The 1,153,433-nt window shown below is 42.9% G+C and overlaps 1 protein-coding gene across 3 annotated transcripts; it reads left to right on the top strand.

Moving 5' to 3' along the window:
• Positions 1 to 580,879: 580,879 nt before the first annotated feature.
• Positions 580,880 to 1,143,393, top strand: LOC146835070 (vitamin D3 hydroxylase-associated protein-like). Of its 3 annotated transcripts, XM_085602732.1 has the most exons (15): positions 580,881 to 581,168; positions 687,643 to 687,756; positions 783,267 to 783,410; positions 796,636 to 796,769; positions 801,892 to 802,098; positions 840,610 to 840,650; positions 878,453 to 878,577; positions 950,972 to 951,097; positions 964,459 to 964,559; positions 991,820 to 991,919; positions 1,019,112 to 1,019,155; positions 1,022,208 to 1,022,247; positions 1,034,555 to 1,034,663; positions 1,066,823 to 1,066,968; positions 1,143,042 to 1,143,391. In XM_085602732.1, the coding sequence occupies exons 1-15, from the start codon at positions 580,959 to 580,961 to the stop codon at positions 1,143,165 to 1,143,167; spliced, it is 1,767 nt and encodes a 588-aa protein (XP_085458858.1). In that variant the 5' UTR covers positions 580,881 to 580,958; the 3' UTR covers positions 1,143,168 to 1,143,391. The 3 variants fall into 3 exon arrangements, with proteins under 3 accessions (XP_085458859.1, XP_085458860.1, XP_085458858.1); XM_085602733.1 differs by lacking the exon at positions 950,972 to 951,097 and having other exon boundaries at positions 580,880 to 581,168; positions 1,143,042 to 1,143,393; XM_085602734.1 differs by lacking the exons at positions 950,972 to 951,097; positions 964,459 to 964,559; positions 991,820 to 991,919 and having other exon boundaries at positions 580,880 to 581,168; positions 1,143,042 to 1,143,393.
• The last annotated feature ends 10,040 nt before the right edge of the window (positions 1,143,394 to 1,153,433 follow it).

Genomic DNA, 1,153,433 nt, shown 5'->3' with positions numbered 1-1,153,433 from the left:
CTTTCTGTACCCTTCTTGTCTCTTTCAGCACCTCTGTTGCTTCTTTCTGCACTTCTCCTACCCTTTTCTGCACCTCTCTTGCTTCTTTCTGCTCCCCTCTTGCCTCTTTGTGCATTTCTCTTGCCTGTTTCTGCACTTCCCTTGCCTCTTTCTGTACCTCTCTTGCCTCTTTCTGCACCTCACTCTCTTACGTCTGTACCCCTCTTGCCTCTTTCTGCATTTCTCAAGCCTCTTTCTCCACTTCTCTTGCCTCTTTCTACCCTTATCTTGCATTTTTCTACACCTCTCTGGCTTCTTTCTGTTCCCCTCTTCCCTCTTTGAGCATTTCTCTGCCTGTTTCTGCACTTCCCTTGCCTCTTTCTGCACCTCACTCTCTTCCTTCTGCACATCTCTTGACTCTTTCTTCACTTCTCTTGCCTCTTTCTGCACTTTTCAAGCCTCTTTCTGTACCTCTCTTGCCTCTTTCTACACCTCAAGTGCCTCTTTCTGCACTTTTCTTGCCTCTTTCTACACTTATCTTGCCTTTTCCATACCTCTCTTGCATCTTTCTGCACCTCACTTGCCACTTTCTGCTCTTCTCTTTCCTCTTTATGAAAATCACTCTTCTTTCTGCACTTCTCTTGCCTCTTTCTGCACTTCTTGAGCCTCTTTCTGTACCTTTCTTGCCTTTTTCTACACCTCAAGAGCCTCTTTCTGCACTTCTCTTGCTTCTTTCTGCTCCCCTCTTGCCTCTTTCTGCTCCCCTCTTGCCTCTTTGTGCATTTCTCTTGCCTGTTTCTGCATTTCTTTTGCCTCTTTCTGCACCTCACTCTCTTCCTTCTGCACTTCTCTTGCCTCTTTCTGCACTTCTCGAGCCTCTTTCTGTACCTCTCTTGCATCGATCTACACCTCAAGTGCCTCTTTGTGCACTTCTCTTGCTTCTTTCTACACCTCTCTTGCCTCTTTCTGTACTTCTTGCCCCTTTCTGCACCTCACTTGCCTCCTTTTGTACCTCACTCTCTTCCTTCTGCACCTCTCTTGCCTCTTTCTATACCGCTCTTGCCTCCTTCTACACCTCAAGTGCCTCTTTCTGCACTTCTCTTGCCTCTTTCTATACTCATTTTGCCTTTTTCTATACCTCTCTTGCCTCTTTCTGCTCCCCTCCTGTCTCTTTGTGAATGAATGAATGAGTGAAAGAGCATTTGTAAAGCGCATGGCTACCCAGGAGTGTCCCAGCGCTATAAACCAACACAGAAGAGGACGGACTAGGGAAACAGCAGAGTCTTGAGTTGTTTGCGGAAGGTCAGATGATTGGAAACCAAACGTAGGTGGAGTGGCAAGGAATTCCAGAGCTTGGAGGCATTGTAGGAGAAGAGCCGTCCGCCGCTTCTGGCCCTTCTTATTCTGGGGACCTCGGCCAGATGCAATTCATCCGACCAAAGTTTTGTGTTTGCTTTATAGGGGAGGATCAAGGCTGAGTTAATGGAAGGGCCTGTTCCTGACAATGTTTTATGAGCAATACACAGTGTTTTAAATCTGATGCGTTCTTGCACGGGGAGCCTGTGGAGGGAGCGTATTGACGGTTTAGCTGATTGCCTATTGGGTGATCCCCTCAATAGTCTGGCTGCGCTGTTCTGGACTAGCTGGAGTTTGGAAATTACTGAGGAAGGGGAGCCTAGGTATAATGCATTCCCATAATCCAGCCTAGAAAGTATAAGGGATTGTATCAATACCTTTCTTGCTGGTGGGGGAAGAAGAGGGAGGATTTTTCGTGCCGTTCTAAGCAGGCCGAAACAGGTAGCTGCTGTCTTCCTGGCCTGTGTCCAGCCATATGCCCAGACTCTTAATCTCAGTCTTGGGGGTAGGTGGAGGACCCATGCGCAGAGGCCACATCAGATTGGAGTTGAAACTGCAGGGGTTACCCAACACCATGATCTCCGTTTTTCCACCGTTGAGCTTGAGCTGGGATGTGTCCATCCACTTTGAAATGTCTTCTAGGCAGGTATGGAGACTGTTGGTTTTATGGTCCGCCTGGTTGAATGCAACCACCAGTTGTGTGTCGTCCGCATAGGTCACTATGCGGACTCCTGAGGGGGCTACAATGGCTGCCAGGGGGGCCATATACATGTTAAAAAGGGTCAGGCTAAGCGAGCAACCCTGCGGGACCCTGCTTGTTAAGGGAGCTGGTTCGGATAGGACATTCTCCTCAAAAACCTGAAAGGTTCTTCCCTCCAAGAAGGAGCGCAGCCATTGAAGCACGGTGCCTGTGACTCCTATAATCCTCAGACGATGAATTAGGGTCTTGTGGTTCAACGTATCAAACGCTGCGCTTAGGTCGAGGAGAATGATGGCTGTGGAACCTCCTGAATCAAGGATTTTTCTGCTTTCCTCTACTACTGCCAGCAGGTCCGTTTCGCTACTCTGATGAGGTCGAAACCCTGTTTGGGAGGAATGAAGCAGATTGTGGGTTTCGAGAAATCCCGAGAGGATTTGATTAACATACTTTTCTGCCAATTTACTTATTCCTGGTTGAAGAGATATTGGGTGGAAATTTCCCAGTTCTGCTGGATCTAGGTTAGGTTTCTTAAGTAAAGCCTTGACCGTGGCATTTTTCCAGCTAGAGGGGACCATTCCTGTATCTAATGGTGTGTTAATCAGGTTCAGTATGGTAGGAACTAAGGTGGCCACTGCTTGTTTCAGGATATTAAGTGGCACTGGGTCCCTAGGAGACCCGCTCTTGATGGAGGACAGCAAGGTGAGCAGAGTTTCCGGGGACGGGGGGGGGGGGAAGGTCTCAAGAGTGAATTCGGTGTTACGTGGGTCTGGGTTGATCTGAATTTCCATATCTTCATCCCTCTGTGGTAGGGATTTGAGGATTGATTGTACCTTGTTGTTGAAAAAGTTTGCTGATTTATTGCACCGTTGGCCTGAGGGGCCAGGGGCAGTGCGGGGGGCAGGTGATTTAAGTAATTTTTTAATAATGGTTAAGGTTTCTCTGGGTGAGTTATGGGCTGATAGGATCTTATCCTCGTAGTAAGACGCTTGGGCTTTTTTAGTTTCTGCCTTATATAAACGGATAGCAGCTCTGTATTCAGATTTTTTTGAGGGGAGGAATTCTTTCCTCCATTGCCTTTCCTTATTTTTACATTGTTGTTTAAGTGCACGCAAATCAAATGAAGAACCAGGCTGCGTTGTGAAACTCGTCAGACTTTTTTATTCTGGTGTTTAAGGAGGACCGAGTCAAGTGATTGTTCTATCCAGTTTGAGAAATCTTCATTTGCTATGGCTGGGCAAGGGTTAGGTCTAGGTTTGGTTCTTTCTAATTCTTGAATCCATTTCTCTAAGGGAAGCTTAGACCAGAGGCGGCCGAGGGTACAGGTAGGTTGAGAGGGAGGTTTTATATATTAAGGGGACTAGGAGAGGGAGATCAAAAAGTGGTCTGTCCATAGGAGGGGGTAGGGTCAGACCCTTGAAGGTCCTCTGGACTTGAGAACACCTGGTCTAGGAGGTGACCTTGTATAATTTTTTGCATCAATTGAAGCGCTGAAAGGTCCCTTGTCAACTCATTTGCATTAGTTGGTAGTTTGTCGTCAAAATGGAGATTGAAGTCTCCGAGGAGAGTGAAATTAGGCGCTGAGCTTGCTAAATTGGCTGCAGCCTCCACTAGTGATTGGTTGAAGGAGCCAATTGCTCCGGAAGGGGCGATAGATAAGGATGCCTGTAAATGATAGGAGGGCCGAAAATTCTATGTTAAAGTGGGCGTTCTCGCAGACGGCAGGTGAATTGATACTTGTGGATAACAGCAATCCCACCCTCTCTGCCTGTTGAGCGATCTACCCTCTGCACTACAAAGCCTTGGGGGAGTGCATTTCTCTTGCCTGTTTCTGCACTTCCCTTGCCTCTTTCCATACCTCACTTGCCTCTTTCTGCACCTCACTTGCCTCTTTCTTCACCTCACTTTCTTGCTTCTGCCTCTCTTGCCTCTTTCTGTACTTCTCAAGCCTCTTTCTGCAACCTCACTTGCCACTTTCTGCACTTCTCTTGCCTCTTTCTGAACTTCACTCTCTTCTTTCTGCACCTCTCTTGACTCTTTCTACAACTCTGTTGCTTTTTTCTGCCCTTCTCTTGCCTCTTTCTGTACCCTTCTTGTCTCTTTCAGCATCGCTGTTGCTTCTTTCTGCACGTCTCTTGCCTCTTTCTGCATGTTTCTTGTCTCTTTCAGCACCCCTGTTGCTTCTTTCTTCACTTCTCCTACCTTTTTCTGCACCCCTCTTTCCTCTTTTTGCACGTCTGTTGGTTCTCTCTGCATGGCTCTTGCTTCTTTCTGCACTTACTTGCCTCTTTATGCATTTCTCTTGCTTCTTTCTCTGTTGCTTCTTTCAGAAATTCTCTTGCCTCTTTCTGCACTTCTCTTCTTTCTTTCTGTACCCCTCCTGCCTCTTTCTGTACCTTCACTGCCTCTTTCTGTACCTTTTCTACCTCTTTCTGCACCCTCTTGCCTCTTTTTACACCTCTGTTGGTTCTTTCTGCACCCCTTTTGCCTGTTTCTGCAACTCTCTTGCCTCTTTCTGCAGTTCTCTTGCCTCCTTCTGCACCTCACTTGCATCTTTCTGCACACTTCTATTGCCTCTTTCTGCACCCTTTTGCCTGTTTCTGCAACTCTTGCCTCTCTGCAGTTCTCTTGCCTCCTTCTGCACCTCACTTGCCTCGTTCGGCACTTCTGTTGCCTCATTCGGCACCTCTGTTGCTTTTTTCTGCATCCCTGCTGTCTCTTTCTGCATCCCTCTTGCCTCTTTCTGCTGTTCTCTTACCATTTTCTGCACCTCTCTTGCTTCTTTCTGCACTTCTCTTGCTTCTTTACACACCCTGTTGCTTCTTTCAGCAATTCTCTTGCCTCTTTCTGTACTTCTCTTGCTTGTTTTTGCATCTCTCTTGCGTCTTTCTGCACCTCTGTTCCCTCTTTCTGCACCTTTCCTGCCTGTTTCTGCACCTTTCTAGCTTCTTTCTGTACCTCTGCTGCTTCTTTCAGCACTTATCATGCTCTTCCTGTACCCTTTGCGCCTCTTTAAGCACCTGTTGCCTCTTTCTGCACTTCTCTTGCCTCTTTGTGCTCCTCTCTTACCTTTTTCTGCACCCCTCTTGCCTCTTTTTGCACCTCTGTTTGTTCTTTCTGCACTGCTCTTGCTTCCTTCTGTACCTCACTGCCTCTTTTTGCACTTCTCTTGCTTCTTTCTACACCTCTGTTGCTTCTTTCAGCAATCCTCTTCCCTCTTTCTGCGCCTCTCTTGCATCTTTTTGCACCCTTGTTCCCTCTTTTTGCCCATTTCCTGCCTGTTTCTGCACCTCTGTTGCTTCTTTCTGTACCTCTGTTGCTTCTTTCTACACTTCTCTTGCCTCTTTCTGCACCCTTAGTGCCTATTTCAGCACCTCTGTTGCTTCTTTCTGCACTTCTCTTCCTTCTTTCTGCACCCTTCCTGCCTCTTTCTGTACCTCTCTTGCCAATTTGTGCATCTCTCCTACCACTTTCTGTACCCGTCTTGCCTCTTTTTGCAGCACCCCTCTTGCCTCTTTTTGCACCTCTGTTAGTTCTTTCTGCACTGTTCTTGCATCTTTCTGCACCTCTTTTGCAAATTTCGACATCCCTCATACCTGTTTCTGCACCCCCTCGTCCCTATTTCTCCACCTTTCTTGCTTCTTTCTGCACTTCTCTTGCTTCTTTCTGCACTGCCCTTGCTTCTTTCTGCACATCTCTTGCAAATTTCCGTATCACTCTTGCCTCTTTCCGCACCCGTTACCTCTTTATGTACATTTCTTGCCTGTTTCTGCATCTGTCTTGCCTCTTTCGGAACCTCTGTTGCCTCTTTCTGCACTGCTCTTGCCTCTTTCTGCACCCCTCTTGCCTCTTTAGGCACCTCTGTTGCTTCTTTCTGCACTTCTCTTGCTTCTTTCTGCACCTCTTAATTAGAGGTAGTTTTAATCCCCCTGCCCTCTTATGTACTAGGGCCTTACAAGGGAGGTCATGACAATCACAGGAGCACCCCAACACATAGTGTACCCTAGTGTATGTAGGTCTTTTCACTGTATTCTAAGTGTCTTTTAGCATAGCACTAGCTCCAGGCCTGTTTAGTCAGAGTCAGTTACCACTAGTAGCCGTCAGCAAAAAGTTGGGGGCACAGGACGACTTTGCAACAAGGCCTCTTTCTGCACCTCTGTTGGTTCCTTTTGGATATCTCTTGCTTCTTTCTGCACATTTATTTATCTTTCTGGACTTCTGTTGCCTCTTTTTGCATTTCTCTTGCTTCTTTCTGCACCTTTCTTCATATGTCCTACCTCTACTGGCATAGTTAGAAATTAGCTTTTAAAAAACCTTTGAAATTCACTGAAAAAAAACATAGGTTTCAGGGACGTTATATTTCGAAATTAGCATTTAAAAAACCTTTGAAATTCACTGAAAAAAACATAGGTTTCAGGGACATTATAGTTAGAAATTAGCATTTAAAAAACCTTAGAAATTCACTGAAAAAAAAAACAGGTTTCAGGGATGTTATAGTTAGTTGGACATTTCACTCATACAAAACAAGAGAAATTCAGCCGTTCTAGCTAGTTGAGGTAACTATAACTCACGCCCCTGCAATGCACTGCTGATGACATCACATATTACATCACTCATGACATGGTCAGTGACATCACTGATGACATCTCAAATTACATCACTGATGACATCACTGATTACATCATCCATGTGATAATCTGTTGCACCTCCTCACACCCTAATATAACCTTTGATACACCCACTCTAAAATGCAGACTACCATTTTCAAAACCAAAGTCACACCAATACCAGTTACTACATACCCACTCACTGATTCCTAGGTCTACACACACATTGTGAGAAGTTGGCCTGGTATATGCTGGTCACTAGTTAAAGTGGCCACCTTGCTCTAGTACAATTCAACTCTTATGGTAGTAGGTTTAAGACAACCTTTAAAGAAAGCTATCCTAGTGGTAGCTGTGGAGAGCAGCCTTCAGGCTAAGTCTTTAGAGGAATGTAAAGCAGCTTGTTTTACCTTATAATCTCTTGAATTACTAAATGAAAGGACACCACACAGGTATATATATCAAATATATATGTTAATTAATTAATTAATCTTTATTCGGATTAAAAAATGTATCCATAAAAGCACAGGTCAAAATAAATCAATATTAAAATACATAAAATCGGTATAATAACAGCATCGTACAAAACAGTGCACATAATAGTCCAATAAATACAAAATGGCATTACAATATAGCTATAAAGTGCAGTTGGTTACATTTGTTCATTACAAAATGCCTCAATTTCATGTGATCCTAAAGGGGAAATAACATATGCAGTGAGCGCCTAAAGAAAATGGACCTTCATTAAGTACTCATAGAGGTGCGTGAGCGGACTGCCGCTTTCAAGAAGGAACCTACACGGAAAACCAAAGCATCCTCTTCTAATTTAAGAATTTCTGTGTAGGCTGCTTTATAATCAATAATGGCGGTTTCCTTAAAAAAAAGGAATCAAAAACAATTTTGTATACATTTGATAGAAATTACAGAAAAATAGAAAATGTGGCATTGTTTGTTTACTAAGGTTATCACATGGGCATAACATTTGATCTAGCTTAGCATTAAACCCTAGAGGGAAACAGAGCATATATTTCATAGTACCCGCTCTTAGTCGAAACAACAACCCTCTTTCCCAACGGCTAATATTCTTCAGAAGGTAACTGGATGGCAGATAAGATGGCGGCAGTCGTACATGTTCTAAGGACATATACCTTGCTACTGAAGATTTCAGAAGCTCTTCATCATGTCTAGCCCTGCTATACTTATCATATAACACCTCCTGAAGAGATTTTTTACTTACACCGTCCATATTAGTTGGGTTTAAGAAGATATGTTCGAGGTTTACACTGATTAGACTTTCCCGTACGGCAGAAAGCCACAGCATGTCTATCCCCTTTTCACATTTCAAGCAGTCAGAAATTATATTTATTGTAACTATTGCTGCCGAATTCTGCCAAATTTTAAGCCAAAATATACTAAGTCGCGCCCTAATAAAGTCCTCAATATATGGCAATTTTAACTCTCCATGGCAAATATACTGTGATGCGGAGATTGGGGCCCCCAGCAATTTCCTACAGAATCTGTTTTCCTCACCCTGAATGCCACTACAACCAGTGAAGCCCCAAACCTCCGCCCCATAGGTTGCAACAGGGATGCTCTGCAATTTAAACATTTTGGTAATAGGTAGTACCACCTCAGCTTTTTTCGGTTGGGGTAGTGACAATACCGAATTAATTGATTTAGCGAATTTTCCCCTGCCGTGTGCCACATGAGTAGTCCAGGAACCGTTGGCTGCAAATATCAGCCCCAGATAAGGAAAAGTGGGGGTGCTCAGTAAACGTTCGTTGCCTATGGGGATTGAATTAACAAGGTGCTTTTTTGGGCCACATGCCATTATAAAAGATTTGTTAAAATTTGTACGAAGATCTAAAACTGCCATAAAATCAACGAAACCCTGTATTAAAGTGTGTAGTGCATTTGGTGTGCATCATCCGCATATAATAAGGCAGGTAGGATATTACCATTAATGATGGGAACATCATTAGTGAGCTTAGACAGGGAGTCATGCAAATCATTAATATATATAATGAATAAAAGAGGGGCCAATAAGCACCCTTGCCTGACCCCTCTGCCAATAGTGATATCCTGTGTGACCTCACCGCCTTTACCAATCCGCACCCGGACCTTTAAGTCCCTATATATGTATTTATTACTAGACACACTCTACTAATCTCTTTATAAGATTAGAAGTCAAGAACATATGCACAAATCAACATTTCACAACAAGTTAAGCACAAACATGGCTGGGGCCCTAGGGGCGTACCAGACCATATACTAAAAAAGGGACTTAAAAACAACGACTTGAGAAGGGACAAGGCCTAGGGCCTTCAGAAGCGCTGGGGCCTCACTAATCCACCCAAGGCAGGTAAGTAAAGGACCCACGGGAGACGCATGCAGTGTGAGAACACAGCCGCGGATCCCAATTGACTTCAATTGAGCAAGTCGCGGTTGGAATTTTAGAGTTTTAGGATACTTCTGGAGAGTCTGCAAGCAAGTCACTTACAGGGTAAGTAGTTCTAGAGCCAACACACACAGGAGCACCGTAATGCTGGAGTTACCTCACCCAGGGAAGCCGGGTGCATAGGTGTCTTTTGGTGTCGGGTCGGGTCGCGACGTTGGTTTCAATGGGAGCCAAAGAAGACTTGCTGCTTATGAAGACCGGATAAGTGTCCGGTGGAATCCAAGGCTGGATTCAGAAGAAAGAAGACCTGAAAGCAGAAGGGACAGTGTTCAAAGTCACTTGGCAGTGACCCGGGGCAAGGAAGCTGGATGCCCACAGTCGTCGGGTGATTTCAGTTGATCACAGGTGTCTTGACTCTTCAGCCACGAGGTCCAGGAGGCGTCGATGACAACCAGGAGCTGGATTCAGCGTGTCTTACGAAGTTTGCAGCTTACTGCGGTGTCAGCAACCAGATTGGAGCCAACAAGCCTTGGCAACAGCAAGTCTTGTGGAAAGTGTAAAAGGTCAGCGGTGCAGACCAGCAAGGTCTGAGGGACTCACCCAGTGAGGGTAAGTCAGGGCAGGCCAGGAAAAACCAGGGGAGCCCTTTGGAATTGTAGAAAAGTTTTCAGGGGACCCACAGGCCAACCGGCAAGGGCTCACGAAGACGCCTCAAGAGGATTCACTCACCAGGAACCCACGGTCACTCGGGATGAGGTAGGCCTCTGATCTTCGGAGGAAATCCTGCTGGAAGCTTGGACCACATGTGGTCCAATGCACAAGTTCGTAGAACATCGTGAAGGGGTTGCACTCGAAAATAGTGCCAGGTACCCAGGTATTGCGGTTCCTCGTTACTCGTGGGGTCCACTTGCCTCAGCGTCGCTGGGGACTCATGATGGCCTTGGAGAAGTCAGGGAATCCACTTCCGGGGCTGCAGGGACTTCGGACTCCGGCAGGAGCGGGAAAGTTTGCGACTGTTGATTCAAAGTTTTGGTGCCTGCCAAGCAGGGGAGTCACCCCTTGACTCCAAGGGAGATTCTTCCATCTTCCACAGGTAGTGGAATGTCGAAGGTCCAGGATTCTTCTTCAGAGCTTCGTCCAGGGATATCTAGTTTGCAATGGCAAGGGTTCCCTAACTTATACTAGAAGGAAGGGAGGGACTAGCTCTATGACCCCACCTATGGGAGGGTCAGGGGAGTGGGTGGCTACACCCACTTCCCTTTGTCCAGTTTCGTGCCAGAGCAGGGGCAGGTAGCCCCTGAACCGGTTTGAGCTGCCATATGCACAGAGGAGCCTACTGCTCCCCCAGTGCAGGACTTCAAAGCACTCTAGGAGTGCACCCACCCAGCCCCAATACACTAACTCCTGTCTGGGAGGTGGTTACACCTCCCTGTGACAGGATGCCTATTGTTGGGCCTCCTCCACTGCAAGTTTCGGTCAGCAGCAGGAGGGCAGCCCAGTGTCTGTGAATGGTGGCATCCATTTTGTGATGCCAGGGCTCTTCAGGATTCTACCGTGTTTCCACAGTGGGTACATGTCTATCCCTCTAGACGGGTGGGATCATACTTCCACACCAGTTACTGGTGTGGGGGTATGATTCCAAAGCGTTTGACACCAAACACAACATGTTTTAATGCAGCCATCCCAGAGTTAGCATTTACCGCGAGGTTATAATGCACTTAAAAGTATATGGTTTAACCGCATTCACAAACCGCCACAGAGAATGGACTCTGAGAGATGCAGAGGGGCCCTGCTCAGGCAGAGGCACACCCTCACATGGAAACCAAGCACTCTGCCCTCAGGATTGATAGGGCCTGCCTTAGGGGTGACTGGTAGGTTTATGTGTGTGTGTAGGTGAGGAGTGCTAGCACCACCCCACCCAGGCTGCAGTAGCAGGCCTGTGGTGTCAGATTTAGTCTGCTTCCCAGGGGGGCAAAATACATGCTTCAGCCCCTGGTAGGCCTGTGAAGTACCTGTACCCTTGGTACCTAAGGTACCATATACTAGGGGCTCATAAGGTACCACAGTATCCAATCACTAGTGCATCTAATATGCACTCCATGTTGTTTATAGAGAACAGAGAGGCTGGGGCCCTGATTAGCAGGGTCCCAGCCAGACTATAGCCAGAAACCAGTGTAAACATCAGAAAAAAAGTGGGGGCAACATAAGGTGCAGATCCTACTCTCCTACACACATCTACTAATTCACCCATACAGTCACTCATCAATACAGCACTATCATATGCCCTCATACACCTATACTGAAACTCACACACTGCTACTCACCCCTAGTTACTCACACACATAGTCAGTCATGCAAAGAATCAATCACACTCCCATTTACTCACCAACACAATATACACACAATATACACACACCACCCCACTTATTCATACAGATACTAACACATACTTACTTTGTTATATAATCACTGACACAAGCACACCCTCATCCACACAGATAGTGTCACAATCACTCACTCTCACATATAGTCCTTTATATAGTCCAACACTCACATATACTGTGTTTCACATATGTAGTTACTCACACATGTACCACTGAGCCATCTAAACACTCACTGACACACCCATACACACACTCACCCACCTATACAGCCCTTCACAGATGCTTGAACCCATACACCCAGTGAATTACCCACTCACACATCTATGCACACAGTCACACAGTCACACCCCCCCACCCACACAGACACTCAGGCACCCATATAGATACTCAGACAACCAATCAACAACCCATATAGACACTCATTTAGCTACTCACCAACCCATGCAGCTTCTTACACACCAACTGACAGACTGATACAGATATTCACAGTTTAGTCACTAACTCATGCATTCAGTAAGACATGTTTAATCACTCACTTATACAGTCAGTCAAGCAACTACTAAATAATCCATACAGACACTCATACACCCACTCATTCTTCAATAAACCTTGGCATATATATATATATATGTGTGTATATATATATATATATATATATATATATATATATATTATTTTTTTTCACCACGTTTCCCCGTCAGCTTCCTGCTCTCAGCACAGCGGGTGCCCCGGCCGCGAGGACGAAAACTCGCGAATTCACGCCAGCCACAGTTTAAAGATTGCTGCGCACTCCAACCAGTATTCAAATTGTTTTTATTTAATTCGTTGCAAACATGATCAATAAAGTTACTGACAAACGCGTTTCAGCCTCCTGGCCTTCGTCAATGTCAGTGATTCCCTGCTCACCCCTCCTATTTAAACAAGTCATTTCATTGGTTAACAGGGATTCCAATCAAAAAAAAAAATGTGCAGTGATGAAAATAAAAATAGAAAACGGTCTTGCAGAGACCGGATACTGCATTGGGGAATTGTCAGCCATATTGACACTATGCTCTCTACTATTAGACAGAATGACAATGTCACATTATACTCCACGTTCTCACAAGATAATCAGTGAAAAGCATCAAATCAATTCATTAAATTGAATTTATCACAGTATAGCATTGGCCTATCTAAATTAGCTCTTCACTGATCATTTGATTAGTAACAGTGTGCCCCAATGCGTTTATCTGATAATACGGACCCCTAAATAGAGTGGGCATGTAGCCAACGTGGTTAGATTGTCATGATCCAATCAAATCAAAATAAAGCTCTGGATGAGCAAACTCGAATTGCTGCTGTCTGTTCTATTTTAAGTAGTTATTCATGGTTCTTGCTTTTCCCCATTAGTTCCAGCTCTAAAGGTACAGCGCATTGTTCATGTTACTATTCTACTTATCCAATAAATGACCACAGTTCCTCCTCTTGGTTCAACCCTCCCGGGATCCTGGTACGTAGTTCCACTATGAGTTTGGCCTCCAATTGCCTAAGTGTTCTGACTCTATCTCCCCCTCTTTCTGCCGGTTGAATCTGGTCTAGGCAAAAGTATGTTAACTTATCACTCCTCGCCTCGTGCATGTTGGCAAAGTGCCTCGCCACTGGATATGTTCTGTCTCTGTTGGTTATGGCTCGTTTGTGCTCCAATACACGTTTCTTTGCTGGGTGTATTGTGCTCCCGATATACTGCAACCCGCAAGGGCAGGTTAGACAGTATACCACAAAGCTGGAGTTACAGTTCAATAGTTTATCAATGGGCCTTTTATCTTTCTTCCCAGGTATCGAATAGTCTTTAACCTTTTTGCAATTCTTGCAGGCCTTGCAATTCATGCATGGAAAAAAGCCCGTAATCAATGGTTTGATCCGGGATTTATCCTCAAAGTGGCTGCGTACCAAGATATCTTTCAAGGAAGCACTCTTCCTATAGGTGACATCAGGACCAGACGGGATCAATTTCCCAAGGACCCCATCAGTTTGTAGGATATTCCAATTTTTCTGGATGAGACCCCTTATTTTTTGTGCTTCAAATGAGTAGGTCATGATTAACCTAACTTTACCTTGCTCTTCTTCCGTTTCCTTCTTATCTGTTTGCTTTTGGGTTAGTAATTCTAGCCTGCTTCTGCTGCTTGCCTTAACTGTCGCTTCCTGCAAAACTTTATTAGTGTAGCCCCTATCCCTGAATCTATCTAGGGATTCGTTGGCGGCTTCTTGGAAGTCGTCTGGTCGGGAGCAGTTTCTCTTAAGTCTCAGAAGCTCCCCGTATGGTATACTGTTGATTAAATTACGGGGATGTTGGCTCCAAGAGTGCAAAACAGTGTTCCCTGCTGTGGGTTTGCGGTATAGTTTAGTACACAACTTATTGTCTGCCACAAAGACTAGGAGATCTAAAAATGCTACCTCCTTTTCACTAATGTTACTAGTGAATTGTAAATTGAACTCGTTGTTGTTCAAGGATCTTACATAATCTTCTGCCTCTGTGCGTGTACCTCTCCATACTATGAAGAGGTCATCGATGTACCTTGTCCATAGGGCTATCTTGTCTAGCCAGATTTCATTTCTGCCCGCCCAGGCCACGTGCTTCTCCCACCAGCCTACGAATAAATTCGCATAGCTGGGGGCGAAGCACGTGCCCATCGCGGTACCTTGTATCTGCAGGTATAGTTCCCCTGCAAATAAAAAAATGTTGTGTAGACAAAATGATGCTATTTCTAATAACATCTTGTTGTGTTCCTGAAACTTCAGGGCTCGGGTCTTTAGAAAAAACTCAAGAGCTGCTAATCCTTGCGAGTGTCTGATGCTGGTATATAGACTGGTTATGTCTAATGTGATTAGCAATAATTCATTGTCCCAAATGATGTTTTGAATCTGGTTGGAGTGCGCAGCAATCTTTAAACTGTGGCTGGCATATATATATATATATATATATATATATATATATATATATATATATATATATTGTTCCACAAGTTGCCCCTAGAGCAAGGATGCACTCGAACAGCAGCTTGCTTGTGAAAGCCTTTATTTCAACAAAAACTGCAACCTGCATTCCAATTAAAGTTCCAGCCTGACGCATTTTAGAGCTCCTTGCTCCTTTCTCAAAGGCTCAACACTGAGGTTCACAAGCTGACACACCTTTGAATGATTAGTTACCCGCCCTCTAATGAGCATTGCCTCCTGGGATCTGTAGTGTGTGCCAAACAATACTTGCCCAAATGGGTGCTGTGTCTCTCAGGATGTTGCAGATTTTCAGCCCTCCAATGGGCCTCAGAGTGCAAGTTCGTTTTTCAATTTAAAATACTGCTGTTCCACTTTTAGGTTCTGTCATGACTCCAACCTCGTGGCCCCGTTAATGTCAGGGTGGTGCAATCCACCACGGCTGGGCTATGTATATAAACATATTTAAACTTTACAGAAACACACAGCCACTGGATGATGTCATCAGTGATGTCATTTGAGGTGTCATCAGTGATGTCACTAACCATGTCATGAGTGATGTAATATGTGATGTCAGAAGCAGTGCATTGTGGGGGCGCGAGTTATAGTTTCCTCAACTAACTATAAAGGCCGAATTTCTCTGGTTTTGTACGAGTGAATAATATATATACCCTGCTACAGAGACTGCACCACCCCTGGTGGGGGCCACGAGGTTAGGAAATCGCCGAGCCTTAATGTGGGGACCCAGCCAAGGATTGAGGAGACTGCACTCTCGCCGAGGCTCATTCAGAGCTGTGTGAACTTTCAGACAGTAATCGTGCAATCCATTTGAGGAGTGATATCATTTTGGCACTACATCGCCCAGAATGCCCTGTCTCATTTGAGCAGCCAATTAAGGGCGGGCAATCAAATTAAATTGGGAGAGCGTGTCAAGCACAAACCAGCTTCCGCCAGCCTCTGAAGAAGTGAATACGAAACGCGTCAGGCTAGAAGCGGCTGTCATATTGATCGGAGAGAATGCTGTTTCCATACCTGAAATAAAGCGTGTAGCGAAAAAAGCTGTCTCTCGAGTGCGTCTCACCCGGATGGGTAACCTTGAGCCTAAATATGTGTGTAGCCACCCTGCTACAGAGACTGCACCACCCCTGGTGGGGGCCACGAGGTTAGGAAATCGCCGAGCCTTAATGTGGGGACACAGCCAAGGATTGAGGACACTGCACTCTCGCCGAGGCTCATTCAGAGCTGTGTGAACTTTCAGACAGTAATCGTGCAATCCATTTGAGGAGTGATATCGTTTTGGCACTACATCGCCCAGAATGCCCTGTCTCATTTGAGCAGCCAATTAAGGGCGGGCAATCAAATTAAATTGGGAGAGCGTGTCAAGCACAAACCAGCTTCCGCCAGCCTCTGAAGAAGTGAATACGAAAAGCGTCAGGCTAGAAGCGGCTGTCATATTGATCGGAGAGAATGCTGTTTCCATACCTGAAATAAAGCGTGTAGCGAAAAAAGCTGTCTCTCGAGTGCGTCTCACCCGGATGGGTAACTTTGAGCCTAAATATATATATATATATATATATATATATATATATGTGTATGTATGTATGTATGTATGTATGTATGTATGTATGTATATATATATATATATATATATATATATCTTCCCAATGTGTCCTTCACAGAAAACTTTCCACACGCACTCACTGGTAATTGATTTTATCAATATGATGTTTATTCAGGCAATGGCATTTCCTGACAGGTTCGCAACCCTACGCGTTTCAGTCTGTCCACAGACCTTGTTCACGGGTAGTAACGCAATACAAACAGTTTCCACATTTAAATTCAATCACATGATGTTACCTCACATCCTGGTTGTGCTCGCTTTGCATTATGGTCAATGTAGTTTGTCCTGTTCAATTCATCATATCTCCTTTTTGATCCTTCTTATACAGGAATAAATATTCAAATGATGATATCAAAATAGTACATTCGTAATTTAAATAAACAAACACTCTGGTTTTGTTATAATCAGCAGAAACCTTGATTTCTTGCATTTCTAATCCAATGTTTTCGTTGATTACGTTTATAATTACCTCATTGTACATAATTTCTTTTTTTGTTTTTGAAAACTCTTTTCATTAACTTTGCTCACAGTCACCAACAAAATACAGCCATCGTTACAATGCATAGTGACTAATTGCCGTGCATGATACCATACAAGTCTGCAGAATAAATCAAGGACATGCCCCCTTCCAACCCCCCGAGCTCCCCGAAACCTCTTCCATGGACCCCACACCCTTTGCCACTTTTTTGCGCAACCCCTGGCCTTGTATATGGTTTCTTCCGCCCTCTGACACCAATCCAAGTCCCTGAGCCACTGATCCCATTGCGGCGGCTCCTGCGCCCCCCAACAACTGGCAATGTTACGTTTCGCTACACCGGCCGCCAATGCAAGCCAAATTTCGTGGTATCTGGACCAATCTGTGGGACCTTTTATCATGAGAAGAAGCCATTTGGGCTCCACCGGGACTCATTGTACATAATTTCAATTATTATTTCATTCAATATGTTTCAATTTCATCCTGGAAGGAAATTAAAGTGCAAGTGCAAAAGGTTCATTAGACCTTGATTCGAAGAGTTCCCTTGGCAAGTGGCAGTTTCATATAGTGCAATTCTTGGCAATAAAGTGCTTGTGCTTTAGTGCAAATCAATCAGTTCCCCTGACTGAAATTTATACAGTCATCAGTAGAACTTGAATTCTTCCTAAAGTGCAAATGCTTTATAAATATATTATTTCATAACCCTCCCAGGAAATAAAAAAACTTTAATATATTTAAAAACAATTATATTGCACATGAGGAAATGAGAATATTATAAAAATTAAACTATATTTCTATTGATTAATATCATCAAAAACAATTGGCGCCTAAACAGGGGCTTCAAGCCTGGGCTAAAGTGCTAGTGCTTTAGTAAACCAGATATAATTCAAATCTTTGCCTTTTTCTCCATCCTTGAATACTTAGATACAGTACAAGGATTATTAAAAGTGCAAGTGCTATTTAACCCTGGGTGTAGTTTGCGTAGTAGCACTACACGTAGCTACGCAAAGTGCATAGCTATTAGCACTGTATGCTTGTCTGCTCTGAGCAATAATTGCAACCAGCATCTTGCACAGTGAAAGTTATGATAAAATAAGTATCTGTCTTTATATGATAAAATGCATATAGTCATTTCACAAAAGTGAAAATGCTAAATTAGCAAGCAGTGAGAGAGGTGATGATTTTGGGATCCTCTCTAACATAGGGAGAGAACCAAGCAGATGCCTTGAAAACAAAAAGCACATCTTCTTGACCGATTCGTTGGTGGTCCCATCCTCTTAGGACCACCCAAGCACAGTTATTGGCAAAAATACAATCCCAACCAAAGGCCCTACAAAGCATTATGGTACGAGATTAGCAGTGGGCAGTGAATATTTTAGTATCCAATATCAAAATAATTCTAAAAAGAGCTACAGTTCAACTAGTCGTTACTAGATGTCCCTCAAGAGTCAAATGCAAAAGCATTGAAATTATTATTACATCAAGCTGCAGTTCCACTAGTCGTGACTAGATGTCCCTCACGAGTCAAATGCAAAAGCTTCATGAAACGGTTTCAATGCTTTTGCATTTGACTCATGAGGGACATCTAGTAACGACTAGTGGAACTGCAGCTTGACATAATAATAATTTAAGTGCTTTCGCATTTGACTCCATAGTGATATCTAGTAACGACTAGTTGAACTGCAGCTCTTTGTAGAATTCTTTTTGATATTGGACACTATAATGTTCACTGCCCACTGCAAATCTCGTCCCATAATGCTTTGCAGGGCCTTTGGTTGGGATTGTATTTTTGCCCATAACTGTGCTTGGGTGGTCCTAGGAGGAAGGGACCACCACTGAATTGTTCACCAGCATGATATGCTCTTTGTGTTCAAGGCATCTGCTTGGTCCTCCCTCTAGGTTAGGGGAGACCCCAAAATCATCACCTCTCTCATTGCCTAATATTTTCATTCACAGTTCACTTTTGTGAATTGGTTATATGATTTTTAGCATGTAAAATTACTTTATAAAAGCATTTGTGGGTATTGTTGATATTGCTGCTACACTTGCACTGTGCTACGTGCATTGTGCGTACAAATTAGCATGCTCCTGCTCCATGAGCGAAGCGTAGTACTACGCCCAGGTTTAGTGCTATAATGGTATATTATCTTTTATATATATATCTATATATATATATATATATATATATATATATATATATATATATATATATATGGCAGGCGAGGAGGAATAAAATACTTTTGAATCTACACAAGGAGGTCTGCGTTCGTTCTTTTTCCTTGGAGAAACTTGTGAGCGAAGAGAGCTCATATATATATATATGTATATATATATATATATATTCCACACAGGAGTCTCTGGTCAGAGACCAACTCGCTCGCACTCAGAAATGAACACAGCCAGTTCTTTGTTCTTCAGTGATGTTACGATTTAATTCAACATTTCCAGCATTTCAGTAAAGTATCCTCTACGCGTTTCAATCTTTACAAAGATCTTGTTCACGAGGGTCAATCATTACACTCTTGAGAGGTTTTTTTCTCTTTTTCAACCTATTTCCTCATTTCATGTGACATCATTTCCTGTTTGTAATGTGCAATGCATTCTGGTTCATGTGGTTTTAATTATTTTTTAATTTTATTTTATTTATACTAATCTACTATTAAACTTATATTTATAATGTGCATCTATTATTATCACCCCAGTGCGTATTTATTATCAATCAATTTTATTTTGCCTCACGTATTATATCTATCAATCACAGATTTTATTTAGATCTTTTCTTAGTGCAATTCTCAGCTTCCTTATGGTTTATCTCTTATATTAATTATAAGCAAGGTCTAATTTTCAGACTAGTTCTCTTTATCCACTACTCTATGGACTTTGTATTAGACAAATACTGCTGATGCTCTTACTACCCTCTAGTGGGTTGAGATTCACATTAATTGTACGTTATTATTATCCTTAATGTTTGTTTACTTTTCTTGCGTGATAATAGGACGTGAGGCCTTTTAAATTCTATGTTCGTGCAGTTATTACTTTTGTGCCTAAACATCATTGAAACAACTAATTCTATTTGTTAAAAACATTCTTCAAATTATATACAAATTTACAATTGTGAGGTACAGAGAGTTCAAGCAGGTTGCTAATTTTACAGGTGCGAATACATCTCTTCGTCCTGGTTCAGTCCGTTCGGGGTCAGAGTTCGAAAGTTCAGGATGTGCCGTGATTCCTTTTGACGAAGAATTTTTTCTCTGTTGCCACCTCTGATATGTTTGTCTACTGATTCTACTGCGTAGAATGATAGCTTTTTCCAGTCTCCTCCATGTTTTTGTTCCATGTGCTTTGCTACTGCATTGCTTCGATCGTTGTTCACTGTAGCTCGCACATGTTCTAAAATGCGTTTCTTGAGCTCACATTTCGTGCTTCCAACATATTTTAGTGGACATGGGCATTCAATAATATATATCACATATTGACTCTTGCAATTGATAAGTTGTTGTATTTTCCATTTTTTATTATCAGCTGTTTTGATTTCTTTCATATTTTTGGCAATGGTGCACACTTTGCAGTTAGAGCATTTGAAGAACCCTTTTGGTTTGAGCCATGAATCCTGCTTCTTCATTGGAAAAAAATGACTATGAGTCAGCTGGTCTTTCAAATTTTTTGTCCTTCTATATGTGATGTTAGGGTGGTCTCCTATTATGCTGGCCACTGTTGTATCCAGATGTAAAATGTGCCAATTTTTCTTCATTATCTTCGTTATTTGTTTATTTTCAGTGGAATGTGTTGTTATTAGGCGAATCTCTTGATCTTTTTTCTCTTTTTCCTGTATTTGTGGGAGTTTTTCTTTCAAAAGTTCCACTCTTGATATTTTTGTTGTTCTTTCTAATGCTGATGCCACAATTTTTGGATTATATTTTCTCTTTTTGAATCTTTGTCCTGCTTTTTGACAGTTCACATTCCATTCCTCTTCTTGTGAACAAATTCTCTTTATCCTGAGAAATTCTCCGTATGGAATGTTGTTAATCAGGCTTGTTTGGTGAAAACTTTCGGCATGGAGCACCGCATTGGTTGCTGTGCTTTTTCGATGAAGTGTGGTTTGAACTGTGTCTTTGTCGATGTAAATTTCAGTGTCCAAAAATACCACTCTACTTTTACTGATGTTGTATGTAAATTTAAGACCTGTTTCTGTATTGTTCAGTATTTCAAAGTATTCTTTAAATTCATCATTTGTACCATCCCAAATCAGCAGCAAATCATCTATGTACCGTAGCCATAGTACAGTTTTATTTACATAACATTCATTTTCAGTTGACCAGGCAAATGTGTTTTCCCACCATCCCATGGTAAGGCAGGCAAAACTGGGACTAAATGAAAAGCCCATCGCTGTACCTTTTACTTGGCGATATAGTTCTTCTCCAAATAAGAATGCATTTTGTTCCAGACACATGTTGATCATTTGAAGCAGCATCCTGTTATGATCTCCATATTGAATATTTCTATCTTGTAGAAAGTGTTTGCAGGCTTTCAGCCCTATATCATTTCTTATGTTTGTATACAATGATATTACGTCCATAGTTATTAGTTGGTATGTGTCTGCCCATGGGATTTCTTGTATGTGTCTTAACAGATCTCCTGTATCTTGTAAATATGAAGTTAACTTCTTGACGTATGGTATTAAGTATACGTCTATGTAATTTGCCATATTTTCCAATAATGCTCCCTTAGCTGATATTATCGGTCTTCCTGGTGGTCTAGTTGGATGCTTATGAATTTTAGGGAGAAAGTATATTGTGGCCATCCTTGGGTAGTCATTTTTCAGATACTTTACTTCATCTTCATCTAAAAGATTCTCCTTCTGCCAGCTTATCAGTTTCACATCAAGTTCTTCTTTCCATTTTTTAGTTGGATTTTCTTTTAATTTCTCATAGTATTCCTTATTTCTTAACTGGGAATGTGCTTCCCGCATGTAGGCATCTTTGTCCATAATGATGATGTTGCCCCCTTTATCGGCTCTTTTTATTTCGATTGTGTTATCTTTTTTTAGACTCAATAATGCCTCTTTTTCATTTGTTGTGAGGTTTTGTTTTCCTTTAGTGTAGCTCAATTTGTATAAGTCTTTTGTCACTGCTTCTTGGAAGAGGTCCACTTTGTTTCCTTGTGGTAATTGAGGGTAGAATTTTGATTTTGGCTTTTTGCCACTCGTCCCTGCTCCTAGTTGTGGGCAATATACATTTATTGGATTGGTTTCAAAGTCTGGTTCTTTATCCATTTCCATCAATGTTATAAAGCCATCTGACTCTTTTACTGTCAACTCCATTGTAGGTTTCTCAATTTTTTTGGTATATTCCGACATTTTGGAATTTTCAGCAAAGATTTTTGCCAATTTTATTTTGCGAGTGTATTTATAAAGATCTATACGCATTTGAGCTAAGTCCAAGTTGTTAGTAGGACAGAAATTTAGGCCTCTTTTCAGAATTTTTTCTTCTGTTTCTGTCAATGTTTTTTTCGAGAGGTTGATAACCTCTAGCTCTTCTGTGATTTCCTCTGGGCTTTCTCCTATGTCCATTTCTGTCTCATACTTCTGGTTGTTGCTCCAGCTCGTCTTAGACTTGTTGGTGCGTTTCCCTCTTCTCGTTGGTTTGATCTTGTGTGTCCTCGTCCTCTTCCTCTTCCGCGAGTGGCATTTGGTGGGGTCTCCATATTTTTCTCCCAGTTCTTCTGTTGTAACGCCAATCGCATTTCTCCTAAAAAAGAGCATTTTGGACGTGTATCCGTTTGTTCACTTTCTCCTTCACTTAGATCTGTTGAAGTGAGTGATGATGTACTTCCTGTTGCGCCTGTGGGGAGATTGGGTTGATCCTGTTGTTTAAATTGGTCGTATTTTCTTGCATACGTAAAAATACGTCCGTTTAAATAATCATCTTTATCCCTTTGGAATTTTGTTTGTTTTCTTGTTTTCACTACCTCTTCGTGCTTTTCAATGTAGTGCTCTAATTCTTCTTTAAATTTCGTTTGTTCCACATTGAGCTCAGTTTCAATTAATTCTTTCTCCAACTCTTTCAGTTGTTTCGTTGTATTCTCTAATGCTTTTTCAATGTGTTTGATCAATATTTCCATTAATCCAAGGGATGACTTGAGTATGAATTCTCCCCATTCATTCAGTAATTCATTACTCGTTTCTTGATGATTAGGCAGCAAGTGTATGCGCAAACCACGTGGTACACGTTTCACTTCTAGGTATTTCCTGAGTGTGGCAACCTCCCACCATTTGTTGATTTCTTTTTTTGAAAGTTTCTCCCACGTACGTAATTTACTCTTTATATCCGAATTTCTTGAACCACTTGTTGCGCCTGGCTCTTTATTTGTCACGTTTTCTTGTTCAAAGAAAGTTTCAATTTCTGCTACTCTCTGTGCCTCTCTTTTTTCCATAACTTAGTACTGGAATTCGTCAGTGAATTGTGTTTTATTCTATTTTAGGCTTATTTATCATTTCTCCAGAGACAATATGATAGTTCTGTAATTATATAAAGAAAACAGTTTCTCGAGTTTTTTATACTCGTAGCTTTTCAGATTTACATATGTCTCAAATGGTCTCAACCGGCATTCAAATAGTTTGACAAGCAGAATATGTGACACACAATTTTGAGTTCGCTCACCCTTTCCGTGAGTTTTCCGCGTCCTGTGCTCCCCTCCGGTTTCACTTTTCAACGGTTCACTCGTGGTCTTTGATGAGACGAACTTGCAATGATTGTGGTCTGTAGTGCCGCCGGCGTTCACCCGTGTCAATCCGTTACTTCCTTTCAGCTGCAGCCCAATTTTTGACACATGGGCGCTCTTGCAGGTGCGTGCGCGATACGACGGAGCCAAGTCGTTACGAATTCCACACAGGAGTCTCTGGTCAGAGACCAACTCGCTCGCACTCAGAAATGAACACAGCCAGTTCTTTGTTCTTCAGTGATGTTACGATTTAATTCAACATTTCCAGCATTTCAGTAAAGTATCCTCTACGCGTTTCAATCTTTACAAAGATCTTGTTCACGAGGGTCAATCATTACACTCTTGAGAGGTTTTTTTCTCTTTTTCAACCTATTTCCTCATTTCATGGCTCCGTCGTATCGCGCACGCACCTGCAAGAGCGCCCATGTGTAACGGATTGACACGGGTGAACGCCGGCGGCACTACAGACCACAATCATTGCAAGTTCGTCTCATCAAAGACCACGAGTGAACCGTTGAAAAGTGAAACCGGAGGGGAGCACAGGACGCGGAAAACTCACGGAAAGGGTGAGCGAACTCAAAATTGTGTGTCACATATTCTGCTTGTCAAACTATTTGAATGCCGGTTGAGACCATTTGAGACATATGTAAATCTGAAAAGCTACGAGTATAAAAAACTCGAGAAACTGTTTTCTTTATATAATTACAGAACTATCATATTGTCTCTGGAGAAATGATAAATAAGCCTAAAATAGAATAAAACACAATTCACTGACGAATTCCAGTACTAAGTTATGGAAAAAAGAGAGGCACAGAGAGTAGCAGAAATTGAAACTTTCTTTGAACAAGAAAACGTGACAAATAAAGAGCCAGGCGCAACAAGTGGTTCAAGAAATTCGGATATAAAGAGTAAATTACGTACGTGGGAGAAACTTTCAAAAAAAGAAATCAACAAATGGTGGGAGGTTGCCACACTCAGGAAATACCTAGAAGTGAAACGTGTACCACGTGGTTTGCGCATACACTTGCTGCCTAATCATCAAGAAACGAGTAATGAATTACTGAATGAATGGGGAGAATTCATACTCAAGTCATCCCTTGGATTAATGGAAATATTGATCAAACACATTGAAAAAGCATTAGAGAATACAACGAAACAACTGAAAGAGTTGGAGAAAGAATTAATTGAAACTGAGCTCAATGTGGAACAAACGAAATTTAAAGAAGAATTAGAGCACTACATTGAAAAGCACGAAGAGGTAGTGAAAACAAGAAAACAAACAAAATTCCAAAGGGATAAAGATGATTATTTAAACGGACGTATTTTTACGTATGCAAGAAAATACGACCAATTTAAACAACAGGATCAACCCAATCTCCCCACAGGCGCAACAGGAAGTACATCATCACTCACTTCAACAGATCTAAGTGAAGGAGAAAGTGAACAAACGGATACACGTCCAAAATGCTCTTTTTTAGGAGAAATGCGATTGGCGTTACAACAGAAGAACTGGGAGAAAAATATGGAGACCCCACCAAATGCCACTCGCGGAAGAGGAAGAGGACGAGGACACACAAGATCAAACCAACGAGAAGAGGGAAACGCACCAACAAGTCTAAGACGAGCTGGAGCAACAACCAGAAGTATGAGACAGAAATGGACATAGGAGAAAGCCCAGAGGAAATCACAGAAGAGCTAGAGGTTATCAACCTCTCGAAAAAAACATTGACAGAAACAGAAGAAAAAATTCTGAAAAGAGGCCTAAATTTCTGTCCTACTAACAACTTGGACTTAGCTCAAATGCGTATAGATCTTTATAAATACACTCGCAAAATAAAATTGGCAAAAATCTTTGCTGAAAATTCCAAAATGTCGGAATATACCAAAAAAATTGAGAAACCTACAATGGAGTTGACAGTAAAAGAGTCAGATGGCTTTATAACATTGATGGAAATGGATAAAGAACCAGACTTTGAAACCAATCCAATAAATGTATATTGCCCACAACTAGGAGCAGGGACGAGTGGCAAAAAGCCAAAATCAAAATTCTACCCTCAATTACCACAAGGAAACAAAGTGGACCTCTTCCAAGAAGCAGTGACAAAAGACTTATACAAATTGAGCTACACTAAAGGAAAACAAAACCTCACAACAAATGAAAAAGAGGCATTATTGAGTCTAAAAAAAGATAACACAATCGAAATAAAAAGAGCCGATAAAGGGGGCAACATCATCATTATGGACAAAGATGCCTACATGCGGGAAGCACATTCCCAGTTAAGAAATAAGGAATACTATGAGAAATTAAAAGAAAATCCAACTAAAAAATGGAAAGAAGAACTTGATGTGAAACTGATAAGCTGGCAGAAGGAGAATCTTTTAGATGAAGATGAAGTAAAGTATCTGAAAAATGACTACCCAAGGATGGCCACAATATACTTTCTCCCTAAAATTCATAAGCATCCAACTAGACCACCAGGAAGACCGATAATATCAGCTAAGGGAGCATTATTGGAAAATATGGCAAATTACATAGACGTATACTTAATACCATACGTCAAGAAGTTAACTTCATATTTACAAGATACAGGAGATCTGTTAAGACACATACAAGAAATCCCATGGGCAGACACATACCAACTAATAACTATGGACGTCATATCATTGTATACAAACATAAGAAATGATATAGGGCTGAAAGCCTGCAAACACTTTCTACAAGATAGAAATATTCAATATGGAGATCATAACAGGATGCTGCTTCAAATGATCAACATGTGTCTGGAACAAAATGCATTCTTATTTGGAGAAGAACTATATCGCCAAGTAAAAGGTACAGCGATGGGCTTTTCATTTAGTCCCAGTTTTGCCTGCCTTACCATGGGATGGTGGGAAAACACATTTGCCTGGTCAACTGAAAATGAATGTTATGTAAATAAAACTGTACTATGGCTACGGTACATAGATGATTTGCTGCTGATTTGGGATGGTACAAATGATGAATTTAAAGAATACTTTGAAATACTGAACAATACAGAAACAGGTCTTAAATTTACATACAACATCAGTAAAAGTAGAGTGGTATTTTTGGACACTGAAATTTACATCGACAAAGACACAGTTCAAACCACACTTCATCGAAAAAGCACAGCAACCAATGCGGTGCTCCATGCCGAAAGTTTTCACCAAACAAGCCTGATTAACAACATTCCATACGGAGAATTTCTCAGGATAAAGAGAATTTGTTCACAAGAAGAGGAATGGAATGTGAACTGTCAAAAAGCAGGACAAAGATTCAAAAAGAGAAAATATAATCCAAAAATTGTGGCATCAGCATTAGAAAGAACAACAAAAATATCAAGAGTGGAACTTTTGAAAGAAAAACTCCCACAAATACAGGAAAAAGAGAAAAAAGATCAAGAGATTCGCCTAATAACAACACATTCCACTGAAAATAAACAAATAACGAAGATAATGAAGAAAAATTGGCACATTTTACATCTGGATACAACAGTGGCCAGCATAATAGGAGACCGCCCTAACATCACATATAGAAGGACAAAAAATTTGAAAGACCAGCTGACTCATAGTCATTTTTTTCCAATGAAGAAGCAGGATTCATGGCTCAAACCAAAAGGGTTCTTCAAATGCTCTAACTGCAAAGTGTGCACCATTGCCAAAAATATGAAAGAAATCAAAACAGCTGATAATAAAAAATGGAAAATACAACAACTTATCAATTGCAAGAGTCAATATGTGATATATATTATTGAATGCCCATGTCCACTAAAATATGTTGGAAGCACGAAATGTGAGCTCAAGAAACGCATTTTAGAACATGTGCGAGCTACAGTGAACAACGATCGAAGCAATGCAGTAGCAAAGCACATGGAACAAAAACATGGAGGAGACTGGAAAAAGCTATCATTCTACGCAGTAGAATCAGTAGACAAACATATCAGAGGTGGCAACAGAGAAAAAATTCTTCGTCAAAAGGAATCACGGCACATCCTGAACTTTCGAACTCTGACCCCGAACGGACTGAACCAGGACGAAGAGATGTATTCGCACCTGTAAAATTAGCAACCTGCTTGAACTCTCTGTACCTCACAATTGTAAATTTGTATATAATTTGAAGAATGTTTTTAACAAATAGAATTAGTTGTTTCAATTATGTTTAGGCACAAAAGTAATAACTGCACGAACATAGAATTTAAAAGGCCTCACGTCCTATTATCACGCAAGAAAAGTAAACAAACATTAAGGATAATAATAACGTACAATTAATGTGAATCTCAACCCACTAGAGGGTAGTAAGAGCATCAGCAGTATTTGTCTAATACAAAGTCCATAGAGTAGTGGATAAAGAGAACTAGTCTGAAAATTAGACCTTGCTTATAATTAATATAAGAGATAAACCATAAGGAAGCTGAGAATTGCACTAAGAAAAGATCTAAATAAAATCTGTGATTGATAGATATAATACGTGAGGCAAAATAAAATTGATTGATAATAAATACGCACTGGGGTGATAATAATAGATGCACATTATAAATATAAGTTTAATAGTAGATTAGTATAAATAAAATAAAATTAAAAAATAATTAAAACCACATGAACCAGAATGCATTGCACATTACAAACAGGAAATGATGTCACATGAAATGAGGAAATAGGTTGAAAAAGAGAAAAAAACCTCTCAAGAGTGTAATGATTGACCCTCGTGAACAAGATCTTTGTAAAGATTGAAACGCGTAGAGGATACTTTACTGAAATGCTGGAAATGTTGAATTAAATCGTAACATCACTGAAGAACAAAGAACTGGCTGTGTTCATTTCTGAGTGCGAGCGAGTTGGTCTCTGACCAGAGACTCCTGTGTGGAATTCGTAACGACTTGGCTCCGTCGTATCGCGCACGCACCTGCAAGAGCGCCCATGTGTCAAAAATTGGGCTGCAGCTGAAAGGATATATATATATATATATATATATATATATATATATATTGTCCCCAGAGATTCACTTCGCAGTGAAACAAGTAGCACGCACTCACAGTCTGTTGAGTTTCCCAATTACTTTATTTTCAGTTTTAGTATTTCTCCAGTCTCCAAATTAACCAACGCGTTTCGCCATCCACCGATGGCTTGGTCACGGTTAGCACAGTACATTACATTTGCCCAATAAAAACATTTGTTGTTAGTCATGTGGGTGTTGATGTCACACCTTCCTTGGAAGCATGGAATTCTGGTATATGCAGTTTTTTAGTTTTTTTGTTTTTTAACCAACCATCATTTACACAGTGTTAATAACTTCAACTCATTATCAATAATTGGCTCCCTTACCATGAATGAATTTGGTTTGTGACAGAGAACCGGTTCTCAATGGGGTTCGCCAGGAACCCATTTTTTTGGGATTAGCATTTCACTAATTTATATACACAGTCACCATTTGATGTTGGTTGATTCTCCCAATGTAACTGTGAGGTACATTTGTTTACCTCCCCTCTAGTGGGGATCGACTCTCACTGGTCTCATGTATGATCATTCTTACCAACTGTGAAAATGTATCTGTATAATTATTGACGTTTCATTAGTTATGTGCATAGTCACCAGTTGAGTTAGTCTGATGTCTTTCAGTGAGTTAATCCTCCCTATGTCAATCTAAAGATACATTTATTTGTCTCCCCTCTAGTGGGGCACGACTCTCATCGGTTTCATACATGGTGGTTCTTTGTTCACTGGAATAATATCTATGTTGTGTCTACCAGGGGTGATTCTAATGTGTATTATTTACATGTGTATTTTTTGTTAGCTATCAGGTGTGTGGGTTATGTGTGACTATATGAGTGTGACTAACAAAAGATTTTTTTTAAAAACTTTACAGAAAAAAACTTTTGTGCTTGAAAGCGGCTTTCTCTCCTGTTCACAGGTATCTCACTCATTGAGATGGCATAGTGAGTCAATGTTTCTACAAGTGGACGTACAGTTCCTCACTTTGATTGAGGCCCCATGGCGTAAAGGTCCTGAAATTGAGAATCTGGTATGATTCTCTCCGTCTTAGAGTCTTTTCCCGGTCACCCCCTCTTTCATGTAGGGGTATAGTCTCCAGGGCATAAAAACAAAGGGATTTCCAATCTCCTCCATGGTTGATCTCCATATGTTTCGCCACAGCATTGCTCCTGTCTTTATTGACTGTGGCTCTGACGTGTTCCAAGATTATTTTTTTGAGTTCGCATTTCGTACTTCCTATATACTTCAGCGAGCATGGACACTCGATAAACAAATGTACCTCACAGTTACATTGGGAGAATCAACCAACATCAAATGGTGACTGTGTATATAAATTAGTGAAATGCTAATCCCAAAAAAATGGGTTCCTGGCGAACCCCATTGAGAACCGGTTCTCTGTCACAAACCAAATTCATTCATGGTAAGGGAGCCAATTATTGATAATGAGTTGAAGTTATTAACACTGTGTAAATGATGGTTGGTTAAAAAACAAAAAAACTAAAAAACTGCATATACCAGAATTCCATGCTTCCAAGGAAGGTGTGACATCAACACCCACATGACTAACAACAAATGTTTTTATTGGGCAAATGTAATGTACTGTGCTAACCGTGACCAAGCCATCGGTGGATGGCGAAACGCGTTGGTTAATTTGGAGACTGGAGAAATACTAAAACTGAAAATAAAGTAATTGGGAAACTCAACAGACTGTGAGTGCGTGCTACTTGTTTCACTGCGAAGTGAATCTCTGGGGACAATACCAAACGGCAGGGCTCTGCCTTAGCACAGCACCGGATCAAGACGCGCCAGGGGTCCTACGAACGGAGCCGAATTGGGTCGATATATATATATATATATATATATATATATATATATATTCAAAGAACGATGACGCCGTGTGTCGTGTGTGGATTTTAAGCATTTATTCTTCTGCCGCCACCAAACGCGTTTCGACTGCCAAGCAGTCTTGCTCACTGGTACAAGTTTAAAAAAATGCGGCCATTTTTTAAAGTGCAACACGTGCAAATCATTACTACAACTCTAAATGACATAAAAAACAGACTCGTAGTTTTTGAAAACATACTCGTACCTAATATTTTTACATAACATTTTCTAAGACATCGTCCTTAGTTGTACAATGAAATATCATTTGTTTTTCATGGGCAATGTATTTCATATATTTACAATCTTATTGCAGTAGCGTTTTTTGATGCGTTTTTTTGATGCGTTTTTTTGATTCAAGCTCAGGTGAACTTTATCAATATCGCGTGTACAACAACAAATATCGTCATTCTACTGGGGAAAGCATATATCAATTTCTTTATGCCATCTCGAATACATGAATTCACATATTAGTGCTTCATCTATATAGCTCAAGTGAGCCTAACTGACACCAGCACATTATTTTACCATATACTCAAGTGAGATTATATGTGATCTAATGGATCTCGACTCCACATATTGAATACACGCAATACTTTTATTTGCCCAACAATCACGCCCAAGTGGGATAACATCATATCCAAATAGTCATGCCCCAGTGGGCTCAATCTAACTTGTAACTACTACTTCATCTGTTCAAATCAAGTTGTTAATCTGAGTCTGTTGTATTGCTATACCTTATTCCTGATTAAAAAACATATCTCTGAGACAACGCTTGACTATTAACAACTATAAATGAGTATGTAAATCTTCTTCCATGTTTAGGCCTTCTGGCTGTTTGGAATTCAACTCTATAATGTATCGAGACTCAAGTCTACGCAGTTTCTTGACTCTATTGCCTCTCCTTACATCTGCTCTAACCGAGTCAATCACAAAGTAAGTTAGTCCCTTGGTGTCTTTGTTATGTACTTGCTCGAAGTGCCGGGCTACCGGGTATAACCTGTCCCCATTTTTAATTGCCCTTAAATGCTGCAATACCCGTTTATGCACTTCCAGAATTGTGCTGCCCAGGTAGCGCAGGCCACAAGAGCACTGCAGTACGTAGACTGCATGATCTGTTTTGCATGTATATCGGCCTTTGATCTTCCTCATCTCTTTTGTAAGGCCTACTCTGTATTGTGACGTGTTTGTTCCATGTAAACACGCCTTGCATTTGGTGCACTTTATGAAACCTTGCTTACTGCTTAGCCAGGTTGTCTTGGCTGGTTGCTTTTTCATTACATTACTTACTAGTGATTGTTTAAAAGATTTGGCCTTTCGAAAAGTAATCTGCGGTCTCCTAGCAACTATTTTCCCAAGCAGTGAATCATTTTTTATTATGTGCCAATGTTTATTCAAGATTTGTCTAACATCATCATTTTGCCTACTAAAAGTAGTGATGAATCTGCATTGATTTTCATCACTATTTTTTGTCCTCTTGTTCGCATCAAACAGGATTTCCTCTCTTTTCTTTTTCAATGATTTGTTTACCCCATTGTCTATCCAAGTATCTGGATAGCCCCTACTTTTGAATCTCTTGGTTAACGTATCCAACTCCCTCCTGCACTCTTCTGGTGCACTGCAAATACGCCTCACTCTTAGGCTCTCTCCATAAGGAATACTTTTCTTTAAGTTTACTGGATGGAAACTATGAGCGTGCAACAGAGTGTTACCGGAGGTAGGTTTTCTGAACAGTTTTGTTTCAACTTTTCCATCTGAAGTATAAACTGTTAAATCCAGGAAATTTACACTTACTTTGCTGATTTCACTTGTTAATTTCAAATTGAGTTAATTACTTTGAATTTGAGCTAGAAACAGTTTAATTTCTTCCTCAGAACCCCTCCACACCAAAAAAAGGTCGTCAATGAATCAACTCCAATGCATTATGTGGTTGTCCCATTCATTGTGATACTGTACTCGGATCACCTGCTCCTCCCACCAGCCCATATGCAAATTCGCATAGCTGGGGGCGAAGCAGGTGCCCATCGCAGTACCGCATGTTTGGTGGAAGAGTTGCCCTTCAAATAGAAAAAAGTTACTGTTCAGACATTTTTCGACCATCCTAATTAACATCTGGGTATGAGCCCAGTGTTTGATTGATCTAGTATCAAGAAAATGCCCCACTGCTCTCAGGCCATCTACATGCCTGATGCTTGTATATAGTGTTGACACGTCTATAGTTACTAGTAAATAATCATCTTCCCAAGGAAGGTCATAGATCCTCCTCAGGAAATCTCCTGTATCCTGTATGTACAAAGGGAGTGTTCTGGCCAAGGGGTTAAGAAATGAGTCTACAAACTTAGATGTATTCTCTAATGCACTGCCCATAGCTGAAATTATTGGGCGGCCCGGAGGGTTCTCCAAATCTTTGTGCACTTTCGGGATTAAATAAAGTACCGGAGTGACTGGATGATCTATTTTTAAAAACATAAATTCATCATGATTTAGGAGGGTTTGATCGTACCAATTTTTTAGCTCATCGTTAAATTGATTGTTGCTTAACAACATGACTTGCTCATCGACCCTCACATAGCAATTTTTGTTATTCAACTGCTTGTATGCCTCTGTGAGGTATTGCTTTTTTCCCTATAGGACAATATTGCCTCCTTTATCTGCATTCCGTACTATACAATTATCACATGCAGACAATTTCTTAATTAATGCATGATAAGCTTTCTGTTTTTTGTTGTTTGATTTACTGACACTCTGATATGAATGCTTGCCTAGTTTTTTTAATTCATTCAAAACCAAATCACTATGCACATCGGTCACATCTCTTGGAGTCATCGGAGTGAATTTTGAACTCCTTTTAAATCCCGTTGGTGCATCCTTGTAAATATCAATGTTCTCTTCCTGTGCTATTTCTGCAGCACTGCGCATAGCTTGCTCACTGGTACAAGTTTAAAAAAACGCGGCCATTTTTTAAAGTGCAACACGTGCAAATCATTACTACAACTCTAAATGACATAAAAAACAGACTCGTAGTTTTTGGGGACAGGTTATACCAGGTAGCCCGGCACTTCGAGCAAGTACATAACAAAGACACCAAGGGACTAACTTACTTTGTGATTGACTCGGTTAGAGCAGATGTAAGGAGAGGCAATAGAGTCAAGAAACTGCGTAGACTTGAGTCTCGATACATTATAGAGTTGAATTCCAAACAGCCAGAAGGCCTAAACATGGAAGAAGATTTACATACTCATTTATAGTTGTTAATAGTCAAGCGTTGTCTCAGAGATATGTTTTTTAATCAGGAATAAGGTATAGCAATACAACAGACTCAGATTAACAACTTGATTTGAACAGATGAAGTAGTAGTTACAAGTTAGATTGAGCCCACTGGGGCATGACTATTTGGATATGATGTTAGCCCACTTGGGCGTGATTGTTGGGCAAATAAAAGCATTGCGTGAATTCAATATGTGGAGTCGAGATCCATTAGATCACATATAATCTCACTTGAGTATATGATAAAATAATGTGCTGGTGTCAGTTAGGCTCACTTGAGCTATATAGATGAAGCACTAATATGTGAATTGATGTATTCGAGATGGCATAAAGAAATTGATATATGCTTTCCCCAGTAGAATGACGATATTTGTTGTTGTACACGCGATATTGATAAAGTTCACCTGAGCTTGAATCAAAAAAACGCATTAAAAAAACGCATCAAAAAACGCTACTGCAATAAGATTGTAAATATATGAAATACATTGCCCATGAAAAACAAATGATATTTCATTGTACAACTAAGGACGATGTCTTAGAAAATGTTATGTAAAAATATTAGGTACGAGTATGTTTTCAAAAACTACGAGTCTGTTTTTTATGTCATTTAGAGTTGTAGTAATGATTTGCACGTGTTGCACTTTAAAAAATGGCCGCGTTTTTTAAAACTTGTACCAGTGAGCAAGACTGCTTGGCAGTCGAAACGCGTTTGGTGGCGGCAGAAGAATAAATGCTTAAAATCCACACACGGCGTCGTCATCGTTCTTTGAAATATTTACATGACTCGTCCCGAGGAGTCACAAATCGACGACGCAGCTCTTGTTCTGGAGTGGCAGAAAATACTCGAGGAAAACGAGGGAATATATATATATATATATATATATATATATATATATATATATATATATATATATACATTTTACGTGTATCTGCAAGCACGAGCCACACCGATCTAAGTTTTTTCCAATATGTATATTTTAAACAGTGTTATAAAATGTATACAACATGATGTATACATGTACATCATTTTTTCCAATATGTGTATGACACAGTACCATGACAAAATATATTCATTACTAGTACTAATCTGTAGACATTTATAATACAAATATTTAATGAATGTTCACTAAAATTTTAAATGTATTTGTTAAAAAGCTATTATTTAAACATATGTGAATAAACATCAAATGACCATATCAAATAACATAACAGTGTTAAGTGGGAACTCAATAGCAAAACACATTAAAAAAATAAATGCAAACGTATAAATGTCATTAAAAGTGCACTTATAATCAAAGGCTATGTGTAAAACAAATCTGTATAAAGTTTCAGAAATATGTGTGAATAACATCTAAGTTAAAGAATCAGAGTGTATATATATTTTTGAAAAACATACAAACACTACACGCCTCCCAATTAATTAAAAACGTACACTTATTTAATAAATATTATTTATTATACCCATTTACAGTACATTTTTGAAGGTGTTGGACATTGAAGGGGTTTAATTTACTTTTCCCACTCCAATATACCTGACTGTGGGGAAAGCATTGGGCATGAAAGTGATTGAATTTACTATTCTCACCCCAATCTTCACTGTATTGTGGAATGTGTTGGACTTAAGAGGGGTTACATGTACTATTCCGACTCCAACTTACACTATACTGGGGAAGATGTTAGACATTAAAGTTGTTTAATTACTATTCCCACTCCAATGATCGCTTTATTGGGGAAACTGATGAACATTAAAGGGCTTATATTTAGTATTGCCACTCCTAAATAAACTACTTTGGTGGAAGTGTAGGACATTAAAGGAGATAGTTTTACTATTCCCACTCCAATCAATGAAAATTGGGGACATTGTGGGACATTAAAGGGGTTAGATTTACTATTTGCATTCCAACCTAAGCTACATTAGGGAAGGTGTTCGACATTAAGGGGTTTAGATTGACTATTCCCACTGCAATCTATGCTACACTGGGAAGGTATTGAACATTAAAGGTCTTACATTTACTATTCCTACTACAATCTAAACTAATTCGGCAAAAGTGCTGGATATTAAAGGGGTAAGGCATACTAGTTCCACTCCAATCTACGCTACACTGGAGAGAGAGTTTTACATTAAAGGGTTAAATTGAGTCACATGCATTCTGTTGTCATCTCTTCTATTCATTCTGTTATGTCAATGGAGGTTTGAGCGCAGTCCCTGCTGCTGACATCAATCCTTATCTGTTTATAAGGTATCGCTTAACTGAAAGTCCAAACTGGGGTTATTTCATCATAAGTCTTGCCATTGCATAACTGTGTGGTGAGTGGCGCAAGAATAACTGGCTGATGGAATCAATTGCAGAATTTCTCTGGGCTTTTTGACTTTGGTGGAATAGAGCAACAGCTTGCGATAAGGCAATATCTCATTTGCGAGGAGCTCAATGGATTTGGGGGGGCACCAGATATGCTAGTACTTCCAACTACCTCTTTTGGAGTGTGGCGGCTATGAGCCATTCAGTGTACTGGAGTTTGTGTTACTGGTGCTGATCTCCTTGTGCCATCTACATGTCAGTGTCTGCAACAAGTAGAAACTTTAATCCTATGGTGTTGCTCTGTGTTGGTTATTGCTTGTCACCATGGGCCTCAGAAGCTCTTCCAGTGGTTTCATCAGGGAATATATGTTTCTGCAATAGGCTACTGGTATTATATTGTGTGCATTCTATTTTCTTCTGTTTGATCTCCTTGATATTCTGCATATTCCATATTCTTCGTTGTGCTGTCCTTGAGTCACTTGCACATTTGTTAAATAGTAGGTAGTCTTTCTAAAGGCAGTGCATTAGGTGCTTCGCATTGATTGATTGTGTATGGTGGCATATGTGTCAGTTGAGGTGCATAAAATTAGCCGGTGCAAACTTCAGGCGGATATATTTTCATGGTGTTATGAGCTGCAGTTTTCTCCTTTTGTACAACAGATTTATTAGGGTTATCTTTACAGCCAGAGAGAGGCAGAGACCGGGTCTGTGTGTGCTTGTGTGCATTTGTGTGTCAGTGGGTATGGCACGTGCTTTTGGATAGATCCTGTGCCCACAGCAACATGCATGGAACTGCAGTTCCGCACAGAGTAAGGGCATTGCCCTACTCTATATTTACAAGGCCAAAAAAGCCACCCAGGGCGGCTTTCCGTGGCCTTGCAAATATGGACCGGCACACTGCACCTCAGGAGCATCACAAAAGTCACGCTTCGGAGGCATAATAATACTGCACGAGCATTGTACATATATTCCCAAGATTTGAATATGATCAAAACAAATCGAGGCACTTTATCTGGTGATGTACAAATGATACATATTCACTGAAACTCTGTTTCCACATATTGTCATTTGTGTGCAATGCAGGTTTATCAATAAAACTGTATGCCTGTGCAAATCTAGTGCCCATTTCAACATAAAAATCTGCAATAGATAGTGCGTTACCACACCATGCTTTAGTTAAACTAAAAACATAGTCCATCTCATGTCTATTAAAGTTAGAGAGGTTGAAAAAGTTTGTTCTAAAAACTGGGCCGTGGTTCTAAAATGTTTAGTATGCACTGGTGGGAGGAGTGCTTTTGCTTGAATATCTATTTATTTAATCATCTGGAAATTTCTTAAATAGACGAATTTTCAATTTGCGACTTCAAACTGACAAGATCATTTTACCAGACGTATAGTCGCATCTATTGCAATTTACAAATTAATCAATTAGATTTTTACTTTCAAAAAACAACTTAGAAGCAAATTGATTCAGCTTACTAAGAGCCTAATTACAAGTCCAAGGACCGCCAGACTCATGGGGGTGCGGCGGTGGCGGTCCAGCCACCGCCGCACCGGTGATCCAACCAACTACAACTTTGGCACTCGGACCACCATTGCACCACCGCAACCAACAGAGTACCGCCATTCCCTGGCAGTGGCATGGCAGTCATGGGCTCAGCAAAATGCTAGTGCTACTGTGATACCGCCATGCATATTACGAAGTTCAGGACCGCCAGCAGTGTCTTGAAGTTCTTTACTCCATGAAAAGGCTGGCGGTCCTGAAACAAAGGAGGCCCTAACATAACATGACATGTGTATTTGTAAAGCACACATTCGCCTGTGGGAATCTTAGTGCAGGATGACAGATATTTATTGTTACCCAACTCAATGGTACTCACTTTATCAACCTAAGAAGGATGAAAGGCTGAGTTAACCTGCCAGGATTTGAACCTGTGACCATGAGGTCAAACACAGGCTTCTAAAGTGGAGGTATTAGTCCAATATGCCATCAACCCTTCCGGCCCCCTGTTGCATATATGCATGGAGATTCATGCAGGGGGGCACAACATGTGCCCCCATGTGTTTATGCACCACAGTTCCTGCACGGCATGTACTTTACAGTCCATGCCATGCAGGAACTGTTTTTGGCATTCCCATTGCGGTCTCTATTTTTTAGAGGCACTGCCTTGGCACTGCCAAAAAGAGCCCACCAGACACGAGGGAACTCGGAATCAGGCAGGTGGTGGGCACACAGGATTGGCAGTGCGGGAGTGGGCTGCCAGCATGGCAGTGTGCTCCCACAAGGCCAAACTCGTAATCAGGCCCTAAAGATTTGTCAGGAGATGGCAGTCGCCTCTAACATTTATGTTTAGTGCATACAACCTTGTGCAACATATTAGGTTAATAATACTCTTTTAGTTTTTTAAAATATGTGACTTTACCAATGTACAAAGGGGAATGTGCATTTCACGTCACACGTATCGTTTGATCAAGGATTTACAAGAGATTTATTAACTGGAGAAAAAAACCTCTAAATGTCTAGGTGAAGTTCACAAATCCTGTCGCTCTAACTCTATGCTCCTAAAAAGACTGCTGCGTCTTCAAAGGTGGCCTTTCCCCCCCATGGGACCATTTACTTATACTGCTGTCTCAAATTCTGCATGGGTATGTCCAGGGAATGGGGGTTTTCATGGACTATGATTATAAAAGTCACACATTGACAGCTTGGTGAGCTCTTTTTCTGGATCTGCGTCACATGATCTTAATACAAATTGATCCCAATCCGAATAGTAGCAAATGGATACCTCAACAGTCCTCAATTTTATAATCTAGGGGTTTCATTGGCAGTTGCCCTTTATATCTTGCGGTAATACCCCAGCTGTTAAAATAGTAACACTGCGGGATGTGGCATTACCTCACTCATCTTTCTGAGCTCCACACCGTGCTTCAAACCCAGAATATACAGGTATTTCACAGGTTTTTACGTGGAAATATCTGTGTGAGTACAAGAGTTGTATTCAGGGGTTTGAAACATTCATGTAATTGCCGTTCCCTTAATGGTGCAAAATGTTTTTTTTTTTAAAAGAGAACATTTTATATAATTCCATTAAATGCACACAAAAATGACAGTCATTTTTGCTGCAGAAAAAAAAATGCAAAACAGCATGACGAGGGACATAGGCAAGGTCCTTAGAACAGGCAGTGGCACTCTGCCTTTATATAAATATATATATGTGTATATATATATATATATATATATATATATACACACACACCAACTCAAATACACTAAAAAAACAAAAGTTAAAGTGATGTTATAGTTGTCTTGTAATAGTATAAAAACCAAACATTTAAAAACAAGCAAACCACTGAAATTCACCAGTTACACTTTACTGACCTAACTATATTTTGCACCCCCACCATGCATTACTTATGACCACATACATCTCTCATGACATGTTAATGACATCATTGATGAACTCAATTCTGTGACACACACAACTTCTTCTCACTTGGTACACATACCGTTCTCCGTGGAAACCGTTTATAAAAAGAACACCATTTCACTGTCCAGGAGCAGCCCTCGTGTAAGGCCTACATCAACTAATGCACACTCTTCCTACTCTGAGATTTTAATCACCACTAGGGCCATATTATCAAGAACGACAATAACTTTATCGCCACAGCTAGCAGCATCCCTGCCACTGGGTAGCTGCCGCTAAAGCGGCGATAAGGGGCTTGATAATATGCCCTTGAGAATTCCAATAGAAGCCCAGGTTCTGGTGTGAAGGACATCAAACGCATCAAGGGCATATTATCAAGCCCCTTATTGCCGCGTTAGCGGCAGCTACCCAGTGGCAGGGGCTGTGGCGTGTGTGTGTTTGTACGTTAATGTTTGCCTGAATTTTACTATGCACCCATTTTTTTAAATTGCACTTGCACTTTGTAACTTAAGAATTTTTAAAATTGTACATCATACATGGTATTAGAAACCCCAGCCACGGTCCGACGCGGCAAGTGCCGTTGAGCGGAGGTCTTCTGGGAGCAGCAACCACTTCCGGTTTCGGGTCAGCACGCTAGTCTTTCACGCCACCACTAGTATCTAGCTTCTTGCTCATGCACACGCGCAGCGGATGCAGCAGATACCCAGTGGCAGGGATGCTGCTAGCTGTGGCGTGGGTGTGATTGTACATTAATGTTTGCCTGAATTTTACTGTGCACCCATTTTTAAAAATTGCACTTGCACTTTGAAACTTATGAATTTTTAAAATTGTACCTCGTACTTGCCATTAGAAACCTACCTCTACTTCTCTCCCCAGCCCCGGTCCGACGTGGCAAGCGCCGTTGCGTGGAGGGCTTTTGAGAGCAGCAACCACTTCCGGTTTTGGGTCAGCGCGCTAGTCTTTCGCGCCCCCACTAGTATTTAGCTTCTTACTCATGCACACGTGCAGCGGACGCGCGAAGTGGGCCCGCCGACGGCGGGCCAAAGGTGTGCCGAAGGCAAGCCAGTCTGTGCCTGTCCGAGCCCGGCCGGGACCAGGGGCCACGACCCCTGGCAGTTTTAAAAAAAACAACTTTATCTGCAGTGCCCAGACACTGCTCAATATGAGAGGAGTTACGGGCACTAATTGCTTACACTCGCTGATCCTCGCCAACAGTCCCTCCAGTTGCCCCCACTGTAATTTTAATCTTCAACCTTACAGTAAGGATTTACCAGACACTGGCCCCCCACTAAAATTCTTCCTTCTAAATTGTCGTTCTCTCCCCACTCAGTCAAACTAGCACTCCTTATAGATGATCTTAAACCTGATGCTTTGTTCCTGACAGAGAACTGGTTACTGGATGAAGCTGATCCAACTGTCACCCAGACCCTGCCTCCGGGGTATTTAATACACAGAGCGGACCGCAAGACTGGAAGGTCTAGCTATCATTTTTAAAGATCATTTTTGCTGCCAGTCCTCCGTTGAGGGGCTACCTGACTGTGAAAGTATGAACTTCTCTTTGGAATTTTCACCTACTAGTACTCTCTATGGTTTGCTACTCCACCGCCCCCCAGGACCCATAGGTCAATTCCTTAATATACTTCCGACCTTTGTGGCCAATTTAGCATTAACCCCAGCTAATTTTACAGTACTAGGGGATCTTCATATCCACCTGGATGACCCCTCTGATCACCTGGCCAAAGAGCTACTAACAAGCCTCTCAGCACTTCAATTCAAGCAGAAAGGCTTTGCCCCTACGCATGTCAAGGGTCATCTTCTTGATCCAGTGTTTAGTAATGGTTAGAATCTTTCAGTAGGGTCCCCCATCCCGCTCCCCTGGACTGATCATTTACTAATTCCTCTGGTCTGGGAGACCGTAGTGTCCTCTCCCTCTCAGAGTGTAACTCTGATGTTGGAAAGGAAATGGTCAAATCTCTCCGTCAGCCATTGGTCCTTAGGCCTGGAATGCCACCACACCCCCTCCTGTTCTTGATCCTGAGAGGGCTAATAACAACTTTAACCTCTGGATCCAAAACTCTTTGGACACTCTACTTCCAATAAAGCCTTCCTACAAGAGATCCAAACCGGTACCATGGTTTCCCCCCAAATTAAGGGAACTTAAACAAAGCTGTAGGAAACTGGAGATGGAGACAGAACTTAGTAGAAGAGAGGAAAAATGTCTCTAAAGAGGCAATTAGAAATTATAAGGCAGAAATCAATATTGTCCGATCCTCATTTTAGGAGGAGAGGATTAGTGCAGCTGCTAACTCTCCCAAAGAGATTTTCCATATCGCTTAATCTCTCACCACCATACCCCATAAACCCCCCAACACAGAGGATGCACTAGCTCGCTGTAACAACTTAGCGGAATATTTTCACCAAAAAATTCCTCTCATATGTCAATCCTTCCCTTCCCACCAAAAGTGAGCCTACAGCGCCCAGTACTGAAAGTTCCCTTCCCATATCAGTGTTCTTTAGCGGCGTTTCCCTTGATAGACGAGGTCTCCTTGAATACACTTATTTCTACAGTAACCTCGGGCTCTCCTATGGGCCCCGCTCCTACGCAGTATCTCACTCTAGTTGCTGATGTCATTCGCTCAGTAATCTTGAACACTCTAAATGCCTCCATCACTTCGAGCACGGTACCCCCTGATTGGAAATGTGCTCAGGTTAGATCCCTTTTGAAAAAAACAAACTTAGACACCTCCAACATGGCCAACTATCGACCTATCTCTCTCCTTCCCTGGCTGAGCAAGCTGACTAAGAGACATATAAACTCTACTATCTGGAGTCTAACAATCTGCTCCATGATTCCCAGACAGGATTTCGTCCCAGGCTTGGGACAGACGGCCCTTCTGGCAGTAACAGAGGAAGCAAGGAGACTTTTGGATCAGGGTGGCTCAGTAGCAATTATTTTGCTAGACCTCAGTGCCGCCTTCGACACTGTTGATCATAACATCCTGCTGGAGCGATTAAAACAATCTTGGAGTAACACACCGGGCTCTCACATGGATCTAGTCCTTCTTAAAGGACCGACTCTTTCAGGTCTTTGAGGGTACTTTTACATCTAACCGATGGCCTCTTAGCTGTGGGTTTCCCCAGGGTTCCTCCCTGAACCCCACGCTTTTTAACACCTATATGGCGACTTTGGCTGAGATAGTATGTCCATTCTGCATAAAACTTATCACCTACGCAGATGATGCCCGACTGGTTGTGGCATTAAAGCACTCGGAGGGTTCATCTTGAGCTCTGGGCATTTGCCTAGAGGCGGTAACCGAATGGATGGAACTATCTCACCTCAAGCTAAATGGGGACAAAACTGAATTGATGTTCCTGGGCAAAGCTCCATCACCCTCCTCGACATTCTCATGGCCGATTTCTTTAGGCACTATGCCTGCCCCAAAGCACCAGATTAAGAGCCTAGGCATGTGGCTCGACAGCTCCTTAAGTTTCAATCATCAAGCCACTAAGCTCTCAGCTACATGTTTTGGCATGATGAGAATGTTAAGGAAAATTCTTACTTTACTCCCCTTCCAGGTGCGAAGGATTATGGTGCAAGCCCTCATCTTGTCCCGCCTGGATTACGGGAACGCCTTGTATCTGGGCGCCCGTCAGGCCACTACAAAAAAATTACAAGTGATCCAGAATTGTGCGGCTCGCCTACTCCTCCGATCAGCAAAACCTGCAATGAGAAAACTTCACTGGCTCCCAATGAAGTCCCGAATACGATTTAAGGCCATGTGCCTGGCCCACAGAGCCATCTGGAAAACTGGCCCTGCCATTATCCATCCCCTGGTCACTCCTTGCCAACCTTCAAGAAGTCTTCCTTCCAGCTCTGCTTTCCTTGCTACTACAATCAAAGTACGCAGATCCAGATGGGGCGGACGTTCCTCTTCCCTGAATGCTGCTAATCTCTTGAATTCTCTTCCCTCTACTCTTCGCATGGAACCTAACTTACAGACCTTCCGTAAACTCCTTAAAACGTATCTTTTTAGTACTACTCGCTAACTTGCCGTGATTCTGCCTATCCTGTCCTAAGCGCTACGAGGCCTCAGGGTAGTAACGCGCTATAGAAATTTAATTTCAATTCAATAATTTCAATTCAGTTTCCTGCCACTAAAGCGGCGATAATGTTATCGCCGTTATTGATAATATGGCCCCAAGGGTGTCTTGGTGAATTCCTTCTTAAGTACAACACACGCAGAGCGACCTAAAAGCAAGTTATAAGAGTTCATGTAACCTCACTGGATGATTCATTACAGTTGGATACGTGTGAACATGGTCTCTATATATTTCGCCAGACTTGTTTCCAATTGAATTGTTTAATACTTGAAAACAGGGTGTGTTTTATTTCAGACACAGGCTGTTAAACAAGAGATTTAGGACCTCACCTGTTATGTTTGTGACAAAGTAACCCGTCCTCCGAACTCTAAATCAGTCAATTTGTCAGTATTGACAAATTCAGATGTGGTGTGTAAGATTGATTTTACATCAGAGGTCATTTGATATTTGAATGCAGAGATAATTGTAGGAGAGTGTACCCCCTCTAGAAAGAGCATGTCACTGTCGGGGTACATCTTTTGTATTCCTATATATGCTCCATTTATAGATCAGAAATGCATGCCAAGGGCCTTCTGCATTCTGACAGATATCTGAATACAACAGATCCATATCAAAGTCTGAATCTAGGCTCCTTCTGCAATAAATGAAAATAAACCTCTCTTAGACTGCTGTGTGGAGTTACCCTCAATACAAAATGAATTTGGGGACAGATTTCTTGAGTGAAAGTAAAAAGTATATAAAATGTCTCTGTCCAGATGTGCTGCTGGCAGGTCTGAAGTCAGAACAGACAGAAGATGTGAGCTGGTGCCCAAGTGGTTGCCTTGCACCTGAGTGATGAAGGTTTGTGACCTGCGCATGAAATCAAAACATAGAGCCTGACGAAATACATGATTGCATATACAAATTCAATGTATTCTTCAATCTTGTGCCTTTTTAGTGAAATCTGTGCTGGAAACTTCAGAGTCAGTGGCCACTGACAGCGAGACCAGTGCTGCATCAACAGAAGTACAGGCTTGTCATTGGAACAGAGTGGGCCTGATTAGTAAAGATAAACTTGTGTGAGTTTAGTATTTTTTTTCAAATTCACAAACTACGAGTTATTAGTAAGTTTACGAGTATGAAGACACTCCAGCTGGGGAGGAAAACTCAGCACATAAAAAGATAGGACAGCTAACATACATGAACTGTTATTCATTGTTGCACTCTTGCATCCATTGACTCGTCCTTCCACCCTCTCTCTGACACAACAGAAATAAAAATACATACAAACTCAAAAACTTATGGAAGCTCAACTAAAAGAATAGAAGTGGAAAAAAGAAAACAGGCTCCCTTCTAACCACGACGTGCATATATTTGCAATAACAAAACTAAGCATAGCAGTGGGTGTCTGTCTTGCAAAGGTGTTAGTCTAGCATTGTTTTAAAGTTCAAGCAAGGCTCCCACATTTAAAACTAATGTGTTGGCAATCTTGAAATGGTAAAATAATGATGCACTATGGACAACAGCATTCCATAATGATCTCCTACTTAAGAGAAATGAACCCGTAGAAGTGGTGCAGTGAAATCTCATAGATTTCACTGCACTACTTCTACAAGCCCTTTTTTACGGACACAGGCATGATGTATTGCAGGGTTTACAAAGGGACGCATCTGTCTAGATGCGTCACTTTGTAAATATGGCACAGTGTGGCGCATTGGTTATGGCACCGAAGCGTCCCAAAAAATGACACAATGGTGGTGTAAGGCCTCATAAATAAGGCCCTAATTTTTCAGGTGGGTGTTCACATGCACGCACATGATCAGAAAATGCCATCATTCACAGGGCCAGAGTGCCAATGACTGATGCATACCTAACCATTACCCCATTCATTTCACTGTAATGCATGTAAACAGAGTGTGAATGGCAGAACAAGGTGCATCCAAACACCCTGTGTTTATCTATATAAATATATATATCTATTCACTGAAAAAACCAAAGGTTCCAGGGATGCTATAGTTAGGCTGACATTTCACTCATACAAAACCAGAGAAATTCAGCAGTTATAGTTAGATGAGCTAGCTATTACTCGTACCCCCACAATTCACTGCTTATGACCTCACATATTATATCACTCATGACATGGTCAGTGACATCACTCATGACATCTCAAATGACATCATCATCCAGTGATTGGAAGTGTTTTTAAAATGTATATGAGTGTTAAATATATATACACAAAGGCGTATTGATGAATCAGTGAGTGTTTAAGTACCTGTATGGATAATTCAGTGGGAGCATGACTGATTGTATAAGTGAGTGATTAGGTGTCTCAGTGAATGTATAGGTGAGTGACTAGGTTGTTTAAACGTAGGCATCAGTCTGTCAGTTGGTGTCTAAGTGGCTGTGAGGGTACATGAATGTCTGTATGGGTGATTCATTGGTTGTCTGAGTTCCTGAATGGGTGTATAAATGTCTGTGAAAGGGGTGTGTGACTGCCTGCATGAATGAGTCAGTGGGTCAGTCAGTGGCTGTATGGGTTAGTGAGTGAATCTGTGAGGAGGTGTATGGATGACTGAGTCTGTATATGGCTGTATTGGATAGTGAATGGATGTGTCAGTGGTATATGGGTGAGTAATCACAAGGAAATGATAGACGGAGCACTGAAACATTTCAGACACTCACCCCCAGTCACAGATCTGGGTTGAATCCATCGTCATTCTTTAGCTCACTTCGCCACCCCAGTTCAGATCCAGATATATGCAAATCAGTCTTGACCCTGTGCCTCATGGTAACAGTCCACTCCAAACTGCCAAGCCAGGTTTTCCCTGGATCAGAAACAAGCATCCTAGGACCGCTTTCAGGGTAACACCCTTGCTTGAATTCAGTGGCAAAGTGAGCAAGGGACCCACTTCTGGGCATACCCTGTCAAATTAGGGCGAACAAAGCACACACAAGGAGATGATGGACAGAGCGCTGAAACTTTCCAGACACTCACCCTCCGTTACAGATCTGGGTTGAATCCATCATCGTTCTTTAGCTCACTTTGCCACCCTAGTTCTGACTCAGCTGGTGCGTGTCTGAAAAGTTTCAGCGACCCGTCCATTATCTCTTTGTGTTTGCTTTGGATTTCTTTATTTTTTACTTTTTTTCTGGGACTTGGCTTCATGCCGAGTCCCATGATGGCTGCCATCACTTCCCAGTTGAAGTGTTGGCAGCCAATCAGAGCAGTGCATTTCCCTGCACAAGCTCATCTTTGTTCACCTAAACTTCACGGCCAGAGATATCACTATAATTTTAAACTTACATTTCTCAAGCACTACTGAATGGATAAGCAAAAAGCACTTTCTTGAACCAACATCTACCTCCCTGCCAAATTTGGCGTAAGTCTGTTCAGCGGTTCGGGCAATAGATATGGCTAAAGGTTCCAATGGGAATTAATATTACAAGCGCACCCTTATTTTGCGCCACAATCTCTCGGTCCCCACTGCACGGGTCACCACCAAACTTTCCATGACACCCAAAACCTTTTTATGGAAAATTTCATGAAGATTGGTCAGATAACGCCAAAGTTATAGGCAAGTCAAAAAATGCTTTTCCTATGGAAACTAGGTCGTAACTACATTACAGCCCAGCGATATTTTTATTTTTATTACCAGTGCATTTTGGGAACTGCAGGAACACTCCAAGTCATGTGATTATGTGAATTATAAAAGTTGAACACCTGCCCTATCATCTGGCTCACCTGTGAAATGCGTCCGGAAATGCTGCCACATTACTCAATAAACATCAGTGGTTTTAGAGAGTTAAGCTTCGTCTTCATAGACGTTTGTTTTGTGCGGTGATTGAATTTCACAGGCTGCTCCTTGCCTGTAAATGAAGCAGCCCTGCAGAGTTGGAGGCTCCCAAAATGGAGCTTGTTGCTGTTCTAAATGGATTTGGCGAGGATGACTCACTCGCTGTTCATGCATAATTATGGATTACTAATTATTCATGGCATGAAGGTGAGAAAGGGAGACAGGAGGAGAAGTGTCTACTCTGGTCGACTCTAAATCACTGTTGTTTGTAAGTATGGATTTGCGAGTAGCAGCAAGTAAGTTGAGCAAGTACGGCATTAGAGATAAAAAGTGCACCAAATATTTACTTTGAAAATACACGTGACAATTGAATTTTGGACATTGTGCACTTGGGTGAAAAGATTATTAAAGACTGAACTTTGATGCTAATATGCATGACACCTTTAAATTACACTCCAGCGATATTTTCATTTTCATTACCAGTGCATTTTGGGAACTATAGGAACATTCCAAGTCCGCGATTATGTGAATTATAAAAGCTGAACACCTGCCCTATCTTCTGACTCACCTGTGATCAAGGCTGATGTTACAGCCGACACGTGTCAGGAAATGCTGCCACATTACTTATTAAACGTCAGTGTGTTCATGGAGTTGGGCTTCGTGGACTTTTGTTTTGTTCTGGAGCTGCTTTCCACCTAAACTTGAGAACTACCCAGAGTTCTCTGCTTCTTTGTTTGCATAATTTATGCGTCATTCTATGACTGAAAGGGATTTGTTTTGACTTATACTGGATGCTCCATTGTGCCTCGACTAAGCTATACCTCTCTGAAGAGCTCTAATGACAGCACAAAACATGTCAGAGGTTGCTTTGATTAATTTCAGGCTTTGGCCAATTTACAACATTCCGCTACTATCTATGAGATATTCCAGTGAAAGGCACACCTAGCTTAAACATGTCCTACTTGTTCCTGTCTCTGTCTCTGTCCCCTTCTGACTCATCCTGTATACATGCCAAGTGGATCCTTAATAATGCCTTCCGTGAATGACTACCTGAAGCTTAAGAAAACATGTCCTTTCATGCACCTTCAGTACAATCACCATTCTAAAGCCAACTCTTTCCAGTCTGTGGGAATGCAAGTTGGGGGTGTCTGAGACTGCTTTTCAAGGTCCAAACTTCTCAAACTGAGTGAGGATATCTACCTTTGAAACTAAGGCTAACATGCTGGGGAAGACTGCCTAAGTTCCTTCAAGAGAACTTCATAAACTGCTAAAGAGTTTACATTTTTTCCACACAGGATGCTAAATGACAATGAAGCTTATGTTCCATCACTGTTATGTGGAGTGTGGTGACTGTAGTGCACTTGTCATATGATGAACAGAACACCAACCACATTCTGACGGCAGAGGTGTCAAGCAGGTCCATGATTTCCTTACGTAGAGAAAAACAAGTTATACAGCTGCTTGGCTTTTGAAGTAGTGGCCCATGGAAGGTATGTATCCATGCACAGCCATTGAAAGGTATGTTATGGGGTCTTCACCTCAATAAATTTTTTAAAACTTCACGTTTGCATGGTACATCATGAAGCAAGTAGGGAAATATAGGGCTGGCTCTGATAAGCACAGTGGACAGTAACAAAGAGCCTCCTGCCTCTTTCCCTGTTGAGTCTTTCCAGCTGTTGCAAGAATGCAGTCCGCAAAGTGTGGATCCTGCCGCCTTATTACGAGGAGGCTGCTGCTTCTTTAGCTGAAAGACTTTCAATGACTGTCAATTGAAAGTTAAGGGAAGACATGGGTCTTCCAGCTTTGGTCTGACAATAAAAAACATATGCATTGTATGTTGTCATCTATATCAGGTTAGCATGCAGCTTCTTACACCAAGTGTGAGTTTTATGATTCAAGTTGTATGGCTGGAAAATCTAGTCATTCTTATTCATTAAGCCCATGTACTTGTTGTAATCAAGTAGACAGGTAGGTTTATGAACTTCAGCCAACTGACCTCAAACCGTGACAGGGGGAAGTGCTCTCATCTTAAATTGTAGCGAGCATGTACACGTCATGCCTATCAGAGAACTTGACTGCAAGCAGTTCGTTGGAACTCACTGCTGTGATCTGGCGTTTTTGGAGCTTCTTACAAGCAAGCTCCTACAGGAATCCTTTGTGGAGACATTAACTGTACCGCATGCCACAGTGTCCACTTTGTACAGGGAATTGAACAGCTCTACTCCCACATAGAAGTTGTCCACATAAAGGTTATAACATTTATGAAGGAGTAGCTGGACAAGTTCCCATACAGTCTATTCCATAACACCTAATGTGGGAGAGCAACCTATAGGATTTAGAGTGGAGCCCTTTCCTGTATACACTCTCAATCTGTATACATTGCCAGTAGATCTCTGACACAGCATGTACGACGTCATGCCATAATAAGGTCTTTTGTTCAGTATGTATTGTCTGAACAGCAGCCGCTTTTTGTACAGGACTCATCAATGGATATATTCTTTCAATTAGTATGAATCTCTGGCAACCTGGCAGACAAATATTCAACGACAGGCCAAAGTTTTAACAACCTGTCATGGTCAGGATAGTCCTTTGGCAATGCAGCATAATTATCACTGAAATACAGCATCTGCTGCAATTGCAAAAAACAATCTCTGCTCATATACAGTGCGAAGATGGGTGTTATCCAAACCATGTGAGTAGACCAGTAGCACTGCAAGCTTTGTGCAGTATCCCGCTAAGTGGGAGTCCCAAAAATGTCTTCAACTCTTCAGGTGACATGTGAGTCCACTGGTGTTCCCTAGAATGAGGCCCAAATTTGCTTCCATGCTCCCTTACAAATTGTTCTGCACAGCTGCGGCCCGTGCAGGTAAGAACGGTGGGGCTGGTTTCGGGGAGATTTCAACAGACGACCACGAGGAGAATTAATTAATTATTTAATTTTCCCTCACCGTCGTCTGTCGAATCCGCCCCAACCCGGCCCCACCCCTCCACTGCTCTTTCCTGCATGGGCTATGGCTGGTTCTGCATGTACACTAGATTGCTGCACAATTTCCTCAAGGAAGTCAACATCCAATAAGAGATAGTTGTAGGCAAGTGGCAAAAATGCTGCTGTATCGTCTTTACATTCAGCATCTCCAGTGAATGGGGTAATGTAGGGGGCTGCACTAAATTGGCGTTCTGCCAAGATAGCATGTCATCTGTGCTTGACGCTACACATGCCAGCTCTCTATGGTTGGTCTACTCTGCTACAATCGCTCTGCTGCACAGATGGTGCTTACTAAGGGACATCACGACTACCATGGACATGTTCCTCAGAATCGCTGGATGACAAGTCAACGGATGGGCCTCTGCCTACTGGAAAATCACTTCAAGATTCTACTCCATTTCTGTCTTCCTAAGATTCTGTCTCAGTATCTGATCCCTCAGAGCTGCCCTCCATAAATCAAGATAGGGGCTGAGCAGCAGTCTTCCACCAAGACGTTGTGTCTGCTGAATGGCTATAACCTTCCATCCAGAACACTGTCCTACATGGAAGGCAGGAAGAAGTTGGGGGGGGGGGCTGTGTGTGTGTGTGTGTGTGTGTGTGCGTGTGTGTGTGTGTGTGCGTGTATGTGTGCGTGCGTGTGTGTTTGTTTGTTTGTTTGTTTGTTTTCCTGTCCTTGTGAGGACTTGGGTGTGCTAACACACTCACGCTGAGTTGACCTGGACCCAGATCCCCACAAGGCAATGTCTTCTAAATCATAAAAAAAGTGGCTTCAGGAACATCTGTGTAAAAAATTGCCTTGTGGGGACCTGTGTTTCATCAAGTGTGTTTATAGTTTTGCTCCGCACTTTGTTCACCAGAATCTCATGCTAGCAGCAGAAAGGACAGACATTTCAAAGGGAAAGCTGCATAATTCTGTATTGATACAAATATTTTCATGAAATTAACCTTTTCACTATTTATTAAAATAAGTTTTATTTACATGAAGCTATTTAATTTAGACTTTTTCTGTCTGAAAATTGTTTGTGATTTTATAAATATTGCTAAAAGCAAGTAGAGTCATTCTCTAAACCCAGTATACTTCACTATTGCCTTTTTATCCTTATCAAAGAGATAGGATATAATGCACTGTACTGAGATAGGATATAAACTGATTTGATAGTTTTTTGCAAATTACCTTGAGACATCAATGCCTATTATTGCATTGTAATGCTTGTATCAGGAATTTAGAGTTTTTTTTGTTGCTTTGGCTTTGTTCACATACTGATATGCACTATGAAATATTTTCTTTTAGATAATGACTAGATGAGCGAGTGACTAGCGCCTCATTGTGCTAAGGGCTATTTCGGCCTTGCAAACAGTGCCCACAGCATGGGTAAGTATAATTTTAGCAGAAGAGGGATGCTCTCATAAAATAAGGGAACTTCTTAGAAGATATATTGAAATATCATGATACTATTTCTTTTGACTGATTTAAAGAGCGGAATAATATGCAGAGAAAAGAGTGTGCACCAAAAATCTTGATGAGGGATAGTTTGGGAGGTGCGATTTGCCACTGTGCCAAGTAGTTTGATACCTTTGCAGTAAGTAGGTCAGCGCACCCAAACATCTTTCTTTATGACTATAGAGTTAAAGAGAATCTTTGAATTTCTGCCTTTACATGTGTATGTTAGGATTGTAAAAACTGAGTTTCTTTTGTAGAAACTGTTTTGATTCCATGCAAAATAGGATTAGAAGATGTTGATTGGCTGAGTAACTAAGTTACTGTTTGCACAGCGACCAAAACTGGCACACAATCGGGCTGCCTACAGTCAGACACATGCTACCATAGTGCAAAGTTGCCTGTGTCATGTCTAGCATGGGTTTTTTACTGGAAGGCTACCCTTCCAGTACAAAATACTTTGCCTAGGCAAACTTTAAAACTTTTCCTACTTTAGATGTGTGCTTCACTGTAAAGGTTTGGAGAGAAAAAACCATTCCCCTTTTTCACACCTTCCTCGAAATTGCAATATGTTTGGGTGCAAAACCCTGTCTACTACTGTTAGCAGATAGGGTTTTACATAAAAAACCATGGGTGGTTGCATGTGAATGTTCATGTACTGCCCATGGCAAGCTCCCTAGATGCAAAGTGATGCAAAACACTGCTTTGCGTTACTTTTAGGCAACGTTCCAGCGCAAATCATATCTTGAGCTAGATAGTAAATTAAAAATAAACATTTTGCACTGGGTTGCATCACTTTTGTGAAGCAATTCCAGTGCAAAATGTTGGTACATATGCCTATGTCTTTAAAAAGCAGCACAGTCCATTTATTTAATAAAAATCCTAACCAGACGTAATAAAATTAGAAGAAATAATAAGGACAAAATTCCCCTTCAGATGATATATTTTTCAAGTTGCAAATTACAGTCAAAAACAGGAAGTACCTAACCATGTCAGAATAAATGTAAATAGCAATGCTTTAGAAATCGAGTTTTTACAAGATTTTTATATATTTATCAGCCACTTATGTCGTTGGCTTCTTACTCCTACACATGTATAGGTTACCTTTACAAATGCATTTGTTTCATATCATTCAGAATAACCTAAAATATCAAAACAAAACAGCATTTCAAAAAAATGCCGTCTTTGCAGTGCACTCCACCTGTCATTTAAAAGATGGTTAAATTGATCCCTGATTTCCCCCAACAGAAGAATGCTGTTTCTTACAAATTGCAATATTGTATTCCCTCTTAGGCAATAAAGTACACAGGTAGTTTAGCACAGATGATTGTACTAGGAAAAAATCACTGCAAAACTCAAATGATTGCGGTAATTAGTAGACTACTTCGAGAACATCTGTCCTTTCCTTTAGTCGATTTCACAAACCATTCATAGCTGCACTTTCACCTTTTCTAAGAGGAGTTTGTTTAAATTAACATATCAAAAGACTTCCCATCTTTGAGAGGGGGTGAAGGGAAGGGATCAGGTTTTCTTGTACTAAACAGTGCTCAGATTCAACAGGTTAATTTAACATGATATAATATGCTTGGATTTATAAGAAAGCGATACCAAAGGAGATGATGGACGGAGCGTTTGAGCAAATCAAACACTCACCTCCAGTCAACTGATCTGGGTTTAATCCATCATTCTTTAGCTCACTCCACCACCCCAGTTCAGACATGGCCATATGCAAATCAGTCTGACCCTGTGCCTCATGGGAACAGTCAAGCCCGAACTGCCAAGCCATATCTTCCCTGGACTGGAAACAAGCATCCTGGGACCGATTTCGGGTTCATAACCCTCATCAGCTAGGCTATCTTGAAACCAGTGGCAAAGTGAGCAAAGGACCCACGTCTGGGCATACACTGCCAACTTAGGGCAAACAAAGCAATACAAAAGGGGATGATGGACGGAGCGTTTTGAGCAAATCAAACACTCGCCCCCAGTCAACTGATCTGGGTTTAATCCATCATCATTCTTTAGCTCACTCCACCACCCCAGTTCAGACATGGCCATATGCAAATCAGTCTGACCCTGTGCCTCATGGGAACAGTCCAGCCCGAACTGCCAAGCCATGTCTTCCCTGGACCGGAAACCAGCATCTTGGGACCGATTTCAGGTTCATAACCCTCCTCAGCCAGGCTATCTTGAATCCAGTGGCAAAGTGAGCAAGGAACCCACGTCTGGGCATACCCTGCCAACTTAGGGCAAACAAAGCGATACCAAAGGGAATGATGGACGGAGGGTTTGAGCAAATCAAACACTCACCCCAATCAACTGATCTGGGTTTAATCCATCATCATTCTTTAGCTCACTCCACCACCCCAGTTCAGACATGGCCATATGCAAATCAATCTGACCCTGTGCCTCATGGGAACAGTCCAGCCCGAACTGCCAAGCCATGTCTTCCCTGGACCGGAAACAAGCATCCTGGGACCGATTTCGGGTTCATAACCCTCATCAGCCAGGCTATCTTGAATCCAGTGACAAAGTTCGCAAGGGACCCACGTCTGGGCATACCCTGCCAACTTAGGGCAAACAAAGCGATACCAAAGGGGATGAAGAGGGGTGAAACCCCAAAACCGGTCCTAGGATGCTTGTTTCAGTCCAGGGAGGACCTGGCTTGGCGAATCGGGCTGGACTGTACCCATGAGACACAGGGTCAAGACTGATTTGCATATGGCTAGGTTCAAACTGGAATGGCATGGTGAGCAAAAAAACGATGGATTTAGGCCCAGATCTCTGTACTGGGGTGAATGTATGACATTGTTCTGCATTCTGTCCATCAACTGTTGTTTTTGCATGGATTTATAAGAAGAGATCTCAAACCTGCTAAGTTTAGCACTACTATTTATTTCTACATTACTTTTTTTTTTTTTTTTTTTTTTAAAAACCTTTATTTACATCAACATGGTACACAGCTATTCAGCCGACATCCCGGAGGTCCGGCAGCACGATGAGAACAATACGCAAGAAGGTCCATAGCTATAGATCAGGAGTAACAAAGGTTTAGTTTTAATGTAAACCAAAAATAAAAAACACAAGCAAGGCAGAGCATATAATAAGCGTGCGCTAGTTCTCAGCTGGGGCGAGGTCCCACTCACCTCAGCGGAGCAGTACACCATGCCAACTAAGTGAGGGGAAAGCAGAGGTACGGACTCCAGGTTATGAACAGTTTTACGTCCAAAGTTGGAAGTAGAGCTAGGGGGAAAGTTGCACATCGATCATCTCAGTAACCGGGGGCACACAAATATCTCCCCTATAATGGTTCCATTGCCCCCATATCTTATGCCATTTCTTAGGGCGACCTCAGGCACTGTACACCGTTTTCTCCCGGAACATGCCCCAGTCCATATTTTCCATCCATGTTACCAGGGTGGTAGGTCTCTGGGATCCCCACAGCTGCGCAATATCTCGCTTCGCCACCATATTCCCCAGGGTCACCCACTGGGTCTGAGCGGCATCATAGTCGGTGGGACCCCAGACATTCAATAGGCATCGTCTTGCCTCGGGAAGAGTGCGATACCCGTGACCTCTTTCATCACGTCATGAATTTGTTTCCAGAACTCTACGATCTCCCCACACTCCCAAATAATGTGTAGAAAGGTGCCCAACATCCCACAGCCTCTCTTACATAAGCCATCATCAGAGAAACCCATGTGAATCAGGCGGGCCCCGTGACGTAAACCCTGTGAAGTATCTTAAGCTGCACCAGCCGCAGTCTCGCCGGGATCGCAACATCCTTCGGAGAGGAGATGGCATATTGCCAGTCCTCATCATCCAGCTCGAGACCATCCCTAGTCCATTGGTCTCGCACATCAAGGAGGAGGTCGGTCCGAACATTTACGAGCTTCTTGTAAATCAAGGAGATTGTACTCTCCGGCATATGACCATCCAGAATCCGATCCTCCAAAGGGGAAGACTCAGGCACCACCTCCCCCTCGGCAAAGACAGATAGCAGAGCATGACGCACCTGGGCATATCGAAAGTATTCAGTACCCCCTAATTCATACTCCGTCTGCAGCGTCTCAAACGATTTCACCTTACCCTTAGCCAGCATATCCCCAACTCTAGAGATCCCAATTAGGTCCCACTTCTCAAACCCTTTCGTGTGCCATAATTTCCCCAATATATCGGACTCGAAAAGCGGAGTAGCCTGGGTAAGTCTGTCCTTCCAGCCCAACGAATTTGTAACCGCCTTCTACACGTGCATATTGCCAGTCCTCATCATCCAGCTCGAGACCATCCCTAGTCCATTGGTCTCGCACATCAAGGAGGAGGTCGGTCCGAACATTTACAAGCTTCTTGTAAATCAAGGAGATTGTACTCTCCGGCATATGACCATCCAGAATCCGATCCTCTAAAGGGGAAGACTCAGGCACGACCTCCCCCTCGGCAAAGACAGATAGCAGAGCATGACGCACCTGGGCATATCGAAAGTATTCAGTACCCCCTAATTCATACTCCGTCTGCAGCGTCTCAAACAATTTCACCTTCCCCTTAGCCAGCATATCCCCAACTCTAGAGATCCCAATTAGGTCCCACTTCTCAAACCCTTTCGTGTGCCATAATTTCCCCAATATATCGGACTCGAAAAGCGGAGTAGCCTGGGTAAGTCTGTCCTTCCAGCCCAACGAATTTGTAACCGCCTTCCACACGTGCACTGCCGTCTTGGTTGGTCCCGTGAGGGACCCGTCCAGTGATTTGGAATACAGCGCCCTAAGATAATTACCCCCACGCACCAACCACCGATCCATAGCAAACCCAGGGTTCAACGCCGGACCATAAACACCGTGGTTAATCGCTCCCAACTGGGTGGCCCAATAATATCTTCTGATGTCAGGGAGTGCAATCCCCCCGTCATACCATGGAAGGGTCAACTTTGCAATAGCTATACGCGGTCGACCGTCCCATAACAGCGAGCGCTGGAGACTCTCCACCTCACGAAAATAACAGGCTGGAACTAGCTCTAGGGTGTTCTGTAGGGCATAGAGAAATCGGGGAAGAGACATCATTAAACAATGCGGCGCGGCCTAGGAGGGAGAGCGTCAGCCGCCTCCAACCCGCAACGTCCCGTCTCAAACGTGACAACGGAGGGAGTAGGTTCTTCTCGTAGCGGACAGAGGGATCGGTGGAAATATATCTCCCCAAGTACAGAAAGCCCTGCTGCGCGATCTGGATGGAGCAATTCCGTGGGACGATAGGGGTGTCTCCACTTAGAACGTATAGATGTGACTTTCCCCAGTTAATGGCGAGACCCGAGTTTCTACCAAAAGAATTCAAGACGTCAGACCACTATGAGAGACTTCCTAGGTGAGGGCAAGTATAACAAAATGTCGTCTGCATACAAAGAAATGTGGTCCTCGTGGTCTGGTGACCATCGGATCCCTTTTATGTCTGGCTGCCATCTAATCCATGCCGCCAGTGGCTCAAGGGCGAGGGCGAACAATAGTGGCGACAGAGGACAACCCTGCCGGGTGCCCCTCCCAAGCTCGAACGGAGCGGACGCCCTACCGTTCACCGCGATTTTAGCCTCTACATCACTTTTTAACTGTTGCAAAACATGGAACACATGAATTTTACAGTATGAATGTATGGGACAGAAGAAAACAAGATGCTCAAATATTACTTAAATGATTTTTAATCGGACAAACACAAAGAAAACCATACTTTGCTCCATGTGTTTATATGCACTGTAATGAGGCAAAAGCATTCTTTTTTTGTAACTTTCTTTATTGAAAGAAACATGAATTACACAAGCTGTAAGCACGTAGTAACTGCATGCATAAGACCATAAGACACGACCGGAAATAACAATGTAAAGCGAAACGTCACTATAACTTTGGGGAACCAATGGGTCCAGGTGGGGGGGGTGGAGTCCAGCTAGAGAGACCTGTGTCAATGTCAGGGCGGTCCTTTGGGATCCAGGAAGAAGATAGGAAAGGACCCGCCTGATCCTGGAACAATCAGAGTGGGGAAGTAGGCAGCAGGGGGAGGAGGAGGGCTCCCCTGGGAATGGAACGGGAAGGGGAGAATAGGAGGAAGCAAGGTGGGGGTACAGAAAAGGTGGTCTGTCGGTGGTTTTTAAATTCCAAATAAGGCTTTGTGTTAACCTGCATCTCAATGCTTGATGCATGGGCGACTCAAAGGCTTAGTACATCTAGGCCCTAAGGGAGCAATTTGGTGAAATGTAATGTTACAGGTGCATATATCAAAGGATATTCTGCTTGCTCAATATTTGCACCTGGTTTCTTTTGATGCTAGGATGCTAAGCAAATCTAGACCATGCTAGTTTACAAGGTGTGAATTTGGGTGGATTCCAAGGAGTATTTGAGCAGTTCCCATCCTGAAACAGATTAGCAGAGGTTTGGCACTACACAAAGGAAAGCTGGCACTCACATTAAATAGTAGAGCTAAAAACATGTGCATGAAGTTTGATTGGTACTGCCATTTGTGGTGCTTTGCATCGCGTACACCTACTAAGCTCCACACAAGCACTGCTACCAGTCAATCAGGTCCTCAGGGGCTGAGTTTTCACATCTTGTTAGTTTCTTGTAAGAGTCTAGCAGTCTGATTTAGAGGAAGGCAGTTAGGAAATATACTGCAAAATTCTGTAAATGTACTTACAACCTATAGAGGTATGTCAGCGTTTTTCCGCCACATCAGTTCGGTCCCAGCCATATGTAAATTAGTCTAGACCCTGCTTCAATGGGAACAGCTGCGTAGTCCAAACCCTGACTAGGTCCTCTCTGAACCAGAACACAAGCAACCTAGGACCAGTTTTATCCTCAATAGGCCTCATCAGCCAGGTATAGCTTGGTTCCAGTGGCACAGTGAGCAAGGGATCCATGTCTGGGCATGCCCGGCACTCTTAGGGAGTCAACTGCAACAACAACAAGGTGATGGATGGCATGCATTAATTAATCTCAGCCACTGGCAATTGCTCGGGCCCCATCACAGTTCAATGTTCTTTACCCACCATGCGACCTCAGTTTGGACTCAGCCTTATGCAGATCACTCCAATTGGAACAGTCCAGCCTGAACTATCAGGCCAGACTAGGCCAGGTCCACCATCTGCTCTTCAAATTGTGGCTGGCCAGCCACCTAATCTAGAGTTGATTACTTACTATAGTGTTTGGCAGAGTTACCTTGTGAAAAATCCGCAAGAAGAGTGGCAGTCTTTCAAAAAAAGATAAGTATAGTGTATGTAATATGCTCAGGAACATCCCAATCATATGATATGTGGACACTGGCCATGGGCACCCATAGTGGGGGTATAATTTCAGTGCTCACATTTGGTGATGAAAATTCCACCATCTGGTACAGATTCTGGCAGATTTTATCCAAAAATGTCCCCTTAAAAATCTCCCATACTGTGCTCATCTCCCTCAGACATACTTCACTTTTACCAGTGGTGGTGCAAGCCACTGTACCTCGTCATAAAAGCCTGGGAATTTCAGATTGGAGTATCCAAGTGTGAAGTAAGCACAATTTAAGTGCATTAAGGCCATTCCACAGCGCATAAATAGAGTACACATTCTAAGCTATATATTTATGTGAATTCTGTGAAGTAACAAGACACAAATTTCACTAACTTATTTCACAGCCTGGGTGCTTGCACAGGTCCCTCTCTGTGTCTCTGGGCATGGGTGGTGTTTTAGTGACCCAAAAGCTACAGTGCTTTACCTGGAATGTTAACTGCTTGGTACTCCAGGACCCGGCTTGAACAGCATTATTCAAATGAGATGTTTCAAGGCTTTGACAGAAAACAAAGTTTGGAGAACTAACAACAGGGTTCTCTGGTGGTTTGGTCATGGGGCATCTCTGGGAGGCTCCTCTCCTTTTTGTATTTTGCATAAAGGACATCTCAGTACTATGAGCTGTCACCCATCTCTAACTGACTTTTTAAAGTTGCACCCTACAGATGTTTCTCCCAGTGATTTTACAGAGTAGAGAACAGTGTTTATCACTTTACTAGTGTTTCACCAGAAATAGGTTTCATCCATGCCTGCATCACACCGCAGCCAAGACAAGTTCAGAGGGGAAAATAGATCTCAAGCGAACCCAAGGAACATCAATCACAGAATGATTCAAACGTGTTACCTAGTGTTAGTATTTTGAACTTTCGGTTCTTTTGTTTTTTCAAAATAATGTTTTATAAACAAGCATTGGCATACCCAATACCTTTTCGCTCACCTTGTAAAGGCGAGACCTACTGGCTGTGCCACTCTGTTTTTTAAGTTCTTCGCACTGTGGTCAATATGGCCATAACTCATGTGCACTGGGCCAATTTTCAGCTGCAAGCACCTTAACGTAATTTTCTTTCACCGTACAGGCTCTTCATAAAATAATTTACAAATGGCTTATAACTTTAGGTGCTGTTATTATTCACTCACTTTGGCTAATATTCTTGTATTCCTAATTAGTGAAATTATTTAATTGGAGCCATAGGAACCTTTTTTTTGTGTAACCAGATATTTAATTATTGGTTATTTGACATCCATGGTTGGCCCTTGTTTGTGCATTAAGTTTAGTGCTATTTCAAAACCAACTCCCATTGGCAAAGCTAATAGTGATTAATGGCAGGAGAGGGCCAACAAGGAGCGAACGAAAGGTGGGGGAGGGCAGATAGAAAGTACAGCACTGAGCCGCACAGTGGTTAGTGTTAGATGTACAATTATGACGGTAGGGAGGAGTGTGGGGGGCGTGGAGGGGTAGAAGAAGGGAGGAGTACAATGCACTCCCGTGGAGTACTAAATCAAATATGATGGGGAGGAAAAAAAGAAAGAAAATTGTCCCGGTTGGCAGCCGTGAAAGGGTATGCTGAACCAATCAAAAACAAGGGTGAAGCCTAAATATTCCAAAGGTGAGAAAAACAAAAGCATAGCAAAGCCACTAAATCAGAAGCAACATGCTGAAGTAGGCAAATAAGCCAACCAATTGTGAGAAAAAATTAAGCCCACTCTAAGAAGTATACAAGTAACTATTACAATGTGGTCTTTGACAGAGACCCTTCATTTTTATTATACAGTGTTTTATGCCTCTCAGATGTTCTTGCTGAAGGTATTTCTTCCTGTACTTTTTGTATTCACTCGATAATTCAGTTGCATTGTATTTAACATTAACATTCACAATGAATTTACTTTGATGCTTCTATAAAGAATGACCTGCCTCTAGAATCCAGTTCTGATACCTGCTTTTCACACACTCCTTTTTATGCATGCTTTTATCACCATTCTACCAGATTTTAAATCTCTTGCCACACATGTAACGGAACACTAAATACTATAAGAAAGAAAACTGTTAATGGGGATGAGAAGACTTGCGCAAAACAAAAACATGCAGAGATCCCTTACAGCAGTTATGTGACTGTATCACAGTCATAAAAACAAACAATCTGATAACAAAAACAGATATATTTGGGGACAACCATCACGTTTACAATGCGAGATCCAGGTGTATAGCGGGTTAGGATAATCGCAGTACAAAGAACCACACAGAGTACGAGGTTTGGCACCAGTTTATTTAATTGCTTTTGTGGTGGTAATGTTGCTTCAGCCGTTTCCAAATCTGAACGCACCTCACTATTGCTGGACGTCAGGGCTTCAGTTAGTGGCCCACAGAAGACTTCAACCAAAACGCTTTATTTTACTGAAAACAGATTCTGTGTATTGCTGATAGGATTTGCCATTTGCCATGAGGATGTCTATGTTAAATTTGGAGGGATTGTGACAACATAGGCATTACCCCTTTATTTTAAATATACTAGAACCTTAATCATTACGCTGCTAGCATTACACTTTATATTATTCTCGGGTCTCTGCAGTTTCCTGTGCAAGTTTTGAAGTCGCAGCCCAAAACATGTTGCTGGGGGAAGGGCGAGGTGTTCCTTTCATTCAGACAGGGAAGGCCTCCTCTTTTGACTTTGACCTCCGTTTCCTGCCTCGGAAAGGAAACAAAGGCATTGATTTACCGACATTAACACCTATTCAGGTGGTCGGCCAAAAAACATTGTTTTGCTAATACAGTGCTGCCGTCTCTTCTTTTCTGAAAAGGATAGAAGTTTACCTTTCTAAATGTTTAAAAACCTCTGCTTTGCAGGGCACTCTTTCCTCACAATACAAAGTGCACTCCTTTAACATCTTTGTTGTGGGGAGCAGAGACAATGCGAGCAGCTGTCTGTTTTCGGCGTGTTGTGCTTTTTGATAGGCAGAGTGCGGGAAGAGCGCAAAGAATTACCGAGTCGTTTAACCTTTCAGAAATCCACACCTTATGTAGTAAACTAGTTCTCCTCCCAACATGGCCACTACACCTGTCTCTATGTTTCCACCTACTAAGCCTCCCAGAATGCTTGTGTACATTCCTTGTCAGTTGGGGTCTGGTCAGCTGGCGAGGTGTGTTGCTCTGCTGTAACTGAATAAACTTAACATGTAACTATTAAGAAGTGTCCTGCTGTCTACTTGAACCTATTTACAACACCTTACAGCAACAATTGGAAAAGTGTGCGCTTTTAACTTTTATGCCCCTTTTTAAAATATACCTGCTTAATCCACGCAGAGAGGTGCGAGTGCTCGGCCATAGTTCTGGCCTTCGAGCCCTGGTGAGCCCTTTTTCAGCATGATGTACTTATAACAGGTACACCCAGCTCCAAATCCGAGGTACACTGCAGAAGAACACTGTTTTAGGGGACATGCATTTATTGTGTGGAATAGTAAGAATCGGAGTGTCTGGTCACTGGAGTAATGGTGCATGTAAGTATAAGTTAGCAGTAACCTCGTAACAAAACCACCGTAAATATCCGCTCTCATTTTTGAGAATATTTTCTTGTGATCATACTTAAGCTCCTCGCATTACATTACCATCAACCTTTAGTTGGAAGAGCATAGTGACACACATACATATCAAGGAAATATCTCTTAAGTGACCCTTATTCTAAAGATCTAGCCAGCATTTCACACTAGTTCTCTCCTTAAAGACTTATTTTATATTTCTTCCTACTATTGACTTTGGGTAAGCTGTATTTTGATCTTTCTTGTATTTCTCAGAATGATGGACTACATACATGATCCATCGCCCTGCAGTGTTTTTATTCTCTGTAATTGCATCATATATCCGAGCATTGCAAGAAAGATGGCTACACTGCCTATGTGCCCTGTATGGCTATTCTGACGTTACGCCATACTGTCCTAGGAAAAGGCTGGATTATTGTGTTATGAGTGAGGAATGCCTTGCAAGCCTGTAATGCAAGAGCTGTACATGAGATAGCTCTACTGTAATGCATCTGAATTAACCATCTTTGGGATCGTTCATCTGTAATGCACTAATATCAAGACATGTGTATTTGTAAAGCCCACATGCATGCAAAGATAACAGATGTTTATTGTTACCCTACTGAATGATATTCACTTTATCAACCTCAGAAGGATAAAAGGCTGAGTGGACACACTGAGATTTGAACCTGTGACCATGAGGTCAAACACAGGCTCCTACAGTAAGCACATTAGTCCACTAAGCCACCAGACACTATTGTCAGCAGTACATTTGAGCACATGAATGTTAAACAACAAATCTTAAAGTTAACACTTTCCTGTACCAGTCCTATGTGAAGGCTTTTAAGCAAGGGGATAAGGTAACTGTCATAAGACTTTTTAGCACAGACATTATGACTTTTGACCTATTGAAAACCCTTCAGCTGGTAAGCTGGTGTGTTCCCTAGCTCTGCATAGTTGTTATAGTTTGGGATGTGTACACAAGAGAAAAGTGAGTGTTGAGACATTCATAAAGGATGACTGCGTATGGCTTTGTGGATTGGCAGAATATCTGCCTGGTCTTCATTCCCTCAGACTAACCTCCTAGCTCTCTGCTCTAGGGGCTGCAGGCCTACAGGGAGCCCTCTGTGTTTGAGAGACCTTTAAGGGATGGGCTAAAGAGTCACTGCCCAGAGCCTCCTCCTTCCAGGGGCACTGTGGTATGTGATTAGGACAGTCCCACAGTAGCAGTTTTCTATTTAATAGTTGTGTGACATGTGGTTTTCAAACATTGTGGTTTAGTAAAAAAGCAATTAAAACAAAATAATGTCACTGAGCCTCACAGCCTGAGGTATGCTTTGTTGCAGGGGTTAACAGATCTAAATTGGAATGGGCAGACACACTCTGCTTCTCTTAAGTGAGAAAGACATGTGCCACTGCATTTCAGTCCTGAACTACAGGACAGAAGATAAATGTGCATGTGCATGTGCATGGTCAGGTACTGAATACATCCTCAGTCTCTCCTGTGACTTCAGGTAAATCATACACTTCTGGTTTTCCTGCCAAAACCCTGAGGTAGTTTAGGAAGCTGGCTCAGTATATACTATACCAAAGTGAGGTAAAGTGTGCACAGAGTCCAGTGGAACCCCAAAGGTAGGCAGAGGTAAAGTTAGATTGCACCTCACTCTCTATTTGTGGTAGTGTGGGTGAGCAGTAAGGCAGCATCAGAGGACAATGTTAAGCATTTGTTGTACACACTCTGTCAGCAAATGAATTCATACACTCAAAAGATGAACTTCAGACCAATTGTTTTTGTTTAAAAATATTTTTTGAGTTATTTCATTTCCTAGAACCAAGCAAGCCTGGCACAGGTAAGGGATAAATACTTTGCAGTGAATATACAGTTGTAATAAAGCTTGGATTGGTAATTGTATATGAACTTTGTTTTGACTTACAGTATTGTTTAAGAGAAATGCAATGCTTTGTAAATACAGTACATAGACTTGAATGGGCTTTTCAGTAAAATACCAGGTAAGTTACTTTTTGGAGTACTTTTCTTACTCAGAGTAGTATACCTGGATACTACCCTGGGACATTCCCTGCAAACAAGTAAGTAAAATTACTTTTGTAAAATAGCACAATGTTAAAGAATTTATTTAGGTTTTCAAACTCCACACTTAGAAACGTTTCCAAGAAAAACAGTCAATGTTATCCTATGGAGTAAAATAGCGTTATCGGTTTAAAGGTAAGTATTTGGCAGTGGGAGATGAGGTTCTGGGGGTAGACTCAGGGGTACCCCATGGTCAGTGATGAACACTTGTTACACCCTCAGCGGCAATAGGGCGGCCGGGTGCCTTCGGTTGGTGGCTGCTGACGAGCAGGCCACTTAGTTGTGGAAGCCAAGCTCCTGGTGTTAGGCTCAGGGCAAAGGGGGATCCGGTTTAGCACACAAAGTGCACCTGCAGCAGCGCAGGGGCAGCTGGGTGAAGGGTGCTGTTTTGGCATTGGGTGCCCTGTTGTTTTCAATAGGGATTTTCGTTTTTGATTTTTAGCTGCAAGCTTGGTCCAGGAAGACTTCCCGGAGGAACCAACAGCTGGGCAGGTAAGTTGGAGGGCTCGGGGACATAGGTGCACCTTTTATCCAGGGCGCAGAGCGGCTGGAGGCAGTGGTGTCTTTTGAGGTCGGATTTCACCTTACTGGGCCACTCGCTGTTGGGGGTGGGGGGTCTCCGTGCAGAGGCGGCAGGCAACATCGGGAAGTCCTGGAGGGGTCAGCCCACAGTGGACTTAGACTCTGGAGCGCTGGGGGACCTCGCTGTGGCCAATGGGCCACTCTGAATCGGCCCGTGTGCATTGGGTGCAGTGATGGTTCCGGGCGTGTTTTTGTTTTGTCCAAGTCAGGCTCATAGTCTATTTTCTGAGTTTCTTTTGAACAGGGCTGCTGTTCACAGGAGATCTGGTCTTTGTTGAAGGCAGTCAGTCCTCCCATGGGTTCTGGAGGTCACTGGCTGCAGGACAAGACGATTTATGACGCAGGCTCTCTGGTAACTGCAGATGGGCCGGTAGGGCTGGGGCCAAATCAGTTGTTCTCTGCAGTCTCCTCTGCTGGGCGTCTTCTTTCGTCCTTTTTCTTCATAGGTTGCGGGAATCTGCTTTCCTGGTTCAGGGCTGTCCCCTAAATACTGTATTTAGGGGGCGTTTAGGGGTCTTGGGGTCAATAGCCAATGGGCTACTGACCTTAGGGTGACTACACCCTTGGTGTGCTCCCCCATGTGGGGGAATGAATACAATCCCTAATCCTGATTGGGGAGTGCCTGACATCTGCAAGATGGCTGGCACTGAAGAGTGGGCTTCACCTCACCCACCTGAGTGGTGTAGTTGGCAAAGGTGGGTACACCTTTTGGGCTGGTTAGTTTTTCCCGCCTGTCTTCCTGCCGAAAAGGAGGGGAGACAGGAAAGGGGCCTGCTCCTGATAGCAGGAGAGGCTGGGGTCACATTACAAAGGCTGCCAGGCCTTTGAAGCTCCCCTACCACAGATGTCTCTTCCTGGCCTGGGGAGGTGTGAACACCTCTGCCCAGAAAAAAGCTTTGTTTCTGGGCTCAGGGAGCGAAGGCTCCCACACTAGGGGTCCAGAAACATGTCTTGTGGTAGCAGGCTGGTATGGACCAGTCAGGGAAACCCACCAGAGGCATCTCTAAGATGCCCTCTGTGTTAAAGTTTCATTAGTCCCACACTGGCATCAGTGTGGGTTTAATGTGCTGAGAAGTTTGATACTAAACTTCTCAGTTGTCAGTGTAGCCATACCGGTGCTGTGGAGTTCGTAATGACAAGCTCCCAGCACCATATACTCTTAATGGTAGCACTGCACTTACAATGTCTAAGAATGGACTTAGACACTGTAGCGGTACAGGGCTCATGCATCTGTACCTTTACCACTGGTATAGTGCACCCAGCTAGAGGGGTGGCTGACCTATGCCATGGCAGTGGGATGTAGGCATGGCACACAGGGATGTGCACCATGTTGAATATTCACTTTGTTCTGCACCAAAACAGGCAACCTGCAAAGGCAGTGTGTGTGTGTGTAAAGGTACAGGGCCTCTAAGGTGGCACAATAAGTGCTGCAGGCCTTAGAGGTCTTACCTGGTCATAGTGCCCTGGGTACCTGTGGTACTATTTACCAGGGGCTGACCTGTGGCTAGAGATGCCAATTGGGTTACTTTTGGGGAAAGAACACAGGGCCTGGGAACCTGATTGGCAGGGACCCAGGGCACATCAAGTCAAAGTGCATCAGTAGTCTGGCAATAAGTGGGGTTGTTACTGCAACATAAACCCACTTTCCTACAGGTAGGCAGCAGGGTCAGGCTGATAGGTATGGGCTGCGGGTCTCAGCTCAACTTACTGTACTAGCTTGAGATAGGGCCACAACTGACATCTCTTAATTCTTTCTCCCTGTCTTCCTTTAAATCGCCAATTGGCAGAGCCTTGCATTCAAAGTGTTCTGGTGTCTCTGCACACCCTCCACATTCTCAGTTTCTTTAAGGGTCAGATTTGTGGGACTTAGTTTTAATCATTGTGATCCAAAGCAGTGCTTCAATAGAAATGCAGATGTGCAGGTACTCACTATTTAGAGTGCCTGTTTGCGCTTGATAAATGTTGGCACCCTCCAATTAAATGCTTTACAGAAGAGCTGCAAGTGCAGGTATTCTACCTTACAAATTAAAGTAGTGGAAGTACTCAAGACCGGACAGACAGTAACTGCCCAATTAAAGCACTGATCTAAAGATAATGAAGCATGCAGGGAGCATGGAGCCTATGAGAGATGGGTGGAATTTTGTCTTTTGGAGAGTATCTAAAGAATTATGTGGAGGAGATATCAGAGAGGCTAGACAGACTTCTTTTTTAAGTCTGTAACACTTAACTCTCTAGCAATTGAGTAAGCTCCCAAGCTTCCACTCTGTATTGATATTTATTCCTAGACTCCTTCCCCAAAGCTTTCTCCACAACCTTTTATTCCAGTCCTCTGTATCCTTTCAAAGGATGAAATCTGGACTGGGTGAAATCATATGCTGAAAGTTGTTTGTTGTCAAGGAAGGTGAAAATGTGGATCAGATGGGAACCAAAACTGGGGGTCAACTGTCATTGTGCTTTGCCTCTGCACAGACAGCAGGACATGAGCCACGACTGCAGGACGAACCTGCACAATGCTTGTCAGGCCACCCTAAGCATGATGACTATTATTTTAGATAGAGCACTGCTAACAATGGAAGCCTAAATGTATCAACACTGTATGCAACTAACAAGAAAATATAAATCACAATCAATGGAAAACATTGGATATTAAATACTACATGTCGGAAGACCAATAAGAAGAAATGAATTTCATCTCGGGGAAATAAGGGACACCACAGGTTCTGAGCATTTTCCCCACTTGAATCCGAGTTTGTAAACTCAGAATGAAGCTGTACTTGCACTCAGGTATTTTGTATGTTTTGCCACTTTTGACTCTTCCCCCATATGCAGTTTGTCCTGTTTCCTGCCAAAATATGCCTGGTGAAAACCACTAAGGTATATGACAGTTGCTCAAAATTGTAGTCACAAGGTAAACGGAAACTCTCATTTCAGCCCATATCAGGATTTTGGCAAACATGTCAGGAGGGTTTAACTGATGAATTTTACCCAACTCCAATTGTCCTTCCACTGTCAGATGCATGTTTTTGAAGGTAGGCCACTGAATTGATATGGAATGTTTGCCAGATCGAGAGTTAACATAGTTTGAGAAAAATGCAATTTCACTTATAATTATCTCTCAGTCACTTATACTGAAACCTTTACTTTAAACAGGGTTTACTTTTAATCAGTTGCATTTTATTCTTACTTGTTTAAAAAAATGTAAACTGAATTATGTTATTCACCAGAATGATTGATCACAATTAAGAGTGTGCAGGAGTATTTTTGCAACGTTGGCAAAATTCTATGAACAGCCGTACAACTCTTTGTGAAGGTTTCAGCTTTGCCACAACATTATTGATGTTAAAATCCGGGTCTCTCTCCTGTGTCAGAAAGAGATGCTGGCTTGCGCTAGGATATGGAATGTTGCCATCAGTACATATTTACATAGAACTTTCCATACCAAATTTCAGGAGCTAAAGTTCTTTACATTTTAAAAAGTCTTCAAATGTCTAATTTTGAGTTTGCAGTAAATACAGTATGGAGACTTATTTTAAAAGTTCCGTCTCAGTGGTAGGGCAGATCATACTGACAGTCTTGATTGAGGTGTTTTGTAAGAGCTCTACAGATATCTAATTCTGGGATTGCACTGAACACAGCACTAAAGTACAACTTTGTATTGTGAAAGTTCTAGGGATGTCTCCTTATATGAATCAGTGATGTAGCAGAGGCACCAAGGTACTTAATGCAATCAAGGAAAGTGGGCCCCTCTCGCTTAGTGGTAAAGGTCAGCTATGATTGGGATGAAACAGAAGACTCACAATGATGAGTCTGAGTGCCACTGCACCTGCTGCACTAATGCTATCTGTGTTCCTGGACTGCAATACAGGTTACTGCAGGTCTGGATTGACCCCTTTGACGGGACCTCTGTTGATGTCTTCAGACGTTCTAGAGCAGGACTATTTTGTGCTTGATTGTTAAGTACAGTAAGGTGTGACATTCTCATGAGAAGAAAGATCCCTTGTGGTCACCAAGGTGCATTTCAAAAGGGTGAACTTCTCTACTTTAGCATTGTCCAGGAGTGTTCTGGACATTTGTCAGGATGTGATGTGAACTTTATTACACATGCTCAACAGCTGCCTGCCTTGATTCTGACTTCTGCAATGATGGTCTGTCATTTTGCTGGGTCTTTACTGGGAGACTTAATGGAGTGATAACTTCTTTAGACCCACATTCTTGGAGGTACTGCTTTGGTGCTTGTCAGAAGGTGACAAATGTGTGAATAGAAGAACCCACCAGAAGAACAAATGTCTTACCTTCGTTAACAATCTTTCTAATGGATACTTTAGCTACCTGCAGATTTTTCAATGACTTGCATACATCCCTGTTCTGAGGAGTGGTCTTGTTGGTTTTGGTGAAAGGGTCATGTCAGGAGAGTGATGTATTAAATGGGGTGATTATGTGACCTCGCCGTGTAATACAGTCACTAACATCTTTTAGACTACACATTAAATGGAATGAAGAATGTACAATGTTTAATTTTTGGGAAAGACACAGAAAAAAAGACAATAGTCTAAAAAAAAAAAGAAAAAATTGCCATTTAGGTATTGCATAGAATGACATGCTGCATACGATTCCCCTTTTTGCTCTCAAAGAATTGTTTCTTATTATATGAACGGCTGCCATCATTATGTCCACTTGGGTGTTTTCAAAGTTCCATTGGTTAAAACAAGACTGTCAAGACAAAACGTGTTACTTTGTCTGCCACAAGTAACCAGCTTTTGTGTGACAAGAAGTTCTATCTATCTATCTATCTATCTATCTATCTATCTATCTATCTATCTATCTATCTATCTATCTATCTATCTATCTATCTATCTATCTATCTATCTATCTATCTATCTATCTATCTATCTATCTATCTATCTATCTATCTATCTATCTATCTATCTATCTATCTATCTATCTATCTATCTATCTATCTATCTATCTATCTATCTATCTATCTATCTATCTATCTATCTATCTATCTATCTCCCATGTGGATTGGCTGCCAGGGAGTTAGCTGGCATGAAGGAGTGACACCACTGTGGAAACTCTTCCTTTTTAGTCAGTAGACAAGTCGAAATTATGTGATAATGGTTACTTTAACCTTATAATTTCAGTTGACACTTCAGTGAGTGCAACTAATCCTTACCATAAGGATAAGTCACAAGAAGGACAGCAGAGTTAGGCTATACCATTGAGTGATGAGTAAGGGGTACTTTACCGACTCATAGCACTACATGTGTCATGCCCTGTTGATCAGTCTGAAGATGGATGGAGCACAAGCAGCCACTCAGGTAAATTCTGAGTAGAGCTGCGATAGTTAGTATATGGCTGGAGAGAATCAGTTTGATGCAACAAGGTTATACATGGGTAATGCAGTCCCTGAATACCATAAGCAACTGCTTCAGATAAGTGAAGAGATCAGTTGAGGCTCATAATTAGGCTCAAAAGACCCAAATTTTTGTTTAATACAATGGTGTGTTTATAGTTGTACAAAATATCGCTTTTTATATATACATAAAATGAAATAATAAATATTAAATAAAATAATATTTATTTAAAAAAGTAGATTTAATATACATTCTAACAAATATAACAGATCAACTTGCTTAAAAAAATTAAACCATATACATTTTTTTTATATATATAAATATATATATATATATATATATACACATATATATATATATGTGTATATATATATATATATATATATATATACACACATATATTTCGGAGTAATTCCTTCATTAGACGCCCATTGAAAAACAAACAGTGTTGTCCATGTTCGATGTTTAAAAGGTGCTTGCTTCACTTCGATTGGGAGAGACCAGGAGGTGGGCGTGGCAGAGATACCGGCACCAGGTAAGTACCTTTACTCCCATGTGGGTGGCGCTCTCGAACGTTCAGCATCACCAGTTGGCCCAAGCACCGCACTACCGGCCCCACAAGCCCTTCATCCTGCCGCTTTCCATCTCCCTCAGGAAGTCCTGGACTGGAGTCTCGGACCGAAGTCAGTCCCAACGAGTGTTGCTTCGATGTTAAATTCAGCGGCGGTGCAGCAGTTTTTCAAGTTCATTGAAAGTCACTAAGTTTGCCACTCTACCTGCCGCATGCTTAAGGATGGGGCGCCCAAGGTGCTTAGTGGCCACGCACCAATTCATCACAACCAATGACTCCCCATCACAAGAAGAGTCGGACGCACACACAGGCTTGCAGGAACCAGCAATTTATTGAACTGGGCATTACGCGTTTCGGAGTAATTCCTTCATTAGACGCCCATTAAAAAACAAACAGTGTTGTCCATGTTCGATGTTTAAAAGGTGCTTGCTTCACTTCGATTGGCAGAGACCAGGAGGTGGGCGTGGCAGAGATACTGGCACCAGGTAAGTACCTTTACTCCCATGTGGGTGGCGCTCTCGAACCTGTCAGCATCACCAGTTGGCCCAAGCACCGCACTACCGGCTCCACAAGCCCTTCATCCTGCCGCTTTCCATCTCCCTCAGGAAGTCCTAGACTGGAGTCTCGGACCGAAGTCAGTCCCAACGAGTGTTGCTTCGATGTTAACTTCAGCGACGGTGCGGCAGTTTTTCAAGTTCATTGAAAGTCACCAAGTTTGCCACTCTACCTGCCGCATGCTTAAGGATTGGGCGCCCAAGGTGCTTAGTGGCCACGCACCAATTCATCACAACCAATGACTCCCCATCACAAGAAGAGTTGGGCGCACACACGGGCTTGCAGGAACCAGCAATTTATGGAACTGGGCATTACGCATTTCGGAGTAATTCCTTCATTAGACGCCCATTAAAAAACAAACAGTGTTGTCTATGTTCGATGTTTAAAAGGTGCTTGCTTCACTTCGATTGGCAGAGACCAGGAGGAGGGTGTGGCAGAGATACCGGCACCAGGTAAGTACCTTTACTCCCATGTGAGTGGCGCTCTCGAACCTGTCAGCATCACCAGTTGGCCCAAGCACCGCACTACCGGCCCCACAAGCCCTTCATCCTGCCGCTTTCCATCTCCCTCAGGAAGTCCTGGACTGAAGTCTCGGACCGAAGTCAGTCCCAACGAGTGTTTCTTCGATGTTAACTTCAGCGGTGGTGCGGCATTTTTTCAAGATCATTGAAAGTCACCAAGTTTGCCACTCTACCTGCCGCACGCTTAAGGATGGGGCACCCAAGGTGCTTAGTGGCCACGCACCAATTCATCACAACCAATGACTCCCCATCACAAGAAGAGTCGGGCGCACACACGGGCTTGCAGGAACCAGCAATTTATTGAACTGGGCATTACGCATTTCGGAGTAATTCCTTCATTAGACACCCATTAACAAACAGTATATATATATATATATTCACTTTAAAACAATTAATAAACTATTAACTTAAATGTATTTTATAATTTTGATATTATCTGAAAATGTAATAATATATATCCATGCAAATGCTGATCCCTCTATCACAAAGCAGCATGCCGTAGACTCAAATAGTTGCAAAGTGGTAGTTTATTTAGGCTTTTGACAAACTCAACGCGTTTTGGGGAGAACCCCTTGCGATATATATATAATATATATATATCTCAAGGGGTTCTCCCCAAAACGCGTTGAGTTAGTCAGAAACCAAAATAAACTACCACTTTGCTACTATTTGAGTCTACAGCATGCTGCTTTGTGATAGAGGGATCAGCATTTGCACAGATATATATATGTGTATATATTACCTACTGGCAGTCGACAGTAGGTAGTTATAGTTAGGACCTATTTTCCATAGGAAATCCTCAACATTCTATTCTCAATAATTTTGGCGCCGGTTGACGAATCGTCGTGAAATTTTCAAAACGTTTGGCCAGCTCTGGTCCGCTCCTATCCTGAATGTTTGAGGGTGATTCGTAAAGCAGGGGCTGAGAAAAAAGGGGGTCCAAAACGTGTTTTCCCCATGCAATTTTCCATAGGAACCTTTAGTCGTAGCTACAGCCCGAACTGCTGTACGGAATTACACCAAATTTGGCAAAGAGGTAGCCCTTGTTTCAGACTCGTTCCTTTTTGTTAAATGGTGTAAATCTGTTCAGTAGTTTTTTAGATATTAAAGGAAAAAAATACATATGTATCGGGGCGGAGCCTAACCACACATCTCATCGTGAGATCTGATTGGCTGTCAGCACTTCATCCAAGAAGTGTTGGCAGCCATCTTGGGACCAATATACATGATAGCACCTCATTAAAAAGCATTGCAGTTAATAGAAGGTTTTAAGACTTTAGTTACATTATAAATCAATTGTTGATGGTACTATACTCATTTTAGGAACTGTGGTGTGTTTTAAGGTGATTTTACCATGTGATAAAGCCTTCTGCTGGGATATCATGAATCATGTTTGAGAGAAAACTATTTTCTCATGCTTTTCCCACAGAGGTTTGGAAGGTGATCTATAAGCTAAACTGAGAGCATATTTTCTGTAAATTCACATTATCTTTCTCAGTCATGTGAGAATGAAGTCTGACATACTCAGTAAAACATGTACATCCAACAAGGGCAGAGACTGTCAGTTGATTCTTTTGTGTTCTACTGCAGCTTCCCAGAGTGTTCTAAAGAACAACTAGAGCGCTAACAGTCCTACTTATGACAAACGTATGGCACACCTGAAGCCACCTTGATTGGAATAAAGTAGTAACTCTTAAAACATTTAATTTAAAAAGGAACACAATAAGAGGGTTCATTTTGCCATAGAAAGTGTGATTAGTGCTGCAGAAAGAAAAATTAGGTCACATTTTGAGTGACTTCTCAAATCCTCTTCTATTGCATTAAAGAATTCTGACATGCAGACTGAAACATGCACTTTCAATACCAGCAGCAGACTTCCGTGGTGAGCAGTAGCTTTACTACTTTGATCTAATGAGCAACTACAGTGCTATCATTCTAAATGTGTGACAAATCTGAATGCCTTCTTGATGGAATCAAAGTAAAAAACTGAAAGTATTTCCTACTGAGGAGACTGTAGTATATTAGGAAACTTCATAACAAATAAGTCTCCCAAGATGGCCACCAGACACAAAAGAACACAAATGTAGCACAAATATCACCCAGATGTAGCCCAAGTATAGCCCAATGACAGAATGTCCCAGAGTGTTCTAAAGAACAACTAGAGCGCTAACAGTCTTATTTATTTATTTATTTATTTTTTTGTCTTCATCTTACCTATAAACAACTTGAAGATCTTATCCGGCCATTATTTTTTGTCTGGGCACCCTCCGGCCGCCTGCACTTGTTTAGGTTATCCGACCAATCCCCTTTTTTATCCGGGATTTAGGTGTTAATCATAGGACCAGGTTCCTTATCAACATTGTGTTTCAGAATATTCTCAGCTCTCTACCCATTTTTATAAATGGTAACCAATGATTGGGGGAGCTTGTACTGATTCCAATTGTTTCGAATCGGGCAATTGCAAGTGCAGATTTTAACCAGTCTTCGGTTTTCGTGGGGTAGGGGTCTTTCCATTTAAGACATATTTCCCTACGTGCCAGCAATATCAGACACAGCAGTAAACCTCTTTGAGGCTGTTCCAAACATGCAGTGGACAACCGATCATTAGCAAAAAAGACTAAAGATGTATTCAAAGCAATATCAGTTTCAAAGGTCTTACATAGATACTAACACACCCCTGTCCAATATACTTCCAATTTAGAACACTCATAGAAGATGTGTATATCGTTGGCGTTAGGGATCGAACACCTGGGGTATTTCGGTTCAGGAGTAGGTGCAAATTTCGAGATTTTCTCCGGGGTGTAGTAAATTCAATTGGTAACAAAAATGTGATTTTTCTTCAAGCTGGCTGATTTAGTATACTTATAAATCAGATTTAAAGAGGTTTCCAAAAGATACTTTATATCGGCTTCAAAGGCGGAGTCATTCCATACTGACGCCTGCTGTGGAATATCCGCATCATCTGCATTTATCAAAAACCTGTACCAAATTGAAATTTCCTTCTTCAGCTGTTGAGTGGTTTTAAGCATGGCCTCCACCTCCCCGTTACCACTGAAATTTTCCTTTTCCGCTTCAAACCAGGATTTTAATTGTATAAACTTAAATTTTGATAGCCCCAAGCCTATTCTTACTTTTAATAACTCCCAGGAATGTATGCCATTTTCATCCCCCAAATCCGACCATATTGAGACTCCCGCTCTTTTTATAGGGACAGCCAAACTATCCTGAAGACAGAGTGGAGTCCCAGGGGAATCCCATATCGGAGCCTGATGGGAATAATAGCCTATCCCACATCTGGTACGGATGTTATACCAAACTTCCAGAGCGTTTTTAAGGACCTTTAGCCTCACTCTTTAAAAAAACTTTGGTGAACCAAACTTCTAGAGAAACCCGGCCACACCCACCCCACTCCTTCGGTAGTGACCAACTCCCCTGGCAGTTTACCCCAAGCACTTGCTGTCGGTTCGATTAGAAGCATCCTGATAGCTTTAAATTGAAAAGCAGGCAAATTCCAACGAATATCGGGAAGGGCCAATCCCCCTTTGGCTAAACGGCGCCTCAGTTTTTTCCACGATAGCCTCACACCCTTCTCCCCCCAAATAAAGCTCCCTATTTTGCTTTGAGCCTTGGAAATAGAATGCTGGGGGAACCTCAGAGGAACCACATTAAACAAGTATGTTAACTTCGGGAGAATGATCATTTTTACTAGATTCACCTTCCCAAAGATGGTTAAGGGAAGGTTCCTCCACCTTACAAAAAGCTGGTCTATTTCCTTTATAGATTTTTCAAAATTAATCAGTGGAATTTTTTCAAGATCTTTCACTATTATGATACCCAAATATTGAAACTTTTTGCTGGTAGTCCCCCCCCCCACTGATCAATATTCCAACACATAACCTCAGTCTTGGTGGAGTTGGCCAAACAACCAGAAATTAAACCAAACTCCTCCAATAAGAGCCCAACCTTTGACATTGTTATCTCAGGGTTATTTGTGTATATAATTATATCATCCGCATATAATGGAATTTTGGACTGATATTGCTGAGTTTTAAAGGGAGGGATGGACTCATCTAACCTTATAGCCTGAGCCAAAGGCTCAATATACAAATCAAACAGCAGGGGTGAAATAGGGCAACCCTGCCTAGTCCCTCTTTGGATTTCAAAACTGGAAGTGAGTGAGCCGTTTATAAGAATTTTTGTTGATGCTCCCTGGTAACATCCTCTCAGGGTGTGAATAAAGATTGGGCCGAAACCCATTTCCTCCAATACTTCCCAAAGATAGGTCCAACACACCCTGTCGAAAGCCTTGGCAGCGTCTAACGCGACCACTGCCAAGGGTTCCGACCGTGCAGTTGCCAGGTTGATATTTCCGATAAGCAGCTGTGTCTGTTCCTGGATATATTTCCCATTAATAAACCCTTTCTGGTCTGTATTGACATGTCCCAAAGCCAATTTGCCCAGTCTCCCTGCCAGAATGCCCATGAAGATCTTATAATCTGCATTCAGCAGGGAGATCGGGCGGTAAGAATCCACTTTTGCTGGATCCTTCCCGGGCTTGAGAATTAACACAATGGTTGCCTCACTCCAGGAACTTGGAATTTGACCTGTTAGATTATAGATTGAATAGAACAGGGATCCCAAAACTGGGGTTACTTCCTCTAACAGGAGCTTGTAGACTTCATTTGGCAGGGCATCCGTACCAGAGGCTTTGTTGTTTTTAGAGATCTTTATTTGGGTTCTTATAAAACAGTCTTACTTATGACAAAAGTATGGCACCCTGAAGCCATCTTGATTGGAATAAAGTGGTAACACTTAAAACATTTAATTTGCAAAGGAACAAAATGAGGGGGTTTATTTTGCCATAGAAATTATGATTAGTGCTGCAGAAAGAAAAATTAGGGCACATTTTGACTTCTCAAATCCTCTTCTATTTCATTAAAAAATTCTGACATGCAGACTGAAACATGCACTTTGAATATCAGCAGCAGACTTCCCTGGTGAGCAGTAGCTTTACTACAGAGATCTAATAAGCAACTAGAGTGCTAACATTCAGAATTTATGGAAAATGTGTGACACATCTAAATGCCTTCTTGATGGAACCAAAGTAAACCAGCATTGAAAATGCAATAGGTCTTGCCCTCATTTAAGTTAAATCAATTCTGTTTGTAATAAGGTGGCTTTTTAGCTTTGCTTTTATTGGTGCTTTTCAAATTTCCATGTACATAACATGCATATGTATGCATATATGTATATGTATCCAACAAACTCCTTCCTGAAAGAGATCAGAGGCCACACAGGGGAAGAACCTTTGGAAGCACTTTATTGCGATCTTTGATGGCGAATGCATTTCGGCTTTTCATTTAGCCTTCGTCAGCGCCCAAGTGTCCAGGAGGTCTGCAGCAAGAAGTTAGTAAGTCCTGCCTCCTTTTAAGTTGATTTAAACTCGCTCCGCCCCCAGATGGTCCGCTCACCTGTTCGAGTTCACGATGCTTAATTGAACTCCAACACCCAGAATCCATTGTCGTGGATGCAGGTAGGTAGTGCATGGGGGTAAAGTTAACACCATGTGGCTATGCGGGGGTGCAGGGTACATTGCATACAATTCAAATCCCAATTTCCTGCTTGTAAATCAAACAAAGCGCCTCCTCCGGTCCCCTTACCGTTTCAGCCCCAAAGTCAGGATTAATGTCGGCGGGGGCAGCAGTGCCAATGTACTCCGCCCAGCATGAGGTTAATAACCTCACTACCGCTTAATTGCTTCCCAACATACGAGGCGTGCCTGGACCTTCCAATACCTTGGACCACAAAAAGAGAACTGCCGCAGCAGAGCCAGTGACATCCAGGCCATCTTACGAAACGGGTGCCTCTGTTTCGCGTCTCTGGCTGACGCGACAACATATCCAACAAACTCCTTCCTGAAAGAGATCAGAGGCCACACAGGGGAAGAACCTTTGGAAGCACTTTATTGCGATCTTTGATGGCGAATGCATTTCGGCTTTTCATTTAGCCTTCGTCAGCGCCCAAGTGTCCAGGAGGTCTGCAGCAAGAAGTTAGTAAGTCCTGCCTCCTTTTAAGTTGATTTAAACTCGCTCCGCCCCCAGATGGTCCGCTCACCTGTTCGAGTTCACGATGCTTAATTGAACTCCAACACCCAGAATCCATTGTGGTGGATCCAGGTAGGTAGTGCATGGGGGTAAAGTTAACACCATGTGGCTATGCGGGGGTGCAGGGTACATTGCATACAGTTCAAATCCCAATTTCCTGCTTGTAAATCAAACAAAGCGCCTCCTCCGGTCCCCTTACCGTTTCAGCCCCAAAGTCAGGATTAATGTCGGCGGGGGCAGCAGTGCCAATGTACTCCGCCCAGCATGAGGTTAATAACCTCACTACCGCTTAATTGCTTCCCAACATACGAGGCGTGCCTGGACCTTCCAATACCTTGGACCACAAAAAGAGAACTGCCGCAGCAGAGCCAGTGACATCCAGGCCATCTTACGAAACGGGTGCCTCTGTTTCGCGTCTCTGGCTGACGCGACAACATATCCAACAAACTCCTTCCTGAAAGAGATCAGAGGCCACACAGGGGAAGAACCTTTGGAAGCACTTTATTGCGATCTTTGATGGCGAATGCATTTCGGCTTTTCATTTAGCCTTCGTCAGCGCCCAAGTGTCCAGGAGTTCTGCAGCAAGAAGTTAGTAAGTCCTGCCTCCTTTTAAGTTTATTTAAACTCGCTCCGCCCCCAGATGGTCCGCTCACCTGTTCGAGTTCACGATGCTTAATTGAACTCCAACACCCAGAATCCATTGTGGTGGATCCAGGTAGGTAGTGCATGGGGGTAAAGTTAACACCATGTGGCTATGCGGGGGTGCAGGGTACATTGCATACAGTTCAAATCCCAATTTCCTGCTTGTAAATCAAACAAAGCGCCTCTTCCGGTCCCCTTACCGTTTCAGCCCCAAAGTCAGGATTAATGTCGGCGGGGGCAGCAGTGCCAATGTACTCCGCCCAGCATGAGGTTAATAACCTCACTACCGCTTAATTGCTTCCCAACATACGAGGCGTGCCTGGACCTTCCAATACCTTGGACCACAAAAAGAGAACTGCCGCAGCAGAGCCAGTGACATCCAGGCCATCTTACGAAACGGGTGCCTCTGTTTCGCGTCTCTGGCTGACGCGACAACATATCCAACAAACTCCTTCCTGAAAGAGATCAGAGGCCACACAGGGGAAGAACCTTTGGAAGCACTTTATTGCGATCTTTGATGGCAAATGCATTTCGGCTTTTCATTTAGCCTTCGTCAGCGCCCAAGTGTCCAGGAGGTCTGCAGCAAGAAGTTAGTAAGTCCTGCCTCCTTTTAAGTTGATTTAAACTCGCTCCGCCCCCAGATGGTCCGCTCACCTGTTCGAGTTCACGATGCTTAATTGAACTCCAACACCCAGAATCCATTGTGGTGGATCCAGGTAGGTAGTGCATGGGGGTAAAGTTAACACCATGTGGCTATGCGGGGGTGCAGGGTACATTGCATACAGTTCAAATCCCAATTTCCTGCTTGTAAATCAAACAAAGCGCCTCCTCCGGTCCCCTTACCGTTTCAGCCCCAAAGTCAGGATTAATGTCGGCGGGGGCAGCAGTGCCAATGTACTCCGCCCAGCATGAGGTTAATAACCTCACTACCGCTTAATTGCTTCCCAACATACGAGGCGTGCCTGGACCTTCCAATACCTTGGACCACAAAAAGAGAACTGCCGCAGCAGAGCCAGTGACATCCAGGCCATCTTACGAAACGGGTGCCTCTGTTTCGCGTCTCTGGCTGACGCGACAACATATCCAACAAACTCCTTCCTGAAAGAGATCAGAGGCCACACAGGGGAAGAACCTTTGGAAGCACTTTATTGCGATCTTTGATGGCGAATGCATTTCGGCTTTTCATTTAGCCTTCGTCAGCGCCCAAGTGTCCAGGAGGTCTGCAGCAAGAAGTTAGTAAGTCCTGCCTCCTTTTAAGTTGATTTAAACTCGCTCCGCCCCCAGATGGTCCGCTCACCTGTTCGAGTTCACGATGCTTAATTGAACTCCAACACCCAGAATCCATTGTGGTGGATCCAGGTAGGTAGTGCATGGGGGTAAAGTTAACACCATGTGGCTATGCGGGGGTGCAGGGTACATTGCATACAGTTCAAATCCCAATTTCCTGCTTGTAAATCAAACAAAGCGCCTCCTCCGGTCCCCTTACCGTTTCAGCCCCAAAGTCAGGATTAATGTCGGCGGGGGCAGCAGTGCCAATGTACTCCGCCCAGCATGAGGTTAATAACCTCACTACCGCTTAATTGCTTCCCAACATACGAGGCGTGCCTGGACCTTCCAATACCTTGGACCACAAAAAGAGAACTGCCGCAGCAGAGCCAGTGACATCCAGGCCATCTTACGAAACGGGTGCCTCTGTTTCGCGTCTCTGGCTGACGCGACAACATATCCAACAAACTCCTTCCTGAAAGAGATCAGAGGCCACACAGGGGAAGAACCTTTGGAAGCACTTTATTGCGATCTTTGATGGCGAATGCATTTCGGCTTTTCATTTAGCCTTCGTCAGCGCCCAAGTGTCCAGGAGGTCTGCAGCAAGAAGTTAGTAAGTCCTGCCTCCTTTTAAGTTGATTTAAACTCGCTCCGCCCCCAGATGGTCCGCTCACCTGTTCGAGTTCACGATGCTTAATTGAACTCCAACACCCAGAATCCATTGTGGTGGATCCAGGTAGGTAGTGCATGGGGGTAAAGTTAACACCATGTGGCTATGCGGGGGTGCAGGGTACATTGCATACAGTTCAAATCCCAATTTCCTGCTTGTAAATCAAACAAAGCGCCTCCTCCGGTCCCCTTACCGTTTCAGCCCCAAAGTCAGGATTAATGTCGGCGGGGGCAGCAGTGCCAATGTACTCCGCCCAGCATGAGGTTAATAACCTCACTACCGCTTAATTGCTTCCCAACATACGAGGCGTGCCTGGACCTTCCAATACCTTGGACCACAAAAAGAGAACTGCCGCAGCAGAGGCAGTGACATCCAGGCCATCTTACGAAACGGGTGCCTCTGTTTCGCGTCTCTGGCTGACGCGACAACATATCCAACAAACTCCTTCCTGAAAGAGATCAGAGGCCACACAGGGGAAGAACCTTTGGAAGCACTTTATTGCGATCTTTGATGGCGAATGCATTTCGGCTTTTCATTTAGCCTTCGTCAGCGCCCAAGTGTCCAGGAGGTCTGCAGCAAGAAGTTAGTAAGTCCTGCCTCCTTTTAAGTTGATTTAAACTCGCTCCGCCCCCAGATGGTCCGCTCACCTGTTCGAGTTCACGATGCTTAATTGAACTCCAACACCCAGAATCCATTGTGGTGGATCCAGGTAGGTAGTGCATGGGGGTAAAGTTAACACCATGTGGCTATGCGGGGGTGCAGGGTACATTGCATACAGTTCAAATCCCAATTTCCTGCTTGTAAATCAAACAAAGCGCCTCCTCCGGTCCCCTTACCGTTTCAGCCCCAAAGTCAGGATTAATGTCGGCGGGGGCAGCAGTGCCAATGTACTCCGCCCAGCATGAGGTTAATAACCTCACTACCGCTTAATTGCTTCCCAACATACGAGGCGTGCCTGGACCTTCCAATACCTTGGACCACAAAAAGAGAACTGCCGCAGCAGAGCCAGTGACATCCAGGCCATCTTACGAAACGGGTGCCTCTGTTTCGCGTCTCTGGCTGACGCGACAACATATCCAACAAACTCCTTCCTGAAAGAGATCAGAGGCCACACAGGGGAAGAACCTTTGGAAGCACTTTATTGCGATCTTTGATGGCGAATGCATTTCGGCTTTTCATTTAGCCTTCATCAGCGCCCAAGTGTCCAGGAGGTCTGCAGCAAGAAGTTAGTAAGTCCTGCCTCCTTTTAAGTTGATTTAAACTCGCTCCGCCCCCAGATGGTCCGCTCACCTGTTCGAGTTCACGATGCTTAATTGAACTCCAACACCCAGAATCCATTGTGGTGGATCCAGGTAGGTAGTGCATGGGGGTAAAGTTAACACCATGTGGCTATGCGGGGGTGCAGGGTACATTGCATACAGTTCAAATCCCAATTTCCTGCTTGTAAATCAAACAAAGCGCCTCCTCCGGTCCCCTTACCGTTTCAGCCCCAAAGTCAGGATTAATGTCGGCGGGGGCAGCAGTGCCAATGTACTCCGCCCAGCATGAGGTTAATAACCTCACTACCGCTTAATTGCTTCCCAACATACGAGGCGTGCCTGGACCTTCCAATACCTTGGACCACAAAAAAAGAACTGCCGCAGCAGAGCCAGTGACATCCAGGCCATCTTACGAAACGGGTGCCTCTGTTTCGCGTATCTGGCTGACGCGACAACATATCCAACAAACTCCTTCCTGAAAGAGATCAGAGGCCACACAGGGGAAGAACCTTTGGAAGCACTTTATTGCGATCTTTGATGGCGAATGCATTTCGGCTTTTCATTTAGCCTTCGTCAGCGCCCAAGTGTCCAGGAGGTCTGCAGCAAGAAGTTAGTAAGTCCTGCCTCCTTTTAAGTTGATTTAAACTCGCTCCGCCCCCAGATGGTCCGCTCACCTGTTCGAGTTCACGATGCTTAATTGAACTCCAACACCCAGAATCCATTGTGGTGGATCCAGGTAGGTAGTGCATGGGGGTAAAGTTAACACCATGTGGCTATGCGGGGGTGCAGGGTACATTGCATACAGTTCAAATCCCAATTTCCTGCTTGTAAATCAAACAAAGCGCCTCCTCCGGTCCCCTTACCGTTTCAGCCCCAAAGTCAGGATTAATGTCGGCGGGGGCAGCAGTGCCAATGTACTCCGCCCAGCATGAGGTTAATAACCTCACTACCGCTTAATTGCTTCCCAACATACGAGGCGTGCCTGGACCTTCCAATACCTTGGACCACAAAAAGAGAACTGCCGCAGCAGAGCCAGTGACATCCAGGCCATCTTACGAAACGGGTGCCTCTGTTTCGCGTCTCTGGCTGACGCGACAACATATCCAACAAACTCCTTCCTGAAAGAGATCAGAGGCCACACAGGGGAAGAACCTTTGGAAGCACTTTATTGCGATCTTTGATGGCGAATGCATTTCGGCTTTTCATTTAGCCTTCGTCAGCGCCCAAGTGTCCAGGAGGTCTGCAGCAAGAAGTTAGTAAGTCCTGCCTCCTTTTAAGTTGATTTAAACTCGCTCCGCCCCCAGATGGTCCGCTCACCTGTTCGAGTTCACGATGCTTAATTGAACTCCAACACCCAGAATCCATTGTGGTGGATCCAGGTAGGTAGTGCATGGGGGTAAAGTTAACACCATGTGGCTATGCGGGGGTGCAGGGTACATTGCATCAGTTCAAATCCCAATTTCCTGCTTGTAAATCAAACAAAGCGCCTCCTCCGGTCCCCTTACCCTTTCAGCCCCAAAGTCAGGATTAATGTCGGCGGGGGCAGCAGTGCCAATGTACTCCGCCCAGCATGAGGTTAATAACCTCACTACCGCTTAATTGCTTCCCAACATACGAGGCGTGCCTGGACCTTCCAATACCTTGGACCACAAAAAGAGAACTGCCGCAGCAGAGGCAGTGACATCCAGGCCATCTTACGAAACGGGTGCCTCTGTTTCGCGTCTCTGGCTGACGCGACAACATATCCAACAAACTCCTTCCTGAAAGAGATCAGAGGCCACACAGGGGAAGAACCTTTGGAAGCACTTTATTGCGATCTTTGATGGCGAATGCATTTCGGCTTTTCATTTAGCCTTCGTCAGCGCCCAAGTGTCCAGGAGGTCTGCAGCAAGAAGTTAGTAAGTCCTGCCTCCTTTTAAGTTGATTTAAACTCGCTCCGCCCCCAGATGGTCCGCTCACCTGTTCGAGTTCACGATGCTTAATTGAACTCCAACACCCAGAATCCATTGTGGTGGATCCAGGTAGGTAGTGCATGGGGGTAAAGTTAACACCATGTGGCTATGCGGGGGTGCAGGGTACATTGCATACAGTTCAAATCCCAATTTCCTGCTTGTAAATCAAACAAAGCGCCTCCTCCGGTCCCCTTACCGTTTCAGCCCCAAAGTCAGGATTAATGTCGGCGGGGGCAGCAGTGCCAATGTACTCCGCCCAGCATGAGGTTAATAACCTCACTACCGCTTAATTGCTTCCCAACATACGAGGCGTGCCTGGACCTTCCAATACCTTGGACCACAAAAAGAGAACTGCCGCAGCAGAGCCAGTGACATCCAGGCCATCTTACGAAACGGGTGCCTCTGTTTCGCATCTCTGGCTGACGCGACAACATATCCAACAAACTCCTTCCTGAAAGAGATCAGAGGCCACACAGGGGAAGAACCTTTGGAAGCACTTTATTGCGATCTTTGATGGCGAATGCATTTCGGCTTTTCATTTATCCTTCGTCAGCGCCCAAGTGTCCAGGAGGTCTGCAGCAAGAAGTATATGTATGCATGCATTTATATTTGTATTTATATAGATATGCAGATTATATATATATATATATGTTTATATATGTATGTGTATATATATATACACACATACATATATTTAAATGGATATGCATATATATATATATATAGATATATATAAATATGCATATGTGTGCGTGTAGAGAGAGGTAGAGAGGTCGAGGTGTAGAGATAGAGGTGTAGAGGTGTAGAGGTAGAGGTGTAGAGTAGAGAGGTAGAGAGTAGAGAGTGAGTAATAGAGAGTAGAGAGTGAGTAGGAGAGAGTAGCAGAGAGTGAGTAGTAGAGAGTAATAGAGTGAGTAGTAGAGAGTAGTAGAGAGAGAGTAGTAGAGAGTGAGTAGGTTCGTGAGTAGGTGAGTGAGTAGTAGAGAGTAGTAGAGAGTGAGTAGTAGAGAGTGAGTAGTAGAGTGTGAGTAGTGGAGAGTAGTGGAGTAGTAGAGAGTGAGTAGTAGAGTCAGTAGTAGAGAGTAGTAGAGAGCGAGTAGTAGAGAGCAAGTGGTAGAGAGTGTGTAGTAGAGAGTGAGTAGTAGAGAGTAGTCAGTCAGTGTCAGTCAGTCAGTGTCAGTCAGTCAGTGTCAATCAATCAGTGTCAGTCAGTGTCAGTCAATCAGTGTCAGTCAGTCAGTGTCAGTCAGTCAGTCAGTGTCAGTCAGTCAGTGTCAGTCAGTCAGTGTCAGTCAGTCAGTGTCAGTCAGTCAGTGTCAGTCAGTCAGTGTCAGTCAATCAGTGTCAGTGTCAGTCAGTGTCAGTCAATCAGTGTCAATCAGTCAGTGTCAGTCAGTGTTAGTCAGTCAGTGTCAGCTAGAGCAGCTCTGCTGACCTGGTTCTCTGGCTTTAAAGCAGCTCTGCTGACCTGGTTCTCTGGCTCTAAAGCAGCTCTGCTGACCTGGTTCTCTGGCTCTAAAGCAGCTCTGCTGACATGGTTTCTCTGGCTCCACAGCAGGTCTGCTGACTTGGTTCTCTGGCTCTAGAGCAGCTCTGCTGACCTAATTCTTAGGCTACAGAGCAGCTCTGCTGATCTGGTTCTCTGGCTCTACAACAGCTCTGGTGACCTGGTTCTCTGACTCTAAAGCAGCTCTGCTGACCCGGTTCTATGGCTCTAAAGCAGTTCTGCTGACATGGTTCTCTGGCTCTAGAGCAGCTCTGCTGACCTGGTTCTCTCCCTCTAGAGCAGCTCGGATCACTGACGAAATATCGAGAAGGAGAATATCGAATTGCCAAAATATCGAAGTGAAAATATAGAATGCCAAAATATCGAAGCCCTATCTCCAAACAGGTAAGTACAAAAATATAGAATCCAACATATCGTTGTAAATAATATAGTTATCAAAATATCGAATTTTTTAAATGTCTTAAAATTAATTTAAAATTAATGAAATAAAACATATAATTAACTGAAACATACTTAAAAATACTTAAATAACTTTAAAATTATTAAATAGTTAATGTAAGTAAAAAAACAAAATAATACATATATATTAACGTAATATTAATTAAAAAGAAGGAATATTTTTTTGCGTAGGATAGCGGCCGGATAAAATTTACTATTACCACTCCAGTAAGTGTAATAGTAGGGAAAGCGTTGGATAGCGGGAGGGTAAAAATTACAATTCCCACTCCAGAAAGTGCAACAGTAGGGAAAGTGTTGGATAGCTGGAGGGTAAAAATTAGTATTCCCACTCCAGACAGTGCAATAATAGGGAAAGCATTGGATAGCGTAGGGGTAAAAAATAATATTCACACTCCAGAGAGTGCAACAGTAGGTAAAGCGTTGGATAGCGGGAGGGTAAAATTTACTATTCTCACTCCAGTGAGTGCAACAGTAGGGAAAGCGTTGGATAGCGTAGGGGTAAAAATTACTATTCCCACTCCAAAGATTGCAACAGTAGGGAAAGCATTGGATAGAGTAGGGCTAAAAATTACTATTCCCACTCCAGAGAGTGCAACAGTACGGAAAGCGTTGGATAGTGTAGGGGTAAAAATTACTATTCCCACTCCAGAGAGTGCAACAGTAGGGAAAGCGTTGGATAGGGTAGGGGTAAAAATTACTATTCCCACTCCAGAGAGTGCAACAGTAGGGAAAGCGTTGGATAGCGGGAGGGCAAAATGTACTATTCCCACTCCAGTGACTGCAACAGTAGGATAAACGTCAGATGGCGTAGGGGTAAAAATTACTATTCCCACTCCAAAGAGTGCAACAGTAGGGAAAGCGTTGGATAGCGGGAGGGTAAAATTTACTATTTCCACTCCAGTGAGTGCAACTGTAGGGTAAGCGTTGGATAACGTAGGGGTAAAAATTGTTATTCCCACTCCAGTGAGTGCAATAGTAGGGAAAGCGTTGGATAGCGTAGGGGTAAAAATTACTATTCCCACTCCAGTGAGTGCAATAGTAGGGAGAATAATAATTTAATGTTTTATTAAAAATAAATAAATTATTAATACCAAAAAATGTATTAAAATGAATTACCAATCACAGAATATATAATAATTAATTATTATAAATACCAATATTTTTTTGTATTAATTACCTATTAATAATTAATTAACAACCAATTAATTTTCAATACCAAAAATTAATAAATACAATTAATACCAATTAATAATTAATTAAGAATAAATTAATTAGCAATATACAAAAATTCTTTCAATAATTAATTATTTACAATTAATTTAATTCCCACCATATTCCCCTATAAACCCACAACCCGCTACAAATAATAAATGAATACAATTAACATAATTATCAATTAAACAATTAATACAAATTAATTACCAATTAATACAAATTATTTACCAATTAATAATTAATCAACAACCAATTAATTTTCAATACCAATTAATAATTACCTAATAACAATTAAATTACTTCCCACCCTATTCCCCTATAAACCCACAACCCGCAAGTAAAACACAAAATTAAATTATAAATAATTAATAATTCCTAAAAATTATTATTTAATGTACTATAATTCAATTACTTCCCACCCTAATCCCCTATAAACCCACAACCCGCTACGGAATTAAATTACACAAAAATTAAATAACATAAAATTCATTACTTTAAAAATATTCAAGCATACATTCCAAAATTAATACATACTTTTAACACATATACTAACACTTAAAACACTATTAAAAAATTCGATATTTTTAACAACTATATTATGACTGTCGATATTACTTACTTCTATATTATTTAAATCGATATTTCTTACCTGATTTTCGATATTCTTCACCACTATATTTTGGCAATTCGATATTCTGTCCATTCTATATTAAAAACTCGATATTCTGTCATGGCGATATTTTTTATTCGATATTATGTCTGTTTACCGAGCAGCTCTGCTGCCCTGTTTCTCTCCCTCTAAAGCAGCTCTACTGACCTGGTTTCTCTGGCCCTACAGTAGCTCTGCTGACCTGGTTCTCTAGCTCTAGAGCAGCTCTGCTGACCTGGTTCTTAGGCTCTAGAGCAGCTCTGCTGACCTGGTTCTCTGGCTCTAAAGCAGCTCTGCTGACCTGGTTCTCTCCCAGCCTCCCTGCCAGAATGCCCATGAAGATCTTATAATCTGCATTCAGAAGGGAGATCGGGCGGTAAGAATCTGCTTTTGCAGGATCCTTCCCGGGCTTGAGAATCAACACAATGGTTGCCTCCCTCCAGGAACTTGGAATTTGACCTGTTAGATTATAGATTGAACAGAACAGGGATCCCAAAACTGGGGTTACTTCCTCTAACAGGAGCTTGTAGACTTCATTTGGCAGGGCATCCGTACCAGAGGCTTTGTGGTTTTTAGAGATCTTTATTTGGGTTCTTATAAAACAGTCTTACTTATGACAAAAGTATGGCACACCTGAAGCCATCTTGATTGGAATAAAGTGGTAACACTTAAAACATTTAATTTGCAAAGGAACAAAATGAGGGGGTTTATTTTGCCATAGAAATTATGATTAGTGCTGCAGAAAAAAAATTAGGGCACATTTTAACTTCTCAAATCCTCTTCTATTTCATAAAAAAATTCTGACATGCAGACTGAAACATGCACTTTGAATATCAGCAGCAGACTTCCCTGGTGAGCAGTAGCTTTACTACAGTGATCTAATGAGCAACTAGAGTGCTAACATTCAGAATTTATGGCAAATGTGTGACACATCTGAATGCCTTCTTGATGGAACCAAAGTAAACCAGCATTGAAAATGCAATAGGTCTTGCCCTCATTTAAGTTAAATCAATTCTGTTTGTAATTAGGTGGCTTTTTAGCTTTGCTTTTATTAGTGCTTTTCAAACTTTCATGTACATAACATGCATATGTATGCATATATGTATATGTATGCATGCATTTATATTTGTATTTATATAGATATGCAGATTATATATATATATGTTTATATATGTATGTGTATATATATATACACATACATATATATAAATGGATATGCATATATATATATATATATATATATATATATTCACTTAAAAAACCATAGGTTTCACACAAGTTATAGTTAGCTGTACATTTCACTCGTAAAAAAACCAATGAAATTCCACGTTATAGTTAGATCAGGTAACTATAACTTGCGCACCCACAATAAACTGCTGATGACGTCACATATTACATCACTTATGACATGGTCAGTGACATCACTCATGACATCAATGATGACATCTGAAATGACACATTGTGCATTGCGGTCGCGCAAGTTATAGTTACCTGATCTAACTATAACTTGGAATTTCATTGGTTTTTTACGAGTGAAATGTACAGCTAACTATAACTTGTGTGAAACCTATGGTTTTTTAAGTGAATTTGCAAGGTTTTTTAAATGCTAATTCCTAACTATAACGTGTGTGAAACCTATGGTTTTTTCAGTGAATTTGTACGGTTTTTTAAATGCTAAGTTATGTATTTATTTTTAATTTTTGCGCGCACCGAGCGCCCACGTTGCGCATTTCGTACCGTGCACACCTCGCCATTTTTTACAAAATATCAATTGTTTTTTTCTCCCTTGGGGGTCCTTAGATTTATATATTAAATGTGATTGTTAATTCTTTTTTTTTTTTTTTTTTTTTTACCGTACGCGTACGGTAAGCTTACCGTACGCGCACTCCGCGATTTTTTTTTAAAATTATTAAATTTATTTTTCATACTTTTTGGTCCTTCGTGAACCCCCTGACGAACGCTAGGGGGTCTGCAACTCTCTTCGTTGCCCCCTTTTCATGTTATCAACCTTTGTTTTTCAGTGCGAGAGACAGAAAATGGCGGCCGATACTTTCTGATTTCGACCGATTCGAATGTTTACAGTCATGTAACCACCAATCAGAATTGAGCTCGCGCACGGCACCGTACGCGTACGGTAAGCTTACCGTAAGCGCACGGAGCGCGCTTACAGATATATATATTGATTTAAATACTATTTTCTCAGGACCTACTGAACAGATTTACACCAGACCTGCAAAAGGCACATCCCTGACCTGAGGACTACCTCTCTGCCCAATTTCAAGTAATTCTGTTCAGCCGTTCGGGCTGTAGCTCGGACTAAAGGTCCTATGGGAAAATGCATGGGGAAAACGCGTTTTGGGACCCCCCTTTTTTCTCAGCCCCCGCTTGACGAATCCCCCCGAGACTTTCAGGGTAGGAGCGGAGCGTAGCGCCCCACCTATTTTGAAAAATTTGCGAGGATTCGTCGACCGGCGCCAAAGTTATTCAAAATAGAATGTTGCGGATTTCCTATGGAAACGTGGTCCTAACTATAACTACCTACTGGCGACCGCCAGTAGGTAATATATATATATGCATATGTGTGCATGTAGAGAGATCTAGAGAGAGGTGTAGAGATAGAGGTGTAGAGGTGTAGAGGTGTAGAGTTAGAGGTAGAGGTGTAGAGTAGAGAGGTAGAGAGAGGTAGAGAGGTAGAGAGTACAGAGTGAGTAATAGAGAGTAGAGAGTGAGTAGTAGAGAGTAGCAGAGAGTGAGTAGTAGAGAGTAATAGAGTGAGTAGTAGAGAGTAGTAGAGAGTGAGTAGGTGAGTGAGTAGGTGAGTGAGTAGTAGAGAGTAGTAGAGAGTAGTAGAGAGTAGTAGAGAGTGAGTAGTAGAGAGTGAGTAGTAGAGAGTGAGTAGTAGAGAGTGAGTAGTAGAGAGTGAGTAGTAGAGAGTGAGTAGTAGAGTGTGAGTAGTGGAGAGTAGTGGAGTAGTAGAGAGTGAGTAGTAGAGTCAGTAGTAGAGAGTAGTAGAGAGCGAGTAGTAGAGAGCAAGTGGTAGAGAGTGTGTAGTAGAGAGTGAGTAGTAGAGAGTAGTCAGTCAGTGTCAGTCAGTCAGTGTCAGTCAGTCAGTGTCAGTCAGTCAGTGTCTATCAATCAGTGTCAGTCAATCAGTGTCAGTCAGTCAGTGTCAGTCAGTCAGTCAGTCAGTGTCAGTCAGTCAGTGTCAGTCAGTCAGTCAGTGTCAGTCAGTCAGTGTCAGTCAGTCAGTGTCAGTCAGTGTCAGTGTCAATCAGTGTCAGTGTCAGTCAGTGTCAGTGTCAGTCAGTGTCAGTCAATCAGTGTCAGTCAGTGTCAATCAGTCAGTGTTAGTCAGTCAGTGTCAGCTAGAGCAGCTCTGCTGACCTGGTTCTCTGGCTTTAAAGCAGCTCTGTTGATCTGGTTCTCTGGCTCTAAAGCAGCTCTGCGGACCTGGTTCTCTGGCTCTAAAGCAGCTCTGCTGACCTGGTTTCTCTGGCTCCAGAGCATGTCTGCTGACTTGGTTCTCTGGCTCTAGAGCAGCTGTGCTAACCCAATTCTTAGGCTACAGAGCAGCTCTGCTGATCTGGTTCTCTGGCTCTACAACAGCTCTGCTGACCTGGTTCTCTGACTCTAAAGCAACTCTGCTGACCCGGTTCTATGGCTCTAAAGCAGTTCTGCTGACATGGTTCTCTGGCTCTAGAGCAGCTCTGCTGACCTGGTTCTCTCCCTCTAGAGCAGCTCTGCTGCCCTGGTTCTCTCCCTCTAAAGCAGCTCTACTGACCTGGTTTCTCTGGCCCTACAGTAGCTCTGCTGACGTGGTTCTCTGGCTCTAGAGCAGCTCTGCTGACCTTGTTCTTAGGCTCTAGAGCAGCTCTGCTGACCTGGTTCTCTGGCTTTAAAGCAGCTCTGCTGACCTGGTTCTCTGGCTCTAAAGCAGTTCTGCTGACCTGGTTCTCTCCCTCTAAAGCAGCTCTGCTGACCTGGTTTCTCTGGCTCTACAGCAGCTCTGCTGACCTGGTTCTCGGCCTCTAGAACAGCTCTGCTGACCTGGGTCTCTGGCTCTAGAGCAGCTCTGCAGACCTGGGTCTCTGGCTCTAGAGCAGCTCTGCTGACCTGGGTCTCTGGTTCTAGAGCAGCTCTGCTGACCTGCTTCTTAGGCTTTAGAGCAGCTCAGCTGACCTGGTTCTCTGCGCTCACGATGCACGCACCCGACATCGTGAAAATATATTTAAAAATAATATAAGTTTATTATAAGTACAAATATATTATTTTTATGAATATCTTAGATAATCTCTTGCCCTAATACGTATATTAAAGACACATACATATAATTTTGGAACATACATTTTTTTGCGGGAGTCGCGCACCCAGCGCGCCCCAGCACGTATATGACGTCACGCGGGACCTTCCACCACGCAAGCATCTCGTACCGTAATGTGCATGTGTCGTGAATGTGCGGGAGCAGAAGTCGCGGACTGGTCGCATACCAATCCTGCACATTACATAATAATAAATGTATATGATGTAACTGAAAATCATGCAGCCATCGTACACCGTAAGTGAACCCTTCTCAACTTTTCTAAAATGGCGGCTAGAATCCGCGCACTCACCATGATGTGTACGATTTGAGTGCGCGACTCCAAATTTTTTTTTACATTAAAAAAAAAAATACAATAATATACATATATTACAATAAAAAATCTAAACAAAAAAATTAATCAATATTTCGGTTTGAATTTTTTTTTTTTGTAAATTGTGCAATTTTCAGAAATATATATAATATTATTTAATGAATAAAATATATGTAAATAAACATTTTAAAAAACTGTAGAAAATCAGTACAAAAAATAGGTCTAACTACTATCACACTTAAAAATTAGCATTTAAAAAACCTTTGAAATTCACTGAAAAACCCCATAGGTTTCAGAGACATTATAGTTAGAAATTAGCATTTAAAAAAGTTTTGAAATTCACTGAAAAAAACATAGGTTTCAGAGACGTTATAGTTAGAAATTAGCATTTAAAAAACCTTAGAAATTCACAGAAAAAAACATAGGTTTCAGGGGTGTTATAGTTAGCTCGCTATTTCACTCATTCAAAACCATAGAAATTCCTCCGTTATATTTAGTTCTGCTAACTATAACTCGCGCGCCCGCAATGCACTGCTGATGATGTCACATATTGTATCATTGCATCATTCATGACATGGTCAGTGACATCACTGATGACATCACTGATGACATCTCAAATGACATCACTGATGACATCAATGATGACATCATCCACGTGACAATCTGATACACCTCATCATACACTAGTATAACCTTTCATCACTCACTGTAAAATACAGAGTACCATATTTGAAACCATTGACACACCAATACCAGTTACTACATACCCACTCACTGATTCCTAAGTCTACACACACAACTGCCCATTCAACAACAGAATCATTTATACATGCAGTCACCAATTAATAGAACACTATCAAATGCACTTATACACATATATAGACATTGACACATCAGCTGTCATCTTAGTCGGTTATGCAGCCATCCTACTCACTCATGAAAAAAATGAATCACACTTACATTTACTCACTTACACAATTATTCAACACCTCATTTATTCAAAACCATAGTAACTGATAGTTAATATGTTAGAAAATCACCATTACAATTATACACTCATTCATATAGTTACTCTCACAATCACTGACTCTTACACATACTGATTTATATACACCAACTCTCACATACAATGCCTTTTTTTTTTTACTTTGTTGACTAAAACATATACTCGCTCACCAACACACAAATAAATACACTCAGTCACCCAAACAACTGTTTCCACCTGCACTCTTAAAACTATACACCTAGTCAATCAACGATTCACACATCTATTCATAGTTACACACACCCCATCCAAACACACACAAACTCCGTATCCCATACAAATGCTCACCCAACTAATCAATAACTAATATACACACTCATGTAGTTAGTGACGAACTGACGCAGCATGTTATACAACAACAGAGACAGTGATGCACACATTCACATAGTTTAGTTACTAATCCATGTATTAAGTGAGACACTTTTAATTACTCACTTAAACATACAGTCAGACAGCTACTAAATCCTCCATCCAGACGGTTATATATCCACTTAATCTTCAATACAGATTGGTATATATATAATACATATTTAAATTTCAAACTAAACCACATTCACTGGATGATGTCATCAGTGATGTCATTTGAGATGTCATCAGTGATGTCATCAGTGATGTCACTGACCATGTCATGAATGATGTAATATGTGACATCATCAGCAGTGCATTGCGGGCACGTGAGTTATAGTTAGCAGAACTAACTATAACGGAGGAATTTCTATGGTTTTGTACGAGTGAAATAGCCAGCTAACTATAACACCCCTGAAACCTATGTTTTTTTCTGTGAATATATATATATATATATATCAGCTCCAGTTCCCCTCCCGTCCTTGGATACCAACAAGAGGACTCCGGTTTCAATTAAAAGAGATTCTCTTTATTTCTTTTCAGTTTTGGTTATATATATATACCAATTATTAAAAAACATTCTATTATAAATTAAAACATTAAACAATTTAAAACCTTTAAACTAAAATTTCCCACTCCAGTCAGTGCAACAGTAAGGTGCCGATTCCGATCCGGTAAAAAAAATTACCGTACGACTCGCATCCGTATTTTTTTACGTACGAGTCGCACAAGTACCCTACAAACTGGCAAGTACGATTGGGACGTGAAAAATAACTACAAATAGTGTTGGGAAAAGTCTACGAGCGTGCGTCGGAAAGTGACCACGTCCGAATATCGTCTGGAAAAGTGTACGAAAGTGATCCGGACAGTTCTACTTACAAATCGTAAAACACAAGTCCGAGCGCGCAAGTACGATCCCGACCGCCCGTCCGAAAACCCAATCGCATGGAAAAAGGCCCGTACGGAGCCAACGCTGAAGCACACAAGTACACGGGTAAACCCATGCCCGTGTACGAGCCGCACAGCTCCCCCCCAATACGTCTGCACCGTACACCACCCTGTCCGCACTGTACCCCCAGCCCCCCCACCGCATTTACTTGCCGCACACCCACACCGAACCCCAGCACCCTCACACACCATCGCGAATATACGGCTCCTACCTACGCGAAGAATACACATACAGAACCAGGAAAGTGGAAAACAGCACAAGGAAGTCCAAAGTGACTCGCACAAACACACAAAACACGTTCACACGAAAAAATACAACTCAATGACTGACCTGCCACATCCAAACTGGCCAACAGAGGCCCCAAACACAACCACCTCTTATAACACACCCACCATAATTCAAACACAGCCACACCCAAAAATGGACCAATAAAAAGGGCCCACACACACAAACCATGAGCCCTTGCAACAGACCTACCGCGGACAGAGCTCACACACAAACCACCCCACAGAACTCATACCTTTGCAACCCCGCCACTCACACACCTTCACACAACCTCCCCCACAAACATCCCCCTCTTCACAGTCACACACACACATTCACACCCACACACCCACAACCGCCCACACGCCACACCCCACACCATGCCCACAGACAAGAATCCAAAGTTCACTACGGCGGAGCTGGAGCTCCTCGTCGACGAAGTCATCAGAGTCGAGCCACAGCTGTTTGGAACAATGGTCAGACAGACCAGCATATCCGAAAAATCTGCAATGTGGTAGAGGATCGTCGACAAGGAGAATGCTGTTGCGCCCGTTCGAAGGACCAGGCATGAATGCCAAGCCAGGTGGTACGATCTGCGCAGGGCGGTCAAGAGGAAGATGAATGAAGAACATGCCCAGACCAACATCACTGGAGGCGGGCCGCCCCACAGACACGTACAGTACCATCCCTGGGAGGAGAAGGTGATGGCCATGCTACCGCCGGTGGGACTACACGGAGTGGACGGAGTCGTAGAGCCTGGTAAGTGCACAAACAACTCATGTAACTTGGGGGAATGGCATCCACACCCCAACCACCAGAGGCGCAACTAGAGCAAAATTTCGGGGGAGGCTAAGAAAAATTTCCGTGGGGGGATGAATCTTGTAAGCCATAGGCAGAGTGGAGCTGCAGGGGCTGTCAAAGGGGTGAAACAACAGCGAGGCCTCATTAACATGCAAATGGCCTGTGAAAGACCTGTGAAGTGTTCGGGTGCGGCTGTGAGTGCGCCGGGAAGCTGTCTCATCCCGAGCTGCCACACACGACGCGGGTGGGGCTGAAGCCCTGTGAGTCCAATGGGTGTTGCGCGCCTGCCAACCACAACAAATGCACGCGCCGACCCCCAAGCACTCACCGCACACAACCACACTCAATAACCATGCCCATGCCACGAACGTCACCATTCACCCTTCACAAATCAAGGCAAGGCTATGTCCAAGGCCACAACAACCACAAACACAAGACAGGATGTCCGGGAGGCTGGGAGGGTGGGCCCCACACAACACATCGTGAAAATGAGACGCAGACACCAATGTCCCAGCCCATATGGCATAGGGACATACCCATGCACAATGCACAGGGACTGGCAAACTAATAACAAGGTCGCTGACACTGGGCCCTGCTGTATGCAGCACAAGGCCCTCCTGGGACCACTGTACACTCAAACACCAAATCCACAAGCACAGGCTTCCAGCACAGGAACCCACACACACTGTCATGCCAGCATACACCATGAGGGGACACACACATCACCTGGGAGACCCAATGACGACTCACACAACACACCACAGCACGCCAGGTCACCCCCCCCAAGCACACCCCCCCCGGGTCGGGCAACGGATACACCCACTCCCACAATGGACATGTGACACAACAAGACCAATCCGGAGCCAAGTAAGCATCAGAGCCAGGCGGGCAACTACAGCCAACTTCCGGGGGGGCAGTAAAAGATTGGGGGGGAGGGCTAAATCAACCAGCCCTAGGCAGAGTGGCTGTAAGAATGGGTGAAAACACAACAAAAGCCGAATTTACGAGTAAATGGTCTACCATACACCTGTGAAGTGCTCGGGTCCGGATGCAATTAGACGGACGCCATCCCGCGAGGCTGTCTCTGCCGGGCTGACACACATGACGGGGGGGGGGAAGAAGCCCGGTTAGCCCAATGGGTGTTGCGCGCCTGATCAGAGCCAACTATCTACAGGCCACACACTCAGGATAACATCCCAATCTGTCCCCCGCAACATACCCATCCCCAAGTGGACACTGAGAGGAATGCCTGGGACATCCAACTACCTGGGGGAACTGTGTCAACTTGAATATGTATGAAACATGGATGTGGCATGAAACAGCATTAACATTGTCTCCCTCTCACACACAGGGTGACGTCGACGATCTCCCCCCAACACTGGGGGGGAAGATTCACAGTCCCAGGCACCGAGTGACGACGATCCCACCAGCAGCGACGACTCTCACCACTCCATGGATGACCCCGACCAACCTGGCCCCTCTGGTGTACAAGCACCTGCAGCACCTGCGTCAGGTACATCTGTGCCAACCCCCACCCTCATTCCGGCCACATCCCAGGACACACCCAGGATCCCTGCTCGCACTGAACAACACAGCCAGTCTGACCAGGAGGGACCACGTTCTGCGGGCACCCAGGAGGAGGCAGACAACCCTGCCGATGCCATCCCTCAGGGGTCTCGTAGACCCGATGTGCCCACAACGGCAGGCCAGTCTCGTGTGGGCAGGGGTGGTGGGAGTGGAGGGAGGCGGAGGCGCGAACCTGACCAGCCAGCTCAGGACCCCGGTATGGCCCACATACGCAACATCCTGGACTCATACCGGCGTGACACCAGAGGCATCGAAAAGGTCGTGGCCAGACTTTCCGGGATGCAGGGGACCCTCGATGAGATCAAGAACCTGCAGGTCGAGCATCATGCCAGTCACCAACAACAACAAGGACGGATGGAGGCAAGACTGGCTGAGCTCCTGGCGGTGCACAGGGACATGAGCCAATCACTCCGTCAGATCGCCCAAAGTCTGGCAAACCCTCCCTGTGCCACTAGGCGTAGACCAGCACCAGACACAGGGAGGGAGGAGGATTCATCTGACGGAGCGTCCCTACCATCGTCAAGGCCTGGATCTGAGGGTCCCCGTAGGAAAGTGGGTCGTCCACGTAAAAGACCGTGAGAGTCAGCGGACCATCCCCATCTCCCAGGTCACCTGGCCTGGCACCTGGCCCTCGGGCGCAACAGCAGCACCTCACCCAATGACATTCTCTACCACATGGACTTGCTGGTCCCAGTCTGACCAATGATGACCAACACTGTGGTCTGGACTCTGATGACTTCCAATGCCAAGGATGCCATCTCCCCCAGTGAACTTTGGATTCTATTCCCCCGGTAGTGCACCTTAGCACATCTACCCAAAGACTCACCCCACCAAAAATAAAGTCACATTGTTCTGCACATGAGATGTTGCTGTCATTTTGCATTATTCTACGACATATGTGTGTGGAAATGTCTAACTATGCGTGAGTGTTGAACCAACTCCAGCCATCCATCCCCTGGGAACAGAGTCTGGTACAGGACACACATGGGTCACAAGTATCAGTCAATGTAGGCATGGAGCACAACCCTCACCTGTGATGGCCTCTGGCTGCTGAGGGGGGTCTTGCTAAACTGTGCGGACAGACCTATTTGGGAGATCATCATCAAGGCGTAGAGGCCATGGCCCATGTGGAGGTATCCGGGGAGGGAGTCCCAGGGATTTGTGGCCAGGTGGGAGAACTATGTCCTGTATGCTGGAGTACGGTGGATGAGAAGAACGGGGGCCAGGGAAAGGTTGGATGCATGGAGATGGACCAACGGGATCTAGGATGACAGACGTACAAGGTTGGTGTGGGGTTGGGTTTGTGGACTGCCTCCTGACTGTGGGTGGGGTGTGCAGAGGACATCCTGCAGCAGACAGTGATCCATTGCAGCCAGCTATGGTGGACGGTGAGGTGGCTGGGGCGCAGGGTGTAGAAGCTGAGGTGTGCAGATGCCCCCTGGAAGTGGACCAGTGTCCTTGAAGTGTGGATGTACTTGCTCCGTAGAGGCCAGGGCAGTATATGAGATGGATGTCGTCATGGACCTGGGGGATGGTCTGTCGTAACTTGGAGTGGATCTATCTGTGGATCATGTGCATGATGCAGAGTGCGTTGCAGCATGGGGTACAGATGCTGTGGACTAGCATGGCAAATGTGAGCGAGCAAAACATGATGCACAACATCTTGTGAGTGTGGCCACTGTGTGCCTGTGCAGGGCCTGCAGCAGCAGGCGCCATCTCCCTGCCAAATGGCCCATCTTGCACACAAACACTAGGATGTCAGAAGGACAACTGCAACAGGCGCGTGTGTAAAGTGAGGAGTGTCCAGTGTCACATGGCACACCCAGAGACAATGCATGCCCAATCCCCAAAGAACAGGATCAGGAAATTGAAGGTCGACCTGCGCACTGGAGACACACCCTCAGCAACTGGTGATGGCCCATAGTGTGGTTGACCTCGCTAAAAAATATACGCAACCATGTACTACATGCCCAATAGGGAGCCAAATACATGAACAACTGCATGCATGTCGCTAAACTACACAAGGACTCCTATGCATTATCTACAGCAAGTATGCCAGAGATGCCGCATGCCAAGTGGCAAGAGACCAGCATTGACAGAGACGAGGCACCTTGGAGTATGACGAACACCTTTATTACTCAGCCTCACACTAATGGAGTTGCATCCATTGGAACAGAATCACAGGTCATTCGGCTGAACATGTGTGACCCACACTGGACACCCCCTGCAACACACAGATGTGGTAAATCCTACTGAGCCGGCACACAAGTGAAGGGGTTGACCTCACACCCCTTGCTGCACACGGCGAGTCTACAATTCAACATTGAGCCTCATATGGGGATGTACCACACCATGTCCAGCATGACCATCCCGTATGTTCCTGAGGGACGTTAGACACGCATTGATGCCTTCATCAGAATCCACAATCCATGACAGATGACTGTCAGGAAGGTTGACTATCAATTAATGGGAGCCATGCAACACGTCACGTGGCCCATGGTGAGTCGACATGTATGCATGGTAACACAACATGCACAGGAGCAGTGCCCACATATCACAAACACGTACCACCCACAAAACACCTTGCTGCACTCCTTACCAAAAAAGACTTCTCACCATCTCTGTGCATGTAACTCTGATCCAGCACACGTTGGAAAAATCATGAGGAATAGCAGGAGTGCAATGATGACATGAGCAGACGACAGCCGCAGGAACCTGGGGAGGACAGACACACAAGTCAGCGAGGAGCTAGTAATCCGCAGACATGTACATGCACCCAACAGTATTGATGTTGTCACCATGGGAATTATGATTTTTGTGTTCCTGCACAAATATGGGGAATGACATTTGCACTTGTATGACACATCAGAACACACCTCCAAGTCACTTGGCACACAGTCAGCTCGACACACACATTGCAACACATGCCACACAAGGCACTGGGCATGCACACTAAGACATCGGAACTCACCATTATGAGAAGAAGTTGCGGATCAGCTGACTCCGGATGTCCTCATCCTCATCCTCATCCTTACTTGCCCCGTGCCCAAGCCCTTCATCCTCCACGGGTGGAGGATCTTGCTCATCAGGATCCAGGATGAGTGGCACGGCCTTCTCCACTACCATGTTGTGCAGCATGCAGCACACAAGGAAGATTTTGCAGACCTTCACCGGGGCATATGGGAGGGCGCCGCCGGTCTTGTGGAGGCACCGGAATCTGCTCTTCAGGAGTCCAAACGTCCTCTCAATCACGCGCCTCGTCTGCCCATGGGTGTCGTTGTACCGGTTTTCTGCGGCTTTTCTGGGGTTGCGGAGAGGCGTCATCAGCCATGGCATGTTGGGATAGCCAGCGTCCCCTACATGGACACATCATGGACAGAAGTGGGTCAGGAGAAGCAGCAAGATATGAAGAAACGGCTAAATACAGGACTAACCGATTATACCCACCAATAAGACATGCACGTTCGTTGCGCAGCTGCAGCATGATTTCAGGCACCCTGCTACGCCTCATGATGTAGGCATCGTGTGCTGACCCTGGAAAACGTGAACAGACATGGGATATCATCATGTTGGCAAGACATACCACAAGGGCATTGATGGAGTGGTAATGCTTGCGGTTACGGAAGGCTACCTCCTGTGCGTGTGGTGGCACCAAAGCCACATGTGTCCCATCAATGGCCCCAATGACATGGGGCATCCCTCCCAGGGCATAGAACTCACCCTTGGCACCTGTCAACTGCTCACGAGTTGGAAAGGCAATGAATTCATCAAGGTGTACCAACATGGCCTCTAACACATCATGCAGGACACGGCTGAACATGGTCTGGGACATGCCACCTACATCAGCTATAGTCAATTGAAACGTACCGGTGGCAAAGAAATGTAGGGCTGCCATCACCTTCATCTTGGGTGTCAGTGCAGTAGGATACCTGTGTAGCGGTTGGAGCTGTGGCTCGAGCCTTGTGGTCAAGTCGTCAATCAACGGTTGGGTGAAGCGGTAGCGGCGTATACAGTCACGTTCCCTCATGGCAGCCAAGTCTGGCATTGGTCGGGGGAGAGGCGGTGCCCTGCAGAAATTTGGAAGGAATAACGAAGATTGAGTACAGCAATACACCACTGTCAATGAACTGAGCACATGTTCAACAGCTAATACACATATGCTACATACAGAGTCTGTACTGTGCAATGCATCCAGGACACGTATGCCAGCCAGGTAACACCCCTAACAACAGTCAGCTACACATGTGGGTGTGCAAGGTCAACATGACATGACATGGAACTAGCTGTGGGCCAGTGTAAGTGAAGAGGCTGATGCATTACAGGAGTGACAGACATCCACATATGTGCATAAGAAGGATGTATTATCACACAGACCGGTTGTGGGACACTAGAGGCACAGGTCGCATGTCCTTGAAACAGGACAGTCCACACACCTTGGCAGGAAGGGGGACATGTCAGGTATGATGACACATACATTGAGACTACGCAGATATGTCCTTGTCTCGCAAGTGCATGTGCGATGCACACATACACCCGTTACGTCTGATTCCACATGTGGCCTGGTGTGCGTAATAGTGTGCCATGGCCATCGACACGCACACACATGTTGGATGCAGCAAATGCAGATGCATGTCACGGAACTAATACAGCTAGCTCATGGGATCACATGACACTCACATGACATAGTCACAACGTGCAACGCCGGTAGTTACATTTGAGGTGTCATTAACCGTGTCCCTGGCATCGGGGGACAGTTGTGGGTGTAGGTGACTCTGCCATGCCAGTGATGCAGTGCTCGACTGTCCCCAGTGAGTAGCTCCTCTGTATCGATTTTGGACAAGTAAATTTCTGTTGTGTCATGCTCCCCATTGTTTCCCAGTGGCATGGTGGGTAAACCAACTGTGTGGTACAGGGCCTACTTATGTTTGTAGTATTGTAGATGTCACTCATGTTGGCGTTAATGTTATGCGCTGTGTCCTATGTAGATTGGACTCATGTGTCATATGTAGACAGGTGTCTGGTCATTTCCTGTCTCTTCACCTTGGCCACAGCATCGTCGGGGGAAACAGAGGGAGACACTGGCACGGATGTGGGGGAGGTAGCCAGCACCGGGGCCACCAGTGCTGGGGAGTCTGGCGCAGCATGTGGCACGGAGGCCGAGGGGAGTCGGGCGGAGGACCTGTCCAGTCCCAACACCGACTATGACGCTGACGGGTCCGAGGCTGAGCTCCCAGATGGGGCGGAGGCTGCCCCCAGTGCTGAAAGCAGCGCTCCATCCCTCGCCGCAACCTCCATTCTCATCACCGCCCCCCCAGTTGCTCGGGTCCCTTGTGTCCGTGCTAGGCGACAACAGGTGCGTGAGAGATGGCAAGGAGTGTAGGCACATTCAATTGCATGGTGCTTGTTACATGCACGCTCATGATGTAGCTTGTATACTGAAGTGGATTCGTGTGCCAGTCATGACCCCGTCTTGTGCGCTGCTTGCTAACGGCAATTATGTGCTATTCAATGCAGAAGCTTGCTGTGGGATGCTTCCGGCAATTCCTGAGATCGTGACTGTATCACTACGAGTGGTTTTCTGTCATTTCGGACTTTTCCCACCCCCGCATGGCCGGCTAGATGTATCCATCTGGCCTCCCATTGCAACCTTGAAAGCGGAGTTCAACAAGATGAGCAGTATAAGGGCTCCATAAGGGCTCCATTGTCTCAAACACAAGTCGTGTTGACTTCTTCCCGAGAAACATTTGGCCTTCACGTAGATCACACGCGCACAGAGGTGCAAGCGCTTTTTAACACTGATCTCCCACTACATATTTGGGACTCGGATTCAGACTATCTTTCATGCCTCGTCAACAGGTGGCCTGGCTGTTTTTTTCTACATTGTGGTCTCCGGCCTCGTGACCTCCTTCCAAACTCTGTTTGGTGTGATCCCCGCATTTCATCATTCGATTTTGTCTACCGTCTTCGGAGGTGTGCCTTTGCTTTGCTTCTCGCCCTCGTAGCTGGGGTGCCATAATAGATCAGCGTACTACGCTGTGGCTTCACCTCTTGCGTTACAAGACAGCATGCACCGGCTGCTCCATCTTCGGAACATGATGCTTGAATTATACGGCACTCTGCCGCTGGCGACCTTAAGCAGTGCCTATGGATTGTCCTTCCGGTTTCCCTTCTTTACCTGCGTGCAACCTGTCTTTCATTGCCTAGACTGTCCATTCGAATGGGCTCTGGATTTGTGCCTGTGTAACTCGGTGCCTCCTGACCCGGATTTGGATGGACTGATGTGCCCCTTAGTGGCTCATGAGTTGGACTGTTCTGGCGTCAGTGTCATGGCCTGTGCTGCTGCACATGGAGTCCCAGGGAATTGGGACATCCGAACAGCAGCAAATGATTTCTTAACCAGAAGTTATCTTGATGTCCCCACCTGTTGTCCACAAGTTGTGCTGGATGGCCCGATTGTGGAGGAACACGTGTGTTCTTTCCCCCTGCTGAACTGGATGGCAGACAATTTTTCGGAACGTGCAGATGATTTCCTCTTGGAAGCTGTTGCAACTTATAGTGCCTATGCCTTGATGGATTAACTTTAGCCCTGCTCATTTCATGGTGCATCCGTCGATGTGATATTTTCCTCCCCTTTTACATGGTTGATTTCCCTGCAACATCGTTCATGTTTGACATTTATTTTCTGACTTTTTCGCTTCCCTTTCTATGGACTTCCAGTTCATGCCCTTGGTTCCGTTCTATCAAACTTGAACTCTGCGTTCTCGAATTAGCGCCCCTAATGGATGGAGGACTTTTGCAGGGTATGGGACTAGATGATCCTGTGATGTGATACCACTGAGCTGATCTGTGCGGTGGGGGGTCCCCCTTCTAGCTTAGGGACCTGCTATTAGTCCAATGATTCTACTATTAGTTTACTGCCGACAGGAAGGTTGCTGTTTCCACTGTCAGTTTCTTATGATTGCTCCTTTCAATGTCTATGATATTGCAACAATGCTGATGTTTCTGGCCTTAACCATTTGTCTGCTTATGTTGGCCACAGTCCTGCATCTTAGGACGCGAGGTTCATTGAATGTACTCATTAAACTTTACCTTGTCTGTGTCTATTCTGTTGTGGACTGATCTGTGAATCATGACGCACAGCTATGTCTGATTCCCACCATTCCTGGGGATGTTGTAAGTCGCTTGTTCTGGCTTGTCTATACATTGGGACTGCTGGGCCCAACCTCGGATATCGAATGGGACACTTAGCTAGTCGGATGTGGGGTTCTGGGTTCTGAGGGGAGTTTGTGGTACGCCAAACATGTCTCCTTTGTGCCAGGCACCGCACCCCCTGTGGTGGGGTCGTCCGTCCCTGCAGCCACGACACCTACCCGTGCCCCTCCTGTCCCTGTGGTGCCTGGTTCTTCCCCCCACATTATACCCCCACTTCTGTGGATAATATGGTACAGTGTACTGTGCAGGCGAGCCTGGGGAGACACGTCCCTCATGTCCCCCCCCGGTACTTCGCATCTGGTGTGGCCTATGGGCTTGTGGAATGGTGTACTGTGGCTACTTTTCTTCGAGATGCTGCATGTGGTTGTTATTTTCTCATTTGCACACTATTTCTATTCTGCTGTTGCTGCTGCTCCCTGAGTTGGGGTGGTGATGATGTGTTGGGTGTCTGGTAAATTTGTTGTGTCCTGCTCATGGGGTGGACCCTGGTATCTGCATGCCGTCACATGGTGTCTGCATATATTCGTAGGTCATGTTAGCTCTTACTGCATGGTGACATTGCCCCAAGGTGTGTTCCTTCCTCTGTGGCACCTGTCATCTTCCCTGCATGGTGTTTCCCAATTGTTGTGCTGAGCTGTGTCAACATTGCCTCGGTGTGTGACACATCCCTTCGACTTTGGCCATGCATGCTCTGCAATGTCTCCACCTGCATCGTTTGTGGGATCCTTGCTGGTCACTGTACTTGTGTATGGCGTATATTGACATGACTTCATGTGGACATTTTCCCTTTTCCAGACTTTGCATGTGTGTACTCCCTGCCTCACACACATGTGTTGCGTGTTCTGCAGGGTATTTGGGCACCTGCCTGACAAATGTGGGCATTGTATCTGTGTGTACTCCACCCTTTTACTTCCATGGGGGGAAACTACTTGTTGGCTGCCCCGGCACCTGTGCATTCCTCTCATTCGTGGACTGTGCGTGACAGTGTGTGTTCCCTTTGGCTTGCATTGTTTAGTGGTGTTTGACATGAGGGTGCAGTCTTGTGGAAAAATCTCAGTGTGTGTATCTTGCTGCCTCCGCCAGGGGTGGGTATGCATGTGTAATTTGCCCTCACACCCACATGTGGTGTGTCATGCAGTGGGGGTAGGCCGACCATCCTCCTGGGAGTGGGACACTGCTGTCAGTGATGTGTTGTTATGGTACTATCGTCATTGTCCTGAGTTAGGGATACGTACATTCACCCATGGAGCTGTGGTCATCTGATAATGGTGTTGGCCCCCCCATGTCTCTGTCCACTGCTGGGGGTCCTCGGCACCCACCCCTCATATGTCTGGGCACTGCTGGGAGTGATGGGCACCCACCCCTCATATGTCTGGCCACTGCTGGGAGTGATGGGCACCCACCCCTCATATGTCTGGGCACTGCTGGGAGTGATAGGCACACACCCCTATGTATCTGTCCACTGTCGTGGTATGTGCCGTAACCACGCGCTGATGGCCTGGGTGGGGCCCGTGCCCCTAGGGCACCCCAACTTTGGGGGTGCGGCCCGTACCCATGCCTTTGGGATGTGGGTGCGGCCGTACCGGCGTAGCTGGTGTGACGTAGGGGTGGGCGTGGTATGTGCCGTAACAACGCGCTGATGGCCTGGGTGGGGCCCGTGCCCCTAGGGCACCCCAACTTTGGGGGTGCGGCCCGTGCCCATGCCTTTGGGACGTGGGTGCAGCCGTACCGGCGTAGTTGGTGTGACGTAGGGGTGGGCGTGGTATGTGCCGTACCACCATTGTGGTGGTGACGGGTACGCGTCCACGTCCACTTCCGTTGTGGCGGGACATGGGATTGGTGGACACGCCCCCCGAAGTGACCAGTCCATGGTGGCAATTGCTGTGCATGATGTTGTAGTTATTTGTGGGGTGTGGGTTATGATTCCTGGCCCTTGCACACACACACCCCCCCCTTTGCCCCTGGGTGTTGTTCTGACCTTCTGCGGCGTCTGCGTCGGTTTCTGTATACGAGGTGGTAGGCTAAGAGGGCCGGGATGACGCGTAGGTTGGGGTCCATCGCTGTCCCTGGCGTGCCGGGGCTCCTTGTTCGCGGCGTCCTCACTTTCCCAGCAGTTTTTGGCTCCCGTAAAACCTGCAGCGTGCGGTGTGACGTTGGCACGAATCATATTTGCTGGTCCGTGAAACGCTGCCTGACTCCGTCCGGACGTCGCATGTGCGCCGTCCCGGCAGTGATTCGTATGTAAAAAGTTTGCCGGTCGGTGTTTTATCCGACTCAGGTGGTGATGGTATTTCTGTGCAAATCGTACTTGCGAGTTTGTAAGGTGTTTTTCCCGGGTACCAGTCGAACGGAAAAAACGATCCGTCCGACCATTCGTGCCCGGGTTTTACAGGATCGGAATCGACACCTAGGGAAAGTGTTGGATAGCAGAGGGGTAAAAATTATTATTTCAACTCCAGTGAGTGCAACAGGAGGGAAAGTGTTTGATAGTGGAGGAATAAAATGTACTGTTCCCACTCCAGTCAATAGAACAATAGGAGAAGTGTTGGATAACGGACGGGTACAAATTACTATTCCTACTTCAATAAGTGCAACTGTAGGTAAAGTGTTGGATAGCTGAGGGGTAAAAATTACTATTCCCACTCCAATGAGTGCAACAATAGGAAAAGTGTTGTATAGCAGAGGGGTAAAAATTACTATTACCCATCCAGTGAGTGCAACAATAGGGAAAGTGTTGGATAGCGGAGGGATAAAATTCACTATTTCCACTCCAGTCAATGCAATAGTAGGGAAAGTGTTGGATAGCGGAGGGGCAAAAATTACTATCCCACTCCAATGAGTGCAACAGTAGGGAAAGTTTTGGATAGCGTCTTTTAACCTAATTTAGATATTAACATACCCATGTAAAAACACGTTTTATTTATTTATACTGTACAGTAAATTTAGAAATTAAACCATTTTAACTTGTACCTAGAGCATTTTTATAACTTAACAAATGTCCAAAAATGATTTCAAAACAGTGTGCATAAATTTCGAACTAATATAGTGCATATAGAAAAACAGTTATAGTTTTTTTTCATATAAACATTGCTAAACCCAAAATATTAAAAAACATAAACAAGAGTATTAAATAATATTTTAAAACACTCTAAGCAACAGTAAGTAAAGTGTTGGACTTCTGAGTGTTTAGATTTACTACTCCAACAGTAGGCAAAGCTTTGGTTTTTGGAGGGTTTAGAGAAGTGCCAGACTGGTCGTAGCAGACACTGGGCGTTTCCCCAGTGGGCTTCCTGGTTGGGGGCCAGTTTTGGGCCCTTGGAGAGCCGTGTTTGTTGACGGGCCGGTTTAGAAGCATAGCTACAATATCGGCCCCCTGCAACAAAATCTGCCAAAACCAGCCATGGCAAACAGCTCGGTCGCACCCCCCCCCCCCCGGGGGGTGCTGGCCGAGCAGTTTGCCAGAGCTGGTTTTGGTTCCCAGTCTGGCCGTGGGTTAGAGTCGTTATTCCCACTACAGTCTAAGCAACAGTCGGAAAGGTTTTGGACTCTTGAGGGGTTAGATTTACTTTTCCCGCTCCAGCCTAAGCAACATTAGGGAAAGTGTTAAACTTCTGAAGGGATGGATTCACTATTCCACTCTAGTGTAAGTAACTGTAGGGAAAGAGTTGGACTTCAGAGGGGTTAGGTATACTAGTTCAACTATGGTCAATAAAACAGCAGACTTTGAAAGGAATATATATAAGATTACAAGGCCTACTTATTTACTAAAAAACATATCAATACCTGTTAAAAAGTAATACATTGTTGTTGATAGAAAAATAATTACTCTATTATTTGATAAACATATGAAACAATTGTGAAATGTAAAATGAAAAGAAATTGTTACTCGTAATATTATTTTCTTGTTTAATTTCAACCAAATTGCAAAATAAGATAAATACCAAATTATTTATTTTAAATTAACATCACAAAATGGATAAAATGTAAAAGCAAAAATCATTACACTGACAAAATTTCCAAAACACTTACAATTAAATTCATTATAAATTCAAATAAAACACAATGATAACAATGATAACAATCCAAATTACAGCAGTAAAAGTATACATAATCAATTATTAATACATTACGTATAAAAGCAAATCGTAAGCAAAATATTCAATGCAACAGTAGGGAAAGTGTTGGATAGCGGAGGGGTAAAAATTACTATTTTCACCCCAGTGAGTGCAACACTAGGGAAAGTGTAGGATGGCGGAGGGATACATTTACTATTCCCACTCCAGCCAATGCAATAGTAGGGAAAGTGTTGTATAGCGGAGAGGTGAACATTTTTATTCCCACTCCAATGAGTGCAACAGTAGGGAAAGTGTTGGATAGCGGAGAGGAAACAAATTATTGTTACCACTCCAGTGAGTGCAACAGTAGGGAAATTTTGGTATAACGGAGGGGCATTTAACCTAATTTCGATATTAAAATACCCATATAAAAACACGTTTTATTTAGTTATACTGTACAATAAATTTAGAAATAAAACCATTTACTTATAGTTATAGCATTTTAATAATTTAACAAATGTCCAAAAATAATTTTAAAAACTGTATGCATAAATTTCGAAGTAATATAGTGCATATAGAAAAACAGTTATAAAAACATTTTTAATATAAACATTGCTAAACTCAAAATATTAAAAACATAAACAAAAGTAATAAACATATTTGCAAATAATCTAAGCAACAGTAAGGGAAGTGTTGAACTTCTGGGTGTTTAGATTTACTATTCCCATTTCAGTCTCAGCAACAGTAGGGAAAGCATTGGTTTTTGAAGGGGTTAGAGCAGGGCCGGACTGGCCGTAGCAGGCAGAGGGCAATTGCTCTGTGGGCCGCCAGGTCGGGTTCTATTTTTGGGCATCTGCAGGGTCGTTTTAGTCCACTCACTTGAGTGGGAATAGTAATTTTTACCCCTCCGCTATCCAGCACTTTCCCTACTGTTGCACTTATTGCAGTGGCAATAGTAATTTTTACCCCTCCGCTATCCAACACTTTCCCTACTGTTGCATTGACTGGAGTGGGAGGAGTACATTTTATCCAACACTTTTTCTACCGTTGCACTCATTGAAGGGGCTTCTCTTTTTATAGCCTGCATGACTAGAGCGCTGCTGGCCAAGATTGCGTCCCCACTCCACCCTACGGGAGCTCAGAGAACTGAAAATGACAGTGTGAGTCTGGAAAGAGAGCCACAAGCCTCAATCACAGGCAAGACCCACCCCCTCCCCCCCCGGCAGTCTCCCGGTAAACAGAATGCTCTTAGTTTGCACACAATGTCAAATTCAATATTAAGGAAAGCATAGGAATTGGATGGACTAGATTTACTGTTCCCACTTCAATTTAAGCAACAATAGGGAAAGTGTTGGACTTCAGAAAGGTTACATATATAATTCCAATACAGTCATTTAAAAAAATATATATATATTTAAATACCTAAAAACATAAAATGATTGTATGAATTCAAATAAAAGGCACACTTTATTATAAATATAAAAACAAAAGTATATTTAAATGAAATATTTAAATAAACCTATGTAGAATTCACTTCTCTCGCTACTACTGAAAAAACTACAAACACCAAGAAGGTAAATGAAAAAATAAATAAAACGATAATAAAATTAAAATAAATGAAACATAAAAAAAATATATATATTATACACTTGCTGATATATATTACTAATTATTTATTGCATAGCCTAAATAAAACTATTTTTTCATTATAAATATTCAAGGAAAGAATGATGACTTATGATGACTTATGAATTAAATATTTAAATAACAAATAATTAATAAAGAAAACTATTTTCATTGAAGTAATTTCTCACCCTATTCACCTACAAACTGACACACTGCTAAATTAGCTGTAACTATTTATACTATATAAAATATAAATTAACAATCTGAAATTAAACCCAAATAAATGAAAGAACAACTAAAAAATGTATATATTGATTTACCTTACATAACTTAACATTAAAAAATAATTTGTTGAAATGTAATTAACCTCCCACCATATTCCCCCAAAAACCCAATATCCCGCTACTAAATTATAAACTACTTAACATAGGTATTTGTAGATCTCACATTAACTCTTCGGAATCTTGACACTAACAGATGTTTTTTGTTACCCAACAGTATTCCTTTTATCGACCTCAGATGGTTGAAATCCTGAGTGGACCAGCCGGGATTTGAACCTATGGCCATGAGATTGAACACAGGGCCCTGCAGTGGAGACATTAGTCCATGGAGCCACCAGACCCATCTAATTGCCTTTTAAAAATTCAATTACACATTTAAAATTGTAAACCATATTTATAATATAAATATATATATCTTTTTATGTTTGCTTAGTGCACCCCCCCCCTGCTTTCCGTGTCACGTGACACGTGATAGTAAACAGGGAAACATACTTTCACTAGTTCTCTAGCATGTATTCCATTAGCAACATTATTGAAATCTTTACATTTTTTGACATCACAATAATCAACAGCACGAAGACATTATAACTCATAACAGATGCAAATAAATATTTTAAAATACTTGCAACAGTATATAAATGTATAAATACACAAATCTAAAAAATTGCCATTACGAATAAATAAGGTATATACATATATTAAAACCCTATTGTAAACATTTCTTATTTAATATCTTCTTTATTGATTTATTTGCATAAATGCCGGATTAAATCTTTTTGCTCAAATGCCTTTACTTGCTATGTTGTACTCCCTTGGTATCTCTTCAACAGATCACCCATTGTTGTTTTTGTTTTTTTTACTCCTCTACTGGGCTGTGAAGTCTATCCGTATAAATACATCATATTATTTTCATATTGTTTATTCCCTGTTGATCATATTTTGTTTATTTTAAAGTGCGTAGGTGCTTAGCAGCAAAACTAAGGGGTCTATTATAATGTCAGGCGGATCGCCACCGCCCGCATGGTGGTGGCGATCCGCCCGACATTATCCACCGCCCACCTCCCATTTACCCCACGCCATATTATGATGGCGGGTGTACCGTGGCAGACAGGAAGATCGTCCGCCGCTTTTTCGCCCTGTCGACAAGTCGACCGGGAGGAAAAGGGTTGAATATGGTGTCTTACAATGTCTGCAGGAAGCAGCCTTTCCGTGGTGGGGTTCCTGCCACGAAAAGGCATGTGCGGGCCCACAGGATGTTAGGGGGGGGAGGGGCACATGGGGGTTACCTATGGTACCACCCTGCATTTGCATGCATGACTTGGCAGGCACCGCGCGGTGCCTGCCACGTTGTGCATGCAAATGCACAAATGTCTTTTTTTGCATTGCGGCGGGTGCTGCTGAAATTTCCGCCCGCCGCAATGCAAAAAATGCGGAATGCACCCACCAGTGTGGCAGGCGCATCCTAATTGTACATGTGGGACCGCCGCACACATAGCAGGCGGTCCCATTTCCCGGGGCGATGGCCATCATTATAGACCCCTTAATGTGCAAAAAAGTGCAAAAAGGTTCTTATTCATAGTGCCCAATGTTGTATGTGCAAAGTTCTATCATATTATTAACAGTAATAAGTTAATTTCAGTTAATACTATTTAAAAACATCTTAAAAGAATTTCCAAAAATGATGCTAAAATTTACCACATTGCAAAGTTAAGGCAGCAATTAGAACACTTAAAATCATTGCTTCATGATTAAAAGGTCTCTGCCCGTTGCATCCATATATATCTTGATTTCTTAGATTCTTTTTAACTATTTCGTTTGATGAGCTTTTATGATATCATTAATTGACAGTATTTTCAAAGAAAATTGTGCATATCCTCAGTGTTGTTGAGACCGTTAGGTATTTTACTATCAAACTCCGGGATCAACCGGGTCTCCAACTGGCTTAATTGACGTTCTCTATTTCCACCCTTCCAGGATTTGAGAATGGCGTAAATTACATAGTATGTAAGACAGTTTACTTCATTATTGTGTGTCATCTTAAAGTGCCTTGCGACTGGGTATGCGGGATCACTATTAATAATGGCTCTGAGATGTTGTAAAATTCTGACATGCACCTACAGCTTCGTACACCCGATGTAATTAAGGCCGAAGGTGCATGTCAGAACATACACTGCATACTCAATTCTGCTGTTAAAGCTGCCTCTGATTGCGATCTCTTTCTCACAGAATGGAGTAACATAATGAGTTTTGTTAGTTCCAAATTTACAGGCTCTGCAAGATGAACTTTCTGAAGCCTTGTCCGGGTTTTAGCCAAGTCCCTGTTTGACTTAGTTCTGGACTACTTTTAATCAATCTTGATCCCATGGTTTTGGATTTCCTGAAAGTGATGGTAGGTGTTTCAGGTAATCTATTCCCTAACACACTGTCGGTGAGTACTAATGGCCAGTTCTTTTTTTATTATCGACCTTATTTTCCTTTCTTCATTGCTGTAAGTGGTAATTAAACGAGGGCCTTCAGTATCTCTCAGTGAATTCTCAGTCTCTCTAGATAGATCTTTTATTTCTTCAGTCACTTCTAACAAAGAGACTTGTTCTTGATCTTGCTTAGCTTTAGTTATCGCCTCTTTTAGAATGCTCTCTCTGTACCCTCGTTTCCTCAGTCTATCCATGGTATCTTCCACACAGATATTAAAATCAGATTCTAGTTTTAGCCTTAACACTTCCCCTTAACACTTCCCCGTAGGGTATGCTCTTTAGCAAGTGTTTCAGGTGGGCACTGCATGCGTGTAGCGTAGCATTGTCTGCTATCAGATTTCTAAATAGGGTAGTCTCAACCTTGCCATTTTTGATGTAGGTTTTTTCATCGCAAAAAACTCAATAGTAGTTTTACTCATATGTGATGTAAAATTAAGATTGATAGGATTGATGTTGATGGCCTCGATTAATTGTTTCACTTTTATATCATCTCCCTTCCACAAAATAAAAACATCTATGTATCTGAGCCAATACAATACATGCTTATCAAATGTTTCACGATGTACCTCCCTCAGAACCTTTTCCTCCCACCAGCCAACGTGAAGACACGCATAGCTGGGGGAGAAACAGGCCCCTATTGCTACTCCTCGTAACTGTTTAAAAACATCTTTACCAAACATAAAATAGTTGTTTGTTAAGACACCAGGAAATAAGATCTAGTATCACTTTGTTGTGTTCATAGAATTCACAGGGTCTTTCATCTAAAAAGTGTTTAACTGCCCGTAAACCCATTTGATGGTCAACACTCGTATAGAGAGGCTCTATATCTAGTGTAATTAGAAGTAGATCCTCTGTCCATACAATATCTTTGGTTTTCATTAGGAAGTTCCCTGTGTCTTTTACATAACTGGGTAGTTCTTTCACCATGTCTTGTAGGAAATAGTCGATGTATTGTCCGACTTGCTCTCCCATGCTGTTAATAGCTGAAATTATTGGCATTCCAGGTATGGGTACTATGTTTTTGTGGACTTTCGGGATTAAATATAGTATCGGGAGGACTGTAAATTCCTTGTGCATGAATTTGTATTCTGTTGAAATTAATCCTTCCTGTTTCCATTGTGCTAAATGTTTTGATTTATTGTAGTCCTTTATTGTTGTTTTTTCATAGCATTCTCCATTATCAAGTTGTATTTTTGCTTCCTGGATATAATCTTTTTTTGGCCATAACACGATGTTGCCACCCAAGCACTGGGATGCCCTCGGGTAGCCATGCGCTATACAAGTCTGTATACATTCATTCATTCATTTGTCCGATATATATATTTTTTTTATAATTTTTTTTTTATTATGATTTCCTGATTTTCGCCCAGCTTTTTCATCAGTATGACATATTCTTGTTTTTTGTATTGTTTTCTCTTTTTGTTATGTTTTACTTGATGGTAAAGTTTTTTGAGGTCTTCAGTCACTCTTTCATGGAAAATGTCCACAGCATCTTTTGGCATAAGAGGAAATAAGCTTGATTTTGGCTTGAATGGACTGCTTCCAGCCCCTTTCTGAACCATAATAATTTTTTGAAGTCTCGTCTGTGTTAGATCTTCTGACTCATATGTTGAAGATTGAGTTTCAGTTTCATTATTCAAATTGTGCATAGTCAGCAGAGTGGGAATGTCAGACACCTTGAGTGTTTGTCCTTCGTCAGCACCTATGTGCGTTGCCATTTTTGATTTTCCCAGACCCGTTTTGATTGTGCAAAACTTTTTAAGTTTTAGTTTTCTGAAGAAACAGAATACATCGATTCTGGTACTTGCATAATCGAAGCTACTTTCTGGGCAGTAGTTCAGTCCCAGTGCCAAAAGTTGTTCCGCGACCTTTGTTAGTGGAATCGGAGATAGATTGATTATTGTATTGTCATTTTTCACTGTCTCCTGTGCCATGGCGGCTTTTTCTTTTGCTTTGTGTTTCAGCCTTTTTCTCCTGTCACGCCGTCTTGTGTTTTTTCTTTTTCAACTGGTTTCCTTTGTTGTCTTGGCCTCAGAGTTTGTAATCGCTCTTCGACTAAAAAATCTGGCTCTTCACCCACGCTCAATTTTGTTTTAGTTACCACCATACTTTGAAATTCGGAGCCAGATTTGCTTATCATTGATTCCATGTCAGCACTAGAGTGTTCCTCATTGGGAACCACTTTTTGTATCTCTCTGTTAACATTGCTTTTCATTTTGTCACTGTACTGCTGTCTTCTGGCATTGTCGAATTTGCGCGCGAATGTGACTATTTGCCCATTATCATCTGCTTGATCACGCGCAAATTTGTGGGCTTTTCGGATTTTGATTTTCTCTTCATGCTTTCTTAGCCTTTCTTTAATTTCATCTCCCGATTTCTTTATGTATTCTGTAATTTCTAATTTATTGAGGTCCTCCAGAATGCTTTTACGGTCTATCTCGGCATATTTAATTAAAATGTTCACTAGATTCATAGAGACTGCGAGAATACTTTCTCCCTACTCCCTGAGCATATTTGGCTTATCGAAACTCAGGGCGACCCAAAGTTCAATAACTTGTGCTCTCAGAATCCAGTGTAAGGGTAGTTTATTAGCTCAAGGTTACGCGTTTCGGAAGAAACTTCCTTGATCACACAATAAGTCGGGTGAAAAGCAGTGCAATATATATATTTATATTTATTAAAAAAACTATGTTTATTACAAGTATACTCAAGTACACAATATTAATTACAACAATTGTCCTAATTACCATATTGTATACCATAAAACCTGCATTTTTAATTGTGATATTCTGTTCCGCTATATTTTTGCAGTGGTGATATTTTTGACAACATATTTATGTCACATGATATTTTGGAATCAATATTTGTTTAATTCACCATATTTAACATGTACCCATTTTGAAAATGTCCCTTTTCTCATGAAACGTGTAGTTACAGAACTATTAGTCATTTTCTCTACTCCGGCACAAAGGGAACACAAACCTAGTTGCAAAATGAGGAGCTTATGGGTGAGCCTCTTGTTCCACTTTTGCTACGCCGTTGCGTCACTTTCTGTGAGGCTGCAGCGGCATAAATAATGCGCCATGTTACACCATATTTACAAAGTGATGCATCAGGTATAATGTATGTAAGGTGGGTGTTCCCCCGCAAAAAGCCCTGTAGAAGTGGCACAGTGAAATCTATCAGATTTCACTGTGCCACTTCTAGGACACTACTGCGTCACAACCTTACGCCTGCCTCATAGCAGGCATAAGGGTGATGCAGTGCAATGGGAATAGGCTTCCCCCATGCATTGATGGAGTTACATCATGCTTATGACACAACTCCAGCAATGCATGGGATTCACGCTGACAGATACGTCAGGATTCTTGACATATCTGCCATTCCTTGCGACATGGTGCGACGTACAATAAATGCGGCACATCCATCATGTCACAAGGAGGGCACACTGAAAAGTGTTGCATCGCTGCTTTCATGCAGCGATGCAACACTTTACATAAATGAGGCCCAAAGTGTTTAAGAATGTATGTATAAAATTTCCACTGCCAAAAACACGTTCTTCAACTTTGTGAAGGACTCCTACCTTTAACATGGGCACCTTTTAAGGTTTCTTTTCTCACAAAAACAGCTAGTGCATGACTATCAAATTGTCCTTCTCTATTCCTGAACAAATGATTCACCAGCTCCTTTTAGGAAGCCTAGTTTTATACCCCACACACACCGAAATACAACATTTGGGCTCATTCCTCAAAAAAAAATTGTTAACATTGTGAAAGATTCCTATAATTAAATTGGGCACATTCTGAGGGTTTTATTCCCATGAAAAAGACAGCTGTATGTTAGCCAAAGTGACTTTGTCTACTCTTACATTATGAGCATACCAGCTCAGAAAAGGAATACAATTTGTAAGACTCTTGTATATGATTTGTCCTTCAAATAACAAGACCATCAACACTGTGAAAGTCTTTTGTAGCTGACATGGGCACTTGTGAGAATGTTTAAGCCTTGTTTAAGAATTTCTATTTTACATTCCAAATATAAAAGGCTGAACAAACAGATGTTTCAACTTTGTGAAAGTTTCCCATGTTTCACCTGGGCACATTTTGAGAATGTGTCTTCCCATAAAAAGGCGGATATACCACTGCCAACTTGATTTTTTTCTACTCTTGCACAAAGGACTGCTAGCCCCATTCTGGAAATCCGCTTACAGAATTTGTGCTCCGCAACACATAGTAAATGTTTAAAGTTTGTTAAACAAGGTTTATGTGTGTGTGTGTATGTATATGTATGTATATATATATATATATATATATATATATATATATATATATATATATATATATATTCACTGAAAAAACCATAGGTTTCAGGCACATTATAGTTCGGAATTAGCATTTAAAAAACCTTGGAAATTCACTGAAAAAACCATCAGTTTCAGGGGCGTTATAGTTAGCTGGACTTTTCACTCATACAAAACCATTGAAATTCCCATAACATGCGCGCCCGCAATGCACTGCTGATGACGTCACATATTACATCACTCATGACATGGTCAGTGACATCACTCATGACATCACTAATGACATCTCAAATGACATCACTGATGACATCACTGATGATATCATCCAGTGAATGTGTGTTTTTCTGAAAATTACATATGTTTTATATATGTATATCTCAAGGTCGATGGAAGAATAAATGGGTATATAAGTGTCTAAATGGATTATTTGATTTTGAAAAATTGATTGTATAACTGACTGATTACGTGTATTTTAGTGAATACATGGCTTAGTGAGTAATGTTTAAATATGTAAATATCTGTATCAGTCTCTCACTTTGTGTATAAGTGGCTGCATGGGTTGGTGAGTAGCTACATGAGTGTCTATATAGGTTATTAGTTGGTTTTTTGAGTATCAGTATGAGTGTCTGAGTGTCTGTATGGTTCGATGAAGGGTATTACGTAGTGCATAGGTGCATGAATGAGTGACTCACTGTTTGTATGTGTTGAAGACAGCATGTGTGCAGGACTGTATGGGTGGATGAGTGTGTGCATGCTTGTGTTAGTTTGTGAATGACTGTCTCAATAGTGTCTTTATGAGTAACTACATATGTTTTAAACTAGTATATGTGACTATTGCTGTATATAAGTGAGTATATGTGAGAGTGAGAGATTGAAAGAGTTCCTGTATGAATAAGTATGTGTTTCTATAAGTGATTGTTTAAAAGACTAAGTATGTGTAAGTTTCCGTAGAAGTAAGTGTGGTGGTGTGTGCATAACTGTATATGCAAGTAAATGGATGTTTGATTCTTTATTAGCATGAGTGACTATGTGTGTGAGTAACTCTATGGATGAGTGGCGTTGTGTAACAGGATGTATAGGTATATGAGTACATATGATGAGTGAGTACATGTATGAGTGACTGTATAGGACTGTTGGTGAATGAGTGGATGTGTATGTGGATTTTAGGATTACTGAATAGGTTGTTGTAACTGATATTGGTATGTCCATTGTTTTGAAAATTTTAGTTTCTATTTTTGAATGTGTGTATCAAAGGTTATATTAGGGGGAGAGGAGGTCTGCCACTCTATCACAAGGATGATGTCATCAGTGATGTCATTTGAGATGTCATCAGTGATGTCATGAGTGATGTCACTGACCATGTCATGAGTGATGTAATATGTGACGTCATCAGCAGTGCATTGCGGGCGCGCGAGTTATAGTTAGCTGAACTAACTGTAACGGGGGAATTTCAATGGTTTTGTACGAGTGAACAGTCCGGCTAACTACAACGCCCCTGAAACCAATGTTTTTTTCAGTGAATTTCTAAGGTTTTTTAAATGCTAATTCCTAACTATAACGTGCCTGAAACCTATGGTTTTTTCAGTGAATTTCAAAGGTTTTTAAATGCTAATTTCTAACTATGCCTACAGAGATAGGACATGTGAAGAAAGAAGAAAAAACGCACAGAAAGAAAAAAAAGAAATGCAGAAAGAAGCAACAGAAGTCCTCAAAGAGGAAGAAAAGTGCAGGAAGAAGGATAACGTGCAGAAAGAACAAACAGAAGAGCAGAAAAAAGCCTTGTTGCATAATCATCCTGTACCCTCAACTTTTTCAGACAGATACTGGTGGTAACTGAGTCTGACTAACCAGTCCTAGAGCCAGTGTTATGTTAAAAGACCCTCAGAATACAGTGAAAACACCTACATACACAAGGGAACACTGTGATTAGCATGACCTCCTCTGTAAGCCCCTAGTATATAATAGGGCAAGGGATTAAAACTACCTCTTAAAACGCGCCACAGGGAGTGTTTGCACACGCCACCTCAGGCCCCGTCCCCTCCCTTCCCCACTGTGTAAACACGCTCTGTGGCCATTTTAAGTTGACCACTAGGTACCTCCAGTAAGCGCCACAGAGCTGCGTTGTAGAGAGATGTAAAAAGGGACACAGCCTAGACCACCTCTCTGCAACGCAGCGCTGTGGCGCTTACTGGAATCACCTGGTGGGCTAGTTGGCCCCCAGGGCCCCTCAGGATTGAAGGGGAATTATTTCCTGAACTTAAAACGTGCCATAGGGCGTGTTTGCACACGTCACCTCAGGCCCCATCCCCTCCCTTCCCCACTGTGTAAACACGCCCTGTGGGCTTTTTTTAAGTTGGGAGATTAAGTCCCCTTGAATCCTGAGGGTCCATAGGGGCAAAATAGCCCACTAGGTACGTCCAGTAAGCGCCATTGCAGAGAGGTGTAAAAAGGGTCACGGCCTGCACCACCTCTCTGCAACGCAGAGCAGTGGCGCTTACTGGAAGCACCTGGTGGGCTAGTTGGCCCCCAGGGTCCCTCAGGATTGAAAGGGAATTATTTTCCCAACTTAAAATGTGCCACAGGGTGTGTTTGCACATGTCACCTCAGGCCCTGTCCCCTCCCTTCACCACTGTGTAAATGCGCCCTGTGGACGTTCTAAGTTGAGAGATTAAGTCCCCTTGAATCCTAAGGGTCTCTAGGGTCAAACTAGCCCACTAGGTACCTCCAATAAGCGCCACAGAGCTGCGTTGCATAGAGGTGTAAAAGGGGGCATGGCCTCAGAACACCTGTCTGCAATGCAGCTCCCTGGCGCATACTGGAGATACCGGTTGGGCTAGTTGGCCCTCAGTGACCCTCAGTATTGAAGGGGAATGAATTCCCCAACTTACAACTGGCCAGGGGGCACGTTTGCAGAGTGCTGCAAGGAGGGGTCGTGGTCTCCGGCACGATGTCGGTCTTTTATTTATTTTCTTTTTTTAAGAAGGAGGGCTGTGTGGCCCCCCTTCTTTTTCTAATTTATTGGCCCTGGGGACCCCATCCTCCAGGGCCTGCACCCTAATTTTTTTGTTGAAAAAAAATTAATTTGGCCCTCCCAAGGCCTTAATCAGCCCCGGGGACCCCAACCCCCGGGTCATGGCCTTTTTTTTTTTTTTAATTATTTAGGAGGGGGGCTGTGTTGCCCCCCTCCTCAGGCCACTTATGGCCCCGGGGACCCCATCCCCCAGGGCCGACCTTTAATTTTTATTATTTAAAAATAATATATATATTTATAGAAACGCCTAGGACATGCTGGACAAACCGTATGTACCTATCACCATGACGATTTGCGTGATATTCATTAAAAGGCGACTATGCATACAATGAATCCACGTGGAATGTATTTACACCACTAGTGAAGCTCTGACGTGTCTGACGCCCTACCGTGCCTAATCCCGGCACCGCCGCTGGTGGGTACTCTCCAAGTAGACACCCTTGTTGTTTATTTATACAAACATGGGTAGCTATTGACGGGCACATTTAATGCACACCAAGCCATTCAAAGGGGATTCAACAAAAATTCGACCAAACTATGCAAGAAACCCCCCTCACGGTTAATAAAACACACATCCACCACCGGATGTGTAATACTTTTTATTTTACTCTCTGGAAAGGAGACAAACCTCACTTGAGAGTCACAGCGTGCTCCTGGCTGAGCCCAATGCTGTGTTACAACCACCTGTGCCCACCAAGTGCCACACACCTCTGTGTTGTATTCCACCAGCTAGTGCGTATGCTATGACACTCTCTAGCCCATGTGCACTGTGACACCACCCCGTGAATATGTCATGCCACACTTGCCTTCGCACGGGTTATATTGCTCCATCTAACGTGCCTTCCTCGATGCCTATGTTTTAATGCACAGTGCTATGCCATACATATTACAATCTGGGATCCATATCTTTGTCACAGTGCATATGCAACGTTACACTCCCCAGCACATATTTTATATTACAACTTTAGAGACTAGTTAGGTTACACAACACTGCCCTGTGCATATTACACTCCAAGGCGCATATCTCATAGCACGCGCTAGTGCCTGTGCTATCTCATACTCTCCAATGAATCTGTCATTGCGCACAATGTATTGCATATTATATTTCACGCCCGGTTCATCTTATATCACACTTTTTGGTGCATAGTTTATACCATATACTATATCTAGTATTCATTTTCAATCGTGCTCTCAGGACTATGTTCTATATAACACTGCGTCCACCTACCCTTTTCACGGGCATTACATTTTGCGATGGGGGGTGGAGGGTCAGGGGGTGTTTCTGCCAAGTGAGCCCGGAGTCACAGTCACAAACGTCCGCTTCTTCCTGAATAAAAGTGAGATTATGCTGCATACTTGTTCATATTTTAAGTAGTTCTCTCAGACACACATTTTAAAAACAATAAAGTTCCTAATACCCACCTTCTCTGAACAGTTAGCTTGCTGCCCCATCCACCTCCTCCCTATCCTCTGTTGTCTTAATCCATGGACTAGCCTCCTCCCTCCTGCCATGCATGGTCTGATGTGCTGCCACTGCCCTCCATTTAGCATGATGTACCAGTCCAGTCCTCCTGCCCTCCATTGCCCAATTATATGGCCCATCATTGACCTCCTGCTTAGCCTCTGTCCTTAGCTTGCTGCCCCTATTCTCCTTCCCCCTGCCCTCCGATGTATTTGTGCATGCCCCTGCTCCATCCTTTTTGCCCACCATGTTCCATGGACCTGCCACTCCTATCTACTCTGAGTGTTCTGTTGAGCTGCCACTCCCCTCCCACCTGCCTAGCCTTGTAAGATGACTGTAACCTGTCCCTGCCACCTCCACCCTGCCTGCCCACATGCCATGCCCCTATCCCCTTCCTCCTGTACTCCATGGTCCATTTTACTGCCACACCCTTCTGCCCTCCGTGGTCTGTTGTGCTGCAACTGCTCCTCCTGCCTGCCCCGGTTGGTCTGTTGTGAGGCCCCTTCCCCTGAACTCTCTTGTCTGTGCCCAGGTCCTGACACTCCCTTCTATCCTCAATTGTCCTTTGTGCATGCCCCTGCACCCTCCTTCTTGCATATCATAGCCATTGTGCTGCCACTAACCCTCCCGCATGCCATGCATGGTCTTCTGTACTGCCATGGCCCCTCCCACCTTCCCTGTGTGGTCAGCTAGCTGCCCCGACCCCCTCCCACCTTCCCTCCATGGTCTGTGTGTATGCCATCATAGTCTCACTGTTGCTCTCCATGGTGTGTCTTGTTTCTAGTGCCCATCCTGCCTGACCTCCATGGTCATCTTGCTGCTCCTGCCCTGCCCCCTTGCCCCCAGCCCTTTGTTTCCATGTGCAGACCCCTATTCCCTCCCTCCTGGCTTGTCTGTTCCATTGTAATGCCCCTGATCCGTCCCTCCTGCCCTTTATGGTCTGTTATGCTGCAGCTTTCTCTCCTGTCTGTCCATTATGGTCAGCTAGCTATCATTGCCTCTTTACCCTCTGTTCTCTGTTGTCCATGTGCATGGTCCTGTCCCCTCCCTTTTGCTTTCTATGGATTGTTGTGCTGCACTCCTGTCCCGCATGCCCTGTGTGGTGTATTGTGCTGCTGCAAACCCTGATGCCTGCCCTGTAGGGTCAGTTTGGTGCACCTTTCCATGTCCCTCCTGTCCTCTGTTATCCGAGTCCATGTCCCTACCCCAATTCCTCCTGCCTACCATGATCCAATGTACCATAATTACGAACATTTTGAACTTGGTAAGAGGGAGATTTTGAAAAAAAACTGGGGTATTGATATTGAGACAGATCAAATAAAGCCCATTTAAGCTTAAAAACATTGGACGTTTCCTGGCTGAAACGGGTCTGTTGGCATGTATGGTTGTACTACCACTGCCTCTTCCTTCTGCCCACAATGGTCTATTATATTGCCACAGCCTCTCTTGCCAGTCCTGTATTGTTGGTTTGCTGCTACCCCCTTTCCACTGCCCTCCAAACTCTGTTGTGCTGCCACTGCACTTCCTGCCTGCCCAGTGTGGTCAAATTGTTGCCTCTGCACTCTCCAACCTGCCTTCAATTTTCAGAGTCCGTGCCCCTGGCCTCTGCCTTTCAACAGTATCCCAATGAACAACTAGATTGCTAACATTCTATATTTATTACAAAAGTGTGGAACGCCTGACGTCATCTTGATGTAATCAAAACTGTAATACCTAGAGCATTTCCTTAAGAAATTACATATATGAGAGGGTCTTATTTGCATCAAAATAATGGTTAGTGCTCTAAAAAACTAAAATGAGGACATATTTTCTCAGTTTTCAAAAAGTGACAAAGAACTTTTTATTTATTTGTAATCTTTATGTTTTTTTTATCCAGTTGACCACTTGATTAAATGTTGCACCTAGGGGAGAGGATGTGGTGTTACTTCCAGAGCTGCAACTAAATAAAGAACAACTCCTCTCAGATCTATATTACTTTTACCTAGAAATATATCTACGCATGGGTTGAGCACTACTTATACCACATACATGGTTTGCACAATTAAATACATCAGTACATAGTCTTTTTGTTTTTTATAAAAACGTTCTTTTTATTTTGTTTGTTAATTTCCAATTAATATCATTATATAACTGGTATAAATCAGTCTCCATTATTTTATAAAACAGTACAAATCATATCATATTCAAAAAACACATTTTTTTTGTAGAAAAGGTTTTTTATATCTAATATACACAAATCGCAACACCCTACTCATGAACGCAATCAATTCTCAGACACATTCACAACCCTAACTCATTCTCAATCACACAAAACACTTATACTCAATGGGTTCAAGGAGCATCTAGATGTAAAGACATCTCCAATGTTTGGGTTAAATGACAACAACCTAAACAGGTCAGGGCGCACATGGTCTACGCGCGTTTCGGTGGAATAACACAACTATGGACCACCTTCATCAGGACCTCGCCCAACTAGGGTATAGTGTCATCGAAATTGTACAAAGTAGGGGTACTATTTAGGTTTGAATGAAATACTCGTGATCCAACTGTTAATACGATGAATTAAGCACGCTGATTCTTTTTCGTCAAGAACAAATGTAAATTCTAATAGCGCAAAATAATTAATTGCACTTCCGTGGCGCTAATTCAAAGGAAGGACAATTTTCTGTACATCAATGCGAGAGTTATTTATATATGATGCAGGTCAAAGTTTATAGAAATTTGTACATGGCAGATAATGGTATGGATTGTTACTTGCCCTCCGGGTCGAAGCCTCCTGGGCTCTCGAGATGCACGTCACCGGCGCGCTGGCGGTGCTGCTCCTCCTGCTGGAAGAAGGGTGTTTAAGTGAGTACCCCTACACCTAGGACCACAGCTCCTTCGCTTCACTGGCCTGCTTTTATTACAAAAGTGTGGAACGCCTGACACCATCTTGATGTAATCAAACTGTAATACCTAGAGCATTTCCTTTAGTAATTACATATATGAGAGGGTCTTATTTGCATCAAAATTATGGTTAGTGCTCTAAAAAACTAAAATGAGGACATATTTTCTGAGTTTTCAAAAAGCGACAAATAACTTTTTATTTATTTGTAATCTTTATGTTTTTTTATCCAGTTGACCACTTGATTAAATGTTGCACCTAAGGGAGAGGATGTGGTGTTACTTCCAGAGCTGCAGACTTTGCAACTGGGGAACCAGGTTGGAGTTTCTGTTTCAGCTCAACATTATGTGATTCTGGTCAAATCACTTAATCTCCCCATGCCTACAACCAAAATGAATTTGATCTTGTGTGATGTAAACAATGCTCATGTAAAGCACTTCAATACCTGACAAGCCTGCACTATATAAAACTTCAAATACAAAAAAATAAGTGTTTTGCACACTTCTGTCATTGGGCTACATGTGGGCTACATCTGGGTGATATTTGTGCTGCATTTGGGCTCTTTTGTCTCTGGTGGCCATCTTGGGAGATATATTTGTTATGAAGTTTCCTAATTTCCTCATTTACTGCAGTCTCCTCAGTAGGAAATACTTTCAGTTTTTTACTTTGATTCCATCAAGAAGGTATTCAGATATGTCACACATTTGCCATAAATTCTGAATGTTAGCACTCTAGTTGCTCATTAGATCACTGTAATAAAGCTACTGCTCACCACGGAAGTCTGCTGCTGGTATTAAAAGTGCATGTTTCAGTAGGCATATCAGAATTTTTTAATGGAATAGAAGAGGATTTGAGAAGTCACTCAAAATGCATCCTAATTTTTCTTTCTTCAGCACTAATCATAATTTCTATGGCAAAATGAACCCCCTCATTGTGTTCCTTTTTAAATTAAATGTTTTAAGTGTTACCAGTTTATTCCAATCAAGATGGCTTCAGGTGTGCCATACTTTTGTCATAAGTAAGACAGTAAGCGCTCTAGTTGTTCTTAAGAACACTCTGGGATATTCTGTCATTGGGCTATACTTGTGCTACATCTGGGTGATATTTGGGCTACATTTGGGCTCTTTTGTCTCTGGTGGCCATCTTGGGAGATGTATTTGTTATGAAGTTTCCTAATTTCCTCATTTACTGCAGTCTCCTCAGTAGGAAATACTTTCAGTTTTTTACTTTGGTTCCATCAAAAAGGCATTCAGATGTGTTACACATTTGCCATAATTCTGAATGTTAGCACTCTAGTTGATCATTAGATCACTGTAGTAAAGCTACTGCTCACCAGGGAAGTCTACTGCTGGTATTCAAAGTGCATGCTTCAGTCTGCATGTCAGAATTTTGTTTATGAAATAGAAGAGGATTTGAGAAGTCAAAATGTGCCCTAATTTTTCTTTCTGCAGCACTAATCCTAATTTCTATGGCAAAATGAACCCCCTCATTTTGTTCCTTTATAAATTAAATGTTTTAAGTGTTACCACTTTATTCCAATAAAGATGGCTTCAGGTGTGCCATACTTTTGTCATAAGTAATACTGTTAGCGCTCTAGTTGTTCATTAGAACACTCTGGGACATTCTGTCATTGGGCTATACTTGGGCTACATCTGGGTGATATTTGGGCTACATTTGGGGTCTTTTGTCTCTGATGGCCATCTTGGGAGTTTTATTTGTTATGCAGTTTCCTAATTTCCTCCTTTACTGCAGTCTCCTCAGTAGGAAATACTTTCACTTTTTTACTTTGGTTCCATCAAGAAGGCATTCAGATGTGTCACACATTTGCCATAAATTCTGAATGTTAGCACTCTAGTTGCTTATTAGATCACTGTAGTAAAGCTACTGCTCACCAGGGAAGTCTGCTGCTGGTATTGAAAGTGCATGTCTCAGTCTGCATGTCAGAATTTTTTAATGAAATAGAAGAGGATTTGAGAAGTCACTCAAAATGTGCCCTAATTTTTCTTTCTGCACACTAATCATACTTTTTGTGGCAAAATGAACCCCCTCATTTTCTTCCTTTTTAAATTAAATGTTTTAAGAGTTACCACTTTATTCCAATCAAGATGGCTTCAGGTGTGCAATACGTTTGTCATAAGTAGGACTGTTCGCGCTCTAGTTGTTCTTTAGAACACTCTGGGAAGCTGCAGTAGAACACAAAGGATTCAACTGACAGTTTTACTGAGAATGTCAGACTTCATTCTCACAAGACCGAGAAAGATAATGTGAATTTACAGAGAATATGCTCTCAGTATAGCTTATAGATCACCTTCCAAGCCTCTGTGGGAAAAGCATGAGAAAATAGTTTTCTATCAAACATGATTCATGATATCACAGCAGAAGGCTTTTTCACATGGTAAAATCACCTTAGAACACACCACAATTCCTAAAATGAGTATGGTACCATCAACAAATGATTTCTAATGTAACTAAAGTCTTAAAACCTTCTATTAACTGCAATGCTTTTTAATGAGGTGCTATCATGTATATTGGTCCCAAGATGGCTGCCAACACTTATTGGATGAAGTACTGACAGCCAATCAGATCTCACGATGAGATGTGTGGTTAGTCTCCGCCCAGATATATCTATCTTTTTAACTCTAATTTTTTCCGAAACTACTGAATGGATTTACATCATTTAAGCAAAAGGCACGAGTCTGAACTGAGGACTACCTCTTTGCCAAATTTAGTGTGATTCCGTTCAGCAGTTAGGGCTGTAGCTGCGTCAACAGGTCCTATGAGAAAATGCATGGAAAAAACGCGTTTTGGGACACCCCTTTTTTCTTGGCCCCCACTTGTTGAATCACCGTGGAATTTTCAGGATAGGAGCGGACCGGAGCTGGCCAAAAGTTTTGAAAATTTCGTGAAGATTCGTCACTTGGTGCCAACGTTATTCCAAATATAATGTTGTGGATTTCCTATGGAAAATAGGTCCTAACTATAACTACCTACTGGCGACTGCCAGTAGGTAATATATATATATATATATATATATATATATATATATATATATATATATATATATATATATATATATTCACTTAAAAAACCATAGGTTTCACACATGTTATAGTTAGCTGGGCATTTCCCTCGTAAAAAACCAATGAAATTCCCCCGTTATAGTTAGTGCAGGCAACTATAACTCACGCGACCGCAATCCTCTGCTGATGACGTCAGATATTACATCACTGTATTTGGACACTTATTTACCCATGTCTTCTTCCATTCATCTTTAGCTATACATATATTACATTTTTTTTTTTCAGAAAGACACATATGTCATCAGTGATGTAATATCTGACGTCATCAGCAGAGGATTGCGGTCGCGTGAGTTATAGTTGCCTGCACTAACTATAACGGGGGAATTTCATTGGTTTTTTACGAGGGAAATGCCCAGCTAACTATAACATGTGTGAAACCTATGGTTTATTAAGTGAATTTGCAAGGTTTTTTAAATGCTAATTCCTAACTATAACGTGTGTGAAACCTATGGTTTTTTCAGTGAATTTGTACGTTTTTTTAAATGCTAAGTTATGTATTTATTAATATATATTTTTAAACAAAACTTTTTCACGGCGCACGCACGGTGCGCTTCGCGCACGTTGCGCGCGCGGTGGGCAAGCGGTGCGCTTTGCGCACCGCGCGCCCATTTTACGCAGTTCGTGCCGTGCACGCATGGAGCGCTTCGCGCACCGTGCGCGCGCGGTGGGCACACGGTGCGCTTTGCGCACCGCCCGGCCACTTTACAAAGTTCGTGCCGTGCGCGCACGGAGCGCTTCGCCCCCAAGGGCCAAATACATTTTTTTTTTTCGATAAATTGCGGAGTGCGCGCACGCTGCGCGAACTTCGCAGAATTTTTCGGCGATTTTTCGAAAAAATAAATAAATTGTTTTTTGGCCCTTGGGGGTCCTTCTGGGACCCCCTGACCACGGCTAGGGGGTCAGGAACTGTCCACCCTGCCCCCTTTTCACGTTCTCCACATTTGTTTTTCACCCCCTCAGAGTGCGAGAGACAAAATGGCGGCCGACACTTCCTGGTTTCGACCGATTCGAATGTTTACTAAGATCTAACAACCAATCAGAATTGCGCTCGCGCACGGCAAGGTGCGCGCACCCAGCGCGCACGCTGCACGCGTACAGATATATATATTGATTTAAATGCTATTTTCTCTGGAAATACTGAACAGATTTACACCAAACCTGCAAAAGGCACTTCATGGACCTTATGGCTACCTATCTGCCAAATTTCACGTAATTCTGTTCAGCCGTTTGGGCTGTAGCTGCGACTAAAGTCCCTATGGAAAAATCCATGGGGAAAACGTGTTTTGGAACCCCCCCTTTTTCTCGGCCCCCGCTTTACGAAGCACCCCGAGACTTTCAGGGTAGGAGCGGAGCGGAGCGCGCCATTAGTTTTGAAAATTTCGCGAGGATTCGTCAATCGGCGCCAAAGTTATTCAAAATAGAATTTTGAGATTTCCTATGGAAACTCGGTCCTAACTATAACTATCTACTGGCGACCGCCAGTAGATAATATATATATATATATATATATTTGTGGATTCCGGAATGCTTCTTAATCGCCAGTGGTGCTGGTTTGAGACGATGCCACATCACGCCTCTAATAATCGAAAAATTCCACTTCTCACATGAAGAATGGACCAAAACTCAAATCTCTGGAATTATCCAATTTAATTCAAAGGCAGCATTCGTGAGGGTATATATATACATATATATATATATATATATATATATATATATATATATATATTCAAAGCACAGCTTTCCGAAAGTCACGAAAAGAAATCCAGGACACCCAGGAATGCTGTTCACCAAGTATTTAATCCAGGCAAGTGATAGCCTTCACCAGTGGTGAAGGCTATCACTTGCCTGGATTAAATACTTGGTGAACAGCATTCCTGGGTGTCCTGGATTTCTTTTCATGACTTTCGGAAAGCTGTGCTTTGAATGTTTGGGGCCACCCGAGCCCATCCAGGACCGCCGTAACTGAAGCTCCGCACTTCCGGGATCCGTGTTTGTGATATATATATATGTATATTCAAATATTTATAGATTGTGAGCCTGGTTAGCTAAAAAGAGCCCCAAGAGCAGGTATAAGGAATACTTTGAGAGAAAGAAGAGCTTTGTGAGAAGAGGACCATTTCATTCTTGAATTATAGAGACAAAAATTATAAAGATGTGCCAGTTCTTAAATCAATTTCTCTATGGTAATAATCCTAAAGTGTCAGAGTGAATCAGTATGGGGAGTTTATTGCAATCAGAAATACAATTTTATCCCCTTAAAGGAGACTTGAATCGATAAATGGGGGCTAGAAAAGAAAATGAGAATTCTGATACTTGGATTTTTGAGGAAGTGTAAACCTTCCCGGATGAACACAGTTTACATCAGTTAATGCTGCTTTTGAAGTGGGATTCATAGATATGGGACAATTCCAATCTATCTCTAGTGGTGACTTGAGTACCACTATAATCACATCATATCATCTCATGTGCATATATAAAGTGCACATGCACACCTGAGGGTATCTTGTTGTTGAATACCATATGTTTTTTGCTATCCAAGTAAATAATACTTATTGTATAGACCTTGGAAGGAATAAAGGCTGAGTGGTAGCACCAGGATTCAAACATGTGAGAGAGTGGTCAAACACATAACCCTCAAGTGGATTAATTCATTTAATAAGCCAAAGTACTAATACGATCTGTATGGGTTCTTCAACATACCTATCATTACAAACATCATTGTGGTAACTTGAATATCACTGTAATCACACATCACTGTGGAGACTTAAACATCACTATAATTGCACAATATCTCTGTGAGGACTTGTACACGACTATAATCACGCATTATAACTGTGTGCTATCACACGTTCTCTCTGTGGGGACCTGGGCACGTCTATAATCAGACACTATCTCTGTGAGGACCTGGGCATGTCTTTAATCATACTCTATCTCTGTGGGGACCTGGGCATGTCTGTAATGACACACATTCTCTTTGTCAACCATGGTAATACTATAGTCACACACCATCTCTGTGGGGACCTCGACATCTTTATAATCACACACTATCTCTATGGGGACCTCGACATGTCCATAATCACACACTATCTCTGTGGGGACCTGGACATCTCTATAATCACACACTATCTCTATGGGGACCTCGACATGTCTATAATCACACACTATCTCTGTGGGGACCTCGAAATGTCTATAATCACACACTTTCTCTGTGGGGACCTGGGCATGTCTATAATCACACACTATCTCTGTGGGGACCTGGGCATGTCTATAATCACACACTATCTCTGTGGGGACCTGGGCATGTCTATAATCACACACATTCTCTTTGGCAACCATGGTAATACTATAGTCACACACCATCTCTGTGGGGACTTGAGCATTCCTGTAATAACACATAAGCTCTGTTTTGGCTTGAGCATCATCAGCTTCACATTCTCTGTATGGGGCTATGTGAATACTGATAAGTAGTTAGACTTTTGTTCTAAGTTTACATTGTTGATACTGAAAAGTAGAAAAGTCAGATTTTTTTGTCTAAGTTTACGATTTTAAATCGGGCCCTATTTTAATGAGGACTTGAACACAATCATCTTCATGCACTATATCTGGGGGACTTAAACATCGCTATAATAACACACTATATTTGTGGGGGATTGAAAAAAACTATAATAAAACACTATCTGTGTGTGGACTTGAATATCACTATAAAAACATATAATCTCTGTGGGGACTTAGGCATTCCTGTATTTAAACGTAAGCTCTGTTTCCACTTGAAGCACCAGGGCTGCCATGAGGCACAGGGTTAAGACTAATTTGCATATAGCTGGGTCTGAACTGGGGTGGCAAAGTGAGCTAAAGAACAATGATGGATTCAACCCAGATCTGTGACTGGGGGTGAGTGGCTGAAAAGTTTCAACACTCCATTTATAATCTCCTTGTGTTTGCTTTGTTCGCCCTAAATTGGCTGGGTATGCCCAGACGTGGGTCCCTTGCTCACTTTGCCACTGGATTCAAGCTAGCCTGGCTGATGAGGGGGTGTTACCTGAAACCTGTCCCAGGATGCTTGTTTCCAGTCCAGGCAAAACCTGGCTTCTCAGTTCGGGCTGGACTGTTCCCATGAGGCACAGAGTCCAGACTGATTTGCGAATAGCTGGGTCTGAACTGGGGTGGCCAAGTGAGCTAAAGAATGATGATGATTCAACCCAGATCTGTGACTGGGGGTGAGTGATGGAAAGTTTCAGCACTCCGTGCATCATCTCCTTGTGTTTGCTTTGACTTGAACTTCATCAGCTACACATTTTCTGTATGGGGCTTTGTGAATATTGAAAAGTAGTAAACTTAGACTTTTTGTCTAAGTTTACCTTTGTGAATCGGGCCATATTTTAATGAGGACTTAAACACATTCACCTTCATGCACTATCTCTGTGGGGACTTAAACATCGCTATAATAACACACTATCTTTGTGGAGACTTGAACAACACTGTAGTAACACACTATCTTTGTGGGGACTTGAACATCACTATAATAATAATAATAATAATAATATGAAATTTGTAATGCGCTCAGCTTACCCAGGGGCGTCCCGGCGCAACAGACCAGAAGGGGAGACTCAGCTAGTCACTACTGTGGAAACAGGTAGGTCTTAAGAAGTTTCCTAAATGGTAGGATCTTGGGCTCTGAGCGAATCCTGATGGGCAGAGAGTTCCAAAGAGAAGCCACCTGCACCGAGAAACGCCTACCCCCAGAACGAGCTTTTCTTACTCTGGCTGACTGCAGAAGGTGTTTTTGGTCCGAGCGCAGCAGACGTGGAGGTTTATAGGGACGGGCCATATGCGCAAGGATAGGGGGGCCTTTGCCATGTAGAATTTTGTGGGCAGTACATAGCGCCTTAAATTTCACCCGCTCCTTCACGGGGAGCCAGTGAAGCGCTCTGAGAGCAGGAGCAGCAGACTGCCTTCTGGAAACATCCATAAGGATTCTCGCAGCTGCGTTTTGCACCTGTTGGAGAGTTTTAAAGGTCGCTTCGGGGGCACCGAGAAACAGCGCATTCCCATAATCGAGCCTCTATAGGATTAGGCCACGTATCAACAGCTTCCTTGCTGGATCAGGAAGCAAAGGTAGCACCTTTCGGGCTGATTTCAGTAAGCCAAAGCAAACCCCTGCGGTCTTCCTGGCATGAGTCCGGAAGGACAGATCTTCTTCCAACCATACTCCCAAGGACTTGATCTCCTTCTTGGGGGATGGTGGGTCACCAAGAGACCGGGGCCAACAGGTCGCAATAATGGAGGGACTGGGATTGCCCAGGAGCATCAGCTCGGTTTTACCTCCATTGAGCTTTAAGGCAGAGATGGACATCCAACGATAAACATTGGCGAGGCAGTCGTGTAAAACCTCAGGTTGTTCCGCCAGCTGAGTGAGGCCGACCACCAGCTGAGTATCATCAGCATAGCTGATGATCTTCACCCCCGAGGGGGCGACCACTCTTTCAAGTGGAGTCATATATATATTAAATAAAGTAGGGCTCAGCGATGAGCCCTGCGGGACTCCACATTGAAGAGGGATTAGGGCAGATTGCTCTGACCCCTCCCAGACTTGGTAGAAACGGTCAGATAAAAAAGATCCCAACCATTTCAGGGCCGACCCTGAGACACCTACCTCTGACAGACGTTGGAGGAGCACTTGATGACTCACAGTGTCAAAGGCAGCACTCAAGTCCAGGAGGATCACTGCCACTGACCCTCCTGTATCTAGAGTGCTCCTTGCCTCCTCCACTACTGCCAGCAAGGCAGTGTCTGTTCCATGGCCGGGACGGAAACCAGTCTGGGAGTCTCCTAGCAGGTGGTTAGACTCAAGATGGTGAGAGAGCTGACGGTTAACCAGCTTCTCTGCAATTTTTGAGAAACCAGGCAGAAGTGAAATTGGCCTAAAGTTGGTCAAGTTGGATGAGTCCATTCCTGGCTTTTTCAATAAGGCCTTCACCACGGCCTTTTTCCATCTCTGGGGGGACACACCATCTCTGTGGGGACTTGAACATCTCTATGATAACACACTATCTCTGTGAGGACTTAAACATCGCTATAATAACATACCATCTCTGTGGGGACTTGAGCATTCCTAGAATTACACACAACCTCTGTGTGGACTTGAACATCATTACTTTCACACTCTTTATAATGGGATTTAATTTTTGATTGTACACACTAATTCTATGGATACGTAAACACAATGATCTTCACCCACTATCTATGTGGGGACTTGAATATCTATTTTGGCAAAAATGTAAGCAGCTAAGCAAGCTCTGGGTTCCACTTGACCAAATTCCTTGGTTCCATATATTAGTTTCTTTATGTGTTAGTTCCCCTATCTCCTGAGTTTAAGCACTAATGAATAGGTTAAATACAGCTTTAAGTCTCTTTCTTAAGCATGATATGATAATTTCTGGCACATTAACATAATCTGTCTTTAATGTATACCCCTAGTATATATGCAGCAATTCATATATGAATAGATTATAATGTTGTTTGTGTATATTGTTGATAAAATAAACATTTAGCCATGTGCCTTCGACTGTATTCAATCACATATAGTGTTACGGACTAGGTCCCCACAAGGATGGTAGCACATGTTCAAGTCCCCACAATGATGGTGCTGTGCGTGTGATTAAATAACAATATTTTTGCAAATTTGAAGCTGGATCCTGTATTATTAATTTTTTCTTAACATTTTTCTGTTATTAGTGTGTTGTATAAACATTGGGAAAGGTTAGTCCCCACAAGGCAGGTATTCACACATAGTCCCCACAAGGATGGTTGTGTGTGTGTTGTGCATCAGTAAATCAATATTTTGTTTAATCTCTTTAGACTAGTCAATTTGTTGCGGAACCTAGAACTAATTGCAATACAATTTCTGTGAGTGGATTGTTATTTAATTTTTTCCGTACAAAACGATGGTGAAAAGTCTACCACTTTATCATGACGCGTTAATCCAATATGGCAGATTTTTCAAAATGGCTGCCCATTATTTGAGATATAGGGTATAACTGTTTATATGCCCATGTGTGGTATCATTTTATATGTTTTTAGGGACGGGAAAGTCAAAAATAACATCAAAAATTGTTTGTGATGACCATAATATCAAATAATCGTAGAATATGTCAGATAGACAAAGTTTGTATAATTTTTTCGTTGACTTATATGACAGTGTGAAGGAACGTAAATATTAAAATTAACTTTTGAAATAAAAAGTTTGCTATTGTTTGTGTTTTGTAACTTTGTTGTTATTGTTTGTTTTTTTGTTAATCAAAAATGTTTCATTTATGTGTTACAGGTTCTTGCGAGTTGCTGTGAGATACAGTGAAAATGGACGGAGAAAAGTGTTTCATTTGTGATGTGGTGTTTCAAGAAGATGACAATGTATCTGTACTCACTGAAAGAGGAGTGACTGGAATTCAAAAAACATGCAAGGAGAGAAAAATATCTAAGTTTCACGATTGTGTTGGGCAGAAAGTTCACAAGAAATGTAGAGCGCGTTTTGTTAACTTGAAAACTCTGTTCCAGGAGAAAGAATCAGATCCCACAACTTTTCGTGTTCTACGGTCGTGTGAAACGTCGTTTGATTTTAGAAAAAATTGTTTTTTCTGTGGTACTGAGTTAAGTTTATACTTCAGGGAGAGGAAAAGAAATGCGTGGTTTAATGCACGAACAGTTGAATTCAAATCATCAGTTTTACAAAAATGTAACGAACGCAATGATGAATGGGCAGACAAAGTTAAGAGACGTATCCAAAATGTGTCTGATTTACATGCTGTAGATGCATGCTACCACAAACAGTGTTACGTCAATTTTTATACTGGAAAATGCTTTCCCGGGCAGCTCAATGATAACCCTCCAATATCTTCAGGTCGACCAGAGGATTAAGTTCACCAGGAAACTTTTCTTCAAGTAGTTAAATACATTGAGGCAAATGATGAAGAACAAACTACTGTTAAAGAACTTGTTAATAAAATGCGAGAATTACTGCCAGAAGATAGCGAACCATACAGTTCGAAGTATATGAAACAAAAACTCAGAGCATTTTGAAGATGAAATCTTCATAGGAACAGTTGCAGGGACTGCTGATGTTGTTACTTTTAAAAATACAGCTGCTCATGTATTGCAAGAGTACCACAGTCATAGCCATGAAGATGTTGAAAAGGATTGAAACAATCTCCTAATGGCAGCTGCTGAAATAATAAGAAATGATATTAAAGACATCCCTGTAGAACCAGAAACATATCCACCCATTGAAAACATGAGTAGTGTTGACTATAATGTGAGCAATATACCTGATTCGTTAAGGCTCTTATTATCAGTTTTTGTTACTGATAAAACCAACAGAGAGAGAAAAGTAGCTTCTATAGGACAGGCAATTATGCAAGCTGTGCGCCCATGAGTCTTAGTTGCACCATTGCAGTTAGGGCTGGCAGTTCAATTACATGACAACACAAGCTCAAGATTTGTAGTTGAAGCAGTAAATCATATGGGATTCTGCAGCTCCTATTCAGAAGTTCTTCGTTTTGATCGTTCAGCTGCAGCAGAAAGAGGAAATACTATACCTGTCCTTGTTGAACCTTCTGAAAGCCCTCCAAAATTCGTTCAATATGCAGCTGATAATATTGATCACAATATTGTTACAATAGATGGCCGTATTAGGATGTGATACCACCTCCAAACCATTTGGATTAGGAAAACGTGACTCCATAAAGTTGCTAAGAAAATCAGGCAGCTTCAAAGAAAGTGCTGCCGTATTCCAAACTTCACAAAAATCAACAGAAGAAATTGAAAATGCTGGTCTTAATGCTATTATAGAGTTGTATGGAGGAATAACAGGAGACAGCACATTACATAATATGAGACTTCGAACTTTCACTTCAAAGGCAACACAATCAACAATACATGTGAAACCGGAAGTCTGGCCTCCTACAGAGAATGCCTGCAAATTTCATTCACTCAGAGTATATCATCAGGTGCAGCAGTGGATGGGTATTCATATGGATCCATTACAGTGGGGATTTGAAGTGAAAGATGGAAGATTGGCTCCCATTAGAATGAGTCAAGCACCAGCACCCGATCATTTCTTAAAATTTGTGAAATGTGGCTGTAGCAAGAGTCAATGTGCGACTCTGCAATGTATATGCAAAAGACAGGGAATAGTGTGCACAGATGCGTGCACAAATTGTCGAGGAATAAGCTGTTGCAATTCCATGGAAGTGGACATGGACGGTGATTGAAATCATACTATTCTTATACTGAGGAGTGCTGTTTGAATTTATCTCACAATTTTCATTTGTCAGTGTCATATTGAGAAGTGCTATATTATCTAGTTGAAATTTGTTTATCCTTTTCAGATGATGTTAAAAAAATGTAAATAAAAAATAATGTCAAAACTATGTTTGGCATATTAACATATAATTATCGTTGTTTATTGTATTAATCCCAATTTGATATTATGGTCATCAGAAACAATTTTTGATGTTATTTTTGACTTTCCCGTCCCTAAAAACATATAAAATGATACCACACATGGGCATATAAACAGTTATACCCTATATCTCAAATAATGGGCAGCCATTTTGAAAAATCTGCCATATTGGATTGACGCATCATGATAGAGTGGTAGACTTTTCACCATCGTTTTCTACGGAAAAATTTCAATAACAATCCACTCACAGAAATTGTATTGCAATTAGTTCTAGGTTAGCCCATTATTTGAACTAATTTGACTAGACTATTTGCGATGTAGCTGCAGGTTCTCCAAAGGCACTAAAAGAAGAGAAAGAAGACACAGTATTACTTCACCTTGCCATATACTCAAAACTACAGCACACTTTGTGATGGCATATTCAAAACGTTATTGTTTGGGGAGCTGCTGACCCATTGCCAGTTTAGAAGTAATTTCCGGAAACCAGAACTCTACCTTTGATGTCAAGAAGCACACATTCACATACTAACCCCTGCATCTTTGTACGCAGGCATGCTCATTGTGAAAACTCACAGTGCTATCGCCAGGGTCACTGAAAAAATGCAGAATTATGAGGCAGTAGAGCACCAAATTGTGCAACAGGGTCGACTAAATTATGCTGCAAGAAAAGGCAAATTATGTTGTTTACTGCAGCAAATTGCTTTAGTAGTATTACTTCATTATTTTGTGATGTGTAAACATGATAATCCTGCCTTAAAATATATTTCACATAATTAGTTCCAGTTTAGCAACTGAATACAGAAATAAGCAACTCAAAGAATACCATATTGTCCCTAAAGGGGGTCGACCCATATGCGACCTCCTACCTACATTTCTCTGTTTTTTTTCACATGTATGGTTGCCCTTGGAACCATTGATCGCTACACAGGGGAAAACACACATTTCTAAAAAGAATTTTGAGCCAACTTGCCAATAACAATTTACAAATCTGTCCAGAGGATTTAAAACATAGATGTAGTGCTTCTGAGTCTAGTCTTTCAACTGAAACTGAAAACCAAAGGTGCTATAACATTAAACTACATCAAAGAATGTACTGGGTTCCACCTCCGTGGTTCGCGGCCGTAACAACTTTTCTGTTGATTTCCAATTCACAATTTCAATAGCTTTTCAAGGTTTCAGGTTACGGCCGCGAACCACGGAGGTGGAACCCAGAACGTGGCGAGTGTCAGGCGTCGGCACTGATGAGCGTTGACGAGCCTCGTGGGTGGAGCTGAGCTGAGCGGTGTGAGCGGTTGTGAGCAATTGTGGCTGTCGGCTAGAGACCGCGAGAGATCGCGAGTAGTGACCGCAGAGACCCTGTAGATCTTGTAGATCTTGTGGGCGAGACCGGCAGCGGCAGCGGGCGGACAGGCAGTGACAGGCAGTGTCTGCTGTGACTGCCGTGAAGGCAGGTGTTCTTGGCGGAGCAAATATTCAAGTAAGTCGACCTGGGGAGTGTTGGGGAGTGTTGGCCATAACTGCCCTAAGCCAACGAGAGCCTTGAGGCCCAAGGTAATTGGGACTGCGGTCCCCTGGCATTGATCCCTGGCTCGGGCTAGTGGCAAAAGGCACAGATCTGGCATAGATCTGGTACCGCAATTGCGTAATAGCTACATAAAAGCTCACTCACCCACTCGTCGCATTGTGCTCCCGGCCATCCACGCCCCTTTGCCCTTGCCCCGGCCCCCGCTCTCGGTCTATTCCCGCTCTTGGTCCACTCCTGCTGGTTGCCGCTGGCTCTGGTCTCTCTGATCTCTCTGGTTTCTCATCCTGCCTTCGCCCCGGTCGGCCTCGGCCTTTTAGATCTCGCTTTCGCCGCTCCAGGTCCCTGCTCAGCTCCCCTCTCCTCTTGGCCAGTCAGCCAGTCAGTCAGTCGCCCAGGTCGCCTAGTTGCTCACCAGTCAGTTAGCTCTGCCAGCCCTGGTTCCGCTCCCCCTGCACCCTCCAACCCCCCCAGCTCGTCGCCACCATCTCGTCGCCACCATCGCTGGCCCTACTGCCCAGAAGGAATCTGGCCCGTTTCTGCTGGCCCAGTCCCCCTCCCCACGCCGCAGTGCTGCGACTCTACCGGCGATTCTAACTGGTCTCTGCCTGCCGGACAGTTGTGGACGCGGCGTCTTGATGGGGGGGGGTTGGGAACTGGGAGTCTAGCAGGGGTCTTAGGTTTCAGGGTTTTCTCCTTGGTGCAGTTAAGGATCAGCTGATGGGAGGCCGCGGGTAGGGAAAAACAAGCGGTTGTGTAGGCACTAAGAATGCGGGGGTGCCCTTCCGTATGCCTTTGCATACTGCTACAGTCAGCTGAGTCTGTTCCTTTCGTCTAGGACAAGGTCGGACAAGCCCAGCAAGCCTGACCTGGAGGCAACTTGGTCTTTTACGCCTCCTCTTGTTCCTGCAAACACATCCTAGCTTGGTTGGCACAGCTGGCAATTAAGGGTGTGTCTGACAAAGGGCTCGAGTGAGCCAGTCTATTAATTTACAGATTTTAATAGTCTCGCACAACAACAGAAGCGATGATATCCGGGAACATGAGAAAAGCACCTCCCGCTTTAAAACGAAAGAAATCAAAACGGTTGGCTGCAGTCGCGGAGTCTGCTCTAGCCAACCGGGCGAACCCACTGTATCCCTTGGTTTCACCGATGGCCCCCAACCTGCCACCAAAGGGACGGCAACATATGAACAACAGCAACATGCTACCTTCTTATATATCTTCTGTGAGCACCTCAAAATCCTTTTCGCTTCTGGACTATTTTAAAAAAGCCCCCGAGGCAATTTAGTCTTGCGATCTTAATCAAGTCACTGAGCCAAATAAGCAATTGCCTCATTTGTTTCCAAAACCATCTAACACCCCGGTTCATACTCCGGACGTTTTCATTTTTGGGTCAGTACCCGACGTTCGGAAAACTGTTTCAGAATGCTCAGTGATTGCAACTCAAACACCGGTTCTAAGCCACCACCAACCCTCACCAAGTCAGTCTTCTCCTCTTCATGACACCGTCAATCAAGAGTTCTGTCCTAATCAGCAACCTTTCGTGAGTTCGACTTATAACGTAAGTCTCCAAGCCCCGCATGTATCTCAATCAGAGAATCTTTTGGTTATGTCATTACATAACCCCCAGGAGTTTGAGGTGGCCCCCATTGCGCCTCACTCTCATTTAACTTTTCCACAAACTCATGGCCAAAAATACTTGGTCTCTATCTTTGATATACTCAGTCCTTGTCCACCACATGTCTCAAGTTTCCTGGATGGGAGCCCAGAGCTAATCAAGCCTCAACAGTGCCCATTCCCATCCCCAGCAGCAATAACAGCTTTTCCAAAGGTTTTACAAAAAACAGAATCAAAAGACCAACGGCTAGTGGATCTGTCTCTTTCCTTTATGAACTCTCATAATTCACTCAAAAACCCACCTAATTCTAGATCTAAAACGGAGCTACACCATGACGCCTCTACAATCACGAGCATCTGGCCTCAATTACTTCAGACTTTTCAATCTACAGTCACGGCCCTAAACTATCACTCCGACAAATTAGACATCCAGGTGGATTTATTGAACACTTTAGCATTGTTTACAGCAGGGATCGATAGTAAGCTGTATAAATTGAACAATCTAATAACGAGTGCGCAAGCATCTTCAAAGCTAGTTCAGTCAGTCTGTTGCTGCTCGCCTATTATCGATTCCCTTTCCTCGCTCCCAGATTTTCTAACTAGCGTCCTAAATGAAGTAAAGTTGCTGAAGGGTGGTGGCGTACCGTCACGTCCTGATCAACTCTCTCGAACACTCCCAATTCACAAATCAGAATTGGTGAATATCCTGTTACCAACGACCACTGGGTTACAGACGAGAGGGGAACGAAAACCTTCTATGACACAGACCGACCACCAAGATGACTCATCAAGTCCAAGGTACTTCATGTCTGGCGGCACCGTTTGTACAAGCAGTTACAAGCCCTCAGACAACAAACGGGCTTCCCAATTTCATCGATAACAATGTGGCAGGGACAAGTGTCAATCCAGCTGCCGTTGCCCCAACCATCTCTGAAACACACCATCCTCCCTCGCTACCTTGCAGTAAGAGAGAGCGCAAACGTCAGCGAAAACAAAGGAATAAATTAAGACTTAATACAAAAGTCGACCTTCCTAAATTATTCCCGTTGTTTTTAATCGCCACCAACAAAAATACCCTAAGCGCTCTACAATCTCCAGCAACGCCAATAAGTTCTTCTCGAAGCCCCCACATGGCAGACTTAACCACAACTGCCAATCAAGAGATCCTTGCGAGCAGTCTTGAGTGAAGTACCTTACCAGCGGAAAACGGGGTATTAGAGTCTCAGCCGGACATAAATAAACCAAGAGGCAAATCCAATGAGTTAACTACAATGAGGACATCAGTCACAACTCTCCAACCCCAATCAGTAGTGCCGCTAAGTCCATCTCGGCATAGATCCAATTTTCATAATACAATCTTCAACAATACATCAATTTTATTGAAAGATTCTCGGATACCCAGGCAAGGCACACGGGACCTTCCTCAACCCCAACAGAGAGCACACTTAGACTCCCTAATTGCCAAAACCACACAGCCCAATTTAAGCCGGAACACCGATATCGCTAAATGCGACCCACAGCATTAAAAAATTCTTCTTGCCCCCGAATATAAATCAAAAGGTCGGCAGGACATTGTCAATAGATCAAATATAATTAAATTAGTAAATGGTGTTCCGGGTTTTGAGGCTTTGACTTCGGACGATATCGAGTCTATTGAATTTCTACCTCCAAGGGGTAACCAACCCTCAGAGGTAACCCTCGTGTCTTTTAAGTCCACCACTTGGGTACGAGTATTCTTAGATCAAAAGGACACATTTCGGAAATGGGGCATCAATATCTACCCCCACTCCATTCCAGGCTACCCTACAGTGCTATCACAACAGTCCCCCACCTCGCTAAGATCTGATAGCTTTAGGTCTGGAGGGAAAAATAGGCCATACTCAATCCTAAAAAACGCCTTGGGATCAATACAATCGACTGAAGATGGACGGACTAATCTCCTGAATTCTGATAAAAATCCTGACTGGGGTTGGCTACCAGCCGCCCTGTCTCGTACATCAGATTGACCATGTGACGAACACCGTGCAGATCAAATCCGTAAGGCCCAGGTCCAATCAAGATGCCACCTATCTCCTCTCATAACTACCCCGATCCCTCAGTCACAGTCTTTGCTCACCCTATGTTCATGGAATATTAGTGGTCTCTCTCAGAAAATCACCAACTTGGAGATGCATTCCTTTATTTTTGGTCATGATTTAATAGCCCTTCAGGAAACCTGGGCCTCCCAAATCAGTCCAGTCATTGGTTTCATCGAATTCTGGAAACCGGCAATGTGGTCTGTCGATCTATGTTTCAAATAATTTAAAAGGCCCGATTGAGTTACTGAACTTTGACGAAGACTGGTTACTCGGAGTCAAAATTAGCGCATGGAACAAACAGCGATCTCTTTTACTCCTGAATGGGTACATTAATCCGAGCACTCGCTCAAAAAAGGCCCATCTAACACGTTTAATGAAAATCGTGTGTGACCTGCCTGTGGATTATCCCCATTCAGATTACATTATTACCGGAGACTTTAATACTAACCTCTTCCAGGGTAATCCTATTGATTATGAAGGGCTTTTTGCATTCACAACCACGGAAGTCAAGGCACAGTCCAAACCCCCAAACCAAGTGTACTGTGGCCTTGGCGAGCTTTGTGTGCTGCAATTTTACAGCATAGGTTTTCTGGTAATGAACGGCAGATCTATGAATGATACTCCTCCTAACTAGTCCTGGACAAATGGCCGTAAATGCTCCTACTTAGACTATACCATCTGTATTTCAGCGCTGTTCCACCACTTGGGTAATTATAGCATTCTTCCCCGATCAGAAAGTGATCATCGTCCACAAGTGGTTACCCTCAATATACAGCCAGAGTACCATAAACTTGCTTCAACAACATGCCCAGGAATCTACACAGAAAACCTAAAACGGTTAAGATGGAATGACGACATCAGCTCAAACATCATGAAAGCATGCTTGGTATTTATAACAGAAAGCACGGATGCAGTGGTTTTCTCCACTGGCCCGTGGTCGTCCTTCTGCTCCCAATTGATAAGCCGTTTTCCATCTAAACAACATGTACACAAGGCTCATTTTAGCCGCCAGTTCTCAATCTCTAGTCAAACAAGGGTATTGGAGAAATCTAGAGACAAAGCTCTGTGGATTCTCAAGTCATCCCCAGGAAACAACGAGTTCTTGAATGGGTATAAAACCAACCAAAAATTACTCAGGGAGGCTATACAAATTGACAAACGGCGCCATCTAGGCCAATTTTGGTGTAAACTTTTATGGGAGAGAAAAAACTGCAACTCTAGAAGATTCTGGGCCTTAATCAATCGCCAAAACTCCAGCTCATCTAGATTTGGGACAGCAAACATTGCAGAAGCCGACTGGTCTGCCTATTTGACAGTCCATTTTAGGGCCTCAGAGGTCTCACCGTCTATAGTTTCATGTGCTTCTAACCCATTGACAACAAATTCATATTTGAACTGGAGCAGGTCCATGGATAGTTTAGACCCACGAAGTGAAGACCTACAGGTCACCCAAGAAATGGTCACTAAAGTATTATTAAAAGCAAGACCAGATGGCGCTCCGGGTCCAAATGGCCTACCACAGACCTTGTTTAAAACTAATATTGACCTATGGTCAAGATACCTAACCAATCTCTTTAACTTCACATTGACAAGCTCAACTATACTGGATTCATGGAGAGGGGCAATAATCCACCCGATCTACAAGTCAGGCTCTCATGCCTCGCCAAACAACTATAGATTAATTGCCCTATTAGACATTGAGGCCAAGTTTTACGCAGGAACCCTACTGGAGGAGCTGAGATCCTGGGCCGAGCAAAACAACTTGATTCCAATGAATCAAACTGGCTTCACCACTGTGACCAACTTACTGACATTGTCTATAATTGTCGATAAAGCATTAGTTACATCTAGGGTGGTTTTTTGCTGTTTTGTAGATTTTAAAGCCGCATTCGATCGGGTACCAAGGGCTGCTCTATGGGAGAAGTTAAAAAAATGGGGGATCCCAGCCAAACTCCTGGATGCGATCATCCAACTGCACTCGGGCACATGGGTACAAGTGAAGTTGGGGACTGGCACACATCTCTCTCGCAAAATCATGACAACCAGAGGGGTCAAACAAGGATGTGTACTGGCCCCCCTCCTTTTTAATTTGTTCATACCGGACCTGCCATCCTCCCTTGAAGAAATAAATAGCCACCCGCCCAAGATGGGAGGTGTATTAATAAGTAATCTTTTATATGCCGATGACCTGGTCCTTTTTAGTCTGACACGGGTAGGGCTGCAAAGGCTACTAAATAAACTAGAAATTTACACCACCATGAATAGATTAGAGGTTAATTTAAAGAAAACCCAAGTGGTTATTTTCGGTAGAAAACGTTACCGTGGTGGAGGATGGCTGTATAACAACATGAGTCTTACAATAGGAAATGCATATAAATATCTAGGGGTCAATTTTGACTCCAGGGGCAACTTCAATAAACAGCGTAAGGACATTTCAGTAAAAGCTATGAATCTCCAGGTGAACCTCTGCAAGCTTTCAAGAAATCTGTCTGGCCCAAGTCTATCCCCATTATTGGAAGTTATGAGAGCAAAAATTGGGCCGACATTGACATACAGCGCTGAGATTTTAGGGGGAAACTAAACTCCATCTTTAACCAACATGTGACCAAACTCTACAAAAAAATTCTCCATTTGCCCAAAACTGCCTCTGCTGCTCAAATTAGACTTGAATTGGGCTTATTAAATTATGAAATTTCTGGCACTGGAATGTATTTAAATCTGTGCCATAAACTGAGACAAGCAAACACAGGCTCATTGGAGTCTTTAATTTGGCTAGATATCTCCCAGAAAAACCCATGCGGCTCTTATAGTCGTTTTTTTAAGGATTCGATCCAAGAAATGTCTGCGGGTGCATTATGGGACCTCAACCCTAGTAAGTCAGTATTTAAAACTAGCATTCAGAAATACATTCGAATGAGGTCCCTGATTATTGATAAAGCTAATTTTGCCAAACGCAGACATGCATGGGCAACAATGATCTCGTATGGTCGGTTATCCCCCGCATCCTACCTATCCTGTACTTACTCCTTGCACCTAAAACTCAGTTTTATGGCTGTCAGACTGGGCGATTGGCAATTCCTAAAAGAAATGCCCATCTGGCGCCGTCTGTCAGAGGATGTAACGTGCAGAGGGTGCGCCATGACTCCTGAAACCCTGGAGCACATAGTATGCCTTTGTCCCTCTTTTATGTCACAATGTAGACGTAAACTGAAAACTGAGTGGAATAGGCTGGGAATCCGGACGTGTAGACAAGCAATTATTGCAGCTTTAATGCCAGAAAACACAGCTCTAAATATTGCTTTTACAACCTTTATACGACATGCATACCGCACTTTTAGGCAGTAACGGGAATGGTATGTCATTGTGCCCTTTTTTAAGAGCTATTCCATTCCATTCTGCAATCTATTTAATGCTGCTAAAATTGCTCTTACTTGACTGCTGCTTTGTACAATATGCTGTTATTTTACGAAATATTGGATTGCATTTATGGCTGACTGTTAAACACCTGAAATCGAATGCATTTTAAACGTCATGTTGTCATTGCCATTTTGCATACTAAGTTCCTTTACCATTTACACACCAGTGAAGCTTTTAATGCAATTTGAAGTTTTTAACAACCACTGCTCTTATGCTATGGTTTTTTGTCTTTTTTAATAATGTGTATTGCTGTTGTAACTTTGAGGTGTTCTTTTAAGGATATTTTTATACCCAAATAAAGTATATATATACATCAAAGAATGTAAATATTTTGTTATGTCTGGAGAGAAGTCTAACAGCCAGGGGTTTTCATGAGCTCATATCAGGGTGGTTGGTATTTGCACAGAATACCTTAGCTACAGTTAAGAGGTCTTTGTGTAATTTTGTGTGATTGGAATCTCATTTTGAATGGATCCTAGGTCGATCCTGTCTTGTGAGTTTATGGGCTCTTCGCTTGGGTTGTATATAATATTCCCTCTAATTATTTTCCTCAGCGTGCAGCAACAATATGTTTGCGGCCACAATTTTCTGGACTGTGTGCAGGATGAAGTGTGATGACCCACCAATTATTGGGGCGAGTGAGCAGTCCCGTCTGAGAGGTGGGGAGCTGAGGAAGTCCAGCCAAAATGATTAGCAAAACATAATGAGCAGAAGAGAAGAAAGTTTGTCCTCAAGTTGCATCTAAAGGGGCACGTTTCTACATCTTCACACTGGGACCGATTCACAAATGTTTGACATGCAACCTTCTGGAAGAGATCCTATCCAGTCAGCTTCAGAGAATATAATGTGTAGTTACAGAAATAATTAATGGTTGGGAATAATTGATATCATCTTTCATGGAGAGTTTATTTTGAAAAAAAATTAAGAGAAAGTTTATAATTCAAAGCTGACAGTACATCGATTGTCACAGGTGCCAGAGTGATTGCGTTAATTGACTATTCACCTGTATAGTTTTGTGTGTATTATCCCTGCTCATGGGTGTGAATTCCCATTAATCACTACCTGTTTACAGCTGTGTAATAAAATACAGAATCAGTGTTAGGCATCTGCCAATGTCTCAGATGCTCAGGTTACTCTTACATAAACAACCCAATGATTCTGTATTCATAACCACAATATCCACACCAGACTGTCCCTGATTGAGGAAGCCTCACCCACGTGGCATGCTTCATTATAGGCAACCTCGCCCTAGCCTGATTATATAGTATTAGCAGGGAGGATTTAACCTCTAAATAAGGGTGTTTCTTATAAAACCTACTGGAGTAGATCCCTAAAATGACTGCAGGGTAAGCCAAGAATAATTCCTTTGATTTACGAGTACCAAGGATTAAGGATACAATGAGAGATGTGCAAAGAGTGTTTGGAATCAGACATTCTGGTGACTGCTGATGTGTTTCAGCCTGTACCAATGCCCAAAGGGTCAAGAGTCTCAGGGCTGTGAAGGATCCCTAACTAAAAAAAGAATGTATTAACTCACACATGGTACTTTTGCTCATATTGTCGCCTATCTATTTGATGGTAGAAATATAGGACCTATAGAGATATAAAATGCCATGTATTAAATTATATGTGTATGCCTACAGCATAAACATGCACGATTTATGTGATGCTCAGAAGAAAAGGTGCTGTGGGATTTTGTGTGAAAAAGTTGACCACACTAACTTTCAAATGTTTTCACCTGACTTGGGAAGTCTAAATCTACATGGTCATGGCGAAAGGATACCCTCTATAGTCACACATTTTTTAGATGCAAGTGTGTTCTGATTTCAGATCATAACAAATCAAAGGCTTGGGCCTGATTCACTAAGGTATACTTACACTACTGTGCCCTGAGATCCCAGAGGAGACCAAGACTTACCTGCTCGCCTATTTGCGCAAGGTGCATCTGTGGTCATCTGGACTTTGCTGTAGCCCCAGCTACGTTCTTTTCTGCAGCAGCAAATCCTGTTCAGCTGCTCATCCCTCGAAGGGTAGCAGGTCTCCTGGAGCCCTTGTTGTATATAGGATGCAGCTTTGTTCTGTTTTGAGTTCCAAAAAAGAGACTTAGAGGCTTATTTAAAAGTTCTGTGCACTGCCAAAACGTCACTTTTTTGTGAGGTTCCGGTGGTGCACAGGCTTAGCCATATCTACAATGTAGATACCACGTAAAGTTACCCTGCTTGGCTTTTCATGGCCTTCTAGATATGGAGTGAGGCAATACAGTGCAAGTTGCTGCTTTGCCTCACACTGCGTTAGTGACACGTGCCAAGGGCATTGCAGTGGGTGTTTGCAAGAAACACTAATAGGTTTTGACACATTCCCAGATTTATAACATGGCATGAATCTGGGAATGTGGTAAAACCGTGCACCTCCCCAGGGGTGGCATAACTATGAGAAATGTTTTCATTTCATCTCATTCCATCCTCTTTCCATGTGTGCTACATTTTGCAGAAACAAATAGAAAGAGAAAAACACCTCTAATGATTGTTTAAGTGCAGGCAGGTGTCCCTTCCTGCACAAAAACGATCATGGCAACAACACAGATACCCTTGCACCATGGAGCAAGGGTACCTGTGTTGGCGCACAGCTGTGAATTGTGCACTAGTGATGGCTGAATGGACATGAATGCACTGCATCTTGTAAATAAGGTGCATGCCTGCCCTTTTGAATTGGCGCAGGGCAGCACAGCAAAATTACTTGCATTGCTGCTCTATGCCAATTCTTTGTAAATATGCCCCATAGGATGATATTTAGAAGGAGTTTGCGCCGCCGTTACATTATTTTTTTTGATGCAGTGGCAGCACTCTGTTAGCTTCATACTAACAATGCGACGCCCTCGGCCAAATGGGTCTTCCTTTTGGGGCCTGCGTCACAAAAAACCTGCACGGAATTCTGCTGCGTGACGGAGAAATGAATGCATGCAGAATGGGCGTTCCATCAGAAAAATTAACTTGCTATTGATGCAGTTAGATTTACAAGATTTTCCTCGCTTGATGCATCTGTCAGATGCATCTCCGGAAGCCTGCAATTCATCAGAATTCCTACACCTCATAAACCCAGGCGTAGGGACTGACACAATGGCTTTCAACAGGAATCTGACCATTTAAGGTCACTTCACACCCTGGAGGATGTCAGTAAATCGCATTCCCACTAGTTGTAGTCGGTCTACACATGTGCCAATCATATAGCTGAAACTCTTGACCAACCTGGGACTATGGCACTAATGACTTTGTCATCCTATGCAGTAAGGCTATGAGATGTTGTGTATTGTTTGCAAGGGACAGGCCAGGATTTTCAATTCTCCATGGAGGAAGGGATATCCAAGTCTAGGTCTGTGTTCTCCAAAGTACAACAGGTAAATACAAGCATAAGGTAGGTAATACAAGTATTTCCACATTACAATACACCATATACTTGTATTCACTCACATTACACAGTCACTCACTGTGTTAAATATACTCAGGTCTCTACATACACATACGTAGAGTATGCCCACTGTAAAGTGACACATAGCCATACTACTTAGACTACATCCAGGCCAACTTCAGGAATGCACCACTTTTGGGGCTAATTCGTTACTGCAAAGTTCCCACAGATGCATCAAAATTTCTGATGCTCCGTGCATCCTTGCGCCATGGCACCCTGTAAATATGGTGCATCCATGGCGTCGTAACAGATTTCTGCACATCTTAACTGTTTTTGATGCATCGCTGCCACAATGCAGCAATGAGTCATTTCTTATAAGTATGCCCCTAAGTACAAACGAAGGCATCTCCACCACAACTTCGTCCATTGGCTCCCCAACGTCAATGTCTCCTCCTTGGACACCGGCCGCTGCCTTGCCCCGCTGAACTTTAACTTTTCCTTGACAGTTCTTCTAATCCAATTTGTGTACCGAAACCCCGCTCCATCACGGTTGGCCAAAATGTTCGACTGTGACGTGCAACTAGATGTCCATGGTTGGTGCATCCATCTTTTAGGTGCTAGATTTGACCAAAAACGTAAAAAATTCATAACTCCAAATTTTCTGATTGGATGTTATGTTATGTTATGTTAAACCTTTATTTCTATAGCGCACGGCTACTCCAAGGAGTGTTTGCCATTTTGGTGTCAAATAATTTATAAACATTGCCTATGTTTTTCTAAATTGGTGTAGGATTTTTCTTGTATTGTTTTTTCAGGTTATTACTGTTTGAATGCTGCAGAAATACTTTACACATGGCCTCTAAGTTAAACCTGACTGCTTTTCTGACAAGTTACAAGAGGTTTAAGCTCAGGGTAATTTTGTGACTTTTGTGGTTCACCCTGACAAGGATTGTGGCTGTTGCTTGGGAAGGGCCCACATCTCCTTAAATCAACAACCCAATTTCTAACAAGAGTAGACATCTTTTTGTGATGCTTTAGACTTAGGGGCAGATTTACAAGCCCCTTGCGACACTTTTATGCCGCCGTTGCGTCACTTTTGTGATTCAGCGGCGGCGTAAACCATGCGCCACGTTGAGACTTATTTACAACGTGACGCATCTAGGCAGATGCGTCACGTTGTAAAGCCCTGTGCCACATGAAACCTGCGTCAGGTTTCATGTGGGAGTTCTGTCGCAGGGTGGGCGTTCCCTTGCAGGAAAGCCCCGTAAAACTGACGCAGTGAAATCTACAAGATTTCACTGAGTCAGTTTTACGACGCTGCTGCGTCAAATCCTTACGCCTGCCTGAAGTAGGCGTAAGGAGTGACACACCACGTTAAGTATGGGCGGCCTCTGTGCTTGCGACATGACTCCAGCAATGCGCCACCTGTACGCCACAAGATGCGTCATGCATCTTTTCCCCTCCTTGCACCATGGTAAATGCGACGCATCCGTGGTGGCGCAAGGGGGGGATTACGTGACACATTTGTTCTGGTGCATCCCTGCTGATTTGCAGAGATGCACCAAAAGTTGTAAATCTGCCCCTCAATGCGCATGGAAGAATGCTCTTAGGCAGTGGCTCTTAACCTGTGGTCTGGGGACCCGTGGGGGTCCGGGAAGCCAACTCGGAATCCCCACCAGCTTAGAAAATTAAATATTATGAACAGAATAACAAGGTGTATATGGATAATAAAGCAAAATGTAAAACTAAAAATTGTAAAACAAATTGTAAATTTGAATGAATTTGAAACTGTAGGCTAAAAATCAAGTTAGTATCCTCATAGATATTAGTGAGACAGTGCAAGTGAATCAAATAAAATATAGTATGGACAATGGGCTACCTTAATTGAATTTCGAAAATCTCCAACCTTCCCATTAAATTAAAATTGTGATTAGATTATATTTGTTTGTGAATTAAATACAATATTTCAGCCTTTTGCATTGTTTTGTGATTCAAAACATCAAAATTGCTTAGGCCGGGGTCCCTAGCTTCCAGTAATGGCTCGGTGGAAGACCCCAGATTCCAATAATTATTCAGTGGCGATCCACGGATTCCAATAATGAGCCAAAGGTTTGAGAACCACTGTTCCAGGGAATTAGGGGTTGGTGTGCCTGTTTGACTCTCCAGGAATAGATGTGGACATAAAGGCTTAATGGAGATGAGAAGCTGTGACATCGGTGTCACAGGCCCTAATGCGAGGAACCAACTTGAGATCACTTCTCCTGGTAGGGTAGAAAAAGAATACTGTAATTGAAGTGTACTAGGCCCACTGTCAGTACACCAGTTGTACTATCGATTACTACGTAGCTGGTCAGGACATCAGTCTCCAGGAGGATAATTTGTATGGGAGAAAGATGAAGAGTGCAGTTTGCACTCTGTACCATGCATGTGATCTGGCTTCAGTTTAATGTCAAGCACTACATTTTGAGACATTGTTAAGAGATATGTGCTCTGGTCAGTAGTAAATGATTGTAATGAATTATTAAGTCAGTAATATCACTTATCATCATGTCAATCATGATTATGGGTGGTTCAGGCATTATTAGGGGCATTCGTCTTTGTGCTAGTGTTCTTGTGAAGTTGATTGGGTCCTACAGGTTAACTAATCAAGGCTGGCAGTATCAAGGAGTGGTGGTGATTACAAGGAGAGGTGTGAACTTGGTCCTTGACACTATTTCTGCTTGTCTATGACTAGCTATGATCTACGTTTGTTCAGTCATTATTCTGTCTGATTTTATTCCTCAACATGTGTAGGGATGATAATAGGGAGATTTGTGAGTGAAGGAGGACAAGCTAGTGGTGTCATAGTCAGTAGTGGTGTAGGCATGTATTATAAAATTACTGTCTTTTGTTTGGTGTGCCCCCAGATGTTTGCCTTGGCTGTTTTTGCTGGCTGTAGAACTCTCTGGACTTTACCCCTGCTAACCAGGAGTAAAGTACCCGTGCTCCTCCTTTCAACGTGATGAAATTGGCATCCCCTAACTTCATATTTACCTTACCTACAAGTCCTTAGTATATTGTACAAAAGAGTACCTATGGCCTCCAAGTTAAATTTAACTGATGCCTACAACTTATCTTACCTTGAGGTATAGCTTTGGAAACTCCTCAGAACAAACTGTACAGCAGGTAGTCCCCCGTATCTATCAAGAATTGGCTATACCATGATTCTGGTCATTGTCTTTATCAGGACTCAGGTCTACCTCCAGGACTGGTCTGAGCGAACAATCCTCCATACCAGTGGTGGATCTGAAGAGAATGCGCTGGTTCTGACCCACGCAGCCATGGTAATGTGTTGGTGTAGAGTCTTGCAGCTGCGATGAGGCGCTGGTCCTGACAGACAACAGGGGCAATGTGTTGGCAGTGATGCTTAGGTTCAACAGAGGATGATACGTCCGTGCTGCTGGAAGAAGCACCTTAGGCACACTTCCAAGGAAGGATCCAGGACTGGGGAGGCACCATTTGGCGGAGAACACACACAGATGGCAAAGTCCAAGTGCAGAAGTCTTTTATGTCCCTGAGACTTCTGATCAGGAGGCTAGCCAACTAGCCCTTGGAGTCACACTGGGTTATGGGCTCAAGTGATGGAGGTCCAGTCCTTCTTACTCATGCAAGATGGCAGCAGGCCAGCACATCAAAGAAGTAGTTCAGCAGAGTAACAGTCTAGCAGAGTAGCAGTCCGTTCAGCAGCACATCAGTCCTTCTTCCTGGCAGAGTATCCACAGGTTCAGAAGTGTACTGTAGTGGTGAGGTCTGAGGTCCACTTCTTATACCCAGTGGTGCCTTTGAAGTGGGGGAGACTTCAAAAACAGGCCTTTAATGGGCACAGATGTCCTTCCTTCCTTCCCTGGCTCCAAACTCATTACAGTGGAGTATGCAGTCATTTGTGTGTGTATAGGACGCAGTATATTCTGGTATAAGTGAGGAAGTGCCCAGCTCTTCCTTCCCAACTTGCCAGGATGGCACATCAAGTCATATCAAGCACTAGTTGAGACACAGTAGTTTGTAGCTCTAGTTCAGAGAACAACCATGAGTCAGAGAAGGCACATTTGGGACAGAGCAGTGGATAAGATCAATGCTGTGTCTAACTGCAAGCTCTCACAGGGGGATATTAGTAAGGGCTGGAATGATCTGCAGAGAGAGGGTGTGTTCCATTGCTTCCAGGGTACACAGATATGCCCTGACAACTGGTGATGGTTTTCCCAGGCCCATCAATATCATTCCCTGAGAGGGGAAGGTGCTGTCCATACTCCACACTGAAGGAATTATAGGAATTTCAGGCGGAGTGGAGAGTGAAGAGATTAATAGTTGGGTATATATTGTCTATAGTAATAGAGTCTCTATCTTTGAAACATTGTTTGATAACCTGAATGCTCCAGAAGCTTCTACAATTGCTAGGGATGTCAATACTAATTTTGTCTTCCACAGCTCCAAATATCTCCTCAAGAGGGTACTGGGATGCCACATAAAAGCCCTGTTCCATCCTGTGGATGGGTATAACTTCCTGCCACTGCATAACCAATGGTGTAGTGTAGTTCCTATTTCCCTAATAGGCTCTGCGCATTGGAATAATATACCCTATAGATTTGGCATAGTACTGAGGTCAGTATGCTCCTATCAAGTATATTAAACCTAATTAATTTGTACCAGCTAACTCAGAGGCAACTAGAAACTCCTTGTAAACAAGAAGGGAGTAGTTTCTGGCAACCGCATAAACATGACAACTTTGTTTCCCTTTAGAATCAGAACACTCTCAGAATCGTGGAAACAACAGATAACAGTTTCACTCAGTTAATCGTGCATGCTTAGTTTCTTCACAGTTACACAGAAAGAATAGACGGGCATTTCAATAAAAGGATTTATTAAATAGTCTTGTTTCTCATGTAAAAGATATGAGCTGTCATAATAACAAGACAGTATGCAAGATAAATTATGTACAGCATAAGCAGTAGAAAGAAATAATACTGCGCTAGCATTATCTTTTAGCTATGACACATATATTCATATACATAAATAACATAGGCTAAAATTACGAGTACTCATAAGATGCTTCTCTAACTAGTTCTACCCCAGTGTACCTAACCTAAGTGTAGTACAATGTAAGAAGTAGGTGCTGTATTCTATAGTATGTTATTCTATAGTTTAGTATAGTATGCCAAGTCTGGTATGCCAGGAGTCTCTCTAGGTCATGGGTACTCACAAACCTTCAGTGGGGGAGGGGGCGGGGCTAGACCAACACAAAAAAAAGACAATGAGGTTGAACACAGGCCCCTGCAGCGGACGCCTTCGTCCACTGATCCACCAGGCCCGGCATACACACATTATCTATCTATCTATCTATCTATCTATCTATCTATCTATCTATCTATCTATCTATCTATCTATCTATCTATCTATCTATCTATCTATCTATCTATCTATCTATCTATCTATCTATCTATCTATCTATCTATCTATCTATCTATCTATCTCTCTTTCTGTCTCACTCACTCTGTTTGTCTCCCTCCCTCTCTCTCTCCGTCCCTCTCTGTCTCCCTTCCTCTGTCTGTCTCCATCCCTCTGTCACCCTCCTCCCTCTGTCTGTATCCCTCTGTCTGTCGCCAACCTCCCTCTGTCTCTTTCCCTCTCTCTCTCTCTGTCTCCCTCCCTCTTTCTCACTGTCTCCCTCCCTCTCTCTCTGTCTCCCTCCCTCTGTCTCTCTCTGTCTCCCTCTCTCTGTCTCCCCCTCTCTCTCCCTCCCTCTCTCTCCCTCCCTCTGTCTGTCTCTGTCCGTCTCCCTCTGTCTGTTTCTCTCCCTCTGTCTCCCTCTATCTGTCTCCCTCCCTCTGTCTGTCTCCCTCTCTCTATCTCCCTCTCTCTGTTTCCCTCCCTCTGTCTCCCTCCCTCTGTCTCCCTCTCTCTGTCTCCCTCCCTCTCGCTGTCTCACTCCCTCTCGCTGTCTCCCTCTTGCTGTCTCCCTCTTGCTGTCTCCCTCTCGCTGTCTCCCTCCCTCTGTCTCCCTCCCTCTGTCTGTCTCCCTCCCTCCCCCTCCCTCTGTCTCCCTCCCTCTCTCTCTGTCTCCCTCCCTCTGTCACCCTCTGTCTCCCTCCCTCCTTCTCCCTCCCTTACCCTCTCTCTCCCTCATCTCCCTCTCCATCTCTCTGCCTCTCTGTCTCTGTCCGTCCCTGTCTCCGTCTGTCCCTGTCTCCCTCTCCGTCTCTCTGTCTCTGCCTCTATCTGTCTGCCCCTGTCCCTGTCTCTTCCTCTATCTGTCTCTGTCCTTGTCTCTGTCTGTCTCTATCTCTGCCTCTATCTGTCCCTGCCTCCATCTGTCCCTGCCTCTATCTCTGTCTCTCTCTCTGTCTCTCTCTCTTTCTCTCTGTGTCTCGCTCTCTGTCTCTTTCGCTGTCTGTCTCTACCTCTATCTGTCTCTGCCTCTATCTGTCTCTGCCTTTGTCAGTCTGTCCATGTCTCTGCCTCTATCTACCTCTATCTATCTCTGCCTCTATCTGGCTCTGTCAGTATTTCCCTGTCTCTGTCTTTCTCTGTCTCTATCTCGATCTGTCTCTGTCTTGCCTTTAAATAACTTTTCAACAAATGGTGCTCTTTCATGCTAAGTATACAAGTGTTCCTTCAAGCTCCAAAACACATATGGGCTGATGGGCAATAGCCTGCATAGAGGTCACTTCATCAGAAGCAAAAATAGTGCCTTTCAAGTAGCATATATTATTATATCAACAACTATGCTTTCAATTGTGTTCTGAATTGCTGTCCTCTGTCACCCTCTGTCACCTCACCCCGCGTGTGTGTCACCTCGGGCTGAGACAGCTTCCCGGGAGCACACACAGCCGAAGCGAGTACTTCACAGGTCTTTAAATGACCATTCACTTGTTAATGAGGCTTTGTTTTATTTCACCTCTTCTTAGCGTCCCTGCATCTCCACTCAGTCAGAGTGGAGATGCAGGGGCGCCAAGAAGAGGTGAAATACAACAAAGCCTCATTAACAAGTGAATGGTCTTTAAAAGAATCGCCTGGCCCCCATAGAGCAGAGTCTGCGCTGCTGCAACCAACGGTGTTTGGCACTCTTAAAAAAAAAAAACACAGGCACGATGTCTGCAAGGTCCGCGGGCCGCCAAGAAAGGCTTGCTGGGCTGCTGGTGGCCCGCGGGCTGTAGTATGAGTACCTGTGATCTAGGTTCTAGTCAACTCCATACCTTGAGAATGAGAGATGGGAATCTCTTTCCGGGTTTCGAACTCTAACACCCCGCAAAGGGAGTCAGAACACTGGAAGCTGGATTCTCTGCGAGCAGGGATGACAGCGTCAGGGACACGGGCTCCACTAAAGTCGAGGTCTCCTCCTACTTGCTTGGGTAAGGAAATGTATATTTATACCTGGTCGGTGCCTTTGAATGTTAGCATTGATGTAAAGTCAGGCATAGGAAGACATCAGGAATGAACCCTTAAGGAATAGTGGTTCATGCATAATAAATGAGTTCTTGGAGAAATCAATAATCCTGTGCTAGAGGAAACTCCAAAGAGCTTAAGGGTCTGGTTTCTAAGAACTCGTTTTGACGTTGGGGTGGACGGATGTAGGTGACAATGCCTGTATTTGGATAGCATGGCTAATGCCTAAATAAGGACTGGGATCTTATGCCTATTTAAGGGCAATGCGAATTGTGCCTATTTAAGGACTGGTGTCAGGAAAACCTATATACGGACACCTAAAGTGGAATACAACAATGGGATAGCATCTCCTAAGGGTGACCCTATTCACTTTAGGGAAGAAACCAAAATATTGTTCCTTCAATTGTCTTTGATTTGACTTATTGTTTTTTTATTGTTTTAACCCAGCTTGTACATTCTGGTATATCACACCTGTGTATATTGTTTTTAGTAATTTTTCATGGAATAAATAACTAATCATTTTTCTTTAAGTCAATGCATTTTTTCCATGCATATGTTTTGTAAACAATGTTTTTAGAGGTACATGGTGTACATTGACAGACATAATGACAAAAGACAAGGCTTGTGCTTAGCAAAACTTACATGACAACACTTCTTAAATACATGTAAACGATTAATAAAGAGAATAATTTGTATAAAACTAAAATGTCACCATATCTTAAATACATTTAAAGAATTCATTTACAAGCATACAACTGAACTTATGAGGTTGACCCACTGGTGTCCTACAATGTATTTTCTTAGGGGCCTTTACCACTTCAGTCTTCTTGTATGCAGTGCTAGACACTACTACTAGGCCCTATTTAGGTTTGGGGTCAGGGTTTGAGATAGTGCCAGGAAACGGTCCTGGAATCCCTCTCTCATGATACACAGCTTGTGTGCACAGAATAAACCAAGTTATGGTTGCTCTTGGCCCTGTATTGTGTCTACGCCGACATGTTTCGCCCTTCAAAGGTAGGCCTGGGGCATGTTTCAAAGAAGGACTTCTTCAGGGCTGTTGACTTAGTGGACACTGTGGATACTAAGGAAAAGAATTACTAACTTTTTTGTGTCAAGAAATTAAACCTTGTGGACTAAGTGCCACATGTCTATCTGACTTAATCAGAGGACGTACCGTTGGGCCAGCATTTTTTGTGAGCGTCTCATTGGCAGCACCTGCTGATTTCTCATTTGAAACTCCAGTTTTGGCGAGGGGTCCTAATTGGAGGTTGCACCTGAAACAGGCGTGGGAATTATGTTATAGAATGTAGAAACCCCTGATCTTGTGGGTTGCAATACATAGGGAGGGGGATCCTACCTTGGTGTGTTTAGCTGGGACCATCCATCTGTTATGGTCCGGGTTCCTGCTGGGGAGCAAAAGGTATCATGTAATTTCCTTTGGTCAATGCACCTGGCCAAAGGTGTTAGGGTGGAACACAGTGTGCCCCTTTACATTGTTCCACCAGCATTTGCATGTGCTGGCCCTGTTCTTGGTCTGTGAATTATATGATTGCATGGGTCATGTGTGCAGCCTAGCTGTGCGTGGGTGATAGTGTTTTTTTTTATATTATTAACCATAAATAGGTACCTCACCTTGTTATTATTGCTGGTAGTGACTTTGTGCCCAAAAGCATGCATTATTTATGTGGTGGATGAAAAGTGTCTTCCTATTGTGGTAGGAAGTCATGGCATGCTGTTTGCTTCACCAGTGTGTGGCACAAGACGATTGCTGTCTGCATGGCAGAACATGTTTCCTTAAGGCAAGGCACTTGATGGCCTTGGTTGTCTCGTTGGAATGAATGTCTGGTTGAGGTGAGTGGTGGGCCGTTATTCCACATTGTTCTATTGTTACTGTGAGTGATGCACATGCATTACTGCTAGGACAAATGTGAGGCTGGCTTAAGTGTGAGCAGCATCTGCCAGTCACAGAGTTTGGCTTCCTTCGAAGCTCAGGAATACGCTGGGAACAGCTCCACCAGGCCACCATGATCAGAAAGAAAAATATCTCCTTACAGGCAAGACTTTTTTCTACTGTCTACTGTCTGGGAGCAATACACATCTCACCACAGGTGAGTAATTAACAGTCAGACTATACTGAGCATTGGCAGAAAGGCACATTTGGCTCAGGCAGAAAACTTAGAACTTTCTTAAAGTGCTATTTTCAAAATAATGATATAAAATCCGACTTGACCATTAAGTTGGACTTTGAGTTGCTATTAAAAGGAGTTATTGAATGATTTTTCTAGCTATTCCCAAACTGATGTTTTACCTTATAAGATGCCATAATGTAACATAGTGCTTTTCTACAGGAGAGCTAGCCTTACCACAGTGAAAAACAACTTTGGAGGTTTTTCACAGCCAGGGCATCTAAATCATAAGCACACATGCCCTACTTTTTAGGTAAGATGCACCCTGCTCCATGGGTATGAAGGTTTAAGCCTAGCAAAAGGTTTATTTTGCCAAATCCAATTTCCAGTTTTAAAACTGCCTACCTAGGCTGGAGGGGCAAGCCTGGAGACATGCTTTGCATTGTCATTTTAGTAGTAGCACAACATATGCTACAGTCCACGAGCGGCATTAAACTTAGATGCCCTGGATACATTCTTGTGCCATATACCTAGGACTACGTTATATAACACAATCAAGTGTGTAACCAATTTCTACTTCTTTTAGGGGTCAGAACTCATGCACTGGGGCCTGGTTAGCAGTGCCCCAGTGTGCAGAGTGAAACAAACAACCGCATTAGTACAGGAAAAATGTGGGTGACCATACAGAAAGAGACAATTTCTTACAGCTGCTCATCTAGTCCAACGGAGGACAAAACCTATGTAACTACCACCAAGAGGGTTGGGAGTAGATCATGATTAATTCCACATTACTTATAAGGAATACAATGTGGTTTACTGATTCAATTATTCCTATGTTTTACATTGTGAACATACACTCCTTTGCCGGAGCACATTGTTACATCTTAAAGCATTAATAGGCACACATCACAAATGTTTCTTTTAAATGATTATTATTTTTATTATTAATTTAGTGAAAATGTGTGTGTGCCCTTTTAAGGAGACTTTTGCATATCCTCCTTTAAACAAGGGAACTTATTAGTATAGAATAGATGCAGAAAGACCCCCCAGTGTGTATACAATGTTTGTGAAAAAAGTTTAAAAGGGCATATACGCAAAAACAAATACTCATGAGTGTACATTTCTGCAATGGCTCCTCCTAATACACGTGTTACCTGAATTGGAGCCTTCACACATACTTTTAGCCTGTCCTTAACTTCGATAGGGAGATGATTTTCAAACAATATGAATAAATACATACCTTAACTCAAATTCATTAAACAAATGAAAGGACTAGTACTTATGTTTGATATACAAAATACTTGTCAGAAATCTTAGTAGAACCTTCACAACATTTTCACCAATACATGACAATAAGCAAATTAAATAATAACATAGGCCACTCTTACATGAGACATTATACTCTGTTGAGTGCTACACCTTCACGTTTATAATCAGGGAAGGAGGCCCCCAGAATAAAATTGATTCCCAGCTGGCACTTTCAACCCTGTTTTATATCACTTATTCACATCTACACCACCCAGGCCCCCACACCCGCATTTTACCATACGGCAGTTGGATTGAAGATCTCCGATAAAGTGCCCCTTATTAAGGGAGCCCGTTAGGCATTGCACCGCCGGCCCGACGAGGAGCAGCCAATATGATGAAGCATGACACCTGAAAGGGTGTGTGAGGGTATTATTATCCAACAAATGGATTACCAACTCTAAACACACACCGTATGTAGTTGGATCCAGCCTTTCCTTTGACTCTTCTTCTTCCGCTTTTTTGTATATTGAGGAACAGCAGGAATACCCTTTCTTGGTAATAAGCAAATGAAGAAATGTAATCAGTTCACACACTCCAAGAATGATGACTCAACTTGCAAACTACCTCTATTCTTCATCAGGTTGATTGTAATAGTTCCATGTATCCACCAATGACTTGCTAGCGCTTCAGCAAATGACACAAACTAGAAAATAAAGAGAGTCATTGTAATATTATTACACATATAGAATTTTTCAAGATTCTTTTTGGAATATCCTTAAAATGTTAGAATGCAACAACATGTACATCAATACCATATACTAAGTCACATACTCAGTAGTATATTTTAACATCTTGATATGTCAAACTAACAAAATGTGATTATTTTATTTTACCTTTTTGCAGCGGTCTATTGCAATTACTTTTTCCTAATCATGATTGTATTGTTTATTGCTTTTTTATAAAACCTTTGAAATATAAGGCAGAAACTAGTGAGTAGCATAAGGCTAATTTTTTTTACTACATTTAAAAAAATGCTTACCATCTGGAAAATATGTTCCTATTTAGTTCATGCCTAAGTTCATAGTCATAATTTTCATTCCTATTATCTTGCTTATGCAGCTCTACAACATGACCTTGGGATTGACCTTAATTATCTTCATCAAGTATCTTCATCAGGTATAAAGGGGAAGAGGGATTTTCTTCTGCAGGGCAATTTTGTTCAGCATACAACCCAAAACAACAATTTTGCAGTCCTTCTCAAGAGTGTAGAAGAGGACCCCAACAGATGTATCCATATAATATATAGAAGAAGACCTAGATATTTTTACTGAGGGGGCCCTAACTGTATGATCAAACAGATAGTCAGGTAAGGTGTGGAGCTTAAATTGAGTTCTACTTTACTTATTATCATTATTTTGAAAAAGTAGTGGTTTTATTAGGAAACGTTGGATATACTAATCATCTACTAAATGTTAAAAAAATGTTGAAGCCATAACTTGAACAGATGCCAATACAATGCATGTTGTCATAAATGCGGAGGTTTAACTCTCTAATAATTACACAATGTCATTGTTATTATTTCTTATCTAAACAAGTCCAGGTAGTAATGTGTCAGGAATGTATGCTAAAGCTCAACAATATTATTCAATTTATATGTCAATGTATCTGAATATATATTTTTCCAATTTTATCCTTCAAATGAAGTGCAATGTTTGATAGTAAAATGCCTCTCTTCGTCAAAATGTATTGTATAAATTGTAGGGTTTTTAAAAGAAAAGAAAAATGCCAAAGTATTTTAAATCAAGAACTATTAATTTTTCAGTGATGTTGGAAACTAGAAAAAGACAGAAATGTTCTATCTTGTAATTTGAGTTGAGATTTGCTTATGTGCCGATTAATGCATGATTTCATTGTGATTTTTAATTACACTACCAACAAAATTGATGCATGTTTACTATTATTGGTATGATGTTAAAATGAGTTTTGTAAGGCACATACTGCATATAGGATCCTAGGTTTTTAGGATCTTATTTATTACGTTTTTTCCCATAATTAAGTTTTGTGCTCTTGAGCAAAAAAGAGTGCAAATGTTTTATTCTTAAAAAAATGAAAAGAAACAAAATAGTTATGATTAATTTTGTAAGATTATTGTAAAATTACTATAAACTATATTCTATAAATACTGTAATTGGATTTCTAAACATAAACAGTTTGCCTCCATCCTAAAATGTAGCCAAAATATTGTGAAAGCATGTAAACATAATGTAAAAGATGTATACTACCTTTCATATTATATGACCGGTTCATCCATTCTACTATATCCAAGTAACAGAGTGGCCATTGTTTTAAGAAAACATATTTAACTTACATGAGTATCACATAAATTCCTATCTTTTGTAAAGAAGGAATTTTGTAAGATTCTAACATGCACTGGTGTGTTGTAAAGCTGATCAGTAAATAAATATACATTATAAAAATAATTCTTCATTATTCAATAAAAAATGGGTGTTATTATTTAAAGTGATAAAACATTTTATATTAAAATATTTGATTTTCTCCTTCTCAATAGGCCAGCCCACATAAAAAGTTAAAGATCTGGAGGCCATTGTCTCACATTCATGCCAGGTGGGGGACACTGCCACAAGAGGTGGGAGGGCTTTTGCAGCGAACAACGCTACGAACACTTGGAAAATCCTCCCCAAAAAACTGTGTGTGGCACTCTATAACCACCATGATGCTGTTTGTTCAGATGCTGCCTAGCATACTATCAAGACTTGGCAAGGGATCTGAAGGCCATGATGCAGCAACAAGATTTAAGTTGAAAGTTTGATGTGAAAAAATAAAAGCTTTTATGTGTTGATATTTTTTACATATAGCTAGTACCTTTACAGGAGGTGTACAAGTTTTCTTATTATAGTGTTTATAGTTTTGCATTGTTTCTTACTAGGTTAAAAAATATTTTTTCAAATATCTCAAACATATTTGATTATATTGTATTAAAAATAATGATATATATTTCATTACATGTGTCAGAATGAACCATTCCTAGGGGCCTATTAGGATGGCGGGCGGCCTTACGTCCATCCGCGGACCTGGGACCGTCTGCCATAGCTGCGCCGGTCCAGCCCGCCATATTAGGATGCGCCCGCCACACTGGCAGGCGCATCTTGGTAGTTTAACATTGTGGACGGTGCTGCTGGCTGCAGCACCATACGCAATGTTAAACAACCATGTTTTGCATTGCAATGCACAACATGGCAGGCATGGCGCAGTGCCTGCCACCTTGAGCATGGCATGGGCTGTCCGAATCGGGTCCAAAAGGCATTCATAAAGGTCGAGCCTTCCAGAGCTGATTCGTATAGTTCTATGGACACAGTTTCCGAGCGAGCGATTACTATGACAGATTAGGACAGCTGCTCTGATTCGGTTTGCCACGAATGAAACGGCTGTCAGAATCTGTATTTGGGGGCCTGTAGCAGATCCCCCTTCACCCGGGGCCTTCCGTATTGGGCCCCGTGGGGTTACCCAAGGGACCCCCCCTTTCAGGCAATGCACAGTGTGGCAGGCACCATGGGGTGCCCGCCACAGAGTGCAAGGTTTCCCCCAGCCACCCCTTTCTTTAATGGGAGCCTGTGTTCTAGTGCATGGCTCAGGCTCCTTCTGAAGTCAATGGGAGTCCGACCGAATCATATCCGGAAGCATCCGTATGCATTCAAATTGCTCGGTCGGTGTCCCTCCATCTGAGTCGTCCGGAAAGCATTCGGAACCAATTCGGTCAGATTGCTTTCTGGACGAGATCGTAATCGGCCGCAAATTATTGAATTTATAGATTGCTGACACTGATCTACATATATGTAATCTGAATGTAACTGAATTAAAACCACTAAAAACAGCTTTTCTAAAATGTACAAAAAACTCTACCATTTTCTCTGGTTAATAATCCATATTACACATTTTGTTTAATGTTATGCTAACCATTCATTTTTTAGAAATCATAATGCAGATTAAATATATATATACTGTATAAAGTTGCATCTCAAGTCCATTCTTTCTAATTTACAAAATTAATCATGTTTAACTTCCCATAATTATAATTGAACTCTAAAGTATTCAACCAAAACAATCTTACGCTTTGAAATTTTATCAGTAACATTTTATTTTCTGCCTGTTTTATACATCCTTATAATATTTGTCAGTATAAAGGCCTGATTATTGATTATGAGTTTAGCGGTCCAACCACCACCGTGGATTCGGATTCACCGATTCAGACCAGGTAGTCTGTCCGCCATATTATGAGGCATGCAGTTATTTAGAAGAATGATTGCTGCGGTCCCGCTGCAACCGCCAGCAAATCCTGACCATGGCGGCAGCAAGATAGGCCAAAGTGCCTGTCGGAGGCTGAACCACCAGTGTAACCGCCGGCCCTATTATGAGGTGCCTTACAGATGGTCTGAATGTGAAATTCCACCCACCACATCTGAGCAAGCGGGAAGGCAGGGACATAAGGCTCAACCTCACCTGTACTCACCTGTACAGGTCCTGTGCCGCTTTGTAGCCAATCGTCCATGTCCTGACTCTGCTGTACCTGCTAGATGACCTCTAAAACCAACACCGTCATGGACGCAACCAACGGTAAGTGGTACTCTTACCTGTGTACACAGACTTCTCAGCAAATTGATGCCCTGCCTTGGACCTAGCAAGTGGGTTGGGGTCCCTGGGCCAAACATATTTTGTGGGACCCTGTTTGAAAGTGTTTTTAAATGTATAAGACAAATACTGCTCTATGATGCCCTATTTGGCCAGGTCACTGACGCTGCATCGGCACACTCTACACAAAGAGACAAGTTTACCTCTCATAGTCAGTGATAGTGATGTGTGCATTAAATTGTGTCATACAACAGCATGTCCTCATCAATATCTCAACTAATATTCTCTGTGACACCCTCACAATGCACACATCCTAGGTCCTGTTGTGAGATCAAATTTAACATCTGTAAGGATGTATCATGAAACTCAAACACATCTTCCCTGTTACAACTCTGTATCAAGAAATTGGATTACAAATAACCAGTGTGAGAAACATTGAAAGGGCACCATATATACAGTCTCTGCATAATGGGTATGCCGCTACAAAGGTAAGCGAGTACAGCTGGAGCCCTGCTTCACAGTCCATTTTGTGCATGGCTTAAAACCAATATGTGCACAGGATCTGTGGATTAAAGTCTATCAGGGACACCCAATAGCATAACCAAGTGTCAAGCATGTGTAGGAAATGTGTAAGCACAAGTCATAAACGCAAGCACAGCACTAACAGCATTTATCACACATCTAGATAATGCAGGTGCAAGGTACACTCAAGAAAATGGAGACATGTCCATACAAATGTCCACGAAGGTGTGACAATTTAACACCATCCATGTGTGGATAACCAAATATCTAACTTGAACACATAAAACACATATCCAAACTATATCAAGGGGAGAGGTGAAACCTAAATGATGTTGACATTGACCAGGCCAAGCTAAAATACTTACCAAATAATATAACACCCAATTCAATGTCAGCCCCAATTGGATCTCATCCCACATAGACATCCATTCAACATTCCCCATTGTCCTCCTGTGTAACTCACGTCCTGGGTCCAAGGTCAGATCATAATAACCACATGAAATGATTCCGCAATCAGGAATGAAACAAGCACAACTGTACTCACACACTTACTATAAAATAACATTGAATAAGTAAAAAAGTGATGGCAGGACTAATATCTTCCAAACTATCAAACTGTTTAATCATAGCCGGCACCTTGAAGGTGGTAGTTGGAATGGGTGGGTTTGTTTTCTTAGACTTCTCATGAGTATGACTGGGTTTAGAGAGATGAGTTTTTCAGGGGTGGTTTGGGATGTCGAAGGGATAGGTTTGGTTTTGGGAGGTTTTTTTTTTTTTTTTACTTCTCAGTGGTATGGCTGAGTTAAGGGGGCATAGGGATTAGGTTTTTCAGGGGTGGATTTGCATGTGGAAGGAATGGGTTGGGGTTTGGAGGGGTCTTCTTGATCTGCTTAGGGGTATGGCTGGGTTTACTGGGGTGGGAACCAGGTTTCATAAGGATGGATTGGGATGTGGAAGGGATGGTATGGTGTTTTGAAGATGTTGTTTTCACTTTGGGAGGGGGTTGTTGTGGAGGGGTCTGTGTCTTTTGGTGTGGTGTCTGGGATATGTTGGTGATGGCGAGGGTTGTGAGTGTCTGGTGAGTGGTTGCATTCCTGTGTTTTTATGCGCTTTGTCTGATGAAGTGTATGTGTGCTGATCTGTGCATGTGCTTGGGACAGGTATAGAAATTGGATGGGGAAGAGGCAGGAGGTGGGGTGGAAGTTTGGGATGGGTGGAGGCTGCCATGAGTGAGGGGCAAGATCGTGAAGGACCTCCGTAGATAAGACATAGCACAGTGAATAACCTTCCAGGTAGGCCATCATCTGCATCAGCTGGCTGCCTTGCATCTGGTTGGCATTCAGGATTGCTTTCCGACCCACAGCGATGTTTCTCATGAGGTCAATAGCCTCCTCACTTAGGACAGCGGGGTAACGGGCACCAGGGCTGAGGTGCCTGCAGCAAAGGAGATGGCACCCCTCTTAGGGAAGAGGGCCTGCCAAATGGTTGGTAGACAACAGGGAGGGTGGCGATGGAACTGGGAGTGACAGACAAGGATGAAGGTGGAACTAATCCTGTGGGGTCTGCCACCACTCGGGAGTATCCACTGGAGGAACAATCTGAGGAAGATGAACTTGATCTTGTGTCCTCCATGGCACTCTCCACACCCTACTGGTCACTTGGCCCCTCCGTCTCTGTGATGTCAAATCCGGAGCCGCTGTGACCAGCTGTGTCTACACTGACGTTGGCCCCTTCTCCTTTGCTTGCCCTGGATAAATCTGAAATGACATATAAATTAGGTTTATTGCAACTGTGTTTCCACAACTGTCCATCATATATCAACAGAAACCATTTTTTGAGTGCACATTTTACACCAGCTTCATGGTTCACCATATAGGCTTCACCATTAGCATGAGCACATGCATGCATGCTACATAACCTGCAAACAGTTGGTTCCACTTATGTCATAACCCCAGACAGTTCCAAATGCATTGTTGGACTTGTCTATTCTCCATCCTTATGGCAATACGAGGATAGTAATCACCTTGCATGCTTTGACACTTGTAGTATACCAAAATAAATGATGTTATCAAATAAGATGCATAATATTTTAACATGTAAACAATGTTCACACAAGGCACAGATTAAAACAATGATACATTTTTCTTAACACAAACATGATATCTTTAAGGTCAAGTTAAATGCCAATGAACCATCAATATGTGCTGTAGCACACATCATGTCACATGCAAATTTTCATTGCACACTGATACCACTTGAAACTTCATCATATGTCCACTACCTAGTCTAATGAAATCTTGATTGAAGTACTTTACATACGTCTCCCATGTAGCATAGTAAAGTAGCCTAGAGACAATGAATGACAAATGTTCTGGGAGATAGATACTCCAAATGCTCACAGCATAATACTTCTCATAGCCAAATTAACATCCCCAATCCTTCTTGGTACAGGCGATAACCCCATTCACAAATGTCATTCCTACAGGTCAATACACCTTTGAATGTTGTTGTGTGTCTGTGAATATCTATGGCATGAATAGTATAATCCTACTAGGATGTCACATCACAGCATCATTTGGGAAAGCAAACACAAATTGGCTTGTAAGAGTAGAGACTCACAGACATCTCACTCCAGGATGCATGTCACCAGTCAGTGAATGAATCTTCAAACACTATTACAGATGAAGTAACAACAGGGAAATGAACACTGGGCAACATGTAGCTGCTAGTGGTGATGGCACCAGTGATGTTTGCACACTCATGTCACTGTTGAATCCCAACTTATTAATGGGAAGTGTTATCCAGTCACTGCATAAAGGGAGCACTGTATACCATGTCACATGCAGTAGGGCCACCATCACATGAGAGACAGTAGCGGGGAACAGCACTCCTTACATAAGACAAGTGTTCTGTTTAGTGCCACCCAGAACATCAAAGAGCATGAGCAGATTTTTTACTTCACTCACCCATATTTCTGCTCAAAACTGGTAGTGGACTGAACTCAGCTGTGTTCCTGCTCATAATGACAATAGGCACGGCATATCAACATGCACCTAAAACCTGACGAACACAAACTGTAACTCCTCTTGTGTGGTACACATGGGTCACTCCCAATAATGATAGGAAAATGCCTGCCTGTAACACATAAAGTTGGCAATGTTTCCAGGCTCAGGCAGGGCTCGTGGAGTGTTACTCTGTGGAATCCTGCAGAGCTACCCAAAATCTCAGCCAAATTCAGAGGAGTTCCGTGAATGGGCGGAGTGTTGCTCAGCCATCTCACATATGAAGATTTAATGTTATTTAGTGCATTTCTCTTTATTTAGCGGGAGGTAATCTCTGAGACCGAGATGCTGGAAGCTTTCAGAACATAGGGGGCAAGATCGCAGCGCTGAGGTCATTGGCTCCACTTCCAGAACTTCTTAAGTACAGGCGGCATTGTAAAGTTACAACACAGGTGAAGAAAGTTGGGAGGGGAAAAAAGCAACTATTTCTATTTTTGGGAAAGTAACGTGTGCCGACACTAAACAGTGAGATTACCAGCAGCAAAATCCTGAAAGATTGGTGGATTTGGAGCGAGAGGGGGTGATTCAAGGGGTGGCAAAAAAAGCAGGAGCACACAGGGATATGTACACAGAACCTATGAAACATGGACTGCAGTGACATCTCTCACCCCTGCCACAGCAGCTTGGCAAGCCCAGTATCCAGCCCAGAGGGGGGGTGGTTATGAATGGGAGTATTATTTCACCAGAAGAAATTCCATATGCACCTTCAGTTTTAAATGTAGGCGGTTTAAAAGACAGGAAGTGCACAAAAATAAACAACAAGAGATATAGCTACTCAAAATAAAAAGGTGAATGTTATTGTGACAGTCGCACCTCTTCCAAATGTGTCCAACAACTGTAATGAAGCGCTTTCACACATCACTGATACAGCCCGCTATGAGCAGTCAATTGGCATTATTAATCACTTGCACAGCGATACCTAAAAGCAGGTACTAAATCACGGCCGAAAACCTATTATTCTGTTCACATTAATTAAAGCATCTCACTCTCACCTGACGGCTTTAATGAGCTGCACAGCACATAATCACACGTTTCTTAAGTGCTACTACTCACCCGTGAGGGTCTCAAGGCGCTGGGGGAGCGGGGTTTCGCAGGTTACAGTCCATCAAGGAGGGGGTCTGTCGAAGAGCCAGGTTTTGAGGTTTCTTGTGAAGATGGGGAGAGATGTTGTCTGTCTGAGGTGGAGAGGGAGGGTGTTCCAGGCTCTGGCCACGAGGAAGGAGAAGGATCGGCTGCCTGATCTGGTCTTTCTGGTGCGGAGGACCACGTACGGCGTAGGAGAACTGGGCTGATCGTAGGGTCCTTTGGGGTGCGTGGAATTTGAGTCGGCTGTTCAGGTATGCTGGTCGAGTGTCGTGGAGGGCCTTGTGAGCGTGGGTGAGCATCTTGAAGGTGACTCTAGCTTCGATGGGGAGCCAATGGAGTGTGCGCAGGTGCTGGAAGATGTGGCAGTGTCTTGTCAGGTTGAGGACCAGTCTTGCGGCGGCGTTCTGGATGTTCTGTAGCTTGCGTGTGAGGTTTTTGTTTATTACGGCATAGAGTGCATTGCCGTAGTCGAGTCTGCTGGTGACCATGGCGTTAGTGACGGTCTTTCTGTGTTCAAGGGGGATCCATTTGAAGGCCTTGCATAGGAGGCGGAGGCTGTGGAAGCAGGAGGACGATGGCGTTGATCTGGCGGTCCATTTTGAGTTCGGAGTCCAGGATAATTCCCAGGTTGCGTGCGTGGTCCGTGGGGGTAGGCGGACTTCCAAGGGCGGGGGGCCACCAGGTGTCATTCCAGGTGTCGGGGTGTGGGTCCATGAGGAGTACTTCTGTTTTGTTGGTGTTTAGTTGAAGGCAGCTGTTTTTCATCCATTTTGTGACGGCTTCCATGCCTTCTCGTAAATTGTATCTGGTGGTGTTGGGTTCGTTAGATAGGGAGAGGATGAGTTATAATACTCTACAAAAAAGACAGTGACCCGAAATTACAATATTTTTCACTGTTTGCATTCCAAATCCATAAAGTGGCTTCACTAGAACTAGAAGGTGTTTGGACCAATTTCAAAATAATTTCACCATTTCTACAATAGATCGCATCCTTACAACCATTGCACTTAGACCCATAATGCCTAAAGTAAAGAAAAGTGAAGTCATCATTGACTCAATTGCATAATGTATCCACACACACACACGCACACACACACACACACACACGCACACGCACACACCCACACACACACACACACACACACACACACACACACAATGAACCATGTCTAAAAAATGAGGTTCATTTTCTTGTTCACAGGCACAAGGGGCAAATTGCAACAATTTTACAATACAACATGCATGTAATACTAGAAATTAAAAAATTGAACATACAAAAGAAATTCTCTTGCCCCCTGCGATGAAAGTACTAACGTATTTCATCTTTACCCAAGATAACCAATATCATAAACAAGAAGTACATTTCCAACATCTACACCTGAAAGTATTTTCCACTTGACTAAAACCATTGCAATAAGGTGCTTTAAACAATTGATATCAAGTACAGAAGGGTTGGAGCAAGATAGAAAACAGTGGGTAACAGAAGTAGGTTACCTTCTGTTTACATTGCTTAAAGTGCCTGCACTACCTTCCCCCACCAACCCTCCCACTTCCCCATTGGGGTATAGCAGAGTCTACCTTAGCCATAAACAGCTTCCCTCCCTTTCCTTTCACAATGGCTCAGATCAGGTGCTGCTCCTCAATCTGCATGGGGTTTCTGCCCCCACACCCTTCTCTCTGGCTTCCTGGACAGATATACACAGAAGAGAGAGAGAGGGAGGGAGACGTCTTTCTCTTTCCTCCTGCCCTGCATGAGAGGCCCCAGGTCCCAACTGGCTTTCAAAGCGAGACTGCAAGGAATTTACCCAGGCATCTTCCCCAAGCTCAAGAAACATGTGCCGGGGCAGAGCCTTTCCCGCTCCCCCTCTCTTCACCACCAACCTTAAAAACTACTTAAGCACTTGTAAACCCAGTGAAAAGCACCCAAATTCTGACGAAAGGGGGATAGCACGAGGAGGATGCACTGACTGAGATCTACCTCGCACCCAGCAAAATACACACTTGCATAATAAAACAAATAACACAGAAGTGGCAACCACTGAAAGCAGCAACCCTTTATCAAGTTTGCCATGCCGTCTGCAGCTTCCAATCCTCTGTGCAATTCCAGTCTTCGGCAGCGCAGATACAAACCAAGCAATCCAAGCAAACACAAGGTAACAATAAAACACCTTAAAAAAACTGTCACTGGGCACGGGTAAACCGCACCCTGTCTCCTAGAGTGCACCAGCCTATGCTTTCCTGCCCTACTATCACAACCTGAAACTGGCAGAAGAGAGGAAGGAAGGCGAGGAAGCCCAGCTGTACAGTGCACAACACGCTGCTTCGCCCCCAGGTTTTCTGTGTAGCCTATCTCTCTGTCCTGAAGTGCACTGCAGCCACATCCTGCCTTCTCCTCTGCTCTTCCTTCACCAGCCTCACACAAGGCTGAGCAGCACCAAGGCAGGCTGCAGAGGAAGGGAGGCAAGCTTACTGGATGAGAAAATGGTAAACTTACCGTAAGAGCGCTCCAGGTACCTCAGCAAGGCTCACAATCCAAGGGGGCCTCCTCCGCGCTACCAGGGGGTGCGGCCGGGTAGTGCGATCTGTTATTCCCATCAGTCAACCCCCTTTTTCCTTATCCCCACCCAAAACAGACAGGGAAAAGGAGCTCAGCCTTAGTAGGTGACTGAGGGAATCACCTGACTGGGAGCAGAGCATATTAAAGTGTGCACACGCTTGCCAAATTCTGCATGCTCTAAGCGGAGAGCGGAGTAGCAGTTTGCCGCCCACCCTTAAATGTAGCATGTATAACTCTGGTCAGGACTCACACCCTTGTCACTGCTGTTGGGCCCTCAACTGCCCATCAAGCTCCGGGTAGGCCACCACCAGTATGCAGGCCAGTAGGGGGGTACAGCACGCACCCCATCCACGTTGGGAGGACAGCCCCAGCTGGACCTTTACAATCTTCCTGGTCCAGCGCCTCAGGTCCACCCACCTCTTACAACTATGGATGCTGCATCGGCAAAAGATTCCCTGGGTCTGCACCTCCTGTGCAATGGCTTTCCAAGTGGACTTCTTCTGATGGGCGTTGACCTGTATGGATACAATAGATTAATACACAGATTATTACTGCAAGTCTTAGGTTATCTGTTGGTTTGACACTCATTTTGTATACACCTAGCAGAAACATTAATCAATAGTTAACACACTACATGTGTCATTCTCACATGCTAAGCACTACAAAGACATGAATACCCAATGTTGTACTTATCTGCTGACTATCATCAAGCCTGGTCAAACACAAGCCTGGTCATGACCTACACTGACTAAGCCAGCCCACAAACATCATGTACACCGGGGCCTACCTACATGTACTGTGATTTGAGATACTATGAAGTGACCTCAACGTAGTGTGTCACTCTTAAGACATCTGTGAGGTATAGGTAGATCCCAGACAACAGTTTGGTGAGCCCTAATCTGGGCTGAGTGAATTCTGTGACTGAACACATAACTCACATCATCCTCATCTGCTTCTTACAGTGTACATACACAGCTCATGTAGTAAACCCAATATATTTAGATGCACATATATCATGATCTGATTAGCGGATATATCATAGGTACCATGCAAAGTATAGATTCATAGATATGTGAATGCTCCACATGTAGAATCTAGGGCTTAACACACAACGCACATCACAATGGTGATGCTAAGTACACAAAGTACAGTAGATACACAATTCATTACATGATTGTCTTATGCAGGCTTCCAAATATTAGCAACAGTAATCATATTTCGCTCTGGGACTTTGAGGCACATTGCTTCCTGTGGGATTGGCAAGGATGGAGGTGAACAGAGTAAAATATGTATGTGAGTTAGTTACCTGCTCCTCTGGTGAGCCATTGAGCTGGCCATATAGGGAAGGGCCTCTTCTACAAGTTTCTCCACATCCTCTGGAGAGAAGGCAGTGGCCCTTTCACCTGCTCGTCCTGGCATGATTTCTCTCAGAGGAGGCAAACAGCAGCTAAAATGGAGGAGGGGTTGATAGCAGCAGTGTCAGGAGGCAAGTGAGTAATTTTTCACACTGCTGCGTACATGCACACCACGTCTGCTGTCATCACCGTAGCTGTACACAGCCACACAGCCATTGGGCTGCGACCGTCATAATCACCAACATTAGCCTATGGCTGTGTCTGCCGTGGATGAAAAGCGCAGTTGACTTCTGCCAGTGGCAGTAGCTCAAAATATCCTATATGTAAGGTCAGGCATCCGCCATTTTAGCGGTTTGAACTACAGTATTGGTGACTCTTAAGTGCGTCACTGCAGTGATGAGGTCCGTAGCCAGGATGTCGTTTTAGATAGATTTATGGAGACCAGTTACAAGTAGATAAGTAGTAGAGATACAGACCCACCAGGAGCAGTCTTCCTGCTGCTCAGCCCATACTCCAACTGACACACTCAAGCATCCAGGCACCCAAACATTCCATTCAAGACTCTCACAGCAACATTCCATGCATCACATTCACACTGGCTGAGCAGCTAGGGAGTAAGTAACCAGATAAATATAACACAGGTTACTACAGTCACCATCACTACAAATGAGTGCTCACCTGGTTAAATTTGAAATGCGTCATTCCCATGCAATTGACGGTAAACACATCATCTGTATAGTGCATTACTGTGCAAAAAGGCAAAATTTGCGGAATGCACTATACACCCCTGTTGACTTTTTTTACCTTAAATTTCAGGAAATCGTCATTATTGTGTAAATTAAAAATTTCTGAATGGATGATGTGCTTATTTATGTTACATACACTTGTAAAGGCCACTATGGGGATTATTAGTGTATGTTGAACAGTAGACAATGATCATGTGAAACATATGTACTGCTTTCTGAAGCAGTTATGTTTTGTCATATGACTTTTGGCTTTTGACGAGCTGAAACGCGTCATGGCGAAGAAGGAGTAAAAGATATTTGAGCACTTACTTTGGGTCTGTGTCCTACTTTGTTCGGCGGATTATTCACACCGGATTTGGAATCCAAGTAATGTAACTGACCGTTTTGGTTCTACACGGTCATACACGGACCCCTCCACCGGTGTTTGGACGACGCGTGCAGTAGAACACTACTTCCGGGTTCGTCCGGGAATTACTTCGGTCCGAGAAAGGAATCTACGCGTCTGACCCCCCAGAACCCACTATTCCCAAGAATCCTGCACAGTCGGTGAAACGCCAGTCAGAGGACTAGGATTATCACGAACTCAGTCAGGTAGGACGTCGGGTATTCTGGGGTGGTGGAGTGTGCATCACATGCTAAGCAAGCTGTATTTTACGTGCAGCCTTTGCGCTAAGTGATATCCAATCTTCACATCAGCTCCTTCACAATGTCGGTTGACACAATGCGGGAAAGAGAAGCTGCCGCAATGGAAATGTTCTCGGACGCTCCAACGGCTTCCCGCAGTGCCGTTACTCATGAAAACATAGACAGTAATGAATCTAATTCAGCAAAACAAAAATTTAAAATACTTGAAAAAAGATGCGTTTGGAGCAAAGCAAATGGTGGGAGTCAAGATCTCTTCAAAGATATATCGATGTTGAACGTATCCCCCGTGGCCTCCGAATATTAACTGCCCCTACATATGAAGACCCTAACCCTGATCTCATGCGGGAGTGGGCGGAATGTAACCTGGAATCTTCACGCAAACTGGTCCTCATTTTGATCGAATATGCTGATATTGATCGGGCACGGCTTTTGAAAGAAATAGATGAACTCAGCGAAGAAATTGATAAACTTGGCGAAACTGAGGAGATTATCAAACTACGTAAAGAAATGACATCCAGACTCAAAAAAGAGGAGGAAAAAATAAAAGAACGCAAAGCGTTTAAATTTCTCAGAGACAAAACTGATTATGACCTCGGACAGATTTTTATGTTTGCGAAAAAATATGATTCACTTCGGGCATCTAAATTCAAAAAATCTCTGAGTACACATAACACTGTACCAAACCCAACAAAAAAAGTGGGAATTAATAATGACAATACATACTCAGATCTCAGCTCAACTGGAGGAAGTGGATCAGAATCCGATATGCGGCAACCTCAGGGACAACAACAAAAGGATAAACCATCACCTGGCGAAGAGTTAAATTTTTTATGCGAAGAGAGAAGACAAACTCTTCGCCCGAGGCCGCAAAGAGAGCATGCCGCACAATCGCAAACTATAGGAGAAGGCAGAGACGGAAAGCAGGGAAACGCCACCTTCAACAACAAAAAAAGAGGTCGGGGATACTGGAAGAAACGTAAACCCAGTAACCCCCAACAACAACACAGTGATCAATCTTTCTCAGTTGGAACTAACTCCAGAAGAAATCCGCATTTTGAGTCTGGGCCTATCCTTTTGTCCAAGCAATGATTTCAATTATTCATCCACCAGGATGGACATCTATAAAGGGGTCAGAAAACTGAAATTAAAAAAATATTTTTTACTGCAAAGTTATAACCTCAGGAATAAATGTAACAACTTAGAGGTCGACGGTAATACACAATCCACGCTCACACAATCAGATCTCCCATTATTCAATGAACTAACCGACCTATGGGATGGTAACATCACACAAGAACTTGCAAACATCCCATCTACCAAAGCAATTTCACAACGAGTAAATTTGAAAATCCGGACCCCTTTCAAACCAACCTCTAATTTCAACCCCATTGCCCCACAAGATGCCATTGATGTATTTCACGAAACAGTTATCATGAATATCAAAAAATTTAATAAATCAGTATTGACGACCAAGAGAAAATACAACAAACAGGACCAGCAGTATTCCAGGTTGATGCAAAAATTACTAAAAAACAAAAATATAGTCATACGTACCAGTGACAAAGGTGGCAACATTGTACTATGGCCGCAGGAGGAATACAAAAAAGAGGCATTTAGTCAATTGAATGATCGACTATGTTATAGTCGCAGCAACACAGCACTTCTTAAAGACACATATCTTAAGTTTTACAAACAACTGGCAACTTGGAAAGGTAAAGATCTTATCAGTGAAGATGAATATAGATTTCTCAAAAAAGATAATCCTACGACCCCATCAATATATTTTATCCCTAAAATCCACAAAGACAGAGATAAACCGCCAGGTCGTCCGATTATTACAGCCAAGGAGGGATTGCTGGAAAACACATCTATTTATGTAGACTATTTTTTACAAGACCATGTCAAGAACTTAGAATCATATGTGCGGGACACAGGTGACTTTATTCGAAAGATTAAAGATGTTCAATGGCAACAAGATTATCTACTCATGACTTTAGATGTATCTTCACTTTATACCAGCATCCAACATTCCGATGGTATTAATGCAGTACAATATTATTTGGCAAAAAAACCCATATATGACCAACAGCACAGTGAGATGATCATTGCTATGATTGAATATTGTTTGTATAATAACATCTTTCTGTTTAACAATTTATTGTACCAGCAAATTCGGGGCGTGGCGATGGGTGCCAGCTTCTCCCCCAGCTATGCGTGTTTGCACATGGGCTGGTGGGAGGAGCTGGTCCTCAAAACTGAACATCAACAGATAGTTGAAAACCACATTATCAAATGGCTCCGATATATCGATGATCTTTTAATAATCTGGCAGGGCACAAAAGAACAAGCACTTAACTTTGTAACGGCCATTAATCTTAATTCTTTGAATTTGAATTTTACTGCTACGATTAGTGAAACTGCGGTTAACTTTTTAGATACACAAATCTATATTCACAACAATTTGTTGGAGACACGTCTCCATAGAAAGGAGACAGCTGGCAATTCCACGTTGCATGCTCAGAGCTCTCACCCTAAGCATCTGATTAATAGCATACCTTACGGTGAGATGCTCCGTCTGAGACGGATCTGCAGCAACGAAGTGGATATACATAAAGCCCAATCTGAGAGCCAAAAGAGATTTCTCGAACGAGGGTATGCCCCTAACATCATTTCACAGGCCATCATTAAATCCATGAGTAGCTCTCGTGACAGTCTCCTCAAAGACAAACAGATACAGACAGCTTCCCTTTCCTCTGCCGCCACCAGCCCTACAGCCAACGAATTTTGTTTAATTTTGGGCTATAGTCGCCAACTTAAAGCCATACAAAAAATTGTACAGAATAATTGGCCGTTGGTACTTAACGATCCAGTAATAGGACCCCTGCTCCCGCAGCGTGTGTCCATTACTTATAGTAAAGCACCCTATATGAGGGATAGCCTAGTCACCACTAATCCAGAAATCATTGAAAGCACAACTTGGCTGCAGACTCACAAGGGCTTCTTCAAATGCAAAACATGCAAAGCATGCACTCACGGTAGAAACACCAATACATATACCACCCCGTTTTGCGATAGAGAGTATAAAATCCAAAAATTACTCACTTGTAAAACTGAATATGCCATTTATGTTCTAACGTGCCCTTGTGATCTCAAATATATAGGCAGTACCAAACTCCAGGTCCACAAAAGAGTTTTACAACATCTACGAGCCATAACTCATCAAGATAACACATATCCTGTAGCTCGTCACTTCAAAGAATTCCATCAATCTGACACCAAATATTTGAGTTACTATGTGATTGATGCTATACCCCCTAGCAGACGTGGTGGAGATAGGGACCACAAACTGAGACAACTGGAGACTAGGTATATCATCCAATTGGATACCAAGTCACCAGGTGGCCTCAACGCCACAGAAGATCTTTATACATGTTTATGAATGATGATTATGACTACTAAACACAGTACTTTTAAATAAGTTCTAGTGTCTGACCACAATTTATACTATGGTGCTACGATATAGGCAATGTGAATATGAAAAAATGAATTTATTCATTGTATAGTTCAAAAATACTTAGGATTTTCTGTAAGGAAAAACATATTGGGAATGTGTCTTTTATGTATTTATGTATTTATTCATATTTATGATTATTTATTATGATATATATATTTATTGACAAATGGAATATTGTTGATAATATGCTTTTATGCACATATATATATATTTGATACATATATTTTATACATATTTTATCTTTGCTAACATTTGCACTTCCCTTATTCCTTACCTTTCAAATTGAAATTTCCTAAGAGTTACTCTCTCTTTTTTGCGCTATGCACTTTATCAATATCATTCGATATTTCATATCTATATTTCTATTTTTCTATTTGAGGGAATTTTCTATGTTGCTGCTATGATCTTGACTATTATATGGACAGGAGGTATATCCTCTTGTCATTTTATTTTTATCCCAGAAATTGTATATCTCTATGGATTTCTATTCATGAGTTCGATATGTAGACTTTGCACTTTACTATTTGCACCCTGGCGCTCTTTTCCATTGATATGGTAGTGCGGCGGCACTATTCATGGCAAATTAGGTGATTTATTAATATTGAGTGTCCATCCCATATTTAAATGTACAATATGCTTGCTTGACTCTATAACATATGAGTTTTATTTTCATATGTTAATTGTTCAAACGAACAGAGTCAAGGTGGAGCATAATCAATTTGGTAATTCTTGTTTGCCCAATTCTAGTAATTAGATTCACATTTCTTTTAAATTGTGTGTAATTTTTCTGTTTTGAGGCACTTTTCACAATATGTTAGCACGTCCACCCTCAATTTCATTTGCTGAATTTTTGCAATACAAACCTGTATTCAGACCAACATATTTCATTTTATATCTTTGGAACTATCAGTATTTTACAGATTAATTTTATGTGCATCCTCTTTATATGGATGTAAATACAATGTGGATAAACACACTTGACACACTCATAACAATTTTGTCAATCTCTCTCTTGTTATATATAAAATGTATTTTACATTTATTCATTACTAACAGAGCTGTTGGCACATATTTGATAGCAACGCATTTATACATCGTATGTTGGTTCCGATGCTATTTTCGGGTTTGTAATTTTGTCTATGTCCATGGACGTGAGATCATATGACGTAGCTACGTTTTGTATTTGCACTTTAAAAATGTCTGTTGATTGGCTCCGACATGTCATGTGAACAAGGCTTTTGACGAGCTGAAACGCGTCATGGCGAAGAAGGAGTAAAAGATATTTGAGCACTTACTTTGGGTCTGTGTCCTACTTTGTTCGGCGGATTATTCACACCGGATTTGGAATCCAAGTAATATATATATATATATATATATATATATATATATATATATATATATATATATATATATATATATATATATATATATGTGTGTGTGTGTGTTACTCTGGACACTATAACCAATGTTTTAAATTGTTTTCACTCCTCACATAGGTACCCTGGGAGAGGGAGAAGATGACAGCCTCCAGTGTAATACTAATTTCTAAAATGGCATATATTCAAGACGTTTTGTTTAAACAGGCAAACAATAAAGGATTTATGTCATCAGTTGTAGACTGATCTACTTCATCAAATCACTTATCCTAGATGTATTCCACCTATAGTGAGACTTATGGCAGTATTACAATTTCTGGCCACAGGTTCCTTCTAGAACACTGTGGCTATATCCAGTGGTAAGTCACAACCAATTTCAGTGGTGTACTCAAAGACGTGCTTTCTGCAATGATGAAAGGCATTGACAGATACATATCATTCCCCAGAAGAGAGGATTTAGCCCATGTGAAGAGGGATTTCTATGGATTTGGTCATCTCCCACATTTGGTTGGAGCCATTGATGGAACCCATATTGCTTTAGTGCCACTGCAAGCCAGGGAAAAGTGTACCATAACTGGGAGCACTTTCATTCTATCAACGTGCAAGTTATCTGTTTATGGAATTTGTACATCTCAAACATCTGTGTCTGGTTCCCAGGATCAGCCCATGATTCCTTTGTACTATAGAACAGCACCATACCCCATCTGATGTCACAGTTGCTACCGGAGAAGGCCTGGCTTGTTGGTAAGTTTGATCTGTCCTAACTTTCTATGGGTAATGTCAGGTAGTATAATCAGAAAGCTTGTAACCTATTGTTGTATTTCTGTCTGTCTTTCATCTCGGAGACTCAGCGTATCCCAACCGTCCATAGTTGGCACTGCTGATTAATCCAACAACACCTGTGGAAGTCCACTTCAAAGAGGCCCATGGAAGAACACGGCAGCCAGTGGAGCGTGCTTTTGGGCTCCTGAAGGCCAGATTCAATGTCTGGTCAAGACTGGGGGAGCCCTCCTCTACTCACCTAGGAAGGTGTGCCATATCACTATGGCCTGCTTCATGCTCCACAACATCGCCCTGCGATCGAACATCCCTTATATCGCAGGGGACGGAGACAATGAGGAGCCACTGGGTGAGGAACCAGAAATGCCTACTGATGATGATAGTAGTGAAGATAGGATTTGACTGCATCAAGATTTCATCGACAGCTTCTCACGAGTGTAAGTATGTTGTGAGATGTCATGACTGAAAATTAGAGCAACTATTGTTGTGATGATGTGAGGAGTATGTTTTAGGAAAATAGTAAGAAAGACAAAAGCTATTGTAAATCAGGTAAAAGGTGTTTCTTTTGTTAGTGTTGCTCATTTAGCTTAGACTTTTGTCTTGGACGGTGTTCTCTAGAAGTTGACTATGTGAATTGTGTCATATGTATGTTTTATAGCTAACCTCTTTGTTTTGGTCAATTTTAGATACCTTCACCATGGCATCTTCATTTGGCGATTTCAGTGTTGTGACATTAACAGGTATATGATGCTGTTCTGACGAAATGAACATGGATTATTACTGGGAATGTCTGTCAAAGACTTTGGGTGTACAAAGCCTGTACCAAGACAGCTTGTACAGTGATAGGATGGAAGGTAAGAGGGTTCCATTGGACTTGTTCCTTGTGCTGTGGTTGTCCTAATGCAAGATATGTGCCATCAACTGGTCCAACACACTGTTGTGTTCAGCCCAAATCATGGTATTTGCCCTCACATTGACTAAATTCTTATTGTGTACTGTATGTAGCTGTCCTCATTGTATACCACAGTGCTTGTGGCACATCACTGACATTTGTTTGTGACATTCCCCCAGATACAGCAACAACGGATTGGAATTACCGTGTGATCAGAAACTGTTGTACTGCCATGCGTCTGTGGCTTAAATGATGAGGGATTCCTTTTGTGAGGTAGGTCATTGCTCCAACTGATAATGTTGACCTAATTTTATGTTGCCTATTGCATAGGAAATTGTCAGCTGTATCCCCTCCTTCCATGTTGTTAAGGACTGCAGCGTAAAATGTAATCACTGACACAGTATATTAGAGCGATGTCTGATGTGCTATGTTTCTGACATCATGTCAGCCTATGATTTGAACAATGGAATAAAGAGTTTATAAGACCAGACACTTGAATGTATGAGTTGGTGTGACATGGTTGTGATCCTGAGCTAGTCATTGTTGACATTCAACATATCCATGCCTACAGAAGTAGCTTGTTTTGACATTTTAAATTTAACATGAAAGTATACATACATTGCTAAATGTGAGAGGTACTACAGGAGGTAATGGCTTTGTGGCTAGTGTATTTATTGCAGTGAACAAGGTTAAAATAAATATTTTGCTAAACTAAACAGGGAAAACCAAAAGTGAAGAAGTCTGTCATGGGGGATGAAAACATAATTGTAGATGCAAAATTATCTGGAGTCCAAAGTCCAAAATACAACTCCCATCAGAAATGAAAATGTTTCCTGGAATAGTCCACAAAGTAAATGTGTTGCACACTCACACTAATGACTTTTTTGAATAAAGGACTGTTTGCCTAACTTCAGGTGGTCCAAAGTATGGTGGCACAGCTTGCCTGTCACTGTCCACCTCGGTCGCCCTCGGAACCCATTCTCAGAAGCCTCCACTGGCTGCCCATGAAAAGCGATCACTGTTTAAACTTCTTAGTTTGGTCCACAAATCTCTTTATGGGTATGGACCACAAAACATACTGAAAAAGCTTAATTGGTATGCCCCAACAGGGAGTCTTAGGTCTAGCGGTAAACGTTTGCTACGTCCTCGCCGCATTCGTGCCACTAGAAATGAGGGCAGATCTTTCTCGTACCTGGCTTCTCAACAATGGAACCAGCTTCCAATACACATTCAAGTCTGCACTGACATTACACATTTTCAAAAATCTCCTAAAACATTGTTGTATTAGTCCATTATTCAGTTAATAATTTAGAAGACTAGAATCTATTGTCTCCTAACCTGATGGATATGTAGCAGCACCTAGAGACCCAGTCAGGGTGATTTGTTGCACTTAATAAGTAATAACAACACAGGAGGAAATTAGGTGTGAAGTTTCTTACTGGCAGTGGCGGGTGTGTTGCTATTCACGCCTCTTAGATATTGGGGTGGACATCCCCTCTTTATGGTGAGTGGGGATCACCTGCTGCTGTGACAGGGGTGTTGCGGGTATGTCATTCAGGACCTTCCTTTCCGTGGCTGCTGCAGATGTCAATTGGCTGGATGTAGGTTGACCACAGGATGGGGTAGATGGTGATGGAAAATCACTTCAGTGGGTAGTGTTAATGTCCTGCAGCACCCCAACGAGCAAGCCCATGTTGGTGTTGATGCGGGCCACCTCATATTATATGTCACTCTGCAGCTGCTTCATCTCCTGGATTTCCATTAGTACCTGGCTGACCATACCTTGGGAGTCCTGATTGGCTCCTAAGACTTGGTGGATGGTGGCCTGGGTGTGAGTGGCCTCAGTGGGTTCGCACAGTGGGCCCTAGTTACCCTCCCATGACCCTTAACCCCACTGACCTGTGCCCTTGACCCAGGCTTCACCCTCCCACTAGGTCCTGGTGTAGTATAGTTCCTATAGTACCCCTGCAGGACCTGCGCTTTTGGATAACATACACTGTGGGTCGTGTGGTAGACTGACTCTGTGCACCCCCACCGAGTATGCTAGCCGTAGTTTACATTAGCTAACTCACAGTGCCAATAGAATCTCCTTCTATCAGAGCGATTTGTTTTTGGCAACCTCAGAACACAACAAACCCTGATTCCTCAGGTTCGTGGAAACAATATACTACTTTTCACCCAGTCACTCGTGCTTGCTCATTTTGTCTCAGAGAGATACACAGAAGAAACTGTCGAGCATGTTAACAATAAGAATTTATTGTACTGCTGTACTTCTAGTGTAAAATATATGCGCTGCTACAACTGTTACACAGTAGCAGAGATATAGGATCAGCAGTACAGTGAATAAAAAGGAATAGTACAGTTCTACCATTTTGCAATAGTCATGAACATATACAAGAATATAAAATGCATGGGTGGGAGGCGTTGTTGTGGGCACAGTGAAACCCACTATTGCCGTCTGCCCAGGCTGACCAGATGTGCCAGGAAGGTCATCCACATCTACAGGAGTGTTGTCATCACTGAAGGCTTGATCCTGGGCTGGAGTGGGAGTCTGCTCAGTGCCAAGCTCTTGCCAGGTGCTCTGCCAGATAAACCTATCGAGAAATAGTGAACATTGTTATAGGTAAGAATGTGGTATGTACATCCACTTCGTTTGTGTCACAGTAAGTAGAGACCTAGGAAGAAACAAAAAAGAGGTTACTACTGTGATCTATTATAGTGGTATTGAACTTGTTAACAAGACTTTTGGAGACATTCAAACACAAACATGTAGTAGAATTGAGCAGCTCATTAGATGTGCTGATGTGCCTAACTGCCAGGGGGTCGACCTCGAAGCTGAGGAAACAGGTTTGAGTATCGGCAGGGATGCTCAACATCCTTTGATTCTGGGCAAATCACTTAATCTCCCTGTGCCTAACAAAATGAATGTGTCCATCTGTAACGCAACTGGTGCTTATGTAAAGCACTATGATATCTTCAGGTTGAGTATCCCTATATAAATTACCCCCAAAAATATATGAAATCTCCAGAACATTTAAGCCAACAGATTTTAGATGTAACATGTGCATTTGACCATTCCAAAGCCTAGTTGTGTAGAATACAGGCAAACACACAACTTAGTTGTATATCGTGCATTAGTCATCATGTGAGCAGTGCAAAGTCAAGTTACCTTAATGCCTTACGTATATTTGAGGTGCACACTTGGTATTGTGTCACTCATGCCATCAAAAGTTTAGTTTCAGTTGAGGAGACCAGGACACCATGTAGCAAAGTAGTCAGCCATGTCTCTGATTAGAGCATTGTATGTACAATCCCCAGTCCAGAGTGGTGAACATCAGTTGTAACAGGGCAGACTAGTGAGAATGGGCAAGATCACTATTGCATCTTGTTTAGAGTTACAGTAACAGGGCCTCATGGTAGTTGTAGTCATTTCAATCGTGACTTCCCAACACTTGAAAATGGATGGTGTAACGTACCTGTTGGCAACATGCATTTGGGATGGACCACACATTTGCAGATTAACACATATCATGCATCCTGGGATGATATTTCTATATTTATACACTTAGAGATAGCATTCCAACATGTGGCATATAATAGAGCGTGATACATATGATCTTATCTTCAACAATAAACATTTACACTGACAATCCAACATCTCTGATACTTGGACGATTGACTGTTAAGAAAGTAAGTAGGCAACACCATAGCACAAGCAGAGTTGAGAGCAAACAGGACATTGAGGTACGGCAGCTGTAAGTGAAGTGTAACTTACCAGACGCCACTCCCCCAGATATTCTTGTCAAGCCCTCAGAACGCAGAATGGCCAAGACCTTCTCCTCCCAGGGAAAAAGTTGTAATGGGGACAGGAATGACCACACTAGTCCTCTGGGCCTTCAGGTGCTGCTTGGAGGCCCGGGAACACACCTTGAACTTGAGGTCGTTCCACCTCTTCCTAATTTCCAGCAGTGTGCGCAGAGTGGTACCAATAGCATTCCCTTTGTCGTCTACCCTTTCCCACATTTACATTCTCCCAATGAGGGAGTATGTTGGACTTGGGCGCCAAACAACTGTGGCTCTACTCATGACTACAAAATAAAGTAAGTGACAATGAAAAAAAAAACAATGGATATTAGAGAAAAAAACCTGAAACAAAAAACAGAGAATTAAACCCATTAAACAAAAAACAGGTGTGCAGAGTGCAAAATGGGATGAGGAAAAAAAGGGCTACCTTATCTCAAAAATACAAAAGAGTGGTGGCTGTCTTGTGAGCTGCAGTTGAATAGCAAAGGATCATGGTCAGTGATGGGGTGTGTTTTATAATGTGATTTGCAGGTGTGCCCACTTGGCCAATGGGCATCAGCTGCATAGATTTGGAATCCACCCAATAGGCACTCTTGTGGTGCTTTGCTTCAAGTATACTGCGGTGGTCGACCGCCATTGGGAACCGCCGCAAATGGACTGCCAGTCCAACTGTGTTGTCCTAATAGGCTTGGCGGGAAGCCGCAGCCCTGACAGCGACGGAGTATGCATTGTCAACATTGCAGACTGTTGTGGCGCAGGGGTGAACCAAGCATTCAACACGGTTGGCATTTCAGGTTGCATGCCTCGTAATACAGTGGGTGGAAGACCACCAGCGCAACTGTCCTCTAGGTAATGCTGCTGCGGTGGTACTGTGGTTGGACTGGCAAACCCATAATCGGGCCTTAAATTTTATCAGCTTAAAATAAATAGCATATAAATTAATAATTTAACATATGTCTTGTTATCAGCAAACACAACCTTTAAATAGTTTCCTTGATAAAATGACATGATTTACAAATAATAATTCACAATTGTTTTTATGTACTGTAATTATAGGATGTATTTTAATAACATGGTATATTACATAGGTATCATCACATTTTAAAAGAGATGGCCCCTCTCTTTACAGGGATGGATGCATTTTATAAATTTACAGTTAACAAATGCCTTGATTTAAATTTGTGTTGTGTCAGATTCTAAAAATATTTTAAGTTGCTTGATAAAAGTAATTAGAAAATGGTGTCCTACTTTAGATTTTGCTTGAGGGGTTGCTTCACTTTAAACATGATTGAAACACTATCCCCATTATTAAAGGTACATACCATCCTTAGCCACTTGTACTTAGGCATAGAGAATGTTGCGGGGATTCTGCTCATGCACAGAACTATGCGCAGGAAACCAGGACCTCAGTGAATTGTGGTGTACCAAAAAACTCACCTTAGTACCCAGAACCCCTATTCGACTAGCATCAGTGTCTCATTCGTTCACCTTACTACAGCGAAGCTACCAATGATTAGACAACCCAGAACAAGCGACTTAGGTTACTCTCAGGAATGGTGGGAATCAAGAACATATTTTCGTTGTTATTCTCATATCAGTCCACAACGTGAGTAATCAGAGACACGGAAAAGTTTAAAATGTTTTTTTTTTACTACTTGCTCTAAGATGCAGTATTTTGGCTAACATAGGCAAACAAATGATTAGAAATTAAACCATCTTCATTGTTACAATTCCATAAAACACAAAGGGAGGAATCATATTATAATGATAGTGGAAACAGGTCCTATAATACCTTGTGTACCACCCTCCCCTGGCTATAAGCTAGTTTTATAATAATAATAGAAGGTCTCTAGGTTTGAATGGGGGACCCCATACCTCCAAGATTAGCTTAGGTGAATCACATCACAGGATCAGCACTGTTCTCTGTGTCTGGGAAGGTTTTCTCCAAGAGTGCTAGCACGATGCATGCAATGCAATATTAAAGGCACTCGAATTTCAGATATTTGCAGCTGTGTGCTTGTTGTGTCTAGAGCGTGGGCCGATCAACCTGAATTCAACTGCATACATTGTTATTTGGCCTTGACGGTTTCTGCACACATTGTTCAGACTAAGGTCGCGGTGCAAGTCTAGGGATGTGAAAAACAGACCGTTCTTAAGTGAAGGAAAAGCAAGCAAGCAGTTTTACTTATAATATCAGCTACCTGTAGTGTTGTGTGCAAAAGCAGCAAAGTGGGAAGATGGCGTTAACATCTAAAACGCTTATGCTAACATAGCAATGTGTGCAGGCAAAACCCTGTCTTCACTACACCCTCCCTTCATCGGACCACAAACAAAATAGGGAAGCAATGTAGGAATGCAGAGTTCAAGTTCGAACAAGCCAAAACCAAGTTCATATGTTGCCAATCCGTATAATTGGTAGTGAAAAGTTCAAAATTGTGTGTTGGGAAAATAAGGAAAAAACAAAAAGATCATTCTGGAGCAAGAAAATAAAAAGTAAAAAAAAATAACGTTTGTACGTGTGGAAGATGGACGGCTGTCAACTTAATCCATCAACATATATGCACAGTATGTCGCAACAGCCTCCAAGAGGAAGTAATTGTAATCTTCAGTAAATGATTCAACCATCCAATCTAATAAAGTAAACAAACATACATGTTCTTCGACAACCGGAGCCTCTAGCACCATCAGAGGACAACTTGCGTGTTCTTCGAGATAACTTTGCGCCAGGAAGTCATGGGCTGCTGCATATATATTCCAATTTCCTAGGACTCCGTGCGCAGCTGCACAGGCCATAATCCTTATACCAGAACAGTCCAACTCATGAGCCACCAAGGGACTCATCAGTCAATCATAACCTGGGGCAGGAGACGCCATGTTTGAGAGGCACAAATCCAGGGCCCATTCAAATGAACAATCTAGGCAATGGAAAACAGGATGCACGCAAGTAAAGTATGAGAACCGGAAGGACAATCCATAGGCTACACTCAAAGTGGCCAGAGGTAGTGCTCCATAGTATTCAAGCATCCGGTTGCGAAGTTGAAGCACCCGGTGCAGGCTGTCGTGTGACAAAGATCGTGCAGCCATTGTGGAGCAAACAAATCAATAGCAGCACACCAGCAGTCAAGGCGAGGATTAACGGAAGCCCGCCGAAGACGCTGCAAAAATAGAATGAAAAACTGCCGGTATCACACCAATATTGTTTGGAAGGAGGTCACAAGGCCAGAGCCCACAACTTTGAAAAAATGCGCCAAGCCAGTTGTTGACGAGGCATTGAATATAGTGTGAATCAGAGCACCGAAATGAAGTGGGACATCAGTATTTAAAAGCGCATGCACCTCGGTGCCGGTGTTAGCTACGTGAAGAACAAATGTTTCACGAGAGGAAGTTAGGGCGACTTCTTTTTAAAACAATAGAGCTCTTATTCTGCTCATCTTGTTGAACTCTGCTTTCAAGGTTGGTATGGAAGGCCAGATGGATACATCGAGTCTTCCATGCGGGGGTGGGAAAAACATTCTTACAACAGAATACTCGTTGGGAGACAGTTACAATGTATGGAATCCCTGGTAGCATCCCGCAATATGCCTCATTATTTAAAAGCAAATAGCTACCTTTAGCTAATAACGTGAAAGTCGGTGTAATTGCTAGCACAGGATTTCCCTTCAAAATGCAAGCTAAATTCGGTGTATGAACGTTGCAAGCACCATGCAATTGGATGTTCCTACAAAATACTGAGTGATCAGGTGTGGAAGTGCACTCCTCTCCTTTTAAATAAACCTCTTTACCCTCTCTCAGGCACCTGTATGTAAATGGGAGTGACCAAACGTCATGTAGGAAAGCGGTACCTAGTGGTTCATATCTGCCTAAGGCATAGTGTTTCATACATGAACTGAACTTAAACAATGGAAAAGGTAGTGTGATTAACCCATGGATAAGCCACGGCCACAGAGAATGGTAAAGGTTCCAACTTTTCAATATGCAATAGTGAATATGTTGCATCCTTCATGGACGTGAACTGTTGTTGATCAGTCAGAATGAACGGTAAAAACAAATATGACGTATTCATGTAGTCCCAGGGAACTTTCCCAGCCTTCAATGTTTGTAAAGTCCATGCAAACTGCATTATAGAACGCAATTGATTTTGACCATGGTATAAAACAGACATGTCATCCTGTACAATATGCACATCAGATGAAACAATATTATCTAATGTGTAAATCCTGAAAGAAAGAGTGTTAATGCTATTATGAATGACAGCAAGCACTTTTTCTACATTTTCTTGAACAATATCTCTCAATCTAGAAGCAGCCTCAATTGGAGATAATTTCCAAACTTCGTTGTAAATAGCATATACCCATCTTTTGTACCTGCCACCCACAGGGCCCTTCACAAAATCATTCAAATCTACATCATCAGTTAATTAGGACAAATTAAGTTAAACTGACGCCAAGGTGGAATGTTGAAGCCTGTTTTGACATCATTTTCCTACTGAATAGGTAGTAACAGAATGGGAGGTTTCAAACCAGGGATCAACGCTAACCTGTGTGTAGCCTGATCTCAGCCCCAGAAAAAAATGATGACATGAGTCTGAAGTTTTTTGCCATAATAACCATCCATGGGGATCTAAGTTGGAAATAATGAAGGCTGTACTAGTAATTAGTGACTGCAATTTATCAAGGGCCAGATCTGTGTGATTGTCCCAGGAAGGATAAGCACCCAGATCAGAAATGGTAGGGGCGTTCATTTTTTTTGAAGTCGCCAATCCAAAGCAAGTGGTGTGAAAAACAGTAGAGTTCAAAAACAAAATGAGGTTCGGGATAAGGCATGCACGATGCAAAGCTTCCATGCCCTGAACTTGCCAGGCTTTAGAACCCCAAACCGATATAAGTTCAATGGTATTTTTCCACAGCTCATAGCCCCCTATAGCTAATTCATCCATAAAGGACTTCGAATGCAGTAATTTAGTGTGTGTAAGTCTAACTTTGGAAGCTGATTTAGCAGACATTTTAAAATAAAAGGCTTCAGGTTTTGATACACTGAAATCAGTAAAATTTGTACATTTTTCATTAGAGTTTGGGAACTGCCTTCAATCGGAGACGGACAATTTTCCCATTGTGTCTAATTAACGACATTTCTAAATGTATTCGCTTTATGCAGGAAATGATTGCCATAGTGTTGGTATCAAAATAACTCTTCATAATTTGCTGAGTCTAAATACAAATCTTCAGCATCAAAATCAGCATAATATTTCAAATCAGAAAACAGAGCCTCAACGGCTTGGACATCTCAATCATCAGAGTGTATATTTTGTTTCACAACATTGCCCATGGAAACACGAAGTACATTGGGGACATTAATCACCTCTGTAGGGCCATGAATTTGAAATTTTACAGCATCTCACACAATCCCATCTAGCACAGGCCAGGCAGTAATATTAACAAAAGTATGGTCCCTCTTCATGATGTGCGATCAGGAGTGGGGTGCCAAGGATCCATCAATTAATCTAATTGCAGATCTTTCTGTAAGATAATGTCCATTTACTAGACAAAAAAAGACAACTACAAATCCAGTCGACATGAACAAAAAAATAGATATGAGCACCAGCCAAACGTAAGTCCAAGGGGGAATTACAACATGTCTTTTAAACCAAACAGCAAAAATAGAAATTTTCCATGGGGCACTCGATGTTGTAGAGTCAGTGTCAAAAGAATAACGTGACTGGTCAACTGCACTTGTTTGCACACCAGGCAATGACACATCTGTGGGATATGTATACTCAGTTTCTTCATGGGGACCACTAGCCGGTGGAGTCAATAAAGGATTAGTAACTGTATGCATCTCGATGGCAATGTCAGGCCTGGTCGTATTTGTCGGAGCCAAAACAGAATTTCTCAGCATTGCTGGACAAGAGCCCGCTGGAGTCATACTAAGAAGAATCGGCCACTCGTTGTAGTTTGACATTGTCAATGGAGATGTACCTGTTATCCTTGCGACCAGGAAGTGGAGGTAAAATGACTGTTCTTGTACCCTGCACGCCAAGCACTGGAACAGGTGCACGATAAGAGGGGCCGAACTCCTTCTTGTTCTCCACCTTCTCACGGACCAGGTCACCAACTCGAGTTAGCCAGCCAACTACCGGAATCTGAAGTGCAGCATCAGTTGTGGAGGGCAAGTGTTCCTTTGCAAGACTGTCTCGAGCCTCTTGTAGATTCTGTAACACAGCAGAATGATCTTTTACGTCAAAGGGTGCGGCCGACGCCGCCATGTCTAGACCATCAAGGTCCGGGACAACATTTTTATGCCAAAGAGCATTTTGTATGGGGTCCGCCCACCCAGAGACCTTCTAGGGAGATTATTAAGTGCACGTTGAACGCTATACAAATGGGCCAACCAGTTCCTGCCAGTACCTAAAACCCTAGCTGTCAAGGATTGCTTTAAGTCACGGTTCATTCGCTCCACAACAGAATTGCCCTCAGGCCGGTATGGAGATGAAAATTTGACTTGGACCCACAAAGACCTCATGGCATCCTTGTACGCCTTAGAGGCGAACGCCGGACCTTGGTCCGAATGGAGGGCAACACATGCAAAAATTCCCACAAAGACACGCAAATCCCTGATGACAGTTCGAGCATCAGCACTCCTTTGCGGCCAGACCCATAGAAAACGTGTGCACGAATCCACTGCAACTAAGATGAACTTATACGCAGTATCAGAGGAGAAAGGACCGCAGTGATCTAAATAAACACACCCAATTGGTTTATTAAATATGTACAACTGTGTTTGAGGTGGACGCGCAGTAGTCGAAGGTTTAATCTGATGACAAATGTCAAAAGTAAGGACATAATCACGAATCTGTTTATACAATCCGCGCCACTAGTAACATTGTTGTAAGATAGTGACAGTCACTGAGACGCCTGCATGGGCTGAGGCCATACCTTTGTAAGCGACTGTTATCAAGGAAAGTCTGCGGGCCGCGTTGGGAATCATCCTGTCACCAACGTCATTAATTATCACATAGGGAACTTTATCAGGACTTAAATGATAAGAGTAGTTAGAAGGGAATCCTCGAGGGTAATTATCACCCTTCTCTGTTGCGGCAATGGCTGCCAAGATGTCATCATCAATCTTACTTTTGGATCTTGTAACTGCTGCTACTAGATATGTTGTCACTGCTGTTTACGCTGCTTCATCAGCTAAACTGTTGCCAACAGCGTGTACCCCTATGCACTGGTGACCAAGAGTATGAATTACATTCACGAGCGGCAGATGTTGTTTAAGATCTGCGACTCGAACCCAAAGCATTTTATGTTTGATAGTGCTGCCTTTGGAATCACGATATTAATTTTGAGACCAAAAGAATAAATTGTTGTTGAAAGACTGAACACAGTAGTATGAGTCACTTACAATAAGAGTAGTCACACGAAGATCAGCAAACTCCAGTGCAAGTACCAGACCACGTAGCTCCGCCAATGGGGTGGTACAGTCTCCCAATGTCTGCGTATGCACGACATCAGACTTGAATTCTCCATTCACAAAAGTACCAGCCAATATTGCGCAGGCCGCTGAATAAGCATGCTTAGATTCCATCGCCGGTTGCGCCGAGCCGTCAATGTAAATGATACAATGGTAATCCTCAAGCGGGCGCAAGGACAGAGGAGCTGGATGAACAAATTCATACTGCAAATACTCCTGAGTCTGTAATGAGGCATCAAAGATGAATGTGACATCTGGTGATGCCAAAGAAGTGGCCCGTTGTATCCAACGCGGATGCAAAGCTTTAGAATTCGGTACACTGGCCTTCGTCACTGCCTCAAGGGCAGGATACATTGTGACAACCAACATGCGTTTCCCTTGCGATAGCGCTCTCTCTTTCAGAATCGCCATCTGTACTGCAGTTAATACTTTTTCGACTGTGGAAAAGCGCATTTCAGCTGAAGTGTGCAAGTGTGACTTGTAAGCAATAGGGACCGTGTCCCCCTCATTAAATGTCAAGTACGTGAAACCCACTGCACCAGGCACAATTCTGATTACGAGGTTTGTGTGGTTATCACGCGTCAATAAAAATTTAGAAGCAAGAAAATCAGCCTGCAAAGAGTCCAGAATGGCTGAATGTTCTGACAGCCAGCAAGATTTGGTAAAAGTATGTTGTACCAAGGCATATAGCGGCTTGATACGCTGGGCATAATCGGGAATGTAAGTACGCCCGAAATGTAAAAAACCCAGCAAAGATTGTAGTTTTTTCAGAGTTGTCAGAGCGCGCAAATATGCGCATTTCTCCAGGAAGTGAGGTGCTAAACCTCGTCTTTTGTTGTTGAGTTCATAGCCCAAAAACAACACTGTATACTCCGCAATGTGTGATTTTGCAAAGTTAAACCATAACCGAAGTCCGGGAACATGACAATGATGCGGTCAACGCGACACAGATGCGGCCATAATTCGTCGTCTGTGAGATAAATATCATCAACATACGAGTACGCATCAGGGTCAAAGGTCTCAAACAGAGAAACAACACATGCGGCAAAGATGCCTGGACTGTTTTTATAGCCCATTGCTAACCTTTTAAACTGTTTTTGTTTGCCGCCAGAAGTAAAAGCTGTCCATTGACTACTAATAGAGTACAGGTTATGACTGTAAAAGCCATTCGAAATGTCAAGTGTGGTTTTAAACCATTTTCTCACGAGGCTATCAACGAGGGCAGAACTATGGGTATTCTGTACTGCACATGTCCTACAATGAGAGTTCAAATGCCGATAATCCAAAACTAGGCAGTACAACCCATCAGGTTTGGTTACAGTGAAAAGAGGATCATTCATCGGTGGCACACATGTTTCAATTACACCTTGATATTGCAATTGTTCAAGGATTTGTGCGACGTGAGATCTAGCTTCTCGGCGCATGGTATATTGGGGTTGTGGCTGTGGCATAGACCGAAACGGAATCTCATGGCTTGGCGATAATTTATCCCACCCAACCTGAGTACGGTACAACGCCGGTGCAAGCACCTGAGCCTATTCTTCTGCAAAGTTCTGAGCTTGCGCCTTCGGCACTGTGTGCACGAAAGATGGGAGGGTTACCTCCTCCCCTCTTGGAGTGGCCAAAATGAAAGCTGGGGGCCAGTCCGCCTCTGCTAACAAAATGTCATATGTAGAGGTCAGATTTCCCCCAAAAATCCCTTTTATTGTACGTTTTAGGTCACTCTCAATTAAAAGGACTATGTCATATAGTCTGTCACGGGGAGCCACCCTAGTGTCAGCAGTTTCTACAGTAATGAATGTGTCAGTTGCTGTCGCCTTCAGATATGGACGCAGTGTTTGCCGCACTAGTGTAACCTCCGCTGCGTTGTCTAGCAGCGTTAGTGCCCATGTCAGGTTCCAAAGCTGTGTTCTCACAATCTGTGGCAAACCTCACTCTTAGTGCAGCAACTTTCTTTTTCTGAAACTGTGGTCGGTGACGTGAAAAGTTGTCCTGCTTGCCTTTACCATCAGCCAGGCGGGCTGCTCACGTCCTTGAGGGGCACGCCGACCTCTGCTGCGTTCACCTACACCGGCTTGCGACACCGATGTTTCCCCTGAAGAACGAGGAGTACGTTGATCAGGAACCTGAAATCTATCAGGAGACCTAATTCTTGTGCGATCGCGCAATTCATATGTGTGCTTAGTAGTTACTGGTATTGGTGATGCAGGACGTGACCCCTGTTTCTGTTACTGCTTCCCCTGTTTTTTACCTTTCCACTTTTGTTTAGGAAAAACAGGACGGTCGTCTTTTGTAGACTTAACCGTCTGAGTTTGCGGTTGCGTTGCCATTTTAGCAAAAGGCTTAACACCCAAACTATTGCGGCCAATGGTCTTATATGCCGCCACAATAATTCTTGGTAACTGTCGGGGTTTATCGACGTCGGCGACGAGGCACAGCTCATTCGACACTTGAAAGTTAACTGCATCTCCCTTGACGTTAGCAAGGATGAGATCAGCAACTACGTCGAACACACCGACAATCCTCATTCCCAACTCGACCGCCGCCTCCGGACCGTGCTCATCCTGAACACGCTTAATCACGGAGAGAAATACAGTCATAGACGGTGTGCTGAAGCACTTCGCCTAGACCGCTGCAAATACTTTACCCCAGGTCTCACAATCTGTTACCTCAGGGACGAAGTCTTTCTGCAAACTAATTGTAAGGATCCTGTGTTTCTCCACAGCAGTTGAATTAGGAAATACGGCTTCCAGCTGGTCAAATTTCTCAGCAAGCCAATAAGGCATATCATCCTTATTCTGGGGGCGCTTGCCCATTACCGAATTAACCATGATGGGACTAATAGTGATCCCGGCTGGTCCAACTGGTTGCATCGCAACCCCAGGTGCCCCCACCTGGAGATTCCGCAAGACGTATTGCACCAAAGCCCTATGCGCCACAATCAAGGCGGTATGTAGTTGACGTAAGTCATCCACCGGGGCTTGCAAATATCGTGGATGAGGTGTGAACCCGGCCAAGACTGGCCAAGTGACCCCAGGAATGGACAAGGGACCTAACTGAACCGGAGTTACGGTGTGGGGAGGGCGCCATTGAACCAAATACGATGCTGCCAAGCGGAAATTGGAATTTCCTGCATCCTGTACGGCGTGTAATTCGCTGGAACTGCCGTAGGAGTGTATGGGTGGAACGACTTATCATCCGCATTCACCTCCGGAAAAGTAACCCATGAGTAAAAAAGCTCATAGGGGAATGATGCATCGGCACTCACTACAAAGATAATTGACATTCCATCGTCTGGCACGCCGAACTGTGTCAAATGACGCCGGAGAGGTGCACGACTATGTGCTGCAATAGCAACTTCAGCCATAAGGACGCAGAAAAGAAAAACAATCTATATTAAACCGTAGCACAAAAAGGGTAAGTAATTCAAAATGAAACCTTTTTAAATGTCAAGCTTGAATGAACCTATAAGTCAACTATATAGGTAGGTTTAAACCGTCACTCCCGTCAACCGGAAACCAGAGTGAGGGTGACAAATGTAAGCACTACTAAGGCGTCTCAAACATAAGACCAAAACGTTAGGTGCGCCATGTTGCGGGGATTCTGCTCATGCACAGAACTAAGCGCAGGAAACCAGGACCTTAGTGAATTGTGGTGTACCAAAAAACTCACCTTAGTACCCAGAACCCCTATCCGACTAGCATCAGTGTCTCATTCGTTCTCCGTACTACAGCGAAGCTACCAATAATTAGACAGCCCAGAACAAGCGACGTAGGCTACTCTCAGGAATGGTAGGAATCAAGAACCTCTTTTCGCTGTTATTCTCATATCAGTCCACAACATGAGTAATCAGAGACACGGAAAAGTTTAAAATGTTTATTTGTAACTACGTGCTCTAAGATGCAGTATTTTGGCTAACATAAGCAAACAAATGGTTAGAAATAAAACCATCAGCATTGTTACAATTCCATAAAACACAAAGGGAGAAATCATATTATAATGATAGTGGAAACAGGTCCTATAAAACCTTGTGTACCACCCTCCCCTGGCTATAAGCTAGTTTACAATAATTATAGAAGGTCTCTAGATTTGAATGGGGAACCCCACACCTCCAAAATCAACTTAGGTGAATCACATCACAGGATCAGCACTGCTCTCTGTGTCTGGGAAGGGTTTCTCCAAGCGTGCCAGCATCATGCATGCAATGCAATATTAAAGGCACCCGAATTTCAGATATTTGCAGCTAGGTGCTTGTTGTGTCTTTAGCGTGGACCGATCAACCTGAATTCAACAGCATACATTGTTATTTGACCTTGACAGTTTCTGCACACAGTGTTTAGATTACATGTGAAGAAAAAGAAAGCAAGCAGTTTTACTTATAATAACAGCTACCTGTAGTGACGTGTGCAAAAGAAGCGAAGTGGCAAGATGGAGTTAACATCTAAAACGCTTATGCTAACATAGCAATGTATGCAGGCAAAACCCTGTCTTCACTACAAGAATACCCATCATGTTTGTCACAGAGTATCCCTCATCTAAAATATTTTTAACATCCCTAAATTTATTTAGAATTTTTATAATATATGAATTAATGACAGTTTATTTATTAATGTGATGGTACGCAATGAACTGACATTACTTTAAAGAAAAATAATTGTTCAATCAGGGTTTACTCGCAAGTAAATCGTACTATTATTAATATTTTAAACAAAATGTGTGTGGTTTGTGACTCATATGAGTGGGATTTGCCCAATGTTGATATGCTGTTATGTTATGTTATGTTATGTTATGTTATTGAATTTTGTAAAGCGCGGCAATTACCCGGAGGTGTCCTGGCGCTGTCTTGAAAACCTGCTAGTACTTGTTCGAGAACATAAGTAAATGGATGACCGGGATTATTCATTGCGGAACAACCAGGTCTTAAGTTCCCTTCTGAATGACAGGAGATCCGTCGCGGTCCTGAGATACAGAGGGAGTTTGTTCCAGGCTTTAGCAGCCCCGTAGATAAAGCTCCTGCCTCCCCAGCGCGCTTTCCTAATGCGTGGGACCTGAGCCAGGTTGGCTGCTTTTGAACGAAGGTTTCTCCCTGGCACATACCAATGTAATCTGTTCTTTAGAAATTCTGGGCCTAAGCCGTGCAGAGCCTTAAAGGTCATGGTCAGGGCCTTAAACCGAATTTGTCTCTTGACCGGGAGCCAGTGCAAGGTTTTTCTTCCCTGGGACGCCGAGGCAAATCTGGAGTTGCCCATAAGAAGGCGGACTGCGGCATTCTGCAAAATCTGAAGTTTACTCAGTGCCCTGCATTGAGCATTTAGATAAAGTCCATTACAATAATCCAGTCTAGCAAGTACCAACCCCCTGACCACAATGTGTCTGCTGTCCTGAGGCAGCAGGGGTAGCACTTTCCTCAGCATCCTAATGATGTACATGGTTTTGGATGTAACCTCCTTAATGTGGAAATCCAAAGTCAGTCTATCGTCCAGGATTATACCGAGGTTTTTGGCTTTTGCGACCGGGACTGGTAGCGTGCCCAAAGAATCTGGCCAGCAGGCTGGTGTCCAGAAATTAGAGCTGTTTCCGAAAAGAATGACCTCTGTTTTGTCTGAATTTAATTTAAGGCAGTTCTTAGCCATCCAGCTCCCAACCGCTAACATACACTCCCGCAGACGCTCTTCCAAGTTAGTCTCCCCCCCTGGGGTCAGAGAGACCACAATTTGAGTGTCGTCTGCGTACGAAGTGATTCCGAATCCATAGCCACTGATAATAGGTGCCAATGCGCTCACATAAATGTTAAAGAGGGTGGGGATGAGTGATGACCCCTGCGGGACACCACAGGGAGTGGAGAAGGACTTAATTTCCCCTAAGGTAACCACTTGTTTCCTATCAGTGAGAAAGGATTTAATAAGGTCCCATGCTCTTCCGCCAATACCACATGTTTTTAGGCGGTTCAGAAGTAACGAATGGTGGACCGTATCGAAAGCCGCCGATAGGTCGAGCAGGATCAGTGCTGCTTTCCCTCCCTGATCCACTGCCTCTCTGATTTCTTCTGTGGCTTTAATCAAGGCGGACTCCGTGCTGTGACCTGGCCTAAAGCCGTATTGCGTGGGGTCAAATGCTTGGGTATCGGCCAAAAAGAGACTAAGTTGCCTATTCATGAATTTTTCGACCAGTTTGGCCAGAAGAGGAAGTCTGGCGATCGGGCAAAAGCTATTGGGATCGTCAGTTGGCAGATTGGACTTTTTTAGAAGTGGTAGGATCGAAGCAAGTTTCCACTGTCTGGGGAAAAGGCCAGATTTGAACATAAGACTGAATATGCTCGTGAGCATAGTTCCTATCGGGCCAGAAGCCAGTTTGGCCACCCTGCATGGGCAGGGATCGAAAGGGGAGCCTGACTTTGCTTCTATCCGGCCCTTTTGTGTGTCTGAGATAGAGATAGACCGAAATTGATCAAAGGTAAGGCCAGTGGCCTCCTCTGACCTTGGGTCTTCCCTCCACACATCTGGAGAGCTGGCACATTCCTTACTAAAAACCTCAAAAATGCGTTCTACCTTGGTCAGGAAGAAATTGGCCAAATCTTCACATAGCTGTTGACTTGGTTGAACCGGACTTGGCTTTGGCGATGCCAACATTGTCACTGTCTTAAACAGTTCTTTTGCCGTATTTTTGGATTCTGAGATCTGGGCTGCAAAATATGTTTGTTTTGCTGATGCAATGACATGTTTGTAAGTTTGTAAGCTAGCTTTATAGGCTAAACGCTCAGCCTCATTGTAATTGCTCCTCCAAGCGCGTTCAAGTTTCTTACAATAGATCTTTTGAGTTCTAAGTTCCTCAGAGTACCATGGGGCGGAAGGCTGTGCTCTCTTAGGTCTTAGTAGTTTAGTCGGAGCTAGATTGTCAGACGCCCGCTGCAACCAACTCGTATATTGTTGACAAGCGCTTTCCGCATTATCCACCATACCGTCTGTTGGAGAGGATAGGATCCTGTTAAGAGAGACTTCCTCCACCTTATTCCAAGCTCGGATTTTTATATTGTTCTTTCTGCTATCCCTTTCCTTGGCAAGAAAGTCAAGCCGTATCTTGAACTGAACTGCTGCATGATCAGACCAGGCCAATGGGAGAAGGCCCTGGAAAAGGAGATTACTAAGGTTTGAAAAAATCCCATCCAAGGTATGCCCTCCCCTGTGCGTAGGCCCTTCAACCCGTTGCCTGAGATCTGCTGACATCATAAGATCATGCAGAGCAATGGTGTCCCTATCTTCTCTTGCTTCAAGGTAGAAATTAAAATCTCCCAGGACTGTGAAGGCTTGGGAGAGCAACCCCTCCTCCAATAATGTCCTGACGGAGGCCAGGAACGAGTTCCGGATCCCCGGTGGTCTATACACTAGGCAACCCTTAAAAGATTGGTGATGGGTAAGCGAGAAGTTAAAAAATAATGCTTCACAGGTATCACTAGGAATAGGTTGGAATGATGCTTTGATGGAATGGTGATATATTACCGCCAAACCTCCACCTCTCCTCAAAGGTCTATCCATATTGTAGGAGAGGAAGTCCGGGGGGGGTTGCCTTCACCATATCTGGCCCTGCAGATGGATCCATCCAGGATTCCGTTATGAAGGCTACTTTAATCTGCAAATCTTCCAAAAGTCTAGCACACTCGAGGCTGTGTTTGACTAGAGACCTAGCATTTATCGAAATGCAAGCTAAGGAACTATCCTTCTTCATCGCAGCCTCACCCATCGTCCTATTTATAATGTGGATGGGAGAGTTAAGGATCTCCGGAATATAAGTGGCACAACCTGAACAGTAATTAGGAGGGGATAAGGGCAATTCCTTTGGTGCCAGACAGAGGCAAGTTGGGGTAGTCCCCTTTCTCAGGTTTAGTAAAGAGCGAGCATCATATCTGAGGAATGACTGATACCCCTGGTCAAAACTGACAGGGTTCCTGGCGCTGGACGCTGAGCTGGCGCGGACGGGCGCAGACGGGCTTGCCATAGGCGCGCCTTTGGCGCGCCAGCGGCGCATCCGCTGCGCGCTCACGCCAGGGCGTCTTTTATACGCAGTCAGGGGACTAGCCCGCTGACCTGCGTACGCCTAAGATGGCGGCTGCAATCGGGAGGCCCACCTCATAAATCAGACGTGCCCCTGAGTAACAAACCACAACGATTCCCACACCAGGTAAAACAATAGCAGCAGTTATCTGGTTAAAATATTTAAAATCTCTAGGATGTGCAAAAGTGCAAAATCACTCACGAGTCTCAAGTGAAGCTCCCGGCTCAAGCCTCAGGAGTTCAAGACGCTGCGCGCTCGCGCCAGAGCGTCTTTTATACGCAGTCAGGGGACTAGCCCGCTGACCTGCGTACGCCTAAGATGGCGGCTGCAATCGGGAGGCCCGCCTCGTAAATCAGACGTGCCCCTGAGTGACAAACCACAACGATTCCCACACCAGGTAAAACAATAGCAGCAGTTATCTGGTTAAAATATTTAAAATCACTAAGATGTGCAAAAGTGCAAAATCACTCACGAGTCTCAAGTGAAGCTCCCGGCTCAAGCCTCAGGAGTTCAAGACTTGAACACATGTTTAATTTTAAGTATAAAAAAACAATGTCAACTTCTTTAGAGTATGGCAATATTAATATGGTCATGAATGGCATAGAAATTAAGCCTGGGCAAAGCACTATGCTACGCTTGCGTAGTTTGCGAAGTTTGCGCTACTTCGCACTACGCGAATTGCACGTAGCACAGTGCAAACACGCGGAGCGGAGCGTTGCCTAGTGCAGCGGTCATTTTTTCTTGCTCGCGGTCCTCAACATGAAGTTGGCGACCTCGAGCAAGCAAAATGACATCCCGGTGAGACTTTTTCCTCGTTCGCGATCAGCAACATCAAATTGGCGATCGCGAGCGTGGAAAATAATCCTCCCGACGAGATTCTCAATGATGGGAGGTTAGTTTTCTCATTGTGAGTGGTCGCGTATGCTCGCGACGCTCGTGATGAGAAACTACCAGTCCGCGTTGAGAAAGCTACCGCTCGAGTAAAAATCTACTCGAGCGGCAGAAAACTACAGCTTGCACTGTGCAAGATGCCGTTTTCAATGATTGCACAGTGCCGGATGCTTGTCCGCACTGTGCAATAATTGAAAACAACATCTTGCACAGTGCGAACAGGGTACTACGCAGTTCGCGAAGTGCAAACATGCCCTGTGGTGCGTTTTAAGTTGGGGAATTAATTCCTCTTCAATCCTGAGGTCCCCTGGGGGCCAACTAGCCCACCAGGTACCTCCAATAAGCGCCACAGAGCTGCGTTGCAGAGTGTTGTAAACAGGGGCGTGGCCTCTGAACACCTCTCTACAACACAGCTGCCTGGCACATACTGGAGGTACCTGGTGGGCTAGTTGGCCCCCAGGGACCCTCAGGATTGAAGAGGAATTAGTTCCCCAACTTAAAACAAGCCACAGGGCGTGTTTGTACACATGTTACCTCAGGCCCTGCCCCCTTTGTTCACCACTGTGCAAACGCACCCCCTGACGAGTTGTAAGTTGGGGAATTAATTCCCCTTCAATACTGAGGGTCACTGGGGGCCAACTAGCCCACCAGGTACCTCCAGTATGCGCCAGGGAGCTGCGTTGCAGAGATGTTTTCAGAGGCCACACCCCTTTTTACACCTCTCTGCAACGCTGCTCTGTGGTGCGTACTGGAGGTACCTAGTGGGCTAGTTGGACCCTAGGGATCCTCAGGATTTAAGAGGACTTAATTTTCCAACTTAAAATGGCCACAGGGCGTATTTACACAGTGGTGAAGGGAGGGGGCAGGGCCTGAGGTGACGTGTGCAAACACGCCCTGTGGCACATTTTAAGTTGGGGAAATAATTCCCCTTCAATCCTGTGGGCCCCTGGGGGCCAACTAGCCCACCAGGGGCTTCCAGTAAGCGCCACTGCGCTGCAGAGAGGTGGTCCAGGACGTGCCCCTTTTTACACCTCTCTGCAACGGCGCTTACTGGAGGTACCTAGTGGGCTAGTTTGACCCTAGAGACCCTCAGGATTCAAGGGGACTTAATCTCCCAACTTAAAACAGCCACAGGGCGTGTTTACATAGTGGTGAAGGGAGGGGGCGGGGCCTGAGGTGACGAGTGCAAACACGCCCTGTGGTGCGTTTTAAGTTGGGGAAATAATTCCCCTTCAATCCTGAGGGCCCCTGGGGGCTAACTAGCCCACCAGGTGTTTCCAGTAAGCGCCACATCGCTGCGTTGCAGAGAGGTGGTCCAGGACGTGCCCTTTTTTACACCTCTCTGCAACGCAGCTCTGTGGTGCTTACTGGAGGTACCTAGTAGGCTAGTTGGACCCTAGGGACCCTCAGGAATCAAGGGGACTTAATCTCCCAACTTAAAACAGCCACAGGGCACGTTTACACAGTGGTGAAGGGAGGGGTTGGGCCCGAGATGACGTGTGCAAACACGCCCTGTGGCACGTTTTAAGTTGGGGAAATAATTCCCCTTCAATCCTGAGGGCCCCTGGGGGCCAACTAGCCCACCAGGTGCTTCCAGTAAGCACCACTGCACTGCGTTGCAGAGAGGTGGTCCAGAACGTGCCACTTTTTACACCTCTCTGCAACGCAGCTCTGTGGCGCTAACTAGAGATACCTGGTGGGGTAGTTGGACCCAAGGGACACTCAGAATTCAAGGGGACTTCATCCCCCAAATGAAAACGGCCACAGGGCTTGTTTGCACACGTCAACTCAGCCCCCCCTCCCTTCACCAGTGTGCAAATGCGCCCTGTGGTGCGTTTTAAGAGGTAGTTTAAATCCCCCTGCCCTATTATGTACTAGGTTCTTACAGAGGAGGCCATGGTAATCTCAGGGGTACCCCAACGCATTGTGTTCCCTAGTGTATGTAGGTGTTTTAACTGTATTTTAAGTGTCTTTTAGCAAAACACTGGCTCTAGGACTTGTTAGTCAGATACAGTTACCACCAGTACCCTTCTGAAAAAGGTGAGGGTACAGGATGATTTTGCAACAAGGCCTCTTTCTGCTCCTCTGTTTATTCTTTCTGCACGTCTTCCTTCTTCCTGCACTTTTCTTTATCTTTGAGGACTTCTATTGCTTCTTTCTGCATTTCTTTTTCTTCTTTCTGAGTGCTTTTTCTTCTTTCTTCACATGTCCTACCTCTGTAGGCATAGTTAGAAACTAGCATTTAAAAAACCTTTGAAATTAACTGAAAAAACCATAGGTTTCAGGCTCGTTATAGTTACAAATTAGCATTTAAAAAACCTTTGAAATTCACTGAAAAAAACATAGGTTTCAGGGGCGTTATAGTTAGTTGGACATTTCACTCATACAAAACCATAGAAATTCCGCCGTTCTAGTTAGTTCAGCTAACTATAACTCGCACCCTCGCAATGCACTGCTGATGACGTCACATATTACATCATTCATGACATGGTCAGTGACGTCACTGATGACATCACTGATGACATCTCAAATGACATAACTGATGACATCATCCACATGACAATCTTATGCACCTCCTCACACACTAATATAACCTTTGATACACCCCCTGTAAAATACAGACTACCATTTTCAAAACCATCGACACACCAATACCAGTTACTACCAACGCACTCACTAATTGCTAGGTCTACAGACACATGCACTCGTTCATCCATACAACCATTCATACATGAAGTCACTGATCAATACAACACTATCATATGCACTCATACACCTCTACAGACACTCACACACCACTACTCATCCTAGTCAGTCATGCAAAGAATCAATCAGTTACATTTACTCACCTACACAGTTACACACACACCACCTCATTTATTCATACAGATACTAATGCATACTTACTCTCGTATATAATCACTAATACAAGTATACACTCATCCATACAGCCACTCCTACAATCACTGACTCTCACAAATAGTCATTTATATATTCCAACTCTCACATACACTGCCTTTTACTTTTGTGCTTACTTGAACATCTACCACTGAGACATCCAGTCACTCACCAACACATCCATACACACAGTCACTCACCCATAGAACTGTTTCCACATGTACTCTTAAAGTCATACACCCAGTCAATCAACCACTCACACATCTATGCACAGAGTCACACACCCCCACCTAACCACACACACACTCAGTCTCCCATACAATTACTCAGGCACCTAATCAATATCCCTAATAGACAACCGTGGAGCTACTGACCAACTGATGCAGCAGGTTATACAGACACTCTGATACAGACATTCACACAGTTTAGTCACTAACCCATGTATTCAGTAAGACACATTTAATCCCTACCTTAAACAGTGAGTAACACACCTACCAAATCCTCCATCCAGACACTTATACATCCACTCATTCTTCAATACAGCTTGGTATATATATAATACCTATTTACATTTTAAAGAAAAACACATTCACTGGATGATGTCATCAGTGATGTCATCAGTGATGTCATTTGAGATGTCATCACTTGGAGAATAGTGCAAAGAAGATTGCCAGCAATGCCTCAGCCAACTTGAAGAGCGGGTCCTCTCTTCGCGCCACTGGCCAGCGCGATAAATATACAACAGAAAGCCACTTGATTAGCAAGAACTTGAGAGGACACAACGGGGATTCAGGAAATCCAATTTAATAAACAGCTTATGACATTACGCGTTTCGGCGGAGTTTGCCTTCCTCAGATGCAGCTGTCATCGGTCTACCGCCAAATTGATCCTTTTGAACTTGCTGCCATGTTTCCATTGGTGGAAAGTCAGCTGGTCTTTATTAGTTGTTGTCGGGTAACACTGTAGTCGTTGATGGCATGACTACAGTTCCCAGCATGCATCCTCTCTGGGATCAGATTCCTGACCGGACCACATTACGCCCTTGGTGAGCTTGGATGTTCCTGCAAAGGAGGGCTTGATAGAGATGGTAGGTCCCGATAATTTGAGATATTCAGGACCCTCCTTGGGTCCCCAGATGTCCCAGCCGCAATAATATCAGTCAGTCGGGCCGTGCGACACAGGTTCAATGACCTTGCCACCCCGTGCAGTCACGGACTGTATTTGAACAGCGGCCCATTACTTGCAGATGCTTCCGTGGCGGGCCGAGGTTTTCCAATAACTTGGAGAATAGTGTAAAGAAGATTGCCAGCAATGCCTCGGCCAACTTGTAGAGCGGGTCCTCGCTTCGCACCACTGGCCAGCGCGATAAATATACAACAGAAAGCCACTTGATTAGCAAGAACTTGAGAGGACAAAACGGGGATTCAGCTTAAGTCCAATTTAATAAACAGCTAATGACATTATGCGTTTCGGCGGAGTTTGTACATATATATCTATATATCTATTCAGTCAAAAAAACATAGGTTTCAGGGACGTTATAGTTAGTTGGACATTTTACTCATACAAAACCATAGAAATTCCGCTGTTATAGTTAGTTGAGCTAACTATAACTCGCGCCCCCGCAATGCACTGCTGATGACGTCACATATTACATCACTCATGACATGGTCAATGACATCACTGATGACATCTCAAATGTATTAACCACGCCCAATCAGTTACGTCACTAGATTACTGAGTCTGCCATTGAAATGAAACGTTCAGTAGGGAACTTACAGTGGCAATGTCACAGATGTATCTTGTGCAGTAGCTGGCCATACCAGGAAAAGAACGCAACATGGTCACATCTTGTGGAGGAGAGGTGGATGAAAAAGCCTGAACTTTGGCTGGTTGTGGAGGCATCCCCCTACAGAGAAAATGTGCTCAAAGTATTTTAATCTTGTGTTGTGAAAATCACACTTTTTGGTATTCAAAGTAAGACCTGCATCAACAAGTAGACGTCATTCTTGTGTAAGGGCTCTATCATGTTCCTTTTGGGTGGCTCCAAGTACTAGTATATCACCACTGTAATTGAAAGCATGCATTGTAGGCTGTATAATGCGATGAATGACATCTTGGAAACGTTCGGCAGCTGAGGACACTCCGAAACTAAGGGCCATATGTAGGTAATTTCTATCTACCGATTCCTAAACACCGAATTTTACCGATTCGGTATTTAAGAATCGGTAAATAGAATGTAGGTAAAAAATCGGTAAATTTTACCGATTTGGGAATATTTGTTATTACCGATTCGGTATTTACCGAATCGGTAATAAGGCATACCTTCCCATTCATTACTATGGGCCTGTAGGCCCATAGGAATGAATGGAAAGCCATTTACTATTACCGATTCGGTAAATACTGAATTAGTAATAGGGGGAGCATATTCAAGGGTGGCAGGGTGTCACATTGACACCCTGTTGCACCCCTGAATCGTGCATGTGTGCAAATGTGGCGCACATACATGCCCTAAGGGCATGTATGTCTGCCACATGGCACTTTTAAAAAAGCACAAAATTGCTTTTGAAAAGGTATTCGGTATTTACCATCAACTTGTAGTTGGTGGTAAATAACGAATTCTTAAACCAAAAATGCACTCATTGAGTGCTCCCTACATAGGATTTAAGGATTCGGTAATTTACCGATACGGTATTTTACCGATTTCTTAAAATACCGATTCGGTAAATTACCGACTCCTTAAAACCTGCCTCCTACATTAGAAAGGGCTAAATACCGGTTGGTAACGGGAAAATTACCGATTTTCGGCCGCTACCAACTGGTATTCAGCTATCTACATATGGCCCTTAATCTTTTGTACCTGAACAAACCAACATGAGTTGAAAAGGTAGTAATGTTCCTACAATTTTCTTCCAAGTCAAGCTGATGATATACTTTGTTCAGATCAAGGAGCAAAAAGACTTTGGCATTGTTCAACTAGGTAATCATATCAGCAATGTGCTGACCAAAACGTCGTTCTCGTTTGATTGCCTTGTTTACTTGACACATGCCCACAAATATTTGTACAGACCCTCCACTCTCCTTTTTAGGTATCACTACTGTAGCAACACACATGGCGTTGGACCAGTAGAACGCTGACTTATATCATGTTTCAGCAAAATCTCAGTTTCTTTTATAACAGCTTCTTGTGGATGAAATGCAATGCGACAATAGTTGTAGCATCCTTCCCAGCCTGGTAGCATGCACAAGAATCATGCCACACACAGAGCTCGGTATTACACATGATTATTCCTCAGAGTGTAATCATTAACTGAAAAGTACTACTTCATAAAATGTATTAACCACACCCTATCACTTACTTCACTAGATTACGGAGTCTGCTAGGGACCAGAGGGGTCCTGCACTATATAATACACAACACACTACTGTCATGTGAGAATAATGTCTAACATTCTAAGTAGAACATGTACTTCCATTAGGTGCAGCCTGTCAGTTGATTTCCCTGTGTTCAACTGCAGCCTCCCAGAGTGTTCTAAAGAAAAACTAGAGTGCTAACAGCCTTACTTATGAAAAAGTGTGGCACACCTGAAGCCATCTTGTTTGAATTAAACAGGTAAAACTCAAAACTTTTTATTTAGAAAGGAGCAAACTGAGGGGGTTCATTTTGTCATAGAAAGTATGGTAAGTGCTGTACAAAACAAAACTAGGACTCAAATATCTTCCTCTTCTGTTGTATTATAACATTCTGACATGCAGACTGAAACATGCACTTTCTTTTATTTCATTTCAGAAGAATTTTATTGAGCAATTTTTCATAAATACATGAACGGGGAGAAAAAGACAATCAGAGAATACAAGGGTGCAGTTTAAGATATATGGATCAGATGCGTAGAGTCCAGAAGGGTTGATCATTACCTGAGGGTCTTGATTATAGAGAAAAATCCAGGTAACTGGTGGTAAGTGAGATCAAACAAGATATGGAGAATAGATAAGCCCATAGGACGTGTGATATGGCGTTAAATTAAGTGGTAGTGCTGGAGCAGAGTTTTCTGTTAGAAAATTCTGGGGTTTTTGAAGCTCTGGCATGTCTATGCGTCATACTAATTATTAATAATTAACAATTAATTATTTGTCTTGTGCAAGTGTGTCTTATTAACCAACCTGTTTGTTCTAACACAAGGGAGGGTTACACATGGGTTAGCATGTATGTGCTGTATTTGTATTCATCATAACGTGCAAGTTTTCCATGTTTAAATGTTGCTGTGTGCTATTTATTTTGAGCACAAAACGCTGTCTGAATTAATGCTCTGTATGTTGCAAAGCTAGATAAATGCATACACATAAGGGTATTAGTGGGGTTAACACTGTCTAATCATTATGCTGTAGTAATCTTTATTTTGTCTCTTTAATTGAAGATGGTCTATTGTGGCCTATGGAGGCCTTTATGAAAATAATCGAGAATAATTTGAAGCCTGGCTGAGATGTGGTACAGGCGTAGAAAACTTTGGTGTATCAAGAGAGACCCCTGCTGGTGCTCGGCTAACAGAAAATTGTCGGCAGTCCTTATAAGGAAATTTCCGGGAGGACATCAGCAAGCTTGGAGGATTTCCAAAAGAAATGCTCGTCCTTGGAAGACAATGGGTCTCAGAGAACTCTGTGTAAAAACTGGCTTGTCGGAGGAAATGAATATGAACAGTTGCAATTCTCCGAGGATTTTATAGTTAAGACTTTTCTTGAGCGGAGATTCTCAGGATGTAGTCAAGATACATCTCATCCTTCGTGTCCTGCTTAGTGAAACAATTTTGCTTGTTAATTTTATGTGGGTTTTCATTGTATTTTTCATTATAAATGTTAGCTTAGGGAGGGCTCTCCCCGCACTTCTTTTCCGTTGCCTTGCTGCGTGAACTTGCGTTGCAGATGACCAATGCTGAGGACTTTATCCTGAGAAGACTTTTCAAGAGACTGGTCCTGACCCGTTCTGACACTAGTTAGAATAGGTAACTATGAGAAATGATTTATTCTGATTTACTCTGACTAATTTTAGATAAAGCAATATAACTTTTGAACATGGTGTTGACTGTTTCTTTCCTTGTCATTTATTGAACTATTATTGATTATTGTTTATAGATTGTTTATATTATGTTGGACAGCCACTAAAACTGGTCCTATCGCCTAGATATAGATGCAGGGTGTTTAGGAGTTTTCTTTCCACAGGTTTGCTGCTGATAGAGTATCGGAGCATATGTAAGTGAAATGGGCCCTAGTGTATGATGAATGTATGTGCGTGTAACTGTAGAGATTACTCTATCTGTGGTAGCGGGTATATTTTTATCACCCTGATCTGTATCAATTTCTCTGGTAGCAGAGGATGGTTTTAGATGGTTGTCTTGATCTGATAAGATAAGATAAGATTGCTTGTAAACTAGCTTATTGATTGTTGATTTATTTTTGATGTTTTTGATATATGTACTAATACTAAATGTTGGAGTCGTCATGTTGAGTTAAATGTAGTGCTTCTGGAATTTGGAAGCTGGAAGCAGTTCCGTAGAAGGGCAGAGGAAGGTGTATATGCTGCTCTCGGGAAAGACGGAATTGTAAGGAATTACGTGTGACAATAGAAGTTGCGCGTTCACATTGTCTGGGTTCGGAATCAGTGACATTGTATGTTACTATTAGAATTTTCTGGTATATAAGGAGTGTGTATCGTAGTGAAGGTTATCTGTGAAACTCTGGTCTTAAGTCCCAGGGATCCGTAAGGATTGCCGTTAAAGCTTATTGCGGGAGGAGTAATAGGTATTCTCTGAGCTTGTTTGCAGAACTGAGCAGAGGTAAGCTGCTTAGTTATTGTGAGTTGTAATTCTGTGTAGAGGCAGATTGTCCGCTGTTCTCAAGAAGCAGGATTCTGTGTGTATGTACTATTTTTTCCTTTCATATGATTGTGCGTGAATGCATATATATTTATTAATTGTAAGACTCTTTTGGATACGTCCTAGAGGAAACAGTTATGAGATGTATGTAAAATTGTTGACTCTTGAGAAATAGACTCTCTTTTACTATTCTGTGGTTAGCGAAGCAGACAATGGAGATGTTTTCATGTAGTGACTAACAGATTTTGTAGAAGTTTTGACACACGAAGTCTACTGAGAGTTTTTGTAAAGGAGGGGTAGACGAGTGACAGAGACAGGAGACAGAGACTGCAGCGGCTGCTGACGTCAAGAGGTTCACGTACTGATTGGCTGCTGACGTCAAGAGGTTCGCGTACTGATTGGATATTGACTCAGAGAAGGGTTCGCGCTAGGATTGGTGCGTTAGTGTGAGTCGCGCAGGGATTGGAAGAGCTGCTTAGTGACGTAGATGTCCCAGGACTGGTGCGTTAACAAAAATTAAGTTTGCAAACCTTTAAAGTAGAGAATTTTAATAAGAATTAGCTAAGATGTATTATCAAGAGGAGAAAAAGAAAAAGACGTTCTTTGGAAAGGTTAAGAAATGGTTTAGTAAGGATAAAGAGGTTAAAACAAGAGAGGGTGAGTTGCTACCTCCAGCGAAAACACCTGCATCCTTCATGGTTGCGAAATATGGATTACATACCTGTGTATGGTTACAGAATTGGGTAAGGTATACTAAAGAAGATGGTGTTCTAGCATTTCCAGAACATGGTTCATTTAATCTGGCCGTGTTGAGAAATTTACGGGAAAAGATGGTACATCTGGACCCGAAGCCGAGACCTACACAGTTCGAGGCTTTAGTTGAATGGGAGGAGGAAGTTCATGACCGAGAAAAGCAAAGGTCTGGAGGGTATTACAGGTATATGTTTGGGAGGAGACATGATCGTGAGACACATCATGATCGAATGAAAAGATGGCGGGATGCTAATATGTCAGAAGGATTATATCCTATGAGGACAGTTGAAGCTTCGGCTCCTTTAGAAGAAAGGGTTTCTGAGACAGAAAGGAGAAGGTATGGAGAGTATGAAGATGAGGTTTTAAATGACATGATGTACAAGAGACCACCTCCATATAGATCAGAATCAGAAGACAGTACACCAGTTGTTTCTCCAATAAGAGATACAGTTGAGAAAGGAAAAATGACACCTGAATCAAGAAATAATGATTCTTTAAGAGAGGAAAATGCCAGAAATGCCAGACAATTAGCAAAGACGACAACAGAACTGACTGAAAAGATTAGAGAGTTAACGATGAACATGGAAGCTGTGACAGTACCAGTTACTATAGGTCCGATAATTCCTATGATTGACGGACAAAAAGCAGGTGAAAATGGGCTGGTAATTCCATATTTTTCAGGTAATACAGCTGGTCCTTCAGGAGATTCAGGTAAAAGAACAGGGAAAAATGACCTGAGACAAACAAGACATGACACAGATAGTGAATTAATGGATGTTAGTGATTCTAATAGTTCAGGAATGCCGATTTTAGAACCACAGAAAAAAGGGGTTCCGGTGAGAAAGACAGCAGAAATAACAGTTGATGATCTAAACGACTGGATGAAAGTTCTTCAGAAAAAAGACAAAAATGAATCAGTTATTGATGTGAGTAAATTACGAATAGAATTAGAAGAGTTAGTGACAGGAACAATCCCGACAGAAATTTTGAAAAGTCACCATGATGGTGAATTATTATTTATGTGTAAGAACATAACATGGAGAGCCAGAAATACACATGATAGACTGAGAGCGATAGCAAATGAGCAAGGAGTTGACATTGATAAGGTGAAAGCTTTGCAGAAAACGTACAGGATGGATTTCACAGAGAAGGATATAGAGAATTTGAATAATTCTGGTAGAACAGGACAAATTAAGGAAATGGTGGCATTATTGCGTAGATGGGGTGATGTAGAAAAGTGGAAGGATAGGTGGTATAAAAAGAGAGAGGAATCTGAAGATAGAACAACTTATTCAGCATTTCCAGTGAGAGAAAAAGAGAAACCAGTGGAACAATTTCCCATGAGAGAAATACCTGGAGGAGGGTATGTACATGTGCCATGGACCAGACAGGATATTTTATCATTTACGAATGATTTCCCTCGATTGAGAGAAAAGCCCGTCGAGTGGTATAGGCAGGTAGACAGGTTTGTGAAATTGTCAAAAGTGCTGTGGGTTGACCTGAATAGTCTGTTTGATATAATTGTTCCAGGAGACTTGTGGACTGAGTGTAAAATAGTTGTGAGTTGGCCTAGTGAAGAATACCCAAGAGATCCAAGAACAGGGGCACCAGATCCAGAAGTGATGAGGAAATATGATCAGGTGATGGTATACCTGAAGAGTAAAGTTCCCCCAAAAGAGACGGACTGGGTTAAGATAGATCGAACACAACAGGAACCAAAAGAATCAGTTCATGGGTTTTACGAAAGGCTGATACTGGCTTTTAAACAATTCAGTGGAGATGAACACCTGGGTGACAAAGATTTGAGTCATTTTGTATACAGATTTGTATATGGCCTGAGACCTGAAATTGGTGAGAAAATTCGTGAGAACACAGTGGATTGGCAGAGTAAGAAAGTGGATGAGATTCTGAGACATGCAAAATATTTCAGTGATGAAATTGAAGCAAAACAAAGAAAGCTGAAAGAAAAAGCAATGTGGGCACAGGTGAAAGTTGCAGAGAGACAGGAAGCACAGTTAGTGGATCAGGCAAATAATCCAGGAAATAATGCAGGGAATAGACCAAGATTTACAGGAAAGGGAAGGGGAAGTCTTGAGGAAGCAAAGAAGAAGTTCCCATGTCACAACTGTGGCCAACTGGGACATTGGAGGTCTGAATGTCCTAATCCACCATTAAATGATGGTAAATCATTGAATCAACAGGTGCAGAATGAAGGGAATAATCAGCAGCAACAACAACAACAGCAGAAAGTTGTGAGACAGCAGCAGAGTCAAGAGCCAAAACCACCTTTACCGCAGAATAGAGGGGTACAAAAGTACAGTCAGGATTCTGGATTTTTCAATGATGAGCAGGTAAACAAACCAAGACGTACTAACAAGGTACAACAGTACCTGTTAAAGAGTGAAGGGAGTGAATCTGAGGGTGATTACTGACGGTGCCGAGGAGAGGAAGAAGAGTGCATACTTGGTGCAACTCTAGAAATAGACCAGGCAGGACCATTTGTGGATGGGAAAATAAATGAAGAAGGTGTTACTTTTTTAGTAGACACAGGTGCGACAAGATCAACTGTCAGGTCAACAGATGTAAGAAATCTTCCTCTCTCGGATGAAGCAATCCAAGTAGTTGGTGTAGCCAATACACAGATCAGAACACGTCTTACTGAACCAGTGAAAGTACAGATAGGGAAATTCTCAGATATGCACAGATTTATAGTCTGTGACACGAGTCCAGTGAACCTGTTAGGTAGGGACCTATTGTGCAAGATGAACTGCACGATTTTCTGTACACCAGATGGAATAGCTTTTGAGACATCAGATGATGATGCTTTCTATCGAATGACTTTAGAAACCAGAGAAAGTGAGTTAATTGGTACATTTCCAGTGTTCAATCCGGAGGATTTACCTCAAGTGCTGAGAGACACAGTGAAAAGAGCAGTTTGGGATTTTACAGGAGAGGATGTGGGATTGATGAATAATGTAGATCCAGTAAAAATTGCAGTGAAAGAGGGAATTGCATATCCTAACATTCCTCAGTACAAAATGACGCCAGAAATAATTGAAGGGATAACTCCAATAATTGAGAAAATGATTCAGCAAGGAGTTCTGAGAGAACTATTGAGTAGTCCGTGTAATTCACCGATAATGGGACTGAAAAAGCCTAATGGCAAGTTCAGAATAGTACAGGACCTGAGAAAAGTTAATCAGATTGTGGTGGCATGTTGTCCCATCGTGCCAAATCCATCAGTGATTCTGTATCAAATTCCGCATGATGCTGAGTGGTACACAGTGATTGATTTATGTCATGCATTCTTTTCAATTCCATTGCATCATGACAGCCAGCCAATTTTTGCATTTAGGTTTGGCCAGCGCATTTTAGCATGGTGTCGTATCCCACAGGGGTATACTGAGAGTCCTTCGATATTCAATCAGTTATTGAAAAGATCGTTGGAAAGTTTGATCATGCCTGAAAGCTCAGTGCTAGTGCAATACATTGATGACCTGCTTGTGGCATCAAAGACACGTGAAGCTTGTGAGGTGGATACCATAGCTTTACTGAATCATCTGGCAGATGGAGGGTTAAAGGTATCCCCAGCTAAATTGCAGTTTTGTAAAAAAGAGGTGCATTATCTTGGACATAATATTGGAAAAGGTCTGAGAAAAGTGACTACTGACAGGATTAAAATAATCAGAGAAATGAAAGCTCCAAAAACCCAGAGAGAAGTGAGAATGTTCCTGGGTATGGTGGGATATTGTCGTCAGTGGATAATTAATTTTTCCCTGATAGCAAAGCCATTGATTAAATTGACAAAATGTGACATGACAGATCCATTGGATTTGGATGCAGAACAATTGGCAGCATTTGAAGAGCTTAAAACAAAAATGTGTGAAGCTCCAGCTCTGGGTATGCCAGACTATGAAAAAGAGTTTGAATTGTACTGCAGTGAGAGAAATGGATGTGCACTTTCAGTGTTGATCCAGAAACATGGGCAATTGAGAAGGCCTATTGCGTACTTCTCATCGACACTTGACCCTGTAGCTGTGGGTTTACCAGGTTGTCTAAAATCTGTGGCTGCAACATGCAGAAGCCTGGAACAGAGTGAGGGAATCATAATGGGATATCCTGTAAGGGTATTCGTACCTCACAATGTGGCAATTCTTTTGACAAGAAGCAGAACTCAGCATATGTCAAACAGTAGGTTGACTAAGTATGAGAAAGTAATTCTGGGAGCATCGAATGTGACTCTTGAAAGATGTACAAATGTGAATCCAGCGACACTTTTGCCCGACATTGAAAATGTGGGTATAAGAATGGAAGATGATCATGATTGTTTGGATGTGCTGGAATACTGTACAAAACCAAGACCAGACATCAAGGATGTTCCGTTGCCTGAGAATGATCATGTGCTGTTTGTGGATGGATCATGCCTGAGAAATGAAAATGGTGTGTTATGTGCAGCATATGCAGTGTGCAAAGTTTCAGAGGTTATGGAAGCATCACCGTTGAAAGGAGTGAAATCTGCACAAGTTGCTGAATTAGTGGCATTGACAAGAGCTTGTGAGATTGGGAAGGATTTGAGAACAACTGTGTTGACTGATAGTCAGTATGGGTTTGGAGTGGTGCATGATTTTGGCCAGTTATGGTTACAAAGAGGTTTCTTGACATCGGGAGGAACTCCGATAAAGAATGCTGAGCTGATTGGAAAATTGCTTGAGGCGATACAGCTGCCTAAGGAGTTAGCAGTTGTAAAATGTGCGGCACATGTTTCAGGAGAAGATTTTATCACTGTTGGCAACAGGTATGCCAACGATGTGGCGCAATATTGTGCTAAAATGAATCTATCAATTAACAGGGACAGGATGGAGGAAATGTCTTTTCTTTCTGTGATGTTTACTAATGTCCTAGAAACATGGGATGAAGTGAAACAGTTACAAGATGAGGCAGGAGAGGAAGAAAAACAAGATTGGGTTAAGGCAGGATGTGCTCCAAGAGAAACAGACCATGTTTGGGTCTACAGAGATGGCAGACCAGTGATGCCAAACTCAATTTTGTCGTCAATGGCAAGGATGTATCATGGCCAGGGACATCTGGGGAGGGACGCGATGATTAGGTCCTTCAAACAAACCTGGTATAATGCAAAGTTTAGGGCAATTGCGGAGAGCATCTGTCAGAGGTGTTTAATTTGTCAGCAGTTTAACACCGGGAGAAAGACAGTGGTGAGTCTAGGGACAATTGGCAGAGAAGGAGGTCCTTTCACAAGAATGCAAATTGATTTTATTGAAATGCCCCAGGTGAACAGACTAAGGTATGTCCTAGTGGTAGTCTGTTTGTTTTCAAGGTGGGTGGAGGCCTACCCGACGAGAAGGAATGATGGATTAACAGTGGCAAAATTACTGTTGAGGGAGTTGATTCCTAGGTTTGGGTTTCCAGTCACAGTAGAATCTGACAGAGGTAGTCATTTTCAAAATGAACTCATTAGTTTAATTTGTGAAGCATTAAAAATACAACAGAAGCTACATTGTGCATACCGACCAGAGGCTTCTGGTGTGGTTGAGCAGATTAATGGCACGATCAAGAACAGAATTGGGAAGATGTGCTTAGCCACTGGCATGAAATGGCCAGACGTTCTTCCTCTAGTCTTGATGACTATGAGATCTACTCCGGACAGAACTACAGGTTTGAGCCCGCATGAAATTATCATGGGACGTGCTATGCGCCATGCATTTGTGCCTGTGAATAAATTGATGGCAATAACTGATGACATGATTTTGGATTACTGTAAAGGCCTGGCTGACGCAGTTCATTCTGTGTTTCACCAGGTTGGAGAAGAAGCTACCACACTTGAGAAGAAGCAAGCCCATGATCTAAGTCCAGGTGACTGGGTGAGGATTAAGGTACACAGAAGAAGAAATTGCTTGGTTCCAAGGTGGGGAAGGCCAAGACAAGTTATTCTGACTACAACGACTGCAGTAAAGTGTGCTGGAGTGAGACACTGGGTTCATGCAAGTCATACTCTGAGAATTCCAAGCCCGAGATGGGGAACTGGTGAAGAGTATTATGAAGAGTCAGATTCCAGTGATGGTGAAGATCCTGAAGATACAGAATCAGTGAGAAAAGAAGCAGAGAGAGCTTCAAGAGATTCACTGCGAGTATCTGAGAGGAGATCAGAAGATACAGAATCAGTGAGAAAAGAAGCAGAGAGAGCTTCAAGAGATTCACTGCGAGTATCAGAAGGAAGATCAGATTCTGATTCTGTGAAAGAGCCTGAAGTTTCGAGTAGCAGTGGTGAAAAAAGAAAAGAAAAGAGAAAGCACATAGAAACTACTCCTGAATCAGAAGAGGAGGAAGAGATTGAAGAACCACTTGAGATTATTCTTGAAGAAACAGGGTCAGAAGAAGATAGAGAGGGACAGATTGCGGAAGACCCCCGAGGAGGTGTAGGGTGCATTCATGAGGAGCTAGGTAAAGGGACAACTAGACAGCAAGAAGATTGCGTGTCGGAAACCCGAGGAGGGACAGAAATAGGGAAGTCTCAAACAGTGGTGAAAGAATCTGTGCAAGTAAAGAAAACTGCTAAGAAACGAAAGCAAAAGGCAATTGAAGCAGAATCGGATGATGAAAATGAACAAACAGAAGGACGAGTTCTGAGGAAAAGAACTTCGATTGGAGAGAAAAGTGTTAAAGAAGTGAAGCCTAAAAAGGTTGTAAAAGGAGATCGTTGGCCTAACAACAGAGTGAAAAGACTGAGATACAGGATAATAAGAGCAAATACATCGGAAGCTGAACAAGTGAATGAAGTATCCAGTCAAACTTCAAAGGCTGAAGAAGAAGAATTAAAAAGAACAAGAGAACCAGTGGAAATAAAAAGAGTTAAAAGACCCAACCAAAAGTACAGATCACCGGAATGGTCTTATGTGACACTGTCTGAAGAAGGGAAAGAAGAAACAGTGACTCGAGATAATCCGGAAGTGGTCTTGAGAAAAGTGGTTGAGGAAGAAACTGGTGAAATTCTGAAAATACTTTTGACTGACATCAGAGAAGAATCAGATACTGAAGAATCAAGTGTTGAAGATCTGATACAATTTGATGTTGAAGAAACTGGAGTGAAAGATGATGAGTATCCAAACTGAGTGAAAGAAGAATTCACTTGGATTGAGTGAACAGAAAGATCTTTGAAAAGCTGAAGAGTTTGGAACAAGACATTGGAGATTTGAAAAGACTAATCACTGTAGTGGAGTAGAAGTTAAAGCAGAATGGCTAACATAGAGAATAACCCAAATGGATGTGCCTTCCTGAAAAGGTGGTGCAGGATGTGTTTCTGTTGTACTGGAATGTTAATGCTTCTATGGGGTGTTTTAATTTTATTAGTTACTTTTAAGGTAGAATTTGGGATGGACACAGAAATAGAGAGGAATTCACAAAAGGTAGTTCCTATTAGAAGTGGTAGTTACATACACAAAGATAGGTCAATTAACAATTTTTCTAGTAATGTTTTTTCAAAACTGTTATATGAGTATGTGAAAACAATGGAAGTGAGGGATTGCTATGTGTGCATGCAATTACCTGCATCTGTTTCAGAGGGTGTTACTTATCATCATTTACCAGCTACATATGGTATTTCTTGTAGTATTTTAAGTAGTGTATTTTATTTGTTAGGGAAAGTAGATTATAAGATGTCTAACAGAGATAGTATTTTTGGGCACTTGCCAATGAACAAAGAGCTGAATCCAGCTAAAGAAGCTAACACTTTTGGTGAGATTTTTATTGAAGAAAAAGGACTAACATTAGATTATATTTTTAAGAATAATTTAACTTGCAGTTTGAAAGAAGAGGAGAAAGCTTTCCTGGATATGGTAGAGGAAAGGAGAGTGAACATGCATAAGAAAGCGGGAAAATATGAAGTGAGTGAGACAATTTGGGACATTGAGATGGGAAAAGAGTTGAAGAATGGGGTTAGTCCAACTTTAGCTTTGGATGCACCGCAGAAAGGTAAACTATGCATTACCAGAAGGAAATCCCAATATGACACATATTTTGTGGGAACTAGTGAGTGCCATGATACATACTTCGTTGCGACTGGTTGGGGTTTCAGAGGTGGTGAAGATACTATTTTTCCAGGAGTGTACTATGTGTGTGGGAACAAGGCTTATTACAGGTTGCCTGACCATTGGTATGGTACATGTTATGTGGGTTTAGTTTTTCCTAAGATTTTTCATACAGATAAAATAGAAGATGTAGAAGATATTAACATACTAAAACGTTTTAAGAGAGAAACTTGGTCTGAAATTGTGGGTGACATTTTTGGGGTTTTGATTCCAGCAGTGGGAATTTCTTTAAATGCTTATGGAATTCGGAAATTGTCCACAGTGGTTGATCGTTTATCGACAAATACCGCAGGAGGATTTCGTTTGGTAGATACGGAGTTAAGTGCCGTACGTGCCATGTCAATGCAAAATCGACTTGCCCTTGATATTCTTTTGGCTAAGGAGGGTGGAGTTTGTGGAATTTTGAAAGTTCAACATTGTTGCACTTACATTCCTGATGAAAGCAGAGACCTGAAAGTCTATATCAAAAATATTACTGATTTGCATGAAGATTTAGTACCACTTGAAACTGGGAGCTTATGGACTAAAATAGCTAATAAGATGATAGCTGTTAAGGATTTTATTACTAAAATAGGTAGTACTATTGTAGGTAGGGTACTGTTTCCTTTGTCTTGTATAATTGTTGCTTTATTGATACTGAAATTAGTGTGTGTGTGTTGTAAAAACAGAAGAGGGAAAAAGGAAAATGAAAAGGAAAAGAAGAATTTGAAAAAGAAAATTTACACGAAAAGAGAACGAGAACCAGAAGAAATTGAATTAGAAGAATTAAGGGAGAGTGTTTATTTAGAGACTAAGAGAGATGATGAAAGAGTGACTGGTGTTTAATGTTGTGTAAGGGGAAAAGACATTTCTGATTTCTCCTAAAATGGGACTAAATTTTCACTAATTTTTTTTTTTTTTTGGGTTTATTTGGTGATAAAATCACCAAAGGGGGGATTGCTGGAGCAGAGTTTTCTGTTAGAAAATTCTGGGGTTTTTGAAGCTCTGGCATGTCTATGCGTCATACTAATTATTAATAATTAACAATTAATTATTTGTCTTGTGCAAGTGTGTCTTATTAACCAACCTGTTTGTTCTAACACAAGGGAGGGTTACACATGGGTTAGCATGTATGTGCTGTATTTGTATTCATCATAACGTGCAAGTTTTCCATGTTTAAATGTTGCTGTGTGCTATTTATTTTGAGCACAAAACGCTGTCTGAATTAATGCTCTGTATGTTGCAAAGCTAGATAAATGCATACACATAAGGGTATTAGTGGGGTTAACACTGTCTAATCATTATGCTGTAGTAATCTTTATTTTGTCTCTTTAATTGAAGATGGTCTATTGTGGCCTATGGAGGCCTTTATGAAAATAATCGAGAATAATTTGAAGCCTGGCTGAGATGTGGTACAGGCGTAGAAAACTTTGGTGTATCAAGAGAGACCCCTGCTGGTGCTCGGCTAACAGAAAATTGTCGGCAGTCCTTATAAGGAAATTTCCGGGAGGACATCAGCAAGCTTGGAGGATTTCCAAAAGAAATGCTCGTCCTTGGAAGACAATGGGTCTCAGAGAACTCTGTGTAAAAACTGGCTTGTCGGAGGAAATGAATATGAACAGTTGCAATTCTCCGAGGATTTTATAGTTAAGACTTTTCTTGAGCGGAGATTCTCAGGATGTAGTCAAGATACATCTCATCCTTCGTGTCCTGCTTAGTGAAACAATTTTGCTTGTTAATTTTATGTGGGTTTTCATTGTATTTTTCATTATAAATGTTAGCTTAGGGAGGGCTCTCCCCGCACTTCTTTTCCGTTGCCTTGCTGCGTGAACTTGCGTTGCAGATGACCAATGCTGAGGACTTTATCCTGAGAAGACTTTTCAAGAGACTGGTCCTGACCCGTTCTGACACTAGTTAGAATAGGTAACTATGAGAAATGATTTATTCTGATTTACTCTGACTAATTTTAGATAAAGCAATATAACTTTTGAACATGGTGTTGACTGTTTCTTTCCTTGTCATTTATTGAACTATTATTGATTATTGTTTATAGATTGTTTATATTATGTTGGACAGCCACTAAAACTGGTCCTATCGCCTAGATATAGATGCAGGGTGTTTAGGAGTTTTCTTTCCACAGGTTTGCTGCTGATAGAGTATCGGAGCATATGTAAGTGAAATGGGCCCTAGTGTATGATGAATGTATGTGCGTGTAACTGTAGAGATTACTCTATCTGTGGTAGCGGGTATATTTTTATCACCCTGATCTGTATCAGTAGAAGTAAATTAAAAGGAGTAAGATAAAGAAGGAAAGAAGGGGCACTAGTAAGTATAGAGACAACAAACATGTATCAGTGTTTAAAATCCAAGGAGATCTTAGAGTATATAAGTGCAGGTGCATTCCAGATCGTATGCTCCACTCAATCCAAGAGTTCAGCCAGGGTTTTGGAAGGTGGTGTTATCAGTTCTAAATAGCTCTCATATTTGTACCCATGTGAGAGAAGTAGGGTGTACAAGAGTATAGGGGTTGGAAAATAGAGAATCATGGTGATTTAGAAATGGTGAAATAGTTATCAAGGGAGTTCCAGATAGATGTATTGCAAATAATCCACGGGGAGTTTCGCAATGAGGAGTTATCTGCCCCTCTCAGAAAGGAGATCCAGTTTAGCCAGGGTCATTACAGTTCCAGGAAGTTGGAGTCTCTATTAGGTAGAGTTTGTGGAGGTGTGCAGGGGTCCAGAAGATCATGTGTAATAACCTGAATTTAGTCTGTGCAAGGGAGGGGGATATTTTATATGAGACCACTGACCTCCATATCTGATGCCAAGATTGTGGTATAATCGTTTCATTGGGATCTCATATAGTTTGGAGTCTAGAGGAGAGCTTGGAGGCCTGTTGGCTGGATTTATTAAAGGATAGGATGATCCTGATGAGGGAAGGGTCGTTGTTTGAAAGCTTTAGTTTTGATAGAGCAACCTTAAGATTCAAAAAATCGTAAAAATCTATGCTTTTAGGTTGAAGAGCTTTTTCAATTCTCTACAGGATAGCGGATTTTGGGAGGACCCTAGGTCTTTCAGGAAGTGAATGCCCTTAGAAACCTAGGGGTATATTAGCAAGGGCTTTATCTCCACTTTTTTGGCTTTAAAAGCCAAACAAGCGGAGATAAAAATATCGCCCTATCAACAACAGGGTGCTAACATGCAAAATCGCATGTTAGCACCCTTTTTCACCACGCTTCCCTTTGCGTGGGCGTTTCAGAGCAAAGTAATAGGAGAAATGTCGCTAAGCGACATTTCTCCTATTATCAAGCTTCACGCTAACCCTGTTAGAGACAAAAAAGCAGCGCTAACCAGGGTTAACGCTGCTTTTTTATGTCTGCTAATTTTCAGACTTAAAAAGAACACTAAGGGGAATGCCCAAATGACCCTCCTATACCTGGGCATAGAAACATCTAGAATATATAAACTGATGGTATAGAGGGATAGATCATTCTTTTGTTTTTTGCACAAGAGTTTATTAATTACCGTGGCAAAAGCCTATTTCTTATGGCAAATTTGATAATCATTTTTTACAGGCACAAATATTCATCGGTGAGCATCAAAACGAATGGTACACAAAACTAAACACATTCGTTACATAAATACAAAAATAAGTTACAAAACAATACATGTATACATACTTATGTATAGAGAAACTCAATCCAAAATCTTTTCCCCTAAAAATATTTCATAAAAATGTACACTTCTCGGTCCTAGTCATACATTCGAAGGTCGTCATATTGGCAAAACAAGGGTATTAGCACTCTATCTTAATTTGTCATGCAGTTTCATATAGCGTACACTTGTCCCAAAGGTATTGGAATGTTTTACATGAGCATCAGTTACATTACTCAAGGACACAATCATTTTGGTTTTAGGCATGGGAAGATTAAATGGTCTGCCCACAATCACAGGATGTTGAGTAGACGTCGAAACTCGAACCTGGTTGTCCAGTCGTAGTCGGCAGGTCTGGCGGTAATGCCACATCCTCTCCCCTAAGTGCAATAAATAAACGAAGGATCAACTGAATAAGAAGAATTCCTATAGCAAATAATTTGAAAGTGCTTTGTTGCTATTTAAGAACTCAGAAAATATGCCCTTCTTTTTAGTTTTTTAGAGCGCTAACCATACTTTCTATGGTAAAAAAAACACCTTGTTTTAAAAATGTCTAAATGAGATGCTTTAGTTATTACAATTTTGATTACATCAATATGACTTCAGGCGTGCACACTTTTGTAATAAATATAGAATGTTAGCAATGTAATTATTCATTAGACTACTGTGGTAGAGCTGCATCCCATACTCATAAATGCTTTGGACCAATAGTTATTTCTTTGGAGCATGAGATGTAAAGAGAAAACATCTTTTGAAATATCTTGAATTTAAATTCCCACGCTTCCAGTAAAAATCTAGGTTGACAACTAAATTCAGGTTAGTTCGTTTCATTCAAATTTTGAAGCAGATTAATATACACCAATCAAAGCATTATGGTGCAAAAATACAAAGTAAACAGAATGAAACTAAACCTCCAAAACTGATTAAGGTGGTACAGCAAAAAGAAAACAATCAACTCGGTCACTGCAACATGAGTTATCAAAAGTCGAAAATTAACTTTGGATTGCATCAAGTTTCAAGTAAATGCCCTACAAATCCCTAACCATCCCTACCCTTCCTTAAATCGGAACCCTAGTCTAGGGCAGGTTTAGCAAAGGAAAGCAATAAGGTGTCAGCTGATAAAGCCTTCCCAAGAAGTAACTCCAGCAAGGGCCAAGTAGCATGAAGCAACAAAGTCAAAGGCGAGGTCTGTATCTCAAGGTGTCCTAAAGCTGAGTGGCAGCTTTTCCTAACTACATTATAGCATTCAATAAATTAAGGCACCTCCCATCGTGGCACTGGTAAATGTTCATCTCCACCGGTCTCTGGCTTCCATTTCCTGCCTCCATGTTCATACGCAGAAATATTTCATATGTACTTGGTGCCACCTCCTTCTCCCACGAGAACACGTCCTCCATCTCTTATTGCTTTTCTCCTTCTCAGGCCTCTTTATCTACTAGAAACAACAATCCTGCCTCTCAACTAATTAAGCCTTGTCCACCTGTAGTGGGAACCCAAGATCCATGCAACATGCCACAATGCAAGTAAAATGCGAATTCAATCGTTTGCTGAAAATTACATTAGAGATCCATTTCAGGCCTACAGTAGGCTAAATTACCAACACACAGGTTACATTATGTATATATTTTCTAGAAACAACTAAGGAGTACTTGCAGCACTTTTAAACAATTATGAGTGGCGAATCTTGCTACACTAAAGGTTATGAATAAAATATTAAAGAAGTTGATAACCACATGTACGTTGTTATCCCTTCCTTCACACAGCTTTAATTCACCTCCTAAACAGTATATTTCTAAAATACACATGAAAGTCTAATTAACCATGAGTACATGTAATCATCTTGTAATCCTTTTTCTTCTCTTTATATATTAGTCACAGAGAGTATATGTGAGAGCAAACTAACCATGATTATAATGTTACTTAAACAAGGAAAAAACTCTCCTCCAACTGTGGTTAGGCAGAAGTAAGAGGCATGGATTCAGACAATTGAAGACAGGGAGGAAGGGGCAGAGGAAGCAAGTTGACCGGCAGGCAGAGGAGCAGTGGTGGCACAACAGACCATTGAGTGAAGGGGAAAGGGGGCAAAGGCAGCAAACCAACCATGCAGGACAGTCAGGAGAGACTGTGGCAATACAACAGACCTTTGATGGCAGAAGGGAGAGGCAGTGGGAGTACAATCATACATGCCAACAGACCTGATTTAGGCGGGAGACTCCTGATGTTTTTAAGCCCAAAAGGGCTTTAGTTTAGCCATCTCCCACCTAGCATCTACTCTTTTTCAATTTAAGTCATTGAGGAATATCAATTCCCCTTTTTTTCAAAATCGCCAATTTACCAAGTTCAAAATGTTGGAATGTTTGGTGCATTGGACTACGGAGGACAGGGGGAATGGAGTAGGGACCTGGACTTGTACAATAGAGGGAAGGAGGGAGGTGGGCAGGGGCACCAAACTGACAGGGCAGGTGCCAAGGTTTGCAGCAGCACAATACACCATACAGGGCAAGCAGGAGGACAGTTCAGCACAACAGACCATGGGAGGCAATAGGGTGGTGTACAGCGACATGCACATCTCATGGCAGACTTCTGAACATCCTGGGCAGGTGGGAGGGACAGCTCAACAGAACACTCAGAGTAGAGAGGAGGGGCAATGGCAGGTCCATGGAACATGGTGAGCAAAAGGGAGGGAGAAGTGGCCTGCACACAGATATGGTAGGGCAGGGGAAGGAGGGTAGAGTGGCAAGCTAAGCACGGCGGTTAAGCAGGAGGGCAATGATAGGGGATTAGCCTCAGGCAATGAAGTGCAGGAACATCAAGCTAACAATAGGACAGTGGCGGCACATCCGACCATGCAGGGCAGGAGGAAGGGGGCCTTGGTCTTGGACAACATAGGGCAGGAAGGAGGTAGGTAGAGGCAGCAAGCTAACTGTGCAGAACAGGCAGGAAGGGCAATGGCAGAACAATGGCCAGACAGGGCTGGACGAGGGGGAAGAGGTATGAACGTGGACAATGGAAGGCAAGGAGAAGGAGTGGCAAGGGCAGCAAGCTTGGATGGAGGCAGCACAATGGACAATGCCAGGCCAGACTCTGTACCCAGTCCCCCTGCTATGCATTACGATGGACATCTTACTTTACATTAAAAACCCTAGAAATTCACTGACAAAAACTAAGGTTAAGGTGATGCTATAGTTAGGAATTGTCAGAATATCTAACTTTACATAAAAAACCCTTAGAAATTCACTAAAAAATTAAAGGGTAAAGGAATGTTATAGTTAAGCGAGATTGTCACATTTGAAACTAACAAAACCACTGAAATTCACCAGTTAAAGGTATCTCAAATAACTATAACTCGTGCCCTAAATTAACTATAACTTGAACCCTCACCATGCACTGCTTTTTCCCTAGCATTTTTAAATCACTCATGACATATTTATTGACTACATTTACAACATTCCTAATCCCATCTGAAATGCCATCATTGTTGATAATACTGTGCATGGCGTGGGTGCGAGTTACAGCTACTTTACAGTACGACTTATAGATAGGCTTGAGAGAGTCTTGCGAGACCAACAATTTAAAAATGAAGCATTATTTTTGGGCCAGGTATCTTTTTTCTCCTTTGGCCAATTTGTTCCGCGAAAGTTGGCTGGAGCGAGCTCTCTGATTGGCTGCCAGCAACATCAGAATAATATTGCTGGCAGCCATTACAGGACTCAGGGACATAGGAGGTAATTAGGATGGTAGAAGGACCACCACCGCTGGTCCGGCAGTGGTGATCCTTCCGCCATCACAGTAAATTCCCACCGCCGAATTAGGATGGCGGTGGGAATCTCAATCTGTCCCCGGCCGACGGAAAGTCCGTCCGCCACGGTCCCGCAAGCCGGTCCTTTTCTACCCGCCTTGCAGAACCAAAACACAGTCCAGCATTGCGGTGGTGCCTTGCAGGCACTGCAGTAGGGATTAGGATATCCCTTTCCGCCTGTCTTTTCATGGCGGTCATCCCACTGCAAAAACACAGACGGAGGCTGGATTCAGGGGCCCGTTTCGGGCCCACTCAGTGTTGCAGGGGGTGCATTGGGGGGGTACCATTTCTCTGCACTGCATGGCAGGCACCGCGTGGTGACTGCCATGTAGTGCAGGGAAATGCACAGCATGGAATTTTGGCATTGCGTACGGTGATGCAGCCAGCAGCACCGTCTGCAATGGTAATTGCCCTGGATGCGCCTGTGTCCCAGACACCACAACGATGGCGGGCGGACTGAGTCTGCCCACCATCGTAATGAGCCCCTTAGTCCCTTGTCCTGAACTTTAGAAAAAATTGATATAAGGGGGCAAGGTAGGGATAGCCTACACCCCATAGGCCCCATGGGGGGACCCAAAATGATGCCCCCGTGAGCAATTTTTTTTAAAACAGCAATTTATGCTGCAATCCCTTGAAACTACCACATGATAAAAAAAAGCAAGCAAAAAGGGCAGCCCAGCACCACATCCCTTAATTAAGGGGAGGGGCCATGAGGCCCGCTGAGCTGTTTTTGAACCAGGGTGGTCCCCTACCCCTACCGCCCAATTTATTGATATGTGGAGGGGGGGATGCAGCTCCCCTCCCATTCCCATTAAACTAAAAAAATGGCCCTGGGGGATGGGGTTGTCAGAGTCAAACATGTCTCAAGGAGGGGGCTGCGCAGCTCCCCTCTCCTTCATTTTAAGATGTGGCCCAGTGGGATGGATTCCCCAGGGCCTGATAAGGCTCGGGGAGAGGGGCCATGTGTTCCCCCTCCCTTTTAATTAAACAAAAATGGCCTGGGGGATGGGATCCCCAGGGCCTAATAAAGCTCAGATGGGGGGCCTTATGGCCCCACTCCCCTTTAATTAAAAAAACAGCCCAGGAGGATGGGGTACCCAGGGCCTTACAGGACTTGGGAAGGAGGACTGTGCGGCCCCCACTCACCTTTAATTGTAGTAGTGGTCTCAGGGCCTAACAAGGCTCAGAGAGGGAGAAAGTGTGGCCCCTCTCCCCTTTTTTTAAGTTGTGGACCTAGGGGATGGGGTCCCCAATGCCTAATAGGGCTCAGGGAGGGTAACCATGCAGCCCCTCTCCCCTTGCTGAAAAAAAGCCCAGGGAATGAGGTCCCAAAGGCCAAATAAGGCTTGGGGAGGGGGGCCATGCAACCCCCTCCTCTTAAATTAAAGAAAAGGCCATGGGGATAGATTCCCCATGGCCTAATGAGGCTCAGGGAGGGGCCACATGGCCTCCCTTCTTCTTCATAAAAAAGGCCCCTGAGAGATGGTGTCCCCAGGGTCTTACTCGGGAGGGGGAAAATTAGGCCTCCTCTCCTTTAAAAAAAGGACCTGTGGAATGGGGTCCTCAGGGCCATGTATTCTCTTTCACACACTTTCTTACATTTGCAAGAGAGAAAGGAATAGAAAGTCAATTGGCAATAACAATTGTTCTACTATTTTGTGTTCTTATAAGTCTCTCAATAAAAATGGTACCTCACTTGTGTGGGTAGGCATAGTGCCCGTGACAGGACACGGCCCAAAACGCAACATGGGCACATAATTCTTTGAGAAAAATTTGATTTTTTCAGCTAAATTTGAGGTTTGCAAGGGATACTGGGTGGGAAAACCTTGGGAGGTCCAAGCAAGCCATACCTCCCTGGTCTCTATTTTTCAAAAATGTGTGGGTTTTGTAGGTTTTCCGAGATGGCCACGGAACCTGGGGCCAAAAATCCCAGGTAATCCCCCTTGTAAAACCAGGTAGTTTTGTGATAGGTAATTTTGATGTCTCCACAATACGTTTTCGGCCCTTGCCTGTTGCGGGTACTTGGCCCACCCACACAAGTGAGGTACAATTTTTATCAGAAGATCTGGGGGAACGCTAGGTGGATGGAAGTTTATAGATCGCCGCAGATTCCGGAACTTTCCATCACTTAAATGTGAAGACATTTTGAATTTTAGCTAAATTTGAAGTTTGCAGGGGATTCTGTGAGAGCCACTCAAGTCATTCACCCCTGTAATCCCCTCATTGTCTACTACTCAAAAATGTGAAGATTTACCTAAGTGATGAATGAGCTAGGCCCAGGGCACAAAATCCCCAGCTAACCATATTTACAAAAAAAAAGTTATTAAAGCACCACAAATGTGAATCTGACATTAATTTGATAAAGTTAATCCACCACTTCGACTGGTTGGTTTTAGCCCTTCCAGAAATGCTGGCTTCAAAGCACAAATACTTATCAAAGTATGTAAATATTGAAGCCAAGCCTTCTGAAGGTGAGCCATGAGGCCGCTTCACAGCATCAACTGCTTATGGTCCATTCACACGCCATTCATGCACCACAAACAAGACTTCCATACCGCCAGCTAAAGGCCCAATCAAACAGATCACTTGCACTCACATAAACATACCGCCACCATGCAAGAGACTATTACATTTATACACCACAAGACATAATGAGTTTGACCACATTTTACCACCTGTCAAGTATCCGCCTCCTTCTGCCTGAAAATTACCAAACGCATGCCAAGTGAAGCTTTACTAATGGCTCCGATGACACTTGAGGCTCAAGAAGACATCTTTCATGCACCTTTAGTGCACTCACTGTGCTAAATCCAACTGCTTCCAGCTTGTAAATGCAAGTTGGAGGGTGCTAGTGTGCCGCCAAGCCATATCTTGAACTGAGCGAGCACATCAACCTTTGAAAATAAGGCAAACATGCTGTAAATCGTCCAAAGCTTTCTAGAGAGAACATCAAAAACTATGAAGAAATGTAGAATGTGAAACAGGGGTTATCCGTGACAACGTATCATATGTCCAATCCACCGTTATGTGCAGTGACTGTAATGCAGTTATCATACAGCCAACTGAACATCTACTAAGTTCTGACGGGGGATGAACATGGTAAGAAGCATTGACCCATAAGTACTATAGTAAATTCAATATGAGTGTGGCAGCAATTGATTTTAATCCATCTGTACTACCTTTACTATCTGCCTTCTACCTATGCAATATTTCTGGTGAAGACCACCTACCATAAGCAGTTCTAACCCATTCATGTGTCTGTCCTCATCAGAGTCCTGACTAATCCTGTCTAATTGTCAAGTGACCCTATACTAATGCCTTCCAGCTACTTGAAGCTCGAGAAAACGTTTCTGTCACGGGACATCAATGCTCTCACTGTGCTAAATCCAACTCCTTCCAGTTTGTAGATGCAAGTTGGGGAGTGTCCGAGTATCCCAGTAGGCCATTTCTTGAATTGAGCGAACATATCTATCTTTGAAAATAAGGCAAACTCACTGCAGTATATTGCCTAAGTTCCCTAAAGAAATAAGCCAAACAAATGTCCTGTGGGTCTCATTCACAGACACGTTCACTTTGACAGCGTGAAAACTCAATTACTAACTTGTATCATACACAATGTTATTGAGCAAGGCGACAGGACACAATATCTTGTATGATGATTGTTTTCACATCTTAATTAAAGATCTTCATACAAGATGTTGTGTCCTGTATCCCTTTTCAATAACATGGTTATGATACAAGTTAATAATTGAGTTTGCACACTTTCAAAACAAGTAGAAATATGCTTACTACGGTTCTCAATGGCAATCAGGGTGGTCCTTGTGTAGTATACAAAAGATCCCTAACAAGCACTTCAAAATCCAGTCAAGCCTATAACTTTTTGCCAAACAGGGTACTCCGTGACAACATGTTGCATGTTCTGTCCACCAGTATGTGCAGTGTGGGGACTATAATGCACTTGTTAATGGCAAACAGAACAGCTACCACGTTCTGAAAGCAGATAAAAGTGTTAAGAAGTCAATGATTTCCTGAAGTAGAGGAACAAATATTCTGCGGCCTAGCGAAAGAATGGCCCTCAGACAGTAGGTATCCATTCACACCGATTGAAAGGTTTACCTATTGGCAGCTCCACCTCACTCAATTTCCCAGCATTTTGCTTTAGTATGATACAATATAAAGCAATTAGGAAAACAGAAGGTGGGCTTACTTGGGCACTGGGGACAGTAAACACAAGTCTCCTGCCTCTTTCCCTGCATCGAGCACACTTTACAACGACAACATGGTTGCTCCATTTTGGGTGGTACAGGAAGTTCATCAGCACAGTGTCGCTCCTGCAGCCTTGCCATGTCCTCCAGAAAGCATAAAGTCTCACTGTTACTTCTGTAGCAGTGAGACTTTGAATCACAGACAACTGAAAGTCAATGAAAGACATGTGTCTTCCTGTGGTGGTCTGATGATAAACAACATACTCATTGTATGTTGCCATCTGCATCAAGTGAGTAAACAGTTTCTTATACAAAGTGCAAGTTTTACGACTCGCATTGTATGGCTGAAGAACCTGGTTCTTTTCCACTCCGCCCATGTACTTGTTGTTATCAAGTATGCAGGTGAGCTTGTGGACTTCGGCCATCTGACCCCAAACCAAACTCACCCTGAATTGTAGTGAGCACGTACACATCATGCCTATCTGAGAACTTTACTGCATTGGAACGCAACGCAGTGCCCAGAGATTTCTGGAGCTTCTTGCTAACAAGCTCCAGAGGGAAACCTTTGCAGCAACAACAAATTGTACAGCAGGCCACAGTGCCAGCTTTGTAGAGCTCACTAAACAGCTCTACTCCAGTATAGATATTGTCCACATAAAGGTTAAAATCTTCATGAAGGAGTGGCTGGACAAGCTCCCATACAATCTTTCCTGTGACCCCTAGCGTGGGAGGGCAACCTACAGGGTTTCGAGTTGTGTCCGTCCCTGTTTACACTCTCAAACTGTACACATAGTCAGCTCTCACACAGCATGTACGACTTGAAGCCATAGCGAGCACGTTGGCTCGGAATGTACTGTCTGAACAGGAGCTGCCCTTTATACAAGATCAAGGACTAATTGATGGCTATATTCTTTCCAGGAGTGCAAGCATCTGGAATCCTGGTAGACAAATGTGTCAAGACAGGCCGAATTTTGAACAACCTCTCATGGTCTGTATGGTCCCGAGGCAATACAGCAGAATTGGCATTGAAATGCAGCATGCACTGAAATATCAAAAAACAATCTCTGCTCATGTATGGTGTGAAGATGGGGGTTAACCAAACCCTGCGAGTAGACCAGTAGGACAGCAAGGTTGGTTTAGGCACTACCCCCATTTTAAGTGTGAGGCCCGAAAATATCTTCAACTCCCCTAATGAAGTGGGAGTGTGTGCCCTAGAATGAGTCCCAAGAGTGCCTCCATCCTCCCTCAGAAACTGTTCGCCTTGCAAATTTGTTTACTGCACAATTTCATCAAGGAAGTCAGCATCCAAAAAGAGATGGACCTAGTCAATTGGCAAAAAATTAGCCGTCGCCAGTGAATGGCGGAATTTGGGGCTGAACTAAATTGGGAGGCAGCCAAGAAAGGGTTCCATCTGTGCCTGCCGCTGCACGTGCCTGCTCTCTGAGTTGCTCTAACCTGTTATTGGTGTCCCACTGCACAGACTGTGCTTGCACAGGGACAGCACAACTGACATTGTCTCCTTCAGAATCGCTGGAAGATGAGTCATCAGATGGAACTGCGCCGACTGAAAAATCACTCCCAGATTCTGCTCCATTGTCCTCCACCTCAGATGCTGTCTCAGTATCTGCTGTCTCAGTCTCTAATCCTGTCTCAGAGCTGGACTCCAGACCAGATTTAGGGCCTGGGCAGCATTTATCCAATGATACGTCATTTCTGCTAGTGCCTAAAACCTTAATTTTAAAACACTATCCTAGGTAGAAGGCAGATAGGTTTTTGATTTCAATGTGTAGGTGGGGGTGTGCATGAGTGATGTGTGCAACAGTCAGGAATGAAAAAGTCACCTTACCTTGCCTTTCCAAAATCAGCAGGCTCTCCAAAAATACTAAGAAAGTCAGAAGATGACACAGTATTACTTCAGCTTGCCACATACCCATTAACATAGCCTTTAGCGCTGGTGGCAGCCAGTGCGACAATCATTTTGACACCCCCCTCCCAGGACCTCCAATGAACATCTATTATTCAGCGCCAAGATGCCTACAAGTGAACGTGTGCTTTACAAATGCACATTATGACCTCCTTGGATTCCCTCCTTACGAACCAGCAAATGTGCCCCTCATCTCTCCAGAGGCCCTCTCTCACATACATTTCATTTGTTTCAAAGCGTTTCTAATGCCAATGCCTAACTTTACTAATCCACTTAGCTGTCTACATAATGCAGATCTGTTATTTCCAGCATTCCCTCTGTGTTACTTTATGGCGTCAAAACTGCTACTAGACAAAAGTTCAATATCTCTCTCTCTCTAGCAGGAAACACAAATCTTAACTCTGCAGCAGTTCCACACTTTCCTGCCTTTCATGTATCTTCAAAGAGACTCATTATAGTTTTTTCACAGTCTCATCATTTCAGAACAGAAGCATTTTCAATATGCTAAAAAACAAAATCCTAGTTGATGATTATTTATTTTTTGCAAGTACTGGCAAAGCCAATGGTACTGGCATATAGGTGTAATGTTGCTTGTTGTATTATCCCTGGATGCCATGACAGAAGTAGCAAAATACCAGTGGGGCAGCACACTAACCTCAGCACAGATTTTCAGCTTACGTGTTTTAAAGCCACGCCTTAATTATATCAGCCTCACCTCTTTCAGAGAACCCCCCAGTTTTTTCAACCCAATCAAAGCCCTGACACGGAAAGATCTCTCTCTGTATATATGTTCACTAAAAACACAACGGTTACAGAGACGTTATAGTTAGGCTGACTTTTCACTCATTCTAAACCATACAAATTCAGCTTGAGCTAACTATAACTTGTGCCCCTGCAATGCACTGCTGATGATGTCACATATTACATCACTCATGACATGGTCAGTGACATCACTCATGACATCCCAAATGACATCACTGATGATATCGCTGATTACATCATCCAGTGAGTTTGAGTGTTTCTAAAAAGTTCATATATATGTATATAGATATACGCAAGGTATATTGAAGAATGAATGGGTGTATGAGTGTTTGTATGGATATTCATTGGGTGTGTGACTGACTGTATAATTGAATGATTATATGTGTCTCAGAGAATGTATGGATGAGTTTCTAATCTGAGTAAATATCTGTATCAGTTTGGAAATTTGTGGGTAAGTGGCTGCATGGCTTGGTGAGTAGCTACATGAGAGTCTATATGGGTTATGGATTTGTTCTCTGAGTACCTATATGGGTGCCTAAGTGTCTGTGTCAGGGGTTTGTCACTCCTTGCATGGATGTGTGAGTGGGTGTTTCACGGAGTGTAAAGGGTCATGAGTGCGTTTGCGAGGGGTTGTATTTGTGAGTAAGTGTGTGTATAGCTGTGTCGGTGAGTGAATTGATATCTCAGGGGTATATGGGTGAGTAACTGCATATATGTATGGCAGTATATGTGAGTGTTTGAGTATATCAGTGACTGGATGTGAGAGTGAGTGATTGTGAGAGTCACTGTATAGATAAGTGTGAGTTGGTGTCAGTGATTGTATGAGAGAGTAAGTATGTGTTAGTATCTCTATGAGTAAGTGATGTGTGCATAACTGTGTAGGTGAGTAAATGACAAGTGTGCTTGACTGTTTGGGTGAGTGACTAATTGTGTGACTAACTCTATAGGTAAGGGACGGTGTGTGAGTGTCTGTATAGGTGTATAAGTACATATATCTGTGGATGTGTTGGTGAGTGACTGAGTGTATGAGTCAATGTATGGGTGAGTGAGTGGATGAGTGTGTAGACGTAGGAATTAGTGAGTGGGTATGTACTAACTGCTATTGGTGTGTCCATGGTTTCGAGATTGGTGGTCTGAATTTTGGAGTGGGTGTATGAAAGCTTATATTAGAGTCTGAGTAAGTGCATCAGAGATTAGGTGGGTGATAACATCAGTGATGTCATTTGAGATGTCATCAGTGATGTCAATGACCATGTCAAGAGTGATATAATATGTGACGTCATCAGAAGTGCATTGCGGGGAACAAGTTATAGTTGGTTCAACTAAATGTAAAGGCTGGATTTTTATGGTTTTAAACGAGTGAAATGTCAGCCTAACTATAACGTCTCTGTAACCTTTGTTTTTTCAGTGGATTTCTAAGGTATTTTAAGTGCTAATTCTAACTAGAACATGCCTAAAACCTGTGTTTTTTCAGTGAATTTCTAAGGGTTTTTAAATGGAAATTACTAACTATAACGTTGCTGAAACCTGTGATTTTTTCATTGAATTTCAAATGTTTTTGAACTAGCAGTCACATTTGCAGCGTGGTGGAGAAAGGGTCTGGGCCTCTGACCAACTCTCAGAAATTCCGATGCGTAGGACATACATGAGGTATCAGAAGGGCTTCTTGGCCCCCAAAGTCCCTCAGGAGTAAAGTGGAATTCATCCCCCAACCAGTGGTGCGCCAGGAGGTGCGTTTGCAGAGTGGTGGAAAAAGGGTGTGTGGCCTCTGATGACCTCTCAGCAAACTAGGTGTGTGGGGCTTAGTGGAGGTAACAGGAGGGCTAGTTGGACCCCAGGAACCCTCAACAGGCAACGGTACTTCATGCCCCAACCAAAAGCACGCCATGAGGCACGTTTGCAGAGTTGTGGAGAAATGGGGCACGGTCTGCGACTACAGCTGCGTGAAGGACCCAATGAAATGTCTCCAGTGACCTTGTGTGTCTGTAACTTTGCCACCGAGCGGGAAACATGCTGCCGTGCTTTCAGTAATCTGTCCATCATACTGGGAAAATTGCGGGAAGACATTGCATCCCGCTAATGTATATGGGGTGGGGCCAAACAGAAGTGGAGCTTCAAATCAGGCACCTGCTTTCCTTATATCTGTAAATGCTTCCTGTTGAGGTTTATTTTTTGTGACAAAGCATCGTTCCAAGATGAATCCTGTCCTGCATATTTAGCCAAGAAGAAGCCACCATTTTGTGGAATACCTGTACTGGAGTATTTTCTGCTGGCTAATCAGTAAGTGCTCTCTCAACGGGTAAGCGTAGAGTGCATTTTCGACACTATGTGCATGAAGGACCTGAAGAAATGTCTACAGTGACCTTGAAAGTCTGTAACTTTGCCACTGAGCAGGAAACGTGCTGTGGTGCTTTCAGTAAGCTGTACATCATTCTGGGAAAAGGGCGGGAAGACGTTGCATCCTGCTAATGTATATGGGGTGTGGCCAAATGGGTGGAGCTTCTCGGCAAGTTTACATGCCTGTTATAAAAGTTCAACACACTATCTCTTGTCTCAGCAGCAGATGACGAAAAAGAACCTCCTGGTCACAGGAACTGCATGAGGTTTTGCACTCGAGAAAAGCAAGGGTGCAACCACTCCATCAAGGATTACAGTGATCTTTTCACAGTGGAAATGAGGAGAAATCACACCTTCTTAGCCATGACCATGCCCACAAAGTTAGGCTGATAAATGCATTACAGAAGTGGAGCTTCAACTCGGGCACTTGCTTTCCTTAAATCTGTAAGTGCTTCCTGTTGAGGTTTAATTTTTGTGACACAAACATCGTGCCAGGATCAATCCTGCCCTGAATATTTAGCCAAGAAAAGGGCACCATTTGTGAAATACCTGTACTCAACTGGAGTACATTCTGATGGCTAATCAGTAACGGCTCTCTCGGCGGGTAAACGCATAGTGCATCTCTTTGTCAGTAGTCAAGTACTACTTACTGGTTTTATACCGGTTTGCCACGGGAGCAGAAGAGTCCCAGATCCCAGTCTCCACTACCAGTGAAATATTTTCTCTTGCAGTGAAGAGGGGGAAGGGGGAATTGGGATAAACAAGCGAGAATGCCACTGCTTGTTCTTCTCCCAGGTAACCACAAGGATTGCCTCGAACATCTGTGAACACAAGAACAGTGTTACTACTTCTAACACAGCCCCTTGAAACAGTACTCAATCCCAATAACTACTTCTATTACCTCTTTTGTACAGTGGTCTAGCTGCTCTCTTATAGCTCTGCATATGTGACAAGGCTACATGTGTATACTCATTGCTTCGCTCTGTCACTTAGCGGTTGGTTGAAGAGCTATATGATATCTTTCTTCGTGTGCTGATACTGTATCTTCACTCTCTCTTTACTTTACTTAATGTCGCAGTGGATTGAACACTGGTTGGTTGGTAAGCACAAGTATATATATATATATATATTTGTATTTACTAATTCTATCCTGAGAAGCTTGAAAATCTCTTAGCTCTGTGCACACTCTCACTGTAGATAGTGTAGGTTCAAGTCCTGTAGAAGATTCTAACTGCACAGCATTACAGAGTCTCTTAGTTTCTAACTGTGCAGCATAACAAGTCTCTTAGTTTCTAACTGCGCAGCATAACAGGTCTCTTAAGTCTCTTTTATCTTAGTCTCTATTTATTGTGGAGAAGTGTGGCTCAGGGGTTAGAGGCGGCAGACCCGGAAGCTGAGATCGGTCCTGGACCAGGGTTCAATTCCCCGCCTCGGCGGGACTTGGGCTAAAAAAAATTCCACGGACTCGATAATTCTTGCCCCGGTGCCTCCTCGACTCACGGGTTCACACTCTGTGACTCTGGGCAATAGCTTGCTTAATCTCCACAACGGCCCCTCGCGGCGGGATGCCTGACTTTCACCTTGTGGATACCCTGCTATCTCACAGGGGAATACCAGGACGGGTTCCCTAAGCAAGCGCCGGGAAACCCACAGCGGGTAGCTGTGCGCTATATAAGCTCAACTACATTTACATTTACATTGAATACTGATTTGGAAGGTGACTGGAAATGGCTACGCTATAGCCTCAGATGCTCTGCTCACAAAAGGACTGCAGTTCTTAAACGTTCCTGAATCAGTAAAACAATATCAAATGTGGCTAGAGAGAGGCTTCTCCATGAAATACTGGTGAAGACTTACTTTGGGTTTGTGACTCCCTGAAAGTGCTGGATGCCGTTTCAGAGGGAAAGGAACTCACCAAAAACTCCAGAGCTTTAAGGGGTTCAATGTAAAACAGGAAACATATTCACTCAGAGTTCTTCCCAAAACTTCCTGCAGAACACACGGGGAGTCAGGCAGAGCACGAATGAAAGAGAAATGCCACCCTCCTTAGGAGAAAAGTTCTTCAGTGGAAGCGAGAGGCAAACGCTTCCTCACGCTGCTGAAACAAGAAGTGTGCAGCACGCATTGCGCGCGCGCACTAAGAACACTAATCACCATCCTTGCCCTGAACACTAGAACGCTAACTGGCACAAGAAAAGATGGCGGCCGCCATCTTAGAATTCCATCGAGAATGAAGGGAAGTATAAACTGCAAATAATTGGGATGGCCACCAGAACCTTTTCTTTTGCCCAAATGGAGACAGTGAAACAGCATGTTTTAATCTTAAAGGACCAGTCGTGACAGTACCCCCCACCAAAAACCCTTCTCCTCCCATTTTAGGCTTTGTGGGATGGATCTTGTGGAATTCTCGGATCAACCTTGGGGCGTGAACATTTGTACTGGTATCCCAGGACCTTTCCTCTGGACCAAAACCTTTCCAATCTACCAGGTAAAATAACTTTCCTCTTCTTACTTTAGAATCTAAGATTTGTTTTACCTCAAACTCTTCTTCGGACTGAAACTGAACTGAGGCAGGAGGAAGGACCCTTCTCAAATCCGATGGATTTCTCTTAATCAAAGACACATGAAACACTGGATGCATCTTTAACCTAGTGGGAAGTTTAATCTTGACACTGACTGGGTTTATCATCTTCTCTACCTGAAAAGGCCCTAAAAAGCAGGGTTGGAATTTTCTATTCCCTTTAGACGCATATTGCGAGTGGAATCCCAGACTGTATCTCCTGTCTTGTAAACTGGATTCTCTCTTCTTTTCTTGTCTGCCTGCTTCTTAAAAGAAACCTTAGCCTTCACTAAATTTTCTGTAGCAACCTGGTGAGGCTGGCCTGGGCTTGTAAGCAATCCAGAGTTCAGTGGAATGTTCTCACTTTCCCTTATTCTATGGGGGGATTAGGCGCTCATAATCTAGTGCTCTATTACAGAGATGTTCAGTGCTCGCACGCTTACTATTGGGTCCACCAAAGCACAGCTCTTCCACACTTACAAATCGAAAAAGTGGCAGCTGCCCCAGATCCCCTTGTGGTGTCAATGTCTCCCACCCCATCTGGAAGGGCTGGGATTTTGGACTCAATCAACGCTATGGTGCATGCATGGCACAATCTACTGAAAAGGCAGGCAGGATCTATTTTGTATTCCCCTGTGACGCTTCTGGAGTGGTGTCAATGGTTGCCAACCTGCAGGGCAATTAACATCACCAAAATCGGAGACCTATTAACGGAGGGCACAGCTCACATTTAGGCCAAAATTGAAGCCAAGGGTCATGCTATTTCCCCACTTCACTTCTTCAGGGGGTGGCATGCTCTCTGTGGGTTGCTCGGTAAAGACACGCTGGACCCGCCTGTGTTCGCCCCTCTATATCACATACTGCCCACTGACTCCCCTAATAAGATATTCTCTATCATTTATAGTTTAGTGCAGGCCAAACGCAAAAAAACCTACACTAAAGCTAGGCTGGAGTGGCAAAATTACCTTTCCACGATCCTTGATGTTACCAATTGGCAGTACTGCTGCGAGTCCACGAAATGCATCTCCCTCATTGGTGGACATAGAATTATACAATTTAAATTTCTAAAGAAAATGTATTACTCCCCAGTCCAATTACACAGATATGGTCTTAGAGACACCGCTCAGTGTGAAAGATGCAATACTGACCCAGGGGGTTTTATGCACTTGGCTTGGTCATGCCCAGTCATAGCTAACTTCTGGAGATGAATGTTCCTAAAGTTGGGCTACATCATAGGTACGCCCCTTCCTATTGACTCATTGTTGGCACTCCTGGGACACTCTAGACAGCTGCAGAGGGAATCGCACAGATTAGTGGATATGGGATTACTCATAGCGAAGCGCAGAGTAGCAATGAGATGGGCTTGGGTCCTGGCACCCACTGTTGCTGAGTGGTCTAAAGACATGTTACACTTCAGTATGCAGTCGGAATTGTACAGTAAACTGCTCCCTCCCCAGAGTCATCCCAAGAGTTTTTGGAGCCTACACCAAAGTTACCTAGCCGCAAGAGAGCCGAATGCGTCAAGGTGAATGAAACCAGCAGTAGACACTACCCCATCTCATAGATACTCCAGTGAGACCCAGCTAGGGAAAAGTCATATGGTGATTTAGGAAATATTCAGCACTGAATGCAAGTTTCATTTTACCTTCTATTGTATAGGAGCCTGTTGAGACCCTAGCTGGGACATGCACTGTCTGCGATACTTCTTGTGCAGGTGCTTGTAATGTGTGCTACCCTAAACTCTGTAAACATGCATCAACTTACATGCTCAAGTCCCTATTGATGTCCATTATGGTTTTTTTGTTTTTTGTTTGATGTATTTGGCTTGTCTTCTATGAGAAAATCTAGAACCAAAGCAATATTTTTTTTTTTTTTAAATTGACCTCCTCAAAGGGTTATTCACTCAATGATGCCATCATCCATGATCTGTGTTCTGTCTTGCATGTTTCTTTTGACCAAGCCCTGCATAAACTTGGAGAACTGGGAAAGGGAGCCTTGGTGGCAAAAGCTGACAAAGAGTCTGCATTTAGGCTGCTGCCAATCTACCCAAAAGATGACCATCTTTGCATTTTCAATTTGCGGGCACCTTCTATTACGACAGGAGCTGATCAATAAGTCGTGCAATTTCATGTGCTTATTTGGCAAGGTTCTGCTCTTGCTGAGAATGGATATTCTCCCAAATGGTTCTCAGAAGATCGAGTGCTACCTGGCTATTTTTCTCTTTGTGGTGGCACCTGCATCTGATGAGTGTAACATGGTTTTTAGGTTTTTTGTTTTCCTGATGAAGGAGCAGGCCCAGGAACATACACTACCTTTTATGTTATCAAAGTTGATTCAGTTGTGCAGGAGTGTGAGATTGGCACTATCATCGAATCAATGCAGGACTGTTTGAGTCACTGTAAGGAAACCCTGGCTGAGCTGTTAATTTTGTGCCTGGAATAATTCCACATTTCTCAAGTCCATAACCAGAGTGAAGTCAGGTCTTAAAAGTACACATCATCAAATGAGATTATCTGCTCAGAAGGTGAAATTTAATGTCTTGGTCAGGCCTCTTGAGTTTTTATGTGGTACAACTTGGGATTTGCATACAGATATGGCTGGTTGTACTTGCTTTGGAGAAAGTGTGGGGTAAGAGGAGTGCATGGGTGATTGGCATGTGCAGTGGAAGGAGTCAGGACTTGTTAGGAACATTGCCTTCCTGGAATGTTTTCCCATTGTGGTGGCCCTCTCCATTAAGTATTCAGAAACAGCTGCATGACTTTTTAGTCTGACAACATATCAGTGGTTGAAGCAATCAATAGGCAGCGAGCCACAAAGATGTTTGTGCTAGGTTTGTTAAAGCACCTAGTATTGTTGGGTTTACATATGAATACGTGTTTCAGAGCAAAGCACATTCCAGGGGTATACAGTAGCACTGCTGATGCCTTGTCTCTCTCCATAGTGCCAGAATACTGAAGATGTTACCCAAGAATAGCAGAGAGGATGACAGACTTTCCAGAAGAACTCTGGAAGCCTGGTGTCTCGCTTTCAGTTGGCTGCCACTTCATTTCCTAAGTAAACTAGATATGCTTACGAGGGGACTTTTCAACCTTAAAGGAAAAAAGTATATGGCAGAAAGACAGCAGAATGGTTCTCTCTGGTCTGAATGATTGTCTTTCTGCGAGAAATGATGGCTCAAAGGAGGTCATCATTGTAAGCATGGCACACATTAACAATCAGTTTCTTAAAAATTGTCAGTAGTGGGGGACTGCACTAATCTAGTTAAGACAGCCATGCTGTGCTGGTCACGGGGTTCATGACAGAGGCTTAACTCAAGACGCCCTCTGGATTTTAATACACTACAAGGAATGCTTGGTCAATTGCAGAGTGTATGTCTTTCCCCTCATGAAGAAAAACTGTTTAAAGTTGACTTCACTCTTGCCTGGGGCCTTTCGCATTAGTAAATTGGTGGGTGAATCTAAATCAGTTAGGAGGCCTCCATATTGGGTCATTACCCTACAGGATAACAGGACAGTGGTCAGGCTACAGCAGTCCAAATCTAACCAGGCTGGGAGAGTTTCCGTTGTTTAGTTGGGGCAGGCAGTAGGTAGCCTGCCACGCCCTGTGGGACTGTCTGAAGGTTTGCTGTTCCATGAACCTAGCAAAAAGAGGCTGCACCAAAGACTGAACTGCACCTGCTGCTCCTTCGGCCAGCAAAAAGAGGACTTGCTTGTGGTGCCTAGCTTGAGGGAAGGTTATCCCCAAGCATGAGACAGAAGTGACTCCAAGAGTCTGTTGACTGACTTCCTGTAACAGTTACAGGGCCACAACTGGCGCTTTTGTAGCTAAGAACAACTTATTGCTGCTGATCACTAAAGTGCAGCCCAACCCTCAAAGATGCACCTTAGTCTGCTGGACCCGTAGGAGTCTTAGGAGTGCAGTCTCACATCAAGGAAGTTTTCACCAATTAAAGGGAACCATTGGTTTCTCTGTAACTGGAGACCAGAATTGGCTACTGGTTTTTGGATTGACTTCACATTGACTTCGAAGAACACCGACGCCTCTGGCCAAAGTTGTCCCACCATGATTCTGGACCACTAGATAGTGCCAGGAAGACCGTCATCATTGGATCAATATCCTGAGCATCCTTGAGTACCTTCAGCATCCTGCATCCCTGGCATCAGGACAACTTCATTAAAGTCTATGACAGTTCACTCATAGAGCCTGATACTTGGACTGGAGACTGTTTAATTGAGGCACGCAGTAAGTCACCTGCCATGCCTTGTGCTTTATATGCAGGATTGTCTGAAGATTTAGTCTCACATTGAAACCAACGTATTGTTCATATATGAAGAAGGGATAGCACTGTCAGGGAATTCGTTTAGGAAATTGTTTTGAGCCCGTTGACACTAGCAGAGTTTGAGTCAGTGCTTCATCACTCTCCTTATGAATTTGAGCGACCACCATGTCAGTAGAAGCAGGTCTTGATGGTCGTCCAATTGCTACAGAAAGTATGTTGGCCCTTATTTGCTGTAATGTAACAATACTCCTCTATTCCTCTCTCGTTGTGCAACCAAGAATCATAAATGTATGTCAGTTATTGGGTATTTCTTTGTGCCTTGGCAGCAACTGTGGGTCAGAGGCACAAAGAATTGTACAGTTCAAAAGGATGGCCCGGTTTCATGACGTGGCTGAACAGGTAAGGTCAACGGGAGCCATGCTAGATCTGGTAAACATTCACTTGCATGACAATGACTTGATGTCAATAGGTATGAAGTTGCTGTGGGAAACCATTTTCAACGACTTTGTGTAACTGGGTAGACTGCTTCACAACTCTCTTATAGCCTGGTCTCAGATGATTCCATGCAAAAACTGGGCTGTAGAGGTACAGTCAATAGTTATGAATGTGTCAGTGATGGGTTGAATTGGGAGGTCTCAGGTGGCCGGTACCAGGTGTGGAGGGCACAGCTCGCACTGCCTATATGAGACCCCTCAATGTTGAATTTGTGGATAGGTGGGACCAGCACATTCGGGCAATTACTCCGGTGTTGGGGTTGCCTGGGATCACCTATCATGGTCATAGGTGGTTCTCACCCTTGTGTTACTAAGATGGAGCAGGAGTGTGGAGACAGACTGGTGAAGCTCACTTTGACATATGATGCTGATATTTGCCTTTAACATAGGTGATTGCCTGTTAGACAGGGTGGGTAGTTAATTATGGCTTACGATGATTATTATGTGTGCATTATTGTATTTTTGATTAATGTGTGTTATTTGATCAATAAATACGGCCTGTTTCTACACCAGACATTGTCTGAATGGGGTTGCAGAAAAGTATTGGTGGGCCTGATTGAGCACTTTCTAGACCTATCACCAGCAGCGGACACTGAGCGTGTGCAGTCTTGAAACAAACACAACCATGAATGATATTTTTTTTTGTGGCAATGTTTTTTCACAGCTACTGAGGGATGCCAGGCTTTGTGCTCACATCTACAATTCCAAACTGAAGCCTTCAGTTTTCCCTGCAGTGGCAGCAGCAAGCAAGCATGACCCACCTATTATTCCAGCACTTCTATAGGATGGAAAAAAAACTTAGGACAAAGGGGAATCTTCTCTGCAGTAATTGGGATATTTTATTTTTAATGGCACGGCTTGCTACAAACGTATGACAAGGGAGCTTTTTAATGTGGAGAAAAGCAATGATATTGGCAGGGTCCAATTTTTATACCTGGTGCCAGCCTTTGAAGTGGGGGAAAACTTCTAGGCTACCCCCACACCTAGTTCTGGAAACTTCCTTCCTTCCCCTGCCCAGGCTCCAAGTAGGCTAGAATAACAAAAGACTTGGATCAAGTTCCTTTGTGAGTGTGCTGGAGGCAATCCTTTGAAATGTACCACCCACACATCCTGGCAGGATGGCCCATTCTGTCAACTCTTAGTTCACAGTCATGTGAACCAGGACAAAGGCTGCAGGCAGCAAATGGTTACAACAAGAAAATTAACCCTGGGCTAACAAATCTGCTCCGCTCGCGGAGTTTGCAGATTTTTGGCAACTCCGCGTTCCGCGTGGAACAAGGAGTTACCAAAAACTCCGCGCTTCTCAGCGTAGCAGTTTTTTTCTTTTTTGCACTTTCAAAATGTGTTTTTGCGCACAGTAGTGACTTACCCGGATCCCTGCTTTCGCCGACAAGATTTCCTATCCGTTTGCGTGCGCCACGAGATTTGGTAGCCGGCGGCATGATGCCTCGAGAGTGTGCAATCGCGAACACGTCATTCAGATGCACCATCAGACATCCGGCGGAAGGTCTGTGAAGATCACGATGCCGAACATGCAGAATTTGCAATCTGGAGAAGAATATCTCTCGAGCAACATACAACCTTCTCGAAAATTATGATTTGGATTTAAAAAACTCCTCAGATTGACATTTGGCTGTACTTTTTTGTGCAAGTAATCCTTATGCTTTTCTTCTTTTTTTTATTTATAAGAGGAAGGAAGTGCCCCAGGGTCTCCAACTTCCTGTTCCTGTCCAGCAGGCTCCTCCCAGTGCTTTGTCCATGTCCTGTTCACTTTTCATTTGGATTTGGAGCAGGAAGGATCACTCGTTGTGCCTGCTGCATCATATATAATTGGATTTGAGGACTTTTGGATTTGAGATTTCACAATTAAGTTGGAGACTTGATTTTGTTTGTTTGATTGAGGCATTTCACCAATATCTTTTTGTACTTTTCATCGTTAAAAAAAATATTTATTGTTGTGTGTAGCCTCTAGTTTCAGTAGGAGCCTAGTTGTTTTTCTTTGTATGTAATGTTTTGTTTTATAAAGAAACATGTTGCAGAGTTCACTACATTGCAATCAATTTGCAATATTTATTTAATTCACTAGCCCAGTAGTCTGGCCCAATAGGCCGTTCAGCCAGTAGGCCCAGAGCTACTCATGGGTGCATGAAACAACTGTTTCTGTGATTTAAACATCATATAGGGCATGGATGGCATTGGATTGAATTGCAAAATGTGTTTTTTTGGGGTACTTCACTTTTTTGGTGTGTGCTAAATAAATGCCTTTGTTAGATGTGTGTGTGTGGTGTGGTTGTTGTGTAACTGGCAAACCTTTTTTAGCCCTGTGGATTTTCGTTTTTGCATTTTTGCAATAAAGCTGTGTTGTTTAGCATGCCTCTTTTGTCTGGCCATGTAGGCCTGCTTGAGTTCATTGTTTTCCAGGCCTCCTGCTTGTTGTGACTGTGAGTGACCATGTGGATGGTGGCCATTTAGTGGTGGTAGTTTAGTAGTGTGCTGCTTTTGCCATTTATACCGGCATGTCTTTCCTTTGTTCGTTTTGGCTTATGCTTCTTGTTGCTGTGGCCTGGCCATGTGACTGGCGGCCTTTCTGTGAAGCCAGGCAGTTTGCTTTTGCCATAGGCCTGCATTGTCTGTCTTCCCTTTCTTGTTGTTGGGGTGGGCAGGCCATGTGGCTGGTGGCCATTTTGTGGAGCCAGCCAGTGTGCTTTTGCCATAGGCCTGCAAGCTTGTGGTCTGCCAATAGGCCTTTTAGCCTTTGTTAAATAAATGCCTTTGTTGGAAGTGTGTGTGGCATGGTTGTACTTGTGTTGTGTAACTTGCAAACCTTTTTTAGCCCAGTGGATTTTCATTTTTGCAATAAAGCTTTGTTTAGCATGCCTCCTTTGTCTAGCCATATTATAGGCCTGCTTGAATTCATTGTTTACCACGCCTCCTGCTTGTTGTGACTGTGAGTGACCATGTGGCTGGTGGCCATTTTGTGGTGGTAGTTTAGTAGTGTGCTGCTTTTGCCATATAGGCCTGCATGTCTTTCCTTTGTTCCTCTTGGCTTACTGCTTCCATCCCCGTTGCCAGCTGCAGCTCCCTGAATGACGTGATGCGCAAATTAATGCCAAACAGGTTCTACTTCCATTACATTCGTGTTTTTGTTCTTCTTCTTTCCTATCCTTTCTGAGTGTACACAGTATACCATGAAAGCCCTTGTTGTCAAAGTCTCACAAATGGCTACACTGTTGTTATGCTTGTTTTATAACTGAGTTATTAAAATGTAATAATATAACACTAACAAGTGTGACCACCACACAATAAGTTATATATTATATTTGTTTGTTTGTACTTGTAGTAATTGAACCACAACTACAAACGCCACATTTCACTGATGTTCTTCTGGCTTCTTTGCTTTTAGATGCACAAAATACTGAGGAGGAGGTGTTATCGTCATCACCCGTTGTACTGCCAGACAGAAGTCCTGCTGCGCACGACGTCACGTGACGTGTGACCACAGACATCTCTGCAACTTGTGCCTGCCATACATTCATGCCAATGTTTTGCATTTTTGCTGCTTCCTAACTTGTTCAGCAGCCCCTATGTCACTTTCGATCTAAGTCAAAGGAGCACCGGTTAAGTACAGTTTCCTTACGCTTCCATTGTTCAACAGTTGGTTGGCAGAACTCTTTTTGTTATTGTCATTATTCATTTCTCTGCAGGGTGTTTGGCTGCGCAACTACAGGCAGGCTTAGTGGAACAGGACACTCTGGTGACTGAAGCAGTACAGCGCAGGGTAAAAATCATGACAAATATATGCTGGTATAGATTTTTATCTTTGATTGGGCTTACCTTTGGTGCCCAAGCCAGGTGATGCTAATTGTTTGGTGTGCCTCTGACCTGGGTTGTGGCTTGGAACGCCTGGAAGCGTGTTTTTTTTTCCTCTCTGCCATGGTGAGCTGCATTCCCGGTCATTCTTCAGCTAGCTCCACTAGCCTGCTGGGTGTTCTACAAAAAATATCTGACGATGAAGGTGGCTGGGCAGTAGTTGTAGTTGCTGTTCTGTGTGCCTCCTCGCACGCTCCATGGGCTTCATCCACAGTTCAAGGCACGGGGCAGGTTGCATCAACTGTAAAGCCTGCCTCACCGGCCACATTAGATGGAGTTGTGCTTACCGGAAAGCCAGCAATTTTTTCTTCATTACAGCAAGAAGCCGAACTGGCAGACAAGAGAGCTAATTAAGTAGCAGAGGATTTCAGCCAAAAGGTACAGAAAACTCTTGTTTTTTATTTACTGTACTGCACAGTGCCGCACAAATCTTAAACCATATGCGGGGGCATTGTTCACCCAGCTCAATTTCAACTTCTTTATATCTTTTTTAGGTCTCCCCTGCGTTGCAGCACATGCGCTGCTCGCTGGTGAGAAATTTAGTGAGAGAGGGATTTCAGAAAAGGGCTTTAAGCCCTGCCTCTCATTTCCATTGGCTGGCATCACCGTTTATGCTAAACGGTGACCTGCCATTGGAAATGAGGATTTTTTGTGGACGCCCTTTTACCTCCGATCCGACTGGGCCGCCTGCTTTGCTGCTGTCGCAAAGCACTTTCTTATCTTTATGGGGCCATGTGTTTCTAATTCACGCTAATTAGAAACACATGGCCCCATAAAGCTAAGAGATCGATGCTTATTTTTAAGTCTCCTACAGGTGTACGGCTAGGATGCCCAAGGCAGCTTCATGGTCCTAACAAATGTTGGATTCATTCATTCAGTGAGGTGGATGTTTCTTTCTGATGCGCACCCTCCCAGTAGTAATTGGTGCACGGGGACATGAACCTTTGTGAAATTCTGCTGGCGTTCATAGTTACTCTGAAAGTAACAGTAGCCTTGCATATCTTTTGCAGTGATTGGCCGGTGAATTATTTTTACAGTTCATAATTTAAAGTGGAAGGAAGCAGATCTTCGTGCTTGTTAACGCTCCCTTTCTGAGCTACATAATTTGACATCGTCTTCCCGTATCCTATAGTACGTTTGCCTCCATCAGTGTGTCGTGTTGTTTTTCCTAAATACTCATGTCTGGGAGTTTGCCCTGCCTGTTTTTATGCCTGAATTATTTAAATTCCTTACATGTCGACATCTGTAGCACCTGGAAGCATGAAAGATAGGCTGCATAGTTATGAATATTCCAGAAGGCGTGATGCTATATAAAGTTTGCGCTATATAAAAATGCATAAATAAATGCTTTTGTACTAGGTTTTAGTAGGTCAGTCTCATTTTGTGTTTGCAGCATTCACATCACCATGGGAGCGTTTAGTGATTAGCAATTGCACTTCGTCAGAGTTTTCATACTGTTTGTATTCCAGGTGTGGGAATCTTTGTTGTGAAGAATTTTCCAGTGCCAGCCAATTTTGTCTGAGGTCTGTCCCTTTTGGAATTCCAGAGTTCCATTATCATTAAAACTTGGGGCCATATTATCAAAGCGGTGATAATGGGCTTGATAATATGCCCTTGTGAATTCCCATAGAAGCCAGGTAAGATACTGCACACGGCAACTTAGCTAGATAAAAACATTGGCATTTATAATACCAGTTACTCCAACAAATGCGAGACCTATTGCATTTGTAATGCTTGTTATTTGTTGGCAGTGACTGATCAGGTACAAGTAGAAACAAAATAAATATATTGATCTGCTTATTTTGATTCTTGTCTCAAGAATAAATAGGAGTTGTAATTATTAGTTGTGTTTAATGCTGTGTATGGGTTTAGAAGGAGACAGGAGTCAGCATTGTCTTGCATGGGTAGAGTATCTTCTGCAATTTGAAGCGCTGCAGGTTCAGTGCCTAAAACCAGAATCAAATGTGTATATGGCACTAGCTGCAAAAAACAACAAGCATTTGCAATGCAATAGGTCTCGCATTTGTGAGAGTTTAAGCTATTGCCATTGTAAATGACAATGTCTTTTATTTATCAGTTTTGATAATTAACACATACATCAACGGCATTGTCATTTACAATGCCACTAGCTCAAACTCTTGTAAATGCGAGACCCATTTAATTTGAAAGAAGAGGCCGCCATTGTCCCAGGCTGCTTGGAAAGAGAAAGCGTGCATGGCGCGCTGAATGTTGCAGGAAAGCATGTCGTGCCTGCAGTATGAGAAACTCATTAAAGAAAATAGTACTTACAGACTAAAAAAGACATACTGTGTAGCGACAGAAGTGCAAGGGCCAGTCCTCATGGTAGGTTACAAATGAAGACACGGCAGTACTAAGGCGGGACTAACAAGCATATTATCGAATCAGAACCTAGCATTTATAAAGGACAATGACAAAAGCCAATGAAACATTTGGGTGGAGAGTGGGCGAAGCTTCAAATCCATACTCAAATACCGCATGCCTCGGAGAGGAGTGCATGCACTGCCCAGGCTCGATCTAAAAGTCAGTAACGGGAATACAAACATGAGGTTGACTAGAAAACCAGTGTTTGGGCTATTCTGGAAATTCTCTCACACTTTTATTAAATAAAGAAGAAACCAAACAAGGCTTATTTGGTTGTTTGTGTGAAGTGTAGTGACAAAATAAAAGGCAGTCTTTTGAACGTCGTCTATTTGTAAACAATAACGTAAGCATGATCAGCTTTTGCATTTCTCCACGTCAGTTTTTGGTGGGGGTAATTTGTAAAATCTAGTGCACATGTACTGTCCCACTAAGCCGACTATCACAGTCTCTGCCCCTTTTGAACCCACCTGCCACAACCTCTGTGCCAAGTCTGGGGGGGTCCAATCTATATGATTCCTATTTCCTGCAATGAATGAAACGAATAACATCACTGATACAGTCCAGTTTGGGTAGCTGTAACATTGTTTAACGGAGCCTACCAAAAAAGCTGCAGTAATTTAGACAATACAAAACCAGGCAGTCTAATACTCCCTGAGTTGCAGAACAAGCACTGGAGATGCCAGTAAGTCTTGCTTATTAATGAGCGTGCATCTCCAATCACTGGTGAGGTTAGGCACTTAATAAGTCACCAACCATGCACTATGTTACTTATCCTTGCACTCATGTATCCACAAACTGACTCATTCTTGCATTCACAAACTTACCCAGCCCTGATAAAACACACACAAGTACTCAAAAGGTGTATAAATAGCAAACTGAAAACATAAAAGAAAACATTCTACCCCTAACGGCATATATTTGCAATAAATAGTGCAATTATACATAGTAGATAGAAATAGTTTTTTCATTGATATTGACCATAGTGCCTTGATGGTTTCAAGTTCCAACATAACCACCAGATTTGGAAGTAACGCGCTGGCCATCTTAGATTAGTAAAAATATTATACGCTATGCTTATACCATTCCAAGATGGTCCCTCAATAAACGTTACAATGGGAGTGAAACTTTATTGTTCCTACTGTATCACTGTTGTACCATTTCCAGATGGTTACCATAATACTTCTAAACTTGAATGCTGCCTTGGAACAGTAAAAATAATGACACCATATGGACAAAAACATTTCACAATGGCTTCCCGGGTTAGAAGCAGTGGTTGTGCGGATGGAGGGCACTATTGATGAAATAAAGTGGCAAGCAAGCTGCCTGATAGCAATGTCTGCGGAGCTGCACAATGTTCTGAAAAGCACAATAAAAAAAAGAAGATAAGTAAAGTAATGAAATGGGACCTATTAAAGGAGAAAATTAAAAAATGTAACGAGTTGCTGACAAGCCAAGGCACTGAAGTGCATTTTCAGACAGATGCACATGCCATCTGAAAAAAGGCCATCAGTCACATGACAATAAACCCAGTGCCTGAAACGTGATGACCCATTACCACCACGACTAGCTGGGCCATTTCTTTGTTTGCATCATATCACGAGCCCTATTGAGAAGAGGTAGGCAGGGTAAACCATACAGCACAATACTCGATTGGTACCTAACGAGTGGACGGTGGAGCCAGAACTCAACAGTTCCAATCTTGGTTTTCCTACGTAATCAGAAGGTGGCATTCTGGGCAAATCACTGCTACATGTGTACTGCCACTTACTTTTCTTTATAGGTTCGGAGAAATTAGTGTAAAAGCTACAAAGCAAAAAAACTTTAGGACAATAAAATCCTCAATGTGGAGTGTGGATAGAAGGTTACAGTTCAACACCTGCTAAGCAATAAACTCCATTTGTGAATCGTGACTTAAATTTGAAAAAAATTAACTGCTACATTCCTGCGCCTGCCTCCTAGCTCCGGGTTTTGCCGGTTAACATAGCTCATTTTTAAATAGCACTGGATGATAGCATCTTGCAATTTTATACAGCTTGATATAGGAATAACAAAGGGCTCCTTTTCAAGAACAACAGTTTTCCATCCCTAGTCTTTTCGTCAACAACCTTAAGCATTCTGGTAGTTTTAGTACATCTCAAGTGAACCAATTTTACTTCTAGACCTGAAAACAATATTCTGTAAATTGGTGGCCCAAGACTACAAATAACATCCTCGAGGGCAAGCAATCACATCAAAATCTTAGCACAAGTAACCAGCATTAGCCAACTCAAAGGGCACTTCTATCCTCTAACTCACATGTCTCAGCTGAAAGGCTGGGCTCACTCCGCTTTCCCTTATGTTGCAGAGCATGCGTACAATACTAGTGGGCACTCTCACTATCAGCAGTAGCAAATGTGTATCTCTCTGGATACCAAAGCTCCCATTTATAACTAGGGAGCCGAATTTCATTCATTTTCGAAAAGTTGTAAATCTATGCTCTTCAGATTTAGTCCTCTGAGCTGTAGAATTCCCTACTAGGGGGTTCACTAAAATCCACAGAAGTATGCAGTACATCCAATCAGATCTTAGGTGTCCTTCTGTGCCAATATTACATTTTATCCTGAGAATTATCTGAAGGGTGGACAATCCCGCACAAATGTTTGCTGGAATTATACATTTGTCCAGGAAATGTCACTCTTTTCCTCTGAAGGAAAAATGCTGTCCAGGTGCATAAACACATTCCACTACACTTCCAATGTCCTGTCCCACCAAGAAACCTACTTACTCATGCCTTTTGCAGAAGAAGTGCTGTGTGCGCTTCAGGGGGGAACACGCCATGCAAAATGCGTATGAAACCTATATGTAGCACTCGTTTGTCCTATTCTAAACCCTAAATTTACTACTACGTTAAATCTTCCATAGTACTAATTCATTCCGCTGGTAAATTTCCACAGAAGCTATTTATTTGAATCAATGTCTTACAAACTAAACTTGAGGTGTTGTAGGAGACACCTAAGTTTATTAGCCATATTCATATAGCGCACAAGAACAATGAACTAGTTATGCATTTTGCAAGTAACTTATGGAATAATATACAGAGCCATAACCTGTAAATTCAGGCTACAATGAGTTAAACTTAGATGAAGAGGAACGTTTATGAAGGACTGCACAAGGAATGTTTTCTTTATGCATAGTTCTGACTGGCATAATCTTGCAGGTTCCTAGAGTTGCAAATACCACGTGTCCCTGTTATTCCCTGATGCACAGTTTTTCGACCTTGAATATCAAGAAAGACGAAACAGGCTCATAATAAAACATACACCTCCCTCCTTATGCATCACACAAACACAAAGCAGCAACGCCAGATGATATAATACCAACATAATGAAAGTACAAAACGGTCGGATACACAAGATGCGGGACCGATCACACAACACAACAAAGCCCACACCGATTACTAACTGCATATACAAAACATAAAGAAAACACACATAACAGTGGAAGACACACAGACTTATTGCATCAGAAGCTCGCATCCTTTCTCTTCAGTCCGAATCAACAAACGCAAAGTTCGAACTGACTTCCAGAATGAGCCACCCATCCCGCTCAATGTCTAATTAAGAGAATCCGTTTCACTTTTTTGGTCGCTTTAAGGGCTCCACTCAGCCTACAAGGCAGCTTTTTAGAATGCAACTGGAGTTTATCGAACATTGGTCCTTACCGCCCAACAGATGTTAAAACCCCGATTGGCATAGCGCTCTCTTATTCCACAAGCAAATGAAGTTCACCTTGCAAATGGTGAGAATCAGAAAGAAATTCGGTTTTTAGGTCTTGCCTGAGCCAGCGCATTTTTGCATTGGCGAGACATTTAGTAGCTGCTTCAAAAGTGCTACCTTGCAGGCCACCAGCTTGCTATTACGCGCACAAGCGCGCGCGACGTGCACAGCACTTTTTCACGTCGCACTTTTTTTTTGAGTGCGTGATCGCGATCACTTTCGCTTTCACTGTGATTGCGATGACTTTTACGGCCGCGCGACCAATGCTTGTTGATTAATCTGAATAGCAATTATGAGGAAGTAAAGAGCATGTAACATCAAAAGGACTGTCCTAATTTAACCACATTTTATTGGCTATGGAAATAACCCCCCCACCCCACCCAAAAATATTAACAGCTGTTTCGGTATATTTCATTTTCCCAACACTGTACTGTTACCTCCTATCGAACGAAATATGCGGCGTACATTCTAATGGACTGTGCTAAGATGGCCACCACGTTTATGCTTGATAACATAGTTTCTTTCACAAGCTCTAGTGCTGTTCCTTCCATGATTGCCCTCAAGCTCCATTGGCTACAGAATTGTCTGCGGCGAAGCGTGGCGGCGTCATCCCAGCATTGTTGCCTAAGTAACTGTAATTTCGCTCTTTGACCTGGTGTTTTGACTGTGTGGTGGGAGATTGCACCATGGCCGTACAACCCAAGCAAACTTTATCCCTAGACAGCGGAGCTGAGAGTGGCTGCCTAGCCTTTTACCGCTCTATGCCCAATAAGCCCAGCACCACCTTACGAGTCTTCGATCGTAGCGATTACTACACCGTGCCCGGCAGCGATGCACTGTTTGCTGCAAAAGAGGTGTTCAAGACCAATGGAGTCATCGAGTACTTGGGGACAGGTAACTGCCACTCCGGAGCCCCCACTTTAAGGCGCTCAGATTCTAATTAGGATGCAGGCTGATCTTTTGTGCGCATTCCACTTCTAACTGTAACATGATCTTCTCGCACAAACCATATGCGGCCAGCTTGAGCCCTTATGCTAACGCCAGTCTATAACTATGTCACCTACTCATGCCAACCTAATGCCCTGGTGTCGGCCTTTAACCATCCACGCATTACCTCGTGTATCTATGCCTTATCCCGTCTATATCCATCGTATGGATGCCAGCTTTCAACATCACTAGCGTTACTTTCTGTACCAGTGACAACTTCTATCACTTGCTCAAACCACCCTGGTTTTTTTGCAGCTTTATTTAGTACGAACTCGACCCGAAGGGATTGGAGTGCTTTACATGAGCACCAGTTATGTTACACAAGGATACATTCATTTTTTGGTAGGCCAGGAGATTAAGTGATGTTGAGCCGACGCCGATGCTCGAACCTGATTCCCCTTCCTGTTTACACCAGCCATACTCTAAGCCTAACTGGTTCATCCCATGTGTCTGTGTTGGGCTTACGCATATACTAAAGGTGGGCAAACCAGAATGTTTTACAGGGAGAGCCAAGCAAGAACAGAAAGAGACGGTTGTCTTGGCTCAAAGGATTCATTAGGTTAAACAGGGACATATGTTAAAAGTAATAGTTTTTAAATAGCCCCCCTCCCCAACTGCAGTGACCTGACCACAATGCTATGAGTAAACCAACAGATGCCAATATGTCATGTGGACTATTTTCATGGGCAATATTGTTGTATGTGGCACAACATTATTGTCTATTAGACCAATAGACAGTAATGTTGCTGCACATACCTGTTTGGTCTTACTGCAGGAGACGCATATTAGAAAATCCAGAATGTCTTCATTTAATTGGTCGTCTATTCAATTACTGTGCCTCAGCATCTCATAGAGTGTTTGCGGTTTTAGTTAGTAAGAAGTCTGAGGTCCGATTGGATCAGGTGGCGGCAGACGTGTCAGGCAGATGGGTGGTGGCCAAAATTTGCATTAATTATGTGGTTTCCAAAAGTTGTATTAATGATGAGAGGTACTCTTTAGCCTATTTTTATGGATCAACTTTTTATGAGCCCCAGCCATTGTATGGTTTGTCTCTTCAATTAGCTAATCACACTAGAAATATAATAATTGGTGGTGCCTTTAATTTTTATCAGAACCCAGAAGTTGATATCAATAAGGCAACCATTCCTCAGTGCAAACCTAAGATGGCGAGGAGAGTTCACAGGATTAAAGAGGAGCATAGTTTGGTAGATCCCTGGTGAGCTTTCTTTCCAAAAGCGAGACATTACACTTTTTTTCTCTCTTGGTTTTGCTCTGCATCGAGAATGGACTTTTTTCGAATGTCCAAGTAGATTCTAGTTTCTTTCCATCAATTTATATTGAATTCCTTATCGGACCTTGTCTAAGCATTGGTTCTTTAATAGAGCATTACTTGTTATAGGCTGCAAATGTGGTTAGAGAAAATTAGTAAAGTGAATTTAAAGGAGCAGCTGTATGGAAACGAGTTGGGAAAGGTATGCAGGTGAGTTGGGAAAGGTAAAAGCTTTGCTAGAATTTGGAAATATTTTATTCCCTTTATACAAACTTGAAGTAAGATGGGTATAAGAGTAGTGTAGCTGCACCTTGCAACGGTTTATTAAAAAATGCCACTTGGGCTTTGTCTTTTATTACAGATTATTAGATGGTATGTATATGTCGTTTCTATTTTGCACAAGGCACTTTAGAACTGCATATCTGACACTTTAGTAAATACAATTTTGCACTCGACTCTTTGAAATTCTATATTTGGTATCGTTGAGCTTCAATAAGTGATATTTTGGGCATTTATAATTTTAGACTAGATCTTGTTTTGATGTAATTATAATTCTGGGTTTGACCTGACTGTCATTCTAAAGTATATGTGCGCTTTTCCCTGCTTGCACTTTATACTTTGAAATCTGGATTTGATAGCGTTATGGATATATTTTTAGGGTATCTATTAAGATATATTGCAGCTCTTTTTCTTCTTTATGAATGCTCTTTTTTGGGTGCATTGTTGTTTGCTGAAGTCATAATCCTGTAAGAAATTGAAATAAAGAAAATGTTGAAAACAAATATATATGTCTATTAAATCGTACGTAAGTTAGATTTTTATATAGTGCACATACTGAACTGAATTTCTTCTAGGTGGTCGGAGAGTTAAGACAGTGAAATAATGCACATGGAAGGGAATTAATTTGCTTAGGATCAGACAATTTGGTAAAGTAGGGAAGGTAGATTTGGTTCAGGTTATACTTTTTTTTTCTTCAATACATTACAACATGTGTTCTACTTGTTTCACCGCTATGAAGACCTCCTACAAGGTGGTTCATCCTTCATCCAAAGTTCCTCTCTGATTTTGTTGATTATTACATCTCAGTACAAACTGATTAAAAATTCTTTCCTCTCAGGTCTCACCAAATTTACATGTTGAAGCCAATTTACTGAGGCTAGTAACCAATTCTGTCACAGTTTCATCCTTTATTTGGCTCCTCAGTCCAAAAAGATATCTTTCAAGTATAGTACTCACTCTCGGTTAGTAATGTTCATCAAGCTCTGCTATTGCTATTTCAAATTTGTTGAAATTCCTCATCTCATTTAGTGACTACCCCTACATAGTTTTCAATACTTTTTGCACTTCTGCTCCCAGACAGTATCATTTCAGCACTCAGATTAGTGCAGCAGACAATAGAATAGTTCACAATAACCTTTTTTCACTTGCTCCATTTAAGAAATGGGTAACAAGGAGAGAGTAAAAGAAATGGCGGCGCCGTGACATTCTGCATTTTCATCCCTAGCAATATATATATATTTGCATTAAGAGTTTTAACAAATTACTAGTAGCCTTGCAGTTGTGTCTTTGTGTGTCACAACACACCAGACAGATGTTTGGCACCAGTTCACATCTGACCGACTACATGCATTAATTATTTGCTCTGAAATATATATATATATATCCCGTTATATCAACACTCTCATATTTGAACAAGTTCAGTCTCGTGTATAAGCTTTATGCTGGCTGCCCATGACAATGTTTATCATTACATTTCCGTATTTCAGATTGCATGAATTACCAACTATACGTATTTTACATTTGTTTTACGTTTTTTATAATCTTCGTGCAATTTGATTCCACTGTTTTTCAATGCACCACACAAAGTCTGTTTTCCTGGTCTAGTAGCACGTGATCAGGAAGTGGGTGTACACTTTGCAGCGCATATATAAAAAATCTTTCAGTGCAACTTGTCTCCGCATGTGAACAAGGGCTTTCGAGCCCGAAACGCGTCATGGTTTGCTGAGAAATGGTCGAATAAATACTCTTGCCTGAAGTTTCCTGTGGTCCGTCTCTCCTTCTTCGCCGCCCGTTCGGAGGTTGTGGGAGTTTCCTGTATTTCATTATTGTTACGGAAGTTGGTTTGCTTCTGTCGACGGACCCTCTCCCCGGAATTTGGCTGCCGCTTTTCAAACTGAACGCTGTTGGTATCCGTAGTGGAACTTTGGCGGCTACCCCCTATTGAAACCGGAGATTACTTTCATCCACAAAGAGAATGTCAAACATCTGAGTCGGAGGACCCGTTGATGACTGACTCCATGTGGTGAGTGAATCGGCACTATAATAGGTGGGGAGATATCATTTCCAGGCTTCACTTATTTTAAGTAGTCTTTTCATACATCTGACTACGCGACCGACATTTTACTTTCCTTCGCTCAGCATGTTTGCGGACACCGTCCGTGAGCGGGAAGCAGCTGCTGATGAGGTATTTGGAAATACACACTCTGCGTTCACGAGTGCACCTGGTCCCTCTAGTGGACCCATCCATGAAGAACCCAATGCAAAGACTCTGCTAAAAAACTTGGAAAAAAATATGAAATTGGAAATTACCAAATGGTGGGAGCACAAATCATTAACCAAATATGCCGAAGTGGGTCGAGTGCCTAGAGGGCTCCGAATTTTACTCGCCCCCAGCTTTGACAAACCCAATCCATGCATGTTGAAAGAATGGGGTGAGAGCAACCTCGCAGCCTCGATGAATTTAGTCCACATTTTGATCAAGTATGCAGCCATTGATCGCACAGCAGTGTTAGAGGAAATTGACAAAATAAATGCAGAACTTGACAAAATAGAGGAATCTGATTTCATGAAAAAGAACAAGGAAGCTATTAAAGAAAGGCTACGTAAGCATGAAGATAAAATCAAATCTAGAAAAGCTCATAAATTCCTACGCGACGAAACCGACTACAACAATGGGCAACTCTTTACTTTTGCACGGAAGTACAACAGTATCAAGAGACAAGAATACAGCAAAAAGAGCAAAGCTAATTCCGGCAAACCCACAATTAATTTGGCTCCAGACTGTAATAATGACACCAGCGAGGAAATTTCCAGCATCGACACAGCCTCACTCACAAGTGACTCCAGCTCAGAACTAGCAACTAGACAGGCACAACCAAGATTAAATCTGGAGGAAGAGCTTGATTTTTTAGTAGAGGAAAGACTGCAAACTCTGAGACCGAGGCAACAAAGGTGGCCAACAGAAAAAGAAAAAACAAAAGAAGACGTGACAGGCGAAAAAGCCACAAACAAAAATCAAAAAAAGAAAAAAACGCAGTGGCACAAGAAGTAACCAATGTCGACAACTCCATTGTCAATTTATCTTCAGTGACCCTCACCAAAGCTGAAGAACAATTACTGATGCTCGGATTAAATTTTTGCCCGGGCCAAAATTTCAATTATGCCTCCACCCGTATTGACGTTTTCTGCTTTATTAGGAAATTAAAGCTAAAAAAGTTTTTTGCAATGAAAAACAAAAATAAAAACAAAAATGACTTTGAGAATGTCAATACTGTCAGTGATGACACCACATTAACCGTTGCTGATATTCCTCTGCTATTAACGGTACATGACCTTGATGAGGCCACTGAACCACCTTCCTCTGAATTGGATTTAGACATGAACACACAAAATAGATTGCGCAAGATTAACTTAACACAGAAGGGGGCTGGTCTAAGCCCATTTAAACCCAAATCCAACTTTATTCCACTTATGCCCAAAGACGCTGTAGATGTCTTTCATGACTGTGTTGTTGAGGATATCAAGAAACTACATCTGCAAGCACTAAGTAAGAAAAAGAATAACAGAAAAGCTCATTATAAACAACTGGAGTATGTCAATCTCATGTCCAAGCTAGGCGAAAACAACGAGATAATAATCAAAAAATCAGATAAAGGAGGCAATGTGGTTATCTGGCCTAAATCTGACTATGTGAATGAAGCTAACAAACAGCTTAACAACTTAAATTGTTACGAAAGATCTACTCATAAAGAATATATCAAGGCCAATGAAACTCTATACAAACTTTTAGCGCAATACAGAAGGGAAGGACTAATTTCCTTTGATGAATTTAAATTCCTCCACAACGAGTTTCCTGTCCTGCCTATACTATATCTCATTCCCAAAATCCACAAAGGTATTTTTCCAGTGCCTGGGAGACCGATTATCTCTGCCATCAAGAGTATTTCCGAACAAGTGGGTCAATACATCGATTATTTTTTACAGGACATGGTCAAGGCACTACCTAGTTATGTACAAGACACCGGAGATTTCTTGCTAAAAATGAAAGACTTAACTTGGTCTGATGACATGTTATTAATGACTCTAGACATCGAGTCTTTATATACTAGCATAGATCATACAACTGGTTTGTCTGCTGTTAAGTATTTTTTGGACAAGAGATCATGCGAACTGTATCAACACAACAAAGTTATTCTTAATCTCATTGACTGGTGCCTTAATAACAACTTCTTTTTATTTGGCAAGGAATTGTTTAAACAACTTCGTGGAGTAGCGATGGGAGCCTGTTTCTCCCCCAGCTACGCATGTTTACATGTTGGCTGGTGGGAGGAACAGGTTCTGAAATCAAAACATAGGGCATATTTCAATAATCATGTGGCTTGTTACTTAAGATACATTGATGACATCTTTATATTGTGGCAGGGTGAAGAAAGAGAAGCTTTAAGTTTCATAGAAGCGATCAATCTTAATTCCATGAACCTTCATTTCACATCCCACATAGATAAGGCCAGCATTGAGTTTTTAGACGTCAGAGTCTACATTTTAAACAATCAAATTGAAACGACCCTATTCAGGAAACCCACCGCTGGTAATGTCACACTCCACGCCAAAAGTGCTCATCCCAAACATCTCATCGCCAGTATTCCTTACGGCGAAATCCTAAGACTCAAAAGAATTTGCAGTCAAGAATCTGATTTTGACACTTGTTTAAGCAACACCATCATTAGATTAAAGGCGAGGGGGTATTCTAATACTATTCTTGATAACGCCATGACAAAAGCCAATGCTCGGCCGAGATTGAGTTTATTCAAGTCCACTCTGTGCCCAGCCCCATTAACCGAGATGGCTACACAGAATCCACCAGAAAATGAATCAGGACCCAGATTGATTACCACCTTCAGTAGAGAGGAAAGGAAAATAAGATCCATCGTCAAAAGGCATTGGCCTATCATTCTGTCCGATGCTGTACTCCGTACTAGAGTACCAGCTACTCCCATGGTCACCTTCAGGAGAGCCAAAAACATGGGAACTTGTCTTGATAAAAGCAGCCCTGAAATTAGACAGAAAGTTATGTGGTTAAAATCTGCCCCTGGTTTCCGCAAATGCTCTTCTTGCAGAGCGTGTAAGTTTGGCATTAATAAAACTCACTACCTCACCCCTTTTAGCACTAAAGAAGTAGCTATCACAGGGAGCTTCTCCTGTAGAACCGACTTTGCTGTGTATGTCCTGACATGCACCTGCGGCCTTAATTACATTGGTAGTACGAAGCTGCAGGTGCATGTTAGGATTTTACAACATTTGAGAGCCATCTTACATAATGACCCTGCGTATCCGGTGGCACGCCATTTCAAGTCAATGCACAACAATGATGTCAACTGCCTTAAATATTATGTAATAGCAGCTGTTCCTAAACCCCGAAGGGGCGGCAATAGGGAACTTTTATTAAGGCAGTTGGAAACTCGTAAGATCTTAGAGTTTGACAGCAAGTGGCCAAATGGCCTTAACAATACTGAGGACATGCATAACTTTGTTTAATGATGTCTTGATTTAATGACTTAACCTTTGAGAGATTACACTTGTGTATTCACACCTATATATACCTCAGCAATCTCCTTGTTTCATTCCATCCTTTTTATAATGAGCCTTGTCTGTGTAAACACACACACATATATATTTCTGTACATACATTTACATATCGTGATATCTATTTATATTTCTTACTTTGTGCTCTGGGCATTATACATCTTCTTGGGTGGTTACCTTTTGCACTACGCACTTTAGCTATCTGGTCACAGCGCAGAATTTTTCCCTATACCTCTTCTGTCATATATATAATACACATTATTCTATGACTTATCAGCACTCGTCAGTAAGATGATGGAATCTTAGAAATGAAATTTATATGATTTTAACAATAACTATCAGGACTGTATCTTTTATTGTTATTAATATTTATTCATTCCTATTTTAATCTTACTGATTTGTCTTGTTATATTTGCACATATTCCCGAATATTTTGCACATTCCGCACGATTTTGCACAATTATTGAAAATGCTGCTATGCACCTTTTTGTATTGGTACAGATTTCAAGTGTCCTTATATCATGACAGTATACGGTATATGTTTTTAATGGCATTGTTTTTACTTTTCTTGTCAGTTGGGTGTTTAACAAGGATTTATCCCGTTATATCAACACTCTCATATTTGAACAAGTTCAGTCTCGTGTATAAGCTTTATGCTGGCTGCCCATGACAATGTTTATCATTACATTTCCGTATTTCAGATTGCATGAATTACCAACTATACGTATTTTACATTTGTTTTACGTTTTTTATAATCTTCGTGCAATTTGATTCCACTGTTTTTCAATGCACCACACGAAGTCTGTTTTCCTGGTCTAGTAGCACGTGATCAGGAAGTGGGTGTACACTTTGCAGCGCATATATAAAAAATCTTTCAGTGCAACTTGTCTCCGCATGTGAACAAGGGCTTTCGAGCCCGAAACGCGTCATGGTTTGCTGCGAAATGGTCGAATAAATACTCTTGCCTGAAGTTTCCTGTGGTCCGTCTCTCCTTCTTCGCCGCCCGTTCGGAGGTTGTGGGAGTTTCCTGTATTTCATATATATATATATATATATATATATATATATATTATCTACTGGCGGTCGCCAGTAGATAGTTATAGTTAGGATCGTGTTTCCATAGGAAATCTCAAAATTCTATTTTGAATAACTTTTGCGCCAGTTGACGAATCCTCGCGAAATTTTCAAAACTAATAGGGTGCTCCGTTCAGCTCCTACACTGAAAGTCTCGGGGTGATTCGTCAAGTAGGGGCCGAGAAAAAAGGGGGGTCCCAAAATGTGTTTTCCCCATGCATTTTCCCATAGGACCTTTAGACACAGCTACAGCCCGAACGGCTGAACAGAATTACTTGAAATTTGGCAGAGAGGTAGCCATAAGATCAAGGAAGTGCCTTTCGCAGGTCTGGTGTAAATCTGTTCAGTATTTCCTGAGAAAATAGCATTTAAATGCATATCAATATCTATACGCGCGCAGGGTGCGCGCACTGTGCAAGCCCTGTGCGCGCACCCTGCCGTGCGCGAGCGTAATTCTAATTGGTTGTTAGATGTCAGTAAACATTCGAATCGGTCAAAATCAGGAAGTGTCGGCCGCCATTTTGTCTGTCGCACTGAAAAGGAAAGGTGGAGACCGTGAATAGGGGGCAGGGTAGGGAGTTCTTGACCCCCTAGCCATTGTCAGGTGGTCACAGTAGGAGCACGAAGGGGAAAAAAAAAGATTTTAATTTTTTTTAAAAACATCGCGAGGTGCGCGCACTCTGCGAGCACCCGAAAAAAAACATTACAAAAAATAGAAATAAAAATCATGTTTAAGTGTTTAGATATTAGGTGGCTCTAAAAAGAGCCCTTGTGTTTATTGAGTGTTTTTCGGTACCTACAAGTAAGTACCGATGCAGAGTCTAAAGTTCAAGAGGAAGACTCTGTTCCCTTCATCATTGAAATGTACATCGTCTCCTCTATAAATGTCTTGCATGTTGTAACGCAAGTTGTTGTGGTATATAGAACCCATACCATAGTCTCTGAGGAAAGCAGAAACAGACTTATTGACGTGCTTTCTTGCTTTGTCAATTTGCAGACAAAATTGGTTGGACCAGTTCCACTTTTGCCTTTGGCATATATTATAATATACAAAGGAAGTTTGTGGAAAAAGTTACATCAATTGCAGAAAGGTGTCCTTAATAAGCATTTCCAGACCTACCCCAGTTAAAGTGCCTAGGTCATTACCACCACAGTGCACAATAATAAGGTTAGGCTGTGGGAGATATAGAAAGGTTTTCACCAAAGGCATTAATTGGTGCCACTTTAACCCTCTCTGACCAATCCATTTAATGTCTACATTTGGCAAAGCAAGGTCTTTGAAAATACCTCTTTTTTCTGCATACTTTTCACTCCAGAAGACATAGCTATGACCTACAATCCACACTGTGAACATCTTCCAAGGAGAACAGGATGCACTCAGGAGGTGTCTTTCAGTAGAAAGACAGTTGAAAAATGGAGGCATACATACTTTTTTTTAATAAAAAGAACTCATTGGCTGATTCAAACCATTTTACAGTTAAAACTAGGCTGTATGTTTACATTTTTAAAAGCATGTTTTGGATTGGTACAGAAAAATGTGTTCCCACTGAACATTACTTTGGATTTGCTGTTAGGTTTGAAAAGTCAAGCACTCTTGCTGTTTGGATTAGAAACATTGTGTGCTGAACTTCTGACCTCTCTGCTCACACCAGTGTTCCATGACCTGTTGCTATGGTAGCAGGCAGAAGTCATGTTGGGGGAAGGGATGATTTGGAAAGGGGTTGAAAGTGGCAACCAATAGAAATGTGTGATTCCATTTGAAAAAATGTGGGAAGGACTGTGATTTTACATTAACATGTATATGTGGGAAAAAAGAGAGGGAAACATTGCCATTTACTGGTTGTGGAGAGAGGAGAGAGGTGTACAGCTCTGAGATTCTGGCTCTGATAATCTGCTGTTTGAGTGCCACATTTCTTTCTCAACTAATTAATTTTAAAGGTGAGTTATGAGTTTGAGAGGGGAAGTATGTGGTGTATTTTGATATAAATAATAGAATTGTCATTCTTGTTTTAAAGTTGTGTTTTACATTTTGTGATTTAGGAGAAATGTAACTGTCTTGAACTTGTAAGATATTATGGAGTATGTCTTCACTGTAAGTTAAGGTGTACTGGTATCACTGAGGAATACTGTTTTGTGCCTAGAATCACATCATGAGTCTGTGTGCACACAGGATTTGTTGTCAGAGATTTAATTTGTGTTGCTCTTGTTCTGTTAGCCTTGCACTCGCAGAAAAGGGGCAGTTTGTTTGCTTAAAGTGTGATGGTTAGCATTCAGCAGAAATTAGTTACTCACAAAAAAGAGGCAAGTGCAAACACATTTGAAAATAGCATGGTATATTTTCCTACCACTTTAAAAATTGTGTTTTACATTTTATGTTAAGGAAGATATTTAAGTGTCTTGAACTTGAAAGATATTATGGAGTATGTATTCACCATAAGTTAAGGTGTACTGGTATCACCCAGGAATACTGTTTTCTGCCTAGAATCACACCATGACACAGTGTGCACACAGGAATTGTTATCAGAGATTTAATTCATGTTGGTCTTGCTCTATTACCCTTGCACTCGCAGGAAAGGGGCAGCTTGTTTTTTGTAATACATGGTCATGGTGTCAAGGAGCTGTTAGGACATGTGCTCTTTTCTGCTTGTCTAAAATATAAGAAAAAAGTGTCAGGCTGTCACAGTAATTATCACTTACTCCACCACAGTACTAAATGTGCTTTCAAATTGCCAAAGAAAATATCGCTTTGTGCCTAGAATCACACCATGAGTCTGTGCACACACAGGAATTGTTATTAGAGATTTAATTTGTGTTGCTGTTGTTTTGTAAAACTTGCACTTTTAAGAAAGGGCAGTTTCTTTTTTTCAACTGTGTTGCTTAGAACTCAGCAGAAATCACTATCTGAAAAATGAGAGGCAAATGCAAACACATTTGAAAATAGCATGGTACTTTTTCCTACCAATTTAAAAGTTGTGTTTTACATTTTATGTTAAGGAAGATATTTAAGTGCCTTGAACTTGAAAGATATTATGGAGTATGGCTTCACCATAAGTTAAGGTGTACTGGTATGACCCAGGAATACTGTTTTCTGTCTAGAATCACACCATGAGACAACATGCACACAGGAATTGTTGTCAGAGATTTAATTTGTGTTTCTGTTGTTCTGTAAAACTTGCACTTTCAGGAAAGGGCCAGCTTGTTTTCTTCAACTGTGATGGTTAGCACTCAGCAGATATTACTATCTCACAAATGAGAGGTAAATGCTAACACATTTGAAAACCACAGGGTAGATTGTCCTTCCACTCCTGCAATGGGTGAGGTAGTTCCTACATGTTCAAAACTCCAATTAACCTTTACCAAACATGTACTCTTACACACATATCTGCAGTCTTCATGCAGTTGAAAAAGTCTCCATGCAGATCTCTCTTGCAACTGACAATACACAGTCTCCAGAAACACACTCTTTGCACACATGCAGCATCTTCTCCTACACTCCCATGCATAATACTCAGCTGTGTGTTGTGTTTCAGATAGCAGTGTGTAACGCAAACAGATTGAATGTCACTAAGGCTCTTTTCCTTTGCTCTACTCTAATCACTCACCCTGTAACACATGCTGATGGTCTCAAGTAGCTATTAGGACATGTGCTCTTTTTTGCTTCTCTAAAATATAAGGGAAATGTGTGAGGCTGTCTCAGTAATTATCACTTGCTCCATCCACAGTACTAAATGTGCTTTCAAATTGCAAAAGGAAATATCGTTTTCTGCCTAGAATCACAGCATGAGTCTGTGTGGATAGAGGAATTGTTGTCAGAGATTTTATTTGTGTTGCTGTTGTTCTGCAAAATTTGCACTTTCAGGAAAGGGCCAGCTTGTTTTGTTCAAATGTGTTGGGTAGTACTCAGCAGAAATCACTATCAGAAAAATGAGAGGCAAATGGTAACACATTTCAAATCAACAGGGTAGATTTTCCTTTCAATCTTGTAATGGGTGAGGTAGTTCCTACATGTTCAAAACTCCAATTAACCTTTACCAAACATGTACTCTTACACACATATCTGCAGTCTTCATGCACTTGTAAAAGTCTCCATGCAGATCTCTCTTGCAACTGACAATACACAGTCTCCAGAAACACACTCTTTGCACACATGCAGCAGCTTCTCCTACACTCCCATGCGTAATACTCAGCTCTGCGTTGTGTTTCAGATAGCAGTGTATACCGCAAACACATTCAACGTCAGCAAGGCTCATTTCCTTTGCTCTAGTCTAATCACTCACCCTGTAACACATGCTGATGGTCTCAAGTAGCTATTAGGACATATGCTCTTTTTTCCCTCTCTAAAATATAAGGGAAATATGTGAGGCTGTCTCAGTAATTATCACTTGCTCCATCCACAGTACTAAATGTGCTTTCAAATTGCCTAAGGAAATATCGTTTTCTGCCTAGAATCACAGCATGAGTCTGTGTGGACAGAGGAATTGTTGTCTGAGATTTTATTTGTGTTGCTGTTGTTCTGCAAGATTTGCACTTTCAGGAAAGGGGCAGCTTGTTTTGTTCAAATGTGTTGGTTAGTACTCAGCAGAAATCACTATCAGAAAAATGAGAGGCAAATGGTAACACATTTCAAATCAACAGGGTAGATTTTCCTTTCAATCTTGTAATGGGTGAGGTAGTTCCTACATGTTCAAAACTCCAATTAACCTTTACCAAACATGTACTCTTACACACATATCTGCAGTCTTCATGCACTTGTAAAAGTCTCCATGCAGATCTCTCTTGCAACTGACAATACACAGTCTCCAGAAACACACTTTTTGCACACATGCAGCAGCTTCTCCTACACTCCCATGCGTAATACTCAGCTCTGTGTTGTGTTTCAGATAGCAGTGTATAACGCAAACACATTCAACGTCACCAAGGCTCATTTCCTTTGCTCTACTCTAATCACTCACCCTGTAACACATGCTGATGGTCTCAAGTAGCTATTAGGACATGTGCTCTTTTTTGCCTCTCTAAAATATAAGGGAAATGTGTGAGGCTGTCTCAGTAATTATCACTTGCTCCATCCACAGTACTAAATGTGCTTTCAAATTGCCAAAGGAAATATTGTTTTCTGCCTAGAATCACAGCATGAGTCTGTGTGGACAGAGGAATTGTTGTCAGAGATTTAATTTGTGTTGTTGTTCTGTAAAACTTGCACTTTCAGGAAAGGGCCAGCTTGTTTTCTTCAAATGTGTTGGTTAGCACTCAGCACAAATCAGTATCAGAAAAATGAGAGGCAAATGGTAACACATTTCAAATTAACTAGGTAGATTTTCCATCAAATCTTGTAATGGGTGAGGTAGTTCCTACATGTTCAAAACTCCAATTAACCTTTACCAAACATGTACTCTTACACACATATCTGCAGTCTTCATGCAGTTGAAAAAGTCTCCATGCAGATCTCTTTTGCAACTGACAATGCACAGTCTCCAGAAACACACTCTTTGCACACATGCAGCAGCTTCTCCTACACTCCCATGCATAATACTCAGCTCTGTGTTGTGTTTCAGATAGCAGTGTGTAACGCAAATAGATTGAATGTCACTAAGGCTCTTTTCCTTTGCTCTAGTCTAATCACTCACCCTGTAACACATGGTCATGGTTTCAAATAGGTGTAAGGACATGTGCTCTTTTCTGCTTCTCTAAAATATAAGAAAAATGTGTCAGGCTGTCACAGTAATTATCATTTGCTCCTCAACAGAAGTAAATGTGCTTTCAAATTGCCAATCAAATATCGTTTTCTGCCTAGAATCACACCAAGAGTCTGTGTGCACACAGGAATTGTTGTCAGAGATTTAATTCATGTTTCTCTTGTTTTATAAGACTTGGACTCGTAGGAAAGGATCAGCTCATGTGATAGGATTTGAAAAGTTTAAAAACATTTTTTTAATGAATTAAAATTACATAAAGGTATTTATTTTTAGTTTTTTGCAGGTATTGCTGAGCAACAGTGAAAAAATATAAAGATGCCTATAAAGTCAAGAAAGAGAAAAGAAAAGAAACAACAACTATATTTGAAGACAACTGGTAAAAAAAAAATAGGAGGAGAAGCGTGTGTTGGAAAACAGAAAAAGTCTTCTGGTAAGCAAACTAAAGAATTTTTAAAAAATATCTTCCAAAAATAAAAAATGATCGAAAGATAAATTCAAACAGTGTTTCAAGTACAAAACAACAACAGAGTCGACAGCAAAAACAAAATGCTAATGTAGACTCAGAAGTAAGAAAGAGTGACTTAACACGGAAAATAGATTTTAAAAACATTCGTCGAAAAATGTTTCAGAGAAGAGTGATGTTAAATTTGCTAAAGGATGTGAAAAAATATAAGAAAAAAACCAAATTTTATAAGAAAAAGAAATTAATTGAAAGTATTGTTACCAAGGCATTAGAAATAAAAAAAAAACTATTCAATTTAATTTTGAACAGGATGCGTAGATTAGATAAATTAGTCAATGCAATGAAGTCACAAAGCAAAAGGAAAAGAGAAGTAAAAAAAAATAACTTTTGTAAAGTGTTCTTAGGAGAATGGAAGCATAGTTCAAGTACTGAACCATTTTTTAATGAAGAGAGTTATCTTCAAAGTAATAGTTTGTTGCATGCAGTTGACACCAATGGAAGAGCATATGAAGTTAAGGATGGTTGTGTAATGGAAAAGGAGAAAATGGTTCCAAGAAATGAGGAAGAAGTGATGGCTGATGAGGTTATGGGGAGACGTCCTAAAGCCCCAGTGTACACTTGGAATTGTAGTAGTATTTGTACTGTGCGTCAGGAATCTATTGATAAATTACGTGACTTTCTAGGAGAATATAGTAAAAAGAGTGTTAAACAGAAAATTAAGGTGCTTCAAAGACTAGATCCATGCAGAGTGAGAGAGAATACTGGTTTGCAAGGACATTCTCTGGCTTGTCTATCTAGGAAAGTGTGTCAAAGTGTTTTTCACCATTTTAGGATGCTCGCTGTTCATCATACTGAAATGAGAAAGTTTGTGAGAACATTGTATTTTGCTAAAAGTCCAGCACTAAAGTTGAATGAGTTGAATAATGCTCTGTTCCGTGGATCTGTATCAGATGTAGTGAAGGTTACTGATGAGATTCAGTTTTGTTACTTTGGTCCAGAACAAGAAAGTGCAGAAAATGACACAGTTATTGATGAAAATGTGGAAGAGAATGTAGAACTTACTGTTAGTAAAAATTTTGAAGATGAAATGACAAAATTTGCTATCATCTCTAATTAAAGACCAAATATTACTTGTATTTGTTGCCGGAGAAGCCATTACAAAATTCAAACAAGGAATGTTGATCTGTATAAAAAAAGTGAAAATGAAGATAATTATAAGTGGAAAGATTTTGCAACATATATATTTCTGGAAAATTGTTTTGATTTGGGTGAAGATCAGCGTATTTGTAAATACTGTTATAACAAGTTAGAAGAAAATAGAATGTCAGCAAGAGCTGTACATAATAAATTGGAATCTGTTGAAATTCCTCCAGAACTTTCGGATTTAAATACGCATGAGTCTATACTCATTCAATGTGTCCATCCGTTTCAGACCATAGTGCGTATGGAGCCAAAAACAGGTAAATTACCTCCTTCGGATTTACAAAGAGGTTTAAAAGGAAGAGTTGTCTATTTGCCATTGGATTTGAAAAAAAATATGGAAACAATTGATGCAGATACTTTGGAAACTGAATCATTAGTTATTCTGGTTAATGGTGTACCTACAAAGAATAAGAAAATTTGGCAGGAGCTGGTGGATGTACGAAAAGTACAAAGAGCAAATTAGTATTTGAAAAAAAATAATAAATGGTATGAAGCCATTTATATGGATGAAGATGAAGAAGAAATACTAGAAGACACAGGAATACCAACTGGGCAAATTGAAAAAGTGGATAAGTCAAAAGAAGAAGATATTTATGAACATTTCAGCATACATCCTCTTCATTCTAAAGAAGTTATGGGAAACGCTATTGATCTGTTTCAGATGAAGAAAGCAAAAGGAACTCCTGTGAGTGTATGGGAGGAGAGCTTGGAAGCTCGTTGTTTTCCCCAACTGTTTCCTACAGGAGAAGGTGGACGATATGATGAACGTCCAGTACAGATTCCTGCTTCGGAGTATCGGACTACAAGATTATATGCAGAAGATCCCAGATTTCGTCAAAGTATTCCTTATTTGTTCCATCTTTTATTTGAAAGTGACTTGTCTGCACTATCTTATGCAGTAAATCACATTTTAAAAACTGGAGTACATCTACATAATGTGTCAGCAAAGGACTTTCTCAACAAAGTGCAACAGCGAGATGATCATTTGGAATCTCAATTGATCAATTTGATGGCTTGTCAGCGTGGAACTAATGAATATTGGTACCGACGCCATGGAGAATTGAAGTGTGTGTTACGGAATTTAGGAACTCCTACATGGTTCCTTACCCTGAGCTGTGCTGAGTACGCTTGGGATGATTTACTGGATTTTCTGCGAGAGTCAAATTCAAACATTGAAAACATCCAATACAAGACAGCAGGAGAATTGTGCTCATTAGATCCGGTTAATGTTTGCAGATATTTCAATCATAGATTTGAGGCTATGATGTCCTTCATCTGCAATAAAAAAAATCCACCTCTTGGAGAAGTTGTGGATTTCTTTTGGAGAAAAGAGTACCAATCAAGAGGTGCTCCTCATATTCATATGCTGTTGTGGATCAAGGATGCCCCAAAATTTGGAACAGATGCTGATGAAGCAGTTTTATCTTTCATTGTGCTATACCTAAAAGCACAGAAGAGAAAAACTTAAAAGAGAAAGTTTTACGTTTCCAAAGTCATCGGTGTGGAAAATACTGTCGACGAAAGTACAAGAGTAAAGATAAATTCTACACAAAATGTCGATTTAGATTTCCACGACCTGTTCTTTCAAAAGGAAGAGTAAACAGTTTTATGTCAGCTGTGCGTCATACTATTACAAGAAAATCGCCTAAGAATACCTTCAACCTAAGAAGAAAAGAAGAGTCAAAATATATAAATGACTACAACCCAGTCATTTTATCCATGTGGAATGCTAACATGGATATACAGTATGTGGCTGACAATTCTATTGCTGTTGCTCGGTATGTCACATCTTACATCACTAAATCTGAGAAAACGGAATTGAAGGAAATGTGGGAAGAAATTTCTCACGAGAAGATTGTCAGTAAGAAGCTATACAGTTTCAGTTTAAAGATGTTATCGCATCGAGAAATTGGATCCTACGAATGCTCAGATAGGTTATCATCTGCAAGTCTGTACTCGAAATCCAGAAGAATAATTTGGGTAAGTTTAGGCCTTGCAGGAATGCGAAATCGGGTACTGAAATCTATTTGAGAAATTGAATATTTAGCAGAGTTCGAACCAGAAAGTACAGACATTTTAAGAACAAACATGTTGGCCACATATTACCCACAAAGAAGTCATCACCTTGAGGACATGTGTCTTTATGAAGTGCTGCAGAACTTCATTTTTAAATGGAATGCCACAGAAGATACCAACAATGGAAAATATAAAGTCAGTGGTGAGGAGGGATGTTTGGTGAAGCAAACAAAAGGAAGTTTGATAAATCACCGGAAGCTGAGTTGCGACACTCCTGACAAAAAGGAATTTTACTACTTGGCACTTTTGCAGCTGTTTAAACCATGGCGTTCAGAGGACGAACTACTTGGAGAATTCCAGAGTTATGAAGATTCCTTCAATGCTAGCAAAGACAGCATAGAATGCAGTACTTTCACAACTTATGTTCAAATGTTAAATGATGAAATTGAACAAGAAGCAACAATTGCAGCTGAAGTAGCTAGAGACAGTTCTCAAGACAGTCAAAGTTCTGGGACATTCAGTCAAGATCCTCTAGGACAACCAATCGTAGAAAATGAAGCAGCAATAGCCATGAATGAAGTGGAAACAGCTATGAATCAAGCTCAGGAAGATTTAGTAGACTTAACATATTTGGAGCAGCAACTGAATGAAGAACAAAAACAAATTTATGAAGAAGTCAGGAAAAAAATTGTTCACGGATTACTACATGAAAATAAAGAGTGCTCATGCACATCTTTTGAACCAATGAGAATGTATGTAAGTGGACAAGCTGGAACTGGAAAAAGTTTCTTAATTAATGTAATTAGAAGCTACCTACAGAAGAAAATGGATTCCATTTTGTCTTGTGTTGTTACTGCTCCAACTGGGTTAGCAGCGTATAACATAAAAGGAGTTACCTTACTTCGTGTGCTAATGTTACCAGTAGAGCATGAGAACAAAATACAGTACCACAAACTAGCAGGAGAAGCATGCTTGGAAGTTTCAAGAGTATTGAAGAAATTGAAAGTACTCATTATTGATGAGGTAAGCATGGTATCAAACTTAATGCTTGCCTTTGTGCATTTAAGAATGCAGCAAATTCTGAAGACAGAGTATGACGTGTTATTTGGAGGAAAACGCGTCATAGTTTTTGGGGATCTTTTGCAACTTACTCCAGTTAAAGGACAACCGGTATTCCATACTCTTACACATGAAGACACGAAAAAGTCGTTAGGAAGTATAGGTAATGTAAATATTTGGACATATTTTGAGTATAAGGAACTCATTACCAATATGAGGCAAGCCAATGATGAGGACTATGCAAGTATTCTGAAAGATATAAGAATTGGACTACTCACAGAACATGGCAGAAAAGCATTACAGAGTCGATTGCTGAGTAATTTGCTAACAACAGAAGAAATAGTTCCAGAGAAAATATACAAGAAAATTGCTGAAAAAAAATACTGTAATCTGCTTAATGCCAACACTACATGAATGCTCTGTATTCAATCAATAACTTTTGAAATTGGAAAATGAAGAGATCATAAAACTGGAAGCTGTGGATAAAATTCAACATGAACGAATAACTATTATATTGACAGGCAAATTGGCTACTAAATTGGATTCTCTGGAGAAAAACATTTCAAAAACAGCTGGTTTGGAAAAGAATCTTTATGTGTGTATGAACTGTAGAGTAATTTTAAGACGCAATTTGGATGTAGAAAAAGGTTTAGTGAATGGAGCTATGGGTAAAGTTGTGGGTTTTGTAAAGTACCAGAAAAAAGATGGAATTGAATTCTTAAAAATAAATTTTGATCAGATTGAAGAGGTTAAAGTCATTAGTCGTTGTTCAGTTAGTTTTTTGCTAGTGAAAGACTTATATGTACGTAGGAAGCAGTTTCCGATTTCTCTAGCATATGCTGTAACTATTCACAAGTCTCAAGGATTAACTGTTGATAGTGCTTTTGTAAACATTGGATCTAGTGTGTTCAAAGAAGGTATGGCATATGTTGCTTTGTCACGCGTGGAAAAATTATCTGGTTTATTCATGATAGACTTTGATGACTCAAAAGTAAGTGCTGATGCAAACTGTGTAAAGGAGTATAATAGATTAAGAAAAAGCTATCCTCCTCATTTAGGTCAGTATCCTGTGTTTGAAAAACGTGTTGTTTGTCGGAAAAGGAGATTTGAGAATATCTGTAATGAGGATGTACAGAAGAGAAAACAAAAAGACAGTGATGTGACTGCAAGCAAAAAGAAAAAGGACAGTGTGGAAGAGGTTGTTGGTTGTCATTTTGAAAATAGCTCTGGTGTCAACTGCTACGCAAATGTAGTGCTGAATGTTGTATTTTATCTTGAAAGTTTGCAAGAGCAGATAATACTAAATCATGAAAAAAGATTCTGTTCTTTGCTGAGTCTCCTTTATGAGAAGCTGAGTAATGATAAACATAAAATAGAAAGTGCTTCTGATGTTAGAAATCTTTTAGATGTATGTTCTGGATGTACACAGTTTACACAAAATGTCCAGCAAGATGCACAGGAAGTCTTGATGTATATCCTGATGGTACTGGAAGATGAAGGAGTAGAAGTAGAAAATGTATTTGGTGTCTCTTATACATGGGAACATTGTTGTGATAACTGTATGAACACAAGCAGTAGTAATGTAGATTCTGAAAGGTTCATATATTTACCATTACCAGAAAGTAAAACAGTGACTTTTAGTAAATTAGTTAAAGATGCTAATTACAACATGGAATGTTCTAAATGTAAATCTGAAATGTTGTCAACGTTATTTTTAAAGAAATATGGACAGTATGTAATTTTAATGGTACAACGTTGTAGAGCTGATGGAACAAAATTGGAAACTTTACTAAAGAAGTTTGTTGGCAACCAATTATCTATATCTGGAAAAACTTTTGTAGCAGTTGCAATAATTTTTCATGATGGTCCTTCTATAACTTCTGGTCATTACACAGTTTATCTTAAATGTGAAAAAGGATGGACACTGTGTAATGATTCTCAATTGATTTTCAAGCAACGTTTGCCTTATGATTTACCCAATTGTTACTTAATTTTTCTGAAACCCAAATTTTAAATACTAAAATGAGCATCGGAAGAAAGCATTATTAAAATTTAAAAGGATTAAAATTGGATATTTCACTCAAAAGGGATTTTAAACTTACCATTTGGCCTCAAGGAAAGGTAAAACAAACAATTGTGGACTTCTTTGACAGATAATATTTTGGAAAATGTTCTTTTGCAACAAGGTTTACAGACGTTATTTCTTGTAAATTGTTATTGTTCTCAAAGGGTATTTTTGACATTTCTATTAAGGAATGTTTTAGTGAGGATACATTTGAGGCTTTTTTAAACAATGTTTCAGATTGTTTTTTTTTTTGCCCGCTGTTAAATGATGAATACAATTGATTTCACTATTTTCAGTGAAAATCAAAACATTCTGAAAACAGCAAAAAAAGGGCAAAAAATTGCAATTAAAAGTGTTGTTTTATTAATCACATAACCCGAGGTGCGCGCACGGAGCAAGCTCCGAGCGCGCACGGTGCAATTACGCATGCGCGAACGTGTACGCGCGCATGCGCATAAGTATTATGCGCGTACGTAATGCGCATACGCAGCACTCGCGCATGCGCGAACGTCAGCGCGCGTACTCTACGCGTATACGCGAGTGTAGCGCATGGTGCACGTACGACGCACCCAAATGTACGTACGCAGGCGTACTGGGTGCGCGCTGCGAGCGCGTACTAAAACGTACGTATGCGTACGTATATAACGTACGCATGCGTACACAAAAAACGTACGCATGCCTACTAGGTGCGCGCTGCGAGTGTGCACTAAAACGTATGTACGCGTACGTAGATAACGTACGCCTGCATACATGAAAAACGTACGCAAATGTACTAGGTGCGCGTGCTCTGAGCGCGCACCCTAAGAATTTATAGAAAAATAAATAAATAAAGTGGACATAAGTTAATAGAAGATATTAACTATGCTGTTCAACTTTATCCAAATTCAAAGTAAAAAAAAAATGACCCACACAAAATTAAAGGAAACAGATAATTTATAAATGTATACATAGGGAAATTTTTGAAAAAGAAATATATAAAAAATATATTTAAAAAATTAAAAATTTGCATTTAAATAACCTTTGAAATTCACTGAAAAAACCATAGGTTTCACACACGTTATAGTTAGGAATTAGCAATCTAAAAAACCTTGCAAATTCACTGAAAAAACCATAGGTTTCACACACGTTATAGTTAGGAATTAGCATTTAAAAAACCTTGCAAATTCACTGAAAAAACCATAGGTTTCACACATGTTATAGTTAGCTGGACATTTCACTCGTAAAAAACCAATGAAATTCCCCCGTTATAGTTAGTTCAGCTAACTATAACTCGCGCGCCTGCAATCCACTGCTGATGACGTCACATATTACATCACTCATGACATGGTCAGTGACATCACTCATGACATCACTGATGACATCTCAAATGACATCACTGATGACATCACTGATGATGTCATCCATGGGAAAAATTAGCACATCTTCTCACACCCTAATATAACCTTTGATACACCGACTCAAAATTTAAGAGTTCCATTCTCAAAACCATACATACTGCAATACCAATAGCTACATACCCACTTATTAACTCTTAGGTCTACATACACCTCCACTCATTCACCTGTACAGTCACTCATACTTACAGTCACTCCATACAAGACTATCATATGCATTTATACACCTATATAGACACTCACACACTACCAATCATGCATAGAGGTACTCTCAGACCTACTCAATCATGCAAATAATCACACTCCCATTTACTCACCTATGTGGTAATACACACTCAAGTTCACTTAGTCATAAAAAAGTACCACATTCTTACCCTCTTATAGAATCATTCATACAAGCACACACTCATCCATACAGTCACTTTCACAATCACACACTCTCATATCTACTCATTTATATACTGTTACACGCACATATACTGCCTTTTACATATGTAGTTAGTCACAAATGTACTACTGAGATATACATTCAATCCCTAACACACCCATACATACACTCACTCAACCATACAGTCCATCACAGATGCACTCTTAAAACCATGCACCCATAGAATCACCCACTCACACATTTATGCATAGAGTCACACACACCCTACCTACACAAACACTCAGGAACCCATACAGATACTCAGACAACCAATCAATAACCCATATAGTCACTCATATAGCTATTCACAAAACCATGCAGCCACTTATACACCACCAACAGACACATACAGACATTCACACAGTTTAGTCACTAGTCTGTAATAAGATACATTTAATGACTCACTTACAGAGTCAGTTACGCACCTAGAAAATCATCCATTCACACACTTATACACCCACTCATTCTTCAACAGGCATTCCCTATATATATTAAACATATTAAAATTGGTTAGAAACACACATTCACTGGATGACATCATCAGTGATGTCATCAGTGATGTCATTTGAGATGTCATCAGTGATGTCATGAGTGATGTCACTGACCATGTCATGAGTGATGTAATATGTGACGTCATCAGCAGTGGATTGCGGGCGCGCGAGTTATAGTTAGCTGAACTAACTATAACGGGGGAATTTCATTGGTTTTTTACGAGTGAAATGTCCAGCTAACTATAACATGTGTGAAACCTATGGTTTTTTCAGTGAATATATATATATATTACCTACTGGCGGTCGCCAGTAGGTAGTTATAGTTAGGACCACGTTTCCATAGGAAATCCGCAACATTCTATTTTGAATAACTTTGGCGCCGGTCGACGAATCCTCGCGAATTTTTCAAAATAGGTGGGGCGCTACACTCCGCTCCTACCCTGAAAGTCTCGGGGGGATTCGTCAAGCGGGGGCTGAGATAAAAGGGGGGTCCCAAAACACGTTTTTCCCATGCATTTTTCCATAGGACCTTTAGACACAGCTACAGCCCGAACGGCTGAACAGAATTACTTGAAATTTGGCAGAGAGGTAGTCCTCAGGTCAAGGAAGTGCCTTTTGTAGGTTTGGTGTAAATCTGTTGAGTAGATTCTGAGAAAATAGCCTTTAAATCAATATATATATCTGTGGCAGCTTACCGTGCGCTTACGGTGCGCTTACCGTACGCGTACGGTGACGTGCGCGAGCGCGATTCTGGTTGGCTCTTAGATCTTAGTAAACATTCGAATCGGTCGAAACCAGGAAGCGGCGTCCGCCATTTTGTGTATTTCACTCAGAAAAAAAAGGGTGATATCTTGAAAAGGGGGCAAGGGAGAGAGTTACAGACCCCCTAATATTTGTAAGGGGGTCAAAGAAGGACAGTAAAGTACAAAGAAAACATTTATTGATTTTAAAAAAAATCGCGGGGTACGTGTACGGTAAGCTCACCGTACGCGTACGGTAGAAAAAAAATTTAAAAAAAGAAATGAAATGCAGATTTAAGAGTTTAGATATTAGGGGGCTCTAAAAAGAGCCGTTGTGTTTATGAAGTGATTTTTTAGTGGTACCTACAAGTAAGTACCGATGCAGAGTCTAAGGTTCAAGAGGAAGACTCTGTTCCCTTCATCATTGAAGTGCACACCATCTCCTCTATAAATGTCTTGCATGTCGTAACGCAAGTTGTTGTGGTAAATGGAACCCATACCATAGTCACGGAGGAAAGCAGAAACAGATTTGTTGACGTGCTTTCTTGCTTTGTCAATCTGCGGACAAAAATGATTGGACCAGTTCCATTTTTGCCTTTGGCATATGTTAGAAAACACAAAGGCAGTTTTAGGGAAAAGTGAAAACAGTTGTGCAAAGGTGTCCTTCATAAGTATTTCCAGACCTACCCCAGTCAAAGTGCCTAGGTCATTGCCACCACAGTGCACTATTATGAGGTCAGGGTGTTGGATTTGCATGAAGGATTTCACCAATGGCATCAATTGGTGCCACTTTAACCCTCTCTGACCAATCCATTTAATGTCTACATTTGGCAAAGCAAGGACTCTCACCATATCTGTTTTCTCTGCATACTTTTCACTCCAGAAGACATAGCTGTGCCCTACAATCCACACTGTGAACATCTTCAAAGGAGAACTGGATGCACTCAGGAGGTGTAATTCAGTAGAATGGTAAAAAGAAATGAAAGACAGTTTGGAAATGGAGGCATACATATTTTTTTTATAAAAAAAAGAACTGATTGGCTGTTTCATACCATTCTAGAATAAAAACTAGGCTGTATGTGTAAATTAATAGAAGCATGTTTTGTATTGGTACAGAAAAATGTGTTACTAAAGAACAGTACTTTGGATTTGCTGTTAGGTTTGAAAAGTCAAGCACTCCTGCTCTTTGGAAATGAAACATTGTGTGGCGAACTTCTGACCTAACTCCACACAGCAGTGTTCCATGAGCTGTTGCTATGGTAGCAGGCAGAAGTCAAGTTGGGGGAAGGGTACTAGGCAGAAGTCAAGTTGGGGGAAGGGTACTTTTGGAAAAGGGTTGGTTTTCAACCAATAGAAATGTGTGATTACATTTGAAAAAAAGGGGGAAGCACTGAGATTTGAAATTAACATGTATATGTGTGGAAAAAGAGAGGGAAAGTTTGCCATTATCTGGTTCTGCTGAGAGGAGAGAGGTGTAAAGAACAGAGATCCTGGCTCTGATAATCTGCTGTTTGAGTGCCACATTTCTTTCACAACTAACTAATTTTAAAGGTGAGTTTAGAGTTTGAGAGGGGATGTATATGGTAAATTAAGAAATGAATAATAGAATTGGAATTCCTTTTGTTGAAGTTGTGTTTATTATTTTCTGTTTTGGGAGAAATTTAAATGTGAGGAACATGTAAAATAATATGGACTATGTTTTCACGATAAATTAAGGTGTACTGGTAAAAATAAGGAATACTTTAAGGGTTTGAGGTTGCACTCAGTAATGCAAAAACATACAGCATCAGTAAGGCTGGTTGCCCTTGCTGGAGTGTAGGCAGTCACCCAGGTTACACATGGTGCTGGTTTGAAAAAGCAGTTTGGACATGTGCTGTTTTCAGAATCTGAAAAGTGGATTCAAAATGTGTCAGTCTGTAAAAGTGTTTATCACTTGCCAAAAAAAAGAGAAGTAAGTGTGCTTTCAAATTGGCAAAGAAATTTCGTTTTGTGACTAATGTGAAAACATGACTCTGTGTGCAAAAAGGAATTACAGGCAGAGATTTATTGCGTATTGCTCTGGAGATTTCACATTTGCATTAGATGGAAAGGGGGAGCCATTTTTTTTGTGTAGAAGCAGACTCTTAGCACACACCCAGCTGCTTATCCTGTGGAATTATGCACAGTATTCACAACCGAGTGGGGTTTGAGGTTTCAGTCAGTAATGCAAATACATTCAGCATCACTAAGGCTGGTTGCCCTTGCTGGAGTGTAGTCAGTCACCCAGGTTACACATGGTGCTGGTCTGAAAAAGCAGTTTGGACATGTGCTTTTTTAAGAATCTGAAAAGTGGATTCAAAATGTGTCAGTCTGTAAAAGTACTTATCACTTGCCAAAAAAAAGAGTAGTAAGTGTGCTTTCAAATTGGCAAAGAAATTTCGTTTTGTGACTAATGTGAAAACATGACTCTGTGTGCAAATAGGAATTACAGGCAGAGATTTATTGCGTATTGTTCTGGTGATTTTACATTTGCATTAGATGGAAAGGGGGAGCCATTGTTTTGTGCAGAAGCAGACTCTTAGCACACACCCAGCTGCTTATGCTGTGGAATCATGCACAGTATTCACAACCGAGTGGGGTTTGAGGTTTCAGTCAGTAATGCAAATACATTCAGCATCACTAAGGCTGGTTGCCCTCGCTGGAGTGTAGTCAGTCACCCAGGTTACACATGGTGCTGGTCTGAAAAAGCAGTTTGGACATGTGCTTTTTTAAGAATCTGAAAAGTGGATTCAAAATGTGTCAGTCTGTAAAAGTGTTTATCACTTGCCAAAAAAAAGAGTAGTTAGTGTGCTTTCAAAATGGCAAAGAAATTTCGTTTTGTGACTAATGTGAAAACATGACTCTGTGTGCAAAGAGGAATTACAGGCAGAGATTTATTGCGTATTGCTCTGGAGATTTCACATTTGCATTAGATGGAAAGGGGGAGCCATTTTTTTTGTGCAGAAGCAGACTCTTAGCACACACCCAGCTGTTTATCATGTGGAATCATGCACAGTATTCACAACCGAGTGGGGTTTGAGGTTTCAGTCAGTAATGCAAATACATTCAGCATCACTGAGGCTGGTTGCCCTTGCTGGAGTGTAGTCAGTCACCCAGGTTACACATGGTGCTGGTCTGAAAAAGCAGTTTGGACATGTGCTTTTTTAAGAATCTGAAAAGTGGATTCAAAATGTGTCAGTCTGTAAAAGTGTTTATCACTTGCCAAAAAAAAGAGTAGTAAGTGTGCTTTCAAATTGGCAAAGAAATTTCGTTTTGTGACTAATGTAAAAACATGACTCTGTGTGCAAATAGGAATTACAGGCAGAGATTTATTGCGTATTGCTCTGGAGATTTCACATTTGCATTAGATGGAAAGGGGGAGCCATTTTTTTGTGCAGAAGCAGACTCTTAGCACACACCCAGCTGCTTATCCTGTGGAATCATGCACAGTATTCACAACCGAGTGGGGTTTGAGGTTTCAGTCAGTAATGCAAATACATTCAGCATCACTAAGGCTGGTTGCCCTTGCTGGAGTGTAGTCAGTCACCCAGGTTACACATGGTGCTGGTCTGAAAAAGCAGTTTGGACATGTGCTTTTTTAAGAATCTGAAAAGTGGATTCAAAATGTGTCAGTCTGTAAAAGTGTTTATCACTTGCCAAAAAAAAAGAGTAGTAAGTGTGCTTTCAAATTGGCAAAGAAATTTCGTTTTGTGACTAATGTGAAAACATGACTCTGTGTGCAAATAGGAATTACAGGCGGAGATTTATTGCGTATTGTTCTGGTGATTTTACATTTGCATTAGATGGAAAGGGGGAGCCAATTTTATGTGCAGAAGCAGACTCTTAGCACACACCCAGCTGCTTATCCTGTGGAATCATGCACAGTATTCACAACCGAGTGGGGTTTGAGGTTTCAGTCAGTAATGCAAATACATTCAGCATCACTAAGGCTGGTTGCCCTTGCTGGAGTGTAGTCAGTCACCCAGGCTACACATGGTGCTGGTCTGAAAAAGCAGTTTGGACATGTGCTTTTTTAAGAATCTGAAAAGTGGATTCAAAATGTGTCAGTCTGTAAAAGTGTTTATCACTTGCCAAAAAAAAGAGTAGTAAGTGTGCTTTCAAAATGGCAAAGAAATTTCGTTTTGTGACTAATGTGAAAACATGACTCTGTGTGCAAATAGGAATTACAGGCAGAGATTTATTGCGTATTGCTCTGGTGATTTCACATTTGCATTAGATGGAAAGGGGGAGCCATTTTTTTGTGCAGAAGCAGACTCTTAGCACACACCCAGCTGCTTATCCTGTGGAATCATGCACAGTATTCACAACCGAGTGGGGTTTGAGGTTTCAGTCAGTAATGCAAATACATTCAGCATCACTAAGGCTGGTTGCCCTTGCTGGAGTGTAGTCAGTCACCCAGGTTACACAAGGTGCTGGTCTGAAAAAGCAGTTTGGACATGTGCTTTTTTAAGAATCTGAAAAGTGGATTCAAAATGTGTCAGTCTGTAAAAGTACTTATCACTTGCCAAAAAAAAGAGTAGTAAGTGTGCTTTAAAATTGGCAAAGAAATTTCGTTTTGTGACTAATATGAAAACATGACTCTGTGTGCACACAGGAATTGTTTTTAGATATTTAATTTGTGAAGGTGTTATTGTGATTTTCATTTATAGGAAAGGGGTTTATAGTATTTTAAGATTTCTAAAGATCATAAAAAAATGTAGTAATATATTTAAATAAAATAAAGGATTTTTTTTTTTTTTTTTTTTCAGGTATTGCTGAAGAGCAGTGAACAAAATTTAAGATGCCTACAAAATCCAGAATAAAGAAAGACCACAAAAAAAACCTATATTTGAAGACAACTGGAGGACCTAAGTTAGTTGGAGATGCTCATGTTGGGAAAAAGAAAAAATCTTCTGGTAAGCAGACAAAAGATTTTTTAAAGAACATATTCAAAAAAAGGAAAAATGTACAAAATGTCTGTACTGGAAAGAATGTTTTCAATAGAAAAAAACAGGAAAAAATTGAGAATTTAGTTAATGCAAATATACCTTCTGCAACAATAAAGATTAACTTAAACAGAAAAACAGCGTTTAAAGAGATACGTAGAAAAATGTTTCAGAGAAGAGTTATGTCCAATTTGATAAAGGATGTGAAGAAATATAAGCAAAAGGCAAAATATTAAAAGAGAAAAAAAGAAATTGAAGCCATTGCAGCAAAGGCATTAGAATTAAAAAGGAAACTATTCATTTTAATTTTGAATAGGATGCGTACATTAGATAAAATGGTTAATGTACTGAAATCACAAAGCAAAAGGAAAAGAGTAGTGAACAGAACAAACTTTTGTAAAGTGTTTTTAGGAAAATGGATGCATAGTTCAAGTAGTGAACCTTTTTTTAATGAAGAGAGCTAGTTTCAAAGTAATAGTTTGCTGCATGCAGTTGACACCAGAGGTCGTGCTTATGAAGTGAAAAATGGTTGCATAATGGAGAAGGAAATAATGGTTCCAAGAGATGAGGTACAAGTGATGGCGGATGAGGCTATGGGGAGACGTCCTAAAGCCCCAGTGTACACTTGGAATTGTAGTAGTATTTGCACTGTGCGTCAGGAATCTATTGATAAATTTCGTGAGTTTTTAAGAGAATATAGTAAAAAAGTGTAAAACAGAAGATTAAGGTGCTTCAAAGTCTAGATCCATGCAGAGTGAGAGAGAATACTGGTTGGCAGGGTCATTCTCTGGCTTGACTAGCTAGAAAAGTGTGTAATAGTGTTTTCCATCATTTTAGGATGCTGGCTGTTCATCATACTGAAATGAGAAAGTTTGTGAGACGGTTGTATTTTGCTAAAAGTCCAGCAATAAAGTTAGATGAATTGAATAGGGCTCTGTTCCGTGGATCGGTATCAGATGTAGAGAAGGTTGTTGATGAAATTCAGTTTTGTTACTTTGGTCCTGAACAAAACAGTGCAGAAAAGGACACAGTAAATGAGGAAGAAGTGGAAGAGAATGTAGAACCCTCTGTAAGTAAGACATTTAATGATCACATAACAAAATTTGCAATAATGTCTAATGAAAGACCAAATATTACTTGTATTTGTTGCCACAGAACTCATTATAGAAAACAAACTAGGAATGTTGATCTCTACAGAAAGAGTGAAAATGAAGATAATTATAAGTGGAAGGATTTTGCCACATATATATTTCTAGAAAATTGTTTTGAATTGGGTGAAGATCAGCGTATTTGTAAATACTGTTACAACAAGTTAGAGGAAAATAGAATGCCGACCAGAGCTGTACATAATAATTTAGAATTGGATGCTATTCCTGCTGAACTTTCTGAATTAAATACATATGAGTCTATACTTATTCAATGTGTTCATCCGTTCCAGACCATAGTACGTATGGAGCCCAAAACTGGTAAATTACCTCCTTCAGATTTACTGAGAGGTTTAAAAGGTAGAGTGGTGTATTTGCCCTTGGATTTGAAAAAAAATATGGAAACTATTGATGCGGATACTTTGGAAACTGAACCATTAGTTATTCTGGTTAATGGTGTACCTACAAAGAATAAGAAGATTTGGCAGGAGCTGGTAGATGTACGGAAAGTACAAAGAGCAAATTTGTATTTGAAAAGGAATAACAAATGGTATGAATCAATTTATATAGAAGAAGAAGAAGAAGATTTACAAGAAGACACAGAAACACCAACTGGACAAATTGAAAAAGTGGACAAGTCAAAGGAAGAAGAAATTTATGAACATTTTAGCATACATCCTCTTCATTCAAAAGAAGTTATGGGAGACAATATTGATCTGTTTCAGATGAAGAAAGCAAAAGGAACTCCCGTGAGTGTATGGGAGGAGAGCTTGGAAGCTCGATGTTTTCCCCAGCTGTTTCCTAAAGGAAAAGGAGGACGATACGATGAACGCCCAGAACAGATTCCAGCTTCTGAGTATCGAACTACAAGACTATATGGAGAAGATCCTAGATTTCGACAAAGTATTCCTTATTTGTTCCATCTTTTATTTGAAAGCGACTTGTCTGCACTGTCTTATGCAGTAAATCACATTTTAAAAAGTGGAGTACATTTACAAAATGTGTCTGCTAAGGATTTTATGGAGAAAGTGCAGCACCGAGATGATCATTTGGAAACACAACTGATCAATCTGATGGCTTGTCAGCGTGGGACAAATGAATATTGGTACCGACGCCATGGTGAATTAAAATGCATGTTACGGAATTTAGGAACACCAACATGGTTCCTTACCCTAAGCTGTGCTGAGTACGCTTGGGATGATTTACTGGATTTTCTACGAGAGGCAAATTCAAACATTAAAAACATCGAATACAAGACAGCAGGAGAACTGTGCTCATTGGATCCGGTTAATGTTTGCAGATATTTCAATCATAGATTTGAGGCTATGATGTCCTTTATCTGCAATAAAAAAAATCCACCTCTAGGAGAAGTAGTGGATTTCGTTTGGAGAAAAGAGTACCAGGCAAGAGGTGCTCCTCATATTCATATGCTGTTGTGGATCAAGGATGCCCCAAAGTTTGGAACAGATGAAGATGAAGCAGTGTTATCTTACATTGAAGAATATGCAACATGTGCTATACCAAAAAGCACAGAAGAGAAAAAGTTAAAGGAGCAAGTTTTACGTTTCCAAAGTCATCGGTGTGGAAAATACTGTCGACGGAAATACAAGAGCAAAGAAAAATACTACACTAAATGTCGATTTGGATTTCCTAGACCTGTTCTTTCAAATGGAAGAGTAAACAGTTTTATGTCATCTGTGAGACATACTATCACAAGAAAATCACCTAAGAATACCTACAACCTAAAAAGAAAAGAAGAATCAAAAAATATAAATGACTACAACCCAGTCATTTTATCCATGTGGAATGCTAACATGGATATACAGTATGTAGCTGACAATTCCATTGCTGTTGCTCGATATGTAACGTCTTACATTACTAAATCTGAAAAAACTGAATTGAAAGAAATGTGGGAAGAGATTTCTTACGAGAAGACTGTCAGTAAGAAGCTGTACAGTTTCAGTTTAAAGATGTTATCGCATCGAGAAATTGGATCCTACGAATGTTCAGATAGGTTATCTTCTGCAAGTCTCTACTCGAAATCAAGAAGAATAATTTGGGCAAGTTTAGGCCTTGCAGCAATGAGAAATCGGGTACTGAAAACTGTTGGAGAAATTGAATATTTGGCCGAGAATGACCCAGAAAGTACAGATATTTTGAAATCAAACATGTTGGACACATATTATCCAAAAAGAAGTCATCATCTGGAGAACATGTGTCTCTATGAAGTGCTGCAGAACTACATTTATTCACGGAAAGCCGCAGAAGACATCAACAATGGAAAATATAAAGTCATTGGTGAGGAAGGATGTTTGGTGAAGCAAACAAAAGGAAGTTTGATAAATCACAGGAAGCTGAGTTGCGACACTACTGACAAAAAGGAATTTTACTACTTGGCTCTTTTACAGCTGTTTAAACCATGGCGTACAGAGGATGAACTACTGGGAGAATTTCAAAGCTATGAAGATTATTTTAATGCTTGCAAAGACAGCATACAATGCAGTACATTCTCAACTTATCTGCAAATGTTAAATGAAGAAATTGAACAGGAAACTACAATTGCAGCTGAAGTAGCTAGAGACAGTTCTCAAGACAGCCAAAGTTCAGGAACACTCAGTCAAGATCCCCTAGGACAACCAATCGTTGAAAATGAAGCATCAATAGCCATGAATGAAGTGGAAACGGCTATGAATCAAGCTCAAGAAGAATTTATAGACTTACAAAATTTGGAAAGACAACTGAATGAAGAGCAGCAACAAATTTATGAAGAGATCAGAAGCAAAATTGATCACGGATTTCAACATGAAAAAAAAGAGTGCTCATGCACATCATTTAAACCAATCAGGATGTATGTAAGTGGACAAGCTGGAACTGGAAAAAGTTTCTTAATAAAAGTCATCAGAAGCTACCTACAGCAAAAAACGGATTCAACTTTGTCTTGTGTGGTTACTGCTCCAACTGGGTTAGCAGCCTATAACATAAAAGGAATCACCTTACATCGTTTGCTAATGTTACCAGTGGAGCATGAGAACAAAATACAATACAACAAGCTAACTGGAGAAGCATGCTTGGAAGTTTCAAGAGTATTGAAGAAGATGCAAGTTCTCATTATTGATGAGGTGAGCATGGTATCAAACTTAATGCTTGCCTTTGTGCATTTAAGAATGCAGCAAATTCTAAGGACAGACTGACGTGTTATTTGGTGGAAAACATGTCATAGTTTTTGGGGATCTTCTACAACTTACTCCAGTTAAAGGACAACCAGTGTTTAATACTGTGACACATGAAGACACAAAGAAGTCATTGGGAAGCATCGGTAATGCAAATATTTGGTCCTTCTTTGAGTACAAGGAACTTACTACTAATATGAGGCAAGCAAACGATGAAGAATATGGAAGTATTCTGAAAGATGTCAGAATTGGACTACTCACAGAAGTTGGCAAAAAAGCATTACAGAGTCGGCTGCTACATAATTTATTTCCAAAGGAAGAAATAGTTGCAGAGAAGATATACAAGAACATTGCAGAAAAGAAAAGTGTCATCTGCTTAATGCCAACTCTACGTGAATGCTCAATATTCAATGAGGAGCTTTTGAAATTGGAAAAGGAAGATATCAGGAAATTGGAAGCAGTGGACAAAATTGAGGATGGAAGAATTACTATCACATTAACAGGCACACTGAAAAATAAATTGGATTCACTAGAGAAGAACATTTCCAAAACAGCTGGATTAGAAAAAAATCTATATGTTTGCATGAACTGTAGAGTATTTTTAAGGAGAAATTTGGATGTTGAAAAAGGTTTAGTTAATGGAGCTATGGGAAGAGTTGTGGGTTTTATTAATTATCAGAAAAAAGATGGAATTGAATGTTTAAAAATTAAAATTGATCAGATAGAAGAAGTTAAAGACATTTGTCGTTGTTCAGTCCGTTTCATGCTTGTGAAAGACTTATATGTACGTAGGAAGCAGTTTCCGTTTTCGCTAGCATATGCTGTAACTATTCACAAGTCTCAAGGATTGACTGTAGATTGTGCTTTTGTGAACATTGGTTCAACTGTGTTCAAAGAAGGTATGGCTTATGTAGCTTTGTCACGAGTGAAAACATTATCTGGTTTATTCATGATAGACTTTGATGACTCAAAAGTTAGTGCTGATACAAATTGTGTAAAGGAGTATAATAGATTAAGAAGAACCTATGCTCCTCATTTAGGTCAGTATCCTGTGTTGGAGAAACGTGTAGTTTCTCGTAAAAGGAGAAATGAGAATATCTGTAATGAAGATGTAGAGAGGAGGAAAAAAAAGAGGAGTGATGTAATTGCAAGCAAAAAGAAAAAGGAAAATGAAGAAGAGGTTGTAGGATGTCATTTTGAAAATAGCTTTGGTGTCAACTGCTACGCTAATGTAGTGCTGAATGTTGCATTTTATCTGGAAAGTGTGCAAGAGCAGATAATAGTAAATCAGACAAAAAGATTCTGTTCTGAGTTGAGTCTCCTTTTTCAAAAGCTGAGTAATGATAAAACTCAAATAGAAAGTGCTACTGAAATTAGAAAACTTTTAGATGTATGTTCAGGACGAACACAGTTTTCTCAAAATGTACAGCAAGACGCACAGGAATTCTTGATGTTTTTTCTTCAGGTACTGGAAGAAGAAGGGGTTCCCATTGAAAATTTGTTTGGTCTCTCTTATAAATGGGAACATAGTTGTGAAAACTGTTTCAATACATGTGGCTCTAATGTTGATTCTGAAAGGTTTATTTATTTAACATTGCCAGAAAGTAAAACAGTCACTTTTGCTAAATTAGTTAAAGATGCTAATCATAACATGGAATGCAGTGAGTGTCAATCTGAAATGTTTTCAACGTTACTTTTAAAGGAATACGGACAATATGTAATTTTAATGATGCAACGATGTAAAGCTGATGGTTCAAAATTGGATACTTTAATAAAGAAGTTTACAGGACAGCAATTATCAATTTCAGGAAAAACTTTTGTAACAGTTGCAATAATTTTCCATGAAGGACTTACTGTTACTTCTGGACATTACACAGTTTATCTTAAATGTGAAAAAGGCTGGACACTGTGTAATGATTCCCAATTGATTTTCAAGCAACGTTTGCCTTTTGATACAGCAAATTCCTATCTAATCTTCCTGAAACCTAAATTTTAGAGAGACTTGGCAAGATGTGTACAAAACAATTTTACCATTTTATTGGATTACCATTGGAATTTTCAAAAAAAATAATTTTTCAAATTATCATTTGGCCTAATGGAAAGGTAACCAATTGTAATGTGGACTTTTTAAATTTTTAATGAAACTTTGGAAAACCAAAAATTTAGACAAAATCGGTAACATCTGCACAATTTTAATTTTGGAATGTTATTGGATTGACATTGGAAATTTATTCAAAAAAGATTTTTTAAATTACTATTTGGCCATGAGGAAAGGTAAACAATTGTATTGTGGACTTATTTAATTATTAATTAATCTTTCGGAATCCAAAATGTTACAGTGAATCGGTGAGATCTGTACAATTTAAACTTTAGAATTTTATTGGATTACCATTGGAAATTTAATCAAAAAAGAATTTTAAAATTACTATTTGGCCTAAAGGAAATGGAACCAGATGTATTGTGGAGTTATTTGAGATATATTTTTGTGATTATACTTCTGAAACAAAAATGTCAGACGGTATTTTAAAGAAATAAGTATTGATATTAGATGATATTTTTTTAGAATATTATGCATTTCTATAATGTTATGTTTAAGTTAAAAGAGATTCTGGGCTTTTTTTATACAATCTTTGAGATTGTTATTTTTTTTTTGCCCGCTGTTAAATGATGAATGCAATTGCTTTCACAATTTATAGTGAAATGCAATATATTCTGAAAACAGCAAAAAAAAGGCAAAACATTTTTTGGGAAAAACATGTAAATACGTGTACTGTGTAATATATTGATTTATTAAATATTAATACTTTTTTCTTTTTTTTCAGATTGTGAAAGAAAATTTTCAAAAAAAACCAACCATTTTTTCAAGTAATTTCAATTACATTTTAATTACAAATTAAAATGTTGGGTGGGACAGGTAACTGAGAAATTAGAAGGTCTCTTTCTTTCACTTTATCTCAAAAAGATTTTTAGTATTTAGTTATTAATTCCTCAAGGATCTTGAGATGTGGTAATTGATTTTTAGTGTTTTTAAAAAAAAAAAAAAAATACGCTTACCGTACGCGTACGGTAAAAAAAAGAAAAGTTTTAAAGAAAAAATAAAAAAAAGTTGAGAGGTAAGGTTGGCTCTTAAAAGAGCCGTTGTGTTCATGCAGGGACAGAGGAAAGGAAGTATGGGAACATTAGCTGGTTGGACATTTGTGCTGATCTATTCTGTTGTTAATGAGGGAAACACTGGTCTCCCTGTGAACAATTAGATCATGGCAAAATGAACACCGCATAGTAACCCTACCAAACCGAGGGTTCATTTCCAGAGGTTCAGAAAAAGGTGATTGTGCCCCCACAGATGAAGGGCTCTGCTGAGCTTCCGAAGAAGGACTCGGCTGAGCTGTTGTGGATGTGCTCGCTCGACTTACTAAAGGGTTGCCCCTAGTATGTCGTGCATGTGTCCTAGGATGCACATCCTCAAGGTGTCTCAACATAGTGTTATTCCCAAAGGAATACTTCTTGTTGGGATTACCTCGCGAAAGTACACGCTGGCACAGCTTGCAAGTCACCAAGGCAGCATTGACTTTTTTCTCACCCTCTGGAAAACTGAAATACTCCCATATAAAAGAGCCCTTCTGTTTCCTCCTTCTCTGCCTGATGGTGGTGCTGCTAGCCTCACTCTCAGCAGAAGAGTGCTATTCTGCCATCGTATCACAAAGACAAGTCAGCTCCTTCTCCTAAGGGATCACAAGCAGAAATGAGGGGAATGGGTGTGGTGTAGGAGAGTTCTAGAACTGACAGTAGTTTCAACCAATCAAAAGTTGTGTTTCATGATCACATGACCCACCGTGCGCGTACGTTACGCTTACGTTACGCTTACGGTGCGCTTACGGTGCGCTTACGGTAAAAGTGCGCATGCGCGTAAAAAAGACACGCGCTCGCGCGCATGCGCAAAACAGTCACTCTACAACACTTCCGCGTAACGTGCGCGTGTAGCGTGCACGCCTACGCGCCCCACGCACAGTACGCGCGGCTACGCAAATTGCGTAACTATACGCAAACAGAGTAGATAAATTACAAACATTGCGTAAACCGTAAGCTTACCGTACGCTTACCGTACGCGCACTAAAAAAAAAAAAATATTTTCTATGTTATACTAATATATCTTACCTGTTTGGTAAAAAAAAAAGAGAAATCTTGATATATTGCATATTTATTTTAAAAAAAACATAGTGTTTTAAGAGAATAAAAAGTTAAAAAAAACTTGTTTTTTTTTAAAAAAAAAACACATTTAAGATAAGAATTTATAATAAAAAAATCATACAAAATCAAAAAAAAAAAATATGGGAATCACATATGTTATAGGTAAGAATTAGCATTTAAAAAACCATACAAATTCACTGAAAAAACCATGTGTTTCACACACGTTATAGTTAGAAATTAGCATTTAAAAAACCTTGCAAATTCACTGAAAAAACCATAGGTTTCACACATGTTATAGTTAGGGATTAGCATTTAAAAAACCTTGCAAATTCACTGAAAAAACCATAGGTTTCACACATGTTATAGTTAGGAATTAGCTTTTATAAAACCTTGCAAATTAAGTGAAAAAACCATGGGTTTCACACACGTTATAGTTAGCTGGACATTTCACTCGTAAAAAACCAATGAAATTTTCCCGTTATAGTTAGTTAAGCTAACTATAACTCGCGCGCCCGCAATGCACTGCTGATGACGTCACATATTACATCACTCATGACATGGTCAGTGACATCACTCATGACATCACTGATGACATCTCAAATGACATCACTGATGACATCACTGATGACATCATCCATGTGATGGAGTGGCAGATCTCCTCTCACCCTAATATAACCTTTGATACACACATTCAAAAATAGAGACTGAAATTTTCAAAAAAATGGACATACCAATACCAATTACAACAACCTCTTCAATAATTCTAAGAACCACATAAACATCCACTCATTTTCCAACAGTCCTGTACAGTCACTCATTCGTGTACTCACACATCATATGTACTCATACACCAATACATCCTGTTACACAATGCCACTCATCCACAGAGTTACTGACACACATAGTCACTCATGAAAAAAAGAAAGAAACATACATTTACTTGCATGTACAGTTATACACACACCACCACACTTACTTCTACAGAAACTTACACATACTTAGTCTTTTAAACAATCACTTATAGAAACACATACTTATTCATACAGGAACTCTTTCAATCTCTCACTCTCACATATACTCACTTATATACACCAATAGTCACATATACTAGTTTAAAACATATGTAGTTACTCATAAAGACACTATTGAGACAGCCATTCACTCACTAACACACCCATACACACACTCATCCACCCATACAGTCCTGCACATATGCTGTCTTCAACACATACAAACAGTGAGTCACTCATTCATGCACCTATGCACTACGTAATACCCCCCACCGAACCATATAGACACTGATACTCAAAAAACCAACTAATAACCTTTACAGACACCCATGTAGCTACTCACCAACCCATGCAGCCACTTATACACAAAGTGAGAGACTGATACAGATATTTACATATTTAAACATTACTCACTAAGCCATGTATTCACTAAGATACACTTAATCAGTTAGTTACACAATCAATTTTTAAACAACAAATCATCCATTTAGACACTTATATACCCATTTATTCTTCCATCGACCTTGAGATATACATATATAAAACATATTTCATTTTCAGAAAAACACACATTCACTGGATGATGTCATCAGTGATGTCATCAGTGATGTCATTTGAGATGTCATCAGTGATGTCATGAGTGATGTCACTGACCATGTCATGAGTGATGTAATATGTGACGTCATCAGCAGTGCATTGCGGGCGCGCGAGTTATAGTTAGCTTAACTAACTATAACGGGAAAATTTCATTGGTTTTTTACGAGTGAAATGTCCAGCTAACTATAACGTGTGTGAAACCTATGGTTTTTTCACTGAATATATATATATATAATACCTACTGGCGGTTGCCAGTAGGTAGTTATAGTTAGGACCTATTTTCTATAGGAAATCCACAACATTCTATTCCCAATAAGTCTGCCGCCGGTTGACGAATCCTCGCAAAATTTTCCAAACTTTTGGCCAGCTCCGCTCCTACCCTGAAAGTTTTGTGGTGATTCGTCAAGCGGGGGCCGAGAAAAAAGGGGGGTCCCAAAACGCATTTTCCCCATGCAATTTCCCATAGGATCTGATGTCGCAGCTACAGCCCAAACCGCTGAACGAAATGACACCAAATTTGGCAAAGAGGTAGTCCTCAGTTCAGACTCGTGCCTTTTGCATATATGGTGTGAATCCATTCAGTAGTTCCTGAGAAAATTAGGGTAAAAAGTTAGTGATATCTATGGCCGCGGAGGATCCGCGGACCTTACCCGCACCATAAGCGCACCCTCCTCGAACCGAGCGCGCACCCTCCCGATCGCGCGCTGAATGCTAATTGGCTGTCGAGTGTCTCTCTACACTCGAAACCAGGAACTGTTGGTGGCCACTTTCTGCCTCGGTAGAAGCGAGGCTGAAGAAGCAAGGGGAATAAGTGTGTAAAACATATAAAGGGGGCAGAGTGGAAATATGCTGACCCTCTAGAGGTGCTTAGGGGGTCCCAGAAGGACCCCCTGGGGCCCCCCTTTTTTTTTTTTAAACGGTGAAATACGCGCACGGTGCGCGCATCCTAACGCGTTGGGTGCACGGATTCTCACACGTTGGGTGCGCGGATCAACAGCAATGTTTTTGAAAAAAGACAAGAAATCATTGGTTGTATGACTACTTTCTACATATATTTCTGTTTTTTAAAGGTATGATTCTTATTGGTTAACAAAAGCAGATTGTAAGGAACATTATATATGATAAGCTGATATGTTGAAAAGTCAAGCACACTTCCTGTGTTGTGTAGGAACATTGTGTGCTGAACTTGTGACCTGTGAGCTCAGTGCAGTGTTCCATGAGCTGTTTCTATGGTAACAGGCAGAAGGTAGATTGGGGGAAGGGTTGAAATGTATTTCAGTTGGAAAGGGTTGAAATGTTTAACCAATAGAAATGTGTATTTGCTTTTGAGTTTATGTGTGAAGGATTGTGATTTGATGTTTACATGTACATGTGTGGAAAATGAAAGGGAAACTTTTCCATTCTTTGTTTTTGCTGAGAGGTGCACAGTGCAGAGATTCTGTAAAAGAAAATATGGTGAGTGATTGATATACTTCTTAATCTACAAAAGAACTTGAAAGATGAGTTATTTAATTGTGAGGGGATGTATGTAGACTATTTTGATTTTAATCAGACTAATGTATTTCTTCTGCTAAAGTGTAGGGAGTACTTTTTTTCTCTACAATCTTATTGACAGTGTGTGTGCATGTAGAAACCATTTTGTGATAAGGATTAGTTTTTTTCATGTGTTTGTAGACAGACAACTGAGCAGTTTTTATGTTTTGGTAGAATTAGAAACCAGTCATTGTTTATGAATTTGTGAAATGAGATATGTTTCTGCAGTAAAATGTAGTACTCCTTGTAGATGAAGAAATGTGTTTTGGTATAGTGCAAGGGATAGTGTTGTTTGTCTAGAATCACACAGTGAGTCTGTGTGCATTTTGGAACCACAGTGAGAGAAGCCTTTGGTAACATCGTGTATTTGCTGACAGATAACTGTTTTAACTTGTCATGTTGTGAAGTTTTAGTAGCATTAGAAGACAGTTATGGCTTATGATTTGATTAAATGAGTCAGGCTTTGACACAACAGTGCAGTCCTGAAATATGAAGATTGTGTGCATTCCCTTATCACTTCCACAGTAGTGAATGATTTTTAGTAAACTCCTAGGTATAGTGGGTGTTGCTTAGAATCACACTGTGAGTCTGTGTGCATTTGGGAACCACTGTGAGAGAAGCATTTGGTAACATTGTGTATTTACTGACAGATAACTGTTTTAAAACCAGTCATGTTGTCAAGTTTTAGTAGCATTAGGAGGCAGTTTTTGGTTATGCTTTGATTAAATGAGTCAGGCTTTGACACAAAAGTGCAGTCCTGAAATATGTAGATTGTGTGTAGTTCCTTTACCACTTCCACTGTAGTGAATGAGTTTTGGTAAAGTCCTAGGGATAGTGGTGCTTGTCTAGAATCACACTGTGAGTCTGTTTGCATTTGGGAACCACTGTGAGAGAACCGTTTGGTAACATCGTGTATTTGCTGACAGATAACTGTTTTAAAACCTGTCATGTTGTCAAGTTTTAGTAGCATTAGAAGCCAGTCTTTGCTTATGTGTTGATTAAATGAGTCAGGCATTGACACTAAAGTGCAGTCGTAAAATATGTAGATTGTGTGCAGTTCCCTTACCTCTTCCACTGTAGTGAATGAGTTTTGGTAAACTCCTAGGTAGAGTGGTGCTTGTCTAGAATCACACTGTGAGTCTGTGTACATTTGGGAACAACTGTGAGAGAAGCGTTTGGTAACATCTTGTATTTGCTGACAGATAACTGTTTTAAAACATGTCATGTTCTCAAGTTTTAGTAGCATTAGAAGACAGTTATGGCTTATGCTTTCATTAAATGAGTCAGGTATTGACAGTAAAGTGTAGTCGTGAAATATGTAGATTGTGTGCAGTTCCTCTACCACTTCCACTGTAGTGATTGAGTTTTGGTAAAGTCCTAGGGATAGTGGTGCTTGTCTAGAATCACACTGTGAGTCTGTTTGCATTTGGGAACCACTGTGAGAGAATCGTTTGGTAACATTGTGTATTTGCTGACAGATAACTGTTTTAAAACCTGTCATGTTGTCAAGTTTTAGTAGCATTAGAAGCCAGTCTTTGCTTATGTGTTGATTAAATGAGTCAGGCATTGACACTAAAGTGCAGTCGTGAAATATGTATATTGTGTGCAGTTCCCTTACCTCTTCCACTGCAGTGAATGAGTTTTGGTAAACTCCTAGGGAGAGTGGTGCTTGTCTAGAATCACACTGTGAGTCTGTGTACATTTGGGAACCACTGTGAGAGAAGCGTCTGGTAACATCGTGTATTTGCTGACAGATAACTGTTTTAACTTGTCATGTTGTGAAGTTTTAGTAGCATTAGAAGACAGGTATGGCTTATGATTTGATTAAATGAGTCAGGCTTTGACAGATAAGTGCAGTCCTGAAATATGTAGATTGTGTGCAGTTCCCTTACCACTTGCACTGTAGTGAATGAGTTTTGGTAAACTCCTAGGGATAGTGGTGCTTGTCTAGAATCACACTGTGAGTTAGTGTGTATTTGGGATCAGTGTGAGAGAAGCATTTGGTGACATCATGTATTTGCTGACAGATAACTGTTTTAAAACCTGTCATGTTTAGTAGCATTAGAATCCATTATTTGCTTATGCGTTGATTAAATGAGTCATGCTTTGACACTGATGTGCTGTACTTAAATATGTAGATTGTGTGCAGTACCATTAACTCTTCCAGACTAGTGAATGAGTTTTGGTAAACTCCTAGGATAGTGTTGCTTGTTTAAAATCACACTGTGAGTCTGTGTGCATTTGGGTAAGGATTCTGAGAGAAGCATTTGGTAACATCGTGTATTTGCTGACAGATAACTGTTTTAAAACGGTCATTTTGTCAAATTTTAGTAGCATTAGAAGACAGTTATGGCTTATGCTTTCATTAAATGAGTCAGGCATTGACAGTAAATTGCAGTCGTGAAATATGTAGATTGTGTGGAGTTCCCTTACCACTTGCACTGTAGTGAATGAGTTTTGGTAAACTCCTAGGGATAGTGGTGCTTGTCTAGAATCACACTGTGAGTTATTGTGTATTTGGGATCAGTGTGAGACAAGCATTTGGTAACATCATGTATTTGCTGACAGATAATTGTTTTGAAACTTGTCATGTTGTGAAGTTTTAGTAGCATTAGAATCCAGTCTTTGCTTATGCGTTGATTAAATGAGTCATGCTTTGACACTGATGTGCTGTACTTAAATATGTAGATGATTGTGTTCAGTACCATTAACTCTTCTAGATTAGTGAATTAGTTTTGGTAAACTCCTAGGATAATGTTGATTGTCTAGAATCACACTGTGAGTCTGTGTGCATTTGGGAACCACTGTGAGAGAAGCATTTGGTAACATTGTGTATTTACTTACAGATAACTGTTTTAAAACCGGTCATGTTGTCAAGTTTTAGTAGAATTAGAAGCCAGTCTTTGCTTATGCTTTGATTAAATGAGTCAGGCATTGACACTAAAGTGCAGTTGTGAAATATGTAGATTGTGTGCAGTTCCCTTACCACTTCCACTGGAGTGAATGAGTTTTGGTAATCTGCTAGGGATAGTGTTGTTTGTCTAGAATCACACTGTGAGTCTGTGTGCATTTGGGAACCACTGTGAGAGAAGTGTTTGGTAAGATCGTGTATTTGCTGACAGATAACTGTTTTAAAACATGTCATGTTGTCAAGTTTTAGTAGCATTAGAAGACAGTTATGGCTTATGCTTTCATTATATGAGTCAGGCATTGACAGTAAATTGCAGTTGTGAAATATGTAGATTGTGTGCAGTTCCCTTACCACTTGCACTGTAGTGAATGAGTTTTGGTAAACTCATAGGGATAGTGGTGCTTGTCTAGAATCACAGTGTGAGTTAGTGTGTATTTGGGATCACTGTGAGAGAAGCATTTGGTAACATCATGTATTTGCTGATAGATAACTGTTTTAAAACCTGTCATGTTGTGAAGTTTTAGTAGCATTAGAATCCAGTCTTTGCTTATGCGTTGATTAAATGAGTCATGCTTTGACACTGATGTGGTGTACTTAAATATGTAGATTGTGTGCAGTACCATTAACTCTTCCAGACTAGTGAATGAGTTTTGGTAAACTCCTAGGATAGTGTTGCTTGTCTAAAATCACACTGTGAGTCTGTGTGCATTTGGGTAAGGATTGTGAGAGAAACATTTGGTAACATCGTGTATTTGCTGACAGATACCTGTTTTAAAACCGGTCATGTTGTGAGGTTTTAGTAGCATTAGAAGCCAGTCTTTGCTTATGCTTTGATTATATGAGTTAGGCTTTGACATAAAAGTGCAGTCCTGAAATATGAAGATTGTGTGCAGTTCCCTTACCACTTCCACAGTAGTGAATGATTTTTGGTAAACTCCTAGGTATAGTGGTTGTTGTCTAGAATCGCACTGTGAGTCTGTGTGCATTTGGGAACCACTGTGAGAGAAGCATTTGGTAACATCTTGTATTTGCTGACAGATAACTAATTTAAAACCTCTCATGTTGTCAAGTTTTAGTAGCATTAGAGGCTAGTCTTTGCTTATGCATTGATAAAATGAGTCAGGGTTTGACACTAAGGTGCAGTACCATGTACTATTCTGTTCACTGTGGCAGAACTGAAAATTTAAAAGTTTTACCTAAGCACTGTCCTAGAAGTAGTCTGATTATTTAGTCAGTTTCTAAGTACCAAATAGATTGCTTCAATGTCTATGCAGTATGCATGTAGTGTTCTAACATACTATACACTTGTCTTTTACACCTTCAATTCCCTAGTCAGTATCCATACACTTCCAGGAAACATCCTGTCACTTCCTTTGCAGTCATCTAGAGACCCATTCAACAGCATGTACTAATTCATTCACTTTACTAAAACCCAAACACTTATAAATTCACCAAGACACTCTCTTTACAGTAATCTAATGATTCAGTCACTGCCTAAGTATTCATGCACTGAGCCAGGTCTTAGCACATGGACTTCTTCAAATCCCTATCCACTATGCATGCAGTCCTCTAACCATCTACACACTTGTCTTTCACACCTTCAATTCTCCAGTCAGTATCCGTTCACTTCCAGCAAACACTCTGTCACTGCCGTTGCACTCCTCTAGTGACCCATTCAGCATCATGTACTAATCCATTCACTTCGCCAAACCCTAATAAATCCACCCAGGCACTCTCCTTGCTGTACTCTAATCATTCAGTCAGTACCCAAGTACTCCTCCAGTGACCCAGGCCTTAGTATACGGACTGCTTCAAACCCTTATCCACAATGCATGCAGTCCTCTAACCACGTACACAATTGTCTTTCACACCTTCAATTCCCTAGTCAGTATCCATACACTTCCAGGAAATACCCAGTCACTCCCTTTGCAGTCCTCTAGTGACCCATTCAGCACTATGTACTAATCCATTCACTGTGCTAAAATCCAAACACTTATATATTCAGCAAGATACTATCTTTGCAGTACTCTAATCATTCAGTCAGTGCCTAAGTATTCATGCACTGAGCCAGGCCTTGGCACATGGACTGCTTCAAACCCCTATGCACTATGCATGCAGTCTTCTAACCACCTAGACACTTGTCGTTCACACTTTCAATTTCCTAGTCAGTATCCATACAGTCCAGCACTTGTCACTGCCTTTGCACTCCTCTAGTGACCCATTCAGTACCAAGTACTAATCCATTCTCTGTGCGAAAAGCCTAGCACTTATAAATTAAGCTAGGCACTCTCCTTGCTGTACTCTAATCATTCAGTCAGTACCCAGTCAGTACCCAAGTAGTGATGTAGTGAGCCAGGCCTTAGCACATGGACTGCTTTAAATGCCTATGCAGTATGGATGCAGTCCTCTAATCACCTACACAGTTGTGTTTCACATCTTCAATTCCCTAGTTAGTATTCATACTCTTCTAGCAAACACCCTGTCACTCACCCAGTGTGTCTCCTTATAGTACTGTAATCATTTAGTCAGTTAGCATGTAGTCTTTTAGTGAGGTAGGCTTTAGGGCATGAACTGCTTCAAGTAGTATGCACTATGCATGTAGTGTTTTAACCATCGTCACACTTGTGGTTCAGGGCTATAGTTTCTTAGTCAGTTTTTATATAAAATGTGTTTGTACAGTAATGGAATAGTATAAATTTGAAAGTTATTAATATACATTTATTTGTGATTCTTTTTACAGACACAGAACGGGAGTGTTTCTCATCTGTTTGAACTCTTCTCGTGCAAGATTGTTTGGATGAAGGGTCCTTAGGTGTTTCATCATACTTGCTGTGCCGCACGAGTATTTTTTGTTAGGATCCCCTCGTAACAGAACTCTTTGGCAATTCTTGCGAGTGATGAAGGTGGCATTGGTCTTTGTTTGCCCCTTGGGAAAAGTAAAACATTTCCTCACCACTGAAGAAAAACGTTGTGGGCGTGGTGCCTTCTGCAAAAAAAATTCCTCAGATTTGGTAAATATTTTAAAGCGGCAATATTTACAGTTTTTGTAAGTTAAACTTATAACATTTTGTTAGCTGTATGCATTTTATATATCTGTGATTTGTTTCTTGTGGTATTTTGTTGAGAATACCATGTTGGTTTTTTTTAACAATCTTTCTGATTTTCCAGGTCTGTCGTCGACATCCATGATTCCCACAGGAGTGTTCCGCCTTGTTGTTTTGTATTATTGTTGTTACATTTTGTTTATTAGTTTATTGTTCATATATATGTTAATAAAAAAATAACGTTTGAAAATAGTTTATCGTTTATATATTTATTATTATAAAAAATAAAGTTTGAAAAAAAAAATGATAACGTTTTTGGTTGTTCTCTGAACTGCTATGTGACTCTTTCTTGTTCGTATTACTGTTATTTGATGGAGTCCACCATGGTGATAAATTTTGGGGCACTTATCACTGGAATACTGGTGATATCTGCAGTTTGCACCAACTTCTGAATAGTGTGTTAGATTTATCTCAACTTTACTTCCGTTAAAGTGCTGATAATGAAATGGAGAGTAACCGTTCCCGTGCAAAAAGACACGAGGTGCGCCTTTCCGATTTATTCTAAATACTAAAATCCTGTATTGAATTGCACTGAGGTATTGGCTGCACTTACAGTGTACACACAAAATCTATTAAGAAATCTCATTGTATTTATATTGATTGGGAATAGTGCGACAGGTGCTGGATCTTGACGAGATACACTGCTCAGTTCGTATATTGTTCTGCATCACATCACAACTTTCACACCAATTGCAATGCGAAACAAATTCCGGCGATAAGATACGTTATCACCAGGGATTTTACACCTGCTTTTCTGCTGGTGTTAAGCAGGACAACTACCTGCACCATGAAAGGGAACACAGCCAAGAGGTTTGCCAGAACACCCACAGGTGCCATAGAGTCAATGAGCATGATACAGGGATACCCATGAGGGCCACAAGACTCATCGCAACAACTTCAGGACCGCCAATGCCCCCCAGACCCGCATCTGAGCAAGTGTGTCCCTGTGGTCATTGTGTTAGCATGATAGGCTCGAGCCCTGCAATATCACAGTGTGCTGTCACCTCAGCTTTGGAAGTGAGCCTGGACATGTAGCTACGCATGCATCCTCCTGCATGTACAACCGGCGTGTGTTGGTCCGGGGTACACAGGTCAGCGCAGGGGTGTGCCTATTCGGCAATTGGAGTGGGGTGTCTCAGACATGTCCGTGTACAGAAAGTGCGGTAAGTGTGTCTCTGTGTTCTGGTGTGGTCTGCCACAAGGGCCGCAGCAGTCGATGTTGTAAAGTGGCATGCACCACCTCCAAACGGCACTGTGATGGTGTAGTTGGAATGCAGCAGGACATGTGCGAATAGGCATTACAATGGTGTGCCGTACGAGTGCACGAGATACAACAGCGCACCGTACATAAGTGTGGGGGCTCGTGTGAGGGAGGAGCAGCTGTTTGGCAACGTAACAGACAGTGAACTCGCCCATGTGCCACGTGCTGGGCATCTCATCCATGATGACCACGGTCGCAGACATCCCACAACACCAACGACTGGCCTTTGTACACATCCTGTATGAATGCAGCGTGGTATTCACTTCTATGCTCGTTCAGTGGTGTGATGTTGGCGGGTTGTGTGACTTGTGCTCCTTGTTGGTGTGTTTCATTTTGGTCATTGTTAGTCTATATGTGTGTTGTACTTAATTGTGCATGTGTGCCATTCTGCCCATCTCCCCCGACTCTCTGCTTCTTCCTCTTCCTAGTGCTGTTGTGTCTATAATTGTGTTACTGCACACATAAATACATGTAAAGAATAAATTAGAATAGTTCCTTGATTCTTTTAGGTTTCAAAACTTCTCTACTGGTTTCTTTTTAATTTTCCATATGAACCGTTTTTTTTATATTCAACAACACATTGAAGTCAGAAGTGCAACGTATTCTATCAACACACTTTCTAGAACATTCTACAATACGTGCAGGTTAAAAGTTCATACATTTTTTAAAACTTTACGATATTTTTTTGTAACATTTTCTTGAACATTTAATGACACGTGCAGGTTAAAATTTGACGGTTGTTTTAAGTTTGAACAATGCCTTCCAAATGCAAGTAGCAGGTGTGGTTGAGCTAAGCAAATGTTATCCTATGATATGTACTCCACGTTGAAACTGCTTTTTCTTAACCAATCACAAAGATGCTTTTCCACAAAACTAATGTGCACCCTACTTTTAAAAAAGAATGCTTTTCATGATATCTTTAAAGATAAGTTATAGATAGGAATTAGCATTTAAAAAACCTTTGAAATTCACTGAAAAAACATAGGTTTCAGGGGCGTTATAGTTAGGAATTGGCATTCCAAAAACCTTAGAAATTCACTGAAAAAATCATAGGTTTCAGGGGTGTTATAGTTAGCAGGACATTTCCCTCGTACAAAACCCTAGAAATTCCCCTGTTATAGTTAGTTCAGCTAACTATAACTCGCGCCCCCGCAATGCACTGCTGATGACGTCACATATTACATCACTCATGACATGGTCAGTGACATCACTGATGACATCACTGATGACATCTCAAATGACATCACTAATGACATCACTGATGACATCATCCAGTGACTGTGTGTTTCTGTAAATTTTAAATATGTTTTATATATTTACAGTGAAAGGCCTGTGGAAGAATGAGTGGCTGTACAAGTGTGTGAATGGATGATTTTCTAGGTGCGTAACTGACTCTATAAGTGAGTCATTAAATGTATCTTACTGCAGACTAGTGACTAAACTGTGTGAATGTCTGTATGTTTCTGTCTGTTGGTGTATAAGTGGCTGCATGGTTTTGTGAATAGCTATATGAGTGTCTATATGGGTTATCGATTGGTTGACTGAGTATCTGTATGGGTGCCTGAGTGTTTGTGTGGGTAGGCTGCGTGTGACTCTGTGCATAGATGTGTGAGTGGGTGATTCTATTGGTGCATGGTTTTAAGAGTGCATCTGTGATGAACTGTATGGTTGAGTGAGTGTATGTATGGGTGTGTTAGGGATTGAATGTATATCTCAGTGGTACATTTGTGACTAACTACATATGTGAAAGACAGTATATATGCGTGTAAGCGTATATAAGTGGGTATATGTGAGTGTGTGATTCTGAGAGTGGCTGTATGGATGAGTGTGTGCTTGTATCAATGATTGTATAAGAGCGTAAGAACGTGGTACTATTTTTATGAGTAAGTGAACTTGAGTGTGTATAACTGCATCGGTGAGTAAATGGGAGTGTGATTAATTATTTGCATGACTGACTAGGTGTGACAGTACCTCTATGGATGATTGGTGGTGTGTGAGTGTCTATGTAGGTGTATAAATGCATATGATAGTCTTGTACTGAGTGACTGTAAGTATGAGTGACTGTACATGTGAATGAGTGGAGGTGTATGTAGACCTAAGAGTTAATAACTGGGTATGTAGTTATTGGTATTGGAGTATCTATGGTTTTGAGAATGGACGTCTGAAATTTTGAGTTCGTGTATCAACGGGTAAATTAGGGTGTGAGAAGATGCAGTAATTTATCACATGGATGTCATCAGTGATGTCATTTGAGATGTCATTTTTTCAGTGAATATATATATATATATTACCTACTGGCGGTCGCCAGTAGGTAGTTATAGTTAGGACCCTGTTTCCATAGGAAATCCGCAACATTCTATTTGAAATAACTTTGGCGCCGGTCGACGAATCCTCGCGAAATTTTCAAAATAGGTGGGGCGCTACGCTACGCTCCTACCCTGAAAGTCTCGGGGGGATTCGTCAAGCAGGGGCCGAGAAAAAAGGGGGGTCCCAAAACGCGTTTTCCCCATGCATTTTTCCATAGGACCTTTAGACACAGCTACAGCCCGAACGGCTGAACAGAATTACTTGAAATGTGGCAGAGAGGTAGCCATAAGGTCAAGGAAGTGCCTTTTGCAGGTCTGGTGTAAATCTATTCAGTATTTCCTGAGAAAATAGCATTTAAAAGCATATATATATGTGGGCGGAGCCTAACCACACATCTCATCCTGAGATCTGATTGGCTGTCAGCACTTCATCCAAGAAGTGTTGGCAGCCATCTTGGGACCAATATACATGATAGCACCTCATTAAAAAGCATTGCAGTTAATAGAAGGTTTTAAGACTTTAGTTACATTATACATCATTTGTTGATGGTACCATACTCATTTTAGGAATTGAGGTATGTTCTAAGGTGATTTCACCATGTAAAAAAGCCTTCTGCTGGGATATCATGATTGAGAGAAAAATATTTTCTCATGCTTTTCCCACAGAGGTTTGGAAGGTGATCTATAGGCTAAACTGAGAGCTTATTTTCTGTAAATTCACATTATCTTTCTCAGTCATGTGAGAATGAAGTCTGACATTCTCAGTAAAACATGTACATCCAACAAGGGCAGAGACTGTCAGTTGATTCCTTTGTGTTCTACTGCAGCTTCCCAGAGTGTTCCAAAGAACTACTAGAGCGCTAACAGTCCTACTTATGATAAACGTATGACACACCTGAAGCCATCTTGCTTGGATTAAAGTGGTAACTCTTAAAACATTTAATTTAAAAAGGAACAAAATGAGGGGGTTCATTTTTCCATAAAAAGTATGATTAGTGCTGCAGAAAGAAAAATTAGGGCACATTTTGAGTGACTTCTCAAATCCTCTTCTATTTCATTAAAAAATTCTGACATGCAGACTGAAACATGCACTTTCAATACCAGCAGCAGTTTTCCCTGGTGAGCAGTAGCTTTACTACAGTGATCTAATGAGCAAAAAGAGTGCTAACATTCTGAATTTATGGCAAATGTGTGACACATCTGAATGCCTTCTTGATGGAATCAAAGTAAAAAACTGAAAGTATTTCCTACTGAGGAGACTGCAGTAAAGGAGGAAATTAGGAAACTTCATAACAAATAAGTCTCCCAAGATGGCCACCAGAGACAAAAGAGCCCAAATGTAGCCCAAATATCACCCAGATGTAGCCCAAGTATAGCCCAATGACAGAATGTCCCAGAATGTTCTTAAAAACAACTAGAGCGCTTACTGTCTTCATTATGACAAAAGTATGGCACACCTGAAGCCATCTTGATTGGAATAAACTGGTAACACTTAAAACATTTAATTTAAAAAGGAACACAATGAGGAGGTTCATTTTGCCATAGAAATTATGATTAATGCTGAAGAAAGAAAATGAGGGCACATTTTGAGTGACTTCTCAAATCCTCTTCTATTTCATTAAAAAATTCTGACATGCAGACTGAAACATGCACTTTTAATACCAGGAGCAGACTTCCATGGTGCAGTAGTTTTACTACAGTGATCTAATGAGCAACTAGAGTGCTAACATTCAGAATTTATGGCAAATGTGTGACATATCTGAATACCTTCATGATGGAATCAAAGTAAAAAACTGAAAGCATTTCCTACTGAGGAGACTGCAGTACATGAGGAAATTAGGAAACTTCATAACAAATAAATCTCCCAAGATGGCCACCGGAGACAAAAGAGCCCAAATGTAGCCCAAAATCACCCAGATGTAGCCCAAATATAGCCCAATGACAGAAGTGTGAAAAACACTTATTATTTTGTGTTTTTGCAGTGTTATATAGTGCAGACTTGTCAGGTATTGGAGTGCTTTACATGAGCATTGGTTACATCACACAAGAACAAATTCATTTTGGTTGTAGACATGGGGAGACTAAGTGATTTGACCAGAATCACAGAATGTCGAGCTGAAGCAGAAACTTCAACCTGGTTCCCCAGTTGCAAAGTCTGCAGTTCTGGAAGTAACACCACATCCTCTCCCCTAAGTGCAACATTTAATCAAGTGGTCAACTGGATAAAAAAACATAAAGATAACAAATAATTTAAAAGTGCTTTGTCGCTATTTGAAAACTCAGAAAATATGTCCTTATTTTAGTCTTTTAGAGCACTAACCATAATTTTGATGCCAATAAGACCCTCTCATATATGTAATTTCTAAAGGAAATGCTCTAGGTATTACAGTTTTGATTACATCAAGATGATGTCAGGCGTTCCACACTTTTGTAATAAATATAGAATGTTAGCAATCTAGTTGTTCATTAGGATACTGTTGAGAGGCAGAGGCCAGGGGCACGGACTCTGAAAATTGAAGGCAGGTAGGAGGGTGCAAAGGCAACAATTTAACCACACTGAGCAGGCAGGAAGGGCCGTGGAAGCACAACAGACTATGGAGGGCAGTGGAAAGGGGGGCAGGGGCAACAAACCAACAATACAGGACTTGCAAGAGAGGCTGTTGGAGGGAAGATCTATTACGGGTCAAGGAAGCTAGGGGCGGTCCCCAGATCCCCGGGAGCCACCACAGAACTGAGCAGGAGAGTGAGTCAGGGACAAAAGGGGCACCTTAATTTGAGCCGGGGTGCCTAGGAACGCTTGCTCCAAAAATGAAGAAAACAGACATATGAGACATGGAATTGGAGGCAGAATACAATGGCAGTTTAATGAGAAGATGCAACTTCAAAGAAACCGCAGAATAGAGACATAAAGTACAAAATACAGAATCCAGATAATCATACAGCTGTCATAATATTCTCTGTATCTCAATTAATGTACTGACAGAGAGAGAGAGAAAACACATCTATAAATGCATCATGAGAAACAAGTTACACCAAGGAAAATGTTACCTAGGAACACTCACGTTTACTCTTAGAGCAAGCATTCCTGCAATTACAATACAAAATCTTTTAAATGCAAAAGTAAAGAGAACAATGGTTAAACATAACATGACATTTCATATAGGTAAAATAGAATAAGATACTTCAAGCAAAGCAGAGCAAGACATTTTAAGCAAAGGAAGACAAGAGCTCCCAGCTCTTGGGGAAAACCTGCACTGCCTGTTAACCTACATACAGACGGCGAGGTAGTCCGTCGATATCTGTGGGTGCTCCCTTTTTATATCATTTTGTGGGCTCCTTTGCACGCTACATCTACCTACGTATGCTACCCAAAAGCTTCGTCTGCAGATTTTACCAGACATTTCGTCATTTACCCACTTAATGCTGACAATGGACTGGGTGAAAAGGTCAGTCTCTCAGGCCAATCGCTTATCGTAAGTTCCATAGAGCAAGCAGAAAATAATGGGTATTGTACGGGAATTCAATATATTCATGTATAAATTCTCCTCAGTTCTCCTAACTTGACGCTCTGCGGTTGCCACTTCCTTAAAAGCGGGAAACCTGCCCAGGAAGCAAGTACCAGTCCAGGATGCAGCCTACTGTATGTCGACAGCTTCAGGGGGATGTTGAACTTTGATACCGAGCACGGAGCACTCGGGTAGGGTGGGGGCTACTAGTTTGGATCAGAAGGCCTCGCAGACCTGCCTTCAGACTGCTATACACTAAAATTGCAGAGCTATGGTCAATTTAACAAAGAGGCCTACATATTGAACAGAAGGGCCTACACAGGGGTTTTATGCTGGCTGAGTGGTAAGGATGTCTCAGGATAATTATATAGCAACACAGGACCCGCTGGTCAATTTAATACGGCCTACAAATGCAGCTGGCAGGGCAAGGACAAGGGTCTCATACTTCAGGTGTGGACAGAACGGGCCAGGGGCCCCCTGTGATACAAAATCTACCCTCCTTCAAGGCTGTGGCAATGTAATAGACCATTGTGGACAGAAGGAAGAGGCAATGGTAGTACAACCATACATGCCAACAGACCCGATTCAGCCAGGAAACGTCCAATGTTTTTAAGCTCAAATGGGCTTTATTTGATCTGTCTCCTGTCTACAATATCCTCTTTTTCAATGTAACTCAAAGGGGAAAATCAATACCCCAGTTTTTTTTCAAAATCTCCCTCTTACCAAGTTCAAAATGTTCGCAAGTATGGTACATTGGATCATGGAAGGAAATGGGATAGGGACATGGACTTGGATAACAGAGGACAGGAGGGACATGGAGAGGTGCACCAAACTGACCCTGCAGGGCAGGCATCAGGGTTTGCAGCAGCACAATACACCACACAGGGCATGCAGGACGGGAGTGCAGCACAACAATCCATAGAAAGCAAGAGGGAGGGGACAGGACCATGCACATGGACAACAGAGAACAGAGGGGCAAGAGGCAATGGTAGCTAGCTGACCATAATGGACAGACAGGAGAGAAAGCTGCAGCATAACAGACCATAAAGGGCAGGAGGGACGGATCAGGGGCATTACAATGGAACAGACAAGCCAGGAGGGAGGGAGTAGGGCTGGGGGCAAGGGGGCAGGGCAGGAGCAGCAAGATAGCCATGGAGGTCAGGCAGGATGGGCACTAGAAGCAAGACACACCATGAAGAGCAACAGTGAGACTGTGATGGCATACACACAGACCATGGAGGGAAGGTGGGAGGGGGTCAGGGGCAGCTAACTGACCACACAGGTCATGTATAGGTGTATGAGTACATATGATGAGTGAGTACATGTATGAGTGACTGTATAGGACTGTTGGTGAATGAGTGGATGTGTATGTGGATCTTAGAATTACTGAAGAGGTTGTTGTAACTGGTATTGGTATGTCCATTGTTTTGAAAATTTTAGTCTCTATTTTTGAATGTGTGTATCAAAGGTTATATTAGGGTGAGAGGAGGTCTGCCACTCTATCACAAGGATGATGTCATCAGTGATGTCATGAGTGATGTCATTTGAGATGTCATCAGTGATGTCATGAGTGATGTCACTGACCATGTCATGAGTGATGTAATATGTGACGTCATCAGCAGTGCATTGCGGGCGCGCGAGTTATAGTTAGCTGAACTAACTATAACGGGGGAATTTCAATGGTTTTGTACAAGTGAAATGTCCAACTAACTATAACGTCCCTGAAACCTGTGTTTTTTTCAGTGAATTTGAGGTTTTTTAAATGCTAATATCTAACTATAATGTCCCTGAAACCTCTGTTTTTTCAGTGAATTTCAAAGGATTTTTAAATGATAATTCCTAACTACAACACCCCTGAAACCTATGGTGTTAATATACACACACTATCCCTAAATGAAGTTCTAACGATGATAGTTCCACTCCATTCACAGCTCATTTGAGATGTCATGAATGATGTAACTGACCATGTCATGAATGATGTACTGTCTGAGGTCATTAGCAGTACATTGCGGGGCGTAAGTTATAGTTAGCTCAGGTAACTATAACAGCTTAATTTCACTGGTTGTGTATGAGTGAAATCTGAGTTTAACTATAATGTCCCTGTAATCTTTGTTTCAGTACATTTCTAGTTTTTGTAACGTTAAGTAAGATGCATATCACAATGGATGGTGGTAGGTTGGAAGCAGGGCCTGGCCTGGCATTGTGCTGCCCCCACCCAAGCTTGCTGCTCCTGCCTCCCCTCCTCCTAGCCATCCATTGTCCAAGTCCATGTCTCTGCTCCCTTATTACAGCCCTGTGTGGCTGTTGTTCTGCCACTGGCCTTCCCACCGTCTCTGAATAGTTCCATCCACCTCCTCCCTATCCCCTGTTTTCTGAATCCATGCACTAGCCTCCTCCCTCTGGCCATGCATGGTCTAATGTGCTGCCACCGCTCTCCATTTAGCATGATGTCCCAGTCCACTCCTCCTGCCCTCCATTGACCAATTCTATGCCCCGTCATTGACCTCCTGCTTAGCCTCTGTGCTTAGCTTGCTGTCCCTATTCTCTTTCCCCCTGCCCTCCGATGTCTGTGTACATGCCCCTGCTCCATCCTTTTTGCCCACCATGTTCTATGGACCTGCCCCTCCTATCTACTCTGAGTGTTCTGTTGTGCTGCCACTCCCCTCCCAACTGCTTAGCATTGTAAGATGACTGTAACCTTTCCCTGCCACCTCCACCCTGCCTGTCCACATTCCATGCCCCTATCCCCTGCCTCATGTCCTCCATGGTTCATTTTAGTGCCACTCCCTTCTGCCCTCCCTGGTCTGTTGTACTGTAACTGCTCCTCCTGTCTGCCCCGCATGGTCTATTGTGAGGCCCCTCCCCCTGAGCTCTCTTGTCTGTGCCCAGCTCCTACCCCTCCCTTCTATCCTCCATAGTCCTTTGTGCATGCCCCTGCCCCCTCCTTCTTGCCCATCATGGCCATTGTGCTGCCACTAACCCTCCCGCTTGCCATGCATGGTTTTCTGTGCTGTCAGGGCCCCTCCCACCTTCCCTGTGTGGTCAGTTGGCACCTTCGCTCCCTGGTCTTGTGTGTATGCCATTATAGTCTCACTGTTGCTCTCCATGGTGTGTCTTGCTTCTAGTGCCCATCCTCCCTGACCTCCATGGTCAGCTTGCTGCTCCTACCCTGCCCCCTTGCCCCCTGCCCCCTGTTTTCCATGTGCAGACCCCTATTCCCTCCCTCCTGGCTTGTCTGTTCCATTGTAATGCCCCTGATCCCTCCCTCTTGCCCTTTATGGTCTGTTATGCTGCAGCTTTCTCTCCTGTCTGTCCATTATGGTCAGCTAGCTGCCATTGCCTCTTTCCCCTCTGTTCTCTGTTGTCCATGCGCATGGTCCTGTCCCCTTTCTATTGCTTTCTATGGATTGTTGTGCTGCACTCTCGTCCTGCATGCCCTGTGTGGTGTATTGTGCTGCGGCAAACCCTGATGCCTGCTCTGTATGGTCAGGTTGGTGCACCTCTCCATGTCCCTCCTGTCCTCTTTTATCCCAGTCCATGTCCCTACCTCAATTCCTGCTGCCTTCCATGATCCAATGTACCGTACTTGCTAACATTTTGAACTTGGTAAGAGAGAGATTTTGAAAAACAAACTGGGGTATTGATTTTCCCCATTGACTTACATTGAAAAAGAGGAGATTGTAGACAGGAGACAGATCAAATAAAGTCCATTCAGGCTTACAACATTGGGCGTTTCCTGGCTGAATCTAGTCTGTTGGCATGTATGGTTGTAGTACCACTGCCTCTTCCTTCTGCCCACAATGGTCGATTATATTGCCACAGCCTCTCTTAACTGTCCTGTATTGTTGGTTTGTTGCCCCTGCCCCCCTTTCCACTGCCCTCCATAGTCTGTTGTGCTGCCACTGCCCTTCCTGCCTGCCCAGTGTGGTCAAATTGTTGCCTCTGCACTCTCCTACCTGCCTTCAATTTTCAGAGTCCGTGCCCCTGGCCTCTGCCTCTCAACAGTATCCCAATGAACAACTAGATTGCTAACATTCTATATTTATTACAAAAGTGTGGAACGCCTGACGTCATCTTGATGTAATCAAAACTGTAATACCTAGAGTATTTCCTTTAGAAATTACATATATGAGAGGGTCTTATTTGCATCAAAAGTATGGTTAGTGCTCTAAAAAACTAAAATGAGGACATATTTTCTGAGTTTTCAAATAGCGACAATGAACTTTTAAATTATTTGTAATCTTTATGTTTTTTTTATCCAGTTGACCACTTGATTAAATGTTGCACCTAGGGGAGAGGATGTGGTGTTACTTCCAGAGCTGCAGACTTTGCAACTCGGGAACCAGTTTGGATTTTCTGCTTCAGCTTGACATTCTGTGATTCTGGTAAAATGTCTTAATCTCCCCATATCTACAACCAAAATGAATTTGTCCTTGTGTGATGCAACCAATGCTCCTGTAAAGCACTCCAATACCTGACCAGTCTGCACTATATAAAATGGCAAAAACACAAAACATAAAAAGTGTTTTGCACACTTCTGTCATTGGGCTACACGTGGGCTACACTTGGGTGATATTTGTGCCACATTTGGGCTCTTTTGTCTCTAGTGGCCATCTTGGAAGATTTATTTGTTATGAAGTATCCTAATTTCCTCATTTACTGCAGTCTGCTCAGTAGGAAATGCTGTCAGTTTTTCACTTTGATTCCATCAAGAAAGCATTCAGATTGTTACACATTTGCCATAAATCCAGAACGTTAGCACTCTAGTTGCTGATTAGATCACTGTAGTTAAGCTACTGCTCACCTGGGAAGTCTGCTGCTGGTATTGAAAGTGTATGTTTCAGTCTGCATGTCAGAATTCTTTCATGAAGTAGAAGAGGATTTGAGAAGTCACTCAAAATGTGCCCTATTTTTTCTTTCTGCAGCACTAATCATAATTTCCATGGCAAAATGAACCCCTCATTTTGTTCCTTTGCAAATTAAATGTTTTAAGTGTTACCACTTTATTATAATCAAGATGGCTTCAGGTGTGCCATACATTTGTCAGAGGTAAGACTGTTAGCGCTCTAGTTGTTCTGTAGAACACTCTGGGACTTTCTTTCATTGAGCTATACGTAGGCTACATCTGGTTGATATTTGTGTTACATTTCGGCTCTTTTGTCTCTGGTGGCCATCTTGGGAGACTTATTTGCTATGAAGTTTCCTAATTTCCTCACTTACTACAGTCTCCTCAGTAGGAAATACTTTCAGTTTTTTACTTTGATTCCATCAAGAAGGCATTCAGATGTGTCACACATTTGCCATAAATTCAGGATGTTAGCACTCTAGTTGCTCATTAGATCACTATAGTAAAGCTACTGCTCACCAGGGAAGTCTGCTGCTGGTAATGAAAGTGCATGTTTCAGTCTGCATGTCAGGATTCTTTAATGAAATTGAAGAGGATTTGAGAAGTCTGTCAAAATGTGCCCTAATTTTTCTTTCTGCAGCACTAATCATAATTTCTATGGCAAAATAAACTCCCTTATTTTGTTCCTTTTTAAATTTAATGTTTTAAGAGTTACCACTTTCTTCCAATCAAGATGGCTTCAGGTGTGCAATACTTTTGTCATAAGTAAGACTGGTAGCGCTCTAGTTGTTCTGTAGAACACTCTGGGAAGCTGCAGTAGAACACAAAGGAATCAACTGACAGCCTCTGCCCTTGTTGGATGTACATGTTCTACTGTGAATGTCTGACTTCATTCTCACATGACTGAGAAAGATAATGTGAATTTACAGAAAATATGCTCTCATTTTAGCTTCTAGATTACCTTTCAAACCTCTGTGGGAAAAGTATGAGAAAATAGTTTTCTCTCAAACATGATTCATGATATCCCAGCAGAAGGCTTTTTCACAGGGTAAAATCACCTTAGAACATTCCACAATTCCTAAAATTTGTATGGTATCATCAATAAATGATTTATAATGTAACAAAAGTCTTATCACCCTTTATACGTTCTCCTTTTGGTGACCCTCAAAACCTTCCATTCACTGCAATGCTTTTTAATGAGGTGCTATCATGTATATTGATCCCAAGATGGCTGCCAACACTTCTTGGATGAAGTGCTGACAGCCAATCAGATCTCACGATGAGATGTGTGGATAGGCTCCAGATATATACAGTTCTTTTTCCTTTAATATTTAAAAAAACTACTGAATGGATTTACAACATTTAATAAAAAGGTCGCTTTCTGAACCAAGAGCTACCTTTCTGCCATATTTGGTGTAATTCCGTTCAGCAGTTCGGGCTGTAGCTTTGTCTACAAAACGTGTTTTGGGATCCCCCTTTTTTCTCGGCCGCCGCTTGATGAATCACCATGAAACTTTCTAGACAGGAGCTGACCAGAGTGCCCCACTAGTTTTGAAAATTTCATGAAGATTCGTCAGACGACGCCAACGTTATTGGCAAAACAAAAAACGCTTTTCCTATGGAAACTAGGTTCTAACTATAACTACCTACTGGCAACCGCCAGTAGGTAATATATATGTGATATATATATATATATATATATACTTGTGCTCTAAATCTGAGGTGTGATGACTCTCGGAAGATGGTTACTCTAAGGTCTCTGCTGTGATTGGCTGGACTTTAGATGTTATAAAAGGAGGTTAAAAGGTTGATAAATTGGCTATTCTTTCCTATAGAGGTCTATAGTAATGTATTCAGTACTGCTACTTCTGCTGTTACCGTGGGACTCCCACCAGGACGATGGGGAAGATTCAAACATGTGAATCTATAAAACATATCAATACTGGAGAACCACAGTGTACAGGTAAGTAACTTGTTTATTTTTCCATATGATATGGTCCTGCGCTATTATACAGCAGTACTGGTCACGTGTATTCCCCACACTCTCCAAGGTGGTGGGATTCCATGTGGAGGACAGTCCTAAAATTGCTCTGTTGGGTATTTTGTAGGACTTAGGTGGACCTCGTGGGGACAGGATGCTGATGGGATTGGGTACATTGCTGGCTAAGAGGGACACTGCTAAACACTGGAACTCCTCTGGCACTCCGCCCATTGTGGCTTGGAAGAGAGGTATGGACTAGTGTGTGAAACTGGAGGAGACTATATGTACTGCACGCAGGTGTCCCCACAAATATGACAAGGTGTGGAAAAAGTGATGGACTTTTAATTTTTTGGTAGGGGCTGGCGAGTACGAGTAGTGGAGGACACTGTGCATGTTACACATGTGCGATAGAATGGGGGGTTGGTTTCAGTGTGATGTTCTATTTCCAATGTGTTTGTTTTGTGAGAGCTATAATTGTCATATTGAAAATCAGTAAAAATGTTCTAATTAAAAAAAGAATCAATTTAGTCAGAAAACTGCTCTGCCAGCCATCAATTTTTACAACAAACAAATGATGGACGGAATGCTGACAATGCAGACATTCTCCCCCAGTCAAGAGATCTGGGTTAAATCCATCGTTCTTTTGCCCACTACACCACCCCAGTTTAGACATGGCCATATGCAAATCAGTCTTGACCCTGTGCCTCATGGGAACAGTCCAGCCCGAACTGCCAAGCCATGTCTTCCCTGGACCGGAATCAAGCATCCTAGGACCGGTTTCTGGCTATCAGCCATCATCAGCCAGGATAGCTTGACTCCAGTGGCGTAGTGAGCACGGGTCCCACGTCTGGGAATACCCATCCCACTTAGGGCGAAAAGCGTTACAACAAACAAATGATGGACGGAATGCTGACAATGCAGACATTCTCCCCCAGTCAAGAGATCTGGGTTAAATCCATCGTTCTTTTGCCCACTACACCACCCCAGTTTAGACATGGCCATATGCAAATCAGTCTTGACCCTGTGCCTCATGGGAACAGTCCAGCCCGAACTGCCAAGCCATGTCTTCCCTGGACCGAAATCAAGCATCCTAGGACCGGTTTCTGGCTATCAGCCATCATCAGCCAGGATAGCTTGACTCCAGTGGCGTAGTGAGCACGGGTCCCACGTCTGGGAATACCCATCCCACTTAGGGCGAAAAGCGTTACAACAAACAATGATGGACGGAATGCTGACAATGCAGACATTCTCCCCCAGTCAAGAGATCTGGGTTAAATCCATCGTTCTTTTGCCCACTACACCACCCCAGTTTAGACATGGCCATATGCAAATCAGTCTTGACCCTGTGCCTCATGGGAACAGTCCAGCCCGAACTGCCAAGCCATGTCTTCCCTGGACCGGAATCAAGCATCCTAGGACCGGTTTCTGGCTATCAGCCATCATCAGCCAGGATAGCTTGACTCCAGTGGCGTAGTGAGCACGGGTCCCACGTCTGGGAATACCCAACCCACTTAGGGCGAAAAGCGTTACAACAAACAAATGATGGACGGAATGCTGACAATGCAGACATTCTCCCCCAGTCAAGAGATCTGGGTTAAATCCATCGTTCTTTTGCCCACTACACCACCCCAGTTTAGACATGGCCATATGCAAATCAGTCTTGACCCTGTGCCTCATGGGAACAGTCCAGCCCGAACTGCCAAGCCATGTCTTCCCTGGACCGGAATCAAGCATCCTAGGACCGGTTTCTGGCTATCAGCCATCATCAGTCAGGATAGCTTGTCAGCATTCCGTCCATCATTTGTTTGTTGTAACGCTGCCAGCCATCAATGGCAGCAGGGGAGTCATTCTTTTCTTTTTCACACTCGTGGTGGTGCAGTAACTGTTGCAGCAAATGAGAGACAGTTCAATTTACAGGGCCTGGGTTCCCCTGCTACTATATACTATGGAAATAGTTTATGTCCCGTGAACCAATCAAACATATACCTTTTAAGGGTCAGAGTATTGGCACTGCTGCTGATTAGGAGGGGTCAGGGCACTTTCAGAGTCGAAAAACCAGCAGCCTTAGTTCAAAAACTTAGGGGTTATCATGCATAAAGAGGCATTTCTTACAGCCATGAATGTCTTTTTTAAAAGGTCACTCAACCTAAACTGTTCAGTAATGTTATCAGACACAAATCATCTTTCGATTTCACAGATCCACTTCCCACCCCTCTACTTAAAGATATCTGAACCCCATCACTGTGTTTTGGACCAACTTTATTAATGCCTCTCTCGAATAAGGGTTAAGGAAAGATATCTACAAATATCTACAAATAGATCAGTTGACTTATTAAACCCAGGAGAAGACCTAGAGGAATTGCATAACTTTCCCCCTGTGTTGTACCATGCCTTCCTAACCAAAGTCATTGTCATGATCCACAGCCCACCCTTACCTCTTCGAACAAATCCTGCACCAAGGCACGATATTCTAAAATTCCTGAATGTTCAAGCCTTCAGGAACAAAATAATCTGGCGGTGTGCTTAAGAACCAGGTGCCGCCTGGAAAGAAGCTTTGCATCTTTGACACACAAGTTACACAATACACATTGGTAAAGCCAATGAAGACTACAAGTCCAGTAGAGCCACAAGAACCACTTGCAATGGTCACCCTGAACGAGATCTTAGGGGCTTATTTACAAGCCTCTTGCACCACCGGTGCATCATTTCCAATATGGGAAAAAGGGATGGACTAGTGGCGCAAAGGGCTGGCAAATAAGCCCCTTAGAGTATTAGTTGCCCCTAGTCCAGAGCATCTTTGAAGCCAATCAAGTGCAGGTTATTAGAGTTTTGGAAACTAATACGACTGTCATTGTCTTTGGAAGTCAATGAAAACTGGACAGGTTACAGAGAAGTACACGTTTATTTAAGGATTCAGACGTATATCTATTAGAACACCATTTTAAGGAGTCTCCTAATGAGTTTTATAAACTTGTATATTTGCAGTTCTTGTTTCCATTAGAGAAGCAAAAAGGATCCTCATCTTGTGTAGACTTTGATAACCTTTTCTTAAAGATACATATAAGGTATTATATCATCAACTTAGGCACAGAAGATATTGCTTGTTGGGAGTTGAACTCAATAATACTAATATGCATTTCTTGTAGTGCAGTTAAAAACCTGCCACGGTAAAACTAATGGCATCTTCAAAACGTTTGTACAACGTATACTTCTGTATAATTCTGATGGTGGTATCCCACAGTGAGAAACGTATAATAGCTCAGAATATGATTGACATATGTTAAAAGCTTTTAATTGAATTTCAGCTCCAGAAAAACATAGTGATGTAATATGTGACGTCATCAGCAGTGCATTGCGGGGGCGCGAGTTATAGTTAGCTGAACTTACTATAACGGGGGAATTTCTAGGGTTTTGTACGAGAGAAATGTCCAGCCAACTATAACACCCCTGAAACCTATGGGTTTTTCAGTGAATTTCAAAGGTTTTTTAAATGCTAATTCCTAACTATAACATACCAGAAACCTATGGTTTTTTTAAGTGAATTTCAAAGGTTTTTTAAATGCTAATTCCTATCTATAACTTATCTCTAAAGCTATGATGTTTAATGATTTTCATAGGATTTCTAAATCTTTATATTTCGGTGTGTCAATTTCTTTAATTATGTTTTTTTAAATTGTTTTTCACCATTTTTTATAGCTTTTTTTGCAATAAATTCTTTTAAAAATTAAAAAAATATTATTTTTTTAAATGATATTTTTTTTAATTGTTCATTTTGTAAACTATTTTTTATATTTTTTTTACATTTTTGAAACTATATTTGCAATATATATTTTTCTTTGACAATTTTTTTGGGATTCGCGCACCATATACGCACCTTTCTCGATCCCTGCGCGGAACATAGTCGCCATTTTACGATTGTAGTGTAGGATCCATGTACGGTATGCGATGAGGAAGTGCTGCAGCATCACACAGTAACCTCTTTAACTGCAGTGTGCTGTAGTACTTCCGAAGCACAGGGATGCAACATATGTACATAAATATGTTGCAAATCTATGCTTCTCTCTGCACGGCTGCTTAAATTGCAGCCATGTGGTGACACAGGCACACTTGCACTATAGTGCAAGGATATCTGTGTCATGTGCTGTTTGGTTTTGTGCAGAAAGACACACCTTCCTGCACAAAAACAATCAGAAAACGCATTTTTCTTCTTCAATGTATGGTGAACATTTTTGCATGCATTGAAGATTTAAAAATGAGGAGAAAAGAAAACAATTCTCCCTGTTGTGCTTTCATACACCAATTAGAGAATGGAGCAGCATTCACACACATATCGAGATTTATGATTTCTGATAAATCTGGAGATGTGTCTTGTTCTAAGAGTATTCAGTGCAATCATGCACAACAACACTTATAGAACAATCTTTCAATGCAAACTGGTGTGTATGATGAGGTTGTATTTAGATGGAGTAGAAAAAGTACACAGAGCACCTTTTTCTCTCTTTCTAAATATGAAAGAGTGTCTTGTGCAATAACTATGTAACAAAAAGTGAAATATTTCTTTTTTTAAATTCCTTCCAAATGATAGAAGGTAAGCACAAAGTTTGGTCTGCAAAGTTGCTTAAAGAAGAATAATTGAAATGATTGTGGTCCTTCGATAGGTACAATGGGAAATATGATGAACCATTCAAATTTGTTTTTTTGCAGGTCACATAATATCCGGTAACAGAGATTTCAAAACTACATCGGTATAAACAGAGCGTTTTAAAATTTTTTTTCAATCTTTGTAGGTTCTTGCAGATCTGCCCAGTCTGCATATTTATATTTACTTAAACTTACCTTCATAGTAATAGAAAATAAAAATGAAATGCATTTTTTTTCAGATTTTTTTTACAATAAAAATTGATGTAAACTGTTTATTTTAGAATTCGGATCTGTAAAGAAAAGAAAAAATAGTTATAACATGTAATAATACATTTTCTACAACACAGCATAATTTCAACAAAGTAATTTGTTTGCCTTTTTTGCTCTTCTCAGAATATATTGAATTTCACTAGAAATAGTGATTTCAATCGTACTCATCACTTAACAGCGGGCAAAAAAAAAACCAATCAATAAGATTGTTTAAAAAACAACAACATGCTATTCTCAGTAAAATACCACAAGATACATATCACACATATATAAAATGCTTATGGCTAACAAAATTTTATAAGTTTAACTTACAAAAACTGTAAATGTTGTCGCTTAAAAATATTCACCGAGTCAATGAGCACGAAAAAGTCCATAATTCAAACATATACCTTTCCCTGAGGCCAAATGGTATTTTTGCACTTGTTTTTATGTAAATTGTCCAATGATAGTCCTATTAAACGATAATAATAAATTTCTCAGTGAGTGAATTATCTTCCTAAAACTTTGACTTTAAAAATATTAGGTAGGAATTTGGTAATTCACTAGGCAAACGTTGGTTGAAACCCAACTGGGAATCATTACAAAGTGTCCAGCCTTTGTCACATTTTAGATAGGCAGTGTATTGTCCAGATGTGGTGGAAGGACCATCATGGAAAATTATTGCAATTGCTACAAAAGTCCATCCTGATATATATACTTGTGTTGCTACAAATTGCTTTATTAAAGTATCCAATTTTCTTCCATCAGCTGTACAACGTTGCATCATTAAAATTATGTATTGTCCATATTTTCTTAAAAATAATGTGGATAAAATTTCTGATTTAGATTGGCTACACTCCATGTTTTGATTTCCACCTTTAACTAATTTATTAAAATAAACTGATTTACAGTCTGGTAATGTTAAATACAGAAATCTTTCAGTGTCTACATTAGTGGAACATGTATACATGCAATTTTCACAATGATGTTCCCATTTGTAAGAAAGGCCAAAAATATGTTCTATTTCTCTGCCTTCATTTTCAAAAATGGTAAGCATATACATAAAAAATTCCTGAGCATCTTGTTGGATATTTTGTGTAAATTGTGTAGAACCAGAACACACATCCAAAAGATTACGGACATCTGAAACAGATTGTATTTTACTTGTATCTGTTGTCAATTTTTCAAAAACAGAATGCAACAGACAACAAAATCTTTGTTGCAGATTCTGCATAATTTGTTCTTGCAAACCTTCAAGATAAAAAACAACATTGACCACTACATTAGCATAGCAGTTGACACCTGAACTATTTTCAAACTGATAACCAACAACCTCTTCAACAGTGTCCAATTTCTTTTTGCTTGCAATCACAACATTATCTTGTTCTATTCCCTTCTCAACACCTTCAGAACAGATACTCTCAAACCTTCTTTTTCGACCAACCACACGTTTCAAATACAGGATATTGACCTAAATTTGGAGCATACACCCTTCTTAACCTATTATACTCTTTTACACAGTTTGCATCTGCAGTAACCTTTGTCTCTTCAAAATCAATCAAAAACAAACCAGATAATGTTCTGACTCGCGATAAAGCAACATATGACATACCCTCTTTAAATACAGTAGATCCAATGTTCACCAATGCACTGTCTACACTTAATCCTTGAGATTTATGAATAGTCACTGCATATGCCAGAAAAAATGGAAATTGTTTCCTACGGACATATAAATCTTTAACAAGCAAAAAACGAACTGAACAATGACCAATTTCTTTAACTTCTTCAATCTGATCAAATTTAATTTTTAAAAATTCAATTCCTTCTTTTTTCTGATAATTAACAAAATCTACCAATTTATCCATTGCACCATTAACTAACCCTTTTTCTACATCCAAATTTCGCCTTAAAATTACCTGACAGTTTACACACGCATACTTTACACACACATACAGTGTCTTTTCTAAACCAGCTGTTTTAGATATTTTTTTTCTAAAGAATCCAGTTTTGTTTTCAACTTTCCCGTCAAAATATTAGTGATTCCTTCAGCTCTATTTTATCGATAGGTTCAATTTTTATAATTTCTTCATTTTCCAGTTTCAATAGTTCTTCATTGAATATGGAACACTCGCGCAGTGTTGGCATTAAACATATAACTGATTTATTTTCAGCAATTTTCATGTACACTTTTGCAGGAACTACAATTTCATTTGGAAAGACATTGCAAAGTAATCGACTTTCCAAAGCTTGTTTGACATGTTTTGTAAGAATTCCAATTCTTATATCTTGAAGAATACTTCCATATTCAGCATCATTTGCCTGTCGCATATTTGTTGTCAGTTCTTTGTATTCAAAATTAGTCCAAATGTTCACATTACCAACACTACCAAGAGACTTTCTGGTATCTTCATGTGTAAGTGTTTTAAATACCGGTTGTCCTTTTACCGGAGTCAGTTGCAATAGATCTCCAAAAACTATGACGTGTTTTCCTCCAAATAACACGTCATACTCTGTTTTAAGAATTTGTTGCATTCTTAAATGCACAAAGGCAAGCACCACCTCATCAATAATGAGAAGTTTCATTTTCTTCAAGACACTTGAAACTTCACAACAAGCTTCTCAAGATAGCTTGTGGTATTCCAATTTGTGTTCATGCTCTACTGGTAGCATTAGTAAACAATGTAAAGTAATTCCTTTAATGTTATGTGCTGCCAACCCAGTTGGAGAAGTGACAACACAAGACAAATGCAACTCAGTTGTTTTCTGCAGATAACTTGTAATTTCTTTAATTACGAAACGTTTTCCTGTTCCTGCTTGACCACTCACATACATTCGGATAGGTTGAAATGATGTACATGAGTACCCTTTCTTTTCATGAAGTAATCTATGGTCAATCTGCTCTTTCACTTGTTGATATATTTGTTTCTGTTCAACATTTAATTGTTCTTCCAAGTTTCCTAACTGTATTACATCATCCAGAGCTTGATACATTGCTGTTTCCACCTCATTCATGGCAGTTGCTGCTTCATTTTCAACAATTGTTTGCCCTAGTGGATCTTGACTCAGTGCAGCAGAACTTTGACTGTCTTGAGAACTGTCTCTAGCAATCTCAGCTGCAATTGTAGCTTCTTGATCAATTTCATCATTCAGCATTTTCACATAATTTGCAAAAGCTCTGCATCGTATGCTATCTTTACAAGCATTAAATGAATATTCTTAGCTCTGAAAATCTCCAAGTAATTCCAGTTCTAAACGCCATGGTTTGAATATTTGCAAAAGGGCAAATAGTAAAATTCCCTTTTATCAGCAGTGTCGCAACTCAGTTTCTTGTGATTAATTAAATTTCCTTTCCTTTGTTTCACCATACATCCTTCAGAACCAATAACTGAATATTTTCCATCATTGATGTTCTCTGTTGTATTCCGTTTATAAGTGTCGTTTTGCAGCACTTCATAGAGACACATGTTCTCAAGATGATGACTTCTGTTTGGGTAATATGTGTCCAACATATACGTTTTCAAAATATCTGTACTTTCTGGTTCTTTTTCTGCTAAATATTCAATTTCTTGAACAGATTTTAGTACCCGATTTCGCATTCCTGCAAGACCTAGCCTCACCCAAATGATTCTTCTACTTTTGGAATATAGACTTGCAGATGATAACCGATCTGAACATTCATATGCTCCAATTTCACGATGCGATAACATCTTCAAACTGAAACTGTATAATTTTTTACTTAGAGTCTTCTCGTGAGAAATCTATTCCCACATTTCTTTCAATTCCGTCTTCTGATTTAGTAATGTAGGACGTTACATATCGTGCAACAGCAATGGAATTGTCCGTAACATACTGAATATCCATGTTAGCATTCCACGTGGATAAAATAACTGGATTGTAGTCATTTATGTATTTTGATTCTTCACTTCTTTTAAAGTTGTAGGTATTTTTCGGAGACTTTCTTGTGATGGTATGACGTAAAACTGTTCACTCTTCCTTTGGATAATACAGGACGTGGAAATCCAAAACAACATTTGGTATAGAACTTATCCTTTGACTTGTACTTTCGTCGACAGTATTTTCCACATTGATGGCTTTGGAATCATAAGACTTTAAGTTTTTATGTTCTTTGCTATTGGGTACAGCACATGTGGCATAATCTTCAATGAAAGACAAAACAGTTTCATCTGAATCTGTTGCTTGATACTCCTTTCTCCAAAAGAAATCCACAACTTCTCCAAGAGGAGGATTCTTTTTATTGCAGATGAAAGACATTATAGCTTCAAATCTATGATTGAAATATCTGCATACATTAACAGGATCCAATGAGCACAATTCTCCAGGTGTCTTGAATTCAATATTTTTTTATTGGAATTTGCCTCTCGAAGAAATTCAAGTAAATCATCCCAAGCATACTCAGCACAGCTTAGTGTAACAAACCATGTAGGAGTTCCCAAGTTCCGTAGGATACATTTCAGTTCTCCATGACGATGGTACCAATATTCATTAGTCCCACGCTGACATGCCATCAGATTAATCAACTGAGATTCTAAATGATCATCTCTCTGATGCACTTTATCCATAAAATCCTTTGCGGTTACATTTTGCAGATGCATTCCAGTTTTTAAAATGTGATTTACTGCATATGAAAGTCCAGACAAGTCACTTTCAAACAGAAGATGAAACATATAAGGGATACATTGTCGAAATCTTGGATCTTCTGCATATAATCTTGTTGTCCGATATTCAGATGCAGGAATCTGCACAGGACGTTCATCATATCGTCCACCTTTTCCTGTTGGAAACAACTGCGGGAAACAATGAGCTTCCAAACTCTCTTCCCATACGCTCATGGGACTTCCTGTTGTTTTTTTCATTTGGAACAACTCAATCGTATTCCCCATCACCTCTTTGGAATGAAGTGGATGTACACTGTAATGTTCATAGATTTCTTCACATCTGGACATATCCACTTTTTCAATTTGTCCACTTATTGTTTCACTATCTTCTGCTAAATCTATTTCTTCTTCTCCTACAAACACATTTCTATAGTACTCATTATTTTTTAACAAATACAATGATGCCTTTTGCACTTTTCTAACATCCACTAACTCTTGCCAGATTTTCTTATTCTTAGTAGGAACACCATTAACTAGAATGACTAGTGGCTCATTTTCTGCATGGTCTACACCAATAGTTTCAGTATTTTTCCTTAAATCTAACGGTAAATACACAACTCTTCCTTTCAATCCTCTTTGCAACTCTGATGGAGGTAAATTACCTGTTTTAGGCTCCATACGAACAATAGCCTGAAACGGGTGAACACATTGAATGAGAATAGACTCATACGTATTTAAATCTGTCAGCTCTGGAGGAATAGCAACCAACTCTAGATTATTATGAACAGCTCTAGCAGGCATTTTATTCTCATCTAATTAGTTATAACAATATTTGCAAATACGCTGCTCAGATCCCAAATCAAAACAATCCTCAACCAACAAATAAGTTGCAAATTCCATCCACTTATCATTATCTTCTATTTCACTTTTCAAATACAGATTGACACCCCTAGTCTGATTTTTATAGTGAGTTCGCCAACAACAAATACAAGAAACATTTGGTCTTTCACCTGAAATTACCTTAAACTTTGTGATTTCATCCTCAAAATATTTTGTAATCACAGGTTCTACATTATTTTCAACATTTTGTTCTACTAATGTGTCTGCACTCTCTTGCTGAGGACCAAAGTAACAAAACTCAATATCCTCACAAACCTTCTTCACATCTGATACTGAGCCATGCAAAAGAGCACTGGTCAACTCATTTAGCTTTAGTGCTGGACTTTTCGCATAATACAATCTTCTCACTAACTTCCGCATTTGAGTAGGATGTACTGCCAGCATCCTGAAATGGTGAAAAACACTTTTACAAACTTTCGTAGAAAGACAAGCCAGAGAATGACCTTGCAAACCAGTATTTTTTCTCACTCTGCAAGGGTCTAGTCCTTACAACACCTTAATCTTTTGTTTAACACTTTTTTTAGTATATGCTCGTAAAAAACTACATAATATATCAATAGATTCCTGTCGTACACTACAAATACTACTGCAATCCCATGTATACACAGGGTGTTTAGGACGTCTCCCTAGAACTTCATCAGCTATCACTTCTTCTGCATTTCTTTCAACCATTTTCTCTTTCTCAATTGGACAACCATCTCTAACTTCATAACCTCTACCACTGGTGTCAACTGCAAACAGTAATTTTTTACTCTGTAAATAACTCTCTTCATTAAAGAAAGGCTCTGAACTGGAACTGTGTTTCTATTCTCCCAAAAAAACCTCACAACATTTTTTTCTATTAATTACTCTTTTCCTCCTACTTTTGGCCTTCATTAAATTGATTGGTTTATCTAGTGATCGAATTCTGTTTAATACTAAAATGAATAGTTTCCTTTTTACTTCAAAAGCCTTTTCAACAATGTTTTCAATATGCTTCTTCTTTTTTATAAAATAGAGCTCTCTTCTTATATTTCTTCACATCTTTCAGCAAATTATGTACTACTCTCTTGAAAAATATTTTTTTTCGTAATTCCTTATACAGATTTTGCCTTCTTTTAGCATGCTTTGTATCCTTTGGCTGAACATTTGTTTTTTTGCTTTTCCTCTTATTTTGAATTTCTTTTGTAGTTGAAACATTCTCAGTGGATTCAGCGTTCTGTACATTCTATTTCCTCCCACAAACATTTTTAATAAATTGCTTTGTGATCTTACCAGAAGATTTTTTCTTTTTAGCCACATTATCTTGTACATTCAATACTTGTGGTTGACTTTTCTTCAAGTAATTCTCCTGTCTCTGTTCTTTTCTTTTCAGGCATGATTTCTCTATTTTAACGTTGAAAAACAGTATCTGTAAAAAAGAATCACAAATATAAGTATATTAATAACTTTCAAATTTATACTATTCTATTACAAACACATTTTATATAAAAACGGACTAAGAAACTATAGCCATGAAGCACAAGTCTGATGATGGTTAAAACACTACATGCATAGTGCATACTACTTTGAAGCAGTTCATGCCCTAAAGCCTATCTCACTAAAAGAGTACATGCTAACTGACTGAATGATTACAATACAATAAGGAAACAAACTGGGTTAGAGACCTACATGCATACTGGACACATTTTTCAATCCATCCATATGTCAAGTCCTGTCTCACTCCAATACTATTTGGATACTGATTAAATGATTAGAGTACTAAAAGAAGAGTGCCTGGGTGAGTTTATAAGTGTTCGGGTTTTGCTGAATGGGTCACTAGAGGACTCCAAGGGGAGTGACAGAGTATTTGCTAGAAGTGTATGAATACTGAATAGGGAATTGAAGGTGTTAAACACAAGTGTGTAGGTGGTTAGAGGACTGCATGCATAGTGGATAGGCATTTGAAGCAATTCATGTGCTAAGGCCTGGCTCATTGCATGGGTACTGACTGAATGATTAGAGTACTGCAAGGAGACAGCCGGGGTGAATTTATAAATTGTTGACTTTTGGCACAATGAATAGATTAGTACATGGTGTGAATGGGTCACTGGAAGAGTACAAGGGGAGTGATAGGGGGTTTGCTGCACTGTATGTATACTGAGTGTGGAATTAAAGGTGTGAAAGACAAGTGTGTAGGTGGTTAGAAGACTGCATGCATACTGGATAGATGTTTGAAGCAATTCGTGTGCTAAGGGCTGACTCACTGCATGAGTACTTGGGTACTGACTGAATGATTAAAGCACTGCAAGGAGACTACCTGGGTGAATGTATAAGTGGTTGCCTTTCGGTGCAGTGAATGGATAGACGTTTGAAACAGTCCATAGAGTAACACTTGGATCACTGCAAAACTACCTGACTACTGACTGAATTATTAGAGTACTACAAAAAAGAGTGACTCAGTGAATCTTTTTAAGATTTTGGATTCTAGTGCAGTGAATAGGCTAGTACTTACTGCCAAATGAGTCAGTGGAGGTGTGCAATTAAAGTGACAGAGTGTTTATTGGAGCTTATAGATACTGACAGAGAAATTGAAGGTCTGAAAGGCAATTGTGTTGGTAATTACAGGCCTCCATGCATACTGGAAACACGTTTGAATCAATCCATGTGCTAAGGCCTGCCTCACTGCATTGGTACTTAGGTACTGACTGAATGATTAGACTATTGCAAGAAGCGTACCTGGATAAATTTACAAGTGTTTCAGTTTAGGCGCAGTGAATGCTTTACTACATGGTGCTGAATAAGTCACTGAAACACTGCAAGGGGAGTGACAGGATGTTTGCTGAAAGTACATGGATACTCACTGGGGAATTGAAGCTATTAAAGACAAGTGTATAGTGTGTTAGAAGACTGCATGCATACTGCATAGACATTTGTAGCCCTCTATGTGCTAATGCATGGTTCACTACATGACTACCTGGAAACTGACTGAATCATTAGACTACTGCTAGGAGAGAGCCTGGGTAAAACTTTTAAGTTTTTCAGTTTTGGCGCAGTAAAAAGATTAGTACATGGTACTGGATCAGTCACTGGATGAGTGCAAGATGAGTGACCGGATGTTTATTGAAGTATTTAGATACTGACTAGTTAATTAAAGAAGTGAAAGACAAGTGTGTAGGTGACTAGAGGCATGTATGCATACTGCATAGGGGTTTGAAGCAGTCCATGTTGTAAGGCCTGACTCGCTGCATGAGTACTTGGATACTGACTGAATGATAAGAGTACTGCAAAGAGAGTGACTGGGTGAATTTATTTGGGTTTTGGCAATGTGAATGGTTTAGTATATGCTGCTGAATGGATCACTAGAGGAGTACATGGGGAGTGACAGGGTGTTTGCTTGAAGTGTATGAATACTGACTGTGGAATTAAAGGTGTGAAAGAGAACTGTGTAGATAGTTAGAGGACTGCATGCATAGTGGATAAGCATTTGAATCAATGCATATGCTAAGGACTGCCTCACTCAGTTACTACTTGAATATTAACTGAATGTTTACAGTATTGCAAGGACACTTCCTGGGTGAATACATACGCAATGACTGCCTTCTAATTCTAACAAAACTTCAGAACAGTAAAGTTTTTAAGCAGTTATGTGTATTCAGACATATGAAGTACACAAATGCTTCTCTCACAGTGGTTCTCAAATGCACACAGACTCATAGTGTGATTCTAGACGAGCAATTCTATCCCTAGGACTTTACCAAAACTCATTCACTAGTCTAGAAGGGATAAGGGTACTGCACACAATCTACATATTTCAGGACTCTCCCTTAGTGTCAATTCCTGACTCATTTAATCAAAGCATAAGCAAAGACTGGCTTCTAATGCTACTAAAACTTGACAACAAGACAGGTTTAAAAACAGTTATCTGTCAGCAAATACATGATGATACCAAATGCTTCTCTCACAATCCCTACCCAAATGCACATAGACTCACAGTGTGGTTTTAGACAAGCAGCACTATCCTAGGAATTTACCAAAACTCATTCACTAGTCTAGAAGGGATAAGGGTCCTGCACACAATCTATATATTTAAGTACTGCACTTTAGTGTCAAAGCCTGACTCATTTTATCAATGCATAAGCAAAGACTGGCTTCTAATGCTACTAAACTTTGACAACATGACAGGTTTTAAAACAGTTATCTGTCAGCAAATACGCGATGTTACCAAATGCTTCTCTCGCAGTGGTTCCCAAATGCACACAGACTCATACTGTGATTCTAGACGAGCAATTCTATCCCTAGGAGTTTACCAAAACTCATTCACTAGTCTAGAAGGGATAAGGGTACTGCACACAATCTACATATTTCAGGACTCTCCTTTAGTGTCAATACCTGACTCATTTAATCAAAGCATAAGCAAAGACTGGCTTCTAATGCTACTAAAACTTGACAACAAGACAGGTTTAAAAACAGTTATCTGTCAGCAAATACATGATGATACCAAATGCTTCTCTCACAATCCTTACCCAAATGCACATAGACTCACAGTGTGATTTTAGACAAGCAGCACGATCCTAGGAGTTTACCAAAACTCATTCACTAGTCTAGAACGGATAAGGGTACTGCACACAATCTACATATTTAAGTACTGCACTTTAGTGTCAAAGCCTGACTCATTTTATCAATGCATAAGCAAAGACTGGCTTCTAATGCTACTAAAACTTGACAACATGACAGGTTTTAAAACAGTTATCTGTCAGCAAACACGCGATGTTACCAAATGCTTCTCTCGCAGTGGTTCCCAAATGCACACACACTCACAGTGTAATTCTAGACAAGCAATACTATCACTAGGAGTTTACCAAAATTCATTCACTACTATGGAAGGGGTAAGGAGACTACACACAATCTACATATTTAAGTACTGCACTTTAGTGTCAAAGCCTGACTCATGTTATCAATACATAAGCAAAGACTGACTTCTAATGCTACTAAAACTTGACAACATGACAGATTTTAAAACAGTTATCTGTCATCAAATACACAATGTTACCAAATGCTTCTCTCACAATCCTTACCCAAATGCACACAGACTCACAGTGTGATTTTAGACAATCAACACTATCCTAGGAGTTTACCAAAACTCATTCACTAGTCTAGAAGGGATAAGGGTACTGCACACAATCTACCTATTTCAGGACTCCACTTTAGTGTCAATACCTGACTCATGTAATCAAAGCATAAGCAAAGACTGTCTTCTAATGCTACTAAAACTTGACAACAGGACAGGTTTAAAAACAGTTATCTGTCAGCAAATACATGATGTTACCAAATGCTTCTCTCACAATCCTTACCCAAATGCACACAGACTCACAGTGTGATTTTAGACAAGCAACACTATCCTAGGAGTTTACCAAAACTCATTCACTAGTCTAGAAGGGATAAGGGTACTGCACACAATCTACATATGTAGGTACTGCACTTTAGTGTCAAAGCCTGACTCATTTTATCAATGCATAAGCAAAGACTGGCTTCTAATGCTACTAAAACTTGACAACATGACAGGCTTTAAAACAGTTATCTGTCAGAAAATACATAATGTTACCAAATGCTTCTCTCACAGTGGTTCCCAAATGCACACACACTCACAGTGTAATTCCAGACAAGCAACACTATCCCTAGGAGTTTACCAAAACTCATTCACTACTCTGGAAGGGATAAGGGTACTGCACACAATCTACATATTTCAGTACTGCACTTTACTGTCAATGCCTGACTCATTTTATCAATGCATAAGCAAAGACTGGCTTCTAATGCTACTAAACTTTGACAACATGACAGGTTTTAAAACAGTTATCTGTCAGCAAATACGCGATGTTACCAAATGCTTCTCTCACAGTGGTTCCCAAATGCACACAGACTCATACTGTGATTCTAGACGAGCAATTCTATCCCTAGGAGTTTACCAAAACTCATTCACTAGTCTAGAAGGGATAAGGGTACTGCACACAATCTACATATTTCAGGACTCTCCTTTAGTGTCAATACCTGACTCATTTAATCAAAGCATAAGCAAAGACTGGCTTCTAATGCTACTAAAACTTGACAACAAGACAGGTTTAAAAACAGTTATCTGTCAGCAAATACATGATGATACCAAATGCTTCTCTCACAATCCTTACCCAAATGCACATAGACTCACAGTGTGATTTTAGACAAGCAACACGATCCTAGGAGTTTACCAAAACTCATTCAGTAGTCTAGAACGGATAAGGGTACTGCACACAATCTACATATTTAAGTACTGCACTTTAGTGTCAAAGCCTGACTCATTTTATCAATGCATAAGCAAAGATTGGCTTCTAATGCTACTAAAACTTGACAACATGACAGGTTTTAAAACAGTTATCTGTCAGCAAACATGCGATGTTACCAAATGCTTCTCTCGCAGTGGTTCCCAAATGCACACACACTCACAGTGTAATTCTAGACAAGCAATACTATCACTAGGAGTTTACCAAAATTCATTCACTACTATGGAAGGGGTAAGGAGACTACACACAATCTACATATTTAAGTACTGCACTTTACTGTCAATGCCTGACTCATTTTATCAATGCATAAGCAAAGACTGGCTTCTAATGCTACTAAACTTTGACAACATGACAGGTTTTAAAACAGGTATCTGTCATCAAATACAGAATGTTACCAAATGCTTCTCTCACAATCCTTACCCAAATGCACACAGACTCACAGTGTGATTTTAGACAATCAACACTATCCTAGGAGTTTACCAAAACTCATTCACTAGTCTAGAAGGGATAAGGGTACTGCACACAATCTACATATTTCAGGACTCCACTTTAGTGTCAATACCTGACTCATGTAATCAAAGCATAAGCAAAGACTGTCTTCTAATGCTACTAAAACTTGACAACAGGACAGGTTTAAAAACAGTTATCTGTCAGCAAATACATGATGTTACCAAATGCTTCTCTCACAATCCTTACCCAAATGCACACAGACTCACAGTGTGATTTTAGACAAGCAACACTATCCTAGGAGTTTACCAAAACTCATTCACTAGTCTAGAAGGGATAAGGGTACTGCACACAATCTACATATGTAAGTACTGCACTTTAGTGTCAAAGCCTGACTCATTTTATCAATGCATAAGCAAAGACTGGCTTCTAATGCTACGAAAACATGACAACATGACAGGTTTTAAAACAGTCATCTGTCAGCAAATACATGATGTTACCAAATGCTTCTCCACAATGGTTACCCAAATGCACACAGACTCACAGTGTGATTCTAGACAAACAACACTATCCCTAGGAGTTTACCAAAACACATTTCTTAATCTACGAGTACTACATTTTAGTGTAGAAACATGACTCATTTTTCAAATTCATAAACAATGACTGGTCTCTAATGCTACCAAAATATAAAAACAGCACAGTCATCTGTCTGCAAACACATGAAAAACACAAATGCTTATCACAGAATGGTTTCTACATGCACACACACTGTCAATAAGATTGTAGACAAAAAAAAGTACTCCCTGCACTTTAGCAGGAGAAATACATTAGTCTGATTAAAATCAAAATAGACCACATACATGCCCTCACAATTAAATAACTCACCTTTCAAGTTGTTTTGTAGATTAAGAAGTATATCAGTCACACACAGAATCTCTGCACTGTGCACCTCTCAGCAAAACCAAAGAATGGCAAAGGTTCCCTCTCATTTTCCACACATATACATGTAAACATCAAATCACATTCCTTCCCACATAAATTCAAAAGCAAACACACATTTCTAATGGTTAAACATTTCAACCCTTTCCAAATGACATAAATTTGAACCCTACCCCCAATCTGCCTTCTGCCTGTTACCATAGGAACAGATCATGGAATACTGAACTGAGCACACAGGTCACAAGTTCAGCACACAATGTTGCTAATCAAAACAGCAAGTGTGCTTGACTTTTCAACATATCAGCTTATCATATATAAGGTTTCTTTCATGCACTTTTTGTTAACCAATAAGAATCATGCGTTTAAAAAACAGAAACATACACCCTTTCAGTGTAGATGGTTGTCAAACAAACAATGATTTCTTGTCTTTTTTCAAAACAGCATCTTAGCCACCATTTCAGAAAAATCTTACTTTTGAAACTGCCATTTCATTTACAGAGACCATCTGAGTGCATCCAGACCTCCCTTCAAGATGCTTAGAGTGTGGATTGTGGGACACAGCTATATTTTCTGGAGCCAAAGGTATGCAGAAAACAAAGGCATTCACAAAGACCTAGGTTTGCCAAATGTAGACATTAAATGGATTGGACAGAGAGGGTTAAAGTGGCACCAATTGATGCCATTGGTAAAAACCTTTATGCATATCCAACACCCTGACCTCATAATAGTGCACTGTGGTGGCAATGACCTAGGCGCTTGGACTGGGGTAGGTCTGGAAATGCATATGAAGGACACCTTTGCAGAATTGTTTTCACTTTTTCTCAAAACTGCCTTTGTGTATTCCAACATATGCCAAAGGCAGAAATGGACCTGGTCCAATCATTTTTGTCCACAAATTGAGAAATCTAGGAAACATGTGAATAAATCTGTTTCTGCTTTTCTCCGAGACTACAGAATGGGGTCCATTTACAATAACAATCTGCGCTTTCATATGCAAGAGATGTATAGGAGAGATGGAGTACACTTTACTGATGAAGGAAACATAGTCTTTCTCAACAACTTTAGACTCTATATAGGTACTTACTTATAAGTACCAAAAACTCTCAATGAACACAACGGCTCTTTTTAGAGCCACTCAAGAACAAAACACTTAAGCTTCATGTTTATCTCCCAAAAATTTCATTTTTTTTTTCTTGGATCCACGCATCCAATGCGTTAGGAACCGTGCACCCAACGCGTTAGGATGCGCGACTCATAATTTTACCGTAAAAAAAAAAAGGCCCTATCAATAATTTTTATTATCCTCGGGGACCCCATTCTCCGGGGCTTATAAAAAAACATTGGAGACCGTGGGGGGAGCCCCAAAGCCCCCACGGTCCCAGCCGGCTCCCCGTGTTCTTCGGGAGCCGGCATTGCTTTTCCACATGGGGAGCTGCTGACATGCAGCTCCCCATATGGAAAAGCAATATCGTTTGGATTTTGAAAGAGAGAGCAGGTTTCCCTGCTCTCTCTTTCAAAATCCTAATGAAGTTTGCTATGGGAGGACGAGAAACTCCCTCCCTCTCATAGCAAACAACAGTGTCCTGAGGGTGGGCACCCCAGGACACTGTAGGAGCCGGCCCTGGGGGGTGGCGGTCCCCTCCCCCTATTAATTATCTAATTATTTACCCCCTGGATTTGGCCCACCCGGGGGCTAATTATTAACGAAGCACGGAAGCCCGCGCTTCGTGTTTTTTTTTTCCGGCCGGATCTGCGCACCCTGGGACCCCCTAAACAACACTAGAGGGTCCGAGAATTTCTACCCTGCCCCCTTTATATGTTTTAAACACTTATTCACCTTATCTCTTCAGCCTCGCTTCTACCGAGGCACAAAATGGCTGCCAACAGTTCCTGGTTTCGAATGTAGACAGACACTCGACAGCCAATTAACAATCAGCGCATGATCGGGATGGTGCGCGCTCGGTTCGGGGAGGGTGCGCTTACGGTGCGCTTAGGGTGCGCGGATCCTCCGAGGCCATAGATATATCTATCTTTTTTAGTCTAATTTTCTCAGGAACTACTGAACAGATTTACACCATTTATGCAAAAGGCACAAGTCTGAACTGAGGACTACCTCTTTGCCAAATTTGGTGTAATACCGTTCAGCAGTTCGGGCTGTAGCTGCGTCAACAGGTCCTATGGGAAATTGCATGGGGAAAACGCGTTTTGGGACCCCCCTTTTTTCCCGGCCACCGCTTGACGAATCACCACAAAACTTTCAGGATAGGAGCGGACCGGAGCTGGCCAAAAGTTTAGAAAATTTCGCGAAGATTCGTCGACCGGCGCCAGACTTATTTGGAATAGAATGTTGCGGATTTCCTATAGGAAAAAAGGTCCTAACTATAACTACCTACTGGCGACCGCCAGTAGGTAATATATATATGTATATTTTTGTGATTATATCGAATGTCTTATATCCTGTTTAAATTCACTACAAGGATATTTAAGAGTGTAATCTATTTTAGATTTTAGCAGGAGAGAACCAATGAGTAAACAGTCTGTCTTTCAATCATACGTCAGGGTAAAGACCGTATTTCTATGTCTATTGTTTACCGTTGTCATGATGATCTTTCAAGATACCAGGTACTTAATGGCTGCTGATGGTGTTGCCTGCTGTATTGACAAAGGCGGCTTGCCGTCGAAATGCGTTGTGGCCTTTTTGGTGAAATAAAAACCACCCCTTGCTTTATCCTCACGGAGTCTACGCCTGTCTTCATTCTTTGTAACAGGAATGGTCGTATATATATATATATTCACTGAAAAAAACATAGGTTTCACACATGTTATAGTTAGCGGAAATTTTACTGATAAAAAACCAGTGAAATTGCCCCGTTATAGTTAGTGCTGGCAACTATAACTCACGCGACCGCAATCCTCTGCTGATGCTAATACTGTATTTAGACACTTATTTGCCCATGTCTTCTTCCATACATTTTTAGCTATACATATATTACAAATATTTTTTTTTCATAAAGACACATATGTCATCAGCAGAAGATTGCGGTCGCGTGAGTTATAGTTGCCAGCACTAACAATAACGGGGCAATTTCACTGGTTTTTTATCAGTAAAATTTCCGCTAACTATAACATGTGTGAAACCTATGGTTTTTTCAGTGAATTTGTACGGTTTTTTAAATGCTAAGTTACTTTACGCCATTCGTGGCGTGCGCGCCCACTTAACGCAGTTCGTTCCGTGCACGGTAATATTTTAATTTTTCGTAATTTTTATAAGCCATGCAAAAAAATGGTGCCCTTCGGGCACCATTTGCACACGGGGTGGAGAGAGTGTGGATAATTTTTTCTTTTATTATTTTTGTTTACAATATTTATTTTTGTCACCTCTAATAAGACCTGTACATCTGGTGGCCTTCGCCCACCAAAAGCACAGGGGGTGGGGTGAGTATGGATAGTGTTTATTTTATTTCCATTTTTTTACCGTACGCGTACGGTAAGCGTAATCGGCAAAATTAGCGAAAAGATAAAAATTCCGTTTTTGGCCTTGGGGGATCTTTGGGGACTCCCTCAACATGGCTATGTGTGTGGGAGTAGTCTAAACAGCCCCTTTACATGTTTTTGGGCTTTATATTTTAAAAATCACTCTCAGTGCGAGAGACAAAATGGTGGACGCCGCTTCCTGGTTTCGGCCGATTCGAATGTTTACTAAGATCTAAGAGCCAATCAGAATCGCGCTCGCGCACGCCACCGTACGCGTACGGTAAGCGTACCGTAAGCGCACCGTAAGCTGGCTCAGATATATATATATTGATTTAAAGGCTATTTTCTCAGAATCTACCGAACAGATTTACACCAAACCTACAAAAGGCACTTCCTTGACCTGAGGACTACCTCTCTGCCAAATTTCAAGTAAATCTGTTCAGCCGTTCGGGCTGTAGCCCTGTCTAAATGTCCTATGGAAAAATGCATGGGAAAAACGCGTTTTGGGACCCCCCTTTTATCTCAGCCCCCGCTTGACGAATCCCCCCGAGACTTTCAGGGTAGGAGCGGAGCATAGCGCCCCACCTATTTTGAAAAATTCGCGAGGATTCGTCGACCGGCGCCAAAGTTATTCAAAATAGAATGTTGCAGATTTCCTATGGAAAAGGGGTCCTAACTATAACTACCTACTGGCGACCGCCAGTAGGTAATATATATATATATATATATATATATATATATATATACTTTACTGAAACACACAGTCATATCATCAGTGATGTCATTTGAGATGTTATCAGTGATGTCATCAGTGATGTCACTGACCATATCATGAGTGCTGTAATATGTGACGTCATCAGCACTGCATTGCGGGGGCGCTAGTTATAGTTAGCACAACTAACTTTAACAGCCGAATTTCTCCGGTTTTGTACGAGTGAAATGTCCAACTAACTATAATGTCCCTGAAACCTGTTTTTTTTCAGTGAATTTCTGAGGTTTTTTAAATGCTAATTTCTAGCTATAACGTCCCTGAAACCTCTGTTTTATTCAGTGAATATATATATATATAGTACTCAAAAGTAAAATGGTGAGCCTAAACGGGGACGAGGGAGGGTCGCATGTGAATCTATAAAATATATCAATACTGGAGAACCACAGTGTACAGGTAAGTAACTTGTTTTTTCTCCGATATTGTATCTTTTATAGATTCTCATGCTTGAATCCAACTAGTTAGCAGTATATCAATTAATATAAAACAAGATCAGCGGTGGGAGGGGAACTATCCCACCATCACAGCACAAGAAAGACCAAGTAGCAATATGCATACATAACAGATCATATAATGCAAGCAATACATATCAAAATAGACATAACAATTAAGTAAGGGGGCAAATATCTGCATACCTTAGGCAAAGAGGCGATGAAGTGCAGCCTGTCCAACAGCTATAGCTGTCTTCTTCCAACCATCAAGACAGTAATGCAGGGCTGATGAAGTCGCCACCTTCCTCGTTGAATGAGCCTGTGTTTTTGCAGGCAATAGATCACCAGCCTTTTCATGGCAGAAGGTAATCGCTGAAGTGACCCAATGTGCAATGCTGGCCCTAGTTAAGGCATGTCCCTTTTTTGGTGCAGAAAAGGTTATCAGCAATTGAGAGGTTTCATGAAAAGTCTTTGGGGCATATTTACAAGCCACTATCGCCACCACAGCATCACTTTTTCTGACGTTGTGGTGGCGATAGGGGCATTGCCTTATTGACAAGGCAGCGTGAAGCCTCATAACTCATTAACAGTGGCGGAAATTCCGCCGCAGTGCGGCCATTTAGCGGAGTGGGTGGGGCCGCGTCAGCCAACGGACGTGCGCAGCACTACGGAGGTAGTGCTCGCGATGGCCGTAGGCCGATGAACGCACACAAAGGGTTAATGTGGCTTAACGCTGCCTTGTAAACAAGGCCCACTTTCACACTATGCATATCATGAAAGGGGTGGTCAGTGGGTGTTGAACTTGTGGTGGGAGTTCCACCACTACACCCATTGATTTTGATGCTGCCCTGTATGTACAAGGGCAGCGTACATAGGAGGCAGTACCAAATTTAGGCCAGGGAAGACTTGGTATTAAGTTGGCGAAACAAGGAGAAATGCATTATTTCTCCTCGTTTTTGCTTTTTCCATGTGTGCTGCCTTCTGCAGCACACATGGAAAAAGCAAACTGCCATGGATTCTTTATGTACAGGAAGGTCCCCCGTCCTCTACATAAACAATCTGTTAAAAACAATGCCATTTTGTGACTTTCATGTGTGCTGCATGAAGCAGCACACATAAAAATGACAAAATGGCATTTTAGGATTGTTTATGTGCAGGAAAGGATACCTTCCTACACATAAACAATCCTCCCCTGCACGCAGACACCCTTGCACTATGGTGCAAGGGTGCCTACATTGGCGCTACACTGCTAAGTGTAGCGCCAGAGCTGGGGGAAACGCAAGGCTGCACCATATCTTTGTCAATATGATGCAGCCTTGCGTTTCAGAAGGGGCGGAGTGAGGCGTTAAGCCTCACTCCAAAACATCCTCATACATATGCCCCTCCGTTCTTTGTAAATAAAACTTCAAGCAATGTTTGCTGTCCAAAGAATGGAGAGCTCTCTCTGCCGCCGAGAACGGGTTTGGAAAAAACGTACGCAAGATTATAGGTTTGTTTAGATAATAAGTGGAAAGAAGGATTAGTATGGAGTATAACCCTGTTTGTCAGAAACTGAAGATATGGCTCCTTTACGGTGAATGCTTGGATTTCACTAATATGTCTAGTTGACCTTCCAAGAAAGACATTTTAAGTTACTACTGTGCACTGGTTCGAAAGGAGGTCGCATTAACTGTAACAGAACTGTATTTAGTTGCCACATAACTGGTAGAGTTTTAACCGGAGGATAGGCCCTGAAGAGGCCCTTCATAAATTCTTTAATGAATCTATGGGACCACAACAACGGTTGACTCAGACGTTTCCTATATCTGGATATTGACGCAAGCTGGAATTTAATGGAAGAATGTGAGAGTCCCGCTTTGGCTAAGTGCAAGATATAGGGTAGTACTTGTTACGGAGAAGCCGGAAGTAGATTGATAGATAGAATGAGCAATACACCATGCACAAAATCTCTTCCATTTTGCAGAGTAGCACTTGAGCGTGGAAGGAGCTCGAGAGTTTTGAAATATTGCTTTGCAGTCTTTAGGAATGCTCACGTTTCCGTATTCAGTGAAGTGAGGAGCCAAGCCAACAAATAAAGAGAGAGAATTTGAGGATGGATCACTTGGCCACTGTCCATGTAGTGAAGGTCATCCCTTGGAGGAAAGGGAATTGGAGAGCACTCTGATAGGCGATGCAGCTCAGTGTACCAGAATTGTCTTGCCAACCCGGGAGCAATGAGAATGAGCCAGCATGGCTCCTCCTTCATTTTTTGAAGGATTCCAATGAGAGGAAATGGAGGGATGGCGTAGGCAAACTTCCCTGTCCATGAGAACAAAAAAGCGAACCTCCCACAACTCCAGCCGAGGGATTCTGCTTCCGTAAAAGGTGTACATTTTGTTGAAGTAAGTAGCGAACAGATCTAATGCTGGGTAGCCCCAGGTATGGAAGACCACCTGCAACTGCTGGTCATACAGCTCCCATTCGTGGTATTGCTTAGACACCCTGCTGAGGGAGTCAGCCCACAGGTTGTGGACTCCTGGCTTGTGTTCCACTCATAAAGAAATGTGGTTGACAAGAAGCCACTCCCAAATCTGTTGAGGTTGGAGGGAAATTGCTTGAGATCTCATGCCGCCTTGCTTCTGGAGATAGAACATGGCGATAGTGTGGTCCGTCCGGACAAAAACTGAAGATATCCGGATCCGAGGCTAGAAAGCTGCCAGGCCTGAGAACACCGCCCTGAGCTCTAGAAGATTTGTGTGGCATTTCAACTCTTGCTTGGACCACTTGCCGTGAATTTGCCCCACTTATAGCCCTATCTGCCTACGCCTACTGCCTTAGACCCTGTTTGAACTCCAAATTATTGTTCAAGAACCCAAGAACTGTCATCCTGGAGATTGAGCATGCAACAGGGCGCCTACACCGTGCTGAAGAACTCCTTGCCATGGAAAGGTCTCTGGTGAGCCTCAGAAGCTCTTCTGGTGGACCCATCCTGCCGCTGTCCCATGTAGTCTGTTGCAGGCCGCCCGCACCATCCTTGTGCCCTGCAGCTCCCGCTTGCCAATGATTCTCCAGAAGAAGTGCCGCTGCGAAATCCGCAGCACTTTACATCCATCCCCTGCCCCCTGCTTAGCCAGAACGCTGGCCATAGGGATTCCCAGTCCTCCGGGAGATGGGGGAGGTATTTCAGTACCAACAGTGCCTGAACCTCTCTCATCTGCCAGGGAGCAGTATCATCGTGACCTGGACATCCATTAGGACCCGTTCACTGGTGCCCCCATTTGGCATGGCTCCCCTGGCCCCTCTGTTTGAAGGGTGGTATCCATGGGGGCCTCACACGATGTTGCCAAATTCTGGTCCTAGCCATGTACCGCACCTGAGCCAGCTTGGTGAACTCGATCACCTTCTTGAACCCTGCCTCCTCCAGAGCTCCTTGCCCAATTCCTGTCTGCCTTGGGACTGGCATTGCCATTCTTCTGATGAGCAGCAGAGTGGGAACATTAGCAGGCCACCCACTAAACCACTCAGGATCTCCCAAGCTTCTCCCGCACCTGGGAGACGGCTCACTTGCAAAAATTGCCTCAGAAACATGTGAGGAGGCTGCAAGGTGGGAGCAGATGGGAACACATTGACCCCCCATGAGCGATCAATGCCAGGGGTAAGCAGCCCCACCCCTTCTAAAAGAGCAAACGCGTGCTGAATTTCAGATTCTTAGGGGGTAATTGAAGACATCCAATAGATCATTTAATCGAAAAAAAACTGCCTTATATTTCCTTGATTAATCAGTGTTGCGCCCGAAAATGGTAGAAAATTGCCACTTCAATAACTGTCACAAATTCAGGAGCTCTAGCAATTCCCTTCAGCTCTGCGACATGCGCAAAGGAAAGTGCGCTTGCCGCAGGACGCACTGACGCTACGTTGGTGGCCCTGTGGCCACCACGTCACCACGTCGTTCACTCTCTTGCTCCCAACCTCTCACAGCACGTAGCACTCTGAGCTGTCTGCACTCATTACTCCACAAATGAGCCTCCATCGCATAGTAAATACTAATGGGCAGATTTACAAGCCCTTGCGCCACTGTTGCGTCATTTTTAACATGGGAAAAGTGACGCAAAAGTGGCGCAAGGGGCTTGTAAATCTGCCCCTAAGAATTTTTAAAAAACGCCGAGATTTTAATTGCATGAAATGAGATGATCCCACAGTGGCCTCATAGCCATATGTCAAGCATACAATCGTGAAGCGTGGTATGTTACCAGACCAGAAGTCACTCACAAATCATGAAAAGCTTTTATCTTGTAAAGTTTAGTTTACCTTCCAAAGGAGTCTCTTGTTGCAGCATGAATTTAGTGTTAGATACATTTTTCCACTACTCCAAAATCTTCTTTTGACATTCAAATTTTCATCTGTGCATGAAGAAGGAAATGTGTTTCAAATATAGCATTGCAAGTTTAAATCACTTTCTCCAAATACGAAATTATATGACTGTGGCTACAAAATATGTAATTATTGCTGTGAAAGTACAATTGGTGATAGCCATTGGAACTCTGCTAATAGCAGCCTGGCTCATGGACTCACACCTGCTCGTCCAGCTTGCACAGTACATGTCTGAGCAAATATCAGGTGAGCGCTTTGACACACTTATTGTTCATCCAGTGGCTGGCTTCCAGGTTGTAACATTGGCATAAGCCACTCTATGCATTTCCAACTAAAGGGCCAAGAACAAATGTAACCTTAGCTTTATCCCTGTGAGATAGGAGGGTGTAGCAGGAAACCCAATGCCACTGGATGTGAAAAATCTAAAAAACTAAAAGTTTGTCAGCTGCGAAAGCAATTCTTCTTGCATCCTGTATGAACACTGGTGATTATTTAAATAGATATCGTAAAAGGAAGTATCTGGAACTTATTTTTGCCGTACATTAACTTTTTTCTGGACAGAATTTGCTTTTATCGTGACGTTTTTTTAACTTTAGTTTTCAAATCGCTGATTGCATCTACTAGATCACAAGAATACGATGTTAAGTAAACATTTGGTATGTTGATCGGTGTCTTAACCCGAGCAAAGCTGTTAGGAAATGTTGGCAGGGAGCGTCTTGCTAAGAATAAACTTGCAACCTGTCAAGCTATCAAGTTTGGTAGCAAACAAAAGCGGATTCATCTCTACCAGAGCAGTAAACATGATGGAAAGGAATTCTATTGCGTGGTGAGTTCGACATAGTCCTGAGCAAACTAAATGCACAGAAACAAATGAAGGACTGTGATCAAGGGCAAGCGAGAACCTGCCTGTTGTCTCAGGTAAAGATTCAAGTTACTGGCGATGACATCTCCAGCAGTCTTTCTTCTCAATGTCATTAGAAAGCAAAGCGTGTCCATAGATGCAGGTGTGGCTGCATTTCCATAGTCTTCCATCGCATGAACGTGGCCAGGGAGCATTAGAGCGCTTCAAATGAGCACCAGATTATATTACTCAGGGTCAGATTCATTTCGTTTTTCAGGCATGGAGAAATCTAGGGGCATATCAACAAGGGCTTTATCTCTGCTTTTTTGGCTTTAAAAGCCAAAAAAGGAGAGATAAAACTAGCGCCCTATCAACAACAGGGTGCTAACATGCAAATTTGCATGTTGCCACCCTTTTACTCTACGCTTCCCCTTGCATCTCTAATGAGATGCAAAGGGGGCGTTCCAGAGTAAAATAATAGGAGAAATGTCGTTAAGCGACATTTCTCCTATTATCAAGAATGTCGCTAACCCTGTTAGAGACAAAAAAAGCAGCGCTAACCGCGGTTAACGCTGCATTTTTACGTCTGGTATTTTTCTGACTTAGCCATGATATCCTATGGAAGGAGGATATCATGGCTAAGTTTGCCTGTCCCTATCAACAAGGTAACGTGAGATTTTCGCTGGGTTTCCAGCGATAATTTCACGTTAGCCTGTTAGCGTGACAATTTTTATCGCTATTGAGATAAGCGTTGCTAATAGCACGCTATCTCAGCGATAAAAATTCACGCTAGCCGGCGATAATTATCCTAGCGCTAAGTGCGCTTAGAGATAATTATCGCCGGTTGTTGTTGATATGCCCCAAAGTCTTTTACGTAATTTAGGTATCGCCAGAGGTCGTCGCTGCGACCCCTGGCCTGCCCTTTGCTACACTTAGCACTGCCTTTTCAACCCCTGGCCTCAGGTGTCAAATTCCGTGCCAGGAACACAGGGCAGCTGGCGCTCCACTTTCTTTATTTGCTGTCAATTTTTTATTAAAATAATTGTTAATAAATAAAATATATTATTATCTAATAGTATAATAAAATAGAGTACAAAAAGCTGGAATATTCTGTTCCATGGCATATGGGGTAAGAATTTGTTTTTTAAATGTGCTTGTGGGTGAGTGTGTTTTTGTGTGAGAGAGTGGATATGTGTCTGTGTGAGTGAAAGTGGAGGTCAAATGGCGTGTGATGTCACTTCCGCTACCCCTTACATTTTGGTGAATTGACGTCTATAGATAAAGTGATGCTGAGCCAACACTGTGACTCCAAACTAGTTCCCCAGGTCGATTGTCAGCAGCTCTGGCCACTGGGGCACATCTCAACCCTAACATAAATCTAAAGCAACAAAAACTTGGCAAAGCATCTTCATTGTCCTCACGCCCAGTACAGCTTCCAGTGTTGAAATACCAATGAGATCACGACACTGCAAACCACCCATAGCTTTAGCTTCCCCAAAGTACAACAGAACCATGGGGGGGGCAGTTTTTCTCAGTAACTTTCCCTTCCAGGCTTGCCATTCTCTGGCTAGCCTCCGAGCCCTGTTCTTAAATCTTGTGGCTTGTGGTGCAGCCACTAAAATCTTACCATTGAGTAAAAGATGTGGTTCAATGTCACTCCCCGAAGCTCTTCTGTCTATTCAAATTCAGGGCTCCATCGAGGAGCTACGGCTCAGGAATGAATGCCCACTAGCTGGGAGGCATAGTAATAGTTTCTCAGATGCGAAAAGAAGATCCCCGCTGTTATAAATTAAGTTATTGATTAGGAAGGGGGTGACCCCTCTCAACTTCATAAACACATTCTTGTAAGGGCAAAAGGCATTTCTGAGATAGCATCTCATGGAAGTGCATGTAACGTTCAAGCATTGGCATCAATTTTAAAGTAAAGAATACAACACAATATCATCCCAAACCAATATGGAAATAGAAGAACGGTGTAATGGGAAAATAGACACAAAGGTGATTGAATTGGGATAAGGGGAACGAAATGTATGATTTTTAAAAAGTTTGAAGGAAAAAAAGCACTTTGGAAAAGTAAAGTGTGCAGTTGATTAGAACCTGAGCATGATTTCAGTCCAACTGCAATGAGGTGGAGGTTGGGCACACCAGGTAGATAATCCCAGTCAAAGATTATACCTTTGGACTCTGAGATGGAAGTTTCAGTCTTCAGGTGGGGTAAGGTCCAAGGCTGTGGCCACCCAGCATCCTTCTAAGTCAGGCACGTTGTTGTAAAGGTCATATTTAGGCTTTTAGTTTTGGTGCCAGAAAGTCCAAGTGGAACAAGGCTGGGTTTTGGCCCTGCCTAGGTTGCTTTGCTGATCCGATACTTTTGCCATCTCACTGCAGTCAAAGATTTACCATCAGACTTAGTAATTGTTTTGGAAATTAAAATCCTTCATCACAGAAAGTTTGGAAGCTGAGGTCAGACAGGCCTTCATCGAAAGGCTGGAAGCTGTAGCCAAACAGGGCTCCACAAGACTTGATACCTTTATTTCAAGGTCCAGCTTAATCTCTTTTCAGCATGCCAAAAACTTTAAAGTGCGATGAAGCTGTTTTTCTTGCAGCCTTGGGCAAGAACACCCAGGCAAGTCTTAGCACATTGTCCCAGGCCACTGGAAGTGAAAAAAATCTAATAACTCCCACTTTTCTCCAGCTTCCGGGAAAGTACTGTGTACCAGGTGTCTGTCCAAACAGACCTCCTGCAGGGTCGAGTCCTCTGTGGTCAACTGAGCCTTCTTAGACGCAGAGGTCCTTCTACCTTTTGTGTTCCAGAAGCAGACAAGAAGGAGGTCAATCACTTGGCCCTTAGAGAGCAGTTTCAGTCCATGAGTGCAAGCAGGAGTTAGGAGTCTTAAGGTTCTTGGGTGAGTCCTCTTTTTTAGCAGGAGTCAGGAGTCTTCCTCCAGCAGGATAGTCTTCTTCAGGTGGAGTCTACCAAGGTCAAGGAATGTTCGAAGGAGGTGGTGGTCGAGGTGCCAAACTTATCCAGTGCTGTGTCAAGTTATTGAAGGGCCTGTAGACTCATGTTCAACATTCTGACTTATGCCTTCGCAGCACAGATTCGTCTGGAGTTCGGCCTCACTAAATAACAGCTGGCATGACAGGGAGACCTACATAACCTGTTGTCACAAAATCGGGAATACCTCCCCAAACAGTCTAAATCACCTACTTTGGCAAGAGCTCCAGCACAGAACGACATCACGGGTAAGAACATCTCTACAGGATTCCCTCCCAAACACTGGACTCACCCAGCTCTTGGAAGTTTCAACTATGCATGCAATTTTCCAAAAAGTAGTGTGGAAGGCAATAAGGGGTCTCTCCCTAGTAGAAGAAAAAGCCACCTTCTCACCAAGAAGTCATGCTTGGGTGACAATCAATGGCTACACATCGCTTAGTCCACAACCATATTTTACCTGGGATATTCCAGGAACACCAAGGAAAAAATTCTGAAATATTGGCTGGGAAAACTCCCAGCTATCCAGCATATCCCACTATGGCTGAGGGGGCGAATATCATTGCTCTGTTGCCTGTGCAGCAATGGAAATGAGGACATGACACATCAGATCTGCAAGTGTGTAGGCCTGAAGAAGGAGAGGTCTGATCTGCTTAAACTGCAGTTCTACTAGAGTAGGATCCGCATGCGGAGACAGGCTGTAAAAGCTTGTTTCAAACCAGAGGTCCCGCAGATAAACTGCAGGTTAGTTACATTTTTAGCACTGGTAGAAGACAAACTGTCAAGTGCAGACACAGCTTCTGAAATGCCCCGGGCCACCCACACTTAACTCATAAAAACAACTACTCTTCCGGCTTGGAACAAAGGACTGTGGGAATTAAAAGAGTCCAACTAAGACCACTGTTGCGGAGGACTTTCATTCAACAGCTTGCCATTTTATGCTCTATTAATATCCCTGGATAGAAACAATTCCGCTGTTCTCTTAGAGGTGCCCTCTTTTGAAACTGCCACTCACTTTGCTTATTTGTACAGCAGAGTTCACACATCTATGAGCGCACACCAGCATGGGATCTGCAAGCGGAAGACAGACTGCGAAAGCTTGTTTCAAACCAGAGGTCCCCCAGTTAAACTGAAAACTAGTCATATTTTAGAACTGGTAGAAACAAACTGTCAAATTCAAGAACTGACACAGCTTCTGAGATGTCCCGGGCCGCACACACCTAACTCACAAAAAACAACTACCCTTCTGGCCAGAATAATGGATTGCGTGAATTAAAAGTCTCCTACCAAAACCTCTGCTGCTGAGGACTATAATTGCTAATAACTTTCCAGTTTTTATTGCTCTTTTAATATCACTGGACAGAAATCAATCTATTGTTCTCTCAGAGGCACCATTCTTTTTAAGCTGGTACTCCATTTGCTCCCACAACCATAAGCACACACTGCAATCAACTACCAAGCAATTACGTTTTATTTATCCAGTTTTATTTTAACGCTGTAGTATCTCGCCAACCTTTTAAAAATTGAGTGGTTTATTGGTTTGCATTTTTTATAAAGGTTTTAAATAACTATCTACAATAAAGACTACTTGCTTACATAATTGAAGAAGCTCTACCATCCAATCCTAGCTATTTTCTCACAATGTCCCACATTCTTTTGCAGCATTTTCTATTTGCCTTACTGTAAAAATAACCAGGAGCCCCTGTTTCAAAATGACAGAAGGGTTCTGCCACCACACAGACTTATCTTCAGCTCCTTTGCACTCCCCAAATTAGATGAGGCCTCTTCCTACCTGACAGGGTGAAAACTGGTTCTCCCACCCACTTTGACTGGAGCCTGCTTGTCTAGATGGGTGCTGGGAATGTACAGGTGAAGCCCTCTGTATAAAGCTGAAGACTGCAGGTACGCTTCATGGTTAAGAGTGACTTTTTTATTCAAGCTACAACAGAAATGTGGTGGCTTCCTCGCTGGCCATGCATCAGCTCTCATAGCTTGGAATGTTAATACTCAAACAGCCTACGCGAAACCTAGAGGAGATTCCAAGCTTACATAGCACAAACCCAGTAGATTATAACACCCCCTAGTATTTCCAAGACAAAATAGGTAGAGTAAAGGTTATTATGCCAACGGTTCTCATTTACTCCTAGATAGCTAATCCCTGCTAAGCGGTCATGAGTTACTGCCCCCTATCCTTCATGGTTTCAAGCTCTGAGAGTCAGACTGTGGTTTCAAAGAGAAACGCACTCCTCCCACTCCCTCCTTAATGATCAAAACAGCAGTACTTAGAGTAGAGAGGCAAAGGGGAAGGGAGCGAGAATGAGGGGCAAAGGTGATTCTCATGAAGGAAACAGCACAGGTAGGTGGCGCAACGAAAATGAATCAAACCAAACAAACAAATACAGATATCAAACACCAGGATTCCTAACTTTACTACTACTAAATGCCTTTTGTGAATACCGAAAGTAGTAAGGTTAGGATTTTGTCTCAGTTTAGTAGTAGTAAAGTTAGGAATCCTAACTTTACTACTACTAAATTCCTTTTGTGAATACCAAAAGTCGTAAAGTTATGATTTTGTCTCCGATTACTTTTGTGAATCGGGCCCACGGTATCTAAAATAGATATAGCTGTAAAGGCAGTAAAACCAGACAGGAAAAAGTGGGGGATCACAGCAAAAAAATTCAATTTCTGACACCCCCTCTTACACTGACCTCCACAAGACAGAGTGAAATAGGAGCTCCTTCCTTTCACAGTAACGTCGTGATCCACCTGACGGAAGTAAGCCACAGAGACCGAACTGAGTGTACTTCAAACAACCGTTAACCCCCGAGAAAGTGAAAATGTGATCAACTACAGTTCACGGCAAAAGACTAAAACTGTTTTGCTACAAGGTTCTACACACCATTCCAGACCTACTGGTTTTTCTACTTAATAGAAAAGGGAAAGTGGGTTATATTGTCTCTTTTGACTACTGTGACAAAATGTTATGTTACGCAATGACATTTAAAAAGTACCTAAATGCCACTCTTCTGATCTTGTGGTAGCCACGTACACTTGAGTTCAGCTACTTGAAAGGATAATTATCAGATTCTAAAGAGAATGGTGGTAAAATGGTTTTTGCACTGTGGTAGTTCGTATAATTGAAGTACCTCAAAAGGAATGCTGTTTCATAATGTGGAGACTTCATCTGAAATGCACTTGCCAGCAACCACTAATTTTGTGTGCTAAATGAGTTGTCTTGCGTAATCCTCTGGGCAACCGATGGAAGACTGCGAACAAAGGGGATGACATTTCTTTGTACCGCGACTTTGTTAAAATACGTGATGTTAATTCTGTGATCTCATTAGGCAATTTTTCAGTGTATTAGACTGCAAATATAGTCTATAAATTTACTAATACTTACTAGAAAAATGCCATAACTGCCTGAAATGTCGAGGGAATAGTGAGTATGTAAAAAAAATCAGTTCGCTTTTAAACAAAAAAAAATATCTTAACCACCCATAAAATCCTTGGGGCTAAATAGATTAGAGCATCAACCCCCATACCTTTACCAACAGGAAGGGCAAGGCACCTGCCAAGACAAGAAAATCAAACAAAGTATTTCATAGATAGGCAGTGACTAATCACCAAGGTTTCTTGCTTGATATGGCACATTTAACCACAAAGGCTACAGCCCCTTACAATGGCCAGTTGGCACTTGGCCTAGCTGCATGTGTGTTTTGCAAAGAAGACTTTCAGTCAGGTGACATGATTTTAATTACGTTTGTTAAAGGGTGTGATTTGTGCATAGCTTTGGATGGATGAGCTTGTGATGGGTGTGCTGGGTGGATAGAAAAATTAAAGTGTGGGGCTGTTTGCATGAGAATGTAAGGATGAATGGACGAATTAACGCAATTTAGAGAGTTGACAACATTTTAGGTGTAGGTCAATCAGAACACTTATCAAATAAAAAACACACTCTATTCAATTGTTTATCATTGACATAACATATCAACCACTACAGAAGACTACCTAGATTCCATTTAATTTAAGAATGCTCTTCACAGTCAATAGTTCTTTAATACATAGCAGTTCATATCATTGTGAAAATGTTACTATGTTTGTGCATATCTCAGTGGTTTCCGGAATGGAAATTAAATGCAAGCTACTGTCATTGAGTATCAACATAGCAGCCAGTAAACATCTTTAGTATTATATAGCATTGACAAACAGTCAATTGAGTGCTGAAATAACAACTCTCAAAGTAGTTCACAAGTCAAACTTTTAGGGTATGTTTTTTAATTAAGCCCTTTTTTACCCAATGTTAGAAAGTCATCCTTTTGCCCTGTTCACCTCCATTTTATGCTGAATGATACTGGTGGTCATGACTATGTCTGTACTCTTTGCTCTGATAAGCAGGCCCAGGGCCGGTGCTATGTTTAAAAAGGTACATGCAATAGAGTGCCATTACAATTGGCAATGACAGACCCTATACGTCCATAATAGATAGTCGGGCCAGGGGGTGCAATCTACCTATAAGACCCTAGTATATAATAGGGCATGGAGGTTTAGAGGCCCAGAAGATTTCTTGCACTTGCGTGTGTGTGCTTTTTTAAATGAAGAAAATGTCTTTATTGAAAAAGCATCCTGTTTTCCTAAAAGGAGAACGGGATGCATTTCAATAATAAACATGAAAAGCTACCTTTTCCTTTTTTAAGAGTAGTTAGTGGTCCATTGGACCACTGCTTGCTCATAAAAAATGTTGGTGCCCACATTCAAAAAGAAGAAGGGGTCCCTTGCTCCCAGTTTGCAAATGGGCTTGCACCTCTTTCACGGAGTTGGTAAAATATGAATGTTTTGCTACTGCATTCCAGTTGCAAAACTTTTCAAACATGACCCTGCGACTCGCTATTAAAAAGGGATACCCATGGCATGCCCCTTCCTAATAGCGATACACAAACTCAATTTTGTGAGCCGGAGGTAGGTTACAGACTCGCAAAATAGGGTTGGTACATGCAGACAGCCATTTTAGCAGTAGTAAAAGTGCAGCTTCTCCGATTGCGACAACTTAAAATTGGCGTACATCTGGCCCCTAGCTCTAAATCCTGACTTTGCAGTTAGATATAAATATTTCTAGGAAAGGAGTTGAAATATCATTCAAGGACTTAAACAATTGGTATTGATAAATGCAGCAACTTGCCACTGTTGAATTTATCATAACTAGTACAGACGAGAAAAGATAGTATTTTCTCTTCTGTAAGTCAAAATCCTGCCTTCTAGTGGTCTCTGGTGATTGGTCAGCCTTAACAGGCTTTGCCAGGCTGCATTGATAGGTGATAAGTGGCCCGGCAGGAGCAGAGGTTATCCGATGGAGAGAACTCTGCAGCTGTGGTGGTTAGGTCCTAGTCTGGGGATGGGTAAATCAAGCTAAGCTCAAAGAGAGAGCAGATCAGTAAAGAATGCCAGGCCTACCTACCCCTACATACTGTGCTAAAGCCAGATGGTTGGCTTATGTGAGAAATTTGCAGAGGTCAGGGGTAAGAGAGCTAATGGAAATGGCCCACACTGTGGGTTGGTGTAGCTAGCTCTTACTCCCCTGGAGAGAAATCATCCATGTTGGGTTTTGGAAATACAGTGCATTGTGAGATAAGAAGGTGCCACACTTTGGAGGAAGTTGTCATGCTTTTGGATGGCACCCAGCATCTCATTGGGCAGAGGTGCCCCCCTGCTTGTTGCCCCAGAACAGTGAATAAGTATGTGAGAGCTGCATAGTCTCTCAGATCTGCTGCCTGAAACTACAAGGAAAAAGGGACGACTCTTGTGGAAACTGAATTTGTACCCAAAGGCCTGCACTCTGAATGATGGCACTTACTGCACAATCTGGTACTACAGCCCTAGGGATTTTGCCTTGCTTCAAGAAGGATTCAGGAGTGAACTCCCTGCAAGCTACAGGTTAATAGAGCACACCTGCATCATCTTCACCAAGAGTCTCTTTCCTGAAGTGTGTTTAGTGGACTTTTAAGGATTAGGCAAGGTGCGTTTTGGGGATTGTAGTCCCGACATCCCAAGGACCACCTAGGAGATTCCAGACCTTTGTTTTGTTTTTTTTGGACACTTTGAGACTGCAAAGAGACCTTCAGGAAGCATCTCTTGAAGCAAGGAGCAAGGTGCGGGAATATGGCGGCCGAGAGGTAAACGGTCACGGACCGCCGGGTAGGAGATGCACGCTTAGGTGGATTTGTGCCCCCCCACACTCTGTTTTTCAATCGGAAAATTTGTTTTTCGTATGAGGTGAACATCCCTTACCTCCCGTAACTTATGGCCTCTGGAAAAACTCACTTTGTGGGGAGATAGCGTGAACGGCGAGAACGGCATGGTAGTGTCTCCGAGATTAGGCAGATCTGATGCGGCGGCAACAACGTGGCTGGAGCCGCGGCAGCAGTGCAGCGGCTCAGAGCGGCACGCACACAGAGCGGAAGAGGCAGTACAAGCCTCAGTGCGGCGTTTGTGCCATACCTGAGTCATCTGAGGACGGCTCCCCTGCAGTTCCAAAGGAGTCAGGACCCCCAGCTGGATGAGAACAACGGGCGGGTAAGTCGTGTTTCACCTTCTATGGAGAAAGAGAGATCGACACCGGAAGAAGGTGAGAGGCAAGGTGAGTCATTTGCCTCTCGCTTGGAACAGATTTCAAGGTACACACTCTGTACCCGCGCCCCAGGTGCTGTGGATAGTTTAAAAGGGGTAAGTCAATGTTCCAGTTTTTCATCTGGTGAGGGTAACACAGCTGTAGGCAAAGCCTGTATAAAGATTACAAAAGCAGAGAAAGTAAAGGACAAATCAGGGGAAGAGCCCATGGGGAAGAGGTAAGAAGATCTCACCCGTTATAACTAAAATCACTCCCTCCCTAAAGGCATACTATAAAGTGCTGTCGCAAGAGATGGCGACAGGAGATAATGGCCAGAGTGGGGAGGACCTTGCTAGCCCTGGTAAATTACTAAATCGCCCTGGCGGAGAGAAACAAGGGAACGAAGTAGCACAAGATGGGGGTGCCACGCCGAGGTTCCATGTTACAACACAGACCAGGCTCAATGCCTTACAAGGGAAAGAGCTCGGGGAAAAGGAGCAGGCAAGCAGGGATAGAGATGCTGAAATACATGCTGAAGAGTTGGTAGCATCCCCATATATACCAACATTAGTGGAACCTGGGGAGTCGCAGCAGGTACTGCAAGAAAATCCAGGTGCTGAGCCAGCATCTATTCTTATGGACCTAAAGAAAGAACTGAGAGGCAGATTTGAGGTCTCAGAGGCCAATCAAGCTGAAATACAGACATCATGCTTAGCTCTGTCACAAAAACTAGATGATGTGGCCATTCGAACAGGGAAGCTTGAAGAGGAAGTAAGTCCCCTGAGGAATAGCATTACAAATAACACTAAGGGAGTAACGACCTTGTCAAAAGAGAATGCAAATCTTAGAGACGACCTAGAAAGATTGGAAAATCATTACCGGAGGAATAATTTGAGGATTTTGAATATCCTGAAGGCAGAAGAGGGTTCCAACCTTAAGGCATTTGTGGTGAAATTACTATCGGAGACAGTCCTGAATGATAGACTGGACATTGACCTGGACCGTGAAATACAGAGGGTACACAGAGACCCTTTTAAGAGAAATCCTCAACGTCTCAAACCAAGGAAAATTCTTATTAATCTTCTTTCTTACTCCGTAAAGGAAGCCATCCTGTCAGTGGCATTGAGAAATGGCCCGTATGTAGTCCGAGATACCCAGTTCAACATTCGCTCAGACGTATGCTATGCAACTGACCACAAACAGTGGGAGCTGGGCAAAAGAATGGGTGAACTTAATAAACTAGGGGCCAAGGCTCAATTTAAAAATTCCCTGCTATGTTAAGAGTTACGTGGAATAATCAAATGAGCAACATACGGACAGTAGAGGAGGCAGGTAGATTAATAGACTCCATAAAGGGAGAGGGGACCCTGAGATGATAAGCCTGTTACTTGGAAGAGATCTGAAAACCTGGAAATTTAGTTTAGGAGAAATAATAAACAAATAAATATGTAGATAGTAAAGAAGCGAAAAAAAAAAGTTTGCACTATTCACCCACATAAGTAAACTTAATATTTATAGTAATATAATCATTATAATCATTATTTGGGGAAATAAGGGGATGGGGTTCACGGGAAGGCACAAAGTGAAGTATACGTTTTTTAGATTGAGTACCTCCTACCGGCGGTCTCAATGGGCTTTATGCCTGAGAACTTGGGGAGGGTTCCCATGGGGGGGCAGAGGGTACACTGGGTGGGTACAGAGGGAGAAAATAAAAAATAAGTCCTCATTAGACAGGAAGAATACACCATATAGGTCATCTGGGCCTGTTTTGATACTTAAAAGTCTAGGCATCCTCGGGCACAAGGTGGTGTCAATACAGGGAATAAATGGGAGGTGGAGGCAACGAAGGTAAAATCGTAACTTGGAATGTGAATGGATTAAGATCCAAAAGTAGACAAAAGATGGTAATGGGATATCTAGAAGCTTCAAAAGCTCAAGTTTGTATTGTACAGGAAACCCACATAACAGCAGATGAGAGTGGAGGGGTGTTCTCTAAGTATAACTTGATAGAAAGCTATGTAGTATCAAATCAAGCAGAATATACGAAAGGTGTTGCAATAATTGTCAGGAAAGGATCAGGGGGCTTTGATGGCCTCTAGTATGGATGACTCAGGAAGGTGGGCGATGTCCAAGCTTAAATGTTCAGGCTCTGAGTTTGTATGCGTCGGTTTTTATGATCCAAACATGGATGATCCCCAATATTTAGTAGATCTGCAATTGAGATTGGTAGAGAAATCATCACTAATAGTTATAGGAGGGGATTTTAATACGCTGTTAGATCCAATAATGGATAGATCCACGAGTATGAGGGGGCTCCAGGACCAAGCACCGAAAACAAGGCAGGCTCTTAAACATATGCTTATAGAGCTAGGAATGGTGGATGCCTGGAGATATCTAATGAAGGGAAAAAGAGCTTACACCTTTCATAGTAAAAAGTACCACTCCTTCTCCCAGTTAGATTATATACTGGTTGACAGAGAATGGGCAGGGAAAATAAAGGATGTACGTATTTCCCCAGGGCACATATCGGATTATAATATGGTTAGCATTACACTGGGGGAGATCAACGAAAGGAAATGCAGTAGATGGACATTGAAGAGAGCTATTTTACTAGATCCAAGAGTCGCTGCCACACTGAAGGAAAAAATGGCGGAATTCTTCCTGACTAATGCTAACTCAGCACCAATTGGTGTCATTTGGGACACCTTTAAGGCCTATACTAGAGGGGTATTGCAAAATCTGGTATTGTATAAGAATAAAGAGGAACAAGCCGAATTACAAAATCTGGAGGAAGAAATTGGGATTTTGTAAGAAAGGGTGCAGCAAGAGGCATACTGTGAGGAGGAGCTCGAAGAAGCTAGATTGAGTTATAGGCTGAAACTGGAGACAAAGAGTAGGGAAAGGTGGGAGGCAAGCTGCAAGCAACATTTTGAGTATGGAGAAAAAGCTGGAGTCCTGCTTGCCTGGAAGGCGAGGGCAGACAGGGAAAGGAATCATATTAGAGAATTTTTTTTTTTTATAAACATTTTTATTGGCATTTTTGGTTTTCTTCTAAACACAACATAAAACAACCTAACGAACAGGTCAGCACTGATCACCACGCCCACCTTGCCCGCCCTCCACCCCCCCCTCTCTCTCATTACACAAGAAGTCTGTTCCGTACTTATTCTGCGGGTGGCACCATCATCGTCAGTATACACCACCGCCTGTGCCCCAGGGCTGTACACACCGTCCGTGAACCATGCCGGTCCCCTCCACTCCGCCACCCCTCTAGAGACCCCCCTCCAGGCCATGATATCTCCGCCACCGGGACCACACCCTGCTGAATTTTTTGGGGCAGCCCCGTGCTTTGTACGTGACCCTTTCGGCCGCCATGTATACGTCAAGACCCCTCCTCCATTCCTCCAGTCGGGGTGGCGAGGGCGCCCCCCAATATTTTGCCACGTCCCTCTTTGCCACCACCAGGGCCAGTACCAGGAAGGTCAGCAGCGGGCGGGGGAGGTCCACATCATGTGTCATACCCAGTAACACTAACTTGGGGTCCTCCTGCAGTGGCACCTCCAGCACCTTACTCAGTTCCCCTAGGATCCCCCGCCAGTACCCCTGAATCTGCGGGCAAAGCCAAAGTACGTGATAGAAGTTCCCTCCTTCCCTTCCGCACCTCAGACATGATGTGTCCCCTATCCGTCCCATTTTTGTACAGTCGGAGTCTATCAAAGTATGTTCTATGCAGAATATTGAATTGGATCAGCTGCAGCCTGGACTTAATCGCCACCTCTCGCGGATGCATGAGAACTGTATCCCAATCCACCTCGTCCATCTCACCCATGTCTGCCTCCCATGTTGCCCGAAGCGCCCCCATAGTATCGGGCATATTGTTCATGAGGGTCCGATATGTGAGGGACACCGCCCTTTCCACCATGTGTTCCTGCAGCAGTCTCCCCTCCAGTGGTGCGTATTCGGGAAGAGAGACAGTCTGTAACCCCTCTGCCTGCCAGGCATGTTTCAGCTGTGCGTACTTATAGTACTGCGTGGGGAGCAGTCCAAATTCCTTGCTGAGCACCGAAAAGGACTTCAGTTCCCCCCTCACTAGCACGTCTCCCAGTGTCGACACCCCGATGTTATCCCAGTGCGTGAACCCCCTCAACTTGTTCAGTTCTGGTAGCCACGTGCAGCGCCATAGGGGCGTCTGTCTACTTAGTTTCCTGTCCCAGCCAATCTCCCGGGTCGCCCTTTTCCATATCGCCAAGGTGATTTTAGTGGCCGTCAGTAACCGTCCCGTACCCTTGCCACCATATAAGTAATAATGATACGAGTGGGCGCTCATGACATGCCTCTCCAGAGCATACGTTGGGTGCATTGCTGGGGCATGGAGCCAGTCATTAATGTACACCAGGTGTTCCGCCCAGTAGTAGGCCTCAATGTTGGGAAGCGAGATCCCCCCACTATATTGGTGCCGCTGCAGGGTCTTTAGCGCCACCCTGGGTTGTCTACCTAACCAGAGAAAGCTATGTATTTCCGAGTCAATCTCTCGAAAGACCCGCCTAAGAACCGGATAGTATTCATTCTGGAACGCATACAGGAACCTGGGCAGCGTTATCATTTTAAACATGGCAGCACGCCCCAGTATTGTAAGCCGACGCCATCTGTGTGCGTCCTCCACGAAATTGATCAGAACCCTCCCAACATTCCTGTCGTAGGAGACAGTCCAGTCCAGTGTTATAAACACTCCAAGATATTGAAACCCATCCGTCGTTGTCTGGAGCCTGTCTGGGAGACACGGCCAGTCCTCCTGCCCCTCCGGGGCATATAACACCGACTTATGCCAGTTCACCCTATAACCCGAGTGGGCACCATACCGTTCTAGCTCTGAGAAAATTATCGGGATCGTCGTGTCGGGGTGGGTAACATAAAGAAGGACATCATCTGCATAGAGAGATATTTTTTCCTCCAGTTCGTCTAGCGGACCCTTCCGAAAACCCCGAATCCCCGGATGTTGTCTGACCCGCGCCGCCAACACTTCTATCGTCAACGTGAAGAGCAGAGGGGACAGCGGGCATCCCTGCCGCGTACCCCTGCAGATAGGGAATTTCCCCGACGTGACCCCATTTACCCTCACCCGTGCCCTCGGGTCCGTATACAGTAATCGCACCCATTGGCGGAAGACAGGTCCGAAACCCATGCGCCCCAGAACTCCCTCCATGAAGGGCCAATGCACCGCATCGAACGCCTTTTCCGCGTCTAAGGAGAGAAACCAGTGGGGGTCCCGTCGGCCACTCACCGCCTGCAGCCAGTTGTGCGATCGCCGCAGATTCAGTCTCGTCGCCCTGCTGGGGAGGAAGCCCGTCTGATCCAGATGAACCAAATCTGGGATCACCCTCCTCAGCCGGAGGGCCAGCACCGTCGCCAGTAATTTCACCTCGGTGTTAAGCAGTGAGATTGGGCGATATGACGTGCACTCCTCCGGCGGTTTCCTCTCCTTAAAAATCGGGACGATCGTGGCCAATCTGAGATCCGGGGGGAGGCGCCCCTCTCCTCGTGCCCCCTCAAATAATGCCAACAGATGGCGAGCCAAAAGATCCGCTGTTTTTTTAAAGAATTCCGCCGGGAATCCGTTCGGGCCCGGCGCTTTCCCCACCCGCAGCTTGGCCAGCGCCTTTTTAACCTCGTCCAACGTAAGGGGGGCCTCCAGCTCTTTGATGTCCCCATCCGCGAGCGTCGGTAGGTCTAGATCCGCCATGTACTGTAGCGCGTCATCTTGCGAGCCCAGGTCCCGAGCAGCATAGAATGTCCGAAAGTGCCCTGCAAAGGCTTCCGAGATCTGTGCATCGGAATTTACCATATTCCCCCTTTCGTCTCGCACCTGTTCTACCCATCTCGCATCCCTCTCTTTTCTACTGAGCCACGCCAGTAGTTTGCCCAACTTATCACCGACGTCATACAAACGGTGGAGTGTCGCCAACGCCTGCTTTTTGGCTTCTCCCGTAGCCAGATCTCTATACTGCCGCTGAACGTCAAGCAACCGGCGCAGTGTCTCCCATGCCTGATCCGCGAGGTATTCCCTGTCCAACTGAAGTACGTGACTCTCCAGCGCCTGTAGCTCCCTTTGCCGTTCCCTATTTTCCTCCGCAATCCTAACCTGGACCCTACCCCTCATGACTGCCTTCATGGATTCCCATAGGGTCACCGGCGACGACACCGAGCCTACATTTTCAGCTAAGCAGACTCTTAACATCTGCCCGGATGCCCTTCAGCACCTTCGAGTTCTGGAGGTCCCATGCTGATACTCGCCACTGCCCCCGCCCCGGTACCCGGGGGGCCATTGTCACCAGAAGGGGAGAATGATCCGACAAGCCCCTTGCTTTATATTCAGCTAGAACCCCCCTATTTAACATGTGTCACGCCATGAAGAGATAATCCAATCTGGAATACACCTTGTGGGCCCCCGAGAAAAAGGAGTACTCCCGCCGTGTCGGGTGTAACCAACGCCATACGTCTGTCAGACCTAGAGTCTCCATCATGGCGGCGAGGGCTGTCAGAGGCCGGTCCCTCCCCCTATCTCCCGTCCTGTCCAGCGCCGGGTCCAGTACATCGTGAAAATCACCCCCAAGCACTTGCATCGTGTCTGACGTGGCAAGCAGTATTTCCGCCACGCCTTTTAATGTGGACGCCTGGAGCTTAGGTGGAGCATAGACCGACACTAATGTGTATTCCTTCCGCCGCCACACTCTCCGGACCCCCACGTAAGTCCCCAGTGAGTCCGTCCATGTCTGTGTCACTCTAAACGGGTGTGTTTTCCGTACCAGTATTGCCACCCCTCTCGAACCTTGGGTAAAACCTGCATGCGCAAGGACCGTGTATTGACCACGGGCTAGGAATCCACATTTAGTCCCCATAAGGTGTGTTTCCTGCAATAACGCTACGTCTGGGCCTGCCGTCTTAAGTTATGCGTTTATCAGGCCTCTCTTAATTTTACTACCAAGCCCATTGACGTTCCACGTTAGGATCGAGAACCCTTCCCCGGCTACTCCCTGTGTTACCTGCGTGTCTGACATTGCATCTCCATCTGTGTGGACTGCTGTGGGGGCACCCCGCTGGCGGTCATGCCCCGTGTTGTGTCGTGCGTGCCTGTAGTGACCTGTCCCCACCCCTTCCCCCCCCAACCAGCCCCAACTGTCCCGTCCCCCCCCCGCTCCCATCCCCCAACATCCCCAAACTGGAAACCCCCAACACTCCCCCGCTCCCACCCCCTCCCCACCCCCCCCCACCAGTCCCATTCTCCACAAACACAGGACTGCTGGCGGAGTAGGCCTGTCGCCCTCCCTCGCTATCCCACCCGTCGTTAACCTATCACGTGCCCTCTACGTGAACAACACTAGAACAGTCCCAGTCTGCCCGACCCGAGAGCACCATACATTAACGACCAAATGAGAAGACTAACAAAGAATATGAAAAAAGGGGGGGGGGGTGTAACCACTTGCGTGCTCCATCAGGCAAAAGCTGCATTCAAGATTGTCCAGTCCAGTCTCTCTCAGGAGTGGGAGTCTTGGGTATCGGGTCTCCGCTCCTCCGTAGGATCGGGTGCATCCCACTCTAGATCCCGGATCGCTACTTCCAGCGGGTGTATGCAACTCTGCGCCGTCCCTCCCTGTCCTGACCCGTGTGCCGTCCCCCCATCGTCCTCCTCAGAACTGCCACTACCCGCCAGGCAGCTAAAGCGAGATCCTGGCACTCTAGTCCCTCCGGGTGAAAGGGAGTCCCTCTTTCGACGTCACGGCGAGCCACCTTCTGAGCAGGGCGTCTTACGCAGCATCTTCCCAGTTCCCCGCCCCGACTGTCCCCGAGTCTGCCTGAGTGCCAGCTCCTTGGGTCGTGCGCCACTGCCATATGGTCGCTCCCGGCCTTCCTCCCGATCGGCGGTCCGTCGGCTCGTCGTTGGTCGTGCCTCTAGCCACTGCCAGGCCTCCTCCGGATGGGTGAAGAAATGCATACCGCCATCATATATCACCTTTAGCTTCACCGGGAAGAGCAGCATGTAGGTAAGGCGGAGATCTCTTAGATTCGCTTTGACCGCGTCAAAGGCTCTCCTCTGTTTTTGCACTTCTTGACTACAGTCCGGGAAGATCATAATGTTCGTATTTTCTAGTCGGAGCGCCCCCTTCTTCCGGGCCTCCCGCAGGATCAGATCCCTGTCTGCAAAATTGAGGAACCGGGCAATGACGGGACGCGGTCGCGCGCCCACCGGCGGCTTCACCAGGAGCACCCTATGGGCCCTTTCAATCACAAAGCAGTTCGAGAATGGGGCCTGTGGAAACGTGTTCGTCAGCCAGGTTCGGAGAAACAGCGCCATGTCCGATCCCTCGATGCCTTCCCTAAAGCCCACAATCGGAGGTTGTTGCGTCTCGCCCTGTTTTCCGCATCGTCCACCTTCCAGAGCAGTTGTCGGTGCGATGCCTGCAGTTCCGCCACATCTCTGCGGAGATGGGTGATGGTATCCTCGGCCTCACTGATCCTGGTTTCGGCCGTCTGCACCCTCTCCGACAAGTTGCGGAAGTCCTGCCTCAGTAGCGTGACTTCAGAGTCCACCTCACCGATCTTAACCTCCAGCGCCGCCCTTGACTCATGAATGTCCGTCCTGGAGGCTTGTATGGCCTCCATCAGCAGTTCCGTGTCAGAACGTGTAGCAGGGGGGAGAGGCAGCGCCCCCGTCTGCGTCCGGGTGCGGGTATAGTCGTCCATGGTCCCTTGCCGGGCAAGCTTCTCCAGCGGGGCCTTCTTCCCCATGTCCGGCCTCGAGATCAGGTCCCTGACGGGCCCCCGGTCAGCCCTCCGCCTCTAGATCCCGGGGGGGCTGCGCCGTCTTTTCCCGTCCCCGCAGGGTCTTGCCGCAGTATCCACTCCACCCGGCGGCGCTGTGCTCTGTGGGCCCAATGGTGGCGGGCCGGTCGTCGCAGGGCTCCCCGATAGGGTGGTTTTCACCGCCGCTGGCGGGACCTCCGCCGCAAAGCCAGGGGCGGCCGCAGCCCAAGCCGGGGGGGGGGAGGTAGGGGGTGCAAGGGCCCAGTCCAGCTATACCGCCCCCGGCCGGGCAGAGATGTGCCCAGGGCCTACCAAGGCCGGCTCCTCCGTTTCGCGGCCCCTCCGCCGGCCGCAGCCTCAGAAGACCGTAAGGCTGGATTTCCCACCGTGTGGCCCCCACCGTGCAGCTCCAAGGGCGTCGCACCTGCGGTGTCTGTTGTGGTACGATGGTGCGCCTTGCGGATAGATTGCACCGCACCTCACTGGCCGGCCGTGTCCCCTCGCAGTGGTACACCGATGCGGGCGAAGTCTGGGTCTCGCCGGAGTACCGAGGGGAGGTGATACGCGTCCCAGTCCCCCCGCTCCAGCCCGTCTCCTCCTACCAATGTTAGGCGAGCCCCCGCCAGTCCACTCGGGGCGTCCAGGCGGCCTCGCGCTGTTCGGCGCCGCACTCCGTCTGGCCGCAGCGCCGTCCCCTAAGTCTCGGGGGCCGCCGCCATCTTGCCGCCTCCTGGCCTCGCTCGTCCCTCGGGCAGCAACTCGCGGGATCCGGCGTCGTTACGCTCCGCGGGTCTTCCCCTCGCCTCCGTGAACGCCTCCGGTCCCGGGGCATGGGAGTCCCGTTTCCAGCAGACTGCCAGACTCATGTAGATCGCCGGATTCAGAGCAGCTCTGCCAGAGCTATCGCGAAGCACGTCTTACTCGGCCATGTCGCTGGCCACGCCCCCATCATATTAGAGAATTGGCTATAACCCCAGAGGGGGATGTCTCTAATAATGAGGAGGCAATGCAGGAAAGAATGGTAACACTCTTTGCAGAACTCTACTCAAAGTCAGAAAGACCAGACGCAGAAGCCATAAAGAGCTGGCTGAGTAATATTGCTCTCCCGATTTTAACGGTAGAATGGAGAGATAGAATTAATTCCCTGATAACTGACGAAGAAATAAGAGAACAACTAAAGCATATGAAGAATGGCAAGGCAGCAGGCCCCGACTCAGTCCCGGTTGAGGTTTATAAATTAATATCAGAAGAGATAGCTCCAGAATTGATGTCCCTTTTTAATGCTATATACAAGGAGAGGGAAAAAATACCAAACTCGTGGAATGAGGCTATAATCATGTTCATTTTAAAACCGTCAAAGGATCCAAGAAACCCTGATTCATGTTGTCCTATCGCCTTATTAAATACTGATCTAAAAATATATACTGGTATATTCGCGGGACGACTAGCTAAGGTGGCACCACAATGGATACACTCTGACCAGAAAGGGTTTGTCCCAAAGAGACAGATTCAAGAACTAACACTTTCACTGACAGCGACTATTAACTTCGCAGTTGCAAGATCAATTCCATTGGCGGTGATCACAATAGACGCCACCAAGGCTTTTGATCGGGTCTGTTGGACATTCCTGTGGCCTGTCCTAGATGTAATGGGGTTTTGCCCTAACTTTATCCAGGCAGTGCAAAAGCTATATTAGCAGCCCACGGCAAAAATTCTGCTGAATGGGGTTTTGACTAGAGGTTTTAGAATCAGGAGGGGGACGAGACAGGGTTGTCCCCTGTCCCCCCTTCTGTTTGACATATATATGGAACCACTTGCACACAAACTAAGGATAGATGATAAGATCATTCCCATTTACCAACTCCCGACCCATAGCAAAATTGCATTATATGCAGATGACCTTATAGTCTACACCTCTGATCCAACACAAAGATTGTTAAGAATAGAAGATCTGACTGCTGAGTTTGGTGTATTCTCAGGAAATCTTGTTAATTTAGCAAAAACGGAGGTTATGTGCTGGAACATGGCTGGATGGGGAGGTGGTGTCTGTTCTGAGATGAAATTCCTGGGGATAACAATTTTAGAGAAGATAGATAAGATCCCCCTACGAAATTTGAAGCGTGTTATGAAGGAAGTAGACAGGAATCTAGCTAGATGGAAAAACTTACCACTGTCTTTATATGGGAGGGTTAATTTAATAAAAATGTCTGTCTTACCAAATTTAACCTACCTTTTCAACTGTATCCCACTCAGTAAAATCACCCTCACTAAAAGATGTGTTTTAACATTCTGAGTTCAGGCATACTAAACTTTATTTTCCTTCCTTGTTCATAGGGGTAATTATGTGTATAAGATGTTATAAACAAACTCCCCATTCTATCCCATGGGAACAGATAGCTTTGCAATAGTGAAAAACACAATTGGCAGTAGTTCACTATCAGGACATGCCACACACACCAGGGCATGCCCTAACTTTCACATATATTGCACCCTGCCCACAAGGATACCTTGGGCCTTCCTTAGGGGTGACTAACATGTAAGAAAAGGGAAGGTTAGGGCCTCGCAAGTGGGTATACTTGCCAAGTCGACATGGCAGTACCAGACTGCACATGGGCTCTGCAATGGCCGGCCAGAGTTACATTTACAGGCTGCTTATGTGTGCGGCACAATCAGTGCTGCAGCCTACTAGCAGCATTTGATTTACAGGCCCTGGGCACACACAGTGCACTGTACTAGAGACTGACTAGTAAATCAAATCAGCCAATCATGGAAACACCAATCCATAACAACAATTTAAAAAGGGAGCACTTGCACTTTGGTATTGAACAGCAGTGGCAAAGTGCCCAAAGCATTTCTACCAGCAAAACTGAGTCCAGCACACAGCAAAAACACAGGAGGCAACGGCAGAAAATGCAGGGGAGACCTTCGCCAATGGTGTCAGGTCTAACACACCTCAAGTCCAAAAATCTACGAGTTATGTCCTAGAGCGTGACTAAGTTACACTACTGAAGAAACAGCATAGTTGCTTGAAAAAATGCTTGTCATGATCACTCCAAGGCTGGCAGAGCCAGATCTCTTAAACTTGTACAGTGGCATGTACATCATGCATAATATTAAAGCAGCCACCATTCAACTTCTAGAGGTGCATCCATTACAGTCACACTTTACGAGGCTAGTGACTGACACCCCTCAGGGAATGAATCACAAATCGTATTTTTTTTATGTGACTCACATGTCCAATAAGGTTTGGAGCAGCATGGCTGTAGACGGTGCTGATAAGGATAGTGTTTTTCCCTTTGATGCAGAATGAACATATCAATCGTTTTTGCAAGCAGCTAAATTGTGTAGGTTTTGTGCCTGTTTGAGCTATGAGTTACACCGTAAGGTTTAGTTGGTGTTTTTTGGAAATGTGTTTTTATACATGATGCAGTAGGAAATGTGTTACCTGTAACATTTGATTCTTCTTTGGATAACAGAGAAGGGTTTCTATTGAACATGTGGGTCACATTAAAAAAATTATGATTTGTGATTTTTTACTTTCGGGTGTTTGGTTTGTTGTAATATTCTTTGCACTAAAATAGAGGGCGATAATTAGAGGAGAGAAATGCTGGTTGAGAAAGACGACCATAATGATATTTTCGATATTTTCATGTTACAGTGACCCCCGAGGAAGAGAGAAATTCTCGAAATGCATTGGGTCTAATACAAATTATGTCATCAGGATGTAACACCAGAGTATTATGAAACATGAATGGCTGCCAACTCAGCTTGGTTAAATGAGAAGAGAAAGAGACAAGATTGCTGTATAAACTGAGAAAAAAAAAAGCTCTTACCTTTGCTCCTATTCACCTCTTTCATTGGTGTATTTAAATTCCGTTCCATCCACAATTCCTTTCCATAGGGCCCCATGATTTGTCTAGTCAGTCGGGGTTTGATACTAGCCTTTGAGAAGGTCATGAGTCTGGTTGTCCTCAGCCATTGTTTTGAAATTTGGCCCTTGTCATTTCAGAATTGATATTCTTTGCAAGTCTATCCCGGATAATCCTATCGAAATGTTGTAACATTTGACATCTACAAAATGCTCTGGCTTTATATTGGTGCTTTACTAAACCCTTTTTAGGTCTAGCCTACCGGCAGCACGCATGCGCTGCTCGCTCTGTTGAAGCCCATGTTAGATGTGAAGGACATCTAACCTGAGCTTCAATTGGAATTCCATAGAGGAAATTATCAAGCCCATTATCGCCATTTTAGCTGCAGTTTTCTGCCGCTAAACCGTCGATAAATTGCCCCTAATTATTTTTGTAATTTGCAGCACGATAAGGTCTCATTTAGGCGGCTGCACTGCTTTGTTTATTTAACATATACCGTGGTCCGCTTTCACTTTATTTAATATTCACCGCAGTCCGCTATCGGTTAGCCAGCTGCGCTTCTTTATTTAATTAATTTACAGTGCGGTAACAGCCTGCTATCGAACGCTGTGGGCCTCACACCACCTTGCATTTTGCCCATTTTACTCATGTTGCTCTAAAGACATGAGATTCTTAAAGTGAAAGCACACATGAAGTTCAGATCAGACGAAGCTGGTAGCTCTGTTAGATTGGCGAGATCTCTCCCAAGCTAAAATAAGTGCTGGACAGTGGGGACCAATCGGATCCCGGTTCCTAGAACTATTTCAGATCCAAAAGTGGGATCCGGGCCAGTACCACTGAATGGGGCAGATTTACAAGAAAGTGACGCATCTGTAGAGATGCGTGAATTTCCTTGCGCCAACATGCCAAATCATTGCGTCACCATGGATGAGCCGTATTTACAATACGGCGCACCATGGCGCAAGGATTGACAGATGCGTCAGAAATTCTGACGCATCTGTTGACGGAAAAGTCACGCATTGCTGGAGTCGTGTCGCAAGCACGACACAAGTCCATCAATGCTCAGGGGCGGCCTATGCCTAACATGCTGCGTCACTCCTTACGCCTGCTTCAAGCAGGTGCAGGGTTTTGACGCAGCATGGACGTAAAAGTGACTCAGTGAAATCTTGTAGATTTCACTGCGTCACTTTTACGGTGCTTCCTGCGACGGAACATCCACCCTGCATACATTAAACCTGATGCAGGTTTAATGTGGCGCAGGGCTTCACAACGTGACGCATCTCCCTAGATGCGTCATGTTGTAAATGGGCCGCAACTTTTACGCTGCCGCTGCGTCACAAAAGTGACGCAACGACAGTGCAAAAGTGACGCAAGGGGCTTGTAAATCTGCTCCAATGTTCCTAACTGTGCTAGAGTGGTGTCCCCTGACATGTTCAGGGTCTCACGCACATTAACTGCTCTTGGCTGTGTTGAGGTTATTTCCCACCCGGTGCTGCTAGCATTAAATTGCTCACTTTTTGGGAATCATTGATTCCTTTTGTTGGAGTCCTGTGTAGCGGCACAGCAGGACCCGTGCTCCAGATCCAGCAACAAAGCAAGACATTTCCAAGAGATCAAATACGATTTAAAAGTGTTTCAACTCAATACAAATAAAGAAGTGTTCTGCAACAGCAGTAGCAGGACCTTCAGGTAGAATCTAAAATCTTGGTAATCATTGCTACCTTGGGAGCAGAAGCGCTAAATAATGTATACAATAAAAAAATCGTCAGGGTCAGACTGATTTGCATATGGCCATGTCTGAACTGGGGTGGCGGAGTGAGCTAAAGAATGATGATGGATTAAACCCAGATCAGTTCACTGGGGGTGAGTGCTTGCATTGTGCAACACTCCGTCCATTATCCCCTTTGGTTTTACTTTGTTCGCCCTAAGTTGGCAGGTTATGCCCAGACGTGGGTCCCTTGCTCACTTTGCCACTGGATTCAAACTAGCCTGGCTGATGACGGCTGATTTGCCAGAAACCGGTCCCAGGATGCTTGTTTCCGGTCCAGGGAAGTCATGGCTTGGCAGTTTGGGCTGGACTGTTCCCATGAGCCACAGGATCAGACTGATTTGCATATGGCCATGTCTGAACTGGGGTGGCGGAATGAGCTAAAGAACGATGATGGATTAAATCCAGATCAGTTGACTGGGGGTGAGTGCTTGCATTGTTCAACACTCCGTCCATCATCCCCTTTGGTTTTTCATTTGTCTGAAATGTGCAAATTACAGGCATTCATTATATCACTGGCACAATTGAGGCATTGTGCAAAGCTGAAAACCAGACCAAGGTGAATACAGTACTCATGTTTCAGCTCCGTAAACTGATAGCACAAGGAACCTGTTCACAAAAGGACACCCACCCCAGCAGTATTTTCTAACAACATCCTGTGTTTCTGGGCAAATCACAATCTCCCCGTGCCTACCAAAAAAAGCATTTGCGACAGTTTGAGCTATTGGCATTGTAAATGACAATGCGTTTTATCAGGGCCGTTTCTACCATTAGACAGGACTAGGCGACTGCCTAGGGCAGCCAAAGGGCTAGGGCGGCAACAGTTGCCCTTGTGTGCGCAAAATTAGTGGTTTCCGCTGTACCCGGCCACCCACAGTCAGATTTATGTAACAACAATCAGGCCGTCAATCATTCATAGCGCGATTGCGCGAACGCGCTACTATGCCGGCCATGTTCCTTGTTTCTGGCCTGCCCCCAGAGAGAATGGACCAATGATCTCATGAGGGGCCTGTCTTTGTTTTTTTTCACATTTGAATCAGATCCCTGTATTTGTCTAATTGCCTCTCTTGGCGTGGGCACGCAGTAGACGGTAGACACGTGGGAGTCCCTGGGTGCCCAGCAGGTGTATTAAGGACAAAGTAAGATCAGTGCATTTTATATTTTATTTTTTATTTTTGTGTTCGGCAATGGCCGGCTCAGCTGCGGGGAGAGCTGCTGGGATGTGGATGAACAGTGGACCAAGCAAGAACAAATGCAGCACCAATCCCAAAAAATCATCAATACATTCAAAATGCTGAAATTTCCTGTATCAGTCTTCCAAATGTTCCCCCTGTCCCAGAGCACGTCCCTTCACAAGGGGATGAACAATAAGAAAACTAAATTAGAGCTGCACCACTATCAATCAAATAAGTCCATGTCGAAAAACCTCATTCAGTGTAGCAAGGCGTAATATGCTCTCTTCTTTATTTCTAGTTCGTAAAAAATGACAGCCAACACGTTTTGTCCTATAACAGAGGACCTCTTCAGGGCACTATCAGTGGGAAGCGACAACCGATCAACCGTGTTGTGACCTTTCTTGTGGAATTATCCAGAGCTAATGTTTTTCAGACAATCATCTTATCTTTGCATAGAGTTCATGCTCCAGTATGCAAGCGTATTCACAACTTGACGTAATCCAATATCCCGTATTAGTAAGCAGATCGGTAACAAAAAAAGTGGTATGATTGGCACCAACAAGAGTATACTATGTTGGTCCAATTTAGGGCAAATGCATAGTAATGGAGACTCTCCACGCTAGCTGATGTACTTCGTGATGGAAGTATAATCCGACATGGTTCCGGTAAAGACGGTCAAAGGTCTTCTAAACAGCATATCTTCATTTAAGTTTGATTGGCAGTTGTAACATGGCACAGTGTATTTTTTCAAATCAATTTTGACCAGTAAATTGCTGCAAGAGAAGCACTTTACTCTTGAGAAAACAGTAAATGAGCTTAAAAATACAGAGGCCTATTTAAAAATCATGAGGAGTGACATGGAATTTGAGAGAGTTTTGGTTGATGCTCGAGAGCTAGCGGAAGAAATCAATAATGAGCCAATTTTTCAGCCAGAGATTAGGAGGAGGAAAAGGAACGTTCTCACTAACAAATCAGAAGATGTACCCATCCCTGACCCCAAAGAGAAGTTCAGAGTAAATGACTATTTTGCAATATTGGACACGCCAAATAGTTCTGTAAAAGAATGATTCACACAGTTATATGAAATTGCAAGATTATTTGGTTTTCTATACAATATAAGTGACATCAAGATGAAAACTTCCAAAGAACTCATGGATTTGTGTATCAAATTGGAAACAGCTCTAACCCAGCGTAGACCAGGATAAACCCCATCTTTTCTAAAGGACATTGATGCAGCAGCTCTCTGCTCTGAACCTTTAGGAATAAGTCATCGAATACAAAAAATGCGAAACACAAATATGTGCTGAACCATCTGTGCCAAAACAAGATAGAAAATGGTTTTCCAAATTTGTTCGTAGCTCTTCGTATCCTTTTTGACTTTACCATTATCAGTGGCAAGTGCAGACAGGAGTTTTTCAAAACTCAAATTAATAAAAACCTATCTGCGCAGTTCCATGAGCCAAGAGAGACTCATGGGACTAGCCACAATTTCAGTAGAAAAAGACTGACTTACCAGCTTTACATTAGAGATCTTCTTAAAGACTTCGATAAAATAAAGGCAAGGAAGGTATCATTGGATTAAGAGAAAGAACCCAAAACACCATTGAAGTTAGAAGTGAGAAATTTAAAAACAAAATAAAATATCATGACCAGTGCTTATTTAGTTATTTAATGTTTGATGTGTTTTATTGTTTAATGTTGAATAAAAGTCCTTTTATATCTAATGCATTAATTATTCTAGCCCGGATGACAGGGGGAGAGAGTGATGGTAGTAAAAGCGAGGGGTGGCATTTTTCAATTCTCGCATGGCGTTGCAAAACACCTAGAAACTTTTATTTATGTGTTCAGAAAACCTACAAAGTGCACTTGCAAGTTTTAAAAACACATATATAAAATGCATTGTTACTTACAATGCCAATAGGTCATAGTTTCCAAAATGCGAGACCTATGGCATTGCAAGTGCTTGTTTGCAGTATTTTGAATCTGCATATAAGAGTTCTGCGGCAAGCACGTGACATCCCTCTGCACGTGCCTCTTCCAATTGCAAATGCATCCCCTGTAAGGAGTGGGGTGTGGATGGAAGATGGCACGTTTTACCCAGTCTGTCTGTGAACACCTTCTAATCTTTGAGTTGGGAGCATTCACACACTCCTATCTGACCGTTCCTAGTCTGGATAAAGTTGGAGTTTTACTCCAGTAAACTGTCTGAATCATCCGCTTCTGGGGTGAGAAGGGCAATGGATCGCCTTTAATGGGGGTGGGATTTCTCCATAGGAATTAATGTTTTCCATTTAAGAAAAAAAGAAAAGAGAAAGAAATTGCATTTGCACATCGGGCTGCTTTGGAATACTGGAGAACTGAGCTATATTCAAATACTTAAGAAAAATCACGACTCACTTTGTAGTATTTCTGGAAAACTGTGCCAGCTTCACCTTCCCTGGCAATCAACATTTGAATTTTCTGAGTAAGATAAATTAGTAACTCTATACCCATGAGAAATAAAGCTTCAAGGGATCCTGATTTACTATTGCCTTTTTATTTGAGCACAAGGAGTACCTTAAATGACAGTAGAGATGATGTATTGTAACGCAATGCAGATCAATTAGTTGCGGATAAGATTAGTTTAAGCATTCCTCCCATCACTATTGTGTACTGTCTACGAGGAATGAACATGCCATGAAATGGTTCTTCAGCTTGCTGTGCCATAAGAAACAATCTTCATCTTACTTATGAGGTCCAACGAGGATGAAGCTGGTCTAGGGTTGCTTGTATCCTCATTCAGAGGGTACATGTCCTAGCAATGATTAGTTCCAATTGAGATTGGCTAACAATGATTTTCATGTGGTTATGGTTGGTTTTTGTCTGTAATGTGACAGGCAAGCTAAGAAAAGAAATGGAATGCAGTCCTTAAAAGCTCTGGTTAATTCAAGCAGTCAAGCAATCCATTCAACACTTTTTGTGTTGTCTATAGTTTAAATGACAACATCTACATTATCTGTTACCTGTGGTCCCTGTCTCCCCCGCTACATATGTGCTCCCTTGACTGACCAGCATTGTTCAATTGCATACTGCAACCCATAATTGTAAATATCAAACACCGTCATTATCTTATTTATAGGGTGTACAAGAACAATGAGTCATTTATTCAACTTGAATTCCGAAAATCTATGAGTTATGTCCTAGAGCCTGACTAAGTTGCACTACTTATGAAACAGTGTAGTTGCTTGAAAAAATGCCTGTTAGGATCACTCGCAGGCAGGCAGGGCCATGCCTCTTAAACGTGTATAGTGGCATGTATATCATGCACACCATTAACGCAACCATAATTCAACTTCTACAGGTGTATCCCTTACAGTCACACATTATGAGGCTAGAGGCTGACACCACTCAGAAAGGAGTACTTGCTGATAATTCCTAGCATTTTTAGAATCCACAAAGACATGTTTCATATGTGTTCTATGGTCACTCAACTCCCTTATACAATCATTGCATCCTCAGAGGCAACATTTAGAAAAAAATTGAAAACATGGTTGTTTACAGAGGTCAAATTAATGCCTGTTCTCTCGCTGTCATTTCATGAGTCCACTGCCTAGCACTGGGAAGTCTTTGAGTAGCCATGTGCTCTATAAATCTTCTTCTTAACATCTTCTTAAGAGTGCATCTTTAAAGTTCCTAACATTCCCAAGTGCAGAGCCATTTCTTTGTATTTTATGGTGGGTCCATCGCACCCAAGATCTATGAAAAAGATTTATCATGGCAAAATTTCCTTAATTTAGTGGGCTCTAAGTCCACATTTACCTCCTTCAAATGCTATTTTATTTATTGAATTGACTGCATGTAATCTAGTAATATCAATAGATGTTTGAATATTATTCAATATGGCTCCTTTGCCTGGCTCCTTGCACCTAAGTGTTGTGATCCTTCAAGTTTAATGCTCTTTCAGTCAACGCTCTAGGCTGGGCAAGAAGCTGGAGCACTCAATATCTTTGCGTTTGAGCTCTCTAAATAGTAGTATTAGTGAGGACTTTGGCCAGAGTTGTTTTGGAGCCAGTCCAATGATGGTCCTAAGCAAGATGTTTTTATTACTTGAATAATGTTTCTTCAGGAAAAACGTTCAATGTGCTCAGTTGCCCTAATTTGCAGGATCTTTTTCCAGTTCCAATTCTTGATACCCCAGTTCAGACATGGCCATATGCAAATCAGTCTGACCCTGTGCCTCATGGGAACAGTCCAGCTCGAACTGGGGTGGCGGAGAGAGCTAAAGAATGATGATGGATTAAACCCAAATCAGTTGACTGGGGGTGAGTGCTTGCATTGTTCAACACTCTGTCCATCATCCCCTTTAGTTTTGCTTTGTTCGCCCTAAGTTGGCAGGGTATGCCCAGACGTGTGTCCCTTGCTCACTTTGCCACTGGATTCAAACAAGCCTGGCTGATGATGGCTGATTAGCCAGAAACTGGTCCCAGGATGCTTGTTTCCGGTCCAGGGAAGTCATGGCTTGGCAGTTCGGGCTGGACTGTTCCCATGAGCCACAGGGTCAGACAGATTTGCATATGGCCATGTCTGAACTGGGGTGGCGGAGTAAGCTAAAGAATGATGATGGATTAAACCCAGATCAGTTGACTGGGGGTGAGTGCTTGCATTGTTCAACACTCCGTCCATCATCCCGTTTGGTTTTGCATTAGTCTGAAATGTGCAAATTACAGGCATTCATTATATCACTGGCACAATTGAGGCATTCTGCGAGGCAGCAAACCAGACCAAGGTGAATACGGTATTCATGTTTCAGCTCCGTAAACTGGTAGCACGAGGAACCTGTTCACAAAAGGACACCCACCCCAGCGGTATTTTCTAACAACATCCTGTGTTTCTGGGCAAATCACAATCTCCCCGTGCCTTCCAAAAAAAGCATTTGCAATGCAATGCAGTAGGTTCGTATTTGCGACAGTTTGACCTATTGGCATTGTAAATGACAATGCATTTTATCAGGGCCGTTTCTACCATTAGACAGGACTAGGCGACTGCCTAGGGCAGCCAAAGGGCTAGGGCGGCAACATTTGCCCTTGTGTGCGCAAAATTAGTGGTTTCCGCTGTACCCGGCCCACCCACAGTCAGATTTATGTAACAACAATCAGGCCGTCAATCATTCATAGCGCGATTGCGCGAACGTGCCACTATGCCGGCCATGTTTCTTGTTGCTGGCCTGCCCCCAGAGAGAATGGACCAATGATCTCATGAGGGACAGGACTGCCATCGTTTTTTTTTTTTTTTACTTTTGAAGCAGATCCCTGCATTTACCTAACTGCCTCTCTAGACACGTAGGAGTCCCTAGGTGCCCAGCAGGTGTATTAAGGACAAAGTAAGATCAGTGCATGTTATATTTTATTTTTTATTTTTGTGCTCGGCAATTGCCGGCTCAGCGGCGGGGAGAGCTGCTGGAATATGGATGAACATTGGACCAAGCAAGAACAAATGCAGCACCAATCCCAAAAAATTACCAATACATGAAAAATGCTGAAATATTTCCTGTATCAGACTTCCAAATGTTTCCCCTGTTCCAGAGCACCTCCCTTCACAAGGGGATGAACAATAAGAAAACTAAATTAGAGCTGCACCACTATCAATCAAATAAGTCCATGTCGAAAAACCTCATTCAGTGTAGCAAGGCGTAATATGCTCTCTTATTTATTTCTAGTTCGTAAAAAATGACAGCCAACACGTTTTGTCCTATAACAGAGGACCTCTTCAGGGCACTATCAGTGGGAAGCGACAACCGATCAACCGTGTTGTGACCTTTCTTGTGGAATTATCCAGAGCTAATGTTTTTCAGACAATCATCTTATCATTGCATAGAGTTCATGCTCCAGTATGCAAGCGTATTCACAACTTGACGTAATCCAATATCCCGTATTAGTAAGCAGATCGGTAACAAAAAAAGTGGTATGATTGGCACCAACAAGAGTATACTATGTTGGTCCAATTTAGGGCAAATGCATAGTAATGGAGACTCTCCACGCTAGCTGATGTACTTCGTGATGGAAGTATAATCCGACATGGTTCCGGTAAAGACGGTCAAAGGTCTTCTAAACAGCATATCTTCATTTAAGTTTGTTGTGGCAGTTGTAACATGGCACAGTGTATTTTTTCAAATCAATTTTGACCAGTAAATTGCTGCAAGAGAAGCACTTTACTCTTGAGAAAACAGTAAATGAGCTTAAAAATACAGAGGCCTATTTAGAAATCATGAGGAGTGACATGGAATTTGAGAGAGTTTTGGTTGATGCTCGAGAGCTAGCGGAAGAAATCAATAATGAGCCAATTTTTCAGCCAGAGATTAGGAGGAGGAAAAGGAACGTTCTCACTAACAAATCAGAAGATGTACCCATCCCTGACCCCAAAGAGAAGTTCAGAGTAAATGACTATTTTGCAATATTGGACACGCCAAATAGTTCTGTAAAAGAATGATTCACACAGTTATATGAAATTGCAAGATTATTTGGTTTTCTATACAATATAAGTGACATCAAGATGAAAACTTCCAAAGAACTCATGGATTTGTGTATCAAATTGGAAACAGCTCTAACCCAGCGTAGACCAGGATAAACCCCATCTTTTCTAAAGGACATTGATGCAGCAGCTCTCTGCTCTGAACCTTTAGGAATAAGTCATCGAATACAAAAAATGCGAAACACAAATATGTGCTGAACCATCTGTGCCAAAACAAGACAGAAAATGGTTTTCCAAATTTGTTCGTAGCTCTTCGTATCCTTTTTGACTTTACCATTATCAGTGGCAAGTGCAGACAGGAGTTTTTCAAAACTCAAATTAATAAAAACCTATCTGCGCAGTTCCATGAGCCAAGAGAGACTCATGGGACTAGCCACAATTTCAGTAGAAAAAGACTGACTTACCAGCTTGACATTAGAGATCTTCTTAAAGACTTCGATAAAATAAAGGCAAGGAAGGTATAATTGGATTAAGAGAAAGAACCCAAAACACCATTGAAGTTAGAAGTGAGAAATTTAAAAACAAAATAAAATATCATGACCAGTGCTTATTTAGTTATTTAATGTTTGATGTGTTTTATTGTTTAATGTTGAATAAAAGTCCTTTTATATCTAATGCATTAATTATTCTAGCCCGGATGACAGGGGGAGAGAGTGATGGTAGTAAAAGCGAGGGGTGGCATTTTTCAATTCTCGCATGGCGTTGCAAAACACCTAGAAACTTTTATTTATGTGTTCAGAAAACCTACAAAGTGCACTTGCAAGTTTTAAAAACACATATATAAAATGCATTGTTACTTACAATGCCAATAGGTCATAGTTTCCAAAATGCGAGACCTATGGCATTGCAAGTGATTGTTTGCAGTATTTTGAATCTGCATATAAGAGTTCTGCGGCAAGCACGTGACATCCCTCTGCACGTGCCTCTTCCAATTGCAAATGCATCCCCTGTAAGGAGTGGGGTGTGGATGGAAGATGGCACGTTTTACCCAGTCTGTCTGTGAACACCTTCTAATCTTTGAGTTGGGAGCATTCACACACTCCTATCTGACCGTTCCTAGTCTGGATAAAGTTGGAGTTTTACTCCAGTAAACTGTCTGAATCATCCGCTTCTGGGTTGAGAAGGGCAATGGATCGCCTTTAATGGGGGTGGGATTTCTCCATAGGAATTAATGTTTTCCATTTAAGAAAAAAAGAAAAGAGAAAGAAATTGCATTTGCACATCGGGCTGCTTTGGAATACTGGAGAACTGAGCTATATTCAAATACTTAAGAAAAATCACGACTCACTTTGTAGTATTTCTGGAAAACTGTGCCAGCTTCACCTTCCCTGGCAATCAACATTTGAATTTTCTGAGTAAGATAAATTAGTAACTCTATACCCATGAGAAATAAAGCTTCAACGGATCCTGATTTACTATTGCCTTTTTATTTGAGCACAAGGAGTACCTTAAATGACAGTAGTGATGATGTATTGTAACGCAATGCAGATCAATTAGTTGCGGATAAGATTAGTTTAAGCATTCCTCCCATCACTATTGTGTACTGTCTACGAGGAATGAACATGCCATGACATGGTTCTTCAGCTTGCTGTGCCATAAGAAACAATCTTCATCTTACTTATGAGGTCCAACGAGGATGAAGCTGGTCTAGGGTTGCTTGTATCCTCATTCAGAGGGTACATGTCCTAGCAATGATTAGTTCCAATTGAGATTGGCTAACAATGATTTTCATGTGGTTATGGTTGGTTTTTGTCTGTAATGTGACAGGCAAGCTAAGAAAAGAAATGGAATGCAGTCCTTAAAAGCTCTGGTTAATTCAAGCAGTCAAGCAATCCATTCAACACTTTTTGTGTTGTCTATAGTTTAAATGACAACATCTACATTATCTGTTACCTGTGGTCCCTGTCTCCCCCGCTACATATGTGCTCCCTTGACTGACCAGCATTGTTCAATTGCATACTGCAACCCATAATTGTAAATATCAAACACCGTCATTATCTTATTTATAGGGTGTACAAGAACAATGAGTCATTTATTCAACTTGAATTCCGAAAATCTATGAGTTATGTCCTAGAGCCTGACTAAGTTGCACTACTTATGAAACAGTGTAGTTGCTTGAAAAAATGCCTGTTAGGATCACTCGCAGGCAGGCAGGGCCATGCCTCTTAAACGTGTATAGTGGCATGTATATCATGCACACCATTAACGCAACCATAATTCAACTTCTACAGGTGTATCCCTTACAGTCACACATTATGAGGCTAGAGGCTGACACCACTCAGAAAGGAGTACTTGCTGATAATTCCTAGCATTTTTAGAATCCACAAAGACATGTTTCATATGTGTTCTATGGTCACTCAACTCCCTTATACAATCATTGCATCCTCAGAGGCAACATTTAGAAAAAAATTGAAAACATGGTTGTTTACAGAGGTCAAATTAATGCCTGTTCTCTCGCTGTCATTTCATGAGTCCACTGCCTAGCACTGGGAAGTCTTTGAGTAGCCATGTGCTCTATAAATCTTCTTCTTAACATCTTCTTAAGAGTGCATCTTTAAAGTTCCTAACATTCCCAAGTGCAGAGCCATTTCTTTGTATTTTATGGTGGGTCCATCGCACCCAAGATCTATGAAAAAGATTTATCATGGCAAAATTTCCTTAATTTAGTGGGCTCTAAGTCCACATTTACCTCCTTCAAATGCTATTTTATTTATTGAATTGACTGCATGTAATCTAGGAATATCAATAGATGTTTGAATATTATTCGATAGGGCTCCTTTGCCTGGCTCCTTGCACCTAAGTGTTGTGATCCTTCAAGTTTAATGCTCTTTCAGTCAACGCTCTAGGCTGGGCAAGAAGCTGGAGCACTCAATATCTTTGCGTTTGAGCTCTCTAAATAGTAGTATTAGTGAGGACTTTGGCCAGAGTTGTTTTGGAGCCAGTCCAATGATGGTCCTAAGCAAGATGTTTTTATTACTTGAATAATGTTTCTTCAGGAAAAACGTTCAATGTGCTCAGTTGCCCTAATTTGCAGGATCTTTTTCCAGTTCCAATTCTTGATACCCCAGTTCAGACATGGCCATATGCAAATCAGTCTGACCCTGTGCCTCATGGGAACAGTCCAGCTCGAACTGGGGTGGCGGAGAGAGCTAAAGAATGATGATGGATTAAACCCAAATCAGTTGACTGGGGGTGAGTGCTTGCATTGTTCAACACTCTGTCCATCATCCCCTTTAGTTTTGCTTTGTTCGCCCTAAGTTGGCAGGGTATGCCCAGACGTGTGTCCCTTGCTCACTTTGCCACTGGATTCAAACAAGCCTGGCTGATGATGGCTGATTAGCCAGAAACTGGTCCCAGGATGCTTGTTTCCGGTCCAGGGAAGTCATGGCTTGGCAGTTCGGGCTGGACTGTTCCCATGAGCCACAGGGTCAGACTGATTTGCATATGGCCATGTCTGAACTGGGGTGGCGGAGTAAGCTAAAGAATGATGATGGATTAAACCCAGATCAGTTGACTGGGGGTGAGTGCTTGCATTGTTCAACACTCCGTCCATCATCCCCTTTGGTTTTGCATTAGTCTGAAATGTGCAAATTACAGGCATTCATTATATCACTGGCACAATTGAGGCATTCTGCGAGGCAGCAAACCAGACCAAGGTGAATACGGTATTCCTGTTTCAGCTCCGTAAACTGGTAGCACGAGGAACCTGTTCACAAAAGGACACCCACCCCAGCGGTATTTTCTAACAACATCCTGTGTTTCTGGGCAAATCACAATCTCCCCGTGCCTTCCAAAAAAAGCATTTGCAATGCAATGCAGTAGGTTCGTATTTGCGACAGTTTGACCTATTGGCATTGTAAATGACAATGCATTTTATCAGGGCCGTTTCTACCATTAGACAGGACTAGGCGACTGCCTAGGGCAGCCAAAGGGCTAGGGCGGCAACATTTGCCCTTGTGTGCGCAAAATTAGTGGTTTCCGCTGTACCCGGCCCACCCACAGTCAGATTTATGTAACAACAATCAGGCCGTCAATCATTCATAGCACGATTGCGCGAACGTGCCACTATGCCGGCCATGTTTCTTGTTGCTGGCCTGCCCCCAGAGAGAATGGACCAATGATCTCATGAGGGACAGGACTGCCATCGTTTTTTTTTTTTTTTACTTTTGAAGCAGATCCCTGCATTTACCTAACTGCCTCTCTAGACACGTAGGAGTCCCTAGGTGCCCAGCAGGTGTATTAAGGACAAAGTAAGATCAGTGCATGTTATATTTTATTTTTTATTTTTGTGCTCGGCAATTGCCGGCTCAGCGGCGGGGAGAGCTGCTGGAATATGGATGAACATTGGACCAAGCAAGAACAAATGCAGCACCAATCCCAAAAAATTACCAATACATGAAAAATGCTGAAATATTTCCTGTATCAGACTTCCAAATGTTTCCCCTGTTCCAGAGCACCTCCCTTCACAAGGGGATGAACAATAAGAAAACTAAATTAGAGCTGCACCACTATCAATCAAATAAGTCCATGTCGAAAAACCTCATTCAGTGTAGCAAGGCGTAATATGCTCTCTTCTTTATTTCTAGTTCGTAAAAAATGACAGCCAACACGTTTTGTCCTATAACAGAGGACCTCTTCAGGGCACTATCAGTGGGAAGCGACAACCGATCAACCGAGTTGTGACCTTTCTTGTGGAATTATCCAGAGCTAATGTTTTTCAGACAATCATCTTATCATTGCATAGAGTTCATGCTCCAGTATGCAAGCGTATTCACAACTTGACGTAATCCAATATCCCGTATTAGTAAGCAGATCGGTAACAAAAAAAGTGGTATGATTGGCACCAACAAGAGTATACTATGTTGGTCCAATTTAGGGCAAATGCATAGTAATGGAGACTCTCCACGCTAGCTGATGTACTTCGTGATGGAAGTATAATCCGACATGGTTCCGGTAAAGACGGTCAAAGGTCTTCTAAACAGCATATCTTCATTTAAGTTTGTTGTGGCAGTTGTAACATGGCACAGTGTATTTTTTCAAATCAATTTTGACCAGTAAATTGCTGCAAGAGAAGCACTTTACTCTTGAGAAAACAGTAAATGAGCTTAAAAATACAGAGGCCTATTTAGAAATCATGAGGAGTGACATGGAATTTGAGAGAGTTTTGGTTGATGCTCGAGAGCTAGCGGAAGAAATCAATAATGAGCCAATTTTTCAGCCAGAGATTAGGAGGAGGAAAAGGAACGTTCTCACTAACAAATCAGAAGATGTACCCATCCCTGACCCCAAAGAGAAGTTCAGAGTAAATGACTATTTTGCAATATTGGACACGCCAAATAGTTCTGTAAAAGAATGATTCACACAGTTATATGAAATTGCAAGATTATTTGGTTTTCTATACAATATAAGTGACATCAAGATGAAAACTTCCAAAGAACTCATGGATTTGTGTATCAAATTGGAAACAGCTCTAACCCAGCGTAGACCAGGATAAACCCCATCTTTTCTAAAGGACATTGATGCAGCAGCTCTCTGCTCTGAACCTTTAGGAATAAGTCATCGAATACAAAAAATGCGAAACACAAATATGTGCTGAACCATCTGTGCCAAAACAAGACAGAAAATGGTTTTCCAAATTTGTTCGTAGCTCTTCGTATCCTTTTTGACTTTACCATTATCAGTGGCAAGTGCAGACAGGAGTTTTTCAAAACTCAAATTAATAAAAACCTATCTGCGCAGTTCCATGAGCCAAGAGAGACTCATGGGACTAGCCACAATTTCAGTAGAAAAAGACTGACTTACCAGCTTGACATTAGAGATCTTCTTAAAGACTTCGCTAAAATAAAGGCAAGGAAGGTATCATTGGATTAAGAGAAAGAACCCAAAACACCATTGAAGTTAGAAGTGAGAAATTTAAAAACAAAATAAAATATCATGACCAGTGCTTATTTAGTTATTTAATGTTTGATGTGTTTTATTGTTTAATGTTGAATAAAAGTCCTTTTATATCTAATGCATTAATTATTCTAGCCCGGATGACAGGGGGAGAGAGTGATGGTAGTAAAAGCGAGGGGTGGCATTTTTCAATTCTCGCCTAGCGTTGCAAAACACCTAGAAACTTTTATTTATGTGTTCAGAAAACCTACAAAGTGCACTTGCAAGTTTTAAAAACACATATATAAAATGCATTGTTACTTACAATGCCAATAGGTCATAGTTTCCAAAATGCGAGACCTATGGCATTGCAAGTGCTTGTTTGCAGTATTTTGAATCTGCATATAAGAGTTCTGCGGCAAGCACGTGACATCCCTCTGCACGTGCCTCTTCCAATTGCAAATGCATCCCCTGTAAGGAGTGGGGTGTGGATGGAAGATGGCACGTTTTACCCAGTCTGTCTGTGAACACCTTCTAATCTTTGAGTTGGGAGCATTCACACACTCCTATTAGACCGTTCCTAGTCTGGATAAAGTTGGAGTTTTACTCCAGTAAAGTGTCTGAATCATCCGCTTCTGGGGTGAGAAGGGCAATGGATCTCCTTTAATGGGGGTGGGATTTCTCCATAGGAATTAATGTTTTCCATTTAAGAAAAAAAGAAAAGAGAAAGAAATTGCATTTGCACATCGGGCTGCTTTGGAATACTGGAGAACTGAGCTATATTCAAATACTTAAGAAAAATCACGACTCACTTTGTAGTATTTCTGGAAAACTGTGCCAGCTTCACCTTCCCTGGCAATCAACATTTGAATTTTCTGAGTAAGATAAATTAGTAACTCTATACCCATGAGAAATAAAGCTTCAAGGGATCCTGATTTACTATTGCCTTTTTATTTGAGCACAAGGAGTACCTTAAATGACAGTAGAGATGATGTATTGTAACGCAATGCAGATCAATTAGTTGCGGATAAGATTAGTTTAAGCATTCCTCCCATCACTATTGTGTACTGTCTACGAGGAATGAACATGCCATGACATGGTTCTTCAGCTTGCTGTGCCATAAGAAACAATCTTCATCTTACTTATGAGGTCCAACGAGGATGAAGCTGGTCTAGGGTTGCTTGTATCCTCATTCAGAGGGTACATGTCCTAGCAATGATTAGTTCCAATTGAGATTGGCTAACAATGATTTTCATGTGGTTATGGTTGGTTTTTGTCTGTAATGTGACAGGCAAGCTAAGAAAAGAAATGGAATGCAGTCCTTAAAAGCTCTGGTTAATTCAAGCAGTCAAGCAATCCATTCAACACTTTTTGTGTTGTCTATAGTTTAAATGACAACATCTACATTATCTGTTACCTGTGGTCCCTGTCTCCCCCGCTACATATGTGCTCCCTTGACTGACCAGCATTGTTCAATTGCATACTGCAACCCATAATTGTAAATATCAAACACCGTCATTATCTTATTTATAGGGTGTACAAGAACAATGAGTCATTTATTCAACTTGAATTCCGAAAATCTATGAGTTATGTCCTAGAGCCTGACTAAGTTGCACTACTTATGAAACAGTGTAGTTGCTTGAAAAAATGCCTGTTAGGATCACTCGCAGGCAGGCAGGGCCATGCCTCTTAAACGTGTATAGTGGCATGTATATCATGCACACCATTAACGCAACCATAATTCAACTTCTACAGGTGTATCCCTTACAGTCACACATTATGAGGCTAGAGGCTGACACCACTCAGAAAGGAGTACTTGCTGATAATTCCTAGCATTTTTAGAATCCACAAAGACATGTTTCATATGTGTTCTATGGTCACTCAACTCCCTTATACAATCATTGCATCCTCAGAGGCAACATTTAGAAAAAAATTGAAAACATGGTTGTTTACAGAGGTCAAATTAATGCCTGTTCTCTCGCTGTCATTTCATGAGTCCACTGCCTAGCACTGGGAAGTCTTTGAGTAGCCATGTGCTCTATAAATCTTCTTCTTAACATCTTCTTAAGAGTGCATCTTTAAAGTTCCTAACATTCCCAAGTGCAGAGCCATTTCTTTGTATTTTATGGTGGGTCCATCGCACCCAAGATCTATGAAAAAGATTTATCATGGCAAAATTTCCTTAATTTAGTGGGCTCTAAGTCCACATTTACCTCCTTCAAATGCTATTTTATTTATTGAATTGACTGCATGTAATCTAGGAATATCAATAGATGTTTGAATATTATTCGATAGGGCTCCTTTGCCTGGCTCCTTGCACCTAAGTGTTGTGATCCTTCAAGTTTAATGCTCTTTCAGTCAACGCTCTAGGCTGGGCAAGAAGCTGGAGCACTCAATATCTTTGCGTTTGAGCTCTCTAAATAGTAGTATTAGTGAGGACTTTGGCCAGAGTTGTTTTGGAGCCAGTCCAATGATGGTCCTAAGCAAGATGTTTTTATTACTTGAATAATGTTTCTTCAGGAAAAACGTTCAATGTGCTCAGTTGCCCTAATTTGCAGGATCTTTTTCCAGTTCCAATTCTTGATACCCCAGTTCAGACATGGCCATATGCAAATCAGTCTGACCCTGTGCCTCATGGGAACAGTCCAGCTCGAACTGGGGTGGCGGAGAGAGCTAAAGAATGATGATGGATTAAACCCAAATCAGTTGACTGGGGGTGAGTGCTTGCATTGTTCAACACTCTGTCCATCATCCCCTTTAGTTTTGCTTTGTTCGCCCTAAGTTGGCAGGGTATGCCCAGACGTGTGTCCCTTGCTCACTTTGCCACTGGATTCAAACAAGCCTGGCTGATGATGGCTGATTAGCCAGAAACTGGTCCCAGGATGCTTGTTTCCGGTCCAGGGAAGTCATGGCTTGGCAGTTCGGGCTGGACTGTTCCCATGAGCCACAGGGTCAGACTGATTTGCATATGGCCATGTCTGAACTGGGGTGGCGGAGTAAGCTAAAGAATGATGATGGATTAAACCCAGATCAGTTGACTGGGGGTGAGTGCTTGCATTGTTCAACACTCCGTCCATCATCCCCTTTGGTTTTGCATTAGTCTGAAATGTGCAAATTACAGGCATTCATTATATCACTGGCACAATTGAGGCATTCTGCGAGGCAGCAAACCAGACCAAGGTGAATACGGTATTCATGTTTCAGCTCCGTAAACTGATAGCACGAGGAACCTGTTCACAAAAGGACACCCACCCCAGCGGTATTTTCTAACAACATCCTGTGTTTCTGGGCAAATCACAATCTCCCCGTGCCTTCCAAAAAAAGCATTTGCAATGCAATGCAGTAGGTTCGTATTTGCGACAGTTTGACCTATTGGCATTGTAAATGACAATGCATTTTATCAGGGCCGTTTCTACCATTAGACAGGACTAGGCGACTGCCTAGGGCAGCCAAAGGGCTAGGGCGGCAACATTTGCCCTTGTGTGCGCAAAATTAGTGGTTTCCGCTGTACCCGGCCCACCCACAGTCAGATTTATGTAACAACAATCAGGCCGTCAATCATTCATAGCGCGATTGCGCGAACGTGCCACTATGCCGGCCATGTTTCTTGTTGCTGGCCTGCCCCCAGAGAGAATGGACCAATGATCTCATGAGGGACAGGACTGCCATCGTTTTTTTTTTTTTTTACTTTTGAAGCAGATCCCTGCATTTACCTAACTGCCTCTCTAGACACGTAGGAGTCCCTAGGTGCCCAGCAGGTGTATTAAGGACAAAGTAAGATCAGTGCATGTTATATTTTATTTTTTATTTTTGTGCTCGGCAATTGCCGGCTCAGCGGCGGGGAGAGCTGCTGGAATATGGATGAACATTGGACCAAGCAAGAACAAATGCAGCACCAATCCCAAAAAATTACCAATACATGAAAAATGCTGAAATATTTCCTGTATCAGACTTCCAAATGTTTCCCCTGTTCCAGAGCACCTCCCTTCACAAGGGGATGAACAATAAGAAAACTAAATTAGAGCTTCACCACTATCAATCAAATATGTCCATGCCCAAAGACATCATTCAGTGTGGCAAGGCGTAATATGCTCTCTTCTTTATTTCTCTTTCGTAAAAAATGACAGCTAACACGTTTTGTCCTATAACAGAGGACCTCTTCAGGGCACTATCAGTGGGAAGCGACAACCGATCAACCGTGTTGTGACCTTTCTTGAGGAATTATCCAGAGCTAACGTTTTTCAGACAATCATCTGATCATTGCATAGAATTCATGCTCCAGTATGCAAGCGTATTCACAACTTGACGTAATCCAATATCCCGTATTAGTAAGCAGATCGGTAACAAAAAAAGTGGTATGATCGCCACCAACAAGAGTATATTATGGGGCATATCAGCAGCAACCGGCGATAATTATCGCTAAGCGCACTTAGCGCTAGAATAATTATCGCCGGCTAGCATGGATTTTTATCGCTGAGATAGCGTGCTATTAGCAACGCTTATCTCAAAAGCGATAAAAATCCTAGCGCTAACTGCCAAACGTGTGATTATCGCTGGAAACCCAGCGATAATCCCACGAAGTTTGGTGATAGCTTGCTGATAGGGCCTCACATACTTAGCCATGATATCCACCTTCCATAGGATATCATGGCTAAGTCAGTTTCAAAGCAGGCATCAGGAAAGTAGCAATAACAGAGGTTATCGCTACTTTTCTTGTCGCTATGCTGCTTTGCGTGAGGCTTGATAATAGGAGAAAGGTCGCTTAGCGACATTTCTCCCATTATCCTGGGGAGGAACGCCCACTTTGCATCTCATTAGAGATACAAAGATGGGCGTTAGGAATAAAGGCGCTAATGTAAGGTTTCACGCAATAGCATGCCCTTGCTGATATAGCGATAATATTATCGCTGCTTTTCAGCCGAAAACGGCCGCAAAAGCGGCGATAATTTTTTATCAACACCTTGTAGATATGCCCCTATGCTGGTCCAATTTTGGGCAAACGCATAGTAATGGAGACTCTCCACACTAGCTGATGTACTTCGTGATGGAAGTATAATCCGACATGGTTCCGGTAAAGATGGCCAAAGGTCTTCTAAACAGCATATCTTCATTTAAGTTTGTTGTGGCAGTTCTAACTTGCCACAGTATATTTTTTCAAATAAATTTTGACCAGTAAACTGCCGCAAGAGAAGCACTTTACTCTTGAGAAAACAGTAAATGAGCTTAAAAATACAGAGGCGTATTTAAAAAACATGAGGAGTATCATGGAATTTGAGAGAGTTTTGGTTGATGCTTGAGAGCTAGCTGAAGAAATCAATATTGAGCCAATTTTTCAGCCAGAGATTAGGAGGAGGAAAAGGAAATTGTTCACTAACAAATCAAAGATAAACACATCGCTGACCCCAAAGAAAAGTTCAGAGAAAATGACTATTTTGCAATATTGGACACGGCAATTAGTTCTGTAAAAGAATGATTCACACAGTTGTATGAAATTGCAAGATTATTTGGTTTTGTATACAATATAAGTGACCTCAAAATGAAAACTTACAAAGAACTCATGGATTTGTGTATCAAATTGGAAACAGCTTAACCCAGCGTAGACCAGGAGAAACCCCATCTTTTCTAAAGGACATTGACGCAGCAGCTCTCTGCTCTGAACTTTCAGGAATAAGTCATCGAATACAAAAAATGCGAAACACGAACATGTGCTGAACTATCTGTGCCAAAACAAGTTAGAAAATGGTTTTCCAAATTTGTTCATAGCTCTTCGTATGCTTTTGGATTTACCATGATCAGTGGCAAGTGCAGAGAGGAGTTTTTCAAAACTCAAATTAATGAAAACCTAACTGCGCAGTTCCATGAGCCAAGAGAGACTCATGGGACTAGCCACAATTTCAGTACAATGTCAGTAGAAAAAGACATGACTTACCAGTTTGACATTAGAGATCTTCTTAAAGATTTTGCTAAAATAAAGGCAATGAAGGTTTAACTGGATTAAGAGAAAGAATCCAGAACACCATTGAAGTTAGAAGAGAGAAATTTAAAAACAAAATAAAATATCATGAACAGTGCTTATTTAGTTATTTAATGTTTGATGTGTTTTATTTTTTAATGTTGAATAAAAGTTCTTTTATATCTAATGCATTAATTCTTCTAGCCTGGATGACAGGGGGAGAGAGTGATGGCAGAAAAAAGGGAGGGGTGGCATATTTCAATTCTCGCCTAGGGTGGAAAAACACCTAGAAACTTTCATTTATGTGTTCAGAAAACCTACAAAGTGCGCTTGCAAGTTTTCAAAACACATATATAAAACGCATTGTCGCTTACAATTCCAATAGGTCATAGTTTCGAAAAAGCGAGACCTATGGCATTGCAAGTGCTTGTTTGCAGTATTTTAAATCTGCATATAAGAGTTCTGTGGCGAGCACGTGATATCCCTCTGCACGTGCCTCTTCCAATTGCAAATGCATATCCTGCAAGGAGTGGGGTGTGGATGGAAGATGGCACGTTTTACCCAGTCTGTCTGTGAACACCTTCTAATCTTTGAGTTGGGAGCATTCACACACTCCTATCTGACCATTCCTAGTCTAGATGAAGTTGGAGTTTTACTCCAGAAAAGTGTCTGAATCATCCGCTTCCGGGGTGAGAAGGGCAATGGATCGCCTTTAATGGGGGTGGGATTTCAGGGGAAGGGATTTCTCCATAGGAATTAATGTTTTCCATTTAAGAAAAAAAGAAAAGAGAAAGAAATTGCATCTGCACAACGGGCTGCTTTGGAATAGTGAAGAACTGAACTATATTCAAATACTTTAGAAAATTCATGACTCACTTGGTAGTGTTTCTGGAAAACTGTGCCAGCTCCACCTTTCCTGGCAATCAATACTTGAGTTTTCTGAGTAAGAGAAATTAGTAACTCTGTACCCATGAGAAATAAAGCTTCAACGGATCCTGATTCACTATCGCCTTTGTTCTTTGAGCACAAGGAGTACCTTAAATGACAGTAAACATGATGTTTGGCTTTCTTGAATTAATCTCAGTCACTTAAATTGTTCCTGGCTGCATTACATGGATCGCTCTAATGGAACAGACCAACTAAGTATGATATATTGTAACGCAATGTAGAGCAATTAGTTGTGGCTAAGATTAGTTTAAGCATTCCTCCCATCACTTTTGTGTACTGTCTATGAGGAATGAACATGCCATGACATGGTTCTTCAGCTTGCTGTTCCATAAGAAACAATCTTCATCTTACTTATGAGGTCCAACGAGGATGAAGCTGGTCTAGGGTTGCTTGTATCCTCATTCAGAGGGTACATGTCCTAGCAATGATTAGTTCCAATTGAGATTGGCTAACAATGATTTTCATGTGGTTATGGTTGGTTTTTGTCTGTAATGTGACAGGCAAGCTAAGAAAAGAAATGGAATGCAGTCCTTAAAAGCTCTGGTTAATTCAAGCAGTCAAGCATCCCATTTAACACTTTTTGTGTTGTCTATAGTTTAAATGAGAACATCTACATTATATGTTACTTGTGATCCCTGTCTCACTCAACTCCCTTATACTATCATTGCATCCTCAGAGGCTACATTTAGAAAAAAATTGAAAACATGGTTGTCTGCCGAGGTCAAAATATTGCCTGTTCTCTCGCTGTCATTTCATGAGCCAACTGCCTAGCGCTGGAAAGTCTTTGGTAGCCATGTGCTCTATAAATCTTCTTCTTAGCATCTTCTTAAGAGTGCCTCTTTAAAGTTACTAACATTCCCAAGTGCAAAGCCACTTCTTTTGTATTTTATGGTGGGTCCATCGCAACCAAGATCTATGAAAAAGATTTATCATGGCAAAATTTCCTTAATTTAGTGGGCTCTAAGTCCACATTTAACTTCTTCAAATGCTATTTTATTTATTGAATTGACTGCGTGTAATCTAGGAATATCAATAGACGTTTGAATATTATTCGATAGGGCTCCTTTGTCTGGCTCCTTGCACCTAAGTGTTGTGATCCTTCAAGTATAATGCTCTTTCAGTCAACGCTCTGGGCAGGGCAAGAAGCTGGAGCACTCAATATTTTTGCGTTTGAGCTTTCTAAATAGTAGTACTTGTGGGACTTTGGCCAGAGTTGTTTTGGAGCCAGTCCAATGATGGTCCCTCAGCAAGATGTTTTTACCACTTGAATAATGTTTCTTCTGGAAAAACGTTCAATGTGCTCAGTTGCCCTAATGTGCAGGATCTTTTTCCAGTTCCACTTCTTGATACACTGGTACCTGTAGCTCTTCCAAATTTAACTCAAGTTCTACCCCGTTAGTTTCTATTGTCTTTACTCTTTTAGAAAAGGTCATAGCAAATGATTTAGTCCTTAGTGACCACTATTTTTATTTTCTTTTTCACAGAGGTAAGACAATCTAATGTTGCTGAGAGGATTACAGCAGAGCAGCACATGCTGTCCCAAAGCCTCAAATGCTGAAAGAGCAAGCTGGGTGACTGGCGCCGGGTGCTCAGATGTAAAATGTAGGCCTGGACAAAATATGAATAATGTCAGAGTAATTTGAATTATTCCCAAACTTTTCTGTTCCTTTTTTGATGCAAAATTACAAAACAAATATGTGATTACATCCATTCTCGTAATTACGTGCAATTTGCCATAAAATTCCTACTGCAGGAGCATGAGAACTAACCCTGGGCGTAGTTTGCGTAGTCGCACTACGCGTAGCACGTTTTTCTTCCTCGCGAACACGTATTGCGTGTTCGGGAGTCTGTTTGGGTGCTCGGGGGGAAATATTACGCAAACTTACCCATGTGGTCGCGACGGGCGCTGCCATCTTGTTTTTTCACTCTATGCTATGGTTCTGGGGCCTGCTTTTCTATCCTCCCTCTATCTTTGCCATCCTTAGGTTTTTACACTGTTTGTCTGATCTTTTTTATTATTATCTATTCCTCGCTGTCCCAAAGTCTATATTTTGCATTTTATTTCTACTTTTACTGCATTTTTTTCACTTTTCTACTGTTTTATATTACTTCGTTCTTTAAGCTCCTACTCCTTCCCCTAACTTTATTTTTCCCTTCTAAATTTTCTTTTGTGCCTCCCGCTCACCCCAGAACCATGCCTAAGGGTACTAACGGGAGCTCCAAGGGCAAGGCGCCTGCGCCCAAGAGCCGCCTGCCTTGCGTCAGACTGCGCTGTCCAGGGGTGCAGGCCCGGGAGCATTTTGGAGAGGTGGAGGTGGCCGCACTTGTTTTTTTTGTGAAGCGCCACCTCCCCTTAACCTTGGCAGCGGGTACGGGACACAAGAGCGTCACCGCCGGTGGGCGAAGGTGCGCCGGGCTGTGTTTCGACAATCAGGGGTCCAGCGCACCCATCACCAGCTATCCCACCGGTGGTCAGACATCTTGGACTGGGAGCAGGACCTGCTGGACCTGCTAGGTGTCGAGGTCGTGGGTCTTGGTGAGTAGCTAATATACTAGCAGTATAAATATTGTGTATCATTTTTTTCCGAATAGCAAGAATACTGCTGCTTACATTGTAGGTAAATTACCTTTCAAAATCTTCTGTGATTGCAGGTGCTCAGCGCTGCTCTTACTTGTTTGCAACTTTGCGCTCGCTTGGGCTGATTATGTAAGAGTTTACTTAGAGAACTTAAGTAAGGTAATGCTATTTCTAGAGAGTCTCTAGTCCTTCCTTTGTCCTCCTGTCATTAAGAAGTGATAGTGGTGGATGGATTGATAGGTTTAGTTAGTATTAGTTGGTAATTTTTTAGAGGTCTGCGTGACGCATCCTCTCTGTCACTGAGTACTGCTTACCCCAGTCCTTAGTAGAACCTTTTGTAGTTTGTTTAGTGAGTGGTAAGGCTTACCAGTGTCACTAGCATAACATCAGATGCAACCAACCAACAATTTGGTGCATGCACAAATGTATGCATGTGTCCCACACCTATGCATTTTTGAGGGCTAAAATTTAAATGCAGACTTATTGAACAATTGGCCCGTCGGAATATGTGGGCTAGGTCAGGTGGCACATAGACTTAGTTAGTTTTCTGGAATCAGAATGGAAGACTGGATTAGTGTTGATAAATAATGAGTAGACGGTCTGTGAATCCCGCAATAAAACTACTAGTTGATCTGATGAGATAGGTCAATTTTATTGCAATTGTTGTTTCCTAAAATGTTTTTTGAGCGTTTTTTAAAATATTTCATTTGTTTCACAGTACACCAATCATTAATGTTTGTCTCTTTCTTTGTTATATCTTACATGATCAGCACCCAGGGGAAAGACGATGGGGTCACAGGCGGTGGCGGGACAAGAACATCAAAATGCCTCCCAGGGCCAGGACCGCTCCTCGAGGGCTCTGATTCTGGCCCCAGTAAGTCCTCCAGTGGTTATATTAATAATTATATTTCCCTAACTTTTACTGCACCTTATTTTTTCCGAACTAATATTTCTGTTTCCTAATTCTATTTTTTTTCCAAATCTTCTTCGATCTAGACTGTTTCTAAATTCTTGTTGTTATCCCTGCCTCCAACTGCCTCTGCTATGAGCCTATGACTCTCTGTACTACTACTTTTAATTTGTCTGTAGCTAAGCTTGCCCAGTTGGCGACTCTTTATTTAAAAGGTTTTAAATAAAACTCAGATTCACCAATAGCTCTAGCAATAGAGTCCAGTCCTTTGGGTTGTCCTCTTCTGGTCTTCTTAATCTTTCTTGAGGCTTTTCGATAATTCCCACCAACAAAATTCCCAACCAGATATTTGACTATTTTTGATAGGATATACTACTACTGTTGTGGGGATACTGCACAGCCACATGCATAACTATGCACAAGAAAATAGGATGTTGGTGATGGGAGGTTAGACCTTCCTCACACCTCAGTCAAATCGCCCAATCCCCTGACCGACTAGCTATACTCTCTCATTAGGTCCCCAAACTCCTTCCTGAAGATACCCAATGATTAGACAACCCAGAATATAACAACACCCTTTCACTCACTAACTCGTGTAAGTCCACCACACCAAATACCACAGTCTTTGTGTAAGTTGAAGTTCAAAAGGTTTCTTTTCAACTGGCAAGCTTTGTACGTTGTTCTACAATTCAAATCATTATACTATACGAGCCAGATACAAAAGCAAAATGCATAAGATTAAACCAATAAACATTGTTACAAGTCCACCGAAGAGTCAGACAAACGATCTCTGTGCGAATTCTGGGGGACCCCTCACCTTAGAACGTAGAAGTACTGGTTACATCATGAGCTCTGCAAAGCTCTGGTTCGTTCGTAGAAGGAAATCTTCCGCCTGTTAGGAAAAATAATGGTGTGCGTTGGATGGTATAATGCAAACATTTCTCAGTCATGCCATAAAGTGTAGCATGTTCTGGCTAGCAATACGGACTGAGCAGAACTCCATAAAAAAGTGGCTCGTTTTCCGCTCAGACAGTAGCTGTATGAGCTCATGTGGGCTCAAAGGTGTCTTACACAACAAGCTGCGAGGTAACGTGCGCAAAAGATGTGAAGCTAAAATGGTGCATGGCTCAGGCTATCTTTGCAAAGAGTAGAGTAGACTAGAATGACCTTAGGAACCATAACACTACTAGTGTCTACTCTACTCTAGTACCCGATTCGGACTAGTGATGTATGTTGTATATGTATGTATTAACTTTCTTTTCAATCTTGCCAGTGAAAAGGAATGAATAGGGGGAGGTGTTTATGGCATCTAAAAATGTGTAAGGTTTTTTTCTAGGCATACTACCGACCACCACCAGTGCCGGGGCCAGCGGCGATGCGGCCATTCCGGAGGAAGCAGGAGATGCGGCAGCGGAACCTGCAGGAGCTAGTACAGGGGGTGAGCCAGCAGCAGCGGCGGGCGGTGGTAAGTTATGTTCCTTACTTATTGACATTATGCTAGCGGGAAGGGTGTACTGTACACTCACTGTACTGTTGAGACTTAGTAAGTATGAGGTTGCAGTGAACATTAGACAACGGTTGAAGAAGACACCCTCTGATTAGCAATGGCATTAGCAGTAATAGCATTAGCAGTGTGAGTTGAGTAACCAATGGCCTCTTCTACCTGACTCCAACTCAGCTGTGAGTTTCATGGAGAAGACTAAAAGTCAGATCAGATCAGATGACCTTGCTGGATATGTTGAACAAAAAGGGAAAGAAGGGTGGAAGGAGGAAGGATGGGCGAGATGTAATATGACTGGCAGAGAAGGATATGTTGGAAGCATGCATAGGTGGCTGATAGGATTCAGATGCATGGGTTGTTGAAGGATGGGTGGAAGGTCAAAGAAAAGATGCCTGCATGGGTGACCACACCGTATGGGTTGATAGGATAGCAAGAATCGTCAGCGGTGTTTGGGTCAAACTCAAAGCCAAGGCAAGCAAGGAAGGACGCATGGGTGGGTGTTGGTGAAACAAACTAAGGTTTGTTGAGAGATTAAGAAGAATGTTAGACGTTTACTTTGAATGGATGGATGCCTGGATGTATTCCTCATAGATAGCATAGGTGGCGACTGTCACTGGATGCAGACCAGAGTCTTTGAAGAGAATGTAAAAGAAACCGTGCCACAGTAGCAAAGCCGAGGGGAATATATATAAGATGTATTTTGAGAATACTCCCTTGACTCACAGTAGTTTGCAAGCACATCATATATATATATATATATTGTGTATGTATGTATGTAGTTATCAGCGCCTTCCTCCGACTCAGAGGACCACTCCCTACCTATGTTAATTTTATTGTCAGCCAGCCTGCTATGGGGGGTGGCCTAACTGTTGGTTGCACAATCAATCAAAATAAAGTACCTCATGGCGTCCCATATATAAGCAATGATCATTGGATCAGATATATAATCTGCCTTTTTGTAGTAGTTAGGGCAGGGTGAAAGTGAAATTGAGCAATTGTCTTGATGTAATAGAGAGACTATGTCCAGTGCCACCCGTAATAGAAAATTACGAGCTTCCCCATCTGCAGACAGTAGTAAATAGAACTAAAGTGAGTCTGCGTTATGAGTCAGACACGAGTATGTTTGTCTTGGGCACAAGCTGACTGAGCTGGCATGCCAGCTACAACAAGGTTGTGTAATTTCGCTAAACTAAAGAGAAAAAGAAGACTGGTGTACTGTGGCAAAGTGCTAGTATAATGCCTGAAACTCCCACAAATGTCAGAGGCAGAGGAAGTGGGAGGACAGATACATACCACAAATGTTATGTACTGTGTTTGCTAGTGCTAGAGCTAATATGCCACTCTGTGTTGAATTAATTTTGTGTTACTTTTTTGCTGAGAGTATTGGTAAAATATAATTTTTTTCTTTCTTGATATAGCTCCTCCATAAAAAACAACGAGGAAGAATTTGGCAGTCATGGCCCGGCACCGGAAGCTGGAGGCCATCTGCACCGAGTCCTGACGGCTGGTGGCTCTGGCGGAAGAGGAGGAGGAGGAGACGTCAGCAGCTGCAGCCTCCTCCAATGCCCTGGGCCCCAGCCAGGCCCCTCCAGTTGTTCGGCACCACGGTCAGGCAGCCACCCGTCGCCGCCCACCAACAACACCCAGCACTACTGCTGACCAGAGGCGTAGCTAGAGCTTGTGGCGCCCTGGGCTATCCTTCAGATTGCCGCCCCCCTGGGGGGTTGCTGGAGAAAAAGGATGGCGAGCACCTGAAAGAGGTCAGAGACACACGTAGTATCGCCGCTAATAGTTACCTCGATCATGCAAGTTACATGCACATACATGACACGGTCCAGGGCTAGACAGCCCCTGTCCCCAAAATATTGCCGCCTGGGGCGGACGGCCCCCACCTAGCTACGCCGCTGAAGGAAAAGCAGAAGGAAACCCAAAACTTACATCAGTTCTACCTACTCTACTTGTGACATCCCCTGTCCCCTATCTACCCCGTCCGTGACCTCAGCAATGTCTGCAGACCGGTCCACCAAATTGGGTTTGACCACGATTCCCCTGGCAGGACCTTCAGGATACTACAGGTGAGTCCAATGCACCTGATCACTAGACTAACTTGAGTTCTGTAGTTGGGGCAGTACCAGCCCTGCAGTGAAAGCCTTCTCACTCCACCCAAGCCCCCCATGAGAGCTCAGTAGACGCCATCCCAAGTGCCCCTCCCAGGAGAGAGCAGTGGAGCCATCCACTGCCCCAGCCGCAAAAGAACTACATACCCTGACCCCACCCATCCCAGGAGAGAGCAGTGTAACCATTCTACTCCTCCCTCCCGGCAAACAGAGAGCATTCAACACCAACTCAGGGTCGCCTACGGTCACTACAGTATAGTAATGTGAGTTTTTAAAGACTGTCAGTGCTCCGAAAGCATTTCAATAAGCTGGAGTGTCAGGCCAGAGAATGCAGTAGAATGTGAAAAATTCAGTTTTTACCAGGCCAGAAGGGAGATCTGACCCAGCGTAGAGACAGCCTTGACCCTGCACCTGTCACTACAGACAGCCCCATGCCCGCAAAAAAGATGTAAAAATCTATAGAAATATTTTCCTATTTTTGTGGAGGGAAAAGGGTATACTAGGAGGAGACAACCAACGGAATCTGCAAAAGGAACCGTGGCAATGTATACTAATAACAGTTTAGTTTCCCAATGTAATATTAAAATGAATTGCACCCAAGGTGCCTCGTTTCAATATTCCTGAAAGTTTAGAAAGGAAAGTAATTGAATGTGAGTCCTGATATCATGCTATGTGCCAGTCCTCACAAACATCTCTTGTTAGCACATGAGTAATGCCAAGGTCTCTGCACTTTCATATCGCCCGCGCTCTTTTTGTGTGTGTTACTAAGAACACGCAGGTGTTGCTTGCCACATTCACTCTTCAGCGGTAAATGTCCACTTCAGCACAGACTTACTTTGCTGAGCTGACGCTGTAATCAAAAACAAGCACTGGCAAAGCCAAAAGGTCTTGCTTCTGAGAGCTATTGATTTGGCAATGCTTTGTAGCCATGCTGTACAGCATTGCAGATGCTTTGCAGTGTGGCTAAAACTAATTTTAAATGGCACTAATACACAGCCAGGGCTAATGCACTTTTACCCGATACTTCCCCTTAAACTATCCCAACCATCAGATATCCCAATCTTCCCTCACACTGTCCCCTTCTACCTTCAATCTAGCACTTCTATGCTCAAATGATCCCCCCCTTTCAACCTAACCTCCTTCACCCAAACTGCACCAAAACAACCTCTCCAACACCAAAACTACCCCATCTTCTCGCTACCCCATACTTTTAGACTACCTCTCCACTCAAACTACTTCATATTGTCAAAGAACTCTGCCTACAGTCAGAGTATCTCCACTTACTACCTTCTAGAACAAAGTCACCCCTTCAAACAAACTACCCCTACCTTCATGCGAACTCCACCTTCAAACTACCCCTCCAATGCTGAAACTACCTCCAGTTGTAAAGTATTCCCTTCCAACTTCCTCCCCAGCACCGAAGCTACCCTATATTTTGTCACATCCCTCCTGACCTCTAAATACTTCCAACTTTCAAACTGTCCCCACTTCCTACTACTCCTATACTCAGTCTCCCAGTATCAACTTACCCTGCACACTCAGCATGACCCATTTTACCTGAGCAAATCTTCGATGTCACAAAGTCAGCCTCAATACCCCATGCCCCTTCCCTTTCACTATACCAAGGATTTCTAGAACTGGGCTTATTTACTGATATTGAAATTCACCATCTCTCCTCTTACATTTTATTATTCCATAAATTATAATATATATGTAACAACATAATGTTGAGTCATCTAATTCTAGTCGCGTAGCACAAAACCCCTTAGAATTCTTGTAAAGTGGGTGTAATGGGGTAGGAACCACACCAACAGGCCTAGAACTCCAAACAAAGCCATATCAACCTAACTAAAGCCATACAAACTAGCGTAGCCCAGTACAAACAACAGACAATGGGAAATGCCAAAATATTTCAAAGCATATTAGGTGTGATATTTGCTAAAATTACACACAGTGCCTAATTTACCCTTAGGAGTCTGTCTGCACAAAATAATTACATTTGAGGGTTTACTCAAAACACAAAACTCATACAAAGTATTGTTTCTCTGTCTTTGCATAAATTAAAATCATATTTGTCACAAATAACAGAGTTATTTGCATGTGTGTGGCTGATGCCATCATTGTGGCACAATGCGCAGTAAATACAATGCAATGCTAATTTTGGTTGTGCAAGAGAGACTATTGCACATAGTTGCATAGTGTGAATCTTGGTAAATCTGCTCACAAGTGTACTGAATTTAGAACGTGCTAGATCAGTAAATGCACACAAACATAATGACCCCTTCAACACCCAAACTACTCCATACTCCTACTACCTCTGCCTTTTATTAACCCATCCTATATTTAAACTATCCAACCTTTAAATTACTCCTTCTACCCTCACATTATATCACCAAAACTCACACACTACACCAGGCCCGGCTCCAGGAACTTTTATTTGGGTGGGCCAAGGGTGCATTCGGGTGGGCCACTACAGGCCCGATTTGTCGCTTATATGTCTAGCCAGGCCTGCTTCCAGCCCTCCTTTAGCTCTTCTTAGTCTACCAAGGCCCAGTAAATCACACTCTTTTCCAAATCTCTTTCTAAATGTTATTACTCTCAAAAAGTGTTTTTTTTCTCCATGATATGTCCCTTTGATGGGAAGAGGAGATTTCTAAGGTGGGAGTATCAGGCAAGTGACACTACTCAGGCTCCCTCCGTGCGACCTTCAGGAAGAATCCCTCTTCATTACTACCTCCACTTGACCCCAGACTCTGCAGCTTGCTCCCTTACAGGCTTGCTTATCCACTTTTCTACCACCCCTCTTCAGTCCATCTTATCTCACAGCTGACCTTGGGCCCCAACCCCATATGAGCCACCATCCAGTTGCATTTTCATTATTCCTGGTAAAAAAACATTAGTAAAATCACCTTCAAACTTGAAGCATTGAATATAGCAGTAAATGTAATTAGCATGCACTTTACAGTTTTCCTAATCACCCGACTGTTAATTAAATATACGAAAACAGAAAGGCCATGACAGGGTTGGATTTAGTGCTGGTGCAAAAGTCTTTTTTGGGGCCCTAACAATGACCTCTTTCTCCGTGGATACCTTTACTACCACCCTCCAACAGTGTCCTTCATCTCTCCGCAGCCCCTCCCCCTCATGACCTCCTCCTCAGACTCCATCACTGCCACCCTCCACCAGTGCCCCTCATCGCTCCGTAGCCCCCCTACCCCATGACCTCCTCCTCGCTTACCTCACTGCCACCCTACACTAGTGCCGCTCATCTCTCTGTAGTTCCCCCCCCACCCCATGACCTCCTCCTTGGCTTCCCACACTGCCACCCTCCACTAGTACCCCTCATCTCTCGGTAGTTGCCCCACCCCATGACCAGCTCCTCGTATTCCCTCACTGCCACCCTTAACCAGTGCCCCTCATCTCTGTTGCCCCTCTCTCATATGCATTCCATTTGTTGTATAGCGCTACTCATCTCAGTGTAAGGTGTCACAGTACTTTACATAACAGCACACATTATACAGAGAGAATGAATCAGTCTACGGGGAATGTCACATAGGCCAATGAGGATTACGAGTGTAAGAGTCACATGTCATCCATGCTGGTGGCCAATATATTTTACTAGGTTTTGGTCTGGAGAAGCACAAACTCAGGATTTAAAGAGTACTCCAGTGGCTGGAGGTTGGCTTTACTGATAAAAATGTATGAGTTCCCAAACAAACTCTTTTTAGCGACATCAGAATAATGAAAGACTGGAGAAGTTCTAACTATATCACAACACAAAAAAAGGTGAAGTTTGTATGCAGCTCTTTAATGACAGTTCTGAGTTCACTATCCTATTTTAGGATTGTAACTTCTGAACGGCAAGTAACACAAGGATCTCTGTGACAAAGGCAGTAACCCACCGAGCTACCCACATAAAATACAGTTTATCTGCATTTAAAAACTAACAGACAAATGATTGCTTTCTAGCAAGATCATAAATCACCAGTTATCTGAACATTTTTTATTATTGTTGTACATCGGTTGCAGATTCATTGCCATTCCCCAGGCCCACACCCTAGAACCAGGCTTGCACTACACTCCAGTTTGAAAAACTGCCCATTCAGACGCACACTGTGCTCTCCTACCTTTAAAGTAAAAGTACACTTTATATTGGTAAACGGGTCCCATCCAGGGGTGTCGATTCATCCACATCATCGGGGAATGGTGGTGGGGTGCAGGAATCCATCCCAACCCCTGCACGCGCTCTCCCTGGCTGCACCGGAAGTTGTGGGCTGCTCGACGTCACGGTGCACGCGCTGGAGGCGGAGCTTGTTTCACCGCGCGCCCAAATAGCCTAATCTGGCAACGTGGTGCGTGTGCTGCAGGTGGCAATTTGTTGCTTTTTTGCAAGCACGTGAGCAGTGCTTGTACGTGAAACGGCGGACGCGCGGCACAGGCCCGTTGCGGCGGCCTTTATAATTTATTTGGGTACACTGACTGTCAGTGTCCCTAAATAAATTATAAAGGCTGCCACAACGGGCCAGTGCCGCGCAGCCGCTGCCGCCCGCAAAACAGTGCCGCCTGGGGCGGACCGCCCCCACCGCCCCCCCTAGCTATGCCGCTGCTGCTGACCCTCCTGTGGATACAACTGCAGGGCATATGCACGCCGCATGCTCCTCCGGAATGCGTGACTGGAGGAGGAGCTAGAGGACATCAAGAGGAGGCTCAAGGTCCTGGAGAGAAACATCCAAAGAGCCCGCCGCTAAAGACCCTGTTCAATTGCCCCTTTTTTATAGGTATTTTTGTTGGGTGGGAATCGGGTGTTGGGGTTTTAATGGAAAATTGGACATTTGATTTTTTTGACTTTTTCATTTTGGACATTGGTTGGGGTTAGGGAGAGGGGTGGGTCAGGTGATGTTGTAGGATTTTTTACATAGTTTATTTTTGATAGGGGATTAAATTATATACATTTATACTTTACATACGATGTGGTTAATGTTTAGTGGATGGGGTTACTGTTTTACATCACACTGTTTCCTTGCTGCTGCAGGGCCACAGCCAGTGTTTGATTTAAATAACTGGCTGACTTTGTAAGATACAAACAGATAGCTGCGGTACCCCTCACTGAGTGACTTGTCCTCCTAGTACAGTCAGTCTCTCCTCCTCCTAGTCCATTAATATACCTCCTCCAAACATCTTTTCTTTTCTTACCTGTGATTGATGTTTACGTTAGGCACAGCGATGGCTGCATGACGATGCGGGTTGGGTTTCCGAAGAGAATGCAGAATCAGATGCCATTGTTGTGGTGGTAGTAGTAGTAGACACTGGCAGTAGCATTTACAAAAAAAGAAAATGAGACAGTAAGTCGCCTGAGAGATAGGGAGTCTGGGAGGAGTAGTAGAGAGAAGTAAATAAAACATAATGGTAGAGGGGATAGCCTAGTACAACAAGTTACAAACTGTAGTTGTTTTCGAGTCACTCAACTAGGCCTACACTAGACACAAGCGTAACCTTTAGCGCTTTGTGTAATAGGAAGGATGACAATCGAGGCCGGCAATTAATGATGATGGATTAGGTTCCTTTGTTAAAAAAGTTAACTCGCAAATATACTTATCATCATGGATGGGCAAGCAGAAGATCATCCTCCCCCTGCCTTGAAATTGAATTAGTGTTGCTTTCGCCACGTCCGCCCCAGCAAGCGTGTGATCAATTATTGGTGTACATTAATGTAGTCATACCTCAATAAATCACATGGCCCGGGGGAAGAGGGTTAGGGTTTGATGAATGGTTGGGAAGGGGGGTTTGGGGAAAGGTTTGACAAAGAAAAACAGTACATATGGCCAAACAACAAAAGAAAACACAATCTTTGTAGACTACCATATCCATAAATGTGTTAAGGGTGAAAAAGGAAATGCATGCATGATGATGATAACTTGATGGTTAATGATAAGTAAAACTTACTAACTACTACTAGACAATTAGACAGTGCAGGGCATCAGTATTAATATTATGCACTTTGCCTTGCCTGTCTGCCCTCATGGAGACACAGATTACATACAGTTTGTGTTCTGTTCTGTTGTACCGGGCTTACTTTTAAAGATAGCAAAGAACATTTAAAAATAGCTCTAGGGATGAATTATAAGTAAGGCTCCCGGTTTTCCATTTTTACAGATTTTTACAGATAAATACAGACAGAAAACAATGTGTTTTCTGTCCGCATTTATTTTTAAAAGTAGATAAATACAGAAAATGTGGCTTCTTTTAAAGGAGGCTCTATATTGCCATACTAGTGATGAGGCCAAACAAGACTCAAACGCACCTGGCATCCTTCCAACTGGGATGCCGCCGGTATTTGTCAGCACACTGTTCTTCCACAGGCCATCATTTAGAGCTGGCCATTCATAGTAACACCAGAAATTGTTGGCTTCACTACCACACCTGATATTCATGTTACCACAAATTAAGAGGCTTTCAAATGCTCCTGCTTTTTTTCGCCCTTAAAGCTGCAGATTAGCACCGCTGGTACTAATGGGCATGCTGTCCCTGCGCTATTATGTAGTGTTGAAATATTGATCAATTGCTAATATCAATTGTCTTTAAATCGCTAAAGTTGTGGTACATATGTTCCTAGCTGTAAATACATCATTTGGGTGGCGTTTTGCTTCTAAACAGATGGCGGTAGTATCCATCATCAACAGACTAATTAAGTCTCACACCACAACGTCCCTTCCTATGCTAGGCCTTCACTGCTTTCACATGAGCAACGCAAATCTCCCTACATGCAACCTATAATTTTTTTTTATATAAAGTGTGAACTTGGCCCAAGGGCATTAGAGTACTGATAGAATCCATTACACAAGGTCATATTTTCTTGTCTGTAAGTCTAGGATGTTCATGGCCAGTGTCACCAAAAGAAGAAGACAGGACTGTGGTAAAAATAGGATCTGTGCTATGTCCCATCCAACAGAGAATTTTCCTGATTAAAGGAAAACTACACCCCAGACACAGTAGTCGTTGCACAGATTTACCATCACTGGGGAAAGACTAACAAAGTCTGAATATGTAACGTACTGCTGCAATTATGCAACCCTCCAAGGCACAACCACTAACCAGCCAAGGGAAGACAAGTGGTAGAAAGATAATTCAATGTATTTTGCAGCCTGGAAACCAAATCATTATCACTTTCACTAGTAGAACTAACTTGCATAAAACATCCTGGCCATATGTACGACCGCTGCAACTTGAAAGCTCAAATTAAGGTGCTGAGGTGACTGATCCGGGCTACTAAGTTGAGAATCTAGCAAATATTATCCCTATCACAGCTCTAAATCAAAAATGTAGACAATTGGAAAAAATTGTGATAAGTGGGGTTCACCATGAGACTTGTACCTAAAATGGCATGTTTGCAACACATTTATGGCAAGAACTGACAAATACATAGATTTGATTATTATAAATTGTCTGCCTGAAGAGCCACATAACATAAAATTAGTTAACTAATTGTGTCAACATACATTTGTGGACTAATGCTAATATTTATCAGTGGCTGTTTTGTTCTATAATATTTGGCAGCTGAAATAGCTAAAACAGACAGACATAAAAGTGTGAGTGCACGTCTATCAGTTAAATAAATATGGAAATGTGCAGTTTTACAACTTCATTTATCCGCAAAACACAAAATAAATATGGATAAATACAGATAAAGCGGGTAAAAAATAAATATGGATAAATACAGACAGAAATGTTAAAAAAATAAATACCATAAAACCGGGAGCCCTAATCATAAGCAGAGAGCAAACATAATTAATAATAACAACAACACACGGTATTAATGATTGAAGACAAAAAATTAATCAAATTGTTTAAAAGATGAAGAAAGTTGATACTGTTACTGTGTTATCCTGGTCAAATGGGGAGCTGCATCTCGCCATTCCTCTTGGTCTTCAGTCACTTTCATGAATGCTCGGTCCACCATTTTTGGGTGACGCCACTGCCTGCCTGGCATATGTAGATTCATTGGGAAAGTAAGTGTGCGTTATTTTTCCAAGTATACCACAGGGTAAAAGCCAGCCTGTAAGTGTAAATGGAAAAACAAATGGGATATTGAAAAATCAATTAATAAAAAAAATGCATCAATGATGGTGGAGTGCAACAAGACAGAGAACACTTTTAGACTGAGATAGCATGGATAGATACATCATGTCTGTCTACAGCATTTTTTAAGCTACATCAACAACAGGACAGAGCATACCCACGGCACCGGCCAGTGACCAAACCTCCATTTAGCTGAAATTTTGACAGAGCCAGACAAAGCACATATACAGCAACTTAGCAATTTTAAAATGGAGTGAATAAATCATACCACTGCATTCAACTCCACCACTACACGGACATGTATGTCTACTGTGGTTCTTGTTGACTTGTGTTTACCTTACAGCACTTCATGAAATGAAGTTATTCCATCAATCAGCTCCAATCAAGTACTGACTGACTACGAAGAGTATATGTGGTCATCATGATCATGGTGTCCAACTCAGTCTGTAGTGTAGCGAGTGAGTCCAGAGTCCATATTCAAATATCCAATGGATAGCCCTGCAGTAGAAGTACAATTTTGTTATTAAACAACAAGTCTGTTTACAGTGCATTAACCAGAAACAGTTACAGGAGGACACATATACAGCAACATAGCATTTTCCAAAGTAAGTAACTAAATCAACACACGGCTGTCAGCCATACCTCCACTAGTACACTCGTGACTACTCGACTCCACCACTACACAGACATGTAGGTCTGCTGTGGTTGTTGACTTATTTACCTTTTATGCCACTTGATTTGAAATGCCCAGAGTTATTCCATCAATCATCTCCGATCCAACTGACTGACTGCGAAGATAGTAAGCTCATCATCATGGTGTTGTACGTGTTGGCCGAGTCAAACTCAGTCTGTAGTGTACCGAGTACGACTCCAACTAAGTCCATATTCCATATTAAAAATTGCAACGGATATTGGCCTGCAGTAGTAGGAGTACAATTTAGTTATTAAACAACAAGAAGAGAAACATTGACTGTCACTTGAGGCACAGAACAACAATGTTAATGCAGTGTGCCAAACACGGGACCCTGAAATAGCCACCATCCTTCATGGCCCTAACTACATTACTGCCATTGTCCATGGCAACAAAACCAATGCAAAGCCCTCTTGGGCGCAGCCACTCAAAGACCTTGCTGTTAAACTCATACAAAATGTTTGCAGCAGTATGAGATTTCTCCATGGCAAACATGACTACAGTTGCATGTTTCCGAGTGGCATGAAAAATCACAGCAGTGTCAACACAAGCAGATATCTGTGTGCAGTGTGCAGTGATGCACATGTAATCAGTGGCTTGGCAACTGGTCCACATGTCTGTTGTCAGGTGGATACTCTGAACAGCACTCTGCTTCAAGGCATTTCCAAGCAATTCCAGCACATCGTGATGTAGTGCTGGAACAGCAACTCTGGCAAAATAGTAGTGGCTGGAAACCTGCCATTTTGGGAAGATGGCTGTCACAAATTTCAGAAAACCCACCCCTTCAACAAAAGAAAAAGGGAGAAGGTCCAGTGCCAACATTTTAGCCAGCTTCGCATTGTACAAACGTGCTATTGGGCGGTTGCGTTCGTACTGCCACTCCCCCCTAAACATACTGATAATGGTCGGCTGCATGGTTTTCCTTTCTCTTAGGCTCAATGACGCACTTTTTTTCATTGCCGTCTCAGGCTGACTCTTACTCTTGTGCCACTGAGATGTTGCTGAAGATGTGGGTGACAATAACACTGCTCTGCTGGGGACAGGGCTACTTTGTGTACCACTACCAGACAGAATGTCTCCCTATCCTTCCTCTCCCACCCTGATCAGATCTTCTTCTACTCGTTTATCCCCACCAACACCATTGGTTGCAGTTTGTATGCCACGAAGGTGGTCCTCCTGGTTGAACAAGTGGTGTTTTTTCAGATGGGTTATTTGGTCTCCGGTACCAAGCTTACCCCGACTAACAGAGGTATTACAAATGAAGCATATAGCAATGTTCTCCTCCTTTTCACTAACCGTAATGAAGTCCCAAACTGGGGAGCTTAACTTTTGCCTCCTGCTGGAGGTGCCACTTCCAATGCCAGATGAACTGGAGGATGTGTGTTGAATTTGACTCTGTGCTGTACCACTACCTACTTTTCCTGAGGTGTTGGTTGTGTTGGATGTAGGTCCCTGCCGGGCCTTTGCTAATGCAAATATGGAAGCTGTGGGTCATGTTGGTGTGTTACCTGTGTTGGAGGTATGCGTGCTACATCCCTCGCAGCGATTTTGGATAGGGTAATAATGTTGGTCTCCATCTCCTCTGGGCCAGGAGTGATGTTCATGAGGACTGGCTCATCATTATCATGCTGCTGTTCTACATCAACCTCCATAAGTGTAAGGCTTTCTGGAACCTTCCTGTTTCCTAGCCTGGTATTGGATCGTGTCTCCCTCTCAGACTCAGTTTGTGGCTTCCAAGTGGCATCTAGATCATCAGAAAGGGAGCTTGGCGAAGAACAAGATGGACTAACCCTCCTTTTCCTTGCTGGGGATTTGAAAGACAATGGATCTTCAGAATGAGTGGCTTTCTCTTCTTCTTCCTCTGCATGAGGCTCAAGTTCCTGACCTGCCCTTACTTCGGGAGGAACAACAACTACTATTGCGGGCGGTGGTTGCGGCTGTTGTTGTTGACCACCTATCTGCTGTGTTTCCTCCTGCGTTGATTGGGTACTACTTTGAGATAGTGATAAGTTTAGCTCAGGCTCAGCATCACTGGTTTCCAAAATTAGGCAGGCTACCTCTTCCACACTCATGTGCTTGGGCCTGGGTTGGTGGGTTGGGCTCACTGTCGCGGAGGTACTACCCCCAGCTTGCCCCCCGGACACCGCTGCTGCAGGCGTCATTTTTGGTTTGCCAAAAAAGGTTTTGGGCGGCACACCAGACTTAAGTGTCACTTCCTTCGTCTGTTCCTTCTTCTAAATAGCAACTTTCTTGGTACTGGAGGACCTGGTACCCGCTTTCTTTGAGGCCATCTTCTTCAGATGTCAGCAGCACTCAGTTGCAAAGTTGCAGAGATGTCTGGTCAGGTCACTCACATGTCACGTCGTGTACAGCAGCAGGACATCTGCCTGGCAGCACAACGGGCGATGACTACACACCTCCTTCTCAGTCTTTTGTGCACCTAAAAGTAAAAAAGCCAGAAGAACATCAGTCAAAAGATAGTACAATCAAACTAATATAATATATAACTTCTTAGTGTGTGGTGGTCACAATTATTACATTTTAGTAACTCAGTGAAAAACAACAGTGTAGCCATTTATGAGACTTTGACAACAAGGCCAGGACTTTCCTGGTGTACTGTGTACACTCAGAAAGAATAAGAATAGCAAAGAACAAAAACAAAAATGTAGTGAAGCCTGTTTGGCCTAAATTTGTGCATCACGTGGGATGGATGCAGCATCAGGGAGCTGAAGCTGGCAATGGGGATGGATTTGGAAGCAGTAAGACAAGAGGAACAATGGGAAGACACGCAGGCCTATGTGGCAAAAACAGCACACTACTAACTACCACCATAAAAATGGTCCCCACTCACATGGTCACTCACAGGCACAAGGCACGGCAAACAATGAACTCAAGCAGGCCTATATGGCCAGACAAAGATGCCTGATAAACAACACAGCTTTAATGCAAAAACAAAAATCCACATGGCTAAAAACAGGTTGGAAAGTTACACAACAGCCACAACAACAACACATACACATGCGAAAAAAAGGCATTTATTTAACACACCACAAAAAGTGAAATACACCCCAGAAAAAATGCCACATTTTGCAATTCAATCCAATGCCGCCCATGCCCTAAATGAAAATCAACAGACAACACAGAAACAGTTGTTTCATGTATCCATGAGTACCTCTGGGCCTACTGGCTGAAAAGGCCTAACACACACCCAAAAAGTGAACCCCCCCCAAAAAAACACATTTTACAATTCAATCCAATGCCATCCATGCCCTAAATGATGTTTAAATTCAACAGACAACACAAAAACAGTTGGTTCATGCACCCATGCTGATTGATGAGTATATCTGGGCAGACTAGGCCACAAGCTTGGAGGCCAATGGCAAAAGCACAGTGGCTGGTCCCCCAAAATGGCCACCACCACATGGCCAGGCCACCCACAACAACAAGATAAGGAAGACAAGACAGACAGTGCAGGCCTATGGCAAAAGCACCATGCCTGGCTTCACAAAATGGACGCCACCCACGTGGTCAATCCAGCCACAATAACAAGAAAGTGAACACAAAGGACAGGACCACAAAGTTGGAGACTCTGGGGAACTTCCTTCCTCTTTTAAAAAACTGTAAAAAAAGAAAAATGAACGAAATCATCCTTTTCGAGAAGGTTTTATGCTGCTCGAGAGATATTCTTTGCCATATTGCAAATTCTGCATGTTCGGCATCGCGACCTTTATAAAAAGTCGTTATCGCGTGCGTAAACACACATATTGTGTGTGCGAAGAAGACAAAAAGTGTAAGTCTGCATTGTCGCGCAGTGCGGATTTGCCAAAACTGCACGAGCTGAACAACAATTTTGGGTTACCTACTGGCTGAAAAGGCCTATTTATTTAACACACACCAAAAAACTGAAATTCCACCCCAAAAACCACATTTTGCAATTCAATCCAAATGCCATCCATGCCATAAATGATGTTAAAATTCAACAGACAACACATAAACAGTTTTTATGCACCCATGATGACAACCTATGGGCTTACTGGCAAACTAGGCCACAAGCTTGGGACTGAAGCCTATGGCCAAAGCAAGCACACTGCCTAAATCCACAAAATGGCCGCCACCCACATGGCCAGGCCACACACAATAACAAGAAAGTGAAGACAGACAATGAATGCAGGCCTATGGCAAAAGCAGTGCACACAGCCTGGATGGCTCCACAAAATGGCCGCTAGCCAGTAGCCACCCACAACAAAAAGAATTGGAAGACAGACAATGCAAGCCTATGGCAAAAGCACACTGCCTTACTCCCCAAAATGGCCGCCACCCACATGGCCAGGCCACCCACAATAACAAGAAAGTTAAGACAGACAATGAATGCAGGCCTATGCCGAAAGCACACTGCCTGGATGGCTCCACAAAATGGTCTCTAGCTACCCACAACAAAAAGAAATGGAAGACAGACAATGCAAGCCCATGGCAACAGCATACTGCCTGCCTTCACAAAATGGCTGCCACCCACATGGTCAGGCCACCCACAATAACAAGAAAGTGAAGACTACAGCCAAATGACAACCTGAGGAGTTTTTTTTTAGCAAAATAAACAAAATCATCATTTTTTAGAAGGTTTTATGCTGCTCGAGAGATATTCTTTGCCAGATTGCAAATTCTGCATGTTCGGCATCACGACCTTTACAAAAAGTCGTTATTGCGAAGAAGACAAAAATTGTAAGTCCGCATTGTCGCACATTGCGGAGTTGCCAAAACTGCACGAGCTGAACACCTAGGGTTACCTACTGGCTGAAAAGGCCTATTTATTTGACACACACCAAAAAACTGAAATTCCACCCCAAAAACACATTTTGCAATTCAATCCAATGCCATCCATGTAATAAATGATGTTAACATTCAACTGACAACACAGAAAAAGTTTTTATGCACCCATGATGACTACCTCTGGGCCTACTGGCAGACTAGGCCACAAGCTTGGGACTGAAGCCAATGGCAAAAGCAAGCACACTGCCTAACTCCACAAAATGGCCACCACCCACATGGCCAGGCCACCCACAATAACAAGAAAGTGAAGACAGACAATGAATGCAGGCCTATGGCAAAAGCAGTGCACACGGCCTGGATGGCTCCACAAAATGGCCGCTCGCTAGCCACCCACAATAAAAAGAAATGGAAGACAAACAATGCAGGCCTATGGCAAAAGCACACTGCCTGCCTTCACAAAATGGCTGCCACCCACATGGCCATGCCACAACAACAACAAGCATAAGCCAAGAGGAACAAAGAAAAGACATGCACACCTATATGGAAAAAGCAGCACACTACTAAACTACCACCACAAAATGGCCCCAAGCCACATGGTCACTCACAGTCACAACAGGTCATGGAAAACAATGAACTCAAGCAGGCGTATATGACCAGACAAAGGAGGCCTGCTAAACAACAGAGCTTTAATACAAAAATGCAAAAACGAAAATCAACAGGGCTACGAAAGGTTGGAAAGTTACACAGCAAGCACACACACACATCCAACAAAGGTATTTATTTATTAACACACACACCCAAAAAGTGGAATACACCCCTCCCCAACCACATTTAGCAATTCAATCCAAATCCATCCATGCCCTACATGATGTGTAAAATAAAATTCAACAGACACCACAGAAACATGCACCCATGGGTACCTCTGGGCCTACTGGCTGAAATTTCAAAGAAAAACAACTAGGCCCCTACTGAAACTACAGGCCACCCACAACAATACATTTTAAAACAATGAAAATCCCAAAAGGTAGGTACAAATAAGCCTCAATCAAACAAACAAGTACACCAATTCTCAAACTTACTTGTAAAATCTTAAATCCAAAAGTCCTCAAATCCGATCCAATGATATGATGCAGCAGACAAACACAAAAAGTGATCCTTCCATCTCCATATCCAAATGAAAGTGAACAGCACATGGACAAAGCACTGGGAGGAGCCTGCTGGACAGGAACAGGAAGCTGGAGACTCAGGGACACTTCCTTCCTTTTGAAAAAAAAAGTGAAAAAAGAAAAAGCACTCCTTGCACAAAAAACTACGCCAAATCACAATCTGAGGAGTTTTTTTGAGCAAAATGATCATTTTCGAGAAGGTTTTATGATGCTCGAGAGATATTGTTTGCCAGATTGTAGTTTCTGCGCGTTCGGGACAGCGTTCTTACCAAGACTGCCGCCAGAAGTCAGATCGCGTGCCCGAATAACATGTTAGCACACTCTCAGGGGATCGTGCGGCCGGATTCCAAATCTCTTGGCGCACGCGAACGGATCACGGAAAGTCGTTACCGCACACGCGAGCAAACATATTGAGCGCGCAAAGAAGAAAAACAGCTACGCTATGTTGCAGATTGCGTAGTATTCGATAACTACGTGTTCTACGCAAACAGCGAAGTTACCAAAACTCCGCAAACTCCGCGAGCGGAGCGTAGTTCACCGCCCAGAGTTAACAAGAACGACAAACTTAGTCAGCACAAGCAACTGCAGGCTACTGCTGTTTTTGTTCTGTTGCATTTAGTGCTATTTTCTTAGTGCAAAATGCATCCGCTGGTCCATTTTAGATGGGAGGGTTCAAATAGGGCTAAGAAAGTAGAACTAAATGCTGGGTTACCCTCATTGTGTAATTTCGCTTTTTCCCCCCGTAATTATGCTACAGAAAATTACACAGGTTACATCGATCCCTTAATAATATATATCTCTATCTAGGGAGAGAGGTGTTCAAAGAGCCCATTCTTCTGTGCTACTTCCCAGTAACTACATCAGTCAACAAAATAAGATTAGAGGTTGCCCTTTTAGGGACGGTGGAAAAAATATTATCCACCCCTAACCAAAACTAATCCTACGTAGCCAGATTTGTTTTAGATACAAGGTTTTATTCATCACTCTGATTTCTTAAAACAAGACAGATCACCTCATCCACATAAGGTGGCAGGCTTCATCTTTGACCTCCTTCACCAGCACCACAGTGGTACAAGATGGCCTCATCCTGAGCACCTACTGGGGATGATTGATAGCCTGTTATAATGTACAGCGGTAGCTTGTTGAAAGTCTACATTTTACTTGGTCAAGAAATTCTCAGCCACTTTATTCTATCACACCTGTTCACTACAAGGTAAAAAAGTGAATAAGGGAGATGGGTGAAAGGTAATTATTAGGGCTCCTTTCTTACTTCCTGTTAATGACCGACATGTTTCAGGCCTATCAATGTACAGAACATATCACTGGGCTCTCTTCAGGCCCTTTGTAGGACCCTCACTCTCTTCCCTCTGTGTATCTTACTATGTGAATGAAGAAAAATAAGTGATTTACAACATCTATCTGTATTCAGTAGGTCTCCTAGGTAGTTGGACTGTAGGGACAATAGACAAATAGCATGCAGTCATTTACTTTAATACTTCTGAGCAATATAAAAGCACCAATGAACATCAAAAAATGGGTGACCATCACACAAAGGTATGCTTTCAGTCTTTTCAGAAACACTAGTTTGGAGATTGGCTCCTTGTATTTGAATAACATTAAGCCCTGGTATTTTTAGAGGTTCACCCACTGCGGCTTTGGCTTTCACAAAGATCAAAGGAAATGCTTCTTCTGATTTGTCTCTGCCTTCTGAAATCATGTTTGATGTTTCAATCTGTCTTATACTTTCGATCATATCTGTAGTTTGATTTTAGAGTGCAGCTGAAACAAGAAGCAGTAGTCCAGCAAATCACACCAAAGTATGCACAGTAACATTGAAGTTATGGGACTGAACTCAGCTTTTGAAAAGACATTGTAATCTTACCAGTCTGAGATCTCAAGCCCAGTGTCAACCACAGCAGAATAGACATTAACAAAGCAAACAACAGATACATTTATTTCAATCAAGTGGGATGCACACAACTCACTCAACAATTGTTGTGTGTGTATTAAGGCAGCCAATTATGCATTCAGGACAGTCATCCACTTAGCTGACCCTTACAGGAAATTTGACACTTCTTTAATTGTTGCAAGGCAGTTGTGAAGTTATTGCATATCACATGAATGTACAATCACAGGGTTGAGCATATGGATTTCACAATTTATATAAAATGGCTTTGGGACATGCTTTAAACTGCTGCGTGTGCACTATTTATGGCGCCCTACATCACACAACCATCATGTTTGTCCACGCATGCATCCCAGGTTCAGGACTTATGCTTCTAATAAAATTAGTATTTTCTTCCCAGTCCCAACCACTACTCCATTCAATGGTCCTTCAAAACCAAAGAATTTTTCAAAACATGGATGTTCCTTACAAAAACAATTGACTAAACAAGCAGCTCTTTAGCAGAATTGTCAATTGGTCAGCCTGCTAAAATAGCAAAGATTCTACTTTATTTCACATATACCATGCCAGAACTCCCAGCTTGAAGATGTAGAGGGAGAGCAGCATGGAGATCACCGTCATTCTCTTCAGGTTCCTTGGAGTCCACTGTCTTGATGTCTCCAAAGAGCTATTACTTATTTAACACAATGTAGTGTTGATTCCACTATTGGCAAACGTCTTTCCATGTTTTCCAGAATGTTTTTTTCAGTTGCTGTTCATTATACTTGTAAGAGCAACAGCCCTCCCTTAAAAAACAGAGGAGAGTTTGTTGCTGATATTGCTGCAGTCCTATTCTCTTTCTGATAAGTGGACTTCGATGACAATGACAAATCGACCATCAGAGGCACCCTCGCCTACAGATCCCACTAGACCCAGCCCTAGTTTCTGCAACATCATCGACGACTTCATTGCCCCCTCACCCTAGACTTGAACAGCTGCATTTTCCTCAGCTACCTAAACTACCTAAACAGACAACCACAACACCACCAACCTCCATAAAATCATGAACAACATTGGCCCCACCCAACTCATCAACAACCCAACTCACATCGCAGGACATACACTGGACCTCATCTTCATCACCAGTAAACGATTTCATTGTCCACTTCACCATCTCCAACCCGCACACCTCCACCCCATGCCATCCAACACCCCCCACTACAGCTGGAGCAAAGTCACTCAGACCCAATTGACTGATGCCCTCAACACATCCAAACCATACCCAGCAACAAACTTTGATCAGAGTGTCGAGAACTTCAACACTAGGATAATCAACAGTGCCAATCGCATAGCCCCATCAAGACCACCATGCACATCAGTTCCACCAGATAAGCAAGATAGTTCACCAAAGGACTGAGAATAGCAAAACGCAACTACAAACAGCTGCAGAGAAGATGGCACACAAGCAAAAATACCCTTGACAGGACCGCCTACAAACCATCCCTCAGCCACTACCATAGAATGATAAGAGAGAGAAAGAAGAGTCTCCTAGCTGTTCGGATTAATGCCAGCTCCAACCACAGCAAATAACTTTTCAAGACAGAAACCCTCCTCTCCACCTGCTGCTCTGACCACCTGCTGACCACATGGAACCAGCTCATCCTCCTGGACGCCACAACTACCATGAGCACTGTCCACTCAGTAGCGCCCTGGACCCATGCCCACACCATGTCTTCAATCTCAGAAACTACAGGATCATCCATGAACTTACCACTCTTTTCAACACCTCCTTTACCACACCACTTTCCCTGAAGTATGGATACACGCTGAGGTCAAACTGATGCCCAGGAAGCCATTTGTCAACCCTAGCAAACTCAAAAACTACTGTCTCATCCTTGCTCCCCTTCCTGCGCAAACTCCTGGAGAAATCTATCAACAGGCAGTTCACGAAACACCTGGAACCGAAAAACCTCATTGACACCTCTCAGTCTGGATTTTGCAGCAACCACAGCAAGAGACCGGCCTGAAAGCCAAACCTGATGACATCCAAACCCTCCTCAACCGAGGAGAGACAGCCACCCTCATCTTCATTGACCTCTCAGCAGACTTCGACACAGTATCTCACCACATACAGATCACAAGACTACACTAAATTGGAATACAAGCAAACACACTCAAATGGATCACATCCAGCCTCACCAGGAGAACTAAAAAAAGTCTCCAAATCCGAAGACATCATCTGCGGCATTCCCAAAGTATCATCCCTTAGACCCACCCTCTTCAAAATCTACATGACACCACTGGCCGACTTCATCAGATCCCACTGACTCAACATCATGTCCTACAAAGAAGACACCCAACTCATCCTCTCCCTCTCCAAAGACCCCACAACCACCAGAACCAACTTCCTCAGATGCATGACGAGCATTGCAAAGTGGATGAAAGATAACTGTCTAAAGCTCAAATTTGACAAAACTGAAGTTTTCATCTTCAGCAACAATGCCCCAATTTGAAATGACTCCTTATGGCCACGGATCTAGGACCATCACAAACCCCTGCAGAACACTCTAGAAACCTCGGCGTCATCCTGGATAGTCAGCTGACCATGAGAACCCAGATCTATGCAGTTTCCTCTGGCTGCCTCTTCACCCTACGCATGTGACAAAGAGTCTTCAAGTGGCTCCCTCAGGACTCAAGAAGTAACCTCACACAGGCCCTCATCAAGAGCCAACTTAACTACGGCAACACTCTCTGCACAGGAATATCCGCCAAACTCTCACAAAGATGTTAGACCATACAGAATGCCACTGCCAGACTCATCCACGACCTCCCCCGAGGAACACCCATCATCCCAACCTCAGAAGACTTCACTGGCTCCCCACACAGAGAAAATGTCAATTCAAGCTGCTGATCAATGCATACAAAGCTCTGCACAACCAGGGATCCACCTATGCTAACCAACGCCTGGGCTTCCACAACCCCTCAAGACACCCTGTGTCCCTCTTCCTTGCCTACACGCCCTGTATCTACCACAGCAGAAGTGAGGGACGCTTATTCTCAAACCTGGCGACCAAGACTTGCCCTTGCAGCTACGGACCTCCTCCTCTTTACTGAAATTCTAAAGGGCTCTGGAGACCTGACTATTCTAATGAGGCCCCAGACTAACAACCGCATCCGGGTGATTAGGCATGCGATATAAATCTACTGATTGATTGATTGATTGATGATGCAGGGACATGAAAATAATTTTGTGTATTTTTTTATTTTGTTTTGGGCTGAAAAACAATTTTCCGCACAAAGTCATGCCCACCTTTTCCAACTTCTTTATGTGCAAACATTACTCACATCTTTCATAGGGCACATTAAACTAGCACTGTTTGCAAATCATGAGCAATACATTTTCAGCCACTCATGTTGAAAACACCAGATTTCATTTCCCAGTTGAGCAGCAGGAACATTCTAAGATGCCTCGGGTGTCCAGGAACAGTGCAAAAGCTGGTAGCGTAAGTAATGAGGTCTTGAAGATAAAACTGTCCTGTGTCCTAGGATATCGATGCATTCTCCTGAGCTTAAATGTTATGAAGTCTTTGCAATAGACTGCTCTGGACATGGACTAGGAGACTCTGTTGTGCAAAATGTGCAAAACCACAATTGAGCAAGGATAAATGATCTGAAGGAATATAGCCAGATTAGGATCAGCATAAATCTTCTGAAACTGAACGTTCTGTCTGAGAGCCTTGAATGGCTAACCAGTGAGCCAGTACCCTCTATTGTTCGTTGTTTATATTTTTAGGCCCAATGCCATTGGTTTATAAAAAAAAAGAAAATTAGAAAGGCCCTTATGCCAGTCTTATCCACAACAAAATGCTGAAACAAAATAAAAGAAATTCAATGTAACTATCTTATTGTTCTCTACATCACCCCTAAACTCATTAAAGAAGCAAGGTAGAAGTAGCATGTGTGCAGAAAATGACCCTAGTGGAAAAATTGAAGAATTCTTCTCATAATAGCCTCAAACCAGTCCCGAACAATATGTCAACTAGAAAATCCAGTTAGATAGGAAACTAGGAGATCACAGTTCCAATTTCCAACGCACACTTATACCAAGAATGTGTTTAAATGCTTAGACAGGCGGTAAAAACTGCCTGAACTACAATTGAAATGAAAGACGGACTTGAGATAAAAGCAAACAAACTGCAAACATGAAGATGCACATCCGGTATGAATAGAATATTTATTTACCAATGTATAAGAACCACAGTCTGAAGTGGTTCCACCAAAGAACCAGGAACCAAATGAACTCGATTGTAATCAAATCAAGATGCATATTCACTGGGTACTGTGTGAACACTTTGAAAAGTATTCTGCATGAATGGATAGATCTTGAAATACTGAGGTCGGTGGTTTAATGCTCGTGATGTTGGGGTTCTTTGACTGGCAAATCTATGCTAAATTTAATACATATCAAATTATTGCTGTTTGCATAAAACAAAAAGCAGCTCCCAAGAAACAAAAGTAGGAGTACACTCGTGCAGGAAGATGCTGGGCTCCTATTGAAGAACAAGCACAAATGAAGGTGCTTGTCTTGGTTAACCTTGACTCAACAAGTAAATCCTGATAGACAGTGTAATGTTGCCCCTTTCTTCCTGTACAATGCCCCACCACAGATGACTAAGACAGTTGGCAAGGGTTGAGGGGTTTATTCATGGATTACACATTCCAGCAGGAGCGCCGGCACGGAGCTCCTTCTGCTATTCGAATCGGCGCGCTAATGCGCCCCTAAGATGGCCGCCGCCGGAAGTCCGGTGACGTCACGCCTAGCGTGCCGTCGACTAGACCGCAACACCACATCTCCCCCCTTTACAACACAATAGTCAATGTCCCTCTTAACAATAGAACAGTCTTACTTGTGGTCTAGGTTGAACTCCTCGAACCTTCGTGGGAGCAGTATTCTTCTTCCGCAGCGTGTCCTCCTGCTTCCTGCGCCTGCGGTCGGGGTATTGCCCCCCCCACTCGGATCCGCTTCCCCACACGCTTCTTGGGGCTCAGCCCCACCTAACTCAGTCCCTCGGTCACCAAGTCCCGGAGTCTCGACTTCCCCTCCTCTTGGACTCCAGGATCCCTTGGGAACGCTTCCTGCTTCCCCCTCTGGTCTCCTACTCTCGCCTTTCCCCGCCGGTGTGGCCCCAGCTCCTGCCTCGCCGTCCAGCTCCAAGTTCCGTTCAGTCTCATTGATTCTGGTGCATCTTGCCATCCGATCTTGTGCCCAAATCTTCCCGTCACTTAGTAAGGCTGATGTGGTATAGGGTTCTACCACTTGGAAGGGGGGCGTGAACTTGCTGTCCCCTTTCCTTCCCTGTGTAGGCAGTTTCACCCTCACCCACTCTCCTCTCTCCAAGGCGGCTTCCTTGGTGTTGTGCCTTGCGTCGTAGTAGTTCGTGTATACGGCTTGTGCTTTCTCCAAGTTTCTGCGCACCACTGCCGGTGACCAATGACTCTGCACCGTGAGCCTCTTCCAAGCTACATTGTCTCGGGTGAACGGTTCTCTTCCTCTCAGAATGCGGAATGAGCTGTAGCCTGTGGACGAGGGAGTTATCCGGTACGCCCATAGCATACGCTTGAGTTCTTTCTCCCAGCTTGCTCCCTGGCCGATTGCCGCTTGCACTGACCCCATTATCACCCTGTTGAATCTCTCCACTGCTCCGTTCCCAGCAGGGTGGTAGACCGGCGTGCGCCTGACAGTTATCCCGTTCCTGTCCATGAAGGCCTCCCACTTCGTGGATGTGAACTGTGGGCCGTTGTCACTGAGGATTCCCTTGGGGATCCCTTCTCTGATGAACACCTCCGTGAGGAATCCCAGGATGGTATCTGTCTCTGCGTTGTCATCCACATGGACTTCTGGCCACTTTGAGTACCTGTCCACGACCACGGTGAGGTACTTCTGGTTGCCACTGGCGTCTTGTATGGGACCTAGAACATCTATGGAGATCTCTTCCCACGGGTTTTCCGGGAAGTCGAAGCGTCCCAGCGGTGGGCGCAGCACTTTCTGCGTCTTGTCTGCATTGTTGCATTGCTCACACGTTCTGACGTGTCTTTCCACCGCGAGGTCCAACCCTGGCCACCAATAGTCCTCCTTCACTCTTCCCTTCGTTTTCACGATGCCCAAATGTCCTTCGTGGGCAAGAGCCACCACTCTGGGCCTCAGCGCCGTCGGGGGTACTACCTTGTTGCCTCGGAGCAGAAAACACGGGTTGTCCCCCAGCGACAATTCTTCCCTGACTTCCCAGTACTGTTTTAGTTCTTCTCCAAGCAACCTCTTCTCCGGCCACCCCTGCGTCACGTACGTTTTGACCGCCTTCACCTTCTCATCAGACCCATACTCTTCTTCCCACTCCTGCTTGCTGATTGCTCTTTCGTGATCGCTCATGAACGCCACTGCGTACTCGGCCCAAGTCTCTGCGTCTTGCGCCTCTGCCGGTTCCTTTGCCGCCGCCCTGCTCAGGTAGTCCGCCACGCGGTTCTTGGTGCCTGGGATGTACTCTACGTCGTACACGTAGTCGAGGAGTCGCAGTGTCATCTTCGCAATTCTTGGGGTAGCGTGCTCGTGGCCGTTGGACGTGAGCACTTTAATCAGGGGTTTGTGGTCTGTTCGTAAGAGGAACCGTCCTCCCCACAGGAACTGCCGGAATCTTTCCACTGCCCACACGACCGCCAGCATTTCTTTTTCAATCACGCTGAATTTGCGTTCATTGTCAGCCAGCGTGCGGGACGCGAAGCTGATTGTCGCTGTCACTCCTCGCGCCGACTGTTGCGTGAGCACTGCTCCAAGGCCTCGGTCGCTAGCGTCTGTGGTCAGGGTCGTGGGAGCCGTCGGGTCAAACCCTTGGATGGGTATGGCGCCACAGATTTCTCTCTTCACTTCCTCTCTCTCTCTCTCTTGTTCCTCCTTCCATGAGAACGCTGTTTTCTCCTTCAGGATCGACCTCAGGTGGTGCGTCTTTGATGCAAAGTGGGAGACGAACTTGCTGTAGAACTCAGCCATCCCTAAGAATGTCCGTACCTCCTCCTTGCTAGTGGGCGTGGGTGCATCTCTGATGGCAGCTACGTTGGATGCCTTGGGTTTTATGCCTTCCTGACTGATTTCGTGCCCCAGGTATGTGACTTTCCCCAGTCCGAACTTGCACTTGTCCCACTGGGCCGTGAGCCCGTTTTGTTCCAGCACTGTCAAGACACCCGCTAGCCTCCGGTCATGTTCTTCCGTGGAGGCGCCCATCACCAAGATATCGTCCTGGAAGAACTGAATACCTTCCATCTTGTTGAACAGACGGTACATCAACTTTTGGAAGACCGCCGCTGCCGAGGCGAGCCCGAACGGCATACGTAGGAACTTGTAGCACCCGAAAGGTGTAATGAATGATGTGAGGTGGTTGCACGATTTGTGGAGTGCGATCTGGTGATATGCAGATGTTAAATCCACAGTGGAGAACCACTTGGCGCCCTTGGTCTTAGCTAACATCTCATTGATGCGGGGAAGGGGGAACTTGTCCACTACAATGTTCTTGTTGAGTTCCCTGAGGTCCACACATAGTCTCACCTTCCCGTTCGGCTTCTGCGCCACGACTAAGGGGGCCAACCATTCCGCATTATCGATGGCCTCGATGATCCCGTTGTCCTCCAACCTCTGCAGTTCCTCTTGTACTGCCTCCCTGGTGCGGAACGGGATGTTTTGCACTTTGTGGGACACAGGTCGGGCTCCTTCTTTGAGATTTATTTTGTGCGTGAACTTTGTTAGCTTCCCTATGTCGTCTCTGAAGACTTCGGGGAACTCTTCCTTCCACTGCCTTGCTCCCACTTTGGGGTCGTCCTCCATCATGAGCACTTGTATGCGGCCTCCTGGGTTCAGCTTTATTTTTAGCTTCCCTTGATCTTTCCATCCCAACACTGATGGTCCCTTTTCTGCCACGTACAGTTTTCCTTCACACGTCCTGCCCTGGAACTCGAACGTTAGAGGGCAATACCCTACCATGGGTATGGGTTCCCCTGTGAATGTCACCGGGTGGATGTCCGCGGGGCGCAGTCGGTGTGTTGTGACAGGTGCAAAGTCCTCCTCCCATATCTTCCTCTTTATGATCGTGTAGGGGGACCCTGAATCTGCGACCATGGTGACTCCTACGCCCCCTATGGTCATGGCGCACCTCGGTTTCTTGTCGACCGCGCCGTCGATCCCCAAGACCTGGTCATCTATCATCAGGATCTCTTCGTCGTCCTCTTGCCCTTCTTGCTCTTCCTCCTTGGTCATCTCCTGCGCCACGTACTTCACCTGCTGCCTTGACGTCTTCCTTCGGCATACTCTCTCATAGTGCCCCATCAGCCCGCAGTACGTGCATTTGGCCCGGAACGCTGGGCACCCTTTGTCGTTGGCGGCGTGCCTTTCGCTGCCGCATCTGTAGCACCCGTTGGTGCTCCCTTGTCCCTGCGTCTGCTGTTTCACGCCCCGGGTCATGGGCTTCCTGTGTTGTCGCGTGCTGTGCTGCTCCGTCGTCGTCTGTCTCTCGTGGCCTTTTCGGTCTTCTATCCTGCACACTGTTTGTTCAGGGTGGCGGTCCTTCTTCGCTGTCTCCGCACATCTCTTGGACATTTCTACCTTCTTCACCATGGCTATCACCGTATTGAGGGGTTCGTCTCCGTTAGCCCACAGCTTATCTTGAATGGACGCATTCGCTGCGTGCATTACTATTTGGTCCCTAATCAACTCTTCCTGGAAGGCTCCGAACTTGCACGTTAGGGCCAGCTTCTGTAACGCCGCTACGTACTGGTCAATCGTCTCTCCTTTCTGTTGCGCTCTGTGGTAGAAGTTGTACCTGTCGACGGCTACACACACTGTCGGGCGGTAATGAGCATCCATGTCGTCGATCGCGTGTTGAAACACATCGTCATCCGCCGCGGGCCGGACCACCTTCACCAGATCGTCGTAAACCCTCTGACCTGCAGGGCCCAAATGGTGTAGCAGCATCCTCTTCCTGCGCGAGCTCGAGAACTCAGCGCCACTTTCCTCTTCCAAGGCGAACAGGAAATTCAAGAAGTACGGCTTCCAATCCTCCCATGGCATATCTGGAACCCCAGCTTTCGTGAGGAAGGGTATCGGGTTCGGCAGTCCCGTCGAAGTGGCACTCATCTTCCTCCTTGCCTCCGTTCGCCGCGGTCGTGGACTCGAGCTTTTCGACCCCTGGGTGCTGTCGGGGCTCCCTGCGTCCGGGTCGTCGTCGCGGTCTGTGGTGCCGCCGCTCGCGTTACGTCCTGTGACCCCCGCCACGATGCGTGCAACCGCCTCTCCACGTGGACTCTACCTGGGGCGGTTCCACCCTGTGGGGTTGTCGCGGTCCGGAATCGGCTCAGGGGGGCCCGTCAGGAATGTAGCGCTCTCGCCTTTTCTCTCCGCGACACTGCCGCGCTCCTGCTGGTCAGGGGTGGTGCCTGTGGGCGTCGTTGGCTGGCAGACCACAAGACACTCACCCTGGAGGCAGCGCTGGGCCGTTTCACCTCCTCGTCGCCATTGTAACGTTGCCCCTTTCTTCCTGTACAATGCCCCACCACAGATGACTAAGACAGTTGGCAAGGGTTGAGGGGTTTATTCATGGATTACACATTCCAGCAGGAGCGCCGGCACGGAGCTCCTTCTGCTATTCGAATCGGCGCGCTAATGCGCCCCTAAAATGGCCGCCGCCGGAAGTCCGGTGATGTCACGCCTAGCGTGCCGTCGACTAGACCGCAACACCACAGACAGCATACATAAATGCCACGGAGGACCCTGCCTGCCAAACCCTCGGTCCGTTCGCCTCATTTCACCAAAGTTTTCGGTTATTGAAAGTAACCACCATTATTTTTTGTAATGTGCAGATCTGACCCCTGGACCGGGGTGGGGTGGGGGTCATCTCTAACTTTGGCAATGGAGTACGTAGAAATGGGGGATGAAAAATCCTCCATCATTCCCGCAGACACTACCTCATCCTTAAAGGCTATATCAGGCTCAGAGGGTTAAATCAGTAGAGGTTTATTATTAAATCTTACAGGGAGAATATGCTTTATAAAATATGTAATTTGTTTTAAACTTTCCTATAAATAATTTTGGGTGGAATGGACAAATTCTATGTATTACCCAGGCAGGCAACAACCCATAAAAAAACGATCCAATTTAATTTGAGTGGGGACCACATTTCTGTGTTTGACATTCTGAGACTCTATGCCAAACGTAAACAGAAGCAAACACAGAGGTGGGCGAGTAGCACCTCTACACCATGAGGAGTGCTTGGCTGTATGAGTTTTGAAGTGTGCTCTAGGTGCGAGCAACAGGTAATGCAGGCATGCACGGAAATCCGTGGTTAGTGATCCGAGTTCATCAAGGAGGGATCGGGCGTAAACCCTGAGCATGTGAAGTAGAAATAGTGCCATAGAAAGAGGCAGAGAGAGGCAGTAGAGAAACTCATAGTTATACATTTCGTGCCCACATTCTCTCATTCTATTTCCTTTCAACTTCAAAGATCAACACCCTCTTCTCCCAGCATTCACAACAAGCACTTTCTTCTTAGAAGAACAGGAGCCCTCTTGTCTAGATGGTGATGCGCCCTGTATTACAAAATGTCTCGTGCCCTTAATAGGATCTGTAGTTGTATTGAAGTTGCGTTTGGAACCATATGACAGTGTTCCATTCCCAAATCCCACTCCTTCCCTCCTTGTGATGATGGCAGTGCTCGATTAGCAACGAAGATATGGGGGCATATCAGCAACAACCGGCGATAATTATCGCTCAGCGCTCTTAGCGTGAGGATAATTATCACCGGGTAACGTGGATTTTTATCGCTGAGATAGTGTGCTATTAGCAACGCTTATCTCCTCAGCGATAAAAATCCTCACGCTAACTGCCTAACGTGAGATTATCGCAATAATCTCACGCAATGTGTCGTTAGCTTGCTGATAGGAACTCGCAAACATAGCCATGATATCCACCTTCCATAGGATATCATGGCTAAGTCAGTCCTGAAGCAGGTGTAAGGAAAGTAGCGATAACAGGGGTTATCGCTACTTTTCCTGCCGCTGTGCTTCATAGCGTGGGGCTTGATGATAGAAGAAATGTCACTTAGCGACATTTCTCCTGTCATGTCAGGTCAGGAACGTCCACTTTGCATCTCATTAGAGATGCAAAGCTGGGCGTTAGGAATCCCCACGCTAAAGCAAGGTTTCACGCGTTAGCGCGGCCTTGCTAATTAGGCGATAAAATGATCGCCGCTTGTAAATATGCCCCATGGTTTCTTACCGGTAATCATGGTTCTCTCTTAGAGGTATCTCCATTAAAGTCATAAGCATTTGAATAGTTCCGCCTATGTTGTAGAATCCCGGACCACTTTTTCAGAAAATATCTTCTTAAATGTAGAGAATGGGAGAGAATGTGGCCTAACGGCTAGGGAGGTCGACCTCGAAGATGAGGAACCGGGTTCATTTCTCGGCAGGGACAATCAACATTCTGTGAATCTGGGAGGATCACTTAATCCTAACAACTATGAATGTGTCCATCTGTAACGGTAACTGGTGCTCATGTAAAGTGCTCTGATACCTCCTGGGCTAGTTTGCACTATATAAAAATTTTAAAAAGTGTTTTCACCTTTCTTCAGGAAGACCTGCAGCAACACTTAAGAATAAACATAATATAATATACAGTCTGGAAAAAAGTCAACAGTGGTGAAATTCTTCAGATTGCACTTACAAAATAAATATACCCATATAAAGGTATACTTGAGGAAAATGTCTTACAAAACAGCTCAAAGGGTGTGGCCGACCAAGATGGCCGCACGGACATAATTCCGCGCGGCTCCGCTCCTAACCCAAGAGTTCTACCGACATTTGCACCTGAAAAGCTAATTAAAATACCTGGCCAGACTGTGGAAGACGTGCTGCACCAGTAGGGCAATGTAAGCCTTGAAGACCTGTGTCCCTCGCTGTCCTTTGCCTCGGAGGAGAGTCGGATCTTAAGATGGTGGCGGCCGGGACTGCATTGTGAGTGAGCTGTCAGATGCGGTGCATCTGGACTCTCGCATCAGCGGTAGAGATAAGGTTCTGCCTTCGGGCTGGGTCTCTTCCTCACCTGGTAACAGACCTCCAGCGGAGCGCCTCGTGTTATCCTGGCCTGGCGTAGCTGGCCCGGGTTGTGGCGTGGCTTCCAAGGTAGTGGCATTGTGAACGGGGAGAGCTCCCGGGGTGCCTGGCATTCTGCTGCGGCTGTGGTTCACCGTGAAGCGCGGTGGATGTTACCCCTCCCCCGGACACAGAATGTAATAAGAATAAGTAAACAGAATCTGCACAAGGTGAAGAAGTCTCCCACCAGCATAAGGCCTGCTTAATTTGTTCACCATTTCAGGAGGTACGCTCGCAATGTGGGGCTGAGGAGGGGGCCAACGGTGCCGTAGAGGACGACAAGGTAGGGTCCAGGGACCCCCCGATAAGAAATACACGATGGGCCAGCAGGGCCTTGAGTAGGGATCAAGCGATTGATGCCTGACCTTAAAATGGCACCCAAATATCTCCAGATTTAACTGGGTAAACCCGGTGATCTTGCCAAGCAGAGAATCTGAGTCCTGTGATGTGACGACCAGGTGAACCCACAAGAACCAAGGGCGCTGGTGAGACGGAAGGACCCAGAGAAATTCACAATGGGCCGGCTGGATCCTAGGCAGGGACCATGTTGTGGAGCCTGATTTTAAAATGGCGCCCAAATATCTCCTGTTCTAACCGGGTACACCCAGTATCTCGCCAAGCAAAGAGGCTGAGTCCTGTGATGTGACGCCCAGACGAACCCACAACAAACAGTAAGGGGGCTGGTGAGACGGATGGACCCGGAGTGCGGCTTCACCCCCCCAGGATAATCAACCTGAGGTGAATATCAGGAGTCAGAGCGGCAGAATCTTTTTCAACTCCCTATGCCTCCAAAGAAAGCGCAAGCCAGTAGAGTCTCAAACTACTTTGTGCCCTCGGAAGCCCAGGTGAGTAAAGACGCCGATGACCAAAGAGGGAACGCAATGGCCCTCACTAGGAAAGAATTGATGGCGTCGCTAAGGGATTTTAAAAATGAACTCCTGGTAGACTTCGAGTCTGAAATAAACGCCTCCTTTGAGGCATTCAGAATGGAGACGGGCACAAAACTGGTTGCCCTTCAAGCGGATGTAGACTCGGTGGGAACTCGCACCCTTGATCTCGAGACAAAATTCTGGAGGAGCGATTGACACCCCTGGGGGAGAGGTCAGTGACCTTATACAGCCAGCTGTACGTCACCACCCTCAAGTGTGAAGACCTCGAGAACCGCTCCCAGAGAGACAACATACGGATGAGAGGGCTGCAGAATCTGGAAGCATTCATGGTGGGGCTATTTTCCACGCTCTTTGGGGTTGGCAGCCCAGAAGTCCAATTAGAACTGGTCCATCGTTCCGGTCCACGGCTGCAAGATAAACACAAGCGACCCAGGGACATCCTAGCTAAATTTAGCTCTTTCAAAGTCAAGGAGATGGTCCCCCAAAAGGCTAGAAGCTGTGACACGGTCACCTTCCAGGGTGCGTCGTGCTCTCTCTACCAGGATGTGGCTCAGGAAACATTGGCCCGAAGACAACACTTTCACCACGGCATGTAACGACCTCCAGAGACGACAATGAGAATCAGCAGCCGAAACGCCGCTTGCCTGAGCCCTGGCAGACTCCCAGGAATGGTGGCACTAAAACAAAGGGGTGACGTTGGTGGTCCTCTCAGCCACTTGGTACGAGTCTCGAGCTGACCAGGGGCAATACCTGTAGCTCTTCCTCAACAAGACAAGGTACAGCAGGGTGTGTTGGGAAGTAAGCCTGGGTGGGGCTAACTCTACGTACATGTGAACTATGTGAAAGATATAGACGCTGGGCCCCTAGCGGAAGAATCAGAAGGTTCCAGAGATGCCCACCAAGGTCCTCCGCGTTTGCGAGGGAAAGTGGTGGAGGGAGCGGGGTGAGGAGGCACTTTTTACAGGGATATGGACTCTGTGCTCATCCATTCGTCATTGGTCAAATGCAGGAACTGACAAGGTCCACGAATACTACAAAACCTAACAAAGTTGATGTTCCTCTGTATTCACAGGAGGGGGCTTTTTGGGATAGCCTGTGCCCTTTAGGGTATACTAGTGGGGCTCTGGAAGTGGTAATGGGCTCATTCCTGGAGCTAGTAATGTATGGAGGTTCCTCTATTGTACGGGGAGCCACACAGCTCTAATTTTGTGTTTTCATGTGTTGTTCTTGTTCATTACCATGGATTTTTATATCTTTACCTCAATGCATGCTCTGGGGGGGAACGGGGCAGCGAAGACAGACCTGGGGTCGCAAGTTCAGCGCAGAGACATGAGGTCCTACTTGCAGAATGACGGTTAACTTCATGGCCTGGAATGTAAGGGGACTCATCTCCCCTAAAAAAAAGCAACGCTTATGGACATTTTTGGGAGACCACCATATAGGGATAGTAGCGCTACAAGAGACACACTTGAAAAAAAGGCGATGATTTTCATCTGAAACACAAATCATACCCACTAATCTTTCGCTCTTCAACTGCCACAAAACAGAATGGTGTTGCCCTTCTCTTCCACAATTCAGCTCACTTTAATCCCCATGACACCAAGATTGATAGAGCGGGGAGATTTGTGATGGTCAAGAGTGAGTTGAGGGGCCGAACGTGCATGGTGGCCACGGTGTACGTGCCCAACACAGGGCAACTGGAATTCCTGCTCTCATGCCTAACGACACTATAGGGCTTTGCCAAAGGGGACATAATGCTACTGGGGGATTTTAATCGTATTTAGTACCCAGCAGTAGACACAACCAACACCCACAGATCAGCCGCAGGGGTCTTCAGAAAAGCATTAAAAGCCTCCTTACAAAGCATGGGCTTAGTAGACACATGGCCAGCTCAGAACCCCTCATCCTGAGACTCCTCATTTTTCTCTCACTCCCATAGAACATACTCCAGAATTGACCACATCTTCATTAGTCAGATGCTCTCCCAGACTCTCTCAGGCACCCGTTTTCACCTGATCTGCTTGTCGGATCACACCCCCCTGGAAATATCACTTAATTGGCCAGCCCCACGCATGACACACGTAAGATGGTACTTCCCCAATTCCCTTACCAGGGACAGGATCCTTCAGGACGAATTACGGGGAGCAATCAAAGACTTCTTTACCCTGAATGTTCCCTTAAATACCTCCCATGCAAATAACTGGGATGCCTTGAAGCCAGTTATAAGGGGAAATGTACAGCCCTAGCAACTACTCTAAAGAAACAACTAAATGCAGAGAGACTGAGTTTAGAGAGGGACCTACACGAGGAAAAAAGATCACACAAAGTCTCTCCATCCCTCCGGAAGGTAACAGCCTTGAGGGGGAAACTATAGGCCATCTACACCAACAGAGCCGAAAAAACTATTCTTCATCTCCAGTCCCGAGGGTATGAGGGGGGTAACAAATTAGGCCCACTCCTGGCATGCCTACTTAGAGCAAAGCAGGAGAAGGAGAACATAAAACAAATTATTGACGACTCAGGCGTTATGCACATTAGCGATACTGGGAAGACGAGTGTCTTCTGAGACTTCTATAGCACACTATACTCCACGGATACCCTATTAGAAGAGGACCAAATCAAGTACTTGTATCCCTTAGAGCTCCCACAAGTGTCTACGGTAAGGGTGGGCGTAGTTGGTGGAGTACCACTACATGGAATTCTGCGGAATTTAACAAAAACTATGTGAACTCCGCTCCGCAACTCCGATCCATCTCATCCCCAATAATAAAACAGAAACCTCACACACCATTGATAAAACAACAAGTAACTCTACCTTAAAATGCAAAAGTGCATATAGTCATCTCACAAAGGTGAAAATGAAAACACAACAAGTAGTAAGAGAGTTGATGATTTTGGTGTCCTCCCTAACCTGGGGAGAGAACCAAGCAGATGCTTTGAACACAAAGAGCACATCATGGTGAATGATTCGAACGAACTATACGATAATATAGTATCCAATATCAAAACATTCCTCAAGGGGCAGGCTCTGCGGCTCAGCTGAGAGCTAATACTATAATATTCACTGTGCTCTAGAATCTCGCCCCATAATGCTTTGCTGGGCCTTTGGTTGGAATTGTATTTTTGCCCATAACTTTGCTTGGAGTAGTCCTAGGAGGATGGGACCACCACAATTATTAAGAATGATATGCTCTTTGTGTTCAAGGCATCTGCTTGGTCCTCCCCCTAGGTTAGGGGTGACCCCAAAATCATCACCTCTCTCATTGCCTGATATTTTTCAAAGCTCACTTTTGTGAATTTGTCATATGTTTTTAAGTATGTAAAGGTATGTATGTATGTATGTAAAGGTAAAGTTGGTTTAGCAAAGGCTTGTGGGTGCAGTAGCTAACTCTGCTACGTGGTGGAGTCGGAATTATTGCATGAATTCCGTCGTTTCAATGTAATGCAAATCTCCACTGCTTCCGCTAGCGGAGCGAAGTTCATTGTTCTCGGTTAGTCTATGGCCACCAATGAGGATCTCAGCAAACCATTCTCTACTGAGGAGGTCCAAAAAGCAATAGACGCCCTTAAATTGCAGAAAGCCCCAGGACCAGATGGGCTGACTGTCCTATTTTAGCGTACAAATGCGACCGAATCAACGTCCCACTTAACAGATCTCTTTAATGAAATACGCGCAAAACACTGAGTGTCTTCCTCCATGGGAGAGGCCTTAATTATCAATATGCCCAAAGTAGGGAAGGACCCCCAACACCCCATAGTGCTCTTAAACCTTGACGTCAAATTGTACTCCAAGATACTGGTGACTAGCCAGAAAACATACTACCCTCACTGGTCCAATCTGACCAATCGGGATTTATCAAAGGGCAAAGAGACCCACAATAACCTTCGTAGGATGGTTCACTTAATAGAAAAGGTGCAGAGAAAACATATTCTGATCGAGTCGATTGGGCCTTCCTTTACCTTACTTTGCGTCGGTTTGGCTTCAAGTACTCCTTCATAGGAATGATTCAAAACAACTCTCATGCCCCCAGATCCCGGATCCTGGTGAATGGAGAGGTGTCGGCCTCCTTCCCGCTCTCTCGCGGGACAAGACAAGTCTGCCCCCTCTCCCCTATGCTTTTCGCCCTATGTATCAATCTGCTGGCTGGAAGAATACGATGGAACCCCAACATTTGGGGGATCAGATTGGGCCAAGATGAACATAAAATTTCTCTCTCCGCGAATGACATCCTCTTGCCAGTTACTGACCCGAAGACCTCTATGCCGGCCATCCAAACAGAACTGGCACTCTTCGAAGAGGCAGCCGGGTTCAAGGTGAACTTATCGAAATCCTTCCTTCTCAATTTGACGCTGTCCCGAGAGGCAATGGCGGGGATCGAGGGGAGGTCCCCCTTCGTCTGTGTCCATAAAGAGATTACTTAGTTGGGTATCAAGATAACCCCCAAAATTTCTAACCTCTACAAAGCTAACTTTCCTCCTCTCCTGCAACAACTCAAAACAGATTTTAAAAATCTCTTGGATTGGCAGAGTAAATGCCATCAAAATGAATGTCTTACCGGGCCTTCTCTACTTATTCCAGGGACTTCCCATTGCGGTAGATAGAGACCTGTTTTCCGAACTAAATAAAATGACAACTAAATTCATATGGCAAAACCAAAGAGCCCGCTTATCACAGCAGCTCCTAAGCCGCCCAAGATTGGAGGGGGGCTTAGCCCTTCTAGATTTTAAGGGCTATTATAAAGCAGCCTAACTCCGGGTAATGGCTGAATGGTCCATGAAGTTATCTGAAAAACACTGGCTCCACACGGACCGGCAAATAACAAGCAGAACCATATGGGACCTCCCCTGGAAGCAGAAGCAAGATAGGCATGCCTAAAGCATATATCAGTACCTCCACGGCAACCACACTTCGGGTATGGGACAACGTAACCAAGTCCCTGCCTTTGACATCTTTCCCTTCCCCCTACACCCCTATCCACTTCAACCCGGCTTTTCCTCCGGCCCTAGTAAAAGGCCCCTTTGACTCATGGAGAGAGGGTGGATGCCTCATGCTGTCCGATCTGTTTAAGCAGGGGGAAATGCTAACCTTCGGGGAATGTGCCAACTTATTCAAACTGCCACCCACGGAAAAATTGAGACACCCAAATGTCGTGACCATCTTCTCGACCCCTACTGGCTGATCCAATTAGGTCACAAGCGACTCCGGTGAACAAGTGAGGGGAATCCCCCACAAATAGGGTCCTGGGTCACCCCAAGAGCTGTCTTTGTTTGAATACAGAGTTTTGTAACACTCTTTACAGGTTGCTGTGATTTTCTCATCTGTGTGCACCTCCTCCCCTGATGCCTTCCTAATCAAGCTCAAGGAACCCGGGTGTGGAGCTTATGAGCTAACATGCGTCTGCAGCTGTCATTACTGGGGTAGAATTTGTGTCCGAACCAGAGAAGGGCATACTCCACCTTATCCAGGTCCAGATGCTTCAAGAGAAGCCTCTTTCGCTCTAGGTCTCACCAGACCCTGGGGGCCCACCGTGCACTTATGAATGGCTCCATCTCAGTAATCCCCTGCTCCAGTTGCTGGTTCTTCTCCTGTCACATCCGGTTTTCTGACACCGATATAGCGATGAATTCGTCCCTTACTACCAGCTTCAGTGCATCCCACACAGACGATACGGGAGTACCGTCTACGTCATTTGTACAGAGATAATCCGCAAGCAACGCACGCACTGCGGGTGTCGTGGTAGGGGATTGCAGCAACACGTTGCGTAGTCGCCACCGGGAAGTGCGTGATAGAGAGTTGTCTGACCCTAGCATCAAAGAGATCATGGCATGGTTGGAAAGAGATCGAGACTCTATGCTTGCATCTCCAATCCCAGCCATGTGTGTGGGGGATGTAAGAAAATGGTCAATGTGCGCATACGATTTCTGTGCTGCCGAATAAAAGGTATAGTCCCTCAAAGAAGAGTGCAGATGGTGCCAGACATCACAGAGCTCCCCCCTCAACCAGCCAACGAAGGCTGTAAGACATCAAGGCTCCTCTTTGCGAAGAGTGCTGGCTGGAGCAGAAGAGAGTGGGGTAAAGGAAACAGAGCCCCACAGTGTACACACTACTAAGAGGCACCCTTTTGTTTCTTCTATCTGAGAAATGAGCTTGCGTTAAACTTCTGAGCCAAAAGGATAGCTATCCCATTCTTTTTCGTTTCGTGGGGCAGACCAGAGCTGGCCGGTAAGCCAGTGAGAGCGCATGTGGGTGGTGTCTTTGGGGATCAGGTGAGTCTCTTAAAGTAAACATATGTCACTCCAAATGCTCTAAGAGAGACAGTACTGTTGCGCGCTTTACTGAGTAACTTTAGTTCCCTAGGCGTGACTCAAGGAGAAAGCTTGTCGCACAGCGCACCTTAGATAGAGGCATAGTAGGAAGTACAAGCAGACTAAGCTTCCGAAGAGTGCAAAAGTGCTTCTGTGGGGACACGCTATGAAGAACTGGTGCAGAGGGGTAAAAAGAAACAGAAAATCCCATAATAAACACAAATTAACAACAATCAGTAGACCAAGAGATGACATCAGTCCGTCACATTAAAATATCTTGCACAGGGCTTTGGTCAGTCTGGACTTAGGCAAGTAATTTAAACTCCCTCACCTAGGGTTTACAGCTCCCAGACGCAGAGGGTGGAGAGGAGTATCTGTGCGGCTGGGTCTGACTTCATCAGTCCTGAGCCCTCCTGCCTGGCATACCCATGGTGGCTGTGTCCGGTTTGTGTTTCCCAGTGGTTATCCCTGCCTTGCACCATCGGTGCTGTTTGCATCTTTTTTTCATCTGGGAAATCGAGCCTTACCTCCATCACTGTCTCCTCCTTAAGTCCAATGACCTCTAGGGCCTCTCTAAGGGATCCCAATTGCCATAGCCTGCACTTGTGCCTAAAGAGTTGCCCCCACGAGTATGATATCCCTTTGTGCCTGAGGTGCGCCGTGACCAGGCAAAATTCTCTGCTCTTGTGGAGGGTAATGATGGAGAGATCCTGATACATTATCAGAGTATGGCCCCTGAACTGGACTGGGTGGACTTCCCTTGCCTGGCGAAGGGTCTATTCCTTGATTCGAAAACAGTGCACACACACAAGTATGTTTGCAGTTGGTGCATTTCCAGATCTGGGCAAGCTGACTCTAGGGACTCGGTCAATTTAGATATTCGTTTCTTTGGTGTACCCCAGGATGTGGCAAAATGACGCCCCTCAGGTCCTCTCCCTCCACTTGGGCCAGCACCCCTCGGACACAGACGTTGTTCGGGCGGGACTAGTTTTCTATGTGCTCCGCGTGTGCCTAAAGATCTACTGGTTGCTCCTTCAACAAGAGGATCTTTTGCTGCATCATCTCCAGTTCCTCATCCCTTCCGGATTTGCGGTCCTTCAGCACGGCTACCCGGTGTCCCACCTCCTTTAAATCCAGATCCACCTCTTTCAAGTCTGCAAAGAGCTGTGTCTGCATAGCTTGTAAGTCCTCTTGAAGGGATGAGAAAAGTGAAGCCATTACAACTTTTGTGGCCGACGAGTCTGTTTCCTTCGCCTCGGTCTGGTGGTGTATGTTGGGCGAGGGGGACTTAGATGGAGCCCAGGTAACAGCTGGCTTAGTAAACATGTCACTAAGAGTCTGGTCTTTCTTGGATCGCATGGTGGACATGATGCATGTCACCTATCAGCCTGTCCGACCCAGGCACGACAGGGACCCCACAGTTCACCTCCAGAACCTCCTCTAAATGCCAGGATACTCCGACTTATAAGGCACCTCTCTTGAGATGCAGTACTAAGCAATCGCGGAGTCCTGTCTAGCTACTTGTGGTGCTGCCTGGACCGTGAGCTGACAAGCTACGAGCGCTCAGGATGCCACCCTACAGCCCGGCAGCCAGCCCATCCTTCAGCACTGCCGTAGCAATCCAGGACCTCCAACAGACGTCGAGGCAGGTACTACCTCTACAAATCCCCAGTCTCGGCTCTTGCCATCCCAATACCTCAGGGTCCCCACCTCAATAGCGCCCAGGGCCCATTCAAGTCCAGTAACAGAACCAGCCCCTGTATACACCCTCTGAGGACCGAGAGCAGGCGACTACTCCAAAACGGAGGCCACCCAAGGAAGTGCAGCTGCATCGAGGTCCTGAGTACTTAGTAGAGACCACTGCCCCCACTCAGAGCTGTGGGACCTGGCAGGGCCTCTTCCATATTCAGACAGGCCCAATCCTCACTGCACCCCACTAGCTGGCAGCTCCACGTGATGCTCCCGCCCCACTTGAGGTCAGATACCCGGTGATGCTAGGGGTCTAGGGGGCTCAGTCCCCCCCTAAAAATTGTCCCACAGTGCCCCCTCTCCATTAGTTCACGGGCAGGAGCTGCTCATCGCTGTCTCCTTCTGCAGCTACCACCTCTGGGCCGCTCCCGGATCTGGGCTTCTTGAGGGAGCGCTGGGAATGGGGGTTACACCACCTCACTGTCCTCACCCCCTGCTGTACTGGTGATACAGTGGGGTGGCCTACCTTTTGCACAGGTAGGCCTGAATATCATCCGCTTCCACGTCACCACCACCACCCTCGTCAACACCACTTCTTTACAGGCCCCACAGCCAGCAGGCCCCAGCCTCAGGAATCACTGTTAGGTGTCTCTGTCCACACCCTGGCCCTCGTCACTGGGGGGCATTCTAACAACCGCCAGAGCTGCTCTTTCATACCGGAACATCAGCCAGTCATCGGAGCTCCCTCAGCTGACAGAGCTACATGCTCAGCATCGGTAATTGCCGGAACTGTAGCCACCTCACCCTCTCACTCCATGTGGCCGGCATCTCCTCCTACTGCTGCCATCGACCAGCCACATGGCCAGCAGGCCCCAACCTCCGGACCCACCGTCAGGCTACTTCAGCTACTGGCTGGCTCTAATTTCCAAGGGGGTAGACTCCCGCTGCTACTCCTTTGCACGGGGGAGTCAGCAGGACTCACATAATAGCAGCCTGTGGGGCTACATGTTAGGAAGCATGCATTAAGCATGGCTGGTACGCATATTGTGCATTAAAATGAGCAGCAGTATCACATATAGTCAAATATTCATATTGTGCATTGTATATTCATGGGTTAGTAGATGAAGTCATTTTATAACCTTTGCCAAGTTTGCCCTCACAGGTGATGTCTGTTTGTGGTTTGATTCATACAATGTCAATATGTTTGCCTTATACCCATTAGTGCCTTCAACAGTAAACATAATCTGCTGTTTATACCTGCCTTCTTGTTTGGCTGATGCAGTTTTATTAGGTTGCCATGTACGTCAGTTGCGTAACTATTAGCACTGTGTGCTTGTCTGCTCTGAGCAATAATTGCAAACAACATCTTGCACAGTGCAAATTATGATAAAATAAGTATCTCAGTCTTTATATGCTAAAATGCCTATAGTCATTTCACAAAAGTGAAAATGATAAGTTAGTAAGCAGTGAGAGAGGTGATGATTTTGGGATCCTCCCTAACCTAGGGAGAAAACCAAGCAGATGCCTTGAAAACAAAAAGCACATCTTCTTGAATGATTCAGGGGTGGTACCATCCTCTTAGGACCACATCAAGCACAGTTATTGGCATAAATACAATCCCAACCAAAGGCCCTGCAAAGCATTATGGGACGAGATTAGCAGTGGGCAGTGAATATTATAGTATCCAATATCAAAATAATTCTACAAAGAGCTGCAGTTCAACTAGTGGTTGCTAGATGTCCCTCACAAGTCAAATGCAAAAGCATTGAAATTATTATTACATCAAGCTGCAGTTCCACTAGTCGTTACTAGATGTCCCTCACGAGTCAAATGCAAAAGCTTCATGAAAGGGTTTCAATGCTTTTGCATATTTCTGAAGTATTTGAATAAGGTGGCGCTTCGTGTAAAGACCGGTTGAAGACATTTACAGTCTTTTGATTTATGTTAAAGCCTCATTGACATTTAACTCTCGCATAGTGAGACGCATCGCTAATTATTGAAAGAACTCTTGGTTCAGTGACTTTGAAGCCATTTACCAGTATCCTTTGTTAACTATTAGTGGTACATGCAAAAGAGGACAAATTCCTTTATTTTAGTAAGCGCGGTTGGTTGGTTGCAAACTTCTTTTTGTAATTGGCATATGTATACATAGTAATGCATTTTAATGCATGCTATTTATTTTGCTGGAGACAAATGACCAATAAGCTTTGCATGATTGTTATGCACCAGGCAAGAAAGAGTGGAATAACCCTATGTGAATAAAGGCCGCAACATAGAGACACAGGTATAACGATATGTGAAGAAATAACATTATATGTATGAAGAGGCAAGGTAATTGTGAAAACTAAACAAGTGCACTGTTATACTTGTTGTTTTTTCAGATGCTCTAAGACAAGGTCCCTTATTGTCCACTATCATTAAGAGGGTGTTAGCAGTATCACAGGCGTTTTCCGAATAAGAAGACAGCAGTGTGTTTTCTATTTTTTGTTTTATCCCTTTTCCCCCTTCCCCTAGAGGTCTGTTCATGTCTTGATGTTATTTGAGTACATCTGGACAGGAGTAGGCTTTTGGGGGTGAAGGGACTTATCGTCTCATCTCTCAAATCGAACAACCTGGTATTCAGGTGAGTGGTAACTTGACACTACACTGCCCTGCTGTCCTTCATCCCATACCTTACAGAAAAGGGTTTGTGAAAGGGATTTGAGCTGTGTCACAAGACATTTTCCTCAAACCATACCTTTATATGGGTACGTTAACCCTTTTTCTAAATACAATCTGAAGAATTTCACCACTGTAGCCTGTTTTCTTGGCTGCATATTATGTTCTTTCTTGAGGGTTTCTGCAGGCCTTCCTGAAGGAAGACAAACGTCTACACTTAAGAAGATATTCTATGAAGAAGTGCTCTGAGATTCTCACAGACGGGCAGAACTATTCAAATGCTTATGAGTATTAATGGAGATCCCCAATAGAAAAATTGGCTATTAGACACTTGCCACTCTCCGTACAGTCTTCTTTTCCATGCTGATGGTAGCTCCCTGAAGAAGGCTGTAACATAGGTCAGGCTTCCAACCCCTCCCGTCAGGGCAGCAACTGCAGGTCAGGAGTGTTCTGGATTGTCCTAACTTTTCATTGCAATGGGCTCCTCTGCTCCTGCATTCTCTTTTAAATGTGAGTGTGTTGTGAGGTTACATAGTTCCTGGGCACAAACACTTTAATTTTACATGTTGACATCTTTTTAAAACAATGACTTTTGATACACATGTGCGTCCAAGCCTGCATGACTTAATGCACTAAGAAATGGTTTGCTTACAGTTACACTTCCTCGGAGGCACATTATCATGCCTTAGAAAGTTCTGTGCAAGGGCTGGTACACTGGGCAAAATGTAATTGTTTGTTTTTGTCTGTTCTGTGACAGCTCTGGATGGGTAGAATCAACAATGGCAGACGGACCAGAGCTCAGGCATTAGAACAAATGGGTCCAGTTTATTATATAAACAGCACCAAGCCTTTGTTCAATCAATCAGTATTTGTTCAGCACGACTAGTCACCCACTAGGGTCTCAAGGCGCTGGGGGGGCTGCTGGCCATACTGTGCTCTGAGGTTCAGTCCAAATGCCAGGTTTTGAGATCCTTTCTGAATTGAGTTAGCTACGGGGATAGGCTGTGGGAGAGACGCTGGGTGTTCCAGGTGTTGGTGGTGAAGTAGAATAAGGATCTTCATCCGGTCCTGGTCTTGCGGATCCGAGGGAAGGTGGTGAGGGCCAGTTGGGCAGAGCGCAGTTGTCTGGTGGGTACGTGGAATGACCAGCCGTGGTTTAAGTATGCTGGTCCAGCGTCACGGAGGGCTTTGTAGGTGTGTGTGAGGATCTTGAATATTTTTCTTTTGTTGACTGGGAGCCAGTGGAGTTCTCGCAGATGTTCGAATATGTGGCTGCGGTGGGGGATGTTGAGGACCAGTCTGGTCACTGTCTTTCTGGCCTCAGTGGAGATCCATCTGAAGGTCTTTCTGGTGCAGTCGCAGAGACTGAGGTAGCATGATGAGGAGATGACGTTGATCTGGTGGTTCATCATGAGTAAGGAGTCCAGTATGATGCTGAGTTTAGTGTGTGAATCGTGGGTGTGGAGGGTTCCTAATGCAGCAGGCCACCAGGAGTCTTCCCAGGCAGAGGTGTTGGGCCCCAGGATGTTTAAACAGAGGAGCATTTCAATACATTGTTGAGGTTTCCCATTGCATGAATTCTAGCCCAGATGAATTCCATCTCAAACCTGAGAAGGACAGTGGCCTGTTCTATACCAAGACTGGCTACCAGATGACACACGCCCAGAGGTAAAAGGGGAGTTAGATCATTGTAATGGATCTGGCAGACCTGCACACCCTATGCTTAATAGGATAAGTAGCACTAGTTAGGAGTACATTTAAATGTATTCATATAATCAGTGTGCACGCACAGTGGTTGAACTGCTTATCTTCTTTACCATTCTTGTATTGCTGGTTGAAATATTGTGTTTTTCTTCTATTAATCATTGCAGCACACGTATTTTACACAAGAGCGCAATTGCTTCAATAAATAGTTGAAATGGCAATTTGTGTACTCCTTGTGTCTCTCTTTTGGCATGCCTGAGTTAACAATGAAAGGGTGGATCTGTTTTCATGATTTCCTTGGGGGAATTGAGGTTGTCATGTTCTGAGGTTGCAGACACCATCCGGTACGCTATCAGGTTTAGGTGCCCAAATGGCGCAGTGTGAGCTAGACAGGAACTAGGTCAACTTATTCTGATGGTATGCAAGGAATCAGTCCTACATAGTTTTGACACTTATGTTGCACAAGTGCATATTCTTCCTAAATTATTAGGAACCACACCACAAGTAGCATCATAGATTTGTATTGGAATAATCACAGGAAATGCTGGCATACAGCAACTTCTCAGAAAATGTGATGCTTGAATTTATGATTTAGAAAAGATAATGATTTGTGTGTTAAGAGAAGGAATGACAGAGAAAACCATTACTGAAAAAAACTCAGAGCAACACACTGCATTTTCTCTATGACAGCATTCTGAAAGCTGCTAAAAGAGACATATGTAGGCATCTGATTACCTTGAGTGCTCATCACTGTTACATGTTCTTTGGAAGAAATAAAACACATCCTAGAAACAAAGAAACAAAGGGTTGGCCCTGCCAGCTGCAGTGGCATGAGCAGTTTTTACCTTTTAGAGAAACACCAGTGGCTGTATCACACACACGGCATATTTTCCTTGTTTGCACAGGGCGCACCTTTTAAAAGGTGCGCCTGGCACAAACAAAGAAAATTAGCTGTATTAGGTTGAATGTGCTGCCCAGAAGGCAGCCGTGAACTCACACTGCCCTGGCAGCAGCTCAGTAATGCGAAAAACTGAGTGGCTGCTTTGAAGCAGCTGTGTTTCACAGTGCAGACCTCGTTCAGAGATTCTCTTTGTCTGAAGGCAAGAAAGAAGTGTTTTTTTTCCCTAATTTCAACCAATACTTGTCCATAGGTAGTATTCCCATGATGCACTACGCATCAAGCCATCCACTATGGGTGTAGTTCGGAATGTACTTTTGCACGATGTTGTTCATGAGCCTTCATTGCAACAGTTTGTCCTTGGCTCCCATGCCTTCTACCGTGTGAAACCGTCTCTGTCTTTATCACCTTCAACCCATGTAATTGTAACTTCTCTCCTTACCCAAATTATTTAAACAAAGGCATTACTATTCATAAAGAATGCATCTCCACCTCCATTGGAAACATGAGAAAGAACAGAATCTGCAACGTACATGAATTTCAACTATTAATTCTAAAGCGAGAGTTCCCAGGGACTTGCATTTCAGGCCTTTGACTTCAGCTAACATAAGGACATGTCGCTTTAACATTACAGTTCGCATAGTCATTATAGCATTTCAATTAATACATTCACCTACTAATTATAAAATATCATCTGTCTAGCACATTCAATAAGTGAGTGGTGTCAGCTTCACAGCACGAGTTTCACATGTTAACGTTTTCAGCTAGTTACATTTATTTCCAACATTAATTCTCAATGACACTTATCAATAAACTAAAGCACATCACATAATTGCGTCAATACAGTTCACAACCTCATGGTAGCATAATTTGCATGATTATATATGGATGTGTTCTACACTAGATTATAATGCACCTGTACAATTTAAATGAGATTTCTGCACCATCAGTATGATATGGCCCCAGATGAATTACTCATGTGCATGGACTTTTTGAGTGTGAAGGAAGGGCAGGGGTCATGCAAAGCTCGATCATCTCTTAAACTGCTCATACTCAGAGGACTTAGTCATCTGAAACCAAGGTTGCCTGTTTTTAGGAAATCCATGTAAACTCAGGAGTCATAGGGATTACTCAGGATAATTTAGACTTTCTCCGGTCTAATCCACTGATTTGAAACATAAAATTCTGCAACCTGTCCTCATAACAGCAGTGTTCAATCTGAATGTGTGAAATGATAACATTTAGTTCTTAAATCTAGTGCTTCCATCTCCTACATAACTTTCATTTAAGGGTTATCTCAGGCTTACCGACATACACAATGCAACACCTTCTGGCGTGACCTGTTATCTGCCTCCTTGCTTATTTTTGTCCCCTACGGTGAAGCAATAAAGGTCTCTTAGGGAGCTGGTCCCAAGTGGATTTCAATAATCATCATGACTATATAGCATTTGAGTGTGACAGGCAAGTGTGTGTTACATGATCAGGACGGATAGAGGAGAGAGTGAATGCTATTCCCTAAGTGGCAACCTGTTGTTTTTTGCCTAACTATCCAAATGACTGTAGCATAGTATGGTTGCCTTTAAGTTTAGATGTTTAGATATTCCCATGTAGTCAGTGAGACTGACCTTGTCACCCCCTCATGTAAGCAAGGTTTTTGTTATTTGCAATAAAGGCAAAAGCATGCCGAAAAAATCAACCAAGTGAATTACTTAACAGTTGATTCCTAGACCATGGAAAATCATGGTAGGGTTAATAAGTAATGATAATCACATAAGGATGCATGTCAGGATCCTCATATGTATAAATCCGGCAACCACTCACCAAACTAAGGTAACAAATGAGCTTGGTACCAATAACTTACAAAGCTGGGTGAACTAGCGAGAACATTTGAAAGAATATAGGAAACAATCAGTTACAGATTTGTTTCTGCAAGCAGACGCTATGAAGCAAAAATAGGCTATGTGATCTGGGCACTTTATTAGATAGACATGATGTGGTTTTCCAGAAGATGGAATCACTTTGATCAGGAGAAAAAGAGCTGTGTTGTGTAATGGAAAGAAGATCTGGCACAGCAAGAAATTCACAAGAGTTGCGAGCAAGAAGAGTTATCAATCAAAGAATTGAGGGGATCTATAAGGTCAACAACAATGAGGCGGTCTTGGCTCCAAATGTTGCATGGACTCAGGAACATCCAGGACTTCAAGACCAAATGATATCACGGAAAAAGAAAGAATTTGCAAGAAGTGTGAAATCATGTGGTTGGAACCCAGCGAGACAATGACTGGAAAAAGATCAAGAGCACATCTGAACTTCACAAAGTAAAATAACAGTACAGGCACTTTCCTGAAGAAACAGAAGCAAAAAAATAGAGAGAATAATATTCAAAGAAAGAAGACCCTACATTTATGAGTGCAGAGGTAAATCAAAAAGGCAGGAGAAACAAATAATTAGAGCACTGGAAAGTGCTTAGTCCATGGTTGCCCCTCCTTATGTTGATGAAGACCAACCTGGCACATAAGACCTGTGGACAGAAAATACCCTTGACTCGTTAAGTGTAGAGATGCATCAAGCAAAATTACATCAACAAGTAGCACAAGAAGAACACAGACATATATTTAAAATCAGAAGCAAGCCTCAATTGATTTTTTAATTTAAATCTGTCCGAAAAGTATACATTATGCCCATTGAGTAGAATGTCATCTGTTTGCGATTGTTGGTGTGTGATTTTGAGATGTCCAGAAGCACACTGAGATGGACTAGACTGTAAATAAATTGAGAGCAATATGTCCTATATATTCACTCTTTTATATAAACCTGTTGATTAATTGCTGTTTTAATCTTATATCTCAATTTGAGGGGACTTTAAAGAAAGGCTTAACATTAACAAAACTCCAACCCCTTGTTCTGAAAATAAGTATATATTTTATTTTTTACTGAAAATATTCTTAAAAATAGGCAGATTCAGTGCTCTGTCACTGGTATCACAGAGGTTCACCTTTCACACTTACTGTTCTGAAAAATTTACTTTTTGATAATAATATAATAATAAATCATCTTTATTCGGTTATACACAGACAATTATAACCATAAAAGAACATACAAAAATTCATATCTTGCTTAATATAGAGTTACGTTCTAATATTTAAAATAACAGGGGATATTTCAGCCAAGATTTGTTCTATGGTTATAAATACATTTTAAAAACGTGGCCACAGTTTTTGTGATCAGTGTGGTATTGAGAAATTGTAGGTGCAGCATAGCAGGACGACATCTTTTAAAACCAAGAGATCTTAACAAAGGAATCAGCCATAAAGTGCGATGTTCAGCATAAAACTTACAAAACAGAACAGTATGCATGGTTGTTTGTTCTGAAATATCATCACATGGACATACTGCTGATGCCTCTTTCCAAGAGTTATGTTTGGGAAAAGCCACAAGTTTATGGAAGATATTCAATCTAAAGCGTGTCAACAGGAAACGCTCAAATCGGAAATCCACATATGTCAGGTATGGCTCAATATACAGAGTGGTTGCAACAGTCAAGGAGTGTTGGACAGAAGGCTTTCTTATCTCCTTGGTTATCCGTAGTTCTTCCAAATGCGAGAGAGCTCTAATTTTTAATTCTTTTTTAGAGATTTCAGACATAGATTCAGGATTATCATAGTATTTGGGACAACCTAAATCGGTAAAAAATCTTTTTATAAATGTAAGCCACTCGATTTTGCTCACATGCTCCAAAGACATTACGTCTGTTACAATCGCCTTTGTAACTAGATTTCTTGTTGATAACCAGATACGGCGCCATAGTAAGAGGGGTTGGATTTTTGCCAAATCCTCGATGTGGGCCATGCCTAATTCAGCATGGCATGAGAAGGTGGACACACGTTTCGGAGTCATCAAAAGAAATCGCATGAAAATATTCTCAGCAACTTGCAGAGCATGTGTGTTTTTATGGCCCCACAAACCAGCCCCATAGAGTGCTGTTGACTGGCACTTCGCCACATAAATGCGCAGTAATTCTACGGGAGGTCTTTTCCCCAATTTTTGGGCAAATTTTATAAGGGCCATAATAGCTCGCAGAAGATGATGTTTTCTAGCATCAATTGCAGCTTTCCAATTGAGCTTTTCATCAATCATAACTCCGAGATACGGATATTGAATAGTAAACTCCAACCTCTCTTTGTCTAAGAAGATGGACTTACCCCGCCTTCTATCTTTCCCTGCCACCATCACGTAGGTTTTTTTGATGTTTATTTTAAGGTCCAAGTTACCCATGAACTTAGAGTACCTATCTAGCGATTTTTGCAACTCTCGCGGAGTACGCGCTATGATTACTGCGTCATCCGCGTAGAGAAGCGCTGGGATGAGGCGATCTTTTATGCGAGGAAGGTCCTGAGCCCCTTGCAGCATCTCCACCTCCAGGCCATTTGTGTAGAGAGAGAAAAGGAAGGGGGCCAGGACACAACCCTGCCTCACCCCACGTTCCACCCCAAAAGACTCGGATACCTCGCCCCGGGCCCCGAAACGGACCCGGGACGAGGCACCCGAGTATAGTGCACGTAGGAGATTCACCAGGGCCAAGTCAATGCCTAAGGCAGTAAGAACGGACCATAACTTGGAATGGGAAACACAGTCAAATGCCGCAGAAAGGTCGACATATACCATGTAGAGTTTACTTTCTTTAGCTGATACATATTTTCCCACCAATAGGCTTAAATTTAGGGCCTGCTCTGTAGTGCCAAAGCCCTCCCGAAAGCCAAACTGTAAGTCCGATAAAATATTATGGTCTTCCGCCCACTCTTGCAGTCGCTGTAACACCACCCTCCCCAATACTTTGCCAAGTGAGTCCAACAATGATATTGGCCGATAACACGACACATCGTTTCTATTCCCTTTTTTGAAGACCGGAATCATAATCGATTGGGACCACGTTTCAAGTAGACCACATTGCATGGTGGCATCAAAGACCACCTTTAGAATTGGGGCCCAGAGATCGAGTTTAAACTTAAAGAAATCGATCGGTATTCCATCTGGGCCAGGGGCTTTCCCACTTTTACTTGCCCGGACAGCTTTTATGATTTCCTGGAGATCAAAATTTAGGGCAATCGGAAGTAACGTTTCTGGGAGGATAACGTTTTCTGCCTCTAGTATATCAGGGACTTGCGTTTTCCTGAATACTTTTGAGAAATGATTTACCCATGTTGGGCCATCGATTGCTACCTCAATTGTTGGTTGATCACAACTATCTGACAGGAAAGGAGTCTTTACTACCCTCCAGAACAATGCCCCATTTCTAGATCGTGAGCTTTCTTGTAACTGGTCCCATAAAGATTGTTTTATTTTCTGCTTCCTTGTTTTGCAGGCTAAACGGTATGACCTCCTTGGCCTGCGGATCTCATCTTGATCTTTTTCAGGGTTAGTTAGGGCAGTTTTTAAAAGTTTGTTGGCTGCCGTGCATTCATGATTAAACCATCCTTTTTTCTGATTTGGTTTTCCTTTATTTTTGCGTGTTAGTAGGTTTTTTGCTACTTCCAAGATTATACCGAAATTGTACAACACTTCCTTTTGGCTGATGTCACCATCTAAGCACTTCACAATGGCGGGATATGTTGCTTGGATCACCTTCGTGGTTATGACTTCCGGATCTATCTTCCCCCACCCTATAGTAAAACCATTCGTTTTTGCAAGATGGATGTTATTCTGGGCGAGGGCAGTCATCAAGGAATATGGTTTGAGTTTTCCCTTTTCAGTGATCAGGTTAAAAGCCAAGGCTGCGTGATCACTTAATGCGGTGACTAATAATCTGAAATTCTGAGCTCTGCTTACCAAATGTGTTGAGATCAAGAAATAATCGATCGTTGTAGCCCAACCCCTGCCCAAATAAGTCGCCTGGGGCTGATCCGATGAGATATCGAGTTTGTTTAAGATCGCTAAATCCAATTCCGACAATATTTCATTCATAAGGTCACCCTTCCTAGTATGACTGAAATGGATCACCTGATTATCGGTTTCATCAGCTACCCCACATATACTACTGTTTTTCACACCACAAGGGTGGAGATTAAAATCCCCACCCCAAACAATGCTCGGAACATCCGTTCCTTGGACTTTACTTGTTAGATTTGAGAGTTTGTTACGTAAAGATCCAAGCAGTTCTAGGCTCTCACACTCCAAGAGGTTGTCATAAATATTTACCAAGTATGTTACCCGCCTTCTCGTGAATGAGAGTTTCAATAATTGGTAATTAGGGTGTAGGCTAAGACTAGCTACTTTGAGTCCAGGAATTGTGTTTTTTATATACACCGTCAGACCCCCTTTTGCCCTACCACGCGGACCTGCTGTTGCCGCTGAAAAATATGTTTTGTAGCCCATCAGATGTAGTTCGTTGACGGACCACGTCTCTTGCAAGCAGATTATCTGTAGGTCTTGGACAGAGTCTATTAGGGTCCCGTCTGCTATTTTGGAACTTAGACCCGCAATGTTCCATGACATTATATTTATTATGTTGTCCACGTTATTTATATCTGGGCTATCATTCGTATGGACTACTTTCATAGCCAGGGAGTTATCTCGGACTTTGTTCGCTACACCCCCCTGTAGCTTAATTAATTTGCTGGGAGTATTCCTCATTATGATAGCATCAGCGCTTCTTGGCAATGGTGAATTAGTTGGTAAGGGAGAAGGACCCAGTTTTGTCTTGTGGGACACTGCATTTTTTACTTGAACAGTGTTACTCATAGGGGTGTGATTTGGTACTGGGGAGTTTTGTAAATGAACAAGTGGTGTTCTGAGTCAATCTACATCTTCCAGACCATAAAGAACCGCATAAGAATTAGAGGTAGGGATATTAAATCTCTGGTTAGGCTGGGAATGATTATTCCAATATGCCTGATTTGGGGTCTGAGGAGACTTGTAGCTGTTAAATGGTACCCTACTAATCGGAAACCTATTTAGTGGCTAGAAACGTGAAGAAAGGTTACGAACAGCCGGGTGGGGAAGACGATTATCTACTTCCCTCCAATTGGGTTGAAGATCGTTTATTCTAAAAGGTTTAGGACGTGAGATCAATTCTCTTGGATAGAAGTAGTTTACGAAGTGCGTAGTAATCGTGTCCTCCCCCCTGGAATCAAACCAATCTCCTATGCACCTAACCGCTCTGTAGTCTCTAAAATTTATAATTATGGCGTCCCCCTTCTTATCTTTTGGCCTCGTGCCTACCCAGCAGGTGCGTCTAACCATCAATATTTCTCCATTTATGTGAGCTGGGAGGGGTCTATTCTGATTCAGCCAATGAATGGTCTTATTTTTCAGAGCGTAGAAATCCTCCCTTACCCCCTCCGATAGTTCAGGAACCCCAGTCATGATAATCGTGTACGGAGCAGATTCAGGGGGAAGATCCACTCTGTTGTTTATTGAAATATATTGTGGCTTAAGTGACCATTCATCCTTCTCATGAAGCTCAGTTGCCTTTTTTCTCATGTGCTCTAGACCCAGAGGATTTGTTGTGTTTTTACATTTTTGTTCTTCTATAGTTACTATGGGATCAGATTTAGGATTATTGGTCGCTAAAACCGCACGCTCTTCCCCTTGTGTGGTGCACGATGTTGTAGGAATGTCACTAGTCACGAGTCGCGACACCTCTAAAGTGGAAGAGGGAGCTTGATCATTGACACTACTTATCACCTTGGTATTTAGAAGATCTGATAATACTAGGTTATTTTTTCCCATTTGTGAACTTAGATCGTCCAGGTGCAATCTTATTAGTCTAGTTCTTTCTAGAAGGGGCAATAAGAGAGATTTAACCATAGTCTCTATTTTTTCTAATAGATCTGACATCATGGCCTGGGTGGAAGGTAAACCTGAAGCATTAGAATGTGAGGGAAGGGTAAGTGGTGCCGTGGAGACTATATGATTCGATTTATGGGTTGAGGGTTGAACCTTGTTCTTTTTGACTATAAGTGTCCTAGTGAGTAACCCTCGTCTCTTTCTCACTGAGCATCGTTTTACCCTCGGGGGGGAAGAAATGACCAAGTTCGGGGATGCTGATAATCCCGACAAGGTTGGGCTACTAGTGATCTCAGGGATAGATATCAGAGAGGGTGTGTTGACCACGGTCACTACCTCGCTCATTCCATGGGTCATAAAGGGGGCAGAAATTAAAGTACCCTTGTTCGGCACCTCTGGCGAAACAGCATTACCAATTTTTCCCAATGAGGAGCGTTTACCTGCTAGCAGATCTAAGGATAAGCGCTTTTCTGTGTCCGCTATTTCCTTCTCCAGCACTGTCGATACGCGCTTAAAAAATTGATCAATGGTGCCAGACACAAGACCTTTGGAAGTATTAACTGTTACAAATCGCGATTTGTCTGCGTTTGATGCCATGATTATGCGTTTTAACAACAAACAGTAGGGATATAATTAGAACGAATATCCTGAAATAGGCTACTGGTTGAACAACAACATGGAAGAATTGAAGACAACTACCGTTATAAATAGTCTCACCATTAGATGGCAAATGTTAGGGTAGGGGCCCGGCCCGTCCTCAGTCGTCCTCGGACGGCCTTAGACGGCCCGCCCTGAGCCCGGGCTTCACCCCGGACTACGCCCCGCACGCGTCCCGCTTACGCGAGACAAGGTAGGAAATATAAAGACTATGATGGAGGCGGGAGTAGTGGCCGGGGGAGGAGCGGGAAGAGGAGCCAGGTGCAGGTCGTCAGAGGTCCCAAGTGCACCCTGGTCCTCGCAGTCCCGTGAGGAAAGATAAAAATGCAAAGTTAAAAGCCCCGGGCCAGTCCCGTCTTCAATCAGCGTAACTGTCCTCGATGATGGCCTTTCTAGCAGTAAGAGGCTGTCTCCATCCGATTCTCCAGCGTTTGATTCCTCTGCCTGCGAGCGGCTCCCGCGAAGCGGGGGCCGCGAGGCTTGATAAAGTGGCCGGGGGAGGAGCGGGAAGAGGAGCCAGGTGCAGGTCGTCAGAGGTCCCAAGTGCACCCTGGTCCTCGCAGTCCCGTGAGGAAAGATAAAAATGCAAAGTTAAAAGCCCCGGGCCAGTCCCGTCTTCAATCAGCGTAACTGTCCTCGATGATGGCCTTTCTAGCAGTAAGAGGCTGTCTCCATCCGATTCTCCAGCGTTTGATTCCTCTGCCTGCGAGCGGCTCCCGCGAAGCGGGGGCCGCGAGGCTTGATAAAGTGGCCGGGGGAGGAGCGGGAAGAGGAGCCAGGTGCAGGTCGTCAGAGGTCCCAAGTGCACCCTGGTCCTCGCAGTCCCGTGAGGAAAGATAAAAATGCAAAGTTAAAAGCCCCGGGCCAGTCCCGTCTTCAATCAGCGTAACTGTCCTCGATGATGGCCTTTCTAGCAGTAAGAGGCTGTCTCCATCCGATTCTCCAGCGTTTGATTCCTCTGCCTGCGAGCGGCACCCCTTTTTGATACTTACCTAAACCTTTCAAACACCAAACATACATACACAAGTTACATATTAACCACATTCACTATAATATTACAAAGGCAAAAACTTTAAAAACCTTATTTACCGCACTACAACCACCTCATTGGTCATGTAAATGAAACCATTTCAGCGGCATCTTGGCTACAATATGAGTGTTGGTGAAGGTGGAGTGGATCCACATGGGATCTACACCTGTGGTTCTTAGCCTGTGGTTCGTGGACCCATGGGGGTCAGCAGAGCCTACTCAGGGGCTCCTCAACTGTTTCAGATGAATAAACTGTATACAAATAAAGAAGCAAAATGTAGAATGCAAAATCTTTAAACATTTAGCAAATGTGAAGGCATTCTAAATTGGAGGCTGAAAATTAAATTAATATCCACAGATTGGTTTGTGGGAGCAATGCCACTGAATCAAACAAAAAATTGTATGGATGAAAAGTGGACTCAGTCAAATTTAGAAAAGCTCCATCTATTTTTTTGTGCATTGTTTTGAGGTTCAAATGTTAAAAAATGCTTAGGCCGGGTCCCCCAGCATCCCGTAATGGCTCGGTGCTCCATCTATTTTATTGTGCATTGTTTTGAGGTTCAAATGTTAAAAAAATGCTTAGGCCGGGGTCCCCAGCTTTCTGTAATGGCTCAGTGGAGGTTCAGGGTTCCAGTAATGATTAATTGGGGGATCCATAGAAGTCACAAAGGTTAACAACCAACAACAGTTTTGCGCTTCCATCAATAAAATCACATTCCACCTGGATTTAAAAGTGGGTGCAGAAAAGAACAGACAGCATATCCAACTTTGGAAATCATTACGATGACGGTCGGACCGCTGTTCGCTATTGCGGAGGTCAGTAGTCTGCCGGCAAGCATGCATGAGGTATGACCGCCGTATTGCGATGTGACCGTTAGGTTGGCGGGACAATGGCATGGGCATACTGCGGCCAATGAAAAGGGCCACAGCACATGCCTGTGCAGTGCAGCACCCCCTGCGCATCCATGCCCTGTGTGCCATGCACTATGTCTTGCATGCCACATGAAGCACTTAGGTCCGTGGGGGCACTACATGTGCCCCCAGGAACACTTTCCCTATGCCTACGATGGCCAGGGGCCTTGCCAACAACCTTTTTATGGCTCAGTTCCCATCATGAAAAGCCTGTCGGAAAGAGATACTGTAATCCCGACAGCGGTGCCAGCCTCAGAACTGCCGCAATTCTAGGACGCTGCTCCTACCGCCGCAGTCTTGTGTCCACCAGCAATTTAAGGTTGTGGTTAGACTAAGGGGGTGTCGAACCACTATGACAGCCGGTCGGCAGTCCGACCACCACTATCGTAATCAGTCCCTTTGTTGGCATTAGTCTCAACACAGCACTCCTTTAAATCAGGTCACATCTTTGTTATTTTTACAGGAATACTATGACCATTCAGCTTAGAACAGTCAGCTAATATGAATCTTTTTTTAAAGCAACACCATCAACATTTTGGCTTTTACAATATTAAACATAATCTTTCCTGACGACATAGAGTACTTTTGCTCAGTTTTCATCATAAATACTAAGGGTCTTATTTATGAGGTCTTGCGACATTTTTGCGCTTCCGTTGCGTCACTTTCTTTGACGCATCGACGGCGTAAAACATGCCTCCTGTTGCCCCCTATTTACAAAGTAAACCCCTGCACTACATTATACCTATGTCAGGTATAATGTATGCGGGGGGCGCTCCCAAGCAATGCGTTATTTTTGCGCCGACAGATACGTCAGTAAAACTGCCGTATCAGTCATTCCTTGTGACACACAGTAAATATGACACATCCATCATGTCGCAAGGAGGCCGCAATGAAAAGTGACGCATCGCTGTTTTCACGCAGCGATGAGTCATTTTTCATAAATAAGACCCTAAGCCACTCATGGGATTAATCTTCGATAACCACTTTCTCTACTATACCTGTGCAGAGGACAGGCAGATAGATCTACATTAACATAACAAGCTGGTCATTGAAAGCAATAAGGAACTGTCTCACCAGCAGTGAAGTAACTGAATGCCTCTGAAACGCAAATGTTGGTGCTAGGCCGAGCACACAATGAAAACATTGATTCCTATCTCCAGTCCACCTACTTTGGAAATCTTGTTTCTATCAAAAATAAAGTACGTAACCGAAGAGTGGCATGGTATGCCAAATTTAACATGAATTTCCAATAGGGAGCAGTGAGCACGAAAAAATACTAAGACCTCTCTATCATCTCTAGCCAACAGTTCCATGTCAAAATATTGTGTTCAGAGATATCAAGGTACATAAATATTGCCAAAAACATTGTGCAATGGAATATAATCCAAAGGAATGCAAGAATATTGTTTGAAAAAAATATATATATAAACTGTAAAGTAATATTTTTGTAATATTATTATAGGTAAAAATATTATAATGTCTTGTAAACAAAATGTCTTAATCAGTTATTTCTCTCCTCTTCTCTCCCTCTCCATGTCTCCCTCTCTCTATTGATATACATATATATATATATATATTCACAGAAAAAACCATAGGTTTCAGGCACGTTATAGTTAGGAATTAGCATTTAAAAAACCTCAGAAATTCACTGAAAAAACCATAGGTTTCAGGGGTGTTATAGTTAGCTGGACCTTTCACTTGTACAAAACCATTGAAATTCCCCCGTTATAGTTAGTCCAGCTAACTATAACTCGCGCGCCCGCAATGCACTGCTGATGACGTCACATATTACATCACTAGAAACAACGGTTGCTTGGCGGCCCTCTCTTCCACCCCTAACTGTTTTCTCTACTGAGGAGGGAAGTTATCCCGAAACCCGAGCCATGTCACGGGCGATATTTTAAAACCCGGGACATGTATCGGGTCTTGAGATCATCTGCTTAACAAGTACTTACTTGCACCCGCTGGGGTGAACCACTCAAGAACTTCATGTACCAGCTTCCCATGGGGCAACCCGGAGGAGGAGCTAGCGGTGTGCGCTCCATTGCGGATGTTTATATAAATGGCTCCCTTGAGCTTTGAGCTGATGAGCTCCTGGACGACGCACCTGCGTGCCTGTGCGGGCACTGAGGCCCTTGACGGTTGCTTGGCGGCCCTCTCTTCCACCCCTAACTGTTTTCTCTACTGAGGAGGGAAGTTATCCCGAAACCCGAGCCATGTCTCGGGCGATATTTTAAAACGCTGGACTTGTATCGGGTCTAGAGATCATCTGCTTAACAAGTACTTACTTGCACCCACTGGGGTGAACCACTCAAGAACTTCATGTACCAGCTTCCCATGGGGCAACCCGGAGGAGGAGCTAGCGGTGTGCGCTCCATTGCGGATGTTTATATAAATGGCTCCCTTGAGCTTTGAGCTGACGAGCTCCTGGACGACGCACCTGCGTGCCTGTGCGGGCACTGAGGCCCTTGATGGTTGCTTGGCGGCCCTCTCTTCCACCCCTAACTGTTTTCTCTACTGAGGAGGGAAGTTATCCCGAAACCCGGGCCATGTCTCGGGCGATATTTTAAAACCCGGGACATGTATCGGGTCTAGAGATCATCTGCTTAACAAGTACTTACTTGCACCCACTGGGGTGAACCACTCAAGAACTTCATGTACCAGCTTCCCATGGGGCAACCCAGAGGAGGAGCTAGCGGTGTGCGCTCCATTGCGGATGTTTATATAAATGGCTCCCTTGAGCTTTGAGCTGACGAGCTCCTGGACGACGCACCTGCGTGCCTGTGCGGGCACTGAGGCCCTTGACGGTTGCTTGGCGGCCCTCTCTTCCACCCCTAACTGTTTTCTCTACTGAAGAGGGAAGTTATCCCGAAACCCAAGCCATGTCTCGGGCGATATTTTAAAACCCGGGACATGTATCGGGTCTAGAGATCATCTGCTTAACAAGTACTTACTTGCACCCACTGGGGTGAACCACTCAAGAACTTCATGTACCAGCTTCCCATGGGGCAACCCGGAGGAGGAGCTAGCGGTGTGCGCTCCATTGCGTATGTTTATATAAATGGCTCCCTTGAGCTTTGAGCTGACGAGCTCCTGGACGACGCACCTGCGTGCCTGTGCGGGCACTGAGGCCCTTGACGGTTGCTTGGCGGCCCTCTCTTCCACCCCTAACTGTTTTCTCTACTGAGGAGGGAAGTTATCCCGAAGCCCGAGCCATGTCTCGGGCGATATTTTAAAACCCGGGACATGTATCGGGTCTTGAGATCATCTGCTTAACAAGTACTTACTTGCACCCACTGGGGTGAACCACTCAAGAACTTCATGTACCAGCTTCCCATGGGGCAACCCGGAGGAGGAGCTAGCAGTGTGCGCTCCATTGCGGATGTTTATATAAATGGCTCCCTTGACCTTTGAGTTGACGAGCTCCTGGATGACGCACCTGCGTGCCTGTGCGGGCACTGAGGCCCTTGACGGTTGCTTGGCGGCCCTCTCTTCCACCCCTAACTGTTTTCTCTACTGAGGAGGGAAGTTATCCCGAAACCCGAGCCATGTCTCGGGCGATGTTTTAAAACCCGGCACATGTATCGGGTCTAGAGATCATCTGCTTAACAAGTACTTACTTGCACCCACTGGGGTGAACCACTCAAGAACTTCATGTACCAGCTTGCCATGGGGCAACCCGGAGGAGGAGCTAGCGGTGTGCGCTCCATTGCGGATGTTTATATAAATGGCTCCCTTGAGCTTTGAGCTGACGAGCTCCTGGACGACGCACCTGCGTGGCTGTGCGGGCACTGAGGCCCTTGACGGTTGCTTGGCGGCCCTCTCTTCCACCCCTAACTGTTTTCTCTACTGAGGAGGGAAGTTATCCCGAAACCCGAGCCATGTCTCGGGCGATATTTTAAAACCCAGGACATGTATCGGGTCTAGAGATCATCTGCTTAACAAGTACTTACTTGCACCCACTGGGGTGAACCACTCAAGAACTTTATGTACCAGCTTCCCATGGGGCAACCCGGAGGAGGAGCTAGCGGTGTGCGCTCCATTGCGGATGTTTACATATTACATCACTCATGACATGGTCAGTGACATCACTCATGACATCACTGATGACATCTCAAATGACATCACTGATTACATCATCCAGTGAATGTCTGTTTTTCTGAAAATTAAATATGTTTTATATATGTATATCTCCAGGTCGATGAAAGAATAAATGGGTATATAAGTGTCTAAATGGATGATTTGTTTTTGAAAAATTGATTGTGTAACTGACTGATTAAGTGTATCTTAGTGAATACATGGCTTAGTGAGTAATGTTTAAATATGTAAATATCTGTATCAGTCTCTCACTTTGTGTATAAGTGGCTGCATGGGTTGGTGAGTAGCTACATGGGTGTCTATATAGGTTATTAGTTGGTTTTTTGAGTATCAGTCTGAGTGTCTGCATGGTTCGTGGGGGGTATTACGTAGTGCATAGGTGAATGAATGAGTGACCCACTGTTTGTATGTGTTGAAGACAGCATGTGTGCAGGACTGTATGGGTGGATGAGTGTGTGTATGGGTGTGTTAGTGAGTGAATGACTGTCTCAAAAGTGTCTTTATGAGTAACTACATATCTTTTAAACTAGTATATGTGACTATTGGTGTATATAAGTGAGTATATGTGAGAGTGAGAGATTGAAAGAGTTCCTGTATGAATAAGTATGTGTTTCTATAAGTGATTGTTTAAAAGACTAAGTATGTGTAAGTTTCCGTAGAAGTAAGTGTGGTGGTGTGTGTATAACTGTATATGCAAGTAAATGTATGTTTGATTCTTTATTAGCATGAGTGACTATGTGTGTGAGTAACTCTATGGATGAGTGGCATTGTGTAACAGGATGTATAGGTATATGAGTACATATGATGAGTGAGTACATGTATGAGTGACTGTATAGGACTATTGGTGAATGAGTGGATGTGTATGTGGATCTTAGAATTACTGAAGAGGTGGTTGTAACTGGTATTGGTATGTCCATTGTTTTGAAAATTTTAGTCTCTATTTTTGAATGTGTGTATCAAAGGTTATATTAGGGTGAGAGGAGGTCTGCCACTCTATCACAAGGATGATGTCATCAGTGATGTCATTTGAGATGTCATCAGTGATGTCATGAGTGATGTCACTGACCATGTCATGAGTGAGGTAATATGTGACGTCATCAGCAGTGCATTGCGGGCGCGCGAGTTATAGTTAGCTGGACTAACTATGACAGGGGAATTTCAATGGTTTTGTACAAGTGAAAAGTTCAGCTAACTATAACACCCCTGAAACCTATGGTTTTTTCAGTGAATTTCTGAGGTTTTTTAAATGCTAATTCCTAACTATAACGTGCCTGAAACCTATGGTTTTTTCTGTGAATTTCAAAGGTTTTTTAAATGCTAATTTCTAACTATGCCTACAGAGATAGGACATGTGAAGATAGAAGAAAAAATGCACAGAAAGAAAAAAAAGAAGTGCAGAAAGAAGCAACAGAAGTCCTCAAAGACGAAGAAAAGTGCAGGAAGAAGGATAACGTGCAGAAAGAACAAAAAGAAGAGCAGAAAGAATCCTTGTTGCAAAATCATCCTGTACCCTCAACTTTTTCAGACGGATACTGGTGATAACTGAGTCTGACTAACCAGTCCTAGAGCCAGTGCTATGTTAAAAGACACTTAGGATACAGTGAAAACACCTACATACACTAGGGAACATTATGCTTTGGGGTCCCCCTGTGATTAGCATGACCTCCTCTGTAAGCCCCTAGTATATAATAGGGCAGGGGGATTAAAACTACCTCTTAAAACAGGCCACAGGGCGTTTTTGCACACATTAACTCAGGTCCCGTCCCCTCCCTTCACCACTGTGTAAACACACCCTGTGTCCGTTTTTAGTTGGGAGATTAAGTTCATTTGAATCCTGAGGGTCCCTAAGGTCCAACTAGCCCACTAGGTACCTCCAGTAAGTGCCACAGAGCTGAGTTGCAGAGAGGTGTAAAAAGTGGCACAGCCTGGACCACCTCTCTGCAATGCAGCTCAGTGGCGCTTACTGGAAGCACTTGGTGGGCTAGTTAGCCCCCAGGGGCCCTCAGTATTGAAGGGAAATTATATCCCCAATTTAAAACGTGCCATAGTGCGTGTTTGCACACGTCACCTCAGGCCCCGTCTCCTCCCTTCACCACTGTATAAACGCGCCCTGTGGCTGTTCTAAGTTGAGAGATTAAGTCCCCTTGATTCCTAAGGGTCCCTAGGGTCAAACTAGACCACTAGGTACCTCCAGTAAGCGCCACAGAGCTGCGTTGCAGAGAGGTGTAAAAAGGGGCTTGCCCTCAGAACACCTGTCTGCAGCGCAGCTCCCTGGCGCCTACTGGAGATGCCTGTTGGGCTTGTTGGCCCTCAGGGACCCTCAGTATTGAAGAGGAATTAATTCCCCAACTTACAACTCGCCAGGGGGCGCGTTTGCAGAGTGCTGCAAGGAGGGGGCATAGCCTCCGGCACGATGCCAGTCTTTTATTTATTTTAATTTTTTAAGAAGGGGGGCTGTGTGGCTCCCCTTCTTATTCTAATTTATTGGCCCTGATGACCCCATCCCCCAGGGCCTGTCTCCTAATTATATTTTTTTACCCCAATCCCCAGGGCCGGCCACTGTTTTTTATTATTTTTAAAAAATATATATTTATAGACACACCTAGGACATGCTGGACAAACCGTACGTACATATCACCATGACGATTTGAGTGATATTCATTAAAAGGCGACTATGCATACAATGAATCCACGTGGAATGTATTTACACCACTAGTGAAGCTCTGACATGTCTGATGCCCTACCGTGCCTAATCCCGCTAGACACCCTTGTCGTTTATTTATGCAAACATGGGTAGCTATTGACGGGCACATTTAATACACATGCACACCGAGCCATTCAAAGGGGATTCAACAAAAATTCGACCAAAACTATGTAAGAAACCCCCCTCACGGTTAATAAAACACACATCCACTGCCGGATGTGTAATACTTTTTATTTTACTCTCTGGAAAGGGGACGAACATCACTTGAGAGTCACAGCGTGCTCCTGGCAGAGCCCAATGCTGTGTTACACCCACCATTGCCTGCCGAGTGCCACACACCTCTGTGTTGTATTCCACCAGCTAGTGCATATGCTATGACACTCTCTAGCCCATGTGCACTGTAACACCACCCCGTGAATATGTCATGCCACACTTGTCTTCGCATGGGTTATATTGCCCCATCTAACATGCCTTCCTCGATGCCTATGTTATAACGCACAGTGCTATGCCATACATATTACAATCTGGGATCCATATCTTTGTCACAGTGCATATGCAACGTTACACTCCCCAGCACATATTTTATATTACAACTTTAGAGACTAGTTAGGTTACACAACACTGCCCTGTGCATATTACACTCCAAGGCGCACATCGCATAGCACGCGCTAGTGCCTGTGCTACCTCGCTCTCTCCAATGAATCTGTCATTGCGCACAATGTATTGCATATTATATTTCACGCCCGGTTCATCTTATATCACACTTTTTGGTGCATAGTTTATACCATACACTATATCTAGTTTTCATTTTCAATCGTGCTCTCAGGACTATGTTCTATATAACACTGTGTTCACCTACCCTTTTCACGGGCATTACATTTTGCGATAGGGGGTGGAGGGTCAGGGGGTGTTTCTGCCAAGTGAGCCCGGAGTCACAGTCACAAACGTCCTCTTCTTCCTGAATAAAAGTGAGATTATGCTGCATACTTGTTCATATTTTAAGTTGTTCACACAGACACACGTTTTAAAAACAATAAAGTTCCTAATACCTGCCTTCTCTGAACAATTAGCTTGCTGCCCCATCCCCCTCCTCCCTATCCTCTGTTGTGTGAATCCATGGACTAGCCTCCTCCCTCCTGCCATGCATGGTCTGATGTGCTGCCACTGCCCTCAATTTAGTATGATGTACCAGTCCCCTCCTCCTGCCCTCCATTGCCCAATTCTATGCCCCATCATTGACCTCCTGCTTAAACTATGTGCTTAGCTTGCTGCCCCTATTCTCCTTCCCCCTGCCCTCCGATGTCTTTGTGCATGCCCCTGCTCCATCCTTTTTGCCCACCATGTTCCATGGACCAGCCACTCATATCTACTCTGAGTGTTCTGTTGAGCTGCCACTCCCCTCCCACCTGCCTAGCATTGTCAGATGACTGTAACCTGTCCCTGCCACCTCCACCCTGCCTGTCCACATGCCATGCCCCTATCCTCTTCCTCCTGTCCTACATGGTCCATTGTACTGCCACACCCTTCTGCCCTCCCTGGTCTGTTGTGCTGCAACTGCTCCTCCTGCCTGCCCCGTGCGGTCTGTTGTGAGGCCCCTTCCCCTGAACTTTCTTGTCTGTGCACAGGTCCTGACCCTCCCTTCTATCCTCCATCGTCCTTTGTGCATGCCCCTGCACCCTCCTTCTTGCCCATCAAAGCCATTGTGCTGCCACTAACCCTCCCACTTGCCATGCATGGTCCTCTGTGCTGCCATGGCCCCTCCCACCTTCCCTGTGTGGTCAGTTAGCTGCCCCTGACCCCCTCCCACCTTCCCTCCATGGTCTGTGTGTATGCCATCACAGTCTCACTGTTGCTCTTCATGGTGTGTCTTGCTTCTAGTGCCCATCCTGCCTGACCTCCATGGCTATCTTGCTGCTACTGCCCTGCCCCCTTGCCCCAGCCCTCTGTTTATATGTGCAGACCCCTACTCTCTCCCTCCTGGCTTGTCTGTTCCATTGTAATGACCCTGATCCGTCCCTCCTGCCCTTTATGGTCTGTTATGCTGCAGCTTTCTCTCCTGTCTGTCCATTATGGTCAGCTAGCTACCATTGCCTCTTGCCCCTCTGTTCTCTGTTGTCCATGTGCATGGTCCTGTCCCCTCCCTCTTGCTTTCTATGGATTGTTGTGCTGCACTCCCGTCCCGCATGCCCTGTGTGGTGTATTGTGCTGCTGCAAACCCTGATGCCTGCCCTGCAGGGTCAGTTTGGTGCACCTTTCCATGTCCCTCCTGTCCTCTGTTATCCAAGTCCATGTCCCTACCCCATTTCCTTCCATGATCCAATGTACCATACTTGCGAACATTTTGAACTTGGTAAGAGGGAGATTTTGAAAAAAAACTGGGGTATTGATTTTCCTCTTTGAGTTACATTGAAAAAGAGGAGATTGTAGACAGGAGACAGATCAAATAAAGCCCATTTGAGCTTAAAAACATTGGACGTTTCCTGGCTGAATCGGGTCTGTTGGCATGTATGGTTGTACTACCATTGCCTCTTCCTTCTGCCCACAATGGTCTATTACATTGCCACAGCCTCTCTTGCAAGTCCTGTATTGTTGGTTTGTTGCCCCTGCCCCCTTTTCCACTGCCCTCCATAGTCTGTTGTGCTGCCACGGCCCTTCCTGCCTGCTCAGTGTGGTTAAATTGTTGCCTTTGCACCCTCCTACCTGCCTTCAATTTTCAGAGTCCGTGCCCCTGGCCTCTGCCTCTCAACAGTATCCTAATGAACAACTAGATTGCTAACATTCTATATTTATTACAAAAGTGTGGAACGCCTGACGTCATCTTGATGTAATCAAAACTGTAATACTTAGAGCATTTCCTTTAGAAATTACATATATGAGAGGGTCTTATTGGCATCAAAATTATGGTTAGTGCTCTAAAAGACTAAAATAAGGACATATTTTCTGAGTTTTCAAATAGCGACAAAGCACTTTTAAATTATTTGTTATCTTTATGTTTTTTTATCCAGTTGACCACTTGATTAAATGTTGCACTTAGGGGTGAGGATGTGGTGTTACTTCCAGAACTGCAGACTTTGCAACTGGGGAACCAGGTTGGAGTTTCTGCTTCAGCTCGACATTCTGTGATTCTGGTCAAATCACTTAGTATCCCCATGTCTACAACCAAAATGAATTTGTTCTTGTGTGATGTACCCAATGCTCATGTAAAGCGCTCCAATACCTGACAAGTCTGCACTAAATAACACTGCAAAAACACAAAATAATAAGTGTTTTGCACACTTCTGTCATTGGGCTATATTTGGGCTACATTGGGTGATTTTGTGCTACATTTGGGCTCTTTTGTCTCCGGTGGCCATCTTGGGAGATTTATTTGTTATGAAGTTTCCTAATTTCCTCATGTACTGCAGTCTCCTCAGTAGGAAATGCTTTCAGTTTTTTACTTTGATTCCTTCATGAAGGTATTCAGATATGTCACACATTTGCCATAAATTCTGAAAGTTAGCACTCTAGTTGCTCATTAGATCACTGTAGTAAAACTACTGTTCACCATGGAAGTCTGCTCCTGGTATTAAAAGTGCATGTTTCAGTCTGCATGTCAGAATTTTTTAATGAAATAGAAGAGGATTTGAGAAGTCACTCAAAATGTGCCCTCATTTTCTTTCTTCAGCATTAATCATAATTTCTATGGCAAAATGAACCCCCTCATTGTGTTCCTTTTTAAATTAAATGTTTTAAGTGTTACCAGTTTATTCCAATCAAGATGGCTTCAGGTGTGCCATACGTTTGTCATAATGAAGACAGTAAGTGCTCTAGTTGTTTTTAAGAACACTCTGGGACATTCTGTCATTGGGCTATACTTGGGCTACATCTGGGTGATATTTGGGCTACATTTGGGCTCTTTTGTCTCTGTTGGCCATCTTGGGAGACTTATTTGTTATGAAGTTTCCTAATTTCCTCATTTACTGCAGTCTCCTCAGTAGGAAATACATTCAGCTTTTTACTTTGATTCCATCAAGAAGGCATTCAGATGTGTCACACATTTGCCATAAATTCAGAATGTTAGCACTCTTTTTGCTCATTAGATCACTGTAGTAAAGCTACTGCTCACCAGGGAAAACTGCTGCTGGTATTGAAAGTGCATGTTTCAGTCTGCATGTCAGAATTTTTTAATGAAATAAAAGAGGATTTCAGAAGTCAAAATGTGCCCTAGTTTTTCTTTCTGCAGCACTAATCATACTTGTTATGGAAAAATGAACCCCCTCATTTTGTTCCTTTTTAAATTAAATGTTTTAAGAGATACCACTTTAATCCAAGCAAGATGGCTTCAGGTGTGCCATACGTTTATCATAAGTAGGACTGTTAGTGCTCTAGTTGTTCTTTGGAACACTCTGGGAAGCTGCAGTAGAACACAAAGGAATCAACTGACAGTCTCTGCCCTTGTTGGATGTACATGTTTTACTGAGAATGTCAGACTTCATTCTCACATGACTGAGAAAGATAATGTGAATTTACAGAAAATAAGCTCTCAGTTTAGCTTATAGATCACCTTCCAAACCTCTGTGGGAAAAGCATGAGAAAATATTTGTCTCTCAATCATGATATCCCAGCAGAAGGCTTTTTCACATGGGGAAATCACCTTAGAACACACCACAATTCCTAAAATGAGTATGGTACCATCAACAAATGATTTATAATGTAACTAAAGTCTTAAAACCTTCTATTAACTGCAATGCTTTTTAATGAGGTGCTATCATCTATATTGGTCCCAAGATGGCTTCTTGGATGAAGTGCTGACAGCCAATCAGATCTCAGGATGAGATGTGTGGTTAGGCTCCGCCCACATATATATATGATTTTACTTTTGATTTTCTCAGGAACTACTGAACAGATTGACTCCATATATGCAAAAGGCACTTCCCTGAGCTGAGGACTACCTCTCTGCCAAATTTCAAGTAATTCTGTTCAGCCGTTCGAGATGTCATCAGTGATGTCATGAGTGATGTCACTGACCATGTCATGAGTGATGTAATATGTGACGTCATCAGCAGTGCATTGCGGGCGCGCGAGTTATAGTTAGCTGAACTAACTATAACGGGGGAATTTCAATGGTTTTGTAGAAGTGAAAAGTCAAGCTAACTATAACACCCCTGAAACCTATGGTTTTTTCAGTGAATTTCTGAGGTTTTTTAAATGCTAACTCCTAACTATAACGTGCCTGAAACCTATGGTTTTTTCTGTGAATTTCAAAGGTTTTTTAAATGCTAATTTCTAACTATGCCTATAGAGATAGGACATGTGAAGAAAGAAGAAAAAATGCACAGAAAGAAAAAAAAGAAGTGCAGAAAGAAGCAACAGAAGTCCTCAAAGACGAAGAAAAGTGTAGGAAGAAGGATAACATGCAGAAAGAACAAAAAGAAGAGCAGAAAGAAGCCTTGTTGCAAAATCATCCTGTACCCTCAACTTTTTCAGACGGATACTGGTGGTAACTGAGTCTGACTAACCAGTCCTATGTTAAAAGACACTTAGAATACAGTGAAAACACCTACATACACTAGGGAACATTATGCTTTGGGGTCCCCCTGTGATTAGCATGACCTCCTCTGTAAGCCCCTAGTATATAATAGGACAGGGGGATTAAAACTACCTCTTAAAACAGGCCACAGGGCGTTTTTGCACATGTTAACTCAGGCCCCGTCCCCTCCCTTCACCACTGTGTAAACACGCCCTGTGTCCGTTTTTAGTTGGGAGATTAAGTTCATTTGAATCCTGAGGGTCCCTAGGGTCCAACTAGCCCACTAGGTACCTCCAGTAAGTGCCACAGAGCTGCGCTGCAGAGAGGTGTAAAAAGTGGCACGGCCTGGACCACCTCTCTGCAATGCAGCTCAGTGGCGCTTACTGGAAGCACTTGGAGGGCTAGTTAGCCCCCAGGGGCCCTCAGTATTGAAGGAAAATTATATCCCCAATTTAAAAACGTGCCATAGTGCGTGTTTGCACACGTCACCTCAGGCCCCGTCCCCTCCCTTCACCACTGTGTAAACGCGCCCTGTGGCTGTTCTAAGTTGAGAGATTAAGTCCCCTTGAATCCTAAGGGTCGCTAGGGTCAAAGTAGACCACTAGGTACCTCCAGTAAGCACCACAGAGCTGCGTTGCAGAGAGGTGTAAAAAGGGGTTTGGCCTCAGAACACCTGTCTGCAGCGCAGCTCCCTGGTGCATACTGGCGATGCCTGTTGGGCTAGTTGGCCCTCAGGGACCCTCAGTATTGAAGAGGAATTAATTCCCCAACTTACAACTCGCCAGGGGGCGCGTTTGCAGAGTGCTGCAAGGAGGGGGCATAGCCTCCGGCACGATGCCAGTCTTTTATTTATTTTAATTTTTTAAGAAGGGGGGCTGTGTGGCTCCCCTTCTTATTCTAATTTATTGGCCCTGATGACCCCATCCCCCAGGGCCTGTTTCCTAATTATATTTTTTTACCCCAATCCCCAGGGCCGGCCACTGTTTTTTATTATTTTTAAAAAATATATATTTATAGACACACCTAGGACATGCTGGACAAACCGTACGTACATATCACCATGACGATTTGAGTGATATTCATTAAAAGGCGACTATGCATACAATGAATCCACGTGGAATGTATTTACACCACTAGTGAAGCTCTGACATGTCTGATGCCCTACCGTGCCTAATCCCGGTAGACACCCTTGTCATTTATTTATGCAAACATGGGTAGCTATTGACGGGCACATTTAATACACATGCACACCAAGCCATTCAAAGGGGATTCAACAAAAATTCGACCAAAACTATGTAAGAAACCCCCCTCACGGTTAATAAAACACACATCCACTGCCGGATGTGTAATACTTTTTATTTTACTCTCTGGAAAGGGGACGAACATCACTTGAGAGTCACAGCGTGCTCCTGGCAGAGCCCAATGCTGTGTTACACCCACCATTGCCTGCCGAGTGCCACACACCTCTGTGTTGTATTCCACCAGCTAGTGCATATGCTATGACACTCTCTAGCCCATGTGCACTGTAACACCACCCCGTGAATATGTCATGCCACACTTGTCTTCGCATGGGTTATATTGCCCCATCTAACGTGCCTTCCTCGATGCCTATGTTATAACGCACAGTGCTATGCCATACATATTACAATCTGGGATCCATATCTTTGTCACAGTGCATATGCAACGTTACACTCCCCAGCACATATTTTATATTACAACTTTAGAGACTAGTTAGGTTACACAACACTGCCCTGTGCATATTACACTCCAAGGCGCACATCGCATAGCACGCGCTAGTGCCTGTGCTACCTCGCTCTCTCCAATGAATCTGTCATTGCGCACAATGTATTGCATATTATATTTCACGCCCGGTTCATCTTATATCACACTTTTTGGTGCATAGTTTATACCATACACTATATCTAGTTTTCATTTTCAATCGTGCTCTCAGGACTATGTTCTATATAACACTGTGTTCACCTACCCTTTTCACGGGCATTACATTTTGCGATAGGGGGTGGAGGGTCAGGGGGTGTTTCTGCCAAGTGAGCCCGGAGTCACAGTCACAAACGTCCTCTTCTTCCTGAATAAAAGTGAGATTATGCTGCATACTTGTTCATATTTTAAGTTGTTCGCACAGACACACGTTTTAAAAACAATAAAGTTCCTAATACCTGCCTTCTCTGAACAATTAGCTTGCTGCCCCATCCCCCTCCTCCCTATCCTCTGTTGTGTGAATCCATGGACTAGCCTCCTCCCTCCTGCCATGCATGGTCTGATGTGCTGCCACTGCCCTCAATTTAGTATGATGTACCAGTCCCCTCCTCCTGCCCTCCATTGCCCAATTCTATGCCCCATCATTGACCTCCTGCTTAAACTATGTGCTTAGCTTGCTGCCCCTATTCTCCTTCCCCCTGCCCTCCGATGTCTTTGTGCATGCCCCTGCTCCATCCTTTTTGCCCACCATGTTCCATGGACCAGCCACTCATATCTACTCTGAGTGTTCTGTTGAGCTGCCACTCCCCTCCCACCTGCCTAGCATTGTCAGATGACTGTAACCTGTCCCTGCCACCTCCACCCTGCCTGTCCACATGCCATGCCCCTATCCTCTTCCTCCTGTCCTACATGGTCCATTGTACTGCCACACCCTTCTGCCCTCCCTGGTCTGTTGTGCTGCAACTGCTCCTCCTGCCTGCCCCGTGCGGTCTGTTGTGAGGCCCCTTCCCCTGAACTTTCTTGTCTGTGCACAGGTCCTGACCCTCCCTTCTATCCTCCATCGTCCTTTGTGCATGCCCCTGCACCCTCCTTCTTGCCCATCAAAGCCATTGTGCTGCCACTAACCCTCCCACTTGCCATGCATGGTCCTCTGTGCTGCCATGGCCCCTCCCACCTTCCCTGTGTGGTCAGTTAGCTGCCCCTGACCCCCTCCCACCTTCCCTCCATGGTCTGTGTGTATGCCATCACAGTCTCACTGTTGCTCTTCATGGTGTGTCTTGCTTCTAGTGCCCATCCTGCCTGACCTCCATGGCTATCTTGCTGCTACTGCCCTGCCCCCTTGCCCCAGCCCTCTGTTTATATGTGCAGACCCCTACTCTCTCCCTCCTGGCTTGTCTGTTCCATTGTAATGACCCTGATCCGTCCCTCCTGCCCTTTATGGTCTGTTATGCTGCAGCTTTCTCTCCTGTCTGTCCATTATGGTCAGCTAGCTACCATTGCCTCTTGCCCCTCTGTTCTCTGTTGTCCATGTGCATGGTCCTGTCCCCTCCCTCTTGCTTTCTATGGATTGTTGTGCTGCACTCCCGTCCCGCATGCCCTGTGTGGTGTATTGTGCTGCTGCAAACCCTGATGCCTGCCCTGCAGGGTCAGTTTGGTGCACCTTTCCATGTCCCTCCTGTCCTCTGTTATCCAAGTCCATGTCCCTACCCCATTTCCTTCCATGATCCAATGTACCATACTTGCGAACATTTTGAACTTGGTAAGAGGGAGATTTTGAAAAAAAACTGGGGTATTGATTTTCCTCTTTGAGTTACATTGAAAAAGAGGAGATTGTAGACAGGAGACAGATCAAATAAAGCCCATTTGAGCTTAAAAACATTGGACGTTTCCTGGCTGAATCGGGTCTGTTGGCATGTATGGTTGTACTACCATTGCCTCTTCCTTCTGCCCACAATGGTCTATTACATTGCCACAGCCTCTCTTGCAAGTCCTGTATTGTTGGTTTGTTGCCCCTGCCCCCTTTTCCACTGCCCTCCATAGTCTGTTGTGCTGCCACGGCCCTTCCTGCCTGCTCAGTGTGGTTAAATTGTTGCCTTTGCACCCTCCTACCTGCCTTCAATTTTCAGAGTCCGTGCCCCTGGCCTCTGCCTCTCAACAGTATCCTAATGAACAACTAGATTGCTAACATTCTATATTTATTACAAAAGTGTGGAACGCCTGACGTCATCTTGATGTAATCAAAACTGTAATACTTAGAGCATTTCCTTTAGAAATTACATATATGAGAGGGTCTTATTGGCATCAAAATTATGGTTAGTGCTCTAAAAGACTAAAATAAGGACATATTTTCTGAGTTTTCAAATAGCGACAAAGCACTTTTAAATTATTTGTTATCTTTATGTTTTTTTATCCAGTTGACCACTTGATTAAATGTTGCACTTAGGGGTGAGGATGTGGTGTTACTTCCAGAACTGCAGACTTTGCAACTGGGGAACCAGGTTGGAGTTTCTGCTTCAGCTCGACATTCTGTGATTCTGGTCAAATCACTTAGTATCCCCATGTCTACAACCAAAATGAATTTGTTCTTGTGTGATGTAACCAATGCTCATGTAAAGCGCTCCAATACCTGACAAGTCTGCACTAAATAACACTGCAAAAACACAAAATAATAAGTGTTTTGCACACTTCTGTCATTGGGCTATATTTGGGCTACATTGGGCGATTTTGTGCTACATTTGGGCTCTTTTGTCTCCGGTGGCCATCTTGGGAGATTTATTTGTTATGAAGTTTCCTAATTTCCTCATGTACTGCAGTCTCCTCAGTAGGAAATGCTTTCAGTTTTTTACTTTGATTCCTTCATGAAGGTATTCAGATATGTCACACATTTGCCATAAATTCTGAAAGTTAGCACTCTAGTTGCTCATTAGATCACTGTAGTAAAACTACTGTTCACCATGGAAGTCTGCTCCTGGCATTAAAAGTGCATGTTTCAGTCTGCATGTCAGAATTTTTTAATGAAATAGAAGAGGATTTAAGAAGTCACTCAAAATGTGCCCTCATTTTCTTTCTTCAGCATTAATCATAATTTCTATGGCAAAATGAACCCCCTCATTGTGTTCCTTTTTAAATTAAATGTTTTAAGTGTTACCAGTTTATTCCAATCAAGATGGCTTCAGGTGTGCCATACGTTTGTCATAATGAAGACAGTAAGTGCTCTAGTTGTTTTTAAGAACACTCTGGGACATTCTGTCATTGGGCTATACTTGGGCTACATCTGGGTGATATTTGGGCTACATTTGGGCTCTTTTGTCTCTGTTGGCCATCTTGGGAGACTTATTTGTTATGAAGTTTCCTAATTTCCTCATTTACTGCAGTCTCCTCAGTAGGAAATACATTCAGCTTTTTACTTTGATTCCATCAAGAAGGCATTCAGATGTGTCACACATTTGCCATAAATTCAGAATGTTAGCACTCTTTTTGCTCATTAGATCACTGTAGTAAAGCTACTGCTCACCAGGGAAAACTGCTGCTGGTATTGAAAGTGCATGTTTCAGTCTGCATGTCAGAATTTTTTAATGAAATAAAAGAGGATTTCAGAAGTCAAAATGTGCCCTAGTTTTTCTTTCTGCAGCACTAATCATACTTGTTATGGAAAAATGAACCCCCTCATTTTGTTCCTTTTTAAATTAAATGTTTTAAGAGATACCACTTTAATCCAAGCAAGATGGCTTCAGGTGTGCCATACGTTTATCATAAGTAGGACTGTTAGTGCTCTAGTTGTTCTTTGGAACACTCTGGGAAGCTGCAGTAGAACACAAAGGAATCAACTGACAGTCTCTGCCCTTGTTGGATGTACATGTTTTACTGAGAATGTCAGACTCCATTCTCACATGACTGAGAAAGATAATGTGAATTTACAGAAAATAAGCTCTCAGTTTAGCTTATAGATCACCTTCCAAACCTCTGTGGGAAAAGCATGAGAAAATATTTGTCTCTCAATCATGATATCCCAGCAGAAGGCTTTTTCACATGGGGAAATCACCTTAGAACACACCACAATTCCTAAAATGAGTATGGTACCATCAACAAATGATTTATAATGTAACTAAAGTCTTAAAACCTTCTATTAACTGCAATGCTTTTTAATGAGGTGCTATCATCTATATTGGTCCCAAGATGGCTTCTTGGATGAAGTGCTGACAGCCAATCAGATCTCAGGATGAGATGTGTGGTTAGGCTCCGCCCACATATATATATGATTTTACTTTTGATTTTCTCAGGAACTACTGAACAGATTGACTCCATATATGCAAAAGGCACTTCCCTGAGCTGAGGACTACCTCTCTGCCAAATTTCAAGTAATTCTGTTCAGCCGTTCGAGATGTCATCAGTGATGTCATGAGTGATGTCACTGACCATGTCATGAGTGATGTAATATGTGACGTCATCAGCAGTGCATTGCGGGCGCGCGAGTTATAGTTAGCTGAACTAACTATAACGGGGGAATTTCAATGGTTTTGTAGAAGTGAAAAGTCAAGCTAACTATAACACCCCTGAAACCTATGGTTTTTTCAGTGAATTTCTGAGGTTTTTTAAATGCTAACTCCTAACTATAACGTGCCTGAAACCTATGGTTTTTTCTGTGAATTTCAAAGGTTTTTTAAATGCTAATTTCTAACTATGCCTATAGAGATAGGACATGTGAAGAAAGAAGAAAAAATGCACAGAAAGAAAAAAAAGAAGTGCAGAAAGAAGCAACAGAAGTCCTCAAAGACGAAGAAAAGTGTAGGAAGAAGGATAACATGCAGAAAGAACAAAAAGAAGAGCAGAAAGAAGCCTTGTTGCAAAATCATCCTGTACCCTCAACTTTTTCAGACGGATACTGGTGGTAACTGAGTCTGACTAACCAGTCCTATGTTAAAAGACACTTAGAATACAGTGAAAACACCTACATACACTAGGGAACATTATGCTTTGGGGTCCCCCTGTGATTAGCATGACCTCCTCTGTAAGCCCCTAGTATATAATAGGACAGGGGGATTAAAACTACCTCTTAAAACAGGCCACAGGGCGTTTTTGCACATGTTAACTCAGGCCCCGTCCCCTCCCTTCACCACTGTGTAAACACGCCCTGTGTCCGTTTTTAGTTGGGAGATTAAGTTCATTTGAATCCTGAGGGTCCCTAGGGTCCAACTAGCCCAGTAGGTACCTCCAGTAAGTGCCACAGAGCTGCGCTGCAGAGAGGTGTAAAAAGTGGCACGGCCTGGACCACCTCTCTGCAATGCAGCTCAGTGGCGCTTACTGGAAGCACTTGGAGGGCTAGTTAGCCCCCAGGGGCCCTCAGTATTGAAGGAAAATTATATCCCCAATTTAAAAACGTGCCATAGTGCGTGTTTGCACACGTCACCTCAGGCCCCGTCCCCTCCCTTCACCACTGTGTAAACGCGCCCTGTGGCTGTTCTAAGTTGAGAGATTAAGTCCCCTTGAATCCTAAGGGTCCCTAGGGTCAAAGTAGACCACTAGGTACCTCCAGTAAGCACCACAGAGCTGCGTTGCAGAGAGGTGTAAAAAGGGGTTTGGCCTCAGAACACCTGTCTGCAGCGCAGCTCCCTGGTGCATACTGGCGATGCCTGTTGGGCTAGTTGGCCCTCAGGGACCCTCAGTATTGAAGAGGAATTAATTCCCCAACTTACAACTCGCCAGGGGGCGCGTTTGCAGAGTGCTGCAAGGAGGGTCGTGGCCTCCGGCACGATGCCAGTCTTTTATTTATTTTAATTTTTTAAGAAGGGGGGCTGTGTGGTTCCCCTTCTTATTCTAATTTATTGGCCCTGATGACCCCATCCCCCAGGGCCTGTCTCCTAATTATATTTTTTTTACCCCAATCCCCAGGGCCGGCCACTGTTTTTTATTATTTTAAAAAAATATATATTTATAGACACTCCTAGGACATGCTGGACAAACCGTACGTACCTATCACCATGACGATTTGCGTGATATTCATTAAAAGTCGAGTATGCATACAATGAATCCACGTGGAAGGTATTTACACCACTAGTGAAGCTCTGACATGTCTGATGCCCTACCGTGCCTAATCCCGGTAGACACCCTTGTCGTTTATTTATACAAACATGGGTAGCTATTGACGGGCACATTTAATACACATGCACACCAAGCCATTCAAAGGGGATTCGACAAAAATTCAACCAAAACTATGCAAGAAACCCCCCTCACGGTTAATAAAACACACATCCACTGCCGGATGTGTGATACTTTTTATTTTACTCTCTGGAAAGGGGACGAACATCACTTGAGAGTCACAGCGCGCTCCTGGCAGAGCCCAATGCTGTGTTACACCCACCATTGCCTGCTGAGTGCCACACACCTCTGTGTTGTATTCCACTAGCTAGTGCATATGCTATGACACTCTCTAGCCCATGTGCACTGTAACACCACCCCGTGGATATGTCATGCCACACTTGTCTTCGCATGGGTTATATTGCCCCATCTAACGTGCCTTCCTCGATGCCTATGTTATAACGCACAGTGCTATGCCATACATATTACAATCTGGGATCCATATCTTTGTCACAGTGCATATGCAACGTTACACTCCCCAGCACATATTTTATATTACAACTTTAGAGACTAGTTAGGTTACACAACACTGCCCTGTGCATATTACACTCCAAGGCGCATATCGCATAGCACGCGCTAGTGCCTGTGCTATCTTGCGCTCTCCAATGAATCTGTCATTGCGCACAATGTATTGCATATTATATTTCACGCCCGGTTCATCTTATATCACACTTTTTGGTGCATAGTTTATACCATACACTATATCTAGTTTTCATTTTCAATCGTGCTCTCAGGACTATGTTCTATATAACACTGTGTTCACCTACCCTTTTCACGGGCATTACATTTTTCGATAGGGGGTGGAGGGTCAGGGGGTGTTTCTGCCAAGTGAGCCCCGAGTCACAGTCACAAACGTCCTCTTCTTCCTGAATAAAAGTGAGATTATGCTGCATACTTGTTCATATTTTAAGTAGTTCGCACAGACACACGTTTTTAAAACAATAAAGTTCCTAATACCCGCCTTCTCTGAACAGTTAGCTTGCTGCCCCATCCCCCTCCTCCCTATCCTCTGTTGTGTGAATCCATGGACTAGCCTCCTCCCTCCTGCCATGCATGGTCTGATGTGCTGCCACTGCCCTCAATTTAGTATGATGTACCAGTCCACTCCTCCTGCCCTCCATTGCCCAATTCTATGCCCCATCATTGACCTCCTGCTTAAACTCTGTGCTTAGCTTGCTGCCCCTATTCTCCTTCCCCCTGCCCTCTGATGTCTTTGTGCATGCCCCTGCTCCATCCTTTTTGCCCACCATGTTCCATGGACCTGCCACTCCTATCTACTCTGAGTGTTCTGTTGAGCTGCCACTCCCCTCCCACCTGCCTAGCATTGTCAGATGACTGTAACCTGTCCCTGCCACCTCCACCCTGCCTGTCCACATGCCATGCCCCTATCCTCTTCCTCCTGTCCTACATGGTCCATTGTACTGCCACACCCTTCTGCCCTCCCTGGTCTGTTGTGCTGCAACTGCTCCTCCTGCCTGCCCCGTGCGGTCTGTTGTGAGGCCCCTTCCCCTGAACTTTCTTGTCTGTGCACAGGTCCTGACCCTCCCTTCTATCCTCCATCGTCCTTTGTGCATGCCCCTGCACCCTCCTTCTTGCCCATCATAGCCATTGTGCTACCACTAACCCTCCCACTTGCCATGCATGGTCTTCTGTGCTGCCATGGCCCCTCCCACCTTCCCTGTGTGGTCAGTTAGCTGCCCCTGAACCCCTCCCACCTTCCCTCCATGGTCTGTGTGTATGCCATCACAGTCTCACTGTTGCTCTTCATGGTGTGTCTTGCTTCTAGTGCCCATCCTGCCTGACCTCCATGGCTATCTTGCTGCTCCTGCCCTGCCCCCTTGCCCCCAGCCCTCTGTTTACATGTGCAGACCCCTACTCCCTCCCTCCTGGCTTGTCTGTTCCATTGTAATGCCCCTGATCCATCCCTCCTGCCCTTTATGATCTGTTATGCTGCAGCTTTCTCTCCTGTCTGTCCATTATGGTCCTGCCTCTTGCCCCTCTGTTCTCGGTTGTCCATGTGCATGGTCCTGTCCCCTCCCTCTTGCTTTCTATGGATTGTTGTGCTGCACTCCCGTCCTGTATGCCCTGTGTGGTGTATTGTGCTGCTGCAAACACTGATGCCTGCCCTGCAGGGTCAGTTTGGTGCACCTCTCCTCTGTTATCAAAGTCCATGTCCCTACCCCATTTCCTTCCATGATCCAATATACCATACTTGCGAACATTTTGAACTTGGTAAGAGGGAGATTTTGAAAAAAACTGGGGTATTGATTTTCCCCTTTGAGTTACATTGAAAAAGAGGAGATTGTAGACAGTAGACAGATCAAATAAAGCCCATTTGAGCTTAAAAACATTGGACGTTTCCTGGCTGAATCGGGTCTGTTGGCATGTATGGTTGTACTACCATTGCCTCTTCCTTCTGCCCACAATGGTCTATTACATTGCCACAGCCTCTCTTGCAAGTCCTGTATTGTTGGTTTGTTGCCCCTGCCCCCTTTTCCACTGCCCTCCATAGTCTGTTGTGCTGCCACGGCCCTTCCTGCCTGCTCAGTGTGGTTAAATTGTTGCCTTTGCACCCTCCTACCTGCCTTCAATTTTCAGAGTCCGTGCCCCTGGCCTCTGCCTCTCAACAGTATCCTAATGAACTACTAGATTGCTAACATTCTATATTTATTACAAAAGTGTCGAACGCCTGACGTCATCTTGATGTAATCAAAACTGTAATACCTAGAGCATTTCCTTTAGAAATTACATATATGAGAGGGTCTTATTGGCATCAAAATTATGGTTAGTGCTCTAAAAGACTAAAATAAGGACATATTTTCTGACTTTTCAAATAGCGAGAAAGCACTTTTAAATTATTTGTTACCTTTAGGTTTTTTTATCCAGTTGACCACTTGATTAAATGTTGCACTTAGGGGAGAGGATGTGGTGTTACTTCCAGAACTGCAGACTTTGCAACTGGGGAACCAGGTTGGAGTTTCTGCTCCAGCTCGACATTCTGTGATTCTGGTCAAATCACTTAGGGCCATATGTAGGTGGCCTAACATTTACCACTTCATAAATACCGAATTTTACCGATTCGGTATTTATGAAGTGGTAAATGCTATGTAGGTAATCCATCGGTAATATTTACCGATTCGGAATGGGTCGGTATTTTAGAATCGGTATTTACCGATTCGGTAATGGTAACTGGCTTCCCATTGATTCCTATGGGCCAGGAGGCCCATAGGAATCAATGGGAAGCCAGTTACCATTACCGAATCGGTAAATACCGATTCGGTAATGGGGGGAGCACAATCAAGGGTGGCAGGGTGTCACAGTGACACCCTGTTGCACCCCTGATTCCTGCATGTGTGCACATGTGGCACACATACATGCCCTAAGGGCATGTATGTCTGCCACATTGCACACTTCTAAGTGCAAAAAAAAGCTTTTTCAAGGCCATTCGTCATTTACCACCAACTTTTAGTTGGTGGTAAATAACGAATCCACACAACACCCACACACTCCCCCTACATCTCATTTCAGGATTCGGTATTTACCCAATCGGTAAAATTACCGATTCGGTAATTTTACCGATTCGGTAAATTACCGAATCCTGAAATGTGCCCCTTACATACCAAAAGCCTGAATACCGGTCGGTAATGGGATTTTTACCGAAAATCGTCCGTTACCGACCGGTATTGGGCTTCCTACATATGGCCCTTAGTGTCCCCATGTCTACAACCAAAATGAATTTGTTCTTGTGTGATGTAACCAATGCTCATGTAAAGCACTCCAATACCTGACAAGTCTGCACTATATAACACTGCAAAAACACAAAATAATAAGTGTTTTGCACACTTCTGTCATTGGCCTATATTTGGGCTACATCTGGGTGATTTCGGGCTACATTTGGGCTCTTTTGTCTCCGGTGGCCATCTTGGGAGATTTATTTGTTATGAAGTTTCCTAATTTCCTCATGTACTGCAGCCTCCTCAGTAGGAAATGCTTTCAGTTGTTTACTTTGATTCCAAAGGCATTCAGATGTGTCACACATTTGCCATAAATTCAGAATGTTAGCACTCTTTTTGCTCATTAGATCACTGTAGTAAAGCTACTGCTCACCAGGGAAAACTGCTGCTGGTATTGAAAGTGCATGTTTCAGTCTGCATGTCAGAATTTTTTAATGAAATAGAAGAGGATTTGAGAAGTCAGTCAAAATGTGCCCTAATTTTTCTTTCTGCAGCACTAATCATACTTTTTATGGAAAAATGAACACCCTCATTTTGTTCCTTTTTAAATTAAATGTTTTAAGAGTTACCACTTTAATCCAAGCAAGATGGCATGCCCCTGCACAATAAATAGGACTGTTAGCGCTCTAGTTGTTCTTTGGAACACTCTGGGAAGCTGCAGTAGAACACAAAGGAATCAACTGACAGTCTCTGCCCTTGTTGGATGTACATGTTTTACTGAGAATGTCAGACTTCATTCTCACATGACTGAGAAAGATAATGTGAATTTACAGAAAATAAGCTCTCAGTTTAGCTTATAGATCACCTTCCAAACCTCTGTTGGAAAAGCATGAGAAAATATTTTTCTCTCAATCATGATATCCCAGCAGAAGGCTTTTTGACATGGTGAAATCACCTTAGAACATACCACAATTCCTAAAATCAGTATGGTACTTTCAACAAATGATTTATAATGTAACTAAAGTCTTAAAACCTTCTATTAACTGCAATGCTTTTTAATGAGGTGCTATCATGTATATTGGTCCCAAGATGGCTGCCAACACTTCTTGGATGAAGTGCTGACAGCCAATCAGATCTCAGGATGAGATGTGTGGTTAGGCTCCGCCCACATATATATATGATTTTACTTTTGATTTTCTCAGGAACTACTGAACAGATTGACACCAGACCTGCAAAAGGCACTTCCCTGAGCTGAGGACTACCTCTCTGCCAAATTTCAAGTAATTCTGTTCAGCCGTTCGGGCTGTAGCTGTGTCTAAAGGTCCTATGGAAAAATGCATGGGGAAAACGCGTTTTGGGACCCCCCTTTTTTCTCGGCCCCTGCTTGACGAATCCCCCCGAGACTTTCAGGGTAGGAGCGGAGCGGAGCGCCCCACCTTTTTTAAAAATTTCGCGAGGATTCGTCAACCGGCGCCAAAGTTATTCCAAATAGAATGTTGCTGATTTCCTATGGAAACACGGTCCTAACTATAGTTACAACAATTAGCACTTAAAATATAAAAAATAAACAGAATAACAGAATTCTAATATCTTTCTCTCTCTCTATATATATATATATATATGTGTGTATATATTACCTACTGGCGGTCGCCAGTAGGTAGTTATAGTTAGGACCACGTTTCCATAGGAAATCCGCAACATTCTATTTTGAATAACTTTGGCGCCGGTTGACGAATCCTCGCGAATTTTTCAAAATGGGTGGGGCGCTACGCTCCGCTCCTACCCTGAAAGTCTCGGGGGGATTCGTCAAGCGGGGGCTGAGATAAAAGGGGGGTCCCAAAACGCGTTTTTCCCATGCATTTTTCAATAGGACCTTAAGACACAGCTACAGCCCGAACGGCTGAACAGAATTACTTGAAATTTGGCAGAGAGGTAGTCCTCAGGTCAAGGAAGTGCCTTTTGTAGGTTTGGTGTAAATCTGTTCAGTAGATTCTGAGAAAATAGCCTTTAAATCAATATATATATCTGAGCCAGCTTACGGTGCGCTTACGGTGCGCTTACCGTACGCGTACGGTGGCGTGCACGAGCGCGATTCTGATTGGCTCTTAGATCTTAGTAAACATTCGAATCGGTCGAAACCAGGAAGCGGCGGCCGCCATTTCGTGTGTTTCACTCAGAAAAAAAGAGTGATATCTTGAAAAGGGGGCAAGGTAGAGAGTTACAGACCCCCTAACATTTGTAAGGGGGTCAAAGAAGGACAGAAAAGTACAAAGAAAACATTTATTGATTTAAAAAAAAATTGCGGGGTACGCGTACGGTAAGCTCAACGTACGCGTACGGTAGAAAAAAAATAAAATAAAAGAAATGAAATGCAGATTTAAGAGTTTAGATATTAGGGGGCTCTAAAAAGAGCCGTTGTGTTTATGAAGTGATTTTTTAGTGGTACCTACAAGTAAGTACCGATGCAGAGTCTAAGGTTCAAGAGGAAGACTCTGTTCCCTTCATCATTGAAGTGCACACCATCTCCTCTATAAATGTCTTGCATGTCGTAACGCAAGTTGTTGTGGTAAATGGAACCCATACCATAGTCACGGAGGAAAGCAGAAACAGATTTGTTGACGTGCTTTCTTGCTTTGTCAATCTGCGGACAGAAATGATTGGACCAGTTCCATTTTTGCCTTTGGCATATGTTAGAAAACACAAAGGCAGTTTTAGGGAAAAGTGAAAACAGTTGTGCAAAGGTGTCCTTCATAAGCATTTCCAGACCTACCCCAGTCAAAGTGCCTAGGTCATTGCCACCACAGTGCACTATTATGAGGTCAGGGTGTTGGATTTGCATGAAGGATTTCACCAATGGCATCAATTGGTGCCACTTTAACCCTCTCTGACCAATCCATTTAATGTCTACATTTGGCAAAGCAAGGTCTCTCACCATATCTGTTTTCTCTGCATACTTTTCACTCCAGAAGACATAGCTGTGCCCTACAATCCACACTGTGAACATCTTCAAAGGAGAACTGGATGCACTCAGGAGGTGTAATTCAGTAGAATGGTAAAAAGAAATGAAAGACAGTTTGGAAATGGAGGCATACATATTTTTTTTATAAAAAAAAGAACTGATTGGCTGTTTCGTACCATTCTAGAATAAAAACTAGGCTGTATGTGTAAATTAATAGAAGCATGTTTTGTATTGGTACAGAAAAATGTGTTACCAAAGAACAGTACTATGGATTTGCTGTTAGGTTTGAAAAGTCAAGCACTCTTGCTCTGTGGAATTGAAACATTGTGTGGTGAACTTCTGACCTAACTCCACACAGCAGTGTTCCATGAGCTGTTGCTATGGTAGCAGGCAGAAGTCAAGTTGGGGGAAGGGTACTAGGCAGAAGTCAAGTTGGGGGAAGGGTACTTTTGGAAAAGGGTTGGTTTTCAACCAATAGAAATGTGTGATTACATTTGAAAAAAAGGGGGAAGCACTGAGATTTGAAATTAACATGTATATGTGTGGAAAAAGAGAGGGAAAGTTTGCCATTATCTGGTTCTGCTGAGAGGAGAGAGGTGTAAAGAACAGAGATCCTGGCTCTGATAATCTGCTGTTTGAGTGCCACATTTCTTTCACAGCTAACTAATTTTAAAGGTGAGTTTAGAGTTTGAGAGGGGATGTATATGGTAAATTAAGAAATGAATAATAGAAATGGAATTCCTTTTGTTGAAGTTGTGTTTATCATTTTCTGTTTTGGGAGAAATTTAAATGTGAGGAACATGTAAAATAATATGGACTATGTTTTCACGATAAATTAAGGTGTACTGGTAAAAATAAGGAATACTTTAAGGGTTTGAGGTTGCACTCAGTAATGCAAATACATACAGCATCAGTAAGGCTGGTTGCCCTTGCTGGAGTGTAGTCAGTCACCCAGGTTACACATGGTGCTGGTCTGAAAAAGCAGTTTGGACATGTGCTTTTTTAAGAATCTGAAAAGTGGATTCAAAATGTGTCAGTCTGTAAAAGTGTTTATCACTTGCCAAAAAAAAGAGTAGTAAGTGTGCTTTCAAATTGGCAAAGAAATTTCGTTTTGTGACTAATATGAAAACATGACTCTGTGTGCAAAGAGGAATTACAGGCAGAGATTTATTGCGTGTTGCTCTGGTGATTTCACAGTTGCATTAGATGGAAAGGGGGAGCCATTTTTTTGTGCAGAAGCAGACTCTTAGCACACACCCAGCTGCTTACCCTGTGGAATCATGCACAGTATTCACAAGCGAGTGGGGTTTGAGGTTTCAGTCAGTAATGCAAATACATTCAGCATCACTAAGGCTGGTTGCCCTTGCTGGAGTGTAGTCAGTCACCCAGGTTACACATGGTGCTGGTCTGAAAAAGCAGTTTGGACATGTGCTTTTTTAAGAATCTGAAAAGTGGATTCATAATGTGTCAGTCTGTAAAAGTGTTTATCACTTGCCAAAAAAAAGAGTAGTAAGTGTGCTTTCAAATTGGCAAAGAAATTTCGTTTTGTGACTAATATGAAAACATGACTCTGTGTGCAAAGAGGAATTACAGGCAGAGATTTATTGCGTATTGCTCTGGTGATTTCACAGTTGCATTAGATGGAAAGGGGGAGCCATTTTTTGGTGCAGAAGCAGACTCTTAGCACACACCCAGCTGCTTACCCTGTGGAATCATGCACAGTATTCACAAGCGAGTGGGGTTTGAGGTTTCAGTCAGTAATGCAAAAACATTCAGCATCACTAAGGCTGGTTGCCCTTGCTGGAGTGTAGTCAGTCACCCAGGTTACACATGGTGCTGGTCTGAAAAAGCAGTTTGGACATGTGCTTTTTTAAGAATCTGAAAAGTGGATTCAAGATGTGTCAGTCTGTAAAAGTGTTTATCACTTGCCAAAAAAAAGAGTAGTAAGTGTGCTTTCAAATTGGCAAAGAAATTTCGTTTTGTGACTAATATGAAAACATGACTCTGTGTGCAAAGAGGAATTACAGGCAGAGATTTATTGCGTATTGCTCTGGTGATTTCACAGTTGCATTAGATGGAAAGGGGGAGCCATTTTTTTGTGCAGAAGCAGACTCTTAGCACACACCCAGCTGCTTACCCTGTGGAATCATGCACAGTATTCACAAGCGAGTGGGGTTTGAGGTTTCAGTCAGTAATGCAAAAACATTCAGCATCACTAAGGCTGGTTGCCCTTGCTGGAGTGTAGTCAGTCACCCAGGTTACACATGGTGCTGGTCTGAAAAAGCAGTTTGGACATGTGCTTTTTTAAGAATCTGAAAAGTGGATTCAAAATGTGTCAGTCTGTAAAAGTGTTTATCACTTGCCAAAAAAAAGAGTAGTAAGTGTGCTTTCAAATTGGCAAAGAAATTTCGTTTTGTGACTAATATGAAAACATGACTCTGTGTGCAAAGAGGAATTACAGGCAGAGATTTATTGCGTATTGCTCTGGTGATTTCACAGTTGCATTAGATGGAAAGGGGGAGCCATTTTTTGGTGCAGAAGCAGACTCTTAGCACACACCCAGCTGCTTACCCTGTGGAATCATGCACAGTATTCACAAGCGAGTGGGGTTTGAGGTTTCAGTCAGTAATGCAAAAACATTCAGCATCACTAAGGCTGGTTGCCCTTGCTGGAGTGTAGTCAGTCACCCAGGTTACACATGGTGCTGGTCTGAAAAAGCAGTTTGGACATGTGCTTTTTTAAGAATCTGAAAAGTGGATTCAAGATGTGTCAGTCTGTAAAAGTGTTTATCACTTGCCAAAAAAAAGAGTAGTAAGTGTGCTTTCAAATTGGCAAAGAAATTTCGTTTTGTGACTAATATGAAAACATGACTCTGTGTGCAAAGAGGAATTACAGGCAGAGATTTATTGCGTATTGCTCTGGTGATTTCACAGTTGCATTAGATGGAAAGGGGGAGCCATTTTTTGGTGCAGAAGCAGACTCTTAGCACACACCCAGCTGCTTACCCTGTGGAATCATGCACAGTATTCACAAGCGAGTGGGGTTTGAGGTTTCAGTCAGTAATGCAAATACATTCAGCATCACTAAGGCTGGTTGCCCTTGCTGGAGTGTAGTCAGTCACCCAGGTTACACATGGTGCTGGTCTGAAAAAGCAGTTTGGACATGTGCTTTTTTAAGAATCTGAAAAGTGGATTCATAATGTGTCAGTCTGTAAAAGTGTTTATCACTTGCCAAAAAAAAGAGTAGAAAGTGTGCTTTCAAATTGGCAAAGAAATTTCGTTTTGTGACTAATATGAAAACATGACTCTGTGTGCAAAGAGGAATTACAGGCAGAGATTTATTGCGTATTGCTCTGGTGATTTCACAGTTGCATTAGATGGAAAGGGGGAGCCATTTTTTGGTGCAGAAGCAGACTCTTAGCACACACCCAGCTGCTTACCCTGTGGAATCATGCACAGTATTCACAAGCGAGTGGGGTTTGAGGTTTCAGTCAGTAATGCAAATACATTCAGCATCACTAAGGCTGGTTGCCCTTGCTGGAGTGTAGTCAGTCACCCAGGTTACACATGGTGCTGGTCTGAAAAAGCAGTTTGGACATGTGCTTTTTTAAGAATCTGAAAAGTGGATTCAAAATGTGTCAGTCTGTAAAAGTGTTTATCACTTGCCAAAAAAAAGAGTAGTAAGTGTGCTTTCAAATTGGCAAAGAAATTTCGTTTTGTGACTAATATGAAAACATGACTCTGTGTGCAAAGAGGAATTACAGGCAGAGATTTATTGCGTATTGCTCTGGTGATTTCACAGTTGCATTAGATGGAAAGGGGGAGCCATTTTTTGGTGCGTAAGCAGACTCTTAGCACACACCCAGCTGCTTACCCTGTGGAATCATGCACAGTATTCACAAGCGAGTGGGGTTTGAGGTTTCAGTCAGTAATGCAAATACATTCAGCATCACTAAGGCTGGTTGCCCTTGCTGGAGTGTAGTCAGTCACCCAGGTTACACATGGTGCTGGTCTGAAAAAGCAGTTTGGACATGTGCTTTTTTAAGAATCTGAAAAGTTGGTTTAAAATGTATCAGTCTGTAAAAGTGTTTATCACTTGCCAAAAAAAAGAGTAGTAAGTGTGCTTTCAAATTGGCAAAGAAATTTCGTTTTGTGACTAATATGAAAACATGACTCTGTGTGCAAAGAGGAATTACAGGCAGAGATTTATTGCGTATTGCTCTGGTGATTTCACAGTTGCATTAGATGGAAAGGGGGAGCCATTTTTTTGTGCAGAAGCACACTCTTAGCACACACCCAGCTGCTTACCCTGTGGAATCATGCACAGTATTCACAAGCGAGTGGGGTTTGAGGTTTCAGTCAGTAATGCAAATACATTCAGCATCACTAAGGCTGGTTGCCCTTGCTGGAGTGTAGTCAGTCACCCAGGTTACACATGGTGCTGGTCTGAAAAAGCTGTTTGGACATGTGCTTTTATCAGAATCTGAAAAGTGGATTCATAATGTGTCAGTCTGTAAAAGTACTTTTCACTTGCCTAAAAAGTAGTAGAAAGTATGCTTTGCAATTGGCAAAGCAATTTCGTTTTCTGTCTAATTTCAAAGCATGACTTTGTGTGCACACAGGAATTATTTTTAGATATTTAATTTGTGAAGGTGTTATTGTGATTTTCATTTATAGGAAAGGGGTTTATAGTATGTTAAGATTTCTAAAGAACATAAAAAATGTAGTAATATATTTAAATAAAATAAAGGAATTTTTTTTAGTTTTTTTCAGGTATTGCTGAAGAGCAGTGAACAAAATTTAAGATGCCTACAAAATCCAGAGTAAAGAAAGACTACAAAAAAAACCTATATTTGAAGACAACTGGAGGACCTAAGTTAGTTGGAGATGCTCATGTTGGGAAAAAGAAAAAATCTTCTGGTAAGCAAGATTTTTTAAAGAACATATTCAAAAAAAGGAAAAATGTACAAAATGTCTGTACTGGAAAGAATGTTTTCAATTGAAAAGGACAGGAAAAAATTGAGAATTTAGTTAATGCAAATATACCTTCTGCAACTAAAAAGATTAACTTAAACAGAAAAACAGCGTTTACAGAGATACGTAGAAAAATGTTTCAGAGAAGAGTTATGTCCAATTTGATAAAGGATGTGAAGAAATATAAGCAAAAGGCTAAATTTTACAAGAGAAAAAAAGAAATTGAAGCCATTGCAGCAAAGGCATTAGAATTAAAAAGGAAACTATTCATTTTAATTTTGAATAGGATGCGTACATTAGATAAAATGGTTAATGTACTGAAATCACAAAGCAAAAGGAAAAGAGTAGTGAACAGAACAAACTTTTGTAAAGTGTTTTTAGGAAAATGGATGCATAGTTCAAGTAGTGAACCTTTTTATAATGAAGAGAGCTATTTTCAAAGTAATAGTTTGCTGCATGCAGTTGACACCAGAGGTCGTGCTTACGAAGTGAAAAATGGTTGCATAATGGAGAAGGAGATAATGGTTCCAAGAGATGAGGTACAAGTGATGGCGGATGAGGCTATGGGGAGACGTCCTAAAGCCCCAGTGTACACTTGGAATTGTAGTAGTATTTGCACTGTGCGTCAGGAATCTATTGATAAATTTTGTGAGTTTCTAAGAGAATATAGTAAAAAAAAAGTGTAAAACAGAAGATTAAGGTGCTTCAAAGTCTAGATCCATGCAGAGTGAGAGAGAATACTGGTTTGCAGGGTCATTCTCTGGCTTGTCTATCTAGAAAAGTGTGTAATAGTGTTTTCCATCATTTTAGAATGCTGGCTGTTCATACTGAAATGAGAAAGTTTGTGAGACGGTTGTATTTTGCTAAAAGTCCAGCAATAAAGTTAGATGAATTGAATAGGGCTCTGTTCCGTGGATCGGTATCAGATGTAGAGAAGGTTGTTGATGAAATTCAGTTTTGTTACTTTGGTCCTGAACAAAACAGTGCAGAAAAGGACACAGTAAATGAGGAAGAAGTGGAAGAGAATGTAGAACCCTCTGTAAGTAAGACATTTAATGATCACATAACAAAATTTGCAATAATCTCTAATGAAAGACCAAATATTACTTGTATTTGTTGCCGCAGAACTCATTATAGAAAACAAACTAGGAATGTTGATCTCTACAGAAAGAGTGAAAATGAAGATAATTATAAGTGGAAGGATTTTGCCACATATATATTTCTTGAAAATTGTTTTGAATTGGGTGAAGATCAGCGTATTTGTAAATACTGTTACAACAAGTTAGAGGAAAATAGAATGCCGACCAGAGCTGTACATAATAATTTAGAATTGGATGCTATTCCTGCTGAACTTTCTGAATTAAATACATATGAGTCTATACTCATTCAATGTGTTCATCCGTTCCAGACCATAGTACGTATGGAGCCCAAAACTGGTAAATTACCTCCTTCAGATTTACTGAGAGGTTTAAAAGGTAGAGTGGTGTATTTGCCCTTGGATTTGAAAAAAAATATGGAAACTATTGATGCGGATACTTTGGAAACTGAACCATTAATTATTCTGGTTAATGGTGTACCTACAAAGAATAAGAAGATTTGGCAGGAGCTGGTAGATGTACAGAAAGTACAAAGAGCAAATTTGTATTTGAAAAGGAATAACAAATGGTATGAATCAATTTATATAGAAGAAGAAGAAGAAGAAGATTTACAAGAAGACACAGAAACACCAACTGGACAAATTGAAAAAGTGGACAAGTCAAAGGAAGAAGAAATTTATGAACATTTTAGCATACATCCTCTTCATTCAAAAGAAGTTATGGGAGACAATATTGATCTGTTTCAGATGAAGAAAGCAAAAGGAACTCCCGTGAGTGTATGGGAGGAGAGCTTGGAAGCTCAATGTTTTCCCCAGCTGTTTCCTAAAGGAAAAGGAGGACGATACGATGAACGTCCAGAACAGATTCCAGCTTCTGAGTATCGGACTACAAGACTATATGCTGAAGATCCCAGATTTCGACAAAGTATTCCTTATTTGTTCCATCTTTTATTTGAAAGCGACTTGTCTGCACTGTCTTATGCAGTAAATCACATTTTAAAAAGTGGAGTACATTTACAAAATGTGTCTGCTAAGGATTTTATGGAGAAAGTGCAGCACCGAGATGATCATTTGGAAACACAACTGATCAATCTGATGGCTTGTCAGCGTGGGACAAATGAATATTGGTACCGACGCCATGGTGAATTAAAATGCATGTTACGGAATTTAGGAACACCAACATGGTTCGTTACCCTAAGCTGTGCTGAGTACGCTTGGGATGATTTACTGGATTTTCTACGAGAGGCAAATTCAAACATTAAAAACATTGAATACAAGACAGCAGGAGAACTGTGCTCATTGGATCCGGTTAATGTTTGCAGATATTTCAATCATAGATTTGAGGCTATGATGTCCTTCATCTGCAATAAAAAAAATCCACCTCTAGGAGAAGTAGTGGATTTCTTTTGGAGAAAAGAGTACCAGGCAAGAGGTGCTCCTCATATTCATATGCTGTTGTGGATCAAGGATGCCCCAAAGTTTGGAACAGATGCTGATGAAGCAGTGTTATCTTACATTGAAGAATATGCAACATGTGCTATACCAAAAAGCACAGAAGAGAAAAAGTTAAAGGAGCAAATTTTACGTTTCCAAAGTCATCGGTGTGGAAAATACTGTCGACGGAAATACAAGAGCAAAGATAAATACTACACTAAATGTCGATTTGGATTTCCTAGACCTGTTCTTTCAAATGGAAGAGTAAACAGTTTTATGTCATCTGTGAGACATACTATCACAAGAAAATCACCTAAGAATACCTACAACCTTAAAAGAAAAGAAGAATCAAAAAATATAAATGACTACAACCCAGTCATTTTATCCATGTGGAATGCTAACATGGATATACAGTATGTAGCTGACAATTCCATTGCTGTTGCTCGATATGTAACGTCTTACATTACGAAATCAGAAAAAACAGAATTGAAGGAAATGTGGGAAGAGATTTCTCACGAGAAGACTGTCAGTAAGAAGCTGTACAGTTTCAGTTTAAAGATGTTATCGCATCGAGAAATTGGATCCTACGAATGTTCAGATAGGTTATCTTCTGCAAGTCTCTACTCGAAATCAAGAAGAATAATTTGGGCAAGTTTAGGCCTTGCAGCAATGAGAAATCGGGTACTGAAATCTGTTGGAGAAATTGAATATTTGGCCGAGAATGACCCAGAAAGTACAGATATTTTGAAATCAAACATGTTGGACACATATTACCCAAAGAGAAGTCATCATCTGGAGAACATGTGTCTGTATGAAGTGCTGCAGAACTACATTTATTCACGGAAAGCCGCCGAAGACATCAACAATGGAAAATATAAAGTCATTGGTGAGGAAGGATGTTTGGTGAAGCAAACAAAAGGAAGTTTGATAAATCACAGGAAGCTGAGTTGCGACAGTACTGACAAAAAGGAATTTTACTACTTGGCTCTTTTACAGCTGTTTAAACCATGGCGTACAGAGGATGAACTACTGGGAGAATTTCAAAGCTATGAAGATTCTTTTAATGTTTGCAAAGACAGCATACAATGCAGTACATTCTCAACTTATCTGCAAATGTTAAATGAAGAAATTGAACAGGAAACTACAATTGCAGCAGAAGTAGCTAGAGACAGTTCTCAGGACAGCCAAAGTTCAGGAACACTCAGTCAAGATCCCCTAGGACAACCAATCGTTGAAAATGAAGCATCAATAGCCATGAATGAAGTGGAAACGGCTATGAATCAAGCTCAAGAAGAATTTATAGACTTACAAAATTTGGAAAGACAACTGAACGAAGAGCAGCAACAAATTTATGAAGAGATCAGAAACAAAATTGATCACGGATTTCTACATGAAAAAAAAGAGTGCTCATGCACATCATTTCATCCAATCAGGATGTATGTAAGTGGACAAGCTGGAACTGGAAAAAGTTTCTTAAAAAAAGTCATCAGAAGCTACCTACAGCAAAAAACGGATTCTACTTTGTCTTGTGTGGTTACTGCTCCAACTGGGTTAGCAGCATATAACATAAAAGGAATCACCTTACATCGTTTGCTAATGTTACCAGTGGAGCATGAGAACAAAATACAATACAACAAGCTAACTGGAGAAGCATGCTTGGAAGTTTCAAGAGTATTGAAGAAGATGTAAGTTCTCATTATTGATGAGGTGAGCATGGTATCAAACTTAATGCTTGCCTTTGTGCACTTAAGAATGCAGCAAATTCTAAGGACAGACTATGACGTGTTATTTGGTGGAAAACATGTCATCGTTTTTGGGGATCTTCTACAGCTTACTCCAGTTAAAGGACAACCAGTGTTTAATACTGTGACACATGAAGACACAAAGAAGTCATTGGGAAGCATCGGTAATGCAAATATTTGGTCCTTCTTTGAGTACAAGGAACTTACTACTAATATGAGGCAAGCAAACGATGAAGAATATGGAAGTATTCTGAAAGATATCAGAATTGGACTACTCACTGAAGCTGGCACAAAAGCATTACAGAGTCGGTTGCTACATAATTTATTTCCAAAGGAAGAAATAGTTGCAGAGAAGATATACAAGAACATTGCAGAAAAGAAAAGTGTCATCTGCTTAATGCCAACTCTACGTGAATGCTCAATATTCAATGAGGAGCTTTTGAAATTGGAAAAGGAAGATATCAGGAAATTGGAAGCAGTGGACAAAATTGAGGATGGAAGAATTACTATCACATTAACAGGCACACTGAAAAATAAATTGGATTCACTAGAGAAGAACATTTCCAAAACAGCTGGATTAGAAAAAAATCTATATGTTTGCATGAACTGTAGAGTATTTTTAAGGAGAAATTTGGATGTTGAAAAAGGTTTAGTTAATGGAGCTATGGGAAGAGTTGTGGGTTTTATTAATTATCAGAAAAAAGATGGAATTGAATGTTTAAAAATAAAATTTGATCAGATAGAAGAAGTTAAAGATATTTGTCGTTGTTCAGTTCGTTTCATGCTTGTGAAAGACTTATATGTACATAGGAAGCAGTTTCCGTTTTCTCTAGCATATGCTGTAACTATTCACAAGTCTCAAGGATTGACTGTAGATTGTGCATTTGTGAACATTGGTTCAACTGTGTTCAAAGAAGGTATGGCATATGTTGCTTTGTCACGAGTGAAAACATTATCAGGTTTATTCATGATAGACTTTGATGACTCAAAAGTTAGTGCTGATACAAATTGTGTAAAGGAGTATAATAGATTAAGAAGAAGCTATGCTCCTCATTTAGGTCAGTATCCTGTGTTGGAGAAACGTGTAGAATCTCGAAAAAGGAGAAATGAGAATATCTGTAATGAAGATGTAGAGAGGAGGAAAAAAAAGAGGAGAGATGTAATTGCAAGCAAAAAGAAAAAGGAAAATGAAGAACAGGTTGTAGGATGTCATTGTGAAAATAGCTCTGGTGTCAACTGCTACGCTAATGTAGTGCTGAATGTTCCATTTTATCTGGAAAGTGTGCAAGAGCAGATAATAGTAAATCAGGGAAAAAGATTCTGTTCTGAGTTGAGTCTCCTTTTTCAAAAGCTGAGTAATGATAAAACTCAAATAGAAAGTGCTACTGAAATTAGAAAACTTTTAGATGTATGTTCAGGACGAACACAGTTTTCTCAAAATGTACAGCAAGACGCACAGGAATTCTTGATGTTTTTTCTTCAGGTACTGGAAGAAGAAGGGGTTCCCATTGAAAATTTATTTGGTCTCTCTTATAAATGGGAACATAGTTGTGAAAACTGTTATAATATATGTGGCTCTAATGTTGATTCTGAAAGGTTTATTTATTTAACATTGCCAGAAAGTAAAACAGTCACGTTTGCTAAATTAGTTAAAGATGCTAATCATAGCATGGAATGCAGTGAGTGTCAATCTGACATGTTTTCAACGTTAATTTTAAAGGAATACGGACAGTATGTAATTTTAATGATGCAACGCTGTAAAGCTGATGGTTCAAAATTAGATACTTTAATAAAGAAGTTTACAGGACAGCAATTATCAATTTCAGGAAAAACTTTTGTAACAGTTGCAATAATTTTCCATGATGGACCTACTGTAACTTCTGGTCATTACACAGTTTATCTTAAATGTGAAAAAGGCTGGACACTGTGTAATGATTCCCAATTGATTTTTAAGCAACGTTTGCCTTTTGATTTAGCAAATTCCTATCTAATCTTCCTGAAACCAAAATTTTAGAGAGACTTGGCAAGATCTGTACAAAACAATTTTACCATTTTATTGGATTACCATTGGAATTTTCAAAAAAAATGATTTTACAAATTATCATTTGGCCTAATGGAAAGGTAACCAATTGTAATGTGGACTTTTTCAATTTTTAATGAAACTTTGTAAAACCAAAAATTTAGAAAAAATCGGTAACATCTGCACAATTTAAATTTTGGAATGTTATTGGATTGCCATTGGAAATTTATTCCAAAAAGATTTTTAAAATTACTATTTGGCCATGCGGAAAGGTAAACAATTCTATTGTGGACTTATTTAATTATTAATTAATCTTTCGGAAACCAAAATGTTACAGACAATCGGTGAGATCTGTACAATTTAAACTTTAGATTTTTATTGGATTACCATTGGAAATTTAATCAAAAAAGAATTTTAAAATTACTATTTGGCCTAAAGGAATTGAATCAGATGTATTGTGGAGTTATTTGAGATATATTTTTGTGATTATACTTCTGAAACAAAAATGTCAGACGGTATTTTAAAGAAATAAGTATTGATATTAGATGATATTTTTTAAGAATATTATGCATTTCTATAAAGTTATGTTTATGCAAAAAGAGATTGTGGGCTTTTTTAAAACAATCTTTGAGATTGTTAATTTTTATTTTGCCCGCTGTTAAATGATGAATGCAATTGCTTTCACAATTTATAGTGAAATGCAATATATTCTGAAAACAGCAAAAAAAAGGCAAAACATTTTTTTGAAAAATATGTAAATATGTGTACTGTATTATAAAATGTTTTATTAAATATTAATACTTTTTTCTTTTTTTTCAGATTGAGATAGAAAATTTTCGAAAACTAGAACCATTTTTAAAGCAATTAAAATTAAATTTAAATTAATAAATATTTTTTTGAGTGGGTATGGTAAGTCAAAAATTTCATGGTCCCTTTTTTCCATTTCTCCACAATCACATTTTCAGTTTTTCATTGTAGTCTCTCAAGGACCTTGTAATGTGATAATTGATTTTTAGTGTTTTTTTTAAAAAAAATAATAATAATTACGCGTGCCGTACGCGTACGGTAAAAAAAAAATCAAAAAAAAGTTTTAAAAACATATATAAAAAATAGTTGAAAGGTAAGGTTGGCTCTTACAAGAGCCGTTGTGTTCATGCAGGGACAGAGGAAAGAAAGAATGGGAATATTAGTCGGTACGACAAATGTGCTGATCTATTTTATTGTTCACTAGGGAAACACTGGTCTCCCTATGACAAATTAGATCATGACAAGTGGTGCACCGTATTTCAACCCTCACAAACCGATGGTTTGTTTCCAGAGGAGAAGAAAAAGGAGATGCTCCCACCACAGATGAAGGGCTCACCTGACCTGCCGAAGATGGACTCGGCCCTGCAGATGATGGACCAGGCTGAGCTGCTGTGGATGTGCTTGGTTGACTTACTGAAGGGTTACCTTCAGTATGTCGAGCATGTGTCCTTCTGTGTACATCTTTAAGGTGTCTCAACATGGTGTGATTCCCGAAGGAATACTTCTTGTTGGGATTCCCTCTTGAAAGTACACGGCCACACAGCTTACAAGTCACTAAGGGTGCATTTACCTTTTTCTTGTCCTCTGGAAAAGTAAAATACTCCCATATGAAAGAGGTCTTTTCTTTCCTCCTTCTCTGCCTCAAGGTAGTGCTGCTAGCCTCACTCTCAGAAGAGCTCTGCTGTTCTGCCATCGTATCACAAAGACAACCCAGCTCCTTCTCCTAAGGGATCACAAGCAGAAATGAGGGGAATGGGTGTGGTGTAGGAGAGTTCTAGAACTGAAAGTAGTTTCAACCAATCAAAAGTTGTGTTTCATGATCACATGACCCACCGTGCGCGTACGTTACGCTTACGGTGCGCTTACGGTGCGCTTACGGCAAAAGTACGCATGCGCGTAAAAAAGACACGAGCTCGCGCGCATGTGCATAACAGTCACTCCCCAACACTTCCGCGTAACGTGCGCGTGTAGCGTACACGCGTACGCGCCCCACGCCCAGTAGCGTTTTAAGAGAATAAAAAGTTTAAAAAAAACTTGTTTTTTTTTTTAAAAAACACATTTAATATAAGAATTTATAATAAAAAAATCATAAAAAATCAATAAAAAAAATATGGGAATCACATATGTTATAGCTAAGAATTAGCATTTAAAAAACCATACAAATTCACTGAAAAAACCATGGGTTTCACACACGTTATAGTTAGAAATTAGCATTTAAAAAACCTTGCAAATTCACTGAAAAAACCATAGGTTTCACACATGTTATAGTTAGGAATTAGCATTTAAAAAACCTTGCAAATTCAGTGAAAAAACCATAGGTTTCACACACGTTATAGTTAGGAATTAGCATTTAAAAAACCTTGCAAATTCAGTGAAAAAACCATAGGTTTCACACACGTTATAGTTAGCTGGACATTTCACTCGTAAAAAACCAATGAAATTTCCCTGTTATAGTTAGTTAAGCTAACTATAACTCGCGCGCCCGCAATGCACTGCTGATGACGTCACATATTACATCACTCATGACATGGTCAGTGACATCACTCATGACATCACAGATGACATCTCAAATGACATCACTGATGACATCACTGATGACATCATCCATGTGATAGAGTGGCAGACCTCCTCTCACCCTAATATAACCTTTGATACACACATTCAAAAATAGAGACTGAAATTTTCAAAAAAATGGACATACCAATACCAATTACAACAACCTCTTCAATAATTCTAAGATCCACATAAACATCCACTTATTCACCAACAGTCCTGTACAGTCACTCATTCGTGTACTCACACATCATATGTACTCATACACCTATACATCCTGTAACACAATGCCACTCATCCATAGAGTTACTCACACACATAGTTACTCATGCTAATAAAGAATCAAACATACATTTATTTGCATATACAGTTATACACACACCACCACACTTACTTCTACGGAAACTTACACATACTTAGTCTTTTAAACAATCACTTATAAAAATACATACTTATTCATACAGGAACTCTTTCAATCTCTCACTCTCACATACACTCACTTATATACACCAATAGTCACATATACTAGTTTAAAACATATGTAGTTACTCATAGAGACACTATTGAGACAGCCATTCACTCACTAACACACCCATACACACACTCTTCCACCCATACAGTCCTGCACATATGCTGTCTTCAACACATACAAACAGTGAGTCACTCATTCATGCACTTATGCACTACGTAATACCCCCCACTGAACCATACAGACACTCAGACACTCATACTGATACTCAAAAAAACAACTAATAACCTATATAGACACTCATGTTGCTGCTCACCAACCCATGCAGCCACTTATACACAAAGTGAGAGACTGATACAGGTATTTACACATTTAAACATTACTCATTTAGCCATGTATTCAATAAGATACACTTAATCAGTCAGTAATACAATCAATTTTTCAAAAACAAATCATCCATTTAGACACTTATATACTCATTTATTCTTCCATCGACCTTGAGATATATAAAACATATTTAATTTTCAGAAAAACACACATTCACTGGATGATGTCATCAGTGATGTCATCAGTGATGTCATTTGAGATGTCATCAGTGATGTCATGAGTGATGTCACTGACCATGTCATGAGTGATGTAATATGTGACGTCATCCGCAGTGCATTGCGGGCGCGCGAATTATAGTTAGCTTAACTAACTATAACGGGGAAATTTCATTGGTTTTTTACGAGTGAAATGTCCAGCTAACTATAACGTGTGTGAAACCTATGGTTTTTTCACTGAATATATATATAAATCAATAAATATATATATGCATGTATATTTACAATGTACATGTTAAATATTATTAATTTAAAAATAAAATAAAAAAAATAACATTATCAGTAAAAACAATATAAAAACATATGCAATGAAATATAACAATAAATTAAACTAATATAATTAGGGCCACTGGAATTATGCAATTCAGCCGCTGTGGCTTTCGCAGGTAGTGAAAGGCATGTCACAACAGTTAACTGGTCATCTTTCAGTTGCTTACTTCTGTATTTGGTAACAGGTACTGAGGCGGTCACCTCTAAATACTGTATTCCAATGTATAAAGATCACAAACTAATCTGGTAATACGATCGAAAAATATGCCTCATTATGCCGCATGATTTGCCTTTTCTTGCTGCCTAATTATTCAACTCTTCTACAGAATTTGGTGCTTCCCTGCCTCATACATCCAGTAGCCCTGAATATAATAAATATAGCACTATTATGTTTAAAAATAATTTTTTTAACCCTTTCGATGCGCATGACGGAGCGGTTCCGTCATGCGCATCGGTCGCGCTGTGCGGATGACGGAACCGCTCTGTCACGGCCCCGCCCGCGCAACGAACCTTCAGCACGGCGTGGTAATCTGCGCCGCGCTGAAGGGGTTAAACTGACTAAACCCTAAAATTAGAAATATTTAAAAAAATGTAAACATACAATATTTAACAGCAATAACAATAATTACTATAAATGCAGGTTACCAACCATTCCATAAATTATTTATTTTACAAAGGATTATTTTACTATGCCCACTCCATCGTAGGAAACAGTAAGGTAAAAATTGGACTTTGGAGGGGTTTGATTTACTCTTCCAACTCAAATCTATGCCACACTAGGGAGAGTGTTGGTCCCTGGAGGGGTTACATTTACTATTCCACCCCAATCTACACAATAGTAGGGAACGTGTTGGACTTTGGAGGAGCTACCTTTAGTATTCCCACTCCAAGGGAGAGGTTAGATTTATTATTACCTCTCTAGTCTATGCAACAGCTATAGTGTTAGATTCTGGAGGGGTTAGATTTACTATTCACACTCCAATCTAAGAAACTGTACAGACAATGAAGGACTTTGGAGGGACTACAAATAACATTCCACCTCCACCTCCTAATCATTTTGACCTAAAAAAGGGAAATACATAATGTTAGATCTGGGGGTCTCTAGTTGGCAGAGGTATACACCTTAGACCAAATAGGGACCCTTACTTCTAGTCAGGGTACAGGGACACACACGGTAGATAACCCCTGCTCACCCTCTAGGTAGCTTGGCTCGAGCAGACAGGCTTATCCCCAAGGCAATGTGTAAGGTATTTGCACGTAGACACCACAATGATCCCCCTTCCGTACAGCACAAACTTAGACCACACAGGTGAGTTATATCAAAATTAATATATCTTTATCTAGTTTCCGCAATTGAAATCAAGCATCACAGGTTTACACAATATTCGCTTTCTTGGTTGGTCGGGATCGTAAGACGAAAGTCTCTAGTCTCTTGTGTGATTTGATACTCACTGAGAATGAATCAGTTTGTAGGCTCTTGTTGTTTAGGCAGCTACGTTGCTCCGGCGGTGTCGCTGCACTCGTTGTAAAAGCGCTCCTCGGGCTGTTCGGTGCAAGGTTTCCACAACTCCCTCGACGAGCCCCCAGTGACGATGTCGACGTCACCGGAGTCAGCCACTCACAGCGCGGCTTCGTAGAGCAGGGAAGTACGACTCTTGATCTGCTTCAGGCCTCCGGGTCGCGGCAAGGCACGTGCCGATGAGCACGTCGGTCTTCTTGATGCGGCAACCAGTGTCAGGCCTGGGTCAACGCGGCACTCTCCAGCAAGACAGAGAGCAGCCAGCCCACTTCACAGGCAGATGTTGAGAAGCTTGGTAGAACAGTCCACGGTCCCTGCGGCACACAGCAGCGCAGGGAGGGGGACACAGCAGAGTCTTGAGTTTTTGGCAACCTTTCTATCCCTGGGTTGCGAAACAGGAGGCCAGCTCTTCTCAGGCCCTTGGAGATTCGGTTTAAGACACAGCACACAGCAAAGTCTTGTTTAGTCAAGTGGGTAGGGTCAGCACACAGCAAGACTGTGGGATCCTGGTTGTCATAGCAATGTCTAGCTTATGTCATCTGGATTCTCTAGCTTGTCTTTATGATGTAGGGATGCTCAGACTGTTACCTTGGTTTTAGAATGTGTTGATTTAAAGGTGGGTTCTGGGACCAGGGACGGTTGGGAGAAAGCAACTGAATTGCTGTTGAGTTGGATGTGAGATTGGATGGGTCCTCTTACTTGGATTAAACCTGCAATTGTTTCATGGAACTTCTGTGTCTAAGCATCTTATTACGCCTAAGGGAGGTTCCTACATTGGCGTAGTCGGCAGCAGTACCAAGAAAGGACCCAACATCTGCAACGCTCTGCTTGTAATTTAAGTAAGGTCCTCTGTTCATTAATCATTGGGCTGGGAGCTGTCGCCGTGAAGGACTTACTTGTAGCTAATTAATCGTCACGGGCTCGCCCTTTGTTTTGCAAAATTCTGTTCATATGCTGTTTTTAAAAGGGTCCTCTGTTCATATATTGAGGGGCTGGGAGCTCTCGCCGTGAAGGTTTAATTTGGTGCCAATTACTCGTCACGGGCTCGCCCTTTTGATTTAAATTCCTTGGTGTTTTGCTGACAAAGGAAGAGAAATAACAGGAAAAAAAGGTGTTGCGAGAGCCCTTACACTGTATTTCGCTGCGTGGCTTACCTCGTGTTTGCTGCGGTGCTTCGTGGTGTTTTGGGGGAGTTTTTGTCTTCCACTAGTCTCTGCGAGTGGAGTTGTGATCTAACGGCTTTTTCAGTATCTGCCTCCGGAGAAGCTCTTCACTCGGTGGCTGTCTCTTGCTTATGGTGACGTAATGGAATCCTGCAAGGGGATTCGGTGATTCATCAACGTCATCATTAGCTTCTCCTTCAGAACCTTGGCAACGGAGTCTCAAAAAGTATCTGTGAGTTGCTAGAAGCAGTTTCGTCGCGTGTGTGAGCAAGCGAAGGCATGGACACGTTATCGACCCGGGGAAACATCGAAAGTAAGTGACTGGTGGTGATCGATTCAAGCAGCAAGTTTGTCACAGGAGCTCTGCTGACGTGATGACTTTATGAGCTGAACATCGCTCCATTGTTTTTTATTGTTTGGGTCGGGGACCTTGGCACTGTCTGTCTACAGCAACGGAGAACAAAGCTTCTGTTTGGGAAAGCACAGAGGGTGGTTTTACTCTGTTCTTAATTTTTTTTTTTTCTATCGTTTTGAAGGACATTTCGAAATGCTTTTAGTTAGGCCTTGTTCATGAACAGTTTAGTATTTCTTTAGGTAATACTGCCATCTACTGTCCTTTTGCTGTATTGTTTTTTTCATATATTTTACACCTGATTATTGGCTTTGGATAGAAAAGAGTAATTTTTCAATAGAGTGGGTAGTACTGTAAGTGATTGGTGTTAAGTTTTGCTTGTGCTGTTTTTCTTTAGCAAGCTGAAAACATGCAGAATGTTACTGCTCCTCCCTTCTTTTTATCAGATCCTGGTGAACCTATGATCAGGTGGAAGAAGTGGAAGAAGGTATTCGAACGGTATGCCAAAGTCTGTGGTAATAACCTTGGTGCGGAGAGAAAAACTGCTCTTCTCTTACATTGTCTGGGTTCGGAGGGGCAAGATGTTTTTGATCATCTAGCCGAACTCTCGGCAGCTGAAAGCAGGGGGTTAAATGAATTTGAAGTATGTATTAAAAAATTAGATAATCATTACCTCCCTAAAGTCAGTACAATTTTAGAGCGTTTTCAGTTTACCAAGAGACTGCAAAATGAAGGGGAGTCTGTAGAGGTATATGTAACTCAATTAAGGAAGCTTGCTTCTTCCTGTAGGTTTGAACAGCTCTTGGAGGAAAGAATAAGGGATCAGTTTATGCTAGGGTGCAACCTAGAGAAGGTTCGTGACGAGCTATGGTTAAGAGATGAACCCTCTTTAGATGAGGTATTACAGGTTGCGAAAAGAATCGAACATTCTTTAAAGTGTGTAGACACCTTGAAGAATGATATGAAAGTCTCTGTTCAGGTTGTAAAAGAAGGCAATGGTACTAAGGACATTTCTAAAGATGCAGAAGCTGTTAAGAGTAAAACAAAACCTTTTGTCCCTAGATGTTTTAGATGTGATAAACTTGGTCATTTTGCAAATGATAAAAAATGTCCGGCATTGAAGGCAACTTGTTCGAAATGCAAGCGCAAGGGTCATCTTGCTGTTGTTTGCAAAACAAAGAGTCCTTCTAACAGTGTCAGAACTGTTGAGTCTGGATTACAGGAGGAAGACTTTGTGTGTGGTCAAATTGTAGTACAAGTTCAAGCTGATGTACAAGAAAATAACTCTGGAGCATGTAAATCTTCTCCTTTGGATATCATTCAGGTTGAGGGGGAGAAGACAAAAGTGTTGTTTGATTCTGGGGCGAAAATTACTATTGTCTCAAAAACATTTTATCAGGAGAAACTTGCTGGGAAGGTAAAGTTACTTAAACCAGATATACGTCCGTTAGCTTATGGAGGTGAACCAATACCACTTTGTGGGTATTTTGTTGGTTTGATTGAGTATGGTGGTAGATATCTGTCTGGGAAGGTGTATGTCTCCAAGAAGGGCGATAGCATTATCAGCTGGTTTCATCAGGCTGATTTAGGGGTTATGTTGGATCCAGGGAGCACGAATCCTATCATTCTTAAAAAGAACATCCAAAATGTTCATGTTGTTTCTGAAGGTGGTGTTCTCTGTGCCATTAAAAATAAATTTCCCAAGGTGTTTAGGGAAGAGTTGGGTTGTCTAAAAGACTTTAAATTGAATATACCTTTACGTCCTAACTCTCAACCTTCTACGTGTAAAGTTAGGAGTGTCCCTTTAGCGGTGAGAGATGAGATGAAGAAGGAGTTGGAAAAACTTAAAATTGGGGGTATAATTGAAGAAGTCTCTAGCACAGAGTGGCTTGCTCCGGTTGTCGCTGCTCGCAAGGCCAATGGGTCTCTTCGTTTATGTGTGGACTTGAGACAACTAAACAAATGTGTGGTTGTTGATAAATATCCACTACCTAATATCTCTGAGTTACTCATGTTGTTAGGGGGTGCTAAAGTTTTTAGCACCATTGACTTGGCATCGGCATATCATCAGATTGAGTTAGACAGGCCTTCCAGGGATCTGACTTCATTTGTCACACCTTTTGGCACGTTCAGATTTGTTAGGATGCCTTTTGGCTTAATATCGGCGGCACCTGTCTTTCAGCGCGCAATGGAAAAAGTACTTGAAGGTTGTGATGGTGTGTGTGTTTATCAGGATGACATTCTGGTGTTTGCGAAGGATCATAAGGAGCATAGGAAGGTGCTTTTTGATGTTTTGAGTAGACTGGAGGATGCAAATTTAACTATAAAGCTTGAGAAATGTCATTTTGAGACCTCATCCATTCATTATTTGGGGCACACGATTTCTGGTGCGGGTATCTCTCCGAAGCCTGATTTAGTTGATACGATTTCACGCATGCCGCCTCCCGCTTCAAGAGAAGAATTGTTGAAGTTTTTTGGGATGGCAGAGTACTATAACAAGTTTGTAGAGGGGTTTGCTGAACATTGCTCAAACATGAGAGCACTGTTGAAGAGAGGTGTAGAATTCAATTGGTCTCGGGAGTGTGATGAGGAATTTCTTGGGATAAAGGAAAAACTGAATAATGCGCATAATCTTAAAAGGTTTTGTTCATCCAGAGCATCTGTGGTAACTACTGATGCTAGTGTAAAAGGGTTGGGTGCGGTGTTGCAGCAGGAGGGTGAGAATGGTTTGGAAACAGTGACTTTTATTTCGAGAGGCCTTAAGGATGCAGAATCACGTTATTCTGTTATTGAGCATGAAGCGCTTGCGGTTTTTTGGGCTATCAGGAAATTGAAGAAGTTTTTATGGGGAACCAAATTTATTGTAAAATCGGATCATAAGCCACTGTGTGAGATTTTTGATAAGAAGGGTATTGACCAAGTTTCTAGGAGAATCAGTAAGTGGGTCATAGCTCTTCAGGAGTATGACTTTCAGATTAGATACATTCCTGGTGTTGATAACACAGTGGCGGATGCTCTTTCTAGGCTGGTTGGTGGTTGTAGTGATGAGGAAGAAACTGATGATTGGGCTGAGGGAGATTCACATGTCTGTCTGGTCAATGATGGTATTATAGATGAAGCTCAATGGCGGGAGAGTTTAACTCGGGATCCTGTTCTAGCTGAAGTGATGGATTTGATTCAGAGAGGGTGGTGTAAAAAAAAAACTGGGTCAGTTGAAGCTTTGAAGTTTTGGGGTGTGAAGGATGAATTGAGTGTGACTAATGGTATTTTGCTACGTGGCACACGGTTAGTACCTCCTTTGGAATTAAGGAAAATGTTGGTTGATATGGCACATGAGTTGCATTCAGGCATGTCTAGGATCAAGGAGCGTCTTCGCTCTTCTTATTGGTGGCCCGGTATGGATTTGCTCATTGAGAGAGTTGTTAGAGAATGTTCGGTGTGTGCTGCGGGTGGAAAGTCAAAAGTTGTTAGAGTTCAGCCCATGGTTATAAGGGAGCTACCTAGTGGTCCGTGGAAGGAGGTGGCTCTGGATATTGTGGGTCCCATTCATTACAATGGTCAACAGAATTATATTTTTGTGTTATTGGACTTATTTTCAAGGTGGCCTGAAATACAGTTCACGTCAGGAATAGAGACTGTCCATGTGATTCGGTTTCTTGAAAATCTCATGGGTAGAGAGGGATTCCCTGAGTCAATTCTAACTGATAATGGGGTTCAACTGGTTTCTAGAGAAATGGAGAAGTTTCTTAAGGAAAGAGGCATTGCACACAAGAAATGTTCATTGTATCACCCGGAAACCAATGGGATGGTTGAGAGGTTTAATAGGGTGATTAAGGAGACGATCTCTTTAGCTAAAAGCTCTGGGAAAAACTGGAAGGAACAGGTTTTAAAGAAGATTGAGGAGTATAGAATGACCCCACACAGTTCAACGGGTCAGTCTCCTTTTGTTCTTTTTAAGGGAAGGGATTCTTGCACCCAGGTTGAACCTTCTTGGGTTCGACGGTTGGGAGTTTCGGTGTGTGGTTCTTCTGTTGTAAAGAACAAGGAAGAGTGGAGAGTAAGACAGGAGAACAAGTGTCGTTACAGGAAGGAAAACTTTGATTTGAGAAAATCCACCAAGCATACGAAGGTTAAGGTTGGGGATGTTGTTGTTGTTAGGCTTCCAGGTTCTAAAGTAAGTTTCTCCAAACCTTTGCATGTTGTTAAGGTTTTCAATAATGCTGTTCGAACTAATGACCATAGGATTTGGAACTTGGGTAGAGTTTGTGTGTGCTCTGATTTGTATGTGAATTCAGAGAAAACTTTAAGAAAGGACATTGATTTCTCTGAGTCCTCACGCAGATCTTCTAGGGTTCTAAAAAAACCTGATTACTTAAAAAACTACGTTTCCTAAGGTGTTGGGTTTCTTGTTGGGAAATGTTTTGAAGATCTTGTAAATTTATGTTTCTTTTGTTTTTTTTTGTTTTGTTTTATCGGAGGGAGGTGTGTGGGATCCTGGTTGTCATAGCAATGTCTAGCTTATGTCATCTGGATTCTCTAGCTTGTCTTTATGATGTAGGGATGCTCAGACTGTTACCTTGGTTTTAGAATGTGTTGATTTAAAGGTGGGTTCTGGGACCAGGGACGGTTGGGAGAAAGCAACTGAATTGCTGTTGAGTTGGATGTGAGATTGGATGGGTCCTCTTACTTGGATTAAACCTGCAATTGTTTCATGGAACTTCTGTGTCTAAGCATCTTATTACGCCTAAGGGAGGTTCCTACAAAGACCCCTTCTCCTCCTCAGTTTCAGTCGTCCAGCAGAACAGGTCAGCCCTTAGAGCACACAGCACGGCAATCTTCCTTTAGTTCTTCAGCAGTCCGTCTTTCAGCAGAGGTTCCTCTTGATGGTAGAATCTAAAAATATGTTGTCAGGGGTCTTGTACTTATACCCCTAAAAGTCTTTGAAGTCTTTGTGCAAGTGGGTCCTGAGCCCGGTCTGATCCAGTTCTGGGTGTTGCTGGAGCACTTTGTTTTCCTGGCTTCTGTTTTCTTTTCAGAGTGAGGGGCAGAGTCGTCAGCCGCCCAGCAGGAGGTGGAGCCAGCAGTGTGGTAGGCAGGCACAACCCTATTCACTCCCAGGTGCTATCTCCTCCCTCCACTCTCCTTGCAAATGTCGCCATTCAGCAGAGGGCTGACTCAGCCAACCTCCCGGGGAATCCCCAGCCCCTGTCACTCGCAAGCCAGACAGTCAATCCACAAGCGCGCCCATGCACACAGAAGGGTCAGACAAGAGAACAGCCACTCTCTAAAAAGTACTGTCCTCCAACTCAGGATTTAGAAACAACCTCTCCTACAAGATGTGTTATTAAATGCTGAGCTCAGGGATTTCAAATACTCATGTCTTATCTTGTTCCTATGAGAAGATGGGCCGATAGCCATTGGCACCGGCCACCCCCATGTTAGCCTATGGAGCAAGATAACCTTGCAGCAGTGAACACACAAAATGGCCGTTGTTCACTACCAGAACATGTTACCTTCACTAGTACATGCTCTACCTTTTACATACACTGCACCCTGCCCAGGGGGGTACCTTGGGCCTTCCATAGGGATGACTGACGTGTATAAAAAGGGAAGGGTTAGGCCCGGTCAGTGTGGACACTGGCCAGGAGGACATGGCAGTCCGGGGACTGCAGGCAGGCCTGCGGTGGCAGGCCTGAGACACCATTTTAGGGCTACACAGGTGGGTGGCGCAATCAGCGCTGCAGACCCACTAGTAGCATCTGTCATCACCAGCCCTGGCACACACAGTGCACTTTACTAGGGACTTCATGGTGATACAGATATGCCAATCAGGTATATCCAATCAATATGATATTTTACACAGGGAGCACTTACACTCTGGCACTGATTAGCAGTGGCAGAGTGTCCAAAGCATCTAAACCAGCAAAAACGAAATCCAGCATAGCATCAAAATCCAGGCAGCAGAGGCAAAAGATAGGGGAAAAACCCACGCCAAGGATGTCAGGTCTAACACATAACATTAAACAAATCATATTATAAATAAAAAATACTAAATATATATTGTGCTAAAACAAATAATAAATACATAACAAATAAAATTTAAATACAATGTACTTCCCTACCTCAAAAAGGAAACCCCAAAGCATTATTTACATAATAAAAAAAGAAACATTTATTTTAAAACAAACATTTAAATATAAAAAAGAGGTTTCAAATGTTATTAAAACACTGAAAATTAAATAAAACAAATAATGTACATATTCCCAGCATTAAAAAGATATGTTATTATCAATTAATCAATTACATAGTATTAACAAATACATTTAAAAATACTATAAATCAACAACTTCCCACCCTATTTCCCTACAAAACCAACATCATGCTACTAAAATACAAGCTGCCAACAAAACTACAAACATTTGAAAATACTGTTAACTTTTTGAAATAACAAATGAATTCAACAATTTAAAAAAATAAAAAAATAATCAAGTATATAATGAATTAACAATTAAAAAATGATTTAGCATTAACTAAAATTATTTGTAACTTAATTCCTCCCATAGGTCCCCTAGTAATGAAATACCAATTATATCTGACCCATAAAAGCCCCTCTTTGAACCACCTGCCTTAACCAAGTACCTACCCACAAGGAGGTCTGGGTAGTGGACTTTCTCCACCATATAATGTGGGACAGGGTCATACGCCAGGATAGCACTGAGATTTTGGAGGTCTGTGGCATGGAGACTGAAAAGTGATCACTGAAGAGCAAGTCATGGATGCTCCAGTGTGCTAGCAGCGAGACCTCCAGCTGCCATGCCGAGTCCTGGGGCTCCCCGAAGAATCAGTCCCCCAGCTGGACCATTCGGGGCCCCAATAATATAGTCGGACGTCTGGTGCACCCAGTCCACCCTTGCATACTGGTGCCGTGCATTTGATGTACAAGATCCTGGGTAACTTACCTGCCCAGAAGAACCCTATATAGAGGGAGACTAGAGTTCTGAGACGAAGGAATGGGGGTTTTGAAACATGTAAAGAAAATGGGGGAGAACTAGAATCTAATAGCTGTGTTAGGTTTGAAAAATCCTTTATCGTTATACACTTGTCCTATGCTGTATAAGGTTAGCAGTGTGCAGCTAAATTAGACATTATTGATATCCATTTTATGCAACCCACTGAGTTATCCCTGAAATCTGTAAGCTTCAAGACATAGCAAAGTTGTAGGAATAATAGTGTTAAATAGTGTTGGACATGGCATCCTTGGCGTGGTTTTCTCTGACTTTTTGCCTTTACCTCCCATGTTTTGATGCTGCTCTGAATTTTGTTTTCGTTGGCTTAGATGCTTTGGGCATTTCGCTGCTGCTGGTCAGTGTCATGGTGCAGGTGCTCCTTGTGTAACATGATATTGTGCTCAGTTCTCCCTGATTTGCATATTTTGTTTTGCCAGTAGATCCTAGTGAAGTACACTGGGTGTGCCAGGGCTGGTGGATCGGGTGCTACTGGTCGGCTTGCGACGCTGATAGTGTTGCTCGCATGAGTGGCCTGGAAAAGTTTGTATGTGGGGCACCCCTATTGTGGGCCCAGGGTTCACACCATGGGTGGGGTGTGGTGTGTGTGTGAGGAGTGGGATATGTGGTGATGTGTGTTGGTGTGTGTGGCGTGTCCTGGTGGCAAAATGTTGCCATTTGAAAGGATGTCCTGTCGATAGGACAGAATGGGGAATGTTTTGCACCATTCTACAAGTATATAATTTATAGGAATAAAATAGAAAGGAAGCGGCTATTTTCTTGTCTACCTTCTTTGTATGTTTCTGTTTTTTGTGGATTGACTGTCTTGTTTCAGTGTGACAGAGCAAGGGGATGTGCAATAGGTGTGGTGTCCTTTTGTGGTGCTTTCACTGTGTTACTGTGAGGGTTTGGACAAATACTTTACACATTGCCTTTGGGGATAAGCCTGACTGCTTGTGCCAAGCTACTAGGTGGGTGAGCAGGGGTTATCTAAAGTGTGTATCCCCTTACGCTGACTGGAAGGAAGGGTCCCTATTTGGATAAAGGTGCCTACCTCTCCCAACATGGCCAGAGAGTATGCTTTAAAAATAAAAAATAAAGGGGGTAAGTATTGCTGACAGGAGGTCACCTGCTTAGGTCACCTACTGTCGAAGGGGGGGTATGAGATTAGGTCCTTGGTGAACTAACACATTAAACAAGGTGCATGCGGTGCATGAAACAGTCTTTTGGGCAACTAACAAACTGCATTTTTCTTTGACTTCTGTGCTTGGTACATATATTGTTATGTGCTGTTTTGTGTTATAGGTACACAAGACAGCTGTGCATTTTTCTTTGGCTTCTGTGCTTGGTACATATATTGTTGTGTGCTGTTTTGTGTTGTAAGTACACAAGACGGCTTGTTGTGCGCGCTTTTTGTCTTTGACACTATCACAAGAGCCCTCCCGAGCTGTCTAGGAATGGTCATGACGGTGGCCGTCTCCATAAGACAATCGATTGGACTCGTTTTAGCCACTAATTTCACAGATATGGTACTCCATGCTGTGAACATGCCCTTGAATAAATAGAGACACGGCTCCTCACCATCTAGGTGTATTGCCCGTATGGCACAATTGAAAGGACAAGGGATGGTGAATTGGTAGGCCAGAAGAAGAAATATAAAAAATGAATGTTGCTCGATTCATATGTCTTTCCCCTGGTTATGATGACAAATTGCCCAGTTCGTGTACTGTATGGTGCACATGATACACATTACTAGGAAGGGTACAAGCATTTGAATATTTGTACTAATATATTGATCACATGAATAGAGATTTCCCCGCCTGATTAGAATTGTAAAGACCCTTACCGGATAGAGTCAATAAAGTAATTTAGCCTCCACTGCTAAAATGAGGGTCTGTTAGGTTTAAAAAATCCTTTATCGTTATACACTTGTTCTATGCTGTATTAGGTTAGCAATGTGCAGCTAAATTAGGCATTATTCATATCTATTTTATGCAACCCATCGAGTTATCCCTGCAATGTGTAAGCTTCAATTAGCGAGTGTGACTCCATTTTGTATTTCGTAATCCCCATTAGGCTGTGTCTGAACTAAGCCTCATATTCGTATTGCTTGCCTCAGCAGAACACAGTATTTAGTATTATTTTCCTTTGCTGTTCAAGGTTGGATTCTGACTCACTATGAATAGGCCATTCTGCCCTCGCATACCTATCACTGTGTGTAGTTCTGCTCCCAAATTAGGAAACGCCGAGCCCTAGCATGGCAACCTTGAGAGAATGATAACATGTACCAATCTAGCGGGTGGAAGCTCATATTTCTGTGCCTCCTTTGTTCATGTTCGGCCTGAGCCTGTAACTTTCCACTGTGGGCGTGGTTGGTGGTTCTTGGAGGAATGATTATGCGTTGCAGACTGTTGGAGGGCCAGTCCCTCGGCAGTCATCTTAGGGTGCAGGTCAGATTGGACTCCTCTGCAGAGTACGGCTAGTAAACAACTGTTTGTATTCTCCACTGTCTGACTGACTCTTCATTTTGGTAGAAGGTGAGTAGGAGGTTGTAGATAACCCAGATGGCCCTTAAGGGCCACTTCCTTCAGCTGGCCGAACACCGAGATTAAGGAGGAGAGAAGTTGATGTTTTGAGATAAGTCAGATCTACATGATGGGGTTTCCCCCAGTTAACCTGCCGCCCGATACATTTCTGTAGACTTCAACCATATGGACCAAATGTGGTAAGGCCGTCTGGAGAGATTGCATGTTTATTAATGTTGTCTGCATATATTGCTATTCTATTTTTCCAAACAGAAGCCCTGTATCAGGGAGTCTGCTCTGATCCACATTGCCAACGACGCCACCACTAATGCAAAAAAGAGGAGGGGAGAGAGGGGGCCTCCCTGTCATGCACCCCTTTCTATGGGAAAAAGAAAGGAGAGTCTCCTTTTGAGGTAGACCCTGGCACAGGGGGAGTTGAATAGGGCCTGACTAGAGTGAAGAATTTGACGCCAAATTTCATACGGCAGAGTATTTGAAGGAGAAATGGGCAATGGACCATGTTGAACACCTTTTCATAGATGACCAGAAGTGGAGAAGGCATTCAAGCTGGGATTGGAAGACCCAAAGTCTACTTACACAGTAGCGTTTGCCCCTGCCTGGCCTAACCAGGGATTACGAGCGAGTCTGGTGGATAAAATCTTGGCTAGGAATTTGGTCTCTACATTTAACAATGAACTGGGTCAGTACGAGGTGCAGAGGTCAGTGGGTTTGCAAGGCATGAGTAACATAGAAATCGTGACAGTCTTGAGGTCATGTGGACGTGAGTCAGTGCAGCTCCACAAAGAGCTGTAGCAGATGGGTTGCAGTAGGGAGGGGAATTGCTTATAGAATTCAACTAGGAACTCAAGTGGGCCTGTGGTTTTGTCCGAAGGGGATGCAGTAATGACCATCTTTCATCCAATGTGTTACATTTTGTTTCTGAGAGTGAGCGTATCGGTGAGTCATTTGCTACCAGTTCAAAATTTCTAATGATGGGCAACCTGCTGGCTTAAAGGGAGCGATAGTATTTTGCAAATGATTCCGCTATCTCAGCAGCCTCATAAGACAGGTCTCTTTAGGTGTCCGTAATGCTGGTACCTTCTTTCTTTTGAGAAAGCCACTAAATAAGTTGCCCTGCTTTGTTGCCTTTCTTGTATAGGCCAGTGTTTCCCAATCTGTGGTTCGCGGACCACGAAGGGTCCGTGACACATTCCCAGGGGGTCCGCAGGCAGCAGTTTTAAAAGCACTGCAAAGTTCCTTCTATAATTAGCAGTTTTCTAGCAACAATAAACGTGTCAAGATCAAATCAAATCAGGGACATTTATTCAGCGCACAAATCACTTGAAAGTCTCATGGCGCTTGCAGACAGGTCTGAAAGCTTGCTTGTTTAGTTGTCGAGCAGCCATGTCTTTAACTTCCTGCGAAAGCAGTTGTAGTCTGTGATCGTGCGTAAGTTTAAGGGCAGTTTGTTCCAAGAGGCAGGTGCAAGAAAGGAGAAGGACCTTCCTCCATTTCTAGTGGTGCGGATTCTGAGTGGTCTAAGAAGTAATTCATTGCTGGATCTCAGAGTCCTGCAAGGTTGGTACAGTCTTAGATTTTTGGCCCAGTACCCCAGGCCAGTTCCGTACATATGTTTGTGTGTTGAACTAAGAAGCTTGAAGCAAATTCGCTTTCTGACTGGGAGCCAGTGTAGAGATCTCAGACTAGGGGCCGAAGGGGATCTAGGCGGGAGGTTGAGAATCAGCCTGGCCGCAGTGTTCTGCAGAATCTGAAGCCTTGTAAGAAGGCCTTCATTGATTGAGGACAACAGGGCATTGCCGTTGTCCATGCGGTTTATAATCAGTCCCTGAACCAGTAGTTTTCTGGCTTCCATCGGAATCCATTTGGAAACCCTGCGTAGACTGCGCATCACACCAAAGCAGGAACCAATGATATGGTTAATCTGTCATTTCATTGATAATTGGTTGTCCATATGGAATCCTAAATCCTGTACCGTCTGCTTTGGGATTGGACAGGGGCTTAGGTTCAAGGGCCACCAGTCATGTGACCAGTGTTCATGAGCCTTGCCGAAAAGCACAATCTCAGACTTGCCTCCGTTTAGTTGAAGGTGATTTGTGCTCATCCACCTATCAACTTGGGACATGCATTCTTTGAATCGCAACTTTGTCTCTACCGGATCTGGGCCAAGGGTGATCAAGATCTGAGTATCATCGGCGTACGATACAACATCGAAGCCGTAGGATCTGATCACCTCGGCCAGCGGTGTCACGTAAAGATTAAAAAGAGTTAGGCTCAGAATAGATCCCTGTGGCACTCCCATCTTGACTCGTCTGCTACAGGAAACGATGTTGCCCACCTGAACCGTTGTAACTCGGTCTGTTAGATAACTCTTGAGCCATTTTAAGGCATTCCCCCTGACAACAATCTCCCAGAGCCATTGTTCTAGAATGCTATGGGAGATGGTGTCAAAAGTGGCGGATAAATCTAGCAGGAAAAGAATTGATGACTGACCTCTGTCCAATGCTAGTCTGATGTTATCTGTTACCTCTACCAGTGCTGTCTCCATACTGTGGGTGGCCCTAAAACCAGATTGAGAGGGGCCCAGTAGTCTATGGCTCTCAAGGTGGATAACGAGCAGTTTGTTTACTAGAGATTCAAGCCTCTTCCCAAAGTGAGGAAGCAGCGAGATGGGACGATAGTTCAAGGAGAGCTTTGGGTCGGCAGTGGGTTTCTTTGAAATAGGCCTGACTCTTGCAGCTTTCCATAATTTTGGGACCTCGGCCTGCGATAGTGACCTGTTAAATAGGTCAGTTAGACTATCCAAAAGCACCGGTGCAATAATTGGAAGAAATTTTGGTGCCACGGGGTCAGTAGGCGAGCCCGATTTTATTTTCTTCATAGCTTTTGCCACTACCTCTGTATTGCAATGAGAACATTCATCCAGGATATGAGGAAGCCCTGGAGACACAATGGATGAATTTTCTGAAAGGTTATTATTTATTTGAGGCAGAAAAGAGTTGTGAATTGCGATAACTTTATCTTCGAAAGATTTAGAAACAGAGTCCACCCAGTCTTGCGAATTGGGGATAAATGACTGAGTAGGAGGTGTACTAAATTCTTTTAGAATTTGATAGAGCTCCTTGCTGGAGTTTGCTGCCTCATCTATCCGGTTTAGGAGAAACAATTTTTTTGCTTGTCTAATGTCCTCCACGTAGCTACGGTGGATTTTTTAATATGTTTCGCGATCGGTCAGATCTTTACTTTTACTCCAATTCCGCTCTGCTGTCCTGCAGGAGAGCTTAACTGTCTTTAGTTGCTCCGTAAACCAGGGAGCGAACCTAGATTTAACTTTAGTCCTGGTGAGGGGGGCAATTTTATCTAATGCAGCCATAATTGCTTTCTCAAAAGAGGTTGCTGCCTGATTGATGTTGGCTGTAGGAGAGTAGGATCTGCTTCACATGTTTACCCCCACTTTTTGCTGGTGTTTCACTGTTTTTCAACGTTAGTCTGGCTGGGACCTTGCTATTCAGGGCCCCAGCCTAGCTGCTTCCTCTCTAAATTGATTGCATGTACTTTAGGTGCACCACAGATTGGATCCTGAGGTACCCTTGTGAGTCCCTAGTATATGGTACACTATGTACCCAGGGCATAGGTACCCCAGAGGCCTACCAGGGGCTGAAGCATGTATTATGCCACCCCTGGAAAGCCACCCAAAAATGACACCACAGGTCTGCTACTGTAGCCTGGGTAAGGTGGTGCAGGCACCCCTTACTGTAATATAGGTTATCTGTATCACTATGCATATCCACACATATAAACCTATAAGTCACTCCTATGGCAGGCCTTATCAATCCTGAAGGCAGATTGCTTGGTTCTAATGTGAGAGGGTGCCCCTGCGTGAGCAGAGCCCCTCTGCAGCGTTCGGAGACCCTTCTCTGATGCTATTTGTGGTGCAGCCTGACCATATACTCTTAAGTGCATTATAACCTTGCGGTAAATGCTAACTTTGAGATGGCTGCACAGAAACATGTCGTGGTTGGTGTCAAACACTTTGGAATCTTACCCCCCCCCGCCAGTTCAGGCGGTAGGGGTAGAGACATGTACCCACTGGTATACCCGGTAGAAACTTAATAGAGCCCTGGAATCACAAAATGGATGCTGCAGCCACAGACACGGGTCTGGCCTCCTGCTGCTGACCAAAACTCCAGCAGGGGAGGCCTGGACAATAGGTTTCCTGTCACAGGGAGGTGTAACCACCTCCCAGACAAGCTTATGTGTATTGGGGCTGGGTGGGAGCACTCTCTGAGTGCTTTGAAGTCCTGCACTGGGGGCACATTTGGTGTCCCTGTGCATAGTCCTTCTCAAACCAGTCCTGGGGCTTTCAGCCCCTGCTCTGGCGCGAAACTGGACAAAGGAAGTGGGTGTAGCCACCCCTCTTTTCAAAGCCTCCCATAGGTGGGTCCCCAGAGCTAGTCCAACCCCTTCCTTAGGTATAAGTAAGGAACCTCTGTAACCAGAAATTTACATATCCCTGGACGAAACTCTGAAGTTGAAGCCTGGAACTTCGACGCTCAACTCAAGACTAGAGGACTGAAGAAATCTTCCTTGGGGTCAAGGAGTGACTCCACTACTAGGCCGGCACCAACGAAGCAATTTGCCGGTCTGCATTTCCGAAGCTCCCGCCAGACTCCGAACTATTTGCAGCCCAGGAAGAGGATTTCCAGACATCTCACAGGCCAACTCGAGTCCCCAGCAAAGCTGAGACCCGCTGCCCTCGTGAGTAACGTGGAACCGGAACTGCTGGTCACCGTGCACTTTTTCATGTGCATTGGCTTGAGCAATGTAGCCCCCCACCTCGAGCACTGAATCCACCGAAGATTGTTGGCCTGGGCACTCCAAGTGACCCGTGGGCCGCCATTTTGTGTTTCGTCTCGAGGTCCCTTCGCGATCCCTGATCCGTTGACTGGTGGGTCCCTGAGAGGGTAACTTTGAATTTCATTGGGCTTCCCTGGTTGCTCCAGACGTGCCCCGAATCTCTACCAAGTGGTGAGTCCCCAGACCTTGCTGGTCTGCACCGAAGCATCTTTATCGTTTCTGCATGGGTTTCTGTTGCCAAGGCTTGTTGTGTCCAATCTGGCCACCGACCCTGCAGCACTCGATATCCTTCGTGGGACAGCTCGAATCCAGCTCCTGGTCATCCTCATCACCTCCTGGTCCTCATGGCTGAAGAGTCAAGCTTCACCTTCTTCACCTGAAATCACCCGACATCGGTGGGCATTGGCCTATCGTCTTCCTGGTCACTGGCTAGTGACCCAAACTCTGTCCTCTCTGCTTTCAGGTTCTTCTCATCTTCGATCAAGGCTTGGATGGCTTCGGACACTTCGCATCTTCCCCCCAGCAGCACTTCTTCGCCAGCTCCCATTGAAATCGACGACGCGACCAGACACCAAAAGACACCTATGCACCCGGCTTCCCTGGGTGAGGTAACACAAGTACTCCGGTGCTCCCATGGGTGTTAGCCCTAGAACTTCCTTAGTCCAAAAGGGTTTGGTCCTGAGTCAATTCTAAGTGTCCCTAATCTTTAAAAATCTAACCGCGACTTTCCCCATAGACGGGAGCTTGCGGCTGTGTTCACACACTGCACCTGGCCCCCGTAGGTCCCCTGTGTCACTACCTTGGGTGGTTCCTTGGGGTCCAAGCGATTCTACAGGCTCTAGGCCTTGTGTCTAGTTAAGTCGTGGTTCTTATACCACTATTTTAGAATATGGTTTGGCTCGCCCCTAGGGCCTGACGTGTATTTGTGCTTATTACTGTGATATTTGAAGTGTAACTTATGTGTTTTGGCCTCTAGTCGCATAATGGAGTCTAGGAGGGTGTGTTTAGAAATAAATACATATATTATATATATACATATACCTGGTGTGGTTATCTTTCATTTAGGCACTCAAGTGATTATAGACTGGTAAAACAAGCTGCTTTACATTCCTTCAAGACTTAGCCTGAAGGCTGCTCTCCATAGCTACTACTAGGATAGCTTTCAATAAAGGTTGTCTTTAACCTATAACCAATAAGGGAGTGTTTGGACTGGTACAGGGTGCCAACTATCACTAGTGGACAGCATATACCAGGCCAACTTCTCACGTTGGCCTTATGGCTATGATGGAAGGAGCTACAATGTTTGCAGAGAGTTGAAGTGACTTTACGCCATGACCTTCGCCATATTGGTTCGTTTCTAGAGTCAGTTTTGTTAATTTGCACTGGAATAACAACTCTTAATAGGTAAAGATCTGTCCATAACAATGGGGATGGAGATTCCACTGAGATATCTGAGGAATTTGTAAATAGTAGATCGAGCGTATGACCAGCCACATGGGTGGGACCTGTTACCAATTGGGCTAGTCCCAATGTACTCATATTCGTGATCAGCTGATCTGTGTCTGGATCCTGTAATATCTCAGCATGATGATTACAATCTCCTATTAAGAAAAAAAGGTCAGAGGCCAGTACTTGCGGGGCGATAGACTCAAGTAGTTTATCTGAGAAATCGTTTTTCGGGCCGGGTGGTCTATATATATAAGGGCTCCCCTCCAGGGGCCCCTTGATGGTCCCTCTTTCCTGAAAACACTTAGCTCTAGTTGGTCTGCGCTCATAATTTCTAGGGAGGTGATACTCACGCCAGAGATAGTGGCTATGATTAGTACTCCTCGTCTTTCCTCCTTTCTGTCCACTCTAGTAAGGTTGTATTGGGGTGGAAAAGCAGTTATTACATCTGCAAAGGCATGCTCATTTAGCCAGGTTTCCGTGACAAAACAGGTGTCCGGTGATTCCATATCCATGAGGCTAAATATCTCTACAGAATGTTTTGGAATAGAGCGTGCATTTAAATATATTGCCCTTAGTGATTTAGGAGTTTTGGTATAGTTCAAATAGCGAAATGATTGGGTTTTGCTCAATAAGACTGGTTCCTTAGAATGTAATATACCTTGTACCCTGCTGATTTTGTCTATTAATTTGACTGAGGGTCCGAAATGGAGGTTGTTCAGATTTTTTAACTCTTGACTAGAGTATTGTAGCGGTGCCATTTTGATCACTCACTGGTTAGATACTCCTGGTCAGAGAGTTGGGGCAAGGTGAAAAAAGAAAGGGTCCTGGCAGCGGTCTGGCGCAGACGGGCGCAGACGGGCTTGCCTTTGGCACGCTGCTGCGCACGTCCACACCCTGCCCTGCTTTTTGTAGGGTTGGAAACTGATTGAGGGAGCTAGTGCGCCAACTGCACTTACGGCAAACTGGAAGTGATGCCAATGCCTTTTTTCATCCCAGTGATTAATGTACCTGTTGCAGAGAGATGAGAGTTTTGTCTAGTGGCAGCTTTGAGTTATCTAATGTAGCAAAGAGGGTTAATATGCCTACTGCAAAGAACGTGTACTATGAATTTTAAAAAAACTGTATTTTATGTGCATAGGTGAGTGGGTTACTGCTTTTGTCACAGAGATTCTTTTGTTACTGTGGATCTAGCACAGTGACCTATACACTTTCATTAAAGAGCTGCTTGCAAACTGCATGGTACAAGTTAGTATCTTATGTTTTTTTCCCAGTCTTTCAGTATCTTGATGCTGCTAAAAAGGTTTATTTGGGTGGAAATACATTTCTATTGTTAAAGTCAATGCTAACCACTGTGTTATGTTCTGAATCCCAAGTTTGTGCTTCTCCAGACCAATCACTCTTTAAAAATGCCAACCAGTGTGAATGACATGTGAATCCTGCACTTTGTAGTCCCCTTTGCCTTATGTAACATTTCCTATACACTTATTTACATGTATGATTCATTGTCTCTATATGTGTGTGATGGAAAGTGCTCTGACATCTTACAATGGTACGAGAGATGCTTTAAAACAAATGAAATACATGTGACAACCGGGGCTATGGAGAGATGAGAGGTACTGTTGGAGGGTGATAATAAGGGAACTATTGAAGAACCCCAACAAAGATTGTTGTATCCTGGTGCATAGTAAGGTCTTCATTTGCTATTCCTTAAAAGCTAATACAATTCAATATATAATGATAAATGTGTTTTAGACTGCACCATTGTGTCCTAAATTTCTTGGATGGGAGAGCCTCCTAAAGCCCCCTTTGAAGTAGTCAGGCTCACTCACTGCACTTGGTGTATCGGGACTGGTCTGAAAACATTTTCCCGGGCTGCTTTGGGTTCCCAGTCTGGCCCTGGCAGGAGAAGGAGCCTCGTACTGCGAAATAAAACCAGCCATTTAAGAGTTAGTCACAGAGATGCAGCACCAACCTACACATTAATTGTTTTTGTTTTTTGCAAATTCTTTCAATATAAAATACGAAGGGGGATATTTACAACAGAAGTGGCGGAGCGTGTCGTTATCCTCCTTGGCTTAACAACACGCTCCGCCACTTCAGAAACGCAGGACTGCACCATATTTACAAGAATATGGTGCAGCCCTGCGTTTCCTCCCGTGCTGGAGCTACGCTTAGCAGTGTAGCAGCAACGAGGGAACCCTTGCACCATAGAGCAAGGGTGTCTGCATGCAGGGGAAGATAGTTTATGTACAGGAAGGTCCCTCTTCATGCACATAAACAATCTTGAAATGCAGTTTTGTCACTTCTATGTGTGCTGCTTAATGCAGCACATATGGAAGTTACAAAACGCCATTTTTAAAAAAGATTGTTTATGTGCAGCAAGGGTCACCTTCCTGAACATAAACAATTCAACGTGTTTTGCTTTTTCCATGTGTGCTGCACAAGGCAGCACACATGGAAAAAGCAAAAACAAGGAGAAATAAAGCATTTGTCCTTGTTTAGCCAAGTTAAGACCTGGTTTTCCCTGGTCTTAATTTTGGCGCTGCCTCCTATTTATGTTGCACTTGTAAATAGGGGGCAGTGTCAAAATCAATGGGTGTTGCGGTGCAACGCCCACCACAACACCCACTGCCCACCCCTTTCACGCTAAGCATTGCGTGAAAGGGGGCCTTATTTACAAAGCAGAACCACTTTAAGTGGCTTAACACTGCCTTGTAAATAAGGCGAAGCCCCTATCTCCACTGGATCGTCACAAAAAGTAATGTTCCCATGGCGATAGGTGCTTGTACTTATGCCCCTAAAATCCTTAGTAATTTGAGTGTTTGTTTTGTGCACACATGTGTGTTTATTTTTTCTTCAAATTACTGTTTTAATGTTTGAAATTTAAATCATACAAATTGCTTGGGGGTCCCTGGCTTCCAGTGGTGATTCAATGGGGGTCCTCAGGAGTTAAACGTTTGTGAACCACTGGTAAAGGCGACAGCGAGCGAGAACACCAGCAATACAAGCCTTGTCCAGGAAACATCTTCTCAATGTCTCACGGTGCTCCTCTAGGCAATGTGTGTGGTCAGGTGGTGGGTCCAGACCAAGGGAGCTTTCAGGATTCTGGGCTTCTAAATGAGGAAAACTCCTGTCTCTATCCTGTTTATAACCACGTATAGCTGTGAATGCTTTACCACAAACCATTGTCTTGAAAATCTCCCACAAAATCGCTAAGAAATCGACTGAGGGTTTGTTCAGTTCAAAATAACCTACAATAGTTACACGGAGAAGGCCAGCTAGTGAGCTCTCCCTGAGCCACCAGGAGCAAGGTTGCAACACGCCCTTCGCTCGTAGCAAAGCCGCCCCCAACTGGATCTCCACTGGTGCGTGGTTGGACAGGCCGCACTGTAATATCCGATGTCAGAAATGGCCCTTTTGGCAGGGTCACCCCCAAACCTTTTGCCTTCCGCCTCGCTTTTTTTTGCTGAACTTGTTTTTATTGGCTTTAGGACTCTAGGCACTTTATCAAAACTAGCCAGTGCTAAGGTACATGTGCTCACTCCCCTAAAACATGCTAACATTGGTGTAAACACCATTGGCATATTTAAATAAATGCTACTAGTGAACCTTCAAAATTGACTGTGCCACCCATTAAGTAGTTCTTCAAACATGTCTCAGGCCTACCACTGCCAAGCCTGTATGTGCAGTTTCTCCGCCATGCCCACTTGGCATTTAAAACCACTTGCCAAGCCTTAAACTTCCCTTTTATTACATATAAGTTAATCAGTCAATCAATCAAACCTTATTCGGGTGAGGTTTCGCCCATGAAAGTAATTAATACATCAAAATATTTCATAAAATAGTTAAAATAACATGGATTATAAAAATATATAAAAGAATGTTGCAGCGTAATTGAGAATATAAAATGTTACAGCATAATACTTCGAGCCCTGACAGTATGTCTTAAAAAAGCACCTATATGTAAGCTAACTTCTTCATCTGGTAGTTGCAGGGTAAAGGAGAATGCAGCTCTAGCATGCCAAATACATTTATATTATTTCTTAAAGTGGGATTAAAAAACACCTGGTATATAACTCATAGAATTTGCAAAGAAGCATAAAGTTCATCTTTGTTTGGCCTGTTTTCCCATCACATGGACATGTAATAGCAGCTAAGTTGTAATTTAAACCTATGGGGAAACACAAGTATTTAACTGTAGCTGCTCTCAAACTGAATATTAGAGACCATTCTCAACATATAGGTCACCCCTAAGGTAGGCCATGGGTAGACCATAGGGCAGGGAACTGGGTAAATAAAAGACAGGACATATACTTTTTAGTTTTACATGTCCTGGTAGTGAAGAACTCCCAAATTATTTTTTCTCTACTGTGAGACCTACCCATCTCTTAGGTGCACATTGGGGATTACTTAATACATCTATTTAGTATAATTCTTGATTGGGAAGGAGTAGGATAGTCATATTTGGCTCCTAGGAACTTGTAATGATAAAGCCTCTTTAATGCTAAAGTTGAATCGATCATTTCAACTTTGAAATTTCCACTTTTAGAAAGTTCAACAATAGTGCCAGTACTGACAGTAATCTTGAATAGGATTCTTTTTGTTTTTGTGGTCACAGCTGTAAATCAACGTGATCACTATTTATTATTTACAGTGAATTAAACATATTCCTGTTACTCAATTTGTAATACTTTTTTCTTTTTTAAGTGATTACGTTGATCCACAGCCATGACCACAAAAACTAAAATAATTCTATTCAAGATTACTGTCAGTACTGGCACTCTTTGGTTAGTGTTGAATTTGCAGTAGCATAGCCTTGCTGACAATAAATGGCCCTAACCCCCTTTTTGCTGTTTAACTTTTAGAAAGCAGTTTCCTGCTCTAGCCTTTTGTGCCTGCAGTTATTTTTGGGTCACATGACTGGGTGTAGCTGACAAACTTTGTGAATTTCCCCTAGACAGTCACACAACAGCGGGATTAATCTGAATGACCCATTAAGTGTCTAGAGCTAAGCACAGCCCCACTTTCACCTGAATAGGCTGTGCCCAGTCTCTCCACAACAACCCTTTATTGTCAGTGTAGCCAGCTTAGAGCCAAAACAGGAGAGGCAGAATACTCCTAGAACTTCAAAGGACCTTTCCAGAAATGTCTCCCACCCTCTAGGAGCAGGACACCAGGTTATAAATAGTGGACCTCAGACACAACCAAGTCAGTACACTGCTGGACCTGTGGATACCCTGCCAGGAAGAAAGACTGCTGTGCTGATAAAGGACTGCTACTCGGTGGTACTGCTGCTCTGAGAGAACTGCTTTTCTGCTGTGCTGCCTTGCCTGCTGCCCTCTCTTCCTGGGTGAGAAAGACTGGACTTTTGACTCTTGAACCCAGAGTGACTCAAATGGCTTGGCTGCTTGCCTCCTGTTCTGCAGTCTCAGGGACATCAATGACTGCCTGCAAATCTCCATCCAGCACCTGGACTCTGCCAGCTGTGAGACCTACCCTGCCAAGTGGTGTCACCCCAGTCCTGGACCCTTTGAAATGGGCCTAAGGCGCTCTGCCTTATGGGGACCTCATTGGAACCAACGCAAAGCAATGCCACATGGATCTCGCACCAGGATTTAAAGTACTGGGTTGAGTGGGCCCAAGCGGGTCCCTGTAGCTGGCCACACTACATCGCAGTCAGCCTCAAATTGTGACTTTGTCCTGGCTCAGTGCTACCAGATTACCTCAATTGGCGCTAGTTTACCTAAACCTTTAACATTGCATGCCTCAGGATCTACTGATTGGTTTTTTTTAATTTTGGTCTTGTTTTATTTATTAAACTAATTTCTATTTTTCTAACCAAGTGTGGTATCTTTGTATGTGGTGTTTTCACTGTTTTACTGTAGTTAGTGTAGCACAAATACTTTACACATTGCCCCTTAAATTAATCCTACCTGCTCTCTTCCAAGCTACCAGGAGGTGAGCACAAGTTAATTGAGGGAGTGTATCTGACTTACCCTGGCTACATTGGTGGTCCCTACTAGGACAGGGTGCATATCTCTGCCAGCTAAAGACCCCATTTCTAACGTCCGGGAACTTGAGACCGGGGATAAAGAAGTAATCAAGTTGAGAGAGCATTTCATGCACCGCTGAGCAGTGGATAAATGATGGCTCATGGGAATGCCATCTGTGCCAATGTCCTCTAGCCCTAGTGATGATGCCTGTATGTTGAGCACCAGGGATCTGGCCATGGAAGAGGTTGAAGTGGTGTCCAAGACTTTGTTCATGATGTTGTTGCAGTCCCCACCACGAACAATAGTATGCCAGGTTGAGTTTGAAGCAGAATGTCGGATAGTTCTTGTACAGTTGTGGATATCAGTGCCGGTGGCACATACATGCTGTCTACAGCCCTGGCTGCCCTTCTAGGATGACCTCTATGATCTGTATCTACCATGTGGGTCTGGCTTGGATCTCGTGAATCTAGTGACAACCAGTGGACATGTTTTGCACAGAACAACGTTACAACAAACAAATGATGGACGGAATGCTGACAATGCATACATTCTCCCCCAGTCAAGAGATCTGGGTTAAATCCATCGTTCTTTTGCCCACTACACCACCCCAGTTTAGACATGGCCATATGCAAATCAGTCTTGACCCTGTGCCTCATGGGAACAGTCCAGCCCGAACTGCCAAGCCATGTCTTCCCTGGACCGGAATCAAGCATCCTAGGACCGGTTTCTGGCTATCAGCCGTCATCAGCCAGGATAGCTTGACTCCAGTGGCGTAGTGAGCACGGGTCCCACGTCTGGGAATACCCATCCCACTTAGGGCGAAAAGCGTTACAACAAACAAATGATGGACGGAATGCTGACAATGCATACATTCTCCCCCAGTCAAGAGATCTGGGTTAAATCCATCGTTCTTTTGCCCACTACACCACCCCAGTTTAGACATGGCCATATGCAAATCAGTCTTGACCCTGTGCCTCATGGGAACAGTCCAGCCCGAACTGCCAAGCCATGTCTTCCCTGGACCGGAATCAAGCATCCTAGGACCGGTTTCTGGCTATCAGCCGTCATCAGCCAGGATAGCTTGACTCCAGTGGCGTAGTGAGCACGGGTCCCACGTCTGGGAATACCCATCCCACTTAGGGCGAAAAGCGTTACAACAAACAAATGATGGACGGAATGCTGACAATGCATACATTCTCCCCCAGTCAAGAGATCTGGGTTAAATCCATCGTTCTTTTGCCCACTACACCACCCCAGTTTAAACCAGGTGAAACCCCGAAACCGGTCCTAGGATGCTTGTTTCCAGTCCAGTGAGGACCTGGCTTGGCAGTTCGGGCTGGACTGTTCCCATGAGGCACAGGGTCAAGACTGATTTGCATATGGCTGGGTTCAAACTGGAACGGCATGGTGAGCAAAAAAACGATGGATGTAGGCCCAGATCTCTGTACTGGGGTGAATGTATGACATTGTTCTGCATTCTGTCCATCAATTGTTGTTTTTGCATTTGTCACCCCGAGTGGGAAGGGTATGCCCAGACGTGGGTCCCTTGCTCTCCATGCCACTGGAATCAAGCTATCCTGGCTGAAGAGGGGTGCGTGAAACCCCGAAACCGGTCCTAGGATGCTTGTTTCCAGTCCAGTGAGGACCTTGCTTGGCAGTTCGGGCTGGACTGTTCCCATGAGGCACAGGGTCAAGACTGATTTGCATATGGCTGGGTTCAAACTGGAACGGCATGGTGAGCAAAAAAACGATGGATGTAGGCCCAGATCTCTGTACTGGGGTGAATGTATGACATTGTTCTGCATTCTGTCCATCAATTGTTGTTTTTGCATTTGTCACCCCGAGTGGGAAGGGTATGCCCAGACGTGGGTCCCTTGCTCTCCATGCCACTGGAATCAAGCTATCCTGGCTGAAGAGGGGTGAAACCCCGAAACCGGTCCTAGGATGCTTGTTTCCAGTCCAGTGAGGACCTGGCTTGGCAGTTCGGGCTGGACTGTTCCCATGAGGCACAGGGTCAAGACTGATTTGCATATGGCTGGGTTCAAACTGGAACGGCATGGTGAGCAAAAAAACGTTGGATGTAGGCCCAGATCTCTGTACTGGGGTGAATGTATGACATTGTTCTGCATTCTGTCCATCAATTGTTGTTTTTGCATTTGCAGAGAACAACTGCCACTCCTCTAGTGCTCCTCGTGAAGCTGGAAATGAAAACCCAGGTGTAGCTTTAGCTCTTGAGGAGACGGCATTATGTGCACAGCAAGTGGGTTTCTTCGAGGAGAAGAATGGCTGGCGCCAGACGTTTGACATTCCTACATACCATTCCACTCTTTATCTTATTCAGGAGCCCGTCAATATTCCAAGTCAACACCTTGAATTGTCTGTGCAAGTGGGAAGATAGTGTGTATTGGTGGGAGGCTGGGTGTCGATGCTTAGAAAATAGCAGAGTGTACCTTGTGCAAACATGAACCAAACAAATTGACACAAAAATATTCTTTCCTCAATAAACCCCCACCCTACACTTCCCACCCAGAAGCATCTGTCAGCCCTACGCTCATCAGCACCCTCATAAATAAAACAGGTAAACATGAGGGAGTACCTATGTAGCCAAAGAGTGGTGCCCAGATTGGTACTGCGGGGGCTCCTGCAGGGTACGTGTGTTTTCGCCGAGGTGAACTCTGGCTATCTTCTGTGTAAAATGAAGTCTGGACTTGTTGGGCATCCCCTGTCTGTGGCCTGCGATTGGATCTTCAGCACCTTTCTCTTACTATCCCGGGGGGGGCAGTCTCATCAGCCAGGATAGCTCGACTCCAGGGGCATGGAGAGCATGGGACCCACATTTGGGCATACCCGTCCCACTCGAGGTGACAAATGCAAAAAGAACAATTGATGGACAGAATGCAGAACAATGTCATACAGTCACTCCAGTACAGATATTTTGGCCTAAATCCATCATTTCTTTGCTCGCCATTCCAGTTTGGACCCAGCCATATGCAAATCAGTCTTGACCCTATGCCCAATAGGAACAGTCCAGCCCAAACTGCAAGACCAGATCCTTCATGGACTGGAAACAAACATCCTAGGACCGATTTTGGGGTTTCACCCCTCATCAGCCAGAATAGCTTGACTCCAGTGGCACGGAGATGACAGGACCCACATACCTGCCCCACTCGGGGTGACAAATCCCAAAAAATCAATTGATGGACAGAATGCAGAACAATGTCATACATTCACCCCAGTACAGAGATGCAGGCCTAAATCCATCGTTTGTTTTGCTCACCATGCCATTCAAGTTAGGAACCAGCAATATGCAAATCAGTCTTGACCCTGCGCCCAATGGGAACAGTCCAGCCCAAACTGCTGGACCAGGTACTCCCTGGACTGGAAATAAACATCATAGGACCTGTTTGGGGGTTTCACCCCTCATCAGCCAGAAAAGCTTGACTCCAGTGGCATGGAGAGCATGGACCTATTTCTGGCCATACCCGCCCCACTCGGGGTGACAAGTGCAAAAAGAACAATTAATGGACACAATGCAGAACAATGTCATACATTCACCCCAGTACAGAGATCTGGGCCTACATCCATCTTTTTATGCTCACCATGTCATTCCAGTTTGCACCCAGCCATATGCAAATCAGTCTTGACCCTGTGCCACATGGGAATAGTTCAGCCTGAAATGCCAGACCAGGTCCTCCCTGGACTGGAAACAAGCATTCTAGGACCAGTTTCAGGGTTTCACCCCTCATCAGCCAGGATAGCTTGACTCCAGTGGTTAAGGAGAGCACAGGACCCACGTCTGGGCATACCCGTCCCACTCCGGATGACAAATACAAAAAGAACAATTGATGGACAGAATGCAGAACAATGTCATACATTCACCCCAGTACAGAGATGTTGGCCTAAATCCATAGTTATTTTGCTCACCATGCCATTCCAGTTTGGGCCCAGCCATATGCAAATCAGTCTTGACCCTGTGTCCAATGGGAACAGTCCAGTCCAAACTGCCAGACCAGGTCCTCCCTGGACAGGAAAAAAACATCCAAGAACCGGTTTCAGGGTTTCACAGCCAGGATAGCTAGACTCCAATGGCATGGAGAGCACGGGACCGACGTCTGGACATTACCGTCCCACTCGGGGTGACAAATGCAAAAAGAACAATTGATGGACAGAATGCAGAGCAAGATGAATGATAGAAAAAGAGGAATCTCCCTTGGATGAACACTTTGAGTTTGACTAGGAATAGTATCATGTATTTGAGATTCATTGCCCGTCGTTTCTGGATGACCAACCTCGTTGGCTCTAGACTAGCCGGGTGTAATCCAGGAGATTGTATTTGAGAAGATTCGTAGAGTGTCTATCTCAGTGATCTACCTGAGTGCAGGATCAAGTCTCCATCTCTGTAATTCAGAAAGTGGGCAGTCAAATAATAATAACAAAATCCGTGTCAGGGTGAAACATAAAAGTCACTAAATAAACATGTGCTTTCCCCTCTGGTAGCTTGGCACAAAAGTAGTCAGTATTAATTTAGAGGTAATGTGTGAAGGATTTATGCAGTACTAAATCAGTAATAAAATGAAAATGCAAAAAACCAAAAATCTGACCACGAACTAGAAAGTATAATTTAATAAATAAAATGACACCAAACCAACAAAAATCCAAAACAGCAAAAATCCAATCAGTAGAACCAGAGCTTTGAATTGTTACAGGTTTAGGACAAACAATGCCAAGATGCACAAAGTGCAAGTAATAGTCAATGGTCTTGGTAGAACAGTTTGAGACACAATTTGACACTATCTGCGATGGAGCGCAGGTCAGATATACACAACAGATTTGTCCTGGTCAAAGATTTTACTTTCTGACTTCAGTCCTTTAAGTTCCAATCCACCACAAAAGTGCATTTCTAAAGCCCCTCAGGAACTCAGGGAAGGGAATTTAGGGGCTCACACGGTGGCAAATAGAGGCCACAGCAGTCTCCAGTCCTGATCATCTGGGCAGTTGCAGGAAAAGGCCAATTGCAGCTTGTTGTGTCCCTGTAGCTTTAACAGGAGGTCAGCCTAATGAACCTTCGAGTCCACTTCTATGTCCTGGATACAGGAAAGAGCGAGTCTAGTCTTAAAGGCTTTTCTCAGGTCACAAAATGCAGGTCTGGTCTTCTTCTGTTCTTCCACAGATCCAGAAGTGATCTGATTCCAGGTTCTGCAGGTGCCATTTTTATCTTCAGTGCCAGCTATTGAGTGAGGGAAAATCCTTTGTGTATGTCCAAAACTGGTTCTTGTCAATTCTCACCTCTTGTCTGGGTTTGACTCTGGCCTGTCTAGTGAAACAAAGACAGGCAAGGGTAGGCCTGGTGTCAGGTTCTTCGGTGGATGGCAGGGCATGCCCCTTTGAAGTGTAATTAGGGCAGGGGCATTGCACCTCCCCAACCAACTGGTCAGAAAGACCCACACCCAGGACCTTTGTTCACTGTCTGGGAGCAATACACATCTCACTGTACGGCGCCAGCTGGGGCAGGTAACCCCTGGACACTGGTAGTTAGGGATTTTTAGGTTTAGGCAGAAAAATGATTTTACTAAAAATGTCATTTCTAAAATTAAAATCTGACTTTACCACTTAGGGGCCAATTACAATCTTGTCTGGAAAGCATTTTGACTGAATCGGTTTCGGGATGCTTTCCGAACAACTCAACCGCAAGCTTCCCGAACGAAGGATTACGATGCATTGCATGTTAAACTTCCAACGAGTTGTTCAGAACGCAATCCGTCTGACCGAAACGTCCGGAAACAAGCCCGATGCAACCGACTCGACTGAAGAATAGCATTCCAGTTACGAATCAGACTCGGTTTAACCCACGACCAGATGATGACACATACGACGCGGTTTTGGAACCGTGTCGGTTTGTGTTACTAATGACAAGTGGAAATTGTCAGAAACTGTCAAAACAAGTATTGGCAATGCCAAAATATTTATTTTTGGGAAATATTAGCCACATCCCCCAATCCACCTATATAAAGGGCCAAACACATGACCATGATCCTTTACTCTTACAGAACTGCTGAGACGTCACAGGATTTGCCACACATTCCCTGCTCTCTGCCTAATACACTCACACTTCCCCAATCACACAACTTTCAACGATTTTGTTTTTTAAACAATTTCTCACAAACACACTCTTTTTCTTATTCGCACTCACCCACACCTTCACACTCACCCTCACCTTCCCCATCACACTCACCCCCACCTTGGCCCCAAGGAAGCAGCCAAGGTTTACAGAAAAGTACTTGACACACATGCACCTAAGCAGCAATTTGTCAGAACTTATATGCACATCCACATTAGTCTTTTTTCTCAGTTTTAGCTTCACGATAATTATCAATATGTTTTTTTGAAATTTCCTTCCTATTCAGCCTATAGTGCTCTCAAACCTAACCTCCTCCTCTGCTCGTAGAAGGAAAAAAAAGACCCGTAGAGAAGTCCAAAGGATATTCCACTAAGGTCACACACTAATTACACATCAGTTGAGGCACATTATAGGTATTAGTCCTACAAGAATTTCATATAGCAATAAAGTCAAAGAGAGTTTTGAAGTCCACAAACAATTCAGAGAATTTCGTTAGTTATCATTTGTTTATTATTCTTTTCTTGGATTGTCCAAATTTCATTATAACACATAACAGCCGACACGTGTTTCGTCCATCCGGACTTTTTCAAGGCTGTAACAAATAGATACAAATATACAATATTACAAAACACATAAAAACAATGGCTATACAAAGTGCTGATGTTAAAAAACAATTTTGCTTTAAAAAGGTCCTATTACTAAAAGACAAATTTACATACATTTATATGGTATCGATTCCTTATATATTGACACTCAATACAAATCAGGGGCTGGTGTCAATAAATACAACGAAAAAGAAGGCCATAAGTATACAGCTGGTAAAGAAGATGTTAGCAATAGAGTAAAGAGAGCCACCACCAGAAGAAACATCAAGATCCTGTTGGAGTATAAGATACATTATAGTGTGATAGCAGATTAGTGTGTGCTAATAGCATAGTAGCGTGGAACTGACCTCATTGGAAAGTAAAGTCTCTCTCCATATACATGGAATCAGAAATAAATGACCACTCCTTGTTTGCATTGGTCAGTCCTGGCATTAAACGGTCAGTGTTCCATGTGATAATTTTCTAATGCCTCGAACACTCCCCACGCTAGTAATCAAATTGTCACGGCCAGGCAGACATCATAACGCTAAGGTACTGATATATCTGTGTACCAAAGAACACATGTTTCATTAAAAAAAGGTCTCGAACTCAATGTATAAAATATATATATATATGGTCATGTATGTGGCCCGAATGTTACTGATTAAACAAGTGTTCATGCTAGTGGAGGTACCTAAAAAATTCTTGTAGGACTAATACCTATAATGTGCCTCAACTGATGTGTAATAAGTTTACAGAAAAGTAGTTGGAACTGCTTGTAGATTAAATAGTCAGAGTAGAGCAACAGTTATTTGGGAATCAAGTCCAACAGACCCTCCTGTCCCAGATAAAAAGGATGTGGGACAGGATAGTCAACAAGGTGAACGCTGAAGCACCTGTCCTGAGCACAATGGATGATGTCAGCAGTAGGTACTATGATGTGCAAAGGATGGCCAAGAAACCTCTGGCCAGGGAACATGCTCAAAACCAGCAGACTGGTGGTGGCCCTCCTGCACAACCTGTGCACTTCACTTCCTGAGAGGAGAAGGTGTGTGCTATCCTTCCACCGGAGAGCGTCTATGGACTCACAGAAGCACCAGAGTCTGGTAAGTACCTACTCCACGTGCAAACAAAGTTACCAATTACACCTCCATAGACATCATTTTCAAGGATACAGTGATACAATTGACTGTTTCAAAGTTTGAAAAAAGTAAAAACTAGAGTAAATGAGCATGTGATGTGTATGCCATATTGACAAACAACGTACCTGCAATGTAAATGAAAATGTATTAAATTCTTACCATGTACATACTTCTTACAAACTCACAGCAAGGCGTTGTGCTCCAAACACCAGTCACCAGTGTCAGCCATCTTGCCAGCACAGTTTCAGTCATTCTCAGGAAAGCTGAGTCACAGGTAGGCTTGGGATGGCTGGGAAGGTGGGTGTGGGCACAGGCCTGTTGGGAGTTGTAGTCACAGCAAACAGTCATCCTCCCACACATCCAAAACAGCCCCACTGGAACTCTGCCTTCCTGACTGAGCAGAAAAGTACAGGCAAGATGGCTAACACTGGTGACTGGTGTTTGGAGCACAAGGCCTTGATGGGAGCTGTGGTCAAGTCATACACCATGCACTAGTGTCAGACATCTTGGCCGCACATTTTCACTCAATTTTAGGAAAGCTGTGTCACAGGTAGGCTGGGATGGCTGGGAAGGTGGGTGTGGCACAGGAATGATGGGAGTTGTAGCCATTGCAAATACCCATCCTCACACTGAGCCCTGCTAACTCCTCCTCTGTGCCTATGCTTACCTCACACTGAGGGGAAGTATACTGGTAAGGTAGCTGACACTGGTGCAGGTCAAACTTTAAGCCAACTCACTTCAAGGCCCTGTGCATCAAATATCATGCAACTGTGTCAGTCCTCTTGTTACTACATTTCCATTCACTATCAGGTAGCCATTGGCCCAGAGGACCTGTTTGTGCTGGTTGGGAGAAGGAGTGTTTGCCCAGCCTACATCTCCCAGCAGGCTCTGGCCCCCACACACATTCCTACCCAGCCCAAATAGCTTACCTGGGGCTCTGCTTTCCTGACAGTGCGTGGCAATGTGCTGTCAAGATGGCTGACACTGCTGCATGGTGTCTGGAGCAGAAGGCCTTGATGGGAGTTGCAGTCAAGTCAAACAACAGGCACCAGTGTCAGCCATTTTGTCAGTAAATGTCCACTCACTGTCAGGTGAGCATTGTTCATGGTGGGCTGCCATAACCTTCACTTTGGGCGCCAGTGCAAGTGGATAAGTGCAACCAGGCTGCAAATAAGGTGACAACTGCTCAGACAACTGTTCAATGATTGGCCTGGTGAATAGGTATTTCCTGATTTTGTCACGTTCTTCCATGGTCTGCAGGTCTGGAAAGGGCCTGTAGACTGGAGATCGTCTGCTATACCTATGTGTAGAGTGCACACACAGTTGGTGTCGGGTCACAATGTACAAAGCAAAATGCATTGAGACAAACAGAACATGAAATGTGAACACAACTGAAGCTACTGAACATTGGAAATACAAAACTCAATGAAAAAGGCCGACCATAGATACATATCACAGCATCAGTACTGTTCCCAGACATGTTGCCAAGGTATGGTGACTCATCAATTAGAGTGCTGTAGTGTAAAAAATCTCTAGTGTCTGTCACCATTAATGTGATCAAGCATCACATACTCCACAGCTCCCCACAAAATAAGTCAACAGTTAAGTGTATGAGAACAATTACATGGTTAAAAGGTACCCATATTAGGATCATGTAATGCCAGATGTTAATCATGCATACCACTGTGAGAGGTTGGACACTGTCATGTTGTCATGTCTAAATTGCACATACAATCACATACACAAACCATGTACAATGTTGGAGTTGCAAATATATGTAACAACTTCATACACTTAAGTCTGAAACACACAGATAGACTATTAGGTCACATTACAAACACAAGCTGATGTGGCTGAATAATGTCACAGTCTACTCATCTAAAGGTAGAAACTTTATCCTTTACTTACACACCAAAGATTTACAGTCTGAAATCACACCAATTGAACAATGGGTCACACAGTCAAACAAATGCAGTAAAAATGTCAATAATGCACTTGTACATCCTCAATAATTCATTAGCACTGTGACCAAGCCTGGGCAGTTAAATGGATTCGTTTTGCATCATGTTGGTATTAGCTTCTAAATCAGTGCGTCATGTGCCCCTCAAGGTTAGCTCCTCATGGGAGTGTGACCTATTCATTTATAGGTCCATTTAATTTTGAAAAAACTGCATTCACACATAAAATGCACATAAATACAACAATCACAGAAGTGTTTGCCCTGCTGACCGATTATTCAAAGGACGCCGTAGCCGCATCCAGACACAGCCATTGGCTGCAAGTTGTTATGGTGACAAACGCAGGTGAGTATTCAAAGCATGTGGGAGCCGCATCCTAACCGATTCGGGCACAGCCATTGGTTGCTTGTTGTTATGGTGGCAGATGCGTGCGAGTATGTGGAGGACGCAGTTTCCGCATCCGAACCCATCCAGACACAGCCATTGACTACAAGTTGTTATGGTCACTGTCATTTCGGCTCGTGTTATCATTGCGTGGAACCCAAGTTGGTAACCTCCCATTTCCAATGTACCAAAGTAATTTGCGGTCCGTTGATGACTTTTTGAACATTGCAGTAGGCGTGTCATCTGCAAGCAATGTAATGCATTGGACCAATTCGGAAAATGCAACCAATGCGAACCTATCACTATGGCTGCATGCATTTAAGACCGCCTTTGCTCTTTAGATATGTCTGTCTGTTCCCTAAAGACTTCACGTGCCTGCACTACCTGCATCATTCCTGCACCTCCCCATCTCTCTGCTGCTGATACCACATCCTCTAGGAGGTACTATGGCACGTACAGTGGTCAGGGCCCCAGCTTTCACAGAGGAGAAGAACCAGGCCTTGCTGGAAACACTCCTGGCACTGTACAGCCAGCTGTATGGCAAACTGGAGGAGCAGGTGAATGATGATTGCACTGCATTTTCATTGAACATGTGCAATTACCATATGCTACTAGCATTAGGAATCTCATAGGCAAGCATGTAAATTGTGTTTTTGTAAGTTTAACAGTGTGTAGGAAACTCTTCTGGGCTGGTACACTGCTGTAGAAGTGTGTATACTGGTGTAAACATCTTATTACTGTTGCCCCAGGGACTGAGTCATCATTGAACACAGGACAACTGCACAGAATGCCAATTACCTAACCCTTAGATATTGTTGCCAATCTGACCATGACCTAGGTGTGCAAGTGTCTGACTCCGAAACATGTTTCATGTGAACTAAGGGTCTGTCACCATGTCATCCTTACAGGTCAACACCCATGAGAAGGCCAAGATGTGGAGGACCAGCGCCCAGAAGGTGCCCGAAGTGGGGTTGAACAATCGGCACGTCCGTCATTGCCGCAAGAGGCGGCATGACCTTTGTGGCTGGACCAAGAAGATTGCTGAAGTCCAGCTGGCAATGTCACTTCCAGGCAAGAGGGACGAGAGTGAACTCTGACCCCTAATATGCTCCGCATCCTAGCGGTGGTCTTCCCTGACCTGGATGGGCAGTTGAAAGCCAACCAACAGCAAGGAGGTGGTGAGTATGTGTCTTGTCACACAGCTTTCTTTAACCATGCATGTTGTAGTATTTCAGCCTGCTGGCCCTTTTACAGGTCGTAAGTCTACCAAACACACTGTTCGTTTTCAAAAGATGCATATGCAGAAGGATCATTAGATGCACAGTTATGCCCCTTTCATCAGGGACATGTGAGGAAGTTCTGTTCAGGGTGGTGATAGTAGTGCCATGCTCATGTGATCAGCACAAATTACAAAAACATGGGGATAACCTTCAGCAGTAATGCGATGTGTCAGCACATTGACTAATGTGTGAGCCTATTCGCAGTGTGGTTTCAAAAAATCTGTGAAGTATGTTGTTATTGGAGCACTTAAGTATGGAACGCCCATGCCATACATCCCGGCAGCATTTGTAATCTATGATGAGGCCTTGGTGAGTTTTGCTTGGTCAGTGTGCCAATGTTTGGTCCCAGCCATGCTGCTCAGTGTAATGAAATGTATCCCATGAGACAATCAAAGCTATGCTAACTCTGGTTACATGTCACACTAGCCTTACACATGATTATGTGGAATATTCCATTCACTCCATCCAAAAGAGTGATTCCATGCGTCTGACTCTGTAACGGTCACAACACATGCCATTCATTTTCAATCACAGGTGGTCATTGGTGGAAACATGGCTGAAATTGTAAGGTATGATTTAGATACACATTCACGACGGTTGACATGTGTGTAAATGCTCTTGACTATTCATACCTAAGGGTTTTGTATGATGCATCACTGACAGATTGAGAGATGTCAAATGTGCATCATTTTGGAAAAAGTTAACAAATTGAGATGGAAAATAAGAGCAATGTAAGCTGTAGAAAGTGTGCAATATATCTAATCGAAGTGAAGTGTTATGATTTATAATGTACCCCAATACAGGCTTGGGTAGTCCCTTAACCATTCACCTACATTTCATTTACCCTGCCATTGTACTACATAACAGTTTGTGCTAACCTTTTACCTACTTAGGTGCTGCATAAATGTTGTGTGGTTTTCTCTGAAAACCAGCCTCATTTATGCATGAAGATTCTCAGAATCACAGCAGGACTACCATCTTCTACATCTTCTGCATAATAACTATGTATAACAGTTATCTCTTCTGTCAACCTCGACCGACATGACACAGCAAGGTAGATCCCCTGAGGGTACTTTTTTGGCACTTAAACACCGTATCTTTGCTGGGGCGGGCAGAGGATAAAGACTTCCATGCTGGCATGCTGACACAAGACGTTGAAGATCCTGCACTCAGACACTCCAGCACGCAGTGGTCTGACATCTCTCGTGGGGTGTCCAACTCGAGACCAAGATGAGGTCCTTGATTTTCTCACTTGAGGTAATGTGGTTGGTTTTATCCTAGGGAGATTCTTGACTCTACACCTACATACATGCTAGGTACATTTCAATACATCTAGTTAGGGTTAGCATTGTAGGAGTATGTATTATTACTGTCATGTATCTATATACCTGCTTATATCTATTGTTTTAGCACTAAGGCAGAAATCTACCATCCCGGCGAGCAAAGGTTTGGGGTGGGACGGGAAACTCTCTATGGCAGCCCCCCAATGGGATTCGGAAAGGTTGGGCACATTCGGCACTTCCAAGGGATTCGACATGTGGGACATAATTGGGCTCTCAACTATAGGTGACCTGTGTAAGGGAGGGGGAGTGGTACCGTTTGCAGACTTGCAGCACAGTCGTGATCTCACGGATTCAGAGCACTTCCGTTATTTAGAAGTCAGGCATGCACTACAGTCAAATATACCCGTAGATACCTCCCTGCCGGATGCTTCGCCGCTGGAGGATAGAGTATTGGATGGCTACTTACCAGATAGAAAACTTTTTGATATTAATCAGTGGTAGGTTGGTGATATCCCTACAGTCTTAGTCGTTGTTATTTATATAATTTTAGATCAACTTAATTACTCAAAGTGTTCAATAGAAAAATGAAAGCATATCAATGCAAACTATTCTTAACTATGGTACGGAGGAGAGAGAGACTAAACAAAATGATCAGAGAAAAGGTGTGTATTAAAAATTCAATTTTATAATCAAAATTCAAAAGGGTACTTTACATAGCAGCAATTAATCATGAAGTGAAAGAAAATAATTGAATCATTCAAGTCTTCACATTGATAATTGGTCAAACTCTTTTTCACAAAATCATAGACAGTTGATTCATTGGAAAACAGTGTGAAGTCGACGTTTCGGTCTTTACAGTTTCCTTTATAAGACCATCCTCAGGACTAAATGATTTAAAATGATGACCCCTGGTAACAAAACAATAATGAAATATAGTCATAAATAGTGCAACATCAAAGTAAAAAATTAACACCTTTAACAACAATACTCTTCCTCCAAAAAGTATGTGTCTATAAATCGTCATTTCTTATATCATTCCTGTACATTTGATATGTCAAACGGAGAATTTGTTAATCACGTTGTATAAATAACCAGTCGATATTATATAAAGTTAATTTATACCGAACAGTTGTGCATTGGTTAACCATTCATTTATAAACGAGAGATTCTATTCAATCGTAGGGCATTTCGTTTTTCGAGATAATAAAATCGGTGAACATATAGCATGATTTTGATGTCCTATACTCGGTCTAACACTGATTGTGGGAGAGAATATATTAAAGAGTTTCTGTTCTTGTTACTCTTACCAGTACATTCTCTGTATTTCTTTTTTTATCTCTTTTGAACTCGTCACGAGTTATTAGGGTATATACAATCTAACAATTAGGGAGAATAACAGCACCTAAATTGGCAAGATTCATATCTGAAATGTATTTTAGTATCTAGATAGTGTTTATCAGTCAACCAATGTGGCATTGGTCTAAAGCAAGATATGTAAACATCGATGATTTTGTTGCTTGATAAGGCATAAGGATACTATGAACGTTGTCAAAAAAGTCCAATTATTGCTGTAGAAATCATGCTGAACATTGTTTGTTATCGGGTATATTTAATTAACCATTGTTGAAAGGAGAATATCCTTAGTCTCAATGATATGAAGATAAGACATACCTTACATGGCATATTAATACCTTTAGCCAGTGGGAATAATCAAAGAGCCGTGTAGGCGAGTGTTTCGTTAGTTCTCCAATGTGGAGTCAAGCGTTTCTCATGTGAGTAACGTTGTGCGAAGTATCAAATGGATCTGGGGAGTAATCGATAAACTAGAATAAATTTATTATTAACCGTTGGTATATTTCTCCAGAGAATTTAAAGGGCGGTTTGAACATACCTCATTTATGGAAAATTCAATCGTCTCAGTTTCGGTAATGGTTTGGACGCTCTCAATTTAATCTAGAATATAAACATTCAAGAGGCAGTTGTAAATACGCACTGCCTTAGTGACATATCGTTTAGAGATATTCAGGGGGCGCTTTAAACATACCTGGCGTTTAGAAGGGAAAGCGTGTGACTTCCTTGTTGGGTGCCATCTTTAAATGGGGAAGCTGTTGTAAACATCATAGAAGAATGTTTATTAAAACCAACATTACTACTCCCTATAAAGATGGATGTTGAATAATTAGACACCATTAGCGGTGGTTAATTCATTTAATAACAATTCAATTTGTTGTACAAAAAATGCTAATCATTTAATATGTGCCACTTAAACCGATATCACTACTACCTACAGAGATGGTCGCTGAACATTCAGACATCCTTTATTTTGCCATTTCCAATAAACATTCTTCTATGATGTTTACAACAGCTTCCCCATTTAAAGATGGCACCCAACAAGGAAGTCACAGACTTCTCAGTCCGCTTTCTATCTCTCAGTCCATCACTTTAAATACCGCGAACATCCAAACGCCTAGCTTCGCTCGCTGCGTACACGACTGGACGTGCTTCGCTTTCCCTTCTAAACGCCAGGTATGTTTAAAGCGCCCCCTGAATATCTCTAAACGATATGTCACTAAGGCAGTGCGTATTTACATAAATTGAATTGTTATTAAATGAATTAACCACCGCTAATGGTGTCTAATTATTCAACATCCATCTTTATAGGGAGTAGTAATGTTGGTTTTAATAAACATTCTTCTATGATGTTTACAACAGCGTATTTACAACTGCCTCTTGAATGTTTATATTCTAGATTAAATTGAGAGCGTCCAAACCATTACCGAAACTGAGACGATTGAATTTTCCATAAATGAGGTATGTTCAAACCGCCCTTTAAATTCTCTGGAGAAATATACCAACGGTTAATAATAAATTTATTCTAGTTTATCGATTACTCCCCAGATCCATTTGATACTTCGCACAACGTTACTCACATGAGAAACGCTTGACTGCACATTGGAGAACTAACGAAACACTCGCCTACACGGCTCTTTGATTATTCCCACTGGCTAAAGGAATTAATATGCCACGTAAGGTATGTCTTATCTTCATATCATTGAGACTAAGGATATTCTCCTTTCAACAATGGTTAATTAAATATACCCGATAACAAACAATGTTCAGCATGATTTCTACAGCAATAATTGGACTTTTTTGACAACGTTCATAGTATCCTTATGCCTTATCAAGCAACAAAATCATCGATGTTTACATATCTTGCTTTAGACCAATGCCACATTGGTTGACTGATAAACACTATCTAGATACTAAAATACATTTCAGATATGAATCTTGCCAATTTAGGTGCTGTTATTCTCCCTAATTGTTAGATTGTATATACCCTAATAACTCGTGACGAGTTCAAAAGAGATAAAAAAAGAAATACAGAGAATGTACTGGTAAGAGTAACAAGAACAGAAACTCTTTAATATATTCTCTCCCACAATCAGTGTTAGACCGAGTATAGGACATCAAAATCATGCTATATGTTCACCGATTTTATTATCTCGAAAAACGAAATGCCCTACGATTGAATAGAATCTCTCGTTTATAAATGAATGGTTAACCAATGCACAACTGTTCGGTATAAATTAACTTTATATAATATCGACTGGTTATTTATACAACGTGATTAACAAATTCTCCGTTTGACATATCAAATGTACAGGAATGATATAAGAAATGACGATTTATAGACACATACTTTTTGGAGGAAGAGTATTGTTGTTAAAGGTGTTAATTTTTTACTTTGATGTTGCACTATTTATGACTATATTTCATTATTGTTTTGTTACCAGGGGTCATCATTTTAAATCATTTAGTCCTGAGGATGGTCTTATAAAGGAAACTGTAAAGACCGAAACGTCGACTTCACACTGTTTTCCAATGAATCAACTGTCTATGATTTTGTGAAAAAGTATTTGACCAATTATCAATGTGAAGACTTGAATGATTCAATTATTGTCTTTCACTTCATGATTAATTGCTGCTATGTAAAGTACCCTTTTGAATTTTGATTATAAAATTGAATTTTTAATACACACCTTTTCTCTGATCATTTTGTTTAGTCTCTCTCTCCTCCGTACCATAGTTAAGAATAGTTTGCATTGATATGCTTTCATTTTTCTATTGAACACTTTGAGTAATTAAGTTGATCTAAAATTATATAAATAACAACGACTAAGACTGTAGGGATATCACCAACCTACCACTGATTAATATCAAAAAGTTTTCTACTCTCATTGAATAAATCCCTTGAAGGCACCTTCTTACCCATTCATCTACATTTGCCCAAGCCCTCAAGGGTTTATTGGGTTGTCCATTACACGTTCTCTACTTACCAGATAGGGCCATTTTTTTTTACATATAAGAAGCTGGTCAACAACACACCCGATCCCCTACTACTCCTGAAGCAGCGCTGGGAAGGCGATGGTCTTGAGATAGATGATGAGGAGTGGCAGGAGGCCCTTGCCTCCCCTAAAGAAGTTGCCATCTCTTCTATATTACGGCTCGTGCAGCTCAAGATCCTCCATAGGATAGACATCTCTGGTCCAACATTGGTTAAAATGGGTAGGATGGATGGGGTGATTGTAGGCGTGGATGTGGACAGATTGGCTCCTTCATGCACATAATCTGGGAGTGTCCCCTCGTTCAGTCCTACTGGTCAAGAGTGCTTGAATGTATGAGTTGGGTGACAGGGGTAGTCACACTACCGGAGGTAAAGAGGTGTCTCCTGAATATCTGGGAGCCCACAGACCTTAGCAGCAGAGATGAGTTGTGGGTTACTTTGGGCCAGATGATAGCCAAACGGAACATAGTGCAGTCGTGGGGGGCAAGGGAGTCAACCGGTGTGATCTCCTGGAAAAACTACATGGACTGGTGCATGTTCAGGGAAAAAATTATGTATATCTCCCGTGGGTGCCCCAGGAAGTGGTCCTCCATCTGAGGCAAATTGAATGACTATCGAGGGGGTATCTGTGCTCCCCCCCTGGACCCTGGTTCCGATGACCAACTTGCGCCTCAACCCCTGTCGCTGCACAATGTATTCTGTATGTTTGTACCGGTGATTGCTCTAAGACTCAAATCATATATATCTGTATATTTCAATGCCTTGTACTCACGACTTTGTTGATAATTAATAAAAAGTATTATAAAAAATAAAAAATAAATCTACCATCCATTTACTCTCTTGGTGCTTATAATCATTTATACCTGTTTCTGTCTTATGGTTGTTGCAGTACACATATTTTACATTAGAATGACGCTGGTTCAATAAATGTTTATTGAAAATGTCCCATTGTTTATTCTGTGTATCTCTCTGAGACAATGTGAGCATGAGTGACTGAGTGAAAAGTACTGTACTGTTTCCACGATCCATGAGGGGTTAGGGTTGTCATGTTATATAGTTGCCAGAAACTATTTGCTCCTTAGTAAGAGGGGTTCATAGTGGCCCTGTGAGCTAGCAGGTATAGTCAAGTCAAGTCAAGTCAAGTCATAAAATTTGTATAGCGCACTACGTACCCAGAGGGTTTCAAGGCGCTTAGGAAGGGGAGGAGGATTATTTGTCAAATATCCACGTTTTAAGCTGCTTTCTGAACGCTAGGTGGTTCTGGGTGAGGCGAAGGTAGGCGGGGAGTGAGTTCCATGTTTTAGCAGCCAGGTATGCAAAGGATCTGCCTCCCATGGTGGTCTTGTTGATGCGAGGTATAGTGGCGAGGGCTTGGCTGGAAGATCGTAGTTGGCGGGAGGGGGTGTAGAAGGACAGTCGAGAGTTGAGGCAATCTGGTCCGATGTCGTAGAGTGATTTGTGTGCGTGGGTAAGCAGTCGGAAGGTGATCCTCTTATTGACGGGCAGCCAGTGGAGGTCTTTAAGGTGATCAGAGATGTGTTCGTTGCGAGGGATGTCTAATATGAGCCTGGCTGATGCGTTTTGGATTCGTTGGAGTTTCTTCTGGAGCTTTGCGGTAGTACCCGCGTAGAGGGTGTTTCCGTAGTCCAGTCGGCTCGTGACTAGAGCGTGGGTAACTGTTTTCCTTGTTTCGAGGGGGATCCAGCGAAATGTTTTTCTGAGCATGCGAAGAATGTTGAAGCAGGAAGAGGATACGGCGCTGACTTGTCTGTTCATTGAGAGTGAAGAATCCAGGATGACGCCTAGGTTCCGTGCGTGGTCTGTCGGGATGGGTGCTTTTCTGAGGGCTTCAGGCCACCAGGAATCGTCCCATGCAGAGGGGGATGTACCTAAGATGAGGACTTCAGTTTTGTCTGAGTTCAGTTTCAGACGGCTTTGTTTCATCCATTCGGCAACTTCTTTCATTCCTTCGTGTAGGTTAGTTTTGGCGGTGCTAGGGTCATTGGTGAGAGAAAGGATTAGTTGAGTGTCGTCCGCGTAGGAGATGATGTTGAGGTTGTGTCGGCGTGCGATGGCCGCGAGGGGGCTCATGTATATGTTGAAGAGGGTGGGACTGAGTGAGGATCCTTGAGGGACGCCGCAGATGACTTCAGAGGCCTCGGACTTGAATGGAGGAAGGCGGACTCTCTGGGTTCTTCCGGTGAGGAACGAGGTGATCCATTCAAGTGCTTTTCCTTGGATTCCGATGTTATTGAGGCATTGTAGAAGGGTGCTGTGGCAGACTGTATCGAATGCTGCAGAGAGGTCGAGGAGGATGAGGGCGACTGTGTCTCCGTTGTCCAGTAGAGTTCGAATGTCGTCTGTTGCTGCGATGAGGGCGGTCTCAGTGCTGTGTTTGGCTCGGAAGCCGGACTGTGAGGAGTCGAGGGATTTGTTGGCTTCGAGGAAAGCGGCGAGCTGGTTGTTGACGGCTTTCTCGATGACTTTTGCCGGGAATGGAAGAAGCGAGATGGGGCGGTAATTTTTGAGTTCGGTGGGGTCCGCTGTTGGTTTTTTCAGAAGGGCAGTGAGTTCGGCGTGTTTCCAGTCTTCTGGGAAGGTAGCGGAGTTGAAGGAGCAGTTGATGACGTCTCGGAGGTGCGGTGCTATGACGGAGTCTGCTTTGTTGAAGATGTGGTGAGGGCATGGGTCTGTGGGGGATCCTGAGTGGATGGAATTCATCAGGCGGATGGTGTCCTCAGTGGAGATTGGGTTCCAAGCGTTAAGGGTGTTCACGGGGGGAAGGTGGTCAGCAGATGGTAGGGTGGGTTGGTTTCCGGGTTGGTTGTCAAAGCTGTTGTGGATGTCTGCAATCTTGTTGTGGAAAAAAGAGGCTAGGGAGTCGCAGAGGGTTTGAGAGGGGGTGATGTCGTTGGAGTTGGCCGAGGGATTGGAAAATTCCTTGACGATGTTGAAAAGTTCCTTGCTGTTGTGGGCGTTGTTGTCAAGTCGATCCTTGAAAGCTGTTTTCTTGGCTTTTCGGATCAGTTGGTGGTGGGTGCGGGTGGCGCTTTTGAAGGAGTCCTTGGTGCTGGTGGTTGGGTCTTTTTTCCAGGCCTTTTCAAGGGAGCGGCAGAGTTTCTTGGACTTCTTGAGATCATCGTTGAACCATGAGGCTTTCTTGCTGCCAGGTTTGGTTTGACGTTTTTTCAGTGGAGCTAAGGTGTCGGCGGTGTTGGATAACCATAGGGTGAGGTTGGCGGCGGCTTCGTTGGCGTTAGAAGAGAGGGCTGGGGAGTTTCGAAGGAGCGATGCGGAGATTTGGTCCGTGGTGATTTTGTTCCAGTTTCTTTGCAGGGTAGGTTGGGAGTGGATGATGGGTTTCGGCTTGTTGTAGATGAAGTGAACGCAGCTGTGGTCGGTCCAGAGGAGATCTGTAGTGTGGCAGAAGGAGATATGATTGCTGGATGTGAAGATGGGGTCGAGTGTGTGACCTGCGATGTGGGTGGGGGAAGTGACTAGTTGTTTAAGTCCGAGGTTGGCGAGGTTGTCCACGAGGGTGGAGGTGTTGTGGTCGTTGGTCTTTTCAAGGTGAAAGTTGAGGTCTCCCAGAAGGATGTAATCTTTGGAGGGGAGCGCGTGTGGGGTGATGAAGTCCGTGATGTCTTCACTGAATTTTGCGAGGGGTCCTGGTGGTCTGTAGAGGAGAGTGCCTCTGAGTGTTGTTTTGGGGTCGATGTGGATCTGGAAGTGAAGATGTTCGGAGTTGGCGAGATTGACGTCAGAGCTGGTTGAGATGCGGATAGATTTCTTGTGGACGATGGCGATTCCTCCTCCTGTGTGGCTGGTACGGTCTTTGCGGGTGATCTTATAGTCTTCAGGGATGGCAATGGTGATGTCTGGTGCGGAGGAAGCATTCATCCATGTTTCCGTAAGGAAGGCGATGTCCGGGGAAATGGTGTCTAGTAGATTCCATAGGTCAATGGCATGCCTATGGACCGATCGGGTGTTGAGAAGGATGCATTGTAGGTGGTTGGGGTCGGGAATCTGTGGTGTGGACGTAGCAGAGATGTTGTCGGTGCTGCTGAATTTGCAGGAGTAGCAGGAGAAAGGGCCATGGGTGTGTCCAGGAGCGGCATGGACGCAGTTGGGGGCGCGACCGGGGTCGAGGGCTAGGAGGGAGGCGGCATCGTAGGTAATGCGGGAGGGCTGGGCAGCTCGAGGGGCAGGGGGTCTGGCGCTGGGCGCGGTCCAGGCGCGGACGGGCGTAGACGGGCTTACCTTTGGCGCACCTTCGGCGCGGGTTGGGCGCGGGCGCTGCGCGTAAACGCTGCGCGTGGGAACTACTGTCATATATGGATAGCGGAGGGGGAGGGGCGAGGGCGGCTCAGCTGGGAGGCGTGGCGGGCTCAGGGGAACACAACAACAGCAGGATCAAAATGGAGGGGAGGTCAGAGCAGGGCGCCGGGGGAAATCACACACAACAATGCAATCAAAGCAATGTAAGCGCTGTGGGATAATAGCGCTATGAAATTACGAAGCTTACTAAAAATGGAGCTATGCAGATATCACAACTTGGTTACAATGCAGCAATACGATACCACGCTGTGAGGAGCAGCGAGGGGAGCGATCACTCAAGGCGGAAGCAGTGAGTGAATCACAGCGCTGCGAGGTTTGGGGAATGCTTTTGGGTGCTTGTGGGAGGGCGGCTCAGCTGGGAGGCGTGGCGGGCTCAGGGGAACACAACAACAGCAGGATCAAAATGGAGGGGAGGTCAGAGCAGGGCGCCGGGGGAAATCACACACAACAATGCAATCAAAGCAATGTAAGCGCTGTGGGATAATAGCGCTATGAAATTACGAAGCTTACTAAAAATGGAGCTATGCAGATATCACAACTTGGTTACAATGCAGCAATACGATACCACGCTGTGAGGAGCAGCGAGGGGAGCGATCACTCAAGGCGGAAGCAGCGAGTGAATCACAGCGCTGCGAGGTTTGGGGAATGCTTTTGGGTGCTTGTGGGAGGGCGGCTCAGCTGGGAGGCGTGGCGGGCTCAGGGGAACACAACAACAGCAGGATCAAAATGGAGGGGAGGTCAGAGCAGGGCGCCGGGGGAAATCACACACAACAATGCAATCAAAGCAATGTAAGCGCTGTGGGATAATAGCGCTATGAAATTACGAAGCTTACTAAAAATGGAGCTATGCAGATATCACAACTTGGTTACAATGCAGCAATACGATACCACGCTGTGAGGAGCAGCGAGGGGAGCGATCACTCAAGGCGGAAGCAGCGAGTGAATCACAGCGCTGCGAGGTTTGGGGAATGCTTTTGGGTGCTTGTGGGAGGGCGGCTCAGCTGGGAGGCGTGGCGGGCTCAGGGGAACACAACAACAGCAGGATCAAAATGGAGGGGAGGTCAGAGCAGGGCGCCGGGGGAAATCACACACAACAATGCAATCAAAGCAATGTAAGCGCTGTGGGATAATAGCGCTATGAAATTACGAAGCTTACTAAAAATGGAGCTATGCAGATATCACAACTTGGTTACAATGCAGCAATACGATACCACGCTGTGAGGAGCAGCGAGGGGAGCGATCACTCAAGGCGGAAGCAGCGAGTGAATCACAGCGCTGCGAGGTTTGGGGAATGCTTTTGGGTGCTTGTGGGAGGGCGGCTCAGCTGGGAGGCGTGGCGGGCTCAGGGGAACACAACAACAGCAGGATCAAAATGGAGGGGAGGTCAGAGCAGGGCGCCGGGGGAAATCACACACAACAATGCAATCAAAGCAATGTAAGCGCTGTGGGATAATAGCGCTATGAAATTACGAAGCTTACTAAAAATGGAGCTATGCAGATATCACAACTTGGTTACAATGCAGCAATACGATACCACGCTGTGAGGAGCAGCGAGGGGAGCGATCACTCAAGGCGGAAGCAGCGAGTGAATCACAGCGCTGCGAGGTTTGGGGAATGCTTTTGGGTGCTTGTGGGAGGGCGGCTCAGCTGGGAGGCGTGGCGGGCTCAGGGGAACACAACAACAGCAGGATCAAAATGGAGGGGAGGTCAGAGCAGGGCGCCGGGGGAAATCACACACAACAATGCAATCAAAGCAATGTAAGCGCTGTGGGATAATAGCGCTATGAAATTACGAAGCTTACTAAAAATGGAGCTATGCAGATATCACAACTTGGTTACAATGCAGCAATACGATACCACGCTGTGAGGAGCAGCGAGGGGAGCGATCACTCAAGGCGGAAGCAGCGAGTGAATCACAGCGCTGCGAGGTTTGGGGAATGCTTTTGGGTGCTTGTGGGAGGGCGGCTCAGCTGGGAGGCGTGGCGGGCTCAGGGGAACACAACAACAGCAGGATCAAAATGGAGGGGAGGTCAGAGCAGGGCGCCGGGGGAAATCACACACAACAATGCAATCAAAGCAATGTAAGCGCTGTGGGATAATAGCGCTATGAAATTACGAAGCTTACTAAAAATGGAGCTATGCAGATATCACAACTTGGTTACAATGCAGCAATACGATACCACGCTGTGAGGAGCAGCGAGGGGAGCGATCACTCAAGGCGGAAGCAGCGAGTGAATCACAGCGCTGCGAGGTTTGGGGAATGCTTTTGGGTGCTTGTGGGAGGGCGGCTCAGCTGGGAGGCGTGGCGGGCTCAGGGGAACACAACAACAGCAGGATCAAAATGGAGGGGAGGTCAGAGCAGGGCGCCAGGGGAAATCACACACAACAATGCAATCAAAGCAATGTAAGCGCTGTGGGATAATAGCGCTATGAAATTACGAAGCTTACTAAAAATGGAGCTATGCAGATATCACAACTTGGTTACAATGCAGCAATACGATACCACGCTGTGAGGAGCAGCGAGGGGAGCGATCACTCAAGGCGGAAGCAGGCAAACATATCCAGTGGGGGTGTCTGGAATCAGTCTGGGCATGAGTACCACAGTTTATGTTGTCCAAACGCGCAGATCCCATATAAATGTATAGGAAGTGCATGACAGAGGGACAATCAGACTTGGGCCATACAGACAACACAGACAATGCACCCAGAAGTGCCAGTGGCATGGTGTTCCACCTGAAGCATTGTGAAGATGCAGTCATCAGACTTGGAAGTGTGTTGACCATTTTTCACATCTGAAAATGGTGACCTGTTTACAATGTGCTCAACATTCTGATTCATCTTCATGACACTGTGCATAGATCACACAAGACAGTGTTCCATGATCCTCTCACCCTAGCTGTGCCTACTACATTGGTGTCTCCACAATAAGAGTCAGATGTGTGACCTGACAGTAGAGAACCAAAGTTAGTTACAGGACAAATGAGCACAGTCTGTGTGACAAGACTCATGCAATGACCACGCAATATTAAAGTTTGACATGGAAGATATTTGACCGGTAACATTTGAGCCAATGGTTCACAATTTGATGGCTAGGGATTGCAGAATGGATGCCATGTCTCAATTCAATTGTGTGAATCATATTCCCATTGTGAAGTCTAAACTCCCTTGCATGAGATGAGCCAGGTATGTCAGGACACAAGACCGTCAGGAGCAAAAGACAATACATCACCTGCTACATAGTGAAGTAGATGACATTGTGGTTGTGGCATTTGATGCTGATACACCAATGTTGCAGATAACATCATATATGAGGGAGCAATGATTAACTGGCAGCCTAACAAGTGCCATGTATGTTAATATAGCAAGAGGTAATAGCAGTAGTCAATATAATTTATTTGTTTGATCTGTGAAGATTTTTGATGTTACCTATGTGTCACGTACATACAGATGATTTATATGATTATTTTTCATTCTTGTTCACAGCATCAGCAGCAGCCAGTGGAGGAGACAGTGCCACGAATGTAGGGGGAGCAATTCGTCAGTCTAGTCCAGTGCTGAGTCAGAAGAGGAGGGACCCAGTGGAGTGGAGGGTGAGGGGAGCCTCACTGAGGGCATGTCTGAGACAACATCAATAGGCACTGAAACAGAGTACAGCTCCAGTGAAGGCTTCCTTGTGGTGGTGGAAGAGACAGGGACTGGATCCTCTACATCATCAGAGTCTACTACCACCACTACCATCTCCACCCTCCCAGCTGTTCTCCATCCCACTGTCCGTGGCCACTCCTGTGGAAGGTGACCTGTCTCATTCACGCCAGACTCCTCATCCCCTGCTCTGATCTCGCCTGCTGCCCTGAGTGTGGAGGCCATTGACATCCTGAGGCAGATCTCTGAGGGGCAGACAGCAGTATTGAATGTCCTCCAAGTGCATACCAATCATTTGACATAAATGATATAATTCCGAGATGACATTCACTTGGACATGTCTGCCCTACATAGATCCAATCAGGCTCTGGCCTCCACACTGACGGCAGCAGTGTCCCAGTTTCAGCAGTCCCTCCCCCCTCCTATCTTGCCAATCCACTGTCCCAACCACCATACCTGACCCAAGCACATGCAAACACACACATGCACATACATCAACAGCCGCAAAAAGCACACAAACACACAGACACAAGGAGAAACCCACACAAACGCACACTCATGAGACACACAGCACACTCACTGCCAGGCATATAAAAGCAAATGACACACATGCACCCACAGACACTCCACAGATGTCAGCACTCTCTGCCTCCACACCCCCTACCGTTGCCTTTCCTGTTCCCCCCTCTGCCCAGACACTCGACCTCTCTGACCTTGGCCTCATCCTTACTGACACCTTCAAACCCCCTCCCAAGAAGAGGCAATCCACCCCCTCCAGACCAGGCATCTTAACCTGATTGATTGATTGATTGATTGATTGTTGTACTTGTAGAGCGCAGCTATCACCCTACGGGCATCTTGGCGCTTGCATTGGGAACCCGTCCTGGTTTTTCCCTGTAAGATAACCCGTACTGGGCATCCCCAAGGTGAAAGCCAGGCATCCCGCCGCAGGGGGGGCCGTTGTGGAGATTAAGCAGCTTGTTGCCCAGAGCTGCATAGTGTGAACTCGTGCTTAGAGTGGGCACCGAAGCGAGAATTATCGAGTCCGTGGACAATTGGGTTCTGGACCCTGCCGCGTCGGGAATCAAACCCAGGTCCCGGGTCTGATCTCTGCTTCAGGGTATGCCTCCTCTAACCAGTGAGCTACCCACCCCTCTTAGAAAAAAAGCCCAAAACAACCCACCCTCCCCAAATCTACCCGGTCTCCCAAGCCCAAACCCCCTCCACCAACCAATACCTGCCCAGCCCAGCCCAGTACCTCCAGCACCAAAAAACCCTCCCAAAAGATCTGAGTCCCTCCCTATCCCTGTCCACGCCACACAATCCCCAAAAAGGTCAAACCAAGCCCATCCCCCCCCCCCGCATTCAAGCCCTCACACTACAGCTGCCCCCCCTCAGTCTGAGCCTACCACTGCAGTGGACCCAACGCCCACTCAATCTGACCTGACCACTTCAGTGGACCCGCACACACCTCCTGATCCCATCCCTCCCAAAACACAACTCAGTCCTCTCTAGTTTTGTCCCGTTGGTGTCTGGCATGCTCCCTAGATGCCCCTCCAAGGGGAGTTGACCCCTTGCAGTATTTGTGCAGGCAAGAGTCGATGGGCAAGATGTATGGCCCCATTGAGCCTGTGGACATTTTTGGACTGGCCATTGGCCTTGTGTGATGTATCTGTTTATTCATGCAGATTAAAGCATGTTCACTGTTTTTCATTTCTGATTTCTGTGTACCCCATATACTTTTTCAGTAAATCAGGTACAATTAGTAGTGTTTCTATACAATGATGTTAGTATGGCATGGATTGCTTTTGGGCCACGGAGTATGTTCCCTTTGACAGTATGTTGTCAAGATTTTGGTGTCTATATTTGCTGTGTAATCATCCTGATTAGTTTTGGCTATGAGTGTGACATGAAGTCACAAACCTTTAGTTTTTTTACATCACAATTGCACATAGCTCATGCTTTCATATGTCATCATAGTGCCAGTGTCTCAAGTGCAACAGTTTAGGAGAAGCATGCTGCATGTGTTTGTGATGTGCAGAAAGACACCAGTCTCATCAATACACCTGGATAAATATGGAGCTTGACTACATTGTAGTGACTTTGTACACACCATGTACACAAAGTGATGGTACAATACTTGTATGTGACTTGACAGTGGTGGACCCATATCTGTGTCTTCTTTAGATTTGATAGACTGGTGGCAATGACAACCTTGCCACAAGTGGCATGCCATGGTGGGCAAATTCCCTTAATGGTTATGTTCTGGTCTGAAGCATTTCCTGAGCTCATGGTGAGTGTAAGGTGATCAGTATTCTCACTGTCTTCTGACCCTTTTGCCTCCAAGGACTCCACTTTCTGCAGAGATTCATGCTTGGCAAGGGGTGTGTGGTCTTATTAGTCCATTGCTTTCTAGTTTATATGACAGTCATGCCATCCTGCTTTTGTTTGGGGACATCACATGGATGGTGTGTTTTGTCTATCCAAGCTTGGATTTCATATTTACAACCACACACCAGTCACAGTTGAGCATATGAATTGTGTGTATTTTATCATTTGTGGGTGACTGACAATGGAGTCCTTTGGGGCTATGCTTGATGCTGTTCGAGATCACACAGAGCTGAACTAGGAGTGCTGTCATCTCTGTTGGTTAGCCGAGTGCTACATGTGGTAAGCTGAGCAGACAGTGAGTGCACTGAAGTGTTGTGGGTCTGTCTGCTGTGCAGATGCTACAGGAGCCAGTGTCACATCCATGCTCTTAGTTGCCAATCAGGGGAGGATGTGTATTTTTGAATGTAAGGCCTAGCTGCAGATGTGTTATCTAAGGTTCATGTTGCATGTGCTGAGTTTGCTTAAACAAGGGTAAAGGTGAGAGAGACTAGTGCTCCCAATTTTGAAATGGAGTGGAGATTCATACCTCATGGTGGCAGGACAAATTTAGTGATTGTCAGAGAGTATAAGGTATGAGTTAAGTTCATAGGCAGTTATTGTGTAGCAGACGTGAGGTATCCATATTCTCCAAATGTGAGTAGTTAAACATATAGGGATGTGAATAGGAGTATGCAAGCTTGTTAGACTGTTTTAATCCTGTGCTAGGTATGGTCTGAATAGGTAGATGTGATAGGGGTATAACCAGGTAGACAAGGTTATATTCTGGCAGAAGGTGAGAGCTGGAGTGTGTGTCACGACGGTGAGAGATGACTGTAACAGGGCAGTTTCAATGAGTGAGGATAGTTGTTAATGTGCATAAGTCAATGGGGGTATAAAGCATGGAAGTCATCTGTGGATGTGACAGGGCCACATTAAGACAAGGTTAAAATTGTCATTTTTAACAAAATGGATACGTTTATTTCAAGGGTATACACAAGTTGTGTAATTTAGGGTGCTGAACGGTGAAATATGAGGTGTTGTATAGTTGATGTATGTTGTGTTTGTGGAAGCATTTGTTGTAGAAATACAATCTGTAGAACTTAAACAGAGTAGGGTGGGTGTATGTAAATATACAAATGGCTGAGGACACATCAATAGAGCAATGTACATGTCTTGTTGTGAGACGTGGTGATGTGTTAAGTGAGCATGTCAGAGTGGGCTGTGATGCTACACATTGTGATATGATTGCAGTCCAAGACATTACTGAGGGTGCAACTGCTGATGAGAGTGGTCCAATTGACCTGCTACGTTTGACGTCTACTGAGGAGGTGATGAGTACAGTACATTGTGCACATGTCATGTATGTGAGAGGTGTTGTGTACATAGTGATGAAGAGTGGTGCTGTGAAAGTAGGTGTGGATGTACGAAGGGCAGCACAAGTGTGAGATTGTAAGAATCAGGTTGGAAGAGGTTGAGTACAATGCTGGAGTTTATGGGGCAGACATGCTTTTCCATCTAGATGCACCAGAGGGTACTTATGACATGCTTGTGTGTGTTGAATAGTTTTGAGGGGTGAGCATGTACTTTGAGGTGGATGTGTAAGGGGTCATACCCACACAAGTAGAGTTCATGCAGGCCATGAGGTAATGTTGAAATGTACATCTGTGTAGATTATGAGTATGTAAGTAGGCAAAATCAGTTACCAGATGAAATGAGGATATAGTATGTGTTTGCTGCAGCTTGCTGTCTGCCACTGAATGGTCATGACTGATAGTTATAAAGGCCGCTTTGAGTACACCAGCATATGCAAAACCTATTGTCCTCACAAGACAATTTGCCTCTAACTAGCCTTGCCTCGTCTGAGTTGGATGTGGGCAGATGTGGGGAGTTACCCTTTGTAGGTAGTTGTAGTTACTGATCGGTCATTCTTGCCTTTGGTTACAGCCCTTGGATGGAGGTGGGGATTGCTTGTAATGCCATGATGCTGGAACATTGGATAATAGTCCATTGCTCAGAGGGCTATAGCCCCCTCAAGTAATAAGTCAATGATGTGTGTTGTTGTGCCACCTGGGGTCAGACTTGTCCAGAAACGAATCCCCACACTTCAGAGTAGACTACACATGCATGGGTATTATTGGCATTCTGACTTGGAATGTTTGAGGTATGGGCCACCAAGCAAGATGGACTCATTGTAATGATATCTCTGGTTGTGCTGAGGAAAACACATTGCACTGTATGCAAACACACATGACACTAGAACATTGCACCCAGTTCCAAGAGTGTTTGCATTGACAATATTTTGTAACCTCTAATCTGGTTTGGCAAGGGTGGCCCTTGTGTGTGTGTCCATGAGGGTTCCCATTTTGTCCATTAAACACTGCCCTAGAGCGTGAGGGCAATATGTCTTTTTGGAAGGTCTCCTTGACATTTTCATAGATTTGGTGACGGTCTTTCAGTGCCAAATGTGTACAAAGCAGTCTTCATTCTGCCCATATCCCTCATTCTCACAAATTGTATCCATATCCCGTAGCTTGAGGATGGCTATGTTGATTGTGTTTGAGAGCCACAGATTGAGCCACCCCTCCACCCCTGGCATCCTCACCAGTGCTGGCAGCATATCTTACACAATAGGCTGTGCACTAGACCCTCCAACACTGTTGGTGGGGCCATCATCCTGAGACTCATGCATACTCCTACTACTCTACAGGACACAATCTGCACATTCCAAATGAGATGTTTTATTGGCAGGACACACTACAGCCTGAGGAGATCAATGCAGAATTGCTGTGAATGACATTCTCCGAAGATGGCAGTTTACACATACAGATTGGGGGTTGTGTGCAGCACCCCTAGTCCAAATCTGGTGACTGCAACCTACATTGTAGTTGGCCCATGCTTCTTTCAAAACCAATATGGAATTTGTCTACAAATAATTCAATGATAAATGTGACACAACCACTTCTAGGCTGTTTTATTGGGAGGCACTGAAATCAGTACAGAGTGGCTGGGTCTGTGGAGTAGTGTGTTGTCTAGGTCAATATTCTCTGGGCTTTAATGTACACAGATGAGTAATAATGTCATACTTCTGTAAGTACATTGGAGTTCTGTTGCCTTGCTATGTTTCAGTGTGTGTTGTGGTGGACTCATGCATTCACTTTGTGATGTATACAAATGTGTGGTTATGGCAATTCCTGTTCCACCATCAAATGTGTATTTCTAGTAGTATTTATCAGGCTAAGTGTACCTATCTGATTATTACATTCCCTCATTGGACATGCACAACATGCTAGGGATCCATGGTCGGATTGGGATCAGAATGATGCTCGGGCACTCTGAAAGTAATTGGCACACCTTCTGGGATCATCCCTTTCATTGTAGCTTTTGGGCTTTTACCTGTAAAGGGAGGTTTCACAAAGGCACACTGATGCTCATCAAGGGGGTTGTGTGTAGGTTAGACTGTCCAAATGAGCCGTGCCTCCCTACAAGGCCCCTACATACAATGCAACCTCCCTGCTCTTGCCATGACCTGAAAGTGATGGGTGGGTTAGGGGATGACACTGCTTCTGTCAAGGCCATGGTGAGTGTGCTCCAAAGGTTGTCACCCAGCCTCAATTTACAGCACAGCTGGTGAGCTGACAACATACTTGCACCACATTGCAGTGGCCTGGTGGTGACCGGGGAAGTGAGTCAGTCTCTTGGTGTTGCTTAGAAAGGCCCCAAAATCATGACCCACAGTTGACTCTGGTGCACCGGCCCATCAACCATTGTCCAATATCCCGCATAGCCAATCCAAGCCTATACAGAACACTTTCTGATCAAGCTCAACACCCATAGGGCTCTATGGGCTTCAGTGCCCCCCGTTGTGTGTGTCAGCCCAGGCTGAGGCGGTTTCCACACACACTAATACAGTCCTTGAGCTGCTGTTGGTGGCTGGTCTGTCATATTTGTTCAACAGCACCTGAGTAGTTCATAGGTTTCTAATGGACCATATACTAGATGATGAGGCTTTGTTTGTTTTTCAACAGTCCCTAGAACACTAGCATCTTCACTCTGCCCATTCCTCACAGTTACCAGTTACTTTTGCTGCCATAGTGAGGGAATGCATTTCCTGCAAAATTACCTTTGGTTTTGTTTTTGTTTTTTTACAATTCCTGAAGCATGTACTCCACCTGTAGGTATTGAGGCAATTTGCATGAGCACCAGTTACAGTTACATTGTTCAAGTACACATTGCTGGGGGTATTAGCCCCCCAACCCCAGATTTGCCTCTACATTGCTGGGGGTATTAGCCCCCCAATCCCAGATTGGCCTCTATGTTGCTGGGTGTATAGCCCTCTACCCCAGATTTGCCTCTACATTGCTGGAGGTTTAAGCCCCCCAACCTCAGATTTGCCTCTACATTGTGGGGGTATTAGGCCTCTACCCCATATTTGTCTCTACATTGCTGGAAGTATTAGCCCCCCGTTCCCATATTTGCCTCTACATTGCTCGGGGTATTAGCCCCCGAACCCAGGTTTGCTTCTACATTGCCTGGGGTATAAGTTCCCCAACCCCAGATTTGCCTCTACATTTCTGGGGGTATTTGCTCCCCAACCCCAGATTTGACTCTATATTGCTGGAGGTATTAGCCCCCCAACCCCATTTTTGCCTCTACATTTCTGGGTGTATTAGCCCCCAACCCAAAATGTGCTTCAACATTGCTGGGTGTATTAGCCCCCTACCCCATATTTGCCTCTACATTGCTGGGGGTATTAGCCCCCCAAACCCAGATTTGCCTCTTCATCGCTGGGAGTGTTAGGCCTCCACCTCCCAATCTGGGTGGACATTGCTGGGAGTATTAGCCCCCCAGCCCTGCTTTGGGTCTGAATTGCTGGAAGTATTAGCCCCCAATGATAATTGTCTCTACATTGCTGCAAGGATTCCCTCCACCTCAAATTTAAGTGTAGTTGTGCCCCTGCTTTCTCTTGTATTGTCTTTCGCGGGGTAGTTACGTTATTGTGTAGGGGTAGGTGTCTAACTTACCATGTGCCGCTACCGCGTAGGTTGGGGTTGTAGTATTCATCGTAAATGTAGAGTATAGGGATGACATGCAGAGTCTTGGTCGCAGGAATCGTGTTGTGGCGTGATTCAGAGCTGAAATACCCCCCTACCGGACGCTCTGACATGTTGATTGTGGCAACCGTTTCGGCGCATATGAAGTACGCTTCGTACTTGGACATTTGGATTTGGACAGGGAAATGCCCCTGGACGACTGCATTCTGTGTTTTCAGAGAGTTCTCACTGGGGAAATCCAGTCGGATTCGGAGTGACTAAGTCATTCGGTAAGTTAAGTGTTTTTATGCATCGTACTGCATCGTTTGGGGAAAACTGGATCCCAGTACGAGTCGGTTAGAAGGTCCGACTGCGGACCGTTCGGGGATGGCCTTCCTGACGAGATCGAAATCGGGCCCTTAGTTGGATTATAAATGACTAGCGAAAATAATCTTTGAAATATTTTTCTAGCTGCTCCTGAACTGCATATAACCCTTATTAAATGTGAAAGTGTAAATGAGTGTTAGTCAATATAAGGGCAGCATTGCCACACTAAAAAATAACTTTGGAGATTTTTCACTGCCAGGGCACGTAAAAAGATTGTTTTTTAGATATAATGTGTTCTTTTCATGTTAAATTATACTTAATCTATGTATATATTGACAAATTTGAGGTCTTCTTCCTGTGTGCTAGGATACACACACTTATAAGCATATATGTCTCAGTTTCGAAATTGTAATTAGATACCATATGACGTATAAGTAAACTATGTAAATTTTTTTGTTCTAGGAGATATACACTATACAAAATGTGGGACCTCAGGACTTAAGCTATACCAAAAGAAAGCCTGTCATTGGATATACGTTTTTACACTGTGGAGGTATGTTGTCATAATAGTATTCTCCAAATTACCATTAGAATATTCAAACTATATTAACCGAGAATAATAATGAATTGTTAAATATAAATAGCTGCTTCTGAAATTGTCCAAATTGTAGTATCACAACAGGGAAGGTGTATTGATGCGTCTTTTAAAATGTGTGAATATAAATTTTAAATGTATTTATATATGTTTCTCTGTAGCCCTGAAGAAGTCCCTCATGGGACGAAACGCGTCGGCTACTGGATTTTATGTGATCGACGTATCTTGATAAGAAAGAAAGTCCAATAAAGAACGTTTTGAAAAAAGGAAAAAACTGTGAATTGGAAGTTCTTTGATGTACACATAAAGACTGTCCTCTACTTTGATATCCATACAATATATTGTGGAGTGCGGAACCTCTTTGTATTTTATGTTTGTTTGGAAGTTTTGCCAATTTTGGGAGTAGAGAGGGGTGTACTCCTTGGTTTCCTGCACCATTAGTTACTTCCCATATATTATATTGACAGGTGCGGACTGCTATTGCCCCAACCCTCAGGTCGCTATTAGAAACCACCTTTCTTTTCCCTAACCTTTCCGCTTACTGAACGCCAACAAGTCGGAGGTGTTGTTGGTGGGAGGGAACGATGAATGTTGGAACAAGCTGTGGTGGCCAAAGAGTCTAGGCACTGCCCCTGTCCCCAAGCCTGCAGTGAAGAAACTAGGGGTCTGGATGGACATTTCACTCAAACCAAAAAGGTGGCAGGAACCTACTTTGGTCTGTTGCGCGGACTCAAACCCATCCTGGGCTTCTTTGATGTCCCAACGAGACAGATCATTATCCAGGCTCTGATTATGTCTGGACGCGTCTATGCCGGCTCATTGTATCTGGGAGTCAACAAGTCAGAAATACAAAGGCTACAGAGAGTCTAGAATGTGGCCGCAAGATCCCTCCTTGGTCTGCGCAGAACCTGCTCAGTGACAAGTGCCATTCGCTGTCTCCACTGGTTACCTGTGGCCAGGCATATCGAGTTTAAGGCACTGTGTATAGCCTTCGAAATCCTGAAATTGGCATCCCCGCAAATATTGACTGACCTTCTCTTACCCTACACTCCCTCGCGTTCGCTCCGATCTATGGGACAATGCCTGGTAGTGATCCCCTGCGTGAGAAGGGTTTGTGCCGGAGGTCGTTCCTTTCGGAACAGAGCTGCCATCCTCTGGAACTCCTTGCCGGCCCATATTCGAGGGCTCACTAACTACCTCCAATTCAGGAAAGCCATCAAAACCTTTCTTTTCCCTTCTCTGTAGGCCTTCCTTTGCCTTTCCGTGCATGGCCATTCTTCTGCTGTTCAGCGCCGGGAAGCCTCTTAGCTGGGACAGCTGTTGCGCTTTACCAAATTCTTTACATAACATAACATAACCACCATTCCACCACATTCTCCTCATAAGTGACAACATCACAACCAGACCCTAACACCCCCAATCCAATCCCCACAGAACAATGCACACAGACACTCACCAACAGCATCACCCTCCCATAAAAGCAAACACACAAACACAAAACAGAACACACTAACCCTACAGACAACATAACCACTACAACAACCGCCACAGACCCAACCAACACACATACTGATTCACACACATGCATGAACCCACCACTAATCACAATTATCCGAACAGCCTTCACAAATACCAGCAAGACACAGAGACACACACTGAAACCCCAACGCCCCACACCCACCAACACCCTCATTCTCTACCAAGAACCCACACAGAGCTACTCCCACAGCCAAAAATACCTCCAAACCCACACCCTCATCCAAGCAAACACCCAAAATGACACCCTTATCCAAACCCACACTCCCTCATCCAAGCAGATACTCAGACCCATACCTTCACCCAAACCCACACATTCACCCAAATACCAAATCCTCACCCTGACCCAAACCCACACCTTTACCCAAACTCACAGACTGACCCAAACCAACACCCAAAGACACACCACAAACCCCACCACACATGATACAATCACAACACACATACACTAGCCTTCACACCTACACACATAACCATCACCATGCTCCACACCCATCCCCACACCCATTTTCTCCCAAATGACCACTTCACCCATCCTATCTCTCCTAACACCTCCATTCCAGTCACCCGAATCCATCAAAAAGAGACCATCCCCCGCCATAAATGAGGTGCTTGAGTTTCATAGCTTGTGGGCTGAGATAAGCCTCTTTAGAAGAAGGAATGATTTTTGTGTAAAGCAACATAGGAGTCATGAGTTATTTACACTAAGCAGTGAGTAAAACATTGCTGTTAAATAGAGGATATAGCACAGCAGCCATGGGTCTGGGGATCCTGGTTTTGTCTCGGCATTGGCTCAACATCTTGTGATTCCGGGAAAATTACTTAATATCCCCATGCCCATGGACAGCGCCTGGATACCCACACATGTGATAAGTCAAGCTATATAAATCTACAATTGTATATATTACCTACTGGCGGTCGCCAGTAGGTAGTTATAGTTAGGACCACGTTTCCATAGGAAATCCGCAACATTCTATTTTGAATAACTTTGGCGCCGGTCGACGAATCCTCGCGAATTTTTCAAAATAGGTGGGGCGCTACGCTCCGCTCCTACCCTGAAAGTCTCGGGGGGATTCGTCAAGCGGGTGCTGAGATAAAAGGGGGGTCCCAAAACGCGTTTTTCCCATGCATTTTTCCATAGGACCTTTAGACAGGGCTACAGCCCGAACGGCTGAACAGAATTACTAGAAATTTGGCAGAGAGGTAGTCCTCAGGTCAAGGAAGTGCCTTTTGTAGGTTTGGTGTAAATCTGTTCAGTAGATTCTGAGAAAATAGCCTTTAAATCAATATATATATCTGAGCCAGCTTACGGTGCGCTTACGGTACGCTTACCGTACGCGTACGGTGGCGTGCGCGTGCGCGATTCTGATTGGCTCTTAGATCTTAGTAAACATTCGAATCGGCCGAAACCAGGAAGCGGCGGCCGCCATTTTCTCTCTCGCACTGAGAGTGATTTTTAAAATATAAAGCCCAAAAACATGTAAAGGGGCTGTTTAGACAACTCCCACACACATAGCCATGTTGAGGGAATCCCCAAAGATCCCCCAAGGCCAAAAACGGAATTTTTATTTTTTTGGTAATTTCGCCGATTACGCTTACCGTACGCGTACGGTAAAAATATATTAAAAAAAAAAAATTAGCCACACTCTCTCCACCCCGTGTGCAAATGGTGTCAGAAGGGCACCATTTGTGCATGGCTTATAAAATATACGAAAAATTAAAATATTACCTTTCAAAACGAAGTGCATCATATGTCCTCCATGTGCGCACGGTGCGCGAAGCGCATCGTGCGTACATGGCCCATCTAGCGTAACGTGGGCACGCGGTGCGCTACGCGCACCGCGTGCCCACCGTGCGTGCACGGCACTAACTGCGTAAAGTGGGCGCGCGGTGCGCGCACGGAACGAACTGCGTTAAGTGGGTGCACACGCCACGAATGGCGTAAAGTAACTTAGCATTTAAAACACCGTACAAATTCACTGAAAAAACCATAGGTTTCACACACGTTATAGTTAGGAATTAGCATTTAAAAAACCTTGCAAATTCACTGAAAAAACCATAGGTTTCACACATGTTATAGTTAGCGGAAATTTTACTGATAAAAAACCAATGAAATTCCCCCGTTATAGTTAGTGCAGGCAACTATAACTCACGCGACCGCAATCTTCTGCTGATGACATATGTGTCTTTATGAAAAAAAAATATTTGTAATATATGTATAGCTAAAAATGTATGGAAGAAGACATGGGCAAATAAGTGTCTAAATACAGTATTAGCATCAGCAGAGGATTGCGGTCGCGTGAGTTATAGTTGCCTGCACTAACTATAACGGGGGAATTTCATTGGTTTTTTTATCAGTAAAATTTCCGCTAACTATAACATGTGTGAAACCTATGGTTTTTTCAGTGAATATATATATATATACATATATATATATATACACACACACACGTTTGTAATGTATATTTACTTGAATAATTATCATTTTCACATTTTTAGAGAAAGTATCTATTAATACATTTATTTTGTAATTTTCACCAGATTCCTCCTTTTCTGATTTGCACATGCACCACGTCAATATTTAATGACTTGCATTAGAGTGTTAGCCACTACATCTAAACTTTTGAGAACAGGCTAGCATGATGCTTTTCTGTATACCATTATTATTGATTTGAATTTTCATAGGCTGTGGATGAAAAACGTCTAAAATGTAATGAAGGAGTAAAATAGAGGTATATCAAGGAAAAAAGGAAGGTGGATTATGTGTATTAGTACGTTTACAGACTATCAACATATGTTCCAGTATGATGTGGTAACATGTGTTATAATGAGACTTAAAACTTCTTCTAAAAATATATTTTACAATGTTATTCATAAGTAAATGTTTGTGTCATACAAGTATTTACATAGTTTTTTTAGCAGTAGCAAATTAGTATGAACAACATAGCTTATTTGATGTGTGCTTCCGTCATATTGATGGATGCATAAAGCAAAATGTCAATGAATAGTAATGCGTGGAGACAAAACTTTTATATAGGGTTGTACTAAAAAATGAATTTAATGGTAGGGGTTTGCCTACACAGTTTCAATATAATAAAACATATATTTAATATGTATAATGAGTTCATATATAACTAGATACTGATACTTTAAGTGAAAATACAACATTTTGAAACTGGACGTTAATGGCAAAATCAAAAAACATCACATTACACATAACGTCAATTTTGTCAGCGCCGTCATGACTCGTCATCCATATTGAACAGCAGGTAAGCGAAGTATTGCAACATCCACTTCATGGTGATAAATCAATGGGTGAATGCAGGTGATGTCTGTTTTCCCCTTTAATGTGTATTAAAACGCAAGCTCAGCTGTGCAGGTTTACTTTCCATTCCAAGACTACAGAAAGCAAAGCCGCAATCTGTCAGGTGGAGTTATCGCTGTCACGATTCTAATATCCATATCCCAGAAACTACTCCATCGATAGAGTAGTTTGAATGTGGCGGAGATGGTGGAGGATTGACAGGTTTTTAACCGTCATACCGCCAACATACAAACCAGATGGTTGAATAGTCAAGATGAGGAATGGATGCTATGTTGATTTTCGATTGGTCTGGTCGCATCCGTCAACATATATATCGGCCCCTAAGTCAGTGAAATAGAAGTCACAGGGACACCTTGGGCCTACCTTAGGGGTGACTAACAAGTAAGAAAAGGGAAGGGTACGGCCAGGCAAGTGGGTGCACTTGCTAGGTCGACATGGCAGTACCAGACTGCACACAGGCTCTGCAATGGCAGGCCACAGTTACATTTACAGGCTGCTTGTGTGGGTGGAACAATCAGTGCATCAGCCCACTAGCAGCATTTGATTTACAGGCCCTGGAGCAGCCTATACACTGGCTGCTCCCCTGCACTCACTGGGAGTCTTGCCTGAATTGTTAACACCTTAGAAAGCTGAAAATTACTTTTAAAAATTATTGGGATCGTTTTTAATTACTTGATGGTTGTTTTTAAAAACTGCATTTTTTCACTGTGTTGCTGTTACTTACGTTTGGAGGGACGAAGGGGCATCTTTGAGCCGCTTTGAGGGCTCTGGGGCTTTTGTTCGACTGCCAACTAGCGCGACCGGACGCATCCGCCATCTTTGGTGAGGTGGTTGCTCGGTTGGCGGTCTAGTGCGAGGGCGTTTCCTGCCCCTCGCGCTATAAATTGGTCACTATTTTTCGACCTCGTCCTATACACTGGCTGCTCCCCTGCACTCACTGGGAGTCTTGCCTGAATTGTTAACACCTTAGAAAGCTGAAAATTACTTTTAAAAATTATTGGGATCGTTTTTAATTAATTGATGGTTGTTTTTAAAAACTGCATTTTTTCACTGTGTTGCTGTTACTTACGTTTGGAGGGACGAAGGGGCATCTTTGAGCCGCTTTGAGGGCTCTGGGGCTTTTGTTCGACTGCCAACTAGCGCGACCGGACGCATCCGCCATCTTTGGTGAGGCGGTTGCTCGGTTGGCGGTCTAGTGCGAGGGCGTATCCTGCCCCTCGCGCTATAAATTGGTCACTATTTTTCGACCTCGTCCTATACACTGGCTGCTCCCCTGCACTCACTGGGAGTCTTGCCTGAATTGTTAACACCTTAGAAAGCTGAAAATTACTTTTAAAAATTATTGGGATCGTTTTTAATTACTTGATGGTTGTTTTTAAAAACTGCATTTTTTCACTGTGTTGCTGTTACTTACGTTTGGAGGGACGAAGGGGCATCTTTGAGCCGCTTTGAGGGCTCTGGGGCTTTTGTTCGACTGCCAACTAGCGCGACCGGACGCATCTTTGGTGAGGCGGTTGCTCGGTTGGCGGTCTAGTGCGAGGGCGTTTCCTGCCCCTCGCGCTTCATAAATGGCGACGAATCCCCATCCGCGCAGCGGGCGGGCGCAGCGGGCGCGCCGATGGCGCGCCGGAGTCGCGCCAGAGGCAAGCCCGTCTGGGCCCGTCCGGGCCAGAACGGACCCAGGGCCAGGGACCTTGCCGGTCTCTACAGGTAACTTTATTAAATACTCCAAAGCAGATTTACTCATGCTAAAGCCGTCCGACTCACGCTATTGCTCACACGGATTTAGACTTGATGTTCTTTCCATACCCTGTGAGTACTGTCCCCCCCGTAGAAACCAGGAGTGTGGTAACAAAATCTTTGTGAAGGACACTTTTAAATTAGGACTACTTAACTGTAGATCTCTACCAAAGCATTCTACTCAAATCTCTGAGTTGATTCAAGACACAAGATTAGATATTTTATATCTCACCGAAACCTGGACGTCAGACTTTTCAAACTTTGACTTAGTCAACTCTCTTCCTCCCGGCTACTTGATTCACTGCCTCCATAGACCGCAAGGAAAAGGAGGTGGTCTAGCCATCATCTATAGGGACAAGTTTTCATGCAGAGTGATCAGAAGTCCTATTTTGGACGTGGAAAGTGGTCACTTTCACATACAGCTTTCTCCTAATTATTTCTTAGCTGGATTGTTGGTCTATCGCCCCCCTGGGACAATTAAAAAATTTGCCAGCTCCATTTTGGATTATGTCCCTGTCCTAGCGGCATCCTCTCCCTACTTCATGCTTCTGGGGGACCTTAATCTCCATTTCGACCTACAGGAAGATAAGAGTGTAAATGACCTTAGATCAGATCTCAGAACAGCCAATATGAATTTACACAATTTGGAACCTACGCACGTGAAGGGCCACCTGTTGGATTGTGTGTTTTCAAATATTGCGCACTTTCAAATAGGTCCTCCTCTCCCCTTGCCCTGGTCGGACCATTTTCTGGTGGTAGGGGAGCTCAATGTCAGCTTGGACTCTTTTTGTTCCCGGCCTCAGAAGACCCCCCCTATCTATAAGAGAATTTGGTCCCAACTTCCTACTGACAGCCTCTTACGTACCCTCGCCGAGTCCACTCCCCCCCCCTGGTCATGGGTCTTTGGAGGCCGATATTGCTCTCCATGATTGGCTATGCCACGCGTTAGATGCGGTTCTGCCCGTCAAAAAGTGTACAAATAAAATTAACAGCCACAAGTCATCTTGGTACACCCCGGAGCTGGGGATGATGAGAAAGAACTGCAAAAGGCTTGAACGGGAATGGCGGAAGGACTGGGCTGCCAATAGTAAATACATTTATCGAGAAGCTATGAGATCATATAAAGCCGCACGGATTTCCACTAAGGCCGCCCACTTTGAGGAGCGAATAAATAAGGCAGGCAATTCTTCAAGGGAAGCCTATAAGATTTTCAAAGAGCTTATTACGGTTCCCATCTCCCCACCCTCTCAGGTGGAGAATCCCAATAGATGCAATGAGCTGGCTCAGTTTTTTGACACCAAAATACGAAATATCCTAGCTAGCCTTCCCCCTAGTTTAGGTAATATGAGCACAGCAGCCCCCAAGGGGGTTTTAGGCGTGAAGGGATTTGATACAATCTCCCCCATTTCAAGGGAGGCCTTCTGTGAGGAGCTTTCGTCTCTGAAGAGTGGCTCCCCGCTGGATCCTATGCCTATCCGGATCCTCAAACAATGTGTGGATCCGAATGTTGGTCCTATAATTGATCATCTGAATGCCTCCTTCACCCATGGCATTGTTCCACCAAGCTGGAAGCAGTCCATTGTCAAGGCCCTTTTGAAAAAGCCTGGCCTCGACCCCACTGATCTGGCAAATTACCGCCCCATCTCACTCCTGCCGGGCCTGAATAAGATCGCAGAGAAGTTTGTTAATCGCCAGCTCTCCGGCTTCCTGGAAGCCAACAATCTACTAGGCCGGACGTAGACTGGCTTTCGCCCAGGCCAGGGAACTGACGCGGCCTTGCTAGCGATGGTGGAAGAAGGCAGATGCATCTTAGATTCGGGAGGTTCCGCCGCGATGGTACTCCTGGATCTAAGCGCAGCTTTCGATACGGTGGACTATAATATTCTGATCCACTGTTTGGGAAAGATTGGAGTAGGAGGCCGGGCCCTCCAGTGGCTTCAGTCATATCTGAGTGGTCGCTCTTATCAGGTTTGCGACGGCGATTTTAGATCCTCGCCTATTCCCCTCCAGTGTGGAGTCCCGCAGGGCTCTTCGTTGAGCCCTACGCTTTTTAACGTCTATATGGCCCCGCTGGAGGAGGTGGTGGCACCCTTTGGAGTGACAATGGCAACCTATGCAGACGACACTCAATTGATTGTTTCCCTGTCTCTATCGGAAAGTCAGGGGGTGAAGTTCGCTGCTTGCCTCACTAACATCGTGGCATGGATGGCGGACTCCCGGCTAAAACTTAATGGGTCGAAAACGGAGCTAATGCTTCTTGGCAATCTGTGCTCCTCACTGCCCAAATGTATGTGGCCGGCCAGTATGGGAGCCCTTCCGGCCCCCAAGGCCGCTATAAAAAGTCTTGGGGTATGGCTGGAACCTGAGTTGTCTTTGATCACTCAAGCCAAGCGAGTGGCAGGGACGTGCTACGGGCTGCTCCGATCAGTCCGAAAAATCCTGCCGCTCCTTCCTGATAATTCTAGGAGACTTCTGATCCAGGGATTGGTGCTCTCGAGGCTGGATTATAGCAACGCCCTCTTCCTGGCGGCACCTGAATCTACTTTGAATGTTCTTCAAAGAGCACAGAATGCAGCTGCGCGGATGCTCACTGGTACAGCCAAAAGCTCTTCAGCTCGGCCTGCCTTGGAGGCCTTGCACTGGCTACCAATTAGACCACGCATCAAATTCAAATCCCTCTGCATGGTGTTTAAGGCTTTACAAGGATCCGACCCCCCCCATTCTTAGAGATTTGATCCGCCCCTATAAACCCTCTCGTGCCCTTCGCTCTGAAGCTGGGAACCTTGTAGTGATACCCAGAGCAAAAAAGGTGAAAACGGGTGGACGTCGTTTTTCCATTAATGCGGGTCTACTTTGGAATACCTTACCAACGGCTCTGCGTAACGAACCCAACCTGACAAAATTCCGTAAAACACTGAAGACCCTTCTTTTCCCTCTGTAGGTTCCTTCTGATGTTCTGGGATAGTGGCTCAGTGTATTACTCAGCGCTGGGACGCTCAAGGGCAGCCATGCGCTTTAGAAATCTGTTTTCATTTAATTTCATTTCATTTCACACAGTTCACTGTACCAGGGACTGACTAGTAAATCAAATATGCCAATCATGGAAACACCAATCCATAACAACAACTTGCAGGGAGAGCAGATGCACTTTAGCACTGATCAGCAGTGATAAATTGCCCAGAGTCATAAAACCAAAAAAAACTGGTCAGAAACAGAAGGCTAAAAAGCTAAAAAAAAATCTGGGGATCACCCTGCTGTAAAAGCCAGGTCTAACACGCCCCATTTGTGGTAATAATTTACCATGAAGGCACATGAACAGCAGGACGAGAGCAGCTGTTGTTTGCTTTGTTTAAAGGCGTCCTAGAACCACAAACTGGTGCAAGGACGCATAGCATGAAATAATCGATTAGTATTTCACATAAAATACCTGTAATTTTGTTTGATTTATACAAAATATTGTATAGTTACAAGAAAGCAAATAATGTGAATTTTGCACACCTCTTCTCCCAGGTAGCTAATTCCTGCTAATCATTAACTCTCCCAGCCAAGTATGTGTATTCTAGCTCTGACAATATGATGAGTGGCAGGACTGTTTCTCAGCCATTTCCAGCTCAAGCAACCTATAGTATATTTTTACAAAGTTAATATTCCATTCAAGTTATCAAAAATCTAGTTTTCCCATTAACTCCTTAACTGTGAGGCTTTTCCAGCCTTAGTGCAAAGCCTTTTTTTTTGTTAAGAGCACTTTCTATTTTTCCACAAAAGGTACCCCTGCCAAGTTTCTGTCCTAGGTACCTATGGTTTGGGAATTTCCCTGCAGGCAACTGAAAAAATAGACAAATGGAGCAAACTTTTATTTTTTGTGGAAAAATTGGGAAAATGGGCTGAGCAGGAAAGCTTTCCCTAAAATTGGTATTTAAATCTTTGCAAAGATCACCATCTTCTCAGATTTAAAGAGTGAGTTGTAACAGAAAAATATTTTTTTACCACAGTTTTTGCATTTTTCCAAGTGCTACTCATGTTTTATGGGGTTTCAAACTACTTGCACTTTTTCGTGAAAACAGGTGAAAAATACATTGGAGAACCCGGAAAGCTATACATTTCTGAAAAATTTCCAAACTTCAAATTGAGCAAGGGGTCATATGCAGCATGGTCATGGTTTTCTTAAAAAAACTATTAGTTGAAATTAAAACAAATGAATGAAAACAAGTATGAATAAATAGCAACTGGTTACAAGGTATCCATCTGTAATATTGTGTGCTCGAATGTCTGATTTACAAAAGTAATATTCTTTTACATTTGTCAGACACTTCTGATTGCAAGCTTAAACAACTTACTTACCTGCGGTAATGCCTTTTCTGGTAGAGACTCTCAGTCTGATTTAAAATTCAGAGGACAGGATTCTCAGTCAAAAATGTGACGTATATCCCATCCGCCGTATTACAAATGCATTATATCCTATAGCACTAGTAAAATGATGGATAGGATATCCGTCACTTTTGTGATTGAGAAACCAGTCTGCCGAACTTTCCATTTCTATCTAACCACAGATTCCTCACCTTTTGAATATCCCCAGGTTCAGACTGGATACAGAAACTTTTACAGAACAATTTGCGAAAACAGGTGGTGTCATGCGGCGTCCTTTTACCTCATGCTAATCCATCTCACACAGATGTGATGTTGGGACTAATGTATACGGCACCTGCTTGCTCTTTTGCCATTTTGTTTCTGAATTCCATCCCTGCCAACAGACATAAAACCTGGGTAAACCAATAGGAAACAGTGTGAAGAACTTTCTGAGAATGTATCTTATTAAAATTGGACTAAAGGACTAAACCATTGCATTGCATAGGGAGGAGGAATGGAAGGTGAGGAATCTGCAGTTAAATAGAATCTCTACAAGAAAATATGTTACCAAAGGTTAACTTGCTCTTTTTATTCTTCTTTTTTTTAGAGTCAAACATAAGTAACTTGTTCTTTTGATTAAGACTTCTAACCATAAATTCCTCATCTGCCCTCCCGCCTCCTCATTCTATGGAATGGTCTTATTTAGTCCATTTCTACTTATGAATAGATACCAATGCAGTATCTCGCAGGTAATGGTTCTTTGCAATGGTTCAGGCCACAAAATCCTGCAGGACAGATCTGGTGAAGTGCCCATCCCGCCAGAGCTGGCTATCCAGAGAGTAGTGCTTGGTGAACATGAAGAGAGAGGCCCAAAAATGCAGTCTCTCTTATGTCCAAGACTGGTACACCATGAGCCAGCGGAGCAGTAGTAGCCTTAGGTTCGGTGGAGTGAGCATGCAAATCCTCTGGGGGCTGCTTTTTGATAGCCCATAATAGATTTCAATACATAAGACAATCCATATGGAGATTTTTTTCTGTACTGCCTTGCCCTTCCTTGCTCCAGAAAAACTGACACACAGTTAGTCATCCTGATGAAATTCTATGATCTTTTCAGTGTAAAAACTAAGGACCCTCTTATAAGCTAAATAATGTAGCAGTTCCTCCTCCTTTAATGGATTAGGCAGTGCATAAAATGCATAGGAGTGCTGTGTTTGTTCAAAGGACTCATTTATCCAGAAAAAAGTGGACAAATGGTGGAACAGAAGGCAAGGCTTGAAGTTCACTCACTCACCTGGCAGATATTTTGACGATAGGGAACACCGTTTTAAGTCTAAAAAGGTGTAAATGATTGTGCATAGGATCAAAAGACATGCTCAATGCATAGCTCAATGCAAGAGTTCGATCCCACTGTGGAATTAAAAAAGGAATAGGTGGGAACATATGGACAAGCTCCTTCAAAAACCGCATCACAACAGATGACCTGCAGAGGGAAGGCTGATCTGGTAAACCGTTGAAAAGGCTGATAAGTAACTTTAACTATGGCCACCGCAAGGCCTTGCTCAGCCAGTGATAAACAAAATGTGAATATATCAGACAGGGAAGCCTGTGGTGGTTGGATGTGACAAGAAGAACACCAAACAACAAACATCTCCTTAGTATCCATCATAGATAGTCTTCGTTGAAGAGCGGCTATAGGCCAAAATTACACCAACTACTTCGGGATGAAGGTTGCAAGCCATTAACTGTTGCACCTCAATCTCCACAAATCAAGGTGTTGTTTGCAGAGGTTCATATGCACGATCCTACCCTGCTGCAACAGGTGATCCTCCCCAAGAGGCAGCTGGATTGGAGAACACATGCTCATGGCCAGATGTTGCCAGAAGTTCTGTGTACCACACTCTCCTTGCCCAGTATGATGCCACTAGGATTACCTGTGCCTGTCTCGCTTGATGTTTTTCAGTACCCCTGTAATGAAAGAAAGGGGCAGAAAAGCATGTAGGAGTCCTGATCCCCGGTATTGGCCAAAGACAGCTCAGAAGGATGACTGATATGGGAACTCCAATGCACAAAAGCTTTGACACTGCGCATTCTCTGCAGTGGCGAATAGATTGAGCCAGGGTTCTCCAAATTGCTGGAAGATTTCCTGCGCCACCTCAGAGTATAACCACCATTCATGATGCACTTGGCAACGTTGACTGAGTTTTTCTGCCCTGGCATTTCAAGATCCTCTCAGATGCTGTGCGATCAGGGATATGCCCTAAATGCTCAGGCACTTGCAGAGACAAACAGCCTCCTGGCACAGGGCCCATGATCATACTCCCCCGTGTGTTGCAATACCACATGGCGCATGTTGTCTCCAAGAACCTGAACCTGCTACCTTTTGATAATCGGAAGGAACATCTTCAGTGCCAATCAAATCACTCACAACTCCAACATGTGGAGCTAAGCCTCCACTGGAAACCTGAGTCTTTTGATCGCCACCTCTTCCAGAAGACCTCCCCAACCCAGTAATCATGCATCCGTTAACTCCGGGTGGAGTAGGAAGAGGGGTCTGCCACCAGTCCAATTGCAACTGAGTAGCCACCACTGAAACTCTTTTGCAGTCTCCTCCAACACTTGGATCAAATCTGACAGATCTCTTTGATGCTAAGCCTTCTGATATCTCAGATCCCACGGTACAGCTCACATGAACCACCTGGAGTGGTCAGCAAGCAGGATGCAGGAGGCCAAAAGGTCCTAAAACCTCAGAGTTGCACTCAGTGAGATACAAGCTGCAGGCTGAAAGATTGGAATCATAGCCTGAATGTCCTGAACTCATTGATGTGGAGGGATAGCTTGGAAGAGCACTCTGTGCAGGGTGGAAGCTGTTGTTAAGGAGTCAGATGTGACTACGGCACATTGCTGGAAAATTCTTACAATGTCAACAGGTTGGCTACCCTCTGGAGGTGGCTTGCAATTGTTTTAGGTGATTCTGGCTTGTGTAGCCATTCTTCTATGTGTGGGAGGACCTCCGCAGATATGCTGTGACCACCACAATCACTTTTGTGAACGCCCTAAGTTCACTGGTAAGGCCAAAGAATTGCACAGAACACTGATAACACTCCTGAATTACGTTCCCTTTAAGCTGCACCCCTGGGCTACCTTGCACAGTTTCATTTTCACTATGCAGGTGGCCTCAAGGAGCGCGGAAAACAAAGGAATCTCCTGCTAACAGAAGAAGAGCTCTTGATGATATGTTAATGAACGGTGAGTGGAGGAAGATATTGTTCCTCCTGACACTGGATTGTTAAAGGTGTGACTCCACTGGCCCACTACCACCATTCGTAGAAGAAAACAAAGTACCTCATTGTTTCTGAAACTGGAATAACAGTCCACAAGAGTAACACACTTTGCATGTTTGTGCAGGTAGTAAAATCTTTATAATAAAAGCATACCAAAAACACAAACTGTTTTATTTATATGCTTGTATTTAAAAGATGCTACTGCAAAAGCCCTGGCTGTTCCAAGAAACTAGTGTTATGTTCAACCTGATTTAAATGTGGAGGTAGAGAAATACCTAGCTGAAAACAACTTGAACCCATAAAACTATATGCATCTCAGACATGCTGTTCTCCACATCTAGAAGGGACATCATTTCCCTACTTACATGCTTATAGGAAATTGAATGGACCAACTTTTTTCGGAAATGTTGCTCCGCCTCATGCAGTTGTGATGTGGAGACTAGTATATGTATGCCACTTGCTTGCACTAGCATCATTTCCTTTCCTTGTGCGTCAATCACCTTCGGATCCGGAGCTTTAACTGTGACAAATTGCATTTTTCTTGAAGATATTTCTCTTCAATGTGCAGAAATGTCACCTAAACCTGCAGGGTTTAAGCCCAGTGCAACCCCCACCCGGCAGATGTTAGTTACAGTTTCACACGTTGTCCTTTGGTGTCTTTGGGTCGATCATGACTCAAAGTCAGTATTGTCATGCACCCAGATAAATAAGAAGGCCAAATAAGAACATGATGCAAAACTGGCAACCGCAGAGCTTAAAAAATCGACACCGCTAATTGCGCCGATATCTGCATCACTGATGCTGGTTGAAGATCTAATCATTCTATTATATTCTGAAGCGGATCCTCTGCCTAGGTCAAGGATTTATGCACATTCTGAAACAGGTGTGACAAGGCAAGAGTTTTTTTTAAAGAGGAATACCATACTGTGGAACAGGTTGATATTTTGAAAACATTGCATAATGTCCATGGTTGGGATCCTTCTCCAGACATTGGCTCAACCTTGCCTAATCTTGTTTTGCTACTGAGGAGACAGCCTCTTTTGCAACTGTTATAAGAAGGGCAGCAGAGTTCCTTGACCTTGTTATGCCTACTCAGAAGGTTAAGCCTTTATTACCTTTTAATGATGTATGCCCTCCAATTAATAGACAGATTGCAAGACACTATAGACCGGCAACCAGGGATCCAGGTTTTCTCTTCCAGCAGTTCCTGACAACATGTAATTGCTGACGGTCTGGATGTGGCTAAATACTCCATCAAGTTCTGTTCTGACAATTTGTATGGTGCACTAATCATTTTTGCTTAGGAAACCTGGATACAAGAAGTTGATTATATTGAATTGACCAATATACATAATTGACAAACTTCATCATTGGCGTTTTGGATACTGAACACATGTACTGTGCTTACTACAATAGTTTGGTAAGCGGTGAGAATTTTATAACAATTCTTTATTCCCTGGGACTCACCTTTTGAACATTCCTTATTTTACAGTCACTATACACTTGGTTCGTTGCTAAACTTTCTCTATCCTGAGATTGTTCTCCTAGCTCTACACAATGTCAACCATTACATTTTCTCACGGCTGGTACTTCTTCCCCTTCTCACTTTTGAGTTTTGAAGATTTTAGCAGCACAACTCTTTTAATTCTACCAGGAATTAATACCGTTTTTTTAAACATACTATATTGTATGTAATTACAGCCTTAAAGAAGCCCTCTCAAGGGCGAAATGCATTGGCTGGACCAATTTGTGAAAAGAAATCAAGAATCTGCAACGAATTACAACAAAACTTGTGAAAGAAACTTTATTGATCACTGACTCATCACTGTTTTTATTTGTATTGCCTCTCATCATTCTGTGTCACCCGTTAGAGTATGCAGGCATTCGAGCAGGTGTGTAGGCATGCAGACCCTGTGGAATTCTTCAAAGAGCCAGGTGTTCAGCCTTTTGTGGAACTCAAGAAGTGAGGAGTTGGTTCTGATGTGCTGAGGGAGGTCGTTCCATGCTTTGGGTGCAATTTGGGAGAATGTTCAACCTCTTGCTCTGCTTTTGTGAAAGTGGGGGGTGTGAGCGAGTGTGAGGCAGAGTGTAGGTATCTGGCAGGCTGGTGAAAGTGTATGCGCCTGTTCAGGTATGTTCAGGCATGTTGTGTAATGCTTTGTATGTGTGTGAGAAGTTTGAATGGGCTATGCTCACAAATGGGGAGCCATTGAAGTTCCTAGAGCTGAAGTGCGATGCGGGTGTGGGAAGGGAGATCAAGTGTGAGTCCTGTGATGCATTCTAGATGATCTGAAGTATGTTTAGGAGTTGCTTAGATATTTTAGCGTAGAGTGCATTGTTGTAGTCGAGTCTGATTGTGATAAGTGCTTGCATGACGGTATGTCTGGTGTTCTGTAGCATCCACTTGAAAATCTTTCATAGCATGCGTAGAACATGAAGCAGGAGGTGCTCACTGCATTGACTTGTGCCATCCTGTTGAGTTTGTTGTCTAGGATGATCCCCAGATTTCTTGTGTGTTCATGGGTGTTGGTCCTAACTTTAACAGCCATCAGATAGAGTCCTTCTAGAGCTCTTTACTTGGTGTCTCTTAGCTGCTGGTGGTAGCATCTGAGTGCAGCCTTGCAGGTGGTTCCATCCATGTTTTTTTTCTGGGTCTCAACTTCTTCTCCAGCTGTTCACAGTGCCATTTGGTGCCTCAAAGGTCCTCTGTGTACCAGCTGGCCTGCTTGTTATAACTTCTTTGTTTGTTAGGTTTGACAGGTGCAAGGGCATCAGCACAATTTTTACTCCAGTTGCTGAAGTTGGTGATGTCCTTGCTGAGGTTGTCTGTGGGGTTGGGTTAATGGGTGCATAGGGTGCCAAACCAATCTGCTTCTGAGATTTTTCCCAGCTGCTGCTGCTTGGTACATCGCTGCTCAATAGGTCCCAGATTTTGGGTTCATGTTTGCTGAGTCATCATGTGTTGAGTACCATGCATTCAAGTTCATGGCAAAGCTTTTGAAGAAATGCAGCATGAAGTGCAGATGTTCCATTAATGGGTGGTGTTCTCGGTGGATTACTTTGATGGATCCCTTGTAGATGATTGCCTGCCCTCCTCCTGGCTTGTGTCTGGGGTCCAGTCCTGCTATCTTGTAGGCTACTGGGACTGCAGGAATAATGTTGGGTGTCAACGTAGAGTAGAGTCCAGGTTTCGGTAAGGAAGAGAATGTCTGGTACATCGCTGCTCAATGGTTCCCAGATTTTGCCTGCATACTTGGTGGGCAATTGTATGTTGAGTAGCATGTATTTGATTGAGTGCTGTCATGCAAATTTACAGTAGTCTTTGGTTCAATTTCAATTCAAATGATCTTTATTCGGATATATTCAAAACATCCATAAAAGTACATACAAATTACATCAGACATTCTTATACACAGTCAAATAAGTGCAAATATCAATGTGCAAATAGTGCAAAGATAATTCTAAGTCTAGCATGTCAGAGAGCTCTAGAAAATGCGTCCATTAAAATACATAAAAAGTCATCCCAATGAACAGTAAAACTAATCTTAAGAAAACAGCATGTTAAAAGTACATCCATTGTGCAAATATGCAATGTGCAAGTGATAAAACAGCCGGATACATTAATGGAAATTGATCTTACAAACAGCATAACTAATAGTACACCCAATGTACAAAAATACAATGTGCAAATAAGGACAGGCTGTCTAACCAAATTCATTGAGGTAGATGGACAACCAATGTACAAAATGCAATATGTTAAGTGAGCATAATAATCAACACACTTCAAGTCATGTTCATTGAGGCGCGGGAACGGACAGCAATTTGAAGAAAGTGATTAACTCTGTATATTACATCGTCATTACTTAGCATCCGTAAAACTCTAAAAGCCTCATTGAAATCCGTCAGGGCATTGGCTCTCAAATAAGGGATTAGCAAGTGTTTCGTATATTTTACATAAAAGCCACAGAACAATGTAAAATGCAGCAGACTTTGCTTTCCACCCTGGTTACATGGGCAAAATAAATTTCCCAAATTATGGGTGTAACCTAGGGGGAAGCAGAGTAAGTTTACCACACTCCCATCCCTAAATCTAAACAGCAAACTCCGATTCCATCTGCCCAGTTTCTTGCGTAAATAACCTTGGGGCATGTTATGTGGCCTAGAACAAGATACTTGTAGAGGTAAGTAACCAAGAACTGCTGGCTTTGTGAATTCAATTTTTTCTCTGTTCGCTCGATACAAATCAAATAAGGCCTTTTTAACTGTAGTTTTATGTGAGGAATCAATTGTTTCGGGTGCTAAGAAAAGATGCCCCATTTCTACGCTTAAAAGGCTCATTTGTACCGCGTTAAGCCAGGGAATATATTTTGCCCGCTCACTTTTTAGGCAATCTAAGATTATGTCACGGGTCAGGGAGGCAGCTGGGTTACGCCAAATTTTTAACCAAAACAAAGCAGGTCTAGATTTTATAAAGTCCTCTATATAAGGGAGATTCAATTCTCTATGGCACACATATGATGGAGCCGAAATAACTCCCCCCAGTACCTTCCTACAGAATTTATTTTCTTCTACCTGAATGTTCGTGCAGCTCGAGTATCCCCACACCTCAGCACCGTAAGTTCCTGTGGGGACGCACTGGGTTTTATAGATTTGTAAGAGTGATATAATGACTTCAGTGTGCTTTGGTTGGCGTAAGGTAATTATAGAGTTAATGGCTTTGCCCAGTTTGTTCCTCCCTCTGGCAACGTGAGGTTGCCAAGATCCGAAATCGGAAAACAACAGACCTAAGTAAGGGAAAGTGCTAGTGCTATTTAAAACATTATTCCCTGACATAATATGGCGGATTTTATGTTTCTTTGGCCCACAAGACATTATATAAGATTTTTTAAAATTTGTACATAGATCAAGGTCGGCCATATAGGAGACGAAGCCTGAAATTAAAATGCGGAGTGCATTAGGTGTACGGCCTAATAGTACCGCATCGTCGGCATAAAGCAATACAGGGAGGGGTTTGCCGTTGACGAGCGGGACATCGGTACTCAATTTATCCAAGGATGTGCTTAGTTCATTTATATATAAAATAAAAAGCAGGGGAGCCAAGACACAACCTTGTCTAACACCCCTGCCAATTAAAATCTCACCCGAAACTTCTCCATCGTTGTTAATACGAACACAGGCTTTTAAATCACTGTGTAAATGGGCCAGGAATTGGACCAGATGTTCATCCAAACCATATCTCAGCAAGGCTGTCCATAGTCGTGATCGGTTGACAAAATCAAAAGCAGAGCTTAGATCCATAAAACCTAGGTAAAGTGGGGATTTTTTAGCTATAGTATATTTATCTAAAACTAAGTTTAGGTTCAAGCACTGCTCAACCGTCCCTACGTTGCTTCTGAAACCTAACTGACATGGGTTTAAAATGTTATTTTCTTCGGCCCAAATGCTAATCTTATTAAAAATGACCCTGCCCAAAATCTTCAATGTGTTGTCAATTAATGATATCGGGCGATAGCTCCCAGGATCAAGTCTGTCCCCTTTTTTAAAAATAGGAACGATGGTACTATTGGACCAGGAATCGGGCAATGAGGTAGTTGATAAATTATTAAAAACATTGCACAAAAGTGGGGACCATAAGTCAGGCTCTGATTTAATTAAATCAATAGATACTCCATCAGGCCCTGGCGCTTTATTTCCTGCGCTTTGAAGAATTGCATCCTCTACTTCCGTTATAGAAAAGTGCGGAAACTTAGATGGTTGACAATTTTCAATGGGAGGAGTCGATGCCATATAAATATTTGTGAAGTGCTTCACCCATACTTCCCCTGGTATGCTACAAGTTATGGGAGTAATATTGGAGCCAAATGATTTCAGGTTCTTAACCTCGCTCCAAAACCCAGCAACATCCTTTGTTGCTGCAGTTCGTACAAGTGATTCCCAAAGAGATTTTAAGAGCTCTTCGGATCGTGTTCTTAAAGTGCGTTTATAGCTAGACCTCAGAGTCCTCACCAAAGACCGATCTAGTGGGTCGGTCTTTAGGGCCGCTCTCAAATCTCTATTTGCTCTAGAGCAGGAGTTGTCAAACCATCTAGGGTTAGTATTAGTATTAATTAGGACTGGCTTTGATATCTCCTTCTTTATAGTCTTACACAATTCCATGAATGCTTCCACAATCGCATAGTCAGGGCAGTCGGAGGACAGGCAGGTGGATAATAATTCGGGATAGGATTTTACAACTCGGGCTAACACCCCCTTATTGTCAATCCCCTTCCAAACCACCCTTAGCTTATCCGTCGACACGACTAGATTTTTTGCCCCTATTTCTATCCGCTTCAGCTTTTTGTAAGGAAGTTTAAGAGTGGATAGGATGGGGTGATGGTCGCTATATGTACACCTAACTACTGTGGCCTCCAATAAAAGGTCAACAAGCATGGGGGTCATAAATACATAGTCAATTGTGGAAGCACTCCCGTGCCCTATATAAGTAGCCGCAGGGCAGATATTCTCCCTAGTGTTTAATTTTTCCATAACGTTAATTAGATCCCTTGTGGCCAGAAGGTTGGATAATTCTTCACCTCTTTTACAGGGGGGAGTTTGACGGTGAATGTGTGCATTAAAATCACCTCCTACACATATCCCGTCGAGTTTACCACACTTTTGTCCTTCTACAATATCGTCAATAAAATTAAACAACTTTATAAAATTCATATTGGGATGTGTTTTAAAATCATTGTTGTAAAAATTAATTAAACATATTCTGACACTACTAGTATAAAGCAATGCCTGGAAATTTCTATTGTGCGTTTCCAGTGGTTCAATTTTGACATCTGCACCAATTTTGACCCATATTGATAGTCCCCCACTGGGTCTACCCATAGCAGGTATAGAAGCAATTTGGTTGAAACAACTGAAACCATCAAAAAGAAGAGGGATGGTGCACCAAGTTTCTTGAAACATCAAAATATCAATTTTAGAAACCCAGTCCACCCAGTCCCCATTTGTGACTTTAGCATTTAAACCTGCTATATTCCAGCTCAGGATTGCCAGATTGTTAGTGGAGGGTCCTGGTGTAAGAACAAAGCTATTGCCCTTGGGCACCTTATCATCATTAGCAATCATTGCAGTTGGGTCAAAAAGTGAATCCCCTGCTGGCTCGAATGTATTAGAATAATTCCTGATTGCTGGATCTAACGAGATGGTTGATGGTCAGTCCAAGGTGCCCAGATCAGACAGTGCACTGTACCTATTATGTAAGGGGAAGGGTGAAAAAATGGGGCTAGGTGGTATATGGTGAGGTCTGTAAAAGTAGCCCAGTGGCAGAGAGGTTATGTCAGTAGGGGGGGAGAAACTCATATTAGTACTACCAAGGATAAATTTGACTGTAGAGGGATTTCTAAAATTAATGACAATACAATCCACTTCTGTATTTTTAGGGTAGTAGCCCAACCCAGCTCACCCGTCGAGTAGTCAGAATTTCTCTCATAATGTTAGGTCCTACCCCTTTATGTTTAGATAGCCAGTTTATACATTTGTTGTTTAGCTGCATCCATGACTCGCTCTGTCAATCCCGTAACTGAGGTACGCCTGCCAAGATTATTACATAGGGGCAGGCGTCAGGGGGCAAATTGAGGACAGGCCCTGAGTGCATTGATGGCCTTGTAATAGTTGTTTGGCCCTTTTCTGATGCAGTGTTAATAGGTACCTTCCTCCCTGTAGCATGCAGGGTGGGAGCATCCTTTGGCGTATTGGTGGCTATGGTGTTGGGGCATATTGGTTCTGTGACTGTAGTCAGGGTGTGCTGGGGGATTTTTGGAGTGTGGTTTCTCCCTTCATTGGCGCCTTTTGATGCGGTATCAACAATAGTAGCTTTTTTAGAGGCGTTTTGCCCTACACTGTAAATGCCTTTATTAACAGTTTCTAAATCTTTCAAAAAGCGCTCACCCCTTATTAAGTCAAGACTAATAGCCCCCTTCCTCTTAACATCTTCATTCTTTATCAAGGTTTCAATGCGGTCTAATCTTTTAAAAATATTATTAAACTGTTTGATCATTTGACATTCTAGCTGTTTAAAAACGGTATCTACAATAGTTTCCATAAAATTCGCATTTGATTTCAATGCTGTAATACTTTCACTAACTGGCTCAGTCTGTGTACATGTGCAGTTTATGCCATTACTGGGAGGAGTGATATCCAAGGGTTCTCCGGCCAATTGCGCTTCTTCAGTTGTGACACTACTGCCCCCTATTATTTTTTGCTTCCCTCTGGTCCACATACTCTGCGGTGTAGGTTGGCCCTTGTTATACAGAGCTGGTTTCCTTTTATTAGTTAAGGATTTTGGGGGGCCTCTTTTCCTTTTTCCTCCAGCAGGTTTGGCTTTCGGGGATACATGAGGGATAGGGACGTATTCAGTAATGTCAAGCTGGGACTCAAGAATAATAGTGTCACTTTCCTCCCTAAGAGAAATAGATTGTAGGTGGGGCACATTGGACTTAGACACTGTAACGGTTGGGGATAAGGGTATAGTATGTACTGTACTTGAGTCCCGAGGCTCAGGATGTGTACGTAGGAGCTCCAATGACATCCGTCTCTCTGTGCTCGCAATTTCATTAGCAACCATATTGAAGGCGTTATCCAGCATACTTTCCAAGGATAGCGTGTACTCGGATGTGCCACGTCCGATCTACCACTTTGAATAGCAGAACGCTTCCCCCTGGTGGACATGTCGCTTCTCTCACCTGTCTACAGCTTAGATGGGTGGCCCGCCCGACCACTGTTGACCTCTGAGGGCCTCAGAGGGCCCGCCCTTTGCCCGGGCTTAGCCCGGCGCCGCCCGCGCGCGTCCCGCGACGCGGAGGGAGCCTCGCTGTTTTAAGCGCCTCCGGGCGTGCAGGAAAGCGGAAGCGGGAAGTGCCGCTAGGAACTCTGGGGGCTGTAGTCCCCCCACACGGCGGCCAGCAAGGGAGATGGCAGCGAGGGAGACCACAGCGCTTCCAACCCCCAGGTAATGCAGAGGTACGCAGCAGAGCGTCCGCCAGCCAGGTAGGCTCCTCCGATATGCCCCCGCTCCACCGAGGGAGCCTCGCTGTTTTAAGCGCCTCCGGGCGCGCAGGAAAGCGGAAGCGGGAAGTGCCGCTAGGAACTCTGGGGGCTGTAGTCCCCCCACACGGCGGCCAGCAAGGGAGATGGCGGCGAGGGAGACCACAGCGCTTCCAACCCCCAGGTAATGCAGAGGTACGCAGCAGAGCGTCCGCCAGCCAGGTAGGCTCCCCCGATATGTAGTCTTTGGTGTTGTTGGGTGTTGGTGTTGAGGACATTGCTGGTGCTTGCATTGGTTGACATTGTATTTTTGCCCAATAACTTTGCTTGGGGTGGTCGTAGGAGGATGGGACCACTACCGAATCGTTCAGCATGATATGCTCTGAGTGTTCAATGCATCTGCTTGGTTCTCTCCTTAGGTTAGGGGTGACCCCAAAATCATCACCTCTCTCATTGCCGGTTATTTTTCAAAGTGTACTTTTGTGAATTGGTTATATGCTTTTTTAAACATATAAAGGTAAAGTTGATTTATCAAAGGGCTGTGGGTACAATAGCTAACTCCGCTATATGGTTGAGTCGGAATTATTGCATGAATTCCCGTGTTCTCAAAGCGATAGTAGTTAACAAATCTCCGCTAGCGGAGTGGAGTTCATTGCCCACGGGTACCTTTAATTTGACCTTGCAAACTGACGATCGCTCAGTTGGAGGCAGGTTCACCCATTGCCTCCTAGATGGAGGAGCATCACCTCAGATAAGTGGGTGCTCCACATAATGAAATAAGGTTACTTCCTACCCCTTTTTTTCCTATGATCCAGTAATGCCACCCACACTAAAATATCTCCTGGAAGAACGCTTGGCTGAACTCCATGGAGGAGTTCTAGCTCTTTTAGCCAAAGGAACAATAACGAGAGAGAGAGAGCGCCAATTTGAGAAATTGGGACTAGTTGTTAATTTAGGACAACCATGAAACATCATTTCTATGGGAGAGACGTCAAACCTCAATTCATCTCCTTCTGAATATCCACAGGCTTTAGACTGGACTTGGAAACTTTTACATAGAATTTCTCTCTTGTGTCAACAGGTGGCATTGAGGATTCTAAAGATATCCAGGATTTGTGGATTCCCATAGAGGAAACTAACAAAATAGCCAATTTATAGCTATATTTTGTGTTTTTGGAGAAAATGGGGGACAGTGCTGTGACCTTCTGAATATCCGAAGGCTTTAGAATAGACTCAGAAACTTTTGCATAGAATTTCTCTCTTGTGTCAATAGGTGGCATTGAGGATTCTAAAGATACCCAGGATTTGTAGATTCCCATAGAGGAAACTGACAAAATAGGCAACTTGTAGCTATATTTTGTGTTTTTGGAGCAAATGGGGGAAAGTGCTGTACAAGAAAGGGCCTGTTTTTTTCTTAAACATGGTATTAACAAGAGATTTTCGGTGATAAGATCACTGTCTTCTCAGCTTTCATAAACAGGCAAAACAACAAACAAAACTTTACCAAAAACAATATTTATAACCACAGTTTTACAATTTTTGTAAGAGGTAGCCCATTTTTCCTAATGTTGTTGTTTCATCCTACTAGCTGTTTGTGATGGAAACAGGTGTGCTAACACACTGGTGATGCCAGAAAGCTCATACATTTCTGAAAACAGAAATAATTCTGAATCCAAGAAGTGGTCATCTGTGTGGATTCCTTAATGTTTTTCCAAAAATCTAACTTGAAATATTAAAAAAAAGAAAATGGGTAGTAAAAACAACTATATGTGACAATGTTTTCATCTGTAACCTCTTGTCATGATGTCTTATACTGTTAATTCCACTAGACCATTCTGGTCACAGGGATATATAGAGTTTGTAGGTTCTCCAAGAACCCAAGAGACTCATAGCCCACAACTGAGCTGCACCATACAATGTTTTTTCATTCTGTACTGAGTATAGAGTAATTCATATGGAAAACATTTAAATGTGAAAAATGGGAATGAAGGAAATCTATGTGATTCTGAAATGTAAAGTAGATACTGATTTTAGCAATATGGTTAATTGTACATCTCTGAATTGGTGGGTACCTGTACTGGCATGTGATTCTGGTGACATTTTGCAAATTGTTTTCTATATTGCACATTGGATTAAATTTGGTAGCCAGATATGCAGAGAATTACAATTGGTAATAGTAAATGTTGTATTATTCTGTATTCTCACACATCTGCTGATAAAAACGGCACCCCGCTTGTGTGGCTGAGCTTAGTGCCTGCAACAGAAATGTCCCAAAACATAACCTGAAGCTACCCCATTACAGTCAGCAAAATCAGTGCTTTGCTGATTGAAATGTGGGTGGCTACAGATTTTGAGCTCTAGCTCAGCTGCTACACAGAAAATATCCCATACCCAGAAATTTCTGCAAATTTGACACTTGGGACATAACTTGTGTATTTGTAAAGCACACGATCAGCCAAAAAGGATATCTTAGTGCTGAATAACAGATGTTTATTGTTACTCAACGGTACTCATTATTTCAACCTCAGAAGGATGAAAGGCTGAGTGGACCCACCAGGATTTGAACCTGTGACTTGGAGGTCAAACACAGGTCCCTACAGTGGATGCATTAATCCACTAAGCCAGCAGACCTGGCTGGAACAGTTCAGCATGGTGTTACTTGTGTGGTCCTCACGAGGTTTTCTTACCCTGAAGACCTTACAAACCTCAAACTTTGGCCAAAAGCAATAAAAAAATAAAGTTCCAGAAACTGGGGGATCCACACATTTCATAACAGTCAGCATTTCCCTATGTCTTCTGATAAAAATGGTACCCCACTTGTGTTGGTGTATCTAACAAACCCACAACAGGAACGGGCCAAAAAGACAGTAGGGACACATCAATATTTTTCACTGAAAACCAACTCTATAATAATATCACCTCTTATTTACAGCCTTTAACACAGGCAGCAGTCCTGTATATAGTGCTTTACAACAACACAATCACAGGCAAAGAACATCTGACATTGCTGTTCGAGTTTTTTTACCCTAATAAACACAAAAATGCACAAATAAGCACTTGTGATTCAGGATACCATCTACAAATCATTTGTTCTCAATTGCTTTTACCATTGCATTATGTACACAACTACCAGAGAACAAAGACAGCAGCTTATGTTTGCAGGTACTTGTAAGAAAGTCATCCTTTTTGCCCTGATCTTCCCCTTTTTTTTTGACTGACACCGGCAGTAATTGACTTTATTTGAGCCCTGGACTCTGCTAACCCGGGCCAGTGCTCTGTGTAAAAGGTATATGGTTATTAGGTGTAATTACAATTGATATGACAACGTACCTGTAAGCCCCTAATATGTGGTAGGGCATGTAGGTTTAGAGGCCTGGCAGATTTAATGCACTTAAGTGTGCACTGCTGTGTTCTCTGCTTTCATTTGTAAAGGCAGCCCTAATTTACAGGTTGCTTTTAAAAGTAAATTATATGTAAATTTGACTTTGGAATTAAAGGTACTTCTAAAGTCTTAAACTACCGTATTTTTACATATAAGTCACCTCTAAGGTCTCCCCAAAGTTCCCGGGGTTAGGGTGCTTGTAACTATTAGCAGGGACATTTTAAAAGATGTTTTTATATGCCCTGGTGAGGGAAAAACTGTCAATTTCATTTTTCCCCATTGTAGCACATCGGTTCCAAAGGCTAACATGGGATTATTTTAATAAAGTACAACTATTAATAGAAGTGAGCAGCTTAAAATATACTTCAAAGTATTAAAATGATAGTTAGAATAAATCCAACTACTTGCCAAGGCTGGATTTATTATAACTATCACAGAAAAGAAGTTATAGAACATTAGTTTCTGATAAACCAAAATTTAGCCTCTCCTGATTGGCCAGTCTTTGACAGGCTTAGCCAAACTGCTCTGATGAGGTGTGAAGTGGCCTGCATAGAGACAAAGGACATCTGGTGGGAGGAGAGCTGCAGCTGCAGAGCAAAAGGCAGGATGGGGGTGGAGTAGCCAAACTGATCTTCAAAGAGGGAATGACAGTTAGGACAGGGCATAGCTCACCCCTACTACCTGCATCCCCAGCCAGATAAGAGCCCAGGTAATTGAATTAGCAGAGGGGTGTTAGGGAAAATTAGCAACACCATTGGGTTGGTTTAGCCCGATCTTAACTTCCAGGAGACAGTTTCTCCATTTTAGATTTTAAATGTATAGTGCATTCTGGGACAAGAAAATGCCAGACTTTGGAGGAAGTTGTCATACCTGAGGGTGGCACCCTGCGTCCCATTGGTCAGCGGTGCCCCCCTGCTTGTCGCCCAAGAACACTGCCTAAATATGGGACAGCTGCCTAGCAACTCAGATCCCTGCCGGAAACTACAAGAAGAAGAAGAAGGACTGCCCTCCTGAAACCCTGGCCTGTACCAAGAGGATTGCACACTGAATGACTGCACCTGCTGCACACTTCAGAACTACAGCCTCAAGGAATTTGCCTTGCTTTGAAAAGTGAAGGAGTGGACTTTTTGAAAGCAACAGGTAAAATAACTCTACCTGCATCATCTCCAGCAAGAAGAAACCAGCTGACAAGCATCTGCTGGACTTTAAAGTATTTAGTCATGTACATTGTGTGAGGCATAGTCCCAACATGCCAAGGAGCAACTCAGAGCTTCTGGAACCCTGTATCGGTGTTGTGGACACCTTGGAACACCAAAAGGACCTTCTGGAAGAGGTTCCAGAAGTTTGGAGAAGTTTGGTGAATTTTTGTCAAAAAGCTTCATAAGGTTCCGACCTGTCAACGAGAGTCAAGCCGGAAACATCAAACCACGACTCGGCCTGTGACTCAAGTTTGACCTATTGAAGCTCCAGAGCTTTACCTCACCGATGAGACTCCCAGGAGTTGACCAAGGCATCGTGCTGAGCCAACCTTCTGTCTTCTAATCCAAAGCTGGCCTGCCGAGGAGCCTCACTCGACGTAGAGAGAAAAAGCTCCAAACATTTGACTAAGTCAGTAGGTAAACAGTTAGCCTGGCACAAACGCTAAGTGTATCCGACCAGTGCTTCATCGCGGTTGGCGTGAAATTTTGACTTTGTCCCGGTCAAGCGTACCCAGATATCCCAAAATGGTGCTTTTGTCTTTTAGGCACTAGAAGGTGTTTATTCTTTAAGAAATAATATTTTCAGTTCGCTACGTTGGATTTTTGTAGTTTTGTTGACATTATAATCACAAAAATATTTCTTATTTTCATAAATTGCTGTTGTATTTTTATTGTGTGTTATGTCTTACTTACTCAATGTATTGGTGTTTTCAAATGCTTTACACACCTGTCTCCTAAGGTCAGTACTATCTCACAAGTCTAGACAAAAACATTTTTAAAAACCCTACTGTAAAATCCACATGATCTTGTTGTAAGCGGATAATACTCTGCTCCACATCAGGAATCCTGTTGGTAGCCTCCCAAATATAATATAGAAATTGGACAGATTTAGAGCACACTCCAGCCTCAGGACAAATTGGAGTAAACAGTGTTTATTTCCACCATCACTGCTGGCCCCTCCACTCCCTCCCCCTCTTGGGATGGGTTTGCCATTGGAGTGGTGCTTGAATACCTAGGTGTTCAGATATACCATGAGGAAGAAAACTTCATGGCTTATAATGTAGGAAGGAATTGCTGCTTTTTGTTGACAAACAATCTTTTTCTGGACTAAACTGTTCCTCACCCAAATGGGCAGGATAGTAACAGCCAAAATGTTAATCATCGCGAGGTTCACGCATCACTTCCTGGCCCTGTCATAGAGATTAGCTGTAAATTATTTAAGTATCTCAATAGTTTGCGGTCGAAATTCATCTGGGGCGCATCCAGGCGGCAGCCAATTGTGAAGGCCATGCGCCTAATCCGTGGGGCGGTTTAGGCACCCCAAACCTTTAGGCATATTATGCAGAGGCGCAGCTGATTTGGTCTACTAATTGGATGGGTGTCTTCCTGGACTTTATCGGAAAGGGGATTAAGGAGATCCAACAAGGCAGCTCCATTAAAACATTTCTAATCCGGGGTGAGCCCTTTGGTGGAGTTGTGTCACAGACACTGTGGAAGATCAAATATTGCTGAAAACTCTATCTGAAAAAACTCATCAATAGTACCCTACATGCCCCAGAACTACCCACTTGGCATTTTGCCAGATTGAAGAAGTTGCTCATATTCATGCGGGAGATCCTGGAGGAGGTTGGGCTACTGTGCATTGGAGATTTTTTTATCAGGGGAGACTGTTTTGGCATTTAAGTCCATATTTGGTCCAGGCCCAGTCCTATTCATAGCCCACGGATGTGAGACCCTGACAAGGATCCTGGCCAGGGGTGTGAGCTGACAAGCGATGACGCAGATGTATGGAGTGGTGGCATCCGACTTTTAACCAAATGTTTTCACGCTGAAGACCGTGGCCGAGGACAAACTTGACACTGTGGGCCTGATTTACAAAGAACCTCCACACTCCTGTTGGAGACCTCTCAGTCGTGGGAGAGTCTTTACATTCAGGGCAAAATCTCTGCAATGAAAATTCCGCACTAAGGGGCTCATTTGGATGGCAGACGAACTGGAGTCCGTCCGCTATCTTGGTGTAAACCGGGACCGTCTGCCATACATGCGGCAGTCCCACACAGCCGATTAGAATGAGACTGCCACCATGGCGGTCGGATCTTGAATGTTAACATTGCGGCGGGTGCTGCTGACAGCAGCACCCGCCGCGATATGAAAATGTCCTGTTTTGCATTGCACAGCACTACGTGGGAGGCACCACATGGTGCCTGCCACATAGTGTTGTGACATGTACGGGGATACGATGGGTACCCCCCAAGTGCACCCTCACCTCCCCCCAACACAAGGGGGGCCCGCAACGGGCCCCAGTCACTAATCCCCACCAGCCTTTTCATGGTGGCATCGCCTCCTTGGAAGTGCCGGCTTTAGCCAGCATCATGATTTGGTGGACTGTGCCTGTTAGGCACCTCCACCATATCTGGCCATGAGGACCGTCCACCAGGCAATCTGTGATATTGCTTTGGCAGACCCATGGCGGATGGTCTTTACGTCTGACACAGTTCGAGCGCAATTCATTTTGCCATTGTAATCGCAGTACGATTGCGGAAGGACCGACACTGCATGGCTGGCGGTGACGAGCCTTCCGCAATCCTAATTGGCCCGCAAGCACGGAAAACTCCCCACAAGAGATGGGCCTCTGCCACCAGTGCATGGGCCCTTTGTAAATCAGGCAAAGAGTGTCCAGATAGGGACTGGGTACTGATACTTGCCTATTCTAAGACTGTCTCAAATAACATCCCTTTTAAGTTCACACAGATTGTTATCTGCAAGAGTCCTATATGTTAGATGGGGTGTATGTATAATGGTGTCCCTGACATGTGTCCTAGGCATGCGTCGGAACAGATGGACTTCAAGCAAATGGTATGAGATTGTGCAGAAGTAAGACGGTACTGGTCTAAGTGCTTACGCTTTTGTAGAAAGTGACTGAAAACCATTGAAGCATTATCCGGTGGTATGCTGAGATCAATAGGCACTAAACAGTTATGTAAATGTATTGATCTGGGCTTGATCATAGCCAACAGGAACAATGCCATGGGTTGGGAAGCCAGTCTTGCACCAAATGCCGGAAAGTAGCTTACAGACATGCAGAGATGGTGCACTGTGTAGGTGGGGACTCTTAGGGTGCAGAAAGGGAGAGCAGGTGGTGCTTTAGACCTGACCGCATGGGACTTGATCCTGGTGGCATAGGCCGTCAAGTCAGAAGAACGTCCTCCTTGAAGACCTGTGCCAAGTTATTGCGCAGTAACCATTCTTATTAGTAAAATGTATGCACTAATGCAGGGCTTTAAGTGGGCCGGGTGCTGCTGGTGCTCAGCACTGTCAGTTCTAAAAAGGAGGTGCTGAAATGGGTCCCTATCGTGCTCTCCATTTTGCCCTCTCCCTCTTGGTAAAAAGAAATCCTAACTCTGCAGCAGTACCACCCTTCACTGGCTCTGCTGTAACTCCAAAGACTCTTTATAGTTCTTTTACAGTCTCATCATGTCAGAACTGAAGTACTTCCAATATGTTATACAACAAAGCCACAGTGGTTGCTTACTTATCTTACGAAACTAACAACCATTGACAAAGCAAATAGCCCAGGCTTTTTGTAGGTGTAATGCTACTTGTTGTATTATATATCTGGATGCAATGACAAGAGCAGCAAAATACCAGTCGGGCAGCACATTATGCTAAGCACATATTTTTGGCTTACGTGTTTTTGAACCATACCCTTAATTACATCAGCCACACTCTTTGAGAGACCCCCAGTTTTTTCATCTCACTTAAAGCCCTGCAATGACGGGTGTTGCGGTCTTGGAATTGAGTTGAGGGAGGGGGGCATTACACAGGCTCCTATTGTACAGAGGCTCGAACAGGTTTGGAACTAATGCAGCAATACCCGGCAGATGCTGTTAAGCTACGATGCTAGGGTGGCAGACTGGTTGATGAAGAGTACTGCCGTAGGGTGTGTTGTTTCAACTGTCACTGTTTGCTCCTAAATTGAACTTAATGCTTTCTGAACATACTCTGGGTTTAGGTGGTGTACAAGGATGTTGGACACATTTATCTGAAGAATTATATTATATAAGAAACCTCTGAATATCTTTGGTTGTATCGATTACCCTGTAGTTCTGACATTAATGATCACCACACAAAATGTTAATACAATGCTACACGCATGGCCACTGGAATTATGGGATTGCATGGCTGCAGCAATTTCTGCATAGTTATAGATTTGCCGCATTTCCCACATGATCCAAACTGCTACATAATCTGCAGATTTTATCAATAAAGAAATTTCGTTTCTAGCTCAAACGGTTCAAAAGTTACTAAAACTGCTGCGTCACGTGTTACTGTGCAGTGGAAGGCCTTTTGCAAAGGTTAATGGGTTATTTTGTAGATTTATATACTGCGTCTTATCATCCGTGAGGGTATCCAGGCACAGTCCATTGGCACGGGGAGATTACATGATTTGTCCAGAATCATAGGATGTTGCACCTCATCACCTTTCTGTGGCTTATTGATATATTTGGGTATTAAACTAGTAATAATGAGGTGCACCCAACACACAAACAGTGATAAACAAGTATAAAAAGTACAAAATAATACTATTTAAAAATGTGCCAAATTATGCCACATAATTTGCCTTTTAGTGCCACATAATTTGATCCTCACCAGCCGCATAATTCTACCCAATGTAGAGAAAAAATAAATACATGACTGCACTTGTATACAGTGCATCGATGAGATTAAGGCCCCCCCGCGATACTCACAAAGCATCACCCAGACGCCTAAAGCTGCCTATAGGCCGATCTAAAATCCCTTATATATGACTCCTCTGTACCAAAATGCTACTCACTAGGGGGCATTTTTACAATGAGGCGATAAAAAATTATCGCCGCTTTAGCGGCCGTTTTCGGCCGAAAAGCGGCGATAATTTTATCGCTATATTAGCAAGGTCACGCTAACGCGTGAAACCTTGCTTTAGCGTGGGGATTTCTAACGCCCAGTTTTGCATCTCTAATGAGATGCAAAGTGGGCGTTCCTGATCTGACATGATAGGAGAAATGTCGCTAAGCGACATTTCTCCTATCATCAAGCCCCACGCTATGAAGCATAGCGTCAGGAAAAGTAGCGATAACACCTGTTATCGCTACTTTCCTAACACCTGCTTCAGGACTGACTTAGCCATGATATCCTATGGAAGGTGGATATCATGGCTAAGTTAGTGAGTCCCTATCAACTAGCTAAAGTGAGATTATCGCTGGGTTTCCAGCGATAATCTCACGTTAGCCAGTTAGCGCTAGGATTTTTATCGCCGATGAGATAAGCGTTGCTATAGCACACTATCTCAGCGATAAAAATCGGCGCTAATTATCCGCGCGCTAAGTGCGCTCAGCGATAATTATCGCCGGTTGTTGTTGATATGCCCCTAGGCTCTCAATATATAGCTTGAACATGTTATCTTTTGGTCTTTGTGTTCCTCACAGATTTGTGATTAGCGTTCTTATTATTTGTTCTTATTTATTACGATGGTTATCACGAAACTGACATTATTAAAAAATCATAATATCCTGTGACTAAAAAAAATGTTCAATTATATATGTCTACAATTAGAGAACATTCTTTTTTTAAATAGAAATTCTGAGTTATTTGTGGGTGACTACTGCATATATAATTACCCTGAAACTTTTTACTACAAAGTCAGAGTTCAGAAGACACTGTCGCCTGAAGCAATCCACGCCAGGTCCGTGCTCCGCCCGAAAGAAAGTTCACGAGGGGGAAGGTCCTGGATTCCATCCAACACGTTGTAGGATTTAACTCCGGCAGCAGCATCCCTGGGTGGCTGCTTTATTCAGAGCGCGAGAGAGAAGTCTGACCATGGTCGCTGAAAACCTCCGCGAGCTCCTGCCGGAGTTTGCGTCGGACCGCACCTTTCTCTCGGCTTTGGTCGTCTGCTCGGGGGCGTCCCTCGTAGCCCTGAGATGGCTGAAGCAGAGAAACATCCGCAGGAAGACGGAGAAGGCGAAGAAAAGGAGCGAGCTGGGACTAAGAGAAATGGAGAGGGCAATTCAGCGGTTTAAAAAAGAGGTATTCTCAGGGTGGAGGGTAAAGAGTTGGAGGTGGGCTGCAAGGAGATTTTTTTCGGTCATGTTAACTTCCTTTTACAAATTCTGCAATTCCTCAAAGTAAAACTACCAAGGGGCATATTATCAAGCCAGGCGATAAAATTATCGCCGCTTTAGCGGCAGAAAACTGCCGCTAAAACGGCGATAATGGGCTTGATAATATGCTCTATGGAATTCCAATTGAAGCCCATGTTAGATGTGAAGGACATCAAACCTAGGCTTCAATTGGAATTCCATAGAGCATATTATCAAGCCTATTATCGGCGATAATTTTATCGCCTGTCTTGATAATATGCCCCCAAGTTCCTCAGATCTACACGTGAGTAGCTCATCCCATTGAGGGATTCTATAGTACTACAAATCTCAGAATTCAAAGTAAAGATCCTGTACTAGTCGAACTACTCATGCATTTTACTAGCAGGCGTTGTAGTACATTTTTTGTTTATTTAAATCAATAGTTAATCAAACTATACCGTACATACAATACATAACCATGAGAGGATTTACACTTTCAAAGTCCCTACCCCTCCACAGAGCCGATAAAAATCTACCCACAGCACACATTACATCCATTTTACTAGGAAACGTGAGCGTTCTGTAACTTTCCCACTCATGGAAGTGACACATGACCCCATGCCAAGTGTGGGACCTTCGGTAAATCCTGGCTTTTTGGCAAACAGCAGCTTGCGTGCAGGGCAGGTTCTAGGGCGGTGGGCTGGTGCAGCCGCACCTGGCACTGACCTTGGGGCGGAGGGAGCCGTGTTTAGAAATAACACTGGTTTAAAAAGCACCTGTTGCGGAGTTCCTTGTGTGTTCCGCAGTTTTCAGGCAACAATAGAAATGATTGAGGTTTTGTCCAGTGGCTGTTTCCATGCAGAGAGTTAATATGCCACTGAAAATAACATGTACCATAGAGAACACAGAACTGTATTTTACGCGGATCGCTAAGTGAGCTACTGCTTTTGTCACAGAGGTTCTTTTGTTACGTGCAGGTCATAAGTTGAAACCCTAATATAGCACAGGGAGTTATGAAGTGTTCCTAAAGAGCTGCATGCAAATTGCATGGTATATGTTAGAAAGTTCTGTCTCCCACCCCCAGTCTTTCATTGTCCTAATGTTGCTAAAATGGCTTAATTTTAATATTAATACATTCTTATTGGTAAAGCCAACCACTGTGGCATGTTTTAAATCCTGAATTTCTACTTCCCAGACCAAAAACTCTTAAAATATACTGCTTACTTGTATTGGTGGCATGTGACGCCTACACCTTGTAATCCTCATTATTTTTTGTAAACTTTCCTATAGAGCGATTTACAAACGTATGACTCACTGTCTCTATAATGTGTGTGGTGTTAAGTGCCAACCTTCACTGGTATGAGGAGCCCTATAAAATAAATGAAATGCATTAAACAGGGTGGATATGGAGAGAGAGTTTATGGAGAGATGACGGGCACTGGTGGAGTGTGGTAGTGAGGTAATTTGTGGCTAAAGAAGTTTTTTTTGAGGGGGCACCAACAAAGTTTGTCGCACTGGGCGTCACCAGTGCTAAAGCCAAACCTATTGCGTAACTGAATTTTTGAGCCCACACTTGAATATCTGCCAAGATTCCAAGTTCCATGTGTTATGTGCTGCTCCAGTCCAGGTTTTTCCTTTGAATCTCAGGACTTGCAGTTATGTTTATATTGGAATAAACTAGAAGTCTCAGAATTCAAGGAAAAAACCTAGGGGCATATTCACAAGAAACTATCGCCGAACTAACGTCACTTTATCGCAGACAAAGTTGTGATAAAAATACCTCCCCATTCACAAGCCTGTGTAAACAGCCCACAGCACCAGTTCACCCATGATAGCAGCCACAGATACCAACCGCAACTATCGCTAATGAAATGCAGAGTGGGCATTCCCGTGCCAAAAGCCGCAACAACATCACACCTTAACATTCTCAACGACCAGACAGAACTGCGATAAATACACAAAACAGTCGATAAGGCACGTTAGCACCAGGAAATCTACACCTGCTCTGACCTGGTGTAAAGTCGGATGGCAGCCCGCACCACAAAAGGGAGACCCGCCCAGGGCCACATCGGAAGGGTAACAGATGCCATGGAGCCACCCATCATGCGGCCGGGACACCCAAGAGGGCCACAACACCCACCCACACCACTTCAGGACCACAACCCACACCCGGAACACCCCCCCCCGGACCACCCCAGACACAGCGCAGACAAAGACAGCTAACCCCCAGGAAGCGTACCAGCCTCACAGACCCAACCCCTGACAATGTCACCATCCACCACAGGCTGAAAGGGACAACCATCCCATGCATCCCGACCATCATCACCCAACAGGCCAACGGCACCAACACAGCAGACAACCAACATCCCACCCCACACCAGGCTGCTGGCTTGGCTACACCTGTTGGCCCCTGGCACCCCCCAACCAACACCCACCAGAGTTGGAAGAGTCTCACTGCCAGCCACATCCAAGTCCCTCACACCTGTCCTGGACATCACCATCACCCTGGTACCCCAGTCCCCATACATCCAACACTATGAGCAGGTCACGCTGGAGACCAAGCAAGAATCATACTCACATGTAGTACTACGCTTCTCTCATGGAGCACGCATAGTTTACACTACTACGCACTATGCAAAATGCACATAGCACAGTGCAAAAACTGTGCTACAACACGTAGCGTAGCAGCACTATCAACAATACCCACAAATGCTTTGATAAAGCAATTGTACTTGCTAAAAAGCATATAACCAATTCACAAATGTGAACTGTGAATTAAAACATTAGGCAATGAGAGGTGATGATTTTGGGGTCCCCCCAACCTAGGGGGAGGACCAAGCAGATGCCTTGAACACAAAGAGCATATCATGCTGGTGACCGATTCAGTGGTGGTCCCTTCCTCCTAGGACCACCCCAAGCACAGTTATAGGCAAAAATACAATCCCAACCAAACGCCCGGCAAAGCATTATGGGACGAGATTAGCAGTGGGCAGCGAATATTATAGTGTACAATATCAAAATAATTCTACAAAGAGCTGCAGTTCAACTAGTCGTTACTAGATGTCCCTCATGAGTCAAATGCAAAAGCATTGAAATTATTATTACATCAAGCTGCGGTTCCACTAGTCGTTACTAGATGTCCCTCACGAGTCAAATACAAAAGCATTGAAACCCTTTCATGAAGCTTTTGCATTTGACTCGTGAGGGACATCTAGTGGCTGTGGGCCACTGCTAACCGCTGCCTCTGGCCTACACTGCCATCCAGTAGGTCACAGACTCTTCATTCTGCAATGGCTGAGTTCATATCAGCGTACCGGCATCATCGCAAACAGCATCCCCTCTCAGCCCCGGTGCCACTAAGTCTGTTCCCCGACAATCATGTACACTCTCTGGTCGAACTTTGGTGGCGTCTGAGTCTATGGACTAGGGGCCAGTTTTCATCCTCATGTAGCTGATACCAAATTGGTGGTGGCACCGAGGCTGTCGCATTCCACGCCTCCATTTGCTGCTTCCGGATAAAATCAATTCTTTAGGCGTCATGCCCTGGAGGACACCTTCCAGTGTTCCCCGATACCCTCCGCAACATACACCTCGGACATTGATGGTGACCCACTCAGATCGCATGGCCCAGCTGACTGCACCGCAAGTCACCGTTCCGTGGCTGGGTGCCTGTGCCTACCGCTGTGCATCCGGGCCACTAACTCTGTACTGGTCAGGTCCGGGACCCCTTCTTCTGAGAAATTGGATGGCCCCTGAAGTGTTGGCCTTGGGGTCATCAACACCATGTTTCTTTGGCCCTGCGCTGTCCGCAGCCTCCGGCCTCAACTGCAGGCCACCAGGTCACACACATAGATTCAGGTCCTGACCGGCCTGGACGTCGCATCCCCGCAGGAGGCACACGCCAACACCGCAAGGATCACCTCCAAACGCCATCTGCCAGAGTTGATACTGTGGTCCTGACAGACGTACGAAGTTGCTCAGACCTGTCGTGGATGCCATCATCGGCCTGATACCCTGCTCAGCACTCCAGGTGCCAGTGACTCAGTGCACCACAAGCCATTGTCCGTTAGTGATTGAGTTTTGTGCTGTGTAGATATTGCGCAACTATGTCACCTCATGCAGTGTGGAAGACCTGGGAATATGATGGGGAAGATGTGTCAAGTGTGCGAACGGGAGATGGCACAGACAATGGGAGGGCAGGAGGCAACATCCCCAAGGCAGGAATGCAGACTGGAGGTGGTAGTCGAGCCACACACCCGGAACCATTACTAGGTATTGCTCTGTAGACTGCGAACGCAACAGTTACCTCAGGCAGTGTGGGAGACCTGGGACGTTGATGAGGAAGTTGATGCAGGTGTAACACACCCCACTGCATCTGCAGCAGGACTAACCCGAAGGGACACAATCCTTTAAATTCCTTCACACTCATCTCTAGTGCCCCTACCTCAGTGCACTGAAACTCACAGAACCACCTGACTGAATATTTGGGGACCTCTGTCCTTATTCCGGCTCCCACCATGTTGCTCTGCAGTTGACTCTGTTATGCATGTGTTTTCTGTTTCCATTGTACTGGTGTCCAATGTTCAAGTTGTCGCCAGCACCAAGCATTCCATGCGTACTGGCTTACACTCACCCCACACACATCCAGCACAGGCGTCACTGTGCATGTGGCCCTGCCAATAAAGGGGCCAGGCGCACATGCCCATAGCCAGTTCGACATGATATCTACGTGTGTCCCTGTGGTCTTGTTGTATGCATGAGGGCCCTGGGCCCTAGGACATTACGCTGTGCTGTGTACATCGGATGCAGACATGTCACCGCAGGCAGCGGGTTGGAGCTTGGACATGTAGCTTTGTCGTCATCCACTCAGTTCATAAGGGGAGTGGCCAGGGCCTTCGTACGCAGAGCCAACATGGGTGTGTGACTGCAATTTGAACTCCCCTGCCCATGGTTCTGTACTGTGAATCTGCAACTGCATGTGTCTCTATGGCAGTGTGGGTCTACTTAGTGGGGTGTTGGTGGCCCCTGAAGGGTGATAGACACCTACGTATGTGTCCTGGTTCGCATTCCATGGGTTTGGCCCCCACCCACACCTGTTGGGCCACCTCCTTTCTGGTGTGCAGGCACATGGCATTGGGGTGCGATGTGTGGGTGGGTGAAGTGTCGTAGGCCAGCTGTGCTTGCGGGTGCTTCCTGCTGTGGGGTCTGTTACAGGCTCAGTGTTCTCCTCTGAGTAGGTTGGCTGTCCGGGTCCTGGTGGGGTGTTGCACGGGATATCCATGTGCTGTTGTAGGGCGTCAGTGTTCACGGTGTGGTGGTCCTCTCCGGCATCACTGATGTGTTGTATTCTGTGCTCTGCTGAAGGAGTTGTGTTCCCCTCTGCGATGTGAAGGAGAGGTGCGTATTGACTTTGCGTTGACATGTATGTTGGTGCATTGTGCAGGTTTGCATGTATGACAATGTACATTGTGACTGTTTGGGGGTTCTGGATTTTTCTGCGGGACAGTGTACATTTGGTCTACATGACAGATGTGATGTCGTACGCGTACATTTCCATTTCACAGTTTCCGGCTCCATCGGAGGTAGTAGGCATGTTTCTGTGCATGTGCGGAGCCAGTTGTGTCCTCTGTTCTGCAGTGTCGCTTATGCGCGTTGTTCCTCGTTTTTGTCTATGTGGGTGTGCTGTTCGTGCTATGTGTGTGTGCTGCAGTGTGCCAAGGGGATCGGGCCCATGGACCTGGGTAATTGTGGATGTGCAGTGTGCTACACCTCATTGTGCATGTATGCCATTGTGCCCAATAATTGCCCTTCATGAGGGGACCTGGGTTCGTATCAAAACCAGCCAATCGACTGTAACAACCAAGGTTCCAACCAATCACAACCTCAAACAAGGATGCGTTCTCGCCCCTCTACTTTTTAATCTCTATATAGCCGACTTGGGAAAAGCCCTGGAGGGGGCAAATCTACTAACACCAAGGCTGGGGAAAGTGTGGCTCCAAATTCTCCAATACGCCGATGACATAGTCATAATAGATCACACTAGGACAGGCCTACAGAAAGCGTTAGAAGCTCTGAATAGTTCTAACCAAAGAGCAATCTCTTGGTGAACCAAGAGAAGACCAGGATAATTATCTTCGGGAAGTACCACCGAAAGAAGACAGCACAATGGCGCATAGGTGACCTGCAAATCAGAACATGCAGAAGTTATAACTATCTGGGTCTCAGGTTATCGGAAGCAGGGCCAGACTGGGAACCAAAACCAGACCTGGCAAGGTGCTCGGCCGCCCCCCACCTGGGCTTGGGGGTGCCGCCGAGCTCTTTGCCAGGGTCGGTTTTCGGCTGATTTTGTTACAGGGCCGATGGCCCTGTAACAAAAATGGCCCCCAGGGGCCCAAAATCATCCCCCACCCGTGCGGCCCACCGGGAGATTGCCCAGTGCCCGCTACAGCCAGTCTGGCACTGATCGAAAGGGGCCAAACCCACAGCCCATCTGAAACATCTAAGAAGCAAGAGGGTCAGCATCATACACAGTTTGAGAAATCTCAATCGACACACTACATAGTCCAACTGCTGAACCCATCTTGAAAGTCTTAAAAGCAAAACTAGTTCCTTCTTTTAACTATGGCCACCAAACCTTCCCCGGAGCCTTCACTAAGTTCCTCACAAACCACCAAATTTCTGCCTATAAGAAGGTCCTAGAACTCCCACGACAGGACACGAAAGCAAGAGTAAGGTTGGAGCTGGGACTCCCCCGTCCGGACAGTATCTGCTCAGGGGATAATTTAAAATACTATATTAGCACCCTACATGCTCCAGCACCCTCTCTGAAAACACAAATTAAAACAATCTTTGAAGAAGGTGGAACTCCATGGCAGGTTCAGCTGGCAGTAGCCATAAAATCGCTAGAAAAAGACGCTCGAAATTTGCATAACTTAAACATTCCAGTAACCGCATGGAAAAGATCAGTGAACCCACAGGTCAAGAACATATCCAATGAAAGAGACCTGGAATGCTTACACCATCAACCCAATCTCTCATCACTGGACACTTTCTACATAGTGGGAAAACCTCAGCCTTACTTTGAGCAAGCACTGACAGTCCTGGCCCGGAAAAAAATCACCTACATGAGACTTTTTGCATTGCCCATCACGGACTTTAACCATGCCCGGAAGGAGAATGCAGCTGCATGTCGACTTTGTAGTTACCATCGTGAATCCTGGCTCCATCTGCTGTGCTGCTGCCCAAAGTTAGCTAGCGAGCGGCACTACTGGTACTTCCCATCTGCAGGTCTCACAGCCTCGTACGATGCAGAGAAGCCTTAGACCTGTGTTTCTCTGCTAAAACAGCTCAAACAGTTGCGCGGCTAGGGAAATTTACAGAATCAATCCGGGCGACACTGTCACAGAAAATTGAGTTACAAAAAGAAACCAGCCAGCTAGCAAGCAAGAGAGACCTTGACAATACTCCCCACTAAGCATTATGCACTTGTACTCTACTGCCAGTTTGGATAACTGTTTTTAATGTTTTAACTCTCTTATAATTAGTAGCAATTTGTGTGGGTTTTTAACTCTTTTTCCTTTTATAGATTATTGTAATGATAGTATATTGTAACGATATTAAGTAATTGAACAATAAAGCTGTATACTCTTTTCCTACTGTTGCTCACACTGTAGTGGGAATAGTAATTTTTCCACCTCCGCTATCCAACATTTTCCATACTGCTGCACTCACCTGAGTTGGAATAGTAAATTTAATTACTCCACTAGCCAACACTTACCCTACTGTTGCACTCACTGGAGTGGGAATAGTTATTTTTACCCGTCCATTATCCAACACTTTCCCTACTGTGCACTGACTGCATTGTGAAATTTAAGTTTAAATATTTTTGTAATAGTTTAATGTTTTAATTCATTATAGATTTTATTTTTTTAACATTTTAAATCATTAATATATATTTTTAATTTTTATAATATTTTAAACTTTTAGCATAAATTAAAAATAATAGTTTATTAATTGTTTTAAGGTAAATATGTGTATAAATCATTGTTTGTGTATTTATCTGTACTATTACGTTTATTTGTTATATTTTATTAAATTGTATATTAAATATATTATATTTTGTTAACATTATATTTATTATATATTATTCAATTTTGTATTTATATAACAGTCAATATTTTGCACATCTATATTTACTACATCGATATTTTTTTAGTCGATATTTTTGTACTTACCTGTTCAAGTATAGGAGTCAATATTTTTTACATCAATACTTTTTACATCGATGTTGTGTCAGTGAACCGTATTATATATAAAACATAACTAGTCAAATTGAAATTTTGCCTCTATCTATCACAAAATCCTTAACTACTGTTTGAATAATATAAAATGTAATTCTTCCGTTTCAAATAACCATGGCCAATGCATTCCAACTTCATCGAAAGTAATGGAAGTAATTTTCAATGGTAAATCCTTTTTCTAAGGATCTCAAACATACTAGTCCCATTTGGCCTCAGCCTGGCATTTCCTAAGATTCATATCAACATCCCTTGGATCTTTACCTATGTTTTGTAACCCATGAAACTTACATTTCATGTCATCTGGATTACAATCTCTAATCTGTTGAGCTAGGGAAGAATGCTTATCTTGATTTCTAATGGCTCTAGCATGTTCTTGTATTTTGAGTTTGAGCCTTCTTTTCATACTTCCCACATATGTCTTTAAACATCCACAAATCATAATATAACAAACATAATCACTATTACAATTTGTAAACTGTTGAATGTGATATGTTCATTGTGTATTGTATTTAAAAACCTTAATTTTGTACAAACCGAGCTCACACATATTGCAAGGAGTGCAAACATAGAATGCTTTTGGGGGATTCAGGTAACCACTACCGTGTATCACCATTAGAACTTACTGATGACAGATAATTTCTAATTACTGTTTCCTTCACAATCTTACATCTTCTGTGTGTTACCAATGGTATATATGTAATTACTTCAGTTATCCCTGGCAACCCTAACAGGAGTGACCAGTGTTTTTTAGTATACTGTAAATAGCATCATGTTCCTGACTGAATGTCATCATACTCAGGGCTAATCTATTTTTACCTAAACCTTTAGATTTCTACACCAAAATAGTTTTCCTGTCTACTGCACAAATTCTTCTTTCAGCCTAATCCAGCAAGGTGTTCATGTAACCCTGTGGCACCAATCTTTTTCTCAGATTGCCAACTTCCTTTTCAAAACTGTCATCCTCACTGCAATTTCTGCTTAACCTTACCATCTCTCCATAGGTTATACCCTAATAACTAACTAGGCTGAAAACTGTTAGCTCTTAAGTTATTATTTGTAGCAGTAGGTTTTCTGTTCAAAGTACTTTGGATAGACTCTCCTTTTACATACATTTCTACATATAGAAAACATATTTTGTACTCATCATGTCAAATGGTAAACTGCACATTCAGGTTATTACTGTTCAGGTATTGTAAGCATCTTTGCAGTTGTTCAGTGGGCCCTGTCCAAATCAAGAGAACTGTGCCTGTAAATCGACCCCATAAAAAAATGTAGTCCTGTACTTGTCCTTGGCAGGGCAGAGATCAGCAGGCAGCAGGGCAACACAGCAAAGCCGAAACACAGTTCTACCAAAGAAACAGCCAAGAAGAGTGGCAATCCTTGTAGCACAGCAGTCTTTACTCCTGGCAGAGTTCTTCACAGGTCAAGTGATGTACTGTCTTGGTAGGGTCAGACGTCCAGTACTTACATCCAGTTGTGCCTTTGAAGTGGGGGTGACTTCAAAGCAGGCCTTTTAAGTGTACAGTTCACCCTTTCTTTCCAGCCCTCGGTCCAAACTATCAGTATGGGGATAATCAGCCCTTTGTGTGCAAAACAAAACACTGCCTAATCAGGGGTAAGTGTCAGCTCACCCCCTCTTGTCACGTGGCCGATAGGAACATTGTCAACAGCACTAAATTAGCATGGCTTATACAGCCATTATGTTGCTTTTGCGCACGTTACTTCATAACTTTATTTTTGCAAGACTCTGTTTATAACTTTCACATGAGAACTGCCTGCTGTGTTTGTTCTCTGCCTGTTCCTGGATTTTAGTCTGAACATTGTGAGCAAGGTCGATGAACAGTGCCCCTTGTTATTCTGTTCTGGTCAGGCCCTAGCACCTGGACAAAACATATCACTGTAGCTACTGCTGGAGACTCATAATTTGATATTATGGGGATACATGTTTAGGTAAGAGTCTCTTGGAGAGGGACCTTTCCAGGGAGAAGAGCAACACCCAGCTTCAATGTAGAAATCCCATCTATGCTCTAAGGTATGGAGTCTGCTAACAAAACCCAGAGATCTTCTATTATATAATAATACTCATTCCTACCAACGGGAGGGAGCTTAGGCGCTTTATTCCTTTTCTCTATTGTTTTTATATGATGACCGTGCCATTCATAATGTATGGACTGGCTGCGATGCTAACTGTACACTGTTATGCATTTTTAGGTCTCGTCTGAGACAGCGCTTTAGCGCTGCTCTGGCGGGACTTATAGTAAGCCAGTTTTGGAAGTGCAAACAGTGGCTTTTCAGGCCGCCAAATACAGTGCATGTGCCCCGGGCGCGCGCACCATTTGGCAGCCTGAAAAGCACTGCCTGATCACTTGCTTTGATGTCCTCAGTGAGCCGCGCGGCCACTGAGGACATCAAAGTGCACACCATTTGCCATCCCTATTGTCTAGCTAGGTGTCGTCCTTGTTTCCTTTGATCCCTATCTTTCCCTTTCTCAATCTCACCCTCTCCCTGCCTTTTACAACTGCGGCCCGCACCACTGTGCCCGCCCCCACTCCCCCCTCCTACTCCCTCCTCGTTAGCTTCAATATACAAAATAAAATTACCGATAGCAACTGTGAATAATGGGGGTGTTATTCAGCTCGTGGTTCTAAGTGACGTCATAGACAGCGCAAGCTTTCTTGTTACAAGCGCTACTGTCTGCTTGTTTACTTGAGGTTTCTACTGTTGCTTGTGCATATTGCCTGAAATACAACTCCTTCTTAATTCTGCTTTCACCCACTGTTGCACGAGCGACATTCATCGTTTGTCTCCTCCCCTTTTCTATTGCCCAGCGTGTTTCCCCTCTGGGACAGGCCTGTGTTATGGCACGTTCCCAAAGAGCAGGGGGCGGTGCTCGTGGATTAGGCGTCTCCTCAGAAGCATAGCATGGCTCGGGATCGGCTACATCCCTCAGACTGTTTACAGTCCGGTAAGCACTGCTCTCCGGTACTGAGGCTTCGTTAAGTGGGCTCCCATGTCATGGGTGTGGCTGAGGGGGTGTTGTATTCCGTTGCAAGTAAAATGTGCTAACGGGAACTGCCTGCATTTTTTAATATGATGTGACCCGGGAGACATTGTGGACGTACGGCCAGAGCTGCCGACTTTGAATGGAGCTGGGAACCAGGTTCGAGCCGCGGCGTCAGCTCAGCTTCCTGCGATTCTGGACAAATCACTTAATCTTCCCGTGCCTACAAACAAATGTGTCACCTTGTGTAACGTAACTAGTGCTCGTATAATGCACTCCAATACCTTCGGTAATGCAAGAAAGAGAGTTCTCTAAGCATGATGGCCGGTGCCGAGATAGCTTTAGCTGCTTTTTTTTTTTAAACAGATTTATATAGCGCAAACTCGAGCCGAAGGTATAGGAGCGCTTTACATGAGCACAGTTACGGTACACAAGGACACATTCTTTCCCTGACAGTGCTTGAAGATGCGCAAAATGGCTTGTTATAAGGTAACTTGGGGAAAGGGTTCAACTAAATTTGGCAGACCTGTTCGAATGAATTGGGCATATTGCCATATGTACGATCACAGAGGTGTTTAACATAACTCTTCATGACGGGGAACCCGCCCAGCAGCGAGATGGGAGTATGCTTCTATTTCTTGAGGCTAGTGAGCAGTTTTCATGCTGGCTCAAAAGCTGCACCTTTTCTGTAGTAAAGCCTAGGTTGAATTCAAGCATTGACTGCTGGGACATCATTATCGGAAACCGTGAAATGTTGAATGTTTTAGCACTTTAAAATAAGCACCTATGGTATTTTACTGGTATGGTTAATCAACTCTCGGCACCATGCTGCTTCTTGAGGGCTTGTGGCACAGTTATCTAAACTCTTCTTTCACCCTGACGTAGATTTTCGTGTCTGGTGAAAGTAGACGTGGGTGTCAGCAGCATTGATGGCGCGCACAGGCAGAATTATACAGGTTTCTGTTTTTTCTAATTTCGGAACATTACTGCAGTGACACGAAGAATGCACATCCTTATAAACAACCAGTTAGCCCCTCCTAGTTTGGGGTAGACTTGACCTAAAATAACTTCTTCTAATCGTTCTCCTTCCCAAATCTTAAACACTGCTCCTCTCCTACTAAACTATGCTTTAAACGAGGGGTCATTGTATCACAATAAAGTTTACCGTGCCTACTACTTTTAAATAAGACCATAATACCATTCTTGCATTTCTTATTTTTGGTTTTCAGAAAGGTTTTGGAAGATACGGAATCAAAAAGAAAAGTCAGTGAAGAAGATGTTTAGTTATCATAAGTAGCAGTGCTGCACACATTTCTACTTTAGATCTCACATTTTTGTGCTGGCTACAAGCGTCAGTGCACGATGGCGTGCACTCGCACAGCTGCTCCCCGCATTCCCCCTCCCTTCTAGCCCAGCCATCTGCCTTTTCTGCGCCAGCCTTCAGCACCATGCCCCTCCCCCCGCTGCTTTAGCGTGTCATCGCGATCGCGATCACTTTCGCTTTCAGAGTGATCGCGATCGCGATCACTTTCTCCTGGCCTCTCCCCTCTGCAGCGTCGGTGTGTATATTATTGGCTTCTTGTGACTGCACATTCAAAATCACTGTTTGTCGTCAAAATCCGGGTGCGTTTTTCACACTATTCTGGACAGCATCTTCTGAAATCCTCAGCAAAGCACGTCAAGAGACATTGCATGAGCCGTTATGAGATGTTGGTTTGCTTTCACGGTGTGTTGTCGTGTTTTAGCTTATTTGTAATGCAACACTATTACATGTGGACTTCTCATCAAAAGTAAAAACACAGAGATGTGTAGTGGACTATATAGCAAGCCCAGCGCCTGATTAGGTGCTTCTGTGTGCGCGCTCGCTGTTTCTTTCTGTCTTTCTATCTCCCCCACCCTTCTCTCAATCTTACTGGATTTCTTTGTTGCTCTCTCCCTCTCTGTTTCTCTCTCGTCCTAACCATTTTCTGTGTCCCTCATTCTGAGTCTCTCTATCTCATTCTCTCTCCTTTCCTAACCCTCTTTGTTCCTGCAGTTCCCCTGTCTCTCTCACTCCTTCACCCTCTCTCTATCTCTCCACCCATCTGTCTTCCGTACTTCCGTTTTTCTCTGGGCCCCTTTATTTCCCTGAGCCTGTGTCCCTCCCCGATACCAAATCTGAAACAAGCATTGGCATAACCAATAGGTCTCGCTTTTGGAACCTTATAAGTGTTTAGCCATGCAACAGTTGCATAACTAAATACTTATAAGGTCCCAAAAGCGAGACCTATTGGCAATGCCAATGCTTGTTATGCTTGTTGTGGCACCTATACTGCATGTTAGTGCACGGTAGTTAAAATAAACATTTCGAATTATATTCGTCTCTCGGTCAGATCTTATTGTGAACAGGAGCAAGAGAGTGAGAAAAAAGGTCTGTCTTGTTACCACATTTCCCGAGAGATCCGGGAGTGTTGTGCTCTGGGTTGTCTAATCATTTGCTTCTCCGTGTTTGTGTAGGAGAGCGAGTGAGACACTATAGCGAGTCGGTCCTGGGTTCGGTACTGAGGCGGTAGGAAGGCTTAGCCTCTATATACCAAGGTCCCATAATCCTATGCATAGTTCTGTGTATGTGCAGAATCCCTGCAACATCGCGCCACCAACTTTTGGTATGGTAATTATTCATGAGACCCTTCGCTTGCTCTTGTCCATGTACCCTCGCACCAGTTACGGAGACATCCATTGTGTGGGGGAGTTTACCTCCTATATTGGAAATGTTATAGGTTTTTCAAGCTTGAATTCTAAAAGGTTCCCTTCGTTCTTAGCCCATTGTTGCGCTGCATTCTATAAAGGCAATTATCATTGCTGCTGCTACACCTGCTGCGGTCACTGCACATTTGACTGCGCATGGAGTCCCAGTTGTGGGAGCGGATTTTATATTTGTCGTAGAGGCAAATTCAGCTTACCGCTTCGAGGTTTTTTACTCCTGGGTAACGTTTCCTGCGGTTGATGAAAACAATAGTTACTTTCATGAATATAAAAGTGGTGCGGTGCCACAAAATTACTGTCCGTCTTTTTTACTTGAAGTTCCATTGTCAGCTTGGGAGGACATCATATGGTTTAATGGCGCCCTACGTCACCCTGTTTCAGTGTCCCTCTTGGACCCTTGTCGGTCGACGGGGCCACTTGGCCCATTTTGGCAAGCTTTACCCCGCATCCAAATTATCAGACTGTTTCACATGCAGAGCTGCGAATATTACACACGTCTTCAATTCACATACATAGAGGTGTCATTCAATATCTTTCTGGTAATGTACCGGCGGTTCCGGCATGTGCCGCTCAGCCACCAGGGCATGGTGGCATTGTTATTATTCCTATCATGATTAATTTGGTGATGGGCAAGCGACCACAGAATAGGGATGAACCCCTCAACAAAGAAGTGATTCGCCACAACAGTTTGAAGTAAAGGCAAAGCAGGCTGGACAGGTTCCATACCGTGCCCCGTTTCAGAAGTTGCAGATTTGACAGCAAAATATGCCACAGATGGTAAGAATCCTGCTCCTCGATTGGAGATGGGCTGTGACACTCCTCGGCAGCGTGGTGGAAGTTACCATAATGCGGGCGGCACTCTGTTCTTGTCTGGAGGCGAGAGCAACTGATACTTTTATAACAGTGGAAACAGCAGATACACGAGTTGCACCCCCGCATAGTCTTTATGAGATAATCCTCCAAATTGAGGGTGTTATCAGATAGACAATTAAGTAAATATTTTGGGAAAACCTTACTTCCTCCTATGACATTTTGTTAGCAGAAGCTGATTGGTCTCCCCCATTCCTCTTGGCTTCTTCACGAGGGGAAGAAGTAATACTTCCTAGTTTTTCTTGCTACGTCTCTGAGGAGGCTAAACAAGCTTACGCGTGGGCTGGAACAAATTATCACTGGCCCATGAGATACCGTTACACTCTACGCCACAGCCACAAGCCCAATACCCAATCAAATGCGATACCAAAGCTTCCCTGAGTGGAATTTTGTTCCTGTGAACCCAGTGTTTCATAAATGAATAATCCTCTTTTTCCGATAGTGAAACGGGATGGTTCCTATCATACAGTGTTGGATTACAAGAATTTTAATACTCATGCTCGTACATTTGCCGTACAAAACACACACAAATCTGCGTTGATAAATAACATAGTGTGTAAAAAATATAAAACAACCCTTGATATATCAAATGGATTTTACAGTCACGATCTGGCTCCTGATAGCTGTGACTTAACCGCATTTACAGCGACCAGCAATCAGAAAAGATTTATGCGTTTGCCCATGGGCTATAAATAGTCCAAGGGCTTTTGCAGCACGGGTGGTCTCTCTTTCGCATAACATGGACCCGGATGCTTTCTTTTACATTGATGACAGTTATTTAACAGATGAGGAGTTGATACCGCTTTTAGTCCATGTTGATCGCGTTGTTATGTCTGTTGCCGTCCAGGGGTACAAATTTAACTTTGCAAAGTATTACATCGCCTATTTGACGGTGCTCTTTTTGGGTTATGAACTCAACAGTGAAGGTAGAGGCTTCCACTTTAAAGAAGTTGCAATCTTGGCTGGGATTTTTAAATTTGGGAGATCACATATTCCAGAATATGCTCAGCGTATCAAGCTGCCTATGTGTTGATACAACCCACCTTTTCCTCTTACAGCTGGCTTCCGGAGCACGCCGCATTTCTTCGATCTTTGCAGTCAGATATGCTTGCGACCAACTTCCTCTTAACAAGAGACAATTCGACAAATTTAGTCATACGGATTGTACCGGGTACAGTGGGTTTCACATTCTTGACGTTTAATGAGGGGTATACAGTCTCCATTGCATACAAATTGCACTTGTACACTTCAGCGGAAAAATAAGAGAAAAAATAAGAACATCAAGGATGACAAAATGTACTCCTTCTGTAGATTATTTAAGGACCCTATAAACATCCAAAGAGCACAGGACATCATCCCAGTCTTTCCAATCTTTAATCAGAGAAGATCCTTAGAACCGGTTAATCACTTAACATATAAAGAAGAAACAACTAAACCCGAACCTCCAGCTACAAAAGTGTGTGAGCTTGTCCCACTGAGAAAGGAAATCAGAAATGACAAAAAGTACTAAGAAAAGAGCATAACGAAGATTCACAAAAAAAAAATTCCACACTTTCTGTCCCCTGAACAGAAAGCTTTAGCAAATGTGCAAACCATTACGTCTCCACGAACCACGCAAAATAATGGCCATTACCAATAGACACAAAAGTAGACCACAAACAAATAAATCCCCTGGCATCACATTTTTCTATAAACTACTATCTGTGTATGACTAATTCAGATCGTGAAATTGAACCAACTTCTGGGACCATAAATAGACAGGAGCAGCAGATTCACTCCTGTATTCTTGAAATAACTGACCTATTCCCCATGGGAAATGATCCACTGAACCGAGGGAGAATCGTGAATCTTTTCTGCAAGATCCACTCATTTCACTCTCTGACAACATCATAAATAAAAATAGCGGCCTTTCCGAATAAATCTCAAGCTACTGTGGCAACTGTTGAGTTCTGGTCCCACGTGATTCCCTCCTTAATTCTAAAAGATAGCAACATCCTCCATAAAAATGGATTTGATGTTGCAGAAGTAAACCACAATCAAAATCTAAAAGAGCAAAATAATCATAAGAAGATGAAGGAGAGGAAAAATGCCCACTACAATCAAATATCCTGTGGTCCTAAAGTTTCCTCTAAAACCATTGAAGTAAATCTAACCATTTTTATCAAAAGCTGAGAGAGACAAATCTGGACCAAACTTCAACAAAAGTAAAGATCTCACCAAAGACAAATTCCTGGTACTGGATCTCTGGAAATCTGAATAGTCATAAACCGGGAAAGACAAACAAACCCCCTTTTTAGCAAAAGTTTGAAATTGGCATCATGAAATAGCGCAGGAAAAAACCCGGAGAAGTTAGCTCTAATCCTGGAAAATACCCCCGCGATAGTGACCCTCTAAAAAACCTGGGCTTTAAAAACTTTTTGACCAAAAAGATTACTTTGTCGATGATGTCCCAGTGGAAGCCCTGAAGAGGGGCCATGCCAAAGATGGACTTGCAATCCTCTTAAGAGAAGAATTCTATTGGGATTTGGCAGTAATTATTATGCTCCTTATCAATATTCAATGTATTAAGATCCAGCACTGGAAAGAAAATGTGGACACCTCTCAAGACCTGCTATTTTCAAATGTCTATATCCCCCAGAACTCAAACTGGATTCATCAACGTTAAAAACTTTTGAGGAAATTGAATCGGTATTAGAATCTAAAGGGTATCCCCCCCCCATCATTCTAATAGGTGATTTTAATGGGAAAATCTCAAAGGCACTCCTGGAAAAATGGGAGATTGGTGACCAAGAGGTAGATTTGTCAATCCCACTACCAGTATTTCCAACAAAGATAAAAGCAGACAAACATGGGAAAATATTACTCACTTCCGTAACAGCAATGATTGGAGTTATCCTAAATTGAAGCGTAGAAGGAGATATCCCCACTGCTTTTACCAGAAAAGGTAACTCTAGCTTCTCTATTCTAGACTACATAATATGTAGTCAAGATCTATTCAGAAAATCTCACTTATTAAATATGAAATTTACACAAGAAAGTGATAACTCAATTCTGTACCTCAAAATTGGAATTACATTGCAGTCTACATTCCCATGGTCCTTAAAGCAGGCATATGGTACCACTGAAGTAGAACAGAAAAAATGGCGGTTTATATGGAATTAAAAAAAAACAATAAACAAAATGAACTCTGCAATTACTGCTTCGCTATTATTTCAGTGCAATCACTCAACAGATCTGGTTACAAGTTTTGAAGATATTGTCTCCGCAGTAGTGGCTACCTTGCATGAAATACAAAATGGTCAAAAAAGCACATGGGACATTGAAAAAGAAAGAGCCCAGATTATGAAACAACCAAGTTAAATAAATTAATTTGATTGCAATTTCAAAACGTTTTGGGGATTAGACAGAAAGAAATTAAAGAGCAAAAAAAAATCCGTCAGATGGAAAAAGAGAAAAAACAACAAGATCAACATTATAAAAACTGGATCAGTATCCAAACAGCAGTAAACAGAAAAATAGCAAGGTGTTCTGGAGCTTAATTGCTAAAGAAACAGAAACACAGAAACCTCTGCAAGCTTCACCAGTTCCATCATCGGAGTGGTAAAAATACATCCATGAGTTATAATAATAAAACACAAGGCAGGGAAAACTGAACAAAGTTACTTACAGGAAAGAAAAAAATAACCAAGATACTCTATCCCCAACAGCCCGGCAAATAGTTCACCACATAAAAGAACGCTAGATCTTCCGCAGCATTGGAACCCAACAGGATCCCAATCAAAGTTCTCCAAAGCAACCCAGAAGATCGGAGTACGTTTTTAGCCCCTCCTATATTCCCATTGTTATACCACTGGGGAAATTCCAAAATCATGGTGGGGAAGCATTGTGATTCCAATTTTACAAAACAGATCTAGGACACTTCCCAACAATTATCGGCAAATTGCCTTGCTGGATGCCATTGGGAAGATCTTTACTGCCAGTGTCCTGAAACATCTGAAGGCATGGGCTTTTTCAAGTGGAGTGATTGCTAAAACTCAAGCTGGTTTCTGCCCAAAACACTCTGTAACTGACCTCTGCAGACGATCATTGACAAATATGTAGTGTAAAAATCACAGGTTGTCGATTGTCTATTTGTTGACATTACAACAGCTTTTGACAGCGTAGATAGACCCACACTCTGGAAAAAGCAAGAAAAATTAGGAACTTCTTAAGATAATCATATCGCTGCACACCGCAACATTGTGTAGAATACAAATGGGGAGAGAGAAGGGACTTACTCGACCAATATCTACACCGAATGAACTGAAGCAAGGTTGTCTTTTAGCGCCACTTTTATTTTCTCTTTACATAAGTGAACTCCTGGATCGCTTTTTAAAAATTAACAATTTTCCCCAAAAATGATCATAGAGTAATATTCCATGATAATTTTGATGTACATTGATGATGTGACTATATCAGGTCTCGCACCAATCGGCCTACAAAGAAACCTACATGCACTCACCAGTTACAGAGAGACATTTTTTTAGTGCCAAATATATCTAAAACAAAAGTAGTTCCTTTTAGAGGAGGAAAGCAATTCACTAATTTTAACTGTAACCTAGGGGGAAAACCTATTGAGGTGGTCAAAGAATATAGTTACCTGGGGCAAAGTTTTACACAAACATTACAAAACTCCTCCCATCTCCAGCCTATAGGGGGCAAAGCAGATGCCCATGTTGGCGCACTGCAACCTTTATATTTCTCCTCCGGCAATAGACATTTTCACTCCCTTTTATATGTTTATAGTTTGAAAATGCCTCCTATTCTATGATATGCCATGTATTATATCCCAATTAACAATTGGCATTCACTCAAAAGAAAAGAAGAGAATATCCTTCGTAAATTGATAAAAGCCAACCAAGCAGTTACAGCCTAAGCTTTACGCCTTGAGTTATCCTTAGTTAGCTCTCATGCCAGAGCCATCTCTAACATTATAAGATGGGCTTATAATCTCCTTCACGCTATATAGGGTTCTTTACAGTGTATATTAAAAATGGAGACCTTTAGGAACGAATCCTTGCAATATACTTTAAACGAGAATCTAAATGCAGCACTTTTTCTCTCAAACTGCAAATTAGCACTTTTGAAATCCTGGACACCTGCACACTTGAGGGTTTTCGTAAAACACCTGACCCCAAGAATAAGCTACGATCTCGATGTTAAACACTGCTCTCAACTAAAAAATTATGCACAATTTGCTGTAAACAGTAGAATACAAATCCTAGCAATGCTATATTTCTTTTACCTTAGTTCACAGGGTCGGGTGTTCTATTATTCTATTGCGGCTAGGGATTTTACAATTAAAAGCTTTCACATCTAAATGGAACACCTGTGAAAATACAACCAGCATCTGTGATTTGTGTGCCGGAGGAGTGAAAGACTTACCACACGTTCTGTTTGAATGTCCAAATCCCACACTGGTCGAGGCTAATGCCGGTATTTAAACACTATCTGTACCAGATACAACATAATCACGGGACAAGGTCTTATATTGCTTTTTAAATTACAGCCTGATGAATTTGTCTGTCATAATCTGTATAAATGTTTTAAGAGTTTTTTAAAACTGTTTTGATGTAGTTTGACTATCATTGTTTCAAAAGAATATATGTCTCATAATTAGTTGCCCTCAGTAGAGGACGAAATCCACTTAAAAAAAAAATTCTTGATTCTTGGGGGAAAAAAGGAGATGTAGAGAAAGAGAATGGCTAGAGAAGTTGGAGAAGGAGGCGTAGAGAGAAATATGAGTGAGAAGGTAGTGACAGTGGAAAAGTGGTAGTGGAGGACAGGCAGTGAGAAAGTAATATACTAAAGTAGGTGAGGTAGAGGTAATAAGTCAACCATAGAGCAGGGAGGTGGAAATGTGACGCAGCAAGCACATGGTGATGTAATTTGAAAGATTATGTAGTGAGAGATTGAGCGAGATGAGTGGTGGAGAGAGAGATGAGGTAGAAAGAGTGCTAAGCTCGAGGTAGACTGAGTCATGGTTTAAGAGATTAAAAGATGGCTCAAGAGCTTGATAGGTAAGGTAAAGAGAGTGGTGAGAAAAAGAGAGAGGCTAAGCAGATTGAGAAGAGATACAGTGAGATGATATGGAGTAGAGCAATGAGATAGTGCAAGGCAAGCATCACAGAAAGAGTTCAGGGGGATTTTGAGAGACTTCCAGAAGGAAGAATCAATTACTTATTTAATTTTCCATTGTGGTCGTTTCTCGAATTCCCCCCCCCCCCCCAGCCGCCCAGCTGGCCCCACCGCTCTTACCTGCAGTGCCCACGGGTGAATATTGTAGAGGCCACGCCGGAGCAATGAGGATCAGAGTGCAATAATCTAGCTTTGCTTTCTTCAACACCCTGGGGATCAGGGGAAAAGGAGGAAAGGTGTAAGGAAATATCTTGGACCAGCTGATCGAAACAGCATTGCTTAACATTCCTAGTTGGCAAGCCTTGCTTGCGAAGAACAGGAATTTCTTGTTGGTCACAGTGGCAAACAGGTCGATTGTGGGGTGACCCCATTGATTGAAAATTTAGATCCACTGCTTCTGTTCTAGTTCGCATTCATAACAATTTGACATCCACCTCATTGTTCTGGTAGCCTTGCAGATGTTCCACAGCAATGCCTATCTGGTGAGAAGTGGCCCAGTTCCAGAGCAGGGGAACCTCTTTTGAAAGAGGTTTGGACTGTGTTCCTTCTTGCTTGGTTATGTTGAACGTATACACTGTGATGTCTGTCCTGAATAGAACTGTTTGGCCTGCTAATCTGGAGAGGAATGCTTGTAAACCTAGTCATATGGCCCTTTGTTCCAATATACTGACCTGAAGCTTCTTCTCTGCCTCTGACCAGAGGCCTCTGGTTGAAATGCCTTGCAAGTGAGCTCCCAATGCCTCCATAAATGCATCTTTAGAGAACATTATCCTTTTTGTCATCGTCGGAAAAGAAAGTCCTGTATTTAGATTTGCTGGGGACCTCCACCACAGTAATGCTTGCTTCAGGTACCTTGTGGCACGGACGGTATCTTCCCATGAGTCTTCTATCTGTTTCCATTGCAAATCCAGTTCTTGCTGGACAGGTCTCATACGAAGCCTGCAAAATGGAATAAGGCCTATACATGATGCCATCAGGCCCAACAGCGACTTGGATTACATCACTGTGACTTATTGTCTTGCAGTGATAGTCTAAGCTACAGTCTGCAGCTTTATCATCCTTTCCGCTGATGGAAAATCTTTTCCCAACTGTGTCCAATACTGCTCCGAGAAATTGTATTTCTTTCTAGAGCTCCAATTAGGATTTCTCTCTTTTCAGACTGAGACTTAATTTTCAGAAAAGACTAGTACCAGCCTTTGCAAAAACCTTAGCTCCTTCTCTGGATGGTGCTTTGACGAATCAGTCAATGAGGAATGGAAACACCTGGTGACCTTCTCATCTAAGAAAAGCAGCAGCTGGAGCAAGATGTTTGGTGAATATTCGATGCACTGATTTTAGCTTGAAAGGGAGCGCCATGACTTGGTAGATTTGCCCTGCTACTGAGAAACAAAGGCACTTCTTGTGTCTTCTTTTGATAGGTATGTGGAGGTTTGTATCTTAGGAGGTCATACAATCTTCTTCCTGCAACATCTGGAGACCGTCTTGTAAAGTAATCATCCAAAATGACTTTTTCTTTAGAAACTTGTTCAGCTGCCGCACATCTAGTATTAGACTCTATTGATCCTTCTTCTTTTTGATTAGGAAGAACCAGGAATAATATCATTGATTCCTTTGTGATTAGGGGACAATTTCTATAGCTCCTTTGAGGAGAAGCATGAGAATTTTCATTTGAAGCTCCTTCGAATGAAGATGATGTATCTTTTTGGGTGGACAAACTTGAGGGTCTCAGGATGAACTCCAGTATATGGCCTCATTGGACAATTTGTATCACCCATTTGTCTGATCTTATTTATGTTCTTCCATGCGGGAGCTAAAAGGGAAATTTCGATCTCCTTACCTTCTGAAGATCAGACAGAAAAGGGGACACAAGCTGGAAGTCATGCTCTATTTTGATTGTCTTTGTTTCATGCTTGTGAAGAAACTCTCTTCCTTCCTGAAGACCTCCTGTAAGACTATCTTTGGTTTTGATTAAAGGAATATCCATGATCATATCCAGACTGTCTCTGCAGATAATAGGAACAACCCTGACCTCCATATTGAATCTGGCTGTGAAACTTTGTGTTCTTCTTGATCCACAAAAACTAGACATCTCAAATCTGCGATTTGCAAAAGTCCTTTGTGGTGTCCGTGTCAGTTTTAAGACCTTGCAAAGCTTCAACTACATGTTTACCAAAAAGATTGAGGCCATCAAAAGGGCATATCTAGGATCCTAGACTGAACATCAGTAAGGAAGGCTGTAGACTTTAACCAGCCTTTTCTTCTTAGTACAGTACCTCCTGCCAGTTGGTGAAAACCTGTGTTCGAGGCATCCGTTGCTGCACTAATAATGAAGGAACAGGTTAGCTCTCCTTTCTTTATGATATTGCCATTTCCCTCTCTTTCTCAGTTATGACGAGTACCAGAAACGGAGTGATGTCATGCCACATTTGGCAATCAGAACCTCCTAGAATTGTTAGGGTATTGGCTGTCTTTACTGAGGTGGCTGTCATAGACCAAATTCTTCGGCCCCGATTATCAATGCATTTGCTATCCTTGTCTGGCAGTCTAGCGGATGGTGTTATTGACGTTTTGCTTCTTCTCTGAGCTGCTAAAGAAATGACTGAATCCAGTTTAGTATGACCAGTGAGGCAAACTGGAGCTGAATCTGGAAACTTTAACTTTTTCTCCAGGTGTGGTATCACCGCTGGAACAGTAGCAGGTGTCTTCATTAATTTCAAACCTTCCAAACGATTGCCTTGTTTGCGCTTTAAAGTCCTGATGAAAGCATGTTGGATCTACAGACGGCATTGGTAGGATTCATTTAATGGCAGCTCGTTCAATTAAGGAATGAATTTTAGAGATATAATCTGTAGAATTCTGTGGAATTGGTCCGTCATCATTTCCACTTGGGACAATGAATTCCCATCCATTACATTGCCTGTCACCGTCTGGTTGAAGCTCACATTCCTCCTCATTTATATTAGAATATACAGAACCATTAGAAAAGACATCAATGATGTCCTCTCCATGAACAGATCCCCTTGGCATTGGAGGAGGTAGTGGTGATGGCGGCAGAGGAGGCAAAAACTGGTAAAGGAGCAGATTGAGGAGGTGGCAGAATGGGTGTAACAGGTTCCTCCATGTTAAGGTTATTAGTTGGTTGCTGTGGTAATAACTTGTTGGAAGTATCCATCATCTGTTGTAATGTTGATACAAAATACCTTTCACACTTGGACCAGATGTGGTTCTCTATAACTTTATGGTGATTTCTGCCTCATACCAATTTGAGTATTCTCAGATGTATACTCCTGCTGGTAAACATATTAGTTGTAAGACTTCTTGTCATTCATTTCTTCCTCTGCGAAATCTGTGACATATCTTTTTTTTTTTTTTTAATCTTTTTTATTGTCAATACAAAAGTAGGACATCAGAGAAACCAAATGCGAAACAAAAAACAAAAATAATGAGCATGCGAGACATATAAGAGCTGAATCATAATAGTTGATACTTGTGCATTCCGGAAAACGAAGAACAGTCCATTAAGCAATTTGACTATTTACCCATAAAGAGAGAAGTAAGTAGCAGAGCCATAGAAATGTCATATATCAGAAGTACATATTTAGAACAATGAGCCCCAAATCAAATTAAATTTAAGCAAAGATTGAGCCCCCTTCATCTGTGACATATCTTACATCTAATTGTGTTGGAGTTTAAGCTGTCATGAGGCATAATCACTAGCCTCTTCTTGATCTGACTGCAATATTTGAGTTGGAGGTTTATTTGTCAACATCTCCTCCTATGATTTTTGTTGGTTATGTTGCTGTCAAAAGCGATGTAGCAGACAGTGATTTCGTTGCCGATAGACTTGTTATAGATGTAAACGGTATAGTTGTAGTTGACGATGTCTTCGTTATTGACGGTATGGCCATCGAAAACGGTATCATCTTCATTGACGACGAATTTGATGTTGTCTTCAGTCTCGTCAATGAGGTTTCCTCCAAAGATGAGACTTTTGAAAATGTCTTCTTCTTTCCAAGAGGTAGATCCTCTCTACATCGCTTAGATGCATACTTATCTGGTATGTTACCAGAGGAGGTAACTGCAAGCGCTGTACCAAATAGTCTCCTGTAATGTGCTGCCTTTCTGGAAGTGCTTTGAGGGGTACGTTTCACAAATTCCTTCCCTGAGTAGGGGGCATCTCTTTTAGAAGAAGGAAAATTCTCTTCATCCATAAGTAATAATGCCAACCGCCTTTCTCTTTCCCTTAGTGTTTTAGTTGAGAAAGACTTACAAATATTGCATTCTACTGGCTTATGAATTAGATTACGGCAATAAATACACTGAGAGTGTGGGTCAGCAGTGTGAATCTTCATGTTTGCACAAGATCAACAAAGTTTAAATCAAGATTGCTTCTCTTTGTCAGCTATGGTGACAGTTGGTTGTCAGAGCCAATGATCTGCCTGGTCCAGAAAATATTATAATCTACCCTAACAACAACTCACTGTACTGCAGTGCTGAAGGTCAAGCTGGTTTAAATCCAAGGCAGACCAATATAGTAACAATTTCAGGTCCACTGAAAGGTTAGAGCAGAGCTTTTGCAGGTGACTACTTCACAACCGAAGTGCGGTAGAAATCTGAACTATGGTGGCCTCTAGGGGGAGTAGGAAAGCTTAGGATTCCACTTTATTGGCTGCAGTTTGGATTTTTTCAAATGAGGTGGATGTGTTACTAAACATACTATGTTGGTCCAGCCCTAAGGCCATTTTACACTTTAAACTGTATGCTGTATATTTTACACTGCATACTGCTATTTTAATGCACTAGGGATTTCTAGCCTGATGACTGGGAATGATTCAAGCATGTGAATATATAAAAGATCCACTGCTGAAAAAACTCAAGAAAAGATTTTTGAGACTAAGTTGGATTTTGAAACTGTATGGAAACTGGAGCTTAATTACGTTTAAAAAAGGACTACCACTTCTGGATATTCTCCCAGATTTAAGGCTATGAACCACTTTAAACTTTGAGGTGAGACCTTGGCAACCAACAACTGCTCAGATTGAATCAATATACCAGTTGTGGATTTATCACTCAGGGAGGAAGAGCATATTAGAAGGAATCAATCAGAAAGTGGGGATTGTCTTAATATAGTACAAACTTTACAGATGTGGGGAGCATTTAGCGGGGACTTCCTAGACACGGAGTGGGTGGGAGGCAAGGTTAAATATGCTTTTCTTACTTTTATGCATTTTGTGTCTAGTTCTTGTCTTGTTTTATTTCCATTTGTTGTGTGAATCACCACTTCACCAGCGGACTGGGGAGTATTATATAATGATGGACTTGGTTTGAAGTAGATTTCTTAAAGTAAGCAAAGTTTCTGTTACAAAACTTACGTAATTGTCCCCATGTAAAGTGACTAATGATGATAGAAAACGTAATAAACAATGACGCTGTTCGAGAAAAAAGATTCATTTTTCTATACACATTGTCACTCTACCGCAGTTTCTCTGGAACCTGGGGCCAAGGGCAATTGTCCACGTTGTCGATGCCTTAACACAGCTCTGCATTACACACCTAAGTTACTTAACCATTACCAAAACTGAGATTTGAAGAATTCATACATCTTTTCAGCAGCTGTCTTATCCAACTAAGCCATAGAGCCAGCTAATGCACCTGTCCAGCAGATGTTACCATTAACATAGCTCAATGAATTAATGTTCATATTGTGGAAATCTGTAGGCAGCATGAAGGTGACCGATTCAAGTCTCCTCAAATGGAGTCCTCTGAAAGGAGGTACCACCTCAGGAATATGGATAATTTGAGAAAACCTGACATGTATCAAGATACTGATACACGTTCCTCTCGAACCTTTCAGATATCTTCATAGACATCCGAAAGAAGAGGACGGTCAGAGAACAAAGAAGAACGTGTGAAGTCCAAAGACGATGAACACGTTCAGAAAAACAAACCAAAACCTCAATTCTCCACAAAGAAGGTAGCAGGTCTGAAGATCAGCCATGCCGAGGATTCTGAGAACACAACTCAAGAATGGAGAACGGGCTCAGACAATGTTGGACAGCGCAGCAGAAGTTATAGTAGCTCGGCAGAACCTGAAGGGGCTTCTGGAGACAGTGGACCTGAATGAAGACATTCAAGTTAAAACTGCAGACACCAGGGTTAGTTCTCCGCATAGGTTATATAAAATAACACTCCGGATGGAGGGAGACATACCAAGAAAAGAGAAAGCACTCTTTTGGGAGCTACTAACAAAGGGTTATGATATACTTCTAGCAGAACAAGACTGGCCACTAGAATTTGTCAAGGAGTGCCCACATGGCGAAGACATCATTATGCCAGCCTTCTCCAACGATGTTTCAGTACACATAAAATATACTTATGCCAGGAAATGGGCAGTGGCCCAGGCCCCAGCAATATATAAAAATCATGTAAGATGGGATGAGGTCTCACCTCACCACAAAATCCAGTTAAAAAATCAACCAAATGCACAAAGGCAGTACCCGGTTAAAGAAGAAGCTAAAAAACAAGTCAGGGAGATCTTAGATCAACTTGAATACCAAGGGGTGATTGAAACATGCACCTCATCAATGAACAATCCTTTATTTCCTGTCTCCAAACCAGACAATACATATCATCTAGTTTTAGATTACAGACACCTGAATTCTTGTTGTAAAACATTTGCAGTGTAAAATGCACACAGTACAGCATTAATGAATAACATTGTGCCCAAAAAGTACAAAACAACATTAGACATTCCAAATGGTTTCTTTTGTCAAAATATTGCACCTGAAAGTAGATATTTTACCGCTTTCTCAATAATGGAGACACAGCGTCAATTTTGTTGACTCCCACAGGGGTTCAAAAACAGCCCGGGGTTATACTCAGCAAGAGTAACAGAGTTACTACAAATTTATGATGACGAGGCATTGTCATATGTCGATGATATATATCTGACAGACAATGACCTGGACAGACACTTGAACAGGGTGAACACCATTATATTGAGCTTCGCCTCGGAGGGCTACAAATTCAACTTTAAAAAGTCCAGAATTGTGCATCTCAACGTCCTCTTCCTAGGATATGAAATTTCAAGTAAAGGCAAAAGCCTGGCAGCCAACTTTTTAGAAAAGTGTGCGCTGATCCAACCTCCAAAAACGCTGAAAAACTTACAGTCGATTCAAGGTTTCCTGAATTTTGGAAGAAAATACATTCTAAACTAAGCAGAGAGGGTTAAACCTCTCTACGAATTAATCAAACCTGATTTCAAAGCCTCAACTTGGACACAAGAACACACAGAAATTTTGCGTTCACTTCAAACAGACATGTTAGCAACTAAACACTTGCAAACACGCGTAAATGTACCCAACTTAGTGAGCCGAATCATTCCGGGTCACTGCGGATTCACCTACTTAACTTTTAACGAAGGTGAAAAAGTACCAATTGCATACAAATCACACTTGTATACACAAGCAGAAATGAAATTCACTTCTACAGAAAAGATTCTGACAGCAGTTCAAACCGCTGTAGCAAAAGAAAGAGCCCTAGCACAGGGGAAATGCATTATGGTCGTCACCCCTGTACCAGCCTTAGAGGCAGTTACTAAAGCTAGCATTCTGCATGCAAAGGCTTTACATCCAAGATGGATATAATGGGTTAATTCTCTTGCAACTGATGTTGAATATGTTTTTGATCCTTACTTGAAAACACAATCATTCCTGCAATACGAATACGAATGTCCTCTGCCTACTAAAATTCTCCCTTTTGATCAGCACGAATTTATAATTTATACTGACGGATCTGCACAACCCGCTACGGGGAGTAAGCAAGCTTACAGTGCAGCATGCGCAATCGTTAAAGGTCGTATACGCGATGGCAAATTTAGACCAATGGTCACAAAAATGCAATCTCTAGGAAATTGTACAGCTCAGCAATCTGAACTACAAGCATTCAAGATGGCACTTGAAAACACGGACCGCGAATTCCCCAAACTCAAAGTGTGCAATTCTTTTTACTATGTTCAATCTTACAATGAATGTCTACAGAATTGGCTTCAAAATGGTTTCAAAGATGCAAAAGGTGGCACAATCAAGCATAAAACGCTTTGGGAACAACAAATTCAGTTGCGAAATGGACTACAAAACACTCACGTGATACACACGCTGAGTCATCAACTTGATGGCGTTCACATTGAAGGGAATTTATTGGCTGATGAAGCCGCAAAGGGGGCTGTGCAAACGGCTTCCGTAGCTGCAATCACTCGTTCAAAAATGAAAATAGACAGTGAGATAATGCTGGCTGTCAATGCTTCAAGCAAAGTCAGCGGAGCAGCGTTACCTAAAAATTTCCACTCAAATACTCATATATAATTGATGCGAACAATGTTCTGTTTGCTCGAATCCCTGGAGTGGGGGATAGGGTGATACCAAACATGGAACGAAGAGCAGCTTTGATTTACGAAGCACATCTGGGAGAGGGTCTGACACATCAGGGGATCTCTAAAACAATTTTAGAACTAAAAGAGATGTACTGGTGGCCAGAAATTAATACATTGATTCATATCTTCATCAATAACTGCATAGACTGCAATAGAGATCGCAGTACAGAACGCCACCAGATACCTGACTACAACATAGCCAGCCCAGTTCAGACACCATTATTAGACAGTATTAGACTATCTACGTGCAGGCGTCCTCTTGGACAAATGCAATCCCATGAGCACTAAATCTACGTTCCTATGGATGTGGCCTCAGCCCTCAGCTAACTCTCGAACTGTTATAAAAGATTTGCGAGTCTTTATCCGCACATACACAATTGGCGGCACACTACATTCTGACCAGGGTCCTGCGTTTAGCTCTCGAGCTTACAAAGAAGGCATGGCCAGTTTGGGCGTAGCATTGCGGTATTCTTCTCCATTCAATCCTGAGGGAAATTCTGTTGTGGAAAGATATAAAACAGTCTATAACAGCTAGGGTATTAGGTTCGGGTGGTGGGTGGGTCAAAGACCTTTATGGAGTCCAGTGTGCACTTAACAACTTGCTAAGAAGTTCTCTAGGGGTTGTCACTCCATATGAAGTTCTATTTGGAACTAGAATGTTGGTACCGGACCTTGATATGCAAGGCACAGTGATGGAAAATAAGAAACTTGATATCAAAGATCGTTTGGCTGTTTTACAGGACTTAAATGAACTAAGAACGAAACAAAGCAACGTGCTCCTGAAGCCAATCATCACTGGGGAAAAACCGGCCGTCCCAGCAAGGCCTGTCTGGATCCCAAAGCTTGGTGATCTAGTCAGAGAAAAGATCGCAGACAAGAAGGAATTTGGGCCTTCTTAATGGCAACCAGTACCTGTCCTAGCAATCACGGATCAAGAACAGTACTTTTGCCGCCCCTTGCTGGTAAAAAGGAGAAAAGATTTGTGTCCATCAACCTGATCAAACCACACTATGTGGCCGATACTAAGCAGTAGGCCAAGTGCACTCCGCCAATGTAGCAGACGCACTCCGCTGGCTACAATCCCAGAGGTTCAAACTGAAAGACTCATCACCTTTGAAGATTCGGCAGTAAGAAATAAAGGACTAAGCAACAAAGCTATGGAACTAGTCCCTCTTGAGACCCAAATAACAGTTCGTCCTGATACACATGTCTACAACAAAGTAACAAGTTCCAGCGAATTCAGCAAATCCTGATGCAATTCCAACCATTGACAGAACTGCCTCTGGCTATTTCATGAACTTTGATACATTTTCTCAGGATCCCAGCAAACCTGAACCGACGCCAGCACAAAAAACTTTCAAAGAACAAGCAACAGACTTTTTTCATCTCCTGAAAAAGACTTATCTGGTTTCACCATGGATTGAACTATGGACCGTTTTGGGAATATTCCCAAATATTTGGGAATATTTTTGGGAATATTCTACTTTCTACTATGGTTAGCCCTGGTAATAACTCTGGGTATGCTGATAAATGGAAGATATATTCAAATGGACCCAGCAAGTAAAAGAGTGAACCTACTTCTCCAGCCACACAAATCATCTCATCATGAAGCAAGAGACTTGTCAGCAGTGAACATCATAGCCGTTCCTATTCCAGATGGTATAGTTTGGGACAGAACTGAATATGACATTTTTGGCCCGTCGGAGCTTTTGAGGATTCCACATGTATTTAAGATTTCATTGAGTGACTTTATTACCTCTAGTACCTTTTCCGATGATTGGGACTTCGAGACTGTTAATAACATGATGTCTGATCTAGAAATGTCTGCAGCATTCACAAATCATGAATATTTAGAGGGTTCATCAGACTATGAACAAAAGTATTGTTATACCCACTATGGTCATCATTTCTTGCATAAATCTGCAACACCTAGAAATGTATTTATGTATAGCCAATGGGAACATTGTCCTACACCTCCAAAAGGTAGTTCAAAACTTTTGCAATGAAGTTTCCATATTTTTCAGGCTACAGTTTGTCTAAATCAAAAACGTTTTACTTTAAAAATGTGAACAAGACAGTAACGAAAAAAATGTTAACCAATACGAAACAGATTTATTCTGCAGCCTTTATTGCCCAACTGTCTAGACAGGTTTTCGACTTTTGGAAAGACAACATTGAGACAAAATCTGTCTGGGGTACAAAAGATTGACAAGTACAGGGGTAGAAGCTTTGTTTAGAGCCTGTATCATCCCTGAGCAAATTATGTTTTTGAATGACACTGTCCAACAAACGTCTTTCCTTGGATTAGCCAAGATCAAAAACATGAACACACCGACCATACCTATACCTGCAAGTAATAGCACTACACGGGGGGAGGTCGAGGTACATAATATTTTGCATCACAACAGATCAGATCTAGAATGGAAAAAATGGTTGCTCTGGCCCACAGACACAAATAAATGTCAAGATCGATTCCTGAACAAAAAAACAGGGTTTCACTATCAATAGGCCAGATCCACGCTATGTTCAAAGACAGCATCCAGGGGTGGTAACAACATAGAGTGTAGGGAAACTTTGCCTTGATTGGCTACAGAAAGCGACACTGAAGGATGTAAAACAACACTTAACTTTACTTCAAGAAGGCGCAGACCTTAGAGAATTCTTGATAGGACCAAGAAAACCACGTCAAAAACCTTTCATATATGCCAGTATATACGCTGCTTATAATGAAGCATGGAAGGTTTCCCAAGCAGAGACTGCAGAACTATTCCAAGAAATTGATCGTATTAATTTAGAGAAAACTTTCTCTGTAGTAGACAATGGGTTAGCGACTCTGTCGTCCAGAATATATCCATTGGACAGCATTGTGTCTTCTGTCATAGACATCATGGAACAAGACTTGGTCATGTTGCAACATGGTCAGTCTCAGCTACGTTCTATCATGCTATTGGGCTGGACGCTACACAACTTGCATGCAGGCTATGTGCCTTGGCGTTTAATCAATACTACGTCACTGTCCTCATAATTCAATCTCACTGATGAACAGATCAGACTGGCAAAAGGGGAGCAGACTACACTATGCTGAGCATTGAAAAACTGGAAAAAGTACCATTCACAGTTGCAGAAAAACCAGCTACTGAGTGGATCATACATGGTAAAATTACTCTGCCTGTTAAAATTTGTCATTTTCAGTATTGCCTAAAACATATACTAGTAGGCAAATATGAAAGGTTGGTTAAAGGATACATCAAGACATCCTGGGATTTACTTTACACACATAGATGTTGGAGTGGGGAACGTGAAGTGTTTCTTAGCGGTGAAAACTGTGAACACGCACTAAGCGGTTCTCTCCTTTGTCAGGGTATTAACTTACACGGGGCCTGTGATGGTTCCACTACACACTTATCCTGTCACCTGCAAGGTTCACCGGCTGCAGTGATTAATCCAATTTTTGGCCAACTTTCTAATGGGAGTTACATAGTGTTGAATGATCACAGCTGCTGTGGCATGTTGCCAGGTATTCCATATCTAGTTACGGTTACATCCAGGGTCACTTGCTGTATGCAAGTCTTGTTTCCACAAATAGACACAGTCAGGAAGTCGCCTTTATGGCCTTCACTGAACATCTCTTCTAAACGAATTGATACTCTAAGCAGAATGAAAGCCATTCTTTTACAGAAAACAGTGCCACTGACCTCGGCCAGAGAAACCTATGATCTACGAGTCGCAAGGACTTCTGCAGAGATACATACCCTTTTGTATACAAACTGCCCTGTACATTTCTCAGAAATGTTATGTCGTATCTCAAACATGTCTGATACGAGCGGTATTATACATGTATTGAAGAACGTATGTGCAGGACTGTTAGCACCTTTTCAAGCAGTCCTCGGCTTATTTCCAAACTTCATGCACTCTGTGTTTGGCGGACTGCCGCTCCTTTTAGCACTCGTTGCAGGGATCCTACTTTTGCTCCTACTGCTATGATATGGCAATCCAAATCACCAGCGTCACTCCAGGCACCATAGAGAGAGCTCTATTGGAGATGAAGTGTTGTGAGCACATCGTCCAAATTTTGGGTTTACCTCATCTACGAGAATTAAATACCACATGGTTTCTGTCATTCAGACCAATCTGGCAAGATTACATTTTACCTGTTCTACACTGCCTGCTCTGCAGTGAAAAATGCGTGCTAGACTTCTGTCTAATGCTCCCATCAGTCATGCCTAAGGATATCGATACTCTGCTGGACCCGGTAACGGCCCATGCTCTGTGTTGTCCCCAGCAGCAACCAATCCTGATGACGGCATTCATTGAGATCTCACAGACGCAAATTGCTACTGCTGAGGTACGAGAAGAAACATCAGGCACGCTGGTAACATCTGATTCGAACATTGCTGATGCAACCAATGCTGAAGGCGATAGTTCACATCTATGTGGAGTTAATCTTCTAAACGAGGTATTCCAACTTTCACCTACAACGGTAGACGACTTTTTGTCTACAGGATTAAAAGATTTCATGTTTTCTCCAGGCCCACACAGTGACTTTTGATTCAGGCACACAGTGTTCCGATAAGACTCTGAATTTGGCCTTCATTCTTTTCAGACAAGGGACTAACTTTGGAACTTTTTTCCTATGATTAATTTGTTTTCAAAATTTGTATTTTTTCATTTTTTGGCACAGTAATCTGCTTATAGTAGAACTATTCATAGAGAACAGAATTCTTTGAAAATCTTCCAGGGACATTTTGTCACCTTGTCACATCAACAATTGATTTGTGTTAACCTGATAATTACATGGTTTCGGCCCTTTTCTTCTTTATTAAAAAGCCATTTCATCATGTGTATATATTTCTGGTTCATTCTGTTTAGCATTTCCAATGCACACATATGCTTAGAATGAAATCTTGCTTTTAATATGTACAGCACCTTTGTAATGCATCTTTAGGACATATGTTTTTAGGTATGTTTTAGCATGTTATAGCTAATCATGCTATACTCTTTTTTTAGATATGTTTAAGTATGTTTGGGATTTAGTAATGTCGTTCATACGAAACTGGAGTGGGTGTTGTGTGTAGATTTAGATTCCAGCCCTTATTTAGGCATTGTCCATGCTAACCAAATACAGGCATGGTCTCCTACATCTGTCAATCCACGTCACAACAAGTTCTTGGACAACCAGACTCTTAAGCCTTTAGGAATTTACCTTGCTTGGATATTGATTTTTCCAAGAACTCATTTATTATGCATGAACATCTATTCCTTTGGGATTCATTCATGACGTTCCGATGCCCGACTTTTACGTCAATACAGGCATTCCTAAACACCTTCAAGGTATAAATATACCTGCACTTGCCCTGGTAAACCACGGTTCTGGTACGGTCCAGTTTGACTGCCTACTTGCGGTTCGCCACAGCAAGTTCGGAAGGAGATCAAGTTCCCACCTGATGCACTGACCAGACGCTGTCATCCTCCTCGCAGAGAATCCAGCTCCAGTGTTTCTGACTCCCCTTGAGGGGTGTTAGATATCGAGTCCCGGAAAGAGATTCCAGTCTCACACATCCTAAAGGTATGGAGCAGACTAGAACTTAGAGAAGCTTTTGCAACTCTTGGCAAAACTAAAACTATAGCTAGCTATACTTTAGAAAACAGCACCTACTTCTTACCTCGTACTACACTTAGGTTAGGTACACTGGGGTAGAACTATTTAGAAGCATCAGATGAGTATTCACATTTTAGCCTGTGTTATTTATGTATGTATTTTATGAATATATGTCATAGCTACAAACCATGCGATTGCAGTATTATTTTATCTTACTGCTAACTCTGTACGTATTGTACTTCGCATCCTGTCTTACGATTGTAGCAGTTCATATCTCTTGCATGAGAAATAAGACTGTTCAATAAACCCTTTTTATTGAAATGCCCATCTCTCTATTTCTGTGCAGCTCTGTAGAAACTAAGCATGCACGATTGACGAGTGAAACTGTTATCTATTGTTTCCACGGTTCTGATATTGTTGCGACTCTAAGGCAAACAAAGTTGTCATGTTTATGCGGTTGTCAGAAACTAATCCCTTCTTGTATATTCGAAAAGTTTCTAGTGACCTCTGAGTTAGCTGGCACACACAAGTAATTAAGTATAATGTACTCGATAGAGACATACTGACCTCAGTCCTATGTCAAAACTATAGTGTATATTATTCCAATGCGCAGAGCCTATCAGGGATATAGAAACTACACTACACTGGGATATTGCCTCTCCGATCCCTTCTCAGTATTGGAATACTGTTCTGCATGTCCAAGCTAGGTAGAAAAAGTCTGCACCTTCTTTTCCACATCTGTAGCATTTGTCAGTGTATCTTAGGTTGTAGTAATGCAGCCTTGTTGGGGTATAGTACATCCTGTGTAGGAACCTGAAATGAATAATTCCAGTCTACTACTGGCTGTTATTCACTCAGTCTGCTGACAGTAGTAAGTCCAGTCCGCGTTTTCCAGTGGATCACCTAGCTCCGCCTCCCTTCCGTCCCTCAATCTTCTCCAGGTCTCCACCTGAGAGGTGAGGGAACCTCAATAGAGTCGTGTCACTGCATGTGAAGCGCTGGTTGTGTAGAACATGTTGTGCAGCAGCAGTAGTGTATGCGGTTCATTTGGGAAGCTTGAGATATCTGCTTTAATATCCTGCCTTAGTCTAATGTATAGGAATAGTTCTATGGGTGAGGGGGTGCAATCGCAAAAAAAAACTTCCCTGCTGCGGAATCTCCCTTCAACGTACAAATTTCCTCATGTGCGGATATGGTAGTGATGCTGCATCTTCTGAAAGATACTTTCATGTGTTACGGGAGTAGCAGGGTGATAGGCTAGGGGGCAGCACAGGGGAGTATATCTTAGGCACTTGTAACCGCTTTGCGATGCTTCTCCAGGCCACATTTGTACATGCTACTCCAGCCATCATTCTGTCAACACCAAAGAAGCCAGTCAGTGGTATGAGTGTCATGTATTCCTGTTCCATTGCAATATGTGGCATAAATGGGGGGGTAAACCAATACATCGCGTAAGGTGCCTATGCACTTAATAATAGAGTTCCTGGTTTGGTGCTTCAAACCCCCCTGCGTAACAGTGTCCCAGTGAATTTTGGGCTGTTTCCCTCCCAAGGCAAGTCAGGTAAGCTGAGTTTGCATGCTATGAAAAAATGTGTGACCCGGGTTGTAAGGGATCTTTATGAATAGATATAGCAGCCGAGGTAGGGTTACCATTTCCATAAACGCTAAGCACCCTGCTAGAGAGAGGCGCATAGCGATCCATTAGGTAATGGATTCTGAAATGGAGTTCAGTGCTCTGCCATAATTTGCTCTCAACAGATCCTCTTTATCCCTGGTAATTTCTAACCCCAAATATTTTAGTCCTGCCTCACACCATCTCAATGGGTATTCTAAAGTGAAGGGGGGTGTTGGAAGTGAAGGGGAAAAAACTGGTATTTTTCCCAATTAATAGTTATTCCAAAGACTTCCCCAAATCAGAAAAATTCTAGTAGTATTGTGTTAAAACTTTTCTGGGGGTCTCTGACATATAGCGTGATGTTGTCTGCGTATAATGACACCAAAACATGGAGGGTTATCCCGATAATGTTGCCTAAGCATAGCCGTCAGTGGTTCTGTCGCAAGGGCGAGAGAAAGAAGCACAATGGGCAGCCCTGTCTAGTTATTTGGGTACTAGTGAAGGCAAGGGACTGTGCTCCATTGATAAGTAGCTTCACCAATGGTTTGTGATATAACTGTCACACCCATTCCTTGTATCGCAGGGGAAAACCAATGCGTTGTAGTACGGACATCAAAAAGATCCACTTCAGGGAGTCAAAAGCTTTAGTGGCATCCCAGAAAACCGCCACAGCATAGAGCTCTTGGTCTATATCTTGTAATCAAACACAATGTCCGCAAGTTATATGAGGTGGCTTTGCCTGGAATGAATCCAGCCTGGTCTGGCCAAACTAGTCTATCCATCAGGAGGCTTAGGTGATTCGCCACCAGTTTGGCCAGTATCTGTACATCACAGTTTATTAAGGACAGTGGCCTGTATGATTCACTATCTTCGCGGGGTTTGCCTGGATTCGGGATGGATATGATCAGAGCCTCTCGCATTGTGTGGGGGATGTACCGTTGTAGTGCCTCCTCATACAGTTTTTTAAAGAAAGGCGCCAGGATATCAATATATGCCTTATAGAACTCTGCCGGGAGTCCATCCTTGTCCGAGGCCTTTACAGATCCTAGCTGCATGATAGCAGCTTTGATTAATTCTTCTTCAAAGTTGTCTGTAAGAAATGTTCTCTGTGTATCGCCTAGCCATCCTAGTTCTACAGTTGCTAAGTAGGACTCTGCATTTATGAGAACAGTTCTCCGAATGACATATAGTGAGTAGTAGTACTCTCAGAAGGTCTGCAGTATCACCTCTTTATCTTTTTGGACCTACCCTGTCTGGCTTCTGACCTCCAGCACATAGTTGGTGAACCGGGGCTTCAGAGTCAGCTCCATCAGTAACTTTCCAGGCCGCTCTCCTTCTCCATATCTTCTTGCTTTGTGATATTTACTGCGGAAGCCGTATTTTGATACTCTGTAATCATTTCCCATATTTTAACATGCACCGCTCACTCAATAGTTGTGGCGACTTTTGCTTCTAAGTCTTGGATATTCTTTTCCAGTTGTCCCAATGTGTGTCTGATGTCTCTAAGAATACCCCAGGCCTATGCAATCCCGTATATTCACTTTTAGTGCTTTCCAGACCGTTGACAATGTGGGGACAGGGTCTATGTTAAGTGTAAGGAATTCCTCCAGCTCTTGCCCTAGTTCAGCTCTAAAAGGGGCATCCAGCAATGACTGCGTGGGAAGTCGCAAGGTCAAATAGCAGGGGGAGCCCGTGGCGGAGACAGCTGCATAAGCAACGGGGTATGGTCCGAGTATGTATGTGTTATCCAGGTCCTGAGACCTCTGGAGACCAGCCAGTAATCTATTTGAGACCAACATGAGTGCACAGAGGAGTGATGGGTACCTTCCCTATCTGTATGATTTGTTGCTCGCCATGCATCTAATAGTCGTGTTCATCCACAATCTGTTGTACTTGGTGTTGGGCCTTTGTGTAGCATTGTGGCTGTGGATGGGAAAGGTCAAGAGCTGGTCGGATAGTAAGGTTAAAATCCCCGTCCCACATGACATGTGCTGAGCCAATGATTATGATCAGCCCCCATAGCGCAACATAGAATTCTTTGATGTCTGCATTAGGGCCATAGCAGTTTACTAGTGTAACTGAATGGGACGCTAGCTTCCCCAGGTCACGCTATATCTTCCCTGTGAATCGTTTACAGATTCCCCCTCTATGTAGGGGTATTTTTCCAGATGAGGATAACATTTCCTCTCAAGTAGGAGGAGTATGCGGAAAAGTATCTGTGCGATGCCCAGCGTGTTGCAAAAGTGGGATTTGAGGCTAGAGCCGTGTGTGTTTCCTGGAGCATAGCTATGTTTATATCGTGCATGTCTAGGTAGGCATGAAGATGTCACTTCTTGCCCAGGTCTCCAAATCCATGGATATTCCACGTTTGGAAATTTAGATTAAATTTTCGGCTGTTATTTGCTACGCGCTCCTAACTTGTTTGGACATGGTGGGTTGTTACTCTTCCTGGGTTCTGGTGTCTGCTGTCTAGATGTGCACAGTGTCCTGTCTCCTTGCTCTGTCTGCATTTGTTATGCTACCTGTATGCCACCCTCCCACTCAGGCTTCCCCCAACTTGCTGTGTGTGTTCCATCCCACTCCCAAAAAAGTCCCAACTGTCCCCATTGTAAACCAAAATTCTGGCAAAGCATAACAACAGTGATGGTGCTCTATCTCTATAGGTATATTGGTTTCTGCAATTTGCAAATTTGTATCAAGGTGGAATCTTGGCTTAGAAAGAATAGAGGAGGCAATAGAGATAAAGAGAAAAAAGAAACAGGTAAGAAAGAAGAGCTTCACAGAAGTTAGATCAACTATTAATTCCATATCTAAATGAAGGGTACTCCTGCAGGGGGGACTTGTCTACGGGCGAGGCAGCTCCTCTCCTCAGGTAGTACAAGAGGGTTAGGGTGTCCAGGACCTGAGCATAGTGCAACTCCAGTGCGCTATACCAACAGTAGTGATCTCCCCGCAATTATTTGTGTCCACAAGTGTCCTCGCTATTTATTGTCATAGAAGGCGCGTCCTTGGTGTTCAATGGTTTCTTAGCAGCTTGTGACATGTTCCTTTTGGGGCTTCATCTTCTCTGTTCGATTAATTTCTGTGCTGTTAGGGAGCATTTTTACTGTCTTCCACTTCCCTTCTGTGAACCCTAATCCAATTCCAATAATGGGGTAGCTGGTCTGCTCCTGGGCTGTGATTTTTTCCAGTTGGCGTGGATTGCTAGGAAGTTTTTCAACAAATTCCATCACATGCTGTGGGTATGTGGAAACATGCTGTTTACCCTGATATGTGATCTACAAACGTACCGGGTAGAGCATTGCATATGTGATGTTCGCTTGTTGCAGTTTTTTCTTCGCTTGCTGGAATTTTTTCCTGGCTTCCTGGACTGCCATAGTGAATCCGGGGTATAGGGTAATGCTATATTCTTCAAATGTTAATGATTGTTGTTCCCCTGTCCTATGCAATGCAGTGTCCCAGTCTCGGTAGTTGCGGAGCCTAGTCACAATGGGTCTGGGGGGCGTCTGGAGGGGGGGCGCACTGCAAGTGATTGATGTGCTCTTTCCACCACATGTAGCAGGTAAAATGCGTCCTTCTCAAAGCTAGTGACCAACATGTGCTCTACAAACAACTCCATCTTTTCAGTATTGGCCCATTCAGGAATTCCCAGGATTCGTATGTTGTTCCTCATGGACCGAGCTTCCAAATCTTCATTCTTAGCCACTATAATCTTCAGAAGGCGTTCCATTTCTTCTGTGTGTTTCTTTGGGAAGTGCTATTTTCGAGTTCCAATATGTTGTGCTCTGCTTCCACTATCCTTCCGTCTTGTTTCTCCAGTTTTTGCATTATGAAGTCCATGCTGGAGCACATGGAGTCCATTTTGGACTCGATCGAGGTTAGGCTGCATTTCATTATCACCAGCAGCGACTTAATGTCTTTCTCCTCCAGTTGTTGACTTGGGCCATGCTCCCCTGCCATTTCCGGATCTCAGTCGCTGCTCCTGCCTCTCACCAATTTGCGGGGTTCAAAGCACAATTTTGCTTCCCTGCCATCTTGTTGGCCCATTCTTTGCTGTTTCAGGTTGCTGTCCACTGGTTACTTCGCACCGTCTATGTTCCTGTTCTATCTTCAGGCGCATAGGCTCATAGTCTTGGTTCTGATGATCAGGCCCGTGGGGTGTGTTTCCTGCTTATCCTCCCTGTATAGCTGTTCTCTATATGTGTATCTCCATATTTCCACTGCTGCTGACAGCCTCCCTCCTGCAGTCCTATTCACTCCAGAGGTAATTTCGGTTTTGGATTCCTGTAGGGGGAGCAAGGTATATAATATATTTTTATTACCCCCTTTTCCTCCTGCGATGGGTGTTTATTTTTGTACACTTGTGGCTGTGATTTATATGCTGTGCTTTCAAGCTGAGCCAATATGGCGGCCAGACGGTCTCTTCAGGGCTCCAGTACAGCTCCGTTCTGGCCGGGGCGTCAACCGCTCGTTGCTCAGCACTGCCATCTGATGAAGCCCTCCAGACACCATGATCAATGGGGTTGGGGGGCAGTGTAGCTTCTAGGGGAGAAGGCCCCACCTCACCACTCAGGTGCTCAACTACTTTCGACTGCTGCTAACAATCTCCTTCTTTTAGTTCAGTGCAATCCAGAGGTATTCAGATTTCAGCATCCTTGGGAGGGGCAGAAATGCAATGTTTTGTTGTTACCCCCTTCTATTCGCATCTGGGCTACTCACAGTGGGTGACTGTTTGTGCACATTTGTGGCTGTGCGCTATATGTAGGACCTTCAGTCTGTCTCAATATGGTGGCTGGGCGGTCTCTTCAGGCGACCAGCGCAGTTCTGTTCTGGCCTCGGCCGCAGTCATTCACTGCTCGGCACTACCGCCTGCAGCCACCTCACAAATACTGCGATCAGAGGGGGATGAGGGAAGGAGCGCAGCTTCCAGAAGGGAAGGCCCTTCGCCCCTGTCCAGGTATTTTGCTATTTTCTCTGCTGCATCTCACACCACCCCCACTTGACTCCTTAGTCATCCAATGGTGTGGCCGCATCTTTGCCTCGCGAGTTTCCAACATTGACTCCCACTGTGGAATCTCAGCTTCACTTCCGATGTCTGTTTGTTTTAGCGTGGAGGTATCCAGTCTACCAGCTCACCTCTCTCTCGGGACAGGCCCTCTGCCCGCAGCGGGGTCTTGACAGCCTCCAGGATGTTCCTTACCACCTTCGCAGGCCTTGTTTATGGCTGTTGCCTTCAGGGTAATTGCGCTTTTTCATGTAGGATCTGGGTAATCTTTGCGTGCCCCAGTGTATTCCTCCTTATTTCGTGTATTTTTGGAATGCAATTGGGGCTCTAGTTGCAGGATTATGTTGTTTTGGACAGTCCGGACAGCAGGAGCCTCACTAGTGTGCAGCCATCTTGCTAGCCCACCGTCTGGGCCCCCATCCAAATAGGAGAGTTGTAAACTTAGGGGGATATTTACAGATACATTGTGGAGCGTGACGTTAAGCACAAAATGCTAACACCATGCTCTTCCATTCTAAAAACGCAGGGATGAGCCGTATTTACAAAGATACGGTACATCTCTGCGTTTTCCCAAGTGCTGCCGGTAAAGTAAGCTGCCTAGCGCCAACCCGGGCACCCTTCACCAGAGTGCAAGGGTGCGTGCACTGAGGAATGATTGTTTATGTGCAAGAAGATGTCCCTTCCTGCACAGAAACAATCACAAATGGTGATTTGTAGCTTCTATGTGTGCTGCAATGTGCAGCACACCTAGAAGTTGCAGATCGTCATTTTCGTAATGAATGATTATTTGAGGGAAGGTACACCTTCCGGCACATTAACAATCATGTATGGCATTTTGCTGTTTCTATGTGTGTAGTACAATACTGCACACATAGAAACAGCAAAAACGAGGAGAAGTAAAGAAATTCTCCCGGTTTCGTTATGTTTGGACCAGGTTTTCCCTGGTTTTAATTTTAACACTGTCTCCTATTTATGCCACCCTTATAAATAAGGAGCAGCATCAAATTCAATGGGTGTTGTGAATGAACGCCCACAGCAACACCCATTTCCCACCGCTTCTGCGCTAAGTATATAGTTAATGGGTACCTTCTTTAGAAGATGGCATCATGCCATGTTAAACGGCTTAACCCCGCCTAGAAATGTTGCTAAAAGTGACGTTCCTGTGGCGGAAAGGGCTTGTAAATATGCCTGTACTGGGCATATTTACCAAAGAATGGCAGGAGTGGGGTTAAGCACAAAATGATAATGCCACGCTCTGCCATTCCGAAAACACTAGGATGAGTAGTATTTATCAAGATACAGCACATCCCTGCGTTTTCCCTAGCAATGGCGCTAAATTAAGCTGCCTAGCGCCAACGCAGGTACCTTTGCACTAGCGCAATGGTGCCTGTGTTGAGGGAACTATTTTTGATGTGCAGGAAGTGGCATCCTCCTGCACTTAAACTATAATTCATGGCGTGTTGCTGTTTCTGTGTGTGCTGCATATTGCAGCACGCATAGAAACAGTAAAAATGAGAAATAAAGCATTTCTTCTTGTTTTGCCATGTTAAGACCAGGTTTTCCCTGCTCCTAATTCTGGCGCGTTGCCTCTTATTTATGCTGCCCCAAGGGTTTTTAGTAGGCCTCAAATTACATAGCTTTGACATTTTTATGAGCTCTTCCAGTTCATGTCAGTAGGGAGACAATCGTTTGTTCAAGCATTCCGGAGTTGTAAATACAGGAACTAGGTCAGCACTGTTGCGAAACATGTGAACAAGTTGAAGCTAGTAAGATAACTTCACTTCCAAAGTGATTGGTGTAAAGCTGCGTGACACCTTTAGAAAGACTGGTGTCAGAGCAAAGGCCGAAAACTCTAAAGAAGGGATTACCCAGCATGCTTAGCGCTCGCTGCAGAGACCTCCAGGAATTCGGCAGTTGGGTACGTGCCAGGATTGAAACAAGTGTCTTACAGGCTCAAACTGGTAGCACACCTTTTTTCATGCCAAAATCCATTTTCATGATGACTTACTCGAGTCTAGACGGTGATGTCGTTTTGCTGGTTTATTCCCTTGAAAGGATCATGCAGATTTCCATTTCCCTTATACTGTTATTCAGACATCCTGGCACAAGGTGTTTGGGCGGAGGTGAGGCGGCCTTCCTCTTGCTAAGAAGTTGTTGTTGGGCATGGGAGGAGGAAACAATAATATGCACTTGAGCCTTCCTACCTGTCAGTTGTCTGGATAGGGGAAGTGACATCAGTTGGGATATGTGCAAATCACTGGTGGAAGCCCTCTCTCTAATCCGTTTCCAGAAAACTGTGAGGCAGATTTACAAGCCCCTTGCAACACTTTTACGCCGCCGTTGCGTCACTTTTGTGACGCAGCGGCGGCGTAAACCATGCGCCATGTTGCAACTTATTTACAACGTGACGCATCTAGGCAGATGCGTCACATTGTACAGCCCTGCGCCACATGAAACCTGCGTCAGGTTTCATGTGGGCGTTCTGTCGCAGGGTGGGCGTGCCCTCGCAGGAAAGCCCTGTAAAACTGACGCAGTGAAATCTACAAGATTTCACTGAGTCAGTTTTACGACGCTGCTGCGTCAAATCATTACGCCTGCTTGAAGCAGGCGTAAGGAGTGACGCACCACATTAAGTATGGGCGGCCCCTTTGCATTGCAGAAGTTGTGTTGCGCTTGCGACGCGACTCCAGCAATGCGCCACCCGTACGCCACAAGATGCGTCACGGATCTTCCCCTCCTTGCACCATGGTGCGCCGCATTGTAAATGCGACGCATCCGTGGTGGCGCAAGTGGGGGATTACGTGATGCATCTGTTCTGGCGCATCCCTGCTGATTTGCAGAGATGCGCCAGAAGTTGTAAATCTGCCCCTGTGCTTTTAGGTGGTCATTGTGCCGGATATGCCAATCAGAATTTTGGTCAGATAAAAGTTGTTGGAGAGATTAAACTCTTTCATTTTTCTTTTTCTTTAAGAATGAGTTAACCCTAGTCCCCTAAACTCTCTGCTGATCTTGAGCATTAATTAGCATGAGGCCCCTTTTGAGGCATACACTGGTTCCCCATCATTTGGAATATGCCAATATACGTATCCACCTTACCTGGCCTCGCTTGACACCTCTCTATGGATGTTTCTAAAAATGACAACTTACATTGTTTATTATTGCTTGAAGAACAATCGCTTAAAACTTTCAACATGGTTAATATTTTAAGTAATATTTTAGCAATTTCAAAGTTGTTTTCTCAATAGGATTTAAAAAAAGAAAGGACAGGTTTTAAGTGCAAATATGGTTAAAGGGGTTTGCGCTTGCGAGCTGGTATCTAGAGTTTTCCAGACTTGAACTTCATGGGGCAGATTTATATCAGACTTGCGCCACTTTTACGCCGCCGTTGCATCACTTTTGTGACGCAGCGGCGGCGTAAACCCTGTGCCATGTTGCGCCCCATTTACATCGTGACGCATCTATGGAGATGCGTCACGGTGTAAAGCCCTGCGCCACATGAAACCTGACGCAGGTTTCATGTGGGCGTTTCTACTCAGGGGGGGCGTTCCGTCACAGGAACGCCCCTGAAAAGTGACTCAGTGAAATCTATAAGATTTCACTGAGTCACTTTCCCAACGCTGATGCGTCAAAACCCTGCGCCTGCTTGAAGCAGGCGTAAGGCTTGACGCACCATGGGGCAGATTGATATCAGACTTGCGCCACTGTTACGCCGCCGTTGTGTCATTTTTGTGACGCAGCGGCAGCGTAAACCCTGCGCCATGTTGCACCCCATTTACATCGTGACGCATCTATGGAGATGCGTCACGGTGTAAAGCCCTGCGCCACATGAAACCTGCGTCAGGTTTCATGTGGGCGTTTCTACTCAGGGGGGGGCGTTCCGTCACAGGAACGCCCCTGAAAAGTGATTCAGTGAAATCTATAAGATTTCACGGAGTCACTTTCCCAACGCTGATGCGTCAAAAGTAAACCCTGCGCCTGCTTGAAGCAGGCGTAAGGCTTGATGCACCATGTTAGGGATAGGGTAGGTTGGAACAGTGCTGGAGTTGCGTCACGCTTGCGACGCAACTTCAGCACTGCGCCAATCTTACGCCGGCAGATGCGTCACGTATCTGCTTGTCCTTGCACCACTATGCACCGCATTGTAAATGCGGCGCATCTGCGGTGGCGCAAGGGCAAACTTGCGTTACGCATCTTCCCTGGCGCATCCATGCTGATTTGCAGGGTTGCGCCAGGGAACATAAATCTGCCCCAAAGTATTTAAAGCATTAGTACATCAGTCTATCTTGATATGCTTTAGTCTTCATCTTTATAGAAGACCTCACCCTTCATTACAAAGACACTACGCCTGCAGAGATAATGAGAGTTATTATCTTTCCTCTATGAATACGTTTTATAAGTTGTCATGTTATACGCCTGAAGTAAAAAAGCAAGTCCATTCAATGTGGCTAAAATCCCTCGGTTAATGCCTCATTGGCCAGGTTCATATCTAATCTTGCATGACGGCTACAAAGGCTGGTTGCCTAGCGTCAAAGATGTGCTGAGACCGGGGGAGGGTTGTGGGGGGGGGGAGGGGCAGGGTGGGGGCGGGGGCGGGGGAGGTGGCAACGAAAGAAGCTGGCTCCACGCACCCACGTCATATTTACCTGAAAAAGCAATTCATCCTTAGACAAGCAGAGCCTCTCACAGGAGGTGATGGAGGCAGATGGGTTGAAGGATTTATTTGACACTTGGTATGTACCTATGGGCTTTTCTTGGGGGGTATTTGATGAGGGACAGGGTTAGAAATGGGGGTCTCTAGTTGGCAGTGCCTCGCACCCTGTCCAAGTAGGGACCCTTCCTTCCAGTCAGGGTAAGGGGAGTACACAACTAAGATAACCCCTGCTCATCCCCATGGAAGTTAGGTGTGAGCTGTCAGGTTTATCTCAAAGGGAATGCGTAAAGCATTTGTACATAACACACAGTGAAAACACAACAAAAGGATACCACCGCAGTTTAAAAAAATAACCAATCTTTATCTGAACCAAACAAGACCAAAATGACAAAAATCCAACATATATCACTTTTTCAAAGTTTAAGCAGTTCTATCCATTGAACTCTATGGATGTGGTGATTTTAGCACAAAATACCTTTGATGCATAAAAATCCAAGATGAAAAAGGGCCACAAAGGAGGAAAGCATGAGTAAACACAGCCATGCGTCGGTTCTGGAGTTTATAGGGAATGAATGCGTCAGTTCTGCTGCACACAGATGAAGTGTTGCATCAATTCCGGGCTGCAGGGAGAAGCGATGCGTTGATTTCTGGAGGTGACTCCTTTCGGGGGTCGATGCGTTAGAAACTTTGGCGCACAGGTGATATGCGTGGAAACCTGGGCACGCTGGAGGTCGATGCGGCGGCAGCAAAACAGGCGCTGCGTCAATTCTTTCAGCCGTAGACCGGTGATGCATTGATTCTTTCAGCCTCACAGCAGGGCCTACTTTGGAGTGAACGCTGTGGTCTCGGACGTTGGCGACAGAGTGTGCTGGACCTGGGCTGCAGCAGTTTTTTGAGTCATGAACAGGTGCTGTGTCGATTTTTTGGGGCAGTACACTGGCAATGCGTGAAACTTCGACCGCACAGTGGTGGTGCATCAGAAAAACAGGTGCTGGAAAGGCGATTTGTCCATTTTTCAGGTTTTTTGCAGCAGCAACCACCTCCAAGGGCCCAGAACTGGAATTGGCAACAATTGGCAGTTCAGAACTCCCAGCTGTGGAGTTCAGGGAAGCTGCAGGTTAATTCTTTGATGGTCCTGAGACTTCTTAATAGGAGGCAAGCACGCACAATCCTTTGGAGAATCTTCTTAAGCAGGATACCAAAGCAAAGTCCAGTCATCGTCCTCTCCAAGACAGTAGCAGCCACTGCAGGCTAACCCAGCAAAGCAACACAACAAAGGGGCAGTACACCTCCTGACAGCACCCCAGCTCTTCCATTTGGCAAAGTCTTCTCTTGATCCAGAAGTGTTCTTCAAGTCTGGGGTGATAGGTCAAATATTTAAACCCCTTTTGGCCATTGAAGTACGCATACTTCAAAGGATAGTCTTTGGAGTGCACACGTTCCGGGGGGTGGAGACTGCATAGCGAGAGGCCAGGCACAGCCCCATTCAGGTATCAGTGACAACACCTCACACGACTCTAGCCCAGAAAGACCCCCTCAGCCTGGTGATGAGCAATCAGGATATGCAGGGCACACCTCAGCTGCCTTTGTGTGACTGTCTAGACTGAATGGACAAACAACCAAGTTGTCAGTCTAAACCAGGCGTTGATTCCACAAGCAGGTAGAGGTAATGGATGGTAAAGCTAGAAAATTCTCAGTTTCTAAAAGTGGCATTTTCAAACACACAATTTAAAAATCACCTCCACTAAAAGATGTGTTTTTAAATTCTGAGCTCAAAGAACCCAAACTCTAAATCTCTAGCTCTTCCCAATTGAAAGTTCCACTTGTAAGATGTTACAAGGCAGCTCCAATGAAAACCTATTGGAGAGCTAGTGTAAAATGAAATTGGCTGTATTTTACTATCAGGACATGTAAAACACACCAGTACATGTCCTACCTTTCGCATACACTGAACCCTGTTCATGGGGGTATCTTGGGCCTACCTTAGGGGTGCCTTACATGTAGTAAAAAAGAAGGTTTGGGCCTGGCAAGTGGGTGCACTTGCCAGGTCAACATGGCAGTTTAAAACTGCACTCACAGACACTTCAATGGCAGGTCAGAGACAAGTTTACAGGGATACTCATGTGGGTGGCACAACCAGTGCTGTAGGTCCTCCACTTGTACCATTTGATTTACAGGCCCTGGCCACACACCGTGCACTTTACTAGGTACTTACTAGTAAACCAAATACCCACTTTATAGTGGTTTTAACCAAACCAATTAGCCACTTTATAGTGCTTATATATAGTTCATCACCCTGGGACATCTGGTCCTCCCTGGACTGGAAACAAGCATCCTAGGACAGGTTTCGGGGCTAGGTTCAAACTGGAATGGCATGGTGAGCAAAAAAACAATGGATTTAGGCCCAGATCTCTGTACCTGGGTGTATGTATGATATTGTTCTGCATTCTGTCCATCAACTGTTGTTTTTGCATTTGTCACCCCAAGTGGGACGGGTATGCTCAGACGTGAGTCCCGTGCTCTCCATGCCACTAGAATCAAGCTATCCTGCCTGAAGAGGGTTGAAACCCCGAAACCGTTCCTAGGATGCTTGTTTCCAGTCCAGGGAGGACCTGGCTTGGCAGTTCGGGCTGAACTGTTCACATGAGGCACAGGGTCAAGACTAATTTGCATATGGCTAGGTTCAAACTGGAATGGCATGGTGAACAAAAAAATGATGGATTTAGGCCCAGATCTCTGTACTGGGGTGAATGTATGACATTGTTCTGCATTCTGTCCATCAACTGTTGTTTTTGCATTTGTCACCCCAAGTGGCACAGGGTCAAGACTGATTTGCATATGGCCAGGCTAAACTGGGGTGGCATGGTGAGCAAAAGAATGATGGATTTAATTCAGATCTCTTGACTGGGGGTGAATTTTTTGATTTGTTCTGCATTCTGTCCATCAATTGTGTGTCTTTTGCTTTCTCGCCCTAAGTGCACCAGGCATACCCACACGTGGGTCCTGGGTTCACTGTGCCACTGGAATCAAGCTATCCTGGCTGAAGAGGGGTGAAACTCCGAAACAGGTCTTAGGATGCTTGTTTCCGGTCCAGGGAGGACCTGGCTTGGCAGTTCGGGCTGGACTGTTCCCATGGAGCACAGGGTCAAGACTGATTTGCATATGGCCAGGTCTAAACTGGGGTGGCATGGTGAGCAAAAGAATGATGGATTTAACCCAGATCTCTTGACTGGGGGTGAATGTTTTGATTTGTTCTGCATTCCGTCCATCAATTGTGTGTCTTTTGCTATCTGTATCATTAGCACCTCTTCCAACAAGTTCCTACTCTCGCTCGGATACCTCCTCTCTCATTTATCCTCCTCTCCCTCAGTTTTATTTCTCATCTATTTCTGTGTTACATAGCTGTCTCTCATGTGTCTGTTTCTATCATTTTACAACTCTTTCTCACCTGTCGCTGTATTCGCTGTCTCTTTATCTGCTGTCATCTACATTTCTATTTTTCCCTCAGCTGTCTTTCAACTGTCGATTTTTCTTCTCTTTCTCAGACGTTTCCTCTTAGATCTCTATCTGTTTTTTATTACCTATTTGTCACTTGTCTCGCCCTCACATTCTGAAACATTCCATTCTAACATGTTTGTCTTTTTTTCCATACCTATGGTCTCCATCTCACAGCTGTCTCCCATCAAATCTGTGCATGTATCACCTCACCTGTTTCCAAATGTAAGTCTCTCATGCCTTTCTCTTGTCTCTCTCCTACAGCTGTCTCTCTCACCTCGCTTACTCATCTCTACACTTCTCTCTCTCAGTACTGTATCTGAAGAGTCATTTTTCCCACCTTCCTTTCTTCTTCCTTTCCGCTGCTCTGTCTCTTATGCATTTTCCTCTTTACCTGCTTGTCCAGTGACAGAGACACAGAGAGGTTGCCTCTCCTCTTCCAAGAAATTATTTTGCAATATTGTTACTAATACTTTTTGCTCAGTGCTGGGATAACGCTGCAAGCAGATAAGCGAGGACTGCTCTTAATTACTGTGAATACTTGTTCTCACAGACTGCAGAGAGGGATGAGGAGCTAGGGGCCCCTTAGGTTGGGGCCTCCTAGCATCACAGGTAGTACGGGGTCTTCTCTAATGCCCCTGATGATATAGAAGTTGGGTAAGGCGAGGTGAGAACATTAAGAAGGAGTATATACAATGTAAATGTACTGATGATGATTAACCAATGCAAGGCATAATCTGAGAAAGTTTGCTATGGTTCAAAACAACATGAATTAAAAACTCGGCCACTTTCTCCTGACATGCTATTTTATTACACTAAAGGCTTTCGCTGTAGAAATGTTCATTTGCATTGTGCCAGAGCTGTTGCTTCTCTTTTGTTTAAGTGTGAGCTTCCCACGCTTTGTAAAGTCTGTTCTCAGTAATATGAGCGCTTTTTTAAGCCGAATTAATCCTATAATTGAGTGCTATGGTGTATTACTAAAATACTTTGGTGTGTTACTTCACTCTGTTGATCCAGTGGAGTTATAAAGGTCCAACAGGTGTGGTAGCCTCATTTAATTAAGATTGGGTTTTTCTGGAATAGATTTCTGATTTTGGTGTGTATGTGGCTTGTATTGCTTCTGAGATTTGCCACACAGCACAGTTTCAACTCCAGTAAACCTTCTACAGATTGATCATCAATGGGCCTCAATCCTGTCCTGTAGGGCAGATGGCTAGTTCAGAGCCCTTGCTCCTTCAAACCATGGCTTCTTTGCTGAGACTGACATAAGGTGGTGTATTTATGTGGTTTTAGTTACCTGGTGAAGCTGACACAGTTTCCAAATTTGCATATTAGCATGTACAAACCAGTATATTGAGTCGTCAAAACACGACTTTGGCGATGCAATTTTGCATTTCCGTCATCGTATATATGGTTGCTTTCATATCTCACTTTGTTGTATATCAATGCAAATGTTCTCTGCAAGGCAACAGAGTAAAATATGTTTAAATTAAAGCTTGAATAACCTGAATACGTACATATATTGCATCAAACAGTCTTATCATTTTCCAACCTTTCAACGTATAGTTTGCGATCTCCTTGTGTGAAATCATATAGAATGTCTCTTGTGGCCCCAGGTCCGTCATAAACGGTACTATGCCATTAGCAAATGTTATCAATCGTCTTTTGGTAGTTCCCAGTATTCCTCCTATTTCCTTTAACCAGAATCCCTTGGCTCATCTATTTCAGTCTCTCTTCTATGGTGCTTGTAGTTCTTAAACCTATTTTCTTTGCCCAAAACAATGATACTTGGTAATCCACTGGAAGTTATTCTTCGTATTCTAATCTTTCATATCCCTTTTTAGGTCTCGCGCCTAGCGTTGCAGTGCATAGCACTGCTCGCGCAGCGCGAGACCTCTTGTAATGGGTTTCTGAAAGCTGCTCACATGCTCGTGCATGTGAGCAGGCTTTCGTCGCCCGCAATTGGCTTTAGCGTGCTTTTTTTTTAAGTACGCGATTGGGTAAAGGCTGGCACATGTCCCGCCTTTGCAACGCCCATTCCCATTGGTGGCTAGCACGCGCAGCAGCGTGCGTTCGTCTCGCTGCCACGCTCCCTCCCCTGCTCCTCTGTGGTGCGCGCGCACCACTACATTCGATTCCCGGCCCTGCTCCTCTGTGGTGCACACGCAACACTGGTTTAGGATTGTGCTCCTGAGCAAGTGTTAATATTAATATATACGTTTGAACCTAAAAACGTAAGTGCATCGGTAGGGAATTTTTCCACTCCTTAACCCTTGAAATGTAACCATCCCATTTTGCTTCAGGAATCCAGCATAAAGAAGAAGGGATAAAACAATGAAACACTGCCTTCCATTTCTGTCTTAGCAGCTACAGCTAGGAATTCAGGGCAGAAGCAGTGATGCACGATCTTTCACATTCGGACTATAAGCTACCGCTGATTCCGAGATAAACAGAATTCCACTTCCAGGTTCGTGCTGCAGCAGCAGAGGCAAAGATGGTGAGGCACCGGAGCACTGTAGACAATAAAATGAAACTGCTAGAGGAGATTGATGTCATGGGCAACATCCAGAGCTTCATGTTCCCCCGCATGCAGACCACGCTGGCCATGTGGAGCGTCATCAGCCAGCAGCTGGAAGACAAGGTAGTGCAGTTCTCAGCCTCTCAGTGCCGAGTCACCTGGAGGGATCTTAAGCACAACTTCTTTAAGGACCTGACGCAGCAGGGCAGCACTTGGATGGTCAAGATGTCATCCCCCATCTATGAGAAACTGCTCGAGATGTGGAATAAAGCCGGTCGGCCCGAGGCCAACAAATCCTGTGAGTCTCTTCTGTTTAGAGTTCAGGTTACCCGATTTGTTCGCCAGCCTCTTCTTTGCTCCCATGCTGAGTCCATGCCATCGAATGTGTGTTGTACAATTATTAAACATAACACCAGTTTCTTGGTGCCTGTCTTTTCTTGTGGTACATGTGTGCATGCATACATCTCGTTGTTTTCCGGTGTCTTATGATTTCATTTTATTTGTAAACCTCTTTTTTTGCAGGTGTGTGCTTGTTTCGTTATGTCAATAAAGGTATGTTTTTCCTCTAGCTGATGTTGTGTTTGTATGTGCATGTTCGCGTGCCCCCATTATCTTATTCTGGCAGAATTTGTACTTAGATGTCTGTATTTTATTAATGATGCGTGTAGTCTGTTGCTGGGAGGTGAATTGATTTGGTAATCCTATTTATCTACATTAGTGGTAGAATTGGAAAAAATACTCCAGTAACCCTGAAATTTCGGGTCAAGACGCGGCAGCTGAAAGGGATGGAATCACGATAGACGAAGTCATGAAAAGCCATTAAAGTTATAAAAATTCTGACAGTCAATATATACATTTATTTTTTTAACTGTTCTGCCAAGAAACTGGCAACAAGAGGAACGCGACGGTATATCTGTTTCGGCTTAATTGTTCACAAAGAAGGTACATTTTAAAATATGATACGGAGTTAGGGCACCTGCTGCAGAGATCCTTGTGTGCCAGCAGTTTTTCAGGGTATAATAATAATGGCAAGGTAGCTCTGGTGGTTAACAAACTTGCTGAAGAGATCCGTGTTTCGTCTAGTCACAGTTTCAACTTCTAAAATAGCATAGTATTGTAGTGAGTAGATTTTCCTCCATCACAGCACATCGTGTAACATACAAATCTAATTTGTATTTTCTGTAGCTAGGTAAGTAGGTTACTGCTTTTGAAAGAGCGATACGTTTCTTGCAGCTGATTAGCTGCTATTATTCTCGAATAGCACAGGTAGCTATGGACCACCATCAAAGAGCTTCATGCAAACTGCAAAGAATATGTTTAGAACTAAATTGTTTTTTTCTCCAACTGTCCTTGTTCTATAGTTGCTAAAAAGGGTTCCTTTGGGTATTATTAGTCTTATTTGTTCAGACAACTCCGCCCACTGCGTTACGTTTTAAATGCTGACTTTGCGTTTCACCGACCTGCACTGGTAACCTATGTTCCCTCTAATTAAATTTGCCCCTGTGCTGCAAGAGACCCTCTGTGTGCTTGATTCTTTCGGGGTGATGGGTGAAAGGAATATAAGCATCATACCCTTTGTCAAGTGCCTAGATATTAAAACAGGAAATAAAAAGGCTGAGGACTTGCCCTAACATTTTACATGAATTGCATTGTTTCGCTCAGCACTCTAAGGTGATACTATTGGCAATACAGGGCTGAGCATAGGTATTTTGACATGACTTAACACAAGAAAGAGGAACTAAAGAAAAGTTCAGAAATTGGCAGCTGGACACAGAAATCTGACATGTCCTTAAGCAGTTTCTCTAGTTAGAAAAGTAATCTCTGTGCAGATGAGCAATCTGTTGCTAAATCCTTTCAATGGCATTATCTGCAACCTAAGTCCCTGAACCAAAAAGCTAAATTATTTTCAGTCGGTCAGAAATAGCAAATGCCATGCTTGGACTCCTTAAAAAGATTGATATTAGCAATTAAAACAAGTGACATTAAAATAACAAGCATTTGCAATGCAATAGGTCTCGCATTTACGCGAGTTTAAGCTATTGCCATTGTAAATGACAATGCCTTTTTATTTAAGTTTTAAAAACGAAAACAAAAATAAAAGGCATTGTTATTTGTAACGTGAATAGCTCAAACTTGCGTAAATGCAAGACCTATTGCATTGCAAATGCTTGTTTGTGTTCTTTGTATTCATTACCCGTCCTTTAGTGTTAATGGAGAAAGTGATCTCTGCAATACTTTCTCATTTGCCCCCCTTTTGCCTTTCATGAGGATGAAGATGATGATTGCATTTTATAACGCGCACAGCTACTCCAAAAGTGTGTCACTGCGCGACTAGTAAATGAACGGTAAATCTTTCAGTCATTTTAACTGATTGCAAATAACCGCTGAAATCCTACCTTTAATTGAGTCAATTTTCCACAAAGGTATCCAATCATTTAAAATCACAATGGTTTCAAGTCTTATTTTGCTCTTTTAAAATGATTAGGTACAGTTGATTTGTCATTTCCTGTTCTAATTTTGCGTTTATCTTAAGCAACAAACTTGTATTCTCCTCTACACTTCCCAATAGATCGCAGCAATCAAGGGCATTTTAAGGTATATATGCACAAAATGTTGTATCAGAAAGTGCAAAATGTCTCAATTTGATATTTCCCCTCAGTACGTGGATGTAAAATCACTAGTCCCTGAATTACATTATTAGAGTGGGTACACATAAATAAATATATATGTCGCCTTTTCGTATCTTAAGCAACTTTAGCTGTCTTATATTTTCTCAGGTGTAGACAACAATTCCTACTTTAAGTTTTTGTTGTGCTCATAGGCATTCATTGGTTCTGGTAGGAAAATTTGGTTTAAGTTTGTGTATGTCTAGATCAATGACCAATGTTCCTTTTCTTTCTGATATGATAAATTTGCGCTGAAAATGTACACAGGAATACATGACATCTAGGTTTATTATTTTGATTTTCTTTGCCAATAATTCCTTAATTCCCATAAAAGTTCTAAAGGTTGATTGACTCTGAGTAAACATGACTGATTTTTATAGATCATGTATGCAGTGCTTCAACAAAGACTGTTCATTTTATTCCTAAACTGGCACATTACCATACGAATGAGCATCGGGTCTTTCAAATAAAAGGAGCAAGTGATTATGAACGGTCGATGGACTTAAAAGCACTTTCACTAGAAAAACCTAGGCAATGGAAACTTGTCGTTGAGCTTATCCAAAAACTTAAATTATACTGAAACTGAAAGTGGCTGGCTTAGAGAGGGACTGGTAACGAATTTCAGTTCTTCCTAGGATTTAAGTGTAGGTCATAAGAGATGTTATTGATGAGATGTTTTCAGTTGTGTATAAATGTATATACATACTACATTCATAGCAAACATCCTAAAATCAGGCTTGATGATCACATCAAATCCTAATATGAAGATCCCAACACCAACAAAATTAATTCACCAATTCCTTATGGCAATCGTGGATGTTACTTCATGACAACCAGAATTCACATAGATTACGACTTCGGCTGCAATTTATAATTCCAAAAACAAATGTACGCTATATGTTTAGGTTTGTATGAGATGCGGATTCAAAGAATGTTAAGAGGGGAGTTTGGACAAAGTTGCTGTGAGACTGCGCTGCATGGACGTGTTGCATGGACAAAGTGCAATATTTAAAGGTCCTCGGAATTAATTTAGAGCATTTTACCCCAAAATACTTCAATCATTCTGAGAGGGCACTGATTTGCTCATTCATACAGTGCGAAAAAGTCAGAATATGTCACAGTCCTGTGTATATGTATTCATGAAACCAGCTGCACTAAGAATGCCAACACGTGGTTAAAAGAATTTTGCTCCTCGAAAGTCTAGTTATGTGGTCATTTTAACCTATGACCCAGTGATAGATAGGAATAGTAGGAACCTCCCATAAACCAAAGATTGTATTAGAAGAGCCTTATGCGCACTCTCTTCTTAATATCCCTGCCTAGATCATGGTAACCTGTGTGGGCATTCATAGAATGTGAGGGTTAATCCCATGTTCCAAAACCAACACCATCCTGCACTATACAGACTGCTCCAAGGAGTGTATTATTAATCAGGAGGATCTGCCCTGCACTGCGCACAAAATGGCTGCCATGGGAAAGGATGTAGTATCAAGGGTGATCCTTAATCTTGAACTTTTCTTTTCATTTGCCCTTTGACTCCTTGATGTTTCCTTCAAACAATATGTAACCTATTTTGGCAGGTTATCCTTATTTTGACTAATATTAGTCCCACATATCTCTAGAGGACCAACTACGTTTGGGCGAGGGTCACTTAATTTGGACTTCCTTTCACAGTGTTAATACCACAAGGATCTAGTTGGAAACCCTTTGTGTCTGGGCATCCACATGGTTATACACATCCTTTTACCCCTTAAGAAGTCAAGAGCATTAGTCACTCGGGATGATGGTCCAGATGAGTGGAGCCACCCAATAAATGGTGAAGGCAGTACAGAACAAATATTGACAATGCCAATAGTTCTGACTCATCACTCAAATTGCCTTTTCATTGATTCATGAGTTTGAGTACTAATCAGTCATGCACTGCCATTTACCTCTGCATTTATTCATTCACCCTCTGACCCATGCTTGTGTTCACCTACACATCCATCTTGTATTCCTCACACACACACACACACACACACACACACACACACACAACAATCAATGAAGAGGCACTCCTAGCTGTGAGGAACATTATGGATATTTATTCCTATTCTTTATTGTGTATCGTACACCTCTTGTAACCGCTGTGGCTGGACCTAACAGCAAACCAGATTAATCCTCCTTAGACACAAAGTGTGTGCAAGGATGTTATAAAATGGAGATGGCAACTGGGATATGTATTCCTTTCTGTGCATCAATATTTGATAAATGTAATGAGGGTAATCAGTTGCAGGATTGTATGGTAGCACTGTCCCTCATGTTGATGCCAAGATCAGGTGTTGACCCTGAAGCAATGGATGTGGTGGAGGACACATGTTGTCAATGACGTCTTCTATATCTGAAGGCAAACAAGGTACTATTGTATTGTTTTCCATACTCTCTGCAGGAGTGTCTACTCCCCAGGGGTTCATGAAGCTAACAGTTGAACGCACCTGGCTGCTGGGGAGGATGTCACGCTCCATGATTCCCAGTGTGTGTGTGCTCTCAACAGACTTCGAGAGTCTCTTCACTAGATTGTTTCATTTATCCGCCATGTTTCTCTCCTCCGCCTTGCAGGCAGGGCAAGACTCTGACCTCTATGCCTGCTTAGGGTCCCGGCACTGCCCAGTTCAGCCTAAAAGTGGAGCTGCAACCTTCTTTTTAGTCTCTGGCTTGGCACCAGAAAAGTTACCCCTGCTTCCCGGCTGATGAAAGCTGGTATCAGATTTAAATGAGGATGGAATCTAGATTTTGAGTACATAGCTGCCAAGCGTTCGCAATGCTTGAATGACAGTTTCATACTGTCAGTCTGTTTAGGTTTGACATTTCATTCCCTTATATGTGAGACTTTGAATGACACTGTTTGACTAGTAGAGGTTGCTAAACATAAATATACCTATATAAATCACATCGCAAACAAACCAGCCATGTTTTTAGACTTTCAGATCAAGATGGAGTGGGCAGCAATTATAGGAGGGCACAGCAACCTCTGACATATTTGGCAAATAACAGTGTCACATTTGAGGTAACTTATTCCCTTTGCATTAGTAGATAAAACACTATCCCTGTGATCAAAAGACATTGTCAAGAGATGGACAGAAAAAGATCATTCAGTCCAGTGAATTTAGGTTCACATGGAAGGATGGCTTTTTTGCAGTGTTACTAGCTGCCAGATGTGTGACGCATTGTACTGCTAGCAAATGGCCCATCGGACCTTTGTCACTAGTAAAATGCATTTTTCTATGTACAAACCCTATTTTGAGAGTTGGTAACCTATTAGTGACTCGCAAAATCGGGTTTGCAAGTTGCTATTAGAAAGGGGCTGCCAAGGCCATCCCTTGCTAATAGTGAGTCGCAGGGGGATGTACGATTGTGTTGCGATCGGCATGTGGTCACAAAACAATCACAGTTTACCAGCTACTTCAAGTACGTGGTAAGCCAGTTGTAAACTGGAAGAGGTCCCCAAAGTACCCCTTCCCTTTTATGAATAGTAGCAAAAACGTTTTTAAGAGCAGGCAGTGGTCCCACGGACCACTGCCTACCCTTAAAAAATGAAACAGAAACGTTTCATTTTTATTTTTAAAACGCATCCCATTTTCCTTCAAGGAAAATGGGCTGCATTTAAAAAAACAAAAGTTGCTTTACTTAAAAGCAAACACAGACATGGTGGTGTGCTGTCCCCAGCAGGCCACCATCCCTGTCCTATTGCCCATTTTCAAGGGGTCGCACATTTCGACATGTCTCATGAATATTGATGAGGCAGGTCAATTGCGACCTCATTGAGAATGGCTAATGTGTCTGAGACACATAGGTACATTTCATTTTGCGAGTCTCTTATTGGGATTCGCAAAAAAACACAATGAGAGACTCGCAAAATGAAATGGTCATACATCTGGCCCAAAGTACCGACCTACAGCATTTCAACATTTTGTGCTGTATTCCCTGGGAGTTCGGGGAAGAAGCGAATATTAAAATAAACCGATGATTCGACTACCTTTTTACTCTAGACCTCAAAAATCAAAGTTTGCTCTTGTATCGAACTAGGGGGGCATATTATCAAGGACGACATTACAATTATCGCTGCTTTAGCGGCAGAAAACTGCCGCTAGAGCGGCGATAATGGGCTTGATAATATGCCGTAGAGAATTCCAGTAGAAGCCCATGTTCACACCAGAACATGGGCTTCCATTGGAATTCTCTGCGGCATATTATCAATCCCATTATCGCCGCTTTAGCGGCAGTTTCTTGCCACTAAAGCGGCGATAATTTTAACGTTGTCCTTGATAATATGCCCCTTAGTTTCATTGGCTAATTTTCATGAGCTGAAGCTGGCTTAGAGAGCAAACATCAATCAAAATTAGGTTTGCTTGGAAGTTCGAACTGGTTGTACATCGTTTCTGCCGGCATGAAATTGTAACTTGCTGGAGGTAGGTGAGATTGCAGAGCAGACATCAGTTAGGCAGGCTGCAACAGGAATAGCTCCGCAGTCCACTGAGGGACACCTGTTGCATTGTGCTTATTTCCTATTCATTTCTGAGCTTGCTTTTTGTCCCTTTGTTTGGTGACTTTAGTCTCCTCTTGATTTGAGCAGCATCAACAGCCTGACCAGGGTTTACCATGGCCAGCCACCCCACTGTTTCACAACGTTCTCTTAACTTCTTGTTTTGCTGGCAGCTGCAGGCTGAGACTGTCGCGCAGAGGCTGGAACACATGTAATTGTTTTGGAGCCTTCCAATGCTGGCAGGTATATGTGTAAAATGACAAAGCTGTGGGGAGCCCGTCGCTCTCATCACTCTGTTTCTGGTCCTCACAGACGTCCGAACTTCCGTAGGGGCATATTATCAAGGACGGCGTTAAAATTATCGCCCCTTTAGCGGCAGGAAACTGCTGCTAAGCGCCAATAATGGGCTTGATAATATGCCGCAGAGAATTCCAATAGAAGCCCATGTTCTGGTGTGAAGCCCATGTTCTGGTGTGAAGCCCATGTTCTGGTGTGAACATGGGCTTCTATTGGAATTCTCTGCTGCATAATAGCAAGACCATTATCGCCGCTTTTAGCGGCAGTTTTCTGCCGCTAAAGTGGCGATAATTGTAATGCCGTCCTTGATAATATGCCCCCCAGTCCTCACGCACATGACCCACATGCTCAGCTACAGTGGGTTAGAGCATACATATAAGGCAGGCCCAGCCGAAATCCCTTAATCACAGACAATGCCATGTATAGGTGGCCAATCAAGCTAGAAGGCACTTACAGGGCCTGGTCTATCAGACACATGGGTGCAAACATTCTTCTGATTTGATCTCTGTGCCATCAGGCAGAAGAAAACTTCAAAGCAAATAAAACCCCATATTTTTCAAGAACACATCTCATCTTATTTGTGTACGAAATCTCGAATGCTGCAGCAATGTGGGGAAACTGCAGAGAATGCGCTACTGTAACATGCAATAAGTGACACTTGGCAGGGATGTGGGTAAGCTGCCTGAATTGCGATTTAACCATGAAATCTGAGATACTGGAAAATCCCTGATTCCAATGTCATGTCAGGCCTACATTTTCATTTTAAGGTCTCATAGTTACTACTAAGCCCACATGGTGAGTGACTAGTGTCGTTTTTATCCATTTGGGACAGAATAGTTCATGTTGTAAATACAACAGAAACAATGTGCTTTGGGTAATCCCATAATTTAGCAATTCTGCATAGATTTGACAAAACTGCATTTATTTCATCAACATCAAACATCCCTGAAGGTGGTGCTGTTTGTTAATGTACTTCAGTACAGTAACGAGTTTGGCTTATCTGATCTACCAATATGTTGTACCATAAGACCCTGCAGTAATGTATGGAGTGTGCAGTACCTTTAAGAATCTTTTGAGAGTGAGCAAGCTCCTGCTTTGCGGAGCGAGCTCACTTGTCATAAGTAAATACATTCCGCTTGCTATATTTCGTTTTATGTTACTGCTTTATGACCCATGCTGCTGTCCCTCATTGGTTGCTCAGTCTTCGTTTGACATATGATGCATGAGGGCAGGCTGCGTGTGGGCTCCTTATTTATCACCTTGTACTTCACAAAATAAACGCTGTACTCATCTCTGCTTAGCTCCCAAAGTCTCTATGTAACATTTGACAACAATGTATCACGAAATTTGAGATTTTTGAGAATTTAGAGCCTACAGCATACTCTGGATAACCCACACCATCATTGGTATCATTTCACTAATCGAAGCCATTACCCAGTGAGCGCTCCTCCTTTACTTCCTGGAGCCCACACAGCCCATGGCTGCTTTTGGGCTATTTTGAGTGCAGCTCCTTCCACTTCCTCATTTCGTCTCCGTGTGCTCTGCTTCTCCCTCAGCACAGGTGAGCCACCGAGCCAGCATGCTTGTGTATGCACTTAATGCCATATTTTCAGTTTACAAACCTGTCCTACAAGTAAATACTTAGCTGCTTATGCGCATATGTCCTCCTGGCAGCAATTTACATTTCTGATCTGTTTCTGCTTTAATTATCGACGCTGTGCCAACACAATCTTATTTCAATGCCAGTGCTAGATTGATTTGGATATTAAAGGTTTAGAGCAATGTTTCTTAAAAACTTGAAAGCTTTTGTTTGAATCGACTGAAGTGAACTTGGAAATACTTATTGAATCCTCAGAAGTACTGTCATTTCCTGTATCAACTCTCCATTGGATGGTGGCATCTTAAACAATTGTATTCAATGGCTTCAATGGCTTCTAACAATTTAGCTCAGATTTAACTGTATCATCAACTTCCTGGCAAGCCTTTGCTTAAGTGGATTAAGTGGAATGCTTGGTTAAGATTGATCTGTTGAGAACTATTGAATTGGATCAGATGGCTTTGAACCTTAAAGAAAGACTTCTATTTTGTTTACTGATTTGGAAAATAAAGGGTAGCAAGGTTTTGATAATTTGCCTCCAGCTGCTGCCACATCTGAACAATCTGGAGATTCTAATGAAAATGCAGAAGCCATTGCAAGACCAAGAGTCAAAGTCCCAGAACAACCTAGCATTCTATTGAAGAGATCTTTCAATAAGAAACAAACAAATGATTAAATTGTTGAACAATTCATATCAGCAGTAAGGGCTTTAGTTGTTACATTCAAATTTAGAGCATCCATTGACATTACTTTTGAGATATGTTTGTATATAGCTGCTTTTCAAAAACATACAAGAAAGGACACTGAATTGCAGAGACCCTCCATTGTCAGAGGTTGATGATCTGGCCAAAAGCATTTAATTTTCAATAATCTGCAGTTGCATGATGGCTCAGGAATCGACTTAGACATCTTCTCCAAGTGTTAATGCTGTGGGGTATTCTGAACATGTTAATGCTGTACAAATTAAGGGAAAATTCCTTAAGAATGGTCAACATAATACTAACACTTTTTATTTCAGGTGCGGATCTAATCCCATTTAAGCAATTATATGCAATGTCTAGCAGTAGGTTAGCGATGCAATATGTGCACGAAATTTGGCCACTTTCACAGTGTTTGCATCTCTGATAAACCCCAAGTTAAAATAAATAGTAAGACACTGGTAGCCAGGCCACTGGTCAGGGTGCTCTTCAATACCTTAAGGGGAAAAAACAGGTAGAAAATGATATCATAGATTGTTGGTGCTCTAGAAGTGGTGTCCACTACCAATACATCACCATATGTAACCCTCCAAACCGGAGGTCGGTCACTGTAAACAGAAAGTTCTGAGCACTCAAAGCTCAAAACAGAGTCATATGTCCAATCACAGGGTCGTATATTGTTAGTCCACTTTAATCCAGTTCATCAATTCAAGCCAAAGGGAACTTTTCTGTACATATGCAAAAACTCCATATTAAGATACATATCGCTTCTACATTATATCAGCCCTGAAGAAGTTGAGGCATAATTTGCTATTTGACAAAACACGTGTTGCCTGATAGTCTAAATTGCATCACTGCTGTTTCAATTGGATGTACAGAACTTTTCCCTTTGATGAAGTTGACTAACAATATACGACCCTGGGATTGAACATCTGACTCTGTTTTGAACTTTGAGGGCAAATAACTTTCTATTTACACCAAGTTAAAGTACACAATGTTGACTTAAATGAAGAGAACTGTCCTGACGATCTGTAAAATATGGTCCTCAATCTGGAGATTGATTCCTTGTCTACTAACAAAATTAAAGAACCTTTAAGTCAGGTAACTCTAGGTCCCAACATAACTCTTAACATGATGTGTGACACAGGCACACCTATTACTATCATAGTTGATACTTTATTTTACCATAAGTGGGGGGTCTAATGTTATCCTGAGCACATTGGACATGCACCCTAAAGCTTATGATGATCAGGATATCGAAATGCATTGGCTCCTTGTAGATACTATGTCTTGTCTTAGCAGGTCAATGTCATCTAAAATGTACGTTGCAGTCAAGGGTAGAAATACAGTTGGCTGTCAGGACCATGCAAAACTGGATCTTATGCTTGTGCCTGGTGCTGATCCACCAGTTAGGGTACCAAATGCATCTTTACTCACTACTGATGATTTTATACTCACTGAAGATAATAAAATATTTCCTGAAATATGTTCTGGTAAGATTGGGCTCATTCAGAAATATGTGCACACAATTAAGTTGAAGAGACAAGTTATACTTGTTAAACACAAAGTCAGACCTGTTCCCTTAAATGTTAGAGCTGAATTGAAAAGGCTATTAGAGAAGTTAGCTGGAGATGGTGTTACCAAACCCTCTGAATGGGAAAGTCCCATTGTAATTGTGCGCACAAACGATGGTGAGATCTGCGCAGTCTCAACAGGAACACTGTGGTTAATTACCGTCCTCTGCCCAAGGTTCAAAACGTACTTGCCAACTTTAGAGACTCTACGGGGCATATCAACAAGGGGTGGCGATAATATTATCGCCGCTTTAGAGCCCGTTTTCGGGCGAAAAGCGGCGATAATATTATCGCATTATCAACAAGGACACGCTAGCGCGTGTTTCATTGCAATAGCGCCCCTTGTCAGCACGCCTCCCATCGTATCGCTAATGAGATGCAAAGGAGACGTACCTGACAAGACTCCTTTGGGAAAATATCGCTAACCCAGCTTCGTCATATTGACAACGAGGGTTAGCGATATTTAAAATCACGTTAAGTATGCCTTAACGCAGGAATTTAACGTCTGTTAAATTCCTGACTTAGGCATACCTAACATGGGGGGTGGATTGTGTGGCTAAGACCACAGGCCCTATCATCTAGGATATCGCCGTTTTCCACCATGGAAAACGGCGATATCCACACTATCTCTGGAATTTTTATCGCCTCGGCGATGTGCGTTGTTGATAACGCGCTAACCGGGCGATAAATTCTCGAGATAGCGGGCGATAAATATGCAAGCGCTAAGCGCGCTTTGCGATATTTATCACCGGCCCTTGATAATATGCCCCTAAATTATTTACACTTTTAGATCTCAAATCCGCTTACCACCAGATCCCATTAGATGAAAGGTCCCAAGAGTTATCCACCTTTGTAACTCCTTTCGGAGCATTTAGGTTTTGCATACTCCCTGTTGGCTTGGCTTCAGCAGCTAATGATTTTCAATGCCTCATGGATAACATATTGAAGGGTGTGAGTGGGGTACAAGCGTTTCAAAATGATGCACTGATTGATTTTAAAATCGTTACCTGAACATAATTACACTCTTGAAAGTTTTCACTAAATTGAAAGAATTTGGTATCACTGTTCTCACAGATAAATGTAGATTTTTAGCAGAAAACATTCACTACTTAGGAAACTTTATCGTTCCCAATTGCATGTCTCCATAATTTTAATTGATGAAAGCTACTGAAGATACATATCCACTTAGTGGCAAAGATACACTTCGCTCCATTCTCGGGATAAGCAAATACTATTCAAGGTTTGTGCAAAGTTCTGCTTTTATTGTGCAGCTGTTGAGGAATTTACTCAAGAAAGGTGTGAAGTGTATCTGGTGTGATAATTTGCAAGGTTTACAGTAACTGAAGAATCTCATTATTTCTGCCCCAGATTTAAATCCATTTGTAGACGGCAGAAAGTGTATCATAACTGTTGGTGCCAGTCAAGTTGAATTGGGGGCTATGTTTTCACAGTTATGTAAGTACAAAGAATACACCGTTGCTTTTGCTTCTCACTCTCTCAGTAGTGCAGAACCCAATTACAACACCATTGAGCGAGAGGCATTGGCATGCAGTTGGGTGGTGGAAAGGTTCAAGACTTTTATTTGGGGTTCCCATTTTGATCTATTCACAGACCATAGCTCCACCTGTTGAGTGGCAATGGTTCAGGGAAAGCATCACCACGATTGGTCAGATTGTTATAAAAGCTGCAAGAATTGCATTTTATAGTAAAATACATACCTTGTAGGAAAAACATAGCAGCGGACTGTCTCTCTAGGTTACGCATCAGAGGTGAAGAACCCAACACACTTCAAGATACTGCAAATGTGATTGCTTTTTTGGAGGATATACTGTGGAAAGAAGGGGTGATCACACAAAAACTGTGGTTTGAAGCTTCCAAACAGGATGCCACATTACAGTCCATTATCAAATTCATGAACGGAGGTTGGCAAAAGGAAAGGAATGTTGAGGCATCTTTGACACTTTTTGTACATATTCCAGAGGACCTATCAGTTGAAGAAGGGGTGCTGAGGTGCTAGTATGTAATGATGTGTGTGTGTGTCTGAGATTATACTTTTAAGGCGGCAAACAAGGGTAATTTAGGGGTCAGTAGCACATGCAAATATATAACACTGCTTTACTGGTGGCCTGCATTGGAGGCTTTTCTAAGTTTATTGATAATTGCACCACCTAGTTGGTGTCTGATAAGCACTGGAAGGTGCATGAGGCACCTATTCATATGGTCCTTCTACTGGAGGAAGTTTGGCAAAAAGTGGCACTTAATTTTGTGAGTATATTTGAGCTATTGCCTAGTAACAAAATATGCATGATGGATTTGATTGATTATTTTTCAAAAGAGGCACATTTTGGTTTTACCTCTGTTCCCAACACTGCCACTATAATCACATTTTTAAAATCATTTTTGATGTAGAAGGAGCACCCAAATAAATGGTTACAGACAGCACCCACTTCACATCAGTGTGCATGAAGGACTTCATTGAGTATTTTCACATTACTCATCTCAGAGTAGTACTTCACTCACTTCCTGCTAGTGGATTGGTTGAGCGCATACATAAAAGAGGGTGTGCAAAAAGCCTTGACCATGGGTTTTGAGGTTGAAACTTCTCTCAAGTTTGGTCATATCTAGTAACACCATAGTGTAAAACAGGTATGTCCCCAAGTATGATGTTATGCAAAGATTTCCGAGGGCTTTAGTTTGCCCTGACTAAGTGAGACACCTGGCTTGCAGACTATTATATCCATAGATGAAGCAATGCAAAGTCAGGTTGAAGAATATTTTGACAAACACATCATGTCAAAGAATTAACATTGAAAGCAGGGGATTTGGTTATGATCAGAAATCACAATAAGTTCAAGAAGAGTTTATCGAAACCTTCAAAACGAGTCTATGTTGAAAGAGTGTCCAAATGCTCAGTACTTATAAAGGACAAGGGCTGGTGGAATAATACAGATCAGGTCAAGATTACCCAGGAACAAGCAGCCAAAATTCAAGCTGTGGAAGGCTATAATGGCAACAATTCCTCACTTGAAAGCACTTGGTGGCAAAAAACTCAAGAACATTTAACGGACAGCCAAGGGTCATCTCAGATTGATAATGCAAATGATTTGCTATTTACACAAAGGCAACGAAGTACAGACATTGTTCCTGAGCAATCTAATAATTGCATTACGTCCCATAACACCAGAGCTGTACGCAATACTACTATACATTCTAAGTTTAAGGATTACTATGTGTCTTACAAAAATAAAATAATAGAGGTAGAGATGTAAATATTGTGTTGTTATGCCTATTTTAGATATCCTTGCTCTGTGCTCAGACCTGTATTTTAACCAATACACCCCCAGCTCCCATTTTGTGTTAGGAAGTGAGTGAAACCAGATTACCCCCTTCCTTCCCCCTTAGCAAAAGGGATATTTTACATCAGAGAATGAATAGAGGGTGCTCTGAGGCATCAGTAATCTGCTGTTAGCACTTTAAGCTGTGTTTTAGGGATTGTGTACTCGTTTTATGGTTAGGAGAGTGAGTAAAGTTTATACAAACAGTATTGTTAGAGGACAAAGTTTGTTAGGCTCTTACCTGCAGAGCTCCAACATATGGATTGAGCTTGTCTGTCTACTAGGAGATTCTGATTTGAGGAGCAGCTTCCAACTCCCTGGCCAGCAAACATTGACTGTGGTCACAGAGACCTTATATAGGCTGCTATTGGATGCTAAACGTGTGCACTATTTGGTGGTTGCATCTGGTGTTCCTATTGGATTAGGGTTAGTGTTCTCATTAGTTGGGTATTTGAGGGTACTGATTGGTTTCTAGGTCATTCTATTGATGTAGGGGTTAGTGATCTTATTGGTGGATAGGTTTAGGGTTTCGGATTGGTTCCTGGGGCTGGGCGTTTTATTGGACATAGGGTTTAGGGTTTCTTGTGTGATTGGCTGCTGGGACTAGGTCTGGGATTAGGCTTTCCATTGGACATAGGGCTTGGGGATTTGGTGCCTAATTGGGTGCTTGGACTAGGGCTGTGGTTGGTTGTAAGGGCTTGGTCTCCTATTGGTCTTAGGGCTTAGGGCTAGTGTTTGGGTGGTTAGAGCTAGGGTCCCCATTGGCTGAAGAGGTCACCTGATTACTAGGGCTGTATAAGGCCAGGGCTTAGGGCGTCTCAGCCCGGGCGTCAAAGCTAAGGGTGGAGAGGACAACGGTGAGTGCCTGTTTGAGCCTGTGTTGAATGGTCCGTACTAGGGCCAGAAATGCTGCCCAAATTCACATACGCCAGAACCCACCCTACACTGCCCACATCCACAACCAGAAAAACACACTCACAGCCCATGTACTCTACTCATTTACTACAAACAACCCCTATACAAAATTCCATGTCACCACAACCACTACAAAACCACACCTTTACACCCTTCTATCCCAGCTACCACACATTTCCACTATCACCCACAAATAGTACACAACTCTATCCTATACCACTAGCCAATACACTCACGACTAATACAACCCAAATCCACACCATACTTAACTATATCCCATCTAGACACACGCTCCCTGGTCTAATTATACCTAACAGACCCCTTTTTGTCACTAACAAACCTATACTTAGCCTTCCATCATTTCTCCAACCAACACCCTCCTCTTCTTTTGACCACAATAAGACAACCACATAACACTTACACTCCACTGCACCACACATATTACCTCTTGCAGCAAACAAGTCTAAGAGACTAATAGCTCTACTTCATCCCCTCTTACACGCAACTAACACTCTACTCACAAACACATCACCACCCCTGTACCGTACAACTTTCACTCACAAACAATACTATACTAGCAAATAAAGGAAACAAGTCATCTCCTTTAACTTCTACTCAAAAACAAAACATATAACACATACCAGCACAAAAAAATCTCTCAAGCACATCTCATAATACTTACCATCACAAACTACAAACATACACTCACCTTTCAAATTACACAAATGAACTAAATCCAATACCAAGCTTTTTCTCTTCCACCACACCCAACACGTATACAGCATCACAGCAACTCTCTTTTAACCACCTCTTATCCTTCGACAATTTAGAACCTTAATACATGACCCACATGCTGCACCGCCACCCCTAACTCATACACCTTCTGCCCTACACAGACACAAACAAAATAAGCAATGTGCCACACCTTACAACTTAACTTCTCCTTGTCTACTGCACAACAAGCTTACACTACAAAAACAACACAGCACACCAATTCACTCTCAAACTCTGTCCCCACCACCTACACATGCAGACCCATCAAAATGTCTTTTTAGCCTGCTGTATGAAGAACACGATACAGAAAAGCTACACGATTGCTATTCTCATATACCTAATACCAGCACCAGCTGCAAGCCCACAAATCACATCTCACTCGTCTACAAAACACAGTCCCACTATCTCCAAAGCACATTCTCTAAACTGTCTACTAATAAATGCTTGATCGCTCTCTAAAAAGAATCACATCCGCAACCTTCTCCCTGATGCAAAACCAGACCTACTAGTCATAACTAAATCATGGTTGGGAGATGATACAGCTCCAGTCCTGCATGAAGCCATTCCTCTAGGCTACCAAAATCGTATAGGCAATAAAGTAGGTGGCCTAGCTGTTGTGTTGAGACAAAAATTACATATCACTAAAACTGACAATGTCTCCATAATAAATTGTGAGGCCCTTTTCACCAGATGCAATCCTACACCATCTTCCTGCTGTAACTTCCTGCTCCTTTACAGACCTACACCTAGTAAGGCAACATTCCCAGATGCACTTCTAGACACAGTTTCAAACCTGATAACACTACACTCCAACCTTTGCGTTCTAGGTGACCTCAAAATTTGGTTCAACAAACTCAATATGCCCCATCCCAAAACAATCATCGCTGGACGAGAAGCAGTAAACCTGCATCAGATGGTCCACAAACCCACACACATCGCTGGACACATCCTAGATATCATACTTGCTAATACATTTACACTGGGGTAGCAGGACCTCTCCTATGACACAAAGCTGGCTTAATAGTTTGGCGATCTGTAGTACAAATAGCGAAATCTATTCTAGCCTGCTACCCAGCACAGCACGCACTAAAGATATCTGGGGCCCGTATAAGGCGTATATTAACACCCTGAACAATTCTTCACTTTCCCATCCTAACTCAGGGATAGTTCTCACGGGATTGGTGTGACGTGTCATGTTGGACATTATACTACGTGGCTGTATTTGACCCTGCATCACTCTCGCCCAGCCCACATCGCCGAGCACTCTGGGATTAAGACCACAACAGATAGAGGGTACTGTTCTCCCGCCTTGATAAAACTGGAGGGGTCATTTCTACGCAAAATGAGCTGTTAAGAAGTGAATGGCATGTGGTATGTTGCATTGTAAATTAAGAGGAGAGATGGACATGGTATCATTGTTATGTCTGTTATAATATACCAAGGATGACTGTAACAAATGAAACATAATTATTGGTGGTTTGATAATCAATGATAAAAAAGTTTAAAAAAAATAAAAATATTTGCTAATACTGTACTAGTTACCTTTCAAACAATGACTCCAGTCACATGGTCAGACCACCATTTGCTTGCCTTCCAATATAAAACAATACTAACTGACACACCTAAAACATCCTTATGTGCATCCACCTACCGGCTAGAAACATACTCATTTTGAAACACTTAGATACATAACTAACATCCAGTACAGATCTAGAAACAATAAACTCTGTTCAAAAAGTATATGAGTGGGTACAGCTAACTTTTGATATCCTGATACCACTAAAAACCACACAACAGAGCAAAAGAAAACAATCATCTTAGCGAAATACAGAGATGAAAGAGATAAAACAACAAATTCAAAAGCTGCAATGTGCCTGGCTCATAACAAACACCAACCAAGACAAACTTCGCCTACACAAAATTAACATATTATACAAGTCAGCTATCAAAAAAGCGAAGAAAAGATACTATTCAGACAGAATTCAAAATGCTAAATGTGCAAATAAATAATTCTATAAAATTCTCAATGAATTTCGTAAACCAAATTGCCTAGAAGCAGCTCATCCTGTTACTCAAGAGTTCACAGACAAACTGGCAAATCATTACACGGACAAAGTAGACTCGATAGGCTCATACTTAAAACAAAAACAAAGCATCAGCACTAACCCTTTTTCAAAGCTACAATCCAAGAATCCTCTAACCCAGCCTCTCTGTTCCTTCCAACACATTTCACACGATGAAATTATGGACCTTGTCAAAGGAAGCAGGCCTGCCGGCAGCGGTTCTGAACCTCTGCTGCCACTCCAGTAAGCAGAATCATCAACAACTCCTTAACCACTGGAATATTTCCAGAAGAGCTAAAAAAGTTATACATACGCCCATTACTGAAGAAAACAAACTTAGACCTGCTGAACCCTGACAACTACAGATCGATTTCAAATGGACCTTTCCTGGGCAAACTGATAGAAAGAGCAGCTTTCGCCCAGATGTCACAATTCATTGAAGAGAATGCGATACTTTCAAACTTCCTAAAGGGGATTCCATCCAGGAAGAGGCCCAGCATCTGCCTCCTTGCCATCTGGGATGACCTGAAGAACACAGTGTACTGCAACGGTGCTGCTGCTCTACATCTCTTGGGCCTTGCTGTCTTTGACACGGTTGACCATGACACTCTGATACAAAGACTCTATGAACCAGGCATAGAGGGGACTGCTCTAGACTGGATCACATCCTACCTTCGCAACAGAGCTAATGTCATCTATACCCCACCTTTCTCATCCAAACTGTACTTCACAAAAGCAGGGGTCCCTCAAGGCTCTATTATCTTGCTAATGCTTTTCAACATCTACATGAAGTCAATACCGGCACTGATCAATCAATTTCACCTCACGTGCTATAACTATGCAGACGACATGCAAATACTCCTTCAACTGCAAAGCCCCAAAGATATTGGAAATGTACCAATTTTCAGTTGTCTCAAAGCCGTGGATCAATGGAGACCTGGACTGCAGCCATCTCAAATTGAATGCTTCCAAAACGGAAATACTCACGTGTGGCGGTTGAAAAAATTATGACCCGCTCACCACGTGGCCTAAAATATCGAAGGAAGTAAGAAACCTTGCAATGACTATGGAATCCAAGCTAACGATGAATGCCCAAGTAGACAAACTAGCAATATCAAGCTTTTTTTTAAAATAAATACTCTGCGACAAATCTTCCCCAATTTGGTATTCCCACACAAGGTCCAGGCTAACATCTCCCTTGTTTTGTCCAGACTCAATTACGCCAATAGCCTATACCACGGATCACCTTTAATGACCATGAAAAGACTACAACGGATTCAGAACTTGGCTGCCAGACTACTCTTACATATAAAATTGCAACACCACATCTCCTCAGCCTTAAAAGCCCTGCATTGGTTACCGGTTGCCAGAAGATCCATGTTCAAGCTGCTATATATCACCTGCAAAGTGATACATGGAAAGGACCACTCTTCATCAGGAATAAAATCACTAAACACATTCAACAAAGGAACCTCCGCTCTAGAGTGGCACTTCGCCTCAAAATCCCAAGATACAAGAAAAAAACAATGGGTGGCACATCATTCTCTGTTCAAGCAGACAAACTATGGAACTCTTTACCCCCAGCATAAGGTCCACGGATAACCAACTTATCTTCAGAAAACTACTCAAGAATTGGCTCTTCCCCACATAACTACCATACACAGAGTTAGAAATATACAGCATATCTCTCCATTTATTTATACTATAGATATGTACCTATATATATATATATTTTGCTTTGTATAAACATGTTGAATAATTATGTTATATATAGATATTCATTAGTTCTGCTTAACAAATGTACATATTACAGAGAGTTACATTATTCTATGTTTTTAACATGTATATAAGTGACGGCATAAATAAGTTCATCTTTTTATCATAACTATTGTTAGATTTGGGGATCTCTAGTTGGCACAAGCAGGTACTTGTGACAAGTAGGGACCCTTGCTTCTAGTCAGGGTAAGGGGGTACACTCCCAAAATAACCCCTGCTCATCCCCTTGGTAGCTTGGCACGAGCAGACAGGCTTTTCTCAGAGGCAGTGTGTAAAGCATTTGTGACCACATACAGTAATCCAGTGACAACACTACAAATGGACACCACACAGGTTTTATATAAAAAATAGGGATACTTTATATAGATTTACCACAAGACCATAAACGACAAAAATACACAATACTATTACTTTAAGATGGTAGTTTTTAGCTTAGTTCAGTCCAGTCCTTAAGATGCGACACTTTGCGTCAATGTACCTTACGATGCGTTGCGCTTCCACGACAAGCAATGTCGCAGCGATGGAAATGCGGCAAAGTTCTGGTGCAAAGAAATAAAGACGTGAAGATCTTCCAGATGCGGCACGCTTCTCCGGGGTTTCGAGAAGTTCATGGTTCGATGCGTGGACTGCAGCGGCGACACCCTTGTTCAGAAGTGCGACAGCAACAGCTCAACTTGCGACACTCTTCTCCCACGGTGCGTGAAGCTTCCGCATGATGCGACAACTACAGCGGCAACATCCTTGTTCAGAAATGCAACGGCAGCATCTCCGACGGCGGCGCGCTTCTCGGGGATGCGAGGCGCTTTCTCCGATGCGGTGCAATGCGACAGTTCCGACGGCGACACCCTTGTTCAGAAGTGCGATGGCAGCAACAGCGACACGCTTCTTCCTCGTTGCGAGACCCTTCTCTCGATGTGGTGCAGTGCGACAACTTCAGCGGCCACACCCTTGTTCAGAAGTGCGACAGCAGGCAGCAGTGACGGCGACACACTTCCTCTTCGTTGCGAGACGCTTCTCTCGATGCGGGGCAGTGCTACAACTCCAGCGGCGACACCCTTGTTCAGAAGTGCGACGGCAGCAGCAGCGACGGCGACACGCTTTGGCTTCGTTGAGTCGCGCTTCCAGCTCCTTGCGGCACGCAGTCCCTCAGAAGGCCCAAAACAGCAGCAGGCACTTCCAAAGAATGCTGGGGGTTGAAGTCTGTTGTCCCTGAGACTTCAGCAGGAGGCAAGCTCTGTTCCAAGCCCTTGGAGATCCTTACAAGTTGAAATAAGCACACAAAGTCTCTTCTCCTTCCTTTGGCAGTCAGGCAAACCACTGCAGGCCAATCCCCCAAGCAGCACTTCAGCTTAGGGATAGTCTCTCCTCAGTTTCTTCAGGTTCCGCTCCCCAGTAAAGGTTTCTTCTTGTTCCAAAAGGGATCTAAATTCTTGGGATCAGGGTCCCACTACTTATACCCCAAAATCCATTATTCTCTGAGGGGAGAGGGGCCTTTGTCCAGTCCAAACCAGTTCCTGAGCACTCTGTTTACCAGACTTCTCCTTTCATTTCACAGTGCAGGGCAAAACATCAGGCGCCCCACAGGAGGTGGAGCCAGCATTGTGGAAGGCAAGTACAGCCCTGGAGCACTTTGTTGACAGGGTTCCTTCTCTTCATTCACTGTGCAAGGCAGAGACATAAGCCTCTCCCCAGGAGGTAGAGCCAGCATTGTGGAAGGCAGGCACAGCCCTATTCAAGTCCCAGGTGCAACTCCTCCCACCCATCTGGATGCAGATCTCTCTATTCACCACTGGGACACCTCACCCTGTCTCCGGGAATTCCCCAGCCATGTCACTCAAACACCAGACAAAGGAATACACAGCCTAGCAGAGGCAGGCTTGAAAGGTTAGGCAAGAAAATACCTACTTTCTAAAAGTGGTATTTTCAAACACAGAATGTTAAAACCACCTTCACTAAAAGATGTATGTTATCATTCTGAGTTCAGGCATACTAAACTCGAATTTCTACCATGTTCTAACCAAAAATCGGAAAGCATTTTAGAACACTGCCATCTTGGGGTTAGTGTTCTTCATACACATAGCATGATTCGCTTGTCGACAAATTGTCAGCAACAGAAAGCAGTTGTAGGGTTTTCAAAAAGACAAAGGCTGAAGGAAGAAGACACATTGAACACGTGCATGGAATATGAAATGTAACCAACATTGAAACAAAAGCTTTTCGTAGGAAAATGCAGCTCAAATGTCAAAAACAAACACAGACATCTTCTAAAACATTATACTTAACTTACAGTATGCATGCATGAAGAGAATACACTGAAAACACATTCTCAATAAGTTATTATTTTTTAAGAATAAACTGCTCCCAAGACCACATTCATTGTATCCAATGAGACAATTTGTTTTGTTTCATAGCGTTTCCTGTACTTATTTGCAAATTAATTCCGTTGACTCTCTTGCAATAGTGTGATCTGGATATCCAAAGGCCACCTGTGAAAAACAAACAGTGAACTTGCATTCAGATAAATATTGATAAAGTGCCACTCCTAATCAAATGGTATTGAATTTGCGTTTTAACTACCTGTTGCTACTACCTTTTGTACAAGGGACGACAACAATTGAAGCCTTTATGCATTGAAATTAAAAAATCTGATTTGTCATAATCTCCAAATGGGCATGTGTGATGTCAAGTTGTGGGACAGCTGCATGCACGGACAAAAAATAATAAGAAACCAGCTGCGCTCAGCTGTAAAAATCAATGTAATTGGACTTTTTTTTTTAGTTTAGTAATTTTATTGAAGATAAAAGAATAGGAAGAATTACAAAGATATGAGGAAAATATACCTTATTAACAATGTATATCATTAAAGGAATCCATTGAACCAGAAAGATTAAAACAATAACGGAATATTAGATCTAGGTATAGAAATAAAACAGAATGAACATGAAAGAAGCAAAGCTATACAATTCATAAAACATATTTCTTTTTTTTCAAAAAGAAAAGGAAGAAGAGAAATAAAAATAAAAAGAAGGGAAGAGAGAGCAAGAGTAAAATAAAAAGAGAGAGATAACAAGTTGTTAAGAGAAGGAAGAGTGTGAAGCTAGGAAGGTAGTTAAGGGTAGCCAGAGTAGATCAGATTTGATTTTCCAAGATAAAGAAGAAGAAGAACACTTGATATTCTATGTTCATCACAAATAAGGTTCCACCAAGTCATAGTAGATAACTTAGAATTATCTTTCCAACATGATAAAATAATTTCAAATGCAAGAGCAATAAATTGATCAAATAAAACAGGTTTTGGAGATAAATGATCAAAGTCAGCAGGTAAGGTACCAAGAAAAACCATTTTGAATAGAAAATGGAACAGTACATGAGAAGATCAATAAACATTTTACCCAGATAGCTTTCCAGAATCGATTAACTTTAGAACAATAAAAGAGAATGTGAGTCAAAGAACCATCCGATGTACATGACCAATAGGAGGGGGAAACAGAAGAGTCAATTTTATGCAAATAAGGAGTAATTACAGCTCTATTGTAGATACAAATAAAGACTGAGTTATATTTGCAGCTTTAGAGGTTTTAAATATTTTACTCCATAAAAAGTCCTATTATTGGATCGACAAAGATTGAGATAAATCACTTTCCCATAATAATTCAGTAGGTGACTTATTTCTTATAGTAAGGGGGAAGAGAGAGACTGGAAAAATCATACAGAGGTGTCAGAGGAATAAAGGGTGCAACATCAAGGGTTAAGTTATTGTTTAATAAATAGTTTCGGAGTATAGGAACTAATTGGTTGTATTGTTGGAGACAGGAATCAGATAGGATTAATTCTCGAGTAATTGTTGGAAAGTTAAAATAGAATTATGAGATATCAAGTGATGGATATGTAATTAGACTTCAGAGATGAAAATTCAGTTTTCTGCTCATCATTGTTCTTGATATCTTGTGAAGTCACGATGTCCATGCAATGAAGTAGTTTGTAACTTATATTTATTAATATAAGTAAAGGACAATAAGTAAGCAGTATGAAGGGCTAAGGAGATCAGCACTAACTGCCATCAATGTTCTCCTTACACCCTCATCACATGGTCCTTTCCACATTCTACATTACATCAGCTCCTACATTCTAGATACCACATATCTACCTTATACAATGAATAAGCATAAACAGCAAAACTTATATCCAACAGTATACACAAAAACAAATAAGGAACTATATACAATACTTGAAAAACTAGTAATAAAGTGACAGGAATCTAATCATATAACTTGTTAGTCATTGTTCAGGTTCTTCTACATCTCCGTAACACAACTTCATTCTGATTTTTCTTTTATTTATCTGTTTCATGTACAATTTTATCAACTTTTGCAAGGAGAGACCTGTCCACCACTGCCTATTGGTAATTTTTGAAGCCTGAACTTTTATGTCAATTGTGCAGGTAGGGTTCTTGATATTTTGACTTCCCTTTTTCCAACAACAACAGGTTTTGAATAGGAACATAACCTTCCACCTGAAAGGTGACATTCTGCCTCTTCCTCAAGATATCATTTTCTTACACTTCTCACAATCACATTTTTCACTCGAACTTTTAGCCTTGTGAGTTTTGTTCAACACATCACATTTTTCACCAAACATTTTGATCTTCCAAAAAGGATTCGATGCAGAAAAAACTTTCCTGCCTTTCATCAACTCAAACTATACTATAAAAGTAACACAGTGTGGAGTAGTCCTGTAGGCTCAAACTCAGTCACGGCTGACATGACTCACGGGTGGGGGGGGGGGGGTGCAAGTGTCGTGCAGGATGGGTTCGCACGGGGTTTAATCTTAAAGAAAAAATAAATAAAAATGTACCTTCGCCGGTCCGGTCCCGAGTTGCGTCGTCCTCGCAGGAAGCAGACACAGACAGCCTCTCTCCTCTAAGCCAATCACATTGTCTGGGACACCAACCACACCGGCGTCTATGGTGAGGCCGTTTTCTCCATGTAGGCTGCATGCATCTTACATGGAAAAAAGGGAGAGTGTGCATGACTTGTTTGGTCGAGCCTGAGGCCGACCAAACAGTCTGCGCCCACAACATTGGGCTAGCCACTCCTCCCCTGCCCCCGAGCAGGACCGCCCAGCCAACCAAACCCTTCTTCTGCTTTCTCACAGTGCAAGAAGCAGAAACATAAAATGGTATTTATACCATTTTACATATCGCGCACTACGAGAAAGGAGTGAGGCTATGCTCCTCCGCCCACATGGAGGAGCCGCCTCTGCCGAAACTAAATCACGATGGCAACCTCACAATCAGTTTTAGCCTTAATAGAACTCTGAATACACTCCACCAACACCCTGTTGAACCTCTCTACTTTGCCATTTGCTTTGGGATGATATGATGGCGTGCGTGAATGCTTCATAACCACCCTGTTAAAACTCCCAACATAAGCTTGGAGTGCTGGAGCTGCCACTATACTTTTGATAAATTAACTTAACATTCTCCTGACAGACTGATGTCCAAACAAAATCTGCTCCTTTGTTTAGTAGACTTCTAAAATAATTTACATCTGTAAACTGCCAGATTTACACTCCCTTCAAAATAAGTGCTTAGTTGTTTTACCACTATTTGAAACTCATCCATATCCTCTCTATCAAGACAAGGGTATTCATGCAAGTAGTAAAACACATTCTGACCCTCAATTCCCACATAATACCACAGTAAATCCATTTTTTCTATCTGCTTTGAATTTCAGCTCATCAATAGTACCCAAATATGTGTTAAATTATCTAAACCAGAAACACAATTTTACCGGTGGCTCACCAGGTTCATATAGAAAAGGACTAAGAGGTCATAATGAATCAAATATGAAACAACCCAGCTATACACTAAGTGTATGGCAATATGCACTTTCCACAGACAGTAGAGAAGAGAACGAAAAAAAAACTAAAGCACTGAAAATAAGGCAAATGTGAAATGATTTGCTCCATAAGTTTGCAAATCACTGTTTAAACGCTCAGTATGCAGAAGACAACAATGACAAAGCATACAAATAGATATTCATTTGCAAACAAAGGGTGCCAATCACTCACAGCACGAACAGAATATTGGCAAAAATGGTGCAGGATACAATATTCAATGAAAGGGGAAAAACAATGTGCAAGTTGGTGTTGGTTTGCTAATCAAGTGTGCTAATCACTGTCATCACGGCAGGATTCTGCAGAAAATGATGAGTAACTGTATCAGTCGCTGACACCAATAGCCAGGAGAAGGAAATCCTTTATTTAAGATGACAGGCAAACTTCAGAGCAAGCAGTGCAATGGGTAAGTCTCCTCAATTTCCCTTGTTTGAAACTAACCCCTCAGTTACATTCAAGTAGCCGCTTTCACTCGATATGCTGATGAGGACACGCACTTCACAAACGTGAGCGCAGGCCGTTCATTTCTGCGACAGCATCAACTAGCGCAAGCCGATCCTCACTCGCAGACTTCTAGTCAATGCATGTGAGCCTTCAAACTCTCGAGAACAAACAATGGGCACCCTCCAGGCTACACAAGCTGGTTCTCTCTTGCACCTTCTTCATACGCTTCTGCCTTCAAATAATGCCCAGCCTGAATGGTTCTTCATCGTACATAACCAATCCCTGCAGAATGCCCCAAAATGCTAAAAATCGCGGAAGCAGGACAATCAATCAATCAATCAGGGGTTTATAGAGCATGCTACTCACCCGTGAGGGTCTCAAGATGCTGGGGGGGGGGGGGAGGAGCAGCTCCAGATCTGCCAAAGAGCCAGGTCTTGAGGTCCTTCCTGAACATGTGCAGGGTCGGGGAGCGTCTGATGTTCATGGGGAGCTTGTTCCAGGTCTTGGCTGCGATATTAGGAGAAGGCTCACCCACCTGTTCTGCTTCTGCGGATGTGGGGGGACCTCTGCCAGGGCGAGGTCAGCAGAGCGGAGGTTCCTCTTGGGTACGTGGAAGGATACTCTCTCGTTAATATTCGGGTCCGATGTTGTTGAGGGATTTGTAGGCGTGGGTGAGAAGCTTGAAGGTGACCCTCTTCTCGACGGGGAGCCAGTGGAGTTCTTGTAGTTGTTGGGTCATGTGTTCGTGACACAGTGTCCCGAGGATGAGTCTGGCTGCGGCGTTCTGGATGGTTTGGAGTTTGTGTAGTAGAGTTCTGTTGATTCCGGCATATAGTGCATTGCCATAGTCCAGTCTGCTGGTTATGAGCGCATGGGTGACGGTCCTTCTGCAGTTGGGGGATCCATTTGAAGGTCTTGCATAGGATGCGCAGGCAGTTGAAACTGGTGGAAGCGACGGTGTTGATCTGGCGGTTCATGGAGAGGGAGGAGTCGAGGATGATGCTGAGGTTTCGTGCATGGTCTGTAGGAGTGGGAGGGTTTCCGAGGGCAGAGAGACACCAGGTGTTGTCCCAAGCGGAGGTGCAGGGTCTGAGGATGAGGACCTCGGTCTTCTCTGAGTTGAGATTCAAACAGCTGTCTTTCATCCAGGCTGCCATGTTCTTCATTCCTTTGAACACAAGTTGGTCGCACACTGCTCGTCACACCAGCAAGTTGCCCCAAAGGACTGTGGTGAATGTATTGGCGACGGCGGGTACGCCTATGCCACGATGTGTAAAAAGAAAACAGTATGTGTTGCATTTAGCCATCCCTGGACATGTGTTTCGAGGTAGTTGCCTCTCGTCAGCAGGGAGCAGGACAGTGTAACGGGGTGCCGAGTGGACTGCCAAAATGTAATTAAAACAGGTCAAATACCTCTCATGGCGCGCAGGTGCAGAACCAGGGCTCGTCAGCCTGTTAGCTCACGGGAGCCGTAATAATTTGAACACAAGTTGGTCGCACACTGCTCGTCACACCAGCAAGTTGCCCCAAAGGACTGTGGTGAATGTAGTGGCGACTGCGGGTACGCCTATGCCACGATGTGTAAAAAGAAAACAGTATGTGTTGCATTTAGCCATCCCTGGACACGTGTTTCGAGGTAGTTGCCTCTCGTCAGCAGGGAGCAGGACAGTGTAACGGGGTGCCGAGTGGACTGCCAAAATGTAATTAAAACAGGTCAAATACCTCTCATGGCGCGCAGGTGCAGAACCAGGGCTCGTCAGCCCGTTAGCTCACGGGAGCCGTAATAATTTGAACACAAGTTGGTCGCACACTGCTCGTCACACCAGCAAGTTGCCCCAAAGGACTGTGGTGAACGTAGTGGCGACGGCGGGTACGCCTATGCCACGATGTGTAAAAAGAAAACAGTATGTGTTGCATTTAGCCATCCCTGGACACGTGTTTCGAGGTAGTTGCCTCTCGTCAGCAGGGAGCAGGACAGTGTAACGGGGTGCCGAGTGGACTGCCAAAATGTAATTAAAACAGGTCAAATACCTCTCATGGCGCGCAGGTGCAGAACCAGGGCTCGTCAGCCCGTTAGCTCATGGGAGCCGTAATATTTTGAACACAAGTTGGTCGCACACTGCTCGTCACACCAGCAAGTTGCCCCAAAGGACTGTGGTGAATGTAGTGGCGACGGCGGGTACGCCTATGCCACGATGTGTAAAAAGAAAACAGTATGTGTTGCATTTAGCCATCCCTGGACACGTGTTTCGAGGTAGTTGCCTCTCGTCAGCAGGGAGCAGGACAGTGTAACGGGGTGCCGAGTGGACTGCCAAAATGTAATTAAAACAGGTCAAATACCTCTCATGGCGCGCAGGTGCAGAACCAGGGCTCGTCAGCCCGTTAGCTCACGGGAGCCGTAATAATTTGAACACAAGTTGGTCGCACACTGCTCGTCACACCAGCAAGTTGCCCCAAAGGACTGTGGTGAATGTAGTGGCGACTGCGGGTACGCCTATGCCACAATGTGTAAAAAGAAAACAGTATGTGTTGCATTTAGCCATCCCTGGACACGTGTTTCGAGGTAGTTGCCTCTCGTCAGCAGGGAGCAGGACAGTGTAACGGGGTGCCGAGTGGACTGCCAAAATGTAATTAAAACAGGTCAAATACCTCTCATGGCGCGCAGGTGCAGAACCAGGGCTCGTCAGCCCGTTAGCTCACGGGAGCCGTAATAATTTGAACACAAGTTGGTCGCACACTGCTCGTCACACCAGCAAGTTGCCCCAAAGGACTGTGGTGAATGTAGTGGCGACGGCGGGTACGCCTATGCCACGATGTGTAAAAAGAAAACAGTATGTGTTGCATTTAGCCATCCCTGGACACGTGTTTCGAGGTAGTTGCCTCTCGTCAGCAGGGAGCAGGACAGTGTAACGGGGTGCCGAGTGGACTGCCAAAATGTAATTAAAACAGGTCAAATACCTCTCATGGCGCGCAGGTGCAGAACCAGGGCTCGTCAGCCCGTTAGCTCACGGGAGCCGTAATAATTTAAACACAAGTTGGTCGCACACTGCTCGTCACACCAGCAAGTTGCCCCAAAGGACTGTGGTGAATGTAGTGGCGACGGCGGGTACGCCTATGCCACGATGTGTAAAAAGAAAACAGTATGTGTTGCATTTAGCCATCCCTGGACACGTGTTTCGAGGTAGTTGCCTCTCGTCAGCAGGGAGCAGGACAGTGTAACGGGGTGCCGAGTGGACTGCCAAAATGTAATTAAAACAGGTCAAATACCTCTCATGGCGCGCAGGTGCAGAACCAGGGCTCGTCAGCCCGTTAGCTCACGGGAGCCGTAATAATTTGAACACAAGTTGGTCGCACACTGCTCGTCACACCAGCAAGTTGCCCCAAAGGACTGTGGTGAATGTAGTGGCGACGGCGGGTACGCCTATGCCACGATGTGTAAAAAGAAAACAGTATGTGTTGCATTTAGCTATCCCTGGACACGTGTTTCGAGGTAGTTGCCTCTCGTCAGCAGGGAGCAGGACAGTGTAACGGGGTGCCGAGTGGACTGCCAAAATGTAATTAAAACAGGTCAAATACCTCTCATGGCGCGCAGGTGCAGAACCAGGGCTCGTCAGCCCGTTAGCTCACGGGAGCCGTAATAATTTGAACACAAGTTGGTCGCACACTGCTCGTCACACCAGCAAGTTGCCCCAAAGGACTGTGGTGAATGTAGTGGCGACGGCGGGTACGCCTATGCCACGATGTGTAAAAAGAAAACAGTATGTGTTGCATTTAGCCATCCCAGGACACGTGTTTCGAGGTAGTTGCCTCTCGTCAGCAGGGAGCAGGACAGTGTAACGGGGTGCCGAGTGGACTGCCAAAATGTAATTAAAACAGGTCAAATACCTCTCATGGCGCGCTGGTGCAGAACCAGGGCTCGTCAGCCCGTTAGCTCACGGGAGCCGTAATAATTTGAACACAAGTTGGTCGCACACTGCTCGTCACACCAGCAAGTTTCCCCAAAGGACTGTGGTGAATGTAGTGGCGACGGCGGGTACGCCTATGCCACGATGTGTAAAAAGAAAACAGTATGTGTTGCATTTAGCCATCCCTGGACACGTGTTTCGAGGTAGTTGCCTCTCGTCAGCAGGGAGCAGGACAGTGTAACGGGGTGCCGAGTGGACTGCCAAAATGTAATTAAAACAGGTCAAATACCTCTCATGGCGCGCAGGTGCAGAACCAGGGCTCGTCAGCCCGTTAGCTCACGGGAGCCGTAATAATTTGAACACAAGTTGGTCGCACACTGCTCGTCACACCAGCAAGTTGCCCCAAAGGACTGTGGTGAATGTAGTGGCGACGGCGGGTACGCCTATGCCACGATGTGTAAAAAGAAAACAGTATGTGTTGCATTTAGCCATCCCTGGACACGTGTTTCGAGGTAGTTGCCTCTCGTCAGCAGGGAGCAGGACAGTGTAACGGGGTGCCGAGTGGACTGCCAAAATGTAATTAAAACAGGTCAAATACCTCTCATGGCGCGCAGGTGCAGAACCAGGGCTCGTCAGCCTGTTAGCTCACGGGAGCCGTAATAATTTGAACACAAGTTGGTCGCACACTGCTCGTCACACCAGCAAGTTGCCCCAAAGAACTGTGGTGAATGTAGTGGCGACGGCGGGTACGCCTATGCCACGATGTGTAAAAAGAAAACAGTATGTGTTGCATTTAGCCATCCCTGGACACGTGTTTCGAGGTAGTTGCCTCTCGTCAGCAGGGAGCAGGACAGTGTAACGGGGTCGCCACTACATTCACCACAGTCCTTTGGGGCAACTTGCTGGTGTGACGAGCAGTGTGCGACCAACTTGTGTTCAAGTTCTTCATTCCTTCCTGGAAGGAGAGTCTGGTGTCTTCGGGATACTTTGTGAGTGAGAGGATGAGCTTGGTGTCGTCGGCGTAGGATACAATGCTGAGCCCATGCTGTCTAATGATAGCGGCGAGGTGGGCCATGTAGATGTTGAAGAGCGTGGGACTGAGTGAAACATTAACCCTTTCAAATTAGTTTAAAAAAATATATACAAACGATCCCTGGGCCCTCAAAGACAGACAACATAGTACCTTATGACAAAATCCAGAAGGAATTAGTTCAAAAATCCAACGGTCCAACTCCCCACCCGTCACTAAGTAGTGAAGTCATGATGGCCATTCAATGAAGTTGTTTGTAACTTATATTTATTAATATAAGTAAAGGACACTAAGCAAGCAGTGTGAAGGGCCCAGGAGATCAGTATTAACTGCTGTCAATGTTCTCTCCACACCCTCAACACATTCTACCTTCCATATTCTACATTAAATCAGCTCCTACATTCTAGATACCACATATCCTTTAACTGGTCTGGCAACCGTAGAACCGAAAAGACATGCACCTATGGTTAAGTAAATAGGTCAGACTTTTTGAATTTCACAAAGATATCTATGTTTTAAAAAGCTTCTACAAATTGGATGGATTTTCATTATCCATCAGAACCCTACAGTCATACGGTCCACTGTCTTGTGTACACCTGTTACCTTGTAAGCACAGCTGATATTTGAGACCATGTATCTTACACATTCATTAAGGCCAGATGTTTTTTTAGATTGAAAATTAACACATATTACAAATAAATTAGTTACATTCTGGAGGTATCTGTACTGGGGTGATAGGTATTTGTAAAAGCTGGTTATCCTAGGTAATTACATTTCGGCAGACTGGATATGGAATTACCGGCTTATTTAGGAGAAATTTTCTTTGTTGTAATGGGCATATGCTGCAAGCAGGGAAAAAGCTCAGTTTTTTACAAGAAGACCTTCTTCCACCATTTCTATTCCCCCACCTAACCTTCCTGCTCACTTGGTTTTGGCTTGAATGAACCCTTCTTTCTTTTCTTCTGGCTTCCCTGTTTAGATACTGTTGAAAAAAGCCAAATGAGGAATATGAAACTAGTTACTTGTGATTAGCTTCTTGGGGAATCTGTGCATCCTGATGTTGGTTATTTCCCTCATTTGATTGTGCACTGATTTCCTCCATCTATATATGTCCCGTTTCAGGAGGACAGCAAATTACTATCTGGCTTGCCTCTATTAAAACAGACTTTTGTTAGCAACTGTATATGTTCAGAGACCCTTGTGAATTGAACACCCCCAAGGACCCGTTCTACCCAGCACAGACAAGAAGGTACATCCTTGTGTTTCCGCATGTGATATGACCTAGTCAGTGATGAAAGACTGTTGTGAGAGCTGTGTCAGAGGAGGTGTGTGTGAAGGGGGTGAACTGAGAATTGCCCTAGTGGATTGAAGTTCTCCTAGGAGCACAGAAGGCTTTGTGATTCCCAGAGCAAGAAGGCAAGCAACCTTTGCAGCAGAACACCATCAGTGCATAGGTTACATAGTTGACAAAGATCATGTAAGTATCTCTCGTACCCGAAATTAACTGTAACTCGTGCCCTCACCATGCACTTAAAATTACCTCCCATAGTACATCACTCATTACATGTTCTATGACATTGTTGATAACATCAATGCAACATCTTAAATTACTTCATTGATGACAACACTGTGCATGGAGAGGGCGTATATTCTAGTTACTTTAGGACACAAGATATAGTACTATGAGATAATTATAAATGGTGAATTTCAGTGGTTTTATTTGTTTAAAACTGTATGTTTTAACTGACATTTTCTCCTAACTATAACGTCCATTTAAGCTTTGTTTTTTTCAGCGAATATATATATATATCCATCCATATATTCACTGAAAAAAAATGTTGAACTAACGTTCTAGATAGGTGTAGTTATAAAATCTGGGCCTATGTTAAAAAAACCTGAAATTCACTGAATAAAGCAATACTTAAAATAACGTTATAGTTAGGTATTGTAATACCATCTCAGTTTATATTAAAATAGAATTAAATTAACTGAAAAAACAAAGGTTAAAGTGACACTATATTTAGGCATTGAATGTGATAAACACTAACATTTACAAGTAAAAAAAACTGGAATTTGTAATTCAGTTATAGCTGGGTGCTAGTGGGAACAGTTAGCACAGGGTCCATGTTCTGGCCATCTCCCTGCCACCAAAGGTGGTACATCAAACATACAAAATGTGATGGGATGAATGCTTTTAGTTTTTCTAACCACTGCCAGTCGCTCGGAGTAGAATTCCAACCATATGTTATTTTTCACACCCATGCCACCTCAGCTTGTGGATCCCTGTGCCACTCGAAGCATGCTACACCCGACTGAAGAGCCCTAATCCAGGGTTTGGTGGCATTGAGATGATGGTTTTCTTGACTCTTTTCAAACACAATACAAAAAGCTGGACTGGCAACTTGAAATCAATACATGTAATGGAGGACGCAGAAGTTATGTAAATAAAAAAACTGATTTGGGTTGCATATCTTCCGGTTCAGGGAGGATCTGGCCTGGCAGTTCAGGCTGAGCTGTTCGTATTGGAGCCGGGTCAAGACTTATTTACATATTGCTGGGTCCAAACTAAGGTCCCACGGTGGCAAAAGAATAATGGTTGGAATGCGTCCCTGAGTAACTGCCAGTCATTAGACTTATTGGAAGCATTCCTCCCATCACCTTTTGTGTGTATCACAAATCACTTGTAGTCAGTGTGACCAATGTGGTCAGACTACCTGGCACACCTTCACTACCGGTTCTCACTTTGGAAAGTTTCCTGAGGCACAATCTGTATTGTGAACCTCCTGACACACTCCCTGTTCTTTCTGTAGAGATGATTCCATATGTAGATCCCTTTGTACAGAGATCCCTGGCATGATTTCTGTCTCCGGCTAACCATCCTCACAGACCCATACCTCACCTTCTACCCTTCTGTATTCACTTCACACACACATTCGGTCCTCTGCACATTAGCAACGACCACTGGCTTAAATCTTCACTAAATCTGCAGAGACCCCAAGCTCCCATTGTCTGAATTATCTCCGTCTGCACAAACTATTGTCATATCTGCTAATCTTATCACTTGAAACAGCTTCAAACTTAAAGAGAGAATTATCAACATTTTCTCAAATGCAACTTTTATCATAAGGTGATCAAATCATGAAGTGTGCTAAGTATTGAAACGTCACATAAAAGCACATTGCAGGACTGAAAACATTGTTTGGAAATACATATTTTATAGATTGAAGGGTTGTTTAGATGACATAAATTTAACTGCTGGGATTATTTTATTTCTCTGAGTGAGAGGTCTCTATCATACTGCTAAACAGGTCACATAGTATGCTTTGGCCATCTTAATTGCAACACCTAAACGCAAGGGGGCCTTATATGTGATCAACTGGTAGGACTTGACCTCTTTGGAGTTCAGGGTTCTCCACCCATCCTCCATATATAGGTATGTGAGAGAAATTTTGCTTGTGGTGAATATTTTTCTTTCTGCTTTGCAAGAGGAATTTACAGGGCAGTCCTAAAGGTCAAGTGTCTCCAGCAGGTGCACCTTGGAGTCCAAAGGCCATCAGACTTCATTACTTGGGACAGCTGAGATGACACATGGTGCTCTTTTGCTCTTGAATAACTCAAGGGACGGTTGGAGTTCTGAGTAATTGTATAGACAGGCCTTGGTTTGCTGCCGACTTGCCAGGAGCGTGCTGCCAAAAAGAAAAGGGTGATGACTCATTTAAATTTAATGAGCCTTAAACAGTTTAAATATTGCTTTAGACCAGGGGTCTCCAACCTTTCCTATAGTAAGAGCTACTTGTTTTCATTGGAAATCCTCCTGAGCTACTAAAGTTTTTAGAGATGTAGTAGTAACTACATTTGACAAGATTATATTAGTGGCCATAAAATGCAAGACTGCTAGAAGTGATCACCTCCGTGCTTCAGGGACGGTTGCCAGCCGTAATGTAAAAAATGCTTTGTCAATGTGGAATGCCTCTACATGGGTAAAACAATAAAAGCAACAGCTGAAGTGCTTCTAGCACCAAGTTAATAATATTAGTAATATTCTCCCCATTATCATTTGATATTACCCGCTTGAGACATATTTTGGGAAAATTAACCATTTTTTTCCCAAACGTAGGTTTATGAATTCTAAAAATGCACACAATTTTGTTTCAAATGTGCGCTTTTCAATTTTGGTAAACATATATTCATTCAACCAAGCAAAAGCTTCTAATTTGATTAAATGTGGTAAATAGAGCAGAGCTACTAACAGGTTTCTGGAAAACTACCAGTAGCTCAAGGGCTACACATTGGAGACGCCTGCTTTAAACCACAACAGGACAGCTTTGACTTTATCAGAATGGATGTCAGCTATTCGTTGAATTCACCGCTGACACCTGCATTGCCTGTATGCAAAATAATGTTGCCCACATAAGAGTTGCAGGTCATTTATTATGCTGCATGCATGGAATTATAATCTTGCTTTTGACACTGCAATACTCAAGAGTTAGGGGTAGCAATGCTATGGTTTCCAAGGAGTGAGAAACTGCTATGTTGTGGAAAACAGAATGAATAAATCTCCTGATGCCCACGTGAAAATATCCAAAAAATAACATACGATTACCGGAACGCTGAACAAATCAAAAAAAATTCACCCCCAGTTACAGATCTGGGTTAAATCCATCATTTTTTTCCACGCCATTCCAGTTTAGACCTAGCCATATGTACATCAGTCTTGACCTTGCTCCCCATGAGAACAATCCAGCCCACACTGCCAGGCCAGGTCCTCCCTGGACCAGAAACAAGCATCCTGGGACAGGTTTCAGGGTATCACCCCTCATCAGCCAGGCTAGCTTGAATCTCACGGCATATGGAGCACGGATCCACGTCTGGGGATACCCTTCCCACTTGGGGCGACAAATGCAAAAAGAACAGATGATGGATGGAATGCTGAACAAATCAAACATTCACTCCCAGTCACAGATCTGGGTTAAATCCATTGTTTCTTTGCACGCCACGCCATTCAAGTTTAGACCCATTATGTCATGACGGGTACTGCGCTTGTACTCTCATTGCGCAATTAACCATCCGTTGTCAAAGACAATAGGTCGGCACTCTGCTATAAAAGTGACATCTACTGGCATTGCCTATGCTTGTTTATTAATTGCATGTGATGATAGCCACAAATCTTAAATGGCCATATCAAGCTTTTTATAAGTGTGTTATTTCCTATGGTGTGCTGCCACTCTAAAGTTACATCAGTTGCTTCATGAGGAGTGTACAAATAGTTTTGTTCATGTAGGTCCATTTGTGTCTTTTAGAAAATTGTTCAGACAATTGTATTTTGTCTGTCACGAATGCCATGCGAAAGGACTTTGTTGAAGGCCTGATGTCTGCCTTGACTTTGTTAAGACTTCTCAGCGGCTATTGGCGTAGTTGCCCATAATCTGTTGGTCGACCGTGTGGAGGAAGCAGCGCTTCAAGGCCCAGCTGTTGATTGACTGAAATTGTTTTGGGAGAACCGAGCACAGTCGGTGTGCTTAGGCCCTTATAAGGCCACTAGGGTTCATTTGGATTGTGGTGTTCCACAGCGTTCTTCCTTATCTTCGCATCTGTTTAACATCTGTATCAGACCCCTTAGTCAGGCCCTTGGAAACATGAACTGTAAAATCTGTAAATATGCAGACGACTCGCAGCTACTCCTTACATTGGATGACTCCCTCGTCTCTCTGAGAAACTTGCAAAATACCATGTGTTTTATATGGGATTGGATGAGTACAAACTTTCAAAAACTTAACATGGAAAAAAACAAGATTGCTATTCTGAACCATAAAACCCATATTTAGAATCATCCCTTTTGGCCTTCTGAAATGGGAAATCCTTGTATCCCCAAACCCTCTGAAAAAAGTCTTGGCGTCATTATTGATAAGAAGCTCTCACTAAGATCTCAGAGTGTGTCTGTGGTTTCGACCTGCTTCTTGAACCTCCAAATGTGCATATGTTGTAAGCAGGGAAAAAACTCAGTTATTTACAAAAAGACCTTCTTCCACCATTTCTATTCACCCACCTTACCTTCCTGCTCACTTGGTTTTGGCTTGAATGAACCCCTGTTTATTTTTTTCCTGGCTTCCATGGTTGGATACTATTTAAAAAATCCAAATGATGATGTGAGACTAGTTACTTGTGATTAGCGTCTTGGGGGATCTGTGCATCCTGATGATGGCTATTTCCCTCATTTGATTGTGCACTAATTTCCTCCATCTATACATGTCTCATTTCAGTAGGACAACAAATTACTATCTTGCTTGCCTCAATTACAATAGACTTTTGTTAGCAATTGTAAATGTTCAGAGACCCTTGTGAATTTAACACATGTCAGGGCCTGTTCTACCCAACACAGACAAGAAGATGCATCCTTGTGTTTCACTAGTCAGTGATGAGAGACTGGTCATCTTTCAACACGTGGTGTGAGAGCCGTTTCAGAGGAGGTGTGTGTGAAGGAGGTGAACTGAGAATTGCCTTAGTGGATTGAAGTTCTCCTAGGAGCACAGAAGGCTGTGTGATTCCCAGAGGAAGAAGGCAAACAACCTTTACAGTAGAACACCATCAGTGCATATGGTGCATAGTTGGCAAAGATCATGTAAGTAAATCTCATACCTAAAATTAACTCAAACTCGTGCCCTCGCCATGGACGTAAAATTACCTACCATAGTACATCACTCATTACATGTTCTATGACATCGTTGATCACATCACTGCAACATCTTAAATTACTTCATTGATGACAAAACTGTGCATGGAGAGGGCGCAAGTTATAGTTACTTTAGGACACAAGATATAGTTACTTGAGATAATTATAAATGGTGGATTTCAATGGTTTTATTTGTTTAAAAATGTATATTTTAACTGAAATTTTCTTTTAACTATAACGTCCATTTAACCTTTGGTTTATTTTCAGCGAATATATATATATATATATATCCATAAATTCACTGAAAAAAGCAAAGCTTAAAATAACGTTATAGTTAGGTATTGTAATACCATTGCAGTTTACGTTAAAATAGAATTAAATTCACTGAAAAAACAAATGTTAAAGTGACTGTTAGAAATGGGGGTCTCTAGTTGCCAGAGGTAGATAGCTTTGTCCAAATAGGAACCCTTGCTTCTAGTCAGGGTAAGGGGATACACACATTAGATAACCCCTGCTCAGCCCTTGGGTATCTTGGCACAATCAGACAGACTTATCTCAACGGCAATGTGTAAATTATTTGTACTCAAAACACACAGTAATAAAGTGATAACACCACAAAAGGACACCACACCAGTTGAGGAAAAGTAAAGTAGCTTTATCTAAATTTCAACAAGACCAAAACAACAAAGATCCAACATACATGTAATAAGAAAATGACTTTAAAAAGGTTTCAAACATGTTGGCCCATAGAAAACTATGGATACATGATTTTACACCAAAGTACCTATAGATGCGTCAAGGTTCACAAGGCCAAACAGCCACAGAGAAAGGAAGCATTGGAAAACACAGCGATGCATCAGTTACTGAGTCCCTAGGGAGGCAAGGCGACAGTTCTGCTGCACACAGGAGAAGTGATGTGTCAAATCCGGACTGTAGGGGAAGTGAGGCATCGAAATCCAAGACGATTCTGGTATGTGGGTGATGTGTGGAAAAACTTGGTGCACAGGTACGATGCGTGATACACCGGAGGCGATGTGTTGCTTTGTGAGGCTTTGCTCCGCCCGGCGTCGGTGCTGGGGTCTGCGTGGTGAGGCTTTGCGTCGCCCGGCAGGACTTGACGAGGCTTCACATCACCCGACGTCGGTTCTGAGAGGCCGACAGCTCTTCTCGGGACTTGGCAAGGCTTCGTGTTGCCTGGCATTAGTTCTGAGAGGCTTGCAGCCGTGCGGCTGGACTCGACGAGGCTTTGCGTCATCCGGTGTAATTTCTGAGAGACTTTGCACGGCTTTGCAATGCTTTGCGCCGGTTCTTGCAGAGCTTAGCTGCAACACCCACCTCTGAGGCCCTGCAATTGGAAGGAGGCACCTCAGGCAAGGGTAAGACTCACAGATAGCAGAGTCGAGCAGCACCAGCAGATTTGCAGGAAGTCTTTTGTGTCTCTGAGACTTCTTAACAGGAGGCAAGCACACAGAAGCCCTTGGAGAAACTTCACGAGCCGGATATACAGCAAAGTCTAGTCCTTTGTCCTTTCCTTAGTGCGTCATTGTGTGACGTCATGTTTCCTGGCAGTATTACAAGTGCATCATACCCACCTTTCTACAGACTACTACAGGAGCTCGGAGGGCTGTGATTTTAGTACACGTAGGGTGGATCTCAGCTATAGAGTGCCCCAAAGTGGTTCTTTGAGTGCACAGTGCTGATGGTTCAGTGTCTGTCCCTCGGTCGGGGAATACAGCAGCAAATCTCTGGCAAACTCCGGCATGCAGTAAGTAGCAGGACTCAGGGGTACATCTGAGTGCTAACAGGCCATGTCAAGTACGACTTTGCCTCATATGGATGTGACGTGACAGCCAGAGCTGTCGACCTTGGAGCTGCGAAACCAGGTTCGAGTCTCGGCGTCGGCTGAGCATCCTGTGGTTCTGGGCAACAAACTGAGGGGCATATTATCATGGACAGCCTTAAAATTATCGCCGGTTTAGCGGCAGAAACCTGCCGCTAAAGCGGTGATAATGGGCTTGATAATATGCCCTGGAGAATTCCATTAGAAGTCCATGTTCTGGTGTGAACATGGTCTTCTATTGGAATTCTCCAGGGCATATTATCAAGCCCATTATCGCCGCTTTAGCGGCAGTTTTCTGCCACTAAACCGGCGATAATTTTAACGCCGTCCTTGATAATATGCCCCTTAATTTCCCCTTGCCTACCAAAATGAATGTGTCCTTACGTAATGTAACTGGTGCTCATGTAAAGCGCTCCAATACCTTCGGGTCAAGTTCGCGCTATATAAAACTGCAAAAAATAAAATAAAATACCTAGGCCTCTTCTCCTGGACACGTTAGTAAGGCTTCATTGTATAAAGTTAAATCAAACTGATATAAAATTAAAGATAAAAAAAGCGTGCAAATAATGCTCGTGAGTAACTAAAACAAATAATTAAAACCAGATAAGAGTATTTGGTGATTACAAAATTAGGGGGGATTAGGTCTAATGTTCACTAGTCCTTTAGTTTTGCACTCTAAAAGCATTTGCCAGTTAGTTCTTCAACCTGCTTACGCAAAAATTCACATCAGTTCATTAATCGTGTTTGCTCTTCCTCCTATGGAATGATGTTCTAACATTTTCCTGTGGTATTACCAACGTTTCCCAGCTTCTCATCTATCCGTGCTAAGAATTTTACTAGTTTACAGTTCATCTGTGGATCGTCTGATTTAAAACAGGCTATCACAGCTTGCCTCCGTGTTGGGATCCCTTGCTGGTTGAAGTGATACTTGGGCAGGCACGATCTTTACCTTGTTAGCCTGGGGCATGTGCATATCAGGTGAGCCATGTCCTTGACTCCATTGTTGCACATTCGAAAATCTGGAGACATTTGCCCCCGTAGCCATGGTGGTAAGTGCTGGATGGCTGGCAATTTTCCTAATCGATGTTTCAGGAATTTCACTTTGATAGTCCTGGAGTACTCTACTCCTGGACACGTGAAGCCCCACACAGCTGCCATGAACTGTAACCCTGATCTACGAGGATGCTGTGAACAGGCCGGGGCCCAGCAAGAGGGAGGTTATAGTAGTCCCATTACCTTATCGTTTGGGCCATGATTTTAATGTGCACTCCAGCTGAGGGGGGGGGGTGACACACTGAAGTTTCCTGGGGAATTCCTTTTTTACGTAGAGAGCCTCAAAATGCCGTGGGCTGGTCCCAAAGTATACCCGCCAGCCAGCCAATGTCAGAAGGGGCTCGCACAAACTAGGGTGTTCAGACTGAGACATGTTCATTTTCTGCAACTGCCTTCGTGGCCTTGAGACTAGAGGGGCAAGGGCAGTGTCAGGGGTACCAAGCGGACAGGCCAAATGTAACATCAGCAGCATCTGCCCAGAGTCTTGTCACACGTGAAGAGTGTAGGATCATTAAATGGATTCACGGTTTCACTGGCTTCTTTCATATGAGACATGATGACACTGGTAAGGATCACCAGAGGAGGGCGTACTGCAAGCCGCATTACCAGCCTGAAAACCTAGAGGTTCTAAACAAGGCTATCCAATGACAGAGAAATGCAATTGTGTGACAAGACCGCTGTCGCGTGTACAATCCCGCTCTCATCCCGAGGGCAGTGCCCAAGCTCATTCTTACAATCATGGAAAGGAAGGTCCTGATTCTCATTGGATATGCCCATTCCCAACCGTACTTAAAAAGAAACTTTTTATTGATGTAGACGTCCTACCATAATAGTTCCCTAGTAGTTCCCCGAGTACTAGTGTAATCCAAATTTCCAAACAAAATCCAGATTACAGTCTCTGGGAATACTAGAAAAATCTTAATTTCTGATCCATTCCTGCCAATACACATTTCGTCATGCGTGACTTCTTCAGGGGTGGAAAACCATCTGCCGTTTGTTACAAAGTAATACTTTACGATCTCATTTTGTAATCTCCCAAACACCAAGTGTTATAATCATCAGTGAAACCAGAAGACCTTTCTTATACGGTGCTCTCTTATAAAAGACCCTGGTTGTTTAAACCAACAACTCAATGGGTCACAACAAACACGTCCATGTTGTGTTTAACGTGAAGTAAGCAGCACCAATCAACCATGAAAACAAATAACTGTGTCTAAAAATCCTCACCCATGCGAGCGTGTATGACCAATCAGTATCCTTCATAGGGACCAAAATACGTGATATAAGCACCATCAATTAGAAGTTTCAGATGCCTAAAATTGTGAGATTTTAGCTCAAAAGCTTTGTTTGAGAAAGATTGCTATGTTACACGTTGGGATAGTGACCGCTCTTCTTTTGCTTAAGTTGTGGTAAAGTCCACTTTATTTGGAAACAGTCAGAGCTCACACATGCTTAACCTTTGGTTTAGCTGCAAATTCTAAACCTCATACCCCTTGTTATAACAGTACATTATGAACCACTTCTCTTTTCCCCTAACTATTACCCATCTGTTGTTCTCTCCTACCCCTTACCCTTTGTCAGACATCAATATATTTAACCACAGATTAACTTCTGCATTTTCCATGCTTGTGCCACCATCCCTTCTCCTTCTACCAGCCTGCACAAAACCCATGGGGCCACATTTCCTGATTCCAGGGCTGCTTTACAGCACATCTCCCTACTTAAACTTACCGGGCCTGATTCACAAAGGTACAATTACACTTTTGTGTAAGTTTCTTCTTTTTTGGTGTTCACAAACAAACAATTTAATAGTAGCTTTACGACTGTGGAGACTCCACATTCAGGGCGACAAACTCCGCATATAAAAAGATAGAACAAGCCTGAAACAATATCTTCACAGACAAACACCACAGCACCATTTCTTCAGTATCCACTGATCACTAGCAGGTTATTTGTTAATTCACCACTGCCTTATTGGCAATCATTAAAATGTTGCTCAGCTCATGTCCTCACAAATCTATTGCCAAAAAGATCAGACAAAATTCCATAAACATGATGCTATGATTCCACCTGTTCCAGTCATCAAGCCACGTCTCAATGCACCACATCCCATTCTAATGTAGATTCTGTAGCATCTGAATAGATACACACATCCCACTCATAAGGGCTGGGTCTCATCAACATCTCATCAACATTTTTCCTCTTAATTTTCTAAAAATGTCAACTAATCTTTGATTTGTTTTCAAACCCCTGTAGTTTTCCTCACTCTGTGGTAAATGTTAAAGTATTTTTTTACCTTCAGGTCCCAATCAATGTCTTAATAAAGCATACTTCCTTTTTTTGAATAAAAGCTTTTCCTTATTTTTTAAGTCACTCATATAGCGGCAGCGCGATTGCGTGGCTCGCTTTGTGAGGCATGCAGTATACAGTATGGAGTGGAAGCTCCGCCCACTTCCCGCCCATATTTTGAATTGGCTTGTGTCATTGTCTATCGTAAATGCTGCAGTTTGATTGATTATGAGGCTTGTTAGTTCCTCCTTATTATGGCCATGTCTCAATTTGTAACCTCCCGTGGCTACTGGCCCCTTTACTTAGAGTGTTACACAGTACGGTAGTGTTATTTAGACTGTGAGCACTACTTTCTCTCCCCGCCCGCATTCCTGTTGTCCATGCTTCCCCCCTCCCTTTATCCGTGATGCAATGCAATAGATCTCGTGTAAATGCGAGTTCTATTGAATTGCAAATGCTTGTTTCCCATGCTCTGAGGTCAGGGTGGTGACTCATATACACACACATACGGCTGCTTTCTTACACACAGCTCGTGCTTACATAGAGAAAGCAGCCTTGCACTCACTGCACATATACACACACAAACAGGCGTTTTCAGAACTGCTGCTCTCAACACACAGCAGAGCTGCCCGCAGTGCTTACAGAGAGACTGTAGTATTGCATCTGTAGGGCACACACACGCACACACACACACTTGGGGGCATATTAACAAAGGAACAGGGAAAATTAATGCTAAGGGCGCTTAGCGTAAAAAAATTTAACGCCCGCTATCGCCGGATAATATTGCCTGGTTATCGCGTTATTAACAACGCTAACTGCCTAGGCGAGAAAAAATCCAGCGATAGCGGCATTTTGGGAGGTTATCGCTGGTAATGCAGCGATAAAACTACAAGGATAGGGATATCCTTGTTGATAGCCCATGGTGGATTTAGCCATGTAATCCACCTCCCATTGGATTACATGGCTAAATCTGAAAATTAGCAGACGTAAAAAAGCAGCGTTAACAGTGGTTAGCGCTTATTTTTTTGTCTCTAACAGGGTTAGCGTGAAGTTTGATAATAGGAGAAATGTTGCTTAGCGACATTTCTCCTATTATTTTGCTCTGGAACGCCCACTTTGCATCTCATTAGAGATGCAAAGGGAAGCGTAGTGAAAAAGGGTGCTAACATGCGATTTTGCATGTTAGCATCCTGTTGTTGATAGGGCGATATTTTTATCTCCGCTTCTTTGGCTTTTAAAGCCAGAAAAGCGGAGACAAAGCCCTTGTTAATATGCCCCTTGTAGTGCAGAACTACCGCTCTCGTAACACAGCAGAGTTGCCCACCCACGCTTACACAGACTAGAACTGAGAGCTCATGCTGCACACGCGGGTATAGCTGCTGCCTCCTGCCCAGCACATACAGACAAGGCAGAACAGGCAAGGTCTTAACACACAGACAAGCCATGTATACTCTGGCTCTCAGATACATGCCACTTCTTACAGAACTGACAGCAGGGCACCTACAAACAGAGGAGCCCACCCCTCCACAGACAGATCAGGAACCCTTAGATCATAAAACACAGCCTGGTTAGTGCTGGCGCCCATGCTTGTTCCCACGGAGCAGTGAAGAATGCAGCACGAGACACAAACATGCAGAACAGGTCGCTACCTGATGCTTGGACAGAGAGACCGGGCGCTGCACAGGGCTTTCAGCCCCTGCACCCTCCCCCCTGCCTGCACAGGCAGGCTGAGCAGGTCTGCTTACTTAAGAGCCCAAAGGCTAAATCTGCAATGCAAGCTCTTATTTCAAAACTTGAGCTATCTGAAATTAGTTAGAGTGCTTTCTCTAACCCATGAAGAGGCTGTACCGGGCAGGATAAAAAGAAAATCGATCACACAATCACGTGTGTGTATCTAACACGGCACTTATTTGACATATCGAGTTGAAAGATCACCCACGTCATTGTGGCAGTCTGCAAACGGGTTAATACTGTTTGATTCCAAATTTGGAGGGAAATTGGTTGTACGTGCGCAATTTCCCTAAGAGGCCTGTGTGCGTTGCTTAACATGGACTGGACTGTAGGGAAGTTGTGGGTACTCCACCTACAAAGCGAAAGAAACCGCTGATGAGGGGTCCTATGGAGCTGGGCTCAGTTCCAACAGAGGGTCAATAACACTGGGGTAACTGTAAGGAGATAGGAGATCACATAGGAGTGCAGATGCCGACAGGCAAGGAGTGGGTTCTTCAAAAGCTGCACATCAGGACGAATTGAAAGCACTTCTCAGTGGGAAGGGCACAGCGCTAGCCTAACAAGCCGAGCAAACGTCACTCGAAGGGACCAGCTACCTGAAGACCTGGAGCAGAAATATAGAGGCCGACCAACCCAATCGAAGGCTAAACCCCGCAAAGGACATTCTGGCCTCCGAAAAATCCACAGAACCATTATCAGTTTTAATCCTTTTTAATGTAAATGCCCAACAATTTTAACATTGAAGCCATTGCACTTTATTCTGTACCTCAGTATTTGCAATTGCAATGATTTTAATTGATTGTGCAATAAAATTCTATTCTATTCTAAACCACTGCAGACGTGGGCTCTGCTCAGGTAGGGCAGGGGTGAGACCAGCAAACTCTAAAATGTCTGTCAGAAGTTGTACACCTCTGACTCTTGTGGCACAATTGGCCCAAGATGGGAAAAATGGGGGCAGATTTACAAGCCCCCTGCGCCACCACCACGCCACTTTTCGTGACGTACTGGTGGCGCAGGGGGCTTCTCCATATTTATAAGAAGAGGAAAAGCCACCCTGCGTGACTTTTCCTCTCCTCGTAAATATGCCCCCTTCACACGCAGCACTGTGCGTTGAAGGGGCGTTCCATGGGTGTTGCTGTGGGTGTTTCCACGCAACAACCATGGAACAAGACACATCTCCAGATTTACGAGAAATCGTAAATCTGGAGATGCGTGTGAATGATACGCCACCCTAGAGGTGGCGCAGCGAGGCACAACGAGGAGAAATGTTTTCATTCCTCCTCGTTTTTTCCTCTTTCAATGTGTGCTGCATTCTACAGCACGCATTGAAAGAGGAAAAAGCCTCTTGTGATTGTTTTTGTGCAGGAAGGGACACCTTCCTGCACAAAAACAATCTCCCCACGACGCAGGCATCTTTGCGCCATGGTGCAAGGGTGCCTGTGCCGGCGCATGGCTGCAGTTTGTGCGCCAGTGCAGGGGAAGCACAGAGATGCGACATTCTTGTAAATATGTTGCATCTCTGTGCTTTCCAAACCAACGCAGTACGGCGCAGCAAAATTACTTGCTGCACTGTGCTGCGTTAGTTTGTTGTAAATCTGCCCCATAATTTTCAGATAAGCCATAACAACACTCTCCAACAGAAGACTATGGGGTATATTATCAAGCCAGGTGATAAAAGTATCGCCGCTTTAGCGGCAGAAAACTGCCGCTAAAACGGCGATAATGTGCTTGATAATATGCTCTATGGAATTCCAATTGAAGCCCATGTTAAATGTGAAGGACGTCTAACATGGGCTTCAATTGGAATTCCATAGAGCATATTATCGAGCCCATTATCGCCGTTTTAGCGGACGTTTTCTGCCGCTAAAGCGGCGATAATTTTGTCGCCTGGCTTGATAATATGCCCCCCAGTTGGAGAGTACCAGAAAAGGATGTGACGGCCACGAACTATAAACAGAGAAAGTCTTTCTGGCAGAGGTTTTTTTTCAGAAGAGTGGAACAGAACGCTCCATGGTGACGTGGTAAACCCCCTAGGACCATTGTAGCTCCTTTGTAGGGATCGGTAAACTAACTGAAACAAAAGAGACAACTGTAACTCAAATACCAAAACCAGGCAAGAAGATTGGCAGTTGTGCGCCTGCCCTATCACTACTGCATTCACCCTCGGACATCCTCGGACCCCGATCAGGTGGCTTTTATCTGACACTTTCGAGTTAGTATTGGAGGCAGCTAGTCTGATTGGTATTGGAGGGAGCAAGTCTGACTGGTGACCGGTGGGCATCCATTGGCACAGTCTGAGGTCAGCTACGACCACACAAACACAAGGGCACACAAAGGTGAGTAGGGGTGACTATAGGTGACCTTGGCTTACCTTTGGTCGCTTGGCTTGGCCAGCAAATTATTCCATATCCAGTTCAGTTAAACAGATACAAATCTATGAGAATGATTTTGATATAAATTGGTTTTCAATAACCATTGCCCTTCAAGAAGTTAAGCCACTAGATAAACACATTTGATGTGATCTTGTCCCTTACGTACCCTTTGCAATTAAGTAGAACAACTATTCTTTTCTTTATTTTTAACTGCAAATGTAACTCATGATTCCAATTGCAAGTGATCGAGTAAATGTATATGGTGCTCAGACACGGGCATCCATTTTGAAGCTGAGAGTGTTCCTTGTGCAGACGGAATTAGGCGGACTGTAGCAGGCAATGATCAGCGCAAAGGAAAGCTTTATGATGTTTTCTACAGATTGTGAAGCTGCCCACAACTATGCACTCTTGTGTTTATTTCCTAACATGGAGCCATGAACTCTGCCTCTTTCCTCCAAGGGAGTTGTAGGCGGTCGTGTTTTACCAATATTGGGACAGCGTGGTGCGTGTGTCTTCATTGCATGCTTTGTTTAATCCAAGTGTTTGGAGCCAGAACCATGTACAGCTTCATGTGCCAGGCAGACAATCTTGAAATATATTTTGCTTGAATGTAGGAGCCCATGCAGTGCGCGCCTCATCCCCACACATGGCCCCTTTCTTGCTCTTCTTCCATGCTGGACATTTTATGCAGTGTGGCTGGTCTGAAAATCTCTGGCACATTTTTTCTGCAACTTGTGGTGAGGTTGTTGATGTGACTGGGAGAGTAGTACTTGGCTTCAACCTGCTTAGTAGTGTGGACCACGCAAGTGCACTTTCCTTCCCCTGCAGATTAGCTTTGTCTACCAGGAGAGGACCCAATGGAATTAAAGGTGTTCGATGGCCCATGCTCTAGTAGGGTCTGCTTAAGATCGGGGGCCTTCACCCCACTTACATTTGAGGGAGCACTTTTCCTTTTACTTCTTAATGACTAATTCAAGTGGAAGGGTGTAGAATAACACAGTGGGTTAGCACTTCCTGCAGTGGTCCACGCGCAATCTCTAGTCGCGGGTTTGTTTCTTTGTGCCCCTGTTAGGCTTTTCATTCTGCACGGCTGGATAAAATAAGTCATTTTGTGGTCATCACAAGAGCGGTTTTTGTATGGAGTAATATAAGGCTGCTAGTTTGTGGCAGAACATGTTATGAAAACGCTTTACTTTTATGAGATGGCATGGCATAAGGTCCCAAGCAGCACTCTAACAGTAAGCTCTCATTGGTAGAGTGTCACATGACATGACACAGGGCGTCTATTATGTAAGGCTTCATTGCCCTGGGCTGTTGCTCTGGCTAGAAGTGTCCAAACTCTTTGTAAAAGTCTCAAGTACTTCACACTTACTCTGCACATTATGTAGCGGTGCTTATAGCTATGTGGCTTAGCATGTGGCAGAAGACGAGCTTTGACAGAAAGAAGTGCATGCGAAAATATGAAATATACTAGGGAAATTGACCGAATTGTAGTCCTTAGATTTCTTCTTAGAGAGACTTTTTGGCTCGGTGTTGAAGTAGGATAATTTTTTACACTCTATTAGCCTTAAGGTGACACGCGATTCCTGCTATATGAGTAACTGTGAGTGACTAAATGTACGTGCAGCTCAATAACTGAGCTAACTAAGGTGAGATGGCGAGCTGTAGACCGCACGTCTAAGCTCACAGACTCCAAGTGCAAATTTACACATCAAAACCCAAAGTTAGCTTTTTAGCTGAGATTGAAAATCAAGCGGGATACCGGCAGGTTCCCAAACAGCAGTAAGCGCGAATGGCGCAGGCTGGGAATTTAAATACTTAGGGGCAGATTTATGTTAACTGGCGCATCCCTGCATATCAGCAGGGATGCGCCAATTATTATGCGCCACAGCTGCGCCACCATGGATGCGCCGCATTTATAATGCGGCGCACCATGGGGCAAAAACAGCTCAGATGCGTGACGCATCTGTGCCGTAAAAGTGGCGCATTGCTGGAGTTGCGTCGCAAGCGTGACGCAGCTCCAGCAATGTTCTGGGGGGCCCTATCTGTACAATGCTGCGTCAATCCTTACGCCTGCTTCAAGCAGGCACAGGGTTTTGACGCAGCATGGGCCTAAAAGTGACTGAGTGAAATCTTGTAGATTTCACTCAGCCACTTTTAGGAGGCGTTCCTGCGCCGGAACGCCCCCACCTGCCCTGGAACGCCTACATGTGGCGCAGGGCTTTACAACGTGACGCATCTCCCAGATGCGTCACGTTGTAAATACCCCGCACCATGGCGCAGGATTTGCGCCGCTGCTGCGTCACAAAAGTGACGCAACGGCGGCGCAAAAGTGGCGCAAGTGCAACATAAATCTGCCCCACGGTCAAGAGCGGGCATTCTCAGACGCGTGCCAGAGTGACGCAAGCGTGCTCCTCCTACTGCATGCGCTCCGTGATATGCGTGAAGTGGCGTATCTAATAGAAAGGACCGCCCGTCATGCAGATGAATGTAAAAACCGACCAACACTAATGCAAAACAATAAGAACATGCCTAATATGGGTACAAGGTAACTTACATAGTGACCACAAAGGTAGAAGGTCTATGACCCAGCTAGGACCAACCAATGAAAACACAGGTCACAGAGACAAAATTGGGCAAACTGACGATGACGAAACCGGTCAAAAAAATAATACCCAGGAGCATCATCAGAGAACCAGCCATATGCTGGTATGTGTAAGAAGAATACAGAGAATATTAGACAGCAGATACAGTGAGTATTTGTATAAAGATAATAGGTACGTGCACCATGAACTCAGAAGCACAGGGCGAGTAGGAAATCTCATACAGAAGTAGATTCAATGCCAGGCTAACAGCACACGATGCAATCAAGTCAAATAGGTCACACTTAGGGAACTCTACATAGAAGTGAGGTTATCAACAGGAAAAATGTGGAGGGAGAACCGCAATACAGTCCCACCAAGGTACCCCGAGTCTAGAGGGGTAAAAACAGATGACAATTGCACGACACCGGCAAGTATTTAACAGAAACAGGAGGGGAACAACAGCAAAGTTATAAGATGGCATACTCCCACGGTAGAGTTTCATGAAGTCCTTTGTCTTTGGTATTAAGTGTGTAAATCCAAAACACTTCCCTTTTTTTACGCGTAGTTGCCACATCTCACCCCATTTGAGAGAGGACTTTTTCCAAAATGGACCATCTGAGATCCCCCTCGATGGTTAGCTTCGATCCAGTGGCTAACCAAGGGTGCAGCTTGTTTAGATAGTCTGCTCCCCAATACGTTTCCTACATTCTTTTCCGGTTTCACCTACATAGGCCAAATTGCAGGGACAGAAAATGATGTAAACAATATTTGAAGATCGACAGTTCGTCATTTCTTTAAGAAACACCGTTCTCTCATTTATTCGGATCTTGTCACTCACGATGGCATTGGGGCAGGCTTGGCATGAACCACACTTGTGGTTACCTTTGACTGGCTCACATCCCGTGATGGATTTCTGACGAAAGTGGCTCTCACCAAGAGGTTCCTGAGGTTTTTATTCCTCTTAAAAGCAAAAAGAGGTCTCAACAATTTTTGTTCATGTAAATCTAGGTTTAGAAGGTGCCATTGCGAGTTGATAATTTGGCGCACCTTATTGTCGAAGTTAGAATGTGTAGTCACACAGACAATTTTGTAAATTTGTTCTTTATTTTTGGGTCTAAACATGTCATCACGGTCATAGTACCTGGCTCTCTTGAGAGCGTCTTTGATCAATTTGGTAGGATAGCCCCTCCTAATAAGTTTGTCCTTGAGAATTTCAGCATGCATCATGTAATCCTTAATAGTAGTACAATTTCTTCGGAGGCAGAGAAATTGACTAAATGGGATGCCGTCTTTCTGGCATCGGGGTGGAAACTACTAAAATGCAGTAGAGTATTTATTGCTATGGGTTTGGTGTCAAGGGATACCGATAGGTGAGAATTTTGATGTTCAATCCCCACGTCAAGAAATTCCACCTTGGTGTTGCTAGTATGCGCAGTACATTTTAGTTTGGGTTCAGCCGCATTGATCCATAGAGGGAATTCATCTAGGGTGTCCTGGTCGCCTTTGCAGACAAAAAACATTTCGTTGATAAAGCGCGATGGAAGACAGACGTTCTCAATGAAAGGGGCTATTTCATTGTAAATATTATGCATCTCAAAACGCCCCATATATAGACAAGCTACACTGGGGGCACAGGCTGCGCACATACTAACACCCTGTATTTGTTTAAAAAACTACCATTAAACTCAAAGAAATTTTCCCCAAGAACTATCTCAAGGCATTGGAGGAGAAAGGATGAGTTTGTAACTGACGGATCAGATTCAAGTATTTCCCCTATGACCCTCTTTGCCTCCCTTTGGGGGATGTTAGTATATAAGGACTCCAGGTCCATGGTGACCAATATTTCCCTTTCGTTATCGTATGGTAGGCCTTCGATCTTGGATATAAAAAGGCCTCCTGTTACCACTAGTAAGTCCCACACAGTGTGATTGTTGAGAGGTCATGGCAGGCCCGCCTCTTTTGTCCAGGATTCTGCAAACACACCTCGTGGCGCACTATTAGTTGGGGGATGAAATCCCCTTGGATGCTAAAGATCGTTGGGCCCAAGAACCCCTCCTGTTACCACCAGTAAGTCCAATTCAGCATGAATGCTGAAAGCTCTTTGGAGGCCCTGCCCCCTTTATCCACCCACTGTACAGCCCTATTGAGCCACTCACACACCCTCTCACAAATCCATGAAACCATTCACAAACCCACTTGTACACCCATATAGCTACTCACACACCCACTCGCAGACCCATACAGCCACTCACAAGCCCACTTACACACCCACACAGCTACTCAAACGCCCACTCTGACACCCACATAACCACTCACACACCAGTCACACACCCATCCAGTCACTCACACACCCACTCACTGACCTATACAGTCATTCACACACTCACTCTGAAAGGTTAGAGGTTACACGTAGGAAATACAATTTAAAAAGTGTTCAAATTCACTAAAAAAACTTTACTGGGAAGCTATAGTTAGGCTCAGATTTCACTCCTACAAAACCATTGAAATTCAGCAGTTATATTTACATTAGCTAACTATAACTTAAGCCACTGCAATGCATGGCATATTACATCACTCATGACCTGGTCAGTGACATCACTCATGACACCTCAAATGACATCACTGATGTCATCACTGATAAGATCAGTGATAACATCATCCACAGAACCACTCACACATACACTCACACACCCATACAACCACTCACACACCCAGTCACTGACCCATACAGCCTCTTAACAGAGCCACTCACCCATACAGCTACTCACATAGACACTCACTCTCCAATTCAGCCACTCAGACAACCAATCATTTAACCAAACACTTTCTCAAACAGTCACTCAGTCACCCATACTGCCACTTACACACAAGGCCCTCACCCATAGTCATTCAAACAACCACTCACTCACCAATACAGACACTCACACACTCACTCATCCATAGAGCCACTCACACACCCACTCACTCATTCATAGAGCCACTCACTCCACCACTCACTCCCCCATACAGCCACTCACTCACCCATACAGTCACTCTCACACCCACTCACTTACCAATACAGCCAATCACACCCCACACCCATACACTTATTCACACACCCACATATTCACCCATACAGGTACTCATCCCCCACTTATTCACCTATAAGCCTCTCACATGCCCACTCACACACCTATACAGCCACTCAGATATCCACTCACACATAGATACACAGTCACACAGCTACTCACATAACAGGTGTTAGAAATAGTATCAGGTGAATGTCTTTTTTTGTGGTGGTTTAGACATTTCCATGTTTCTGGGGGCACAGGAATCCTGTTTCTTTATAACTGCATGTGCAGTAGAGTTGCGGCCTTTCTGTGGACAGGGCAGCTGGGGGAACTGGCACTGGGTTTTGTTGGGTTTCATTCAGGAGGTGCAACTGTGCAAATGTGGTTAGACATCTCAGACAATAAGTAGGTGATTGGCTTAAGCTGGTGCATTACCACCCAAATACTAACTGTGCGGCTTTGAGTACTGCAAGCAATCTTCGACTAAAGTGAAAGATGCAACATGCAGTAGCCGACAGGCAAGCCATGAGAACAGGATACTCTATAACCTAATTCCCATGCCTCAAGCCGTGGCACTGGCAGCAGCTAAATGCTGATAGGAATTTGGCACAAAGAATGTTACTTTTGCCGAGCTGGGTGCTGGCCTGCTTGACAGACTAGTGAGACTGATCTCTAAGAAAGCACCTTTGTTTGTATGACAATTCAGGGAAGTGCAGTGATACAGGAAAATTAACCAACTTATGTTACTTTAACCTTTGATGACATTTGGCAGTGCTAATTTAATTGATCAAAGTACATTTTTGATAGGCACTGGTGACAGAGGCTCATGCTGTGACATGTGCCTGTAAGACAGGATGTCCTTTGAGCTACTGTGACCCATTGTTGGTGTAAGAGGAAGGATAACTCTGATTTGACCTATGCTTCTTTCAGAATCCCAAAGTGGACTCTGGGATAATCCTTTCAAAGTCCATGGTGGACCTGGCTGATGGCCTGCAGAACGGATCCATCTCCCCAGAAAGTGTCCTCTATACCTACATGGGAAAGGTAAGGAAACCATATAGCTGTTTTAATGAAGCAATCATGTTTCTTAAGCTGACATGAAACTGTAATAGAAAAAATGAACTTTTCATTCTTGGATCTTACATTTGCTTTCAATAACAAGAATTTCCTGAAGCATGAAGGTGTTTATTAATTTATGAATTGTTAGATTTGTTTTTTTGTTGTTCATTTTTGTTTTTGACTCTTTGTGTAGTCCTTTAAATAAAATCAGCAATACATGTCAAATGTATTTAAAAATTGGGGTAAGGAGTGAAAATTAAAGGAAATGTACCTACTCTTTCCGTCATGGCTTTGACCTGTTGTGGTAAATAATTTAATTACCGGGACTTAATTTGATACAGAAACATAATAAAAATAGCTCAATAAATAAGAGGCAGAATCCGTGGTATTAGAGGTTCGGAATGGGCTTTATTCCAATGGACGATTCGAATCGGTTGCTCCAAGTTCCATCACCACGAAGGTTCAGGAAGTGAAGTACATACATTATTGATAATTAATCACTTTTATACAATAGGCATTACAGTGAAGCAAATGCAAGAGGCGTAACAATTGATAGTGTAGATAAAACATACATACGTAGCAAAAGTAGGTGTAACTGGGTGTGACTAAAGAACGTCATCAAGTGTGATGTCATAATAGGGTGGTTCCATGAAAGAATTTCGCAATGTTAGCAGAATTACTTGGCAGAAATGCGCACGCAGCAGCATGACGTGTGATTGACGTGCAACTAGGGGGTGAAGGGGACTTGACATTTAGCTCTACATGTGGCGACAGATGTCTGGAGGGTCAAGTCAACCTAATCCCAAATCATATCTAACATCCTATGTTTAAAGAACTATGTTATCCAAAAGAGAGGTCTCTTAGAGTAGAATCTTATTCTATACTGCCTATACTGACTGTTAGTGCGTGTACAAGCGTCTAAGTGTCTACACTAGATGCGAGGGCAGAAGTCTTCCATAATAATAAGGCTATGAATTACTTGCATAAAGACAGAGAAGCCGGGCCTTTGCTCGGTAGCTGGAAGAATGTTTACTTAAACTACTAGACAGGAATGCATTGGGCAGGGAGCGGAGCAGATAATTTCGAAGGTGAAATACAGTTTCTTGGCAGGCAACAGGCTGATGTCAGGCATCGTGAGCCGCGCAGGGAATGAGACAAAGTTCATGGTCACAGATGCAGGCTCAGACTGGAGCTTCAGAGGCAGAAAGCAAGAAAAGCTTGATGACAGAATCAGGGCCTACTTGCCTGGACTGTAAAATGGCATAAGTGAACCATATAAAGCCGGTGGCCTTTCATACTTAGGAATGGAATATCCAGCCTATTCATGGCGGATCTGAAAGAGGACATGTTGACGGTGGACGCACATGTGTTTGCGTCTTCATAACTGGAACTGGAGGAAACATACATGTACTTGTGATTCATACATGAAATCGTTGGGGTCCAAGATAGGGGACATAACTGATCAGAAAAATCCATATTTCCACATTCCCTCCTTGTCCCCTACTTGCCCGTCAAGAGATATCAATCTTCATCAATCCATTGATCTGTTCATATAGCATCATTTGTTCTTCTTTTTTCTTCTGGGACGAATGAAATCTTGGTGATGGAATACACGATGTGGGACACAGACCACAGATCGCTGGTCCACATTGTAGGCATAGACAGCAACTGAATAGTATGAGAAAGCCAATACCTAGGAAGGATAGGACCTTCCATCCAAAGGTAGATAATACACTCCAAAACCAACCGGACCAAGTCCAGGTGCCTGGATTCTGGTGTATCTGGCTTACAATCTTATGAAGGCGAGTTATGGCTTTATATACAGATGGCGAATTTTCTGGTATGAAAATGCAACAACTTGATCCGATGACCCTACAAGCTCCGCCCCTATCGGCCAGGATGACGTCAAGGACAAGACGATTTTGAAGCACAACAATCCGCATAGCAGACTGTTCTTCTGTTAAATTGCCTAAGGCGGAAATAGTTTCGTTCACTACTGCTTCAAGGGTTCTAGTTAATCTACGTATCAACTTACTATTAGTAACGGTACCTATATAGGGAAAGAGACCTTTATTGAAATCTGTGTATTTTTCCCATGCTGTTTCAGTGTAATCGACTATTGGGAGATCTCTCCTTTCTCTATTGTGTACTAAATGAGTATTTCTGTGATAATCGGGAGGAGCTAGGAAAACAGGTGGCAAAAGGAATCCAATGTAGCAGGTACCATCCCAATCTAGAGGCAAACGTACATATGCCGTCTGACCACATATAAAATAGGAATGGCGGGAAGCTCTAAATGTCGACTTGCCTTGATCACTGAATTCTATTACGGTGGTGCATCTACTATGGCCCATATGTATGGAACCATTCTTTCTTACACATAATTCACCTTTTACTGGAAATACTGACATGGCGGGCAAAATTGGAGTAGCTTCGGATTCGATATTTAGGATCATAAGATTAGGCGTAAAATTACCTAATCCATAAACTTCATTTTCTAGATCAGTTCCTGTTCTCTTGGGATGTCCATCCTTGTTAGGGTAGCAAACTTTAAGTAAAACTAAGTTTAAATTTCCCCATACCCAGTTGTCTTGATAAACTGCAGAATTTTGAATCTAGGGAATTAATTAAACTAAACCATGCTCCACAGGAGCCGTTGTGTGTGAATGGGTATGGAAAAAGAGGTAGAATTCCTTTATAATTCTGATAGGGAGGGAGTCGGCCACATATCCAACAATTTGTAGCATTGCTAACCTGATGGGAATGATGTAACATACTAATAAACGTATTATTGCGCAGCGCAAATCTATAAGACAACTCATGCGGAGGTAATTCACTAAAAGAATGTTCAGCAGTAACATTATAAACATGTCTAGAAATAGGATAATATATGTGCAACAATATACTTGCAGTAATTATTAAAAGACTTAAGAAAAACAAAATTAATAACGTCACTGTGCAATGACTACGCAGTGATTTACAGTATGCATGTCGTTTCAGCATTTTTCGGGTGTTTTCTCTATTCAGGTCTAAGGGATACATGTCAGAGACAAATTCAACCGCTTCACCTTGGAGAGGACTTAAACAATCAAATTGCCTGACTGGTTAGACCTGAGTTTTAGTTTATATTGTTCGTGATTGCTCATTTCTACCAAAGGAAGTTTTGAGTCAATGGGTGAAGACACACGAGGTGTGGTATTTACATCCGATGGTAGTCCATGAAATTTCTTGATATGACTTGAATGTATCCAGCCTTTCCTGCCTTCGATCTTCACGGCTGTCCTTGTGGTGAGCAAGACCAGTTGCGGCGACCTCCACCTAGGATCCAGCTGAGTCTTTCGATCAAAGTTCCTCACCAAGACCAGGTCCCCCGGAACTACGTCATGGGGTTTCATCTCAGTGTTGTCAGGAAAAGCTGCAGCTACCTGTGAACGACAAGATTGTAGTGCAGACATCAAGGAAGCCAAGTAATCTGTCAGCATATTACAGTCAATATCAGTTATTTTACGTGGTATAGGCATCCCCCACATATTTGGTGGTCTGCCAAAGATCACCTCATACGGGGATAGCCCTGTTCGAGAGTGTGCTACCATTCTCATGTAAAAGAGTGCAACTGGTAATGCTACTACCCAGTCGACACCTTTCTCTCTGCATATTTTGGACAATCTAATTTTCAGGATCTGATTATGTCTTTCTACGAGACCTGCTGCCTCGGGGTGTCGGACACAGTGAAACTTCCACTGATAACCTAACAAAAGTGAAACGTGTTTCATTAGTTCGGATGAGAACGGCTGGCCGTTATCTGAGTAGACAACACGTGGTAAACCGTATCGTGGGAAGAATTCTCGAACTAACTGTTTGGCAGTAGTCGGGGCAGTGTAATCTGAAACCGGGTATGCCTCTGTCCAACGGGAAAGAGCACAGACAACTACGAGAACATATTTGAATCCTCGACATCGTTCCATCTGGATATAATCCATCTGGAGGACTTCAAAAGGGTGATCAGGAGGCTGAAATCCACCCTGTTCTACGGGAATGATTTTTCCTGGGTTGAACTGACAACAGATCATACAGGTACGAACTTTTTGTTTGGCTGCTGCTCGTAAATGTTTGTTGAACCAAATGTGTTGAATGCTGTCTAGCATAGCTTTTTCTCCTAGATGCGCTGGACTATGTACAGTGTTAATAATGACTTGGACCATTGAATCAGGAAGGAACCACACAGATTTTTCCTTCGTCATCCATCCTTGATCCGTTTGGATCCCTCCTAATTCAGTCCATTTCTTTATTTCGTCTGGAGTAGCATGTGTCTGTATGTCAATTACATCAAGAGTGGGATCTTTAATCGTCATACAATGTGTTGGCGTCGGGACTATTGTCTTTGTCATGTCGGATGTTTGAGTTTGAGCAGTCTGTTTAGCTGTTCTGTCAGCTAGATCATTGCCTTGAGAAATGATATCAGTAACTTTCGTATGAGCTTTACATTTCATAATTGATATTGCAGTGGGTAGATGTATTGCATCTAATAAGGCATGAATGAGGGGTCCGTGCTGAATGTGGGCACCGTGAGAAGTTAAATAACCTCTCTCTCGCCACAGCACGCCGAAGTCATGTACAACTCCGAATGCATAACGTGAATCAGTGTATATGTTGACTCTTTTATTTGTGGCTTGAATACAGGCTTGTGTCAGAGCGACGAGCTCTGCTGCTTGAGCGGACAAGGTATTTATGCAATTTGTTTCAATGATTTCAGTGTCTGTTGTGACTGCGTAAGCGGCCACTAACTCTCCTGTACTTGTTCTCATACATGAACCATCTACATACAACGTTAGGTCTGGGTCTGACAATGGGACATCTGTCAAGTCTTGTCTGGGTTTCGTTGTGATTGTAATAACATCAATACAATCATGAGCTAGTGGGTCTGTTCCGATTACGGGTAAAAGTGTGGCAGGATTCAATGTGTTACAACGTCTGATTTCTATATGTGGCTGAAACAATGTTAATTCATACCCTGTAAGTCGCGCTATAGTCAAATGTTGTGTTTGCGTTCGATTCACAAGAACCTCTACTGCATGTGGTACTTGAACTGTCAATGGATGTCCTAACACTATGGCATCGCTTTGTCTGATTGCTAAAGCTGTTGCTGCCACTGATTTCAGGCATGCAGGCAAAGCCTGAGCTACGGGATCTAATGTACTAGAAAAATAAGCACATGGTTTGTGGGATCCTGCCTGTTCCTGTGTGAGTACTGACAAGGCAGTACCTTCGCGTTCTGTAACAAAGAGTGTAAACTGTTTATTGTAACATGGTGTTGCTAAAACCGGTGCTTGGCATAAGGCTTTCTTTAGGCTTTCAAAAGCTTGTGCATGTTCCTGAGTCCAAGGGAGAACAGTCGATGTGGCTGCCTCCTGTGTTGTCAATTGAATGAGTGGTTTTGCTAGAAATGCATACTGAGGGATCCACTGCCTACAATATGAAGTGAGGCCTATAAAAGCCCGCACCTCCTTTTGTGTCTTGGGTATTGGCATGTTAGCTATTAACTGAATGCGGTCGGGTGTAAGCTGCCTTCCCTCCTTGGACAGCGAGTGTCCAAGATAAACAACTCGCTGGACACAGAATTGCAGCTTAGAAGGGGACACCTTGTGCCCTTTTTCGGCTAGAAATTGTAAAACTGTCAGTGATGCTTTCTCACATTCAGGTTCGCTTCTAGCGGTGATCAGCAGATCATCGACATATTGAAGCAGGGCAGTGTTTACTGGCATGTGGATACTGTCGAGTTCTCGTTTCAGTGCTTGGCTATAGATGCTGGGGCTTTCTGTAAATCCTTGAGGTGCGCGTGTGAATTTAAAGCTACGTCCATTTAAACTAAATCCGAACAAGTATTGGCTTTCCGGATCTATTGGGACGCTGAAAAAGGCATTCTTGAGATCTATTACAGTAAAGAATGTTGCTTCAGAATCAATAGCTGTCAGTAATGACGAGATATCTGGGACCACAGGAAATTGTGGCACAATGCACTTGTTCAATTCGCGCAGATCAATAACCAATCGATATACTGGCGGGGCCTTTGGATCTGTTCGTTTAAGAATCGGAATTATCGGGGAATTACATACATTGGAGTCTGTTTCCATAACCACTCCTTGGGCAATGAGCTCGTCAATGATTTGCAGTAAAGCCACTACAGCATCTGGTGGTAACTTGTATTGTCGCATTCGTGGTAGTACCACTCCTGCCTTTAGTGTAACTCGATATGGTGTAATATTCATGCAACCAACATCAGTAGGGCCTTGTGCCCATAAATGTGTAGGTAAAGTCTGCAGTCGGGGATCCATGTCTCTAGACACATAGTGACCTTTGAAATCACGTAAAAACAATCTTACTCCTTCCGGAGAACAACATATTATAGCTCCTAGAGCTTTCAGTGTTTTTATACCTAACAAGTTTTCTGGACATGATTTAGTAAGCAATAAATCTGTAGTTCTGGTCAAGGGTCCTATCGTAAGTGGAAGAGGCTGTGATACTTCATTAACAATAGGTTTTCCTGAAAAACCAAGGGAAATATTCTGTGAGCCTGAGAGGGGTGCCCCTGGAACTTCACTACGTTTTATAGTTGTTCGACTTGCCCCTGTATCAAGTAAAAATTTTCTATCTTGGCCTAATAATTCACTATGTACATAAGGTCCTTCTTGGTCTACAGGGACCTCGATAAGGGGTAAGTCAACTTCCCTCTCTAGGCTGGTTCATGCATATCGTTGATAATCAGGATAGTCATACTGTGCGGTCTGGTACAGCTGTCGTGTCGTTGTTTGTGTGGCAGCAACCGGCAGCGCTGGTGCAGCTGGCACAAACTGTATAGACTGTTGTGGAGCTGGCATGGACTGTGCATGCTGCGGGGCTCCTTGTTCATTCTGATCCTGTCTAGGTGGCCGTGGTCTTTCCTGTGTTTTACCTGTGGCGATATTACGCTTCAGGACTGGGCAATCGTGTATGTAATGTCCTGGCTGTTTACAATAGTTGCATGTGCCTTTTACAGGTCCTGCTGACTCACCGGAATGTGTCGTACCCTTTTTATGTCCTTCAGCTGGAACTGTCTGAGAGACTAGCATTTTCATTTTCGTGTCTTTCATGCGTCTTTGTTCATGTTCTTGTTCCTCTCTAATTCTATTGTAATGGTACTGTAACATTTGTAACATTTGTGATGGGGTATTACCTTGCCAGGTACTCTCGAATTTTAATACTCTATTCTTCACTTGGGGCAAGGAATTTTCAACTAATTTTGTCACAAACAGATGTGGGTATGATTCGCTACTTGCTTTTATGCCACTATTTATACCAAAACATTTTTCAAATCGGGCATAAAAATCACTAGTGTCTTCATCTTGCTTTTGTTTACAAGCTGAGATTGCACCCCAGTCTTCCTTTTTCGTAGTTAATAAACGCGGCAGTACCTGTACTAGTAAACCTGGTAGTGCTTTAGTTTTGTCCCCAAGCCCCGAACCTGGACCTCGGGCCTTTTCTTCATTTTCTAATGCTGTCCAGTCTATCTTTTGGTCTCCCACCTCCCACTCTTTTTCCTTGAGTTTTTCATAAATGCCAGCAGGCATTAATACCTTTAATATTGTCATAATGTCGGGATAGGTATACTCTCCCATGAGTAACATGTCTTTAATTTCTCGGTGGAAACCCGCTGGGTCTTTGTCATGACTGGGTACCACTTTCTTCATTTCTAACAATTCTATTTTCGATATGGGCGTATATACAAATACACGTTTAAACTGATTGTCCTCGCCCTTTATTGGGTGTACTTCTCGTAAGGGATTCTGTCTGTCCATGTAATACATCGGTCTTTCCTTGATGGGCAGTGAGACATGTTCTGGGCATACAAAAAGAATGTACTGCTTTCTTGATTCTAGTATTTCTTTAATTAGCTTAGTACCTGAACCTCTTCATCTATTCGTGAGTAATTCAGTCAATATATCAGGTAAGGGACCAGGATCTGAATGTTGGCTTTTATATAGTATAAGAAGTTGTTGAATCATATAAATCCCAGCTAAACGCTGTTCATCTGGGGTGAGGTTCAAAAATGTGTGTGCTACTGTATCATCACCATATTTTCCGGGACTGTCAACCCAATGAACGGCTGACCTGGCTAATTCTTGTTCATCCATAGAATCGAGTAAATGATAACCCCTTCGTTCTCGCAGTAATTTGTCAGCGGCTTGGAACGAATGCTCGGGGGACCTTATATTTATTATAGGTGTTTGGAAATTCCTGTTATTATCTGGACATATCGGACGTATCGGGTCAGTAAAACATCTAGTACTATTACAAGATCTTCCTCTACCTACATAGGCTATGGTTTCTGACTGTCCTGTGGACAGTCCTGATCCTTCCTCCTCCTCGTTTTGTTCAAACTGGTCTACCGCTAATCTCTCTTCGTGTAGGCGTTCTATTTCTTTACGGATCTTTCTGCACATGGCTATTATACATTTTTGCCTATCATGTCTCCCTTCTGATATATTCTGGCTCCATCTGGTAAGAGTTTCCATTGTTTCCGGGTCTACCCCCGGTCGGTCTTGATTTCTGATCACACAATTTATGAGGAAACGTAACAGTTCCCCCTGTATTTCCACTTTCTGGTATTCCATAGCTCTGTTAATACATTCAGAATCTCGCCCTGTTTGGACAAAATGATATATATTATCTAGATGCACGGTCATTCCTGGTAACTTCCCTAAATACACCGCGGCTCGTCTGATACGTAATGATGCCATGATCATTTCGTCCTCTTTGCCGGGCACAGGGTCATATCTACAATCTATAAGAAGTTCCTTAAGCGTGCGGGCATTTATGAGTTTGGGGGTACGTGGATGTGCTGACTCTTGAAAAGTAAGTTTATTTATTCTGGGTGGCGTAGAAAAAATGTTGGTAGCACCTCCGGTAGCCCCGTCTGTGGTATCGGGCGTGAAAAGATTCGTAGAACGCGATACAGCAACTATAGGTGTGGACACAGCTATAGAAGTAGCTGTAGGAACAGATGTGGAAACAGATGTGCTTGCCGGAACTTGTGTCAGGATTTGTTGTTGTAGAGATACTGATACAGGATCTTGGCGTTGAACCTCCCCGGCCGACGGTCTATGTGGGGCGGGGTTAGCATACTCGGGAGCTGCGTCATCTAAATATGAGGAAAGAAAAACATCTTCTGCGGTTCTAGGATGCCCCTTAGGATGTACTTTCATTGGAAATAATGGGGGTGGCAAGTCTTTTGGTATCCCCGGAGTAGCCTTAGGTAATCCCTCGGCCAGAAGGGGATACATACCCTTCATAAGGGCATTTCTTTGTCTGTCTACTTGTTCTGATTTCACTCGTGTACCTTCTTCAATTAATAGATTTTCTCGGACTTTATTTGAATTCTCTTTATTTTTCTCTTCCTGTCGGAGTGCTTTTTCTGTACGTCTATGAGATTCTTTGCGCCATAACTCAACGGCGTCTTTCTGTGACTGTCTGGCTTTCCTTTTCCATAACTCTTCCTCTACTTTCATGATGCACTCTGCATCCCAGGTCCCAGCTGCGGGCCACCTCTGACTTTCTGGTAATTCCTTGGTGTAGTCTACCCACAAATCAAGAAATAGTATAGCGTCTAAGCCGTGCTTATGATACATGAAGTACCCTGGAGTGTCCCTAGGAGGAATAGGAACAGCTTCTTCGAGTACCCCTTTTCTAGTTGTGATCTGTCTTAATTTCGAAAAGAGCGGCATATTGAGAACTGGTCTGATACTTGATCTTGAACAAACTTAATACAATAAAACACGATAATGAACAGTCATTCACACCACAATATGCAGGACGTATTAAAAACATTTAACATTTAACATTTAACTGAGCAACGATGATGATGATGATCTAAAGAAAACTTAATCACTAAACATAATACTCGGCATTAACTGAATTATTCTGAATTTATATACTTGATATACTAGATATACTGCTAAACAGTACAGATACACTGCTGAAACAGTGCAGACCGGATTTGTGTACCCAAACCCGTCTTGACCGGCACAACCTATGTGCACGTCAGAACGCCTCCCCAGTAATGGTACTCACCGGGTAGCTCGGAACGGAAGGCCTCGGAACGGAACTGAACTGAACTGGACCGGACTGGACTCGACTCGACAACTTCGGACACTTCTGAGCTTCGGAAACCTGGTGGGCCTCTGTATACCTCGGATCTTGCTCTCTCAGCTAGGCTCTGGTCGGGATACTTCGCACTTCTCACCGCCTCGTCTGGGTGTTGATCGCAGCCTCAGTCGCCCCCGCTTGACCGGAGGGAGATACAGGAAATCCTGCTGGTACGCGTTGTTGTCCGTCCAGCTGTGGCAGGAGACCGGGCCTGCAACGCACCGCCGGCGCGTGAGATGAGAAAGTGTCCCTGTTCGGGCGCCATTCATGTGGTAAATAATTTAATTACCGGGACTTAATTTGATACAGAAACATAATAAAAATAGCTCAATAAATAAGAGGCAGAATCGTGGTATTAGAGGTTCGGAATGGCCTTTATTCCAATGGACGATTCGAATCGGTTGCTCCAAGTTCCATCACCACGAAGGTTCAGGAAGTGAAGTACATACATTATTGATAATTAATCACTTTTATACAATAGGCATTACAGTGAAGCAAATGCAAGAGGCGTAACAATTGATAGTGTAGATAAAACATACATACGTAGCAAAAGTAGGTGTAACTGGGTGTGACTAAAGAACGTCATCAAGTGTGATGTCATAATAGGGTGGTTCCATGAAAGAATTTCGCAATGTTAGCAGAATTACTTGGCAGAAATGCGCACGCAGCAGCATGACGTGTGATTGACGTGCAACTAGGGGGTGAAGGGGACTTGACATTTAGCTCTACATGTGGCGACAGATGTCTGGAGGGTCAAGTCAACCTAATCCCAAATCATATCTAACATCCTATGTTTAAAGAACTATGTTATCCAAAAGAGAGGTCTCTTAGAGTAGAATCTTATTCTATACTGCCTATACTGACTGTTAGTGCGTGTACAAGCGTCTAAGTGTCTACACTAGATGCGAGGGCAGAAGTCTTCCATAATAATAAGGCTATGAATTACTTGCATAAAGACAGAGAAGCCGGGCCTTTGCTCGGTAGCTGGAAGAATGTTTACTTAAACTACTAGACAGGAATGCATTGGGCAGGGAGCGGAGCAGATAATTTCGAAGGTGAAATACAGTTTCTTGGCAGGCAACAGGCTGATGTCAGGCATCGTGAGCCGCGCAGGGAATGAGACAAAGTTCATGGTCACAGATGCAGGCTCAGACTGGAGCTTCAGAGGCAGAAAGCAAGAAAAGCTTGATGACAGAATCAGGGCCTACTTGCCTGGACTGTAAAATGGCATAAGTGAACCATATAAAGCCGGTGGCCTTTCATACTTAGGAATGGAATATCCAGCCTATTCATGGCGGATCTGAAAGAGGACATGTTGACGGTGGACGCACATGTGTTTGCGTCTTCATAACTGGAACTGGAGGAAACATACATGTACTTGTGATTCATACATGAAATCGTTGGGGTCCAAGATAGGGGACATAACTGATCAGAAAAATCCATATTTCCACACTGTCACCCATAAAGTCTATATAGATTTGTTGACAGCTGTAGCAAAACATGGCAAGAGTGTGACTGCCCACTCAAGGATTAATCACATCTCTTGTCAGGGTGAACCTTGAAATTCACTCATTAGGGTAATATGTAAAATATTCATACAGTACCAATACAGTAATGAAGTCAAAATACCAAGCAATCAAAAAATCTCAAGCCAAATTAGAAAAATAGAGTACATTTTAACCAACAAAAATACACCAAAAGGGCAAAAATCCAATAAGAGCAACCAAAGATATGATTTTTTTTTACATATTAAGAAGAGACATCACCAAAAAGTGCAAAGTGCTGTAGTGAGGGCTGCAATTTAGATACATACATTGCTATGTTGGCCTTAGCGCGTTAGATGTTAGAAAGCCATCATGCCCCTTTGGCTGCCTTTGCACACGACACTGCAGATACATGTTACTATTTGAAAACTGCTTGCTCACCTTTTTCTTCACATGAGAACTGTCTGTTGTTCACATCCCTAGATGTGCGCTGCCACCTTGGTCTGAACATTGTGTAAAGAAACAGTCTGGGTCGCCAGACAATGCTTGTTTTTGAGTTCAGGTTGATCGGCCCACTATTTAGCCATAACACGCACGCAGCTGCAAATACCTGAAAGTCAAGTGCTTTTAATATTGCAGACTGCATGCTTTACACACATTCGGAAGAAGAGCTTTCCCAGGAGCAGAGTACACCTGATCCTGTGATGTGATTCCACTAAGCTGATCTTTACGGTATGGGGTTCCCCATTCAAGCCTAGAGACCTTCTATTAGTCTAATAATATTAGTTTACTAGCGAAAGGAAGGTGGCTGTATTCCACTGTCATTTATACTATGATTTCTCCTTTCATTTTCTATGGTATTGTAACAATGCTGATGGTTTTGATTTTAATCATTTGTCTGCTTATGTTAGCCAAAGTACTGCATCTTAGGACACGTAGTTTATAAAATAAACCTTTTAAACTTTACCGTGTCTCTGATTACTCTTGTTGTGGACTGATATGAGAATAATTACGAACAGGTATTTCTGATTCCCACTATTCCTGAGAGTATTCTAAGTCACTCGTTCTGGGTTGTCTATACATTGGGACCTCCGTGATAATACAGATAACGAATGGGACACTGATGCTGGTCGGATAGGGGTTCTGGGTTCTGAGGTGAGTTTTTGGTACACCCCAATTCACTGAGGTCCTGGTTTCCTGCGCATAGTTCTGTGCATGAGCAGAATCCCTGCAACAGTTCCAATGATAGTCTATCGTCACAGTGGACTGGGACCTGAATGCGATTTCAAGCTGACCACAATGAAGCGCAGGTCAGATACACGAACCAGGTTCGTCCCGGGCCGTTCAAAAGTTTACAATATGTCTTTGGAGTCCCAGCTTTTCAGGGTTGTCAGGGGAAGCTCCTCTGGGTCATATCTAAGGCTCCCAGGAGCTAGGTCAGCACTTAGGGTCAGATCTCACTTCAGCGGGGTCCACCTGTAATGTCCAGTCTAGGTCCAGTTGCAAGTGATCAACTGGGCACTCTAGGGAAAAGGAATTGTGTAACTTGTTGTGTCAATATAGCTACACAGGATGTCAGCCAACTGATCCTTGAAATGCACTTCTTAGTTCTAAGTATAAGGGGGAAGGGTCCAGTCCCTCGAAGCTCTTCTCAGGTCATAGACAGCAAGTCTAGTCCTCTTCTGTTGTTCCTCCAGTCAAGAAATGTCTTCTGTGCAGGTGTCTTGGTGCACCACATTTAAGCCTAGCACCAGCTAGTGGGTTGTGGTGACACAAGGTCACTCCCTAATCAAAAGGGCAAAGTTTCTGGGAGCAACCTTACCCACTTTTTCAGTTGTACCTGTTTGCCTAACTTCAAAAAGGACAAAATGCTATCAGTCAGGGAATTTTCAAGATTACAAAAGCCTTCGGCCACACTAAACTTTAGATCTGAGGGTTGTGCGTGTGTAGGGTGGTGCATTATGGTTATTACTAGTGTCCACCCACATCTAAAACTAAAATCCAGTTTGAAGCAGGCACTGTACCAACAACAAACCTGAGACAGAAATCTAGTGGGACAAAAGCAGGGTCTTTAAATCTTTATTCGGTTACATGTCAAAACATAAAAACATAGAATCAAATCCAGTTTGAAGCAGGCACTGTACCAGCAACAAACCTGAAACAGAAATCTAGTGGGACAAAAGCAGGGTCTTTAAATCTTTATTCGGTTACATGTCAAAACATAAAAGCATAGAATCGCATTCACAAATGCAGTACAATTATTAAAATACATTTAAAATATGTAGCGCAGTGAATACATTTGTGAATACCTCAATCTCACAATGTCTTGTAAAAAACAGGCACACAAAAAGAAACATTTTTATCAGTTAATAACTGTAAAAACATAAAAACTGATCAAACTTTTACAAATCTTGGTTTGAGCACTGAAACAATAAAAGCTTTCCTGGGCATGTCAATATATCTACAAAACATAATAAAATGCATTGTATCCTGTGGAGATACTCTGTCGCGGCCAAAAGAACCCAGAGACCCTATTTTATGACGGGGTGCTTTGGGGGATGCATAATAAGCACCTCAGGAATTTGTTTCAATGATCTGAAGCACATAGCCCCACATGTCACAACCATGTGAAACCTTGGAGATTCACTTTGCCTGGAAAATCTTCACTAAGGCCTTAAGTGATCTGCTACCGATTCTGGATTCGGGGGGAGGCGGACACAGAGAGTCCGCCTCCCCCCGTTCAGATCTGAAGCCACTGAAGTCATCTGCGGCGTTCCTCAAGGCTCCTCGCTCAGTCCAACCCTCTTCAACGTGTACATGAGCCCCCTCGCAGACATCGCACGCCAGCACAACCTCAACATCATCTCCTACGCCGACGACACCCAGCTGATTCTCTCCCTCACCAACGACCCCGCCACCGCCAGAGCCAACCTCCACGAAGGGATGAAAGAGGTAGCCGAATGGATGAAGAACAGCCGCCTGAAACTGAACTCGGACAAGACGGAAGTCCTCATCCTGGGATCCTCACCCTCCGCCTGGGACGACTCCTGGTGGCCCCCCGCCCTAGGCATCGCACCCAAACCAACAGACCACGCACGCAACCTGGGCTTCATCCTGGACTCCACCCTCTCCATGACCAGACAAGTCAACGCCGTCTCCTCGTCGTGCTTCAACATCCTGCGCATGCTACGAAAGATCTTCCGGTGGATCCCCACCGAGACCAGGAAGACGGTCACCCAGGCCCTCGTCACCAGCCGTCTGGACTATGGCAACTCCCTCTACGCCGGAACCACCGCCAAACTCCAGAAAAGACTTCAGCGGATCCAGAACGCCTCAGCACGACTCATCCTGGACATCCCCCGTCGCAGCCACATCTCTGGACACCTGAGAGACCTGCACTGGCTCCCGGTCACCAAGAGAATCACCTTCTGTCTCCTCACCCACGCACACAAAGCCCTACACAACCAAGGCCCAGGATACCTCAACAGCCGCCTCAACTTCTACGCTCCCAAACGCCAGCTTCGATCGACCGGCCACGCCCTCGCCACCACCCCCCGCATCCGAAGAGCCACCACAGGGGGACGGTCCTTCTCCTTCCTCGCCGCCAGGACGTGGAACTCCCTCCCGACCCACCTCCGCCTGACCCAGGACCACCTCGCCTTCAGGAAGCAACTCAAGACCTGGCTGTTCGAGCAGTAGCGGACCCCCCTCCCCTAGCGCCTTGAGACCCTCTGGGTGAGTAGTGCGCTATATAAATGCTTTGATTGATTGATTGATTGGATTCAAAGTTTAAAACGGCATAGTTAGCCCGTACAAGCTGCTCTTTCTTGGCTGTAATAAGGGATCTCCAGCTCAAGTTTGAGTCAGACAAAACTCCTAGGTATGGAAAGGCCTTCACCTTTAACAAGGTGTGGTTGATCACCTTGAACATCACAGATGTAGTTGAGTGAGGACCCACCAGCATGACAAAAGATTGGTAAAGTTAACTGATAGGTCCAGCTTGTCCATAAAGGCCACAAAGGTACTCAGTAAAGTTTGTAGTCCTGTGGCTGTCCTAGTCATCAAAACTGCATCATCTGCATAGAACAGAACTGGTAACAAGCGAGTACCTATTTGGGGACAATCTACCTGTGCAGTCACCAGTGCCTGCTTGAACCTATTTATATATAAATTGAGTAAAAAGGGGGTGAGTATCCTCCCTTGGAGTAACCCACTATCTGTGTCAAATTGATGAGTGAGTGCAGAGTTGTTAGTGTAACTAACTGACGCTGTAGTGTTAGTGTGGAGATCCTTTAGAAAATGTACAATGTCAGGACCCAGCCCCATTGAAAAGAGCATAGACCACAATCTATCACAATTAACTCTGTTGAATGCCAAATTAAGATCCATATATGCCAGATAGACAGATTCAAACCCGGTTTACTGTATATTCATTAATGGTCATATAAATATGCAGGGTCATTCAATAATCAGACATGAGATACATAGAAATTGTCCTGGCATACAGTTTTCTCCCTTTCAAGTGTGCCAAAGTTTTACTTGTGGCTCAACAGATCTGTCAGGCAAAATCTGGAACTTTGGTGTAAACAGAATGCCCACAGCCCCCTGTGAAGAAGTGGAAATAGAAGGACACTGAAGCAAGAGGTTTCTTTTGTCTTCTGAGTTTATTACAGCATGCATTACTGTGATTGTCAAAGCATAACACTTCTATTACGTGTTCAAGTTAGACAATAGTAATTAATAAAGAGGGGACTAAAACCTTAAAGCTATGAACACATCTTCATACCCCCATTTTACATATTTTTTTGAGCTCAGAAGAGTCATCTCTGCCCATCTCTGCCCAATCAAATCAGCCCATTGTGTGCTCCTGGGAGGAAATTCACACCTCTTTTGCACCTCTTCCCCGGCTAAGCGCAGCCTGGGAGTTACTAGAGAATTAATTCACATTTGCCTTCAGGGCCTTCTGGCAGAGGAAACTTAACTTTTTATAAGCTACTTTTCCTTAATATTTATTCAAAATCCAACTTTATCACTAAATTTGATTTTTTTTAAACAATTGATATTAGTTTAAAAAAAATATATTTTCTTTATTGATTTTCAATAGAACAACACAGCAATAATAAAGGCATTTAAAAGTAGGCACAATACTTATACAATAAGTTACATTGTTGATTTCCTGTTGATATTCGACAATATGGAAAGTTACACTACAGTTTGTCGTTCTCTTGCAGCACTTTGTACTTCTAATGACTCATTATGACATCTCTTATGACAATATAGGCTCATTGTCAGACACACATTTCTCGCTACTAACCAGGCCTATACTATATCACAGCCCATCAGCTATATCTCGAGTTGGGAGTGTCATAGTGAAACAATGACATGTAAAGGGTGTGTTGCAAAGGGAGATAGTTTTCATATGTTGCTTGCTTCTCAATTCTGAGGGTCAGTCGCATTTCTGTGGTGGTACAGCTTCAGGGCGTGCTCGTCACTGGTTCGGCATCTGGGACATCACGGGGGTGTGCAATAAGGTAGCTTGTAAGGGGTCCCCAAATATCTCTAGGCTGGGAAGTGCGAGGGAGCAGCTCTGCATAAGTGGATAATTGCTCCTGGCAGAATACCAAGTTGTTAAGCCAATCCTTGTACTTGGGTGCCCTCCCACTGCCCCAGCGGCAGGCAATGCATTGTTTAGCCATTAGAAGTGCAATAGCAATATATCATCGGTGTAATGCGGGGATTGGTTTGGTATAGCCCAACAGGGCTAGCAGCGGGGGTGCGTGCAATTTTAGGTGTCGTCATTAACACTATGGCATCAAAGACTTGATTCCAGTAGTTGTGTACCTCTGGGCAGTCCCAGGCCAGGTGCAGAAAGTTGGCCCCTTGGGCTTTTGCACCTATTGCATCTATCGGAATCCTTTAGTTTGTATTTATGCATCTTAACTGGGGTGTAGTATAGCCGGTGGAGACATTTATAATGTGTTATGCGTAATCTGCTGCTGGCAGAGATTTGCTCAGTTTGAGAGCAGCAGTACTCCCAGTGGTCATCCGACAATTCATAGCCCAATTCCGAATTCCAATGCGCACATGAGGTGGTCGGAGGCTCTACCCTTTGTGTGTGTACTGTGCGATATATGGTGGAGACTAAATGCCCCGGATTTGTAGCTCTTAACATCAGTTGTAGAGGAGTGAGAGCAGGGGGTTACTTAGGGAACTCTGGGGTTACTGAACAGACACCCTGCCAAAGTCGTATATATAAGAAGATATCTAAGGGAGATGAATGAAGCCTCTAAAATATCTGTTCGGATGTACAAAATTGGCCATTGTGATAGAGGTCCCCCCATGTGGCGACTTTAGTCCGCTCCTTAAATTTGTGGAACGCTATTTCTGTGAGGAAAGGCATTTTGGGATGATAAGTACACTGGAGCAGTGAGGAAGAGAGCATGGGACTTTGCAGCAAATTGCTTATGCAATGCCAAGCATTTAGTCTACATGTGACTGTGGTTGGATTTATATCTCTGGTGCAAGGTGTGGCGCATAGCATGCCGTCTATAGGTATTGGGTCGGCCAACCAATACTCCGCCGGCTCCTGTGGCATGTACCGCGGTGGGTGCACCCAACTGTGAGGGGGATGACCCTAGGTGTATGCACTTGGTCCCTCGCCCTTAATGCTCCGAGGTGGTGGTACCGTCGTTCTCGGGAAGGTCTGAGGGTGCTCAGCATATATGTTCCTCCCGTATATTAGGTGAAAAGATTACAAAGGAAGGAAGCATACAAAAGGAAATCTCAGTATGTCACTTATCTGGTCTGCAGTGGCCAGTATCTAATGCACTGTAGAGTTCAAGCTGGGCCCTGTCCCGAAGTTCTCACATTTCCGCCAGACACAGAGTCCTGTGTAATTTATTTGTTGTGTGTTCAGCGTGGTTCTGTCCTTGTGGGCGGGGATGGTGATCGTGAGGTTGTGCCATGCCGGTTGTTGGATGTGTTGTTTTGTTTGAGGCGCTTCAGAAATTTGCCTACTTGTTGAGGCTTAGGGAAGAAGGACTGCTTCCCCTGGTGCGTGATCCTTAGGCGTGCTTGATACAGGAGCGCATAGTCTATTTGGGCCTGTCTCAGTTTCTGCTTGGCGGGTATGAATTTCCATCTCTCCTCCTGCACTGTCTGGATATATAGAGAATGTGACTCCGTCAAAGCACAGTTGGCATTTTTCACAGGACATTTTAAGTGCAATTTCACGGTCTCTATAGTTCAGGAGGCGCGCAATGATGGGGTGCGGTGTGCCGCCTGGTGGCGGGCGGGGACCTAGTGATTGGTGCGCTCTTTCAACTATGAATTTCTGTGAGAACGATTCTGCACCAATAGTTGCCAATAGGAATCTCTCTACGTAGTCTTCCATTTTTCCAGTATTGGTACTTTCCGGGACCCCAAGAGCACGTATGTTATTTTGCCTACTGCGTGCTTCGAGGTCTTCATTTTTGGCTGCTATTATTTTCAAACGTTTGTCCATTTGTGCCACGTTCGACTGAGAGGTTGTGGCTTCTGTGTCGGAAATACGACGTTCGGCTTCTGTGAGGCGTTCCTCATGTCTATCCAGCTTATGGACTATGTTGTCCATGCGCGTTGTCATGGTGTCCATTTTGCTGGCTATGGCAGCAATGCCTTGTCTGACCACCTGAAGGATGTTTTTCATATCCTCATCGGGTGTGTTGGGGGATTCTTGTGTTGAGCTGTGCATGGCCTCCTCTCCCGCCGCTGTGTGCCCCTCCTGATGTAGTCTGGTGCTTTTTTTATTATCAAAGGTCAGCCCCATGAGTTAGTTAGTCATGTCGTCTCAGCTTTGCACTGCGCTTAGCCTCTATGTGTGTCGCAGTGCTTAGGGTAAAGGTGGATTCCACTCCTCTCGCAGCCGTTGCTGGTCAGTGCTTGGGAATTGTTCTGCGTGCTCTCCTTGCTTGTCACACCGCAGCAAGTCACTCTACTTGTACGAGCGGTGAAGATGCTCAGTTATATGAGGGGGATAGCGAGGGTACAGGCCCTCTCGGTCCTATGTTTGTCACGGCAGAGTTATATAATCCGTCAGCTTTGTTGCTGCAAGGTATCGTGGGGCAAGGGTCTCGCAGCAGCAGTTTCATCCCCCTTCTGCAGGTTGGTGGCGAGTTATGCTAGACTGGTGATGGCTGCCATTTAGGGGCCTGTGATGTGTATGGCCAATTGGTCTCCACACAGTGCTCACCCTTGTCGGTGCCAGGGGGTGAGCCAGACGTGTCTTCTACTCCTCACCACAAGGTGGCTAATTCCCCTTCTGCTAGCGATGTAGGGTCCCAGTTCTGGTAAGGGACGCGAAATGCTTCAGGCCTCTCAGTCTTCTAGTATACGCGGCAGATTAGTGCACCCTGACACTTCCTCCGCTGCAGTGTTATGTACCACGTAGGGCTCGCAGCGCTCAGTTTCGCCGCCAGTCTGTGGCTAAGGGTGGCAGCGTGGCGTCAGTAATGGCAATAATCAAGTGGTGCCAACTCTTGTCTCTCTAGAAGATACTCTTCACTGAGCGGTGATCAACTGGGATGAACGTTACGCTCTCCCACCAGCGTACAGTGCAACAGTATTTATTGGCTCAGCGGTCTCTCTGGCGCATCAAGCCGGGCCCCAGCAGCGCAGTGATGGGCGCGCGCCGTCTTGGGTCACCGTTCTCCGGCAGGTCCCGCGAAGCCGTATTTTTGCGGCGGTAGTACGCTGTATTTTCAAATTAAATAGGGGCAATGTCCTCGAGTGTTATATTCGTTAGGGGCAGCGCAGCCATGGCCTCACCTCACGCTGCCCAGCGGCTCTCTCGTTGCTGTTCCGTGGGCACCACAATCTTTCATATTCCCTCACGCTGAGCTGCGGCTCCAGGTGGGGTCAGCGGGTACGGCGGCCGGAGCTCGAAGTGATTGCAGCGGTGGCCCAGCTCACTCCACACCACACAGTTTTGCTGCGAGGGTGCCTAATGCTCCCGTCTCCTTATGGCATGAATTTGAAGCATCAATATGTATTCAGGCAGGATTCATTGGCGGATTTATGAGCCAAGCTGCAGGAGCCTCACATTAGTGCGGCCATCTTGCACGTGCACCACCTAGCGCCCCCCCAACAATTAACATTAGTTGCTTATTTTCCACATAGGAAAGCCTGGCCTGCCACAGTGAAAATTGCCTTTGCTCCATTTTTACTGTTGGGAAATGCTAATATTAATCTTCTCCCTGTTCCTCTTTTAAATACCGTGCACCTTAGCTTGCATGCTACACAAGGTTGACTTACTTATATTTAAAAATGAGGCATTTTCCTGTCAAAAAGTGTTAGTGACAGGCCGCACTGCAGGTTTTTACTGCAGCGGTCAGGCCACATAGGCTATACCTCTAGTCCTGTTTGTCCTGTCCCTGGAGGGGATGGCACAGTAGGTGCTGCATTCCAATCAGTGTCACTTAACGTCCAGGCAGTGGGTGTACTTTTTACACCATATGCTAGGAACTTATTGGCAAGTTAATTGCAGCAATCAGGATTAAGCCACTTTTGACATGTTTAAAGTAGGAGCACAGGCACTTTACACCTGTTTAGCAATGATAAATTGCACAGAGTTCTACTGCTAGTAAAACAAACAGGACATACATTGTTGTGGCATAACACAAAAGATGGTAATTTCCTACATGCTTCCCCTAGCAGAAGGCAGGGAGAAGACATGGGAGTTCTCATTGCTAAGGTGGAAAAACCTGGAAAGGCCATCAGCAATGGCATGGTCTGTCCCAAAGCCGTGCTCCACTCTGAAGACTATACCCTGTTGGGAGATGGACCATGTCAGCGATTTTGGATTCTTTCCTTGTGTTTGCATGCGCCACATAAGACATCTCTGGCCTATCTGAGCTCGCAAATGAGTACCAAACCAGTATGGTCTCAGTTTCTTCAGAAACCAGACTATAGCAAATGCTTCCCTTTCAACAGCACTCCACCTTTGCACCCTGGGTAGTTGTTGTTTGCTGATGAACGCTAGAGGTTAGTCCAGGCTCTCCTCACTTAGCTGTGAAGGAAATGCCCCAGTGCCATGCTCTTATGTATCTGTTCGAACCACAAATTCCTTGCTTATGGTGGGTGCCTTGAGGACTGCCGTAGTACACAGTGCTTTCTTCAGGGTGTCAAATGCTTTTTGTCAAGCCTATGTTCATATCACCTTCTAGATTGTTTCTTTTAGGTGAGTAGTGTCAGGGGGGCAACATTGCAATCACAACCCTTCACAAACCTATCGTAGTAGGCTTGAGGCCCAAAAAGTCTCTCACCTATGTCTGGTTCTTGGGAGGCTCACAGGCCATGATGGTCAGGATATTGGCTTGGAGGGCTTGATGTGTCCTCTGCCAGCTTGATGACCAAGGTACACTACAGAGCCCTGCCCTGTCTGACAATTAGTTACCTTGAAAGTCAGGCCTGCCTGTTGCAGGGCCTGAAGCATTTGGGGAGGTGGACCAGGTGGTCTTTCCAGGTATAGTTGAAGACTGCATTGTTGTCCAGGTAGGCAGCAGTGAACTCCTCCATCCCACCCTGGACCCGATAGCCCAACCTCTGAAAGATGGCAGAGGTATTCTTGTTACGAAAAGCATCAACCGCAAGTAGAAATGCCTCTCTGGAGTAGGGAATGTTGATCTCTTCATTGCAGCCTCAGTTAGGGCAAGCTGCCAGAACCCTGACATCAAGTCAAAGGTACTGAGGAACTTGACAGTCCCTAGCCTGTCGATGAGCTCCTGAGCCCGGGGTATGAGGTGTGCGTTATTCTTGGTGACATAGTTGAACATTCTATAGTCCACATAGTACAGTTCGGGGGTGAGATCCAGTAGTCCGCCTTTGGTACTAATTTCACAGAACTGGGGGAGGGACTATTAGAGGACTCAGTCGCTCCCAGGCTCAGCATTGCAGACACCTTGTTTATGATTCTAGCTCTCACCTTTTCTTACAGTCTGTAGATTTTATTCTTAACAGGCATACTGTTCCTGTGGCTGTATCAAAATGTCCCAGTAACTGGTGGCACGCCCTCTCTTGCTCTTCTGTCAGAGTTTGAGAGGACTACTCTCTCTAATGAGCCATCTTGCTTCTTGAATGACAGAAGACCTGAGAGGGGCTTGCTTTCCTTCTCCTCTCCACCATCTTTCCCCATGAGCATAGTTATCTCTGGCCTCTCAAGGGGAGCTTGAGTTGGTTTACATATAGGACCCTCAAAGGGTTTCTTGGAGTCTGCAGGTCCATTAGGTAGGTGATCTCACTCTTTTTTCCCTTGCCTTTGAAGGGTCCAGTCACCTGGTCCTGGAGGGACCATGGCACCATTACTCACATGTTGTGGCCAGGTTGATACTCTCCCAGAGTGTCCTTCTGGTTGTACCACTGCTTAATCATTTCCTGATTGGTTTGTAGATTCTGGTTGACATCTTTCATGCATTGTCTCATCTTGGACCACAAGACCTAATATATGGTCCACAACGTCCTGTGAAGCTTTCCTGGGAGCTTTCTCCCACCACTCCTTTACCAGACTCAGATGTCCTCTCATGTGGTGGCCAAATAGAAGTGCAAAGCGGATAAAACTCACTCCCTTCTGCAGGACATCCCTATAGGCTAACAGCAGGCATGGGAGTAAGACATCACACTTATATTCTTAACAGCTCCGATAGGCCCTTGTTCAAACCTTTGAGGATCTTCTTAAACATTTCAACAACCCCATTGGTTGGGGGATGGTAGGGTGTGGGAAACTTGTAGGGAACCCCACATTCATCCCACATGGACTTCATGCATGCTGACCTGAAGGTTGTTCCCTGGTTTGACACTGCCTTCTTGGGAAACCCCACTCGGGTACATATTCCCACCAGTGCCATAGCCACAAAAGGTGCAGTCACTACCCTCAAGGGCATGGCCTCAGCGTACCAGGTGGTGTGGTCCGCCAACTCCAGGCTGTATTAGGGTCAAGAGGGCTGACAATGTCCACCTCACTAAAGGGAAATTCTGGAGGGGAGCCTTGTACTTCTATCCAGACATGCTACTGGTCTGACAGGTCACACAGATCTGGCATAATGCCTCTGCATTGATCTTCATCTGGGGCCAATACAAGTTGGTGACCAGGCAGTCAAATGCTTAGGCCCGCCCCAGATGCCCGGTCAAGGAGATGTCAATTCCTATCATTCTCTACAACATGGATCTCCTAAGTATCAGGCCCCTGAGTAAGCATAGCAATGAAGAAAGCTCACTGCACATACCCTGTTTTAAAGAAACTGGCTGGAGAAGTCGTCTATGCCTGATATTTTGGAGGTGTTACCCTCTCAACATATAATTTTTAACACCAATAGAGGAATTGCATTATTGCCTACTTCGCCCTCAACTCATCTGTTGTGATCTGTATCTCTATTCCGCAAGTTGACATTATGACAGTAAAAAATGTATTTACCTCTTGCGGTCTAGTGTGCATGGTCGTATATAGGCTGCCCCACTGTATGTCCAACTTTACTGACGCTTTCTTTGAATTAATATGCAGCCGTGGTATCTCATATGATCATTGGGGATTTTAACTTTTGGTACGATAAACCTCTTGAAAGTTCCAAGGAAAAAGGGTTCTTTGACCTGATTTCTTCTTACATGCAGCAGTTCCAATTACTGACCTGTGCAAAAGGGCACATTTTGGATTTGGTATGGTCACACAAGACACCTATCAGGTAGATGTTGATCCTCCCTTTCATATGGTCAGGTCATTGGTCCTTTCTTGCATATGTTGTTTAACTGGCCACAGCATGCCCGCGATGTACATGTTCCAGAACGTATTAGAATGATGTGGCCTCCCTCTAAAAGCGCTCCATCGTTCAATGATGAATTGAAAGCAGCAAAGTTCAGATATGCCAATTTGAAAGGCAGTGGTGTACGATCTATGGCACTTTAGAAAGGGGATTTTCTAGTCAGAGTTCGAGGACATATATATGCTTGCTTCGCACCACCAGATCCTTTTTTTTTATTCTAACCACATACATTTTTCAGCAAATAAACAAAAGGAAACTTTTAAGATATTACACAAACTCATTTGTCCTAAGCGAGTAACCTGGAAGATAGAACCCTCCCAAACTCTGTGCGACACACTTGTTTCATTGAGAAAATTAAATCAGTTAAGGATAGTATTCTGACCACATCTCTGCCTCAATAACATGGGGAGAATGTGGACTGTGGCACCCTTAATTCTTGCTTCTTGCTTCAGTTTCTCCTGTTCCAACATCAGACTCCTATTGCTCTCATGAATAAGGTGAAATCTGGCTACCTGCTGGATCTCTTCTCCCTTAGCTCTATGCGAGCTCTGTCTGTCATAATGGCCAACCCACGGTTTTACCTGTTGAATAAGTCACTCACTCATGGAATTGTCCCTGGCAATATTAAAGCTGCAGTGATACTTCCTTGCTGAAGTAGCCTGGGTGACGATTGTAAGCTGCCCTATTTCACTTTTCGCGAATGCAACCAAAAGTTTGTAAGGTGTTGTTACTCAAAGGTTAGACTGGTTCCTTTATTCATCCAACTTTCTTCATCCATTGCAGGCTGGGTTCGTCCCAGCATGCAATACAGAAGCAGTGATGCTTTCTGTCTTTGATGATCTACGATGAGAGTTGTATTCTGGACATGTGTCCGTGCTAGTTCTCCTAGATCTATTTGCTGCCTTTAGTACTAACAAGCATGCAATTCTGCTCAATCGTCTGAAGGCAGCCGGTCCATCAGGTCAAGCTTTGATTTGGAAATCCTCCTGCCTAGGAGTCTGCACACAGGAATTGCAGTTAGGCCTGTTTTCCTCTTTCAAGACCGATGTCATCAGTGGGCTCTCCAAGGGCTCAGCATTATCTCCTTTGCTGTTTAAAGTTTACATCTACCCGTTGACCTCAGCCCTGTCTAGTCGTGGTTGTAGATTCTACAACTATGATGGTGACTCTTAACTCATCATCTGGCTTGAGGGTACTGTCCAATCCCATCAGGAATTACCATCTACTGTGAAGTTTATTTGGAACTGGATGGGCACTAACTCCCTCAATTGAAACGCCAATCATATTGAGGTGGTTATTCCCAATCATAGGACTTATCTCTGGGCCAGCACCTACTGGGCCTCTGAGCATGGTGCCCCTCCTATCCCTACGGTCTCTGCCAAGAACCTGGGCATCGTGGTTGATAATCAATTGTCCATGATTCCCCAGATCAGAGTAGCCACAGCAGAGTGCTTTGGCCTATTGAAATCCATTAGGAATGTCACTCCTCTTCTGTCATTCAAAGCTTTGAAAGCAGCTAATGCAGAGGTAATTGGGTCCCACTTGAAGTATGCAAACTCTCTGTATTCGGGTCTCCCTGCAACTTATTTACACAAACTACAAATCATTCAAAACACTCTCCTTCCTTAAGGAAGCTTCACTGGCTCTCCAGTCGAGCAGAGAGTACTTTTTAAAATGGCTAGTATTATTTAGAGATCCATTCATGACCTTGTTCCTACTCAAGCTCTCAGATCCTCTCTTGCCAACCAGTTGAGGATCCCTCGGCTCGAGTGACAGAGAGTAGGGAGCAGGAACTTCACTGTCCTGTCCCCATCTTATAGAACTCTAGCCCTTCCTTCGTCACACTGGAACCTAACATTCTCAGGTTCAAAAAGCTTTTGAAGTCCTGGCTGTTTAAACAAGCTTTTCGTTAGCCTGAACCCTTCTTTCCTTTCCCTCTTGGTTGTCACTACGCCAAGACATCTCTGGGTGTACAAGCACCTTATATGTTATCCTAACATATTATAACATGAGCCAGCTCCAGTAGGAATGTAAAAACAATAGTTGATGGACAGAATGCAGAACAATGTCATACATTCACCCCAGTACAGAGGTCTGGGCCTAAATCCATCAATTTTTTGCTCACCATGCCATTCCAGTTTGAACCCAGCCATATGCAAATCAGTCTTGACCCTGTGCCTCATGGGAACAGTCCAGCCCGAACTGCCAAGCCAGGTCCTCCCTGGACTGGAACCAAGCATCCATTGTTTTTGCATTTGTCACCCCGAGTGGGACGGGTATGCTCAGACGTGAGTCCCATGCTCTCCATGCCACTGGAATCAAGCTATCCTGGCTGAACAGGGGTAAAACCCCGAAACCAGTCCTAGGATACTTGTTTCCAGTCCAGGGAGGACCTGGCTTGGCAGTTCGGGCTGGACTGTTCCCATGAGGCACAGGGTCAAGACCGATTTGCAAATGGCCAAGTCTAACTGGGGTGGCATGGTGAGCAAAAGAATGATGGATTTAACCCAGATCTCTTGACTTTGGGTGAATGTTTTGATTTGTTCTGCATTGCGTCCATCAATTGTATGTCTTTTGCTTTCTCGCCCTAAGTGCGCCAGGTATGCTCAGACGTGAGTCCTGGGCTCACCGTGCCACTGGAATCACGCTATCCTGGCTGAAGAGGGGTGAAACCCTGAAACCGGTCATAGGATACTTGTTTCCGGTCCAGGGAGGATCTGGCTTGTTAGTTCGGGCTGGACTGTTCTCATGAGGCACAGGGTCAAGACTGATTTGCATATGGCCAGGTCTAAACTGGGGTGGCATGGTGAGCAAAAGAATGATGGATTTAACCCAGATCTCTTGACTGGGGGTGAATGTTTTGATTTGTTCTGCATTCCGTCCATCAATGTTCTGTCTTTAGCTCCAGTAGGAAGGCATGATAGCACTGGGGGACCACAGGACTCTGGTTGACCTATGGAGGAGACCCTCCTCCTACTATTTGTTGTGATCCCCGGATGTTTCTCCATCTTTTAGGGCTTCAGGCTGTCATCAGAGACCGTCGAGTAGGGGACTCTCTCTGCTCAGGCAGGTCACCCAGGGCAGATGTCTCCTCCCCTGTAGGTAACAGGTCCACTTACTTAGGACTGAACTCCTATTTTTGGAATCAGTCATCTGGGCTACTGTTCGAGGCGTAAGGACCTTTTGACTCTCTTGATGGGCTGCCATAGACTGGGTGCTTTTTAGCTCCTACTGAGGCAATCCCAACATTTCAGCATGTGCCCTGAACTCTTCCTCATTCTAGATAGTATGCTCCAGGTTGTTGCCTAGCAGTCACTTCACAGGTATAGGTGGGCTCACAGACAGGCTGGAGAATGCCCTTGCCCTGTATCCAAGGTGAGAAACCTTGGTGTCATTTTTGACAGCCAGCTATGTTTCTCGGCTCAGGTGAATAGCCTTACCTCTTCCTGCTTCTTCCTAATAAAAACCTTGAGGAAGATTTTTCCTTTTATCGTGCAGGAATTACAAAAGAAAGTCATGGTGGCCCTTCTGCTGTCCAAGCTTGACTACTGTAATGCCTTGCTATTGGGGATTAATAAAACCCAACTGAGTAGGCTACAGTCACTGCAGAATGCCGCTGCGAGACTGCTTTTAAATATTCCTAGGGGCCAATCCACCTCGGCGGGAATTAGAGCACTACACTGGCTTCCTGTACAACAACGTGTGGAATTTAAGGCACTATGCCTGGTCCACAAAGCAATCTTTGGGGGAGGAGCCAAATATATTCAAAAAATGTTGATCCCCTATACTCCCGGTCGTGCCCTGAGATCCAGTACTTTGGGCCTTCTTCAGGTAAATAGGACTAGGAGAGTTAGATGGGGTGGAAGAACTTTCTCAAACTGTGCAGCGAAGTTGTGGAATAAGCTGCCTACAGCTATGAGATTTTTGCCAAATCATCCATCCTTTAGGAAAGTCCTGAAGACATGGCTGTTTGCTTCAACTTAGTCCCTGCGATAAGACTGCACCACTTCCACACTCACCAGCGCAAATACGCTACGGCAATCGAGCGCTTTATAAACCTGTATCCTATGCTATCCTATACTGTAAGAGAACAGATACACCCAGGCCTTGACAAATCTACTCACTCACTCGCTATGATGAGTTAAATTTGATTAAGGTGAGCTATATTTAGGGCATACTCGACCCTTCTTGAGAGCTGACAAAGAACAGGTGTTCTGTTCATCCACAATGTGAAGGAGCACTAAAGATGCCTTTAAATCTTGTTTTTATCTTGGCACATTTATTCTGTGTTCGCAGACAGGGGTCAAAAGTCACTTTACATCTACAATTACTTTTCCTTCTCTAAATGCAAAGTTCGAGGACTTTGAAAAGTGAACTGTCTGACAAACGTGCTGTACAAAAAGTGTGACATGAAAAGCTTTAGGATGTCATGTTTCATTCTAACACACAACATTTAAATAGCTAAAAAGTGAACCGAACAAACATTTCAAAATACATTTCAGTAGTTATGATAGCCATTGTTTTACAATACCATGTGATGAAAAAATATATGTTCAAGGCATATGAGCTGTAGATCGTATACTTGTGCATAGATCGACATCTGGTGTTTTTGTCTCGGATGTTTGCACTTTGTTTTTGTCATGGAAGAAGTCTTTGTGGTCTCGAGGTAGATGACTCCTTCTTAGGACGATATTGCGCATGGGCATTGACTCCATCTCCAGATTGTTTTTTCCGCCATCGGGTTCGGATGTGTATTGCGCCGCTCCAGTTTGGGATCGTCTTCTAACCTTTTCCACGGCCAATCCTTACCACTCAACAGTATTGTTTTCAATCGCGGTTTCCCTTTTGACGCGCATCGTAAAAAACTCCAAAGACTTTGATCGACACTTCGACATGGGCCGTGAGGCCTACCCGCGCCGAACACGCTAGCAATCCATGGAACGGACTCCATTAAAAAAATTCCCCGGGTGTGGTGCTAAGTTCCCACACACGGACTTGCATGAGGTCTGTAACCTCTGCCTCTCCCAGAGCACAAACAAACCAGATGCGAGGCCTGTCAATCTTTCAGATAGAAGAAAACGATTCATGACCGTCGTGCTTGACGGCACGAGATGAAACGTGGCACTAGTCCGGTGCCAGATATCTTCGGGGACGAATCGGAATTCCAACCTGGTGCCAAAGAAGAAGAAGGACACATTTCCATGTCGGAAGCCAATGACTCAGACATGGAAGAGGACTCGAGCATCACTCCGGGTCAACGAACTGTGAGTAACGAGCCCCAACTGCCCACAAAAACACCGAAGACTCCGGTTACACCTTCACCTTTGGGCTCAGGTCAACACCGTTATACTATTTCAGACGCCCCGCCTTCGAGCCAGGCAATGAAACATAAATACAAGCCCTCCAGCTCAGGATCGCGCCAACCCCATGCAGGTGTCGACCCTACATCTTCTGCACCGAAACACAAGGCTAAGTCTGACGCGCCGCTGTCAGAGCGAAGGCTTCTTTGGCACCGAAAGACTCACATAAGCCAAAGACTTTGGAGCCGATTCCAAAGAAACCGAAGCTTCGGAACCAACACCAGCTAAACCGAAAGCATTGGAGCCGACACCAGTAAACGTTTCGGAACCAAAATCAAAAGAAAAGCTTTCCGATCCAAAACAGGGGAAAACCAGTCATTACAACAAGATTTCTCAGCACCTCCCGCTTCTCCTATAGCGACGACTGCTGATTTGGGAGATAATAGACTGTCACTTCAAGCCTTTTAAGTCAGTAGCCTAGAACAATCCTGTCAGGCCATCCTTGCAGTTAAATTAGGATTTCCTTTTGACCCTTGTCCCCCTCTGATTTGACATGCCATCATAGACAGGTTTATCGTGTTGAAGCGAGTCCCCGTCAAATAGAATTAGTGTGTTACAGATAAAGAGATGAGTGGCACAAAAGGGGATGCGACTTATGACATGGTCTTGCACATGATTATGGCTTGCAAGTATGTCTGGTCTCTACCATGCACCTAAATGGTTATAAACACAACAGTAATACTGAAATGGTGTTATTTTAATGGTGTGTGTTGTCTGTCTTTGTCCTTTATTTATGTTCACAGATGGAGGATCACACATAACGGATAAGTTATCTGTTACATGCACATGAGGAGTAGCTACTCTGCCCTCGCTTCATTGAAAGGATAGGGACTCCCATCCTTATAATTCTCAAGGGGGGTTATCCTTTGCCCTGAAGAAAGTCCAGGACCTACACGGCCACCCAGGACTGAAACATGTCGGCACTAGGGTCTACGGACCCGTTTTTAAGATTTTTAATAACCCAGACAGACCCAAGAATAAAGGGAAACCAGGGGTCTGCCTGAGGTCTTTTAATCTTTAATCCCCCTGGTCTTCATTTATCCAAAGAGCTCCCAAAACTGTGGTTGAGCCCACCCCGACTTTTAGGCGTAGGGGTGATCCGATGATGAAGCCTGACACCACTAGGGTGTGTGAGGGTAATTAAACAAAGAGTGTTTTCCTTCCTCCCATTCATGGTTGAGTTAGGTGCAACCTTTCACTAGAGAGCCCCCCCTCTTTTTTTTTACAGTTGAATAATCGGTTCCACTGACCACGTGCTGGTCCATTGGGGTATTTTTTGTGATTACTATTTAGAAGAAGATCATATTTTACACCCTAATCAATCGGGTTTCAGGCCTCGGTACTCCACGGAATCAGCCCTCCTGTATACTGCTGAATCCTTCAAAGCCGCTTTAGACCAGAGAAGAAATGCTGTGTTGGTCCTATTAGGCCTATCAGCCACTTTCGACACGGTCTCTCATGTTATTCTCTTGGACCGTCTCGCAACATATGGTATATCTCATCTTGCCCTGGCATGGCTAAAATCCATTCTACAGAACCGTAGACAAGTTATTACTCTTGGCCAATACCAGTCAGCAGAAAAGCCCCTACCCTCCGGGGTTCCACAAGGGTCCATTCTCAGTCCACTGCTCTTCAATGCCTACATGGCCCCCCTGATTAGTTTGATATCGTCCTTTAACATTGAGACTATCGCCTAAGCGGACGATACTCAGCTAATTCTGGTGTTAGACAAAAATACCACATTGGCTGAGGAAAATCTTCGTCAATGTCTCACTGCAGTCTTCCATTTGATGAAAGAAAATCACTTAAAAGGCAACTCGGAAATAATGCCATTAGGGAAAGTGAACACCTTCTCCCCTAGTCTACCGTGGCCCTCTGATATTCCTCCTCCTCCCAATACAGTAATGGAATCTTAGGGTCAAATTTGACTCAGCACTTTCCTTCCACCAGCAATTCCTAGAAGTTGCTACCCAAGTCTCAAACCTGTGGGGCAGTGTTATATGGGGCTGACCTATGGGGCTATTGCAATCTTGAACCATTAGATACAGGGGAAAAATCCTTTATTAAGTTCCTCTTTATATTGAGGTAGAGTGGCCCCTTACTGCCCCTGAGACTTGAGCTAAACCTCAGATGTATCTCTGACATAGACTGTCTGAATCCTATTCTATACTGGACCAGACTCTGGACTACAGATGACCTGGCCCAGTATAGAGACTGTGTCAGGGAGATACTTGATAACCGGTTGGTACTTACAATCCCTTGGATATGTCATATAAAAACCTGGCTATTTTAAGCTTGGCTTGTTGGAATATTGGCTGAACCCTCCACCATTCCTAAAAATGCCCAGGAATCTGTCAAATCAAATAACTGGAATATTGTCTTTTGCATCAGAATTTCAGCTGTACTCTCTTGTAGCCTGTCTGACTCTTTTTTATCTGCTAAGTGCGATTTTCTGTGGAAGAATACATGGACTATGTGAAGGCTCCTTCGGTGAGATCCCTGTTTATCAAGTTCAGACTGGGGATCCTGTCGCTGGCTGCTTTCACTAGCACATGGAACAAAAGCGATGGCACGACCAACAAACTATGCCCTATTGGCTGCCCGAGTGGCGAAAATGAAGAAAACGTTCTCTTCTTCTGCCCTGCTTATGCAAAGCAGCGCTCTTGCTGGTTTCCCCCCTCCCCCCTTCACCCTTTAGCCGCCTTCTGCACTTTGAAAACCACGATAAGTTCTGTTTCCAACTTCCTACGTGCAATGTGGTATAAAAGGCTGTTGGGGCAAGCTCTTTTTAGGATAGAATTCCATACACATTAACGCTGATTTGCAACACATTTTCTAATGCACTGTGCACTTTGACAATAGCTAGTGCTCTCTGGGAATCCTCTACTCTGTTTCTACTTACTAGCTGCTTGGACGGCATAGTGGTTCCTTGCAGAGCCAATGTTTCAGGCCACCAATAGAGGTGTTTTTCCATCAGGGAAATAGTTGGGGGGTATCCTGCTATGTCTTATAACATATGCTAAGAATACTACAACTATTTTTTTCTTATGTATGGCTGATGTATTCCAACTGAAGTTTGAAACTCACTCCCTCGATATGCTGGCTGTCTTTTAGAGTACTATTGGACCCTTTAACACCAGGGGGCATTATAAATAATTTAATTGGTCTATGATTTTGACGACTTTTTATTGGATTTTCATTATTTCTGTCGCAAATTTTGTATTTTTGTCATGTACTTATTTTATTCATTTTACATTTTTATTGTGCTTGTAATCAGATGTGCTATGATGTACTTTTATGGCTCTTCTGAGTCGAAATAAAGTTTTTGATGATGGTTGATGGTGATGACTCATCGAAACAGTTGGGGCTGCCCCCTTTCAAAACCGGGCTGGCTCAACCCTGTGAAGAAAAGTCGGGCAGGGAAAACCTCAAGGGGGGTACCCATGAGTCAAAATTCGATGATGGTGTAGTTGGTCTAAATGACCAGACACAGGTACAAATTTCCTCCAGGCTGTATGGTACAACGGATGCCTCAGTACAAGTGTTGGCAGAGAAGTTCAGCAATGTTAACAATCTCCCATCCTCTGAACTACTAAAGTACCTAGCACGGGAGGAAGTAACCCAAAGCACAGAAGTACCGATTAATCTATTTGAAGATAAATGCCCAGGCATTGACTCTTTGATTACCAGCTCTTTAATGTTTCTGGACTGCACCCTGCCTGATGTACCATTGAGTGTCACGGTGCATGGGAGGGCAAGCACAGAGGGGGCTGGACATCCTGATTATCTCATTATTATCTTAGACAACATTGTGGAGGCCCAGGTAGAGTTTGAAGACCCACCTGAGGTAAGTAGTAGAGCCTTTATAGGGGGCCCTCATTTCGATGATTCTATCTTGCAGAACATCCCTGCAAACCATTCTTTTGGAAGAACTTTAGTCAACTTGGAGGTCTCACAAGGTTTCATAAATTCAGAAGCAATGACTGCCCTTAATAGGGTATTATCCTCAATTCTTTAGCTCTTAGAGAAAGCCCTGGGAGAGTCTGACCATATTCAGTCACTATTGACCCTGATCCTTCATTCCCTCATGTCTGCAGGCAGGAAACACGATGCAGCCTCGCAGAGAGACTCTCAAAATCTTATAGGTAATTTGATAGCCCAAGAGGTCATCTCCTCCACTCAACCTGATAGCATGGTTGAAAGGAGCTCAGCATGTAAAGATATAACTAAACAGCCTCTTCTTCTGATAGAAAAATCAAATAAGGAAACTGTTAGATCTGGCACATTGGCGTGAGTCTCCCTTCCATTTTTCGCTGTGCCTCATGTATTTTTTACTGGTGTTAGTTGCTCAGGGCACTGTGCCACTGCTGTCCAGTGCCACAGTGCAAGTGCTCCCTATTGTAAATTGATGTATAATTTGTGATTCCATGATTGGTTGGTTTGGTTTACCTGTCAGACCCTAGTACAGTGCACCAGGAGTGCCCAGGGCTTGTAATCCAAATGCTGCTGCTGGGCTTGCAGCACTGGTTGTGCCACCCACAGAAGCAGCCTGTAAACATGTGTCTAAGGTCTGCCATTGCAGAGCCTGCGTGCAGTCTGGTACTGTCATGCTGACTGGACAAGTGCACCCACTTGCCAGTCCCTAAACCTTCCCTTTTCTTCATATCCGACACCCCTATGGTAGACCCAAGGGCAGGGTGCATTGTAAGGTGTGGTGTGTGTGGCATGTTCTAATAGTGAATTACAGCCATTTTCGTTTTTCACTATTGCAAGGCTACATGTTCTCCATAGGCCAGAATGGGCAGTTTGGTTATTACATCTTATAATCCTCACTGACTCGTGGAACATGGTAGAAATTCGAATTTAGTATGCCTGAACTCAGGATGATGAAATACATCTTTTAGTGAAGTTGGTTTTAACATTCTGTGTTTGAAAATGCCACTTTTGGAAAGTAGGCATTTTCTTGTCTAACCATTCAAAACTGCCTCTGCTAGGCTGTGTCTATTCCTTTGTCTGGAGTTTGAGAGACAGGGCTGGGGAATTCCAGGAGACAGGGTGAGGTGTCCCAGTGGTGAATAGAGAGATCTGCATCCAGATGGGTGGGAGGAGATGCACCTGGGACCTGAATAGGGCTGTGTCTGCCTTCCACAATGCTGGCTCCACCTCCTGGGGAGCGGCTGATGTCTCTGCCCTGCACAGTGAATGAAGAGAAGGAATCCTGTCAACAAAGTGCTCCAGAGGTGTACTTGCCTTCCACAATGCTGGCTCCACCTCCTGTGGGGCATCGAATGTTTCTGCCCTGCACTGTGAAAGGAAAGGAGAAGTCTGGTAAACAGAGTGCTCAGGAACTGGTTTGGACTGGGCAAAGGCCCCTCTGCCTTCAGAAGACAAAGGATTTCTGGGTATAAATATTGGGACCCTGATCCCAAGAACTTGGATCACTTTGGGAAAACAAGAATAACCTCTGCTGAGGGAGGAATCAGAAGAAGCTGAGGAGGAAACTATCCCTGAACCTGGGGGATTGGCCTGCAGTGGTTGCCTTACTGCCAAAGAGAGGAGAAAGGAACTTTGTGTGTACTTTTGCTCAACTTGTGAAGGATCTCCAAGGGCTTGGAAAAGAGCTTGCCTCCTGCTGAAGTCACAGGAACAACAGACTTCACCCCCCAGCTCCCCAGAGTTCTTTGGAAGTGCCTGCTGTTGTTGTTGGGCCTTCTGAGGGACTGCGTGTTGCAAGGAGCTGGAAGCGCGACTCAGGAAGGAGAAGCGTGCCGCCGTTGGAGCTGTTGTCGTCGCATCTCGTACAGTGTGTCGCCGCTGCATCATCGCATCGAGCGGAAGCGTCTCGCATCATCCAGGAAGTGTCTCGCAACGCCGAAGAAGCGTGTCGCCATAGCTGCCATTGTAGCTGACGCATTGCACCGCATCAAGAGAAGAGTCTCGCATCGAGGAAGAAGCGTGTCGCCATCACAGCCATCGTAGTTGTCGCAGTGCACCACATCAAGAAAAGCGCCTCGCATCCACGGAGAAGCGTGCCGCCGTCGGAGCAGCTGTCGTCGCATTGCGTAAAGGGGTGTTGCCGCTGCAACATCGCATCGAGCGGAAGCGTCTCGCAAACGTCAGAGAAGAGTGTCTTTCTGCTCGTGCCAATCTACCAAGGGGGTGATCAGGGGTTATTTTAGGAGTGTACCCCCTTACCCTGACTAGAGGAGAGGGTCCCTATTTGTCACAAGTGCATACCTGTGCAAACTAGAGACCCCCAAGTCTAACAGAAACTAAAACCAGCTCTACTCTTGAATGCCTTATCAATGCCACCAGAAGCCAAAGGATAGAATCTATTTCTACCCTTAGTGTGGAAGATCATGATTCTGTGCCAAGAGGAAATGCAGTGGGAAGCTTTGGCCACGCAATGTGTATTCAAGGGACCCTCACACCACAAACTGTGAGAACCTCCACTGAAAAATCGGAAATCACCAGGAAGAAGGGAAAATCCAAAAGAAAGTAAAGGACTGATCTTACCTTCCCTGTATACTAATTCAAGTGGCTTTTCTCTAACTCTAAGGGGAGCAATAAAGACCCGGCCCCAAGCCAGAGCTCAGCAAGCACAGAAACAACAAAGAACATGATCACTCAAGAACAAACCTCTATCTGTTCTATTGGAGGAGTGATTGATACAAGCAACACAAATAACACTAATTGCCTGGAAACAAAAATGCTTATGCAGAACGATGGTGGTCAAGGAGCCACCACCACATTACAAGTGAAAAAGCTCTTTGCACAACCCAAAAGTAAAGGGAATTCCAAACTTAGAAGTCGACTCATCAAAGGAGCTGCCAAGGTGCCACAACTGGGTAGGGTAACAAACCCTGGAATTTCTATGACTCCTGTGCAAAGCCTGTGTGCCGTTCAGTTAGGGAGTCTGGGAGTTGGCCAAACCAGGGAATTTAGGCCAGCACCCGCCCTAGACTGGTTCTCAGTCATATAGATGATTTACGTTTTATGGGGTTTGATGTTTTGCTTTGCCCAAGCCCTGGCCGTGAAGACATAGTCCCATCAGGGCATCATGGGATACAAACAGTCTTCTCCAGGACTGAACGCGCCATTAATTATAAATCATTTGTGGGGGCATTGAAGAGCAACCCACCAAACTTAAATGGAGTATCCCATGAGAACATGCCCCTCACTGCTTGCAATAACTCCAGGACAATTAAGTTTCCAAATTCTGGGATTAAAGAAACTGAGTTTGACCATAAAGACTGTACATGGACAGCAGCAGTAGTGGCAACAAAACCTGGAGACCTCACCAGACAGGAATCTCATTGAGTATGGAAGAACCTACCCTTTGAGTATGCTACCCCGATTCCAACTGGGATATATAGGGCCAGTTCTACGGACAAGTCTTGCAATTACTTTTTGCATGTACTATCATGGAATATCGCAGGCTTGCTGAGTAAAACAGAGGATGAGGACTGCCCGAAGTTTGTCATGCAATATGATATATGCTATTTTAAAAGAAACATGGGCCCTTGAGAGATCATTTTAAATGGGTTTCTAGATAACAACATCCAGGCCACTCACCTTCGGAGGGGTTGTGTTTGGGTGGACTTACTCTGTGGGTATCATGCAAGCTGAAATGCAGGATTGAACAACTTGGGGTAGTTAAATTGTCTCCCAATGTCCAAAATGTGAGAATCTTCTCACAGGCTCCAAACGTGGGGTGGTCTCCAGAGGTTCAGGCGATTTGGGGGGATTTGGTTTCCTACATGGAAAGTATGAGGATGTGGTTACTCGCAAGTTGATAAAGGAGGGCAAAGATGAGAAGTACATGTTATTGATTTGTGGAGATTTTAATACACAACCATCTGATGTTATAATTAATAATGAAGTCCTAATGGAAGACCGTTGTTTAGGTATCCTCAAGTCAGTTATGAGCAATTTTGAATCCTCAAAGAAGGGTGGTGCTTTCTCTGACCTGATAAACATCCCGCTATGCACTATGCTTTAATAATGGTCGTACTCCCTCAGATAGTACTGCCAGGGAAACTTTTAATAACAGGAGAAGTCAGTCATTAATCCTAATCAATATAGAGATTTGGGAATGTGTGCATGATACCGCTGTTGTCAGGAGAGTGGAGAGGTACCATTCCCCTGTGGCACTCTGGTTGAAGAAAAGCTAGAAGGGGTAATGGATCCAGTTGTTTGTCCCCCTTCTTGCAAATTAGGATAAATCCGATGTCACTTGGAAAAGGGTAGCCCCTTACCCATTGATTCAGTATTTTAAAAGGTGGCACTCTGTCTGAAATTGTGCCCGAGGATGGGAGCCATTGTAAATAACTCAATGGAGAGGTGTTATAGGCATGTGATTGTCCCATCCAATTGCAGAAAAAGCATAAGGTGGAGTAGTGAGAAATATTCGCACAATCTTTGGGACTTGGCAACGGCGGGCTCAGGCCATCAGCTCAGCTCCTCCAGGGCTGCCGGTCCGGGCCGCTACTGCTACGAAGATGTCAGGCTGCCACAGGGCACACGCACACAGTGTCGCTGACACTTCCTTTAGCTTCAGGTGCACGATCACTGGGCACTCCACACGAAGGCCTCAGGCTGCACGAAGATCACGTGCACAGTGTCACCGAGACTCACTTTAACTTCAGGTGCACGATAACAAGGCAAATCCTCACAAAGGTCTCATGGTGCAAAACGCACATGCACACAGCGTCGATGAGACTCACTTGGATTCCGGATCACACGATAACAATGCAAATCCTCACAAAGGTCTCACGGTGCACTACGCACACAGCGTTGATGAGACTCACTTGGATTCTGGTGCACACGAAAACAAGTCAAATCCTCATGAAGGTCTCACGGTGCACAACGCACACAGCGTCGATAAGACTCACTTGGATTCCGGTGCACACGATAACTGGACAATCCTCACAAAGGGGTTCAGGCTGCACAAAGCACATGCACACCATGATGCTGGTCCTTTGCTTGGACTCCACGATCACAGGGCACACCTTACGAGGGTCACCGGCTGCAACAAGCACGCGCACACAGTGCCACGGAGACTCTCCTGTACTCTTTTGTTTTCCTGTGTTTCTGCAACAAGGTGCCAGCTCACCTCGGGCCCTTGTGGATAAGTTACTTCAGGACACTGCACACAGTAAAGTCCTTTCAAGCAGGGGGACACAGCACAAAGCAAAGTCCCTTTAGCCTTTCCTTGGTTAAAACAGCAAACTGCATGTCAGCCCCAAAACACACAGCAAGGGTCAGTCCTCTCCTTCAGTCTATCCAGTTGTTTCTTCCTTGCCAAACGTCCTCTTGACCACTAAGTAGATCCAGTCTTCTTCACACTTGATCAAGCCATTCTCCCAAGTTCAGGGGCTTCAGCTCTCAAAGTCATACCCCTCAATGGCTTTGAAGTCTTTGTGTTCAGGGGGCACTGACCCCTGTTCAAACCAGTTCTGGGTGCCTCCCTGCTAGTGACACCTTCTTCCTTTGATTAGTGTGCGTCTGGATTCTCAATCACTCAGCAGGAGATGGGACAATTATTTTATAGCAGCAACCCAGGCCTCTTCACCTCTATGGGCTACGCCTCCCGCTACACTCCAGATGAAGGTCAGCCTGTTGCTGTCTCACCTCCTCCCCTGGGTCAAGACATTCCCTAGATCCTATCGCTTTCAAATCCAGACAGTCAATCCACAACCAGGCAGAGACACACAGAAATGTTAGAGCACAAAAACTCAGCCACTTCTAAAATAGCGGCTTCTAAACACTTAATGCAAAAACCACCTTCATAAAAAGATATGTTACTACATTGTGACTTCAGGCATACTAAACTTCACCTTTCCATCTAAAGCCTTTGGGGAGATAGGCTGGAAAACATATTACACAGCCTTCCAATTCTATCCTATGGGCAAGATGGCCTTTACACAGTGAAAACGAAATGGAGATTATTTCACTGTCAGGACATGACACACACCTTAGTACATGTCCCACCTTTCACATGCACTGCACCCTACCCAGGGGGTACCCTTGACCTACCATAGGGGTGTCTGATGTGCATAGAAAGGGAAGGGTAAGGTCTGGCAAGTGAGTGCACTTGACAGAACAACATGGCAGTTTAACAAACTGCTGCCAGGCACTGCAATGGCAGACCTGAGTTCCCTTTTTAAGGCTACTTGTGTGGGTGGCACAATTAGTGCTGCAGGCCCACTAGTAGCATCTGCATTACCAGCCTTGGCACACATAGTGCACTTGACTAGGGACTTTACTAGTAAGGCAAACATACCAATCATGGACAACCAAATACCATTTACTTTACACAGGGAGCACTTGCACTTTGACACTGTTTAGCAGTGGCAAAGTGTCCAAAACATCTAAGTTGGCAACACCATGTCAGAAAAAAGGTCTAGGGGGAAAGCAAAACGTGTAGGGACTTTAGCCAAAAAGGGCCAACTCCTACAATTTTTTATAGGGAAAGTCCTGTCAACTCTAGGGATGGGTTGAAACCCCTAATATCATGACAGAAGTGAAAGCTAGTTTTATGCCAAATATAGGGACCATTGACCAGATGCTCCGATTATGGGTGATCTCTGACAAATTTACAGTAGTGTATTCAATATTTGTAAATCTGAAAGCAGCCTTCAATTTAGTCGACCAAGAGAAGCTGTGGAGATCCCTGATAGACCTAGGAGTTGATACCTCCCTAGTAATGGCCAGTAGGGCCCTATACGCCAATAATACGGCTAAATTATGGTATGGTATGGTCTGGGTGAGGAGTGCACAGAACCCTTCATGATCAAAAGGAGGAGTGCGTGCGGGTGCCCTTACTTTTCATCCTCTTTTTTAACGAAGTGGCGACGTTGATGGAAGACCCTTTAGACTTCCTCACTATAGCCGGTAAGAGGGTGCCAATATTATTAAATGCAGATGACGCTGTGTTGATGGCATGAACAGAAAACACCATCCATTGGTTATTACTACGTTTTTTGGCATATTGCAACAAGAAGTCTTTGACCGTTAATACAGCAAAACAAAGAGTATGGTACTGAGATCCTCTCCCAGTTTAAGTCGGCAGCCTTCGGTTGAAGGTGTACCCTTAGAAATTGTTAAGCAGTTTGAGTATCTGAGAATATGATTTTCAGAGACTTTGCACTGGGAAAGCCAAATACAGAAGGCTACTTCAGTTTTTAGACAAATGGCTGGAGCAGTTTTGAAGTTTAGGCATAAGGCCATTGCCAGAAGTATCAATGTCATTCTGCAAAAATAAAGGCAAATGCAATGGCGGCTACATTGTATGGGGTGGACCTATGGGGGTACGTGAATGTCCGATCACTCCAAATAGCAGAGAAACTCTTTCTAAGAGCTGTGCTGGGGCTTGGACCAGGCAACCCTCTAGTGGCAGTCTACACGGAGCTAAATATTATCCCAATGTTAGAAGTTTTAGCCCTCAGGACAATCCTTTATTGGGTTAAAATGGTCAGTCTTCCTGGAAACCCTAGAAGAAGTGACTGCCAGTGGCATTTGTTGGACCACACATGGTTGTTACATGTACAGAAAATACTAAATGAGCTACAGATGATGTCCCTGTGGGAAGCCCCTGGTAGAGTCAGGCAAGATACTGCAGACCCTTTCAAAAAACGATATTATCAACACATGCAGATAAAAAAACATTCCTGAGCAATTATTTCAGTAACACCTTTGCCCCCCCCCCCCTCTGCACTGAATGGATCGGTTGTATCCCGAATTGAAGCCAATGTATGTAAAATTCCTGCTGGGTATCCTCCCGACCAGGGACTATCTAACACACATCCATGTGGTTGCTGCCAGATTTGACCACTGCAATTGTAGCTCTGGAGGGATAGACAACCTAACACACTTTTTCTGTTTTGCAAGAAATATGATACAGCAGCAATGGCTCCTCCCGCTTTTAAAATACTATGGAGTAAGATGTGTTAAATCAGCAATGGTGCTGTGCTGTAAACCAGATGACGTGTTCGTGGTCCATTCTGTAGTGTCGTTTCTATGGGTTTCGTGGCCTTGCCTGAGAGAGCTACCCACCATGTTAGGTATCTGCTTAACTAGACAGCCTTTGCGGAACTGTGCGTATTCCATTCCTGCTAGCTCCTGCATAAACTGCATGGTTTTCCAATATCCCCTGCTCTGTAGTTTGCATTCTAGGAATAGGGGAAGATTGTGCTGCACATCAGAGCATATAAATTCTCCCTACTTCCACGGATAGAGTAATTTCACAGTCATACGCACATACACTCACCATACGCTAGGGCCCATCACACCAACATTCATTCTATTACTCTATCCACACTGAATATACGAGAGAACTCTTAAATCAATCTGCATCTAATTTGAGGTCAATGTAACCTAATTGAATTGTCTCGAGTCATGATTTAAACAATAAAACCACTTTTGAGATCTCAATAAAAATGACAAAGAAATAACCACCCGACACTGAAATTCAAACAAGAAATTACTTTATCTAAATTAATTCAAGAAGAAAGTTAATCAATTGCAAAATCATTATTCTCATATTTACCTATTCTAGCTAAATGTCGTATTTTAGATCAGGACAGGTCTCTCAGTAAAGAATCAAAGTCTCTCGAGTCGCCGTCCTCTCAATCAGCATCGATCCTCTTGAGCATAAGTTCAGGAAGAAGAAGCCTTAGACCCTCTCTAGTCTAACAATATTTATACCAAAGCTTACACATTAAAAGTTACAAACAAGCTCTAAACATCCGTTGAGCAGAACGAGCAGGAAAGGATGTTAGCTCGCAACATTTAGAAAAATCTTCACTCTCGGATATCTCAAAAATAAAAACACGGAAAAAGGAAGCACAAACTAAATTCGCAACATCCATGGATGCTCTTCTCCGGAATTATAGTGAAGCCACCGCAAGTTTATAAAAATGTTCATTTGTGACAATTGTTCTTCTCCAAGGATATCTGGCGACCAGCCCAGAGCTGCTGTTCTTTCGTAACTTTTAGCTCAGACAGAGGCCGAGGTCATTTTCAACCATATTCAGCGAGGCCTCTCTTCATATTTCATCTACTCAAATGCAGGCTGTAGATGTCGGCCATTTCTCAACAGGCCAAAATGGACAACTTAATTAAAAAGAAACACAAAACAACGTTACTACATCGTAATGATTATACAGTGTTAATTCCCACTAATACCCTTATGTGTATGTATTTATCTAGCCTTTTGCGACATAAAGAAGCGTTAAAGCATATTATTTCAAAGCGCAAACACATAACAAATAGCACTTTAGCCACACTTATTTAATTAATTTGCTCACCAACTTAGTTCACTTATTAATTAAGCCATGCAACTGCATTCCCACGTGTAATTCTTTCATTAGTAAGGTTGATTAATTTAAACACTCAACAAAAATTAATACTAAATAATTAATCATTAATAATTTTAATTATGAAATATAGAAATATAAACTGAAGTTTGAGTTTAAATAGAAAACCCTGCTCCAGCAATCCCCCCTTTGGTGATATATCATCACCACAAAAATCCAACCTAAAAATTTAGACCCCTTTTCTTAGGAGAAATTCTTCTTGCATTTACATTAAACACCAGTTTCTCTTTCCTCGTCTCTTTTCGTTTCAAAATACATGCTCTCTCTAAATTCTTCTAATTCTATTTCTTGTGGGTCTCTTTTTGACCTCTTTTGTCTCTTTTCAACATTTTCTTTTACTATTTTCTTTTTATTCCTCCTATCTCTACAGCATAAACACCCTAACCTAAGAATCAATAAAGCAACAATCACACATGTCAATGGAAATAATATCTTACCAAAAATAGTACTACCTATCTTAGCAATAAAATTTTTAACAGCAATCATCTTATTAGCCATTTTAGTCCAGATACTTTCAGCTTCCAGTGGTACTAATTCTTCATGCAAATCAGTAATATTTTTGATATAGACCTTTAGATCTTTGCTTTCATCAGGAATGTAAGTGCAACAATGTTGAACTTTCAGCATTCCACAGACTCCACCCTCTTTGGCCAATAGTATATCAAGGGCAAGTCGATTTTGCATAGACATGGCGCGTAAGGCAACCATCTCTGTATTTACCAATAGAAACCCTCCAGCGGTGCTTGTTGATAAGCGATCCACCACTGTTGACAGCTTCCGAATTCCATATGCATTTACTGAAATTCCCACTGCTGGTATCAAAGCTCCAAAAATATCTCCTACAATTTCTGACCAAGTTTCTCTTTTAAAGCGCGTTAGTAGATTAATTTGTTCTGCATCTTCTATTCTATCCATATGAAAAATCTTTGGAAAGACCAGGCCAACATAACATGTGCCATACCAATGGTCAGGCAACCTGTAATAAGCCTTATTCCCACAAATATAATACACTCCCGGGAAAACCGGATCTTCTCCTCCTTTGAATCCCCATCCCGTTGCAATAAAGTATGTATCATGGCACTCACTAGTCCCAACAAAATAGTTATCATATTGAGATTTCCTTCTGGTAAGGCATAGTTTACCCTTCTGTGGTGCATCTAAAGCCAAAGTTGGACTGGCCCCATTCTTCAACTCCTTTCCATCTCAATGTCCCACATTGTCTCACTCATTTTATATCCTCCTGCCTTTTCATGCATGCTCATTCTCCTTTTCTCTACCATGTCTAGGAAAGCTTTTTCTTCTTCCTTCAAACTACAAGTTAAATTGTTTCTAAAAATGTAATCTAATGTTAATTCTTTTGTTTCAATAAAAATCTCACCAAAAATGTTAGCTTCTTTAGCAGGATTCAGTTTATTATTCATAGGCAATTGCCCAAAAATGTTATCCTTATTAGACATATCATAATCTATTTTCCCTAAAAGATAACAAATACTACTCAACACACTACATGAAATCCCATACGTAGCTGGAAGATGATGATAAGTAACTCCCTCTGAAATGGATGCTGGTAATTGCATACAGACGTAGCAATCCCTTACCTCCATTGTCTTTACGTATTCATACAACAATTTTGAAAAAACATTGCTAGAAAAATCATTAATTGACCTATCTTTGTGTATATATATATTGCTAATTCTAGTTGGTACTACTTTCTGTGAACTCTTCCCTATGTTAGTCATATTCTCAGTATGTATTCCTAAAGTGTCTATCGTAACTCTAAAAGTAACCAATAAAGCAAGCACACTCCATAGCAGCATTAATAATCCTGTACAGCAGCAGCACATTCTGCACCATCTTTTCAAAAAGGTACATCTACTTTGATTATTTTCTGTGTTAGCCATCTTACTACTTTGACTGTGTCTTTTGACTTAGCCTCTACTACTCCACTACTGAATCTCTAGAACACTAGATTATTTCAATCTGTTAAATTTTAGATTTCTCCTTCTTCACTCTTCTCCAAGTGACTCCTTTAGTTTACTCAATTTGGATTTTCATCACTTTTTACTTCTTCTTCGGCAACATCAAATTGTATCAGATCCTGAACTTCTGTCTCTTCTCCAATGTCAGACAGGATAACCTTCAGGATTCCAACGGTTTCCTTCTTCTCAACCACTCTCAGTAAGGTCTCCTCTGGATTTCCTTGACTCTCTGCCTCTTCTTCTTCTTCAGGCAATGCCACATACGTCCATTCCGGTGACCTATACTTCTGGTTGGGCTTTCTAATTCTTTTGATCACTTCTGGTTCCTTTGGTTCTTTTGGTTCTTCTTCTTTTGCTTGATTTTGACTTGACACCTCGTTCACCTGCTCAGCTTTTGATGAATTCACTCGTGTCAGTCGATATCTCAGCCTCTTTATCTTGTTAGGCCAAAGATCTCCTTTTACACTTCTTTTCTGTTTCACTTCTCTATTATTTCTTTCTCCGATCCAAGTTCTCTTTCTCAGAACTCAACCCTCTGGTTTCTCATTCTCACTCTCATCCGATTCTGTCTCATTTGCCTCTTGTTCATCAACAATTCTCTCTTTTTCCACAGTCTTCTTCTCCACTGATTGAGATTTCCCTGCTACTGTCCCTCCTCGGGTCTCCGACACGCAATCTTCTTGCTGTCTACTTGTCCCTTCACCTGGCTTATCAGGAATGTTCCCTACACCTCTTCGGGGGTCTTCCGCAATCTGTCCCTCTCTATCTTCTTCTGACCCTACTTCTTCAGAAGTTGTCTCAGATGAATTCTCAATCTCTTCATTTGACTCAGGTGTAGTCTCTGTGGAATTGCTCTTTTCGTTTCTTCCTTTCTCTTTATTTTCTCTACTACTTGTTAGAACTTCAGGCACTCTTCCAGAATCCGAACTCTCCTCTGAGGTTCGCAATGTTCCTCTTGTAACTCTTGTAACTTCTTCTGATAAGAAAAAAGAATCACCTGACTCTCTTTCTGACTCTCTTTCCCCCCTTTCAGGATTCTTTTTTCTTCTCACTGTTTCAGTGTCTGCATCATCACTGGAATCTGACTCTTCAAAATACTCTTTCCCAGTCCCATCCTTTGGATTTGGAACTCTCAGAGTATGACTTGCATGAACCCAGTTCTTCACTCCAGCACACTTCACAGCAGTCGTAGTAGTCAGAATGACTTGTCTTGGCCTTCCCCACCTTGGAACCAAGCAATTTCTTCTTCTGTGCACTTTTATTCTCACCCAGTCCCCTGGACTCAGATCATGGGCTTGCTTCTTTTCAAGTGTGGTGGCGTCTTCTCCAACCTGGTGAAACACAGAATGAACTGCGTCAGCCAGGCCTTTACAGTAATCCAAAATCATGTCATCAGTAATAGTCATCAGCTTGTTAACGGGCACGAATGCATGTCTCATTGCACGTCCCATTAATATTTCATGTGGACTCAACCCTGTAGTTCTATCTGGAGTAGATCTAATAGTCATCAGCACTAGAGGCAAGACATCATGCCATTTCATTCCAGTGGCTAAACACATCTTGCCAATTCTGTTTTTGATTGTGCCGTTCATTTGCTCAACAACGCCAGAAGCCTCTGGCCTGTATGCACAATGTAGCTTCTGCTGTATGCTCAATGCTTCACAAATTAAACTCATGAGTTCATTGTAGAAGTGTCCTCCTCTGTCTGACTCAATGGTCACTGGGAACCCGTACCTAGGAATCAACTCTCTTAACAGCAACTTAGCCACTGTTATTCCATCATTTCTCCTAGTTGGATATGCTTCCACCCACCTTGAGAACAAACAGACTACCACTAGAACATACCTCAATCTATTGACTTGGGGCATTTCAATGAAATCTATTTGCATTCTGGTAAAAGGACCTCCTTCTCTGCCTATTGTTCCTAGGCTCACCACTGTCTTTTTCCCAGTATTGAATTGCTGACAAATCAAACATCTTTGACAGATGCTCTCTGCAATCAGCCTGAATTTTGCACTGTACCAGGTCTGTTTAAAGGACCTAATCATAGCATCCCTCCCCAGATGTCCCTGGCCATGATACATTCTTGCCATTGTTGACAACATAGAATTTGGCATAACTGATCTTCCATCCCTATAGATCCAAACATGATCTTTTTCCCTTGGTGCACAACCTGCTTTGATCCAATCTCTCATTTCCTCAGCTCCTGCTTCATCCTGCAACTGCTTCACCTCATCCCATGTCTCCAGTACATTAGTAAACATCACAGTACAAAAAGACATCTCCTTCTCCTTTCCCCTGTTAATCGAATGATTGTTCTTTGCACAATACTGTGCTATGTCATTTGCAAATCGATTACCAAGAGTAACAAAATCATTTCCCTGTCCATGAGCAGCACATTTTACAACTGCTAACTCTTTAGGCAGCTGTATCGCCTCAAGCAACTTCCCAATCACTTCAGCATTCTTTATAGGAGTTCCACTCGAAGTCAAGAAACCTCTCTGTAGCCAAAGCTGGCCAAAATCATGAACCACTCCAAATCCGTACTGACTATCAGTCATTACAGTCACTCTCACATTCTTCCCAATCTTACAAGCTTTTGTCAGTGCCACCAATTCAGCTACTTGAGCAGACTTAACTCCTTTCAAAGGTGAAGCTTCCATTACTTCTGAAACTTTACACACCGCATATGCTGCACTCAGCACACCTTCTTCTGTCCTCAGACATGATCCATCCACAAACAACACATGATCACTCTCAGGCAGTGGCAGATCTCTTATGTCTGGTCTTGGTTTTGTACAGTAATCAAGCACATCCAAGCAATCATGATCAACATCATCTCTCACACTCACATTTTCAGCAACTGGCAACAGCGTTGCTGGATTCACATTCACACATCTCTCAAGAGTCACATTTGATGCTCCCAGAATGATTTTTTCATATTTAGTCAGCCGACTATGTGACATATATTGAGTTCTGCTTCTTGTCAAAAGAATTGCCACATCATGAGGTACGAACACCCTTACAGGATATCCCATTATTATACCCTCACTCTGTTCCAAGCTTCTGCATGTAGCAGCTACTGCTTTCAGGCAACCTGGTAAACCCACAGCTACTGGGTCAAGTGTTGATGAGAAGTACGCAATTGGCCTCCTCAGACGTCCATGTTTCTGGATTAACACTGAAAGTGCACATCCATTCCTCTCACTACAGTACAGTTCAAACTCCTTCTCATAGTCTGGCATTCCCAGAGCAGGTGCTTCACACAATCTGCTCTGTAATTCTTCAAATGCTGCCATTTGTTCTGCATTCAGTTCCAATGGGTCTTTTACTTCACTTTTGGTCAATTTAATCAGTGGCTTGGCTATCAGGGAAAAATTACTTATCCACTGACGACAATAACCTACCATTCCCAGAAACATTCTTACTTCTCTCTGAGTCATTGGGGCTCTCATTCCTCTGATAATTTTGATCCTGTCATTGGTAACTTTTCTCAGACCTTTTTCAATATTGTGTCCAAGATAATGTACTTCTTTCTTGCAAAATTGCAATTTGGCTGGAGAAACCTTTAATCCTCCATCTGCCAGATGATTCAGTAAAGCTATGGTATCTACTTCACAAGCCTCACGTGTCTTTGATGCCACCAGTAGGTCATCAATATATTGTACTAGTACTGAACTTTCAGGCATGATCAGACTTTCCAATGATTTCTTCAGCAACTGATTAAATATTGAAGGACTCTCTGTATACCCCTGTGGGATACGGCACCATGCCAAAATACGCTGTCCAAACCGAAATGCAAAAATCGGCTGGCTGTCATGATGCAATGGGATTGAAAAGAAAGCATGACACAAATCAATTACTGTATACCATTCAGCATCATGAGGAATCTGATACAAAATCACTGACGGATTTGGCACAATGGGACAGCATGATACCACAATTTTGTTAATTTTTCTCAAATCTTGCACTATTCTGAACTTCCCATTAGGTTTCTTCAGTCCCATTATTGGTGAATTACATGGGCTACTCAGTGACTCTCTCAAAACACCTTGCTGAATCATTTTGTAATCATCCTCTGAGGCGGAAGCCGGAGGACTGTGCTTACGAAACCGAATTTTAAAACTTGTTACTCTGTTTATTTTGTATTTTTAAAACAAGGAGCTCACCTGCTTAAGCGCTCACACCACGCGCTGACACAGCCCTCCTTCCTCTTCCCTGAGACAGCGGTCCGCGCTGAGACAGGGAACGCCCAAGGCCTAAGCCACGCCCACTGCGAGGCCACGCCCACCCCAAGGACTACAAAAACGCTTGGAAACGAAGCGCCCCTCATTATTGTAATCATCCTCTGAGGCGGAAGCCGGAGGACTGTGCTCACGAAACCGAATTTTAAAACTTGTTACTCTGTTTATTTTGTATTTTTAAAACAAGGAGCTCACCTGCTTAAGCGCTCACACCACGCGCTGACACAGCCCTCCTTCCTCTTCCCTGAGACAGCGGTCCGCGCTGAGACAGGGAACGCCCAAGGCCTAAGCCACGCCCACTGTGAGGCCACGCCCATCCCAAGGACTATAAATGTGCCGGTCATACCAGCGCAGCGGACGAGCGCAGCGGGAGCGCCGTCTGCGCGCCGAAGGCGCGCCTAAGGCAAGCCCATCTGCGCCCGTCCGCGCACGACCGGGCCTAGGGCCAGAACCCCTGCCTAAAACATCCTACACAAAGGTAAGCTACTCACGTAGAGAGCTATTAAGTCTCAGACCCTCATGCACTTCCTGCGATTACTTGCATGATCTAAATGGACCTTTTACTTGCTGCCCACTATGTAAGCCAGCCCAGCTCACTTTACCTACTAAACCTCACAAGCCCACTGCCCTCAACCTCGCCTCACTAAACTGTAGCTCACTCCCTAAACACGCGACACAGGTGAACCACCTCATAGAAGACCTGGAGATAGATATCCTTTTTCTCACGGAAACGTGGCTTGCCCCACACTCACAATCAGATATGGCACTAGCAACTCCACCGGGATACCTGATTCAGTCCCTCCCCCGCCCTTTAGGAAGAGGCGGTGGTGTCGCCATCATCCACCGAGACTATCTCCACTGTAAAACCAGTGACGCGCAGATTTTGGACTCAGAAAGTCTCCACTTTACCATTAAAATAAACCCAACCAACTCCCTTACGGGAATACTTGTGTACCGCCCTCCCGGCCTCACAGGTTCCTTCATTGGTTCCCTCCTAGATTCAGTCACAACTCCGGCTCACTCCCTATCAAATTTTATGATAGTAGGTGACCTGAACATTCATCTTGAAGACCCGGCAGATCCTGTAGCTAACGATCTGATCTTAGATCTGGCGGCACTTGACATCCGCCTACTCAACTCCGGAGCCACCCATATCAAGGGTCATCTACTGGACCCTGTTTTCACTAGTTCGCCATCAATACTACTGAAGGAGGCTCTTCCCCTGCCCTGGACAGACCACTTTTTAGTCTCCTGCCAACTTCCTGGAATCTTCAGGAAACCCCAAACTCCGCCCACCTATAGCAGAGACAGGACCTGGTCTAGACTCCCCATGGAAGAATGGGCCAAAACCCTAGAAAGGACGACCCCGGCACACGCGGAAGACCCGGTTACTGCCGACAAACAATACAGAGAATGGATTACTTCCTCCCTGGACTCAGTACTCCCAATTAGAACTAGGGAAAACAAAAACGGTAAACCTGGGTCAGCCCCATGGTATACTATGGATCTCCGAATACTCCGCAAAAACTGTAAAAAAGCCGAACGGCTTTGGAGAAGAAACTGGCAGCACGCCAATAAAGAGGCATACCAGATCACAGTCAGACATTACAAAGAGGCCATCAGACAAGCCAAAGCCTCACACTATGACACAAGGATACAAGAATCATCCAACTCAGCCAGGGAATCCTTCTTAATTGTAAAGGAACTGCTCAAAGTCCCCAATTCTACCACCTCCACCACCCCTAAAGTTGACCGCAGCAATGAACTAGCTAACTACTTTAACGATAAAATCATAAGAATCCTGGCGACTCTCCCACCCCCCGACCCCACCAGTCACATGGAAAGCCGATTACCCCTCGACCAGGCCAAAAGCAATCCGCGCCCCGCACTGCCGACATTACGGCCAGTAACTTGCTTAGAGGTGGAAAGAACACTGATGAAAATGAAAAGCGGTTCACCTCTGGACCCAGCACCGATCAGGTTCCTTAAAACCGTAGCCTCGGTCATCGTGCCCACCGTCACAGAACTTATCAACAGTTCGCTCGCCCGCGGATCTGTACCTGATAGCTGGAAGAGTGCTGTTGTAAAAGCACTTAAAAAAAACCCCCAGCTAGATCCAGCAGACTTGGCGAAATATCGACCAATATCACTGCTCCCGGGTATCAGCAAAGTAGCTGAGAAACTGGTAAATGCTCAACTATCTCAGTTCTTTGAGACTAACAAAATACTCAGGCAATCCCAAACTGGATTTCGCCCGGGCCATGGCACAGACACCGCACTCCTCGCCGTCATTGAAGAAGCAAGGCGCATACTAGATTCAGGAGGATCAGTGGCAGTGATCCTCCTGGATCTAAGCGCAGCCTTCGACACAGTCAACCATCGTGTCCTTCTTCATAGACTGGCGGATGCAGGATTAACCGGGACGGCATACAGTTGGATTGAGTCATTCCTGACAGGGCGCACATTCCAAGTATGGGACAACAATCACCACTCATCCATTCTTCCTCTCACAAGCTGTGTCCCTCAGGGCTCCTCCCTGAGTCCGACGCTTTTCAACGCGTATATGGCCCCCCTTGAGGACGTGGTGACACCATTTAATATAAAAATGGTAAGTTATGCTGACGACACTCAGCTGGTCGTCTCCCTGTCCCAACTGATAGACCACCCAGAAAACCTAACCAACTGTCTTACAGGGATTCATAACTGGATGAATAATTCATCATTAAAACTCAATGGGTCAAAGACGGAGGTCATGCTCCTAGGTAAACAATGGATGACCATCCCCCCAGCACTTTGGCCTGACGTATTCGGGGAAATCCCACCCCCAAAGCGTGAAATTAAAACACTCGGCGTGTGGCTCGAACCCGAGTTGTCTATGAAGACACAAGCAGCGAAAACTTCAGGCACCTGCTTCGGGCTCCTACGCACAACCCGCAAGATTCTCCCCCTACTGCCACCTAACTCTAGGAAACTACTCATCCAGGGACTGGTACTGTCCCGCCTTGACTACAGTAATATGGTCTACCTAGGAGCCCCTGAGGCCACCCTAACAAAACTTCAGCGGACACAGAACGCAGCGGCACGCCTTCTTACTAACCTCCCCTCCAGAGTGTCCCCCAACCGGCTCTCAAAGCTCTGCACTGGCTCCCTGTGCGCCAGAGGGTGCAATTCAAAGCGATGTGCACAACACATAAGCTGATCAACGGTACTGGCCCCGAGATTCTCAGAAAAATAATCACCCCCTACACAACAACCAGATCTCTACGATCTCAGAATGAGAACCTGGCCAGCATACCTAGATTTAAAAAGACTCGCACAGGAGGACGACAATTCTCCGTACAGGCGGCTGCTGGATGGAACGCCCTTCCACGGACCCTCAGACTCGAACCTAACTACCTGGCTTTCCGCAAGAAACTTAAAACACACCTATTCCCTAAATAGTGTTCCCATACGAGTACCTCTCCTCCCCCCCTTCCCCTCAACAGGATTGCAAATTCACAGCGCGGGGATGCCCTTTGGTCACCAGGCGCTTTAGAAATCGCTATTAAATTAAATTAAATTAAATTTTATCAATTATAGGTGTTATTCCTTCAATTATCTCTGGTGTCAGTCTGTATTGTGGGATATTGGGATAAGAGATTCCCTCTTTCACTGTAATCTTTACTGGGTCTACATTATTCATCAATCCCACATCTTCTCCAGTAAAATCCCAGACTACTGCTTTTACTGTGTTTCTCAACTCTTGAGGCAAGTCATCTGGATTAAATACAGCATATGTTCCAACAACCTCACTCTCTCTATTATCTAGAGTCATCCTGTATAAGACATCCTCATCCGGTGTCTCAAAAGCTATTCCATCCGGAGTACAAAAAATTGTGCAATTCAGTTTACACAATAAGTCCCTACCTAACAAATTCACTGGACTAGTGTCGCACACCACAAATCTGTGCATATCTGAAAATTTCCCTATCCTTACTTTTACTGGTTCAGTAAGACGAGTCTTAATCTGTGTATTAGCTACACCAACCACTTGTATTGCTTCGTCCGAGAGAGGAAGATTTCTTATATCTGCTGACCTAACAGTTGATCTCGTCGCTCCTGTGTCTACTAAAAAAATGTAACACTTTCCCCATTTATTTTCCCATCTACAAATGGTCCTGCCTGGTCTATTTCTAGAGTTGCTCCAAGTATGCACTCTTCCTCCTCTCTTCGGCACCGTCAGTAGTCCCCTTCAGACTCACTCCCCTCATTCTTTAGCCAGTATTGTTGTACTGGATTCGTACGTCTCGGTTTGTTTACCTGTTCATCATTGTAAAATCCTGAGTCTTGGTTAAATTTCTGGGACCCTCTGTTCTGCGGCAAGGGCGGTTTTGGCTCTTGATTCTGCTGCTTGACAACCTTCTGCTGTTGCTGTTGATGATTACACCCCTCGTTCTGCACCTGTTGATTCAAGGATTTATTCTCATTACTTACTAATGGTGGATTCGTACACTCGGATCGCCAATGCCCCAATTGTCCGCAGTTGTGGCACGAAAATTTTTTCTTTGCCTCTTCTAAGTTCCCCTTTCCTTTTCCTGTACCATATCTGGGCCTATTTCCTGGATTATTTGCTTGTTCAACCAGCTGTGCTTCTTGCCTTTCTGCAACTTTCACCTGTGCCCACATCGCTTTCTCCTTCAGCTTTCTTTGTTTCGCCTCAATTTCATCACTGAAGTACTTCGCATGTCTCAAGATTTCATCAATCTTCTTACTCTGCCAATCAACTGCGTGCTCATGAATCATTTCACTGATTTCAGGTCTCAAGCCATATACAAATCTGTATACAAAATGACTCAAATCCTTATCTCCCAGATGTTCATCTCCACTGAACTGCTTAAAAGCCAGTATTAACCTTTCATAAAAAGCATGAACTGATTCTTTTGCTTCCTGATGTGTTCGATCTATCTTAACCCAGTCTGTCTCTTTAGGGGGTACCTTATTCTTCAGGAACACAATAACCTGCTCGTATTTTTTCATAACCTCCGAGTCTGGAGCTCCTGTTCTTTGATCTCTCGGGTATTCCTTAGCAGGCCAATATACAACTATTTTAAACTCTGCCCACAAGTCTGCTGGAACAATTATATTAAACAGACTATTCAGGTCAATCCACAGCACTTTTGACAATTTCACAAACCTATCTACCTGCCTATACCACTCGACAGTCTTTTCTCTCAGTCGAGGGAAATCATTCGTAAATGACAAAATATCCTGTCTAGTCCATGGGACATGTACATATCCTCCTCCTGGAATCTCTCTCATAGGATAGGAATCCACTGTTTTTTCCTTTTCTCTCATGGGAAATGCTGAGTAAGTCCTGTCCACTGAATCTTCTCTTTTCTTGTACCATCTATCCTTCCATTTTTCCACATCACCCCATTTTCGCAATAAGGAAATCATTTCCTTAATCTGCCCTGTTCTGCCAACATCATTTAGATTTTCAATGTCCTTGCAAGTGCTCCCTATTGTAAATTGATGTATAATTTGTGATTCCATGATTGGTTGGTTTGGTTTACCTGTCAGACCCTAGTACAGTGCACCAGGAGTGCCCAGGGCTTGTAATCCAAATGCTGCTGCTGGGCTTGCAGCACTGGTTGTGCCACCCACAGAAGCAGCCTGTAAACATGTGTCTAAGGTCTGCCATTGCAGAGCCTGCGTGCAGTCTGGTACTGTCATGCTGACTGGACAAGTGCACCCACTTGCCAGTCCCTAAACCTTCCCTTTTCTTCATATCCGACACCCCTATGGTAGACCCAAGGGCAGGGTGCATTGTAAGGTGTGGTGTGTGTGGCATGTTCTAATAGTGAATTACAGCCATTTTCGTTTTTCACTATTGCAAGGCTACATGTTCTCCATAGGCCAGAATGGGCAGTTTGGTGATTACATCTTATAATCCTCACTGACTCGTGGAACATGGTAGAAATTCGAATTTAGTATGCCTGAACTCAGGATGATGAAATACATCTTTTAGTGAAGTTGGTTTTAACATTCTGTGTTTGAAAATGCCACTTTTGGAAAGTAGGCATTTTCTTGTCTAACCATTCAAAACTGCCTCTGCTAGGCTGTGTCTATTCCTTTGTCTGGAGTTTGAGAGACAGGGCTGGGGAATTCCAGGAGACAGGGTGAGGTGTCCCAGTGGTGAATAGAGAGATCTGCATCCAGATGGGTGGGAGGAGATGCACCTGGGACCTGAATAGGGCTGTGTCTGCCTTCCACAATGCTGGCTCCACCTCCTGGGGAGCGGCTGATGTCTCTGCCCTGCACAGTGAATGAAGAGAAGGAATCCTGTCAACAAAGTGCTCCAGAGGTGTACTTGCCTTCCACAATGCTGGCTCCACCTCCTGTGGGGCATCGAATGTTTCTGCCCTGCACTGTGAAAGGAAAGGAGAAGTCTGGTAAACAGAGTGCTCAGGAACTGGTTTGGACTGGGCAAAGGCCCCTCTGCCTTCAGAGGACAAAGGATTTCTGGGTATAAATATTGGGACCCTGATCCCAAGAACTTGGATCACTTTGGGAAAACAAGAATAACCTCTGCTGAGGGAGGAATCAGAAGAAGCTGAGGAGGAAACTATCCCTGAACCTGGGGGATTGGCCTGCAGTGGTTGCCTTACAGCCAAAGAGAGGAGAAAGGAACTTTGTGTGTACTTTTGCTCAACTTGTGAAGGATCTCCAAGGGCTTGGAAAAGAGCTTGCCTCCTGCTGAAGTCACAGGAACAACAGACTTCACCCTCCAGCTCCCCAGAGTTCTTTGGAAGTGCCTGCTGTTGTTGTTGGGCCTTCTGAGGGACTGCGTGTTGCAAGGAGCTGGAAGCGCGACTCAGGAAGGAGAAGCGTGCCGCCGTTGGAGCTGTTGTCGTCGCATCTCGTACAGTGTGTCGCCGCTGCATCATCGCATCGAGCGGAAGCGTCTCGCATCATCCAGGAAGTGTCTCGCAACGCCGAAGAAGCGTGTCGCCATAGCTGCCATTGTAGCTGACGCATTGCTCCGCATCAAGAGAAGAGTCTCGCATCGAGGAAGAAGCGTGTCGCCATCACAGCCATCGTAGTTGTCGCAGTGCACCACATCAAGAAAAGCGCCTCGCATCCACGGAGAAGCGTGCCGCCGTCGGAGCAGCTGTCGTCGCATTGCGTAAAGGGGTGTTGCCGCTGCAACATCGCATCGAGCGGAAGCGTCTCGCAAACGTCAGAGAAGAGTGTCTTTCTGCTCGTGCCAATCTACCAAGGGGGTGATCAGGGGTTATTTTAGGAGTGTACCCCCTTACCCTGACTAGAGGAGAGGGTCCCTATTTGTCACAAGTGCATACCTGTGCAAACTAGAGACCCCCAAGTCTAACAGAAACTAAAACCAGCTCTACTCTTGAATGCCTTATCAATGCCACCAGAAGCCAAAGGATAGAATCTATTTCTACCCTTAGTGTGGAAGATCATGATTCTGTGCCAAGAGGAAATGCAGTGGGAAGCTTTGGCCACGCAATGTGTATTCAAGGGACCCTCACACCACAAACTGTGAGAACCTCCACTGAAAAATCGGAAATCACCAGGAAGAAGGGAAAATCCAAAAGAAAGTAAAGGACTGATCTTACCTTCCCTGTATACTAATTCAAGTGGCTTTTCTCTAACTCTAAGGGGAGCAATAAAGACCCGGCCCCAAGCCAGAGCTCAGCAAGCACAGAAACAACAAAGAACATGATCACTCAAGAACAAACCTCTATCTGTTCTATTGGAGGAGTGATTGATACAAGCAACACAAATAACACTAATTGCCTGGAAACAAAAATGCTTATGCAGAACGATGGTGGTCAAGGAGCCACCACCACATTACAAGTGAAAAAGCTCTTTGCACAACCCAAAAGTAAAGGGAATTCCAAACTTAGAAGTCGACTCATCAAAGGAGCTGCCAAGGTGCCACAACTGGGTAGGGTAACAAACCCTGGAATTTCTATGACTCCTGTGCAAAGCCTGTGTGCCGTTCAGTTAGGGAGTCTGGGAGTTGGCCAAACCAGGGAATTTAGGCCAGCACCCGCCCTAGACTGGTTCTCAGTCATATAGATGATTTACGTTTTATGGGGTTTGATGTTTTGCTTTGCCCAAGCCCTGGCCGTGAAGACATAGTCCCATCAGGGCATCATGGGATACAAACAGTCTTCTCCAGGACTGAACGCGCCATTAATTATAAATCATTTGTGGGGGCATTGAAGAGCAACCCACCAAACTTAAATGGAGTATCCCATGAGAACATGCCCCTCACTGCTTGCAATAACTCCAGGACAATTAAGTTTCCAAATTCTGGGATTAAAGAAACTGAGTTTGACCATAAAGACTGTACATGGACAGCAGCAGTAGTGGCAACAAAACCTGGAGACCTCACCAGACAGGAATCTCATTGAGTATGGAAGAACCTACCCTTTGAGTATGCTACCCCGATTCCAACTGGGATATATAGGGCCAGTTCTACGGACAAGTCTTGCAATTACGTTTTGCATGTACTATCATGGAATATCGCAGGCTTGCTGAGTAAAACAGAGGATGAGGACTGCCCGAAGTTTGTCATGCAATATGATATATGCTATTTTAAAAGAAACATGGGCCCTTGAGAGATCATTTTAAATGGGTTTCTAGATAACAACATCCAGGCCACTCACCTTCGGAGGGGTTGTGTTTGGGTGGACTTACTCTGTGGGTATCATGCAAGCTGAAATGCAGGATTGAACAACTTGGGGTAGTTAAATTGTCTCCCAATGTCCAAAATGTGAGAATCTTCTCACAGGCTCCAAACGTGGGGTGGTCTCCAGAGGTTCAGGCGATTTGGGGGGATTTGGTTTCCTACATGGAAAGTATGAGGATGTGGTTACTCGCAAGTTGATAAAGGAGGGCAAAGATGAGAAGTACATGTTATTGATTTGTGGAGATTTTAATACACAACCATCTGATGTTATAATTAATAATGAAGTCCTAATGGAAGACCGTTGTTTAGGTATCCTCAAGTCAGTTATGAGCAATTTTGAATCCTCAAAGAAGGGTGGTGCTTTCTCTGACCTGATAAACATCCCGCTATGCACTATGCTTTAATAATGGTCGTACTCCCTCAGATAGTACTGCCAGGGAAACTTTTAATAACAGGAGAAGTCAGTCATTAATCCTAATCAATATAGAGATTTGGGAATGTGTGCATGATACCGCTGTTGTCAGGAGAGTGGAGAGGTACCATTCCCCTGTGGCACTCTGGTTGAAGAAAAGCTAGAAGGGGTAATGGATCCAGTTGTTTGTCCCCCTTCTTGCAAATTAGGATAAATCCGATGTCACTTGGAAAAGGGTAGCCCCTTACCCATTGATTCAGTATTTTAAAAGGTGAAATTGTGCCCGAGGATGGGAGCCATTGTAAATAACTCAATGGAGAGGTGTTATAGGCATTTGATTGTCCCATCCAATTGCAGAAAAAGCATAAGGTGGAGTAGTGAGAAATATTCGCACAATCTTTGGGACTTGGCAACGGCGGGCTCAGGCCATCAGCTCAGCTCCTCCAGGGCTGCCGGTCCGGGCCGCTACTGCTACGAAGATGTCAGGCTGCCACAGGGCACACACACACAGCGTCACTGACACTTCCTTTAGCTTCAGGTGCACGATCACTGGGCACTCCACACGAAGGCCTCAGGCTGCACGAAGATCACGTGCACAGTGTCACCGAGACTCACTTTAACTTCAGGTGCACGATAACAAGGCAAATCCTCACAAAGGTCTCATGGTGCAAAACGCACATGCACACAGCGTCGATGAGACTCACTTGGATTCCGGATCACACGATAACAATGCAAATCCTCACAAAGGTCTCACGGTGCACTACGCACACAGCGTTGATGAGACTCACTTGGATTCTGGTGCACACGAAAACAAGTCAAATCCTCATGAAGGTCTCACGGTGCACAACGCACACAGCGTCGATAAGACTCACTTGGATTCCGGTGCACACGATAACTGGACAATCCTCACAAAGGGGTTCAGGCTGCACAAAGCACATGCACACCATGATGCTGGTCCTTTGCTTGGACTCCACGATCACAGGGCACACCTTACGAGGGTCACCGGCTGCAACAAGCACGCGCACACAGTGCCGCGGAGACTCTCCTGTACTCTTTTGTTTTCCTGTGTTTCTGCAACAAGGTGCCAGCTCACCTCGGGCCCTTGTGGATAAGTTACTTCAGGACACAGCACACAGTAAAGTCCTTTCAAGCAGGGGGACACAGCACAAAGCAAAGTCCCTTTAGCCTTTCCTTGGTTAAAACAGCAAACTGCATGTCAGCCCCAAAACACACAGCAAGGGTCAGTCCTCTCCTTCAGTCTATCCAGTTGTTTCTTCCTTGCCAAACGTCCTCTTGACCACTAAGTAGATCCAGTCTTCTTCACACTTGATCAAGCCATTCTCCCAAGTTCAGGGGCTTCAGCTCTCATAGTCATACCCCTCAATGGCTTTGAAGTCTTTGTGTTCAGGGGGCACTGACCCCTGTTCAAACCAGTTCTGGGTGCCTCCCTGCTAGTGACACCTTCTTCCTTTGATTAATGTGCGTCTGGATTCTCAATCACTCAGCAGGAGATGGGACAATTATTTTATAGCAGCAACCCAGGCCTCTTCACCTCTATGGGCTACGCCTCCCGCTACACTCCAGATGAAGGTCAGCCTGTTGCTGTCTCACCTCCTCCCCTGGGTCAAGACATTCCCTAGATCCTATCGCTTTCAAATCCAGACAGTCAATCCACAACCAGGCAGAGACACACAGAAATGTTAGAGCACAAAAACTCAGCCACTTCTAAAATAGCGGCTTCTAAACACTTAATGCAAAAACCACCTTCATAAAAAGATATGTTACTACATTGTGACTTCAGGCATACTAAACTTCACCTTTCCATCTAAAGCCTTTGGGGAGATAGGCTGGAAAACATATTACACAGCCTTCCAATTCTATCCTATGGGCAAGATGGCCTTTACACAGTGAAAACGAAATGGAGATTATTTCACTGTCAGGACATGACACACACCTTAGTACATGTCCCACCTTTCACATGCACTGCACCCTACCCAGGGGGTACCCTTGACCTACCATAGGGGTGTCTGATGTGCATAGAAAGGGAAGGGTAAGGTCTGGCAAGTGAGTGCACTTGACAGAACAACATGGCAGTTTAACAAACTGCTGCCAGGCACTGCAATGGCAGACCTGAGTTCCCTTTTTAAGGCTACTTGTGTGGGTGGCACAATTAGTGCTGCAGGCCCACTAGTAGCATCTGCATTACCAGCCTTGGCACACATAGTGCACTTGACTAGGGACTTTACTAGTAAGGCAAACATACCAATCATGGACAACCAAATACCATTTACTTTACACAGGGAGCACTTGCACTTTGACACTGTTTAGCAGTGGCAAAGTGTCCAAAACATCTAAGTTGGCAACACCATGTCAGAAAAAAGGTCTAGGGGGAAAGCAAAACGTGTAGGGACTTTAGCCAAAAAGGGCCAACTCCTACAATTTTTTATAGGGAAAGTCCTGTCAACTCTAGGGATGGGTTGAAACCCCTAATATCATGACAGAAGTGAAAGCTAGTTTTATGCCAAATATAGGGACCATTGACCAGATGCTCCGATTATGGGTGATCTCTGACAAATTTACAGTAGTGTATTCAATATTTGTAAATCTGAAAGCAGCCTTCAATTTAGTCGACCAAGAGAAGCTGTGGAGATCCCTGATAGACCTAGGAGTTGATACCTCCCTAGTAATGGCCAGTAGGGCCCTATACGCCAATAATACGGCTAAATTATGGTATGGTATGGTCTGGGTGAGGAGTGCACAGAACCCTTCATGATCAAAAGGAGGAGTGCGTGCGGGTGCCCTTACTTTTCATCCTCTTTTTTAACGAAGTGGCGACGTTGATGGAAGACCCTTTAGACTTCCTCACTATAGCCGGTAAGAGGGTGCCATTATTATTAAATGCAGATGACGCTGTGTTGATGGCATGAACAGAAAACACCATCCATTGGTTATTACTACGTTTTTTGGCATATTGCAACAAGAAGTCTTTGACCGTTAATACAGCAAAACAAAGAGTATGGTACTGAGATCCTCTCCCAGTTTAAGTCGGCAGCCTTCGGTTGAAGGTGTACCCTTAGAAATTGTTAAGCAGTTTGAGTATCTGAGAATATGATTTTCAGAGACTTTGCACTGGGAAAGCCAAATACAGAAGGCTACTTCAGTTTTTAGACAAATGGCTGGAGCAGTTTTGAAGTTTAGGCATAAGGCCATTGCCAGAAGTATCAATGTCATTCTGCAAAAATAAAGGCAAATGCAATGGCGGCTACATTGTATGGGGTGGACCTATGGGGGTACGTGAATGTCCGATCACTCCAAATAGCAGAGAAACTCTTTCTAAGAGCTGTGCTGGGGCTTGGACCAGGCAACCCTCTAGTGGCAGTCTACACGGAGCTAAATATTATCCCAATGTTAGAAGTTTTAGCCCTCAGGACAATCCTTTATTGGGTTAAAATGGTCAGTCTTCCCGGAAACCCTAGAAGAAGTGACTGCCAGTGGCATTTGTTGGACCACACATGGTTGTTACATGTACAGAAAATACTAAATGAGCTACAGATGATGTCCCTGTGGGAAGCCCCTGGTAGAGTCAGGCAAGATACTGCAGACCCTTTCAAAAAACGATATTATCAACACATGCAGATAAAAAAACATTCCTGAGCAATTATTTCAGTAACACCTTTGCCCCCCCCCCCTCTGCACTGAATGGATCGGTTGTATCCCGAATTGAAGCCAATGTATGTAAAATTCCTGCTGGGTATCCTCCTGACCAGGGACTATCTAACACACATCCATGTGGTTGCTGCCAGATTTGACCACTGCAATTGTAGCTCTGGAGGGATAGACAACCTAACACACTTTTTCTGTTTTGCAAGAAATATGATACAGCAGCAATGGCTCCTCCCGCTTTTAAAATACTATGGAGTAAGATGTGTTAAATCAGCAATGGTGCTGTGCTGTAAACCAGATGACGTGTTCGTGGTCCATTCTGTAGTGTCGTTTCTATGGGTTTCGTGGCCTTGCCTGAGAGAGCTACCCACCATGTTAGGTATCTGCTTAACTAGACAGCCTTTGCCGAACTGTGCGTATTCCATTCCTGCTAGCTCCTGCATAAACTGCATGGTTTTCCAATATCCCCTGCTCTGTAGTTTGCATTCTAGGAATAGGGGAAGATTGTGCTGCACATCAGAGCATATAAATTCTCCCTACTTCCACGGATAGAGTAATTTCACAGTCATACGCACATACACTCACCATACGCTAGGGCCCATCACACCAACATTCATTCTATTACTCTATCCACACTGAATATACGAGAGAACTCTTAAATCAATCTGCATCTAATTTGAGGTCAATGTAACCTAATTGAATTGTCTCGAGTCATGATTTAAACAATAAAACCACTTTTGAGATCTCAATAAAAATGACAAAGAAATAACCACCCGACACTGAAATTCAAACAAGAAATTACTTTATCTAAATTAATTCAAGAAGAAAGTTAATCAATTGCAAAATCATTATTCTCATATTTACCTATTCTAGCTAAATGTCGTATTTTAGATCAGGACAGGTCTCTCAGTAAAGAATCAAAGTCTCTCGAGTCGCCGTCCTCTCAATCAGCATCGATCCTCTTGAGCATAAGTTCAGGAAGAAGAAGCCTTAGACCCTCTCTAGTCTAACAATATTTATACCAAAACTTACACATTAAAAGTTACAAACAAGCTCTAAACATCCGTTGAGCAGAACGAGCAGGAAAGGATGTTAGCTCGCAACATTTAGAAAAATCTTCACTCTCGGATATCTCAAAAATAAAAACACGGAAAAAGGAAGCACAAACTAAATTCGCAACATCCATGGATGCTCTTCTCCGGAATTATAGTGAAGCCACCGCAAGTTTATAAAAATGTTCATTTGTGACAATTGTTCTTCTCCAAGGATATCTGGCGACCAGCCCAGAGCTGCTGTTCTTTCGTAACTTTTAGCTCAGACAGAGGCCGAGGTCATTTTCAACCATATTCAGCGAGGCCTCTCTTCATATTTCATCTACTCAAATGCAGGCTGTAGATGTCGGCCATTTCTCAACAGGCCAAAATGGACAACTTAATTAAAAAGAAACACAAAACAACGTTACTACATCGTAATGATTATACAGTGTTAATTCCCACTAATACCCTTATGTGTATGTATTTATCTAGCCTTTTGCGACATAAAGAAGCGTTAAAGCATATTATTTCAAAGCGCAAACACATAACAAATAGCACTTTAGCCACACTTATTTAATTAATTTGCTCACCAACTTAGTTCACTTATTAATTAAGCCATGCAACTGCATTCCCACGTGTAATTCTTTCATTAGTAAGGTTGATTAATTTAAACACTCAACAAAAATTAATACTAAATAATTAATCATTAATAATTTTAATTATGAAATATAGAAATATAAACTGAAGTTTGAGTTTAAATAGAAAACCCTGCTCCAGCAATCCCCCCTTTGGTGATATATCATCACCACAAAAATCCAACCTAAAAATTTAGACCCCTTTTCTTAGGAGAAATTCTTCTTGCATTTACATTAAACACCAGTTTCTCTTTCCTCGTCTCTTTTCGTTTCAAAATACATGCTCTCTCTAAATTCTTCTAATTCTATTTCTTGTGGGTCTCTTTTTGACCTCTTTTGTCTCTTTTCAACATTTTCTTTTACTATTTTCTTTTTATTCCTCCTATCTCTACAGCATAAACACCCTAACCTAAGAATCAATAAAGCAACAATCACACATGTCAATGGAAATAATATCTTACCAAAAATAGTACTACCTATCTTAGCAATAAAATTTTTAACAGCAATCATCTTATTAGCCATTTTAGTCCAGATACTTTCAGCTTCCAGTGGTACTAATTCTTCATGCAAATCAGTAATATTTTTGATATAGACCTTTAGATCTTTGCTTTCATCAGGAATGTAAGTGCAACAATGTTGAACTTTCAGCATTCCACAGACTCCACCCTCTTTGGCCAATAGTATATCAAGGGCAAGTCGATTTTGCATAGACATGGCGCGTAAGGCAACCATCTCCGTATTTACCAATAGAAACCCTCCAGCGGTGCTTGTTGATAAGCGATCCACCACTGTTGACAGCTTCCGAATTCCATATGCATTTACTGAAATTCCCACTGCTGGTATCAAAGCTCCAAAAATATCTCCTACAATTTCTGACCAAGTTTCTCTTTTAACCCCTTCGGTGCTCATGACGGAATGGTTCCGTCATGACCCGCGGTTGAGCTGTGCTCATGACTGAACCATTCCGTCATGACCACGCCCGCGCAAGATTCCGCCAGCACAGCGGCGGAATCTGCGCAGCATCGAAGGGGTTAAAGCGCGTTAGTAGATTAATTTGTTCTGCATCTTCTATTCTATCCATATGAAAAATCTTTGGAAAGACCAGGCCAACATAACATGTGCCATACCAATGGTCAGGCAACCTGTAATAAGCCTTATTCCCACAAATATAATACACTCCCGGGAAAACCGGATCTTCTCCTCCTTTGAATCCCCATCCCGTTGCAATAAAGTATGTATCATGGCACTCACTAGTCCCAACAAAATAGTTATCATATTGAGATTTCCTTCTGGTAAGGCATAGTTTACCCTTCTGTGGTGCATCTAAAGCCAAAGTTGGACTGGCCCCATTCTTCAACTCCTTTCCATCTCAATGTCCCACATTGTCTCACTCATTTTATATCCTCCTGCCTTTTCATGCATGCTCATTCTCCTTTTCTCTACCATGTCTAGGAAAGCTTTTTCTTCTTCCTTCAAACTACAAGTTAAATTGTTTCTAAAAATGTAATCTAATGTTAATTCTTTTGTTTCAATAAAAATCTCACCAAAAATGTTAGCTTCTTTAGCAGGATTCAGTTTATTATTCATAGGCAATTGCCCAAAAATGTTATCCTTATTAGACATATCATAATCTATTTTCCCTAAAAGATAACAAATACTACTCAACACACTACATGAAATCCCATACGTAGCTGGAAGATGATGATAAGTAACTCCCTCTGAAATGGATGCTGGTAATTGCATACAGACGTAGCAATCCCTTACCTCCATTGTCTTTACGTATTCATACAACAATTTTGAAAAAACATTGCTAGAAAAATCATTAATTGACCTATCTTTGTGTATATATATATTGCTAATTCTAGTTGGTACTACTTTCTGTGAACTCTTCCCTATGTTAGTCATATTCTCAGTATGTATTCCTAAAGTGTCTATCGTAACTCTAAAAGTAACCAATAAAGCAAGCACACTCCATAGCAGCATTAATAATCCTGTACAGCAGCAGCACATTCTGCACCATCTTTTCAAAAAGGTACATCTACTTTGATTATTTTCTGTGTTAGCCATCTTACTACTTTGACTGTGTCTTTTGACTTAGCCTCTACTACTCCACTACTGAATCTCTAGAACACTAGATTATTTCAATCTGTTAAATTTTAGATTTCTCCTTCTTCACTCTTCTCCAAGTGACTCCTTTAGTTTACTCAATTTGGATTTTCATCACTTTTTACTTCTTCTTCGGCAACATCAAATTGTATCAGATCCTGAACTTCTGTCTCTTCTCCAATGTCAGACAGGATAACCTTCAGGATTCCAACGGTTTCCTTCTTCTCAACCACTCTCAGTAAGGTCTCCTCTGGATTTCCTTGACTCTCTGCCTCTTCTTCTTCTTCAGGCAATGCCACATACGTCCATTCCGGTGACCTATACTTCTGGTTGGGCTTTCTAATTCTTTTGATCACTTCTGGTTCCTTTGGTTCTTTTGGTTCTTCTTCTTTTGCTTGATTTTGACTTGACACCTCGTTCACCTGCTCAGCTTTTGATGAATTCACTCGTGTCAGTCGATATCTCAGCCTCTTTATCTTGTTAGGCCAAAGATCTCCTTTTACACTTCTTTTCTGTTTCACTTCTCTATTATTTCTTTCTCCGATCCAAGTTCTCTTTCTCAGAACTCAACCCTCTGGTTTCTCATTCTCACTCTCATCCGATTCTGTCTCATTTGCCTCTTGTTCATCAACAATTCTCTCTTTTTCCACAGTCTTCTTCTCCACTGATTGAGATTTCCCTGCTACTGTCCCTCCTCGGGTCTCCGACACGCAATCTTCTTGCTGTCTACTTGTCCCTTCACCTGGCTTATCAGGAATGTTCCCTACACCTCTTCGGGGGTCTTCCGCAATCTGTCCCTCTCTATCTTCTTCTGACCCTACTTCTTCAGAAGTTGTCTCAGATGAATTCTCAATCTCTTCATTTGACTCAGGTGTAGTCTCTGTGGAATTGCTCTTTTCGTTTCTTCCTTTCTCTTTATTTTCTCTACTACTTGTTAGAACTTCAGGCACTCTTCCAGAATCCGAACTCTCCTCTGAGGTTCGCAATGTTCCTCTTGTAACTCTTGTAACTTCTTCTGATAAGAAAAAAGAATCACCTGACTCTCTTTCTGACTCTCTTTCCCCCCTTTCAGGATTCTTTTTTCTTCTCACTGTTTCAGTGTCTGCATCATCACTGGAATCTGACTCTTCAAAATACTCTTTCCCAGTCCCATCCTTTGGATTTGGAACTCTCAGAGTATGACTTGCATGAACCCAGTTCTTCACTCCAGCACACTTCACAGCAGTCGTAGTAGTCAGAATGACTTGTCTTGGCCTTCCCCACCTTGGAACCAAGCAATTTCTTCTTCTGTGCACTTTTATTCTCACCCAGTCCCCTGGACTCAGATCATGGGCTTGCTTCTTTTCAAGTGTGGTGGCGTCTTCTCCAACCTGGTGAAACACAGAATGAACTGCGTCAGCCAGGCCTTTACAGTAATCCAAAATCATGTCATCAGTAATAGTCATCAGCTTGTTAACGGGCACGAATGCATGTCTCATTGCACGTCCCATTAATATTTCATGTGGACTCAACCCTGTAGTTCTATCTGGAGTAGATCTAATAGTCATCAGCACTAGAGGCAAGACATCATGCCATTTCATTCCAGTGGCTAAACACATCTTGCCAATTCTGTTTTTGATTGTGCCGTTCATTTGCTCAACAACGCCAGAAGCCTCTGGCCTGTATGCACAATGTAGCTTCTGCTGTATGCTCAATGCTTCACAAATTAAACTCATGAGTTCATTGTAGAAGTGTCCTCCTCTGTCTGACTCAATGGTCACTGGGAACCCGTACCTAGGAATCAACTCTCTTAACAGCAACTTAGCCACTGTTATTCCATCATTTCTCCTGGTTGGATATGCTTCCACCCACCTTGAGAACAAACAGACTACCACTAGAACATACCTCAATCTATTGACTTGGGGCATTTCAATGAAATCTATTTGCATTCTGGTAAAAGGACCTCCTTCTCTGCCTATTGTTCCTAGGCTCACCACTGTCTTTTTCCCAGTATTGAATTGCTGACAAATCAAACATCTTTGACAGATGCTCTCTGCAATCAGCCTGAATTTTGCACTGTACCAGGTCTGTTTAAAGGACCTAATCATAGCATCCCTCCCCAGATGTCCCTGGCCATGATACATTCTTGCCATTGTTGACAACATAGAATTTGGCATAACTGATCTTCCATCCCTATAGATCCAAACATGATCTTTTTCCCTTGGTGCACAACCTGCTTTGATCCAATCTCTCATTTCCTCAGCTCCTGCTTCATCCTGCAACTGCTTCACCTCATCCCATGTCTCCAGTACATTAGTAAACATCACAGTACAAAAAGACATCTCCTTCTCCTTTCCCCTGTTAATCGAATGATTGTTCTTTGCACAATACTGTGCTATGTCATTTGCAAATCGATTACCAAGAGTAACAAAATCATTTCCCTGTCCATGAGCAGCACATTTTACAACTGCTAACTCTTTAGGCAGCTGTATCGCCTCAAGCAACTTCCCAATCACTTCAGCATTCTTTATAGGAGTTCCACTCGAAGTCAAGAAACCTCTCTGTAGCCAAAGCTGGCCAAAATCATGAACCACTCCAAATCCGTACTGACTATCAGTCATTACAGTCACTCTCACATTCTTCCCAATCTTACAAGCTTTTGTCAGTGCCACCAATTCAGCTACTTGAGCAGACTTAACTCCTTTCAAAGGTGAAGCTTCCATTACTTCTGAAACTTTACACACCGCATATGCTGCACTCAGCACACCTTCTTCTGTCCTCAGACATGATCCATCCACAAACAACACATGATCACTCTCAGGCAGTGGCAGATCTCTTATGTCTGGTCTTGGTTTTGTACAGTAATCAAGCACATCCAAGCAATCATAATCAACATCATCTCTCACACTCACATTTTCAGCAACTGGCAACAGCGTTGCTGGATTCACATTCACACATCTCTCAAGAGTCACATTTGATGCTCCCAGAATGATTTTTTCATATTTAGTCAGCCGACTATGTGACATATATTGAGTTCTGCTTCTTGTCAAAAGAATTGCCACATCATGAGGTACGAACACCCTTACAGGATATCCCATTATTATACCCTCACTCTGTTCCAAGCTTCTGCATGTAGCAGCTACTGCTTTCAGGCAACCTGGTAAACCCACAGCTACTGGGTCAAGTGTTGATGAGAAGTACGCAATTGGCCTCCTCAGACGTCCATGTTTCTGGATTAACACTGAAAGTGCACATCCATTCCTCTCACTACAGTACAGTTCAAACTCCTTCTCATAGTCTGGCATTCCCAGAGCAGGTGCTTCACACAATCTGCTCTTTAATTCTTCAAATGCTGCCATTTGTTCTGCATTCAGTTCCAATGGGTCTTTTACTTCACTTTTGGTCAATTTAATCAGTGGCTTGGCTATCAGGGAAAAATTACTTATCCACTGACGACAATAACCTACCATTCCCAGAAACATTCTTACTTCTCTCTGAGTCATTGGGGCTCTCATTCCTCTGATAATTTTGATCCTGTCATTGGTAACTTTTCTCAGACCTTTTTCAATATTGTGTCCAAGATAATGTACTTCTTTCTTGCAAAATTGCAATTTGGCTGGAGATACCTTTAATCCTCCATCTGCCAGATGATTCAGTAAAGCTATGGTATCTACTTCACAAGCCTCACGTGTCTTTGATGCCACCAGTAGGTCATCAATATATTGTACTAGTACTGAACTTTCAGGCATGATCAGACTTTCCAATGATTTCTTCAGCAACTGATTAAATATTGAAGGACTCTCTGTATACCCCTGTGGGATACGGCACCATGCCAAAATACGCTGTCCAAACCGAAATGCAAAAATCGGCTGGCTGTCATGATGCAATGGGATTGAAAAGAAAGCATGACACAAATCAATTACTGTATACCATTCAGCATCATGAGGAATCTGATACAAAATCACTGACGGATTTGGCACAATGGGACAGCATGATACCACAATTTTGTTAATTTTTCTCAAATCTTGCACTATTCTGAACTTCCCATTAGGTTTCTTCAGTCCCATTATTGGTGAATTACATGGGCTACTCAGTGACTCTCTCAAAACACCTTGCTGAATCATTTTGTAATCATCCTCTGAGGCGGAAGCCGGAGGACTGTGCTTACGAAACCGAATTTTAAAACTTGTTACTCTGTTTATTTTGTATTTTTAAAACAAGGAGATCACCTGCTTAAGCGCTCACACCTCGCGCTGACACAGCCCTCCTTCCTCTTCCCTGAGACAGCGGTCCGCGCTGAGACAGGGAACGCCCAAGGCCTAAGCCACGCCCACTGCGAGGCCACGCCCACCCCAAGGACTACAAAAACGCTTGGAAACGAAGCGCCCCTCATTATTGTAATCATCCTCTGAGGCGGAAGCCGGAGGACTGTGCTTACGAAACCGAATTTTAAAACTTGTTACTCTGTTTATTTTGTATTTTTAAAACAAGGAGCTCACCTGCTTAAGCGCTCACACCACGCGCTGACACAGCCCTCCTTCCTCTTCCCTGAGACAGCGGTCCGCGCTGAGACAGGGAACGCCCAAGGCCTAAGCCACGCCCACTGTGAGGCCACGCCCATCCCAAGGACTATAAATGTGCCGGTCATACCAGCGCAGCGGACAAGCGCAGCGGGAGCGCCGTCTGCGCGCCGAAGGCGCGCCTAAGGCAAGCCCGTCTGCGCCCGTCCGCGCACGACCGGGCCTAGGGCCAGAACCCCTGCCTAAAACATCCTACACAAAGGTAAGCTACTCACGTAGAGAGCTATTGAGTCTCAGACCCTCATGCACTTCCTGCGATTACTTGCATGATCTAAATGGACCTTTTACTTGCTGCCCACTATGTAAGCCAGCCCAGCTCACTTTACCTACTAAACCTCACAAGCCCACTGCCCTCAACCTCGCCTCACTAAACTGTAGCTCACTCCCTAAACATGCGACACAGGTGAACCACCTCATAGAAGACCTGGAGATAGATATCCTTTTTCTCACGGAAACGTGGCTTGCCCCACACTCACAATCAGATATGGCACTAGCAACTCCACCGGGATACCTGATTCAGTCCCTCCCCCGCCCTTTAGGAAGAGGCGGTGGTGTCGCCATCATCCACCGAGACTATCTCCACTGTAAAACCAGTGACGCGCAGATTTTGGACTCAGAAAGTCTCCACTTTACCATTAAAATAAACCCAACCAACTCCCTTACGGGAATACTTGTGTACCGCCCTCCCGGCCTCACAGGTTCCTTCATTGGTTCCCTCCTAGATTCAGTCACAACTCCGGCTCACTCCCTATCAAATTTTATGATAGTAGGTGACCTGAACATTCATCTTGAAGACCCGGCAGATCCTGTAGCTAACGATCTGCTCTTAGATCTGGCGGCACTTGACATCCGCCTACTCAACTCCGGAGCCACCCATATCAAGGGTCATCTACTGGACCCTGTTTTCACTAGTTCGCCATCAATACTACCGAAGGAGGCTCTTCCCCTGCCCTGGACAGACCACTTTTTAGTCTCCTGCCAACTTCCTGGAATCTTCAGGAAACCCCAAACTCCGCCCACCTATAGCAGAGACAGGACCTGGTCTAGACTCCCCATGGAAGAATGGGCCAAAACCCTAGAAAGGACGACCCCGGCACACGCGGAAGACCCGGTTACTGCCGACAAACAATACAGAGAATGGATTACTTCCTCCCTGGACTCAGTACTCCCAATTAGAACTAGGGAAAACAAAAACGGTAAACCTGGGTCAGCCCCATGGTATACTATGGATCTCCGAATACTCCGCAAAAACTGTAAAAAAGCCGAACGGCTTTGGAGAAGAAACTGGCAGCACGCCAATAAAGAGGCATACCAGATCACAGTCAGACATTACAAAGAGGCCATCAGACAAGCCAAAGCCTCACACTATGACACAAGGATACAAGAATCATCCAACTCAGCCAGGGAATCCTTCTTAATTGTAAAGGAACTGCTCAAAGTCCCCAATTCTACCACCTCCACCACCCCTAAAGTTGACCGCAGCAATGAACTAGCTAACTACTTTAACGATAAAATCATAAGAATCCTGGCGACTCTCCCACCCCCCGACCGCACCAGTCACATGGAAAGCCGATTACCCCTCGACCAGGCCAAAAGCAATCCGCGCCCCGCACTGCCGACATTTCGGCCAGTAACTTGCTTAGAGGTGGAAAGAACACTGATGAAAATGAAAAGCGGTTCACCTCTGGACCCAGCACCGATCAGGTTCCTTAAAACCGTAGCCTCGGTCATCGTGCCCACCGTCACAGAACTTATCAACAGTTCGCTCGCCCGCGGATCTGTACCTGATAGCTGGAAGAGTGCTGTTGTAAAAGCACTTAAAAAAAAACCCCAGCTAGATCCAGCAGACTTGGCGAATTATCGACCAATATCACTGCTCCCGGGTATCAGCAAAGTAGCTGAGAAACTGGTAAATGCTCAACTATCTCAGTTCTTTGAGACTAACAAAATACTCAGGCAATCCCAAACTGGATTTCGCCCGGGCCATGGCACAGACACCGCACTCCTCGCCGTCATTGAAGAAGCAAGGCGCATACTAGATTCAGGAGGATCAGTGGCAGTGATCCTCCTGGATCTAAGCGCAGCCTTCGACACAGTCAACCATCGTGTCCTTCTTCATAGACTGGCGGATGCAGGATTAACCGGGACGGCATACAGTTGGATTGAGTCATTCCTGACAGGGCGCACATTCCAAGTATGGGACAACAATCACCACTCATCCATTCTTCCTCTCACAAGCTGTGTCCCTCAGGGCTCCTCCCTGAGTCCGACGCTTTTCAACGCGTATATGGCCCCCCTTGAGGACGTGGTGACACCATTTAATATAAAAATGGTAAGTTATGCTGACGACACTCAGCTGGTCGTCTCCCTGTCCCAACTGATAGACCACCCAGAAAACCTAACCAACTGTCTTACAGGGATTCATAACTGGATGAATAATTCATCATTAAAACTCAATGGGTCAAAGACGGAGGTCATGCTCCTAGGGAAACAATGGACGACCATCCCCCTAGCACTTTGGCCTGACGTATTCGGGGAAATCCCACCCCCAAAGCGTGAAATTAAAACACTCGGCGTGTGGCTCGAACCCGAGTTGTCTATGAAGACACAAGCAGCGAAAACTTCAGGCACCTGCTTCGGGCTCCTACGCACAACCCGCAAGATTCTCCCCCTACTGCCACCTAACTCTAGGAAACTACTCATCCAGGGACTGGTACTGTCCCGCCTTGACTACAGTAATATGGTCTACCTAGGAGCCCCTGAGGCCACCCTAACAAAACTTCAGCGGACACAGAACGCAGCGGCACGCCTTCTTACTAACCTCCCCTCCAGAGTGTCCCCCAAGCCGGCTCTCAAAGCTCTGCACTGGCTCCCTGTGCGCCAGAGGGTGCAATTCAAAGCGATGTGCACAACACATAAGCTGATCAACGGTACTGGCCCCGAGATTCTCAGAAAAATAATCACCCCCTACACAACAACCAGATCTCTACGATCTCAGAATGAGAACCTGGCCAGCATACCTAGATTTAAAAAGACTCGCACAGGAGGACGACAATTCTCCGTACAGGCGGCTGCTGGATGGAACGCCCTTCCACGGACCCTCAGACTCGAACCTAACTACCTGGCTTTCCGCAAGAAACTTAAAACACACCTATTCCCTAAATAGTGTTCCCATACGAGTACCTCTCCTCCCCCCCTTCCCCTCAACAGGATTGCAAATTCACAGCGCGGGGATGCCCTTTGGTCACCAGGCGCTTTAGAAATCGCTATTAAATTAAATTAAATTAAATGTTATCAATTATAGGTGTTATTCCTTCAATTATCTCTGGTGTCAGTCTGTATTGTGGGATATTGGGATAAGAGATTCCCTCTTTCACTGTAATCTTTACTGGGTCTACATTATTCATCAATCCCACATCTTCTCCAGTAAAATCCCAGACTACTGCTTTTACTGTGTTTCTCAACTCTTGAGGCAAGTCATCTGGATTAAATACAGCATATGTTCCAACAACCTCACTCTCTCTATTATCTAGAGTCATCCTGTATAAGACATCCTCATCCGGTGTCTCAAAAGCTATTCCATCCGGAGTACAAAAAATTGTGCAATTCAGTTTACACAATAAGTCCCTACCTAACAAATTCACTGGACTAGTGTCGCACACCACAAATCTGTGCATATCTGAAAATTTCCCTATCCTTACTTTTACTGGTTCAGTAAGACGAGTCTTAATCTGTGTATTAGCTACACCAACCACTTGTATTGCTTCGTCCGAGAGAGGAAGATTTCTTATATCTGCTGACCTAACAGTTGATCTCGTCGCTCCTGTGTCTACTAAAAAAATGTAACACTTTCCCCATTTATTTTCCCATCTACAAATGGTCCTGCCTGGTCTATTTCTAGAGTTGCTCCAAGTATGCACTCTTCCTCCTCTCTTCGGCACCGTCAGTAGTCCCCTTCAGACTCACTCCCCTCATTCTTTAGCCAGTATTGTTGTACTGGATTCGTACGTCTCGGTTTGTTTACCTGTTCATCATTGTAAAATCCTGAGTCTTGGTTAAATTTCTGGGACCCTCTGTTCTGCGGCAAGGGCGGTTTTGGCTCTTGATTCTGCTGCTTGACAACCTTCTGCTGTTGCTGTTGATGATTACACCCCTCGTTCTGCACCTGTTGATTCAAGGATTTATTCTCATTACTTACTAATGGTGGATTCGTACACTCGGATCTCCAATGCCCCAATTGTCCGCAGTTGTGGCACGGAAATTTTTTCTTTGCCTCTTCTAAGTTCCCCTTTCCTTTTCCTGTACCATATCTGGGCCTATTTCCTGGATTATTTGCTTGTTCAACCAGCTGTGCTTCTTGCCTTTCTGCAACTTTCACCTGTGCCCACATCGCTTTCTCCTTCAGCTTTCTTTGTTTCGCCTCAATTTCATCACTGAAGTACTTCGCATGTCTCAAGATTTCATCAATCTTCTTACTCTGCCAATCAACTGCGTGCTCATGAATCATTTCACTGATTTCAGGTCTCAAGCCATATACAAATCTGTATACAAAATGACTCAAATCCTCATCTCCCAGATGTTCATCTCCACTGAACTGCTTAAAAGCCAGTATTAACCTTTCATAAAAGCATGAACTGATTCTTTTGCTTCCTGATGTGTTCGATCTATCTTAACCCAGTCTGTCTCTTTAGGGGGTACCTTATTCTTCAGGAACACAATAACCTGCTCGTATTTTTTCATAACCTCCGAGTCTGGAGCTCCTGTTCTTTGATCTCTCGGGTATTCCTTAGCAGGCCAATCTACAACTATTTTAAACTCTGCCCACAAGTCTGCTGGAACAATTATATTAAACAGACTATTCAGGTCAATCCACAGCACTTTTGACAATTTCACAAACCTATCTACCTGCCTATACCACTCGACAGTCTTTTCTCTCAGTCGAGGGAAATCATTCGTAAATGACAAAATATCCTGTCTAGTCCATGGGACATGTACATATCCTCCTCCTGGAATCTCTCTCATAGGATAGGAATCCACTGTTTTTTCCTTTTCTCTCATGGGAAATGCTGAGTAAGTCCTGTCCACTGAATCTTCTCTTTTCTTGTACCATCTATCCTTCCATTTTTCCACATCACCCCATTTTCGCAATAAGGAAATCATTTCCTTAATCTGCCCTGTTCTACCAACATCATTTAGATTTTCAATGTCCTTGTCAGAAAAATCCACTCGGTAAGGCTTCTGCAAAGCTTTCACCTTATCCATGTCAACTCCCATTTCACTCGCTATTCCTTTTAACCTGTCATGTGTACTCTTAGCCCTCCAGGTGATACTCTTACACATGAATCACAACTCTCCATCATGATGATTTTTTAACATTTCTGTAGGAATTGTTCCTGCTATAAGCTCCTCCAATTCTATGCGCAACCTGGCTACATCAATTGCCTGAGAATCTTTATCTTTCTTTTGGAGAACTTTCAACCAATCATTTAAAACCTCAGCCGTTATTTCTGTAGACCTTTTCACTGTGCTCACTTGTTCTGCCATCCTCTGTGGTTCCAAAATTAATCCCCCCACACAACCAGTATTCAATACTGAATTAGGCTGTACATCTAACTCTCTACCACATGTGTCATGTCTCAATTGTCTCAAATGATTCTCTTCTGTCCTCCTTCCTAACTCTTCTGGAGAACTAACTAGTCCATTTCCTACATATGGAACTGTTAAACCACTTTCACCCATTCTTTGCTTATCAAAAATAGGCATAACCGAACCTATGGTTACAGGCACTGTAACAGCTTCTAGATTCTTGGTTAATTCTCTGATCTTCTCTGTCAATTCAGATGTGGTTCCTGCTAATTCTCTTGTTTTCTCATCCCCGATTGCACTCTCTCTTTCTCGCTCTCTCTCTCTATCCCTTTCCGTGAAAGAGCTACCACTTTTCAAATCAGGTGTCGCAACTTCTGTTTTAATAATTTGCAAAGTATCTCTTATTGGAGTAGCAACTGGTGTTCACACTTCTGGTTCTGGTCTATATGGAGGTGTTCTTTTATACATCATGTCATCCAAGACTTCATCCTCATAATCATTAGCCCCATACCTCCTCAATTCTGCATCATGTGCTTTTTCCGTACCTTTCCTCCCTTCTGCTTCCTCAACAGTTCTCATTGGATATAGTCCCTCTGACATACTAGCATCTCGCCATCTCCTCATTCGATCATGATAAGTTTCACGATCATATTTCCTCCCAAAAATGTACCTATAGTTACCTCCACTCCTCTGCTTTTCTCGCTCATGCACCTCATCTTCCCATTCTACCAATGCCTTGAATTGTATCGGCCTTGGTCTGGGCTCTAGACACATCATCTTTTCCCTTAAATTTCTTAACACGGCCAGATTAAATGAACCATGTTCCGGAAATGCTAGAACACCATCTTCTTTAGTGTACTTAGCCCAATTGTCTAACCAAATACAGGTATGATACCCATATTTCGCAACCATGAAGGATGCAGGGGTTCTTGTTGGAGGTAGTAACTCGCCCTCTCTAGTTATTATGTCCTTATCCTTGTCAAACCACTTTCTAATTTTACTGAACAAGGATTTCCTCTTCTTTTCTTTCGTTTGGTAATACATTTTTGCGTTTACCGCAACCCTCTAGTCCTTTCTACAACTGTACGATCTTTGTCCAATAACAGCGCGACTCACACCAACGCACCAATCCCGGAGCGTCTACGTCACCCTGTACTTCTTCCAATCCTTGCACGGCTCACACCAACGCACCAATCACAGCGCTTTCGCTGTCCTAACCCACTGTCCAATCACAGCGCGGTCTTTTCTGACGTCAGTAGTCGCTTCTACTCCTGTCTCCTGTCACTCGTCTACCCCTCCTTTACAAAACCTTCTCAGTAGACTCTGTTTAAGATTCTACAAAACTATTAGTTACAACATATAAACATCTCCATTGTCTGCTCCGCTAACCACAGAATAGTAAAGACCTTTCTCACAAGACTCCCGCTTCTCTCTTGAACAGCGCTTACCTCTGCTCTATTACGGAATTATTACTTTCGTTAACACAGTAGCATATCCCTCTACTCTGCCCTTCTATCATGCATCCATTAACTGTTTCCTCCCGGAATGTTCCTAAGAGTTTCACAATCAACTAAATGCCCCATACATTCACGCACTTTCACACCAGAAAATGTAGCACATTTACACAGAATCCTGCCTTTCCCGAGAACAGCGAACAATCTGTCCTACTACAGAATTATAACACACGTTAACCAAGCAGCGCTTACCTCTGCTCAATCCTTCAAACAAGCTCAGAGAATACCTATTACTTCTCCAGCGGTAAGCTTTAACGGCAAACCTTACGGATCCCTGGGACTTAAGACCAGAGTTTCACAGATAACCTTCGCTACCATACACACTTCTCTTATACAGAAAATATGTCTCTAGTAGTAACACACGACGATGTCACTGAATCGAACTCAGACAATGCGACGCGTAACTTCAATTGTCACACGCTTTTTCCTGCATTTGTACAGGGCCAACAATCCCGTCTTTCCCGAGAGCAGCACTCACTTCCCTCTGCCCTACTACGGAACCGTCACCGACTCCCTACGTCCCAGAAGCCGTACACACTACATATAACCCAATACGACGACTTCAACATTTAGTGTTAGTACATATATCAACATCAATAAATAAATCAATAAATCCAAAAGCCTATGTACAAGCAATCTATCAGATCAAGACAATAATCAAAACCATCATACTGCTACCAGGAAACTGCTGCAGATCAGAGCATATAAATTCTCCCTACTTCCACGGATAGAGTAATTTCACAGTCATACGCACATACACTCACCATACGCTAGGGCCCATCACACCAACATTCATTCTATTACTCTATCCACACTGAATATACGAGAGAACTCTTAAATCAATCTGCATCTAATTTGAGGTCAATGTAACCTAATTGAATTGTCTCGAGTCATGATTTAAACAATAAAAACACTTTTGAGATCTCAATAAAAATGACAAAGAAATAACCACCCGACACTGAAATTCAAACAAGAAATTACTTTATCTAAATTAATTCAAGAAGAAAGTTAATCAATTGCAAAATCATTATTCTCATATTTACCTATTCTAGCTAAATGTCGTATTTTAGATCAGGACAGGTCTCTCAGTAAAGAATCAAAGTCTCTCGAGTCGCCGTCCTCTCAATCAGCATCTATCCTCTTGAGCATAAGTTCAGGAAGAAGAAGCCTTAGACCCTCTCTAGTCTAAAAATATTTATACCAAAACTTACACATTAAAAGTTACAAACAAGCTCTAAACATCCGTTGAGCAGAACGAGCAGGAAAGGATGTTGGCTCGCAACATTTAGAAAAATCTTCACTCTTGGATATCTCAAAAATAAAAACACGGAAAAAGGAAGCACAAACTAAATTCGCAACATCCATGGATGCTCTTCTCCGGAATTATAGTGAAGCCACCGCAAGTTTATAAAAATGTTCATTTGTGACAATTGTTCTTCTCCAAGGATTTCTGGCGACCAGCCCAGAGCTGCTGTTCTTTCGTAACTTTTAGCTCAGACAGAGGCCGAGGTCATTTTCAACCATATTCAGCGAGGCCTCTCTTCATATTTCATCTACTCAAATGCAGGCTGTAGATGTCGGCCATTTCTCAACAGGCCAAAATGGACAACTTAATTAAAAAGAAACACAAAACAACGTTACTACATCGTAATGATTATACAGTGTTAATTCCCACTAATACCCTTATGTGTATGTATTTATCTAGCCTTTTGCGACATAAAGAAGCGTTAAAGCATATTATTTCAAAGCGCAAACACATAACAAATAGCACTTTAGCCACACTTATTTAATTAATTTGCTCACCAACTTAGTTCACTTATTAATTAAGCCATGCAACTGCATTCCCACGTGTAATTCTTTCATTAGTAAGGTTGATTAATTTAAACACTCGTCAAAAATTAATACTAAATAATTAATCGTTAATAATTTTAATTATGACATATAGAAATATAAACTGAAGTTTGAGTTTAAATAGAAAACCCTGCTCCAGCAATTGCTCATACCGGGAAGAATATAGCGGCCAAATATTTTTCTGCTAATTAACTGACAGTGATTTATCCGTTTTTTAGGCTGTAAGCCACTGAGGGAAATGTGTACTTTTATTGTTTCACTGACCTTGTGCTTTTACATATCTGATGAATTTGTTGACTGATGCTTTCACAATATGGAATGCAGTTTGTAAACATTATCTCGCCGTTTAGTGGGTTGCTTTGTATATGTCTTCTATCTGACCTAAGTTTGGTATGTCCAGCATTTTTATATCATAGTTTTGAATTATTGTAAGGCTGACAGCTGAAACAATAAATAAATGTAAAGATAAATATTTTTCAAAATTGGGTAACTAGATACTTGGAGACCTTGTGATAACATACTTGGCATTGATATATGCTTGGTTAGGTAAACAGATATTTCGTTGCTCACTTGCATATTGTTGGTAGGTCTAAAACATCGACTACTTCCACTTTCAAATTTTGGACACTTTTTTGCTCTGTCCTTTGGGATACTTTATTGGTGAGTGGCAATGGCAATCAGATATACTATATATAATGTAATATGTTTACATCTTTTGATACTACATGATTTGATTTTGTGCTCACGTGGCGATCTGGTCAGTGTGACCTGGGTGACGGTTCTTTGGTCATTCCCGTTCCTGGGAGAACGTACGTTTTTTATGTTTGTCATTGATCTCTAATGAAGTATGCTGTCACATCTGCAGCATGGAGGAAACACGTGTTAGAAATTAGAAGACGGTTTAACCCCTGTGCGTGCGCATGACGGAACCACGCCGTCATGAGCCACGGGCGGCGTGTGCTCATGACGGCGTGGTTCCGTCATGCTGTGGCTGCTCTGCCCACGCGGCACTAATTCCCCGCCTGTGCGGGCGAAATGAAGAGTGGGCGGAGCCGTGACGGAACCACGCTGTCATGAGCACAGCTCGCCCGTGACTCATGACGGCGTGGTTCCGTCACGAGCATGGCGGCGCCACGCTCACCCCACACCCCCCCAGCGCCGCGGCGGAATTTGCGCCGCGGCGAAGGGGTTAAAAAAAATAAAGGCTGTTATGGAATGTTTACTACGGAACTCTGTTCAATTATTTGGGGGAGCTCGAAGCTTTGTGCATGCACTTAATGAGGTCAGGTGATTACTACAGTGTGGCAGAGGAATGGTCGGATTCAAGAGTTAGGGGCTGGAGGAGCCTAGCGCTTGACCAAGATGGCCGCGTGAGCTTAGAGCTCCCGAGACCCTCGTGCCCTCCGTCGACTATCCTGTCTCTAATCCTGATGGTATGCATGGCATTGTGTTGCTGAGTTGTCAGGGAGGCGATTGATGCTACCCGCGGTCGGATCGCCCATCGAGAACCGGACTTACGCCTGGCGGAAGATCGCGGCCTATCTCCCGGGGATGCCAGGGGCTAGAGTTGGCAGGATGCCCGGCTCCTAGTTGATCAACAACGGACAGGCGAGGTGTGAACTGTCGGACGGAGGTCCCCGCGCTTTCACTTTCGATTTTGTTCCCTTTGTCTGCCCGGACACTGGAGAGCTCTGGGTGGCTTTATTACCCCAAGGACGCTCGGCGAGCTACTCTGGCAGCTTAAGACAGAACTGCTCACTCCTTATTCCTCTCTCTGAGAGGGACCAGTCTTAACTTCACTGGACGGCCTGGAGTCCATTATGTCGGGCAAAGCAGAAGGGGATCGGCTGAAGACTAAGTCTACCAGGCGGGGAACGTATACCCAAGTCAACAGCATGGACCGCTACGCTCTCCAGAAAGTATCGCCGAGTGGATCGAGCCAGGCGCCGGATGCCCAGAAGGAGGACTCGCCTGTGACACCGGAGCTCTCCCTACAGGATGTCATGGGCGCGCTCGACGGGATGCAGACCTCGATGGGGAGACAGTTCGAGGCCCTGGCACATAAGGTGGACGCCATCCTGGTGGATGTCAATCTGATCCGCTCGGACCTGGGCAAGACGAACGAACGCGTTAAGAACCTGGACCTCAGGACCACGGGCCTCACTGATGATGTTGCGGCACTGCAGACCGAGGTCCGTAAGCTGAGGGCCGAGAGTGACCTCGTCGCCCGCCGGCTGGAGGACTTCGAGAGCCGGGCCAGGCGCAACAACGTGCGCGTCATCGGGGTCCCGGAGTCCTCGGATGAGGCTTCGGCGGACCTGCTTGTTGAGGATTTGGTCCTTAATCATCTGAAGCCTAGGGGCCTTGGAAAGTTTTTTGCGGTGGAAAGGGCCCATAGGGTGCCGGGCGGGCGGCCCAAGGCGGGTGCCCCGCCGCGGCCGATTGTCGCCCGGCTCTTTCATTTTCGAGATCGGGACGCCATCCTGCAAGCATCGAGGGTGACGGGCCCAGTTCCCTTCAAGAATGCGTCGGTGAATTTTTATCCGGACTTCACCCAGCAGGTGCAGAGACAGAGACAGAGCTTCCTGGGGGTGAAGCGGAGGCTTCGGGAACTGGATCTGAAGTATGCCATGCTTTTCCCTGCCAGACTACGGGTGGTGCATGAAGATCGAACATTCTTTTTTGACTCTCCTGTTATGGCCGACGAATGGCTGGACGCTTTGCCCCGGCGACGGACGGGGGACGACACAGCCGAGCATGGAGACAGTGCCCGGGATGGACAGGGCTGATATCCCAGAGACGGCCTGACTTGATTTGACTATACTTGAGAAATTGAACAGAATGCAGTAACTGTGGAGGGTTGCGGGAGGACGAGGGGTGCTCTTTTCCTCCCTTAGGGTACTTTTTGTAGACTTTTGGTTTTTTAGGGCGACAGGCACACTGCAAGTTGGGGGGGCTTTGTAAGCTGCAGCAGGGGTGCAGGGTGGGGGGAGTTTCGGGGATTTGGACTTTGTTGTTGGGGGGTTTATTTCTGCAAGGCATGATGATTATCCTCAGGGCTGTTCCATGGTGGCTCCTCGGGTGTGGGGTGGGCCTCTTTCCGTTTGAGGATGGGGGGTAGGGGCTTAAGTGTTATAAGCTGGAATGTTAATGGTTTGGGGGATCGCATCAAGAGGGGGATTGTTTTGCAATTTTTGAAACGCTCAATGCCAGATGTTGCCCTGCTGCAGGAGACGCATCTCATAGGTAATACGTGCTATGCCCTGAATAGGAAGGGGTACAAATTCATTGCACACTCTGGATTCTCTTCTGGGTCCAGGGGTGTGGGCATCCTAGTTAGAGCATCGTTGCCTTTTGAGGTGGACTCCACCATTGTTGACGATAGGGGGAGGTTTGTGGCGGTGGCGGGGCGGTGGGAAGGAAGGACTTTGGTTTTGGTTTCGGTTTATGTCCCGCCGGCCCTGCAGGCCTCCGCATTTGCTGATCTGGGCAGGGCCTTGTTGACTCTCCCGGGGGGTATGCTGGTAGTGGGAGGGGATTTCAACGCTGTGGGCTCCGGACTGTTGGATAGATACCCGCCCAGGGACACAGGGGGGGCTCAGAAATGGCTTCCAGATTTTCTAGACACGCTTGGTCTGATAGACTGCTGGAGACTCCGGCACCCCACACAGAGTCAATACACGTTCCACTCCGGGGCGCATGGTAGCCTCTCCCGGATTGACTACCTGCTCACTCTGGCCGCACATGCCTCGTTGGTATCCGAGGCGAGGCACATGGCACGCGGTATTTCTGACCACTCGCCAGTGTGGATCCGTCTGGATCTAGGTCGGGAGGGAGGAGGGAGGGTGGCCCCCATCAACCCATGGTATTTCCGAGACCCCAAGATGCGCAGCGCCCTGGTAAAGAAGGTAGATAATTACTTCGAGGACAATCTGGGAACTGTGGACTCGGCGGTGTCGCTGTGGGAAGCTTTTAAGACCGTGCTTCGGGGGGAAGCCCTCTCCCTGGTGGTGGCTGCCAAGAATCGGAGGGATGGCGAGGTACGGAAGGTAGAGGAGGAGATCGCGGCCCTTGAGGGGGCTATGGAGGAGGGGGTTACAGAGTCCTCACTGCATGAGCTTTGCTTGAAGCAGACGGAGTATAGGGACCTGGTGACGAACGCCGCTAAGACCCTCAGTAGGGAACAACAGGGCCGCCTGTATGATGTTGGCGATAAGGCAGGGAAACTCCTGGCGTGGTTGGACAGGAAAGAACGGGTCAATAGAGTGGTGCCAGAGTTGACGGGAGAGAGGGGAGAGGCGATTGCGGAACCTGAGGGGATTGTGAAGTGTTTCGCGGAGTATTTTCATAGGGTTTATTCCTCTGTGTCGGACAGGCCGCCCGAGGACTCGTCGGATCTCCTCCGTGATATTGAGTTGCCCTGCCTCTCTGACATAGATAGGGACGATTTGGATGGCGACATAATGGTTGACGAGGTGGCGGGGGCTATTCGCGCGTTAAACTCGGGTAAGGCCTCTGGACCGAACGGATTGCCGATCGATCTGTACAAGCTGTTCCCGGATAGGGTTGCCCCTCACCTGCGCGCCATGTTTTTGGAGGCGCGGGGGGATGGGATCCTTCCGTTGGACCAGCGGCTGGCGTCGATCGTGGTCATACATAAAGAGGGTAAACCCCGAGATAGGTGCGCCTCCTATCGGCCCATTTCACTCCTCAAAGCTGAGCCGAAAATTCTGGCTAAACTCCTGGCGACCCGTTTGATTAGGGTACTTGGCGACTTGGTTCACCCGGATCAATCCGGATTCATCCCGCATCGAAACACAGCATTAAACCTTAGGCGTCTTCATGGCGTCATCGCCAGGGCGGGCACGCTGCGTGAACCGGCTATTGTGGCGTCTCTTGATGCCACGATGGCCTTTGACTCGGTGGAGTGGGCATACTTATGGGCCGTGCTGGCCAAGTTTGGTTTTGGTCGCGGTTTCGTGAGTTGGGTTAGGTTGCTGTACGAGGGACCGCTAGCGAATGTTGTGGTGAATGGTCGGGCCTCTACTCCGTTTCGGCTTGGTAGGGGTACTCGGCAGGGTTGCCCCCTGTCGCCTCTGTTGTTCGCCCTCGCCCTTGAGCCGTTGGCTGCGTGGATACGTTGGCACCCGGATATACGGGGCCTTCGGTGGTCGCCTGATCACGAGGACCGTATCTCGCTTTATGCCGATGATATCCTGTTGTATCTTGCCTCACCTAAGAAGTCACTTATAGTGGTCTGTGACGTACTCGCATCGTTCGGTAGGAACTCGGGGCTCGTTATTAATTGGGGCAAATCGTACTTGTACGTTCTTAGTGGCGAGGTCCCACCGATCCCTAGAACATGTTCGATACAGGTCGCCCAGCAGGGTTTCGTGTATTTGGGGATCTTTATATCCATGGACCCTGCTGTGCGCTACGAGAAGAATCTGCTCCCCCCCCTGGCACGTTTGAGGCGAGATGTTGAAGGTTGGCGGAAGTTGCCGCTCTCCCTTGTTGGGCGTGCGGCCCTGTTCAAAATGATGTCTCTTCCCCGCTTCCTCTACGCCCTCCAGAACACTTTGGACTGGGTCCCGGCCAAATACTTTCGGGAGGTCGAAGGCCTCTAACGGACGTTGCTGTGGGATGGGCGGCCGCGAATAGCTATTGCAAAGTTGACGCTCCCGTGGTACGATGGGGGCATTGCGCTTCCAGACATCCGACGGTACTATTGGGCCACACAGCTGAGCGCGATCAACCATGGGTTTTATGGCCCCGCCCTCAGCCCTGGGTATGCCATGGACAGGTGGTTGCTGCGTGGTGGCAACTACTACAGGGCGTTGTATTCACGGTCCCTAGACTCATCCCTCACGGGGCCCACAGGTGTGGCGGTGCGTGTGTGGAAGATGGCGACTGACTCGTTGGGCTGGAAGGATAGGCTCACCCTCGCTCTGGCATACGAAGGGCTTTGATAAGTGGGACCTGATAGGTATATCCAAGGTGGGAGATGTGCTGCATAAGGGGAGAGTGAAGTCCTTCGAGGAGTTGCAGACAGAGTATGAGCTGGGGCCCTCCGAGTATTTCAGGTATATCCAGCTGCGCCACGCCCTTCGATCAGTCCTCGTGGAGGGTGAGAAGGTGCCGGAGTCCTCTCCCCTAGAGGACCGGGTCCTTGATGGTCATATGCCCGAGAGCACGATCTCGCTCATATACAAGAAATTGATTAACGTCCGGGCAGACATGCTTTTGGGGCTGCGAGAACAGTGGACTAGGGATGGCCTTGAGTTGGATAATGAGGACTGGCAGTCAGCGGTTTCTTCTCCTAAGGAGGTTGCGATCCCGTCGCGTCTGAGGCTGGTGCAGCTTAAAATACTGCACCGGGTGTATGTGACGGGGCCAAGGCTGGTCCACATGGGATTCTCGAAGGATGGCCTGTGCAGGAGGGGATGTGGTATGGTGGGCACTTTCCTGCACATCATTTGGGAATGTGGGGTCATTGTGGAGTTCTGGAGGAGAGTCCATGCAGTTATGGGTGAGGTGACGGGCATTGCTGTGCAGCCGGAGGCGCGGTGTTGCCTCCTGAACGTCTGGGGGCCCACTGACCTCGATGAGGCACAGACCCAATGGGTGACTCTGGGTAACATGGTCGCTAAAAGGGATATCGCGCGATTGTGGGGCTCCTCGGGACCCCCTACACTGACCGCGTGGAAAGAGAACATGGACTGGAGCATGTTTAGGGAGAAGACGGTCTATTGCTCCAGAGGTCGCCCCCGGAAATGGCATGCCATCTGGGGGCGGTGGAATCAATACAGGGGGGGAATATGTCTTGTCCCGGATCTGGAACCTCCCGAGGAACAGCTTTCCCCCTGACCTTCTTTCCAGCACAGTTGGGTTTTAGGAACTGTTTTGGGCCTCTGCTGTCCCCCTTCTTCCTCCGTACACCGTCTTGTAACTAGTAGATGAGTGGGGTCCGGCCTCCCCTGGGGACTCTCACCATGGGCTTTCAATGTTCTTGCCTTGCCGGGGTTTGTTGTGGTTTTTTTGTGTTTACCTAAAATTGGACCTTTGCACTACTCTTTGTACTGTACTGGGGACACGTCACTGTATCTAACTCTCAATGCTGCTGAACCTTCGGGCTGTCGGCTGAATAGCTGTGTCCTGTTTTTTTAAATAAAGGTTTTCCAAAAAAAAAAAAAAAAAAAAAAGAGTTAGGGGCTAATTTACAAAGGTAAACTTAGACGTTTTGTCTGAACTTAGACCAAATGTCTACGTTTACGGCTTTGGGAATTCACAAAGGGCATTTAGGAGAACTATCTTTATGTCCGCACTTGGACTTGAGCCTCAAACAGGCCCTTGAGACCCCCTCCTCAGGGCCCGTTATTTTTAAAATGCCGAGAGGGGCATGCAGATACCTTCCCTAAGCCTCGAAGAGGCCACAGGGACCCCCATCTCCCTGTGCTGATCGGTTACAGTGTCCTGGGGACTCCATCCAGCCCTCCACAACATTTAAACATATGACAAGGGTGCAAGTTATAGTTACTTGAGGGGATGAGTTATAGTTGCTTAAGATAACTATTACTGGTGAGTTTCATTGGTTTAACCTTTGTTTTTTGGTCATTTTTATTTTATATATCTATTTTACTCTGCAATACAGTAGCTATTGTTAACTCAAACTTTCCATAGGAAAGATGCTGTATGTTTTCTTGATATCTTTAACAACATTCAATACATTTGCTCAAAACCGCCCAAAATAACAGTTCATCCAGTTTGCCTCACTCATGGAAAGTTTTACACAGATCCACCAAGCTGCTGGCTAAGAACAAGGGAACGGGCCCCAAAATGTTGCTTTCTCATTTCAATTTCGATTGGAAAGTTTGTTTTTTAACATACAAAACAAAAGGCTGAACAGAATTACACCAAAATTTCCAGAAAGTAACAACTTTACGCGGAACGGGTGCTTTTCATTATTTGGTGTAAATCTGTGAAGTAATTATGGAGAAATTAGTGTTTAAAAAGGTGCTTGGGGTGGGTATGAAGGGGCGAACCATCAGAAAAAGTGTGTGATATTTGGACTGTTGGTGTCCAGTTACGCTCTGATTTGCCAACTTAAAGAGAATTGGTCAGTTCTGATTGGCTACCCACAAAATGAACAATATGTTGTTGCAGCCATTACAGCACTCAGTGACATGGTCGCTGTGTCCTGAAAATGAATACATTTTTTTTTTAAAAAGAGCACAGTGGGTATACACTGAACCCCCCTCCGACTCCCAAAAGGACGCCTTCTTGATTTATGGAAGGTGTTCCGGAAGCTAACAGGAGGCCACAGTTTCTATAAGTTCACACTATCTTCCTCAGCCATGTGAGAACAAGTATAATATTTGTTGTGTTTATGGCATTGGGGATCGAGAGGTTACGATGGGAATGTTCCGATGCTTGGAATGGTCACTAGACAGGGCTTGGAATGGTCACTAGACAGGGCTTGGAATGTGGGGACGTAGGGGGGTTGACAAAACAGGGGAGATGGTTGAAGAGGAGAGTTGTGCTGCCGAAGCCAGGGTTGAGCCAATGAATAAAGTACTTGAACTCTACAAGTCATGTAGAACCTTACAAGTTGACGACGAGCATCTTAGACCCTACAAACTCACGTGGTTCACCTGCGGCCAAGTCTAAGCACTGTAAGCCAGTTTTGATTTTTCTGTGTGGCGCAGCTGCTTTAAAGCCCTGGCACATTTCTAATGAATGCATCAGCATTTGTTTTACTTATATGGTGGTAGCGCTCCTTGAACACAGTAGAGGCACCTTAAGCTTGTTTTCGGAGAGGATGCATGTCAACGCGTCCTAGTTCTGTTTTTATTATTCCGGCTAATTCTTCATTATGATGACACAAAGTGTGTTAAAATTGATTTAATTACTCAGTAGTGGTGCACATTTCAGTGTTTGGAGCTTTATAATGTCTAGTAATGGTTATTATCAATCTACCCTCACCTAAGCTATTTATGATAACTGAGGGAGAATCTACTTTGAAATGGGAGGAGTGGGAAGAGTATTTTGTTAATTATATTTCCACATTTGACAATGATAAGCTGTCTCCTGAAAGGAGAAAAGGTATATTATTACATTGACTTGGCCCTGGTGGTTTGAAAATATACAACCGCATGGAGAAGTAACCCTGTTTAGAAGATGAGGGAGATAAGTTTACGGATGCCTTAGCTGACCTTGATGCATATTTTATACTTATTTGCAAAGCAATTGTTGTTACAATTTATACTATAGTAAGCAAGGCAACAATTAAAAATGTAAGATTTTGTAGCAGTGTTAAGAAAATTGGCTCTGGCTTGCAAATTTGGAGAGTTGGAGGATGAGTTGGTCTGAGACCAAATTATAATGCAGTGTAATAATCTAACTTTACAGGATAGACATTGGGTTCATGGGAAATCCAGCCTATAGGAAGTCGTTTCCATTATAAGTAAGGCAAAGATGCCAACGATGTTGTAACAGTGAACAAAAAAAGAGGACGGGGAGCATGGTCATAATTGTACCAAAGAAACTGATTAAAAAATCCGAACATGATGGCAATAAGAAGGTAGAGAAGGTCACCACCAGACAAAAACCGAAACCTAATGCCAATGCAAGAAAGGGGGATCTTAAAGTTAAATGTTACCATTATGGCAGTTCCAATCATTTTGTACACAACAGAAGATGCACTGCCCTAGGTCAAAAATGCTCAAAGTGCGATATTGTGGGGTTTGATGCAAGGGTATATAGTAATCAATTGTGTAGTGGAAGAGCATGAACAAAGTGATCCTTCTGATCTACAGTAGGCTCCCCAAGTTTTATGTGTACAGGATGAAGTGTTAGAAATTAATGGTCATTATAGGAAGAAACCTCTTTGTGACATGAAAGCAGGAGGAGTACATGTAGAATTGGTAGCTGACTCAGGGTCACCATATACCATCATTAACAAGAACAGATGGGTAGAACTATTTGCACCTAAAATAGGCTCTACTTTACTAGAACTGAATATTAGTCCCAAAAGATTCACTGGAGAAAATATAAATCTTCTTGGGTTCCATACATTTTTGTTCAAGTGCAGAGAGGCTCACTGCAAAATGTATGTTACAGAGTATGGTCCATCTGTTCTGGGAAGGTGGGACCAGGGATAGTTGGGAATATATATATAAAAAAATAGTATTCATTTTTTTTGTTTTTATTATTGGATCCGAATAGTGCGGATCCTCTTTTGATAGTTCAGGGGGTCAAACAAGAAACACAGACAAATCCTTCTGGAAGATTGGGAGAATTAAAAAGATTTGTTCACAGGATAGTATTAAAAAAAGACACAAGTACTTCTATTCACAGAGTGAGAAACATACCATTTAGTATCAGGGAGGAAGTAACCCAAGAGTTGAACAAATTGGTGGAGTCTAGCATCATTGAACAGGTCTAATCATCTGATTGTGTAGCCCTTTTGGTGGTAGTGTGGAAGGCCATTTAATGTGTTAATTTGTTTGTGTATTTAAGGGAATTAAATAACAATATGTTTGTGAACATGTACTTTACCACGCATTAATAAACTACTGTCCATATCAAAAGGTATGGAGTGGTATTCCACAATAGATCTTGCCCCATTAATCCCCAGTTACTGTTACATGAGGAAAGCAAGCATCTCACTGCTTTTATTACACCTATTGGATGCTTCCAATTCAAGACGGTACCCTTTGGACTGGCCTCTGCTGCGGCCATGTTTCAAAGGATAATGTACCAGTTATTTTTGAATAAAGGGAAAGTTATATTTCTTCTAGATGATGTCCTGATGATGGGCACAGATAGGGCAGAACATGATGAGCTAACGAAAGTACAAAGAATTTTGGAGGAGCATGGTCTAACGGCAGAGATGGACACATGTAAATTTGCATAGAACAAGGTAACTTATCTAGGGCATTAGATTAGTTCTAAAGGCATCACACTTAAAACAGAACTAGTTGAAGCTATGATACAAGCTCCTGTGCCCCAAAGTAAAGTTTAAATCCATTCCTTTTTAGGGCAAGCGGAATTCTATTCTAAATATGTATACACTTTTTCTGGAAAGGTGTACCCGATAAGGCAGCTACTTTAAAAAGGTTGTAAGTTTTTATGGAATGCAGATATTTCTCAGGAATGTTCCATTTTCCTATGGTTCATATATTTTGCTGCATAATTACTTTAGTTCTATTTTGCACTTGGTTAACTAATCAGGTGAATTGTTGTAGTCCTTTATTGTTTATTATCTGTATTTTCAAATTAAAGGCGGAAGATGTGTTGTGTTTATGGCATTGAGGATAATGAGGTTGTCATGAGAATGTTCTGATGCTTAGTATGTTCACTAGGCAGGGCTTGGAATGTATGGACGTAGGGTGGTTGGCAGATCAGGGGAGACAGTTGAATAGGAGAGTTGTGTTGCAGATGCTGGGGTTGAGTCAATCAATAAAGTGCTTGAACTCTGTAATTCGTGTGGAACCTTACTTAACACTGTTCTTTGTAAAACATGTACTTCCCACAGCAGGAACAGCCTGTAAGGTTGATTCCCCATTGTTCCACTGCAGCTTCACAACAGTGTTCAAATTAGCCACTAGAGTGTTCACATTCTGTATTAATGCCAAAACTATGGCCCACCTGAATACCATTTTGATGGACTTAAAGGTGTAAAACTGAAATAATTTCCTATAAAAATGAACAACATGAGAAGGTTCATTTTGTCATAGAAATGATGGTTAGTGCTCTAGAAAGCTAAAATGAGGATACATTTTCTATAAATTCTTAAATATCTTAAATATCTTCAACATCAATGTCAAAAACAAGTTTGGTTTGCTGAATGAAACAACCATCAGCCCCTCACATGATTCCCCAGTCTCTTACTGCAGCTTCACAGGAGTGTTCTAATGAACAACTAGAGGTCTAACATTCTGTGTTTATGGCAAGTGTGCTACACCTGATTGCCATCTTGATAGGATCAAAGCTATAAAACAGAATGACTATCCAACCGGGGGAAACTACAGTAAATGAAAAATTAGGTATTTATGTATTTCTTTTTGCCATCTAAATTATGGTTAGTGCTCTAGAAAGCTACAATCAGGACACATTTCAATGAGTTCACAAATATCTTCCTCATCCATGGCAGTAACAAATTCTGACATGCAGAGTGAAACATGTACCTACAACGTAATCAGTAGTCTGTCATTTACTTCCATAGTGATCAACTACTGCTTCACTACAGACTTATAATAAAATACTAGAGTGCTAACATTTTATACACAAGACAGAAATGAGGCACTCCTGGATGCCATTTTGTTGCAATATGAGCTGCTAAATTTAAAGCCTTTCCTGAGGAGCATGCTGAATTAAATGACCATTGAGATGTTATGTAGGTATAACATCAGTAGGCTATGTGTACAGTAATTTAAGGCATAATAAGGTTAAAGATAGTTAGAAAGGGAGACATCTGCATAAAAACAGCATTCCCTTGCAAGTCTGTTTATTCATCCTTCCAATTTTTTCAGTGACTTAAGACCTCCCTAATTTTCAAATAGTAAACATTTTGGTGGACACACTTTGTATGCAGTGTGGATTAACAGCCCACACAGGCTTGGCCATAAAGCCAAGAACTGCAGGCAACCTCTGCAACATGCTTTTGGGGCACTGGTGGTTTGGGCACCCCCAAAGGGACTCACTCCCACAGAGGATTGGGTGCAGGTCCAGTGGCAACATCCCACTGTAATAGTAATCATTTTGCTAGACACATTTTGTGTGCAGCAGGGGCTGGGTGCCAGCAAAGCGTTGGACACAGAGCCTGGGCAGTAGGCCAGGCCCCACAGCCAACTCTTGTTGTGCACGGCCTGAGATCTTCTGCAGCAGTGGTTTTGCACTCTTTGAGGATGAGGCGTTGGGCCAATTTAGAATATAATTAAAAAACTCCAGAAATTAAATGGAAAAAAACAAAGGTTAAAGTAATGTTTTATGTAGGTGTTGAAATGTGACAAAAACTGATGTTAAAAAAACAACAAAATAACAGTGAAATATGGCAGTTATAGTTTAGTCAATTAACTATAACTTGTGACCCAATCATGCATTGCTTAATGCAGGTCTGAAACCATTGAGCTAAAAATGTGAGGTAAGGCCTGGGTTTAAAGTAATTTAAGGCATAATAATGCTTAAGATATTTAAAAGAAGGGAGACATTACATGAGTACAGCGTTCCCTTTCCACATCTGTTTATTCATCCTATCCATTTTGTCAGTGACTTAAAACCACCCTAATTTTTAAATAGTAAATATTTTGGTATGTAAATTATTTGTGCAGCTTAGATTAACAGCCTACACAGGCTTGGCCATAAGGCCAAGACCTACAGGCAACCTTTGCAACATGCTTGTAGTGCACTAGTGGTTCGGGCACCCACAAAGGGACTCCCACAGAGGATAGGGCGTAGGTCCACTGGGGAAAATCCCACTGTAGTAGCAATCATTTTGATAGACAAACTTTGTGTGCAGCAGGAGCTGGGTGCCAGTGAACCATTGGGCACAGGGCCTGGCCAAGATACCAGGTCCTGCAGCCAGCCCTTGCTGTGCATGGCCTGAGACCCTTTGCAGCATTAGTTTTACACTTATGGGCGCTGGGCCAATTTAGAATATAATTAACAAAACTTCAGAATTTAATTGAAAAAAATTAAGGTTAATGTAAAGTAAAAAAAAAACACTGAAATATGGCAGGCATAGTTTAGTCAATTAACTATAACTTGTGACCCAATCATGCATTGCTTTTCATCATATACGACATCACCTCATGACACAATAAATGGCGTCATTGATGACATGACTCGTTAGATATTGTTCCAATTACTAACGAGTACTTTGGTCTCTAAGGTAAAATGTGAGGCTACGTGTTTTTTAATTATTTAAAAATTATTATTTATACATTATTTATTATAGCTAATTTAATTAATTAATTACTTAATACACATTTAGTTTAAGTTCATTTGCTGTAACATTTTATTTTATTAGTTCTAGTTTGAAAATAAATATGTAAAATTAATTTACATTCCTATTTTACATTAATTTTTTTTATTTCAAGGAAGAATAAACTTTAATCAGTTTCCGTATACTCTTCCATATGGAGACCTCACCACGGTGGCGGACTTCTTCAACTACACGTGCAACATTACTAAGTAACTTTGCTCTAGTGAATCACTTTGTAGGAGGCTCCAACCCCTTATTTGATGGACTGGAGACATACAAGTATACACCCAGGTGTAAATCCACACTCGGAAATAGTGAAGAGCAAACTTACATGCAGGTGCTGTAGTAAATATATGTGAGTGGAAATATACAGCTGTATATTTACCTTTGTGAATAGGCCCCATAGTAAGCAGAGTATTGGAAGCAAGCTAGTTAGCCTCCACAAAATTAGCTTACATACAATTGAACAACACAGTATCTGAATAGGAATAATACTGTCATACAAATTGTGTAGCCAAATGTTAGTGCTGAGATTAAAATTTCTGAGGAACAAAAGGAGCAACACTACTTTATTTCCGGCAATCCCTCAACAGCAGAACTATTCTAAAAACAAACTGAAACCAAGTTTTTTAAGATGCTTGCCTCAATGGAGGTAAGGATTACAAAATAGCTTTACAGAGAAAAAGGTATCTAAAATAATTAACTAGACAGAAAATATCCAAAGGATTCAGGTAGGTGGATCGGCGTGAAGGGAACACACAAGAACCCCCGAACACTGGAAGTTAGAAGTCAGGACTCAGAGAGCATGTTTGCTACTACTTCCACTGGTGATGAAGTAGTGATCCGTTCCCATTGTAAGGCAGAAAGGTACTTTGTTGCCCTTTGCGCAGGGCAAGTATTTCATCAGGTTTTTGACACCTAGAAGAATGACTTCCCAACACCCATCGGAAAAGTTAGCCTCAGTAGGTAGCCTTATTTTTTTTAATTCATGACATTATTTTAAGAAATTTCTGGGGAATGTTTCAGACTAAATTCTTCCAAAAAGTGTTGTAACGTTCACTATTTAACTCAACCGTTACTGATTTCTGTTGAGAAGTAATCCCATTCCCTGAATTCTCTGAAGGGTTGTCAGGCTTTCTCACTTAACAAGCTTGCTGTAAGCCGTTGGGCAATGGCTTCAAGAAGTACCAAAATATTTTTTTTCTAGAAGCCACTTTCATCTTCTTCTCCCCAAAAAGGCAAGATTGTGCTCCAAGGCAAGAGACACACCCACAGACATGAGACTGTGAAGCAAGGCATGAGACCAGCACACAATATGAGATACAGAACCCTGTGGTGTGGACCTATCACCAAATGAGATAGGCTCTACTTCAGCAATGCTTCCAAACAATGAGTGAGACTGTTTTCCCAGAAGGAAGCTACCGCTCCATAATTTGTGAGACTCGCGATGTTAGTGAGATTGTATTTATTCCTGTTTGCTGTCTATCTTTGTCCTTCCTATTGTGTGTGTCCTTGTGACGTGGGCTGTTGTTTTCTCTTCTGCCATATGACAATGCTATGTGACCTTCCAAGATGGCCGGCCCATAAAGATGTGGCCCTCTGGTGAACTTCTATTTGCGGACATAACATTTAGGAGAACAGAGAATGGTACCACAGATAGCATTTGTGGGAAGGCCTTGAACTCAAAAGTTGCTGAAATTTTAGTAGTATTTAGAAATGGAACCAGCAAAGTTGATTTGATATATCTTCAGTGCATGGCTTTTACCTGTAGAATCAGTTTTAAATCATTTATTAATGTACAGACCTATTTTTTAAACTGAGGTATAAACAAAATATTGAATGGTACTCGAACTGGTGTATGGAACTTTCTGATGTCTGGTTTCTCTGTGGATTATAATCTAGTAAGAGCTATGAGCGCTGCCAAACTTTGACTAGAAGGCACTGTCTATTGAGCACCAGAGGGGAAGATTGCCTTCTCTATAATGTGCAAATTTCAGTTTGATAATGTGTATGCTCTTTTGTTTACATCCCTTTTAGGCCTTGGAGGTGCACAGGGAGGTGAACTGCATCACGGATTTTATACAGGAGTGCGAGTTACAGCTGCAGGAGCTCAAGAACCAGAAAGACAAGGGGCCTCTCTATGGGATACCATTCAGTGTAAAGAATTCAATTCCTTGCAAGGTATTTCTTTTTAATCCTTTTGAATATATCATGTTACTCACTCTCAATGTGGAATGAAACTACACAAAAAGCATTTTATGGGACTTGCTCAGGTCATTCATTCATAAAATAATTCAGTCAATGAATAGGTTTTACCAAACATGTTTCGCTGCTAACAATGGAATGATAATCATGAGGCCTTCAGACTGACTGGGTGCCGATTTTTCTAACTAGGTAGTAACCACTCAATTGTTTTCCTTTACTCAGAGCGACCAAATGTTTCATAAAAACACTAATATATAATCAAAGTCTGACTTTAAGTTTATCAACAAGGCACCTTATATCTGGCCACATTTTTAGATGGTGAAAGTTGTCTTCTACTACAAATTCAGTGTCCATCAGTTGATACGATTGATCTTAAACCCTTAACACTAGAGTCATATTTATGTATATTAATACATTTTGAGAGAAACATTGGGTTGTGATGTATAACAAGAATATTACAACAGCTACATCAAATATTACAAATTAGAATCCAAGATATTCTCTGTGCCAGAGATGCATTCTTTTTCAGCTTCAACCCTCAGGCCTGCAATATGCTGGTTGCACTTTTATCTGTTGTGCAAACACAGTTTGTGATACTGCTTGTTAGTGGACACGTAATTACTACATTATTCAGAGTTTCAGACCACACAATGTGAGATAAAAAACTAATTGTACATTTTCCTCACGTTCTTACGTCCACAAGGTTTTAAGTAGTGCTTTTTGTTTACAAAATAGGCATCAAGTTTTGACAAATCGTATAGACAAAAAACACAGGGGGCGGGGGCTCTTAGCACCGAGTCAGAATCTTGATTTGAGCGCAAATTGGAGTTTAAGAATAGGGATGCCAGGAATGAAAAAGGTATGATTCTTGAAGAGTTGAGGGCGGTTAGTATTGTGTAGTAATTAGAATGCTCTCTAGAGTCATTCCATGTTCTATATTCTGTATATATAGTGTGGGCTTGAGATTGTTGCCAGCCTACTTTGCTGGCCGGGATGTAGATACTATACCTGTTCTTCTGGGGTTGGAATAAAGGAAGAGCAATTCAAGTTCCCTGCTTGTTTGGAGCTTTATTCCCGGAAGGAGATATTACACAATTTTGGTGACAAGCTATGTTTGAACCCTGTGTGAACCCACAGTGATTTTTTGCACTTCGTTAGTCATTTACAGTTGGTTCTTTACTGCAGAGGAAAGGAAGAACAAATAAAGAAGAAAAATATTAAGGATAGTGTTATAAATCAGTTCTTCATGTAACATGGCTGACAGTGGTTATTAACCCTTCCTTTGTGTTCTTACCTCTTTAGCCTATCAGAATACCTATGTGTGTTCTAACTTGTACCAGAGTGTTCTACTCTTGTGAGTTGATGGTCTGGTCAGCTGGCGATGTGTACACTCAGCTGTGTCCTACAATAAATCTACATGTAACCAACTAGAAGTGTCATGAGATTCATCTTCAACAATTTGGCGACCACCTGTCAAAGAGCAAGAGATGTAGACACTTCCAGCACCAAAGCCCATCTCCATTACTAGCACGCCACTCACAACCACAACTAGTGCCTACTTGACATCCTACAACTGGAAGCTAGTCCTTAACCACGACAAAGAAGCAGAAAGTAGACACAGGTCCCAGAACCAGGAGGGGACAAAGGTCCCAAAATCAGTAGAGGACAAAGGTCCCAGAAACAGGAGTGGACAGAGGTCCCAGAACCAAAAGGGGACAAAGGTTGTCCCAAAACAAGGAATGCACAATGGTCGTCCAAGAGGGGACAAAGGTCATGCCAGAACAAGGAGTGGAATGTCCCAGTACCAAGATGGAGAGCCTGGACAAAAAAGTCCAAAAACGGGGACAAAGGTCCCAGTGCTAACACCAAGGGCAGACAAATGTCCCAGAACCAGAACTGAGAGAGCCTACACAGAAAGTCCAAAATGGGGACAAAGGTCCCAGTGCTAACGCCAAGAGCAGACAAATGTCCCAGAACCAGAACTGAGAAGGGGCCCACAACCGTGACAATGGTCCCAGAACAGAGACAAAGCTAATCTCAACTTGGACTATGTGTCCATCTTTTGAAGAAAGAAAACTTCAAGCTAAAATTAAAACTCATAACATCACATGTGATACTGCACTTGGAAATCTTGAAGAGTACCCAAGACTGGAGATCTCGAAGAGTATCTAAGACTGTAGTATCTGTTAAGCAGGGAGGCGTATGTTGAGCTGTTCATCTTCAACTTAGAGCTGAAAGTGTTGGTGGACAGAAACAGATTGAAGAGAGTGAACTGTCTCTTCCTGTTTTTTGCTGGTCAAGGACAGATTGGAGAGAGTGAACTGTCTTTTCCTGTTTTGGTCAGTCTAAGGGGAGTAGGTAGTGGTGATGCCTATTAATTGTTTTGAGTGATGTGTCTCACCTCACACTTCACTTTTTACACTCTTTGTCCCTAAATGCTCTTTTGCCTTCATGAACTAAAAATAGTTCAAGACGTCGTAGACCTCCTATCTGTCTTAATAAATATTGTTGTTGTCTCCCATACATTAAGCTTCAGTTTCGTGATTTGTTTATTTATTTCATTTTTCTGTAAAGGAGGAAGATGTGTTGTAAATCAGTTCTTCATGTAACATGGCTGACAGTGGTCATTAGCCCTTCCTTTGTGTTCTTACTTCCTTAGAATACCTATGTGTGTTCTAACTTGTACCGGAGTGTTCTACTCTTGTGAGTTGATGGTCTGGTCAGCTGGCGATGTGTACACTCAGCTGTGTCCTACAATAAATCTACATGTAACCAACTAGAAGTGTCCTGAGATTCATCTTCAACAGATAGTCGATTCATCAATGGAGGCTGGGTTTGTGGATTGATTTATGGACCATGTTGGGTACTATACAGTAATTATCAGTATATCTGCATTTCACCGCTTTGTGATCCTTCGTAGCCAACTGCGTTGTTTACCTTTGAGGATTCGGTATGTCCTGCTGTGGATCCATTGCTTCACGTGCAAGCTATCTAGTGCATCTTCAGGTCCTCAAATGCAACACTAGCCAGCACGTATCTACATCAATACAGCCATTGCCGGAATTTCCTGCATGTGAGGTACGCGTACACGTCTTTGCATAAAGGTCACGCAACATGACCTGGAGTGCCATCATTTTGCTTCCTGGTTTGAGCCTTAATGCTACCACATTCAAGTGCTCTAATTCTTGTCATGCAATGTGTCCCAGTGGATTATGTTTTATTTTCTCTCCGCTTTGGAAACAGCTAAAAAAAGAGTAATGCGAAGCGTAGCGGTGGAAACAAAAGACGGAAGGGTGAAGTAAGCAGCAAAATATTTTTTTTGCTTTATTTCTCTTTTCCTTCAGGTTCCCTAGCTGACATTTATCAAAGAGTAATGTTATGGTATTGGAACAAAGTTAACTGTTACAGTACTTTCTATTTGAGTAGTCCAGGATTTAAAGTTTGTCAACTTAATATACCGGTGGAGGCAATAACGGAAGGACATTGAAAGTGGACATAACGTTAAATACACCCAAAGAATTTCTTATGAATCCTGGTGAGCCAAATGTCAAATGGCAAGAGGAGTGCAAAGAATATTTCATAAATTACATTGCAACATTGGAAGATACTAGTTGTGTTTAATCCCCCGATAGGAAGAATATAATCCTCTTGCATTATTTGGGCCCAGAGGGTCTAAGAGTTTACAATCAGATACAGAAACCTGAAAGTGGAGACTATTATTTGCTGAAAAATGCTATCTTAGATTAGGGTGAACATTATTCACCTATTGTATGTTTCACTGTCAAAATATGTGCTTTCTCTCAGTGTACGCAAAGGCACAACAAATCCAGTAAGTACCATATCTCTGCCCTTAGGAACTTGACAATTAAATGCAGATTTGGCAAATTACATGACGAGTCGATTAGAGATCAAATAGTCATGTGTTCTAGGAATCAAGGCATCCAAGAGAGATTGTGGGAGAGTCAAGTCTTAAAGACTTCATGGCCTTATTGTAAAAGGGGGAACCTTCAGAGAGATGTGCTAAGACTGTCACTCCGTCATCTGACAGTTCATCTGTAAATAAAGTCTCAAAAGAGAAAAAAGAAAAAAGGGACCTCTTCCAAAAATACAAGTGTTTGTTACAAGTATAACAAAGTTGTTGGGAAGCAAAGAAATAGCCAGAGAGGTGAACCTGGTTTTACCGCCTGAGACGAAGCTGCGTTCAACGCTCGCCAGGCTGGTGATTTTTTCTTTTATCTGCCTCATTTTAAAGTATCTGTTTTAAATTATGATTTTAATTTCTGCTAATCTGCTCATTTTGTACTAAAAGCGCACTTGGCACACTGCTCTCGGTGCTTCGCGCCCATCATCTGTTTGCACTTGCTGCCTGTGGGGGGAATCATTGACAGGACACCGCCATCTTGGCGGTTTGCATTCTAGTTTCTCTCCCTGGGGGTATAAATCATCACGCTGACGCGACCGCGCAGTGCTACCGCCTGAGACGAAGCTTCGTTCAACGTTCGCTAGGCTGGTGATTTTGTCTTTTATCTGCCTCATTTTAAAGTATCTGTTTTAAATTGTGATTTTAACTTCTGCTAATCTGCTCATTTTGCACTAAAAGCGCACTTGGCACTCTGCTCTCGGCGCTTCGCGCCGATCATCTGTTTACACTTGCTGCCTGTGGGGGGAATCATTGACAGGACACCGCCATCTTGGCGGTTTGCATTCTAGTTTCTCTCCCTGGGGGTATAAATCATCACGCTGACGCGACCGCGCAGCGCTTCCGCCTGAGACGAAGATGCGTTCAACGCTCGCCAGGCTGGTGATTTTTTCTTTTATCTGCCTCATTTTAAAGTATCTGTTTTAAATTGTGATTTTAACTTCTGCTAATCTGCTCATTTTGCACTAAAAGCGCACTTGGCACTCTGCTCTCGGCGCTTCGCGCCGATCATCTGTTTACACTTGCTGCCTGTGGGGGGAATCATTGACAGGACACCGCCATCTTGGCGGTTTGCATTCTAGTTTCTCTCCCTGGGGGTATAAATCATCACGCTGACGTGACCGCGCAGCGGACGCGCCAGTGGCGCGCCGAAGGCGCACCAAAGGCAAGCCCAACTGCGCCCGTCCGTGCTCGGTCCAGGCTCAGGGCCTGTCCCCCTGGTCCTTTAATATCAAATTTCCAAGCATATTCCATGGAGCAGCTCATGGGCTGGGATCCTGAGGGGGTTAAGGCCAGCTGCCCAAGGATCTTTCCTAATTTAATTAAGGAGGCACAGGTTGAGCACTGCCCTAAGTGCTCTTTTGCTCTGCCTGGCATTACTGAGAATCGTAGCATTCCTCATGGTAATATATCTCATGCTAAGACTATTCGAGCTACTCAGGCACCACTTAAATGCCTTCTGCTTAATGCTAGGTCTTTAATCAAGCACAGTGTGGAATGTGCTTTGTATATAGAAGACCATAACATTAAATTAGGTTTTATAACTGAATCCTGGTCTGATGAAGCTTCAGGGCCCGATTTGGTCAAAGCTACTACCCCCGGTTTCCTCTGTTTCACCCAAGTTAGACTTTCCAAGAGAGGCGGAGGGCTGGCAGTCATTTATCATGACTCTCTCAGACCCACTTTTGCTAAAGCCTCCAATCAGACTTGTGAAGCTCTGTTAATTAATATTCAAACCTCGGATCATGACACACTTAACACTATTCTTTTATATCAATCCCCTGGGCCCAGGGGTGCGTTTTTAGACTCCATAGGATCACTTCTGGAGGAAGGATTGCGCAACAAGTATTTTACAGTCATGGGCGATTTCAATTTTTATCTGGAAGATCTGAACGACTCTGATAATATAAAACTGCAGCAAATATTTAGTGGGGGCGACCTTTAGCAGTTAGTGCTAGACTCCACTCATTCCACAGGCCACACGCTGGATGGAATCTTTTCTAATAATCCCAATCTTGTCTATACTAACACTAAACCACTAACTTGGACTGATCATGTGGCAGTTTTATTTGAACTTAAACAAGTCCTACATAACATCCATAAACCTCCGGTCAGGGCAACTATAACTACAAGGGGCTGGAAAAACATTGACAATCTTGCTCTAGGAAATCTTCTACAAGGCTCAATGCCCGCACCAATGACTAATGTAGAAGAAGCCACGACCATCTTGCTAACTATAAAAAACTGCTTTTTGAAATTAAAAAGACCTACTTTGGGGAACAAATTAGAGGTGCTGGCTCCTCATTCAAAGCGCTGTCAAACTATTTCTCTGCTAACTACTTCTCCTAGCCCCAAGACTGGAAGCAACTTAGAACTATGCGAGTCTCTGGCTGCTTTCTTCTTACAAAAGGTTGAAAATATTTTTTCCTCCTTCACATTTACGCCCGCAGCTACTAATGAGGTAGTGTCAATAGAGCTCTCTGAGCTTAATGGACCCTCCCCCATATTTGATCATTTTACATCTTTGGATCAGCATGGAGTCACTAAACTTCTTTCTGTGATCCGATCAGGCTCCCCGTTGGACCCCTGACCAGTCTCGGTACTGAAACTGGTTCCAGATATTATTTGGGAGGCTCTTACCCCACTGTTTTGCTCTATTTTTAATACTGGTCATTTTCCAGCCTCCTGGAAAACAGCCTCTATTCTTCCTTTGCTCAAAATCCTAACTTGGACCCAAAGGACCCGAGCAATTATAGACCCATCTCTCGTCTCCTCTTCCCGGGTAAGAAGAAAGGGCTATGAACGGTCAACTTAGCTTGTTCCTTCAGACTAATTCTCTATTAGATACCATGCAGTTTGGATTTCGTGCAGAACATAGCACTGAACTGGCATTAATAAAATCCACAGACGAGATCAGAGAGGCTTTAGATCAGGGTGGCGCTGTCATACTTATCATGCTGGATCTCTCGGCTGCATTTAATACGGTACATCACAAAGTTTTGATGGACCGTCTATTAGCGGTCGGTGTCCAAGGCAAGGCTTGGGACCTCCTAAAATCGTTCCTGGCCAACACAACACAAACTGTGGACCTCGGTAGAGACAGCTCTAAGCCCTTCTCTCTCCCCTGTGGAGTCTCACAAGTGTTTTCGCTCAGCCCGACATTATTTAATATATATGTCGCTCCGCTGGCAACCCTGATTAAATCCTTTGGATTCCAGTTAACCTCATATGCCGATGACACGCAAATTGTGTTGTGAATTCAAAAAGGATCAGGGGCTCAGACTGGCTCAAAATGTCATAACTGCATCCAGGCGATTGCAGCCTGGATGGCATCAAACTGCCTCAAACTCAATGCAGAAAAGACCAAGGTTATATTATTCGGGAACACTGCCAACCTTTGGACACCGGACTGGTGGCTGAATACAATGGGTGGGGCTCCTGTTCCGGTGGAAAAGGCAAAAAATTATTGACTCAAAACTTTCTTTTGATGATCATGTTAGCAGGGTTGTCTCACCCTGATTTTTTATGCTTATAATTCTCCGTAAAATCAAATTCCTCCTTCCAGAAGACAGCCTGAAAACTGCAGTCACTGCGCTCATTCTGTCACGGCTGGATTATTGTAACAGTCTCTACATTACCATCCAGAAAAAACATTTGTCCAGACTCCAGATCATGCAGAATGCGGCAGCCAGGATGCTTACTGGTACACCCAGGTTTGTCTCAGTGAGGGCGGGACTCAGAACTCTTCACTGGCTCCCTGTGGTACTACGGATTCAGTTTAAGGCCTTGTGTATAGTCTTTAAAGCCCTTAATGGCATGGGCTCTGATTTTCTGAAACACTCAATACAGTGGTTTGTTCCCGGGAGAGCCCTGAACTCCCTGAAAACTAAACTCGCTATTCTCCCCCGCTATAATAAAACTAGCTGGGGTGGCAGGAGCTTTTGCTACTGCGCCATTAAGGCATGGAACAGCCTTCCTTTCCATCTCAGGAACTCAGCAGAGCTTCTTCCCTTCAGGAAGGGATTGAAAACTTGGCTATTTATCTAAATAGTCTTCTCAGCCAATTGTCATAGTTTCCTCTTTTGGTAGGTAGTGTACAGCGCCAGGACACCTCAGGGTAACAGAGCGCTTTAAAAATGTCAGTAACATAATATAACATAACATAACATGTGTTTCCGCTGTGGCAGTACAGAACATTCAGCCATATTCGACAAGTGTCTGGCAAAGATGGCAAAATATGGAATTTTAGGACAGTTCACAAAGATATGCCGGCAGAAGGATAAAAAGAAGAACTGAGTAGCTTTTCTTACTGAAAATGGTTCTGACTCTTCAGGGAAGGAGTTTGATGATGTATCTGGTGAATCTGGACCTAGGAAAAGTAATAGTAATAAGAATGTCATATTAAATGTGAATAGTGAAGATTGCAACAATCTGTTATGTGCCATTAGATTTGGAGGCATTCCTTCACAGGGTGCAGCTGATTTGGCTTCTCTGTTCACAATTATTGCTCACTCAGTATGGGAAGAAACCTTTGTAAGTGTCATTGGTCCCCATTTAGAATCTACAGATGTGAACCCTGAGAGCTTCACAGGTGAATCAAATCAACATGTTAGGATTTAGATTGCTTGTGTTTGAGTTCAAGGGCAGGAGAGCTACTTGCAAATTGTACGTAGCAGCTGATGGCTCATCAGTTTTAGGTTGGAAAGACCAAAGGGCGTTACATATCGTTCTTGATCCTAATAGCCCAGAGCGGGTGTTGGTTGCTTGTGATGGGGAAGAAACAAAAAATTGGGCTCTTAAGCTTAAGGAGTTTTCTGAAGTATTTAATGGCAACATTGGAAAATTCAAAGGTTTCATTCACAAAACAGAGTGAAAACCTCTACATACCACAAAATTCACAAAGTACATAACACCCATAATTGTCAGGGAAGAGGTGAAGCTGCAGCTCAAGAAATTACATGAGTCTGGCATGTGTACTGAAGTAACCACCAACAGACGTTTTGGCCAAGGCTTAACCACCAAGGCACCCACAAGATGAGCACTTCATTATCAACGATGGAGCAGATTGTCTTAGCCTTACTATAACCGTCTGCAATTGGTGATGTTTACCACTAGAAAGGGGCCCAAAAGAAAGCTTAATTCTTACTGAAATATAGAAGTGATTTCCTTTGACACGGTCAATTACTCCTAAACTTACTCCACAAGTGATAAACTTGGTCTTGAATTTAGCTGTAGAACGTTAAGAGAAAACTATAGGTAGCTGAATTGAAATATTGTTGCTATTTTTCCCAAAGATAAGTAAACACAACATAAAATTCCTTTGGAAACATTGGTGTAGGCGCAAGAAACAGGAATGCTTAAACACCAGTTACATTTTGGAAACGTCAGTAGATTAAAAAAAAGACCTGCTTATTTTGGAAAATATTTATTTTCTATAACCCTGAAAGTAATTTCTAGTTTAGCTTTGATTCTTTCAATCTTCTGTATGAAGCTAATTTTGATATTAGAATACATCAGTAGACACAAGCGGGTCATGCGGCCTAAGGAGCGCATGTGCAACCCAGAAAATCCTTCAGGAATAAAGTTGTTTGAGATTTATAAAGGGGATGGGGGCGTAGCTTAGACGGAGTTGAAGATTGTATCATAATACTGCAGCTCTGTGCCATTGTGTTACTTTTTACTGCCACAGCGGCATCAAGTTCGATCTGTCCTCTGGAATGGAACATATCTTGAGCATTGAGACATCCAATGTCCTGTAGAGGTGAGGAGAGACCCTGGTTTACAGCAAAACTGAGATAAACATCTCCACACCTTCGTGGCCTGATGCAGCCTTCACATCAGTCGGAACCACTCCAGTCTTCTCTCCCAGTCATACCAATGCAACCTTAATCTCCTTGTGACAAGACACAGATGGTAGTGCCTCACTGATTCCAACGTGGTTTTGAGGCTCTTGTGAGTGCACACTGATTCAATTTTTCACTGCTGTCTTTCAATACCTTTTAAGCCAAACACACCTTCTCAGTTTTTCTGATCTATTGCGCCCATTCCAAGATGGAGACTGCAACAGGAGCTCAGATGCGATATTATCCCTCGGTCTCCAGTGTTGTTCTAGATAATATGGGGCTCTTCAAAGACTCTTTGTTTGCCCTACAAAATATATATGATTACAGCACATCCAATCCTTGAAGCTAAACACAACTATTGAACTACTCCTCTTGTATACCCCAAACTAAAATGGCTGCTATATGAGTATGGGAACGCCTCATTTGACCATTGTCACTGCGGCTGGAAGTGCTGTGGACTGCTTACCCCAGGAGGCTTTATTGTGCTGTACTCACGTGCGTTGAGAGTAAGGTACTTTTAGATGCTTGTCTATCCATTCCCATTCTTCTACTTGTGACTTTCGTGGAAAGGCAACTTGGCATTTCCGAGACACTCCCTGTACATTTATTCCAGGAGCTGAAAAAACGTCATTTCACTTGAATGGAGAGGGGAGGAGTATCGAACTATGCTTTGTTGTGCTGTATTGTACTGGTTCTACGAATACCAGGGGGCACCTCTGCTAGGATTGGGATTTCGGGGGGCGCGGGGGGGGGGGGTCGGGGTGCCTGGCAACTCTGGAAGCCTTTCTTGTAATAACTTGCCCCTACTTTTCATTTTACTGTTCTGATTCATGATGATTTACTGATGTTATTGCTATTACCTTTCTCCCCTATAAAAGCATTCCTTAAACATGGACAAGAGAAAACACACTGTTTTTGCGAACAAATCCTTGACCCAGCCCCCAGACAAATCACAACTGTCTTTACTAAAAATATATTACAGAAGCATTGGGGGCCATAGACGGGCAAATATCTTCGGTGGAAGAATCACTGCTGATATGTGGAGAACCTGTAATATATTCCGCAACTTTGACCAATGTCTCCTCCAATGACCCAAAGGACCCCTCAGAGAGTGACGCAATTAATGTCGAAGGAAGGGGCTCAAGAATGGGCAATGGTGTGACTGCGGGCCCTTGGGATAATGGGTGTATTCAATTTATTTCTGAGTCAATTTTTGAATCTGAATCCAACTCACCACCTCCACTAAATCGAGTAAGTAAACCCCCCAATCAATCTGTAACCACTTGCCCAAGAAAGAGACCTGCGCGTAGTAAGAATAGAAATATTCAAAATATAGGTTTACATCAAATAGAAACAGTCCTGGTTGAAACCAATAAGGCTCCCAATAACTCTATAATTAGCAAGCTAGATGCCCTTGGTGAGGCATTTAGGCTATTTGAGCAGAAATTCAACAACATAGTGGTAGCTATACAAACCAACTCCTGTCTGGACCTGTGGAACTCATATGCAAATAGGGCTAACGTCAAACGCAAAACACATTATGTCCCACCTGCATCCTGTAGAGGCCCAGATTAAGCCTTCAGCAAATAAAGCATCTTCTGCTGGCCCTAGTCTCTACCCTCACATTTATGCAAGTTTCAACCCATAAATGTGACCCGTAGAATGTGCGATTGTGTAATAAAGAGTACATTAATGTGACCTCGTGGGCTAGGAGCAGCTGGATCAGGGGTTATTACATCTCTTTCTGCTCCTTTCAGATTTACTCACGTTTTTGCCTCAAGGTTCTTGACCCTCAAGTTGAAGACAGAGAGACTCCTCTTGCTCCCCAGTCCGAGGTTTTAGTGCACTCCCGCGTGTTGATGTGCCACAGCCAAAATGACTGCTGAAGGTCTCACAGAAACACTTGTGCAGCATCTGGGATTAGAGGACCAGTCCAGTCCTCTACAGGGGCGTAGCTTGGTCATTAAGATTTAAGGGGTGTGAGCTTCAGATTTCCCAACAATCATGCTGTCATATAATGTTAAAATACATTATACGACAAGAAGGCTACATGAGAGAGGCTGAAGAAGCAGTGGAAAAGGAGAGGAATGCAGTTTGAAAGAAGTAGTAAGTGACAGAAGCATAATATTTTGTAAAATAGCCAACAGTTTGAGGACTTTCATAGCAGAGATGAGATAGAGAGAGTGTGTTTGTGTGTTTTTTGCCAGTGTGTGCATGCAAAAATCTCAGGTGAAATCCAACAGTCACTTCACTATACCTGACTGAAAGCACCTGTACCCAACTAGTCATCAAAAAATACATTTATTAGGGGGGTGTAACACCCCAAACACCTCCATCCCCCGAATCTAGGCCCCTGGTCCTCTGGCCGATCTGGTACTGCTACACAGACCACGTTCATAGGTATGTCATTGGTTGGTCCCGCTTGGTCATCGTGAGAGCATCCAAGTCCCATGATCCTCTTTTTGCCTGTTGGAACAGGACATTGGCTTGGACGCCACTATTAAAAAGACCAGTATTGGTGAGAATCTTTACCCAATCAGATGCTCAATGTTTTCTTAGTCTGGGATGTATCTCCAATGTGACCCCCCAGATTGAGTTGGTGCCATCCTTAAAACATGGGCTGGGAAACCATTTCCACTAATTCTTTTTTATGGAAAAGGGAGGCAGAAATCAGATGTTTGTGATAATGTGTGTTTTGGATTCAGGTCTAACCACAGAATTGTATATTTTGATGTTATTGGTGAATGTGAATACTGCGTTGTGGAGATTTCATCTTATGGGCCATGGAGGACTGCTTGGCTTGGGGTGCACTCAAAGTCATCACACCAGCTGTGGGAGCATTGTGGGATGCTGACAAGTGTGGTGACTGTGTACAGGAATTTTAAGGTGTCATCATTGAAGGGTATCATGGATGTCTAGATCAGGTGACAGTTCTCGAGCGTATTTGGAGGCTGTGTGATGTTGAATAGGTTGTATCACAGCTTGCATCAGGAGAGCTTAGAATGGGCTAACAGACATGTTACTGGAAGTAACTGAATAGGCATTAGACGCTGATATAAAGTAATATAAATACATTAGGTAATCATGGGTGGCATGGGGTAATAAGGGCCATGTGTGGCTATTCTAGCCGCCTACTGGTCACTTGTGGCATTTTCCAACGCTGGCCACCCTCAATAGTTTTATGGAATGGAGAATCCTTGCTTTTTCAGCTTGTGCAAATGCAACATGTTTATTAGTCATGAACATTTTTCTTCCTTTTTTTGCTTACAACATGAAGGGGCTCGTGGTCATGTAAAGATGCAGGAATGCTTCATTAATTACCTCTGTTCAAAAGTGCTTATACACATTAGCTCTTGATTTGGATTTTGTTTGTTATTAAATGAAACATGGTTTGGAACAAGCTTCTGATTTATATGTTGTTTCTTTTTATGTCCTTTAGGGTTATGATAGTGCTTCTGGACTTTTACAATTTCACGATGTTCTGGACCAAGAGGACTGTGTGCTCATCCAGGTTTTGAAGAAGCAGGGAGGCATTCCCTTTGTGAAGACCAATATCCCACAGGCGTTGTTTAAGTAATTATGTGCTTTTATGTCAAATGGCTTTTTTTTTAATCACGAAGAAATACGTGTTGCAGGCCCAACTGTTGATGCTTTGCATTCCTTTGGTGAACTTGGATGCAGAAAGAACATCCATGGGAAAGGGAATGCCTCTGTACACCTGCAGGTTTTTCGTTCTTCTTGAAAGATGCCAGACTTGAACCCTTAGGTTGGTCATAGCGAGTTCTGTAGTTGAGCCCCAAGATCACGGATAAATCTCTCGCCATGACTCTTGACAGTCAAGCTGAACTGGGTCATCAAATAAGCCTTGCTGGATCTCAGGTTATGGTTCAGTACATGAAAGAAGTAGAGCTTGCAGTTATCTTGTTTTAGTCATTGTTTTTATAAACCACTGGAGCAAAGTAGGGGTGACTTCAAAGTATTTTCAAATTGTAGTTATTCAGAAGAAGGGGAGCGAAAAGATAAACAGCAGCAAGAATTTAAAATCATATATTGAACTTCGAATCTAAATGTCATAACAGGGGCAGACCAAAGGCCTTTACGAAGAAATGCTTCTTTAGTGAGTTCATGCACTTTAAAAGCTTGTCTTCTGAACATAAGAATAAAATAAGCAAGTTCCAAAATTAGGAGCCCCGGCACTTAAATTATCAGCCACCAATATTGTGTTTCTTGTAGGGTGAACGTCAACGTGTTTTGTGTAGCCATCCTTAGGCATGTGGTCAGTTCATAGGGCGGAAGCACCTATGGAGATTAGTCTGGTGATGGACCATTGAGAGCCTTGTGGGCAAAGCATAAGCCATGGTAGTCAGTCCGTTGTTTTACTGGGAGCAAGTGAAGCATCATCAGAGAGGCTAGTGATATGATGGGTGCATTCCAGTCTGAAGACAAGTTGGGTGACAGCATTGTTTTGGACTCTATTTATAGTATAGCAGAGAGACTAGTGTATATAAGATTACAGTAACACTTTCCAAGGAGGGCAGAACTGTGTCATGGGCCGAGGATGCTAACGGTCTTAGTAACTGCTCCTGCCTGTGGCCCAGAGTGCCCAACCATGTTTAGGTATTCAGGACTTGACATATCACAGTTTCAAACTGTAGAATCAAGGGGGAACTGAAAAACAAGGATAGGGAAGTTAGTGAGCACATGTGCTGCTGGTAGGCAAAGAAGACTGCAAGGAAGACAACAACATCAATCATGGAAAACATAAACTAACTGCCAAAAGGGTCAAATGGAGTGGCACTCACCACCTAAAGTAATGCAGGTATCGTTTAATACCACGTCACTTTCGATGCAAGTCTATGAGTAATATCAATAGGGTTCACAGTAGAAATGAAAAACATCCTCATAGTGAAAACAAACAAAACAATAAAAGTGCCCAACGAAGACTAGGCTAGTTAGAAAGTACGGAATTAGCCTGGTCACAAACTATAATCAAGGAAACTTAACCAAAACATACACTAGTCAGGCAGCGCGCCAATATAATCCGCACTGAATGAGGCTGTACTTAAGGTAACCCAAAATACATGGCTGCTATATTGGTTTAGGTAACTAAACCTTATGAATTATTGTATTGTCCATCAATGCATGATGGGTACCACAGGAAAACACTGTGAGCCAATCGACAGCACCATCTTACTGAAGTTAAAGGTATCCTGGGTCTCCATTGTGCCTCAGGCAATAGGCACCTGAAGCCCATAGTCTCCTACTACCCTGATCGTCTCCAGACCATACCAAGCCCATCAGATGACGTTTTATGGTGGAATTGCATGGTAAGAGCACCATATCTGAAATTACTTTTAGCTGTTCACTAACCTGTGAGCCTGTGTGTGGGAATATCCAGAACTCCAGACATGCTGCTGAGCCTATCACCCGGGGGAAGACATGTCAGGATGTGTAGGTTGTCTAAAAGATTTTTAGATACGTAATTCAGCTGGCGGATCATTGAGCGATTGATGTTATTATTAATGTGCAGGTTACAGATACTTTGAACTGGATGTGGATCATCCAGTCCAAGAAGGAGAATCTTGATCTTGGAGGAGTTAAGACAAAGGGTATTTTAATGTATACATGTAAATTTATGTGTCATCTGCACACGTTAAATTCAGAAAGGGGTGCCCACGACCTATGGGGGACTCTCCATCAAGTACGGCCCTCTCTGGCAAACCTGCTGGTTTATTTTAAGGACTCTCACCCACTGTGTTTTCACCGTAGTGGCATGCTTCGTCATCGAGTCCTTGCCACCTATATTCTAAACATATCTTGGGGGGGGGGGGGCTCAACCTTTGGAAATCCAAAGGAGCTCTTATAGTCTCGCCTACTTTTTAGGAAAAGGGTATCTGCATATTAAAATTGTCTCAGGTTGCCCTTGTAATTGTTTTGTTATCCATATGCCAAGGACCCAACAAGTGCAGAAGAGTCTTTTATTCAACATGATATTCGACTGAAGTAAAATCTAACACTAGGACGCAGAGGGGTGTTTATCTGGGTAGTGCACATGCACATTTCTGAATCCTACTCCAAAGTAGAAAAAAGATTAGTAAAGGACTCAAAGAAAACCACAACCAAATATCACTCTAACAGTCTGCAACAGCCTGGCCTTATAGCTCTATTAAAGTGTCTGTACTGCTGGTAGGGCACGTAGCTGGATTTAGGGAAGTAGGTTTGATCTAGTCTAGGTAGACTTGTCAAGAGTCATATTTAATGAAGGGCTTGGGGTGCCACAAGTCCTTTAAGTGTCCTCTGTGTCAGTGGAAGGATGGAGGGAGGTTTCTCTGTGGGAGAGCAAGGTTCCTGTACTCTCTGAGGACCCATAGGAAAGATTTTTTTTCTTGGTTGGATTATCTTATCTAATGCCTCAGACTCCATGGATCCATGGGTTCTCTTAAAAAGAGATACATTTCTTGTAACTGCTTCTTCATCTCTGATATTACCCACAGGTAAGGTTCGTAAGGGGCTTTGAATTTACTCCTAAATACCTCCACTACTTTGATATCAGATAACCAAACATTTTGCTTCCTAGTCTTTGTAAAGTGCCTTCATCATTAGGTTGTTTCAGAGGTCAGAAATACTAACCTAATTTCGAAACATAGAGTACATTTTGATTTATAAAATGATACCAGAATGACAAAAATAATTAACTTACCAGAAACATCTAAAGATGACAGAGTCTTGTCCTGTACACGACTTGTTAGCTAACATATATCACAGGTGCTTATTGATATGTTTAAGCTCATTCCTGGTCTCATTATCTTAAAATGGTATGGTGCTTTATATCTTCAAACTCAGAACATGTATATGATCCAATTTTTGCTCTTGATGATGTTTAGTTTTCTTCTAATTTTTCTGTATTTCAATTATACTGTTATTTGATATTGATTGCGACTATTTTAAAGTGCCAATAAAGAAAGGCCCCCCAAACAAATCAAGTCACCACAAATGAAGATAGTGACTTTTAAAGTTGTAAGGGGCATATTTACAAGCTGACGATAAAAAATGTTATCGCCTAATTAGCAAGGCCATGCTAACACGTGAAACCTTGCTTTAGCGTGGGGATTCCTAACGCCCAGCTTTGCATCTCTAATGAAATGCAAAGTGGGCGTTCCTGACCTGACATGACAGGAGAAATGTCGCTAAGCGACATTTCTCCTATCATCAAGCCTCACGCTATAAAGCATAGTGTCAGGAAAAGTAGTGATACCCCCTGTTATCGCTACTTTCCTTATACCTGCTTCAGGACTGACTTAGCCATGATATCCTATGGAAGGTGGATATCATGGCTAAGTTTGTGAGTCCCTATCAGCAAGCTAACGCCACACTACATGAGATTATCGCTGGGTTTCCAGCGATAATCTCACGTTAGGCAGTTAGCGTGATGATTTTTATTGCTGAGGAGATAAGCGTTGCTAATAGCACGCTATCTCAGCGATAAAAATCCACGTTACCCGGCGATAATTATCCTCACGCTAAGAGCGCTGAGCTATAATTGTCGCCGGTTGTTGCTGATATGCCCCTAGGTTAGGCTGGGTTGCAAATTCTTACTTTTTTTTTTACAAGGCCCTTGAATGCTCGCGCATTGTTTCTTGGAATTAACTGTACTGTATCATGTTTAATAAGGCTTTTCAAGGTTTCAATGTGGCTTTTATGTATGTTTTTATCTGTTATGATTATGATATATATATAATCGAATAAAGATTAATTGAAATTGAATTGAGCATAGAGTACATAGAGTGGGCTTTGAGACAGCCCCTTCCTTACTCGTGATTTGATGGCTTTCTTGCATCTCACACTTCCCCTGCTCCTGATTCAATGGCTTTACTCCCTGTTTCTGTGTTTCCCCAAGGTGCATTTCGATCTTACTGTATTTGATTGAATGGCAAGTATCCCCCCACTACTGAAATCAGGCCATGCATTGATTGATAGTGAGTTACCATTTTTTCTGCCCCTCTTGCTCTCACTGCCCCCCACCCCTACTTCTTGGGATACAAGTGTGTAATGAGACACAAGTGAAGTTTAGAAATTGACTGCAGACACAGTTTTATGTACTTGTAATTGTTCCATACATGCTAACATTTTCAAACTAGAAAGATGCAAATATTGAAAAAAACTGTGAACTTTATTGACTCCTTTGGCCTACATTGAAATAAAGGCAATTCTAGGTGGGACACCGCTAAAATAGAGCCTTTTTTTGCTTAAAAATCGAAAGTTTGCCGTCTGAATCGGGTGTGTTTGCACGTATGATGTTCGGCAAATGAGCGTCTCGATAATCACCATATCCACTTAGCAGTTTTGTCTTTTGAAATCTATATTAAGGAGGGGGAAAAGGAAGCGTCTGGGATTCCACCAGAGCTCTATTACGGCTCGCCAGCTGCCATGGGCCAGGGGCCGGGCCGGGCCAGAGCCAACCTTTCTTGGCTTGCCCACCTTTGGTATTGGAGGTGTATAAATCAGGGACTTCTGAACCTCTTCGATAAAACAGGGACACATCAACATGTGCTAATCGATGACACAAGAATTAAGGTGTAGTGTTATCACTGTGTTTCACTGCATTGTTCTCCATGTGAAAGAAAATTATTTCACTATTGAGGCAGATCTAAACCACTCCTTCTAAAAATAATTTCATTTTGTTTCAACCCTTCAGTTATGACTGCAGCAACCCAGTGAATGGGCAGACTGTGAACCCTCTAAACCACAAAAAGGCCCCTGGAGGGTCCTCAGGAGGCGAAGGGGCTATCATCGCCGGTGGTGGCTCCATCATTGGAATAGGGTCGGATATGGGTGGAAGCGTCCGATTTCCAGCGAGCTTTTGTGGATTATGTGCCTTGAACCCAACTGTATGTAGACTAAGGTAAGTTCTGAAAACTGCATTTGGATGGTCCATACCGCTTGCGGTATTGCAAACAAGCTTTAACACATGAAACAGCGTTCTACTTTTGTCTGTGCATTCTTATTGTGTTCAGGCCCTGGATCAACCAATGTCCATTTGATAGAATTAGCATTTCGATTGGAACTTTTTATATATGCATATGTAAATTGGGGCGGAAAATATTTATAGTTTATCTTCACTCTTGCAAATATCACTCATTAATAGTTTAATCATTCATAGTAATTTATCATTCTATAATTATACACCTGTTGAACTTTCTAATTACTTTGGCTGTTTTGATACAGAGAACGAAAGTCCATTAGTTGGCTACTGTAGCAGAGCACCAAGTGAACATGCATATAAATATAAGTAATGGAGTTGTGATCTAAATAAAACCGATTATGTGTGCACAGGTACAAGTAGAAATTGGCTTCATGTGTCTGCATGGGAAAAGAAAAGTACTTCAAGTTAAAATTAGCGCCAAACAGCTGTAAGCACCAACTGAGGTCATCTAGTTGCGCTTGACTGGTACCTGGGGGCTAGTTACGGCTGGCCGCGATGGAGCATTGGTCAGATGCAAAAATCAGGTTCGACCCAATTAGAAGTTTTAACATAGTCTCTGAAATTCATGTCAAAATTCCTCAATGGTGCACAACAGCAGGCTGTGGTAGAAGAGGGCGCTGAGTCATCAGATAGTCACTGGATGAGGTCACTGTAAAAAAATGTACTTTTGTCGAGAAAGCTCAGAGAAGTTTGAATTTTGAACCCAGTGAAGGTCCCTTACTAGCTGGATGCTTTTTGCGCCTTTGCCTGGGGAAGAGTTCAACCTTCAGACTTAGTCACTTTTTGGAGCTCAGATTCTTCCAGTGGGGCAAGGCTGCAGGTTGTAGTCAAAGAGGGTTCTACAAGGCCAGATCTCCTCTCAGCAAATTGGATCTGCTGCTGCGGAAAAGATCAAAATGGGAGCAACATGAATCTTTAGCCCAACGGAAAAGTACCTTAGTCAGATGAGCTCAGCAGTTTGGTCCCAGTCCTCCTTGAAACCAAAGCGTTAAGTCCCAGGTTTCAGTAAAAGATGAGGGAAGTACACTTTGCCACTGGCCATGGGTCCAGGACCGTGCAGACAGCACTAGAGGTGAAAGACTCACTCCAGCAGGGTCCAGGGCAGGTCCAGTTCCAACTGGTCAGCTAGGCAATTGCAGAAAAGCTGTGAGTAGCTTATTGTGTCCCTGTAGCTTGAGCAGGAGCAGAACTTTGCCAGTACAAAGAAGTGACTTCTTTGTACTGGTCACAAGAGGGAGGACAGAACCAATGTTCACGGAGACCTCAGATGTGGATGGGGTGGGGGACTGTCAGACCCAGCTGAAAGGTCAAGCAGGATGAGGGCCGTTGCATCCCCTCACCCGTGATCAGACGGATCTCATTGGTGGTGGTGATAAGGGTTCTCTTGGTGCTGTGATTGGGGCTGAAACCAGATTGAGAGAGATCCAGGAGGCACTTGCTGTTGAGGTAGTTTGCCAGCAATTTGTTTACAAGTTTTTCCAGCACTTTAGCTGGGTAGGGGAGAAGGGAGTTAGGTCTGTAGTTTGTCAGCATCTTTGGGCCTGCTGAGGATTGAAGGGGTAGTGTGGTGGCATGTTTCTAGGCATCTGGTAAGTTGACTGTAGCAAATAGGTCTTTGACTGTTGGGGTGAGTTGGGCACAGATGCGCAGCTGGGGTTCATGTTCTTTGGTGAAGATGAAGTGTGGGCAAGTATCCGAAGGGGCTCCTTAGTGGAAGGAGCACATGGTGGTGGCAGTCTCCAATGAGGTGATGGTAGTTCAGCAGGTCATCACAGTAATTGGGGTGTTTGTCTTGTTGGGCTGGAGGGTGGAGAGGGTGAATAGGTCACATTGGGGTGAAAAATTGTTGTAAATGGTGCTAGTTTAGTCGCTGAAGTAGTGAGGAAAGCTAGGTGCAGAGATCCTGTGATGGGGTGAAGGCTGTAGAGTTGGGAACAGCAGAGTTGAAGCCCCTTTCTAGGGCAAAAATGTACTTGGTTGATTGGAGCTGTTCTCTGTGTGTTCAGTTAGTGCTGAGTGTTTGGTGGCTCTAAGTTGCTGGTGTTACAGCTGGAAGGCAGGGTTGTAGGTGCATCTATTGTTTTAATTTTGGATGTGTCTTCACCGGCATTCTAGATGTTTACACTGACGTTGCAGTTCTTCTGTGTACCAGCAAGCTTGAGGTCTGGTCCTGGTGTTGATAATGTTTTTTAGCAGAGCCACTGAGTGGGTGCAGAGGTTATCCAGGCACTGAAGTTGGTGATGGATCGGTAGAGGTCTTGGTGCAGCAGGCAACAGGTTTGGAGCTCTGAGGTCCATGTTTACACAGGGATTCTGTTCTAGTTGTACAGAGGATGCAGTTTCACATAGGTGGGGAGGGTGCAGGCTGAAGCGATGAGGCAGTGATCAGTCCTTATGAAGGGGATGGGCTCGTCCTGCGTGATGCCCAGATGTGGGGATCAGGTACTCATTGGTTGAGTCCGAGTGTAGAGAGTTCAAGCCTTCCAGGAGGTTTTTGGGGTTTTGTTCAGTCTGGTCTTCCAGGTGGAAAATGAGGTCACTGAGGAGGATGGAGGAGTTGGAGTTGAGTAACAGAGGAGTGATGAAGTCCGTGATGGTTTTTCTACAGTTGGACCTTTTGCTGGGAGGTCGGTAGAGCAGACCCCCCACCCTCATGCCAACAACCCGACAGTATAGTATTGCTGACAATATGGAAAGTAAAGACCAGGTGTTCCAGGAAGTCCTTGGAGTTTGCTGAGGTGATGAAGTAGTGGTTGTATTCTTTATAGATGATGGCTAGTCCTCTCTGGGTTTGTAAGTTCTGTACTGTGTTGTGATCTCGAAGACAGGTGGGATAGCCATAGCGATGTTGGTGGCCAAAGTTTGGGAGAGCCAAGTTTTGGTCAAGAAAAGAAATTTAGGTAGAATTTGTGCAGAAAGTCCCCTGCTTGAAGGCATGACTGACGGAGTGTTGAGGAGGAGGCAAGTCAGGGTGGGTTGTGAATTATGAGGAGGTGAGAAGAAGCAGGTTGTGCAGGAGAATGCATCTTCAGTGTTGTAGGGAGAGGCACGAGAGCAGTGAGCTGAAGGACATCTGGAATGCAGGGCACAGAGATCAGTGGCTGAGAAGCATCTGGGGTTGCGGTGGGTGACAAGAGGGGCTGGGGTCTTGCCGCTGGCCTGGCAGTTTGGTCTGGACTGTTCCCATGGGGCACAGGGTCAAGACTGATTTGCATATGGCTGGGTCCAAACTGGGGTGGCGTAGTGGGCAAAAGAACGATGGATTTAACCCAGATCTTTTGACTGGGAGAGAATGTTTGCATTGTCAGAATTCCCTCCATAATTTGTTTGTTGTAATGCTGGGTGTAGGGAGGGCACAATGGGACACAGACGGACTTGCCTTTGGCATGCTAATGGTGGTCGGTGCTACGCCTCCTTCTGAAAGGGACTTCTAACCACAGATTCCTCACCTTTTGCATATCCCCCCTTTTGTCAGACTAGATCCAGAAATGTTTCAGCAGTACACCTGTGCACTGGCAGTTGATGCCGGTGGCTCAGTGCCGAGTCTTTTTCCTCCCTGGACCTGCTGTTCACAGGCCTATGTAAGTACCACCCATGCGTGCCGACATCAGTTCCTTTCTTTGTTGCACCACCAGATGTGAATCCAGAACTACCCCTTGTCTCATTTGAGAGCACTCCTTTGACTACTCTACAGTGTGCAAGGGGAAATGTCACCTCCCCAATCTACAGAGTTCAAACCCAATAGGGAATGTTTCAAGCAGACGTCCGTGACTGACCCACATGTGGTTTGCTTGTGGTGCCTAGAGTCAGACCACAATTTCAAGGCCTATAGTGATTGCTCGTTGATGCACCACAAGACCATGCAGAAAGTGAAGCTCTCTGTGGTGAATCACAGCAAGTACCCCATCGTGATTGGTAGAGGTTTAAAGGCAGGTCCCCCTTCCCAAGTCGTTCCTGCGATAGATAGTCTTTGCGATCCAAATCCTTGGCTAAGTCCAAGAAATAGAATCTCTACCAGAAAGAGCATTACCATAGGTAAATCACCTGTTTATTAAGTATATCCTAGAGTGGGGAGGAGATCCAGGGGATGGTAGGTACGTCCGAGTTTGGCAGGAGTCAGCGGTTGGAAGGCAGGTGGGTGTGCAGCTTGCAGATAATCAAAAGGAGTGGGAGAAAACAGGAAAAGAGCAGGAGAGAGAAACAGGCAAAGATCACAAAAGGCAAGAGAGGATGCAAGAGATGGTGAAAAATAGGGGTAAAGGAGCAAAAAGAGGGAAAAATAGGTCAATGCTCAAGTTAAAAGAAAGCAAGAGCGATATGTTAAACGAAGCAACAAGGCAAAGCTGGAAAGTAATGCAATAGTGACATGGGAGGACTGAAAGGAAAACAGGCTAACAGTTGCGAACGAAAGCAAGAGTGACTGCGCAAGAGTGATATGAAAAAACAGGCAAAATGATAAGAACGTGAGGGAGCAGAAAGGCAAGAGTGCAAGGCTGGCACCCTCCGTGTAGCGTTGTGAGGAAAACGGTCCAACAGAGCAAGGCCTGAGGACCGGTGTTGGAACTGGTCCTTTCTGGTTGGCTGAGGTGGTGCCAAAGCCAGGCAGAACCTACCACTCCTGACAGGGTTAGGGGATTACAGTCACTGTTTAACCTGTGCTCATCATTGGATAGCTTGGCACTGAGCACTCAGGCTTATCACAGGGGCGATGTATAAACCATTGGCACAGCACTCTCACACAATAAATACACTGAGCCCCACAAAAGAGACTTCACACGTGGTGTATGTACATAAAGATTGTATTCAACATGCACATTAACCCCTTTGCTTCTAGTCCTTTTCCCCCCCTGTGCTAAGCCTTTTTTTGGCTATATGGGGTAGTGCGCTCTTAGGCCCCTGTAACTTTTTGACCACATAAGGCATCCATGCCAAATTTGCATCCTTTTCTTCCAACATCATGGGGATTCTAAAGGTACCCAGGGTTTGTGGATTCCCCTGGAGGGTTCACGGAAATTAGCCAAAATACAGCTAAATGTTGTTTTTTTGGGGAAAAATGGGAAAAAAGGGCTACAAATGAAAGCGTCTGGATTAATCCCTGCAAATGGTATCAAAAAAGGGTTTGTGGGGCTGAAATCACAATTTCCCCAGCTTTTAGGGAATGACAGACTTTTGTCAGAAAACCAACATTTTGTACACAGTTTTGGAATTTTTCTGGGACATAGCTTTTTTTTTTGCTATTTTATGAGCTTTCAACCTCCTTCCAGTTAATGGTAGAAATGGGTATGAAAGAAATAATGGATCCTGGAAAGCTATACATTCTTGAAAAGTAGAGAAAATTCTGAATTCAGCAAGGGGTCATTTGTGTAGATCCATCAAGGTTTCTTTATAGAAACTAACAGTTAAATATAGGAGAAAAATTTAAAATTAGTTGAAAAAAACAGCCTTTTGTGTCAACGTTTTCACCTGTAACTTCTTCTAATTATGACAGCTCTTTAAAAGCAATATACCGTTACATCCGCTGGACCTTACTGGTTGTGGGGATATATAGCACTTGTAGGTTCACCAAGAACCCGACGAACACAGAGTCAAAAACTGAGCAGCAATTTGCAATGGCTTTTTATTATGTACCGGGTATATAGCAATTATTGTGGGAAAATGTATACATGGAAAAATCGGTATGAAAGATACCTATGTATTTCTGAAATGGGAACAAAATATATAGAGTTTAGAAACAGTAGATATTTGCACATTTCCGAAATTGGGAATACTCATACTAGCATGAGAATTATTGGTCATTTTTCAAAATGGCTTCTTTTTTACACAATGTTTTTCATTTGGAAGGCAGAAATGCATCAAAAGTCAATAGGTAATAACAGTTGCTTTTCAAATCTGAATGACCCTAAGTCTCCCGATAAAAATGGTACCTCACTTGTGTGGGTCGGCCTAGTGCCCGCGACAGGAAATGGCACAAAACGCAACGTGGACACACCTCAATTTCGCAGTGAAAAATGACCCTTTTTTGGCAAAGTGCCTAGCTGTAGTTTTTGAACCCTAGCTCTGCTGGCACCTAGGGAAATCTAGCAAACCTATACATTTTTTAAAACAAGACACCCAGGGGAATCCAGGATGGGGTGACTTGACTGCCTCCCACCAGGTTCTGTTATCCAGAATCCCTTGCAAACCGAAAAAATTGTCAAAATAAACACATTTTCCTCACGTTTCTGTGGTGGAAAGTTCTGGAATCTGTGTGGATCCACAAATTTCCACCCACCCCGCATTCCCCAAAGTCTTCAGAGAAAAATGGTACCTCACTTGTGTGGGTCGGCCTAGTGCCCGCGACAGGAAATGGCGCAAAACGCAATGTGGACACACCTCAATTTCGCTGTGAAAAGTTACCCTTGTTTGGCAAAGTGCCTAGCTGTAATTTTTTAACCCTAGCTCTGCCAGCACCTAGGGAAACCTAGTAAACCTATACATTTTTTAAAACTAGTCACCCAGGGGAATCCAGAATGTGGTGACTTGACTGCCTCTCACCAGGTTCTTTTACCCAGAATCCCTTGCAAACCTAAAAAGTTGTCAAAAAACCAACATTTTCCTCACATTTCTGTGGTGGAAAGTTCAGGAATCTGCGTGGATCCACAAATTTCCTCCAACCCAGCATTCCCCCAGGTCTCCCGATGTAAATGGTACCTCACTTGTGTGGATGGGTAAGGACCCGTGACAGGCAAGGGCCCAAAACCTATTGAGGCGACATCAAAATTACCTATCACAAACCAACCTGGTTTTGCATGGGGGGTCCCATGAGTTTTTGCCCGGGGCTCGGCAGCCATTTAGGGAAACCTATCTAACCCACACATTTCAGGAAACGAGACACCCGGGAGAGTCCAGCGAGGTATGGCTTGAGTGGCTCCCCAATCATTCTCCTACCCAGAATCCCCTGCAAACCTCAAATGTTGCCGAACGATTCATTTTTTTCTCAAATTTCTGTGTGGGAAAGTTGTGGAATCTGCGTGGATCCACAAATTTCCTCCCATCCAGCGTTCCCCCAGGTCTCCCGATAAAAATGTTACCTCATTTGTGTGGGTAGGCCTAGTGGCTGCAACAGGAAATGGCCCATATCGTACTGTGGAGACTTCAAAATTACCTATAGCAAAACTACCTGGTTTGGGGGAGGGGAGGCACCTGAGATTCTGGCCCCGGGCTCGGCGGCCATCTTGGGAAAGTACCAAACCCAAACATTTCTGAAAACTAGACACCAGGGGGAGTCCAATGAGGTATGGCTTGCGTGGATCCCCCAACATTTTCAAACCCAGAATGCCATGTAAACCTCAAATTTAGCTGAAAAACAACATTTTCTACATATTTTTGTGTGGAATCACCGTGCCGGCACAAATGTCCACCCAGCGTTCCCCTTGTTCTCCCTAGTAAAATGATACCTCACTTGTGTGGGTGGGTCAAAGGCCTGTGGCTAGGAAGAGCCCAAAACAGGGTTAGATGGACACTCGGGCAGTACATACGAGTCTCCTTCCGCATACCTCTTCGCCAACAGACTCTACATATCCTACTGCGAAAGTCTTTTGAGGGTGTGGGAGGAATGTGATCAGGAAAGTGGCGATCTTTCAATCTAGCAACATCCTCCACCACTCCAACTCTAGGAACACTTGCCTGTTCCACTACAACAAGGCTGCCTATTAAAGACTCCAGAAACTTAGCAAAAGTCATCTTTGACTCAGGACAAGAATCCTGGAATACAACAAAAGCATTAAATGTTGCCAAGTGAAAAAGATGGATAGCCAAATTCTTATACCAAATGTAAGCCTTACGAAGAGCAGCGTAAGGTTCCAACCTCTGATCTACTCTGTCAAGACCACCCATGTGCCTATTATAGTCTAAAATGCACACAGGTTTGCGCACTTCAGAAACGTGACCCCAAACAGTCACAGGTGCAGTGCTTTCATCATGGATGGTAGTCAGCATGTAGACATCTCTCCTGTCTGAAAACATCACAGCTAGAAGCTCCTCGCAACACACTGCACTGTCCCCGCACAAGCTTTTGACGAACAAGTTCTTTTGGGAAACCTTTACGGTTAGAGCGGATTGTGCCACAAGCAACGGTGTCCACTTTAGCCAATTCCCTTAACAACCGCACACCAGTGTAGACGTTATCTATATATAAATGGTGGCCTTTGTTACAAAATCCTCTACCAAGTTCCCACACAATTTTCTCAGTCACTTCAAAGGTGGACGGACAACCAGGGGGTTAATCCTGGATTCCTTACCAGTGTACACCCTGAAATTAGAGACATATCCAGTCCTACTGTCACACAGCATATACAGCTTAATTTCATAGTGTGCCCTCTTACTAGGAATGTATTGCCTCAAAACCAAGAGGCCCTTGAATAACACCAAAGACTCATCCACTGCAATTTCTTTTCCTGGAGCATAGAGCTCAGAAAATCGATCAACAAAGTGATCAATGACAGGCCGAATCGTAAAAAGACGGTCACAATCAGGGTGATCTCATGGTAACGCTAAACCATTATCAACAAAATGCATCATTTGAAGCACAAGCAAATACCTATCACGACTCATGACTGCCGGAAATATAGCAGTTGCCATCAAGGGACTAGTAGATCAATATGAAGAAATTGATGGCTTCCTTAGCAGGCCCATCAAAAAAGTTAAATCCAAGAACTTCTTCATCTCTTCAAGATTTGTAGGAGTCCACCGGGTAGCTCTAGAGTGGGGCTTAAGGCTGGCACCTATGGCCCTTAAAGGCTGTTCGGCATACAAATTAGTCTGCTCAACAATCGCTGCCAAAAATACATCGTCCATAAACAACTGAAAAAAATGTATCGCCAAAAAGTTTTCAGTATTCACTCTACACCATAGAACACCAGTAAAGGCTGGCAATGCCGGCTGCACCATGCCTGGGGCAACCCAGATGTCAGCACTTTCAACGGGAAGCCATGCAGCCCCAGGCTGCAGCCCAGATGCCTCTTGCCGCACTATACCAACAGGAAGCCTTGCAGCCCCAGATGCCTCTTGCCGCACTACACCAACGGGAAGCCTTGCAGCTGCAGGCTGCAGCCCAGATGCCTCTTGCTGCACTACCCCCACGGGAAGCCTTGCAGTCCCAGGCTGCAGCCCAGATGCCTCTTGCCGCACTATCGGCACATCAATGTCCTCCTCTAACACAGGCACTTCATCCGCACTAAGAGTAGCTTCATCCGCACTGAGAGTAGCTTCATCATCCGATGATTCCATGTGGAGAGAAAACTCACTACCTGAATTGTCCCCTGCCTCCTCTGCCTCAGATGCAGGACCATGGTCAGAGGAAGACTCAAAAAGCATACCAACAATCTGCTGAGCAGTAATTCTGCGGCTAACCATTATCCTTACTAAGAAAGGAGACTGCACAAACAAGTCAACAACAACCAACACTGTGCAAAACAAGTAAGTAAAAACATGTCTGCCTTTATCACAAAGATTTATATACTCAAAAACTATACTCAGCTACACTCAGCAGCACCTACTCTGCAGAGACACAGCAAAAACCAACAATATCCCACTAGAAAGAAAAAAACAAAACCAATTACTCACAAGACAACAAAATACACATCGAGCACAAATGCAAAACGTTTTTGACACTCAAAAAAATAGAGGCCAAACATACTTCTATTATTACACCATTTGCAAAAAACACATTCATGCAGAGAAATAAAACTCATTTACATTGTACAAAAAAAGTCTCTTACTAAACACATGCAAAAAAACACAAACAGCAGAACCACCAGCAACGAAACTGCAACCTGGAACAGTCTAAAGAGCAAAAGCCTTGAACTAGAACAAAAAGGGAAAAAGAAAGCATTACAATTGCAATTCACATTATAACACGCTATGTCACTACCCAAATGGGGGCAGAAAGGCCAAATAAACGGGCAGATCTGCTCCCAGGGGGGCAGAATACACATAAAAAAATATGTGTCCCCTGGAAGCGACCAATGTTTTTATTTTTAAATCACTGTTTCTAGTGAGCTTTTCTGCACCCCCCCGCCCCCCCGGCCAGAAACGCCCAAAAATGCAGGTGATCTGTCCCTGGGGGGGCAGAAAAGTATTTTAAATTATTTAGGTCCATAAGGAAGCGACCCTTGCCCAAGGCATCGCTTCCATTTAAAATCTAAAACACTCCCTGGTGTCGAGTGGGGTTTTCTGCCCCAATATCAACCACATCGACACCACGGGTCAACCACACAAAGAAACTCTTCAAAATCGTCAAGGAATTCTCCAACCCAGCAGCCACAGAGAACACCACCCACCCCTCAAGAAAACTCTACGACACCTGCTCAGACTTCTTCCACAGCAAGATTTCCATCATCTACAACAACTTTGACCCCCAAACAACCACTCCCAGTCTCGACAACCTCAACCAACCAGCAAGCACCAGCTGAACGATAACCACCTGGTCTCCGCTCACCACTCAGACCACCAAAGCCATCATGTCATGCATCCACTCTGGAGAGCCCAACGACCCATGCCCCCACCATCTCTTCAACCTTGGAGCCAACTCAATCAGTACGGAGCTCACCAGCATACTCAACTCCTCCTTCTCCACAGCAACCTTTCCAAGGTTGAAACACTGAAAGGTCAGACCTCTCCTAAAGAAGTCATCTGCCGACCCCAATGACCTAAAAAATTATGGACCGATCTCTCTGCTACCCTACCCAGCCAAAGTACTCAAGAAAGCCATCAACCAAGTGTTTACTGAATACCTGGAACAAAAACACCTACTCAATGCCTCACAATCAGGAGTCCATGACAACCACAGCACTGAGATCATGTTGATTGCCGCCACATCAGAGCTCTCCTCGATCACAGAGAAACTGTGACCCTGAACCTCCTTAACCTCCCTGCTGCGTTCGACACCACCTCCTACCACACCCTTACCGAAAGACTCTGCAAAATCGACACACAGCAAAACGCCCTCAAGAGAATTGCTTCTTTCCTCACAGAAGACACAGAGAGCATCCAACTGCCTCGCTTCAACTCCGCACCCAAGAACATCATATGCGTTGTTCCCCAAGAATAATCCCTCAAACCCACAATGCTCAACATCTACATGACCTCCCTCGCAGAAGTCGTCAGATCCTATTGACTCAACATAATCTATTATGCAGACGACACTCAACTAATCCACTCATTCACTGAGAACCCCATCAATGCAAAGCAACATCTGCAATGCCATGACCAAGGTAGCCAAATGGATGGGAGACAGTAGCCTCAAACTCAACTCCGACAAAATAGAAGTACTAATCTTTGGGAAGAACACATTAGTTTTGGGCCCACAGCTGGTGGCCAGCAGAACTCAGACCAACACTCACACTGATAGGCCTTGCATGAAACCTCAGCATAATCCTTGATAGCCAACTGACCTTAAAACGACAAGTCAGTGCAGCTACCTCCTCCTGTTTCCACACCCTCTGCATGTTATGCAGACTCTTCAGATGGATCCCTATCAATACCAGAAAGACCGACTCTTAGAAATGGGGGTCTCTAGTTGACAATGGTTTGCACCTTTGTTCAAATAGGGACCCTTGCTTCTAGTCAGGGAAAGGGGGATACACTCCTAAAATAACCCCTGCTCACCCCCTTGGTAGCTTGGCACGAGCAGACAGGCTTATCTCAGAGGCAGTGTGTAAAGCATTTGTGAACACATACAGTAATACAGTGAAACCACTACAAATGGACACCGCACTAATTTAGAAAAATAAGTAATCTTTCTCTAGACTTAACACAAGGCCAAACCACAAATATCCACAATACAATATCAAGAATATCACTTTAAAATGGTAGAGAATAGCTTAATTCGATGTAGATGGTAAATGCGACACTTTACTCCCAAAGTACCTTGGGTGCGTAATGCAACCTAAACAAAAGGGTCGCAGGGAAGGTGCTGCATCGTTTCCTTGCTTCAGGGGAGGTGATGCGTCGGTTCCTTACTGCAGCGCAGGGGAGGTGATGCGTCGGTTCCTTACTGGAGAGGAGGTGATGCCTCGGTTTCTTACTGCGTTCCGGTTACGATGCGACAAGATGGCACCGTAATGCGACGATCCAGTGCGATGCGACAAAATGGCGTCTTTGATGCAATCCGACGGCTATGCGGCGAAATTGATGGTGTCTAGAGCCGCGACAGGCCCTGCGACACGCTTCTCCGGTGATGCGACACGCTTCTTCAGCGATGCAACACGCTTCTTCGGCGATGCGACGGCGAACAGCTGCGGCACGCTTCTTCAGCGATGCAATGACAACAGCTGCGACAGCGACACGCTTCTCCCTCGTTGCATCGCGCTTCCAGCTCCCAGCGGCATGCCGTCTCTAGAGGGCACAAAACAACAGTAGGCACCTCTCTGCAGCTCGAATTCCCAGCAAGGAAATTTAGGGGGAGCTGGTGGTGAAGTCTTTGTGTCCCTGAGACTTCAGAACAGGAGGCAAGCTCAGCTTCAAGCCCTTGGAGATCTTCCTCAAGATGATAAAGTACACACAAACTTCCTCTTCTCCTTTCCTTGGCAAGCAGGCCAACCCCCAAACAGCAAACAGCACAGGGGCAGTCTGCTCCTTCAGCTTTCCTGGTTTCTCTCCTTAGCAAAGGTTTGTCTTGTTTCCCAGAAGTGATCTAAAGTCCTAGGGGCTGGACCCCAATATTTATACTACTAAGGCAGACAGTGTCTGTGCCCAGCCAAAACCAGTTCTGTTCTCCCTGGTGCAGCTTCCTGGCAGGAGGTGGAGACAGCATTGTTGAAAGCAGACCTGGCCCAGGTAGCTGAAAGGAAAACTCCTCCCCCCTACTCTCTATTCTATGAAGGCTCAGGCAAGTGAAGGGAAATCTCCTCCCCCTACTCTCTATTCAATTGAACATCGGATGCCTATGCACACGTTAACAAGTAATAATTTGTAAGTACAAACAGTAGTGGAGAGAACATAAATTCACAGAAACATTTGATGAATCCAGTAGAGTGTATCTTTCTTGTTTTAATATGGATCCGTTGCCCAGCCAACACGTGTTTCGTCAGGGTGTGAACCCACGACTTCTTCAGGGCTACAAAAACATATAAGGATACAATGTAGAGACACTACAGCATAAGCATAACATAGTTATTAGCAACGTGAATTACCCGACACTACGTCTGTGAATGAACGTAACCGAAACCATGTGACAGAAATATGTTCAATGATAAGAAAAAGATCATAAATGAAACAGTTGAAAATAAGTTGTAATACCACAGTCCCGGTGTAGGTCATGATTGTGCAGTAACACACACCTCAAAGGGTAATTCATCCTGTGAACCCGATTACATGCCGATTACATGTGTACAGTACAAGTTTCCAACAAAAACATTACAGAATAAAGTGAACACATGAACCAAGTTAAGGCCACAGGGGGCCTAAATCTTGTAAAGAATCAGCGTTTTAACTTGTAAAGGAGAACATTTGAGCTATATCATACGGTCAGAGGTATCTTAGGAACAAAGTAGATCAATATTGAGTCATGGAATACAAGAGATTAGGATCTACCATGACTCAATCAATGTGGAGCACAGCAGAGAGAGAACGAGGGAAAGAACAGATGAGTAGCAAAGCTAAAGTAAAGTGAATACCAATCCGTCGTATCAGAGGGTGATGAGAAAAACGGAAGTGAGTCTTACCTATCAGGCTAACAGGGAAAGAACAGATAATCTGAAATCATAAGAGGGGGTAATCCTAATCAATAACACAACAAAATCACCACTGCGTAAATGAGCAAGTATGAGGTAGGAAGATAACGGGCTCACCTCTCCGCCGGTTATAATTCCGTCCCGGCTGTATGGGAAAAGTGAGTAAAAACACTCTGAATGCTTGAAACGGGTAAGTACCCCTTCCAAATTAGGACCTGAAAAAAGACATAACGAAAAAAGGTCAGCACTGTGGAGTTCTGTAACCGTGTCACACCCTAAACAAAGACCTCAAGTCACGAACAACTACCTGCCAATCACGTCTTCAAATGCGTGAAACGATCAAACACTAAACCCAAGTAAACACTACTGAAGGGCCAGATATGGTTACTAGCCAGTAAAGGTGTTATAATCAAAAGGTTAAACGAAATAATACGGTCAACTAATTGAAGTCACAACTGACCCATATCAGTCAGTGTATAAAGTATAGCATATCAAATCAAACTCCCATCAGAATCACACAGTCAGTAGGCATATGTGAATAAAAAGACAATATTATACTGTTAATAGCCAAATTACGGTCTTAAAACTGATCAAATTAGTAGCAGCTCGAGGTAAACCAAAAGGTTCCGAACCTATCTAATCTCATGATGTGTACTACCTAGAGCGAATGCGTTAGTAGCAGGCAAAGAGTGAACTGTCGCTGATAAATGCAACCTAAGACCAAGTCACGAAGGCTAGTAGGCAGCTAAGTCAGCCTGAAGCACATCGCAAATGAGTACATTAAACTCGCTATCAGAAGTATGACATATGTATACCCCAAGTAGAGTAAAACACGAGGTAAAGAAAGTCCAAGTCAAATTAAAGTAGAGAAATTATAGTCTGCCCCAACGATCTATAGTTACACTGTGTACGAACCTGTACAAGGACAGGAGTATGGTCGGCCAAACGGTACATGAGCATAGACAATAATAATATAAATCTAATAGTAAGAGCAAACCCAGTCTCAGCGGTAGCTAGATAAGCCTAGGCTTGGAACACGTCTTACCTGTGAGGCGAGTACGCCACGTAGTCAGTACGGTGTGAAACAATCATCAATCCGGAAGTAAACGGAGGCTTACGTTATAACGTAAAACCAAAACAAAGGCTAGAGCACTTAAGGAATATCCGGTGAAATCCCAGAAGCGAGTAATAACGTCTCGCTATCCGTAGTATCCAATGAACGTGAACATGCTGATCCCAGAATTATACAGGCAAAAACTATATAGACAAAAGACCAGAATATTAATACAGTGTGTATATCCAAATTTATAAGGCAGATAGTGGAGTGACAAATATGATATAAGCGGGCTTCCGTGCCCCAACCTCAAGGCATAATAATATAGTTTATTAGTGAGGAACCGACTGTCACTAGTAGCCTAGATATAGACAGGATTGATAACCCAGCGGGGTGGATCAGCAGGGAATAAATGTGAAGACAGAAAGAATTTGTGAAAGAGGACGAAGCTAGGGAACAGTAATTTTCAAGAGAGAATACAGACAGATGACCGCATCTAGACGCATGATCGAAGTCGCTTTAGAGCGACGTAAAGCCGGTTCCCTATAACCTCCCCTAGGGTGTGGTAGAGTTTGTTCTATTCCAAAGAACGTAAATTGTTTATATGGGCCCTGTGCATCACAGCTGTTGGCATGGATCGCCAAAGGGTATCTGCTGTCATTCTGTTTCAAAGCCCTTGCTTGTTCACTGATGCGATATTTGAGCATCCGTGACTTGGATCATGCGTCTAGATGTGGTCGAGCTGGGCCTCAACACAGACCATGAGCTTCAATTCTTCTTGGGAAACTAACTATGACATACATTGATATCCCTTGGTGAATATGGGATTTGTGCTCACACATGCTTAAATATATTTATTTTCCCCATAATGATAAAAACATCTGGTATAGGCCTTAGCGTAATTAATTCTCCATATGAGTTGAAAGCAATAATGTATTATATACACCCTCTTATGCTAATTAATTTTCTTGCGTATTAATGGCCTTAGCTTTCTGTATTCTCTCTTGAATATTACTGTAACTATATCTTCATTTAGAGAAGTCACTGTAGGCTTTGCTTGGCACAGAGTTTAATATGCGTAGAGTCATTTGGCTGCTAGTAACATGTCTGATTTGTTTTCCTTTGCAACCTACAGACACACTGTAATAGCAATCTGTGACGTGTTTTAGCAATTGGATCTATTACATCATGTATGCTGGTACTCCAGTATAAGTTTTGTTTTACTCTGTTCCCTAGCTTCGTCCTCTTTCACAAATTCTTTCTGTCTTCACTTTTATTCCCCGCTGATCCACCCCACTGGGTTATCAATCCTGTCTATATCTAGGGTACTAGTGACAGTCGGTTCCTCACCAATAAACTATATTAATATGCCTTGAGGTTGGGGCACGGAAGCCCGCTTATATCATATTTGTCACTCCACTATCTGCCTTATAACTTTGGATATCCACACTGTATTAATATTCTGGTCTTTTGTCTATATAGTTTTCGCCTGTATAATTCTGGGATCAGCATGTTCACGTTCATTGGATACTACGGATAGCGAGACGTTATTACTCGCTTCTGGGATTTCACCGGATATTCCTTAAGCGTTCTAGCCTTTGTTTTGGTTTTACGTTATAACGTAAGCCTCCGTTTACTTCCGGATTGATGATTGTTTCACACCGTACTGACTACGTGGCGTACTCGCCTCACAGGTAAGACCTGTTCCAAGCCTAGGCTTTTCTAGATACCGCTGAGACTGGGTTTGCTCTTACTAGTAGGTTTATATTATTATTGCCTATGCGCTTTTACCGTTTGGCCTACCATACTCCTGTCCTTGTACAGGTTCGTACACAGTGTAACTATAGATCGTTGGGGCAGAGTATAATTTGTCTACTTTAATTTGACTTGGACTTTCTTTACCTCGTGTTTTACTCTACTTGGGGTATACATATGTCATACTTCTGGTAGCGAGTTTAATGTACTCATTTGCGGAGTGATTTGGGTCGACTTAGCTGCCTACTAGCCTTTGTGACTTGGTCTTAGGTTGCATTTATCAGCGACAGTTCACTCTTTGCCTGCTACTAACGCATTCGCTCTAGGTAGTACACATCATGAGATTAGATAGGTTCGGAATCTTTTGGTTTGCCTCGAGCTGTTACTAATTTGATCAGTTTTAAGACCGAAATTTGGCTATTAACAGTATAATATTTTCTTTTTATTCACTTATGCCTACTGACTGTGTGATTCTGATGGGAGTTTGATTTGATATGCTATACTTTATATACTGACTGATATGGGTCAGTTGTGACTTGTTTCAATTAGTTGACCGTATTATTTCGTTTAACCTTTTGATTATAACACCTTTACTGGCTAGTAATCATATCTGGCCCTTCAGTAGTGTTTACTTGGGTTTAGTGTTTGATCGTTTCACGCATTTGAAGACGTGATTGGCAGGTAGTTGTTCGTGACTTGAGGTCTTTGTTTAGGGTGTTTCACGGTTAAAGAACTCCACAGTGCTGACCTTTTTTCGTTATGTCCTTTTTCAGGTCCTTATTTCGAAGGGGTACTTACCCGTTTTAAGCATTCAGAGTGTCTTTACTCACTTTTCCCGTACAGCCGGGACAGAATTATAACCGGCGGAGAGGTGAGCCGGTTATCTTCCTACCTCATACTTGCTCATTTACGCAGTGGGGATTTTGTTGTGTTATTGATTAGGATTACCCCCTCTTATGATTTCAGATTATCTGTTCTTTCCCTGTTAGCCTGATAGGTAAGACTCACTTTTCTCATCACCCTCTGATATGACGGATTGGTATTCACTTTACTTTAGCTTTGCTACTCATCTGTTCTTTCCCTCGTTCTCTCTCTGCTGTGCTCTACATTGATTGAGTCATGGTAGATCCTAATCTCTTGTATACCATGACTCAATATTGATCTACTTTGTTCCTAAGATACCTCTGACCGTATGATATAGCTCAAATGTTCTCCTTTACAAGTTAAAACGCTGATTCTTTACAAGACTTAGGCCCCCTGTGGCCTTAACTTGGTTCATGTGTTCACTTTATTCTGTAATGTTTTTGTTGGAAACTTGTACTGTACGCATGTAATCGGGTTCACAGGATGAATTACACTTTGAGGTTTGTGTTACTGCACAATCATGACCTACACCGGGACTGTGGTATTTCAACTTATTTTCAACTGTTTCATTTATGATCTTTTTCTTATCATTGAACATATTTCTGTCACATCGTTTCGGTTACGTTCATTCACAGACGTAGTGTCGGGTAATTCACGTTGCTAATAACTATGTTATGCTTATGCTGTAGTGTCTAGACATTGTATCCTTATATGTTTTTGTAGCCCTGAAGAAGTCGTGGGTTCACACCCTGACGAAACACGTGTTGGCTGGGCAACGGATCCATATTAAAACAAGAAAGATACACTCTACTGGATTCATCAAATGTTTCTTTGAACTTATGTTCTCTCCACTACTGTTTGTACTTACAAATTATTACTTGTTAACGTGTGCATAGGCATCCGATGTTTAATTGGTATAGACCTTGGTCTAATTAGGGGGTTTAGGGTTTGGTTTTTTCCCCCCGTCCTTTTTGCACTGTTAGATTACATTTTTGTGCCTTTATACTCCTACACACACACCAGTGGGCGCCATCGCATACCGCAATTCTTAAAACCCCTCTCCAGTATTTACTTTCTATTCAATGCAGGTCCTATTCAGCCCAGCCTTGACCCATCAGGCTGCTGGAGCCAAGGCCCTGTCCAGCTCCCTGTCACTGACAAACCACACATGGAATACACAAACCTAGCAGAGGCATACTGGATGGTTAGGCAAGATAATACCTACTTTCTAAAAGTGATATTTTCAAACACAGAATGTAAAAATCACCCACACTAAAAGATGTATTTTAACATTCTGAGTTCAGGCATACTAAACTTTATTTTCTCATCTTGTTCCTAGGGTCAGTTAGGATTATAAGTTGTTATAATCAAAATGCCCATTCTGGCCTCTGGGAACAGATGGCCTTGCAAGAGTGAAAAACAAAATTGGCTGTAATTCACTATCAGGACATGCCACACACATCAGGGCATGTCCTTCCTTTCACATACAATGCACCCTGCCCAAGGGGGTACCTTGGGCCTACATTAGGGTTGACTAACATGTAGAAATGGGAAGTTTTAGGGACTGGCAAGTGGGTGCACTTGCCAAGTTGCCATGGCAGTCCGAGACTGCACACAGGTTCTGCAATGGCAGGCCTGAGCCATATTTTACAAGCCGCTTCTGTTGGTGACATAATCAGAGCTGCAAGCCCACCAGCAGCATTTGATTTACAGGCCCTGGGCACTCATGGTGCACTGTACTAGGGTATGACAAGTAAATCAAATAATCCAATCATGGAGTCACTAATCCATTACAACGAATTACAATAGGGAGCACTTGCACTTTGGCACTGAATAGCAGTGGCAAAGTGCCCAAAGCATCTAAACCAGCAAAAACATAGCAAAACACAGAAGGCAACAGCAAACAATGGAAGGGAGACCCACGCCAATGGTGCCAGGTCTAACACCGAAACACAGGCCCTTATCACCAGCAGCCTCGATTATGGCAACTTTCTCTATGCTGGAATCTCCACCCAGCTCCTCAAAAGACACCAGACCATACAGAACATCACACTCAGACTCAGACTCATCCTGGGCTTCCCAAAATGGACCCGCATCACCCCTCACCTCAGTAACCTGAAGTGGCTCCCCATCCAGAAGAGAATCCAGTTCAAGGTACTCATGACCGCATACAAAGCTCCACACAAACAAGGACCATCCTACATCATTCACCGACTAAATTTCCAACTGCCCACAAGACACTCACTTGTCCTCGCACCCCCCTGCATCTGTTGCAGCCACAGCAGAGGACACTCCTTCTCCTTCATCGCTGCCAAGACTTGGAACGACCTGCCCCTCCATCGCTGAACGGCAGGCTTCAGAAAGGAACTCAAGACTTGGCTTGTTGATGGAGACTCTGCAACCGCAGAGCCCAGATACCCTTAGGGGTGACAGTGCTGCGCTATGCAAATGCTGTTTGATTGATTGATAGTAAAAATGTCTCAGGCCTGCTATTGCAGCCTGTAGTGCAGTTTTACATTGACATATAGACCTGATATAATAAACCTTTTGCCAGGTCTAAGCCTTTTATTTAATACTTATGTCACCCCTAACTAGGCCCTGATGGCTCATAGGGCAATGTGCATGGCATTTAAAAGTAGGATATATGTTTAATTATTTTCTTTAAAAAAAAAAATAATTATTATTTGAATCATCATCATAGTTACAGCGCTAATTCATACAAGTTTCAAAAGAGGAAAGACAGAAATACATAATTGCAAAAAACTAAACATATATAAAAAACCTTAAAGAGAGACTAATAAAACAAGCATTTACAATGCAATGGTCTCGGCAATATTATAGGTAGAGCTATTGGTATTGCTCATTATTTTTTTTATTATTTTTGTATCCCTAAATAAATGGCATTGTCATTTCTATTGGCATTAGCTTTTTTTTGCATATGTGATACCTATTGCATTAGCAGAGAGAGAGTGAGATAGAGAGAGAGAGAGTGAGGTATTGAAATAGAGAGTGAGGTATTGAAATAGAGAGTGAGGTATTGAAATAGAGAGTGAGGTAGTGAGAGAGAGAGTGAGATAGATAGAGAGTGAGTGAGGTAGTGAGATAGAGAGTGAGGTAGATAGAGTGAGGTAGTGAGAGAGTGAGGTAGTGATAGAGTGAGGTAGTGAGGGAGAGGGATGTTGTGAGGTAGTGATAGATAAGCATAGAGTGATGTTGTGATGTAGTGAGATAGAGAGAGAGGTAGTGAAAGTGAGTTAGTGAGATAGAAGTAGTGAGGTAGTGAGATAGAGAGTGATTGAGGTAGTGAGTGAGAGAGTGAAGTTGTGAGGTTGTGAGCTAGAGAGTGAGGTAGTGATGTTGAGAGAGAGAAGTTGTGAGGTAGTGAGATAGAGTGGAGTAGTGAGGTAGAGAGAGTTATGTAGTGAGAAAGAGTGAGGTAGTGAAACAGTGAGGTAGTGAGGGAGAGGGATGTTGTGAGGAAGTGAGATGGTCGGTGGTTGAGATAAGTAATGACTGGCTGATACTGGCCTTCATTCTTGAGGGGTCCGTTGGTGGCTGGACTGTAGCCCACATAGGGAGCTGTGATGTAACAGGGCTTCAGAGACAGGTTTTGAAAGTAAAGTAGTGTCACTTCTCGTGAATATATCATGACGTTCACGGGACACAACTGACTCGTCTCATAAAATAGTTAACTATGGTAGGATATTGTTAGCATGGTCTTTAAGGCTTCCGTACTTGAATTGGGACAGCTACTGGAACTTCTCTGCACAATGAAGTAGTACTGGCGGATCTCAAAAGGACTCCTGTGTGTCAGATGAGAGGGACTGGCCTGTATCGGCTGTAATCGAACACTTTCTGTCGGACAGTGTACGCACGCCTATGGATCATTTGAATACTTTTAATGGGACAGCCGCTGCAATTCTCAGCTTTTTTCTAATAGTTTTAAGGGACTGAGCAGATTTTTATCAGCAGGTATAAAATGAACTCTACAGTGGTGGCGCTTCTTTACAGGATTCCTGTTGTGTGATGGCACTGGCACTTATCAAATGAAATCATGGCACATCTCAAAAGTATTATGTTACTTTTAAAGTGACATCACTGCCACACTACTCGGCGCTGGCACTTCTCAGCAAAATCCAAACACTTTTCATGGGACAGCCGTACCACACTGCTAAACATGACGCTACTCAGCAAGATTCTAGCACTTATAATGGGACAGTAGTATCATGCTGCTCAGCAGTGACACTTCTTAGCAAGATTCTAACACTTTTAATGGGCCAGCAGTAACACACTGCTCAGCATGGCATTTCTCGGCAAGATTCTAACACATTCGATGGGCCAACAGTACCACACTGCTCAGCACTGGCACTTCTAAGCAAGATTCTAAAACTTTTGACGGGACAGCACTACCACACTGGCACTTCTCACCAAAATTCTAACCGTTTTAATTGAACAGCGCTATCACACTGCTCAGCACTGGCACTTCTCAGCAAGATTCTAACACTTTTAATGGGAATTCAGTATCACACTGCTCTGCACTTGCACTTCTCAGCAACAGTTTAACACTTTTCATGGGCCAGCAGTACCACACTGCTCAGCACTGGCACTTCTCAGCAAGCTTCTAATTATTTTAAAGTGACGGGAATCGATACTCTCCACAGGATTATAATGTTTTCAGTGAGCCAGTACTCACTCGTAATTCTGTGCTCTGTTGCAGTATTTGTCAAAGTTAGTGTGCTGGCACAACTGAGCAAGATGCGAGAACCTTTAAAAGTCTTATCCACAGGATGGCTTTGATTTCACTGGGTAGAGGCGGCACTTCTGGCAGGGGCTCCAGACAAGTTGTAAAGCGGTATCAGCGACCCTGTAAAAGTCCAGAGCATTGAATTTGCCTTCTCAAAAACTGTGGGCCTGAGAAGCACAGGTTCCAATCCCGCAGGGCACATCCAGCCATTTCTCCTTCGCAGGTATACAAGTCCCTTCCAGGATGCTGTTTCCATCAGTGCTCTTTGGTAGATTTGACGTGTTCTTGTTGGTGCCTCACAGGCCGGCCTGCTTCCAGAGCTTACAGAAATGTTGGTTTGTTGTGGACACTATATGACTGGCAGTACATCAGGGCAGACGAGAAGGAGAACATGTGTAAAATGGGCGTTAAGGAACATGGTTTGAAAATGGCAGCTTCTCACACTGGACAGTATGAGTGCAGCCTGGATAAAGTCAGAGACTAGGTAGGCCTCTAGGTTCGGGGGTAACCGACAAGAGGGTATGAGAAGAACAGAGTGGTGTTGTTTTCCAGTCGTCACTTCAAGTGATTTTTGGCTAATCTCCCTGCCTACACCACTTCAGGCTGATGTGTTTCCCTAAACAGTGTGATATTTTTAGACATTTCCTGTGTTTACGCGAGCTGCAAACACACCTCAAATTGCACTAAACATCTACATCACCACACCCAGAGGCCTCTCCGTCAGTGGCTGTAATGGCGAGCTTTGGAAGTCTTAGCTATTCCGAAGAGAAGGCAAGTAACGCACTAGCTAACACGGGCCTCGGTAGACGCCATGCCAAGGCCTGTTCGATGAACTGTTTCATGCAGTGGTGAGAACGCTTCCTTCCAATAATGTTTAAATCCCTGAAGAACCGTACACAGACATGCAAGGCCCGCATCTGCCAAGTGGGTCCATCTCACGTGTGGCATGCTCGACCAATCCTAGCTTCCAGCAAAGAGCCCGTGCCATTATGGGAGCAGAAGGCAAATACATATTTTAGCAAGAGTGCAATGAGAATTCCTCTGATGTACACTGGTAGCAGAGAGGCATGGCCGGCTAGCTGTGTGACACGTGAAATTAGGTTACATGGCAGCTAACATATTTCTGCTGGATTCAACGCTAAGGATTCCGAATGGCGTGTCACTCTTTCCAAGTGGGGAGCACCTTTACAGCAACCGTATGTTCATTTCAGTCAGACAGCGGATACTGGACAATTGTTGACACACACGACGATTTAGGTAGCGGTCGATGCATTCCAATGCCGATTTGAAGGGCTGCAAATAACAGGTGTGCGTTTTCCTATTCCAAACAGTGCTGCACTTATTTTCACATGTAGGAAAGTGCGTTCTAAAAAGGGTATTTTCTCCTGAATTGTGGTAAATGCAGGCTAGATTGGCCCACAAAAACTGGCGGAGCCAAAACCGTCCTCAGTTAATTAAGTTCCGGATGACAATACAAGGAAACAATGGCGCTGACTAAACAAGGCGAAGCTGGAGACCGCACAGGGGCAGACAGGGAAGCACGGGAAGGCTGGATGGGCCGTGGCTCCGACTGAGAGTGCACATTCGCACCCGTGCCGTCTCGAGAGTGCACATTCGCACCCGTGCCGTCTCTTTTGAGGATTCTAAAAGCGGTTCTTGTCGTGATTTCTTGCAAAAATCCAATCTGAATGAGCCGTGTGCTTTTATAACGCGTGGAATAACGGCGCATGCGCAGTGGGACACATTCGTCGCCTCACCTCCCTTAGCTGCAGTATGAAAACCAGAGCCTGGGAAGGTGAACCCCCTCTGAACACACACGGAACCTCCAGGCCAATCTGCCATTCGGATCTTTCCACCCTACCGCCCTACGCGCTCTTCAACTCAGTCTACAAATCTAAACCATGTCTGAAGTCAGGATTGATCAAAGTGATAATAGTGAACAGCAAACACAGCCACTCCTCGTTCCCTACTTGTGTAAGGGGTCCTGGGGTCACACGAAGAACGTGATACATAAAGTAGTAACACTCTCAGCAGGTGAGATGGTACCCTGCATTGAGTGCCTGTTGTTGATGTGTGTATTAAGCCCACAGGAGCGGCCCCAGCAATCTCTCCTTGGTGGATGTAGTGTGCACTGAAGTGTGGTACTGGTAACGCGCTTATTCTATCGACAACGGGCAGTTCAAGTTGCAGTATGTGCTATATAAAAATGACTAATGTAGTTTGCGGTATTTTTATGAAAACGCGCACAATAGGTTACGCTGCTGTTACCAAATTTACTGAAGAAAAAAATACATGAATACATGGTTAATTGCTAAACAAAGGATCATATCTGCCTCGTTTGCTCACTTACCTTCCCCTCATACACGAGATTGTTTTCCAGGCCACGAAACGTCCGTCTGTCCGCTCTTCACGAAGGCGGGAAATGGCAGCAGTTAAGGGTTAGGGGTGAACGGAAACAGAAGGAAGTAAAGGGAGAGATAAAGTGAAGACAAGCGGAGTGCTTCATGCAGTGCCGGGAGGGTAATGGGCACGTGTTTCGAATGCTGTCTTTGATCTGTTTCTAAGCGCTACTTATTTTGGAACACCAGAGAGCTAAATTACATGGAGAGCTAGTGATTTGATAAAGATCACATGGTTTGGTACAATATGGTTGAGCTGCGATTAGAATCGATTTGAGACCTGCTGGTGCCACAACTCGCAAGTCAACAACTGCCAGTTTGCTTGCCTCGTCCACGCGTGAATCTCTGCTACAATTAGCTCCGGAGGCACAAGGGGGAAAGGCGTCCAAAGCATGGTGCGGTTCCCTGCTCATCGAACTGGAGCCTGCCCCGGCAGCGCCGCCACCAGCACAACAACACGGCGCCGGACGGATGGCAAAAAAATGGCGGATGGAAGCTTCGAAACTTTTTCGGATTCGGGGGCGTGTTCCTGCTGTTCTAAAAGGGCGTGGCTAAAAAGTGGAAAGAACAGCAAGGAACACGCCCCCGATTCTGAAAAAGACGGAGCCTATTTGGAGGGACGGCTCTCTCCTCCAATGGCGGGCCTCCGTTTAGGAAGCCAGCCAATGGAGGAGAAGCAAAAAGAGAGGCGGGCTAAATAGCCACTCTAGGAAACATTAAATCTTCCGACTTCCGGTTCTGCCTTCGGCAGACCGGTAGTCCTCGACCTAAAAAACATAAAGAGTATGAAACAGATAATACATCATATGGGCTCGGCTGATGAACCTATCAAGCATTCAGAATCTAGTTATCCCTCAGTTCTTAACTTCCATTCAACAATTGGTGCCCAGATTAGATTTCCCATTTGCTTTAGCTTCCAACCCCTTTTATCATAAAGAGCCTTCTCTAAGGTATATATGGCCAGCAGCCGCGAAAGCCACTGTTGAAACACATTAAAACAAACAAATGATGGACGGAATGCTGACAATGCAAACATTCTCCCCCAGTCAAGAGATCTGGGTTAAATCCATCGTTCTTTTGCCCACTACACCACCCCAGTTTAGACATGGCCATATGCAAATCAGTCTTGACCCTGTGCCTCATGGGAACAGTCCAGCCCGAACTGCCAAGCCATGTCTTCCCTGGACCGGAATCAAGCATCCTAGGACCGGTTTCTGGCTATCAGCCGTCATCAGCCAGGATAGCTTGACTCCAGTGGCGTAGTGAGCACGGGTCCCACGTCTGGGAATACCCATCCCACTTAGGGCGAAAAGCGTTAAAACAAACAAATGATGGACGGAATGCTGACAATGCAAACATTCTCCCCCAGTCAAGAGATCTGGGTTAAATCCATCGTTCTTTTGCCCACTACACCACCCCAGTTTAGACATGGCCATATGCAAATCAGTCTTGACCCTGTGCCTCATGGGAACAGTCCAGCCCGAACTGCCAAGCCATGTCTTCCCTGGACCGGAATCAAGCATCCTAGGACCGGTTTCTGGCTATCAGCCGTCATCAGCCAGGATAGCTTGACTCCAGTGGCGTAGTGAGCACGGGTCCCACGTCTGGGAATACCCATCCCACTTAGGGCGAAAAGCGTTAAAACAAACAAATGATGGACGGAATGCTGACAATGCAAACATTCTCCCCCAGTCAAGAGATCTGGGTTAAATCCATCGTTCTTTTGCCCACTACACCACCCCAGTTTAGACATGGCCATATGCAAATCAGTCTTGACCCTGTGCCTCATGGGAACAGTCCAGCCCGAACTGCCAAGCCATGTCTTCCCTGGACCGGAATCAAGCATCCTAGGACCGGTTTCTGGCTATCAGCCGTCATCAGCCAGGATAGCTTGACTCCAGTGGCGTAGTGAGCACGGGTCCCACGTCTGGGAATACCCATCCCACTTAGGGCGAAAAGCGTTAAAACAAACAAATGATGGATGGAATGCTGACAATGCAAACATTCTCCCCCAGTCAAGAGATCTGGGTTAAATCCATCGTTCTTTTGCCCACTACACCACCCCAGTTTAGACATGGCCATATGCAAATCAGTCTTGACCCTGTGCCTCATGGGAACAGTCCAGCCCGAACTGCCAAGCCATGTCTTCCCTGGACCGGAATCAAGCATCCTAGGACCGGTTTCTGGCTATCAGCCGTCATCAGCCAGGATAGCTTGACTCCAGTGGCGTAGTGAGCACGGGTCCCACGTCTGGGAATACCCATCCCACTTAGGGCGAAAAGCGTTAAAACAAACAAATGATGGACGGAATGCTGACAATGCAAACATTCTCCCCCAGTCAAGAGATCTGGGTTAAATCCATCGTTCTTTTGCCCACTACACCACCCCAGTTTAGACATGGCCATATGCAAATCAGTCTTGACCCTGTGCCTCATGGGAACAGTCCAGCCCGAACTGCCAAGCCATGTCTTCCCTGGACCGGAATCAAGCATCCTAGGACCGGTTTCTGGCTATCAGCCGTCATCAGCCAGGATAGCTTGACTCCAGTGGCGTAGTGAGCACGGGTCCCACGTCTGGGAATACCCATCCCACTTAGGGCGAAAAGCGTTAAAACAAACAAATGATGGACGGAATGCTGACAATGCAAACATTCTCCCCCAGTCAAGAGATCTGGGTTAAATCCATCGTTCTTTTGCCCACTACACCACCCCAGTTTAGACATGGCCATATGCAAATCAGTCTTGACCCTGTGCCTCATGGGAACAGTCCAGCCCGAACTGCCAAGCCATGTCTTCCCTGGACCGGAATCAAGCATCCTAGGACCGGTTTCTGGCTATCAGCCGTCATCAGCCAGGATAGCTTGACTCCAGTGGCGTAGTGAGCACGGGTCCCACGTCTGGGAATACCCATCCCACTTAGGGCGAAAAGCGTTAAAACAAACAAATGATGGACGGAATGCTGACAATGCAAACATTCTCCCCCAGTCAAGAGATCTGGGTTAAATCCATCGTTCTTTTGCCCACTACACCACCCCAGTTTAGACATGGCCATATGCAAATCAGTCTTGACCCTGTGCCTCATGGGAACAGTCCAGCCCGAACTGCCAAGCCATGTCTTCCCTGGACCGGAATCAAGCATCCTAGGACCGGTTTCTGGCTATCAGCCGTCATCAGCCAGGATAGCTTGACTCCAGTGGCGTAGTGAGCACGGGTCCCACGTCTGGGAATACCCATCCCACTTAGGGCGAAAAGCGTTAAAACAAACAAATGATGGACGGAATGCTGACAATGCAAACATTCTCCCCCAGTCAAGAGATCTGGGTTAAATCCATCGTTCTTTTGCCCACTACACCACCCCAGTTGAAACACAGGCGGATTCGGATCTTTCCATAAGGACGCTATACACAACCGACTTAAAGTAATCGCCAGGAATATAGACTCTTGTGAGAGTGCTTCGGCGCCTTCCCTTACCACCCCTAGAACCATAACCTCATTTGTTAAGTTGATAGAGATTCAGAGTGCTCTATCCATAAACTGTTCTATGGATCGTTTAAAAAGATCTAGTTTGGGGCAAGCAGCGAACATGTGTATTGTATCTGCCTGTGTGCTCTGACATCTCGGGCAAGTTGTCCCGCTTCTTCCCCCCCACTGAGCTATCCTCTAAGGGGTTCGAAAAAGGTCTTATAGTATTGGGTTTGCAGATTTGCTACTCTTAATATTGTATTTGCTAATTTTAGCGATTTTTCAAGCTCCTTCCCTGTTAGATTTAGCTTTATTCTCCATTTCTCGAATACTTTTGCTCGGTCATCATCTTTATACTGGCACATTACTTCATATAGCTGGGTTATTGTGCAGCCCCCGCCATTTCTCATCAGCTCCATTATTTCCTCTCTCTTATAGTGCGTATTACCTGCTTGTTTTTTAGATAGTGCAGATCTAATCTGCAGATATTTAAAAAAATCTTTGCTCTCTATGTTATATACTGATTGTACTTTGTCGAAAGCCATCATGCCTGTACTATCAATGGGATCTCCAACAATTTTGACCCCTGAGCTATCTCAGCGTTTCATTGCTAGATCATGAAATACTCCTGGTAGAGCCGGGTTCTTATACAGGGGAGTGTAGAAATTTATTCTTCCCATATCAATCTTTTTCCGAACCATGGACCATACTGACCCTGCTCCCCCCAGTGTTTTAAATCTCATTTTTTTATAGTAGTTTGGGTCATAACGCATTAGCGATCCTTTAGAACCTTCCGATATTATCTCGTATATATCTGGGATATCATCGTTATCTCTCCACCTATCTTTTATGTTCCCGCCCTGCAATCCTCTAATAAACTGTAAGATAGCGGCCAGATAGTATACCTTAAAATCAGGGGTTGCTAAGCCTCCCCGTTCTCTAGATAGTGAGAGAAATGTTATGGCTCTACGTGTTTTACCTTTTGCCCATATAAAACGGTTGGTAATGCCATCAAGTTCTTTGAACCAATTATTACTGAATTTTAAAGGGATGGTGCGAAATAGATACAATACTTTGGGCAAGAATAACATTTTTATTACATTGGACCGGCCTATTGTTGTTAAATGTAAATTATTTATTCTATCTAGATTTTTCTTAGCTTTCTTGATCACTGGGCCTAAGTTTTTTTCAACAATCTTCGTTATTTCTGCTGTTATAGTGATTCCAAGATAGGTTGCCCCCTCTGTTACTCTGCTGTCTGCTATTGATACATATTTGTTTATAACGATCTGGGTTTTTCCCCCATTTAATTTATACCCCGACAAAGGCCCAAAAAATTTGGCTCCGCTCTCTATTTCTGCTATTGCGGTGATGGGATCGGATGTGGTGATAGCTAGATCGTCCGCATAACCCAGTATTTTTGTAGCATATCCATTTAAAATTATTGGAAGAATTCTTCTATTTAACCTGATTCTCCTTATGAATGGATCGATATAGATAGCAAAGAGTAGCGGGGAACAGGGACACCCTTGTCTAGTCCCACGCTTAATCTTGATCATTTCGCTCTGTTCCCCCATAACTCTAAGTCTAATCGTGGGTTTTCTATACAAGACTTTCAAGGCCTCTATACAGCGTCTCCCGATATTGACTTTCTGTAATGCTATCCATAGGAAACCCCACGAGACCCTATCAAATGCTTTTTCAGCGTCAAGTAATATCAGAGCCATAGGGTCTTGTGAGGATGCTGTGCCATCAAACAGTGTGCAGACCCTCCTTATGTGATCCGCCGTTCCCCTCCCGGGTATAAACCCATGTTGTCACGGAGAAACAATCTTGCCAATGATCATGCTCAGCCGATTAGCTAACATCTTAGAGTAAATTTTGGAGTCGCTGTTCAAGAGGCTTATTGGTCTGTAAGACCCAGGATCTTCGGGGGGTTTATTTTTTTTAAGAAAGACCACCATGGTTGCCTCTCCCCAAGAGCTTGGAGGTACAGCCCCCCCTTGTACTGAAACCATTAGACTGAAAATATCTGCCTTTATAAAACTCAAGAGGAATTGAGTCCGGTCCTACGGCTTTCCCAGCAGGGAGATCTTTAACCTCTTGAGTGCCCATGACGAGCTGGACTCGTCATGGGCCGCGGTTGCGCTGTGCCCATGACGAGTCCAGCTCGTCATAAACCCCGCCCGCTAATGAAACGCCCGGCACAGGGCGGGGAAAGGGCGGGGCACTCAAGGGGTTAACAGCTGTCTGTATTTCTTCAGATGTGAAACATAGTTCCAGATAATTTTTGTCCTCTGGTGCAAGTCTCTCAACTAAGGATGTCTCTATATATTGCTCGATCTCAGCAATATATAGATAGAAGTCATGAAAGATGGTACAGATCTCTTTGGGCGTTGTAGCAATGACACCTACACCTGAAATCAGTTTTTTTATATCTCCCTTCGTAGCCGCTTGTCGAGTTCTAATTGCCAAGAGGTGTCCAATTTGTTCACTGAACTCATATTGATCTTGTCTCCAAGCGAGATACTTCCCCGAGGCCCGTGATGCAAAAATTTCGCCAACAGCTGCCTTGGCTATAAATAGTCTCTGTTCAATCTCCCCAATTAATTTTTAGTGCTAATTGCTTTAGTTAATTCCTCTTCTAGAGCAGCAACAGCTCTGATCTTTCCGTTGATCTCTTCCCATTCAATTCTGTTATGCTTAACAGAATAGCTGATAGTCTCCCCCCTGATGCCCGCTTTCATGGCATCCCAAACAACAGCTAATAAAGCAGAACCCCTGTTTACCTCACGAAACTCCCTAAGCCAGCCTTCCATATGTTTAATGTATCTGGCATCTAATAACAATGCCCTCTCGAAGGTCCAGCTCCTTCTTTCCCTTTGGACGTTTAGCCCTGCGATATCAAGGATCAGGGGGTTGTGATCTGACATCACCCTTGGTAATCTAGATATTTTAGTTATAGAAATTAGTGAGGGTGATATCAAAAAATAATCAAGCCTTGCTACCCTTTTATGTGGTGCTGAGTAATAGGTGCTGCCTCCACCCAAAGGATTGCCCTGTTCCCTTACTATCGATCATTATCTAACATTAATTGTACCCAAGCTTTATGGCTTTTTCTCTTCCTATAAACTTATCGGGATCGTTTAACCATAGGCCGTTTAATCCATTTATATTCAAGTCCCCACACAAAATTATTGGGAGAGACCAACTAGTTAGCTGAGTGTTAATGTAATTTATCATCTCAGGATCATCTTCTGTTGGTGCGTAAACAGAGCATAACATAAATTTATACCCCTGTGTTTGACATTCAGCCAGGGCCCAGCGTCCATACTTATCTGCCTGCTGCCAGATTAGTGTAATCATATTTGCACGTGCTAATATAGCCACCCCCCGAGTTCTGGCCCCTTGTTTAGTACATGTTAATAATTGGAATCCCAATTGTTCCAATAAATGTTTCTGGGAAAACTCCACATGCGTTTCCTGCAGGCACAGAATATCTACATGAACAATTTTTAAATACTCTTTGAGGTCTCTACGTTTCTTGGCATCATTTAACCCACAAATATTGATAGTGACTATACGCATAATTTTTGTTTAATTCTACTATTTTTCCTCTTAAACGTACAGTGTTGTGTTACCTTATTCCTTGATGATGATTCTTTCCCCCCTCTCCCCCCCACCTCTCCCTATGCCCCCCCTAGTCCCCTCCCTCGACGTAACCCCCCCCCCCTCCTATTGAAGCATGTAGACTAGGCGTCTCTGTGATGGAGTCTGGTCGTCAGCCTCCCTATCCCTCTTTTGTTTTTTTTCCCCGTTTTCTCCCCCCTCCCTCTGTACCATACATCCTCTCCCTCGTTCCCACTGGTATACAATATACAATGTACAATGTTCTGTCTATTTGATCAGTTCAGTTTGCGCAGATCATCCAAAATGGCTCTGTAATCACGTGCTTTCATATTTAGAATTCAGCTGGAAAAAAGAAAGATCCAGAGCTGTTTTACAGCTAACGGACTAAAAAAAAAATCTTCACTTAGCAGCAGTGATCACTAATCCAACTTTTAAAGAATCCATATAAGCCTTTGCTTGTATTTCAGATGTGAAAATTCTGGAATTATTTTGATGTATTATTTTTAGTTTGGCAGGGTTCATTAGAAAGGCTTGTAAGCCCAGCTGTTGACAGGGTGCAATCAGTTCCCTCAATCTCCACCGCCTCTCAACTGTAATATGACAATAATCAGGCGTGGTGAAAAAGGACTGTGAATCAAATGAGCGTTTAGCATTAGGGCGAGCTTTGGAATAGACCTCTTCCCTTAACAAAAAATTACCAAAGTATACCAAAATCGCTCTTGGTCTCTTGATACCCTCTTGGGGTCTCAGTTGATTCTTCCTTCTAGCTATTGGAAGCCGATGTACCCTTTGAAGTTCCTTTTCCCAATCCCAAAGATTTAATTCAAGGAATGCACTTTTCATGAGCTTTAACACATTCATCGCTGCCAAGACTTGGAACGACCTGCCCCTCCATCGCTGAACGGCAGGCTTCAGAAAGGAACTCAAGACTTGGCTTGTTGATGGAGACTCTGCAACCGCAGAGCCCAGATACCCTTAGGGGTGACTGTGCTGCGCTATGCAAATGCTGTTTGATTGATTGATAGTAAAAATGTCTCAGGCCTGCTATTGCAGCCTGTAGTGCAGTTTTACATTGACATATAGACCTGATATAATAAACCTTTTGCCAGGTCTAAGCCTTTTATTTAATACTTATGTCACCCCTAACTAGCCCCTGATGGCTCATAGGGCAATGTGCATGGCATTTAAAAGTAGGATATATGTTTAATTATTTTCATGTCTTAGCAGTAAAAGTAATTTTTTACTGGTGTAAGGTTATCTCTCCCATAGACTAACACTCCATTGCCTTATTACACTTAATAAGTGCTAACTTTAGATGGGGAGGGGAACAGACAGGGAAATTATGTTTACACTCAGATACATTGTAATTTAAAATCCTCTTATGATGGTGAAGTTGGATTTTAAGTTACAATTTTAGAAATGTCACTTTTAGAAAGTTTGCATTTTTCTGCCCAAACCTACTATGCCTTTCCACCATGGTGACATGACTGTGAATGGCTCTGCTGTTGTGGGTTGTGTATTGCTTCAAGACAGTAAGACAAAGGAAGCATAGGTGTGTGGCGAGAGGGTGTGGGGTGAAGCTGTACCCTGTGCTAATTGCCTTTCAAAGGGCCCTGCCTGCAGCACACACAAAGGAACCTGACACCAGGCCTTCCGTTGCCTTTGTCACCGTTGACAGTTTGGAGCCAAGACCAGGGGTAGGGAAATAAAATGACTAAAACCAGTTTTGCAGCTAGGACAGGGAATTCCTCCATTCAGAGACTTGCAGCAGGTAAAACAAGCATTTGCAATGAAATAGGTCTTGCATTGAAGCGAGTTTGAGCTATTGACATTGCAAATAACAATGCCTTTTATTTTTGTTTTCTTTTTAAAAACATAAATAAAAGGCATTGTTATTTACAATGCCAATAGCTTAAACTCTCGTAACTGCGAGACCTATTGCATTGCAAATGCTTGTTAATAGTGTCAATAGCAAAAAAAAATATTTCCATTGTAACTTTTTCATTGTTGCATCCTAAAATTGAAATGTTTTATACTAAAATGTTTCGTAAGCACATAACATTGGTAATAAGGAAAGGTAGTCTAAATGTATGAATACATGTGTGAAAACTGTGTTTTTTTAATTCATTTGGAAAAATGAGGTAACAACGGGAAAAATAATTTAAAACTCATAATATTGTTGCCTAGATTACTGTCAAAATAAGAATGAACACATAAAATCCCACTCCCTATATGTATTTGCAATATTGTGAAATGTTAAGAACAGAAGCTGATTGAAAATACATCTTTTTTAAGCTACAGTTCACAAGCCCTGATGCCAAGGTCTCTGTCTCCCTCACATTTCGCACCCAGCCACACTTACTCTGTCAGCCGTCAGTCTGTGTCATGTTTATTGGGTCGGTTCCTGTGCGCTCATGTCCCATGCACATCCGAGAGTGCACAGCGCAGTTCTAGGCGCTAGGTGTCATGGAGTGACTTGGGCCGGTTGGCGGCCATGCACAGACCTATGTGCAAGGGCCCCACCTTGGCCGAGCTGCTTCTTCGAAGGTGAATTACCCGGCTATTACTGTGTCTGGCAGGCCTTGCCGGGCCTCCGTCCAACTATTGTGTCCGAACTGGACTGCTCAGAGCACGCTTCAATGCCTCCAAGGGAGGCAGGTGTAGGACGTGGCAGGACGTGAAGAGGTTTGGCGGGCACCAGGCCACTGGCTGCTTGCTAAAGCGGGTTGAGTTTTGCAGCGCTCCCTTCGGAGGAGGATTTGTGGGTCCGAGTGAACACGGTGGAAGGTGAGTGTTTGATCTCTTAAGTCCGGCTGTTTCCAGACTCCTCCTGAGTTATGGGTTTTAATAGGGATGGTAGATTTTGTGATAAAAAGGTCGTTAGAGCGGATTCCTGAAGTGGCGGAGCGCGAGTCTGGAATGTAAGTCATCAGAACCCAATGTGAGATTTTATCCTACTCAGTCAGGGGCGGAGTCATTGAGCCGCGGGTGCCTGACAGAGAGGGGTGTCTCTGCTGTATGTGTGCGCTGCCTGAAAATGGAACATGCCTGCGCCCTTGAGGCGCTACATTCACCGGGGTACCTGGGGCCCTCTGGATTATACGCAGTGCCAAGTGGGAGCAGCCTTTCAAGCTCAGCACCTTGTAAAACAAGAAAAGCAAAAGTAAATGCAGTGCCACAAGAAAAGCAAAGCGTGTGCATGTGGCTTGTCCCTAAAACCGAAAGCAGAGCGCGAAGCCGAGCGCGTGCATATGTTTTGTCCTGCGTGCGCACAGCTAAGCTGTTAGACGTACATGTGCCCCCGGCCGAGTAAACTTTATTCAAGAGGGGCTTTTAGGCCATTGTGTGCAGCAGCCGCAGCCCTCCATCCGTCCCTTGTTGACTACAAGGCAAGGAAGTCGGTGCATGGAGTTCAGAGCAACAGAGAAGGGAGCCCAGGGCCAGTGCTTATTTATGGAAGGGCTGCTACGATACTGAGCGCTTGGCTGGTGGGCTTTATGACTCGGCCTCATGTCCTGGCCTGCATGCGCTAGTTAAAAAAAAAAATGTAAACTGACGCTGTGAGAAAGGTGGTAATGCGTTGCAAGTTGGCGCGTGCACATGTGCAGTCCTCAGGCTGTCTGGATCGTGAAACCCTCCGAGGAGCTCGGCGAGACAGGAAACTTCTAAGACCCATGTTGTAATGCACCGCGGCGCTTTACTAACCTGTATTTTACTGCGTGGTAACGCGTTGCAAGTTGGCGCGTGCAAATCTGCAGTCCTCTGACTTGTTCAGCAAGGAAGCAGGAGGCGAGTTAACGTGGCGCAAGGCGCTGCGTGCACATGTCCTGTCCTGCCACTTCAGCTAACGCCACTGTACGCATTCACAGCTGATGTCATTTAAGCACGTGCGCGCGTGCACCCATCCTGTCCTGCATCGCTAAGCAAGTCGGCAACAATAGATCTCGCCTACGCGTGCAGCGCATGGCGCTGCTTCGCTAGGTGAGACCTAAAAATGGGACCTTCAGAACCTCTCATCAAAACACTCCTGGACCTGAGGAAGATTCAGAAGAAGGAATGCCCTGTTGTCTGAGGAAGAGGGTCAGTTGGTTGACCTCCTGTATGAACTACATGGACATGCTGCCCAACACCAAGTAGGCCTGACTTAGCCCTGCTGCTGGCCTCTGCTGGAGTAAGCTCTGATCCCCAAGAGGTGCTTCCCGGTTCCTGGATCCTTGGCTGGCATCAGTGTGAAACCCTCCAAAAGAAAAGGTGAAGTTACAGATGTTTTGGGCTCCTTGCGAGCCCGAAGGGACCTTTTCACTCCGAGAATCGACCACCCGCGTTGACCTGCCAATGTTGAGCTCCAGCAGGACCAGCTCTTTGCGCTGATGGTGACCAACCACAAGGACCGGCAATGCGAGACCTGCATTTCATGCTGACAGAAACAGCCGCCAATGTTTGTGATCGTGAAGCTCCAGTGACAACCGGGTTTTTACTCTACAGAAACAACCATCTGCGCTGCTCGACCTGTTTCTTGCGCTGGCAACCTACTCCTCGCGGCCTCTGCCAATGTGATTGGCACACTTCGCGCTGGACTTGAAAAGACAACTCTTCAGCGGGACTAACTTGGTCGTGACTCACTCTCTATCTCGGTACACCTGACAGTTGAAAAAAGAAGGCTTCATTACTACTGACTCCTACTGGCATCCAGAGATGGAAAGTGCTCTGCAAAGGTCAACTCTTTGACCTGCAGTTATTGCAACAGGGTTGCATACCGCAGAAAGCCTCCTGAATCCAAGTAGGTCCACGTGATCACTGAGAACTGGACCTTTTATGAGTCTTGGCTGGAGAAAGAATTGCGGCCTTGAAGATTGCCCTATGGAACTGAGGACTGCAGAATTGACCAAAAAGAAATTGTCCAGAAATTTGTAAAAAGCGGCACTTCGTAATATTTCCATCGCTGAAGGATTTGCACAGGGTGCTTAGACTTCTGCATGGAGGGAACATCTTTAGCGGGTGAACATATCAGATCTATTCTGCTGGAACCATGCTGTGCTGAAAACAACATCTTCAAATCATTTATCATTATGGTGTGGCATGTTATTGATTTTGTAAAGTGCTCAAACGCCCTTATTGCTTTAGTTAAAATAAAAATTCAAGGATACAACTGTATTTTACCAGATGAAGCAGGTTAATAAATCTTAATTGCACATAGTCTGTCTTTGTAGTAACTTGTACTGAGGCTGTCAATTATAAATAGGCCTGTGCAAAATGCGGTTAATTTATTTTGCCAAAAATAATGTGAAATTCCTAAAATATAAGTAAAAATATGTGAAATTATGCAAAATGCCATTCTAGAATTTTAAGTGCAAAATTCTTGAATGCATTTTAGGGCAATAAAATCACAATATAACGTGATCAACAAAAGAATTGTTCCCAAACAGAAGCAAATGCATGACATATTGGAAGGGCATACTTTTAGGCATGTTGTGTAGCAAGTATAACAGGAAATGTATGTCAACTCAGACAGGAACCAACAATATGCAAATTAGCTCTTGTCCTGCTCCAATAGCAGCAGTTTCCCAAACTACCAGGACAATTCTCTCTAAACCGATATAATCAGCCTTGGAATTTAGGAATCGTCTCTTTCCATTTGGAGCAGGGTCCGTACTGATACTGAGTGGCATAATATAGCCCTCTGCTGCCTAGAAGTGAACAGTGGGTAATAAATGATGTACTGGAATGTTGCACAGTGCAGTTTTTTACTCTATTTGCAAGCTTTCTTCTCATCACCTTTGTATGTTTGACATAATAACATAACTGGCCAACAGTATTCTCAGACATGGGTCCCTTGTTCGCTGTTCCATAGGATCCGAGCCATACCTCACTGATGGGGCATAAGAAGGCCAACGCGCTTTGGGGGTGCTTGCGTTCTCTTCTGGAGGCGTCCATGCCTGGCAGGGCGAAATGTACTGATACTATGAGGAGCATGAGCGGCACTGATTTTATTAGGGTGGACATCTGTCTGGAGTGGCAAAGTGGGTGAAAATTGATGGGCCTGAATACTACTCAGAGCGATTCCCAGTGGTTTAGAGGATTTGCAAGTACTCCTCTTGTCAGCTTTTGTGAGCCTGTTTTAATTTCTGCCTAATTTTGTTACACAACGTTTGAGATTGTGTATGTGGAAAATGATTTCTATTTGAACCGTTTATTGATTAGGCAATTTTATCCAAAATAAACATTTATTGATCGATGCCCAGTCTTATTAAAAAGGGAGATACAACTCAACTGTTTGGTAGTTGTGGCACGCTTTTAGCACTAGAACAGTGATTCCCAGCTTTTTAGAACAATGACCCAATTTTTTGAAAAAGTAAACAGTGTACCCCGCCTCACCTTAATGAATCTGCGGGGTGGGGGACGGGGGTATTTTTTAATGTAACAACAAAAAAATTTGTAAATGCCCCAACCATGACATCGCCCATTGATACTGGACTTGTCACTAAGATATTGATCTTCTCATAAAAGGCGCACATGGTGAACTGCACTCGAGTGTGTACCTTGAAAACATTTCAGAGTGAGTTACTAGCCTGTGGCATATAATGACTTTGTAACCACTTGTTTCTAGGATTTCAAGGAGAAAAAAAAGCATCAGGCTTTTCAACCTCCCACTCCCTCATTACAATTGTGATTCCCCTTACATGACAGTGGATTTCTTTTCCTTGCTATCCATATTTTTTTAAATTTAAGATGATAACAATAAGCGTTTGATAGTATCTATCAAAAATTCAGTTCTTTATCTATCTTATTAACATTTTTCTCTTTATTTTAGTGTTTCAGGTATGAGTGTTCCAGTAGAAGGACAACCTGCAGGTATATTGTTTAATATTTGCTACTCACTTTAATATAAATGAAATATGTTTATTACAAAATACTTAGCAACATTCTTCAGTCTGTGTTAAATTTAACTTGATTACATAGTGCATTAATATTTACCAGAGAATCACAACTATCCATATCACTTTCATAGCTCCTAATGTTAAACCCTGTCCATGATGTTTCTCAACTGTCTGAATGGAAATGTACAAAAAACAGTGAGCTTTTGAGTCTATTGTGATTACTAGTAGCTTTACTACGATGTTGTTGGGTCCGCCCCTGACAGGCCATTGGTGGCATGCTCACCAACATCTATAACATTAGGATTAGGCTCCGGGGGTTGGAGGCATCGGTTGTAGGGAACGACCGCTGCTTTTTGACAGGCTCAAGGAGCCCATCGGGGTAACGGCGGGACCGTAATCCCTACAAAAGTGGCAGTGCCTGCTCAGGTACCACTTTAGGAATTATGAAGGTCATCTTCCCTCTGCCATGTAAAGGCAGATGGAAATGGACTTTGGGGGCCCGAGCAGATCCCCTGCCCCCCGTGGGCCTTTGCTATGGGCCCAGGGGAGAACATGTTGTGCCCCCCTAAATATCCATGCACCTTGTGGCAGGCACCACATGTATGAAAACTGCTCTTTTGCATTGTGGCTTGTGCTGCAACCTTTTTCTAGTGCCGCAGCACAAGCTGCAATGCAAAAAAGCAGTTTTCCAACCGCCTGCATGGCGGTCGCATTGTAATTGGGAAGGTGTAAGCACTGACATGTAGTCAGTCAGACACCTGCCTGGTATGATGGCAGTCGGACGCTCGTCGAATGCCATAGTAATGAGGGCCTAAGTTGTGGAGAAAGCGATTTCTCCACAGCTCCACTATTTTCGATTGGCTGCATTAAATCTGTGACCATTTCCAGGATGGAAAAGTGTCAGATTGGAGTTGGAAATGGCCACAGATATGTTTATTGGTGTTCCCAGATGAAAATGCTGTTGTGAACTGGACCCTAAACTTGCTGCACGTACAGTATTTTTTATATTCCTCTCATTTTGGTATGATACTTTACTATCTAGAATAAGTGCTCAATTCAAGTAGATCATGCAGTGATTTCTGACTGTGTCAGGTGAAGCACACATTATCACTACTGGTTAGCAATGGATTTACAAGTGAGCAAAGATAACGGATCATGATAGCTCTATATGTGATTAGAGACAGAAAACTCTTATTTTATTTTTGGATGTTTTACATTTTCCTACTTTTAAAAACTAATACAAACAGCTTAAGCTTCTTTCTAGTAATCATTTTCATCCGTAATCTGAGAAAATGGCCCTTGACTCTCGACAACTCATGCAAACCTTCACAATTTACTACAGGGAAAATAAAAATATTTTGATTTAATCAATATATTGCATGCAGATTCAAAGTAGAGGCAGCAGCCGCCTGAGACCTCTCAAATTTAAACTTTTGCACTTCCAGCATGCAGAACAAATCCTTGCCCACATGCGAAAAGCAAAATTCATGATGTGCTATGCCGTGGCGTAACGAAACTTGAGGGGGCCCACCTGCAAAGCACATGAAGGGCCCCCCGGCGGCTCGGCCAACCACCTACCACTTTGCCCTACCACCCAGAAATCTAGTATTTGCCCCTACAGGACAAAAATAAGCATCACCTAAAGCCGTATTTTCAGCACTTCTCTGTGCATACTTCGAACAGTAAATATAAATAGAAAACACTTTTAATTGTGTTCTAGGGCTGCCTGAATGATCCATGACTGATTATTAAAGGGAACAAAGACAGAAAAGTCACATTACAAATGAATACATACATTTTTATTTATAACCCTATTTAGTGTCAAGACGAGGTCTTACAGTTTCTTTAAACAAGACATGGCTGGCATTTTTCTTTTGGCAACCCTACTTTATATTCCTTTTCATTAAATACATTCTCACACTACAGCAGTAAATGTAAATGTAAGGAATAGGCAGAGTGGGGGCCCAGCGGGTATTGGAACCAGAAAAAAACTAAGCCTCTGTAACCAGTTTACAACGGTAAGTAAATATGCAAATGGTCTCTGGCCTCGAGGCAGTTGCCTTCAACCCCCTTGCTTCTGGGCCTGGAAGCTCAGGACACTGTGACATGCACCCACCGCACGCACCATTTAATTTATGAGGTTGGACTGTTATGAGGCAACTCACTGGTGCAACCAACCCCAGCGAGAGAGAGTGTCGTGCTGCCTGTGTGCGCTACAGCGCTGATGAGGCCCCTGGAGGCTGGAAAACGGGGCTGCTGGGGGCATAGCTGCCAAGGTTTCAGTGTGACTGGTGTTGATGTATGTTGGATCCCCCTGTCAGTAATCTCTATGACATACACAGATAATTCATTTTTCCCATAACAACTTTATGGACTTAATCGAAGTGTGAAACTGAATTTTCTTTGCAAGGAGGCAGTCACAGGAGCAATGTTATTTTTGCAGGCCCCTCAGTCAGAATACTGGGAATATATTGGGACCTCATTTTCACTGCAGCACCGAGAACCTTCACATTCCACCACAGTCCCAGCCCTGATTGGGTTGAACAGTTGCTCCCCTCTGGTGGCCACAGGCAGAGCCTTTCCCTTCTCAAGTAAGATGGCCACCACGTCATTCTCAACAAAGATGATTCCCATTACACCTCTCTGGAGAATGGGTGTAGTCAAAAAATCTTTAATTCATGGAACCATGCTTCAAATTCTCCCTTCTTACTCAATCAATGTGTTGTCAATAGCCAAAATCCCAGATCTGGCAGTTGCAAAGTCTCGAAGTTTACTCAAAGGGAGACGATAGTTAGCATACATTTCTCACCAGTGTTTCATTAGCTGTCTATTGGTCTGCAATGCTACAATAAGTATCTTTTATAAATCATGCAAATATATAAAGACAAAGGCAAAGCTACAAGGCATGCCCGTTGTACATCAAGCGAACAAACAAAGACAAACAGTGCATGTGCTTCAATACTATTTTCTTCCACCATGTTATCTGACTTTCGGTGTGAGGTGGCAAGTAAAACAAAAACAAGGATGTAGCTAGTGTGCAGTCCAGTGGCCATCTCTTACTTTTTAAGATGGGTGATGTGGCAGTGAGTTTAGAGGAGGGATAAGGCAGTTTAAGGATGCAGTCCATCAGTCTTGAAAGGCAAGCAGTAACAAGTCTATGGCGAAGGGGGATGGGGGGGCAGATTAAGGAATGAGGAATAACTATGGTGCCTTGTGCCTCATGACGAGGTGGCTGCCTTTGTAGTACAGCACATCCAGAGAGGAGCAGTCTTTGAAAACGTATTCCAGAGCTGACGGAAGGGAGATGAATGGGCTGTGTCTTCTCTCTGCGTCAGTGAGGTAGACCTTATAAGAGGTGAAGTTGGAGACTACTTTAGTTCAAACACTGTTGAATATAGAAATCCAAAACACAATACATGATTGATTATACAGGTTTACAATCACCTCACAAGTCACGCGCACTTTTAATTGCGCTGCACAATGCGCATGACAATGGCATTGGTCATTAGCCCCACCCCGAAGACTGCGCAGACGCGGAGACAACTGCGTGCGGTGCACCCAACATTTAATTAATGAAGAGCGCAGAGTGGCCCTGCCGGCCGGGGCAGCCGTGCACACAATTTAATTAATTAAGAAGATACCGGGGCGAGCGCGCACCATTTAATTAATGAGGAGGCCATGCGCACCATTTAATTCATGATGAAGAGGCTTGCTGGCTCCGCTGAGCAAGGGGGCCCGTGGAGCGTGTGCACCATTTAATAAATGAAGAGCCTCAATCAGAGGCCCGGCCGGGGCCCGGGCGTGTGCACCATTTAATTAATTACTGGTCACTTGAGTTTACAAATTCACACTAATGCTATTTTTGCTGTTGGTTATATTTGTACATTAAACATGTATTATACTTCAGACTCTCAGTCTTGTGTTTCTTCTATAAAATGTATTGATCTTTTGCGTTCACCCAAAGAAAAAGAAATTCAGTTGAAATCAATCTGGATATAGTCCCTAATTATGAATATCTGGAAGTTATTGCATCACAAAATCTGAATCCTAGACCTCATATCGAGAGATTATAGGTGAAAGGCCCCTCCCCCTCAGCAGGAACAGTATAATTACAGGGGAACGGTGCTGTGTGGCATACCATAAGAGTATAGAATGCTAAGATTCCATTGTTGGTCTTGTGTGGAGAGGAGAGTGTGACTGTTGATACACGTTTGTTTGAAGGAAATATATTGGAATCCTTATTGAAAATCAGGAGAAGTCTGTTGATGCCAGCCATTCACTGTTAGTTGTGTTTGATAGGAACGTCTCCGACACCATGGCTACTTCCACTCACTTCACTTGCAGCTGATATACTGACCACACAGGAGAGGGTGAGGGGGCTGCCTGCAATACAGGTGCAACACAGGTGGCAAACATGGATATGGGCAAAGGGGTGGGGAAAGAGAACAGCGCATTAGAAATGTCCAGCCTGTGCTCTGCACCGGTGTCTGCTTGTGGGGCAGTGGCACTCACAGGACCTGCGGCAGCTGGAGCAAGACCCGCATTTCCCCTAACAGGCAGAGGGTAGCTATCCTCAATGCGATAGGTGCAGTAGCTCTGGGGGCATGGCTGTTAGCGGACCTTGCACCCTGGTTATGGCTGTGTCTTGCTACCGAAGTGGAGATTGCTAAGCTCACTTACTTGCCTGCATTAACACTAGCGGCAGCCTTGCAACTCTACTGCTGATAGATGCTGGATCGAATAATCACTATTCCTGTATTTCAATGGAAGTAGTTCTTTCGCAGGGAAAGGATGTGTGGCCCAACGTAATGCATTTTGTCTACAATGAACCAGCTAATTCCTGCAGAGGGTTCCATTCATGAAAGAAATGGACCCAGATGAACTCCAATGTGTTCTGCCTCGTGGTGCTTTTATTCACTACGTCAAGGCGTAATGTTCACGTTTATTTTATTTTGCAGTTAATAAAAAACTTTGCAACACTCAATCCAAGCTATAAAATTAAAAAAATACTAAATCAGTTGTAAAATCAGTTAATCACTACAAAAAGTTTTAAAAGCTGCATATACAGCTGACGATGCTTCCTAATTTCAAAGTTGCGGCTAATGTACTTTAACTTTAACACAGCACACAATGTTCGTCCTAGGACCTTAATCTTGACAAATACGTAATATGGCACCGGAGATTGAGGGTTTAAAGAACCAGGGGCCATTTTATCAAGGAAGGGCGATAACCTTATCGCCGCTTTAGCGGCAGGAAACTTCCGCTAAAGCGGCGATAATGGGCTTGATAATATGCCCTTGTGAATTCCCATAGAAGCCCAGGTTCTGGTGTGAACCTGGGCTTCTATGGGAATTCTCAAGGGCATATTATCAAGCCCATTATCGCCGCTTTAGCGGCAGTTTCCTGCCCATCCAGCTCACACCGACAGTTGAGAAATCTTTGCATAACACATAAGCTAGAGCATGTTCGGAGGCTATACAATTCTGGTGGTAAAGAATTCACTTTTTTCTCTTTCCCACATGAATCTTGTCTGTGCATTGACTATATACTAGCTGATAACCCCACACCTGAAATCTGCCACAGACCTAAAGATCAAACCTATCCCCACGTCTGACCATGATTGTGTCACTTTGACTATACAAGAGAATCCCCCAATGAAATAAAGCATTGTATGATACAAGTCAGAAAGTGTTGAAGATACAGTAGTAAGAAATCAAAAGTACATTCAAAAGTTTATTCATGAAAATAGAAATTCATGCTACACTCCCATTATCTTATATAACTTAAATGCTGTACTAGAGGACTTATACTTAAGCAAATGGCTAAGAAAAATCAAAAAATGTATATAAAAAATAGATGAATTAGAGAAAAAACTAAATCCCTAGAAACACTACACTGGCAAGAAAAAAAGGTTTGAACACGTTGTGTGCAAGCACAGAAAACAATGATATGACACCTAAATAGAGAAGGAAAAGCATTAGCATCTTACTTGGTATTTAGGAGAAATAAATCTATAATTTCAAACATTAAAGATGCACAGGAAACTATTCAAGCTAAACATAGCAAGGTTGTTAGGGTGTTAAATGATTTTTATGCCGAACGGAGGGTTAAAATAAGAACACATTAAGACTAGTGCTACCTTCCTAAATAAAATCCACATTAAAAAAATAACAGCAGATAAAACACTAAATAGAGCCTTGGAAAAAGAGGAGGTGTTGAAAGCTAGTTCTTCCACAGCTAATAGGAATGCACTGGGGCCAGATGGCTACTCTATAATTGTCTTCAAATCCCTTAATGTTATAGTAATCTGCTAGAAGCCACATTGCTGCAGTTTGCATCGGATGGCATAGTCACAGGCACAGCCGCAGAAGCCATGATTGCTGTCATTCTCAAAGAGGGAAAAGACCTATCCTCCATGACAAACTACAGGCCAATATCTCCAATTAATGCTGAGGCCAAAATCTATGGTAAGATATTAGCAGCAAGACTAAAAAAAGATCATTCTGAACCTAATCTACCGATCACAACCCAGTATGGTAAATACAAAATGGCTAGTGACAATATATGTATCTCACCCATAATTGCAGTAGTCTTAGACGCAGAAAATAACTTTGATAAGTTATAATGGCCTTATCTACATGCCTTCCTCCAACAGTGTGACCTAGGAGCCAATTTTGTGACAAGACAATGGCCTTAATTGCATGTCTGCAAGCTAAAATTAGAGTTAATGGCATTCTCTCTCACTCTTACTAGTCAAGGAACCAACAGCATTTCCCTTTTTTGCCTTTCCTCTTCCTATTAGCTATTGACCCATTCCACAGACTAATCAAGAACAATCAATATTCAAAGGATCCCATTTAAATCAGTTACCCTGAAGACAGCAGCATATTCCAAGGATATCTCAGTAGATGTAAAGATTTATATAAACACTCTGTAAGAGATTACAAGTGACTTCTCTAAAGCATCAAGATATTCTCCGCAGCATGTAAAGGAACAAGTGTTTTTGCTCAGCCCCCTGTGTCTACCAGGTATCACCGTTCACATCAGACTTCAATGTCACTAAAGGTTATCAAATATGTCGAATGACCTCCATAAATCTGTAAAACACAGTGGGGAAAAACACTTTAGAACATTAAAGAACTCTTGGATCTGTGGTCTCCTAAACATATTTCTTTATGGAGCAGATTGGAATCAATAAAGATGATGATAACACCTATCATCAATTGTCTAGCAAGTATGATTCTAATCAGATTATCTCTTTACTTCAACTCCACAGTGGATAAAATGATCACTGAATTCCTATGCGATAAAAAAACTAGAATGCCATATAAAAACTCAAGATAAGATTACAGGCAAGGTGCATACCGATTTCAAAATTAGTACAGCTACCAAACCACCATCCTTGCAAGACAGGTTTGCATTTGTTTCTAGATCACTAAGACAAAACCCCTATAAGACCAACATTGTGATAGACCCAAACCTCTCCCGCCACATATTTGCAAATCAAATAATGAACCTGTGAGAAAGTGCCTCCATTTATATGGTCACCCTCATTTTTTGAGTACTGATGCTGCTGGTTTTTGGAGTCTGTGCACTGGGACACTGCTAACCAGGTCCCGGTGTATGTGCTCTGATCCCTAAAACATGTTGAAATTGGCCAACACCTTGTGGCATATTTACCTTTCCTATAAGTCCATAATACATGGTAAGGTCCCCCTAAGTAGAATGAGTCAAGAGATTTAATTGTGAATCCCTGCATGCATAACCAGCAAGGTTATAAAAGGGTCCTCACCTATGGAGGTTCGTGTATGCTTTATCATTGGACCCCTACCCTAAAATGACTGTGTATTAGGGTAGGCTGAACCAAAGATCTGGTCGCTCTTTGATATTGTAGGTGTTAGACCTGGCATGGTTATCCCCCTGACTTTTCTCCTGATTTGCTGGCTACTTTTTGCTGGCTTTAGGGCTCTGCACATTTTACGACTACTAACCAGTGCTAAAGTGCTTTCTCCTCAAAACATGGTAGAATTGGATTATATCCATTTAGCATATTCAATTTACTTGTAAGTCCCTAGTTAAATGGTACTACATGTACCCAGGGTCTGTAAATTAAATGCTACTCGTGAGCCTAAAACAATTACTGTGCCACCCACTTAAATAGACTTTTTAAACATGTCTCAGGCCTTAAAATACATGCAAGTCACCTTTTGGGTAGGCCCTGGACAGTCTATATGACAGGTTGCAGCGTATTTAAAAAGTTGGACATGTATCTTTAGGTTTTACATGTCCTAGTAGTAAACAACTCTTATGTTAGTTTTTCACTACTGCAAGGCCTGCCTCTCTCTGTTCCGTTTTAGGTGTATCCTCAGGGTCGTGCCCATGCTCAGATGGGTCAACTTCTCGACAGCCCCAGGTCTGACTTGCTATCAGAGTGCAGACTCTTATAATGGTCAAGCAGGGGAAGGAAAGGTAGGGAACTGCAGGAAAGGAGATCTGTAAATGAAGAGAGAGAAACTAGTAATAAGCTCAATGTGTAACAAGAATAAACAATGTGCAGAATGAGAGAGTCTGACTTTTAACTGAGACACATTGATATACTTGTAAAGGAAAATAATCACTCCAATAACCAGTGATGTGGAAGGGTGTGTTCAGGTCTCCAAAACACGCATACTGTAAAGGGTTATAGGTGCGAGGAGATGATCAACACCTGTATAGATATAACAGGATAAACGCAGGTAATAGGGAGGAACTCTTCTCTCAACACCCCTACTCTTATGAGTGAGTCAAAAAGATTCACAGGGAACAGGAGAACCAGCACTCCATGTACTCTCTACTGACCCCCTGTTGAAGAATAGAAACACGTGCCAATGCTTTTTACTTGGTGAACAAAGTAATTCTTCACAAATGTAGAAGGCTATCAATAAACCATCAAGAGACCAGGATGCTTGAATTCAGTGGGGGTTACTTCCATCCCTTACCACCATAAGTTACTGTTTTCCTATTTCACATATAGGTAAGTGTAAACAAAAAATGTCAACTGCCAGTCTACACACAAAACAGCATAGTGTCGGGAGTTTCTTCACTCACACCCATCCTCCTAGGACCACCCCAAGCAAAGTTATGGGCAAAAATACAATGCCAACCAAAGGCCCAGCAAAGAATTATGGGGCAAGATTCTAGAGTGCAGTGAATATTATAGTATTAGCTCTCAGCTGAACCAGAGAGCCTGCACCTTGAGAAATGTTTTGATATTGGATACTATAATATTCACTGCACTCTAGAATATCGTCCCATAATGCTTTGCAGGGCCTTTGGTTGGGATTGTATTTTTGCCCATAACTGTGCTTGGGGTGGTTCTAGGAGGACTGGACCACCACAGAATCGTTCAGCATGAGGTGTACTTTGTGTTCAAGGCATCTGCTTGGTTGTCTCCCTAGGTTAGGGAGTACCCCAAAATCATCATGTCTCTCAATGCGTGCTATATTTTCATTTTCACTTTTGAGAGATGACTATATGCATTTTAGCATGTAAAGATAGAATTAATTATTGTTTAACTAAATGTACCGTTTGTTATGTTATCAGTTTCACTTTTGTGAGATGACTATATGTATTTTAGCATGTAAAGATAGTTATTTGAAGTTTTACTAAAGGTATGTGAGATTTTATTAATCAGCATTGCATGAAATTCATTCATTAACTCTGGAGTAGCGTATGGCACCCACAACCCTTTGATAAAACAACTTTACCTTTACATACTAAAAAGCATATAACCAATTCATAAAAGTGAACTTTGAAAAATATTAGCCAATGAGAGAGGTGATGAATTTGGGGTCACCCCTAACCTAGAGGGAGGACCAAGCAGATTTCTTGAACACAAAGAGCATATCATGCTCAACGATTGTGGTGGTCCCATCCTCCTAGGACCACCCCAAGCAAAGTTATGGGCAAAAATACAATGCCAACCAAAGGCCCAGCAAAGCATTATGGGGCGAGATTCTAGAGAGCAGTGAATATTATAGTATTAGCTCTCAGCTGAGCCCGAGAGCCTGCCCCTTGAGGAATATCGTCCCATAATGCTTTGCAGGGCCTTTGGTTGGGATTGTATTTTTGCCCATAACTCTGCTTGGGGTGGTCCTAGGAGGTTTGGACCCTGCAGGGATGGGGGCTCCCTTTGTTGGAGAATTTTCCTTGGATTAAAATAGGGAGCATGTCCCGCGCGCCAACGTGCAGACGAAAAGGATTTCCCAGGAATTTCTGCACTGCAGCGCGAAAGGGAGTACAAGAGGAGGTATGTCTCCTTTTGCCAACTTGGATTTCCTGGCATTGTGTTCGAAGACTTGGTGATATGACATGGAGCACATTTTGAGGGCTTTTAACATTGAAGGTGAACATAGCATAAATACGTGACACTTTATTTTGAACATTACAGTGCACTACGTTTTTCTGATTTAAGCACATGCCAATGATTTTAATCAGACTGTGGTAATTTAACGCTATTAAGCTTTATTACACATCTACCTCAGTTTGCAACAACAACCCTGGTGCATTATGGGAATTGTAGGTTTGCAGTGGGTCACGTGATCATTGTGGTTTATAAGAGTGCAAGTTTGCCTAATGCGAAATTTACCTCACCTGTGAGCAAGGGCATGACCAACGGCCGAAACGCTTAAGGAGATGTCCTGCTACCCTTGAAACACAATAAAGCCAGTGATTTCTGAGTTGGGCTTCATTTCTCGGTTTCTTTGGTGCTCAAAATCACGGGTCGCTCTATGCCCATGCCCGTGAAGCCACCCTGCAGGGATGGGGGCTCCCTTTGTTGGAGAATTTTCCTTGGATTCGAATAGGGAGCATGTCCCGCACGCCAACGTGCAGACGAAAAGGATTTCCCAGGTATTTCTGCACTGCAGCGCGAAAGGGAGTACAAGAGGCGGTACGTCTCCGTTTGCCAACTTGGATTTTTTGGCATTGTGTTCAAAGACTTGGTAATATGACATGCAGCACATCTTGAGGACTTTTAACATTGAAGGTGAACATTGCATAAATACGTGACACTTTATTTTGAACATTACAGTGCACTCGGTTTTTCTGATTTTAGCACTGGCCAATGATTTTAAACAGACTGTGGTAATTTGACGCTATTAAGCTTTTTTTAGGTCTCGCCTGACCCAGCGCTTGCGCTGGTCTGGCGAGACTTTAAGTAAGGGCTTCAAAAAATGCTACCGCCGGCTACAACTTGCAGTGCATGTGCGCGGGCGCGCGCTTGAGCAGAGGTGCCATATGGCATTCCTCATGCTCATTAAGCGCATTGCGCCCACGTGAGGGCCACGCTTGCACCACTACCTTTATACTCTCCCTTGTTTTTCTTCAAACCACACCATAAGAAATAATCATCATCATGTGGCGACAATCCCAGCTCCGTAACAATACTCCCACCCCCATAGCTGAAGAAATATCTTCGCCATGGCGTCAACAAGACTTTCGTCGAAACCCGCCGTCACACTCACATTTGTCACAGACCATGACTGGTGTTTGGAGAACTACTTTTGCTCCTCAGCCCGATAGATACCCCCAATAGGAGCACTAGATCGAAACCTAATGATTCGGACGGGACAAAACATAAACAGGAAGTGACCACTATCCAACAACGACAACTTCCGCTATCAATTTATTTCACCAACCACTGGCGCCCTTATGAATGACCGCCAATCACAAGGAATCTCTTTGTGGCTGTCATTTCCCCCATGTTCTGCCTAACGTCACTTTATTGATGCATTTGAGACAATTATTCCAACTCGAAGTGAGCGTTTATATTGAACTCTTACAATATACAACCTCCTAAACACGAACCATTCCTTTTGAAAAATCATAGTCATGTTTTTTGAGAAGGGGCGTACAATGGTTATATTTGTCAGTGCGCTCTCTATGTTAGTGGCGCTGCCGTTTCCTGGATCTCCTGCTGTACTGCTCTGATGACTGCGGAGACGCCAGGAGAGCGAGCAGCGCAGAAAAGGCACCTTGGTTATGCTCAGTATATCCATCTTTAGCCGTAGAACAGTGCCTGCGGTATCCACTGAAGTGACGGGTAAGGATGGGTTATACAGAGAACACCTGTGAAAAGAACGTGTTGGCTGAGGGATTCTTGGGGAAACATACCTGCTGCCGACACTGTTCTCACGGTGAGTCAGTCGGGGGAATCTAAGGTCTACGGCTACCTCTCACAAGGACACATAACTACTGACAGTTCTGCCTCTTGCAAGGAAGCAGAGGTAGCGCAGAGCCTTTGATGTGCACAGAGCAGCCAACTACTGCCACTAGTTAATTTCAGGAGCATATAAATATTTCTCATTTCCCTATTTAAAGGTGCACACATATATATTCACTGCGTGGCTCCTCCGATGAGGAATGGAGTGGGAGTCGTTGCGTGGGTAGAACTGGTGCTACCTTTAACGATCATGGACATGTGGCACTGCGTCTCTGACAGAAGCACCTTTCAGTTTCAACAAGCATTGGCATAGCCAATAGGTCTCGCGTTTGGGACCTTATAAGTGTTTAGCCATGCAACAGTTGATGCTGTTGTACGAATGATATTGTGCTGCATAACTAAATACTTATAAGGTCCCAAAGGCGAGACCTATTGGCTATGCCAATGCTTGTTACATATCTACGTCAGTTTGCAACAACAAACCTGGTGCATTATGGGAATTGTAGGTTTGCAGCTGGTCACGTGATCATTGTGGTTTATAAGATTGCAAGTTTGCTTAATGAGAAATTTACCTCACCTGTGAGCAAGGCCATCACCAACGTCCGAAACGCTTAAGGAGATGTCCTGCTACCCTTGAAACACAATAAAGCCAGTGATTTCTGAGTTGGGCTTCACTGCTCTGTTTCTTTGGTGCTCAAAATCACAGGTCGCTCCATGCCTGTGCCTGTGAAGCCACCCTGCAGGGATGGGGGCTCCCTTTGTTGGAGAATTTTCCTTGGATTCGAATAGGGAGCATGTCCCACACGCCAACGTGCAGACTAAAAGGATTTCCCAGGTATTTCTGCACTGCAGCGCGAAAGGGAGTACAAGAGGCGGTACGTCTCCTTTTGCCAACTTGGATTTTTTAGCATTGTGTTCAAAGACTTGGTGATATGACATGCAGCACATCTTGAGGACTTTTAACATTGAAGGTGAACATTGCATAAATATGTGACACTTTATTTTGAGCATTACAGTGCACTAGGTTTTTCTGATTTAAGCACTGGCTAATGATTTTAATCAGACTGCGGTAATTGGACGGTATTAAGCTTTTTTTACACATCTACCTCAGTTTGCAATAACAACCCGGGTGCATTATGGGATTTGTAGGTTTGCACCAGGTCACGTGATCATTGCGGTTTAAAAGAGTGCAAGTGTGCTTACTGAGAGATTTACCTCACGATGTGAGCAAGGCCATGACCAACGGCCGAAACGCGTAAGGAGATGTCCTGCTACCATTGAAATGCAATAAAGCCAGTGATTTCTGAGTTGGGTTTTCCGTCTCTCTTTCTTTGGTGCTCAAAATCACGGGTCGCTCCATGCCCGTGTCCATGAACCTGCCCTACAGGGAAGGGGGCTCCCTTTGTTGGAGAGGTTTCCTTGGATTCAAATAGGGAGCATGTCCCGCGCGCCAACGTGCAGACGAAAATGATTTCCCAGGTATTTCTGCACTGCAGCGGGAAAGGGTGTACAAGAGAAGGTACGTCTCCTTTTGCCAACTTGGATTTCCTGGTATTGTGTTCAAAGACTTGGTTATATGACATGCAGCACATCTTGAGGAATTTTAACATTGAAGGTGAACATTGCATAAATACGTGACACTTTATTTTGAACATTACAGTGCACTCGTTTTTTCTGATTTAAGCACTGGCCAACGATTTTAATCGGACTGTGGTAATGTGATGCTATTAGGCTGTATTACACATCTATCTCAGTTTGCAACAACAACCCGGGTGCACTATGGGAATTGTAGGTTTGCCCTGGGTCACGTGATCATTGTGGTTTAAAAGAGTGCAAGTTTGCTTAATGAGAGATTTACCTCACCTGTGAGCAAGGGCATGACCAACGGCCGAAACGCGCAAGGCGATGTCCTGCTACCCTTGAAACGCAATAAAGCCAGTGATTTCTGAGTTTGGATTCACTTCTCTGTTTCTTTGGTGCTCAAAATCACCGGTTGCTCCATGCTTGTGCCACCGCCCTGCAGGGATGGGGGCTCCCTTTGTTGGAGAATTATATATATATATATATATATATATATATATATATATATATATAAACATATATATATATATATATATATATATATATAAACATATATATATATATATATATATATATATATACATATTTATATATTTATATATATATATACATATATAAATAAAACCACAGGTTTCTGGGACGTTATAGTTATTTGGACATTGCACTCGTACAAAACCAGAGAAATTCAGCAGTTATAGTTAGTTGAGCTAACAAGAACTCCTGCCCCCGCAATGCACTGCTGATGACAGCACATGTTGCATCACTCATGACATGGTCAGTGACATCACTGATGACATCACTCATGACATCTCAAATGACATCACTGATGACATCACTGAAGACATTATTGATTAACCATGTGTTTCTGTAAAGTTGAAATTTGTTTCAGATATATATATATATATATAAGCCAAGGTGTATTGAAGAATGAATGGGTGTATGACTGTCTGAATGGATGATTTAGTAGGTGCGTGACTGACTGTATAAGTAAGTGATTGAACATCTTACTGAATGCATGGGTTAGTGACTAAATTGTGCGAATGTCTGTATCAGTCTCTCAGTCGGTGTGTATGCAGCTGCATGGGTTGGTGAGTACCTACAAAAGTGTCTATATGGGTATTGATTTGTTGTCTGAGTACCTGTATGGAGGCGTAAGTGTCTGTGTGGCTGGGTGGGGGTGTGTGTGACTATGTACATAGATGTGTGAGTGGGTGATTCACCAGGTGTATGGGTTCATGAGTGGATCTGTGGGGAGGTTGTATGGGTGACAGAGTGTGCATATGGCTGTGTTGGTGAGTGAATGGATGTCTCAGTGGTACATGTGTGAGTAACTACATATGTGAAAGGCAGTGAGTGTTGGAGTATATAAGTGACTATGTGAGAGTAAATGATTGTGAGAGTAGCTGTATGGATGAGTGTGTGCTTGTGTCAGTGATTGATAAGAGAATAAGTATGTGTTAGTATCTGTATGAATAAGTGAGGTGATGTGTGTATAACTGTATAGGTGAGTAAATGGCATTGTGATTGATTCTTTGGGTAACTGACTAGGTGTGTGAGTAACTATGGGTGAGTGGCACTATGTGGGTGTCTGTATGGATGTATGAGTGCATATGATGGTGGCTGTATTGATCAGTGACTGCATGTATGAGTGAATGTATGGATGAGGGAGTGGATGTGTGTGTAGACCTAGGAATCAGTGAGTGGGTATATAGTAACTGGTATTGGTGTGTCTATTGTTTACAGAATGGTAGTCTGTATTTTAGAGTGGGTGTTTCAAAGGTTATATTTGGGTGTGAGGAGGTGCATCAGAATATCATGTGGATGATGTCATCAGTGAGGTCATTTGAGATGACATCAGTGATATCATTGACCATGTCATGAGTGATGTAATATTTGATGTCATCAGCAGTGCATTGCAGGGGCGCGAGTTATAGTTAGCTCAACAAACTATAACTGCAGAATTGTTCTGGTTATGTACGAGTGAAATGTCCAACTAACTATAACGTCACTGAAACCTGTGGGTTTTTCAGTGAATTTCTAAGGTTTTTTTAAATGATAATTTCTAACTATAAAGTCCCTGGAACCTATGGTTTTTTCCGTGAATTTCAAAGGTTGTTTAAATGCTAATTTCTAACTATAACGTTCCAGAACCCTATGGTTTTTTCAGTGAATTTCAAAGGTTTTTTAAAGACTAATTTCTCACTATAACGTCCCAGAAACCTATATTTCTTTCAGTGACTTGCTACATTTGTTTAAATGCTAATTTCTAACTATGCCTACATAGGAAGAGAAAGAAAGTTGGAGAAACAATCAAGAGAAATGCAGAAAGAGGCAACAGAAGTCCAGAAAGAGGAAGAAAGGTACAGAAAGAAGCAAGAGATGTGAAAAAAGAACCAACAAAGGTTCAGAAAGAGATTTCCATTGACTGTACCATACAACAGATTTAAACAAAGTACTCTAATCATTAATCTATCTCCCAAGATGTCTTAAACCTCACTTTTCTCTTGAAGGTTTAATATTCATTGAGTGCTCAGAATGTTACGTCTACCAAATATAAACCACCAATCTCAAGCATATCACTGTTTTTTCATATGTGCAACTTACATTTATATTTTTTTGAAATAGTGCTTTTAATTCTGTGAAAGTTGTTTTCTTGTATTGTTACGCTTTCTTTTTTTTTACAAAGTAGTCGCGCACCCTACGCGAGCCTACTCGATGGGTGCGCGGATTCATGGTGCGCGAACCCTGCTGGCGCGCATTTGCGGAGTTGCGCTGGAGTTGCGATTTCGACATAATTTCCAAAGTATAACATGTCATTGTAGAAATTATAAATATAAGTTTTGGGTCAAGACTTTCACTAATATAATTTAGAAAACAATTTATAAACAGTATTTTTCAGTTTACTATTAAGTGTATGAAATTTCACGAGTGCGGCAGAGCGAGGATCCAACACTTGTTTGATCCCTCTTATTATTTGTCTGTCTTGGTGACAAGACCTGCTTGTTCTACTTCCCTTCATTTTTCCAATTTGTGTGTGTTTTTGAACTTTTACTTTAAACTATGGCATCTAGTCATCTAGATTTTGACCCACTGGAACTTGAGCATGATGACATTGTGGAGCCAGTGAAGAAAAGGAAGGAAAGTGTGGTGTAGGCCTTCTTTAGTGAGCCTGAGGGAGAAAAAAAGGTGAACTTCAAAAAAGTCACATGTACCCTCTGCAAGAGAATACTCTCATGAGGCTCTGATAAAAAAATATTCATGTGGAACATCAAGCATAAAGAAACATTTGGAGACTATCCAACTCTTATATCTAGCAAGAGAAGTTACAAGGAGGGAGAGAAATGAAGCAGCAGAACACGATCCTAATGCCCCTTCAACTTCCTCTTCAGGACTTCCAGCAACACCAAGGCCACACATTGTACCGGAACTGTTGGATGCAGCCATAACCTGTAAAAAATGTGATGCACAGCTCTGCATCGGGGAGCAGTGCATTGACGGTATTACCAATGCAATTAAAGCACATAAATGTTAATTTTTTTTAATGTGCTCCCAAATTTCCTTTTCCTGTTTTTTTCTCAAACAGTTCCTTTGGAGTTTTCAATTTTCTTTTGTTTGAAAAACACCCCAAAAAAAGAAAAAATCATGAAAAAATTAATTAAAAAAATTGTTTAAAAAAACGGTTCTTACGGAACCACATATATTGTTAAAAATAGAAAAATTACCTGAGTGATTGCATGTGTGCAAGAATGCTGTCTGAGTGATTGTAGGACTACTTGTTTTGTGTATGAATGATTGCATGAATGCATGGGTAATGCCTGGATGTTTTTGTGAGTGCATGTGTACTGCTTGAGTGATAGTAGGAGTGCATGGATAGTGCCTGAAAAATTTGAAGAGTGCAAGCGTAATGCCTTGGTTATTGCATCAGCGCAAGGGTAATGACTGGGTGATTGTGTCGGTGCATGAGTAGTGTCTGAGTGATTGTATGACTGCAAGGGTGGTGCCTGGCTTATTGCATGAGTGAATATGAAGTGCCTGCATGATTGGAGGAGTGCATGGGTACTGCCTGAGTGATTGATGCAGTGCATGGGTAATGCCTGGATCAATGCATGACTGCAGGGGTAGTGCCTGGGTGATTAGATTAGTGCAAGTGTAGTGCCTGGGTGATTGCATGACTGCATGGGTAGTGCCTGGTTGATTTTATAAGTGCATGGGTAGTGGCTGGGTGATAGAAGGAGTGCATGGGTAATGTCTGAGGGATTTGGAGGAGTGCATGGGTACTGCCTGAGTGATTGAAGCAGTGCATGGGTAATGCCTGGGTGAATGCATGACTGCAGGGGTAGTGCCTGGGTGATTAGAGTAGTGCAAGTGTAGTGCCTGGGTGATTGCATGAGGTCATGGGTAGTGCTTGCATGATTGCTTGAGTGCAGCAGTACTGCCTGAGTACATATATGAGGGCATGGGTAGGGCCTGAGTAATTGCATGACTACATAGGTAGTATGTGAGTGATTGCATGAATGCAGGGGTAATGTCTGGGTGATTGGAAGAGTACATGGGTAATGCTTGGGTACATGGAGGACTGCATAGGTAGTGCCTGGGTGATTGCATGAGTGCATAGGTAGTGCTTGCATGATTTCATGAGTGCAGCAGAAGAGCCTAACTACAGGTATGAGTGCATGGGTACTACCTAAGTGATTGCATGAGTGCATGGGTAGTGCTTGGGTGATCAAAGGACTGCATGGGTAGTGCCTGGGTGTTTGGAAAAGTGTATGGGTAATGCATGGGTAAATAGATGACTGCATGGGTAAAGGCAACATTATTCCATGAGTGCATAGGTAATGCCTGCTTCAGTGATGGTTGGAGTGCATGGATAGTGCCTGGATAATTTGAAGAAGAGTGCAAGGGTAGTGCCTGGGTTATTGCATGAGTGTTTGGGTAATGAGTGGGTGATTAGAGGAATGCATGGGTACTGCCTGAGTGATTGAAGCACTGCATGGGTAATGCCTGGGTGATTGCATGAGTGCATGGATATTGGCTGGGTGACTGCATGAGTGCAATGGTACTGCCTGGATTATTGCATGAGTACATAGGTAGTGCCTGGTTGATTGCATGGATGCAGGGGTAGTGCCTGGGTGATTAGAGGAGTGTAAGGGTAGTACCTGGGTTATTTTATAAGTGCATGGGTAGTGGCTTGGTGATAGGAGTGCCTGGGTAATGGCTGGGTGAATGTATACGTGCACGGGTAATGCCTGGGTGATTTCATGAGTGCATGGTTTGTGCCTGGTTAATTGGAGGAGTGCATGGATAGTGCCTGGGTAATTGCATGAGTCCTCAGTTAGTGCTTGCATGATTGCATGAGTGCAGCAGAAGAGCCTGAGTGAATGTATGAGTGCATGGGTGGTGCCTGTGTGATTGCATGAGTGCATGGATAGTGTATGGGTGATTGGAGGAGTGCATGGATTTAGCCTGGGTGATTGCATGAGTGCATGAGTAGGGCCTGGGTGATTGGATGAGTGCATGAGTAATGCCTGGGTGATTGCATAAGTGCACGGGTAATGCCTGGGTGATCGTATGAGTGCATGAGTTGTGTTTGGGTGATTGGAAGAGTGCATGGATAGTGCCTGGGTGATTGCATGAGTGCACAGGTAGTGCTTGCATTATTGCATGAGAGCAGCAGAAGTCCCTGACTGCATGTATTAGTGCATGGGTAGTGCCTGGATGATTGCATGAGTATAAGGGTAGTGCCTGGATTATTGCATGAGTACATAGGTAGTGCCTGGTTGATTGCATAAATGCAGGGGTAGTGCCTGGGTGGTTAGAAGAGTGCAAGGGTAGTGCCTGGGTGATTTTATAAGTGCATGGGTAGTGGCTGGGTTATAAAAGGAGTGCATGGGTAATGCCTGGGTGATTGCAAGAGTGGACGGATTATGCCTGGGTTATTGCATGAGTGCAAAGGTAGTGCTTGCATGATTGCATGAGTGCAGCAGGAGTGCCCGAGTACATGTATGAGTGCATGGGTACTGCCTGAGTGATTGCACGAGTGCATGGGTAGTGTTTGGGTGATTGAAGGACTGCATGTTTAGTGCCTGAGTGTTTGGAAAAGTGAATGGGTAATGACTGGGTGCATGGATGACTGCATGGGTAGTGGCAGCATTATTCCATGAGTGCATAGGTAATGCCTGCTTCAGTGATAGTTGGAGTGCATGGATAGTGCATGGATAATTTGAAGAGTGCAAGGGTAGTGGCCAGGGTTATTGCATGAGTGTACGGGTAAGGAGTGGGTGATTGGAGGAGTGCATTGGTACTGCCTGAGTGATTAAAGCACTCCATGGGTGATGCCTCGGTGAGTGCATGTGTGCATGGGTAATGACTGGGTGATTGTATGAGTGCATGAGTAGGGTCTGTATGATTGGAGGACTGCAATGGTAGTGCCTGACTTATTGCACGAGTGCATGGGTAGTGTCTGGGTGATTGGAGGAGTGCATGGGTAATGCCTGGGTGATTGCATGAGTGCATGGGTAGTGCCTGGGTGATTGGAGGATTGCATGGATTGTGCCTGGGTGATTGCATGAGTGCAAGGGTAGTGCCTGGGTTATTGCATGAGTACATAGCCAGTGCCTGGTTGATTGCATGACTGCAAGGGTAGTACCTGGGTGACTAGAGAAGTACAAGTGTATTGCCTGGATGATTGGAGGAGTGCATGAGTAATGCCTGGGTGATTGCATGAGTGCACAGTTAGTGCTTGCATGATTGCATGAGCGCAGCAGAAGTGCCTGAATGCATGTATGAGTGCATGGGAAGTGCCTGAGTGATTGCCTGACTGCATAGGTAGTGCATTGGTGATTGCATGAGTGCATGGGTAGTGCCTGTGTAATAGCATGAGTGCATGGGTAGTGCCCGGGTGATTGGAGGAGTGTATGGATAGTGCCTAGGTGATTGAAGGGGTGCATGGGTAGTGCCTGGGTGATTGCATGAGTGCATGAGTAGTGCCTGGGTGATTGGAGGAGTGCATGTGTAATGCCTGGGTGATTGCATAACTGCACAGGTAATGCCTGGGTGATTGTGTGAGTACAAGGGCAGTACTTGGGTGATTGGAGGAGTGCATGGATAGTGCCTGGGTGATTTTATAAGTGCATGGGTAGTGTCTTGGTGATAGGAGTGCCTGGGTAATGGCTGGGTGATTAGTGCACAGGTAGTGCTTGCATGATTGCATGAGTACAACAGAAGTGCCTGAGTGCATGTATTAGTGCATGGGTAGTGCCTGGGTGATTGCATAAGTATAAGGGTAGTGCCTGGATTATTGCATGAGTACATAGGTAGTGCCTGGTTGATTGCATGAGTGCAGGGGTAGTGCCTGAGTGATTAGAAGAGTGCAAGGGTAGTGCCTGGGTGATTTTATAAGTGCATGGGTAGTGGCTGGGTTATAAAAGGAGTGCACGGGTAATGCCTGGGTGATTGCAAGAGTGTATGGGTAATGCCTGGGTGATTGCATGAGTGTATGGGTAATGTCTGAGTGATTGGAGGAGTGCATGGGTACTGCCTGAGGGATTGAAGCAGTGCAAGGGTAATGCCTGGGGGATTGCATGACTGTAGGGGTAGTGCCTGGGTGACTAGAGTAGTGCAGGGGTAGTGCCTGGGTGATTGCATGAGTGCATGAGTGCAAGGATAGTGCCTTGTGATTGCATGAGTGCACAGGTACTGCGTAAATTATTGCATGAGTGCAGCAGAACTGCCTGAGTGCATGTATGAGTGCATGGGTAGTGCCTGGGTGATTGGAGGATTGCATGGATTGTGCCTGGGTGATTGCATGAGTGCAAGGGTAGTGCCTGGGTTATTGCATGAGTACATAGCCAGTGCCTGGTTGATTGCATGACTGCAGGGGTAGTACCTGGGTGACTAGAGAAGTACAAGTGTATTGCCTGGATGATTGGAGGAGTGCATGAGTAATGCCTGGGTGATTGCATGAGTGCACAGTTAGTGCTTGCATGATTGCATGAGCGCAGCAGAAGTGCCTGAATGCATGTATGAGTGCATGGGAAGTGCCTGAGTGATTGCCTGACTGCATAGGTAGTGCATTGGTGATTGCATGAGTACATGGGTAGTGCCTGTGTAATAGCATGAGTGCATGGGTAGTGCCCGGGTGATTGGAGGAGTGTATGGATAGTGCCTAGGTGATTGAAGGGGTGCATGGGTAGTGCCTGGGTGATTGCATGAGTGCATGAGTAGTGCCTGGGTGATTGGAGGAGTGCATGTGTAATGCCTGGGTGATTGCATAACTGCACAGGTAATGCCTGGGTGATTGTGTGAGTACAAGGGCAGTACTTGGGTGATTGGAGGAGTGCATGGATAGTGCCTGGGTGATTTTATAAGTGCATGGGTAGTGTCTTGATGATAGGAGTGCCTGGGTAATGGCTGGGTGATTAGTGCACAGGTAGTGCTTGCATGATTGCATGAGTACAACAGAAGTGCCTGAGTGCATGTATTAGTGCATGGGTAGTGCCTGGGTGATTGCATAAGTATAAGGGTAGTGCCTGGATTATTGCATGAGTACATAGGTAGTGCCTGGTTGATTGCATGAGTGCAGGGGTAGTGCCTGAGTGATTAGAAGAGTGCAAGGGTAGTGCCTGGGTGATTGTATAAGTGCATGGGTAGTGGCTGGGTTATAAAAGGAGTGCATGGGTAATGCCTGGGTGATTGCAAGAGTGTATGGGTAATGCCTGGGTGATTGCATGAGTGTATGGGTAATGTCTGAGTGATTGGAGGAGTGCATGGGTACTGCCTGAGGGATTGAAGCAGTGCAAGGGTAATGCCTGGGGGATTGCATGACTGTAGGGGTAGTGCCTGGGTGACTAGAGTAGTGCAGGGGTAGTGCCTGGGTGATTGCATGATTGCATGAGTGCATGAGTGCAAGGATAGTACCTTGTGATTGCATGAGTGCACAGGTACTGCGTACATTATTGCATGAGTGCAGCAGAACTGCCTGAGTGCATGTATGAGTGCATGGGTAGTGCCTGCGTGATTGCATGACTGCATAGGTAGTGTGGGGGTGATTGCATGAGTGCAGGGGTAGAGCTTGCATGATTGCAAGAGTACATGGGTAATGCTTGGGTACATGGAGGACTGCATTGATAGTGCCTGAGTGATTGCATGAGTGCATAACTAGTGCCAGGGTGATTGGAGTAGTGTATGAGTAGTGCCTGGGTGATTGCATGAGTGCACATGTAGAGCTTGCATGATTGCATGAGTGCAGCAGAAGAGCCTGAGTACAGGTATGATTACATGGGTACTGCCTGAGTGATTGCACGAGTGCATGGGTAGTGCTTAGGTGATTAAATGACTGCATGGGTAGTGCCTGGGTGTTTGGAAAAGTGTATGGGTAATGTCTGGGTACAAGGATGACTGAATGGGTAGAGGCAGCATTATTCCATGAGAGCATAGGTAATACCTGCTTCAGTGATAGTTGGTGTGCATGGATAGTGCCTGGATAATTTGAAGAGTTCAAGGGTAGTGCCAGGGATATTGCATGAGTGTTTAGGTAATGAGTAGGTGATTGGAGGAGTGCATGGGTACTGCCTGAGTGATTGAAGCACTGCATGGGTAATGCCTGGGTGATTGCATGAGTGAATGGGTATTGGCTGGATTATTGCAAGAGTACATAGGTAGTACCTGGTTGATTGCATGATTGCAGGGGTAGTGCCTGGGTGATTAGAGGAGTGCAAAGGTAGTACCTGGTGACTTTATACGTGTATGGGTAGTGGCTTGGTGATGTTAGTGCGTGGGTAATGGCTTGGTGACTGCATGAGTGCACGGGTAATGCCTGGGTGATTTCATGAGTGCATGGTTAGAGCCTGGGTAATTAGAGGAGTACATGGATAGTGCCTGGTTAATTGCATGAGTGCACAGTTAGTGCTTGCACGATTGCATGAGTGCAGCAGAAGTGCCTGAGTGAATGTATGAGTGCATGGGTAGTACCTAGGTGATTGCATGAGTGCATGGGTAGTGCTTGGGTGATTGAAGGACTGCATGGAGAGTGCCTGGGTGTTTGGAAGTGTGTATGGTTAATGCCTGGATGTATGGACGACTGTATGGTTAGTGGCAGCATTATTCCATGAGTGCATAGGTAATGCATGCTTCAGTGATATTTGGAGTGTATGGATAGTGCCTGGATAATTTGAAGAGTGCAAGGGTAGTGCCTGGGTTATTACATTAGTGTACAGGTAATGAGTGGGTGATTGGAGGAGTGCATGGGTACTGCCTGAGTGATTGAAACACTGCGCAGGTAATGGCTGGGTGATTGCATGCGTGCATGGGCATTGGCTGGATGATTGGAGGAGTGCATGGATAGTTCCTGGGTGATTTCATAAGTGCATGGGTAGTGGCTGGGTGATAGAAGGAGTGCATGGGTAATGCCTGGGTGATTGCATGAGTGCATGGGTAGTGCCTGGGTGAGTGGAGGAGTGCATGGATAGTGTCAGGGTGATTGCATGATTGCACAACTAGTGCTTGCATGATTGCATGAGTGCTGCAGAAGTGCCTGCGTGCATGTATGGGTGCATGATTAGTGCCTGGGTGATTGCATGAGTGCATGGGTAGTGCTTGGGTGATTGAAGGACTGCATGGGTAGTGCCTGGGTGTTTGGAAGAGTGTATGGGTAACGCCTGGGTAGATGGATGGCTGCATGGGTAGTGGTAGCATTATTCCATGAGTGCATAGGTAATGCCTGCTTTAGTGATAGTTGCAGTGCATGGATGGTGCCTGGATAATTTGAAGAGTGCCTGGGTCATTGAATGAGTGTACGGGTATTGAGTGGGTGATTGGAGGAATGCATGGGTACTGCCTGAGTGATTGAAACACTGCATGGGTAATGCCTGGGTGATTGCATGAGTGCATGGGTATTGGCTGGGTGATTGAAGGAGTGCATGGATAGTGCCTGGGTGATTGCATGAGTGCAAAGGTAGTACCTGAGTTATTGCATGAGTACATAGGTAGTGCCTGGTTGATTGCATGAGTGCAGGGGTAGTGCCTGGGTGATTAGAGGAGTACAAGGGTTGTGCAGGGATGATTTTATAAGTACATGGGTAATGGCCAGGTGATAGAAGAAGTGCATGGGTAATACCAGGGGGATTGCATGAGTGCACGGGTAATGCCTGGGTGATTGGAGGAGTGACCGAGTACTGCCTGAGTGATTGAAAGAGTGCATGGGTATTTGCATGTGTGCATGGGTAGTGCCTGGGTGATTTGATGATGGCATGGATAGTGCATGGGTGATAACAGGAGTGCGGGAATAGTACCTCACTGTATAGATGAGTGCATGGGTAGTGTTTGAAAAAATGGACGAGTGCAGTGTAAGCAACTATAAATATTAGTTCATATTATCATGCTTATTACATTATTTCATCTTACCTTTTTTATTAAAGAAGATTCAAAACTCAGTGAAACTATCTTACAGTAGTTTCGTTGTATACTGAATGTAAAATCTTTTCAAACTGTAGTATTACTTCCAGTAAAAAAAGAAAAAGAAAATCTTATTACATATATTATATTTTTAAGAACACAACAACATTTTAGAATTACATAACATATTCAGTTTACATTTTTTGCTGATTTTAGATTCTACTGAATTTTACCATACACGTGATTTCAGTGTAGATCATCATATAACAGCGGTGAAAAAATACAATCAATGAAATTGTAAAAAAAAACAAAATCTGGATTGAAAATATTTACAAATTCAACTACCTCCTTACGTATCTACAGTTTCTAAATTACATTCTTCAACTACATTAAAACATTTATTTCTGTAAGTATATTTTGTAAAATATACTCTCACTTATATCACGTATGATATAAAGATCAAATATATAAGCTACTTCTTTCAAACACAATTTTTGAAAGGCAATAAGAATTAGCACAAACAATAATCCAAACAGTAATTGTTCACATCTTCCCAGTAGGTCGAATAATGTTTCCAAATCTATATGCATTGAAAATATCCAAAATAAACGTGTTAATTCGTGTACACATCTTCTCAAAAGGCCGAATGATGTTTTCAAAACTTTGGCATCATAAATATCAGATATGAATATGGTAATTCGTAAGGCAACCGACATTTGAATTCCAAATGGGCATCATTACAATGAGGCCATCCTTTATTGCACTTTAAATATACATTATAGTGTCCAGATGTTGTAGTGAATAATGAAAAATAATAGCCACTGGTTTAAAAGTTCTTCCTGAAATTGATACGTGACTTGCCACAAAATTTGGTTTCCAAAATTCTTCCATCTGCTCTACAACGTTGTAGCATTAAAATGACATATTTTCCAAATCTTTCTATATATAATGTTGACAACATTTCTGATTTACAATCAGAACATTTCATATCTTGATTAGCTGTATTTTTTAACTTTTTAAAAGACACTCATTTGCAATCTGGTATCGTCAAGTATATGAATCGTTCACTGTCTATTTCCGTGGTAGAAGAAAATGAACACTCTTCACATTTATGTTCTCATCTGTAACTTAGTCCAAACAAATTTTCAATTTCCATTCCTTCATCTTTCAATACTGCAAGCATAAACATAAGAAATTCTTGTGCATCTTGAGTGTAAATTGCGAAGAACCAGTACATATATCCAACAGATGCCAAATGCCAGTATCAGTATGGATTTTAGTTCTGTCAGTTACCAACTTAAAAAAAAATAACATAATAAAGAGCAGAATCTTTTTTCTCGATTTTCCATATTTTTATGATGTATATCTTCTAGCAGTTGAAACCTGAACTATTTTCTAACTGGTATCCTACAATATCAACAGATTTAATTTTCATTTCTTTGCACCTTCATGATTCCCTTCAATTGTTTTTTTTCTCACTAGAATGTTTGTTAAGCCTGGGCAAAGCACTACGCTGCGCTCGCGTAGTTTGCGAAGTTTGCGCTACTTCGCACTACGCAAATTGAACGTAGCACAGTGCAAACACGCGTAGCGTAGCGTTGCATGGTGCAGCGGTCATTTCTTGCTCGCTTGCGGTCCTCAACGTCAAGTTGGTGACCGCGAGCAAGCAAAATGACATCCCGGCGAGACTTTTTCCTCATTCGTGATCAGCAACATCAAGTTGGCAATCGCGAGCGTGGAAAATAAACCTCCCGGCAAGATTCTCAACGCGGGGAGGTCAGGTTTCTCATTGTGAGTGGTCACATATGTTCGCGACCGCTCGCGATGAGAAGCAACCAGTCCGCGTTGAGAAAGCTGCCGTTCGAGTAAAAATCTACTCGAGCGGCAGAAAACTACAGCTCGCACTGTACAAGATGCCATTTTCAATGATTGCACTTGTCCGCACTGTGCAATCATTGAAAACCACATCTTGCACAGTGCGAACAGGGCACTACGCAGTTCGCGAAGTGCTACACGTAGCTCGCGTAGTGTGAAGTGCACTTTGCGTAGCTACGCGTAGCGCTACTTCGCGAACTACGCCCAGGGTTAATGTTTGTCATATTTTCATTTTGGACATACTATACATTTCACAGGATATTCACCTAAGTGAGGAGCATAAAGTCTTCTTAATCGATTGTACTCTCTTACACAATTTGCATCAGCACTAATCTTTTTCTCATCAAAATCAATCAAATACAAACCAGATAATGTTCTTACTCGAGACAATGCAACATATGCCATGCCATGCCTTCTTTAAACACTGTACTGCCAATATTTACCAAAGCACTGTCTACACTTAAACCTTGTGATTTATGAATGGTTACTGCATATGCTAAAGAAAGAGGAAACTGTTTTCTACGAACACACAAGTCTTTTACAAGCAACAGCACAACGTCCAATCTGTTTTACCTCTTAAATCTGATCAAATTTAATCTTCAAAAATTCAATTCAATCTCTGTTCTGATAATTAAGAAAATCAACAACTTTTCCCATTGCTCCATTTACTAAACCCTTTTCTACATCCAAATTACGTTGTAAAATTACTCAACAGTTCACATATATATATAAAATCTTTTCTAAACCTGCCGTCTTAGACACAGACTTTTCCAAAGAATACAATTTTGACTATAATTTCTCTTAGAGAAGAATAGTGACTCCTATGTGATCCATTGTATCAATAGCTTCCATTTTCACTACTGGTTGTTTTTCCAATTTCAAAAGTTCTTGATTGAATGTAGAACACTCTTGCAGTGTAGGCATTAGGCAAACTATAGACTTCTTTTCTCCAATTTGTTTGTACATTATTTTAGGTGCTATGTTTTCATTTGCAAACAAGTTCATTAGTAGCTGACTTTGTAAAGCTTCTTTACCATGTTTTGTCAAAACACCAATTCTTATATCTTGAAGAATGTTTCCATAATGTTTATCACTTGCTTGTCACATATTCTTAATAAGTTCTTTATGTTCAAAATGAGACCAAATGTTCAGATTTCCAATACTTCCCAAAGATTTCATAGTGGCTTCATGGAAAAGTGTTTTAAAGACTGGTTGCCCTTTCACAGGAGCAAGCTATAGTAGATCGCCGAATACAATTACATGTTTTCCTCCAAACAGAACATCATAATCTGTTTTTAAAATCTGTTGCATTCTCAAGTGTACAAAGACAAGCATTAAGTTTGAGACCATGCACACCTCATCAATGATTCGAAGTTTCATTTTCTTCAGTACTCTTGAAACTTCATAACAAGCTTCTCCAGATAGCTAGTGATATTCTAATTTATTTTCATGTTCAGCTGGTAGCATGAGTAATCGATGTAAAGTAATCATTTAATGTTGTGTGCTGCTAATCCAATTGGAGCTGTTACAACACAAGATAAATGCTTGCCCACTGATGTACATTCGAATAGGATTAAATGATGTGCATTGGAATTCTTTTTTTTTCATGCAGTAAACCATGCTGTATCTGTTGTATCACTTGCTGATATATTTATTTTTGTTCAATATTTATTTTTTCTTCTAAGTTTTCCACCTCAATAATATCCAGTTGTGCTTGTTGCATTGCTTTTTCTACTTCATTCATGGCTATTGCTACTTCATTTTCAAGAATTGGTTGTCCTAGTGGATCTTGACTTAGTGGAGCAGAACTTTGACTATCTTGAGAACTGTCTCTAGCTATTTGTCAATCTCTTCTTTTAACATTTGTAGATACATTGGAAAAATTGTGCATTGAATGCTATCTTTACATGCATTAAAAGAATCTTCATAGCAGTCAAAATCTCAAAGTAGTTCCTTTTCTTTACGCCAAGGCTAGAAGAGTTACAGAGGTGCTAAATAGAAAAATTCCCTTTATCTAGTGTTTCGCAACTGAATTTCCTGTGGTTAATAGGATTTTCTTAGGCATGTTTTACCAAACATCCATCACATCCAATTACTGCATATTTTTCTCCATTTATATTTTCTGTAACATTTCTCTTAAAGCTGTAATGTTGCAGATCTTCATAGAGACATATGTTTTCCAGATGTGGGCTTCTTTTGGGATAGTACCAATTCAGCATATTAGTTTTAACAATATCTGTACTTTCTGGTTCATTCAATTCTAAGTATTCAATTTCTTGTAGAGATTCCAAAACTCTATTTTGTGTAGCCACAATACCTAGACTTACCCAAATGATTCCTCGTGACTTTGAATATAAACTCGCAGAGGTCAACCGATCCAAACATTCGTAGGGTCCAATCTCTCGATGGGAAAGCATCTTCAAACTAAAGCTATACAATTTGTAACTAAGACTCGTCTCTTGTGAAATTTCTTTAAACATTTCCTTCAACTCTGTCTTTTCAGATTTAGTTATATATGACGTAATGTAGCGAGCAACAGCAATTGAATTATCCGCAACATGCTGGATATCCATGTTTGCATTCCACATTGTCAAAATCACTGGATTGTAGTCATTAATATACTTTGAATCTTCAGTTATTTTTATGTTGTATGTATTCTTCAGAGATTTTCGATTCATAGCATGTCTTACTGCTGACATAAAACTATTGACTCTTCCTTTTGAAATTACTGGACATGGGAATCCAAAACAACATTTTGTCTAAATGTTCCCTTTGACTTGTATTTTTCGTTGACAATATTTTCCACATCGATGACTCTGAAACCGTAAAACTTGTTCTCTTATCCTCTGTTCTCCCCCTTCTTTTGGAATAGCACAGGTTACATAGTCGTCAGTGAAAGTCAAAACAGTTTTATTAGAATTGGTTCCAAATTTAGGTGCATCCTTAATCCATAATACCATTTGTATATGAGGAGCACCTCTCGATTGGTACTCCTTTCTCCAAAAGAAATCAGTAACTTCCCCAAGAGGTGGATTATTTTTATTGGAGATAAAATACATCATAGCTTGGAACCTATGATTAAAATACCTGCACACCTTCACAGGATCCCAAGAACACAGGCCTCCAGCTGTTTTCAATTAAATATTCTTGACATTTGAATTTGCTTGTCGTAGAAATTCAAGTGAATCGTCCCATGCGTATTTAGCACAGGTAAGCATAACAAACCATGTAGGAGTAGCTAAGTTTCTTAACATACATGTAAGTTCTCCGCAGCGACGATACCAATCCTCATTAGTTCAAGGTTGACAAGCCATCAAACTAATTAACTGAGATTTCAAATACTCATCTCTTTGTTGAACTTTGCCCATAAATTCCTTTTCAGAAACTTGTGTAAGATGAAATTCTGTTTTTAATATGTGATTCACTGCATATGATAGTCCAGACAATTCACTTTCAAATAGAAGATGAAATATAAATGGAATACACTGTCGAAATCTTGATTCTTCTGAGTACAATCTGGTCAAGACAGTATTCTGAAGCTGGAATCTGTACTACTCGTTCATCATATCGGCCACCTTCTCCAGTGGGGAACAGCTGTAGAAAACAGCAAGCTTCTAAACGTTTTTCCCATACACTCATGGGAGTTTCTTTTGCTTTCTTCATTTGAAATAATTCAATAGTGTTTCCAATCACTTCTTTTGAATGTAGAGGATGTATACTGTAATGTTCGTAAATCTCTTCACTCCTAGAGTTGTCCACTTTTTCTAGTTGGCCAGTTGAAATTTCTGTTTCATCCTCTAAACATATTGCCCGTTCTTCCATATTTACAGTTTTATAATAAATATTGTTCTGTACAAGATATAAAGTAGCCTTTTGAATTTTGGTGACATCTACTAACTCTTGCCATATTTTCCGACTCTTTGTTGGTACACCATTAACTAGAATAACTACAGGCTCACTTTCTTCTCTCTCTATACCAACAGTTTCAATATTTTTCTTAAAATCTTAAGGTAAGTCGACAACTCTTCCTTTCAGACCTCTTTGTAAATCGGTTGGAGGAAGCTTACCTGTTTTAGGCTCCATGATAACAATAGCCTGAAACGGGTGCACTGATTGAATAAGAATGGAATCATATGAATTTAAATCTGCCAGTTCTGGAGGAATAGCTACCAACTCTAAGTTGTTATGTACTGTTATGTACTGCTCTAGCTGGCATTTTGTTCTCTTCTAATTTATTGTAATAATATTTACAAATACATTGATCAGTACCCAACTCAAAACTACCTTCCACCAACAAATAAGCACCAAATTGCTCCCACTTATCATTATTTTCCTTTTCACTTTTTAAATACACATCAACATTCCTAGTTTGACTTCTATAGTGAGTACGTCGACAACAAATACAAACACAGTTTGGTTTTTCACATGAAAGTATCTCAAACTTTTTAATTTCTCCTGAAAACTTCTCAGTACTAATATCTTCTACCTGTTCTTCAACACCTACACTCAAGATTTTGCTTTCTCTACACTCCTCTTGTGAACCAAAGTATATCATCCCCAACGCTTTTTTACATCCGATACTGAACCATGCAAAAGAGCTGCATTCATTGCACTTAAAGATAATGCAGGACTTTATAGTGATGTGCTGCTAACATTCTTAAATGATGAAAAATACTTCGAGAATGACCCTGCAACTTAGTATATTTGCTCACTTTACAAGGATCTAGTCCTTGCAACATCTTAATCTTCTTTTTAACACCTTTTTTTGGCATAATCTCGTTAGAAAACTCATAATATATCAATAGATTCCTGCCGAATACTACAAATATTACTACATTCCTGCTTATACAATGGAGCTTTTGTGCTTCTCCCTTGAACTTCTTCAGCTATTACTTCTTCAACATCTCTAGGAACCATCTTTTCCTTTTCAATTGGACAACCATTTTTCATTTCATAACAGTGACCACTGGTATCAACTGCATGAACTGAATTATTTTATGGAAAATAGCTTTCTTCGTTAAAGAATGGCTCAGTACTAGAAGTATGCTTCCATTCACCAGAAAAAGTTTTGCCAAAGTTACTTATATGAACAAGTCTTTTTCTTTTGCTTTTCTCCTTCATAAACAGCATTGTTTTATTCAATGTTTCATTCTCTTCAATACTGATATAAATAATTTTTGTTTCAATTTAAAAGCAGTATCTACTACACTTTCAATCTGTTACTTTTTCTTATATGCCACAGATCTTTTTTATACTTTTTACAATCTTTTAATACATTTTGAATTACTCTATCATGAAACATACGTACACATATGCCCTGAAATTGTTTCTGTTTTTTTGTTACATGAGTACATGAGCTTCTTTTCCATCCTGTTTCTTTATTTGCTTTCACTTTATTAAAAAAATGTCTTTACTTCTCTGGTTCGTATTTGGATCGTTCAATCTCTCCACAACTTTTTAAATAAATTGTTTATTTCTCTTACCAGAAGTCACTTTATCCCCGGCATCCTTTTGATTTTTTTCTACTGCACTCGTTTTAGTTTTCGTTAAGTACTTTTGTTTCCTTTGTTCTCTTCTCTTTTCATGTTTTCTTGCCATCTTTTATTTCTAATACAAATAAAATATCTTCCTAAAAAACAAATAATAGTTTCTTTATTTCAGTACATTAATTAAAATTTCAAAATTAATAACATTTCAATTTTTAAAAAACTACTATGTGCAAAATTACAATTAAATTCGTATTGCATTTATAACTCAGAAGAAGCAACACATACACAGAAAAAGGCAAGACAAGTGAAGAAAGATGGAAGAGAAGTCTAGAAAGACAGAACAGGGATGTAGAAAGAGATAAGAGAGGTGCAGAAACAGGGAAGAGGGCTGCAACAACAAGCAAGATAGGAACAAAAGAGACAAGTGCCATCATATATCAAAGAAACATACAAATAAATGGGTAGTGAGTAGTGCCCAAGAGAATAGATGACTGATGATGAGTAGTGCCTGAGTCAAATGTTCAGTGCAAGAGTACTGCCTGGGTGATTGCATGAGAGAAGCAGTACTAAATAGGTAATTTGATCAGTGCATGGGAAATACCTTGGACAAACCATGAGTGCAAGGCTAACGCATAGTTGAAGACATGAGTGTATGAGTATTACTTGAAAGAATAAAAAAAGTGCATGGGCACTGCCTGAGTGATTCTATGACTGCAGTGATAGTAACTGGATGATTGTATGACAGTATGGAAAGCACCTGAGAGAAAACAATAGTGTAAGGGTAATGCTTGGGCCATTCTATGAGTGCATCAGTAGTACCAGAGTGAGTAGATAAGAGCATGGGTAGTGCCTGACTGAATGTTTGAGTGGGATAGTAGTGCCTGGGTGATTGCACACATCTATGGTTAATGTCTGAGGGATTACATGGCATGCATGTCTCTGTGCCTTTTCCTAGTGGCATCATATATAAAAGAAACATACAGATACCTGTATACCAAAGTTTTATACCTCTATCATCTGTATAGACATAACACATGAGAGAATACATGTGCATGCAGACACATACCTCACTCATAAGACTAAAAAGTCCCTTAAACTTGACAGGCTGCACTTTCCATTTTAAAGAAACACTTACAATTATGCGGCATACTTGAAGAGTTCATCTCCACAGACCAATACGAACTAACCTAATCACTATTCCCTCTGCCAACATGTCCTAAACCTCACTTTTGCCCTGCGGTTTCACTATTCAGCAACTACTCAGAGTGCTGGGCCTAGCCATATACAAAGCAGCAACTTTTTCAATGTGTCTGTTGAAGGTCTCACCATATTCCAGAGAGCATGCATGCATGTGTCTGTACACACCGGTGTCCGGCAGCAGCCAGAGGTTGCAGATGAACAAATCCGGTGTTCACGGGAGACAACGTCTTTGGGGTTGAAGGCAGGGAGGTCCTCCAGGGTTTTTGAGGTTGCTGGCTGCAGGACACACATGGCTTTTCGGTCCTTCTTCTTCTTCTCCTTGTAGTTTCTTCTTGACTGAGGAAGCAAGGTTCAGGGCCAGGGTGCCCATAAATACTAGATTTAGGAGTGTTACAGGTTTTTAAAAGGCAGGGACCAATTGGTCCCTTCCCTGGGGTGGGTACACCCCCTATTATGCCACCCTCCAGTATGAGGGGTGCATGAACCTGTCCCACATCTGCAAGATGGCAGGGACTGGGAGTTGTTCTTCACCTCGCCTCCCCCACCTGAGTGGTGGAGTTGGCAGAGGTGGGCACACCTCTCATCCTCACTTGCTTTTCCTGCTGGTTCTCCAGCCCAAAGTGGGGGTCAGAACCAGTGGGGACCAGTTGCTGAAAGCAGCAAGTGGCCTGGGTAAGCTCACAAAGGCGGCAAGCCTTTGAATCTTCCCCTTCGTGAACCCTGCCAATCCTGGGGGAGGAGGCTGGCATCTCATCCCAGGATATGCATTGTTTCAGGCCCCAGAGAGCAGCAGGCTCTCGACCTATGGGTCCAGAAACATGTCTGGTGGTGGCAGCTGAAAGCAGCCCCTCAGTCCGGATACTAGTGGTGGGTTAGTTTTCAGGGGGCATCTCTAAGTTGTCCTCTGTGTGCATTTTTCATCAAATCCCAGACTGGCATCAGTTTGGGCTTAATGTGCTGAGAAGTTTGATACCAAACCTCTCAGTTTTCAGTGTAGCCATTATGATGCTGTGGAGTTGCTAATGACAAACTCCCAGCACCATTTACTCATAATGGCAGCACTGCACTTACTATGTCTAACAATGGACTTAGACACCGTAGGGGTACAGGGCTCATGCACCTGTACCTTCACCACTGGTATAGTGCACCCAGCTAGAGGGGTGACTGATCTATGCCAGGGCAGTGGGTTGTAGGCATGGCACACAGAGATGTGTGCCATGTCGACTCTTCACTTTGTTCTGCACCAAAACACTCAGCCTGCCAAGGCGGTGTGTGTGTAAGGGTAGGACCTCTAAGGGTGGCACAATAAGTGCAGCAGCCCTTAGAAGCCTTCTCTGGTCACAGTGCCCTGGGTACCGGTGGTACCATTTACCAGGGGATGACCGGTGACCAGAGATGCAAATTGGGTTTAGGCTTTAATATAGTTTTAGGAAAAGAACATAGGCCCTGGGTACCTGATTAGCAGGAGCCCAGGGCACACTCAGTCAAAGCACACAGCAATTCAGCAAAAAGTGAGGGCAACCATGCAGAAAGAGGGCACTTTCTCACAGTAACTGGATGATTGTACGACTGTATGGGAAGCACCAGAGAAAAAATGAGAGTCACTTTCCAGCTACCTGTAAGTAGCTCTTCTGTGTGCTGCCAACCAAACTAAGTAAAAGCTTTTTCTTTGCTGAAATAATTTATGCATACCAAAGTTGAGTCTGTATTTTAGATAAAAATGTGTTTATTTTCAGAACTCATGAGCTAATATTTTAAGGGAAATGGCAGAATTTCTAACATATATTTAAAGCTGATATTTGAGTGATAAATCATGTGGCTTTGTGTAGAATGTTTACAAATGTTATTACCTGACTGTTGGTAACCACGCATATAGTGGCCACTAATTTATATTGTCTGATGAGGACACTATTGCAGTGCTAATAATATTAGTACCAAAAGTAGCTCTCATTACAGAAAAAGGTGGAGACCCCTAGTCTATATATTAAAGTCAAACTCTCCAAAAGAGCCTCCCTAAAAGTGTTAGTTCTCCCAATCCTTCTCTAGAAACCGAATACATCATGCCATGTAGCATCAAAGATTTATCAAATCATCAGCAATTATAAAATTAAAAGTCCCTCCCAACTTTAACAAAGAAGAGAAGAAGAACTCAAAAGCACACTCAGAACCCCCTTTTCAAGTTCACTTGGTTGCTGTATGTGAGCATTTTGCCAGGTATACGTTGATTCCCACACTATAATTCAAAGCAGAATATTTTCAGTTTATCAAGCTCTCTGGACCCTATCCAAATTGTGGCTAACGGACATAGCGACTTGTTATAATTTTAAGGAGACCCTTTGTAACTCTGAACAAATGTGTTTTAGCTTTGAATAGTTCGGGCTGGACTGTTCCCATGAGGCACAGGGTCAGACTGATTTGCATATGGCCATGTCTGAACTGGGGTGGTGGAGTGAGCTAAAGAATGATGATGGATTAAACCCAGATCAGTTGACTGGGGGGGAGTGCTTGCAATGTTCAACACTACGTCCATCATCCCCTTTGGTTTTGCTTGGTTCGCCCTAAGTTGGCAGGGTATGCCCAGACGTGGGTCCCTTGCTCACTTTGCCACTGAATTCAAGCTAGCCTGGCTGATGACAGCTGATCCGCCAGAAACCGGTCCCAGGATGCTTGTTGCCGGTCCATGGAAGACATGACTTGGCAGTTCGGGCTGGACTGTTCCCATGAGGCACAGGGTCAGACTGATTTGCATATGGCCATGTCTGAACTGGTGTGGCAGAGTGAGCTAAAGAATGATGATGGATTAAACCCAGATCAGTTGACTGGGGTTGAGTGCTTGCAATGTTCATCACTCCATCCATCATCCCCTTTGGTTTTGCTTAGCTGTGAATAAATCACACTCTTCTTGGATAGAGTTGCCTCATACCTCAAGGGCATTTTCAGAAACAACATCACTCTTGACTTTATACGGTTGCTCTGGAGATTCTAGCTGCCGCAGGTTCCCTAATTCTCCCAAAAACAGAATTAATACTCATGGAAATTTTAATAGCCACTGCCATGAAACTATCAGAGTGGAAATCGTCCAACCATATCTCCTTACATGCCTGGTGGCCACGGCTCTTCTCATAAATACAACTTCATACACAAATTTCTGCAAAAACTCAAACCCCCATAAATATTCAAGCTTACACCCTTAACAACTTTTTTTCAGAGTAACTCCACCTCTCTCTCATCATCAATTTCACCCTGGAAATGGTCAGAAAGTTTCTCCAGCCAGTGGCTGGTGTAACTCCTTCTCCACGATGGGAAGGGGAAGAGACCACACCCAGATTTGCTGTGGTTGCAATTTATGAACTTGAAAAATTGTTTCCCAGTGGAGGTAAAACATGTGTATGTGCATAGGAGGCTACATTGTACCTATGTGGAGTTCAACCAAATGTAGAATTCCACACAGATGAAGTAAGACCCTGTGGGGCATTCACAGTAATGCACCTGGAAAGCTCCACCATGTGAAACTTTCCAGGTGTACTACTGCAGATATTGGTGAATAGTAATTCTTCACAGGTGCATTCTTATGGATACAGATTTACTACTTATTTTGTGAATAAGTCCTGAAGTATTTTGCAAGAGCCCCTGCATAAAATAAGTTGAACTAACTTGACATGTTGAACACTTGAAGGTGAATAGTGGTGAATGTCTTGGGTTTATTCAAATAAGTCTCTAAGGTGATTCCCATTTTAATATACTTTATGTATGGTGGTGGCATAGTTGAACTTTGTAGGATCGGTAGCAAGAAGTGCTAGGGAAAACAAAATCTACTTTTCCTTGGTCCCTTCTCTGTCTGACAACCTTTCTTTCATGTTTACTTTGTTTTCTGAAGTACTTGCAATCTTAAGGTACAACAATTCTCTACCACACACTATTAAACAAATGATTATTGATAACTTCATCATAGAAGCTGTAGCACTGTAAATGTCGGCTTTATTCATGACTGGCTGCAATGATAATTTTTGTATGTGTTCTTTGATCTCACACTTCTAGTGCCCATAGCGATTGCCCCGATGGCAAAGGATGTGGACAGCCTAGCCCTGTTCATGAGATCCCTCCTGTGTGACGACATGTTCCTCCTGGACCCTACCGTGCCACCTCTTCCCTTCAAGGAGGAGGTAAACAGCCTGATACATTTAGTCATGCAGATTTAAAAAAACACTAAATACTGATTATTATCTAAATATTATGCATTCATAAAATAAAAAGAATGACTATAAATGTCCGTGTGAATTCAAATTATTAAGATTATATGTCACAACTGGAAGGGAATGTAAAGCTTGCATTAGGACCATGTAAGAGTTGATTTAAAATGAAAAATAACACAGCATTTGGTGAGGAGAGAATCCTTTAGAATTAACAGGACCCTGTGGGCAAGTGAAGGTGATTTGTGCAGCCTGTAGGAATCAGTGTTAGAGACCTAGTGGCAGAGAGAAATACATGATGTTCTTTTATTTTTATTTTCAGAGTTTTATATAGCGTTGGCTAGACCCGGAGGTATCAGAGCGCTTTACATGAGGATTAGCGAGTTACAAAATTACATCAGTTACAGGAGCATAGTATAACATAGGAAAAGGACAGTGTTACACAGTAACATGAGTTAATAGAGCATAGCATAGCGTATACACACGTCATAAGGGGAAAGAAGGTAGAGGGGAAAAAGTAAGAAGGGGTTGGAAAAGAAGATCGGGACAGACAGACTGGCAAGGGGGAAAGAGCTTCAAGCGAGCCAAAAAGAATTAAAGTGAAAGTCAAACAAACCGGTTGGGACCAGCAAACACAACATCCCGGTGTCGCAGTGACTGTAGAAGAAGAGAGGGGTAAAGGGGAATCGGCGGGGGGGCAACTGGGGGAGAGGCCTGCCAGGTGACATAGGCGTCGGCAGGCGGGAGAGGTAAGAGACACAGCGGAGAAACGAAGGAAAGGGTGTCCAATGTCTGGCTGGGAAGGTGACGGCCAAGGGGGAGATCCACTGTCAATCTCCTTTATTGCCACCTGGGTAGCTCCACCGGGCATCAGCCGTGATCGCTAGGTCTCCGCGGTCAGTAGAAAATTCACGGATCCTCAGAATTTGCTGAGGCAGGGCTCGAATTTCAGCATGGGAATTGGAGAATCGAAGGCCTGCAGTCCATAAAAGTCCAGGTCTGTATGAAGGTCCAAGGAGGGGGTGGAATCCAGAGGATTAAAGCCAAAAAAGCAGTTCTTAGCCTGGGAGCTTCCGGATGGGGCTCTTAACCTGTCGGCCATCTTGGCAATGGTGTCCACATAATGTTGAAGTGCCCTCATCATTCTCTGCTAGGTCAGCCTTTAGTTATTCCAAAGAGGCCTGGAGGTCACTTTTTAATTCTGTGCGTAATTCTGTCTTGAATTCTTTCAAGGACGATAGCAGGACCTCCTTGCTCAATGCCATGCTGGAGTCAGCGTTCTCCTGCTCAGTTGCCTGTTTCTACTCCGAGGGTGTAAAAGATTTGATAATTTGATTGTAGTCTTTTTTGGTGGCATAGATGCGATCTCCAGCACACACACGGTGTTCTCCGATCTCACTGCCAGGCAGGGCACCTGGGCCAGATGTCGATGCTTTATAGTGCTTCCTCACTGGAGACCTTGTTGTGCACCTTCGGGATTCTCTAGCATAAGAGGGTGGTAGCTTCCCCCAGTCAAAAGTCCCCAGTGGCGGCCATCTTAGGGTCAGGCGCAATTTGAGGCTCTGTATTCTTCTCACATCTGACTCTCATGCTGCTTCCTTTATGGACCTCTGGGACTCCCGCTTAAAACCTCCCCATCAACTGGCACCTCCTCTGCTACTTCATATGAAATCTACCCGCTGGGGTGCGGTTCCTGCATCTTAGAGTCAGGCGGCACGGAGGGTGTACCCCCGGTACCCCTGTTGCCACGCACCTTCCTGATGCTGCTCTTCCCTGGCCTTGAGGGAAGTCAGGGCGTGTCCCCCTGCTAAATCGCTGCACACTCACCCCTCCCTGGGCTGCCATGTGTCCTGGGATGCCTGGGTCAGCCAAATCACAGTGCGTGCCAGTAGGTTTTTCTGGTGTCAGACATATCACTTGCTTTAACGCAGAGACCGGTTCTCTGCTCCCTCACACGAAGCACCCAGTCCATCACCTCCCTCAGCAATTATTAGCAGCGGTTGCAGGAGATCGGTGTCATTTTGGCGGTTCCTGCCTCTCCGGCGAATTCAGGATTTTTCTCCACAATCTGGTGGACAAGCCGCTTCTGCCATGAACCCTCTGCTCTACACGTTGTCCAGTACCTGCTCCTATGTTTACCAGCTACGTAGGAGCCTAATAACCGCTCCCAACAGTGGACAGGCAGCGGAACCGACTCGGCTCACGTCTGACCGGCCGTCTTGCTCCTCCCCTGCCTTGATTCTGATAATAAATTGGGATTAGGTTGTGGGGAGATGTGATGTTATGTTTGTGCAGAATGATTCTTCTAGTGAAGAAGTTGCAGAGCAGCATAGCTTTTTTGAGCTCATCTAAGACCGCTCATGCTCCGTGCTTTGCAAGATCCTTTGTTTTCTTTAAAGTGGGCTTTGAGCCCCCCCAATACTTACAGTTGGTTGGCTCCACGGCCACTCCCATTTCTTTGCTTCTACTGGTCAGCTGCTGTAAGCGTCCTTCCTCTTCCTGTTTTATCCATCTCCTGGGGACATGGGCACATTACTTGTATCCTTTCCCGGCTCGTTACCTATTTCTCTTTCTATCAGTGTGCTTTTATTTTTCAGCTGGCTTACTCATGTATTTCTGTCCCCTCCTTGTTGTCTTTGCCAACTCCCTACCTACCGCTGTCCATTTTGGCCTTGCCACATCCCTCCCTCCCACTGTGCATGTTGACTTTGCCTTCTCCCTCCGTCCCGCTGTCTGTATTGTCTTATCCTGCGCTATTTATCTCTATGTGCTGGCTTTGCCCCTCCCACTCTTCATGTTTACATTGCTCCATACCTCCCACTGTCTGTGTTGCCTTGCCCCCAGCTGTCTTTCCTCCTGCTGCCCATGTTGCTTTGGCCCCACCCCCCCTCCAGCTGTCCATGCTGTCTTTTCCCCACCCTCCTTTCCTCTGGCCATATTGCCTTGCCCCCACCCAGAATTGCTCCTACCCATCCACATTGCACTCCCATCAACCATAAAAAGATGCTATGATGCGGACACTGCTGGTTGCGTCATAGCACTTTTTCCTCCCCCATCCGCCCTCTGTGTTTCCTCCCCTCTCCCTCTGTGTTGCGTCCTGCTCAGCACTCTCAGCAATAATAAAAAGTGCCATGACACAGCTAGCACTGGCCTTGTCATAGTCCTTTTTTTAAACTGTAGGCATGCTGCACAGAAGCCGCGCTGCTGTTCATTCCTAAATGCATTGTGTAAGCCCAATATCTTGTGTAGGTGAGACCTGTTGGCTTTGACAATGCTTTTTGAAGTAGAAATGGAATTAACTAGAAAAGAAAATGATGAATTGCTGAGAAGCAGCAGTTAATGAGATGAATGCTGCAATACTGAGGTTGGACCTGTGTGCATTAATGTAAAGTGAGTAATGCGTTGAAACAAACACATAGATTGCATTTAATCCATAGACTATATTGTTAGAAAGTCATAATTTTTTGCCCTGATCATGCCAATTGTTTGACTGATACTGGTGGTAACTGACTCTGATTGTGCCCTGGGCTCTGCTAACCAGACCCAGGGCCAGTGCTCTGTGTAAAAGGTAAATGGTAATTAGGTGTAATTACAATTGATATGGCAACTTACCTGTAAGCCCCTAGTATATGGTAGGGCATTTAGGTTTAGAGGCCCAGCAGATTTAGGGGTCGATTACGAGTCTGGCAGTCCACGGACTGCCAGACTAGTGGGGGTAAGGCGGTCTCCAAACGATTAGACCGCCATTACCCTGCCACCAGGAACTGCAGGTCCCTGGTGGTGATGCGGCAGTCAGGAGGCCGCAATATGCTTAGCTGGACTGCCGCAGTCCCATCAAACATATTATGAGTTTCTTTTCCGCCAGCGCTGTCTTGGAGGTTCCTACTCAATGAACACTGTCGTGGAGAGGAAGCAAAGGGGGCCCTGCAGGGCCCCTGTGCCGCCTCTGCATGGGGATGCATGAAAGGGGGGCACAACATATGCCCCCCTGTGTGCATGTACCCCAGTTCCTGCATGACATGAACTTTTCAGACAAGCCGCTTCTGCCATGAACCCTCTGCTCTACACGTTGTCCAGTACCTGCTCCTATGTTTACCAGCTACGTAGGAGCCTAATAACCGCTCCCAACAGTGGACAGGCAGCGGAACCGACTCGGCTCACGTCTGACCGGCCGTCTTGCTCCTCCCCTGCCTTGATTCTGATAATAAATTGGGATTAGGTTGTGGGGAGATGTGATGTTATGTTTGTGCAGAATGATTCTTCTAGTGAAGAAGTTGCAGAGCAGCATAGCTTTTTTGAGCTTATCTAAGACCGCTCATGCTCCGTGCTTTGCAAGATCCTTTGTTTTCTTTAAAGTGGGCTTTGAGCCCCCCCAATACTTACAGTTGGTTGGCTCCACGGCCACTCCCATTTCTTTGCTTCTACTGGTCAGCTGCTGTAAGCGTCCTTCCTCTTCCTGTTTTGTCCATCTCCTGGGGACATGGGCACATTACTTGTATCCTTTCCCGGCTCGTTACCTATTTCTCTGAGCTTAAGCAATCTATCAGTGTGCTTTTATTTTTCAGCTGGCTTACTCATGTATTTCTGTCCCCTCCTTGTTGTCTTTGCCAACTCCCTACCTACCGCTGTCCATTTTGGCCTTGCCACATCCCTCCCTCCCACTGTGCATGTTGACTTTGCCTTCTCCCTCCATCCCGCTGTCTGTATTGTCTTATCCTGCGCTCTTTATCTCTATGTGCTGGCTTTGCCCCTCCCACTCTTCATGTTTACATTGCTCCATACCTCCCACTGTCTGTGTTGCCTTGCCCCCAGCTGTCTTTCCTCCTGCTGCCCATGTTGCTTTGGCCCCACCCCCCCTCCAGCTGTCCATGCTGTCTTTTCCCCACCCTCCTTTCCTCTGGCCATATTGCCTTGCCCCCACCCAGAATTGCTCCTACCCATCCACATTGCACTCCCATCAACCATAAAAAGATGCTATGATGCGGACACTGCTGGTTGCGTCATAGCACTTTTTCCTCCCCCATCCGCCCTCTGTGTTTCCTCCCCTCTCCCTCTGTGTTGTGTCCTGCTCAGCACTCTCAGCAATAATAAAAAGTGCCATGACACAGATAGCACTGGCCTTGTCATAGTCCTTTTTTTAAACTGTAGGCATGCTGCACAGAAGCCGCGCTGCTGTTCATTCCTAAATGCATTGTGTAAGCCCAATATCTTGTGTAGGTGAGACCTGTTGGCTTTGACAATGCTTTTTGAAGTAGAAATGGAATTAACTAGAAAAGAAAATGATGAATTGCTGAGAAGCAGCAGTTAATGAGATGAATGCTGCAATACTGAGGTTGGACCTGTGTGCATTAATGTAAAGTGAGTAATGCGTTGAAACAAACACATAGATTGCATTTAATCCATAGACTATATTGTTAGAAAGTCATAATTTTTTGCCCTGATCATGCCAATTGTTTGACTGATACTGGTGGTAACTGACTCTGTTTGTGCCCTGGGCTCTGCTAACCAGACCCAGGGCCAGTGCTCTGTGTAAAAGGTAAATGGTAATTAGGTGTAATTACAATTGATATGGCAACTTACCTGTAAGCCCCTAGTATATGGTAGGGCATTTAGGTTTAGAGGCCCAGCAGATTTAGGGGTCGATTACGAGTCTGGCAGTCCACGGACTGCCAGACTAGTGGGGGTAAGGCGGTCTCCAAACGATTAGACCGCCATTACCCTGCCACCAGGAACTGCAGTTCCCTGGTGGTGATGCGGCAGTCAGGAGGCCGCAATATGCTTAGCTGGACTGCCGCAGTCCCATCAAGCATATTATGAGTTTCTTTTCCGCCAGCGCTGTCTTGGAGGTTCCTACTCAATGAACACTGTCGTGGAGAGGAAACAAAGGGGGCCCTGCAGGGCCCCTGTGCCGCCTCTGCATGGGGATGCATGAAAGGGGGGCACAACATATGCCCCCCTGTGTGCATGTACCCCAGTTCCTGCATGACATGAACTTTTCAGCCCATGCCGTGCAGGAACTGTTTTTGACGTTCCCATTGCTGTGCCCATTTTCTGAGGCACTGCTGTGGGAATGCCAAAAACCATCCTGTCAGACAGGAAGAACCTCATATCCTGGCGGCTTTGGCAGTGCAGCGGCAGGCCGGACCCGGTCCCACACCGCCACACCCAATTTACTTAGGTGTGTACTGTTGTTTTGCCTGCTGTCATTTTAAAGACAGCCCTGCTTTGCAGGCTGCTGGTAAGATGTAATTCTATGCAGATTCAACTTTGGAATTAAAGGGACTTCCAAAGTTTTAAACTTCCCTATTTTTTCATATGTCTCTCCTAAGGTGTCCTCTAATGGTCCTATAATGAGTCACCCATTCTGAAGACCGCCAGACTCATGGTAGCGTGGTGGTGGCAATCCAGCCACTGCTGCACTGGCTGTCTGCCATCCGATTACAAGTAGGGCAGTCAGATCACCCTGGGACAGCTGAAACCACCAGGGAACCGCCGTTCCCTGGAGATGGCGTGGCGGTCAGGGGCCGAAATATGCTTGAGGGGACCGCAGTTTTCCAGCCAAGCATATTAGGAGTTTCCTTTTCTCCAGGATTTACATGGTGGTTCCTCCTTCATGTAAACCTCGGAGGAGGGTAAATAAAGGGGGCCCTAAAGGCCCCCCTGTGCCTCCTCCCTTTCTGCATGCACACAGGGGGCATAACATATGCCCCCCGTTTGCATGCACAAAAGTTCCTGCACGGCATGGACTTTCGAGTCCATGCCATGCAGGAACCTTGTGAGGTGTTACCATTGCAGTTCCTTTTTTAAAGGCACCACAGCCTTTAAAAGAGGCACCGCCATGGGAACGCCATGCTTCTTGCCAGCTACACTACAAATTACTTATAATCAGGCGGGCGGCGGCGAGTCTTGGTGGTGCAGAAGCATGGCAGTGGAGCACTGTTCGCTCCCACACAACTGAAACTCGTATTCGGGCCCTAAGTGTCTCATGGGTAGGATGCCCTGTAACTATAAGCAGGGGCATTTTATAAGATGCTTTATATGCCCTGGTGGGGAAAAACTGCCATTTCTGTTTTTCCCCATTTTAGCACTTTGGCTCCACAGGCTAACAGGGGAATACTTTAATAAAGTATATCTTAGTGACAGGAGTGAGCTAAAAATACACTTCAAAGTATTAAAATGATGGAATAAATCCAACAACTTGCCAAGGTTAGATTTATGATACTATCACAGAAAAGGAGCTATAGAACTTGCTTTTCTGATAAACCAAAATCCAGCCTCCCAATTGCCTCTCCTGATTAGCCAGATTTAGCATACGGAGCCAAACTGCTCTGAAGAGGTGCTGTGAGAAGTTGGCCTGGTATATGGTGTCCACTAATTAAATGGGGCACCCTGTGCCAGTCCAAACAACCCTTATGGTGATTTAAGAGGTCAAAGATAACCTTAGAAAGCTATCCACGTTGTACCTGTGGAGAGCAACCTTCAAGCTTAATCTTGAAGGAATGTTAAGCAGCTTGTTTCACCAGAATGCAACCTTATTGTATTGGGTAAATGAAAGGAGAACCACACAGTAGTTATAAAAATATGTATTTATTATTATAACACACTCTAAATACTTTACAGCATCTGCTACATGCATATAAACACAAAGCACACAATACTGTAGCACAGAAACAATCGTAAGTAGCACTAATACACAGTGGGCTCCAGGGGGAGACCAAACCATATACTACAATAGTTGTATAAGAACCACAGCTCGAGTCAAGACAGTGTCTAGAGCACAGATCTTCAATCTGTGGGGCACGACCCAGAGGGGGGCCCTGGAGTCCTGGGAAGGGGGTCGTGCATTTCCAGGCCTCACTTCTGCCTGGAATCTAAAACATGTGCTCTTCTTTGTGGAAACTGTAACGTTTCATTCTGGTGTTTAAAATGCTTCAGTAGAAGTTAATTGAGTCTCCTCTGCTGTGAAAGGAAGAGGCTGGACAGACAGGTAAAACAATCCTTCATGCCAGGTAGCCTGAATAAAATGCAATTGTGTGTTAGTAGTTAATCTGGAAATGTAAAGGGTGCTTGGGAGCAATTCTGGCTTTAATTGCTTTCTGATGAAAAAAAGATTTGTTTTTGTTTTGGGTGGTAGTAGGAAGAGTTAACAACTGGGCTGTGAAGTGGATGCTTTTAATCATAATTTACACAGCGCTTAGTGCCCCTGAGGTGGTGTTGAAGGTAGGGGTGGGCGGAATTTGCGAAAGTGACTTTCGCAAATTATCGCGAAAATGTTAAAAATCTCCGCAAACACGAGGAAATATGGCGAAGATGCGGAAGTTTTTTTCCCGCCCGTTCGCAGTATTTTCTGCGTGGTCGCGGCTCGCCAACTTACCCATGCGGTTGCTTACGGGCGCGGCCATCTTATTTTCACTCTTCTTGCGGTGCATGATCGCGAGAAGAAAGACGTGATCGCGCGACCAATGACATTACTGCTGGCGCGAACTGTCGCGAGACAGTGCAAATAGCTACCAACAATCCAACATCTCGTGGAGAACGCGACCGGATCGGGAAAAGTTGTCGGCGAACGCGGGTATTCAGGTAAGGCGATCGCGTGCGGGAGAATGTATTATTTTACAGCACGAGCAAGAAACAAATTATCGCTAAGCTGCGGAATGCGGAAATTTTGACATTTTCGTGCTCAACGCGTCAAATTATCGCAATTTCCGCAAGCGGAATGGAAATTTAGCCCAGGCCTAATTGAAGGGACAGTTATACAAAAAAAAAGCATCACTTATGCTGCAGTATTACTAACATTTACACTTTGTAAGCTCTATTTTATCCTAAAACTATATGCACAGTTTGTAGCAGTCTATCTTATAATGTGTGTAATGCAAAAATAAAATAATGACTTACACATTCACAGTGCTTTCTGTCACAGGCTGTGACCTAGTAGCACTAAAAATACACAAGTCACTATTCTCCACTGCGCTAGCATCCATGGATTTTGACACTGCCCCAGATTTAGAAAAACATGTAAACATGGAGCAGTGCCAAAACCTTACGCCTCACCACAGCAGGCGGAATGAGGAGAAATGTTTTCTTTTTTCCTTGTTTTTTCCTCACTCCATGTGTGTTGCATTCTGCAGCTCACATAGAAAGAGGAAAACGCCTCACTGGATTGTTTTTGTGCAGGAAGGTGCCCCTTCCTGTACAAAAACAATCTTGCCTACATTGGCGCTAGGCAGCAATTTGAGCGTCAATTCAGGGGGAAAGTACAGGAATGCACCATATTCCAGAAATAAGGTACATTCCTGCCCTTTCACATTGGCATAGGCCAGTGCAGCAAGAAGACGTGACGTGTTGCCCTTTAACAATTCCTCATAAATGAGGCCCTTTGTGTTTAGCCACACTTTTGACAACGCTTCTACACTCACTGACCTTTGGTGTGATAAACACTGTTTAATATTATTTCCCACTGTGAAAATGATTTGCTATGGGTATTGGGGGCGTTTATAGTTGTCGATAGTTGTCAATGATGAGGAGTACGAAGTTCTAGATATTTTTGTCAGGGGGGTTCCTTACGCCTAAAAATCTTGACAGGGGGGTCTCAGCATCAAAAAGTTTGAAGACCTCTGGTCTAGAGGATGTAGAATCACTGCGACCCCAAGGAATCACCCAAGGTGATTACGTAGGGACCCCAAGGGGGACGTGTGCTGGGTGGAAACACAATCATGTATGATGTACAATTCTATGGGAGAGTCGCGGTTGCAGTTTTAAAGTTTAAGGACCCTTCCCAGTGGATTACGAGTAAGCCCTTTGGATCATGGGAGGTTGGGGAGACACCTCACTCCTGGATACCGTAGTACTATAGTTACCTATTCCAGGGAAGCTAGGTGCATAGGCCTGAAGTGGTGTCGGAAACAGCCTTTGATCTCAATGGAGGACTTCAAGGAAATGCCACTGCGGGAAAGAAGAAAAGTGTCCGATGGAATCCAAGGATTGATTCTCGATGAAGAGATTCACTGAAAGCAGAGGGGACAGAGTCTGGGTCACTCAGGAGTGACCAGGGCTCGGCAGACGAATGCCCACCAATGTTGGTGCTTCAGGTGCATTGAGGAGGTTCTTGACTCGGCAGCCACCGGGACCAGGAGATGTTGAGGACAACCAGGAGCTGGAGACGAGCTGTCCCCCAAAGGATGTCGATTGCTGAGGGGTCGGTGTCCGGCTGGAGCACCAACAAGCATTGTCAGCGGCAACCCACAAAGATGGTCAAGAAGGGTTACGGTTCGGACCAGCAAGGCTCAGGAGACTCACCAAATGCAGGAGAGTCAGGAAAAGACTGGAACAATGAGGGTTGCCCAAGAAAAGCAGTGTTGACCCTCAAGAAGACCCACAGGACGTAGGCACAGGAGTCGTGAGGGGACCATAAGCAGTATTAAAACGCAACCGCCCACGGAGCACCCAGTGGGAGGAGACTGACGTTCTTTGGTGGAAATGTTGCCAGAGATTGGGGCTACGCAGAGCCCAGTGCACTTGTTTTGGGAAAGCCAACAAGCATATGCACTTGCAAACCTACACAGTGCACAGGGGTACAGGTATTGCAGCCCCCACAAGGGACTCCGACCTGAACTTGCTGAGAGGGCAGTTTAAACCTTGAGGGAAATGGAACCCACCTTCTGTGTTGCTGGAGCCTTCAGAGTCCACAGGAGCTCAGGATCATCAGACCGGTCAGTTGCATTACGGTGCCTGTGGTTGCAGGGGAGTGCCTCCTTCACTGCAAGGGATATGTCTTTGGTTGTCCTTGATGCTCCACAAGTCCTACACAGAGCCTGTATGATGCATGGGCACAGACGCTGCTTTGGATGGAGTGGTAGACGAAGCCGGGCCCAAACGAAGTCCAGCGAAGCCCAGAGTGTACAGACGATAGAAGGTCAGTGGTTTCTTGTTCAGAATCTTGTCCACGTCGAATCTAGGGTCATGCAGCCAGGTAAGCCCTTTTGTACCCACAGGAGAGGGTTGGACAGATTCAGGGGACCCTTCCAGGGGAGGGTCTGGACAGTGGGGAGGTTACTCCCGTGTCCTTTGTCCAGTTTCGCGCCAGAGCCGGAGGCAACAACTCCCAGGACTGGTTTGAACTGGACTATGCGCAGGGTCACCAAATGTGCTCCTCATGCAGACTTTTGGTCGCTGGCAAGCGCACCCACCCAGGCCTAATACACTAAATACTGTCTGGTACGGGGTCACACCTCCCTGTGACAGGATACTGCCTATTGTTCTGCCTTACCCTGCTCGAGCTAGGCTCAGCAGCAGGAGGGCAGAAATGTGTCTCTGGTCAGCAGCAACCCTTTTGGGCTGCCCGGGACTAGAAGGCTGGTGCCGTGAACACCAGGGACCTCAAACAGCTTGTTTCTGAGGGGCGGAATCATACCTCCCACACCGGTTACCAGTGTGGGGGTATGATTCCACAATGTTTGATACCAAACACAATAGGGTTATTTTCAGCCATTTTAGAGTTGGTCATCATGCAGTTGCATAATGCCACTCTATATGTCATAAATGGCTGTAGCACTAACAACCCGGGAGAATGGACTCCGTAGGCTGCAGGGGTGGCCTGCTCATGCAGTGGCACCCTCTCACTTAGAACTAAGCACCCTGCCTTCAGGATTGTCAAGGTCTGCTACAGGGCGACTTATAGGTGTAGTGACCCTTAGATATAGTAAACCTATATCTTAAGTAAGTGGTCCATGCACCAACTTACACAGGCTGCAATGGCAGGCCATTTTGCATGGCCTCTCATGGGTGGCATAATACATGCTTTAGCCCAAGGGAGGCCTCTGGGGTACTTATGCCCTGGGTACATGTTTACCATATATTGGGGACTGACAAGGGTATCCCAGTATCCAATCTGGAGTGTACCTAAGTGTATGACATACCATTTCAGTGAGATAGCAGATAGACTATGGTCCTGATTAGCAGGATTCCAGTCAGACTACTCAAAAACAATGTAATATACAGGAAAAAATGAGGGTAACCATAAGAAGCAGATCCTACTTTCCTACAGGTGGGAAGTGGCCTTTATAGAGACAAAGGACATCTGGTGGGAGGAGATCTGTAGCTGCAGAGCAAAAAGCAGGATGGGATTGGAGTAGCCAAACTGGTCTTCAAAGAGGGAATGAAAGTTAGGATAAGAGTCAGGCTCACCTCGATATCCTGCACACCCAGCCTGAAAGAGCCCCACTAATTGAATTAGCAGAGGGTCCGGAAGGGGAGGGTTAGGGAAACTTAACCACACCATTGGGTTGGCTTAGCCAGATTTTAACATCCAGGATAGAGTGTCTCCATTTTGGATTTTAAAAGAACAGTGCATACTGGGATATGAATATGCCACACTTTCATACTTCTGGGTGGCACCCTGTCCCTTTTTTGGTCAGGGATGCCCCCTGCACGTCGCCCAAGACCACTGGATAATTATGGGAGAGCTGCTCAGCAACTCAGATCCCTTCCTGAAACTACAAGAAGAGGGACTACCCTGCTGGAACATTGGCCTTCACCAAAAGGATTACACCCTGAATGACTGCACCTGCTGCACACTTTGGTACTACAGCCCTAAGGACTTTGCCTTGATTTGAAAAGTGAAGGAGTGGACTCCCAGAAAGCAACAGGTTAAAAGAGCTCCACCTGCATCATCTCCAGCAAGATGAAACCAGCTGACTAACTTCAGCTGGACTTTAAAGAATTTCGCAAGGTGCATTGTGGAAGACCTAGGCCCAACATCACAAGGAACAACTTGGAGATCCTGGAACCTTGGATTGGTGTTGTGGACACGTTGGAACCACAAAAGGACCTACTGGAAGAAGATCCAGAAGTTTGAGATTATTTGGAGAATTTTTTTCAAAAAGCTCCATTAGTTGACCGACCTGTCACCGAGAGTCGTCAAGCTGACTACTCTGCCCCACGACTCAGCCTGAGATTCAGATTTGCCCTCCTAATGCTCCGGAGCTTTTGTCGTCGACGAGACTTCCAGGAGTTGACGTAGGCATCACGCTGAGCCAAGCCACCGCCAAACCCAAAAGCCGGTCTGCCGACAAGCCTTGATTCACATTGGGAAAAAAAAAAAAAAGTGACTAAGTCAGAAGGTAAAAACTTGACCATGCCCTACCGCTAAGTGTATCTGACCTGTGCTTCATCACATTTTTCCTCAAAACCTTCACTTTTTCCAGTTTAAGCACAACCAAATATCCCAAAGTGGACTTTTTGGCACTAGAAAGTGTTTATTCTTTAAAAATTCATATCTCCGATTCCCCACATTGGATCTTTGTTGTTTTGGTGTCATTGTAATCATAAACATATTTCCTATTTTCAAAAATTGGTGTTGGGTTTTTATTGTGTGTTGGGTCTTACTTATTTAATGTGTCGATATTTTTAAATGCTTTACTCACCGGTCTCCTAAATTAAGCCTGACTGTTTGCAGCCAGCTACAAAGAGTTGAGCTAGGAAATCATTTATTGAGTCCTTGACTGGGCCTTATATTGTGATTGTGGCCTTAGTAATAGTGGTAGGTACCTACTAACCCCTACTAATAAACCACATTCCAACATAGATGATATACAGAAACACAAGTAAACCATGAAATCTGCAACTTTTGCTAAGAACATCATTTTGCAGAGTGAAAAGATTAGTGATTTGTATGCAGTGCCTATTCTGTCATCTAGTTATAACAGAGGAAACATTAAGACTAAGGGAAGAACGAGCTCTTAGACAAAACACCAGCAATGTGAAATTTCATCATACCCCGATACATTTCGGTAAGTGAAACCTGTTGGAATTTAATGGGGGGGAGGCTTTGAGGTTGAAGACCCGGTGTTTACTAAGACATGTGGATTTTTCACTTGTTCAAAAGGTTGGACTAGGAAGAATTTATTGCAGCTAATTTATTCTGAACCCCAGGGTATAGCATTTTATTGGGTGCAATAAATTCTAGATGCACCTCCCAGATGCTCATAATCAGGCCTGTAAGCCATCATTACGACTAGCCAACTAAATCTGATGTGGTCGTTGATAAGAATTACATTGCCCATTAGGTCTATGAGTTAGGTGGGAACACGGCTGATAAGTGATAGCTATTCCAGCGATTTCACCTGTTTCATGTAGGGGAAGTGTACAAGTAGAGAACCGGAAAAAAGATGCTGAAACTGACACAGCAAATCTGATCTTTGCATATTATTCCCCAAAAACTTAATTATTTCTCCATCTGTGGGATTACTGGATTCCAGTAACAGTAAATCTGGGAGAATAACATAAATTATTACGGGGCACACACAATGAGGGCTTTCACTAATGCTGCACGGTACCCTATGCATAAACAGTAGACCTGAGCAAAATTTAAATTACGCCAGGGTAATTTGCATATTTTCTGGGATTTTGCAGTCCACTTCTCAATGCAAAATTCCCTAAATTATGCAATTATGCCACGTAACATAATTAGGCATGATTTGCTGTTTTATCCTGAACACACAGGAACAGCAGAACACAAGCAACTGTTTGCTGTGCTATTGTTTTTTGTCACAATTTTTTTTTAGGACAAAATGCATCTTCACTTCAAAAACTGACACAATGATGTATTTCATGGTAAAATATAGCATGAAATGTCACTTTTCTATTTCGCATAAATTATGCATAATTTTGCTGAAATTTTGTGTCATCAGATGAAATCAAATTACGCAAATTTTTCTCACCCCCACGCACAAGGCAGGACACACCCTAGACCCCAACTTTGCAGGGGGAAATAGAACCTGTTTCAGCCACACCACGCAACCGACATGGACTGACCACCACTGCGTACACTTACTCGTCAACAAACCCAAGCCACCCAAACCTGCTCCGCACCCTCCACGAAGAAACTGGAGGAGAATCACCGAGGAGCAGGTCAACTTCACTCTCAATGGCAACACACCCACCGCCACAACCAATGCCAACCTCACAGCCAGGGAGCTTCACACCTGGATCTCCAGCTGCAAGGACAAGCTTGCCCCGCTAGGGAACTCCGACAGACAGCGCCACCTGGTTCACCGCCGACCTCCAAGAAGCCAGATGCACATGCAGACCCCTCGAGAAGAACTGGACAAACGACAAGACGTACGACAACCACACCACCTACAAAAACGCCATGGACAAAATACCACCAACACATCGGAACCACCAAAAGAATCTTCATCCACAACAAAATCCTCGTCAACACCAGCAACTCCAAGGAGCTCTTCAACGTCATCCAAGAATTCACCAAGTCCCCCAGCAAAGCCACAGACATCACCCCCTACCAGGACCTCTGCGACATGCTGGGATTGTACTTCCACCTGAAAATCAAGAACCTCTACGACAACTTCAACAACTACACACCTGCCCCCGCAACCACTGCGCCCTTCGGCAACACCAGCCAGCCCACCATCGATGCCTGGACACTGGTCACAACCAACAAGACTGCCTCAACCATGAAAGGCATCCACTCGGGGGGCCCTCATGGACCGCTGCCCACCGCACAGCTACCACAGAGCTGTCACCGCCATTGCACCAGAATTATGACACACCATCAATACCACCTTCGTGGCCGCCACCTACTCCGATGACTGGAAATGCTCAAAAGTCAGACCCCAGATTAAGAAGCCCTCAGCAGACCTTCAAATGGGTCCCCCCAGAGTCAAGGAAGACGGTCATCCATGCACTCATAATCAGCAGATCGGAATACGGAAACGCCCTACACACCGGCATCAACAAGCCCCAATTCTGCAATACAGTACACGGCAGCCAGACTCGTCCTCCGCATCCCCCGACACAAGCACATCAGCCAACACCTAGGCTACCTCCACTGGCTCCCTGTCAAAAAGAGAGTTACATTCAAGATACTCACCCACACCTACAAATGCCTACACAACACAGGACCTCAATACCTCAACGGAAGAATCTTCTTCCATGTATTCAAAAGAAATCTCCGCTCTGCCAACCTCGCCGAAACCCAGCGCCTCCGCAGAACCAGAATAGGGGGTACAGTTTTCTCCCACATCGCGGCCAAGACCTGGAACGAGCTCCCTATCAACATCAGACTCACCCCCTCCCTGAGCACCTTCAGGAAGGCTCTCAAGCCCTGGCTCTTCGAATGAATGGAATTGCTGTTAGCCCCCCAGCACCTTGAGACCCTAATGGGTGAGTAGCGCACTTACAATTTCCTGATTGATTGATTGACCCCTAATAAAAACCATCTCTAGACTGCCTTTACAATCGAGTTGGGCCTGGCATTAGAAGAGACATTTTTTCTAGCAAAAATACAGATGTTTGCAAGCTCACTATTTCAGTTCATTGAGGTTCACAGTCGTATGAAAATGTAGTCCTTTTTAGGTCTCGTCTGAGCCAGCGCATGCGCTGCTCTGTCGAGACATATAGTAAATGGGATTTTCGAAGTGCTACCACCCCGTTTTGCTGGCCTAGCGCTTGCGTGCACGTGCGCATGCACGCGCACAGCCGCCAGCTTAAAGCACGATTGCTTTCACTTTTGCCGCACCACTACCACTCGCGTGCTTGCCGACGTGGTCGCACGCGAACCGCCAGCTTTTAGCGCGATTACTTGTACTGCACCACTACCACTCGCATGCTTGCTGTCGCGCGAGCTCTAGGTATGTTTCTTTTACTATTTTTTCTTTTGGTGTGACACACTCTTGCGTGGTTCTCCCCATAGCTTTCTCCCACCCACAACCACAGTGTTTCATTCCCCAATCCCTGTGGTTCTTTCATTCTATCTAACCTTCAGCTGGTTTTGTGTCCTCCAATAGTTTCTCCCTGTTGCTCTGGCACCCCCCCCAGTGTTGATTTGCTTTGCCCCCCCGCGCATTAAAAAAAGCGTTGTGATCCATTTACTTTATAGTTATCGATCAAACTTGTGTGGATCGGCAACCAAAAAGAGAAAGTAAAGCTGTAGTAATTGTAGGCATGTGCATGCGCCGCTTTCAAAATAAAGTGGGTGGCCACCTCAGTCTTCTGGGGTTTAGTAGGGTGTGTGTGTGTGTGTGTGTGTGTATTTGAGCTTCGCTGTGCAGCCTTACAGATGCTGTGCAACATGGCTTAAAACCATTGGCAAAGCCAATCAATCACAAAGGACAGACCCCTATTAGCTTTCGGTATTCCGAAAATGGTATTCCTTCCCCTCTATCTGCCATACACCCTTCCCCGTATTGTACTTTGCTCAACTAAACAATGACAATTTGGTGAGGTTAGTTTACTCTTGTTTATTGAATTTCTACAGATCTCAATGTTTTACGTTGGACACCTGCAGAAAATTCTCAGCTGCAATACATAAAAAAAAATCTTTTTACTTTTAAAATGAAAACATGTTTATTAGCCAACTGAGGTTTTGTCTGGGGACCTTTTTATGTGATTCCACATCCAATCCTTGTGCCTCAACAAAGAGAGAGCGGTTATTGTGGAAAGATGCTTCGTCAACACGAAACACCTACATTACTGCAAGTGATCTCCCATTCACACGCTTGTCTTGGAATCTTTTTCGTGCTTGTGCGAGTTAATTCTTAACTGATGGGACAGCTGGTAGGGTGAGACCAGAGCTGTTAGGCAATACATACGTAGTCTGAACTCTTATACTACCATCCATAGAGGTGTTGGTCGTGGCCCATGTGGCTTCCCTGAAAGTCTCAGAAATGAAGATCTTTTTAAAGTCCAGTGTAAGCTGCTTGTATATCTTGTCTGTGGTGGTAGAGGGCATGGAGGCCCTAGAAGCTTTCTTGCTGATTCTCGTTTCTGAGGATTCTAGCTAACCGCCTCCTTATAAAAGTAAGTCATCCTGGAGTGCTTCCTCGTGCAGATTGAAATATTTTCTGCCGTTGAGGCAGAGGTGTAATCGGATTCATGTGTAGTTCTGACATTTATTTTTGTTTTAGCCTTTGACATTGCATGCTCTCATTGCTTGAGAGAGACATTGCATACAAGAGGCTTGCGGGCAGCCCATTGCTTAACACTAGTTAGCTTCATTGTCCCTCCTATTTGAAGCCTTCTTATTGGCCAGTGTCCTGACTTCACTTCCTCTACTTTAGGCTGGAGCATGGACTAAGTACTTATTGCTTCAGCAGGGATGTGGAATTTAAAATAAGATATAGCTGCTTGTCCATGGGACAGGTTGCATCATAAATCGGCTTGTCCTGTAAAAAATAAAACCACTTGTCTCTTTTGGGCTGCATAGCGTGGCAACAAATTATGAAATCAATCATTATATAAGAGCTCTTGATAATAGCCTCTCTGATTATGCCAGGGCTCATGCTATAATAGGGTTTGAATACATACTAGTAATTTTCTGGTTTTGCTTCCTCTCTGTGATACATACTGTGACTTGAAGTAGTGGTAAGCAATAGTTCCAGGGTTGAAATGTCCTTTTGGGTCTGTGCAAACCTACAAACTTGCATACTTATGGGGCTTCACCAGCTCTTCTCTAATCTTCTCCCAAACTGAGAGCAGTTGGAAATGTTACTCTTGACGAGGACAGAACTAAAACTTCTTCCAAGGCTGGGGAAACAAAGGGGTTGGAGGGAAAGTACACTTGTAGATTTTTGCAGGAGAAAATCTACACATGCATATTTGTTCGTGCTAAAATGCAGTTAAAAATATTTTCAAGGAGTTCAGTTTCCTGACCTACTACTGTAAATTCATGAAAGCCGTAATCTGCACTAATGCAAGGACCATATTCCATTAGTGCAACTTTTGTGACTTCCTTTAGGATTTGGGCCCCTAATTAGGTCTGGCGATAACTAGGACCTTTTTGTTTTTATTAAAGTTCTATCTGTTGGGTGGTTTCACTGTGAGTCACCGCATTATACTCTTTCACAAGGAGCATATTGTCACACAAAGTAATTTTGTTTAGTAACAGGGACTACTGTGGCAATGTGTGCTTTTTGAGACCCCAAAATATTTTTGATTTTTGCCAGTGTTAAATTGGTGAAGGCCCAGCATCTACCACAACAATAAAAGTTTACAAAAACCATGTCAAAACAAGACGCCTATTGACAAAATCAAAAAGCTGACCACCAATGCCCGATCTATTTCCTTTGTCAATGCTTGATTATTTTAATTTTTCCCATAATCTTGTTGAAGCTAATTACAGTGATTTTTCCATTGCTAATATTTTTGGGAAATACTAGCATGAAACAACTTATTTTACTAAATGATGCTTCAAAGAAATTGTACCAAACATTTCACAGAAATGAAGCAAAACATTTTTATTTTGAAGTTGCATTTTTTGGAGAACATTTTATTTTGAGGTGAAGATTTCTCAATCTTGCCTTCAAACGTGTGCAAATATTTGCAGCTAATTAAAGAATCCTGGGGGCATTATACATAGCAGCCTATTGTTAAACTTTACAAATATGTGTACATATTTTTATACTGTAACCACTGTCAGTTGTGCAGTCCGAGCTTACAACATTTCTTTAGTATGCTCACGCTAATAATAAAGGTTTTGCGTTAATGAATCATAAGTACAAGTTCAAACAGTGTTAACATGGATACAAATATTGCCTTGACTGCAGAACATGCCCTTCCCTGATCCACAGTGCGTTACTGTAAATTGGCAGCCAAGGGTTTTGTGCTGAAGGGAGTTTGACCTACTTGTCCCAGTGACAAAATAAAAACAAGCACTGGCATAGCCAATAGGTCTCGCCTTTGGGACCTTATAAGTGTTTAGCTGTGCAACAGTTGATGTTGTTGCAACAAGGATATTGTGCTGGATAACTAAACACTTATAAGGTCCCAAAGGCGAGACCTATTGGCTATGCAATGCTTGTTTCTGAGGTCGGCCAGAATGTAATGTATTTCTAGAGTTTTTCGCAGTAACAGAATGTGCAAAAAAAATTACAGTAAAGGTGGGAGCACCATTCTACTTCACATTGAATTGGTATTCTTCAGGCTGATACAAATCCTGTGCAAATTTAGAAGTGAGTGCTTAGCTTACAGAGGCATCTTGCCGAGTATTTCAGCGATGTAGAACTAATACTTTGAAGGGAAAACAACCTGTTAAGGAACTTTGCAGAAGCCTGCAGCAGAGGAGCTGTGATAATCCAAGATCCCAAAGTGCATTCAAACTCAGGATAGGAGGTAGACCCAGGAACACACTGTGGTCCTGATTGTAAGTTAGTAGTAATTAAGTTAAACCTCCCTTAATGAATGAGCAACTGTGCAGATCTGCTTAAATGAACACCTTACCACCAGCTCAGAGTCGGTGGTAATTTTGATCAAAGTGTGTGAGGAAAGAGTTTGGCAAGTGTCGGTAGAGGGGGTGATGAAGGTGATAAAAGGATGGGAAGGTTGTTGATCGCAGGGTGGAGCCTACCATGCTCCCCCTGGGGTCCACCCTGTGTTCAGGCAACAGGACGGGGCTGAAGAGCAACCTTTTCCCAAAAGGTTCCCTCAGTAAAATGGGGTCTGTTGATGCCGCACCCAGACAATCCAGGGGAAGGAAGTATTGCCTACTCCTGAGTAAATCTATGCAGGAATTCTGTGCCATTCTACTTATGATTAATGCTTGTATCCTAAAGGAAGAAAAATAGCTTTAGGTTTCTGCGAAGATTACAAGTTGGAATCACCATATGAAGAGGAATAATAACCTGTTTATTCATTAAAAGAGTCGAATAGGATTGCTGATAATAGTGAGAAACAATGTGTAACAGCAAATGCCATACTAGGGTTGAAGAAGATGAGGTGGATTTCATAAATTAATCACAATCCTCTGCTTTTTTCTGCAAATTCTGTATGAACGATCTGCTGAACTTCATGACTACAGGAATGATATGCATGCTCGGATGACCGTGGACGGTAAGACAGCTCCTTAAGTAGGCTTCTCTTCCCACTCACATGATCCAGCCAATATCCTTCCAAAATCTCTTCTGCCTTTGGCAACCAAATTCCTGGGTTAAACACCTATTGCACAACTTCAGACATCTGTTGAGAGGCAGGGCCTAATTTATACTTTTCAAGTAGGCTAGAGCACCTCACGGAGAAGCAGTGCCATTCCCTCATCTTATTACATTTGTCGGCAGCATTTGACTTTGTTGACCACTAGATTCTTCTGTGCAGTTTTTATGACCCATATCATAGACACAGCCTGGTTGGATTATTTTCTGTCTAATTTATCTCAGGCAATTCACCTGGGTATATCCACCTCTCTCAGATATGTCCAATTGTCTTTAAAGAAATGCTGATGGTACACCATTTTTATACCTTCAATGGCCCTCTTCATTGACCATCAAATTTGTACCCCTATAATACTAGACTATAGCTTCACTCTGCTTCACATCTATTATTTGTAGTTCCCTAATATACTATAGGGTAAGATTGCAAAATAATCTTTCTCACTTCATGGAACTACAATCTGGCATCTTCCTCTATATCTGCGTAGTATCTCGAGTATTCTGTCCTTCAGAAAAAGTCTTATGTATCTGTTTTAGAGCTGTCTGTCCAGGAAACTATTTAGTGTCTACCTAAAGCTTAGACTAGTGTTAAGAAAGAGACCCTCTATCTCAGGCGTTTGCTGTGCTCAATAAATATCCATATAAAGTAGAACAGAACAGAGTGCCAGACTGGCTAAGACAAGTTAGAAACATCTGTCAGACAGATGCACTCCGATGTTGTACTTTGAAGACACTGGGCATTATTTGGAGATTGACAGACCAGACACCAAATTGCTGCTGTAGTAGAAACACCGCCTATGCCATACCACCAGTGGACGGTGTGATTAAATATGGAGTGGCAGGTGTTTGCCATCCATAGTGGCTCCTGTCTTGCCAGCGCAAGCTATAATGGATTGGGATAATACTCTGTGGTGTCTTCACCCTCATTCCATTCTACTCTCCTTGCCCTTGACTAGTTCTTGTCTCTGGTCTTCTCACACCAATTACTGTGCTCACTTTGCCGACAGTCTCTTAAAGACCTTGCTGATCTTGAAACCGTACCACCAAATTTTGGACATATTTCCAGGACTCACCTTCTTAATGCCCATGATGCACTAGTGGATTTGTCCTAGTATGCATTTCCTAGAATTGATACCTTCAGAAATGGTGATGTGCTAGCCACTCCAAATGTGGCAGTCTGGCTGCCATTATTTTATCCAAGGGCACAGCTTCAAAATGTTTCTTAAAGTCCTAGGCCAAGGGGCCAGGACAGGTATGTGGGTTGCTTGAAGTCCACCACTTTTGGGTATCCTGAACACCCTGAAAATGTAAACTTTACTGTTGACTTTCCAAAGCCTTAAACTATTCACACACAGGACATTAGTGTTACCAAACTATTGACAGTAGATTCCTTGGCTTGACAAAGAGATCAAGAAGACAAAAAGGAAATCAGTGCATTTCAATATAATAAATCAAGCAATCCACCCCACCCCAACCTAACACATCACCAATCACTGAACTGATTCTTAGCGTTACAGATTTCTACCACAAATATTCCCAGCCCGAGCGTTTCTGTGACTCCTTTGCAGACAGCACCCCATATCAAGTCAGCCAAAAAGCAAGATTAGGAAGACTATAAAAACCAATTGACTCCAGTGGACCCTGCCCTTTTTCAGGCAACTCCTACTTTCCAACCTGTATGATCTGGTAAAGGCTAGTGGACCTGCAGGTTCCCTGTCGGATGTAAGTCTGTTGCAAAAGCATCCTACTTACAGTTGTTGCCCCAATCCCTCCTAATACCACCATCTACAACTCCATGTCATCAATCACCTTCCCCTCAGACCTCAGAGTATTCTACCTGCAACCTCTACTGATGAAGAAGAATCTAGAACCAGCAGACCTGGCCAGCTATAGAGCCGAAGTTAATGGACGTTTCTCAGGGAAACTAATTTGCATATGTTGTTTCAGTCAAATCTGCACCTTCTTGTAAGAAAACAACTTACTTTCAGACCAATAAACTGGGCTTTACCCAAAGAGAGAGACAACAAATCACCAATAATGATATTTCTGCATCACTCGGCGGCCACTGAGGAAAGGAATGGCATTGCTGTGTTTGTACTATTGTGCTTGCCCGCCACAAACACCACTGTCTACCATCTTTCCCTTCTAATGGCATTAGAGGACCATGGCATCAAGGAAAGCATTTGTAACTGGATCGACTTCTACTGTTGCATCTCTCTTGTCGAACTGTTACATTTTCCTAGTTCCCAGAGATGTGGGCATATAGTTGAAAGGTGAAAATGGACTGGTATATCACACCTCTCCTGCTGGGCTTTACACTCTGAAAGTAAGGTGTCTGTAGAGCCAGTGAACATTAGGGATGTGCCCTGTTTCAGATCACCAAGTCAGTATGCACAGGATAGAGAGTTAAGATAATTGAAAATTATTACACCCTAACCTATTGTAGCATATCTTTATTTGAATAATCAAAAAATTCATTCAAACAGTAGCAAAGCCAAACCAAATAGAGTGAAATATGAAAATACAAAGCAATATCTATCAGATCAGTAAAATACTAATCTACTTCTGCTCTCAAATCTGCCAAAGTATTTAAAAATACCTTACATACTTACTTACAGCCCACATGGCTGGGTACTCTGGCAGACTGGCAAGAGAAAGAGGTTGCACAGAATAGGCACACTGTTGAGCCAGGCAATAGGCTGTACGTACACTTGCTGGTTTTCTACTTCCTGTGATGTTTTCACTTCTAGTTCATGTGAGGAAGAGACAGTATAAACAAGCATTGTCATAGCCAATAGGTCTCGCCTTTGGGGCCTTATAAGTGTTTAGCCAGAGCTCTTGACTTTGCCAATGTCTTCAAGCTGTGCTGTAGAGATGTGTGGCTGCTGTGCAGCATGCTGAAAAGTTATAATAAAACAGTGTCAGAAGCATTTTTGTTACCTTATATATGACCAAGAAGCATTATGTGCAACTGAACGACCATATTACACTAAAGAATTTCCTCAGTTTTCTTTTGTTCTTGCAATGCTGGCAACTTTTTTCTGCCTATTCCAAGCACGACCACAGCATCCCTCAGTGCCACCACAGCATCAGTCAGCACAACCACAGCATCACTCAGCACTACCACAGCATCACTCAGCACCACCACAGCATCACTCAGCACCACCACAGCATCACTCAGGGCCACCACAGCATCACTCAGGGCCACCACAGCATCACTCAGCACCACCACAGCATCACTGAGCACCACCACAGCATCACTAAGCACCACCACAGCATCACTCAGGGGCACACAGCATCACTCAGTGCCACAACAATATCACTCAGCGCCACCACAGCATCACTCAGCGCCACCACAGCATCACTCAGTGTCACCACAGCATCACTCAGGGCCACCAAAGCATCACTCAGGGCCACCACAGCATCACTCAGCACCACCATATCACTCAGCACCACAACAGCCTCACTCAGCGCCACAAAAGCATCACTCAGTGCCATGACAACATCACTCAGCGCCACAACAGGAATCTAGAGAATGCAAAAGTGATTCTGGTATTTTACTGACCTCTGCTGGTCATTTTCTATCAAGAGAGTTAAATAGAGGCAGTTGGCAGAAAAATGTAAAAAAAGAAATCCCTCAGCAGGAAGCAATTCTGGTATTTTACTGACCTCTGCTGGTAGTTTTCTATCAAGACAGTTAAATAGAGGCAGTTGAACAGAAAAAAAGTCCCTAAGCGAAACGAGACAACTCCTAGGGCTGATCTCCAGAGCCCACAAAGTACATACACATATAAGAATACATATAAGTATATACTAAAGTATATACAAGAGATCTTGAATGCTCAACCTTAAAAACACAGCTGTTTCTGTAGTGCATGCATCTCAGGGAGTTCTCATAATGCGCCTAGACAGTTGTTTCAAGAAGCCAGGAGTCACAAGTTAGTGAAGCAGGAGGCTATGCAGACAGGAGTTACGAATGTCAATCACAGACTCAAACAGGAGCTGCAACAAAATTAGACAGACTCAATCAAGTCTAGAGCCTCTCTAATCAAGGGGCAATTACTGGGTAACACAAGAAAAGACAACAGAAGAGCTACTGACCAGGTAGCCCTATAGTCGACATTGTTGGTATGTGCTGGGGCTATTAACCCCTTCAGTGCCCGCCCCTTTCCCCGCCCAGTGCCGGCCGTTGCATTAGCGGGCGGGGTCTATGACGAGCTGGACTCGTCATGGGCACAGCGCCACCGCGGCCCATGACGAGTCCAGCTCGTCATGGGCACTGAAGGGGTTAAAGTATCTCTCTGAAAGAATGATTTTCTTAGACACCCTGGAAGTCCCTCCCATGCAACCCAGAATCATCCCTTTCTTGGGTGACACAAAATCCACCACCAACCGACCTTCTAGAGTCAGAAAGAAGGACACTGTGCGCAGCTGGGATGGACAACAAGTTGCGTCTCACCAACAGCGCCACATAAGACATGCGGCCTTCGGACACTCACTTAATGGGCCAGAAGACAACAGTTCACAATTACCACCCTGTACAATTTAACCCTTCTAATGCAGGAAGGCAATTTAATGACCTTGAAAGACTTGAATGTTGGATACCGCCATACGCCTATTGTCATGTATTTCCTCTACATCTATTTAAGATCTGCACATTTACATAACATAAACTGTGGGTTGGTGTCCAGACTGATTCTAGACACCCCCACCGGGTATGTTCACCTGTCTATCAGCTAGCTCACAATGCCACTTTAAACTCCTCTTACCAAGGAGACAATAGTTCCTGGCAACTATCGAACATGACAACCTTGTCCCTTCAAGGATCGTTGAAACAGTACACTACTTTTCGCTCAGTCACTCGTGCTCACTTTGTCTCTGAGAGATACACAGAATAAACAGTGGGGACATTTTCAATAATACTTTTATTGAACCAGCATCATTCTAGTGTAAAATAGGTGTGCTGAAACAGCCATAATACAGAAACAGATATAAACGATTATAAACACCAACAGAGTAAATGGATTGTAGATTTCTACCATAGTGCTAAAACAATGAATATGTGCAGGCATGTAAATACATGACAGTAATAATGCGTACTCCTACAATGCAACCCTAACTAGATCTACCTAGCATGTATGTAGGTGTAGATCCAAGAATCCCCCTAAGATAAAACCAGCCCTATTACCTGGCGTGAGAGACTAAAGGACCCCGTCTTGGTCTTGATATGGACATCCCGCGAGAGATGTCAGACCAATGCATGCTAGAGTGTCTGCGAGCAGGAACCTCAGCATCTCGGGCCTGTGTGTCAGCATGGACGTCTTTCTCCTCTGCTTGCCCCAGCAAAGATATGGTGTTTATATACCCAAAAGGTACCCTCAGGGGTTCTACCTTGCTGTGTCATGTCAGCAGAGGATGACGAAAGGTATGACCCTTATACATAGTTATTATGCAGAAGATGGTAATCCTGCTGTGATTCTGAGAATCCTCATGCATAATAAATGAGGCTAGTTTTCTGGGATAACCACACCACATTCATGCAGCACCTAACTAGGTAAAAGGTCAATACCAAAAAACGTTATGTCGTTCCATGGCGGGGAAAATGTAGTTGAAAGATTAGGGGACTTTACAGGCCTATATTGGGGTACATTACAAATCATAACACTATACAACGGCGACACAAGAATTAGCTGCAATTCATGGCATATGCTGAGCTCTTTGAATTCAAGATTTTTCCACTCTACTTAGAGTCCATAAAATGAGTGTAAACAAAATCTGTAATGGCTGACCATCTCGGAATGGAGGGCATCCACATTTATTCATATTCTCAAGAGTTGCTATTGCTCAGTACACTTCTGAGAGGACTGCACCAACACAACACAACCGTTACACCACTTTTGCTTTAAAATAAATATAAGGAAATCTCATCTACCTGGGCGGTAGGAAACATTTTTCTGAAGAGCAATAACCGATACACACCAGGAAATAGCTAGTCCTACATAAGACAGAATCAATTTTTTTCAAAGTCAATTTCCTTTTACCAGACTTCACAACCTCTGACAAAATTGATTTGTTGGCAAATGTGGCTTCATGAATTCATCTTGCACCAGTATTTAACTCGTAAAAAGGTATGTGGCAGTGCCCTTCTCGGGAGGCCACTGCGTCCTGCACCACCCATTGCCCCTGCCAGCAATGCCAACAGCAGTACCAGGTGAACTACTAACCATCGCACTTCTACAAGTGTGAACATTCTGCCTATTCTAGGCCATCCAAAGCTATAGGAATGCCGTGAGTGGCAGGTAATGCTCTTCTTTAATGTGTATTGACTTCTTAAACCCTGTTCCTATGCTCATCTCAGAATTAGGCAGACAGCGCCAACATATGTGGAATATCATTAGATCTGGTGTTGACAATTAAGTTCCGGTGCTGAGCACCAGAAACCGCTGACTTAAATTAAACACTGTCTTGCACCCAATGAAAGTTTATACTTGAGCAAAGTCCATGAGGGCCTTTACATACAATGGCCACAGTCCTCTTCTGATTGCCACAATTCCACAGTGTTTTTAAACAAATGTGCGTATGTCACTGTATTTGTGGAATATTTATCATCTGACACCAGGCAATGCATTTATAGACCATGAACCCCAGGAGCTTACACCAATGCAGGGACAGCCACAGGGTAGGTTGAGGTTGGTAAAGTCAGCACGTTCAGTGTGATGACTTGTTACTGTTGTGCAGTAGGGAGCTGCAGAGGCACACAAAGGCTGTTACCACAAATGCCTTCTTTAAAAATGGATTTTGGGAGGGCAAAATTCATTTTCAAAAGTGCCATTACTAACAATAGCAGAAACAACGTTAATGTGGTTTCGCATCTACCTCAATTATGAAGCACGGTGCCTGCAATCTTTCTAACAGGGCCAATAACAAAGTTGGAAATATCATATAGACAGAAGGTTTCATATCCTTATATCTGAAAAGGGCTTGGCATGAACGCATGGTGAATTTGACATTCTTTATGCCAAAACTAAAAAGCTTAGATGCTCAGGGGAGAGTTTTGAAAACATTTTAGACCAGAATATTTTAAAGGTTGGTTGCGGAAAAGGTACACCAAATAATATTATAACCATTACCAGTTTACATGCCGGGCCACGAAATACAAGAAAAAGTGCTTCTGGTGATATTTACTTCAGAGCAACTCCAGGATCAGAACTCTACCCTAGTTAGCTCTGATATTATTGGAGGAAGTATTAATGAATGATATGTCTATACTACCACTGCATCAACTGGAGATAGTTTTAGAAGTGTGGTGCAAAAAAGAGTTGTAATTTAAATTACTGGACATTTCTATCACTCCACATAGTTCGTCCCACTTCCAATTGAAGTGTTTTGCATTGTGCATAATGCTTAGATGCCACAGTGCCTGAGTGTTATGGAATGTCCTGTAGGTTCCAACACACATGAGTTTGTGGCAGCAGGAGCAGTGACGTTTAACAGGTTCAATGCACATACAATTATAAATAACATTTATACTTTTACTTAATTCAGCTACCATTGCAAGTGTTAAAGCTGAAGGAAGATGACTGGGATACATGTTGTGTGACTAGGTTACTAGTAAGCGAAATCTCAGGGATAAGTAAAGAAGAATGGGAGAAAAGCATGGAAGTAGATTCAATTCTAAATAAAGTTAGTACACTAAATAGAGATGGATGGCCTGCAAAGAATATCATTACTAAGGAGTTGTGTGCTTTTTGGGAAGTAAGATATGAGTTTTTGGTGGATAATGGTAAGTTGAAGTTTGAATATTTGTCATGAAGGATATCATGGTATAACACAGACTAAGGTTAGAGTTAAAACCTCATATTGGTGGCTAGGGATAGATGTGGGAGAGGAGAGATTAGTGAGAAATGATGTGCAATTGAGAATTCCAACAAATCCTGTGTTACGTGAAGACCGCCTTGGTGTTCCATTGTTAGTCCCAGCATGTCTTGGGAAAGGGTTCAGAGTGATATTATTGGACCATTTAGGGAGACAAGTGGAGAGGTACGGTATATAACTGAGATATTAGACAATTTTTCTAAGTGGATGAGATAGAGATAATGAGCAGTGTGGATGGGCATGTGGCTCTAAGGTTTCTAGACAAAGTGTTTCTGAGAGAAGGATTGCCTAAGCATGTCATAAGTGATCATGGGTCGTAGTTTTTATCAGACTATTTCCAGGATTGAAAAAAAAAAAATACCTTTATGCAGAAGACTACCTTGGTTTGTCATCTTGAAGGAAATGGTTTTATGGGACACTTGCACAGGGTTGTAAAAGGTACTATATAGTTGGCAAAGAGCAAAAGTTTGTATTGGATGTAGAAGGTTGCACAAATGATGTGATCATATAGGATTACGCCCTCTGTAGGTACTGTGCATAGTCCATTTGAATTGTTGTGGGAAAGGATAGCTTTAACTAAGGATAATATGGGTTGGATGCAAAAATCCAGGAGAGTGGAATGCTCACTTGAATAAGTAAGAAAGAAATTTGCACAGGAACAGAAAACCTATAAGTCCTTGCATGATTGTAGCATGGAGTTAAATTGATGACTTTGGAGGTTGGCGATTTGGTTAAGTTTGGAATGTGTGTTGAAGTGGAAGGGTAAAAGCAAGTTTTCATCACAAAGGAGGTCATGAAAATATTGTGTAATTCAGCATTGTTGAATAATGGGAAATCTAGCACTTGATTGGATTGGTGAAGTGTAATTAGAATGGTAGAGAGGTTCAGGTTGTTGATGAAGTAGATGGGAACTTGGATTGGATGGGGGATGAAAGAGTTGCTGGTGGTAGTGAGGGACACAGTGATGATGTAAGGTACTCATATGAAGGACATAGTGATGTGTGAGCAGGGACCTAATAAGGCTGTCTGTCCCTCCCCGTTTTTAAAGATGGAAAAGTACTCAGGGGGTCTTGTCACTGGGATTTTATTAACGGAAAAGTAGGCAGATATGCTTCAATATGTCTCTTGGGCATCTCCACCTGGAGTCCCTTTGTTTGGGGTTTGTGATGAGCCAAAAGAATAAAAGAAAACAAAACAGTCAGGAAGTTGGGAAAAACAAATGGTAGAACACAGTCCATGTTTTCTGGTGGTGGGGTTGTCCTCCCTCCTTGATGGTCTTGTCTCCACCTGGTCTTCGGTTTCACGTGGTAGAGGGAGTGAGATGCCGGCAATGGAGCTCGTGGAAACCGGACACGGAAAAAAACAATAAGGAACAGTCAGTTCTCCGTTCTGAGCCAATGAAAACAATAAGCATTTGCAATGCAACAGGTCTTGCACCAGTTAGAGTTAGAGTTATTGTAATTGTAATTACAATTTTGCAAAATGGTTTTGTTTGGAGTGTTTAAATGTATTTAGAAGTTAAGTAGTTGTATGTATATATTTACTAAGTATGTAATGTGTAATTTATTGTTTAGTTAGTTTTTTTGGCAATAGGAGTAGTTAGCATCAGTGTGCAGGGTTCACTATTGCAATTAATAGTTGCTTGGATGGTATGATGATTTGTAGGATTATTAAGGGTATTAACAATGTGAATTACATATGTGTTCGAGTATTAGTTGTAGTATTGTGAAAAATATATGGAGAACACGCAACATTTGTACAGGATTTAAAAACAGCAAGCAAAACTTTAAAATAGACATATAAGAATAACAGGTTATATGTGCATAGAAACCGTAACTACGGTTACTTTTTAGGAGGAGGCAAAAAATATAATTGTGGGTTGACGGATTAATTTACAAGTATGAAGGGGAACGATTATATACATTTAAATAATGTATTAAAAACACATATTGTTTAACAAATCTTTGAAATAGGAATGAAAACTTTGCTAGCAATACCCTCCTTTTATACAAACACCTGATGCAGTGCATCGTTGTGGCGGAGTATACAATACATTAGAGGCATAGTACCCCTTTTGCAACATAACTGTAGAAAAGCGGAGCGTAGGAACACAACATGTTAGTAGGCAATGTCACTAAATGGAAAATAGTGGTGCAATGCTTTAAACTGCTGAGCGTAAGCTGGTAAATATGCTTCAAGTCACGACATTGGCTCACTATTGTGTGATTGTGGTCAAATTAGTTAATCTCCCGTGCCTTGTAAAATGTAATATGTCTTTGTGTCAATGTGCACCTATGTACTGTAATTCGTTGTCTTGTAAAGCTCTTTGCTAGTGTGGGGTTGACCTTGCGCTATATTAAAATGCAAAACAACCAGCCAGCATACTCCATAAAGTAAGAGCTCATTACACTGGCTAATGTAGCGCATGCAGGGTTATGAGCTGCACGTGCTTAAATAAAGTATAAGATTCTATACCGTTTACGGGTATTTGAAATAGCAAGCAAAACTTTGCATTAAGCATATGCAAAGTTAACGATTGACACGTTTAATGCTATAACTCTAACTACATATTTAGAGTAAACATGCTCTGCCTTTGCTAACATAACAAGGCGGTAGAGACGGGGATTAGTGAAATGCCCAGAATCAAAGAACGGTGAGCCGACTCCTAGACTGCTGGCGCCGTGCAGGGTCCCTGGGAGCTTCCAAGATGATCTGAAGCTGACGGGAGAGGAGGGAAAGTGAAAGCAGGCCATGCGCGCCACTTTTAAATGCAAAACAACCAGCTAGCATACTCCATAAAGTAAGAGCTCATTACATTGGCTAATGTAGCGCACGCAGGGCTCTGAGCTGCACGTGTTTAAATAAAGGATACGATTCTGTACTGTTTACGGGTATTTGGAATAGCAAGCAAAACTTTTGAATAAGCATGTGCAAAGTTAACAGTTGACCCGTTTAAAGCCATAACTCTAACTACATATGTAGGGTAAACATGCTGTGCCTTTGCTAACATACCAAGGCGGAAGAGACGGGGATTAGTGACTTGACCAGAATAAAAGAACGGTGAGCCGACTCCGAGACTGCTGACACCGTGCATGGTCGCCGGGAGCTTCCGAGATGAGCTGGAGCCGACGGGGGGGAGGGAAGGTGAAAGCGCACCATGCGGGCGCTGTGCTGAAACGCCGAGGGAGGGAGGGAAAGTGAAAGCGTGCCATGCGCGTGCTGTGTTGAAACACCGCATGCACATCTCCTTTCCGTACGCGTGCACATCTCCTGTCCCCCTTCGCAAGCAAAATCGACAACAATAGATCTCGCAAGCGTGCAGCACATGCGCTACGTCACTAGGCGAGACCTAAAAAGGGAAAAGCGCTCCCTCACCCATGCCTCCCTAACGTGCGGTGCTTTTAGTGTTTCAGGGTGTTGTGGCCCTTAAACCCCGCCCACCAATCCCTCAAAGAAAAGAACCCGGTTTTAGGGACTTGCCTGAACCCACGAGACCTAAAAAGGGAAAAGTGCTCCCTCACCCGTGCCTCCCTAACGTGCGGTGCCTAGGTGCCAGTTTTTTTTTAGTGTTTTGGGGTGTTGTGGCCCTTAAACCCCGCCCACCAATCCCTCAAAGAAAAGAACCCGGTTTCAGGGACTTGCCTGAACCCACGACCCTCTTGGGCCATGGGGCTGGAAGTCACAGCCTCACCTTTCAGGGTTAAAGTGCCGGACTCAATCGCGTTGCTCCCAGAGCGGTCATCGGTGTGCTGCTCCTCCTCACGTCGGGCACTTCCTCGTCTGTGTCTCCTCCTTCCTCGTCAGCTTCACTCCCGATCTCTGCACTCCCGGGCGTCTACTTGTTCTCCACGGTCCCACCTTGCTCTTCCCTGATTGGAGGAGGGCCGTTGACATCCAGGCGGCCCACTAGACCAACGACTCTATTTCCTGTGTCCCACATGGCAGCCGCCATGTTGGAAAGGTTGGGCGGTTCCCATGACATGGGATGGGAACCCTCACATGATGATGTAAGGAATTCTTGTGAGGGAATTAATGGAGAAAGGAGAGTGAATGCAGAAACTGGACAAGCTTGCTTCACGAATGAACAGAGGGAGATTTGGCAGGAGAATTGTAAAACCAGGAAATCTGAAGATTTCATTTGTGAATAAATGTATTCATTATATTGCAGGTACTAAAATTACATTTGGTAGAGTTGGGGGAACAAGTAACTTGTAGGTAGTAAATATAGTTTATATAGTAGTCGAAAAGTAATTTTATATATATATATATATTCAATGAAAAAACCATAGGTTTCACACATGTTATAGTTAGCTGGACATTTCACTCGTACAAAACCATTGAAATTCCCCCGTTATAGTTAGTTCAGCTAACTATAACTCGCGCGCCCGCAATCCACTGCTGATGACATCACATATTACATCACTCATGACATGGTCAGTGACATCACTCATGACATCACTGATGACATCTCAAATGACATCACTGATGACATCACGGTACGTTTTATGTATGGTGCACGTACGTAATATTTATGCTCCGTGTGCGCATGCGTACGCGATTTACGTACGTGTCGGTAATTCACGTGTGACGCGTAAGCGCTTGCTCCCTATGCGCACGCGTGCGCGCACGTTACGCGGAACCGCCATACGCGCGCGCGCGCGAGTGCTTCTAATGCGCATGCGCGCTTGTGCGCATGCCTCTAATGCGCATGTGCGCGTGCGCGTGCGCGCGTCTTACGTACCCGCATGCGTACTTTTACCGTGCGCATACGGTAACCGTACGGAGCGCGCACGGTAGGTCATGTGATCCAGAAACAACACTTTTCATTGGTTTAAACTTGTTTCATTTCCAGAAACTTCCAACACCACACCCATTCCCCTCATTACTGCTTGTGATTCCTTAGGAGAAGGAGCTGAATTGTCTTCGGGATACAATGGCAGAGCAGCAGTCCTCTTCTGAGAGTGAGCAGGGCAGCAGCATCATTAGACAGAGAAGGAGGAAACAGAAGAATTATTTTGTTTGGGAGTATTTCACTTTTCCAGAGGGGCAGAAAAAGGTAAATGCTCCATTAGTCACCTGCTCACTTTGTGAGCGTGTCTTATCTAGAGGTAATCCAAGGAAGAAGTATTCCTTTGGTAATCACACTATGTTGAGACACATTAGGGATGTACGTCCCAGGACTTTTGCTCGACATACTGAAGCAAACCCTTCAGTAAGTCACCCGAGCACATCTGCAGAAGCACTTCCTCTGCGGTGGGAGCATCACCCTCTTCTGCTCCTCTGGACATCTACCCTCGGTTTCAGAGGGTACAAATAAGGTGCATCGCTTGTTACTCTCTTATTGCTGTGGGAGAATCTAGTATTCCTCTAATAGATAATAAGATTGAGCAGCACAAATGCGGTTCCTTCTAATATTCCCATTCTTTCTTTCCTCTGTCCCTGTATTAACACAAGGGCTCTTTTAAGAGCCACCCTACCTCACAAATTATTTTTTTTATCTATTTATTTACCGTGCGCACCTTTTAAAAAAAATAAATAAAATAATAATATTTATTACACCCTTCAATGTACTTCAGGGACCACAAGAGAAATGACAACAGCAGAGTGAGGAGAACTGAAAACAAGGAAATACAAAAGTAAATGTGTGATAAATACAGATATTTCAAACTTACCTGACCAACTTAATTTTCATTAAATGGTTTTTTTAAATTGCTAGAAAAAAAGGATTAATTTTCATAAAATTTCTTTCTCAATCTGTAATAAAAGAAAAAAAGTATTAATATTTAACAATACATTTTACAATACATTACACATATTTTCATATTTAACAAAGACATGTTTTGCCCTTTTTTTTCTGTTTTCAGAATATATTGAATTTCACTGCAAACTGTGAAACCAATTGCATTCATCACTTAACAGCGGGCAAAAAAATTAACAATCTGAAAGATTGTTTAAAAAAAGCCCTGAATCTCTTCTCAGTAAAACATACCTTGATAGAAATATAATATATATAATAAAAATATCATCTAGCAACAATAACTATTTGTAATAAATATCGTCTGTAAATCTTGTTGCTTAAGCTCATACACCCAAATAATATCTGTCAAAGAAGTCCACAAGAGAAATTTTTACCTTTCCATGAGGCCAAATGGTAATTTTTAAATTATTTTTTATGAAATATCCAATGGTAATCCAATAAAATCGCAAAAAATGATTTGTTCAGATGTTGCAATTTGTATCTAAAATTTTGGTTTTAGAAAAAATAAATAGGAATTTGGTAATTCTGCAGGCAAACGTTGCTTGAAAATCAATTGAGAATCATTACACAGTGTCCAGCCTTTTTCACATTTAAGATAAACTGTGTAATGACCAGAAGTTATCGTAGGTCCATCATGGAAAATTATTGCAACTGCAACAAAAGTTTTTCCTGATATTGATAATTGTTTTCTTAAAAACTTCTTTATAGAAGTGTCCAATTTTGTTCCATCAGCTCTACAACATTGCATCATTAAAATTACATACTGTCCACATTTCTTTAAAAATAACGTTGAAAACATGTCTGATTTACATTTAGAACATTCCATGCTGTGATTGGCATCTTTAACTAATTTACTAAAAGTGACTGATTGACTCTCTGGTAATGTTAAATATATGAACCTTTCAGAATCAACATTAGAGCTGCATGTGTTGAAACAGTTTTCACAACTATGTTCCCATTTATAAGACAGACCAAACATATTTTCAATTTCTACCCCTTCTTCTTCCAGTACCATAAGAATATACATCAAGAATTCCTGTGCATCTTGCTGGACATTTTGAGTAAACTGTGTACTTCCTGAACATACATCTAAAAGTTTTCTAACATCAGAAGCACTTTCTATTTTAGTTTTATTGTTACTCAGCTTCTCAAAAAGAAAACTCAGCAGAGAACAGAATCTTTTTTCATGATTTAGTATTATCTGCTCTTGCAACTTTCAAGATAAAATACAACATTCAGCACTACATTAGCGTAGCAGTTGACACCAGAGCTATTTTCAAAATGACAACCAACAACCTCTTCAACACTGTCCTTTTTCTTTTTGCTTGCAGTCACATCACTCTCCTTTTGTTTTCTCTTCTGTACATCCTCATTACAGATATTCTCAATTCTCCTTTTCCGACAAACAACACGTTTTTCAAACACAGGATACTGACCTAAATGAGGAGCATAGCTTCTTCTTAATCTATTATATTCCTTTACACAGTTTGCATCAGCACTAACTTTTGAGTCATCAAAGTCTATCATGAATAGACCAGATAATGTTTTCACTCGTGACAAAGCAACATATGCCATACCTTCTTTGAACACAGTTGAACCAATGTTTACAAAAGCACTATCTACAGTTAATCCTTGAGATTTGTGAATAGTTACAGCATATGCTAGAGAAAATGGAAACTGCTTCCTACGTACATATAAGTCTTTCACAAGCAAGAAACGAACTGAACAACGACAAATGTCTTTAACCTCTTCAATCTGATAAAATTTTATTTTTAAAAATTCAATTCCATCTTTTTTCTGGTATTTCACAAAACCCACAACTTTACCCATAGCTCCATTCACTAAACCTTTTTCTACATCCAAATTTCTTCTTAAAAATACTCGACAGTTCATACAAACATAAAGTTTTTTTCTAATCCAGCTGTTTTCGAAATATTCTTCTCTAGAGAATCCAATTTATTTTTCAGTTTGCCTGTTAATGTAATAGTAATTCCTTCATGCTGAATTTTCTCCACTGCTTCCATTTTCTTAATCTCTTCCTTTTCTAATTTCAAAAGTTCCTCATTGAATATCGAGCATTCACGTAGTGTTGGCATTAAGCAGATTACAGTATTTTTTTCAGCAATGTTCTGGTATATTTTCTCTGCAACTATTTCTTCATTTGGAAATAAATTATGTAGCAACCGACTCTGTAATGCTTCTCTGCCAACTTCTGTGAGTAGTCCAATTCTGATATCTTTCAGAATACTTGCATAATCTTCATCGTTTGCTTGCCTCATATTGGTAGTGAGTTCTTTGTACTCAAAGAATGACCAAATATTCGCATTACCAATACTTTCTAATGACTTCTTTGTGTCTTCATGTGTCACAGTATTAAACACTGGTTGTCCTTTAACTGGAGTGAGCTGCAGAAGATCCCCAAAAACTATAACATGTTTTCCTCCAAATAACACGTCATAGTCTCTCTTTAGAATTTGCTGCATTCTTAAATGCACAAAGGCAAGCATTAAGTTTGATACCATGCTTACCTCATTAATAATGAGAACTTGCATCTTCTTCAACACTCTTGAAACTTCGAAGCATGCTTCTCCTGTTAACTTGTGATATTCTATTTTGTTCTCATGCTCCACTGGTAACATTAGCAAGCGATGTAAGGTAATTCCTTTTATGTTATATGCTGCTAACCCAGTTGGAGCAGTAACAACACAAGACAAAGTTGAATCTGTTTTTTGCTGTAGGTAGCTTCGGATGACTTTAATTAAGAAATTTTTTCCAGTTCCAGCTTGTCCACTCACATACATCCTGATTGGTTCAAATGATGCACATGAGCACTCTTTCTTTTCATGTAGTAATCCATGATCAATTTTTTTGTGACTTCTTCATAAATTTGTTTTTGTTCTTCATTCAGTTGCTGTTCCAAATTTGGTAAGTCTACTAAATCTTCCTGAGCTTGATTCAAAGCTGTTTCCACTTCAGTCATGGCTATTGCAGCTTCATTTTCTACAATTGGTTGTCCTAGGGGATCTTGACTGAGTGTTCCAGAACTTTGGCTGTCTTGAGAACTGTCTCTAGCTACTTCAGCTGCAATTGTAGCTTCCTGTTCAATTTCTTCATTTAACATTTGCACATAATTTGTGAAAGTACTGCATTCAATCGTATCTTTACATGCATTAAAGGAATCTTCATAGCTGTGAAAATCTCCAAGTAATTCATCCTCTGAACGCCATGGTTTAAACAGCTGTAAAAGTGCTAAGTAGTAAAATTCTTTTTTGTCAGGAGTGTCGCAACTCAGCTTCCTGTGATTAATCAAGCTTCCTTTTGTTTGCTTCACCAAACATCCTTCCTCACCAATGACTTTATATTTTCCATTGTTGATGTCTTCTGTGGCTTTCCGTGTAAAAATGAATGTTCTGCAGCACTTCATAGAGACACATGTTCTCAAGATGACGACTTCTTTTTGGGTAATATGTGTCCAACATGTTTGATTTCAAAATATCTGTACTTTCCGGGTCGTTCTCTGCCAAATATTCAATTTCACCAACAGATTTCAGTACCCGATTTCGCATTTCTGCAAGGCCTAAGCTTACCCAAATTATTCTTCTGGATTTGGAGTACAGACTTGCAGATGATAACCTATCTGAGCATTCGTAGGATCCAATTTCTCGATGCGATAACATCTTTAAACTGAAACTGTATAGCTTTTTACTGACAGTCTTCTCGTGAGAAATCTCTTCCCACATTTCTTTCAATTCTGTTTTCTCAGATTTAGTGATGTAAGATGTGACATACATAGCAACAGCAATAGAATTGTCAGCTACATACTGTATATCCATGTTAGCATTCCACATGGATAAAATGACTGGGTTGTAGTCATTTATATATTTTGACTCTTCTTTTCTTCTTAGGTTGTAGGTATTCTTAGGCGATTTTCTTGTAATAGTATGTCGCACAGCTGACATAAAACTGTTGACTCTTCCTTTCGAAAGAACAGGTCGTGGAAATCCAAATCGACATTTTGTGTAGAATTTTTCTTTACTCTTGTACTTTCGTCGACAGTATTTTCCACACCGATGACTTTGGAAACTTAAAACTTGCTCTTTTAAGTGTTTCTCTTCTGTGCTTTTAGGTATAGCACATGTTGCATATCCTTCGATGAAACTTAAAACTGCATCATCAGAATCTGTTCCAAATTTTGGGGCATCCTTGATCCACAACAGCATATGAATATGAGGAGCACCTCTTGCTTGGTACTCTTTTCTCCAAAAGAAATCCACAACTTCTCCAAGAGGTGGATTTTTTTTATTGCAGATGAAGGACATCATAGCCTCAAATCTATGATTGAAATATCTGCAAACATTAACCGGATCTAATGAGCACAATTCTCCTGCTGTCTTGTATTGGATGTTTTCAATATTTGAATTTGCCTCTCGAAGAAAATCCAGAAGATCATCCCAAGCGTACTCAGCACAGCTTAGGGTGAGAAACCATGTAGGAGTTCCTAAATTCCGTAACATACACTTCAATTCTCCATGGCGTCGGTACCAATAGTCATTTGTCCCATGCTGACAAGCCATTAGATTAATCAATTGAGATTCCAAATGATCATCTCGCTGTTGCACTTTGTTCATAAAATCCCTTGCAGACACATTACGTAGATGTACTCCAGTTTTCAAAATGTGATTTACTGCATAAAATAGTGCTGACAAGTCCCTTTCAAATAAAAGATGGAACAAATAAGGAATACTTTGACGAAATCTGGGATCTTCTGCATATAATCTTGTAGTCCGATACTCAGAAGCTGGAATCTGTACTGGACGTTCATCATATCATCCACCTTTTCCTGTAGGAAACAGCTGGGGAAAACAACGAGCTTCCAAGCTCTCCTCCCATACACTCACTGGAGTTCCTTGTGCTTTCTTCATCTGAAACAGATCAATAGTGTTTGCCATAACTTCTTTTGAATGAAGAGGATGTATGCTGAAATGTTCATAAATTTCTTCTTCTTTTGACTTATCCACTTTTTCAATTTGCCCAGCTGGTATTCCTGAGTCTGGTAGTAAAACTTCTTCATCTTCATCCATATAAATTGTTTCATTCCATTTGTTATTTCTTTTCAAATATAAATTTGCTCTTTGTACTTTTCGTACATCTACCAGCTCCTGCCAAATTTTCTTGTTCTTTGTTGGTACTCCATTAACCAAAATAACTAATGGTTCAGTTTCCAATGTATCTGCATCAATAGTTTCCATATTTTTTTTCAAATCCAATGGCAAATAGAGAACTCTTCCTTTTAAACCTCTTTGTAAATCCGAAGGAGGTAATTTGCCTGTTTTGGGCTCCATACGAACTATAGTCTGGAACGGATGGACACATTGAATGAGTATAGACTCATACGTATTTAAATCACTAAGTTCTGCAGGAATTTCAACCAATTCTAAATTATTATGTACAGCTCTTGCTGGCATTTTATTTTCTTCTAACTTGTTATAACAGTATTTACAAATACGGTGATATTCACTCAAATCAAAACAATTTTCCAGAAATAAATATGTAGCAAAATCCAACCACTTAGTATTATCTTCTTTTTCACTTTTTTTATAGAGATCAACATACCTTGTTTGTTTTTTATAATGGCTTCTCCGGCAACATATACAAGTAATATTTGGTCTTTCATTAGAGATGATAGTAAATTTTGTCATTTGATCTTCAAAATGTTTACTAATAGTAGGTTCTACATTGTCTTCCACATTTTCTTCAATTACTGTGTCATTATCTGCACTTTCTTGTTCCGGACCAAAGTAACAAAACTGAATTTCATCAGTAACCTTCTCTACATCTGATACAGATCCACGGAACAGAGCCCTATTCAACTCATTTAACTTTAGTGCTGGACTTTTAGCAAAATACAATCTTCTCACAAACTTTCTCATTTCAGTATGATGCACCGCCAGCATCCTAAAATGGTGAAAAACACTTTGGCAAACTTTCCTAGAAAGACAAGCCAGAGAATGTCCTTGCAAACCAGTATTCTCTCTCACTCTACATGGATCTAGTCTTTGAAGCACCTTAATCTTCTGTTTACCACTTTTTTTACTATATTCTCTTAGAAATTCACGTAATTTATCAATAGATTCCTGTCGTTCAGTACAAATACTACTACAATTCCAAGTGTACACTGGGGCTTTAGGACGTCTCCCCATAACCTCATCAGCTATCACTTCTTGGAACCATTTTCTCCTTTTCCATTATACAACCATCTTTCACTTCATAAGCTTGGCCACTGGTGTCAACTGCATGCAGCAAACTATTACTTTGAAGATAACTCTCTTCATTAAAAAATGGTTCAGTACTTGAACTATGCATCCATTCTCCTAAAAGCACTTTACAAAAGTTATTTCTTTTCACTACTCTTTTCGTTTTGCTTTGTGACTTCATTACATTGACCATTTTATCCAATGTACGGATCCTGTTCAATATTAAAATGAATAGTTTTCTTTTTAAATATAAAGCCTTAGCTACAATTGATTCGATTTCTTTTTTTCGCTTATAACATTTCGCTTTCTTCTTATATTTTTTCACATCCTTTAGCAAATTGGAAATCACTCTTCTCTGAAACATTTTTCTACGAATGTCTTTAAATGCTGTTTTTCTTTTTAAGTCAATCTTTATTGCTTCTAATTGTACATTAGCATTGTCTAATTTCTCACTTTTGTCCTGTTCTTTTCTACTTGAAACTCTATTTGCCGTGCGGACATTTTTCAAATTTGTTATTTTTTTGAAGATATTTTTAAAAAAATCCTTGGTTTGCTTACCAGAAGACTTTTTCTTTTTTCCAACATGAGGATCTTCAACTAATTTGGGTAAATGTTTTTTCTGTTCTTTTCTCTTCCTTGATTTTATAGGCATCTTTAACTTATTTCACTGTTGTTCAGCAATACCTGAAAGAAACTAAAGAAAAAATACCTTTATGTAATTTAAATTTATTACTATATTTTTTGTGCTTTTCAAATCTTAGAATACTATCTCCCCCTTTCCTACAAGTGAAAAACACAATAAAACCAACACGAATTAAAGCTTCCCCTTTCCTACGAATGCAATTCTGAAAGAACCAGAGTACCACGAATTTGATCTCTGACAACAATTCCTGTGTGCGCACAGACTCATGGTGTGATTCTAGGCAGAAAACAAAATTGGATTTGCAATTTGAAAGCACACTTACTTCTGTGGTAGAGCAAGTGATAATTACTCTAACAGTCTGACACATTTTCATTATTTCTTTCAGAAACAGAAAAGAGCACATGGCCAAATTGCTTTTTGAGACCATGAACATGTGCAACCTGATTGACGTACTACACTCTAGCAAAGGAAATGAGCCTTGGTGAGGTTCAATGTATTAGCGTTACTCACTGCTATCTGAAACACCACACAGCGCTGAATAGTAAGGTTGACTGTACATGAGAAACAGCTTGCTCTCTGCTAAGAGTGTGCTTCTGGACACTGTCTACTGTCAAGTGCAAAAGAGATCTGCATTGATCCTTGCGCAACTGCATAAACATTGGAGACATGTATGTAACACTACATGTGTGGTAAGGGTTAATTTGACTTCTGAACATGTACAAACTACATAACCCATCGCAGGAGTGTAAGGAAAATCTACCATGTTGATGTCAAATGTGATTGCATTGCCCTCTCATTTGTGACATATTAATTTGGGCTCAATGCTAGCCATCACAATTCAATAAAACAAGCTGCCCCTTTCCCACGAATGCAATTCTGAAAGAACCAGAGTAACACGAATTGAATCTCTGACAACAATTCCTGTGTGCGCACAGACTCACGGTGTGATTCTAGGCAGAAAACGAAATTTGATTTGCAATTTGAAAGCACACTTACGACTGTGGTAGAGCAAGTCATAATTACTGTAACAGTCTGACACATTTTCATTATATTTTTCAGAAACAGAAAAGAGCACATGCCCAAACTGCTTTTTGAGACCATGAACATGTGCAACCTGAATGACATACTACACTCTAGCAAAGGAAATGAGCCTTGGTGAGATTCAATGTATTAGCGTTACTCACTGCTATCTGAAACACCACACAGCGCTGAATAGTAAGGTTGACTGTACATGAGAAACAGCTTGCTCTCTGCTAAGATTGTGCTTCTGGACACTGTCTACTGTGAAGTGCAAAAGAGATCTGCATTGATCCTTGCGCAACTGCATAAACATTGGAGACATGTATGTAACACTACATGTGTGGTAAGGGTTAATTTGACTTCTGAACATGTACAAACTACATGACCCATTGCAGGAGTGTAAGGAAAATCTACCATGTTGATGTCAAATGTGTTTGCATTGCCCTCTCATTTGTGACATATTAATTTGGGCTCAATGCTAGCCATCACAGTTCAATAAAACAAGCTGCCCCTTTCCTACGAATGCAATTCTGAAAGAACCAGAGTAACACAAATTAAATCTCTGACAACAATTCCTGTGTGCGCACAGACTCATGGTGTGATTCTAGGCAGAAAACGAAATTTGATTTGCAATTTGAAAGCACACTTACTACTGTGGTAGAGCAAGTGATAATTACTGTAACATTCTCACACATTTTCATTTTATTTTTCAAAACCAGAAAATAGCACATGCCCAAACAGCTTTTTTATGCTGAATACAAACAATCACAGTTCCAAAAAACAAGCTGCCCCTTTCCTGCGAGTGCAAGGCTAACAGAGCAAGAGCAACACAAATTAAATCTCTGATAACAATTCCTGTGTGCACACTGTCTCATGGTGTGATTCTAGGCAGAAAACAGTATTCCTGGGTGATACCAGTACACCTTAACTTATGGTGAAGACATACTCCATAATATCTAACATGTTCAAGGCACTTAAATATCTTCCTTAACATAAAATGTAAAACACAACTTTTAAAGTGGTAGGGAAATGTACCATGCTATTTTCAAATGTGTTTGCATTTGCCTCTCATTTGTGAGAAAGGGATTTCTGCTGAATGCTAACCATCATACTTTAAGAAAACAAACTGCCCCTTTCCTGTGAGTGCAAGGCTAACAGAGCAAGAGCAACACGAATTAAATCTCTGATAACAATTCCTGTGTGCACACAGACTCATGGTGTAATTCTAGGCAGAAAACATTATTCCTGGGTGATACCAGTACACCTTAACTTATGGTGAAGACATACTCAATAATATCTCACAACTTCAAGACAGTTAAATATCTCCCAAAACACAAAATGTGAAAAACAAATTTAAAAGAAGAATCACATTTCTATTATTTATATCAAAATGCTCCACATACATTCCCTCTCAAATTCATAACTCACATTTAAAAGTAGTTAGTTCAGAAATAAATGTGGCACTCAAACAGCAGATTATCAGAGCCACAATCTCTGAGCTGTACACCTCTCTCCTCTCACCAGAACCAGTTAATGGCAATGTTTCCCTCTCTTTTTCCACACATATGCATGTTAACTCCAAATCACAGTCCTTCCCACAATTTTTTCAAATGGAAACACACATTTCTATTGGTTGCAAATTTCATCCCTTTCCAAATGATCCCTTCCCCCAACATGACTTCTGACTGCTACCATAGCAACAGATCATGGAACACTGGTGTGACCTGAGAGGTCAGAAGTTCAGCACACAATGTTTCTAATCCAAAGAGCAAGAGTGCTTGACTTTTCAAACCTAACAGCAAATTCAAAGTAATGTTCTGTGTGAACACATTTTTCTGAACCAATAAAAAACATGCGTTTAAAAATCTAAACATACAGCCTAGTTTTAACTGTAAAATGGTTTGAATCAGCCAATCAGTTCTTTTAAAAAAAAAAAGTATGTTAGCCTCCATTTTACATCTATCTTTCTTTTCATATTGCCATTCTACTGAAAGACACCTTCTGAGTGCATCCAGATCTCCTAGAAAGATGTTCACAGTGTGGATTGTAGGTCACAGCTATGTCTTCTGGAGTGAAAAGTTTGCAGAAAAAAGAGGTATTGTGAAAGACCTTGCTTTGCCAAATGTAGACATAAATGGATTGGTCAGAGAGGGTTAAAGTGGCACCAATTAATGCCTTTGGGGTAGGCCTGGAAATGCTTATTAAGGACACCTTTGTGCAATTGATGTCACTCTTTCCACAAACTGCCTTTGTATATTCTAATATATGCCAAAGGCAAAAGTGGAACTGGTCCAACCAATTTTGTCCGCAGATTGACAAAGCAAGAAAGCACGTCAATAAGTCTGTTTCTGCTTTCCTCAGAGACTATGGTATGGGTTCTATATACCACAACAACTTGTGTTACAACATGCAAGACATTTATAGAGGAGACGGTGTACATTTCAATGATGAAGGGAACAGAGTCTTCCTCTTGAACTTTAGACTCTGCATCGGTACTTACTTATAGGTATAAAAAACACTCCATGAACACAACGGCTCTTTTTAGAGCCAACCAACATCCAAACATTTCATTTTGATTTTTATTTCTATTTTATCTTATTTTTTTTTTCAGCCGTACGCTTACCGTATGCACACGGTACACGTACCCCGCAATTTTAAAAAAAAATGTATTTTTCACACTTCTGAGTCCTTTTTGGGCCCCCTGACAAAGGCTAGGGGGTCTGCAACTCTCTACCTTGCCCCCTTTTCACGTTCTCCACCTTTGTTTTTTAGTGTGAGACACACACAATGGCGGCCGACACTTCCTGATTTCGACCGACTGGAATGTTTACTGTCATGTAACCACCAATCAGAATTACGCTCGCCGTGCGCGTACTGTGTGCTTACCGTACGCGCACGGTGCGCGCTTATAGATATATATGTACTTTTAACTGAAATATTCTCAGGAACTACAGAACAGATTGACTCCAGATATTCAAAAGGCACATCCCTGACCTGAGGACTACCTCTCTGCCAAATTTCAAGTAATTCTGTTCAGCCGTTCGGGCTGTACCTTGGACTAAAGGTCCCTATGGAAAAATGCATAGGGAAAATGCGTTTTGGGACCCCCCTTTTTTCTCGGCCCCTGCTTGACTAATCACCCCGAGACTTTCAGGGTAGGAGCGGAGCGGAGCGCCCCACCTATTTTGAAAAATTAGCGAGGATTCGTCAACCGGCGCCAAAGTTATTCAAAATAGAATTTTCAGATTTCCTATGGAAACACGGTCCTAACTATAACTATCTACTGGTGACCGCCAGTAGATTATATATATATATATATATATATATATATATATATATATATATATATATATATATATATATATATATATATATATATATATATGTATTACCTACTGGCGGTCGCCAGTAGGTAGTTATAGTTAGGACCCCTTTTCCATAGGAAATCCGCAACATTCTATTTTGAATAACTTTGGCGCCGGTCGATGAATCCTCGCGAATTTCTCAATTGTTCAGTAGATTCTGAGAAAATAGCCTTTAAATCAATATATATATCTGAGCCCGCTTATGGTACGCTTACCGTACGCTTACGGTAAGCTTACGGTACGCGTACGGTGGCGTGCGCGAGCGCGATTCTGATTGGCTGTTAGATCTTAGTAAACATTCGAATCGGCCGAAACCAGCGAGCGGCGGCCGCCATTTTGTGTGTTTCACTCAGAAAAAAAAGAGTGAAAACAAGAAAAGGGGGCAATGAGGAGAGTTACAGACCCCCTTACATTTGTGAGGGGGTCAAAGAAGGACTGTAAAGTACAAAGAAAACATTTATTGATTTTTTTAAAAAATCACGGGGTACGCGTACGGTAAGCTTACGGTAAGCGTACGGTAGAAAAAAAAAATAAAAAAATAAATGAAATTCAGATTTAAGTGTTTAGATATTAGGGGGCTCTAAAAAGAGCCGTTGTGTTTATGAAATTGTTTTTTAGTGGTACCTACAAGTAAGTACCGATGCAGAGTCTAAGGTTCAAGAGGAAGACTCTGTTCCCTTTATCATTGAAGTGCACACCATCTCCTCTATAAATGTCTTGCATGTCAAAACGCAAGTTGTTGTGGTAAATGGCACCCATACCATAGTCACGGAGGAAAGCAGAAACAGATTTGTTGACGTGCTTTCTTGCTTTGTCAATCTGCGGACAGAAATGATTGGACCAGTTCCATTTTTGCCTTTGGCATATGTTGGAAAACACAAAGGCAGTTTTAGGGAAAAGTGAAAACAGTTGTGCAAAGGTGTCCTTCATAAGCATTTCCAGACCTACCCCAGTCAAAGTGCCTAGGTCATTGCCACCACAGTGCACTATTATGAGGTCAGGGTGTTGGATTTGCATGAAGGATTTCACCAATGGCATCAATTGGTGCCACTTTAACCCTCTCTGACCAATCCATTTAATGTCTACATTTGGCAAAGCAAGGTCTCTCACCATATCTGTTTTCTCTGCAAACTTTTCACTCCAGAAGACATAGCTGTGCCCTACAATCCACACTGTGAACATCTTCAAAGGAGAACTGGATGCACTCAGGAGGTGTCTTTCAGTAGAATGGCAATATGAAAAGAAAGACAGTTTGGAAATGGAGGCATACATATTTTTTTCAAAACAAAAAGAACTGATTGGCTGTTTCATACCATTCTAGAATAAAAACTAGGCTGTATGTGTAAACTAATAGAAGCATGTTTTGTATTGGTACAAAAAAATGTGTTACCAAAGAACAGTACTATGGATTTGCTGTTAGGTTTGAAAAGTCAAGCACTCTTGCTCTGTGGAATTGAAACATTGTGTGGCGAACTTCTGACCTAACTCCACACAGCAGTGTTCCATGAGCTGTTGCTATGGTAGCAGGCAGAAGTCAAGTTGGGGGAAGGGTACTAGGCAGAAGTCAAGTTGGGGGCAGGGTACTTTTGGAAAAGGGTTGGTTTTCAACCAATAGAAATGTGTGATTACATTTGAAAAAAAGGGGGAAGCACTGAGATTTGAAACTTACATGTATATGTGTGGAAAAATAGAGGGAAACTTTGCCATTATCTGGTTCTGCTGAGAGGAGAGAGGTGTAGAGAACAGAGATCCTGGCTCTGATGATCTGCTGTTTGAGTGCCACATTTCTTTCACAACTAACTAATTTTAAAGGTGAGTTATGAGTTTGAGAGGGGAAGTATGTGGTGTATTGTAGTGTTTCAAAGTCCTTGTAATGTGATTATTGATTTTTAGTGTTTTTTAAAAAAAAAAAAAAAAGTACGCGCACCGTACGCGTACGGTAAAAAAAAAAAAAAAAAGTTTTTAAAAACATATGTAAAAAAAAGATGAAAGATAAGGTTGGCTCTTAAAAGAGCTGTTGTGTTCATGCAGGGACAGAGGAAAGAAAGCATGGAAAAATTAGTCTCTGTGACAAGTGTGCTGATCTATTTTGTTGTTCACTAGGGAAACACTGGTCTCCCTATGACAAATTAGATCATGACAAGAGGCACATCGAATATCAACCCTCAGAAAACGAGGGTTAATTTCCAGAGGGCCAGCAGAAGGAGATGCTCCCCCCACAGATGAAGGGCTCACCTGACCTGCAGAAGAAGGAGTCAGCCCTGCAGATGATGGTCCAGGCTGAGCTGCTGTGGATGTACTTGCTTGTCTTTCTGAAGAGTTACCTCCAAAAAGATGACCATGTGTCCTTCTGTGTACATCCTGGAGGTGTCTCTTCATGGTGTGATTCCCAAAGGAATACTTCCTGTCAGGATTACCTCTAGAAAGTACACGCTGACACAGCCTGCAAGTTACTAAGGGTGCATTCACCTTTTGCTGGCCTTCAGGAAAAGTAAAATAATCCCATACATAAGAGGGCTTTTGTTTCCTCGATCTCTGCCTCAAGACAGTGCTGCTAGTGCTAGCCTCACTCTCAGAAGAGCTCTGCTGTTCTGCCATCGTATCCCAAAGACAAACCAGCTCCTTCTCCCAAGGGATCACAAGCAGAAATGAGGGGAATGGGTGTGGTGTAGGAGAGTTCTAGAACTGAAAGTAGTTTCAACCAATCAAAAGTTGTGTTTCATGATCACATGACCTACCGTACGCTTACTGTACGCTTACGGTACGCTTACGGCAAAAGTGCGCATGCGCGTAAAAAAGACACGCGCTTGCGCGCATGCGCATAACAGTCACTACCCGACACTTCCGCGTAACGTGCGCGTGTAGCGTACACGCGTACGCGTCCCACGCGGAGGACGCGCGGCTACGCAAATTGCGTAACTATACGCAAACAGCGTAGATAAATTACGGACGTTGCGTAAACCGTACGCTTACCGTAAGCTTACGGTACGCGTACTAAAAAAAAATTTTAAAAAATGTATTGCTAATAAATTTTACATGTTTATTTTATAAAATATATTAAAAAAAACATATTATAGAATTTTAAAAATTTAACCATAGTCTTTAAAAAAGGATAGAAAATTAAAATAAAAATATAATTAAAAAAATAGAAGAAAAAAAACAAAATTAGCATTTAAAAAACCTTGCAAATTCACTGAAAAAACCATGGGTTTCACACACGTTATAGTTAGGACTTAGCATTTAAAAAACCTTAGAAATTCAGTGAAAAAACCATAGGTTTCACACACGTTATAGTTAGGAATTAGCATTTAAAAAACCTTAGAAATTCAGTGAAAAAAACCATAGGTTTCACACATGTTATAGTTAACTGGACATTTTACTCGTAAAAAACCATTGAAATTGCCCCGTTATAGTTAGTTCAGCTAACTATAACTCGCGCGCCCGCAATGCACTGCTGATGACGTCACATATTACATCACTCATGACATGGTCAGTGACATCACTCATGACATCACTGATGACATCTCAAATGACATCACTGATGACATCACTGATGACATCATCCTTGTGATAGAGTGGCAGACCTCCTCTTCCCCTAATATAACCTTTGATACACACAATCAAAAATAGAAATTAAAATTTTAAAAACAATGGACATACCAATACCAGTTACAACAACCTATACAGTAATTCTAAGATCCAAATACACATCCACTCATTCACCAACAGTCCTATACAGTCACTCATACATGTACTCACTCATCATATGTACTCATACACGTATACATCCTGTTACACAATGCCACTCATCCATAGAGGTACTCACACACATAGTTAGTCATGCTAATAAAGAATCAAACATACATTTACTTGCATATACAGTTATACACACACCACCACACTTACTTCTACGGAAACTTACACATACTTAGTCTTTTAAACAATCACTTATAGAAACACATACTTATTCATACAGGAACTCTTTCAATCTCTCACTCTCACATATACTCACATATATACACCAATAGTCACATATACTAGTTTAAAACATATGTAGTTACACATAAAGACACTATTGAGACAGTCATTCACTCACTAACACACCCATACATACACTCATCCACCCATACAGTCCTGCACACATGCTGTCTTCAACACATACAAACAATGAGTCACTCATTCATGCACCCATGCACTACGTAATACCCCTCACCGAACCAGACACTCACACTCATACTGATACTCAAAAAACCAACTAATAACCTATATAGGCACTCATGTAGCTACACACCAACCCATGCAGCCACTTATACACAAAGTGAGAGACTGATACAGATATTTACATATTTAAACATTACTCACTAAGCCATGTATTCACTAAGATACACTTAATCAGTCAGTAATACAATCAATTTTTCAAAAACAATTCATCCATTTAGACACTTATATACCCATTTATTCTTCCATCGACCTTGAGATATACATATATAAAACATATTTAATTTTCAGAAAAACACACATTCACTGGATGATGTCATCAGTGATGTCATCAGTGATGTCATTTGAGATGTCATCAGTGATGTCATGAGTGATGTCACTGACCATGTCATGAGTGATGTAATATGTGACGTCATCAGCAGTGCATTGCGGGCGCGCGAGTTATAGTTAGCTGAACTAACTATAACGGGGCAATTTCAATGGTTTTTTACGAGTAAAATGTCCAGTTAACTATAACATGTGTGAAACCTATGGTTTTTTTCACTGAATTTCTAAGGTTTTTTAAATGCTAATTCCTAACTATAACGTGTGTGAAACCTATGGTTTTTTCACTGAATATATATATATATATATATATATATATATATATATATATATATATATATATATTCACTGAAAAAACCATGGGTTTCACACACGTTATAGTTAGGAATTAGCATTTAAAAAACCTTAGAAATTCAATGAAAAAACCAAAGGTTTCACACATGTTATAGTTAGCTGGACATTTCACTCGTAAAAAACCAATGAAATTCCCCCGTTATAGTTAGTTCAGCTAACTATAACTCGCGCGCCCGCAATGCACTACTGATGACGTCACATATTACATCACTCATGACATGGTCAGTGACATCACTCATGACATCACTGATGACATCTCAAATGACATCACTGATGACATCATCCAGTGAATGTGTGTTTTTCTGAAAATTAAATATGTTTTATATATGTATATCTCAAGGTCGATGGAAGAATAAATGAGTATATAAGTGTTTAAATTGATGATTTGTTTCTGAAAAATTGATTGTATAACTGACTGATTAAGTGTATCTTTTTGAATACATTGCTTAGTGAGTAATGTTTAAATGTGTAAATACCTGTATCAGTCTCTCACTTTGTATATAAGTGGCTGCATGGGTTGGTGAGTAGCTACATGAGTGTCTATATAGGTTAATAGTTGGTTTTTTGAGTATCAGTATGAGTGTCTGAGTGTCTTCATGGTGTGGTGGGGGGTATTACGTAGTGCATAGATGCATGAATGAGTGACTCACTGTTTGTATGTGTTGAAGACAGCATGTGTGCAGGACTGTATGGGTGGATGAGTGTGTGCATGGGTGTGTTAGTGAGTGAATGACTGTCTCAATAGTGTCTTCATAAGTAACTACATATGTTTTAAACTAGTATATGTGAGTATTGGTGTTTATAAGTGAGTATATGTGAGAGTGAGAGATTGGTAGACTTCCTGTATGAATAAGTATGTGTTTCTATAAGTGATTGTTTAAAAGACTAAGTATGTGTAAGTTTCTGTAAAAGTAAGTGTGGTGGTGTGTGTATAACTGTATATGCAAGTAAATGGATGTTTGATTCTTTATTAGCATGAGTGACTATGTGTGAGTAACTCTATGGATGAGTGGCATTGTGTTACAGGATGTTTAGGTGTATGAGTACATATGATGTGTGAGTACATGTATGAGTGACTGTATAGGATTGTTGGTGGATGAGTGGATGTGTATGTGGATCTTAGAATTACTGAATAGGTTGTTGTAACTGTTATTGGTATGTCCATTTTTTTGAAAATTTTAGTCTCTATTTTTGAATGTTTGTATCAAAGGTTATATTAGGGTGAGAGGAGGTCTACCACTCTGTCACAAGGATAATGTCATCAGTGATGTCATTTGAGATGTCATCAGTGATGTCATGAGTGATGTCACTGACCATGTCATGAGTGATGTAATATGTGACGTCATCAGTAGTGCATTGCGGGCGCGCGAGTTATAGTTAGCTGAACTAACTATAACGGGGGAATTTCATTGGTTTTTTACGAGTGAAATGTCCAGCTAACTATAACATGTGTGAAACCTTTGGTTTTTTCATTGGATTTCTAAGGTTTTTAAAATGCTAATTCCTAACTATAACGTGTGGGAAACCCATGGTTTTTTCAGTGAATTTCAAAGGTTTTTTAAATGCTAATTCCTAACTATAACGTGTGTGAAACCCATGGTTTTTTCAGTGAATTTGCAAGGTTTTTTAAATGCTAATTTTTTTTTTTTCTTCTTTTTTTTTTTACATATTTTTATTTTAATTTTCTATCCTTTTTTAAAGACTATGGTTAAATTTTTAAAATTCTACAATATGTTTTTATTTTACATTTTTTATAAAATAAACAGGTAAAATTTATTAGCAATACATTTTTTCCTTTTTTGAAATTTTTTTTTATTGCGCGTACGGTAAGCTTACGGTAAGCGTACGGTTTACGCAATGTCCGTAATTTATCTACGCTGTATGCGTATAGTTACGCAATTTGTGTAGCCGCGCGTACTCCGCGTGGGGCGCGTACGCGTGTACGCTACACGCGCACGTTACGCGGAAGTGTCGGGGAGTGACTGTTATGCGCATGCGCGCGAGCGCGTGTCTTTTTTACGCGCATGCGTACTTTTGCCGTAAGCGCACCGTAAGCGTACGGTGGGTCATGTGATCATGAAACACAACTTTTGATTGGTTGAAACTACTTTCAGTTCTAGAACTCTCCTACACCACACCCATTCCCCTCATTTCTGCTTGTGATCCCTTAGGAGAAGGAGCTGGGTTGTCTTTGTGATACGATGGCAGAACAGCAGAGCTCTTCTGAGAGTGAGGCTAGCAGCACTACCTTGAGGCAGAGAGCGAGGAAACAAAAGACCTCTTACGTATGGGAGTATTTTACTTTTCCGGAAGGCCAGCAAAAGGTAAATGCATCCTTAGTGACTTGCAAGCTGTGTAAGCGTGTACTTTCAAGAGGTAATCCTGACAGGAAGTATTCCTTTGGGAATCACACCATGATGAGACACCTTAAGGATGTACACAGAAGGACACATGCTCGACTTACTGAAGGTAACCCTTCAGTAAATCAACCAAGCACATCCACAGCAGCTCAGCCTGGACCATCATCTGCAGGGCCGAGTCCTTCTTCTGCAGGTCAGGTGAGCCCTTCATCTGTGGGGGGAGCATCTCCTTTTTCTGGTCCTCTGGAAATTAACCCTCGGTTTGCGAGGGTTGAAGTACGGTGCGCCACTTGTCACGATCTAATTACTTATAGGGAGACCAGTATTTCCCTAGTGAACTGTAAAATAGATCAGCACACTTGTCGTACCGTCTAATATTCCCAATCTTTCTTTCCTCTGTCCCTGCATGAACACAACGGCTCTTTTAAGAGCCAACCTTACCTTTCATCTATTTTTTATATATGTTTTTAAAACTTTTTTTTTATTTTTTTTTACCGTACGCGTACGGTACGCGTAATTATTATTTAAAAAAAAAACACTAAAAATCAATTATCATATTGCAAGGTCCTTGAGAGACTACAATTAAAAACTGAAAATGTGATTGTAGAGAAGTGGAAAAAAGGGACCATGACATTATTGACTTACCATACCCACTCAAAAAAAGATTTATTCATTTAATTTTTTTTTAAATTGCTTTAAAAATGGTTCTAGTTTTCGAAAATTTTCTATCTCAATCTGAAAAAAAAGAAAAAAGTATTAATATTTAATAAAACATTTTATAATACAGTACACATATTTACATATTTTTCAAAAAATATTTTTGCCTTTTTTTTGCTGTTTTCAGAAAATATTGCATTTCACTATAAATTGTGAAAGCAATTGCATTCATCATTTAACAGCAGGCAAAAAAAAAATTTACAATCTCAAAGATTGTTTTAAAAAAGCCCACAATCTCTTTTTGCATAAACATAACTTTATAGAAATGCATAATACTCTTAAAAAATATCATCTAATATCAATACTTATTTCTTTTAAATACCGTCTGATATTTTTGTTTCAGAAGTATAATCACAATAATATATCTCAAATAACTCCACAATACATCTGGTTCCATTTCCTTTAGGCCAAATAGAAATTTTAAAATTCTTTTTTGTTTAATTTCCAATGGTAATCCAATAAAAATCTAAAGTTTAAATTGTACAGATGTCACCGATTCTCTGTAACATTTTGGTTTCCGAAAGATTAATTAATAATTAAATAAGTCCACAATAGAATTGTTTACTTTTCCGCATGGCCAAATAGTAATTTTAAAAATCTTTTTTGAAAAAATTTCCAATGGCAATCCAATAACATTCCAAAATTTAAATTGTGCAGATGTTACCGATTTTATCTAAATTTTTGGTTTTCCAAAGTTTCCTTAAAAAATGGAAAAATTCCACATTACAATTGGTTACCTTTCCATTAGGCCAAATGATAATTTGTTAAATCTTTTTATTTGTAAATTCCAAATGGTAATCCAATAAAATGGTAAAATTGTTTTTTCCAGATGTTGCCAAATCTCTCTAAAATTTAGGTTTCAGGAAGATTAGATAGGAATTTGCTAAATCAAAAGGCAAACGTTGCTTAAAAATCAATTGGGAATCATTACACAGTGTCCAGCCTTTTTCACATTTAAGATAAACTGTGTAATGACCAGAAGTTACAGTAGGTCCATCATAGAAAATTATTGCAACTGTTACAAAAGTTTTTCCTGAAATTGATAATTGCTGTCCTGTAAACTTCTTTATTAAAGTATCCAATTTTGAACCATCAGCTCTACATCGTTGCATCATTAAAATTACATACTGTCTGTATTCCTTTAAAATTAATGTTGAAAACATGTCAGATTTACACTCACCGCATTGCATGCTATGATTAGCATCTTTAACTAATTTAGCAAAAGTGACTGTTTTACTCTCTGGCAATGTTAAATAAATAAACCTTTCAGAATCAACATTAGAGCCACATATATTATAACAGTTTTCACAACTATGTTCCCATTTATAAGAGAGACCAAATAAATTTTCAATGGGAACCCCTTCTTCTTCCAGTACCTGAAGAAAATAAATCAAGAATTCCTGTGCGTCTTGCTGTACATTTTGAGAAAACTGTGTTCGTCCTGAACATACATCTAAAACTTTTCTAATTTCAGTAGCACTTTCAATTTGAGTTTTATCATTACTCAGCTTTTCAAAAAGGAGACTCAGCACAGAACAGAATCTTTTTCCCTGATTTACTATTATCTGCTCTTGCAAACTTTCCAGATAAAATGCAACATTCAGCACTACATTAGCGTAGCAGTTGACACCAGAGCTATTTTCAAAATAACATCCTACAACCTGTTCTTCATTTTCCTTATTCTTTTTGCTTGCAATTACATCACTCCTCTTTTTTTTCCTCCTCTCTACATCTTTATTACAGATATTCTCATTTCTCCTTTTACGAGAAACTACACGTTTCTCCAACACAGGATACTGACCTAAATGAGGAGCATAGCTTCTTCTTAATCTATTATACTCCTTTACACAATTTGTATCAGCACTAACTTTTGAATCATCAAAGTCTATCATGAATAAACCTGATAATGTTTTCACTCGTGACAAAGCAACATATGCCATACCTTCTTTGAACACAGTTGAACCAATGTTCACAAATGCACAATCTACAGTCAATCCTTGAGTCTTGTGAATAGTTACAGCATATGCTAGCGAAAACGGAAACTGCTTCCTACGTACATATAAGTCTTTCACAAGCATGAAACGAACTGAACAACGACAAATGTCTTTAACTTCTTCTATCTGATCAAATTTTATTTTTAAACATTCAATTCCATCTTTTTTCTGATAATTAATAAAACCCACAACTTTTCCCATAGCTCCATTAACTAAACCTTTTTCAACATCCAAATTTCTCCTTAAAAATACTCTACAGTTCATGCAAACATATAGATTTTTTTCTAATCCAGCTGTTTTGGAAATGGTCTTCTCTAGTGAATCCAATTTATTTTTCAGTGTGCCTGTTAATGTGACAGTAATTCTTCCATCCTCAATTTTGTCCACTGCTTCCAATTTCCTGATATCTTCCTTTTCCAATTTCAAAAGCTCCTCATTGAATATTGAGCATTCACGTAGAGTTGGCATTAAGCAGATGACACTTTTGTTTTCTGCAATGTTCTTGTATATCTTCTCTGCAACTATTTCTTCCTTTGGAAATAAATGATGTAGCAGCCGACTCTGTAATGCTTTTTTGCGAGCTTCAGTGAGTAGTCCAATCCTGATATCTTTCAGAATACTTCCATATTCTTCATCGTTTGCTTGCCTCATATTAGTTGTAAGTTCCTTGTACTCAAAGAAGGACCAAATATTTGTATTACCGATGCTTCCCAATGACTTCTTCGTGTCTTCATGTGTCACAGTATTAAACACTGGTTGTCCTTTAACTGGAGTAAGTTGCAAAAGATCTCCAAAAACTATGACGTGTTTTCCTCCAAATAACACGTCATAGTCTGTCTTCAGAATTTGCTGCATTCTTAAATGCACAAAGGCAAGCATTAAGTTTGATACCATGCTTACCTCATCAATAATGAGAACTTGCATCTTCTTCAATACTCTTGAAACTTCCAAGCATGCTTCTCCAGTTAGCTTGTTGTATTGTATTTTGTTCTCATGCTCCACTGGTAACATTAGCAAACGATGTAAAGTGATTCCTTTTATGTTATATGCTGCTAACCCAGTTGGAGCAGTAACCACACAAGACAAAGTAGAATCCGTTTTTTGCTGTAGGTAGCTTCTGATGACTTTTATTAGGAAACTTTTTCCAGTTCCAGCTTGTCCGCTTACATACATCCTGATTGGATGAAATGATGTGCATGAGCACTCTTTTTTTTCATGTAGAAATCCGTGATCAATTTTTTTTCTGATCTCTTCATAAATTTGTTGCTGCTCTTCGTTCAGTTGTCTTTCCAAATTTTGTAAGTCTATAAATTCTCCTTGAGCTTGATTCATAGCCGTTTCCACTTCATTCATGGCTATTGATGCTTCATTTTCAACGATTGGTTGTCCTAGGGGATCTTGACTGAGTGTTCCTGAACTTTGGCTGTCCTGAGAACTGTCTCTAGCTATTTCTGCTGCAATTGTAGTTTCCTGTTCAATTTCTTCATTTAACATTTGAAGATAAGTTGTGAATGTATTGCATTGTATGCTGTCTTTGCAAGCATTAAAAGAATCTTCATAGCTTTGAAATTCTCCCAGTAGTTCATCCTCTGTACGCCATGGTTTAAACAGCTGTAAAAGAGCCAAGTAGTAAAATTCCTTTTTGTCAGTAGTGTCGCAACTCAGCTTCCGGTGATTTATCAAACTTCCTTTTGTTTGCTTCACCAAACATCCTTCCTCACCAATGACTTTATATTTTCCATTGTTGATGTCTTCTGCGGCTTTCCGTGAATAAATGTAGTTCTGCAGCACTTCATAGAGACACATGTTCTCCAGATGATGACTTCTCTTGGGATAATATGTGTCCAACATGTTTGATTTCAAAATATCTGTACTTTCTGGGTCATTCTCGGCCAAATATTCAATTTCTCCAACAGATTTCAGTACCCGATTTCTCATTGCTGCAAGGCCTAAACTTGCCCAAATTATTCTTCTTGATTTCGAGTAGAGACTTGCAGAAGATAACCTATCTGAACATTCGTAGGATCCAATTTCTCGATGCGATAACATCTTCAAACTGAAACTGTACAGCTTCTTACTGACAGTTTTCTCGTGAGAAATCTCTTCCCACATTTCCTTCAATTCTGTTTTTTCTGATTTCGTAATGTAAGACGTTACATATCGAGCAACAGCAATGGAATTGTCAGCTACATACTGTATATCCATGTTAGCGTTCCACATGGATAAAATCACTGGGTTGTAGTCATTTATATTTTTTGATTCTTCTTTTCTTTTAAGGTTGTAGGTATTCTTAGGTGATTTTCTTGTGATAGTATGTCTCAGAGATGACATAAAACTGTTAACTCTTCCATTTGAAAGAACAGGTCTAGGAAATCCAAATCGACATTTAGTGTAGTATTTATCTTTGCTCTTGTATTTCCGTCGACAGTATTTTCCACACCGATGACTTTGGAAACGTAAAACTTGCTCCTTTAACTTTTTCTCTTCTGTGCTTTTTGGTATAGCACATGTTGCATATTCTTCAATGTAAGATAACACTGCTTCATCAGTATCTGTTCCAAACTTTGGGGCATCCTTGATCCACAACAGCATATGAATATGAGGAGCACCTCTTGCCTGGTACTCTTTTCTCCAAAAGAAATCCACTACTTCTCCTAGAGGTGGATTTTTTTTATTGCAGATGAAGGACATCATAGCCTCAAATCTATGATTGAAATATCTGCAAACATTAACCGGATCCAATGAGCACAGTTCTCCTGCTGTCTTGTATTCGATGTTTTTAATGTTTGAATTTGCCTCTCGTAGAAAATCCAGTAAATCATCCCAAGCGTACTCCGCACAGCTTAGGGTAAGGAACCATGTTGGTGTTCCTAAATTCCGTAACATGCATTTTAATTCACCATGGCGTCGGTACCAATATTCATTTGTCCCACGCTGACAAGCCATCAGATTGATCAGTTGTGTTTCCAAATGATCATCTCGGTGCTGCACTTTCTCCATAAAATCCTTAGCAGACACATTTTGTAAATGTACTCCACTTTTTAAAATGTGATTTACTGCATAAGACAGTGCAGACAAGTCGCTTTCAAATAAAAGATGGAACAAATAAGGAATACTTTGTCGAAATCTGGGATCTTCAGCATATAGTCTTGTAGTCCGATACTCAGAAGCTGGAATCTGTTCCGGACGTTCATCGTATCGTCCTCCTTTTCCTTTAGGAAACAGCTGGGGAAAACATCGAGCTTCCAAGCTCTCCTCCCATACACTCACGGGAGTTCCTTTTGCTTTCTTCATCTGAAATAGATCAATATTGTCTCCCATAACTTCTTTTGAATGAAGAGGATGTATGCTAAAATGTTCATAAATTTCTTCTTCCTTTGACTTGTCCACTTTTTCAATTTGTCCAGTTGGTGTTTCTGTGTCTTCTTGTAAATCTTCTTCTTCTTCTTCTTCTTCTTCTATATAAATTGATTCATACCATTTGGTATTCCTTTTCAAATACAAATTTGCTCTTTGTACTTTCCGTACATCTACCAGCTCCTGCCAAATCTTCTTATTCTTTGTAGGTACACCATTAACCAGAATAATTAATGGTTCAGTTTCCAAAGTATCCGCATCAATAGTTTCCATATTTTTTTTCAAATCCAAGGGCAAATACACCACTCTACCTTTTAAACCTCTCAGTAAATCTGAAGGAGGTAATTTACCAGTTTTGGGCTCCATACGTACTATGGTCTGGAACGGATGAACACATTGAATGAGTATAGACTCATATGTATTTAATTCAGAAAGTTCAGCAGGAATAGCATCCAATTCTAAATTATTATGTACAGCTCTGGTTGGCATTCTATTTTCCTCTAACTTGTTGTAACAGTATTTACAAATACGCTGAACTTCACCCAATTCAAAACAATTTTCAAGAAATATATATGTGGCAAAATCCTTCCACTTATAATTATCTTCATTTTCACTCTTTCTGTAGAGATCAACATACCTGGTTTGTTTTCTATAATGAGTTCTGCGGCAACAAATACAAGTAACATTTGGTCTTTCATTAGAGATTATTGCAAATTTTGTTATGTGATCATTAAATGTCTTACTTACAGAGGGTTCTACATTCTCTTCCACTTCTTCCTCATTTACTGTGTCCTTCTCTGCACTGTTTTGTTCAGGACCAAAGTAACAAAACTGAATTTCATCAACAACCTTCTCTACATCTGATACCGTTCCACGGAACCGAGCCCTATTCAATTCATCTAACTTTATTGCTGGACTTTTAGCAAAATACAACCGTCTCACAAACTTTCTCATTTCAGTATGATGAACAGCCAGCATCCTAAAATGATGGAAAACACTATTACACACTTTTCTAGATAGACAAGCCAGAGAATGACCCTGCAAACCAGTATTCTCTCTCACTCTGCATGGATCCAAACTTTGAAGCACCTTAATCTTCTGTTTTACACTTTTTTTTACTATATTCTCTTAGAAACTCACGAAATTTATCAATAGATTCCGGACGCACAGTGCAAATACTACTACAATTCCAAGTGTACACTGGGGCTTTAGGACGTCTCCCCATAGCCTCATCCGCCATCACTTGTACCTCATCTCTTGGAACCATTATCTCCTTCTCCATTATGCAACCATTTTTCACTTCATAAGCACGACCTCTGGTGTCAACTGCATGCAGCAAACTATTACTTTGAAAATAACTCTCTTCATTAAAAAAAGGTTCACTACTTGAACTATGCATCCATTTTCCTAAAAACACTTTAGAAAAGTTTGTTCTGTTCACTACTCTTTTCCTTTTGCTATGTGATTTCAGTACATTAACCATTTTGTCTAATGTACGCATCCTATTCAAAATTAAAATGAATAGTTTCCTTTTTAATTCTAATGCCTTTGCTGCAATGGCTTCAATTTCTGTTTTTCTCTTATAAAACTTAGCCTTTTGCTTATATTTCTTCACATCCTTTATCAAATTGGACATAACTCTTTTCTGAAACATTTTTCTACGTATCTCTTTAAACGCTGTTTTTCTGTTTAAGTTTATCTTTTTAGTTTCAGAAGGTATATTTGCATTAACTAAATTCTCAATTTTTTCCTGTGCTTTTCGATTGAAATCATTCTTTCCAGTACAGACATTTTGTACATTTTTCCTTTTTTTGAATATGTTCTTTAGAAAATTTTTTGTCTGCTTACCAGAAGATTTTTTCTTCTTCCCAACATGAGCATCTTCAACTAACTTAGGTCCTCCAGTTGTCTTCAAATATAGGTTTTTTTTGTGGTCTTTTTTTACTCTGGATTTTGTAGGCATCTTAAATTTTGTTCACTGCTCCTGAGCAATACCTGAAAAAAACTAAAAAAAAATTCCTTTATTTTAATTAAATATATTACTACATTTGTTTTCACATTAGTCACAAAACGAAATTTCTTTGCCAATTTGAAAGCACACTTACTACTCTTTTTTTTGGCAAGTGATAATCACTTTTACAGACTGACACATTATGAATCCACTTTTCAGATTTTTTAAAAAGCACATGTCCAAACTGCTTTTTCAGACCAGCACCATTTGTAACCTGGGTGACTGCCTACACTCCAGCAAGGGCAACCAGCCTTAGTGATGCTGAATGTATTTGCATTACTGACTGAAACCTCAAACCCCACTCGCTTGTGAATACTGTGCATGATTCCACATGGTAAGCAGCTGGGTGTGTGCTAAGAGTCTGCTTCTGCACCAAAAAACTGGCTCCCCCTTTCCTTCTAATGCAACTGTGAAATCACCAGAGCAATACGCAATAAATCTCTGCCTGTAATTCCTATTTGCACACAGAGTCATGTTTTCACATTAGTCACAAAACGAAATTTCTTTGCCAATTTGAAAGCACACTTACTGCTCTTTTTTTTGGCAAGTGATAAACACTTTTACAGACTGACACATTATGAATCCACTTTTCAGATTTTTTAAAAAGCACATGTCCAAACTGCTTTTTCAGACCAGCACCATTTGTAACCTGGGTGACTGCCTACACTCCAGCAAGGGCAAACAGCCTTAGTGATGCTGAATGTATTTGCATTACTGACTGAAACCTCAAACCCCACTCGCTTGTGAATACTGTCCATGATTCCACATGGTAAGCAGCTGGGTGTGTGCTAAGAGTCTGCTTCTGCACCAAAAAATGGCTCCCCCTTTCCATCTAATGCAACTGTGAAATCACCAGAGCAATACGCAATAAATCTCTGCCTGTAATTCCTATTTGCACACAGAGTCATGTTTTCACATTAGGCCCTTAAACGAATTTTCTTTGCCAATTTAAAAGCACACTTACTGCTCTTTTTTTTGGCAAGTGATAAACACTTTTACAGACTGACACATTATGAATCCACTTTTCAGATTTTTTAAAAAGCACATGTCCAAACTGCTTTTTCAGACCAGCACCATTTGTAACCTGGGTGACTGCCTACACTCCAGCAAGGGCAAACAGCCTTAGTGATGCTGAATGTATTTGCATTACTGACTGAAACCTCAAACCCCACTCGCTTGTGAATACTGTCCATGATTCCACATGGTAAGCAGCTGGGTGTGTGCTAAGAGTCTGCTTCTGCACCAAAAAATGGCTCCCCCTTTCCATCTAATGCAACTGTGAAATCACCAGAGCAATACGCAATAAATCTCTGCCTGTAATTCCTATTTGCACACAGAGTCATGTTTTCACATTAGGCCCTTAAACGAAATTTCTTTGCCAATTTAAAAGCACACTTACTGCTCTTTTTTTTGGCAAGTGATAAACACTTTTACAGACTGACACATTATGAATCCACTTTTCAGAGTTTTTTAAAAAGCACATGTCCAAACTGCTTTTTCAGACCAGCACCATTTGTAACCTGGGTGACTGCCTACACTCCAGCAAGGGCAAACAGCCTTAGTGATGCTGAATGTATTTGCATTACTGACTGAAACCTCAAACCCCACTCGCTTGTGAATACTGTCCATGATTCCACATGGTAAACAGATGGGTGTGTGCTAAGAGTCTGCTTCTGCACCAAAAAATGGCTCCCCCTTTCCATCTAATGCAACTGTGAAATCACCAGAGCAATACGCAATAAATCTCTGTCTGTAATTCCTATTTGCACACAGAGTCATGTTTTCACATTAGGCCCTTAAACGAAATTTCTTTGCCAATTTGAAAGCACACTTACTGCTCTTTTTTTTGGCAAGTGATAAACACTTTTACAGACTGACACATTATGAATCCACTTTTCAGATTTTTTAAAAAGCACATGTCCAAACTTCTTTTCCAGACCAGCACCATTTGTAACCTGGGTGACTGCCTACACTCCAGCAAGGGCAAACAGCCTTAGTGATGCTGAATGTATTTGCATTACTGACTGAAACCTCAAACCCCACTCGCTTGTGAATACTGTGCATGATTCCACATGGTAAGCAACTGGCTGTGTGCTAAGAGTCTGCTTCTGCACCAAAAAATGGCTCCCCCTTTCCATCTAATGCAACTGTGAAATCACCAGAGCAATACGCAATAAATCTCTGCCTGTAATTCCTATTTGCACACAGAGTCATGTTTTCACATTAGGCCCTTAAACGAAATTTCTTTGCCAATTTGAAAGCACACTTACTGCTCTTTTTTTTGGCAAGTGATAAACACTTTTACAGACTGACACATTATGAATCCACTTTTCAGATTTTTTAAAAAGCACATGTCCAAACTGCTTTTTCAGACCAGCACCATTTGTAACCTGGGTGACTGCCTACACTCCAGCAAGGGCAAACAGCCTTAGTGATGCTGAATGTGTTTGCATTACTGACTGAAACCTCAAACCCCACTCGCTTGTGAATACTGTGCATGATTCCACATGGTAAGCAGCTGGGTGTGTGCTAAGAGTCTGCTTCTGCACCAAAAAATGGCTCCCCCTTTCCATCTAATGCAACTGTGAAATCACCAAAGCAATACACAATAAATCTCTGCCTGTAATTCCTATTTGCACACAGAGTCATGTTTTCACATTAGTCACAAAACGAAATTTCTTTGCCAATTTGAAAGCACACTTACTGCTCTTTTTTTTGGGAAGTGATAATCACTTTTACAGACTGACACATTATGAATCCACTTTTCATATTTTTTAAAAAGCACATGTCCAAACTGCTTTTTCAGACCAGCACCATTTGTAACCTGGATGACTGCCTACACTCCAGCAAGGGCAACCAGCCTTAGTGATGCTGAATGTATTTGCATTACTGACTGAAACCTCAAACCCCACTCGCTTGTGAATACTGTGCATGATTCCACATGGTAAGCAGCTAGCTGTGTGCTAAGAGTCTGCTTCTGCACCAAAAAATGGCTCCCCCTTTCCATCTAATGCAACTGTGAAATCACCAGAGCAATACGCAATAAATCTCTGCCTCTAATTCCTATTTGCACACAGTCATGTTTTCACATTAGTCACAAAACGAAATTTCTTTGCCAATTTGAAAGCACACTTACTGCTCTTTTTTTTGGCAAGTGATAATCACTTTGACAGACTGACACATTATGAATCCACTTTTCAGATTTTTTAAAAAGCACATATCCAAACTGCTTTTTCAGACCAGCACCATTTGTAACCTGGGTGACTGCCTACACTCCAGCAAGGGCAACCAGCCTTAGTGATGCTGAATGTATTTGCATTACTGACTGAAACCTCAAACCCCACTCGCTTGTGAATACTGTCCATGATTCCGCATGGTAAGCAGCTGGGTGTGTGCTAAGAGTCTGCTTCTGCACCAAAAAATGGCTCCCCCTTTCCATCTAATGCAACTGTGAAATCACCAGAGCAATACGCAATAAATCTCTGCCTGTAATTCCTATTTGCACACAGAGTCATGTTTTCACATTAGGCCCTTAAACGAATTTTCTTTGCCAATTTAAAAGCACACTTACTGCTCTTTTTTTTGGCAAGTGATAAACACTTTTACAGACTGACACATTATGAATCCACTTTTCAGATTTTTTAAAAAGCACATGTCCAAACTGCTTTTTCAGACCAGCACCATTTGTAACCTGGGTGACTGCCTACACTCCAGCAAGGGCAAACAGCCTTAGTGATGCTGAATGTATTTGCATTACTGACTGAAACCTCAAACCCCACTCGCTTGTGAATACTGTCCATGATTCCACATGGTAAGCAGCTGGGTGTGTGCTAAGAGTCTGCTTCTGCACCAAAAAATGGCTCCCCCTTTCCATCTAATGCAACTGTGAAATCACCAGAGCAATACGCAATAAATCTCTGTCTGTAATTCCTATTTGCACACAGAGTCATGTTTTCACATTAGGCCCTTGAACGAAATTTCTTTGCCAATTTGAAAGCACACTTACTGCTCTTTTTTTTGGCAAGTGATAAACACTTTTACAGACTGACACATTATGAATCCACTTTTCAGATTTTTTAAAAAGCACATGTCCAAACTTCTTTTCCAGACCAGCACCATTTGTAACCTGGGTGACTGCCTACACTCCAGCAAGGGCAACCAGCCTTAGTGATGCTGAATGTATTTGCATTACTGACTGAAACCTCAAACCCCACTCGCTTGTGAATACTGTGCATGATTCCACATGGTAAGCAACTGGCTGTGTGCTAAGAGTCTGCTTCTGCACCAAAAAATGGCTCCCCCTTTCCATCTAATGCAACTGTGAAATCACCAGAGCAATACGCAATAAATCTCTGCCTGTAATTCCTATTTGCACACAGAGTCATGTTTTCACATTAGGCCCTTAAACGAAATTTCTTTGCCAATTTGAAAGCACACTTACTGCTCTTTTTTTTGGCAAGTGATAAACACTTTTACAGACTGACACATTATGAATCCACTTTTCAGATTTTTTAAAAAGCACATGTCCAAACTGCTTTTTCAGACCAGCACCATTTGTAACCTGGGTGACTGCCTACACTCCAGCAAGGGCAAACAGCCTTAGTGATGCTGAATGTGTTTGCATTACTGACTGAAACCTCAAACCCCACTCGCTTGTGAATACTGTGCATGATTCCACATGGTAAGCAGCTGGGTGTGTGCTAAGAGTCTGCTTCTGCACCAAAAAATGGCTCCCCCTTTCCATCTAATGCAACTGTGAAATCACCAAAGCAATACACAATAAATCTCTGCCTGTAATTCCTATTTGCACACAGAGTCATGTTTTCACATTAGTCACAAAACGAAATTTCTTTGCCAATTTGAAAGCACACTTACTGCTCTTTTTTTTGGCAAGTGATAAACACTTTTACAGACTGACACATTATGAATCCACTTTTCAGATTTTTTAAAAAGCACATGTCCAAACTGCTTTTTCAGACCAGCACCATTTGTAACCTGGATGACTGCCTACACTCCAGCAAGGGCAACCAGCCTTAGTGATGCTGAATGTATTTGCATTACTGACTGAAACCTCAAACCCCACTCGCTTGTGAATACTGTGCATGATTCCACATGATAAGCAGCTAGCTGTGTGCTAAGAGTCTGCTTCTGCACCAAAAAATGGCTCCCCCTTTCCATCTAATGCAACTGTGAAATCACCAGAGCAATACGCAATAAATCTCTGCCTCTAATTCCTATTTGCACACAGTCATGTTTTCACATTAGTCACAAAACGAAATTTCTTTGCCAATTTGAAAGCACACTTACTGCTCTTTTTTTTGGCAAGTGATAATCACTTTTACAGACTGACACATTATGAATCCACTTTTCAGATTTTTTAAAAAGCACATATCCAAACTGCTTTTTCAGACCAGCACCATTTGTAACCTGGGTGACTGCCTACACTCTAGCAAGGGCAACCAGCCTTAGTGATGCTGAATGTATTTGCATTACTGACTGAAACCTCAAACCCCACTCGCTTGTGAATACTGTGCATGATTCCACATGGTAAGCAGCTGGGTGTGTGCTAAGAGTCTGCTTCTGCACCAAAAAATGGCTCCCCCTTTCCATCTAATGCAACTGTGAAATCACCAGAGCAATACGCAATAAATCTCTGCCTGTAATTCCTATTTGCACACAGAGTCATGTTTTCACATTAGTAACAAAACGAAATTTCTTTGCCAATTTGAAAGCACACTTACTGCTCTTTTTTTTGGCAAGTGATAAACACTTTTACAGACTGACACATTATGAATCCACTTTTCAGATTTTTTAAAAAGCACATGTCCAAACTGCTTTTTCAGACCAGCACCATTTGTAACCTGGGTGACTGCCTACACTCCAGCAAGGGCAACCAGCCTTAGTGATGCTGAATGTATTTGCATTACTGACTGAAACCTCAAACCCCACTCGCTTGTGAATACTGTGCATGATTCCACATGGTAAGCAGCTGGGTGTGTGCTAAGAGTCTGCTTCTGCACCAAAAAATGGCTCCCCCTTTCCATCTAATGCAACTGTGAAATCACCAGAGCAATACGCAATAAATCTCTGCCTGTAATTCCTATTTGCACACAGAGTCATGTTTTCACATTAGTCACAAAACGAAATTTCTTTGCCAATTTGAAAGCACACTTACTGCTCTTTTTTTTGGCAAGTGATAAACACTTTTACAGACTGACACATTATGAATCCACTTTTCAGATTTTTTAAAAAGCACATGTCCAAACTGCTTTTTCAGACCAGCACCATTTGTAACCTGGGTGACTGCCTACACTCCAGCAAGGGCAACCAGCCTTAGTGATGCTGAATGTATTTGCATTACTGACTGAAACCTCAAACCCCACTCGCTTGTGAATACTGTGCATGATTCCACATGGTAAGCAGCAGGGTGTGTGCTAAGAGTCTGCTTCTGCACCAAAAAATGGCTCCCCCTTTCCATCTAATGCAACTGTGAAATCACCAGAGCAATACGCAATAAATCTCTGCCTGTAATTCCTATTTGCACACAGAGTCATGTTTTCACATTAGTCACAAAACGAAATTTCTTTGCCAATTTGAAAGCACACTTACTGCTCTTTTTTTTGGCAAGTGATAAACACTTTTACAGACTGACACATTATGAATCAACTTTTCAGATTTTTTAAAAAGCACATGTCCAAACTGCTTTTTCAGACCAGCACCATTTGTAACCTGGGTGACTGCCTACACTCCAGCAAGGGCAACCAGCCTTAGTGATGCTGAATGTATTTGCATTACTGACTGAAACCTCAAACCCCACTCGCTTGTGAATACTGTGCATGATTCCACATAGTAAGCAGCTAGGTGTGTGCTAAGAGTCTGCTTCTGCACCAAAAAATGGCTCCCCCTTTCCATCTAATGCAACTGTGAAATCACCAGAGCAATACGCAATAAATCTCTGCCTATAATTCCTCTTTGCACACAGAGTCATGTTTTCAAATTAGTCACAAAACGAAATTTCTTTGCCAATTTGAAAGCACACTTACTGCTCTTTTTTTTGGCAAGTGATAAACACTTTTACAGACTGACACATTATGAATCCACTTTTCAGATTTTTTTAAAAGCACATGTCCAAACTGCTTTTTCAGACCAGCACCATTTGTAACCTGGGTGACTGCCTACACTCCAGCAAGGGCAACCAGCCTTAGTGATGCTGAATGTATTTGCATTACTGACTGAAACCTCAAACCCCACTCGCTTGTGAATACTGTGCATGATTCCACATGGTAAGCAGCTGGGTGTGTGCTAAGAGTCTGCTTCTGCACCAAAAAATGGCTCCCCCTTTCCATCTAATGCAACTGTGAAATCACCAGAGCAATACGCAATAAATCTCTGCCTGTAATTCCTATTTGCACACAGAGTCATGTTTTCACATTAGTCACAAAACGAAATTTCTTTGCCAATTTGAAAGCACACTTACTGCTCTTTTTTTTGGCAAGTGATAAACACTTTTACAGACTGACACATTATGAATCCACTTTTCAGATTTTTTAAAAAGCACATGTCCAAACTGCTTTTTCAGACCAGCACCATTTGTAACCTGGGTGACTGCCTACACTCCAGCAAGGGCAACCAGCCTTAGTGATGCTGAATGTATTTGCATTACTGACTGAAACCTCAAACCCCACTCGCTTGTGAATACTGTGCATGATTCCACATAGTAAGCAGCTAGGTGTGTGCTAAGAGTCTGCTTCTGCACCAAAAAATGGCTCCCCCTTTCCATCTAATGCAACTGTGAAATCACCAGAGCAATACGCAATAAATCTCTGCCTATAATTCCTCTTTGCACACAGAGTCATGTTTTCAAATTAGTCACAAAACGAAATTTCTTTGCCAATTTGAAAGCACACTTACTGCTCTTTTTTTTGGCAAGTGATAAACACTTTTACAGACTGACACATTATGAATCCACTTTTCAGATTTTTTAAAAAGCACATGTCCAAACTGCTTTTTCAGACCAGCACCATTTGTAACCTGGGTGACTGCCTACACTCCAGCAAGGGCAACCAGCCTTAGTGATGCTGAATGTATTTGCATTACTGAGTCCAACCTCAAACCCTTAAACTATTCTTTTTTTATACCAGTACACCTTAATTTATTGTGAAAACATAGTCCATATTATTTTACTTGTTCCTCACATTTAAATTTCTCCCAAAACAGAAAATAATAAACACAACTTCAACAAAAAGAATTGCATTTCTATTATTCATTTCTTAATTTACCATATACATCCCCTCTCAAACTCTAAACTCACCTTTAAAATTAGTTAGTTGTGAAAGAAATGTGGCACTCAAACAGCAGATTATCAGAGCCAGGATCTCTGTTCTTTACACCTCTCTCCTCTCAGCAGAACCAGATAATGGCAAACTTTCCCTCTCTTTTTCCACACATATACATGTTAGTTTCAAATCTCAGTGCTTGCCCCTTTTTCTCAAATGTAATCACACATTTCTATTGGTTGAAAACCAACCCTTTTCCAAAAGTACCCTTCCCCCAACTTGACTTCTGCCTAGTACCCTTCCCCCAACTTGACTTCTGCCTGCTGCCATAGCAACAGCTCATGGAACACTGCTGTGTGGAGTTAGGTCAGAAGTTCACCAAACAATGTTTCAATTCCACAGAGCAAGAGTGCTTGACTTTTCAAACCTAACAGCAAATCCATAGTACTGTTCTTTGGTAACACATTTTTCTGTACAATACAAAACATGCTTCTATTAATTTACACATACAGCCTAGTTTTTATTCTAGAATGGTATGAAACAGCCAATCAGTTCTTTTTTTTTTGAAAAAAATATGTATGCCTCCATTTCCAAACTGTCTTTCTTTTCATATTGCCATTCTACTGAAAGACACCTCCTGAGTGCATCCAGTTCTCCTTTGAAGATGTTCACAGTGTGGATTGTAGGGCACAGCTATGTCTTCTGGAGTGAAAATTATGCAGAGAAAACAGATATGGTGAGAGACCTTGCTTTGCCAAATGTAGACATTAAATGGATTGGTCAGAGAGGGTTAAAGTGGCACCAATTGATGCCATTGGTGAAATCCTTCATGCACATCCAACACCCTGACCTCATAATAGTGCACTGTGGTGGCAATGACCTAGGCACTTTGACTGGGGTAGGTCTGGAAATGCTTATGAAGGACACCTTTGCACAACTGTTTTCACTTTTCCCTAAAACTGCCTTTGTGTTTTCTAACATATGCCAAAGGCAAAAATTGAACTGGTCCAATCATTTCTGTCCGCAGATTGACAAAGCAAGAAAGCACGTCAACAAATCTGTTTCTGCTTTCCTCCGTGACTATGGTATGGGTTCCATTTACCACAACAACTTGCGTTACGACATGCAAGACATTTATAGAGGAGATGGTGTGCACTTCAATGATGAAGGGAACAGAGTCTTCCTCTTGAACCTTAGACTCTGCATCGGTACTTACTTGTAGGTATAAAAAACACTCCATGAACACAACGGCTCTTTTTAGAGCCCCCTAATATCTAAACACTTAAATCTGATTTTCATTTCTTTTTTTATTTTATTTTTTTACCGTACGCTTACCGTACGCGTACCCCGCGATTTTTTTTTAAAATCAATAAATGTTTTCTTTGTACTTTTCTGTCCTTCTTTGACCCCCTTACAAATGTTAGGGGGTCTGTAACTCTCCTCCTTGCCCCCTTTTCAAGATATCACTCTTTTTTTTCTGAGTGAAACACACAAAATGGCGGCCGCCGCTTCCTGGTTTCGACCGATTCGAATGTTTATAAAGATCTAAGAGCCAATCAGAATCGCGCTCGCGCACGCCACCGTACGCGTACGGTAAGCGCACCGTAAGCGCACCGTAAGCTGGCTCAGATATATATATTGATTTAAAGGCTATTTTCTCAGAATCTACTGAACAGATTTACACCAAACCTACAAAAGGCACTTCCTTGACCTGAGGACTACCTCTCTGCCAAATTTCTAGTAATTCTGTTCAGCCGTTCGGGCTGTAGCCCTGTCTAAAGGTCCAATGGAAAAATGCATGGCAAAAACGCGTTTTGGGACCCCCCTTTTATCTCAGCCCCCGCTTGACGAATCCCCCCGAGACTTTCAGGGAAGGAGCGGAGCGGAGCGCCCCACCTATTTTGAAAAATTCGCGAGGATTCGTCGACCGGCGCAAAGTTATTCAAAATAGAATGTTGCGGATTTCCTATGGAAACGTGGTCCTAACTATAACTACCTACTGGCGACCGCCAGTAGGTAATATATATGCATATATATATATATATATATATATATATATATATATATATATATATATATATATATATATATATATATATATATAGATGTATTTTATTATTGTCTTTATATGTATGTATTTTGTTATTGTGTCTTTATATGTATATTGTTAAGGGAGAAGATGTGCTGTATTCTGCATCATGCTTAGATGCCACCTGGCTTGAGTGTTATGGTATGCTCTGTGTGTTCTAGCTCACAGGAGTTGGTGGCAGCAGGAGGTGGCAGCAAGAGGAGTTGTGTCCATGTACAGGGCTGTAATAACTATTGTTTTTGCATCTGTAATAAAGAGATACATCCGACTGCATTTGGGGTTTCTTTGCAAGAAAGAGGTCGAACGTGCATATAAGGCAGTGGATTAATGAACAAACTTCTAAGCAGAGGTCCTGAAAGTCATACATCATATCAGGGCTGATGGAACAAGAATGGCAAGGTGGTTTATTCTTGGGCGTCTGCTTCATTTTACATTATATGCCATTATTGTTTATGAATAGGAGTGTTCGCAACAAATTAAAAGAAACATTGTTCCTTACTGGATACAGAGCACAGTGACACAATATAAGCACAGTAGACGAAAATTGAATCACATCTTTGATGAAGTTGAAACTAAACAGACTAATTTGCGGGAGTTTTGTAGTTTAGGTATTTTTAAGTATAAGTACGTTTGTGTGAGGCATCTACCTTGTAAATATGATGAGCACGGAAAGAAGAGACCCTTAGGAGGTAATTAAAGTCAGCATTTGTTTTTTTCAAATAGATTGGGAAATGTGTGAGCCATTAAATGTGTACTCCATTTACTATTGCTTAATTGAAATCTACTTTTTTAAACCATCACAACCTGTCATTCCAGGTTTATTCCAATTCAAAACCTCTCAGGATAGGCTATTTTGACAATATGAGCAGTTTCCCAGCAGTACCCAGTATGAGACGAGTAGTTCATGAAGCTAAAACGCTTCTTGAAGAAGCAGGACACACGGTAAGCATTGCTGGGATTCATATTCTGATGTGGTACCATAACATTTTAATATTGGTATCCTGGACTTCAAATATCATTGTAATGGACCTTTTCTAAAGATGCTTTATTTACCACCATTTGTATCCATTTGCCTATATTTTAGGAGCATAGTCTTTTTTTTCCATGTTTCTTTAATTTAGGGAATTTGATTGGTTTTATTGATTTCTTTTTATTGAAAGATGAAACATTGTATACCTTTGAAGTATTGTAACTGTAAAGTTAAGACTCTCAAATACTAGTAAGTCATTATAAACTGTAATATAATGTAGACATAGAAACCAAGGAGTAAATAATTACAGCCATCTTGTCAGAAAGACAGAAGGAGATGGAAAAGAAAAAGTTAAAAAAAAACCTAGCCTAAAAAACACCAGCTCTGCCACTGAACTTTAAATGAATCGTATACCTTATGTAATCATACAGTTTAAGGAAGTCTTTCCATATTTGGTTGTGGCTGTCTTCATTACCCCTCATTCTGAATGTTACCTTGTCAACCAGTTAGAGATGGGACATTTCCAGCAGCCATTCATCAATAGGAACCAAAGATAAACACTTCCATTTAAAAAGGATTTGATTTGGTTCATGTGATCTCTAAGGACCACCCACAGTATTTATATATCAGTCAAGGATGAGTCACCATTGAACAGTATTACAAACTCTGTTGAACTGATTTGTAGACCCATTACTTGCTGATTTCTGTCACAATATCATTCTGCCTTGCACATTTCCCTGCTCATGAAGTTAGCTGCAGGAGTTTCCCCTTAGAAATGTCTTCAAATGTGTCCAACAAGCTTGTAGTCTTCCACATAAAACGATCTGCAAATTAAAATGAACATCCGCTTTTCTATTATAAGCTAGAGAGCTGATCTAACAAAGCTCCAATCACGTCTAATCCCTCATCATTGTTATTCTTTGATTTGTCCTCTGTTATTTGTTTGTAAACAGAAACAACAGAAACATTTCTTTTATCTTTTACTACTTGCCAGAGAGGTAGACATGTCATACATACTATTTCAATAGAATAATAGCTTTTTGGAGACACTGGGCCTGATTCACAATGCCATGCACTACTGTGAACATGCGTTTATATCAAAACATGGCATCTATTAATGCCTGCCAGGCTTTGTCAGATGGATACTTAGCAGGGGGAAATGGCTTTGCAGCCAGATCCACTCCGTTTTCCCTTGGATGTTAAAACGTGCAACCTTTGAATAAAATAATTAGCAAATTAAACACCTGATGCCAAGTAAAAAGTCAAAAATGAATTTTTGCTCTCAGTCCAATTTAGAGCTTTTTAATTTCCAACTCATTATGATGCCGGTCGGACGAGCGTCCGACCAGCATCGTGTCGGAAACGGGAACACCCGACAGGAGTTGGCGGTCCTGCTTCCCTAACTAGGATTCCTCCACCGCCATGATGGTCGCAAAGTTCATATTTCCGATTGCAGCTTTTGCTGCGGGCTGCAGCACAATCCACAATAGGAAAATGACACTTTTTACACATCCATTTACCGTGTGGCAGGCACCATGCTATGCCTGCCACACGATGCATGTATGTTTGGGAGAGGCACCGCAGGTGCCTCCCATTCCTCATAGCGCAGGCCGCGGGGGGTTCAGGGGCCCAGATAGGGTCCCCCAAAGTCCATTTAAGGCAGCCTTTCTGACACAAGGCTGTCGGAAACGTGCATCGTAATCCCCACGGCAGTGCCTGAGCAGGCACCAGCTCCATTTTGGAGGATTATGATCAACCCTCCACCCTGACGGGCTCCTTGAACCTGACGGAGGCAGAGCGGATTCCCCCGCAGTCATCGGTTGGACCGCCAATATCCTAATACGGCAGTCGGACTGATGCCTCAGATGTCAGGCAGACCACCACCAATGAGCTGTTTAATGCCCTTCGTCCCGACATCGTAATGGGGCTCTTAATAGTTGAGCGGTACAACTCAGCACAGGTTCTGAATCCCACCAGTGGATTATTACTTGTGGCACTATCTCTTTAAGATCCAGCAAAGGCTTCAGTCATTTAAACCGAAGCTCAACCTCTCGTAACTATGGCATAGAGCAGACAGGCTTAACATAAGAAAATGTGTAAAGTATTTAGAAATACCAAAGCAGTAAAACGATTTAAAACACAACACAATAAAAACCCACTCCACTTAATAAAAATAAAGACTATTTTAAAGAACAAAATTAGGTCAAAGCAACCACAGCCGAACAGTATAAATTATTATTTTAAGTCTGAATTGGGTTTTAGCTCCACAAAGTGCCAACCACTGGCAACTGATCATGCTAGACTGGGTCAAAGTCATACCTTAAGGCCGACTACGATGCAGTGCATGTCAGACCAGATTCGACCCAGTTAGAAGTTGTACTTTCTGATTTAGTCTCTGAAATTCTCAGTGGGGCAAGGCAGCAGGCTGTGACCGAAATGGGTTACACAAGGCCCGATAGCCATCAGATGAAGTCCCAAATAAAGTCGTTGGCAGAACAGCTCAGTGCGGGAGAAATTCAAAATTTGCTCCCAAGGAAGGTCCCTCGCCGGCAGGAGACTTTTGGCACCTTCAACAGGTGAAGATTTATCCTTTTGGAATTGGTCCTCTTTTCTAAAGCTCAGATTCCTCCAGCGGAGCAAGGCTGCAAGCTGTAGCGAAATGGGGTTCCACAAGGATTCATACATTCTTTGTGAAGTCTTGCTGAAACAGATTAGCTGATGTGGAAATGGGAGCAACCTGAATCTTAGGTCCAGCAGCAAGCACCTTTGTCATAGTGGCTTGGAAGGTTGATTTTGGGCAGCTGTCGGTTCTTAAAGAAAATATCCTTGAAAAAGTTTCGAAGTCTCAGCTTTTAGGATTAGGGAAGTAGATTGCACTCTCACATTTATTGAAGAGTCCAAGGAACTTAGGGGCACCACTTAGATGTCAGCAATCACTTCAGGAGAATCCAACAGCAGGGCCCAGGGAAGGTGCTGTTAGAACTGGTCAGTTGGGTCTTCAGAAAAGTGGGCTTCTTGCAGCCTTTGTGTACCTGTAGCATAACAGTAGTCAGTCAAATGACCCTTGGAGTCCACGTCTCCGATCTAAGTACAAGTGGTAGCAGGTCCTGCCCCTGGGGTTCTCCTAACAGGTTGCAACAGCTGGTACAGTGCTTCTTCTATCTTCTACAGGCCAGAAGGTGTTCAGAAGAGGGTACGGTGTGCCACATTTATTCCTGTGCCAGCCTATTGGTGGGGAAACTCCTGGCCACTCCCTAACTAATGGGTAAAAGTTCCCTGGGGTGTTGTTCCCCACTTTTGCAGCACTTCCTGTGTGTTTCACTGTAAACTTCACCAAAGTGCCACTCTTTAATTAAACTCAAAATGGAAGACATTTTCTTCTGCTGTGCAGAACTCCCTGTGCCCATCCAGAGGTGTGCCAGAAAAACCCCTCTGGTCACTGAAAAGTGGTTCTGATAGCAAATTGTATCCCACTGGCACAGGTGCATTTCTGGTTAGAAGGACAATGAAGTTGAAAGGCACAGGTGTGAAAAACATCTGCTTGTGACAGGGTAGGCCTCCATTGAAGATAATTTTGTTCTTGGACACAGCCCAAATGACCTTTCTGTCACGGAGAGAAACATCTTCCCAGGCACCTTGTCCACTGTCTGGGAAAAATACAAATTTCACCACAGGGGAGACATCAACAGCCAGGTGACAGTGAAAACTGGCATAAAGGCAGCTTTTGCTCAGGCATGAAATGGCAACTTTCTAAAGTATACAAAAATTGATGGATGGAATGCTTGAATTAATCTCAGCCACTGGAAATAACTTGTGCCACATCCCAATGCGTTGTTATTTTGCAAGCCATGGCACCTCAGTTTGGACCAAGCTATATGCAAATCAGTCTTGACCCTGCTCCAATGGGAACAGTCCAGCCCAAACTGTTAAGCCAGTTCCTCCCTGAACCAGAACACAAGCAACCCAGGACCAGTTTTGCCCTTGTTACACATAGTAAAAAACAACTTTCACTTCCATGGCATGCAAAACATAAGTACACGTGCCTTAATTTTCAAATACCATGCACCCTGCCCTTTGGTCATGCAGGGCTTAATTTAGGGGTGAATTGTAAGTATTAAGAAAAATGTTTAGGCTGGGCAAGAAGGTTTATTTTGCAAAGTCGACTTGGCAGTTTCAATACCCACTCCCCAACCTGCAGTGCCAGGCCTGGAGACATGCTTTGAATTGTCTCTTTAGTGGTAGCACAATATGTGCTGCAGTCAACAAGTGACATTTAACTCACAGACTGTGTGTACACTCTTGTATCATATACTGAGGACTTATATGTAAGTTAAATATGTCATTCAGGATTGTAGCTAAATATCTATATGTTTTAGGGGGTCAGAGCAAATGTACTCGGGCCTAGATAGCAATGCCCAAGTGTGCAGCCTCAAAAACTAGCAGCATAAGTCAAGAAACAATTAGTTGACCATAAAAAAAGAGGTATTTGCCTACACATACAATTATACAGTACTAACCTGCCTGAAAGGGGTGGGGAATGGTTGCCTCAAGGCATAGTTTGCATTAGGAGATTGTGAATGTCCACAAGCTCCTCTCCAAGGCTTTTACATTGTGACAGTGGTTGGAGATTTCCTGGAAATGCTTCAAAATTCCATGCTTCAGGTGTGCTGGTGTACATATTACAGGGACTAATAATAAAATCGACATATTAGAGCACTGCATTCACACAGGTCTATATGATGGCCCAATGAGATAAGCACTCATGGCTTGGTTACAGTATGTGCACATTGTGTTAGGATTGTGGTGGACAGAATCTTCATGTTTGAGACCTGTGTGGCTGTAGATACACATGCTGTGCATACTCAGGCCATCTAATGTTGGGGCTGGATGTGTACAAGTCGTTTTTCATCCAAGAAGGCTTTCCGGTCCTGAGGTATTGTGACTCCTCCTCTTGGTGATAATGCACATGCTCATCGGCTCCACTGTTAGATTGTTTTCTTTCTACCGTCGGGTTTGGACATGTGCTCCAGTTTTCTGGGTCGACTCCGTCAGTATTGTACTCAGATTGTATCTTCCTTATTCTCTGTCTGAGACTGACATTTGGGTACTTCACTCAAGGGAGGTCTGGGTTGATATTGGCCCTTCCTGGCCCTTCCCTTCTGGGCCTACTCCCATCTCTCGATCGCGTCTCTCAACCATGCTTCAACGGTGAAGGAATGGATGCCATTTTGATATTGTCCTTGCTCCCACACGAAATATTCTTGGACAGATCTCCGTCAGGTCTGCAATCTGTGCTGAGGACATTGGGGGGAACATCATCCACAACCATCCGCTGCAGATGCAGAGGCCTTCTCTCCCAAGGAAAGCTCTGGCTCTGAACTGGAGATCGAGGACTTTCCCTTAGCCCAGCAGTCTGTGAGTATGGCACCCCTCGACACCACTCTCAATCTGAGCAGATGACTGCCAAAGGGCACTCAGCCACTCTGGATCATCAGAGACAGGTATTTGGACCACCACTGCCTTCAGGCTATGATCAGCACCCATAAGCTGCTTCAGACCCTCCACCCATCTCCAGTGTATTGCTAAAGAAGCCTTTGAGACCGGCCGCTTTGGTGCCGGCCACTCCGATATCAGCACTGAGCCAACCCACAGCACCGATCACATCTGCCTCGGTGCTGACCAGAACCTCAGTGCCGAAACTGAAGCCACCTTTGGATCCAAAGACTTCAGCATCGACCAGCAAGATCAATGTTGGCCCAGTCAAGATGATTCTCCACAGGCTGCAGGAGGAGATCAACTCAAGACATAAACATCTGGTCTTCCACGCCCATACAGACCTTGCCTGCCCTTTGGGCCCTACTGTTCCACCCTCGAAATGCCAGCTGTCCTTCAAGAAAGCCTTAAACATTCAGATTCTACCAAAGCAGCACAAGAAAGCAGAAAAGGCTACCAGCCCCTTAGTAAGGGAGGCCCCTCCACATGGTGACCCGTGGTACTCCTATGATACAGACCCATCAGGGGACGCAGACCCTGATATGCACCCTGCCGTCCCTCCACTCAGGATGATTCCACCTACTGAAACTCATTGGGAGGGTTGCCTTATTTCATAAGGTGGATCTTCACACAAAGCCCTTAGAAGAGGACTTCCCTTTTGAAACCCTGTCCTAAATGTACGGCTCAATTCAGTACCTACCCAGGGTTAGGGACATGCTATGCCACACTCCCACTTCTTTAAGGACCCCATCCGAGCAAGGGTCATAATCCATTGGGTGGATACAAAATATAAAGCTCGCCTACTTACCCCATATACATCCATGTCCAGCTCCCTCCTGATTCTCTGGTGGCCACTTCTGCTCATAAGTGAGCCAACTCCCAGGCCAGTGTGGATGCCCCACCACCAGAAAAGGACTGTAAGTGCATAGATGCTGGGATAAAAGGGGTGGCCACGTAATTGGCCAACCAATAGCATATTTCTAATTCTATTGGCCTTCTTGCAAGTTTGGATTGTGCACACTGGGATGAGATAGAGTGACTCCTCCAATATCTTAGTGGAGCACAGTAAAAGGGGGCATGAAATAGTATCTCTGGGCAAGCAGATATTTAACACCTCTATTTGCTGTGCCCTAGATTACGCAGAGACCGCTGCCAAAGGGGTCCATTCCAGCATTCTTCTATGTAGACATGCCTGGTTCCATATCTCTGGGTTTAACTCGGAATTTCGGCAGAACCTGTTGAACTTTTCGTGTTAGCCAGCATCTCTTTGGTCCACAGGTGGCTCAATTTGCTACACACTCAATCATGGAGGCTCAAAGACCACCTCCTCTGAAGCCTCCATGGCCTACCAGCACACCCCGGAATGGCATTCCTCTCCCAGGGCTTATTTTAGAGGGTCCTACGGGACAAAAACGCATGGGGCAGAGTTAAAGATGGGTCCCCAAAATGAGCTGCAACTATCAAACCGTGACTTCTCTCCTCCCCCTCGACTTCGCAACACCACTCCTACAAGGCTTCTTTCCTACATGGCAAACCGTCATTTCAGACCAATGGGTTTTGGATATTACCCAATTTGGTAATTGTCTGCAGCTCACTTACTCACATCTCACCATTCTATCTCACAAACACAGACTACCCGCAGAACTCCAAAGGCTCCTCAGAATGGAGGCCAAAGTGCTTCTCCTCAATGGGTGCTAGAGAACCCGTTCACTGCCATCACCAGGGTAAGGGAGTGTACTTGTGATACTTATTCCTAATACAAAAAAAGGATGGGTCCCTCAGACCAATTCTGGGCCTCAGGCCCCTAAAGAATACATCCTTTCAGAGCACTTCCACATGGTCCTTTTCCAGGATGTCATTCTCCTTCTTCAGCGAGGTGACTTTATGACCGCCCTCTGCCTGAAGGACACCTATTTCCACATACCAGTACATCTGGCCCATTGCTGATATCTCAGGTTTGGTGTCCATGGAAAACATTACCAATTCAAGGTGCTCCCCTTCAGGGTTACTACTGCACCTCGAGTGTTCACCCACCAAGTGCCTTGTGGTAATGGCCGCACTTCTGAGCAGGCAGGGGGTCCATGTTTTTCCTCATCTGTATAACTGGCTGATCAAGCTTGCCACCCGTCAGCGAAGCCACAAACACACACAGGTCAACTCTATTCAAAGTCAAAATGTATTGACTGGCATTCTTTAATGCACTAATATGTTCTTTTAATGTATATTGATTTTTTTATTTGTGTCACGGTTCAGTTCTGAGCTGCCTTGTCTAGGGCTGTGGGGTAAATTATGTATTTGTAAAATGTTTAAGTGGTCCCTTTTCATGACAAGTTGAAAATCTAGCATAAGTGTTAATGAAAGGTATGTGATTACATTCACAGGCCAAGATAAATCACATTTTTTGTCATTGATTCCAAAAAGAAGTGGGTTAAAAAATTACAGCCAAATCCTGTTTGTGTTCAGAATCCCTTACGGGTTGGGGCACACACTTTTAGGATCTGACCGTCCAGGGACAGTGGGAACCCAAATACGAGGGCCTCCTCATCAACTACCTGAAACTTCTAGCCGTTCAACTAGCATTGAAGTCTTTCTTACCTCAACTGAAAGGCAAGTTTCCAGTTAGGAAACTTCGTTCAGCCACTGCCAACCTATTGGTACAGCCTAGATTTCAAAAAGCACGATGGTGTGGACAGAGCATTGTTATGGAAGCACCCAAAACATGGAACACATTTCCACTGTGCATAAAAAAAGAATCTAGTATTCTTTCTTTCAGGAAGGCTGTAAAGTCCAGGTTATTCAAATCTTGGTAACTCTTTTGGCAGTCTTGGTTGACTTGCACCTGAAACAAAACAGCGCTTAGACGCCTCAGGGCAATAATGCGCTATACAAATAAAATTAACATAACATCCTTCTTTCTCACTGCAGTCCTTCTTCGTGTGTTGTTGTTCCTAGCACATAGATGCCTTTTTGATGACAGCTGCACTCAATAAATTCCATTTCATTCATTAATTCTGCAACCTCTTCTCTAGCTGTAATGTAATCCATGATGAATGAATCATGATAGAGAGATTTTCAGGCAAAACTGAAATATGGCGCTTTAATCTCTCACTAATTGAACCCATTATTCTTAATTCTCTAGCAACATTTGATCACAATACAGAGGTGTCTTCCCAGACCAGAGGTGAGGCTATGGATTACACTCCATTTACCTAATTGTGTCACACTATGTCTACTCAAAGCAGAGGGGTACAGTGTGTTCTCTCCTGCCAATAATTCTCTGGTAACTAATTTCCTAGAAACCAACAACTGGGGCACCTTTTAGGATACAGGCAAGGTTCCTGACTGGCCCCAGAAGGGGATCCCCATGATATCTCTCTCTGCAGGCAGTTCTGAAAGGCCAGCATCTAACATGTAACAGAACCTAACAGACAGTGTAACTGGAATGTTCACTGTTACGTATATGAATTCTCCCTCAAAATCAGTTCAGGTGTTCTAACCAGTCAGACTTCAAATCATATAAGATATACTATCCATTGAATGTACCTGACCTGCCAGCTGTGCAAACTAATCATAATGCCCTCACATCATAGTCCAGATAATGTACAGAGCATAGGGGCAATTAAAGGAGGCAATCAGTGTTCTCTAACCAGTGCTGGACAAAGTGACAGACATTGTGACAAAGAAATCCCTAAACACAATGGATCCAAAAGAATTTGACAGTTGTCATTTCCTTTGAGCCTCGCAATGTCAACATTTGGGTTTGTTGCAAATGACAGGAAAATTGGACACACACCACTTTTCTTGTGACTCTGGGAAATGCCCTAATAGTTTTCAAGCACTGCAGCAATCTGGGAATATTGAAAGTTTACAGACTGTCCTTGTTGGTTTGGAACCATTTGCCCGGTGGAAGGTCCTAAAAAAGGAAGAACTTACACTTTGGAATTGATTTTGGTGACCACCCGAAAAAGGAGATATCCACCCCATGGTCCACTGTGTCTGCGTTCTCATTATGACACGATTTTGACCTTTCAGCTGCTACTCCTGTAAAACATGATTGCTGTAATACGTCTACTTTGTGAATTCAGAGAGGGAGGTTTGCTGTGAACAGGATACCTCCATCTGTGCAATCACTGTTGGTCTCAATGGTTCACGAATAGAATCGAGATCATGAACATTTATGAGGCACAATTTACTCAATTCCCTGAGAAGAGCCCCTTTGAACTTTGCCAGATTGACACACCCGGCAAAGTGCAAAGAATTGCCAAGGTTGCATTTCAGTGGGGCCTGGCCAGTAATACATTTGGCCTAATATATTGATTTTACATGATACAAATAACACAAATTGCCCTGACATTTCACAGACAGAGATGATTAGCTTTCTCTAGTCCTCCAGTGGAGATGCAAATTCAATCAAATAAGTTATGCCATTCCACTGGAAAGGGATACAGTCACTTAATACCCAATTTAGTAGACACTGTTCGCCTACATTTCTCAATCATAGCTATTAGAACTCTACATTGCTTTATTGAGAAGCCCTTTTAAAAAACCACTCAACATATGCATTGAGTTACCATTGATAAAAATGTGTAAATACATTGTAGTCAATAACATTTCATATTTCTCCTCCATGGATTACTACTTCAAAAAATGGTTATCTTCCCCGATTGCTATTCATTATTAGATTCAATCATCTTGTGGAGCTCAGGCAAAATATGACAGAAAATAAAATAATAAATATATGAAAGTCATATTTACAAGGGGAACGAATATTCAATGCTATGTCATCAAAATAAAACGTACCACTGTTAAAAATAGATGACAGTTAATCAAACCCTATTGGAAAAAAAACTTGTTAAGCATCCTTCAGAATACAGTGTGTATAGAGCAATATATATCAATCAGGTTAGAGAAGCCAAATGAGCACATCATCATTTTTATGTTAGTTTTTGTTAATAAGGAAATATTTTCACTATTATTGCTAACATTGGTATTATTATGATTGCTTCTTAATGCAATATCATTTGTCAGCAACACAGTCAAAGTTACTGACCTCAGACTATCTCTGGGTTAGGGAAAAATGTTTGGTCTTTAACCATTATGATCATTATTTTGTGAAAGAGAAAGAGAAGGAATAGGTTATGAACTGCAAATATTCAATATCCACATACCATGCCCTGTAAATAGACGTGGAACCTGCATGTACATACAAGGCCAAATATGTAATTAGGTACCAAATTGTTTACTACTTAGGGTCTGATTTTTACTTTGGCATATGGAATAATCCCTCACAAAATGTGACATATAACCCTGTTGGCATATTACAGTATGACATTTGTAATTTGGCGACGGAATATCCGTCCGGTTTGTGACATAGTATCCCCTGCAGTATAAATCAGGCCCTTAGACATTTGGCTGGTCTGGACAATTCTGATCGCACAAAGCCTTGCTAAATCAGAGATTAACTTCCACATTGCAAGTGTTTCTCTCTGGCTTTGAGCATATGCATTGTTTAACAGATATCTCCATGAATGCCTCCTAGGCTTTACTTATACCAGACGTTAGTATAGGAAATGCTGTGTAAGTTCTTTGTCATCCTGACACGTATCACCTATTTTGTGGTGTGAATTTCCTGCCAAAGAAAGCATTCCCAGTCTGAAATAATGGATAATTTCAAACAGTTTTTTGGGTGAATCAAATGAAAATAGATCTCTCTTGCCGGCCGGTCCAGATAAATCTGAGTCACACAGGAGCTCATATTATCCATTAAACATTTTTACTTAATCTTTGAGAATAATCAAATCACAACCCATTCACAGTCCCACTGGAAATGTTTCCGATAAAATAGCTTGTTATATTGTATCTTTAAGACTCTCCCACATTATTTGCAAGAAGGAAAACGGGGATGAAAATTTGTACATGCTCTTGCAAACTGAGGTTGGGACTCTCTTACTAAATTTGCCTGTTTTACCTGCGTGTTTGTATGGCACACAATCTTGCTCTAAAATCCAAACCAGGGGGTATAGATTCTCCTGGATCTCTTGGAGGTATTCAGCACTATCAACCACAGAGAGATTGTTCAAATACGAGACAACGAAGGATCGGGTTAAATTCTAATGAGGTATCCTTCGTGGCAAGATGGATTGTTTGACTGCTAGAAAGCAATGACAGGCAAGAGTACTGTCCAAAGCGCTGCAGGACGTCTTCATCAGAATTTAACCCAATCCTTCGTTTTCACCCCAGCGTTTTTGAAATTTCCAAAAAGCGGGTTTTAAGCATTTCTCCGCTTCCACATTGTCGCCATAATTTGAACTGACATGATGGGGCGTTTACCACGCTGACTCGACCCCACCCTGCCAAAAAGGATAAGCCAATTAGGATTCACTCTGGTTAACCGTAGGCTGACTTCCCCCCTCACCCCAGTCCTAATGAAAACCCGCATTGACTATTCAAAAGTGCATATATTGGGTTGAAACTTCGACAACATTTCTCGATTCAGATCAAGGCTTTGCTTGCAAACGAACAAACCTGGATAAAGCAGCACAGTCATTGTTTACTCTGGCCTGGCCCTCCTTTCCCTTGTACATATATTAATCACCTTGTACATAATACACTTTATCACTGAGCACAATATGTCACCTAATCACGTATCACCTTGAAATGTTGGTATATATAAAGGATGCAATTTATATAAAATAACGTAATACCCCTTAACTTGTTGTCAATCTTTTATGTGTGTCCTGTGTGTGTTCCTTATGCCATTAATGATCTAAGAATTGCATAAAATAATTTAGAAAATTGAATTGTTAGTATTAAGAAATAGTTGTGCATATCCGACAGAACCATTGTTTTTGTTTATACATTTATACCCAGGTTCTGAGGGACACAGGGTTGCCCCATTATTTTTTGTATGTACCCTAAAAACCCTCATCATCCTAAACATTACCCATCACTGAACCCAAAACCCCACAGTAGTCCTAAACTCCACTTTAATGTAATTTTGAAGTTTGGCTTAAAATTATATTTCCTTTGTTTCCTTTAATTTTCAATGCTTTTGTATTTTCTAATAATTGACTTTCCTTAAAATTACTTTTCCATGGTTTGGTTTCCCCCAGTGTGGTTTCTCAGTTTTCGTTTTCCCCTAATTGACACACATTATTTTGTTGCAACTTTTGTAAAGAATTATTTAAATAAAGCACATTAACAGACTTATGCTTTGTCCATTCAATCCTCACAGTTAAACATTGCATTTTTATAGGAAGCCTAAAAAATTAGAGAATTCGCTTTAAAACCGTTATGTCAATGCTTATAGCACAGAATAAATGAGTCTCGCATTCACAATGATATCATCGAACATCAATCATGTATTTGGAAACGTGCACTGAGGATCGAGCCTTTCAGTCAAATTGGGGAAATTTGTGAAAGAGAAGCTTTTTAGATAATAGGTTAGTGGTATGACTGATAATATTGATTTACTGTCTCTTGTTCGAATTATTAGTATATAAAACATTTTCTATGAGCTTTGCATTCAATACAGTCCAGGACTGCTGTTTATATGTGACAAGCAAAAAACATATATTGTAGTTGTTATCAATATGTATTCATTATGCCACTTATTTTAATGAGCAATGAGTTTCAATGAAAAAAGAGTCCCCGCAGTAAGGAAAATCTCCACATCAGTTTGACCATCCCATCTCAGTTACTTTACTTCATTTTCACATTGTATGTACCATGTGAATCAAATTAATCTTTATTTTCAATGTTAGTATTTCACTGCTATATGTTTAAAAATGTAATGTGTCACTCAAGAAGGTATTTTGAACAGCTCTATCCCTCTACACAGCTTGTGGCATTTTCACCCCCTGAACTGGAGGGCGGTGGTGCAGCTGAGATGTTTTGCAGGTTAATCTTTGCAGATGGAGGATTAACATTCGCAGATAAATTGTAAGTACTTTACAGTTCATCAAGTGACATTAACAAAGTCAGCAACGTTCACAAATAAATTGTTATCTCTGTATTTCACCAAGTGACACTAGCGAAATCAGTACCCTTTGTCATATTGTAAGTACTTTGCTGTGAGATCCTTATAGTGCACCAAGGGACATTAATGAAGTCAGCAACCTTTGTCATTAAGTTATATACCTTATGGCACACCGAGGGTCTGATTCACAAAGGTAAGTTTTCCCTTTTATGTAAGCTTACACTTTTCTGCAATTCACAAAACAAGTTTACGAGTAGTATCTTTATGACTGCTGAGTCTCTGCACATAAAAAGATAGACAGTCGTAAAGATACTACTCGTAACATTGCTTTGTGAGATGGAAGAAATCATACATTTACAGAAAAGTGTAAGTTTACCTTTGTGTATCAGGCTCTGAGTGACATTAATATTAATTTATTTGTCAAGAAATCGTAAGTACCTTACATGTACTCAAGTGACATTAGCAAAGTCACCACCCATTGTCAATAGTTTGGAAGTAGATTACAGTTGATTGACTAACATTAGTGAAGTCAGCATCTTAACAATGTGAATGATTGAAGCTACAAACAAGATAAAAAAATTCAAATGAGGAATTCCAGTTGAATATTAGATTAAAAAGGAGTCCAATTTATTGATGATTAACATACATTATATATCTTGGATTCAATGTGTGATTCTCTACCTTCTTCCGGCTCTTCAATCAGGTAGAATACCAGACCTGATGAGCTAGTGCAGTCCTATGGCCTGCAGGAAAAATTCCAGGTGATGTATGTCAAGTAGATTGAGACTAGGCTTGGTTCTGATTATTCAAGCAGAAAATAAAAGGAACAGATCCCAAGAAGAGTGGGATTAACTAATAATTAGAGGACACTTTTGTGTAACTCCACTATTGATAAGCTATATACTACGGGGCAGATTTACAAGCCCCTTGCGCCACTTTTGCGTCATTTTTAACATGGGAAAAGTGACTTACCGGTGGCGCAAGGGGCTGGTAAATAAGCCCCTAAGTATTCAGCAGGCCAAGATGGATGGCAGGAATAAAAACCAATCAAAATTTCTTAGGGGTCTCAGTTTGGTGGGAATATATATATATTACAAAAAGCCTCTGCTTTGTGGAAAGAGAGCGAGTTGCACACATCGCGGTGACATTCAAAATGTATTTACAAACGTAAAAGCTCCGCTGTTCCTGATGCATTTCAGCCAACCTTTGGCCTTCTTCAGAGGAGGAGCTTCAGGCATCTTGGGGCCGCACACACGCACTGGAACCAGGTAATTGCTCATTTTATCTCCCAGTGATTTCCCTCTAGTGGGCGCCACAATGGACTGCAGTATAGAACATTCTGGTCCTCGTAGTGAGTTTCTCAGCCTCACAATTCTTTCCCTTCAGTGGGTGATGCCTGTTGTGGTTTGTTAATAGAAGTATGCCGCAATCCCCTTGCACACCATTTTCGAGCATGCTGAGGTCCAAACCAGGGGTCAGTCCCTGGTGGTTGCCACTGCCCATATAGCTTTCGCCAGAGTCAAAAAAGTCCATTTGCGGTCAGTTTTGGCGCGCTTTTAAAGGTGGTCCGTTGCTCCGCGGCAGGACCAAGCCACATTATATTACAAAAAGCCTCTCCTTTGGGGAAAGAGTGAGTCGCACACATCGCGGTGACATTCAAAATTTATTTACAAACGTAAAAGCTCCGCTGTTCCTGATGCATTTCAGCCAACCTTTGACCTTCTTCAGAGGAGGATCTTCAGGCATCTTGGGGCCGCACACACGCACTGGAACCAGGTAATTGCTCATTTTATCTCCCGGTGATTTCCCTCTAGTGGGCGCCACGATGGACTTCAGTATAGAGCATTCTGGTCCTCGTAGTGAGTTTGTCAGCCTCAAAATTCTTTCCCTTCAGTGGGTGATGCCTGTTGTGGTTCGTTAATAGAAGTATGCCGCAAACCCCGTGCACACCATTTTCGAGCGTGCTGAGGTCCAAACCAGGGGTCAGTCCCTGGTGGCTGCCACTGCCCAATATATATATATATATATATATATATTATCTACTGGCGGTCGCCAGTAGATAGTTATAGTTAGGACCTATTTTCCATAGGAAATCCGCAACATTCTATTCCCAATAAGTCTGGCGCCGGTTGACGAATCCTCGCAAAATTTTCCAAATTTTGGCCAGCTCTGCTCTGCTCCTACCCTGAAAGTTTTGTGGTGATTCGTCAAGCGGGGGCCGAGAAAAAATGGGGGTCCCAAAACGCGTTTTCCCCATGCAGTTTCCCATAGGATCTGTTGTCGCAGCTACAGCCCGAACCGCTGAACGGAATGACACCAAATTTGGCAAAGAGATAGTCCTTAGTTCAGACTCGTGCCTTTTGCATAAATGGTGTGAATCCGTTCAGTAGTTCTTGAGAAAATTAGAGTTAAAAGTACATAAATATCTATGGCAGGGGAGGATCCGCGGACCCTACCCGCACCGTAAGCGCACCATCCCCGAACCAAGCGCGTACCCTCCCGATCGCGTGCTGAATGCTAATTGGCTGTTAAGTGTCTGTCTACATTCAAAACAAGGAACTGTTGGCTGCCATTTTTTGCCTCGGTAGAAGCGAGGCTGAAGAAGCAAGGGGAATAAGTGTGTAAAACATATAAAGGGGGCAGAATGGAAATACTCTGACCCTCTAGAGGTGCTTAGGGGGTCCCAGAAGGACCCCCCTGGGCCCCCGTATTAAAGGGAAAAAAAACGGCGAAATGCGCGCACGGTGCGCGCATTCTATCGTGTTGGGTGCACGGATTCTCTCGCGTTGGGTGCGCGGATCCACAGAATTTTTTTTTTTAAAAAGACAAGAAATCATTGGTTGTATGACTACTTTCTACACTGAAAGGTAGGGTGTATATTTCTGTGTGTTAAAGGTATGATTCTTATTGGTTAACAAAAACAGATTGTAAGGAACATTATATATGATAAGATGATATGTTGAAAAGTTAAGCACACTTCCTGTCTTGTTTAGCAACATTGTGTGCTGAACTTGTGACCTGTGTGCTCAGTGCAGTGTTTCATGACCTTTTTCTATGGTAAGAGGCAGAAGGCAGATTGGGGGAAGGGTTGAAATGTATTTCAGTTGGAAAGGGTTGAAATGTTTAACCAATAGAAATGTGTGTTTGCTTTTGAGTGTATGTGTGAAGGATTGTGATTTGATGTTTACATGTATATGTGTGAAAAATGAAAGGAAACTTTTCCATTCTTAGTTTTTGCTGAGAGGTGCACAGTGCAGAGATTCTATAAAAGAAAGTCTGGTGTGTGACTTATATACTTCTTAATCTACAAAACAACTTGAAAGGTGAGTTATTTAATTGTGAGGGGATGTACGTAGAGTATTTTGATTTTAATCAGACTAATGTATTTCTCCTGCAAAAGTGTAGGGAGTACTTTTTTTCTCTACAATCTTATTGACAGTGTGTGTGCATGTAGAAACCATTCTGTGAAATGCATTTGTGTTTTTCATGTGTTTGCAGACAGATAACTGTGCTGTTTTTATATTTTGGTAGAATTAGAAACCAGTCATTGTTTATGAATTTGTGAAATGAGTTATGTTATGTTTCTATACTAAAATGTAGTACTTCTTCTAGATGAAGAAATCTGTTTTGGTATAGTGCAATGGATAGTGTTGTTTGTCTAGAATCACACAGTGAGTATGTGTGCATTTGGGAACCACTGTGAGAGAAGCATTTGGTAACATTGTGTATTTGCTGACAGATAACTGTTTTAAAACCTGTCATGTTGTCAAGTTTTAGTAGCATTAGAAGCCAGTCTTTGCTTATGCATTGATAAAATAAGTCATGCTTTGACACTAATGTGCTGTACTTTGATATGTAGATTGTGTGTAGTCTCCTTACCCCTTGCACAGTAGTGAATGAGTTTTGGTAAGCTGCTAGGGATAGTGTTGCTTGTCTAGAATCACACTGTGAGTCTGTGTGCATTTGGGAACCACTGTGAGAGACGTATGTGGTAATATCATGTATTTGCTGACAGATAACTGTTTTCAAACCTGTCTTGTTGTCAAGTTTTAGTAGCATTAGAAGGCAGTTTTTGATTATACTTTGATTAAATGAGTTAGGCTTTGACACAAAAGTGCAGTCCTTGAAATATGTAAATTGTGTGCAGTTCTCTTACCACTTGCACTGTAGTGAATGAGTTTTGGTAAACTCCTAGGGATAGTGGTGCTTGTCTAGAATCACACTGTGAGTCTGTGTGCATTTGGGAACCACTGTGAGAGAAGCATTTGGTAACGTTGTGTATTTGCTGATAGATAATTGTTTTAAAACCTGTCTTGTTGTCAAGTTTTAGTAGCATTAGAAGGCAGTTTTTGATTATACTTTGATTAAATGAGTTAGGCTTTGACACAAAAGTGCAGTCCTGAAATATGTAGATTGTGTGCAGTTCCCTTATCAGTTCCACAGTAGTGAATGATTTTTTGTAAACTCCTAGGTATAGTGGTTGTTGTCTAGAATCACACCGTGAGTCTGTGTGCATTTGGGAACCACTGTGAGAGAAGCATTTGGTAACATCGTGTATTTTTTAGCAGATAACTCTTTTAAAACCTGTAATGTTGTCAAGTTTTAGTAGCATTAGAAGCCAATCTTTGCTTATGCGTCGATTAAATGAGTCATGCTTTGGCACTAATGTGCTGCACTTAAATATGTAGACTGTGTGCAGTACCATTACCTCTTCGAGACTAGTGAATGAGTTTTGGTAAACTGCTAGGAATAGTGTTGCTTGTCTGAAATCACACTGTGAGTCTGTGTACATTTGGGTGAGGATTGTGAGAGAAGCATTTGGTAACATAATGTATTTGATGACAGATAACTGTTTTAAAATCGGTCATGTTGTCAAGTTTTAGTAGCTTTAGAAGCTATTCTTTGCTTATGCATTGATAAAATGAGTCAAGGTTTGACATTAAAGTGCAGTACCATGTACTATTCTCTTCACTGTGCCAGAACTGAAAATTTAAAAGTTTTACCCAGGCACTAACCTAGCAGTAGTCTGATGATTTAATCAGTTTCAAAGTACTCATGTTGTGAACCATACATTACCACATAGATTGCTTCAAATGTCTATGCAGTATGCATGCAGTCTTCTAACATACTATACACTTGTCTTTCACATTTTCAATTCGCTAGTCAGTATCCATACACTACCAGGAAACACCCTGTAACTCCCTTTGTAGTCCTCTAGTGACCCATTCAGCACCATGTACTAATCCATTCACTGTGCCAAAACACAAACACTTATAAAGTCACTAAGATACTATATTTGCAGTACTGTAATCATTCAGTCAATGCCTAAGTATTCATGCACTGAGCCAGGCCTTAGCACATGGACTGCTTCAAAGCCCTATCCACTATGTATGCAGTCTTCTAACCACCTAGACACTTGTCTTTCACACTTTCAATTCCCTAGTCAGTATCCATACAGTCCAGCAAACATCCTGTCACTCCCTTTGCACTCCTCTAGTGACCCATTCAGTACCAAGTACTAATCCATTCCCTGTGCGAAAAGCCTACCACTTATAAATTCACCTAGGCACTCTCCTTGCTGTACTCTAATCATTCAGTCAGTACCCAAGAACTCATGCAGTGAGCCAGGCCTTAGCACACGGACTGCTTTAAATGCCTATCCAGTATGGATGCAGTCCTCTAATCACCTACACAGTTGTCTTTCACACCTTCAATTCCCTAGTTAGTATTCATACACTTCTAGCAAACACCCTGTCACTCACCCAGTGTGTCTCCTTATAGTACTGTAATCATTGAGTCAGTAAGCATGTAGTCTTTTAGTGAGGTAGGCTTTAGGGCATGAACTGCTTCAAAGTAGTATGCACTATGCAAGTAGTGTTTTAACCATCGTCACACTTGTGGTTCAGGGCTATAGTTTCTTAGTCAGTTATTATATAAAATGTGTTTGTACAGTAATGGAATAGTATAAATTTGAAAGTTATTAATATACATTTATTTGTGATTCTTTTTTACAGATACAGAACAGGAGTGTTTCTCATCTGTTTGCACTCTTCTCGTGCAAGATTGTTTGGATGAAGGGTCCTTAGGTGTTTCATCATACTTGCCGTGCCGCACGAGTATTTTTTGTTAGGATCCCCTCGTAACAGAACTCTTTTGCAAATCTTGCACGTGACGAAGGTGGCATTGGTCTTTGCTTGCCCCTTGAGAAAAGTAGAAAATTTCCACACCACTGAAGGAAAACGTTGTGGGCGTGGTGCATCCTCCAAAAATTCATCCTTAGATTCGGTGAATATTTTAAAGCGACAACATTTACAGTTTTTGTAAGTTAAACTTAGGACATTTTGTTAGCTATATGCATTTTATATATCTGTGATTTGTATCTTGTTTTTTTTTTTTGAGAATAGCATGTTGGGGTTTTTTTAACAATCTTTGAGATTGTTTTTTTTTTTGCCCGCCGTTAAGTGATGAGTACGATTGAAATCACTATTTTAGTGAAATTTAATATATTCTGAGAACAGCAAAAAAGGCTAAAAAATTACTTTGTGGAAAGTATGCTGTGTTGTAAAAAATGTATTATTACATGTTATAAATTTTTTTTCCTTTTCTTTCACAGATTCAAATTTTAAAATAAGCAATTTTTATGAATTTAGATTGGAATGAAAATGTGAAAAAAATGTGTACCATTTTTTATTCCTATTACTGTGAAGGTAAGTTTAACTAAGTCTCAATATGCAGAATGAGGAGGTCTGCAAGAAGCTACAAAGTTGAAACATGTTTCTAAAAACACTCTGTTTATACCTATGTAGTTTTGAAGTCTGACCATAATCAGATATCATGTGACCTGCAAAAAAAGAGATTTCAGGGGTTCATAATATTTCCTATTTTAGCTATTGAAGGACCGCAATTATTTCAATCATTCTTCTTTGAACATCTTTGCAGACAAAACTCTGTGCTTACCTTCTATCATTCGCAAGGAATTTTAAAAACGGAAATATGTCACTTTTTGTAACATAGTTATTGCGCAAGACACTCTTTCATATTTACAAAGAGAGGAAAAGGCACTCTGTGCACTTTTTATACTCCATGTAAATACAACCTTATTATGCACACCACTTTGCGTTGAAAGGGTGTTCTATAAGTGTTGTTGTGCATGATTGCACTGAATACTCATAGAACAAGACACATGTCTAGATTTATCAGAAATCATGAATCTCGATATGTGTGTGAATGCTGCACCATTCTAAAATTGGTGTAAGAAAGCACAACAAGGAGAATTGTTTTCATTTCTCCACATTTGTATATCTTCAATGCATCCTGAAATGTTCAGCATACATTGAAGGAGAAAAATACATTTTCTCATTGTTTTTGTGCAGGAAGGTGTGTCTTCCTGCAGAAAAACAAACAGCACATGACACAGATATCCTTGCACTATGGTGCAAGGGTGCCTGTGTCACCACATGGCTGCAGTTTAAGCAGCCGTGCAGAGAGGAGCATAGATTTGCAACATATTTATGTACATATGTTCCATCCCTGTGCTTCGGAAGTACTACAGCACACTGTAGTTAAAGAGGTTACTGTGTGACGCTGCAGCACTTCCTCATAGTTCTGCACTTATACATTCACCATACACTACTAATGCATTCATTCAGTCAATTACGTACTACACATACATTCATCTAAACTTTCACACACTAACAAAGAAATGTAGCTCTTTTTTTAAACCAGGAAAGTTAGTTCTTACAAGAACTTTTTTTTTCTTCTTCTTTCTTCTTTTATGTTTTTTTCTGGGGTTTTCTGAACAATTTTGTGATTTTTGTGGTTTTTCTGAAGAAAAAAAAAACAGAAGAAACCAAACAATGAACTTCAGGGAACAGTAAAAAAAAAACAAAAAAAAAACTAGCAAATATGACTTTCCTGCCGGCGGCAGATGAGGTCGATTGACTGCTCGCCATAGCACAAAGTCTTATTGCACTTAGTGCAGAGCACTATTAAAAATTTAAATTGAGGACGGATGTCCAAGGATTGGTCTGAGGGATGCACTCTTGACGTGCTCGGCTGCGATGAGGTGGATGGCGCAGGAGCAGGAGTGTCTCTCATCCGTCGGCACTCTTCACATGCAAGATTGTTTGGATGAAGGCTCCTCATGTGCTTCATCATACTTGCCGTGCTGCAAGAGTATTTCTTGGTAGGATCCCCTCTCGATAAGACTCTTTTGCAAATCTTACATGTGACCAAGGTGGCAATGGTCTTATTCTGTCCTTTGGGAAAAGTAAAAAATTTCCACACCACTGAAGCGAACCGTTTTTTGTGTGGTTCCTCTGGCAAAAATTCATCCTCAGAGGTTTGAAGTGATGCAAGTGATGCCTGCTGCCCTGAAGCCATTTTTGGTAGCAAAAAGTTAGAACTAAGTGTATACTTAGTCTAAAAAAAATTTCTTCTCTCTAAAGAGATGGTTCTCCGAAGAAGCTCAAAGAAGAATGATTGAAATGGGTGGGGTCTATCAATAGTTAGAAGAGGAAGTGTAATGAACCAATCAAATCTCTTTTTTTGCAGTTCACATGGGATCCGCGCACCGAGCGCTTACGCAGCACGCACCCAGCGCGCATACGCGAAATTGAATTAAAAAGAAATATAGGATTGGATGTCAAAATATATTAGTTTTAAGACTAGTTTAGAGTTTGTCCTCAATTAATATTCACATGCAATACATAAATATGTTTTTTTAAATGTTAAATACTTCGCAGGATCCGCGGACCTACCGCGTCACGGACGCATATGACGCATCGCAGAATCGCGTAGTTGTCGCGTTACGTACATCGAACGTATCGCGTATAGGCTGGGAGTCTCGTACCGGTCGCATAGCGATCGCGCACTAAACACGTACCCAACGCATACCATGCGCGGATGCTATCGCGTACTTGATCGTGAATGGTGCGCTTAGGGTGTGCGGATTCAAAAACATTGAAAAAATATATATCTGAAATAAAGTTTTGCACTTATAGTTAAAAAAATATTTTGAAAAATATAAAAAAAATGTTTGAAAAACCCATTAAGTTCAAATAATATTTTTTAATTTTTAAAAGAATTAATTGAAGAAATATGTTTAAAAAATGGTGATAAAAAAGTCTTTAAAAAAAAAATCATAATTAATAATAATAATAATACAGCATTTTGTAGAGCGCGAACAGCTACCTCACAAGGAGGTGTCCCGGCGCTGAAGACCGCTGGGGAACCCGTCCTGGCTTTCCCTGTGAGATGGTCCCTTTCTGGGTATCTCCAAGGTGAAACCAGGCATCCCCGGCGTCTGTGGGGGGCCGTTGTAGAGATGAGGCAAGCTTAATGCCCAGAGTTGCCGAGTGTGTTCCTGGTTAGAGTAGGTACCGAGGCAAGAATTATCGAGTCCGTTTTTTGACCCTGGTCCACGACCCTGCCGCATCGGGAATTGAACCCTGGTCCCTGGCCGAATCTCTGCTTACGGGTCTGCCGCCTCTAACCAGTGAGCCACACCTCTCCACAACCAGTGAGCCACACCTCTCCACAATAATTAATGAAATTGACACACTGAATTTGAAAAATATTGAAATCCAATCAAAATCATTAAGCATGATATCTTTAGAGATAAGTTATAGATAGGAATTAGCATTTAAAAAACCTTTGAAATTCACTGAAAAAACCATAGGTTTCATGCACGTTAAAGTTAGGAATTGGCATTTAAAAAACCTTTGAAATTCACTGAAAAAACCATAGGTTTCAGGGGCGTTATAGTTAGCTGGACAGTTCCCTCGTACAAAACCCTCGAAATTCCCCTGTTATAGTTAGTTCAGCTAACTATAACTCGCGCCCCCGCAATGCACTGCTGATGACGTCACATATTACATCACTCATGACATGGTCAGTGACATCACTGATGTCATCACTGATGACATCTCAAATGACATCACTGATGACATCACTACTGACGTCATCTATGTGATAAATTAGTACACCTTCTCACACCCTAATTTAACCGTTGATACACAAACTCAAAATTTCAGACGGCCATTCTCAAAACAATAGATACTCCAATACCAATAACTACATACCCACTTATTAACTCTTAGGTCTACATACACATCCACTCATTCACATGTACAGTCACTCATACTTACAGTCGCTCCGTACAAGACTATCATATGCATTTATACACCTACATAGACACTCACACACCACCAATTATCCATAGAGGTACTCTCACACCTAGTCAGTCATGCAAATAATTAATCACACTCCCATTTACTCACCTATGCAGTTATACACACTCAAGTTCACTTACTCATAAAAATAGTACCACATTCTTACGCTCTTATACAATCATTGATACAAGCACACACTCATCCATAGAGCCACTCTCACAATCACACACTCTCACATATACCCACTTATATACTCTTACACGCATATATACTGCCTTTCACATATGTAGTTAGTCACAAATGTACCACTGAGATATACATTCAATCCCTAACACACCCATACATACACTCACTCAACCATACAGTTCATCACAGATGCACTCTTAAAACCATGCAGCCATAGAATCACCCACTCACACATCTATGCACAGAGTCACACAGCCTACCCACACAAACACTCAGGCACCCATACAGATACTCAGACAACCAATCGATAACCCATATAGACACTCATATAGCTATTCACAAAACCATGCAGCCACGTATACACCAACAGAAAGAAACATACAGACATTCACACAGTTTAGTCACTAGTCTGCAGTAAGATACATTTAATGACTCACTTATAGAGTCAGTTACGCACCTAGAAAATCATCCATGCACAGCCACTCATTCTTCCACAGGCCTTTCACTATAAATATATAAAACATATTTAAAATGTACAGAAACACACAGTCACTGGATGATGTCATCAGTGATGTCATCAGTGATGTCATTTGAGATGTCACAGTGATGTCATCAGTGATGTCACTGACCATGTCATGAGTGATGTAATATGTGATGTCATCAGCAGTGCATTGCGGGGGCACAAGTTATAGTTAGCTGAACTAACTATAACAGGGGAATTTCTAGGGTTTTGAACGAGGGAAATGTCCAGCTAACTATAACGCCCCTGAAACCTATGGTTTTTTCAGTGAATATATATATATATATATATATATATATATATATAGCCGATTGACAAATCTTCGCGAAATTTTCCAAACTTTTGGCCAGCTCCGGTCCGTTCCTATCCTGAAAAGTTCACGGTGATTCGTCAAGCGGGGGCCGAGAAAAAAGGGGGACCCCAAAACACGTTTTCCCCATGCATTTTCCCATAGGACCTGTTGACGCAGCTACAGCCTGAACTGCTGAACAGAATTACACCAAATTTGGCAAAGAGGTAGTCCTCAGTTCAGACTCTTGCCTTTTGCTTAAATGGTGTAAATCCGTTCAGTAGTTCCTGAGAAAATCAAAAGTAAAATCACATATATATCTGGGCGGAGCCTAACCACACATCTCATCGTGAGATCGGATTGGCTGTCAGTACGTCATCCAAGAAGTGTTGGCAGCCATCTTGGGACCAATATACATGATAGCACCTAATTAAAAAGCATTGCAGTTAATAGAAGGTTTTAAGACTTTAGTTACATTATAAATCATTTGTTGATGGTACCATACTCATTTTCGGAATTGTGGTGTGTTCTAAGGGGATTTTACCATGTGAAAAAGCCTTCTGCTGTGATATCATGAATCATGTTTGAGAGAAAACTATTTTCTCATGCTTTTCCCACAGAGGTCTGGAAGATGATCTATAAGCTAAACTGAGAGCATATTTTCTGTAAATTCACATTATCTTTCTCATTGATGTGATAATGAAGTCTGACATTCTCAGTAAAACATGTACATCCAACAAGGGCAGAGACTGTCAGTTGATTCCTTTGTGTTCTACTGCAGCTTCCCAGAGTGTTCTAAAGAACAACTAGAGCGCTAACAGTCCTATTATGACAAACATATGGCACACCTGAAGCCATCTTGATTGGAATAAAGTGGTAACTCTTAAAACATTTAATTTAAAAAGGAACAAAATGAAGACTGAAACATGCACTTTGCCAGCAGCAGACTTCCCTGGTGAGCAGTAGCTTTACTACAGTGATCTAATAAGCAACTAGAGTGCTAACATTCAGAATTTATGGCAAATGTGTGACACATCTGAATGCCTTCTTGATGGAACCGAAGTAAAAAACTGAAAGTATTTCCTACTGAGGAGACTGCAGTAAATGAGGAAATTAGGAAACTTCATAACAAATAAATCTCCCAAGATGGCCACCAGAGACAAAAGAGCCCAAATGTAGCCCAAATATCACCCAGATGTAGCCCAAGTATAGCCCAATGACAGAATGTCCCAGAGTGTTCTAACGAACAACTAGAGCGCTAACAGTCTTACTTATGACAAAAGTATAGCACACCTGTAGCCATCTTGATTGGAATAAAGTGGCAACACTTAAAACATTTAATTTACAAAGGAACAAAATGAGGGGGTTCATTTTGCCATAGAAATTATGATTAGCGCCGCAGAAAGAAAAATTAGGGCACATTTTGACTTCTCAAATCCTCTTCTATTTCATAAAAAAATTCTCACATGCAGACTGAAACAAGCACTTTGAATACCAGCAGCAGACTTCCCTGGTGAGCAGTAGCTTTACTACAGTGATCTAATGAGCAACTAGAGTGCTAACATTCAGAATTTATGGCAAATGTGTCACACATCTGAATGCCTTCTTGATGGAACCAAAATAAAAAACTGAAAGTATTTCCTACTGAGGAGACTGCAGTAAATGAGGAAATTAGGAAACTTCATAACAAATAAATCTCCCAAGATGACCACCAGAGACAAAAGAGCCCAAATATAACCCAAATATCACCCAGATGTAGCCCAAGTATAGCCCAATGACAGAATGTCCCAGAGTGTTCTTAAGAACAACTAGAGCGCTTACTGTCTTACTTATGACAAAAGTATGGCACACCTGAAGCCATCTTGATTGCAATAAACTGGTAACACTTAAAACATTTAATTTAAAAAGGAACTCAATGAGTGGGTTCATTTTGCCATAGAAATTATGATTAGTGCTGAAGAAAGAAAAATTAGGGCACATTTTGAGTGACTTCTCAAATCCTCTTCTATTTCATTAAAAAATTCTGATATGCAGACTGAAACATGCACTTTTAATACCAGCAGTAGACTTCCGTGGTGAGCAGTAGCTTTACTACAGTGATCTAATGAGCAACTAGAGTGCTAACATTCAGAATTTATGGCAAATGTGTGACATATCTGAATACCTTCTTGATGGAATCAAAGTAAAAAACTGAAAGCATTTCCTACTGAGGAAACTGCAGTAAATGAGGAAATTAGGAACTTCATAACAAATAAATCTCCCAAGATGGCCATCAGAGACAAAAGAGCCCAAATGCAGCACAAATATCACCCAGATGTAGCCCACATGTAGCCCAATGACAGAAGTGTGCAAAACACTTATTTTTTGTGTATTTGCAGTTTTATATAGTGCAGACTTGTCAGGTATTGGAGTGCTTTACATGAGCATTGGTTACATCACACAAGATCAAATTAATTTTGGTTGTAGACATAAGGAGATTAAGTGATTTGACCAGAATCACAGAATGTTGAGCTGAAGCAGAAACTCCAGCCTGGTTCCCCAGTTGCAAAGTCTGCAGCTCAGGAAGTAACACCACATCCTCTCCCCTCGGTGCAACATTTAATCAAGTGGTCACCTGGATAAAAAAACATAAAGATTACAAATAATTTAAAAGTTCTTTGTCGCTATTTGAAAACTCAGAAAATATGTCCTCATTTTATTTTTTTAGAGCACTAACCATAATTTTGATGCAAATAAGACCCTCTCATATATGTAATTTCTAAAGGAAATGTACTAGGTATTACAGTTTTGATTACATCAAGGTGACGTCAGGCGTTCCACACTTTTGTAATAAATATAGAATGTTAGCAATCTAGTTGTTCATTGGGATACTGTTGCGAGGCAGAGGCCAGGGGCACGGACTCTGAAAATTGAAGGCAGGTAGGAGAGTGCAGAGGCAATCATTTGACCACACTGGGCAGGCAGGAAGGGCAGTGGCAGCACAACAGACTATGGAGGGCAGTGGAAAGGGGAGCAGGGGCAACAAACCAACAATACAGGACTGGCAAGAGAGGCTGTGGCAATATAATAGACCATTGTGGGCAGAAGGAATAGGCAGTGGTAGTACAACCATACATGCCAACAGACCCGTTTCAGCCAGGAAACGTCCAATGTTTTTAAGCCCAAATGGGCTTTATTTGATCTGTCTCCTGTGTACAATCTCCTCTTTTTCAATGTAACTCAAAGGGGAAAATCAATACCCCAGTTTTTTTTCAAAATCTCCCTCTTACCAAGCTCAAATGTTCGCAAGTATGGTACATTGGATCATGGTAGGCAGGAGGAATTGGGGTAGGGACATGGACTCGGATAACAGAGGACAGGAGGGACATGAGAGGTGCACCAAACTGACCCTACAGGGCAGGCATCAGGGATTGCAGCTGCACAATACACCACACAGGGCATGCGGGACGGGAGTGCAGCACAACAATCCATAGAAAGCAATAGGGAGGGGATAGGACCATGCACATGGACAACAGAGAATAGAGGGGAAAGAGGCAATGGTAGCTAGCTGACCATAATGGACAGACAGGAGAGAAAGCTGCGGCATAACAGACCATAAAGTGCAGGAGGGACGGATCAGGGGCATTACAATATAACAGACAAGCCAGGAGGGAGGGAATAGGGGTCTGCACATGGAAACAGAGGGCTGGTGGCAAGGGGGCAGGGAGGGAGCAGCAAGATGACCATGGAGATCAGGCAGGATGGGCACTAGAAACAATGAGACTATGATGGCATACACATAGACCATGGAGGGAAGGTGGGTGGGGGTCAGGGGCAGCTAGCTGACCACACAGGGAAGGTGGGAGGGGCCATGGCAGCACAGAAGACCATGCATGGCAAGCGGGAGGGTTAGTGGCAGCACAATGTCTATGATGGGCAAGAAGGAGGGTGCAGGGGCATGCACAACGGACCATGGAGGATAGAAGGGAGGGTCAGGACCTGGGGACAGACAAGAGAGTTCAGGGGAAGGGGCCTCACAACAGACCGCGCGGGGCAGGCAGGAGGAGCAGTTGCAGCACAACAGACCAGGGAGGGCAGAAGGGTGTGGCAGTAAAATGGACCATGGAGGCCAGGAGGAAGGGGATAGGGGCATGACATGTCGACAGGCAGGGTGGAGGTGGCAGGGACAGGTTACAGTCATCTGACAATGCTAGGCAGGTGGGAGGGGAGTGGCAGCTCAACAGAACACTCAGAGAAGATAGGAGTGGCAGGTCCATGGAACATGGTGGGCAAAAAGGATGGAGCAGGGGCATGCACAAAGACATCGGAGGGCAGGGGGAAGGAGAATAGGGGCAGCAAGCTAAGCACAGAGGCTAAGCAGGAGGTCAATGATGGGCGATAGAATTGGGCAATGGAGGGCAGGAGGAGTGGACTGGTACATCATGCTAAATGGAGGGCAGTGGCAGCACATCAGACCATGCATGGCAGGAGGGAGGAGGCTAGTCCATGGATTCAGACAACAGAGAACAGAGGATAGGGAAGAGGTGGATGGGGCAGCAAGCTAACTGTTCAGAGAAGGTGGGTATTAGGAACTTTATTGTTTTTAAAATGTGTGTCTGTGCGAACTACTTAAAATATGAACAAGTATGCAGCCTAATCTCACTTTTATTCAGGAAGAAGAGGACGTTTGTGACTGTGACTCCGGGCTCACTTGGCAGAAACACCCCCTGACCCTCCACCCCCCATCGCAAAATGTAATGCCCATGAAAAGGGTAGGAGGACGAAGTGTTATATAGAACATAGTCCTGAGCGCACGATTGAAAATGAAAACTAGATATAGTATATGGTATAAACTATGCACCAAAAAGTGTGATATAAGATGAACCGGGGCATGAAATATAATATGCAATACATTGTGCGCAATGACAGATTCATTGGAGAGCGCGAGATAGCACAGGCACTAGCGCGTGCTATGCGATATGCGCCTTGGAGTGTAATATGCACAGGGCAGTGTTGTGTAACCTAACTAGTCTCTAAAGTTGTAATATAAAATATGTGCTGGGGAGTGTAACGTTGCATATGCACTGTGACAAAGATATGGATCCCAGATTGTAATATGTATGGCATAGCCCTGTGCGTTATAACATAGGCATCGAGGAAGGCATGTTAGATGGGGCAATATAACCCGTGCGAAGGCAAGTGTGGCATGACATATTCACGAGGTGGTGTTACAGTGCACATGGGCTAGAGAGTGTCATAGCATACGCACTAGCTGGTGAAATACAACACAGAGGTGTGAGGCACTCGGCGGGCACTGGTGGGTGTAACGTAGCATTGGGCTCAGCCAGGAGCACGCTGTGACTCTCAAGTGAGGTTCGTCTCCTTTCCAGAGAGTAAAATAAAAAGTATTACACATCCGGCGGTGGATGTGTGTTTTAATAACCGTGAGGGGGGTTTCTTGCATAGTTTGGTCGAATTTTTGTCGAATCCCCTTTGAATGGCTTGGTGTGCGTGTATATTAAATGTGCCCGTCAATAGCTACCCATGTTTGTATAAATAAACAACAAGGGTGTCTACTTGGAGAGTACCAACTGGCGGGGGCGCCGGAATTAGGCACGGTAGGGCTTCAGACACGTCAGCGGTGTAAATACATTCCATGTGGATTCATTCTATGCATAGTCGCCTTTTAATGAATATCATGCAAATCGTCATGGTGATAGGTACATACGGTTTGTCAAGCATGTCCTAGGTGTTTCTATAAATATATTTAAAAAAATAATAATAAAAAACAAAGGCCGGCCCCGGGGGATGGGGTCCCCGGGGCCATAAGTGGCCTGAGGAGGGGGGCAACGCGGCCCCCTCCTAAAGAATTTTTTTTTTAAAAAGGCCATGACCCGGGGGTTGGGGTCCCCGGGGCCGATTAAGGCCTTGGGAGGGCCAAATGAATTTTTTTCAACAAAAAAAATGAGGGTGCAGGCCCTGGGGGATGGGGTCCCCAGGGCCAGTAAATTAGAAAAAGAAGGGGGGCCACACAGCCCTCCTTCTTAAAAAAATAAAGTTAATAAAAGACCGGCATCACGTCGGAGGCCACGCCCCCTCCTTGCAGCACTCTGCAAATGCGCCCCCTGATCAGTTGTAAGTTGGGGAATTAATTCCCCTTCAATACTGAGGGTCCCTGAAGGCCAACTAGCCCAACAGGTATCTCCAGGGAGCTGCGTTGCAGACAGGTGTTCTGACGCCACGCCCCTTTTTACACCTCTATGCAACACAGCTCTGTGGCGCTTACTGGAGGTACCTAGTGGGCTAGTTTGACCATAGGGACCCTTAGGATTCAAGGGGACTTAATCTCTCAACTCAGAACGGCCACAGGGCGCGTTTGCACAGTGGTGAAGGGAGGGGATGGGGCCTGAGGTGACGTGTGCAAACACGCCCTGTGGCGCGTTTTAAGTTGGGGAAATAATTCCCTTTCAATCCTGAGGGACCCTGGGGGCCAACTAGCCCACCAGGTTTTTCCAGTAAGCGCCACTGCTCTGCGTTGCAATGGCGCTTACTGGACGTACCTAGTGGGCTATTGTGCCCCTAGGGATCCTCAGGATTCAAGGGGACTTAAGCTCCCAACTTAAAAAACGGCCACAGGGCGTGTTTACACAGTGGGGAAGGGAGGGGACGGGAGGGGACGTTTACACAGTGGTAAAGGGAGGGGACGGGGCCTGAGGTGACGTGTGCAAACACGCCGTATGGCGCGTTTTAAGTTGGGGAAATAATTCCCCTTCAATCCTGAGGGCCCCTGGGGGCTAACTAGCCCACCAGGTGCTTCCAGTAAGTGCCACTGAGCTGCGTTGCAGAGAGGTGGTCCAGGCCGTGCCACTTTTTACACCTCTCTGCAATGCAGCTCTGTGGCACTTACTGGAGGTAACTAGTGGGCTAGTTGGACCCTAGGGACCCTCGGGATTCAAATAAATGTAATCTCCCAACTAAAAACGGCCACAGGGCATGTTTACACAGTGGTGAAGGGAGGGGACGGGGCCTGAGTTAACGTGTGCAAACAAGCCCTGTGGCGCGTTTTAAGTTGGGGAAATAATTCCCCTTCAATCTTGAGGGACCCTGGGGGCCAACTAGCCCACCAGGTGCTTCCAGTAAGCGCCACTGTGCTGCGTTGCAGAGAGGTGGTCTAGGCCGTGCCCCTACTTACATCTCTCTGCAACGCAGCTCTGTGGCGCTTACTGGAGGTACCTAGTGGTCTAGTTGGACCCTTGGGACCCTCAGGATTCAAGGGGACTTAATTTCCCAACTTAAAACGGCCACAGGGTGTGTTTACACAGTGGGGAAGTGAGGGAACGGGTCCTGAAGTGACATGTGCAAACACGCCCTGTGGCGCGTTGTAAGAGGTAGTTTTAATTCGCTGCCCTATTATATACTAGGGGCTTACAGAGGAGGTCATGCTGATCACAGGGGGACCCCAACGCATAGTGTTCCCTAGTGTATGTAGGTGTTTTCACTGTATTCTGAGTGTCTTTTAACATAGCACTAGCTCTAGGACTGGTTAGTCAGACTCAGTTAACACCAGTATCCATCTGAAAAAGTTGAGGGTACAGGATGATTTTGCAACAAGGCTTCTTTCTGCTCTTCTGTTTGTTCTTTCTGCACGTTATCCTTCTTCCTGCACTTTTCTTCGTCTTTGAGGACTTCTGTTGCTTCTTTCTGCATTTCTTTTTTTTCTTTCTGTGCATTTGTTTCTTCTTTCTTCATATGTCCTATCTCTGTAGGCATAGTTAGAAATTTGCATTTAAAAAACCTTTGAAATTCACTGAAAAATCCATAGGTTTCAGGCACGTTATAGTTAGGAATTAGCATTTAAAAAACCTTAGAAATTCACCAAAAGAACCATAGGTTTCAGGGGCGTTATAGTTAGCTGGACTTTTCACTCGTACAAAACCATTGAAATTCCCCCGTTATAGTTAGTTCAGCTAACTATAACTCGCGCGCCCGCAATGCACTGCTGATGACGTCACATATTACATCACTAATGACATGGTCAGTGACATCACTCATGACATCACTGATGACATCTCAAATGACATCACTGATGACATCATCCAGTGAATGTGTGTTTTTCTGAAAATTACATATGTTTTATATATGTATATCTCAAGGTCGATGGAAGAATAAATGGGTATATAAGTGTCTAAATGGATGATTTGTTTTTGAAAAATTGATTGTATAACTGACTGATTAAGTGTATCTTAGTGAATACATGGCTTAGTGAGTAATGTTTAAATATGTAAATATCTGTATCAGTCTCTCACTTTGTGTATAAGTGGCTGCATGGGTTGGTGAGTAGCTACATGAGTGTCTATATAGGTTATTAGTTGGTTTTTTGAGTATCAGTATGAGTGTCTGAGTGTCTGTATGGTTCGGTGGGGGGTATTACGTAGTGCATAGGTGCATGAATGAGTGACTCACTGTTTGTATGTGTTGAAGACAGCATGTGTGCAGGACTGTATGGGTGGATGAGTGTGTGCATGGGTGTGTTAGTGAGTGAATGACTGTCTCAATAGTGTCTTTATGAGTAACTACATATGTTTTAAACTAGTATATGTGACTATTGGTGTATATAAGTGAGTATATGTGAGAGTGAGAGATTGAAAAAGTTCCTGTATGAATAAGTATGTGTTTCTATAAGTGATTGTTTTAAAGGCTCAGTATGTGTAAGTTTCTGTAGAAGTAAGTGTGGTGGTGTGTGTATAACTGTGTATGCAAGTAAATGGGTGTTTGATTCTTTATTAGCATGAGTGACTAAGGGCCATATGTAGGAAGCCAAATACCGGTCGGTAACGGCCGATTTTCGGTAAATATCCCGTTACCGACCGGTATTTAGGCTTTTGCTATGTAGGGGGCAAATTTCAGGATTCGGTAAATTACCGAATCGGTAAAATTACCGATTCGGTAAATACCGAATCCTGAAATGAGATGTAGGGGGAGTGTCTCGTTGGTGTGGGGATTCGTTATTTACCACCAACTAAAAGTTGATGGTAAATGACGAATACCTGTAAAAAATGCATTTTTGTGCAATTTGAAGTGTGCAATGTGGCAGACATACATGCCCTTAGGGCATGTATGTGCGCCACATGTGCACACATGGACGAATCAGGGGTGCAACAGGGTGTCAATGTGACACCCTGCCACCCATGATACTGCCTCCCCCATTACCGATTCGGTATTTACCGAATCGGTAATGGTAACTGGCTTCCCATTCATTCCTATGGGCCTCCAGGCCCATAGGAATGAATGGGAAGCCAGTTGCCATTACCGATTCGGTAAATACCGATTCTTAAATACCAATATTTACCAAATCGGTAATTATTTACCTACATTACATTTACCGATTCATAAATACCGAATCGGTAAAGTTCGGTATTTAAGAATAGGTAAATGTAATTTACCTACATATGGCCCTATGTGTGTGAGTAACTCTGTGGACGAGTGGCTTTGTGTAACAGGATGTATAGGTGTATGAGTACATATGATGAGTGAGTACATGTATGAGTGACTGTATAGGACTGTTGGTGAATGAGTGGATGTGTATGTGGATCTTAGAATTACTGAATAGGTTGTTGTAACTGATATTGGTATGTCCATGTTTTTGAAAATTTTAGTTTCTATTTTTGAATGTGTGTATCAAAGGTTATATTAGGGGGAGAGGAGGTCTGCCACTCTATCACAAGGATGATGTCATCAGTGATGTCATGAGTGATGTCACTGACCATGTCATGAGTGATGTAATATGTAACGTCATCAGCAGTGCATTGTGGGCGCGCGAGTTATAATTAGCTGAACTAACTATAACAGGGGTATTTCAATGGTTTTGTACGAGTGAAAAGTCCAGCTAACTATAACGCCCCTGAAACCTATGGTTTTTTCAGTGAATATATATATATATATATACAAATATATATATATATATATATGTGTGTGTGTGTGTGTATATATATATATATGTAAAATGCACCACTTTGTGCTATAAATTACCAAAATTAGCTTTCTGAAGGAGTACTTTAAACCCAGTTGAGGAGATTCGACTCTCAGGCTGTGCTCCCCCGGTTGGAGGCTGTTTTTTTTGCCAAGGCTGGTTTTGTTCTCAGTCCAGCCCAGCCTTCATCCGGGAACACAAGCAACCCCAGATCAGTTTTGGCCATTTGGACTGCAACAGCAGGTTGCAGCTTGAGTTTTATGGTACTGTGAGCATGGCACCTATGTCTGAGTACATTTCTCATGCTCCAGGCATTGCACAGAGGAAAACAAAACGAGATGGGTGTATTGCTTGAATTCATCTTAGCTACTGGTAATTAGTACTCTGTGCCGCAATTGAGTTCATGTTTTTTTGCCCGCTAGGCCATTACAGAAAGGAGAAAAACATATTAAAAATCAGGCTTTGTCCTGCTTCAGTAGGAAAAGTACAGCACAAGCTGTACTTTTGGCGAAGCCCCCTCCAAATGGAACCTAAACAACCTCAGATCTGTTTCAGTCTAATTGGGTCTTGTTAGTAGGGTAATTACCAGTGGATGAGATTAATTCGTGCAATGCAATCACCACTTTTGTGTTTTCCTCATTTGTAGATCTCTGCATGTTTTCCCCGGCATGTGATTTTATGGTGGATGTGAGGTCCCTGCATAGACGATATTTTCTAACAAATTAGCTCTCAATTCGGGTTTCAAGGAATCCCAGCTTGTCAGTTAATATGTTGCCCAGGAGTAAATAATGGTACACAGTTACTTTACCACTAAATTAGAGAATGACTGCATGAGATTTGAACTCCTGTCTTTGACAGAGTGCCACGTATCAGAGGCCAGCTTTCAAATTCCAGTCAACGTGTAGTCTCCCAAAATTATTTTTTTGACATTTCAGTTCACTTAAACAAAGTGATAACATGTGGTGTTTGAAGGTCGAGCGGTGTTGGACCATTCAGCTTTTTGCAGCAGGGGCATTACTCGCTGATCAATTACTAGAATTATAAATTGCGAATTGTAGGTTACCAAGATCAATGAAAAACACTATAACTCAAGGAGCCATTTTAAGATGTACATCTGACTATTTCCAAACTCCCTAACAGAATCTTCCATCCTTGGCAATGGTGTGTGTATACTCTTTTATATTAGGGTGCCCTGTTCCTCAGGGTAATGTTTCATTGCTTAGTTTGCTAACTAGGGATGAAGGAAACTCCGGCAGTATACCTCTCTTGCTTTGCAAATTCTTGGCAGCTTTTGAGGTAGCACAAGGTACACGTTTAGGATATTGTAAACCAATGCAGCCTGTCTTCACTTTTGCACACAACAACTAAGCTAAGTTATCCCTCACGTGGCATCGAGATGTTTGTGCAGACTAAACCCTTCATGCTACAGTGCCACATTATCGGTGTGGGAGTACAAGTCCCAGAATTCGGCTAACTGAAGAGCTGGACCTGGTGCAAGTCACCCTTATAAAATGGAAACATTTATGGCAGGAATGTGATATGTCACTGAGTATGATCGAGCCCAAATGCTATCCAACTCCTATCAGGGATTCTCCTTATCTTGTTAAAGTTCATGGGGTCGCCATGTCAAAAAGGATGCTGTACCACATTTTTTAAAAATAAATAATATTGAGCTAAATCGAAACAAACTGCTGTAGTGCGCACATATATATTAAACAAGACTACTCAAAACCGCGGTGAGTGTGGCGAGGAAGGGATTGTGTGAAAACTAAAAACAATGGATAATCAAAAAAAGGACAATATAACTTTTGAAGGAATTAAATGGAATATATTTGGTGATTTCTTGCTTTTGAGGTGCCAGCTGTACGCAGCAATTAGAACACACCAAGTTGGTTAACGTAATTAAAAGGGATACCATTGATTAGGAAATCAACAAGACATGGACGTGGGCTGGAGAGTACTCAAAAGGACGCACTCAAAAATGACTACTTCTACCACATCAGAAGAGATTAGTGTGTCTGAAGATGAACCAATAGGGAGAAACAAAACAACAGTCATTAGAGAAAAAAAGATTAACAGAGAAAAGATGAATTGAGATCATGACACAACATCAAGTGATACTGCTTTTTTAGACGAGAGTCCAGTCTCCAACAAGAGACCTATAATTACAAATGTAATTGAGAAACCAGGAGAGGAAAAAGAAAAAAACAAAAGAAACAGAACGTGAGAATCTGAGAAGTCAAAGATCTAGTGCCACATGTACATAGAATTCCGTTTGCGAGTTCCAAAGAGCGAATTTTAGCGATTCACTATTAGGAAATCGCAAACAGCTATGAACAACAGAGTGTGTCACACTGTTAGCAATTCCCAGTGGGTCTCAATTGGCCTACCTCATTAGTATTCTTGAGGTAAGTTGCAACTTGCCACCCATTGGGAATCAGTAAAAATACAGGGATGGTGGACTGCTGGGGCCAGCAGACCACCATGTCTGTGTTTGCTTACGTAAAGCAATGGTTTTTTTTAATGCAGCCTTAAAGGAAAGCAAGATGTGTTTAAAAAATTAAACTAAAGGTTTCAGTTACATTTCTTTTAAGGGTTTCATTTGTACCACAGCCTGCTCTTGAAAAAGGTTTTAGCCTACGTTCACTAATGGGAAGAGGTCTCTAGGGGACACCATCCCGTTTGCGAATGGGTTATCACCATATTTTGTATTTTGTGGTAAAAAGGGAATGTTTTGTGACTGTGTTTTAGTCGAAAAACATTCATGCATACCACTCGGAGTCACTATGAGGAAGGGACACCCTTAACATGCCCCTTCTGAATACTGAATCGCTAACCTATTTTACAATTCAATAATAGGCTACAGAATCGCAAAACAGGGTTTGGTGCATGTTAAAATGCCTTTTACATTCGGAAACGGTCCAATTCTGTAAATCGGTCTGTTTGCGACCTCGAAAAGGCTTTGTACATGTGGCCCCCAGTGATTAATATTTTCTCATACTCTATAACTGCACAACGAAACAAAAGTATTACCTAGGAGAACTTATTTGATACTCACATCCAAAACCAATAAACTGTATATTGAAGTTGTATTTTTTTTTACGTTGATGAGGAATCTGTGGTTAAAATTCTCCTTTGAAAACCTCTCAACAGTATCAATCAATCCAGGTGACCACAACTACAAAGATTCTAAACCTAAAAGTACCTTAATGTCCCCTCTTCACATAAAACATTGGACAATTTTATTACACTTGTCAACAATGATTTAAAGAAAAAAATAAATGGTTTAATAAGAAAATTTCCCAAACCAATTCCCCTCAAAAGGACAGACTAACTGTCTGATCCCTTGCGGAAAACAAAATATCATGCTACAGATGGCAGAAAAGGGAGGAGCTTAGTCATAATGTATACAGGGCATTACACATGCAAAGTAAATGAGCATGTCAATTACACCAATGTGAACTTTAAGTTACAAAGAGATCCCACAAAGGAATTCCAAATATTCTTGTAATCATGCTCGACACCAAACGTTTTCTTACAACAATCTATCCTAAAAACTCTAGATTGTACATGCTCCCAAAGATCCCTAACAACTTGACAGACCCTCCTTTTTTGTCCCATCATCACAGTTCTACCCATGAAACATTTGGTAAAAACACTAACTCTCTCAACAATTTACAGACAGTCACACTCACTGAGATCAAACATCTGGCTTTGTGCTATTGGTATTGCTGCCTTATATACCTCCATCCCCCACCTCAAGGTTTGGATGCAATGGAATGGGCATTGTTGTAGGAAGAGAATTTGGAAGTAAACAAAAGATTTCTATTAGATGTATTGCATTTTGCCTCATTTCACATCTTTTCCACTTGGAAAGATGAGCTCCATCTACAGAAGAATGGCACGCCAATGGACTTTTCTGCGGCCACCAACAACGCAAATATTTTCATGCCATTTTTTGAGAAAGTAAAAACAAGAAGGTGATGGACGGAATGCTCTAATTAACCTCAGACCCAGGCAGTCACTGTAGACCGCATTCCATTCCATAGTATTTTAGCCATGATGCCACCTCAGTTTAGACCCAGCCATATGCAAATCAGTCTTGACACTGCTCCTCATGGGAACAGTCCAGACAGAACTACCAGCCCATTTCTTCTCTGAACCGGAACACAAGCAACTCAAGATCTGTTTCACCCTAGTTAGGGCTCTTCAGCCAGGTATAGCTTGGTTCCAGTGGCATAGTGAGCCTGGGACCGACGTCTGGGCATTCCCGGAGCACTTAGGGTGGCAAATGCAAAAAAACAAGGTGATGGATGGAATGTTCAAATAATCCATCGTTATTTTGCCCACCATGCCACCTCAGTTGAACCCCAGGCCATGGCCAAAAGCGGTTTCTAACACATGATTAGAATACTCACACTCTTTCAAACATAGACCTAATGACACACACCACAGCCTCACAGGAATTCACTTGTCAGTACCTCATTGGTCAACCTTAAAATAGTCTGTTCACATCTGTTAAGGTCAAATCATTGCCAGCTCTTAGTGGAGACCTCAGGGCTGCCTATGTGGTCGTCCAGAATTTATTTTGCACCATTGATTATGCGTATATAGAGACTTGAAGCATTAATGCTTTTTATTTGATTGACAAACAGACAATTAGTACACTGAAACCACTGAGGTTTTGGCAGCATACAATTGAGCTATTTCTAGCTTCATCTGCCATCTTCCTGTTGTTTTCAGCAAGTAAGGTGCAGGATTTCCATCGAGTCACTACTTAAGATGCCTCAAGATGAGCTAGGTAGAGGTTGCATCCATACAGTAAAAGGTAACAATGAAACTGTGGATGTTATGCAAAAAATGAACAAGCAGTTTGCTGCAGAAGGTAGTTGCAGTGAATTAGGCACATCTGTGCATTTGTTATCGCGTTGTTTTTTGTAGGGCATGGATGATTGATGTGTTTTCCCTCATAATAGGGTACATCTTATGCATGGATTGTTACTTACACGATATTGCAAATAATGCAAAAATAACTTGTTTTGGAACTTAATAATGCCTATCTAATCTTCATCAAGTCATTTTGTTCATTTTTGTTTGATATCCTTCTGAAATGCACCAGGGATGAGCAGGAGATGTGTTAATCGATATAGGCATTGACTATGCATGATACCAATAAAATATGAGAATGTGAGAAATAAAGTCATGTGAAAACCAACACAACAGATTATCAAGAAAAGGACAAGATTAGTTTTGAATGAACCCAGTGCATTTGGTTATATTTCGCTTTTGTGGTGGCTGCTGTTCGCAGCACTTAGAGCAGTCGGTCTAAGGGACTATGTGTCATTCGACATGTCGTTTATTTTAATAGCAGGGCAGATGGCCAGCCTGATTAGTAAGGGATTTTTGTTGACTTTCAGTACAGTTATGTCATTCTTCACTGAAATTGGCAGCAAATACTTCGGTTTCCAGTATAAGCGATGCTGTAATCCTGCATCGGCAAGTTTGCACCCAGAATTACCGATACTGGAAATATCAGTAATTTTCCACCCAGAATTACCGATACTGGAAATATCAGTAATTTTGTGATAGAACATTTGAGTCCATTTCAGAGTGTGCTCCTACCTGCTTCTTGAGCAGTAGAGAATTACTGTGAGAAGCTGCACTCATGCACCTGATTGTGGCAGTAATTCTCCAGTTTCCCACCCAGAGGTTTCACCAGCTTGCAGGTGGTGAAATGCCCATGAGGGGAAACCCTAGAAGAGCGGCTTTCCCACTGCGTTTGTAATCCTGGTTTAGCTGATGACTTCCATTTGCATACTAATGAGGATTACCTCCCCACTCAAATCGGGTCCTTAGGAGACAGGGTGAGATGCTGGCTCTTTGCCTTTGACCTGGATGCTCCTGGGATGCTGCATGAATCAAGTGGGTTAGGAGGACTGTTGCTGGACATCTCACATCATGAAAACTAGGCTTTACCCAGGCCCACTTCAAATCATAAATACTACTTGTGACCACTATGGGCAAACCTAATATGCACTTACAGTTTTATTCCCATAATATGTATTTTACCCAACTGCTTTTCCAATATACATTTTGCATCTTTCCAGCAAAGGAAATATTCTGGACCCGCACCAGAGAGGCTTAGTATCTACATTGAGGAGTCCAGTTTTCATGAAGAAAATACTGGCCTTCTTTATGAAACCTTGGGTAAGTTGTGCTTCTCTGCATGCTCACATTCATGTGGTAATTTCTTTGGTTCAATCTAGAATTAATAAACCATGGGAGTAGCACTTTACTTGGGTCAGTAACGAATGCTTATGGGCTCTTGTAATGAGTGGCCTCGAGAAGGTTGTGATATTTGTCACACCTGATAAAATCTGAGATATCAGTATATGCCAATGAATAAATAGTACATATTATACGTGTATCCACCAATAATGTGAAATAACAGAACCAAAATCTAGTATTTAGCAGGCATTTCTACCTTGTTAAATTCTGATAGGTTTGACTTGTTGAATTTAACCAGGACGTGCACACTTTGTTGCACTCAATAATTACTGGGTGCAATAACATACATGTACACTAATAATTCCAACTTGTGCTCAAACATGGGTTTGCAAAGAGGTTGGGATAAACAGGGCCACTCATCAAATTGACATTAATCACATAAATTACAACGGATCCAAAATGTTGTATCACAAGTAGTAACAGACCAAAAATATAGGCTCACATCTCTCCCACATTCGTCAACAAGTAATTCCAATTGAAGCTCTTATGGTTATCTATAAGGCACTTTATATGCAATCACCCACTTTTTTGGGTATCCGGTTTGAATGGCACATTCCTTATTGCTGTTTTAAGTGCCTGCAAAAAAGTGCTTTCATTTCTTGTGAGATCGGTCTAGTCGATGGCACCTTTTAGGTTCTGTCTTCTATGTTCTTGGCTGTTAGAGGTAAGGCAGGCCCCTTCCAGTAGCTACAGTGCTGCCGACTAGGTAGCACCTATCAGCAAGATCCATCAAGAATGAGCCCCAAGAAGAGAAAAAGCAGCTGGCAAAAAAACACCTTAGAAGATGGTGAAGAGTAATACTGGAGATTTGCAAGGTAGCTGGAGATGAAAGGAGAAAGATTTATAGAACTTGATAAAAGAGCAGAGGTAACCAATTCCTGGAAAAAACGTGGGACAAAAAACAGGAGGCATCTGGTCAGAGCGAGGCAGAAGGAACTGTGTCAGCTTAATAATATTCCTGTCCTGCGAACAATCAGATGCATCTGGAAATTGCTGGAGCATGGACCAATGACACCTCTTCCCAAGAATGTTCACTGAGCGAGTGCCCTTTCAGAAATTGCAGTTTTCTTAAAAGAAAATGAGGCACAGCATTCCTGTAATTCAAATTCTGTGATCAACCAAGATTGGAGAAGGTAATTTATAAGACAGGGGACCTCCAAACTTCTACTTAGAGCTACTTCTGCTCAAGGAATGTTTTGTGAGCTAAAAGCAAATTTTGCCACAGTGCCATAGTAACCACATCCGTTCCACTAGCAATACAGCAGTGACCACCGAATCAGGCACACATGTTAGGAAGACTGTTATAAGAAAAAAAATTGCAATGTCAGCAGTTCTGCACATTTGAGTTTTCCAAGGCGACTCTTGCTTTTTAATGCTCTTTACTATTTTTACAGAATGCAATATTGACAGTAGCAAAAATCCAAAACAAGCATATGCCATTCTGGGAGGTGATAGCAATTATAGGGAAAGCAGGATCATAGGTCAGCCAAGAAGGATGAATAAGCAGGTGCAATTGGAGTGGGAAGGCATGACAAATGTTAGCAGGTCAATTCACTAAAGGCCTAATTTAATTATGAAGGGGAGAGAAATGAATGAGGCGGGGGAAGGCAATATATAGTGGCTGTGTCGGAGTGAAGATGGGAGGTTTCCCTGTGCAGAGTGCAATAATGTGACAATGCAATGCTCAGTCAGAAAGAATGTGACATAAAGTGTGCGAAACGAGACAGATGAGGGCCTGTAGTTGCCCGATGCGCAGTGCTTTCTGCCTCATCCCAAGCCAAGGTCGAATGTCTCAGTACCGCTGGGCTCGGAGGTCAAGCCGCTTTTCAGCAAAGCGCTATGGTGTCATGCTTGGAGTATGGCAAGATTTAGAAAGCGTTGTAGAAAACAGCACAGGCACAGACCTCCCACGGATAGAGGGATTCAATTGGTTAGTTGTGAGAGGGGCGAGTAGTCCATAGGCCAGTAGTGCGCAACTGATGGGCACGCCCAAAACATGTGGCAAAAGTCGGCATCACACCAGGATGCCGCGTAAGCACCAGGAACGTATCTTTTCATTCTTTCTAGGGTTAGATATGCTGTGTGAAGCACAAAGAATTGCAGGAGCTTTAACCGGGCATTTCACTATTCTGTCGCCGAGTAATCCAGGATCCATTCCATTCCTTATCAGGGAGGGATCTGTTTGTCACGCAGGCCCAAGAGGGGGACCTGTGTGGGGTATTGTAGTGCCCAGATAGCCAGGTAATAAGGCAGTTGCTGGTTCCCAGTGTGTGAAGATATTAGAGGAGCGAATGAGTCGAGGGTTCAGTGGGAGTTACGTGCCCACAGCACAGCAGGAGGTCTGAGGAAGTGTCCTTGCAGGGCATCACAGTTGCCAACTAGCACCGCATACAATATGAGTGTGCCATCCTCAAAGAGGTAGCCCAAGGTCAAACTGCCCCCTGTGTGCCAATCTTTGAGCGTTGCTGGCAACAATGGGTACCAGCTACTTGGAGAGCCCTGTAGAGGCCTAGCTTATGATGGCGTCAATTTAGTTGTCTGCAAACTTCTTCTATTACAGAACAATACGACAAAGAGACAAATAGCCGCTAGGTTGCCAATTCTGGGCAGTATTCCCTGCTTCTGCAGAAAATAGCCAGAGAAAGATGGTGTTTGCTGGGTGGTGTTGCTGGTGTCATTTGAGCAGCTGTGCAGACCCAGCCTATCATGGATCCCACAGAAACTGCCACTGTGTAGGGCTGCTTGCTGCTGCGAGGAACGACAGTATGACATGCATTGAGGGAGCCTTTACATTTTCAGGTAATACAGGTTTGTAAAAACAACTAAGCACCAATGGATCCATAGGAGGTAGTGTCCTCATAGTGTGGCAATGAAGTTGAAAAGGCGTTCACAGTAGGAGAGGTAAAATGACGGCCCATATAATAACAAAGGTAATACACAGGTTTGTTGGTGAGCTATTCCTTTACAACTGAGAAGTAATTTGTCTCCCAGCGAAGCAGGTTTCAGGTAAGAAGCAGGACCATATTCACAAAGCTGTATTGGTCCTGGGTGAGAAGGCAATCAGACCTATGTCTGCTACAGATACTGAGAGAGAGGAATGAACTCAAGTTAAGACGTTGAAGGCCTGATCAGTGGTTAGAGATGGTTGAAGATCATGAAAAGTCCAGAGAATGGCATTAGTCAATGCTTTTTCAGGAGACGTGTCTCTTTCATGAGATGAAACGCATACTTGAGGCACCTATAATCAATTACAAAATCAAATGTCTTCTTGTTGGTAGGTTGCGGTAGAGCTGGGATAGCTTCTCTTATACCCTTTAATCGTTTTAGGAGCTAATCTTGTGGACTGAAGAGGCCCAAAAACACCTAAAGCAGGATCACAGGAACCATGGTTAAGGTGGCTTCCTATGACGTTTGCAGAGCATTGTGAACATGCAGAATATTTGTTGTTCAAAGTTAAAGTGTGATATTTTCCAATTGCACTTATTTGAAATAGAACGCGTGCTTTTAGAAAGTGCTGCTTTTTTCGTGAAATGGCGTTGATGCTTCCCAATGACCGATTTGCAACAACTGAAAGCAGCGAAGGTCTCTTTAGTTCCACCTTGATTGCTTGTAAAAGGGTGACTCATTCAGGTAACCACAGTGCTTCACAGAATAATATACCTGAAAAGTGTGACATGTTTCTTCCTTGCCTTGAACTTCGTTGTCCATGAAAAGAGCGCTCCTGTTTGAACTGCCCTCATCTGCCTCTGTCAATAAAAGTAAGTTACTTCTTTTGGTCAACTTCAGGGGGTAAATGTAAGATTATTTCAGACAGGCAAGATCTAGTTAAGGCATCAGTTTGCACTTTGCTCACGGTGCGCTGCTGACCTATGTCCAGGTTTTAGCACACAAAATATTTAGGGCCCTATTTACGAGAAACTAATGCAGTGCGGTAACGCAGTGCGGTGATGCACTGCGTTAGTTTTGAAGCACAGGCGTTCGACATATTTACAACAATATGGCGCATCTCTGTGCTTTTCCCTGCGCTGGCGCACAAACTGCTGCCGTGCGCCGCCGCAGTCACCCTTGCACCAAGGTGCAAGGATGTCTGCGTCGTGGGGAAATTGTTTTTGTGCAGGAAGGTGCACCTTCCTACACAAAAACAATCAATTGAGGTGATTTCCTTCTCCAAGGGGTGCTGTAAAATGCAGCACGCATTGAAAGAGGAAAAAAACCGAAGAGGAATGAAAACATTTCTCCTAGTTACGCCTCGCTATGGCTTAGTATTCTGACCCATTTCTAGATTTACGATTGCTCGTAAGTCTGGAAATGCATCAGGTGGACATGGGTGTTGCGTGGGAACACCCACAGCAACACCCATGGCAGTATGCAATTTGTGTGAATTATGACCTCGTTTTTGTGCATATATTGCTGGAATTAGTTCACAATGCCAGAAGGACATCGCTTTCCCTTCCTGCTTCTTCATTTAACAGCGTAGTGTATTCTTAGTTGCAGTCGGACTAGGCAACGTGTTTTAAATGTGTCCTTTGCGGCAACGCGAAGCCAATTTAAGCTAATTGGCGTTAGAATGGTGTGATTGATTGTCTTTTATTTATTTATTTAATGCAATTTTATATAGCGCGGACCTTACCCAAAGGTGTCAGAGCGCTTTACAATAGAACATGGGGGCATATTAACAAGCCAGGCGATAAAATTATCGCCGCTTTAACGGCAGAAAACTGCCGCTAAAACGGCGATAATGGGCTTGATAATATGCTCTATGGAATTCCAATTGAAGCCCATGTTAGATGTGAAGGACACAGGATAATTTTATCGCCTGGCTTGTTAATATGCCCCCAAGTACGTAACATAAGGAGATTTACATACTTACACGTTACAAAATAACAAAATACAGCAGTAGAATATATATGTACAACTTTGGGCTCAGGTGAATTCCTTGGGGGCATGAAAAGGGATGTATTATGGAATGAATTGTTCAGAATGCATGTTTTGTTGTGTTGTGAGTTGATTGAAGAGGCTAGAGGTAATCCCAGGAAGGATGGTCACAGATGACCAATAAATTGGCGGCTAGTCTTTGAAGGGCAGGTAATAGTCCGAGGGTGCTCTGTACCTGGTACCCCCTGTCTAAGATTCACTCGGACCAATTTTCTTTTTTTAGCTTAGCATCTTTGTATTCCTTTCTAAAAACAAACACTCCAAAGGTTTCAATCGAAATGTGAGAGTTTAACAATGGGTGTGTGTTTTTTCTCCCTTACCCACTCCCTCTTTCTTTTAAAGGGTGTGTGCTGGCTAGAGCTATTGTCATCACACGCGCTAGGCATGCACAAAGACACGTACAGGAAATGGCTATTAGAGAGCCCTTTTCAGCTGCCTGTTCAGCTGGTTTTATGCAGGGGCTAAACGGCTTGACTGTCACCACTGGTATAAGCCCAAACCATATTGTGGATGTAACTATCTATACATGTATATCTTGTGCTCTGCCGGTTACCAACATCCTAAACTATGGTGACATTAACAAAGCCACTTTTACCCTTTGTTTGAGATTACAGGAGACTCGTCTAGTGGAGTCTTGTTTGAATCTTGTCACAGAACTATTTCTACAACTTCCAACAGTTTAATTCCTCAGAAGTTACAAGAAAAGAATAAAGCATTGGCAAAGCCAAATGAACTTGTCTTTCTTTATAAAGTGTTTACCAACATATTGTCTTTTCCAATGCTTATTTAAAATTTTGGAACGGTAAAGTAAAACAACCAAAATGGCCACTGGTGCGTCATGATTCATGCTTGGTAAGAGGTGCGTTATAATGCATGCTTGATGACACATACACACACACTGGCTGTCTTGTATGGCTTTTATCCGTTCCAAGATTACAGCCGAGAGTGTGTGTGGTTGCTGGGAAAATAACAGAGGGAGCGGTCTTTCTGGGATGCATGTAACTTTAAATAATGCTCTGTTAGTCTTGCATTCTATTTCTAGTCTCCTGATCCACACTAGAGACCTCTTGGTGTAATTGTCAAATTAGGCCCCAAGTAATGAATGACATTGGTGGGTGGGTAATATATATTTCCCTGATAACCCACTCACCATGTGTTCTATTTTGCCAGCAACCACACGTTCATCGTGACACACTGGTGACTATTTTAGTAGTTTTATTTTCACCTTCCAAAAATTAAAAAAACAATAATAAAATAAAAGAATTGAGTAAGCTAAGATCATTTTGCTTTGCTTAAGCGGGTGCTTTTTCAAAAATAAAAATAAAATTATTTTGCAACTTCTGAGGAGTGTTTTCAGAAAGAAGTTATTGATGATTTGCCAGTTGGTGACATAGTAGCATGTTATTGTTTGCACTTTTGCATTGCGCAGGTTGAAAAGGATAAGAGCAAAAAGTAGGTCAATAGGCAGAATATTTGAAAATTATTTGCAGATACAGCCTTGAAGTGAAAAAAGGACCAGTCAACACCAGCAGAAGGCAACACAATACTAGCCAGCATTGGCATAGCCAATAGGTCAGCCCTTTGGGACCTTATAATTAGGGCTCCCGGTTTTATGGTATTTATTTTTTTGCCATTTCCGTCTGTATTTATCCATATTTATTTTTTGGGCTTTTTTCTGTATTTATCCATATTTATTTTTGCCACAAGCAAAAGGCGACGCTACAGCTAGTATTTTTCCACATTTATTTACACCATACTGCCCCACTAAGAGAAACTCGCACTGCCTTCAGCACAACTCAATTGTGCTGCGACTAAATTCAAATTATGCACTAGACAACAGTAAAAGGCTGTCTGAAAAAAAATGAATAACACCCTGGAAAAAGCAAACACTCATAGGGAATGCAAGAATAAGCAAAGCATGTGAACTGTAATCAGAAAAAAACATGGTTACCTTAACGGTTTTAAACTCATTATTCATAAATCAGTAAGTGATTTTGCCTGAAAAGTTCAAGACATGGCTACAGGACCAGGAAGGGACCCCTTTCAATGTCCATTGCTTATATCCTTTCAAAATGTATGCAGTTTGGTTTAAAAAAGACCACATCCCCAAACACAGAGCCGCATTTTATAAGCTAAAATGATTCAAAAGTTGAAAACGATCATATTAAACGTTTCCACTCTACCCATCAACCAGGTATTGCAGTCCCTTTAGGAATGGCGCACTTACCCACCCTGGGAAAACATTGTTGTTCAAAGAAAGAAGATAAAAAGAAAGTAGCGCTTTCACTGGCAAACTCTGTAAAGTGGCGCTAATGTGTGTGGGTGTAAATAACAGTCTGACCTGTCTGCTGTCCACTCTGTATTGCTTTATTTAGGTATTTAACTATTTTTTCTCTCCATTCCGAGGTTTTTCTTTTCAATAGAAAACGGTCAGAAAATGAGGACATTTACAGCCAAAGTGTTCAGCCTTTTTTGGATCAAGAGAGAGTACCTTAAGAGCTGCCTCTTGAAATCAGCACGTAAGCAGGAGCGAGACAGAGACAGAAAGAGATGGAGGAATAAAGAGAGGAAGGCAGCCGCCAGAGGCAGATCAGGAGTAGTGGACACGGTCCTTGCCATGAAGGAAAAGAGACAGCGTTTATTTTTTCTCCGTTCTCTGCCCTTCCCAGAACGGCTGAGCCTTCCTGCAGCATAACAAAAGGCAGAGGGCAGGTGGCCTCTGACTCCAGGCAGGTCAAGTGCAGGGCCATTAGGTAGCGCTTTCGCGTGCTAATGGCCCTGCGATAACAGAAGGGAGAGGGGAGATTCCTTTGTCCCCTCGTCCCCCCACCCTTGTCCCCCGTGTCCCCCCACTCCAAAATCTGGGGGGGGATATATCCCCCGCGTCCCCCACACTTCCTACGCCCATGCCCAGAAGGAAAGGAGAAGAGCCTATGCAAAGGGGGTGGGAGGGGCAGGACTGGACATTTGAAACGCAAATGCACTTTGTTTTCTTACCTTTCAGAAGCATGGCGCGCAATGGCAGAGAGAGGGTGATGCAAGAGTTGTGCACTGGCCTGACAGGTTGCTGGCAGTGCGTACCTCCCCCCCCCCCACGTTTGTGGCGGCCCGGGCTGAAACAGCTTACACACAGCCGCCCCGAGCACTTCACAGGTCTTTAAAAGACCATTCGCTTGTTAATGAGGCTTTGTTGGTTTTTCACCCCTTCTAGAGCCCCTGCATCGCCACTCCGACTATTGCTGGAAGAATTAGCACGTTACACAATACTGCCCTGTCAGCTGAAACCCAGAGGCATCGGGTTTTTGCTTGCAGGAATCGGGAGGCGGGAGACTAGCGCGGCAACATTTACTCGTATTTTACCGTTTATAAATATAAATACAGACAAAGGAAATATCGATTTCCGTCTGTATTTATATGTATAAATCCGTAAATACGGAAAACCGGGAGCCCTACTTATAATTGCTTAGCCATGCAACAGTTGATGTTGTTGCACCAAGTATTTTGTGCTGCAAAACTAAATACTTATAAGGTCCCAAAAGCGAGACCTATTGGCTATGCCAATGCTTGTTACAACTGCCAGGGAAACCAGACATAAATTGGAAGGAATGGCTGCGCATTGCACAAAGCTTGAAGCTCCAAGGAAAACAGGGATTTTATTCAATCATCTTGGGCAAGCAAGTCAGAGAGTGTTAGATAACATATGGAATGCACACAAAGTAAACCAGGAGACTTTGATGTTTACTCTGAAGCCAAAGAAATACTGAGGAAGCAGTTTTGGGAGGAGCCAAGTGTACAATAAAAGAGAAATAACTTCTTTAGAAGGAAGCAAGTAAGGGATGAAAGTGTTGAGGAATATATAGCAGCCTTACGCATTTTGGCTTCCACTGATTTTGAACACTCCATTGAGATATATTTATATATATATTAGATATCATTTCGTTTTCAATTACATCTCTAATAAAATTCAAGAACGCTTACTCACTTGTAGAAATGCCACTTTGAATGAAATGTTTGACATTGCTAAAAGCATTGAAAGATCAATGATTTCAAGAAAATTATCTGTTGGTGAAGGAAATTCACCTTCCAGCTATGTTGGAGATGTAAAAACGGTGAGTATGATGAACACAAGAAGGAAGAATAAAAAAAGTAGCAATTGGGGAAAATTGGTCAATTGTTATAGGTGTCGTTGGAGAGGACCTCCGGGTAACAGTCTGATGTGTCTTGCTGCAGGGAAACAATGTAATGCTTGCAAGAAAATTGGTGACTACTAATCGGATTGCAGGAGTAATAAAGAATCACACAAAAATTAGCAGTGTGAACATCAAGGAATGCAAGAGTAGATTGAATGACCTTGTACTTACCATTGATTGAGATGCTAATACCTTAGATACATGCAATAAGAACATTAAGGGTCCGATTTGTGGTGTTACCATTGGAGGCAGTACTATCAAAGTAATGGCTTATTCAGGTGCACCCATAAAAATGATTGCAAACATCACATTTCTTAAACATTGACCAAGAGGAACTAAGTTACAGTTCACTGACATTAACCTTAAAGCATTCACAGAGTTTGATATAGACATGTCAGGCTTCTTCACAAGTTCTTTTGAGTGTTTAGGAAGATAAACTGAAACCAAGTTTTATCTAGCAGTCAAAAGTTGAGACATCATTGGGTGCATGCACCTGGCAAGGTTGGGTCTCTATCTCAAACCATGCTCTGATAATTCCATTGTGTTGGGAGAGCTTCCTGTTTTTGCCATTGGTCTTGAAGTGGAACTTGTCAGACACTATGATCACTAAATTCCCTGACATTTGTAATGAAAAAGTAGATATGGTAAAGGGATTTCTTCACAACATTAAACACAAATGTGGTGCTGTTTTTCTGTTTCATAATGTCAGACCTGTACCTTTAGGTGTTCAGATTGACATTAGGGTTTTGATGGACAATCCATGTGCTAAGGGTATGAAGATACCAACAGATACTTCTGAGTGGGTGTCACCCATTGCATTAACATGCAATAAATCAGGAGAGTTGTGTTTGTGTTTTCACTTACCCACTGTTATTAAGAATATTGTGGTTGACTGTCTGCCCTTGCCCCAGATCCAAGTAATGCTTGCTAATATTAGTAAGGCTAAATATCTTTCCATCATTGATCTAGATTCGGCTTGCCACCAAATTTCACTCTTCAAAAATTCACAGGATCTTTCCACCTTTGTCACATTTTTTGGTGCCTATAAATATTTACGTTTACCCTTCGGACTTGCTTTAGGCAAAAGCGTTTTTTCAGAAAATGATGGATGCGCTATTTAGCAAGATGCTGAACATTAAAGCATTTTAGGATGATATGCTGAATTAGACCGAGAATGCTGACAACACATGATTGTTGTTAAGCATGTTCTCAATATTCCTAAAAACAAATGGATTATTTAGGACACACTATATCTACAGGAGGGGTTTGCCCTAAATTTTGCAACCTCGAGGCCAACCAAAATGCTCCTCCTCCTTTAGACAAAGATACCCTACGGTCATTTGTATGGCTTTGTGAATATTATGCATGTTTTATACCTGGGTATGCAATGGCTGTTCAACCTTTGAGATCCCTTCTTAAGAAAGGTGTCAAGTTTGACTGGTTATCATCTACCCAAAAGGCTTTTGAGGAATCTAAGAAACTAGTTGCTGAGGCACCTGCGTTACAGCCCTTTGTGTCTGGAAAAAGGTGTGTCATAAGTGTAGATGCTAGCATGTGTGGCTTGTGTGCGGTCTTGGATCAAATGGTGAATGTTTGGAAGTGTACAGTGGCTTTTACCTCCAGATCAATCAAAACTGCAGAAATGAACTATAGCACTATCGAAAGAGAAGCATTAGCATGTATATGGGCTGTTCGGAAGTTCAATCCCCATCTTTGGGGAACAAATGTTGATAAATTTACAGACCATAAACCATTGGTTTATTGACTGAATGGTAATGGACATGGTAATGCTTCTGTTTGTTTAGTCAGACTTTTACCTAAGCTGCAGGAGTATGATGTTTCAGTAAAATATGTACAAGGTGAAAAGAACTTTCAGATGGACTGCCTCTCCAGAATGCCTCTCAAAGAGAGTTGTTGGGATGATGTTGATGACAATGAAGAAGAGTGTGTTGTGACACTTGTTGATGCAGTGAGTGTCTGTGATAAAGTATTTTTGGAGTCAGATTGGTTCGAAGCTGCTGAAGTGGATGATGTTCTTAAATGTAAGATTGAGCATGTTCAGGAAGGCTGGCCACGTGGCAGATGTCTTACTTCTGATCTTTATGCATATGAGCAGGTAGCCTCTGAGCTTTCATGTGAAAACATTGGTTCATCTCATCAGTTAGCTTGCGGGCAGGTCTTTTTAAAAGTGCTCGTAGTAGACACCTAGGCTTTCCTCCACATCCAAAAAGTTGTGTCACTTTAACTGGTGCTCCAGCATGGATAATGAAGCTCACACATTGGTGAATACGTGTCCTGAGTGCCTGGTTTCTGATACGCACTGGAAATTACAAGAGAGACCATTGTTCCCAGTATCACTTCCTAAAGGACCCTGGAAGAAGGTAGCTCTTAATTTTTCAGGTCCTTTATATTTACTACCTGGTGAAAGGTCAGTTTTGATTGAGATGGGGGAGTACTATCAAAATGAATTCTTTATTATTTTGTTGACTCCACATCCACTAAAAGTCCCTTAAGATTATTGGAAACTGTATTCATGATTGAAGTTCCACCTAAGTACATTGTTACTGATGATGGGACACACTTTTCCTTTCAAGAGATGTGAAATATTTTGGTTTCACAGGATGTAACACACCTGAGGTGCATATTAGTAGATGGTGGATTGGTAGCTTTTCCTGAATATAGCAAATAGACTATTGAGCCATGATGACTGTGACACTAAGGTATATCCCATCCCCTACATGAAAATAAATGATGAGATCGAAGGGACGCTCTACGTTTGTAGAGAAGAAAGTTGGGCAACACGGCCTGGGTATGATGCCTTCACATCTGCGGCCATTCGGGATGACATAAAGCTTTTATGCTGAAATTTGGCAGGAATTGGCAGGAAGCTGTACGAAATTTATTGGAGCTTTTTGTTGACATCTACGGCATCTGCCTCTTTCAAGAAACATGGTGTACTGCTCCTATCTTTAGGAATGGGTTTAACTCTTACTGTAGTGATGCACTTCAGTCCAGTAGAGGGAGACCCTCAGGAGGATTCACGGTTTGGGTTAGGACAACGCTAGGCTAAAAAATACACTAAATAAGCATTGATTCACCGGATGTTCTGGCTGTTAGTCTATCTTTGCCCATCGGACTTAGTTTGACCATTATTAATGTTTATAACCGGATGGGAAATCAAAACTCTGAGACCTTGGGGCTAAAGGTAATTGGTAGTGTGCTTAAAGTCCTACCTGGTAATGGGGACCCCTTCCTGTTTGTAAATGGTAAACTGCGAGTGTTTTGCGACCGCAAATGCGGTTGCAAAACAATAGTACATTGCAGTCAGACTCACTGTTAGGAAGGGACACCCATGGCACAACCCTTCCTAAGAGCGAGTCGCAAACCATATTTTGCGAGTCGCTTATAGATTAGCGACTCGCAAAATATGGTTAGTACATGGGGCTGACCAATTTTGCAGTCGCAAATAGGCCGAATTCCTGTTTATGACCACAAAAAACTGATGTACATCTGCTTCTAAATGTAGGGTAAAATGGGTGAAATACAGAGTTGCCTATAAATAGGAATTAGCCAAAGCAAACAGATAATGGGAAAGTAAATGATGGGAAAATATGTATGTTGCAATAACAATAAATGGATACTAGATCCTTTTGGAAAACTTTAGTGAATAGTGCCACTGGAGCCAAAAGGGATGTGGTGTTCTTTAGCAAACCCCAGAAATGTTTTCCTTTTATTTTATAAACATATTCTCATGTACAGAAGAGTTGGGAAGAGGGAGCAAGGATTCTCTAGGTATTCTTGAGGAATGCAAGAATAGCTGTCTGAGTTTGGACATAAGTGAAACTGTGGCCCCAAAAAAATCATGTCAATCCTTTAAGGCCTCCGGGCCCTGACATCTTACCTAATAATATATTTCTGGCTGCCCTGGAAGTTTGAGGCCCCTGCATAAATCGTCACTCTTCAGTACCATATTTCAGGAAATGCATATTCCGCCATCATGGAAGTCAGCTGAGATTATTCTAATCGATAAAAAGGGGCCACGTAACGAGCCTGCAAATTATAGACCATTCAGTAAACAGGTTCTGGCCCATTTACAAATTTGGATACAAGATAATAATGTGCTATCAGATCTCCAGGCAGGCTTCTGTAGTAGTATCATATATTAACAAAATGGGGTGTTTCATGAGGACTCCGTTTTACCAGAATACAATCATTTTTTGATCTTCTGTGCAATTCATATCACAGTTGACATGTTGCTAGAATAAACCAACCCCTTCAATCAATTGTCTTGACTGCCCTTGAAATTCTAGGGCGACCACTCCTCCTCCACAGTCCTGATGAAGAACCGCTTGTGACACTCCACCAAGCGGCCATAGGGTTGAAACGGCGACGATCTATTTTGGCACAGATTGCAGGACATAGTCGCTATCAACTATATAATTTGTTTAACGTACTTGTCACTGCTTCTTGAATTTGGCCCTCCAAAACAAACCGCATCCCCCCACTACCACCTCACTGCACTGTGTATCTATATCACCACTGAGCACTACTATCTCACCATTGGGTATCACTGTATGAATTTTGAAGTGCAAAAATTCTGCAATGTATTTTTGTTGTATATAATTTGGTTCGCATAACGAATGCTATCAATTCTGATACATAAATTAATGAAAAACACTTTTTCTGTGTCCTTGTTCCTTCCCCCGTTTGCTTAAGAAATGTTCTGGCTTTCAGAAATGTATCATATGTTATGCTGAAGTAACTACGGCTAACCGCAATACGCATTGTTTCTACCCAAGGGAACCATTGTTCTTTATATATCCGTAGTAGTATCAGCACATTAGACCAGGTGGTTCACTTTAATTGTTTATACTGGAATACAGCAGTGATTGGCGGAGGCAAACTATATGTTACCTTCGATGACCTGCATGATGCTTTTGAGGTAGTACCTAAAAGCATACTATGGAGGGATCATCAAAAAAGGGTCTACCAGAGAATGTTCTGGATATTCTTAGCCAGATGCCCTCGGATAATTTACCCAGAGTAAGATAGGGGAACAGGGCCAGTTGACTGAGCCCTTTAGTATAGATCATGGTGTCAGACAAGGGTGGGTCCTTGCACCAACCCTGTTGTTTCTGTTCATTAATGGAGTAGTTGGTCATCTGGGCAGGGATGGGTGTGATTTGCCAAAGGTGGTTAGTCGTCGGGTACCTGCCTTACTATTCGCAGACGATACACTTCTGTTATCAAAATCTCCTTGGGACTGCAGCAGCTGCAAAATGATTTTACTGCATTTTGTGGGGAGCGGGGGCTTGAGCTAAACAGTACAAAAACAAAATGTATGGTTTTTAGCACAGCATATCAAAAGAAACGGGGCAGACTGCAGATGCACATTGGCACCAGCCAGATTGAGCAAGTGTCCAGGATTTGATTATTTATAATATTAGCGTCTAACCCAAAAAGCACATGTATCCTTATCATATCAAGCTGCTAATATTGTGAAAGATGAAAAGAACACTTTCACAATGCTGGTTGTTCCGGACCTTGAGGTATACAACGTGAAGGTATTAGGGGCTATTTTATACAGTTTGGAAATCTGGGGCTGTGCGCACACCAAACTTTTGGAAATAGCTGAACACAAGCTCCTAAGATCCTTATTTGGTCTCCCAATGAGTAGCCCATTGGTCCCAGTTTTTCCTGACCTGGCAGAAAAGAAATCATGACAAAAGGTCGAGTATAGAAATTTGACATGTTGGCACAGGCTCTGGTCTTCCCCAGCCCTCGAATCCTATAGGTAGGGCGTCAGAGAGTTATAGATGCCAGGGAAGACTACAAAAATCCCATGACTCAAATTTGTGAAAAACCTTTTGGGTAGACTGTGCCTGGAGATATTGTGGTTAAACCCTGATGATCTGGGGGCGTGGCTAGCAGCCGACAGGAATGGCTGCACACTAGCCCAGCTCTGGAGCCCTCACTAAATATCCGGCATAAATCCTGATCTTAATCCTGGGAAAATAACCTCGCACTGTGAAGACCCTGGCCCCCGCTTCCCAGATCGGTAAAAAGCGTACAATCTCCGGCCGGGAGAGGTGACAGGTAGGGGGGAATTATCGATGCAGCCGGAGATCTGAGAAACATGGCGGCGAACCATTGTGCTGCTGACTGAGGCCGTGGGAAGCTGCGGTGTGGTGTAGCTGCCCGAATCGCCACGCAGCCATCTGGGGCAGCAGACCAGCGCACTCACCGGGCATGAACACCCTGTGATTCCCTTCACAGGGGAGGTGGGCTCAGACTGATGGATTGGAAGGAGGCAAGCCAGCTTGGCATCTCAACGGAGGCCCCAGAGTGAAGGGCCTCGCTGGATATCATCGCTGGCGGCCCGAGAGCTGAAAAAACGGAGGAATATTGAGGCGGTGAGTGAAATAGATGAGCCCCAAACCCTAGGCGAGGTCTGTCAAGAACCTAGTTCCCACTCTGTGCGCCGGCCAAGGCAGGCGCAGAGTGGGAGAGGGGCGGCTGGCCCGGAGCGATAGTGACGGAGGGGCACAATCCGGGAGGCCCAAAGAAAACAATTGCCTGAGTGGATATTTAAATCCAAAGAGGGGCAGCCGGTTCGGTGCAAGGGGGGTGGCGGTGTAACCCAGAAGAGAAGCGAGCTAACCAGCTCTGAATAGCATCCAATGCACACAGTTGGAATTAGAGACTCTGGAAATGGCCGCCTGCAAGTAAACAGCGGCCCCACACTAATCTCAGTTACTACTCTGTAACCCTCTGTATTGCTTATAGTTGAAGGGCAGCTCATAGGACACACTACCTCTCAGAGATGAAGAGGCGCCCTTGGGGTCAGACTGCTGTGAGGGCGCCCCACCATATGCCAAGTACCGCCAGAATTCAATCCCTTTCCCTATTGAAGATGTCGAGGGGAGCTGAGAGGAGGCCAAGGATGTGACAATACGACCACAGGAATCGATAAGTGGAGGGTATACACACCCGCCCCGCAAAACACCTCGTCCTCCAACCTCTCATTTACTAAGTGGGGGGCAGAAGACCAGCAAACCTGATAGGCCGCCAGAGGGACATATCCCCCTGGGCAGGCAGCAGGGAATACTGGGTCTGATCCCTGGCCGCTCGGGCCTCGTTTCTCCAGTGAAGACCGACAATGGCAGGAGTGAGAGGGAACAAAACAACAGTGCAAAATAAACTGGCCAAATTTGCCTGGTCGAATACTGGAGAAAACAAGGACGTCGCCCACCAGGAGGTCCAAGATGAGATGCAAACCCCCCAAGCGCAACAGGACGTAGTGCTTCAAGATATTATGGCAGCAATTACAGGAGTACGAACTTGCCTCGACACAGTGAACATTGAGGTCTCCCTCATCAGAGCGGACCTTAGAAAAGATGGATGCAAGAATAAAAGAAGTGGAAGACGCCACAACGGATCTCGATAAAGATACAACCCTGCTCAAACAACAAGTGATCCAACTACCAGAAAAATAAGCCAAACTGGAAGAGCAACTTGATGACAACAAGTGATCCAACTACAAGAAAAGCAAACCGAAATGGAAGAGCAACTTGATGAGTATGAAGGCAGGATGCAAAGAAATAATGTGCGCATCCTGGGGGTTCCAGAGCGCTCAGAGGGCCCTGCAGTGGATCTTTTTGTTGAGGACTTAATTTTGAAACATTTGCAACCAAAGAAACTCTCAAATTACTTCTCTATTCAACGAGCTCATCGAGTCCCAGAGGGGAGGCCTAAGCCGGGAGCTCCCCCTCGACCGATCATAGCTTGAGTCTTTAACTTCAGGGATAGCGACATCATACTTCAGACCGCACGTACCAATCCACCTGTCAAAATGGAAGATAGTGTAGTTTCATTTTTTCCAGACTTTACCACAAAAGTTCAAAATCAACGTCGCAGCTTTCTAGCGCTTAAGCGGGTGTTGCGAGGAAAGGTGGTGAAGTACTCCATGCTTTTTCCAGCAAAGCTTTGAGTAGAATCGGAAGGCAAGGCATGGTTTTTCTCCTCCCATGAGGGCACGTGGGACTGGCTGGAGAGCTGGCGCTGAGTAGAGAAACCTAACAAGGAGAGACACAGTGGACCCCAGACCAATAAAGTGGAACACAGCACCGGACTTCCAGCCGATCCTGCCACTAAAGAGACAGACTCGAAATCTCAGAGCTGAAGTAACAACACTCCTGGTTAGGACATGGACGCATGCGCTACAGCTTAGTGACTTTGATGTAGAAATGTGGTACAAGTGAGAAGCCGTGGGGTACCCCTCATAGCATAATCTTGCTCATTAGACCTTGATACACATGCCCAGAGCTGGGGAAACTTGCTAAAAGTTTATTATGAGCTTAGAACACATGAAGGGACTGGGGTCTTCCCCCCACACTATAGCTCATCTATTCTCATTTCTAGATTTAGGTGGGGGTAAGGTGCTGTAAACCAAGCACCTTTCAAATAGAGGGAGGGGCAACAGGCACTCTGCCTTGTTGGGGAGTGGGTAGTTTGAAATCCACTGACAGGGTGGCAGGGAGGGGGGAGTTGTGGGATGGGGGAAGGGGTAAAATGTTCTGTTCCTGTACTCTCTCCACATTTGCAGGGAATGGGGTTGCGTGGCTATTTAAAACCTGTATGCCTGAACGTCACTTAATGTCTACAAACGTGCGAGAAATGTTGATTATTCACTGCTCCATACGATGTGCCCCAGAGCTCCTGTATTACCTATTTACAAGAACCATGGCAGGAAATCTGGTAGAAATGTCATTATCCCTCCTGACCTGGAATGTTAACGGGATGGTGGATAAAATAAAATGGGGCATTGTGTTACAGTATCTTAAAAGACAAGCCCCTTTCTTTGTGCCCTGCCTTCATACTCATCAATTTGCTTCCGGTCCAGGGACGACCTGGCTTGGCAGTTCGAGCTGGACTGTTTCCATAAGGCACAGGGTCAAGGCTGATTTGCATATGGCCAGGTCTAAACTGGAGTGGCATGTTGAGCAAAAGAATGATGGATTTAATCCAGATCTCTTGACTAGGGTTGAATGTTTTGATTTGTTCAGCATTCCGTCCATCAATTGTGTGTCTTTTGCTTTCTCACCCTAAGTACGCCGGGTATGGCCAGACGTGGGTCCCGGGCTCACTTTGCCACTGGAATCAAGCTATCCTGCATGATGAGGGCTGAAAGCCCGAAAATGGTCCTAGGATGCTTGTTTAAGGTCCAGGGAGGACCTGGCTTGGCAGTTCGAGCTGGACTGTTCCAATGAGGCACAGGGTCAATGCTGATTTTCATATGGCCAGGTCTAAACTGTGGTAGCATGGAGGGGCAAAAGAATGATGGATTTAACCCAGATCTCTTGACTGGGGTTGAATGTTTTGATTTGTTCAGCATTCTGTCCATCAATTGTGTGTCTTTTGCTTTCTCGCCCTAATTGCGCCGGGTATGCCCAGATGTGGGTCCCGGTCTCACTGTGCCACTGGAATCAAGCTATCCTGGCTGATGAGGGCTGAAAGCCCGAAACCCGTCCTAGGATGCTTGCTTCTAGTCCAGGCAAGACCTGGCTTGGCAGTTCGGGCTGAACTGTTCCCATGAGGCACAGGGTCAAGGCTGATTTGCATATGGCCAGGTCTAAACTGGGGTGGCATGGTGAGCAAAAGTATGATAGATTTAACCCAGATCTCTTGACTGGGGGTGAATGTTTTGATTTGTTCAGCATTGCGTCCATCAATTGTGTGTCTTTTGCTGATTTGGTTCTGTTGCAGGAAACGCATCTGGTGGGAAATAAGTATAAGGCCCTACCGCAATGGGCGTATAACTCCTTGTTCACACTGGATATACCTCAGGATCTAGGGGTACAGGTATCCTAGTCAAAAAAAGCCTCACACTCACTCCAACACATACGTGGGCAGATCCCCAAGGAAGGTTTGCAGTTCTGGAGGCCAGTTGGGAGGGGAAAGCGATCAATGTAATCTCGGTATACCTTCCACCAGCATTAAGTAAAGAGGTGCTTATAGACCTAGGGAAAATCATAATAGATCTCCCCATAGGAACCCTTGTTCTGGGTGGGGATTTTAATATAACCATGGACGACGAAATAGATAGGCAACCACTACACCCCCAGTTGCGGCATAATACAAATATGTCGGAGTTCACGAAGGCCATGGGACTGACAGATGTGTGGCACTCTTTACAGCCAGACCTTACCCATTATTCAAATGCACATAAAAGCATGTCCTTATGGACTACTTAATGACACTCTTGGCAGAGATTGTCAACTTTCAGAACCCGCGTGGCCTACCACGGGTCATCTCGGACCATTCTCCGGTGTGGGTAGAGCTCACATACTACAACGCGTGACAGCGTAACACAATAGTCCTTAACCCCTGTCTGCTTAAAAGAGAGCTTACTCACTCAGACCGAAAATTATTTTAACGAAAACGACGGCTCAGATACTAAGGGAGGCCTTCAAGGCGGTGCTGAAGGGGCAGGGACTGGCGCTTAAAGTAGGGTACATTATAAAACAACAACAGCAATTACTACAGCTTGAAAGTGAACTCCAGCAGCTTGAGGCGGAGCATACCCGGTCGCCTAGTGAAGCCACCACACACCAACTAACCATTAAATAACTAGAATATAGAACCCTAGATGGAGAGCGGATGCAGGCCAGATTACTTCACACACAGCATAAGCTTTATGAAGTGGGAGATAGGGAGGGGACAATGCTGGCATGGTTGGAAAAAAGAGAACAAGGAGAATGCTGGGTACCAAGATTGACCCTTAGCGATACTCATCAGATCTCAGATCCACAAGAGATTACAGAGGCATTTGCAGATCACCTGGAGAAGGTCTACACCTCCTCGGTTGAATATACGGCAGACGACTCTCGCCAATTGCTAGCGGACATGCATATGCCTACCCTGTCTGATGCAGATAGGAGTATACTGGAGGATGATCTCAAGGATGATGAAATCCGAAGGGCAATAAATAGTATACAATCAGGGAAGTCGATGGGACCCAATGGGGTCCCTATTGAATTTCTCAAAACAATGGCCTCACATGTCGCACCCCATTTCATGGAAATGAATAATGAAAGCTATGAAAAGGGAGTCCTGTTGGAAGACCAACGTTTGGCTTCTATTGTAGCTATTCGTAAGCTAGAGAAACCTGCTAATTGTTGCGGCTCTTATCGACCGATTTCTTTAATCAACGTGGAAGCAAAAATCCTTGCAAAACTCCTGGCCTCTCGCCTGGTCTCCATAATCCCATCATTGGTCCATCCAGATCAATCTGGCTTTGTGCCAGGTAGAAACACAGTACTGAACTTCCGCCGCCTTCATAATGTCCTGGGTCATAAACAATTCATAGAGGAAGATGCAGTTGTTTTAACCCTAGATGCCACAATAGCACTCTATAGAAGTGCTTTGGCGCGTAGGGTTTGGCCCAAAATGTATGGGCTGGATTAAGCTGCTTTACAAGGATTTACAGGGCCAGGTCATGGTTAACAACCACATGTCCCACCCATTTACACTAGGCAGGGGTACCAGACAGGGCTGGCCCCTGTCCCCCTCGATTTTCTACTTAATGTTGGAACCGTTGGCTTCATGGGTGAGGGGTGACCTACTGCTCAGAGGGCTGAAATGGGCGGAGGGACAAGAAGACAGGATATCTCTATACGCTGATGATATCCTATAATATCTAGCGTCCCCTCATAAATCTGTGCACAGAATCTTAAATATCTTCACGAATTTTGGCAAATACTCCCGCCATTCAATTAACTGGTCCGAGTCGGTAATTTTTGCTATTCTGGGACCAACTTAAAACTCCTCCCAGGCTGCAAGGTGGCGATAGCTCTCAAAGGATTCCGCTACCTAGGAATCTTTATAACCCCAGATCCTCAGCTCTTCTTTGACAAAAATGAAGCCGTCCCCCTGGAGGGACTGCTCAATGATGTTAGGCACTGGAAATCCCTGCCCTTTTCATTGCTGGGTCGGGCTGCCCTATTTAAGATGCTGTCTCTCTCTCGCTTTCTATGCATCCCCCAAAACTGTCCTTACAATGTCCCCGACTCCTCCTTCAGGAACGTAGAAAGTGAGGTTAGTTTATTACTGTGGGATGGGGATAGCCTTGTATAACGTTACATAAATTGACTAAGGGGTGGTATGATGGTATGATGGAGGGATTGCACTCCCAGATATACAACTCTACTATTGGGCCTCACAGTTAGTTGTGGTGAATCACTGGATATATCGCTCCCCAACAGACCCTGCATACTTGTTAGACAGATATCAGATGGGAAGGGAGTTGTGGAAATATGGATTTTTCCGATCAGTTATGTCCCCTATCTTGGACCCCAACGGTTTCATGTATGAATCACAAGTACATGTATGTTCCCTCCAGTTCCAGTTATGAAGACGCAAACACATGTGCGTCCACCGTCAACATGTCCTCTTTCAGATCCGCCATGAATAGGCCGGATATTCCATTCCTAAGTATGAAAGGCCACCGGCTTTATATGGTTCACTTATGCCATTTTACAGTCCAGGCAAGTAGGCCCTGATTCTGTCATCAAGCTTTTCTTGCCTTCTGCCTCTGAAAGCTCCAGTCTGAGCCTGCATCTGTGACCATGAACTTTGTCTCATTCCCTGCGCGGCTCACGAAGCCTGACATCAGCCTGTTGCCTGCCAAAAACTGTATTTCACCTTCGAAATTATCTGCTCCGCTCCCTGCCCAATGCATTCCTGTCTAGTAGTTTAAGTAAACATTCTTCCAGCTACCGAGCAAAGGCCCGGCTTCTCTGTCTTTATGCAAGTAATTCATAGCCCTATTATTATGGAAGACTTCTGCCCTCGCATCTAGTGTAGACACTTAGACGCTTGTACATGCACTAACAGTCAGTATAGTCAGTATAGAATAAGATTCTACTCTAAGAGACTTCTCTTTTGGATAACATAGTTCTTTAAACATAGGATGTTAGATATGATTTGGGATTAGGTTGACTTGACCCTCCAGACTTCTGTCGCCACATGTAGAGCTAAATGTCAAGTCCCCTTCACCCCCTAGTTGCACGTCAATCACACGTCATGTTGCTGCGCGCGCATTTCTGCCAAGTATTTCTGCTGACATTGCGAAATTCTTTCATGGAACCACCCTATTATGACATCACACCTGATGACGTTCTTTAGTCACACCCAGTTACGCCTACTTTTGCTACGTATGTATCTCTTATCTACACTATCAATTGTTACGCCTCTTGCATTTGTTTCACTGTAATGCCTATTGTATAAAAGTGATTAATTATCAATAAAGTAGGTACTTCACTTCCTGAACCTTCGTGGTGATGGAACTTGGAGCAACCGATTCGAATCGTCCATTGGAATAAAGCCCATTCCGAACCTCTAATACCACGGATTCTGCCTCTTATTTACTGAGCTATTTTTATTATGTTTCTGTATCAAATTAAGTCCCGGTAATTAAATTATTTACCACAGAGTGATGCCTAGGAGCTCTCTATACGAAAGTCCGGAAAGGGCTTTACCTGGGCCCGACAGCCCATACAGTGGAAATATGACGCCAAGCTACTAGACATCTTGGCTGGTCGGATGTACTGACCCAGGCCACACCATTATGGTCCACTCAAAATGTCAGACTTTTATGTAACCAACCCTGTTTTGATAAATGGGACACTATTGGAAACTCCACAATAGGCCATCTAGTGAAAAAGGGCAAAATCCTCACATTTAAGGAGTTAAGGGGGAAGAATGAACTAGCTCAAGGGGAGACCTTCCGCTACTTGCATATTCGCCATGCCCTCTAAGCCGCACTCCCAGACATAGGAAACCTACCGGAATCGTCCCCCTTGGAAGATCGGTTGCTTTCTGAACCTAAACAAAGCCATATCTTTAATGTATCGGAAACAATGTAATAACTTGCTGGATCCATTTCATGCTCTTCAAGAAAGATGGCAAGCTAATATAGGGCACATTGAAGATGATGATTGGCAAACAGCACTGATGTCCCCAAAGGAGGCAGCCATCCCTTTTCGTCTTAATCAGATTCAACTAAAACTCTTACATAGAACTTATCTCACTGGGGTCATATTAGCAAAAATGGGGAGTAGACAGTATGCAATATGTCCCGCGGATGTCACTAAGAAGCAACCTTTTATCACACTATCTGGGAATGTCCACTTGTACGACCTATATGGGAAAAGGCAACAAAACACATACAGGAAGCACTGGGTAAAAAGATTAACCTCACATCACCACTGGGGCTCCTTAATATAAGGGAGGCGACTGACCTTACAGAAGTGGAGCAACAAATGGCTACTATAGGTTATACATTGGTGAAACGTGCAATAGCAATGAAGTGGGGGTGGCAGAGGGACCATCGACAAAGAATTGGGCAAAGGAACTAGACAAATGTATGATTGCAGAAAAGGAGGTGTTTACATCTAGAGGATGTCCTAAGAAGTTGGATAAAAAATGGAGCAAATGGAACACACTTCGGGGGGACTTGTGTATTTCTCCTACTAAAGAGATGGAAATGACAATTGACGCGAGTGACTGAATCACTATTATGTATTCATGTACCTGATGTAACAAGGCTGAAATGTATGAATACAAATGTGTGTGATTATCAGAATTTTTGAACATAATAAAAATATCTTTAAATAAAAAAACCCTGACGATCTGATTTCAGTCTACAAAGACAGTCTAAAAAGCATTAATTGGGAAGTAATGACATTACAAAGGGTCACTGAAAATACTGGTAGACTAACCAGGGAATTTTGGGATTTTAAACCTCTTCCTTGCTTTGAACCTACCATAGATGAAATAGTGCCGATGAGGGCACGTAAACTGTATATACTGTTTACATGTAAGTTACTACCAACAATGGCTTTTTGTAGTAAGTGGACTGAGGTAGCAGCCAAAGATGATTTATGTCCTGCGTTGATGGGTGCCTCGGAGACGTTTACTCATGTATTTTTCCTTTTGTCCAGCTTATGCTACCCAAAGAAACCAATGGATATTACCCCTATGTAGGTCTCTGGGAACTAGAAGGTACCTGGAGGCCTTCAGAAATCTTAGCACAGACGCAACAACGCGATTTATAGTGTTTACTATTGCCAAATATTTATTGTCTGTTTGGATTTGGCACAGTAAATGTCTTCAGGTAAACAGCTAAAGTGGTAGGTTTACATTGGAAAGGTGTTTTTTTCCTTTTCCTTTGTACCCAAAATCCTGAGTTGGAATCCCCGTGGTATTATTTTATTTATTACGTAACTGGGACACTTTTGATATATTTTAAATATAATTTTAATAATTTTTAAGAGTTATATTGTGCTGAGTTTTGGCCATATTCATTTAAGAGTATGTGGTTGCTTTTTTATGTGCAAAACGACAAAGGTAGGGTTAGTATCATACACTTTATATAAATGGCATGTCAAACTTTTGCACCTTTTTCTAATCATTAACATGTTTTAATGTATGTATTTATCTGAGCAAAATGGTAGTTTGTTAATTGCGTTTGCAGTGGCCCTTTATATTAATTTGTTTAATTTTTTATTTGTACATTTAATTGCACTTGACGGTAGCACATTGACTGTGCATGCATTGGCACTTTATACAAATTGTTTACATCTGGAAATGATTTAAGGATAGAAGGGGGAAAGGATACAGCCTAACGGCTCGAACTGTCGACCTCAAAGCTGAGGATCCGGGTTTGAGTCTCTGCAAGGGACGCTCAAGCACCCTGTGATTCTCTGCAAATCACTTGGGGGCATATCAACAAGGGCTTTATCTCTGCTTTTTTGGCTTTAAAAGCCAAAAAAGGAGAGATAAAACTAGCGCCCTATCAACAACAGGGTGCTAACATGCAAATTTGCATGTTAGCACCCTTTTACTCTACGCTTCCTCTTGCATCTCTAATGAGATGCAAAGGGGGCGTTCCAGAGTAAAATAATAGGAGAAATGTCGCTAAGCGACATTTCTCCTATTATCAAGAATGTCACTAACCCTGTTAGAGACAAAAAAAGCAGCGCTAACCGCGGTTAGCGCTGCTTTTTTACGTCTGGTATTTTTCTGACTTAGCCATGATATCCTAGGGAAGGAGGATATCATGGCTAAGTTTGCCTGTCCCTATCAACAAGGTAACGTGAGATTATCGCTGGGTTTCCAGCGATAATCTCACGTTAGCCTGTTAGCGTGAGGATTTTTATCGCTATTGAGATAAGCGTTGCTAATAGCACGCTATCTCAGCGATAAAAATTCACGCTAGCCGGCGATAATTATCCTAGCGCAAAGTGCGCTTAGAGATAATTATCGCAGGTTGTTGTTGATATGCCCCCTAGTCCCCCCGTGCCCCAAAAAAAATAACGTGTCTCTCTGTAATGCAACTGGTGCTCATGTAAAACACTTTGATCCTTTTGGGTCCAGTTCGAGCTATATAAAACATGAAAAAAAGATATATTTGTTCCTAGTATGATGTGTGTTGGGAGGATAATTGCTATTGTCTTTTATGCATATATAAGTGTGTGTATTCATACTTGTGTTTTGTACAATGTATGTTGCTTTTATGATTCCATTGATTGAAAATACAGCTTTAATCAAAAAGTATCTCAATTATATTGAAAGGGATCAGAGTTGTACACTTAATAAAGTGACTACAGTGTGATCAAATACTGCAATGCAATTATATATGATATACACTTCTCACTCTTCACATCTGCTCTAACTGGTATTATCTCTTCATCCAGTTTCTCCTATAAATATTTTGCAGATAACACCCAAATATTTTTCTGTCCTGTTTTTAAGTTCCACCTCCATTCATTAATGCAGTTCATGCATTACCAAAATCCTACATGCGACCAGACAGTGGATGGCACTATGGTTACTTATGCTGAATGCCTCTAACACTTTCCTCCTTTATCAGCAAATCTCTTTTACAAAGTTCATCAACTTTCCTAATTGCTGTCTTATATTTGCCTCCTTTGTCAGAAACCTTGGGTTCTTTTTCTTTCTGTCCATCCATGAAAATTGAAAAAATTTTTTACCAACACAGCTGTCACAGCACGTTTTCAGTTACTGCATATATGCAAGATACAAGCACAAACATGCTTAAACACAAATAAAACCCAAATCAACATGCATAAGAATTTGTTTTTGCAATAGTCTCCCCTTCCCCTTGCTTTGTCCACCTGACAGAGTCATGAACTTTGATAACAGAGCTCTCTGTAATTTACACGAGCATGACCTCACCTCAGTTTAGCACACCGAACCAACTGCCTCTAAACCATCAACTAGACCATATTCAAACTCTTAACATTTGTTTTCAAAGCAGTAAAGTGTCTAGTTCCACACTTTCTCACTGACATTCTACCCCAGAACACACCTGCTCTAAGTTTACAATTAATCGTCCTCAACCTTCTACTTTTTCTAGTGTGATAGGGATATAGATGAAAAATGTAGTTTTTTAAATATAAGTATGGCCTAAAAATCTTTTCTTAGGAACACAATCTAGTTTAAAATGAGAGGCACTATCCTATCTTGATGGTCTTTTCCTTTTAAACATTGACTACTGGATTATGTTTGCATCTTCAACGCTCTAATCCTTTTGGACCCTTTTCACTGAATCTAGGGAAATTCAGCAAACGCCTGCCCAGATATTGCACGAGGTTATTCACCAACCAAATCAAGAATGTTACAGAACCAGAAAGAAAGGCTTTCCATCTGTACATCTCTCTCTTAGTCCCATGTCCCATGTTGTTAGCTCACTTGTATTATATAAAGCAAAGCAAAGCAAGTTTAAGTGGTGAACCATTTTTGTGATGTACAAAGGGGTGCACTGCTGGATCAGCAGAGGTAGCTCTTGCAATACAACTCCTCTTTGATGACTGCCCTGGCAAAGGTCTCATAACTGTAGAGAATGAGATGCCAATTGTCTTAAACTATATTTACTCAACAATAAATCATGTTTCTTTTACAGAGTCCACGTATTTCCAGTTTGCTCAGTACATTGTCGTCATCGAGGTATGATTAAGTGGTTTTTCCCTTCTTTGTGGTTAAATGAGTATGATGTTGCAAATAGTTGCTTATGTATATTTTAGTGAGCGGCAAATGCCATATTTATGTGCAAACATGCATATATAGTTAATTGATTTTTTGTGATCAGGTAAATAATGGCATAACCCTTTTTTGAAAGTTTGTTCTTACATTCTTTATTCACATTAGCATACTGTTTACTTAAGTTGATAATTATTTTGTTCTTTTGGTCTTTTTCAAGGCTTCATGAAAATCTGTATTTGTTTCTTATGTAGAGTTTATACAGTTTGTTGAAATATATGCTATAGACATTTCTATCACCCTGTTTAGGAGTGACTGCATATAAGTATCTTAACAAATCTTGAGTGTCAATAGAACATTCAAATGTGCATAATAATTGCATTGACGCAGTTGTATTGGACGGGGGGAAACCCAGAAGTAAATCGTCAGAACAAAAAGTATTCACTAGAAAGTTCAGTACCAAAATGTTGAACATATGAGACATAACATGAAGTATTATAAACCTTACTACATAAATGTGAATAATGGAAGCCTAACTAATCAGAAATATATCTACTCATCCTCATTCAAAACAACTCTGAAGGATGACCAAAGCTGGTTGACTAGAGGTATGTAGGGTTAATTGAACTCCCAAAATATAACTGGTGAAATTGTTCAGTTAGGTAATGATATTTGGAAAGGAAATCTAGGGAGGTGGATAATCACCAAAGAGGGTTAGTTGGTGGAAGATATACTCTGTGAGCTGCACTAGGCCTTGTCTTCTTCATGGCTTAACGCTCCTCCAAATTATTGCACTTCATACAATCCTAACTACTAACTCTGTGAGTCTAGGCATCCAGTGGTTCTCACACATCCTTATAACTAGGAACAGACACTGCTCTCTGCAATCACTTGTAATACACATTTAAACAACCTACTGGAGGGCATAAGTTTTTATTCACCAACTACCTTCCGTTCAGAAAGAACCAAAAGTTGGATATCTTCTGAAAGCATTTGCCACTGACATCTTACTGACAAAGATTTACAATGAAGACATATGAGCATTGTACGTTTGCATCATGAGATTCGTTGTTCCTTTGAAAGCAAGTTAAAGTCCAGAAATAAATTATCAATAATATGCCTCCTTGTTTATCACCTGGAGTTCATGGCAGATAAAATGGGTGATGTGGGTGACCAAATTCATGGTTCATGTCATATTTGGCAAATAGTGTAATAAAGAGGGCTGAGGAAGCTTGAGCAGTATTTTTGAGAAAGATTTTTAAAGGATGCGGTCAAAGGAACATAAAGAGCAGTGGGTAGTAGATAATGGGCAGGTGATCATATGTAACCCCATTTAAAAACTATTTGCATGTATCCATGTATCGGCAAATAGTATTTTTACAAGTGCAAACTATTTTTGTCAATTCACGTGTTTGTAATTGTAAAAGGATTTACTCACGCAGAGATTTCTTCTGAATATATATCCTCCTGTGGGACAGCAGAGTACATTGCAGGGCAGAAAAGCTCATGAAATATGTGAACACCCACAAAAATAGACATGTTGGGGCTTTCAGACACCATTATCTTGGGACATAGACTCTGGCAAAGAAGGTCATGACCCACTCTCATTGTTGCAAGGACAAGGGAACGTTTGTCAAAAAAGGTATTGGTCCCAGGGAAAGGGGTTGTGCCTCTAAAAGAAAGAAGGGAAAAAGTAGTAAGTGCTTTTGTGCACGGTATATTTTGTCTTGCTAAAACGTACTCACCTGTATTGTCGCTTGAGTCAAAATAATTCATAAAACTCTTTCACCACCATCCCTGGAATGCTGCAATGGGTGCAGTTATGTAAGCTGGACCTTGAAGCGTGCATTTGAAATCCAGTCTCTCGTAAAACTACATCAATAGTGGGCTTCAAGCCTGAAGGCGCAAGTTTACTACTGTTTATGAGATATAGGGGCGTATTATCAAGCCAGGCGATAAAATTATCGCCGCTTTAGTGGCAGAAAACTGCCGCTAAAACGGCGATAATGGGCTTGATGATATGCCCTATGGAATTCCAATTGAAGCCCATGTTAGATGTGAAGGAAGTCTAACCTGGGCTTCTATTGGAATTCTCTGCGGCATATTATCAAGCCCATTATCGCCGTTTTAGCTGCAGTTTTCTGCCGCTAAAGCGGCGATAATTTTATCGCCTGGCTTGGTAATATGCCCCTAAGCTCGATTGAGTAGTGTACAAAGTAGATGTAAATCAAAAAAAGATTTCTGCAGGTGAAAAATAATATCCAACCAACTAACCCTACGGTTTCCAATAATTCAGGTCCTACTCTGTCTTCACAAATCAGCAACTTCAGAACGATTGAGAAGGTCATTCTATGAACACCTTGAGGAATAAGTAGAAAACATGCCACAAGGAGACGCAGGAAGTTCACAGCCGGAGCACCAAGAGCACAGTGTAGTATAGACCTAACTTACATGCAGACTTTGTTGCAGTGATTTGGTCTGTAGTGTTTTCGGCCGACCACTCTTGTCACTTAGGCCCAGGGCAGTCCATGCCTAACAATGATTAATAGTTGACAGAAAAAAGGGAATTCAACTTTGTCAAGGGTGTTGCTAAACTCAAATTAAGACCATTTGTTTGAAATAAAGAGCCAATACTAAGGGAAATCTCATTTTAAAATTGACATATTGACATATGCATCCAAAGAGCTACTTACATATGGCAAAATACTAAAAAACTAAACAAGGTTTACAGCTTAATACAGATTATTTTAAAAATGATGTCTATTTTATGTCCTTTTACCCACTTTTATAAATGATGATCTTAAACATTGGTTGCAATTTATTTAAACAGTATAGGGTATTGCAACTCTGTATGGCACTTGGTACAGTTCATTTAGTAGTATGTGATTATTCCAGAATACATGGGGCACTGGAAATGTGAAAATGCATTGTCTAACTAATACCTTATTTCACAAAATAATGGGTCATTTATACTGTGTATATTGCATGTAATTGACAAATGTCTTTAAAAAACATGTAGGTCCGTGAAGACACTGTGGGCGGCCCAGAAAGCACAACAGGTACTTTATTTTTAAGTATCATTCATTAACTCTCTCTTAAACTGTCACGTTGTACTTGCCTCTATTCTTTGGTGTACTCCAATGTTCCCATCCCTTTCACCACAGCAACAAGCCTTTAAGTTCAAGTTGTATTCACCATTTGCCAAGGTGTCTTTTGTGTAAACGGTAAAAAAACAGAAAAGCTTATCCTTTACAATATGGGGGCATGGTGTGGAAATGCCACAGTGCACAAATTAGATTTACAGGGGGAAACAGCAAGAAGAAAGAATATTTACAGCATTCCTACTAATGGATAATGGGGTTGAGTTCTTCCACAAGAATTCTAGGAATATCTAGGCTAGATGGAAGGGAATTGCAAGGGATGGGGTGGGTGTACAGCACGACCTTGCAACTACATGGGGAAATTAAAAACTATAAAAAGAATGTGTAATATAGATATTTATTGTGGCAGAGCTGTGGGCTCTGAAAGTAGGCGTTATAACCCAATAACTGTTGAAGCCTCGCTGCTCACACTGTTTTCTATTTGATGTAGAGAATAAGGATCTCTGACTCCTTCCTACTAATCTAGTTATTGCTATTACCACATCCTGTCACAATACCATATCCTGTCACAAGGCAATTTGTGTGATTCCCAGCTTTGTCTTTTTCTCCAACATACCTGGTCCATCTTCGCTTAGCCAACTCCATGTGGCCCATGTTTTGGACTCATATGCGAACAATACCAGTGCATGCTCTGCTGTGGTTTGGTGCAGCTAAATGTACAAGGTGACCAAATCCATTGTATCAAGTTAAGAAATCAACACATAATTGTTTGGCTACTTTGGTAAAAAGTATTTCATAATGTAGATATTTGGGAGCGAACTGGATACATATTTCACTCACAAATTACAAAAATAATGGTACAGGTAATCTTTAGCTTCAAATTCAAACAGAAATCCTTTACCAAGGCTTGTAGTGTGAGCGTAAAAGTAGTGGAAAACTTAACAAAACTCATCTGTATCACTTCATGCAAAGTTATTATTTAAAAAAATGCATCTTTTTAATTAGCACACTTTGACACCAGTCCATTGGATAATCCGTCATGTTGAGATGTGAATCAATAAAAATGTGCAACTTTCTGTTGATCTAGAGCACTCTTAAAAGATTCTCCTTCGAGGTCCTGTTTATCTTGAATTGTTGTGTCGATGTGTTTCGATACAAGTGTGATAGGGTAAAGCACTTGAGGGGGGTGGGGGAGTGAATATGAGCTAAAAATTGATTTTTTTTAATATAGATCCAAAGAGGAAAATCCCGTGCATACTTACCTGGGAATATTGTCGCTGGGGTTGGTCTGCGGTAGATACGGATATATTTAGAATGCAGTTGGAATAGATTGTGTAATTAATTTGTCTTTTGCAGGTAGGTTCTGTTAAAAATAAGTTGAAAGAATAATGTACAGCTAAACTAGATAAGGCAAAGTTAGGCATCATTTGCTTACCATTCTCAGAAAGTCTAGTTTCAGTCTAGGGGGTTCCGACAATCTTTTGGCTTCTGGGAGCTGGGATGTAGGAAAAACACTTGAGCCAGGAGGCCCAGAAACAGATGTACTTAGAACAAAAGTGCATTTCCTTTCTTGTGATTAGATGCGAGCTGCAGTGAGATATCCCGAAGCTTGAGCCCGCCTACGGTATGCCAATGTGATCAGAGCAGCGCAGAGGATTGATTAATTGCATCCTATGCGAGGCAGGGATTTCCGGGAAATTTTGTTTGTTGGTTACATCGACATTGAGTGTGTCATTACGAATCATAAAACATGCTAGCGCACACCAATAGTACGAGGAAATTTACATTGACTTTAGGAAAACCAGTTGGGCTCATAGGGGTTGTACTCTTAGAAAGGGGCTTACAGAGAAATTATGTAGTTTAGTGCAATAGGAGCCGAGGAACATGCACATAAATCGAAAATTTTGTGCAATCAGACTAATCTTGTGCTTTTGCAAATGATACTCCATTTATGTGGGTAAACTAAAGCAAATTGCCAGCAACTGGATCATTTACAAAACAAAATACTTTCATTAACTATTTGTGTTTAGGGACCTATAATGCACTGAACTAAATTCACAGGAATCCATCCAGTGTCTGTTATTGGGTTTTAATGCAGAGAAGAAAACAATAAATGAAGACACAGGCGCACCAGCAATGTATTTGCAACCAATTGGCCTGTATTAAAGCAAGAGTTAACAAGGGGGCTCTATGAAGAGCAAGAAACACATATCTATCCACCATGTCAGTTGTGTTTTGCCCCCCCTCTCAGTGCATCCACGGGGCATGAGGCAGAAGGGGCCCTGTAAGGCCTCCTTTGTTTCCCCTCCGTCAGGGTTTTCATGGAGGAGAAACCACCATGAAAACCTTGGCGGAGAGGAAACTCCTAATATGCTTGTCGGGACCACGTCGGTCCCTGACAACAGTCTCAAGTCCTTGTGCTCACCTCAGTTCGTTGCAGCTACTGGGTCTAAACTACAGACAGAGGTCTTTGGTAAGAGCATGCTGTCCTAGTAGTGAGGACAAGGGGACCAAAATGCATCTTTGGTGTGCTTGGCCTTTCAAGTGCTGATAGGTGGCTGTCAGCAAACCTTGGGCAGCAGTCTTCAGAGATCTCTGCATTGGCTACCTAGTTTGGGGCCAACAACAATGTTTAGACAGCACCGCAATTGCAGCCCAAGATAGGCAATTGCAGGACTCATGAAGCATGGCAGATTGATACCTACACGGGAAGTTCAGAAGTCATGTAGCATGGCAAGTGCAGTGTGACATGGGTGGGTGTAACATTATGCATCTTGGCAGTTGCAGCTTGACATGAGCCAGTGCAAGATTCATGCTGCAAGGCAGTAGCAGTCCAGCACAGGCCAGTGAAGGATTCATGCAGCTCAGCAGTTACAGCCTGAGACAGGCTGTGGATAGTGTTTGGGATAGGTATGGGATAGGTATTGCAGCATGGGTCACTCCTGTGTTCCCTCTTTCAGGCAGTATGCATTCTCAAGGTGTTCTTCAGTCCAGGATCATGTTGGTCTTCTCCTCTTGGACAACTTCTCCTCTTGTGGTTGCAGGTAGATAGACTAAAAGGCCAGAGGAAAGTAAAGACCATCACCTACGGGAAACTGGCTGTGAGGTAGACATCAGCACTTGACACACAGCAGTCTTTTGAGTTCTCTGTGGAGCACACCCTTCATTTGTTACAAAGAACGTGAAACTGGAACAAAGTGGGGTAGTTTGAGTCCTGCCTTTAAACACATTTTCTAAAACTGGGATTGCAGAACCAGTTTGGGGTTGTTCTCTTTAAGTATACTTGCCAGACTGCTTTTCAGACCCAACCTATGTATAAAGTGATACTTCTTACCTCAGGTAGTATTATGGCTGTCTCCAAACTGGAGCATTTCCAACATTGGCATAATGAAGTGTGAGGTTTATGCACATAGCGGTACCTGTGAAGCAGTAATCAGGGACAGAAAAAAGGACAGGCTTGACCCAGAAACTTCCTTAACTTGAACAACAGGAACTGCTGTCCCAACTTACCTCTACTGTAGGAAATTGGGTTACTGGTTGATGGGGGTGAAACCCTACTCAAGCAGCAACCACAATTCTCATCATGGTGAAACACATGCAAACCCTAAATTAAACTGTGCTTAACCATTCTGGTAGCTTGGTACAAAAGCAGCCAGGCTTAACTTAGAAGCATTGTGTAAAGTATTTATGCAGGACACAAACAGTAATAAGGTGAGAACACAACACAGGAAAAATCTCAAACCAATTTAGAAAAATAGAGTAAAATGTAATAAACTATTTGACAGCAAAACATCAAAAATCAATTAGTAGAACCCAGAGATATGCAATTGTAAAGGTTTAGGTAAAATTAGTCCTAAAAAAGCACAAACCGCCAACTGTGATTATCTGGGTGTGCTGGACTGGGAATAAAATCACAAGTTTAGGGCCACTGAGATGGCGTGCAGGCTGGATACAAGAACAAAGTTAGGCCCGCTGATGACGGTTTTGAGGAGCGATGCGAGGTTCGCTTCGAGGATTCGGCACACAGAGTCAGTTTTGAGTAACTGCCAGGGCTGCGATGTGGGTTTTCATGAAGGATGCTTTGTGCTGCGTTGTTTCTGATGAGAAGTTCTGATGCAGACTTGCGTCGAAGCTGTGTCACGTTGAGTTAGTTCTGAAGAGGAGCTGCAAAGACTGCGATGTGAGCTTGCGTTGAGGCTGTATCAGTTCTGATGAGGCGATGTGAGAGTGTGGCAGGTTTGCGACACACTTCATCAATTCTGGTGAAGTCCAGAGCTGGAATGGCAGAGCACCTTTAACAGTGCTTCCAAGAGTCTAGGTCTGAAGGGGCACCATTTGCAGTGTGGGGGGGAGGGGGGGGGTTAGGACTTACAGCAGGCATAGTCCAGGAGCAGGGATCAAGATGATTAGAGCCTGTTCTGTCCCTGAGGCTCTGAGGCTCTGATCAGGAGGCCAGCCAACTAGACCTTGGAGTCACTCTGGTGGTCCTGAATTCAAGGTTCAGGGCTAGTCCTTCTCACTCAGGGGGCAGAGTAGCAGGGCTGCAAAGCAGTCCTTTTTGCAGCAGAGCAACACAGAAGCCTTTCTTCTAAGTCTTCAGCAGCTTCAGAAGTGTACTGAAGAGTTGGGTCTGAGGGTCCACTGCTTATACCTGGTGGCCACTTTGAAGTGGGAGAAGCTTCTAGAACCCTCTCCCTGAAGAAGTGTCTGGAATTCCCTGCCTTTCTGCCCTGGCCCCCGCATGTCTGGGGGCACAAAATACTAGTGTGAAACTGTGTGTGAGTGTGTTGAGGTGGAACATTTGTGATGTGCAGCTGTGCTGGTGACAGCTTCTCCCCCTTTACTGACAGAGATGGCCCATCCTGACAACACCTATTCTCACTTTATGCCACTGTCTGTGAGCAATACACAATGGCCTACAGCCAGCTACACCTAGTTATGTGTCCCAGGATACAGGCTGCAGGCACCAAATGGCTGGCACAAATTTCGAAAAGTGGCATTTTCAGATTTGTGACTTAAAATCTAACTTTACCATTAAAGAGGGTACCTGCTCACAATTTACATTTTTCGCATATTAAATGTAATAAGGTAAACCAATGTCATCCTAAAAATTACAAACAATTACACGTTTAATGGAATACTAATATATAGACCACCTAGTGCAAAAACTCCCTTAATAGACTTGTTAAGTCCATTTCTTGAATCTAGTGTGTCATGTCCAGACTATACCATCTTAGGTGATTTCAATCTGCATCTAGAGAAAAATTCAGATCCTAAGATAGCAGCATTCATTGATGCAATGGCAAACTTCGACCTGAAACAGAAAGTACAATTAGGTACCCACAATGCCGGACATACGATAGATGGTATCTTCACATCATGTCAGAGCTTAAACAAAATTGACACTCTCCCAATCCCATGGTCAGACCACAAACTAGTAAGATTCACTCTGGAAGTTAAAGAGGACACTGGAAGACCGGTGGAGCATATTAAACAAGTAACCTACCGTGACTGGTCTAAAATTGACAACCAAGCATTTATAGGAAAACTCCAAATATCCCAGCCCACATTAGAGGATAACAGTAATATAGCCTGCAAACAATTTAATGAATGGATAGAGAAGGCAGTCGATCTGACAGTCCCACAAAAAAAGGCTACTCTTAAAAGAAAAACCCCCTCACAACCCTGGTTCTCAGAAGCTCTAAAAACACAAAAACAAACATGTAGAAGAGCCGAGAAAAAATGGAGAACTAATTACGATACCCAACTCAGACAAGAATACAAAGATACCCTAAACAGCTACAAAAAACTAATAATAGTAGAAAAAAGTAAATACTTCGTTAAAAAGATCAACGAGTCAAAAAACTCCAGCAAAACCCTTTTTGATACTGTCAAAAAACTATCAAAGTTCGAAAACAACATCCCAGAAGCACTGTCATCAGACTTCTGCAACATACTAGGAGAATACTTCGTGAATAAAGTCTCATCAGTATACGAATCCTTCAAAAATCAGAACACTGAGACAATAGAAGGGGACACATCACAGCCACCAATTCAACAAGATCAATCAGTTTTTAGATTTACACCACCTACAGCCGAACAGATTGAGAAAGAGATCCACACTACCAACTCAGGCAGCCCAATGGACCCTTGTCCACCCAAAATAATGCAGGTTTGTTCCATACAACTAAGCCTAGTACTGGAAAAATTATTCTCCAAAATTATCAACACCAATATCTTCCCAGATGACTGGAAGATGATATCTATCAGGCCACTACTGAAAAAACCCAACCTAGATTGCGAAAATCCCAGCAATTATAGACCCATAGCCAGGATCCCTTTTGCCGCAAAGATCTTGGAGAAACTGCTAAATAAACAGCTATCCCAACATCTGACGGACGGAGATTGGCTGGATCACTCCCAGTTCGGTTTCCGGGTAGAACATGGGACGGAGACGGCCCTGATCACAGCAGTGGAGGAGCTTAGGCAAATAATGGACAATGGATCGAAGGCCGCCTTGATATTACTCGACTTATCGGCGGCCTTTGACACGGTCAGCCACGAAATCCTTATTACACGGTTAAAAACAGCATACATACATGACACAGCATGCGCTCTCACAGCCTCCTACCTAGAGAACAGAACTTTCTCAGTAGAATTAGGAGAAGCGAAATCCAAGCTTTTCAATCTACCATGCGGAGTCCCGCAAGGCTCATCAATGAGCCCTACTCTTTTTAATTTATATGTAGCTCCACTTGCACAAATAATAAGGAACAACGGCTTCACTCCTATATCCTACGCCGACGACACCCAAATTGTGGTGTCAATAAGCAAGGAGGTACAGGACACAGCAGAAAAATTTCAAATCTGCATGACAAAAATCAGTCAATGGATGAGAATGAATTGCTTAAAGTTAAACGGGGACAAGAGTGAGGTCATGATACTAGGAAGAGACACAAACATATGGTCCCCCATATGGTGGCCTAAAGATATGGGAAGATGCCCAGAGTCGTCAGAAAAGGTAAAAAACCTAGGGATCATGTTAGACACTAACCTTTCTTTCGACGCTCAAGCCAGCAAACTAGCTTCGTCACTCTGGTACATTCTAAAAATGATCAAAAACATTCTACCGTACTTACCGTATGATTCACGCAAGACAGTGGTGACAGCACTAGCCTTGTCCAGACTGGATTACGGGAACGGCTTATACGCCGGAGCATGGAAGAAAATCCTACTTAAGCTACAACGCCTGCAGAATGCAGCAGCCAGGTTGATACTAGGAATACCAAAGTTCGAACAAGTAAGCCATAAACTAAAAAACCTGCACTGGCTACCAATTGTAAGTAGGATACATTTTAAATCATTATGCTTGGCATACAAGGCACTAAACGGAATTGGATCACAATTTCTAAAATCACATCTGCAACTATATGAGCCAAACAGATTACTCAGATCCAGCCAAATGAAATGCATCAGGGTCCCTAGATTTCGGAAAACTAACTGGGGCGGAAGAAGCTTCCTGGTACACGCAGCAAGAATATGGAACCAACTACCACTAGACATAAAAACTAGTCCATCCCTGAAATCCTTCAGAAAGGAAGTCAAAACATGGCTTTTCTCCACACATCTTTAGTCAACATCATCAGACCCAGTGGTATATCTCAGCGCCAAGACGCCCTCGGGCAATCGCGCGCTATACAAATAGATAAATCAAATCAAATCAAATCAAATCCTATGGGAAGGCAGGCCTCCTAGTAGTGAAACGCGAATGAAAGAGTTTTTCATTTCCAGGACATGAAAAAGTGCTTTGAATACACCTTACCCTGGGGGTGACATATATGTATTAAAAAGGAAGGTTTGGACTTGGCAAATGGTTTATTTTGCCAGGTTTAAATGTCTGTTTACAACTGCACACATAGACTGTAATAGCAGTCCTGAGAAATGTTTAAAGGGCTGCTTCAGTGGGTGGTATAATGAGTACTGCATGCCCTCTCGCAGCATTTAATTTACAGGCCTTGGGTACAGCTCGTACCACTTTACGAGGAACGTACAAATACATTGAATGCACCAATTAAGTGTAAACCAATTTCAACATGTTTAAATGAGAGACCACAAGCACTTAAAGTGCTCCTCCTAATCAAGGGAAGATAATGTACGTAAAGGTGAACATTGAGCTTTCTTGAATTATGATAATAAAATAATATCGATCACTTTTTTGGAACACTGCACACCATATGTTCGCATCCCTAAATGCTGTATTAAAATTGATTATTATTCTAGTAAACGGAACTCAATTTACCAGCCTCAGCATTGATCAACTTGTGACCTACAGGCCAGAGGATAGCCATAATAATAATAATAAAAGCAGATTCATTGAAGTGTCCCAGCACTGGGACTCCGCTCCAACAAAAACTACTCATATGAGAGGTTAATAACATACGGCCAAGAGCCAAGTTTTCAACTGTTTCCTAAAGGAGGTTTTGGATGGTCCAAGCCATATTTTTAAAGGCAAAGTGTTCCTAGATCTTGGAAGCTTAGTAGTTAAGAGAGCTGCCTCCAATTCTGAAATTTGACAGCACCTTGTAGAAATAGCAAAGAACTTTAAAGGCAATTCGCTTCTTAATAGGGAGCCAGTGCAGTTCTCTCAAACCAGCCCCAGGAGAGCCGCGTCTGTGGAGTTTCAAAAACAGGTGCGCAGCAGAATTTTGGATGTGCTGTGATCTGTGTAGCCACGTTTGGGAAAGCCTGGTGTAAAAGGGACAGCAGTCTAGCCTAGAAATAACCATGACCTGAATGATGTTTTTCTGGTATGACAAAGGTAAGAATCCTAGAATCTTCTTAAGGACTTTTAATACCCCAAAACATTTCTCAGCTAGAAGATTTACTTGGTGGTCTAACAACGACCTTTGTTCTAGCCAGATACCAAGATTTTTTAGTTTTTGTATGGTGGTAGACCAAATATCAGGCTGACTGCCCAAAATCTAAAATCCTGTGGGGTATGTTTAAATTAATTCATTGGTGGGAATTGACCTTGAAAAAAGGAAGACAATTTTGGAAGTCACTGTCAAAGGCAATACAGACAAAAACACAGTTTTCCATGAAGAGATTTTCAGAGCTGTTTTTCAGTTTAGTCAATTGTGAAGAGTTTGCTACTCCTACATTTTTTCTATTTCACCATACTTATAAAGTGCATGGCTACTCGAAATCGGGCTTCCCAGCACTAGGAAAAAGAACAGTGAGGGAAGAAAAACAAACAAACAAATTATGGAGAAAGATACGTTTTTGGCTGCTTTCAAGTTAAAAAAGTTGTTTTCGCTTCTCAAATTAAGAGGCAGCGATATACAGAGCTTGAGGGCAAGATAAAAAAATTAGCGTCTTCCACATCTGTCTCTGATTATTCTGAGCACAACCAGAAGATCAAGGTAATTAGATCTGAGAACCCTATTGGATTGATATGTTGTGATGAATCGATGAAGAACATTGGGGCCGATCCGGTGTTTGGCCTAATATACAAGGCAAAAAGCCTTAAAATGAACTTTGCAGCGTATGGGCACCCAGTGGAGGTAGTTTAAAGCTTCCCTAGCTGACTGCAATTTAGGAATGTTTAATAGTGTCCGGGCTGCCACATTCTTAATAATTTGAAGATTTCCTATCACTACCTAGGTAGAGTGAATTACCGTAATCAAGGAGTGATAGGATCAGCTCCTGGATCACTATTCTTGACTTAGGCGTAACCCATCTGAGAACTTTCCTTAATGTTCTCAAGAGACCAAAACAGCTACCAGCTACCTTGTGCACCTGTGATGCCAGCTGAAGAGAGAATATCTTCATGAAATCCAACACTTCCGTGGGGAAATGGGATATGAGACTGGCTCCCTCAAACTAGCATCCCTTAGAACTAATCTGGGATTATCCTCACCATCATTTTGGACAGGAGGAGGACTGAAAAAAGTTATGCCTTAAAAGTTAGTGTATTTTTTTCAAAACACACTCTCTTTCTTTCTGTCACTCACTTACAGGTTCCCTTCACCAACAGTGGGGTAAAAAAAAAAAGAGAGAGAAAGAAAGAGACACACACCCACACTCTCTTACTCTCCTCTCTATTATCTCCACTCTCCCTCTTTCTCTCTCTCTCTCTCAAGATAAATTAATATTAAGCCATGGCAGTGAAAATAAATGTGGCCTGAAAACATGTTATATAGAGCAATGTTGCTGATGGACTCACATTCACATATTTATTGCTACAGTGGAAAGGTATTGGACTTTAACAGTACAGCAAGGATGACATGAAAAACACTGCATTTTACAGCCCCACGTTTTGCATATAGCAATTACTTTACGCATGGAATTGGAAACAACTCACCTAATAGTCACAAGTGTAATTTTACTGTGCTACTCAAATGTAATCCCTGGTATTTGGGATATGGTTAAATAAATTGGTTAAATACGTACGCATAAAAAATTGTCCTGGCATAAACCGTATTCTCAGAAGTGCAGAGTGATAATAATATAATTTAATATAATAGGGCTAAAGTACCCCCCATCAACATGCATTACAAATATTTTGCAAGCCACCAAGAACATCCATGACCTTCTAGTGGAAGGTCTTGGAACTCTTGTGTCCCCTGCAATGTCCGTATAGTGAACCATGGGCATTTTATTCCTTACAACAGATTGTCACACCAACACCCTTACCTCAACCACTTAAATGTTTTGTGGCATTCTCTTTATATGAAAGTGATAGTTTGACTGCAGACATAAAGAATTAATGTGGGATCTTAATTGAAATTAAGTACATCAAAAAGCAATGAGTAATTTGTTGCTCAAAGATTTCAGTGTAGTGAAAATCTAATTTTAATAAATGCCTACTTTAAGAATGTGTAGAAAAATTCTGAGAGGTTCTATTTTTTCCTGTAATGACCTTTACTGTGAAAAAGTAAAAATAGTGTGATAGATATCTCCTTTATGCTCATTTTCTTTTGGAAAAACACTTCTAAAGAAAGAAAAGTTCCTATTTTTCTTCTTCAAAATTCAGCTGTGACTTCTTTCATCTTCGCTAGTGGCAGCAAACATTGTAATGTCAGTAGTTACCTCTAATGACTTAAGGCCTGATTACGATGGCGGGAGGCCCACCACCACCAGCCATGCGGTGGCAGGCTCTGCCATCGGATAGCAATTTCCCTCCCTATATTATGATGGCAAGGGTAATCGTTCCGGTTGTAAAGACCGCCCACCACTGTTCCGCCACAGGCACTCGTTCCGATTGCCTGGCGAAGCTGTCAGCATGTGTAAAATGGTGGCTGTGCCTAGCAGGCACAGTCCACCATATTACGATGCAGGCCACAGCCAGCCTTTCTGTGGCGGGTAAACCACCATTGAAAGGCTGGCGGAGAATGCCTTCGTGGGCTTGTTGCGGGCCCCCCTTGTGTTGGGGGTTGGTGTTGCACATTGGCCCCTACATTTCAGTGCACTAAGTGGCAGGCACCACGCAGTGCCTGCCATGTTGTGTAATGAAAAGAACAACTGTCATGTTTAGCATTGTGGCCGGTGCTGCAGCCAGCAGCACCCGCCACAATGTCAACCATGCACGATGCGACCGCCACGGTGGCGGTTCCATCTTAATCTGATGTGTAGGACCACTGTGTTGCAGGCGGCCGGTCCCAGGCACTGCTACAGTGGCGGGTGGACTCGGGTCCCCCCGCCATTGTAACTGCCTCCCTTATTACGGTTGAGTAGCTTTGTCATTTCTTTATTACAGGACATGCCACATGTTGCCTGTAATGTATCCATCCACCCCTCTCTTTCCAAAGCACATGGTGCCTTCACTGACTCAAACATACCAGATAAACTCCAAGTCGATTTTGTGTGAAATGCTGTGGCAAATTTATCCTCTGTAGTACTATCTGAGTATTATTTCTGTTAACAGTGTCTATAAAGGATCTGAGTGTGTATGTGTGCTCACTCTGATGTGCCAAGAAGTAATTCTTGGACGGACAATATATGTGAGAGTGCTAGGTGTACTGAATGGAAGTAGGTTTCTAGGAGTGGGCCTTTATGCTAGAGGAAAGTGTGAGTGTAGTGTTTGACTATGAATTTGGGTGGGGGCCGTTTTTCATCATTTGTGTTAACTACATACCTGTCTCTCCTACAACTCTAGAAATCAGTGGACATGCTAATATGCTATTATGACTTAATGCGGCAAAACCAATGTGTGAAAATGTCTTGTATTGCCTTTTCTCACTTGATTCTTTCCCTTTTTACTCAGGACTACAAGGAAGAGTTTATTGCGGAATGGAAGAAGCTGAAGTTGGATGTTGTTCTTTGTCCAATGTTGGGTCCTGCTTTTAATATTGGGTACCCCGGACTTCTATTTGGTAATGTATCAGTCAGGGGCGACCTTGCTTTCATGGTTTGTTCTATGTGCTGTGAGCCCCAAAATGCTTTCTGTTACCACCTCTTGTTGGAAGTTAGTTTTGTGGGGCGGGTTAGAGACGGGTCAGAGAGAGGGGAGCGTGTCTCAAGTCCATCTCTGTTTGGCTCATGTTACTGTGACTTAATTGTAATCTTACTGCATTTTTGAGTAATAGTTTTGAAACATTGCCATAGAGAGTGTGAGTAATCTACTGAATTTTGGGATAGAGAAACCATAGAAAACCACTGCAATTTACCAGGCCATGGCAAGTGGTTTCTGTAACTTTTGCATCGGGTAACACTGCTTAAACTTTACACCTTGTTTAACTCTATAGACCCACTCATTAAAGTGCATAGGAATATTCTCAGCATACTTTTTCAGGAGATTATTGGCTCTGGTATCTTTCCCGATTCTTCGAAGACAGTCTCAATTTTACCTCTCTTAAAAAAAACTAATCTGTATCCTAGTGACACCAGCAGTTACAGACCAATCACCAGGATACCTACCATTCCTCACTAAAGTCCTGGAAAAAGTTCTAAACCCCCAATTAACAGCCTTCATAGCATCAGCGGAGCTGCTAGATCCCTTGCAATATGGTTTCCGAAAAGGGCACAGCACCGAAAACAGCCTTAGTCATGGCAGCAGATGAGCTCAGAGAAATACTGGACTCGGGTGCCAAGGCTGCTTTGATTCTATTGGATTTATATGTGGCTTTTGACACCGCAAATCATGATATACTGATCAGACGACTCACAGAGGCAGAGGTTAAGGATTCTTCCCTCAAACTGATTAATTCCTATTTGAACAATAGGTTTCAGTATGTTCAGCTCGGAACTTCCTTCTCAGAGCAGTGCATGCTTCCATGTGGGGTACCTCAGGGCTCCTCATGGAGCCCCACATTATTCAACATAATTTGACCCCCTTGGCTGATATCATTAGGCAGTTTGGCTTCTCTGTGATTTCCTACGCGGATGATACTCAGTTAGTGGGGTCTATCTCCAGTAATTTGGAGGAAACAGCTGACCAATGTATGTTCAGTGTGAATCAGTGAATGAGTTCAAACTGCCTAAAGCTGAACGGGGGTAAAACAGAGATGCTCCTGATGGGTTCCGACACATCCTTTTGGTTGCACAGTTGGTGGTCGGCTGACCTGGGTAATGCTCCGGTTCTTGTCAAGAAGGTGAAGAATCTGGGCATCATCTTTGATGATAACCTGACTTTTCAACATCAGATTAATAAGGTTTCATCTACAGTCTTCCTGACTCTAAAGACAATTAGGAAAGTTCGGTCTTTCATTCCACCGAAGTTAGTAAAAACACTTTTGACGGTAATGCCCTGTATTTGGGCTTACAAAAACAGCATATGCTCAAACTACAACGTGTACAGAACGCAGCCGCTAGATTGCTGCTGGACCTTCCTAAATTCCAGTCAATTTTCGAGGGATTGAGAAAGCTAGACTGGTTCCGAGTGAAAAAAAGGATAGACTTTAAATCTTTATGTCTACCTTTCAAGGCTTTGCACAGGAATGGTCATCAGTACCTGAAACAACACCTTACCTGGTACTCTCCAGCTAGAAATCTAAGATCAGGGCACAGTGAAATTGTTGAACTCACTCCTGACTGATTTAAAGAGCAGCTCAACGCTGCTCTCCTTCAGAAAAGCACTAAGGGGCATATTTGCAAGGCGCCGATAGAAAATTATCGCCGCTTTTGCGGCCGTTTACGGACGAAAAACGGCGATAATTTAATCGTCTAATTAGCAAGCTCACGCTAACGTGTGAAACCTTTCATTAGCGCACCTATTCTCAACGCCCAGCTTTGGATCTCTAATGAGATGCAAAGTGGGCGTTCCTGACCTGACCTGACAGGAGAAATGTCGCTAAGCGACATTTCTCCTATCATCAAGCCCCACGCTATGAAGCATAGCGGCAGGAAAAGTAGCGATAACCCCTGTTATCACTACTTTCCTTACGCCTGCTTCAGGACTGACTTAGCCATGATATGCTATGGAAGGAGGATATCATGGCTAAGTTTGTGAGTCCCTATCAGCAAGCTAACGCCACATTTCGTGGGATTATCGCTGGGTTTCCAGCGATAATCTCACGTTTGGCAGTTAGCGCTAGGATTTTTATTGCTTTTGAGATAAGAGTTGCTAATAGCACGCTATCTCAGCGATAAAATTCCACGCTAGCCGGCGATAATTATCCTAGCGCTAAGTGCGCTTAGCGATAATTATCACCGGTTGTTGCTGATATGCCCCTAAAAACCTGGCTGTTCTCTACCTCTACCTAAACTTCTCGCTTTCTGTTTTTTCTGGCAACTTACCGCGCAGTGCCTAGACGCCTTAGGGCAATCGTGCGCTATATAAATTCCCAAGTCAAATCAAATCCTCAGCAACATTTCAAAGGCTATTTCCCCAAACTATACTCCAGGACTCCAATTGCTGGGGCATGCCCTGCTTTCAACAAGAAATGCAAAATGTAAGGCACATTGTTCGAACAGTGCAGAATGTGGATATTTATACATTTTTTTTTTTTTTTTTTAGTTTAAAGAAAAGTTTATTGGATATAAAAAAGAAATATAACAATTCAAAATACATCATATAACGTAATATAAATCCAAAATTGGTTATAGAACAAGAGAGATGAAAGAAAGAAAAGGAAAGAAAGAAAAGAAAGATAGAAAGGGAGAAGTGGGAAAGAGAGAGGAAATCATAAGATAAATAGCAGTATCGTAACTAGAATACAGCATGTAAACATTTCGGCGAATGATAAAAATAGTATGAATAACAAACGTGCATTATACACTAAAATAATAACAATAGATAAGTTAAATTTTTCTATTAAGTTTACGGAGGCATGGATACTTCTTCATTACAAGGAGTATGCAAAGGTATAGCACGAGCAGAGGCATTTAGGAAATTGGTGATTGGTAACCACAACAGACTCGTTTAATGGCCAAAGCAATTGGATAGACATAAGCTCGGTCTAATCTGTGATTATAGCAGACGCCATACCACCAGGCTTGGAATGAAATGTTAGAGGCAGTTTTCCACGATTTTGTAATTTGTTGAAATGCAACGGCTAAAAGTAAGTCCACAATAGAGGTGGAAGATCTGAGAGAAGACCATACCTCTGAGACACTACCTAGGAAAATATGAGCATAAGAAAAAGGGATATGTGTGTGAAAAATTTTGTTAATTTGCTGCCAGACTTTGATCCAAAAAGTGTGAACAGGAGGGCAGGTAAAGAGCATGTGGTAAAGATCTGCATTAGGGGCAGGGCATGACCAGCAAGTAGAGGGAACAGTAGGGTCTATACGGTGTAGTTTGGCCGGAGTAATTAGGAGTCTATTGTAAAGAAAAAATAAAGTTTGTGTGATATTAGCTGCTCTTGACGACTTCCTTATTTTATTCCAGATCTTTTCCCATATTAAAACGGAAAAAGATATACCCAAATCCACCTCCCAACTGCATTCCGTTGTAGACTTAGTACGGGAAAGAGATGTAGATCCTAATTTTTTATAAATAGTGGATGCCGAGGCTGGGGTATGTAGAGAAGAAAGTGTGAGAGGAGAAGATGTTGTATGAATATGGACTGAGGATAAGATATTGAAGGAATTTAAAGCAGTAGAAGTCAATTGTCGGTATTTCGATAGATAGGAAGGGGGAAGAGAAAAGCGGGTGCGAAGTACAGAGAAGGGAATACAAGCATCTTCTTGAAATAGTTGATGGGTCCACTTAAGGTCAAGTGCTAGCCAATCCTTCCAAAAAAGGGTCCTATTTTTGATTTTAATATGTTTATTATACCAAATTGGGGAGTTTAGAAAACGGGTACGATCATCAAAACCTCCAAACAAAAGAGGCTGAAAATTTTTTCGGGCATTCTTAAGAATGGGAAGTGACATTTTCAATGGGATGTGAGTTAAGGACAAAAATTCCTCAAAGGAGAATGGATGGAAGAAGGAAGATTCTAACTCTACCCACAAGGGATGAGGATTAAAAGTGTCCAGATCTGTAGATAGTAGAAACGAAGAGTGTTTGAGAAAAAACGATGTGTGATAAGAAGAGAAGTCAGGGAAATTGACTCCACCCATATGCTTGGGCTGTTTAAGTTTGGAGAGAGACATCCGAGGATGTTTATTTTGCCATAAAAATTTTGATAAGATACCATAAATTTTTTTGAAGCAAGATTTAGGAATATTAACAGGGAGATTGGCTAAGTAAAATAAGATTATCGGAACTAACATCATTTTAATCGAATCTAATCTGCCCCACCAAGATAAGAATAAAGGATGCCATCTTGATGTAGAGTTACTCAAAGTGAGCTGTAAGTTTTTTAAGTTTAGAGCCACAGTATCTTTAAGGGAGGGAGTGAACCATAGGCCCAGATATTTAATTTTAGAAGTGTTCCAGTGAAAGGAAGAATCTACAAAATCTGCGTGAAAACAATATTTGTTTAGAGGGAGAATTTCGCATTTGTCAATGTTGAGTTTGTATCCCGAGACTAGAGCAAAAGCAGAGACTTCTGATAAAAAGGCTGGAATGGATGATTGAGGACTTGAAATGAATAAAAGAATGTCATCAGCATACGCTGAAAGTTTTAAATTGCTGTCTGCATAAGGGAAGCCTGTAATGTTAGAATTCAAACGGATTTTTGTTAAAAAGGGTTCTAACGCTAAAATAAATAAAAGTGGAGAAAGGGGACAACCCTGTCGAACCCCTCTATGGAGGGGAAAAGAAGAGGATATAAGGCCATTGGCTAAAATAAACGATCTAGGAAAAGAATATAATAATGAGATATATGCAATAAATTTGGGACCAAAACCAAACCAACGGAGTGTGGAAAAAATAAATTGCCAGTTGACTCTGTCGAAAGCTTTTTCAGCGTCTAATGCAATGGCCGCTAAAGAACCTGGGTGAGAATGGGACTTACTAAGAACATTAAAAAAGAGACGAGTATTATCTGATAAATAACGACCTTTAATAAAACCAGATTGTTCTCTGCCAATTAACCGTGGTAAAATATTGTCTAGGCGAAGAGCTAGAATCTTTGCAAAAATTTTATAATCCAAATTAATCAAAGAAATGGGTCTATAGTTTTTACACAGAGTAGGGTCTTTGTTGTCTTTAGGAAGAAGACATATTAGAGCCTCTTGAAAAGAGCCTTTAGATTTTCCAGAAGAAATGAAAGATAAAAACAATTGATGTAATTTAGGAACAAGGAAAGAGGCAAAGTGTGCGTAGAATTCCATGGTAAAGCCATCTGGTCCAGGAGCTTTGCCCTTTTTAAGTGAATGAATAGCTTTAAGAATGTCACTGGGGAGTATATCTGAGTCCAGAGAGGAGAAATCAACATCCGGGGGAGATGGGGAGGGAATAGTGGCTAAGTAATGGGAAATGTCAGCCAAAGAGGGCGAAAACTCAGGAGTATAGAGCGTTTGATAGAAATTAACAAATTCTGAGAGAATATCTTTATCTATATGAACAGTTGTGTTATTAGAGGTTACAATAGAATCGATCTTTGTGCGTTCTTTTTTAACCTTAAGATAATTGGCAAGTAGATTGCCAGATTTATTCTGAGCGTTATAGTATTTAGCACTGGACTTCAAAAGAATTAGGTTTGCAAATTCTGTAGAGAGTTTATTAAAAGAGAGTTTGGCTTTAATAAGATCATTCAGCGTAGATTGATTTTCTGTTATATAATACGAATGTTCCAATTTCTTAATTTGTGAATTAAGAGTTTGAATAGATTGCGTAGATGTTCGACGCTTACGGGCCACGAATGAAATAATGAAGTCTCTTGAGGCAGCTTTAAAAGTATCCCAAATGAGTTGGGGGGATATATGTGAAGTGTCATTTTCAGCAAAAAATAAGGATGCAAATTCCAGAAATGATGATGAAAATTTGGGATCTAATAATAAAGAGTTGTTAAATCTCCAACGTTTAGTGCCTTTGTTGGGGGGAAGTAAATCTAAACTTAAAGTAACTGGAGCATGGTCTGAAATTAGAATGGATCCTATGTCCGAATGGGAAATATGTTGTGTGAGAGGTTTGGAAATAAAAATATAATCAATTCGGGATTGGGAGGAATGTGCCGGGGAAAAGTATGTGTATTCCTGAATTGTAGGATGACAAAGTCTCCAGGAGTCTACCAGAGATCTTTGTTGAATAGTGGAAGTGAACTGGTTGTGCATGGAAGAAGGAGAAAATCGGGATTTGGATCGCCTGTCTAAAAAGGGGTCTAAAATCATATTACAATCTCCGCCCAATATTAAGTAATCATCCGTATATTGCATTAAAGAAGAAAGAAGGTGAGGCCAAAACGTTTTGTCTAAAGTTGTGGGAGCATAAATATTGAAAATGGTTAAGGGGATTTTGTTAATCAATAATGATACAACAACCCACCTACCCTCAGAATCATTCTCTTGCTTCACAAGTTGAATGTCTAAACGTTTGTGACATAGTATAGTCACACCATTTCGTTTCCCTGAACCAGGCGAAGCATAGACATGACCTACCCATTGACGACGTAGTTTAGTTAATTCACATTCAGTTACATGAGTTTCTTGCAATAACGCAACATCCCCTTTTAAATTAGCAATATGAGATAAAACCCTTTGACGTTTAATGGGAGAACCCAAGCCTTTGACATTCCACGATACAATATTTAAAGTCATCTAAATCTAAATACTAACTCTTCAATTATCGTAGAGACAGTCATATGTAATGTTTACTAACTGTACAGTGCACGTTAAATTAGTACCAGAAAGAAGTATCATAAAAAACTGTTGAGAAAAGATAGCCATACTTAAACAAGTAGAAGAGAAATTATAACACCAAAGAGAGAGGTAAAGGTATAAGACAGAAACTGAGAAGCTAGGAAATAGAATATAATGAGGAAAGGAAGAACAAGAGAAGAAGTTATAGATTATTACAAGAATGTAAGTAGAAAAAAGAAAGAAGAAGAAGAGGCAGGACTGAGATAAAAAATACAAGATATGAGAGAAATAACAGAGCGCCCAGCATAAGAGATAGGATAGGGAAGCGAGGGCAAAAACAAAAGAGAAAGGTGGAAAGACAAGGAGGATAGAAGTAGAGAAGAACAAGATGAAAGAATAAATAAAGCACATACCACAAAAAGACATGGACAAATGGGGATGGTGGAAGCCCATGAGGAAAACAGCACACCAAACGCGGGGTACCCCGATACAGAACGGAAAACGAAGACACCATCCAGGCAGTGGAGATATGATCACGGAAGGACGATGATATATTGCTGCTTCTAAAATAAAGAAAAGGGGAAAGGAAGACCAATTACAAAGGGTATACGAAACTTATGATCACATATAATGACGAAAAACAGAAGAACAAAATTAATATAAACCAACAACATTTAGAATAGATAAAGCATTCGTTTAGCTATAAGATATAGGTTATAAGTCTTAAGTATCTTCAGGTCTTTGAAGTACGAGGAATTTCCATGCTGTCTTCAATACAAGAGTCAAGAAAGGCTTGTAGACGTGCCGGGTCTTCATAGGTCGTAGTTTTGTTGTTAAGGGTGACTTTCATAAGACATGGGTGAAACAAGCCAAAACGAGCATTGAGATTCCGTAGTGCAGGCCTCATATCCAAAAATTGTTTCCGCCGGTCAGCAGTTGCTTTCGCATAATCCTGAGCAAAAAATAAATTATTACCTTGCCAAGACACTCTCCCTTTACTTTTGGCTGCATGAAGAACTTTAAGTAAGTCTGTGTATTCTAAAAAGTAAAGAATGACACCACGAGGCTTGGAAGTAGAGGAAGCAAACTTAGAATTTTGGCCTAGTCGATGAGCTCTTTGAATGTTCAGTTTTGGAGATTCAGGAATGTCCAGCAGGGTTGGTAGAAATGACTGAAAGAAAGAAGGCGCATCGGAGCCCTCAATTCCTTCCACAAGGCCATAGATGCGTAGGTTGTTGCGCCTATTACGATTTTCCAAATTCTCAATCTGAGCCTTGAGATGAGCGACCTCTAACTGTAATGGAGGTATTTGAGACGTGACAGACTGAATGGAATCAACGCGTTGAGAAAGCAGTGAGGACTGTTGCTCCATTTGAAACCATTTATCTTCAAGATTCTGGAGACGAATGTTGGTCTCTTCCATATGAGGTTTAAGTGCGCGAATTTCTTGAAGAAGAAGTTCCATGGATAACGTCGTTGTAGAGCCTGTTGGAGACGGTGGGTCTTTTTTGACACGTTTTGTAGAAGTGGTAGATGAATTTTTAGGTAATTGTTTAGGATTACCACGAGGTAGGTTGGACTGAGTAGTAGTGGCATTGAACTGCGTAGTTTCATGGTCTTCCGTATTGTCTTGCAGTACACTGAAGGGGTTAGGATCACTCATCGTAGTGCTGTCACCCAGAGTAGAGCCAGTACGGAGTGCACGGGCTTTTGCCATAGTAAACCACACAATAAGATGTAAAACGTGTGGAGAAATGTGGATACGCAAATGATTAAACGCAGAAGTCCAGCCAAAAATGACGAAAGTCAATGAAAAAAGGATAGAGATGAGGCAAAAAGCATTTAGAAAAGTACGCTGCACAGGTTGTTTATAAACAGCAAATCTTCAGAAAAACAACGAGAGCGACCTTGCATAGATAGAAAGCAAAAAAGCCATGACCTCGAGCCAACTCTGAGGAGATAACATTCTGCGCCGAGGTAAAAAACAAAATGGCGGCCACAGAAACGAGCGCGAACGAAAGTGCGCTGAGAGAGAGTGAAACAGCTCACCCTGAAGATCGAAAACGGGTTCAAATGAGAGCGCTATGTTTCATATCTTCTTGCCAGCGCCAGCATCGTCCCAAAGATGAAGAAAAGATGCCTGGTGGAAGCTCCGGTCCTCACGTCAGTAAGGAGCTCCGCGATCCGGCGGCCATCTTCTTTGGCTCCCAAGCCACGCACCCCATTGACACAGTAACATCGATATTTATACATTTTAACACTGGAGTATTGACAGCGAAATGACCTTCCTGTCATTGCATAGGAGATTGGTCCTCACCAAAACTGTTTCTGGATGTGAAACACAAAGACGGGAAAAAAATCCTTTTAAGTAGTGTAAAATGTGTCAAGTTGTATTATTTAAGGGGCATAACCACAGGTTTACACCATCAAAGGACACACTTCAATAATGCTGCCTATTAATTGAATGGGCAAAGACTCCTTTTTTGCTCCATTTATCATCAAAGGTGGTTTGCCACCTGGCATGTGGGTGTCCTCGTTCCATAAAAAGTAATATTAGGAGCACAGAACAAGTATTGCTTATGACCGTTCAGTGGCAGATATCAGTGGTAAAATTTTAAAGAGTGTTAATGGTTAGGATTTAAAAAGTAACCATTAAAATGCTCCCCCCAAAAAAGTTTGCAATTGGTTCTTTTGGGGTGTCAAAAGAAGTAGAGCTGCTAATTCTGCATTTTGTGGCATGCTCTAAATGAAGATGTCCATAGGGCAGCAGGTTCGTTGGATGATGGAGCCTGTGTAAGGCATAGGCTGGTATTTAGCATTCACAGTCTTGGTTAGACAGGTGCAAATGTTAGCCACTTGTTGTGGCTTGTCCTGAGCAATAAGACAGTCCACTGATAAAGTACTTTGTTTAGCAAACTAGCCCAACAACAGTACATATAAATAAAGAATCCACTGACGGAGGTATAATGTAGCGCAGGGTTTTACAAAGTGACGCATCTGCTTAGATGCGTCACTTTGTAAATAGGGTGCAACAGGAGGCATGTTTTACGCCGCCGATGTGTCACAAAAAGTGACGCAACGGAAGCGCAAAACTGTTGCAAGGCCTCATAAATAAGGCCCTAAGTGTGATAGATCTGTTGCTTTATTTCTGTGATGCTGGTTTATCATCATGGTCCATACTAACTTTTAATTAATACAAATTTGCAATGCAAATTGGTCTCACATTTTCTTGAGTTAGAGGTTTTGGCGTTGTAAATGATAATGTCTTTTACTCATGTTATGAGTGTATGTATGTGGTGTGTAGTGGAATTATGTGGGTTGCATTGGAATTGTTAGTTGTGGGATGGTGCGGCCTGGTGTGAATTTGTGTAGTGGAATTATGTGCCAAGGTGTGCAGTGGAATTATGTGTTTAGTAATTATGTGGCATTGAGCTTTCTGGGATTATGTGGAGTTGGATTCTGTGTTATGAAGTGCAATTATGTGGAATGGTATTTTGTGTTGTGTAGTGGTATGTATTAGAGTTTAATTATTTTGTGTGCTGTTAAATTTGGTGGCATGATGTGGAATTGTGTGGCGTGGATGTATGTGGTAGTTATGGAATTGTGTGGTGTGGAGTGGATTTGTGTTGTGGAATTATATGGCATGGTGTGCAGTGGAATTCTGTGGATAGAAATTATCTGGTATTGTGCATCCTGGGATTATATGGAGTGGGATTGTGTGTTATGGGGTGTAATTATGTGGAATGGTATGTAGTGGGAGTTTAATTATGTGATGTGCTGTAGAATTTTGTGGCATGATGTAGAATTCTGTGGTGTGGAATGGATGTATGCGATGTGTTGTGTAATTGTGTTGTTGAGTTGAATAATGTGGTGTGGTTTGAAAATGTGTGGAGTTGAATTGTGTGGATAATTGTACCTTTTTGGTGACGCAAAAAACTAATAGGTAGGAGCTAAGCTCCAAGTCTGTATCTTGGGGTGTTAAAAAAAAAAAAGATCTAGGTTCAAACGGTTGAAGACTTTAGACAATGATCAACCATACAGGGAGAAATGTATCAGTCCCTAATATCCTTATAGAAACTCACTGATGATCATGTCAAATCACAACAGGGTATACGTTTATCTTTTTCTTCATGTATAAATGCCTATTACAGTGCATAAATTAAATATGCTTGCATGCAAACTTAAAAAAACAACCGACCTAGCTGGTCTTCAAACAGACCCTCAGTCTGAAATTATCATACCACGCACAAACATGTCTTATTGACAGGAAAACCTTGCAGAGGTGCAGCTGACAACTTGCCCTCATTTAGAGGTGGGCTTCCAGCTAGTGTCAGCGACGGACCAGGATGCACACCATTCTTTCTACTAACAAGTCAGTTTTGAGGAAGGTTTTAACATGGGAGAGGGCTATCCAGAAGATTCTGGTACATAGATAAATGTAAACCTTTCTTCATCTGAAATGTTAGGTGGCAGGAGGCTACTTAAATCAGACCAATGGATTTTGCAAACAATACAAGGGAACAAACTAGAGTTTAATTCCCACACGTTTCAGTTTAGGATTAGCTAATCCTCTGAACATCTAGTGATGATCAAACATTTTCTGATTTAAAGTAGAGCAAAATGAGGGGGGCGCTAGAGGGTGCACGGCAAAATGACCGCACCCTAGTGCAGCTCTGCCCGGCTGAGCCGCAATCCTACCATTATCTGCCCTAAAACGATGCATCTGCACCCCTTTCTGGGCTGGGCTGAGCTGTGTGGCCACTGGCCGGTGCGCGGGGTGTAGAGAAGTTTCAGCCACCACAGCACCTGAAAATGGGCCCGTGTTTGCACTGGCGAGCGCTTGCACAATGACACCCACTGCATGATCCTGAAGCGGAGCCTATTTCCTGGAGCCCCTGATGTGGGAGTTGAGTGCGGGTGTATGGCTCCCTGGTTGCGCTTCATTGTTGTGTCCTGACTCGCTTGGCTGCCTCCGGAGCAGGAACGACAGCAGCAGAGGAGTTGTGCGTGTGTGCACTGGTGCCTGCCATAGAGCCTGGGAGTGCGGAGCTGTGTGCGAAGTGGAGCGGCTGCCCGACTGGACTCCCTGTGGCCTGGGCGATACTGGAGGAAGCTCACTGCCGATCGATCTGCTCCCGGTGTCGTGGTAGTAAGTGGGGTGCGGTGCTGCCTGGGCCGTAGGCTGCAGCGGTGGGTAGGGGCCCTGGCAGGGTGTCGCGCTCTGCGAGCTGCGGTGGTTACCGGTTGGAGCGCGCACCGGGTGAGGTGGCTAGTGCTGGGTACTGGGCAGGCCTGGATTGCCGTATTGCCTGAGGCTGCCAGTGGAAGTGGGGAGATGCACTGTGGCCTAAGTCTGTACAGCAGTGCCTGGCCCCTTCTGCATACGATCCATTGTGGATTAGGCCCGCTTGGGGTCTGTATTGACTGGCTGCCACTGTACTACTTCAGCGCCTGGCTATATAATACCATCGGGGAGGACACTATCACACTAGGCCTTCATCGGCTACCTGGTGTAGTCCTGCACCTATCTGAACTGATCGCCAGTGGGACCTAAAACTCCAAGTTGTTATATTGTGTGGTAAGCTGCTTTGGGACCCTCCCTGCTGCGTGCCGCTTTTCAGTGTGTTTGCTGGATCTTGAGGTTCGGGCGCTGCATCGGGGTGGGCCTTTGTTTGTACCTGGTGCGCGCTGAACCTTTCCCTGCTGGCACTTGTCGGATCGGCCCCTCAGGTTTCAGTGTGCTGAGTAGCTCTCTGCTGGGACCCCTTGCATTAACAGCTCTCAATTGGAGTTGCGACTGTGGAGTGCATAATTCTTCGAGGTGTCCTAGTGTCCTAGTGCACAACCGGAATAGGAGGTGCCTCTAAGTGTGTTTGCAATGGGGAGAACTGAAAAAACCCAACCGCGCCTCACGTTTGAGGCCCGCAAAGCTGGTGAAACATCACAGAAGGCAGCCTCGGACTCGGAGGCTGATGCCCCAGACGACACCCCCCCCCCCTCTCGAAGCCACGCTGTTGGCAATGCAGCGCAGCCTTCAATCCATTGAGGGCATGATGGCCGCAGTGAATAACCGTCTTGATCACATGTCTGCGCAGCTGGAGAAGCAGAATGCCAGCATGGGGGAAGTTGAACAACGAGTCTCTGCGACGGAAGATGGGTTGAGTGAAGTTGCTGGAAAAGGTGCTAAATATGGGGAAGGTACTGTCCCTCATTCAAGAATGAGGATTTGGAAGCACGGTCCCGGCGCAATAACAGCAGGCTCACGGGACTGCCGGAGTCCACAAATGTGGGAAAAATGGAGACTTTCATGGAGAACCTCATCAAGGACATCTTTGGAACTGAGAAACTTTCCAGCATGTTTATCATTGAGCGGGCTCACCGCTCTCTTGCAGCGAGACCTGTCCCCTCCACTCCCATTAATAGCAAGACTATTAAACTCTAGAGACCGTGACACTATTTTGCGGACGGCCTGAGACAAGGATAACATTGAGCACCAGGGTAACACTTTGGCCTTTTTTCCGAATTTTACCGGGGCAGTGCAGTCTGCTAGAAAGGAATTTGGTGCAGTGAAAGATTATTTGCAATCTGAGGGTGTCCCATTTGCAATGTTATATCCCGCTCATTTACGCATAGGTCCAGACGCCAACTCTAAAATCTTCTCCAACCCCAAGGTTGCCCTCGAGCATGCTAAACAGCTGAAACGCAGGAGGCGTGAGTCCAGCACGGACCGAGAGGATGAGGACCAATAGGGAGATGTGTTGATTATTTGCTTTTATTGTAACTTCACTCTTTAATTCAGGATTGTATCATGCACACAATACTGCTAGTCATATACGTGTTTGCTTAGAGGTGTCTGTACTTCCTGGTGAGAGTGTGCTCAGGTTATGGTGTGCGCTGTGGTGGATGGGGATTGAAACTTTGGCACCGTTTCTAGACCTGCTCAGCCACCTCCTACTGGTTGGGGAGCTAGTAGCACTTTGCGTTCCCCAAATGAGTGTACCCCAAATGCAAATTTCTCATGTTTGGTTTTGTTGGGGATGGGTTTTACTAAGCTGGGATGGCTTTGGCAAGTTTGGGACGCTGAAGTGGGTGGGGGGGGAGTGCAACTGGGGTGTTCATGCCTGTATTGCATTTGTACTATGAATCTGCTGTTAAGTCATGTTATGTTACTTTGGACATACGATCACGATCCGGTAAAAAACATTCCCCGTACGACTCGTATCCGGTCTTGTTACCGTACGAATCGTACAAGTGCCGTACAAACTTCCAATTACGATTCGCATGGTAAAAAGTCCATACGAATCGCATTGGGAATTATTCCCCACACGTCCTCGGGTCGGAAAATGTGTCCGACACGTCCACGGACGATTTACCGTACAAATGTGAAAAGTGAAGTCCGACCGCGGAATTACGATCCATCCCGTGCATCCGATGTTACAACCGTATGGAAAAAACACCGTCCGCACCGAACTCCCATAGCAACCATGGAGACATGTGCCCGCATACGCGCCGAACACCCCCCCCAGCCCCCGTATGTACGCGCCGACCCCCCCCAGCCCCCATACGTTCGAGTCGAACCCCCCCAGCCCCTGTACGTTCGAGTCGAACCCCCGTGTATGTACACCCGTGTACGTGTTGAACCCCCCCGAGTATGTACACCTGTGTATGTTCGAGTCGTACCCCCACCCGTGTATGTACACCCGTGTACGTGTCGAACCCCCGTGTATGTACACCCGTGTACATGTCGAACCCCCCCGTGTATGTACACCCGTGTACGTGTCGAACCCCCCCGAGTATATACACCTGTGTATGTTCGAGTCGTACCCCCACCTGTGTATGTACACCCGTGTACGTGTCGAACCCCCGTGTATGTACACCCGTGTACGTGTCGAACCCCCCGGAGACTACGCGCTGGGGGTACGCACCGTACATACACGGGTGGGGGTACGACTCGAACGTACACAGGTGTACATACTCGGGGGGGTTCGACACGTACACGGGTGTACATACACGGGGGGGTTCGACTCGAATGTACGGGGGCTGGGGGGGTTCGACTCGAACGTACGGGGGCTGGGGGGGGTCGGCGCGTACCGGGCCACCTACTCTGGTCGTTTCGCGCCATACTTCGCTTTTCCGGCACTTTTCGGGTGCCGTAAAAATATTGCCGTCCGGACTGCTGTCGGTTCGAATCGTACTTCCTGGGTCGTGAAACGCTGCCTGACAGCGTCCCGACGTCACGTCGCAGCATTCCCGGTTCACATTCGTACGTGTATTTTCGTCGGTCGGTGTTTTTTACGATTCGTACGGAAATGGTGTTTCCGTGCGAATCGTAATTCCATGTTTGTAAAGTTTTACAACCGGGTACGAGTCGGACGGAGAAAACGCTCCGACCGACGGTTCGTACCCGGTTTTTACTGGATCGTAATCGGCACCATAGTGTTTGTATCAGTTTGCTGATGTATGGACGGTATGAGTGGTAGGATTGAGTTCGTCACTTGGAACGTGCATGGACTAAACACCCCTAAAAAAGTACGATCTGTTTTGGCGTACTTGGATAGAATGAAGGTGCAAGTGGCTTTACTTCAAGAGACACACCGCACTAAGGAATCGGCACAAAGAGGGTGTGCACGCTGGGCAGGTGTGAGAATTGCATCATCATACTCTACTTATTCTAGGGGTGTGATGACCCTTGTTAAAAAAGGGGTCCCCTTTACTATGGTTCGGACTGACACGGATGAGCATGAGCAAGGGGCAATAGTACATGGTCAATTGGGTGGCATGAGTGTGTTATTGGTCAATGTATATGGGCCAAACTCTGATGATCCATCGTTTTTTGCGGATGTATGGGCTGTATTTCTGGGTTCCCTCTGGCTTAGATAATTTGGGGAAGCGACTTCAATGTCTGTCTAAATGTCGCCTTAGACAGGGTTAGTAGTGGAACAGTGAAGCTTAAGCAGGCAGCGGAGACGCTATTGGGTATATTGGATGCTGGCAAACTGCATGATGTCTGCTCCCTTCAACACTCTGAGGGTAGAGAGATCACATTTGTATCCTTGGTACATGGGACTTGGTCCTGCATAGATTTCTGGCTTGTTTCATAGGTCGTTTGCACATGGGTGGTGAAGGTCGGGCATATGGCTCGAACACTCAGATCATTCTCCTGTGGTTCTTGAGTTACAGGTACCCACATGTGAGAGGCCACCCTTTGCATGTCGACTGCAGCAGACTGCGCAAACTAACCCGGTTTTTAAACAAACTATTGGCGAGGCAATTCGTAGCTTTTTTCGCAAAAATGAGGACTCAGTAGAAAGTGCTGGAGTGCTTTGGGAGGCATTCAAGGTGACCATCAGGGGGGGCTTGCATAGGCGTGTAGTCGGGAGTGTTGTGAGACCTCAGACGCAGAATACACAAATTGGCGACTGACATATCCACACTCGAGTGCGAGTACGAGAAAAATCCCTCTCCAAAGATGTTAGCTGCATTAACAGACCTTGTCACTGAACACAAAGAAACAGCTGACCAGGAGTTATTACACCAATCTAGATGCAGTACTGCCCGCGACTATGGGGTGAGGGGTCAATCAAGCTGTTCTTTGGTGCAGAAGCTAGCAGCGCCACATAGCCAGGAGTGTATTATGGAACTACTGGAAGACGATGGAGTCACACACTACTCAACTCCCGAGATTTGTGATATAGTCCTACAATTTTACACTAAACTTTACGCGACTAGGGGTGTAACACTGACTGAGGAGATAGACTGTTATCGCTGGGGTGGCTTTCCTATGCACACCGGGAATATATTTCGCAGCCATTTTATATCGAGGACGTTAAATCAGCTATAACGTCACAACCTACATGTAAGGCCGTGGGGTTGGACGGGCTCCCTAGCAAGTTTTATAAGACCTTTGTGGACGACCTCGCCACTAGGTTCCTTGCAGTATATGCGGAGGCATATGAGGAGGGGAGACCTTCCCTCAAAGAGGCCCTGCTGGTGACCCTGTTAAAACTAGACAAGACCGCCAATCGGTGTGACTCATATAGGCCCCTTTCAATCATTAATATAGATGCCAAGATCCTGACAAAGATGATAGCCAGCAGGCTTTAACCGCTGATCCCTCTCCTGGTCCTCCCGGACCAGTCGGGATTTGTGTCTGCCCGATCTACAACACATAACCTACACACAGTGTTTTCCACATTGCATTATTTTGCTCCAGATTTTCAGGCAGCGGCGGTGCTGCTCGATGCAGCAAAGGCTTTCGATTCCCTTCAATGGGGCTACATGTTCACGGTTCTAACCAGAATGGGTATTCCCTAGTTTTTTCTTCAATGGATCAAGGTGCTGTACACGGAACCTGTTGCTCGAGTACACGTTAATGGGTGGGTGTCTTCGGCTTTTCCCATAGAGAGAGGCACGCGGTAGGGGTGCCCCCTGTCGCCGATGCTCTTCTCGTTGGCACTGGAGCCTCTGGCTTGTAAACTTCGACAGAGGCATGCAGCAGCCGCACTACGCTTTCGGCAGAGACCACTCGTGGTCTCACTGCCTGCCGAGGACATGCTATTGTACGTTTGCGATCATGCCACTTTCTTGCCAGAATTGCTCCGAGAGTATGTTAAATTTGAGCGGTACTCAGGCCTAGGGATTAATTGGGCAAAGTCGGTGGTGATCCCACTGACATCTGGTGATGGTGGAGCTGGATTTAGCGCTAATGTGTACTCATGATCCAGTGAGGTACCTGGGGATATGGTTGCACAGAGATCCGGATAAGGTGATATCTGAGAACTATGGCCGAGCTATTACGCGGATCACTGAGCAGGCGGAATGGTGGGTGCGCTTGCCCCTCTCGCTCGCATTGCTTTCCTACCTTAGCTGCTCTATTTTTTTGTTAATATTGCAATTAAGTTGAATATTGTGCTGTTTAAGACGCTCCAGTCGGCAATACTCACATTTGTATGGGGTGGTAAGAAACCCAGATGCAGCTGGGATGTCCTGGTACAGCCATTTGATCGGGGTGGGTTTGAGGCTCCTGACCTCCGACTATATTATCTGTGTGCACAGGCGCAGTTCGCGCACTACTGGCAGTTTCCGCAGAGATTTCAACCTCGTTTTTCTATTGAATTGGATGCTGTTTTTCCAATGCCACTGCAGGCAGCAACTCTTTCTGGGTGTTCGGGAGGCCCTAGGACTGAAATTAATCCTGTGCAAAGTACTGCATGGGCATGGACAGTGGCGTCTGGTGACATTTGAAAGTGGTGCGGTGTAAAACCATTGTCGTACTTCACTTGCGGCAAGCGAGCTTAGCGAGCGAGCATGAACCACCTACTGGGGTTTCAGGGGGGTTCTTCCCCCTGGGAAAATGTCAAAAAAAGAGTGGGCAAATGGTGCATTTTCAAGCAAACCACAAGGTGTGAAGAACAGCTCAGTCAATACTACTGTTTAGAGTTGTGGGAGATAAGAACCCTTATAGAAGTTTGAAACATAATGAGAATGCTCTTGGAATATGGAACTAAATGAACAGCAATTTACTGGTACCAAGGTAGCACAGCTATTCTTAATCATACTGGATAGAACCACAAGCTAACATGTACAATACCATGCTTGACAGGGTGATGAATTTACTTGGACACTAGCGCTTAGGGAATGCTGTACAAATGTATTAGCATACCACTGCTGTTGTGTGCTACATTGCAGTGTTGGTGCGGTGTAGTGCTGTGTTATCTATTTAGTGGCCTCTTGCATAGGAGCTATTTAAACCCAGTAAAGAGTCAGCATTGAGCTTGGTTGAGCTTCGTGCCACTACCACTTGTCCATGCCAACCCAAGCAGACGGATGCCCAGCGCCTGCAATAGAGAGGGCAAAGAGGGAGGGCGCATTCACCAGTGGCAAGGCACCTTAACACAACTGTACAGATGATCAGGGCAGCCCGCACCAGGACAGACCACAATCTGTTAAGTAAAACCCCGGTGAGCCTCAAAAAGTGCACGCCTATGAGTCACTTGTAAGACGCATTACCGGCAATGTTAGCCTATGGCAGAAAAATGCACCTCGGAAACAGGGCCAGAATCCTCTTTCCCCTCCACCTACAAGCAAAATTCCACTTTCATCCACAACTAGACGTTCCCACCATAGCTCCCGACCCCTTCAACTCATTCCCGATTCAGTGGAATTAGCGTCCCAAAAACGTGCATTACCGTGACCTCCAAAAGGCCTAATATCGTTTCAAAACGCACTCAAAGTAGGCCCAAAACATCTACTTCCCCTCGATGAATTTTCTTCAGACCACTTGCAATCAAAACTAGAGGTTGCCAACTCTGATCCCAGCTAAGCAAATCCACCTAGAACACCCTCCAATTTCACCCCAAAAGTATGCAAAATTGACTATTAACATGGGCCCCTATGGCAGCGTTTTCCCGTTTTCGACATTGCTTAAAAACACCCTTCCCACCAATCCATTCCTGCAAAAATCACTACACACGTAGCAAACATCCCTACCTATCACTCACAGAACACGTTTTCCCTTCCAGCAACTGGAACCCCCTAAAAACCACTTCTCCACAAACCCCAAAACCGGGCCTTCACAAAAAAGCACTGCGTCGATCATCTTCAAACTTACTGGGACACTAGTTCCATCGATTTCCAACAATCTCACCAAGCCAGAACTCAGTGGATCCACTGGAAGGGGTATGACTTTTCACCCAAACATCCCCCACCCGCGAACCTTCAAAAACACCCAAAAATCAGCAGAAGGTGGCCAAATTAGAACCAAACCACACTCAAACCTTGCCAACTTCAATATACACCAACCTCAAACGGGACCTGAGCTCTAGACTCGGGGAACCCTACCAAATCTCAAGCCTAAACCCTAAAAAACCTGCCTCAACCCCAAAAACTGCCCTCAACCCACTCCTGACCCCTATCCCCCGAAGATGTACATTGACATCCATATGCACAGGACTACACGGCCAGGGTGGCAGCAGGGGAACAGTTGCCAGCACAAGGCGCAGGTGTGTGCCGCTTGATACCACGATGCCACTCACATGCCAGTGGGAGCAGTCCTGACACCAGTGCACGTACGTCATCCGGGGTACACCCATGGCACGTACGGAGGACTGTGAGGCAGCCCCGGTATAGGAAGGGCTATCTGCACAGCCCCAACCCCTCGGGAACGGGTGAGCAGTAAATATGTTAATAATAACGCACACACGCGAGCCCTTCGTTCCCGGCACGGGTGTGCTTCGAGGCTTCTTATATTCACTTATCCATTTAATTAATTATTGATTCGGTGAAAGTGTGCAACGTTCGAAAGTTTGTAAATTTACATGTACTTTTTTACACACGATTTATAAAAGTGTATAGAGTGTATAGATCTCTGGGCACAGCTCACCTACATAGGATGCTACACCCTGGTGTACAGCGCTCAGAGCACCCCTTACCTGCATGGGAAATAGACTCTAGTGTACAGAGCTCCGGGCACAGCTCACTTACATGGAACGTTATTCTCTTGTGTACAGAGCTCCGGGCACAGCTCACTTACATGGAACGTTATTCCCTCGTGTGCAGAGAAACCCTCACCTGCATGGCTGCGTGTCGCTACCTCCCTGTCCCAGTGGGCGAGCCAGTAATTCCCTGTCCTGCTGAGTATTTCACTCACTGTTCACTGTCCCAGCCTGCATGTCAGTACCTCTCTGTCCCAGTGCACAAGACAATATCTCTCTGTCCTGCTGCGTGTTTTACTGTTCCCCGTCTCAGCCTGCATGTCAGTAGCTCCCTGTCCCAGTGCGTGAGCCAGGACCTCTTTGTCCTGCTGTGTGTTTCACTGTTCACTATCCCAGCCTGCGTGTCAGTAGCTCCCTGTCCCACTGCGCGAGCAGGATCTCTCTATCCTGCTGCGTGTTTCACTGTACCCTGCCCAAGCCTCCCCGTCCCAGTGCGCGAGCCAGTGTCTTCCCGTCCAAGTATGGAAGTCAGCGCTTCCTTGTGAATCTGGCCACAGGGACACAAGTGCTGTGGAAGAATCCGATCATCTTAAGGGAAAGTGCACGCATCCAGAATTCCCCTCACAGTGCCAAGTTCCACGCGAACCGAAATCCAAGGCATGTGCTGTATAAAAGGTAGGCATCGCAGCACTGCCAGAAGAAAGCCTTAAGGTCATTACTGAATGGTGCAGCAGGGCCACTGCCTCAACAGTGCAGAAGGCAGTCGCAGCTCGCGCTCGCAATCCGTGCAGGGGTGGGGGCCGGGGGAGATTAAAAAAAATAAAGAAAGAAAGAAAAATTACCTGACCGGGACCGCCTCTGACTGCTCCTGGGCCGGGGTCCCGAGTTGGCGTCTTCAACGTTACCTCTTCTTCTACAGGGACAGCCACGTCACTGGAGTTGCAAACCCTCTCAGCCAATACTGACGCTACTCCAGCAGCACCAGGATTGGCTTAGCAGGGATACTCGCTGCCCGCCTGCCCATTAGGAGACCGAGGGTTGCGGCGTTGATCAACCCTCGCTCTTCTAATGCGCAGCCACCAGCCAGACTCAACACTAGTGCACATGACTGGGCTGGTCGGAAAAATTCTCCGACCTAAACCCAGCATGCGCACTTGTGCTGCTGCCTGCTGTGCGCTCCGTGCCATCCCTTGGGCTGACAATGCATGTCAGTCAGTATCAGGCGGAGCGCCCACCCCCTTCAGACTCTGAAGGGGGTGGGCGATCCGGCCTCATGCTGACTGATATGCATTGTCAGTTTACTTAATTCACAGCAACCGAGGGAGCTGCGGGCTCGGGCAGCATGTGGGTCAACGCCCCAGCGCCCTAATGGACACACCGCCATTGGGCTTGGAAGACGCTAGCTAAAAGGTCGCAGCTTCCTTACTTATACGCCCCACTGCTGCGGGAATTAGCGGCTGTCGGGATCACCTGGATGGGGGACTTGTATAAACAGGGTCAGTTCCGGTCTTTGCAGGATGTACAGGGGGGTAAGAATCGTGGATTTATGTTGAGTTTTGCTTACATCAGAGTCCGGCAAGCTGTTAGAGACATTTACCTGAATTATCAATGATGAACCTACAACTCTGCTGGCGCTGCAGGCGGTGCTGGCGGGGGAAGAGAGAAAGGGCCTAATCACCAAGTTATATAACACCTCCCTGCGCGAGCGGGAATTGAGGGAACACCCCTCGTACCTTAGATGGCACACTGCGCTGGGGTCCATTCTCACACTAGATCTTTGGAAAGCTTGCTGCGAGCTAACAGGTCGCCTCACGGCAAATTGTAATCTTCGCATCATCCACTTTAAATATCTACACCAGCTATAATATACCCCTCTACAACTCTGTAGGTTTGGTTTGCGCGAGTCTGCTTGCTGCGTGAGGTGTGGGCAAGCTGATGCTGATCTCCTGCATGTGGCATGGATGTGTGCAGGTATAGTTGCATTTTGGTCCAAGGTGGTGAGTGTGCTTACTGATATTGTGCTGGAACCTGTGCATTGTGCTCCAGAGGTCTGCCTCCTTGGATATGTGAAAGGTCTTAAGCCCTATAATCAACGTATAGTTGCGGTTTACTCTCTGTTGGCCAAAAGGGCTGTTGCACAGTGTTGGGGGGCGAAAACCACTCCAACTGTAAAAAAAATGGATCCGTGATTTACGTTACTGTAGAGACCAGTTGGGGGTCTATGCGGATGAACTACCCGACGCTTCACGCCCCAAAGATTTCTGGGCCCCACTTACTGTATACTTGTTGGCTCACCAAGATCTGATATAACCCGTATTACGCATGCCTTTTAGTGCTTGTGCAACAGTTGCTTTACTAGGAGAGTGCGGACCATTGAATATGTTTATACTACTTCACTCATGACTGTCTGTGATGTACAGGATTCCTCAAATACACAATGTATTGTCATCTGCTATGCCGGTGGGTGGGAGGGAGGGTTGTCTATTGCTGGATATTGCTATTTGACTCTCATCTCTATGTCTGTTACCATGTTTGTTGTAAACTAATAAACATATTTAAAAAAAAAAAAAATGAGCAAAATAACATAAATATTTCTTTTTTTAAATATGGCTATGCTCTTAAGTCAGCTCAAGATCATTAATCACTATGGAAGGTTCCATTAGGAAGCACAGGTGAAATCAGTTGCCATTTAAACTGTATTATCAAGGTGGCAACCCCTCTTGAGGCTAGTGGCTCACAGAAGAGGGCCATCATACATCAGTCACTATTGTTAAATCTTTTTATTGACAAAAGAAACCAACATAGAAGACTCTATCATAAAGTGACATAGTGCATAAGTACCGTAACCACATTAAATCTTCTTTGCAGTCCAACATCCCTATCACAATACAGTCCTTCAAGTACAACATGCTGACCAATGATATTACAGAGTCATGTCTTCTTGTACAGAGGGATCTAGAAACGGTTCACATAGCATTGCCCTCGGTTTGTTCCATTCACCTCAGATCTTGGTCCATTTCTGGGGGCAACCCCTCCCTTCATAAACCACTCTCTCTGTCTGCATACACCTGTCCATATCCGTTTCCCAATCATGGAGTTTGGGTATCGTGTTGCCCCTCCAGGTTCTGGCTATATTTCGTTTCGCTACAACATTCCCAAGGGTGACCCAGATTCTTTCCTTTGCCGTCACGTCAGTTGCATCCCATACTTTTAAAGGGCGAAGTCGGGGGTGACTTCCACACTTTTTCTGCAAACTTCCAACATTTTTGCGGTCACTTTACTCCAATACAGCCGTATACTTGGGCACTCCCACCACTGATGGAAGTACGTGCCAACTTGCCCACATCCCCGGGGACACTGCGGGGAACCCAGAATGCCCACCCCAGCTAAAGGGATGCCTGTATAATAAATTCTGTGGAGGAGCTTAAGTTGGACCAATTTAAATCTGGAATGCACCGCGACCTCTCTGGGAGATGCCAATGCCTCCTGCCATTTTTCATCATCCAGATCTCCCACATCCTACTCTCACTTTGCACAGACCTTCCCCAAAGCATCTAGAGAGTTGTTTAAAATGTTCTTGTAGGCCAAGGAGATTACTTTCTCCTTCAAATAATTATCTAGTAGTCTATCTTCTAGGGGCGAGGCTGCTGGGAGGTCTGCTCCCACGGAGACGGCCTTATACAATGCGCTGCACACCTGTAAGTATCGATAAGTTTCCCCTGGATTAAGATCATGTTGATGCTGTAGATCACTAAATGTGACCACCCTGCCCTTTGCCCACAGGTCACCTACCCTTGAGAGCCCAATGAGATCCCAACTACGAAACCTGGAACTATGAGCCAAGAGCCCTAGTTGCTCAGAGTCGAAGAGAGGGGTGTCAAGGCTAATCTTATTCTTACAACCCAAGGTGGCAGTCACAGCGTGCCACAGTGCCACCGTGGTAGCAGTCGGCGTGAATACCGGGGCATTTCTCCACTCCCCATAGAGTGCTCGTTGGTAAGAACCATTTGCCTTATTATATCTATCCATCCTATAAGCAGGTTCATCAATCACCCAGTGCATCCAATGATTATTGACCGCTAGTTGTGATGCCCAATGTTAATGTTAAGGTTAGTGGGATTTATAAAGCGCACAAATACCCGGGGGTGTCTTGGTGCTTGAGACTCTTGAGTGCCGGCAGAACAATGCCCCCGTCATACCAGCCCTTCGTGAGCTTAGTCAAAGAGATACAGGGGTTTTCAGCATTCCACAATAGGGTCCTGACCTCTGATTCTACGGCCTGAAAGTATTTAGATGGATTGGGAAAGGGCGTATTTTGTAATGCGTAAACAAATGGAGGCAGCGCCATACTTTTATATAGAGCCACCCTGCCCAAGAGCGTGAGGGGCAGCGACTTCCAGTGTTGTACATCGGCCTGTAGACAGCGCAGAGGCGGGACCAAAATATTTTCATAAAAGACCGCCGAGTCCGTCGTGACAACAATCCCTAAATAATGAAAACCCTCTATAACTGTTTTGGCACCTCAATGAGTGGGTAGTCTGCTATCACTCCCAGCAAGAATATAGATTGAGGACTTACCCAATTCATGGTATAACCAGAATATTTCTAGAACAGGGTGAATTTGTGGAGTATTCTATGGATGGAATGATAAGGCCGGTCCAGATACAATAAGATGTCATCTGCATAAAGGGAAATTCTATCTTCCCAACCCGGCGTCCAGTTCAAGCCTCTGATGCGGGGGTCACCTCTAATCCAGATTGCCAATGGCTCAAGGACCAAGGCAAATATGAAAGGTGAGAGCGGACATCCCTGCCACGTCCCGCTATGCAGGGTGAAGGATGCTGAGTGACCCCTGTTGACCGTCACTCTTGCCAAGGGTTCCGAGTACAGCAGCTGAACAGAAATATCAGGCCAAAGCCGTAATGTCTTAATGCCGCAAAGAGATAGGGCCATTCTATCAGATCAAACGCCATTTTGGCATCTAGCGACATAATTACAGCATCCTCTTGTATAGTCTGGGCTCTACCTAGGACTCAATGAAGCCTCTGCAGATTGAGCGCCGTGTTCCTGCCCGGCATAAATCCGCACTGATAGGGATGAATTAATTTATGGAGCAAACGCGTGGCCTGAATCTTTGCCAATATTTTCACTTCCGGATTTAATAACAATATTGTCCGGTACGACCCACACTGATCTGGGGGATTGCCATGTTTATGAATCACTACCACATCTGCCAGTCTTTGGGCCTCAGGAAGGCAGCCAGTTACCACGCTTTCTTAATGCATATCAATTAAGTAGGGCGTAATGGTAGATGCGTTGATTTTAAATAGTTCGATTGGAAGACCACACGGTTCCATCGCCTTTCCAGATTGTAAGTCACCAATTGCCTTGGTAACCTCTTCTCTGGTCAAATCCAGCTCGAGCTCCTCCACCTCTGCATCTTCTAATACTGAGAGTCTTGGGGTGGACAACAACTCCCCTGCTTTGACCCCTGAGTATGCGCTCTCGGATGAGTATACTGCTTGAAATTACTCTGCAAATGCCCCTGCTATGCTGTTCCTGTCCGTGAGGCGATCCCTGCCCTCTGTGACAATCCCAGAGATCCACCTGGAGGCCTGTTCACGTCGGTCCAGCCATGCCAAAAGCTTGTTTGCCTTATCTCCTATTTCATGAACTTGACACTGCGTGGCTTGATAGTAAGCCCTAGCTGCCTCTGAGGCGATATCTCTGTATTCCTTCTGTTTAAGAAGCAACTTATGTTTGTGTTCGGGGGACAATACAGTCACTAGGTCCTCTTCCAGTTGGGTTATTTTGCTTTCTAGATCCAGCAGTTGTTTATGCTATTCTTTTTTATGCCCAGCTACCATAGATACACCCTGACCCAAAATCACAGTTGTGTACGCTTCCCACAGCGTGGAGGCCGATTTCAATGAGCCCACGTTTTCTTTGAAATACGTTACTGTCATGTCAATTAGGCCCTCCCGTACCTTAGGGAGCTTGAAATACCAGGGATTGAGCCGCATCTCACCGCGATGCTCGGAAGGACAATCGCCATATGTAGCTATCACCGGGGAGTGATCAGAAATTCCTCTAGGGAGGAGACCCTCCCCACTAAACAGGGAAAGTTGGTCCGACTTGCAGAATATATATTCTATTTGGGACAGACTCCCGTGTGCCCCCGATTGAAAGGTGTATTGGAGGGAGGACGGATTTTGGGCTCGCCAGAGGTCCAGCAGGCCTATTGCCATCAAGAAATCTCCAAGCCCTTTCCCCGCTGGCTCATCCGGCCTGGCAGGCCGCCTGTCTATTTCACCATTTAATGCTGCATTACAATCACCCCCAAGGAGCAACTCACCCTCAGGCAAATTGAGCAGATGTGTACCCAAATCAGTAAGTGTTGGATGGTGAAGTCGAGGTGGAATGTACAATGAAGTGATGTTAATTAGTCGCCCCCCCCCCCCCAGGTACCCGTCAGCGTCACAAACCTACCCAAGTGGTCGCGTGTAACAGTTTGGACCTGATAAGGGGAGGACTTACGGAGAAGAATTCCTACCCCCCCTGGAACCCTTGGTGTAGCCTGTATTCACCACTAACTTATACCCCCACCTATTCAAAGTGCAGAATGTGGAGCCTTGTATGTGCGTTTCCTGCAGCAGGAAAACATCAGGGGCCTGCCTCTTTAAGTCTTCAAAACAATCCCTCTCTTTATTTCATCCCCAACCCCATTCACATTCCATGAAAGCAATTTAAGTCGGTCTAGTCGCCCAGGCTGTTTCAGTTGACTAGCCATTTATGTGACGTAATGAAGTCCCCACTTCATTACGTCACATAAATGGCTAGTCAACTGAGGCTCAGAGCCTGGATCAAGGACTCATACAGTAACATACCCCCCTTCTAACAAGTAAGAGGAGCTGCAACATTGTCAAACAAGTCACGTATTCTAGTGTCAGACATTCTATTACCAAAATAGGTACCTTTCTTGCACTGTAAGCGAACAATATTGCAAATGAAATTAGGCATGCAACAATAAAACAACAAACCCCTAAGAATCCATCCGCCCTCTCCCCCCTCCCTGCCTCCCTCCAACGTGGACTCCAAACTGCCCACTCCCCAAAAGTGCAAAGCGCCTGTTTACCCCACCCTTTAAACTATTGTAGAGGGAATGTGGCCCCGCCAACCCCAGCCCAAGGTCTTATACTACCCCAATTCCGACCAGAAATCCCATATAGGATGGCTTGTGACCGCTCCCGCCGGGAAGCAGTCCAGGTCTCATGGTAAGAGACATGAAGCTGTAGCACACTAACAGCCAGAATATACATGGCCCAACAGTCAACAAGACACCACCCTTTTCAGAACAAATAGGCACATGCGTCAAAAGAAAAACCGGTCTCAAACGGGCAGATTGTCAGAATCTGCCCCTTTGCGACCGGTATTTTTGCATTTGGGATGCATCATCCCAAATGCAAAAATCACAATTTAAGTTATCTCTAAATTGCGATTTCTTAAATTGCGATTGCATTTAAGGAATCGCAAATTGAGATTCCTTAAATGCAATGCATTAAAGTAATACAATTAGCGATTTCGCTAATAAGGGGCGCAAATTACCATGAAGTAGAACGTCATGGTAAATGCTAAGCCTTTGAAATGCTATTGTGCATTTTTCAAAGTTTCATGTTCCGCACACACATGCCTTTAGGGCATGTGTGTGCGCAACATATGTGCACAGATCAATTTCAGGGGTGCAACAGGGTGTCCTTTTGACACCCATGCACCCTGAAATTTCATGCGCACTTTGTGAGTACCTATTGCAATTTCCCATTCAGTCCTATGGGCCTGTAGGACCATAGGAATGAATGGGAAGCCTTTCCTTATTTGCCCGGTCACTATAGTTGAAAATTCTGGCTATGAGAGGGCGTGGAGGGGCACCAGGTTTGGGAGGACCACCTGGCACCCTATGGGCCCTTTCCACATAGAAATATCGGGTAAGCGAGCGTGGCTGCAGATGATTCTGAATCAGATCTTCACCAAAGAGGTCCTCTGCCTGGTCCTCCCTCGGTTCCGGCACACCCAGGATGAGGACGTTGTTCCTGCGTGCCCTCCCCTCCTGATCCTCCAGCCGGGCTTCCATCTCCCTCGTCGCAACTTGAAGTTTCTTAACTTCAAAACTCCGATTCACCCCTTCCCGCTCCGAGTGTCTCGGGGTCTCGGAGAGCACTGGGCACAGCAATCCTGGGTTTTTTGCAGGATATTTGACGGATTTACTCGTAGTTTCAGGCCGGCAGGATACAGAGCTCTACTCGAGCACCGCCATCTCGGTTGCCGGTCGGCCACGCCCCCCATCAGTCACTAATATTCAGCGAAAAATAATTATTAACACATTGTTGGGAGAAGAAAATAATATCTAGGGTAAAATTACCATATTTTGTCCAGAACTAGGGAGTATAAAATATCTCACCTAGAGTGAAAATTCTTGTTGGACACATAATTTTGCTGAAGGCAGCAACGTTTGGTGCTACATTGGGCAGTACAAATTGCAAGATTGCAGACAACTGGCAAGGGGCACAATCCATTATATCCAATCAGCAATGCGCAAACAACCATTCAATAAACAAATGCCTAATTTCATTGAACTGCAAGTAAACACCTTGGATTTCATGAGGGCAGTGAGAAAACATCATTTGACTTTCTGTTGGTAGTTTATGGCAGATTGTAGACCTACATGGGGGGGGGGGGGGTAGATCAATATTAATATATGCACTGCCTGATAATCAACACTTGTTCTTTCAGGAAATGGTAGGGTCCTAAAAGAGGGCTACTGATTTATTTCTCCAGCACTGGCACTTGCGGTTCTGCTATAAAAGTATGATGCATGCTAGGATTTGTACACACTTGGTATAGGATGGGTGGTTTGTTACAAACACACCAGCAGGTTATGGAGAGACGCCTTGCTGAGTGCTTCACTGCAGATGCACATGGCTCGCAGAAAGAGGTGACTGACAAGAGCTGGCCCAGCAGGCAGCTGCCTCACATCACACACAGAGTCCGGGGTCTCTCCCGTCAGCTGGTGCTCACAACCCAGTGTGCAGAGAGCCCTCTCTCACCTGCTGTGCACACTCCCCGTGCACAAGAAGCTGGTCCACAAAGAGCCATCCGGACCTGCTGGTGCACACTCCCGGTTCACAAGAAGCTGGTGCACAGAGAACTTTCCCTGCCTGGTGGTGCACACTTCCCGTGCACAAGAAGCTGGTGTAACCTTCCCTGCCTGCTGCTGCAAACAGTCTGGTGCATGACAAACTTGCACAAAAGCCATTCCGATCTGCGGCACACCACTCTTGAGAAATGTACTCCCAGAGGCCTCCATCCAACCTGCTGCACGCACCGCTGAGAGGGGGTTGCTAAACCAGCGAGAGGGCACCTCCAGCCTGTATGTTTTTGTCCACATGTCGCCTTTCCAGTTCTAACCTAAGGAGAGACAAGTCGTCCCAGAGAGAGCTGGGGCAGCCTGCTCCCACACAAGGGAAGGAAGCGCTTGGCTGATCTAAGACCTCCCGGCGCAAACCCAGGGAAGAGAGCAGCTGGTCAGGGCGAACCTCTCCACTGCATATCTTGTTCAGTGGAGGTCTGGCCTGAGGCACCCCCACCACCTCCTGCTTGGGTTAAGAGGAGCTTTGCCAGAGAAATACACCCCGGACGGGGGTTACCAACACTGGGGGCATGCCTTCCCCTTTGCCCCAGCGAGCCTGTAGTCAGGTAATGTCCGATGCCTCCTTTGCTCCAGTGTTTCAGACCACTCTGATTGTTATGTGTTGGCTCTGTTTTCGCTTTTCATATATATAAAAACAATTCGTATTATCCCGTCTTCCCCTCACATTCACCGTAGACCAATATATTTTAGGAAAATAACTTTTTTTTAAAAATTAAAGTCATATCTTAAGGGGGCTCACCCCCGAAGTAGACTCGGCACATCTGTATTTTAACCCAGCGATGAGCAAATCCATGTTTCCTGTAAAATCCATTCACATGCAAATGAAACAAGCGGTCGAGATTGTCCTGGCACCTCCAAAAGTGAAAGCACTCACAGTGCGCTGAAAGTAAACAAAGCACGCTATCCTGCCTGAAGTAGGAAACACTCACAGAATATAGGGGCATATCAACAAGGGCTTTATCTCTGCTTTTTTGGCTTTAAAAGCCAAAAGAGCAGAGATAAAACTAGCACCCTATCAACAACAGGGTGCTAACACGCAAATTTGCATGTTAGCACCCTTTTACTCTACGCTTCCCCTTGCATCTCTAATGAGATGCAAAGGGGGCGTTCCAGAGTAAAATAATAGGAGAAATGTCGCTAAGCGACATTTCTCCTATTATCAAGAATGTCGCTAACCCTGTTAGAGACAAAAAAGCAGCGCTAACCGCGGTTAACGCTGCTTTTTTACATCTGCTAATTTTCAGACTTAGCCATGATATCCTATGGAAGGAGGATATCATGGCTAAGTTTGCCTGTCCCTATCAACAAGGTAACGTGTGATTATCGCTGGGTTTCCAGCGATAATCTCACGTTAGCCTGTTAGCGTGTAGATTTTTATCGCTATTGAGATAAGCGTTGCTAATAGCACGCTATCTCAGCGATAAAAACTCACGCTAGCCGGCGATAATTATCCTCACGCTAAGAGCGCTGAGCAATAATTATCGCCGGTTGTTGTTGATATTCCCCATAGTGCTTACGGTGTAGGAACCGAAGTAAAGGGGCCAGAAGCCATGGGAGGAATCAAATGACGACACGGCCGTACTAAGGAGGGACTAACAAGCCTATTTAGAAACCAGAAGCCAACATTTACAAAGGACAAAGACACACGCCAAAGACAAATATGGGCATGGTAGTGGGCGTGGCTTCTCTCTTGTACTGAAATACCACAGATCTTCCCTAGACCAGCACTTGCGCGCCGATTCTAGGCTCGACCTAAAAATGGGCTGTTATCTATTGTAATGTAATGAAACATGCAGCAACCTGCTTTTGCCTCAAATATAGCCTTGCATTTCAAATTAAAATGTGGACAAGTCTAAAAAGCTTTTGGTCCACTTCCTGTAGGTCAGGTCAAGGGTTATTAGAACAAATTACTCTGCTCATGTTTTGCCCTGGTACTAAACTTCAATTTGCAGTAAGCAATGCTGTATTTCTCAGCACTGGAATTGAGCCTTAATCAGCTGGTTAGTGGTTGTGAAAGGTATCTCTGAGCCAAAACTCTATCCACCATGAATAATAGCAAATTATTCCGACGATGCCTCAGTATACTGTGTCAGCACCAGGACACATGCAGCAGCACCAATTCACATTCAAGCTCCTAGGGTAGTCTACCAAATAGAACCCATTTTTATCAACTTTAGAATAAGGAAAGATTGAAACATAACCTTATAAAGTGTAAGCAGCTGATTGTGCAGGAGATGCATAAATTACAGGATTGTAACTGTTCACCTGCAAGTTATACGAGGATCTCTAAAATAAAAGCAGAAACCACATAGGTATCTTATGTGGAACAGAAGCCTGTGACCGACACGTATAGACAGCACTCTGCTGGAAACACGCTAACTCTTGGAGCTATTTTCTGATGATTCAAACTTGTAACCAGCACCTGCAGAAAGATCTCTCTAGCCAGTGTATTAATCGCCTTAGTTATATTTATTACTGTTAAACATTGCTGTTTGCTGTGTACACATACATCTATGCCATGGACATGCAGCCTGTTCTACCACTTCCTCTCGCCACCACAATTTTGGTTTCAAGGGTGCATTTTTTCTGTTTCCTGCACTGCACCTCTCTACTGCTCATAGTATAAAAGGGGTGAACAGATTATTGCAGAGTTGGTAATCTTTATGTTCTATGTCCTACAATATCTAAAGTACAGTGACTGCATTTTTACAGAGTAGGACATGCAATTTCTTTACTGTGTAGTTTATTTCTCTTTCTTTTACAGCTCCCGTTTGCTATACAGTGCTGTTCAATATCCTGAACTTCCCTGCTGGTGTGGTACCTATCGGTAAAGTGACGGAGGAGGATGAGAGGCAGATGAAGAATTACGGAAGTGGCTATGATGATGAGTGGGACAAGCTGATGAAAAAGGTCAGTGTATATCTATTGCCTTAATTCCTGGGACCAACCCGAGCCCAACATCTGGGAACAGCTTCTGATTCCTGACTTGCATTTCTGTGCACCTTTGAAGCAGGCAGTGCTGCAGCAGGGTTATTACTCTTTGGGGTGTTTTATCAAACTATCAAAGAGAACATATTGCAATATATATCACAACTAAGAATACTATAATCTTGTAACAAATATTGCTGTTTATAATATTGTTGTGTTAAATGTTGATTTTTAATTTTTGACATGTGTTTACATATAATATATTTTATTTAAAATTGCAAAACATTTTAGCAGTGAGATGTGTGGTTTATAGGGGAGTAGAGTGTGGGTTATTTAAATTTAGATTTTTTTATTGTGTTTAACTTTTAAATGTATTTGTAATGTTTATGAATTATGTATTTACATATATTTATTTGTTTAGGTTGATCCATTTTTAAATTGATGTACTTTCTTTTAAATATAATGTTTACATTTTTTTTTAAAGTATATTTTAAAATGTGTTTAAATATAAACACATTTTAAAATATAATTTAGAAGCAGGATGTATGGTTTGTAGGGGAATAGTGTGCAAAGTTTTTAAACTTAAAATGTTTATAAAAAATATGTTTTAGATAAATAGGTTTTTTTTTTTAAATTTATTTATATGTAATAAATGTGTCTATGAGCTTTTACACTGTTTGTAATTTTTATATTATAATATTTTAAAATATTTATATATGGGGTTATTTTTTGGGGGAAATGTAATATATCATTTTTTTTTTAATTAATTAACATAGAAATATTTGGAGAGCCCCTATCCCAATAAGCCCCTCTCCTCCAAGATTAGCAGAGATTGACAAATTAAAGAGCAACTCACAAGGTGGAGATATGGTAATTCTCATTTGATTAATACATCTCCCTTCAAAGAAATAAACTCCCCCAGCAACTCACAGCTTGGGCTCCCGAGTTCGCCACCACGTTCAGACCAGAATATAGGAAGATTGAATAGATTTTCCTGTGAGAATATGGTTTCCATCTCTTTGAGTGTAACTCAAATTTAGGCTACTGGGACCCAACAACTGTGGGTAGTGGGTGTGCTCCTCCCCTACAGTTGCAATCCTGAATCTTGGTAGGTATATTTGACAAAACCATTGAAACTCTATGGGGAAATGTCATAGATGATTTTGATATAAACCTGGTCCTTAGAACCATAATTCAGATCTGCCTACTCAAATTACAGTATTGAAGCAACCCTGTCCATAGCTAAACGCCTTTCAGGTGACCTCTTAGTTTAGGTTAGGAATTCCTTAAACCTGATTATCGAAAAACTGGTGATAGTCAGCTCTGACATAATTGGGCCGATGATTCAGCCTAGCGGTGAATATGTATAGTATCCACAACCATTCACTGGTCCAAAAAAAGACTCTCCAACACATTACTGGATTACCGTTCATCTAGTAGACTTGGTAACTTTCCTGTCTCGTTAGATTATAATCTCCTATCATTTGAGCCCTTAAAATGCATGAAACGATCAAAGATTTTAAAGATTTTGTTAGAGGTATGCAAAGGCTGGATGCTGACCCAATGAATACTTGGTCTGCAGCTGCCATCCAGCTAGTGTCTATAACTCTTTAATATGGCCTGTGTGTTTGTAATGGGCAGCCTAAATATGATACCCATAGAACATATACTTATTCTATAAGGGGGGGGGGGTAACAACAGAGTCGATTATGGCATTTTTTATTTAAAATGATGGCATACTACGGAAGATTTTGGCATAATATAAAGAATGGATAGTGATCATAATACGGTGAAACTCCATTGTGGGTCAACACTTTCTTTGATTCTACTGCTACTTCCAAGTTGTCCGTAACACCTTTATCCCTTGGGAACAATAGAAGCTCTGTTAAATGGACTAAACTGACAACTAATCCTGATAAAGGACCCCAAATATATAACCTATTTATTTCCCTTTTAGGTCCTTTTGCTAAATCCCCTACAAGTGTGTTCCCAATCACAGAACTCCACTCTAGCTTGTTTAGGGCACTGAAATACGATGAGCCAAATCAGTACAAACCTCAAAACCCCAGACATTTAAGACGACATCATGGTTTTCTAGTGATCGTCGTAAGGCAAAGTCTTCACTAATCAAGGCCATCAAATTGCGTGACCCAGATCGGATTAGAGTGGCCAGAACTGGATACATGAAGCAGAATTGGATCAATGCTTAATGGCTGAACGTTGTAAATGCAGCAAAATGCAGTGTTTTCTTGCAAATTGTAGCCCATGGCAGCCTAATGAATTACAGTCTTCTAGAGTGTTTTTTATTCAACCACATTCATGGATAAAACATTTAACAGATTTGTAGTCTGCTCATAAATATAACATCATAACATCTCAAGAGGGGCCTCCGTAACCTCTCAGGGCACCCATCCACAGAATGACAGTTGGTCATCAGACTCTGACATTCCCTTGTATTTCCTGGATTGCTCGATTATTTATTTATTTATTTGAAAAGTTTTATAAAGCGCCACCATGACCCATCCAGGTATCAGAGCGCTGTACACAAAAGCATGCAGTATGACAGCAAGGGTAGCAATTTGAACAAATAAGCAGGCAGTTAACTAAACAAGCATTTGCAATGCAATAGGTCTTGCATTTGCGAGAGTTTAATCTATTGGCATTGTAAATGGGTAAATAACAATGCCTATTATTTATGTGTTTTATAAACCTGAAAGCGGTGCGTAAACATGCACTTTTGCATATAGTTGTTGCTTACAAGAAGCAAGGCTGGCAGTAACTGCGCTTCTTTTACTGCCAGCCTTGCTTCTCATAAGCAAGGGCTATAAAGTGCAAAGTGCATTTTTACGCACAGCTTGCAGGTTCTCAAAACACATAGATAAAAGGCATTGTCATTTACAATACCAATAGGTCGATCTCTCGCATATGCAAGACCTATTGCATTGCAAATGCTCGCTCGCTGCTGATATCAAATGTGACAGTATATTCACTAAACTTATTTCGGACAGCAAATCACCCTGATATCCTTAGGCAGTCGGTACATGGCTTGCCGTTTGTTGGGAATTCATAAAGACAGAGGGTGCAACTCTAAAACAACCTGCAGCGCTGAGCCCATGCAACACAAACACTATTTCAATTAAAAATATGTATTTGTATACTGGATGACATGCAATTGTAAAAAAAAGATATTCTGTATAACACGAGCACAGTTTTAAATACAAAACTTTTGTTTTGTGCAAATGTATACCATTTTACACATCAACACGTTTCACGCTCGCTGCTGATATCAAGTGTGATGGTATTTACGGGACTTAATTCACACATCAAATCATCCTGCTATCCTTACGAAGTCAGTACATGGCGTGCCATTTGTTATATATTCAAAAAGGCACAAGGGACAACTATAAAACAGCCTGAAGCATTGCGCCCATGTACACTATAATTCAAAGGTTTTCTACCCGCATCCATACTACGCTACACGCAGCCACTTCGCAGTGCCCTTCAATTGGGAATATTGTGGGAAAAGGGTAAAAAAAATAGGAAGACAGAAAGTCTGGTATGGTGTGAAGTGTCAGCTTGTTTGCGACAGCTGAGAAACGAAACCAGGCCAAAATAATTAAGTGCTTTGAGATCGGCAGTATAGATTGTAATCTCTTCGTTCCCAGCCTCAAAGAGATGCAAATGAAGACACAGAGCCAAAGGCTAAACTGATGTTCCTTATAACACGAGCACAGGTGTAAATAAGAAACATTTGTTTTGTGCAAATGTATACCATTTTACACATCAACACGTTTCACGCTCGCTGCTGATATCAAATGTGATCGTATATTTACAGGACTTAATTCACACATCAAATCATCCTGCTATCCTTACGAAGTCAGTACATACTAATCGCACACGTCCAGACAAAGTGCACGCAGCCAGTGCAGCAGCTACAAGTACAGACCCAGGACACTCCATAGGGCTAGATAGTAGTAGAAGTCATGTAGAAGGGTAACGCATCAAAACCTGCATTTTAAAAATAAAGCAAGCTACGAAAACAAGCATTTGCAATGCAATAGGTCTCGCATTTACGAGAGTTTGAGCTATTGGCATTGTAAATGACAATGCCTTTTATTTATGTGTTGTTTTTTAAACAGATAAATAAAAGGCATTGTCATTTACAATGCCAATAGCAAATGCTAATGTTTGTTAAATTATGAATTTTTTTGTTAAAAAATATCCCATCAGTAGCATAAGCAATACAAGACATTCCATGAAGCAAGGAAAGGGTGCAGTACCTAGTGTGGCTAATAGACATAACTTGGTTTTGGTGGGGCTAAGCAATAAAAACATTGTTAAACATTGAGGATTATAGGTTTCATACATAGGACGTGCAAAAGTCATGCAGTAGGGCTGACATTTGTTTTGCTCAAAACACAAACAAGGCGAGGCTAAACTGCTTGGAGGCAGGTTTGTAAGCAGGCTTGATGGTCTTTTCTGTTTGTGAAAGAGACATTCCTTTTAGACAAAGATGGTAGATTTCTCTGTTGAACTATTCCTGACTCTGTGTGCCGATCCATGCAAATGAAAAAAATCCCTTGTTTTACACCCTTATCAGGTGTTTCTAAATGGTTATGTGCGTGTATATGTTTTATAAGACAAAGTCAGTGAGATAACAGGAGGTTATTGCCCCGCCCCCACAAACACATGCTGGCCGGAGACAAAAGGCAGCTGGAGTATGTGTGACCCTCTACACGTCCGAGTCCTGCTACAGAAGCAGCTACGAGCACCTTTGAAAGCAGATACTTTGGTGTTTGTTAAAGCGTGTAGACTTTGTTTATCTTTTTTTGAGAGCTCAAAGAGCAACCCTGACACACACCTTACCAATCGCGGAGAGGTCTGGGTGGGCGAAATATGCATTTTACAATAACTAGGGTTAAGGGGCTTTAATTTACGTACTGAAAGATCTGCGGCAGGTAGTAGTCAACATAAATAAACACCAGTCAACATAAACACCTGGAAACAACTGAATTGTAGTCCCATGCCTACTTTGTACAAACGTGCAGGTAGGAGCAGAAAAAGAAACGCCGGGATGCATTTGTGAACTTCAGAGTTCTGTAAGAAGTGCTGCGACGGCGAGAGGTGGAAGGTGAGTACGCCACAAACTGACCCGAACGTCCGCCACAGTTCTGGCCGGGGAGTGCAGGGCGGTACAAAGCTGAGGTGGGAATGGGAGGAGCTTGTGTTTTTTTACACAGTTCTGGGCCGGGAAGCGGAGGGCGGTCTGAAGATGAGGTGGGAGAAGCTTGTGCTGAGTGTTTGGTTACAGTTCTGGGCGGGGCTAGTGGAGGGCGGGGGGAAGCTTGTGCTGAGTGTGCTGGAGTTCCGAGGATGGGCGGTGCTGGCAGACTACCATTTAGGAGGAAGGCAATTTTGTATTTGCACTTCGGGGAGGGTGGAGTTTTTACGTTTTGATAGTAACAAAAATAGCGCCAGCAATCTTAAAGCAGGAAATGTTGCACCAAAAGCAGATATGCTTAGTCAAGCCGCCAGGCGTTGTTTTTCAATGTAATAGTTTTGGTACAATGGTGGCACCCGCCGGATGTTTAAAGCTATACCATGGTGCAGCCATTGTGTAGAAAAGAAAAAAAAATACGCATAAAAGAAAGGCATGGGACAGCGTTCCGCGACATAAATAATAAAACAAAGGCCCGGCCACCATTATACTTTCCCAGGCTAGCACGCTGCCTACATAAAACAAGAACAAGCGCGCACTGAAGCTGACGGAGTGGGAGGGGGAGTGGGGGCGGGCACGCAGGCTGCCAAATGGTGCGATGAATCACGGCTAAAGTGAAAGCAAACAAGTGGTTGCAGGACTCCAAATGGTGCGCGCGCCCGGACGGGTCACATGCACTGTAGTTGGAGGCCTGCAAAGCCACTGTTTGCACTTCCAAAACGCGCTTACTATAAGTCTCGCCAGAGCAGCGCTAAAGCGCTGGTCAGGCGAGACCTAAAAAACAGGTGGACGTGCAATCCTCAAATATCAATCCGTTTTAGGCTCGCTGCTGACATCAAATGTAATGCTAGTTGGTCGGAATTCGTAATGGCTGAGGTACATCTATAAAACAGCCTAAAGGGATGAGCCTATGTTCACTGTAGCACGAGCATAGCTTAAAAGGAGAATGTTTTGTTAACTAGGCAAGCATGTACAAATGTAAACATCATCAAGTTTTACGCTCGCTGCTGATATCAAATGTGACAGTATATTCACTAAACTTATTCGGACAGCAAATCACCCTGATATCCTTAGGCAGTCGGTATATGGCTTGCCGTTTGTTGGGAATTCATTATGGCATTTTTTATTTAAAATGATGGCATACTACGGAAGATTTTGGCATAATATAAAGAATGGATAGTGATCATAATACGGTGAAACTCCATTGTGGGTCAACACTTTCTTTGATTCTACTGCTACTTCCAAGTTGTCCGTAACACCTTTATCCCTTGGGAACAATAGAAGCTCTGTTAAATGGACTAAACTGACAACTAATCCTGATAAAGGACCCCAAATATATAACCTATTTATTTCCCTTTTAGGTCCTTTTGCTAAATCCCCTACAAGTGTGTTCCCAATCACAGAACTCCACTCTAGCTTGTTTAGGGCACTGAAATACGATGAGCCAAATCAGTACAAACCTCAAAACCCCAGACATTTAAGACGACATCATGGTTTTCTAGTGATCGTCGTAAGGCAAAGTCTTCACTAATCAAGGCCATCAAATTGCGTGACCCAGATCGGATTAGAGTGGCCAGAACTGGATACATGAAGCAGAATTGGATCAATGCTTAATGGCTGAACGTTGTAAATGCAGCAAAATGCAGTGTTTTCTTGCAAATTGTAGCCCATGGCAGCCTAATGAATTACAGTCTTCTAGAGTGTTTTTTATTCAACCACATTCATGGATAAAACATTTAACAGATTTGTAGTCTGCTCATAAATATAACATCATAACATCTCAAGAGGGGCCTCCGTAACCTCTCAGGGCACCCATCCACAGAATGACAGTTGGTCATCAGACTCTGACATTCCCTTGTATTTCCTGGATTGCTCGATTATTTATGTATTTATTTGAAACGTTTTATAAAGCGCCACCATGACCCATCCAGGTATCAGAGCGCTGTACACAAAAGCATGCAGTATGACAGCAAGGGTAGCAATTTGAACAAATAAGCAGGCAGTTAACTAAACAAGCATTTGCAATGCAATAGGTCTTGCATTTGCGAGAGTTTAATCTATTGGCATTGTAAATGGGTAAATAACAATGCCTATTATTTATGTGTTTTATAAACCTGAAAGCGGTGCGTAAACATGCACTTTTGCATATAGTTGTTGCTTACAAGAAGCAAGGCTGGCAGTAACTGCGCTTCTTTTACTGCCAGCCTTGCTTCTCATAAGCAAGGGCTATAAAGTGCAAAGTGCATTTTTACGCACAGCTTGCAGGTTCTCAAAACACATAGATAAAAGGCATTGTCATTTACAATACCAATAGGTCGATCTCTCGCATATGCAAGACCTATTGCATTGCAAATGCTCGCTCGCTGCTGATATCAAATGTGACAGTATATTCACTAAACTTATTTCGGACAGCAAATCACCCTGATATCCTTAGGCAGTCGGTACATGGCTTGCCGTTTGTTGGGAATTCATAAAGACAGAGGGTGCAACTCTAAAACAACCTGCAGCGCTGAGCCCATGCAACACAAACACTATTTCAATTAAAAATATGTATTTGTATACTGGATGACATGCAATTGTAAAAAAAAGATATTCTGTATAACACGAGCACAGTTTTAAATACAAAACTTTTGTTTTGTGCAAATGTATACCATTTTACACATCAACACGTTTCACGCTCGCTGCTGATATCAAGTGTGATGGTATTTACGGGACTTAATTCACACATCAAATCATCCTGCTATCCTTACGAAGTCAGTACATGGCGTGCCATTTGTTATATATTCAAAAAGGCACAAGGGACAACTATAAAACAGCCTGAAGCATTGCGCCCATGTACACTATAATTCAAAGGTTTTCTACCCGCATCCATACTACGCTACACGCAGCCACTTCGCAGTGCCCTTCAATTGGGAATATTGTGGGAAAAGGGTAAAAAAAATAGGAAGACAGAAAGTCTGGTATGGTGTGAAGTGTCAGCTTGTTTGCGACAGCTGAGAAACGAAACCAGGCCAAAATAATTAAGTGCTTTGAGATCGGCAGTATAGATTGTAATCTCTTCGTTCCCAGCCTCAAAGAGATGCAAATGAAGACACAGAGCCAAAGGCTAAACTGATGTTCCTTATAACACGAGCACAGGTGTAAATAAGAAACATTTGTTTTGTGCAAATGTATACCATTTTACACATCAACACGTTTCACGCTCGCTGCTGATATCAAATGTGATCGTATATTTACAGGACTTAATTCACACATCAAATCATCCTGCTATCCTTACGAAGTCAGTACATACTAATCGCACACGTCCAGACAAAGTGCACGCAGCCAGTGCAGCAGCTACAAGTACAGACCCAGGACACTCCATAGGGCTAGATAGTAGTAGAAGTCATGTAGAAGGGTAACGCATCAAAACCTGCATTTTAAAAATAAAGCAAGCTACGAAAACAAGCATTTGCAATGCAATAGGTCTCGCATTTACGAGAGTTTGAGCTATTGGCATTGTAAATGACAATGCCTTTTATTTATGTGTTGTTTTTTAAACAGATAAATAAAAGGCATTGTCATTTACAATGCCAATAGCAAATGCTAATGTTTGTTAAATTATGAATTTTTTTGTTAAAAAATATCCCATCAGTAGCATAAGCAATACAAGACATTCCATGAAGCAAGGAAAGGGTGCAGTACCTAGTGTGGCTAATAGACATAACTTGGTTTTGGTGGGGCTAAGCAATAAAAACATTGTTAAACATTGAGGATTATAGGTTTCATACATAGGACGTGCAAAAGTCATGCAGTAGGGCTGACATTTGTTTTGCTCAAAACACAAACAAGGCGAGGCTAAACTGCTTGGAGGCAGGTTTGTAAGCAGGCTTGATGGTCTTTTCTGTTTGTGAAAGAGACATTCCTTTTAGACAAAGATGGTAGATTTCTCTGTTGAACTATTCCTGACTCTGTGTGCCGATCCATGCAAATGAAAAAAATCCCTTGTTTTACACCCTTATCAGGTGTTTCTAAATGGTTATGTGCGTGTATATGTTTTATAAGACAAAGTCAGTGAGATAACAGGAGGTTATTGCCCCGCCCCCACAAACACATGCTGGCCGGAGACAAAAGGCAGCTGGAGTATGTGTGACCCTCTACACGTCCGAGTCCTGCTACAGAAGCAGCTACGAGCACCTTTGAAAGCAGATACTTTGGTGTTTGTTAAAGCGTGTAGACTTTGTTTATCTTTTTTTGAGAGCTCAAAGAGCAACCCTGACACACACCTTACCAATCGCGGAGAGGTCTGGGTGGGCGAAATATGCATTTTACAATAACTAGGGTTAAGGGGCTTTAATTTACGTACTGAAAGATCTGCGGCAGGTAGTAGTCAACATAAATAAACACCAGTCAACATAAACACCTGGAAACAACTGAATTGTAGTCCCATGCCTACTTTGTACAAACGTGCAGGTAGGAGCAGAAAAAGAAACGCCGGGATGCATTTGTGAACTTCAGAGTTCTGTAAGAAGTGCTGCGACGGCGAGAGGTGGAAGGTGAGTACGCCACAAACTGACCCGAACGTCCGCCACAGTTCTGGCCGGGGAGTGCAGGGCGGTACAAAGCTGAGGTGGGAATGGGAGGAGCTTGTGTTTTTTTACACAGTTCTGGGCCGGGAAGCGGAGGGCGGTCTGAAGATGAGGTGGGAGAAGCTTGTGCTGAGTGTTTGGTTACAGTTCTGGGCGGGGCTAGTGGAGGGCGGGGGGAAGCTTGTGCTGAGTGTGCTGGAGTTCCGAGGATGGGCGGTGCTGGCAGACTACCATTTAGGAGGAAGGCAATTTTGTATTTGCACTTCGGGGAGGGTGGAGTTTTTACGTTTTGATAGTAACAAAAATAGCGCCAGCAATCTTAAAGCAGGAAATGTTGCACCAAAAGCAGATATGCTTAGTCAAGCCGCCAGGCGTTGTTTTTCAATGTAATAGTTTTGGTACAATGGTGGCACCCGCCGGATGTTTAAAGCTATACCATGGTGCAGCCATTGTGTAGAAAAGAAAAAAAAATACGCATAAAAGAAAGGCATGGGACAGCGTTCCGCGACATAAATAATAAAACAAAGGCCCGGCCACCATTATACTTTCCCAGGCTAGCACGCTGCCTACATAAAACAAGAACAAGCGCGCACTGAAGCTGACGGAGTGGGAGGGGGAGTGGGGGCGGGCACGCAGGCTGCCAAATGGTGCGATGAATCACGGCTAAAGTGAAAGCAAACAAGTGGTTGCAGGACTCCAAATGGTGCGCGCGCCCGGACGGGTCACATGCACTGTAGTTGGAGGCCTGCAAAGCCACTGTTTGCACTTCCAAAACGCGCTTACTATAAGTCTCGCCAGAGCAGCGCTAAAGCGCTGGTCAGGCGAGACCTAAAAAACAGGTGGACGTGCAATCCTCAAATATCAATCCGTTTTAGGCTCGCTGCTGACATCAAATGTAATGCTAGTTGGTCGGAATTCGTAATGGCTGAGGTACATCTATAAAACAGCCTAAAGGGATGAGCCTATGTTCACTGTAGCACGAGCATAGCTTAAAAGGAGAATGTTTTGTTAACTAGGCAAGCATGTACAAATGTAAACATCATCAAGTTTTACGCTCGCTGCTGATATCAAATGTGACAGTATATTCACTAAACTTATTCGGACAGCAAATCACCCTGATATCCTTAGGCAGTCGGTATATGGCTTGCCGTTTGTTGGGAATTCATAAAGACAGAGGGTGCAACTCTAAAACAACCTGCCGCACTGAGCCCATGCAACACAACATTACTTCAATTAAAAATATGTATTTGTATACAGGATGACGTGCAATTGAAAAAAAGATGTTCTGTATAACACGAGCACAGTTTTAAATACGAAACTTTTGGTTTGTGCAAATGTATACCATTTTACACATCAACACGTTTCACGCTCGCTGCTGATATCAAGTGTGATGATATTTACGGGACTTAATTCACACATCAAATCATCCTGCTATCCTTACGAAGTCAGTACATCGCGTGCCATTTGTTATATATTCATAAAGGCACAAGGGACAACTATAAAACAGCCTGAAGCATTGCGCCCATGTACACTATAATTCAAAGGTTTTCTACCCGCATCCATACTACGCGCATGCAGCCACTTCGCAGTGCCCTTCAATTGGGAATATTGTGCGAAAAGGGTAAAAAAAATAGGAAGACAGAAAGTCTGGTATGGTGTGAAGTGTCAGCTTGTTTGCGACAGCTGAGAAACGAAACCAGGCTAAAATAATTAAGTGCTTTGAGATCGGCAGTATAGATTGTAATCTCTTCGTTTCCAGCCTCAAAGAGATGCAAATGAAGACACAGAGTGATGCGAAAGGTCTTTTCCATTCCAATTCCGGACAGTAAAGACAGCTAAACTCTTTCGGCAAATTAAATCAAAACGCGCTAAATAGCAATGCAACTCTCCCGGGAAAATAAATGAAAATAAGCAAAATAGCAGAAATGAACCATCGTACACTAAAAGTATGGACCCAAATCACTCCATTCCAATGCCGCAAAATAAAGACAGCTATACCCTTCTAGTAAAATAAATAAAACGCTCTAAATAACAGTGCAACTGTTCCGAAAAAAAAAATTAAAACAAGATAAATAGGAGAAACGGACCATCGTACACTAAAAGTACAGACCCAATTCACTCCATTCCAATGCCTCAAAGTAAACACAGCTAATAAAACACGCTACGGACCCAATTCAAAGTAAACACAGCTAATAAAACACGCCAGGGACCCAATTCACTTCATTCCAATGCCTCAAACTAAACACAGCTAAACTCTTTCAGCAATAGCCATGAAAAGAAACAAAAGAGTTCCAACTGAAACACTTCATGCCACGTAAAGCATGTTTACTGTAGTTAGGCGGTGCTGCGTGGGCTCTCTTAAAAAAATAAAGGCTGATCGACAAAGCGCATTAGCCTGTCAGAAACCAACACAATAAAACAGACAAGCTCAGGAACCAATTACTGACAAAGAGCTGCAGTAGGCGGAGATTCTACACATTTACAAATTACTTAATGCCTCGGAGAGGCAGCGCATGCGCTGCCCTATGCGAGACCTGAAACATGAAAGAAAAGTAGCCTAGGAATAGGAGATATGAAGCAAAACAAATGCAACATTAATCAATCGATTGAGAGTACTGAAGAGCCTGACGAATAAGTTTCAAATTGGATGGTTTCATGACGATTTTTGCAAGTAGTTGTTCAGGAGTAGGCCTTTGACTTCTTTTTTTAATGTGGCAATCAAAGGATTGGATCTGATTTCAGGAGGACGAGCATTCCAGATTCTCGGCACCAAACCAGAGCAGGCTCGGTTGTAGGTTTCCTTCTCATTGAATTTCTGTGGTTTCAGCAGTAGATTCTTAGAACTTCTTAGGGATCAATTCAAGACAGATAGTTCAAGTTTGTTTGTCAAGTAAACCAGAGTGTTATAGTGAAGGGCTTTATGTGTCAATCAGGCAATCTTGAAATGAATCCTTGCTTCTAAGGGGAGCCACTTGAGTTGAATTCAGTCTGGTGTGATATGTTCACATTTTATTGAACCAGTAATGAGCCTGGCTGCAGAGCTCTGCGTAGCCCTTAAAGGGGCCAGTTTGGCTTTGGAGAGTCCACCTAGAGTCACAATTCCGTAATCTAGGCAAGAGATAACTAGTGATTGGACTGCCAGTTCCATGCCAGCGGTAGGAAGGAAGGGTGTTCGATATTCCTTAAGGTGTTAAGTTGATGATTAGGTCCTCTGGTTGTTGCCCTGATGTGGTCTTCCATATTTAGGTGTTTGTCCAGTATTATGCCTAAAGATCTAGTTGAGTCCACAATATGCAGGGTACATTTGAGGGCTGTTAATTGTTTGAGCCAGTCATGAATGTGTGGGGTCAAATGGTTGTGAGGGGAGATCAGGAGGTATTCGATTTTCAGAGCATTTAGCGTAAGATGATTGTGGGTTAACTAATTTTGCGCTTTCTCAAGGGCAGCGTTAAGTGTTTTGACGTCCTCCGGAGTAGATATTTTTAAGTACAGTTGAGTATCATCTGTGTACATGTGGTAATATATGTTTGAATGATTCAGAATTTCAGTGAGAGGTTCCATGAATAGGTTGAAGAGCGTGGGAGACAGGGTTGAACCTTGAGGCACTCCTATAGAGATTTGGGAACTGTTAGAATGGGAATGGTTGATTTTTGATTTTTTGAGCAATCAGTGGTCATGTTTGACCATGTCAAACGCGGAGGAGAGATCTAGAAGTATAAGAAGCATGCTTTCATTCTGGTCCAGAAGTTTAAGGTGTTTCAGTGCTGTGACCCATTCAATGTGATGACAAAGTTGTGTGTGTACACACTTCTCAAGTAGTTTGGCTAAAGTCATTATGTTGGAAATTGGTCTGAAGTTGTTGAGATCCGTTAGGTCTGCATTAGCTTTTTTTGGAATGGGGGTATCTTGACCCATTTTGAGGCAGTTAGGAATCAATCCTTTCAGGAGAGATTCATGGACAATTTCAGTGGTAGCACTTAGCATAAAAGATCTTTGAAGAGATTGGCTGGAAGAGGATCATTGAAATGGTTTGAGGGCTTTAATAAAGAGATAGTGTTAAATAGCTCAACGTCGTCTGGGAGTCTGAAGGTATTCCATAGAGCTTGGTTTTTTTTGGAGAGCAATACAATGAATCAGAGAGAGGGGCAATCGACAGGGGTGAGGTAGAGGTAATGGATTAGGACACACCATGTGTATGTGTAGTGATGCATAGTAATTCTAACCAAATCTTTCTTGTTTTTCCAAGAAGTGTGCAGAGAATTCCTTGCTAATTGGGGTTAAGTCATTCAGTGTAGATTGTTGGTCAATTGAGTGATTGGATTGATGTTTGATGATTTCGAACACATTTTTCAGCTTGTTTTTGGTGAGGTCGAGTTGTGAACTAAAGTGGATGGTCTTGGTACTATGGATATGCTTGTTGTATATGCTTCTTGTTATCGCAGTTGTTTGAGGTTAGTAGCAGAAGGCAAGTTTCTCCAGGTTCTCTCCGCCTTCCTTAACTTGCTTATTTCATCATTAAGGGAGCATTTGTGCCAAGGTTTGGATAATGTGCTGGGAATTCTTGTTTAGGATTAATTGAGTTGATAATATTAGCCATGGAATGAGTGTAGTGATCGTCGAGGTCCTCAAGATTTGACAGGTTGGGGGGCGGGAGAATAGGTTTTTTGCTGATGCTAGGTAGCTCATTCAAATTGATGTTCCTCAAGTCGGTTTATAATCATCACAATGACCATTCACACAAATACATTTGTCAATTTCAGGCTTTGAATTATAATATTTATAATCGTCACAATGACAGTTCACTGTTTTCAATTCCTACAGCGGTATGATCAGGTACTGTGACCGTCACCATAACCAGGAATAGTTACAATGAATAAATTACGACTGTTATAGGCACCCCAAAACAGCCGCACAAATCCAATAATATATACGCATGTTTTTTGACCTTAAGATATATCTTGTTGAATTTTAAAGAATTTTTTATCAAGGTTTACGTAATGCGCTAACACCGATATAGTCTTTCTACTATTCTACTATGGCCCCCAAAAAACCACTATGTAGTGATCACTCCCAACCTACCCGCATCGTCCGGGGCACTGGAGGAAGAGCGAGCGCAAGTCTTGCTTTGCAACCACACAAGGTACTAATTGATGAGGAAGCGAGCGGACCTCGTGAGCAATCAACGGACACGTAACGTATTAGAACTACTCAACCTTACTTTAAATGTTAACTCCCTTCTTTCCGACAGGCAAATACGCACGCCGGCACCCCAGGGAATCCTTAATAAGGGACCACAAGGTATGCCGCACACTTTTGTAATGCGTCTTTTCTTAAACACAAGCACTTTCAATACTCCTTGACCTCAAGGCACACGGTGCTAGTCTGATAATTAACATTTAGAATCAACAGCAGGCACGCTATTGCCCCCAAAGGAGTATCACACTTTTTACGACCATACAAGTAACAAACATGCATTTCAACCTTTACAACAGTAGGGTACTATATATGACCCATTTGTAGAGGATACACATAATCACCTCTATTTACACTCTGCGCACCATTACCTTCTGCATATTTACAGAATCAGCTCGCTATTAACTGTTGGAACGATCATCATATGTCCAGATTAGATGGGGGCAACTTGTACACATATGAACTTGGAGGACAAATGCTCCTATACCAATACACTAAGATCTGAGTGGGCCTCAAATTATACATAGTGGCTTGAGTTGACTTACATGTCTGATTCCCAATGCAGAGATGCTGACCCCGTGTCATCTCCAGCATTACCTTAGTACTAACGGGGGTAGAGAATTGCCATTTTTTCAGTTGCTTACCAAAACGAGTTTAGAATCTTCTGTTAATGTAGATCGCATATTCAACGTGGTGACATACATTAGCATTGAGGATGCTGTAGAATAGGGCACTTACAATAACACACCCTTTTATGTTTCTTGCTTTTTCTTTCTTTATTTTCTATATTCACAGGTACTTTCAGAACTTTGTCGAACAAGACAATAGAACATCACACTTACCTAGGCTGTGACAAAACACAACCTACATACTTTTTTAAGGTCCTGAAGAAGGCCCCCTTACCCATAAGGGCAAGTCCAAGGGGCTGAAACATGTCGACCGTGTATATGGACATACCAGCACGTTAGACCGATAACTCGCCCTCCCACGCACATAACTGTTTTTACTTGCCTCCATTACCAAACTGTATAAAGGTACAGTTTAGGGAGTGAGAGGCGTCTTTTAACTCATCCCCACTGAGCACTCTGAAGCAGAAGCCAGCTTGCACTTGCCGGTTAGGTACGGCGGCGGAAGGTGGTGAGCGGCGGCCATTGTGGGGTCAGCGGACTAGTTGCAGGGCCAGGTATTTAAACGGATGTTGACGCGGCCGCCCAGTGGACGCGCGCAGCGGGCGCACCACTGGCGCGCCGAAGGCGCGCCTAAGGCAAGCCCGTCTGCACCCGTCAGCGCTCGGCCCGGGCTCAGGGCCAGGAACCCTGATCCCTCGTCACCAGACTCTCTGAGGTATTCCAGAGACACCTTATGGAAGCTTAACCCATTAAGGGGCAAATTATGTTGCCCCAGATTCTCACCATGTATTGCACCAGAGGTAATGCCTAAACACTGTGTAAATTGTTCTTGCTCTCTTCCTCCCATCCTGGCGTTTCCATGTAAACCCCTTTCCAATGGCAAAGTGGGAGCAGGGACACCAAGGATTGAACCTGAATTCAAATGCCTACTTTTAAATGCGAGATCTTTAGTTAAACACAGCGCGGAATGTTCCCTGTTAATGGAGGAACACAACATTAAGATGGCCTTTATTACTGAGGCCTGGACAGACAGCGCCTCCGGGCCAGACATTGTTAAAGCCTCCGCCCCAGAGTTTCTTTGTCACATGCTTGATAGACCTCTAAGGAAAGGAGGGGGGCTAGCCGTCATCTATCACAAGAGTTTAACTCCCGCATTTGAGGCGGCCTCCAACAGTACTTGTGAGGCCCTATCAGTCATTGTGCGTTATGCACCACAAGACACTTTTAAGACAATGCTCATCTACCGACCCCCAGGCCCTAAAGGTGGTTTCCTGGAATCAGTCGGTTCATTGCTGGAGGAGGGTTTTTGTGCTAAATCCTTTACTATGTTAGGTGATTTTAATTTTCACCTAGAGGACTCCATCGATCCTGACACGGCTAGGCTGTCAGAAATCATGGGTGGTGGGGACCTCTTGCAGCAGGTAGTTGGCCCCACCCACAAGGCTGGCCACACCTTAGATGGAATCTTTACAAATTCTTCTAGACTTTCCATCTTGGACATCTTGCCACTACCCTGGACTTATCATGCCACCATTATTTTTGTAAATGTTCTGTCCCCCACTACACTATCTCACTCGCTGCCCAGGGAAAAGATAGCCATCCGGTCGTGGAAAAACATTAACTCGTCCAACTTTGATACAGCTTTGACCAACTTAGTCCCTTATCTGTCCTCTAACATAGAGGAAGCAACAGCAGCCTAAGAGGACTGGATCAATACTGCCTGTCACAAATTGGCCCCAGTCAAATGGTGCTCTCCCAGACGCACTCTACCTTCCGCAGCCTTGGTTTTCACATAACCTTCAGGAGCTTAAATCAGAGTGTAAAAGATTGGAGCGCATCTGGAGAAATGGGTACAGTTTGACAAATAGGGAACACTACAGATCCTGCCTCACAGCCTATAAAAAAACTCTGCAGGAAGAAAAAAAGGCTTACTTTTCCGAAAAGATCATCGGAGCGAAATCCTCAGCAAAGGAACTTTTTAGAACCGTAACTAAGCTCATGACCCCCTTCTAGCCCATCCTGCATAGCAATTCTGAATTCTGCAACACCCTAGCTTCATTCTTTTTAAACAAAGTGGATGTCATTTTTCCCTCCTTTAACATTCAACTGGGAGTTCCCAGTGATGGAGGTCCTGGGATTACGTTAACCAACAATGCCCCCACATTTAACAACTTCACCCCACTGGTTAACCATGAGGTTGCCAACCTGTTGATGGGATGTAGATCTGGCTCCCCTAAGGATCCATGTTCGGCCACAATAATAAAAATGTCTCTGGAAGTTATCACCAGTACCCTCACCCCTTTTCTTAACCTGATAATGGGGACAAGCCATTACCCCGTATCCTGGAAAACAGCATCAATCTACCTCTTATAAAAAAAAACAATCTAGAGCCAAATGATCCCAACAACTATAGGCCTATCTCCCGCCTTCCCCTACCGGCCAAAATCATGGAGAAGGCCATGAACATGCAATTAAGCCTGTTCCTGGAATAAACAAAATACTGGACTGCTCACAGTATGGGTTCCGTGCTGGGCACAGCACGGAATCAGCATTGATAAAAGCAACAGAAGAGGTCCATGAGGCTGTCGACCAGCCATTCTTATCATGCTAGACTTGTCAGCGGCCTTCGATACGGTCCACCACGAGGTGTTGTTGGGTCGTTTGTCGAAGGCCGGGATCCAGGGCTCTGCCTTGAACCTACTGAAATCATTCCTGACAAACAGAATACAAACAGTGGATCTAGGAGGGAATAGATCTAAACCATTTGCTCTTTCCTGTGGAGTTCCACAGGGATCCTCCATTAGTCCCACGCTTTTTAATATTTATGTGAAACCTCTGGCTGCCCTTATAAGATTGTTGGCCTACTTCTAACCTCTTATGCCGATGATACACAGATCATGCCATCTCTACAAAGAGGCAAAGAAGTGGAAAAGGCCACTAGCTGCCAGGATTGCATGGCTGCCATTACAGGCTGGATGTCCGCTAACTGCCTAATGCTGAACGCAGGCAAAACTGAGGTGATCATTTTCGGGAATAATCCCAACCTCTGGACCCCGGCCTGGTGGCCCAGTGAGATGGGCCTCCCTCCACCGCCCGCACTTAAGGTAAAAAACCTGGGTGTGATTGTAGATAATACTCTTTCATTTGGGGACCAGGTTAGCAGAGTGGTGTCTACATGTTTTTTTATTCTAAGAACACTGAGAAAAATCAAACCCCTCCTTACGGATGAAAGCTTCAGATCTGTAGTATCTGCTCTAGTTCTGTCCCGTCTGGATTATCGCAACAGCCTGTGTTTGACGATCAACAATAAACACCTTAACAGACTCCAGATGGTACAGAATGCGGCAGCCAGGTTGCTTACGGACACTCCAAGGTCCATGTCAATCAGGAAAGGTCTACGTGACCTTCACTGGCTCCCAATTAAACAACAAGCCCAATGTAAGGCTCTTTGTACGGTATTCAAGTTCCTACAGGGATCCAGCCCGTACGACCTTAGAGAACGCATCCAATGGTATGTCCCTGGGAGAGCACTGCGCTCAATGGAAGCAAAGCGGGCAGCCATCCCTAGGGCAAAAAAGGCCAACTGGGGCGGAAAGAGCTTTGTGCCCAAAGCCACTAACGTCTGGAACAAACTTCCGTTTTATCTAAGGTCTGCCACGGAACTCCTAACCTTTAGAAAGAATCTGAAGACTTGGCTGTTTTCAGCTTAGCATCCGAAAAGGCTCCTGGGGGTGGGTTTCTTTATTTTGTTTCTTCCAGGTAAACGGTGTGCAGCGCCAGGGCACCTTCGGGTAACAGTGCGCTTTATAAACTTATATAACATAACATAACATAACATAACACTCTCACCTTTTTATCACTGATCACTACTGCACTCACCAGTGGTTCGTGGTTCCTCCTGGTGGAGGTAGCATACAAAAAACCGAATGATGATGCAGTCACGTTTTTAACAAGGCGGAGAACCAAGATATACCGCCTCACGGCCTGTGTACGTGAATGAGGGTTTTTGACAGACGGTATGAGCACTGAACCCTGGTTACTCAGGTACAAGTGATCCATTCCCTATTGATATTTTGCCTCAAGTCTCTTGACCATTGTTTGGCCTTACGAGGTTGACCTTGCCTGAGCGCTACTCTTTCCAAGATGTTGAAGGAAATTAGATAATGATCCGACCAGTCACATTGTGTTTCATCATGATTAAGTCAAGGGTGGATCCGAGAGTACTCCGCAATTTACGCAAAACTTTATCCCATCTGGAACGAACTAGATGCCGGGCTGTTGCATACACACAACCCAGAAATCGAACAAAAATGGGTGACCCTGCTCTCGGAATACAGGGACACGGCCGAACGTGAGGTCCTATTCTTGGGGAAATACCACAATGCAAAGCAATACGGGGAGGGCGAGCATCCGGGACGGGTTCTAACACAGATGATCAGGCCTCCATACAGCAAGGCATATGTTCCTGAACTACAGAATTCGATAGGCCAGCGGCTTACGGACACAATAGAATTCCAAAAGGAATTTCTGTCCCATTTTAAAACAGAAACATACTCCCAGAATTGGGTGTGACCATACTGAACAGGAATCTTACTTGTCTGAGGTTGCGCTTGTCTACCTTGAGAAGTGTATGCAGAATTTCTTGGCGGTGCCCATCTCGGAACCAGGCGTCATCGCCGCCATTGACGCTTTGCTGTCTTCGTCTGCCCCGGGTCTGGACAGAGTCACGGGCGATTTCTACAAGGCCTTCAAGGATTTATTGGTGCCGCAACTCCTAGAGGTCTACGCGGAAGCCTTGGAGAAACAATTATTACCGCCCACCCTTCGCGAAGCGGTTATAATTCTTCTCCCCAAACCTGGGAAAGATCCGCTGCTTTGTGGCTCGTACAGCCGCTTTCGCTATTAAATTTAGATTAAATAATTCTAGCGAAGGTCATTGCGGGTCGTCTCTCGCAGCTAATGGAATTTATCATTTTCCCTGCCCAATCTGGTTTAATCCCCCACAGCTCCACATCATTCAATTTATGTACATTATTCTCCACCTTACATTGGATAAGACCCGAGGTGCCAGTGGCCGCTATATTACTTGACACGGAAAAGGCCTTTGATTAATTGGAATGGCCATTTTTTCTGTCCATTGCATGGGGATGCCTATCGGCTTTGTTGCTACCACGGCACTGCTCTATAGCCGCCCAACGGCTCGGCTCAGACTGAACAGAACGCTCTCTGAACCCTTTGCACTATCACCGGGCATGCGACTGGGCTGCCCACTCTCACCTTCATTGTTTATTTTGGCTATGGACCCCCTGATTCGCCATTTTCAAGAAAAACACCTACACAGAGGCCTACAATTTAACACAGGCCCACTATTAGTATCATTATATGCTGATGATACAATTCTCTATGTAAGAAACCCACAAATTAACTTAGAACCCCTCATCCGTGAAAAACTCCGCTTCGGCTTGTACTTGACATCAATTGGCACAATTCCGTGATCTTCCCCCTCACCGCCAGCACGAAAGCGTGGGAGCTCGAGTTCCCACTGGAGTGGTGCACAGAATCCGTCAAGTATTTAGGCATACACATCCACTTAGACACTGAGCAGATCATCCGCCTCAATTATGGCCGGGCTGTACACACCCTAGAAGCGCAGATTGACAAGTGGCTCAGACTACCGCTTTCCATAGCCGGCCGGGTGGCTCTTGTCAAGATGATTGTGCTCCCTAAATTTGTATATCTTTTTCATAACATTCCTATCCCCCTCCCGAATAGTTTTTTATTGACGCTCCGTTCCCATTTGATACGACTGGTCTGGGGTTGCAGGCGGGCCCGGGTGCGCTGGCGGGTGATGACTCTTCCCTACGAAAGAGGGGGATATGGAGTTCCCTACTTACAACTTTATTATTTAGTTGCTCAGTGCGCTACGCACAGGTGTAGTATCATCCAGATGCCAGAATCCCTTATCTTCGTCCGGAATCTGATCTGGTCCTTCCTGAGACACTGGCTGCTATCCTCCCCAAGGGCCTTCCCCGTTTTCTGAATGACATTCAAACGGTCTACACTACCAGCTGGGCCTGGGAGAAACTCAGGCGGATTACAAACACGCCCACCCTTTATTCTACAGCTTTACCACATCCTAAAGTCCGATGGCTACCGATCACGGGTGAGCGACTCATACAACGCACTTTTACGAAATTTGATATTACTAAAATTGGCAACCTCATCCCTGATGGCCATGCTTTTGACACTGATGACATGTCCTGATTCCCCGATGCCACATTTATGGATGAGTTTGTGCTCCTGCGGGTTCGCTTTGCGCGCCATTTTTCCGAACTTTCCCCTTGAACCTCAATCATTCACTTCGCTTTCTTTAGTCATTGAGAGCAACCGTGGTGTCCACCTTCTCTCCAAGCATAATAAATCTTGCGCAGCCCTCGTCCCACTTGATGATGACAAGATCCGTAAAGAATGGGAGGGAGATTTGGGGAACCTGATAACAGACGAGCAGTGGGCAGCGTGCTGTGTAGTCACGAAAAATGTCTCCCTCAATAGTCGCCATAAATTGATTAATTTCAAATTTCTCTATAGAACGTACGTTACTCCGGCTAAAGTCCACAGAATATACCCCTCAAAACCACACAGCTGCCGTAAATGCGATGCCCCATACGCGGATGTCACTCACATGGCATGGACCTGCCCACGTGTACACTCCTACTGGACGGAAGTACACAAAACACTAGGCAAAATGATTCACTTACCAATAGACCCCCCTGCCCGAGATCGCCCTCCTGGGATACGTAGCTAATTTCCCAAAAAAGTTTGTAAATTTGCGGCCATTTGTCTACTCTTGGCCAAAAAAGAGGTTGACATTCATTGGGGTAGCAGGACCACACCTACAATTAAGGGTTGGATGGGCAGCTTGGCCTCTTGCACCGCGAGAAGTGAAGTATATGCTGCCACAATTCACTCTACCTCGAGACCCAGGGACATATGGGGCCCTTTCAGAGCCTACCTTGCATCATTGAAGCGAGACCCCCCCCCTTGCAGCTGGAAAGGGGCATTGCTCCCACCGGGGTGGGTTAGATGGTACCTACATCGTATAACAGGCACTATACGTTCAACTTCCTTATGACCTTTATCACCTTTATAACATTAATTGCTTTTGCAGCGGGTATTGGAATGGGATCATTCCTTTATGGGCTAGACCATTGTATACTTCTGGGGGTTTTGACCACCGCATATGATATGCTGCATTGAATCCGACTGTATTTATTGATGTGTTTTTCCTAACTGAACCAAGCGATGCATGTACTACTTCCTTCATCGTCCTTTGACTATGACTGTGTGTATCCATATGTATCAAGATACTTTATGACAAAACTCTAAATAAAGTTTAAAAAAAAAAAAAAGTCAAGGGTGGATCCTTTGATGTGGGTAGTACCATTGCAGTATTGGGTAAAGTTTAGATCAGAGAGGAAGGCCTTAAAAGTGCACAGCAAGGGATCATTTACATCGTTCCAGTGAAGGTTGAAGTCACCCAGGAAGATATGCACCCAATTTTCATCCGAATAGGAGGATATGGTCTCCATTATTTTTTCTACAAAGAGAAGGTTATCGCCAGGGGGGTGATAGGTCGTGTGTAGCAAACATACTAAGTTGTTGTTCCAGAGTTCGATGACCAAAAAGATGACATTGGATCAGTTTTTGTGTATTTTAGGGTGAGAAGTGAATGGGAAGATGCAGGCTAAGCCCCCTCCGACTTTAAGAGGTCTGTCTAGTCATATGACGTTAACCTCGGGGGGGGGGGGACTAAGATGTCTAAAATTGGTGAAATGGATCTGTTAAGATAAGGCGGTCTAGATCTTGAGAGATAATGAGGTCCGCGATATAAGCAGCATGTCTTACTGCAGACATACAGTTAAGAAGCATCGATTTGTTGTGAGCTTTAGTTATAAGTGTTTCACGGTGAGAGGTAGTGATAGGGAGCAAGTTGACCAAGTTTAAGGTTCTGTGATTGACACTAACCCCTCTGAAAGGGTTAGAGGGAATAGTGTGGATATTGAAAGTTTCAAGCTCAGAATTGTTATGCGAGGCGTTGGTTAGAGCTATTGTGCTCTTTAAACCTGGGAAAGCTCCTGAGAATGATAAGTTTCCTCGGAATTTGTGAGCCTCTGGTGGACTGGGTGTGCTGTGATGCGCAGGTATGGAGATTTGACTGAGGACTGGAGAAGAATCGTCCTAAATGCAGACAATGTCATCCTGTTCCTCTCCAAGCCAACTTTGATGGGATCTCGACTAATCCACATCCTGTACACATTTGGCATGGCCTCTTGTCTACGGGTCAACTGGGATAAATACTTCTGGGTGACCAACAAGATGAAACCTGGCACCTACCATCCCCATATGCTGCTTTAGTTTTCTATACCTGGAAGTCCACTTATCCTGGGAACCAGAACCCGCCCCTTGATAGGGAGGGCTGAAGTGTACATGACCTGATGGGACAAGCGGCCCCTTAATCTCATGGGCAGGATAGCCATATTTAAGATGATGATCCTCCCAAGGCACTCTATGCATTTCAAAACTTCCCTATCCACATTCTGCAGACCTGGTTTATCACCCTAGTATCGGGAACCAATCTGGGAAGATGAACGTTGGAACTCATTCTTCTCTCTGTGGACACGCAGAGGCAGCTGGACCCAAACAATCCCCAGAAATTATCCGACAAACACTGAACCAGAGACACCAGTGCTCATCCGATAATCTCAAGGGAAGGGGGTTTGGGAACAAGCTAAAATAAAGAAAGAAACAACTGGTGCGCTTTCGTGCCAGTGGAGAAGCAAACTCTGGATCACAGAACAATCTGGGACATCTGTCCTAAAGCTAGGAATAAGTATGGAGACCAGCTCCTGCAGCAGTAGTTAAAGACATCACTAAGAACACAAATAATCAATGACATGTATCATGCATTAACTTCTGCATTGGGTCACGATAAAAGAATGATTAGAATAAATCAGAACTGCACTCACACCATATGAGGGAAAAGATAAATACACACTCACACAATATTGCGCCAGAGATAAATACACACTCACCCCGCATGATCTTCAACAGGAAACTCAATGCGAAGCACTGAAGATGAGCCTGGGTGAGAGTTATATACCTTTTGCCAGGCTGATGAGTCATGGTGGTTGCTGAGTCATGGAGGTTTGTTGAGTCACAGAGGCTGCTGAGTCATGGAGGTTGCTGAGTCAAGCTCTGGCGTGGCCTGGAAACAAAGATGGGGAAAACACCACCACATACTGGAGCAGAAAATTACAGAAACATAAGTCAACTTTTCTTCCTCAGGGAACACAGGGAGTAAAAGAGGGGACGAGCCGAGGATGAAAGGCATGTGTTGAGAACCTGCTAGTAGCTCCCACCCGACAGGCAGTCTTCCTAGGTAGGATGTGAGTGAGTGAAATGCACCTAGCGCCCTGGGGTTCACCCTGAATAGTTCCCCCACTACTGCTGGAGTACGGAAGGTGGTGGGCAGTCCAATGGATCCTGACAGTACCCCCTTCAAAGGCCCGGTGACAGGGCTGGGTTTGTGGGGGTTACGCTGATGGAATATACGCAACAGTTGGGAGCATGGACATGAGATAGTGGCTCCCATGTGAACTACTGTGGACCATACCCTTTCCAAGCTACCAGGTAATATAGAGTGGCCCTGGTTCGGAGAGAATCTAAAATAAAACTTACTACATGTTCTAAGTGACCCTCCACACTTACTGGAGGTGATGGAGCGAGGTAACGAGTATTTGGATCAGTGGGTTTTAAAAGGGACACATGAAAGGTAGGGTGAAATTTTAAGTAATCAGGTAAGGTTAGGCGTACTGCTGATTTCTGATATAGTTTTAGAATGGGGAATGGACCGATGTATCGTGGTTAAAATTTACGAGGCCCTTTTAGGCATAAGTGTTCGGTGGATAGCCACACTTGCTGGCCAACTTGGCAAGGAGGAGCTAAACGTCACTTTCTGTCCACGTATTGTTTGTACAATAGATTTGCACCTGCCACGTTCATTTTTAATTCTTCGAGAACCTGATGTTGTAAGGCGTGTTTTTGAGCTAAAGGTTTAGGAGAGAGTGCATGCTGTGTTAGTAACGGGGAAGATCTGGGATGATACCCACACGGAGCGTAGAAGGGTGAGAATCTGCTAGATGTATTTACTACATTGTTATGGGCGAATTCTGCTAATTAAAGGTGATCCACCCATTGCTCTTGTTCAGTAACATAATTTCGTAATGATTGTTTTATCTCCTGGTTGGTTCTTTCCGTTTGCCCATCAGACTCCGGGTGATAGGCGGAAGAGAGGTCCACCGAAATTTTGAGTAATTTGCAAAATGTATCCCAGAAGTACGAAACAAATTGCCTTCCACGGTCGGAAAAGATTTGTGATGGTAAACCATGGAGCCGAACTATGTGTTGTAAAAACAGATTAGCTAGATGAGGGCATCAGGTATCCCTTTAGTTGGGAAGCAGTGACACATTTTAGTTGACAGGTCGACTACCACCATTATCGATGTAAATCTTGGTCTTGAGGTAGATCAACTATTAAATCTATAGATAGTGAATGCCAAGGTGATGGTGGTATTGGAAGAGGAATAAGCAACCCCGTGGGTTTTCGTCATTACGATTTAGTTCGAGTGCCAGTGTCACATGTTTTCACGTACAGATGGCAATCAAAACGATTGTTCTGCCACCAATAATCCCTTTGCAGTAATTCAAGTGTTTTTCGTGATTCCATGATGACCACAAAGTGAAGTCATGACAAGGGTTTGTGTTGAAGAGCTGGTGTGGGTAGAAACAAGTGTTTTTGATGGTATATTAGACCCTCTACAACGTCTCTGTCGGGGTGTTCCTTTATCCATTTTTCTTGATCGAACTGAGCAGAGGCTTGTTGTATTTGTTCCAACCATGAAACATCTGTGATGTTGATGTTGTTCACAAAGTTTGTTTTGTCCAATAAAAAATGAGGTTCATTCAGTTGGTCCGCCTCTAGAGTGGGTTGGGAAAGAGCGTCAGCCTTTCCGTTCTTTCGCCCGGGTCGAAATGTGATTACGAAGGAGAAATCTGCAAAAAACAACGACCAACGTAATTGCCGGGGCGTGAGCACTCTGACTGATTTCAAGAACAGTCAGTTCCTGCGGTCCGTGTACACAGTGACTGGATGTTTTGTGTCCATAAGATAATGTCTCCACTCCTGAAAGGCGGCCTTGACAGCCAATAGTTCTTTAATTTCAGCCTCTGCAAGTTTTCGGGAGAAAAAAAGCCATTGGGTGGAGCTGCCCTGTGTCTAGGTGTTTTAGAGATAATATAGCACCTAGAGCAATATTCAAGGCATTGGCTTCTAGATAGAAGGGTTGGTTTGAGTCAGGGTGCAAAAGAATAGGTGCAGCCGTAAAGGCCTCTTTGAGATGTTGAAAAGCCTGCCCCGCTTCCTGGCTCCACCAGAATTTTTTACCTTAACGAAGGAGAGTGGTGATGGGGGCAACCACTTTTGAGAAGTCTGTGATGAAGCGCATGTCCTCCCTGGACCGGAAACAAGCATCCTAGGACCGGTTTCGGGCTTTCACTCCTCTTCAGCCAGGATAGCTTGATTCCAGTGGCACAGTCCAGGGAGGACCTGGCTTGGGAGTTCAGGCTGGACTGTTCCCATGAGGCACAGGGTCAAGACTAATTTGCATATGGCTGGGTTCAAACTGGAATGGCATGGTGAGCAAAAACGATGGATTTCGGCCCAGATCTCTGTACTGGGGTGAATGCATGATATTGTTCTGCCTTCTGTCCATCAACTGTTGTTTTTGCATTTGTCACCCAGAATGGGACGGGTATTCCCAGACGTGGGTCCCGTGCTCTCCATGCCACTGGAATCAACCTATCGTGGCTGAAGAGGGGTGAAACCCCAAAACCGGTCCTTGGATGCTTGTTTCCAGTCCAGGGAGGACCCGGCTTGGCAGTTCGGGCTGGACTGTTCCCATGAGGCACAGGGTCAAGACTGATTTGCATATGGCTTTGTTCAAACTGGAATGACATGGTGAGCAAAAAGAAGATGGATTTCGGCCCAGATCTCTGTACTGGTGTGAATGTATGACATTGTTCTGCATTCTGTCCATCAACTGTTGTTTTTGCATTTGTCACCCTGAGTGGGACGGATATGCCCAGACGTGTGTCCCGTGCTGTCCATGCCACTGGAATTAGGCTATCCTGGCTGAAGAGGGGTGAAACCCAGAAACCGATCCTGGGATGCTTGTTTCCAGACCAGTCCAGGGAGGACCTGGCTTGGCAGTTTGGGCTGGACTGTTCCCATGAGGCACAGGGTCGAGACTGATTTGGATATGGCTGGGTTCAAACTGGAATGGCATATTGAGCAAAAAAACAATGGATTTTGTCCCAGATCTCTGTACTGGGGTGAATGTATGACATTGTTCTGCATTCTGTCCATCAACTGGTATTTTTGCATTTGTCACCCTGAGTGGGACGGATATGCCCAGATGTGTGTCCCTTGCTCTCCATGCCACTGTAATCAAGCTATCCTGGCTGAAGAGGGGTGAAACCCCAAAACCCGTCCTAGGATGCTTGTTTCCAGTCCAGGGAGGACCTGGCTTGGCAGTTCGGGCTGGACTGTTCCCATGAGGCACAGGGTCAAGACTGATTCGCATATGGCTGGGTTTAAACTGGAATGGCAAGGTAAGCAAAAAAACGATGGATTTAAGCCCAGATCTCTGTACTGGGGTGAAAGTATGACATTGTTCTGCATTCTGTCCATCAACTGTTGTTTTTGCATTGGCCATTGGAGGACGGCTTGTATCTTGGCGGAATCCATGGCCAAACCTTCAGGTGAAATAACAAATCCCAAAAAGTGCACTGTAGTGACATGAAAGGCACATTTTTCCATCTTGGCGAATAGTTGGTTTTCGCGTAATGCCTGTAATACTTTTCGCACATGTTCAATATGTTTGGAAAGGGAGTGCGAAAAGATCAAAATGTCATCAATGTACACTCGTACAAAAACTTCCCAAAACTCTTGTAGAACGCTGTTCACCAAGTGCTGGAAGGCGGCCGGGGTGTTGCATAGACCAAATGGCATCACCTGGTACTCAAAAAGCCTGAACTTGGTGCGAAAGGCTGTCTTCCACTCGTCACCTTTTCTCATCCGTACCAGATGATATGCCCCATGTAAATCCAGTTTGAGGAAGATGGTGGCAGATTGTACTTGATCCATCATGGAGGCGATGAGTGGTAATGGGTACCAGTTCTTAATGGTTAGCTGGTTGAAGGCTTGATAATCGATGCAACTATGGAGGTCCCCTTCCTTCTAAGGGATGAAGAAAAGGGGTAAGGAGGCCAGTGATTTAGAATGGCGTATGAATCCATTAGCCAGATTCTTGTCTAGGTATATTTTTAAGAAGTCATTCTCCTTTTCCTTTAAGGCGTAAATCCGGCTACAAGGAACCCGCGCCCCTGGTTCTAGATCAATTTGACAGTCATATTCCCGATGAGGGGGAACAGTTTCTGCTTTTTGTTCATCGAGAACATCGGCAAAGACTTGATATTCATTTGGCAGACCAGTAAGGGTTGTGACGATTACTTGCTTTTGAGATGATAAAGAGGTGGTGGTATAGGGTGCAGAAACATAACGTATACAAAAAACTTAGAGCAATACTCGGGCAGAAAGTTGGCGGTTTGCTTACACCATTCTATGGTGGGGTTCTGGTTTACCAGCCTTGGGATGCCTAATATAACGCCGTACTGGGGGGCATCTATTAAATCCACTTGGAACTGTTCTTTATGCCCTGTGAGTGTTTCCATGACCAGGGAGATAGTGCTATGAGAAAGGGGCCCAGAGGATAACTGGGAACCGTCAACAACACAGACTTGTTCGATGATGTTTTTTCTTGTCACAGGAATTCGGTGAGTGCAAGCAAATGCCCAATCACATAAGTTTCCTGTGGCCCCTGAATCAATCATGACTAGCACCCTATGGAGGTGAAAATTGGGTCCAGATAAGGATACATTCAAAGTGACATGGGTGGTGGCAATCTGGTTGGTGTTGGCCACAGTACCCTTTCGGAAGTTTGGTGTTTTCCAATCTTTCTTAGGTTTCTTGGTGCAGTCTTTCACAAAGTGACCACTTAGGCCACAATACAGACAAAGGTTGTCGAGCCGTCTTTTCTCCTTTTTGGTCTTGGAAAGGGGAGGTCGAACCGACCTGATCTGCATCGGTTCTCGTCTATCCATTATCGCATTGCGGAATAGTCGGGAATTAGTACGGGGCAAAGGTGGGGGTACTCCGTTATCGGCACGTTTCTTCTCCCCTCGTCGTTCCGCCAACCGATGTTATAATTTAAGAACCAGGTTTATGAGCGCATCGCAGTCTCGAGGGCAGTCGACCACCTGAGCCAGCATATCTTTGAGTTCATCAGGCAATCCTCTGTAGAATAATGATGCTCTTTTGTGTTCCGGCCAGTGGGCCCCTACTACCAGTCTGTTAAATTGAGCGAAGTAAGCAAGGAGATCTCTATTCCCTTGGCGTAAATCCAGTAGTTCGTTGTCTACAGTCTGTGTGGAGGTTAGTCGGTCGAGAATGTGCCTGAGATCCTGCTCAAAGAGCTCAAAGGAGTATAACACAGGATCATCATTGGCCACAAGGGTTGTGGACCAGGCTGCCGCATCCCCAGATGGATATGAGAGAATGAAGGCTACGCTATACTCGGGTGTTGGAAACGCAGCTGGTCTACATAAAAAATTTAATTTACATTTTGTAGGAAAAACATGTAATTTCTGAGGATCCCTTTGATGGCTCTCAGGGGGTGCCAAAGGAACTGATATTTGTTGACATGCCTGTAAGTGAGAGGTATAAGTTCCACCCGTGGGAAGGCGAGCTCCAGAATCAGCTCCCCCATTCTGTACTCGATCTAACCTTTGGGACATCCCTATTATATGTGACTGCAAGGTTTGGTTCTCCACTCGCGGCAACTCTACCTGTCGTTGGAGATCCCTCAAGGTGTCGTTAAGAGCAGAAACGTCAAAAGAACCAGACGCCATGCTGCCTGGGTGGGACAAGAAATCAAAACAAAAATATACATACATATATATATTTTTATGTATTTTTTAATTTACGGGCTTTGCATTCTATCAGGAACCAATCCCCAGAAATCATCTGACGAACACTGAACCAGAGACACCAGTGGTCATGCGATAATCTCAAGGGAAGAGGGTTTGGGAGCAAACAATAAGCTAAAATAAAGAAAGAAACAACTGGTGCGCGTTTGTGCCGGTGGAGAAGCAAACTCAGGGTCATAAAACAATCTGGGACATCTGTCCTAAAGCTAGGAATGAGTATGGAGACTAGCACCTGCAGCAGTAGTAAAATACATCAATAAGAACACAAATAATCAATTACATATATCATGCATAAACTTCTGCATTGGGTCAGATAAAAGAGTGATTAGAACAAATCAGAACTGCACTCACACCATATGGCGCTAAAGATAAATACACACTCACACAATATTGTGCCAAAGATAAATACACACTCACACAATATTGAGCCAAAGATAAATACACACTCACACAATATTGTGGCAATGAAGATTACACATAAGCACACCATACATTCTTATTTCAATGAGATAGGACATAATCAGTATCCTTCAGCTGAAATATGTCCAAGGCTTGAGAGCATTATCAAGACCTTCACCGAGAAAAAACAGAGACGTAACAGGATAACAATAAACACTGCAATAATAATATACACTTCTATCAACAAGGACTATGCACAAATTACATGAATAGTATGAGGAGGAAATGACCAAAATCCAGGCAAGTAGCTTAAAGTAAGCTGAGTGGGAACAAGAGGGAACTGTGATATAGGAAACAAAGTCAGGAAGTCTCTGACTGCGAAGAGTTTCATGCGCAATTACCCAAGATCTCCCCAATAACCAGAAATGAGCCAGGAGTCAAAATAATAGAATTCCGCTGAGTACAAGTGTTAAATAAAGCCCAAAAAGGATTTAGACGTATCTGCGAGTAGCATCAGCAAGGATGGAACAGGACTCATCTGACCAGCACCTGCAGAGAAGAGCTGTCACGCCGCAGGATCTTCAACCGGAAACTCTATGCGAAGCACTGAAGATGGTCCTGGGTGAGAGTTAACTACCTTTTGCCAGTCTGATGAGTCATGGAGGTTGCTGAGTCATTGAGGCTTGTTGAGTCACGGAGGCTGCTGAGTCATGGAGGTTGCTGAGTCGAGCTCTGGTGTGGCCTGGTAACAAAGATAAGGAAAACACCGCCACATACCTGAGCAGAGAATTACAGAAATAAAGTCAGCTTTTCTTCCTCAGGGAACACGGGGAGTTAAATAGAGGATGAGCCGAGGGCGAGAGGCATGTGTTGAGAACCTGCTAGGAGCCCCCAGCCGACAGGTAGTCTTTCTAGTAGTCTTTCTAGGTAGGATGTAAGTGAGTGAAATGCACCTAGTACCCTGGAGTTCACCCTGAATAGTTCCCCCACTACTGCTGGAGTGCAGAAGGGGGTGGGCAGTCCGATGGATCCTGACACCTAGATGCAGTCATGAGATGGCGCCGATAGGCAAATTAGCCTCCTAGAGTCGCCTTTGGTAAATGTGTCTGTTCCTTGTACAATGGGGGATACGCCAAGGAGGATATCTGTCTGTTTTACTGGGCAGCCCACATCCTGACGGTGAATGGCTGGTTACACCAAGGCTGGGAGGACTCAGCATACATGGTAGAGTTAGACCTACTTCAACTAGAGAATATAGCGCGTATCCTTTATAGGCCACCGGTTCTAGTATTGTTCCGGGCATGGAGAGTGACTCTACTGGTTGGGCCAGTAGGCTTGCGCTGAAGACTCCCTTGTGGGTGGGCTGCTGAATGATTCATGCCTCAAACATCGAAGGATGGGAAGGGTGGGACATCATTGTCATCTTGCACCTGGGAGACTTATGGGACATAATTGGCATTAAATCATTTCAGAACCTTCAGTTTGAATTCCACATGCATAAAACCCCGTTCTTTCGATGCTTACAACTCAGGTATGCTCTCTCCAAGTACCAAGAGGAGTTGGGGGATGCCCCAGAGTACATCCCACTCAGCAAGTGCTCGTGGGTCCCTTGGGGAACTGGGGGATTTCACAAATCTACAAAACCTTAGTTACACACTCTCCTGCCCTGATGGGATCCCTGAGAGCCGGAGGAGTTGGTGGTACCCCTAAATGAGATGGACTGTCTGGACGCCTTTATAGCACCCTGCACTTTGGCATTATCTGCACAGAGATAGGCTCATTCAGTTAAAATATCTCCAGCAAGTTTAGCTCACTCCTTACCAGATCTGGCACGGTGGCCAACACCACGCATGCAACCAATGCAGCTGAAGGCCGTGCATGGCGGCAGATTGGCCACAAGCCCAAGGCCCTGTGGCCAACCCCCCAAAGCCATCCAACCCAGGAGGAAGGCATGCAGCCCTTCACTGGGTTGACTTTGGCCCCGGGGATCCCATCCCCCAGGGCCCACCACATTTTACCTGCTCTTACCTGCATGGGCCACAGCTGGGAAGGGGGTATTTATCCCCCTTTCCCAGGCTGTATTTGGCCCGGGGGACCCCAAATGCCAGGGCCCATTGCTTAATTTATGAGAGTGTGCCCATTTTGGCCCCAGGACCACATGGCCCTGGTGCCCGGACATATTGTAAATTTCTGTCCCCATTGAACTCATCTCCCGAAGTCCAACCATATTAAAAAGGGGGAGAGGCATGAACCCCCGCTACTTAGGACAAAATTGACCCCAGAGGCCCCATTCCACAAGGGCCTAGCCATTTATTAATTGGGGAGGAGGGCCACATGGCTCCCCTTCATATGGCCTATTTTGACCCTGGGGACCCCATCTCCCAGGGCCTAGCCACATTATGAAGTGGGAGGGGGCATACAGCCCCCTCACTGGCCCTGTATTGGCAGTGAGGACACCATCCCCCAGGACCTGGTCAGTAGAGGGTGCCCTACATTATTATTGAATCCCGTGGGGGAAGCCCCAATGCCCCCGCAGCCCCAGCTGGCTCCCTGCATCCAGTAGGTGCCCGCATTGCTCCCTCCCACAGGGAGCAGTTAAAAATGCTGCTCCTACAGGCGGGAGCAATTTTGACATCTGTTTCCTTGTCTGCTTCAGTGATTTCTTCCACCTTTATGTAATTAGTGATCTAGCTGTTATCATTGGTATAAAGATTAATTTGTGGTTAGATCTTTGTAACCCTTCTAGCTTGTAGGTGCTTCCTGTCATGCTTATCAAAGGGCTTCGCTCAATCCGAACTCCAAATACTCTTTCAATATACCAATAGCTGTCTAGTTAATATTTATCTAAATTGGGCATAAACCCATATGTTCTAAACTCAATCTCTGGTATTATGCTCTCAATACAAAGTACACTGATCCGATATAGCTTCATTCATTTGTTGTACAGAGCTAGATTATAATACAGTATCCAGGAAGAATAAAACAAGATCTGTCGCAAATGGGTGACTCTTTGGCAAGAAAATGTACAACTGCAATCTTCCTCCGAGATGATAGAAGTGAGGTGCTATGTCAGTATTGTCTTGCTATTTGTAATAGCAATTACAAGACATGGCAGCCCTTTAATGGAATGCAAATACTCTTGCAATTGCCCTACACCCTTAAATGAGACTCTACCTGAATACAAAAAAAGAGTTTGAAAATGAACTTTAAAAAATCTGCCATAGCTTTCTAAGAGAGCGTCTTTAGAAGGCTCTCTACTTGGCCATACAAAAGAAAAAGACAATTTTAAAACATGTTCCCAAGGCTAAATATAATCAAGTCAATAATACATTTGTGATAGATCCCATATTAAGAAATTCTCAAACCAAGAAAGTTTGCGTACTAATTTTGAGATGAACGTATTGCAGTTGTTAATCCTTATTTCAACAGGTACTGCAGGGATAATTTATGTTCAATTAAAATGCAATGTTAGGTTTCAGCATGGCACCTGGAAACTTGTATCTGTCTTGTTTGAATTTCAGCGTACTCACAAAAAAATGAAGCTTAACGTTTATTAGAACGTTAGAATGTTGGGCGCTCCGTTGAAAACAATGGAGTGCCCAGGGTGGTAGAAGCCCAAAGTTCCAAAATTCCGATGTTGGCGTCACAGCTGTTGCTGTGAGCAAAGGCCTCACGCAACCCAAGGGTATTTTCATCACCTCAGGCTCTGTACGGCCTTTGTTCTATTTGTTAGAACATTCTGCCCTCTAGTGCCCCACAGCCCTCCCTATTTGGGCTATATCTGCATTAAAGTCCCGCTCCCTTGTTAAACCTTCCACTCAGGCCTTCAACACTGGAGTGGGCCTTTAATGGCTGGTATAGCCCACTAGACTATATTCATTTGTAACAATAAAATTTAAATGATACATAATAGGCGTGCAAGAAGGTTCATAAAGCTAATTCTTCCTCAGAAATTGGCATATACAGTTCCTCTACATTACACTAGAGCATTTTCGAAAAGGATATAGCCTGCAAATAAGACGGGGTTTCAGAGAAAATAAAAATAAAGATAGATCACATTCACATCCTTATGAGGGCTATCCAGTGTGTAGCAGCCATTTTCTTAAGGAGTGGAATGAAGCTAAGTTTATAGAATGTGTATTATTTGCTTTTTAAATCTTTGTACTGAGTTTTCCTTGAGATAAGGAAAAAAACAAAAATAACAGAAAAGGAATCAGTGGGTATATCAAGAAAAAACTAGACATAGAGTGTGTACATATTTTCAGATATTAAGGCCTCTAAGTACAATTTTGAGAATGCAGAATAATTAGACATTCTTTCTTTTATAAGAATCGATGAGGAAGTATTTAGTAATAATTTTCTACTTTGTACACTTATACTCTTAGCACCGAAAATAGGAAACTTCTTTCTGTAAATGATATCAGAACATGAAAGTTTATGTTAAGACATTGTTATAAATATTATTGTTCAAAGTTCTTCATCTTGTCTGTTTTGTTCAAATTATTCTGAGCAGCCCATTTTAGTCCAATATCCTGCTGATAATAGTAGGATAAACAAACCTGTGCATGGATGGACTGCTCCATGAGTGAAAACCATCTATATGAGAAAATATTTTCATAGATGCCGTTGCTTCTTTCAGCATCTGTAGAACTAATCACACTATCCTTGTACATGGCTGCCACCTGTAATAGTTCTGACATATGGTCAGTCATATGACTCCGAATAAGTCAGTGTCAAGTAGCCCTGAAACTGATGCCTGAAATGTTTCAGTCTTCATGTTCAAAGTAGAGTTGAAGCTCCTGATCTTGAGCCCTCCTTAAACCAGGGATGACTGATTATGTACTACAGTCCTGGGATAGGATGCCAAGTTGTGAAAATCGTTACATACTTTCATTGCTATTAGTTTCTGACTCTGACATAGATCTACCAGACTTGGAATGTTTTGATATTTGTCTGCCGCAATTTCAAACTCAACTGTAATACACTACTTGTTGTTGCTGCACTTAATACTCTGGAGATTTTCGAGCTAATTGGAGAGATTTGCTGCGTTGCATCTCATGTTCAACAAACCCAGAATAGGTATACCAGTGCTTGCAGTGTTACCAGACAAGTGAAAACTAAGAATTCCATTAGATACTGCAAGGGTCATGTTCCAGTGACGGTTTTATTTCATGGACCTCCGGAAGGTGATGGAGGTACTTTCGCTTTCTGCTGCTAGTCCTGTAGAAGATTCATTGAGAAGTGGAACAGGAAAGCATTCAGCTTAACAAAAGGCTTGTTGAATGACTCTCCAGCAAGATTTATGCTAAGTGTATCTGTTTATTGAATATAGAGCCTTTACAGCATAATGTTATATGCTTTGAGCATGTGTGCAGGAATATGACTTGTTACTACATCGCGTGGCATTACAACACGGTTGTTACAACAACCGCATTGTTACCACGCAATGCCATTACTACGGAAGTCATTACATCGACTTGCAGTAGATTGCGCGCTAATATTAGGAATATATAATTTACTGTCCCAACTCCAGCCTACGCAACAGTAGGGAAGGTGTTGGAATAGTAAACTATACTATTCCTTATGTTAGCGCACCATCTACTGCAAGTCGATGTAATGACTTCCGTAGTAATGGCATTGCGTGGTTACAACACGGTCGTTGTAACAACCGCGTTGTAATGGCATCGCGGTGTAATGACCGTGATGTTAAGGTCATTTCCCGTGTGCAGCATTGCCCAAGTTAAAGGAAATATTGATCTGAAAGAAAGACTGGTCAGTGTGCCTGGACTTGAGGGCCAACCTGTGATGGGGTCACACCAGATAACTTTCAGCACACAGCATTCCTTGGCATCAGGTATTTCATTAAACATCACACTGACCTTTCAGTCTTGCATTTGCTTTTTAAAATGTTCTTCTGCTCCCAAATACCTTTCGGGGAGATTGCATTTTTAACGCTGATAACGTCCTGGGATTCTGCCACTTATTAATTAATATTCACTGATGATTGAATCTGCTCAACACAGGGTGATCGTTTTTGCTCAGTGGAATTTTCAGTGCTGTACAGATGTTGACCCACTCACTTTTTATTTCATCGGTTAATGCACCAGTCCCTGTACTGTTTGTGAAAAGTGAGTTCACAGTCGTCCGATGGACACATTTCGGGATATATTGGGGGTCTGCAGTGTAAGTGCAGTGTTTCATGTGTCTTTGGGATCACACATGTATATCCTTCTTAAGCTTTCATACATGGTCTGCTTTGTGCTTTAGAATATAGTATATCAAAATGCATAAAGAGCGAAGGCTCACTCTGAAATCAGCATGCATCACATCGCTATACTCTCTGGTCTGGTCTAATGCAATTATTTGGATAACCAAATGTGATCAGTTCTTCTCATCATTCATAGGCTTCATGAATTTTCCATCCTACCTGCAGTATAGTGTTGATTGCTCTATAGGAATCCTAAAGTTGATTGCAGACAGGTGGGGCACTTGTTGGATGACTCTCGGAAAGTTGCATTTCTCAGTTAGGGAGTTTTGCCCTGTTGCTGGACTGGTCTGCAAGTATATAAAATTTTATTTTGCGTATTCCAAAGGGGGGAGAACAAACACAATTAGAATAGAAGCAGAGTAAAATGTTGAAAGAAGACACAATTTCAAAATTAACCAATGTCAGCTGAATGGCACTTGCAGCAAAAAAAATCAAACAAGTTGAAAGAAAATCACGATACAAAACTTATGGACAATAAAAAAGGGGATAATGAACACAGTTTCAATGTAGAAACAATCAACTGCAAAGAATAGAAAACCTGAAACCTTTTAAAACTAAGTTGTAGAGGAGTTTAAATACAGGAAGGCAGAAGTACTTTGCAGTCAGATGACGTGCTTGTTGGACCCCTGGAGCCAAGTTTGATGTTCTCTGTGGGGTTGTGAAGCACGGTTGTTGGACTGGTATGCAAATATGTTGAATGTTGCATCCCATACTCCTAGAAGAAATGTTGGAAATGGCCCTTTCTGCAGGGTCACCCCCAAAGATTTGGCCTTCTTTCTCCCCCTTTTTGCTGACCTTGTTTTTGTTGGCTTTAGGACTCTAGGCACTTTACCACTGCTAACCAATGCTAACGTATATGTGTTCTCTCCCTAGACAGTGGTAAATTTGGCTTATCCACAGTGGGTATATTTTATTTACTTATAAGTCCCTAGTAAAGTGCACTGTATGTGCCCAGGGCCTGTATATTATATACTACTGGCGCACCTGCAGCACTAATTGTGCCACCCACTTAAGTAGCCCTGTAAATATGTCTAAGGCCTGCCACTGCAGAGCCTGTATGTGCAATTTTACTGCCATGACGATTTGACATTGAAAACCCCTTGCCAAGCCGTGAACTCCCCTTTTATTACACAAATGTCACACCCTATAGTAGATCCTAGGTAGCCCATATGGCAGGGTGCTGTTTAAGTAAAAGGCAGGACAAAACTAACAAATTTGTTTTTCACTACTTTAAGGCCTATCCCTCTCATAGGTTAACATTTGGGAGTTCTTATTACTCCTAATAAGTTATAATTCCTGATTGGGAGGGATTGAATCTGTCATGTTTGGTACCTATTATTACAACTTTAAAAATGCCACTTTTAGAAAGTTGGCATTTTTCTTCTCCTAAGCCTTGTGGGTCTGCTGCCTGTCTCCAATACATGCCCGCAATGGGTGACAGCTGGACTTTGTGCATTCCCTTTAGACAGCCACACACAAAGGGAGCTTAGGTATGACTAATGGGCCATCCACATCCTGATGGGCTGTCCTGGGCATGATGGGTGCGGGAGGAGCTGGGCACAGCCTAATACTTACACCTGATTAGGATTGTCCCTGTTCCAACACAAAGAATTGCTTAACCCCCTCTAGTGAGACTGGAGCCAGGGCAGGAAGGGAGGATCTCTGTGCACTTCAAAGCCCCTATTTGGAGTCTCCCCTACTTTGAAGTCACCACTGGGTATAACAAGCATTTGCGATGCAATCGGTCTCGCCTTTGGGATCTCATATGTACTTACCTATGAAGCACATTAGCCTGTGTGCTGAAGCATCTACTGTTCTTTAACATGGACGGAAAGTAAGCACCAAACTGTGTAAACAACAGGTATGGAACACATGGAGAGATATATTGCCTTTTAGCGGAAAATGGTATAGTCCAAAGCTCTGTTTTTAATATAAGATCAGGGCCTTCGGTAGTCATAACACTGAAAATACAAGATTTGAAAAAAATATTACTGTCTATGGGTACTTGTGGAAGACAATTTCTATGGACTGGAATCTACAGAATGCTAAAGTGATTATAACACAAAGAAACAAGGCAGAAATGCCGCTTTCCGAATGCACATCTATCAAGTTTGTCTGTCGGGAAGTCGTTTCTCCAAAAATTAGTATGCTGTAGTGCTCTCCAAGCATAAGGCCTCCCTCCGGCTTTGGGAGACCAAGTCAACTCTCCGGGAAGAAGCAGATCCCCCTTGAGGTTCATAAATAAACTGCACAAATACCGAGGCACATAAAAAGTAGGCCAAATCTGTGAACTAGGCTTTAACCAACAATAGTATGGAAAAGGAAGTTCATAAGTCGATCTTTGTTTTCCTCCGTATATCCTTTATTTCATAACAAAAATAATTTTTATAACATCCAAAACAGGCAGCCGACACGTGTTTCGTCCGAAATGACTTTCTCAAGGCTAGACAGATCAGTAGAACAATTCGTATTCCAAGATTCGTTTTTGAAAAGGATCACAGCCGTAATCAAAGTGAACACCTGTAGCGAAGGGAATCAGTATTACCAGTTCCCGCTACCGCCGTTTTACCAGCCCGGCCTGGATAAGCCTGTAGCAATGATCGGTGGGATTGTGTACAATCCCAATATCAGCGAGGCTATGCTAGAGTGATACTGGTTTTTTACTGACCTGTGCTGGTTGTTTTCTAGCAAGACAGTTAAATAGAGGCAGTTGAACAGAAAAAAAGTCCCTAAGCGGAAGCAGACAAGTCTTAGGGCTGATCTCCAGAGCCCACAAAGTACATACACAAATAAGTATATACTAAAGTATATACAAGAGGTCTCGAATTCTCGATCTAAAAATAAAAAAGGGGGATGGGAGGGGTTCGGAGGCAGTGGAAATGCTGGAGAGTGGGAAAGCAACATGAGGCAATTCAAAGAAGAAGCAACAGTCAGGAGAGAAGAGGAGAAAACAAGAAAACACATGACCTGCCACAGCGTGATAAAGCAAAAAAGAAGTAATTCCCTGAATTAATTTAAAAGGTTAAAGTAGTGGAAGGACATAATTCATTCAATCAAAGGGATGGTAAAGAAGCAATGATTCAGGGGAGGGATAAACACTTAAGAGGAAGGAAAGCTATCCAATAATGGGTTTGAAAGAAAGCAACCAATGACAAGGACTCTACCCTCTATCAGTATTGGAATGGTAGACAAAAGATCTTTAAGCAACAGACAGCTAAAGCTGACAGCTAAAGTTTTCTGTACACAAGACCAAAAAACTCACTTGGTGACAATTGTGACCCTGTGGATCTGAACCACTATAGGAAGTCCATTTCACGTCTGAAAAGGAATGAAAACAACCATTTACAAAATCACCTGGGAGTAATCTCTGCGTAAAAGGAAGTAGGATATGCCATATAACTATCATAAATCTGAAAACTATGACTCCTTTAGCACATAATTGATTTAAAAGTGGATTATTATCTGGGAACACGGTACAAATTCAAAATATGTATTCACTCTGAGTAGAAGCCTTATCGCGAAATAACATGAGTTCCAAATGATTTTCTGTTGCATAGTATTAGAAAATGAGACTAATTGGCTTTATTTAGAAACCAACACACTGAAAGTAAGTCAATTGAATACACGGAGTTACTTTCTACTGAATTAGGAGAGGCATCATGGCATGTCCTTACTGCATTGCTTTACCAACAATTGCCCTGGAGAGGAAAATGCTTGAGTATTTACTAATATTTATTACCTTAGGTACATCTAATGGTCAGGCTTTTTTATTCATAATATTTCCACACAGATGTTTGCCAGCCTCACCCAGTATTCATCAGCCAGCATGCACTGATGTTTGCCAGCCTCACCCACTATTCATCAGCCAGCATCTTTTAAAAGTAACAAATGGCATGTGATAACTAGAAATCCGCAACCTTCAACATATGCGACAATATATCCACACAAAGCAAGTTCGGACCACAAACATACATACACGCCATAATCAAACACACACAAATACAAGCGTACACTTTGGATTAGAGCCATGTCTGGGCACTGCTTTGCTTTCTTTCTTCCAATCAAGGATGAGCGACTATCTCATCTAAGGGCTAAACTTAAATAAAGCTAGTATGAAGACTTCATCGAATAAAGGCCCAATTGGTAAATCTCTACACACCTTAAGGAGCTCATTCGATCGACCTATGCGTTCTTTCCTTTAGGGAGAATAGGTAAAGACCTGATTTCAATTTTATTACATGAATGTCATATAAATGTAATTTATGAAGTAAAGTGTTATGTTCTGATTATGTGGTGTGGAACATTGCCCATGTCATCTGAAATGTTGGGAGGGAATGTTTGGGGTGGCTGTGGCAGTTGGTGGAGGACCTGGATTATAAAGGGTCCATCCATTTTGGTGCTGGTCTTATAAATAAACCTTAAAATAACAGAAAAAATAGTTAGTTTGTTTAACAAGAATTCAGGAGAAAATGCATAGGAATTGTTGGAAAATGGAATACAGCGTGGTCATTGGAATGTTTGTTATGATGAAATTCCTGGAGCAATGTAATAAATGGGATATTATCTAAGAATGGGGGTGACTGGACACCTAATCAAGCATAATTTTGCTGACCAGCTTCAAAGACCCAGAGGAAAGCCGACACAAACAGGTGTTCACTTTCAAAAAGGTAATTGCTGCCTACAAGAATTCTAGAAACCGCACAGGCAATAGTTTGGTAAAAATCAATACTACAACAAACAATAGTTCCAGCTACTATACAATTGACATAATTCAACTGGATAAGTGCAAGGCTCTTACCATGGCCATTCTTACCCACCTTTGAAACAGTTACCAAGCCGTCATTGGTATTCGGATCAGTGACATCACGGAAGTGGCCTGTTGGATTGCCATCAATTATCCTATTCACTGCATTCCAGGCCAGAGGGTATGGTTGGTCCTTATCACTAATGGTTAAATTTGCAACTGTAAAATCCACACGGTTTTCTGGAACCTCTCCATAGAACTGAAGAAAGAGAAAAAAATGAAAATTACTGCAATGAAGATTTATGAAGGGCCAAAAAGGGAAAAAAGAAAAAATGGTGCTTTTGCCCCAGAATGCATGAGCTCCTTAAGGCACATATTTTCTTTCTAAAGAGAGGAATCTTCAACCCTGAGCCCCTTGGTACTATGGTAATTTGTTCTGTGTTTCTTACATTTGACAGCAAATTTCATCACCCTGCATGCCTGCCACTGAGTCTTCCAAATAAGTTACATTACTGGGAGAACTGTGGGGAAATGCTGAACACACCTCACAAACTTCACATCACTTTATCTTTGTCAAATTTCAAGCTAACATTAGAAGAGTAGTAGGTGTTTCATGCAGTTGAGCTTTATCGTCAAATGATTATCAATATGATTTGCGACCCTCCTGTCTGAGGAAGCTGACATGCTTTATTAAGGGGAACAGTCCTAACAGGCCAGCAGACTTGTGAAAGCTCTCTGGAATATTGAACTCACACTGACCTGCAGTCATACCGGCTACCAGCCCTTTGGTTGCGAAGTCAAAAATCACTGGTCAGCAACAACCACTGAAAAGGACCAACCGATTGCACGGCACATAACAGCTGCAAAAGGGAAAATCAAACCGTTTGTGCCAGTGATAGATTAGAACTGCAGCAGTGCTGATACCTTACTTACGGTCATGGCTGTGAACTCGGGAGGATTGTCATTGATGTCTGTTATTGAAATAACAGCAATCGCTGTGTTTGAGAGGCCGTAAGTTGTGTTCCCCTCCATGTCCGTAGCCTGAATTATCAAGGTGTACTGCTTCACTTTCTGAAAGACAAGAGGGCAAGAGCATGCAGTTACACATAACTCAGAATTCACGTAAAATGGCAAATTCCTAACAGAACAGGTAAGGCCTATGACTGGTACATGTTTGTTTGCATAGTGCTGTAAATTATGGTTACTCAATTCGTTCCTTGGTGGGACCCAATTTTCCTTTGCAATTCCAGGTTACCATTGTCAGAGGTGCAACTAGAGTCAAATTTCGGGGGGGCTAATACATTTTTTTGGGGGGGCTAAGTCTTCCAGCAATAGGCAGAGTGGAGCTGCGGGGGCTCTAAGAAGGGGTGAAAACACAACAAAGCCTCTTTAGCCTCTTTAGCTAGTAAAAGACCCGTGAAGAACTCGGTGCGGCTGTGTGTGTACCCAGGAAGCTGTCTCAGCCGGGCTGACACACACGGGGGGGCTGAAGCCCTTTGGACCCGATGGACGTTGAGCGCCTGACCAGTGTGGTGGGACGCTACCCAAATTTTCAACATTACTAAATTGGTTGATAATTTATTTAGTCCCACGAGGCGAACTCACACCACCCTTCCGATCCCAATGCGTGCAGAAACAAGGATTTATGAAACACTATTTCATTTGTAGGGGATTTCTGTATACAGTCATAATCATGTGAATAGTCCCGCCCATGTGCGTGGACCCCGGAGCACTTCATTATATATATCTTCTTAAGTTGTCATCTTCTGTCTTTCTTCAGGAAGGCCTGCATAGACACTTAAGAGCTAAAGAGACAATAATGCAGCCTAACTAACTAGGCTACACTGGCCATTACTTCATCTTGAAGTGAAAAAAGATAGCCAGTTAACTTTTAAATTTAGTAATTTTACTGAGTTTCAACACATAGAAAAATCCCCTTTACAAAACCCCTTCTTTCATGATAGAGATGAAAGGGTTGGACAGAGAAGCCCTCATAGGCTGCCATTATATGTCTGTAAATGGATACCGTGCCTTTAAGAGTATCAAGAGACCCCCGGTATCCCATGATGCACAGCCAGAGGCAGTTACTTTCAGTTCTTTTTTCCGACTCCTGCTAGCATTGAGCTCTACCTTTTTTGGTATTTCTTTTAAGTATTGCTTCAGTATTTTGATTTTTGCAACTTCACTCAACGTCTTTGGCCTGTATCTACCTTTTGCTGTCCTGTTTTGGCAGAATTTCTACAGTTTTCTTGTCAAAATGCCTTCTCTGTTTGACAAGTGCCTTGACTGTGGTAGGAAGAAGGCCAAGTCTGATACACACAGAGTCTGTCTTCTGTGTTGCCTGTCTCTCATGTGCCTGACACCTGCTCTATTTGCAAAACCTTTTCTAGGCGCACCCTGCGTGAGATGGAGAAGATTCGACTCCAAGGATTAGAGCAGCGAAGACAGAAGCCAGCATCTACAGCCTCTGGGCAAGGAGAGGGTGAGTCCTCTGCCAAACCCATGCTTCGACCTCTGGGGGGCTCCCCAGTCGAAAAACGGCAGAAAAATGACGCCGGTCCCGGTCGACGACGATGACGTCAAGAGCAGGTATGACGACTATATGTTGACACTCCACGTCAAGGAGTAGGACGGCGAGAGCTCGGACGAGATCGCCGTCGCAGATGTCCCCTCATTCAACGTCGACTCATCAATGCAGATCGCTGTCGAGGCATCATCATCGTCGATCGTAGTCACAAAAGCACCAGCTGTCGCCGTTGATGCGTCACCGCCGATCGCCGTCTACGAGTAGGTCGACATCAAAGAGAAGGTCGAAGAGAAGGTCGACGTCGAGGAGTCACCACCAACGTCGAGCACTCACTCCCATAGTGAACCTGTCAATGTCGACAGGGAGTTCACGGTCCAGACGACGTCGACGTTCGCTGTCGAGCAGTAGATCGACGTCGAGGTGGAGGTCTGGCGTTAAGTCCAGGGCACCTTCTTCGCAGTCAACTCGAAAACAGAGGAGGCTGGTCTCTTCTGCATCAAGGATGGCTCCAGCTTCTCATCAACCAGTGGCCCTGCCAACAACACCTCCACCACCGCCTCCTCCTCCTCCTCCTCCAGTTCATCCTACACCTCCTCCTCTGCTCAGCCTGAGCCCACAGCTCCTCAGCCCACGTGTCGAGCAGAGCCTCGCAGACCAAGGTCACAGTCTCTGGCCGAGACATCGCTCCCTTAGACACCGCCGGTCTTCCACACGATCTCAACGCTATCGCTATGAGAGATCTCCCTCCCGGCATACCAGGGGCACATCTTCCACGAGTACCGGGAGGTACTCTCCTATTCTAATGGACTCTCCTCCTCAAAGAGTGTCTCCCGTTGATGATATCACCACCTTTCAGGAGGTTCTGGTCAGAGGGGCGTCAAAGCTTAGCATTCCCTTGTCTACTCCTGTGCCGTCGACTTCAGTTATATTTGAAACTCTCAACATGTTGTCCCTTGCTGCCGTTGGTGCCTGGTTTAGTGGAACCTGCTATGGAACTGTTCTTGACTCCATCTTCTATAAAATCTGCGCCTTCGAGGCTACAGAAGAAATACCGCCTACCTGATTCGGATCCTGTCTTCTTCCGACTGGACCCCACCCCGGACTCTGTCATAGTGGTGGCGGCAAGGAAACAGCATGCTACGGCTCCGACTTCAACTGTACCTCCTGATAAGGAAAGCTGTAAGCTGGATTTGGAGGGGTGAAAAGTTTGCAACACCGCAGCTACATCCATGAAGGTGGACAGCTCTACTGCCTTGCTGGGCCGGTATGACCGATCCCTGTGGGATTCGCTTCAACAATTTGTGGACCTCCTGCCCAGGGACAAGCGGGAAGATTTTCAGGAGATATTGAACGAAGGACTGATGGTTTCGAATCAAATCATCAGTGTTGCAGCAGATACTTCACTCCTGTCAGCCCACGGCTATTGCCACAGAGTTGCTCTCCGGAGGCATTCCTGGCTTCGTCTTACCTCACTGAAGCCGGAGGTGCAACAGCGCATTTCTAATCTACCATTCTCTGGCTTGACTCTCTTTGGCTCCCATTCGGATGACGATATGGCTCGCATGAAGACGGAAATGGAGACTTTGAAGGCTGTAGGTCTAGAGAAACCTAAAGAACAGAGAAAAACCTTCCGCCCCTTCCAACGGCGTTATTCTTCCCAGAGGTTCCAACGATCGCAAGGCCGTCAGTCCAATCCACACCAGCAGTTTCAGCGAAATTTTCAGCTGTTTCAGAAACGCCAGTCGCAAGGACGGTCCAACCAGCAGTCTGCACAAGGGAACAAGGCCCCTGCTGGGTCACTTCCACCTCTTCTGTTACCCACTCCGGTGGGGTGAAGCATTCAAAATTACCTGGCAGAATGACAGAAAATAACTCAGGAAAATTGGGTGCTGAATATTGTTTGCAATGGATACTCGCTACGTTTCACAAGCCCTCCTCTGTTGATTCCTCCAACTCGCTCACGCTACATGCTACACAAGTTACAGAGGGAGCCCAATATACTCCTACAGAAAAGGGCGATAGAACTGGTTCCTCTTGCACAAAAGAACAGGCTTGTATTCTCGGTTCTTTCTAGTCCGCAAGAAAGACAAGAACGAGTACAGACCCATCCTTGACTTGCACCAGGCAAACAAATGGATTTGCAGAGAAATGTTTTGGATGTTGTCCTTGCATAAAATCAACCCTCAACTTCATCAAGGAGACTGGCTATGTGCAATAAATCTGCAAGACGCTTATTTTCATGTGCCTATAGCGAAGAAACATCACAAGCTCCTGCGATTCACCTTAGGCAATAACCACTATCAATACTCCATGCTTCCCTTCGGCCTGAAGCCAGCACCCCGGACATTTTCCAAATGCATGGCTGTAGTTGCTTTACATCTAAGGAATGGTACAAAAGGGGGTGGTGATGGACGGAGCATCAGAACCAATCACACACTCACACCCAGTCAACAGATCTGGGTTTGATCCATCACCGTTCTTTAGCCCACTATGCTACCCCTGTTCAGACATGACCATATGCAAATCAGTCTGACCCTGCGCCTCATGGGAACAGTCCAGCCCGAACTGCCAAGCCATGCCTTCCCTGGACCAGAAACAAGCTTCCTAGGACCGGTTTCTGGCATTTCAGCCGTCTTCAGTCAGGCTTGCTTGAATCCAGTGGAAAAGTGAGCAAGGGACTCAACGTCTGAGCAAAAATCAATTCTGTAATAAAGTTTATGAAGATCTCTTCTCCTTGATGTAGTTTTGGATTTAGAGATTGCAAAATGTTAAATAATAAATGAATGTTCTAAGACGCCAATCAGGAGCTGCTATTGGATGGCTTGTTGAGTGAGAATTTAAGTAATCTATTCTAGATGCAGTTTTATATTTTCTAAAAATGAAAGTGTAGTAGAAAGTCCTTGGATTTTTTGATGTCTTGAGTCAACCAGCCCAAGTTGTAAATAATGTTAGGCTTAGAAAAGCCTCTCCTTGAATTGAGAGAGTCTAATCTTGGAGTTTTCATGATCTTAAAGTCAACACCAACTTTCCGGATAGTCTTCTGAATAGTTGATTCTAATAGTAATTCGTATAATGCTGCTGGATTGTCTTTACTCGGGCCATAGTAACTCAACACTAAAAAATATGTCTTCAACTTGAATAGGGTTTCTACCACCTGCTTAGTTGGTCCAAAGAAGGCGTCCCTGCCTCTGTGGTCAGCCCCATTCTAAAAGGGAGACGACGTTGAGGAATAGATTGTGTGATCAATCTATTTCTAGGAAAATCATTTTTTGTGATTGTGGTGCGAAATGCATTTCCTATAAAAGAATAATCATTTTTGTAGGTTATTTAATCCATTATCATTGTCACTAACTATTCTATAAAGTTGACCTATGACTTACAATCAGTCCATTTTGTGTGTGTGTGTGTGTGTGTGTGTGTGCATATCCATTTTTTATTAATTTACCCCTTTCTAAATGCTATCATGGAATATTTTTTTCCCTCACTGAATTCACTTCTTCAATAAAGACTAAGGAGAATCAAACACTATAACGTGCTTACTGCACCACTAGAATACTAAGTAAGCTAAGTTGACCAGTCAAGTTATGATACGTATGATGGCAAATAAAAGCATGTAGCTACACCAAAAGTTCCTAAAGTAGTAAAACTGAAACAAATAAATAAGAACAGCGGGTCAGACTACTTCAGCGGTTAACATCACTTTGAGTGATTGCATTTTTCTCTTTCGCAATGAACACATCAGCACCTGTGTTTTTCTTTTCACTTTTTTGTTCAGTGATGCCTTTTTGTTGACAGACTGTGATTGCTACCAGATGTAAGTACAGGGCACAATCCAGCTATATTAGTTTCTGTCCCTTGCTAATGCTTTTGTAAATTCCTTTTTCAGTGCCCTTTCTTTATCTTTCTAGTGAAATTTCACACCATACCATTTTGTGTCTATTTGAAAATGTTATTCATAAAGTAATGTTCTTTTCAATATTCACTCAATTAAGTGCATTTATAACTGTACCTTTGAATGGTATGCAGGTATGAATGTTAATTGAAGGCTACAATTATATGTGTAAACAAATCTATCCGGTTTGTCCAACTTATAGGGCTTTCTAATTTGCTTCCAGTGCTCTTGTATGTCGTGCTCATATAGACATTTAACAATTATATTATTCATTTAAGCTATGTCGTCTGTATATCGATATACCTGTCTATCTACCAGTCTTATCTTTCTTTCTCTCTGGTATATATATATATATATATATATATATATATATATATATATATATATATATATATATTACCTACTGGCGGTTGCCAGTAGGTAGTTATAGTTAGGACCCTGTTTCCATAGGAAAACCGCAACATTCTATTTGGAATAACTTTGGCGCCGGTCGACGAATCCTCGCGAAATTTTCAAAACTAATGGGGCGCTACGCTCCGCTCCTACCCTGAAAGTCTCGGGGGTATTCGTCAAGTGGGGGCTGAGAAAAAAGGGGGGTCCCAAAACGTGTTTTTCCCATGCATTTTTCCATAGGACCTTTAGACACAGCTACAGCCCGAACGGCTAAACAGAGTTACTTGAAATTTGGCAGAGAGGTAGTCTACAGGTCAAGGAAGTGCCTTTTGTAGGTCTGGTGTAAATCTGTTCAGTAGTTCCTGAGAAAATAGCATTTAAATCAATATATATATCTGTGGCAGCTTACGGTGCGCTTACCGTGCGCTTACGGTAAGCTTATCGTACGCGTACGGTGCCGTGCGCGAGCGCGATTCTGATTGGCTGTTAGATCTTAGTAAACATTCGAATCGGTCGAAACCAGGAAGCGGCGGCCGCCATTTTCTCTCTCGCACTCTGAGGGGGGGAGGAAAAACAAAGGTTGAAAACATGTAAAGGGGCATGTTAGACAGCTCCTAACCACCTAGCCTTGATTATGGTGTCCCACAAGAACCCCCAAGGCAAAAAATTCAATTATATTTTTTTTCGAAAAAAAGCCGATTACGCTTACCGTACGCGTACGGTAAAAATTAATTATAAAAAAAAAATTATCCACACTGTCCTCCCCCCCCCGTGTGCAAACGGTGCCCGCAGTGCACCTTTTGTGCACGGCATAATTTAATTTTAATATTGAACAATTAATAGATTACCTTTCACAACGAAGCGCATAATATGTCCTCCGTGTGCGGACGGTGCGCGAAGCGCATCGTGCGTACATGGCCCATCCAGCGTAACGTGGGCACGCGGTGCGCGTAGCGCACCGCGTGCCCACCGTGCGTGCACGGCACTAACTGCGTAAAGTGGGCGCGCGGTGCGCTAAGCGCACCGCGTGCTCACTGTGCGCGCACGGAACGAACTGCGTTAAGTGGGCGCGCACGCCACGAACGGCGTAAAGTAACTTAGCATTTAAAAAAACGTACAAATTCACTGAAAAAACCATAGGTTTCACACACGTTATAGTTAGGAATTAGCATTTAAAAAACCTTGCAAATTCAGTGAAAAAACCATAGGTTTCACACACGTTATAGTTAGCTGGACATTTTACTCGTAAAAAACCATTGAAATTCCCCCGTTATAGTTAGTGCAGGCAACTATAACTCACGCGACCGCAATCCTCTGCTGATGACATATGTGTCTTTATGAAAAAAAAATATTTGTAATATATGTATAGCTAAAATTTAATGGAAGAAGACATGGGCAAATAAGTGTCTAAATACAGTATTAGCACAACCATTAAGTGGGTCGCACACCGCTCGTCATACTAGCAAGTAGCCCCATAGGATTCTGGACAATGAAGTAGCAGCGGCGAGTACACCTATGCTACGAGTGTTAAGTAAATGCCATGGATTGCGGTCGCGTGAGTTATAGTTGCCTGCACTAACTATAACGGGGGAATTTCAATGGTTTTTTACGAGTAAAATGTCCAGCTAACTATAACGTGTGTGAAACCTATGGTTTTTTCACTGAATATATATATATATATATATATATATATATATATATATATATATATATATATATATATATATATATATATATATATATATATATATATATATATATATATATATATATATATATATATATATAACCTACTGGCGGTCGCCAGTAGGTAGTTATAGTTAGGACCACGTTTCCATAGGAAATCCGCAACATTCTATTTTGAATAACTTTGGCGCCGGTCGACAAATCCTCGCGAATTTCTCAAAATAGGTGGGGCGCTACGCTCCGCTCCTACCCTGAAAGTCTCGGGGGGATCCGTCAAGCGGGGGCTGAGATAAAAGGGGGGTCCCAAAACGCGTTTTTCCCATGCATTTTTCCATAGGACCTTTAGAACGAGCTACAGCCCGAACGGCTGAACAGAATTACTCAAAATTTGGCAGAGAGGTAGTCCCTAGGTCAAGGAAGTGCCTTTTGTAGGTTTGGTGTAAATCTGTTCAGTAGATTCTGAGAAAATAGCCTTTAAATCAATATATATATCTGAGCCCGCTTACGGTACGCTTACCGTACGCTTACCGTAAGCGTACGGTGGCGTGCGCGAGCGCGATTCTGATTGGCTCTTAGATCTTAGTAAACATTCGAATCGGCCGAAACCAGGAAGCGGCGGCCGCCATTTTCTGTGTTTCACTCTGAAAAAAAAAGAGTGAAAACAAGAAAAGGGGGCAAGGAGGAGAGTTACAGACCCCCTAACATTTGTAAGGGGGTCAAAGAAGGACAGAAAAGTACAAAAAAACATTTATTGATTTTTAAAAAAATCACGGGGTACGCGTACGGTAAGCTTACGGTAAGCGTACGGTTAAAAAAAATAAAAATGAATAAATGAAATGACGAATTAAGAGTTTAGAAATTAGGGAGCTCTAAAAAGAGCTGTTGTGTTTATGAAGTCATTTTTTTAGTGGTACCTACAAGTAAGTACCGATGCAGAGTCTAAGGTTCAAGAGGAAGACTCTGTTCCCTTCATCATTGAAGTGCACACCATCTCCTCTATAAATGTCTTGCATGTCATAACGCAAGTTGTTGTGGTAAATGGCACCCATACCATAGTCACGGAGGAATTAGAAACAGATTTGTTGACGTGCTTTCTTGCTTTGTCAATCTGTGGACAGAAATGATTGGACCAGTTCCATTTTTGCCTTTGGCATATGTTAGAAAACACAAAGGCAGTTTTAGGGAAAAGTGAAAACAGTTGTGCAAAGGTCTCCTTCATAAGCATTTCCAGACCTACCCCAGTCAAAGTGCCTAGGTCATTGCCACCACAGTGCACTATTATGAGGTCAGGGTGTTGGATTTGAATGAAGGATTTCACCAATGGCATCAATTGGTGCCACTTTAACCCTCTCTGACCAATCCATTTAATGTCTACATTTGGCAAAGCAAGGTCTCTCACCATACCTGTTTTCTCTGCAAACTTTTCACTCCAGAAGACATAGCTGTGCCCTACAATCCACACTGTGAACATCTTCAAAGGAGAACTGGATGCACTCAGGAGGTGTCTTTCAGTAGAATGGCAATATGAAAAGAAAGACAGTTTGGAAATGGAGGCATACATATTTTTAACAAAACAAAAAGAACTGATTGGCTGTTTCATACCATTCTAGAATAAAAACTAGGCTGTATGTGTAAATTAATAGAAGCATGTTTTGTATTGGTAAAAAAAAATGTGTAACCAAAGAACAGTACTATGGATTTGCTGTTAGGTTTGAAAAGTCAAGCACTCTTGCTCTGTGGAATTGAAACATTGTTTGGCGAACTTCTGACCTAACTCAACACAGCAGTGTTCCATGAGCTGTTGCTATGGTAGCAGGCAGAAGTCAAGTTGGGGGAAGGGTACTAGGCAGAAGTCAAGTTGGGGGAAGGGTACTTTTGGAAAAGGGTTGGTTTTCAACCAATAGAAATGTGTGATTACATTTGAAAAAAAGGGGGAAGCACTGAGATTTGAAACTTACAAGTATATGTGTGGAAAAATAGAGGGAAAGTTTGCCATTATCTGGTTCTGCTGAGAGGAGAGAGGTGAACACAACAGAGATCCTGGCTCTGATAATCTGCTGTTTGAGTGCCACATTTCTTTCACAACTAACTAATTTTAAAGGTGAGTTTAGAGTTTGAGAGGGGATGTATATGGTAAATTAAGAAATGAATAATAGAAATGCAATTCTTTTTGTTGAAGTTGTGTTTATTATTTTCTGTTTTGGGAGAAATTTAAATGTGAGGAACAAGTAAAATAATATGGACTATGTTTTCACAATAAATTAAGGTGTACTGGTATAATAAAAGAATAGTTTAAGGGTTTGAGGTTGGACTCAGTAATGCAAATACATTCAACATCACTAAGGCTGGTTGCCCTTGCTGGAGTGTAGGCAGTCACCGAGAATACACATGGTGGTGGTCTGAAAAAGAAGTTTGGACATGTGCATTTAAGAAAATCGAAAAAAGTGGTTTCATAATGTGTCAGTCTGTAAAAGTGATTTTCACTTGGCCAAAAAAAAAAGAGTAGTAAGTGTGCTTTCAAATTGGCAAAGAAATTTCGTTTTGGGACTAATGTGAAAACATGACTCTGTGAGCATAGAGGAATTATAGGCAGAGATTTATTGCGTCTTGCTCTGGTGATTTCACAGTTGCATTAGATGGAAAGGGGGAGCGAATTTTTGGGGGAAGAAGCAGAGTCTTAGCACACACCCATGTGCTTGCCATGTATAGTCATGCACAGTATTTACAAGCGAGTGGGGTTTTCAGGTTTTAGTCTGTAATGCAAATACATTCAGCTTCACTAAGGCTGGTTGCCCTTGCTGGAGTGTAGCACTCTGGACATGGGCTTTTTAAAAAATCTGAAAAGTGGTTTCATAATGTGACAGTTTGTAAAAGTGATTTTCACTTGCCCAAAAAAAAGAGCAGTAAGTGTGCTTTCAAATTGGCAAAGAAATTTCGTTTTGTGACTAATGTGAAAACATGACTCTGTGTGCATAGAGGAATTATAGGCAGAGATTTATTGCGTCTTGCTCTGGTGATTTCACAGTTGCATTAGATGGAAAGGGGGAGCGAATTTTTGGGGGAAGAAGCAGAGTCTTAGCACACACCCATGTGCTTGCCATGTATAGTCATGCACAGTATTTACAAGCGAGTGGGGTTTTCAGGTTTCAGTCTGTAATGCAAATACATTCAGCATCACTAGGGCTGGTTGCCCTTGCTGGAGTGTAGGCAGTCACCGAGAATACACATGGTGGTGGTCTGAAAAAGAAGTTTGGACATGTGCATTTAAGAAAATCGAAAAAAGTGGTTTCATAATGTGTCAGTCTGTAAAAGTGATTTTCACTTGGCCAAAAAAAAAAGAGTAGTAAGTGTGCTTTCAAATTGGCAAAGAAATTTCGTTTTGGGACTAATGTGAAAACATGACTCTGTGAGCATAGAGGAATTATAGGCAGAGATTTATTGCGTCTTGCTCTGGTGATTTCACAGTTGCATTAGATGGAAAGGGGGAGCGAATTTTTGGGGGAAGAAGCAGAGTCTTAGCACACACCCATGTGCTTGCCATGTATAGTCATGCACAGTATTTACAAGCGAGTGGGGTTTTCAGGTTTCAGTCTGTAATGCAAATACATTCAGCTTCACTAAGGCTGGTTGCCCTTGCTGGAGTGTAGCACTCTGGACATGGGCTTTTTAAAAAATCTGAAAAGTGGTTTCATAATGTGACAGTTTGTAAAAGTGATTTTCACTTGCCCAAAAAAAAGAGCAGTAAGTGTGCTTTCAAATTGGCAAAGAAATTTCGTTTTGGGACTAATGTGAAAACATGACTCTGTGTGCAGAGAGGAATTATAGGCAGAGATTTATTGCGTCTTGCTCTGGTGATTTCACAGTTGCATTAGATGGAAAGGGGGAGCGAATTTTTGGGGGAAGAAGCAGAGTCTTAGCACACACCCATGTGCTTGCCATGTATAGTCATGCACAGTATTTACAAGCGAGTGGGGTTTTCAGGTTTCAGTCTGTAATGCAAATACATTCAGCATCACTAAGGCTGGTTGCCCTTGCTGGAGTGTAGGCAGTCACCGAGAATACACATGGTGGTGGTCTGAAAAAACAGCTTGGACATGTGCATTTAAATAAATCAAAAAAAGTGGTTTCATAATGTGTCAGTCTGTAAAAGTGATTTCCAATTGTAAAAAGTGATTTTCACTTGCGCCGAAAAAAAAAAGAGCAGTAAGTGTGCTTTCAAATTGGCAAAGAAATTTCGTTTTGGGACTAATGTGAAAACATGACTCTGTGTGCATAGAGGAATTATAGGCAGAGATTTATTGCGTCTTGCTCTGGTGATTTCACAGTTGCATTAGATGGAAAGGGGGAGCGAATTTTTGGGGGAAGAAGCAGAGTCTTAGCACACACCCATGTGCTTGCCATGTATAGTCATGCACAGTATTTACAAGCGAGTGGGGTTTTCAGGTTTCAGTCTGTAATGCAAATACATTCAGCATCACTAAGGCTGGTTGCCCTTGCTGGAGTGTAGGGAGTCACCGAGAATACACATGGTGGTGTTCTGAAAAAACAGCTTGGACATGTGCATTTAAATAAATCAAAAAAAGTGGTTTCATAATGTGTCAGTCTGTAAAAGTGATTTCCAATTGTAAAAAGTGATTTTCACTTGCGCCGAAAAAAAAAAGAGCAGTAAGTGTGCTTTCAAATTGGCAAAGAAATTTCGTTTTGGGACTAATGTGAAAACATGACTCTGTGTGCATAGAGGAATTATAGGCAGAGATTTATTGCGTCTTGCTCTGGTGATTTCACAGTTGCATTAGATGGAAAGGGGGAGCGAATTTTGGGGGGAAGAAGCAGAGTCTTAGCACACACCCATGTGCTTGCCATGTATAGTCATGCACAGTATTTACAAGCGAGTGGGGTTTTCAGGTTTCAGTCTGTAATGCAAATACATTCAGCATCACTAAGGCTGGTTGCCCTTGCTGGAGTGTAGGCAGTCACCGAGAATACACATGGTGGTGGTCTGAAAAAGAAGTTTGGACATGTGCATTTAAGAAAATCGAAAAAAGTGGTTTCATAATGTGTCAGTCTGTAAAAGTGATTTTCACTTGGCCAAAAAAAAAAGAGTAGTAAGTGTGCTTTCAAATTGGCAAAGAAATTTCGTTTTGGGACTAATGTGAAAACATGACTCTGTGAGCATAGAGGAATTATAGGCAGAGATTTATTGCGTCTTGCTCTGGTGATTTCACAGTTGCATTAGATGGAAAGGGGGAGCGAATTTTTGGGGGAAGAAGCAGAGTCTTAGCACACACCCATGTGCTTGCCATGTATAGTCATGCACAGTATTTACAAGCGAGTGGGGTTTTCAGGTTTCAGTCTGTAATGCAAATACATTCAGCTTCACTAAGGCTGGTTGCCCTTGCTGGAGTGTAGCACTCTGGACATGGGCTTTTTAAAAAATCTGAAAAGTGGTTTCATAATGTGACAGTTTGTAAAAGTGATTTTCACTTGCCCAAAAAAAAGAGCAGTAAGTGTGCTTTCAAATTGGCAAAGAAATTTCGTTTTGGGACTAATGTGAAAACATGACTCTGTGTGCAGAGAGGAATTATAGGCAGAGATTTATTGCGTCTTGCTCTGGTGATTTCACAGTTGCATTAGATGGAAAGGGGGAGCGAATTTTTGGGGGAAGAAGCAGAGTCTTAGCACACACCCATGTGCTTGCCATGTATAGTCATGCACAGTATTTACAAGCGAGTGGGGTTTTCAGGTTTCAGTCTGTAATGCAAATACATTCAGCATCACTAAGGCTGGTTGCCCTTGCTGGAGTGTAGGCAGTCACCGAGAATACACATGGTGGTGGTCTGAAAAAACAGCTTGGACATGTGCATTTAAATAAATCAAAAAAAGTGGTTTCATAATGTGTCAGTCTGTAAAAGTGATTTCCAATTGTAAAAAGTGATTTTCACTTGCGCCGAAAAAAAAAAGAGCAGTAAGTGTGCTTTCAAATTGGCAAAGAAATTTCGTTTTGGGACTAATGTGAAAACATGACTCTGTGTGCATAGAGGAATTATAGGCAGAGATTTATTGCGTCTTGCTCTGGTGATTTCACAGTTGCATTAGATGGAAAGGGGGAGCGAATTTTTGGGGGAAGAAGCAGAGTCTTAGCACACACCCATGTGCTTGCCATGTATAGTCATGCACAGTATTTACAAGCGAGTGGGGTTTTCAGGTTTCAGTCTGTAATGCAAATACATTCAGCATCACTAAGGCTGGTTGCCCTTGCTGGAGTGTAGGGAGTCACCGAGAATACACATGGTGGTGTTCTGAAAAAACAGCTTGGACATGTGCATTTAAATAAATCAAAAAAAGTGGTTTCATAATGTGTCAGTCTGTAAAAGTGATTTCCAATTGTAAAAAGTGATTTTCACTTGCGCCGAAAAAAAAAAGAGCAGTAAGTGTGCTTTCAAATTGGCAAAGAAATTTCGTTTTGGGACTAATGTGAAAACATGACTCTGTGTGCATAGAGGAATTATAGGCAGAGATTTATTGCGTCTTGCTCTGGTGATTTCACAGTTGCATTAGATGGAAAGGGGGAGCGAATTTTGGGGGGAAGAAGCAGAGTCTTAGCACACACCCATGTGCTTGCCATGTATAGTCATGCACAGTATTTACAAGCGAGTGGGGTTTTCAGGTTTCAGTCTGTAATGCAAATACATTCAGCATCACTAAGGCTGGTTGCCCTTGCTGGAGTGTAGGCAGTCACCGTGAATACACATGGTGGTGGTCTGAAAAAACAGCTTGGACATGTGCATTTAAATAAATCAAAAAAAAAAGTTTCATAATGTGTCAGTCTGTAAAAGTGATTTCCAATTGTAAAAAGTGATTTTCACTTGCGCCGAAAAAAAAAAGAGCAGTAAGTGTGCTTTCAAATTGGCAAAGAAATTTCGTTTTGGGACTAATGTGAAAACATGACTCTGTGTGCAGAGAGGAATTATAGGCAGAGATTTATTGCGTCTTGCTCTGGTGATTTCACAGTTGCATTAGATGGAAAGGGGGAGCGAATTTTTGGGGGAAGAAGCAGAGTCTTAGCACACACCCATGTGCTTGCCATGTATAGTCATGCACAGTATTTACAAGCGAGTGGGGTTTTCAGGTTTCAGTCTGTAATGCAAATACATTCAGCATCACTAAGGCTGGTTGCCCTTGCTGGAGTGTAGGCAGTCACCGAGAATACACATGGTGGTGGTCTGAAAAAACAGCTTGGACATGTGCATTGAAATAAATCAAAAAAAGTGGTTTCATAATGTGTCAGTCTGTAAAAGTGATTTCCAATTGTAAAAAGTGATTTTCACTTGCGCCGAAAAAAAAAGAGCAGTAAGTGTGCTTTCAAATTGGCAAAGAAATTTCGTTTTGGGACTAATGTGAAAACAGGACTCTGTGTGCATAGAGGAATTATAGGCAGAGATTTATTGCGTCTTGCTCTGGTGATTTCACAGTTGCATTAGATGGAAAGGGGGAGCGAATTTTTGGGGGAAGAAGCAGAGTCTTAGCACACACCCATGTGCTTGCCATGTATAGTCATGCACAGTATTTACAAGCGAGTGGGGTTTTCAGGTTTCAGTCTGTAATGCAAATACATTCAGCTTCACTAAGGCTGGTTGCCCTTGCTGGAGTGTAGCACTCTGGACATGGGCTTTTTAAAAAATCTGAAAAGTGGTTTCATAATGTGACAGTTTGTAAAAGTGATTTTCACTTGCCCAAAAAAAAGAGCAGTTTGTGTGCATTCAAATTGGCAAAGAAATTTCGTTTTGTGACTATTGTGAAAAGAAATGTAGTAATATATTTAAATACAATAAAGAATTTTTTTTTAGTTTTTTTCAGGTATTGCTGAAGAACAGTGAACAAAATTTAAGATGCCTACAAAATCTAGAGTTCAAAAAACGCTAAAAAAAAAACTATATTTGAAGACAACTGGAGGACCAAAGTTAGTAGAAGATGCTCATGTTGGGAAAAAGAAAAAATCTTCTGGTAAGCAGAAAAAACAATTTCTTAAAAAAATATTCAAAACAAAGAAAAATGTACAAAATGTCTGTCCTGGAAAGAATGTAACAAAACGAAGAGAACAGCAAAAAATTGAGAATTTAGTTAATGCAAATATACCTTCTGCAACTGAAAAGTTTTACATAAACAGAAAAACAGCGTTTAAAGAGATACGTAGAAAAATGTTTCAGAGAAGAGTTATGTCCAATTTGATAAAGGATGTGAAGAAATATAAGCAAAAGGCAAAATATTACAAGAGAAAAAAAGAAATTGAAGCCATTGCAGCAAAAGCATTAGAATTAAAAAGGAAACTATTCATATTAATTTTGAATAGGATGCGTACATTAGATAAAATGGTTAATGTACTGAAATCACAAAGCAAAAGCAAAAGAGTAGTGAACAGAACAAACTTTTGTAAAGTGTTTTTAGGAAAGTGGATGCATAGTTCAAGTAGTGAACCTTTTTTTAATGAAGAGAGCTATTTTCAAAGTAATAGTTTGCTGCATGCAGTTGACACCAGAGGTCGTTCATACGAAGTAAAAAATGGTTGCATAATGGAGAAGGAGATAATGGTTCCAAGAGATGAGGTACAAGTGATGGCAGATGAGGCAATGGGGAGACGTCCTAAAGCCCCAGTGTACACTTGGAATTGTAGTAGTATTTGCACTGTGCGTCAGGAATCTATTGACAGATTTCGAGAGTTTCTAAGAGAATATAGTAAAAAAAAGTGTAAAACAGAAGATTAAGGTGCTTCAAAGTCTGGATCCATGCAGAGTGAGAGAGAATACTGGTTTGCAGGGTCATTCTCTGGCTTGTCTATCTAGAAAAGTGTGCAATAGTGTTTTCCATCATTTTAGGATGCTGGCTGTTCATCATACTGAAATGAGAAAGTTTGTGAGACGGTTGTATTTTGCCAAAAGTCCAGCAATAAAGTTAAATTAATTGAATAGGGCTCTGTTCCGAGGAACGGTATCAGATGTAGAGAAGGTTGTTGATGAAATTCAGTTTTGTTACTTTGGTCCTGAACAAAACAGTGCAGAGAAGGACACAGTAAATGAGGAAGAAGTGGAAGAGAATGTAGAACCTTCTGTAAGTAAGACATTTAATGATCACATAACAAAATTTGCAATAGTCTCTAATGAAAGACCAAATGTTACTTGTATTTGTTGCCGCAGAACTCATTATAGAAAACAAACTAGGAATGTTGATCTCTACAGAAAGAGTGAAAATGAAGATAATTATAAGTGGAAGGATTTTGCCACATATATATTTCTTGAAAATTGTTTTGAATTGGGTGAAGATCAGCGTATTTGTAAATACTGTTACAACAAGTTAGAGGAAAATAGAATGCCGACCAGAGCTGTACATAATAATTTAGAATTGGATGCTATTCCTGCTGAACTTTCTGAATTAAATACATATGAGTCTATACTCATTCAATGTGTTCATCCGTTCCAGACCATAGTACGTATGGAGCCCAAAACTGGTAAATTACCTCCTTCAGATTTACTGAGAGGTTTAAAAGGTAGAGTGGTGTATTTGCCCTTGGATTTGAAAAAAAATATGGAAACTATTGATGCGGATACTTTGGAAACTGAACCATTAATTATTCTGGTTAATGGTGTACCTACAAAGAATAAGAAGATTTGGCAGGAGCTGGTAGATGTGCGGAAAGTACAAAGAGCAAATTTGTATTTGAAAAAAAATAACAAATGGTATGAATCAATTTATATAGAAGAAGAAGAAGAAGACGAAGATTTTCAAGAAGACACAGAAACACCAACTGGACAAATTGAAAAAGTGGACAAGACAAAGGAAGAAGAAATTTATGAACATTTTAGCATACATCCTCTTCATTCGAAAGAAGTTATGGGAGACAATATTGATCTCTTTCAGATGAAGAAAGCAAAAGGAACTCCCGTGAGTGTATGGGAGGAGAGCTTGGAAGCTCGATGTTTTCCCCAGCTGTTTCCTACGGGAAAAGGAGGACGATACGATGAACGTCCAGAACAGATTCCAGCTTCAGAGTATCGGACTACAAGACTATATGCTGAAGATCCCAGATTTCGACAAAGTATTCCTTATTTGTTCCATCTTTTATTTGAAAGCGACTTGTCTGCACTGTCTTATGCAGTAAATCACATTTTAAAAAGTGGAGTACATTTACAAAATGTGTCTGCTAAGGATTTTATGGAGAAAGTGCAGCACCGAGATGATCATTTGGAAACACAACTGATCAATCTGATGGCTTGTCAGCGTGGGACAAATGAATATTGGTACCGACGCCATGGTGAACTAAAATGCATGTTACGCAATTTAGGAACACCAACATGGTTCCTTACCCTAAGCTGTGCCGAGTACGCTTGGGATGATTTACTGGATTTTCTACGAGAGGCCAATTCAAACATTAAAAACATCGAATACAAGACAGCAGGAGAACTGTGCTCATTGGATCCGGTTAATGTTTGCAGATATTTCAATCATAGATTTGAGGCTATGATGTCCTTCATCTGCAATAAAAAAAATCCACCCCTTGGAGAAGTAGTGGATTTCTTTTGGAGAAAAGAGTACCAGGCAAGAGGTGCTCCTCATATTCATATGCTGTTGTGGATCAAGGATGCCCCAAAGTTTGGAACAGATACTGATGAAGCAGTGTTATCTTACATTGAAGAATATGCAACATGTGGTATACCAAAAAGCACAGAAGAGAACAAGTTAAAGGAGCAAGTTTTACGTTTCCAAAGTCATCGGTGTGGAAAATACTGTCGACGGAAATACAAGAGCAAAGAAAAATACTACACTAAATGTCGATTTGGATTTCCTAGACCTGTTCTTTCAAATGGAAGAGTAAACAGTTTTATGTCAGCTGTGAGACATACTATCACAAGAAAATCACCTAAGAATACCTACAACCTTAAAAGAAAAGAAGAATCAAAAAATATAAATGACTACAACCCAGTCATTTTATCCATGTGGAACGCTAACATGGATATACAGTATGTAGCTGACAATTCCATTGCTGTTGCACGATATGTAACGTCTTACATTACGAAATCAGAAAAAACAGAATTGAAGGAAATGTGGGAAGAGATTTCTCACGAGAAGACTGTCAGTAAGAAGCTGTACAGTTTCAGTTTGAAGATGTTATCGCATCGAGAAATTGGATCCTACGAATGTTCAGATAGGTTATCTTCTGCAAGTCTCTACTCGAAGTCAAGAAGAATAATTTGGGCAAGTTTAGGCCTTGCAGCAATGAGAAATCGGGTACTGAAATCTGTTGGAGAAATTGAATATTTGGCCGAGAATGACCCAGAAAGTACAGATATATTGAAAACAAACATGTTGGACACATATTATCCCAAGAGAAGTCATCATCTGGAGAACATGTGTCTCTATGAAGTGTTGCAGAACTACATTTATTCACGGAAAGCTGCAGAAGACATTAATAATGGAAAATATAAAGTTGTTGGTGAAGAAGGATGTTTGGTGAAGCAAACCAAAGGAAGTTTGATAAATCACCGGAAGCTGAGTTGCGACACTACCGACAAGAAAGAATTTTACTACTTGGCTCTTTTACAGTTGTTTAAACCATGGCGTACAGAGGATGAACTACTGGGAGAATTTCAAAGCTATGAGGATTCATTTAATGCTTGCAAAGACAGCATACAATGCAATACATTCACAACTTATCTGCAAATGTTAAATGAAGAAATTGAACAGGAAACTACAATTGCAGCAGAAATAGCTAGAGACAGTTCTCAGGACAGCCAAAGTTCAGGAACACACAGTCAAGATCCCCTAGGACAACCAATCGTTGAAAATGAAGCATCAATAGCCATGAATGAAGTGGAAACGGCTATGAATCAAGCTCAAGAAGAATTTATAGACTTAGAAAATTTGGAAAGACAACTGAATCAAGAGCAGCAACAAATTTATGAAGAGATCAAAAACAAAATTGATCACGGATTTCTACATGTAAAAAAAGAGTGCTCATGCACATCATTTCATCCAATCAGGATGTATGTAAGCGGACAAGCTGGCACTGGAAAAAGTTTCCTAATTAAAGTCATCAGAAGCTACCTAAAGCAAAAAACGGATTCTACTTTGTCTTGTGTGGTTACTGCTCCAACTGGGTTAGCAGCATATAACATAAAAGGAATCACCTTACATCGTTTGCTAATGTTACCAGTGGAGCATGAGAACAAAATACAATTCAACAAGCTAACTGGAGAAGCATCCTTGGAAGTTTCACGAGTATTGAAGAAGATGCAAGTTCTCATTATTGATGAGGTGAGCATGGTATCAAACTTAATGCTTGCCTTTGTGCATTTAAGAATGCAGCAAATTTTGAAGACAGACTATGACGTGTTATTTGGTGGAAAACACGTCATAGTTTTTGGAGATCTTTTGCAACTTACTCCAGTTAAAGGACAACCAGTGTTTAATACTGTGACACATGAAGACACGAAGAAGTCATTGGGAAGCATCGGAAATACAAATATTTGGTCCTTCTTTGAGTACAAGGAACTTACAACTAATATGAGGCAAGCAAACGATGAAGAATATGGAAGTATTCTGAAAGATATCAGAATTGGACTACTCACAGAAGTTGGCAAAAAAGCATTACAGAGTCGGCTGCTACATAATTTATTTCCAAAGGAAGAAATAGTTGCAGAGAAAATATACAAGAATATTGCAGAAAACAAAAGTGTCATCTGCTTAATGGCAACTCTACGTGAATGCTCAATATTCAATGAGGAGCTTTTGAAATTGGAAAAGGAAGAGATCAGGAAATTGGAAGCAGTGGACAAAATTGAGGATGGAAGAATTACTGTCACAGTAACAGGCAAACTGAAAAATAAATTGGACTCACTAGAGAAGAACATCTCCAAAACAGCTGGATTAGAAAAAAATCTATATGTTTGCATGAACTGTAGAGTGTTTTTAAGGAGAAATTTGGATGTTGAGAAAGGTTTAGTTAATGGAGCGATGGGAAGAGTTGTGGGTTTTATTAATTATCAGAAAAAAGAAGGAATTGAATGTTTAAAAATAAAATTTGATCAGATAGATGAAGTTAAAGATATTTATCGTTGTACAGTTCGTTTTATGCTTGTGAAAGACTTATATGTACGTAGGAAGCAGTTTCCGTTTTCTCTAGCATATGCTGTAACTATTCACAAGTCTCAAGGATTGACTGTAGATTGTGCATTTGTGAACATTGGTTCAACTGTGTTCAAAGAAGGTATGGCATATGTTGCTTTGTCACGAGTCAAAACATTATCAGGTTTATTCATGATAGACTTTGAAGAATCAAAAGTTAGTGCTGATACAAATTGTGTAAAGGAGTATAATAGATTAAGAAGAAGCTATGCTCCTCATTTAGGTCAGTATCCTGTGTTGGAGAAACGTGTAGTTTCTCGTAAAAGGAAAAATGAGAATATCTGTAGTGAAGATGTAGAGAAGAGGAAAAAAAAGAGGAGTGATGTAATTGCAAGCAAAAAGAAAAAGGAAAATGAAGAACAGGTTGTAGGATGTCATTTTGAAAATAGCTCTGGTGTCAACTGCTACGCAAATGTAGTGCTGAATGTTGCATTTTATCTGGAAAGTTTGCAAGAGCAGATAATAGTAAATCAGGGAAAAAGATTCTGTTCAGAGCTGAGTCTCCTTTTTCAAAAGCTGAGTAAAGATAAAACTCAAATAGAAAGTGCTACTGACATTAGAAAACTTTTAGATGTATGTTCAGGACGAACACAGTTTTCTCAAAATGAACAGCAAGATGCACATGAATTTTTGATGTATTTTCTTCAGGTAGTGGAAGAAGAAGGAGTTCCCATTGACATTTTTTTTGGTCTCTCTTATAAATGGGAACATAGTTGTGATAATTGTTATAATATAAGTGGCTCTATTGTTGATAATGAAAGGTTTATTTATTTGACATTGCCAGAGAGTAAAACAGTCACTTTTGCAAAATTAGTTAAAGATGCTAATCATAGCATGAAATGTGGTGAGTGTAATTCTGACATGTTTTCAACATTAATTTTAAAGGAATACGGACAGTATGTAATTTTAATGATGCAACGATGTAGAGCTGATGGTTCAAAATTGGATACTTTAATAAAGAAGTTTACAGGACAGCAATTATCAATTTCAGGAAAAACTTTTGTAACTGTTGCAATAATTTTCCATGATGGACCTACTGTTAATTCTGGACATTACACAGTTTATCTTAAATGTGAAAAAGGCTGGACACTGTGTAATGATTCTCAATTGATTTTCAAACAACGTTTGCCTTTTGATTTAGCAAATTCATATCTAATCTTCCTGAAACCTAAATTTTAGAGAGACTTGGCAAGATCTGGACAAAACAATTTTACCATTTTACTGGATTACCATTGCAATTTTGAAAAATTTTTTTTTTTAAATTATCATTTGGCCTAATGGAAAGATAACCAATTGTAATGTGGACTTTTTTAATTTTTAATGAAATTTAGAAAAACCAATATTTTTGAGATTATCGGTAACTTCTGCACATTTTATATTTTGGAATGTTATTGGACTGCCATTGGAAATTTTTTCAAAAATGATTTAAAAAATTACTATTTGGCCATGTGGAAAAGTAACCAATTCTATTGTGGACTAAATAAATTAATCAAAAAATTTTCGTGAACCAAAATGTTACAGAGAATCTGTGAGATCTGGACAAATTAAACTTTAGAATTTTATTGGATTACCGTTGGTAATTTAATCCAAACAAAAATTTAAAATTACTATTTGGCCTAAAGGAAATGAAATCAGATGTTTTTTGGAGTTATTTGAGATATAATATTGTGATTATACTTCTGAAACAAACATATCAGACGGTATTTTAAAGGAATAAGTATTGGTATTAGATGATATTTTTTTACAATATTATGCATTTCTATAATGTTAAGTTTAAGTAAAAAAAGAATCAGGGCTTTTTTAATACAATCTTTGTGATTGGTATTTTTTTTTGCCCGCTGTAAAATGATGAATGCAATTGCTTTCACAATTTATAGTGAAATGCAATATATTCTGAAAACAGCAAAAATAAGGCAAAAATATTTTTGGGGAAAAAATGTAAATATGTGTACTGTATTATAAAAAGTTTTAAAAATATTAATACTTTTTACTTTTTTTCCAGATAGATATAGAAAATTTACGAAAACTACAAACATTTTTAAAACTATTTTAAAAAAAAAGAAATGAATAAATATTTTTTCAGTGAGTATGGTAAGTCAATAATAATAATTGTAGTCTCTCAAGGTCAATGTAATGTCATAAATGATTTTTAGTGTTTTTTTTTTAAAAAAAAAAAAAAGTACGCGCACCGTACGCGTACGGTAAAAAAAAATAAAAAAAAGTTTTTAAAAACATATGTAAAAAAAAGATGAAAGATAAGGTTGGCTCTTAAAAGAACCGTTGTGTTCATGCAGGGACAGAGGAAAGAAAGATTGGGAATATTAGACGGTACGACAAGTGTGCTGATCTATTTTACTGTTCACCAGGGAAACACTGGTCTCCCTATAAGTAATTAGATCGTGACAAGTGGCGCACCGTACTTCAACCCTCGCAAACCGAGGGTTAATTTCCAGAGGGCCAGCAAAAGGAGATTCTCCCCCCACAGATGAAGGGCTCACCTGACCTGCAGAAGAAGGAGTCAGCCCTGCAGATGATGGTCCAGGCTGAGCTGCTGTGGATGTACTGGCTCGTCTTTCTGAAGAATTACCTCCAAAAAGATGACCATGTGTCCTTCTGTGTACATCCTGGAGGTGTCTCTTCATGGTGTGATTCCCAAAGGAATACTTCCTGTCAGGATTACCTCTAGAAAGTACACGCTGACACAGCCTGCAAGTAACTAAGGGTGCATTCACCTTTTGCTGGCCTTCAGGAAAAGTAAAATAATCCCAAACATAAGAAGGCTTTTGTTTCCTCGCTCTCTGCCTCAAGACAGTGCTGCTGGTGCTAGCCTCACTCTCAGAAGGGCTCTGCTGTTCTGCCATCGTATCCCAAAGACAAACCAGCTCCTTCTCCTAAGGGATCACAAGCAGAAATGAGGGGAATGGGTGTGGTGTAGGAGAGTTCTAGAACTGAAAGTAGTTTCAACCAATCAAAAGTTGTGTTTCATGATCACATGACCAACCGTACGCTTACGGTACGCTTACGGTACGCTTACGGCAAAAGTGCGCATGCGCGTCAAAAAGACACGCGCTTGCGCGCATGCGCATAACAGTCACTCCCCGACACTTCCGCGTAACGTGCGCGCGTGGCGTAAGCGCGCACGCGTCCCACGCGCAGTACGCGCGGCTACGCGAAGTGCGTAACTATACGCAAGCAGCGTAGAAAGATTACGGACGTTGCGTAAACCGTACGCTTACCGTGAGCTTACGGTACGCGTACTAAAAAAAATTAAAAAAAAAAAAAAAAAACTGGAAATAAATTTTACATGTTTATTTTAAAAAATATATAAAAAAAACATATTAAAGAATTTTAAAAATTTAAGCATAGTCTTTATAAAAGGTAAGTAAATTAAATTAAAAATATGTTAGAAAAAATTGAAGAATAAAAAAAAAATTAGCATTTAAAAAACCTTGCAAATTCACTGAAAAAACCATGGGTTTCAAACACGTTATAGTTAGGAATTAGCATTTAAAAAACCTTTGAAATTCACTGAAAAAACCATAGGTTTCACACACGTTATAGTTAGGAATTAACATTTAAAAAACCTTGCAAATTCCGTGAAAAAACCATAGGTTTCACACATGTTATAGTTAGATGGACATTTTACCCAATGAAATTGCCCCGTTATAGTTAGTTCAGCTAACTATAACTCGCGCGCCCGCAATGCACTGCTGATGACGTCACATATTACATCACTCATGACATGGTCAGTGACATCACTCATGACATCACTGATGACATCTCAAATGACATCACTGATGACCTCACTGATGACATCATCCAGTGAATGTGTGTTTTTCTGAAAATTAAATATGTTTTATATATGTATATCTCAAGGTCAATGGAAGAATAAATGGGTATATAAGTGTCTAAATGGATGCTTTGTTTTTGAAAAATTTATTGTGTAACTGACTGATTAAGTGTATCATAGTGAATACATGGCTTACTGTGTAATGTTTAAATATGAAAATATCTGTATCAGTCTCTCACTTTGTGTATAAGTGGTTGCATGGGTTGGTGAGTAGCTACATGGGTGTCTATATAGGTTATTAGTTGTTTTTTGAGTATCAGTCTGAGTGTCTGTATGGTTCGGTGGGGGGTATTATGTAGTGCATAGGTGCATGAATGAATGATTCACTCTTTGTGTGTGTTGAACACAGCATGTGTGCAGGACTGTATGGGTGGATGAGTGTGTGTATGGGTGTGTTAGTGAGTGAATGACTGTCTCAATAGTGTCTTTATGAGTAACTACATATGTTTAAAACTAGTATATGTGACTATTGGTGTATATATGTGAGTAAATGTGAGAGATTGAAAGAGTTCCTGTATGAATAAGTATGTGTTTCTATAAGTGATTGTTTAAAAGACTAAGTATGTGTAAGTTTCTGTAGAAGTAAGTGTGGTGGTGTGTGTATAACTGTATATGCTAGTAAATGTATGTTTGATTCTTTATTAGCATGAGTGACTATGTGTGTGAGTAACTCTGTGGATGAGTGGCATTGTGTAACAGGATGTATAGGTGTATGAGTACATGTGTTGAGTGAGTACATGTATGAGTGACTGTATTGGACTGTTGGTGAATGAGTGGATGTTTATGTGGATCTTAGAATTACTGAATAGGTTGTTGTAACTGGTATTGGTATGTCCATTGTTTTGAAAATTTTAGTCTCTATTTTTGAATGTGTGTATCAAAGGTTATATTAGGGTGAGAGGAGGTCTGCCACTCTATCACAAGGATGATGTCATCAGTGAGGTCATCAGTGATGTCATTTGAGATGTCATCAGTGATGTCATGAGTGATGTCACTGACCATGTCATGAGTGATGTAATATGTGACGTCATCAGCAGTGCATTGCGGGCGCGCGAGTTATAGTTAGCTGAACTAACTATAACGGGGCAATTTCATTGGTTTTTTACGAGTAAAATGTCCATCTAACTATAACATGTGTGAAACCTATGGTTTTTTCACTGAATTTGCAAGGTTTTTTAAATGTTAATTCCTAACTATAACGTGTGTGAAACCTATGGTTTTTTCAGTGAATATATATATATATATATATGTCTGTCTACCTGGACACCAATCCCTTGGTTTATGTTGTCTAAACACGCTGATCTTATATAAATTTGGAGGAACTACACGACACAAGATTGCTGAAGATATTCCATCTTACAATCTTGTGTTCCATACAGCCCTCGCTGGCTATATCTCTTGTGTGCAACCTCCAGCTTTGTGCAGCCCAAAGAAAACCAGCCACCCAAAATAACCAAGCACACCACTCCAATGATCTTGGCTTACCTGCACATCATGATCCCCATGGTGCAGTGATTCTTTTCCTCAAGTTCTGAGGGGAAGCTTAATCATATCACTCTTTTGGTCACTTCAGGGGCTCCATTGCAGACGCTTAGGGTTTGTTCTGCACCCAAAGATGTTTGGAAGAATGCAGTCTGCAGGATGAATGTTAGTTCATTGGGCTTCTGACTGCTAGATTTCTATGCTCAGCCTAGTGCATTGCAAGGTAGGCCACAGGCCTTAGTGAGAATTGACATTGCAGTGCACTAGTATGACAGGACAGGAGCCAGCTCACCATAGTGCCAATAGTCTGATCTATCCCCGGTGTCTCTCTCAGTGCTTCACCCACATGATTAATTTATTTTCCTACACATAAACTTATCCTACAGATAGCTGGTCTTTATGCCACTCTCTATCCATCTCCTAAGAATGCCTCTAATGCCCCTTTCTCAACAGTGATTGCTTTTTCCTTCTAGCTTCTTTTCAAGTAAAGCTACAAGTAGTAATGTTGCAGGGCTTCAGGTCCATTCTTGAGCAGGACTGTGACTGCCAAAGACACCATCCTTGAATACAGAATTCTTGTCATGCAACATTGCTGTGCACCACCTGGGCACCAGTCAATTAGAACTACCTAGAAACTCAATCTAGGGATTCTAGATCACATTTATACCTGGATAGCAGACTAAAATGTGGATTGCAGAGCCTCCATGCTCTGGTTAGGTGTGTCATAACTCAGGGAGTTGACATCCCTTCCTAGGAACCACTCAGCCACAACATGTTTGGTCCGGGTGTTTGAAAGTTTGAAGGGTAGAAGAGGATGAATCCTAGCTTGGCAAAAACGTTACAGAGAAAAAGTGACTGTTCCTTCCATGCCCACTACTCATCTCTGTTTGCATCCCATTCTGTGAAAGAGGGGGAGCAGATACGGAGATTGGGTCTATCTTCCACCTTAAAAGTTCATTTCATCCTTACGCAACCTTTGGAGGAGCCTGGTCACTTCAAAGAACTATTCTGGGCAGCTCCCACCAATTCACATCTCTTTCTGATAAGACTCGTTTTGACCTCTCACTTGAACATTTGGAATTCAATAATGGATTCCTGTCCACATACAGTCATGCATACTTGCACACTTTATTTCCATCCTACTGCACTTATCCCACATAAAAACATGTGCAAACATTCTGTTCATGCCCCACATGAATGTAGTTAATCACTGCCAGTATGCAGTGTCACTTGACTGTTAATGGCACTTCTGGGGTGAGATGTGTATTGCTCCCATGTATCAGACAAAAGGCTTGGGTGTGGGAAAATGCCCCCCGAAAGGATGGCGTTCCAGGCTGTGCCCAGGACATATTTAAACTACAATAAGTACCTACACTGTCACAAGCAGACTTAACCCACACCGAGTCCTGCTTCCTCATTGTCTTGATATTTAACTGGGAATCATTCCCAGTGGGAGAGGGGCTGCCTCCAGAGCCGGTTTAGTGACCACAGGGGCTAATTTGCCCATTACACCCCTGGTTGGGCCCAGTGAGTTCTGCTCAAGGGAACATAGGTTCTGCCATGTTGGTGTTAGGTAAAGAAGGGAACTGCGGGATAGTTTACAGTAAAACAAACAGAAAGTGCTGCAGAAGTAAGAACTTTTAGTCCATTGGTTAGGGAGTGGCCAGGGAATTCCCCCAACCACTGGCTGACACTAGGCATAAAAGTTGCCGTCCATTAGTCTCTTTAGAACACCTCTGGACCCATAGAAAACAGAAGAAGGACTGCACTTGCTGTTTATCCGGTACAGAGAAATCCCAAAGGCAGATCCTGCTGACCACGTGTACCTAGAATAGAAGAGGAGAAATCCAATGGCTAGTTTGATAGCCTCCTGTTCAGACTCAGGAACACAAAAGCTGCAAAAATTCCCATGTCTCTCCTGTGCCCAGCTGATCATCATCTCCAACTGGATTTGCCTTGAACCTTGCTGGTGCCTTCTGGGAGATTGAGTCCTCTCCTTCAAGTGGTGCCCAAAAGTTCCTAGACCCTTAGCTGGTGTTAGAGGGTACTGTTCCCTCTTCAAAATGCAAGACTGGATACTTAAAATCTTTTAATGAACTTTTTGCCAGAAGAACCAGAATCTACAGCTGGTTGGACTCAAGTTGCTGGTTTGCCACAGTGAAAGGATTTTGACTTCCAGAAAAGTTTCTAAGTCTGAACATAATGTACTTCACCGGGACAAATGCTGAACAGCACCTCAATGACTACGCCCTCCTGGGCCCCGACTTTCTACAGAATTCAAGGCTCACACTGAGGACCCGCACTTTTGCCAACTGCCATCAATAACTCTCTCTTCATATCCAGCCTAGCCCGAACTACCAATGACCCTGTCAACAAGGACTTTTCTCTAGAAAAAAAGTGAGAAGGTAAAATTTCCATTAGGACAAACCTCGTCCCTGTATCCAACCCACGCTCCAGATTTTTGTTGTGTTATGCTTTCTACATTTTAGCTTTTTTGGTACTGATAAAAGGTTTACGCAGTTCTCTTTGGTTAAACCTGTCTGCTGTCTGCTACAGGTACCAAGGTTTGAGCTCAGGTTTAAAGAGACCTATTTGGACCTAGTAATGAATACTTCAGTTATTACTTGAAGAGGACTACCATCCACTTCAACTAATAATCTAATTTCTCACATAGGGTAAATGTGTACACCAAGTGCAGATTCACTGTCATTTCTGTGATACTTCACAAATTGTCATATGTCCCTGGCTCAGCCATAACCAGACTCAGGTCTTTACCCTAACCCCCTTTCCACAGGATCCAATTAATTACTCTGCTAGCTAGCAGGAGGATCAAAGGCCTCCTCACAAAATAGAGCCATGGATGGTGCTGGGAAAATAACAGGTAGGGAAAAATGTGAATGTGCTTATTAACTCTTTATACTATAACTAGATTGGGCAAGCCCAAGCCACAGAAACAAAGGGGGAAAACCATACTTTTGTAGACAGCAGTCAAACACAAGAGGATCTCCCCTATGAGGTTTTGTTGTGAAGGGATCAGGCAGCTGTGTCAGTTTGATGGGCAAGGCTCATGCTCCTTGGTAAGGTCTTTTCATTGACTTGACACTCAAGGTAGCGAAGCAGAGGAGTCCAAAGATTACAAGGGGATGTGATGTGGGGATTAGAGACTCAGAACACAGGAGAACATAAATAACACCTAATAAACCAGTGTCCAATAAGTGCTTTGGCTTATAGAATGAAAAAGTACTTTATCCACGTCACAGTGCACTAACACACATATAATTATTCAGCTTAAAGCATCAACATAATTCAGTGGGCGAGCAGAAGTCTGTGGCTGACAGTAGTGGGTGAGTCGTAATAGTAAAAGAGCTGCCCTCCTTGTGTATGCAGCCCCCACTCTCACAGACATTTCCTGCTTACTTTTAAGGTGCCCCGGTGCATCCTAAGTCTTATTAGTACTTACAGTAACCTAATTTATGATTAGGCACTTACACACACAGGTGCTTTTCTGCTTAGGGATCCTCAGTTTGCTGTAGAAATTATGCCGTTTGTCAGATCTCTCCCTTGCTTGGCTCAAGGTCAAGGCTGATGCTCCTAGGTAAGGTCCATTCCTTGACTTGACACTCAAGGTAGCAAAGCAGAGTAGTCCAAGGCTTTCACTGGGATGTGATATGGGGTTAGAGCCGCAGACCTCAGCAGAACATAAATAATACCTAATAAACCAATGTCCAACAAGTGATTTGTCTTATAGAATGAAACTTTCCTCTATTCGACTTCACAGTGCACTAACTCAAATATAATCATTCGGATTAAAGCATCAGCACAATTCAGTGTGCAAGCAGATGTCTATGGCTATTAGTAGTGATGGGGTCATAATAGTATAAGAGTTCCCCTCCTTGTGTATGCAGCCTCCACTCCCACAGACATTGCTTGCTTATGTTTAAGGTGACCCGGTTCTTCAACTTGAAGTCATCATCTTTAAATGTCTCAGATTGTTGTGCAGGAGGGTCTGGGTATGGTGGATGTAACCCCCGAGGATTGCCTACCTACCAGAACTTTCCACCCAAAGTTTAATAACCCTCATCATGGAAGCAACACGCCAGAAACATTGAACCTGATAGTGACAACAGAAAAATAATACCTAACTGAAATGAGAAGCCATCTGACCCCACCGATAAGGTGGACTGAAGGACTTCTACTCCGGCTGGCACCCAGGATTAGGATCAGTGGCATTGTTCCCCTTATATACCACGAGAACAGTTCGGGAAGTGGACCTGCTGGGGGATCCTGGACAGTTCCAGTGGGACTTCTGTGGATTAGCTCTTGACTCTGCTGATACACAGGTAGCCAAGAACTGTGGAATGAGTGTGTCAGGAAAAATATTCTCCTTGTTGGCTGTGGAGGGGCTATAGAAGATGCCCCCCAAGCAGGAGAGAGCATCAAGAGCCGAGGCAGAATAAGGTCTCATGTAGGAAGCTACAAAAATCCAGCTTGTTGGCTGTGGAGGGGCTATGGAAGATGCCCCCCAAGAAGGAGAGTCATCAAGAGCCAAAGCTGAATAAGGTCTGATGAAAGAAGCTTCAAAAATCAAGTTTGACACAAACATAACCTTTTCATTTCATGAAGCCTGAAGAAAATGCTCTTGGTGATTAGCAAATAGTTGTGATGATTGCTATGGGCCAAAGAAAACCGTGTGAGAAGCATGTTCCCAGGGGGGAGGAGAGGGATGGACTGTAATGTGAACAAAGCCTGTGGTGTTTGGCAGTAATTATTTTCTCTTAGCCCAGGGAGGGCCATGGCCTCAAGGGTCATCTCATCCTCAGTTTATTTATATTGAATGAAGAGGGGGCATGCATGTGCTCCCTCCCTGAGTCACTCCTGGCCCCAGTGACCCCGATCTCCGGGGCCTGATGCAAGACCAAACTGTACCGGGTGACCCTATATTCTTGGGTGCAGAGATGAGTGCCATTGCACCTACTATAGCAGTGTGCCTCTCATGCTCCACTTGCCCATGTCTGGCCAAGAGCAGGGTGCATACACTCCATATCACCCCATCCACGAGGACAAAGGTGGGATTGAGCTCCCCACAATTCCCCCAGTGGTATATGTTACCTGGCTGGCCAAATGGACACAGGCACCTGGTATGTTAATTTTTTTTAAAGTGTGGCACAAGGCCATGTGTTAAAAGCCAATAGAGCCAAATGCTTGTGGCAAAAGCTGCTTAGTTTTATTTTATGGATTACTGGAGCATAGGAGTTCACAGTAGGCCCTTGGGCAAGGCTCTAAATTTGCATATTTGTATGTGATGCACCACCAAAAGATTGTGGAAGTATTGTTGAGCCCTTGTGGGAATCCAGTAGCCCATATAGAAATCCCTAAACAAATTTCACCCTAAATCTCCCAGGGAGTTCTACCCATGCCCTTAGAAAACACATTCAATGTTTTCTAGCACTCCTGGAACTTGTGCTTTTGCACATGGGCTCTGAAGTGCACAGATCTTTGTTGGGTTTTCCTGAAGCTGTAGTAGATCTATAGTTAAAGTAGAACTAAGACTCGGGGCACTGTATTGAACGCAATGTTTTATTGACAAAGCCAATGGTTGACTATGCAAGGTTTTACCTTATACTGAATAGTATTGAATGTTGGTACTTTCTCCATTGATTTCATTGATGTTGCAATGATGGATTATACATGATTTCTGATTATACCTGTGACACCAGGACAAAGCCAGTAGGTCGGCCCTTGACCTAAAGGTTAATTTTTATAAAATCTTATGTAATAGTATGCGGCCTTAAAAAGACAAAAACTAGAAATTTTAATGTAAAGGTCAAGAATATTGAAAAGGTAAAAATGTTTACATATTTGGGGAACGTTTTTAGGTCTCGCTGAGCCCAGCTCATGTGCTGGCTCGGCGAGACATTTTGTATGTGCGTTTTTTAAGTGCTGCTGGCTGGCCTAGCGCTTGCGTGCATGTGAGCGTGCATGCGCGCAACCGCCATGCGCTAGGCCAGCCAGCATAATTAAGAGTTTATATCACAAATGGAGGTAATATTTGCACTTTTTTGTAGATTTACAGGGATTTACTGGGTGGTCTTTTCATTTTCTTTTCTCTTCAAATAGTTTTTAGACTTACCCTAAAGCATTGTTTGTTTTGTTAAGAAAGAACATGTGTGTCGTCTTACTGCTTAGTGGAGTTCAGAGTAGGGGTGGGCGGAATTTGCGTAATCGCGTTATGCAAATCTCCGCGAAACGGTAAAAAATGTCCGCGAACATGCAGAAATTCCGCGAACACGCGAAATTGCTTGTTCGTGATGCTTTTTTCCTGTTCACAGTTGCTGTTTGCGTGCTCGGGGAGAAATATCTCGCGAACACGCATTTTGAGAACGCGAACAAGAAAAAATTTCGAGAAGTTGCGGAAAGCAGAATTTTGGACAATTTCGCGTTCTCCACGGAACGCAAAATTACCGAAATTCCGCAAATTCCGCGAGCGGAACGGAATTTACCGCCCAGGCCTAGTTCAGAGTAGAATGTCCAAGCAGCGACATATGAGACAGATGGGTTCCGTCTAGGAACGTATATGTTTCAGTAGGAATATTCTGCTAGTTTGTTGTTGTTCACTTGTGGGGTGATTTGCTTAAACCTACCCTGAACTTACCTGATTGCCACCTGCATAGTCTTGTGCTATCCTTAAGTAATTGACAATTTATACTTTGTATATCAGTCCTGAAAACTCTCTTGTTGCTGCTGGTTATGCTCGACTAGCTGATATATTTTCTACTTTCTGCTATGGATGGACCTGTTTGACTATGGCTCTTAATCCATTTTGTTTCCATCATATTAGTTATGCTACTCTTTCTTTCTCTTACAGGCTATAGAGAGTGGTGTGGGACTGCCTCTATCTGTGCAGTGTGTGGCTCTGCCTTGGCAGGAGGAGCTTTGCCTTCGCTTCATGAAGGAAGTGGAAACACTCGCTGCTGCAAAGAAGAGATTCTAGGGGCTCCAGTGGAACCTGTCAGTGTGGAGGCATTTTGGGTAGAGGGACCAAGGTGATCAGAGAAGGTTTTTCCAGTAAATAAAAATGAAAGGCTAATAAAAATCATTCTCAAATGCTTTTTTCTAAATCAACATGAATTAAAGTTATTTTTTTATTTCCTTGAATTTGCATTGCCATTAACAGTGCAAACAATAAATATCTCATTAAATAAAATTAGTAGGTATTATTTAATACATTGTCATTCATTTCAGAGCTCAGTGCAGTGTTTCAAAATATTGAGAATAAAACCTTGCGTGTCACAGAGCCAACAACCACTTCGTGGTGTGCATTTTGTTTCACAACAGAATGCCAAATTGAGCAGTCAGTGTTCCACTTTATGCCCTCTAAAAAGAAGTTAAAATTATCCTTCATTTTGTCCTGTAGAGTGAAGGTATCTAGGTGGTAGGTGAAAGGGGATGTGATTGTTCAGGTAAGTTGGACCTAAGTTGTGTAGTGTCTTGAATGTGTGTGAGCAGTTTGAAATGAGCTTGTTTGTGTATTGGGAGCCAATGGAGCTTCCCGAGGTGTGGTGTGATGCAAATTCTGTTTTGGAGGTTGAGGATGAGTCTGGCTGCTGAATTATGGATGGTTTGTAGTTTTCTAGTGAGTTGCTTTGTTATCCTGGCAGAGAGGGTGTTACCATAGTCTCCGTTGTTGGTGAAAAGGGCTTGAGTAACAGTTTTGTAAGTGTTGCTTGGGAGTGATTGAAGATTTTCCTCAGCATCTTCCAATTGTAGAATCAGGATTCAGGTACGCAGTTGACTGGTGTAGTCAAATCCAGTTTGCTTTCAATAATTAGTCTGAGGTTCCTGGCACTGGTGCTGGGTGTGGGTCCACGGTTGGCTAGCCACCAGTTGCAGTCCCATGGTGAGGTGTACTTGCCATAGATCACTACTTCTGTTTTGTCTGTGTTGAGTTCGATACAGTTGACTTTCATCCAGTTATTGACCTTGGTCATGCAGGTGGTGAGCTTGGGTCTTGTGTTGGGGGTCTTATTGAGAGGGAGAGTATGAGTTGTGTGTCATGATTATAGTGGAGGATGTTGATGTGTGCATAGATAACGTTGGCCAGAGGCTCATGTATAAGTTGAAGAGGGTGGGGCTGAGCGATGAACCTTGAGGCCCTCCACGGATGACTTTGCAGGCTTCAGAGGAGTAAGGTGAAAGTCTGACCGCTTGTGTTCTAGCCATTAAGAAGGCCTAATGTGGATGTATGGGAAACCATGTCAAATGCTGATGAGAGGTCCAGGAAAATGACTGCTGCTGTGTCTCCTTTGTCAAGGATCATGAGGATGTCGGCTGTGACGGTGATAAGTGCTATTCTTTGGTTGGGCCTCAATCGGGACAGTATGGCATCTAGGAGCTGGTGGTTGTTGAGATGGTCAGTGAGGCGTTGGTTGATTAGTTTCTCTAAGACCATTGCTGGGTATAGGAGGAGGGAGATGGGTCAATTAATGAAAAGTGTGGCTGGGTCAGTGGATGGTTTCTTGAGGAGTGACATGACGGTGGCATGATTCAGTGGTGTCTGGGAATGTGGAGCCATTGAGGATGAGAGTTAGTGTGACACAGATTGGTTGGAGTTCTTTGATGCAGGCATTTCTGGGGGCAAGGGTCAGTTGGCACTCTTGAGTGGATGGTCTTCATAGTAGCAGCGATTTCGATGATGGTGATGTGGGCCACAAAGTCAATGTTTGTTCTTCAGCTGTGATGGGATGATTAGTTATGACAGTGACAGGGTCCAGTTTAAGGCTGAAATAATTCGACCGAATATTATAAAAACAGCAAGCGGACCCGTTTTAAGTAACAAGAATAAAATGAAACTTTCCAGCATGTTTTAAAATGTAATTTAAATCCTAAGAACCAAATGCCTATTTCTATGTGCTACACTACGAGACCATGGAAGGCAGAACAACTTTCAGTCTAGACTTTGTTAGTGAGAAGAGACGGACTGCATACCTTGTTAACTACAAAGGCTGTCTTTGTCAGTGGAGATGTGCAAGTGTTCCTTGTGAATGGCGAACCTGCAGTAGCGCTCAGTTGGTCTTCCTCCAGGAGTCGGATTTATCAGCTTTTGGAGAGATGAACATCTGTGAAGTGTGCTGGCAGTAAGTGAGACCATCTCTGGCAGAATCTCAGGCGATTTTATTTCAGTTTGAAGAGTGTTATTAAACGTGTTATAAGTGATTAATTGATATTTCATCAAATGCACCCTTCTGGCATGTGCTTTTATTCCATAAATGTATAATGATAAGCAAGATCAATCAAAAACACATTCAGTGATAATTTAGTAAATATTTAGCTTAATAATGATTTCTGGAATGTCATAAATCTTATGACTGTGTACTTCCATTATTCTATTATTTTAATTACTTTCCGTTTTAGCTATAATCTCAATTTTAGTTAGCTTGACCAGCTTGTTTACCTTTGGCCATGGATCCGTCCTAGATAATGGAGGTTGCCATCTTTGACTATGGAGGTTGTCATTTTTCTTCAAATTATGCAGAATCATGAACAATTTTACCTTTGACGCAGATGTCATCTGTGCTTATTTTTCCAAGAACAGTAAAAATATTAAGTAATTCATAGACATAAAAAAACTCCAGTGAGACATCAATCTAGGACAGGTGCTTTTCTGAAGGTCTAATAACAACCATAACCCAAATAATGTAGTCTATAGTGACATATATTTACCTTATTAGTGCATCCACTGATGAATATGATTATGACATAACATTCCTAAGCTGACATTGCAAATTCCATCTTAGATAAGATACAAAATATAAGGACTACCTCTTGACCACTTAGGAGAGAAATGTAACCCAGGTCGCAGACGCAGATCGCAGAAACCAGGATTGAAACTTCACCCAGGCTGCAGACACAGAATGCAGATCCAGATGAGCATGACACCAAATTCCATCTCCATCGAAGAAGCCTTCAGCAAGCTCCTGAAGGCACTGTGAAGCATTGCATTCTGCCTTCACGAATTGGTGCCAGGATTGGGTTCTCTCGTAGACACAATGTCCTAGCTCTTGGCCTTCTGCTTGAAATATCTGACAAGCTATTCCAAATAGACAACAAACTATGTTGTCCAGGTATGTGCACCACCTCCGAATCTCAGGCTTATTATGTATTCACCTGATAGGACTATCCTATAATGAAACTTCCCTCGCGACCTCTATTTTTAATAATACAATTTAATTGTGATAAGGAAAAACAGGCCTAAAAACAGTGATGCAACACACAGATTTTTTAATTTTTGGAAATTTAATTTTTATTATTTAACCTTTTTCTATTTTTCTTAAAAATACTCAATACATTTCTTTATGCTATCACAAAATTATTCTATTTTGCATTTCCTTTTTTGGAATATTTGATAATCACTGACTATATTCATTACAGTGATAATGCATCATATCAAACAGTAATTCCTAGGGCACGCTAATCTAAATCACAAAAAAACTATATCTTCATACAATTTCATCTGCATACATACCAACGCATTCCACATTCATACATCTATCACAATAAGAAAGAAAAAAGAAGTTTATCGTATACTGAACATTGGAGACACAAGACACATAATGATCTCCTATGACTAACAAGACAACTGCAAAAGCAGGATGCTAATGTCAATGGTCAGTGGTCGACGCGTTTCGATGGCATAGGTGCCACCTTCATCAGGACCAGAGGTATATTCAATAACGACAAAGCCCAGGGAAAACCTGAAACAACATATACATAAAATATAATGAATAAATGGCCCAATCTTCCCTATTAAAATTACAGGAAAAAATTTCTTCACATGTTAGGTGAGCACTCAATAAGAACAAGATTTTACCAGAAAGAAAGAAATCGAGGAGAGAGAGTCATCATGAAAGGATATTGCTGTTGTAACTCTACTATTTTTTGGTCCTCCAAAATACCCAAGTGATTACTATACATGAAAAGAAAGAAGAATAATTTCTGAGACCTTTCTCAAACTAAAAGCAACTACTCAAAAAAGGGGAAAACAATATGTGAAGTACCCACCACCAATGAAACATAAAGCACCAAGTGTTAAACCAATATAATCGTCTTCTGTGCAGTGCTTATGCCCAAATGTTGTAGAGGGAAAAGGGCTTACTTGTTTATAAAAATAATTCCCGTCAAGGATAAGCCATCCCGTATTGGATTATAATGATTTGAAACATCTTAATCGAGAGAATACAAAGGACTATTGTTAGATTACCCATATCATGAGAGGCCAAATTTGTTGAATAAATGGCAAATCTATTCCATTACCTGTTATTTAGTAAAAAGGTTTCACTGCCCGTCCTCATGGGTCAACAAATTTTAACAGGATCACAGTCTCGGTAAAGTGTTAATGTCCGAGTATTTTCTGGAAAGCCAAAGGCCAATATGGAATCCCCTTTCTTGTGTCACTAGAAATGACAAGTGAATCGAAAGTTAACAGTCTACTATATATTTGTATGAGTAATAACCTCACATAATATTTTCTAAAGAGTTAATGTTTTAAAAAAAAGGAAATACCACCAAGATGTTTGACGGTTACTTAACAGGCGATTCCTATTTAGAAACAGTACCTACTCTTTAGTAATGGTACCATCAAGTACTTAATCCAGAATGAAAAGGACAATAAGTCTATACGTGTGTTTAAAAGACAAATTAGAGATCGATGTGTAGACCTAAAACAACATTTTTACTGAGCTGTGATGACAAAATATCGCTAGATTTTAGTGGCAAAACTAAAAATAGCTGCCGTTATAATCCTATGATTGACATATTTGTAACTAAGGATGAACTCATTCTAATTGATATGGTCCAAATATATAAAGGCTGACCTTTTGTTAAGTTGAGCAGAGAGTCGGCTTCAAGGCAGATTTCCAACAAAGATCTATGTTCCCGTAGTCGCAACCGCTAAGTCTTAAATCGTCAGAACATAAGGATGAAAAAAGCGCTGTAGCAAGTTCTACAACGAACCATACTAGACGAAAGGAGAAGTTCTAATATTAGATACTTCTTCATAAATGGTGTGCACGCTTAGGGGCTTACCTTCTTTTTGAAGTTCCTTTGGCATACAGCGTTTTCCAATCGAACGAACGTTCGGGTGAACCAGCAACAACCGAGCGGCAGCACGCATTTACATCGTCAACCTCAACCTAATATTTTAGTGCCTAGCCAATAGGACCAACACATGAAACAAATGGGCGTGGTTTAACTAAACCGATTGCAAACAACAAAAGAGGACTACCTCCCAAGGTTAGTCAGCACCATTTTAAAACGGGTGCCACTTAGTAGACCAATAATGGTAGTCTCTACATAGCCGATTATAAAACGGAGGCTCAAAGTATACAAAACTTTATTGTCCCACATTAACTGAAAAACAGACATTTCTCTTTTTTCTATTTGTAAAATAACGGGTGGTCAATGTAATCACCCCCACATACAATTCTCATAGAGTGAGAAAAACTTGCAAACGGATCCGCAGTGAGATTTGTATGGCAATTTCAATTGATGCGTATCTAAAACTAAATTAGACGCACCGCAAAGTACGTTATACAAGATATCATAACAATGTGTTGACTGACCTAACAAGGTTAGTCAACACCATTTTGAAACGGGTGCAACTTAATTGACCAGTAATGATGGTCCCTACTTAGATGATTATAAAACGAAGACTAGAGATGCATAAAACTTTATTGTACCACGTTAGCTAGCAAAGCCATTTCTCTTTTTTCTAATTATAAAATAAGGAGTGGTCAATGTGATCGCCACCACATACAAATCTCATAGAATGAAAAAGGATTCGCAACCGAATCCGCAGCGAGATATTTATAACAATTTCAATTGATGCGCATCACTTAAACGATGTAGACGCATAGTAAAGTACGTTATTCGAGATTTAATAACAACGAAATTGCTAAACAAACTATATCAAAGACTACCACAGTGCAGATATATCTTCAGTAATGTCTCTCAACAGGAATTTATTATCACTTGTGATACAACAAGAATAATGCGTATACATAGAAGATCCATAGGGGGACACTGTAAGGCAAGTGTCTCACAAGATATATCTCTCATGATGAGTGAAGAGTAATTTTGACTTCTATATGAGAGTCGTATTAAAATATCAAAAAGACTCACGTGAGTCACCAAGATTGTTAATACTGGAATAAATGTTAAGATAGTGTGGCATGATCTATAATATTTATCATTGCCATGTCACAAAAAACATGAGGGCCAAATGTAGGTCATCCAGGTGTGTCAACGACACCTTTAAAAGCAGACTAATCGATATAGATAGACTTTCCCCCATTTATTAGATAGTCAAGATACCCCGGATATATGAGTGACTCACCAAGACTGAGTCACATACCACTGTATATCCAGATTCAAGCCTCTCTTAACACTGTTGAAAGTATAAATCCAAAAGGTTTCGCGTTGTTTGCGAATAATTTCCATAGGTGTCCCTGCTTTACTCTGAATTTTTTCTAGAATAAGCCATTTGAGATCACTTTCCAAATGGTCTTTATCAATGCAGTGTTGAACAAGCGGAGCTGTGATCTTCTTGTTACGTATAGCGGATTTATGCTCGCTATATCTAATGCGAAATTCTCGTGCAGTTTCTCCGATATATGCTAGTCCACAAGGGCAAAATAGCATATATACAATGTTGTGACTCCTGCAATTAGTTAAAGATCTTAGTTTCACAGATTTTCCCTCATATTGTATGGAGTCTGTAACCATAGCACTATCGCAAGCATGGCAGGAATCACACTTGTGATTGCCTAAGATCAAGGGCAAACCTGATATGGTAAGTTGACGTACTGTATTGGATTGAATCGGTCTTGTATGTACTAAGAGATTGCGTAAATTGCAATTTCTACGGTACGCTACCAACGGTTGTTCCAACTGGGTGTTGTTATCATCACTGTTCAAAATTTTCCAATTCTTCATAATGATATTTCTGATCTTATGATTCAATGGAGAATGGTTTATAACACATACCACCTGGTCTTTAGATGTACGGGTGGTGCCTGCCAATAATGCTTCTTGATCGTAATATTTAGCCCTTTTGTAGGCATGTCTTATAAGCCTATGTGGGTAGCCTCTAGCCAGAAGTCGTACCCGCAGGGCATCTACATGTTTATGGAACTCACGCATATCAGTGCAGTTGCGCCTGATACGCAGGAATTCACCAAAAGGAATGGCACCTCTCTGACTTGTGGGATGAAAGCTTTGGTAGTGTAATATGGTATTCTTTGCAGTAGGTTTCCTGAATAGGCTTACCTCAATGACATTGTTCGACCCCGAGATAAGGATATCCAGAAATTCCACTTGAACATCAAGTGGAATTGGGCATAAGCACTGCACAGAAGACGATTATATTGGTTTAACACTTGGTGCTTTATGTTTCATTGGTGGTGGGTACTTCACATATTGTTTTCCCCTTTTTTGAGTAGTTGCTTTTAGTTTGAGAAAGGTCTCAGAAATTATTCTTCTTTCTTTTCATGTAGAGTAATCACTTGGGTATGTTGGAGGAGTAAAAAATAGTAGAGTTACAACAGCAATATCCTTTCATGATGACTCTCTCTCCTCGATTTCTTTCTTTCTGGTAAAATCTTGTTCTTATTGAGTGATCACCTAACATGTGAAGAAATTTTTTCCTGTAATTTTAATAGGGAAGATTGGGCCATTTATTCATTATATTTTATGTATATGTTGTTTCAGGTTTTCCCTGGGCTTTGTCGTTATTGAATATACCTCTGGTCCTGATGAAGGTGGCACCTATGCCATCGAAACGCGTCGACCACTGACCATTGACATTATGTGTCTTGTGTCTCCAATGTTCAGTATACGATAAACTTCTTTTTTCTTTCTTATTGTGATAGATGTATGAATGTGGAATGCGTTGGTATGTATGCAGATGAAATTGTATGAAGATATAGTTTTTTTGTGATTTAGATTAGTGTGCCCTAGGAATTACTGTTTGATATGATCCATTATCACTGTAATGAATATAGTCAGTGATTATCAAATATTCCAAAAAAGGAAATGCAAAATAGAATAATTTTGTGATAGCATAAAGAAATGTATTGAGTCTTTTTAAGACAAATAGAAAAAGGTGAAATAATAAAAAATTAAATTACCAAAAATTAAAAAATCTGTGTGTTGCATCACTGTTTTTAGGCCTGTTTTTCCTTATCACAATTAAATTGTATTATTAAAAATAGAGGTCGCGAGGGAAGTTTCATTATAGGATTGTCTTTATTTCCCCTTTTTCCCTGACCTTAAGTACATTTCAAGGGGGTCCCATATTTTTTGCTGTTCACCTGATAGGACTAACATAGCGCTTATCAATAGCACAGTGATGGTATAAGGGCTATATATTGTGATTCTAGGATTTTTCCCTGATTTCACTGTTATTGAAAAGCTTAGTTGCTTTTTATTATCTACCGTGATGTTACCAATATTATGTGCACTAGACCTTGGAATTTAAAATTGCTATGTAAATAAATATGCTGAAATACATATTCCAATTCTAGTGATCTTGAGTGTGCAAATCATTAATGAACAATTGTCTGGTTTACCACTGCTCTCGGTTGGTAACCCAGAAGCATTCATTTATGTACTGGGTGGGATTCTGCGGGCGGCAATAACCTGTTTTTCACCTTCAGCACTGGTGTATTGGAGTAAGTTCTCCCATGTTACCCGTGGGTGTGAAAAAATCCTTGTAGAGTTGAGCTGAGCCAGAGACTCGGTTTATGCAACATGTGGCCCTTCAACATACGGATTTTATGGAATTTTTAGTAGATATGGTTTATACACTCAAAAGATCAATGCTATGCTTAAAAATGGATGTTTGGACCATTTGGCATAATATTGGTGTGTTATCTCTTACTTGTTAAATGGGGAGCACCATTTAACATAGGCTTTTTAAGCTCTTGGCTGATAAAATGTTATTCCCCATTTGACCTTTTTCATGTTTATTGAATCTGTTTGCTTACATGGCGCAAGTAGCTTCTATTGTCATAGGAGTTTTTTTCAGTACACTTATACATATCTCATATGACAGATGTGTTCCTAACAGGAAGATAGGATGAATGCACTCACTGCATACCTCTTTCAAAATATTTGTAAATGTATTTGCTGCATTTCTTTTGCAAATATTTTTGCTTATGGGTGAAGGTTTGGAGTTTGACTATATACGTCCCAACACTGGGAGCTTTTAGACACAAATGGGCATATTTGCAACAGGCAGCGATAATTATCGCTGACCTTGTATACCGCATTTTTTTCTATCGCTGGAATATTTCGCCAGGCTAGCATTGTATTAACAACGCTTAGCGCCATGGCGATGTTTATTCCAGTGATAGCGCCCTTTTCCATGGAACATCGCTGGTTTTCCAGCGATGTTCCATGTAAAACGGCGATATGCTTGATGATACGACCTTGTGGTCGTATCACATGAATCCACCTCCCATTTTAGGTGTGCCTTAGTCAGGACTTTAACAGACCTTAAATTCCTGCGTTAAGGCATACTTAGCGCGATTAAAATAATCGCTTCCCCGCATTGTAAATATCGCAAAGCTGCCTTCGCAATATTTACCCATGTTATTTCCACAGACACGCCTACTTTGCATCTCATTAGCGATGCGAAGTTAGGCATGCTGGAAACAGGAGCAAAATCAGCAAAACACGCCATAGCGTGTCTTTGCTGATAAGTCGATAAAATTCTCGTCGCTTTTCGGCCGAAAACGGCCGCAGAAGCAGCGATAATCTTTTTATCGCTGCATTGTTAATATGCCCCAAAGTTTGTTGTTAAATAGTTACTCTACTGAGCCATGGAAACCACCTTGAGACATAATGAGCACCAGCCATCATTTGGCAGTCAATTGCCTCATACATCACAGAATGCTAGTAGGAGTTTGCTAAATAAAGACAGTGTCTCCTGTCACATGTTGGCTGGGCTTAGCCCATGTGCTGACAAACACATTCCTATACTTCCACAAGTAACATACTTACTGAAGTTTTATTAGTCTATAGGTGACTTAGATTACAGACCATACAAATGACTTTTATAGGACTAGTTGATACCAGACCTGCACAAACATGTGCAATACATACAATACGTTTATGTAATCAATCCATAAATAGTGCTTCAGGGTACACAACTGAAGAGATAACAATTTCCTACAATTTTGAAAAAAAGATGGTGGTAAAG

The sequence above is a fragment of the Triturus cristatus genome, chromosome 4_2, assembly GCF_964204655.1.
Source record: "Triturus cristatus chromosome 4_2, aTriCri1.1, whole genome shotgun sequence".
Lineage (NCBI taxonomy): Eukaryota > Metazoa > Chordata > Amphibia > Caudata > Salamandridae > Triturus > Triturus cristatus.
This window is presented reverse-complemented; position numbering and strand designations above follow the sequence as displayed.

Bases quoted from the DNA above. Each gene is read 5' to 3' on its own strand.
- LOC146835070 (XM_085602732.1), top strand. From the start codon at position 580,959: ATGGTCGCTGAAAACCTCCGCGAGCTCCTGCCGGAGTTTGCGTCGGAC. The intron at 802,099-840,609 runs GTAAGTTCTGAA...TCTTTATTTTAG, and splicing joins CCAACTGTATGTAGACTAAG to TGTTTCAGGTATGAGTGTTC. The intron at 951,098-964,458 runs GTAAGCATTGCT...CCCTCTACACAG, and splicing joins TTGAAGAAGCAGGACACACG to CTTGTGGCATTTTCACCCCC.